Source organism: Bombus huntii, chromosome 8 (genome assembly GCF_024542735.1).
Source record: "Bombus huntii isolate Logan2020A chromosome 8, iyBomHunt1.1, whole genome shotgun sequence".
Classification (NCBI taxonomy): Eukaryota; Metazoa; Arthropoda; class Insecta; order Hymenoptera; family Apidae; genus Bombus; species Bombus huntii.
In genome coordinates, this window is record NC_066245.1 from 3,273,769 (window position 1) to 4,231,068 (window position 957,300).

At 39.6% G+C, this 957,300-nt stretch overlaps 67 protein-coding genes, 9 long non-coding RNA genes and 1 pseudogene across 181 annotated transcripts; 40 read left to right on the forward strand and 37 right to left on the reverse strand.

Annotated features, from left to right (window-relative positions):
• Positions 1-14,001: 14,001 nt before the first annotated feature.
• On the reverse strand, positions 14,002-15,272 carry LOC126868359 (dynein light chain Tctex-type protein 2B). The gene is made up of 4 exons (XM_050623691.1): positions 15,165-15,272; positions 15,004-15,096; positions 14,695-14,891; positions 14,002-14,167 (listed from the first exon to the last, which is right to left on the reverse strand). Exons 1-4 carry the CDS (start codon positions 15,270-15,272, stop codon positions 14,002-14,004), a joined length of 564 nt encoding a protein of 187 aa, XP_050479648.1.
• A 4,148-nt stretch (positions 15,273-19,420) lies between these two features.
• On the reverse strand, positions 19,421-24,500 carry LOC126868257 (immunoglobulin superfamily DCC subclass member 4-like). The gene is made up of 6 exons (XM_050623542.1): positions 23,710-24,500; positions 23,086-23,246; positions 21,801-22,011; positions 21,019-21,169; positions 20,619-20,767; positions 19,421-19,953 (listed from the first exon to the last, which is right to left on the reverse strand). The coding sequence occupies exons 1-6, from the start codon at positions 23,795-23,797 to the stop codon at positions 19,853-19,855; spliced, it is 861 nt and encodes a 286-aa protein (XP_050479499.1). The 5' UTR covers positions 23,798-24,500; the 3' UTR covers positions 19,421-19,852.
• A 146-nt stretch (positions 24,501-24,646) lies between these two features.
• LOC126868238 (molybdenum cofactor biosynthesis protein 1) lies at positions 24,647-27,628 on the reverse strand. 4 transcript variants are annotated; one of them, XM_050623513.1, is made up of 8 exons: positions 27,429-27,628; positions 27,172-27,289; positions 26,934-27,101; positions 26,638-26,864; positions 26,341-26,565; positions 26,023-26,257; positions 25,815-25,892; positions 25,551-25,699 (listed from the first exon to the last, which is right to left on the reverse strand). In XM_050623513.1, the coding sequence occupies exons 1-7, from the start codon at positions 27,516-27,518 to the stop codon at positions 25,837-25,839; spliced, it is 1,119 nt and encodes a 372-aa protein (XP_050479470.1). In that variant the 5' UTR covers positions 27,519-27,628; the 3' UTR covers positions 25,551-25,699; positions 25,815-25,836. The 4 variants fall into 4 exon arrangements, with proteins under 4 accessions (XP_050479467.1, XP_050479468.1, XP_050479470.1 ...); XM_050623510.1 differs by lacking the exon at positions 25,815-25,892 and having other exon boundaries at positions 24,647-25,699; XM_050623512.1 differs by lacking the exon at positions 25,551-25,699 and having other exon boundaries at positions 25,702-25,892.
• A 247-nt stretch (positions 27,629-27,875) lies between these two features.
• Positions 27,876-32,561, forward strand: LOC126868229 (nuclear exosome regulator NRDE2). Of its 2 annotated transcripts, none has more exons than XM_050623496.1 (11): positions 27,876-28,066; positions 28,140-28,771; positions 28,842-29,205; positions 29,283-29,429; positions 29,498-29,799; positions 29,888-30,216; positions 30,290-30,830; positions 30,902-31,048; positions 31,137-31,312; positions 31,388-31,647; positions 32,483-32,561. In XM_050623496.1, the coding sequence occupies exons 1-10, from the start codon at positions 27,991-27,993 to the stop codon at positions 31,638-31,640; spliced, it is 2,967 nt and encodes a 988-aa protein (XP_050479453.1). In that variant the 5' UTR covers positions 27,876-27,990; the 3' UTR covers positions 31,641-31,647; positions 32,483-32,561. The 2 variants fall into 2 exon arrangements, with proteins under 2 accessions (XP_050479453.1, XP_050479454.1); XM_050623497.1 differs by having other exon boundaries at positions 29,498-29,766.
• A 1,367-nt stretch (positions 32,562-33,928) lies between these two features.
• LOC126868264 (DNA fragmentation factor subunit alpha-like) lies at positions 33,929-36,518 on the reverse strand. Its single transcript, XM_050623550.1, has 3 exons — positions 35,508-36,518; positions 35,134-35,449; positions 33,929-35,052 (listed from the first exon to the last, which is right to left on the reverse strand). Exons 1-3 carry the CDS (start codon positions 35,683-35,685, stop codon positions 34,932-34,934), a joined length of 615 nt encoding a protein of 204 aa, XP_050479507.1. The 5' UTR covers positions 35,686-36,518; the 3' UTR covers positions 33,929-34,931.
• A 189-nt stretch (positions 36,519-36,707) lies between these two features.
• Positions 36,708-39,003, forward strand: LOC126868251 (D-beta-hydroxybutyrate dehydrogenase, mitochondrial). Its single transcript, XM_050623536.1, has 6 exons — positions 36,708-37,216; positions 37,450-37,533; positions 37,618-37,792; positions 37,874-37,995; positions 38,082-38,186; positions 38,295-39,003. Exons 1-6 carry the CDS (start codon positions 37,001-37,003, stop codon positions 38,691-38,693), a joined length of 1,101 nt encoding a protein of 366 aa, XP_050479493.1. The 5' UTR covers positions 36,708-37,000; the 3' UTR covers positions 38,694-39,003.
• LOC126868271 (uncharacterized) lies at positions 37,827-38,237 on the reverse strand. The gene is made up of 2 exons (XR_007690562.1): positions 38,092-38,237; positions 37,827-37,939 (listed from the first exon to the last, which is right to left on the reverse strand). It is a non-coding gene; the product is annotated as an uncharacterized LOC126868271 (long non-coding RNA).
• Positions 39,004-39,154: 151 nt separating the features above from the next.
• LOC126868235 (SH2B adapter protein 1) lies at positions 39,155-43,539 on the forward strand. 3 transcript variants are annotated; one of them, XM_050623506.1, is made up of 6 exons: positions 39,155-39,479; positions 39,633-40,033; positions 40,154-41,034; positions 41,111-41,310; positions 41,394-41,645; positions 42,638-43,539. In XM_050623506.1, exons 2-6 carry the CDS (start codon positions 39,687-39,689, stop codon positions 42,773-42,775), a joined length of 1,818 nt encoding a protein of 605 aa, XP_050479463.1. In that variant the 5' UTR covers positions 39,155-39,479; positions 39,633-39,686; the 3' UTR covers positions 42,776-43,539. The 3 variants fall into 3 exon arrangements, with proteins under 3 accessions (XP_050479463.1, XP_050479464.1, XP_050479462.1); XM_050623507.1 differs by having other exon boundaries at positions 39,155-40,033; positions 41,394-41,729; XM_050623505.1 differs by having other exon boundaries at positions 39,155-40,033.
• Positions 43,540-44,266: 727 nt separating this feature from the next.
• On the forward strand, positions 44,267-45,180 carry LOC126868270 (copper transport protein ATOX1 homolog). Its single transcript, XM_050623558.1, has 3 exons — positions 44,267-44,533; positions 44,613-44,688; positions 44,876-45,180. Exons 1-3 carry the CDS (start codon positions 44,522-44,524, stop codon positions 45,004-45,006), a joined length of 219 nt encoding a protein of 72 aa, XP_050479515.1. The 5' UTR covers positions 44,267-44,521; the 3' UTR covers positions 45,007-45,180.
• Positions 45,165-47,459, reverse strand: LOC126868244 (POC1 centriolar protein homolog A). Of its 2 annotated transcripts, XM_050623526.1 has the most exons (6): positions 47,212-47,459; positions 46,657-47,008; positions 46,357-46,567; positions 46,025-46,224; positions 45,668-45,946; positions 45,165-45,596 (listed from the first exon to the last, which is right to left on the reverse strand). In XM_050623526.1, the coding sequence occupies exons 2-6, from the start codon at positions 47,002-47,004 to the stop codon at positions 45,303-45,305; spliced, it is 1,332 nt and encodes a 443-aa protein (XP_050479483.1). In that variant the 5' UTR covers positions 47,005-47,008; positions 47,212-47,459; the 3' UTR covers positions 45,165-45,302. The 2 variants fall into 2 exon arrangements, with proteins under 2 accessions (XP_050479483.1, XP_050479482.1); XM_050623525.1 differs by having other exon boundaries at positions 46,657-47,459.
• A 143-nt stretch (positions 47,460-47,602) lies between these two features.
• Positions 47,603-52,425, reverse strand: LOC126868234 (caprin homolog). The gene is made up of 6 exons (XM_050623504.1): positions 52,258-52,425; positions 51,088-51,306; positions 50,659-51,006; positions 49,776-50,543; positions 49,397-49,691; positions 47,603-49,324 (listed from the first exon to the last, which is right to left on the reverse strand). Exons 1-6 carry the CDS (start codon positions 52,369-52,371, stop codon positions 49,086-49,088), a joined length of 1,983 nt encoding a protein of 660 aa, XP_050479461.1. The 5' UTR covers positions 52,372-52,425; the 3' UTR covers positions 47,603-49,085.
• Positions 52,426-52,816: 391 nt separating this feature from the next.
• Positions 52,817-62,447, reverse strand: LOC126868228 (uncharacterized). 4 transcript variants are annotated; one of them, XM_050623492.1, is made up of 11 exons: positions 62,188-62,446; positions 61,826-62,129; positions 57,702-61,322; positions 57,185-57,597; positions 57,008-57,034; positions 56,774-56,911; positions 56,580-56,701; positions 56,388-56,512; positions 56,013-56,296; positions 55,740-55,922; positions 52,817-55,652 (listed from the first exon to the last, which is right to left on the reverse strand). In XM_050623492.1, exons 3-11 carry the CDS (start codon positions 61,072-61,074, stop codon positions 55,401-55,403), a joined length of 4,917 nt encoding a protein of 1,638 aa, XP_050479449.1. In that variant the 5' UTR covers positions 61,075-61,322; positions 61,826-62,129; positions 62,188-62,446; the 3' UTR covers positions 52,817-55,400. The 4 variants fall into 4 exon arrangements, with proteins under 4 accessions (XP_050479449.1, XP_050479450.1, XP_050479452.1 ...); XM_050623493.1 differs by having other exon boundaries at positions 57,185-57,594; positions 61,826-62,446; XM_050623495.1 differs by lacking the exon at positions 57,008-57,034 and having other exon boundaries at positions 57,185-57,594; positions 61,826-62,447.
• Positions 62,448-62,873: 426 nt separating this feature from the next.
• Positions 62,874-67,610, reverse strand: LOC126868236 (general transcription factor IIH subunit 1). 2 transcript variants are annotated; one of them, XM_050623509.1, is made up of 8 exons: positions 67,181-67,610; positions 66,191-66,393; positions 65,704-65,905; positions 65,435-65,591; positions 64,810-65,355; positions 64,405-64,732; positions 64,159-64,334; positions 62,874-64,080 (listed from the first exon to the last, which is right to left on the reverse strand). In XM_050623509.1, exons 2-8 carry the CDS (start codon positions 66,342-66,344, stop codon positions 63,958-63,960), a joined length of 1,686 nt encoding a protein of 561 aa, XP_050479466.1. In that variant the 5' UTR covers positions 66,345-66,393; positions 67,181-67,610; the 3' UTR covers positions 62,874-63,957. The 2 variants fall into 2 exon arrangements, with proteins under 2 accessions (XP_050479466.1, XP_050479465.1); XM_050623508.1 differs by having other exon boundaries at positions 67,300-67,607.
• Positions 67,611-68,062: 452 nt separating this feature from the next.
• Positions 68,063-70,456, forward strand: LOC126868259 (uncharacterized). Of its 3 annotated transcripts, XR_007690559.1 has the most exons (6): positions 68,063-68,344; positions 68,494-68,675; positions 68,775-68,968; positions 69,053-69,305; positions 69,384-69,579; positions 70,274-70,456. XR_007690559.1 is itself a non-coding variant. In XM_050623544.1 (5 exons), exons 1-5 carry the CDS (start codon positions 68,320-68,322, stop codon positions 69,510-69,512), a joined length of 783 nt encoding a protein of 260 aa, XP_050479501.1. In that variant the 5' UTR covers positions 68,063-68,319; the 3' UTR covers positions 69,513-70,194. The 3 variants fall into 3 exon arrangements, 2 of the variants coding, with proteins under 2 accessions (XP_050479501.1, XP_050479502.1); XM_050623544.1 differs by lacking the exon at positions 70,274-70,456 and having other exon boundaries at positions 69,384-70,194; XM_050623545.1 differs by lacking the exon at positions 70,274-70,456 and having other exon boundaries at positions 68,066-68,228; positions 69,384-70,194.
• LOC126868225 (C2 domain-containing protein 3) lies at positions 69,431-76,176 on the reverse strand. 2 transcript variants are annotated; one of them, XM_050623479.1, is made up of 12 exons: positions 76,004-76,176; positions 74,881-75,773; positions 74,705-74,806; positions 74,506-74,634; positions 74,144-74,419; positions 73,815-74,077; positions 73,592-73,741; positions 73,325-73,507; positions 72,330-73,262; positions 72,066-72,257; positions 71,680-71,969; positions 69,431-71,598 (listed from the first exon to the last, which is right to left on the reverse strand). In XM_050623479.1, the coding sequence occupies exons 1-12, from the start codon at positions 76,168-76,170 to the stop codon at positions 70,212-70,214; spliced, it is 4,965 nt and encodes a 1,654-aa protein (XP_050479436.1). In that variant the 5' UTR covers positions 76,171-76,176; the 3' UTR covers positions 69,431-70,211. The 2 variants fall into 2 exon arrangements, with proteins under 2 accessions (XP_050479436.1, XP_050479437.1); XM_050623480.1 differs by lacking the exon at positions 76,004-76,176 and having other exon boundaries at positions 74,881-75,371; positions 75,551-75,693.
• Positions 76,177-76,384: 208 nt separating this feature from the next.
• On the forward strand, positions 76,385-78,548 carry LOC126868245 (protein arginine methyltransferase NDUFAF7 homolog, mitochondrial). Of its 3 annotated transcripts, none has more exons than XM_050623529.1 (6): positions 76,385-76,532; positions 76,702-76,998; positions 77,103-77,210; positions 77,277-77,558; positions 77,647-77,760; positions 77,841-78,447. In XM_050623529.1, the coding sequence occupies exons 2-6, from the start codon at positions 76,747-76,749 to the stop codon at positions 78,327-78,329; spliced, it is 1,245 nt and encodes a 414-aa protein (XP_050479486.1). In that variant the 5' UTR covers positions 76,385-76,532; positions 76,702-76,746; the 3' UTR covers positions 78,330-78,447. The 3 variants fall into 3 exon arrangements, with proteins under 3 accessions (XP_050479486.1, XP_050479485.1, XP_050479484.1); XM_050623528.1 differs by lacking the exon at positions 76,385-76,532 and having other exon boundaries at positions 76,687-76,998; positions 77,841-78,345; positions 78,440-78,548; XM_050623527.1 differs by lacking the exon at positions 76,385-76,532 and having other exon boundaries at positions 76,687-76,998.
• LOC126868246 (CWF19-like protein 2) lies at positions 78,307-80,588 on the reverse strand. The gene is made up of 8 exons (XM_050623530.1): positions 80,145-80,588; positions 79,948-80,065; positions 79,749-79,888; positions 79,614-79,679; positions 79,243-79,548; positions 79,019-79,174; positions 78,767-78,949; positions 78,307-78,688 (listed from the first exon to the last, which is right to left on the reverse strand). Exons 1-8 carry the CDS (start codon positions 80,301-80,303, stop codon positions 78,545-78,547), a joined length of 1,272 nt encoding a protein of 423 aa, XP_050479487.1. The 5' UTR covers positions 80,304-80,588; the 3' UTR covers positions 78,307-78,544.
• On the forward strand, positions 80,588-84,312 carry LOC126868239 (putative uncharacterized protein DDB_G0274405). 6 transcript variants are annotated; one of them, XM_050623519.1, is made up of 6 exons: positions 81,067-81,261; positions 81,373-81,807; positions 81,923-82,289; positions 82,359-82,630; positions 82,697-82,949; positions 83,007-84,312. In XM_050623519.1, exons 2-6 carry the CDS (start codon positions 81,388-81,390, stop codon positions 83,129-83,131), a joined length of 1,437 nt encoding a protein of 478 aa, XP_050479476.1. In that variant the 5' UTR covers positions 81,067-81,261; positions 81,373-81,387; the 3' UTR covers positions 83,132-84,312. The 6 variants fall into 6 exon arrangements, 5 of the variants coding, with proteins under 5 accessions (XP_050479474.1, XP_050479473.1, XP_050479475.1 ...); XR_007690555.1 differs by having other exon boundaries at positions 81,069-81,261; positions 81,923-82,630; positions 83,007-83,238; positions 83,356-84,312; XM_050623517.1 differs by lacking the exon at positions 81,067-81,261 and adding an exon at positions 80,588-80,803 and having other exon boundaries at positions 81,923-82,630.
• On the reverse strand, positions 84,279-87,581 carry LOC126868233 (testin). The gene is made up of 5 exons (XM_050623503.1): positions 87,380-87,581; positions 86,859-87,060; positions 86,497-86,786; positions 84,932-86,374; positions 84,279-84,845 (listed from the first exon to the last, which is right to left on the reverse strand). Exons 1-5 carry the CDS (start codon positions 87,443-87,445, stop codon positions 84,483-84,485), a joined length of 2,364 nt encoding a protein of 787 aa, XP_050479460.1. The 5' UTR covers positions 87,446-87,581; the 3' UTR covers positions 84,279-84,482.
• Positions 87,582-87,856: 275 nt separating this feature from the next.
• On the reverse strand, positions 87,857-89,759 carry LOC126868253 (probable ATP-dependent RNA helicase DDX55 homolog). Its single transcript, XM_050623538.1, has 5 exons — positions 89,613-89,759; positions 89,176-89,518; positions 88,913-89,110; positions 88,160-88,850; positions 87,857-88,072 (listed from the first exon to the last, which is right to left on the reverse strand). Exons 2-5 carry the CDS (start codon positions 89,271-89,273, stop codon positions 88,031-88,033), a joined length of 1,029 nt encoding a protein of 342 aa, XP_050479495.1. The 5' UTR covers positions 89,274-89,518; positions 89,613-89,759; the 3' UTR covers positions 87,857-88,030.
• On the reverse strand, positions 89,598-90,237 carry LOC126868360 (ATP-dependent RNA helicase DDX55-like). Its single transcript, XM_050623693.1, has 3 exons — positions 90,223-90,237; positions 89,985-90,092; positions 89,598-89,885 (listed from the first exon to the last, which is right to left on the reverse strand). Exons 1-3 carry the CDS (start codon positions 90,235-90,237, stop codon positions 89,598-89,600), a joined length of 411 nt encoding a protein of 136 aa, XP_050479650.1.
• LOC126868232 (ataxin-2-like protein) lies at positions 89,985-96,669 on the reverse strand. 2 transcript variants are annotated; one of them, XM_050623502.1, is made up of 10 exons: positions 95,929-96,669; positions 95,670-95,778; positions 95,212-95,538; positions 94,888-95,124; positions 94,495-94,807; positions 94,107-94,411; positions 93,505-94,032; positions 93,261-93,429; positions 90,494-93,127; positions 89,985-90,092 (listed from the first exon to the last, which is right to left on the reverse strand). In XM_050623502.1, the coding sequence occupies exons 1-9, from the start codon at positions 95,964-95,966 to the stop codon at positions 92,589-92,591; spliced, it is 2,565 nt and encodes an 854-aa protein (XP_050479459.1). In that variant the 5' UTR covers positions 95,967-96,669; the 3' UTR covers positions 89,985-90,092; positions 90,494-92,588. The 2 variants fall into 2 exon arrangements, with proteins under 2 accessions (XP_050479459.1, XP_050479458.1); XM_050623501.1 differs by having other exon boundaries at positions 93,249-93,429.
• A 1,145-nt stretch (positions 96,670-97,814) lies between these two features.
• LOC126868267 (uncharacterized) lies at positions 97,815-98,834 on the reverse strand. The gene is made up of 2 exons (XM_050623554.1): positions 98,510-98,834; positions 97,815-98,322 (listed from the first exon to the last, which is right to left on the reverse strand). Exons 1-2 carry the CDS (start codon positions 98,777-98,779, stop codon positions 98,011-98,013), a joined length of 582 nt encoding a protein of 193 aa, XP_050479511.1. The 5' UTR covers positions 98,780-98,834; the 3' UTR covers positions 97,815-98,010.
• A 1,303-nt stretch (positions 98,835-100,137) lies between these two features.
• LOC126868250 (uncharacterized) lies at positions 100,138-103,593 on the reverse strand. Its single transcript, XM_050623535.1, has 3 exons — positions 103,062-103,593; positions 100,821-102,985; positions 100,138-100,710 (listed from the first exon to the last, which is right to left on the reverse strand). The coding sequence occupies exons 1-2, from the start codon at positions 103,323-103,325 to the stop codon at positions 102,062-102,064; spliced, it is 1,188 nt and encodes a 395-aa protein (XP_050479492.1). The 5' UTR covers positions 103,326-103,593; the 3' UTR covers positions 100,138-100,710; positions 100,821-102,061.
• A 3-nt stretch (positions 103,594-103,596) lies between these two features.
• LOC126868268 (uncharacterized) lies at positions 103,597-105,418 on the reverse strand. The gene is made up of 4 exons (XM_050623555.1): positions 105,182-105,418; positions 104,258-104,354; positions 103,889-104,160; positions 103,597-103,814 (listed from the first exon to the last, which is right to left on the reverse strand). Exons 1-4 carry the CDS (start codon positions 105,268-105,270, stop codon positions 103,700-103,702), a joined length of 573 nt encoding a protein of 190 aa, XP_050479512.1. The 5' UTR covers positions 105,271-105,418; the 3' UTR covers positions 103,597-103,699.
• Positions 105,419-105,980: 562 nt separating this feature from the next.
• LOC126868243 (uncharacterized) lies at positions 105,981-107,942 on the reverse strand. Its single transcript, XM_050623524.1, has 5 exons — positions 107,806-107,942; positions 107,407-107,722; positions 106,956-107,323; positions 106,494-106,872; positions 105,981-106,383 (listed from the first exon to the last, which is right to left on the reverse strand). The coding sequence occupies exons 1-5, from the start codon at positions 107,903-107,905 to the stop codon at positions 106,164-106,166; spliced, it is 1,383 nt and encodes a 460-aa protein (XP_050479481.1). The 5' UTR covers positions 107,906-107,942; the 3' UTR covers positions 105,981-106,163.
• LOC126868276 (uncharacterized) lies at positions 107,223-107,781 on the forward strand. Its single transcript, XR_007690570.1, has 2 exons — positions 107,223-107,366; positions 107,545-107,781. It is a non-coding gene; the product is annotated as an uncharacterized LOC126868276 (long non-coding RNA).
• A 73-nt stretch (positions 107,943-108,015) lies between the features above and the next one.
• LOC126868240 (splicing factor ESS-2 homolog) lies at positions 108,016-110,412 on the reverse strand. The gene is made up of 3 exons (XM_050623520.1): positions 110,198-110,412; positions 108,915-110,073; positions 108,016-108,829 (listed from the first exon to the last, which is right to left on the reverse strand). The coding sequence occupies exons 2-3, from the start codon at positions 110,063-110,065 to the stop codon at positions 108,532-108,534; spliced, it is 1,449 nt and encodes a 482-aa protein (XP_050479477.1). The 5' UTR covers positions 110,066-110,073; positions 110,198-110,412; the 3' UTR covers positions 108,016-108,531.
• A 174-nt stretch (positions 110,413-110,586) lies between these two features.
• Positions 110,587-116,092, forward strand: LOC126868273 (uncharacterized). 4 transcript variants are annotated; one of them, XR_007690565.1, is made up of 6 exons: positions 110,587-111,318; positions 111,555-113,517; positions 113,609-114,179; positions 114,261-114,372; positions 115,679-115,825; positions 115,957-116,092. It is a non-coding gene; the product is annotated as an uncharacterized LOC126868273 (long non-coding RNA). The 4 variants fall into 4 exon arrangements; XR_007690566.1 differs by having other exon boundaries at positions 112,958-113,517; XR_007690567.1 differs by lacking the exon at positions 110,587-111,318 and having other exon boundaries at positions 111,329-111,688; positions 112,958-113,517.
• Positions 114,737-120,331, reverse strand: LOC126868249 (T-box transcription factor TBX1-A-like). Of its 2 annotated transcripts, none has more exons than XM_050623534.1 (4): positions 119,933-120,331; positions 119,514-119,700; positions 119,101-119,352; positions 114,737-116,227 (listed from the first exon to the last, which is right to left on the reverse strand). In XM_050623534.1, exons 1-4 carry the CDS (start codon positions 120,004-120,006, stop codon positions 115,724-115,726), a joined length of 1,017 nt encoding a protein of 338 aa, XP_050479491.1. In that variant the 5' UTR covers positions 120,007-120,331; the 3' UTR covers positions 114,737-115,723. The 2 variants fall into 2 exon arrangements, with proteins under 2 accessions (XP_050479491.1, XP_050479490.1); XM_050623533.1 differs by having other exon boundaries at positions 119,514-119,851.
• LOC126868278 (uncharacterized) lies at positions 119,183-122,724 on the forward strand. Its single transcript, XR_007690571.1, has 2 exons — positions 119,183-119,294; positions 120,325-122,724. It is a non-coding gene; the product is annotated as an uncharacterized LOC126868278 (long non-coding RNA).
• LOC126868255 (serine/threonine-protein phosphatase alpha-2 isoform) lies at positions 122,058-125,703 on the reverse strand. The gene is made up of 5 exons (XM_050623539.1): positions 125,460-125,703; positions 124,613-124,744; positions 124,267-124,497; positions 123,864-124,192; positions 122,058-123,725 (listed from the first exon to the last, which is right to left on the reverse strand). Exons 1-5 carry the CDS (start codon positions 125,512-125,514, stop codon positions 123,483-123,485), a joined length of 990 nt encoding a protein of 329 aa, XP_050479496.1. The 5' UTR covers positions 125,515-125,703; the 3' UTR covers positions 122,058-123,482.
• Positions 125,704-126,023: 320 nt separating this feature from the next.
• LOC126868261 (ran-specific GTPase-activating protein-like) lies at positions 126,024-128,170 on the forward strand. Its single transcript, XM_050623546.1, has 4 exons — positions 126,024-126,256; positions 126,490-126,647; positions 126,729-127,015; positions 127,108-128,170. The coding sequence occupies exons 1-4, from the start codon at positions 126,242-126,244 to the stop codon at positions 127,425-127,427; spliced, it is 780 nt and encodes a 259-aa protein (XP_050479503.1). The 5' UTR covers positions 126,024-126,241; the 3' UTR covers positions 127,428-128,170.
• LOC126868262 (endoplasmic reticulum resident protein 29) lies at positions 127,875-129,802 on the reverse strand. 2 transcript variants are annotated; one of them, XM_050623548.1, is made up of 4 exons: positions 129,670-129,802; positions 129,319-129,583; positions 128,430-128,828; positions 127,875-128,354 (listed from the first exon to the last, which is right to left on the reverse strand). In XM_050623548.1, exons 2-4 carry the CDS (start codon positions 129,412-129,414, stop codon positions 128,118-128,120), a joined length of 732 nt encoding a protein of 243 aa, XP_050479505.1. In that variant the 5' UTR covers positions 129,415-129,583; positions 129,670-129,802; the 3' UTR covers positions 127,875-128,117. The 2 variants fall into 2 exon arrangements, with proteins under 2 accessions (XP_050479505.1, XP_050479504.1); XM_050623547.1 differs by having other exon boundaries at positions 129,319-129,670.
• A 45-nt stretch (positions 129,803-129,847) lies between these two features.
• Positions 129,848-152,721, forward strand: LOC126868226 (RIMS-binding protein 2). 10 transcript variants are annotated; one of them, XM_050623482.1, is made up of 19 exons: positions 129,848-129,994; positions 130,218-130,414; positions 131,043-133,022; positions 136,178-136,468; positions 137,427-137,743; positions 137,890-138,064; positions 138,193-138,636; positions 138,735-139,041; positions 139,125-139,711; positions 139,789-139,915; positions 140,706-140,914; positions 141,150-141,554; positions 141,633-142,158; positions 142,306-142,524; positions 142,610-142,815; positions 142,889-143,116; positions 143,214-143,475; positions 145,197-145,450; positions 146,972-152,721. In XM_050623482.1, exons 4-19 carry the CDS (start codon positions 136,325-136,327, stop codon positions 147,488-147,490), a joined length of 4,929 nt encoding a protein of 1,642 aa, XP_050479439.1. In that variant the 5' UTR covers positions 129,848-129,994; positions 130,218-130,414; positions 131,043-133,022; positions 136,178-136,324; the 3' UTR covers positions 147,491-152,721. The 10 variants fall into 10 exon arrangements, with proteins under 10 accessions (XP_050479439.1, XP_050479446.1, XP_050479438.1 ...); XM_050623489.1 differs by having other exon boundaries at positions 136,334-136,468; XM_050623481.1 differs by having other exon boundaries at positions 131,043-132,955.
• A 122-nt stretch (positions 152,722-152,843) lies between these two features.
• Positions 152,844-154,796, reverse strand: LOC126868252 (uncharacterized). Its single transcript, XM_050623537.1, has 5 exons — positions 154,654-154,796; positions 154,048-154,351; positions 153,726-153,887; positions 153,188-153,593; positions 152,844-153,085 (listed from the first exon to the last, which is right to left on the reverse strand). Exons 1-5 carry the CDS (start codon positions 154,767-154,769, stop codon positions 152,985-152,987), a joined length of 1,089 nt encoding a protein of 362 aa, XP_050479494.1. The 5' UTR covers positions 154,770-154,796; the 3' UTR covers positions 152,844-152,984.
• Positions 154,797-155,465: 669 nt separating this feature from the next.
• LOC126868248 (short-chain specific acyl-CoA dehydrogenase, mitochondrial) lies at positions 155,466-157,344 on the forward strand. The gene is made up of 5 exons (XM_050623532.1): positions 155,466-155,614; positions 155,695-155,794; positions 155,965-156,632; positions 156,701-156,924; positions 156,986-157,344. Exons 1-5 carry the CDS (start codon positions 155,593-155,595, stop codon positions 157,196-157,198), a joined length of 1,227 nt encoding a protein of 408 aa, XP_050479489.1. The 5' UTR covers positions 155,466-155,592; the 3' UTR covers positions 157,199-157,344.
• Positions 157,345-157,582: 238 nt separating this feature from the next.
• Positions 157,583-161,192, reverse strand: LOC126868258 (phosphatidylinositol transfer protein alpha isoform). The gene is made up of 6 exons (XM_050623543.1): positions 160,977-161,192; positions 160,552-160,582; positions 159,726-159,989; positions 159,570-159,647; positions 159,117-159,497; positions 157,583-159,040 (listed from the first exon to the last, which is right to left on the reverse strand). The coding sequence occupies exons 1-6, from the start codon at positions 160,991-160,993 to the stop codon at positions 158,996-158,998; spliced, it is 816 nt and encodes a 271-aa protein (XP_050479500.1). The 5' UTR covers positions 160,994-161,192; the 3' UTR covers positions 157,583-158,995.
• An 897-nt stretch (positions 161,193-162,089) lies between these two features.
• Positions 162,090-169,661, forward strand: LOC126868191 (E3 ubiquitin-protein ligase SH3RF3-like). 4 transcript variants are annotated; one of them, XM_050623416.1, is made up of 15 exons: positions 162,090-162,227; positions 162,340-162,726; positions 162,973-163,210; positions 163,286-163,400; positions 163,481-163,579; positions 163,698-163,834; positions 163,957-164,080; positions 164,224-164,547; positions 164,634-164,923; positions 164,993-165,318; positions 165,382-165,584; positions 165,682-165,824; positions 166,277-166,444; positions 166,928-167,041; positions 167,112-169,661. In XM_050623416.1, the coding sequence occupies exons 3-15, from the start codon at positions 162,978-162,980 to the stop codon at positions 167,293-167,295; spliced, it is 2,460 nt and encodes an 819-aa protein (XP_050479373.1). In that variant the 5' UTR covers positions 162,090-162,227; positions 162,340-162,726; positions 162,973-162,977; the 3' UTR covers positions 167,296-169,661. The 4 variants fall into 4 exon arrangements, 3 of the variants coding, with proteins under 3 accessions (XP_050479373.1, XP_050479370.1, XP_050479372.1); XM_050623413.1 differs by having other exon boundaries at positions 162,340-163,210; XR_007690547.1 differs by having other exon boundaries at positions 162,094-162,227; positions 162,340-163,210; positions 166,363-166,444; positions 167,112-167,146.
• A 785-nt stretch (positions 169,662-170,446) lies between these two features.
• LOC126868205 (transmembrane protein 53) lies at positions 170,447-173,316 on the forward strand. Of its 7 annotated transcripts, none has more exons than XM_050623458.1 (6): positions 170,615-171,181; positions 171,303-171,574; positions 171,834-171,916; positions 172,000-172,268; positions 172,353-172,530; positions 172,609-173,316. In XM_050623458.1, exons 1-6 carry the CDS (start codon positions 171,150-171,152, stop codon positions 172,744-172,746), a joined length of 972 nt encoding a protein of 323 aa, XP_050479415.1. In that variant the 5' UTR covers positions 170,615-171,149; the 3' UTR covers positions 172,747-173,316. The 7 variants fall into 7 exon arrangements, with proteins under 7 accessions (XP_050479413.1, XP_050479411.1, XP_050479417.1 ...); XM_050623459.1 differs by having other exon boundaries at positions 170,624-171,181; positions 171,428-171,574; positions 171,647-171,916; XM_050623456.1 differs by lacking the exon at positions 170,615-171,181 and adding an exon at positions 170,447-170,595 and having other exon boundaries at positions 171,428-171,574; positions 171,647-171,916; positions 172,353-173,316.
• Positions 173,284-175,738, reverse strand: LOC126868201 (probable ATP-dependent RNA helicase DDX49). 2 transcript variants are annotated; one of them, XM_050623447.1, is made up of 6 exons: positions 175,602-175,738; positions 174,719-174,912; positions 174,293-174,637; positions 174,040-174,212; positions 173,604-173,959; positions 173,284-173,526 (listed from the first exon to the last, which is right to left on the reverse strand). In XM_050623447.1, exons 1-6 carry the CDS (start codon positions 175,627-175,629, stop codon positions 173,294-173,296), a joined length of 1,329 nt encoding a protein of 442 aa, XP_050479404.1. In that variant the 5' UTR covers positions 175,630-175,738; the 3' UTR covers positions 173,284-173,293. The 2 variants fall into 2 exon arrangements, with proteins under 2 accessions (XP_050479404.1, XP_050479402.1); XM_050623445.1 differs by lacking the exon at positions 175,602-175,738 and adding an exon at positions 174,978-175,563.
• Positions 175,739-175,899: 161 nt separating this feature from the next.
• On the forward strand, positions 175,900-176,549 carry LOC126868219 (uncharacterized). Its single transcript, XR_007690552.1, has 2 exons — positions 175,900-176,036; positions 176,369-176,549. It is a non-coding gene; the product is annotated as an uncharacterized LOC126868219 (long non-coding RNA).
• A 2,297-nt stretch (positions 176,550-178,846) lies between these two features.
• LOC126868187 (histone-lysine N-methyltransferase Suv4-20) lies at positions 178,847-185,123 on the reverse strand. 2 transcript variants are annotated; one of them, XM_050623402.1, is made up of 9 exons: positions 184,799-185,123; positions 183,770-184,003; positions 183,522-183,687; positions 183,269-183,439; positions 183,057-183,185; positions 182,766-182,955; positions 182,283-182,691; positions 180,451-182,199; positions 178,847-180,368 (listed from the first exon to the last, which is right to left on the reverse strand). In XM_050623402.1, exons 2-9 carry the CDS (start codon positions 183,982-183,984, stop codon positions 179,975-179,977), a joined length of 3,423 nt encoding a protein of 1,140 aa, XP_050479359.1. In that variant the 5' UTR covers positions 183,985-184,003; positions 184,799-185,123; the 3' UTR covers positions 178,847-179,974. The 2 variants fall into 2 exon arrangements, with proteins under 2 accessions (XP_050479359.1, XP_050479360.1); XM_050623403.1 differs by lacking the exon at positions 184,799-185,123 and adding an exon at positions 184,503-184,760.
• A 278-nt stretch (positions 185,124-185,401) lies between these two features.
• Positions 185,402-187,694, forward strand: LOC126868206 (mitochondrial ornithine transporter 1). Its single transcript, XM_050623462.1, has 5 exons — positions 185,402-186,183; positions 186,524-186,760; positions 186,838-187,004; positions 187,079-187,351; positions 187,431-187,694. The coding sequence occupies exons 1-5, from the start codon at positions 186,099-186,101 to the stop codon at positions 187,614-187,616; spliced, it is 948 nt and encodes a 315-aa protein (XP_050479419.1). The 5' UTR covers positions 185,402-186,098; the 3' UTR covers positions 187,617-187,694.
• A 12-nt stretch (positions 187,695-187,706) lies between these two features.
• Positions 187,707-191,187, reverse strand: LOC126868193 (uncharacterized). Its single transcript, XM_050623419.1, has 7 exons — positions 190,047-191,187; positions 189,812-189,973; positions 189,578-189,742; positions 189,249-189,477; positions 189,087-189,167; positions 188,712-189,002; positions 187,707-188,603 (listed from the first exon to the last, which is right to left on the reverse strand). Exons 1-7 carry the CDS (start codon positions 191,042-191,044, stop codon positions 188,505-188,507), a joined length of 2,025 nt encoding a protein of 674 aa, XP_050479376.1. The 5' UTR covers positions 191,045-191,187; the 3' UTR covers positions 187,707-188,504.
• Positions 191,188-192,521: 1,334 nt separating this feature from the next.
• LOC126868212 (uncharacterized) lies at positions 192,522-200,343 on the reverse strand. 2 transcript variants are annotated; one of them, XM_050623470.1, is made up of 4 exons: positions 199,385-200,343; positions 193,324-193,418; positions 192,846-193,035; positions 192,522-192,740 (listed from the first exon to the last, which is right to left on the reverse strand). In XM_050623470.1, the coding sequence occupies exons 1-4, from the start codon at positions 199,391-199,393 to the stop codon at positions 192,618-192,620; spliced, it is 417 nt and encodes a 138-aa protein (XP_050479427.1). In that variant the 5' UTR covers positions 199,394-200,343; the 3' UTR covers positions 192,522-192,617. The 2 variants fall into 2 exon arrangements, with proteins under 2 accessions (XP_050479427.1, XP_050479425.1); XM_050623468.1 differs by lacking the exon at positions 199,385-200,343 and adding an exon at positions 194,805-194,936.
• Positions 200,344-204,308: 3,965 nt separating this feature from the next.
• Positions 204,309-205,936, forward strand: LOC126868213 (S-phase kinase-associated protein 1). The gene is made up of 3 exons (XM_050623471.1): positions 204,309-204,532; positions 204,908-205,186; positions 205,367-205,936. The coding sequence occupies exons 2-3, from the start codon at positions 204,908-204,910 to the stop codon at positions 205,574-205,576; spliced, it is 489 nt and encodes a 162-aa protein (XP_050479428.1). The 5' UTR covers positions 204,309-204,532; the 3' UTR covers positions 205,577-205,936.
• Positions 205,937-206,085: 149 nt separating this feature from the next.
• LOC126868189 (beta-alanine-activating enzyme) lies at positions 206,086-210,998 on the forward strand. 2 transcript variants are annotated; one of them, XM_050623407.1, is made up of 11 exons: positions 206,086-206,378; positions 206,450-206,711; positions 206,785-207,243; positions 207,319-207,422; positions 207,495-207,698; positions 207,781-207,869; positions 207,942-208,861; positions 208,929-209,080; positions 209,160-209,323; positions 209,397-209,660; positions 209,756-210,998. In XM_050623407.1, the coding sequence occupies exons 1-11, from the start codon at positions 206,375-206,377 to the stop codon at positions 210,140-210,142; spliced, it is 3,009 nt and encodes a 1,002-aa protein (XP_050479364.1). In that variant the 5' UTR covers positions 206,086-206,374; the 3' UTR covers positions 210,143-210,998. The 2 variants fall into 2 exon arrangements, with proteins under 2 accessions (XP_050479364.1, XP_050479363.1); XM_050623406.1 differs by having other exon boundaries at positions 207,319-207,698.
• Positions 210,210-214,740, reverse strand: LOC126868203 (rab GDP dissociation inhibitor beta). The gene is made up of 5 exons (XM_050623448.1): positions 214,365-214,740; positions 212,497-212,910; positions 212,182-212,395; positions 211,920-212,102; positions 210,210-211,846 (listed from the first exon to the last, which is right to left on the reverse strand). The coding sequence occupies exons 1-5, from the start codon at positions 214,523-214,525 to the stop codon at positions 211,490-211,492; spliced, it is 1,329 nt and encodes a 442-aa protein (XP_050479405.1). The 5' UTR covers positions 214,526-214,740; the 3' UTR covers positions 210,210-211,489.
• Positions 214,741-215,190: 450 nt separating this feature from the next.
• LOC126868184 (phospholipid-transporting ATPase VB) lies at positions 215,191-243,661 on the forward strand. Of its 4 annotated transcripts, XM_050623398.1 has the most exons (19): positions 215,191-215,634; positions 222,195-222,306; positions 222,405-222,995; positions 223,951-224,130; positions 224,639-224,899; positions 238,173-238,448; positions 238,539-238,707; positions 238,856-239,209; positions 239,297-239,592; positions 239,744-239,911; positions 239,991-240,288; positions 240,397-240,829; positions 240,912-241,288; positions 241,366-241,653; positions 241,740-241,991; positions 242,069-242,173; positions 242,320-242,507; positions 242,592-242,756; positions 242,841-243,661. In XM_050623398.1, exons 3-19 carry the CDS (start codon positions 222,415-222,417, stop codon positions 242,881-242,883), a joined length of 4,434 nt encoding a protein of 1,477 aa, XP_050479355.1. In that variant the 5' UTR covers positions 215,191-215,634; positions 222,195-222,306; positions 222,405-222,414; the 3' UTR covers positions 242,884-243,661. The 4 variants fall into 4 exon arrangements, 3 of the variants coding, with proteins under 3 accessions (XP_050479355.1, XP_050479356.1, XP_050479353.1); XM_050623399.1 differs by lacking the exon at positions 222,195-222,306 and having other exon boundaries at positions 242,816-243,661; XM_050623396.1 differs by lacking the exon at positions 222,195-222,306.
• Positions 243,662-244,161: 500 nt separating this feature from the next.
• LOC126868192 (bestrophin-2) lies at positions 244,162-254,975 on the forward strand. 2 transcript variants are annotated; one of them, XM_050623417.1, is made up of 9 exons: positions 244,162-247,195; positions 250,089-250,409; positions 250,880-251,213; positions 251,314-251,535; positions 251,734-252,032; positions 252,124-252,153; positions 252,263-252,483; positions 252,585-252,852; positions 252,941-254,975. In XM_050623417.1, exons 1-9 carry the CDS (start codon positions 247,125-247,127, stop codon positions 253,284-253,286), a joined length of 2,112 nt encoding a protein of 703 aa, XP_050479374.1. In that variant the 5' UTR covers positions 244,162-247,124; the 3' UTR covers positions 253,287-254,975. The 2 variants fall into 2 exon arrangements, with proteins under 2 accessions (XP_050479374.1, XP_050479375.1); XM_050623418.1 differs by lacking the exon at positions 252,124-252,153 and having other exon boundaries at positions 244,164-247,195.
• A 347-nt stretch (positions 254,976-255,322) lies between these two features.
• On the forward strand, positions 255,323-404,753 carry LOC126868188 (uncharacterized). 4 transcript variants are annotated; one of them, XM_050623404.1, is made up of 9 exons: positions 255,328-256,861; positions 392,058-392,457; positions 392,727-393,049; positions 393,330-393,804; positions 394,189-394,368; positions 396,055-396,196; positions 396,279-396,409; positions 396,523-396,590; positions 396,669-404,753. In XM_050623404.1, exons 1-9 carry the CDS (start codon positions 255,501-255,503, stop codon positions 396,844-396,846), a joined length of 3,258 nt encoding a protein of 1,085 aa, XP_050479361.1. In that variant the 5' UTR covers positions 255,328-255,500; the 3' UTR covers positions 396,847-404,753. The 4 variants fall into 4 exon arrangements, 1 of the variants encoding a protein (XP_050479361.1); XR_007690546.1 differs by lacking the exons at positions 396,279-396,409; positions 396,523-396,590; positions 396,669-404,753 and adding an exon at positions 395,524-395,643 and having other exon boundaries at positions 255,323-256,861; positions 394,189-395,463; XR_007690545.1 differs by lacking the exons at positions 396,279-396,409; positions 396,523-396,590; positions 396,669-404,753 and having other exon boundaries at positions 255,323-256,861; positions 394,189-395,643.
• A 2,541-nt stretch (positions 404,754-407,294) lies between these two features.
• Positions 407,295-586,676, forward strand: LOC126868182 (SH3 and multiple ankyrin repeat domains protein 2). 6 transcript variants are annotated; one of them, XM_050623391.1, is made up of 18 exons: positions 407,295-407,582; positions 479,499-479,564; positions 538,151-538,546; positions 541,364-541,381; positions 567,752-567,877; positions 572,606-572,786; positions 573,164-573,483; positions 574,074-574,338; positions 576,263-576,956; positions 577,413-577,642; positions 578,292-578,468; positions 579,119-579,329; positions 579,574-579,775; positions 579,995-580,304; positions 580,545-580,738; positions 580,862-581,023; positions 582,646-582,946; positions 583,473-586,676. In XM_050623391.1, exons 3-18 carry the CDS (start codon positions 538,199-538,201, stop codon positions 584,681-584,683), a joined length of 4,950 nt encoding a protein of 1,649 aa, XP_050479348.1. In that variant the 5' UTR covers positions 407,295-407,582; positions 479,499-479,564; positions 538,151-538,198; the 3' UTR covers positions 584,684-586,676. The 6 variants fall into 6 exon arrangements, with proteins under 6 accessions (XP_050479348.1, XP_050479347.1, XP_050479351.1 ...); XM_050623390.1 differs by having other exon boundaries at positions 479,499-479,560; XM_050623394.1 differs by lacking the exon at positions 580,862-581,023 and having other exon boundaries at positions 479,499-479,560.
• A 1,624-nt stretch (positions 586,677-588,300) lies between these two features.
• Positions 588,301-594,714, forward strand: LOC126868185 (WD repeat-containing protein 19). 2 transcript variants are annotated; one of them, XM_050623400.1, is made up of 19 exons: positions 588,301-588,473; positions 588,670-589,049; positions 589,139-589,349; positions 589,434-589,546; positions 589,620-590,037; positions 590,110-590,343; positions 590,430-590,555; positions 590,631-590,928; positions 590,996-591,194; positions 591,259-591,356; positions 591,467-591,749; positions 591,819-592,047; positions 592,112-592,364; positions 592,462-592,922; positions 593,002-593,098; positions 593,164-593,370; positions 593,455-593,741; positions 593,818-593,894; positions 593,952-594,712. In XM_050623400.1, exons 1-19 carry the CDS (start codon positions 588,459-588,461, stop codon positions 594,076-594,078), a joined length of 4,113 nt encoding a protein of 1,370 aa, XP_050479357.1. In that variant the 5' UTR covers positions 588,301-588,458; the 3' UTR covers positions 594,079-594,712. The 2 variants fall into 2 exon arrangements, with proteins under 2 accessions (XP_050479357.1, XP_050479358.1); XM_050623401.1 differs by lacking the exon at positions 588,301-588,473 and having other exon boundaries at positions 588,901-589,049; positions 589,139-589,284; positions 593,952-594,714.
• A 615-nt stretch (positions 594,715-595,329) lies between these two features.
• Positions 595,330-597,876, forward strand: LOC126868211 (membrane-associated progesterone receptor component 1-like). The gene is made up of 3 exons (XM_050623467.1): positions 595,330-595,897; positions 596,334-596,480; positions 597,300-597,876. Exons 1-3 carry the CDS (start codon positions 595,564-595,566, stop codon positions 597,413-597,415), a joined length of 597 nt encoding a protein of 198 aa, XP_050479424.1. The 5' UTR covers positions 595,330-595,563; the 3' UTR covers positions 597,416-597,876.
• Positions 597,877-602,923: 5,047 nt separating this feature from the next.
• On the forward strand, positions 602,924-604,144 carry LOC126868361 (histone acetyltransferase p300-like; annotated as a pseudogene).
• A 1,511-nt stretch (positions 604,145-605,655) lies between these two features.
• On the reverse strand, positions 605,656-606,194 carry LOC126868218 (uncharacterized). The gene is made up of 2 exons (XR_007690551.1): positions 606,058-606,194; positions 605,656-605,951 (listed from the first exon to the last, which is right to left on the reverse strand). It is a non-coding gene; the product is annotated as an uncharacterized LOC126868218 (long non-coding RNA).
• An 88-nt stretch (positions 606,195-606,282) lies between these two features.
• On the forward strand, positions 606,283-627,403 carry LOC126868179 (histone lysine acetyltransferase CREBBP). 6 transcript variants are annotated; one of them, XM_050623381.1, is made up of 21 exons: positions 606,289-607,295; positions 608,804-608,962; positions 610,600-610,805; positions 610,890-611,264; positions 611,344-611,635; positions 611,705-612,010; positions 612,086-615,021; positions 615,106-615,263; positions 616,434-616,547; positions 617,646-617,780; positions 617,851-618,327; positions 618,404-618,569; positions 618,813-618,983; positions 619,065-619,298; positions 619,384-619,614; positions 619,693-619,812; positions 619,894-620,195; positions 620,324-620,734; positions 620,820-621,135; positions 621,226-621,652; positions 621,746-627,403. In XM_050623381.1, the coding sequence occupies exons 1-21, from the start codon at positions 607,214-607,216 to the stop codon at positions 622,219-622,221; spliced, it is 8,094 nt and encodes a 2,697-aa protein (XP_050479338.1). In that variant the 5' UTR covers positions 606,289-607,213; the 3' UTR covers positions 622,222-627,403. The 6 variants fall into 6 exon arrangements, with proteins under 6 accessions (XP_050479334.1, XP_050479335.1, XP_050479337.1 ...); XM_050623379.1 differs by having other exon boundaries at positions 616,467-616,547; XM_050623377.1 differs by having other exon boundaries at positions 606,283-607,295; positions 621,226-627,403.
• Positions 627,404-628,990: 1,587 nt separating this feature from the next.
• Positions 628,991-633,130, forward strand: LOC126868197 (GRB2-associated-binding protein 2). Of its 2 annotated transcripts, none has more exons than XM_050623434.1 (7): positions 628,991-629,952; positions 630,294-630,422; positions 630,507-630,693; positions 630,818-631,099; positions 631,163-631,870; positions 631,952-632,076; positions 632,149-633,130. In XM_050623434.1, the coding sequence occupies exons 1-7, from the start codon at positions 629,872-629,874 to the stop codon at positions 632,392-632,394; spliced, it is 1,758 nt and encodes a 585-aa protein (XP_050479391.1). In that variant the 5' UTR covers positions 628,991-629,871; the 3' UTR covers positions 632,395-633,130. The 2 variants fall into 2 exon arrangements, with proteins under 2 accessions (XP_050479391.1, XP_050479390.1); XM_050623433.1 differs by having other exon boundaries at positions 629,029-629,952; positions 631,937-632,076.
• Positions 633,131-634,398: 1,268 nt separating this feature from the next.
• Positions 634,399-726,459, forward strand: LOC126868190 (uncharacterized). 5 transcript variants are annotated; one of them, XM_050623411.1, is made up of 13 exons: positions 634,399-634,755; positions 673,704-673,757; positions 680,283-680,502; positions 689,773-690,001; positions 691,365-691,430; positions 693,960-694,110; positions 697,141-697,224; positions 698,043-698,126; positions 698,683-698,718; positions 699,900-699,956; positions 723,470-723,530; positions 723,847-725,183; positions 725,260-726,459. In XM_050623411.1, the coding sequence occupies exons 3-13, from the start codon at positions 680,292-680,294 to the stop codon at positions 725,683-725,685; spliced, it is 2,742 nt and encodes a 913-aa protein (XP_050479368.1). In that variant the 5' UTR covers positions 634,399-634,755; positions 673,704-673,757; positions 680,283-680,291; the 3' UTR covers positions 725,686-726,459. The 5 variants fall into 5 exon arrangements, with proteins under 5 accessions (XP_050479368.1, XP_050479366.1, XP_050479365.1 ...); XM_050623408.1 differs by lacking the exons at positions 634,399-634,755; positions 673,704-673,757 and having other exon boundaries at positions 679,262-680,502; XM_050623409.1 differs by lacking the exons at positions 634,399-634,755; positions 673,704-673,757; positions 698,683-698,718 and having other exon boundaries at positions 679,260-680,502.
• Positions 669,664-673,697, reverse strand: LOC126868221 (uncharacterized). The gene is made up of 2 exons (XR_007690554.1): positions 671,250-673,697; positions 669,664-671,010 (listed from the first exon to the last, which is right to left on the reverse strand). It is a non-coding gene; the product is annotated as an uncharacterized LOC126868221 (long non-coding RNA).
• Positions 726,460-727,409: 950 nt separating the features above from the next.
• Positions 727,410-729,954, reverse strand: LOC126868200 (glucosidase 2 subunit beta). The gene is made up of 2 exons (XM_050623444.1): positions 729,006-729,954; positions 727,410-728,923 (listed from the first exon to the last, which is right to left on the reverse strand). The coding sequence occupies exons 1-2, from the start codon at positions 729,952-729,954 to the stop codon at positions 728,244-728,246; spliced, it is 1,629 nt and encodes a 542-aa protein (XP_050479401.1). The 3' UTR covers positions 727,410-728,243.
• Positions 729,955-730,194: 240 nt separating this feature from the next.
• LOC126868198 (OTU domain-containing protein 7B-like) lies at positions 730,195-734,459 on the forward strand. Of its 7 annotated transcripts, none has more exons than XM_050623435.1 (8): positions 730,195-730,689; positions 731,481-731,721; positions 731,805-732,223; positions 732,305-732,676; positions 732,753-733,066; positions 733,145-733,303; positions 733,381-733,453; positions 733,513-734,459. In XM_050623435.1, the coding sequence occupies exons 1-8, from the start codon at positions 730,609-730,611 to the stop codon at positions 733,612-733,614; spliced, it is 1,761 nt and encodes a 586-aa protein (XP_050479392.1). In that variant the 5' UTR covers positions 730,195-730,608; the 3' UTR covers positions 733,615-734,459. The 7 variants fall into 7 exon arrangements, with proteins under 7 accessions (XP_050479392.1, XP_050479399.1, XP_050479398.1 ...); XM_050623442.1 differs by having other exon boundaries at positions 730,195-730,602; positions 731,462-731,721; XM_050623441.1 differs by having other exon boundaries at positions 730,195-730,602.
• A 634-nt stretch (positions 734,460-735,093) lies between these two features.
• On the forward strand, positions 735,094-736,075 carry LOC126868215 (protein JTB). Its single transcript, XM_050623473.1, has 3 exons — positions 735,094-735,338; positions 735,441-735,674; positions 735,758-736,075. Exons 1-3 carry the CDS (start codon positions 735,283-735,285, stop codon positions 735,918-735,920), a joined length of 453 nt encoding a protein of 150 aa, XP_050479430.1. The 5' UTR covers positions 735,094-735,282; the 3' UTR covers positions 735,921-736,075.
• On the forward strand, positions 735,987-738,185 carry LOC126868199 (glutathione S-transferase C-terminal domain-containing protein homolog). The gene has a single exon (XM_050623443.1). The coding sequence runs from the start codon at positions 735,987-735,989 to the stop codon at positions 737,631-737,633; it is 1,647 nt and encodes a 548-aa protein (XP_050479400.1). The 3' UTR covers positions 737,634-738,185.
• A 203-nt stretch (positions 738,186-738,388) lies between these two features.
• On the reverse strand, positions 738,389-759,783 carry LOC126868209 (ubiquitin-conjugating enzyme E2 R2). The gene is made up of 5 exons (XM_050623465.1): positions 759,247-759,783; positions 752,177-752,263; positions 740,813-740,910; positions 740,525-740,659; positions 738,389-740,237 (listed from the first exon to the last, which is right to left on the reverse strand). Exons 1-5 carry the CDS (start codon positions 759,418-759,420, stop codon positions 740,012-740,014), a joined length of 720 nt encoding a protein of 239 aa, XP_050479422.1. The 5' UTR covers positions 759,421-759,783; the 3' UTR covers positions 738,389-740,011.
• On the forward strand, positions 742,536-749,454 carry LOC126868217 (uncharacterized). 2 transcript variants are annotated; one of them, XR_007690550.1, is made up of 2 exons: positions 742,536-745,773; positions 746,136-749,454. It is a non-coding gene; the product is annotated as an uncharacterized LOC126868217 (long non-coding RNA). The 2 variants fall into 2 exon arrangements; XR_007690549.1 differs by having other exon boundaries at positions 742,536-745,706.
• Positions 759,784-760,291: 508 nt separating the features above from the next.
• On the forward strand, positions 760,292-761,318 carry LOC126868214 (microsomal glutathione S-transferase 1-like). The gene is made up of 2 exons (XM_050623472.1): positions 760,292-760,783; positions 760,876-761,318. Exons 1-2 carry the CDS (start codon positions 760,655-760,657, stop codon positions 761,197-761,199), a joined length of 453 nt encoding a protein of 150 aa, XP_050479429.1. The 5' UTR covers positions 760,292-760,654; the 3' UTR covers positions 761,200-761,318.
• Positions 761,319-763,099: 1,781 nt separating this feature from the next.
• LOC126868178 (titin) lies at positions 763,100-810,401 on the forward strand. 15 transcript variants are annotated; one of them, XM_050623363.1, is made up of 7 exons: positions 773,248-777,479; positions 788,736-789,004; positions 789,740-790,129; positions 797,432-797,871; positions 798,263-798,465; positions 798,763-800,256; positions 800,536-810,401. In XM_050623363.1, the coding sequence occupies exons 1-7, from the start codon at positions 773,775-773,777 to the stop codon at positions 807,529-807,531; spliced, it is 13,497 nt and encodes a 4,498-aa protein (XP_050479320.1). In that variant the 5' UTR covers positions 773,248-773,774; the 3' UTR covers positions 807,532-810,401. The 15 variants fall into 15 exon arrangements, with proteins under 15 accessions (XP_050479333.1, XP_050479320.1, XP_050479318.1 ...); XM_050623361.1 differs by having other exon boundaries at positions 798,763-800,242; positions 800,522-810,401; XM_050623364.1 differs by having other exon boundaries at positions 798,763-799,558; positions 799,931-810,401.
• Positions 810,402-812,683: 2,282 nt separating this feature from the next.
• On the forward strand, positions 812,684-817,948 carry LOC126868362 (eukaryotic translation initiation factor 5B-like). The gene is made up of 2 exons (XM_050623694.1): positions 812,684-814,344; positions 814,617-817,948. The coding sequence occupies exons 1-2, from the start codon at positions 812,896-812,898 to the stop codon at positions 814,845-814,847; spliced, it is 1,680 nt and encodes a 559-aa protein (XP_050479651.1). The 5' UTR covers positions 812,684-812,895; the 3' UTR covers positions 814,848-817,948.
• Positions 817,949-818,029: 81 nt separating this feature from the next.
• On the reverse strand, positions 818,030-880,198 carry LOC126868196 (CREB-regulated transcription coactivator 1-like). Of its 9 annotated transcripts, none has more exons than XM_050623424.1 (13): positions 879,906-880,198; positions 871,810-872,058; positions 840,274-840,529; positions 835,533-835,638; positions 834,512-834,635; positions 830,969-831,016; positions 829,238-829,393; positions 828,778-828,885; positions 828,356-828,517; positions 824,645-824,707; positions 823,280-823,354; positions 822,816-822,987; positions 818,030-822,523 (listed from the first exon to the last, which is right to left on the reverse strand). In XM_050623424.1, exons 1-13 carry the CDS (start codon positions 880,017-880,019, stop codon positions 822,306-822,308), a joined length of 1,851 nt encoding a protein of 616 aa, XP_050479381.1. In that variant the 5' UTR covers positions 880,020-880,198; the 3' UTR covers positions 818,030-822,305. The 9 variants fall into 9 exon arrangements, with proteins under 9 accessions (XP_050479381.1, XP_050479380.1, XP_050479386.1 ...); XM_050623423.1 differs by lacking the exon at positions 830,969-831,016 and adding an exon at positions 832,724-832,816; XM_050623429.1 differs by lacking the exon at positions 830,969-831,016 and adding an exon at positions 832,724-832,816 and having other exon boundaries at positions 879,892-880,198.
• Positions 840,542-844,217, forward strand: LOC126868220 (uncharacterized). Its single transcript, XR_007690553.1, has 2 exons — positions 840,542-842,856; positions 842,932-844,217. It is a non-coding gene; the product is annotated as an uncharacterized LOC126868220 (long non-coding RNA).
• On the forward strand, positions 865,340-869,005 carry LOC126868216 (general odorant-binding protein 83a-like). The gene is made up of 6 exons (XM_050623474.1): positions 865,340-865,492; positions 866,533-866,614; positions 866,730-866,818; positions 867,389-867,491; positions 867,727-867,791; positions 868,826-869,005. Exons 1-6 carry the CDS (start codon positions 865,424-865,426, stop codon positions 868,841-868,843), a joined length of 426 nt encoding a protein of 141 aa, XP_050479431.1. The 5' UTR covers positions 865,340-865,423; the 3' UTR covers positions 868,844-869,005.
• Positions 880,199-880,355: 157 nt separating the features above from the next.
• On the forward strand, positions 880,356-898,156 carry LOC126868194 (mucosa-associated lymphoid tissue lymphoma translocation protein 1-like). 4 transcript variants are annotated; one of them, XR_007690548.1, is made up of 11 exons: positions 880,356-881,137; positions 881,219-881,382; positions 881,459-881,645; positions 881,724-881,988; positions 882,058-882,150; positions 882,222-882,447; positions 882,513-882,696; positions 882,774-882,988; positions 883,089-883,187; positions 895,315-897,327; positions 897,405-898,156. XR_007690548.1 is itself a non-coding variant. In XM_050623420.1 (11 exons), the coding sequence occupies exons 1-11, from the start codon at positions 881,001-881,003 to the stop codon at positions 883,750-883,752; spliced, it is 1,971 nt and encodes a 656-aa protein (XP_050479377.1). In that variant the 5' UTR covers positions 880,356-881,000; the 3' UTR covers positions 883,753-883,948. The 4 variants fall into 4 exon arrangements, 3 of the variants coding, with proteins under 3 accessions (XP_050479377.1, XP_050479378.1, XP_050479379.1); XM_050623420.1 differs by lacking the exons at positions 895,315-897,327; positions 897,405-898,156 and adding exons at positions 883,271-883,539; positions 883,621-883,948; XM_050623421.1 differs by lacking the exons at positions 895,315-897,327; positions 897,405-898,156 and adding exons at positions 883,271-883,539; positions 883,634-883,948.
• LOC126868210 (uncharacterized) lies at positions 883,793-885,145 on the reverse strand. The gene is made up of 3 exons (XM_050623466.1): positions 884,625-885,145; positions 884,224-884,416; positions 883,793-884,156 (listed from the first exon to the last, which is right to left on the reverse strand). Exons 1-3 carry the CDS (start codon positions 884,937-884,939, stop codon positions 883,990-883,992), a joined length of 675 nt encoding a protein of 224 aa, XP_050479423.1. The 5' UTR covers positions 884,940-885,145; the 3' UTR covers positions 883,793-883,989.
• LOC126868208 (probable 39S ribosomal protein L24, mitochondrial) lies at positions 885,499-886,846 on the forward strand. Its single transcript, XM_050623464.1, has 5 exons — positions 885,499-885,752; positions 885,839-886,027; positions 886,084-886,286; positions 886,363-886,549; positions 886,622-886,846. Exons 1-5 carry the CDS (start codon positions 885,657-885,659, stop codon positions 886,706-886,708), a joined length of 762 nt encoding a protein of 253 aa, XP_050479421.1. The 5' UTR covers positions 885,499-885,656; the 3' UTR covers positions 886,709-886,846.
• On the reverse strand, positions 886,765-947,204 carry LOC126868180 (serine-rich adhesin for platelets). 2 transcript variants are annotated; one of them, XM_050623384.1, is made up of 11 exons: positions 946,771-947,204; positions 936,534-936,962; positions 935,524-936,021; positions 933,469-935,231; positions 930,459-930,550; positions 907,221-907,295; positions 893,092-893,727; positions 891,327-892,276; positions 888,496-890,965; positions 888,032-888,187; positions 886,765-887,960 (listed from the first exon to the last, which is right to left on the reverse strand). In XM_050623384.1, exons 1-11 carry the CDS (start codon positions 946,771-946,773, stop codon positions 887,791-887,793), a joined length of 7,242 nt encoding a protein of 2,413 aa, XP_050479341.1. In that variant the 5' UTR covers positions 946,774-947,204; the 3' UTR covers positions 886,765-887,790. The 2 variants fall into 2 exon arrangements, with proteins under 2 accessions (XP_050479341.1, XP_050479342.1); XM_050623385.1 differs by lacking the exon at positions 907,221-907,295.
• Between the last annotated feature and the right edge of the window lie 10,096 nt (positions 947,205-957,300).

Genomic DNA, 957,300 nt, shown 5'->3' on the forward strand with positions numbered 1-957,300 from the left:
GCAATGTACAAGGTTGAAAATTAGTACGAGAACTACTTAATTATCTAAAGTGCTCTAAATTATATGGTGATCCATAATCGTAACTCGTAACTTTTCATTCTTTCGCGTCGCTAATAACCCGTGCAAAAGTTTAATGCGACTATAAATAATAAAAGAAAAATTGCTCCTTTTCCCGATCTTGTTCCATAAGTTAGACGAAACCGTATACGCTATATGATAGTATCTTGGTCTAAACTAACAAAGAAGAATTATAAATCATCGAGTTCTGTAGATCCTTGGACAGTACAGACTTCAGATGCCTATTCACCGTACTTGATACACTGTACTCGACTTTCGTTCAAGCAGCTTACGCCAAGATATTTTTCGCGACAATATACTCAAAAGTCAGCTTCATTATTATTCCGTTACTTGCGGGCTCGTTTGCTTCGTTTTGTTTCTTCATAGAATCGTTCCAAGTGTCAGATACCGTTAATAAGTTATCATTAACTGAACGATAAATGTATTTTATTTTTACTTTATTTGTACTTTTTATAAAACAACACGAAAAACGTCTACTATTAATAAATAGTAAAAAGTATTTTTCTTACAGATTGAAAACAAAGTGCGGAGAAAAGACTAATATTATTTTCAAAGCAATGGAAAAACTAAGATGAGAGTAGCAAAAAAATACAAGAAATCGAACGATCCGTTGGAACGTTCGTTTCGTAACAAACCTGTTAAAAAAGTTCTTTCAATAAAATATAGCAGAATGTAATTGCCAAATGGCCGCCAGTGTTTTCGAAATATTTTTCGTTCTTTTTTCTTTTTTTTTTACAAATTTCCTCCGCGCAGCAAATTGTCAAGGTTAGCCAGAAAAAAATGCACGTATCGCAAAATAAGAACTATTGACATTGTATTCTCGAATACTGTACGCGAAACATCGTGCAACAATAGGACGACAAATATTGCAAACGTACAATGGATTACGTGCGACGCGAATCAACGTTCGTAAGAGTGAATTCACGAAGCGGAAAAAAGCGGATGTTAGCGTAGCTGTAATTGAAGAGGTAGTTGCGGTAAGGGGTAGGGTAGAACCCTTTCGAAATACATCCACTACCACGTGACGAATGGAATGTAAATGTAAAGGGTCGAGGACGAGCGAAATCCTCTTATGATTCCGTCCACGTTCGGACACTCTTCTGCCTGGCTGTCGGAGCGGTCCAGTCAAGCCTTTCTCTCTCTCTCTCTCTCTCTCTCTTTCTCTCTCCCTCTCTCTCTTTCTTTTCCAGTGTACGTCACTTCTAGTTCTCTTCCTTTCTCAGCCTCGTTGTATAGTGCAAGCAGAATTTCAACCAGACGTCAGGAAAGTTAAAGGTTTAGCGGAAATGAACGTGTAATCGTAGATAAGCGGATGCAGAGTGAAAACAGTTATTAACTAAATATTAAAGGAAGAAGGAATATTCCGCATTTCAGCAATAAGTTTCTATTAAACAGGAGTTTTCATCTCGACTGGTTCCTTCAAAGGGAAACGGAAATTAATAAACGGCATTCTTCGGATCAATTTCAAAGTTGTCGAGTATTACGAATTTGAAACTATGCGTGTATTATATCGAAATTGAATCACGTAGCCGGACCACCATTATTCCATATTCACGGAATAATTAATACGATTGATCGATGGACGACGTTAATTAATGATCGATTATAATATTATTTTGGCACATAAACTTCTAAATTAAACACGCCAGTGAACGCAACGTGTCAAACACAATTTCGATGGATACATTCGAATTTTTTCTTTTCCAATTACTCCTAGTTTCCAATTAACTTTCCGTATTGCATCCATCCACCTATTAAATTATTTTCAATTAACATTCCCACGTTCCAACGAATTGCACGTCATCTTGCGAGTTGCCTATTTACCGGGGACATGTTTCTGCAAGCTACGCCGTTTTAAATCGTATCCAAGCGAAACATTCGCCAAGTGAGGTCGAGGTTCGGCTTTATTGGATATTGGAAAACGTCCCCATCTCTCTCCCGTGCCGCTGTAAAGGCTGGTCCTTGGAGATCAACGAGATCCTGCGGCCACCTACGATCATTGTTCAGACCTACGGCTATTCCAGGTCAATCCACGGGTCCCGTGGAAAGGCTGGCTTTACGAGACCTCACCCCCGATGACGGACGACACGCTGACTCCCGTAAATTTTCAAACTTCCTTCCTGCATTATGTATAGCCGTCGAAGTAGCCGTTTCCAGTCTGGGGAACCAACCGATCGCTCGCCTTCAGTCGCCACCAATCGAATGATTGAAGACTGACGTTTTTGCTGACTGACTTCTGTAACTTATTCGACGAATGAAAAAATTACAGAAAAGAACGATTTTTGTTTTGAGCAAATATCCGTTCTATCGTCGTTAAGGAATTATTCTAAATTTTGTTACACGTCATATCTTTTTTTCGTTTTTCTATCTTTTGGAAAAGGAATATATATATATGTGTGTGTACAATAATCGTGTTAAACAATACACATCATACAACCGATTGAAACTTCTGGCGCATAAATTACGCTTCATCGATTATTTCAATAATACAGCTAACGTGATTGCTGCATTCTAATCTGCGCTAGATATTAGGTTGTCCGAAAAGTTTCTTTCGTTTCATAAGGAAATAATAGACGCACATTATACACGAACATAATAATAGAACTAGAACGAAATAGATCGTATCTAATTCAATAAAATAATATAAAACAGAAATTGTTGTTCATCTATTATCACGTTAGGAAACAAAAGGAACTTTTCGGACAATCTAATATATTCATAAGTCTCGCATATCGGAGTTTAAAGAAAGAATATTGTTCGCAATGGCAGTCTCCTGGTGTAATTTACTCGTTAATTTTAATAACTGTTTCGCCTGAATAAAGATTGATAGCGAAACTAAAGACGCTTCTGATAAGAAATTCCTGAATGGAAAAAAGAACGAAATTTCGTAATGAAAGTCTTAAGTAAAACACTAGCACCGTAGCAAGTTGTTCCACTTTTATATCTATAAAGCGTTACTTGCTCGCTGGCTCCACGAATTTACCAAAAGTCATTCGATTCGACGTTACACAACCCTTGTTCGCGATAACGATTTATCGTTGAAAGTGTCGCTATCTTATAGGAACGCCACGAATGTCTATGCTTTATTCAAAGTAGTACGAATTATCCTCGCAAAAAAAAGGAAACATCGTACTTTTTACGATAAAGAAATCGCTTCTCGAGAAAAAACTTGGTCATTTCTCTCGGATCATTTGCTTGATTAACACAACAGGTCGATCGATGCTCGCGGAAACTTGAACATCGTGTCGACGAAGTACCGTGCTTCTTGGACCGTGTCGGGTACCGTGACGCAATTTCGCGAATGTGTTTGCATACTCAGAACTGTTAAGATCGAGAGAAGCAATTGGTAGAATGAAAGTTGATGAGAAATTACAGGAAAAGGCTGGCGGTATCGTTTTCCACACACTTCGTTGAAACGCGTTACGAAATTGCAATCGTTTCTCTATACTCTGGGCGAAAAAATCAAAACGATCGTTAAAAGAGTTAACGTCCTTCCAAATAATCTCGATTCCGCCAACATTCGACATAAGTCGAGCTCAAGTAGTAACGTAATCAATATCCGTGTAATCGGTTGCCAGGTATCGTTACTAGCGGCCTCGGGCTACGTTCGATAAAACCGTAGAACAACCAACTGATGACTTTTATGCTTTCTCATCTGTTTAATATAAAATATCGAGGATTCGATTAATTGCGGGTCGTCCAAGTCGACGAAGAACGCTTGTGGAAAATCGATAATTCTGTAATCGGAACGCGACGAAAAATGACGAGGAGCTCGTTCTCGATGACTTTCGGAGCGTGCGAATATTTTCGCAAAATCGCTGGCTGCGTGAATCGATGCGACGATTAGCTTTCGTTTGTTACGAGTCCGATCAATTAACGACTATCATCGAAGAACGAATGAAAATTAAATTATATAGTAGAATATTTGATAAAACAAGATAAATCGTTATCAAAGGATCTCGTAAAATTTAAAAATGTGTAAAACGAGACTCATCAGTTTCTATCTATTACTCGTGCTACGGCTGAAAAAGTAAAAAATATGTAGACACTTGCTTGTTTCTGGCAGAGAGTAATTTAGTTAAAAAATTACAAATGAGAAGATCCATCGCGATTTTATCCTTTATTAAAGCTGCCCTGGAATATCACGACGCGATAAAATCTAGTTTTTAAAGTTAATATGCAACAAGAAATTAGCATATGTCAATTTTAATTTAAAAAGTTCCCTATTAGCAGCTGCTTCGGTTGTCAAGCTTCAGATAAGATAGAGAAGATTTTTCCAAATCGATAAAAAATCAACAATTTATAAAGAATTGATAAAATGATAAAGTTTATTTTAATGGTAATATTTAAAATCAGTTAATACTTGCACGAATAATATATTTAACGTTAACGTATCGTTGACAAGGTTTCAAGTAAACAGATGTTTGTCGATGCCAAAAGAAGATAGTAAAGATTGCTTTCCATCGTTACTTTGCGAGAACTTTAATCGAGAGAAATCTTAACTCCACGTACGGCCAAATACATCGTTTCTTACGACTGATAAACTTCTTTTCCGCATCGAAATTTTAGACATTTCGGTACAAAATTTATACTACGTATAAACTCTCTGCTAAGAAGTTGCTCTTTCGTATTATACGTCGGCATAATATACAAGCTTTGCGTATAATATCTTTTTTGCTACGTAGTTGTCTGCAAGCTGTATCCGGCAGCCAAGTATCTGGCAAATTATCCGCCTAATATTCTTCTACGCGATTATACGATCCTCCCTTGCTTTCCCTCGTTTCTCAACACTTCCCTTCCTGCCTGATACCATTCCCATTTCCTCGCCAACTTATGACTCCAACGTCACGCGAAACTTTTGCCATCAGAAAACCTGTTTTTCTATTTTCTCCTTATATACGTTACCGTGTCTATCGAATGTAACTTCTTTCCGACGTTTTCTCCGTTCCTTCCTTCCTTCCTCGCTGTTCTCCGCTCTCGTCCTTAATTTTATTTCTGCCATTCTTTCCGCACTTATCGTCCAGGTCGACGGTACGGTATCGCGTGTAACGTCTGTGTTTCGCGCGAGACGCGTGCAACCAAACGAAAGAAACAAGGTTTTGAGAGGCTTCAACGAATATCGCGGATACGATACACCGACGCGACGTTCCTGTACGCGGAAGACAATTGGCTTGAAAGCAACAAGCGAACGGGTATAAATTACTCAAAGGATGTACCTTTTTTTTCACTTTTTATTTATTCGAACCATCTCTCTCTCTCTCTCTCTCTATCTATCTATCTATCTTTCTCTCTAGGGACAGGAGCGCTGGAAGAAATTATTATTCGAACCGTATTTCTCTCCTCTCGCTCTCTCTTTCTCTCTAGGAACAGGAGCGCTGGAAGAAATTATAACACCGAACGATCCCACAAAGGCAAAAGCGTTCGTGTGACCCTACCTTGGTCGCAATAAAGAGTACCTACCTAAAGAGTGGCGGCACAAGTAAAGTACAGACGGTTTTCAAATTATTAGAAATTCTCATGGAAGAATTCACGATAACGAGAAACGAATCTAATTACATACGTTGTTTATTCCGTCTCGTCGGGTTTCCCGGCTCCAGCCAAGATATTTCATTTCACGGAATACGTTTTACAGATATGTTTTAATTAAATGGACATCCGCAGTGGCTATCGCGTAATTAGCGTTGTTTCAGTGAAATCGATGCCTGTTTCAGATCGAAATCCGGTGACCCGCGCAACCAACGTCGGAGAAATCGAACCTTTCACCGCAGTCGTCGCGCCGTGAACCGCGATTACTCGTATGCAACGAGCGAAATTAGGCAGAAGGCCGTTCATCGAAGATCAACGAGGCGCCATTTCACGTTGAAATAAATCATTAATTTACCATAGCTGCAGCAAGAGCATACGATTCGCAAAGAACGAGAAAACGCGGTGAACGATGTTCGTTCGTTCGCGAATAACTTTCGCGTCAGTTTTACGTACAGGAGGCTCGAAACTTTCGGTTTTCGCTGGAAAGGGATGGAGGAGCATGGAGACAGGGCGACAAACAACCAGCCAAGGAATCTAATTTTACGGTGTGCCGGCTTCGATTTCCGCACGATCCGATGATTTCACCTAATAAACCTCGTGTTCGTTCACCGCGTTTAACGAAACCGGAGGCAGGCTGTTGAGGGATGAAACGCGATCGTTGACAGGCTCGATCCGCTGACAAACAATTACCACGATATCGGCCACAAAATTCGTATTACAAACTGCAAGCTAGTTCTGACTAGCAAATAGGTAACGACGTTTGCCGAAACTGCTGTTTAATATAAACGTTAACAACGTACGTGTTTAATATTTCGCGATGCAAGCCACAAAATCGAAGTAACCGCGGTGCATGTAGAATTCCGATTAATTCGCCGTAATGTTCGGTCGAGCACGACCGCCAAATACATAGATCGTCAGGCGTTTCGCCTGGTCATTAACGCGTACCGAACCGAGAGGAAATCGAAGCAGAAATTGACGGTGAAAAAGTTATGTCGAAAAAGTTACGTGGAAATTTAATAAAAAAAAAAAAAAAAAGATTACAAAAGGAAAAAAGAAAATTTCATCGGTAAAGCACTCGGACGAAAAAAGTTTAAAAGTAAAAAAAAACGAACGCGAAGACGAATCGATCGCGCAGGTACGTTCTATTTAAACATTAGAATCTCCCGAGCGTTTGCCACTTGAAAGGCGAAACGCGTTGATTGAACGCGCCGAGATCTCGAGTAACGTATATTAAATTATTATTCATTATCTCGGTTGCCGCAGCCTCGACTTCTTTTTAGATACCAATTTCGGCTGGTATTGCCGAGACAGCGTCTCATAGAAGCTCTAAACCGTGCTTTAGCCACGAAAGCAGCTCGAAAGGAAAAAATAGGGGAAACCAGTTAAGGGAGACGTTGCATTCGCTGAATCGAGCCTCGGCTCGACTTTAAACGGCCGCTCATAATTCTCAATGAATCCGAAAGCAACTGTCAATACGCGAAATTAAACGGTCAATAAACCTTGGCGAACGGCAGCCAGAGCTTTTTGCACGATCTATAAAACACGTAAAATAACCGCGAATAATGCTGCAATTCGACCCTTTTACGTCGTCGCCATGGAGCGGTATATCCGTTTCACAGAGGCGGGATAATAAAGCGATTGCGGAAAGGTACCCCTAAAATCCTTTTAATTGGTCGTTACCACGAGAGGATATAACGGAACCGTGGCTTTTTCACGAAAAGAAAAGAGAGCAAGAAATCATTACCGATGACACGCGGCGAAGAGATCCACCGAAAAAATGTAGAATTTACTCGGTCAACCCTTCCACGATGTAAAGAAATTCGTGCGAGTTTCGGATAAATTTAGGCTGGAAGCCTGAAAAAACGCTCGAGGAGAAATAAATTTGAAAATTTCTGCAGTATCCACCAACTTGACTAATTCTTCACTAAACAGGTTCAGACCTTATTCTCTCTTAAACGAGGTTCTAAAAGAAAAAGATTTATTCGACGTTTTCAACTTACCTGCGCATGTAGAACAACTCTCTGTCGCCCATCTATTCCTGTCTAGTCGGAAATTAGTCAAATTGGTATTACGTATAGTTGACAAATTTTCAAACTCTAGTTTCTCGAAAATGAAACCGTCAACGCGATTTAGTTATTCTTGATTTTCGTCGTATTTTCAGCCATAGGAGTCCAGGTTCAGTCCAGGTGTAAAAAATAATATTAAAATACCAAACAAGTACGCATATCAGAGACAAAAAGATTTCCGTAACTGAAAGGAATTAATATCTACCGCTTGCGAGATTAATTAAAATTATCAGTATTTATTTCTTATAAAAACTCGAAGGTTCATATTGTTCGTATCTGTGCGATAAATGCAAGAGATCTTAACGATAAAGATGTAGTCATTTTCTCAGTCGTTCATTACGAATTCTTCGTTGTTTTATTACACTGTGAGAAGGTTGAAGCGTGTCAAGGCGAAAGTCATAGAGATACCGAACGATAAAGAAAAGAAAGGAATAAAAGAAGCGCGGAGATAGAGGAGATTTAAAGCGCCATAACTCAATGGGATCGGCGCTATATTAATCTTCGGGATTTTCATTAACTCTGTAGAATATGTTCTTTTTTAATCTGCGCGTGATACGGCAGCGACGGATCGTTGAAACTGAATCCGCGCGTTGCAAGCGTGGCTTGCTGAGGAAACTGTGCTTGCGTGCCGTGGCCGATAACGCTAAGTTGGAGGCTTAGCTAAAAGGAAATAAAGATAAATGACGGCATTTCGTGCAGGACAAATTGAAAGTGGAAGGATGCCATCATATATCAGTATTTGTTCTGGTCTCTCGCGCATCGCCAATAACCCGCAACATCTCGAGAATCTATATCTTCACAATTAAGAGCGACAGCTACGACGACAGCTGCCACTCTCGGCCACTCGAATTCCATTAAAACAATCTTTCACAGCCGATTTCGTCTGTATGTTTCGTTTCTTCTTTAACCACGCTGTATTCTTCCCGTCATTTTCGAGCCAACTGCATTCTCAGAATATGACGAAGATGAATATGAAGGAACTTTCACGAATACGCACGATTTTTCATTTCAATTTTATGTTAAAACAGTCGAGGATCGAAAATTTCACGGCAGCGAGGTCGGAAAATATAGTTTCGGTAGGAACGGAAGAGGAAATTTAGCGAAAGTTGGCCGCAGCTCACCTCTTCGAAATGAAAAAATTAATAAAGTCGAACAAGTGGAATTTTGTTTCTCGGCAATGGACGAAGAATAGAAAAATTGCTTGCAGTAGTTAGAAACAATAACATCCCGATGGTATTATTACAGCACGATAATGTTCAAACAAAATTCGCACAAGATGAAATTTCGCCCGTGATAGCCCCCAAGGATTAAGACTGTGATAAATCTCTCTCGTATTCATCCCTGTAACTTCGTTGAGAGTTTAAATTTTGATAAACTGTTGCGTACGCTTAGAATCTTGAAAAAATTAAAAATTCGATCGTTTTAGACATCAGGATGGTGTACCCTTTAATCCGCAATTTTCATCTCCATTTAGTAACGAGGATGTTAGAGGGAAGAAAATATGACGTCCAACATTATCCAACACGGTTTACAATAGGAAACCTTGGTCCGTTTCAATATTGACTGTATACTTGCGAATATATGAAACGTTTCTGCTTTCTATTCGTAAAGGGATAGAACACAGACAATGCAAAATAGGGAAACGTTTCTTGTGGAAATATTTGATTTTATGTCAGATCTCATCGCTGACTTGGAAGGTTGCGTCGAAACAGACATGATTGCAACAAGCCTGAAATTTCGGAAGCCCGTTTATACGAAAATAGCGTCGATCCATGCTGAATCAGGACGGCGAAATAAAAACCGGCCAACGTAGTTTCCAATCTGACAAAGACAAATAGCGTTTGCCGAGCACGGAATCGAAGCGACGCGACCAACTATTCGCGTGATAATAACGAGCGATCGTCCAGAAACGCATCTCATTTGTCAGAAACCGAATCTATTGCCAGTCTCGTTTCCTTGTAGATATCCTGTCTGATAGTTCCCATTTACACCGACGAAAACTATTCGTCTCCGAGCAGCTTTCCTGTTCCGGCTGCTCCATAGAACACGTAAGTTCGATGTGCTTACGCATATTACGGTCTTTGAAAGATTGATATTATCGTTAAAAATTTGAAAGTAATTTAGAGTCGAAATAGTAAATGGCGTAAGCGATGATAAAATAAAGCGATATTTTTTAAAGAGAAGGTACATTGGTGCACGGTCTGTCTGAATAATATACCACTTTTTACTGCAGTTTCGAACTTACGTTTAAATACAAATAGAACGTCAAATACGTATGCAACCACGTTTACAAGTATTAAGACCTTTTTGTAGAAACTCTGTTATATCGCAGACATTATACAAATATTATTCAAACGTTGAAGGGAGCGTTTCCACTTTTGCCACTTGTACGCATTCCTCGCTGTTTCAACAGCTCCATAAAAAAGGTAAAAGAGAGGAGTTAATCGATGATTCTATTTGAAATTTCTGTCGATGGTTATTCAACGAATGCTCGTAATAAGTAGAACAGTAATTCGAGTTTCATGGAAAATAACTATACTTGTGTCCGCTCTCGATACTCGATCTGTTAGCATTCTGCTTCTGTTTCGTTATTCCCTTCTTTTAATTCAACTTGGTTTACATTATCGTACGTTTGTCGCGATAACGATGTCGCTTAGAACGAACTTTAGAAATTCAAATATAATTTAAGCCCGATCGCGAGCAGTCGTTTTTATCAGAAAGTAATTCAGTCGCTGAGCTTCGATCAAATTGTCACTTCCTTGCTATCGACTGCTGTCAGTCTCCTATAAAATTGGATTAGAACACGTAACAGAATTTTGAATCGATGGTAACTATATTGGAAAGTTGTAGCCGAACGCAACGGTGATTCGCTTGCGATTCAATTCCGAATTCTGATCTCCGAATTCTTCGCTGGCCCCGTGTACTCGATAACCAAAATCGAGTTTTCAAATGTTTCATTTGTCGGAACACGCAGCCGCTGTAACCATAGCCTAATGTTAGGTCCCCGCTGACCTGGACTCTACGCAAATTGTTCATGCACGGAGCCGCAAATACTCACGGGCAAAACACACATACACTCCTTGTGAATAGAGCCTTTCATGTATCGTTTCCCTAGCGAATAGTGTTCTCTGTTCACTGACAAATTCGCCGCGCGCTACTTGCTATTTGCAAAAGTGTCGACACTATCGGCAAACAGCAGCGTAGATTCAGCATTACGTATCGATATTGATTCGGCATCGATGAATTGGAAGAAAAGAAGCGAGACGAGTAAAGGCAAGAGGATACAGGAGAAAAAGATGGAAGAGAAGAGAAGAAAAGGAGAGAAAGAGGGAATGAAGAAACATAAGCGAAAGAAAGAAGAAGTAAAAGAAAGGAAAAGAAAGGGAAGTAGAACTGAAAGCACGGCAAAACGAAGAGATTGAAGGGAAGAAAAAGGGAGCATTAAGAATAGTATTTACTTTTTTCCTGTTTACCTATCAGAGTTACAGCAGCGATTAAATCATGCTTGTTTAACCTGAGATTCTTATACTCTTCTATCCTTTCTCAATAATTTAATCAACTTCGATCTTCGCCTTTAACACCGTGTCATAAAACGCTTTCTTAAAACAATTTCTATCTAATTGTAACTCTGATTAGTTTAGCTGATTAATCGTTATTCGTTTAATTCCTAATTTTCTTTTTTTTTTTTTATGTTCACGTCGTAAAGGCACATGTATCACAGGAAAATAAAAGGTACTAAGATAATGCATATAATTAAATGTCCGGAAAAATGGTCTTGGGATAATCTGATGCTTAAACGTAGAACGTAAATACTTCCATGTTGGTCGACAGCCGTCTACTACCAATTCAGCTCTGTTAGCGAGTGACAGTATTTTTATGTTACATCTTGTCCCGATGACGTGACAATTAAAAGATTCGCGTGGTTAAAGCAGAAGGTCGGCCAGGAAAGGTAAACAGAGAGACCCGGCCCGTGCAACTTTTTTTTATCCGGGAAAGTTTAATTACGTTTTCGTTAAGCTTTGACATGGCCGATCTGATTACACGGAACAAAAGTTTTCCGCGCCGCGGAAAAATACATGCGAGAGCCGAGCGCACGCAGCAGCTGTCGGTTTTGCCGCTTTCGACTAGCTAGCGACCTATGTCGGAGATAATTTACATGGAAATGAGAATCGGCATTGATTTTACGTCGAAGCCAGTAACAGAACTAGCCGGGTGATAGATTGTCCCGCTGCCTGACGTCGATCAAGTTTTCTTGTCGAAAAGCCAGAGTGGAATTCCCCCTTGCTTCGACACCGGCGCGAGCGTTCGCCTCCTTCTCGATCGAATTCACGCTTTCTCGCTTCCTCGACGAATGTAAATTCCTGCCCAACCAGTGATCCTCTACGTGTCGATACACGCGCCTCGCTCAGCAGCCTTGTTTTATATTTTTTATTGCGGTTACACTCGCGACTTCGTCGCAACGCGTCTAGCGAGTAGCACAGCCTCGAGTTTTCGCTGGCGGAACGAAATAGACGCCAAGTTCGACGCAAATGAAACGAAATGTGCCGCGAATAAATCGTTTTCCTCTTCTTTTCCATCTCGAAATAACTTCGAAAGGAGAAGTAATTTAAATCTATCTAGATGCAACCGTAGAAGTCGTAGCTGCGACGAAAGAACAACGCGTCGAGCGAAACGATTCGACAAATTACAGCGATCACCGTAAGTTCTACATTTTTTTTTTTCTTTGTAAAACTATCGTATTCACTGGGAAAGAAGAAAAATAGCATGACAGCAGTTAATTTTTACGTAAGTAGAAAACCAGCAAAACAGAATATTTCTTTTTTTATAGAAAAATTAAGCTCGGCATGCAACGAAATTAAATTTTGGATGGAAATTAACATCGCACAGGTACCCGCGCCAATTTTCAACGAGTTTCGCGTAATTTAGGTATACTTTTAATGAAATTTCGCATCTCGTATCTACAGAATTAGAAATTTTAAGACGGCGATTCGCCTAATTAACAATGAAAATCGAACAAATACGTGCAATATAAAATAACAAAGGATCGCTCACCAGGTTGCTAACATTTCCTTCGATTTTCCATAGTTTTCGCACCGCGACAAGCACGCGTCGTGTCAGGGAACACGATGGTGAAATTGCACCATTAATTTAACAAGCGACGCGCCACACATTCGCCCGTAATTTCCAACCGGGTCATTAAGGTGGCGCTTATATTTCTTGTAACCATATTATCGAAAAATCTACGGGCTCGGAAATTGCCGGCATAGGTAAGACTATATAGATGCACGATCGCTTTTAACGACCTGCAACGAAACTCTGTGAATACGTTCGGATCATCGCGTTTCCTCGTCCATTGCGGTACCAAAGAGGCCACCATTCCGCTCAAACATCACGAAACCTTGACACGGAAAATATTACTTGGATGTTTCGTTCACGCGATCGATCCTTAGGCCGAGGCAAACGCATTCAAACATATTTTCTAAAAATTGCTCGACTATTAATTATCGCTTCCAGATAAACGAGTATTCGTACAACGATTGGCTTCCGCTACGAAACTGAACGCGGATCCACGCTACGAATTTTCAAGGAGGAAGTCGTTCAACCAAATTCGTCATTTCTTGTTTCCTCGTAGAACGTCGAACGGACTGAGATCGGTTGGCCGCAATGTCCCAATAAGTCCGTGAATATCTATAAAAATGTCGGACATGTTTCCGAAACTTTAAATCGCTGGCTATTATTCCGACGGAGAGTAGACGAGCCGGCCGAAAGTTCTTCGATAAATCACCTTGAAAAAGCGAACAGGGTCGGTGGAAGGGCAGGGAGGAGGAAGGGGCGGAGTTGCGAAACTAATAAATATTAATACTGTATGGTTACTTCATAATCGATCGAAACCTTTTTGCAACCATCCTTTACGAACAATTTAACCCAACCCTTGCCGGTTTACGGAGGGTCAGGTTAACTCTCTGTATTCTTCGATCGAACACAGTTTCCGAAATTATTTCACGACGTCCATTCTCACCAATTGCTTTGCGATAATTTTTTATTTCACCAATAAAAAAAGGATTCATCCGGTCAGACGCGCGATCGCGAAAAATCCGATAAATTTAACAGTGCGCGCCCGCGCTGCGTGAATCCTCGTAAACGTCGCGATATACATCCCCGTTCATTATGCAACGATATTGCACCGATATCTAGCGAGCACGCGGGTTACAAAAAAAAAAAAAAAAAAAAGGAAGCAGCGAGCATTAGTTTGGAATTGCAACGAATATCGGGAATATCGCGAGCGCGCGTCCGCGCGTAACAGAACGAGATTTAACCGGGACGATGAATTTCACTCGTAATATAGGCCGAACACGCAACACCATGCGTAAATGTGGTTGTTTTCGAAAACATAATAGGAGTAATTGTCTCGCTCCACGTCCCAGAGGCTCTGGAACGCCGTGTGTACGCTTTGATCGAGACGTTGGACTATAGTCACCTGCGTCACTAATTTATACCTTTTAACAGGAAGAATAAATGTTACGATACAAATAAATAATACAGAGGATGGATGATGATGCTTTCTAAAAGTTAGAACTTTGCGTTTTCGTTAAAGATACAACTGTAGGATATACCAGGGTCGAAGATAACAAGGGGCGAAGTCAAGAAATAAAATATTTCGAAATACGATTATAGTTGCACTGCGAGGTCAAAGTGTAAACAAACGATTACGATAGTATTTCCAATAATATCAGATAAACGTTTAAACTGCTGGTATGAAGATTCGTTTTCTAACTCTAACAGCTTCTACAAAATCCAGTATGCTAAAGTGAGATCGTTACTTTCAACCCCGGGTTATTCTACTGTCTGTGCGGTTCTCGAGCGTCGAATCTCGAATTAAAAACAAGAGAAACGATTTTTGGCGACAGCAGCTGTTGCGAAAGAATTTACGAGCGAACCTCGAGGTAAGCTCGTTTGAAATTTGTTGGCATCGCGAACGTTCCGCGTTTATTGCGAGCAACGTAAACGTGTCGAGCATTATTACCTATCGTAATCCTTTTTGCAGAGTGCGTTTTGCAAATCCGATCCAATCTCCAAGCACAATTTCGCCATGTGATTTGGATGATATGCCGTCACCGGCGATAATTTACTCTCCATCGTCTCCATCACCAGTTTATCGACCACTTCGACATCGAAAGGGTTAAATGAGCTGAGCCGATAAGTGTTTTGATACCTGGGAACCTGCATTGTTCGATCGATCGTGTGCCGCCAAATCGTGTTAATTAGACCGTGGTCGTTCGTTTCTAAACCACTGCGTCTGTCCACGCGTTTTCCATACATTACTTTTACGTACCTTCAATCGATCTCCACGTTTATGATAGAACACGCGACTTGCCGAATTCAGCAAAGCGGAGAACCTCATCGACAACCTCTTCTTGTCTTGCATCTGCATCGATGTTTTTAAACGATTTAGCATTAACCTACCGATTCCTACTAATCGACCTATTATTTTACCTCGTTGAATTGTACTTGTCTCAGTTTGTCGATCTTTGGTAGATTCGGATTCGAAGGCCGAAACCTCGACCCATGAACTTCGGCATTTTTGCTATGCTGCTGATTCATAATCCAAAAATATAATTAAAAAGGACGACGTTCGAAAGTCGTCTGGACGCGGATCGAACAAAAGAACGTTCGCGGGAATGAAGTTGAATCTATATCGCGGTACAGGCTTACATCGAAGGAAACAAACGCGCAAATATTAGGGCGCGTTCAAAAAAAAGTTACCAGCTTTTCACGAGCTTTATTTCGATCAACGAATAGAGTCCGAAAAATAAAAGATACAAATTTCGCAGGTAATAAATTGAAAGATGGATCGTAATGATAAATATCGGCGAAGTTCGTGGTTTTCAAGGTTTCCACGAACGAATTGATAGAAATTCGAAAACGTAACTAACAATACGAGATTTTAATTGAGTGCTGTTAGATGAAGCACGAGTCTTTGTACGACCCTGGATGACATGACATCAATCGGTGCAGCTGCTCGATGCTTTAATTTAGGGCCTCGCTATATCGCGGATATTCTGCCGCAAATACAATTTCCTATAGCTGGACTCGATACAAAGTCTAAATTCAATTTCCCACGACTCAGTGCAATTCACGTTTCAACGTAGCTCGATCTCGCTCGGTCGAGAGACTGAAACAATAAGATGAAGATACAGAGCGTTCGTATTATAGCCAGGAGTCTCGCACAAAGCAAACAACGCACTGCGGCTCTTAATTTATATCGAATATAAGAAGCTTAGTAAGGAAGAAAATCTTGAAAGAAAGTCTCGGGCAAATTCGCGTCTACTTATATTTTATTTCAATTTTCTTCGTCCTGTGCTCTTTAGAGGGGTATTATCGAGAAGACGAATCACAGTAGAAAGAGAAAATCGTATCTATCTCTTCTTCGTCCGTTCGATTCTCTTACCTGTTCGTGTAATATACGGGTGCATTATCGCGATCGTTGCTCGCGATCTTAACCCCTGGAACATCCAGTTTCTCTCAACTTCAGCCTGTCCGTTTATTGATGCTAAAACAATATCAACGCGTTGGAAAATTAACAACAACGAAAGCGTCGGAAAATCGGCTGACGAGAAGCCTTCTGACGTAGCAAGAATTACTACGGCGTGTAACAAACGTAATTTTTCGGTACAAAACGCACGAATCTCCGGATAAGAAAGCCGAAATTAAGCCGATTAGCGACGGGGCGTTGGAACTCGAAGAATCTTCTCAGTGGTAGCGTTTTATGTCGGAAACATCGAGAAGTCGTTACAGGTATGGTGAATGCATCGCTATTAATCGTAAAAGTATTGAATATTCGGAAGATAAACGATAGGGAAGAAAGCCGAGAATGCAGGAGCATCGGCAGGCGCCTTATCTTTCTTAAAGGCAAACCTGTCGATTCGAATGCAACGCGGTACGCGAATAAATGGTAGAAGGAGCCGTGAACTTCGATTTTTCATCGATAAAATTCATAGTTGATTTATGCCAGCCGGCTTTATTGCGAGTTCTCAGGAATAAGGGAGATGGGCCGTGGGTTATAAGAGTTCGAGACACGCGCGAGTCTTCTCTCGATAAAACCGTCGATATTTGCGTGTACAGTGCATTCCTCGTATAATTCAACTTGCATTCTCGCCGATTACGTGACACCCATTGCTGATCCTATCCGCAATGAAAACTATAGGATTCTCTACAATGGGGAAAGAATCTAAGAATAAGAAAACGGACGAGCAACGGCCGTGCGACCGGTTCTTATCGATTTTCTAAGGAACTTGCTAACTGTAAACGTGCAAGTTTCCAGGCTCTGTCTGGCCCGTTGAATCTCACAGAGTGTTAATTGCTAAGATACTTTCATCGATTGGTAATTCGTAATGCTGCCGACGAGCCAGAACAAAGTGGCACAGAGTGCTCTGAAAATTACGGTCGCCTTGTTCGAGCTCATTAACTTGGAGCTGGCAAGTCGTTAGATACCGTAGGAAGAAAGTTGCCCGTAGACTTGTACAACTACCTTCTCGTATAACAAATTTACTAAAACTCCGGTCGTCTGCCGACCTTACAGGTGCCGCTCTAAATCTGCACGGGACTTAACTTTTCCATAACAAACGACATTCGAATTCTCGTTAAACGTGGAATTCGTGAAACGCGCGGATAAAAATATCGTTCGTTTGACAAACGTTTCCTAGATTTAGTCTGGAACGTGTTCACGTTTGTAGTTTAAAGTAAATGCTAAACGAATCGTTTCGCGAGAATTTATGATCGATCGAAGGAAAGTCGAGCTTCGAACATTTGTCCGCGCGCAAAGCGAAAGAGTGCTATCACAAAATTGCACGCGCAGCATTGTTCCACGTAGCTGATAGTCAAACGACCATCGATCGCTTCGAGTTGCCGTTCCGTTCGTGCATAATTTAAACGACGACCGATTATCGCTAAACTTATTGACGATTAAAATATAAGACTCGTTCGATATCAAAGAAATTAAAATGAAAAATGTATGAAATGATGTGAATGACAATATACGGATCTTTATATCCTTTATCGAAAACCACCGAAAAATCCTAACTATGCACCGTTATAAATTCATAAAATTGCCATGACCAATTATCGATCGATTACTTTGAACAGGACATTTTCCGTATACTCTATCGAAAATAATTCGCAACCTCGAGGAAACGCTATGAGCCGATAAAATTGCTAGGAAAGATTTTAAATCGGTTTAGCTTGACAGTGAGATAGGGTAATACTTACTTACAATTTGCTTCAAGGTTTAGGATTTAAGCTGTCCGCTCCCGTGCAATTGTTAAATCCTCACACTACACCGTATAGATGGAGTAATAAATAGTAATAATAAAAAATTGCTTATCCGGCCATTCTGGTAGTTCTAGCGTTAAATAGAAACGTACTATTCGTTAATCTCCTTTGTTCAGCCTGATTCAGTTTTCACCTTTTTACAACGCTTGAAGGGAAAGGAATGTAAAAAAGCATTCTCCGTCACTTTATACACCGAGCACATTCGCGTGAGATTTTCAACCCGAGCGAAGAGACCGTTATACGCGAATTTAAATGCTTCTGTAAATAAGATAAGAGGCGAGAGGGATTACGGAGCGAAGTTATTTGTCTTAATAATCGCAAGTGGAATCTGCACCAAACGGTTAAACGAAGCGCTCTTCGTTGGTTCCTGTATCCTCTGCGCAATCCATCACGCTAAGTAAAAGAAAAAAAATGATACTTACGCTCGAAATTATTCGGATATTACCTATTTCTATTCTCGATCAGACGTTTCTTGATTGTAAAATTACGAACAATTCGAACTGCGACTTTGGACATTTCGAATCGTCTTGAAAATTCCCAAATATTCCTAACATAGCGATTACACCTTTGATTATCGAGACTTCGTCGACTTAACAGCTATCTTTAAAAGACTTTCATTTTTTAGCCCATCGGCTCGTCATCGTCCCCAATCGCGTCAAATGAAAATTCTCTTGATTAATCGCGAAATGAAATTAAGATGAGAAAGTCAACGAATATATACTTATCGTATCTTCCTCTCGTGATTTATCATATTACAAAGAAAGAAAAGAAACGTTTCGATCGAAGTATCTTACCTGTTGGAGCGTGGACAAGCTCGGCTAGCGTCGAAGGGAATCCGTACGAAGCGACAATCGACGAGTCGTTAATCTTATACAAGATGTTGGAGTTGAAGGCGTAAGGTTAAAAGGAGACGGGCGACGTTTCCGGTATCCGTGGTAACGGCAATTTCTACTCGGAAATTCCGGCGATCGTGGTCAGAGAGGAGCACGCACCGCAGGCGAAGAGACAAGAGCATCGGCTTCCCATGAATTTACATTGGCAATGTGTTCTCGTCTCCATTTCGCGGCAGCTACCTAACGGATGCTTCTGTGTGATTTGCATAAAATGAGACCGGTGAGCGTTCGCAGTGTCTCCCCGAGGGACGTGTGCACGGGCACAGTACGCATAGCTGGACTTCAGAACTGTCCCTTCCATTATCGGAAAACGTGGTCCGGATTTAATACCGATAAGCCGGTTAATCGACCGGACCACGTCGATGCGTTAACGTTACACGGAAATTAACTTAAAACTTCAAAAACCATCCTGTCGTTGCCATTCTCTTTCCATTCGTTCGTGAAGGATGAAAAATAAGAGCGATCGGTAGGCGACACAGGTTCGATTTAACTCGCCGACAGATCGCTAGAATAATCGAAACGAGCCAGTGTTGATTAACAGATATATTATGCCTATTAACAAATCGTTCGTTTATCCTGTTTCTCTTTTTTTCTTTTTTAACTCGTAATCATACGAATCGCGAAGTATTTATTATTCTACAGGAATGTTACAGTCAGGCGTGAGGACAGAGTTCGGTGCACATCGATAAGGTGTTGGAGCGCAGCGAACGAGTTAGGAAATTCGCAGCACGACGCGCAACGTAACGAGTCATCTCTCGATGATATAATATTTCGGAATCGAGGTTCGCTGGGTTCTCGATTCATAGAAAATTCAGTTCGCGCGATAAACGTCGAAGCTCGTAAATCACAGGACCCGGGACCTCTTCTCTCGATGTGTGTCGTCCAACGAAAGTCGGGGATATGGTCGACGGGACGCGACGTCTTGACAGACAAAAGAGCGGCAGACGGAGAAGAGCTCGCTCACCGAAATATCGTGTCCACCAGTAGGACCAGGCTGAATAAAATCACTCTCCTGTTGATGTTCCCGGTACCGCCGTGCTGCATCGCCGCAGGATGTTCACCTAGAAAGAAAGTCCGTTCACCGAGTTTGATCTGTCGCAGCGATCCATCGCGTAGAACCAGGACACCGGGAGAAAGGAGAGAAAATTTCGTGGAAATTTCGAAAATTCCACCGGCAAATGAAATTTACATAACGAGAGTAGCTGCTAGTTTAATTTCAATTCGCGATTATTTTTTCGTCCCGCGCGATTCCCCTGCGTTTCCGATTTGTTCGTTACCGACTAACGAGAAAACTGTAACGAGTTACGTGAGTTACAACAATCGTCATCCAACGCTGTTCAAGGAATTACACGTCCTTGAAAACGACGTAGAATTCGTAAATTTCTCCTTAACACGAGCGTTCTTTCCTTTTCCACTTTCCTTTCCTTTATCCACGTTTATCCTTGTTCGTGTTCGCATTCTTGCTTTCGTTTACCGCCTAACTATTCGTTCATTCGCGAACTTTTGCATGCAACGAAGCGATCGAAAGTACTCCGGTGAAATTTCCTCCGGTAAACCTTTCGATAAGGGCCTTTCGTGAAATGTTCTTAAAGTACGTCGACAATGCTTTGATGCCTCAACGGAATCTCGAGGGCTTGATGGAACGAAACAGGTATTTTTGTTTATCCCGAGGAGAGGCCTCCCCTTCGAGATTTAATCGAGCGTATTTTATATATTTTATCCTCACCGTTCAACACGTGAACCATCACATTTGCCGGAGCAACTTTGCTCGAGACGCACGTGTAATTCCCGCTGTCATCGAGCTGAGCACGCGTTATTAGCAGCTTGCTAGTGGTCCCGTTCTTACCTTTCTCCGTTTCCAGGGAAACGCCACCCCTGCCAAAGGTAAAGACGTTATTACACACGAATTCCGATAACCGATCTAATATCGATGCTGTCTCGTGTTTTGACCGATGTTTGCTTTCGCAGCTACCGACTCGATTCGCCACGTAATCGAGACGGTCGTGCAATTACAGCCGCCTTTATTTTCTTCACAATTTATTTCTTTCCTTTCTTCTCTCTTTGATCGCGCTCGACGAACAACAAAAAGAAGAATAAACGAAAGTTGATATTAAGATGGGACGCACCTTGGACCATCGAAATCGATCACCGCACCGGCATGGTACCAAGTCACGTTACTCGGAGGAATATCTTGCACGTCCACGATGCAGGTCAAGCTGATCGTACTGCCCCTCTTCACGTAAATCTCTTCGGGCCCCGTGATCTTTGCCTGAACATCTAATATATCAAGACGATGAAGAGGAGCGGAAAATACGAGTCGACCAACTGTTTGACGCATGACAAATTAAGGGGTTCGCTGGTCGGTGAGTTTGTGTATAGATCCGGAGCGGAGATCCTGCTTTAGAAATTCACGACAAGACTTAACTGAAAGTCCGGGCCGGATAACGTACATGAATAAAGAATCAATGAATAAAAGATACTCGCGAGTAAGTAAAATTTATTCATAGCTGTGCCGTTATTTTAGTCGATAAGTAGGATAACTAAAAGTCGAAGCAAAAGGTTGGATAGCCGTGCTCGCGCGACGACACTGAACGCTTTAAGCAAGGCAATATTTGTTACCGGAGAAAAAGATTTAAACGTTAATTAGAACACGGTCTCGTGAAAATGCGATTCAAGCTGTACAAGATTACGCAAAGTAGGCGGCTTCCGTGTCTCTGATCCCTTGAAAAGTTTCGCTCAACGAAACCGTGGGCGAGTGTTAAATTTTCTGCTCGCCAAACGAGCGAACGAACGAACGAACTAACGGACGAACAGCTCGTCCCAAATAGAACATTTTCCACGGAAAATGAACCTAAGCGTCTAGCATGGATATTGAGTAAGGGGGTCCGAAGAAGCGACAGAAACTCACCCAAAACTTTCAAAGTAACCGCTCTATATATCTTGGGTTCTGTATTAACTTGACACTCGTAAATGCCGGCATCCCGTGGTTGCACGTAATCTATTCGCAGATTCCAGTCGTCGCGCTCCGGATTGCCGACTATCGTAAATCTTGCGTCGCTCGTATAAGTCACTGACATGGATGTTAAGATGTGTAAGTCCCTTTTTCGAATCCATGACACCTGGGACAAATACCGAATGAGATATGGAATATTTTGCTGGCCGTTAACTAGCCGTGATATTGAATCCCTTTTACATGCCTCTACCCCCGTGAAATATGCACGTCGTCACGTTCCACGCTGTCGAGTTACGCTTCCTGTTTTCCTCACGTTTCAATACGATCTGACAAATTCGTTATTGGAAAGTTAACTGACTGCGTTCAAAGGCAATATAAACGAGTTAAGATCGCTTGGAAGAAGAAAGAATTTCTCGCGATAAGAAGTAGGTAAATGGTTGTAGCGCAAAAAAAAGCTTGAAGAGAAAAGCATTTATACCGCAACGCGCTAATCGTTTATCCATTAACCAAGGAAATTAGGAAAGCATTGGTAAATTCAAGAACACGTTGCGCGAAAGCGTCACTTTACATTCCAGTTAACGTACCAGAACTACGATACCTTCTTCCATTAATTAACCGGTTAAACATTTACATATTCTCTCTTTTCATCTTGATCCATTTAAAAGATTTCAATCGAGAATTTCATATTGCTCTGGCGGTTGCTCCTCGCGATTTACGATTACTGGAATTTCTACGGTATACGATCTTAAACGGCTCTTGTAACTTAAATATTTACCAGAGTATCGTATCCTAAATTTCTAGTACATCCTACGTTCCGAGTATATACGGAAATATAGTTTCGACTATCTCGGCGTAATTCCAAATAGCACGTGATCCTAATTCGCAAAGTAGCAGTAACATTGCTCTTGCAATAATCTGCTAATTATTACGAGTCGAAATGAAGATTATAATTAATTCTATTTGAGTTTCTTTTAAATATTCGATTAATTTTGATTGATTTTCTTCGAAACATACGAGGGAAAGAATTTTTTTTACTTTCTTTCTTTTTTAGAACTTCGAACAAAAGTATATCTTACGGTGTGTATATAGAGCAACGTAATCTCGTGAAAATCTAACTAAACGTTTATTCACGAAGTAACGTTGTTTTCTTCGAATTTGATTCGCTATTATTTCTAAAGTTTCTAACGTAATCGCGAAGCGTGCAATGTGACACTACTATTCAAAGAAACGTGAAACTCACGGTTCTGTTCCCCAAGTTCTTAACACGACACAACAGCACAACAGTTTGTCCAACAACGGTGGTCACTTTTTGGGATGAGTCTTTATAAAAATACGTCCTCTTCGTTCCTCGTTGCGAGCGTTCCCCTTTATCGGGCTTTTCCCCATCGAATCGTTGCACCGCTAAAATTCAGGTATCACGCTTGAACCATCGGAAAGCTTTGCCCTTTCGTTTACGAACTTCTATATCCAGCTTTTTAAATGAAACGACCCAAAGATTAAAGCGTCTGACGCTAGCCAATTTTTACATACTGGAACGTATTTGCTTAATAAATCCCACAGGCAATTCTTTTCATCAAGAAAAATGTTTAAATACCGAATAATCAAAGAATCATCTTTTCGTTGATTTTTTACCAATAAAGTATCCTTCGTTGCCTCGTTGATTGTAACGCACATAATTAAGTATGATTCTAATGAAAAAGAGATTGTAAAAATTGAATGAAAATATTAATGATCATAATAATATATAATTCTTTAATCTATCAAATCTATCATCGATCATATTAATTATTACTATTGATTCATAGCAATCTGCAATCAACGAAGATTTGTGTTTTTTTAATTTGTACACTGAGACTAATTGTACCTAAGTTCCGGTGACCGGAAGGCGGTTCTGCGTGTAACAGGTATCCGATTCCAAGCAATATAAGGGCCATGCCATGGAACGGTGCCATTTTTTTACGTACGAGACTCTTTCATCTTCATCCGTCGCTCTTTCTGTTTCCCTAAAGTTTTAACGAGTCTCCAAGAACCATCGATGATCTGTCGGTCATCACTCGATCATTACAATTCTTCGTCCTCCATCTCCTGAAGAATTCCTTCGAGGTAGTCATGTAACCGACGCTTTTACTTCTTGCAAGTAATAAATGAACTAAATTTTCACCCACATAATTCATAAATGCTTCAATTCCATCACAAGATAACGATGACTGTAATCTTATAATGTTTTTTTAATAATTTTATAATCTAAATAGTTAAGGTAACAAAGATCTCGATCAAAGAAGAAAAGAAGAAAAAGAGCTGCAGGTATATTCAATGAGAAGATAATCTTAAACAAGTTTAAAATAAACTTCTTGTCTCGATGATAACAGTGGGTTTATTCATAGAAAAAGGCGCGACGTTTAATATCCTCGTCTTTATTCAAGAAACAATGCAAAATGGAAAATGTAAAGAAAACTTGTTAGCTTGGCTACTTTTCGACGCTCGATCATCGGAGATTCAACAACGGAACAGCTTCAAGAACAGCGCGCTTCGATAGCGTTCCAAATACTGAAAGCTGCTCCTGCTCGAGGAAACGAAAAAGCTAAAATCAGGGTGCAGTGGCGCCTCGCGATGCTCCCGATATTTGCGATTGCGCCAACAACTCGATCCATTCTTATAATTTCTATCTAAAACGTCTATTTATCCTTTAATTATGAGAAGAGTTTAGCTTCTACCAAAATTAAATACGTTTAAAAATCGCATATCCTAGAAAATCCTTCAAAATTCAGGAGAATAAGGGATATAATATTGAATCAAAAATATTTTATAGGATTAAAAATAATATATCTCACTTCAATGATTTAACAATTGTTTAACAGAAATACAGGCAGCGACCGTTCAATGTGCAAATGTCAACATGAAAGATAATTATATACATACATGTATAAAGATACATTTTAAATTCTTCCAATAAAGAAAAAGGAATACCATATGATTTTCAGTCAACACAAATATTACATACATATTAGGTAATAAAATATAGTCTGAATTTTCTTATTTTTACATTAACAGGTACGTATATACTTACATACTAGAATAAATTTTTTATAATAGAAAACATGATAAAATTTACATATTACAACGACACTCCTTTACTAATAGAATATAAACGTATAAAAATATCCAATAATTCAGTGATAACATACTACTGAGCAGAATAAAATTTTATATATATATATATATATATTATGTATATTCAAGATACACTATAGAAATCTAATTCCTAAAGAAATCACCTTTTGTACCACCAGTTTTTGAAACCAATTCGATATCGGATATTTTCATCGATTTCGGAGACGCCGCGTATTTGCACATATCATAAATTGTTAAAGCCGCAATACTCACAGCTGTTAAAGCTTCCATCTCTACACCAGTTTTACCAGTACACCTAACTTCCGCTGTGATCTCTATGCAATGTAATTCTTCGTTTAAACGCAAAAGTACATTTGCATAAGATAACGGAAGTGGATGACATAATGGTATTAAATCAGAAGTACGTTTTGCTGCCATGATACCCGCTAATTGTGCTACGGACAATACATCGCCTTTTTTTACATTATTTTCAGCTATCAATTTGCTTATTGTTGAATTAACTTGTACAATTCCTCTTGCTATTGCGATGCGTTTAGTTTCGTTTTTCGAACCAACGTCTACCATACTTGCTTTGCCACTTTGATCCACATGCGACAGAGACGAAAATACTCTTACATTTGTACCATTTTTAAACTGTAGTCTCACGTAATCCATTAAATACTGTCGCGGTATATTATTTTGGAAATTTTTATATCTTCTCAGGTGTACATATTTCTTTGTAACTGTAAGTACAAATGTAAAATTAAACGTATAGTAGTTTTGGAACTGTATTATTAATAGCAAAAACATTGAGCGATAACGTTTGTGAATAGCATCGATACATTATTTTATATTAACTTAAAATTCCCGTAATAATAGATTAACCCCCAATCAGAATCATTGGCCTGTTTTCCATGCGGGATAGATTCAACATTCCTGAAACACATACATTGTCGAAAACATATAAACGTTATCGCTTTATACCTAGATTAATATTTTATGACAAGATAATCTTTCATCGTTTAATCCTACATCAATCATGTGGATTAAAGATAAAACTTAATACCTGCATGTTGCTTCTTTTTACGCCATACTGCTTCTCCAATCATTTCTTTTAAAACATCGTTAGACGCTCCGCTACGTAACGCATCTCGAAGAGATACTTCTCCTTTTCCCTCAAATAAACAGACTTTTAAATTTCCATCTGCTGTTATTCTTAACCGATTACACGAGTTACAAAAATGGTCACTCATTGATGTAATAAATCCAACTTGTCCTGTAAATCCAGGTACAAAGTATGCCTATTACAAAAAGATAAATTATGCTTTTACCAACAGGTATATAAATTAAACAATGAACTTATATAATCTTTTAAATTACACACTTTAGATGTATCATTGTACTCATTTGGAAGACGTTGCAAATCAGGATATGTATCTCTAATAAGATCTTTCATGGCCTTGAAAGAAACCATTTTATTCTCTTTCCACTCATTACCTTGGAAAGGCATATACTCAATAAAACGTACATCAATCGGACGATCTTTTGTTAGATTAACAAAATCAATTATCTCATCATCATTAGAACCTTTCATTACCACACAATTTATCTATGATTTATTTTATATAAATTTTTATTTATAGCTTTAATAATAAATAGATACAAACTAATTCTTTCTCACCTTTACTGGATTGTAACCTAATTGAATAGCAAGATCAATTGCAGACATAACTCTAGACCATCCCTTCCTACGGGTAAATTGTTCAAAACGATTTTCTCTTAAAGTATCTAATGAAATATTTATTGCATCTAACCCAGCGTATTGAAGTGATGGTAACTGGCGCGTTAATGTCAATCCATTAGTAGTAATTGCAACTTGTTTTAGATTAGGCAATTGTTTTAATCCAGCTATAATAATTATTTTTACTCAATAAGAAAGTTCAATATGTGATAAATATTGAATATGAGAATATTTACCAATAATATCCACAATGTCTTTCCTAACAGTTGGTTCACCACCAGTTAAACGTATCTTATTTACACCTTCATTTACAAATAATTCAGCTATTTTAATTATTTCATCTGTTTTTAAAATACCATCATTTTTTGTCAACTTAACTCCTTCTGCCGGCATACAATATAAACCTGTAATAAATGTAACATCTCATAAAAACATTTCAATTAAAGCAGTGAATATGATTTGATGAATACTCACATCGAAGATTACAACGCTCAGTAATAGAAATACGTAAATATGTATGACGTCTTCCAAATGAGTCTGTGAGTATATCATTGTTATCTGTTTTATTTAACAATTCTCTAAATTGCTGCACCTATAATAAAATAGAAAATATAGTGATGCAATTTTTTCACCATTTCATTTCTTATAATATAAAGCAATAATCATAAAAAATATATATGTACTATCCATGAACAAAAATATGTTTCTTCCACAAATAAAAACATACTCACTCTACGTGAAACATTAGATGACACAAATGCTTCAGTGGATGAATACACAGCACCGAGGATCGATTTCACAGTATTAATTTTACGAAACATTTAAGTAATATATCTTCTCAAAAAGTACAATGATCTATAACCTCTATGTTTAGTAGAAAATATTTTAATTTCCTACATAAGGAATAAAAAAATTATATAATTCCAGAAATTCCAAGATGGGCGACGTATTCACGTTATCTCTTTGGTGATTTCATTAGAACTATGTTATATGTTCTAGCTATGCAAGTATTTATCCTCGGAACAGTAGAAAACATCTTCAATAGCATTCAATTTGACGAAATCTATCATCGTGATAACAAATATTAATCCTACGATATGATTCGAATTACTTTGCCGCCTTTGTTCATTTCAACCAATCATGGTACACTTTATATAACCATTGCATATATTTTCTAGAATCTTTCACACATACGAAGTTTGACAGTTTGTACATAATCAGTTATACGGTACGTGTAACCTATCAAGAAATGAAATGTTATCTAAGCTATTAGCGGAATAAATTTCAGGAGACATGTCTTTATTTCCAGCTTATTCAAGTGAATCGAATAAACCTTCGATATCTAATGAATCGAAGAATTTTACAAAAGGTTAATTAAATACTTTATATATCAATGTCAATTATAAAATTGGTTATAATATGATGATTATTTTTAATTATAGAAAATGAGACAACTAGTTGGTTATACAATTCCAGTTACTTAGAACAAATTTCACCTAACAATCTTGTCAACTTTTCTTCTGAATCTTCGGATGAAGCTACAAATGAAACTTCTTATTTACATAAACAAGAAACTATACATACTACTGCTTTAAAGAATCAGAAGCCTATATGTGGAGAAAGAAGAACATCTAAACATATAAAGAAAAAGAAAAGGGATAAAAAAAAATATGCATATGGGGAACGTGAATATGAGAAAGATGTAGAAAATGTGTATTTTGAAGATAAGTACAGAGACAAGGGAAATAATAATATAAATACACTTTACTCTAGTATCAAACCGTATTATGACATTAAAATAAATTCCCTTGGTTTTCTTCCTTATAAAAAATCAAAAAAAGATAGTTATGAAAGATATTATGTAAAAAACATTGATTATATAGAAAAAAATAAAAAGAAAGATACTATTATCAGAAAAGAATCTATTACTAATTCATCAAAAGAAGAGCAATCTATTCCTTCATGGCACATTAAATTAGAAGAATTGCAGAAAGCTAAAACTAAAGAATATAATGAAAAATTGACAAATGATCCAAATGATATTCAATTATGGATTGAATATATAGAATTTCAGGTATATTATATTTGTATGTACTAAGAATTATTAAGACTTCTTACATAAATATTTTATTTCACATTTGCAGGATACATTAGGATATTTTCAACAATATCAAGCTGCAAAGGATGTTCATAGAGTAACAACATTAAAAAAATTATCTATAGTTGAAAAAGCTTTGGAAAAAAACATAGAATGTACAAATTTATTAAAATTAAAATTATCTTTCATGGGAGAAATTCTGCCTGCTGATGAATTTTCAAAGCAACTTGAAGTCCTAGTTAACAAAGATACAGGAAATATTGTTTTATGGCAAGAATTTATTATGACTACACAAGCTTCAGTAGCAATGTGTACAGTACCAAAAGTTTTAGATTTATATTCAAAATGTTTTTGTATTTTAAAGCAAAAAGCTAGAACAAATCCTCGAATATATGACGAACGATTATTACGTATGTAAAAGGTCGTAAATTATTTTATTTTTCTAATATATTGAGTGAAATGATAATGTCTAACTTATTATGAATAGAAATATTGTACTGGTGTCTAACGTTTCTACGACATACTGGACTTTGGGAACAAATGTGGGAAACAATACGTTTGAATCTTATTCTGAATCTTAGCTTAGATAAAGATAGTCTATCCTTTAAAAAAACAATAGATGAGAAGAAATTAAGTGAGTTACTAATTAGTAAAAAGATATTATTTATTTCCTGCATATTTATTAGCGTTATCCAATTACAGTTGGAATGGAGGAAGTAATATTGATGTCAAGATTACCACTCAATCAATTATGGCAAAGAACAGAATCATTAAGAGAGAATTGCCATTGGATTAGCGTCAGTAGAAGTGAATTAGACTTAGTTGGCGATTCTCGAAGATTTGTTTTACCCGACGATGTCGCAGATTTTGTTCATCCAATACTTTCAAGAAATTTGAGTTTTCGAATGGCGATTCATACATTACTTTTACTTAAAGTACCACTATTACCTACTCGCAATTATATGTTAAAAGTATGTCTGTATATATACAACGCGGACCAATTAGTAATTGATTTCCCACATTAAAATATTTGATATATATTGTTTTATTGATGTTTCAATAGTACTTATTATATACTTTGCTTATTTTCAGATGTTAACATTAGAAGAACTTGATTGGGGTGTAGAAACCTTAGAAATGTTGCTTCCATTTTTTTATCCTATGGTAGGTGAAATGACTGGTTGTAATGAAAGAAGGGAACTATTAAAGGGCATACTTGAAGGACGTTTAACGTCAGGTCCTCAGTACCTTACATTTCATCCTGCACAAGAATCATATTTGGATTTTATACGCGATATATTTTTTACAATCGCTGAAAATTTACCTCCTCTGCAACGTACAAGTATATATGTTTGGTGGTTAAGATTTGAAAGATTGCTCATTTTTCTTCAAAAAGATGATCTATTAAAACATGATAACAAGTAAGATTTATCTCATATTATTTTATATAAGTAGAAAAATTCGAAGACTTATGTATTTATATATATTTTACAGACGAAAAAAATTAAAAACAATATTAAAGGAATTCTTAAAAAAGGACGAAAATAGGAATAATTTACATTTTTATAGGGAATATGCATTGATAGAAAAAGAAATAGGAAAATTTGATAATTGCGTAAATGTTTTACAGACAGCCATTCAATCTCAAAGTGCATGTCCTTCTGAAATTCATAATCCTGAAGAAAAATCAGCACTTCTAAGTTTGTATCGGACATTTATTGAAACTTTACTTAATTCAGAAACATATAAGGAAACACATAAAACACAGATATTAAATATTATGAGACAAATAATACCCGAAACAAATGGAAACCAGTTGCTACAAGTGGAACAATATTTAGAAAATTGCATACAAAATTTTTTACAAGAAGTTCCTTCAGAAAATGAAGAAAATATATATTTTTTACCAAACATCAAATGTGATACAATTGTTTGCTATGCGTATTTGCTATATGTACGAGATTCCGATATTAATAGAATAACTAGCATGTTTAGAAGCTGTATAAATCATTACAAAGACAGCCATTCTTTACAGGTATTAAACCTCATTTCTTTGTTTTTTATAATACAGATTGTACTATATATTTAACGTATTTTATATTTCAGGAAATATTACGGGAAAGTCAAATAGCGCTTTTGCAGTTACATTATAAACGGATCCAACATAAAAATCTCCTAAAGTCAGAAGTAGATGATATGATAAAATTATATCCAAATAACTTTTTTGCCCTTTCAGTATTTGCATGTATTGAGGTATACATAATAAAAAAAATACATAATAATAAAAAATTATTTTTAAATTATGGCACAAAATATTTTAATTATAATATTTATTTGACAGAGTGAATTGCCTCTTTGGAAAAGCAACAGTCGCGTGACAAAGCTCCAATTATGGAAAGCATTTGCTATGTGTTTAGCAAGTCGAAAACGTATTCATTCTTTACAAGAGCTTAAAGATTATGTTAGTATGAACGCAGCAATTAATAAATTACTATATTTTCATCAAACACTTGCAAGGTATGTCCCTAAATAATCTATGTCAATTTGTTATATAGCATTTAAGAAAATTAAAAGCAAATATTACATTTACAGGATACCAACAATTAAAAATTGCCCCCTGTTATGGAGATTATATATGCTTCTTCTTAGGGAATATAATCTGTGTGAAAAAAAAGGAGAAGAAGTATACCATGAAAGTGTTGCATTATGTCCTTGGGCTAGAAGCATTTACATTGATGCAGCCGAGGTTGCACCTCAAATTCTTACGCAAGTTCAAGACGTAATACGAGAAAAAGAATTAAGAATGCATGTTACCCCAGAAGAATTGGACGTCTTACGCGGTTAATGTTAATGTATGGATATGTAAATATTTTATACTTTGTTAATCATTTATGTAAATAATATTTCTTTGTAATGTGCATATATATATATATGTAAAAATAAAAATCCTATAAAAAATATACATTATTAATTTTGTGGAAGATATAAATTTTATAATTATACACAGTATCAATTTACAACATTTGCTAAAGGCATACCAAAACAATCGTATACATATGTTGAAATGATATTAGATTGTGGTTATAAGTTCATTGGGAAATATATAAGTGATAAATAAATATTAATGATTCTATGATGATTATTCTCATACAATATAGCAAAGATGTAATATAATACAGAATAGTAATTAATAGATACAATTAATAATTCAATTTATTCGAGTACTGCAATCGTGAGTAAAAATTTAGGTTAAAGTAATTGGCATTGTAATAATTATTGTAATAATAACTATATGTTATTTTATCAGTGCTATTCACAAATATAAAATTTCTCTCATTTTGTCAATTAATCATTCAGAAAAAGCTGAAATTCAAAATATAAAATGTTTGATTTGTCATTTTGTAATCTTTTTAGAGTCAATCAGTTATTTTGAAATTCTTTATTTATTCATAAAATTTCATAGTATATAAAAGCATCAAAGAATTTTTGTTCAAAAACTGAATTTATTTCTTCATACACAATATGGATTTGAAAGCTGTTGTTGTTTCGGGTGAAGCACCAGAATCTGATGATGACTCTACAAGCATTGTCACTGTATGTTATTTTTACATTATACATCATCACATATAAAGTATCTACTGTGTATTATAAAAAAGAGGAAGATATGAATTATGATATTCTATACAGGGTATGGGATTTCCTTTTATAAGAGCTCCTAATTATTGTGGTACGATTATTTCTGGCGAAGCTCCAGAATCTGATGATGGTAAGATTTTGTATTTGACAATACAAAAGATATTTATAATATAAACAATAAACTCGTTTTATAGTAGCATCTTTTCTAATCTAATCTCATTTAATATTTATTAGATGGAACAAGTATAAGTAGTATTAGTGGAGCAGTTGATGCTATGACATGTATGCCAGAAGTGAAAATACCAAAATCAAAAAAATGTTCTATAAAATACAATAGTCTGCTTCATAAAAAATTACGTAAGTCTAAATATTAATTTAAAAAAAATCAAGTGAGCATATTTTTGTCAATATCATTTTATTAATACTGCTGTAATACAATATGCACTGCTATTACTAAAATATTATATAATAATTTTAATGCAGAAAAATCTGTAATAACACAATCATCAGAATAATGTAAATTTTTATTAGACTCAAGCTTACTTTGTTTCAGCTAGAAGTTTAATTATTTAGAACATTTATTTCTGAGTATTTTATACATGTAAATAATATACAATATCTAATTTACTCAAGAAAAAATGTTTAATACTTCAATTGACATTTCATAATAAAATAGATGAATGCAATGAAACATTGGATAAAGACCTTATACAAATGGTTGATGGAACAATTGGTAATGCCACTCAGGAATTATCAACTGTTAATAAGCAATTGCTAAGGAGTGAACTTATTCTTCAAGAGGCTGTGTCTCAATTACGTAGTGCCGGCAATCGAGTGAGGGATACATCCACTGCATTACATCAACTCATAGATGGAAATTTTATATCCTCTATTAAAACCTAGTTTATGTAAATATATCTTGTTATATATAATTGTTATTCAAATATGTAATGGACATGAGAATATAATAATAATAACAATAATAATAGCAATATTGCCTTAGTATAATGTGTTAATTATCAGTATTAAAAAATCAGTATTTTTAAAGGACATGGTGAGTGGGTCATTATTGAGCATCAATTGTTTTCTTTAATTGGCAGTTCTATTAAATATATCAACTATTTTCTAATACGTCTTAAAATTTAGGTAAAATATTACTTTGTTCAATATCTCATAAAGAAATACCATTAGAAATTACAGAACAAATTTATAATTACTGACACATTTGGATGCTATTAATTATTAATATGTCTATGCTGATCGTTGCACTTTAAATATCCAAATGACAGTAAATGTAAACATTATTTTGTAGTATACAGATGTTAAGGTATATATCAAAGAATGTCACGATGTTCTGTTTACAGTGTTTCTGCAAAGAATAAACATAAGCATTAAACTTTTTTTTCTTAAGATTTAAAATAAATATCACTATATAAATGTTGAATAACATATCTTTGAACGTCACAAAGTTGGTTTCATTTTCGTAACAAGTATAGATATAATGACAAATTTTATTTTAATACAATAATATTTTGCGTATGCATAATCTTTTCAGAAACACCTGCACATTTTCTTTTTTTTTTCTGCAGTTTTTCTTATCAAATGCATAACTTTGGTATCAAAGAGCTGATATTGGTTTTTCCTATTACCACGCTAAATTTAGTGTATAATGAATTGATGATTATAATGGGGATGCATTCTTTCTCTATAAATTCAGTCTTAAACATTTCATCAATCTTCGTTGAACTAAACCTTGGTATAATATATCTACATACAAAAGTTCATAAACCAAACATGTCGTCTTTTTGCTAATACTGATATGACAACATCGTGACGGAACGTTTTCTTTGACATGATATTTCTATATAGCTTTTGTTTATGTAGTACATTCAGATTATTTAATGGCTAAATTGCATGTGTTTAACTATGCATGTGTATTTTAAGACCTCATTTTGCATTAAAGCAATTCCTTATGTCATATTCTACAAAATATATAACACTAGAAAGGCATATATATACTATAAACCTATACAAAATTAAAAAATCGAGAAAACAAGTTACTATTAACAAAATATAAAACTATGCATTATTACGGTATTAACTTATAGCGTGGACAAGCATCAACTTTCCATATATTTCTTTTTTGCTAATAAATTTAAATGTTCACATATTTAGTAAATACTTGCAAATATCTCAGAAATAAGTTTTGACTACCCGTCGAAAATAGGAACTCAATAGTTCCTATACATCTTTCTTTACCATTACATCTTCTAAAATGTTGCATAGAAGAATCTCAAATTTTCATTGACAATGTAAACATTCAGTTTTCATGAACAATATGATGGTAATAGATAGCGTAGAAAACTTTCACGCTATAAATGTGATGGGCTCAATTCCAGAAAAGGATCAAAGTTTGTTGTAGTTGGCGACCTTTATAAAATATGCGACGTCGCACTCGATACATATTAGCCAATGTGAGGGCGCCCACCCCCCACATGGCCTACGCTCGCTCTATTTCTCCACCACTTGCACACATCTGAAGAACATCCAAGGATCCTTGTGCTTGCCGTTTTTCAGCTAAGAATCTGCCTGAAGCTTCTTTTAATTGCTCAAGGAAAATTCTGAAATGATTTACAAAATTAAATGGTATTATATCATATCACATTTCATAATATCTTAAATTAATTTTTAAATATACTTACATATTGCCAGACACTATATCAGCCACACTATCTGGATCCATATCACTGAGCAATTCTAAATTATGTCCATCAAGCAATGATATATGTGATGGGTCACCGTGCAATGATGAGACTAAAGCCTCTATTGGTGGTCGACGCCTTCTAATTTCCTCTCTTCTTTGTCCACCTTCTATATTATCTACATCATCAACAACAATGTAACGAGAAGCAGCTTTACTACTTCCTGCTGCCACCCACTTTTGATCTCCGTATAGAATCATTAAACTAGTATTTCTTTCTAATGTTGCAAAATATTCTTCATCATCTACCTCAGTACCTAACATAAAAACAGTATTAAAAATTAATACTATTGAGCAATAAAGATGTTCCCTTACCATCTTGTTCTAGGACAATTGTTAGTTCTGCATCCAAAGGTAAAGACAAGCGGTTTCTAGCAATACTGGTTAATTCTTTTAAAGAAGAAGCAGTGATTCCCTTTCGTTTTTCTCGAGTATGATCGACAATTTTGTAAGGATTTCCCAATCCTTGCGAAATTCCCGCTGTTTCTGACATATTGCTTTAAATAAAAGAACAATCTGAAAACTGCTCACAAATAAGTTTGTTTGGTTTTGTACTTTCTTTGTTCGATCAAATGTCGATCGAATGCATGAAATTTATGTCATCAAAAGTTGACTTCCTTCAAAAAAGTTGACCACTTCTAAGGCCTGATTATCGTTGCACATTGGTTTATCAATGCAACCGATTATCTTTAAATAAAATCGTAACACGAGATACGCATTCACTCGATTAGTGGGTGTCACTAATGTTTATTAAATATTTTATTAGAAAAACGTTTGCAGAATACTTAAAACACTGAATACATGCCGATGATTTGGGTGTAAATTTGTAAAGTTGGAAGATAAGTAAGAAAGGGCAGTGTTTTGGATTGCATTGGATTGTTGATTTTACAAGGGCTTTTATTACGGTTATTAGCAATTCACATACACAGATATATAAAACTTGAAAGGCGTAAGATGAATTCTGTTCGAGTGACTGAACTGACCGTATGTCAACTCAACACTGGGTCAATGGTGCAACTACCCCTCCTATTTATATTCTCTGTAGACTACTGCGTATGGTATGTCCAAGAGACACCCACCATGGTATTCCCTCCCAACATGGCACCCACACAGAAATCAATAACCTACCCCACTCTGGTATTCATTTTTTTATTATCGCTAAATGAATTGTTTACATTACAACATCGTAATATTCTCATTGATAATGCAATGTAATATATTTCAATGAAAGAACATAAATCGATTTATTATTTATTTTTTATATTTATTTCTTTATTTTTATTTTATTCTTTATTATAAAGTTATACATTTAAGGAGGAATTATTTTAAATGCATGTATGACTAGAAATTAATAAAGAAATAGTTTTCTTGAATAACATATTATTATTATTCATTTCGCATTAAAAATGAAATGTGATTTAAAGAAATATAAATTTTTTTATATATATTTATACACGTAAATAAATATGATATTTCTAAAAAGAAAAACAATATATCATGCATGAGAGTTATAAAAATATATGAAATATATAATTATGCAGATAAAATTTATTCCAAAATATATATAAAGTATTTGTGTCTGATTCAACAGAATATAATTACATTTCAGATAAAATATGTAATTTTACTAGGATCTGTGAACCTAAGACACAGCACTGCAGTTAAATTTAGATCAATGAGACTAGATACTGCTTTAAGTTTAAAGTTAGAACAGAGTTAGCCCAGTTAGGGCTCTTAGTTGAGCCACAAGTCTCATCTGAATGTAATCAATTAAATTTCTTTAAAATAGTATCGAAGTTAAACTAGAAATGCCTTTACCAAGTGGAAGCAAAGAGCCAGATGATAGCCAAACATGGGAATTAGCAGAAAGATGTCTTCTTCCAATTGCATTCTCACATGCAATTGCAGTCATTTTAGCAACTATATTAAATACATTGAGTATATCACAAACATCTAGTTTTGTGCTTTTTCTCTTATTGTTGGTAATATCTATAGGATCTACACTATTTTATCATAACTTAAAGGTGAGTCATTAAAAACATGTGTTTATTAATCCATAAGATTACAAAGCATAAGTACAGACTATATCGCTTACATTTCACATATTTAATATTATATTAATATTTACTTCTTAATTTTAATATAAGTACACGCGCGCGCGCGCGCGCGCGTGTGTGTGTGTGTGTGTATGAGGAAGATTATATTCTACAATGTTAATATATAAGCATATAATGGTACAAAAATATATTTCCTACAGGTAACTGCCGCAGGAAAAGCAGTTCTTATTACAGGTTGTGATTCAAGAGTTGGATACACTTTAAGTAAACAATTAGATGAACTGGTAAGATAATTTCTATGTATTCTTGTTACGATCGTTATTATTCATTTCTAGGATGTTCTATATATACAGAATTTATTTCTAAAGGGGTTTACAGTATTTGCTGGATTTAATGCAAAAGTTGAGAATGAAGAGACAATGCAAAAATTAAAACAGGAAGCTTCTGGTAGATTGCATATATTGCAATTAGATATTACTAGTGAGCATGATATTCATTCGACATTTCTTTATGTAAATGAAAACTTACCAGATGGTGCACCAGGTCAAATTTATATTTTTTTATAGATATATAAAGCTTATTATTTATAATATATATTTGACAATCGTAAATATCTTACAATAGGTTTATGGGCATTAATACATGCTGCTGCTTGGGTGACATTAGGTGAATGCGAATGGGTGCCTCCTTCTGTATTAAAACGCAGTATAGATATTAATTTCATTGGTCTTGCTAGATTAACTCAGGTGATATTAATGTATTATCAACAATTATATATTGCAATAATTAATAAGCTAATCTCCATGAATAAAATAATAATTTTTATTTAAAGGTTTTTTTACCTTTGATTAGACGATCAAAAGGACGTGTTGTCATAGTTAGCAGTCTCTTAGCTCGTATTCCAAGTCCTGTCCGAGGCATTTATTGTGCAGTTAAGGTAGATCATTTTAAAAGTATTAATAATCTATATTTAAATATAACATCAACAAAATATACATGTAATATATATTATATATGTGTGTGTATATATGTGTGTGTGTATTAGGCTGCAGTTGAAGCTTGGGGAGCTTGTCTTAGGTTAGAAATGAGAAGATGGGGAGTGGATGTAGTTATTGTTGAAACTAGTGAATATGTATCTGGAAATGCTTGGTTAAAAAATAATAGTGCCTTGCTGGAACAAGCTAGAGACATGTGGACTCAATTGGATCCTCAAACTCGTAAAGAATATGGTCAAGAATTATTCCAAAAAGAAATGTTGGCTCTTGAAAAATATACACAAGAAACAGATATAGATTTAACACCAGTAACTAGAGCTTTGACAGATGGAGTAATGAAAACTTTTCCAATGAGAAGATACACACCAGTATCACGTAAAGAAAGAATACAAGCATTATGCAGTGATTATCTTCCAAAACCAGTTTATGATATATTGTATGTAAATTGAAAAAAATGTGAAGATCTACATGATCGAGAACAAAGAATGCAATGTTCAAATTTAATAACCTCTGCCTAATAGTCAGTTGTTTATGACATGATACTGTAAAGGATAAAATTATTTACTAGTCACATTTTGTCACTTTATACAAACCCAAATAAATCTTCAACGTATACGTTACTCTTTGTTAAAATAAGAAATGGAAAGAAAAACATCAATACCGTTTATTAAACTATGTGGTATATAAATTATAACAAAATCTGTAATCAACAGTGTAATTTTAAATAAAGGAACTTCCGTAAAGAACGAAATATAGAAACTTGAAACGTTATACAAAAATTATAATCAAGTAATCATTTTCCTTCTTTCCAGCACTCACTTTCTAAATCATTAAACTTATAACTCTTTATTAAACTGCCATCCTTGTCGACATTTTTATAGTATAATTTTTCACATGTACTGCACTACACACAAGACAGATTGCGCTAGTAGTTTTAACGGTTCCATATTTCATAATGTCGGTAAAAATATTTCCGCGAAACAAAGATATTGTTACGCAAAATTTAAGAAAATCAAACATGAAAGTCAGATACCGGTTACACGAATAGAGAAAGAAAACCGAAAATGCACCGACGAATTATAATTTGTTAAAACAATTGTTATTCGTTTCACGGAAATTCACTGCGAAGGGAAAAGAAAAGAACGATAAAAAAGAAAGGTCAATTACTTGGAGGGAATAATATCTATTCATCTTTCCCTGAAGCAAGTGGATTCTGTTGTTGAATCACTGCACTGGTAATTACACTCAGAAAATAACAATATCCAGTAGTACATTGTCTTGTATTTGGTCTATACATACGAAGAAATTCGATATATGTATATATGTATGTATGCGCGTGTGCTTTCTATACATAGAGTACTGCAATTGTATTAAGAATTTTGCGGTAGTTGTATAGTGGCAGGGGGAGGTCTTTAGCCCCCTTGGTGAGGCACACGCCGGTAATGAGTGTTTATACCATAACTGCGGCGACACCAACAACGAGTACAATAATATCAACAACAACGGCAACGACGACGACAGCTGTAACAGTGACGACGACGGCTACGCCGACAACAACAACGGCACCGGCGGTTGCCGTGTCGCCTGAAGCTGCACCTGGTTGGATAGAATTTTGTGAGAGACACGCCCGCGCTTCGGCTTCTGATTTTGCTAAGGCCTTTTGTACCTACGTCAGTTTAAATTTACCAGAAAGTGCAAGATCGAATCTTTCCCATCGTGATTTTTTAAGAAAATTTGTCGAAAGCTTTTGTGAACACTTTGAAAGCGAATACCTACGTCGTACGATTAGGTATGCCGTAATAAGATACATTCTGTTTGCTTTTATAACTTTTTTAAGTCATTGAAATATGTACACTATTATGAAAATAATGTATAAAAATTTTATAAATCTTTTTAATTACTTTGCCAGATCACCATCTTTGTATGACACAAGGCATATAGCAAGTAATGATAGAGATGTTAATGTTGTAAGCCAAAACAACAATGCTCCTATTCGTATATCATCTCATGAAGAATTCAGTGATTACTCTGAACATGATGGAGATGCAATATCACCAAAGCCTGCACACAAACCATTTTTCCGCCGCTTATCCTTTAAAGGGCTTAAGAAGGGCAAAAGCTTCTTCCATAAGCAGCAAAGTGATGAAGTGGAGTTATCTCATAGTGAACATCGTAGAGATAAGCATTCAAAAGCTAAACTTTCAAAGATTGTGGTGGAATGTAGAAAAGAAGGCATTGTTAATTCCTTAATGGGAGAAAATATTGATGGAACTCAAAAATGGGAGAAATCTAGACTTGCCTTAATAAAAGCAATTGGTGGATATATGTTAGAATTTTATTCTCCTCCAAAAGCAGTAAAACCACGTAGTGGTGTCTTTTGTTCTGCAATAACTGAAGCCAGGGAAACAACTGCATTAGAAATGCCAGATCATGAAAATACCTTTGTATTAAAAACACAAAATATGGAATTTGTAATAGAAGCTCATGATTCAAATGATATGAGATCATGGTTAGCTACTATCAAATATTGTATGCGCACAGTACAACAAAATTCTGTTAATCCTAGTTCTGGAACAGATGTTACTGGAGATTCCTTAGGACATGGTTCATTAGCTATTGGTAGTGAAGGAGATAGATTAAGAACTAATTCTACAAGTAAAAGTTCCCGATCTACATCCCATGAACATGGAGATGAAATAGGTGGCAACCCTCCAGAAATACCTCCTAGACTACGTATAAGAAGTAATAGTAATCTGGAATTATGTTCATCACAACAAGATATTGAACAAAGTATGATAAATTTATTTATAAGTACTTTTTAAGATCATATAGCTTGTATGTTATAAATAATTCAATTTTGTTGTAGTGAATGCAAATGATGGTGAATTAGATTTATCTAGCAGTTTAAGAGAATATCCATGGTTTCATGGGACCCTCCCTAGATCAGATGCAGCACAGCTCGTTTTACATAGTGCTGCTAATGGTCATGGTGTATTTCTTGTTCGACAAAGTGAAACAAGAAAAGGGGAATTTGTATTAACTTTTAATTTTCAAGGCAGAGCAAAGGTAATATGTTATTTCCTTTAATTATATTATTTTAAATTTAATTATAGTCGTCTAAAAAATTTCATTTTTCACCTTTACTGCAGCATTTGCGTATGACATTAAACGATCAGGGACATTGTCGTGTTCAGCATCTTTGTTTTCCTGCTATATATGATATGCTTGAACACTTTCGTCGAAATGCCATACCTCTTGAATCCGGTGGAACAGCAGATGTCACTCTCACAGAATTTGTTGTGGCGACTGATGCAACACGGTCAGGACATCATAATGCATCTGGAATAAATCAACAACAGTTACAAGAAAGGAGACCCCCAGCTGCTCCAGAGCCAAGAGAAGTAAGAGTCAGCAGTGGAAGTCTAACTCCTCTTGAGTGAACGCGAGTGGCTAACACCCACAGTCTGAAGTCTAATCTACAGACAGTGAGTAAATAAATAAAATGATGCACCCATTTTTTGTACAGCTGGTGATATATACCATACTAAATTGATATTTATATCATTATAAAGGTATCAATTTTTAATACTTCATGTAGGTCCATATTCGGATTATTTTATAAATATTTAATTATCACTGTATATAAATATACTTTTTAGTATAAGTTATCATTTCTGTATACATGTATATACATATATACTGTATATTCTGTATACATATATACATACATACATACAGAAATGATCATTTATACTACATATGTGAATATATTTTCTTTCATTTGTTTTTTTTTAAATCGTGTTTTAAAATCAAGGATTTTCTATGAGAATATTTCTTCAATAATTCAATATATTTACTATTTCTTTTGTTATGATTTATAAAAAAAATTGTTGTCTTACCTTCAAAATAAATTTTGATGCAAGGTTGCCATACTTACAATTTTATTATTTTAGTTAGAATAATTGCTTTTTAAATTAATGTTACTGTTTTATTATTTATAATATCTTTTTATTAATTTCACGTCAAATGTATATATATTACCAAACTTTCAATCCGAATGTGGAAATTTAACATAATCGAATTAAATATATATATATATATATATGTAATTAGTATTGGAAACAATTCTCAAAATTGAAATACATCTATAACTCTTAGTATTAAAGAGTTTTATTAATATAAGAGACAATGGTGCTCAATAAATATGACCGTGGGACAAGGAGCTCGCTTTTATGTGTACAGTATTCTTAAAATTTCTGGTTCATCTTAATAGCTGAAAGGACGAATAATTAATTTATTACTATATAGAATTTTCTTACAAATCCAGAAAATTTAAGATAAAATATAACTTAATTAAATTAAACATAATAAATGTGTATATGTTAATGTACAGGTACGCACATATGGTGGTTCTATAAGAACACGTACAGAATCACTGGAAAGACTGGAACAACAAAACAACGTTACAGAACAACAAAGTTCATCATCATCTAGTGGTAGAGCAATTCAAAATACTTATAGTTTTCTTTGACGATGGATTCATAATACTCTACCATCAGGCTACAACCCAGTTGGTCCTTTAGATTAAATAGTTTCCCCATCAACTTATCCTACAAAGCAAGATAATTTTAAGTTGAAGTTATTATTGTTATCATAAAGTGTTATACAAAAGTGTATTATTTCTCCTATGTAAACAATGTATTTTTTCAAATCAACTGCTTCCAACTTTTCCAATCTTGCAAGATGACGTTTTCAACAACTATATTTATTAACATGTTTTTACCCAATTTTGGGATCGAAACATAATCTTCGACATATAATTGTTTTATAAATCATTTTTAAAATAATGTATATAAATTATTTCAAAATTTCAATGAAATTTATAACAAGATTGTATCAGTTGTATTCTCTGCACGTTCAGATATATCAGCTCAAATTATCATATAAATCATAATAAACATTGTAAGTATTATAAAATATTTAAAATATCATAAAACTAAAAGACCACAGCCTTTGTCTTTATTTTATTGAAGTAATTGAGGAAATATTTTGAAACTATAGAACACAGTCCATTATACCAATTAATTTACTTAAGTGTATGTACTTACATAAGAATATACATAAAAAAAACATGTAAATGTATATGAAAGTTAGTCTTGTTTTATATATAAAACTATTACAGACAATCTCTTTACTATGACTATCCTTTCTCCTACATGAATTGTAGAATATATTGTTAAATAATACTTATATATAGATCATACCAATAAAGTTTGATTTAAAGAAGTCAGAAAATTAGAGAGAGAGTCTATGTGTTATATATAAATAATTCAATCATAATAATTAACTCAATAATTTAATCACAACATTCAATCTAAATAAAATTAAAATGCATTATAACTTATATAATTATATGTTATTCTAAAATATATCACTATATTTTATGGTAAATGTTAATGTAAGAAAGTATTATTAAATTGATAAGCATATAAAAGTTAGTCATAATCATGACATAGAGCAATATTACTGAATGTGCAAAATTAAATTATAGATAAATGTATGATTATATTAATACTTATATTGATACTAAATATGAACTTTTAAGAGAGGGAGAGAAAGAGAGAAAAAGTATCTATCTTTAATAAAAACAGTTCAATATTTTAAAAAATGGTGTACTTAATAAGATTACATTTAAACTTTGAAGTGATTGAACTGAATTTATTACTAGAATACATATGTATGAAAACATGTTAAATTTTCATAAACAAAAAAGCATAAAAATTAAATTATTTAATTATGATACATATTTTTAATGCATTTTATTATTAAAGAAGTCATGTTTTTCTTAAATTAGTAAACTTTTAGGTAAATATTTTATGGTAATCCAGATTTATCATCCGCAGATTAACCTTTTTATTTGAAAAATTGTAAAATATATCTATGTTCTGTCAATTAAATCACGTGTAATTCTTGTATAAAGAAATATATTATTATTGAAATGAAAAAATTACTTTTTATTATGGTATTTAGCATTAGTCATATAGGTTAACAAAAATAACACCAGCCATTGTTATAAGTACGTCATTGAAAACAAGTAATTCTCTGAATACTTGTTAAACATCCAATAGCTACTGCTATTATATTATCATTTTAAGTACTAGATAAGAGTTATTTCCGGTTCAATAAAAAAGGCTCGTTTCTGTCTGCGATACAGTACACAATCATACAATTGATACATCGTGCTAGGTTGATTTAACAAATACAAACGATTATCAGTATGGCATCTCAGGTAATGAAATTACTAATTATAATAATTAAATTTTTAATTTACAATTAATAGCATATTAGTTAAACAATACAAATTTAAGGTGCACGAATTTAATGTAGAAATGACATGTGAAGGATGTGCCACCGCTGTAACAAATGTACTTAATAAGAAGGAAGGTATGGTTTCAAGTTTATTATATATTTATATATTTTACTTAAATTTGGTAGTATTTTACTTTTTAATTTTTTTCTTACTAAACATATAATAATTAATTTAAATTGTATGATAAAGAATGTCAAATACCAAAAACATATGGAAATGTTATTGCATTAAAAAATTGCTTAATTTAGAATTTATTTTTAGGTATTAACAATGTACAAGTAGATCTACAAGGAAACAAGGTGTCTGTAACATCTGCACTTCCTTCTGATGAAATATTACAAGTTATTAAGAAAACTGGAAAGTCATGTCAATTTTTAGGAATAAAAAAATAATTGTATTATAGATTTAATGTTACTTTTTGTTATATTAAAATTTATATTTTCGTTCTTCTACAAAATTATTGTATTGTATGTAGCTTTTTACATTAAAATCTCAAATTTTACAAAAAGGGTATACCTAAAATTCATCTTTATAACACTGTACTAATAAATCAATTTAAAAATTTATATTATATTTTGAAATAATTAACCTTAAAAGATACATATTAAGTACAATTTAAATATATATCTTATAAATATTTACTATTTAATTATATAATTGAATAACTTCATAAATAAAATACAAAATGTTATTTTCTTAATTCTTCTTCTAGTATTGACAAACGTTGTTCTAAAATGGTAACAGCATCACTTAATGATTGCACTTGCTCATTAAGTGCATCTACTATTTTACTAGAACATGTACCAGGTGATTCTTTAGGTAAGTGTGATATATTCACAATACGCCCTTCTTCAAAAGGTCTTTGATTTCTCATATTTATGACTTTATATTCTATATTGTCATCTAATACTCCAGTATCTGGTACTTCACAACGAAGTTTTCCATTTTTTAAATTTATAGTATCAAATTTCTCATGTAATGACTAAAACAATAAAATGTTTTAAGTTATAAAATATTATATGAATAGATTGTAAATCTCAAAATAATAGTTACTTCTACTTCTTCCTCTCCTCCAGATATATCATCATCTTTATGTGATTTTTCTTCCTTCATATTTGATTCTGATTCTTTAACAGGTGAAACTAAATGCCGAGACATTTTTCTAGCAACATCATCTTTATCAAAATTTGTTTTCCACATTAATAATTGATGATCTCTACCACCAGAGGCAAAAAATTCTCCATTAGAAGAGAATGTTACTGATGTTACACCAGTACCATTTGCATGACCTTTAAGTGTATAAATTGGGCGACCCTCTAATAAATCTAAAACCTATTTTATAGTTTTTAATAAATGCAATATAAAAATGTTATTAAATTAATTATTATTATAAAAAAGAATCCAATATACCTTCATTGTTGAATCATCAGATGCAGTTAATATGAAGTTTCCTTTTGGGTGAAATTTTATCATATTTACTGAATCTTTGTGAGTTGCATAATGTTGATATAAAGAAGCAGTACGTACATCATATAATTTCACACAGCCAATTATGTTTGCTGATCCAATAACAGAACCACTTGGGTGAAATTCCACATGTGTAGAATAAGCTAGTAAAGATGTTTGAGAACTTGTTTTTAAACATTTTTAATAGAATATAATACATTTTTTAAACATGTATAGAAAAAAAGAAAGAAAAACTAATAGTTTCTAATAGCTTTTAATATAAATATAGGATATACCTTTTACATCATTAAAGGTTCTAATACATTGTCCACTCGTGACATCCCATAATTTTATTGTTTTATCATCACTACAAGAGACTATAAGTCTACCATCAGAAGAAAATCTAGCACATCTGACCCAGCTTGTGTGACATGTAAATGACATAAGAAATCTTCTTTGACATACCATCCATAATTTAACACTTTTGTCATCTGATGCAGTAATTAACTATTTATAAAAACATACATATATGCATATAAATTTAAATATGTGTTAAAGTAAGTTACCATTTCTATCATCATATAAAATATAAGTACCTTTTCCCCATCTGGACTAAATTGTACTGATCTAACAGCTCCTGAATGTGCTTTAAAATCTAAGCATTGTCCTGTTATTTTAGGTACCCAAATTCTAACAGATCTATCTTTGGAAGCACTAGCTATGACTTCGCCTGATGGTGCATAAGTGACATCAAAAACTACATCTTTATGCCCAAGGAATCTGCAAGCTCTCACAGACTCTTTCAAATTCCATAATATTATACTTTTGTCTGAACTACTTGATACTAATTGAGTAGTTTCAGGATGGAAACATAAGCTTGTGATAGTATTTTCATGGCCTTTAAAGTGTTTTTCTATTGTAGGATCGCAAGCAGTTCTGATCATCGTTCTAATACAATAAATAAATTGTGTAAAATTCTAACAAAATATTTTCACGTAGTATTAGAAAAATTATTAATATCCTTAACCTAAATGCACTAATTAGCGTACATATAAAGTATTCAATACTATATATATTGTCTTGATAATAATACGTATATTTTAAATATAATTTATTCAATCTTAATGAATTTAAAAAAAAACAATGATTACCTCTGTTTAATCACATTGATTATCGTTATAACCGTATTATAATTGTTTTATAGATGCACTTGCATTTTGTTATATCCGCAATATATAAAATATGTATATACAATTCTATTATAAATATTGAGATATAATATTTTGCACAAACACTATATATCAACTTAAATGTAATATATCAAATATTTCAAGATTTTAACCATGTTTAATTTGAAACGAATTTTCACTACGTTAATCAGTTAAAGTACTGTCACTCAGGCATTGGAAAGCGCGAAATTCAAATAGTTACTTCAATTACAATAACAGTACGTCCCAAAACAATAATATGAATATTCCATAATTTTATTTAAAGCGAAAAAGAAAAAGAGAAAGCAACAAAGAGTACACACTGTTAATAAAATATGATTAATCAAATACTTTATTCGATTTTTTTATTTGAGAACAAGCTGAAGAATGAAACGATTCTCATGTTGACAATGAGTACGATAGGTAGGCTAGTTAGCAGGGTTGAATTAGATCTTTATTTGGAAGATACATAGGTATTCATAGGATAGTTGAACATAACTGTAGATGGAGGTGATTAAACACAAATATACAAACGAAATACAATACGGTACTCCTCATCACGTGTTTGGCGGTGTGAGCGTGGCTTTTGTCAATAGCGCACTCTTCAAATGCGCTTTCTTTGCCTCTAGTCAGTAATTGTACACTCAACTTACATGCTAAAGCTCCGCACTATCGCTTTTTTTTATTTTTAAAAATAATCATATATATTTTGCGATAAAAAAATCAGGTAATGTTGCTTCATAAACTTGACATTGCACTGCAATCTCTTTTACTTGGCCAGCTGCGTAGGCGACCGTATAGAATTTTGGAATCACACAGAAAAAACAGAAGAGGGAGCGACGTAATTAGTAGCAATCATGAAACACGTTTCATGAAAAACATTTTTGTGTATTCATGTATTACGTTAATCTTTCATTTTCCCAACTACTAAATCTCGACAACTTTAACTTTCTAAATACTTCACAGATTCATAGACCGAAAATGGAATATGAAGTCAAGAAGATATATAGCACTAGAAGGCATTGCTCACTGTATCCTCTTTTTTCTGGTATCTTAAAAAATTCTCTAGAACGATGCGCCGCAAGACAAAGAGATGGTCGTGCAGTTCATCTATTTGTGTAATCATTTTAACGTTATTCGTTAAATACATCCTTGTGTCTTTGCGTGAAATGCTTGTATGAGTTCTCATTTTTTTTATATTTTTTATAATAAAATTATTTTTCTAATCTTTGTTGATCAGCTGTTGTTGCCCTGTGAAAACTGCCTTCTGTCACAACACAATAATACTTGCATGGTGGGTTCACGCTTCTAAATTTGGTTGATCTTTTCTTATATCACAATGTTACGTCTGCATAACTTTTTCATTAATGTTAATAGATCTTTCTTTTGATAATTGTGGATACCAAATTCAAATGCAAAATTTTTGTATTCAATGTCTCATTTAGGAAATATCCTAAGCCGCAAACAAATGTACCAAAATATCTTTTTCCCAAAATCAATCTTTCTTATCACATCAATTAAATGCAATATTTTAAAAATGTAAACTTATATAAGTATCAATATTTTTACTTAATATTATTTACTTAATATGTATGAATATAATTAATTAATCATTTACAAGGTCTATCAAATAATGATCTGGAACGTTGAAATTGCTACTTTACATACTAAAATTCGTGTATACGATTCGGTGCATTATTTTTTCAAAGTATTTGTACGTATTAAGGATACGACTTAGGTTTTTTCGTAAATAGACAATTGAATTATGATCTTACAACATTATTTGTTTCACTGTGTATTATTCTATCGCATTTTTATTACTGCTGCGTATGGGGTTTACCACGAGGCGCATAACCGCCACGATTCCCACCCCTTTGGCCGCGAAACTGTCCTCGACCACCTCTATCCATACCACGCTCACCTCGTGGACCTCCACCTCTTGATCCGCCACCACCTCTTTTATAACCAGAATTATAACCGCTATTTCCCTCGCTATTTCCCCAAGATCGTTGTTGATAACCATTTTGATAGTTGCTATCATTACGATAGTATGTTCCTAAGTATAAAATTATTATTTAATCAAATGTATTAAATTTTGTCGTCTAATAATAATATTAATATTTTATACCTTGTCCTCCGCGTCCATTTTGTTGATAACCGCCCCTACCTCTTCCATTGTAACCATTAGAATTGCCTCTTCTTCCACCTCTACCTCTATATCCACTACGTTGTTGATCACCCCAAGTTTGCTGAGATGTTTGTTGTTGTGTCTGTTGTGAATCTTGAGCAGATTGTTGTGATTGATCTGTCTGATTCCAATCGTTAGTTTCAGCCATCTGGCACCAATCAACAGATTCAGTAGGTTGTTCAATTTCTGATTCTGGTGCTGTTGTTGTTTCATCTTGATTTTCTTCAACTTTTTCCTGGAAAAGACTAGTATTTTAGTATTCTGATTATTATAAAATATGATATGTTTTATTACTGGTAATATAATATTTGTAATATACTTCAGCAGATTGTTGTTGGCTTTCTTGTTGATGCTCAAAATTCTGGTTTTGCGCTTGTTGTGTTATCTGTTGTGAAGGAGCTTGTTGCTGTGGTTGTTGCTGCTGCTGTTGTTGGGGTTGCTGTTGAAAATTAGTAGGATGCTGAGGACTGTACTGCATATTTGGTTGCTGATGAGAGGGTGGCATTGGAATAGGTGGAGGTGGGTTAGGATTAGCAAATCCAGGAATGTGGGACATATCCTGTGGTGGTTGATGTTGATATATGACTGGCTGTGCTACTACCGGTGCATTTGCAAAGTTTTGATTTGTAAATGTCTGCGAAGGAATAGGTGTGTTAACAGCAGCAGGAATGTGTGAAACAATCGGTGCTTGTGATGTAACATCTGGTGAATCAAGTTCGGATTCTTGCAAGAAAAAGAAATTTGGTGTGCCTATAACGTCATTAATTCTAGGAGCTTGTGGTGGTTGTTGTTGAGCTTGTTGGGCTTGTTGTGGTTGCGGTTGTGGAACAAATCCTGTTGCATTTGTGTAGTAAGATGTTTCAACTGGTGCAGCTGGATGTGGAATGGGTTGTGCAACTACAGGAATGGGACCAGAAACTGGTGTAGTGCCAGAAACAACAGGGAGCGGAGCGACTTGTACTGGGAAGTTAGGAATTGGAATCATGGATTCAGGTGGAATGTGTCTGTCATTGGTATTATATTCTTCATTGACTTGATCTTGCACAGGTGTTTCAGATATTTGTGTTTCTGCAACTGCCTCTGTAACCTGTGAAGAATTTAATGAAATACTTTTTAATACATTTTTCATTTGTTTAATTATATCTTGTTTTACATAAATTAATCATTAAAATGTCAAAAATACGTAAATATGCTTGACTTACTTCTTCTACTACAGCTTCAGTTTCATGAACTTGATCAAAATAGCCACACTGATTAATGGAAGTAATAATTTCCTTTAGTTTGTTATAAGTTGTACCAACAACCTCTCTTTGTTTTCCATCAACAATGGCTACATAATGTTCTGCTACTTTCTGCACTTGTTGAAGGAATGTTGGTTCACTTTCTTCTCTATGATGTTTCATCATAACTTCATTATACAAGCTGTCTAAATATTTTAAATCCTCTTCTGATAATTTTACAGCTCCATTTTTCCCAGCAAGAAAATCTTCTCTAACAGATTCTGTACCCATGTTCATTAGTGCATCTTGTATAAGAAGAACTTCTCTCACCTAAGATAATTAGTAAATATTGCAAACATTTAATAGACTGATACAAGTTACTTATATTATAAAATCATACTTAAGTTATACCTTTGCAATATCTTGTTGCATTCTTTCAATAGCTTCCTTCCTTGCCAACTTTTTTTGCTGTTTGACCGCATCATGTGCAATTCCAACAATTTGCTTATACAGTTCCTTCGTAATATCCAACGTTTGTAACACCTCGTCATATTTGGCTACTGCTGTTTTCTGATCTGCATTTAGTTCCCTTCCATTCTTCTGCAGATCCCTATATGATTCTAATTTTCCCTAAATGTAACATATGCTATTAATTTTACTGTATTTCTAAAATATAATAATATAAACAATAAAATTAATCATATATAATGGAAAATTATTATATGCATATAATACATATGTATATAATACAAGCATATCATATACTAAGCATATCATATACAATATAACCATATCATATACTATTTAAAAAATGTATATAAGGGCACAGGCGCGCTCACACATAAATAAATAAAAGTAATTTATACAAAAAATATCAATTTATTATTATTTTCCAGTGATATACATCATACATCATATTACATATGCCCTATATATACACGCGTGTGTGTGCGCATACATATACATAATTTAAAATAACGATAATATACATAAAAAAAATGTTACGTCTAAATAATTGTTAACTTTAAATAAAAATTTACATATGTATCTACTCTTTATGTAAAAAAGAAACTAAATTTGGTTCATAATTTCTTATAGTGTTGTATGGTTCCAGAAAACTGATTCACGCAAGTACTATAAACGAGGGCAAATAAAGAATTTCTTACACATTAAAACGTAATACATGTATTTGAATTTCATATTTAGATTTTTAACATTATATTAAACAAAAGATATCATTACACAATGTAATTTACCGGTAGCGGCTCGTAAGCGTGTCACGTAAAGTTTTGTGCACATCTTTAGAAGATACCGCCATGACACGAGGTTCACGATTGGGAATTTAGGTGTTCGATCGTAGGAAAAAAATTAATTTTGCTTTAATTCAACTTAAATGAAAAAGATTCAATACGAAAATGTAATAACAAGGGTTAATTCATCATAATATAATCATCAGATACCTATGAAATCTCAAGCGTGAGCACATGGCGTATCCAATCATGGCGGATTGCACCGTAAAAGCTATCAACTGACAGATAATTTTCTTGTCGTTATTTACGTATATATTATACAAGTACTTACCTTACGCTTTTCAAGATTCCGTATCTTATGCTCGATAACGATAATTGCTTGGCGTATAGGTTCTACGGTCTCCGTAGAGGCCTGTTTTTCTAGTTTAGGGTTGGCAGAAGGCATCCTTCACGGGCAACAAACGCGAACTGGAAATCAGAATAGTAACGGAGTTGCGGGGAACGGGGAAAGAGAAGCGACATAAGCGCATGCTCATTTTGATCTTGTACTTAACCTCTACGTCAGTATTGTAACAATTTTTTTTAGAACCCTTTACATCAAAACTATGTAAATTATAAAACAATAGTATATATTTTTGTCATTAATATTATAGTTCTACCAAAATAAAAAGTATTTATTAAATTTTCTTTAATAATACTATCTGTATGTATATATTTCGTAATGACAATATATGAAACAATTAGCTAAATTTATCGTTTCATATTATAAAATACATTTTAAGCATTTATAAATATATACATATAAAATAAACAATTAAAAATAGAAATTTATAAAACCATGTATTCAATGGGCATTATATAATAGTAGAGGTAGACAATTTAACAATATGTTGTGTAAAATTTGTCATTTTATTGAAAAAGGATTAATAAAAACATAAATTACCCAAGTAATATTTCGCTATTTTTTTTATCATATCTTCATTTTTAAATCGTAGTAACAGAAATACTGTAACCTCATGATTAAGAGACTATGCTTGATCTTCATCATGATTTAGAAATTAATAAGTTTACAATTGAACAAATAAACATACACTTTTGTTTGAAAAAGAATACAATATAACAATATTAACTTCTACATTGTTGGCAATAATATTTTATAGCTAGTGCTATATATATTTTAATTTTTAATTTTTTGTTACTTTCGTAAAAACAAATGACTGATAACGCTCTCATGCATTTTCAACTGAAACGATTGAAATATTGTTAATTGCATAATTTGGACGATAAATAAATATATGTATATATAGCACCAGCTTCTTTATCGATATGAAATATTGCATGGCACATTTGCTAAAAAGAAAATATTTTGTAACTGTATACATTCCTTTATTATTATTGCGTCAATGACCAAATGCCCGCATTTTTAGGTTTCAAGTTAATAGTTTTCTGAAATAATTTATTATACAACTCGGTAACCCGACGACAATCATTAATACAATAATTTCAATTTATTGTAGCATATGAAAGATGTCTAAAACTCTATAGCTTCATCATAGCAGTCATCACCCCCCTCTCTGTTCTTACCATCATATTTTTATAATTTACAAATATAATTTGATATATCGTCTTTGAAAAATACATCGCGCCACACACGCATATCACCACTCTCATATTTAGAGAATTTTTTTCTTAACAAAGCTAAGAACAGATCGAAAACTTAAGAATTAAGCAATAATGATAATAATCACTATAATAAAGATGAAACAATAATTATTTTAACATAATAATAATATAATTTGGAGTATAACATTTAATATACAGAAAAATTGTTAGCAATTATTACTTTATTCTTAATTTTCTATTAACTATTGATAGATATCCATAAAAGCGTCCTTAATGATAAAATATATTTATATTTCAAAATTTTTGACAATATTCGAATAAAGTAAAGCTTGTTTTAATAGTTACATCATTAAATTTACGTAATTACTAAATAAAATAAAATTCTATCATAATTATTAAATTTTGAAAGATATATTAGAAACTTAGACGCTTCCAAATAAGAAAAACAAATTTTGATTCAATTTTATATGTTCTTTATTAACAATTTGTTTACTTTTCATTGATTATTATGTAAGATTTGAAAAGGAAGATATGATGTAAACTCTGATTATAGAATAAGTAGTAAAAAATGTAATTTCGCTCATTAGATCAGAGATCTTAAAGCACTGATATTACCAGAATTTTTATGAAAATAGATACATTTTTTTATGCAATATTCATCCATACTTCATACATAATATGCGCATGTTGCAAGTTACAAGATTATTCACAAAAATAAATGATCTAAAATGATGATAATATTTTGTTCATATTTCGTAAAATGAGAATGGAATTATTCTGTAAAAGTTATTTTAAGATGGAAGAATGGAAGAACTTAGAAACTTGGTACTGAATTATTAAGCTGTTACAATGGAAGATATAATACATGTAGTTGATCAAATTTCCATATCAACACATGATGAACCAAAAGTGCATAGGACGTATTCCTAATCTTCTTAAAACTATTTTTATATACAAATGTTCTACAAAATTCTAATGATTTCTATATGTAAAACAATGCACGTTTTCAAAATATTGCATTCGCCATGAAACATTTTATGAAGATAACGCTATTTTGGAACACTTCTTAATATTTTGAACATATTTTATATGTGTAAATTTTGTAGTTACATGTCTGTTTATATACAAATTAACGTGCATATAAATATCCTTAAAATTTGTCAAATCATTAAAAAAAGATAAATGTAAGCTATATTATAAAGAAAATTCACAATGAATTTAGAAGTTACAATTACAGGAACAAACAGTATAACAGTTTCTGCACTTTGCAGAAAACAGACCTTCATAAGTATAGAGAGTGTGATGTATGTAAATATATTACAGAAGGTCGTGATGTTTTATATATCATATCTTATCACTTTATATTTTAAAATCATTTGTCTTTCATATTTCTTCTTCAGATCTTAATGTATCAGACCTTGTTATTACATAAGATTATCATGATACAAATGCTAGAACTAAATGTCTATGCACACAAACATTCGTAAATCTCTATTATCATGCTATTACAATGGCAAAGTTCGGGCTCACTTCTAATTTTTACGCGGGGATGAATATTTTACATGTCTGATGTTTATACGCAAGTCACCTTTTTACTTACCTCGTCGTTCACTACTATTTATCACTATAACTGCAATTTCTTGATTATACATTAATATTTATCTTCACCATTTGTCACAGCGTATTGTATTAACCCAATTTAAATATTTACTATCCTCAAAATACAATACTTAATTGTTTGGTCTCAAGACTGGTATTAACATCATGTCCATTAAATCGATATACCACTAAATGTTTAATGGTATTCAGGTATTGTATAAAATGAAACCAATATCGATTATTATAGCACCACTAAGATGGTATACTGCTCATTTGCACATCGCAAGACACTGTTTCAGAATTCCTTTCGGTTTTTTGTGTAGGCACCTGTGAATCCGAAATATTAGCAGTCATTCCAGATGATTGCGTTGTTGAAACACTTTCATTTGTTTCCTCTGCACTATTCACTGTGGAAGATATTGTTGATCTTGAACTTGACTTTATTTTTGCTTGATGTTCCAAATTATCTATTTCTGCCCAGATTGTCCTAACTTCCTTAAATAACTGAAAAAAAATCATATTGTTTTAATTATTATAATTAATCTTCAAGCAGTATAAAATTTTTCAACAAAATATTTACTATTTACTTACTTGATTTAACCATGTTTCATCTGCTAGTAATTCGTTTAATATTATTGTGGTATCTTTAAGAGGATCTTCTACTCGCTTATCTGCAACCCGTCTTGCACACTCCAAAAACGTCAAATACTTTTGATGTGCTACTTTATTGTATAGAGCTACCTTTGCTTGACATACTCGACATAATAAAAAATCCTAAGAATTAAATGATTAGCGAATTATAGTAATAAACTTTTAACAGTATTTATTAAAAGATGAACAATGAAGGAAAAATAATTTAAATACCTTTTCTTGAGGTATCCTTGGATCAGGCGGAGAACCTTCCAATGTAGTTGCATTATATGGTTGACCATACAATAGAACTCTAGCATGAATCTTATGCTGTTGGCACCCAGCACATGACTTTCCTTTATATTCAGTAAATGGTAAATCTTTAAGAACATTAAGACATGGCCAAGTTGATATTGCATTTATCACATTTGAACGCCATTTTGTTGTAGACAGAAATCGCTGTTTCCTTTCTTCTGTTACTTCATCAACAGTCTTAACGTTTGATAAGAAATAATCATCTGCTCGGATCAAAAGCAATTAAATAAAAACTGTGTATGTGAAATTATACACATATAATAATATTATTTTAATATTGAATAGCAATTATACCTTGTTCTTGAAATATTTCAGTAAGAAAATTAGAATCCAAAGCTTGTGAAATCAATGTTTGAACATACACTTCAAAGTTATCTTGATATTTTTCAGTGTCCTTCATAGATTTGTCAATGCATTCGCTAAAAAGAAAAGAGTGGTAATTTCTTTGTTTATGTACTTCTCAAATATTAATGAAAAAGAACTTACTTATCATCAATAATCATTTCGTCTCTCAAGAACTCTACTACAGTTTCCGTTTTGCCTTGTTGCCAAAATTTTACTGGAACTTGTTGATATATATGCCGATTTTGCGGTGCCCAACCCGAGTACTAAAACATAATTGATATGTATACATTAATAGGAAAGAAACGAACATTCTCCAAAAGTTTATTATGTATTACCGTAGATATGTTTCGATATAAAGTCTTGCCATTAGATTTAAATGGCTCATATTTTTGCAGTAACGTTTTGCCATCTATTCTCCAAAGTGGAGGATATTCTTCATCTAAATCTGCCTTGATTACGACAAATTCTCCTGACTGAAAAACATATGATAGAATGACAAAAAATTAAATATTTAAAACATTTCATTAAAATTTACTGTTCTTGTTTTATAATATCATATAAAAAGTTACCACGTCATCTAGTTCATCCTCAAAATGCTGCATGCAATATAAGAATATATTACAAATATAATTTACTTTACATATATATATATGATGAATATTTATAATCTGTATTGTTCAGTTCTATGTATTATTCGGTATACATGAATCGAAATTATATAATAATAAAATCATTATATTATATACCTTAAATGGTGAAATATCAATATCTTCATCACTGATACACGCTAAAAGTTTTTCGTCTATTTTACAAGACAATTTTCCAGTGACATTAGAAGTTTTGGATGGTGTTTCATGTTTTTTCCTACTAGACTTCTTTGAAATAACAATATCACTGGAAAAATAATCATCTTCTTCCAGAACTTTTCTACTTTTTTTAGTAATGACAGGTCTCCCACGTTTTTTCTTTTTTTCCTCCTCATCTCCAACTAATCTTACAGCGGGCGTCCAAGCAGGATCAGAATCAGAATCACCTTGTTCTTCATCATTATCAAAATAATCTATACCCTGTTGTCGATCTAAAAATTGCTTTACCGAGGTTTTTTCCTTCGCCTTTCTTCTAGATGTTTCACGCCTTGGAGGTAAAAGTAAAGGATCTACTACAAATATATATATATATAAAATTATTCAATTACGAAATATGTCTTGATCTGGAAAAAGGAAAGAAAAAAGATATATATATATATATATATATACATACTACCTTCTTCATGCTTTTTGGAAATTTTGCCACTTGTGGTAATTACTGCTGCTTCTGCTGCTGCAGCAGCTGCTGCAGCTCTTCTTTTTCTATCTGTTGGTCCTCCAGGTTTAATTGGTCTCCCTTTTTTAGATTTACCTTCTGGTTTCATAGTTATTATTTCTGTTACATTGGAAGTATTCGTATTTGATACTTTTTTATCTGATTTTTTAGGCGGAAATAGAAAATCGTCATCGCTAGTAAAACCATCATCACTTGAATCAAAATTCTGCTTCTTCCGTTCTTTGGGTAAAGGAAAATAACGTGGATCATTAGTATAATCAATTACTGGTGTTTCTTTAGGTGGAGGTGGTTTTTCTGATTGCATCTTTACTGTTTCTTCATTTGTTGAACTTTCTATTGATCTATTAGGTTCTACAGGAATATAAGGTTTTGACCTGCTCCAAGTTGCTTTCCTACCACCACGTATTGCAGGTGGAGGTGAAGGTTCTCTTTCTCCTTGTAAAAATTTCAAATAACTTGTCATAAATCCTGAATTAGGATCTTTATTAGATTGTTTAAAATCTTTATTTAAGATATTCATGGTTTGAATTGGTTGCTGATTTTGTTGTAAAAAACCTAGTTCTTCCTCAATGTTAGGAACAATTACTTTAGGTTGATCATCTCTAATATCTTGATTAAAATTAGTATTTTGACTTGCTGTGTTTTCACCAAAACCAATAGGAGTAATCTCAACAGAAGACTGAAATTCGTGTGAATGATGATGGCTTGGTGGAATATGAAAAGCAGGGAAATATGGAATAGGAGGTGGAGCATGATGATGAGACACCATCAAAGATTGATGTTGATGTGCTGGAGTACCAACAAAATTATTTGAATGATGCAAAGTTGATTGTGAACTGAAAGCACCTGTTGCGCCAGGAAACATTTTAGCAGGAGGTGGAGGTAAATTCCATCTTTCAAAATCAAAATAACCATTTTGTTGTTGTTGATTTGTATTATGATGTGCAGGTGGTGGTATCCTACTTAGGTATTCTGTCATTGTTGTTGTTCCACTTATTTCATTCGAAGAATTATGTCCACTTTTTTCTAAACTCTTTCTTTTCTTATTTGTAGTATCTACTTTGCGTCGTTCTTCTACTTGCTTTTGTTGTTCGGTTGGAGTAACAGACACAGTAGTTTGTTGTTGTTGTTGTACTTGACAAGAACCTTGTTGTAATGTCTGCAAATTCTTTACAATACTCATAGGATCTCCCCTACAACTACTTAAATCTTGTAAAGTTACTTGATTGGAGTCAAAGTATGATTGTTGTCTGTCAGAAACATTTAATACTCGTTGTACTTGATGTTGAACTGGCAAGGTTTGAGGATTTACTTCAGAATTTCCACCAGTATATAGAGTAACAGAAAATTTTCTATGACTATTTGCTTGTCGATTATCATTTTCCCAACAAATTTGTTTCTGAGCTTGTGAAAAATCTTGTTGCTGTCTATCATAATTTTTGCTATCTGTGTTATAATTAGTTTTATTTTCAGCAGTACCTAAAGCTCTTGTGATAACTGATGAATAAACAACCTGACCTTGAGACGCCGGTCGTGGAACAGTAACATCTAATGGTGATGGTGGGGTAACTTGTTGAACAGTTCCTTTATATGGTGGTCCACTTGAACATTGATTTCCATTTTCTGTATGTTGTTGTAAAGGTGAAGGAGAAGATATAGTAGCCATTGGACTATTATACATAGGATAAGCAGGGCTTGGGACATGTCCCAATGGACTTGCTTGTGAATGCGCTTGCAATGGACTTGGCCTTCTTGGTACAACAACACTACAATCAGGTCCATTTTGTGTTGAATTGTTAGACGAATAAGCAGAATCAGTGGAAGTTGCAGATTTTGATCTTCCTGAGTGATGATATTCAGGATCAGTTGTAGATCCTGTTAGATAATGTCTATATGATGTTTGTTGCTGCTGCTGTTGTTGTTGGCTTAAAACATGAAATTGCTGTTGTTGTTGTGATTGTTGAGAATGAGTCTGTAAGTTGCTATTTGATTGAGTTCTTTGATTATTATTGAGTTTTCCACTAGTGTTTGTACAATTTGTATTATTCCCAGCAGTATAATTCAAACCACGTGAATCCATGATGGAAAAGCTGATAGGAGATGATTGAGTATTATCATGAGATGTTTGTTCGTTTCGTCTATGTTCACTACTGTGTGTATTTAATTCTGGATAGATTTTTGTCTGTGCTTTAGTTTGTATGTTCTGTTGAGATGTAGAAGTTGCTTTATTTGGAGGTGAAGCAAAATTTCGTGTGGACTGCTTATCTTGAATTTGTGAAGACACAGATCTGACAGATGTATTTAAAAATATAGTTGTTGATGCAACTGACCTAGCAGGTGGTTGAGGAATTCTATACTCTTTATTGGTTGCATTATTTGTAGTTGAAACAATGCATGATTGTTGATGTTGAAGAGTAGGTTGCACTTTCCCATTTGGAGTTTGATTTCCATTTCCAGTGGAATAATTATTTGCTAACGTTTCGGAACTAAATGTAGTAGGTACTGATTGAAAGAAATTTTGATTGCTGTTTGTTTGTGATGTAGATACTACTGATTTCACATTTACTGCTGGTGATTGAGGCCTTACATTCACTGCTTTTTTATTATCTGGGAAATTAGATGATTTAAAATCTGCAGCAGGAACAGAAGATGTAGATAATTGAGAATTTAAATTATTTATAGTTTGTGTTGTAGCAAATTGAGAATTAAACGTATTTTCATAAACACCACTAGCTGGCTTTGTAGTAGATGGTCCTGGAGATGAAGGAACAACACTTTCATGAGGCAAAATACCAAATGGACTAGGTAATTGTGTATTGTTCTGATGAGTCCAAGCCAATGTAGATGTTGTAGGTGACGTTGCTGCACCCTGGTGTTCAAAAAACGTTGGTTGATGTGCTGAACTATAATTTTCTCTTAATACAGGAATATCAGATTCTGTTGTAGTATTTTGTTTTGTTACTGACACTTGTGCCTGAGCAAGAGCTTGTCTATGTTGAGTAACATAATGTGCTTGTTTAGGATTAGGATGATGAAACAATGGTGTAAAAACATCATATCCCACAGGGGGTGGAGACAAAAACCCCCCTGGGTTAAATGAAGATGGCTGACCCGCCAGAGTTGCTGTTGTATGAGCAGCTTGTAAAAGTAATTGTGACGTTGTTGTTGAAGGAGCTGCTTGAGTAGCAGCCGTTGCTAAATGATGAGATACAAAGTCACTGCTTGTGCTTGAAGTCGCTGGTTGAAATGTACTGGTAGCACTACTTGCAGTAAGACGATTATATGATGCATACCACGGACGAACGGGATCCATTACCCAAGCTTGGCACGGTAGTGCCTAGCCTGCTTGGTCCACGTACAGCAGGCCTTTGTATGTAGAAATGTTACACATATAGTTACTGACATTCATAACACAACTCTTTGTCAAATCTTTTGTATATCTATTTCTTGTATATAGATAGAAAAAAACTACCAAAAACTTTTTCACTGTATATATAGTCTATATATCTTTATCCAATAATTAGGACTGACAATATGATATAATAGTTCCTCCATCTTTTTCTGGAAAAATACACAGTCTTTATATACAATTTAATCAAACATAAAATAAGTATTATATAGAATAAATTATAAATATTTTACTTGTTTATATATATATATATATATATAATGCATTTTGTATTATATAAGATACTTAAACACCTGATTTTTTATTTAAAATACTAATATGACATTGTTGTAATTACCCATTAGGCTTTGTGACTAATAAAAGATTTTGTGACAGAAAGAATAATATCATTTGCACAAATATTATTAATACAGTGAAGAAAATTTTATAAAAATATTTAAAAAGATATTTAATATACAATTGTATAATACACCATCTCAACGTCATTTAGTATATAAATTGTCAAGTGATACATCACAACAATGGATATATAACCAATTTCTTTATCACAGTCTTCACTTGTTCGTTTAGAGTATTGCAATTAAATAAATACATAAATTAACCAACTGAAATTACAATAGCACATAATTATATTTTTAATAAAAAAAATACTCACTTTTTCGTAAAATCCTCTTTGCATCGCACAACACAACGTGTGCTACTAAGGATAACAAGAGAAACAGATACAAACTTTAATGCATTGCACAAGTTTCACCGTTTGTAAATTGTAGAAACAGTGGTCTAAAAAGAAACTAACAACAAATGTGCGCCGCTTTTGAAGAATCGGAAAGAACTCAATGTAGCGTCTTTTCATATCCTATTGTACTAAGGTCCTTAAATGTTTTATATGTATACTCATATAATCGCTTTTCATTCATCAGGGGTAATGAAATCGCCACGTTTTTTATTAAAAGCGAATGCTGAAACGATGATTTTACCTTTAATAATAAATAGCCATATGTCTTGGATATCAATTACATTTGCCGGTGTATAAGATAGTATAACGTCTTGCCGAATAACACAATAAATATGGCTACACAAACTTGGCCAATGCACGACACTCGATCGGCTGGCGCTGTGATTCCGCTCACATGATTTGACCATTCGAAGAAAAGTGTACATTCCGGATACACCCTAGACTCGGTACTCGCACATACACCGTGGCGAGTTAATTTTGCATAGGGTCATTTATCGCGGGGAATTGAACAATATTACCCCGTAGTGCCCATTACAGGCCGCCATTTTGAACGAAATCAACAATAAACTGCGCCATCTACTGTCTAAGGATTAGAGAAAGGGATCAACAGGCGGGATTTTTCAAGAAACTCAGCACCGAACATTTTTCCACTTGATATACCTTACCTCCTTGATAACTTGCTTACTTGTAAGCAATTTCATTTCTCCTGAGAGATAGCTATTTTTTTGCATTAACCAGTAAGAATATACCTTAAACTTGTTGACATTTTTCTTATCTTATTATATATACAGTTTAAATGAAAATTGAAAGTTTAGATAAGATTTAAGAGACTTATGCACACATGTACACGATGAGTACATCATATGTATAACTTGATCAGTACCGTAATTTTATATTTTAATGAACTTGATATTTTAATAACAAGAGCAATTAGTCACATAATAGGATGTTATTAACTAAATACTAATTCATAATAATAACATTTATTGTAATGATAATGTAAGAATATATTTACAATCGATATTATAATAGTATTCATAGTGTAACTTCCGAGTATGATCTCAAAGGTTTTTTACTGATTAAGTTAGATATCACTCATTTCGGCAACTGCCAAATTATTGCTACTATAGAGAAAGTGAGCAGGCAGTTTACGAAATCTCGAATTGCAAATTGCTTTACCCAATAATATATATATATATAAAAAAAAAAAATAGGATTCAACAATTAAGACACTTAGTTGAGTATATCGCAGATATCGTAAAAAGTATACTGATGCCACTGTGCATTAATAGTTTGTAAATTTCCAGGTAAACAATATTTGTTTCGTTTATACTTTTTATAGAACATACTCTTCGTTCATATAATTATAATATACCAAGAAAAAGATTGATGTTCTAAATCCATTAACATGTATAGGAATATTTATAATGTAGAAATAAACATTCACAAAACGACGAAATTTACCTCTTAATACATCTTAATAATACAGTGGCGGTATCACAGCTACTTTGATATCGTACAATAGATATTTCTCTTAACACACATTCATCTACGTAGTTACATTTTATAAATTTTAGACGTTCCATACGCAATCATAGCTTTTTTTTGAAAATTTATAAGTATTAACTTTATTCTACATGTAATATCTTTTTATATGAATTTAAATTCTCGAAATTTTGTAGCTTCATCATATCAACCATTGATTAATATAAGACGTGCAACATGATATACAATAACCTATGAAAAGTAAATAAATAAACTATATGCTATATTATGAAAATATTAATGAAATGAAATATCGCTTGCAGATGGATCAAAGTAAAATATTTGTGAAAATTTTAAAACAATAATAAACACAATTATTTGTAAGAATAAATAAACAGTATGTGGCAGCATAGGATGCATGACACGATTCAGCTTTGGTTTTTGTGAAATACACCCATATTAATCCCTAATTATGGTAACATTATAAAATGCAATATATATAGGATGACCAATATTGCTTTGCTTTATTCACGTTGTTTTTAATTGTACGACAAATTATTCAATGGCTACCTCATTTGCATCTTACGTTGTTGCCAAACTGCAAATTTTCTATACGCTGTATTTAATAGTTGATTTAAATGACTTGTTAAATGTTGACTAACAGCAGAAAAATCTCGTTGAACACGATCCTAAAAAAGAAAACATCCAACATTTCTTGTGAAAAATATAACGTAAACCAATAAATGTGAAAAATTTATAGAACTTACTTCAAAAGGTTTAAGTTTAGCGGAATGAAATCTATGTAATGCTTCGTGCATTCTAATGGCTTTTTCTTCAAGCTGTGGAGTTGTAGGTGGGAAACTTCGCCAAAAATGCCTTAGAAGTTCACATGTACACACATATACATTACGTAGTTCTTTTTCTAAATCCTTTGGTATTAATTCTGTAATTGACATAAACGACATATTACATATTTTAATCAACTCGATTTACAATTAATAATATATACTCACGTCCAAGACTTTCTTCTCTAAAGCCTTTCATTAAAGAACCACCTGGAGTTAATTCTCCTAAGGCAGAGACTGCTGCAGCTGGACTAACTAATGATGTTGCTAATTGCCTTGGTATACTATTTCCTGCCAGCCAACCATTTACTTCCTTTCTTAATTGATTTAATGTCATAAGAAGTTCTTCAGACGTTGGTTCCGTATTACCATATCCTGGCACTGGACCATGTAAATACCTGTCTATATGATTCAAATTTAATGGTGCACTATTATTTGTATTAATATCATGAGTGGTATCAAGATCATCATAAATTAATTTTTCTTGTATTCTAAGCTGAAAATAAAATATATACATATTGTTATTGGATGTATTATTTTATATTAAAATGTATATGCATATTATAACTTTACTTTTTTAGTCTTTGGTCGTTCATCTAACTGATTAGACAGTGTTGTAGTTTTACTTGCTGATGGCGTTGATCCATTTAATTGTGGTTGAATGGATTGTGTAGATTGTTTGGCAGTGCTGGCCTTTAAAACCATGATACTGTGTTGATTAAATCTCTTAATCATACTTTGATGTACAATATTTCCTGAAACTTTGTCAGATTTACTAGGTCCATTCCCATAATTATCATCTAGAGTTTGATCCTCAAAAGAAGTTATATCCACCAATGGATCATCAATACCCGATTGAATATCTTTTTTAAGTTCTTGATCATCTATTTTGGCACATTCGGTAAAAAGATCCTTGGTCCCTGCATTGATACGATCTCGATGAAAATAATGTGACTGAAAGAATTTTGTCCAAAAATCGGATTCTGTCATTTTATGAGGCACATTTTCTTGATGTTTTCTTTTTACTGCTGGATAAGTCTTAAATATACACTCTATAATATCAACAGTTAAATTATATTTCAATCCATTACAACCATCAGTTTGTGGTTTTATATCAGCCTATAAATAATGTATTGAATTATTCATTAATTTATTCTTCTAGTATGTGATTTGTATTTTAATAGCAAAAAATTCTTACCAGAAAAGCACTATTTACTCCTATTTCTTGTCTTTGACTTTTTTTAGCTTGGGTATATTCTGCAGCATGTTGTGACCAAAATTCTTCAGATGAAATAACTTGTGTAATAACCAAATCTCTGTATAACTGAAGCAGTACAGGATTTTCTTGAAGCATTCTGTTAAATAATACATTTTAATACATGAATGATATAGATATATTTTAGTATAGTATATGATAGTATATGAATAGTATAGATATAAATATCACTGTAATATGAAATACCTTACCTATTTTTTTCTTCCAATTCTTTATTTACTTTTCTTTTAAATTTTGGTAATAATTGCTGAAGTAGTTCTTTTACATCATCACGATCTTTAATTTGTGCCTCTTGCCCATTTCTGTTTACAAAATGAAATATAGACGATGAACCATCATGTAATACAACTTGTAATTGTATTTTTGATTTTCCTTCTGGTGATATCTTTTGTACTACAAAGAAAGGTATAGTGTAATATATTAAATTTCAAAGAGTTACTTAATATCAGTAAATATAAATTTTCCTTTTGATAATTTTCCAATTGTACTGCTCTATTAAACAGAAAAGATTAAACTATAAATATATATTTGATATATGTTAATATAAAGAGATAAATATAAATAATTAAATTATTAGTACATCGAAAGTAAAACATGTAGTAAAGTTATAGTAAAGCGAGTTTTCTTTAATAATCTTTTTATTGAACATTATTTTGATCTTTACACGAATGTTCTTACACTTAATGTCAGCATATTTGTGACTGACTGATACAGTGTCTCTGTTATCAAGCATCCAGGCTATTCTTTCATTCATGACATATAAAGTGCCATCTCCTTTTTTATAACGAACTTGTCCTACTTGCATTAGAACATCTTCCGATGATGTAGTCATGGTGGATGTAATATATAATATAATTCTTCTAAAAATGATAAATACAATCCTAAAAAATATATTTAAAAATAAGTATGTTATGTTTACAAGAAAGACCTATGAATATATAACTATATGTAATATTATTAGGATAAGTATATCCTGATATTTATAAGTCTCCTATATAAATAAATGCATAAAAATAAAGAATCTTGTTTTATATTTGAATTTTATATTCATAAATTTTCATGCCAATTAAATCTTTATCATAGTATCATATCATAATATAAAAAATTAGTTTCTACAAAATGATTAATTTTTAAGAAATACTCAAATACTTAATATTTGAAATCATAACAATCCTATAAAATACTGAAGGAAACAAATATACATGATGTATAACTATTTGAAAAAAAAATTTAATTCAAATATTATTGCACTTAATGAAAATTTATATATTTATGAAAAAATTATTACTTTAAAAAGTTTCGTGAACTTCGTATGATCTTCGTATTAGTAAACAATATAAATGTATTGAACTTCTCAACGTTCTAAATAAATATAATTGTATTTATCTTTACAATTTCCGTATAAAATAATGTAACATATTTGAATTATGCAATTTTAGATAAGATGTATTAATATTTAGGAATTACGATTTATTTGTCGCTGTGCGTCCTTGAATGTTACATTACAACATAATGACTTAAAAAAAAATTTCGTTAATAATATCTTATAACATATAGTTATGCAAAATCGATTGTAATATTATAAACAATGAGATCTTTGAAAATCGAGGAAAAATGCTAACTCTACATCGTGAACTAAACACTGATGCGATATTACCCGTGACTCACTTTTTGATTCATTAATTATGGTTATCAATACGAAAAACGCTTTTTGTATAGTTCAAGGCACAGAACGCGTGTTTTTTAATCGTTAGAATAGGAAATTTAACTATAATAAGTCCATTTACCGGTGTTAAAGTGCGAAAAATCGTGGAACACTGCAGAAGCCCGTTGGGCGGCACGGCCATGTGCAGAAACACACATCAGTGGACGCATCGCGAAGCAAAGACGGCTGCAAACGAATCGTCGGTACGAATAGCACCATCGACCTGCTAAGACTACCGCACTCTGTTGTTCGACTAAACTTCTGTAACGCTTCCTGTTGTTAAAACATTCCTTTCTTATTTCTTTCTTATCTGAATAAACATATCGCCTGTAACTATGCACTATATTCATATATTCTGAATTGAAATAATTAATACAGATCCAAGTGACAAATAATGATATTTTCTTTCACGAAAGTTATGAATTTGACTCAAACAGCGTAAGTTATATCTGTAGAATATAATATAAGCATGCGTAGTTACATGAGGGCGCTGAAATATACCTGATTTTGATAATTATAACACAAATCCTACGTATTTATAAATAAATGATATAGCAATATACAAATTAGAAATTTTTATTAAGTGAAACAAGTAAAGATACCAAATATTGATGACGATTTCATATGAAGAAATAACTTTTTATGCATCGTAATAAAAATATACGCAAAAAAGATGCCCTCTATTTTAATTTCATAGAATTGAGCAGAATATAAATTACAGTGCACTGATTGGCTGCTTCTTATTCGCGTGATTTGTAAATATAAAGTCATTTGCATCTATAATATATTTATATACGCACAATCTGAATTAATGTGCTATGTAAATATAGTTTATTGATAACGTATAATTTTATGCATTTATTTTGAAACTAATTTCATTGCAATTGCAAAATAATATACTAATAAAAACACAAAGTTTTATATAAAATACTAGACAAATTCGAGTTGAAAACAATAAAAAATAATATCACAATGTTAGGGATATTTGACATGGAATTTTTTTGCCAATAAGTATGTCATATATGTTACTGCTATAATCATTGATTTTCCTAATATAAATTTGAAATTTATAACATTCGTACTAAATACATTCTATATTTTCATGATAATGACAGTTAGTCAGGAAGGTATAAATGTATTTTATTAGTATTATATTTTCCTCATAATTAAAAGCATATTCTCTCTCTCTCTCTCTCTCTCTTTCTATAACGTAACGTATCTGCTAATAAATTTAGCTTAAAATACTTTATGCTAAAAAAGTGCTATTTATAAATAGGATTTAAATACGTCATACAAAAACAAGAGCGGCAAAAGATATGTTTTGGATCAGGATGTCCCCGCGATACTTCAAAAAAAAATATGACTCCATTTATGAGATATTATACATTAGAAGATCATCCAAGTGTAACACCTAATTCATATGATGTTTTAAAATCATTTAAAACAATTATAACTAAGGTATAATCAGTCGTTTAGAATATACAATATTAATTAATTACAGATTTGGAATATTTGAAATAAGTATAATATAATTTTATATTACATATTTTGTTTCAGCCTTGTTCTCATAGTATTAGTAAGAGAGGTTACAGTGGCATTGCTAGATTTGGTAAAAAAGTTGAAGTGAAAGATATTTATCCATCGCCATTAGATTACAATACTTCTATATTTCCTAAACTAATACATAAATCAAAGTATCCATTTGATTCTAGCAGCAAAAGACAGACTTTTGTCGACAATACAACTCCAGGGTATAATAGTAGTATAAGTGGAACAATTGTTATAATCACTTATCGTGTATAAATTAACATTTAATGTACAATATGTATATATAGCCCAGGAATGTATGTTAGTATTAAAAGAAAAGGTCCTACATTAAAACACAGTTTTGGTGGTAGTGTAAAAATGAATCTTGGAGTAAATCTTAAATGTTGTAATCGAAACACAGATATTTGCAAGATATGTGGGACAAAACCACTTGGTGATTATTGGCATTTAAAAAATGAAATATTTTTATGTAGGCCATGTATGATTAAAGAATATGAGAAGGAAACAAAGTTTAAACAAAAAGAATTAGAACAATTTCGTGTAAGATTTTATTTTAATTATGTACATGTGAGAATGTATACACATTTAATTATTCATTCATTTCTCTATTTATTTTAGAAAATACGAGATTGTTCAATTATGCATCAACATGAAACTACAACTGCAAAAATATGGTTGATGCATCCTAGACGAGCTGTACAATGGATACACAAAGAAGCTTATCTTTCTACTTACTTCAATGAATAATTTGATTTATACTCTATATAGTTTGTATTAATATAAAATTTTCTATTTTAAAAATTTAACAAAACAGGTGAGGTGTAATTTTAATATCTACTTCTGTTATGTTCTATGAACAAATAATTATTTATTAAAAAATTTTATATTTATTTGACATGTTATGGATTTAATTAATAATTTATTTAAAAAATTTCTTTTTATTTGTGTACACAAAAAAAGTATATGAAAAATAGTTAAATTATGTATTTATATAAAAACACATTAAAAACATATTCTGAATAATATTATTGATTTAATTAATAATGGATTCTTTATAATGTATTTCCATAGTGATATTATTATTATGTATGTGTGATAATAATTTTATATAAATATCACTTTTTTTAATAAAAAGGTTAGTATTCTGTATTATCTTTGTATTAATGTATCTAAATAAGATATTTTAAACGTCAAATATTATACTGTAAAGCGATAGAATTTTATTTTTATATCTATTGGGTTGGCAATTAAGTGATTACGGATTTTGTCATTAGATGGTAATGGTAAAATCCGTAATCACTTAGTTGTCAATCCAATATTTACTGTATGCAATAAGAAAAATATGTATAATGTAGTCAAGATATATATTTATAAGTGTAAATTATGATTATGATTATAGATGTGTGTGTAATAAATTTATTACATATTAGTTATAAGTATACTTGATTATGAGTGGAGAATTTCATCTTCTTGTTGTGTAATTAATGGATTTTTATTATCTTCTATAGGGTTACCACCATCAGGCGCTTGCCTTGAAAGCACAAGAAGAGATGTTTCAGAAGATACAGAGTCGCCATTTTCAATTACTTCTGAATCAATTGATTTTATTATTGAATTGTTAATTGATATAGTTGTAGTCGATTCTGTACTATTACTTGCCAATAAATCATTGTAATTAGTATTATGGAGAACAGTTAAATTAATACTATTATCAATATTTTCTGATACTCCAGATGGTATCGTTTTAAAACGTTCAGCATTTGCTAGAGATAAATTAGTTTCCACCGAACTATGTATTCTATTTAATCTATTACTTATTGATTTATTAAACACTTTACTGTATCGATTATCTAATTGTTTGATAGTTTCTTCTTCTAATGGTGTATGTGAGTAATGTAAATCAGGTACTAAATGCTGATATAAAAGAGGATTACAAATGTTATTTAAATCCATATGACGAATATTTGAAGTTACAAGATACGTTGTTAATTCATCACATTTAGATGTATTGCTATTTTCTTCAGCAATTAATTCTTCACGAATTACTTTCGATACTTTATTAGCAGTTTGTGAGTGCATAGATATCTCAGATGAATTTTTATCATATGTATCAACCTCTGACTTAGTTGTACAATTATTTATAGGATTTTCAGAGTTTTGGATAGTTAACTCATGTATGTCATCCATTTGATTACATAATATAGATGTTTTGTGTTCTTGGTTATATTTATTACTGCCTTGTAAATTATTACTACTTGGTAAATGTGTTAATACATTAGTAATATTTTTTTCCATTGGTATAGTCTTAGTCAAACAGGTTTGTGTAGGAAACTGCAGAGATAGTTTATCAAGTAAATAATTTATATGTGCTTTTGCTCCTCGTTCTGGGTAATCAGTGAAAGTATTGTCTAATGGTCTACTATTGTGCACTAAATGTTCACTTTGTTGTATTTCAGAATTGTCATTTGATAAATTTCGTTTACTATAAGAATTCAATATTTTAGAAGAATCAGATTTCATTATTTCACAACTAACTGCATTGTTGTAACTAATATAAGTTTGAGACAAAAAATTTTGAATACTCGTTTCATTTGATGTATTTTGGTTCTCGTTTTCTGTAGTACTTGGATTGTGGCATATTCTGCTATTGTAATCTCTTGTAGCAATAGATAGTATTGGAGTGGTAATTTTACAATCGTTATTTTCATTATCGCTACTTTGTTCAATTAATTCAAATTCATTTTCTAAATCATCTTCGAAAGCCGTATTTGTGACATCACGTAATCGTGATTCTAGGCGTTTTGTTATTTCATCTAATTCTGTTAATTTTTGTCTATAAGAAATATGAACACCACGTTTATAATTGTATGATAATTTCATTGTAAATTATTGAAATGTAATAAAATTTACTTACTTTAAGGATAAGGATAAGAATGACATAGATACATCTTCAAAATCAATGTGAGTGATAGGATCATTTAATTGATTTTCACTATGTTCTGATTTCTCTTCTTCCTGTGTAACTGTTGATGAGATATTACTAGTTTTAGTTTGTTCTGTATCATGAGAATGTGTTTCATACATATGTGTATGAAATGGAACCAAATTTAATTGTGACATAGAACATATTGGTAGTCGGGTTGCACTTAACAATGTCATAGGTTTTCCAAATAATGATAAATTAGCTAGTGGTGTTATACATATCTAAAATATAAATAGTATAGTAAAGAGTAAAATAAACAATAAGTAAAAACAAATATAATAACATATACATATACATATATATATAATAAATAATACTTTGATTTGTCCGTTGCATTTTCCAGTAAAGTCCATTATATGAAACCAACCAGATACTGTCGGAAAGCCACTAATTAAAACTGAAAGATCAATAGCAGAGAATCCAATAACAATATCTTTCTCTAAGTTTATTTCCATACTATTATCTGTATCTAATATTCGCCAAATTTTTAGAATCAATCTCTTTTTATCCTAAAAAAAGAATGTTTAAAATTATTTAAAGGGGAAAGGATTTTTTATAAATAAATTAAGAAAATTACATACATGTAAAAGCAGTTCTGTCGGTAATGCTGTATCACATTTCCAATTCCATTTAGGGTTGCAACTATGTGGAAACATATTAGTAATCATATACGAGTTTGAAGCTTTTGTATGATCAGATTTAATGGCCTGAAATGATACGTATGTACTTGGTTCAACAGTTTCATTAATTTTTTCTACTTTTGGCAAATGTAATGCACACTCAATCTCCACAATAGCTCTAAACATTGTTTGATTATATGTGGAATTCGTTGATTCATTCTCTACATGATTTATAGTTGATGATTCAAATGTTGTATTACTGTGATTACTTTTTGGATGTTGATCAGTTTCTTCATTGTACTCAGCACCAACTCCAACACTCCTGTATGTTTCTGTTGGTAAATAAAGATTGTGTTTAACGCTATTATTATCACTATCATCGGAACTGTTATTAAAGTTCAATTCGTTTGAACATATCTGTCTTGTGTTCGATTGTTGTTTTTCTTCAAAATTTATCTCAGTCTGTATTGCTTGATCTATTTTAATCTTATTAACATTTAAAACTTGCGTTAAATGATCAACTGTATTTTGTAGAATAGAATGTCCTAAATTTGAAGTTTTTTCTTGTGATTTTTCATTAAATTTGAACTCTTTAACAGTTGAGATATCTGTTTGACATTCTTGAGTTTTCGAATTTGAAATATACAACTCTGTTTCATCTTTAATGAAAGCATGTATGCGAGGAGTATTTTGTAAATAATTTGTAAAATCAGAAAATTTGTCTAAATGCAATATTTGTGACGTAGCACTCATAGTTTGCAAGTTTCTTGACTTCTTTAATAACGTAATTTGTTCAGCAGTTCCAAGAGCTACCAGTGCAAACAACTGACCAGAAGATTGACCAGTTACAGGATCTATAATTGGTACCCAGCCATCCACACTCACCACAGGATACTAAAATGATAATTTATGTAAAGAATGAAATAATTAAGTTATACTAATCTAAAATGACATACCTTAGATAATAATAAATATGGTAATACTCGTGGATCTCTGTATGCAACATATAACTGATGTACAGATAATTTTGTTAATCCTAGTAGATTATCTATATTATTATTTCTTGAATAAACTTCAATGATTATGTAATTGTCTTTAATGCGTTTTAATAAATCACTGTCATAAATAAGGGGTACTAACTGAAATGTAAAATTTATATATATACATACACACACACATATATACATGAGAGATATAAATACTGAATACACAGAAAAATTTACTTGACAAAATTGGTAAAATGGATTTTTTGTATTGTTACAGACTTGACTTTTAGTCTTATCCTCTCTCCAAAATGCTCTGCATATTAAATAAGTATTTAATTCTGATAGTTCTTTCCCTTCCACTACATATATTAAACCGTGAAGTAAAACCTACACAGTAATCATTTCATCACTAAAAATAATTATTTGATACACATTTTTAGTATAATTCATATTTTTATACCTTATCTTGTATTCTATTTTTGTCATGTTTTATATCCGTTTTTTTATCATCTATGCTTTCTGTTGTGGATTGTGATACACACTTTGTAATAATTGAATTACTATCAGTAATTGGAAAATTTACTATTCCATCCGAAATTGTTAGTACTTCATTATCTGTTGTAGACTGATTTTTTGTAATATTCTTGCTCCCTTTATTTTTAGTTTCACTAAGTGATTCTGATGTATCCAAAATAGGAATGTTTTCTTTAACAGACATACTATCTAAAAAAATATAGTATATTTAAATCTTCGATATAAACATTCGTTTTCTACTTTATATATACTTACTAATGTACTGTCTTTCATAATGATTAGAATCTGAACCTAATTCTATAATTACATTTAATTCTCCTGTTTTTATTTCTTTATTAAGTATATTTAGATGTTGTGCGAATTTCCAACTTTTATTTTTTATAATTTCATTAAGATTAATAGTAGCATTGCCTAATTCAATTAATGATCTTTTATTGACATGACGAACAAATATTTTAAATTTTATTTGCAATGCTGTATAGTATTTTAGTTTTGATATTCTATATACACTGTTGTGATTAAAATAAACCACTGTAAAAGTATATTAATTAATTTTAAACATACATATATAATAAAATATATTATAAATATTCCATATGTTAATACTATCAATGTACCGTGATTTGCTTGTTTTTTAGAACATATTCTTACAGGTTTACTTTCCTTTTTGTCATTTTCTTTCATATGATCGAATATCATATCATACTGAACAAAATATGTTGCAGATGAAAAAATGTTATCATTATCTGTAAAAAAAATATGTATTTAGTTCATAAAAAGATGTTAAATATTTATGAATTCTATAAATTTACATACGTGATAATGAAGATGATTTTACACGTCTATAACCAGCAGGACTTAAAGTAAATGAGTCTACATTAATTCGGATATAAGTAGCAAAATCAAATAGTTCAGCATCTAGAATAGAACATAATTTTCATTAGTACAGTAAAATTTAAGAGACTAATATTTTTATTAAAAGCTTAATAAACCTTTTGAATCAATACACAATCTTTTTTCTGAAAGTGCATCTTCTATTAAGGAATTCATTTTTGAAGAAGATGTATTATTTGTTGTACTCTTATTATCATATCTAAATGTTTTTAAACTACTAGATGCAAGATCTGTCAAACTTGGATGTAAAGTTGTTGATTTCAATGCACATGTTTTACATTCAATAGATGACATCATATCTTTGCACAAAACACATTCATATAATTTTTCTTTATTTTTAGCAGAAACACGAGTTTGAAATCCATTATTTATGGAATTATCACTAAAACTAAATTCATCTTCATCATATGTTTCTTTAAATAAATCTCCTCTGAGCCTTTGAGCTCTTGTAACAATCTGAGCAACGAGTCTATCTGCTACTTCATTACTAAGTTTATTTACTGATTCTTGAAATTCCGTCCTTTTCAATTTTAAAATAGATTTGTAAGTATCATTTTCTTCGGGTTTTATTTTTTTGTTAACTGTACACCTATCGGATATCAAATAATCCTGATTCTTAAAATTATTACTAGTTGAAACTAAGGTATTATCAGTACCTTGCTCTTTTCCACATTTATGTGTTTTTAATTGCATACTAAAAGCTTTTGTCATATATTCTAACTTCATAGAAACATGAATTTCTCCTATTTTATTTTCATGATTACTTACAATAGGTACATATCTAAAATATGGTTTACAATCAAGGATCTCTAATAAATCTGTGATTTGTGATGTTCCAATAATTATATTAGTTTCTTTACTAACAACCAGTAATTCTACAGATTCACAATTCTTAATGTATTCTTCAAAGAGATTTATATTTGTACGAATAGCATAAACCTCAGTTGTTTCTTCCTCTGATCTTATAATATCTTTTGTAATATCTGCTGGTCTGTAAAAAAATGTATATTTTAAAATATATGCAATAAGATATAAAACTAAAGAGAAATAAATTATTTAATCAACAATATAAGAAAAGAAGCAGATAATTCATATAAAATAAAAAGTGACAGGTACTTTAATTTAGATTAAACATCATTAAAAATCACTTTCTATTCTTTAAATTATTGATATTAAAACTTTAGAGAGTAGAATAGAAATTATTTTATGAGTACAGTTTACCTAAATTCAGTTCTATCAGTTTCTCCCCACCAAGATAAAAATATTCTAATTTCACCAAAATTTTTCTTTGACCAAATAACTTCATCAATGACAAATTTTAAATAACCATGAATTTTGCCTTCAACTAACGGAGGCAAAGATTTTTTAAATTTCATCTTCGTATCCATTTATTTTCCGTAATATAATACATTGTTGATTTTGTACATTCATTTACATTTATCATCAGTCTAGGTTATTAATAGTAAAAAGTGTAAAAGTATCGCTCTAGATAAATTTTGTATTTTTGTACTTTTTTGCTATAGATATTTTATATATTAAAAAATTAAATATTAACACTGACACTTTTATTTTATGTCTTTAATTATCGAGTGCAAAACTAATATACAAAATAATTTGTTCTGTTCACTCTTTAAGTGATATATAAAAACAAAGGCAGAATATTTGCTGCCACCTATTCAAAGACTACATAACTTGCTACTACGAATAACTTCACTTACATGTTTAACATTTAGATAAAATATATAAATAGGTATTTGAATTTAAATAATCAATTGTACAAAAAATTGATAATTTAAAGTGAAAAAAATAAATAAATAATTTCTTTCTAATCAATGATGATACGTAAACATAACCTTTAAATTTATTATATATGCTTTAAATTCATTGATTAAAGGGTCGATAATATGGCTATTTTTCAGACATTTGGAAAATATGTAAAGTATTACAAACCATTTAATACAAGAATGTTACTAAATTATCGAAACCGTTTTTTGTTTTATTCGTCGTATAATTTTTCAACCTTGAATGACAAAATGTCACAAAGCCTTTATCACTATTTATACTCGAAAATTTTAGCCTGTGGACCTATTACAATTCATGATTACATGAAAGAAATTTTAACTCATCCAACTGTAGGATACTATATGAATAAGGATGTTTTTGGAAAACAGGGCGATTTTATAACATCACCAGAAATTACACAATTGTTTGGAGAAGTATGTAAGTCATCTTCTCGAAAAACTTTTGTTTGGATTAAATTGTTATAATATGTAGCATATATAATATGTATTTATTTATGTTTTAATTATTTATTTTTTAGATGATAGCCATTTGGATGAAATATGAATCACACAAGATTTCTAAGGGTCCTTTTCAAATAATTGAATTAGGTCCAGGTAGAGGAACTTTAATTAAAGATATATTAAGGGTATGTTTTTAATATTCAAAGTGCAAAATTATACAGTTATTTTATAAATATATCTCTACTGTACAGGCGTATAAACAATTTAAATCTCTAAATAATATATCAGTACATTTAGTTGAAGTTAGTCCTACTTTGTCTTTGATTCAGGCAAAGAATTTATGTAAAACGATTACAGAATATGATACAAAAATTAATGAATCTAAAAGTAACCCTATCAATTACTATAGAGAAGGTATTACAGAAGATGAGATAAAAATATATTGGTACAATTCCATTAAGGATGTGCCTAAAAATTTTAGTATATTTTTAGCACATGAATTTTTTGATGCATTACCAATTCATAAATTTCAGGTATATTAACTATACCTAATATGTACAATTTATATATACTTATATATATTTATAATACTTTATATACATATAATAATTTTACATTTAGAAAACTGATAGAGGCTGGTGTGAAGTTTTAGTAGACATAATTCAAGGAAGTAATGAAGAGAAATTTTGTTATGTGTTATCAAATGCTCCAACACCTGCTACCTTTTATATATCAGTAATACTACTTGTATTTTATTCTAAAATAAAATAAAATACAAAATTACAGATTAAATACATTTTGTGAATATCTTTCAGAACGATGAAAAGAGAGAGCATGTTGAAATTAGTCCAGAAAGTTTAGTAATAGTGGATTACATAGCAAACTTTTTATGGGAATGTGGTGGATTTGCTTTAATTTGTGATTATGGCCATAATGGTGATAAAACTGATACTTTTCGTGGATTTTCTCAACATAAAATACATGATCCACTATTACACCCAGGAGCTGCAGATTTAACAGCAGATGTTGATTTTGCAGCTATTAAAAAAATTGCAGAGAAAGATGATAGGTTAATAACTTTTGGACCAGTAACTCAATCAAGCTTTCTACAAAACCTTGGAATTGATTTAAGATTGCAAATGCTCTTACAAAATGCTTCAGAAGAAGGAAAGAAATCATTACGAACAGGATATCATATGATAATGGATGAAGATAAAATGGGAACACGTTTTAAAGTTTTATCACTATTTCCGTCTATTTTAAAAGAATATTTCGAAAAAGTACCAGTAACAGGTTTTTATTAAACATGAAGATTGCAATAAATATGTTATATATATCGAACATTTTTATAGTATATAGAAACTTCTTGTATGTATTTATACATTTAAGGCTAAATAAATGAATAACGTAGATAAAACTTTATTCATCTATACTAAAATTTTTGTAAAAAAAATTATGTATTGCAATAATTTATTAGCAATTATTTGCGAAAATTACATTTATAAATAAGGATTCATGCCTAATTATGATTTTTAATTTCAGATTCATACTTTTTCCATATCTCTGAAAATTTTAATACTTTCTCACGTTGTTGATCAAAATGTTCTTTTTTTGGTTTTCTCCATATGTCCCGATTTAGATCCAACATCCCACCTATAATTTCCTGCAGTAAATAGAATATTTGAAATTAACATTTTTGCGAAATAACCATTCATTCATACTTTTCTTAAAAGAAAATTACCTGTGCAAAATTTGTCGGAAACATATGCTCGTCCTCAATAACATGAGCATATCCTTTATTTCTTTCAAATTCTACCATAAAATATGATAGACCATTTGGAATAGCTTTACGCACATCTTTATTTTCAAAATTGATTACTTTTTTATTCATTGACCATTCAGTTTCACATTCTAATAATGCTTTCTGCCAAAAACATCAAATATAAAGCTTGATACTATTCAAATGTATTAAATTGTCTATGTATATATTTACCTTAAAGTATATTGGAGCTAATTCACCGATTCTTTTCTTCAGTGGAACACATTCCAATTGCATATGTGAAAATTTGTGACGACTCTTGTAAATTTCATAGAACACTGGATACAACTTTTGATCCATGAACATTTTATATAAAGCTTCTTTAAACATCTGAAAATAAAATACTTGTAAGGAAAAAAGGCATATTATTAAACAATAATATCCAGAAAATGTTTTACCTTCAGCTTTTCCCAAATATTTTCATCTAATTGTAATTGACAAGCAATATGGTGTACAGGTGTTATTATACAATGCCCGGAAGTCAAAGAGGTATAGTGAGGTAGACTTAAACAAATATCAGAATCCATTGTAATGATCATGTGTTTTAACATGTATTTTGAATCAATACACCAATAACAATTATCCAAACTTTTTGATAAACGTTTATGTTCCTTAATTGCACGTGAACGATCTTTCTCATTTTGTTCAGCATCTGATTTAATATGTGTAATCTGTTCCTCAAACATCTCATCCATATCTCCATTCTATAAGTTATTTTACACATCATGTATTCCATAATATCTTTTAAAATAGATTTTGTATGACATACCTTAGAAGCAATCTTAACAAATGCTGCATCATCTTCATTTGTAGATCTTCCTTTTTCTTTATGGAACTTGAACACATTGATGATGTTAGAGATTTAATATTATTGACTATAAAAGTTATATTTTAGTAAACATACCAAATTTTCCAATGAATATTTATCATCGTCGAAGTAATATCTCACTTTCTTGCCAGAAACATGTGTTTCTGCATTTTTCCGTTTACTATTTTGTGAAGATTTTATAGTTTGAACTCTGGATTCCAATGGTCTTGTAATACCTATTATATGTTATTCGTTATTTATTTCAAATGTACAATTTTATACACATAATACATACCTTTTGAATCAGTTTGTGTAAGAATTACATTTTGGACTTCTTCTGTACTGCATATTTGAACATTTTTTGCGATATCTCTAGCATTTTTTAACTGAATTTTTAATTCATCAGCAAGTTTCTAAAAAAATATTATGAATTTTTGCAATTTCTTGGCACATTTCGTGTATGTAGCGTAAAACGTTAATAAGTATACATACAGTATTGCCCATTATTTCAGCTTTAACAATTTTTGCCCCTAGCTTATTCATTTCTGCTTCTGTCAGAGGTTTAGTTTCCCCAGATTCTGTATTATTTCCATCACTATCAGAAATTCGTTTTGCACGACGGCCGACATGAGTATGTGACGAACTCAACATGTTAAAGCTTCAAAAACGTTTATGTCAAGTGTGTGTCATCACAACTAACCTTAATATTTGTTGTGCAGAATTGATAGTTTACAGATCAGCATGCCATAAGGCACGACTGACTCTATGTATACCGTATATCGTATTGTTAAGTTGAGTAAAAGCTAGAAGCAGTGAGTTTCCTCTCTGGTAGAAGTAAACAAAACTAATCACATTGTACACAGCAGTTTCAGCTATTGGTTGATAGTCGCTAATGAATTATGATTTTTACGAACGTTTTGGATATAAATTTGCATGAAAAAAGGATAGGAAAAAAAGGAAAGTTGTGAATCAACTAAGAATTTAATCACGTAGTTTTATTTATTTTTCCAGACTCGACTCATTGGACCACGAACTTATGACGTCCATACGCTGCACAAAATATAGATGTCGTTTTTATTTCATGATTGGGCGATTTCAAATTTCGCTCCTAATTTACACATCGATATTGTTAAACATAAAGCCAAATTCATGTGAGAGCATTACAGTACTATATTGTACATAATTTAACCAATCAATAGCGACTACGTAGTTACCGCGTAGATTTTGCCGCGCAAACGTTACGGTTGTTGCTTAAAAACAATTAATTGAATATATTGGTTATTTTGACATTGTAAGTTAAGTACTATTTATTGTTAGTTCAGTTATTCTTCCTGTTTTGACATTGACGTGTTAGAACGTAAAATATTTTATGTTAAAGGTTCTATAGAAAAAGTTGTTAATACTTTATGATTTTTTGATACTAATCTATTAACACTTATTTACAATTATTAATGTTTTATCTTCTACATATACTTAATAATGTCGTTAAATGTTTGATAATATCGAAACGTAACAAATTATAAGTAAGGAGGTTTTAAACGAAAACAATTATTTAAACTAACTTTCATGTAATTAAATCAGCTGCCACCAAACTTTGTTATCAAATAAAGTAAATTTTAAATTTATTTGTTATAAAGAAATAATGTTCTCTAATTTCTATTATTTTTGTATTTTCTACTCTGATTCAATTTATATGTATATACAAAAATTTTCATTTTAGATAAATTTATAAATAATGATTGAATCTGACCAAAGTGACAAAGAAACACAGGATGAAATACCACCTTCAAAAATTTCTGATAATCCTGTAGATACAACTGAACTTAGGCAGAAAAGGTTACGCGAAGAAACCTCAGAGGAGGAAAAATTAGATTTACCTTCTAAGAAATTATGTACATCTATTGATGAAAAAATATCTGAAAATATTTCAGAAGCAAATGGTACTGCTGAAGAAGTAAAAGAAAATTCAAAGAATATAAATATTGATGATAAGAAGGACAAAATTAACTTAGTTTCGGATGAAAATAAAAATGAATCTGCAAAAGAATCACATGTTGGAGTATCTGATATTAAAAATAATGAAATATCAATTACTAATGATATTGCAAATAAAAAAGAAAATGAGTCTAATATTTTAACAGATATAAAGCAACAGGTAATGCATAAATTATGTATTTAAATTTTAGTCTACAAGCAATGCTAAACGATATACATATTAATATTCAAAATATTACATTTTTTAATAATTTGCATTTACTTTTTTGGGACAGGGAAACATACACTTAGAAACTATATCAAATTTTAATACAAATAATGCAATAATAGAAGAAAAGACAGAAGTGGAAGAAGAAAATAATGTTAAATCAAAAAAGAAAAATAAAAGATTCCAAATTGAAGATGCTGAAGTAGTGGAAGGTTTGGAACTTTCTGTAGAGTGTGCTAGTGATAAAGAATCTTCAAGTTCTTCTGAAAGTGAAAGTGGAAAAGATAAACAACTTAAGCCAAAAACCATAATTGTAAAAGCAAAACCTAATGATTCAGAACTTGATGTTAGTTCTTCTGAAGCAGATAAATCAGATTCACAAGAGACACTTGAAATTAAACCTAAACAAATTGGAAAGAAAGAGAAAAAAAGAGGTAGGACTTCTTTCAGCAAAACAAAAAATACTGACTCTGAAGAAAATAATGACGATATTTCCGATGAAGATTATAGTCCAAAAACTAAGAAGAAACTCAAGAAAACAGGAGCAAATAAAAAATTTACAAAATCAGCCACAGAATCAAAAAAGGGAGGAGGTAGAGCAAGAAAGAAAGTTAAGAAACCCGTTGAAAATATGGATGGTGAAGATGAAAATTCTAATATAACAGAGGATCTAAAGTCAGAAGAGAATACATTTGATAGAAAATCTGTGAAAAGCAAAAGTGAAAATGAAAGTGACAGTGAAGATGATTCTCAAAATGAAAAAAGTAAAACCAAAGTAAGTTTAATAATATTTCTGCATCATATTTTATGTTTTCAAAATTATGTTTTTATGTTCTTCTAGAAACCTGAAGATAACAGAAGAATACAATTGTTAAAAAAATATATTAGACTTGCTGGAATACATGTAAAATCTTATAATGATCTTTGGACTAATTGTAAATCAAATACTGCTAAAGTAAGATGTCTTAGAGAGTTATTAGCAAAAAATGGAATTAATGGCAGACCAACCGTAGAAAAATGTAAAAAAGCCAAAGAAAAAAATGAAAGCCTTAAGGATGTTGCTGAGTTAAATACTAGCAATATTATTTCAGAAGGTTTGTTGCATTATAAAACCTATAAGAAATAAATATCTTAATAATAAAAAATTTCAGGACGTGTTACACGTGCTCAGAGAAATAAGGAATCAACAAAAACACCAGAAACGCCTACAAAACATCGTGAAGCACGCAGTTCATTTAAAAGAGTTTTAACCGTTGTTGACAGTGATTCAGAATGAAGTGTTATGAACTTTTAACCCTTTAACCTACGACGTCGAGTTACTCGTGGTACGTCCTTCGTGCTACATGTGACAAACATTTCTTTTTTTTGGCCGCATTCGGATGTGTAGGTATATTTTTTTGAAAAATATTAGAAAGATATCCTTAAAAATCGTGTCCACGATCAATTGGTAGTAATAATTTATCAAATATCTTGTAACATAAACTTCGAACGCTTGGACAGATCGTGAAAGGGCTCGACGTCTGACCGACCCTGCCGATGGTTACAGTACGCGTTGTTGGAACTTAAATTGTAGGGCAAAGGGTTAAAGAAATTTGTAAAACATCAATATTATTTGTTTACTTACCTTCTGTGGTAAGTATATATGTCATATTTATTTTCTTAAAAAAAAAATTGTGCACACAGATACATATTATGTATTCAGAAAAAACTGATAATCAATGAATTTGATATCAAAAGATATATTGAGATTACGAGATTGAGATATTGCAGTAAAAAAACACATAAAAGTTATTACAAAAATTATTCATTATGATGTAAAAGATTTTATAACAGATCTGCCTTTAAACTTAGAATATAAAAGATCTCAAATTGATTTGTCTTTTGGATATGTTTAATTAATTTTCGATGAATTAAAATTAATTTTTTCATGAAATTGTACAAAATAAGAAATCAAAATAATAGAATACCATTCCTTGTTATTTCGGAGTTTATAAAAACATTTAGAGCTTTTAATAAATATATTGCTTGTAGAGCTCTAGTTATATATAGAAATTAATTAATATTTCTGGATTAAACTTTATATAAAATATAATACAATTTGCGTAATTTTATATATAATTTATATTTGCTTAAAATTCTCTTAAAGATTGGTAAGTCATAATTTGATAGAATACTATAAGATATTTCTGAATGCATATATCTTTCTTCTGAAAACAGTTAAAATTATACTCATTTTATTAATTCATTCGCAAAAGTTATTATAGAGCTTCAGTAATAAAATATTCTAACATAAAAGTAATGACTAAAATAAGATAAAGGTCAAATTGTTTTATATATTATCTTTTATAATAAATTGTATAATGACTTAAAATGTAATATAAATGTACGTATATAACGAATATTTGTTGAAAAAATGATTTAGATACTTAGTAAAAATATATATTTTTATACACATGATTGTGTACAATGTCTGTTTTTCAATATGATGTACATTTCATGCTGATAAATATGTACAACAAATTAAAGCTACATAATGCATTGTATTTTATAACAAATAACACGTAATATTAAAAAAAGATGCTAGATTATTAAAAATGGTATAATATAAAGAAATATTTCCTGATTAGTTATTTAATTTGTGGATGCAAAAAGTTTGAAATACATTCCTTACTACAAAATATCTTTTTCTCTTTAACTGCGAATCTGCCATTTAACAAATTTTTATTACAAATATAACAACGGAAACATGCCTCTGTTGCGTGAAAATTTAAATCTTTAACAGCAACACCTTGTTGATCTGCTGCAATTACTTTCTCACACATGTTACACGTTTTTGCATATGTTTTTTGATAACACAAGAGACATAATGGACGATCATTTTCTGTGATGTACTGTTTCCCAGCCAATGGAACATCACAATCCCAACAGCAAAAATGTTTTACGTGATAGTTATGTCCTTCTGCGACAGTATACTCTCGCACAAAAATAAGCTGAAAAATATAAGATAATATAAAATTTATTATTATGAAGTAGAGATGAAATTTTTTGGAAACCTTTTTAAGTATATTGTACATACCTCATCACAAGCAAAACATCTAGGAATTCCTAAAAGTGTTGCTAAATCTCTACCACAGTATAATTTGTTTTTATAATAAAAGTATACCAAATCTACTAATAATTCATTACACATACTACACATGAAACACCCTGGATGCCATACTGCATTTTTAGCTTTGTCCGTAATTACTGCAACATCACCAACATGGAACCCTTCTTCACATTTATGGCACTTTTGTGATTTAGAATCTATTGTTAATTCCTCCATGACACTCTTAAGATGTGTTATATTTGGAACATGGTGTTCCAATGGTTTTGCTGTAGAATTAGTTTCATAAGGAAAAATCTGGTTTTCTAATTTCTCGGAATGAAGGGTGGTGGATGGTGTTGTAAAACTATTTACTGTTGCTTGATAATTATTAATATCGAAGATCTGTGGATATATTTGTGATGATGACGCTGGTGAAGGAAATGAATTTTCCACTACTTTTGAAGGAGTTTGTGATTTACATTCTGTTAGATTTTCTATGTTGAAACCTGTAGAATACAAAGGATCAGATTTAACTAAGTTTGAATTGGTTTTCATTATTTCCATTTCTGTCTTTATTGGCCCAGAATTATGAATATCCTTTTTTATTTTTTGAAGTTCATCCTTTGATGGAATTAACATTCCAGGATATTTTACACTACTAATAGTAACTGTTTTATCAGCTCCTTTATTTGTGTTTGTGGGAATATTTTCATTTTGTAATCCAAAAGCAGTGTTTCTACATAGTGAGTTGTTTGAATCTGAACTTCTTGCAAAATTGGGAATATTGGATAGTACCTGCCCTTGATTTTCTTGATTACTATACTTATTTGTGAGCTTTTCGCGTATATACATTAGACCCTTTTCGTCTAGTGTACTTCTAACTATATCATTTGCATGTACTGTACTAGGAGGTAGCAAAGCATCTGCTAATAGAGCTTCTACAATACCAACATTATCATTTATTGGTTTTGAATGTATCAGAGAGGTGGATGGATTTTTTAGTACATCTTTGTATACTTCTTTGTGATATCTTGATGGAGTACAAAGTGATGTCACTTCAGAACTAACATTTGTGACTGCTGCATCATTTAAATACTTCAAGTTTTCAGTTGTTGGCACATCTTTTGCAATATCTTGACTATTACTTTTATTAATTTCACCACCTTTATTGATTATATTATATTTTTCAAGAATTGGAATATTCTTAATATTACTACTGTTACTTGTATCTAAAGGAGTAGAAAAGTTATGTACATTTAAATTTTCATATAAATTCTTCTTAGGTGAACTTTTTGGAGCAAAACTGCTTGGTGTACGTAATTGAACAAAGCTTGGTGGCACATTAAGTTTATTTTGTGGACTATGATGTTGCAGGTCTGTTGCATTTACAGGTGTTATTAATGATCCATCAAATGGACGAGCACTTAATATCTATAGTAAATAATATATATATATATAATATATTAATAAATAAATATATATATTATTGATTTAATTTATATATACTCAAATTTAATTGGTGATTAAATTTCTAATGTATAATAATATCTTACCTTTGTCACTGTTCCTTGTCCCACATATTTTTTTATATTTTCTAAATACCTCTCAAATTGTTTTTTCTCTTGTTCACTTAACTTATCACACGTTTTATAATCTATGTCATGAAGAGGTAACTGTTTTTGTAATAATTGTCTCCTCAGAGCTGCACCAGGTGATCCCTTAATGGGTAATTTTTCCATAGGTAAGGCTTTCATATAGTCTATAGCAAGTTCTTTTGTTGTATCTGGTGGCACCCATTCAAATGCTTCTTCTGCATGTTCTTTTCCACTGTTTATATGTAATACTAAAAAATTTAATAAAAAGGTATTATATTGTATATATATTGTGTATATTATTTTAATTTAGTGGTATTTACATATTGATTTTTTCTTATATTTTCTTGAGTTCCCAAACAACAAATCAAATTGGGGAAAATCGTCATCATCAACATCATGATCATCTTTACTGCATTTACAATTTTTACAAATTTTTCTCCAAAAATGTAAATCCAAACCTGGACATGCAGCTTTACAAAGAACACAAGGTGCTCCTGCCCCAGCCTCATGTGCCAATCGAGGCTGAATAAAATGATTACAATGATTTAGAAATTTCGAAAGCAATTAATTTTATTAATAATCTCTAGAGGATTAAAAATTGTAGGTATTTATAACTGATAAATTCAAATAAAATTTTCTACGGTTGTATATTATTTTTAGTTTACTAAATGTACTTAATGATTAAATTGTTTTGAATTATATATAAATAATAATAAATAATAATAAATAATTATATATAAAAAATAATAAATAGTAAATGTAAACAGATATCATATTACAAAGGAAAAGCGAAAAAATATATCTCTAAGTATATTCTAAAATCGCTTCTTTAAATTCTCACTTTTCTTTTCCGATTTTCCAATTCTAGCAACCATTTCGGACGATCATTTACATCTGTATTATTCATTTCTAATCAATTTCTTATTTTTTATTATAAAAATTGAAATTATATTTGTTACACCCAGTTGACACTTGCACAAACGTGTGACTCATCACTATGCCACATTAAAGCAGTGCTTATGTCCCCCCCTTCTACTATACTCGATAAGTGGGGCCCACTCACATAATGAAATCTTCCTTCAAAAAGATTTCACATATACATACACTATATATCATACATTTTCACAATACTCAGAATACTTCACATATTCAATTCAGAGTTCAGTGTTATCTTATTATGTAGGAAAAGATATATATTAATATTTTTTATTTATCTAACATGTGTAATATGGTATAAATTATTTTCTTCATTTTTATAAAAAATTTTTATTGTAAAGAAAATTAAAATATACTTATTTTAACAGAGAAGATTTGTTATAATTTGAGTAGTACTATCAATAAATAAACTATACATGAAAATAATACAAATGTTTGAAGAATTCTATAATATATACATGCTTCTTTATCTGTATACTGAATATATACAAAAAAGGCTCATTTGAATATAACTTCAGCATGTATTGTTTACCTTCTGCTATATCCATTAAATTTTTCAATCAGTTCCAAAAGCGGTATCAAATTCTTCTTGTGAAATCTGAAATAATTACTCTTCTTTAAAAATATATATATGAGGGTTTATTTTTTAAGGAAATTTTCATTTCAAAAATTATATTAAACGTACCTTTTTCTTTTTTAACTTTTTAATTAATGCTATGTCTTTTGCTAAATCTTTGATATCTTGTTCATTCATCTTTTTTTTTCGCTTTTTTGTTGAGTTTTCTGACATCTTCTGCTTCAGTTTTTTCTCTTTCCTTTTTTTACGGTTTTCTTGCTTTTCCATTTTCTTTTTTTTATTTTCAGACCATGGTTCAGTTTGTTTACATTTACGTTTCTGTGCCTTAGGCCATACTCCGGTGTCTCGAAAAATCTTTAATTTTTCTAAACGACTTTTTTCTTTTTGTTTATCTGAATATGTAATTGAATTGATATCAGTATCTTCTTCTTGAAAATTTGACATATCTTTTCCTTTAAGTTCTGGCATACGAGGCATTCGTAATAACCCAAAACCCATTGCAAGCTTTCCTAGATCAATATCTTTCAATCTTAATATTAAATTACATTCATGCTTATTGTATGCCTGTACATATGATACAAATGCTCTGTTGGCCTTGTCAAAAAGAGAGCGATCTTGTTTTTGTAAATTTCTCATACACGTTAAACACTTTTTGTATGAAATAATGGATGGCTCCAAAACTATTTGCTGTAGATCTACTTTTTGATTTCTTTTAATAAATTCTACGTATGCATCTTCTGTTTTTAAGAGAAATAACAATGCATTTCCTTCGTTACCTATTCTAGCAGTTCTACCACATCTAGAGCAAGTTACAACAAAATTATAAATAATAAGAAATTTTAAAGTTAGATCTACTCTTACCTATGAACAAAACTACTTGCTGAACATGGAGGATCATATTGTAATACCCAATCAACTTCTGAAATGTCAATACCACGAGCCATTACATCTGTACAAATTAAAATTCCACTTTCAATAGATCGAAAATCGTTGAATACTTTGTACCGCTTGTTTTTCATTTTGCCATGAATTGCAAATACTTGAATAGTCGGCAACATTCTAAAACCAAAACACGTTATAAGATGTATCTTGACAGAAATGTACCTAAATGGTTTATAACTTACGTTTGTGCAACATGACTAAAATAATCAACACAAGCACAAGTAGATAAAAAAATCATATATTTTAAATTAATCCCTTTACGCTGAATAAAATCTATCATTATAGATAATTTATATTCAGCATTTACAATGACATAATTATTTATTAAATTCGTAGGTGTAGAAATATTTGGTTTTTCTTTAACAGTTATCACAGCTGGGTTTCTAAGCCCAGCTCTTATTAACTGCTGCAATTCCTTTGTTTGAGTTGCAGAAAATAAACCTGTTCTTCTGAGACGTGGTAAATAAGATAATATTGTATCTAACGTTGCAGAAAATCCTAGATCTAATAGTCTGTCAGCTTCATCTAAGATCAGTACTTCCTATGAGTAACATTGCTAATAATTAATTTAAACAAAATATTACTATAAAAACATATTTTATATTTAAATATTAGTTACCAAAGATTTTACATATGCTGTCAAGTTTATACTTTTACAATTAGACAACATATCTTCTAATCGACCAGGTGTGGCTACAATAATATTTGCTCCAGCTTTAAGTTTATCTGCATCTTCTGCAATTGTTGTACCACCAACAAGTAATACTTGTTTTAAATCTGGTATATTGTCTAGAAACTTTTGCAAAACTTCATTTATTTGGATAGCCAATTCTCTTGTAGGACTGATTATTATTGCTCCAATTTCTATAGGTTTCCATTTCTCATTTCTTTTCTGTTTTAAATTTAAGTAAATAATGATTACTTTTTTATCCAAAATATATAAATATGTATTAAACAAAAATAATCACAGGTTGTAGATTTCATATGATACCTGCAATATCTCTAAGAGTGGAACTAAAAACGCAATTGTTTTTCCACTCCCTGTTACTGCTTCTGCAGCAACATCTTTTCCTTTTAGTAGTAATGGTATGGAAGCTGCCTGTGTATAATTTAAACAAAATTTCAAATTTACAAAATTTGTAACTATTTTAAACTATAAATATTATTTTATCAAAGGATTCAAATCTAAAATTTGTCATAACTTTATAATTTTGATTGCTATAATTTACCTGCACGGGTGTCATATAAGGAAAGTCCAACTTTTCAATGGTTTTTAATACAGAATCACTTAAAGGCAACTCTAATTCTTTCCAATTTTGTGTTTTCATTATGAATTGTAAAATTTTAAGTTAAAGTAAGTTAAAAAATTAAAAAATATATAATTTTAACGTTACTTTTTTTCAAACATAATTTAATAGAGTTTTATAGGTTATGTTGAACATGCCATTACTACTAGTATAGAGTACAATGTAAATCAGATTGTAGATGATTTATACGTACATATAGAATACCTTAATAACCTTATCGTAGATTTTTCAAATATCATTTATATAAATCAATCTTTAGTTTCAGGATATATTTAATATTTTTGAAATGTGTTTACTGTGAGATGTGGAAACTTTATATTAAATTAAATGTAAAATGTAATTATAAAAGGAAAGAGATATAAATAAAACGTATTCAACAAGTTTTCGCGATTAAAATTTAGATCTTGAAACATTTTATAGGAAGTTAAAAATAAATAAACCATCATGTACAAATTGGCTTTTAACGCATTGAGTTTATTTTGATGTTTTTTTTTAAATCTCTTCCATATAAAATTTGTGTCTAACGATGCCACACATTCAACTATCTCTCAGATAAGGATCGTCCTTGCCTTTATTTCTTTTATGTACACGACTAGGTCTAAGGCCGTAATTCAATTTGTTTTTTTTTCAATGCCATACTATCTGACAGTATTTGTTTATACACAAGAGGTACACAATATATTTAATTGTTATAACAATTTTAAATATTCGACGCAATAAATTCTTCAATCTAGTGGACAATAAAATATTGTTACCTTTCTGAAAATTTCTTCAATACTTTCCTTAATTTATAATTCATGTTATCTATAATAAAAAATAATGCTCATTTATAAAGACATTACATAGATTACGTAATACTTATCTAAATTAAGCTTGAGAAGAAGAAAATTTAATTTAAAAATTGAATATAATCAATGTAATGTTCCTTGTATCATTTTTAAATCTATTTCTACTACTTTTATCTATTTTTTTTTAACGAATATAAGATCGATAAATATTACTGTAAACATGTTATTGCATAAAAAAAGGATATCGAAATTTTATATTTTAAATCACTAAACAAAAACTAATACATTTGTACCTCTTTATATATGCAGATGGTTTTTTTTCACGACAGGATCGTCTGTCGGGTCGTTTTAAACGTTACTTGCCAGATCCTTTTTCTCTTATACATTTTTTCTAATTAGATTTATTCTTTGCTTTGAGGATCTTATGTATTAGCATCTCATAACAAAATCCGTCATCAACAAATCGCAAAATTTGAAAGTTGACTTCAATTATTTCAATATCATGTCATTTAATTTTGTACAATTAAACGCAATTTAATGAAATTTTGAAGAATTATATCGACCTGTTCCTGTGCTTCTTATCCACTGCAGCAAGATATCAAATATGAAAGCGCGAGCAGAAAAATATGTCATATGTTCTATTTTTTACATTATACCAATAATTACTTTGTGTAAAAAAAAGTTTTACTCGCGTGATGTTCACAATTACTCCGTTTTTGAGTACTCAAATCTCCGAAGATACATTCACTACCAGACTATTGGATAGCTCTCTGTATCAACCTTACAGGTTGAATTTTGGTTTAATGAATGTTTACAAAGTAGTGTGAGCTATAATAATTAAAAGTGAAATTTCTTTAATTTTAATATTTCTTGCAGTATTTTATAGTCACAGTCCCTCATTTCTTTCATTTCCTAATATAATGCATAGGCACCACCTACCAATACAATTTTGAAATTGTTTGTTTGCCAATTTTCCTTTTACATTTCATATATTTCTATAAATTAATCTCAAAGATTATGTTTGTTTTTTGTTGTAACATTTAAATTAATAATATAGTAGTACACCATGGTAAATTGTATACTGAAATCTGTCTCATATGATTAAGATTTAAATACAATTTGAGGGACTAAATGTCATTGTGGGTCCTCTGTAATTAACTAACCCACTTCAAAGTCACTTTCAAGATGATTAGCACTTCATTTTAGGTTATTAGTATTTTATAAATTTTTCTTTTTTGTAAAAGTGGCTGATTATTATCTGAATTAAATAAAACGCATACTATTTTTGTTTTGAGTTTGGAATGATATTGCTATTATTAATAGAGAAAAGAAAGGAGAGTGAAACTTATAAAATTGCTTATAGATATATCGACACATAGAACAAGCAAGAAAGTCATTTTAAGTGCCTAACGCCATCATGAAAGTAACTTAAATTTATAAACTTTATTCTACCTCTGCAGAATACTAGTAGTTTCTTCTTTTTTCCGTTTCTGATTGCAGCTACTGATTGTGCGGCAAAATCACTGGTATAGTTTGCTGCGCTCCTGGAGGTGGTTGTGGCGGCAAGTATTGCATATGTTGGGGTGGTATTGGTATATGAGGAGGAATTATAGGACACATTATTGGATAACTTGGAGCATGGCCTTGAGGAGGTGGTGGAGGATATGTGGGTTGTGGAGTACCAGGAGGATTGTAAGTGCCTGGTGTGTGTGGTGGATTAGGATTAGCTGGAGAGGGGGTTTGACTTGGTGGTTGTTGAGCAACATGAGGGTGTGGATGTGTATGTGGACCCATGTACTGAATACCAGGAGCCTGTGGTCCTGGTGAGTCATGGTGATGATAAGGTGTTGCCATATGTGGCGGTGGTGGTGGTGCCTGAACCATGCGTACCATCTGTTGATATGCTGGTTGAGTAGGATAAGGCACCTGGAATGGTGGATGTAGAGGTGCTGGTGCCATTAAAGGTTGTCCAGTTGCTGCTACTACTTGCATCTGAGAGGCTATATCTTGAGCACGATGTTGCGCATGCATTACTGGTACTGAAATAAGCAGAATAACATGCAATTTTATGATTATCTCGAAAGAGATCTATGTTTTGGAAAAAAATTGAATATAAAACATTTATTAATAAATAGAATATTGGAAATAAGATGCAGATACCTAGATACTGACCCTTCCGGAACCTTGTCACAGGTTGAGTCGGTGGCTGACTGAACGCAGTTGGTGGTTGGCTAGTCATTACATATGCTGGCATGACTACAGTTGTAGGCATAGTTGCTCCAGTATATTGAGGTGTTTGTGGTGTGTGTGGTCTACTTGGTGTTGGTGTACTTGGAGATCGCTGAAGGTATAATATTTATATTATAATTCAATATTACATTATCGCTAATTTCTAATCTAATAAGTGGTAGCTTACCGGCGTGAAAGCTTTAGTATTTGGATTGAATTCTTTAGCATTTGGGTTTAACGTAGATTTTTTGAAAGCTGTCGTTATTTTATCGGCAGTAGCTTCTTGTGGGGCTTGGGTTACAGGGGGGGTGTTTGTAGAAGTTTGTTGTTGTTGTTGTGATTGGGGAGGACTTGTAGATCGCAATGGTAATGGACCTGGTGGTGGTTTACTAGTGACCACAGTTTCTTCTGGAACAGTTTGATTTTGATGTGATTGTTGTTGTTGTTGTTGCTGCTGTTGTGGAGGGTTTGGATGCTGTTGCTGTTGTTGCTGTTGCGGTTGCTGTTGCGATGATTGTGACGTTGTGTGCTGATGTGATGATTGATGATGTGTCTGAGTAATTTGAGGTGAAGTATGAGTATCTTGCTGATGTTGGTGTTGTTGCTTTCTGGTAACAGGTGGTGTATCTTGTGCTGGTGTTTCTGCTAATTTGAACTCTGATGCAAATTGCCTCAATTCTGAATGTTGTTCTTCTCTACTACGTGGTGTTGGTACCTTTAACGATATATATGTTCCATAATTTTGTACACATAAAGTAGCTTAAATATAATTTATAGAAAAAGTATTACTTTTCTATGATCTGATTTATGGGAAACTATCTCACATCGTTGTCCTTCAACAGAATTTTGTTGTTGTAATTGACCATGCTGTTGATGCGATGACTGCTGCTGTTGATGAGCAGTAGTAACATTCGTTTGTGGGAATGGTGCTGGTGGTGCTTTATCTGCTTGATACACTTGTTGTCTGCCGGGCCGTTCACGCTTTTCTGTATTTATTTTGGATGATGATGTCTGTTGTTGCTGTGGTGGAAAACTGACTTGTGGTACAGAAGGTGTTGCCTGAGATTGCGGTTGTGATTGTTGAATCACAGGTACTATAAATATAAATTTGTTTAAAAGAAAATGTACGAATTATTTTTATGTTTCTATATTTTATTGTTATGAATGTAATTAGTACCTGGTGGTGGTGGTTGTGTTGCTGGTGTAGGCACAAATGGTGGTGGAGGGTTGTTATATGTAACCACTAGTCCCAGGCTTATTGATACTGGATGTTGTACCGAAGGATGAGCACTTTGCATTCCAATAGGAAGATTCGAATTTGGAGGAATGTTCACATTTACGTTGGACGGAGATTGTTGATTAAAGACATTTTTATTAGCAGTTGCAGGTCCTGGTGAAGGCGGTGGTTCACTAGATCTCATCAGCTTTGCACTATTTCCATTTTTCTTCTTCAGTGGAGGTGGAATATATTTACCTTCAGTAGGTCTCACCTAAAATTATGTAAAATTAATAGAAGATAAATAATTCCACACTTTCTAAATATGATTATAACAGTAGCAAGAAACTGCACCACGGCTGCAAATCTCTCTTCTTCATCGCCATTTTCCAGTTCTAGTCTAGCTTTGTAATTTGGCTGTGACTCTATTTCATTTGCAATTTCTGCAGCCTTTTGTTCTTGTTCTTTGTAATCTTTTGTATCTTTTCTCTGAAGTGGTAATGTATAAGCAGCTAAAGTTGGTTCATATGTTGTTTGAACACCATACTTTTGTTCATTTTTGCGAAACATATCATTAGCATCCCACCCATTCTAAAGTTAATTTTATATGTATACATGAATACATTACTTATATATGTATTTATATTCTTTTTATTATTATAAATATTATGTACTTACTGTTGTACCATCCAATTTTAAATCATCTCCATTCATAGTAGCAGGAGGAGCATCCCAAGGTTCCAATTCTTTCTCACCAACTACACCATTATATTTACTAATAGAAGTGTCTGTTCTAAACCCATCACGTGTAGCATAATCTAAATCAATATCCTTGGCAGACATAGTAATAATATCTTGTGGTTTAAAAATTAATTTCTCTACTACACTATCTACACTAAATTTTCCTGTAACTTCCACACGATGTGCCATTTCTAAGACAACATCAAATTGGCTTGAGAAAGTGCGAAAAATACCTTCATACATTGAACCATTTAATGTTTGAATCTGCGATAATACAAATATATTACAATAAATATGAAAAGAGCTTACAAAATTTATATTTTATATTTTTTATTAATGAAGAAAGTCAGAAAAAAATATGGTCTTTGTTTATTCTTATCAAATAAATCTATTACCTGTACAACATTGCCAACATGACTGGTTATGGCATGCATAAAATGGGCATTATTATATACCCCTTCAGCAGCAACACATCTTTCTTGTGGACCACGAGCACGTGGTGATCTGAAAATAAAATCATATTTATAAATCCAATATTGTCTTTAAATATCAAGAAACGAAAAAGTTTAGTAGTTGAACATTTAAAATTTGTTCAGTTTGAAAGGGATAAAGAAAGATATGGAAGATATATAATGAAACAAAAGAAAAAGATACCTGTTTGTGTTTGAACGATTCTTTCTTTTGCTATTCATTTTGCCACTCGACGAGGATTCTTCGCCAGTGGTTGGTGGAATTCTGCCGCCGGTTTGTTGCGGACCTTCTCGTTTCCTAGTGGGGACCGGAATTTTGACTAATTTCCCGGTGACTACTTAACGTCAAAAAATATTTTCGATCGAATATCCCAACGCAGGGAGGTATTAACGACTTTTTTCTTCTTCAACGAACTCCTCGTTAGATATTTAAAATTTCAATTTCAAATATTTTTCGACCCCAAAATGATTGACAGGAGGTATTAGCTACAACAACTACCAACATTCACGATCGGTTTTCGAATCACAATCGTTTATAGGTTATGCTCCAATGGTTATCTAAACACTCGTTCGCGAAAGTCTAGCGCGTGCGTGACTTTCGGATTTTGACAGACACAAGAGTGTAAGCAAAGAAAGCAGGAACACTTTGTATTCGAAGAGACGTACGGGGGAACACGGTCTGCTCGACACACGATATCTTGCTAGTGCGTGACGTAACTCCGTTCTCTTTACGCAGGAAATCACCTTTATGGAATTTTTGCGTTAACGGAGTTAAGAAACGAACAACGGTAGCCCCAAATAATGATTTCGGCCACGAAATTGTATTTCTATTTAATTAATCAACATGTGGTAAACGATAAAACTTAGCACAAGTCGCCTGATCAACCTGATCCCGGTGACTGTCAAATACAGTCGCCACCTAGTGAGAAGTTAATGCAAATTCTGATAAAGATCATTCGCAATGCTCTTTCTTAAAGAACCTACTTTCATTGAGACTTCCTTTTCTGGTGAAAATGCAGCTTTAATTATTACTTATAGTAACCCATATATATTTAGGAAGGATTTTGTTATTGAAGATTATTCGAAAACTTGTAAATTGAATTATATTTTTCAAAATATTCCATAACATATTTATATTTCAGTCGGTCTAAAAAAAAATTGATGTGTTATATATCTAGTAATTTCATTTTAAACTTCGATCAACTTGTCCATACGCATCTCTATTTCTCTCATCTCTGATTCTCGTTATAAACTGTGTGCAATTTTCGAATAATATTCTTTGTTCTATCGGAAATGAAATCGTCCACTTGACCCAATATATGTACGCCTTGAATTATCCATTCAAATCCCTTATTTATCTTTTTCTCTCTATCAGTACGGTCAGTTGAACGGCTCGATAAGGCATTTGAAAGTTCTGATGAGACACTTTGTTCCCTCGCAAATATTTTTTCTGTACCCATCATTATCATCTGGTGGACAATTCAATAATGATATACACCTCTGAACAATTTATAATCAAGGTATAGTGTTACTTACCAAAAATATTGCAAAAGGAAGTAATAAGGACGTTTTCATTCTTTCCAAATCAATTATATGTGTAATTATATGTACAAAAATAGTATCAAAGATCAATATTACTAAAAATGTTGATGAACAAAAAGTGAATGAGATTGTATTCTCAATGCAATTTACTTAGTTAACGTTCTTACAGTTATTTAATATATGCCAGTCTCTTGATGAATTTATTTCTCTTATCCATATATTTTTCATCGGATGGTATTTGCTGACGTTAAATAAATGGTTTATATGTTTAATATTAAGCAATACATTATTTCAAGTGATTAAGCAATTTCTTCTGTAAGCACAATTATTATGTCACAATCGATCGTCGTATCCTTTCAAAAGTTGGTTGAACGATACATACATTTTTGTTCTTCCTACATTCATACATATATATACATTCATATATATATATATATATATATATATATATATATATATATATATTATACTCGACAAAATATTAATTGATGATACGGTACAATGGAAGAATGACGAAATTTTAATTAATTTAACTTATTAGCTTGCCTGTATTTAACTTACAATATAATACAAAATAATTAAGAATGAATAAAAATAAACCTATCTGTAACGAAATTGTAAGAAAATATATTTTTCATAGAGTTAGTTATTGAAAAATTTTGTTGAACTTCTTCTCTTTCTCCATGTAGTTAATACATTTTCAAGCCTGAGGAAATTTGGCTGTTCAGCTTTTCTGAGCTGCGGCGGCCTGAAGTTGATTGTTTAGATTTTGCGTTGCTTCTACGGCAATATCAACGGCCTGTTTCGTGAATTTCGCAAGATCTTCCTGGATTTTTCCAGAATGTTGGCTCAGAGATTTAGCGGCTTTGTCGGATTCCTTGAGTACGGTTTGAACTCCTTCTTGGAATTTAGTTTGCAATTCATTGACTTGTTGCTGAGCGTTCGGAATTCCACTGTTAATATCTTCGACGACCTTGTTAAGCTTGACCTTAACGCCGTCCCATAGTCTTTCCAATTCAGGGGTCTTAGTCTTGACCTAAATAAACGTAAACAATATTTGAATTCTTATTATACTTTTTTTTAAGCCTAATCCACAAATTTTATTTACTTTTTTTATAGCCTTGTCTTTCTCAAAACGATACAATTAAAAAATATTGTTTCGTAGAAACTAAGTTTCTAAACATATTAAATCAAGTTCAGTTAACTAAATAGTTCATTATTACCTCTTCAGTAATGTTTTTCATGTAATTTTGGATATTGGTAATGAAGTTGGTGCTCTGTTCCTTGACAGTTTTTACCATAGTCTCTTGATCGGGGATATTCCATTGTTCCTGAATTTGTTTGGCTAAATTGTTGATGTTCGTTTGAGCCTGGTTGATGAGTTCGGTCAATTGAACTTCAGGAGATCCCTGAGAATTGGTAGTACTGGACGGAGCAACTTTAGCTTCCGAGACCAGTGCAATAGCTAAGATGATCGTGAAAATGGTTTTCATTTTCCTTGGATTCACTGTAAATCAACTAGAAAGTAACTGATGTGCTGGCTACACCAGCTACTGCTTTTATAGGCGATTCTTATCAAGGGTGCACGAGGGCAAGCCAATTATCTCATTAAGACGATGATGAATTGTGATTTTAGCATTCCTCTTTAGACGCTTTCAGAAGAAAGTCTTGAGAATTTTTCTCGATAACCATTAATTTCATTCAGTTTTTCAATGATTTATTCAAAAGATAATAATGAGAAGAATTTGATTACAACTTAATATTTACTAAAGATATTATCTGAAAATAGGTTTATACACGTTTATGAATAAATATTTTATAGCATTAGTGCGTAAGATTGGGATGGATAATTTAATTTAATTTTGTTTTTTCTTCATCAAATAATAACATGGTTAAGTAAATACTGCGATATATTCGTTAAGTTATGATAAGTGATTATATATTTTTTCTTTCTCTCTCCGATGGTCGATTTTATATTGATATTCTCGAGTTAAAGTTCAAGATAAAAACGAAGTTTCAAGGCATTGCATTTCTCTCTGCGGAGAAATTACATTATCTTAGCAATTAAATAGGATTGAAATTCACAAAAATATCAAAACTACCAAATTTACATTTATGTTAGCTATTACATCTTCTTCCAACCATTATTATCACGAACATAAATATTATGTTGAGAAATTTGATATTCAAAAATATTTCAAGAAAGAGTAACTCCTCTACCAAGCAGTTACTTAATCACATTTTTGATCTTTGAAATTTGCTGTTAAATATGTATTAGATGCATTTATAGGAAGTTACGTCAAGAGGACAAGGTCTTGTGGAAAAATTTCTATTGATGCACTTGTTGATTCTTCTGTTGCATGTGTACTATCGATGCTACGGAATCATTCCTTCAAAGTCCATATGGAACAGCTGGTTATCTATATGTGTACTGTCGGTCAATAGAAGCCTTGACCCATGACCATTTTGATTCTATTATTTGCAATACATTCATACACTTTCACCCGATTTTTATTCTACACTTTGTTTGATATTTATTCTGTATCAAAATTTACACGATGATGTACATATCAATTGATAATAACTGATAATAAATGTAGATTATCACGTTTATTTAAATATATAATTTACATATATTTTATGTTTCAATGTATTACGAACTGATGAGATGCATGACTTTATCGGTGGTATTATGAAGATAGGAAAAGTTTATGTAACGATATTTCATGGTGTTGATATAATTCTTTCTACATATAGGACGTTCGAAGTTATATATTTTATTTATATAATTTTAAGCATTAATAACTTTTTAACAGTGACATTTTTAAAGGATGAGAGAATGCAAGGAAAGTGCTTATCTTCACATTTTATTTTCAAAATTTGTGTTCAATGATACATAATTATATCGTGGAAAATCATGGATTCATTAAAGCACGCGTTATTTATCTATTAGTTGTGTAAATACTATTTTTTATCTTAATACTTGTGTTAAAATTAACACTGTTTTCAAAAGACATATACATAAGTACTTATACATATTAGAAATCTAACAAGAATGATGCAATCTGTTATTTGCGAACGAAAATACAATATTAATAAAGAAACGTTAGAAAATTGTTGGCCCTTTTTATTAAAAAAGGTAATTGTACTGATTTATAAATCCATAGTAGACAACTTTAGTTATGAACAATTGATCGAACGATTATTTACGCTTATTATTTGTAAGTTTCTCTATCTCTTTTCGAAAATTGTCAGTAGCCTGTCCAATAGCTGATTTCGCCTTCTCTAAGGCGCCATTAAAATCCGCATTTTCAAATGCCCCTTTTGCATCATCGAACATCTTCTTCGCTTTGTTCGTTAGATCGTCAAGAGCACTTTGAACTTGTGGATTTGATTGTGGTGTATCTTCGGGTATTGGAGTAGCCTAGGCATTAATATAAATTTCCGGAAAGAATTATAAGAATCCTCAGTTACGAACAATTAACCAAATTTAATTACATTCAATTTAATTTTTGAAGAAAATATTTTACCTACCTGTAACATATAAACTAGGCAGACAAACAGAAAAGCGAATAAGAGGAGGTATCGAGCCATAATGTAATCGATCGTTGTTCTTTTCTGTCAGGACTATTGCTCAAAAGAATGTGACAGTTTCTGTTAGAGAGACGGTAGTAAACTGCTTTGAAAGCTTCGTGCGAGGTGTGTTACTATGATAAAACGAATTAAGATCAAAGATCACGCTAATAACCACTTAAGCCTCTATACTTCTAAGTTATTCTCAATTTCTTTATCGCCAGCTAAGCGACACGACTTGCACACGTTGCTCTTCTTCGCTCTACTGAAACAAAATGAACCGCTCTTCGACCACTTTTGATGAAATCAAGCAATTATTCCATGCTACGTCATGATTTGCGTTTTTCACAACGCTTTATCTACGTTCTGCGGAAATTGTGTAATCAACGTATTTCCATTTCCTGGATCTTTTTAAAATGTTATTTTTGTATACTTTGCCAAGTTAATGGTACATCCTAGCGATAAACATATTAGGTAGTCATCATATTTTACATCGTAATTGAAATCAACTGATGCAATATAAGTAAATATATTTCTATAAAATGTGTTCGCAGAGTTACTCTTTAAATTACTTGAGTTTTATTTCGCTAGTGGTAAAACTATTATTTTTCTTGCCTTTATGTATCTGTTTTTCTGTTTATATGGTTAGATTTACAGAAATAGAAATAATCGTTCAAGGATCGAGTACAAAATAAGGAATATCTCATCAATATGGAATTTTTGTCGACTCTTGGAAACTCGAGTTCTTTAGTATAAACAAAATTATGCGCAATAGCGGTAAAGAATGTGATTCGAATAAGGATATTTTTAATACGTAATATCTTTATTTCAACACTTATGCTAATAAACAATTTTAATATATATATATATGCAGTAGCTACATATAGTGAGTATAATAAATTATTAAATTTCCAACATTTTTTAACAGTCGTGAGAAAAAGTTAATTGCGATGAAGATAAGAATTCGAAAATTATTCTAATTAACGAAAGGAATGTAGATCCTAAAAGAGACATATTTTGATCGTCATTATGAATCATTATAATATACTAAGTTATAATAAATAATAATAAAAATGCAAGTAAGTGGATATTAAATTTGTAGCAGAGATTAGAATTCGACAGGATGTTACAATTCTCAATTATAAATTACATATAGAAATCGATAAACGAATTGTAATTACTGATATAAAAAATGATGAATATTAATTCTTTTCATCCGAAAGTAATCCTGAAATACTGCTTTGTGACATTTGAGAAGAAGCAGCAATCGGCAAACTCTCTCCACTTGTTGTAGGATTTTTACACAATCCCAGAACTTGTAACGCTATATTTAAAGTTTCCGAAAAACCAGAAGCAGTATATCCGTTATAAAATGCTTGTAAAATATCGATAGCTTCTTCCAAAATTGATAAATGCCGATAGAATTTTTGTTGAACGTAATTTATCAAATAACCGATTGTCGTTTCCAGCCACACGATTGCCTTAGAAAATAAATTTGCTGTTTCTTCTATAGGATTTAATATGCATCCATAAATGAAACTTAATGCGGTATTGATGAAGGTAAAAACTTTGTTCTCAAATTCTTTTAAAATACCAGCAATATATTCATAATCAAGTTTAAAATAATTAAAAAGATCTTGAATATGAGTGATAAACTTTACAGTGCAACCTTTCAACCTAATTACGCTTTTCAAAATAGGAGTAACGATACGGAAAGATTTTCTTATAATATTCAATAGCGTTTCTAATTTCTCGGGATGTTTTAAAATTGCTTCAAGGCGCGTTACTCCGATTTCTATTAACTCAGGTAGATCTTCAAGTTCAGTAAATAAAATTGCATCTTCAGTTATGTTCAGTAAGTGAACCAACGGAGATTCAGGCTTTAAACTTTGCCCAGCGTCTACAACGTAATGAAAGAACTTGTTCAGTTCACAAAAATATTCATGAACAATAATTCCAACTTTATGTCTGTGACCATGGCTTGCAGCCTCTGTCTCACAGGAATTACTTTCTAATGGATCGTGTGGAGAAGATTCTGAATGCTCGAATTTAGCTTTAGAAAACTCCCAAGTCAATGAATCAGTTACTTCACGCTTTGACAACTTCTTTGAGTTATCTATAAGCTTCTAAAAATGTTTAATTTTTATTGATAAATGAAACAAAATAACGGTACAAAATGAAAAATACGAAATAAAAAGTCACCAGATTATCTTCTTCCACTTCATTTTTTATCTTTCCGCTATCTCTATCCTCTCCATTAAAAATTTCCTTTTCTGCTGACGTTGTATATAATTGCAAAGATTGTAAGACAATAGGTAAGTCATCCTGGAGTAATTCAGATAAAGGATTACGTATTCTGTTCTTAATTGCTGTTGTTATGACAGTTTGATTTTCACTAGCAGCACTAAATGTCGCGGTACATAATACCACGTACGACAAGAAGACACGCGAGCACTTGTACTTCATTCTTCCAACCAAGAATGCACTCACTGATTTTGGCTAATGAAGGCGGCTTCATATATTCAGACGATTGATATCTTATTTTAGTAAATCGCACGCACACGGTGCGCAGTTTCAAAAGTTAAGATGATTAAATGAGATATCATTAATGAAAGTGTAACCTTACGTATACATATATACTCAAGAAATAAAAAAAAAGCACGTATTTAGTTCTTCAGTGATTACTTACGCGCATTTCACGACAAATGTCAAGTGAAATGGATAAGGAAAAACATAATTTATCATATCAAATTTATTTTAACGCTTTTATACCTTAGTGTTGTTATTGTATTTTATTACATTACTTTATCTGTTTTATATTAATTTCATGGTATCAAAATTTATGAACATGATAACGATGAAACTTCACACGCAGGAACGAGTATTCGGTCAATTCGGGATTGAAGTCCTTTCAGTCGTTTAACTTTGGTTTCGCATTCATCGTCAGATGTAACGCTGAAAAAGTTTATCTCACGTTATATTTGAAAAAATTTGAACGGTCAGGATGAAATTACGATTAGGATACTCACTCGTTTGTTGTAATTGGATTTTCAACTTGAAAGTTATAATTCTTTGAAGGTAGTGAAGGATTAACAGCGGGCGGAACGTAAGTATTGTACGCATAAACTTCTCCACGTAAAGTATCTTCCATGCTAAGCTTTCCTGATGGTGATGAGGTAGTAGTCGGCATGTCGACTGAAATTGGATATTCAATATGACGAGGTTGAGTATACGTATCGGTAACTACTTTAAAATTCAACGACACAGGTGCCTTTTCCTCTTTGGAACACGGTTTAGGTCCCTGAAATTATTTTTATTATTTATTGCAATATGATAGGAGAGATATTCTTTGCTGAAATTACAAAATAAATTTCTATTAATTAATTAATTAATTGCACCTGAATCTGAAAAGGGAGTCGGCGAGCCGTAACGCAAGGTTCACCATAAGTCACTATTTTAGCGCCATTGCAATCCAGACTATAGCAGCTTTTCAAACTGCAAAATAAATAAGCAACGGTGGAAATCCAGATTATCATTCCTGAATACATGATGATATCCTAAATTTTTAATACAATTAAATTGTAGCCACGATCTCGCGTTCTTAATATACATATGTTCATTAAAAACAATTCCTTTTCCGGTTTATGATCAGATTAACGATTATACGTATTATGTTACGCGATTTCTAAGTACGTGTTCTTCATAACGAACAAATTTTTGCATTTTACTTTAAATTTTCGCAACCTTCGCACGTGCTTCAATAAGAGGCAGTAAACAATTCTGTACTTGCGGAAGCTATAAGCTGCGAACATGTTTATGAAACCGTGAATGAAACACACGTACCGTTCCCTAAGAATTTTAAATATTACTGCTTTATATCAATCAATATGCAAAAGTATAGCACGCTATTATCAAGGTGTATTATTTGTAAATTAAAAAGATTATAAATGTTCTATCGTTTCTGAAAAACCTTGAATAGTGAATATCACAACCTCTGTATATCTTTTTTTATTTTGTAAATGTTGGTGTATTATTATAATTATATTGTAGTAAATTCCACACCAATTGCATTTGATTAATGTAATTAATCATGATTTAACTTACAATTACATTAATTTAATTACATTATAATTTAATTCTATTAATTGTGGTAAACATAAATGTGGGAATGTATAAATAAAATTAAAAGAAAATGTCATTAAAAAAAATTGTGTTAATGCTTTAAATAGCAATACGTTGTGTGTAAATATGTACAAATGTATCCATATATTATAATATTTCCTTCGAAAGAATCATCATGCTCGACCATATGGTGCTCGTACCAAAAGATTTCCCTTCCCAGTTTTAGAGAATGTTTCACGAAGTGTTGATAGGTTCGCTTAGGCTTAAACCACGAAAGTCGAAGAAACATTGTAAATCTTAGTAGACAGCACGCATGGCAGTCATTACTAATTCTTATTTTTTTCTTCCTCGAACTATTAGTTGAAGACAATGTGTAATTTAACAGATTATTGTAATTTATCGATAACGTAACTATATATTTACAAATAGTCTTGTGCTTAGGTAGTATTTCAAATAGTATTCGAAAATATAACTATTTTTGTAAGTAAGACCTATATATACATTATACATATTATACATACATACATATTATTTTTATAAATAAACCCATATATACATATTTTATTTAAATATGTTGCTATGATTAATTATTTTTATTTATTAATTTTTATGCTATAATTGATAGGTTATCCAATTCAAATTTCTAACGTACTCTGTTTAGTTCTTAAGAAAATTGGAGGAGGTAGTAAAATATAATAATTTTTAAATGCTAATCCAAACTAATTAACGAGCGATTAATTTATTAGAACATTAGTAGAGGTTATTAATTTTACTTTATGCCCACATAAACTTATTGTTGATAGTTAATGTAAACATATTGTATATAAAAACGTATTGTATATATGTATAATACGTTAGAAATTTCTATTTTATTTTAATGTTCATTGTTTATTTCAAAATTTTACACAGTTATATAATATGTATTTTTAACAAGTTACTTTCATTTAACGAATTTTATAATATATTATTAAAAACAGTATAAAAGAGAATAAAAACACATTAATATTACAAAATTTGTTATTATTAAATACTTAAATTACAATGTTTTTGTTTTGCTCAATATTCAATCCTTCCGGTTTACTAGTGCAAATTGCTACCTTCTTTTATGGAAAGAATACACAGCTTCAGCAGAATTTAAAACTGAAAGAATTGAATATACATGTATTATCATTACTTAATAAATTATGTTGGACATGACCTAGATTCTGAATTGCTAAAACTATCATCAATAAACTTTTCTTGAACTATAATTTTTCCTGGAATATAGCCTGGTATTGATGGTCCTAAAGGTCCACATGCCTCCTCTTCACTATCATCAATTTTTCCACTACTTATTCCTTGACTGTAACTCACAGGTTTTGTATTTGCATAAGTTGCATCTATTGGTGCATAACCCAAATCTCTGTAAATAGTTAATAATATAGTAAATAGTTACTATATACGATTTGTATGAACAATAAATAGTATATCTTTCCTGCATATGTTAATAATTTCTTAAATCATCAAGCTTACTTGTAGGTAATAAGACTTTCTTGATCAGAAGTTTCTTCCTGCGTTATACTTTCACGTTCAACTGCTTCAAGCTCTGCAAGTTTTGCTTCTTCTTGCTCGTCATAAGTACCAATAACAACAGTTTTTTGAGGTGCTATTTTTAATTCTACAATAGGTTTATTTACTGTTACCAGTTTTTCTTCTGCAATATCAGGAATTTGGCTTTCACTTTTTACATCAACTGGTACTGTACGGTGACCAAAGGATAATTTATCTTCTGGAACAAATTGTTTCCCTTGCCTGTAAATTACATTTGGTGCACGAAGATTTTTATATGCAAGAGTAAGAGAAACTGCATCTGCTGGTATTGCTGGAGCTGAATTATGTTCTTGAGTTTCACCTAAAAGATATATATAGGTCTGTTTAGTATTTTCATATTGAACTAATTATAAATAACAATAATATATTTAATAGTTATTAAACCTGTAGCATCATCAAAACAATCTGAGGAACTGCTACTCATACTCATTTTTGAATATTGCTTTTGTCTATTTTCATTATTTAAGTGAGCATAAACTAAGGGTAAATTATATATTGCAGAATTTAATCCACTAAGTGTGTCAAAATTTATGCTTCCATGTGAAATAGTTTCGGATGTAGCATCAGAGGAACTAAGTGTTTTACTTTTAGTTTCTCCAGTAGCTGTATTTATACAAATTTCATGTGGAACCGATGAAGGACAACATACAAGTTTGCCAGGATAAGCTGGTGTAACTTTAGTTTTTTCTATTATTTTTCCACTATTAGGTTCTATTGGAAGAGGATAACACAAATCACCAATTGGAGGAAACCTACAAATAAAAATTTAAGATGGAAATTCTTATATACTTTCTGGTTATTATATTATCTATTTAAAAAATGAAGATAAATATACCTTGGTGCAACATTGCCATTGGAATTCACAGAATCCTCAACATCCAAAGTTTCTATATTTTGCTTATTACAACTACAACTGCTGTCATTACATCCAATGCTTTCACTTTGTGTATTTGGATTTTTGTCACATCCACAGGTGTTACCATTACTGTTACAAGGACTGGAGTTGCTCTCACTTTCTGAGTTGGAACAACCTGTTTGGATATTCTTTACAGTTGCAGCATCCTTGATTTCTTCTGCTGGCACAAAATGTGTAGGTTTTGGTAATTTTGTAGCTTTCACAACGACTTCGCTTTGAGTACAAGGATTTGAACCTAAAAGTGATAGAATTTAATGAATAATTTTAAATAAAAGAAATTAAATTACACCATAAGCATTAATTTTTATAATTGAATACCTTCTCCTAAACCTCCGCATGTACATCCTTGGCTTTGAGCCTGAAGTATCAAGCACGCTATTGTTAGGACGAAAAGAGCGCTCAACACTGAAGACTTCATATTAATGACTTCCGTTCTGTCTCATTCTTAATTGTGAAGACTTTATATATACGAAAAAAATCTGAATTCAAAGATACTTTACGCAATTCGATAGCATATTGTAGTTCCTGTTATTTTTAAAAATATCCTAAAAACTTCCTGTATTTTTAAATGTGGAGTTGAATTTCTTTTGTACATAGTAAACAACTTGTTTAAGTTTTGATGTAAACGTAAATGAATATATGCCTGTACTGGTTATAATTTACATTACAATAAAATATGTTTAATGAATTGAATGTTGGACGTGATAATTCGATGATTCGGTACTTCCGCATTATTTCCATGTTATCGTTTATATACACGGCGTGGGAAAAAGGAAAATAAACATGTACTTTCATGATTTTAGTTCTTTTTGGTATCAATGACATGTTATTTTTTGATGAATATTTTATTGTAAAATATAAATTTTGTAATTTAGACAATGAATACTTATAAATGAACATTTGATAATTAATCATGTAATAATATAATATATATATATTATAATATAATATTATATTTATAATATATATATATATTATAAAATAATATATTTATATATTATTTATTTATGTAGCTATATACAATATAGTACACCTTCTTATATCTCACTTATTAAAGAAATCAGCTGCCCTTTGCCTTTGAAGAGGCAGATTAAGTAAATTATCGGTAAGAACAGGACCTTGACATCGCATACTATTGTTTTTTAGTTCAAGGTGATTTTCAGGTTTTGAAACTGTATTTATTCGTGGAGTGCAGGGTGTTCTGATACCTATCGATGGTGTCCTTGAGGATAATGCTCTTCGTGGAGATGGAGTACTTGCAATTCGAAGTTTTTGGGTAGCTAATCTTCTAGCTGCTGGAGACATAGTACTCAAACGATCTATTGTTGACCTTGGTGATGGGCTACACAAAGAAAAGATGAAATAAAAAAAGAGATATTTTATACAGATGTTATAAACAACTATGCAAATGGTACAAAAATATTTACGTTGCTAATGATTTTCTGGCTGCTTCTAAAGCTTTGTTTTTTCTATCTCTATGCCTTTCACCAGCTTTCTCTGCTAGTTGCAATGCAAGCTGCTCTCTTTTTGGAGGTTCTGCCATTCTAAATGATGGTCCTTGACTTGTTCTCAATAAAGGTGTATCTCCCCCATCTAATCTAAATGGTGTACCTTCTATTTGACCCCATGTCATTAAAGGACTTTCACATTCTCCAGGTCTTGGACTTGGAGTTGCTACAAAGCTAAATCCGTTTACTCTGGGTGTTGGATTCCTCACAATTTCTTTGCCATCAACTCCAATTTTTCCATCATTGGCTTTTGATTGATTTTTTGCTAATTCATTAATAGTTTCTTTATTTTGTTGTTCATTGAAAGGGTTAGTTCGAAGTCTTGTATTTTCATGTATTACCAGTTGCTTTTTCTTGGCTAAATCTATCCTTTCATCAGGAGTTAATTCAACTCCGTCAGGAACATACATAATATAATTTTTATTTTGATAATTCCAACTATCTAACTGATTAGGCTTGTCATTACTACCTTCAATAGCCAATGTACCTGAAGATTTGGCATTTGTTAGTGCTTTACAATTCTCTTCAGCTTCATAAAGCCATGCATATTTCAACCTTAATTTTTTTTCAGCCTCAATCATCATCTCTTCGAAACTTGCATTGTCTTCACTTGTGTGTATACTTAAATATGCATCTAATCCTGTTGTAGGTTCTGTTTTGTCTTTTTCTTTTGTATCTGTATTAGCAGGTATATCTTTTGGTACTTTTGTAGATTTAAACTGCTCATCTTCAGACTCAATTTTGTTCATAGGTGTTTCAAATGTGGCTGGACTAGCAGGTCTTTCAGTTGTTGGTCTTCCTGAACTATATTTTTCATACAATTCTCTCATCCTCTTTACATCGTTTTGTTCTAATGCATCTAAATATTGATTTTGTGCTTGAAGTTTACCTAAATGTGGAAAAAAGTCCCTCTGAATAATTTCCCCCATTTTTTTTATATATGTATCTTCATCTAAAATTTTTGGTTGTAGCTTTTTATATTTTTTTGCTACACCTAATGGTTTTTTAAACACTGCTAGATCTTTCATATTTTTAGCTACTTCCAAAGCTTGGGATCCTGGAGAATCCATTGTTAAACCTAAAAAACAATACATTGTAATACTCAAAACAAAAAAATAACAAATATGGACAGTTGGAAGTAGTTAATAAAAATGTATATACTAAAAGTAATATATCATATAGGTTAAACAATTGACACTCACGTTGTAAAAAAGTAAGGTTAAGTGATGAAACGCTTCTTGAATGTTTTTATTTCTTTATGCCAGTATTATATTTTTATTTTATATTCATTTTGAACAAGCTATTGATAACCGTCATAAGCGTATTACAATTTTTCTTACAACTGCGAATCTATACACAAAGTATGCACAAAACTTTGAATAAAAGCACAATATACACAACAATTATATCTAACCAACGAATGGTAATACATCCTTCAACCATGTCATGTGGCGCCATTATATGTCTACAATTAGGATTTACTAAATCTGACTAAACTAATTTGAGATTTAATTAACTTTGTCCCAATATTGTTAATATTTTATTATTATCTTATTATCATACATTTTACACAATAGTGTGTAATTTGTGAATGTAAAAAATTTTAGATGTAATAACTAAAACGTTAAAAAAAATAGTATGTGATTGGTTCTCTTATTTGAATTAAAAATTATACAAATACATTAATTTGAGCAAAAAGGAAAATGGACAGAATAATAAATCATTAAAAGGTAATTGACATATTGTTGTATTATAAAATGATATAGGCTAAATGTACTTTCAAATATCTCAAATAAAAGCAACAATCTATTTGTAATATTTTTGAAATAAATAACTTTCGATCTACGTAGGCATAAAATTGACAGCAAGTTTCGATGAAGTATGAGTATAGTATGGTATTTGTAGAGTAAATGTAATAGGACTGAGAAAATTCGCTTTCACATTATAAATAAGAACTCAAAGAAAAAGTCAGAATCGTTCGATGTCATCGCAACACGCAATGCAGCCGAGTGAGTAATTAGCGCAGAATAGAAGTTCAATGGGGTGATCGACACACCGCGCAAACACGGCCCTGGTTTTGGCCACTCAGTAAGTAGTCGAAGTGATATTTTGGTCGAGCTGGGACAGTGGGATGGGATATGATTGCCTTCTCGTATTGCCGTGGCTTGAGACATGGACTCTCGGAAGAAAAGAGGAAGAGAGACCGAGCAAAATGATCCGAGAGGTTCCGAGGTGTTGGAAAGGCACGATGAAAGACATATGAGGATTCCAGCGGCGAGATAGGATATGCCTGCCGACTATGTTACAGCGAAAATCTTTTGAGGTTCACCTTATGCGTACTACTCCTCTTTTACTGTAGTTTTTTCGCAGAATTAACAAGTATCGAATAGTGCCGAGAGAATTCTGTAAAAACATTGACTCATTCATTTATTTGAATAGCATTAGTGTAATTGATCATGATTTTATGTCATATTAATTGTTATACAAAATTTTATAAATAGAATACACACACACACACACACACACACACACACATATATAGATGAAGACACATTTCAGCTATAAAATAACGAAAGCTCACGAAGTTTAACATAAAGCTTAAACGAAAGATTGAGATTCTTCGAAAGTTTGTGGAGCACGTGGTTCTGTCAACTTCGTACGTAAGAAAGACGTCCCTCTATTTACGACATAAGGTAAACTTCTTTTAGGTCTCGCAGTTCACGGTCAGTGTCTGTCTTCGGGTACTTCGCTTGCTTGGACAGTTTTCATGGCGCTAACAGATATGTCCGTCTTTCTTCCTGTTTTCTTCCTATCATGCATATTTCAATAAAATTCATTTTTATCAAGGATACGGTTTAGGAAGCAATGCGTGTGTCGAAAAAAGGGAGGAAAAATTTGGAACATTTGCAACATTTTGGCACGAAGTTAAATTTACGATGAAATCCAATTTTAAATCATATTTGTTCCAAGTCACCTGTCGTCGTGCAATTAAGAAGGATGAGTCGACAAGCGGCCGATTTTATTGTTGCTAATAAGACTCGAGCACAAGCTAACGACGATGCTCGTTACTTTTTCAATGTCAATTATATGCTGTATTTGATGCTTAATTTCGGTTACCGTGCAATGAATTTCCTCTTTTAGATTTTGAATTCAAAAATACATTTTTTTGTAAATTAAGACTATAACTTTAATATTGGTTTGAACAATAGAATCACTGTTTTAATGTAATATATATAAAAAATTGACAAATTGGTTTGAAAAAGTACAAGAACTGTTAAACCGAGTTTTCAAGATTTCAATACTTAAATAAAACGCGAGTCACATGGAGCAAAAGAAGGGCGGTGACGACGAAGAAATTTAAGAAGTAGACAGAGACGAAGGTTGCAGACGTAAAGCATAAACAGTCGAGGTGCGATTTGACGCGCACTCGGACCATCCAAGGCACATCTCGCTCGCTGAACGTATGCTTTAAGAATCTCGAAGAAGCGACCAGCCCGATGGCTGGAATCTGTAAATCTGTCATTGCAGCCATATTCGTGTGGCTGGTACCGCAGGATATGAACTTCTGCTCGTCGTATACGCCACCGTCGTACGAGACACTAGATCTACACGCTTCTCTTCTTTTGAGAGCTTTGCACCGAAACGGAAACCTCTCCCTATCTCTCGAAATAACAAATGTTCTTTTTGTTTTTCATAAAATTGACAAAACCCCTGAGAAAGTATTTCCTTCTATTCTCTTTAAGTATCTCAAGATCACAAAGAGAGAATTTTATAATTATAGTTATTTCTTATTCGTTAACGTAAGCTTATTCGTCCCACTTAATGTATGAACTAATCTTCATTTTTGTCGAAATATTATGAAGAAAGGCTTGAAAACCAATGAAAGAACTATGTATCAAAAAATTCAACCGTTGTTCATTCATCTACACTATTCAGGAGCTTTCATCTTTTTTGTGTTCCAGTGGCTGGTTGAAAGTAAAGCGCAGTTCTTGTTGAAGGTTTAAAAACCGTTTGGTTATATCAAACTGCATGGAAACTATAAAAGCCCTGGCAGTCGTTGCACGTATACGCAGTATTCCCTCTGGTAGCTAGCGATGACGGATTCATAGCCCGTGGGATAACGCAAGACCTCACCCCAAGATGTTTCGGTTTACGGATGCACGCTCTTCCTTGCTTTTTCTTCCTATTTCTCGCCTTTTTTTCTTCTATCTACTGAGCGATTCATTTGTCGGTCTTTGATCCGAGACCAACAAGCTACTACCGGAAAATTAGCGAAATTTATTAAGCAGTCGCTTTCTCTAGACTGCTATCTGTCATTTTATTCTCCTTATTTCTAGCGCAACCTGTCGTTTCATCTTATACGGGATATCATTCAGTGGATAGAATCTTTGTTCAAAGATACCGTATTTGGGTGGTCGAAGGATAAGTGACAAATTCCAGATGCTTCGTTGGGAGTCTTTTCTTCCTTTTTTTAAGATAGAACGCAAAATTTATATAGATTCACGAATATTACAACGTTGAAGTAATTATTATTTTACAGATATTTCTGTTCGATCCTCCACTTTCTATCTTCTATGATTATTTATTAAAAAAATGTCTTTGTTTTTTTTTAGACATATTCATAGCTATACTTATTAACCGATGAATTATCATTATAACGTCGCCGGTGTCCCGCTTATCGAGAAAGGCGTCCTTTCAAGTTTCTGAAAGGTAGATCTTCGAGAACAGCTGGTTCTCGCGAACAGCGGTGCCACCAGCAGCGCAATGTCAACTAACCCCGTCAAGGGTTAGGGGTTAACTTCCACGGGACTAGTACCTACGAGGAAGATGAAAGAATGAGCGAAGATAGGCCGACGGCCGCCCCTTTTTATTACCGGCGCCGTCACGCGTCACCGATAAGCGCGGTCTCTCTGTAGACGAAAAGTCTATGCTTGCACCGGTTCTCTCGAAACATGAGATTTCATCTTCCCTTCTTTACTTCTGCTTTTGCCATCTCCAGTTGAGAGAAAGTTTCATTTTTTATGGACATGTGTCGAAAATCTTGGAACACGATCTGCTTCTTTTCAACAAGGAGTAATAGAAACGTGTTAAGAATGTAACAACTGGCTGATCATCTGTTTCTTTATGTTTTACTCTGGCTAGAAAGGAGCATTGGGTTAAAAATCAAAGAAAGAAACTGCAAAGGTACAAATTGATACACACACATTCAAAATTAATGCAATATCAATTTGAATAATAATAGTTACTTCGCTCGTTTCAATCCAGGTTTCTGCTCTTATTTTTATTCATTGCGGAAACATGTGCGGGTCATGAATGACTGCAAAACGTTTTGTGAATGCACGAGGGAAGATGTTCACCGAGAGTCATTAAGGATACGGTATATAATATGTTTACACAACGAGGTTCTTCGCGTCGCCATCAATCATGGTGCACGTCGGTCCACCCGTTTTTCTACGCTTAGGAACCGACAGACTGAGACGCTCAAATTCTATGCTACTTCGCTTTGTTGGCATTAGATTGTCATTTCTAACAGTCCCGATGTCAAGTCGTGTACATACTACGTTTATGTGAACGTTTGGTAAAACAATTCGAGCAAACATTTGAAAACTTCTTTGACAAATTTTGAAAAGAGCAGTTCGAGAAAAAATGTTCACTTATATACGCGTCATTCGACCACAAGGAAATCACGGGAAAAGGAATTCGTAAGAGGTTGTGAAATGGTTAACTTTAAACTCAAGTACTTGGCTTTAGATTCTCGTTTACTTTATAGAGTTTCCATTTTTTCGAATACGTTGTGTAACATAAGAAGGCAAGAAAGTTTCGAAACACAATGGTACACGATACTTGGAGAATAATTTATTAAGGCACTTAGTAGCCAAGCTCTCTCATGGGTTGTCACGGTGCGTTTACTTTCCCGTCTTGGCTCGAGAGCGTTTTAGGCTCGTTTGGCATTTCAGACACCCTGTATAAATAGATGCACTTTGCTCCTACAAAAGGCACTTTCTTTCTCAACCAGTCCGCTACGGACCTACGACACCACCGATTTGTATCACGCGATTTGATCATCGTGAACACCAATGGAACTTTAATTTTCTCTCTTGTACTTTTGCAAGATCCTCTAGTAAATCATCATTTTAATGTAAGCATCTTCGATAAATCTTACAAATATCCTAGTATTTTACATATACGAATCATTAAATATTAAGTATTTTTAAATAAATAGTAAGTACGTTTATGAAAATAATAATGATTTATCTAGGGACCTTGCGTCACGAGATGTATGCCATTATCGATCGTATCATTACTCTCAATTTACAATTGTTCTTTATATCTTCTTATCTACAAAGGTACACTACATATAATTTAAGTAACTGTATATTATATATTTAAATCTAATCAACATTATCTTTGGTATAACTTTGATAAGTGTTTCTCGTTATTATTTCTCTATTAAGGCACAATTTGTTAAGCTTATACTTCGCGTAATACTTATTTTCTATCACGCGACGTATTATGATAAAACTTTGGCACTCGATTAAAACCAAAGCATCATTTTTGGCTATTCTAGTTTTAATTAAATAATTTTATCTTCTTCACCTTATAGATACTTTCACCGAGCAATTTAGCAGTAAGCATTTATCGTATAAAAATCTACTTTGAATCACAATCACAATTGTTCACAGTTTCACCGAAACTTTCATGAATTCCCAAGAAAATAGAGATCCGAATTATCGTGGCCCATACAATGAGGGCCCAGTATGGGGATGATGAGGATGCGCAGGATAGTGAACCGAATTCATGTGTGCAGTTGGTTGTCCATGGTGTCCAGGGTAAGTCCAAGGTCCTGCTGCGGTCGCACCGTAAAATTGATGATGTTCTTGGCTCGATATGCTTGGAATTTGTACGGTGGGTATCGTGTTTACGTAGTTGGATGTCAAAACGCTGGCACTTCCTGTTGCAGGTCTCTTTGCAGGATTTTGCATACTTGAAACTGCGACAGAGTCACACTCATCCGATTCACAGTCACGAAAACCTTTCGCAAATGGATTGCTAGCAATTTTGAGTTGCGTGATACGATGATTTTGATAAGCTGTGACCGCAGTGAATCGCGTTTCCGGAAAGGTGAAAGTTTTGAAATTCTCCGTACGAGGATCGGGAGCGGAACCCGGCGGCGATGGTGCAACCACTACGTGGCATCGTGGCTGATATCTATGCATCGAGTTCAGGATTATCTGTAACGTAAAATAATAAAATAATTGTTACTTATATTGGATATATAAAGATTTAGGTAAGAATTAATTAAATTCTTAAATAAAATTACTTATGAGAAAGTATGTGAAGCTTTCCTATGATCTTATGGTGTAATATATTATTGATACATAGTGGTCGTAACGGGTGAAAAGAAGCAAAGAAGAAAATGAATAAAAAAAAGCACACATGAGGACCTTCTTCCTCTTAGAGGAAGGACAACCGCAGGGGGGCGGTCACAATGTTTGACAGCCACAAGAGACTCGGTGACTAATTAGTGTAAAAACTAACCCCCGATTCTTTCTGGCAACCCGACACCCTCGTCATTCCTCTCGCACACCGGCATATGTGAGCTAGGGCATGTGTTTCTTTGAATACACAGAAAATGGAGTGCAGAAGGAAGGAGGGAGGAAAAGGGTCATCCTCACAATACAGAATATGTGTGTGGCCTGACACCGGCAACTAAATTTTTTCGGATATGCAATTTTGGTTGCCATTGTTTCAACATTCCACTCGTCTATCTTCTTAAGATGATCCTTTCTGATTTCCATTTGAAGTATTTTAAAAATTAAAGTTTGCGACAGAATTTTCTATGATTTTCAAACTTGTTTTGAACTCTTTTCTTCGCTGAAAGCATTTGAAAGTACAAAACCACCAATTAAGAAACTGAGATCGTTGAGCGTTTCAACGCTGGATTCCAACTTTTTTATAAAACCCGGTGGCACGTCTTTCCAAGCGCAATTAAAGGAACAAACTGTTCCATAGCGCGTGAAAGAAGGGTCACCCTCCACGAGTCAAAATTCTTTCTGCGCGAAACGCAATAAATTTTCGAACGGAACGCGAACTAAAGAGTCTCCGTGTTTTGAAAGCGTACGGTGTTCGTCAAGAAAATCCGTCCGATGAAAATAATCCCGTATTTTCTTATCTGCTGTCGAATGATATATGTGCAAAATTTGTACTGTTTTTGTCTCGTAGTTGAATATTGAGCCACAGATAGAACTTAGAGAAAATTTCCGGATGCGATTGATTTGCATTTGGAATAATCGATCATACGTTGGACAACCGTGTGATCGTGCAATTTTTGAAATAAATGGATGAGAATTAAGAGCAACCAAATTGAAACCAATCCGGGGAGGATGAGTTGTGACATCGCGTTTGGTGGATATTATGACAGTTCGAAGGTTGCGCACACCCGTTCTCTCACTGATTAGCGACTGACGAATCAACCGAAGGTAAATTCATTAATCAGTATGCCAATACGCCTCAACACTGAAACACTTCATTTGCAATGGTGCCTGACACGTTGAATTTGGCACGGATACGTAGGGACGATTATTTTTGGCACAACTGCAGGTGCATTAGGACATAATGAAGAAGAACGAGGGTTAAGAAGAATGGAAGAATTTTTCGAGGTTCGAGGCATGTGAACAGTAGATTGTAACAAATTACTGTTCACTGCTTTATACTTTCCCTGATTGCTTGACGCTACCTGTTTCGTAGCATACACGGAGTAACAGAATAATTTTATATTAGCTAATTTTTTAATTTTATGAAATTTAAGTTTAGCATCAACTGCAAAACAAATTTGTCTTTCACTCTAGGTAATTGTTTGACATATACTGTCCCCTTAGTTAGAATGTTTTATCTAGAGTTGATAGTAAAATAATTTTCTGTTAAGTAATTTTTTAGTTTAATGAAATTTAAGTGGTTGGTTAAGTAAACCAACTTCCCAAATAGCTATATACTTTCACATTTATAATTTTCTACGCTATAAGAATGAAGAATTCTTTTACGCTGGTAATTCTTTTAAAAATCGTAAACACCAAAGTTTTACCGTCTTTTCCCAGGGCTTCCACGGCTTAGTTTATATTACATATGTTTACATTACTTTACGTGCGGTATAGTTTCTATTGCCGTTCTGCGTGGCGACAGGAGAACAGGATTAATAAGGCGCGGACAAGAGAAGATGTAAAGAGTACACAAAGTGGGAGTGTGTTCAGTAGAAATACGACGAAAGCTAGTGATAGAGTTCCAATACTAGCAATTACAATCCTAAACTAATATTCAAATCTATATGTCAATGAAATAGCACGAAGTGGTTTACTATAATTTTCCTAATTTAATTATTTACAGCATTCATTTTTTATAAGAATAATCCTAAAGAAAATAAAGTCAATGACTCGTTTCCTTAGCGATAAAGCTTCATCTGCCAACAAGACATAAATCTGAACAACGTGTTAAAACAATTATTGCTACTAATTACTCGTAAGACGATAATAGCTTCCAATGGAACCATGCTTCATTGTCGTACTATGCAGCGTAGCCGATTTACTGTTTAACGACCGATGGTTTTTCGTTCATTCAACATCCATTCAATTCATTTTTGCGCCGGATGAAATTATTCAAGAAATACGAGTATGCGTCATAAACGAAATCGGATCTTTTTACGGTCGGGATTCATTAAACGTAAAAGTGAATCGTTGAAAGGGAAAAAGAAAGAACGATGGAACATTAAAAGACGAATTATCTCGTAAAACTTTACCGCGTGTCGGTAGCGCCGTTGTAATTTCTCGCGGAAGACAGGCTCGTATCTCAGGTCAATTAAGGCGAACTCGTCCGTAAACGACAAACACATGGAACGCGATACTACAGCGGAGACTTCCCTTGCATCCCTCATTCTACATTATATTGCTTAGGTGTTTCTCTTTTGTGTTACTTTCATAATGAATTACGCTGCTCTATAATCATTTCGGTTCGCCATCCAAACATCTTCGCGATAAAGCAAGTCTGGTTTCAGATTCATCGTTTAAAGTTTAAAGAATAATTATACAACAAGAATAAGCAAGATATCACTCACATGTCCGTTGTCGTCGAGTTGATTGTTAGTCAGTTTCAGTTTGTCGAAGGAAACTGGCTGCTTCATCCAGTGAGCTCCACTCGCAGGACTGTCAGGATGTACGTGAATCCTGGGGGGTGAGACTGGATCCGCGCGACCAGCAACTACCCAAGCGCTACTGTGAAAAGCGTATCTGTACCTCTTGTCGTCGCAAGGTACGAAATCCATCACTAGAAGGTAGTCGGTAGTGGGGTCCAAACCGAAAAATCGACACTGTAAATTAAGGATTCATTTCTATTAGACGATTCTCAACGCGAGAATTGATTGTAATTTCAACAGATAAATAAAAAAAAAAAATTTCTATTAGACAGGCACGCAGTCTTTATCCTTTTGTATCATGTACAGTTAAATATAAAAAGCAACTATCGTAATACTTGAAAAGTAGGAAACATTCTTCTTCCAGCTTTAGTGACTATCATTTCCGTTCCCAATTGATGAAATTCTTCCCAAAGGGGTTTCGCTTCCAATGCAGCTCCAGCACCAACGAGAGCAGGATGAAGAGGCCTCTTCGAGCTAGCTTCTTCCGTCGAATTTGCGCCATTCTCGCTTGGATGATGATCGCTGTGATTATGATTGTTATTGTTGCTATCATTACGGGATTGGACAGCAGTCGATGAAGAAATCGATGAATTCGTGACGTGCGGAGTTAGGGATGCCTTCGATGAAGTTGGACTGCGGGATCGTTTCACTCTTCCCGCTGATTGCAAACATGCTGAGATAATGTTACAGAATATTAAGAGAAACATCTTGGATATTTTGAATGACGTTCGTGATTAAGAAATGATGAAAGTACCTTCCATTTGTTGCATTGGGGACGGTACATTCGTTATAGGTTGAGCATGATGACTCTGATGATGAGAAGCCCATTGCTGATAACAACAATCGGCGGTAATATCGTGTCGTTGATCATGTTGCTGTTGCATTTTTACCGATTCTTAAGTTTCATCAACAGGATAGTTCCCTCGAAGTTTTATGCGTGAATTTACTTTTTGTTTTATCAAAACTATCGAACTATAACACTAGGTTCACTTATAATTGCAAAGAATCTTTCCTTTAATTACATAATGCTTTGACGAATGTTAATTGCACAATTTAAACACAATCACCCAGTGTTCCCATAATAAGTAACGAAACTGTCACAACACGTATAAGCACTTATAGAATTTCTTTTACTTTTGTTCGCAGTGTTTTCGTTGGTCGAGCAACAGATACGTATAAAACAATCGGACGACACGTGCAGATGGGGATACCGTTTGTCGACGTCGGAACATAGAAGGAAAAAAAGGAATCGGTGAACGAGATTCGTAGAATGCTTATCTTTCGTAACCGCTCATTAAGCGTTTTGAGGCAATCAGCGAGATTCGAGATCCTGAGCGAATATCAGAGGTTGCTCGACATCGTCGACGGGCTCTCACACCTCTCGTCAACAGGACTTGTCTTCACCTCGAGATCCGAACGCTGACAAGGTTTAAAGCCGTGGCGTGAACGCGGCATCGGATGAATCAGAAAGAACTCCCCCGAGTCGACTACACCTCGTGGCTTATCATCGAGACATCACTCTCCGATCTATGCCCTCTCTCTTTTCACAGGAATCTCCTCCTCTCCTTTCTGCCGGTTTCCTCTCTCTGAGGTAAAACCGATCGAGAAACGTGGAGAGGAGGATCGGGAGGAAGGGAAAGTTTCCACGAGGAAGGAGGGGTTTCTCAAAGATCCTCCTACGCGGACACCCACGCTAGGCTAACTTGCGTTCACAAGATGCTAACTACATCCTCTTCCTCTGAATCCCGTGCCAAAAGGCGGAGTCTTCGAGGACGGGGCAAACACTCGGGGGTAGCACGGTACGCTCTCAGGGACGAGGCTCGTCTCTCGTGTACCTCGACGTTAAACCATCAGGGTTAATTGATTACAACGAGGTGTTGATTCGGTGATACCGCGTCACAACGATATAAGTTAATTTTCTTTACGTATTATTATTCTTTCACGGTCTTCTTTGTGGGAATCTGTCTAATTATGTGAACCTATTCTTTTTTTTTTCTTTTAAACAATCAAACATTCGTAGCAGACTTTAGTTCAACATTAAGTAAACAAGTGATTATCGATTAGACGATCTACATATATAGATCTTTATCTTTTTCTTATCAATTACGAAGTTAGATTATCTGACCGTTATTTAAAATTTTTTATGTACATATTGTTTTTAAATCGAAGCACTTTTTGGAAGAGAATTTAAGAAGTAGCAATTTAAGGGAACGACATCATTTTTTAGCTAAAAGTTCTTCATTCCTGTAATACATCGCATCACACTAATTGGAAAAATGTTATAAGTACAAACATCTGTATATTCTGAAGTTATTATATTTCCAATTCCTGTAATTATTTACAAACGGTAGTTGTGCATTACTTTTATTACTAGTTTTAAAAATCGGTGTTCGTTTAGAACTTTAGAGATTTATTATTAGCAGTTCATACATAACATACATGTCCACCATATATGAAATTTCGTCATTCCAAAACTTCAAATATCGAAATATGTATCTGTCTTGAACTGTTAAGATTATCGAGTATCTAATCAGATTGTACTTATTACTTTAGCATGGACCTGAACCTATATCGATTTAAGCTGCTAAAGTATCTAATCAAATTAATAATAAAGTTCTGTATTTGGAAAAACGAATAGATTTGTATAATTAAATATGTGTGTATTACAAATTTGTATTATTGGACATTCTTTTCGCAACGATATGATTAATAGTACCAGTAGCTTTTCAGGTATATATATGTAAGTACATACGTATAAAATGTCTCGTGAACAAATTAAGAATCGGACAAGATGATTCTATAAAGCATGAAAAAATGGATATATATAAGATGGTGACTAAAGATATTAAGCATAAATGAGAACAAAAGAGGTAAATGAATGCTTTTTTGTGAGTTTTATTTAGAAGATAGAAATTAATGTACAAGTACAAGGGAGGCGGATGACAGGTGTTTGTTGCGCTAATTTTTACAGAACAGTACCTTATGATTTCTTCTTACATACGATTCGTAGTGGTGACATCACTGAAAAATAGTTTTACGACCTACATGATACATGAAGAGTATGTCAAGGGACTGAACAAGATCGATAATAAAATATAAATGTGGTCACATGAGATTAGTGAAATTATTCCCGACAAAAGGGACCGTTAATGTTTATATGATGAATCCTTACAAATCGGGGTTTCTTCTTACATTCCTTGTTTTTTAAATTGTATGTATATATATGCATAACTTCGCTACTTGCATTATACACATTTACAGCCTGCTTTTATAGTAGTTCTATCATTACCATTTCCTCCCGAAAATTAGTAATGCAATGCATGTCATGAAGAATCCAGTGAAACTTCACGGATACACGATACTTTGTATATCATAAATTTATTTTGGGATACAGGTATAAATAAGGAATATATATATGTGTATATATATATATATATATATAAGTCTTTTTTCTTTTAAAAATATTCATTGAAATCGATTTTTACTGAATAGCTAAAACATTCTGTTTTTTTGCGATTTATAAAAATTTAATTACAAAAGCACATTCTACAAAAACGGTCTCTTTATGAAAGTCGTATCTGTATGTTACTTACAAATTTTGTGCAATTTACAGAAATATAACAAAGCCAAAATTATGTATCACACTTGGAACTTATGTCATTAAGAACCACTATGTATTCGATAGTATTCATATATTATCATTAACATAAGGTAGTTATGCATGCCATCAAAGCGAAGAAATAGCACAATAAAATTGTGTCTAATATTACATCAATTGTACCATGTCATGATATTCTGATCAGTGATATTGCAATTTCTAATTGTTTATTCTATAAAAACGCCAAAGAAAATGTTAAGCAAAGAATTAAGAATGAATTCGTCATGAAATTTTCTTGTATTTTGTAACAATACTTCTAATAGAATTTCTAATCTAATCTTCAATAACTGAACTTACTGTTAATTTTTTATAGACACCCATTTAATAGCATTTCTCCCCTCTTTGAACTGTTCTATTTTAATGAAGAATTTCTTTGTTTATCTTTCGCTTAACAAACTACGCCCCTCCGGGATTTTCTTTTACTTAAAGTGTGATCATTAATGTGTGAGCGGAATTCATGATAAATTCGAAAATAATATGGTAATAGCGTTGATAATAATAGTAGCGATACTAGGAAATAATAACAATAACATCTTTTCTCTTACAAGAACTTAATGTCTTAAAAGACTGAGGGTTTTAAGGGAGTTATTTTGAAGTTCTAAACGTTACGTTCAAAAAAAAAGGATGAGAAACAAATCTAAGGATTTCACTTCTTCTTGCTTTTGTTGTTTCCACCGCCTCGTGGGGGAGTCACTGGTCTATTTGCATTCAGGCCACCGTACGTTAATTTCTTTTTGTCAGCTGGTTTTAGAATTTGGAAACTACACATGAGAGTTTCATCAACGGACATCATAGCTCCAGCATTATCGAATTCGCCACAGTAGTTTGGTGCTGAGAACAGGGTAACTAACTGTCTCTTTGCAAAAAATTCATAGCCATCTTCTACCACCTAAAATTTTCATAGATTTTTACTTAATATTTTCAGAATTTATTGAAATTACACGATCATAATAACATTTGAAAAATAAAGTCTTACACGAATAATATACGAAAATTAAAAGTTCTGTATATGTCATGACATACATACCTGATGAGCACGACAAATAAGGTCAAAGTCATGCTTATGTAAAAATTTGGCAACTACTTCAGCTCCAAATGTAAATGATACCCCACGATCATTTTCTCCCCAACCCATTGTATCTTTGTCTGGATCAGACCATAATAGATCACACAATAAGCCTTGATCAGGTACATCTGTTGGTCGCATAATACGTCTGATCTGTTCCATGTTTTGTAGATCTGGACTAAGGCCACCATGGCAACAAAATATTTTTTCGTCAACTATTGCCGCAACAGGTAAGCAGTTGAAACAATCCGTAAATGTTTTCCATAGTTTAATATTGTAACGTCGTTTACCTGAATAATACCAGAATGTAAGGATTAAGATTCAAACATTTTATAATAAGCTACATTTAAACGTAATTTTTTACATTCATCATAAAATCCATATATCCTATTAATGGATGCACATTCATGATTTCCACGAAGTAAAAAGAAGTTCTCAGGATATTTGATTTTATAGGCAAGGAGGAGACAAATTGTCTCTAAAGACTGTTTTCCTCTATCAACATAGTCTCCTAGAAACAGATAGTTACTCTCTGGTGGAAATCCACCATATTCGAATAGTCGTAGTAGATCATAATATTGCCCATGAATATCACCTTAAAAGTAAAATTCGTTTTGTTTCTTATTGCCTGAAATATCTTGACATACATACTTATATGTGCATAATAAAATAAAAAAATGAAGTATGAATTATAATAAAAAATAACTTACCACATATTTTAAGCGGTGCTTCAAGTTCTAACAAAATAGGTTGTGATAAAAAAATTTCACGTGACTTCAGGCAAAGTCCTTTTATTTCTCCTTCTGTTAATTGTACATTTTTCCCTGGCCTGGCTCCCCGCACTATAAGATTAAAATATCTTCATGCAATAAGTACAATGAAATATAATAGAATTTATTCTCAAATTTTATAAGCAGCTTGTAAATACATGATAAAAAAAAAAACTTAAAAGAAGAGTGATTTTCTGTACAACAGACATAAATAACAGTCCCTACATTGAGAGGACGCAAATCAAATATTCAAGAAGTTTAATATATATCCATCTTTTCGTATGTAATACAAAACTATACTTTTTTTATAACATTAACAGTGAACAACTTCTTGAATGAATCAGTTTAATTTATTAATACATTTTAGGATCCTTTTATAAATAATAGAGACAAGTAGAAGTAAAATTAAAAATTACAAAGTATATTGCAGCAATCATTCAAGCTCAAGGCAAGAGTCTTATCCAAGAACTAGTGATTTCTATTACATTGCCAATCTCACTTCATGTAAACAAACAATTGTCGGTTTGTGTAAAATATTTAAGATCGGTTATATTTAAAGATAGTTGCGTAATCGATCAAAGAAACCAGATACCTAAGAAGAAGATAAAAGAATGAAAAGAAAAACGAAAGACGCAATATCTTCAGCCGAATGTTCAACTTAAATTGTAAGGGACTACGTGTTTGAAGAAGTTATAACAAAGGGTGACGCGGGAGACAGTTCAGGTCCCATCACCCCCCCCCCCCCCCCCCTCCCCCTCCCTCAAGGAGGGCAAGTGAGCAGCTTTACCTTCCAAGAGCCGAGCTATGATGTTGTCAATATTAAGTTTGTCTGATTCAGCCATCGGGCCGGGGTTTTGTGCGCGTCCCGGGCTTCACACGGAGCACCTTCTTTTGGGGATGACCTTTGATTTTCGTGGATTTCACTAGTGTGGCAAGCTGCACTCAATTGCATTCGCGGTTTCGGACAATGTACCCGCAATGGCCGCCCGGACAACCGCGCACTCCACTCCCTTTTACCCCCTCTCTAAATTCGAGCTTTTCCTGTTCGATAGAGTTCGACTGGTCGATTTATCGAACAAACCAGAATATATACTCGATCATACAATTATTACGAAAAGGGAAATATTAGTAATATCGATACTATCGATTATTAGAACAATCGTAATCGAATCTGTCAAATTTCTTCAATTTAGATCTAGTAATTAAAAACTATTAAGTATACAAATCAAATTAATGCATTTTGTACTTGTATACTCTAGAGAAATTTTGTGCTAAACAAATTGATAGTGAAACTCCCTAGATTATTTAAAGTTATTTCATTTATTGAAATTTATTAATTTTAATAAATTGGGGGATAATATATTTGTAAATAATTTTATTTACAGTTTTAATTTGAAAATTCTTCAGTATTTAGTTCTTATTGCATAGGGAATAATTATCATTTCAAACACATATCTACGAGTTATCATGGAGGTTTATCATACTACATCACAGTTTGGTATCAAACAGGTCGAAGTTAGTGGTATTTGATACGTGGTCGCATAATCTTTCTTGTAAAATTGATAAACAATGCCAGAAAACGTGGTAAATATAACATTTATTTTTATAATTCTCTCTAGATTATTATTATTCAATACAGTAATGAATAAGCTTATTGTAATTTATTTAAAATTTTTCAAATGACGCTGTAGGTTATATTGTCGCGTCTATAGAAACAAAACACGATCTTATAAATCGTATACTTTTAATTGGTTTAACAAATTTTATTTTCAATATCCTTTTTCAATATCTATAAAATACTCTGCGTTGATTTATAGCTAAATGGAGATCATGTTGATGTGAAGAATGTTAACTGTGAAACTCAAGAAAATGATGAAGAAACTAACGAAGTAGACGTACATTTTGAACCAATAATTTCTTTGCCATTAATAGAAGTATCTAATAATGAAGAAGATGAAGTTGAAATGATAAAAATGTAAATTCAAATGTCAAGAGTCATTAAAATATATATTATAAGTTTCTTATCTAATATTTGTGTATATTATTTTATTTGTAGGAGAGCAAAATTATATCGTTATGATTCTTCTAATAATCCAGCAGAGTGGAAAGAACGTGGTACTGGAGAGGTGAAGTTATTAAGACATAAAACAAAAAATACAGTAAGAGTTGTAATGCGTAGAGATAAAACACTTAAAATTTGTGCTAATCATTTTGTAACTCCTTGGATGGAATTGAAACCCAATTGTGGTAGTGATAGAGCATGGGTATGGAGTGTACTTGCTGACTATGCAGATGAACAACTTAAGCCAGAATTACTTGCCATAAGATTTGCAAATGCAGAAAGTAAATATATTATTAATGAGCAAATGTACAATGTGGATAAAATTTAAAATATCAATTATTAATATAATTGTTATTGATATTTTTTGCTATAGATGCAACTGTTTGGAAAGAAGCTTTTGAGAAGGCAAAGAAGATAGTGGGCTCTGAGTGTGAAATATATGCTGGCAAAAATAACACTGAAGAAAAACATGTTGAGAGTGATAGTGAACCTTCTAGTGATGTAAGTTATAGTGAAAGTACTGATAATGAAGAACAAGCTAACAAATTGACAGAAGGAGATTTAAAAGTTGAGAGTAATGAAACTGAAAAAGTGGAACCCTCTGAAAAACAAATAAAAGATGGGGAAACTATGGAAAAAGTAGCTAAAGAACTTGAACAATTGCAAGTTAAGGGTGTGGAGGAAAAGAAGTAAAAATCTATATCTCTATGAATTAGAAATGCTAACTATAAGTGCACATTCCAATATAAACATACATGCATGCATATGCTTAAATATTTGATCATTGAATTTAATGTAGGAAAATATTTTAACAACGACGTTAATAGACAGGTTGAACAAATTTTCAATTTATAAATAAGACAATATTTATACGATCGTTATATGTTATAAGTGATTTCTTAATGAAGGATATTTTAGCATTTATACTATGATGAATAAATTGACATATGTTAAATTCATCAGAAATAAGAAATTAAAAAGTAGGACAACTATTTAATCTTGAATATGCGAGAATTTATATAATTTGAAATGTTATTCAATTTTTAAAAATACTACTTATATGTTTTTATATATTTTGGTGTGTAATAATATTAAAATTTTAGTATTTATGGGAACATTATTTCTAAAAAAATTTGGAACTGATCTTTTAAATATTTTATTTCTTTTAAACGTTTTCTTCAATCTTTTCACATTTATATAAATTGCAGTCTGAAATATTGGAATGTATGCAGTACAGACTAATACCTGTATCGTTTTAAGTTATAAAAAATGAGCTGTAAGATATTGGACTTAAAACGATCAGTGGATATTTGATTTTAATATGACACTATTTTTACAAAAGTATACATAACAAAATTTATAATACTGTACGATGGTAATTTTTCATAATTCGTCTCTGTATAAGAAAGAATGGAGGATATTACGTTTTTCTTCCATTGTGCGTTTCTTTTCATTTGATAATTTCCCTTTCAATATGCCCTCTATTCTAGTTTGTTCTGTTTGAACAAAAACGTCTCCTCTTTCTAGTATTCTTTCCATAGTTTTAACATAAACTTTTGCGGCAGCGCGTTGCGTTTCAGGTAGTGTTCCTTCAAAGACTTTAGCTTTGTTTAATATCTCCTATGAAATAAAAAATAATTATAATTGCATACTTTTATAATAATTTTATAAATTATGTTATTTATGTAATATTACCTTCCTTTCCGTTTCTCCGCTGGTCCTGAATTCCTCTGCAAGTCTATCTAATTGTTCCACACAACCAGGGAGACCAAGATATATTCCAGACTTCATTTTAATAAATCGCTTAATACTATCCGCGGTAAAATCAGTTTCTTTTTCTGCAACGAATGGAATTGGTTCTGTTTTTCCTTGAAGAAATAAAAGAACAGCGGGGAATGTTTTGGACTTTATTTTATAGCGAGCGGCAAGATCAGAATTATCTTTATTGCCATAATCCTTCACTCTCACTTCAGCAACCAATAGATCATGAGAATCTTTCGTCCCTGCAGCTATTTGCGCGTACTGTTCGTGTTTCTCTCCATACGGAAATGCCACATCGAATTTAACAATTGCCGCTTTGAATTTCGGTATCACCTATGTCACAAATACTTTATTTACTATAGGAGCATGGAATATTTTTTATAAATATCTCAATATAATAAAATATAAAATATCGTTTGCATAATAGTATGTCTAAATCAATATGAGATTCGTAAAAACCAAACGGTTTCTGGTAATCGAAATAGTAATACTTATTAGTTCATTTGTTTTAAATAAGATACTAAATAATAATATATTAAAATACACTTATTATTTCCATGTTGATTCATTTATAGATATTATGTTTTTACTTCATAAATTTTTTTGTTCTATAATATAAGCATGTCTCTAATGTAACTAAGCGTCCTGTAACTATGGGAACAAATGGTCTAATCAACAAGGTAAAAAAAACAAAAGAATCTAGTAAGTTGATTTTGTTCATTTTCGAACAACTACTGGGTATATCTTACTTGAGATAAATGTAATTCAACAAATAAAATGAGTAATTCTTCCAAGAAACGTACATTTAAAAAGATTAAGGTACCTTGTCAAAGGAATAAGAATCCAAAGAAACACATCCTTTGCAATCTTCGGCAGCTGCAATTCCGATAACAAGAAGTACTACAATTGACGGAAGCATGTTATAACTGATGGGAGACTATAACTTTTTAAACGTCTTTTTCGCTTAAGGACCGGCAACTTAATGGTCAGAATTCCTTGGCTTTAATGCGATACGTCTTGTGTATTAGTCAGTTCTTTGATTATTGTATGTTTTGATAAGGTTACCAGCCAATTATACGTAAACGTAACTAAAAGAAGAGATGCGCTTTTTATCACTTAAAAAAAGTAGATTCGTTATAGAGAGCTTTTTCCCTAGTTAACGTTCAAAACTAACCTCAAATACTAGAGCACGAATACGGCTTGATAAAATACAGGTAAAGAAGCAGATACGGCGCTTTGCCGTCGTCGAATCAGAGAAGGACACGAAACCGCGCGTTACAGGATGTACCTACGTCATGTCAGCGAACGTAATCGCAACTTGTGATAATTTATATTTACACGATATTTTGACAATTTTCTATACAAAAAAATAGAATGTAAGATCTGCTCTTTCATCTTAATACGTATTACATATTTGTTAGTGAATGATTTAATTTGCACTTTTAATACAAATGATATTTCAATTGTCTGTTAACCCCTATTTATTTTGGTACCAAAAGGTATGATTTAATAATATTTATAATACTAATCGAACAATTTTAATTAACTTGTATGAAAGGACATAAAAGTAAATATAATATAAAGTTGTGTATCGTACAATTATTTTTTTGTAATAACAGAATTTCGATTGTTTAATGTGAATTACACTTATACGAAATGCTAATCTAAAGTTTCCGGTAAAATTCGAAAAGAACTATTAGAATCGTATCAACTCTCTCATAGGTTTCTGATGTTGACTAAAATGAATAAAATAACTTTAGTCGTTAAAATCATAAAGATACAGATATCGAGTTCTATCGTATTAAGCACAGTGTTATTGACAGCTTTACATATTGTGCTAATACATGAAAAGAGATAAACGCTAAAACATGAGGAAGGAAGAGGAATGAAGGAAGGGCAGAATAAATTAGAATGAAAAAGTGAGTATAGAAAAATCGACAAAACCAGTGGAGCATACACTGAAAAGTTAATTGATAACTATATATCTACACGTCCATAAAGAAATACATAATTATGAATATTTCCATTGCAATAATAAATGCCAAATAATATCTATGAAGAAAGTTATTAGTACAATATAAAAGAGAATATTTCCATTATTATAGTACTTATTCGTAATAATACATTCGGTTATATATGATTAATCGTAGAAGCTCGTGTATTGATATAACTATCATTCCGTAGAGTCGGACTAAAAAAGAGGAAAATGATTGATCTATATAAATGTTCCAGTTTTGCTGCCAAAGAAACAGAGAATCGTTCCACATTTGTAAAATGCACTTGTGAGATGCGCGATAACATTAATGTCAAAATATGCAGATATGTAGTGATCGACTGCTTAAAATATTATTTTCTCTGTAAAACTTTTTAAACAGTAAGACAATTATATTTAAGAAATGTGGTTTAGGTAGTTATTATTGAGTGATATTGATTATTATCCTGATATCAATACATTATAATTAATTCAAGATCATTATACGAATTCTCAATAAAAACAGTGAAACATTTACAAAGGACCTTAAATAACATACATAAGTTTTGTCTCAGATACAAACTCGACCTCGTCTAATTGAAATAAAATCGCAGTATGCGATCGATTTGAGGTCAAATTACTCAATGAAGAAGTTTTGTCTCTGTATATCCGTCACAGAAGAGTGGAATCTGACGAAATACAGTGATTTGACGTCGTCATGGTGAATGTCTATAAAGAGAAGTAGAAAGAGCCGGCATTTGGTAGGCCACAAAGGCGTAGCCAAACGAAGAACTGAACGTATGGGGTGCAGAAGGAAGAGCGGGTAAGGGAGGGTGTTAGTCACTAGAAAACAGGTATCCGCCGTAGGCGTCGTACGTTCATTGATAAGCGTATAACGCCCCGTGCCTTAGACTCGTGACGTCACTCAATCGCACGGACGCCTGCGCTTTTGTCAGGGCCGTGCCTATCACGCGGTTCTTGCCCCTACACTTTTTTCTATTGAACATTAACTACGTAAGTCAAATTGCAACTTCTTGATGTAGTAAGATAGCTATTCGATATTTAAATATAAATACTAATATACCTTCTTTCACTTGTAGTTTGCATATAGTTATTTATTACATAATTTTACGTGTGATTGCTATAGATTGCGAACGTATAATAATGTGATTAATAATGTTCTATAAAATGTATAATGTGAATTTAATAAGCTTAAAACGATTACTATGTAACTTATATACATACAATGGCTTTCAGGAAGAATTCTTTCACGGTCCTATAACTGTTGGGAGTATCGTATTGGATTTCAAGAATGGAAAGAAATAGAAGGCAACAAATCTCAGTAATTATTGGCTTGCAAAATTCTCATGAATCTTGGCAATTCTCTGATGTTACGAATAGTCTAGTTTCTTCGTCTGGTTTCATTCGTATTAGATGATGCTTATGCCACTGAAAAATAAAACGAAATGAAAGGCAAGTAACATAGAATGACGAATGAAGAGAGAACATAGATTCAGAAAGGCGGAGTGTAGATGGATGTAAGCACACCGGGTAAATGGATGGAAAGAGAGAGAGAGAGAGAGAGAGAGAGAGAGAGAGAGAGAGAGAGAGAGAGAGTAAAATAGTGGAGGGGAAAGTCAAAAGGGGAAGGAGCGACAAGGAAAGGAAGGGATGTAAAACGTAGAGAAGAAGAAAGATAAAGAAGGATAGTTGGAGTAAAAGGAGAGGGAAAGATCGGTGGATTGTCTCGCGCGTATTGATTGGTCTTTTGTGAAAGCTACACCCTCATGTAGCTACGAGACAAACCATTCTGTAAAGTCACTAGACTTCCAGGGTGTATCACACGTTTCCAAGTTGAGTCGTATGACGACTTTACGGCCATGTTTGATTTCTCTCGATTAAGATTACATTTTCCTAAATTGCATTCTGTTTGATGATCTTTAGCCGACCATCGATGCTATGTTATATCAATGTCTTCGAAGGAAACTGCTTTCTAGAAGATTGAGAAAGATGATGAAAGATGATGAAAGGAACAGTAGGTTAGGGTGCTATATTGGGGTAGGAATGACGTAAGCGATCGCTCGTGATCCCTAGCTGCGAAGGGGTTCTATATCGGTATCGATCGTAAAGTGACCCATATCTGGTGGTGACGGGAGTTCCTACCCCTGGCTGCTTTTCCAGCGACAGCACCCCTCGCTACCACCTCTCTCGCTCTTTCTCTCTTTTTCCCGGTCCTCTATCCCCTCTAAGTAACTGTACTCCCGCCAGAACCGTGTCTACCCCCACTTGTTTCCCCTTTCCTCCGGTGGACGAGCGAATATACCTCCTCCCCCGATTTCCAGCAGCCCTGCCGCCTGCCTTCCACGGCCGAGCAGATCTTGGGGCTTGTACGGGATGATAGCCGAGTGAAAAAGCTCGTGAGTCCCGTGAAGTTCGCTCATCAGCAGCAGCAGCCCTGGCCTGCCACAATCCCTTCGACTCGGTCATCGTAAGTGTCGTGCATCCCGTGAAAGAAACGAAACCAACATCGTGAACAAACCAATACGATAGATTGTGTAAGATTGAATTCTTGAATAGAAAGAAAAAAGAAAGGAAAGAGAAGTTCGTTAGCTTTGATTGAAAAATAAGGAGAGAAGGAGAGTAAGGGAGAGTGTGTGTGTGTATGAGAGAGAGAGAGAGAGAGAGAGAGAGAGAGAGAGAGAGAGAGAGAGAGGGAGAGGGAGAGAGAGAGAGAGAGAGAGAGAGAGAGAGAGAAAGAGAGAGAGAGGGTAGAATGAAAGAGTATATATTTCTGATTGGAAGAAACGGAGAGAAATTTGTTACCGTGGTACATAAGTGCTCGTGTGCAACTATAAAAGTGTCAAAGCGGAACGTTTCTTCGAGGTCTTATAAATGTGACTGAAAGAAAGATTTCACGCTCGAATCTTACACGAATTACCCGAGAACGCAAGGTAGAACATTTTTTCACGGTATCGTTGCAACATTCAGAAAAAGAATATCGTAACAAAATCAGAGTAAAGAAACGGGCAAAACGACCTAGTGAGGGAAGTAACGTAAGAACAGTGCCAGTGAGGAAATGGAGACGGCGATGGTGGCACGATTTTTCATCTGTATGATTGGTATCGCGAAGGAACGTATCGAAGGGCTCCGCTAGTTGTGTCGACGTCGCTGCTACTCGTGGTGATAGCAGTAGGCAGTTCATAGTGATAGTGGATGCTTTACGTATCGTCGTGCAGTGGTGTCCCGTGCGCACCGGGTGTATATGTATACTACGTACCATTGGTAGTGAGATCAATAAGCAGTGCCGTGCCACTCGACCCGTGCTCATAGACAGAAACTCATTCTGAATCTCTCCTTCCTTCTTTCCTGTATTTAACTACCACCCTCAACCTTTCCTTTTCCATCAACCAAATGTCGAGAGGTCACTTTCATTTGTTTCCTTTCTGAATTTTTTATCGTGTCTCAAGAAGCTTAAAACAAGTGTCTTTCCTTTGAAAGAACAAGCCATTGGTTCGCTCTTTCGATGTGTTACCGTATTATGTGTATCGGTGTCCATCCGTTTCTTTCTACCCTGTTTCTTTTGGTCTTCGCATATTTCAACTGCTTCTTTTTCTACACGTCCTCAGGTTGATCTAAGGTAGCTTTCATATTCATTCCCTAACGCGTTACATTTTATATATTCCACTTCTCTTATTCGATAAATTTAGTTTTCTTACTTTTTTTTGCGTAACTTCTGCGCTTTACCCTTATCGTTTCTATTGGACTTGCGTATCATGAGCAAGCTGAAATATATTTCTTCTTGGATCAAGCGTTTTCATAAAATAACGTTCGTTCGCTTATAGTGCTTAGATATTTTTGATATTCTACTGGTCCTTCGTATTTTTTAAGTATATTTAACTAAATCGCTGTGATACACGTATCGCGTAGTGTTACATGGCAAAAATCGTAAAATAAAGCAGCAGGGACGTTCTTGAATTCGTTGTAACTAGATGTCGGCCGCTATATCGTATGTCTTACTACTTGCGCCGAAAATTCTTTGCTGGATTAAAGTGTCCTGTCTGACCGTGATTGGATAATTCGAGCGTGAAAAGAATTAATGAAATTATGAAAAGAAAGAACCGGTGAAATTGAGCTGTTCTCGTCGCATTGAGATCAAATAATTATCCAAGTAAAAGTTAGTTTTTATTGTCGAGGATAAACTGTTTTAAACATTAATGCAGATTATTTTGTAGCTCGAGGAATAGAACCACGTTTAGACACTTCTATCTTTAACGGCACATGTTCTTGGTTGCACAACGAAAGACGGATATACGGTTAATTTTATTCGGTTATTGATTTAAAAGATAACGCAAATCGCATACGCTTTGGTTAAAATTGAACATATTGCAAGGTGTAAATGATACGAAAAGAGATTAGAGCGATCGTCGCACACTGTGTTCGTTATTCCGTTTTTGTTCAACTGTAACGATAAATGATTTTAATTCTCCTTTAATTTACGACAGAACGTCTGGTCTTTTCACGTTTTATTTTCCATTTTAACGAGCTATTTGAAATTATTCATCGTACTATTAGTGGTTTTCCTTTTAGTTAACGATAATACTCAGTTATCCTGTCAGCAAAATTTAAGCTCCGTCCAACATACATATTTCCCGACAATGATGTAAGAAAGAAACCTATTAGATTACTTAAACGTAGTAGTTTCGAATGCAACAAATTGTTGATCGTTGGATATTTCAGTAATTTCAAGCGAAAAAGATGAACACATTGTGCGGTCAATCGTAGAATTATAAAAAACAAAAATAACAAAAGGCAAATATCCGAGCGTGACAAAATTCATTAATAGTCGTGTTCAAAGAATCAAGTTCCGTTACAACTGGGAATACGATAATTGCATAGGCATGCACGAGTATAGTTTTTTTTCTCTCGAGTGCTTTCATGTCGAAAATAACTCGTCGGCTGATGAGATTTGATTCACGCGATTTCTACCTCGAAGAAATGTTTTTCTTGAAAAATTTCACGTTCACGTAAACGCGACATGCGACAGGCTATCGCGCGAGTATAATAATCAACGTATCGATAAATTTGATATAAATATCAACGGCGTTTTCCGCGTTATTCGGCTCGAGCGTAAAATAAACGAAACAAAGGGCAACTTTTGATCATATCGGGTATATTTCGATCGAAACATTCCGAAGAACCTGTTGCCAGTAATCCCGTTGATTGAATTTCTCCCATTTAGAGGCAGTGCTATCAGTAATTTGTAATTGAGCTCGCGCAACTGCAGTTTACACGCGTCGATCGTTTTTAAAGCTGTACGAATGAGGCGACAATTGGGTTTCACGCGCACCTTCCACGTGTCATTATCACGGAAATCGTTGCGACGTTATCGTTATTCGTGTACCGAGCGCGGCGTATGTGGCATGTTGATTTCCGTTTAATCCTCTATATATCAGCTCGTAATATATTGCTGATTAATCGGATCCTTAACGAAAAAGAGAAATTACCGTAGAATAATGGTAGAAGGAAAGAAAAATAGTAGAATACGATGTGATCATTGTTGTCGCTATATACAGAGGGTTGAATGCGAAAAGTATCTTTTTTCATGATTATACGTGCGAGGAGAGTAACCGACTATTTTCAGTCGATTTACACTCGGGGTCTAAGGGTATCGTGGGAACACGATGAAAAAAGAATTCCTTTTCGCATCCAGAGAATTGTACGCCTAATCGTGGGATCGTCGTGTGCAGCCTGGCAGGCCCCGCAAAAGCCGCCAATTAATTAAGATAGCTCCTAGATACACGGTAGATCGATAGGGACTGGCCGTGATAAAGACGGGCGAGGGTTTCAGACTTCAGGGATGTTGCAGTGCTGTGGTGTTGGAGGTGGCGCTTCCACGGCACCTCAGGCTCCGCAGCTGCAGGATACCGGATCTGCTGTCGGGATTACCACCTCCACGAAAACCACCATCATGCAGGACGCAGTTCTTGAATCCATCCTCGAGGTAAATGTCGTCAACTTTCAAATTTTTTAATTTTTATTCCTCCTTACTTTTCTTCGAGGCGCTCTTCATATATCGCTTTTGATTTTTCTCAATTTTTATGAATTTTCTTTCGTTCGCAACGCTTAGCCATAACCACAGAGATACCATCGATTTAATCCTAACTCGAACTAAATTACGTTGTCTTGAAATTTATCGATAATCTGTTTATGAAAAAAAGAACGTTTCGTCTAGTATGAAGATCGAAACACAATCAAGTATTACGTATAAGAATAGTGGGCACGTAATAATCATATGCTGTAATAAGTATCACGTGATTACGATCGGTTTCGAGGGTCGACAGAAGCTTATCAACGAGGTGTTCGTCAGCCGATAAATACTGATGTCCTAAGCAAATTTTGAACGAAAAAGATCCGTTTTAATTAAAAGGTAACCCGCAATAGGGTTTTAACAATTCTCGCCACTCTCCTTCTTTCTTCTTCGGTTCGATCGTTTTTTAACATTAGATAGTCCTCGCTAGAACGAACAAACAAGTTTGCGTCGAGTAAGTTCGATTGTACCTGCCTTCCAGGCATTCAGAATACAAAGGCTCTTTTCGTTATTAATATCGCGCAGATGATTCTCGTTGTGCATCGTGTCTTTCAATCAAGCGTCCCTCCAGGTTATTAAAGGTGATTATCTACCTTCAACCATAAATATTAAGCGTAACTTGACGGTCAGATTTTTCAGATTTTTCAGATTTTTCAAAACTGATCTCTGTTGTGACAAAGTGGCACAAACGGACATCAATGTATTCTCTAACCGCTGGTGGACATCTATCATTTGCCATTTAGCTTACGAACTCGTTCACATTAAGAATTCTATATTTGTCTTGTTGTTTTGAGTTTCATTTAGTGCTAAAGAAAAGAATCTGTTTCGAGGAAGTTAATTATTCTTAATCATACCGATATGGTGTTTCTAGCAAATGCGTGAAACGGAAGCTCGAAAAGCGGATCTGGAGCGCCAACATGCAGAAGCACAGAATCAGCTACACGAAAAGATAGCAGGACGATATCAAGGCCCGGAATCGGTTGAAGCATTGCAATCAAAGATAAGGGAACTTGAAAAGAAGACGGAGTTACAGATGGTCAGGCACGAAGAATTGTCCTTGGAATTAACAAGCCTGAGACGTGCACGAAGCAGAGGACCTATGGTGGGTCACTCGACGGTCCCGACTACTTGGCCTCCGACTGGTTCTGAAATTGACAGAATAATAGCAAAGATAGAACAAGATAATAGGTGTGTTTCTTGATATTATACTTTACTAACCTTCCTGTCTTGAAACACGCTTTATATTTCACTTCTAAACGATCGATACCTTCCCATCGCTTTTTCGTAATGTCACTCGGTTATTGATTAATCTTATCTAATTTTTATCAACATAGTGCTAGTAGAATGATACACGATTTGGATCATACTCGAGGATCCGTTACTACGCAACAACCCTCAGTTACACAGGGTATTTTGCGATCTAGCTCGGAAAACCTTCCTAATCTCTGTCAACATCAGCATCCACCTCCACATGCTTTGAACCTAGGAATGCCAACACAGATGAGTCACGTATGTAAATAATCATTCGTTTTTATTTCGCTGTGAAGCTATTTCTCTTTATCTCTCTCTTTCTTGCTTGATCTCTTTGTCTTTGTTTCTTATAAAATGAAAACGCATCGATCGAGAATTTGGAACAGTATGCAGGTTCGCCTATGCCCTTAACGCCAATGATGCCAGGCTGTCCACCACTGACTCCGAATGGGCCGCCGTATCACTACAGCGAAGCAATTCCACCAGCACCGTCGCTCTCCACTAGTCAATCGCAACCTGTTTTTCAACAAAAGATGCAACAGTATCAACAACCGCAACAGACACATACCGAGTTACAGAGCTCTCATTCTCAAAGTGTTCTGCAGGCACAGCAGAAGCAACAAACGCACACCCATTATACGAGTAATCAGTATCAGGAGAGTTATCCGCATACGCAAACCTATCAGCAGCCGCTCCAGCAGCAACAACAGCAACAGCCACAACATTCGGCCTCTACAACGTACCTGACGTCATCGAGCCAAAGCATATTACCTCATTATTCCCAGCCCACACAGACCGCCCAAAGTTTTCAATTGAATGGAAGTCAGCAGGTACGAATGAATTCATCCCATTCTATGGTATTTAAAATTATGTTTTAAGTATAATCGAAAATTTTAATTTATGAATTAACATTAATCTGTATGCGTAGGCAACGACATATCCAAGTTTGTCCATTACGTCGCATCCAAACGGAACCTATAGTACAGGGGCGAGTAGCTTTAGTACTCAACTACCGCATCACAACTTTTCCGTTCCGCAGACAAGTATCCCACAAACTACGTTATCCTCGTTGCCACCCTATTCGACATCCTCCTTTCACTCTACTTTGGGCGCACTTACCAGTGTACCTCAAACCGCTCTTTCCTTTTCGAGCGTACCGAGCAGTTTCGTCACTAGTGGATCGACCTATTCCACCGTCGGGACCAATGCTTTTGGCACGTCAGGCGTAAGCTCAGGTATAAATCAGGATCTCAAAGATTTTCCATTAAAAAAATGTCTCCCTTCATTATATAAAATTATTTCTTTCCTTTTTTTGTAGGAACCACATCGACAGGCTTATTACAAGCGATAAGCGATCCTCTTCAAGCAATGCAGCAACTATCTGCTCAGTCTCAAGTCAATCAACTTCAACAGCAAGCTATCATCCAGCAGATTCAGCAAAGTTTACGCGCCAGTTCGCCGACAGCACCTGCTACGACGGGTCATCATTTCCTTGGTTCAAGGCAGATGCCAAAGATACCCAGTAGTATACTTCCCAATCCCTTGGATCGACTGACCAATGACAATATTGTAACAGAGGGTCAAGTGGACATGCTGGATATACCCGGCAAAGGCAGATGTTACGTCTATATTGCTCGTTTTACATACGAGCCGTTTCAGCACTCGCCAAACGAAAATCCAGAAGCGGAGTTGCCTGTTCAAGGAGGCGATTATCTTCTTGTTTGGGGACAACCGGACGAAGATGGTTTTCTCGATGCAGAAACTCTTGACGGTAGACGTGGTCTCGTTCCAGCTAATTTCGTCCAAAAATTAATCGGCGATGACCTATTAGAATTTCATCAAGCCGTTCTTGGCCTCAGAGACGTTGATGATTCTGCTTCGACTAATATTCCCCAAGTGAGCAATGTAAGATTATTACGACAAATGTTACGTATATTTCCTTTACGAGGCATTGCTAATTGAGATTTTTGTTTGTTTTTTAGTGTTATCTCCAGGATATTGATCTGGAGTTAGCGGCTTTAGAAGAAGGAAATCGAAATCGACAAGCTGAACTATCTGCTTACGCGGAGCTTGATAATATAGCAGAAGAAGACGAACAAGAGCCACCAGGTTAGTACGTTTTCGTATTATCTATTGGATCTTTCATTATAAAGCATGTAGATCGTGATGAACTAGGTGTACATGTGTAACTGCAACTAGAAATAGCGTGAAAATTATGGATATGTGATCCTCTTTGAGGAATATTGGTGTGCATAGTTGTGTTGTAATTGAATTTAAGTGATAGATGTTAGACTGATGTTTCTTAACGAATTCAAAGTGTTAAATATTAGAGAAGTTGAAAAATCCTTATGCTTGCGTGAATATTTCATTAGAAAATTATTTCAAATGTATAGTTAGCGACTTTTAATTTGAAAATTAATATGTTGATCAATGTCAAACTTATGATGACGTTATAGTATTGCGCTTTCTTGTTCCAACATACCTTCATCAGACAGCTCTTTGAAATACGTAGTATGTTTCTTCTCATAACACTAACACTCTCTTTGATTCAACAAGGTATATGTATATTCACAACAATACATATCTTTTAATTACGCTTGTTCCTCAAAATGAGGAAAGCTTAATTGCGTATGTGTAGAATACCAATTTTCTCCATATTTAACTAATTTTTGTTATTTAACGGTTTTCTTTGAAAGTAGAATAAATGCATGTTATTTAATTGTTGTAGCAGTTAAAGAATGGTTTCTTCTGTTTGAGAGCAGAGGTAAATGATTGGTGATCAACATAAACGGAATCTTGTACTGTGTTGAGTATTGGATGGTCTTAGGTTGGCTTAGAGAATTAGATAGTGAAAGATTTTTAGCTACAGCTAGGCTTGTCTTGTCTTTTTTTCCTGAAGAAGTCTACCTGTTTTCGGACCTAGTTCCGGCGCCGCAGCACCTTACACTCGAGCGCCAATTGAACAAGAGCGTCTTAATTGGTTGGACGGCACCAGAAAATACTCATCAGTTGGAGTCCTATCACGTCTACGTGGATGGAGTGTTGAAGGTTACTGTGAAAGCAACTGAGAGGACCAGAGCATTGGTTGAGGGAGTTGATTCCACCAGGGTTCGTAAGGATAAATTTTTCTCCAGTAGAATAGTGTGCACTTTGCAAAATTTCAATATTATTAAATTCTACAGAAACCAAAGATCAACCACTTTTATAATAGAGTACAAAGTATCTCTTGTTAATTGGTACTGTTGAATTTCACGAGGTTTCGTGAAATTTTTTGCACAACGATGTATATATATAAACGTAGGAGCTTGTCAAGTTATTCGACTTCATTTGATTGTTAATTTAGCCACACAGGATAAGCGTGCGATCAGTGACGCATTCACGAAGAACGTCTCGCGATGCCGCTTGCACAATGGTGATCGGTAAGGATGTAGCCTTGGGTCCAACTGCTGTCAAGGCGTCGAATGTAACCGCCACCAGTGCTGTCATATCGTGGATGCCGAGCAATAGTAATCATCAACACGTGGTTTGCGTGAATAACGTCGAAGTTAGGACGGTGAAGCCTGGTGTTTACAGACACACAATTACTGGTTTAGCACCCTCGACAATCTATAGGGTGACTGTTAAAGCGAAAAACCTGAGAGCGACACACTTCGAGGACCAAAACACTCAAGCGGCAAATAATTTAGCATGTCACGTCCATTTCAAAACGTTGCCCAAAGGATTACCTGATCCTCCGGTCGATATCCAGGTTAATAATTGTTCCAATGTATTCCGTTGTCATAATTGTTATGATATCTAATGAATAATCGTATGGTATTTACGATAGGTGGAGGCTGGACCGCAGGACGGCACTTTGCTAGTGACCTGGCAGCCTGTTGCCCTAAACGGTTCGGCCGTCACCGGTTACGCGGTGTATGCCGATGGAAAAAAGGTCACCGACGTAGACAGCCCCACTGGTGACCACGCTCTGGTGGACATACATAAGCTTATGGGCTTGAACCCAAAGCACATCACAGTTAGGACAAAAAGCAGGGAAAGTCAATCGGGCGATAGCTGTGCTACTGCCATTCCTTGTAGCGTTCTTCGTGGCGGGACCGCGACTCATTTGCAACATGGATCTACGCACATGCAAGACCAAGGACAACCTCAGCCTTCTGGTACTGGGCAAGTGGACGACCCGAATAGACATCGTATGGGAGTTGTAGGTCAGAGATATCCATCGACTCCTGTACCATCTCACATAAGGCGACACGGCAATACTAGGGTTGACTCTCACGGCCAAGTTATCATCGAGACTGACGAAAATTTATCCGATAAAGAAATTTATCCTGGACAGAGCATGTCCCAGATGGGTAAGAATCCTTAGATAAATCAAACTAGTTTCCATGTCCTTAGTAATTTTTTTCAAAATATTTTAGATATCGCAACGAAATACTATTTATTCAAAATGATCGATTGAAATTTTTGAAATTTTGCACGTATTCCCTACTGTCGCTTAGGAGTTCCAGAAATCACCAAAGATTCGGCAAGCGAAGCGAATTACAGCGAGGAAGATGATCCGTCACGCAGAGGTAGAGGAATGCCACTGCATCATGGCAGCCAACATCGATACGGATCACAAATGGGACAGCAAGGACTTCCTGGGACACATCGACCCGGAAGAATGGGTGGTCCTGCTGGTAGACCTCAAGATCCTTACTATGAACACTCGACACAAGGTTCGAATACAGTTACGCTTAAACGTATTGATCTACTAACAATGTGTTACATGTTAACTCTATTTTGCATTTTTTACTCTCATAGGAAGTCAGAGAGGTAGGACTTCTAGTTACCGTGGAAGGGGGATGCAAGCTCAAGGTGGTGCCAGTCATCCATCGAGCAGTGCACAACAAATGAACAAGAGAACACGCTGGTTTGTTGCTCTATTCGATTATGACCCGAAAAGAATGTCACCCAATCCAGACGCATGCGAAGAAGAATTGCCATTCTCTGAAGGCGATACGATTAAGGTCTTTATCAATAGATTTTTTGATTGTCTGTCACGTAATTCATGAAATGTTAACTTGTAAATTAATTTGGTAGGTTTACGGTGAAAAAGACGCGGATGGATTTTATTGGGGAGAATGTCATGGTAGACGAGGATACGTTCCTTACAACATGGTTGAAGAAATTAAAGATCCGAACCAGCCAGGACAGGGACAGTCAGGAAGGAGAGGAAGATGGGGAGATATCTACGCTAGCATGCCTGTAAAGAAAATGATAGCACTATACGATTATGACCCTCACGAATTATCTCCCAATGTTGATTCCGTAAGTTCTCTAACAAGCAAAATTTCTATCCTTTTATATAGGAACGTATATAAGCTAAATTTATACTTACACACTTTAACATATTTCGATTCCATAGCAAGTGGAACTGGCATTTCAAACTGGGAATGAAATTTATGTCTATGGTGATTTGGACGATGATGGATTTTATATGGGTGAATTAAATGGTGTGCGTGGCCTAGTACCGAGCAATTTCCTCACTGAAGCGCCTGATCAACCGTCACAAGGACAACTTCCTCCAGGAAACAGAAGACCTCCTGGTCAAAGTCAAGGACCCGGAGTAAGAGGACCGCCTCCTCCGCCTCGAGAACCTCCTCCTACTGGTCATCGACGAGGCAAAGGTAAAAACTTGAAATTAATTGCCATTCGATCTTTTATTCACTACGATGCCGCGAATTATGGTACAAATAGCTCCTCAAGCCAAGTACACAAAGTAGCTGGAACTTTTACCATTATTCTTCAACTTTGCGAAGCGAAATAAAGCTAAATTTGAAATGACAGAGTAAGCAAGCAGCAGAAAACCGAACGCAGTGATAATCAAGATCGAGACTGAGAATGATTTCTACGAAGATAAAAAACACTGGCTCGAGGGGTTGAAAATAAATTCACACTGGCGCCATGTATTCGACCGACATGAGTTAATCTGCTTGAATTGCCAAACGATGATGCGTACGATAATAGTTGCTTTTAAAATGGAAGAAAAGAAGAAAGAAAAAGAGAAAGCTGGAAAACAACTGGACGTCAGTGTGAATAAAAAAATAAAAAAATAAATAAATAAAAAATACAAACAGCAAGCAACACAAGACACGAAACTAGATGTGCCAGACGACAGGCAGAAGGGTTACACAAGTTTATAATTGAGCCATCTAGCAAGGCCCGATCGTCGTTAATCGATGCAGAGCTTACATTTTTAGGGGCGTACCTATCTTGCAAAATTACCGAGAGATTGCAATAGAGGGTAAAGCAACGTGTCAACTATTTCGATAAGGCATTCGAGTAAGTCACCCGGTGCGTTTCTTCTCAGGAGATTATTTTAAAATAGCATTCTGATAGCAAGTTTCTAGGAATTCGTTCGAAATTATCACAATATGAACGTCCGATAACGAGATTAATGTGCCCGCGCAATGTGTGAAAGCTATTTTGTATTTGCAAATTTTTTTAGGAACACGTGTATTGCCATATGCAAAACGATTTTCTATATCTCTACCTATCTATCTATTTAGCTATCTATCTTATCTATCTAATATATTGTATATATATGAATATATATATACAATAAAACACTAAGCTGCTTTCAGTGTTTTCTATTAGATACAAATGCATAAATATGTATTTGTATCTACGTATGTATTATATTCGTACTTTTTCTTTCGAGCACTTTTCGGCTCTGTTACTTTTTTACGTGCCTATCTTTTTCCTCTATATAACATATATATATACGTGTTATATTTACACTGTATACATATACATATACATATATATACATATGCATGTGTGTAAGAAAATATATATGTATATATGTATATATATGTATATAACTATATTGCGTGTATTCTATATAATGACATACTATGTTTCTGTGTGCCTGAACTGGTCGATGGTCGTCGTGTCACATGATTGTCGTTCGTGTCGTGTTGTCATGCTGGCCATTTAGACATTGAAGCAATTTACTCTTTCTGATGACTCATTTCGAGTTATTAATACGATGTTCTCTATCAGATTTCGTGTCTTGAAGCATAAAGAATAAAGTCGCGAGAAAAATTTAACTATATGCGCAAGTCCAGGTTTTGCCGAGTAATCTAGAACTTTACTTTTTAAGATGTTGAAAGTAAAACATTTAAAAAAGTAAAGAGATACCGAAAGTTGATGTAAAAAATGTAAAAAGGTCTGATATTAAATGAGTAGAAACAAGAAATAGGAACATAGAAGGGAAAAAAGTACAATTTCATTAAAACGAAGAAATTATTACTTGGCATACTCGACAGCGCGTCTAAATGTCCATCTAGAAAGGATAAATGCGCCATGAATGACAACACGGTCTTGTTCTCTTCTCTGTTGCTAGATGCCTGCATTGTGCCTGTGTCTGTCCCTGTCTGTCACTTAGACTCTAGACAACAACAACAACAACAACAACCACCATCACTAATGAACAACCAACAACATCAACTCCAACATCAACAAAACAATCCACCGCATCTAGCGTACCAACAAGCGAATCACCACAGCTACACGACTGTAACCACGTCCAATCAACATGGGCCCACACCTATGGGTGCCCATCAGCAAGGCCCCGTACCACCCCACCTTCAACAGCAGGTGAGTCCACTGCTCTATCCAGAAGTTTTCACTTTTGCTTCTCTGCGTGCTTTCTACCTTCTCGCTGCAAAACTTGTACAATTGTTCAACTATATTTCTTTCGTTAGTTTCTTCGAATTCACCGTCACGCTTTAGTTTCTAGTTAGATACTTCTCTAAGTTTTTTTTTTTTATTATCGTTCCTCTTTCATTTATGGAAGGATACCCAAAGAATGATAATCGAGTCCGATGGCTTTGACAATTTAAGGATTGAAAAATATTTTCAGTGACTCAGGTATGTTTTTGGAAGTTCTAAACGATCGATGAATTAACAGTATTAACTGATATTGAATATTTTTTGACACGAATATTCGATATTTGCGATATGATATATTGTTAGAAGGCCACGTAAAATTTACCTAGTGTATTTATACAAGACGTTGATGGAAATTACTTCTTGCAATTATTATCATACGCTGATCGATTTCGTACAGTGTTGAAATAGCAATTGCTTCTAACAGTAATATATTGAGAAATTTTACAATTATACGAGAGGAAAAATTGTAAAATTTTCATTAAGAAAGCAGCATTCAAAGACACGAGCTATTCGTATCTAACATCTATTTGGCATGGAATTGCATTTGATAGACTTGTATCTAAGAAGTACGATATTTCAATTTTACTACTAACACTTTCGAATAAATATTAACAAAGGAAATTTCTAATACACTTTATTAACAATACTTGCGGTAAAAGAACCGTGGTATGTACAGCTTGTCATTAAATGCTTCTAATTAATAGCCGTCTAAGCATTAAGCATGTATAATAGCCGATACGTAAGTTGCACGAATACGCAGTAATCATGCTTTTTTAGTAACTGAAAACACTATATTTTCCTGGTGTTCAGCTATTCCTCTCTTCCTTTTTCTACGTTTGTCATTTTTCATCTCAGCTCCTGTTCTGTACGATTCCATTTAGTATATTTTTCCATTTTCTAACAGTTGCGTAAAGTTTGAGCGCCACACAGGTCAACATATCGTCACACCGATCGAGAATAACGACATTATAAATTAGTTAGTTTATAAAGCGAAACGAACCACTTAATTTTGTTTCGAATATTACGTCCTAATAAGCACATGTTAAAATACCTTTTCACATTATCGCCCCCTCATCTAGGTAACGATAAATCAGCATATTAGTACAAATGCATTACTTCTCATAGAACATCGTAAGGTAGCTGCGATATAGTAGGGAAAAAGCGAGACATCATTGTAATGTGCAACGAAACGATAAATAATTAATGTTCGATTAGATCGAAGTTCAGCGGCATCATAAAGGAATCTATTTCTGTAGAATAAAAATATGTTTCTGAACTTTTCAGGGTACCAAGCACTCGAAACGAATACTACAGTTAAACGAAACGAAATTAAACTTGCTGCTGCAGATTGTTTGAAAACCTATACGAACAAGTCTATAGAGAACGAAGATACAAGCGAGCATCTTTGTAGTTTATTTAATTAATTTATGTCGCTTCAATTTCTAGGGGAAGGGGAGGGGAGGCGCGATCAATCGTGGTAGTAATGTGCCAGGAGGTATGCAGGGCCTTGGTCAGCAAGATTATCAGCAACAGAATCAACCGTACCAGCAGCAACAGCAGAATCCACAGAACCAAAACTATCAACCACAGAATCAAGGTTATCAACAACAGGGTGCAGGATTCGGTCCCCAAGGCCAACAATTCCAGCAGCAACAGCCTCAGCAGCAGCAACAGCAACAACCGAATCAGCCGTATTCGCAACAGAACCAAGGTTCCTCTATGCAAGGCAATCAGGGCACGAGTAAGCCGATGAGAGGAATACCAACGGTGTTACCGACGCCTCAAGCGAAGGCGCAACCGAATACTACTCAAGGCCAACAACAGCAACAACAGCAGCAACAGCAGCAGAGTACAGGGCCGAATCTGATGCAAAAATTCACGGAGATGGCCGGTGCGAGCGCTGGCGGCGATATCCTGTCGAAAGGGAAAGAACTGATTTTCATGAAGTTCGGACTAGGCAAGTGAGTTATTACCCTGCTCGTGTCGCCAGCTCCGCTTCTTCTCCATTTCTGTCCCATCATGTTATCCATCGGGTGGGTGAAAGCTCGAGGGGTCGGGGTCGTGGTCGGGGTCGGGGTCGGGAGGTCTGTTTGTAAATCAGTATTACACGGAGAAACGTTCGCGGAGAGTAAGCGAGACGCGCAGGCAGGAACGTACGAACGCGTCTCGTCCGCTCAGGTCTTCGCGAATATCCCTGAACGAATACAAATGTAAATGTGTGCTGCCATTGCTGCTGCTGCTGTTGCTGCTACTATAACGACTGTTATTATTTTTCGCAACCATTGCTGGATCGTTCGATCGAAAAGCTCTGATCGCCCACGAGAAGATCGAATTATTTATAATGTATCTTTCTCGTTGATTCAACTTCCTATATTAACAAGATGAGAAGAAAAGAGGAATGTTCGCTTGCGTTTTTCTAATATATCTCGCGCACATCGTCCGAGAGTGTAATCAATCTGAAATCGCATGATTGACGCGACTCTTGTTCTTTGGAACAGAAGCGCAGAGTTCTGAAAATAACGAACAATCTTGGTTCGATTTTTTCTATTTTATTCCTCTTTTTCTTCTGATCCTTCATCTTCTCCTCGTTATGTTTTTTCCTTACTACTACTTCCTCCTTGTATACGATAGTATCGTTTGTCTAGATGTCACGTAGCCGGTTTTAGCGTTAATTGGAATGCTGAAATTTTTTACCACAACGGAGCACTTCCGAACAAACTACAGGGATAGAAGCAATCGAATGACAGTACATAATCAGATCATTATTAAAAAAGAATCATTCATCAATTATTCCAATGAATTAATTCTTCTTATTATATTAAGTATTAATTAGATCAGTAATATTTTATGTATACATATATATGATGAAAGGCAGTAAGTGGACTGAAATGAGATTGCACGAAGTTGACAAATTTGTTAAAAACAAAGGGAAAGATAGAACCATTTACTTTATTTCGTAGTTCAGGAGTTTAGGCTGTTATCTAAATCTCGCGTTAGAAGAAGCTCTTACGTGACATAAGCACAGGAAAGATTGTTGTTCTTATTCTCTGTCATTTGGTTTTCCTTGCTCTTTCCGTCTTTCTTCGCCTGATGTTTCATTTTCCTGTCCTGAGGTGTACAACCAAACTTTACGTTAAACCATTAACATAAACAGACGAAAGGAAGGAAGTAAGCGCGTTATTATAACAATAGCCAAATAGATTAACGCGATGCAAGCGGATCATTCGTAAAGGACATTTGTAAACTGGACAGTCGCTGCTTGTCATGGTCGCGAGCACGACTACGAAATAAATAAACCATTTTACAAGACAGAAGTCAGACGATATTAAGAAATACGTGTTAATGTAATAATCGACCGGAAGATTTATAATAGGACGACTCATGGATCAAACTGAACTACGTCATAAACATATAAATATATAAATATATAAATAAAACAAATAAATAAATTAATTAATTAATATCGCTCCGAGGGGGATGGAGTATGTGAATTCGATCGACAAAAGAATATATTTGGGGGAATGAGGAGGGGGATAATATGAGAGATCATAGCATACGTATATTACGGTAATGAGATATAAATATATACATATGCATATACAGATATGCGTACATACGTATACGTATATATGTATTGATTATTGATATATCTACGTAAAGGTATGTATGCATACAAATATATATACACATACATATACATATATTTAACTATTGCAAAGTGTTGTTACATCGCTACTTGTATCGTATTTTGTACAAAGTATCCTTACCTTCGATTGTTCTTTTTCTTTCGCCGTGATATAAATATATATATATATAAATATAAATATACATAAAGAAACCTTAGCAAGGCGAAGGAAACGTGACAAATTACAAAAATGTCATTTTTGCCGGTATCATACTTTGGGAATCATAAACGAAATTGGTCATAATTGTTATTAAATATCGCGGGTATATCTGTTTGGAACCGATAGTTGCCTCTCGTCCGTTCATGTTAATCGAGTGTCGACAGATGCGGTAATAAGCGGTGAAAGATGTGCGATCTAGGAATTAATTATCAGGGTGTCAGACGCGCGGCCCAATTAAGCTTCATTTTATTCACCAAGTATCAAGCTTTGAGTTTCAGTTCCATTCTTTACGAAAACTTTCTTCTTTACATTTGTCCGAGTAACAAATTCGAATGCAAAAAATCGACTTACATTTTCCCAAATCCTAATTTCCGATTACCGCGATATTTCGTTCTTATCTTTCATCGGGAAGATCAACTACTGAGTTAATCAATTAAATTGTGAAGAACTGTTTGCTGGACCACGTGTTTGAGCCACATCCGCGTGTAGTAGTTACCATCAGACTCGTAATTATACAATTGGTTCGTGATTCTTGTTTTTGCAATGTCGATCACGATGAATCGCATAACGTTTAACGAGCAAGAGTTACAGGAACTGTGTATACTATGACTATGGACCAAACGACATTTTCTCGAGAGACCAAATTCGGCTATTCAAATGTAGATTCGTTTCCCTTAGTTCCGTAAAAGTGTTTCTTTTTGCTTCGTTCGTGGCACAATGGAAAAGCCAGACGAATAAAAGCGTTTTTCTTAATATTTACAATACGCATTTGGAAACTGTAGGTGATTATGATTAAGCAACGTTCCAACGATCGCGGTTCCAGCCATCGTCGTATCGTCATCGACCAAAAGCCGCGAAATGTGTAATGTGTAATGCTTGCTCGATTTCCGTGTTCGATTTAACGCCACGAAATTGCAAAATCAACTTTGTCGATCTCGTTCGACCTGTATTCTGGCGAACGTCGAGAACTCAAAAAGTATATCTGAATCAAAAAATCCAGTCGAACGGATAAATACGCTTTCGATGCTGTTCTTTGAAACGCGTTTATCAATGACGTCGTTTGATCCATTGGAAGAAAATGTAGCGTTACGTAAATAATAATTTTACCAGGTTAGTGTCAAGCTGTTATTAGAATGCCGTCGTCATGTAATTTATTGATATTCTTGAATATTTAACGATTAAATGTTGATTTAGTGGATTCCAATGGATCGGGCGAGAAACAAACTAGTTTTCCTTCATCTTTGTCCGATAGAACCCCTTGCGTGATCTCGGAGTAAACTCGCGATTGATGTCAGAATTCCTATGAATCTTTGCTGTGAACATATCTAATGTGAAATGTTGATTCAGGCGATTAAACGAAAAAAGAAAAAAAAAAAAAGAAAAAAGACTGACGTGACATTTAAGATCTTCAAACGCTTAACACGTTCGCTACCAGTGTCAGGATCGATCGACGAAAGCTATCAATTTGGGAATTCAACCGATCCGTCGGAAAATGTAAACGAAAACAATAATTAACTCGCAACGATGGCAGAAAATTGATGGAACGTTCTATATATCTATAAAAAGGGAAACGAAATTTTTTTTCAAAAAAACAGACAAACGATCTGTAGCCCGTAAATAAAAGCTTGGTTCAAATGGTAGTGAATGTGTTAACTGAATATTACTTAGCAAATTTGTAACGTTCATCTTCCATCTCTTTGACGGTTTTATTTTCTTTCCTTATCTTTCATTGTTGAGTTTCATAGCGATAAGTCACGTAGCGAAACGAGTTTAAAGCGATTCAAACGGAAATGTGTGAGAAATCCAGAATCACTGCAAAATATAGCCGCATTGAGTATGTACGAAAAAGAATATTGAAACAGAGAGTTAAGGGGAGATCTTCATCTATTATCGTTAAGTGTTAGATATCATAAAGCAAAAGTAAAAAAGAAAAAAAATATGCAAGTAGTATTAATTAAAAAGAAGCAAAGAATGTAACGCGAGGGAAAAACCCATTTCAAGTATCCCACGAATCGAGAGCTAAGTTCTGTCTCTTCTCTCTTTGTGATCAGACCAAATCTTAGGAGATAATAATTTTAACAACAACAGGAACAATAAGCTGACGCAATGCAACGGTCGAACATGATTAGGAACTAACGGATAATACTTAGTCGAATCTTTTTATTTAAACATTTACCAAAAATAAAACGAAACGAAATAAAGAAAAAAGAAAAAAACAAGCGCAGACTAAACATAAATAACGCTCTAAGAAATTAAATGAAAAAGTGTGGGGAAATATAATAAACGAGAGAAAATTGGATTCTCTTAGATACCACGAAATCGTTTCGTTCGTTGTCTACGCTCATTTTTGTGTAGTATCTCACTTGTACATTGTCATTGTTATAAATTTAGTCGTTGAATGGATTCGTATAAAACAATCTTTTGATACCGCGACAGCTAATACAATATGAATTGCAAATATAAGCCGTGCCGAGGATGATGCGTATGTGTATGTCCTAAATAAATCGATCGCGGAATGATGTTCGTTCGATCGTCGATCCTCTTTCGCTGAGAAGACCGTCTGAAGCGCGTGGAAAATCCTTTCGATTCGATGAAAACAAATAAATAAATAAAGTAATCGGTGTTAGGTCTCATACCGAAACCTCTCTTTCAGAAAAGTGTTTTCCACATCCTGAGAAAAATAGATGTACATGCGTTATTTCGATTTAGATAACGGTTAGTTAAATAATACACGATATTCCAACAGATATTAGCGATGAGTGTTAATCTTCGATGCGAGATTAAAGCTCTCTTCGGAATCGTAGAACTTTGTTCCATGAAAACACTTTATGGAAAGATAGAATAAAGAAAGAAAAGAGGAAGAATGTGCATACGTGTGCGTGTGTGTATATCGGTGCATATGATATAATGAATAAAAATCAGAGAGGGCAGTTGGTTTGAGAAGAAAATGAGTTGAAAAGAAGTAGTTGCAGAGTGCGGAATAGAAGACCCGAGGAACATACTTCGATGGTGTTATTAGGTAGGCGCCAATTATTGTCATTCCTTCTCTTGCATCGATACCCTAAGATTGTATAAACAGAACGTAGCGCAAAAGAAGAAATCGATTATATACACTCATACAACTTTTAATATAACAAATTATCGCATCGATTAAGCATGTCGAATCGCCAGCTACGTTTGTCATTCAGTAATCTTGCGCTTTGTTTTTTCTATGAATCGGTGCATAACAATCTATTTCTTGTTAGCCCAACTGAAATATCGGAAAAACTGCTACAAAAGAAAAAAATCAGCAAAAAACACAATGTTATTATAAACGATTAATTAATAAAAAACGAATCTTGTTTGTTGTTACTTTTTGGTATCCTCGTCAAGTCCTTTTCTTCAACCTCCGATAGAATAGTAAAATAAAAGGTTTTATACGTGCTATCGTAAAGTAGAAAATGGTCGACCTATAAAATAAGTATACACGTATCTGATGAGCGAGAATACTTTATTTAATGTGAACTATGCACTGTAGCAGAATGAGTACATGTACATATAATTTAATTAAGCGATATATACTTGGATTCGGAATATCATGGACTAACGCAATATAAAGAGAAAAGTGTTATAGTTTATGTATCCTCCTCCCAGACGGTTTCAGTCAAGATTGCGATGTTGTCTAATCCTCTCATCGGCGCGTATTCCAAAGTCCACATTAAATTAGTAAAAACAACTAAAATCAATGTCATCAGTGCTTAGTCTGTTCTATTACGTTTATTAATTTAAATTTTTCTACCATCAAAAGTCTAACTGTGCAACGAATTATTCAACTTACGCATCTCGCCCTGATGCAAATCTGCTATTAGTTCGGGACAAGAACTATTGCAAGGATTTATAGGAGTCAAACGAAGTTGCGTAGCTCCCCGTAATTGAGCTAGAGCTATGAGACCCGAATCTAGTTCGACCTTTTTATAACTTGGACTATTGTAATCCGAAGACATAAGGACCCAATTAAAATGTGCTGGTGAGACAGTACTTGAAAGAAAGTACGGGCGTTGATAATATTTTCTCAACACCTTCACCGCATTGATGTCACAATTTTGCCAGTGGACAAACCATTTAGCTACTTCAGGTGAATGTACCCGACGTAAAAATGCTGCCAAGTCGGACGAACCAGTTCTCAGATTTGAAGTTAAAGCACAAGGTACTGTTTCCATTAAGCGTTCGTTTTCTAAATAAAGCTGTAGATAAAATATACATCATTTATTTTGTTTAATGTACATGAAATTGTTTATCTTAGAATTATGTATTTATTTTCTCAGAATAAAGAAAAATACAATACTTTTATAAAATATATCTTCTTTTGTACTTACATGAGTGATATTATCAAACCAAAAATAATCTGTGTTCATAACTGCCCAAGAGTCCATTGCATCTGTAATAATTGCAGGTGCATCCCTACTCAAATAATTATCAACAAGATTGCGATATCTCACATCTGACAAACGATCAATGGTTTCTAGAGCTTCACAAGTCTGCAAATATAATTTTTGAAAAGATTAATGACTAGTTTCTGGAAATATTTTCAATACTTTCTGTATATCGGAATTAATCATTTATAGAAAAATAAACTGTGTGAAATACATTTTATAACATTATTTAAAGTAATATCTAAATCAATATTAATAATCGTACCACACAGTCTTCCTCTGTTATCATGTAATCGTTATAAAAAGGATTATTGATCATACAATTTTCATAGTACAAGGGTTGCCAGTTCCAAATTGGAAGAACTTTGATAAGTAAAAGACGACTGATTGCAGTAAAATGTGTTCCAACAAAATCAAGTTGGGCTGCTAGACAAGCTAAAGTTCCAAGGACAATCAGAACAAGCGTTCCACGGAAAACAAGCTGTAGCCAAGAACGTCGCATTGCAGCCACCAATGGTTGACAAATAATATCCATTTCTTCTTCTGTGAAACCAGCCTGTTGACAATATCTACAAACCAGTCATATGAAATATAATGATAATTAATTAAAATCATGTAATGTAATATAATTAATATATTAAAAATATTTTACCATGTATATAATATATAAAATACTGGTAAAAGAATAATTAGATAATGTAAAGAGTTAATAGAAGATTAATAACAAACATGTGAACAATATGTTTACATATGAACAATACAAAAATATGTCATTCTTTGGAACAAAGCTAAAAACATTAATAAGAACCAATATTATACAAATTTTAGATAGAAAAACTATATCTATATACATAAAAGAAAATTAATTTACTTGTAAAATGCATTCAACTCATCATCTATTAATCGTAGTTTTTCCGAATGTGACATTTCTTGCTGTTCTTTAACATAATTTTTGCGTAACTGTTTAACACATTTACTATTCGACATCTTCTGATTTCTATTCAATAGAAATTCCTATTGTTATTCGTTAAATTTCTATGGTTCACTGTCTGGAGCTGAAAAAACAAACCAGTTATTATCGAACAGGAATACTATCCGTACATGCGCAGATTTTCGTATTACTCCCGCGAACATATTGATTGTTTATTGCCGTTGAATATATCGCGATAAAATATGGCCAATTTTGAAGCTTGTTTATGACTATGAAAAACGTCAACGTATAGCATAAATACATAAAATACATTTCATTTACATAAAAATAAAAAGTTGCTACATATTTAAAATAAAAAAGGCATATTACAAAAGTACCTTAAATTAATTATGTATATCTAGTTAAAACAGATCTTAAAAAACAGTATTTAAAATAAAAAAAGAGCATACTAAAAGAGGCTCTACTTATCTTTCCAATGTACAAATTATTGTTATTATTTTCATATTTATCTCTTTTCGTTTTCTTTTTTGCATCAAGTTGTCCCTCCATCTGCAAATAATACGTAGTTAAGAGTTTATTATTTTTCAAATTTATATTAAACATTTTTATAAGTAACATATAATGAAGATAACTATTCAACTATAATCACTTAAGTTTTGTTCTAAATATACATATAAAAATAATTTCTTTAGTAAAAGATTGACTGCTATAATTTGTTCAAATTCAGCTTGCATATGTGTGTATGTCATTGATATCACCGATATAAAGCAGTATAGATAGAATTATTAAATATAATGATTTAATTAAGACTAGGTTTAATTAATTTATTGAAACGTTGAAATATTAGTATTATTGTTACTTTAAAGAAACTTGGTAACAATGTACAAAATAAGGTTACTTGGTACGTCTTCATTTAAAGAGTGCTATTTTAGAGATAAAAATATAAGATATAAAAACCTAATGATTAATTTTCTGCTGCAGTTGCACAAAATATAACCACAATCTATAATACTGTTACTCGAAATATTGCTTCTCTTTCTATGCTATCAGAGACTCATCAGATGTTACACAAAACATGCAGGTACTTATATATTTACTTATAATATTTTTATTCCTGTAAAGATAATGCTTCTCTCTCTTAAACTGATTTATTACACTTATTTTAAATTACAATCTGTAATCTTATAATACATATTTTTTTCTTCTGCAATGTAATTTATTTTATTTATTCTATAATAAATATTATTATAGGGATTTTGCAGAAGGAGAATTAAAGCCTTTAGCGGGAGAAATAGACAAGAAACATCTTTATCCAAAAGAACAAATAAAAAAAATGGGTGAACTGGGTTTAATGAGCATAGCAGTTCCCGAAAATGTAGGTGGAACTGGGCTTGATTATTTGGCCTATGTTATTGCAATGGAAGAAATATCTAGAGCTTGTGCCAGTACAGGTGTTATAATGAGTGTACATAATTCCCTATATTTAGGTCCTATAGAAAAATTTGGTAGTAAAAATCAGAAAGAAAAATATATCACTCCTTTTACAAATGGTAATAAGATTGGATGTTTTGCTCTTAGTGAACCAGGCAATGGTAGTGATGCAGGTGCTGCTTCTACTACTGCCAAATTAAATGGATCTAATTATATAATTAATGGTACAAAATCATGGATAACAAATGCATATGAATCGGATGCAATTATCTTGTTTGCTACAACAGACAAATCTAAAAAGCATAAAGGTATAAGTACATTCATAATTGACAAACTTACAAAAGGACTCAGTGTTGGTAAGAAAGAAGATAAATTAGGTATTCATGGAAGCAGTACCTGTTCATTAATATTTGAAGATTGTAACTTACCAAAAGAAAATATATTAGGAGAACCAGGAATGGGTTTTAAAATAGCAATGATGACTCTAGGTATGAAATAAACTAACATCCATATAAATGCAACATCTAAAAGTGTAGTAACTAAATTACATTTCTAGATGCTGGCAGAATAGGCATTGCTGCTCAAGCTTTAGGCATAGCTCAAGCATCTCTGGACTGTGCGGTTGAGTATGCAGCAAAACGACAAGCATTCGGTAATTCTATCATAAAGCTACAAATAATTCAACAAAAAATTGCTGACATGGCACTAAAATTAGAAAGTTCAAGATTATTAACATGGCGAGCAGCCGCACTTAAGGATAATAATAAACCTTATACAAAGGTATGACAAAACAAAATAATTAAGCTTAAATGTAATCAATAATTTTCTTGTTCCTGTTTAGGAAGCAGCTATGGCAAAGTTGTCGGCATCTGAAACATCTACTTTTTGTACTCATCAATGTATACAAATTTTAGGTGGTATGGGTTACGTTACTGATATGCCGGCAGAACGTCATTACAGAGATGCACGTATTACGGAAATTTATGAAGGTACATCAGAAATACAAAGACTAGTTATTGCTGCAAATATTATCAAAGAATATAATCTTAATTGAAGTATTTAGATGTAATATATATTTTTTTACTAAAACCCTTTATATGCAAGCAAAATATTTTTATATATTCCATTAATTTTTTATATATATATATCTGTTTCTTACATGAGAAAAAATCAATAAATTTTATATATTATGGTTGCAAAGTAGCTTTTTTCCTACATGAGTCAACGTCACAAAATATATACATATATATATATATATATATATATATGTAAATATCGCAAAATATTATATACATATGTATGTATGTCTGTCTATACTAATGCTGCATTATCAGTTTCTTAGTAACTTCGTAGGAATTTCTATTCGCGATTTCTACCCTGCTCGTTATGGGGTAATGGCTAATAGATCATCTATTAAAGTAAGATTAATGCATAGAGATGGTAGACACTGCTCATAATGAGATTTTATTTTAAAATCTCTACTAATATTGTAATTCGATAAGATCGCACATCATACTTAAAGACTAAATTCACAACTGAGCAGCATGAACTCTAATACTCCCTGTATTAAGACCTCAAAACTTTAATGAATATTTTGTCTAAATTGCATTTCTAAAACTATCTTAAATACTACACTATAGATCCCAGTATAACAGATAACAATATACATATAATTTGTGCAAACGACAATTACGGTTTTCCAACTATATTCTTACCGAATTCTTTCTTTGCTTTTGCATAAGCAAACATGTTGGATATGACATTTAAATTCCATTTGTTGTACAGAGATCTATTGGAATGCAAAGAAATATATAAGTGTATGTAACATTTCAATCAGAATTTCATTGTATGCCTCTTTTTATATACAATAGTGCACTCTTTCAGTGTTTGCCGACTTTCACATTGACATAGTTTTTTCTTCTTTCATATATATGTATATCTGTATATCAATTCAGTTATTTTATATAATTATTTTCATATTTTTCACAAATAATATGTTAGTACAATAATTAAAATTGATTTAATTAAAGTTTATCAAGTTGGTCCTAATTTTGATGCATAGATTTTCTTTTAATTCCTTAATTAGAAGCAAGAAACGTAAGCAAAGCACAATTATTATAATTTACTAATCATTTGTCATTTTGTCTATTCCTAATTGTAATATTGAATGTTAGTAAATTATCACAAAATCAATTGTCATTCATAGAACTGCTAAAATAGTTTTGTTTAATTTTTCTGATTATTACATACTATATAATTGAGCTTGAAAAACCTCAGGCCATGTTATATAAACTTATTAAAACAATGGTTATATAAATATAGTGATATTTCTCTTGACTTCAAACCATAACATAATGAATCTAAAACACAAATCGCGAACTGTCATTGGACTCACAATCTTTGTGTCAAACGTTCTTATTTGTGTTATGCAGCAAGCATTCCGAACGACTTATTTATAAATTTTAATATCGAACTACTATGGTGTTAAATAACAATTACATTTTTTCCACCTATATTGATTTTTATCGAACTGTACTCTTTTCTTGGATATTTTATACATCATATAAGTTGAACTGATCTGTGTATCAGCTCTCTCTCTCTTATTATTGGCTATATTATAATCTTTGACTGTAGATACATTTATCTAAAACGCTTGTAAATGTAAATAAATTAAAATCATAAGTAATTGTAGTAGACACAGAATCTAGACACTTAAATTCTGGAAATTGTCCCGATCCTGCAGGATCGCCTATGACAAAACATATGTGAGTGTATTTCTATAGGTATGCATATGTATCTGAGACATATAAGGAAATTGATTTAACCATTCGTAATAGAAGCTATCAAAGCCTCAATCATCAGCTCGCATACCCCTTACTTCTCCTTGATCTCTTTGCTGAAAAATTTAAAGATTGTTTGCAATTAAGTGTGAGGTATAAATTGCAGTAATTTAAAGTGAAAAAGTTACTTACTCTATCTAATTCTTCTTTTGTGCTTTCCTCAATTGCTCTAATATCTTCCATAGTTAAACCATACCAACGATCTATCCAACAAAAGACTTGCCTATGGAAGTTAGTAAAAAGACGCCTTTCTGCTTTTTGTATAAAGTTTTCAACACGACTTTGTAGACCAAACCATTTAAATTCACAAGTGACTAACTTATAGCATGTCATTACAGGTTGAACATTATTCTTCCAATCTTTACCTATAAGAGGACCCCGACCTGTTTTCACAGATTTAAATTTGGTTGGGTCCTCATCCTCTTTGTAATCAGTACTTGCAATTGGATCATTTGCAATATCTATATGTATTACTTCTCTTATCTTTAATTTATCAGGAGGTAATTCATGAACCTATTAATTAGAAAATAATAATATAATATATAAAAAACAAAATGAATTATTTTTTTTAATTTTTATACACACATTATGTTGATTTCCAACATCATCAATGTGAAATGATTCGATCATAATTACAAAGTGTTCTTTCATATATCCAGGATTCTGTACAAAAGATAATAATAGATCAAAATACACATCAGAAAATCATTAGGAATATTTTTGTGAACAAATTGTACTTACAGTAATGACCGTTTTGCAATAAGGATAAGCATTCCAAGCTTCCTCATGAATTTCTAAGGAATTCTTTGGCAGCATAATGCGAATAAAAGCAGGCACTTTACTAGCTAAATGATAAATCTTGTATGTATATTGACCTGAAGAATATTTGCCACCAAGCAAAGGATAATTTGTGAATGGCTCATTTTTTAGTACTTGTATACCCTCTCCTCCTCCAGTATTATTTTTGCTAGCTTCTGCTACAGAATACAGCTGAGCCACTTGATACTGCCATAAAGTAAATCACATTTTATAATAGATATCATAAAGACAGTAAAAAATGTATTTTAATAACAAAAATGTATAAAATAAAAAATAACACCTAATTACCTAAAAGTATAACTTGTCTTACAAGAAAACTGTAACGTCTATAATTTATTTATTAAATAAAATATTATTAAATTATAATAACTTTAAATAATTCTTTTCCCTCATAAAGTATAAAAGTAAAACAAGCTTAATAAACATATGTTACCAGATAATTAAAGACTAGACTAAGGTAATTGGGCAGAAGAAAAGATTTGTTACATCACAAAATTAAGTAACAATAAATATAATAATGAAATCAGCATGATCTGGTAACATTTGTCATATACACTGGAATAAAGATTCAAAACAACATTCAAAATAGTTACGTGCTTCTAAATAAGTATTAATTAAATGATTTGAATTTTTCCTAATGACATAGTAATGATGTAAAAGCTAATTTGAATTGTTTCTTTTTCCATAGTAATAACACATTTCAAAATGGGTCATTATAATAAGACCTTGCTATTCATTAAATACATACCTCTTTCACATTAAGAGGTAAAGTGACACGGCTGAAACAAAGAGAAATAAATTATATTTGTGTTCAATTAAATAATAAGTAAAAAGATGACTACATATTTATGAGCAACGACCTTGAGTACACTTAAGTATGATATTAAGTACTATACACTAAGTATCGAAAACCAAACGATAGATAATAACGTATGACGAATGAATATCTTTTGAAACGTTACTCATCAGTTAAAATGATATTTTCATCACATATTAAAATTTTGTCCGTATGGATGGCAAGGGATGAAAGTACATCCCTCTTTACCCCTCCAATCCCACCCGCCGTTAAAGATTAGTAACCATATCTCCAAGAATTGCTTTTAAATGTTCGACGACTACTTCCTTATCGCGCGATGTGTTAAATTAACAGCGAAAAATCTCGAAAAAACTTACAATTCTTTGATGAGCATTTTAACAAGCAGAGCACATGGGCTTCAGTAATTTCAGTGCGACCACACAGAACCACCCTTGCTTCAGCAAATTCACTCGTGTTATCTCTCAACCCGCAGTCATACGCATACAACGGCGTCGACTTCTCAACCGACTGCCACACACTCGTATTACCGACCAGACACACTGCTACAGCCACTAAAGAGCACACATACTTGCGCACACGAGTGCATTGAATTTCCCCACTCTTATCTCACAGACACTTTGCAAATGACGTCATGCTTACATGCACCTTAGTTCGCATGCGCATTTATCATCTATCAGTTTACAATAATTTTATCTGGGGATTTTGTATAGAAATATACAAATAAAAATATGGGAACAATTACTAGATATATCATTTATTAATTTATTACCTATTGTTAGTGAATCATATATTTAATTTACAGTTCCTGTTTGATTCAATTTAGAATATATTTAAATACATTATGAACATATATATGTATGTATATATGAATGAAATTTGAAATTAAAAAGCTACAAAATTCACCATGACTTTCATGAAAATTGAATATAAAGGAATACGGGATATATAAATAGGACATTATATTTAAATCGAATAAATATTCAATTAAGGATTATAATTTACAGTTTATAGCTTCTAATATAATAATTAAGTTATGCAGTAGGATTAATTACATAATGACATAATAATAGATATTGGAATAAGGTAACGTATCGTGAATTTTAATATCACATGTATTACAAAACACAATATATTATAATTTTTAACAGTATAATTCGTATCAATGAACAAGTTGTACAACCATTATAAATATTGTTTGCTGAATAAATTGTTAAAAGTAAAAAATATATTTCTATATATAAAAAGATATTTCTATATGATTAATATATTAAAATTTTATAAGTAGATAATTTTTTCTTATATACGTCTTAAAAATAAAAGAGCTGTTTTGATTGGTTGATTTTTATCTGGATATTAAGGGACATTTTTACAGAAATTGTTAAAAGATATAATCATTAACTTTGAAAGTTACAACTTAATTTTTCATTAAGAATATATTTATAAATCTATACGATATAGGTTATGCAATAATCGAATCTATGACACATAAGTTTCAAAATTTCTCTATGCAAGTATTTATAACTGTATAACAAATTAAAAGGTTATTCTATATATTCAGTTTTCAAAATAATATTAGATTGCGCGTACATGCAAATTTCGCATCAAAAGTAAGTTTTATATATTTGTATTAAATGTTGTTTCATAATGACATATTTGGTTATAAAATGTATATTGTGCATAGATGTTACATATCATGTAACATTCGTTGGCTCATTTTAGAATCGACTGTAATCGACGAGTCCGATTGATCGATATGGTTTGGTGTGTGTGACGAAATGTACTTGGATGACAGCGCGTATACTGACGCGCCTAAGAATATTTGGTTTAGGGTAAATGAAAAGATGGAATAGTCGTTTGAAAGTTAGAAGAGGGATTGAGTAACATGTACGCATATTTTTTCGCGAGGTGTGCTCATTGGTGGACTATTATAATTATCAATCGAGTTTCGTTGTTACATGTTATATAGAAGATAAGTACGTCAAATGTATGGTGGCTTGTGAGTGCAAAGAAGACGAAACGCGTGGGAAGATTAGAAAAGCTGGAGAAGCTACGTTTCGAAAAAGCGGACATATAACCAAACAAATTGAAGAAAAAGAAAGACTGAAAGTAAGCGTTTCAAGATTCAAATCAGAATGGACGAATGTATGCTGAATGATTTGTTAGAATGCTCGGTATGTCTCGAGCGATTAGATACATCGAGCAAAGTACTTCCCTGTCAACATACCTTTTGCAAGAAATGTTTAGAAGAGATAGTTAGCACTCACCGCGAATTACGCTGCCCTGAATGTCGCATTTTGGTTGATGCTAAAGTGGATGACCTGCCTCCTAATGTATTGCTAATGCGTATTTTAGAAGGAATGCGAAATGCAGCTCCTAAATCTACGAAATCTATAACTAAAAGCAACGCAGGACCTCAAAGACTGTTTGGTGGTCACCAAGTTACTTCGACTCCTATTGTAACTACTAGTCCTACTCCTGTTGCTTTCACAAATGAACCAGTTCGGCATGGTAATGCAACGGCAAAACAACTTCAATTACACAATCAAACATATGGCCGAGCAATCTATGATTATGTGTCCAAAGTTCCAGGGTAAGTTTATAATCTCCGTGAAAATCAAGTTAGTATTTATTCAAACAGTATTTTATTAATTGTTTCATATTTTAGAGACTTGTCATTTAAAAAAGGTGACATTGTTATCCTTCGTAAGAAAATTGATAATAATTGGTGTTTTGGAGAGAGTGCTAGTAGTCATGGAGTTTTTCCTTTATCTTATGTTCAGGTATATTAAAATATATTTTATAGTTTAATATAAAGATATAAAAAGTATTTAGTATTTAATGTAATGTTTTATTTATATAGGTAATCACACCATTAACACCAGATGTTCCTCAGTGCAAAGCTTTGTATGATTTTAGAATGACTAATGATGATGAAGATGGCTGTCTTACATTTAATAAGGTATGTGAATATCTATATATTTAATATTCAATAATAATTTAATATTAAATTTTTTATTTTTATTTTGTAACAAGTATTGTAAAAATAACATCAATAATATTTTTAAATGACTTTACAGGGTGAAATTATTAGTGTTATTAGAAGAGTTGATGAAAATTGGGCAGAAGGAAAACTTTTGGATAGAATTGGCATCTTCCCATTGGCTTTTGTAGAACTAAATAGTGTGGCAAGAGCTTTAATGAAACTATCAACGAAGTAATTTTTATGATTTTGTCCTTAAAAATAAAGTTTAAGTATAGAAATTAGAATCAATAATTAAATAGTGATATTGGTATTATGCGTGATTGTTTGAATATGATAATGTTTTCTTTAAATAGTGCTCAACCAGGTCCATCAAGAGTAGCACCTCCTACTCCCACTAATGAAGAAACCACGCTCTTAATACCGACTGATCATTCGCGTAATTTACAAACAAGTCAACCTCGACCTCAACTTGTACAGGTATTATAAGTAGAATTAATTTAATTTATTATTATATTATTACATACCATTACATACAATAAATTTATATTAATTTTTGAACATTTCAAAATGCCAAAAATATCTTTAACAAAGCTTACCAATTTCTTACATTTTATCAACAGAATACAGTTTTACCAGTTTCTGACTCCATTTCAAATGTATCATCAGGAGGTAGTTCTTCAACTACTACTCCAAACACCCCTAATAGTTCAACTACATCTAGTAGCTCTAGTACTGCTCCAAGTAGTCCCAGTAGCCCAGCAACATCTCCTCCTGCAGTTGGAAATAGACATAATGTTAAGCGTCACAGTTTCACTGCTGTTAACACTGGCCATCAAGCTCATCCACATCACAGACACAGTGCTGAAATACTTAGTCCTGCAGTAGACAATGCCATTGGCAGCAGTACTAACAATTGCAGTAATGATTCATTTTCTTCACTACAGGTAAAAAAGTTTATTTAACAGCAACATGATTAAAAATTTTACAAACTTTATGTTTATAACAGTAAATTTTTATTTTCATTTCTCAGACAAGTACCAGCATTGCAGATCATAATCTTCGTCATAGGCGAAGCGGTAGCAGTGATCTTGCTCTTGCACAGTCGTCACAGAGTTCGTCTGCCACAACCGGAAATACTCATTTACCAGCTGCATACATAGCTCTGTATCCATATAAACCGCAGAAAGCGGATGAACTTGAATTACGAAAAGGTGGCGTTTATATGGTAACAGAACGATGTCAAGATGGATGGTTTAAAGGAACTTCTAATCGTACACAAAAGTGTGGAGTCTTTCCTGGAAATTATGTTACGCTTGCTAAGTATATGAAATACTTACAATAGGAATACACAATATAATTTCTTGATTTTAAATAATTCTATTTTCGTAGGTGTCAACGTGGCTTGTGTCGAGGTTCACCAAATACAGGACAGCATCAAAACTTTCCATCTTCAACGAGTCAAAATAATACCGAGTCACGGATAACTACTACTTATACCAAGAATAAAGGAGCTACTCCTCAACCTTATAATGCACGTACATTGTTACCACCAGAATTGCCACCACGTGCTATTAGTCCATCTTTTATGGTATCATCGTCTTGGCATGGGCAAAGCCAAACACAAAGTCAAGAAAACAGTCCGCCTCGATATAAGGAACAAAATTCAGCAAATCCTCTTGGACGTAGCCACAGTGCTGTTATGTCATCGAATATTTGTACGTAATGATTTTATAGAAAACATTATATTAGAATATACATGAGATTGCTTCTTGTTTTAGCATCTCCTGGAAAACAGGTTACTTTACCACAGTCATTAATGACTACAACTACAGTTACTGGTGTTAGCAACAGTGGAACTGTTGTTACTGGTGCCACTTCTTCCATAATGAATGAAGTAAACAAAAGCCCAAATAGTGTTCTACATGCAGTAGCTTCACCTTCTTCTACCGCATCTGTTTCTGTGCCTAAAAACACTGAAAAGGTATAAGCTTATCTTTCCATAATATATGATATTTGTTTTCTTATTATACAAACATAGACATATAAATGAAACATACATATATATTTTCGAACTACAGCAGAAGGAAAAGAAGGATAAATGTGTTTCTTTAATGCGCCGGTTAACGAATATTAAGAAATCAAAATCACCACCACCTACTACATATTCCATGGATAACCCTGTTTTTGAAGATGGCAATTCCATCAATCCAGTACATGTTCGGTAAGCTTCTTTTTATTGCAGTAACAAAAAGCCATGCTTTATATAAGTATGATAGCGTATTTGAATATACAAATTTAAGGAAAATAAAATAATTTTTGCATAAAATAATGATTTGCATGTTCGTGGCGTAATGAACATATTTGTTTAACAGTTTGCATGCACTGTTATCCAAAATTGTTTATGTTTTTGTGTACAATGTAAAATGTATGTAATTATGTATATGTATTTTTGTTATGTGTTGTATAATTGTTGAATTCACTGTATAATTGCAATGTTTATACATATATAGGAAAAAAATAGTAAATTAATTGTACATTGTGCAAAATAGTTAAAACTCTTAGATTGTTTTTTTTTTACTGTTTACCATATTTTTTAACACAATATGAGCTGCACGTGTTGAATTATTTGTCTAATTCCACACGGGGGGGTTGGGCGGATATATTTAAAATTAGATCAGGATCTTGCCCAAGTCAGTTGCTACAAGTGGGAGCTACACAGGAATTAAATGCTTCAAACAACCATCATCGTTTGTGTCCAGGCTCTGTCCAAGGACATGTCACATCTTCACAAAGACTAAAATACAAGGAGAGACCATCTTTACCGGTCTCGATCCTCCAGAGGTTAGTTATTGAAATTATATGTCTGACAAATAAAGTGACTGAAAATTAACATCTACAGTAAAATGTATTTATCTTGATATATTTGTCCAGCTCATATAGAAAACGGAAATTGTATTTAGTCTTTTATAATAAAATATGTACGTAATAATTGTGTGATGCATATGTTTAACTGAATTAACATTTGCAATTAGATGTATAATAATGCTATATATACATATAGGTAAGTATGATGATAAATATTGCAAAAATTAGAAAATATGTGTTACAAATGCTTGATTATGTTGATGGCATTAAAATATATTTCATTCCTATTTTTCAGTTGCGTTTTCGTAGTTGTTATTATTCTTTCAAATTATGGATTTTATCAAACATTTGCTTGTTGATTGAGTATGTGTGCATTTAATGCATAATCATTACATAAAGTTAACGAATTTCTTGAAACTATTACAATTCTACTTTTATTTTTATCATTAATATTCACAGATCTAACGAATCGGGTGGAATGGCATGTACACCGATGGGAAATCATCACCGTAAGAGTAACTCATTAGATGCTGGTATGGGAAAACAAACGAAGCAACAACCCACACGCGAACGGTAAAAATTATCACTTAAATCATTTTGCATTTTTATTTTTTATCTAATTATTAATATTTTTTTCCTTCAGCGAGCGAGTATACAGATTTCGTTGTATTGTGCCATATCCACCTAATAGCGAGTTTGAACTTGAACTTCGAGTAGGAGATATTATTTATGTGCACAAAAAACGCGATGATGGCTGGTACAAAGGCACTCAACAAAGAACTGGTCGTACAGGCCTTTTCCCGGCAAGTTTCGTCGAAGCTTTCTGAGATACAGCGCAAAACCATTTCGTATTAGAAACTTGTATATAATACTGCACGAGCTGATGGTGACATATTGCACACCAATTTTCAGGTTTATTAAAGGTATAATCATTAATATGAAGGTAAGTGTACTAAATGTACTAAATAGTACAGTAAACATATACTTGTATGTTACATGTAGTATGTTTATATGGTTTTATTATGATTATAACATAAAGAATTTTTTTAATTATGCAATGAATGAAATATAGTGAAATTGTCCAAAATGGATACTGCCGTTGATATTATATTCAACAGAAATTATTAAAGCAATTAAGGAAGTAAGAGATTATATTACAACAATACTGCCATTTGAACAAACATAATTACAGAAAAATGTATTATTACTGTCTTTTTTTACTAATACAAGATCAGTTTCATAATTCATCATAGAGGTCTATGAAATTATTTTATTTACATTTTAAGTTTTTGTTCACGTATAGTAATATTTTAAGATCAGATAATTTGAATTTTCATGAAGCTTAAATTATTATTAAATATATTATCGCATACTTTTTTTGCAATTTTATACAAGCAATTGTTGCTTAAATACCAGTTTGAAAAAAAATAACGGGATTACTGTTAAGATTTTGTTTAATTTCTTTGAATTGTTGCATTTAAAAAATTTATATGATATATTTTATGATGTTATTGAAGTTGTATGAACATAAAAAATTATATCATTTTTTATATTAGTATGATCAGCTTTGACAAACGTTTCCTTTTATAGACATTTTTCTTAGAAAAATATAGTAATTCGTATCATATAGAAAAATGTAAAACATTTCACTATGAAGTGTGTCTTATATTGTATATTAATATATCTTTTTTTTATGTAAAAATATACATATGTGAGATTATGTAATGATTTCAAATTTTACGATGTTGGTTTTGCTAAATATATGATTGGCTATATCAGACTGGCCTATATTTCCGCATAATTGTAGACATTTAGTTAAATAGATTTTAACAAAAAAGGTGAACTATAACATTAATACTTGTAGTAACATCAATTGTATATCTGTACTGTACAACTGAATGTGTATGTTTTTCTTATTTACGAGGTATTTAAACATTCAAACACAGTAAGAAATTATTAAGGTGAATTAATGAGCTTCCCAAGGCTGAATAATAATCAATATTTGGTTAAATTTGTTATTTTCCTGTAGGAGATGCTATGCTAATATGAATTATGTATAAACATCTGCCGAAAACATTTTTTTATTAACGTTATTTTATCATTTTTAATTATATTCATTTCAAAACAATGTTTATCATTCATAGAATAAGTCTGATTGCGTGTTATTTTTCTATATATGTTATAATTTATTTAATTTATGTATCTGTGTCAAGAACATTATAAAAAAGTGTTTTATAAATCTTTATTATTGTACTGGTGTATTCAGTGGAAACAACATCAAGGTCATGAAATCAGTCAGGCGTTAAATTACGTTTACGCGTGTTTCGAATGCTAAAATAACAATTTGAGTCACATATATAGAAATAAGAAGTTCGAATTGAATTCAAAATCATACGATATAAACTCAGAATTATGTTTTTCTTTGTAATATATTTAACAAAATATATATTATGCAGTTTGAGAAGCAGATTCTAAAAATACATAATTTATTACCTTTTATACAGTGCAATGATTCTTGCTGATTATATAAAATGCTACTACATGAACCTGTGTCACCTTTTAATATTTTAATATATGACCTCGTTATATCGTTTCTACTGACTACATATATGTATATGTGCATAGCACATACAGACGCACATACAATATATGAATAGGGTAACAGAGGAAGAAATAACGAAAATATTTGATTTAGTGATTCAAAAATCACTAAGAATATAAAATTTAAATCTACTAAATTTTAGAAACATAGTTTTAGACTTATGGAGAAAATACTGACTATAAAAATTTCATATGTGTTTGTTTTTCTAATATATAAATTACCTTCTCTCTTCCTCTGATGTTATAAAAAATATATCTTCGTATTTAGTAGTATACACCATATAAAATGTATTTATATGTAGGTGTTTTATATAACATGGAATTAAGTAACTTATTAGTAGCGATAATATCTTATAAAACAAATAATACTTCATTATGGCAGGTAAATTTCAAATAGTAATGCAAACAGTAATAATATACATTGATGTATGTGGTAATGAAAATATTGAAATTTACAAATGATATGATTTGTTGAACTTTATTCATTTTTAATTTAAAGCGTAATTTGAATTACATTCTGAAATAAGTACAGTAATATGAATATAGTTTAGAATTGTAAATAAAATACGACTCAAAAAAAAAATTAAACTCAGTTTTCATGCCATATGATTATTTTATAAACTAAAATTGAGAGCAGTAGAATGTTATTTAAAATTCATATCTTGCATCCAAGTTTAAGTAATTTATACATATAGTAATCAAGTGTTTCTCAATAATTGTTAAATTTGATATAATATTTTTGTCTTCCTTTCAAAATAATAACTATATTTGATTGTTGTTTACTAATTGCCTAGTATTTAGTCATTTTTATTTTAAAATAAAATTATATTATATCAAATTTATCTTCATATTATGCTCCGTATCATAGAATTAACATTTAAGTAACATTTAAGTTAAATATAAAAAGTATAATAAAAAAGCACTATATGCTACTGAAAAATGTATTTATGAGTGATTTCTTCCCTATGGTAGCATTGTATTTTACTACTTTTCAATACTTACAAATTTTACTGTTATATTTCATATGATAATTTAATTATATTAATATCACTAAAATATGATAAGAAATACAAATCACATTTAAAACACTAATAATAATATCATTATACTATTTTAATATATATTCATATTTGATTATTAAAAAATATTATTAAAATAGAAAAAATTGTTTTTTACAGATTAAATTTGTAAAAAAATAGATAAAGTTTTTACCGCTTATTATGTCCAAAGTTAACAATAACAGTTCAAGATAATTTATTAATATCCCAATGGCAATAAATTACATAAAGTTTATGTTATTATGAATTATGAAGTATAGAATATGAAATAAATTTGAATTATATGAATTTTTTATGTTAAAAATACTTTCGAAAATATCAATGTGTACAAGTCAATAATTTATTGTAAAATTCATTTTTTTTTTTTAAATGATCTGACATTGACCAAGCTATATAATTGTGGGAGAATACATATGTGATTCAGTGTGTAGCCGCGGCTGTCCAATGATTGTTAATTATTAAGCGAGTGTAAGTTCTCTTTTCTCCAACTCTTCTTTTAACATATATATTAATAAAATCCAGTTAGAATAAAATTTTTCAAAATTAAAACTTAATAATTAATTACAGTAATTGACATAATCTTATTATTCTTATCTACGTTTTTCGATGTTTGTAATTTAATTAAATATATCAATGTGACATTAAATTGTTTTATAGACATTAAGAATTATTTCAAACTTCTATTTCTTCTCAAAATAAGCAACATTATTACATATGAACTATGACATTGAATATTACATTTCAATTATTTTAAATACGCAAATTACGATCTACATAAATTACACAAGTGCAGGTATACATTTACGCATGTGTGTATACGCAAGAAAAATGTGGACTTTAAACTTTAAAACAAATGAAAAGAAGATATATGTGTATATCCACATACAGGGTGTTAATTTGAAAACATAAATGACATTTGATATTCGCGGTTAGTAACCGATTTGCATGTATTCATATATGCATTGAATAAAAGAGAATCAGATCAAAGAAACACAAGCAATTTAGTATACTGGCAAAAGATAATGTCAGATGGGTCAATTGCTTTTAAGTTAAGGTCAGGTTGTATTTTGTCTTTTAGTCACTTCTATTGATATACATATAATACAAAACAATAGTAAAATAATTAAAATGTATATAAGACAAACATTCTATAACTGCTAACCTCTAATTTTTAGATATGTTGTAATTAAATATATATTTCATACTATACACATTTTCATTAACCTAATTAAAGTCTTAATTCGCTTTTATAAACTATTTAACAAATTAAAAAGTTTCAATATTGTATTACTATTATTAGAAATCTCCATCAAATCTCTGGACTACAGCATAAAGTGTATTTTAATTAGCAATAATGATAGTTGGGAGGATGTTATTACCTACTCTTGCCAGAACAAGATTGACTTCCTATGCAAGACCACAATTGTTAAAGCAGAGACAAGATTTGGTAATATTTACTCATTACTTTCTTGATTTACTTCTATAACATTCTATATTTTAATAAATTTTCTTTTCTTAGACTTTATTTCTATTAGTATGTAAATTATCAAACTATCATATTACAAAAAATATTGAATATATTTCACAAAATAATGTAATTAGAAATGGTACAGCTGTACAGAATTTTAATAACGAGGAGAATAAACCTCTATTAGTTTTACTTAGTTGGTTGTTACCAAAACGTAAACATGTTCTGAAATATGCAGATTTGTATTTGGAACAAGGGTTTGATGTCGTGATAGTATCAATTACTCCTTGGCAACTATTATGGCCCACAAAAGGATCTAGGGTAAATACATGAAATATAAACTATAATACGTGTTATATTAATATTCATAACATATAATTTAATTTGTAAAAGTTTTCTTTTAGCTGGTTGCAGCAGACTTGATAGAGTTTTTGATAAAACATCAGAATTATCAACAAATACTATTGCATGGATTTTCAGTAGCTGGATATATGTGGGGAGAAGTATTGGATTTAATGCAGAATGACCCTAAAAAGTGTAACAATATAATTGATAGGATTGTTGGTCAAGTATGGGATAGTTTGGCTGATGTGAGTGAATTAACAATAGGTGCACCACGTGCTATGTTTCCAAGAAATGAAATGCTACAAAATATGTGCCAGAAGTATTTAGAGTAAGTTTATTTTTAATATTAATTTCATTTATATTTCCTAAAATATTTCAATTTGAATTATATGCACTAAAACAATTTACACAGATATCATATGAAAACTTTTTATAAACCATCTACTCAGTATTATATAAGATCTAGTCAATTGTTTCATACAAATTTAGTGCATAGTCCAGCATTATTTTTTATTAGTAAAACAGACCCAGTGGGTTCATTAACAAGTAATCTAAGAGTGAAAGAAAGCTGGGATTCTTTGGGTGTAAAGGTAAGATGTGTAAATGTAAAAAATAATCACAGGTATGTAAATTACAAAATAGTAGAGAAATATTTATATTCTTTTCAGATTTATGTTAAGATATTTGAAAATTCCCCACATGTTGAACATTATCGTAAATACCCAAAAGAATATGTTGCAGAACTGTATGCGTTTTTGAATAAATTAAATTTGATGCAAAATAAAAAGAAAATGGCACAATTTTAAATGTGCCATATGACGTCTTATTACTTATATTCTTAAAAGATATTCAAAACAGTATATTTACGAAATATGTAGTTCTTTAATATAGATTTTGATACAAATTTTTATATATAAATCAAAGCAAGTTATTTATAATCAATTGAAACTTTTTAACCAGTCTCAGCTGTGAACTTCATCATCTGTAAGTAAAAACACATGTTTCTGTGCAATAATATAAAAAGTATAATCAATTTTATAGCAAGAAACAAAGAAGTGTTCATTTAAACAGGTATAGTAAAAGGAAAGAGGTACTTTGTGAACTACATATTTTATAATAGTTTTAAACTTATTTGATGAATTCCGTCTTTAGCAATCATATGTACATGAATACTTATTTTTTTTTTTACAGTAACTATTTTTTAACCATGATGCTAATTGCAACTTATACAGTAAGCAAGAAAAATGTGTGTTTTATGCATTGAATGTTAGTATGCCATTACAAAAATGGTTATTCGTAATATGTTACTTATTATACAATGTATACTTTTAAATACAAAAAAATTTGAGTTAATTAAATTTTATTTCTATAATGCAGATTTTCATCAGTTTTTTGTTTCTTCTTTAATTTATCACGTTTTTTTTGTTCTAATATTTCCTCAATCTCATCCGGATCCTTCCCTTCTAGAATAAGTTTCTTGCGTTTATTGATCATTTTTTTGCCATAAAAGTCCATCTCGTCTAATTTCATTTCCGCTTCTCGCTTAGCAACAGATATTTGTGTCAAAATTGTAACTATTTCCTTATCTAAATACAAAAAAAGTTATATTAATATATTCTGTGTACATTTCTTTTGTAAAATAGTAGAGCTAAAAATGTATTACCGTTAACTTTATATTCTGTAAGTTTTGTACCAATAGCATTTTCAATTGCGTGTAATAATTTAATATCATGTGGAGTTATTAGGGTAATTGCCATGCCATTTTTGCCTGCCCTAGCTGTTCTTCCAACTCTATGAATGTACTCTTTTGTTACATTTGGTATAATATGATTTATAACTAACTCAACTGTAGGAATATCTAAACCTCTTGCTGCGACATCTGTAGCTATTAAAATTTTTGCATGATTGGACTTAAATTGAGTAAGTGCAGCAAGACGATCTTTTTGTTTTATCATTGCATGTAGGGCTACATTTTTAAATCCAACGTCATTTAATGTCATGGATAATACTTGACAATGTCTAAAAAATACAATGTACAACAAAGCATTAAGAATGTTTATGTCTATATCAAGTATTATATGTATACAATTTCACTTTACTTGCAAGTATCTGTAAATATCATTATAGACCCATCTTTATTACTTGCTCTGAAGGTTCTAATTGCTTCTACTAAAAAGGAATCACGTACATCACTTGGACAAAGTACGTAACGTTGATCAAGTTCTTTTACTGTTGCTACACCAAACTCATCTTTAGATTCCCATATAAAAGCCTTTAAAAATAATTTCAGCTCTATGTTCATTCTACTATTCCTTGTTCATTTTTTCAAATATTTACAGAATTTTATAATACCTTACTGGATGCTATGTGTTTCACTTTGTCAAGGGTATCTGTCATTGTTGCACTAAAAAGAAGCATTTGCTTCCGTTTAGGTAAAGCCTCAAATATAGTTTTTAACTGATCATCAAAGTGACCTTCTAAAAGTCTATCAGCTTCATCTAAAACTAAAAATTTAATTTGCTTTAAAGAAAATGTATTACAACTTTCAAGGTGGTCTGCTAAACGTCCTGGAGTTGCAACAACTATATGTGGATGTTTTGATAACTCTAGCCCTTGTACAACCATATCCATTCCACCAACAATTACACATTTTTTTAAACCAATAGATTTTCCTATTGCTGAAAATTGATCTGCAATCTGTAAAGAAAAGATTTTATCAAAAATAAAAAAGAAACAAATATAAATATCTGTTTTAAAAGGTTAAAGTGTTTAATATACTTGGAAAGCAAGTTCTCTAGTTGGTGTTAGAACAAGTGCAAATATGCCATATGGATCTTCAGATAATTTTTGTAATATAGGAAGTGCAAAGGCAAGTGTTTTACCACTGCCAGTTTTTGCACAACCAATACAATCATCACCAGCTAGAATTTTTGGGATACAATTTTTCTGGATTGATGTAGGACATTTTAAACCTACAATAAATAATAATAACATAACAATTTTCTTTATCTTTCAAGCCCATTATTTAAATTCTTACCCATAAAATTACATTGTTGAACAAGCCATGAACTTAAATTTAATGCAGCAAATGACATGGTTGTTTTTGACTTTTGTATAGGTTAACACGTGGAATGCTTTGATTAATAGAACATAATGGTTTTGTAAAAGTTAATTTTAATAAAGATTCAATTTAAATAAGGAATATATTATTAACGGATAGAATTATTTATTATAAAATGAGTTACATTTCATTAAATAATTTTATATATGCGCTCTAAAAGATATTTTTAGAAGGTATATTACACAAGGGACTAAACCACTCAAACGATTCTCCTGTTTGATTAGTGCTTGATTAAATGCAATATACATTAGTTTATTATTTTTTTATCTTATAACATTTTACAATTAACTTAATAGTATTAGTAAGAATATTAATTTAATCTCTATATTAACATCAATATTTTTAGTATTAATTATTATTATGATTAGTACTAATAATAATAATGTAATCGGTAGCAAGTACACGTGTACTAGTCTTAAATTTCATTTTTGGAACGAGTAGTTTCCGCTACATGTTCTTATAAACACCAATTTTATTAGTACATTTTGAGAGTAGATAGAATAAAATAAAAATCATGGGATTGTATGTTTTTATACTTACGAGTATTTTTAAAATAATAGATTTTCATAAATCATTAATAAAGTTAATAAAATAAGTATCCTGTATCTCGTCTGTCTAGAGCCTAGAGCGGTATTTAATCTTTTCATGATGCGGCACCTTGTTTGTCATATTATTTACGTGTTATACATTCACAATTTTTAGTAATGCAAAATTATTATTTTATTATTATGTATTAAATATTAATAAATATTATTTATTAAATATTATTGTTTTTTAACCTTTTACGAGGACATTGCGATTTTTGGAGGTACGTGAATCAGAGATAAAAATCGCTGGTCTAAAATCTTCTGGGCTATTGGATATAACAATACATTGGATGTTAAATCTATGCTCTGGATCTCGTCTTTGAAAGAAACAAATTATTTTTAAAATAAATAAATATAAGAACAAAAATAGTTGAATTGGATTTAAAAGGTATTATATTATGAGCAACAAATAGAAAACTATACTATTTGTTTTTGTATGGTTCATTTTACGTACAAGCCTATCCAATTAATGTTTCAAAGTTGTGACACGTGACAAAAGTTTAATATACTTTTACGTTTACTTATTAAATAATAACAAATGGCATATGTTATTATCGTTATTATTATTATTATTATTGTTATTATTATATTAGGTTACGCAATTCATTTATTATCATACCTTAATTTGTAGAAAATAATAATTATAATATACATTTCTATATGTTTCTTTCGATCAATAAAGATAATACAATTACAATAATGATAATAATACATTTACAGGGTACGCCAAGGCTATAAATTCTTTGAATTATTGAAACTAAATCTTAAGCTCTAATTTACAATTAAAGTTACTTTTCAACATGTACATAAGTTGCAACATGTACATAAGTGTAGTTATCGTAGGATTGCACTTTGTAATTATATAATTTAAGAACAACAAGTACTAAATTTAAAGAGGAAAGTAACGATGCTATTTAACTATGCGATTTTATAATGGCAGTGAGAAAAAAGCTGCCCATAACGGAAAGCAAAGAACGTTTCTATACTATGCAAAAAGAAGAAACCACAGTTAACATAGGAGACATTGTTCACGTCTCTGTGTATGTTCGTGAACGTACGTTCATTTCTACACATTTGAAAACATAAGAATTTATTTATGTTCGATGCACATTTTGATCTAACATCGATAGAAACTTCCTATGCCTTCCCCCGCTTATTAAAGATAGGTGCTAAAATTCGATTTAACGAATCGCTATGGATTAATCAGTTTTTTTTTTCTTAATACAGTTCCTATACTTTTCAGTCACAAAAAATATGCGTATTTAAATAATCGTCGCTAAAATTTTGACAACATTTTTTTCCAGTTTATAACGCAGTGATGTTGCATTAACATTACTAGTAAAAAGTATACATTATTATTTTATATATACTACTAGCTTTTATACATATATTGATGAAAATCCGAATTAACGCGAATTTTCCTTCATCTTAAAGGATGAAATACACAATTTCAAATCCTCACAATCTGAAATGCTAAAAATCAATTTTGCCGATTCTCTTCTCTTCGTTTTACAATAGACAGGTTCTGCTATTTTACAAATCTAGAAATACATGTAGTACGATTTAATAATAATTCGGTCAATGTGATTGGATAATTCGCTAAAATCTTAGAGGGAAACAGTTACTACGATGCTACGTTAGAACAAGAATATTTAATAGAATAATATAGTAGGTTTATCACAAATTTTATATTATATCATAGATCGATTATCGGGCATATTATCGAGGAAAATTACATCTTATTTTATACGATTAAGTCCAAAAGACATAACGTTCTCACATTAATTAAATGCTCTATTACACAATGGAGGAATAGTCGTCGCTGTCAATTAATTTGACGATGTATTAATTTTTAACTGGATTTTTCAAACACAATTTCTTTTTCATACATTATCATATTGATCAAATACTGAATTTTATAACTGGTACTTCTTTTGTTCTATTTGAAAGCTTTATTTTCTTGTCGCAGCGTGCATCCTATTAATAAACACAGAACATAAAAGAAATACACACCTATACAATACAAAATGTACAGTAATATACTTGCAACAAATTTGTATAGCTACAATTATAACAATTTATTAGATGAAAATTTAAGGATAAATGATAAAGAAATGTTATGATATTCATTAATGAACAGCGTATGATCAATCTCAATTTACTAATGTTAGTCGCTGTATTTTGCCGCGTCTTAAGTGTATTTCAATTTTCTTCAAAATATTCATTTAACAATCATTACCAGGAAATATAACAACGAAAATGTATGAAAACCAAAACTTACAGTTAACATATATATGGAATAAAAAGAGCACATCTAGTTAACATTTAATACACTAATAAGATTAATGTTAGTAACCTGTATGAACTCTGATTGAATGACTTCATATTCACATCTAAAATTAAAATACACTTGAAAAAGCGGCAGATTAGAGCGAGTATCAAAGACAACATCGTCGAATGTGTGTTTTAAAATGTTTACCTTCGCATATCGTAAACGTATAAAAGATATTATTAAAGTTACAAATAAGTAAAATAAGTCAAACAATTACTGCAACTTAAAAATCTACTTTGCGAATATTATTTTTATCACGATTTCACTATACAGGTCCAATTGATCATAAAAAATAAATAATGATGTTTTGTTATAATATTTTTTAAAGTAAATATTCACATTCATCGTGTACGAGTCGCAAAAATTTGATGATATATTTTGTTCGAAAAATATGGAAATCTTAAATATACAGAAAACGTGAGATGGATTTTTTATGCCGCTTAAAGTAAGAAGGTGACTTAAAAAATGTTGTCTACCAAATTTGTTCAGATCTGAATAATTACTAAAGCTGTATGACTCTCCTAATTAAGCTTTATGCTATCATCAGTTAGCTTGTTTCATAAATGAAACAACAATCTTACCAATTCAATATAAAATTCTATTCCTTTAAATACTAAATCAATGTCAGAAACTCTATTGAAAACATAATTACTTGTTTCCTTTAATTTGTTTAATTAATCTTTTCCATTTATCTCGCTAAACAAAATTTTCTTATATTTTTCGTTACCGTATGTAAACGATGTATTCGGTATATGATGACACTTATGTGTAATGCGCTTGCTTTATATTCATTTGCATTAATTAAGGCATTGTAATACATCGATATACAGAATACAGTAATGAAATTTTCTTTTACACGCGTGTGGTGTGTGTGTGCGTGTGTGTGCGTGCGTGCGTGCGTGCGCGTGTGTGTGTGTGTGTGTGTGTGTGTGTGTGTGTGTGTGTGTGTCTGCCTGCCTGCCTGCCTGCCTGTCTGTCTGTCTGTCTGTCTGTCTGTCTGTCTGTCTGTCTGTCTGTTTGTGATTTGTTCATGTATATATACGTGCATGTATATTTATCATTTATGATACATGCGCATATACATACATACGCGCGTACATACACATAAGCAATATTTACAATTTTTTCACGGTAGTCAATCACGCATGTTTAGAACAGCAGTTAATATATGTTACCTAGTATTTAGCTAATTTAATTATTGAATTATTATCATTATCATCATTATTATTTTATTATTATTATAACTATTATAACTATTATACATAGTATAAGAGTATGGATTTTTCTCCTTTGTCCTTATCTACGGAAATAGTACTTAGATACAATTCAACTCATGTTCTTTCCTTGTTTTCAATACAAGAAAATAATCGCTATTTTCTTTATCCTATATATGTGAAATTTTTATATGATATAAATATTTTATTAGTAAAAAATTGTTTAATAATACAAACCCATTAATATCGAAAGTAAATTGACAGTGAAAGACTATAAGTTTTAAAACCAGCTTGCCGTATCGATATTATGTTTGCTCAAATATTATATTAATGAAAAAGATAAAATAAAATACTAATTTTATTATGAATGAATATAGCAATGAACTAACTATTTATGTGTTAACTATTTTAAATGGAGCTATACAAAATTTTCAAACAAATATTCACTGAATAACATATGCGTAAATCAATACATGTCGTCTTTTTATTACTGTTTTCAGTTTCTCATTGGAAAAATTTTACTAGGCCTTTAATTATTCGTTGTTAGAAGAATGAGAAGCAAAACAGAATTTAAACAGTAAAAAAATAACACAAAACCAGAACACAATAGTTATATCACCAAATATCTATAAAATTTAACGACAGACATATCGCTTATCGTTTGAAGTTGTAGAATTACATAGAAATTCACGATGTTACAGGACAAGGAGACCTGTTTTTACACGTCTAAATTGTATTTATAATTTGTTCCAGATGGTACTGAAAATCTATTTATAGTTGTTAAGAATGTGGAAAGTCAATAGTATGTGTTTCATTGCCAAAAATTAAACGTAGCCTTTTCATAGGTGGCGGAGGAGGGTCAAGATTTAATTCACGTTTTTTATGTCGTCTTTCGCGATCCCGCGTTTTATGTTTTTTCTTACGTCTGCTTCTTTCCACACCCTCTACACGTAATACTTCGTATTCAGGTTCATAACTATCTTCACTTAAACTCGTACCCGACTCTACAATGTCTTCTAAAACTGGCGAACGTTTCATACGAAGAGTAAGTTTTAATCTGCCAGTTCTCTCTGGAGTAGTTGGATACACTTGACAATTAGAACTATTCATTTGCCATTGATATTCAGAAGCAGCTGTTAACTTTTGTGCACTATCGTTACTACAAGCTGATAATCTGCAATGAATAATTTTTCTATATATAAATTTTGTAAAATAACAAATCTTAAAATACAAGTGCAAAATATAAAAATATTTACCTGTTTAGACTTTCACTATCTATGGAATTTTCTCTTGATTGCCTATTACCATCTGAATCTAACAGTTGATTCTGGTTGCAACTAGCTGGTGGCCATGGTTCTTGTGGAAGTAATACTGGAGGTTCGGCTTTATTGTATTCATCGTTGTATTGCATTTCTTGTAAATGTGAAGTGAGACCGGGTGTATGACGAGTTTCTTGTTTACGTCGCATTATCGATGGTATTCTAATATCTTCCAGATTACTTTCTTTCTCACTAAACTCATAAATATCACCTTGAATACCCGAATCGTCGTCAGCTACACCAATTTCAGTAGTCGCTATTTTCTTTCGATCTCTTTTCTGACTTCTTGTTAATCTACTTTTTGTCTTTTCTGCTTTGCTACGAGTTTTTGAAATAGACGCAATCATGTTATCAGTCATCTTATGTTCTACTACAGTTTCTAATTCTTCTCTTAGTTCAGAAATTGTGGATTTCTTCTCGCTTAATAGCTTTTTTCTACTTTTATGAGACTTCAATGTTGTGGGTGATGAATCATTTTTTAAAATTGTATTGTGAGTATCCTCTAAATTACATTTGTTAATCTCGCTGTAATCGTTAGTTTCCATTGTACTGAAATTTTCATTATTTTCCCTATAGGGATCTATTCGAGAATTTAGGTTTGTTGTACATGTTTCAATAATTTCAGTATTTTCAGATTTTATTTCAGATGTTGCAACATTAACTACGTACATATTATTTTTCATGATTATACCATTCTGACAATTTTCTTCGCTATTTTCTATATCCGTATTTTCTTTTACAAAATTTATTTTATCATGTTCATTATTATCTATAGACTTACTAGATTCTGAAATAAACCTATCAAATTTGTTTGTTTCATTTTCTAGTAAGTATTTCACCAATATGTTTGAATTTGTAGAGTCACTTTTCTTCAAATCTTTGCCGGATGTGTGTATATCAAATGTAGATATTGTATCAGTTTCTATAAAATTCGAATTTGTGGGTGATTTGATATGAACTAAAGGTATTTGTTCGTCATTTTTGCAAGAATAATCCTTACTTATGGGATCATAACATTTTTCTGTCTCTTTCTTTAAGAGTTGTTTTTCAAGTTCTAAATATTTTTTGACGCAGTTATTTGATTTTATTGGCGTTGTAGAGATATCGTTTATATCTTTGGAATTTTCAACTGAAGACAAATTATAATGACAGGTTCTTGACTGACGATTTTCTTGTGAAATTATCTCACTCTCATTAGCTTTGTGCAAATCATCTAATCGACTTTCAGGCATGGAACTTATATGAACTGAATCACAGGAATTTGTACTATAGTGTTCTTTTTTAGAATTGGAAGTATTAATATTACCTACTGAATTAGAATTAATTTCTATAATAATATCAGGTATTTCTTTTTCATTTATCAATTTGCTATTTAGTTCTTTGTTATTTTTAATGAATGTTAAATCCGAACACTCCCTCTGAAGATTAGAACAAGTTGATTCTTCCAGTACATCATGATGTAAGGTCTGAACATGGCAAACATTATTAGTTTCTTCATTCAAATTACTTTTTGAATGAGTCTTATGTAATCTAGAGTACACAATTTCTTCATCTACTCTATCAGAATCTTCTTTGCGATGACTTATGTCTTCTAGTTCAATATTATTTATTATGGAACCATTTAAACAAGGAGATCCAGCCTTCTCAGAAACTTTATTCTTCTTCGATTCTGTTCTTTTATGAAGTCTGTACATAAAATTTTTAATATATTGTCATTTTCGTTTTATAACTATAATTCATAATTTAACTTATGAAATAAAATATCTCACCTGGATGATCGAAGCGTATGATTTTTAACATTATTCTGATGACCATTATTACTGTCCAATTTAAACAATTGTTTATTTCGTAAATTTCTTGTCACAGAACTTGTAATGGCAGCTGGGTGAGGTTGAGACGTTTGTAATACATTTTCCCCATTATTTGTAATAGGTTGCTGTTGAGCAATATCAGAGAAGTGACATCCTTGTGCAATTAATAACTCTGCATCATATTTTGTTAATCCCCTTCTCCGTAATTCTTTTACGGTAACACTTTGTGGTGCTACAGCAGCATTACCAACAAGCACTGCATTTCTTTCTGTAAGTGCAGTATCAGCTTGTTGTTTATTGCGACTTAATGGCTGTTGTCTATGTTTCATGCGATTGATGCGATTATCTGTTTCTCGTAAACGGTACCCTGTAAGAATATTTAATTTGGTGATAAGTATACGTGTTCATGGATGTTATTTCAGATTTAGTTCTTAAAAGTACCAGAGGAAAGTTCTTCTCCTGGTTTTTGATTTGCAAATGCTCCAGTTGCCCTCCTCTCACATGTTTCACATTCACAGAAACAGTTACTATCGCCGAAAAAGTCTTCTCCATAGAAACAAGTAATTTCCTCCCCTACTTCAATATCACGAAGAACTTTAATACAAGCTGTATCTCTTCCCGTTGGCACGAACTATATTTTATACAATTTAATTAGAATGAATTAAAAAATATATAATTAATAAAATATATAATATAATTAAAACGATAATGATTTGTATTTGATTTATTAACCTTGCAGTTAGCTCTACAGTCATGATTAATATATGCTGCTGGACCTAACCATAACTGAGCACAATTTTTGCGACAACTAAACATAACAGAAAAATCATTTTTTCCTGGATGTAATAATGCTGCTTCCTCCTATAATAACATTTTAGAAGTACAATAAACGTAAACCAATTTTTATATTTTTCTTAATGTCTTATGTATAAGTTTAAACAAACCTTTTCACTAAGTTCTGCGATACAACCAACAAGACAAGAAATTTTATCATGTTTTAGCCATTTGCGAGTTGCACAAATTTTGGCACCTTTTTGACCTTCAAGACTATACCTAAAGCATGGTTCTATTGCAAATCCAGAATCTTTATCAAAAACCTTTAAATATATGTAAATCTATAAAAGTGAAATAAGATTGATACAAAACAAAATTTTATAAAATATATCAAAAAATTCCTGACTTGCATATATAACTCACATGTTTTTCCAAATTTATTTGTTGTTGTTTAGATTTTGTGTGAGGTAGTCTTGCACTCCATTCACCACCCATTAATTTTTTATATGTTTTTTCATAATTTTGTGTTTGAATAAATTCACAGATAATTTTACGGAGTTCATCTTTATTTGCTTTTAATGGCCTATACCTTCATTATTAAATAAGTTTTACATATGTAAATCTCTTGTTATATATTTTACAGATTTAAAGTAATATTTAAAAACATGTACCTGATATTCATTTTATGAGTAGTAAATCCCAGGTAAGGATCTAACACGAGAGAAGTAGCTAGATCATCATTGTCAGAAAGTTCTTTAGGTGTCATACCACCACAACTACCAACATTGTTAGGTTGCATCTTTGCAGCCACTAACCCACCTAATCTTCGCTCCTGCTTCCGTATTATAGCTACTGAGCCTTGAATGGATAAGCAATCCACCACCATTCTGTAATCTGTACTTTTACTGTAGAATTAAAAAATTAATTGACAGTTAGCTCAAATAATTAAATGAAAAATTTGTACTATTATTTTAACATGTAAATACATATTTTAAGGATATTGTTATACAAAATATAATGATTCCATGTAAACCTTTTTGTAATTCACACTCATTTAACTTTCTTAAATATCAACTAACATGTCCCTTTAAATATTTTCTAGCAATAAAGATAGAAAATAATTTCCTAATACCTTGTATTAAAAATAATAAAACTGACAATATTTATACAACTTTTTTGGTATGAAGAAACAGTACATATATATAAAAAATGTTAACAGTGTTAATTAAATGATATACAATGAAATAAAAAATATACAGATTCCTGTACAGGATATATATTAATTTCGAATATAATATTTAATTGTTTGGATAAAAATGAAAAAACCAAATAGGGCGTGGAAAATGACAAGTAATTAAAAAGAAGTATTTTCAAAAAAATATATTACTAAAAATTTCGAATTACCGTCATGTCAATCATATCACTCAGTTATTTCATTTCCCTTTCAAGCTAAAAGAAAGGTAAATAGTGAAGGAATATAAATAATAAGAGCCTAAAAAACAGTTTATCATGGTAATATGCTATTTTGATAATATAATAGAAATATCTCTGACGATCATGCTCTGAACGCTAATGGCGCAGACGAGCCAGAGCGCTCCTAGAGGCACGCTGCGCTCCAATTTAATAAGAGAATTTACCTCCTTATTAAGCTACTAAAGAATGGGCAGAATCGTTAAATTTTCGTCAGACGATATGCGTACCTTTAAGGAGCTCTCCTGATAACAAAAATCACACATTTTGCTAACAATCTCTGACTTTTTTGGTATAAGATGAAGACGCGCTCGGATCTATCATGGCAGATCTACTATAACACATACACTTTCCCTATTTTCGTAATGCAAAGAAGACAAGCATCGTATTGAATTTTGCGATTTCTTTACAACACAGGTCAAACCCAATGCTTCCTTTATTAAAACAAACCAAAAAACGATAATCATTTAATTGAAAATATAACTGAGAAAACCCATGTTTTGGAACTACAGACTGTCGCGTACGTCATACATGTATATCTTGAATACAACGATCTAGTAACTTTCTTGATTTACTAAACTACATGAATTTCAGTAAAATATTTTAGTTTAGATTTTGTTTTAAACATTTGTGAATAATTTATCCAAAATTATAGTATTCTACCTATCTACTTTAGTCGAAGAACCAACGTGATACGTATATTATAATGAAAAAAATTTTGATCCACTTTTTTAAAAATCAATCTGAAATAATAAAGTGATTAATTTAGTAATATAGAATTTAAAAGCTGTAGCACTGCGTTTCTATGACAACCGTTTTCTAGCATTGTCTAGTAAAAATATATATCAAGATAGCTTCATTGATAGTTTTAGTTTTTAGAATAAATCATTTCTTTTGTACGTGTATTACTTATCATACTTTACAAACTGTAATAGTTTCATTTTGAATACAATGCTGTGTATTTGAGTTTTTATAAAGTAATCCATTTTAGGTTAAATTATAAATGCTTGATACTTTATTAATTATGTCACTGCAGTATACAATTAAAACTTATAGAAATGTGTACCATAAAAGATACGATTGCTATAAGATGAATTCATCGCATGATCAAAAGACTATAGCGAAATTTATTCTAGACTAGATAAAAATTAGCTGTGTACAGAAATTTCTTGTGTACATGAGTATGCGAAATATGATTTTTAAATTTATTATTGGCTATTTGATACTTCAATTGTCACCGATCAATGAACAATTTCTTTATCAATCTCGTATAGATACAAATGCGCATGCGTGCATCTAGAAATTTGTAAAGATGTAAATGCATTGTGTAAATAAAAAGGCTTATCAGACCAAAGATACAAATCGTATTAGTAATTTTTAGTCAGTAAATAGACCTCTCTTATCTTTCCCATTCGATAACAGATAAACATTCAAATCGTAGTTAATACAATAACGGAATAGCATGTCTTAACCTGTTATTTCATTAATCATTAGAATTTGGAGTTTATTGATTTAGATATATACATAAAGATGACATTTGAATTTGCTGAAAAAGAAAATCAACAATTAAATAGTATTAGAGCTGGTTTAATTGACTTTATTTCTGGATCGCTCGGTAACAATACATTCTAATACATCATTACTTTTATCAATGCACAAACAATCTTAAAATCAATAGGAAATAAATAAATCGATTATGAGATGAATAAAATTTCAAATATCTGTATTTTTTATAGTAATCTATATAATTTTTACTTATATAATCCTTTCTTAAATCTATTTTATGTTATGAAATCAAATTTTCTTAAGAAGTGCTTAACCTTATTATTGTCAGTAATTAGTTACTGTGCGATTACTAACAACAAATGAATGAATATATTAGTAAAAATAAATGATCTCTGCTTGTTGCAAAAGGATTAATTATTTAGTATAATTATGTTTCATTTTGACCTAAGGTGGGATAGCACTTGTATATGTTGGTCAACCATTAGATACAGTTAAGGTAAAAATGCAAACCTTTCCCTCCATGTATAAGGGAATGACAAATTGCTTTTTACAAACCCTGAAAGCAGATGGAATAATGCGTGGTTTATATGCAGGAACTATACCTGCACTAGTTGCTAATGTTGCTGAGAATTCAGTATTGTTTGCTGCATATGGAGGATGTCAGAAAGTTATTTCCAATGTTTTAGGTACTATAATTTTTTTAAAATGCAATGCAGTTAAAAGAACTAACGTTTTTAATTTAAAAAAAATTTTATTTATATAGGTATTAAAAAAATAGAAGATTTGACATCAATTCAAAATGCTTGTGCTGGATTTTTTGCTGCATTTTTCTCTTCTTTAACATTATGTCCTACGGAACTTATAAAATGTAAGCTACAAGCAGTAAGAGAAGTTCAAATGGAAATGAAATCAGTATTAACTGTCGCTAAGGTAACTAAGATAAAAAAGTTAATATGTAAAATTTATAGAAGAACTCATGTTTTGAGAAAAATTATTTTGTTTAGAAAGAAATTGGTCCATGGGGATTAACACGTCAAATTCTTAAAGAACAAGGCATAAAAGGTTTATTTACTGGTTTGTCATCAACTATAGCACGTGAAATGCCTGGATATTTCTTTTTTTTTGGAGGCTATGAAGTAACCAGAGAACTTCTAACAAAACCAAATGAAAGTAAGAATGACATAGGATGGCAGAGAACCATGGTAGCTGGTGCCATTGGTGGAAGTGTCTTATGGCTTGTAATATTTCCAGCAGATGTAGTTAAGAGTAGGATACAGGTTAGTTTCATTTTATATAATATAAATAATACGAATCAAGAATATAAATAAGTTTTATATTCTAATTCTTTTTTTAAAGATTAAAAATTTGAAAAGTCCTGCATTAGTAGTTATGAAAGACATCGTAAAAAATGAAGGTATTAGCTCTTTGTACAATGGTTTAAAACCAACATTAATAAGGACAGTACCAGCAACAGCTACATTATTTGTAACTTATGAATATTCTAAAAGATTCATGCTTGATTTTTTTGAGAACAGCCAATAGAATAAATTATATTTATATGATATTATTCTTTTTATTATAAGGCATAAAATAGGCTATAATAAATGGATTTGAAAATAATTGATATGAAAATGATTTTCTATACAAAATTATTATTATTATATTATATTATATATTATAACTTGTATAATTAATGTCTATAATACAACAATAATATTATTGTATGTGTGTGTATATATATATGTCGGAGATGGAAGGACATCGGGACCTTTCTTTAGAATGTTCGGAAAAACCCAATACCCCAATCCAGATGTTTACGACAACGACATTTCAACAGTAAACGAAGAAATAGTTACCCGGGCACTTAAGATTTACGACGATGGGTTTGGGCTCGAGGTGACATAATGAGTCACCGAACGTACCCATGGTCACAGGAGGGACGTGTAATAACGGAAATAGGAAATAGTTGTGCAGCTCTCCTCAAAAACAGAGATTGACCCAAGGAATGGGAAAAGGACTATATAAGGGCAGTTTCATTTGGATTACGAGTTAGTTAGTTAGTTAGTTAGTTAGTTAGTCGTTGGGCGAATTGCTGATTGAGTTATCCAAATCGTGTATTGCGTTGGCGCTCGTCATCCCGTGGACCGTGGATTCGTTGTCGAACCTGAATTCGTTGTCATCGGCATCGCGACCATCCTATCGCCGCTATTACTTGTAGCCTCTTGTAGTACCTACATTTGTACCGGTAAACTTGAGTGAAAAGTTCATCGAACGCCCAAAATTCCAACCTTAATCCGACATATATATATATATAATATGACAATATTTCAAGACTAATTATTTTTTAGAGACTTTGGAGACTCAAAAAGTTCATCAAGTTTTCAGAATTTACTTTTTAAGGAAACCTTTTCTCATATCAAAACAATTATTTTATTCAAATGAATTAGATTTAATATCTTGATAAATTAATTGTTTTAAATATTTCTCTTTATTTTCTTCATCAAGATAATTCCACTGATCCTCATAAATCTATAAAAATTAAAAATCCATTAGTATATATGCATTATTCAACAATTCTGAAGTTAATGTATCATTTATATATCATTGTAAAAAAGAAACAATAATTTTAGAAATTACCATAATCGGTGTGTATCCTAGAGTTTCAAGTTGTCTACATTTTCTCAGGATGTATCCAATATAACCATCATGACCTGATACTTTTATTAAAACCATTATTGGAACTATAACTTTCCATTTTATTCTTTTTAATTCATCATTATTTACACTTTTGATCGAGTTTGTCGGCATTGCCGATAAAATAGAATCAATTTTAATAGGATTGTTACATGTATCCATACCAATGACAATATCTCTAGTTGAATACTGAGGTAAAATATAATCAACATATACATCTATTCCTAATTTTTTCTAAAATAATAATATTAATGCATTAAATATGTTTCATTACTATTTTTTGAGCGCTTTTCTTAAATATAATTTTGTATTGTATACCTTACAGATATATACAATTTCCATCCTTAATTTCACATTGGTGTCCTTTCTGTAGATATCATCGTCATATTTACGAAATTTCTATAATAGTAAAAAAGTTTCAATATATTTAATTATCTAACTGCAAAATGTAAGTTTTTAATCATATTTACTACACTGTACCTTTACTAAATATTCATACATATTATCTGTCAGTAATGGACCTTCGTAATAAGGCAATTCTATTTTTACTGAGCAGTGTAATATCAGCCATTCATTTGTCAACAATTTGAGATTATTTTTGTATGTATTTTTTATAAATGTTGGGTCAAATACATGTTGAATTAATTCTGGTGCATATATATTTTTAATTGTTAAGAATGTCAGAATACGTACTAATGATATTGGAAAGCTATATTTAATATATAATGGAATCACTGATTTTTGCATAATACATTTCTAAATATATGTATGTACTATATGTAATTATTATATGGAAACAAAATATTTACCTATTAATTTCACTTGCTCTGATAGTCTTATAAGTTAATATTATTTCGTTCAATAATTTGTGGCATACATTGCTATAGTAATCTGTAGTAGGAGTAACTGTACATATGCCATAAATAATTCTTTCAATATCTTTTACTCTTGCAGTTTCGATTTCATTTTCTAATCTAAATTAATAATAAGCAATTCTTTTATAAGTGAATGTGTTATTATTACTTTTCTCTTACTTAACTTACCTTTGAATAATGGAATTTGTTAAAATTTCATCATATACACGAAAAGATCCAAATGTATGTGTTATATGGGTTAGACATTTTAATGATAGTCGTGGTATCTCGTCATGTAAAGATTTCAATAATTCTTGAAAGATTTTTAAACAATGTAAATTGTTACTAAATCTGTATCACATATTTATATGTGTTATAATAACAATTACTATAAAAAATTATGTATAATAAGTTGTATTATTACCTAATAAGTTTCATAAATGCTGCTAAAGTAACACTGTTCACGATAGTAGCATCTTTCTTAACTTTATCCATCATTATTGGTAATAAGGCTTTGTTGCCAATATTCCTTTTATTTAAAAAAAAACCTCTTGCGATTATACCTATTTCGTCTGCAACAAGTTCATGTATGCATTCTTCTAACCGATATTCGATTTCAAATATATTTATAAATGATCTTGAATCAATCAAAGGTAGAAAAAAGAGCAGTTGAACTAATGCTTTTCCAGAAAGTCTATACGGTTTTGAAAGCAATTTTCTCATTGCACGCCACATAAACTTAAGATTTGTAACATTAAGCTGATAAAATGCATCAATTATTAATAACATTTGCTCAGTATTTGAATTATAAAATCGTTTTATACATTCTGTATCTAATGCTTTCATCAGTTCTTTATGAACAGGTGATACTGTTACTATATCATGTAACGTAATTAAACATTGCATTAAAAGTTTTATTTGCTTATCCTGCATTACTGGGAGCTGTTTAATACAGGCTTCTAAAATCCTGTCATGAAGTGATATTTCCAAACATGTGCCACTTAAATAAGAATATGCCAATTTCTTAACAGCATTAGAAATATTCTTTGGAGATTCATGTGACCAATCTACATTATAAAAACCTTCTATGTCCTCAGAAGTAACTATTGCATTTGATTTAATGCGTGGAAAAATAGTCTTATCATAATATATGGAATCTTGAAGTATTAAATGCATGATTTTATGTTCAGGTATGTAAATATTTTCTTTTATTGGATCATCTTGGCAATTTTTATTGACTGCAACTGTTTTATATCTCTGGCATAGAACGAAGCATTTATATTTTTCTATAAATCTTGAATATGGTTTTAAAGTCCATGTGTAATTAGTCGTATTTGCAAAGTATGATTTATTATGTAACCTCAAAATCATTGTTTTAGTACAATTTAGTACGATTAAACTCGTTCTTGCAATAACATTCATATTTTGGATTTTTATTAGAACATACGCTATTTATTAAATACGTTTAACTTTTAAATAAAACTTTGTATACAAAACTGAAATCAGAACCAGAAACTTCTCACATGGCTGCAATTCCAATTCGTAGTGAACGAGATACTTATATATGTATATGTATCTATATACATATATTTTATCTTTGTTTACGTATATGTATAGTCACATGCATGTATAAAATATAAATATGCTAAATTAAAAACAATTATAATTTTAATATGATTTTATAGAATGAACAAGAATAAAATTTTTTAATTATTTATGTATTACTATAAATATATAGTTCTCATTTCTCAAGAAAAGAAATTACATTAGTTTGCTTTAAACTTTTGAACATACATATATATGTATGTGTGTATACATATGTATACATAAATACTTACATTTAAATATTTATGTTTTTACTTTTTATCGATGATAGTCAATATCTTTAATTCAAATGAACTATGACAATAAATTAGTTATACGCTGTATACATATAAATTAATAGAATGTACATATAAATTAGACATGGTGAAAAGTAATAGTTGACATTACTAATTTGAAAAGAAATTGTATCACTACTGAATTTTATGTACAAAAATTATTAGTATATATACTGATCATTTTCATCATTCTTTTATATTCTTAGTTATTCATTTTTTATCCTGCGTTCATGTTACGTTTCATTTTTATATCTCCACAAAAAATAAGTAAACACTAAGTTATCTATTGCCGGTTTTTCATTAAATTCTTTTACTAAATATAATTTCAAAAATAATCGCATAAATACAATAATTTATTGTACAATTATAAAATTCAAATTGTTATGAATTTTACGTTAATAGTTTCATTCATCAGTACATTTGAAAACTTTACAAGTATATAAAATAATATACGAAATTTCTTAGTTGTAGAAATAAACAACATTAACAACATTCTCTTCCGAAAACAGTCTATGTTATTCCTTTTTAATTTGTTTATATACAAGTTTGATGAATAATAGTTATGCTACATATTATAATAAAATGTAAAATGATAATATTTTAACATCACAATTGTTTTTTTTTTAGTAGGTTTATTTAAGGAGTTGCTTCGAATTTCAAATATATTTTTTTATACTGTAACACATGTGTATTGTTAGTAACGTGGATACAATGGTTTAATTATAATTTGGTTTTAAAAACGAAGAAGCAATATGACTACTTGAAAACAGAAAAGATAGGAAACAGAAAAAAACAAGTGAAGCAAGAAGATTTCTAATACAAAGGTAAAAGTAAAGGGAAAGTTTTATTTCGCGTATATGATAGAGAGGGTGAGGGAGTGACAGAGCGAGAGGGAGGCAGAGAGGGAAGAAGAGAATGGGAAGAAGAGAGAAGAAGGAAGAGAGAGAGAGAGAGAGAGAGAGAGAGAGAGAGAGAGAGAGAGAGAGAGACAGACAGACAGACAGACAGACAGCCAGAGAGAAAGAGAAAGAAGACTAAATATATATTTCTAAAATTTTAAATGATGAAAAATGTTTGCACAAGTCGAGAAAATTTGTATTTCCTGATCATTTCATTCAATAGTTGTCCGAAGAGTCCAATTCCGACAAGAAGTTCTCTATTATAGATGGCTTTCGTTTATTCATTTCATCGTTTCTTAATTTGTGGCGAGCAGATCGTGTAATATCCTTTTGCAGATCCTATAACAGATCAAAAAGATATCAAACCTGTCTATTACCGCTTTCTTAATATTTTGCTCGATTAACTTTCGACGTATAGATAAGAAAGATAATAAAATAACTTACATCGTTAAGCAAAGCAATCAACAGTTTTGACTTCGATAGAGGAATGTAAGGAATACGATGTCTTTCTTCAAATTCCTTGATGCAATTTATGTTTCCTTCGCTCCCCTCGCATCCTAATCCGTACATGATCGGGAACATTGCACGTTTTCTTGACATTGAACCTCTACACATTTGATGGTATGGAAATGCTCTATGGAGATATAAGGAATATAATTACTGTTCATGTTTCTCATATCTAGACTGTGTATTTCTATACATTTATACGAATTTTGAAAGTGCAAAAATGTATAGAATGCGTATGATGCAAAAATATATAAAATATCCAAAGTATAGTTCCTACAATACTTGGCGCGTAAAACGGATCTCTGCTTAGATTCCATTCGTTTAATCGCGTTAATAAAAATATAAATTTGCATAAACATCCGCAGTCTACTCATATTATTAAATTTAATAAAAATATATACATATGTATACATACTCGCAATTCACGCTTTCACTACGTTCACTCCGAACGTGAAAATAACAAAGTAGGATGGCAAAAATGATCATGCATCGTTGGATGTAAGCCACAACCTGTAAACAATTTCGATAATTATTATTCATTTACGAGTTTTCAATATTCGAGAAATAATAAATCGGTTCGTTATTGTTTTATATATTTTACGTCGCTAACGATAAAAATGGAAATAACTTAAGAAACGAATCGACGTCATATAAGTTTGTCTGTTCGAAAGCAGAAGTCATTGAATTTCAGCAATTTTCGTGTCCGGCTTGTCAATCGGGGGAGGGAAGACGACTTCATCCAAAATCAATATCAGATTTCCTTTTATTTTCAACTTGACGAAGGCAAAAAGGAGAACAAGTTAGTGGCGTATCACCCAATTTGCGCCAACCTGTTCTTTTCCACATCTTGTTCTTGTTATTTGCGAGCGAACGTTTCGAATGCAGCTCTTAATAATCTCATTGGATAGAAAATATCGTACGCCGAAACGTACAAGGGTCTCAAAATTTAAGTGGGCGTACGTTGCGTCTGACATTGATTTACTAAGAATAAAGAATACATAAAAATGCGAAATATACGAGATCGAAGTTTCGCAATGTAGAAAACATATTTGATCGGAGCGTTTCTTTTCTAAATTCGTGAAATATAATTTTATAACTTTATACCTTTTAAATGGTAAAACGCTAAATTTGATCTTGGTGAAACCAATAACTTAGTTTGAAAAGAAAATAGCCGTTTTCCCGTAAAAAGCTTTCAATATACCGATTGAAAAAGTGTACGTTAAATGTATACATTACTTTTAATATCTTTGTTATTTTAACGTAATAATCAACGCGGTTGCCTACAATTTACCTCTGATTCGTTCCTAATCCAGGTCAATTAGTTAATTTCCAGTTTACGTATAGTGTTTCCTGAGAGGACATGTGCTGTCGCGATTCGATTCAGATTTCGCTGGGCATTTACCTATGTACTTATACGTACGTATGCCAGACTACGTATAACAGTCTCATGAAGAATTTGTAAACGGAATATAAATCGGTGTTTCCGATGGTTATCGATTAAACGCCTATAGTCGTCGCATAGTAGATTTAACAAGGATGATAAAATCACGATACGTGAGATAAATCTTAATGCGTCTTCCGGGTGCTTTGTCGAACAATTTTAATCAAGATGTAAAACGATATCTCGCGGTTAGGGCAAAATTATGCTCGCCGTTATACATTTTAATATCCTTAAATCACGATTAAAATCGCTCTTTCAACGACATAGGTAGACACGTGTTTTCGATAGTGTCCTTTGTTGCTCTTTTCTCTTTATTTTTCTTTTTTTTTTTTTCTTTGGTTACGACTTTTATTTGTAACATATTGCAACTTTCGAGGCAACGATACGAGACTATCAAGACGAAAGTAATATTTCTTTCCGGCAATCGCAAACATGTAACGTTAATTTTTACTCACGATTGTCGTTCGACGACGTTCATGTATTAATTTGGAATTTATCAAAGGAACCACTGAACAGGGTATAGGTAGTAGGTGGTGACGGAACCGCGCGGTAATGTTGCACATGGTTAATTTCAGCTAATTGGTGGGTATTGCAATTACAGAAATTATGCAAATTGATCGACAGTTGACGATACACTCTAAAAAGCTTTGGCATACCCACAGCAACTATTGTGGTACGTCAGGGTCTTCTTTTTGTTTTTGACTTCGTAAAGGAGAAACCAGCGTAATCTTTCCTGTTTCTATCAAAATCGCTATACATACACGTATACAACATAGTTTCTTTGTAGAGATAGATAAGAACGACAGAAATTCGAATATTTATTAAAAAAAAAAGAAAAAAAAAAGGACGAAACTCAGAGACTTGTTGATATACAAATACAATACTGTTCATTTACGACGTGAATATCGTTTTATATTTCCCACACGCATCAGAGGTAATGCGGCTGTGAATGTGCAGCAAAAACGTTTTTGCTTTGATGGAAAATGTACAGGGATGTCGGTGGATTTTTAATTGAAAAAGACCGTCTCGTAGTCTTCGGAAATGAGCGTGTTCTACAAACTCAGATATATCACGGTATTTTCACCTTTTTATACGAATGCTGTAGCATGTTGTTAGCACGGGTACTGACATTCTCGTCTATATTTCTTCATTATGAAATACGTTACGTTACGGCGCTACCATAACCGTACGGTCTTATTATTTGATACAGGCAATTGTCACGTAAGTTGATTCAAATATGAGTTGACCCGAAACCACATTTTCCTACCATTTCACGTGCTTTTTAACAAAAAGTTTAGAAGCTTTTTTTTCAATTCCGGAATCACGAATGAAAAATAAACGAAATTAAGCGAATTTAAACTGATAACGATAACGGGCCGCAACAAATTAATTATCAGAGGGAAAGTTTTTCGTGTGGGTTTCGCAATGGAATTGTTCGATCTATCCCCCTTTCGATGCGATGGTATCAGTTACCGCTTTTTCGTGGAACCATTCACTGTTTGCTCACAGGCAGTTACGTAATGGCGACTAATCAAACGCTATTAACATAATGTATAAATTTCGTGTAATTCATCGAAAATCGGTGTTCGAGGGGATGAAATCTAAAGTCTCGAAGGATTCTTTTGTCCCCGTTCTCCTATAATCTTTATGCCTTGTTAGGGAACGCTTTAGGCAAAAAAGAAGTTGCGTATCGACCTCAGGACGAAAATGTTCTACCTACGCGTTGATATAAAAATTTCGAATGATTTAAAAATTTATCTCTATTCCAGTCAAATATAACACGTCCGTTGTATGTTTCTTTTGTATTATCATTAAATTCATTTAATATTAAAAGTAAGAGCTCGCATCACTGGTCACGTGGAATTTTTTGCTAAAGATCGAACAATGTATTTTCTTTCATCTGTTATTATTATACCGATCTTTGTCCTCTTTTTCGCCCTATAATTTTCATTCTCATTTGGCATCAAATGTATCAAAGCTTTTATATCTGGTTACATTTACGTGATAATTAGTGAGACGCTTATAATTTTATAATACGTAGAAGTCGATATTCATTTCTACGGAGGTTAAATGAATTTGTATGCCGATTTTTCACGCTATTCCTTCATAGAAAAGCAGAATATCTACGAGCTACCTCTGGTATTTTCCACCGATAGTCAGCTTTGGAATAAATAACATAAATTTCGGCACGGACGATGCACGATTTGCTGTCGCGTCTGTTCGTCGTAACTCGTCGGAACGAGACGGGTTATTAAATTTCGTCCGAGGTCACAGTCTGCTGATCCGAATCGAATCATTACATAGACGAACGCTTATAAACGTTACCATCTTGGTCGCTGTAATCATTTTATCAAATTGTCCAGACTCTACGATTTTTTTAACTCGACCTCGCGAATCTAGTTAATGGCATTTTCGAACCGTTCGTTTGTTCTATAAAACGATTCGCGTTCGTTCCTATCATTCTCAAAATGCAGGCGACTTTGCTAAAATTCCAATATAAATACCGCAGACAATTTTCTGCAGTAAAAAATTTTCAAAACAAAGTTGCAGTACCAAGTGCTTTTAGTGCTAAAAGTGCTTTTTAGAAAGAAACGCAGGAATTGTATAGCGAGCGAATTTTAAAGGGAGCAGCGATATTTACATTTGACGTCGAATCGGTAATCCGTAAGAAAAATTGTCTTCGTTGGTAAAATTGAACGGAAATATAAGAAGCGCAAATAATTATTCAGGGAGGTAGAGTGGACAGGGAGCGGATGAGAATAAGGAGAAGAAGGCAAGCGAGATAGTAGGGAAAAGCTAGAAACGCACGATTTAACCCCTGGCTCGGAAATGGGGCGCCTTGGCGTCTCTCTGTCTCGTGGCATAGAAAAACCTCTCCACTCTTCTTCTTTTTCTTTTTCCACGCCTCCCCCTTTTTAGTTTTTCACTCGCGTTGTCGTATCCTTTCGCTTTATATCCGAATTCTCCTATACGCACTTTCCTCGTCGTTGAATTCATTTTATTCCACTTTGTTGAAGAAACTTTTCGTTTGACCGTGCGTTCGATCGCGCGAAAGTACGTTGTTCGCGATATAAAATATCTTTACTTCGATTCAAAATTAATCTTTTTCTTTTCAGACGGCTAAAGAAATATACTCAATTTTAATTTAATTTAAGTTAATAAAAAGAGACGTATTTCTAAACGATAATACGAAAAAAGAACGTCTATCGGTATAACCAGTGTAAAACGCGTTGACTCTCTGCTACGCGAATGTATAAATTCATCGAGCAGCGGGTTATTTTTTCTCTTAAACTAAAGTTACAACTTTATTCATTGACAGTCGGAGGGTCATAAAATTCACTCGGTTTCCATCATGCTCTACGTAATTCAACGTCCGGATCAGCTCATTGATCGAAAAGAAAAAAAATGTTATTTAATGAATACGGTGAAAGCACGTGAAAACTGGAAACCGCTAATGTTGTAACATGGAATCGTCATTTCAGTACATCGATCTATCATTCTTTCACGTCAGACTGTCGTACGAATTCGTGGTGCTGTTTAGTTGCGTATCGAGAAACGAATTATTCATAGCTATCGCGGTCCGTTAGAATAAGGCAAAGGATCTTCGATAATTATGGCCATGAAAATACACAGCTGCTGATCCCGGGTGGCAGTGATGAATCTCTAACGCGTGATAACGAGTACACGAAAACCCGTGGCGCCGTGCAGCTATGGATGAATCGTAAACATTTCTCCCAGTGCAAACAAGAAAAGCTTTATGTATTCGCCGGCGACACATCGAATTAGACGTAGCGTACCCGAAGTGGTTGGATTTCCTTCTAGTTTCCTATCTCTTGCATTCTATTTCATTCCTATTGGTTTCTGGTTCGCCGTCACATCTCATTGTCCGATTGTTATTCTCCAGCCAAATAGAAGACAGAAGACAGAGAGAGAGATAAACTGATCATAGCAGGCACATTCCTTACATCGTATAATAATTTTGTCCAATGTTGAATTTACGAGGAACGCGGCCAATTGTTGTCACGAGATAATTAACTCCCGATAATAGCATAAAGTAAATTCTTTTCGCGTAAATTTCTGCGCTAGTAAATTTTGCTTTCTATGGTACGTAAAATGTAGAGATGTTATAGATGGCATCTTTCCTTTTTTTTTTTATGATTCATAACTCTATTCACAACCACTTTTTCTCGTATTCCTTTGTTGCCTCTATCTCCTATCACTAGTATATCGACCATATAAATCTACAGTTTAAAGTTATTTAAAAATTTGTCACGTAAGAAAATTCAGCAAACTCGATTCTCGAATTAACGCAGCTTAATCTACTTTGTACGATTATTTAATAAAACTAATTTCACTTTTCTCACAAACCACGCGCCGTTTTACTATATTTTCTTTCCTTTTTTTATTTAGATTAACATTGTGTAACACGGATATGCGTACTTTAAAATTTATCAGTTATGAACAGCAAAAAGATGTGTCCAGACGTACGGATGTATATAGCTAATCGACGAAACGATTTTATAACGAAAATATTATCTAACGAATTGCTGGGTCTAACGATAAGTACTTGTTACAAACCGTTTCGTTCGTTCGACTGGAGCCGTGTTCGTTAGAACCGAGATGATTTTCCTAAACTCAACGCGACGAATACCGTTGCGCACGTAACTGGTTTGTCGTAAATGACTCGAAGGAGTCTCAGCGATGACAATTTCGTACGACGGAACAGAGAAGATCAACGAACTGTTTGGGTTCAACGTTTCTATCCGATACACGTCACACCTCTGTTTCTTTTCTCCCCCATTGTTTAAGGCGACTTTAAACTAGGTGTGCCAAACTCGCGATATGTTAGAAATAAATTCGTGTCCATAGACGTGGGTTGTCGTCGAGGGACTTTCGACATTTTCAATGTTCGGTGAAATTGTTGATCACTCTTCTATTGAACCGATCGTGCGAATCAAACGAGAAGAAACGAAAAAAACGAACGTAACGGAATGGAAGAAAATGAAGATTTTAGTAAAAATGCGTTAACACTTACCGTTACCATGTTTGTGAGATTAAAGAGGTGTCGCAGGTCGAAGGAATAAGCAAATCGTGCTGCCACGTAGAGCGAACAATTTCGAGTTTCTGCTGGAATCGAAGTTAAGGGTTGGCCTCGATGGTAGCGAGCGGTCCTCGGCGATGATACTCGAATGACACCACCACGCGGTGATCACGAGGCACGAGTTCCAGTGCCGACGTGCTGGCTTGTCTCTTGATCGTATGAACGAAGAGGGGGTGTTTGGTACCACGAGAGCTTGAGAGCTTGGAGTTTGGAGGTCAGAGGGCGAGTGATTGGTGGAGCTTGCGCGGGCCACATTTATACTGCAACCACTCACCCCTCTTCTACGTTCTTCTTCCGTACCACCAAGAGAAGCAGAGCTGAATCCACCACTATTGGTACCAGCATCACCGATGTGTTCCTCCTCCACGTCGTTACGGCCGCCCCGTATGTATTGTACACCCTCTGGTTCATTACGTCATTGGATTAGTCTCCACCCCGAACGATGATATCACAGGAAATCCCTCGGCGAAACTGGCGACCGGCGAGCATCGAAAAACTGTTTTTCAGACGTAGAAATTTCTTACGTAGTAAGAACGAAGATTCATGAATGAACCTCTATGAATGAAGCCCGAGCGGAGCGAGGACATCGTTTCTAGATACGATATAGCACGATAACTTTCGATTCGTGCAATTGCATTTTCTTTCTTCCTACTCGAAATTGGATTGAAGTAATGATGCGTGGTTTGGTCGTGGACCGTTTGTTTTTGGAAATTTACAGATTGTGATCGGGAAAAGAAATTACGTGCGTGAAATCGAAGCGATACAGGAAGGTGGTTGTCTCGTCACAATTCACGTCACAGTACTTGGAGAAATTGCCATTAGATTATTTAGATCATTGAAATTTTAAGTTTCGCTTATGACGTTTACTTCCGACGAAATTGCTTCTCTTAAAACGAAATCAATGTATAGACGTCGAAACGAAGAAATATAGCCGGATAGATTGCTTTCGCAACCTTTAGATACAATTGCAGTTGATATTTGTATTTGCACGCTCGAATAGACTTCGCTCTTTTTGGCCGTCAAACCTTCTATCACCATTGTATCTTGGTATATTAAAATCTTCGTAGACTCGTCTGAGCGTAAGGAATCTTCTCCTTCTTCTTCCTTCTTGCTGTTCTTACGTTTTCTTAGGCATCGTTCGAGAGTCTCATGCGCGAGACTCTGATTCTCACGATTCAGTGCAGACTGAACTCCAGAACCTAATTAATTAGTTGGTACGTAATTTCGATGATTAGCGTTCAATGAGCAGTGCTGAAGAAAATAGTACAGAAATATTAAGAAATCGATTAACCGAGATATTGCGAGCAAATGTCGTCGAACTGTTTATAATGGAACAGCGGAACTTAATATCAGTTTCGAAAGATACTCTTAAAAAATCACCGACGACGATGGTTAACGAACGTAAGAATTACAGACGCGAGTTTATTTTTCTTTTTTTTTTTTCAGGAATAATTAACCCACAACGCCCGTGTAGGTCTCATTAAAAACGACAGGCAAGACTTGGCAGGCAGGTATCTGTTTAATATGAAAAAGCAGTCGTTCGCTTTCTTTCTCTTTCCTTCTTTGTTCTTTCTTACTTTTACGCGTGGCAAGTGGTTGAGGAAAGTTCGTTTAAAATATCTTTCCATGAATAGGTGAAGCGTCAGTCCAATTGTAAAGAACCTAGATCTTTTGTCTTCGACAACTACTACACCTTTAATAATAATAATAGAAGTCGTAGTTTCGTAATCGATCGTATCAGTTGATCTACCCTTCAAGGAATTTTCTTGAGCAACACATAACTTTTCCTCCTACGATTACGAATAAATTGGATCTCTTCGTTTCGTTTAATTGCCTGGTGGAATCGTTGCAAGTCGATGAAATCGTAACGATCGTTTTTGTATGATGTTTTCCGCAGTGCGGCCAAAAGAAGCGCGAAAACGGTAACGATCATCAAAAGCTATTGCAATTAATTCGCAATTATTCGAACTTCTATTCAATGGAAATACGTTGAAGAGGGAAAGAAAAAAAGATTCGAAAATGCTTTAATAGTAAGAAGAAAGAAGGGAGGAGGAGTGTGAAGAGATGAGAAGGACAGACTTAGCGGCGCCTTTGGGGCGAAGGATCTGCGTAATTCGGCATTTATCACCGCAACCATTACGTAGTATAGAGCAGCTATATCGACGTACGTCACGAAGAAAGATCTTGCTTTATTCTGTGATGTCACTACCCTTTATGCTTAAATTTTTCATCTGTTTGAACCCAGGCCAAATACGTCGCATCTCATTTCTTTCAGATTTTTGGCGACCATTAAAAAGAACGGTAATATTTTAAGTAGTTTGAACAAAGTTAAATAATTTTAACAATCGATGACAAATTCGAAGAAGAGATCCAGAATCGTATCGATGCTTTCATGAAAGTTGACTTCATTCGACGAGAATTTTAATAAGGTTTCACGCTCGAGAGATGGAGTGAAGTCGTAGCTTTTACAAAAGGTTCTCGAAGGATGTAAAAGACACCGCGAGCTATTTAGAAGTAATCTCGTTAATATCCACTACGGTTATGATCGCTCTTAATAGTTGCGTAAGATTTATAATCTTTGTCTTTACCAGTCTCGTTTCCTTTTCACTCTTATTCTTTGAGTTACATATAAAATTTGTCCTGGAGCTTTTTAAGCTTCTTTAATTATTAGCGATCACGTTCCCCAACATTTCTTCGACGTTCACTGTGTTCAAAAAACCATTTCGTAAAATCAGGTGAAATACTTATGCAATTGCACGTTTAATTAAATTATTGACATGCTTCATGTAAAATTTGAACTTTCAACGAGTCACGAAACTTGTGAGTCCTCTTTCGTCTTTTCTTTCAGTTCAATTAACCGTTTCCAATGCTTTTTCCAATAGATGTATCGTTTTATCTTTTTGCTCTATCATGGTTAACATGTAAGTATACCAAGCAACCTGTAAATGTTTGTGCAAATTTATATCTTTATAAACATAATTGTGGAAATGATATTTCTTTTACCTACTAGATATTATAACTAATATTATGTTTATGGATGTGTGCGAGAACCCGAAAATATCGGCAACCCGATAGTCGGAATAAGATACCAAATCAGGACGGGTTGGGTTTGCGAAAATTTCGGAATTCTCCAGTATGTCGAAATTCTCTCGTCTCGACCAGATATTATTAGGTTTTCTCATACTTCTAATACTGTACTTCAGATATTTCATATATTTTTGCAATGTTCAGTTATGTGCGATATGTGCACTTTTAAATTTATGCACAAATGTATGAGCCTTTACAGTGTGACACTGAGAACTATCAAATATATGCACTGTCAATCATATGTATTGGAATACTACCGAATAGGAGGATGTTTAGTACAAATTGAATACTTTTCACAGTTTTTATTTGCTGGTTATTTAATTTGCATCGTATGTGACTTAGAATCTAAAATACAAAATAAAAAAGAACTAAATTTTTTCAACCAATATAACGAGTAGGTGTTCTAATATTTATGATTGACAGTGCATATACATATAGGATACGTGTTTCTAGAAAACATCGTTTTCATCGTAAACGTATGGTATCTTTCAATAACTTTTCCATTTCATTCAATTGGACGATTGATTGAAACGTTACGACTCATTCGTTTATCTTGCTTCGAGTAAACTAACTCGCATTAATGCATCTTTCGACGCATCGATAGTAAAACTACCCTAGCGAACGAGTCCTCTCGTTCCATTCGAAGGATCGATCAGCGGGGAAACCAAACGAACTTTTTGATACGGCTATCGAATCAACGTGACGTAGCTCTCGTACTCTGCTTGTAATAATTGTACTTTTGCGAGAAATTGTTCACAGCTTTCCAACCGATATGTATAAAGGATAAAAGAGGAACGATGAACAAAGTAAAAAAAGAATAAAGTGAAATCTAATCTTTTTCATCATTCGTTTCTGCAATGGAGAAAATATTGTAATAATTGTAAGACTAAAAAGAAGAAACAATGAACGAAAGAAAGGGAAAGAAGATGAAGAAGACGACTTACGGTAAAAGAGGGTAAGTGAACATGCTTAGGCTATTTGGTTGGCGCCTAGACAAGTATCCCTCTCATATGAATCCACTGCTCGTTTATGCATTCCTACTTTCATAGATTCTCTTTCGGCCGAATCATTTGAGCAATAGTAAGGCATAATTTTATGGTTTCAAGTGATGGGGTCAGATGCTCTTGTTTTTATCATGGTTATACCGAAAATCATATGGCTCATTATGGTAGAAAATTACTGTGCAATTTTTTTCTATCAACTCATATTCTATTAACTTAACACGATACCTCGTAATTTTTTAGTATCCAGTGATGTACTCTTAGGCGCCACGCGGCTCGAATAATAATTCGATATCTCTGTAAATATAGTGTCAAGTTTCTTCATTGCAAATGATTTTTATGCAAATAAAATTTGTGCAATAATTATTTATTTCTGTGCATCGTTCTTAAAACGACATATCTCTTTTTATAATGTAATTATAATTAGTACTTTGTAGCTGATTAAAGATTTTGTATTTCTTCTGATATTGTTAATGTCTTCCTTCCGTGAACTTATCTATACAGTTTAATAAAACGCTTTTCAAACGCTGATTGGTTCTTGAGAATATCTATTGAATATATACAAAAATCAACTGATTTATTAAATACTTAATATAAAGAAGAAGATTTATAATTAAATACAAATTACATTTAATCTAGTATTTTATTGTTATGACTTTAAAATTAAAATAAAATTTAATTCTATGATAAATCGAATTTTCTTATGTGATTATTGCGCAGTACCGTGGCGCCATCTTACACCAAATTCAGTGTATCGCATAAATTCATGTTCCCTCCATAGCAAAACTACAAAGAGAAAAAGAAATAGTAGAGTAAGGACGTAAATAGGTTCTCGACGCATTGAAAAGGACAGCAAACGAATATTGAGTGAGAAGGAGAGAATAGAAGTTATAACGGGAGCAACAAAGAGCAGGAGAACAAGTGCCTTCTGCTGATCAACGGTGTAGCAAATTATTCAATATTCCTGTACATTGACTACGAGAAGCATTTTACGGTGATTACTCTGATATTTTGTCGAATTTACATAAGAGAAATTCAATTTTCTAACTTAGTGTTTAGTATTTCAAAATAGTAAATACTCTTGAGCAGATAACTTATTACAAGAAAATGTCGTTTGCACTAAATGTTTTGCTGTATGGACGAAGTGTTTGTGTATCTCAAAATTTTTTTATAACCTAATAGTGCATGAAAAAGAATTTTGGCAATTATTTCTTGAATAATGGATATACTTTTTAACGTATTGAAATGAAAGAAACAACGATGCTTGTATTTAAATAAAAAAACACTTCGTTTATGCACAGAAAATATTTTTTTCGAAACTATGTAGTTGATGAGCATATTATAAGTAGTGGTTGAAAATTTATTCTAGATGCCTAACATCAAGCTACAAAGCTCCGATGGTGAAGTTTTTGAAGTGGATGTTGATATTGCAAAGTGTTCGGTCACTATAAAGACCATGCTGGAAGACCTTGGAATGGACGAAGATGAGGAAGAAGTGGTACCTCTTCCAAACGTTAATTCGGCTATTCTTAGGAAAGTAATACAATGGGCTACTTATCATAAGGACGATCCACCTCCACCTGAAGATGATGAAAACAAGGAAAAGCGTACTGACGATATAAGTTCTTGGGACGCAGATTTCTTGAAGGTAAATATCTCATTTCTGTTAACATTATTTATTTTGTAATATTAATGTTAGTTTAATATTAATTCTTTTATTAATTATTAGTATTATTAATAGGTGATGTTTGAATATATATAATACATACATACAATAGTACATAAAAACATATAATTTTAAATTTAATTAAACTTTATAAATTTATAGGTTGATCAAGGAACTCTGTTTGAACTAATTTTGGCTGCTAATTATCTTGATATTAAAGGATTATTAGATGTAACGTGTAAAACTGTTGCTAATATGATAAAGGGCAAAACACCAGAAGAAATTCGAAAGACATTCAATATTAAAAATGATTTTTCTGCATCCGAAGAGGAACAAGTTCGCAAAGAAAATGAATGGTGTGAAGAAAAATAAAATTGTTTGTGGATACCTGTTTTCTTGGTTATTAAAAAATTCAGTTCCAATGTTTGAAACTTTAAAAGTTAGTATGTGACTTCTATTGTTTTAAAGAAGTCATTAAAATGATCACAGCACTTTCCATTCAATGCAGCAAATAGTGTATACATTTTAAATTTAAGAATGAGTCACCTTAATGTGTTTGTGGTTTATTTATTTCAGATTCCTTATATAACATTTAATAATACCATTTAGCGTGCATAATGGAAATTAAACAAGTTTGTAATATTGTAATGATTGTTATCTCTACTTTATATAGTATAGTAGATCTGCATAACTATTGTGTTTCATTTACATAGAATATAAATTTAATTTCTACCTTTGACAATTTTTTTACATTATCCTTATATCCTATGATAGAAAACTATATAAATGTGAAGTAAAAAATTATTTGTAAATTTATGAAAAGAGAATTTATGTTAGCATAAATTGTTAATAATAGTTGATAATTGAAATATGCCCTTGAAAGTGGAATAAAAATACACATGTCAACGCGCACGCATGCGCGTAAATGTGTGTATGTTACGTTTTCTAATGCAAATGTGTAAATACAAAATGTATAATATTTTTTCTAACAAAGAAGCAACTATTGCATTTTACAACAACAAATACAAATGAAGAAATTATGTATTGTAATATATAACGAAAAAATTATAGTAAGTATTTATTTACTATGTTAGAAAAACATGCGACGTAACCTATGATCAAAGCTTTTAAAATATTAAAGAATTAATATCGAATGGCATTTAATACATAATGGGTGAGTGTAGAGTTTAAACATTCAGTATCCTAGTTTTAATTAATACGTATTAAAATATGTAATTATCTTAGATAATGAGAAAGAGAATTTCCTATTTTATCCCAATGGTTCAAAAAATCTTGCAAAGAAGTTACATGATATTTGTAATTGGGATCAACTTGATAATATAGCTATAGAATATCATGATTTGCAAGAAATCATCTATATAAATTACAGAGAACTTCTTGTTACACAAAGTTTGATTTCTGATTATTTAAAATGCATAAAAAACATTGAATTTATTGGTATAAATTTTGATATACCTGAATATTGTGTAATTTCTGTGATACTTGGGTAAGATTTTAAATTGTTTGAAATATCTGAGATATTGACATAATAATTATATTTATGATCTTTTTTTTTATAGAATCCTAAGTAGTGAGCATAGTTTTGTAAATATACCTGTTGATTCAACAGAATTCATGAATCTAAAAAACCATTTAAGTTTACATTATTTCTTTTCAAAACAAATGGATGTTGAGGGGGATATTGTATACAAATTTAAAATACACAGAGAATGTATTTACCTTATTAAAATCAAAGACGTACAGAAACAAATTACCCAAAAAGTAAAACAAAATTATTACGCTTATGCAATTTCTACATCTGGTTCAACAGGAGCATCAAAAGTAGTCAGAGTACCCCACTCATGTATAGTCCCTAATGTTTTAGACTTGAATAAAATACTGGGAATAACAAACTGTGATAAAATTTCTCAATTTACAAATTTTACATTTGATCCTAGTATTATTGAAATTTTTCTTGCTCTATCAAATGCTGCAACACTATTCATGGTATCAAAGTTATTGAAAAGTGATCCAAATAGGTAAATAGTAATTATGTAGGGAAATACAATTTTTATATGGAAACCTGTTTTTACATAAATCTTCTTTATTTTCAGGCTTTTGAAAGAAAGTTATTCTAATCAAATTACTGTACTACAAATAACTCCATCAGTTTTTATGTATAGCTGGACAGCTGAATCTTTAAAATCTAGTATTTTAAGTAATAATACTTTATTAAGAGCTATTCTCTTTGGCGGAGAACCTTTTCCTAAACTAGAATTAATTTCTGAAGCCAAGCATCCTTATAATAATACCAAAATCTATAACATCTATGGTATTACTGAAGTATCCTGTTGGGCTAGTATTAATGAAATTATGATAACAAATACACAATTTAATGTACATTGTTTGGGTCAAGTGTTATCACATACTATATTTCAAGTTAGGAATGAAAGAGATGAAGTAATTACAAATGGTACAGGGTTCCTTTATATAGGTAATTTTACTATTATAGAGATTTTGTTTTAATTTCGTAATACCATAAGAAAAATTGTTATATGTTGTATGTTTTTACGCAGGAAGCAATCAAAGAGTGTGTCTGATCAATGATGAAAATATTGAAGATTTACAATTACCAGTATTTCGTGATTCTGGTGATATAGTTAATGTGAGTTAATGTGAACATAGACAATACATAGTAACAACTATAATGCTAATAATACATATATTTCTATTTCAGATTGATGAAGAAGGAAGGATATTTTACAAGGGAAGAAGGGATAGCTTTATTAAAAGATTTGGGAATAAAGTAGATTTATCAAAGCTTAAAGAATTTGTATTACAAATAGATTTTGTGAAAAGTTGTTACGTAATATGGGATGATAGTTGCCATCATTTACATTTATATTTTTCTACTAAGGAGAATGTCACAAATAATCATAATATAAATACTGATATAATGGAACATCTCCACAAATTAGATTCTTTATATAGACCAGATAAAATTCATTTCATGGAGCATATTGAATTTACGTCTAGTGGAAAAATTTCTTTAGAATTTTTAAAAAAGTATCACATACAAAGAATGGTAATACATCAGGCAATAGAAAACATTGACTTCCAACAAATTAAAATTGCTTTTAAATCAATTTGGAAAAATAATTTACAATGTGAAAATGATGGATTTGTAAAATTAGGAGGAACATCTGTAATAGCACTTCAATTATCAAATACTATATCTGAAACACTAAACATAGAATTTCCTGAATTAATTGGCATGCTTTTAATGGATGCTACTATCGACGAATGTCTTAGTTATATAAAAAGTGTTATATTGAATAATGATCAAAAGAAAATGATCAATCTCAAATCTCATTTTAATAGTACTAAAGAATTCCCTTTAACTAATATTGGTAAAGAAGACATGAAGTCTTTAGAAGATTCTCATGAAAAAAGAAAAACTTGTGACTTGATGATTCAAACAAATGAGATATACACCTGTCAGTGGTATAAGTGTAGAGGACAAACATGTAAAAATGTGTCAGATATAAATGAAGAACACAAGTTACAATATAACGCAATTTCAAATGTTAAAATATTAGAAACTTATGATTTAAAAAAATGTGTAGATGCATCACCGACTGTATTCCATTATTCAGAGTAAGTATATTTTTAATGAACTATTTTGAATGTAGTCTGTGACTCGATGAAGAATTATTTTATTTAGTGGAAAAACGTATGCAACTGTTGGTTCTCACTCTGGTTTTATTTTTACTTTTGGATTACAAGAGAAATGTCGTAATTCTACATTTAAAATCAAACTACCTGATAGGGTTGAAGCCTCAGTTTTGGTTTTGGATGATTTCAGAGGTATAGTGGGTAAGTTTCTTAATTAAAAGTAGGTTTCTTAAAAGACAAAAAAATCTATTTGTGTTTCCTTAACTTCTTTTTCTTACAGGATGTTATGATGGTAATATATATTGTTTTCACTTAAAAACAGGGGATATTATTTGGAATCATCAAACAGGAAATGTTGTAAAAAGTTCTGCAATATTGTGTAAAATAAAGGGAATAATATTTGTTGGTTCTTATGACTGTTATATATACTGTCTATCTGTGAAGGTATCTGTTCACAGTGACATTAAATGATACAAAAAAAAAAAAAGATAATGATAATAATAAATATACATTATAGGATGGATCTGAAATTTGGAAATCTAAATTCGGTGATGGAAGTGTTAGCGCATCTGGTTGTTTACATGTTTCATCAGACACTGTATTGTTTGGAACTTTAGATGGATTGTGTCTAGCACTTCAACAATCATCAGGAAAACTTATATGGAAGCATAAATTGTCAGATCCAATTTTTGTTGCTCCTTTGTCACTGAATAATGGGCTTGTCTTATTTTGTTCTGTAACAGGACTGCTATGTTGCTTTGATGTCGAAGTAAATGTTAAGGTAACATATATAAAAGAATTGGATATATATATATATATACTCATTATTTCGTAAAACTAATCGTTCTTACTTGATTTTACTTTTCAACTTTACAGATGTGGTCTTACAAAATCAATGGCAATGTATTTTCATATATTGTGAAGCAGAGTGATACCTCCACAAAGCATGAAACTATTATTCTAGCTAGTCAAAATAAGAATGTGTATTGTTTAGAATCAAAAGATACAAACTTTAAAACTAAACCAACATTAAAATATATATTAAATTTACATTCACCGATCTTCGCCACTCCCTGGTGTGAAAATGATTTTCTGTTCATAGCATGTACAGATGGCACTTTAAATATTTATAACTCCATAGAAAATAGTTTGATAAAAGTTGAAAAATTTCCTGGCGAGGTTTTTTCATCGCCAGTTATTGATAATAATATTATAATCATTGGATGCAGAGATAATAACGTCTATATTCTAGAACTTGTTTAAATTATAGTTGGTAAGTAAATATATTAAGTATTCGTTGTGTCATGAAATGGATAGGAATACAAATTAATGAAATTAATATAGTATGATTTATTTTTTTTATGACTGTCATTACAGTTACGTGAATAACGTTTTAGATAAAGTAATAGGGGATCACGTATCTTTGTTCAATAAATTTCATATGTAATACGAATTCGCGATACGCTTACAGTTTGAAGCAAAATGCAAGCGAAATAAAAAATTCTGAGAAATAGCCAATCACTCATCAACAAAACATTCACGCATACGAAAGTGCACACGTATAGTATTCAAAAACAATGTACGTCTGTGTATACTTGTCTCTTTTAGATGTTTCTCTATCAATAATGATGACCTTATAAATATTGGGCAAAAAAATATTCCAATTCTTAAGCTCACATAAAATAACAATATCTCAACGATTCCACATTTTTTCTATATTCTCACTCTTACGTATTTGAGATTTATATATATCTATGTAATTTATGTAAATGGTTGGCCGCTTTTTTCTGCTTTCAATATTTTGACATAAATTTTCTACAATCTTTTCTGTTACAGGCAATTAGTTTTTGAAAGTGCTTCAATTTATATGTATGAACTTCGTATCTTTTAATTTATATGTTTGAAATTTGAATTAATATCATAACTAAATGTGCAGAATTATGACATATTTTCTAATGCTATACAGCGACATGCTATTTATATAATTGCGTGTAGGATTCATTTTTTTAAATTACTTCTATATTGTACCTCATGACTTTTTGACTACTGTAATTAGCAATATAACTATAGGATTCTGTAACATTTACAATCTCAATAAACAGTTATCCTTATGTTTTAATTTGATAGTTAAAATATGATACAATTATAAAGTCACGATAATCGGCACTGTCATATTTAATTCAAATCTCATGTCAGTGACGAATACATGGGTACACAAACCGTATAATAAATTGCATTTTGTAATTGTTCAAAATTTATCGACGAATATGCAGACGACAAATATTCTAGTATTAATCTTTTTTTGTGTGTGTGTGAAAATGGTCGTACACGTATACTTTAGACATAATGTAAAAAGGGCAGTTTATAGAATTAGATTGGGATAAATTTGAAAAATAAATTTTGAATAACGTTTGCGTTTGTCATTAAAGTTCTCTATTAAAGAGAATCTAGGATTAGGCATAAGTCTATTAGCAGATTGTATCTGCTCTGAGACTTCGGTAAACACCGATGTTATCGGTATACACACATTACATTATGTTGCTTGCTCGCTTTTTTCAATTCAGCATGAACTAGTATTAAAACTGACCAGTAACCGTAATTATCTTATGGTTACTGATCTTCATCGCCTAGGTCTTGCTTTACTTTGTTAAAATCGAACTCCTCGCCAGTGGCTCGTTTAAATATATCAAGAACATCTAAACAAGTAGTTTCAAAATGCGTTGTGGCATCATAACTGGTTGATATAAAAATCTGACTGTCCAAACCGTTGTCTGTTGGTTCCATATAATCAGAAACTGATATGAACTTTTGTTTGATTGGTCCTAGTAAATCCAAGCCAGGTTTGATTTCGGCCTCCGGATTTTTCGTTTCAACTGTAGTAGATACCATAGCTATGAACCATCCTTTCGCCGCTACTTGATGGGTATGTGATACTAGAGATACGTAGATATCGGAATTACGATTAACCTAGGAGATGGAAACAAATGAATACAATGACAACATATTGGAACACGGAAACGAAATGTAAATTTCTATTTACTTGTTTCTGAGGAATAATAATTTGCGTTGACAGGGCATCTGCTGTATTCGGTATAGGATGGTCTAAAAGACAAATGCATCTTATCACCTGACCCACTTTTTTCACACGATCAGGTACATATGTGGGATCACAAAATACTTGTTTGCATTGGGCTACTTCATCGCCAGAACGTACACCAACAACCTGCGATAAAAATCAATAATTAATCATGGATTTAATTCAGTAGTTTCCTTTTAATTAAAAAAAAAATTCAAATTTGTACCTTTCCATCCTTTATAACGATTTCGTCGATCGGTTTGTCCAACATATACGTTCCACCATAAATCGCGCTAAGTCGTGCGAAACCTTGAGGAAGTTCACCCAAGCCGTACATAGGATACAGATATGGTGATTTTCCGTAACGTGCTAAACTATCGCTATACAATTTAATTCTTCTTATAGTAGTAATTGCGCTTTGGCTTATATATTCGTCGTCTCTGAAACAGCAAAATATTAGCGCATATATCAATCATCAAGTTATTAATATATTTTCAAAATAATATTTATGTTTATATAAGTATATATATATTTTTTTTACCTATAAAGGGCTAATGCATGCCCTGTGAAATCCTGAGTGTTTTTATCGAGATTAAACTTATTGTACAAAGCGCTCATGCTATTATTAAATGGATCGAAGCCGTCCCAAGTTCTGGGGTCGTCTTCTTGCATGTTCTGCACCCATATAAGGAAACTACGAAAACGTCTTTTCTCGAAAAGGCCCATTAAATCGCTGGATAGTGCTTCTTGCTGATCTATCGGCACCTTCGAAATCTTGCCAGATTTATAGACATACGATCCTTCAACGCACTTGAATTCCAAATAACGCGTCACGCCTGTGTGAATTAGCAGTTTTACCAACAATCCATTTGCCATCAGGAACTTTGGAATCAAATCAACGTTCCAGTCGCGACCACGACCATAAGCTTCATCCGGCGGTGGGGCTTTGAATTTCCTAGATAACGTATGAGAAACTAAAATTAATTATCATAATATTTCACTAATGCGACATATTTCTTTCTGAAAATACAGTTTGAATTTTTGCAAAACTTTCGATAACGCTAGCAGCATGAAAGTACCTTCTATGATTATTATCAGTTTAAGAAATAGTATCTAATTATTAATAATTTCTAATTATTAATATTTACCAATAAAACGTTACAATGGTTTTCATTTATTTTTTCGATATATTCGAAGTGAACGATCAAATAAAAAGTATTCTATCAGCCAATAATCGTAAATTTTATGCGAATATCAGAAAGAAATTATATAGTTTCTTATTAATATTACGACAATCCGTTCTGGAAAGCAGTTTCGTTCCGTTTACTTTCACATCGTTTTTTAAGCATTCTTTCGATCGGATTATACGCGAGTGCAGTCGAATAACAGTTACTGTTACAACAGATGGGTAGTTTAGATGCGTGTTATAATTTATTGAGTGCAACCGGACACATGATAACCGTCTCCCCGATGAACCAGAAGCACAATCATGCGGTTGTGTTATCGTTCTTCGTGTCATAAACAGTAGAAGAAAACACGTTATGCCATCAGATTTTTTTATTTTTTAAAGAAAAATCTTCGAAAGCATTTAATAAAAATTAATTTCGATGTATATAAAAAAACACTCTTTTTCATATAAAAAAAAATTAATGGAAAAGAAACGATATTGAGTAAAAGAATCAGAGTAACTTTTATTTGAAATTTCGAATTGGCACAGGGAGGCAAACATATGTTCAATTTCACAGGAAGTGTACTGAGCTAACGGTACCACTTCGATTATCCAACATATTTCTCCTGCTAAGTTCTTAAACACACGACAGATTAATCTCGTATCTTGTCATGTATTCTTTTTGTATTCGAAGCGATTAAATAGATATACATAATTTTTTTCGAATGATAAATGAAGGTATGTGGAAGGAGGTGAGAGGTGGGAGGTGGGAGATTGAGATGGACGAGCGAGTGGCAAGGAAAAATGTATCTTAAAAGGGAAATAGCGTGTCGCGGTAATTGCAAAATACTACACAGCTAATTCATTAAGTTCGATGGAGCATGTATTTCTCTGGGGCGGGACCTTCCCCCCTCCCTCTTATCGAATGACGTTTTAGTCAATCTCCCGACAGAATTGTTTAGAAACGAATGAAAATTTGGAAGCAGTTGAAGAGTAACGACGCATCACGGCAGGTGAATACGTACGTCACGCTTCGCTTCGGGATGTGCTTAACGGAAGAATTTAACCAAACGATAATCAACGGCTATCGCGAAATAAAACGGGGAAAAAATCAATATTAAAGACGAATCATTGCATCGTACGAGTAGTTGATCACACAGTTCCAAATACGATACTAATGCCGGCAATAGTATGACATTAAAATGGGCCATGGGAATATTTGATTGATCGAAATAACTTACGCGAATAGATCATCCAGAGGCGTAATCGAGGCAGATTCACCTCCGTAATATTTATTCCGATCTACATGGAGCACTTTCTTCCCACTGACCGATAGCATACCCGAAAGTATGCATTCCTTGAGTCCGGTGCCCAGCACGATCGCGTCGTATTCTTCATTCATGTTGCTCGAAATGCAGAGAAATTGATCACAGCACTGAACGCGAGGTTCTCGTGAATCTTTCTTAGGAATGCTACAAAAGTCGGAAAAACGATAGCACACTGCCGCGCGTCTGCCAACCTGCACGACTATTATGCCGGAACGGAAGACCTCGTTCTTTCGCTCGTAACTGATGACGGAGTTGCTGGTAGAACGTCGGTAGAGGTGGTGTTACTGATGATGGAGCTACTGCGATGTTACATTCTCCCTAGGTTCTCGCAATTCCCCATTCTACAAATCATTCGAGCGTATCTTTTATAAAGTAGCAAAATTGCAAATTTCTGAGCTTTAGAGATTTTATTATTACATTTGAAATACTCCATTAACGTTTTGCGATTTTAAAACCTTAGTAAATCGATGAAATAGTTATCTAATTATGGAAAAATTCGAATCATGCTTTATAAAAGTACTAGTATCCATGTTCTGTACATATATATACTTATGTATCCGTTTGATTTACAGAGTGAAAGCTATAATTATAAATGTATCAACTTTTGTTACAAATGCAGGATGACTTTCAAAAACCGCGGAAGCGCGATACTAGGGACTTTGTATTCTGTGCGTTAAAAACTTTGATGTCGAAGTACGACGACAGATGGCATTAGTACGAGATTGTAAGTAGTCGGCTGATACGAATTGTCAGTGCGTGTACGATAGTAAGGTCATTCGGTTTGTTGCCGCGGAACGTGAACGAGGTATTTGGAACCTGAGAGCGTATGCAGGATATCGCGTGTATTTCTCGAAACGATCGTGAACAGGACAATGTAATCGAGGGGAGGATCGTTTCGCCGAGCATTTACATAGAGCGTTGTAACGTGTCAAGATGTGCGAGTAGTAAATTTGGTATTTCGACAGGAAGATGCTTCGAGAGAAACGCGGTGTGCTGTAACCCGTTAGTTTTCTTGTCAAGAAAAGACACGCGAAAGTACCGGTTGGTTTTCCTGGTTCGATTTAGTTGTGCTGTTGACGTGATGAGAGTTCGAAGACGTGGAGGACAATAGTGTGTCTCCCCTTTTGCTTGCACAAAAGCGTTAAACAAGGCCACGTGGACCACGTTGGGAGCCTGGAAAAATGTAATTTTTTTACTTGTCATGGCTATCTTTCTAATTATATTTAAATTTTTAACAATATTTCTATCTATCTAATTTTGGTACACAAGCTGTTAAAATCAGAAATAAACACGAAGTGGAGGGAAAGTGAAAGAGATGTTTGCCAGGAAATGATACGTTTCGAGTTGATTATGTTCTTTTTAGTCGATGTCACTGTTAACAAATACGTGTCGTGTTCATGGAAATTAGATTCAGAATGATCTTCATAAGAGAGTGTGTTACGCGAATAAACGTTGAACCAAAAAGATGTATGGTCCCTAACTGATGTGCAGTTGTCAGGAATACGCGGCTGACATAATTCATATCGTACAGAGTATATAGATCGAAAACTCAGAGTACAGGGAATATCATCCGAATCGCAACTCTTGAATCGACCTCGCTGTCGCGTTCCATAATTTCCAATGCTTATTTTACGTCGCTGTTTTGAACGTTTACTTAATTATTACGAGAAAGTTTCATCTAAATGCGGAAGTACTAGGCGTTCTAGCGAAACGGTAACGAGAGAGTCTGGAAAAGCGAGAACGTTTAAACCAAACGTTTATGACAAGAGATAATCAGAATCCGATATAGCAACATTTATTGAAATCGAAAAGAAAGAATCGAAAGAAAAAATCGAAAAGAATACTATTCAACGATCGTTTAACTGTCATTCTTTAAAACTCATAACCATACATGATGATGATTATGCAAATTCATACCATCCCATATTCTCTAAAACTGTATAAAATAATCATCTTTTTTTTTAAATTAACTAATTCCACTAGAAAAATATAATTGATATATTTAATTTAAGGAAATAAGGGAAAAATTTCTTCATTTTAAAAAACATCGCGAGACACTGTTTGGACATATTTGAATTAACCTATCAAAGATGAACAGTGCATTTAACGCAACGTTTCAGTTGCAATTTATTTTCGAGCAATTTATATTATCGAATACTGTTTTTTTAGTTCTTTATACAAAAGGGAATTCCAAGATGTCATTTTCGTCGCTATCTTTTCTACTTCATAGATTTATAGATTTTTTGAAGTACGTACATGTAATATTAGACTAATTACGTTTATGTGAATTCGATATTCTTATAAACATAACTTAAAACATGAGATGTGAATAGAAATATGTTTCAACTATTATTCTTATTATTATTTTATTTTCTTCGTCCATACGCTGCATGTATTTGTAGACATATATAGATCGTGTTTCAATTATAAGATATTATAACAAATATTTCACTTTCTATGTTTCATATATTTTTGCATATTATATGTATTCCGTAGATTTCTATACTCTCAAAATATCTTATAAAAGCCAAAATATCTGTATAAGATAAACTATCGTTTGTGTTTTAACATTCGCAAACAGTAGGGTACGCTGGCTGAGTTAAGAGTGACCGGTATTGACCATAGATGCAAACCTCCCCAACTTACCCTCACGAATGCTACTGTTATGTACACAATGAAGAATGAGATAATGACTAAGCAATATATTTTTAAAAATAAGTCCTTCCGATGAGTAATATTTCGTTATTATGATTTAGGATACATAGCGTACGCTTTTGGCATATTCTTTTCTATTCTTTTTCCGTGTGTTTGTTGCAACACGCATATATGGCAAGTTACTTTATTATTTTTAAATTCATAAAATTCATAAACTAACCGTTTATTCGAAAAATATCTGTGTCGAAAATGATTCAATCGTTGGATCGCGAGAGACAATCGGTTAAGCGATTAAAAAGAAAGTGGAATGATATTTCGCAAAATTCAGTACGTTTCTTGGGTATCGTCGAATGGGTCGAAGGTCAGAGCGGAGAATCAGTTGCCGTCTTCTTTTTTTTTTTCTTTTTCTTTTCCCTTTTTCCAAAGCGACCGTCGGTCGTGGTTGTCCGACCGCGAAACCGGTTGTGCTCGGTCTGAGTATCGTTGAGTAGTCTCCTAGAATCGGAACGAAAAAAGAAGCAAGTTTCCGAGCGAGGTCATCCCCGGTTCGTTATCCGCAGGACCGTTCGAGAGCGTCTACTCGTTAAATTGCATAAACTCCGTCGTAGTGCGTCGAACGGTTCGCTTGGGTGGAATGAGTACCGGTGCGCGTGAAAGAACGCATAGAACGTTGCTGACGTTGACTTTGCGTTGACAAAATAGAAGAGGGCCGCGACAGAATCAAAATAAATCCGTTCGATGTTCGCCAGTTAAAAAGAGGAGCGGCTTCGTTAGAATTTGATTCGAGATTGGTAAAGTCGGTAAGCCTGTTCGCAACGTATAACGAGCTACTGTTAGGACGGGCTAATTGGGATTCTAGATCCTCGTTCGTTGTACATTTCCTGGGCTTAAATACCTAGTACAAGCGAAGTCAGGGAGATTGTATGATTCAAGCTAGCAGGACTATTATTAATAACAAAATTGCGTTAGAGAAAATCATGATTTATATTTGAGAATATCAAGGTTGCAAGCGTTTCGAGAATACGTGGTTAATGTTCAATGAAACGGCAAGCTATTCTACGTACAGAAATAAATCGAAAAGACAAGATAAATATAAAATAAAATGTAGAATAAAATTTGTTCGTTTAAGGTGTCGCGTTTGACGGAAAGTTTGAATATGTTTAGTTAAAATGAAATACTCGATGAATTTTCAAACTTTTATTTACTCGAAAACAGAATATCACGCGACCACATTTTATTCCACGGTATCGACTTATTTTCGCATGTCGAGCAACCTGTTCGCTCTTGCTCATTCGAGAATTACTCCAATATTCAAGCTTAGTAAAGAGAAACTATAATTTCATCTTTTTACATTGTGTCCGCATTTATACAAGTTAGTCAAGTTTCTAACTATATTTTACCGACTTAAGGCCAGAACATTATAGCAAAGTAATTACGAAAAACTTGTTTAGGCTAGATAGGGAGATTGTTAAAGAATGAGTAAGCACGTAATTGGCCTAAACTACTAAACAAATTTACGCGAAGGATACAGCTGAAAAACGCGATAAGTCACGTTTTCTGTCTTCCCTACGCCTATTCTCTTTACCCTCTTTTTCTTATCTTCTCGAACGTTTAAATTTCGGATTCGAGTTTCGCATATTTGAACATCGTCTTAGACCGCTGTAGGATCGTTCGTTGCAACGTGGTCCGCCATATAAGGAAACAAAGAAATGCATGGAAATTATATTCGGTCGTATTGCAGTTGGCGAGTCGCGGTTTCAAACTAATCGACGAATAGATAGCAAAGCGTATTATTAACGTTTTACCTTGGACGATGTACGCGTTGTTTATCCTTTGTATATCACTTATATTTACACGTGAATGTTTTTCTCTCATGGATCGTTACTAATGTGCTGTATCTTCGCTTGCTTTCGAAAAGCTTGTTAGACGAGTGAGTGGCGAAACAGCTACGAACCCATCCAAAGCGTAAACGTTGAGCTACGATTGTTCACCGGTTTGCCTCAATTTCGTTGCAGCAGTTACATTTTATGAAGCCGTTTTAAAGTAATTCGACTCGGTATCAGGTTCGTACGATAAAAGAGTCGCTGTCGTGTTAACAAACTATCGAAGTAACAATTTCGAATTATTATCCGTCATGCGATGATAATTAGAAAGGATAATAGCTGGTTGTCGGTGCGAGGTTGAAACGCGTAGCAACCCTGCTGTTTAGGGGCGTGTAGAGCGTTAGATATTCGTCTGACCCAATTCCATCGTTCAACTTTTCTGTCCTTGATATTGTCCGTGTATAGTAGAAGTCGGGATTTACGTCGGAACGACCACTGTTATCGATCACCAGCGGAATCCTTTGCTCGGTTCACGTGCACGATGAGCGTGTTCGCTTTCCGCGACCATCGATGAGCGAAAGCTCGTCCATCTTCGTTTCGATCGTAGCAACCTGCCGATTCGAAGGTACGGTGAAGCTTGGATCAGTCTTCTAACCCGAGATCTTTCAACACGAAAATCTCCCTAATTAGGAGTGCAATCTTATTTATTCCTTTTTGTTTCGCTACGAAAATTTCTACCGGGTTCGGCTGTAGCAAATTTTCCAATTTAATAAAATTTAATCTTCCGATAAAAGTGACGAGACCTGGCTACGACCTTGAAACGTTAGCTTGCAACACGACCGAGATACACAGCATCGTCGAAACAATTAATCGATTATTTAAGTTTACTCGCGTCTCGACTAAATTGGTGTCAACGCTTTGCCAGTTAATTATTTCCCTGAAAATCGAAGGTTATTTTCGGGACAGGTTTTCATTCATCGTGACGCCGAAGTAGGTCCGTTCTGTCTTGGATGATTTCCCGACAACGTAATTTTGCACGGTCGCGGCTGTCATCGTTCCTAAAGCAAATACTATTAACGTAATTCACGTTGGTATCCGTCCCTTCTCGCTCAATGATATTTTTTATCTATCTACATTTCCGTCGCTGCTTGTTTGCTCGCGGAACAGCGTTTCGATAGAGCCACCGTATCGAATTTTATAGCTTCACGCAGTTTACCCTAATTAGCTTGATAACTTCGTTAATAGATATTCGTACGAAAAACGTACGGTTCACTGGTTCCTCGTTAATTCTCCGGATCTATTGTATATACAATACATAGAGTGGCTACAAAAGGTATTTGCACACCATCGTATTCGTTATGGCATCGACGTACCGATCAATTAGGTTCAAGTATATGGAATTGCCTATCATTTGGTGGTACTTGGATATGGCTACAAAAATTTGATACGACGAAAGTAAGGCATCGAACGTGACGATAAAACGGCTCGTTGAAAACCGAGAGTGTGTGCAAATGCTTTTCGTAGTCGCTATAGTTTGAGATGTATTGGACAAAGAGCAAGAGAGATAAAGAGAGTGAGTGGTCGCGAATTGGAGATCGGGAGACCAACTTTATCGTCTCGCAAACCGACGGGTACGCAACGAACGACCGATAAGTTCGCATATGCTCGAGTATGCTCAAACGCGAGAGTCGCAAGGGTGCGTGCCAAGAGAAAGGAACACGAGCTCGTTTGCTTTCGCGTAGAACCAGCGAACGAAACATCGACCGATCGTCCAACAATCATCGACCTGTTTGCCGATTTTTAAATAAATAAGCCGCGGTTGTTCGCGCAAATTCGTATTTCTATCAATTAAAATTTCGAAAGCTACAGCGACTACGACAAAAAGCATTGGCACGCTATTGTACTTGTTATAACGTTTACGTATTAGATAATCCGAACCAACACGCATGCCATTAACCGAACGTTAATATCGAGCAGTTGACGCGTCTTTGTAAAATTAGAATCGAATCTTCTCGCGAGCCTCGAGTTCAAGTTTTGCGACGGACGTTGGTTTCTTGTCGCGTTTCCGGTATTCGGTTTCCACGATCTCGACGTTCGTGTATCATGGACATTGATGTATCTAGACACTGATGTTGAAGGGCACGACAACGTTATGTTGTGAAATCAATCTTCTCAACGATGCTATTGGATTATTCGGCATAAGGTGATTAGCGTTTCGCAACATTTTGCAAAATTTCCAGAGACACTGTCGAGGACTTTCATCGATCGATTCGCCCGGTGTTTGCTCGAAAAACTTTCCCCCCCACCGTCTTTCTCTGTCTGTGCAATCTTATTAATAGCATATCTATGTCGGGTAAGTGCAAGTGCACCTACGATCGCGAGAGAGTAGGCTTCGAAACGCATTACGTTGTACTTCCTGCATACCATTTGACGCGTCGTTACAGGATTGCTTCCCTCTGCCACCGTTTTAGAGATACGTGGTTCGCGATTCATCCATCTTTTCGATAATATCGGCGACGATCCGATCTTTCGAGCGATTTCGAGCGATTAGCACCGTTGCAACGGACGATACCACTTCGTCTTGTGATTATTTACTCGATTGCTCGATATGCAGAGTGGCTAGCAAGATACCGATTGATTCGAATTATTCGTAATTTCACACTGGAAGATGAGAAAGCGATCAACTTTCGACTTTGTTGGCGGAAGGTTTAAGGACTTTTGGTATCGCTCGTTGTCGATTCTCTTTTATTTTATACTTTAATCTCTGACATCGACGTGAAAACGTGAGATATTTCACGCTGTCGGATTGATAATACAAGGATAAGATGCTTACTCGGCATCTTCATATCCGACAGTGTGTCTTTTCTATTCGAGTCCTTGTGGTTCGCGATCTACGGGTCAGGTCACGATCCCTTGTGGGGATCTACGCTGAAGCGTTTTCTAGGGTGCGCCAGGGTTATCTTTAATTAAAAATATTTACCACTAATTAAATACTACCGCGTTAACACCCAACGTTTAATTTTATCTTTTCTTTTACCCAACCCGAACCTTAACCTCTGTCCCTGAAATTATCATACGTAGGAGTTGTTTTGATTAATTTTATATGCATATTGACTTTCTAAGATATAAAGTCGATAGGTTGTTTTCACACTGCTCAAATGGGTACCATTAGAATTAGAGTTATATTCTGAAATACCCATTTATGACACATTTCCCTTAGCTTATAAGAAATGCAAATTGCAAGGATCTCTCTTCCATTCTATAGATGACGCGGACTCTTCCGTTATCCTTTGTCCATTGTTGTATGCAAACGCAAATAGTCGGTCAGAGGCAGAGCTAGTCGTTGACTCGGAAAAATATCTCTTACGGTAGGCCAGGTAATTTGGCTATTATAAAACAGGGTCGCTACTCAAAATCTGTTGAGAAATGCTGGTACGAGCCAACCTTAATCGACTCAGTACTTACCTGTGTTTAGATGTGCCAGCATGTCCGAGGTCGGTGTGCCAGAAGCAGCGAGCGACGAGATCGACAGACAAGGGTCGCTTTACGTTTTCCCGGGGCCGGGTCGTCAGCATTATCCCGGCTCGGCGTCGTTACAGTCGACGACCGCCACTGTTCCCGATGCCTCGACCTCCGTTCCCACGAGCACCCCTTCGTCGAGTGCGTTCGCGAAGAGCAAGACCGAGAACGAGAACGTAGACGAGGAGATCGCTGCACGAGGCAGACGAAGACCGTGCTCGAGGACTCATGCCAGGTCGGCCAGCCACGGCGGAGTGTTGGCGGAATGTCTGACGAACACGGGGCTGCAGCCACACGCGGGCTCCTACCTGGGCCCTCTGTCCGCGATCGGTGGTTCGAGGCCCTCGGCTTTGAAGAAACCTGGCCATCAGAGAGCGTTCAGTCAGGGTCAGGTGATCGATGTGCAGGGACACTCGGGACACATGGGACACAGCCGTGTTGGATCCAGGACAGATTTTATACTTCCGCCCGGTCACAGAGAGGATTCGAGGCCACCAACCGCTGGGAAAGTGCCCTCATTTCGAGGTCACTCACGCCAAGCATCCAGGTATTTGCTTTTGCTTTCCTCGCTTTTTCCTGTTTGTTATTGCAGCGGCTATGTTGTTCTTTTCTCCGAAGGCAGACGGACCTAGAACGCGAGAGATACGTTCCGCGTTGTAGCAACTTTGTATTACGTGGAACGCAAAATGGACTGGTTTCTGTAAATACAGCGCGTCATCGCGGCACGACCGCCAACAAGGAGGATCGTTGTACGCGAAGAAACGGATTGAAATTATAGAATAACGTCTTCTTCAACGGCGCTTTGTTTTCCACGAAATAGAGTTTGAAAATTTGCACGGTGCACGCGAACTTGGCCGATGACCGATCGCGTACGAATAAACACCAGGTTATTCCGCGTGCGAATATAAGCGAGAAACGCAGAATAATATTCGAGTAAATGGAATTTGAACGCGTTTAGTTGGTAGAATTGGCCAGGCACAGGCATTCTAAAAAAGATTGTACTCTACGCTTTCGTGTTATTTTCGTACGTAGAATAACGCAGAATTTTGATGTTTGGTAGTAGTGCGGATGCATGCAAATCGATTGTAATTCTACTGCTGATTCGGTGTTGTCGACGGAACTTGTACCGCTGAACTCTCAAAAATAACTTGCTTTTTATTGCCCGCGGAGGAAAACCGATTAGCATGCTTACCGTTTCGCTTCTCCTTTGTTAAAGACCCAAGACTGAATTCTTTATCGCGTTTAGACACGAATCTCGATATACCGGTAATATCATGCAAATTCCACGCTAAAAGGAATATTACTCGTTGTAGGCGTTTATCGGAGCGTTTAACTCGATCCGAGGTTCAAAACTCCAAATATTATTCCAGCTAGGCTTTTATTCGACCACTTATCTTTACTCGCGAGTATAGCAATCTATCGAGTTTCAGATCCTTGGAAAATGATTAGACTAGTTATCTTTCTCAAGTTTATTAACGAGTTTCCTATTATTTCTTTTGCAGATCGGAGTCGATATACACGATAAGACGTAGCGCTGAACCTCCCTGGTGGAGAAGACTCTGGGCTCGATGCTTCGGTCCGTTACCAGAGGAACCTCGTTTAAGGACCATAGTACCGAATCACTTAGTGCCGCCAAAAACACCACCAAATGAGCATCCTAATGGCAAGAGAGTAAACAATAGGTAAATTTCTCAATTTGCAATTAATATAAGCGATCGATCGTTGCATTTATCTGGTAAACGTTGTTCCGTACGTTAGTCTGTACAATAGTCTGGAAAGCTGCATTTCGCCAGCAAAACCTGATTTTTCTACTTTATCGTTTAAAGAGGCAATGTCCGAAATCTCCATCGATGACTCCCTGAAGCTTCCAAATGTCACGTTTCTTCTTTCAGAAAATTATTACGTTGTAAATCAAATCGTCTTAATTATTGGTCGTAGAATGTGAAAACATAGATTCGGAGAAATTCAATCGCACGCGTGTGTGCGCGTTCTTTAAACGTAATTTACGACAGATAGTCGATCTTTATCGGAGGAATAGAATTTACGTCGAAAGGACGTGGATACAGAGATGTTTTTAATTTTAGCTACGAAATGTCGCTTCACAGACCGCATTGGCAGAATCGTACGGTTCCGAACGAGAGTAAAAGCTGGTACACCGTCTGAATTCCGGTTTATTCCGTATGCTTGCAGAGTACGTACAACAAAATATACCATGCTGAGCTTCCTACCTCGCAATTTTCTCGAGCAATTTCGCCGTGTGGCCAACATATATTTTGTATTTATCGTTCTACTTAATTGGGTGCCAGCCATAAATGCCTTTGGCAAGGAAGTTTCCGTGATACCCATAATGTTCGTGCTTGGTGTGACGGCGTTGAAAGATTATTTCGAGGATCACCGGAGATTTATCAGTGATCGACGCGTAAATAATTCCACCTGTCGCGTTTACGTTCGGTAAGTAGGCAATCTTGTTAAAAATCGTTATTTTTTACGAATACGTACAAATTTCTGTTCGGGATATCGATCGTTTCTCTCATAATCTAAATCAAATATTACAATTTCCCACGTAACCTGCTGATGTCTTAATTACAAAAAATCGACAAACGATTATAACCGAATTTGAAAAAAATATAGTACGTATAAGTATCTTGGTTTAATGGTTTAATGGTTCGAACCATTTAAATCAAATTATTTTTCGTTGCAAGTGACCAAACGACGAGAACGATTTTTGGTCACTGATAACTATTATTCACGACAGTATTTGTTTCAACGGTGATCGAACACCGATCTTGTTCGTTTATAATGGTTGTTCTAAACTAGAACACTCGACAATTAATATTGTCTAGTTATTCGATTCCTTGAAAAATTTCTCTAAGATATTTAGACACCATAAAAGACTACACGTACGTTTGGTTGTTGTTATTTGATAGAAATCCAGAATATAACGTACTTATTTATATCCTTTCAAAAATTTTGTCTTCGGTATTAATAGTTTTCCGACGCTAATACATAGCTTATTAGCTTTTCACAAGGAACACCATGAGACATTGATCGATATGTTTAAAAATGTATAGAATTTCCATTAAGAGAAACGAAGTTGACCTTTGTTCGATTTTCAAAAAAATTCTTCGTAATGTCACGGAGGAGTTGGTGGATGAGTTTGCAGCGATTTCGAGAAACGGCGTGTATCTTCAAATTCTTTACTTTCGCCTTGCCTCGCCTCAATGGCAAACACCGTGTCATAAATCTCGCCATCGCACAGCGGGATCGTTGCGTCGCAAACGGGGTAAAAAGCACATTCCATTTTCCCGCAGATCTTGTTTCTTGCTTTCCACTCCGATGAAGATGGCAAAATACTTTTGCCCGGACTTTTGCGTGTCTGCCGACGATCGTTCGTCAGTGCTGACGTAGTTTTTATCCAAGAACCGTCTCTGGACGTGGATCCTGTCCCCCGTTGTCTGCGGATTTTCCATGAAAAACAGACGCCGATTGGCTGCGACTCGTTGTCTGCTGGCAATTGTCTGCCGGTGTGGACTTAGCTTAAAAGACAGAATAATAACCAAGAACGGTTTGACGTAACGGAGCACGAAGAATGCCGGCGCCGTTCTCGACCCTTTGCAACGTTAACCTGCTGCATCAGCAGGCAATTTAGCAGCCCCGCTGGAACTCGCTTCGTAATTTATTAATATCTCGCAAATTATTGAGCGCCTACGAAAATGACCGAACATAGATCTGGGTTAGATTTAGATTAGAACGTGACGAGCGTGTGCACGATATTCGCTAATCGACTATACTTAATGAAAATTAAAAACTTTGCGAAATCGTGTGGAACGCGGATGGAGCGTGACTTCTGATTTCGCGTTTCGTGATTTTTGCTTTGCTGCAATTCTCCTCGTCCGGATAACAGGATTAAACGTTCAAGGCTGGGCGGGTGTAAAATTAAAATTCGTGACAAAACGTGAATTGAGAGCAAGACACGTCGTTCTCATAGCGGATCGATCGATATATTCGCTGCTATTGAAATGTAACTATTACCGTTGCTTTAAAAGCCGCGTTACCTTCTCGTCGTAGATAGCTTCTTCGATAGATTTCTTTTCCCGATTCGCGCGCGTTTTCGCACGCTATTTACGGAGCATCGTAAGTGCATATCAATGTCTTTCTTGCTTCTTTTGTGTAGTTTGATCCATCTGTTGATGATAATAACGATAACAATGATAACAATAATAGTAACAGATAAGACGACGCAACGTACGCGTCAATAGCAGCGAACGTGTTAAAGAGGAGTCTTGGAATTTTTCGTGATCCTATTTTCGGTGTAGACGTTCCGAACGTTTACCGTTCCTTTGACCGTGGAATTGCAATGGATCGGCATTGATCGCCGATCGAACGCATGCGTATCGAATATACGCGCTTGTTCGAACATAGAAAAGAAAATGTTCTCTCTTCATCCCTGTCGCGCAACAGAATTCTAGTTGTTCGTGTTTGGAACTTTAATTTCGCTGTGTTCGCACTGGGACCGGGTACGATCGATTCTTTCTTGCAATGCCGCTACGTTGACGAAACTTTTATCGCTTTCGACGATACTGTTTGACCGAAAAACGTTTGAAATTCCTCACGAAGGCTCGAAGAGCTAGCTTCCACGGGATCACGACTATTGTACGTACCAGATATTTCGTTTCGTTCGTTGTTCGGTCATCGTTACAGCAACTGCGTAAGTGCAGTCTTATTGTTATAGAAAAGGTATGTTCGCATACCGTTCTCAGCCTTGTAAGCCAAGAAAGAGTTTCAAGGTATCTCTGTAGTTATATAGACAGAAGTTCTCGAAACGGCATCCAATTGCAATAAACAGGGTTAAATCTCTCCCGAAACGGAATTATTCTCTATCGATCTTCATTCCTTGTTATACTCGTTCGGCTGATCGTTGAAGGTAACGGGAAAGAAAGTAATTATTCAGGAAAGTTCAGCGAATCCTTGTTATTTATTTATTCAGTGTACCACTTAAACAGACATAAGGCGACTAAAAACTTCTTCGTAAGCTTCGTGCCTATTTATGTCGTACGGCGACGCGAGGTATTCGAATTTGTAAGAATACATTATGCGTGTCATACGAAACTTCTTGAAATTTCGTTGACGCTACGACGAGACGCGACTATCGCGATTGCATTGGAAAAAATTTGCAACTAGACGTTTACTGTAAACGTACGCCTGGTAAGAAATGAACGTAGAGGATGCGCGAGTAGTTGTTTTAAACGCGTAATTAATGCACTAATGGGCAATTTAAAGACGCAAGAACGTATAGTGTTTCATTTTGTTCTTCCGTACGTGCCCTTTACTCCGACCCAGTTGGTTTTAGCGGGAAAATAAGCCCCGTAGTTCATTCTCTGGAAACACCGATCGCAAAGCTTCGATACAGCTTTCGATAATTTGAACGTCGAATGTAAACGCCAGGCGAATTCGCTATCTAGGTCTACACGATCGAATCCCTGATAAGCATTGACTCGTTTATTGACCGATTCGATTCGATCAAGATCCCTCTGATGTACGATGACCCCGATATCGTTGTTCGCATTCAACTTGCTCCGTTACTGGTCGTTGAATAAATTGCAACGTGACAGTTCAATCTTCGTTATGGAATTAGCTCTTACATCACCGACAGCTTCTGGAACTTTCCTTCAATTGCCAAATTAATAAACGAGAGAGTAGAAACGCGAAAGTTACCAATACTTTGATCTACACGCACGTATACACGTAGTACTGACACGTGTATATCTTTCACGCGTTAACTGTTAACTTTATATACTTTGTCCTGAGAGCCGCTAGAGATCGAAATACGTCACAGCCTAAAATTTCATTTTCGCAACATATCACATAGTATTTGCGCGTGTACAATATGTTCAAGTATATTACATCGTATGCTTTCTTCTGATGATGAAATTATCCAAAATACGTCGTTAACGGGTTTTTGATCCATGAAATTTACTTCATTCGTCGCCCAAAATTTCGTAAGAAACGTTGGATCACCGCTGCGACCAAACCGCGCAAAGAATATTTTACAATCGACTAAATAACAGTTTCGCGTTAGTAAATTCACCTCGCGTTATTTGTATCGATAACGTAATCAGTGTGAACGAGGCTTCAACTGTCGAGTTACCGTTCCATGCGATCGTGGTCGTAGCTATCGAACAGAGATTCGAGTAGAAAGCGCCAAGTCCGTAAAGGCTCGCGCACCATCTGCGACGCGACAAAGTGACAGCAGGAAGCGAGTATCATTCGGTAAACGACGACTAGAGTGCATGCCATTTATAATGTAACTCAATTTCGCGAGGCTCGCGCGATCGATGGCCAAGCACGTAGAGCGAAACGACTTGCAAAATAATACAACACAACGACCTTGCCCTTCGTCGTGCCACTCAGTTCCTTCCAATTTGCTCGACGAAACGTACGACTTCCTTTTTCCAAGGAGACGTTAGTCCAGTCTAGCCAAACGAGTCGTCGCTGATTTATTAACAGTCGATCGCGACCTTTGATCGGGATCGGCGAACGTTCCTTTCCCGTTGCCCCGGATATTACACTTTAATCTCGTAGCGCGCTGGTATTTTCCTGTATCGTGTAATTACTAAATTAGTAATCTTTCCTGTGCCGCGTCTGATTCATCGGATACGACGATGTTCGATATACCGGATCAATGATAGCTTGTTTATTTTTCTCGCGTGCGAATAACAATACCTCTTCTTCGTCGTTCCCGTTTACTCACTTTCTCACGGTTTTCAACGTCCTGCGAGACGTAGTCGAACAAACTAGCTAGCATAAATTTCCCATCTTACGGAGCGAGTTGCTCGCATGTTAAATTACAAAGATACTTAAAACGGTGACTAAAATGGTAAACATTCGCACATGGCGTTTCGAAACGATCAGAATATTCTTGACAGACGTTTGGTCTAGCGACGAAATTTAAAATTACGATTCGGCCCAATCGCGACGAACACCTTGTGCGTATATATGCGATATGTGATAACATTCGTAAAAACGTATAGTCGATGCTGGGTACAACGTATCGTTTCGTTATCACCCGCGCTTACGGTTATGTATTCGATAGATGGCGAAGCGATTCGCGACAGGTGTCCTGTTTCCTCGATTTCACCCACGATACGCCGGCATATTAAACTCACGTGCATGGACAATTCGTTTTCCTTTCTCGCAGCGAGAACGGTAAAAGGATTGCGTCAGCTGGAACAGGAAGGCTTTAAACTGTGAAAAATATAATGGAAGATCGTTCAAGTACGTAGATGCAAAGTTCGAAGGCGTTCGGACCGAGAGTGTAGGCGAAAGACAGAAATGCGCTATTCGCCGGCATTGAAAGGAAGCTAACGGGGCTGACAAGCGTTTTCGAGGAGCGCGAAGAAAAGGAGGTCGAGGGAAAATTGCAGAGCGCGTGTACCCGCGCGGTTCCCCGGGGGAGCTTGTCGTCCTGCTCGTAGCAAAATCGAACGATCGGTGTACGCGTTCCGTTATTTCGATCGTGGTGCGCGGTTCGGATCGATACGCGTAATTAGCTGGTATTACGATCGTCGATTAACACAAAGCAAAGTGCTCGTACACCGGAGATACTCGTCGTGTCGTTGCCGCGGCTCGTTCGCGCTTGTTTCGTCATTCGCGTTCGTTTGCCGGTCTAAAGGTCGCCGATTCCTTTTCAGAAATATAACCGAGAATTGGCAGAAGAGCACGGCCAAACATATCGTCCCTTCGTCGTTCTAAACCAAATTCGTTGAAACTAATTTCGTTGTTAAAAATAGAGCTCGAGGTTGGAGGATCGATGCAGCGGCGTTTCGACGATTTGGCTTGTTTCGCGAGCAGAGAACGCGACGAATCTAACAGCCTCGCAACGGTCTAGAAACTTCGTCGGCGATCGATTCGATCGGCGATAACCCACGTTTAATTGACGTCCACGCGCAAACGGGTTTACGTAGTTGGTCGAGATAAAAAAAAAAATTACGCAGGATGCGAACGCACGAGAACGCGCGGGTCGATCGAGAATCTGTTTCTTCCGCAGCAACGCGTTTCTTACGACCTTTACCTACTTAATAAGCGGTTACACGCACGCGCTCGCTGACCTTCTTTAGCCTGCCGTTTAATTTCGTTCGCTGACGAGATCGACAGTCAACCAGCCCGGCCAGCCAACCAGCCAGCTCTCCACGCGGTAGTCAGCAATGTCAAGAACGAACCTTCGCCACGAATTCCAGCTGTCGATTAATGCGCTTTGACTGGTACGAGGCTATGTCGGTCGCGAGCACTCGAACGTCGTTACTGCGTTCTCCCGCGAGATAACGTCACGCGATTCCAAGTCCGCGTTCCGCTCGAACTATCCTACGGATTTCTGTGTCGAGTCGCTTTCGATAATTGCACGAGGCGAAGGAGCTTCGTAACACAGTTACGGAACTCGAACCTAGCGTGTATATAATGTAAGATATAACGAAGTCGTGGTTATACCTGGAAACAGAAATGGTACATAGTACAAGCAGATGCTCGAGTACGTTTCAGGCCATCTATTTAGGACACCAATTTGTTACATTTATTAGGAAACGCGCGTTTTACTTATTTTACGTTCGAAAGCGTATACGCGTGTATGATAAAAGCAGCGAATTCGTATTAGCAAAGCTACTTTGCACGTTTCAACTAACGTTGTAAAATTCTTTTGCTTTCCTATCGAAGTTGTTAGTGCGACGCAAGGATGTTTGTTTAAGTGGACATAAAATTGCAGAACTATGAAAGAGATATCTATAACGTGTAACTTATGACTGGTCAATTTAGCACGGTTACTGGTTTATAAATTATTACGAAGGAAGGCTCGGATATCCTAATAGCTATGACCGACTGTGTACGTCTTATCGGTACGATTGTCACAAGGTATACGTGACGCGGAAAATGGACGTGTATCGTGCAGGCGTAATCGACTTAATCTAGTACAGTTAGCAAAGTTGCTGTACAAATGTCAAATTCGTTTCGGTAATTTTTTAAAAGCATGACGTCATCGGACGGTTCGCATGAAATCGCAAGATCGATATCTGCTGCTTGCCACATTGTCGTGCAACGCAGCGCGCAACGCTGTTCCTTAAAACACGTGCATTCGAAAGAATGATTTTCCAATTTTGAAGCTGATATATGAACATCAGGTCACCCTTGACGTAATTGTACCGTGTCCTTGAGAGTCAGATGAAGCAAAATCCATTCTTTCTAAATGAAACACGTATAAAAACATATGTATCCAAGATTAACTTGTAAAACTTGTGGAACTTTTAATGGTGTTTATTTTTACTATCGCGAATATGATTTCTAATTGTTAAACGAAACACATCGTTAGATCAAATATATTACTCCGGCTATTTCTGGACGCTGTTTCATGGGTACTTTTCTAGGATCGAGGCAACTTGTAATTTGCAAAATTTAGGTACGAAAACGCCTACGTTTAAATGCCTTGATTCGAACGAAACGCGTCTAATACGTATAATGGATATATTCGAACAGCTTCGCGAAGCTGTGTATTATACGTCAGTGATACGTATCAATGCCAATGCGTGGATAATCGAATATCGCTGAAGCGGTAAGTGGGAGGCAGCCTTTATTCTCAGCAGCTGCGAAACGATCCAACAGGATGGTAGACACAAGGATGTCGTTCATACGGCTCGTATCCGTCGAAGACGCCGAGAAGTAGAATAAAACAGCGATGGAAGGCGTAGCAATAAAACCGGTTGCCATATGCCTCAAGCTATTTTCCTCGTTCCTTTCCTGGATGCGAGCAACGAGAGGACGCGACATTCTCCGTGACAATGAAACCCATCGACGTTTCTGCGTTCGTAGCTTTTTCCGCCGGAACGCGTAACATAAAAGCGGCTCGCGAGAGTATTCGCACAGTTACAGAATTTTTTTTATTTAAAATAGCTCGCGAAAGTGTTCGATCGCCTGTACGAACCTTTTGCCAATGTACAACGCGATAAACAGTTTCAAATTTGATTAGCACCGTCGTAAGACCCGACCGACGCGATCATATCGGTGAAGTTTCGTCTACGTTTCGTTGCGTGCAAACCGGTGGATTGTCGCGAAAAGGGTGTCAATCGTTAGAAAGCATCAACAGAGAAATCTGACGATGTTATTCGGTGACTTTGCGCGGACGCTACTGGAAATTTGAAAATATCGCCATTCCGGCGAACTTGTCGAAAAGCTTCTCTTTCTCTCCGAATTCTCTCCGATTGCGGTCGCTTTGAAATATCTTGTAGAGCTCGACTTCAATCATTTTTTCTTGCACGTATAACCGACGGCCTTAGTTTTCGAGTTATATGCCAAAATATCCCGTCGCTCGGCCTTCGTTTTCAAGCTGGATCGGCTTAGTGGTAGTAGTAATATATGGTACGGGTTAATTTTGCCGCCGTGCGGCGGCCGGCCAGCATTGTTTATATTAAATTGTGCCGATAAGGGGATTCGCAGGGCCGGCCGCCTCGCGTCATTAATATTACTATCACTCCAACCTAGCCTGAGAACTAAAGCTAAAACAAGGCTGCGTCTGGATGTTTTTCCGTACAGCTCGAAAACTAAGACCAACCGCTGGTTATATGTAGAGAAAGAAAGTTGCTAAAAATATCGAGCTTTACAATATATTTTAGTAATCGTCGAAGTCGAGCTTTTCGAACAAGTTCACGAAAATGTTGAATTTTTTCCAAATTCCAAAATCCGGGTTCCTCGCGAGACCACCGGTGTCCTTACGTTTCTCTTTCGATGCTCTAACGATACCCTCTAATGACGCTGTTTTCACGAAGCCCCATCACCTTGCGCATAATGAAACGCGAAACGTAGCCAACGTTCGAAGGAAACTTGGAAATGTACGTAAAAGCTAGAAAATATTTAGCGCAAATATTTTCTTGAGATCGTTCGAAGGACGAAGGTGTCGTGACGGGCAATTCGCGATGTCGCAGACAATTTAGGTTTTCTTTTCCCATGGTGTATCGTGGCGTCAAACGGTCACTGATGTCATCGATTGCGTCATTTAATGCATGGAATATCGGTATCGTATCACAGTTACGTGCCCGCGTCACGCACCCACCGAGCCTCGTGTTTCGTTACGCGCAACAGCTCCAACAAATTAACCGATCGAACGAAGAATTTCGAGAGAATTTCGGTGGCCTAAATATTTTTCTTAATTCAGAACCACGAGGCAACTGTTACGAGAGATTCCTTCTTCCGCTGAAAGAATTCACGAACCGCTTGATAAGTAGGACAAATTTGTCGAAAAATATTTTAGTGAAACTTACAGCGCTAGAACACGCTTGCAAATATCCATCGATGACTTTGAAATTATTATTGACGATTCTTACCTTTGCATAATGCATGAGGTGACAAAACAAAAAGAGAAAAAAAAATGCAAAAACAACTAACCTTCTATTTAACTACAAGAAAATGCCGTGCTGACCTTCTTACCCCTGTTAGATAACGCGATCGACCGATAGGAATAAACGAATCCTTTGAAATATCTCTATCGGAAGATTGAAATGTTTGTTCGCGCGTTATGTTGGAAATTATGTTAAATTGTTGGCGAAGAGAGGCACGTTACATACGCGCTGGTACTTGTTACAGACCCAATTACTATAGAAAGGAAAAGTAAAATTGTTGTATTATCTAACCGCACGTTATCTATAATGAAGACGTGTTGCATAAAAGAATTTCTAAGGCTACTCAGTTGCTGCCGTCATCGCGACCGATTTATCAACACTCTGTTATCGTAAAAAATTCAAATAGGTCGGGCTTCTTGTCGTGGGTAGAAATACGTAGTTAATAACATAAGCACGATATTTATTTTGGACAAATCGAACTGCAATGATTTTATTCTTTACAATCGTCATACGTATACCAGTATATATTAAAATCCGAGTAAATTGATTTTCAAATGTCAGTGTGCGATAATAAAACTGTCGTCCAACCGTTTCCAAACCTTTGTGCGAGATTTCTTGCTCGACAAACTCTCTATCTTCGGATCCTTTAATTTCAGGAATTAAATTACGAATTACGAATTGACCCGTTTAGAGTGAACATCGCGTTAATGCAATAACGTTTCGCTTGTGATTTTCTTTTACATAATCGGCTCGTATTAACTCGAACTCTGTTGAATTCACGTTACGATTACGTGATGGTGTTCCAAAAACCTGCTTAGTATGATCTTCGTTGCCATTTCTTCTTTCTTCGCCGAGACGGTGTAATTTCACGAAATTTACAGAAATTCAAGCATCTGCGATGTCGACGTGGATAATTTATTTAATTGTTGTAAATCTGCCAAATCTTCTTGTCCCGGAAGAAGGCGGTCTTATAAAAAGTGGCTTTGAAAAAATTATGACTCACGTGGAGAGAGGAAATAAAAGGAAAAGAATCGCGTGCGTTAAGTTCGCTTTCATCTGGCGACGAATCAAGTTTTTAACGGTTAAACCGGTGTCGTTCTCCGTAATAGTAATCGAAACTCGTAAGGATGGAATTTACATTTTCTTCGTTCTCGCGGACGTTAGATCCGCCTATCTAGTTCCGCAAGTATTAGGTTGTCCGAAAGGTGTCTTCCTCTTACAGACACGTCTTTTACAACGATGCATCTTTATATAAACATGAAATCTAATCTATCGAACGTTGTGATCTTTATTTTGATAGAATAAAATGGATCATAGGTAATTCGATAAAATAATATAAAACGAAAGATATTGCGCATCCATTATTTCCTTATAAAACGAAAGAAACTTTTCGGACGACCTAATATACCGACCAGTGTCATTATTTTCGGTTCAAGGATGACAATTTCACGAAGGATGACAGTTCGCGAAGAGATCTCTTTTTAAAACGCTCGCTTTTGATATTTAAAGTAGAATTCTCTTATTTTGTCGCTTATAATGTTGCCGCCAATTATCCATCTTTAGAAAACGCGCTACAAAACGAGTCTAATATCCCACGTGCCAGCCAAGTTTCTTCTTAGCGAATATGTACGCTGTTCACAAGTACAATACAGATATTCGTAGCAGAATTGAATTCTGGCCAAAGATCTGTACGCAGGCTAACGACGAATTAACAGTAATTACATCTTGCACTTGTTATCTTTTTATGAAATAAGCAGATTTTAAAATTTAAATTACCTGCTACAAAACATAATAGATACTAATATATTTCATTACCTATATATGTCGGATTAAGGTTGGAATTTTGGGCGTTCGATGAATCTTCGCTCAAATTTACCATCGCGGATATAGCTGATATTTATCGGTACAAATGTGGTCACTAGCGGCGATCGGATGGTCGAGATGTTGATGACAACGAATTCAGGTTCGATAACGAATCCACGGTCAACGGGATGACGAATGCGATGTGATACACGTATGACTCCACGTGCAAGTAAAACTTATCTGCATGAACTCACACGCAGTCCAAGTGGAACTGCCCTTGTACAGGGTGGTTGGCAACTGGTGGTACAAGCGAAAAGGGGGCTGATTCTACGTGAAAAAACAAGTCGAAAATATAGAACAAAAATTTTTCGTTTGAGGCTTTGTTTTCGAGAAAATCTACTTTGAATTTTCGCTCGGTACGCGTGCACTTTATCGCGTCTCGTTATAACGGATCTCACTGTAGATCGTTGTCTCGATGGAAAAATTAAAAAACAAAAATTTTTATTCTATATCTTCGACTTTTTTTTTCGCGTAGAATCATCCCCTTTCCTCTTGTACCACCAGTTACCAACCACCCTGTATATTCCTCTGCCCACCTCTCGGCTCAATCTTTGTTTTTAAGGAGAGCCATATGATCATTCCATACCTCTGTCAGGTACACGTCCCTCCCGTGACCGTGGCTACGTTCAGTGACCCGCTATGTCACTTCGAGCCCAAGCCCATCGTCATAAAGTCGGATTAGAACATTAAAACTATTTCGTATTTTGATTACTTAAGTATAGCTATAGTAAAAGTCTGGACTAGATTTGGGTTTTTTTCCAACATTCCAAAAGGGAAGTTCGGATGTCCTTTCATCTCCGACATATATATATATACATTCGCTATTTAAATATCATCGCTGGTGTTAAGGTTGGAAGCGTTCCTATCAGATTTTGCATTCGAGCGAGAAAACGTTTTAACTCTGGTCGCTCTCGTTACTTTTAATAAAGTGATATATGTATTTCTTGGACAGTCGTATGGTTGGTTGAAACGTCTCGAAGTAGGTATACAATAAATAGTCCCAATTAAGTTACGAAAGGTTACACAGATCAACGATTCTTATACGACGAGACAAAAATCGTGTAACGGTGACCCCTTAAGTGGAGTCTAGGTCAGATTTGATAGTTCGCAGTGTATGGCGTTGGCAACGAAAAAATGTAATATCCCGTTTGAAAAGTTGAAAACGACCTTGAAGTGGCTTCTCTATGCCGCTACCCACGTTCCAAATTATTCCACGATTATTCAACGATCGTTCTAAGATTATTCCATAATTATTCCAAATTATTTCATCGTCGAAGTGCGTACTAATTACTTTCCGATAGAAATCTCACGCCGCTCTATGAATAATTTCCGATACGAGAAATTCAATATCCAAACCATTATAATTCGATGGTATTAGTTTGTAGAAACGATTGGCCTTGTCACGTAATCAGCCTAAACGGTTGTTATATGAATGAAAAAACACGATGGTTCTCCCCACGTTTTATGAAAAAGTACAGAAGGTGTATCGTGTAAGTTGGGAACGTTCGAACAACATCAGTTTCGTATTATACGTACAATTAACCTTAAATTAGCTACATCGAAGAGAAGATGGAAAAATAAATCGAGCAGAGCATTGATTTGTACATATTCGAATTTATTTTTCCTTCTATTCAATCAACGATTGGTAACTCGAGCGAGTAAAACGAAGTTCGACCTTTCTCTGATTTGGGTTTCTCCTTGAGCTCTTCCCTTCGACCGTTTGCGCTATCAATGAGCGAACATCTTGTGACTGGAAGCGTTGAACGGTGACGACAATTAATTAAGAATAATCGACGTCTGGCCGTTGACAATCCGGTTAATGTTAGATACATAGCAGCAATCATCGTCGATCGCGAAAATTGTTACGTTCATCTGTTCATTGAGTAGCGTAATTACGCTACGAAAGAAACAGGATCTCGCGCGTGATTATGAAACAGCTGATACGTATCTTCGATAGGTAATTACCGCCTTTACGAAGTACGTAACTGATTCTTAGCGACGTTCGTAAGTCGACAATTCGTAAGACGGGAGTCTGCCTTAGAGATAACGTTATGAGCGAGAGTTCTATAAGAAAGAGTATACATATAACGCGTAAAATGAATATATACAGATAATAAATAGAGATAAGAGAAGACTTTACCGACCAAAGATTTACGTATTTAAAAATAAGAAAAATTTTAAATTGGGGAAGATTCTTTGAAGAAAGGAAGCAAAGTTATCTCCTTTCTTCGTCGCTCGGTGGATCGTTGGTAGCCGTGTCGAGGTAATAGGAGATAATATTTTACATATATCAGGAAACATCGTGTTTTTTCGAGAAAAGACCCCTAGTCTGCTTGGACGCGCGCAATTTAAGATAAAATTTCCGGTCTATAAAATCCGTAAAGTGAGAATTATATAGCTGCACGTGAAATTCCCTTTCATAAATGTCACTTCCCTCGTTGATTCGTCAGAGAATCGTTTCTGGAGAACACGTTTCACGATTGCAGCGAAGACGACAGGTATGCAAAGGTGGCGTGGAAAGACGTGAAGGTCGGTGACCTGGTTCACCTCTCGAATAACGAACTCGTACCAGCCGATGTTCTACTCCTGCGAAGCAGCGATCCTCAGGGCGTAGCGTACCTCGATACGTGCAATCTCGACGGTGAGACTAATCTGAAGGAACGACAAGTTGTCAGAGGATTCGTGGATCTGCAGGACACCTTTCAACCGGCCAAGTTTCGATCCGTGATCGAGGTCGATCAACCGAGCACTAGGATATATCGGTGAGCTATCTCTCGGCGTTCGTTTCGAGGGCAAGTTAACAAAGGACATTGTAGTTTGAGATTGGCAAAAGTTCAACATGAAAATTGCAGGTTTCACGGTGCCGTGGTTCACCCGAACGGTGGTAGAGTACCTGTTTCTACGGAAAATCTTTTACTCAGGCAATGTTTATTGAAAAATACCGACTTCGTCGAAGGCATAGTGATATACGCTGGTCACGAGACGAAAGCGATGCTTAACAACGGCGGCCCTAGATATAAGGTAACGATCCTTGTGATGTATCTAGATATCTAATTATAGATCGTTAAAAGATACGAAAAAAGAGAAAAAGAATGTTTGGAGGGAAACTGATTCGTTGATCACGGTCGCGTAACAGAACGTAAATCGAGAGAGGGCGTTCTTTTTTCAGCGTTCACGATTGGAGAAGCGGATGAACAGCGACGTTATATGGTGTGTGGCGATTCTAGTGGTATTATGCGTGATAGGCGCCATCGGTTGCCGAGTTTGGCTTTCAAATTTTTCCGACCAAACGTCCGTCCCATTCATTCCGATCGTTCAAGACCCAAATTACGAGAGTATGTTAACATTCTGGACGTTTGTTATCATTCTGCAAGTAATGATACCATTGAGCCTTTACGTCACTATCGAAATGGCGAAAGTGGGCCAGGTTTATCACATCGGACACGATATTGCCCTTTATGACGCGGAGACGGGACGCTCGGCTGAATGTCGCGCGCTCAATATCACGGAGGAATTAGGTCAGGTAAGCAAACTGATCGAGCTTGTGCGCGGTCTCGATAAGACCGCATAAGAAGCAGATATTTATTCTGTTTTTTTTTTATTTCAACAGGTGCAGTACATATTCTCTGATAAAACTGGCACGCTCACGGAAAATAAAATGCTATTTAGGCGCTGCGTGGTGGGAGGACAGGATTATTCGCACGGCGGAGACAGTGAGAATTTGATACCTTCGTCGCGACTGAAGGAAGATCTTCTTATAGGTACATTTAGGCATCATCTGCAAGAATTCCTAATTGTATTAGCGATATGTAATACCGTTGTGGTCAATTCTCAACCACATTATGACACCATGAACTCCAGCGGAGTGATCGAAGAACCGCAGAAGAATGGCGAAGAACCTGGAAGGTTTGTATATATTTTTCTCTCTGTTAACTTAGACGTGTCTATCATCCGGAAGGATGACTGGACACTAGTGTGTGGAAAATATTGCTAAAAGAACTCAGGCATATCTAGGTTAATTACCTTGTTACAAATTATTTACCGTTTACCATTGCAGATACACAAGAATGATAGACAGAAGTTTAACTCCTTCGCCAATTATTCCTCTATCTGCGTTGTCTCATCCGACCAATAGTCTCGATGAAAATGTGTCATCGATTTCTTCGATAGTGGAAATAGAATCTGTGCTCCATAATTCTACTAAACTATCGAATAAATTGTCAAGGTCACTATTTACTTTGTACCTATCTTCTAGCGATATGGTTTTTTTGTATTCGGGTATTTAAAGTCATAAGTATTTGCAGGCCAAAGTTCCTCAACGTGACGTCAATACCGAGTTTAGGAATGGGATTGTTAAGTAGAAAATTGTCTCCAAACGGGCAACACAAGAGACGCACTCCGCTGAGTCCCGTTATCGATGAGAGCGGGAAGAGTAGAGACGAATTGTTACCTGCGGCTGCAATTTACGAAGCGGAAAGTCCGGACGAGCTCGCTTTGGTGAATGCTGCGCGTGCTTATAACGTGAAACTTCTTAAACGAACGGCACGTAGCGCAATTGTTTCTTTGCCGGATAAATCCATTCTTACTTTTGAAATTCTTCATGTGAGTTCTTTATGAATGAATTCTTTTTTCTATTCTTCTATCGAGCGAAGCAAATCAAAACGGATCTAAAAGTAATTTGTCTACAATAAAACGTACTCGGGATTGTAGGTTTTGCCATTTGACTCCAACAGAAAGTGTATGTCTATTTTGGTACGGCACCCTATCACTAACGAGATAGTGCTGTATAGCAAGGGTGCTGATACAGCGATTCTATCGTCTCTGACTCCACAGGATGAAAATTCTATAACAACAATAAAAAATCGACAATATCTTCAATCGTACGCGCGGCAAGGTCTTCGAACTTTGGTAGTGGCTAAAAAATCTCTGACAGCGCAAGAATACGATAACTGGCGTCAAATGCATTCTGAGGCAGAACTCGCAATGGAAAATCGTGAAATGCGCATTAAAGATTCATACGCGAATCTAGAATGCCATTTGACTTTACTAGGTGCTACAGGAATTGAAGATAAACTTCAAGCTGGAGTACCTGAAACTATGGGTACTCTTATGGCAGCAGGGATCGTAGTTTGGGTTTTAACAGGTATTCTTTTCTGAATTTCAAGCAAATAAAACGACATTTCTCGATTTAGAATGTATCGTTAATGAATATATTATATTGAAAGGAGACAAACCAGAAACCGCAGTTAATATTGCGTACTCAGCACGTCTTTTTTCCCCTGCGATGCAATTACTGTGGTTGCAAGGAAGATCCAAGTCTGTTGCTGAAACCTTAATTCATGGGTATTTAGAATCTGCACGTAAAGAAAGTACAGTTCAGGGAATGGATAACATTAGGGGAATTACAATGTTTAATCGTGATGCGGCAGAAAATGATGCACATAGGATAGACAGTCCATGGCCGAAGCAGCGTGCGCTCATTGTTGACGGCAAAACTTTAACCGTTATTCTTGACCCACGGTCAGGATTAACTCGATTGTTTCTCGAGTTAACGAAAACGTGTTCCAGTGTATTGGCCTGTAGAGCCACGCCTCTTCAGAAGGTACAAGAAATCTAATTTTTGTTTTCATTCTCGATTTTATAATTTATTATTTGATGGACTTTCACGATACGTTACAGGCATATATCGTACGCATAGTGAAGGAACAATTAGGAATGAGGACTTTGGCAATTGGTGATGGTGCCAATGATGTTAGCATGATTCAAACCGCAGATGTAGGAGTTGGTATCTCCGGACAAGAAGGTACACAAGCTGTCATGGCTGCAGACTTTGCCATTTCACGATTCTCAATGCTTAGCAGACTTCTTTTGCTGCATGGTCATTGGTGTTACGACCGTTTGTCTAGAATGATCTTATATTTTTTTTACGAGAACGCTACTATCGTTTTCGTCCTGTTTTGGTATCAGGTATAGTTTCTATTTCTATACATTCTACTTCATTTTTAATACTCTAGTTTTAATACCCGTATAAAAATATCTTACTATTTTTGTAGCTATACTGCGGATTTACTGGAACAGTCATGATGGACCAAATTTATCTAATGCTCTACAATTTAATATTTACGTCTATGCCACCACTTGTATTAGGCATATATGATCGAGTGGCTTCTCCCGGTGTTTTATTGTCTAATCCTCATCTGTACAAAAGAGGACGCCTTGGACTCGTATACCAGACATATACATTTTGGATAACCATTGCTGATGCTTTGTATCAAAGTATCGTCATTTTTTTTGTTAATGAGGGTGTTAGTATAGTCTCAAAAAATGTGATATAGTATAAGTTAATACACCGACATGATGAAAAGGAAACTATTTTGTTTAGGTATACTATGATTCGACTGTTGATATTTGGGAGTTTGGAACAACTGTAATGACTTGTTCTGTTGTTATTATGTTGACCAATATTGCCATAGAAATTAGATCTTGGGTAAATAAAAATTTTATTATATATATTATATAACATGTAAACATCTAAGTATAGATTTAAATATTATATAATATGTTATATGATATACATTAGAAATGTATATTACACTGGATATTACATGCTATATGATGTGATTTCGTTTCCAGACGATAATTCATCTTCTTGCCGTAATGGGATCACTAGGAGTATTTTTCGGTTTCTGTTTAATTTACAACGTAGTTTGCGTTAATTGTATGGGTCTCCTATGTTCGTATTGGGTAATGGAAATGGCTATCATGAGATATACATACTGGCTTACAGTATTACTTACCTGTGTTCTAGCATTGATGCCTAAGTATGTCTTTGTATCTTATATATTAACGGTCAATAAATATTCTAAAAATTAAATTATACGCAACATTTATTATTGTGTATTTAGGTTATTTTGTAGAACCATAAAATCGACAATAGCTCCCGATTTTATGCAAAGTGCCACGTTGAATGCACCGTCAAAAAGTGGTAGCCATAGACAACGAATCGCTGAGAGAAGTGAAAATAGTTTCATTGCTGGTTGGTCACGATCAACGCAGCATGCTACTATAAGGTGGTACATCGTGCTTTTTAGGTGTAAGACATGAATTATGGATTATTTAAATTATACAGATTTCTCCGATTTTTTATGTTTCAGAACTGGGACTAAACACGATACGTTGACAACTATCGTTGCATGACATATCTTAAAAATTCCAATAAGACTGTCGGCACATTGTAAAAGAATAATTAAGACTATTAACAGTGCTGTTTCATCAAAATTATTAGGACAAAATCAACGTCCTTTGTTGCATTTCGAGTTGTACTGTTCCTAAGGATTGTAAAACATTGTCAAGCAATGTATTATTAATTTTAATATGCATTTTTTCATCAGAAATATGCTGTACTTTATCGAAACTAAATGAGTCATCGAAATCATCGTTCACGATCGTTTTCGTTATTCATCGAGTGGCCTTAAATCCAGATTGCTACTGTTTATTGCATTTTATGGCTGTGACTTTTAGGGACCAAAACTTTTAATCCAGTAGTAATATCAATGTCAATTGATTGAAAGGTTCATTCGGACTCATTTATACGCGCGTGTCCGAGTTGTACATGGAATCAATTAATAATTTATTCAGGTTACAACTGTTCTCTTAGAAACGAATGTAAAAGAGTCTAGATTATAAGAATGTAAACAACAGTTTAAATGTATATTATCTCCTATGAAGTTCATATTATATAAGTTACAAATTCACGTTAATCATACGAGTGTAATGCATGTGAATTTTACACTTGTAATTCTAGTACTGTAATTTTAGAAGTGTATGTACGATTAGCCAGCATAGAGGTTCTATTAAACGTGTATAATGGATGTCATGACAACACCTTACCGTTCTTAACATAGTATTTTGATAAATGATTAAGAAAAATCTACGTGTACATAGCCATAACCAGTAAAACTGTGTGTTATATAAACCTTGTCGTTTCATTAATATCAGATCTTTCGTGTCTCCTAAAATTTTTTAACGTGAAATACGAGAATATTGTCACCTTCATTTTTAGTTTCCAATTCATAGTTCTTTCATAATTTTGTTGATGACGCTGTTTCAAATATTTAGTCAACTCCGATTGCTTCTATAGCACTTTCAAACATGACTATCATTTGGAATATTGAACGAACTCACCAGAGTTATGTATTTCGCGCAAATACGAATATTTTCATTAATTACGTCTTATTTCCGGAATAGTCATATTATTCCTTTACTTCGTCTTTATGTTATTTAATTTTTAGTGGGTTAAACATAATTTCAGTAGAGTGACTTTTCAACGGTTGATGAGCACCACTGGTCGATGCGGAAACACGAGGTATGATGGGGATGGGATTGAAAGGCGAGTGGTGCGGCACCGGGGGATCTTTTGGCGTGCTGCGGCAACGACTAGTCTCAGCCACATATTCAGTATTCTTTCTATAAAAGACAGGTAGAGTTTGCGTGTACGATACTCTTGGCACTTGATTGGTCGCGATTGTGCATAGTGCTCGGGAAACTCACGACCAGCTGTGCTTCGAATTCCGTAAAATGAATTTCGTTGTACGAAGCGTGCGCAGGGTAGAAGGACAAAGTGGGGCGTAGGACGAGCTCAAGGATCTTTTGAGCGTCGCTCTGTTCCTTTGTCATGAAATTACGGCTGAACGCTCGAAGATACGGTACCCGAAATTTTTGACCTAAACAGTTCTGTTACCGAATCTCTTCTGCGTTAGTTCAGTTTTATCAAATCAATGAAATGTTTCGTTTCAGTGTTACAAAGATCTCATGTTTTTAGAGTAGTCAACAGAGAAATTTCCAACTCACGTGATAAGAAGAAGGATCACTTTACGTCAACAAAGAACATGCGAATTTTGTGAAAATACAGTGAATCATGAATCTTTAAGTTGTGATTGAATTAAAAAAAAACTATTTTTATCGTTACTGAATAATTTTGTTTACATTTCGGAGCAAAAATATTTATTTCCATCCGTGTGTGGTGTTGACACTGGTGATAATCCTGATCCTGTTTCGTGTTACCTGCTTGATAATGCATTGCGTGTAGATACAATAAACGAGCTACGTCAGAAACATTAATTCGTTGCACATGTATGTTCCATGCTTTCCCCTCTGCGTCATTCTGGTTTCTCCAGAATGACTATGCATACACGTGCTCGCTGCGTTTACAAGGACAAAATTAGAACCTTTCAAAGGTAGTATCAAAAGTGGTGATCAATATCACGCTTTTCACAGATGTATAAATGACCTGACACTTTCTGAATATATCGATCGCATGTACCAATTGACTTTTTATGCTCTAGTTCTAACAATTTTTCTATCAAACAGCCGAGTTTCCAAAAATTCTAGTGCAAACTTATCGTTCATTTGTAAAAACCGCGAAATACAGGTGAAACGATGGCCGTTAATGCGATATAACAAATTCATACACAATATTGAAAAGATAACATTTATCAGTCTGCTACCATTAATCTAATAAAGGGATGCTTGTAGAGGGACATCTACAACCTTATCACGGTGTCGAATGCAAACAGAATAAAGTCCCTATGTTAAAGTCGAAAATACACCCTATGTGATTCTGTGCGAGCGACGTCGAAAGTACTTTAGATGAAACCCTAATGTCGAATACGAATAGAATTAATTTTAAAGATAAAACTTATGGTAACATTCAGAAACCAGTGGACATACTAAAAATAAGGAAAGTAACATTTTATGCTTCTATTCGAAGAAGTTCTATACCAAGAATGTAAAGCAGGTCGGCGGCACGATAACAGACTACTTACCTATAACGCGATAACGATCCACGTACAAGGTTACAAGTCAAGCTTACCATTGCGATTACTGTAATGTGCTGTTAACAAGGAACGGATAGAAAACGCATCTTGCGTAAAGCTTGTGAAATATAGAACGCAAATGAGTCATTGCACCGAGAACGGAAGTGAACAAAGGCTTGGTCATTTGGCATAGATCGTTAGTGGGGATCAGATTTAGAAAATAATATGGTGATCGAACGAATGCAATTTGATAGGAGGTGTGCCTCGGGTGTTTGAGGAAGATCGGAATGAACGGTTAAACTTGTCTATCGCGTACGATTTCCGCGTGACTTTTTACTTGGAAGATGAGTGATGCGATGATCAAACATACCACATAGCACGCGCTTTGTTCTTTGTGTATTATTGAATTTTTATTAAGTGATTTCTATATAAAGAAAGAGATAAGACTGGTATCAAAGACTGATGTTATAAAATGTGTTTGTTTTTTAATACCAGTAAGTTATCGATAACGAGCGCCGATTACCACTTTCATCCACGTATCTGGCATTCTAAGCTCACTTGTGGAACTTGCTAAGATTAAGACAAACCGTAACGTTTCGGTATTACCTCCAACCGGGCGGCTTTTCAAACGTATTATCGGTGTTCTTGAGCGCGAACGTATACCGGAAACGACGTTCGAATTGTCAACGACTCGATGAAAGGAGCCAGTGAAGTGCCAGTGAATTATCGATAATACATACGACGACAAGCACCATTGTGTTAACAGCTTAAGGATAATAGTAGCTCTAAACGACTAGAGGTGTAACAACGAGGTATTTAATAGTCATGTAGCAACGATAACGTGTTACAGTGGGATGCTATACGAAATCATTTTACTTGTTCAACGAAAATAATCATTTTTATCGAAGAAAGAAGGGGAGCGAAATCGCGGCGACTCGATACAGTGTCGACATAATTTGTAGGATTGCATCGACCATTTTTCTTTTCCTTCAAACGGCGGGTTCCGTGAATATCTGCCGTCCCTTCCTAATAGAGCGCACCGGGAAGGGAGGAAGAGTAGCATGTGAGAAGTGAATCGAAAAGAAAACTAACGAAAGCGCGGTAAATTGAAAGTGTGTCGCGTAACTCACAAAGTATCGTGTTAAATTGTTAAAATATTTTGTACCTCGTTAACTGATATAGTGATTGTCGTCATCTCTTTCTAATAGAGCGTACCGCTCTAGGACGTTGGCACGTGAAAGATTCCAAACGAAAAGCAATTTCATCGAGTAACGTCGTTTTCGGTGTCGTGCGATTGCAACGAATTACATAATCGATTGACGAAGAGAAAAAGAGACAGCAAGACACGCGTAAAGCACATCGAGAATGACCTTCGCAGCCATCTCGTTTGTCTGTCTATCGTCGAGGGAGAAGAACCCAGAGATAAAGTGGTACGCGATTTAATTAATAACTTGTCGTAATTGTCAGACGGAAAAAAGGTGAAAGAAAAGGATGCGATACGCGTGCCAGAAGAGATGATTTTAGCGAGACGACGTTCTAGCGAGAATATCGGTGAGATCTTCTTCTAAAGGAACTGCAGTTGGTTATGCCGTGTTTCTCAGCACAGCAGGTGTATCGTGAGAGATGACAGTCACTTATACTGCCGAAGTCGCTACCTGCAGAGGTCTCGGTTGCTTCCTAAAATTACTCCTAAGGTAAGCAGTTTAGGTTTAGCTCGTCCGTTCAGTCGACACTATTGCATGCAGTTAAGAAAACCGTTGATAAGTTATATCTGTTGTAGCTTATTTTTACTTCGTCCTGTTTACGTTGTCAATTTTGACAGCGACATTCGTTCTATTTAACTTTCATACGTTACCCTGATATTTTCTTTCGCTGAAAATGATTCGTGTCCACTCGACGCTCCATAGATAGTACACTATCGGTACTTGATAGATAAACGTAAGATTTTCAGATACAAAGGCGTAGCTTGTTAATGGATCGTAATCTTTCCCGACGATTCTTTTTGATTTTGCACGCGATTATTTATCAGCTATCATGTTTGAATAATATTTTCAATTCTTCCGTCATAGCGTTCCGCGAAAAAACGCGTCACGTGTACGTACGTGAAGGATATCAAGGAGAATATCGTAACCAAGGTTGGATACATCTCGACAATTCTAGTTACGTACATATACCGATGAGACCTGCAGGCAGATCATATCGTTCATTTTTCAATATTTACGTTATACGTTTCTATATGCCATCGGTTATTTTCTAGTGTCTAATGGATTATTATTCTTATCCAATGAGACCCGTTTGTTTCGTTGATTCTAAGACAAATTGTATATAGAATATCGAGGAAGATTTATTCCATTTTTCACTTGACCTGTGGTCGTTGACCTTTCTATTATTATTTCAATTACGCTATATCCGTACTCGGATGCGGTGTTTCAACTGTTCGAAGCTCGTCACGTGCAAGCCATGCTTTAAATTACGCGCGTTACTCGTTTGCTCTTCGAAGAATGTAATATATTGTATTTACAGTTACTCCATTGTCTGTCCTATGATACTATTTGTCTGAATCGTATTTATCGTGACACGAGAATTGGACTTAATGTCCTATTAATTGAACTCTTGCTACTTACGAGCGCGAGCCTTTATTTTGCAATTGAGTAAGAAACGAATTAATTATCACGTCAGTGCATAAATAATATCCTTGGAAGATGTTTTGTCGTCGGTTCTCTTTCAACAACGGTGAAAATAACGTTAAATACAACGCAAAATAGAACGAATACAGATTGTTACGTGTAACTGATTTTATTCCCTAAATGTAGCACGGGCTATTTTTTACGTTTATGGCACGAGCAAATTTGAATTCTCGTTTTAAAGCTACCAACATCATATATATAGGTATATAAACACGACGTTACTTGTAGACGTCCTGATGTTATTGAACTCCGGTTGTACGAGTTCTTTGTTTCCTGACGACTCGAGATAAACGGATTTCTACTGTATCTTCCAATTTTTTTCATCTTGAAAGATTCGTTAAAAATGTCGATCGTGGTATAGGAAAATCGACGCGAAAAAGATACTCGAGTAGTCTTGGTTTAGTCGCCGTTTAGTATTCATAGAGCGTCGTTCTACCTTATTCATTAGCGGAACGTTTATCGCGATAACAGATCTCTTACGACGATCCGACGACCTGCAGCCGTATTTAACGAAATGTTTCACGCTCAAGAATATTTTCGATTATGCATCACCGTCGAAAATAAGGTACAATTGCGTAGACTGTAAACTATATGTCTTTGAAGTCCGTAATAAGACCATAGTTCGTCAGAGAGATTCTACGAATCGACCCGCGTTTATTTCCTCCAGTTTAGTCGTTATCGGGTCACGTTATGTGCAATTGCTTGCGAAACTACTCAAACGCTCGTAGAGATACGATTGTACGTTATACGAAACATCTTGAAAGTTCATTGATAATATGACGAGACTGGACTGTTATGACTATACTGATCAATTTTTTAGAGAAAATCTGATAATCGTAGCATAGAATCTGAGAATCAAATCGATATACAGGGTGGCTGGTAACTGGTGATACAAACGGAAAGGGGGTGATTCTACGCGAAAAAAGAAGTCGAAAATATAGAATAACAATTTTTCCTTTGAGGCTTTGTTTTCGAGAAAATCGACTTTGAATTTTCGCTCGGTACGCGTGCACTTTATCGCGTTTCGTTATAACGGATCTCACCGTAGATCGTTGTCTCGATGGAAAAATTAAATTAAAAAAAAATTTTATTCTATATTTTCGACTTCTTTTTTCGCGCAGGTACGCGTATATTTCGCAGAGATCACGAACGTATTTAGACAGTCAATTGTTCATTCTGTTAATAAGACTCGATATTCCCTGGAATTATATATACCTACATTTAACATTTACATATATTCAAGATAACTATCCATGTCGTGTTAATCTCTTTACTGAAAATATATTTTCACATTAATAACAAATTTCATCGATATAATCACCACAGACGTGTTTCATTAGCGTGATAATTTTCAAAGTGTTTCGTACAACATATCCGTACATGCGTACATGCAAGTTGCCATATGGTAAATGTACAAATACTTTAGCGAGCAACTGTATCTCGAACATAATACGATTGCGTGTTCGCGTGTAAACGCTTTACTCACCACTAAGGTGCGAACAATGGAAAATTGTGCGAGACTTCATCGCCCAGGTATCAATTTGCAATCTCAAGGATGGTTCGATCGCGAGATTCCTTGGACCTCAACGCGCGGTACAGTCAAGATTCCGCGAGATAAGAGAAAGGGATCTCGTAATTCATCATTGAAACGCACACGATGTATTCCGTGATTAAGCAGAGACCTGCCGGATAATAATCGTTGAATAATCCACTGAATTATCGCGATGGTTTCTCGGAACTAACTACACTAACGGTCTTGAACAGATTCTATGACCTAAAATCGCAGATATCGATTGAACTTTCACAGAAATTGAAAGTGCTTTCGAGAAGTGTGTTTTATTTTTTGTAATTAATCAGCGGCTGTCAAAACGTCTTGCGTTACGTATTGTTTGTTTTCTAGATGGCGAGCAAGCGTGTACAAGCTCGTCTGGTTGGACCTAGCGCTTTTCCTCTTCATATATTATTCGCTGTCGAGTATTTACCGACTGATATTGGACGAAGAACAAAAGAAGATATTCGCGGCCATAGTAGCGTACTGCAACGCGTACAGCGATCTAATTCCGCTGTCTTTCGTCCTGGGCTTCTACGTCAGTATTGTTATGACCAGGTGGTGGAATCAATACATGGTGATACCGTGGCCGGACTCAATCGCGGTTTTCGTGTCAGCCACTATTCACGGCAACGACGAGAGAGGTCGACTAATGCGCCGAACTATCGTCAGGTACATAAAATACTGTGCAACAGTCTTTAGCCAATATGATACGAAACAGACACGGAACGATTTAGAGTCTGTCGTAAGAAGAGAGAAAGTCGAAAATAGAAATAACTTGTATGGAATACTAAAAACAAAATGTCAGATATTATAGCTCAGTTTATTTAAAAATTGTATCTGTTGGAAGAGCGAAAGGCGTTCGTATAAAGTACTGCTTCAAGATGACATCGATTTTTATATACATCCATAAAAAAGCGAAAAATTTTCATTTGGTAAGTGAGCTAACATCTTTGCACAGTACTGTGCACGCTGCTCGTTACTGTGGCACGATAGAACAGTAAGAATCGATTCGATTAAAGTCAAGGCGAGAAGTAATCCAGTTGAACTTTTGTACTGGTATAAAAAGTATTTAATTTTCCTTGATACATATATGTATATATGTATATATATATATAACAACTGCTTTTCTTTCATTTCAGGTACGTGTGCGTTTGCTTAACGCTAGTACTGGCGATGGTCTCGCCCCGTGTGAAGAAACGATTCCCCACGTTAGAGCACTTCGTAGAGGCGGGTTTGTTGCTGGAGAACGAGCTAGTCATATTCGAAAGTCTGAACACAAAGTTTCCTAAGCCCAGCAAGCATTGGTTACCGATAGTATGGGCGTCAAGTATCGTGACAAGAGCGAGGAAGGAGGGCCGGATTCGTGACGACTTCGCCGTGAAAACATTGATAGACGAGTTAAATAAGTTTCGCGGCCTCTGCGGTAGCCTCATGCACTATGATACTATTAGCGTTCCTTTAGTTTACACTCAGGTGAGCACGTCCAACACGCACCAGAACCATGTACATTTAACATTCGTGCATCCATCGTACCAAGAATTTTAATTTCCTTTTCTGTTCGCGTATTCTCTAGGTAGTTACGTTAGCTGTGTATACGTACTTTTTAACAAGCGTGATGGGTCGGCAGTCGGTGACCGATGCATCGCCGAACATCGATATGTATTTTCCAGTATTCACAACGCTGCAATTCTTTTTTTATATGGGTTGGTTGAAAGTAGCCGAGACTTTGATTAATCCGTTCGGAGAGGACGACGATGATTTTGAAGTCAATTGGATAATCGACAGAAATTTGCAGGTATAATGTCTAATGAAAATACCACGTGTTCAATCCTTCCGAGATGGATTTTTTCTTTCCACGATGAATCCAATTATACATATAATAGCATACGTTATAATAGACGTTTTAAAATGTATAGTATGTATTGTGCTACTGTTAGCTTTATAAATGTTAATGTATCTTTGATGTATTCTAATTCCATATGTATTGTAAAAGGTGAGCTACCTTATCGTCGATGAGATGCACCACGAGCATCCGGAATTAATCCGCGATCAATATTGGGACGAGATCTTCCCTGCGGAACTTCCGTACACGGCGGCAGCGCAGCCCTTCCGCGAGGAGCATCCGGAGCCATCCACGGCTAGAATTCAGTTATCCGCTGCGCAGCAAGAACTTCAACCATCTTCGGTCAGGATTGATGAAATGGCAGGGGACTATCAACAGAAGTTCCGCCCTGACATGGCCGACGACGCCGCGTCTGGTATACACTTCATAGCGACTGGGAAAATGTCAAGGTTGGTCTTGGAACGATGCTATTTTGTGAATGTTTTATTCCACGCGATACGGTTTTTTTTGTAAACGCTCATATGCCTAACGCTTAACCAGGAGCGCAACCGAGAGTGGTAAAATAGCGAGGTAATATTATTTATTTAACGTCTATCTACTGTGTAAGTTACGATATCGAGTGCTGAAAATATGCGAGGGTTATTGGGTTATGGAACCGGAAGTATATGTTTACTTGTAGAAGCGCTAGCAGAGTAAGCAATCGGGACCGTACCATGAGCGGAGGCTCCACTCCAAGCATCATCGGAGAGTCTCTACCAAGAGTCAACAGCGTCACCAGCGTGCTGAAACGATTATTCAGTAAAGACGATAGACCAGATGGCGGTACATCAAGTGGGACTAAAACACCTGGAAGGCTTGCATCTTCTAGTTCGGCCGCTTCGCTACAAAATAGAGCCGTTGGTAAGTTCAGATTTCAAATTTTCATAAAACTTCGAGCATATACGTATATGTCCGTTTCTCCGGCTAAACTATGTTTGATATGTACTGAAAATTTTAAATAGCAGGAGGAGGCTCGATGAGGATCGGAGTAATCAAGGAAGAAGCGGACGAACAGATGACGTTAACGTCGATGAAGTCGGAGAAGAGACCTCACGTGCAGAGCATATTTTCGCCGGGACCACCACCTCCAAGTGCTCCCGTCGCTGTTCCTGGTATGGAACACTCACGAAATGGAGAGATATTTTCGTGTAGCGCTCCTGTAACTGGTGGTGTGTTAAGGGGAAGTAACGGGGAGATTGTCAACGACAGGAGATACGGGTCTGATTCAAGGTTGATAATTTTCTTTCTAAACGAACTATTTTCTATCTTTTTCATATTGCAAAATGAGATCGAAACGATGAAATTATTCGGATTTTAGAGCGCAACGTACTTCACAGTCAGCACGATCGAGCATTGCTTACGAACCAGCAGCCAGCTACATAGACAGTGTTGCGGATGATCTTATAAGCAGCGATAGTTCATCCGCTAGCGTTAACTCCGATGACGAATTTACAAAATTGAAGACAGAAAGAGAAAAGCAAAGACGTGATAAGGTAGAACGAAGATTGGCTAGGAGCACCAGCGGCCGCAATAACTTAATCAGTGGAAATTCGAAAGGTTCCATAGACAATGAACATCTTCTGTTATCAGACATGGCGAATACTTCGCGTTTGTCTATGACGCAGGGAGATGATAGTAAAACGATCGAAACCGATCGTCTTTAGCGGAACTATTTGTGGCTTTACTTTGAAGTCTAACTTCAATTGCGCAGGATATTAGAGGAGAACTTAAAAAGAAATAAATGCACAAAAGATTTTTACAATGTTTAAATAGAGAGACTACCGATCAGTCGTATGATCGGGGAAAGTACATGAATTTTGGAATCACTTTTACGACTAACAAGGTTGATTCACATGTTCAAGATTTAATTAAAATATTAGTGTATATACGGATTTTTTATTAGGATGAGATTGAAGGAGTAGAGAGAAATATTTGGTGATAAACGATCTACGAGTTTGATCATAATAATTGACCCTAATCTGAGAAAGTATATAGAGGTAATGGAAACATTCCCATCATGAAAAGGGAAAGCTATTCTAAATGATCATGTTTACACATATATATAAAATGAACAAAGTTGCTGCGCTTGAATTGCTATTGTGATTTTGTGTATATCGTAAACATATTCCCAATTTCGCTGAAGCAAACGAAAGTTCATGTGCTCTATTTTTAGCGATTGGTATGAAGGAAGACCAATGCTTTCTAATAAATATTACTTAAAGATCGTGTAAAAAGATCCAAAGATTACATACGTAAGTGCAAACATCGAAAGTTATTACCGCTGTATTTAATCAGTGGATTTGCTACGTGTACCGGTATACCTCTCACTTCAAGTTTTACGTATCAAAGTTGACAATAATTATTGAGTCGTTGTCATCGATTTAAAGTATAATGATACAATTTTATATATTTACATTTAGTAAATATTACAACATGAATCGTAGCTGCCTCACGTGTAAAGAAGAAAACGTATAAAAAATAGAGTTAATGATTTAACTTTTAATTTGTAAATTAAGTAGTTATTAACGTAAACACCGAGAAAACAGTTTCGATTCTATTCTTCTTGTTTTAAAACGTTTCGCAAACTGATCGCTTGTACAAGAAGTTTCCGACAAAGTTAGAAGGTATTCGGAACGAAGAAGAACCTTTGTACTCTGCGAATTTCAATTATTACGAAGATATTGAAAGTGCCTGTCTTGTGCCTATTCTTATACGATCAAAAAGCGGTATTTAACACTTGTTTATCGCTATATAGCTTACGGTCCTATTGCTTTGCATAATATGTGATCGATGTTACGCTCAAAGTTAGTGCTTTTGTACAGCAACGTGTTCGAGCACGCACATTCCAGAAATCAAAAAAATTTAAATTTTAAGAGAGAAAGTCGATGAAACGATCGTACGTCCATAGGATAAATTTAATTTGATATTTTTCTTATGTTCGTACGTACTTATAATATCGCACACATTTTGAACATACTATATATACATATATGTATAAAAAATAGGAAAAATGAAACTTTCTGTAACTATCCATTAGGCGAAATTTCGAGTCTAGCCAATATAGCAATAAATTTTGTATGTATTTAGAAGAATTAACGAGAAGTTAAAGTACGATTTGTGAATATCCTGTATATCATGTAAATATGCGTGTACAAAAGCTTATACGTAAGTTCACGCTAGAGAATGTGTCTTTCATTTTGGAATTACATTCCAGAACGCAAATAAATCTGATGGTGCTCATGGCTAAGCGTTTCGTTCAACAGTATTACGGTATCGAAGACGTATGTTCTTGGATTCTCACAGAAAGAGTTGATTTTTTTCTGAATAAAGAAAAGTAAATCACAAACATCAAATGCATTTTCTTCATTTCAAAACGCTCAGAGACAGTTTACAATAAAATATATATATATATATATGATATTACGATCGTGCCGAGTAAGCTATTACGTTCTATTTTCAATTTTTCAATTATTTCAATTAGAATATCGTATATATTAGAACTATTCCTATTAGAAGTTGCTCCAAATAGAACGTTTTAATTCCCCCCCCCCCCCCCCCCCCCCGAAAGCGAAAGTTAAGACGGCCGTGAGGTGTCGTGGCGATCGGTCCAATCGTCGAAAGGGAAGGGTATTCGTGCGGGACCGGAAGACATCGGTAGCATTCGGGTGTCGTCGTTCGGATTCGCGAGCAGGCGTCGGCAGCTTCGGGAGTGGGGGTCGTCAGTGGGCAGCCGTCGGCGAGAGGTGGCGGTGGTTTTGTAAGGTGAAGAAAAGAGGGGTTAAGTGAGCCGTGCCGGGCCGTAGAAGCGAGCTAGCGGTGGCGCGGCCCGTGCTCGTGCCATAGGGCCTCTGCCAGGCATTAGTGCGATCGTTTACAAGATGGCAGACGGTCCGTCCGCGGAAGACGCGGCTACCGACCTGGGGGACAGTGATTCTCGTTTAACAAGGGAGCGACACAAACGCGAGGACGCTTCGTTTTCGATGACGTCCTTGAGCACGGGTCAGGACATCGCGAGACGCATCCACGAAGACGCTTCTGTGCTCGATAGTCATCCTCATCATCGGCAACAACATCAACATCGTCCTCCCCGTCGTAATTGTCATACCAATCCTCATCTTCCTCGTCGGCATCTTGGTAACCCTAACAACAACAACAACAACAACATCAACAACAGCAGCAATAACATCGGTAATCTAAGCAACAACAACAATAATCATCATCATTACCAGCATTATCATCGTCGGGAGCACGAGGATGACCAGGCTGATGGTAACGAACGCGTTAGTAAAAACGAGAGTGGCAGTGGTGTTGGTGTTGACACGATGTGCGTTGCTCCGTTTACGTCACCGAGCAGGGAAGATTACGAGGAAAACGACGATGATGACGACGACGACGACGACGACGACGACGAGGACGACGAGGACGAGGACGAGGACGATGACGACGATGATGATGAGGAGGACGAAGACGAAGAAGAATATAACGTAGGAGAGAATGGAGTGAAGAAGGGTGTATCGAAAAAGTGTTGCGGCTTGGTTCGAATCGACGTAATAAAGACGAAAAATGTAATAAAGGTGAAAAACGAAGAGAGCGATAGCGATAATAGTAATAGTAGCGGTAACGGTAGTGGTAATAATAATGGTAGTAGCAGTGGTTCGGAGGGTGGCGCGATGACCGGTCACGCGACGCGCGGCGGTGACAATGCCGGTGGTGGGTGCTCGGTCGGTGACGGTCGACGGTCGAGGTCCGCGGCTTTCTTCGACGCGACGGTGAATTCTCCGAACGAAAGTGCGAGCAAAATGAACGAGTGCCGCGTAGATGACGACAACGACGAGGACGGAGACGGGGACGAGGACGAACATCGTCACCATGAGCATCAGGAGCACGCGTTAGTAGAAAAAGTGAATCGTCTCGGATGCGATAAAAGTAGTAGTAGCAGCGAGGCTGGTATAGACGAGGAGGACGCCTCCGGAAAAACGACGGACGGTATCGCTAGTGATGGTAGTAGTAGTGATGGTGGTAGTAGTGGTAGTGGTGGTGCTGCTGCCGCTGCTGCTGTTTCTGGTTCTGGTGGTGGTGCTGCTGGTGCCGCTGGTGTTACTGCAAATGGCCTCGTTGCCGGCAGGCATCAGGGCAGCCCTTTCAAGGGACAGGTTAGGATGGCCGAGGACACCCTCGTCGGCCCTTGCGGCAAGAAGCGGTGTGCCGATCGATACGACAGCTCCGAGAGTTCTGACAGGTGAGTGAGCGAGATAGCTTTTCTCTCTCGTGGTTCGACGAACGCCTCGAGGAATGAACAGAAAAGCAGGAAGGAAGAACAGAACGGGAGGAACGGTAACCAACTAGAAATCAAGCCGTGCCTTTGCTTCGCTAGTCAATGTATTACTCTGCTCCGATCTTTCTACGTACTCCGATTTCTCTCCTTTCTGATTACGCGACCTTGCGTCTTTTCTATCTTTGTTATGTTTGCTCGCGATAATACGAACGCCACGCATCTCGATATATGTATAATACATGCGTATAGCGATATACGAAAGTATTCGGTCGGGCGCATATCCCGTGTTTACGTTCGCGACCAGGCGTTTTTTCGAAGTATGTAGTTTTTTTCTCTCGACAGTTCGCCTCGCATCGTTGGGAGGAGCCACTTGTATATGTACCGGGAAAGAACGCGATGGTATATAGCGGAGTAAATATCTACGTACATACATAGGTCCATTTAAACACACGACAAATCTCTGTTTCTCGATCAACGATCTCAACGTCGAAGAAACGTACTGGTCGGTAAGCGAGTCTCGGTTCGGGTATCGCAATTAGTGCGAAGGCGCGTTCGACAGCAGGCCAGGGGTCGTTGTACCGCGGTTACGAGACCGACAACCGTGGCTGCGTTCGATCTGTGTGCGCGGCGTGTTTATAGGATCGTAGATGCTGCCAACTCGCCCTCTCGTTCCCTCCATTCTCTCTCTCTCTCTCTCTCTTTTTCTGTTCTTTCTTTTTCTTTCTGTTTCGCTCTTTCTTTTTTCGAACCCTTCGTATCTGGCCCTTGTTCTCCATAGGAATTTATCACGCTAGAGGTAAGGTTGCGTTTCGGTAGACTCGGTTGCTAGCCGAGGAAGCGACCAGACTCGTCGTTTTCATTCGCGTTTCGACCGCTGGTCGTAACAATATAACTTTTGTGATTCATTTATTCACGGCTACGGAGTAAGCCTGTAGCTGCGTGTTTATATCGTATAATGCATACGTGTAACTGTAGCGCACGAGAGTGTTTGTACACTTATAAAAACTTTGATGAATATATTACGTATGCTTGCGCAGATAAGAAATTAAATACATAGCGTAGAAGCCGGTGAAAGATATTCGAAGGATTTGATTATTAGAAAAGACTCGTAAAATTACGACGGCGGAAAGTTTGATACGAATTAAATTTTTCTTCTTTCGCTACGAATTTTCCCAACGACCTAACGTATACCACGTGTATAGCTTCCGTTGGTTTCGTGTGGGAAGGGGACGCAATAAAACTTTAGTATCCTAACGGTTCTTCTCTGTGGTACGCTACTAAACTCGAGCGTTTCTTAGGAAGAAAATGTCTAACCTAACCGCGCCATTGTCCTCTCGCCGTGGCTCGATCGCAAGCAACGTTTACCAAACGAAACTTCCGTTTACTTGTTTTCTTAATCGGCATGGAAAACGTTACGCGTTGCTCTTCTAACCTTGCCGTCCAATCCGTGTTTGTTTTTTCTTTTTCGTTCTCGTCGGTTGCTCCACATTTTCGAAATACGCGCCGAGAATTTACTCGCGCGTTAATCTCGTTCCTAACCTCTATCATCCACAGGACGTTCCCTTGTTTAACAGCCAAACTTTGTCAGAATATTCTATGCGTAATTAAGCAGAAAATATATAAACGTAGATCATTTAAGGCTTTAAAGTTATATACTGTGATAATAGCGAAATACCGTCAGACAATATTTTAAGTAAATAGCTTAAGTAAATCTAATCTCGTAGATCTTTTCTAATCGTGTTTCTCGGTTTTCTCGAACTAGGCTGTTTTAGCAACTCGTCGCGTTTATCTCTCCTGTATACATATTTCCCCGCGCTTGCTTTTCGTTAGGTCGTGAGCGGATTTCACTTGCCTACGGTCCTTGCCGGTTAAATTACACCTGGCATCCTCGCGTAACGACGCTTTTTTCCTTCGGTTTAATCGCTCGCCTAGAGATAGTTGCGTTTAACTACGATAACGATTATCTGATTACTGAGAAACCTAGCTCGTGCTTCGCGTTTTTCTCTTTCCTTTAATACATAAACCTTCTGGATGCCTCACTCATAAATGTAAAAAATGTAATAAATTATTAGCGAAATCTTAGGAGCCACGAGTTAGTTTACAAATTACAGCTCGATTAATTGTCCCGTTTGTCAAAAAGTCGTAAAATTGCGTAGAACACGTCTATAATTTATAACTCGTAAGCGGTTAATTTATTGAAATTATTAGTTGGAGGGCCAGGAATCTTCTTGCACAAGCGAGCTAATTATCATTAACGAAATTTTACGCCTTCTATTCACGAAGCTCTATTAATAATAGTAATTGTAAATTTTTTCAACTTTCATATTTCTCGATTGAATCACCTTATTTATGTAACGAGTGGCTAAAATTTATCGAAGTTGTCCTAAGTATAGCTAGACCGCTGTAAATCTTGCACGCTATAAAGTGAAAAGAAGCGTGGACGTGAATGTTCGACTCGACTAGGTGAAAGATGATCGTTAATTTCTATCGTAAAATAAATTCGTTAAATGGTTTCGTGTTATCGGGCGAGCGTGGAAACTAGTCGAACGAGTTACTCAAACGAATTTTACTGCAAGTTACTCGTGCGATCCGAGATACCGAGAGCGTTGACGTTTTCCTTTGTTTTAGCCCTTTGCAGACTACGGCGCTAGTAGTTTTAAGGCGATATCGCTGTGGCGAGGCGCTAGTGTACTCTCTAAGGTCTTAGAAACTGTCTCCTTTCCGTTTCATTTCTTCTCTCTATGTCGAATCGTGCGTTCTTCGAACGGAACTCGACGTCCACCTCGATAAATTACGTACGACTATAACGACTCCCAATATAAAAATCCTCGTACGGTTTTCCTTTATTACGAACAAAACGGATTAAACTTATCCCTTTTCTTTTTCAAATTATTGATCGATGGTACACGATATTAAGAAGAGTTTAAAAGATTCGGTAACAGTAAATGTAACTTGCACGGTAAAACGCGACCATCGCGGCTCACCGTGTTAAATGTATGAAAATGGAGAAAAATATCCTCGTCTTAATTTATACGATTTATCGCATAACGATCCACTGTAACATCATTCGTTTATTCGCAAGATGTCTCAGGTGATTGACGTTCTATCGCGTTTCTGTTGAAAGAAGTGTACGTTGGTCGGTAAAAAGGATCGCGAAAAACGATAGAAGGAGATAGAATAGTCGTTTTTAGGTCTGATTGGCCGGTTTGCACGATGACCGGTTTCCTTGTGCCGCGATCGCTATTCAAGACCGTCCCGGGAATACCTTGGCTCGCGTTTTTTACCCGTTCATTACCGGATTACGGCATCGACGATCGATGTCTGTCCGTGGACGTTACTGGACACGTGACCATCGAGAACTCGCGATGAGAAGGCCGGCTCCTATCGACGCGCGTCGCTATCGCGATCGCGTTGCTCCGTTCAAAATTACTGGTCGTAAGAGAAGAACTTGCCGCTGGTCAAAAAGGGTATCGTTGACCGGACGGAAGAGCGAGATGTTTGCAAAAATTTCCTACAAATTTGTATCGTTTATCGCGGGATAGGATCGTGTAGGATTGCGGTTAAAATGGCTCGATGAAAATAAAATATCGGGTGATCCCGCATGTAATTCGATTTTTCATACTTCACTTTTGCTTCAAAAATTAGAGTAGGAAACTTCTTAGAGAAAGATAACGAATTATAAAGGACACGAGAAAATTCGCGGCTGATCGATCGCTGACAGGTAATCGTTTATTAAATACAATCGTAACAGATATCCAATCGTATTTTGATCTCGGTAAGAGTCGACTCTAATGCCAGAGATATGCAAAGAGATAAAGCTAGAACCGGTCGTCTTTACGAATTCGGTAATTGCGGTGTTAAGAAAAAGAATTTTTTTTTTAATAGCAAAGGACGCGCGATCTTCAATTATCTAAATCACCGAGAGTCAGAAAAAATGAACGCTCGGTAGTTAGATTCGGTTTTTATCGAGGATATCTGCAAGCAAGAAACCGTATAATTTGCATAAACGTCACGTACGAAGATTGATCTTCGCCGAGACAGGAAATCTTCGGTTAGAAAGTGCATCGTTCGAATATAATTTACGATGAACCGTAGGCGCGTTTCACGCGGTGCGTTCTTTTCAATTCGAATCGTAGTCCCGATGGTTCACGCGTACCAGACCGTTCACGGTCCTTTTGGTAATATTTTCATGGCCGCGAGCTGAAAGAGTAGAGGCGACTCCCGCTGCGGCCAAGCCCAACTGGATGCGGCTGTTTTTCGTGTTGCAATCGGTCGTGGCTGGCCTGGCATCTCGTACGGTTCACGGCACTTCACGGCTCCACTTTCAGACGCCTTATCGCGCCTCCAATGCGTCCGAGATAATCGACCGAATTCAGTTCGACGCTCGTTAATCTTCGGCCGCAGATAGCCAGCGACTTCGCGACGCTAATCACCGACCTCTCGTGTTTTCGTTCCCGTTTCCACTCTCCTATTGCCCTCCTTCCTTTGCATCCAGATTTACTCGTGGATATGGTTTCTGCGAAACGAATATCCACAGTCGGCCTTGTATATCGTGTACACGGGCTACAAGGAGCGTTTGTACGCCGGTGTGTTTATATTTACGAAGCAATTAATCGAGTTTCGTAACATTGTCCAATCGCTAGAAACTCGATGCTATGAGAATGAAACGCGCCACGTTTTCCGAACGTACGCGATGTTCGTATAGTACGCGCATCGGATCGCACACGTCTTTCGCTATACGTACAACGAAACTTGTCACCGTTTCGACATATTTGACATTAGAATATCTTTGTATATTGACATTCGCTGGAGTTTATGCATTCAGCGAAAAAATGTGATTTACGTAGTTCGCATTTGCTTTCAATGTCTCGTATACCTCGCTCACCTCTGCGCTTGCGTTGAATAAAATTAGCAATTCCTTCGACTATGAAGCCACGATAAGCTTAACGATTTCTTGCCCACGTGAAAACGTCGACGAAGGTGATAGCAGTTTCGTTTAATCGATCGAACTGCGATAACCAATGATTCATGGGTATAATAAGAAGCGAACTGTAGGCGATCATTTTCCCGAGTGGGTGCAGCGGAATTTCAAAGGTCGGCCCGTTTCTCGATCGTAGGCGAACTCGTGGACGAGTTTAATTGGGTCGGTGAAAAACGCTCGCTGCGTCTCTTTCGATCTTCGCACGACGATTTATATTTTCTCGATCGGGCGTCGAGTGCGCTCCTCGCGGACGAAGCGAAACGAAGCGAAAAGAAGAAGAAGCGGGGGCGATCGTGGAGCGGTCGCGACGCGAATCGCGTGGCCATGGCCGTGGCCGTGAAAGTGAAATTCGTGAATGAAACGAGTGGAACAGCCGGCAAACCCAAGTGAAGGTAAAGGTTGCCGGTTTCGGTTTCGGTTTCGGTTTCGGCAACCGGTGTCTTCTCCTTCGACCGGTTCGAATCTCTCCGACTCGCTCTCCATTGTCCAGTCTGGCTTTCCATTCGAGTAACGTTGCTAGATGCTCGAGATTGGCTAGGACAGTCCCGTATCTATAATTGCAGGATTATGCACGAGATTGAAAAAGTCGAGTATAAAAGTATTTTTAAAGCTTTTTCGCTCTTTATACGGTTCGTACAAATTTCTATCTCGATATCGTACACCACATAATTACGAAGGATATTATTTATAATCACGTCGATTTATAATCGAAAGAAAGTTGTATTCCGTTGAAGCAGGAAATTTCGGATCTCGCGATCGAAGTCGTTTCGTAAATACTTGAGAATTAAATCGACAGAATGGATAATTTATTCTCGCTCGTTCGCGTTCTTTGTTGAATCAGGAAGAAAAAGCGAAGCATATTCTGAATATTCTGTGAGGAAATAAAATGTCGCTTATAGGTAGTTTTTTCCTATTTCGTACGTCTTATTAACTTCCATGTGCCATTGCTACGAACAGGCTAAAGTCTCCGTACGTGAGTACATGACGTGTATGAGCGTAGAACGCGGGTAGAGAACACCGGCAGACTCCCAGTCTACTTTTCAAACGAGATCCGATCGCTGCATCGTTATCTATTTCGAAGAAATAACAGGTTTACCACGAATCGCGTAGCGTATCATCGATCGAAGCTAATTGATCTGAGCCAAGGTATTATCGGTTAATCGATCGAGATTGTTAATCTGTTAGCTAATCGTAGATTCGATACGAAACGGATAAAGTTGAAACATAAGCAGAGTTTGTTTGGCGGATCGTCGGCACGTGGGCGGCTAAACGTAGGAAAAGTCGCGCATTGTGCCTGGTATAAAATGCGCGAGTTAACGAGGAGGTGGACGCGGAGGCGGCGTCGGGTAAGAGGAAGGATTTCTCATGAGCAGTGCCGCAAAAACGCCGCTCGAACTATGTTGCAACTGCAGTTAGAAAGCTCGAGCCTCGGCTATCTCTGGCTTGGCTCGGCCGAGCGTTTGCTCGCCGGAACGATCGTGACTCGTCCAGCTTTTCTGGAAAAATTCGGCACCGCGAGCACGTGGGTGGATAGTTGAGAAACAGCTTAGTCGAAAGTGGAACGTCGATCATAGGCTCGCTTTACGGATTCCTTTAATTTCCTCCCTTCGTCGGCTTCGCACTCGCCACGAATCGACACGACAGCGGACGAATCTTTGACTCGAAAATCGCAGGCAAAAAGAAACGCAAGAAGTCGCGTCTTTAATCGGCACAATTTTCAAATCTACCACGTCGATATTTCTACTCTGCGCTTATTTCGCTCGTTCATGTCGAACGTTTCCAACGCTATTCTTTCTTTATTGTTGCTCTTTCAGATACACAAATGGCGAATTTGAAGAGTTTACGTAAATGCAAATTACGTTTGTGCGTAAATATAGTCTCCGTTTTTCCAATATTTATACTAAATTGAAATCCCATCCACAACTGCGAAAGCATAAACGAGAATTGATAGTTTGTTGACAATTTTCAACGTAAAGAAGACGATGTATTTTCTATTTTCCTTGGTACGTATACGCGCGTCTCGCTCCCTCGGTCGTTGCAGGGTCGCAGATTCCTGACTTTTCGCGGTCTCGCTCGTTTCTGGTCGTCCACGCGAAACGAAAGTTTCGGGAAACTCGAGTTACCTAATTTTTTCACCCGGACGGTTTATCGCGAGTCGTTGCTCCGTCGATGTTCCTTCGGACGAACTTTTCGAACAGAGAGGCCCGTGCCATTAGACGATCTTATCACACGTGATCTATCGATGTACGTCGAGCGTGATAGCCAACCGTTACGAAGCTCACCTTGCGAGGCTTCGCACACGATCTTGCGGATGATTTGTCAAAATTTGCGATCTGTCGCGTATTTTGCGGATGCTTCGTTCGATCAAATCTCGCCGGATTGGCAACAGACTCTGGAAGATGTTCCAAGATTCCGCTCGACCGAGCTTCCACGACATCGTTAGGCGACGCTGGCATCGAGAAAGTAATTTCCCATTTACGAACGTCCAAACAAAAATTCCAAACGTACGAACACAAAAATTGACCACGAAGAGGAAGATTCGCGATGAGGATTAGCGAGATATGGTTTGCGTCACGTTTCTCTGGAAAGGACGATGGCGAAAGAGCTGCGAATATTTCTGCCCTTTCGAACATCTAAAATTCTACAAGTTCTAAGGTGTCAGAAAAGTACGATCATTCATGGCAAACGCGATGGAAGACGCGTCGAAGAAGCGTATCTTCCACGGACAGGAAGAACGATCGTGATTTCTTTGTAGAAGCGTACGGTCACGAAAACGGCGACGTCGGCGACGCGTAACAACCTTCAATTATATATACACACACAGACATATTCGCTCGTTTTAAAACTTGCATTATTCCATTCTACACTTTAGTTTATCGTTATATTACCTTAGAAATTGCATCCGGCACAAGCGTTTCGCTATTGTTTAACGTCACTCTAGTTGTACTTAAGCGATTAGTCATCGAAGGATTTGTTTCACAATGACCGACAGATGTTACCGTGCGAACGATCGACGAGTAGAAACGGTACCTCCTAGATCATCTGTTTTCAGTCTGTAGAATAAACAGAAATACGTTTTCTCCTCTCAATCGAAAATTCCTACCTTCGTCGTTTCTGATTTAAACATCTCAATCGCTATATATATGTCTCGATAACACACGTACGTATAAACTTTATCAACGGTATATTAAAATGGAATACGATTCATCGAATATCGTTAAAACGAACCGCGATAGCCAGTATCAGTTCGAAAGAATCTTATCTATCGTTTAACAATCGCGCGAGCTAGGGGCAACCAGCTTCTTAAATAGCGAGACTATGTCGCGTCGCGTTAACGCTTCTAGACGTCCATTCTTCTATCGAACGTTATATTTTCTATACAGGGTGGTTGGTAACTGGTGATACAGGCCGAAAGGAGGTGATTCTACGCGAAAAAAGAAGTCGAAAATATGGAATAACAATTTTTCGTTCGAGGCTTCGTTTTCGAGAAAATCGACTTTGAATTTTCGCTCGGTACGCGTGCACTTTATCGCGTCTCGTTGTAACGGATCTCACTGTAGATCGTTGTCTCGATGGAAAAATTTAAAAAAAGAAAAGAAAAAATTAAAAGAAAAAAATTGTTATTCTATATTTTCGACTTCTTTTTTCGCGTAGAATCACCCCCTTTCCGCTTGTACCACCAGTTACCAACCACCCTGTATATTCGCGTATTACGTGCATTCTGAGCGTTTCCGCGTCTTGGAATTTTCCACGAACGCGTAAAAATCCGCCATACAGTTGCAACTGTCTACCTTGGTATTTAACAACATCGTACGATATATAAAACGTACGACGACGAGTTATCAAACCTCGATGAAATGGTACGTGGAGCGGTTAAAGGATCGAAAGGATTTTTCGTGTCTTTTGGCGAGATGGAGAACCTACTGACCTCTCGTTTCTCGTCGGCGAACGCGATTACAGCGTCGAGAAAGTCGATTATCCGACGACGTTCGGGAACACCGGTAGCGCAACGATGCACGGACGAGCGTGGCCGGTTGTTGGATCAATACGCGGCAGGCTAGCGGCCCTTTTCGAGGGCTGCTCTGTGCCGATTCGCGCAACAAGTCTTCTCTAACGGGTGTCCCGGATTCGCGCGATCCCTCCTGGCCCAAGGATCTCGCCCCCTCGATCCAATTAACGCGTCCCATCCACCCGTTCGACAAAAGGCCAGCTTCTGTCCTTGTCTAATTAGAAAGACCGCGGATTAATTGCAATTAACCGCAGCTTGTCGCGCCCTCGACGATCCAGCCACGGTCTCTCTGTCTTTTCTCGGGTGTCTCTTTACTCGCTATACGCGCACGTTGCGATACGCCGCTACGATCACCGAATTTTCCACGTCTTCTTCTCGTTGATATCTCGTCTTGATCGGAAAAAGGGTTTGCGATCTCGTCGCCTCTGGTTCTTTATCGTTAAACTTGAGAACCGAGTTTAAAGTTTAGCAAGTTGAACGTTGGTTCGCGCTGTTGACGTTGGAAAGAAGCGAACATTCGCTGCTTTCTAAGTAGATTTTTCGTCCTGTTATCGTGAATTTTTGTATTATTTTCACCGACCGAGACCGTACGAGGGTCGGGTAATTATACGTTTTTGAAAAAGCGGAGTTAAACGTCGAAGATCCGTAGTCATCGTGCGAGCGGTTCGGAGGCTTGGTAAATTGAAAAGACTTTTAAATTGACGTACTTTAAAACTCACCGTCGTCTTCTCGCGACGGACCAACTCGTGGAAATAATTAAATTTGTTTCTCGAGAATCGAGTATCGATCGTATACTTACGTAACGAAGTTAAGAAATTAATGAAAACGGCGGTCGGTCGGTCTGGTTTTCGTGCGGCCTTTTAAAAAGTATCGCGAGTTTGTTTCTGCGAGATCGGTCGATAGCGGGATACGCGTTGGAGCGAGCGAGGCTTGCGAACCAGATTCGCATCGTAATGGTTGCTGTTACCTCAGGTGGTCTCGTCAGCTCGTCTCCGAGGATGGAGATTGCAATTTCGAGGAAGGTAATTGCGATTACCGGACGATTACCCCGCCAGTGAAGTGGACCATTCGCGCGGTAGCTTCGTTAAGTCATTCGCGACCACTTGGCCGTTACTTTGCGGTGGGTTTTCGACCGTTTCCAGCGGATACCTTTTTCATTTTTACATTTTTTATCTCTTTCTTGGAAACTGTCAAAGTCGTTGGTCAACGTTTATCGCGATAATCGTAGCGTAGACTATCGCGGAACCGATTCCGCGCGACAGTATAGCACGATACGAGGTTTTCCAATTCTCGTTCGATTGAAAATGTCTCGACGCGACTACAAGCTTTAGCCCGTACAACGCGATCTACAGGGATAACAGCGTTTAGCAATTGTTAGAAATCTTCCTCTCTCGACCATCTTCTTTCGTAAAAATACCGGGTTGTTCCAAAAGTTTTTGTTAAGAACTGTGGATCTTAATCGCCGAAATAATAGTAAAGGGACACTAAGGTTACACTTGGAATTCATATTAAAATAGTTTTAGATTTATTTAATAAACGATTCCCAGGATCTTCGGCATTCTCTTTGTCTCAACATCTTTCATATCGCATACAGTTAAAGAAGAAATATCCAAATTCAGAAACAGATATAATATAAGAGTTAACAACCACCAAAACCCGTTAGTTACCCAATTACTTGACACGACCGATCATATCCGCAGACTAAAAAGACGATACCCTTTAAATTGAAGAATTAGATTCAACTAGAACCAAACATACTATAAACTCTTATAATCCAAGTTACAGTACCACAAAATAATTTACTTATAATTCTCAATGAGAATTCACTGTAAATAGTCTACCAAATAAAAAAAAAAATATTACATTGCCAATGGAACAGTTACCATTCATCTGTTTTTCGAGACACTGTGCACACGCATACTTCCATACACTCGTATTCACATACGTGTGTCACTACTACGCGGCTGATCTAGTCTAGCGCACAAAATTACACATATTTCAATAGTTTCTTTCCTTTTACCAGCAAACAACAGACGCGCGACGTGTTTTGTTCTACGTTATTTTATCCAATTACGTACAATTCATCTTGCAACACCTCAAAAAAAAAAAAAAAAAAAAAAATATAAATAGAACGAAAACTGTCGCGCATCTATCGTTTCCTCGTAGAAGGAAAGAAACTTTTGGAATACGTCGCAAGAAACGCGCAACTTAGCGTAGCGTGGCCATTTACGAAAGGATGGGTGTGACGTCTTGGAGAGATTGCTAGGAACTGCAAAGAGCTAGGAAGGATTAATGGGGCGACGAGAGGGCGGCTAGCGAGCACCTACGATAATTTGAGACGCGGTTCACCCGTGTTCCATCCAGGGACCAACGTCGGACCTTCATGACGGAAGGTACACTTGGAATGGGGTTTCGCGAACGCGAGCTCGAGAAGGTGGTCGATTACGCTCGAGGCAACCACGTGGGTAGTGATTAATCGCGACACGAGCAAACACGCAGCTACGTATGCGTGGAGTACGCGTGTGAGGTGGTACATGAACGCGGAACGAGCACAATAGGCCAGAATACGCAGGCGTGGGCAAAGCGTTGCCTCGCTCTCGCGCCATCGACTCCAGCGAGCTTCGTTTCGATCGTATGGAATTTTTCTTCGACCATCGATTTTACGAAAGAAATTCTACGAAAGCGTAAAATTTGAACGGTACTAGCGAAATAAATAATTTCTGCGAGGTCGTTTGCGAGAAAACGGTAGTAAATGTCAAAGCGTGTTAAAGGAAGCTCGCGTTTCCCCACCGTCGTTGCTTTTCTTCACTCTCAGGTTCTTGAAATTGATCGATATAATTTTCAAACAGCTCGGGCGATCGTTTTTGCAGCCATATGGCAAAAATGCGCCAGTTCTGTGTATATTTGTAATTTTGAAAGTATTCGTACGCTCGATGTTCCATCGGCGTTAGAACGGCACGCGGCTGCCAACATTGCATCGGCAAAATTCGAATCCGATCTGAAAATATACGTAGGAGCTGCGAGATACTTGCCGCGTGCAAATATTTAGTAAAAGATCGGTATACGATACGAATAGTCGCTCTGGGCGTACAAAAGACGTTAAACACCGAGACTTGCCAGTATCGCGGTTTAAATATCCCCGTTTAAATATCTTCGCGATGTCTGCGAGATATATACTTGTACCAAAATATCGTGCAATTTTCGTATGCATTTTCAGAATCGTTTAAAACGTTACAACGTCGATATAGCGACGATAGTTGAGCGTCGTTACGGCACTAGTGAAACTTGAAAATGTTTCGCGTAACGCGCGTAATAACACGTTGGCGAAAGACGTCGTCGAGCGGACAAATTCTTTCGCCAGCCACGCGGTATTTCCTTTCTTTTTTCTAAAGAAATGGCGAGCCAACTTTCAGACACGACCAGGTGAAAAGCGTGGTAAAACGTTCGAGCTGCAGCTCTTTCGACTTTAGTCGGTGGCTGCGGCTTCGAGTCCGTTTCCAGATTCCTATCTAACTGGCACGAGTTGCGGCCTGCAACCTAGGCCTAGGTCCGCGCTGAGTTTTGCAACGTGCCGCTTTCGTAATCGGCTGTGTATCGCGACGACCGCGTTTCTCGTTCACGGGTCGCGCGGCAGAAGTGCTCTAGGCCGGTTTCACTCTCTCCTCTGTTCCGTTGCGTTGCTCTCGTAACTTCGTGAACGGGTTGGCGGACTCGCGCGCGATTAGACCGGTCACGGTTCGCGAACAGGTCGACGGCTCGATTCGTTGGTTGGGCGAGCAGCGTTCAAGTGGCGGGCCAGTTCGCGGAAAAACCAGATTGGCCGAAATCTGCGGGTGGTCTCGAAGGGTGGTCGTTCGATGTTCCGCTTCGATAAGCCGTGCGATTAATTTTCTTTCTGCCGGAACGTTCGATTTATAATTCGACGTTAACTGGTGCGAGGTTGCAAGGTGGAGAGACCGTCGTTTCTATTTTGTTTCGCCTCGATAGATCACGAGGGAAGAAGAATCAGCGTCGATTCGAACGAGCGAATTTCGTTTCTATATATTTGGAATTGCGATACGTCCGCGCGTACGTGGCGTTTCTTACTTTCTCGGCCGTACGAGCGTAATCTACGGACAAAGATAAGAGAAAAGACGTTACACGAAGACGTTGGTTCGTACGTTACGCTGCTGACAAAGTTCGAGCAGCCTACTTTCCATTAAAAATTCTGAGAATTCTGTTTCGACGATCGATACCTCTTGGAACGCGATCAACCTCGTAATCTCGTTACGAGTTTCTCGTTTACGCGCGTTTCATATAGTTTGAGGGTTTCTTGCGTAAGGAAGGGGATGTTGCGTTACCTTCGACGCGAGGCTTTGCCAGAGCGTAGCCGGCTGCGCGTGGATGACAAACTGCCTACGTAACGCGCACCCTGATCACACGGTACGCCTTTCTCCTCTGCAAATAATCGCCACGCGACCTTTGCTCGCGTGCGTTGCCCTGCACTGGGTTACCGGTGCCAAGCTGTGCTCGATCTGGGACGCGATTTTACTCGACCGAGCTGTCGGAATTTGCGAAATACGCTCGAGACGCGTGCCTCGATCGCGCCGAAACGTAACGAAACGAACGTTCCTACCCGGACGAATAGTTTTACTTCTGACTATCGTATCGCCGTTCGAACGCTCGACTCTCTGCTTTCTATGTTGCACGGTTTGCCCGAGTTTCTCTCGAGCGTTCGGCTATCGTTTTTCGATTACGCGTAATTGCGAAAATAATGGCGGAGAAACGCGGGAAACAGAGAAGAACGATCGATAAAGGAACAATTGCACGTCGCTACGACGCGAACGGAGTCGTGTAAGTGCACCGGTTGTTGCATCGTTGAAGAATGCGAACGTTTCGTAGGCGAGTGACTAGACAAAGGGAACGGGCTGGCCCGACGTTCCCATCCGGGCTGAAATATCCGATCCAATTAACTCTGTACCCTCTTCTTTCTCTCTTTTTTCCTCCGTCCCCCGTGCCTCGTTCGCTGTCCTCTATCGCTTTTCCCTGCAGTCCAATTGTCGGACAGCGCAACTATTTTTTTTCCCCTCGGTTCTACGATTCAATTTCGACTTTGAATACCAGAATTCTGCCAGGTCGCTCCACCAGTCACGTTATAACGTATCTCGTACGTTGAGCTTTCAAGTTGTACAAACAGGGATACGCGGATGGACGAAACTCGGGGATCCCTGGCGATCGTCGATTTCGAAATCCGACGTAGCGGTCAAAGACTATGCAACGTTGGTAGTCGCGTGCGAACGCGGGTCGCGGCGCGTAAACGACTTATGCAATCGACAAAGTCGGCCCAGCAATTTGTTTATCGATGAACGTATAGCCGCTGAACGTATATTCCGCACCTTCTTGGTTGGTTTTCGCATCGGTAAACACGGCCCGTTTCCATGCAGAATACCTCGTTTCTAGCTTGTTAATCTTAACTCGAATTCCGTGGAAGAAGCTCGCGAGCATCGCATACTGCAGGAACAGTGGCAGTAGCGGGCGGTATTGGCAGGTTTCAGTTCGCGGATCCGACTTTAGCCAGATTTTTGCTCTTTCCTGCAAGACGCTCTCGGAGAACGATATATCGGGAAAGAAATATTCCGCGCGAGATATACCGCATGGCCGTAAACTAAGAATTCGAAGAGGCGAGGGTGAGCCGAAACATTTGGAAACCGTTGCCGGTTGAAATTCCGCGAGAATCAAGACGAAACTCCCGGGCTTTCGCGCAGCCTCGAGAGCGGAGGCGGCGCCATTTTCCCCCGTTATAATTTCCGCCGTGCCGGATCCATTTCCCTTTCGCCGAATACCTCTAACGATCAATTAGCTGCTGGGATTAATCGCCCGACAGGTCGGTGGACGGTCGTCGAGCCGGTGATCGTTAAATCTAGTTTGCCTGATTTTGCCGTCGACTCGGAGTCAACGATTTGCAAACTCGTCGCTTAAAAGTCCGGTAGAAACTTTTCAGCCAACTCGAACCCGAAATTCGCATGACGTATTTTAAGATCCGACATATTTTTCAACCGTCGAGCAGAATTCACGCGAATCTTGGTTTGCAGTTGTAGCAGAAGGTTTAGTAGGTCGAGATAGCGAGCGTCCAGGAACGAGTTTCATTTTCTATCCCGTCGAGTCAAAACAAGACGAGGGCGCGGAGCGAGAAGACGGCAGAAAGAAGCGGAGAGACGGGAGGAGAGGAGAGACGAGAGGGAAAGGAAGGGCAAAAGGCAGGAGAGAAAAAGTAGCGAGGGGGAGAGAGAGAGAGAGAGAGAGATCTCTAACTCCGCTATTTATCCCTTGAACCCACTCCTGCCGGTTCGTCCCTCCACCTCCTCGATTTCGCGGTCAGAATTTGCGGAATGTCCGAGGCTGGAACCAGTCCATCCGGTTTTTTAATTGCAAAAAGGATCCGCCCGGGCTGTGGAGCGGTCCGTGCAAACTTGCCTCGAACCTAAACTTCGCAGACAGGACTCCCTTTGGCTGCTCGGAGATCGGAAGCTGCATCCTTGCCTTCTCCTCGAACGAATCGAGTCTGACCGTTTCGACCTCTCTGCCTTTTCCTACGTTCTTCGTTTTGTCCTCTCGACGTTCGCTCCAGTGAAATCTCGTTTAACGTTAATCGACGCTCTTGCGATCCCGGTCGTAAATATTAGCACGCTCGTCGGTTACGTTTCGTCAGCGAACTGTAACAAGTTCCGCTTTACCGAGAATTTTATAGCGCGCGTGTAACGCGAACGAAACGACGGACTCGCGATGCAACGATTAGAAGATAAAAGCAACGAGACGCATCGAATTTGTACGGCGTATCGATAGGCGTAATTCGTTTGCAAAGGATAACGCAACGGTGGGTGGGTCAAGGCATTTTCGCTCGTTCTCGTCGACGACGTTCCAAAGTTATGCGTAGAATTGCCAACGTATCGATAGCAATTCCATACTCCAATACGTATTTATATAGGCGTACAAAGAATCGAATCCTCCGAGTAAGTATCGATATCGTACGATATCGTATGGCGCGTTCGCGATACCGTGATGCGTGCTTCGCCGCAACGTATCGCTATGCTTTGATAATCTTGGCGCGCGATTTTGTCACATTCTTATCGTCCGAGATATTATCTTCGCTGGATACGCTCTAACCATAATAACAGGTAAAAATTATTCGGTTGTTGTTTCGTTATACGTGCGCATGCCGAGCCATACTCGAGCGAACGGCCGTGCGTGTGCCTGAACTCGTTACATCCGCCTCGTTACGAGCCGTATTGTCCGGTGTCGGAGTCCAAGCTGTACGCGATTGCCGTCACTGGAAATGGGTTAATCATTGTTTTATGTCTCTTCGATACGTACCCATTAACTCGTGATTTCTACGGTGGCTCTTTAAAAGAGCATTAACTGGTTGCATTAACCGCTGTTGCGACACCGTGTCAAATGCAAAGTATCGCGATATATGTAGATAATTAGTATTTGACGATCTTTAGCGAAGAATCGAAGCTACAGTATGCAAGCGGCGTTGAAATCAGACTCTGTTGCGAATGCGATCTGTCTTTGTCGAATCTTCGTCCAACAACCGTATACCATTGTGTCTGGATATTACAAAACGCAAAGCTTCCTTTCTGATCGTCCGTTTCCTACCTTTTTCTTTCCTTCTTTTCTTTTTTTCTATCGACGAGCCTGATCGAGAGTAGTTCACGTTACTACCTACGTTGATTTTCTTTTATAAATCAGAAATACAAACGCCCGTGACATGGACTGATAATAGTCATTTTTTATCTAACCTCATCACGGATAACGACTATCACAGTTCTATATTTTACTTCGATAGCAGCGACTGTCCCTGCTTCCAGTCACGAACGCTCTCTGTTCGCGAACCTTCTTTTCCAAGGTGCGTTCAGACCGAGCGAACACGAGCACAGCGCCAGAACAACAACGTTCGCTGGCGTTTGTTTAATTAACGTAAACGTTCATCGGGCAAATCTATTCGTAAACCGAGCCGCACTGAAAGACGCGCTTCTTCGCGACGACCGCTAGCGAACGCACCGGCCAACAATCGCGAAACAGCGAGAGAATGCTCGCTTACATTTCAATCTCGAAGATACCAGTCGACGAGCAAAATGTCTGCGATCATCGCCGTTGTTACGCAACTGGAAATTAAAAGACTCGCTTCTTGTCACTGATTCACGGATAACGAATAAACCTGGGTATATTTGGAAAATAAACAGTGGAGTTTCGCGGCAGGCAGAGAGGAGAATGGACATTCGTACGCTTTCTAAGCGCGCTTTCGTGCCAGCTCGTTCGCTCGAATCGCGTTTATCGCGCGAGTATCGATCGGTACGTACTCGCTTCGGTCGATTATTGTTTAATCCGACAGGAAGTCCCTTGCCTGCTCTCTTACATCGATAAATTCGTTGATTTGTCTGGTCGAGCGCGTCTGCGTCGCGGCCACGGAACGAGGGTAGCCGCGATAATCGCGTCGATCGATAGCCGCGATAACGGTTGCCGGATGCGTTCGCGCTATCGACGCGTTCGCGGCAACAAACGACGGTTGAATGCAGATTCGCCAACTATATCGGCAACTATTTGGCAGGTCAGGGTCTCGGTAGCAAGCGCAAACGGGAGGAAAAGTTGAGTTGGCGTTTGACAAAGTGATAAGCAAGCGCGAGGAAAGAGTAAAAGGTCTAGGAATATTGTGCTCGGGTTATCGAATTTCTATTAAAAAGTAAATATAATCTAGAGAGTAAATAATCTAACCAAATAATAAACTCTGCGTTTTAGATATCGCGTTATCCGTTCTAACCTTTTGATTAGAGACACGTACGTCGTCGTCGAATCATCGCCGAACCGCCGATCGTACAGAGATACGTGTTGCTTTAACGATATCGACCAGCTCGTCGATGGTAACATCGTCTTCGAAGAGTAATTTTTCATCCGGATCCGACGATTTAATTTCACGTTTCTCTCTTCAACAACGCCATTCGCAAAATTAAATTGTTAGTTTCGCGAACAGATCGATGGCCGATTTATCGTTTAGAAGAGTAGGAGGATTTACCGTGGCTTATCGAGTGCGTTTAAAAAACGTTTATCGAACGATCGTCGTTCTACGAGGTTACAACGTATGGAAAGAAAAATCGAGTAGGAGCGAGCGAAACGCAACCTCGAGCGTCGCTACGAACGCCGATGCGAATCTCAAGGAAGTCGGTATACCGTTGCGTTTATAATCGCGACACCTTCCACGAGATTACGTTAACCCATTTTCCGTTTTTTCTCTTTTTCATCGCGAATAACTACGTCAGCGAAGGTTCGCGTAATCTGGACGTAACACGCGATTCCATCCCTTTTGACATCGATGCAAAAACTTACAGTCTTCCGTGAACTTTGTGACTGTACGTTATCGGTATTCTTCTACCTACGTAGTACGTATTTTATTATTCTTAAACTCTTTTAACCGGTTTGTACGTACAGTGGATCGATACGAATGGCCTGTCGTGTTTATTCTTTGCACGGAAACAGATCGATCATTTTTTACGTAACTGAAATTTCTACGAAACGTAAGGTTTCTGAGATCCCGGAAGTGGAACGTTCGCGAAACGTCGAGCCGAAACTCGCTGTTAGAAACACGACCGAGGCTTAAAGCAGCACGAGTCTGTTATCTGTTCCAACGGTTCCTGATCTTCGCTTTGCCAGCGACCAGCTCTGAATAATTTTTTGTCGTCGCGGTCCCCCATGACTTGCTTGAAAAGGTAAATCCGTCGTGTGCCCGAAATACGTATATTCAAGGTACTCGTCGAGAATCTTCGAATTCGAATTCGAGGAGATTTCATTCGAAATATGAGGTTGTCCGAAAAGCTTCTTTCGTTTCGTAAGGTGATAATAGATGAACAACAGTTCCATGATCCATTTCGTTCTATTTCTATTATTATGTTCGTGCATAATTCAATAAATTGATACAAAACAAAAGACTTCTTTTTTCTTCAAAAGACTTCTTTTTTCGCGTAGAATCGCCAGTTATCAACCTTGTACCTTGTACCACCAGTTATCAACCACCCTGTAGAACGAAAGAAACTCGTACTTCTGTCGAATATTTCTCACTCGAACGATAAGACAACGACTCGTCGAGACGCAAATCAAGAACCGCCGATTCCGATTACGGAATATATCGCACGATCCTATTCTTAATTCTTATTTTCTCTTAATCGATCGCCTTACACCCGATGACGGGCGTCTGCGGGTTGATCTTTCGATCGGATTCCTCGGATTCGTTTTCTCAGCTGTTGGATCGTGAGAACACGGTCGATATCGCGAAACGAAGCCAGTCAGCCTCCGATTGCGAAAGATCGCGAAGAGGCTGGCATCGGAAGAAAAGAGGTGTACAACGTTATCGATCGCGCAGGTATCGATACGTTCGTTTCGAAGCGAATTGCGCGCGGATTGGTGCGGCTCGAGGTTGATATTTATGAAAGCTGCGCGCAAATCGGGCCGGAAATTCGAGGCGTGGAAGGTTGCGGGAAAATTCAACGATAACAATTAATAATCGTACGGACAAGTCACGCGCGAATGCGGACCGACAGCCAGGCTTATTATGATTTAACGATTTCGTCACGGTCCGCCACACGCTCTCCGCTCTCGCTCCTTTTCACCAACAAGGAAAAATAATCGTACGCGTTCCCGCCGACAGCTCGACATCGACGCCCAGTTTTCTTTCCTCTCCTATGCCTTTGTGGTATACGTAGTGATGGATCTGAAACACTTGCAATCCCTTCGAACCTGTACAGAGAAAGGCAGAGTCGTTGGCTGAGCCGGTGGTGCTCCGATATCTCAAAATTCAATCTCGGATACGGAATAATCGAACACGTCGTTTGTCATAACTTGTAAACGTGCTTGAAACATAAGCAACATACATACATTATACGTCGGCAATATACGTATGCGATGGATACGCAATATCTTGCAACGGATATTCGGTAACGTTCTTGCAATTATTTTGGTGTTTGCAAATCGCGCTGTGCAATAAATCGCGTCGTAACGAATTACGAGCGGATGTTCGCGCGTAAAACGTAACGCTCGCCTATGTTTGGACGAGTCGAAGTTGCAAAAAAAAAGTTACAAGAAATGCGGCTGTATCGAATGTCAGTGTGGAAAAGCTTGGAACTGTTTGAAAGTTGAGGTTCGAGCAACTACAAGGGAAGAGCGACCAAACGAATTCTTTGGTAATTCGATCGCGAGGTAGTGGAAAGCGCGAGACGGTTCGGGTGAAAGACTGTATCGCGAAAATGCCACGTTGCACGGCGAAGGAGGGCAAAGGGTAAGAAAAGAAGACGGGAAGCTCTGAAAGGGTTGGCGTTCATAAAGATCGCTAGAACACCATGACCTGGAAGAGCACGGTGTGGTTTACAAAGCAAAAGAAAACCACCGACAGATCGTAGCATCGGGCTTCTGGCCCTACCGCTCTTACGCTCCCTAAAACTGGTTTCGTCATTTAGGAACGCCCCTTTTCTGGGCCCTTTGCCTCCTGCTTTCCTCCTCGCTACCACCAAAGGATTTTAAATACCCTCGGAGAAACACGAGAAACCGTGGCCGCAACACGCTGCAAGCGGCCGTATTATGTACGCGTTCACGAATAAATCATGTGATTCCATGCGTTAGACGGTTAAACGGGAAAGGAGGTTGGAAAAAAACGAAAGGAGAGTCAGGCTGAGAGCCACGAGATAAGCGGAGAAGTTACGGTGGGTGCGTCGGTGTATTAGGGCGAATCAATTATAAATTTAATTTATCGACGTTTTGAAAGAGCCTCGGCTAACCGACGCCCTTTTTATCACCTCGTTCGTTCGATAAGCTTTGTGACGCGATTTATAATATACACAGCGGCTATGAAAAGTGTTGGTACACCGCTGTATTTGTTACACCATTCGCGTAATAATTAACCGAGTATGTTCAATCTTCCTGTCGTTTCACGTTTGCGACGATATTCTCTACGAACGTGGAACGATGAAAATCTTACGCGATCGGGATTACTTTTTATCATAGAAGAAACATCGATCTCGAGGATCAACCACGTTCTTTTACCATTTTACGTACACGTAGGTAAAATTCGCGATTCCTTGAATAAAACAAAGGGTTCGTCGATTGAAAACGCGTCCAAAGCCTGAGATATTGGCAAAGTAGCGATCGATTGGTATTTAAAGAAAAGAAGAATGGCGCTGGGAAGCCTGTACGTAATAAAAACGAGCGAACTTATTCGACGACCCGATAGCTTTTCTTCCTCCATGTAGTCGGTGTGATTCGTTTTCAGCGAACTTTCGTTTCTCCTGGCACAAGTTCTTAGCCTTGTCCGGCACGTTTACTAAACTTGGCTCGACTCCTCGTATCGTCGTTCGTGCGGATCGACCTAAATGAAAAATTATCGATTTTCTTATTTCTTATTCCAAACGTTTCCATCTACACACGTCTGGCGCTTCGATTCCTTGTTAAACGCCACCTTTTATCCAGAAGGGAACTTCGCTTATCCGAATTCCATTTGCGGAACAAATTTACCGTTGTCGTTTCTGACGAAAGAAAATGTTCCGTACGACGAGAAATTAACTTTTCCGATCGTAACTCGACTCGCGAGAATTGCAATTTGTTTGATTTTCCACGATTTTCTGCATCAAACGCGGTTCTCGTGCCAAGGCAGTTTTCAGGTCACCATGCAGCCTTCTTTGTTCCTTGCTCGAGCTTTTCTGCTTCGTTCCTTCTTTCTCGCACTTTAACCCCTTCTCTCTTTCCTCTAGTTTTTTTATTCTTCCCCTTCTTTCCCCCCCTGCCTCTCAAAGCCCTCTTTTCGATCTGCCTCGCTCGCGATACGACCTATCCGCTTCGGGGAACAAGAGACGAATCGTTGCTTGGCTTTTTTTCGTAGAAGCAGCCGTTGCTCGTCTCGCTACATTTGTAAAGACCGTGTTTTTTTTTCTTCTTCCACATTTCGCTATTTCCCCACCACCGTTACTAATTTTCAACCGCAGACACAGCTCGTTCGCGGGGGACTCTTTATCGCGTTCGCGCCCCCTTCTCGAAACGGGACTGCAGCGTCGTTTTTTCGATCCTCGGTTTTGCAACGAGATTTCAGAGATCGTTGGGATCGATAGTGAAATAAAAAAGTGCCACTCACCGAGAACAGAGATAATTTTTTCCCCGATGGAGAATAAACGAGTCCCGTTTCTGGAGCGACATTTTTTTAGATTATTGGAACGAGCGATAAACTTGCGAGAGTCGAAGTGCGAACCGAGGGCAGAGACGACGTTTCCTATTATCTCTAACGCGTAAAACCAACGGAGATGCTATGATAAAAAAAGAATACAATTGCAAACAATGTCACAAATTTTAAAACTGGTTTTTTTTTCAAAAAAACAGCCAAGACTGTAACGCAGTTTTGTCATTCCTGACTTTTGTTGTTCCTTCTCGTATCGTTTCGAGCCATAGAACCTGATTTTCCGATTTATCTATTCGTCGCACGGATCAGAAATGCAACGGAGATTCGCGATTACTCGCGTGCCAATAGGAAATGGTTAAAAGAAAGACGAGGAGAGCGCGATATTTCGCGGAATAGGCCAGAACCCGTGTGACCCGGATTCTCCAAGTTTTCTGGATCGTTGCGAAAACGTGTTGCAAAGAGCTGCGGTTCGTCGGTAAAGCGTTCTATTTCGCGCGGTCGAAATGCAGCTCCTAAATGGGTCGCGTGTCAATCTCGGTTCATTTAAATTTCATCCGGCAGCTGCATTATGCCGAAAGAGCTTGAAATCGCTAAGTATAACTCAGCTGGAAGAGGCGAGACTCACGGCGAATCGTTCGACTCGCGTTGCATTTTTAGAAGAAATCGGGAAACGGTTTCGCGTGACAACTTCCGCAGCGAACAACGTCGTCTCGTCATATTTCTACGTACAACACGCTATAAAATGAAAGACGGTGAATTTGCTTGAAACTCGCCATCGGTCGTAAATATGTATCGAGATATCCGCTTGTTGTACGTAGCGAATTTTATTTCGCTTGATATTTCATATTATAAGATACGCGTGACGTGACAGAGTAACAGATTTATGATCAAATAATTTGAAAATACGAGCAACGAAGAACGACTTGGTACGTATCGGATGTCTCATTTTCTTCAGGTATTTCTAATTTATTATAATACTTACGACTGGTACTGCAAGTGGAATACACGAAGCATCGTTTCTCAATAAATAAATCGACTTTGAAGATTCGTAATAGGTGTGATACGATAACTCACGATCGCGTGATAGTCCGACCGATCAACATTGATGAATTTTCTACGATACTCGTAAAGCCATTCTACGACATTTATAGCCGAGTTTCTCGCGTATAGTCCGCAATCTTGTAACACGATATAATTTATTTGTAAGTAAAGTTAAACAACGCGTTAAGAGATAGGGTATTCGTATGCGAAGAAGAATTTATATATCCGAGATATCGAAGGCAGAACGACGAGTTAACCGTTGACTCGCCGAGTTGACCGCGGTTAACAATTTCAAGCGATTATTTGAAATAAACGCAGAGCACGTTGCTTGGCCTGAAAATTATTCGAAGATTATTTCGATTCAAGGGTTTGAATCGCGATCGTTCCCGGCTTCTGTCACGTATTAATATATGTTTCTTTTTCTTCGAAACGAGCGCCAGATACGCCGCTTTCGTTGGAAACGTCGTGGAAATAGCGAGGATCGAGAGCACGAACGTTCTCGTGCTGTTTTGCAACGTTGGATTTTTCAACCGCGAGATCGCCGCACGACAATAACGGGTCTTCTTTATGAACCATTATCTGCCATTCGACGTGCCAGCTGGTCGGCTCTAATGAAATTGCAACATCCGGCTGGGCTTCGTTGGCCAGGGAACGGCCCGACTTTTCCTTCTTTCGTCGATCGTCGAAGAGAGAGGAAAAGCTGGCTCGTTGAAAATTGGGAAAACAGCTGGCGCGATATTTCCAGACAAATAGGGAGCGAGCGAAAAAATTAACTCGAAAAATAGACGTACCTTTTGTTCCAGTTGTATCGAAACGAATCGGAGAATTCGCCGGTGGAGTAAATTCGCCGTGAAACTTTAATCCTTTACGTTCCGAATTACCTGGCATTTCAATTTTATCGCTGTTATTGTCGCAAACATTTCGAAAAACGTTCGAATAGCACCGCTAATGAAATTTCAAAATGTTTTATGTGACACATATCGTACGTAAAAGTTGTCTGCGGTGATTGTTTAAACACGTATCGTGGCTCGTTGTATACGTGATTTCTCGTTTCCATTTCGGAATGAAGTTTCTCTTCAAACATCAAAAACCTTCCTTGCTCGTCGAAACGCGAACGCACACGCAGGACATAGAAATATTTCGCACGTAGAAATTCGAGAAGCGCGGCAACGATCGATAACAACGATGATTTCAAGTTTGCAAGCGTCGTAAGAACGTGTGAAGGGACACCGAATCGAATTTCTCAATTCGCGCATCAACTTTAACTCGATGTTTCAATAACTTGGAGCCGAGCTTCGCTGTAAAAGCCTATATCCGAAAGGTAGGGCCGGTCAATTCCTCAAACCGTTTTTACGCTTCGAACGTTGCGTTCTCTTTGGCCCTCTGACTTCGGAAAGTCCAGCTCCGTGGAATTTTGTAATTCTGCCCGGAAGGCTCTTCCGTCGATCGGTTTCGCATCCAGCAACGTTCGGTAGCGTAATTGCTAACCACGTCACGGCCTCGCGTCTCTTCGTTCCTCTTCCTTCCAGCTCGATCCTCACTTTTTTCTTTTCATCGCGTTGCTCTTACCTCGAATTTTGTTGGAAACCGAATCTCGGCGCGCTCGACTCTCGACGCGCTACGTTTCACGGCGACCTCTGACATTCTCGCCGATCGAAGTCCATTTCCCTCGAGCTCGATCAATAGAAAGAGGTTTCTTTTGTTTCGTGAAATTTCAAACTGTATCTAGCGCGTCCAACTCTCTCTCTCTCTCTCTCTCTCTCTACACTTGGCTCGTAATAAAAACGAATTTGGCTCGTCGACTTTTTACGTAATATAAATTTTCCTGTAGTCAGAAGCTTCGCAACACGATGGAATCGATGTTACTGTAAGAATTATCTGTGTGCCGATTCGTCGTCGAACGAAAATTAAGCGATCTACGAAGACGATCTTTATCAAGAGCTTACAATTTTGTCGTTTAATTCGATGTAATTGTTTCACGATATGTTGAGAGAACGTGGTAGTCGAGTAACGAATAACGAACGCGCGATCTCGCGTTTTGAACATACGAAATAGCTTGCCGATTCTTTATTTTCGTTCTTTTATTTCGGTTTTTTATCGTATCTATCGTGGCACTGCGTCACTAGCCATTTTAATTTTTTAAAAGAACTCACGAATCTCGTTGCAGTCTTCTTCAAGCTCTAAAATCACAGTTTCCTAGAAGCGAGTACAAATGTTCGATATTCAACAGGATTGCGGATACGCCCGAAACAATCGTATAATACGATGATTAGCCTTTCGAATTTCGCAAAAACGATCCAACACGCGTTTGTTTATTTTTAACGAGGAGTTTGCTTGCCGGAACCCAAATCTCCAGCTTCTCTGGATATAGAGACGCGCTTGTTATCCTTTCACAAGAAAACCTATCCCTTTACCATCCCCGTAGGGATTGACTTTCGAAAAACGATCAAACACGTGTTTGAATATTTTTAACGACGAGTTGCTATGCCCAATTTCGTGTCTCTAACCGCAGTGAATACAGAGACAGGCTTATCCTTTGAGAAGTCCTCTTGCTCCCCCGGTTGAAGAGTTGAATTCAAAAAAAAAAAAAAGGAAAAACTCAGACACGTGTTTGTTTATTTTTAACGACGAGTCGAGACGCTTTCCCAACTTCACCAACTGGTGGCGTACAAATATCCCTTAAAAAATATTCTTTTTACCCTTTTAAGCTTTTAGCGTCGGTATTTTCAAAAATCCTCTCTTATCCTGCGTCAAAATTTTACGTTCCAGCAAGACGTTAACGAGCGAACCAGTCGCTTTCGCACATACGCGTAGATGAACATCTGGTTAAAAAGAATCGAAATTAAAAAGACTACGGTATTATTTCATTTTACTTCGATTTATTTCGATCGAATCGATTCACTGAGAAGAAAGATACTGTCTCGATAACCGGTCGGCGTCACGAGGAAAGAATTCGAAAGGTTTGCTGGAAATTCTTCTGGTCCATCCTGAGATTTCCCTATCAATCAACGTGGACGTGAAATTTCATTAATGGACGTTGGCCATGAACCGCTAAAATGGACCTGCCGGCCGTTTGATCTTCCAAGAACGTGGCCAGGGTGCAGAGAAAATTGCGTCACAGTAGAACGGTCCGGCGAGCTCGGGGTGTGTACGCCGATATCTCCTTCGGCCTCCCTCCTCCGTCCTCCTTGTCACCAGCCCTTTCTCCGTTATTCTATCTCTCCTCTTCGTCCCAACCTTCGTGTTCGTTCGTTCGTTCGTTCGTTCGTTCGTACGATCATCTCTCTTGCTTCGTTGCAACGGGTCGGCCGTACGCTTCCCGGTGGACGCGTACGAGAGAAAAAAGCCACCCTCGCCCTGGAAAGTATTCTGCCCTAGGAAGCTGCCCTTTGGACACGACTAATCGATACAGCTCGTTCGATATGGACCTCCGCGTACAACCAGCCGCAAAATTTTCTCGTTCCACGCGTATAGCGAACGCGCGCAGGCTAATTATCTCGCAGATTTGAGAATTTCAAACGTCGAACGTTATGGTACGTAGACTTTGGGTTTATAGGAAATTTTCGAGAAAGGGCAGCATACGCGCAAGAATATTCGCGCTTTTCAGGGGAATCGATATCTCGTCGATGTAAACATTTCTCCAAAGAATCGCGTAATCGAATTTCAGAAACAAAGAATTGGTCGATAAGCTGCTGTTTTAAAGTCAAAAAGGGAAAGAAATGTAACGCATCCTGTGCAAAATACAGGGTGGTTGGTAACTCGTGGTACAAGCGAAAAGGGGGTGATTCTACGCGAAAAAAGAAGTCGAAAATATGGAATAACAATTTTTCGTTCGAGGCTTTGTTTTCGAGAAAATCGACTTTGAATTTTCGCTCGGTACGCGTGCGGTACGTTATAACGGATCTCACTGTAGATCGTTGTCTCGATGGAAAAATTAAAAAAAGAAAGACATTTTTTAAAAATTTTTATTCTATATTTTCGACTTCTTTTTTCGCGTAGAATCACCCCCTTTCCGCTTGTACCACCAGTTACCAACCACCCTGTATATTTTACCAACCGCGATGTTTGATGTAACGCGTTAAAAAAGCAACAAAGCAATCAACGTTAATACAAACGGACGATAAAGAAATTAACGCGAGTCTCTATCAAGTCGTTCGATAAAATTAATCGTAGATTATCGAGAAAAGATACGTTTGTCTTTAGAGCCGCGATCTTGCGAAATGAGAAGGAGAATTCGATTGGTAATTGCTATAGAAGAGCGAGATCTTTCACTTATCCGCGTCCGCTAATAAAAACGGACGGCCGTCGGTGTCGGGCAAAGATTCCAAGCAGTCAAATTACAGGTACAAAGTTGTAACACGAGGGCGAGCAGACGGAGATGGAGATATCGAGGAGCAACACCTGGTTCGCGCACCTTGCAAACTGGTCTCTCGTTCTCTCCTCCTCTCTCTCTCATAATTCTCTCGTTCGTCTTACCGACTCGTCGCTCGCTCCACTCGCATTCTGTGCACGCACCTTTAATTTCGCGCCTCGCTGACAGACCGCGACGGGCAAAAAACGTGGCACAAACCCACTCTCCATCTTATTCTCGTCTTAAATTGCAGCCAGCTATAGCGCGAACACCGGCGGGATGCTCCGTCGAAAGCGGCTGACACTCTGTTTTCCCATGTTTTACGAGGTTATTTTACGTCGGCGTAGAGATAAATCATCCGGCGCGTGTTACAGGTGGTGATGCTTTTAATCGAAACTGTACCCGAATCGATTACCGGCATGAAAATTTCAAATTTCAGGCTGTTGCCTCCCCCGGCGATGATCCGCGGGATAATCGCGCGGCCAATTGAATTCGAAATCGTAGGTCTACGTTGAACGCGATTTAAACTACGCTTCTAAGTTTCCGTTGTAACTTCGCAAACGCCCAGCATTCGCGTGCTCGAGAATGTCAAAATTCGGAGATCTAAACGTTTGAAAATTTGACAAATCGGCAACTCCAACATCCAACGATCTAAACGTCCGGAAACTCAGCGATCCGAGCAACTGAAAAATATGCAAACTCGACTATTCGTCGATTTTCTACTCGCGATGTGCGGAGATTCGCGAGCCTGAAAATTTGAAAATTCGCGCCAGTTGAAAATCGAAAACGTTCGATGTTTAACGATTTGGAAGTGCGCGCATTGAACAATTCTACGATTTAAGAATTGGAGAGTACGAGGCCAAGTTTCGAGCGTCGATTTTTTTCCCAAACTCTGCGGATAAGACGAGAGACGGTGGACGTCGACGTATTGGGTAGAAATCCAATATCCGCGAGAACGAAAAGGAGATTCGGCAAAAGGTGAACCATCCGTGAAGTCTATCCCTATCCCTATCGAACGATTGGTCATTCTGCAATTTAATATCGGTGCTCCCCATCGTTATACGTCGATCTCGCGTTGGCCCTTGCTCACCCCGACTCGATGGCTTATCTCGCTCTTAAGGGATGAATGGGGTCCGACGTTCCGCTCCGTGGGGTGCCAACTCGTGCATCTGTGTAGCTCGGATATCCACTTGGACTGGCTTTGTCGAGCACGAACCAACTTGCTAAACCTCGTTCCTTTCCTTCTTCGATCTTCCCTTTGCTCTTTGTCCGTTCCAATTCGTCCACGACCTTTCTTTCCAAGTCTTTGAGACGTAGATGACGCCTCGATGGTATCGGTTAACTTGCAACTCATTAGGTTGTTACAGGTGTCAACTTTTGTCCATTCTACGACCTAATCAAATCGACGGCTTCTCTCGATCGCGGATGCTGCGAATTACTATTTTTAGCGGTGAAAGCCACGCGTACATAGATATTTCCAGCGATGAATGTTATCGCCGTACGTGGAGATTAAATTCGATTAAACGTTGATTTGATAAAATACCGTGTCCGATAAAAAAAAAAAAAAAAGGATGGGAATCACAGCGCTCAACTATACGATCGCTGTTTGCGAGGGACGATGCGAAAAAATTGATTTTATTAAAGGTAAACGTACGTCCTGTTTCAAATACCTTTTCACATCACGATTTCCCTTTCTTCTTGCGAAGAATTGCAATGGTCGGCTGGTTTAGTATCCGTTTCGAACACGTCGGTTTATAACACTGCTGGCAGGATGAACAAAGTCTGTGGCATAGAAATTGGAGGGAAATGAAGCAATAAATTCGTCGGTATTAAAGCCGCGCTCTATAGTTTTCGCAAATTGTTCCAGCAAAAGTCGTAGGTCTTCGTCGATTTGCCAAGCGAAACCTTGGAAAGTCAGCCGCGATATCGTCGTCGTCGTCGGCGACTAGCAACACAGCGCCAGGATTATGCTTGCGCGGTTAAATAGAGAAACGGACCGATGGGATCGAAAGACATTCGTGAACGCGATTCCAATAATTTAATAACGCGAGGATGTACGTGGAAAATGCGGACGCGTGTTGGTAAATCGCACGTAGCGTCGTTTGCGCGATACAATACACGCGTGTACACCCCTGCGTGCGGTGGTGCACGACGCGGAATATCCAGACCAGGCGAGCAGGATACGAGAACAGATGCGGGGTACATTAATCGTGCAACTACCATGGGGGTTCCTACCCTTCTGATCGATATTATTACAATCGCTATGGCCCTACGGTCCACCATTGTGTTTGTCCTAGCCACGGGGCACGGTGGTTCTTCCTTCCTTTTCTGTTCGTCCGAACCTTGTTTGGGATTAGCCGCTCTTTGCTCCAACTTTGAGAGATACTAAATACAGCGGTGTATGTTTAACGCTAACCCTGCCAGAGCTAGTGAAACGACCGATTTCAAAATTTCATTAAAAGTTGTACGTTCATCGTCGTTTTTTCTTGTTCCTTCAATTTTAGGTGAGTTCTTATATCATCCGATTAGTCGATTTCTTGGTTTTTGTTAACACTAGAATTATCGATAGCTGACACGAAGATATTTCTACTAAAACCAGTGAAAATGACTGGTATTTAAAAAGTACGTGATAATAGAATATTTTTATATTTATTACTTTCTTACGGAAGGAATTTCATGTTACGTAGTACATTTTTGGTACTATTAATCCATCCAGGACTATGATTCTTAAACGAGGTTTGACACATTTATAAAATTGTAGAACCAGTCATATTGATTGGTGTGGTGTTAGCATCTAGCGATCGATCCGGAATTTTTCTGATAACTGATACTATCATATCGAATGATACGCAATAAAAATTTAAAAAACGCGTGGGAAGTCGTACAAAACGAGGAAACTGGTTAATTGAGGTTCGATAAACAGATTGCAAGACCCTTTTACGCTTTCACGAGTACCAGTCGTTTTGACTGGTATCGGTACAAGTAGCCTTGATACAAAATTATTTCGAGTTTGAATACATAAAAAACAAAATAAAATTCGCCATATTATTTTAGTTATCGTTGCGAAAGTCATTACATCATTGCGGAAAAAATATAACGTGAAGTAAGAATTCTAAAATAAAATTGTAAAACCAGTCAATTTGACTGGTTTGGTAGTTCTAGTGTTAATAGGAGAATTTACATGGAGTTAGACGAACGAGACTTACTTCTATCCGTATTTCTAGCGGTATAAAAACCGACGCATCGTTTTGGACAAGAGATACGAGTTGCTCGTAACTGGACGAGCCAGACTCGTTATATCAGGCTACGTGCATCGAGAAATCCTCAAGGGATTGCTTACTTGGCTACCGCGGACCATCGTTAAAGTCCCGATCCCCTTCTCTTCTCCGTCTCTCTTCCTTTATTTCGTTTTTCTCGTCCATTCGTCCTATCCTTTTCTCTCTTCCGTGTTTCAGCTTCGTTCGTCCCCCGGATCTCGTATCCCTGGCGCGTTCCATCTACGGTGGAGCGAAGCGCTCGGTCCGCGATGCGAACGCGTGGTCTCGATGGGGGTCGCGTGCAACACGCGTGAGTCATGCGTCATGCGGCGTGGACGCGTGTACGACCCTTCCTCCGGTTACGCCGATCTCTGTCGGCCATTCTCTATTTTTTTGTCCTCGTTACTCGCCACTTACCGTACTTTACTTGCAAGAAGAGAAGAATAGTTGGCACTTTCTCTCGAGTTTGCCGATTTCGAAGTCCGTCAATTCGAGAAAGTGCCAATTTAAAATGAAGATTTTTACAGAATTAAAATGCACGCGATGAGTCGGTCGAGTAATCGACTGCAACTCCGTTTCTATGGCAGGTGGAAAACGATTGTTTTCCAGAGACTTTTCCATCGTTTATCAAGCTTCATCGTCCTGTGGTAAGATTTTCTTCTGAAGCGCATCAGTGCGGTTGCAAAGTCCGATCGAATTCTTCATTGTCCATCGGATCGTACGACCTTTTCTGCGCCGATCGACACAAGATCAGAATAGGATCGTCTTTCGGCAAAACAAGTATCGACAGAACGTGACGTATCTGTCCGCGTACCTGCATCGATAATGTTAAATTTTTCAAATCTCCTACCGCGCGTTACGCTTACAAATGATAAAATTTGGCAATCGGCGAACGTAGAGCCGTAGGGCCAGTGTATCGCTGCATCACTCCCGATACGGCGAGGGTGCAACAAAAGGGTTAGATTATAGGCGAAAACGCAAAGGGTGGTTTTGTCAGTCGAATCTGCAACGCGCCGGGGTGGATCGAGAAACGGCGAAGGGTGAGACGATCAAGGGAGAGACGGGAGATGATGTCACCGCAGGGGATGGCTAATTTAATGACTGCTGATTGGCTATGCATGGGATACATGAATGGGTACCCACTCCTGCCAAGCAATCTCTTCCCACGTCTCCGGCTGGCTCTTGTCGCGTTGGGTATTCTCGTTCGACGGGACGTAGATCAGAGCTAATTTTGCTCCGATTGTGCCCCTCTCTCCTCGTCTGGCCTACTATTCGTTCCTTCGACGCACGAACCAGCCTCAACTAGGAATATCTTTCGAATCTTCTCACAGGTTCCACGAACGCGTAATAAGACGGATGGAAAAATGGTTAACGGAACAGGGCCAAGGAAAGTACAGTACCGTTGATCAGCACTAAGACATTCGTGGAACCAAGAATAATCCTGAAGTTATTAAAACCTTCAGGGACGTGATTATTCCAATATTCTGAAATTTTTTTTTATTTAATATTTCACATTCACAATTTGTCCAATTTGGACATTTGGTAGAATTTTTTAGCTGTTTGATTATCATGTGGGTGGCTACCCCCAGTGGGGTACCATCTTCGTGTTTGTTAATATTCCGAAATGTTACGCTATATGGATGCCACATACGTTCGATGTCGTAATTATAATCTCGTCGATTTGGCATAAGAAAGTATTCGGTTGGCAACTAAGCGATCGCGGGTTTTGTCAATATCTCTTAACGACAAAATCCGTGATCGCTTAGTTGCCAACGCAATAAATTTTCTTTTCGCCTTTGCGTATCCGTTGCGTTCGTTTCCATCAATTTTGACATTCGCTGTAGCTTCGACGCATTGCCGCTGTTACATTTTCTGTTATTTGACTTCGTGCGTGATACAAATGATTTTACAGATTCAGACATTGAACGTAACTCCTTGCAGCGTTCTGTCTAATTTAAGTTCGTGTTAGAAAATCGTCAAGACCAACGATCGTGTTACTGAAATTTCAAATAGGTTCGGAAGTTTTGACAAATTTTTGCTCTTTGCGTAGAATTTCAGTCGCGCGAATATAAAATTCCTGCCGACTTGCATTCCTTCGTTCAGTCATCTCACGCGTGCACAGTACGTGTACTCGCAATTAATCAGATTGTCGCGATGAACCGTGACGTCAGATGAGACACGGAGGAAACTGTTCATCCCGTTCGTGGCATCGAAAGCACCGATGTCTCGCAACTGTTTCACGGTCTACCTAGTACATGTGATAATGGACTCGTTATAGGCAACACGTTCTATATTTAGGTTACGATCGACATGTGCTGTCGCGTTTACTTTTACGCTCGCCTTTGAAACGTTGACACCAGGTCTTCGTTACGATTTCGCACAGTCCACTGATTATTGGCTTTATGCTTGAAAAGCATCCAGAAATCCAGAATTTATCTTCCGCTATTTTTTATTCCTTCGTCTTTCTCACTGTCTATAGACGCATTATTCGTAGCTCAGTCGTCGAGGATAGAATTCGAAGCTAACGAAGGGCGTAAAGTTGAAACGGTCAAAGTTGGCATAAAATATGTACGCAGCAAAAAACAGAAAAAAAAGAAGAAAGTGCCTAATCGCCTTTACCGTGCACAATTGCGATCCAAAAAATTTGCAAAGGACTCGTAGAACGACAACCGCTTGCAGTTTCGTCGCGTGTCACTGGTTTCATAATAAACGCACGCCGACTCGCAAACTACGGTCTATCGACGTATGGAGGTCAGCGTATACGAAGAAACTGCATTTCATGCGACGCGTCGTATGGAACGCGTCCCTGAGTGTAATCCAAAAATATCAAAGTACGTAAAAAATCCTACGTTGGCGCACGGAAATCATCTTCGTCCCCACGATCAACTCTCGGTTCGACTCGTTTTCTCGTTCTCTCGCGCGTAAACGTCTGTCTTAATAATTTCTAACGATGGACGATGACGTCGCGACATGGTAAGACGAGGGTGAACGGTCATTGGTCTGGAAAAAAGCGCACTTATCCATAGTGATCCATTTTGCATAATCCGTTTTATTTGCATATTTTTTCGGAGCCCTTGCGCCTGGCGCGCTAATAGCAAGTTCAGGGGGTTGGTAGCGTACGGCGCGGGGGGCGAGGGGCGGAAAACGCGAGGATCGATGGAACGGCTATGAGAAGTATAAAAGCATTTCCGTTTTAATACGAGCTGCACGTGATGGCTCCCATGCATGACGCTACGGTACAGGTCGGCGGAAAAAGAAAAAAAGAACGACACTCGAAACGGAAAAGGGGTTGGTGTCCGACGAAAGTGTTTCAACAGCTTCTCCTTTGGAGGAGAGAGTTTAAAAAGGATAAAGCGTGTATAGGAAAGAGACGCGTGTTTCTGTTCTACGATAGTTATCGCGCGCGTAATTTCATCGGTTTTTTCTCGCATTTTCTAAGTACATACTCCGCGAAACTATTACGTACGGAAAATCGTGCCTCGAAAGCGACTTAAAACGAGGCGTACAGTGGTCGTACGGCGAAAGTATTTGAACGTTTATCGTAAGAGACATTCGCGAGTCGTACGAAGCGTTTCGAACGTTCGCGATAAACGTGGAGATACTTTGGCGAGGCGTTGTACGTCTAGACGTTTGGAGGAAATTCCGCGTTAATCGAAATCGTCTCTCGCACGAGAAGTCGTGGCTGTGCGGATTTTTCCTAGCTTCCGGTGGAACTCCGTGGCGAACCTTCCTCCTCTCGACAGCTGAACCACGAGCCGAACACATTTTATGCGTAACGCGTTACGTCCTCGCGCGATACGCCGTCTGCCACGCCTCCTCTCTCTTTTCCTCTCTCGTTTCACCGATGCTCGCTCGCTCCCGTATCCTCTCGGCCTTTTCTTGCATCCGCCGTGCTCTTGCGTAAGCGTACGCACACGCGGCACTCGCCGTTTTTTCCTCTCTTTCGCCGCGGCACGTGCCAACAGCTGACATCGAAGATCGCCGCTTCGTATGATACATCGATCGCGTGCCGCGATCGCAGCCCACGCCTCCTTCTATCACCTTTTTTTCACTCCACTTTTCGCAAACCTTCAATTTCCTTACGATTTCTCCGCGTTTTATACTCTCCAAGCGTTTCCTCGCTGTCGGCTCCCGACACTTTGCTTATTGAAATAACGCCGCTCGCTCCCAAGAGTTGTATTTATGAGATTACGAGCAAACTGCGGATAGTTACGCGTTTGTGACAAGCGTGAACGTGCAACGACGTACGTGAACGTATACTTGTTGGATCTAATCGATTATTTGGAATGAACGCGAGTTTACAACAACGAAAGCACATTGGATGAAACGAAGACGAGATAGCGACGCACGTGTCGCTGGGAACTGCAAATCGGTTTCGACATCAACCGGTTAATTGGATTGTTTCGTGTCTAGAAATTTGTATAATTGCGAAATGGGACGATAATGAGAAAAAAGGCGAGGTCCTTGGATATTACAGCAAACCGACAATTCCCTCGATTCTTATTCGAGCGAATAAAATTTAACATCAGAAAAGTAATTGTTCTATCGTTCAAGCATCTTTACTCTTTCCACCTTTCTCTTACACTACCTTCGACAGACTCTACCGTGTCTAGTCAGCGAAAGGAATTTCCATTTTATATCTTCTAGCCTGGCTACAACCGCCAGTGAATCATCGACTTTTACCGACGATCGCCGTGGACGATACGACGTTCGTGTCACAAGGAGTAGGACACGCAAGAAATCACGAAATTGACAGATTGCCTGTAATCTTTTCGCGTCGCAGTTCGAACGTTTCACAAATAAGTTAAAGCATCGAACTTTAGATATGTCGGAGATGAAAGGACACCGGAGTCTCCCCTCTGGAACTTCGGGAAGATCTATAAAACTGTAATTAAAGTCTACAGCTGTAATTAAACAATTTGCCGTCATTATATCCAATTGTATTTATTTGAGATTTGTGACAATGAGCTTGGGCTCAAGGTGACAATCAGACGCCGAACGTAGCCGCGGTCAACGGGACGAACTCTCCGTCTAACAAAAGTATGGAGTAATAATATAGCCTTCGTTAAAAGAATACCCGTAGAGGTACTCGACGGTAAACATTCCAACGATTCCTTCGGGCAAAATGATTACCAGATGTCGATGCACCTACACAGCACAAGTTCAGCTAGCCTGAGGACCCGCTATAAACCTTAGGATTTTGTTAATTAAGGTTCTTCAAACGGACAAGCAGTCTTTGTCCCAAATTGATCAATTAACAGCAACGTCAATTTCCCTCGCTTCCCGAATGAAGACATCTCTCCACGAATCCGAGGATTTCGTGTTCTTAGACACACCCCATCATAGTTTTCCTCGACAGCGTCACCGTGACGGAAAGTCACTCTCGCTGGTGTACGAGCTCTTGGACTAGTTAACTAACGTCTTGCTATCTCCACGCTAGGTATCAATTCCAACTTAGACTTCGACGAAGGAATAAGCCTACTAACCCGTTGACCGCGGATTCGTTGTTGGACCTAGGATCATTGTCACTAGCTTCTCGAGTGTCTGATTACCGCGGTTACTTGCCAAATTCTGTAGTAGTTGTATTTGCACTAGTCAATGTCTTCTCCATTGCATAGCAACCATGTGTAGTTCAAATGAAGATTCGTTTCACGCCCCTAACCCTAATCGTAATGAGAACTCGACAGATATAATAGTACAATTTATTATACTAATTCAACAGAGTGACGGTTCCGAGTGTTAGAACAGAGAGTATGGAGTGCTGATTTTAGGAAGGTTTATATACAATGGATTTGGCTGCTTTGGAAGGGTCAGCGGGGGTGTCGCCGCAACCCAGGTCAGAGATGGCCATGCTGTTACTGTTTTCTAACACTGGAACAACCTCTGTGGTGTTGTTTGGATGACCTGCGGGATTCTCGTTAGACCCCTTTGGTTTTTCTAAGGCTGATTTATAGCTCTGTGACATTCGCACAGACCGATCGTGATGTTACCGATCTTATTAGCAAAATACAGCTGTACGATCGCTTTGTTCCCTATCGTTTTATACGGTGCGTTACTTTTCCTTCGATCGTGGCAAATAGCGAGCGAAGAAACGACCATCACGACTTGCGTTTTCGTTATTACGCGCGCCGTTGGAGTTATGGATGGCAGAAACGTCGTTTCGCCTCGACGCTTTTGCAATTAAGCAACTGGGATTTCTCGTAGCGTTTCCGCCGCCTGACATCGCCGTGACGATCCAAGGATCGACCGGTTTCGTGCGTGTTGCTAATCTCCTTTCTTTCTTTTTCATCCAGTCATTATTCTTCATCGTCTTTCTCACGTTCTTTACGTACGTATATGTAGGTGTTTTGAAATTCCCTTTGTACCTCGAGTACAACACGCTTGCTCGACCGAGACAAGCTGCTCGCTCCTTTTTCGTTCAAAACTGCTGCAAGAGATTTTAAAAAATCGAGATCCTTCGCTACGACTTCGTTTTGAAAATTCCACCGCATAAAAATTATTATAACGTTAAAATAAGATATCACTGAGATACCACTCGATTCGAAGACAAAAATTTAACAAGTTTGCCGGAATAACGAGGACGCGAAACGTGCCTTTATGATTCGTAATGACGACGAGACGAGCAATACGACATACCTAAGACTTGTGTTAACTAATATTAACAACAATAGAGAAATCGATTAATCGGATGATACAAGAATTTACATAAACTTGGACGAACGAAAGGAACGACGATGAAAGTGCACGTTCGACGATGTTGTTTAATCTGCCGCTTTTTCAAGTGTATCCTAATTTTAGATTCAATCAGAGTCGTACAATTAATCTTATTAGTGTATTAAATGTTAACTAGACGCGTTCTTTTTATTTAATTAAATTAAATCTTAGAACCGGTCGTTCGACCGAACCTACTACGATAAATTTGGCTATTGTGCGTATCCACGTAAAGTTGGCTCGCGTGCCGCACAATTTTACTAAATAAAAAAAAAAGAAAATTGGTAGATACTAAAAAGAATTACGAGAGACCGTAAGTCGATGGCTAGGGACTATAAAATCCCTTGTTCGATCGATGGTCCCTTTCCCTTCGACTTCTCACGATCCCTTTGTCCTAGGGATTCGCCGACGTCGGCTTTCTCTCGCGACACGCGTCCCGTAATCTTTTATCTCGCCTAACCATACATCGCGATCCTTTCTCAGATTTTGTCCGCGACACGCGCTTCGCCGTTCGAACGACACCCCTCTCGAAAGACTCCATCGTTCGCGATATTCACGACCCGATGTGGAATTCGCAATGTGGTCCAAATCGATGGTTGGCGACAAGGCGAGCGTGAAACGCGTTCGCGGTTTAGATACATCGATGTTTCTCGAAAGGTTAAGCCGCTTTAAATCTCGATCGGTCCCTTTCAATGCAAATCCACCGGGTACCCGTGGAACCACGAAAAGCGCCGACACTAGACGCAGCACGCGCCATAGAAATCGTAAAACTATACGGAGAAACGGACGAGTAGACAGGCGGATTTTTATGCCTTCGCTGGCAACTTGCAAATCTAAAAGGCATCAGTGTACAGGGATGGAAATTGTATTCAAAGACAACTATTTCCTGTGACATTTAGTAGGTGGAATAGATCTTTACGCGGGTACCGTCGCTTTGGTTATGTCAATTAAAGAAATTCTGAAATTGCATGAAAATCCACAGTCTGACGATGACTATCCGCTTTGGCGCAAGTTTTATACTTCGATCTGAGCGGACCGAGCGTCGACGGAGCGACGAACGAAGGACGACCGTATGGCCAGCTCGGCAGCGTTCGCGGTATATCGCAAATTTGCAGATCCGTGTAATTCGTAAGAAGAAGGATGCGACCTTCGACAGCGAAGAATTACGACGTAATGTTCGATATATTGGAAACTCTGTACGCGAGGACGTACAAAGACCGGAATTACGATTCAAGGAGAGAAAAGTACCTCGATGATAGAATTCGCTATACTTGGCTATAATTTCGCGATAGACCGTTTAATGAAAAGAAGACGACAAAGCTTACGAGAACGAGTGACCCAATTGTAATATAATTAAACGAGGCAACGTTTATTCGCACGGAATATCTATTTATAAAACGAAGTTGAGAAAGAACGTGGACGAAGCAAGTATCTGTAGTTTTTCCCTGAACGGAACAACGATTACGGTGTCGTTTTGACCAAGAAAAAGCGGTTGGAAGGGTTCTACGACACCTTTTTCCTGTCGGCTCGGAGCGCGTACACGCGGTCTGGTAAACGGTCACGCGTTGGATTCCGGACTAGCAAGTCAGCCACCCGGTTTACACGAGCCCGAAGAAAGTGACTTTGACGTTTTCCTCGTCAGTGGTCTGAGAAACGCGCAGGTGCTGCCTGCCACCGTGCAACCGGCAGGTTCTCCCTTCTGCCTCTCCGTTTGTGTGCACACCTTTGTACGTAGCCGTCTGCCATCGAATCGAATCGAATCGAGGCGATTCGTTTTGACACCGGTGTCGCCTCGAGAACGATCGCCTCGAGCCTCGCTTCAACCGGAACGATGTAGACGATATTACGTACCGTATAGATAATACGGATGATGGCCACGACACGGCCTTTCCTTCACGCCCCATCGATTTCATAGGACAGCTTCATCTTTGACGTAACCGTTCCGGTTCTCCTCGTCCGGTGATCGTCGCTCGCGATTTCTTTGATCGGTTTTGTCACCATTTTTCCAGCGACACGTATCGTTGGTTTGTTGTCGAAGGAGTAACGTCGCGGCTAAGAGAAGCAGAGAAAACTGATTTGCCACAGATAGCGCATTATCGAATTGTTTATCGATGGAGAGAACTTTTTCTAGTACGATTTAGTATAATTTTAGAATTTGAGAGTCTTTGGCGCAATATCCTTCTATCGCTTGTTATCTATCGTTGCTTTATCGCGCGTGTATATTCGTATATTTGTCAACTCGTAGGCTGGCGAGTTTCGTCTATAAATAAATGATTATCGTGGCACGTAACGCAATTTAGTATGTTACGAGACAATTTATATCTAGTCAGAATCAAATATATAAGCGCAATAAGACATTTTCACCGTACTAAAGGAATCTTATTTTTCAGGTACGTACATTTCCAGAAAGCTGTTACGCGCTGTAAATCAACGTAGCCGGTCGGTAAGAATTCACTTTCCTCTGTATCTTTTCAAAGAGAAGCAACGTTCGAGCCCCTAAGAAGTGAAAACCGACGAACTCCTCTTGTCTTTTAATTTTAAACCTAGTTACATGATCAATGTCTAACCTTTCCATAAGCGACCCACGTTCGTAACTCGACTTGTCGCAAGCGTCTAATAAATCATCCTAAATTCCAACGTAAATATTCGACAAATTTGTAACATCATCGCGTTTCTTCTTTACCTTTTGATCTATGGAGTTGGTCCGAGTCTGAGTGGTTCGTCCGTAACAATAGAATCGTTCGACCTCCGGACATGTTAGCGAGAAATATATAAAGTAAAAGGCGAAGGGGAACTTTCACGTTGCCTGAAGCAGGATACGGAAACGCGGTATAATTAATAAATATACGTTGGCCTAGGGAAGCAACCGACAGGGGTCTAATTCGATTTTTAAGATCAATAGAGTTTCTGTTCCGATGCAGCTTAGCTGCTGGTTTCCTAAAAGCTCGGTCTAATCACGGACCCTGTAACCCTCGCCGCCTCCACTCTATGGCAACTAATCTCAGCGACCCAGCTCCTCCCTTCTTCGAGTATCCCTTCGTTCGTTCGTTTTCTCTCTTTTCTCCAAAGGCCAATAGCACAATCGCGTCCGCCAGATTGATCTGGATTTTGCTGCAGGCGATGTACCATAACTTTCGATATATTTTCGCGTTACGTTTAACGTTATTCGATCGACGTAGAATAATATCACGGTCGCTAAACCGTTGCGTTGCGATGTTTCTAGCAGGGCGATTCGGAATATCGAATTACGCAATTATTTATAGACGTGTAAATTAATTAGAGATACGTCAAGGAGCGATAATTACGCGCAGCGAAGCTCACGTGTCGCTCGATGCAACGATAGAAATTACCGAGCGTCGTGTTTGACGACAAATACGAGATTGAGAAAGATGAATATTTATAACGAGTTAGTCGGAAATCAGATGGCGGACGGGGTCCCTTCGTTGAGTCAAATTTCCTGGTTGAATATGATAATAATAAAGCGATTGGTTTTAAAAGCCATTTCCATTGGAAATGATACAGCTGTTCGTAAAGAAGATAAGAGACATGGCAATTTTATAAAATCTTACATTTCCGAACTTGATTTTCATTCTCGCGGAAAGGCAGGCGAAACGTTGAAACGTTTTCCGATAATTGTTTCCTATAGTTTTTTGTATATTTTCCCCTTTCGCTTGTTTGAACGCTCGAAACTCGCGAAAGAACCCAAAATCTTGGTTCCTCGAGGGGAGAAGTTTCGTCGCGTTGTCGTCGCCGAGGTATCTGAAAGGTTTCGCGGGGAAAACGGCCCCGAACTCGAAGAACGAAAAGGAATGAAAGAGAAAGCAGGAAGATAAAGTCTGGCCTCCGCGACGGAGGGAGGCGATAGCACAAAAGCGCGTAGGACAAGATCGGAGCAGAAGATGGAGGAGTCGGCTCGGCTCGTGTGCTCGAGAGACGGCACGGACATCGAATTCGGCGTGCTGGAAAAATTCCATCGACAATAAGAACGTTTAATCGCGCTTGCCGTCGAAAGCGGCGGAAAAGAGGCCGGGGATTGCGAGAGGCACGTTGAATCGCGTCCTCCTCTCCACGTTGCTGGAAATCGAGCAAGAATGCTTCTGTATCTTCGCTCCTTTCCTCTTCAGATATCCTTTCACGATAAGCTTCTTTCCTGTTTGCTCGTCGTAGAAACGTTTTCACCACGCATCGAGTTGTTTGCTCGCCGAGCGTCGAGATCTGGAAGGAATCGCAGTACGCTGCAGGATATTTGCTTTTCGAGATTCTAGTCACAAAATCGTGCGGCATAGTGACCCTAAAAACGCCTTGCTTACGCCACTGCTTCGAGTTGTTCGGACGATTTCAATGGTCGGTGAACGTTGGTTGAAATAAATGAAATTTCATTAGAAAATAATTTCTACTCTATAAGAAAAAAAAAAAAAAAATAAGAAAAAAAGAAAAAATCAAAGGAACCGACGTACGAAAATCTGGGACAAAAAAATGCGACGGTTCTAGATGATTTATAACGATTCGTCCGCATGCTAAAACTTGTCGGTGGTTCATAGTTACAGCAGTTTGTGGTAAAAATGTTATCCGCCTTGGAGCGGATCAAGAGTTTGAATCTAATTCGTGTTTTTACCATTTTGGAAGAGCGTGTTTCGTCGAGATAGCGTCTCTCGGCACAACGAAAATAAACGGGTTTCGAAATACGTGACAGCAGAACGAAGCAGAGTTAAGACATTTGAGAGATGCAGGGTCCGAGTGTTCGATTCATCGTGCCGGCGAGATCTCATCGGCAAACGAGCTTTATCACGGTGTCCGGTAAGACGACCGAGTGACACAGGAAATTCTGACATAGCTTCACGCGCGACGACACCTTGTCTTCCCTTTTATTTCTCTTTTAGCCATTCCCTGGAACGAGTTTCCATTCGCGTGATTCGTCGTTGCTCGAAACTACACGCGATCCGACATTACACGAATGAAATTGCCTAGCGATCAACCGCGTCTTCCGGTGACTAAGCTTTCCTACCAGCGAAATTAGCGAAATTGCGAGCTGATGCATCGTGATGCGGATTTATACGGAACTCGAATCACCGTGTGTCATAAGTAGGCTGTAGAAGTTTACAACGATGCTATACGAGTTCCTATTAGGTTGTCCGAAAAGTTTCTTTCGTTTTATAAGGGAATAATAGACGCACGTTTATTGTTTTATATTATTTCGTCGAATTACGTACGATCCATTTTGTTATTTCGAGATAAACACCGCGACATTTCACTGATTTGGTTTCACGTTTGTGCGAAGGTGCACTGTTGTAAGAAACGCGTTTGCGAAAGAAAGATACTTTTCGGACAACCCGATACGTCGTCCGGTAAGTGCATCCTCTTCGTTTTTCCGTCATTTGCGTGTGCCTCTGCTTCGCTTCCGTTGTTTTTTAAATACCGTTCGTCCGGTCTGGTGAAAAGAAGAGCGAAGTAGCGAAAATGGAAAAATGTGCCTAACCTCGTTATTAATTACCATAAAGGCGATAACGTACAGTAGCTACAAACGGTATCTGCGCACACCTTTATCTTCCAGTAAAGCATGTTCTTAGCAAGTTAGCGACTCTTATATCTCACTTTCGCAGTACGAACTCCTCGCTGTCGTACGAGAGTACCGAGAAACGACGCGAAATCGAATATAGCGAAGCTCGGTTCTAACGTATAAATGTTACAACGAACGATTATATCGATATGCGTGATGATAATCAATGAATGGTAAAATGTTGTCAAATGATTTTCGTAGCCACTGTAGTCGAGAGGCTATTTAACAGCGACTCTTATTTCTGTCAACGTCCCATTAATTTAATCCGCCGCTCTAAAAATATGCGTTTGCATAAACTTCCGCTGTTTCAGTAAGGAAAGAGGGAAGGGTTACGATAGAAAGTCGGTGACCGATGGGTTATCGTGCAGCGAGCTTCTTCCAGTTAGTTATCGCGCGTTTTTTTATCGAACGAGCGCGAGCTGGGAATTTTTCCCGGTCTCTGGAACTTCCTTCTGCCAACTGATCGGGAACAGCTATGATAACGCTGACGTTATTGCATAATAGATATTCTTGGCTGGTAGAGGCTCGACTTTCCTCTTTATGGAGGCGAGCAAGTGCACGAACGACCGTGCAAGCGAGATTACGCGCGGACGAGCCGCGCGCGATGACGATCGTCCCTGGCTCGTTCAACGAAGAATTATCGCTGCCGGGTCGTGTATAACCTGCCACGGTATAAACACGTTGATCGCCGCGAGTGTTGTCGGTGGAATGCGTGGCCCTCGAATAGGGATCGTCCTTAATGGCAAAGGTCGTGCCACGCTATCGCGTCTTCGCTGTTCCGTATCGTCTTCTCGATGGATTCGCGCTTGCTGGAATTGGCGAGGAGGAATTTCAACGCGGATGGAAATGGCAAATCGACGAGAGAAATCGGCACGGTGGAAAATATCGGATCGTCTGTCTCCAGACACGTTTTATCGTTGTAAAACATTTTTAATTAAAAATGAATGATATCGACGAATTTAAATCTCGTTAATAATTGTAATCGCACAGTGATTTATTCTAAAAGTGACGTAAGTCCATTTCCTGTAATGTGTATCCTGTGCAAGCAGCCCAGACACCAATAATCAAAAACAAACGATAGCGAACGTAATCCTAACCGCTGTGTCTGACATAATATCGCACGCATGGATACGAACAACTTTAAATGAGATTCGATAATGTACACGTAAATTATTATATTACGTTTAAAGTATTATTAACTTAACGATAGTTTTACGAAGTGCAAATTTGAAATCGGAGAAAGCATCGGGTATTGTTGTTAATTTGTTTTCTCTTTTCGATGCATAACTCAGTGGATTTTAACATATTTGATGCGACAACATGATATAGGTATGTTTATTATAATATAAGGTAACGATATTTCGTTTAATTTATCGATTAAACGGAAAAGAGATTGGTATTTGCAAGAAGGTGGTACACGATAGGAGAAAAGGACGAATATGAACGACGATCGATAGAAACGGCGAACGTTTCAATATTTTAAGAAAAAAGCAAATGGACTTAAACCACTTTCGAAATGAACGGTTCGATCGTACGGGTAATTTGTCATACAATTGGAGAGCGGTGATTTTACGTGCAAAAGTAAGCGAAAGACATATCGAGTCGAGTGATAAGTAGAAAGTAAGTGAAATATATTGTATTATTTCATACACACTGTATCCATGTTGAAATTAGTATAACTCGCACGCTGTATTTTCCCCGCGACAGTAAAGTAACTAGGAAACGATTTTTAAGATACGTTAAGCTTTTCGCACTGGATATCGCGTGTGCGAAAAGGTCAGCGAAAAATACGTTTGCCTGGAAACTCTTTTTACGAAAATATCAAAGAACCAGTGTTTCTACTACCAACAACTTAACAAAGATAGATTGTACTACTAACAACTTAACAAAGATAGATTCTACTACTAACAATTTAACAAAAATAGATTCTACTCGTCCCGAAAAAGCAAACACCACCGAAAGGATTAAAGAGTTGTTGGAAAACCAAATGACGAACGATCGAGCTAAAGAAATAACCAATTTTCCAAACGATAAGAGAAATAACGACCAGCGGTGCAACGGTTCTAGTTGCAAGCGAAATTTCGCAAGAAGCCAATATTAGAAAATCGGCCAATATCGTCGACCATCGTACTGTTTTTACTTTGTTCGTAAGAAATGTTCGTCCGTTTCCAAGACTGTGCTACGACGTAGAAGATGGCCTTTTGCCTCCGAAGCGCCGTTCCCGGACATACAGACAAAAAATTGCATGCCACGCGGAAAACCACACAACCGCAAACCATATTCGCCCACTATACAATCGTTGGTAGCGTCTACCAATAGCCTGCTATATCGTATCGAAATTATTACTCGAAAACGACTCGACGAAATTCCATATAATTTCTCGATGATTCGTCGTGGCAGCTGGCACAAGTCCCGCGATTATCGTGGTTCGATCGTCGACGAGACGATCTATCGGCGAGGATCTCGCGACGCACGAACAGCTGGAGGAAATGTCACGAGAAGGCTGGAGTATGTGGCTGCTGGCATAACTGGTAACTGGTGGCGGTCGGTGACGATAACGAGCGATGCCTATTTCTCCGGCGGATATGCTCGACCAGTCCGGCACAATAAAGTAATTTAATTGGTGCGTCGTTTCCATAAATAGCCTGGCAGATTGCTCGAAACGTCAGGCTCTTTTTCTCCTTCTCTCTCTTGTTCTTCCTCTTCAACGTGCGTATCGCGCGCGATTCGATGAATCGAAGGTTGGATCGAAGATTCCGCTGGTAAAAAAATTCACTTTATCCATTTTTCCTATCGTATCCGATGTCGGGGTGACACCGCTCGATCCTTCGCGCTTCTCACTGTCGATTTTCAACGATCGAGGTTACTCGCGCTTTCGAGAAAACGATATTTAACCGCTTCTTACCTTCGGCAAGTTCGTTGACTCTCACCGCGTTGGCAAAATTTTCACGACTGTTCCATGAAATCGGTCCACGCATATTCTTTCGGCGCGCGAAATACAGAAGGACAGTTTTGCTTGAAAATTTCTCATCTTCCGTCTGCGCTGTTCGTACTTGCACGCTTCAAGTATAGCTATGAACGATTCGTCCGAAATATTAGGTTGTCCGGAAAGTGTCTTTCTCTCGCAAACGTGTTTTTTCACAACAGTGCACCTTCGTACAAACGCGAAACCAAGTCTGTGAAACGTCGCGGTGTTTATCTCGACAGAATAAAATGGATCGTACGTAATTCGACGAAATAATATAAAACAAAAGACGTCCGTCTATTATTTTCTCATAAAACGAAAGAAACCTTTCGGACAACCTAATAGTTGTACGATACGTCGAATATTACGTGGAACGTGATATTTGAAATCAGGCGTTGCTGACACGCTTGTTATTCGCGAAAATCATTCTCACATATACGTACATCGAATACCGTAATTAACGAAACGTGCAAGTATTGTGTGTTTCGTATCGGTACCTCCTTCTCTTACGTATCCGGTGTCCGTTTCTCTTAAAACACCTGTGACACCGTTCGATTTCTCGGTCTTGTCGCTGTCGGTTTCTAAGGATCAAGATTACCCGTGCTTGGCAAAGGCGACGTTCTTGTCTTCCTTGCGAGTCGATTAACTTTGTCCTTCTCCGAGGGGAGAATTCCGGTCTGCTTGCGTTATGCAAATTCGACGGAAGATCGTATCGCTGAAATTTGAAGCGACGCGATGGCGTGCTCTTAGATGGGACGATTTTTTTTTGACGGATTTCACTGACACAGGAAGTTCGACGACTCGAAAATTCGGAGAACCTCGAAATATTTGCGGCAATGCGGTTTTACCGACGTCGATAACGAAATTGCTTTTATTCCTTTTATTGCTAATTTATTTATACAAACGATGTAACTTTTTACAAAGATTCTTTTCCGCGAGAACGTAGAGCGTGGAAACTCTGTTTGCATATCTTGCGGAGTCGCGTAAATATAGCCGAGAAAATAAAATCTCGAAATGTTTCGTCCCTGTGAACCATTTGTTTATCGGAACAAGAAATAATTTGATTATCGGCGTCGCTTCAACCACGTTTCCGCAAAGTTTCAAATCCCTCGGAATTTATTTAAACTTCACAACCTGATATCCTACGCTTTGTATCGCGTTATGTACCCTATGACCGACACTTGCGTCTTTTTAAAGTTAGAAGTAACTGGGTTAGTAGACGCTCTTGTTTTCTTCTTTTCCATGCTGCATTTCTTAACAGCGATCTTAGATCTATCGACCCTATCGTTAGAATACGCAGCTTTGCCAATAACGTGATCGATCGAGTTGATCTCTTCTGTGGGTCGACAGATAAACGCGGACGAGCCACTATGAAACTGATCTACTGTTAAAACGCGTTGTACTCGTTCTTCTGCCTGTACTTTCGTATCTGTATCTCGTTGAATCGATCCGCTGCTTCTCTCTATTTGTTTCGTAACGTAGGCTACCGACCCGTTAACCGAATAAACAAATAAAGGAATTCTCGACTTGTCGAAGTTCCCTTGCGAGTTACGTTTCAAACGAGCGCGTCTCAGTTGCGCGGAAAAAACGGTTGCATGTTACCGTGGCGATAAAAACGAGTCGGTTGCGCGGTCGAGTGGACGCGTTGCACCGGTACTCGATAATGTATCGAGCTGGTTAATCGTTTTCAATTAATCGCCAGGTAATTTCGTAATTGGGCGAGTCGATAAACGGCAGGCAAGAAACCGGTAAGATTTATGTATGCGCGTTGCCCGTGTCAAGGTGTACGGGACGCGCGTCAAACTCCACGACGATCCCCTTCTCGTTCTCGTAAATTACTTTCCCAGCGTATGCCTTAATTGAGGCGCGACGCTCCCGTTGGTCGAAAAACGCGAAAACCAGCGGTGTTTGCGAATCACGTAGAGCGCGTCATTGCCGCGTTCAGAGGAAGCCCCGTCGCGTCAAAGAGAAGGAAAATTCAATTTTCCCCGTCGGCGCAACGGCTTTGTAGGGAAAACCGAACGCCACGCGGCCGGAAAAATAGGCAGGCCAACGTGGGATAAAACGATTCGTGGAAATTTTATCGATTCCCGCAGTATTTCGCCGATCGTTCGAGTAGAAGCTCGATAACGCGAGCGTCGATTCGACGGACGTCTGCGAAAAATGACGTAACGAATTTCCTTTGAAGCGTCGGACGACTTGGATCTTTCAACCGACCATTCTATCGACGTAGCGCTAAATAAATCGCGTAATACCTGTGGGACTTACAGATTCCTCGTAGGTACGTTAAAAGTAACGTTAAATGATATTTGCGATAAAAGGTTCGCGCATTTTTCATCTGCGTACGTGTAATAAAACAGTGGAGACAAGTTGTGTCCCTGCATCGAATAGAAAAAGTAAACTAATTTTTGGAATTTTTGTCCGGTCGATCGCGTCTTATCGATCGAAAACTATCGAACGAATTTTGTTGAAGTGGTCACCACTTTTAAGAAAACTCTACATCTGGTCTTTTTAGTTCTCTCAAGCATCGAAGCCATCGACAGCGTGTAGACAAAAGACCGCGACGAAGACAGACCATAAACAGTAGACAGGCGACGTTGGCTTCGGGGTTTTTTAGTTATTCGGTAACACAGCTATCGTGCGGATCTGGACCAGCTCAAATTGTATTCTTACTTATAATTACACTTCTATTTAAATATATTTTCTGCCTTACAATTTATCCACGATTTTTCTCTCTTTACACATCGAATAACCTCAACAAATTTTAATGGGGTTTTCTCTGTCGTATAACTTAGTGCGTTTAGAAGACAAGAAATAGAGTATGTTACATCTGGATCCGTTTTACAGAAGCCGAGAAATAGCCTGGCATTTCAGTCGAATGCGTTTGCGCGTTTGGTTACAAGTTAAGTTTACGTTGGGTTCGTTCCGAGATGATACAATTCTTTTCGTAATAAAAGATACGATAAAAATTCGTTCTGTTTAAAAATTGTTCCCCATATATTGTTAGTTCAGGCCGCCTATCGTACACTGCTATTTTTCTGGCATTTTTGCGCAGCATTCTTTCTACGTGAAATTATCGTTCTCTCCCGTTGACAGACGCTGAACACACTTTGGACGAATGCGATGACAGTCGTTCTCAATCACTGCGCGTCGTCGGCTGGGTGACGCGAAGGCGACGTTAGTCGACGAGACGAGAGGCGCAGCGATTTGTAGACACAGAACGAACGTAGGAACCCCGACGGAATCACGGGGAATAAAAGAAGGAGGGTCGGTGTCGGTTATTGCGCGCGGGGGTACGTTTTATGGGATGTAACGACTCAGGGGATGTACTTAGGGGCCTCTCCTCGTCTAGATGTTATCTAAACCGGCCGCTTCCTGGCGTGCTTCGTTTCCGTACGCACGCGAGCCGAAATTAAAGGAGGACCGACCTTCTTCTCGTTAATTGCTTTCTCATGATCGCGTTCGCAGCTCGTCTATCGGAACGATATGCAAATCGAGGGTCTCGTGTGGAAAAGCATCCTCGATTTTCGTATCGATCGACCATCGTCGAACAAATAAATTTTTATTTTTCTCCGAGAAGGTGGAAAAAGTATCTTTCGTTGCTATACACGGCGGATCTCGATCTTTGTTCTTTAACAAAATATTCGTTATCGTGCATGTTATTCGTCGTACCTATTTGCATTTTTATGTTCCAATTTCATTTTTCTTTTAGCAGGTGAAAGAAATTTTTACGCTTCGAGACTGTCGCGTCTGTGTCGTACGTGTTGTATGATACATTCCGAAATGCGATTAGCGCTGTAACCAGATACAACCGTCGCGATTATATTGGTAACATTTGGATTTTATCTCCATTTAGTTTCCGTTTTATTTATCTTGTTTAGAAAAATTAAAGTTCGCGTAGACACTGGCGTTGTCCGGTTACGAGTACGTCTGCACCTATTCGGTCGTTTACTTGCATGGCGTTTTGCGTTTACGTTTCGTTACACTATGTTTCGCGGGCGAAGGGAGCTCGATCAGATCGCAGTTAAGATAGCTGCAGGAATTTTTTGCCGCGCCCCTTATTTGCATCGCGAAACGACCGCAATACGTCTCAATTGTACTCGAGAGGACGCCCTGGAAAAGCGATTTCCACGAAACGCGTTTTTCAAGGCGAAATCTCGTTTCGACGAAACGCTGGAACCGGCCGTGCCACACCAACTATTTTTACACGCTATCCTAGAGAATTTCTAGTTTGCCACGTAAGCGGAAAGACGAGGCCTCCCTGTTTTCCCAATGCACGAGCTTTCGTGACGCGTACCTTCCGCACGGCTCGATAGCGTTCGATTCGTGTCGGCTACGTTCGTTTCCCCGGAAATATAGCGACGACGCGGGTACGTTTCGACCCTCGGAGGATGGCCCGCTCCACCCCTTGTATAAATAAAGTCGTAAAAAAACAATTTACTAGGTCCCTGTCTCTGGAACGTGTCTTTATTAGAAGCGAGGATGGGGAAGAAGAGAGAACAGAGTTTATGGATTTTGAGGTACAGTTGCCCATTAACCCGAGTCCTAAGTAATCGGACAAAATTCCTGATTTATTGTTCTATCTACGTACAGGGTGTATAGTACATACTCGAAGGTAAGAAACATTTATCTTCGATAGGACTATAAAATCTGCGCTAATTTACATACGTGCGAATTATTATCGTTGAAGCGATTCTTTCGATATGCGAGAAGAATATAGAAAGATCATTCGCGTGTTAAAGATCCCGCTGAATCGAAAAATCGAAAAGAACATCGTGTTATATCTAGCAATTTATATAAGGCAGCAGGTTGTAAGATGTCGACGCAGATATCGCTTTAATACGATGTTTTAGCGCGTGGCGTTTCGTTCGCCAGCATTCCGGTTCGCTCAGGTGTGCCCCTAAGAAGCGAACTGGAATGTCGACGAAACGTCGGAACAAGGCGTAACACGCTATTAAAAGCACGATCGGTGCCCGCACAGCCACAAACACGTCAAATATGGGCTTATCGTACTCTTTCCCCTATCATCTTCCTTCGATTTCAATAAGCACAAAGAAATAGCTTGATCCGGCTAGCACCTGCAGTCGAGACACTGTGCACCGCCACGTTTACCCGTTGCAAATCCAATATCGTGAAAGGACGAAGAAAGTTTGCCGGCGGGTCAGGTGGCGTATTACTCCGAAAGAGGTAGACGAAGGTCGAGGGAAGCGACTCTCACTCCCTCGCGATATTTCCATATTTCAAGGGATCCAGGCGCGGTAATACCTATCGCGACTAGGTCTCTCGACTTTATTTTCCCTGGGCCTACTCGATATTGCCCGGCAACGGCAGCCTGCCGACGACACGTCGCCGCTTCCCAAACGAGTCTGAAAAACGAGAAAACTTCGATTCCCGGGATCCAACAGGAATACCGATGAGAACGCCCAAGCCAACCGACCAAACCAATACCATCTCGCTGTAAATGCCTGCTCGTTCCAGCTTTCGTGTCTCGTGCGTAACGTTAGGATAATGTCCGGCTATTCGCCACCTCCCCTCGACGCAAACTTTGACCCTATCTTAGGATACGAGGCTGCCTTGGAATTGCCTCTTCCAACAGCGACATTATTCCCGTTTCTATCGATATCGTTATTCGCCTTTTCGTCGTTAGGCGTTCACTTTCATCGTAGTTAATTACGAACATTTCGATCGCACGGAACGTACGAAATCTGACAAAGCCGTTGGTTCGACCTTTACGTTTCAACGATATTTCGAAACAGCTCTCTTGAAACGTACTTTCGTCTAGCCTGCTGGAGGCAGCGATATCTTCTGTGCCGTACCGCGTGTTTCTCGTCGGTAGGAAGCCGTTTCTCGCGATTGCTTATCCTGCACGCGTTAAGGAACGCGATAAACGCTGTTTTTCATGAAATCCGGTCACGGGATTTAACCGGTCAATTAACCTAATCGAAACACGATGCATCTTCTCAGACCGGAACAGCTTGTTATTTCTTGTTGGCGGTCAAACTGGCGGAAAGTTGTTCGCTCGACGCGTTCTCCGTTTTCTTGTCGCGAGGGCGAAACGTCGATCGACTCTTGGTCGATCTTTTCTTTCGTCGAAAAGAAGTATGAAATAATCGGAGACGCTTGTCGATCGCGAACAATGGAGGCAGAAACGAAGAAAGAAACTGGCGTTAGATTTTTCGCTTCGGTAAACGGCGGATGGTCTCGGAAGGGGCCGGCTGTTTCTTTACGGGCAGACGGAAGAGCCCGGCGGCGAAACGCGAGAAAGAGCAGCGAAGAAGGAAAGAGCCTTATCGGCGTTTCTCGAGGAGCCTGTTTCCTTCTCGCTCTCGAGGTAAGCTCTTGTGCAATCTCGTCGACGATGTTCCGCGACCGGTCTTTCTTCTCGCGTCTACTCGTGGCCTATATCCGGATCGAGCGATGTCCAAAAGCTGGAACGACGCCGCGCTCGCGCCCTTTCCTCGTACGTTCGTGTCTTCGCGATTTCCCTGGGATCAGCCGTCTTCGTTGAAATTGGAACATCGGACACTGTAGGCTTTCGCTCGAAAGATTACCACGTTTCCAGGTCCTCGGATGGTTCAAGGTCTCCGGAGATTCGTTAAAGCTGGAAAATTTCTATCGAAGAAACCGGAGCGTATTATATGGTCGAGTCGCGAGACCAGTCGGCCAACTGTAACGTGTTTTATTTTATTACGGGCAATTTAACGTAGATGATATTACGACGATTATTGACGTTATTCGGTGCGATAAATCCGCCTTTATCTGAATTCTATTTACAGGAAGGAAATTTTACTCGATGCTTGATTAAATAACCTCCTGTCGTTCGAATCATCCAGTTATTTGAATGTGAATACAGAAATCGTTGAATCGGGGGAGAATCAGCGAATTCCCATTGCGTCCCTTCGATTCGTCCGAAGAAAAAGATCGAGGACGGTTGAAACGAGCCGGTCGATTTCACTCGGAAGAGGACGCGCGTCGCTGCCAAACTACTCCGAAAATTGGCGAAATTTTTCTCCAGGAAATTTCCACCGTTCCTCTTGCAAATATTCTCGAGATTCTCCTCGACATCTCCGCGATTCTCGCGTTCGAAGGGAAAAGCGCGCTTCGCGACGCGTGCAAGGGCGTCTGAAACGAGCTATCGATTTCGTCCGCCCCGAAACACGCGGCGAATGTGTGTCAATTAACGCGAGCGCGGTTTTCCATCGCGGTCGCGGCCGCGGCCGGGGCGCGCGGATGAAAGTAAGTCTCTCTCGAGGAAGGAGGATAACGGGTGTCCGCGTGTTCGCGATGTAGTCGGCGGCTCTGGTACACGCGAGAACAGGCGTGACGAGTTTGGGGGGCGGTCGGGACGAGAAGCGGGACGAAGGGGGTGGAGGAGGGCGAACGTTGCTCGGGGGTGGTGTACTAGACGTATCGACCAGGTCGGCCACGGTATTGTGGGGTTCTCGACGAGAGAGGAGCTGCTGGTGCTGCGTGTGTGTACGTGTACCGGTGGCGTACGTGTGCGAGACACGGAGGGAAATCGCGGGGGAAGGGGATAGGAGCCGGGAAAGCAGGAGAAAGGGAGGCAGAGAGGAGAGGCAGAAGAACGATTCAGACAGAGGGAAATAGGGCAGAGAGAGCGAGAGACGATTGGGAACGAGAAGGAGGGACAGGGAGGGCTGGATGGAACGCTGGCGATGTTCGATTCGCTTCCCGCCTCGAGTTCCTAAGCTACTCGCTCTTCCATGGAAGTTTCGCTGGCTTCCAGACGACGAAATTTGCCTTTGGAACATAGTCGTGGTGGTTGTTCGAGTCGAATTCTTTCATCGTCGAAAAGAATATCCAGAACGGCTGGAAATCTTTCGTAATCTACGAATCGAGGAAAGGGGCTAGACACGCGGAAGAGTTTTCCGAGCTACTCGCTTCTATGGAAATTTCGATGGCTTCCGGACAACGAATCTACCTTCGAAATTTCACAGGGGTTGGACGAAATAATGGAAATACCTCTTATATGTCGTATATCGTCCGTTATCTCGTTCAACCTCCGTGTACACTCGCGTGTATCACGTACATGACGTATATAGAAGGTGTTTCCATTATTTCGTCCAACCCCGTAGATATGGTAGTTGTCCGAGTCGAATACTTTCGTCATCGGGAAGAATATTTCGAACGACTGGAAATTAATCTACGAACGGAGGAAAAAGGTGAGACACCCGAGACTCTGGTGGGTTGCTAAGTCATTTACGACCATCGTGAAATTTCATCGTGGCTCGTACGCGACGAATCTACTTTTGAAACGTACCTGTGCTAGCTCTTCGAATAGAATCGTTCTTCGTGGTAGAAAAGAAAATTTCGCGAAATGTTTCGTGATCTACGTAGCTCCTTCGAGTCGAATCGTTCCATCGTCCAAAGAGTATCACGAACGATTCGAAATTTTCGCCGATCTGCTGTCTAGATGGCGATACAGAGGAGCGTCTCGAGGTCATCGTCACGAAAGGACGATGCACGCGAGGGGTGTGATACGAAGAAGGGAAGAGAACGCGAAAGGTGGTGGCATGGTGGAGAGGATGACAGAGAGGGCCGGTGGTAGAGGCAGAGCAAGAGAGGTGAAAAAAGAAGGAGAAGTACCCTTCAGGCGCTACGTGCGCTACTTTGTCCGTGGAAGGGTGCGGAAGCGAGATATCACGAGGACCCTTTTCCACCTCCGCACACGCCACCACTCTATCTCTCGCCCCCTGCGCTCCGTGCCCTTCTTCCTTCTTCCTTCTTCCCTCCGACCCGTTTTCCACGCTTTTGCGCCACCGTCCAGCCAACCTTCTATCCGACTACACCTCACTGCCTTCGGGGAGACCGAGCCAACTCCACGGATCACCGAGCTTTCCTCGTGAATCTCACCGACGATGCAACCCATTTTCCCTCGGTTCTTGCGTAACCCTGTCCGTGGACGAGAGCCGGTCGACAACCTATCGGACAGAGAGACCCTCCGATCTGTCGTAAACAATACACGAACACACGTACAGCCACGTTCACCAAGTAATAGAATACATACATCTTGGTTTCGTGCAGCGTGTAATCAGCACTTTATATTATCAAGGAAACGGTTAATTAATTGTGGTGTTCGTACGAGCTAACGATCTAACGTTTTGCACAAATTATCTGCGAGACTTGCAGGAATAATACGATGAATCATAAATTATATGTGTGTTAGTGGTCGCGATATCGATGAAAAACTGGCTCGTTTCTGTCTCATAGCTGTAGAACGAACAACGGTAATAATTTATTATGCAAAACTTGAGCCAAGAATAATACACCGAGACGAAATTGTAAGGAGGATAATTTGTACGGGTTCGACTGCCTGTTCGATTTCGTATAACAGATAATCCCAATTAGATTTTATCGCGTCGTAAGATACCTGTGCCAAGATACCTGGACAAAAATCGAAAGTTTCGTGGTTTTACAGTGAGAAAGCCAACGTAGCTACGTACGAACGTGCGTTATATTCGAAGCATCCGAAATGGAAGCGAAGTCAACGTCCAGCTTCGTGATACCAGTTTGCGATTCCATTAGGAAAACGAGTTTCCTCGCGTAAAAGAAGGGTTTCGAAGGGTGTGTAGTTAATCCCTGAGAAACTTACATACGCGTCGGAGCCTCGTAAAGGAGTGAATCGTCTACTGTACCGGTCTATCGACGCCATATATTTTCCGAGATTCCGTAAAGAGGAAAAAGTTATTAAAGACTCGATTTATTCAGCGCCTGGAATTAACTCGTACGTATACCGTGCCAGGAAAGTTTTTCTCTCTTTCTCTTTCTTTCTTTTCGACGATAAATAAATCGAGCGGTCGCTAAACAACGCCATTAGCGTCTACGCGTAACGAATGTCGTGGAATATTCTCTCTAGCAGCCGCTTCGTCTCGATACGCTGTAACGATTCGATGAGAAAAGATTCGCGTTAATTGGCCGTTGCGACGAGCGGAAACGGAATTAATTTCAAGTAACGCGCCTCTCCAGCCTACTTCCGGTTGCGTTGACCCGTTACTCGCGCGATCAGAATGCATTCTTTCCTCGGGAAACGATCTAGACGACTCGGCAGCGTAGATTCACCGAAGAAAGTCAGCTTCGAACTAACAAATCAGTGTTTTAGAGGTGGCACTGGTCGATTTCTTAGTTTCATCGTACGAGTACACGCCAAGATTAATGTTCGATCTTCCAGAAACAAGTTGCTTACTTCTATACGAGTATACTTATTGCAAGAAGGTGACGAACGATAGCAAGCTTCGAGATAAATTTGAATTTATGGAGACGATATCGGTGTAGCTCCCGAACGACACAAACGAAGGCCGAAAACACGATAAGCCACATTTTCTATCTTCCACGGCTTTAAGATTCACCGTGTTGCTGATCGATCGTACTATCGAAATTCTATTTTAACACGCTCGCAGCTCGTTGAAAATGATATAATTATCGTTTGTCCTAATCGTTTTACTTTTGGCTTTTATAGACTTTCGACGGCTATTTCTAAAGAAAGCTTACATCCCTGCGCCTAAGAAGTGATTCGTTTCGGCTGGTATGTCGTATTAACATTCTCGTTTGTAATCGTACGGCGATACTAAAATGAGAAAATCAACAAGAACGTGCCTATCGTGTCTTTCCCCAGTGATCTTTAAATGTTAACGACTAGCCAGCGTTTTTTCGTGACTCTAATGAACCGCCATGCTCGACGCCCACTGCGTCCGGCCACGAAACTTTCGTTTCCAAGCCCTACGATCTCTCTTTGAATAGAATGACTTTATCAACGTTGGATCGTTGGTCGGTCGATGCTTCGCATATTTACCGAGAACGTTGGAATTTTACTTGGCATGTTGATTACGACCAGGGTGACCAGTGAATGATATTAGATACTTGCCAGTAGCGTGAGATATTTAAACGAAAGAAATACGAGCGGGAGTCAGAAGTTGAGCGTACCTTTAAAGATACGAGATTCGTGCAATAACGACTGTATCTTTTACTATGAATTTTTATTCTTACGTACTTTACATATTTTCGATGGATTTTCAGTTGAAAAGTTTAAAAGTCGCGTGTAAAAGTTTTCGAGTAAATTTCGTGCCCTGCAGCTGTATACTCACTTTTGAAATATCTTTACGTTTCCACGTAACCGCGTACTTTGAATATAAAATCGAGAAGAGTCGGAGAAATTAGAGGAGTTTAAGCGGATGGGTCTCAATTTCCGCCGACATCCACATCGCGTAATCTTCTGCCGGAGGCTCAGATTTTAAAAAGTCGTTCCACGATAAAAAGATCCTGCTCCGTGAAAGTCGTTGTGTTCCGCTCAGGGCGGTTCGTTACGTGTAATCAGACGTACGCGTCTCGCGGGAATCGTGTCGCTCGATTATTTCGATCACAGCGATCCTAACAATAAGCGAAGCAAAGAGCGTTTAACGAAAGAGTCGCACAGTAGCCACATTGGGATCGATAACGATAATTGAACTAATCGGCTTGCATCGAACTCGCGTACAGCGCGAATTCCAGCGATCGTTTTCCACTTTCTTCGATATCGCGCGACTTGAGCTTTCACGAGTCGCTGAAACGTTTGGCGCGTCGACGCGTCTTTGAGCGGAAACGCGCGACGCTTGCAGGCAACGGCGGCTACGAGAAGAATCGTGGCTCGCTTTTGGGACACATCCCTCGCGGTTACGTTGACGAGGGCACGCGAGCACGTACCAGGGGTGGCTTTGTGGGAGCGTGCACATAAGCGCCACGTCAGCGAGACTAATGATGCGAAAGATGAAAGAAAGGTGATTTATGTCGGGCTGCGAGCGATCCACGGAAAAAAGGGAGGACGAACGAGGGCACTGGCTTGGCGCGGGCCGATCGAACTCGAACAATACCCCGTGTACGCGACGCGGCCTGTTTAACGCGACCCAATTAGAAACTAATTCGTCTGCTCGACGTCGCGTACCTATTTAGCCCGGGAATCGAGCGAGGTAGGCAGAGAAAGCTGTGGCGAAACAATGATATTTAAGGGACAACGGCGTGCAATACGCGAAATATAGGTCGATCGAGGTGCGTTTCGCTTGAATTTCATCGTCGATAACTTTCAGACGAGATGAAAGACGACGGTCTTTTTGACACGCGTCGTTTACGTATCGATAGATACTTGGAAATTATACGCGGAATATCATTTCTGAAAGGTGTACGCCTGAGGACGCGGTACATTTCTCGTTATGTCTTCGCGCGAAATTTAATCGAATACCATCTTTCAGATCGTGCTCGGTTTATCGACGTACGCTTTACTTCGAAGAAAATCCCGTAAGAGGAAGCGTGGTGTAGTTAAATCAGGCGATCTAGGTGGGCAAGATGATATCGTCGACGTAGCTTGCGTAAGATCGCCGTCATCGATGAATTACCTCGATCGACGTTTTAACGATTCTCCCGAACTGTACAACGCTGCATGATTATTTTGCCCTGCATTCGTAGGGCGATCGCCAAAGCGGAACAAAAAGCGATGCATCGTTCCAAAATGGACTGTGAGATGCAACGTAACTGTATTAGACCCGTGTCGATGAAATGTTCCTGCGGTATCTGGTAATTCTGTAATTTTCGTTTTACCAAAATCCTATCGATTTTTCGTCTTATTCGAACATCCAGGTAAAACGCTGAATTGAATCGAAGAACCGCGGAATATCGTACGAGAAATCGGAAAAAATTACGACGAATGACTGTTACTAATAATATAAACGATAATATTTTTCTTCTTTTTTTTATTTATTAAAATTTACAATCAATTCTCGCATTGAGAATTTACAGTAATTTTTTCTGGCGTGGCGCAGTGACATGGCTAATTATTTATAATGAGTTAATACTTAATATAGATAAGTATATTTTATAGGTATGTATTATAAATAAGTAGATATTAATTAATTTAGATAACTAATTGAATCTAGCGTTTAGGTCTAGCGTCTCTTCGCCGTGTCTCTTCAGCTTGCGGATCTGGTCCGACGTATCAAGTAGTCCAGTAATTAGGGGGTTTCGATGTTTGTTGACTCTTTTGCTATATCTGTCGCTATATTCTGCTATTTCCTCTTTGACTGTTGGTATCTTGAGGTCGCGATGTATCAGTTCGTCGGTGACATACCAGGGTGCATTTATAATGGATCTCAGCGTTTTCGATTGGAAGCGTTGAAGTATTTCAATGTTGGAATTACTTGCTGTTCCCCATAGTTGGATTCCGTAGGTCCAGACAGGTTTCATTACGGTCTTATAGAGGGTAATTTTATTCTGTGTGTTTACTTTGGAGCGTCGGCCCGTTAGCCAATAGAATTTTTTGAATTTGTCCTTTAGCATAAACGATAATATGAATAATAATTGGTAAATGTCATTGCTCGTTAAACGTTACTTTTTTAATCACCGCTCGTATGGTAGATCGCGCGTCAATTCCGCGAAGCAATTTAAAAATCGTATTTTTCATCCGTACCATCGCACGATTCCGTTTTTAACATTCTTAACGCCTTGGATCCAGCGATTTTTTTCTTTCTCGGCCCGTGTCTTGGCATCTCTCGGACTATGTCAAACAATGGAGTTTCAACAAATGTAATTTCATAGAAGAAAGGCACGAAGCCAAAATTAACTCGCGTCTAAGAGCTAAGAGACGACCCAGTTAGCACGGTGATTGTTCAGCTGGGGAGTTTCAACGAAAGAAAATACGTGTTCTTGCTTCCGGTATAACCCGATGCTATCGAGAGACGCGCTTCGATACCGCGGGAGCGGTCGGAAATCCTAGATTCTCGGCGAGCGAGGCCACCGAGAATGGCAATTAGTTGCAACGATGTCACCGCAGTTACTTAATTAATACACAGGCGGCATTGTCGGCAACGCCCCAGCTTGGCGTGTTTCGCGTGTCGTGACAGCCGCGGCTCGACTCCGGACTCCATTACAAAATCGAGCGGTCGAGCTTGAAACGTTCTGGATAATTACCAACGAGTCTGTCCGCTTACTTCTCTGCTCGCAGCGCGGAAATGCGCGCGATTAACGATTTCGCATAGCGGCGACGCGCTTGTCTTTGCAGCGGAACAACGATCGATCGATTTCTTTTGCAACCACCGTGTTGCCGTGTTGGTGAAAAACTGTGGCAGCGCGGCAGGATTTTTAAAAATGCATTTGGTGTTTACGTTATAAACGTGTCGCGACTTCTTCTTCCTCGATGATTCAGTCGCGAGCTCTTCCACCGTTTCGTACTTTTACGTAGTTATACTCGTATTGTTGTTTGAAGCAGTTTCTGTTATTTCCGACGTCGTGGCGTGGTTTTCATCGGATATCAGGTTGTCCGAAAAGTGTTTTTCTTTTACAGACAAGTGTTTCTCTTTATACAAACGTGAGACGTAATCTATCGAACGTTGTGATCTTCATCTTGATGGAACAAAATGGATCGTACGTAATTCGATAAAATAACATAAAACGAAAAATGTTGTGTTTCCATCATTTTCTTATAAAACGAAAGAAACTTTCCAGACGATCTGATACATTCCTCGGTTATCAGGACGCACTTCGAGCGTCGTTTCGAACGAATAGAAAAGACGAAAGAGCTGTTTCGGGAGACTGTAACGAGGAATTAGGTAGATCAAAATGCATTGTCCTTCTTATAGTTTGATCGAACCTTTTTTTCTGCTCGTGATTCGCGATAATTAAGCTTCGAGTTCCTCTGGAGCTCGTTTAATTTTGCAAATCGGAGGTCGCGCGTGACAAGGTGCGTATTTCGTTCGCAGCGTTAGAAGTTAATCGGAGGTCGAGTTAACGCCCACAAATCGCATCGTTGCGTATGCTTCTCGTAGCGCGACGCGATGTCTTACTTTGAATAGCGCGCGTGTGCCGTGCATTAATCGCGGAAAACTTGCCACTCGTTATTTACTGTGCCACTCTCGAACAATGCTCGCTTACGAATAGTAAAGTGGAAGTTGCGAATAAGAAGAATCCGCAGGGATCGATTCGCGGTCCATGCGAGACGCACGAGTTTGTTCTACTTTTCTCCGTGCGCTTCGACAACGTGTCTTCCTTGTTTCACTGTCTATCGGTTGGCCTGAAAAATCATATATCGTTGGGAAACGACACTGTGACTACAATGAACGATTATTTTATCGTCGTAATCGTTGTTTAAATTATCCTATCGCTGGTTATTTTTCAAGGAAGTTGCGTATACCCGATCTATTTATAACGTACACAGAGCTTAACGAAGTATAATAATTGGTTCGCGATGATTCAGTAAACACACGAGACAAAGCGGTTCTTCCGCTTACAATTTACTCGAAACATTTTGCCAAGAAAGCAATTATTTTTCCTCCTTAGTCATCGACAGAGGTCAACGCGAATTGGTCGCCCGAACGCGCATCAGTCATAAGTCAGCATGCATAAGTCACGGCACACTTACAATTAGTACACTCAGGATAGACGTACGTACATGTACATACAGCACCGGTTATAACTTGTCGTTAGTAACAGGTGGTTTCGGCCGGTGCCACCTGTAATTACCGGTTGCGAGCAACCGATAACGATTAAGGCCGGCCAGGCCGGGTCAGCTGCGACCCTCTGCGACTTACCTGCATGCGAACGGTGACAAGATACAACGACGCGGCGTGCACGCACGATCGCTCGCGACGATACGTCGTTAATCGAGATGTCGGCCTACGCGATACGACTTCTCGTTTGTAAAGCGCGGACGAACGACACGGCCGGGTGCACCTTGTGCCTTGTCGATCGTCTGCCAGTGCGCCGTGAACTTTTTTTTCCAGTCGTCGATCGCGCTGCATGGAGGACACGCGTTGGTAAGTTCACCAGGATAGTAATTACTTTTTGCCGCGCTTCTTGTTCCGCGGAACGTCTTAATTCGATTAGGTAACCGGTTTGTAGATGGGCGTGTGAGAAGAATTTTTACGAGGGAGAACTACCAAATTTTTCCTCCGTATGATTATGGATCATCGTCGTTCGATCAAATTACGAATTGCGTCTTGGTCGATTTGTACGTCATTTGGGTTACGATTAAACGTATCGTCGTGCGATTCACAGTAACCGTTAGACCGTGGATTTTTACGCGCTTGTGGGCAATTTGTAGAAAAGAAAGTGCGCAGAATACAATGCGACACTATGTGGAAATACGTCAAATGTTGGAAGCAAAGTACTCTTTGCACAGTTTTCCAAATTCCAGTTTCTAACCTACTTATATTTAAAAAAATACGTATTTGCATATCTAGAAATTCCTTAGCTTTAAATTATCTTATCGGTGATATCGGCAATATATAAAAACCCTATTATATCTTCTTTTCATACTTGCTTAGTACGAAACTGCGTACTTTCGAACAAATTGCCAATTTTTCGTAACATCGAGTCAAGTTCTCATTTGTATCGCAAGAAAGTTTAAACGTTCGGCCAAAGTATCACTCGTATGGTAGATTAGACTTGTAACAAGTACCTCGGAACTTTTTCGCATTTTCTTTATAAAGCGCAAAGAAATGAAAACTGAAACACCCGTAATGCCGATCGCGTTAACGAAAAACTACATTGCCGGCCTAGTGTATATTTTCTTAAAAAAAAAATAAAAAAAAAATAAAAACCGATATTTTAGATTCTAGGAAGCTTTCGTTCATAACCTTGACAGTCGGATATGGAGCGAATAGCAGAACGTGGAATTTTGGCAGAAATCGATTCGCTTAAAATCGACGAACGAGCGAGGGAGCATCGACGGTCACCGGCAAATTGGCAATATGTTGGCGAGTCATCGTTCATCGCGATTCACTCGTCGTGATTGTCTATTTATAGCCGTTGGTTCCCATCGATTCGCGAGCGTATCGCCAGACCGAAAGATACTCGTTTTTCCGTGAAAAACGTACAGGCTAGAACAGGTTGGTCACCGTGGGATTTACCGTTATCGTCATTTCGATTCGCGACGTTAGTCGTTTTAGGCATTTCCGATCGGAAGACGAGTCTCCGCCATCGTAGTCACTCGTCGTTTTACTGTTAGCCAATCGTATACAGTATACATAGTCATCAGGGAAAACAAAGGCTGCGGTGCCGACTACACTCATTGCGAATGATCGCCGCAACGTCGTCGCGGATACGTACTCCTCTGCATTCGTCTGGCTCCTTTTCTTACCGTTTCTCCGCGAGCGGAACTCCTTTTCCTCGAATTCTTCGAGGACTCGCGATCTCCCGGTTTTGCGCGTCCGCTCACGTACCGCTTTGTTGCCTGCTTTTCGTAGTCGTTCGAAGCGTCGATAGATCATCGATCGAAGGAAAGAGATCGACGCGGTGGCTCCTTCTTTAACGTATAGATGATGCAGAAGATAAACGGAATTTTATTGTTCGAATGGCTAGGCGATTACTAGACTGCGGATTTGCAATTGCGTATTTTGATAGGCAGAACCGAAGAGATGGTGTCTACGTAGAAATTTTTGTTTCATCCTCGAAAAAATTGTATTTCGTTTCGTTTGCTGTATCGTAGTCCTCGCCTTTCCGCTTAGGATGGCTCCCGGTTTACGCTGTTATATCACGCAGCAAGAATTGCATTACGTACAACTTTGGCTATTTTGATCTTCTACGTATGTGTCATTTTTTTTTTTTTTAATTTTACACCTTGAGCTTCATTCTAAATCCATACAAATCCTAGCGATTAGAATCGAACGTCTGGAAAAAGAAAATTAGTTATTTCATAAATTAGACATAAATTAAACATAAATAAATAGACGTAAATTTCAAAGAGATGCGTAAAAGATTGCGATATTTAGCGCCTCTTTCGTTACTCTGTAATTGATCGATGACTTCCGAGCAGTTGAAATATCGATCGGCCGGTTCTGCGTCCGAAAGTTGGATATTTCTTTACCTTGAAAATCCTATGCGAATATTTGTAGCACTGCAAGGTTGATCGAGGATAGCGGAAGTGGAAGCTGGTCTCCTGGCGTAGTTCTCGCACGATCAGTTTCCTACTGTTGGCCATTCTTCCGATGAATCTGCATGACAAAGGCGGCTAAATTAACCGAACCTCTTATCACGACCATCTTTGTTCCGGCACTCTTTTCTTCTTTTCGTTTCGACCGTATCCTGCGCGAATTAATATCCAAAAATTATCATAATTTATTATCTCGCGTTGCACGAGGAGCAACGTTGGTGGACCCGTTCCGCTAACAGGCGTTTTGCGCTCCTGTATTTACATATTTATACTCGATTTCTGAGAGACACGCGAAGAAGAAACAGCCTACCGTGGAGAAGAAACGCGGATGACGAAACAGGAAGGAAGCGAGGAAGGACGGAAGGAAGGAAGGAAGGAAGGAAGGAAGGGAAAAAGGAAAGGAGGCTTAAGACTTCGAGGGTGGTTTTACGCGTCGTTTCTCTCACCTTCCATTCGCTGCAGACTAGAGGGTGTCTCTGAATAATTTACCAATCCCTTTTGCCTTAATTTCACGCGAAAGCTTTCTCCTCCCTTTTGTTTCGGTCGCCATTGCTTTCGTCTTCCTTTTTTTCCAAGAGCTGGAAAGTTTGTCGACGCGAATACACCGTTTAGGTCAGGGTCTCGCAACCTTTCTCCGACTGCCACGCTCTTTTACGACAGACAAATAACCCGCGAACCTATTCGCCATATATGAAAGGAAATTTTAAAGAGATCGCTTAAAAAATAAAAGAGTATCTCAAGATGTAGCGCGTCGAAGCTTTCAGCTCTTTATACATTTGCGAGTTATCGAGTATAAAATAGAAACTCTACACACAGTCCGATTATAAGTATAGAGAATAGAATAGATAAACTTTATCTCATTTTCGTTCCATTCGTGTATTTTATGTTATCTCGAGTTCAATTTACGCGTAATAAAATATTCTACTATGTCGAGCTTACATTTATGGAAGAAAAATAGATCGGACTTTTCAAGTCAACGTAAACAACGCTGTTTCTTTATACGATTCTTCCTTTGGTATACTTCGTTCCTCCTCGTATTAACCACTATACGTAAAAATTACAAATTTCTACTCGATTTTATCCTCGCGAGATGCAACGTGTAATTGCGTGTAATCTCGTATTCGATTTACTTCGAAAGAGAAATTTCGCGATTGCAAGTTCGCGACGTTTAGGAATCGATGCGATTTAAGTGGTTATTTCATCACGTGGATGACGAATGCGTGTATGAAATAATGGTTTCGCCGAGTCGACCTTCTCGACGCTCGTCATCGAGCACTCTCTCGACGCGGAACCAAGGAACCGTGACCATAATTTTCAAGCTGCCAACAATGCCGATCATCGGCCGCCTTGAGAACGTTCCAGATACCTCGATCGAAAAGCCAACGTAAAATCTGTCTATATGATCGTTTGGATTCGTCGCTTCGGTATGTTACGCGCGGAATGCACGTTGTCTCGATGGTTTCGTTAATTGGCTCGAGTTCGATCGTTACGGAATCGAGTCCGAGGATTTCCTTATTTATACGAGATTTTTTTGCTCGTTCGTGCCCGTTCGCGAAACAATGCCTCCGCGAAGGCCGCCGGTTATGCAAACGCGTTTGCACTTTTTGCCACTGACGTTCGTGACGTTTCGCAGCGATGCCGCGAACTATTATGTAAAAATGGCCTTGGACGAGTGCAGAGGTTTAATTCACGCTTCGCGTCGCGTGGTAACACGTTACTGACCCGTTTCTCTCTTGTCTTCTTTTTTCCTTTCGATAGCTTCTCGGCCTTTTTAGATACTTTCCAGTCTGTGCAATCGTGGAAACACGATTCAGCGCAGTCGATATTGTGCAAAGTTGTCGGTTTCCATGTAAACCATACATATATATATATATATATATTACCTTTCATAAACAATCGTATAATTGATGGATGTGTAGTAACGGTTTTTTTTTAGTAACGATACAACGTATTGATAATTAGGAACGGCATTCGTTACTTTTTTTACCCGATTATAAATGTAAATTACCTATCAATACGTTTTTGCATTTTTTTTGTAGATATACTGCTACTCGTATTTGATATTCTAATATCGCTGCTCGCATTAAACGTTGGAATCTTTCCTATCAATCTTTTATCTTTTTAATTTGATTTATTACGCGCACCGTTAGAGCGACATGATTCATATACGAACTGTCGCAAGGCATCTACATTCCGACGATCATTTTTGCTCGAAACGACCAAGTATCCGGTGCCTTATGAACGGGAATGTACGTATGACACCGTAGAGAATCAATTGTTTTAAAAGATCATTCGTCTTCTATCGCCTGTCGCATGGTTGTTCACGAGTAGCGATAGGCGTATCTATCGTTGCACGTTCAGCATAAGTGAAAACGTGCAGCGGATGGTGATATCCGCGTACACGTGGTTCGCGCGAGCCACGTGTGCTACGACGAAGCGGGTGCAGGTAACACGTCATGACGTGATTCAGTGTACGCCACGAGACTGTGAGAAGAAACGTTCTCCCTCTGCCGAGGCGTCATTAGGCACAAGGCTAGAGTAAACGCGAGTCGTTGCACAAAGGCAGCCAGTGATGGAAAGCGAGGAAGAACGTTCAAGTAAGAGACAGAGAGAGAGAGAGAAAGAGAGAGAAAGGAGTAGCGCGTAGAGATAGCAGCGCACGGTATTGACAGCTCGTTTGCTAGCTGATAACGAGCTAGACAACGAGAAGGACGAACGCGTCCTATTTTTCCGTCAGAAACTTTCGCTCTACCGTTCGTCGCTCTTCTTCGTTTTCCACTAAAATCTAGCGAGCGATTAAATCTTAATTCACCGAGCGATCGAGGTCTTCTAATGGCATTTTACTTGCGTTCCTCGTTCGTAAATGTCTTACCTCAGTTTCTTTTATGAATCCATCCATGATCCTTTTATGAACGATCCATGATCGTTCTACGATCTTGATGTTATTTTTCGGCAATATTTTATCAAGAGATAATACAGACGTAGATAAATCAAAACGTACGTATAGACATATGAAGGTATCGAGATGACGAAACAAAAGATTTCAGATGATTTCGTCGACCGTTTTTTCATCTCAGAGTCTGGTATTTCCATACTTTTGATAAACGAGATTGATAAAGACGAGAGCAGAGGTGGATGCAAGCGTTCAGATGATTTTAGACTATGCGCTATGCTTTCGCTGACTCGTCCTTGGAACAACTTTATCGATATTATTCGTTAACAAATGTCGCTTATACCGTCCAAAAGCAACATCGAAATCGCAGGGCGACGATAACAAATTCACGAAGGCAACTAGATTCGTAAGATGTTTAGGCAACGTCCGCAAACGCGTCAGTGCCCCGATACTTATCGATTTTTGGATGTCCTAGAACAGTTATTATAGTGGCGTGAAAACTGGAAAAAGTAGAAAATTAATAAAGTTTCAAGATATTTTATTTCGTATTTTAAAACAGGTAATACGTTCTTGAAAGTTTCTTACGGTAAGTGTTGGAATATTTTTGCGAGTCACTGTGTAGATATATTAAAAAAAGAGACACGCGCGTCGCAGTCGATCCGCACGTTCGTCGCAACGGTGGATCGACACCACGAGCCTCGCGAAATGCCGAGGCCGCGTATCGAGTAACTCGCCACTCGGTTTTCTCGCACACCGCTGACATCGAGAGTTAATAACACGGAACGCAAGATCGCCAGGCTAACGTAAATGGCGAGAGAGGAGAGCGTTCTCCGTTTGACGCTGATGCTGGGATCCGTTCAAGCCACGTTTACATAAGGCGATTGTAGTCGAATCGACTAGGTCGTTCGATCAGAAATAGAAGAAACGGCTATTTCTGATCGAACGATTACATGTCCTTTCAACTTGTTTGATACCGCGTTTACGCGCCTCCATCGAACCAGTCGTTCGAACGATACTTCTAAACCAGGTTTTCTAACAGGTTCTTTTCTTGAACAGGTGTAAGCTTCGATATACGTTTGAACAGCGAAGTTAGGAATTAAAGCATCGATCAGTGACACCGATCGACGCGGTCAAGCTCAAAGTCGTGCTTGTACGTACGCATAGAAACACTTGGAATTTCGAGTTGCAAAAGTGGTTTATCGTAACATACGAAATTTCCTTACGATATTCGTACCTCCTCGAGAGCGAAGCTTGGAACAGAAAAAGTTACTCAACGTTTTCGACTTAGTTTTGCACGTAGAGTCACAGCCCGGTCGATTGACCGCGTGATACGAACGTACGCAAATGCAACGATCCGACGATATTTGGTAGCACCGCGTGCCTTTTGCGAAAATGCGCGAGAAACGATGGTTCGCCTGCACCAACCCTAACGTTCGACTCTCGCGCTTTGCTCGATCGACAAATCCTGTTGAATCGAATAAACGCGACATTAATCAAGCTGCAACCTTCTGCAGCAGCTAGAGCAGCGCACCTGTTGCAGTAAGACGTCATTTCGACTACGTTCTGCTTTTTAATAGACGTCCGCGTCTTCGTGACAGGGGTGTGCTACCCTAGCCCCTTGTCATCCCCTCTAGAAGGTTACTCGTGGACGACGCCATACAGCGAAAGGATACGATTTATCAATTGCGCGTCGAGGAAGCGACTCGTCTCGTTTCATCGCGATAGGATCCCTGTGATTCTCAGAGTCTGATCGTTATCGCGAAATTCGTAATTAGCGTCTCTCTTCTCACAGTCTAATTATTTTATATCGCCGGTGTACCATTATGCGGTGTATCGTATACAGCGTGATGATAAGCATCGAAACGCGGACGAACATTATTGAAAACGCGGCTAAAAATTCAACGGAGAAATCCAGCGATAAGTCTAACGGCGCCACGTTGAAAATTGCAGCTCGCTCGTCGAGATTTAGAGACGCTGTCAGCCGTGGAAATGTAAACGTAGGAAGCAGCGACAGAATACAGCCACTTCTGGCACTTAGCGAAATTAGGCCCGCGAAAGTTTCGACGATTCGTACGACGACAGCCGGAAACGAACTTCGCCGGAGCGGAACTTTCGTTTTACCTCGAACCACTCCCAAGGGAAAACGTTGCAAAAGGACCGGCTTTCGTTTCGCGCGGATCACATCGAAACCGTGTTGTTCGTTTAAGGGAATTGCGTATACGACGAACGATCTGCTGCGACTCTTCCATCGGTGAAGCAGATGAGATCGGCTGACGAGCGTGCACTGGCGAATTTCGTCAGCGGACGAAAGAGAACGCGATGGAAGCGTAGGTTTCGGCTACGAAGGTAGGGCTCGAGGAAATTGGAAAATTGCGCGAGATCTCGCGCGGGTGGTACCTAGGAAGCGACAAACGCTCGCGCTTCCTGGCACTTGGTGGAATTAGGCTTGCGAAACGCGCAGCCTACTTGAAATCAGCATAAACGAGCGTACCACTCTCGTCCCTCGGTTCTTCCTTCCGCCGAACCACAGTGGGGAGAGATATCTGTGGCATTGATGCGCGCGTGCCTAATGGGTGAAAATGCTTCAACGATCGATCCGCTTTCGTTAGAAATTTTCCTACTTGTCCTGTTCCTTTCTTTTTCTTTTTCTTCTTTTTTTTTTTTTTTTTTTGAAAATTCTTTGGAAGTTTGATCGTTCGATGCGATGAAACTATCGCGATTTTATTCGCGGGTTGGCCTATTTTAACGTGATATAATTAGAGAATTAATCGATAACGAAGACAGGTGGTGGTCTTATTGGCAAACGTGAAATAACGTATATATATAGCTCCTGTTCGAAAGCCATAGAACACTCTTTACCTTTTAAACGGAGCTTCGATATTTAATAGAAATGACGAGCTTCGAAGATCAGCTCTCTTACTCTTGTACAATGGAAAATATTTTCTTTGTCGTATAAAGTACCGAGTTAAACGAGACGTTCGTTTATAACCGCTAACGATTACCTGCTACGTTTTACCTTTTTATTTCTTCCTTTTACCGGTGCTTGTAGGATTATTAGACCGCGGATGTTGATACATTTCCAGGAAATTTAAACGTGCAAAAATACACAGCATGAAAGAATACGCGAATCGCTGGAAATAAAGTTATAACGTTTAGAGGATAAAGGAAAGGGTTGCTTAGGTTCCATTTCCTTGGGTGTAATAATAAAAGCGCGAATATGCATAAAAATGCACGATGCAGTCATTACGTATGGCATGAAAGGGTTCATGCTCGTTAATTAAGAAATAAGCAAATAATTTCCATACTCGTTAAAACGAGGGAACTCATCGGAATTTCACGCGTCCCCGACACACGCGAAAAATGCAACGCGTGTTAGTCGGTGGACGACAGGGTCACGGTATTGTTCTGGCGCTAGAACGTCGAGGGTTAGCGCAAGGGAACGCTATCGACGCGTCGCATCGCGACTCGATGACAAGGCTACGCGAATACGGTTTCCTTTGCTAGAAAATTCCACGGTGAGCGATTCAGCCTGTGTCGAGGCTTCTCTCGTCAAGGATTCGCGTGTCCTTGGCGCGTTTGATATTTTTTCACGCCAAGCGAGACTAATCTGCGAGTCTTTCAAGTTCTTCGATCTCGATCGATCTTCGTCGATCGTTTGTTAACGAGAGCCTTCAACGTAATAGCCGTAGCTGCGTTACATGTTGCTTGCTGCAAGTAACGACTGCTTATAATTTTTCTAATTAGTCCAGGAAAACGATAATTCTTCTTAATGAATCACGTTACGGAAAGAACGCATTAATTAGAGGAGAAGTTTCTTGGAATATAATTTTTGTTCGTTCGAACTCGTCTCTTCGAGAAAATCGAGTCTGTACGCGATTAATTGGATACGCGTACGCACTGCGAATTTTCCAATTCGATTTCCCCCAACGAGATACTTTAAACGTTTTACTCAAATTTATTACCGTTATTATTTCACACGGAACAATCGTACCGTAGATCGAGTTTGACGTTTTCTCGAGCACGCGTGTATCGAAGGACGCGTGTTTCCTTGAAAACGAGGCTTCATATTGCTAAATCTCGTTCCACATTTTTGACACGAACTTCTCTACGTGCAGTAACTTCCTGTTCCTTGTATCTACAACACGTTCTTTCCACAGCTCGTGTTCTATTCGTCTCATTAGACGCTATCGTCTCGAGAGACGGGAAATTTTTCCGCACCGTTTTACGATTATTTGAAGATAATTTCAAGCGACACGTTACATGTTAATGTTACATATTATACCTCGCCTCGGCTCGACGATCTTTTAATAATACTCTTTCATTTTGATTTCCGTTGCAGGTATGTAACTACGTGATCGATGTCAACCAGTTACCTTTACGTAAGTAATCATGGTCACGGACGTGCTTTTTATCGATTGCTCCTCCCCCCCTTTTTCCCTTCTTTCCCTGTCTCGCGTTACGAACGAGCTTGTCGGATGCTTTTTATCGTATCCGTTTATCAACGCGATAATTACATTCCACGATCTCCACTCTTCTGAACAAATCATATCGTTGCGCATCTCGCCAACTTTTTTTCACTTTCGCAGCTATCGTTTCTTCGAACGATTACCGTGATATACGAGCAGCATCGTGAAAGTGTTCGAGCGCTTGCCACAGAGTCTTTTTTACGAGTACGTTACGCGAGGCTTTTTCAAGTTTGTTTTTTTAATATTCTAACGAGACAAGAAGCTTCAACTTTGACTCGGTAAGATAACGAGACACGGAAGATGTTTCAACGGTTAATTATACTTCGATATCTCGGATAATGTGAGATATTAGGAATTAAGGTCTCGTGCATCCGACGAGTAGCTTGGAACGTGACATAATTCGTTTCAGATGATAAAATCAAACGACGATTTACTTTAGTTAATACGTAAAATATTTCTTATCGACCCAGCCTGTATTATACAAGTTCGATTCCAAATTTTACCGATACTAATCGTGTTAACAACGCGTGAAAACACCATCTGTACGAGATACGGGACTTGGCGTGGAAGAAAGGGTTAATAAGCTTTGTGGGGTGGCTGAGACGTTGGTCGATGAGATCGTAAATCGGCACTCGTCGCATGGCCCGTCCATGGGGTATGCCGAGTCCCAAGAGGCGTGTACGAAAATAAAACTGGCCGTATTTCGTGCTAGCTCGACACGTCCTCCACGTGGGGCCAGTTTTCTCGCAGTCGGTTGAACGAACAGACGCCCGTCGTCTTTGCTCCTCTTTCGTCATCGATCATCTATCGATGATCGTCCCCGATCGGTGAATTTTAACGCGTGATCAATAGCGGGCTGGTCGAAGAAGACGCCATGAAACGGAGGTCCAAGTGAGTTAATCGAGACGAAGACGATTGCTGCATGTTTCTGGTGTTTGGCGAAAGTTATGCGAAACTCGGTTACACGCGGTTCTCCTCGCAAAACTTCCCTAAACCTCTTGGCATAAATCAACCGAGTCAACCGGGCAGAAGGGAACTGTACAAAAAGTTTATACCGCGAATCGATTTCTGATTTCCATTTTTTTCACGCTTCTACGTAACACTCGGCATATTACGCATATATAACGTATAATAATTTCGCGTGTTCGTGTATATGTACATTGCAGAAAGGAAATGTAGAAAATTGCTATTTTTAACTGTTGTGTAGACAACCGGAATGTTCTGCGGTAATTTTATTCTGATTTATTTCCAAAGGCCATAATTTCTCTTCCTATCGCGTTCTTCTGGTTTCTGTTATTCCTATGTGTGCGTGTTTACGTTGAAAAATGAAAATAATTGTTTCTGCTGTAACGATTTGAAGAGTTTTCTTGCATACGTCAGAGTACAAATCCGCGGAACATTTTGTAGAACGTAACGATCGATTGTTTCAGTTCCGATCAACTTTCCGTTCGCGTAGATTGTTCATCCTGAAAAATTTCGTTCTCGAACATCGAGTGTTTTCGTGAGATACGGTTCGCAATTTCTGGAGAAGCGCGATCGCGCGTAAAGATCGTCGAATATCGCAATCGAACGGTATTTGACGTGGACACGATGGTCGAAACGTTGACAAGATACGGTACATAAAGACGGACTGTCAGACGGATAGCGCTCTTTCATTAAATACTTGACATTGTCGCTCGTTCCTTCTATCTTATTTGTACTTCGTATAATGGCACATTACATAAAAGAACAAACGATCGTCATTTACTTTTACGTCAATTAGGAGCCAATTGACGTCAATTACATCGAATTACTGTGTATTCAAACCGTCGAAACTCGGGCCTCGGATATCCAAATAACGTACAATTTTCAACCGAATTAGTAACAGAAAGTCTACTAATTTCGTTGCATGCCACAAACGTTCCTTCCGCTTCCTCGAAATCATCGCCATTTTTATTACACGCAAATGGACCAATTTGCGACGAGGACGCAAACACGATTACGATACGTAAAAATTGTCTCGTTATTAACGTTATTAATAAACAAGTAGTCGCAAGATCTTTGTATTTCGTATAATCGTTTTTTAAATTTCTATTCGTATAATTGGTCTAGTCAAAACTTGCTGTGCGTGCGTTTATTTAAAAAAATCTTGCGTAATTGTTTTTCTCGTAATTCGCGCGACTCGACGTGAAAGGAATTTTGCGATACGTTGGCAAAGACTTTAATCGATAAAAGGATTAAAAAAGATTCAACGGGATAAACGAGTGGAACAAGGGTTTGATAGTAAACTTTGGCGCGTCACGAAAAACCTGAAACTTCGTCGATCTCGATCTTCCTCGTCATCGAAACGAGATACCGCGGATTCCATGAATTCCTGATCCGCTAACTCCATGAATCGAAAGAGAAGCAAAAGGAAGCTTCGTGCGGATAATCTCGTTCGCCTCTGGTCTTCGTGGTCGCGCGCCTTCTATCGTCACACGCTGTGATACGTCGAACGATTGGCGATTTGACGAACACGCCATTGATAGGGCGGCTGCCACGCGCATCGATAACGCTGATTTATTCGACGAGGTATACTTGGCACGGTACATTAATTACGATGCAGAGACGAAACGCAACCGGTTTACGCGAACGAAACTCGTCTTGATTTGAATCGAGACCAGAGCGTTTGGAGCGCACGGTTATCCACACCTTGAACTACGCGGCTGCATCTGGCCGTGAGCTGGACACGCGAGCACTGGGTATATCGCACGAGGTCGTAACCAGATTATGTCTATAAATCACGATAATGATAGAGGTTTGCGCCGCGTGACAGTGCGCGCCAGGCATAAGACGATCGCTATTAAAAATTATCGAGGTTGTGGGGTTAATTTACAAGACCACCCTTCAATTTTCACCAAGTATCGTCGCGTGCTGGTTCAGATGTTGCGGCAAGTAAGCGCCATTTCGTTGATCAGGGCCATCTTGCCGAGTATCGAGCTAGTATCGACGATGACATTTTACGATTAATATTAATCGCTGCCAATATCGACGACCAGTCGACGATGACCAAATGGAAAATAAATTAAGCGCAAGACGCGCAGCCACAGATACATGGGAAAAACCGATAACAGCGCTCGAGTTTGTTGGTAGTTAAACACGTTAGCTGATCGATCATTGTTGGCCCGATTTCTCGGTGGTTCGCGATGCGAGCAAAGGGAACCGACGAACCACGGTTAATTACGTCCGTGGAAAAGAGGAAACCGTTGGAGCGATTTCAGCGAGCAAAAGAGATCATTGATTAGCTACGTGTTCCACTACCAATTAATTAACACCAACGAAGCCACTGCTGAACGCGGCGATTCGAAAATTTCGTAATAACAACGTGGAACAGATAACTCGACCAAGATAAAAACCAGGCTTTTTCTCTGTCGTCAATGAACGAAGACAGAGCGTGCGTATCGTTTTCCAAAATCTCGGATTTCCGGTAAAGGAAACGATATCGACCGCGAGATTAGCTTAATCTAATCGATCCGTGACCATCCAGCGAACAACGTGACACTTTTATCTGCTGACGCGCGACCATGGAGAAATCGGTTGGCGATGGGCAGGAATTACGCTTGGCTACGTAGTTTCCCAGGAAAATGGGCATATTATTTAGATTGTACTGGCTGACAACCGTAAGAAAGGATCGTGTCGTTGGTATTTATGAAATGACGATAGCATCTTACTATTTTTAGCTTTAGTTTCATATTAAAACGTTGCTCGTTAGTCGTAAAGCGAGCCGAAATTCGGGGAACCAGGGAAAATGTACTTGTCGCGTTGTTTCCTGCGATCTTCGTATCTTTCGTAATCGACTACCGACAAGCTTCCTGTTCCTTCGAACAAAAGCGACCAGCATCGAAACTTGGCAATCACGTTTCCCCTACTCTCGAGCTTCTATCGCTTCGAAAAATAAAGACCCACGCTCGTGAGAGACGCGCACGTAGACAAGGGCTGATCGAGAGTTCCTCGACAAGACTCGCTTCTTTTTCAAACACACCAGTCCACCTGTCGGAGGAATGTAGGTCGCGTGGCTGTCGTCTCATCCACGCGTATTATTGTTTCGTCCCGTTCCCTTTCGATCTTCCATCGCGCGTCTCCTTTCAACCTTTGTCCCTTTGTTCCTTATCCACCGATGTACGAATCGTCCGTCGATACGGCTATGACAGACAAGAGGAGACAACGCGATACTTTCATCTTTGTTTTCCTATAATTGGTCCACTCAGTTTCGTGAAATTGAGATCGAAGTATCTCTGAAACTAAGCATTTTCAGATTCGAGTGGTAATTTACGCTACTGTTACACCGATCTATACTAAGCGGGTTATTATACGTCATATGTACGTTGCATCGTGGTGGCGCATCGATGGTGGCGCGTGAAAAAGTTTTCTAGCTCCATTCGGAAAAATAGAGGGGACGAAGCGAACGTATACACCAGATCGTGTGTCATTCGAGATGAATTCACACGTTGTCCAGTGAATTTCTTTTCCATCTTTCACCGTTTCGGAGCTATAATTTTCGCAGGATACCTTGTATACAAGGCAGTGTAAAAGTTTCTCTCTCGTTTCTCTTGAAAGTCTACCATTTATACGAGAAAAAAGCTGCAAACTGACGGCGTGAACATGCCGCGTATTCCGCTACAGTGGAACTCTGAACGAAAGTTTATCCGAATTCGTCTAGGCACAAACGGTTCGTGTAATCGAGAAATTTTCCTCGCTATCTATTACGTGTTTTTCGCTTACGTAATAGCAAAAGTTCGGTTAATAGACCATTGACTAAAATTTCGTTCCAGTAAGTGGAGTTCAGACAAATGGACTTCTGCTGCGCTCGCACGTGTTCCGCTACCGATCTGTCGGTTAGAACGCACGCGAGCTCGCGGTTGCACGAATCGAAAGGAGGAAGTGGCCGTCGATCACACGGAGCTTCGGAGCAGAGCCGAGGATCGATTCGTCGCGTGGCGACTTAAACAGGTCGAAATGCGTTCTCGATCCCTCGCTGAAGGATATCGTGTTCTCATCTGGCTAAACGCTCCGGGTGTTCCATTTCGAAGAATGGAACGCCGCGGTGAAAAACTCACGAGAAGAATTAGCCACGGCTGGATGTCGAGCCGCATTCATCCACCCACGTATTTACTACGTGGAAGCCGTTGGAACGGGGCCGTTGGCTGCCACAAGCGAGGGAAATGATAAAGGGAGGAACCTGGCGATGAGAGAGCGGCGAGGGAAAGAGGGGGAAAGAAGCGAGGGAGATAGAAACCGTCGAGAATCATCGGACCGTGGCACAATGGCCGCTTGAATGGAACGAAGGGCCACGAAAAGATTCGAGGAATGCTCGCGGCGTTCACCGAGGGATTTCACGGGCCGAAAAACCTGACCCGGTCCTCCTCCGTCGTTTGTCGTTTTCACGCGCTCCTGGTCGAGCCACCCGCTCGTACGATAACGTTGTCTCGCGCGGCAACACCTGCGATACTTGCGATCAGCGATGGCACCTGAAACGCTTCGAATCGCTTCGAATCGCTTCGAATCGACGTACGTACGCCAGCCATCTGGAAACTACGTCGATTGACTCTGCGAATTGGAATGCTGAGAGAAATGTCAATTACGAGGACGGTTTCTTAAAGATTCGTCCTGCCCGTCTCTTCGTGCTAAATCGATTTGCGAAAGTAAGATTCGTCTTTCGAGATGTGACATATGTCGAACGTTAATTTCGTGTTCGTGAAATTGACAGCCGCGTAAAAAATGGAATCGGTCGATCGGTGTGGTTACCGAGCGGTATCTTCGCGAGGGTCGCTGTAGCTGTTCCAACGATCTCGCGGGTCATTGCAAATACATAGGGAAGAGTAAACGGGCGGAGGGGGGCGAGTTGATTTCGATCAGTTTTGATGGAAAAATATTGGCGCGGCCGCGAAGGTTGATTTTTGCGGATGACGGTTAAAAACTGACGATGACTCGGCCCTACTGTTTTTGATCAAACTCCGTAATAAAGCCGCGTTCCCCCGTTGCGGTGACCCGCGTCGCTATTTTTCGATTCCCTTCTTCGATTTCCCGGAACATCGTCGTTTAGTCCATCGTCCAGCAGAAAGAGAGAAAAGAGAAAGAGAGAAAGAGAAACAGAACCTCGATCATTTTTCCGCTGCGTTTTGCGGTCGTCGCGCGATTGAAAGTTGCGGAGAATAATGCCGTTCGTTTCTTTATAAAGGATCGGCCGGACGTCGGTCCGTTCTCCATTTCCACGCCCTTTTGTCGAAACGATTCTTGCCGAGCTCTGGCGTACCTATCGATTCGATTTCACGCTTGTCCGCGGTGGACGCCGCAATTATTCGTGTCACGTCGGTTTCCTGTTCCAACCAGGCAACCAGATACGACGTAAAGAGACATTTGTCCCGAAGGAGCGGTTTCGGCGCGTCTCGAACGGACAGCTGTTTCCAGAGCTCGCGACGAGCATCTGCGAGGCCCGAGGCGCGCTCAATAGCGGGACGCGTGCTTGTTAACACCACGGACGTGGAAACAGGAGGAAAGGAAACGTTCGCTTTCCTTCTTGCTCATTTTTTACGTCAGATCCTGCCATATGGTCGGGGTATACAAGATGATCGATCGATCGATCGATCGATGGAGGACGGATCGTTCGAGAACTCGTCCGTGAGTTTCTTCGACGACTCTTCGCTGTGTGTTGCGTGTCGTTTGAAACGAAAAGCGGTGGAAGATTTTCAGCTTTTTGACGAACAAATTGTAGTTTGAAATTCGAAGGCGTACTGGAAAATATAGCATTTGCCGCCGCTTGTACGAACGTAAACTCGAATTCCGGTTACTCAACGACAGAACAATCGACATCTGTAATTTCTATTTAATTACGTTATTCGTAGAGAATCGCAAGTTACTATAAAATTAAACGTTAATTTCGACCGGTTAAGTTCGACTGGTTTGGTAGTTGCGGCGTTAAATCGATGCAGCTTCACCGATCCGAACGAGGCTTCTGCAATTTGTAATTGTTTCGGCTCTGCGCGTTACGTTTATTCTCTTCGTTGACGCGTGTGTTGCCATTACGAAAGAACCGTTATCTTCTCTAAACGATTAAAGAGACCAACGGAGAGAACGCGATTCGGATTTCTGTAGCTTGGAATCTTCGAGGTGTTTGAAGATGTAGCGCCGTTCGATCTTAAGATCATCGCGTCGCCGGCGATCGCCGTTTCTCGTTATCTGTTACAATCTTTTGCCCATTAACGACATTCCCGCATTTATCTTAACGACTGAGAAAAGAGGCGAGAATTACGGCGCGTAATTTCTAGCTGGCAAGTTTTCCGTGAGACGCGACGTGAAACGCAGCGGGCTGGTCGTTTCCCGAAGCAATTTGCACCGTATGAAACAGGCGCATCCCGCGACGGGATTATCAGCGAATCATCGGGAATATTCCAAGACGGAACGCGCTCGTTCCTGGCGGGATCCCAGCCAACAGCGCGATCTTATCTGCTTGCATAAAATTCCTCGTAATCGGGAGGCTCGCCTCGTTCTCGAAAGGCGATTTGCCGTCTCGAATCTGCTGTGCGCCGAGCGACAGAACTTGCCGAGTTTTACGCGAACTTGTCGCAAAACAGACAGCAGAAGGTAGAACGTACAGTTACTCGCCTCTAACTTCGTTGATTCGAGTGGACGCAAATTTTTCACATACTCGTTCCGTTGCTTCGTAGTCGTTTCGTAAGAGTAGCATCTCATTCCATCGCGATGATCAAACTTTCGCGTTTCCACGCTGCTCTCTTGCGGACTAGAAAAACCAAACTTTCTCACGCGCGTGTCCTCTGCGTGCTAAATTAAAATTGCGATTCCGTTCCTACCATCCTCTTCGTAAAGATATAAAAACGCATCGAGTTCGGTTCAGTTACGAAACGCGGTTGTATCGGGGCAACACCGTAGAAAGTTTGAGAAAGGAAAAGGAAGGAAAGAAAAGGAAAGCGAGGGCGAAAACACCACGAGATCCTCATGACGGATGTATCAGGGTGTTTAAAGATGGCGGGCCCCGATGTTTACAGCGTCGTGGGTAACTTCCCCTCCTTGTTTCGCTTCTTCCGGCTGGTCGTGTATACGCCGCGTCGGTGAATTCAGCTTCTACCTGAGCTTAGACTCGTCGATAGCGAGAAAGAGATAGAAAGCGCTGAGACGGCAGGAGGCTGCTGGCCCCGTGTACACCACACGGAGGGCCTCGTAAACGCGTACGCGTGTGCGCACCAGCACACTCAGCGAAGGAAACGCGCTCTCGCTCGTCCACACAGCTGTGCACCGCGGCGTTCCGTGTGTTGCTGGTGGCTGCATCAGCTGTCGGCCTTGGTAGGGTGCAATTACCCCGGCAGAGCAGCGACGAAGAGAAGAAGACGACGACCGGGAGGAACGATCCGAGCGAGTTAGCCGCGGGACAGAAGGAGAGAGAGCGGATACGAGGAGAGCTCGAGCGCAGCGAGTCCGCGGCAGCGGGCTTCGAACCCAGGATATGGACCTGACTGCTCGTCTATCCGTCCCGTTCTCGCGTCCTCCTCCTCTATACACCTCTTTCCTTCTCGGCTCTCTCCTTATCTTTCACTGCACCAGCCTTCGTTCTGGCCGCGCGTGCATCGTGAACCAGGCACCCCACCTCCAAGCACGCTCTCTTCTCTAGAATGGGATAGACTACCAAGGAGTCGGACGATCGTCCGCGTGCGAATTCAAGGATCGTTCTGCCGTTCCGGGGCTTTCAGCCACGGCACGCCGAACATTCGTCTATCTGCCAGCGATCGAAAGATCTATTTCTACAGGGTTTAATTGCTTTGACACGGGAGGAATCGACTTACACGCGTGGCTGAAAGAAAGCGGAAAAGTTTGTAGAAACGCGCCAGCCTCTCGGAAGTCGGATCGATCGATTTTATCTGTTAGTCGTTTCATCGTCCCGTTGCTTCGTCTCGGAAAGATGACATAAACGACGGTAAATTCTAAGGTTTCCAAGGCACGTTACGAAAACCGTGCTCGTAGCATCGGTGGAATTGCCACATCGATGTTTTCCAGTTTCAATTTATGGAGTTGATCAATGCCACTTGCCAGCTGTTCGTATTTTTTACTTATCCTCTTTTACGAGACGTAACGAGTTTTCTGTGATGTAATTTGACACTCGATTACCTTCGCGCAGGACGCTCGATACGATGCTCCGTTTTATCAGATTACCAGTTTCGTTTCGATAGCGTGAAATTTTTATTAATAGAACTGGCATCGACGAATTCCGACCCGGTACAACCCAGCGGAAAACGTTCTCCTTCTTCGATTTGCTTTTAACTCGACTATGTAACTTTGAATCTTCTGCAACAAGATTCGAGTAAACATGGATATGGCAAGTGCGTGGATTCCCAGGAAGTCCATGACCGTTTCCCTAGCGCGCTATCGCCGTTCTCCGCGGCTCTTAACCTCGGTTAACGTCACCGCGGGTCATGTCGGGGTCAGCTGGCCACGCATACGCAGGCACGCGCGGGTTAAGGAACCCTCGCACGCGAGTCGCCGGAAATGGAAATGGAAAGGGAGAGAGAACGGTCGCATCGACGCCACCTCGAATCGGGGTTGAACGGCGTACTCTCGGCGCACGAATCGCGTCCCCGGGGGCGCAGACGCGCGCACCGCTTCCGTCACCACCCATTCCCGTTCCGACCGTTCGAACCAACAACCGGCGCTCGTTACCGCCGGGATTCGCCACGCAGCAACGCGTATCCGCTGCGCCTCGTTCCAGATCTCGCCACGACCTCGCCGGAATCAGCGAAGCAAACGTTGAATGCGAGAAGATTCAGCGAGGACCGGAATCGACGAGAAGGCGATGCGATTCGCCGTATCTCCCTTGCCTCGTGGTGCGTTGGAAAAAAAGTAACGCGATCGTTCGTGTCGCTCGATAAAATTTATAGAGTCCTTCCTCGTTTCTCGTGACGTCCCGAAGAGGTGGAGCGTCCTCGTTGCACGTTGCTTAATAAATTTTGAAGAGTTTCTTCTTCGCGAGACGATAAAATTATATTTCAGAGAACGTGGTCGAGGTGGCTGATGGACGACAGATAACACGCGATCGAATTTTGTTCGGTTACGGTGTTCCATTTTCAGGGACAGCGAGTGGCCTTTGACACGGCAAACCAACGCTGTTAATTCACGATGTAACACCGCGTACGCGATACGCATAACGTTGTGCTTGCCGATGGATCGTAGCTAATTACCAATTGCACGTAACGCAACGTGGCTCTTGCCTATTTGCTCTTTTCTCTGCTGCGAGTCTCGCCAACGATCGGGTTCTCGATAACTTCGGACGTTTAATTCGAGTTACGTACGTGCAACGTTAAATCGTGTCAAAGCGTTAAGGATCTAACCTAGAAAAGCTTGTATAATTGAAACCGCGTTGCTTCTGTGGTAGGCTATGTATGTCTAAAACAAAATTCAGTGGTGTTTGGGAAAGTGGCAGAAACCTGTTTCTAGTTGCATGACCGGCCGCGAAGGAGCCCACGATGGAGCCCACGATGTTCCTTCTAGATCTGGACTGCGCATCTTCGTCGGCTGTTTCTACATCTCGCGATTCTTGCCCGAGAATCGAACGGGAACCTCGAACCTCGTAGAGTAGTTTTCGATCTACACTGCTCCACGAGTGGATTACCGACTTTCCCGCAAATTCATATTTTTGAAAATATAGATAGAATCTGGATAGGAACTTCTTTCGTCTATCGAGTGTCATAAAAAGCGCTATCCTTTGGATATTTCGTGTATTTTTTCGTATTACGCGCATTCTGTGCGATTTTGCACTTTCGAATTTCCTACAAATGCGTAATATCGCGTAAGATTAGAACATGCAACGTGTTCCTTACGTTCAACGTGACGTTTCCTTTCCACCAAATAACCGCGAGTATTAGAATTAAAACGATCGACGGAAACCGCAAAACCGTGCTACGTCGTTGATCTAACTTTGACCGAAATGCGTTGCAGATCCTCCAAGTTTCCCTACAATTTTTATTTTTCGTCTCGCGTCAGCCTTCTCGTCGCGTTTCACGGCTTCGTAATCCTTCTGTTTTTCACTCTGTCGCCGAAAGGTTTTCTCAACGCGTTCGTTTCGGCGGAACTGCGCGATCCATTATTCATATCAGCAGCGGGACAGAAATACGGCTCGTTCGGATTCTCGCGGCACGGAAAGGTAGAAAATGCGCGATAATCCTTTCCGAACGGTTCTCTGGAAAATGGACGAACCTCTTAGCCGTACGTCGTGTCATTCGTAGATCCAATACCGTGGATGAAGCACGAATTGCATGAATTTAATATTTTACTCACCGGCTGTTTTTTATCGCGAACGGTGATTTTTTTCGAGTCGTATCGCTCAAACGAATCAAGACGTTGATATAAAAATTTCATATTTCTATAACTGGATCTCACGCGTGTGTAGGCGACACCGAATCTTGGTATGGCGATTCCAAAGCAACGTGTACAGTGTACTCTCTGAAAATAGATGCGTACGCGACAGAATATCTAGCTTTCGAATCGCTGTTTGCAAATTTCTTCTCGATACCAACGTTCGATTGAATACAAATATCGATCGACCTTGATACGTTCTGGTATATACGTTTCGCAAAAGCAGCTAACTTGGCCAAATTTCGTCGCCGATTTTCAAACTTCTCGTGGAAACGAAACGTCCGACGATCGTACACAATTTAACATCGATACGCGTAAGAAGTAATCGTCGTTTTGCGGAGCGATAGCAGGATGTCCGTCGCAGGAAGTCCAACGACGATTCGCTCGAGGCAGAGGCGACGGTGTTTCCGCGTCTGCGTGTGCACTGTGCATCTCGCGTGTAGAGACGGGGTTGCACGTGCGCGTTGCATAGATCGCGAGGAGAGCGTGCGGTGTGCGTGGCTGTATCTGTGTGAATCGTCTGTGAAAATCGTCGTCTGTGTAAATGGTGTGTGTAAACGTGTCGGTACCGACTGCTCGGCCCGTCTGCCTGTTCTCGGCTGGCCGTGCCACTCCGCGCTCACACAAGGAAGCCCTCTGTGTGGGTCTAGAATGTGTCCTTGGCTGAGGTGCGTTGACCTTCTTGCCGTAGCCGCGTGCTGGACTCCAGACTTCTACTTAGAGAGGGCTAAATCTCCATCCGGAGAGCCTGGACCTTCCTCGTCCTCCCCCGCTGCTCTCTGCCTTCCATCGGGCGAGCTCGACCCGCAGATTCACTCGCGAAACTTTGACTTCTCCACCGGCTTTCCTCTCCGTCTCTCATCGGCCCGTTCCACGACTCTCTGTCCCTTCTCTCTTTGCCTGTTGTACGCGTCACACAGGATGTCTTCTGTGTTTCCGATCGAACCGTGATAATCTGTGAGCGAAAATATAACAAAGGTGCGGCCTAACGCGAGAAGGCGGCCAAATTTTTGAAGGGACTTTCTCATAGTTCCTATAGATAGTCTGGCGTGTCACACGGTTCAAGCGTATCGTTGTTCATCGTTGCGGAGATAGTTGGTTTCCGCGAGAAACATATGGAGACGCGTGGAATCGTGACCTTTCGGAGCAACGCACGCGAAGCACTCCTTGCATCGTTTCACCACGCTAGACCGTGGCGTACTCGCGTAAGCGCGTTCCCTCGCTAAACAGGTACTGTCGATGGGCTTCGATGCCACGAGATATACACGGTGCTCCCAGAAAACAGCGTCTTTAACCCTTCCTCGCGATCGTTTCGTAACCCAAGTAGCCTGTATTATTTCCGTACACCGAATACACAGCGATAGTTTGATACGTTTTGATAAATGTAAATACGTACAGTGGCTACGAAAGATATTTGCACACCGTTGTATTCGGCGTAGCATTTATCTGTTTAAAGACGAATCAGATCCAGGTATATCCAATTTCGTACCTTTCGATGTTGCTTTCGTGTAACTACGTTTGGTACTACGAAAATGAAACGTACAGAAGCTGATAAAAAAATGCTTCATATCGGGGAATAACGGTATATGCGGCTATGAAAGACAAGTACGTTTAGTGGCCGTTATACGCTTAGAATTCCAATGTTTCAAACGTTTCTCACAGAAATGAATTTAGGAATCGAAGAAATATCCCAACGTATGGGAACTCTGTGACGTATCTTCTAAGAACGTAAAAAATCACTTAATAAAGAGCTGAAATGGGTAGCCGGCATAGGGGTTAGGTTAATCCAACTAATCTCTCTTTCCTTTTATCAATCTCTATAAACGGTACCTGCCAAAGACCAGGAGAAAAGTCACGGAGACGAACGATCCATCTTCGTAGCACCCAGCAAACTCGCTGCTAGCGGTGATACGGTGGATCGAGTTTGAGAGGCAATGAATATGCAGGAGCAGCGAGTGTACAGGTAGGTGCGCACGGAGGCGCGTGCATAGGCACGCCTAGTTGCAGCGAACCTGTGACAGCGGTTCCACGCGCGGGCACGTACCTAACAGGCTGGCGGATAATCGATAAGCTCGGGCATGCCATCGCAGTTATGCGTGCGAAATATCTCGGTTTTTTCGTCGCGGCTCGACAGAGATCGCACGCGCGATCGATCCTACTCGACCACTGGAGGCGAGGCGAGAGGTGTGCCGATCGAAGGGAAACCGAACCAGGGAAAACGAACGAGCTATAGTCGTCGTGAGAACGAGTAGCTGTGTAAAAAGTGTCGTTACGTAGACCGATGGCAATGACGTATCTTGCGGATAAAGATAACGCTCGATTATGAAAATGAGTCGTCGATGCGCGGAGTTCGTAAGTCGCAACTCGAGAGATCCGGTCGAACGACGAGTAATTTCGTAACTTGTCGGGCGCTGGACGTTAAAATTTCGTCCGGTGGAGCAGAGTTCCTTCGCTACTCGCTGCTAATCAACTAAAAACCTATCCGGACCCGTTCGCGACGTGCTCGCGACAACTCGCCCGATGAGATAGGTGTTCGTTGATTAACATTCTCGCGAACTTGATCGCCGACGAGCAAAAGCGAAACGAGCTTGTCACTAATGACTCGACTCGTGGGACAAGAAGCGGTCTAACGCCTAATCGACCACGGGGAACTTTCGACGGGCATTTCTTGCGCGTGCATACATCCGTATATGCTGTGTCGACAGCCGCGAGCGGCGTGTGTTATTTATCGTGCCGGAAATGTACGTGGACGCGCGAAAAGGAAGGTCGATCCGTGTAACGAACGAACCAGCGCCGACCATGTTTCGTCTGCGTGGTCGACCGTTGCTCGTGACGCGACGCGTATACTCGCGGAATTTTAAAGCGGCTGTCCGAACGATCGAAAGTTGCAACTTTTGTCTTTTTCTATTAAGAAAAGTAGAAGCTCGAAATGCGAATATTACGACCCTATTAGTCAGCGAGCAAACGATCGACCCGACGTTAATTTCACATTCGTGATAACGCGCCGACTCGAGCACGGTTGCCGACCCGATAACGCTAATTTTACCTCTTTCAACCTTTACTTTATTTCTGTCTCCGCTTCGTGCTTCCACTTTTATGCAGATAGACCGGTGCCTTCGAACTCCTCGCGGCTAATCTGCCAGTTTCGCGTTCCATTTTTAAAGAAGAGAACGAAAATACAGGTAAACGATACGTAGAGTGCGCGGTGTACACGGACTCTAAATTCTATTCCGCGTTTCTTACTTATTTTCGCGCGTCGAATAGCCGCCTGCTGATCGCTTACTCGTATTCAGATTAACTTTCTCCTTATTTTTTCGTAAGCAATCGCTACTTGCAGGTACGCGTTACTCGACCGAACTGCGTGTAATTCGTAGAACGGTTCCGTATCCAACGCGCAGATATTGCGACAGCGCGATGCAGCGCAACGCGACGCGGCGTATGAGACAGCAGAACGTTAGACGCGGTGCGTTATCGCGTGACCCTTCGCATCTCTTTGCCGGCTTTCGAAGTAACGGACGCGCGTTGCATAATTTATCGGGTGCAGGATCTCTCGAACGAAGCTAGCCGATGCACGCCGCGAAATTAACGCGACGTCGTTCACCTTGGACTCGTGCCTCTCGAACGCCAGCCTTCCATAAAGGTGCAATTTCCTATGAGCGTTAGACACGAGCGTTTTAGATAGACGCGCGCGTTTTCGCTACACGCACCGTCCAACGCGAATGATATTTTGTATGCCTGTGTGTGTGTGTGTGTGTGTGTCAAATGCACGCAACTGGACGTACACGGTAGCTCGCGAAAGTATTGAAACACTTGTAGAAACCTCTTGCGAATACATTATGTGTATTATACGGAACATTTTGAAATTTCATTAGCGTTGTAACGACGAAACGCGTACATCGCGCGTGCGTATATTTCACGTAAATTTAACTCTAGTTAATGATTTTAAATTTCACCGTTATCCAGTGTTTGTCACTTGTCGTACTAAACATTCCATATATCAAGTAATTAACGCCGTTGTATCGAGTAAAGACCGCGATAAGTGTTTTAATACGTGGACGAACGATTAATTCAACGATACCGCCGTAAACGAATATACAGGGTGTAACTGAACACCAGTTTTCCAGTTTTGATTTTGCGTTGTCCAATCGCGGTAGATGCCCAAGACGATGAAATTCCCGAATTTGCTGGGAAGCCTGTTCCATTCCGAACCTTGGTATCTCGACGTTTTCGATAAGTGTCGCGTACACGATCGATTCGTTGTATCTCAGAAACTTATTATTAAATTTACGATTCGACTCTCGAAGCGGGTCCTGCGTGTTCTTTTACACACTGTGGAGAGACAAGAAACAAAAGAAGCGGATAAAACGTATTTAAACGTAGAGTATCTCCGGAAGGCTCGCGATATCCGAATATTAATAGAAGCAACTGTGCTTATGAACGTACGTACCTATGTTCGATATTGACGCAACGTCCGAAAATCGCTAATAGAAAAACAGGAACAAGCTTCTGTATTCTGATATAAATACATAATACTGACGCTTATAAAACCGCGTTTCAACGAGGAAAACACCTCGCTCGTTCGATTCGAGTTTGGACGAGCGAGAGAAAAGCGCGCGGAAATCATCGGCACTGTAACCGAGTCGGGTTTTTATCCGTTGTTGTTTACGATCTCGATAGTAGGCGAAAAAGCGGCGAGTAGAACACGACGAAAGGTGCAACGAGCACGGATAATTGGTTTCGTGAAAGGGCCGAGACGGTCGATAGAGTGGAACGAGAATTTCCCACTCGCGATACTCGTGTTGGCTTTCCTTTTCTCTTCGGCGTGGTTCGGTCGTTCCGTTTTCCTCGCTCTACGCGCCTACGATCTAACCTAGCCGACAGTTGCGTTTTACCATCGGCTGCAGTTACGCAATTACGGATGGAGCTTACCTACGTTATATGGGCCAGGGACAAGCTCTATTCACACAGCGCCGGACTCGCCGATACAGTCAACTCCGCTAGATGTTTCCAATTGTTTCGAAATTTCGTTCGCGAATTATTCGTGCACCGTTCTTCGTCCTTCGAAGATAAGGATAAAGCATGGTGTAAACGCGTGTGTAGATGAGTTGTACTTTTATCGTCCAAACTCTTTTATCTTTACGTGCCTGGTGTTCCGATGCGAACATTTTTTTCAACGTTTCTTGTCGTATATTCCGAATCGTCGTTTCGCACCGGAACGCGTAATTCTTATCGATTAATCGTAGCTCGATAATCGAGATTAATTATCGCGTTTTGTACGAGACCATCAGGTGTCCTCGTATTTACGAGCTGGAGTATATACCCAGGGGCGTATAATCGGAGCAGATTATTCGGGCAAACGATCGATTCTTTAATTCTGTATTGGTAGGACCCAACGATTTCGGATAAATGTTGGCAAATCGCGCGCGTTACGTCGTCCCTAAATTTTCACAATTCCAAATCCTTACAGACTTTTCATAATTTCCTACTAATTTCTCGCTTCATTTTTTCTATTTACTTTATCTTTGTGAAAACGACCTGATCCTTATGGGGCGTATACGAGGCAGACTTTCTCGCGCAACGAAACATCGTTGGACAGAGGGTTAGCTGGATTCGGAGCGGTCAGAAATTGGCGAGGGGACGAAGCAACGAAGGTCGTCGCGCTCATTTCCTCCCTCGAGCCGGGACAAACAAGAAATATTCGCGGGAGCGCGCCGGTGATTTCGCCGTCGTGGCCGGCGAATCGTGAACCCGTCGCCGTGTGTATCTCGCTACAGCAACGATGGGAATTTACCAGGGTTGGCCGGAAATGTACGGCTTCCATATTTTCCATGGAGAACGCGTTAACGCACGCGACCGGCGCGGCTAGTCGTGTTACCATCGAGAGCATCCGCCGTGATTTTCAGTCGAGACAAGAGGATCCACAGTAGCCGCGTTCTCGAGGTTACCGTGACCTTGGAAACGCTTATTTCGCGCGTGCTTCGCATCCTTGTAAAACTTTCGAGATTTCCAAGAAAATAGATCCGTTGTCGGGGCTACGGAAATTTCCTAAATCGAGACTAAAAGTATAGTTACGCGAAACGATGGGCAACAAAGGTACAATATCGTTCGTGTCGTTAGCCCATTAAGGACGAAGCAATGGTTCGCCACGATGTTGTACGTCGCTTCCAAAATTTCATAAAATTGGGCAAAGTTATGGAAGATGAGACTATCGCAACTATCGCCTGTCATAGCCAGAACGTTAGAAAATAAAGTTCGATAGACTGAAATGTTGCCTCACCGCAAATTGTTCACAGTTACTACCGTTGTCTTTAACGGATCGATAGCGCGTATCGTAAAGAAAAATTTACCGTTGTGTTTTTAACTAATTGTTAAACGACGCAAGATAGCCATATACGCGTTGTATAAAAGATTATCGATATCTGCCGTACTGAGTTGCTGCAGTTATACGCGAGTCCATGAAGCAGGCATTAACGAGGCAATATCGTACTTTGTCGGCGAGGGAAGTGGCGCCTCGATGGAAGAAGCTTAGCGCTCTAAGGATAAGAGTCGATGGATAGCCAGCTTAGTGGCAGGCAGTAGTCGCGGATCGCGCAGAAGACTAAACAAGAGGTTGGCGTCGACGACTAGCCGCTGTGCTCGGTTTACGGACGAAGACGCGTAGGGGAGGAGGCGCGAGCAAAGTCGCAGTGGCGGAACGCCAGCCAACGAAACAACGTTGCATTGTATTTCCTGGTAGGCCGTTAACCCAGGTCAGCAACTGCGAATCCGCGGTCCTCCTGCCGGTGTCGACACCTTTCTTTCCTTCTCGCTCTCTTTTCTTCCCTTCAGCCCGCGGCCCTTTCCGTTCGCTTTCATCCTCTATCTTCGTCGCGTCTCTGTTTCGCTCGCGTCGCCGATCCCCCCAACGTGGACGCGCGTTCGCGCACACCGACTTTTGCTTCGTGACGCAGTTCCGCTGAAACCGGAAGTCCGTCGCTCCGCTCCGTTTCCGACACGCTTGGCGAACCGCGCGCCGTACCGGTGCGCGTCGATCCGCCTATCGAATCCTTCGTCTCGATCTGCCTGGGCCTTCAGCCGCGTACCTGCCTTGGCTCGCGGATTTCCGAGATTCGCCATTCGATCCGTATCTTCAACGCCACAGTCGGCTTGATTTCATTTACTGTACGCGTCGAATAATCCATTTTTCTGCACAGAGGAGTAGATGGCGTAGATACGTAGCGTACAACCGAGAAACGAAGGAAGAGAAGCAGATAGGGAAATACAAAACGAACGAGCAACGATGATCAGGAGAGAAAGAAGTATCGGAAGATAAAGTTAAAAAGTTTTTGTACGTACGAATCTGATAAGCGCGGGAAAGATATTTTCAAATAATGGACTTTAACGCGTATCTAAACATATTATACGTACAAGTGTACGTGAACGTATGGATCGCAGCTTGAAACTTCATTTACCGTGTTACGTAGCTCGACTGTCACAATCGTATCGCTAAAACTCGAAACGAATCCGGAAACACAAGATAAACGTAGCTGCAAAGTCGTACTAGTACGCTGTCGTATTTATCGTGGTATTTACGTATTAATTAATTAGGACCAAGTATACTAAATTTCGTATCGTTTCGTCGAATCTATCGGGGACGATATTCGTCAAAGGAAGAACAGAATTATTGTCAGTCTACTCGTAACGTGCGAGTTTGACCGTTCCGCGCCAAGTTCAACATTCAATTTCAAGATCTTCGAGCCTAGGTGACTCGAGTAGCCCTACTTTCGTACAACTTCGTTCCAATTGATACGTTTCCACTTAAAATCTTCGCTTTGGAGCAACACGGCGGATCAACGCTGCTTTGAAACGCGCGAACGAAGCAAAGATGAAAGCAGCGTTCATCCGCCGTGTTGCTCCGAAGCGAAACAGCGTAAATTCGGCTTTAAGACGCGAGCGCGGAAAGACCACGAAACGGTCAGAAACGGCTCGTCGATCTTTGCCGCGTGTTATTGCTACGTGTAAAAACGTGACGCGGAACAGCACAAGACGGTTAATATCGTCGCGTATAGTAATTAACGACGAATTTTAACGCGACGATTGGACAGAACCGATACGATCGCGTCGCAGCATCCGGGCCGGAGACAGGCGAACGCGATGGTAACGTCGAGCAGCGCATTAGAGCAACGTATTCAAAGTATAGCACTGTCGTAATCGTTTGGAACTGCCGGTTAAATCATGTCTATGGCCGACCGCTGGAGCACCGAGATATTTAAGCATATCCGTCTCTCTCGTTCTCCTGTGGTCCCTGGTGTCTTTCTACCACCCTCTCTTTCTCTTTCCGTCTCGTTCGCTCGCTCGCTCGCTCCGTTCCTGCGTGTCTAGCCACCTTTCTCTCCCTCCCTCGTTTTCTCCTGCTCGATGTCGTTTCGAGCCTCGTAGCCCATTACGAGCGCTCGAGTATCTCACGAAGTACGTGTAGCCCGATTGCGGAGCGGTGCCATTCGAACGAGATACCCGTGGCTTTTCAAGAGCCACGTTAATCCTAACTACTTTTTAGCATCGCACCTGGAGAGCACTCGGCCGCTTCGATTGCGAAAAAAATAAAGTGCTACCTATGCGCACTGTTGCACGCGAACCTGCCTCTCGAATCGAGGCGGAATCGAGACGCCTCTCCTTTCTCCACCGAGCTTATCCTAGCGGCGACCGCGTAATGAGAAAATGAAAAATTTCACGCCGCGTGAAGTCGGTTTTATCCGAGATATAATTGGACGTAAATCGTGTTTAGAGCTGTAATATCGCGATAGGAAGCGTTTGTTGACAGGAAAGAATCGTGCGATATAAAAGGGAGGAAAGATACGAGAGACTGTTAGCAGCGAGCACGTTTGCTCGTTTATTTCGTGATTTTTCGCTAGTTATTTCACCGTCTAACGCGTTTGTCTTCGACGTACGCCACACTTAGTTTGTTATTCTTAATTCAGCCGATCGATTATTTTAGTCGCGCTACGATCTTTTCAATCGCGAAGCTAAGATTCGAAAATTTGGAAGATCGCGTCGTGGTGGCTCGCCAAATTTCACCGCGATCGGCGGTTCGAATGGCGTGCGAAAGAACATGCGAAAATACCAAGTATAATAAGACGCTGCTTTCAACTACTTCTGAGAAGGGATCATCAACTTCGCTCTTAGAGACAAAGGATTTCGACTGGATGTTTGTTCCGGCGCTGTTTAGTTCCGATTCTCCTGACAATGAGACAACGAGGAACGCCGTCGAGTGGAAGGAGAACGAGCGGGATCCACGTAACCGACGTGGTCGTCAAAGAAAGGTGCAGTGACACAGAAACGAAGCGAGAGAGGCGAAGGATGCGTCAGAGTTGGAAATAAAGAGGAGGCGTGGGCCGTGAGCTCGGGTAAAAAGAAGGGAAAGGTGAGAGGCAGAGAGAGACAGACAGACAGACAGAGAGACAGAGACCGAACGATCGTAAACGGACGCGTATGGGAGGTTATCGTGAAAGCCGGCTGTTCTGTGAATGAAGCACCCACTCCGATTCCCGTCGTGCCATGTACAGTTCAGCCGACCGACGAACTTGCACGTATTTGCATTCGATTAAAGACCGTCTCACGGGTGCACCGGCCGGAGTCGATGCACTTTCGACCTTCCACCAAGCTGCACGTTCTGTGTCGTTCCGTCGGCGTCGATCTTATCGATCTTATCGAATTTATCTTTCGACGCATCATGTAACGATGGTACATACGCTTCTGTCTAGAAGTTATGGAACACTTGCTAGTTTTTAACGCAAGGTTCGTTACGATAGGATCGCTAAAGTCTTTGAAATACAGTGCGATCGTTGATATTAAGCGTTAGTCGTAAAGTGACGCTAGAGTGAAAAAATTGGGCAAAATCGTACTTGTGTTTTTTCCGCCATCTTTATAATTTTAGTACAATACGTTTCCGTAATTTCCTCCCTAACGCAACCTACAGGTTGCGTTACTCGTCTACCTGCTTGTATTATAATTGCCCCTAGGAAAATCAATCTCGTGTACTTTGAGTGAAAAAATAAAGGAACATTTTACGATTAAAGTATCTATTTATATCTATCCTAAATGTACCGATGACAAGTAGGTGTCCTGTAACTTACGACTATGGAAACTACTGCACGTAACGTTCTTTGTTTCGCGTTTTCCAAAACGAATCGCTGTGATCAGTGGAAGATTATTTTTCAAAATAATTCGTACATCGAGATAGCGATTTTAGAATTCACGTTCTATCGCTGTTTGCCTACCGAGTAGAAAGCAGAAAGGTGAATCGTGTGGGTCGCGCGAGTTTGCAGTAGGCGTGGTATCGAGGCGTTCTCCTCGAAAACATCGTTTCTCGATATCGCGCGGAAGAACCTCTTCGTTATCCTTTCACGAAACGAGCGATGCCGTGGTTGGAAAGAGGATATCGAACCTGTCCGCTCCGATATCTTTACCGTGTTCCCATAGAAAGAGGAGGAAGAAGACATTGAAAAAGATCATTTTCCAATGACGAAACATCGATACGTTTCGAAACGGCGGCTTAACGCGTTTCGATTCGACCAACCTGCCACGATATCCTTGCAACGCGAAGCAGTGCAAATTGCAACATTGGACTACATAGTGAAATGTCATGGTATATATATCTCGTTTCGATTAGTTAACCACGATTGCCCTGCGGCTGTTTGTGAGTTTCCAGAGAATTCAATGCTACAAGAACATTATAGAAGAATGTGGAAAACGTGGAAAATACGTATATCGTTCGTTGTAAGGTTCTGCTCGGCGAAATAAGTTCCACTTGAATTCGACTGCTTCGTTTCTGTGTATTAAAAATACGAATTTGCATACGTATCCGTGTCTAATTATCATACTCTCGCAACACGAAATACCGCGAATCTTAACGTTTCGGAAATTATCATTGCCTGGCGTGGTGATCGAGCGATAAATTGATAAAGTTCGCACGATTGCGAGAGTTGGTCGAGACGGGAAACTACGAAACGCTACGTTTCAATACGGCTAATTTGCCACGATACTTTCGTAACGCGAAGCGTCGCGAATCCGAATGTTCCACGTCCTAGCACGGATTGGCGTGGCAATCGAGCGATAGACGGTTAAATTGCGATTCGAACGCGAACGATTCCGAGGATTCGTCGAAGCGAGCGATATCCTGGTCGTTGGCTGAGCCGCTTAAGGAGTTGCTGTACGCGCTTTGCCGACAATAAAACCGGCACTTTAAAACTCGTTTAGCCGGCGCGCGTTCGCGAATAAGGATACCGGTGCAACCTGCTCCTGATTTTTGCTCGGCCCGTGTTCGGTGCCGCGGATCCTTCCGAAGAAAGGAAGGGAACAGAACAGAAAAGGAAAGGCGAGCGTCGAAAGCGAGGCCGAGTCGTGTTCGCGCGCGTGATATAACGCGACGTAATATCCGCGAGATCGCGGCCAGGCCCGAAGGAAACGAGTCCCTTCCTTTGCTTCGATTACACGTTGCCAGAACCGGTGCCATGCCGCGTGCTGCCTTTGCGCGCCAAACTCCATGCTTCTGCTTTTGTTTCTTCCTTTCTTTATAGACCACGGTACAGCTATATCGTTTTTATTCAAACGAAATTTCAATTAGTGAACGATCGACTGTTTTATTCTTGCGCCCATACGAGCGTGGACTATTAAAGCTTGCAATGACACGTGAGCGATTGCGTATGTATTAGGTTGTCCGAGGAGTTTCTTTCGTTTTATGAGGAAATAACAGGCACACAACGTTTTTTGTTTTATATTATTTTATCGAATTACGTACGATCCATTTTGTTCTGTTGAGATAAACAACATTTCACAGACTTGGTTTCACGTTTGTACGAAGGTGCATTGTTGTGAAAAACACGTTTGCGAAAGAAAGACACTTTCCGGACAACCTGATATTTCCTGTTTTAAAATCCATCGTACGAGTACGTGGTATTAACTAACGAGTAAATAACTACACATAAAATTTACGTAAAATGATTACACACGCGTGAGACAGTTTCTTCTTTCGTGTTCCGTACATACTCGTTTCTATGATATCGTTCTATCACGGTTTTTAATCAAACACGTAACATTATGCGTTTTGATCGAACATCAGGTAGTTCTTGAAATTTTACGTACATCGTATAGTCGCGTTACATCGCCATTTCCATCGATATTGAGAGGATTAAATGGTCTCCTACCGATTGAATTTGCTTATCTGATCGTGAATTCTTATTATACAGAACGTACTGGTAATCATGGTACGATCAACAAGGCGGTGGTTTTATGTGAAAAAATAAGTTCCCCTAATAAAATCACTTCCTTCTTGATTATATCACGATTAATTTATTAGAAGGATTTATATCTTCGTATTAAATCACCTGCTTGCTAATTGCACCATAATTACTAGGACATTCTGTACGAATTGAGGGTCAGATAGTTGGAAAAACCAACAAATAGGTTCGTATCGTACGAATCGCTTATCCTTCGATTTATACAAATTTCTGTTTCGTTTCTTTCCCCTCGAATTAAACAATTTTTTCTTCTTTTCGTAAGAAAAACTATTCGACTCTAATGTTACGAAAAGCCCATGTTACGAAGATGTTTCGTCGCTTACCACTGGAAACTTTTACGCTCATACGATGCGTTCTAGAAATATTTTGAAAATTAGCGCTGTCGCGAGACTCGACGATCCCGAACGCGTGTTCCAATGCTTTCGCCAGTCTGCGTGTACGAGATATTCGGCGATTAATTTTATATCATTGGTATTGACTAAGTAAGAAGGGTCAGCGTTCCATCTGTTTTCGACGAGAGGTCGAACGGGCCAGGTCTGGCTCGAAAGGCGGAGCTATTGTACGAATTTGCTGACAAATCTATTCCGCGGAGCGAAGGTGTTGCGCGAACAATAGAGCCTGGATATCCTAGCGAGTAATAATCGTATGGATTACCAGGTATCTCCGGTCATAGAAGGGGATCTAGCAGACCAGACAATCGGTCCTCGGTGTACTATTCATTTGTCAGCCGACATTTCCACCAATAGTCTCTGGCATTTCGATTAAAGCTCGTCCAGACGTACACTAAATTACGGACTCGGCTGGTTTCTTACGCCGATACTCGTTCTCGGTTACAGCGTCAAAGATTTCTATCTATTCGTAGGTTATCTTTCAAAGCGTGGAGGAATATTTCTCGATAATTCAATCGCGCGTTCGAATTCTCGTACGTATTCGTTGGCAATCGTTGATCTAGCGAAAGGAAAATACGATTCGACACGTGCATTTATTATTAGACATTACGTATTACGATATATCTCTTATCGCTTTTTCATTTTACGTCTCTGCACGGTCGAAATAGGCAGGATCCTACGACAAAGTTATTTCTGTTAAAGTAAAACCTCGGGAAACTTCGTTCCGAAGCGTATTTCCTGCCTTTGTCTGTCGACGATCCTGACAGCTAAACTAAATTATTTTAGCGTTTATAACACACTAACGCGATTTATCGTTCCAACCGTACGGTTGCAGAACTGGTAGGGATCCTTCTCGTATCACCAAACTCGTCTTTCGTCTGGTACGCTCCACGATATCACGGTAGGAAAAAGGAGAAAAGGATCCGTGAAAGGAAGGACCACCCACGTCGCCTAAAGGACTCAAAGGCAAAACAAAGTTCTGTGACAGGATGAGCGTCCACGTATATCCTTTTCGTGGTCGAAACGAGAAACGACACCGACAAAAACACTTCCCTCTGGCCCGCCGGGGCGAAAGGGCTGCTGCTCGACTGTTTGTTTTTCCCTTTAGTGGGTCTCGATGAAAAGCCAGCGCGAGAAAAAGGGGTCGCGGTTCTTTCAGCTCCTAATCGTTCCTGTTTTCGATTCACGTTCGTCGATTACCAATTACATTAAACGACTCGCCAGCGAAACAGCTCGATCTTATCAGGCATACGTCACGCGTCGTTATCGCGATAGCAATGTCGCGAGATATTAAAATTTCCACGCGTTTTCTCGGTGCTTACGCGACCGAGACGGTTATCCAATAGTCGAACCACGATTTTCAGCTTCTCTTCTCGCCTTGTATGGCGCGGCTTGTGTCACGTAAAATTAATGATAAAAGAAGGAGTAGCTGAGCAATAAGTTGACCGTGCTTTTATAATTTCGTAGGCTTTTATCTACGAAAATGATTAAGCATAATATTACAATAAAGTAGCGAAGTTAAAATAGTTGTTCAAATCAGGGCCAAACTATACACAAGACTCAAGAATCAAGACTAAAGACCAAAGACTCGCCTCGTGGTCGAATGCTTGCACTTCTTATATGTTGTTTTATTTGTAGGTGTTGAGGGGCAAGGGGAGGATCCTGATTGCCCTACGTAATGGGGAAAGTGTAATGTTGGGCCATGTGCAAAGGTCAGAACTTAACGGTTCGCTGTCAGATAGTACGGAATGACGTGGATTTGGGTATGGTCGTTGTCACACTTGCACCGGTTTGGAAATATCGTTGCAGCCGGTACCAATTAACTGGTAGCCCGATCTCGTATATCATACACGCCATTATCGCGATTTTGCGGTAAGACGAAGTTAACGAAAGAAGACGTTCGCGAGGAAATTATGAGATTGAGAATTTATTTGACTTAGCATCGTAAACCCTTCGATGAATGCAGCCTAGCGTGTCGTGCGGATTCTCGATGAGTATAGATACACGAATATATTATGAGAAGAGGAAAGGTCATGGATAACCAACGTGGAGGAATTCTGACCTCGATGACTAAGAGCGTTGTTCGTAGAAAGCATCGGGAAATCTGATAAAAACAAATTGACTCAATGTCGAGTCGATACACAGACTGGACTCGATAAAGTGGTCGACCATCCAACGCGTGACCAATTGAAAATTTTTCAGTGCACGTAGAATTTAAGCCGAGTATTTAAAGACCGCGTTCTCCGCGGTTTATTTTACGAGATCGTTTGTCGTATTGGCGAAAACGCGAGAAACACGGGACGGTGAATGGCATCGATTCGCATGCCGTGACTCGCAAAGCGTTTTTCGTTCCCTCCACTTTGTCACGCGACTCTTCTTCGCTTTTTTCATCGTCACGCCAATAACGTTTTTCCCCTTTGGTTTCTGTTGCAGGTAAGCATCCAAGCTCGAGTCTTTCACGGCGCCACGCAATTACGGCAAATTGCTGTTTGCCTGCAAGTATCAGCGGAGAACGCGTCTCTCGCTCGGAACTTTGGCGCGTAGCCGGTTTTTCCGCAGCTTTCCGTGACTCCAGTTCGCGTTGGTATCGGCTCCGTGTCCCGTTCCTCGACCGGCTGGACGAGAACGAGCCGAGTCGTAAGTCGACGGCTCGTTGCAGGAAGCGCATCGCGTTCCTGGCCATCGATGCGGATAATTTCATTCGTTTGTACTCGCTCGTTCGTCTCGTTCGCGCTCCGAGGCTGCTGAAATTAACGCTTTGCCGAACCAACGCGAACGTTCCTCCTATTTCACTTTTCCACAATTCTATGTAGTGTGTAAGTATGTACATACTCGTTGTCGTAATCTCCGATATCTCCCGACCTTTCCACAGTTATTTAATTAATTTTCAACAATATTCCTCGGCGTGAACGTAACGTTTGAATTATTTTTATAATCGTTATATTACATATCAATTGTCTATCGATTAATTTTATATGTTTGAATAACGTTTGCTAATGACAGCGATGATATAAACGGTAAAAGTACGATCCCAAACTGCAACGTGTAACGCGGCATATTCGTCGTATGAATATTTTGGAAGAAACGTATATACGCGAAGTATTTCTCGTTTGATTTATCTTTATTTTCGAATCTTCGAGTTTACGTAGGTTTCTAACGTTCGCGGTGTAATGGTACGCGTAGTAAAAACACGACGGAAAATGAGCTACGATGCTGAGAATAATTTAAAGCGATACGCACAATTTGCGCGTGCTTAAATTTTACTATGCGCGTCAAATCGATAAGATTTTGGCTTCGACATCGACGATGCTTCTCGAAGCGATAGAAATACGATAATTGGAAGCGAAAGTAGGTCAAAGTCATAATTCCCTTCGTGTCGAATTTATCTCGAAGATACACGAAGCTTGGAATTTAGCAATTTTTGCCCATTTTCCTGAGCGCAACCGAACCAAAGAAGTTTCTTCGCGATTCCGTCTCTTCGTATAAATCAGAGATTCGGGACGAAGGAAAGAACACCTCGGAAAACGATGGGCAGCAGGGGACGGAATAGAAACGAGGCTTTAATTACTTAGAGTGACCCGCGCCTGGCGTTCCGGCGCCGCTCGGCCAACAACCCTTTGACAACTTCGTGTCGGCGTTGTTGAAATTTTAATCAACGCTCTTCTCGCTCGTTCTCTCCCTACGATGCATAGAAGAGCCTCATCCCTCGAGATAAAGCCAGCATAGTGGCGCGATAAGGAGCTGCGATGCGGCGATGGGGTTGAAGGAACGCGCGAAGAAGACCAGCGGCGGAAGCGCTTCTGCCTCGAATAACCGATATCGATTTATTATTAAAATATACAGCGAGGGAATTCTCGCGTGCCACGAGCATCGCATGCCTTTCCATCGAAATTGTTTCGTTTTCCAAGCGTGCATCGGTCAACAGGCTTTTTATCTTGTCAAACACTCGGTCTGCGCTCGCGTTGATAAACTTTCGAAGGCCAAGAAAAATAAACCGACTCGAAGATTAACAGACACGGAAATAGGAGGTACGCGTTGGCCAAGATCGATGCCGATAATCGTTCTCATGACGCAATTTGAGAAAACGGCCGCGATATCGATCGCGACGAGCCATCTCGTGCTGTTATTTCGATTTAAGTCAATATCGTAACACGTAGCGGAAAATGTCGCGAATGAGATTCGAAAGAAGATCCAGTTTGGTCATTGGTCTTTTTTTATACAAAAGGTAGGATCTAGATAGAGATTCGTTTCGCCAAGTATATCTCGTGCAATTTTGTGTATCCCGCAGTCCGAAAGCGATTAACGCGTTACGATGAAACAATAATTACGTGCATATAGAATTCGAGGATCGTAAAAAGCTGCATCTCGGCTTTTAAAGATCGTAACTGAGAAAGTAACGTTAAAGAAAAACATTTGCGTATTACGTGCATATTACACGCATCTGTGCGTTTCCGTATCTTTAGATTTTAGATTTAAATGCGTGAAAATTTATGGTATACTTTTCGGTGGCGCAAGGACTCGCTACGGAATAATCGTTCCCTCGTCTCGGTGGGAAGTCGATCGTGCCACGCTTTCTAGTCGAATTAACGCCGCGAAACCAGCATCGATCAGGCGATAAAACACTCTCATCCGGTGGCCGTGCCAGCGGCGTCTGCACACGGTCGCGTCAATGTTTGATTTACAAATCGAACGGTAATTCGTGCATTCTCCGGGCTTGCCCTAGCAGAACGCCGGCATAAAGGACCGCAGAATCTCTGCGCCACCCTCATAGCAACTTCATCCCCCCCCCCCCCCGGGGGAAACCCCTTTGTGTTTATACAGCGGTCTTGCTGCTGGTTTTGCCTGCTATACCTCGTGGGAGATCGATGGAATACCTTGAAACGCGGAATCGTTTCGTCTTGACGATTGTTCGTCGTGAAGCGCAATGATTTCGTAGGGTGCACCTTTTTTCGATCTTGGCGCCGTGTGTCAAGGGTTGTTTCGCCTAAATTCGAACGTCAGCCCCGTCGCTTTTAGAGAACGTATTTCAAATTTGTATATCTTTACGCGCCTTGTAGTAAACTTACCTTAACCGGAACAGATTTACGCGATCATCGATAACCGAACAACGTAAACTTACGTCGTAACGTAAGGTAACGGTATTTCGTTAAAAAAGAGATTGAACTAGATCGGGCAGAAATCGTAGAAATTAGAATATTCGTTCGTTTCCTTCGAAAACGACAAGAACCGTTCCTGTGGTGAAAGCTGTCGAATCGAACGTTCAACAGCTCGGACCTATCTGTTCGTTTCACTCAGGCTCGTTGTATATCGGTTTCGTCTGCAAGATATTTCAAAAACCAGCGAACTAAACGCGCGCGTCGATTAATATCGAAGAGCACCGTAATTCGACCAAAAATTTCGCCAAAAATTACGCGGAGAGGTTACACGGTAGAGGGTGAAAAAGATTTCCCTCGACACCCTGTTCAATTATCGACACCCTCCTCGAGTAAACAGACCAGTCCGCGATTTCAACGCGCTGGTCGAAAGTTCGGACAACGAAGGACCCTCTGCCTCGAAATCATTCCCCTAATTAATCCCCATTTAGTGGATCAGTTTGTCGAAGCTCGTGACGAGGGCGATATGGAAATTAGTCGCGTGGCGCGATTGCTTCGTGTCGTGTCTTTCCCTGTTCTCTTTCTAAGCGTTCGATCATTCTCTCGAGATAAACGCGTAACTACCGGTAAAATAACGTCACCAGGAGAAGGAAAGAAAGAAAGAAAAGAGAAATGCTTCCGCCTCGACGATGTATCGCGTTCGTTGCGAATAGAAAGATATGTAAAGTAGTTCGCAGAGGACTGTGGACGATGGTAGGCAACTCGGTATGTTTATATTCCGTAGCGATCGACTTTCGAACCGCGATGTGCTACAGTTCGTGTGAAAAGCGTTTGAAAACAAAGCGTAGCATATGGCCAGACGTTGCGTCTTCCCAAGCACGGTACACGTTCGCAAGCGTAAATAATAAATGGTTGCGTGTACAGGCGCATTAACGAGCTCCTTTGTTCCATTTTTCTCGAAGATATAATAATCGAGGTAAAATCCATTTACGAAGTATAATGTTATGCCACGAAGCGTTTATATTATCCATTTGAAGCACGTTCCGAGTTTTATACCACCTGCTGACTAAAAGGGTATACTTTAGCCCATTAAAATCCCGTTCCGGCAAAGGGGGAAAACTGCAGGTTACCATTTCTTCTGTGACTTTTATTTTAAATCTGTTCGCGTTTAATCGTATGAAAAATAAAAATGCCGAATCCGTACGCGTTTAAAATATCGAACCACCGAGATGGAATGTTCAACACGCAGCGATGGTGCGGCGCGTCGTTACCTCGTTTCCGTTTGCGCGGGTAGAAGACTACTAATCGAGCAAATAAACACTGCTTCGCGATCGATCGAATCGAGAGCCGCGCAATTTCGAGTGCCATTTAATCTCGTTGTTACGCGAATACAGCCAACGACAAAACCAGTCGATAAGAAGATAAATCGACACGTTCCGGCGTGGACCGCGGAGGCAGCCTGATTCTCTCAAATATACATTTCGCGTAGGACGATCGGTCGACCGTGCAAACATCGTCGAATGCCCTTGAATCATCAAAAATGCTTCATTTCGAAACGACCTTTAAAGAAAATTTTCTCTAGTTCCCATCTCCTTGCCGCTTTCTCCGCTTTGGTATTTGCTACACCTTCTTGAGACTCGTCCACCCCGAAGAAACTGCCCTCGATTGCCCCCGAGTCCTTTATCCATGAAACTCGAGGCAGGTGAGAATTCCCATAATTTTCACTGCGTCGTTCAACGACCTCGTGTATTGGAATACGTTCCGACACGTTCACTCGTCGGCAAACATGTTCGCGGCCGATATGCGTAAACATTTTATGATCGTTGTATAATTTTCTTGTGGACACTGCTTCAACGAATAACAACGTGAAACTGTAACACCGTGGAAGATGCAATTCGAAAAATGTCGCGAGAAACGCAATCGCTCTATTTCCATCGATTTTCGATATCGAAATCGAGATCGCTAAGATAGGAAGGAGAATCGATCAGTCGTCGTTTTAATCTGTGCATCAATTGTTATTATTATCGTTTAGTTTGTTTTACGTCTTTTACATCTAATTCCCTTCTTACATGTCTACCTCCCCTATTTTCCATTCTATTCCATTGCACTACCTTGCTTATTTTACCTCTAAAAACCAAGCATTAGGAACTATAAATTAACAACTATTTCCACTTTGGTCTTTAGTCTCCTTGTTGTGCCTCCTCCTTGTCGTTTGCCCTTCTCTTCTCTATTATTGCTTTCGGTTCTGCCAAACCTTCTCCATTCTCGTTCAGCGTTTTTCCTATGTCTTTTGGTCCTCCCGTTATTTCACATTCTTCTATTACACGTCTTAGGTCTTCTTCTTTCCTTCTGCATAGTCTACATATTTTTTCCCCCTCTTCTTTCCAGTATTCCCTTGCTTTGGTCTCGTTTCCGCATCTGAATCTTGCCAGTATTCTTCTGTCCTTCCACTTCATCCTCCCTTCGTACTCTGGTAATTTCTCTTTGGCTATGTTTCTGTAGTGTATGTTATACTTGGATTCCCTTATCTTTTTCCCCCTCTCTTCTGTTTCTCTCTTTCTTCTTTCTTCTATAATTTGGTCTGCTGTCATCCTTTCTTGCTCCTCTCTTGTATCTATTTGCGTCCCTCCTTTTCTTACCTCTTCTAGTCACTTCTTTCTCTTTCTTGCTCTTTTCCCTTCCTCGCCATTCCCCCATTCTCTCTCTCTCTCTCTCTCTCTCTCTCTCTCTCTCTCTCTCTTTCCTTTATGCACTACTTTACTAATTCCTTTTTTGATTCTAGGGCTTTCTCCTCGTACCTCGCTGCTCTTTTTAATGCTTTTCCTTTCATTTCTATTAATTTGCATTCCTCTACCAGTATATAGTTTGGTGTTGTCCTATGCATCAATTATATTCCGTTCTATTATATATTCGGAAATAATTGTATTTCTTGTTCTCATAATTTTCATTTTCCCGGCTACTTTCCCAGTACTTGTGTATCCAACAAGTCAGGTAGCAGCAGCCCTGTTTTATGGTTATGACACCCGATAAAGAAAAGGAAGGGTCGCAAATTATTTGACTATGGGTACATTTCTTGTCTACGGACGAAAGAATACAAGACAGATTTTGATAAAGCAGCTGTCTCAGGTATACTTACGTACAGTAATAAATCTTACGTTACTAATCTCTTTACTTACAACATGGATATTACGACTTAACTGCTCTTCCCTTCCGCTCTTTTACCTGACATTCTCTCTTGAGAATTGTACTTTGCCTACTAGTACTTACTATTGTATAGCCAAAATCCAACGCTTGATCTTACATCGTGCTTCAAGTACACGGAGCTAATAATTCTGCCATTTATCGTTCTGGCCATCCATCAGGGATACGACGGGAAAACAGGATCGAGTTTTAAAAACGATCGGGATACACTGTACCAAGGCGACTAACTCGTACCGTGGCTATTTGTTTTCGCACGTGCGTCGGTGTTGGTCGCGCGTGATTTACGCGAAGAAGCGACGCGAGTGACGGATAAACGGATCGGTGAAAGGGGATAGGAGGGGAAAAAAGTAGGCGAGCGGAAGCGATCGCGGACGACCGGAAACGCGGTTGCGTTACGTCAAGCTAGAAACGAGCGAACCGCGTTGCATTAGTTAGAGTGTGCTCGTCGTTACGCACGTGCGTGCCTGCTCGTCCTCCTCGCGCTACTTTCATCGCGTCCTCTCTTTTTTTCGCTCTATTCCTCTTCGTCTCTCTTTTTTCTCTGCTCGTAGCCCTCTACTGTTCCTCCTGCTAGCCCTCCGCTTCGCTGCGATCTTTCAACTAGCAGTGACTAGCCGAGCTACGTAACGCACGTTCGAAACGGTGCTTCATCTGAGCTGTCGTGCTTTGCCACCGTATATACCCGGTGTCTTCGAAATCTGAATCGTTTCGAAGAAGATAGGCTGCATAGAAATGGGAATCGTAGGTCTTCAACGACTTGCAGCCGTGTAAAATTTCGATTCCCTTTCGATTTTCAGTTTTACTTTTAAATAGTTTACATATTTCGTTATCTCTCTTCGTTATCCTTCAGTCCGCGCTTTCGTTATTCTTAACCACATAATTGATATCCAACTTGTCAAAAAGTAATGCCAAAACTTCTAACAAAACGTTAGACGGGAGAAATTCTGATAAGCAACATTTGTTATCGCTTATCTGCTCTACCGATTCGTGGAATTGATCTGCGTGGCTTTGAAGCGTGGCGTATCTATTGCTAGACGAAAATGTATCAGGTCGTCTGAAAAGTTTCTTTCGTTTTATGAGGAAATGCACAACCTTTTTGCCTTTTATATTATTTTATAAATATTATAAATAAAGATCACAACGTTCGACAGATTAGGCGTCATGTTTCTATAAAGATGCATCGTTGTAAAAGACGTGTCTGTAAAAGAAAGACACTTTTCGAACAACCTAACAGTAAACGGTATCGAAGAAATTACTACGCACCGATCCGACACGTTAATTAAATTCCTCAACGAGCGCACGTTTGACGAAAGTTCAAGAAAGAGCAAATAGGACACCATGCTTTCTCTACGCTTTCGTACACTATCGTCTCGTTTTTCATTTCGATCAACGAAACTCCGAGAAGGAGATTTTCCAGCCAATCTCTCCATTCTCTTCTCCGAAGTATTCATTGGCCTGCTCAAACATTTTCCCAGACAATGACGACAACCGTCAGAATCCTCCTTCGAAATTACCGTCGTAAAGACTCTTTACGCAAGTACACACTATTAGTTCTCCCCGGTCGGAAGACAATGAGGCGGATATTTGCGTTCCAATTTTAGCCCGAGAAATTCCGGACAAATTTGTCGGGGCCCGCTCGACGTATACAACTTGTTTCCCGTTCGGTCGAGAGCCGGTCGCAGGTTTTTCTACCTGAGGCTGGCTACGCTCAGGGTGAGTCAACGCGTACCAAACTGCGGAGAAGGGAACGCGGATCCTATGGGACACCGTAGGATAAACGGACCCTCTCAGTCACCGCCACCCCTCCTAACCTTCCCTTGGCATGTCCCCTTCTCCCCTCGCCGCAGCCATTGCTGGGAAACCCTCTTCACCCCGTCACGTACGCACCTCGAAGGGACCCCTACAATTCGGTTTCCATTCCAGTCGTCCTCGTGCCCCGCTGTGGGATAGATACCCGTCGAGGGGTCGTGTCGACGTGTCTACGATTTTCTAGCATCGATCTAGCGTCTCTTCTCTTCGGCACAGTGTACCTCTTCGTCCTCTATAATTTCGGTCGCGCTAGTTTTATTTGTTGTCGTGTGTTTCGTGACCAGTGTTTTTTTTTTTTTTTTTTTTAAACTATTTTCTCTAAGCAAGGAAAGAGACAAGTGTGATATTTTGAACTTTGTGACTCGTCCTGGACTTCGTTCTTCGTCGCCTACTCTTCTATTCGTTGTCTCGGTCGTGTTTCTGGTGCTTCGTGAATGCTATTTTTCACGAGAGATGTTTTTCATTAATTAATCAACGAGGGTTAGTCAACATTTGCTCCGGTTGACGAAGGAACGACGCGGTTGATACTTTTGTCGAATGACCGAGGATGCGATCGTTATTTTCTTCGACCAATGAAGCATACGATGGATATTTCTACCAGTTAACGGAGAATACGGTTGATATTCTTGGATTCTGTGACTTAAACCGTGATTAAGATCGAGTTTCTTCTTCGTCGTGATCGTGAACAAGGTGAACGAGAGCGCGGGATTGTGAAGGCGTAAAGGCTTGCGCGAAACACGTGACGGCGAGGTTACGAACGAAACGCGCGAAACACGTTGGAAGCGGAGATTGATGCACAGGGAGGTTCGTCTGCTGCGAGTTTCCACGATTTCCACCCTGTTGATGGATGACGAGAGCCAGCTGTTTCCGAGGAGGGTGAACCATTTCGAAAGGTTGCCACGAGTTGTCCCGCCGATCGATCGCGCTACATAAAAGGGTGGACGAAAGCGTGCTTCGTTCCTTGACGCTCGCGTTGCTTGCCGACGATAGAATTCTGCCAGGATCGTCTAGGATTGTGGTATGGTTATGAAGTACGTTTTACTTTTTTTATTTTTTTATTTTTATTATCACTGTAGTCAAAGTTGGGGTCGTGAATTTCTACGAACCTAATTTATGTCGTGTCGTCTAGACGCGTGACCAAACGTGTTTGCGATCAATGTAGATGTGTGCGCATTGGAAATATTCGTCAACGCAAATACGATATTGTAAATAGAGATACGTAAGAATTAATCGCTAAATGGACGATAGTGGTTCGCTAGTTGTTCCTTCCAATTCTTATCAGTTTGGATAACAGAAGATAATTTTCGGAAAAGTCAATTGGTAATGTTATTTCCGTATCTAATTGTTCCTTCTTCGACGTACAAATACTACAACAGGAAAGAGGAACGTGATACGCTTAATGTCGCTTTATGGCCAAAAGGAGTAAAGAATAATTGTGGTAACACGCGATTGATAAGATAGTAGATTTGAAAACTGCTGCCCTACAGAAAACGTGGCGCCGTGTTCTTACTCTGTGTGGAATTTATTCATAAATAGACACAAATAAATCGCATATATTAGTCATAGCAATACATGTTCTTACAAACCCAGTTTACACTCGATTAGTTCGTACAATAGCGGTGCACCTACGAGTTTGTACAATGGAGTCCCGCTGTGAGTCCGTAAACCCAAAGCTCGGCCTTAAGTTGTTCCTACGAACGAAGTTTTCTACCGCAATTTGAAAATTCTCTGACGAATGAACCGCGACTAAATTTTAAGAAATGGTCGGAGGACGAAAACTGTGGTTTGTTCGCCAACGATTAAGCGAGGCAAGGAATTAGAAAGAGCGGAGGAAGGAAAGATTTAGAAGGAAAGCAGAAACCGTTCGATCGTATTACCAGTTAACTACCTACGAGTTGTTGAACGTTCGATCGCGTTTCACCGGCGTGCCGGAACAATGCACTAACGTACCCTCGTTTTTCCAACTACCCTAAACCAATAAAACCCCACCCCCACCATATCCCGAGCCGAATCTTCCTTCGGAGCAGTTTTAAGGAAGAGCAGCTGTTCCTCCTCGTCTCTGGTTTTTTTCTATTTTTACCAGCATCGCGCCTGCCCTTTACAATTTCCCCAAGAAGGAGCCATGTGCTCGAGCATAAACGTAACGGAGTTCGACCGGTAGCGTTTGGCAGATGCGACGATTTCGACGTTCGAACTGAATATCGTGAAATTGTTATCGTTCGTTCTCGTTAGCGTACGAGAACAGTTCGTAAAGTTCGACATTTATTTGTTATCTGCTTGCATGTCGTTCGCGAAACGTGCAATATTGCTCGCTTGATCGAAGAAGTGGCACCGTTTCCCAGCAATTTCAGCGAACCTACAAAAGTCAAGGATAACTAACTCAAAATCAAATTACGTAGTTTGCGACTAGTTTGCGATTAAATCGTTTCAATTAGCCACTAACGAGATCAACTTATCGAGAATAATCGACCAATATTCGTAGCAACGAACTTTCCACTTTCGAATATGACATTTTTTTCTTTACCACGGGTGAACCTGGAAAGCAAAATTCTTGTATTTCTTTATTCACGTAATCGCCAGATTACTTTGCCGATACCGTCGAGGTCACCAGACACGACTATATTTGAATAAATTTGAATTGTACTGGTAATACGTAATTAGACGGAGCTGCTCGAACCTTCCGTTCTATTTTCTTCGTGCTCGATGTTGCTCGTTCTCGTCTTCAGACAGAAATTCACGTGTCATTTCGTACATGGCGTGAAAAATAGGAATAGAGAAAGGAATAGTTCGTTCGAGGAAGTCTAGTCGAAGGAAGCGAAAGATGGACAGACGGCAGGAAGATATCCATCCTGTGATCAGGTTTAGCGTGCTTGAAAATTCAAGGGCTATCTACGATCTTCCGGGTCCTGACCCCGTGTAATTCTGAATTCGAGGCATGCCCAGACCATGGATACGAAACTGAGGAAACGTAACTTCCTTTCTCTAAGCAGTCGTCGTGCGTCGCCACCGTTATTTACTGTATTGGCAACGTGACTCGGATCGACTGGTCGACGGCGTACTATCGCGTCCTCGAATTTCGTTTCTCAATCGCAGACAGCAATTCCTTGCGATTTTATATCCACGCTTTTACTCTTTTGTCTTTTCAATTGCTCCGAGAACGATACGATTTTATTCTCTTTAATTAGTATTTAACTCGTCGTAAGATAAATCACTTCCTTGCACGAGTTCCTTTATCGTAATCCGATGGTGTACAGAATTGTAAATTCCAAGGTAAATTCTAGCACCGAGCGTATTTCCAACGCAATTGCTTCCCTCTACTCTCCGATTTACGAAGATTATTATTATTTTTATAAATACGACTGAACGCAACTGATATTCTTATCTTTACAATTTAAACGCGATTCGTAGCTTTGCAAACACAACCAAACAAACGCAATGCAAGCAGAGATTCGTTTCGTACGTTAAATCCCATGTGCTTTTTCTCTGCTTTATGTATTTTTGCGTTTTTAAACTTTCCATGAGTGCACAAAAATCCGCCATCTAATCGTCAGTGTTTCTTGCACGTGAAGAAACAATTCCGCTCGAAAGGAAGAATCGATCGTTTTCCATCGATTGGATAAAAGAGGGATGAAAAGAGCGTTGAGGGATTAAAAGGGACCGAACTATCGCGAAATATCCACCTTGCAAATCTTGTCCCTTTCGCTCTACCTTCTTTCTCATTTTTAGTCGGATACGTTCGTTGTCGTTCCGAGAGACACAACCGACAGGATATTTGCATAGCCGACAGGCTAATAAATGCACGGGTTTGTTTCCCTGCTTTCTCTCTCTCTGCTTTCTACTCTTTATCTTTGTTTCCGTTATCCGTGTCATAGTTTCGGCGAAATAATCGCTCATTCTTCTAATTTAGGAGGATTTTTTTTTTAATGACAAGTACATTGAAATATCCGTTCAGCTGGGAATAAGCTTTCAAATTCTTCGTTAATACTTTCATTGTTGATGAATTTTCTATCTTCAGGAATAACAGGCTCTTCTATCATCGGAATATTCGTTCGGTTCCGGTATTAATCATCGTTTAGACGAATCAGTCGTCTCGATGAACGAAATACCAAATCGTTAGCACAGCTAACAGCTAGTAATAAGATAAAAGAATAATAGTGATAAACGCGGTGTGATAACGATACAATGCCTACGTGTATGACAAATGCACGTTTGTACGAAACAAAAGAAATGAGATATACGTATTGTAAGAAACAGCGTACGTTGGGTATTTTAAAGATCTTCGAATGGCGTGTGTTGCCTGAATGTTTGCGACGCGGATAAATCGAAATTAAACGAGATAGATCGAATCGAACGAATGTCGGCGAAGGTCGAACCGTTGATTTAATAAAAATTGTTTGTTTAATTTTTTCGAACCACGGCCAACCATACCGACATTTCACTCTAATAATCTGCCGCCTCTCCGTTCCTTCTTCCAACACCAAATGTCTCTCGATATATTGTTTACGCATTTACGCGGAAGGGTGGAAAATTAAATCGCAAGTGGCTCTCATGCACGATTGCACTTTTGCATCGATGGAAGCTACGAAATCGAGTTAACGAGCAATTCGTCGCTAACGAGAATTGTACGAGGAAACGTGTTTATTCGCGTGTGATTAACTACACGCCCACGCTCGCGACTATTCCAGCGAGAAGAGGACTGGAAATATCGCGCGATCCACTTACGGATTTTCGAAACTACCCCTCGTCTGTTCGCGGGCCTGTCGGTCCCTCGTTTACGGAAGAATCGGACGATTCTTTGTTAGAGTCCGTTTGTAGAACTCGTTGAGCGAAACCTTGTTCCGGGCTGCGTATCGTTTTGCGGTTTTAAATGCGGTTTCTTCCCTCGTCCGCGTTCCAACTGCTACCAGTTAGCGAATGCGTCAAAAACCTGATGCATGTCGTTCGCAACAGGAACTAGATTCTCACCTTACGAGACCTTGAATTCTCCGGGTCTCTGATCCACGGCACCGACCCAGCTCCTGTTCACGCGTTAGAATGAAACGGGAGAAAGCTCGGGGCGTGTTTCCGAATAATATCAGTGGCTGGTAGGAATGAAATTTGACGGATGTTACGTGCAAAGGGGGCGAGTACACGGAATATAGAATTTCCGAGGTTTGGTAATTCGTATGCTCGGAAGATACATTTTACTTTCTTAGTTTGTAGCCCAGTTGAAAGGAAAAATTCGCAACTTGAAAGACGAACGATACTCGCGAAATTGGCGAAGAAGTTTTAACGAACGTAAGTATTATTATTTACGTCAGGACGTGTATCAGAATTCTGATAAATTAATTGCAGAAGTACTATTTTCAAAATTCCAGACATTTCTTCCAATCGACTAGAGGAGCGTCCTCCATCTGTCAGTTTGAATCTGCTGCGCTCTTTTGCCAGCATTTCGAACATCTACCAAACGTACGAGTTAACAAGCCTAAAATCTCACGTTTTAAACCTATCCTCTTCCCCCTGGACGCTGGAATTTCTCTCGCGTGAACCGTCGCTGGCTAACTAGAAAAAGTATTCCAAGTTCGCCCCTACGAATCGGCTGCTTCGAACACAATCGGATTCCGATCGAAGCAAAGCGATCGTGAACGCGTGCATTCGTTGATTCTTGACGCGGGTCTTCCGGATCACCTGCCCGTCCCTGGCGCGCTAAATATCCCGGCCAATGGCAAGGTTCGTCCTGACGACAATGAACTTGCGCGGAAGTTTTGCGGCAGGGGCGGCAATGGGAGGGGTTTACGGACTGCTTCTCGAACCCACGGAGTAATGACACCGCCGCTTCCTTCCTCGCTCCCAGATCCTCTCTCTTTCTCCTTCTCTGTCTTCCAAGTCCATCGTTGCTTTCGTTGCTTTGGTCGGTCGGCGAGTCGCAACGCGCGAAGTTTGGGACAAGGTTAGTGTGTCGAGCCGAAACACACTCGATTTGGCGACCCACGAGCCTGTTGGATATCGTAGAGGGACCGAAACCTGGGATGGGATCGCAGAGAGAGAGAGAGAGAGAGAGAATGAGAGAGGGGGCAGAGGAGAAAGGGGAAGACCGGAATAACGTGTTTATAAAGAAAGGGCCATCGAAATCGAGCTTGATAGTCCTTTTTGCGGGATACGCGCGAGCTGCACGCGATAATTCTGCCCCGGCGCGATAATTATTTTCCCGCGGGATTTATAGCTCTGATTAATTTAATGGCGACCATGTCGACCCGTTGTATTTATCTATTTATCAGCGCATTAGCCGGCATTTCAATTGGCGATTGATAATCGTAACGCCTGTTAGAGAACTTTGTTCGTAGATAAAGACCGATAAACGAAGTAGATTTCCTAAGAAATAACAGTAGATTTCTAAGAGTGGATTTCCTAAGAAATCAACTGTTTGATCAGAGGATGTATTCGGTACCTGCGTTATTCAGCCTAGAGCTGCAGGATCAGAATCGGCCTCTCCATTGTCCAGAGAAACGTAGAAACGAATATCCTGTTGCGTTAGGGCTGATCGAATCTGTATACGTGGCATTCTGTGAAGAAGGAAGGAAGGAAAATTGCCTATTTAACTGGTTAAAGCTACGGATCGTCAATTTTGACCGTATCGAGCGACGATGGTTGATAGTGTGAAGAGCTGACATCGCTTGGCAAAGGAACCGATGGTATTTCTACTTGATCCTTCGAACAAACATACCGCCTGTGTATACCGGGATTTCACCAACTTTCCAGGAAAAAGGCATTGATATTCTCAAATCGTAATCACCAAAAATCACGAACGCTGGAAGAAAACGCGCAACAAAAATTCTTCCCTCGATATACCTGCGACATTCGAATTCCATCAATCGTGGCGCACAGTTCGTGGAAGGTGTAATCTTACTGTTGCGAGAGCACGCAATCGCAGTTGCGTATCGCTTCGGCCGACTAACGAACGATGTCCATGGTCGTTAAAATCTCTACCAAAATCGCCGTCTTCTCTCTATACGCTAACGTCTTCATTCGAAACGCCGACTAACGAGATTCCTGCGCAGGAACAAACGTTGTTTGTCCCAGTGGCAATTTGTTGGCGAGCGTCGGTCGTAAACCGGCGGCCAAGAATTGCGAGCGGTACCGCGGAAAAAGCGCGGCCTCGGTTCATTTCGAACGAGTTATTACGCGACTCGGCCGACCGACTTATCTCTTATCTCTCGTTGATTGGTTTATATAGCTCGTGTCGAGTTACCTTGTACGTACAGCGCATAAACGGGCTTTTTACGCTCGTGACACGCACACGAATACGTACGTGCGTCGGGTTCGAGAATGTCGTTCTGCGACTGGCTCGCGTGTTCCCACATTTTCGATCTTACCCAAGCTCGCGACTATGTTGCGTTGCCACGGTACGCCACCGTGTTCGAAGAAAGCACGCTTACATCGAAAGTAGCGATTTTCACGGTTCCTTTCAAAACGGCCAACTTTCTATTTTTCTACGCGTTCTGCACGCCTCCTTTCGTAAGTACCGAGGACGTTCGCAGGAAAGAAGGTTATCCATAAACGATTGGAAAATTATTGCCATCTTCGGTGGTTACTGTATGGTTTGAAAGTTACACAAAAATAGACGAAGAGCGTAGAATTGTAAGAGAAACGGAAAATTCAACGTTGTAATAGAAGTCTCGTCTTTGTATACAGGTTGCTTCGACGACGGTGGTTGGTGACAGTGGTGAAAAAATAAGTGGAAAGTGTAGCAGAGTAAACTTTTGCGGTTAGTTATCAAGCGTACTTAAACTTGGATAATTGCAGGCTACGTATGAATACGAATAGCAGGAGATTATATGGGAAGTGTTTCTGTTTTAAGCTTCGCATTCGAGAAAATAAAGTTTGAACGCGCTTAGTTAATAGTTGGAAATTTACTTTTCTCGGAAGCAAAGCGTCATACGAAAAAATTCTGTTCTACGTGTTTTACTTGTTTTCACGTGTACAGCAACCTCCTGTCGATTATTTATTCTCGTTCGATTCTCAATCAACCAAATTAAAATATATTCGTCAAATTCGCAAACTCGATTTTCTCAAACACGACGCCTTGCACGCGAAGACGTTATACTACATCTTCGACTTACTTTTTCACGAGGAATAACTTACTGTCCGGTTGTATCGCCACTGCCGGAACTGTATAATAATATTCGGCTTCTGAATTATTCGGCATTTGAATTCGAAGATATTAAAATATCGTTCATCTCGATAATTACGCCTTATCAGTTGCATAACCAGTGTTACGTCTTGTGATTCTAACAGATTAGATAACCATAAAGAGCGACGCTAAAATTAGAAAGTCAACGAAAACGGACTTTTCGTATTTTCCTCGCCTGATCTTCACACGGAACGACGCGATATATACAGAAGATATACGGAGCGATGTTGTAACTCCGGTTGTATCCAGAGGAAAGAAGAAAACACCGCGTTGTTCGCAGCTTTGAACCGAGGAACGTTCTTTGGAACAACTCGGTGAACTCAGCGGAACGCAGAAGTAATGCCTCGACTAACGGAGATTCGTTCGGCGAAGGAACGCAGCGTTTTTCACTCGCTGAACGCGTGAGCTTCTAGAGAAACGCATTCCGTTCGCGACCGGTGTGTTCGCGTGTGTACCGGTTAAATTAGCGCTAACGACTCGGATTAACTTTCCCGGCGTTGCGTCAGGAAAGAAACCACGGCTGGTTCTCAAGGAGAGAAACAAGCCAAGCCCCCGCGATTACGCGTACGTATCGTGGCTTATCTGGCCGGTTCGCGCAATGACTCTGACCTTACTTTTAGCGGACGCTGCATCTTTCACCGCGAACATTTGCTCTGGAAATTCTATTTGGTTGCGTAATAAGTTCGTTCGTTCTTTCGTGTTGCATTTTCGTAAACACCGTGTAGAAAACCTATTTATATTTGACGAAGTGAAAATGGTTACGTTAAGTAGAGGAAAAGTGAACACGAATCTCTAGTAAAGAGAAATATTTCGTTATCATACAAATTAATAGATTGCTAGCATCTCACGACACGGCAGAAATATCGCATCAACGTCGTGTATTTCAGATTGTAAAAGTATTTTTCTCACTATCGATGTTGTTTTATCAATTGTTCCAATGGTTGGAAGAGTTTTATTTGAAACTGATCGTTGGATAATTCAAAGTTCGTTGGCTAATATTTATCAGTACGAATGTGGGCACTACAAGAGGCTATGAGTAATGGCGATAGGATGTTCGAGATGATGGTGACAACGAATTCAGGTTCGATAACGAATCCACGGTCTACGGGAGGACGAGTATCAACGTACTGCTCGATTCGGGTAACTTCTCGACAACTCAATCAGTAATTCGTCCAACGACTAACTAACAAACTCCCTTATATACTCCTGTCCCCGCTTCTCGGGTCAATCTTTGTGTTTAAGGAGAGCCATATAATCATTTCATACCTCTGTCAGGTACACGTCCCTCCCGTGACCATGGCTACGTCTAGTGACCTGCTATGTCACTTCGGGCCCGAACCCATCGTCATAAAGTCAGATTGGAACATTAAAACTATTCCTTATTTTTATCACTTAAGTGCAGCTATGGTAAAAGTCTGGACTAGGGTATTGGGGGTTTCCCAACATTCCGGACGGGAAATCCCGCTGTCCTTCCATCTCCGATATACATATACCTGAATTTTTGGATAAACAAAGAAGACCTTTCAAATGACGAATCAAATATATCGCTTGATGTATTTAGATAACTTAGCTATCTGTAAAAGATAATGGAAGGAAATAACGCATACATTTATCGTTGTTTAAATAAATCTGACGTAAAAGGGTCAAGATCTTTGACACCCTTTCGAAGAATTGCAAAGAAACACATTACAGAATCTAGTATTCTGTTGGATAGATAAAAGTCTGTTGCGATACTTGCCATATCTTTCCGAGACGTTGCAAGCGAAAGGTTGTAATTAAGAGAAATTGTTTTTCAATTTACGCGTTCCTTTTTCCCCAGGAATAATTGACAAAGGCGTACAGTGGCCGCGGAAGAGAATGTTTGCCGCGGCAAAAAGGTCAATTTTGTAGGGTGGCATCGCGAGTTCCCGAGGGACTACCCTCCACACAGTCCAAGTTATTTCTACCTTCGTAAAAGGATTAAGTCTCGCCCTTCGTTTTCCCCGATGCTTTCGTATACACAGCCACCTTTGTATCTCGTTTCAGCATTTTCCTACCAGCTATTCGGGTTGCTTCCCCCGGACTTTTCACGACGCACATTGTCACGACGGCATATATTCCCCTTCTGAGCCCGATACGAAATATAATAGGCGCGAACATACATTTGAATCGTTAATTAACTATCATCGAACGAATTTCGATATACTTAGAAAAATAGAATCTACGCAGAGCTTTGCTCGCCCTTCTAAGCATCCTGTAACAACAAACATCTTGCTTGGGATATTATATTATAAAAAAAAATTTCGTTTCGTGTTCGATCGTGAAAGGGTTAACGAATGAAAACGATCTTCCCAGACAAATCTTGTCGCCCTTTCCTCGTCCGTCGATAAATTCTTCGTAAGTTTCCTTGAAACGAAGGTATTTTGCATGAAATGTGCCAATAACGGGACGATTCTCGCGAGTTAAGTTAGAAGGAAGGCAGAAGGATAAAGAGGGCGTAGAATGGAAGGGTCGTTAGAAGGAACGGTGATTAAACGTTTACGAGAAGCTTTTCGAGGTCGTTTCAACGCCCCTCCGCGCCCTCGTCTCTTTCCGGATATATTCAAATCGGTCTTAATGGCGAGGACACACGCGAGGTTCCCGCGTTCCCGGCGAAAAGTTGGCGAAATCGCGCCCTGGCTGCCGGTTTCCTCTTTTCAGTCGCGTCCTTCTTCTTCCACGAAACCTACGAAACTCATTTCCAGCAGACTCGCGAGTCTCGAGTCACAATCCCATCCGGTAAACGGGGAAAATGTTAATGGCCTGGACGTGACGCGGGAATAATGAAAAGTTCCTCGTTTTCCTTGTTTTCAACTTTAGATCCTCCAGGCTCTATTAACCGTTCCCATCTCATAAAGGATTGATGAAATGGATCAAAAGTGGCGTGTCCCGTAAGCTTCTCACGTTCTTCGCTGCATTTTCAATTTTAAGTCGATAACTCTTAAGTGCAATTGCGATTAAATCAATGGTATCTAATTTCTAATTTAATACCATTATATCAGTGCTATCAGGCTACAGCAAACCTGCGACATGTATTTGTCTAATAACTTTCATCTTAATATTTTTCGAATCGACGAGCTATTCGAAGATCGACAACCTTCCCAATACCAAGTTCCATCTGGAACTCATAGTCTTTCGATTGGTATCGGAAGATTTCGAAGATAAACAAATATGTCGAAAACCTGTGTGTCAGAACTGTGGAAGGCAATTTTCGCGTTTTAAAGCTGAGTGTACGAGTCCGCGATGAAATATCCGCTATAGGTAATAGCGGCGATAGGATGGTTGAGATGTTGATGACAACGAATTCAGGTTCGATAACTCTCTCGATAACTCAATCAGCAATTCGCCCAACGACTAACTAACTAACTAACTCGTAATCCAAATGAAACTGCCCTTATATAGTCCTTTTCCCATTCCTTGGGTCAATCTCTGTTTTTGAGGAGAGCTGCACAACTATTTCCTATTTCCGTTATTACACGTCCCTCCTGTGACCATGGGTACGTTCGGTGACTCATTATGTCACCTCGAGCCCAAACCCATCGTCGTAAATCTTAAGTGCCCGGGTAACTATTTCTTCGTTTACTGTTGAAATGTCGTTGTCGTAAACATCTGGATTGGGGTATTGGGTTTTTTCGAACATTCTAAAGAAAGGTGTCGATGTCCTTTCATCTCCGACATATATAAATAGCTTGTTTACGTTTTCGGCCCAAAATTCTCGAACGTAAATCGTAGGTTAAGGGGTTAAGCATCCTTTGCCTTTTCTCACAGCCCCACCACGTACGTGTTCCGCAACTTCCCGCGGCCATGGAAGGACCTACGACACGTTGACGGGCCTTAGGCTTTCTCGCGACATTGTTTATGGTTCACCCGATATTTCTTGGACCATTTGTCCACGACACTGCACTATTAAATTTCCTTCAAACTTACAGCGGTGCACGCAGCAACAGCCAGTGCAATAATCTACTTGCAACTTAATAAATGTTTCTCTATTTCCAAAATTCCTAACAGTAAAGCATTCGTAGGTCTGGCGAATCGCGTGGGCACCCAGACGTTTCTTAGAAACGCGTCTCCGTCCGTTATAACAGGTTACCTGTGCGAAGCTCTCGTGGACCGCGGATACTCGCTACTCGTACGCCCACCTCTCTCTCGCTGGCACACCTGTGTATTCTCCCCTACCAGGTATCCGCGATTCCGCTAACGGTTATCCGCCGAAAGTGAGATTCTCCGTCGTTACTGTCTCTTTCCGCCGTCTCAGCCTTTCAACGAACAATGGGCAATGAGTAAAACGTAGAACGAAATGCGTGCCAAAGGAGATCGTTGCGCGTTAACGATGTTACTACGTATTTCCAGACACATTGTTAACCCGTTAACCGCGAGGAAACGCGCATCAACTGGCTAATCAGAACGCGACAAGTCGTATTTTCCATGTTTCGCAGGACGGTCGTCGTAAAATTCTGATCTTCATTTAATCTTCTCTTTATTTGATCTCTTGTGACCGAACGTGCGTCTTTCTATCTTCTTCGTAATTTACAAACATATTCATACAAAAACATATGTTTTTCTTAACGATTCAACCTTCAGCCAGGCTTTCCATCTTCGATTATTTTCCATTAAAACATTGCCGTTCGTCTATAAAGCGACGTTAAAATCGGTAGATCAACAGAGATATATATGTACTTATGGCGTGTTTGCGCTGCGATCTTTGTATAAAAATTTCTGGTTAAGGTTATGACTCGGTTATCAAGTTACATACATATCGCGGTCATGAAATACGATCCTTTCTACGTTTCATCGTCATCACGTTATAAAGGAAAGGCAAAAATGCTTTATTCCATATTCCCAGCGGTCGCTCGAAAATTTGTATTCGCTGCACGAATAGAGGGAGGCGAGGCGCGATCTTTTATTCCTATTCGGTGGCTCGAAAAACCGGGCTGCGAGACGAACTTCGGGGTAGAGGAACGAAAGTCAGCTTGGACCGGCGCAGCCTCGACAAGATTCGGCTTTCAGGAAGAACCGCCACGAAATATCGGGGGCCTCGATTCCCCTCCCACAGGAAGAGCTAATGCGACGATAAAGTGTTGGCGCGACGGGAAGCCGAAGAACAGCAGGCGTTGACGAGGAGCACGCGAAACGAAGCGAGTCGGCATGAAGAGTTTCGTGATAGGGTTCAATTAATATCGAGTTCGAGCCTCCCGGTCATTGTTTGACATTTCACGACTCGTGCCGATTTCTAATTGAATTGCAGAAGAAGAAGAAAATTGCAGGAGTTTGGAATTTTGAAAGGACGCTCGCTGCTTATTTCGCCAACGGTTTATCGATCGTTTGTTATTTTGTTGCATTCTGTTGGCGAACGTGCGCATGGAACGTGTACGGCAGCCTACGGACGGTGCAAAAGTTATCAGCCATATGCGATAGAAATCTCGTAACGGTATTTGATCGTATTTTTAAGAAATATTTCTACGCGGTACTGCATGCGATAGAGAGCTTGTTATAAATAAACCACGCACGTTCGTACGTTTGCGGAGAATTGAAGGAGACGCACGGAATATTCGATATGCATAGAACGATCGTAACGCGACGAGATATGTCGTTAGAGAACGTTCGAAGTATAACATTGATTACGGTATTTAGCGGAGAAGACAAATATCTGCTTGTTCGCAAGCTGTGAATTTATATAAATATGTAGCTGCACACGAGTCTGAGGACGATACGAATTGAGAGCGACTGGTGTTGTTTTGCCTTGGGACATTGACACCGTCTTGACGTACCAAATGACGTAACAAATTCCGGACAAAACAGTGTCGCCGCTACGTGCAACCGTCGATCGAAGTTGAATTTAGACTTTCCTGTACTCCCCCGACCGATAAGTAAACGAATACAAGCGTTAAGACAATCAATCTGGAGTATTCTTATATCAGCGATCAGTTAGGCGATCAGTAATGAGTAATCAGCAATCGGTCTTCAGAACGAATCTATTAGTTAGTGAGTATCTAGCGATCATAGAGCGATTATGATCGAGCGAACGTACTCTTACGCATAATGAGCAACACTTAGCGAACTTAGTACGACGAACTCTGTACTACAAACAATTTTTAAATATACTGACTACACCAAATATGCACTCGTCACGGCACCAAATATCGCAACTCGTTCGATCGTCCTCGACAAATATGCGTAGGCTAGTTAGAAGCAGCGTTCATCAGAGTATCGTATAGTTGTCATAAAATATTTGCAAAGCTCTTGCAAGTACCGTGGAAGAACATGTTGGCTGATAAGTACGCGTCTTAAAATACAGGAAATAATCTGTATAAATCAACTGTAATAATTCTATAAATATCGCGTGCTACATCCGTTCGTTTCTCGTTCGAAACTAACGAGATGAAAAGCGGGAAACCATGTACTCGTAAGCGTGGAACGATCAGAAGATGATGAAAACGGGTTTAGAACGTGTAATAGATGGCGATAATAATCGCTGTATGCTCTAACGAGAAATATAATCGATATTCATGGTGAAATTGTGGCATTCAGATAAGTATCCTTATCGATATCGATACAGATTTACCTGATGCAACGTTCGATGCCGTAACAACCGATCTTTATTAGGAGATAAACGTAATAAAATTGTTTCTGGCCCGCGGCTCTTTCCTTCCTCGTCCATCTTTTTCCCATCATCTACGGTAAGATTACGAGAGAATAACAGATCAAAGATGAAAATCTCGGAAAGTTGAAACGATAAGCCTGACTCGGATTAATCGAGTTACACGAATTCAATGAGCTCGGAACGTCTTCGTCGATATAAATCTCTTGTTTTATTTGACGTGAAATATCCTTGCGAGCGGTTCTCTCGTGTCCTCTGGCGTACGTGAGTCATTTGACTGCGCGTAATGCGAAGCACTTCATTAACGTGGTTATTCTCGTTGCTTTGCTTCACTTGGAATATCAAGTCGCTGTTCCCCAGACGTATTCCGATTTCAGCTCTATATATCGGATCAAGCCTCGCGATTTATTATCGTGAAAAAAGAGGGAAAAAAAGCGAGGGGGCCAGATAAGAATGGAGTTTCGAATTTCAACGTTTTCCCGGCAGATTATTGGTAGAAGAAGGCCGAGGAAAAGGGACGTCGCGTAGAGCGTTTTAAAATTTTAAACGACCGAATACGAAAAACCTCATCGCGCACGATATTTCTCTTTCGCGCTTTTAATATTTGTATTTTCGGGACGATACGTAAGTTGCTTTATTTTCATTTCTCAACTTTTTCCACTATTTATAAATATTAAGCGCGTACTATCCACGCTGTATTTGAGATTCGACTCCTTGAACTCTTTTCAGTCCGTATAAACTACGAGGTTACTGACGGCAACGTTAAACGTTCAAAGAAGAATGCATTTTTAGTCGCATTGGCCATGAAAGGTGGCTTGAAAGAGGCGTAAGCGTAGTCTGTTAGACGCAAAGACACGTCTACGCCTGTATTCAATCGGCGAAGCGTACAGTAAGACACATTTTGTCTCGTTATTTAATACGTCGAGCAATAAAGAAGACGCCTTCGTGCTATATCACTACATTCGTTTATTGCTGCGACGGACGCGTATGCGTCGCTACTGACAGTGTTAACATTAGTCGTCAAGAAAACACGTAACGACGAGAACATTTCGCTGTTGTTTCGTGGACAGGTGCACATAACTTTGCAACGAACGCTGCATGGAAGCGTGCATCAACGTGTCTAATACGCGTCTATGAGACGACGTTTACTTTGTTGCTTTGTTGCATTGTGCGCTTAACACGTTGACTGCCACGCGAATTCCGTTCCTTTCATTCTGGCAGCTACGGTACAAACGCTTAATTTTTCCAACATGTTGCATCGTATTTGCGCGCTTTTTTCTAACGATGTTCCCTAAATCGTTCTCGCATTCTCTTCGATATTGATATTCCGGGACAAACAATCGGGTTTTGATTTTACGCTTTATACTTGTATTTTGGGTCAGCGTTTCGTGCACGTTGCAGTCTGCTTCTTCTGGGCAGACCCGAAATTCAAAATTTATTTCCACGTTGTTGAAAATTTGTATATGGGTCGAGGATCTATATCGAACGTACGTAGAAACTCGGGAAAACTCAATTAAGTAGTACAAAATGATCAGAATTATAAGTTTTCCCCGGTCAGTTCTGAAACACTGTGCGTGGTGTTGTTCTGTTTCTCTTGGCGTTTTCTCGTTCGACTCGGAGCGAATAAACGCGTTGGAATATTTCACGGATGCCCGCGTTCCCGCTTGGCATCGGAACAAGAGTGTCGGCCCCAACTTACGGTATATCTCGTTGACGTCGCGTTACATCGTTTATCACGCAGGGTTAAAGCGTCGTTTTACACGCCGGTCCGCCAACGTGTCTTACGCAATTCGAGAGAGGTTCTGGTCGAAAGAAATCCAAAGGCAAAGTATCTTTGCATTATTACGAGCGACCAGCGTCGTAACGTTGGATCGTAAAGCGTCTCGATGGCTGCTGAATGCGATGAGCGGTGAAACGATCTGTCGCTGTATCCAGTTTACAGGCACCGTGAAAATGGCGCGTCAGTGCCTCGAGATTAAAAACTAATCAACGTCGTTAGGTATGAAATGGTCGGCTATCAGCGAATAAGCAGATACAACTTGCTTAATGAATAGGAAAGCAGCTGTAAAATGGATAAATCGTTAAACGACGGCGATAACTCGGCGAGTAGTTAAACGTCGCCGTATCGTGTAACGGTAGGCGATGATTTCGCGTGCATAGGTAGACACGTCGAAAACGTGGAACGAAATTTTTCTAACGCGTTGAGTTAAGAATCGGTCTGATACACGCGTACTGGGTAAATCTTTCGATTCTATTTTTCCAAAAACGAAGCGTTCTACCAAGAAAATTGTAATTGTAAAAGTTCTATGCTCTCTTCGAGTTATTTGCACGCGAAGAATATGTAGAGGATGGTTGGTTTATTCGAATAACGAGATAACTCGCTAACGAGTATATTTAAAATGATAAATAAATTAACACAGATACTAACAGATTCACTGAAGACAGTGTAAATCGCTAATAAGATCGCCGATGGCGACATTGTTTTTCCCGGAGTTTATTTATTATTACCTTACGTGTATCCTAACAATATTGCTACCCCGAGGCAAACCAACAACATGATTTGAATTGTCCTCCAGCTCATGCACCGCTGCGAATAAAATCCTATCGATTTATTCACTTTTATCCAATGCGATATTCAAGTACGCTTGATAAAACGTGAAGATCAATTTTCTCGAAGACGACTCGTCGTAGGAATTAACGTTGTTCCATATTTCTAATTCGCTGTTTCCACGCAGAATCATCGTGTTGCCGATTACATCACGATCGCTGGGACGTCCTCGATAGAAGATCAGCCAAAGCGTTTTGAGCGAGCCATTCGTGTCTAATATTTCGTTCGTGCACTTGCTCTCGTACCTCCGTTGTTGAAACCATTACACGACTAATTCTTCCTTGCCGGGCTTACGTCTGGCTCACCACTCTCTGCCTCGTCGTCCTGCTTTCGTGTCGGATCGTTCGACGATCTCGAACCAAAAGAGTTTCTCCGCTCGCATGAATAAGTAAACGAAGAAACGAACGGATAAGCGAGTCGCAAAGGTAATAGTCGTTCGATCCTCGAGAGACGATTGCTCTCTCATCGTGGCGAATTAATTGATCGCGTCGATTGTTCTCGAGACGAGGAAGAAAAGAGAGAAAGGAAGAAGGGAGAGAGGAGGATTGCCACGGGTCTTTGTAAGCGCTCTCTTGCCATTTAAATCGAAAACGAAAGGAGTCGGGAATATCAAGCGCAATCAAAGAGTAGCGCATTATTTCGGGTAAAACCTGCGACTTTGTTCGGACGGCCATTGCGAAAGGGGTGGAGATGAGATGAGATGAGATGAGACGAGAAGAGGGTTACGAGGATTGGAAAAACGAGGATCGACGAGCTGTGTCGCTTCGGTTCGACGAGCGAGCGAGCGCGCGCGGGACCTTTCTTGTTCCCAAAAGTCGAGCTAGGTAGTTCTTTTGAACGAGCCAGAAGGAAATGAATTCGCGCGACTGCTCGTTCCAGAAAGGCAGAAGGAGAAGGACGACCAGACTTTTGATATAGTCTCTCGTTGGAGAGAAAGAGAGAGAGAGAGAGAGAAGAACAAGAGGCACAGACTCGGTTCTAAGTATAGGGAGACAGAGAGGAGCGTGTCGAAGCGAGTGGCTAAGGCTGGAAGATCATGGCGAATACCAAGTAGCAGATTCTACGATCCGTATGCAACAACGACCGCGACGTTGATGCAGATGTCGATGCGACTAACGATAGGCTCGATCGTGTCGCGAGCACGTCCGAGTCGAAACAGGATCGATCGAAAAGATTAAATTGCTGCATGTAAAGCGTCCTTTCTTAGAAGTTAATAGCACCCATTAAATTGCATTCTGTCGTCAACGATCGATTAGATTTGTTTTGTTAATTCCTTAATTTCGTTACAGACGTATTTACGCGATTGATATTCGATTCTCGACCTACGCGATTAATATTCTATTCTCAAGTAGAGGATTAATATTCAGTTCGCAAGAAACGAATAACTTGCTTCCATAACTTCATTCGCCGCAGCGTGATGACACAGACTATAGGATGAATTTTAAAAACGGTGTTCGTAACAACATTTTCTCTCCTGTACTTTTTAAATTCACAGAGTCGATCGATACTCGTAATGGAAAACGATCGACGCTTGAAACTTTTCTAATTTGTGTGACAACTGTTAAGACCCGTGGATAAAGATGCTCGCACGCTACCCAGCCAGCTAGATCAATTAGGATGTCCTGCTAATACTTGGATTTACGATCACGCTATATCCTTCCCATCGAGAATACGTTGCTTTTATTGCTACCTTTCGTTCTCGTTAGCCAGTTTCCGTTCTCGAAGAACGAAATCGAAGCATTCAGGAAGCGTTAAGCGCCACGTCACTCGGAACGCACGCGAGCCTCTTGTTTTCCTTCGATTTCTCGAGCCGGTGCTTTTGTTGCTGTTCTCAAAGTTCTTCTCCTATGCACACGCACGTCAGCCAGTCAGTTTGCTCGCTAAGCAGTCGATAACGCGTTACGCAAACCTTGGTCAATTACGATCGCAGGTCTAATTAAACGCGAAGCGATGCACCGTTGTCGGTTTGCCAGAAAGGGCAGAGTCTGATAAACTCGCCGCTTACAAATGGAAACCGTCGATTCCTTTCAGCTATTCCGATCTTCCTGGAATCTCTTCTCAGGCGCCATCAGTGTGGCGTGATTGAATTTCCGGAAATTTCGGCGCTCAACGAAGATGGTCTTCGTGGAAACGTTAGATTATTAGGGACGCGTAACGTCGTTAGGATATTCGCGAGGCAACAAAGGGACGAATGGAAAGACACTGATGCAGCCGCTAAACTGGCAGGTTTCGATTGTTACGTGCGATGCCTCCGACAGTGACTGTCGAGGAAGTCGAGAATAATTTAGAGATCACTAAATGTGGACCGCTTTGTGAGTAACATAACCGGCGAAACGATGGCGAAAGTAAGCTCGAAACGGGAGGTGTAATCCGTGTCGACGACCTCTGCCGACTAATATTACTCCGTGGCGCGCAGTGTTTGAAAACGGCCGTCTCACCGGCGAAAAATAATTTCGGCTTACGATTTTGATTGTTTTTTTACTACGTAAATATTCTTCTTTTCTTTATCTACACTTCAGTAGAATATTGTTCATCTATAAAAGTGGTTTGTCTTATCACGGATTTTGTAGAGAAAGGTGCATACCTAAGCCTTGCCAAAGGATTATGAATATCATCGATAATATTCTTTGGCTCGATAACGCTTTCTCAGAAAGTGTTTCCCCGATATATATTTCTGATTTGATGAAATTTAAAGAATTCGCCTTTCGTGGGAAACAGCCGCTCGATTCTTCCACTCTTCCCGCTCACGTTGCTCGATTATCATCGCGGTCGTTCGACCAACTAACAAAGATACGAGTATCTTTATAATAATTACAAGAAACTGCGAATTTGCGGATGGCGCAAATTAATTTATCGAATTAAATTAGTCGCTGTATCCTTTCAACGGACGACGATTCGACGATAATCGTTGGTCGCTGTGTGGTTCTTGCTATCTTTTTTTCTCTGTTCTTATTCGGTAGTTTCGCGGAGTATGGGACGTAATTGACTAACATAATCGTAAACTTGGGTCAGAAAGTCGCGTCTGCCGACTTTGATTGTCCATGCAAAACTTCGTTAGCCTAATCTCGAGTCGTCCTGACAACACTTTCTTTTTAACGTGGGAAAATTACGAGCTGTCGAGGGTACTCGTTTGCCAACGACCAAATGGAAATACGCTATTCGGCGAGGTAAAAGGAACGGTAAATGCGAAACGATGCTGTAGGACCTATTAATACGTTCACAGGCTCTTTGGAAGAAACGTAACTCGCTTAAAAGATTAATATGGTATGGAGGAACAAGGAAGATGGTTTAATTGTCATCGACTGTTCGTTACAAGTACGAGTAACAGGGAAAGTTTTTACACCTACTAATTGATTTCATTAATTTTCAAGTTGATTTCATTAATTTTTGATCGCTTACGCGAGAATTATAACTATCTCTGTATAAAATACTTATTACAGTCCATTACAGACCGCTAATTCTAGCGTCAAAATTATATTTAAAGGGACAAAGTTTCGTACACGATAACGCCACGATAGTTACAGAACGTTGGTTGTCCGAATAAATGTTAACCGCAAATTCCTAATGATTTATGGCTGTCAGAACGTCTAGAATAAACTACCTTTTTCTCGGAAACTGTTAACGACGCGATTCATTGAAACGTTTCTAGAAACCAGAAGCTAGTACCTTCCAACTTGGAATAACACGACATCCATCGATCAAGACGGAACACCGTCGTAAATCTGGTTTGGAGCGTCAGATTCGATTAGTCGCGACTGTAGTCGGTTAAACGGGCAATTAAAACAACCGTTCAATCCGACACTGCTATCGACCCTCTCCTTTCCCACGAGCCAAGCACCGAGTACACAGCGATTCCGTTGCGTTTCGTCCTCGATGGAGAGCAGCTAATGACCGATTCGGTAACGATTCAAAGGGCAAACATTTTCCTTTGAACGGTGAAGTTGGAGCTAGAGTCTCCGTGAAGCCCTCGCGCGATATTATATTCTGGCGGAGCGTTGAAATATCCGCTCAAGCACCGTCCACTCGAGCCAGAGCCGGAGGTATCGTTGGGATGCCAGGATCGTTGTTTATTGGTCGCAATAATGACGGCTAAATTACCCTCCGCGGGCAGCAGATTGTTTTCAAAGCGGCCAGCTGTTGAACCAGTATTCAAACGTCGCTAGTTAAAATTACGTCGGCTCTGTCCGCGTTATAACCGGTCATTATCATTTGAATAGTTACTTCATTAGCTACTTCGATTTCATCCGTTACGATCGTTGACATTTTACGCCAAACTGTTACTTCAAATTAGTTCACGAGCTCGTTTACCTAAATCTGTAAACCCGAATGTACATCACCCTCGTCGATGATTGTTAGAAAAAAGATCTGAGAAAAGACAGCGGCAAACACTGCTTTTTAACTTTACTTCGGAACTTACTGTCGTTTATGTCATCTTCTTGCGATGAATGAATTTATGAAAGCACGTAAGTCACTCGTTTCTCGACAACTGAGCGTTAAACACGCGCTTTTCTAATGAAATTAAGAAATCAATAGGAGATGGAGTTGCGCGAATTTTGCTTCTTAAAGATTCAATTCGCCACTGTGTACTATATTCAGTTACTATACGATATACAGGGAACAAGAAATAGACGTTTTTCTCCTAAGTTTGGCATGGGAAAGTTGTACGAGAGTCAACTGCTACGGTTGGTTATTTTTAAACTTGGTCGACTGGCGCGTCGAACCTTGACCCCGCCAAGTTAGCGGAAGTTTCGCGAAGCCAGTTTGCTCGCCGGTATTAATTTCGCCGTTGTTAAATTTCTCTACAACCCTCTGCAATTTTTCTCGATGCCTCAAGAATCTGCCAGAGTTACTGCCTCGGGATGGATCGCAGGTCGCAGCCCTTCCAACCCTAATAATCCTGCGAAAGGGTTGTCGATAGACTCGGTCCTTCCCCAAGCGTTCCTCGGAAACGAGGATTTCAGAGTCGGGGTCAATGATCGCTTCATAAATTTGCTACGTTTCTCGTCAACTTTTATCTCCATCGACGGTAGAGATTTCTTGGTGGAGAGCTGCCTTTCCCCAGAGGGATTTTTTACTCGGGAAAATTACGTAATAGGGTAACCTACGAACTTATAGGAACCCTACCGCACCCTTCCGCGCTTTCGTAACGTTAGAGCGGAGGGACAGAGAGCGCGTGTGTCGGTATTGTGCGTGCGTTCGCGTGACCGTACCGAGGATCAGCGGATTGGGCGTAGGTCAGTTATGCAACGCTGCTGGCCATCGAACATCCATCCCTGACACGTCAGCCTTCGACCAAAATTATCTTCCGAGTTTTATGCTACTTCGTATTTATTTTTCTTCTCACATTTGACTCACGAAATTATTCCAATACCCAGCGCACAACATTTTTGTGAATACGTTAAGCGCGTTGCAAATTTAATTCGATTATATCGGTAGAATTTGAAACCGGTGTAAGAGTATAGGAGTTGCAAAACGTTTATTGGCAACATACACCTGGTGGAAAATGAATTACACGGCGGTAGTCGTTTTCGATATATAATCGGAGTTAAAAGTCTCTGATCTCAGCGAATATCGAGGTTTAATAATTATCAATTAACGTACGCTCGCGACAAATATCTTGCAACTTCTGTGTATCGGTATATGCCGGGTTTTTAACGTATTATAGTCCGTAATATTATATTATTCATTTACACTTTACGATATCAGATACATGATCAATTAGGTCTCGATTACTAGAACGGAACAAATTGCGAATATTAATACAAGAGGAACGGTTGCGAGTATCTCAGAGGTCTTACGGGTGCATAAAAATTTAAGTATGCGTCAAATATCTCCACCTTGCACCCTTTTTCGACTACAAAGATCGGATTTCTCGTATTTGAAGGATGGCGAACCCAATGTCGGGGGAAAATCTATACAGGATTATCGAGGGGTTCGAGAACAGCTTTTACCGGTATTTCAATGAAAAATTTAACGAAATTGACGGGAATCGACCGACGCGACGGCTGTTCCCATCGTATAGTTCGGGACAAAGAAGAAATTGTCGAATGGCGGGGGTGTCTGTCAAGATGGCCGACGAGTCTGTCGTCCAGGGTTGACCTTTTCCTGGAATAGGAGATCTCCGATCGAGATGCAGCTGCTGTATTGTTGAATAATACACCGCGTCTCGTAACTTTCGATTTTTATACGCCAGTGTCGTATATTCTTACGTGTTTATGTAATATGGAACGAAGTTATATCATCTCACGTTCGAAACCGTATCGAGAAGCAATTTATCTTTCCCACCTCAAGAAGGTATAGATTCCTTTCATTGGAAAAAGGGAAAGAGCAGAAAACTAATTTGGCCTCGTTTCGTAACTAGAGAACCGGCGTAACAGGACATTTTATTGTACAAAAATTCTAGCAATAACTTTTATAAATCTAATTGTTCGATTTAGCAGACTTCTAATCGGATTTTATCGCGTTGTATTTCGTGTATCTCGTAGCCGTGCAAGAATTGCAAATATTATGGTAGTTCTACGCTTATGAGAATTACGGTGTACGTTTCTCTATTCGTCGAAACTATTTCTAAACATTACCGTTTTATTCGACAAGATATTTTCTACCGTAGCTCTGTTCATTTTTATTGAAAGAGAGGAGGTTGTACGTACAGGGGAAAGGGAACGATATTTGGAAACGTGCACGTTTTGGAAAACGTTTTCGATCTAGGAGCAAGCAGTCGTGGTGTCGTTGCTTGTCTGCATCGTCGGTTCTAGTTGTGAATATAACTCGAGGTATTTAGGTGAGCATGCATTTCCGCCGTCGTAGGTTCAACGAGGAAAGATAGCGAGTCCTCGATAGAGACAAGGAAGGAGACATTCGTGCGAATACCATTTTCCCGACCTGCCACCGACAGAGATAGATAGACGAACGTGTGTGTTTGTGTACGTGCGCGCGCATGCGCTAGCGATGGGACCGATACAAATAAGGTTCGGAAACCTTCGACCAAACAGACGTCGAGAATGCATGATTATCTTTTGGCCTTGTTCGACGACCTCGATACATTGCAACTCCAGCTAAATTATTAAAGAATAATTTTACACACGCCAAAAGCTATAAACAAACCGCAGACATAGTTAAAGACAGTATGGAGAGATTCGTAAGGATCCGCGAAGACGTCGAAAGCGACGTGGCGATAGTTGGCAAAGAAATATCTTTCCCAATCGGTGATATTTCGTTGAGCTTTTAGCAGCGGATCATCCGTGTCTCGGTAAGTTTGCGCCGTATTCGACCAAGCAAAGATCTCCGCGCGGTTTTAAATTCCGACCGTCGTCGTAACGTTGCAAATAAAAATTATCGTCTATCCGCTAACGTAAAAGGAGAATCGTAATCGATCGAAACAAAGCTGCATGCGAGAGCGTCATTCCCATCGCTAGTCGGTGCTGGTGGAGCCTGCTGATAAAGAAGAGGCAGTGTCTGAGGGCAGGACAGAGAGGGAAAGCTGAGTCGAGGAGGAACGCGCACCGATCTGGACAACAGAGAAGAAGATACTTCCAGCTCTTCGCGCGAGTGAGAAAGAGGGGAATGAATCCTGAGGGTGCGAGAGGGATAAGAGCAAAGAGAGAAAGGGACGCGCCGATCGCGAGGCTAGCGAGAGTGAGTAGCGAGAGAGGAACGTTTGATGAAGAGAGAAAGAGAGAGAGAGAGAGAGAGAGAGAGAGAGAGAGAGAGGTGAAGAAAGGAGAGCGAGAAAGCCAACGATAGAAGGCTCGAGAAAGGGAGAGAGCGAAGGACGCGGAGGAATTAGAAGGATGGATTTCCCGAAGAGGGATAGAGAGGCACGAAGCGGAATTCTAAGAGGCCAGAGCAGGACGAGGACGTCGGTGAAGAGGCACGATAGGGAACGGGACAGAATTTGGGTCCGAGAGACGCGCGGAGGCGGACTAGAGAGGGATGCAGTTATTTAGCACGAAAGAGAGCGAGAGGCGATGCTTCTGTGACGAAGATATCGGATAAACTTAGGGGTGACGAGCTACGTGCGAGGGGCCACGACACACAGGGAATTAAGGAACGCGAGAGAGAAAGGCTAAACGAGTGGATACGCGGCGGGAGGGAACGACGGTGTTCCTCAGGCTGGAAGGATGAAAGGGCGGAAAGAATGGTGGAGTGGCCGAATGAATTCTCTGATAAGTGGGCAACGACGGAGAAAATTTGTAGCGGAAATTGTCTTATTACTTTCTGTAACCATGGACGGTTGACTTTTGAACTATTCTGTACAAAGAATCGCTCGGTTCTATGGTTCCTGTGGAATTCGTGAAAGGTATGTGTACATATACAAAAGGCTTTGTCTTGTCAAAAGGAACTCCATAAATGGTGCTGCGAATGGTGTCAAGCGACACGAGCGCCGTTGTTTTGAAAATCTTTTCACGCGCTGCCATTGGCTTCGGTGCTCGATCGCATAAGCGAGAGAGAAGGAAGGATCGAGAAATTGACAGAACCCGAAGAGCCAACAGGCCGCGTCAGTGTTTCCACGTTTTCGTCGAAGGCGAAAATGCATGAAACACTCGCGTTTATCTTGTTCGCAGGAGGAACAGATGTTTCGGTAAACCGAGACGAAACGGGGGAGAACGAAGATAGGGAAAAGAGCGGCGGCAAAGTGGACAAGGGATCCTGAGAGTGAAACGTGCACTTCGCTGGTAAATAGTACGTAAAAGTGCAACAGAGGAAGACCGACCGAAGACGAACGAAGAGAGACGATAACATTGGTGGAACGGTGTATAGGAAAATAAGAGAACGGAGTGAATACACGTAGAGAGGGAGAGAGAGAGAGAGAGGGGGAGAGAATGGGTTGGTAGATGGAAACACGGGGATATGTGTGCGAGCGTTGTCGAAGCCTTGGTGCACCTCCGAGCGGAGGAGCCACCTGTAAGGACAATATAATCGACGTAGCGTGATCCACGAGAACTTCGCCTCGCGATCCTATCGTTGCGTAGATCTCTCGATCAGAATCGCACGCGATACGCCTCGCACGAAAAATTGGCGAAAACTTGCCGCTCTTTGGATCGTTCGGATGAGAACGAATTTCATTATATTCCTCCCTGTTCCTCTATTTTGTTGTCGGAAACTGTTCGACGTCGCCCTCGTAGATTTTGACACGCGTAATCGTCGAGTTTATAGACGATTTCAACGTGCAAGGAGTTTCATTTGCGCGACAAGATGCGGCTCTTTTCGCTGTTCTCATTTGTAAGATGACGGAAGGACGCGATACGTATATTTTTGTTGGCGTTTCGCTCGAACGTCGCTGTATGACGACCAAAAAGGAATATTTCGATATAGCCAAGAGTAGAAAGGATGTGTGAGATTCAAAGAAACAGTTTTATCGTAAGCGAAGCTATTAAATGTACTTTATTGATCGTAAACGAAATGCAAAACGTTTAGAATAATAGCGAAGTATTCTCGGTTGAGCAAACTTTCACTCGATAGGCGGGAAGTATGATTTTTAATAGAATGTAGCTACTAGAAATGGGTTAGAATTAGGGTTGGGACCATACAGGTAGAAGAACGATCATGAACGACGTGGATGACCGGTCGTTGAAGAGGGCTCTCTCGAGTCGAAGGAGATTCGAGAATCGATAAAAGGAGGAGTTTCATGGCACAATGACCGTCATTCAGCAGCCGGCCGAGAGTTTAACGAACGACCGCGCGACTCCGTTTCTCTCGGTTGGCCTCCGGTCCTCGGCCGGCAGAGCGCGTCGTTGCGTAAACGCAATGTCGGAAAGGAATCGTAATGTGGAAAGGTCAGTGTCTTTCTTTCTCCGGTGACGTCGACAGGCCGGCACGAACGCGCCTCCAAAAATATCCGCCGTGGCGAAAACCATCGCGAACGTGCACCGAGCCGAGCCGACCGAGCAAACCGCGTTCTCCTTCCCCGCCTCGTCTACTCTTTCTCCTTCCCCGTCGAAGCTAGGATCGCGTTTTATCGTCCGCGAGAATTTACGCCGTCTCGGTCACTGGTCAGCGACGAGACGCGCGAAATCACGAGAAATCACGCGAACCACGCGAACAGTCGTTACGTTTCTACATCCAACTACTCGCAATCCTCGACTCGTTTCTTCGGACTCGAGTCGTTTTCGAGGTTGTCGTCGTGTAAGACGACATAAGCACGGCGACTCGTAAAACTGGAGTACGAAATGCATTAGTTCCGTCAGAACCGATCGATATCTCGGTTAACTCGAATTATGTGCAACTGTAGCCGCGCCTTCGCTCAACCAACAACCAACAAACCTTTCGTCGATGTTCCGTGTTTGTCGAAAAAGTTGTTGCATTCGATCTTAGATTTTAAACGATGCTCTATGCTCGCGCTATTTGCCGCGCGACAGTTTTCTCGGCTATGAAAAGGGCATTCCTTTATTCTGTATTGTTAAGAGCAAAGAGAGAAAGGAACGCGTCTGTCAGACGACTTCTTTGTTATTAGAAGGAAGAGAAATGGAAGTTTCGATCGATGCGAGTAATACGCGCATAACCCAATTGTCGAAGGTGTCAATCATACCTATTTAAGTCTTTTTTTCAAGTATCTACTTACATATGAATGACAGTGTATACGCAGGATTATACGTTTGCATACAATCGTAACGTCACCGTATCGTGTTCCATTTATTTCCATCGAGACCACTAAATGGCTTTGTGCCTGTTAAATAAATAAATAAATAAATAAATTATCGCTGGAAAAATTGAAAACGACCATAGAATTGGCTGGTTAACGTTGCATCAAACTGTGTATTACGCACACGTTCGGTATCGCTTGAGCGCGATGCAATTACCAGTCGCGAGCTGGTAAAAGGTTCGATCGACTATCGGGCATGATCGATATCGTGGGTGCGTGGCAGGTGTACGAAGGGAGGAAACCGTAGCTGCAGAGAGCTCGTGCGCAATCTCTCTGCGATCCGTTCTCAGCCACCATATACTTTGTAATTACCTCGTAAACAGGAGGAGGCGGTTGATCAGCGGTAAATTAATCGTCGATGTAAAACAAGAGCGTTCAAAGTCGCGGCTGCGTAGATTTATTGCTAACGAAGCGACCATGGCGATAGCAAATAGAGTAAGAGAGAAACTGGCAGTATTCGTTCGCAGCCGCACGAACAGCGGCGATGTTGCGTGCGCGCGTAAATTCAATCCTCGCTCGAACAGAGCGCCAACTTCGTTCCAGCGAGCATTCTTTTTCACGGCGAAACGTGAACTACCGCGCCTGTATGCGATACGATTGCTTTTGCAATAGCGTTCGCGTAACGCAGGTGCACGCACCGAGCCGAGAAGGTTTTCTGTTTCGCGAACTAATCAGGAATTCGCGTGCGCGCTCCAGCCACGCGTTAATGGAGCCACGACTTGGTCAGTTTGTTTCGCGGATTCGTTTCTTTTGGCTTCTGCTCTCGATTCGCGAAAGACTTTCATCCAGATTGCAGCAGCGTTTTTCGAGAATCGTAAAAGACTCTGGAGGAATCGTCGGAAGCTCGATGGGCGGGTGAGAAAGGCGTTCCGAGAAAGTGAAGCGTTTCGAGACACTTGGTCGGCTGTAATTGTAATCCTCCTGGTTCCTGCAATCTTTCCTTCGTTCCTCGCAAATCACCGAACCGACGAGGATGAACGAGTCGAGCGGCTCGTGGCACTGGCGGCCTTCCCAAACGTTGGGCCAATTGCCAATGTCTGACCCTGTAATTAGGTTTGCGCTGCTGTAATACCATTACCCCGTAACCGTGCAATTTCCCTGGTAGCCGTTCCCGACCTCCCGGACCCGTTCTTTCAACCTGATGTACGTATACACCGAACCACACTCTTCCCGATCGCCAACACTTGTAAGAATCGACATCTCGGAGACATCCTCTCGATACATAACAGTTTAGAATTTCTATTGATAACGTTTCTATTAGAGTAAGATATGAACTACCGCCTAAAGAAAACTAAAGCGTATTATGTTTCGAAGATTATATTATCAACGTGTTTTATCGAACCTTACACTTGTCAATTCTCGAAACGGCACTATCGGATTATACATGACGATTATGATTTACGATGTTCAATTTTATTTATCATATATAATCTCTGCGACAGAAATTGATAATAAACTTCGATGAAACTAAAAATTCGAAAATTACGTAATCGAGCCTTAACTCGTTAATGGCGCAACGATACCAATTGAAAATTTGGAACTCAGTCTTGCGACGTATGGACTGAAGTATGCTCGAAATTTGTGTTATTAGATCGTATCGAGAATCGTGTGCGAGTCAGCAAATATTTAAATTAGCATTGTTGAAACGTTTTTCAGTGGCGTTGCTGTGTCTTGCGGGGAGTGCAGCAGCAGCGGTACCAGCGATATCACGGAACCAGGTTCCCCGTGCAGCACGAGCAGCGACGAGGGGGTAGCGATACGTGGCGCGTCCGCCAGTCCACTTCCGTCCCTACCCAAGCTGGCGCCGTCCTCGCAGATCAGTACCAGGCCCCAGTGGCCCTGGACCCCGCCACTGGCAGCCACCGCGTGCTCGACCTACAAGAGGCTGAAAGGCGAGCCCGAAGCTGGCACCCTCCCGAGGTCCGGGGCCGCGGACCCGACCTTCCGAGGCACCATCAAATCTACCAGCAAGTCTAACGCCGCCCATCATCATCACGAGTCCCAGGGCAAGATCACCGAATACTTCAAAACTCAGATCAAACCTCAGCAACCCAAGGTAACGAGATCTGTTCTTTAAATTTTTTATCGTGTCCGATATCTGTAAGACAATTTCTGCGATATTCGATATCGAGAACCAACTGTCCTTGAAATACGCATAATGGAAGATTTTGAGCGTGAGCCATGTCTTCGATAAGAATGTGTTTCAACGTCCGATAGGGACGTACACTTGTCGAGCTCATTACGATACATAGTCTTGAAATTGTTAGAAAATTGGAGTCGAAGGTTTCGTCGTTAATCCATGCGTGTTGCGATATGTGTCGATAGATCAAGAAGAACAGCGAAACCATGTCGGTGCTGGTTGCGAAGAGTTCGTCGGAATTTCGGAGGCCAGCGACGGTGCAAAGGAACAAAAGCGGACTAGCCAAGTATCTAGGTACTGTATCGCCAAACGGGAGAACGAACTCGAGCAACGATTGGGAAGTAAGATCTCTGACAATGTCTCCGCCACCTACGAAGAAACCACCGCCGGTGATCGTACCTAGGGCCAACGGTAAGATGGACAAGAAGTTGACGAAGCCGGTGCCCAGCCTACCCATCTCGAATGACGTACTGAAGAACATACCGAGCTGTAAAATCTCGTCCCTCAGGTAGGCCAATTGTACTCTTCCAAGCGTGCCGAATTTTTCGAGCAACGCTTAATCCTCTGTTCGTCTAGATCGTTGCGTAGTTTGATACTCTTGATATACGGTGCACGGTTCACAGAAAATAGTATCTCTCTTGTATTACTTGTCTGCAATCTTTTCATAGTGACCGTACGTACGTATCAGTTTCGGTTGTTTTCGTTAACGAGAGGATCCAGGCAACGAAGATAGAAGTAACGATGTTGCTTAACACAGTCTGAATTTTAAATATGTTGTTACGAAATAGGTTGACGTCGGAAGCAACTTCGAACGCGAAAAGTAGCTCGCCACCTTCGACCCCGGCTCCTGCTCTCAGCAGCGACGCCACGACTCTCGACTTCAAAGGTTGCATTCTGTCGAAGCCGCACGTGAACGAGAACAACAACCTGACGAACGGTTGCGGAAGCATCCTGGGCTCGCTGAGATCTCAAAGTAGCCAGGATCCATTAACGAGGTTGTCCGTTCCGGAGGACACCGACGATAGCAAGGAGAGACAGGTGAGTCCAGCGGACGAGGACGACGTGGAGGAAGAAGAGGAGGATTCGAGGAGCAGCGAATTGAAACCACCCCTATCGCCGATACTCTCTGCGCCGACCACCATACGATTTCCCGCCAGAGAACCGGAGAAAGACAGACAACAGGCCACGGATAGCGGAGTCTGTCGATGGGACAAGTGCGAGGAGAGCTTCGAATCGAGCGGAGAACTACTCGAACATCTACAGGTACGACATTTTTATAATATCCCGCTATATAGGTGCCGGCTCGAATCAGGAAGAACATCCGCAGGCAGAGCGTTTTTATCCGATCGATCGGTTCCATGAGTAACTTGACCGTACACAGGAATTAGCGAAGCTCGTGTATCGCGTTTCGCACTTTTCTGTTACATTGTCGTCACCCGTGTACAGCACACGAAACGTCGAGTCCCAATTTTTTTTCTTTTTTGTTATTTTTCGTCCATGTTTTTTGTCGCGTAATCGATATTGCAATACCTACATGGCTACCGAGTATCCGCTGGATATAATTTCGTTGCAACATCGTGCGACACCGTGCCGTGCTACGGCCCTTGGCTCGGAAATGTTATTCATCGACAAACTGCTACGTTTCAGGTAGCGCACATCAACACGCAAACCGGAGGTGATAATTTCGTCTGCCAATGGCAAGGCTGCAAGGTGCAAGGGAGGAGTTCCTGTTCGCGAAGGTGGCTGGAACGACACGTGTTGTCTCACGGAGGCAACAAGCCCTTCCGGTGTATAGTCGACGGCTGTGGCAGCAGATTCAGCTCTCAGGTAATGCCTCGTATTCGATGGTTGCCGCAAGCATCGCCTTTTTCATTTGGACGACCAATGGAAGCGATCTCTTTCATACGCGAAGGATGTTGGTGAATTTCATTGTATCCTGTGCTCTTTCTCCTTTTCCATTCATGCGCTTCACGCCGTATTAATTATTTGCTTTTCATTGTGTTTCTGGCCAAAAAAAAAGCGATAGAAAAAGAGTCGATCGCAAACGTAAGCCCTTTCGTTGTATTTGTGTTCATCTGGTAAAAAACGTGATCCAAGGTAAGTCGATCATGAATGTACGTCGACTGGTTTGCTTCGACGATAAAAACTTGAAATTTGCTCGTGCTAAATAACTTGTTTCATTCTCGTCGTAGCAATGTGCCAACGAGAGAATCCTTGTTACGACGGATATTCGAAACTTTTCATTCATCTGTGTATCGACCATACATCGATCGTAAATATAAATATTTCGCTGTGTTTCTGCCTATCTGGCAAAAATGCGATCGAAGGTAGGTCGACCGTAAGTGTACCGCCGACTGGTTTACTTCGATGGTACAAAATTAAAATTTGCTTCGTGCAAGCTTCTTTTGTTCTTATAGCGTCGTCGCTACTAACATAATCGTTGTTGCGATCGACATTCACGCTTCGTTCGTCTCGAGACCAGATTGAAAATAAAAAGTCTCCACGAAAATCGTGGCATCGCCGTAAACTCGATGCTTTTTGTTTCCTCGGGTATTCTTATCGTTTCTAATCGTCGTCGATTGTTCTAACTTTGCCTTTCCTCCTGTGTATCAAGGAATCCCAGAACCTATTTCCGTCATCGTATACGGTGAATTTCATAATGTTAAATTTAAGCCGATTTCGAATATCGCGATGTGAAAACTAATGAAACTTGTTTTTCCTGTTTATCAAGCGTTCAACGATCAAACGTTCAAGTACAGATCAAGTGCAGATGCTGAGATGTTTTTTTTTTCTATGTCGTTGTCACTCGATGTTGCTGACGTTGGGTAATGTATACTGTATCTAAACGAGGGACTACGTATTCGTTGCTGATCCTGAAAGCGGCGCGATCTCAATAATACCGTACTCCCTCTGGTTACCGATGTATGTAGAACGCAAGCGAATCTGTGCCGGTTAAGATCCAAAGAAAATATTTTTACGTAGACGCTTGGTTCGAGTTTCGATCTACTGATTTTCCATCAATTCACACCTCGGTCGATCAGTCTGTGTGTCTTGAAGAAATCTGTCTTCTTTTGTCTTAACCGTTACCACGTGTGTTCGTGCGTACGTACATGGTTGACGCTGTCTTCAAAAGGCGGGCACTTTCCAGGGACAGTTTTTAAAAACTGTTCACCCGCGGCAATCTCTGGTTGGATTTGTCTTTATCTTGCTTTCTCTTTCGTCTTTCGTCGTGTTGTGTTTCGCGAAACGAATCGTGCTTTTCATTATTCTGGTTACCGACGTACCCAGATTTGTCTGTCTTTGCACGGTACGATCGGTCCTTCGTACTTGTACTTTCATCCCTTCATGAACATCGGTCTCAAAGCACCTCTGCGATATCTCGAAAATTGAATTTACTTTTGGATACAAAATTTTTGAATAACCGAAGATGATCCTTCTCTATGGACCACGGGGACCACGCTTTCCCTGGGAAGTGGCCACGTTTTAGATTCTAATTGGCGAATCCTTTTACAGACCGCTCTCGAAAGGCACGTGAACGGACACTTTAATCAACCGGAAACGAGCAACAACAACGCCAGACGAAGCTGCGAGAGCGGAGGAAAACTGGTCAGAAGAAACGGGAAGAGACTTCGATACAGGCGACAACCTTGGTCAGGTAAACATCGTCTTTTACGTTTTCTCAGTCTTCACGACTTTTTCTTTACGGTTTTCGTCACTGTTCGCTTTTTCGTCCACAGCGAGACTCTTCGATTACTTCGACTCCGGGGTGATGGAGGGTCTTCAGCACAGGTTACTTCAACTAGCAAAGTCGAGGACGCAAGGTCGTCTCGCGGAGACACCAGGAAATTCGATGGCCCTAACTAGTCAAGTACGTCGGATAGAAATAGACCGTCTTTGGCGATTCATCGACCAAATTATTTTTCAATTCAAATAATTCTATTTAAATAATTTTAATCGAATAATTTTTTTTTTTTTTTGTAGATATTAGCCCGAAGAGTAGAAATGGACGGAAAAACTAGAGTCCTGTTACGGTGGTATCCTCCAGACATGTAAGTAGTTTAGACGTTTCCTTCCGCTTATACACACTAACTATCATAAAGTATTATAATCCTTTTATTTTCCATTAGCGAGCCAGACGAATGGGTACTAGAGTCCGAAGTACAAAGCACGAAAAACGTCGAAATACGAAAAGTGGCGTCGTCTCACCCGGAAGAAGTAAGTTTGGCTCTATATTCGGCGGTAAACGGCGGCATGCCGCCACTGACGCGAGTAAAGCAACGCCGGAAACCGGTCAAGAACTCGTGATAATGCCGATCGTGGTGTTCGAGAACAAGCGTAATGAAGTAGCGACGATTAAGCCAGAAAACGAATATCGACGAGTCCTGTATCAGGACAGTTATGCTTTCTGGTCTGGAAAGATGGAGCCTGACGAGATTAATCGGAACCTGAACGTGTCGAGAAGAGGATTCGGGTAAGACGTCCTCTGACTGCAAGAGGAAACGCACGATATGAGTATAGATGGATATGCAAACGTGTCCATGTAAAAACGAACCGATGTCCGAGAAAGATACTACATTATTATAGAACGAATCTGTAAATCTGTGAGCTCTATGAGCTTGTATCGCGAGTCAGAACAATAAAAAAGAGGGAGACGAATAACAGACAAACATTAAGAATGTAGCTAAGAGTACCCACAGGGGAAGGAAAGAGTAATACATTCTAATTTATATAGCCTAAATTGAAACGATCGTTAGGTGATATATTAGTAGTCGTGGATAGCGATGAAAGATATTCTTGTTGCCTATCGATACCAAATTTTGATGAAACGACGTTGGGGTCGATTCCTGCCACGAGTGCCTGTGATACAAAAGCGGTGACACTCGTCGGACTCGGAAGAGCTAGGTTTGGGCCTCAAAAGTGCCTCACCGTGGAAACGTTTTATATCGTTGACCGTCTTGCAAGACCAATGAAAAGACGGCGGAGTTGAATTAAAATGAAAAAATACAAAAAAAGGAAACAATAACGCAGGATGGAGACGAGAATTTTACTTACGACTCATGCGACGCATTAACCGCGCGAGAAAAAAGAAAAAAAAGAAAAAAAGTGAGGAGAAGTAGGAAAAAAAAAAAAATGCAAACTGTTAGACGTTAGTTAACGATTGTAAGGAGATAATCACTCTGGTGGCCTTAGGAATCAATTAATATCTAACAACCGGCCCCTTGGCACTTCCGGGCCCCGTTTAAGTACCCCGAGAGAAGTCAGAAGAAAAGAAAAAGGGATGTGAGGAAGGAAAACGTGAAACGCGGACCTCCTTCGACTTGCCCTCGACCCTCGACCAACTTTCAAAAGGAGATATATCTACCTCGATCTTCAGCTCGGTAGAAATTCGTACAGGCCGCTGTCGTGCGACATGGTGAAGATAAAAGAAGGAGGAGGAGAAGGAAGATAAAGAGGAAGAAGAGGGACGTAAAGGGGGCGTGTACGCGTGGGTGCTGGGTTATCGGATAACGAAATCTTGCGAAAAGACGACAACAGAAAGCAATAGCCAAGGAAAGAATGTAAATGGTCTCAACGGAGAATGAAAGAGGAGATTGTAATAAAAAATAAAGTCGACGCGAAAGTTAAAACGGCAAAACGTAGTCGGACGACTGATGAGCCAACGGGGTTTCTATCGAGACTTATCCACCTTTCCCCTTCGAAACAAAATATTGTACAAAATGAAATTAAAATAGGAAACAAACAAATAAAGCGAAATAAAAAAGAAGAAGGTCGAGGCCCGAGGCACGCTCGAGACATAGAAAGGACGAGTTTGACTCATTCTAGTGTCTAGAGCGTGTTCGACTTCTCGTGTACTTCGTCGTCGCCTATTTTTATCTTCCTGCTAAGTTACGTGCAGCATGCCAATGCGAACCTGTCGCTGCGTGGCGAGACAAAATCGAACAATCGTTTCTTTCCATTTTAATCCTCTCGTTCTTATCTTCCGGTCGCCGAGTCGGCACAAACAGAGAAAAAAGGGAAAGGAAAGAAAAGAAGGAGATAAACTAAAGCAGGAATGTCCGGATAATCGATCATTTTGATAACGACTATCGTTCACCGTTCGTGAAGTTATCGAGGACCGATCAGGTACGTTCTACGTACGTACTTTTTGAAACTTTCTCACTTCCAAGTTTTTACATCGTCGCAACGTTTTTCATCCGATTCGAACCGAAAAGGAGAGAACAAGAGAAAATGGCAAGGAAACACATTGGAGAAACGAGCCAAGACTTTGCGATCGACTGTACAGAGCCGTGGCAGAAGATATATCATGGAATTGCCAGTCGGAAATACCAGCGACAAAAGTATATGTATATCTCTGGAAAGAAAGCGGATAGAAGGAACCAGCTAATCGGCAGCGAGAGCGAATGCATCGTGCTGTACGACCGTAACGAAGAACTGTTACTACTCTGAATAGAGATAGAACACGATGGCTGTGTTACATTTCCCACAGAGTTACTAAAGGGTTGAGGGAGTAATATGAACGCGGATCTGCGAAAGAAAAATAAAGGAGGACTTATGGAACGAAGTGTGTCGGATCGCTATTTTCATAGGTGTAGATACGCCGAGATCGTAGAAATATATTTCTCGTATCGCGCGGAAGATGTCTGACATCGTGGGATGTGATGCCGCACATTGTACACATATATACATAATTGTAGAGAGTAAAGAGAATACTTGTAAATTAAGAGGAGTAACAAGTGGAGGGGTGAAAATTCGTGTCGACGACGTGTTGTGTAGCTAGTACGGAAAACAAAATGGAATCGAATGTAGAAAAATAAGCAAGACGTAAAAGGCCTGTAAACGTTCGAAAAGACAACTGGAATGTAAGGGAGAAACTTGGGACACACACGGACAGAAGCACATCTACACACACCAGCTAAGAAACACTGCCAATACAATACGATTGTAATTAAGAACATTAGGCTAATTGGTCGATTTATTCTTACTATTATTATTACGATTAACTGTATAACCCGATAGATCTCTAGTTGCCGCGGATGCATAAGTGGCGTCCCGGTTGCTCCAGGCGCGTGCGCACGCGAATTTTCCACCGGACAAAATAGTTATTGATGCCCGTTAGTTTCCTTCGTAAAAGTATCGACGTATGTATATGTATATTGGGGAACGTTCGCGCGTGCCAGTAAACGGGACGATAGCGGATGAGCGTGTAAATAGTTAGTTGAAATTATCGATAAATCGCCTGGTGGTACGGGCCACCACTTCTATCCCGGGGATATTGAACTCGTCGAAAGGGCGAGGCGCAGCCTATCAGCTTGCGAATTTCAAACCAGAAAGAGATTCACCTTTTTGATCGGAATTCTCGTGGCGGGACACGCCTCGCGTGTTCAACGAGAAGAACGCCGCGGTGAATTACGAGAGGGTGGCTGGTCTGGCTCGTGGAAAATCGGAAACGATACGAGCTCGAAGAAAATGGAAACGCGTCACTGCCAAATATCGCGCACTGCCAGCCGTTTAAATACTGCGGTAGTCGTACACCCTTAGAGCCTTATTTCATTCGCGGAGCATCGTGCTTCTATCTTATTAGTTTCGAGTTTAGCGCGGATTATTGTTTCCTTTACGAGCTTAACCGGTCGCCCTCTAATCGTTTATACTTTGGATTCTCTGTTTTTTTGTTTTTTTTTTTTTTTTCGAAACGTGCATCAAGAGAGCGTGTTTACTGCCAGTCTGACGACGACGATGGACGCGAAACCAAGGCACTGCCAGCGGAGCGTAAGACGGAGCAAATCTGAATCCCGTATAACGTATATGTATATAGGTATACATGTATACAAGCGAGTCACCGTTGAACCTTATATAGAGACGCGGTCGATTGATGTCGTTTTGTTGCGCGACTTATTCTGTCCGTTTTCCTCTTTCATTTCTCGCCGACACGGTTCGTTTTCCTCGTTACCGTTAAACTTTTCATTTGTCCCCTATCGCTTTTGGCATCTCCCCGTCAGTGCCATACACGTGTACAACGTGTGCTGCTCGTTCCTTCTGATTTTTCGTCGTGTTCGTCCCGCGCTCGTCTTCTTCTTCGTGTTCATGTTTGTGTTCGTGTTTATTCGACTTATTTCGTGGCGTGATCGCGATTCGATCGTCGTTCCTCTCGCTCCACTCTCGTCGCGTTTAGATCTTTAGGGAAGGTAGCTCGATAACAAAAAAAAAAAAGCTATTATCACGGGTGGGACCAATTTCTCTCGTGCGGGAACTCGTGTTCGTAATGTTTTCTTTTTTCTCTTAGGAATCGAGCATTACTTTTTTTTTTTTTAGAGCATTGTCGTCAAGCATGTGGGAATGCGACGGACTGTATTTAGTCGTAAAGAAATATCGAATTATTGATTAGGTTTAGAAACGTCATCGTAACGTCGTTTAGGTAGAAATTACTAAGTTTACTTAATACGATTAGATGTAATTGTTCGGTTGCTTAGCGAGGGTGGATCAACGGGAGAATCTTTCGGCCATTCGATCACGCTTGATCTCGTGGCAGTGAACCGTGACGGAAAATTTAGACCGATATCGGAATCTGACTTTTTTTCAAGCTGCCGCAATAAATTTGTTCAACTGTTTAGATTGTAATCGTCATAGTTCGCTTCGGAAAAGACTGTCCGCATTTAGTGTTTAGGGTCTAATTATCGTATAATTTTGTGGAACGGAAAGAAAAAAGAAAATCGGATAAGAAATTCAAAGCTGTGACTGACGGATTTTTTTTGTTTACTAGTTCTTTCAATGATTTACCGTAGCATAAATATTTTCGTTGTTTTCCATCGTCCATTAATTGGACCTAAGTGGCGCTAATTTGATTAAAAGATTAAAAAAAACCCGCGATTTAGCGAGGAAAGTTATGTATCGCGAACTTAAAGGCGGTAAAACATCAAGACGGAAAGGGGGAAGGACATAACTGTTCACGTACCACCATGTTTGTCGTTCAAAAAATGATTTTCGTACGTTTGTCTCTTTTTCATTTTTTTTTTTTTCTCCTTCTTTTCCTTCCTTCATGGGAAAGAAATTCATTCATTCATAGCCCTCCTCGTTTGACCTGTCCCCTTCTAATCCCATTTCTTTCGTATTTCTTTTCTTTTCTTTTTTATATCGAGTTTTTCTTCGCGCTAGCGATAGTAACTTTTACCCGCGCGATTCTACACATTAAACAGTAAATGTATATTTTAGCGGATCTTGTAAAGTTTTACATAAGATAATTAGATATCCATTAGTATTGGAAGCAAGAGTGACTCGGCCTGAAGAATAGCTACGAAGCACACCTTGTTCGTTTCAAAAAAGAGAATGTCTCAAAAGACACGGTGTTCGTCGTCGATCGTAGCTGTTCTCCCGGTTTTGGATTTTGTACATGTGTATGAAAGATAAAGGAGAACAGAGTGATTGTGAGAGTGAATGAGAAAGAGAGAGTGAGTGAGTGAGTGAGAAAGAGAGAGAGAGAGAGAGAGAGAGAGAGAGAGAGAGTACCCGGCTATAATTATAATAGATTGTTTAGCACTGTGTAAATAAGAGACACAATCGATTACACTTTGGGGCAAAAAAGACCATAGAGGAAAGAAACGATGGGCGAAAAAGAGTGAGAGAAAGGGAGGAAGTTAGAGAGGGGAAGAAGAATGCTGATAAACGTCTCGTATTTTTACAAAGAAGATTATGTGAAATAATTTGAAACGAGAACGACAAGAGAGACGTATCGTAGGTGGATTTATTACATTTTCTTTTTCCTTATATTTGGTTACGTGGTATTAATCGATGTTTAAAATAAAAATCGCTAGCGGTCAATTCCTTTTCCTTTCTTTTACTTTTTTTTTTCTTCTAAAATAAGAAAACGGAACCAGAAAGATTAACGACGATTGCTCGGAGACAAAGACACGTGTTCGTTAAATGTATTATATCACTTATTCTTTTCCCATCGATTCGGCTGTCAAACTCGCATATATTTGAAGCATTAGACATAGTGGATAAGTTTGTAAAAAAAAAAAAAAAAACGTATGTAATGCGTGAAATTGAACATAAATCTCCATTCCAATCGGTTTATCATTGACTAGCGCGATACGATTTAACCCTTGAGTACGATCTTCCACGTGAATCACGAACTTGTCGAACACCGCGTGAGTTTTCCTCGCACGTTTACGCGTCCATGCAATTTCGATAGGATTTTAACAGTCGCACAGATGAAAAAGCAATACGTATAATAGAAGCTACGAATAATCTCGCTATGGCAACTATCAACTTTCATGAATGGAACGTACTTAAGAGTTAAATCGAGTCACTTCGAACGCTGGTCGTGTCAGTGTTTCGGAACAGAAGCGAGCAACACGTTATCTAACGATCCATTTGTCCTATCTATGCATCGACAACATATCGATTCAGAATTCTAGTCGTCGAGATCCTAAGGTAAACAAATTTTCTTTCGAAATTGCTGCATTCGAGAAAAACGGCGCGCCGAAATTCCGAAACGCTTGCACGACCGTGCGTTTATGTTCGATATTAGGACGAATTTCGCTGTGTTTCTCGATGAACAACGAGGAAAGGGTTCGGAGCCTCGTTCATCGTCGACGTGAGAAAGAAACGAAACGACGACTAGTTAAGGTAGAACTTGTCCGAACACGGCTTTCTAGTTTTCACGGCTCTCTCTGAAGCAGCGCTTGCAAACGCTAGAGCGAATCGCGCGTCCTTCATAAAAATACAGCTGGACATGGTTTGTAAATGTACAAAAAAAAAAGATGATTACGAAAATAAAGTAATAGAATTAGAAAGATTAACGGGAAGAAAGGAAGAAGAACGACGTTTTACCAATGTAAATATGGATCATTGTCGCGTTTCGAAATTTTCGTCGAGCGCGCGGCTAGGGATAGCGTATTACGAATATAGTGTTTGCATTTATTATAAATTCTATGTAAAAATACGACGAGGAAGAATGATCGTTGGGAGAGATTGTTTCTTATAGACCATATCGGTATATCTAATATAGTATCGACGTTTCTTTTGTAAACCTTTCCATATCGTTTGTTCGCAACGAGCTACACCTATTCCCTATTTATCGTACACGAGGTTTAGGTACTCCTGGTATGCGCACGATCGTTCCACGTTGTTTCGTTCGGTTTCCCCTCTGTTGGACGCGTAACGCGCTTTTCGACGTTCGTCATGAGCGCTGCGATATTGCTTCGGTTAGAAGAAAAGGCTTGTCTCTTGTATAAAAGTAGAGGAATAATAGCGCATAGTTTCGATTAATACTTGAAATTCTAGGCTATGTAGAGAACGCGTGTGACGGTCTGGCCTGTCATCGTGCGTACAATAAAGGTAAAGAAAAAAAGGAGCAAAGAAAGAGTAAAGCGAAGAAATAGATGAGATAAACGTAGGCGTCATAATGTTTCAGTCGTGTGTCATTGATCGGTAGGGAACCGGGGATCGGCACCATCGAAATACAGTGTCTTTCAACATTGAAAACTGGAAAGCCCACTCTAATCGCTTTTACTTGATCGTTCATTGCGAGATATATCCGTGCGAAGAGCCGATCGTTTCTTTAGCGACCTAATTTTTCCACGATTCCGATGAAGTGGCAATAAATTGTCTGTAATTTGGCGGTGCTCCGAGAAATGGTATAGAGGCGCGATCGTAATCGCGAAAATATTTGCTGGATTTTATACGATGACAAAACTATCGTGACAACCAAGGACAATCAGTTGCCACTTCGTTGTATCAATTGTGTTTCCAGCATATACTATGTATAACGACAGTACGAAACACACGGGAAGGAAAAACAATCGAGGAAAACGAAGGAAAACGATAAACTATCGCTTCGCACTGCCAAACGGGGAAGAAAATTGGGAGCTCAACGTCTCGCGTTCGTTGCGTTGACCGATCCTGTCGAGCGATCGTCGAAAGCACCGCGGTGTTCATTGTAATCCACATAGTGGTACCCCAAGAGAATAAAATAAAAAAAAAAAATGAGAAATAATACGTGTAGGAGGTAATATACTTAGATAAAGCGCACGCGAAGATTTTTTAAACCCGTATTAAGCGCGAGAACAGAGAAGAAACTAAGCGTTGAACAGTGCTTTTGACTTTTTGGATACTTTCATGTACAAACACGAATGACGGTTTATAGCTCAAGGAAAACATTAAAGAGACAGATATTGTAAGAGAGTAATAATAATTTGACGGTTACGATATCGTAACACGGTGTACTTCTTTTATTATTTACCCGATCCGTGCTTCGTTCATTTTTCTTACATTTTCGAATGTTTCCTACGAGCATCTAACACATTTAACGACGTATCTTTAGGCGAATCGATCGCTTTAATTAATTAATCGCTTCGCAGTGTAATACGAGGTGAAACTTGGACAAACCGTCAAGCGTAGGACTATAAATTTCATATCTTAAATGTCATCAACTACAAAAAGTTGAAAGTGTGTGTATTTTTTGTATTCGATGCCAAAAATGCAAGAAATCATGACGATAAAAAGATAATTACCTTTTTAATCATCAAGATTTATTTTTATTTTTAATTTTAAATCGTTCGTTCTAAATTCGCGATCGTCTTATTACAACCTTGAAGAATTAATTCGCGTTTTAACATCACCTCGCTTCACAGTTAATTTACCATCACCCGTGATGGATGTTTTTGAGCGCTGTAGACAATAGTTATCTTGCAAAAAGCGATTCACGATCGTTACATTGTTCTTTTCTTAATTTCCTAGCTCTAGAAGGTGCAAATTCACGCTCGCCAAAAATTACGCAACGGCGATACGTTTCGTAAGAAATTGGCACTCACATGCGAAACCAGCAAAGTTATCATCTATATTCCACGCAGAGAATATTTGCGTGAAATATTAACGTGGGTGCTTTATGGAAGCGTGGCTTCCGTTTCCGGCACAAACCACCCTGTCCACGCGCAATACGATATTCCCTCAGGTGGTGAAAATACAGGAAACCCGATCCTTATTTCAGGATCGACTCTCTTCTGGACAACCTGTTGGCTACGCTGAAACGACATCGAGTGTGTGCTGTCGACGAGAAATTCAATAAGCCGGCTCGCGTGCCCTTTCTAAAGACGAACGAAATTTGTGTCGATCGTGCGAGAGGAAAAAAATAATTAACCGATGACGGTGTCCGGTTACGCCGATTCCTATGCTCTTTTTCCTTCTTTAATTGACTCGCGAAGTCGTTAATTGCAGGTGAACGATGTTCGCGCGACAACGAGAACGATTAGTCGAACGAACAAACGAATCGACTGCATTACTCATTATGACTCGTTATGGTTCCGATTCGCGTTCTTGACGCCATAACGCTCCGTTAACTGTGAGCTTCTACCTAACAAGGAGCGTGAATTTCCAACGCGGCAATACGAGAAAAGTTAAGCGATTGCTACGAACAAAAGAGTTGCTCGAAATTCATAAAAGTCCTCCCATTCAAACGGAACGAGACGCGTTATTACAAGCATCGTCATTCCACCATCGTACCAGGTCGTTAATTAGAAAGCTAGAATTAATTTCACGTTTTGTTTACGCCAAAATGGCCTGACTGTTTCTGTACAGTTACTCACTATTATTCTCCGATGAATTCCCGTAAGGAGAAAGCTCGTGACAAAGAAGTTGCTCCTGGTGAGGAGAGACCAGCGATCGTACTGTATGCATCGTTGGCCAACGAAACCAAGATCGGGGCAGGAAGGTGGCGAAAAAAGTAAGTAAGCCGGCCAGGAAAAACAGGCGCACCGGTAATCGGAAGACAAACGATTGTTGATTTACTCGGCCGACTTGGAAATACTGTTTACCAGCTGCCCGGTGAAAGAACGGGAAGGAGACCTGGAATGGTAATGGTAATGGTAATGGTAATGGTACCGGTGCAGATCGTCGGGAACGCGGATTATACGAGCGTTCGTTTCTTGCCCCGTACCCTCGTCGTCGTCCCCATCGAGTTCTTCGCCGCTCGTGTACAGTTAAGGAGACACTGGGATGAAATTCAGCCCGCCCGTTGTCCTACGGTCATTGACATTTTCTCTCTCGAAACATCATCCCCATCTGCGATTATCGAAATTCAATTTTATCGATGTAACTCGTTCCCCTAGTTCAGGACGTTAAATAATAATGTCATAATATATTTCTATAAGCAATATTACCTTTTCTCGCGTATGAATGAAGCCAAAATATATAATTCGAAATTGCATTATTTATTGTTTCCGTTTGATCTGCGAGAACGATATTCCGACGAGTTCTCGAAACGGACATTTTAATTTCGATAGTTACAATCGCAACAGTTTGGCGCCACCTTTTTCAGTGTAATGGCGTCACGGACGTCGGGAGGACGATGTATAAATCAAATTTGCAATCGGGAACGACAAACACCGATCGTAACTGTGCAAACAACAAACACGTATCGAATGATTAAACGGTTCGAGTGATTTCAATTGTTTTGCGAATTATTCAATCGGTTTGATTTTCCATGTGAATCGCCTTCCAAGGAAAAATATTTCGGATGTTGTACTTTGGATGCACGTAACCCAATTTTCCGATTACGATTACGTGTGGTGTGCCATGAAGATCACCCATGTTTCGTCCTCGTTGTTGTCTAACAAACAACCGTACGCATTGAAACTGTTCGAATTTGACCGAGAGCAGGGCATTCGCAAAGCGAGGGGGACAAAACGCGACACGAACGGAACGAAATTTCGTTTTCGTGCGTTTCGGTCGGCTTCCACGCGGAGCGCTGTGATCACTACGGTCGACGTTCTGGGTAGTCGCGAGCGCGAGTTCAGACCGGTAAGACGTATCTGTTGTCGTCTCGTGTTCGTGATACACGTCAAATGCGCGCCTCGGCGCGAAAACGAGGGTGTCGCTTTAACGTCGCTCGTGCTGATAAAAGTGTTTTTACGGGAGTGTTAGTGTGACCATCTTACTACCGTCGAGTACAGTGTTGACGAACTTGATCGATTTGTGAAGAAGAACTCTACATTCAAGAGGAAAGTTGAACAGACGAATTTTATCGAAACGTCACTTCGTCGCCGGTGGTGAGTACGTTTGACCTTTTCTTTAGTTTCGTTCGCGACATTCAAACGCAGTACGCGAACACGAACGGTGTCGTCATCGTGTTCGGTTCGATCAATGAATCGTTCCACGGTTCTCTAATTTAAAAAGACGACCGCGCGTCGATAACGTAGAGTTTCCTGCATTTTCGGACGTCCGTCACGATGTACGTTCGGTGACGTTGTTCGCGTGGTGTGACTGTCTTGCTAACAATTCTTTATCGGCATACCCCGAATAAGTTTTTTTTCTAACCGACAATCGTAAATATTTCACTGTACTATGCTATGAGAAGTTAGTGTAGCCGACAATCGATTTGAAGTAAGCCGAATGTTTTCGATTAACGCGTCATAGGTCGACCTTCTGTGTTTTGTTTCGTACTTTTGTTTCCATGGAATTGAACGTTCGTCAATTAATTAACCGGATAATATAAAATATACGATAAATGAAAGAAGTATATAGCGTTGGAATACGTAGCAAACAAATAATATTATTAACAGCTGATGCGCTAATATCACTTTCGCTTATCGAATGGTGTTTTGAAGGATGGCCATTGATCCGAACTATCGACTGCATCAAAATGGAAGCTCTCGAAGCTTTGAATTTTGCGATTATATATCGGACGCGTAATTATTCTATAGAAACGTACAAATACGCAGAACAATCATGTACACGATAAGTTATAAATAATACCGTAATAATTATAACTATATTTTCATACGAAATTTGTACGTTAATTTACGAGTAAATTTATATAAATTTACGACGAACGATTTTGCGAAATTCGTTCTGTTGATCATTGCTTCGTTTCGTCAACACGCGGCAAATTGCGTCTTGGAATCCACGCTTTTTCGGCCAAGGGTAGACACAATTGCCGGTAAACAAATAGTTTTTGCTATCCGGTGACGAGCCTCTGTGTAACTCAAATAGAGCATGCTTTTCTTGAGGTATGTTGGCACGTGTAACGTTTTCCCTGGACGTGTCCGACAACAGGTTTTCGCGCACATAAGTGTTTACCTTGCTTATGTAACGCGTCGAAGGCTGATCGCGTCGCGTTCCATCCAAAGGGACATTCGCTCTCGACCATGTTTCAATAGTGACGCTACTTTTCTCATTTTTCTGATCCATTTTTCTTCATCCACTTCGATTCCTGATTATTTGAAACGAAATTAACCCTCGAAAACGATCAATTCCAACTCGTTTAGGCTTTCATATTTATTCTAATTGTAGGGTACGTTTACGCGTTATTATTTTATCAAATACTATGGGGAATTTTATTTTTTATGTAAATTTAGGGCATATTGCGCGAAATATATGTTATACATTAGGCGATTCTACTTGACGCGTACAGTACGAAAATAGCAAAATTATTACGTTTAGAAGGTTTAAGAAATTCGTGTTTAAATCGAAAATTTTTAAAATAATCCATATTATAGCAGAATTTCATATGAATCAGTTTTTGTAATGAAATATTTCAGCGATAATAAACTTTTGTAGGATAATTTCAATTTAATTGCCAGTAGACAGCGAATGTTTTTGCAAATTCATACTTGTGTGAATACAATTACATAGAACCTACGCAGAGCTTTATCAGCCATTAAATATTGTAACAAGTACTACTTTACCTCCGATATTTTATATACTTTTGCAGATTGCCTTTATTATGCGCACTTCTGTACCTTCAAATTTTTCATAAATGCGTAAACATCCGCAGTTGAATTATCGCGTAGAAGCAGAAAGTCATTCGCCTTTTCGCTTTATCGCTATAAAAAATAAAACATTCCACGTGGCTGGCAAAAATAACCCAACTGTGTTCTCGAGTTGAATCGAAATTCCAAAAGGAATCGAATTATACTGCCACATCGAATTGTATCGCGGAATCGCGCTCGTCTCAGAGGAATCTCACGCGATTCAACACGCGTTACTACACCTACGCTAATCGTGGAACAGTCGAGAGTCGTGAAACACACGGAGGTTCGCCGACTCGAGGTAAAGTCATGCGCCTAACGTGGTGTCGTGTCTATTTAGAATTTCAGCGAGATCCGTTGTTGAATTCCGGCACGAGCGGCTGTATTTCACTGAGGGCAAAGGGAGACGTGTACGGGCGCGGGTTTCCCTCGTGCGATCTCGTTAGTATCTCGATGAAATATACAGGTGCAGAGTAATGCCGCGCGCGTTTTTCCCTTCGCCGCGCTGGCCAGATAACAGAGATCTCGCGCCGCTTGGCTGTTTATGCCTCCACGATGGAGGTCGCGCGTTCTCCACGATTAGACGGCCCTCTCGCTAGATTCCAGCTTGACGGAAGAGACGCTGTAAGGCCCCGTGCAGTGCCTTCCTCAGCTAAAATACTTTGTCTATCATTCCGAAATATCCGAGAGAATAGAAATTCTATTCTTTTTCTCTTCTCTGTTCCTCTACTTTTATTTTCCTCATCTTCTCTCCCTTCTTTCCTCTTCTTCTCTTTCTCTTTAATATACGTAGTCGTTATTTCGGATTTAGAATTCAAAAAGTCTTAGAATGCAGCTGTTATCTTCATTCGCGATTTCTCCGAAAATAATTTGCTGATTAACGAATTGTCCAGGCGGAATAAAAGGTGTCTTCGATCTTCCCCAAACGCGGTAATTCAATAACTCACGGTTATTCAGTATCAATGAATAATAGGAAATATCTGTGGATTACGATTGAAGATAGGATCTCGGATGATATTTTAGCGCAATGATATAAGTTAAGTGCAAACTTCGGAGATATTTGATATGATCGACCGAATAGAATAACACGCTGCACGAAATTTGCTCGTCTACACTGCAGTGTCGAGTCCAAAGGACGAACCTGCATCTTCGTTCGTAAATCGAGTCATTATTGCCACTGGGTTGCTCAAAAACAATTTATCTATACGTATACGGAATAAGAAAGCCGTATCTGTATTGGAACTGAAGAGATACGAGAGTTTATATTTCGGACGTATGTGAAATCGATGCCTGGTTGTTAAATACTAAAAGTTATTTTTCTCAAAATCACCTTTGGTTAGGTTTACGCCAATTTGATATTAACACGACAGTACATCGTAGATAACGTTGCATCGCGTCTCTCTTCTCTGTTTCGCTTCCTGTTTGTCTATTTGTCTGACACTTGACCTCCACACGACGATTACCGTCACGTATATCAAGTACACATATTTTCGAAATCGCGTGAGGCATTTGCACGTGAGTCTGCGAATTTTTGGATCGTCGCGCCGGCCGGAAAGCTTGAGAGGATGACGCAGCAGGAATATTTCGCCTTGGAAGCAAGGTTCGCGTACACCGGCATCGATCTCGGGGCTGCACGCGTTTATCGCGGCTAATAGGCGCGATCCGAGCAAAAAGCAGCGAAATATCGTTGACGTTGGATACGGAAGCTTCTCGCGATTCAATTGGCTTCCGCTGGCAGTTCTCGCGACCACGAGTCTCGCGTAACGAGCCAGCCTTTCGCACGTTTCACGCGCTGCGGATGGACGCGCTCGTAACGCTGGTAATCCGCTGATGTAACCCGCGGCTCTCTCACTACCGACGATCACGAACAGCTGACTGCATCGTAGAAAATTGGCAAGAATGAGTCGCCCGATCGAATACGCTTATATTCGTTTAGAGTCGAGAGTCATTTGGCGCACGCGATCCCTGGGACTTCGTCGCGGCTAATTGGCGGCTTCGAAAAATGCGTCGCCCCCGTTGAGGACGATTCACGCGATCGCGTGAATGATTTTTTTCCCCGTGTGCAAGGACTCGAGCGTTCGTCCGGTACCGTGGCGCGTGCTTCGCAAAAATGGAACAATAGGACGCAATTTAGATAAACGGCCCGTTTCAAAGCCGCTATCACCTACGCGATCGTTCGCAGTCCGCGGTTCGTCGTAGTTGCGAGTACAAAATCTCTCTTTCTCTCTGTGTGTCTCTCTCCTTCTCTGTTCTCCGGGCGATTTCGCAAATTACCTCGAAGGTTCGTATCTCGCGCCATACGTTCCGAAGAGGCGCGTCCTATGTCATAATCCAGATACACAGCGAGATAATGCGACGAAGCGATGCCGGTATTTGTACAAATGAATAACACGTCGCTGCGTGTGCGCTAGGATGATTTATCGTGCTCGCGGGCCAAGTATGCGTGTACCGTACCGCCTTATCTGCGGCAATTATGCCCATTGAGAGCGTCGAAGGCAATACGCGATAAAGGTGTACGTAAGCTTTTGTTTCTTCGATTCCGTGGCTCGTTTACTGGTCAGACCAGTCGATTTCTCGTCAAGTAGTGGAGGGGTTCTTGGCTGGATGGTAAAACGTGGAACGATCGCGATGAATTATGGAGCGAGTGGTCGGTCGCGATATGCGTTTTTCCAATTGCACTGTTCCTGGATCGAAGGCTGGCCCGACTCGTTCCTCCAGCGGTTCATATCAATTGCGTCAAAACAGGTGTTGCCTCTTGGAACGTGATGAAAAAAGATGCGAACTACGCGCCTACGGCGATCCAATCGATTCTACGCGCACGTAGCACGTCGTCCGTTCTCGCTACCGTCGCTTATCGTCGTGAATAGCTAAAAATAAGCGCGTTCGTTTCTCTTCCGGTCTCGATTATCGAGTGTCTCGAACAGCAGCTCTAGTCTTTCGAACAGCTCGAGTGTTTTCTTTCGATCGCGAAACCGACTCTCCGCTGGTAAGAGAAAATTTATCGAACATCTTCGACGTGGAAAATGACCGGCATCCGTGCCAGCTGTGTTACGTAACGCCATCGCCGTGCTTTTTGTCCACGGTAAAACCATTGAGAGTATTTTTGGAAGAGAAGAAACGATTTTTAACGCTTCTTTGCATCGACGACAACGCTCCGTCGTACATTTTCGACGAAGAAAAGAGTTCTTTGACACCGTCTCGCCCCATTCGCGTTCGGTACACTGCACCCCAGGTCCGTTGGAAAGGGGTTTGTCTCGGAGCGTTTGCATACATCTTTTGCTCGTTGTCCTGCGGAATTGGTCGTAAACAATAAGCCGACACGCGACAAAGGATAGTTGTGAATAGCAGCGAGTTTCGCCCGGTGAACCCCTGCCGTCTTTAAAATTAATCGACTCCGTTTCGCCGATACGCGCAGGGTCCCGTCGCGAACTTCTGCCTACAATTTCGTCGGTGTACGATATAAAATATAGCCGATCGGTATTTCCAATAGCTGTACAGGTGTAAATAAATATTTGAACACATTCGCATTATCGCGAATAGATAGCGTATACTTCGATTAGATTTCTTCGATTTAATTTTGGCTTCCGATCTTATCTGACGCGATCGTGTACAATTACTTGAGTTTACAACCAAGCATATATCTACTGATACTGTTACGAACAACGAATATACGGAACGCGTTGCTCCGAACGAAAACGTTGCTCCGTGTAACCGACTCGAAGGAAAACGCAGCGGAGGAATATCTCTTAAATATATTTTGCCAGAAGATCGCGTCATCGGGCGCGCTATGAGGTTTCATATTCCGGCATAATCCTCGATGAATTATCTGGCGAGAAGCTCGCGGCACAAAGGGCCGGGAAATGAAAGAGGAAGGTAGGATAAGGGATGAGAGGAGATGACGAGTGTAAAGTTGAGAGAAACGCGGTGAAAGTTCCGGTGTACGAAGGAAACGAAAGACGGAGGCAGGCAGAGGGTGGAAAATGCTGGGTGGAACGACGTCGGTGGCGTCGCCGGCAGTAGCGGCGCCTATATTGATTTTGGGCCGAGGACGGGGTAGTCGGAGGGGAAGGGCCACGTCGATGGTGGTTACGACGTTGCAACGCGTCGCGCCGAGCCGAACCGAGCCGGGACGAGAGGAATGCGCGCCGATGTTTCCTTTACGCGAATGGATTTTGAAATTTCTTCCAACGTATTTTACGCCCTACAGCGCCTACAACGGTAAAACCATTTCACGGAAATGAAAAAGAATTTTACTCGACGTTTCGCGTGGCACGACCACGGCCGTTTTAACTTGCGCCGGTTTAATATCGGAAGAAAACAGCTGCGTTGACCTTATTTCTCTATTTGAACTACCGAATCTTTCATATCGCGCTCCATACCCCGGCGACGCGATGTCCCGCGGTGGATTAAATTTCAAATTCCAGCCAACTTTCATAAAAAAAATATTTTCTCTTTTTATACTCCTTTTAATACTCGTATATTGCGCGTGAAAATGTTTTCCCGTAAGAAATATCGTTTCTTTTAATGAAACGTACATAAGTGTTCGGGCACCTGGTGCAACTTAATGAAAAGATTTAGTATTTCCATTACCCTTCTATGGTTATATTAAGTCGAGTAATAAGCTGTTTCGTTTATCGACGTTACATCTTGTTGAATATTAGTTGCAGTCTGTAATATATGACGTGCAACGTGGAGAAATATCGTTTATAATCGTATCGTTTAGCAATATTAACGAAGGAAAGACGAACGTTATAAGAGTTCGGTAAAGAAATCGACTTCTTTCACGGCGCTATAGATGGAAATCGGTACGAATTCTCGTCGTATCTTTCGTTAGATTTTTAAATCTTTGAAATAGAAAATAATTGCGGTTAATTTAGCTTACATAGTATAAAACATAATCGCAAAACGCCACTAACACTCGATAGATAACATTTACACGACTACTTGAAGAAGAATTTAGTTCTGTTATTTTTCAGATAAATTACCTATCTATCGACGATCGTCTTTATCTGGTCGTTAGGTTAGAATACTCTTTGCACTTTTTCAATCGCTCTATACGTATATATAACCGTGGAAAGCGAAGTTAATGAACTTTCCATTCGTGGGAAAGATAATAGCGGGCACGAACGACGTTAAGCCAATATTCTCTGGTCTGGATCGATTGGCTTTCGGTATCACTCGGACAAACACTCGGCTTAAATCGATCTGGAAGCCCCGCGCGTTCGCAAAAGAGTCGGATCGATAGCGACGAACCCCGTGGAAGCCTATTGCATTCGATAGACGATCCTCGAAGCCGCAGATGCTATCTCTTATTCACCGATGTTCGTCCGGTGAAAGCATCTTGTCGCGTCCCATTCGACGCATAATTGCCATTGTTGCTTCTTGCCGTGCATTTATCGTCTCGAAACACGCGGCGCATCGTGTTCCATTCCTTTTTCTCTCTTTCGTTCTTTCCATCCGATATGATATTCCGAGTCGTAAACGATCAAGCACACTTTATCGCCTGTGTCGCGCCTTATCCGTCCCACGTTTCCTTGTTTCGTCGAATCGCTTCGATCTTGAACTCGTATCGCCAGTCATCCTCTGCTTTACTTTTATTTCCACGTGTTTTACATCCCCTTTACGTCGCACCGAAAGCTAGTAAAATCCGTTCGATACGGTAACGTCGCTTTCGCTCGATCTCGCTTTTTAAATTCCACCCTTTTCTCGGTCACGTTCCACCGATAGCACGTAAACAAGACAGTGGAAACTCGTACGTTCGATGGGACAACTCGGCAAAGAAAGTCGGCTGATCGTAATTGTTGCCTCGATCATCGACGATAATTTTTCTCAGTTGGCGAAGCCGGCGCAGTTGGCCAAATTACACTTTGCTCTCCTCTTCTCTCCAACATTGGGACGAACATCGTCTCCGTGGGGTCGTTGCACGATTTCGGAGGATAATTTACGATGCTCCGGCGTTTCAGTCGCGACGGGACCGGCATAAACAACCTTGCGTCTCCCTTCTCTTTTTCCTCCCTTTTCTTTCCTCCCTTCCTATTTTCCGTACGCTTCACGGCCACCCTCTATCCCACGAGAACGCATTGGAAAGGGAAGAAAAGAGATCAATACCAAAGAACGGCGCGTTTTCATTTGTTTTTCCTTTTTCTTTCGCGATCATTCGAAAACAATCTTCCTTTAATCAAGCACGTTCTCCGTTTCTCTCTATACACCGTTCTCAGGAAGAGACGCTTTCAACCCCGAGAACTGGCGCCAGAGCGATGCCACTTGCCCCCGGTAAGTTCCATCGGATATCGCAACTTTCCGGATCGGTCAAACACGCGAGAAACTTTTAATTCGAAATTTCGCGCAACGCTTCTCCACCGTGTTTTTCCAGCGTGGCGCGAAACGTCAATTTTTCTCTCCTACTTTCCCCTCTTCGTTCACTCTCCCTGGGAGTTTTTTTTTTTTTAACTCTCGATGCTCGAGTTCTTTGACACCCCCACTCGGCTCGCGCCACGTTTTTCCTTCCACCCTATATACCACGAATCCCTCTTCACGGGTGCTCGATGATGCGTACGATGCACACGACCAGTCCCACCGGAGCTTTACATTCGACTTTTTATAGCGGAAAACCCCGTAAACCGACGACCGTTCTTCGGTTAAATGGTAGCTTTGATCGAGGGGGTCGAAATTCGCCGCTGCCTTCCGATAATATTAGCCGAGCTTCTCTTGGGAGAAATATTACGAGAAATATTACGAGAAATATGACAAAATGGAGTAGGTGAGAAGGTTCGACCCTAATCTAGTATTCCAGTCGTTGTTCCGATCGCACCGGAATAAAGATGATATATTTTTTCACGCCCCTGTTCTTTCTTCCGTGTTGGTCAAATCGACGTGCTGTTCAACACGAGAGTCGTTTCGTCGATTCGTGGGGGGTTGGAATTACGAACGGAGGCGTTGAAGGGGAACTGGACCAAGCTCTTACATCTTTTTTACGGAATAATCGAACAGCTATCGCCAACTAAAGGCATCGACAGATTTCCTTTACATTTTACCGCCTATCATGAATATTAAAATATTTAGATTTATTTCAAATATTCTATCTTTTTCAATCGTGTTTTACCGCAGCATCCAACTTTTGTCTTTTCTGTTTTCTTAGTGGGTGAAACGAGATCGTGCTTAATTTCCGTTTCTTTAGTTCAGTAAAGATACGAATTTGCATACACATCCAGAGCGATCTCATTCGCCGGGTGCTTTATCTGAAATTATACCACTTCATCGTCTCTGTTTCCACGTGTCATCTCTGTCATATCTTACAAAAAGTATATGAAACTCTTAGCCACTAATGTTCCTCCGTTTTACGACATCCGATACACCTTTACGAGATTCTAAAAATGCAGATGTCTTTAGAATAAATTTCCTCGAAGATTCAACGACGATGAAATAACAACCGATCACGTTCGTGTCGCAGAAGTCGAGTCGAATGGCGGTCAATTTCTTAGCTCGCAAAGTGGTGAAGTGGGGACAGCTGGTATACGCAGACGCCGGCACGATGGCACGTTAAATACTGTGCATCGGTGATTAGGATACGACAAGAGGCTCGTCTATTCGCTGTTTAAGTCAATGAACGAAGAAGAGGAGAGAACCGTCAGGGTCCCGGAGGGATCGAAGTCACCGTTGCCCGAAGACCTCTGACCGATCGTGTTTCCATTCTTTTTATATTTTGCCAACCATCGATCGAGGGGAACAGTCGGCTCGAGGACGATCGCGCCTCGTCGTTTCATCCAATCTGCTGTGAAACGGGGACCGTTGGTACCACGGGCAGCAACCAGCATCCCGAACGCGTCTCTCTGTCCGATAATTACGTTTCTGCCAGCCTTTGTTGCTTTCGTTGCGAATTAACCCTTGGACGAGAGGCAGGAAGAAACGATTATGCTCTTATTAGATTTCTCTTATCCGGCTTTTCTCGTCGTCGTGGCCGTTGTGAAGTAACCCGGTGTACGTAAAGAAAATGAAAAAGTTGGATACAAGGTATGCAAAAAGGAGAAACGGAGGCGAATGAAAGTCCGCGCTCTTGGCAAGCAATGGAACGAGCTCTAGCGGAGGGCGCGCGACTCGACCGACACCCAGTATACACGACACAGTAGGTATTTTATAAACGACCGACTCGCGTAACAAGTTGTCCGTAAGCTATAATAAAAATGTAAGACCGATACGGAAGCGTTGCATCGAGAATTACGTCGATACCGCGATGTCAATGCACCCGGGCGGCACTCGGCCGTTCGAACCGTAGAAAAAGCCGAACGAACCGGAGTCTGAGTAATGTCGTACGTCCATTGGTCCAAGCACGTTGTGGCCGTTTCGGATGCGCCTTGGTCCCCGGTGCGTACGCACATTGCACCGGCCCACAGCAGTACAAAAACCCCGTGCAGGACAATAACCCTGAATAAATCACTGCCCCCGATGGTCATTCGGCCGCACGGTTCCTCTCTCGATTTTATACCGCTTCGTTGCCTAAACAAGATTAACACGACTACCGAAGACCCTGAAACAATTGGCAATGGCATGCCGACTAACCGCGTTGTTAAAAATTCCTATAATTTTTCACACGCCGAAAATTTATCTAGAATAGAGCGCGTAATTGAGTGAAATCCTGTTTCGTGCGTAGTATACGTCGTGGTGTTACGTACATTTTTGCCGCTATATCGCGAAAACGTTTATTTCGCGTACACAACGATTGAAATCTTTAAAGGAGAAAAGAATGTTTTTGGTAGCCTCCTGTTCGTTTTTACGTAAAGAAATTGCCAAGTGAGCGGAGAAATATGGGCGATGAGGTAGAATATGGATAGTATCTGCCTCGTGTAATTTTTTAAGGTTTCCTACCCCTTTGAAGTTTCACGTTTGCTCCAATAAATGCATCGAATAGGTGTACCAATATAAAACTTGTGATCCGCGGTATGTTCCTCTTTTGCTTCCTACGTTCCACAACGTTTTCCAACGAAAGCTCGATCTCGAGGAGCTGGGAACATCGCCAAGTCGATCGAGCTATTTTATTTACACGCGTCGCGAACATCGGTTTGTTTGAATAACCCGAGAAACCATTTTTTCTTCTTCGTTATTTCCGACGAATAGTTTTCGTAAACCGCGTCCTCGGTTGTCGTAACAATTTTTCGCTATTTTCGCGTAACAATTACGACCGACGAGCGAGTAAGTCGGAGACATTCGAGCCCTTTAAATGCAAATTTCACGTGGAGAGCAAAGCGGAGAGACTTCTGCGACGTCGACGAAGTTGCCGTCCCTTTATGGAGCTGATTTCGCGAGCGGATCCGATACAAACTGCGCTTTAGAGCGCGTTAAACCGCAGTTAAATCCGAGCTCTCGGAGTTGTCCGAGCTCACCGTCTCGCGACATAAATCTTCGACCCTGGCGTAACAGCGTCCACGCACGACTCTCTATGTGGGCGTAGACGCCTAATTTTTAGGTTGTTCGGAGCTTCCGTGATTTTCCTGTCGAACCATCTGTCCCACGGTGAAACTATCGTCCTCGACGCTGGAGCGTCTATGGGCTTCTCTAATTCGAATTACCAATTAACGTTTGAATGTGCTTCGAAATTCGAGCGAAGTTTCCCACGCAGTTCCCTTGCCTCGTTTAACGTATTCGAGCTCGAGCAATGAAATAGTGCGTAACAGTAGCGTCAAAGCTACGTTGTTAAGAAACGTAAATATAGTAAATTATCTGTAGTTAAATTAAATACCAAAGTAAAATACGATTGTCGTTAAACGATCGTAGAGTTACAAAATTTAATTAGAATAGCAAATAGATCACGGAGATCGATCGGCCAAAGCGGGGCGGAGCTACAAGAAGAATTTAAATAATTTGGAAAAGACGTAGTTTTTACCATATACAACGTAGCTATTCCAATTTCTTTTATAGTATTATAGAATCTAGGATGATTCGATTTTAAGTACGAAAAGTCGTACGAAAAGTTTCTTTCGTATTATAAGAAAGTAATAGACGCACAGCATTTTCTGTTTTACGTTATTTTATCGAATTACGTATGATACATTTTGTTCTATCAAAATAAAGATCACAACGTCCGACAGATTAGGTTTCACGTTTGTATAAAGACGCGTCGTTGTAAAAGACGTGTCTGTAAAAGAAAGACACTTTTCGGACAACCTAACATATATACCTGTTAGGCAATCACGGTATATCGCTTGTCCACATAAGGGAAAGAAGTTCACGGCGCGTTGGCACGCACGAAGTGTCGCTTAAAGCTTAAGAATAGGCAACTCGTTCGAATATCGACAAACTGCATTCCTCGGCCCAGTTTTCCCTGCTTGTTCTTTCGAACGGCAGCGAGAATGGCCTCGTAAAGTACTAGAGCCAGAGACTCTACGAACTTTCTGAAACTTTTCTGGAATCACTCGGGTGACTTCGTTTATAAGATCAAAACGAAAGTGTATAACTTGCGGTCTTCCGTATCCAAAATTTGTTTGAACAAGGTTGAGAAACGAACCAGAACGGTCGATGTGGTTTTGATACGACGACTGAAGACGCGATAATAGTAGCGAAAATTGCAAACAAAAATATCCTAATAACTCAATTATTTGACTGGAAAATATATTCGAAAATATATATCTTGTATCAAAGAATATACAGTGTATCGTAAGATAATCTCTGCGTGGCATTCAAATTGCCGAATTTAAATTGCACAAAGAAAGAAGGAGAATATCGTAGAATTTTACGATTCGAGAAACAGGAGCATCGTCAAGATGCGAAATCGTTCGCGAATGATTCATTTCGTAAAGGATAAGAGACAAAGTTACTCGTAGACGTTCATACGTTGGAAAACGAGAATCGAATGGACGAGTCGTTATTTTCAAAAGAAATAATACGTAACAGGGGCTCTGGGACGAACCGAAATTACGTCCATTAAAATCAACAAAGTTGTCACGACGAACGAGACGAGAGCCTTGATGTTTCGGTGGTGTATCGTTTGGTTCAGCCTTGGAGAAAAATACGACGAACGGAAAATCTCGTTCGTTAGGAGCACCGCGTGTCACCGACATCGATTTCCATTAATCACCGGTGACGTTGGTATTCTGTGGATGAACACCAGTCAGAAAATACCTTATCGCTGATATCGAGGACCCAGAAGGTAGACAACGGCGGCAGCTTTGCTTTTGTACCTGGATTTCAACTATGACGTAGTCGAAGAAAGGAAGACGTCGAATCACACGGTGTCTGGGTGTCTAATCTGCGTTTCATCGATCGACGAAGGTCTTCGAACGACGGGATGCGACGCGCAGTGTATTAACAAATTAATTGATTTTTTAATTACCTGATTTCTATTTTTTACTGCTACGTTTATTCCGTTATGTCATTGCTCAAAGGTTTGAAAAACTTGCCAAGAGTCGTTTTTGTCACGAGTCTCTCAATTGACCGGCCGAGGAACTGCATTTTCATCGGTAATGAAGAGAAACGAAAAATATATTTCTCGTTAATTTTCTGGTCGAATCTGGTAAATTCGAGGGATAAATACGCGTGTCTTTTGAAAATAAATGATCAATCAACGATATTAGTTCCACTCGACTGACGCTGGTCTGCGTAATTTATTTTCTCGATAGTTTTAAAATATTCGGAAGAGCGACAAAAACGCATGGTTGTTTCCAAAAAAAAAAAAAAAAAAACGACGGTTGTGACATGCGGCTGGCTAACGATATTGAACTTCAAGATTGCTCTCCTATAAAAGACAGGGAAATGTAACTCATCGTACATTTTTCAGCCGTGGTCTTCGTATAAAATAATCAATATGTTGACTTTGTGGCGATCAGACAACTGTTTTAAAACACTGTCGTCACGAGGCAACGGAAAGGAACTGGACGAGCCGGGCGTCCGGATCGCGTCGGCGCGGACTAGAAAACGCCTCATCAGTAACGCCGTTTCGCCTTCGGTACGTGTCGTAACAATGTCGCTCGTAATTAGAATATTTTCATTTCTATCCGTGTCCGGCAAACTCGGCCTCTTTGCGAGCAACCCTTGCGAGCGTAGGTGGGACCGGTTTTAAGTCGCGTTCACGCGTGCGACACACAGCCCTCGGTGTATGTAGGACTCTCTGTACGTACGTTCCGCGGAACTAGTTGGTTCTAGGCAAACCGTCCAGCCGATCGGTGGAAAGGAGAAAGATTCAGGTTCTCCCCTTTCCCTCTCGCGGTCGTTCGTCGAGCGCATTTGCCTTTCACGGCTCGCGCTCCAACTCCATTGAAACTGCTCCAGCCTTCGTCCGCTCTGTTGCTGCTGCTGTTGCTGCTGTATTCTTGTTATTGCTTCATTTTTTTTTCTGTTTTCAACCGCGCGACATATACTCCTTGGAAATGAATTCTCCGTTGCACCGGTCTTTGTGCTTTTACAATGAAGCGACCTAAAAATTCGAATCGTCTGACGCGACTCGCTGAAACGTCGAGTATTAGCGTTTATCTCGATGAAAAGTCGCGTCCATCTCGTCCAACCCTCGATCGAACGTATAACGTTCGAACGACTTTTCTATAAATCTTCGAATATTGCACATGTGTAGGCTTTGTTATTTTTTGTTGAAAAATATTGTATATATGTTGCAATGACGGCTGGTCGATCCTCTGCTGGGTTCGCTCAACCAAAACGAACAATGGAGAAGAGCGCGCATCTGTACGCAAGAGGAAAGGCAAAGAGTAACGCGAATTTCGATAAAATCCTCTTAACGCGCTGGGCTGCCTTTTCGAACGTGCACGCAGACGAATACGCGCGTATCGTACGAGCGCATCCGTATTTGCGAGCGTGCATGCGCTATACGTAAACCACATCATGGAATGGTCCCGCCGGCAGATTATGTTAATTAAACGTAATGCAGGAAGCCGAGGGAAATTAATCGCGCCTCGTCGCCGCCTCGATCGTTCGTTAACGGCGGCGCCACCTTTACCGTGCTCTTCCTTTTTTATTGCTGTTCGTCCAGCGCCTCGTTGGTCCATACAGATCTGCTCTTCCTAAATAAAATGCTCTTCTTTTTCTACCTCTGGCGAAGGAAATATGGACAGGTATCATCAGCGTCTTTTTTTTTTATTTTCGTACAAGTCAAAATTTAATTCCAGCTCCAATTTTGTTGAAAAGTGACTTTGTGGCTAATTTCGACCTCGAGACAGGCAGGACGTAGTTTGTGGCCTGTGCGGCAAGCAGTTTTCGAGCGGCATAAAGGGATGAAAAATGGCTTTAATATACTGGGTGCTTTAAATACCAACGTGAGCTGTATATACGACGACTCTTGAAACAAAGAAGTTTTTCGGCGATTTTTCCACGTAACCTTACACTTTGTTCTATGCTTTACTTTGTCCGAATAAAATTATTTTTATAATCCAAAGTATAAATAAAAAATTATCTATGCGCACAAAAGTTAACTGCAATTAAAGGGAACGAAATTAGGATTTTCTTTCTATCAGCGAAAAACACACCTCGTTCTTTTATTTTTGCTTTCATCCACACATATGAATATCAATGAGAAAGTTATCTGCAAAGCTGGATAACTTCGTACAAATTTTGTTCGATGTAAGAAGCAAAAAGAAACTCGAGGAGAAGGGTATTCCAGTCAACCTGTTTCTTTCAAATCGCTCGCTCTCCCGCCTTCTTTTCATCGAGCGTTATTAATTGTCATCTAACGTCGTTATTAATTGTCATCCAGCGTGGTGAGTCGGCTTAACGAGCAAACGTTGGCTGGGATATTTTTTCCACGTGGCATTGTATCGTCCGTGAAAAGGGAGAAACCGGAGGACCGGGTCTTTGGCGGAGAACAATCGCGGTCTCGATCATCGATCCTGCTGGATTCCATTCTACTGTCAGCCGGTCGCATTCTTGCTGGTTCGCTAACCTTCGAAAACGAAGCCCTTCCACGAAAGCGGCCGCAGAGTTTCGGAAGAGTCTCGGAAGAGTCTCGGATGCATTATCCTTTCGTCTCATTTTTCACCTTCTCCCTGACCACACTTGCCATCATCCTCTCTTCCTGCGCTCTACTCACTTTCGTTGCTGCTCGTTAACCTAAAATTTTCTCTTGGATGCGCTGATAGCGCTCCTGAACCATCTCTTCGCGCTCTAGGTTTTGCTTGTTTCGCTTACTTGCATTCTTGCGCCTCCGCGGTTCGTTCTTTTTCGAATCTCGGCAAATTCTACAGTCGTGGGAGTGTACGTTGGATTCTCAGCTCGGCGCGAAAGGTTTAGGCAAAAACAGACGAGCGCTACGTTGTCTTGCAACCCTGGGATACCGCTAAACGCCCGTCTCCAGCCAAAAAACCTCTCGACGACTTCCTCTACGGTTATTACCGGTGAACGCGAAACGCCGGAATAAATTGACGTTTTTTCGTGGTGCACCGTGACAATGGTCGGGTAACCAAGCGTTCGCGGAACGCGGATACACAGTTCGGCAGGTTCCCTCGACTTGCTTAACGTTGATTTATCGCCCCGAAGAACTGCCAAATTGGCAGTGCTCGTCGTCGAAACTCGTTAACCAGCCAATCGCCGCACCAGGATTCTCCACAGTCAGAATTTTCGATAATTCCAGTTGGAATACGTGAGATCCCACATTCACTCTTCCCCTCCTCTGTTCTTCTTTATTTCCCGGTTCTTCCTTATTTTTTGCCGATGTTTGTCTCGCTTCAGAGATTCGACCTGGACAAAATCGGAACGAAATTCGGCTCGGTCGCGGAACACACCGTTTACTTTTTATACCGCCGACCGGTAAAAGGATCGTCTTGTTTTCGTTTTCTTTTTATCGGAAGAAATTGCTGGGAATCGTCTGTTTCGATAGTTGAAGAGATACGTGGCGGGTTTTCGTTGGACGACGCGACTCGTGCAGCCTCGCGGTGACGCAACTACGAGTTACAGCTTCCGCGACAATGTACCCTATAGATTCGCTTAACAGCACCGGAAGCTGTAATAATTCCGATGATGATGCGCGCTCCCTCGTTCATCGAGCCGCGCTGCGCTCAATTGTAAGACGTAAACGAGATCGCTCGGAAACACGCGACAGATAAAAACTTTCCAGCGAGAATAATAATAATAAATGGCACTATCTGCTTAATAATGATAAAAATAAATGACGCTAAGTGTCGGATTCTGTTTCGACCGGACGAGAACGGAATTCGTATTCCGTCGATGAAACGTGAACTTTGGCGGCTCGGCGTGCGTATTTCTAAATCTGAAAATTCATCCTAAAAAGAATTTATTCGTACCTTAAATAAAATTTCATGTAAACGCCGAATTCATCGATGTTGGATAAAATCGAGATCGATACTGGACCGGCGAGCGTTTAATTAGCAGAACAATAAACAGAGCAGGAATTTGTTGGGCGACCCACGATAACACGCAATTATTCTTTTTGTTCGCTAATGAGACTTCGTCTCGTTTATTAAATAAATACACTAATTACGAACGTGAATCATTTGACAAAATATATGTTCGGCCATACGCAACACGATCGATGATTCGTATAATTCTGCGAATTAATTTGCTTACGTAAGCAACCATAATCGTTTCTTACGTAATTTTCGATCGCACGGACAACAATCGTTCGTTCCGTTGTGTTTCGATAATTAATACGAAACGAACGTGAACGAGATCTTTCGATTAGCTTAATTACGAACGAGTATCTATATGATATTTTCGATAAAACGAACCGTGACTCTGTTCGTTTTCACCACGGGATACCTGCACGTAGCGCTGTTCTCCAAGGTTAAAGCGACCTCTCCAGTCATTGGATTTTCACAAAAGGCGAGTCGCATAAATTATCGCGTTCCATTTATCTTAGGCAAGCAATTAACTCCAGAGCCTGGAAGAATCTGAACGAAGGAAACGGTCCGATCATCAGAAGGCGTAGTCGGCATCTACGAGTAACAGCCCGCTCGTTCCGTCAAATCTATTTAATGCACATTTTACCCATCCATTGGGCTGCGCTATAATTTAATCCTATCTCTTCCTGCTACTTTAACCGTGCGTGACAACGACGTACATCTCTCTTTATAACTATCAGCACACCTACGAAGGTTTAAGTAAATTTGAGAAATTATCGGGTTGGCCAATTCTTTAAATTATTATTTCACGTGAAATGTCAGAGTGTAAGGGATTCGTATATGCCGTTTATTATTTATTACGTGTAATCCTTGCTTTCCAGCTTCGAATGGTTACCGATTTTATTAATTCTACGCACACAATTCGAAAGAACGTACCGCTAAATTAAAACACATTTGTCAATGAAACGTGTATATTATCAAAGGATATATTAAAATTTAATAGCCTTTTCTTGACGCTTTAAACGAAGCAGTAGGTGTCGCGATACTTCTCAACTGGCGTGTGTACGTTATAAACACCATCACGTTCATTCACCACTTTGGCCAGAGCGAAAGGCACCACGTAGATGCGATAAATGCGTGCACGCATCCGTCCGTCCATTCCGTCATTATGCTATCAGACGATGCAATTGCCAATTGGCTGTGTCGTTGGTGAACTTTCTCGACGCGGCACTCGTCAACAAACGTACTCTGGTATATACACGGTCGACGCTTCGATGCGATCGTCGAATAGAAACTAGAAGTCAACACGATACAATTGTATCTAGTACACGAATTCGAACTTTGGAGCCTGAAACGACGAGAGTTCGTGGCAATACGAAACCTCGATGGTCTTCGAGTCAACGTCGTGACTATCGATCGATTAAGAATAAAAATATTGCACTTGGATATATTATTGCGATATTCATACTATTTGCCGGTATCGTCGCTTTCGTCAATATCCGATCTCAGTTGTTGAACATCGCGTTATATACTCGACGATACTCGTTGACGATATTCGCAACGTTATTGATCGCGTGCGTTCACCTTAATACGCGGTTCGCGTGTCCCGCGCACACGTATATATATATATATTAATAATACACGTTGAGAACCGTGATCTCCAGGAGAAACCTCTGCCTTTGTCGTTCGACCTATTTTCAATCAGGACATTTCCGTCTTTCACGTAAATTACAAATCGGCGAGGAAATGTGGCACACGGGAGAATTGACTCGTTCCGAGGTAGACTCACGGGAAATTGGAAAACTGGTTCCGAGGTAAACGTCGAATCTCACGCGGCCAACGCGAGGCAGAAACGGAAAACGCTATTATGACTTTTGAGCTTTCGGTCCGACAGCACCGTCGGGCATCGACAGCCACCGTTTGCGCTCCCTTCTCCCGCTTCGATCCTCGCGCAGGGTAAAACTCGCACACGCGCCCCTGGAAACACAATTACTGGCGTGCACCTATTGTGCAGTGCATAGAGTCTGGCACACGAATATCCAGTTGCAAACAGAGACCTCTTGCTACGACTGAGTTTGAAGTGGCAGTCAGGTGAATCGAAGAGGATGAAACGAGGATAGAGAAACGAAAAAGAGCGCGTATCAACGGAGCCAGGGAGCGCGTGGTATAAAGCTCATTTATCGACTGGCTTTTCCTTCCACTAAATACGAGTTAGCTAGTCCACCGTTGTATTTTCCGACATCATCTTTCGTTTCGCAATTTCGCTGTTATTTTGCTAGGATACGTTCGATTCAACTTCGACGAATGTAAATAGAAGTAGTTTGTACAGTACAGATTGCTATATAGTGGAATATGCATTTAGCTTAAAATGCTAGCCGAAATTGAAATCTTCAAACTCGTTTGTTCATTCAGCGTGGAAAACGAATCGACTCGTCGTTCGGCTTGTTAATCTCTTGGACATAGTAATTTCTTCACTCAGGGATCCTTCCCTTTAACGCGACGTTTTATGTAAAAGTAAATTATATCGGCGGGTTTGACCGATCTGCTAGAGCCAGTTAATCGCTTAGACCTAAAAGTTCTCACCAAATAGCTGCTCGCTAATCGGCAACAATTTTTCGTCCGCTGCAAATTACAACATTTTTATTCCTGAGAATTCTTCTTCCTTTTAGAGAAAACTATTTCCTTCTTTCGCTCGAGCTGCATTTACACGAAACGTCTCTTTTAAAATCGAAATTCTACCATTGCTGCTGCAAAGTACCGTAAAAAGACTTAAAACGATTAGTACTGCACTTCCCTTAAATTTTCCAAATTAATTGCAACGAGCTGTTCTGTTCTTTGCTACTCAGCCAATTACAGCCTCGCATCGGAATTCCTGAAAGTCGAACGCCAGAATTGCAAAAAGTCGCGAGCAATTGCTCGCAGAGACCGTTATCCGCGCGAAGACGCTTAGGCGACGGGTATTTATGTAAGTTTGCTATTTTGCCGCGAAACGAGCAAAAAGGCGATTGGTCGGTTGGACGAAATGAGCTGTATTCGCGGCGTAATTTTGCAAGCACGTGTAATCGAACGACGACGACGACGGGGCACCAGAATCTCGAGGCTGTGGCGAGGCCACGAAACCCGACACTCTGCATTCTCGATCGAGCCCGGTAGTTTTGTCTAATGTCTATGAGAGCCGTCACCGCGAATTTTGGTCCACGGCCAAACGATCTAAATGTAACGCCGGTGGAAAAAAAGACAAAAAGCAACGTGCCACTTGTCCGATCTTCGTTTACCACTTCTTCGTTTTAATAACTCTACTTTATTCGTTTTCCCACCTTTGTGTTGATATATTAATTTTCTCACCTGAATAGTTAAAAGGAAGTATCTGCATATTTTGATACGAAATAGTCGAAGAATAGACTTGGAGATACATACAGACATTGTGAAATTATAGAAAACGATAAATCAACGACGTTTCATAAGAAACGATCGATGTTGAATCTTAGCTTTTTACGCAAATTTTACTCGATTATTTTGCATAATATCGTTAATATCGTTTAACCGTTCAAAAAGGTTGATAACCCGCAACTAGCGATATATCGAATTTTAAAATTGTCTTTCTATAAAAAGTCGAGAAACGTGATTTACCAATGTTTTTTACCTCATCGTGAAATGTAACATTGGTAAAAGAAAAGAAATCGCAGAACACCGTACTAATAGTCTCATCTTCGCTCTTCTTCTTTCGCCAAGTCTTTGATCGTGATTTTCTCGCAGAACTTGCAGAATAATGCTGTCTTTGCGATCCTCTGCATCCCTCTCAATCAAAGATCACCCGTTGAAATGTTCGATAGACCGAAAACTTGCGTCTCCATCGGTAACAAGAGTCGCTCGATCGGCGCGTTTCATTACACCAGATTCATAGCTTTTTGTTTTAACCGACCGTTTCTTTTTTTGTGGCGAGCGATTCGGTTTTACGAGTTTTCCGAGTGCCACAATTACCCATCAATTTCCAGTCAAACTGGACAAAAGGAGCTTTCGCACAAAGGATTAATGGACTCGCGTAAACGTGTTTGTCACCGATTTCTTTGCGCTTCATAAAAATCATCCGCAACCTTTCGACAAGCTACGTATTATGTGCCTCGTTTAGAGGTCGCATCGATAATGTCCCTCAGTCGAAACGTAGAAAAGCGACAAATTTTCGATAAATAAATTTATGGAAGTGAGTGATACGTTTTTCCCAGGATCGAACATTAATGGGGTTACGCGATGAAATTGAGAAACTCACAGGAGTCGATCGCTCTGACTTCCGCGAGGCTCGTATCGTACGCTCTGGTCGAATCTCTTTATCGTTCCAAACAAGATTTCGCGATCCCATAACCGGCAACGGTTTCGCGTTGATCACGGCTTTCGTGTCAAAGTCGGTCGCGCGAAACGTCTTCGCGAGCTTCGGAATTTTCATCTCTGGAAGAGCTTTGCGAGGCTGCGACTCGTGAAATATTTTCGGCTCGTCCCAGTTGCATGACAAGACCGAGTGGAAGCAGCAGGGTTAGAGAAACGACGGGAGAGCACAGGCAATAATTAATGTCGCGGAGGCTGCACGATCGGAGCGCGCTGCGTCAAGGATCGTGCTAATTGCAGGAGGTCGAGCAAGTTCACGGTAGCACGGTACGAGAAGGTTACTGTTACTTTTCCTGGTCGACATCTTGGAACCCCTTGCCCCGTGTAATTCCCTCTCTTGCTCGCCGCGACGGAATGAACTCTCTCGTTGCACACTGTCGAGTCCGAGGGAAAAAGAGAGGAAAATAAGAAGAAGGCAAAAGGGCGAAAGATAGATGGAAAGAGAGAGAACGGAGAGGAAAGGAGCCACGGACGGATGATTGGCTCGTTTCTCGAGATAGCCGCGAACCTGGTCGCGAGCATCTTAGTGGTCGGTAACAGAAGAAACAGCGGCAGCAGAAGCATCTACTCTTCTGGGTTGCAGAAGTTGCGGTACTGGTCTAAAGGAATTACCGTTAGAAGAGCTGCACTCGTCTTACGTGCTTCCTAGGCTCCATGTTATACATATATACGTATAGGTGCACGCTTCTTTCCGTGGTCTGCGTGCATCGGCGCGGTGCACGGCCGCGCTCTCTGTGACGACGCGACTCCACGCTCCGTGCACGATATACAAGGTGTCTGTTGCGACTTTCAACCTGGTCGTTCTTAAACTTGAGAACTCTTACGAGTCCTTCGTTTCGTTTGCGCGGTAGATGGAAACGATTTCGCGCTGAGATCTGGTAGTATCGAAGGGGTCGTAACGAAAATGACGCTCGACCATATCTGTTTCCTCGAGCATCTTTAGTTTTTCTTGGATCGTCCCAGTCTCCTTTTTAAGAAAACAGTCGTGGTATTATATCGTTGTGAATGCATCGTAAAAGAACTGCGTTTAATTAAATCCTGAATCACCCACGTCATAAAAGAATCATGTTTTTGATTAAATCGTGGAACCGTTCAAGCTATTTAATTAAGTTGTTCGTTGGAGCTCGATGAAGGTTAGTTTAGCAGTGTCGTTTAATTTTCCCATTGCAACATGTTGCGAAGCCTCATTTTTAGCTGTTGAAACCCGCATTGCTATCTAAAAGTTGTAGAAATTTGAGAAGAATGGCTTTTACTACGAGCCCTTCGATCTCTTTCGCCTTCTTTCGGATTCGAACGAGAAGTCGATCGGTTATTTGGTAAATCCGGTTGATAAAAAAATTCGATTTAGGACGCGTAGGAGGATGTCGTCTAGGGGGAATGTCGAGAAGATTCCGTATCACGGCGGAAAATTAATTCGCGCGAGTTAAGACGAAATAGGGTGCAGGATTGCCGCAGATAAACTGGTTACGGTCGTTACTTAACGAGGGTGGATCTCGAGGCTTAGGCGAACGGTATGAAATTAGATTTTGAGCGCCGATAGAAACAGCTCCGTCGACTCGCGATCGAAGTCCAGAGGCGTGGAATTTTGACAAACGTACACTACCATCCATACGTATCCAGACAGCCGATGGAATTCTATCGACAAGTTGATGTTTTCTTATGCTTTGAAAGTTACGATCAAAGAATGTTTCTCAACTACGGAAATCTCGGAAAATCGATAAAATTATAGTTATCGCGTACTTCTTCCGCGAGTTTCCTATAATTTGCAATAATTTGAAAGTGTCCAAACGTCTAATACAAACGACGACGTCTAATGCAAAGAAACGTTTGACCTCGTAGATCAGCCAGCCATTTTTGCGCGATCTATCAAACTCACGTCCGATAGGAAAGAACCGTATTTCTAGAGTACGAAGTATGGCGCGCCAAATATGACGAATAAGTTGGAAAGCATTAAGGATAGTGGTGGGTGACGTTAATGTTGCTCGACTACGGAATGAAGGGAGGAAAAAGAGCGCGTGTGCCCGTTGAAATTGGAATTTGTTCCGTACCGTTGCGATTTCGGTCAATTACGTCGAAGTTTTCTCATTTTTTTTTTTTTTTTCGAAAGATTGCAGCACGGAAAATGCGCGTATCGCGCGTTCCGATCGATGAAAAATTCTAAACGTGGCCGTTAAAACGACTGCCCGTTATAATGGTCTCCGACTTCGCTGCTCGATAACCACGATGCCGTTAATTAACGCGAAAACAAATTCCGCGGCGTGTAACGGTGATCGATCTAGAAGAGTTCAAGGTGATCAATTTATCGGACCAAGTTCGATAATACGCTGTCTAGAGCGGAAGAAAAATTGATCTTTGCGATTATAACGCTTCCATCGCCTGTGCTCGGTTCCCTCAACCATCGAACATTTTATGTCTTGGCCTTGCTTTCGCTTCAACTTACGAATAAAAGAGGACTTTTGATGGTTTAAAAAATATTTATCTCGAAGCTGAAACGATGATCCTTTTTCTTGAAACTTAAGAAATCGCCTAACGACAGAGAAATATGTTCGGTGGATTCGGTGGAGGATGATCGATCAAAGGATGCAAAAGGTTTAACGAAATCTTCTTTTTGAGAAACAAGTTGTGACTGTGCAAATACATTCTGCTATGTACGAAAGAGAAAACGTGTGTGGTACAACGACGAACGCATGCATAAACAGCGGACACAAAAAAAATCTCGAAGCGCAACTTTGTTCGTGTGGATTAAACGGAACCTGTTCGCCGATGAAATAAAGTTGCAAGAACCTGATGGTAAAAGGGAAATCGGCGGAAAGAGAAAACATTGGTTAAGAAAATGGAGAAGGAAAGAGAAGAAAAGGGGAAAGAAGAGAAAGGAATAAAAAATTTCTTCCTCCTGTTAACGTATAAGCAGAGATATACCATTTGCCACTATGTAAACACCAAGGACATTTGGTACACAGTTTACTTTTTACAAGTATTGATTATTGCAATTTCCTGAGTGATCAGCGTGAGCAATTTTCAAGTGAGAATTGCTATGTACTCTCCTTTTATTTATTATTTTTTCGAATCCACGCAAGATCGATAGCGTTTAGTTTTCTTTCTGACTCGTCGTGGAACCTTAGCACGTAAGTACATAGCGTTCGTATTACTTCATCTAGGTGGTTTACATTTTCACGCTATATTTCCTTTTGCTACCGTTGAAATATTAACATTTTTCCTTAGTTGTTCATTTCTAACATAATAGGGTGTGTTAAGTACCTATAGTCTTGAACCCTTCGATTCCCATAACTCGGATTATCATGCAATATGAGAAATTTCTCATAATTTTACATTCGTACATAACTATATACGTAACCGCATAAAGTACGTTTTATTATTTTATAACAAACAGGAGCATAAAGGTTCGAGGTTTTTATACAAACGAACTAAAGATCCTGACATCGGTATTGTGAATTAACATATTGAAACACATACTAAACTAACTAGTGGTAATGGAATCCATTAGAACCTATAAACTGTCGATTTACCTATGTTATAGAATATGTAAATGGGAAATGATATCCGTAGGTGACCAAAGGAGCCGAAAGACTAAGAAAGCGTATTATAACGTCTCTGATTTTCAATTTGCAGATGTGTGACTTGGTAGCTATATTATCGTAGTCGTAAACGTAGGACAATAAAAACTGAAATTGAAAGTATACGCGATGATCAGCGTACTGGTCGATGTTCATGCGGATTTGTTAGTTAGTTCTTAGGCTACGTTCGGTGTACGTGGTCTGCTGTGTTTCTTTCCTTTACTCTTCGCGCCCCTGACCCTCACACTTAGCCACTCGGTCATTGTGAGCCGAACAATGAACCGTTTCGATATACCTTGGCTCGTCGGAGCGCGTGAGTACTCTCGGCCGCGCTCACCTACGAGCTTCGTGCGCTTCCCCTTTCGAACTGTGTTCGCTTCGTCTTATGTGCCCGTCTCTCTATTACGCTCCGTACGTCGCCGCTTTAATTAGTACCGGGACCTCTACAAGCAGGACGAAACTACCAATTGCGATGCGTCCTCGATTCTCCTCGCGAACATATCCTCTACCGTGTATCGCAGATGGATTTCTGTTTGCTTGTCGACTGTTCCACCGTGGATAAAACGAAGAATAAATATAATAAATAACCCGAGCGGAGATACATGGTTCCACGCGAGTGGACAGAATGGAACGGTGTGCCACGATGGCGAGAAGATAATCCTTGTACATCGTACGTACATCGTGGACCTCAATTCTTGACGCATCCGAAGTCAGTTCTACCGCTCAAAATAAGACGAGAATCGAGAATAACAGAATTGCGTTGGAAGCTTCATCTTTCAGGGAATCGACAGTGATAATTTATATATTCTTCTACAGAGAAGATCGTCGTACAAGCAAAAATAAGTCGAAAATGAATCTTACGAATTCGTTCGATCCATACACGTACGCGCTCGTATCGTACAAGTATAAACTCGATTTTCTCAATCCGCGATGTACGTTGCAAAGGTCTTAAAATCATCAAAACATCGCGACGTTAATATCAAAGGACTTTTTATTTCATCGATCACCACTGCCAATTGTCTTTAAACCGAACCAAGGTCCATTCGATTAATAAACGTCCGATTGAACGGAGATCGCAACAAACCGTCCTCGATTGTAATTTTGGTTATGCTAACTCTGCACCGCATACTGGCGTCATCCTGTCGATTTAGCGCCAATGGTCGTTAATAGGTTCCTACGTTTGCAGAACCTTCGTCTGTCCACTGATTTCGATTACGTCCTGTTTACATACATAGCGAGCAGCCAGGAAGCTCGACGTGTTCAGAGTACTTAAGCGACTATGTGCATTAAGAATGTAGCGAAGAAGCAAAGCTGAGATATATTGGTTGTCTTCTGCATAATAAATTATACCCCAGTTCACGTTAATTAGGATATCTGTATCTTCTTGCATAGATGCAACTGATACAACTAATGAAATTTTATAAGCCGGAAAATTGTAAGTTACCAATATTGCATGGTCTGCTGAAAGAAGTTTGATAACAAGTGAAATTGTACAAATTACACGCGATTATTTAAAAAAAGTGATGAAATCATAAAGAGGAATCTGTAACCTGTAACTTGTAATATATCGATTCGTTAATATCATCAAGTGATAAATTATTATTGAATAGGTGCTCGTTTAATTTCGTGCAAAACGCGATAATCGAAGCACATCGAGGCAATGATTAATTGCGCGAAATTGTGTACGCGTGCAAGATAGCGATACGGAATATGTAGAAAAAATTAGTAAGAGTCATTTGCAGAAGTTATAGGAGAATAATGAATCAGCAATTAATACATTGATATTCACAGTCCTTTAATTACACTTCATTCGGAATATCTTAGAACTCGATCGGAAATGTAAAGAAGTCTAATAAAGATCTGGATCTGGTTCGTGGAGTCATTCGTGAAATGCATAGAACTAGAACATAAGAGACACAGCAGAAAATTTAATAACGTAAATGCTAAAATCCCTGAATAATGCAAACAGAAAAATCACAGAATTCCAAGCAGAAATAACGATCATGAAAGTTTTAATAAATTCCGGATGATTTTTTTCAACTTATCTTATTTTCCTTAAGTATCCTAAACAAAGGTGTGTTTTTATCGAGGCAACATAGCGGAACAAAGCAGCTGGACGAGAAAATTGATAGGAATCGAGGGTAAATATATTTCACAGAGACTCGTCAGAGCGTTTGCTGATTTTTATCGTTAATCGTTCTCTTGCGATATCGTCGGACCAGGTCACGATTAAACGAACGCAAGATCCAACACATTATTCCTGTTCTACGTCGATTCTCGAGCAATGCGCCGTTATTTATGCGCCGTTGCACGTGCTACGGTTCTTTCCTCTTATTTCAACCTCGATATTCGATTGACCCATGACTCGGTCGTTTATCCTGATAAACTTTTAATCCCTCCCCGGAAACTGGTGGATATCCTTTTGCGGTCGCTTCTCTCTATTAAGCGAATCGTTCACGGCGCCCGGTGGTCATTTTTTTCTCGGTTTTTTTCTCGACTGTTCAACCGTGACGAAGGGCAACCCGTAAGGATGCACGAGAGTAAATTGTATCCGCGTGGATAAGTTATCCCGGTCACGATGCACAGCAATAATTTGCCTGCGAACTGACACGGACGACCGACTCGATCGAATTCCCTCCATCGAAATCGATCAAATTCGTGCCATCTGAATCACATGGAGATCCCGGGGTTTCGTTGATCGAGCGATAAGACGAATCAACGAGCGGTAAACGAGGGTCGATTTTCGAAGCATAGTTCTGAAGTTGCTGTTTTCCACAGAAAGGAATTATAATTGTTCGGATTACCGTGAAACTACAATGGATGCAATATCGATACTTATACCGATAATTATAATACCGATAATTACATTCCGATAACTGCTTCCAATGTACATATACATATGTATAGGTATGTATTTTATATCATCCCTATTTTTAAACCAATTACCATTAAGTTATTTGATTCCAAACTTCACTGTCGATGGATCAGATGACTTCTTCGTTAATTACTTCGAGAATGATCATTATCGTATTCGCAAGTTTGGATTCGTTTTTAACAATTTTCCCATCGTTTTTCGGAAGGATGAAGCGGACAGTTTCTGTTCCTGGAGAGACACTAGTTAGATACGTTGCATGAATTCTTCAACTCGGGCCGATGTCAAGAATGACCATTTCTTAGCGCCGTCCTTTCAAAATGTTTCGAGTAACAGGCGTAATACGCATAATTCGTAAAACGTTTCTACAAATATTGGAACATTTTCGTGAGCTATCGCGTGTGACTATGCCGCGTTCTTTCCTTTTTTTTCCTAAAGAAACGATTTGTGCATGGAAGTCGAATTAATTGGCGTATCGTGTTAATTATCACGCTGACGACCGTTCGCTCGATCAGCGTGAAAGCGTTCACTCGGCTATCGCTAACTTTTCAATCGACAAACCTTTCCCGAGTTAGTTTCTTTTTCTTATTTTAATTAACTTTCTTGTCCCGTTTCGCTCGTCTGATTTTCTCCGAACAACACAGTTTTTTTCGTATTATCGAAAGTCTATTATCGCGAGATGGAAGAAAGGGAAAAAGCAGACATCGGACGGAGCGTAGAACGAATAGTCACGCGTTCGTTACGCGAGCTTCATAACCCGATTGCAGACAGAGAGATGGCTTACAGCCGTAAAGCTTCTTAATAGGGCTACGAGGGAGTAGAAACGCTGTACCGAGCTCATGTACCTCGTTTGTAATTAGCGCTGAGCCGTACGTACGCACCGCGGCGTGCAATAATTCCTAGGTATGATACTTAGTTGCGTGCTACGCGATACCACCGTGCGTGGAAAATTTGCTCTGTTACAAACGAGGTTTCAGTTTCTCTCCAAATTAACTGTCACTCGTCGAGTTCTTATTCACGCAACTTTGTATTTGACTTCTGTCGCATCGATCTCGTAAATGCGGTTCGAGATCGGCCACGTTTATCCCTTTGCGATCGTGTGTCTGCTCTTAACCATCATTAAAGGAACCGTTCTAATTATACATCGTACTGAATCAACACGCAGATTCAGAGGAGATACATAGGATTGTTGACTTTGAAATCGAAAGTAATAACACAAAATTTCATAACGCGCGCGCGCACACACACACACACACATACACGTTCCGACTCTTTGAATACTTCCTTTGATCATATTACAAAAGCGTTTACTTAGAACTCTGTTTGTATGAATCTGTCGGCGAACAAGTAGGTTCATATAATTACGTCGTTCGCGTAATAGAAGTTCGCCTAATTCTCGCCAAATCTATGTTTTCTTCGGTCAATGAATTCCTATAAGCCAGGGATGGCCAACTTCATTATACGCGATATACGATCGACTATATTTCTTAAAAACGTGTAACGATCTACCTATTAAAATCTTGACATTTAACACATTCAAACATGTGTCTGTATGTATTAGTAGTAGGTGACAAGAGGGGAGGACGTATTAAACCAACGTGATATTTTATTAATAATACGATCGATCAAACATCGCTTTGCGATCGACCGATCGATCGCGGTCGACTCGTTGGCCATTCCTGTTATAAGCTATTGGATTCCATTTGAATCTCATGAATTCCAATGGATTCGCATCGAGCGTTTGCTTATATATACGTAATAGCGTTTCAAATCTTGGGATTTTGGAAACGTACACGTATGGGTTACATTTATTCGAGAACTCCAGCAAATATTTTGCTTAATATTTTACGTTACAAAACGTACACTAGTATGTTGCGAACGAAATAACCGATTTATAATAAAATAGCTTGAAAGTAGAAACGGCGAATAGCATTGAATTTATATTAAAAGTCAGCAGGTACCCTGATACTTGTGGTAGGCAACGTAATTCTTTAATCATTCGGTTGGCAACTAAGTGGTTGCGAATTTTGTCAATAACACCTAATGACAAAATTCGCGATCACTTAATTGCCAATGCAATAGACTAGCGTCGACGTGTTCGTAAGTAGATTTTCGAAAGTTGCGAGTACTCGTTCAGAGGTTGGAAAACGGCTTGTGAAGATTGTGAATACTTCGCTAACATATGATGAACGAACTTGCGAAGCTAATAAATGTAACGAACAGGTAGATATTGGGTTGGCAACTAAGTGATTGCGGATTTTGTTATTAGGTGGTATTGACCCAACCCAATACAAGAGGACCGATTTTGTAACATTACTTCTCTAATGAAACATCTGTGACAGACGTGATCAGAGTGTGTCAGGAGAGATTCATAATCGCATAATTCTCGGCAAAGGGAATTGAAAACGCTCGGTTATCGCGTAAGTTACGCTTGCAAGGGCTCGTAATGCGGTAGTCCTGGAACATAGATTGGGGCGGGCAGCGACGCGTGTATCTCGTTCGTAATTAGTGGACCGCAATATGCGTGTGCCGGGCCACACCGCGACTACCGCCGCTTTTGCGTACACGTTCACGAGGATACGTTTACGCGCTGCGACGCAATTAAACGACCGCGCGATGCTCCTCGTTCTCACGCGTCTCCTCGTCGCTTCCTCCTATCGAGAACACGCAATATCGAAGCCGCACTACTAGAAGAACGATGCGTAGAATAAACTCGGGGGGAAGATTACTTTATCGTATAAAAAGCATTAAGTCTTCGATTGCCATAACCAATTACGTGTACCACCTTTTATTTATTCTGTAATTAGAGTGTGGATGGTTATGTAAAATGTTTTTACGGACACGGGTGAAGTAGTAAAAACGAAATAAAGATTTGCTTCAATTAGATATAATTATTATCATCAGAGCGTATTAAATATCGTACGAGCATTTTACTTTGCATATTTTATTTATTTTTTGCGTGTTATGTGTATCCTTTATGTTTCTGTTTTTTTGCTTTCCTTTTTAATATTCCACTGGATATATAAATATTTGCATATCTATAGGACAAGGATAATTCAGTATTTAAATTGAGTTTGTTGAAAAATGATACAAAATACAGTGCGCGCGGGGGAAGAGAAAACACGGTACAAATAAAAAGTTGCTTTCGAATAAATTACGTTAATTGTCTTTAATGAAATCTTCGTTGGATCTTTATTCGTTTAAACATTTTTTAATCCCACATGTACGTGTTCTGATTTAAAGCAATAATTCACGAATGAACTAGCTTTTATTCGTCTCTAACAATAGCCGTATTCGCTTGCTTGAAACTGAAATTAAATTGCTTTTATCTCTTGAAACATTTTGGCTGTCATATTCATAATCCAGCGATAGAAATGCTCTGCGTAGCATGAAATACTTTCAGTGATTCTAAAGTTCGATTAGTCTCGACGACGACTCCCGTAATTAATCGTTCAAATTCCGCTTTCACTAGATTCTCAAATAATTTTTTATAATGCATCAAAAGCGTACAAAAAAAAATTCCAAGTGAAAATTTTTAAAAAGCCGCCGTACATTTCAACGTTCACGAAACATCGAAACGAACGACAACGCGCTAACAGAGACGCTATCGAAACCCGAATAACTACAAACACTCCAACCCGTAAAAAGCTTGAACATCTTGCTAAATGTACGTTAAGTGTACGCCAATATTAACTTCGCGTTTCCATTGTTTCCCCAGTTTGCGGTAACTGTCGTTGTTAGTATCTGGAACCCGAGGGGGACTCTACTCTGCACTTTATTACGATGGAACTACATAGTGTTCTTTTATTGCATCGAATACTACTCGTGCAAATACGATTCGGTATCAGGTTCCGTTTATCCAATGATTTTCGACGTTGGAAAAATCGACGCTCGACATAACATCCCCTTAATCAACGGAAATTTGTTTTTCGAGCGTTTAATCGAGGAGGGTGGCAAATTTGCTGGTAAATATTTGCAGCGAATCGATCCCCTTGAATGGCGCGAACATCGGTTGATCGGCGCGGCGCTTCTCGTCGCAGGACATTCCTTTTTCCTTTTTCGTGTTGGGAAGGCACGTAGTTTATTGTTTCACTTCGATCGCGTTGGCAGGGTGGTTATGCGTGCGCATCGATTCCCTTTCATCTCGTTTTCGTTCGTTCTACCGCGTCGGTTAAATAAACACTCGGCCGCCAGCCAATGTACGCATGGAACTGCGTGGAATTTAATCGAACGATCGCGTTTCTCGGCAACGAATTTTTACTTCCGATTCGATATTGTGTTTTCTCGATCGTTGATCAGGTACACTGCCGAATACATATACAGTGAAATCGGATCGCTTTCGCGGCTGCACGCAGAAATATATTCGCATTTTCGTATTTTTCTATTGTTCGATCTTTGAAAATTGATTTTCTATAATTGACCTGCGAACGCTCTTTGAAGATTCCTCATAGAATTACGTAAGGTTATAGTCTACCACCTACTTATTAACGTTGAGTTTTAACGTGTTTACAACCGTAATGGATTGGAGCGAACGCACCGCCACGGATCGTATCTCATTTATTATATTTTTATACGATATTTAACGATATCACATACTTTTATTACAGTAATACGTTTAGGACTGTTCGACTATTCGTTGTTGTATATAATTGTCCGAGATCTTTCTTTCTTTTTAATCAAACACCTCGGTTACATATACGTTTACTTCACAGTAAAATTAAATCTGAATTAATCTTCAAATATTATCAAAGTATTAAATATAGGTTTCCGTTCGTAATTATTCGAAGGATATCTAAACGATCCGTAAACATTGTTTCAATGATTTATATTTCATGCACGGATAATTCCCAATAAATAATGCCATCTAAACAGTGTTTATTGGTTCGATAAACGTCTATTTAATAATAGTAAGAGATCTTTACTATCGCGTCTGCTACGTATCTGTTCCTTTTATACATTGCTGACACATTTTTCTTCCTTCTGCTTATACATAGATACGTAATTTCTTTCCTTGTCGTATCGCTAGGATAAACATATAAGAACTCAGCGGATAAGAACTCTCGGGGATGGAAGAATAATATCGGGTTGCCGGATTCGTTCTGGTACTTGTAACGTTTTCTCCTGCCTTCTTCGGCTTCGTTTTACGTTTATGCATACCAATACGTTTCGCTAGTAGGTCTGTTGAAGCTCGTAGATAAGATGGGCTTACCGCGAGCTCTTATCGTAACTCCAACGACGCTGACGATGCTTGAGAACGAGTCTCGACGAATCAAACCGTCGCGTCGATGTTAACGTGTTGGTGATTTGAAATCGAAGACGGTTCCGAGGAACGGTCCAACGTAAGCGAAAATTGTTCATCGCGTACGTCTACTAGAAGTACTAGGGCTTCAGTTCTTCTCTTTGCTTCGAACCGAGCGGATCTTCGCACCACGCGTCATTCTATCCACTTCTTTTGGATCTTCGTGCTTGATTTCCGTTTCACACGTATTGTCTACGATTTAGTGACCGATTACCACTCGGACAGCGGAAGCTAAGTTACATTTACGCGTTACCATGTTCCGTCAAACTATACAATTTTAACTTTTAACTAACTTTTAACTAACTTAACTTTTGCCTAGATTCCAGTTGTTAAATTATTCGGTTGTAACGTAAGTCCCGTTAAACTCCCGATATCTTCCTTTATTTCATCGGATCTGTTTAGCTTGCGATCCAATATGTACGAGAAAAATATCCGTAGTTCAGCGATAATTACGAGCACAAGCTTCCGCTATTCGAGGGTTAATTACCAAAGATCGAAGAGAATGCCGAGGATGGGTGGATTTGATTGGCTCTATTCGGACTGTGACGGGAAGTATCAACAAACGACGTTATTAAACTAGTAGCAGTTAAGATCTGACAAATTGTGTGGCTCTTGCAGTCGTGATCGTGGAAACGAGAGTGGGTCGCAGGTTTTTCCAATGGGCGGATGGAATTTCTCTGGAGAATAGACGACTGACGGTCGACGAAGTTATTTCACGAACGGAACTGGGCAAACGGAATCTATCAATGGAATCTAATAAACCAAGACGTTTTTCTATGGATTACCGGTATATTAATAATTATCGCGGCACAGCCCCGTGATATCGTAATTACTTATCTCCAACTTAATATCTTTTTTTCCTTCTTTTCGATATTTCTACTTGTCTGTCGATCTATCTGCAATTGTACATAGAATGCATTCATACGCGCTTAAAGGATCTTTCAAAAACGTAGATGCTTTTTCTTGCGCTTCTGTTTTTTCAATCTTTTCGTGGTTTGCTTCGTTGCAATCCGCTATCTTCAATTTCTATGGCTATCATCATCAGCAACGAATCAATAATTTCCACTACCGATTAACTGAATCGCGCTATTTATACACCACTCGAGATGGTTGCGTCAGATGTTGATTTTGTACAAAGAGTCATGTTTCGTATCGCGGTTCATGAAGTCTGTTATATGCGTGCTAAGAATGAACGGCTATCTAAAGGATTGCGAGGCACAAAGCAATTGTAACCGCGTCCTGTTCACGGAAGCCTTACTCGCTTCTTGGTGCGAAAGGCGCGCGCACCTGTGGCTAATGACGAATATTTTTAGAAGGAACGAATACCACGTTCGAGGCCTAGAAACGACGGTCGTAAAATTTATCGCAACGATACTCGTGCAAAGAATCGTCGAACACGGCCAGTAGTAGGTTTCCCCGTAGAAAACTTGCGAAACAAATCTTAAAGATTCTGAAACGTACTCTCTGATTCTCTAGAAATATTAGGTGGGCGCAAAAGTTTTGTTGCTTTTCTTCTTCTCTTATTCGTCTGCATATCTCGAAATATGTAACAAGTGATTTCTTAATGTTTCTGTTTCTCTTATTCCACCTATTTCTCAGGTGATTAATACTCCTTTCGAAGAATTGTTAGTTCACAAAGTCTATGAGATCATCGGTAGCTCGTTTGACTTGTTCCTCGTACGTTCAGTTATTTAACTGTAATTGGTCTTGGAGCGAAATATCCCTAGAACAAAAACAAACTTCCTGCTTGTACCGTAGAGCTACCAAACTCGTTTAACACGAGTACAATAACGCGTATGAACTTCAACTGTACACGAGCGAAAGCATGCTTTCGCATCTTTCGCGAGTAACCTGGCTCGTTTATATCAATACCTATATTTCTCATGGTTTTACGTTTTCAAAGATCTAGACAAATTCCAAAATACTTATTGAAATTTTTACTTAAAAAAAAAAAAAAAAAAAAAAACAAGACGATACAAGTAGATGATACGCAGAAACCGACGGAACTTTTGCATCCTTCTATCTACCGTCTCCGTTCGCCTACGGCTTCTTAAATACGCAGAATTCGATGTATCTCGCGATTAATCGCAAACGCACGATTGGTAATCGGTAATCGAGCTCCTTTTCCGTTGCTCGAGCTCGGAATCGCCAGCTTGCAACGTGACACCGTGCTTGATATCGATAAGAAAAAGATATAAAGCGTAGAAGCAATCGTCACAATTTGCTGATGCGTTCCGTCGAACGTTTAAAGCGACTCGATACGCGCCATATTTAATGGCGATAACGGCTCCGCTAACGACCGATCGACCATCCTAGCGATCTCATTTCCTCCAGGTGATATCGCGCAATGATCCATAGATCGGCTCATCATCTATTCTCAAACGATCTTCTTGCATCTTCCTTGAAATTCCACCATTTCCACTACAACTTTCACAACCGATTTTTGCACCTTCCGGCGATCTGTTCTCTCCGATAAACATGAAATAATTGACAGCCGTACCTTCGTAGAGACATAGCAAATGATTCTGTTTTGTTCCGTCGTGGTCGTTCGTGTCGAATCGCAAACCGAATTCGAACGTGTCGCGATTTTCCATTATACCGACGGGAGTTAGGAAGAAATGGAAAAGCGCGCGTGTGTCGGTGCTCGAATGCTCGGGATGTCTCCAGATCAACGGTACTTGCTTTTTGCATTTAAAGCGATTCGAAGGCTCGTGTCTCCTCTGTGTTTCTTGTCTCGTAAACTCATTGGAGAAATGTTCTTTCAGAAACAGACAGCAACTGATAGGATCGGATGGTTTCTAGGAAAGAAAACAATTTATTGGCGATGCGGTAAAAAAGTTTGGTTTTTCGATCTACGCTTTTTACCATGCAAGCTCGTAGCGTCTTTGAGATTGAAAGATGATTGCTTACTTATTACGAACTTGTGTGGAATAAGAAAATGAATTCGAACAAATGCGTCTAATTGGCCATTAAATGCAACGATTCGCCTGGAAAATTCTAAATTGGTAAATAGTCGAAACAATTAACTTGTCAAGTATGAATTTTCTTTAGACCGTGAGAAAAATCCTTTTTTATCGTTCAACTACGGTAGAAGCGTACCTTTCCGGATGGTTCTATAAGGAAGGCGCAGCGCGTTAAAATTTCAAATCAGTTTTTTTGAAAACAGATACATTTATTATCGTCTAGTTAATTAATAACACAGATAAATCGTTGCCTATATTCTTATTGCATCAAGCACAAAGGAGTTAATTTTTACGTTCAATGACCACGTATCTGAGAAAAATAAGGAGCAATTATCTTGCTCTGGCCTCGATAAACCTATTGCTCAAGAAGTTACGAACTTGTTGAACATCCAACACATAAAGAAGAAACAACGTGAACTTCCTCTATTTGGAAACATAAATTCGTATTAAGAAATTGGATGTGGCATATCTAAAAATGCCTGGCATGTTTCTCCATACGTACACGCGGCAAACCGATAGCAAAGAGGCGCTTATCTTCGTTGCATTCCGTGTTCCGAGAAGGAAATGGCCAAGAATTTTTCGAGACGGTTCGAAACGAGTCGTTGGATGTTCATTTTTCACGGTGGCAAGCTTGGTCGAAACTCTATTTCGTTAGTCGAGGGCGACCGAGAGACTCTTTGGCTCGTTAAAGCGCAACCTGTCCGTTAAAATTACGGCCGGTATACGCGTTGCGAAGTTCGAAGGAGAAACTTTTCGCATAGTTGCTCGACCAGTCGCAAATTTACGATTCAACCAGCCTTTTTCATGCGTTTCGAGAAATCGGGTTAACGCGCGTGTTGAACCGGCGCAACGCGGCGTTTCGTTCAACGGAATTGTCTTATAATTATACTCGGAACTTTGTTGCACGCGTGATTTCCATCAGGAGGAAAGTTTTGCATCCTTTTTATCGATATCGGAAGCGCCAGTGATCCTTTCTCCGCGAGTAAAAAGATTGTTATCGAATCTAGATAAAAGCCTCTTTTCCTCTGCTCTCGATTCTTCGAGATAAAATCGCGCGGCGCTCGATTTCCTGCGCGAATGGTCGATCCCCTTAAAGCGCGATTTTTCTTCGGTTTATTGGAAAAAGAATGCGTTTGACTCGATTTTTTGTGACACAAATAAATAAAAGAAAAAGGATATCGACCCTCGAGAGCTGTCATGGTTGAAATTTCAACCCACGCGAATTTGTTTCAGTATCACCATCCGCAGTGTCATTATTTGCAACTATTTTCTATTCTGCGTTTAAAACACTTAATCGCACCAGTTCCAATCTATTAACTTTTTAATCGAAGAAAGATTCGCTGCTGGTGAACTTTCACCTACGATAGCCTTCGGGTTCTTTTTCAATTACGAGTATTAAAAATAGGACGCGATAATGGACATTGCAAGCGCAATTTTACATTAACGCAGAACTGCTTGTTAATGCATTAAGCAGAAATAGAACGCCACTGCGCACGAAACCCATTGCGGATCCACTTGCAGGAAATTCGTTTGTCGTTAATGCCTCGTCTGAATTTTTTCCGCATTCAGCCGGTCGATTCAATGGAGACAAGCTCCTTGATGATCGTTTCTAGACTCGTACAATCATTAGAAACGTATTCGTGGATCGTCGGAGAGGTTTGCGATCTGGCGAATGTCGGACTCCGTAGGCGTTCACGTGTAGCGCGTTCGCATACCAGCACAAGCGCACCAGTTGCGCTTATTACCGGCGAGATTGTACGTTAGCTCTCGTTTACATCTTACGTGGCCGCGAAAGAAACGCCAGCTCGGCCATAGCTAGCGCGTATCTCGGAGTACGCCCGCAAATCTAATTAGCCGCGCTTTCGAATTCTCTCGATTATGCATTTTCTCGCGGTTGTTCGATCCTCCTCTCTCGTCGCCGGCCACGCAAAGTTTCATTCGAACCGTTTACTCGTTTTTCCTTCGCGGGACCAAAGAAGCATCGTTCTTGGTCGCGTTTCTCTGTTTCATCCCTTGACGTCGAGATTCTCGTATTCAATATCGAATTACAATTACGAATTACAATATTCGTTACTTCGAATCTCGTATTCTCGATATTGAAATATGTAACCAAACCCACTAACACTATAAATTACTTACCCACAGTACTTCAACTTATTATATGTTTTAGATAGTTCATAAGTACCTATACTTGAGCATATAAGATATACAGGGTGGTTGGTAACTGGTGGTACAAGCGGAAAGGGGGTGATTCTACGCGAAGAAAGAAGTCGGAAATATAGAATAAAAATTTTTTTTTTTAATTTTTCCATCGAGACGACGATCTACAGTGAGATCCGTTATAACGTACCGCACGCGTACCGAGCGAAAATTCAAAGTCGATTTTCTCGAAAACGAAGCCTCAAACGAAAAATTGTTATTCTATATTTTCGACTTCTTTTTTCGCGTAGAATCACCCCCTTTCCGCTTGTACCACCAGTTGCCAACCACCCTGCATATTTGTAGCGGCACATGAGTTAGAGGTCAATTCAAATCATGTTGCTGTTTTGCCTCGGAGCATCAAGATCGTTAGAATACACGTAATGTAAGAATAAATAAACTCTGAGCAAAACAATGTCACCGCTACATGCAACCGTCGAACAAAGACGAATTTGAATTTTCCGACTCTCCCCCGAGCAGTATAAGTAAGCGGACGCGATCGCAAGGAAATGAGTTACAGTCAGTTGTCGATCAGTTATCAGCGAATTATCAGCGATCTAATTAACGATTCGATAGCGATCCTATTTTACGACTTATACACTGTCTCAGCGAATCAGTTAGTACCAGTGTCTCATCCATTAAACCTCTCACCGACCAACCACCCTCTACACATAAACCTCTACAAATTTGAGATTACGAATAACATATTTCAATATCGAGAAACCAGATAATTTGCTTTGTAATTCTCTAAATTCGATTGTAAACAATTTTTAAGCGGATTACTCGATTCCTTATTAGTAGCGTTACGAACAGCGAAATATATGGCGCTTACACTGGCAGCTCGATGGTCATAAATCTCTACAATGTTACTTGTGCTCGTAAAAAGGAAAGAAGTTGATTCTATTAATGTTAATGTTCTCGGCTAATTGTCAGTTAATTATCAGTTTCTCACTGAATTATCATAATGCAATAGCGTATCGTATGTATATTACTTGGTTTCTACGAGTTGTTTTGTTATTCATTCCATTCGTTCGTATAATATCCCCTCACTGACTCAAATAACCCTATCATTGGGTTCTGCCGATCATTTTCTCATTTTTCATATTTTTCCCTGTTGGATCCTCTGGTACACCGTATCGTCTCGTTCGTTCGTTAGATATTACATTAAAAACTAATGGTGTCTCATAACGTGCAACAAGTTCGTTGATCCTGTGCACAGATCGACATTGAATTTCAGAATGTTGACGCTTAGGTGAATCAATATTCTGCATGCCTGAAACATTAAGAAAATTGAAAGACTGTCAGGATATGGTGTGTATTCCTATAGTCCGTCGAACGATTCTGAAACAAGCGGTGTCAGAGTAGAAATTCAAATTACCGACCTCGTGGAAATTGCACAGGTACGATCGCGCATCCAGAGAATTGCGCATAACGCGTAAATAGTAGCCTCTCCGATCGAATTATTTATGCGAATTGCCGTTCTCGATGCTCGAAAAACCGTGTCGAGCACACGTTTACCCGTTCGTAAAAGCATCGGGATGCATACAAAATTCTTAAGATTTACCATACAGCGGAGCACATTATTTTTGTATCTGTCTTTTATCTTCTTATTCCACGTTCCTTCGTGGCGCCGCTATCGATTACGTTTAACTTAAAATCTTTACATCCATCGTGCCTCTCTTGCGCAACGATTTACTAATTATATAATTATACGTTATAGGGTTTGGTTGCACAATTTCGCTATCTCGCGTAGAATAGCACGGCTGACCGGTAATTTACGAAACGATGTTATAGAGCTTTGCTATTTTCTATTTCTCTATCAAACTCTTGTTAGCGCTAGGTAGGAAAATTTATTAGCATTAATAACTCGTAACTCGTCAGATTTCACCTATAACGTTAGTTCGATCGTGTAAAAGGAACTGTTCCAGAATTAAACGGACAGACGTCTGCTTTCGCGTCCGCGTTTTATTCATTTTTTCCCGTTTAAAGACGCGCGCTCGCTTTCGTGCCGTATATCCATTTCGTATCGGTTGCACCTTGTAATCAATGAGCCGTGAATACGCACTGTATCGATCGTTGTATATACTTCGATAGCGTGACGTTGCTCTTCATCGGCTTTTTGAGTTTTAATAAAAGTTTACTTGACAATAAGGCTATGGACGTTAACACTCGTCTCTCGCTTCTATCTTCAGCTTTCTTTTCCTTCTTTTTCTTCTCTTTCTCTCTTATCTATCGGTATCCTCCGCATGTTGCGTCAGAACGATCGCACGCAGGAAAAAAGGACGTTCGAGCAACAACCTGTCTGGCCGGCGCGACGTCCGCCCTTATCCTTCGTTTTCTTCCATTCGAGATAATTTCCAGTTTGTCCCTGCTCGGGGCGAGCTGGACTTTTCATCAAATTATAGCCGAACGCGCCGCGGATTTTCTGACGCGCGAGTAATATAACTCTTTTGCTCGGTCGCGCGAATTCTTCGAAACTAACCTCTGTTTCGTCAGCTCGAAAACTCTCGAAACGATCCGCCGTCACTGCCTTTCCTTCTGGTATTCGCGCACGACGCAATTAAATTCTTTTCGCTTCTTTCCTCTCCTCTTCTCTTTCCTCTCGCTTCTTTTTTTTCTTTTTGTTTTTTCTCTTCTATACAATTTTCGCAAGAATACTTCCGCAATCTCCTTTCCCTTTGCTCGCCTTTCATCTCGCTACGCGCTATCGCCCGACCAACGCTGCTCCTCTTCACGCGTATCCTCTTCTTCCTCGCTTTGCTTTCCACCTCTTTTTACTCTTTTTTCGCCCGATTTTTCATTCCTCGTTTTTTTTTTCTTTCTCCCTCTCCCACGATAGGCTGGATATTCTCAGAGATCATCAAGGCAGGTTCTCGGTTTTTTTCATCCCCAAATGTGCAGTATGTCGCCCGCGAAGATTACATCGGTTCGTTCGTCCCAGGGAACGCCATTACCTCACAGAATCACCGATTTTTAGATGGCTGGAATCTCGCGAACGACGTTCTCCGATCGAAGTTTGTCTCTTTCTTCGACGGGATCGTCGTCACGAGGTTCCCGCTCGGCGTGATGTGACGTAATGGTTTTCTCCGCGACGTCTTTCCATCGCTCGTGCTTTGGGAAGATTCCTTGCTCGTCTAATTTCAAAGGACCCAAGGAAAACACGAGGAGTATCTTCTGTTCCACGTCTCGAGAGAACTCGAAGATTTTTCATCGAAGTTCCGTCAGAAAGAAAGAGTCGTGATCGTGCCATTTTGTTAGAAAGCGCCGTAAATAGTACACGGTTATCGTTGCGTTACCATTTTTCACGGATCGAGCTCGCGCGGTATTTTATTTCGGATCAGATGAAAAAAAGGACTTTCTAACGACGACACGCCTTGCTCGTATTCGCGAGGAAAGTAACGGGTCGCAATTAACGAGAAATGGTGCGCGTACCTCTGGTAATTGCGAATCGGAAAATTCTTCGTCTCCCGTAAGTTGCACGCGTTACTTTCGTCGAACTCGTGCAAAGACTTGGCAAGTCGAAACTGTGCGGTGTATTATCGTTAACGTTATCGATAGACTGTGGATTTCTCGGTGTTTATCGACGCAACGTGCAAAGGTATACGATTCTATTTAGTTCGTAAGTACGCACAAACATATAAATTTACATCAAAATTGATAACCTAACTTTTCTATGAAGGAACTGTACCGTGAAAAAATAATAAAAAATGTATACGTATAATAAACCATTCCCGCCGATACGTAAAATTTAGAGAAAGAATCGGTACTAGAACTACTTTGCAAGTAACTAGTATCAGTCTAAACAGCGTTTCGACGACAGTATTTAACGATAATGATTATGATTTGAATCGTTTTACAAGAGAATTTAATAACAAATCGTCCATTCAATTTACGCAGAATATCGTAGAAAGGTCTATGATTTCTTCGAACATGTTTCTTACTGTACGCGTGTCGCTTGATAATCGACTGTAGTCTAATTTTTATCCGACCTGATTGTTCGCCTGGTTCTCACCGATCCGTCCGCTGGTCTCCACTTTTCTCGCCGAGGAATCTCAGTGACAGTCAAATCTCGACGCGATTCGAGTGCTCGTGCAGAAAACGGACGAACGGGCGTTAGCTGTAATGGAATAAGCGCGCTTTCGATGTAAGGTATGCGTGGTAACCGATCCAGCGGGAATGGTTGAAAAATTGTGCGGAGAAACGCGAGGAAGCTATATTTAAATAAACTAGTCGCGCTGTGCGCATCGTTTATATCCAGTTTGGTCGGAAGTGTGCGCGCCGGTTGTTTATTTTCTGTGTAGCGAGCACGTAACTTGCATCACTTCCGGCGCGTGTGCCCGATCGTGTAATCCGTGAACGATAATTAACACACGCTCGCTACGCCTCCCTTGGAGCGGTTCGTGCGCGTGTCTGCCTCCGTTCGAACGGTTTAATTTGTAATAAATTATTCGGTCGCTTTTCCCACCGCCGTACCGAGGCGATTTTCGATCGACCCTCGCATTGTTAAATTCATAACTCGCCGCGCCTTTAATTAAGACCAACGGGAGCGTTGCAGGTAGGTCAATAGCAGGTAATATCGTGCTTTGCTAATTTCTAGAGCGATCGGTCGCGGAACGGTCGATTTTTCGAGCCGCTCTCAACTCCGTTAGCTTCTCTCGGTGCTGAACCGGTGATTTTAGAGAAGCTTAATACCGCGTTCTTTTATTGGTGAAATCTCCTTAGAAATTCTGTAATCGCAACAGAACTTGAATCTTACATGGCGATACGAATATTGTCAATTTTCTAAAGCGTAACTAGTCTATTGGAACGTAACAGCGCTTTCACGTAAAGATACGTACAAAGATATCGCGATGATAGTTTATACGTCGATTTTCGAAAAATCGAGTCTCTTTATATCGCGATACTGTGCATCCTGGGCTCATCGACGATTTTGGCTCATCGAAGTGTATGCAGACGAAACATAGCAGTTAATTGTTCCATTCGCACGAGAGGTACAGTGTATAAGCGCGGTTCTTTCATTTTTAAGTCTCTCTCTTGGTTCCTCAACCCTTCGTGTCCTGAGCCGTGCCATTTATAATTATTGTCACTATCCTTCTTTCTAAATATTTCTAGATGTTTCGAAATGATATATATGTCGGAGATGAAAGAACATCGAGATTCCCGTCCGGAATGTTCGGAAGAACCCCAATACCCTGGTCCAGACTTTTACTATAGCTGCACTTGGGTAATAGAAATAAGAAATAGTTTTAATGTTCCAATCTGACTTTATGACGATGGGTTCGGGCTCGAAGTGACATAGTAGGTCACCGGACGTAGCCACGGTCACGGGAGAGACGTGTACCTGACAGAGGTATGGAATGATTATATGACTCTCCTTAAAAACAAAGATTGACCCGAGAAGTGGGGACAGGAATATATAAGGGCAGTTTCATTTGGATTACGAGTTAGTTAGTTAGTTAGTTAGTCGTTGGACAAATTGCTGATGGAGTTATCGAGAAAGTTACCCGAATCGTGTATTACGTTGATACTCGTCATCCCGTGGACCGTGGATTCGTTATCGAACCTGAATTCGTTGTCACCATCATCTCGACCATCCTATCGCCGCTATTACTCATAGCCTCTTGTAGTGTCCACATTTGTACCGATAAACATTAGCTACATCCGCGATGGTAAAGTAAGTAAAGGTTCATCGAACGTCCCCAAAATTCCAACCTGACTCCGACATATATATGCTACGTATGTATAAGTAAGCATGTAACGCTTTTTGTAATTATTAAATGCATATGCATACATAAATGCGTATGCATATAGAACCTCGATGAAAGTACTTTTAAGAATTATCAGCCCTCTAAGTGTATTTGATTTCTTAATCTTAATGAAAATGTTACGTGTTTCGAAGTATTGTCAGAACATAAAGGGTTGACTAAGAAATATGATCGGTACGTTATCGCTCCCTTTATTTTTTTCTTCTTTTTATCGCGATATACGTGTGAGATTCGCATCCAGGAATAGAACGTATGGAAATACTCGTGCGATACATTATCTACGTAAGTGTGTGCTACATGAGGTCGTCGAATGCGAATAGCGTGTCGAGGTACGTAAGTGTAACGTTTTGACGAACATGAAGGTCCGCCAAACCGCAATTTTACGCCATAACACTCGACTTGCTTGTTGCGACCGGGTAACCGCGAATACGCGACACACAAACAGTTTACGTGGTCTTAACGGAATCACCGAGTAGCGGTGGAAAATGACATCGGCGGAAAAACGCGATTCTGATATTCATGGACGTATTCGTCGTTTGTATTAATGGCTCGCGAACGTATTTGGGTAGTTGTTATAAAAATCCTTCGTGTGTATGTTACGTGCTGCGTTATTTATATGTAAACCAACTTGAAATTCCATTAATATTACAACGAGACACCGCTGTCACGATCGTATCGGTCAAATTTCAAACAAATCTGAAAACGAACAAGTTGTAAGACATTCGTGGTGAACGTAAACTTGGTAAAAAATTAATATACGATGCGAATAATTGTTTTAAACGTATAATAAATGTTAATGTACAATTGTGTAATGTACAATAATGATAATGTACAATTGTAATGGAAACCAGATTGGTTCCAAACTTTATCTTATAACCGTGACGGTCGATTTTCATTACGATGCTAATGAAATTTGGAAATATATCCTACAACAGAGATAATACGTTCGTATAAAGTTTCTGTAAGTGTTTAGATACTTTCGTATGCAGTTGCTGTATGTCGCGTTTCACGACCTTCCCTCGAGTCCCTTCCTTCGGATCGATTCGTAGGATCTTCTAGTTTAACTTTCACGCGTATCCGTTGTTCTCACCGAGAACGCTCGTTTCTCTGAGAGAGTTAATTGTATGGTTCCGGAGCGAGTGAACGGAATACGCGTATCGTTAGCGATATCGAAGACATTAATCGTTTATCCGGTTATACCGTTGCGCTGCGTTTATTGTATAATGCGTGGTTCTGTGTAATTGATTGGAAAGTGGCTCGGTGCTCGTGCGAGGTAATTAACTTTGAAAAGATAATTACGAGCGAAACGAATGTACAGAAGTTTGTAAACAAATTTGTATTTATCTTTTTAATAGCGTTGATAAGCAAGTTTGTAAGTATCGTGCCAATACGTCGTCTTCGACGGAAACCAAATAAAAAAGATATGCGTTCAGTGATTCGCAGGTGCTTTCCATTTTCACCCCATCATTTATTCCGCGCTACTGCCAGCGTTGTATGACGGCCAACTAGCTCCAACCTAGATATCCACCCTGTCAGTATAAACACAGCTCACGTCCACGCAGAAGTCGTCCCACTGGCATTAGAAATTTAGGCCTCTCGAAAACTCGAGAACTCGAAGTCCCAGCTGTTTGCAGAAGCGCTGTAACGTCCCAAATATGAGAATCCTCGAACGAGAATCTCTCCAACGATTAAAGTAAAAGTCTCTTACGATTATTCCCTGCGTCGAGTCTGTGAAACCGAACAAATACGACGAATATTCGTGGATAATCGGAGAACTCGCGAAACGTGTAGTCGAAGCAGGTGGAAATCTGAGCGGAAGGGGAGGGCTCATTATCGGGTACCTTGTTCTCTAGGTTCACGCGTCTCATTCCGAGTGAAAATATACTCTCCGCTATCCCCCGATTTATCGCGTCCCCACTCTAGCAAGGATCATGCGTTGAAAGTGTAAAGAGCGTAAAGACAGCGTGGGTAGTCCCTCTTTTTTCACCTTTTCCATAGGCCCCCGATGACCATAAATCCAGAACCGTTCGATTAACACGTCCCACCGTTATTCCCTTTTCGCTTTGCATACGCGTCGTCCACCCCTTCTTCGAGCAAACGCGACCTAGACGCTTAGTCGTTACCGCCAACACGCTTATCAGAAACTCGTTGATAAGCCACCTCTAATTTATTCGTTTCCTTAGGGATAACTATCGGCCGCTGTCTGCTACGTTGCTTTCCATTCCACGTGTCCCTCGCCTCCTCGTTACGTGCTACGATATAGGCGCCGATATTTAATTAGATTCTCGATAGGATTCGTTTATCGTCCTCAGATACTGACGCTTATCGTCGTTTTCTTGCCATTTCCGTCCCTTTGCTACCATGAAATTTGACTGCCGTTTCAGTTAACTACGAAGGGGAATTCGGGTGGGTTGTACCTGGGATCGATTTTTGATCGATCCTGGTTTTTGCAAACGGTTTGCGTGCAACGCCAGCTAACAACGAGGTAGTATCCAAATGGGAAGAGAAGGGGACGCTGGTTTACGACCAAGTTTTCAGGAAAGGTAACGTAATTGTGGTGATTTTTAGTCTGCGATGTATAATGCCCGTATTACATTGCGACGTCTATTAAATATAAAGTAAAACTAGAAATTTGCCGAATTTAAGGCGTCGATGACGATCGCGCGTCACAACCGTAAACAATTGTTCAACGAGAAATTAAATAGGATCTAAAGATTGCGCGGATTAAGGATACATTTTAATAATGCTATAAAACGTTCAGCTTCGGATTAGGAATCTTTAGTTGAGCTTCCATTATCAGTGCCATGATCGAGCGTAAGCTGAAACATACGAGTTGGCATCTTTGTAGCGAGTGTACGTAATCGTTCGTTTGTCTTCTTAATATATCGAATAAATTTCACGTGTCAAAGTAAAAACCGTTGGACGCGATCTATAGAAACAATTTGTAATTCGACGCATTTGTGATTTTTCGAGTTTCGATCGTATTTTTATCAGCACGTTGCGCTTCGTTCAGACGTATCGTGGAACATTCTAGAACGTTTTCTCGGGAAGAAAAACCATTTACGCGCTCTCTGTTACACGACGTTTCAATCCTAGCTTCACTTATACAACACCTTAGCGAGGGGCAACCTGTATACCCTCGGTTCTTTCCACGACTGCACGCGCGTATGCACGCGTCAGGGGTAAAAAAGGCCGCGAATGTTTGCTCGCACGCATAGGGTGACTCGGTGATTTACGAGCAGCGATTTCTTGTGGCCAGACCCTTCTCGCTAGCACTGTCGATCTCCGCGCGATAGATTCGACGATCGGTGTGGCGCGCTCGACGAACACGCGGTGCCACTCAATTTTCGCGGCCGAGAACTCGCTGCGCCTTTACTTTTCTTTCTTTTCTTCCGTCTCCTTCGTCCCTGCCCCGGCTTCGCGAAATTAATAGCAGCAGTCGAATTTGACTTACTCGCGGCATTAATAAATTTCCATGAATAATAGCCGTATCCTGGCTGGCCGTCCATGGCACGTTAAGTTGGTGGAAGGGAAAAAAAGATGGCCGATGTCGGTAACAAATTGCCGCGAGTACGGTGATGATGTAAACGTTCCGTCAAGCTGCATCGGACACGGACGGAGGATTCGGTTTTTGAACGAAGAGAATTCAGCACGAAGGGAAAGCTGTGTAGTAAAAGAGCCGAAAAGACCATTAGGCAATGGAGCGCGAGTCTGGTTAGCTACTTCTGATAGGCTCGGTACAATCACAGCCGTCTCGCTGATCCTGTCTTTTCAACTTCCCACTAACGCACTTCCGAAAGACGCCTATGATCGTTCAAGACGAAATTTCCTACGAGCTACTGTAGAGAATATTCTTCGGATAGAGCAAGAGCTACGTCAATTTTCAGGACAATCATACAAACAACAATACGATAATACCACTCGCAAGTGTAAGTGAGGTGTATAGTTGAAGAATGCGTATACGTGTACATATATACAGTTAACTTCGGAAACAGTTAACGAGCAGAGAAAGAGTAACATCGATACTAGTTTGAATAGTATCTGATAGTATCTTTAGAATACACAAGCTGTGTCCAACTTAATATTCGATATTTCGCATTCATCGTTTCTTTCCCGTAATGCGAACAAAATCTCACGTTGATCTTGCTCGACCACTCGGAAGGATATTCGCAGGAAATCTCGAAGAAATTTCTCTGTCTTTCTCGGTACAAGACGAGAAATGGTGGCGAGTAAAACGAGCCGCATGGTCGATGCGATTCTCGGCTCGTAAAGCGTCATGCAGGATAGAGCTGCTCCGTCCCAGAACACCACGTATCTGTCCCCTGTGGCTCGGCCGAGCAAGAGCCGAGCTTTTATTCGCCAAGCACAGGACACACGGGTTTACGTTGTTCGATAGGAAACGCGAAAACGCGTCTCGATTTTCTCCCCTGGTCGAGACAACCGGATCGTTATCGTATTATCTTTATCGCAACCGTTGCGGCGATTGTCATTACCGTGATTATTATTTAAGGCTGGTTTAGCGAGGGGAAATCGCGGGCAAACTGGTCGATCGACGCGCTTCTTCTCGCGGAAGGAAAATCTCCGCGAAATCGTAAAGAGTGGAAGATACGGCTTTGCATTCCTTCCATATCTGTCCATGCAGCTGGCTCTCTTCGTTTCTCAGCCGCGGGCTTCTCCATCGTTTTTCCATCGTTTCCCGCTTAGTTTGCGAACGCGTCTCGACTCGGTGGGTGGAAGCACGAACGTTGTATATCCCTCGTGCGTTCCTTCAAGAAAGAAGAACCGTGTTTTATTCGATCCGCGAGTGGTCAGGGTCGTTTCGCGTATTACTCGCGGCGCGGAATCTCTTTTAATCGACCACGACCGGCTCGATCGTTCTCCTGCTCGGCGAATCTGCGAATTTGCCTTGTATTCGTCGCGGATTCCACGCAGCGCGATGCCCTCGCGAGCTGACGAAGCTCCGCGTCGATAAAAACAGACTTTTATATCTTTCTGGGTTATCGCTGTCGTTCGTTATTGCGCACAGTCGGCAAACTCCAGACAGTCCGCTGCTCGTTGCCCGAATCGGCTACAGCGATTTAACGGCTGCTCGAAAGCGCGCTACTAGAAAGCTGTCGCGCGCTTCCGTTCGCGAATAAATCGAGTATTGTACACGGTCCTCGTCCGGCTCCGCGTGGTCTCGCTTTTCGTCTAGCCGGATCCAATCGCGTTGTAACGAGAAAGCCACACACCTACGCTAAGAGGATTTTATATCAACGCGAACGTATTAGATTATCTTGAAGGTCTCGGCAGTTTTAATACTTTCGCTCTTCTCTCCGGGAATATTTCTCGTATTTGAACAAACCAGTTGTTAAAGATCAATGATAGACGAAGATATATTTTATGGCTATCACCGTACAAGAACACAGTGTTCTTCCTTAAGCGCGAAGACGAACGCAACAGCTGAAAAACTAGTTATTTTTATCGTTTAGCACCGGCAGAGTAAGAAATTGTAGAAATTTTCAGGATGACCTGATATCTCGCCTAATGTCCAGGTAGCTTTGGACGATTATTTAGAATTATATATTCGTTCTTTGATTCCCGTGTCGACTTTGCCTGCTCGTGCCCTCGGGCTGAATACGAAAGGGATAGTCTATCCGTGATAGATGACGTACGATCGTGTGCGTTATTAATTCTGCTCCGAATAAATCTTCGTCCCACTTTGCGTGCGCACTGCAAACCATAAAAGGCGTCCACTCCTTTAAATGCTAATTCCGCGCGGCTCGGTATCGATTAATTCCCCGCTTGGGCCAATTCGCCTTGGTAATCTCTCATTTTCCACGAAATTCCGTTGACAAATATTTAATCGAGAATCCAAAACGATGCATAATCCGCCGTCTCTGCCTGAAAGCGACGCTTTTTACGAGTACGGTGAAACTCCAACGAGATAAATCAGCCTGAGGCGTTCAAAAATAAGTAAAGTTTGGGAATTTTTTCAGTAAGCTGTTACAAAGTGAAAAGTTGTAACTTTCTCCAACGATAATAATACAGCTTTTATCTTTGCCTTCGAACCTTTTTACGGAGAAAATATTACGAAGCAGCGTGGCTATGTTAAAAACGCGAAATCGTTTTCGAGTTGAAGTCTAATAGCGAAAAGAGTAGCGTAGAATTTTGACGGTCGTAGAAATGGTATCAGTTTGGAGAAAACGTATATGTACTTTTTGTCAAAAACGTCGGTTTTTATCATAAATTTGTTGCTAGCAAGAAAGTCGTTCGTTTAGACGTGTTATCAATTTTTCCAAACGTACGTCTTTCCCGTAATTACGTTATCGCTTTCGTTAGTTTCTCGCGTTTTTCCTTCGCAATGAAATACGGTTGGCAATATTTGTTACGTCATCGAGTGGGAATGAATGAACGAAGAAGGCCAGGCTCGACCTGGCTACGAGTGACTCTGTTAATCCGGAGTGCGTAGTACGCGTGATCTAAAAGGTCGACCGGTAAAGACAAGTAGTGGAAGGTATCTGTTTCAAGACAATTTCTGGTTTTAAAAGGTCGTTTTATCGTTTAGTGTCGTTTACCGTCACGATTAATAGGACACGAAATTACGCGAGTCGACTTGCTAATGATAACTACGATTAAAAATAATTGACGCTACAGATATTTGTGTATTTTGGGAAAACTTAAATGGCTGCGAGGTACGCAGAAGTACGTATACAGGTAAAATTAATATAATAAATTTTACATTTAGATATAACATTTATTACGTCGTATTTTTCATAGTAAAGTAAAATCACGTTAATGAAGTAGTGGAGCAACTATATAGCACTTGAGGAACGAAACAAATTTCTATTTAGGTTTCGTTTATTTAATTACGTTTATAAAGAGACAGAATTGCGCAAACATTCGTAATTTAATAATAGCCAGAGAAATATTTTCACGTTTCGACAAAGCTAACGCCGTAGCGAATTAGCTTTCTCCGTTGTTTTTTCAACATTGTATCGCTCCCCGGGGCAGTTTTGCGTAACAAGCGCTTTGTATCGATACCATTCGTTTTCGAAATACGTCAAAGCGGTATAACGACAAAATCTAGAATCTATTTCTGTTCACGGTCGTGCGAGGTAGGACCAAAAAAAATCTGTAAAAACGAGCGCTTTAGAGACGCCGTGTTGTCGAGTAGAAAATATTTTTTGCTCGATATTCGTTGTTCAAGAATAATCCGAGCGGTGATCGCGAATTCCAGGATCCGGCGGAAGAACGTCTGTTCCAGAAAGAAAGATACGTTCATCCAATTACGCGAGAAAAGCTTTGACGACCAAAGCTCGCAGGATGAACCATGCATTGAAACGCGTGTAGAAAATTTTTATCGTATTATATCACCGACGGGTGAAAAAGTAGAGATATGCGAAACAGTTGCAACATCAAAGTAATTAGATTAGATACGCATATGTAATGAAATGTACATTCGACGATTAGATTTCTATCCATCTTTCGCTGTTAGAATTTGGAATTTTATTTTCAACGAATAGTAATCAAAAATCAACTCAAACGCGCGATCTCCTCTGTTTCTATTTTATAATCTCGTTTATTCGCTTCGCTAGTAAATTATCCAGTAATTTTCGTTATTCTTAAAACATATTCGACCGAGCATATCCTAAACTTTGGTTAGTCGTGTAATCTTCTTTCACGCTCGGTCACGCAATTTTATTCGCATCCCAATATCGTTCATTGTTACGGAAACCGGAATTTATGGCAACTCTTGATAGCAAAAATCTTTCCAGTCTAAGCTCTAGCGAATTTTTTAACTTTTTTATCGTCCGAAATGCAGTCACTCGTAATAAACGATTCCTGAAACGTGCGTTTCTACCCGAGTGTATCGTGGAAACGCAAGTGTAGGTCAAGGTGGTCGATTAATTGCGGTGTTTAAATCTCCCGCTCGGTTGCTCGCTCTATCGCTTTTGTCCTCAGCCAGCGTTCTTTATCACGCTGTGCCATTACTCCGGTTAGTTGATAGAGCAGGGAGAACGACTGAGTGCATTTAGCATGCGGATACAAATGACCTTATCACGTACCGCAAGCTGGAGGGGTGTACATTAGCAGCACTGATTATGAGTAACATTTGCAGGTATGAGTTTGTACATTTTTAGCGGTATTTTTACGCTTTTTACAAGATATTCGAGGACAAAACAAGGATGATACGCTGGAAAAAGGATGAGAACGAAAATGGTCCTGAGAAAATTATTCGAATAATATCCACGGAATATGTATTAGGTCGTCCGAAAAGTTTCTTTCGTTTTATAAGGAAATAATAAACGCACAGTGTTTTTTGTTTTATATTAGTTTATTGAATTATGCACGAACATAATAATAAAAATAGAACGAAATGGATCATACCTAATTCGATAAAATAATATAAAACAGAAATTGTTGTCCATCTACTATCACCTTATGAAACGAAAGAAACTTTTCGGACAACCTAATACGTTTCTGTGAATCGAACACGCAAAAGAGATCCGATTCGTTTGTACGTACCAAGATTCTATTAAGATTCCACTTGAAAAAGACAATTAGTAACATACGATGGAAAATACATATGAAAAATGGATATATCGAAGAATAGATAATTAACGTGAAATATAACGAACCAAAGTGCAATAACAATAAATGTATTTAACCGTCATCCGTTTCTCGTTTTCGCAATTTAATGTCCCTTGTGTATCAAACTGACGCAATGGTTAAACATCAATGAAATGGAAAGATAAATAATTAATTTCCCTGTATGTCGCACACGTGCGTTCGAACTAATTATCCTTCAGAGATATCGGATTTCATTCGTTATAGGTAACTGAATAACGTAACCTTTTATCGGAAAAGAGTATCAAATTGACACGAGGGACGGACGAGGATTAAAATAAACGGTGTAATTTAGTCTTACAGTCTTACAAATATCACAACAATTTGCGAATGTTCTTCCAATTTACTGTTTGGTGGCCGTGCGAACGCGCGAGAAGCCGGAAAAGTTGTCGAATTGGAAGCAAATCGCGGCATATTAAATTCTTCGCGCTTCGATTCTCGTTTCGATGACATGATCCTGATACGATGAGAAAAACAGAGTCATCCAGTTAGATTTCAATTCGTGAAAAGCAAACTGAGTAATGGGCAATGTAATTGGTACTATCCATGGCCGATATCGCGCGACGATGATCCATACGACGTATCCCCGCGAGGGTTGTGATCGTAGATCATCGGATCGCTCGGGCCAGCGGTCATTAGGCTAATGCAGCCTCGCTTATTTCCATGCAATCGATCCTCGTTGATTGCGTCGGTGCCCTCTCCTCGTCGTTCTGCGTCCGTAAATATCGCAGCCAGCAACGAGACGAGCATAACAGAAAGAAAAACGTGCGCGCGATCGAAAATGTTGTTTTTGCTTATAGCACGCGTGCACATCCATCGAACGCGACTAATTAGTCCGTAACATCGTTAGGCCGAGCTATCAACAGGATGCAATTCGATAAGGAAAACTGTTGATTTCGCAAATATACTGGTATACCAGTGAAAAGGAAAAGGTTGACGCATCGATAAGCGAACGACATCGATCGACAAACGAGCACCAGAGGAGAGACATATCCGGAGGAAATGGTTAGAGCACGGCATACGAGCGTCGATTCAACGGATGCTGCGACGCATGTCTAAGAATAATCTCTTCTGTTTTTCCAATGTAGATATCTTTCTTTAAGTATATCTATAAGTATAATATGTTTAAGAAGCGTTTACATTGGTAAAATAAATGGGCTTCCTTTGTTAAGTAAAATAAAACTGGGTTTTTTCTTGTCTAGCATGACATCACCTTGCTACTTTACTTTGGTAAACCATCAGAGACAACAATTATGGTTTTAGGTAGTCGGAACCGAAGGGATAAAGTCGAACAACATACGACGATTTGCCGTCAAGAATCGAAGAAAATGTTTTATCCTAAGTCTAACGTTGTATAATATTCACACGATTCTTAGAGTTCTTAAACCGTCCGATGAATATATCCAACGTCATTCGAATGACATCAGATGGGATTTTCCCGTTCGTTGTTAGATTAGCGCGACGAAGATTATATGGCGATATTACTCGTCTCGTCGACGGTATCTACGACGTATAAAGAATATCAGGACGTCCTAATAAATGACGAACCGCCGTAGAGAAATTAATGATTAAAGATGTGGGTAAGTATACGGACGCGTCCAGTGGGATAGTGCGTGGTTGAAACCGACATCGACTAGGATCTACTCGACAGTACCTACCTAAATTCAATAGCGTAGACGCGGCGACGAGCTCTGAAAATACATTATGTACTTCCCATGCACTCTGTCTAATGAATATTTTGTGGGCAACATCCTTCCTTCAGACATGGCGTAAATATTTATGTAAGGCGAGAACTATAGCTAGTTACGTAGTATACCAGCTGTTTGCACAATATTTTGTAGTAACGTTGGTAAATTGACAAGTGACCATAACTATGGATTACATACTTGTAACAGGTTGAATTCAACTATCGCTGTCTTATAAGAAACGAAAAATGTCACTTATCGCTGTTTTTCTCCCGTGATCTTCGAATAAAGGGACACGGAATTCAAGCACGATCGGAGCAAGAAGAAATGGTTATCTGTGCTAAAATCCGACTCAGAAATAGCCTCTTGTCTTCAAACGAGTGCTTGTGGTAGGAATTATCCGAGAAAATCCTCACGCTTCTGCTCCTTCGCACAAAACGCTCCCTATGAACGTCTTCGATATCGCGAGATGTCGAGAATTTCTGCCTACGCCATTGATCCCTAGAGAGTCCTGCACGGTGTCGAAAGAAGCTCCTGCGTACACAGGGTGCGCTAAACGATATCGCAGGAATCCGCGGAATTCCAAGGTTCTGCACACACGGGATACTAGCTTCGATGCCGTGGTATCGATCGATCGATTCTTCGACGAGCTTCCCAATTACGCAGCACGGGGCGATTGGTGGGAAGAAAGGGAAAACTAAGACGCGATCTTCGATCACCTTTCGAATGGATATCTTCGAGCACGCGTTACGTGAACTTATTATTTTCTTTTACCACAGAAAAGAGGAAGAGTATATAGCACGTGAAAATTTCACGAGTATCGATATACAGGGTGGTTGGTAACTGGTGGTACAAGAAGTCGAAAATATAGAATAAAAATTTTTTTTTAATTTTTTTTTTTTTAATTTTTCCATCGAGACAACGATCTACAGTGAGATCCGTTATAACGAGACGCGATAAAGTGCACGCGTACCGAGCGAAAATTCAAAGTCGATTTTCTCGAAAACAAAGCCTCAAACGAAAAACTTTTATTCTATATTTTCGACTTCTTTTTTCGCGTAGAATCACACCCTTTCCGCTTGTACCACCAGTTACCAACCACCCTGTATAACCTCAGCGTTTGTTGTGAATTTGTATAGAATTAACTAATTACACGCTGGTACGTTTGCTATGGTACGATCGACAACGCTTTTCTTCCTTTTCCGAGCGTTAGATAGCAAACACATGGTAAGAGCGATAAATATTGGTTTGGCAACTAAGTGGTTGCGGATTTTGTCATTGCCACCTAATGACAACATCCGCAATCATTTAGTTGCCAAATCAATAATATGGAGGAAGAATTAGAAACCCGAATAATCGTCATTGAGAAATTATTTCAATTTTCAAGAATTGTTATCTGGTATGTTGCGTATCAATGTCATCCAATTATGCGCGATTAAATTGTATTTCCTTATATTAATTTTGTTGAGAATTTTGGATCTTAATAGCCGAAATAATGGTATAGGAACACTAAATTTACACTTGGTATTTATATTAGAACAGTTATATATTTATTTGATGAACGATTTCAAAGATATTCATCGATACACACTTGCACGCGTCTCGGCACTTTCTTCCATACCCGACTATTAACCGACGGAACAGTTTACATTCATTTGTTTCCGAGATGCCGCGCACACGCATACTTCCACACACTGATATTCACATACAAGTATTACTACTACTCGTCTAACCTAGTCTAGCACATAAAATTATACATATTTGAATAAATTTCAAACAATTTCGGCGTGCACCCGAATTAATAATTTTTCTATGTGAAGATCACAGGAAAATAATATTCAAATACAGATACATTATTCGAACATAAACATTAAAACCCATTAGATATAAGATCGTGTATATTTCGTATTGAGAGAGGCGGTCCAAGAGACACGCATAAATCCATTGGTCGTGGTTTTCCTTCGACAGCGATAGTAGAGAACGTCGGCTGCGCAGAATCGAGAGCGAACACAAGGAGATGTACCTCCAGGCGAAATTTCACCTTACGCAATTAACCCAGCGCGTCGACTCGGCAGTCGCTTACATCAACGCTGTTACGCGTTGATCTTGCGCGCACCTGATCTTGCTGGTTACCAGTAACGCGACGATTCGTACTTGAAACCTACACACTCTCGATTCTACGCTAGGACTTTGATCAACCGAATTAGTTACAGAAAAACCGGATAATCGAACGGTTAAAATCGCCTGCGTTTGATTGCGTTTCTCGCGCATTCTTGCGCATGTGTGTCTGAATAATTTTTCTCTTGGTCTTGCACCCTGTCTTTCCAATACTTTTGGAGCGACGAGTAACAAGTTTTTTTTTTAAATTAGCAGTTCCACAGAATTATTTCTCTTTCGTGATTCGTCGCTGATTTCGCTATTGTTAAATTCCCCTTTAATTCTCCCATTAATTTCCTCATCGCTTACGTCTCTAACGATTAATTGGAAACGATAACCCGATGGAAGAATGTACAAAGAGTAGGATTCAATTAAGAACGTATAGTCTAAAGTACGTAAAGGAATACTCCAGGATACGAAGACTCGAACGATATATATCAACTTTTAAACACACGACCAGATTTTATAACTTCACTGTATCTTTTCTATCGAGAAAACGTTTACGTGTATCCTTTCCTCTTAAGATTTTGACTAAATCGTTTTTAAATAACCCAGCCTGCCGTTTCAAGTTTTATCATCACGCTTTGGATCGCGGGGATTACACGAGATAGAAAAGTTGCAATGAATTTCAACATGTAACTTGCCTCGCTGGAAGAAAGCGATCTCGTTGGAAAGCGACTCGATCGAATCATGGCAATCGGAAAACGCTTGCTCGATGAGGCAGCGACGAAGAATAGAAATCGACTATTCCAGATCGCGCGCACCTACCTACTCACCCACTCACCCACCTACCGTTCCACCTCTTTCCTCGCGAAGGCTAAACTCGACTCTCGCGAGCCAGCCTGCTGTATTATGTAAAAGTTGCGCTCGTGTGTACGAGCCACGCCGCTATAATGCCGCACAACAGACTCTGTAATGCTCGTTCAACCGATTTTTTCCTCTCTTTCGCTCCCTTCCGTTCTCTCGATCGGTTGATCGCCACTTTTCGCCGCAACGTTCGCAGTCTGTTTGCCATTGCTCCCGTTGCTTGTTTCTTGGAATTTATTTCTCAATGAATCTGACTCTGGGAAGAATTTAATTCTTCTTTTTTTTTTTTATTTTTATTTTCCATTTGCCACGAAATCTTGAGAAATTACAGATCGATGTTACTTCACGACGCGAACCCCGGAATTCTTATCAGCGATCATGTATATTGTAGAAACTGTGGTTAGTCGATCGTATTGGCATTCTCACCGTCGAAAACTCCGAAACTTGTATCGTAAAAAGGTGCGAATCGTTCAGAGTTGACAATTGGAGCAGGATGATTAAAATCATAATCGAATTGCATAAAAATTAAACGTACGAGTACGCATATGCGACAGCATCCCCCGAGAGGATAATGTATTTTATGCAGCTTTGATCGGATCGACGCAACGATTGAACTTAAATTCACAACAGAAAATAACTTGAATTTTGCGTGTATTTATCGTCGATAGGAAAATTTCACACGAATTTCCAATACTATTTCGAACGAGCAATACACGAAATAAAACAGTATAAATCTAATATCAGATACATGATACATTTCTTAATACAGTTTAGAAAAGAATCTGAAACGTTCAAACGTTCCGCAATATATCGCCACCTAATACGTCTTTATCCGGAGTTCCATCGACGATGTCAAAACAAATCGATGGAACGAAAAGACGGAGCACGTAATCCGGCAGGAAGCCCGCGCACTTCGATTCGTTCGTCGCTATACTCCTCCGGACAAAGGGAAGAAATCGTCGAACTGCACACGCCGTCAGAATCTGTCGCAGTCGAGTTGAAAAATATTTGAACGATGGAATTGGTTTTGGGCGTTCGGCACGGCGCCATTGTCGCTGCAAACGTTCGACTTAATCGCAGATTCGAGAAAATTCAATGGAAGATGCCACTTTGTACCTCCGATCGATCGTTTCGTCGCGGGATATTCGTTTTGCCGGTGAGAAACGCGATTTGTCAGAGGAACAACGAACCGGAGGCGGCAGTTTCTATGGACTTTGAAAGACGAATGGAGGACAGAAATAATTTTATTCGCACTGGAACGGATCTCTGGCTTCTGGGACGGTTGCTCGGGGCGCGTTATCGCACAACGCTTTATAATCCGCGCGCAAAAGTATTTTCTGACGGAGTATGCGAGCAGGAAATCGCGTACTAATGAGATTCCTCCGGAGAGATCGGCTGTTCCGGCGATAATTGCACGATGGCGCGCGACAGCTTCGCCCGACCCCGTTATCGATTGCTTAATAACACGATCCGTGTCCCAGCGGCTCATTGATTTCTCTTCCGCCCCAGTTAAGGTTACGAATTGCCAGTCTGGATATCTCACGGTTCGTTAAATATTGATCTAGCATAGGGAAACGAAAAAAATAATTCGACCCAAAAAGCCGGTCCCCCGTGCTCCAGAGAAAATTGATTTCAGGCCCCGGCATGAATCCGGACAGCCGCGATTGAGAAATTGCCGCTCGTGCGGCCGTACTTGGTCAACCGATAAATCGTATGCACGTATCGCATGTCGTCAACTATCGATAGAATTCTCCTTCTCGATATCTATTATCGTTAGATAATAACGTTTTAACGTATACGTATATACCGTGACACAGAAACGTACGTATAAACGGACTTAAAAAATCGCTAGTTTGACAACTTACAACGCAAATGAATATACAATCTTTCAGTTTATAGTCTGTGAGATATCGTAGTGCTTGCATCCGATGAAAAATCACGTTCCATAAAAAGAATCGTATGAAAATATCGAACGGATTTACATTACATGCATAGGAGATATAAAACTGTAATTAATTGAAGGAAGCATATTGTTACACGAATAAGAAACAATTGCACACTGAGAAAAGGAGATTGGTGACGTTGTATCGATTAGATGGAAAAAACGTGTTTGGGAGGTCGAAGATCGAAGTAATTCTGTGAGGTTGTCCGAAAAGTGTCTTTCTTCTACAGACACGTTTTTTACAACAACGCATCTTTATACAAACATGAAACCTAATCTGTCAAAAGGTGTGATCTTTATCTTGATAAAATAAAATGGATCATACGGAATTCGATAAAATGATATAGTGCATCCATTATTTCCTTATAAAATGAAAGAAACTTTTCGGTCGACCTAATATAATTCAGGCCAGAGAATCAAGTCCGCTCATAGCGTAACGTTTACACGTCTTCCGAGTTGAATTAACGATCGAGCGAACGTTTGGCGATTTCGTGGTGGACAGATTCATTAGGTTGCCGAGAGCGTAGCGAGCCGTTAACGCGCTCGATCTTTACTTACGAGACGCTCGGAAAACGGGTCTCGACGCGTTAAATAATGCGGTCGCGTTGAAAGCTCGCGTCCAGCGTATCAGTCACGGCCTCGGGAAACGCGAATCATGACCGAACGATAATCACACGCGACAACATACGAGGGCGTAATATCGAATAATCTTCAACGATGCGACAACTCGCTAGCACGTTCGCGCAGTTCCGATATCGTACGGAGAACAAACGATATCAACAAGAGGTTTTATCGTTTGGCTAATACGAAACTTGTCGTGACGTCGACGCATACTATGCGAAATGCGAAAACCTCGAACGTGGATGTTTATTAATTTCAGAGTCAAGGTCTGGAAACGAACTTGGTTTACACGGAGTCAGGATTAGGTTTGAACTCTGAAAAATCTTAAATTCTATTTATTCCAACGTATGCTATAACGAAGAAAAATCTAGGATCAAGCAGTTCGTTATCTTGGTATAACAGAAATAACTGTATTGAATGACGCGCGTTGCTTGATTGACTTGATTCGTAGATTAACCTGTTAATTACTCGTTATCCAGGAACACCTATAATCGCGTAATTAAAAGTTAACGAAGCTAAATCAACTTCGCTTGGCTCGGTTTTAATCCTCGCAGATATCAATAGAATGTCATCTGTGGCGCTACTCGACAACAAAATACCGCCACTCGACACTAACTTCTACCGGACGACGGTAGCGCAGTGCTTAACGCCTTAGGTTACGAATGTTTTGGAGCCGGGTTCGGATCTCGGCGACCCTAGTCTCCTATTTTTCTTCCACGCATCTAAATTAGAAGAAAAATAGCAGTACCCCAGCAGGTGACATCTACAGCCCCAGCATCTACAAGTATCACGGACAACACAACACTTACAGCTCACATCTATTTCTAAGAGAAAGAAAATGACGCGTAAAAAAATAATAGGCGATCTATAAATAAAGGAATCGTTGTATCCAAGAAATTTTCAATTCCAGGGCCGAGTTAACTAACTCGCCTCCGATTGTCCACTGGTGGGATGTTAAAAGATATCCGGTGTCCTTTATCCACTCTTCAACGTCCTTCCTCGACTTATATTCCAATAGATATTGGATTTAGACACGCAAATTCGAAGGCGGAAGATCTGAAATGGTGGAAAGTATGAGGCTGTCTCGAAAGTATTATGAGAACGCGGTTCCTTAATTTCCCGGGCGAAACAATGATTGCACAGAAGCCAGAGGGAGAGCGCCATTGCATAAGAAGCGGATCGTAACGAGGAAACGTTTCTTCCTCCTTTTCCTGCTTTTGAGAACCGCAGAGGCCGAGTCGCACGCCATCCTCCAATCTGTGTAGCGGACCAACATTCTAGATCGGTTTCCCGTGAATCTAGTGTCCTACACGGACTCTAATAGCGCCGGATAATTCAACATTCAACCCTCGTAGCGACCTTCCGCGGTAAATCGAAGAACGCGAGAAATCGCAATTTGCGAAAGCCACGTGCCACGCTTTACTCTCGCTTTACCGAGTGCTCTCCGCTTTTCCTTGTGATTCGTTTCAACATATCTCAATTGTATGTATTAACACGTAATAAATTGGGAAGATTCGAACGTTTTCGTACAAATAGATACAGTCACGAAGGATTAGGACAATTGGCGCAGTTCCACTCTGAACCATTTTTTAATTAATCGTGTTCTTTTTTATCGTCAACGATATTCCGTGTAGTGTAATTGATCAGCATTATTCTAGCGTTATTCGTTTGCTTTTGCTTAATAAACGATTAAATCGAAGTTCAGTTGGAGGAACATCTTGCGTTGGTAATTTAACGCGAGATCTCGGAAGGGCGCGATCATCGATGTCCTCCAGGAGAAACTTCCGCGTTGGTGGCACGCGATTGGAATTAATTAAAATTACGAGGGGGCAATTAGCGATCGTTACGCGGCGGTATTATTCGGTGAAAGTGTTGAGAACCGCGTCCTATCTCTTTCTATCTTTCTCTTTCTCTCTTCCTCTCTCTCTCTCTCTCTCTTTCTCTCAGTGTACACGTACGTATCTTGTCTTCGACTTGTCCATTAATCCCTCAGCTCATTCTTCTTTTTGTACGCGTTGCGAAGCTTATCTAGCAGAAATCTGACTTCCGATATTGTATCTAATAATCCACGTGCGTCACTACATAACTACCGATGGATATTTGAATCCGCCTCCTTTCTCTCTCAGTCCAGTCACGCGCGAATTGAAGCAATTTTGGTCGCGTAATCTCGTAAGCCCTTCATCGCGCTAACTAACGTCAATCTCCTCTTGCGTAAGCAGGAAGTGCTTCTAGACGCTTGGAAGCGTTTACCGCAGAAGGATATCAGTGGGTGATTATTTATTTAGCCTTGGATCTTGGATTATCGAGTTTGCTTCGCAGAAAGTCGCCCGAGAGTCGGAAATATCTTACGAATGCAAAGTAGCGATACGTAAAGCTTGGATCGACGAAACTTTGGAGCTCAACCTTAAGGACCATGCTTCCCAGACTGTTATCACGCGGATATAAGCTTCCGAAGCTTTACAGATTGAAGCTTTAAGGCTCGATCCTTCAAACTCTGGAGGATCAGAAGCAAATTAACGGTAATTCCACGATATATGTGTGTACGTTGTATCCATCTTTTAAAAAGAATAACTGTGGATTCAGGCATCGAATCGTTGAATAAGTTAGCCTCTTCTTTTCCTTCTGCCATCAAGTTGCCGACTTCTAGTTCTGTAAGTAGAGAGACTGCGGTGAAATAATCAGAATTCCAAAAGGTCGATAAACTGCGTAGTTATCACCCTTGTCTCTTCTATTTGTACTTAATCTTTAGCAGATACTCTTCCGACAAATAAAGCGTAACACGCGAACTGAATTTCGTCATTTGAATTTCGTCACCACGCGTATTCTTCGAGTATCGTCGCATTGGCGTTTACTGTATACGTATGCGAATAATATTAACAACTCGTTGAAACGCCCAGGCGTTAAGAACTCCAACTTGCAGCTGAATCTCCAACAAGCTGAAAATCCGAAGTCAAAGAGAGTTTCAACATTTATCCACGACTCGAGCTTTCAGACTTCGGAGTTCATTGTAACGCCGACGCAAAGCCAGTCGGACGAAATTTATCTCGTTGACCGGATAACGCGAGGAAAGTTTGTCACCGCGAGGAGAGAGCAGCTGAGAGTCTGGTGAAATTTCGGCGTCGAAGAAACATTGCCGTCGCTTCGTAATCCAGCGCTTTTATCAGTTCGACGCGTGGTCCCTGCGACCGTTAGGAACGGCTTACGCCAGGATATTTTAATCAGCTTTCCTTCACCGGAGTACGACAAATTATCGCGATCGTAAATTACATCGACAAACAGTTCCGACTGAATCACGGTCGCTTGATTTACGATGGCTCACAAGAGTATTTGTACGCTTACAGAAACTTTTTATCAATATATTGTGCGTGTTATACGAAACTTTCTGAAATTTTGCCTTCCATTATCTACTCGATATCGGTAAACGATAAAATCGTCCTGAAAATGTATGTAAAAGTAAAAACACGTTTATTGCGATCGTACGTTATTTGCCCTACTAGTAATTAACGATATTTATTATTATTATTATAATTATTATTATTTATTTTATTTAAGGTCAAACATTCGCAAACCATTTTCAATGGTCATTAGCGATCGCAATTAACAAAATGCATAACAAAATAAATAAAATATAACAGAACAAGTTACAAACTTACATAACGGTATCTGTACATTTTCAGCATACGTACATCGTATAGAGTACAATTACAGTACAATATCGTAAATAAACGTAGATCATCGCTAAACTTGAACGTCGCAATGGCTGTTACAAATTAATATCTTTGAGAAAATGGAGAAGATTTTCGCAATGTTTCTTATGATTTTAAACATGTCCGAATCTCATTCTACAGATCAAATTTAATTTTCAATTTCTACAGACGGAATGCAGTTACAGGTGATTGCGCTTAGTTCGTTCAATTTTATTTATTAGACGAGAGCGTGAAGTTTAGCGTGTCCAACCCTAAGTCTAGTAAGAATAACTTTTTCATTTCTGTTAAGAAGAAACGTCGAACTTTTGTCAAATATATTTGCACGTATCTTATCACGATATTTAACAAGACCGTCTTGAACATTCGTTGTATTTTTATGTTGTGTAGCAATTCGTGGGCTAATTTCTCAGTACGTGTTTATGCGCGATAAATGTCTCGTAACTCTTTTATACATTTTCAAATTGGTTTCATGTTTTACCAGCGTAATCACGACAGCCGTGTCCCATTACACGGTGGTAACAAATTTTCAGACAAGTTTTTAGAACGCACGTAATATATCGATAACAATTTTACACGACACAGAGTTGGGACACTTTCGCGTGTCACTGTATAGTGGCAAATCGCATAACGCGGCTACGGCACACACCGGCGAAACATTCTCGATACGTGCACGTAAACACGCGAGCAGTTATTCGAGAGCAAGGATAATCAGCGGAATCGCAGGATGCGTCTGGTCGGCCGACATGAAGACATTTTCGCGTTTAATTTTACAATCGATTAAACGTCTTGCCGTCTTATTTCGAAAGTAATAGGTTCCGGTGTTTAACGGCGCGCGTCACGGTAATTTCAAGGTAATTAGGATATTCGTGGGAACCTCTTCATTAAAGAAGCATTAAAGATGCGTCGGTCTTGCCGGCCTCTCGAACGCGTTGGCAGAAACCGGTCTCAACTACGAGACGAGATATCTCGCCGTTTCTCCGGATTAAAGGCAAATAACGTACTTGAATTCCTATTTATAGCCAGTTTCAGCTACGTTCGTGACCGCACGCGTGAATGCGGCTTTACTCGCGAATTCGTCTCCAGAAATTTCAATGAACGATCGTTTTCCACCGACTTGTCAGATCCGCAAGATCGTTTATCGTCCAGCGACCTCACGAAACCAGCGAAATTGCTATTATATTTAACCTGATATTAAACCTAAACTAAAAGAAAGTTATCTATTAAATTTCTACAACTTCGTCGCGAATAAAGAAAAAGTACAGCTGATTAATTCGAAGTTTGAAAGTGTCGTTATATGAATTGATGACGTTGATGGCGTTAAGAGGTCGAAATTTGTCCGACAATTGAACGAAATCGAAACGAGTTGCTGTAGATCTTCGATCTACGCTAATTCTGTCTCACGTAACGCGAATAACTCGACACGAATGTCACGGACCGCCGTTACATCGTTAGCTTTCGGTTTTATGGTCGACTGTTCGTTAACGGCGAGCACGTCGAGTCACGTTGCTTCTATCGGTTCTCCATTAAGACGCAATAAAAGCAACATCACGCGGCGAAATCGGTTACATAGATTCGCCTACGAAGGAGAAGACGATACCGACTCCGAATGCCGCATGCTGGTTGCGTAAGCGTCGCGTTGAAATTGATGCGCCGCGAGCGCACGCGAATTTCCCTTTCGCGCGCGAAACGGTGTCGCCAGGGAATCGAATGCGACCTACTGCAAGTTCGTGCCGGCTTTCGCGGCGAAAGCATTCGAGGGTCAAGTGGAAATCAATCTCCCGTTTATCTTGGTATCTCAGTGAGTGGAACAACGACGTGGAATTACTGCACCAAGTCGAGCAATATATTTAAATGAAATATTATATTATTTATACTATTATTTATATATGTAATATTGCAATTGGATCGTGAATGTTTATGCGTTTATTGAAAATATGCAGATTCGAAGATGCACGTAATGTGTAGAAAAATATTTTAATATTCTTCTCTTTTCTTCGATCTTTCCAGTTCGATCAAATTCCAGTTTCTTCGTCGTATCCGTAAGAATATGAATTTGCACAAATATCCGCAGTCTAATTACAATATGTGCATGGTTCGACCAACCTGTTCGAGTAACAAGAGATTCAAATATTAGGACATTTGAGTAACGCGAGTGTACCGTGTTGCCTTTTGTATTCGCAAACGTTTTCCTCCTTACTGTTTCTACTTTTCTAACTTATCTCTCGTCGATCGATTCGCCAATACGGAAATTTCACTAATCTCGTCGAACGATCGGTAGAAACATCGGCTCAACCATCGGCTCCGATTCCAGCGAGATGCAGGTTCAGATGGTATCTGGCAATCAGTTGGATTTGAATCTAGTTTAGGCAGGAATCGTCCGGTCGGGTGAGATCAAGGTGCACGAAATCCATGTATAAACGTCTTTACGAACATAAAGGAATTAATTCAGCGAAGCCACGGATCGGACGGTGTCTGGAACGTGACCGTGGCTCGACTCTGCTCGGTTCCGCTTGGTGCTCGAGTGCTACGCGAACAAGGTGGATTGACACGTGCCGCTGACACCGACATTGGCGTAGCTTGCAAAATGTCAAGTGCACGCGCGCGATCAGACGTTTCTCTTCTCGACTCGTATCGATCCACCGACGTCTTGTTGAAATACCTTGGACGAGGGAACAGGTCTCGTTTCCGAGACAATGGGCCCGCGATGGACGTCGCTCGGCTCTTCCGTCCACGGGCTCTGTAGTTTCTTATAAATGGGACGGTTCAAGGTTTTAACAGGATCTATTATTTTATGCTGTCGGATGTCAAATCGAACAATTCCAGTTTCTGTAAGCTCGTTAATTTCGTTGTTCAATTAGTATGTATCAGCGTGTAATTAGTATTCCCAACGGCGAAAATCAAAAGACTTATTTTTATTTTACTAGGAAGACGGCGATAAATTTTGAATCGTAACGTAATCGTTATCGTTCCTTTGCATTGCAATTTATGGTCGGTCAGCGTAGCTTCCGAATGACCGATACGTTGTATTACAACTGTTCCAACTTGGAAACTTGGTTTATAGCGTAATAAGGTCACGTATCATGGCAACACACGAACAGTTAGCTTATGAATATTAAATTAACTACCGTCTTCGCTAAACGACCAGATAACTGAAATTAACCATTCGAGGCACGTAACGCAAAATGAAATTGCTCACAAGTTGACAAATGCAGCTCGAACCACGTTTTTCTACGCGATCTTTCGTCGATAGTTTAATATCTAGAATCGACATCGATCTATGAATATACGCTACATATGTCGAAAGGTATTGTGCAACTTGCAATGAACACGAGTAAATGTACTTTGGAACAACTAGGAATTCTCGCATCGGTCCAAGAACATCGTTGTTGCAACATGTACTTATTCTCTACTCGCTCGCAGTTTCAAAGATGATGGAAAGAAAGCTTTGCGGTCGATGTAAAGGAAACAAAGATCGTGTAAAAGATTTGTGCTGTATACGCGGATGACACGGACCGTCTGGGAGGAAGAAGGAAAGGAGTAATCGCAGCCTGTGAAAAGCAGACGACATTGTCCCGAACGCGGTTGCCGTACGAGAAGCTACAATAGCTCGTTCACCTACGAACGGATGAAATTCATAAAGTATCGCGATGTTTTACGATGCAGTAAAGTGACGTAGGCTGAGGACGACAGCGCCGCGAACAGCATTTCTCATTTATTCGTTCTTGTAAATTTATATCGTAGCCGACATTCGCGGGGGTTTAAACACGCGCGGTAAACGTCGGGGATGTCGTTGCTTGTACTTCACGGCTGCAAACGCCAGGCAAGATTAAACGAGCGGCGATTTCGTAGGAGAAAAGCTCACCGTCACCTTAACCTTCCTGGCGAAGCACGCGAAGATCGTTCGACGACCTTCGAGACAGCAAACGACTGACAATGATTAAACGTTCATGGCTATGCACGACGCTCTGCCATTGTTGCGACGTCATATCGTTACGCGAGGATCGCTCGTTATGGTAAATTCCCCTTGACGTTCGATGTCTCGTGGATCGTGCGAACCTCGTGAAAATTTTGCTTTCGATGGCTGTCCATCGATTTCTGATTTCACCAGGAACGATCGTACGAATGAAATTCGTAAGAGAGACGTGGTTAAGCTGACAAAGAGAGACAATGGCGAGATAAAATATGATATAGATTAACGTCGTTGTCGATCGCACACTAATCCACGATTAATTCTTTATGCTTCGATGGTATTTTAAAAGATCAGTTTTATGAAAATGGTACCAGCAGCCAAATATATTTGCAAGTTTTATGGTACGTACTCGTGCTACGTATTATTTATAATCGATAAGGATATTATATATTGGAACACGCGATATATGGATACTTTGTTTAGCAAGATCTTGAAGAAAGAAACAAATTAATAGTCTCTCTGTATAAACATTTTAATATAGGTGTTTAAAAAAGTAAGACATTAATAACGAAGAAAAATAAAATAACCGAGGCGATAAATGGTTAAAGTTATTGCAAGTTAGCGCAGTTGTTGAGATTAAGCGTTTCTCGTCTCCGACAATCTATTGTTATTCACCGTGACGGTATCGCGAACCGCAATAATAACAACAGCGATAATAATTCGTATTCGCGCGCAAGCAACCGGCAGCATCGCTTGCAACGCGCGTGCTTCTTCGACCTCTTTGCGGATTTTCCGTTAAGAGAGAAACGCGCCGTAGATGAATATTAAAGTCGACGAGTAAAACGTACAGCTACTACAGCGCTATACGACGAAAATGAATTCGAAGCGTGATACGACCGGTTCTCGTCTTTTTTGTTTTTTGACAGCTAACTTTTACATAATTAAGACAGGTTGCGTATACAACGTATACGTGGGTAGCAGCTGAATGTATTTCTCCATATTTGAAGCGTAATGAACTGTTTCTTCGTAACGTAGTCATCTTATTTCGATCTCGCCTACCTTAGTCTTCTTATAAGAGCGAAAAAGAGATTCGGGACGTCGGTGACAAACGAATGGAACTAGCGCGACGGTAGCGCGAAGCCATTACATTTGATATCGCAACAGGCTGGAAATCGCGCGGTTTCTCGTTATGCGTCTCTAATTTCGCGGCGCGAAAGCGTCGTCCGCGTCGAAATTCTTTGGAGCGACCGGCGTCGGTTCTCACCGCGCATTCCTCGTTCCCCGCTCTGTAATCCGATCCAATTTAGCCAGGAACGCGATATGAAAACTCGACGCCCGGGATGCCTCGTGCTCTAGCCCTTATCTGCTTATCAGTGGACGATGCAAAGCGTGCAGTCCTCCGTTTCTACGTCTTTATCTCGAGACCCGGTTACAGTGCTACGAAGCTTTAATTTCTCTCGAAATTCTGTTACAACTGTTGAAAAAACAGCGAACAGCATGAACATCGGCTAAGTAGACACGATACCTGCGTATACGAAATGTTTTAATATGTCTTTTTCTTATGCAACGATCGAATTTATCGATAAAAGAAAGCTATCAATCGCGATGTATTTATATGGTAGAAAATTGACAATCTCATAGGCAAGGTAGGAAAATCTTCGAGCGAAGGACATCTCGAGTTTCTTACGCGCAATTTACACGCGATCGCGAATAAACGAAGAGAGCAGTTTCCCTAGCTCGAGCTAGGAAGTCCAAGGAAACGGTTACGTTCCTCGTCGCGGTTGCAGCTCGGAAGTCGCGCTCCGACTTTACGACTGTATTAAATTCGACACCGGATGCTCGGTCCCGTCCCGTTCCTCGAACAAAGGATTTCCAGGAAGGTGCTTCAAACAGTTGCACGCCGGTGTTGCAGAAAATTCGTAAATCGTCGAAAGACCAAGGAAATTCCGCAAAGTGTAAGAAACTGATTGTTCGTACTTTAAATTTGTCTTGATGTCTATCGTTATCGGAAGACAAACCACTAGAAGCGAGACAAAATAATATTTGTGTTCGTAGATGGAAATTCTCGGAAACCTGTATCTCGATATTAAGCTCGATTATCGATAGCTATTTTATCGACAAACATATACCGTATTTGACTTTACCATTTTTTCACGTTCGCCGATTTAGAATTAATGTACTCGTGCTTAAAAGATCGAAGGATTCAAATCTAAGGGGAGGAACAGAGCGACGGACTAACCGATCGTTATCCAGCAAGTTAATCCGAGGTGGTTACTCGGTTCCCTAATTACACTCGCTCTTTCACGGTACCAAGTTGCCGCTTACCCACGGCCAGATCCGCTTAAACTGTGCGTTAAATTCGGCCAAGTAACTTGCACCGTTCAGACACCATCTACTCCTCGTTTTCTGAAACACCACCGTCTGCCGAAACATTTTCTCAGCCTGTTACTCGGAGCGTTTTCGAAATCGCGGATGGAACGCACGATTTTCTGCACGATCTCTACGAATCGTTCCTGGAAATTAGTCCGGCCGGGGTGGTCCAGTCTCGTCACGCCACGTCTCGGTCCATGCCGATTGAAAGCGAACGCGTGGTTCTCGTTTAAAAAAGCCGAATTACCGGCGGTTTCTTTCTCGGTTTTCAGCGGATAATTAATAGTCGCGTGAGCGAGCCGGAATCACGACGACTATTCGTTTTTTCGTCGGTGTTTTTGCAGTTCCAACGTGGGTAGCGCGTGCAATGCAATTCGCTTTGGTTCGTCGGTTTACGCGTTCACCGCCACGCGAATTTTATAGATTTTTCCCTGCCAGCGAAGATAATAAAGGGACATAATTGTTTACCGAACTGGACGTGTTAGCGATAGCGATGGCGACTGAGCGGAGTCGATTTCCGAGAGACGGAGATATAAACATTCAAACGAGAGCTCTTGGTCGATGACGAATCGAAGGATGGGACGAAAGGATTTTGCAGCACCTGCTTCTTTCCATCTCAATTGATTCATTTATACCGTGTCGTAATTATGGCGATAACTAAGCGTTTTTTAAATGAAATTTCTAAAACAGATCGAGATATACTTTGTACGCCATAATATTTAATTTTTCCAAACCATCGTATCGCCTTTGTTATCTAAGACATTCGCGTGGTCGAAAACATTTTAGTCGTCGGAACTTATCGTGTTTTAATCGCTGGAAAAAATTGAGTAACGCGGCTCTCACCGATGATCACTCGATGCCACTTAACGTGATAAGAAAAAGAACCAAGGAAATACGAGTTTACGACTGTGAGCATAAGAAAGTAAACACACTCGATTAAAAATCAGATTTCATACAGAGAATTAGATCTTCTTATGTACTCGTGGCTTTATCTTATCCGCGTTCTTTATCGTCGCTGTTTGATAACCCTATAGTTCTCGTTCGCTGATACAGTTGTTAAACAGACGCAAAGAACGAGCGTAGTAAAGAAATTTCGAGACCGTTTACGCATCAAACAGGAACAGCGATAAAGGGGAATGCCGAGGAGCAAAGGATGGTGCTAGAAATTGAATCGAAATAGCAGGGAAGGTGCGTTATTCATGACGAGGAAGAGAATTGGCGAATCGGTAGTGCAGGAGGTAGCGATACCTCGAAACGCCTTTTCCCTGTTAGGTTTCCGAGGAAATGGAATTCTTTGTCGCGTTCGCTTTGGTTACGGCATCGATCGTTTCTGCTTTGAACGTCGAAGCTTCTCGGAGTACGAGCGTTTATTCTGGAGAAGCTGCGAGCTGTTCGCGTACGACCAAGTCAACCACGCGTTTGCTAATCAGCTTATCGGTAATCTGTAAACAGATTACCCTGGAAAACAAGCTGTTGGCATTGTGTAACGTTGATTTATCGCCAGTACGAGCGAGCTTGCCCGTCGATCCCTTCCCTCCTAATAACTTTCCATTTTCTCATTCATCTTGAATCTTGTGATAATCGATATTTGACGTTAAAGCCCAACGATCGATATCTGCCTACCTTGCTTCGGATATCTTGTTTGCTATTTCGAAACCGAAGGAAACTAAAGTTCTATCATTTTCCTTCTTTCATCCCGTTTTTCTTCGGTTTAAAACATATCGTCGTTATCTCGTAAAAGCTTGCCTAGTATAGCTTGAAATATTAACTTTAAATATAAACTTTGAATATTGAGAAATATCTTAAGAAACGAATAAACGCAGAATATTTTTATTAAAGTAGGACAGAATTACACATCGGGAACGATTCTCTCGAAGAGACACGAAATATGTACCAGATATGATCCTCGAAAGGATCGTCGTCCATCGAACGATTTCTTTCTTTTTTTTTTTCTCCTTTTTTTCGCTAACGGCGAACGAGGCAGACGCGAGTAGGAAGTTTCATTGTGAGCGAGATATAACGGTGAATTAGCTGCTAAAAGAATGGCTTGTGTTTCGTTGCAGATGCTGCTCTTACCATACCTTCTTCGTCCATATCTGGTCGGCGAGATTGCGCTCCGATTATGGTGAGTAAGTACCCCCTTCTCTCTGTTTGCTATCAATTATTTATGATGCTGCGGCACACAGTTCCATGTTTCGATACGCGCAAGGACAACAACTTCCAATAGAGAAGGGATATTTTGACCGAATTTTCATTTGAACGATGGTCGCTCCTCTGGTGCCAAGTCGGAACGATTCGAAAACCGCTAGTTAGCCGAACGCTCGAGGATCTTTTGATCTCGAGACAAAAGCTACCACTCGAACGAAAGCGCTAAAAGCATGCCGTTGCTTAGCGACCCGGGGAACAACGCTAAAACGAACCGCGTTGCCGCGACGTTCCCCGTTAACCTTTTCATTCTTCATCCGCCACTATTTCTTCTTCGTTCTTCCGCTTTTCCTTGCTATTCGCGATCGAGCTTTTTCGATTAAACTTGCCCTCGACGATTCGCAAATTGTTCCATCCGCGCCACGAAAGAATCGAGAATTGAATTTCCATCGAATTTCCATCGAATTCCCGCGCTCGATCGCCCACGACAACCGATTTTTCTTCTCGCTCTCGAAGGATGCATGTGTCGGTGTATAAAGCGTGGCTTAAGGTGAGTTTAGACCGAGCGAACGCCCTCTCTTTTCCCATTTTGCAGGAATTTGGTAAAATGACGGCGTAAACGAACGTCGATTCGACGTCTGACAATTGTTCTAGAACGCTGCAAAAAAAGCTTGCTCGATTCTTTGAAGTTTTTCGCTCGATCGCTACGAACGTTCGATTTCTAATTCGGCATTAACACATTTCGTTCGGAAATTTGAATAAAGCGAGAGAAAAGCGAGCGTTCGTTCGCTCGGTCTAAACGCACCACTGTAGATTGCGGAACATACCCGTACTCAGTTGGACGTGTTTTGTTATTTGCGCATCGTGCGAACGATGATATCGCCACGATCTTCAGTTGTCGGAAACTAGGACGCAGGCTAGCGGCGCGCGTTACGCCGCTGAACTTTGTATCGAGCCGCAATTCCGCTTCGCGAGTGATCGTTCACTAGGTTGCACGCACGGTATTATTAATATTAACCCTCGAGGAGCTGACTGAAACGAGTAACGCGGTAAAAAAGTAGCGCATTATCGGTCGTTCGACTTACAACGATAAGACCGAATCGTGCGAATAACAGACGTTCCAGGCTTCTCCGCTATACTCGATACACGGACTAAACGTAACTCGAACAAACACGTACTTTGGTAACCTGGTATCGATTAATCGGTTCTAGTAATCTAGGCGCCATGGAACAGCACGTTCCAGCGTAACGAACGTATGGACTGGAGATCGTTGCCGTGGTCAAAGGTTTGCTCAAAGATTAACGCGTTAAACCGTACGAGAACAGACAGGTGTCGATCGAAAAACTGTGTGCGATCGTTCGTTTTTCCACGCATCAGATCGCGAATTGAAAGAACGAATAAACGAACATATTGGTTCGCAGCAATAGCTGGATCATTGGCGTGGGCTATGTTTATATTCGAACGTAATTGTTTCATTGCCCGTAGCTTTTAGGAAATTTGAACAAATTCCAGAAGTAAAATGATCGTATTTAAAGATGGACCTTACGACTGTAATAGTAACGGAATTCAGAAGGCGAAGCGTGTTGCAAAGTTTTCGACGACGGTATACTTACGTACGCATAAATGTACGTTACTTTACCGCTGTATATACATCGCTTTGTATTCAGAGACGCTGCAGCACTCCGTTACGATACCGTGCGAGAAAAATTCGCTAGCCTAAAACGATGCTAGGCGTCGCCCGAAGGCGATCGACGTTCGATCGGAAGAGAAGGATCTTGAGAGAAGGGCGTACAGGTATACGCATAGGTAACACGGTGAATCTGTACCGTAGTAGATCGTAATCGAAATGGTTGCAGCAACCTGGCGTTTTGTTCCTCGGTGCTTGTCCGCGCTCTTGATTTACCGTTACCACTTCTTCGCTGCTAGCCGAAGAACAGAGTCCAGCCTCTAATCTCGCGAGCACCGTCGTCTAATTAAAAGCTTCGAGAAAAAATTGCTATTTGCCTCGAACGGTAGATTCGCCGATAGCACAAGCTGCACCTTGACGCCGCGGCGTGCATCCTGTCGCGAACTCGAGCGCACTCCGACACGAGCCGCTAGTACGCGTGGTATTTGTACGCACGGTACAGTTAGGATCCGCGTTTAACCGTCAGACTTGTTCGAACCGAGACTTCCTGCTTTCGTAATACGATGGAATACCGTACAGCTGCGAAAATCTGCGATAACGCGCGTTCGCTGCTTTATTTGTCGGCGTTGGTGATTTTTCGCCTGACTAAATTGGGCATTAATCGCGATCGAGACGAATCGATGATCGTAGAAGTTTGAACGAGCGTGATAAAATAGCAGCAATTAGACGCGCGGTCATCGATCGCGACGACGTTACGACGATAGGTCGCGTAGCTGACATATTTCTTCGGATATATTGATTCCGCTCATTGAACACGTGTCCGACTCTGCATCTAATTGAACGAAGAGACCACTCGAATTATTAACCCATTAACCCTGCAACTCCCATAGCCCAGATTGTGATACATTGTGAGAAATTCTCCGTCGACGATGGAACGATAGCTTTCAATAATTTATTTTGAAACAGATGCGAAATATATATCTTCGTTCTTCTAATTTTCATTACAAATTACAAATCCTTTTTATCGTGTTTCATCGAACGACGATCAAATAATACGTTTTACGCTTGCAAGACGCGGCGTACAGATGTCGAACGAGAAACTAGCAGTTTTCCTGTGAACATAGGGACATTGAGAATAAATTGCAAACGACAACTAAACTAACTACGAACATCGATCGACGACGAAACGATTCCATGGTAAGTACGTTCGAATCACGTTGGTGAAATCTGTTGAAGTGGTCACCACTTCTAAGAAAACTCTACATCTGGTCTTTTTTAGTTTTCTCAAGCACCGAAGCCATCGACAGCGTATAGACAAAAGACTACGACGAAGACAGACCATAAACAGTAGACAGGTGACGTTGGCTTCGGGGTTTTTCAGTTATTGGGTAACACAGCTAGCGTGCGAATCTGGACCAGCTCAAATTGTATTCTTACTTATAATTACGCTTCTATTTAAATGTATTTTCTACAATTACAATTTATCCACGAGTTTCTCTGTTTACACATCGAATAACCTCAACAAAATCAATTCGTGCAGTCGAGAAGAAGCTTAACGAAGGAGTCTGGTTTCGTCGGGTTTTTTTTTTTTGGTCCAGGTAGATTATTGGCCCGTGCAGTACAAAAGGACCGATCCGAGCTCGTTTGCATTGTACAATCGTGCATTGTGTACAGAACCACGTCACAGGCTGGCCCACTTTCTTTACCCTCTTATTTCTTCCGTCGCACCCTAAAGCCCCCGGCTGTCGAGCTTCAAAATTAATAAGACCATTGCTCGACACATCCTGACCTTGGCCTTTTGTTCACCGTATCTGCGTCATTCCGCGAATACCCGCCTCTACTACAATCGATACGACCACCTTCTTCGAGTTCCAATCGCAGCGCGGCGTCGCGAAGAAAATCGTAAACTCGTTTGTCGCGTTCGTTCGAAAGCGTCTGGCGTTTTCATTTATCGATAGACGTGAAAGGATAGGCGCGGCTGGAAAACCCACAACGTCGAAAAGATCGCCCGAACCTCTTTCTCTTTCCGGCGAAACTCGACGAATCGCATTCGAGGCACGTGCTCGCGAACACGCGTCGATCGTGCTAATTCGAGCGGTGCACCATCCGCCTCCCATATAATCGACACAACGATCATTTTTTTCTTGTACGGTTTGGACAACGACGAGACGTTCGATACACCGGGACTCAGCTTGCTGGGACTCCTTGCACGATCGAATTAACGTTATTAGCGAAATTTTACGAGTCGGGAGTTGCTAGGACGTTCAGCGAGCAAGTTTGACAATAAGAGAAACGAAACTCTACAAGTTTCGCTAATCGTAGATCGTTTGATTATTCTCTTGGACGCGTGGTTACAAAAGAGAAGCCTAGGATTTATAATTCCTAATCTATTTATAATCTGATCTCTCGTTGGCTGTTTTTCATATTCTAAAAGTGCAAGATTAGTTATCGATCGAGCTCTTTACTTAATTGCTTATTTATTACGCATTTATCGGTTATTTGATCCTTCTTTCCGCTCGAAAGATATTCGATTACGAGCGAACCATTCATGTTCCCCGTTGAGAAGATTCATAACTAACGAAGTGCTTCCCATTTATCGAATAAAATTCCACAAACGATTAGTTTTGCCACGATACTGGAGCAAGTTCAATGAAACGTAAAGAAAATCGAGAATCGTGCAGAGAGAGAGAGAGAGAAAGAGAGAAGAAATTGAACTTCCAGCGAAATAATTCGATCTGCAATTCGATTGGGCAACTCGATCATTCCACGGAGTTAGTGCGGTGCATGATCGACAGATTCGCGGCTACGGGAATCGCTGATCGCCTCCGCGGATTATCGATAACGATCGAACATCGGCGTGATTCTAATCGCCACTTTGGCAACCGCTTTATACGATAGATCGAGTTTGTACTCAAGCAGTCCAGGCGAAAGAACGCCGCTCTATAAAATTACTCGCCAACTTTGTAATCGAACTTACAACGCGAAATTCCTTCGTTCGTTCTAATTCGAAATCGATCGATCCGTAAATTTCAACGACTCGTGGAGACAGTGATTTCATTGCTACGTTATTATGGAAATTCTTACGTCACTCTAACGCCGTGTAAAAATTCCAAACGCTAGATATACATCACGGGTCACGAAAGTAGTCGAATTCTTATCGCAGAAAATTTTTAGCTCGCCGTAACTGGATCCTGATTATATCGGTAAAATTTGTTGACGAGACGTTTATCACAAAATCTATTAGATACGATTGAAAATGTGACCCGAAAAGAAGATTAGATACATCTTAACACGATCGGCACGTTAATCCGGTTTATTGCTTAACTTAGTTACGATCTTTGCTGTCTTATCATTACGATTGCGCGAGATTGTTGAAACGAATATCTTTGGAACAAAATTGTAAATCAATATCTCATCGCCAAAGATTTCTAGTTAGAACGATGATAGTTGCGCGTATTAATTGTAGTCTTTACGACTTCAACTTCGATACCAAATCGGAACGATAGAAGTAGAATCGATCGAAGTGGTCGGGCAATCGGGCCGCGTTCTCGTGTGACTCAGCTGGCTGGAATTTCGCGACACGCGATACCGGGCTCGAGCGGCGGTTTATTAACGCGGCACGGGTAATTCTGACCACGATCGAGCATTAGAAATGCCCGTAGCCTCCCGAAAGCACGCATACACTAGACCGTGAAAGGATTCCGATCGCAACGCGTACGTTTGGCCACGGAATCTCGTCTGGCCGAGCTAACGACACCTCTCTTCATTTTTGTTCATTTCGTACCACTTTTATTTATATCGCTTTTTAAGAAGCTCGTAGCTGATAACTCGGAATATTAGCTTTCACCAGACACGTTTTTCATTCGCAATTCTGCGCTTCTCAAGTATCATACTGGACCAATGGAATAAATCAAAGTGAAGTAAATCGATGAATTTAATAAACAGTTAACTGAATATCTCGTGTTAAAATTTTTGTTCAAAATTCTGTAACTCTTCTCATACTTATTCATTTATTTGTTTATTACCAGACGTAACTTCTTTCGAAATGAGGATTTTAATGAGTTTTAAAAGTATTCGTACCCTGGGAATTATTGAATTCCAAATAATTAATAATCTTTAACGATAAACGTGGACGTTTACGGCAAGGAATATAGAAACAATAATTCACCGCAATATAACTGTGAATTACAAGAGATGGCCGCGATATTATCGACGCAATTATTAAATGGCGATTAATGGTAGAAATGTCAAAGAACATCGCATCCTGAACTGCGATCAAATTTTTCACCAAAGCATGCTGCTTGAAAATTACATTAAATAACAGAAAATTAACGATAACGTTGCACTCGTACGTGACGCTCTCAGCCGTTTTAATTGGTCGTCGAATCTTTTTATTAACTGTACGGTTCTCTCTGCTGGTGCCTTTCGATTCTACCCAAAAAAACATGAAAAATGTCGAAAGTTTTGTCCGGTCCTAACTCGGTGTCCAGAGATCGCGTTGCTCAACTTTCTCTCTACAGAACGCTATGCGGGAAAATCACAGTCGAAAAGGTTCTTTGGCCAAGAGAAATGCGTCGTTACGGTAGGTTACGAGACAAGGTGAACGAGGTGTGGAGGTTTTGCAACGCCACCGCGACTCGTTGCACATTTGTTTCCGCGAGCATCGCGGGATATTTTTATATAGAATGAGTTTGTTCGATCTCGATGGGAATGTACCGTGTGCCAGAGAGCACGGAAAAGTTGAACGTCGATTACGTGCAAACGGGAGAACGGCGAGAGCGTACACCGTATGTATACCATAGGTGTACACGCCAGAGAAAACCGGTCCTTTATAATTACAGGGTCCACCGCGGACAGGCCGTCCACCGATATACAAGGGTACGCACCCTGAATAAACGTCCGGCGAGCCACGCTAGTGATTTCGGTCTTTCCTTTTCGCCAGCGATCTCTAATCGTTCGCTCGTTTCAGCGCGTGTGTCTGAATGCGGCGGAATTTTTAGACGCCGTGTACGTGGTCGAGGTTGGCGAATTTTTACAGAAACTGAAATAAGATAGTAAAAGTAGATTTTGCGTTGTGTATAATCGATGGATGTACAGTCCTGCTCGCAAGTATTAGAACGTCCGTTAATCTCGCACGAAACGTGGTCGATCGATCGAGATACCTAAGGAAACGATTAATTATATATATATTCGCTTAATTAGAAGCGAATGTTAAATTAATAGGGCAGAATTATACGTACGATTTATGTGGCATTTTTTTCTAAGATTCTAGACGAGATAATAATCTCGAGGCTGTGAGCTTATTTTATTAACTTAAAGGGCTGTAAAAAGCGATAATTCCACTCATGCACGCTGATCGAGTATTTTAACGTTTCCTTTCATCAACCTAGTATTTAGAAACAGATTTCACGAATAAACATGTACCATTATTTATCATTATTTGAATTCGCTATAATTAACAAATACCACGTAATCGATGTAATCTACGTAAACGATAGATCGTTTCATGGATAACGTGTTTTATCGATGTACCGTGTATACATTTCTTATTTTAAAACGCAATATCTACCGAACGTTTGATAAGTTTCTCGGAGATTTCTCGTTTTATCTGGTATTCCTCGACTACCCCAATATTTATGAACGGGGTTGTACGTATAAACGGCCGGGCAGTTTGATCGATCAGAGCTGGCGCTACTATGGAAAACCACCTGCCATCTTCTGTAAGCTTCGTGTCAATTTTTCACTCGGCGAAGTTGAAGATAATCTTACAGCCACGGTGGGTGGTAGGAGTTTCTCTCGCCGAAGATTTTACACGGCACGGATTAAAAGGTAAAGGCACGCTATCGAGAATGAAGTTTAAAAAGAGCAACTGGGAGGAGGCTATCGCGAGGACCATGACAGGGATGTAGTTCGTGCACGACTCGGATCGGCAACCGTTCGAGCTGCGAAAAGAACGCTATCGTGACCCGTCAACTTTGCATGTTGATGTTCAAGGTAGACGCGACGGTTGTGTGCGTTTTACGTTTCTTTGGTGGCACGCAGAACTAGACACGACCATGTGCCGTACAAAAGCATAGGAGGAGAATCGAACGTGCACACGAATCTGTCTAGCTGCGGGCTAAAATAAAAAGCAAGTGCTCTGATCGATAATATATTCGGTTGCTTTGTTTCGTTTTTACAACTATGCAACCATTTTGAAAGCTACCGTGGATTTTGCCGCGTCTGACTTTGCTCTTTCGATACAACTGTTGAGTTGGCAACTAAGTGATTGCGGATTTTGTCAATACCACCTAATGACAGAATCCGCAATCACTTAGTTGCCAACCCAATAGATATCTATCGACACGATAGATATTAAGGTAAGGAATTCATAATGATTCGCGTATCGTCGTAACTATTCGTATAGTTGTATCAGATTGTCCGAAAACTTTCTTTCGTTTTATGAGGAAATAATAAGCGTACAACGTTATTTTGTCGAATTACGTACGATCCATTTTGTTCTGTTGAGATAAACACCGCGACATTTCACAGACATTTCACTTGGTTTCACGTTTGTACGAAGGTACATCGTTGTAAAAGACACGTTTGCGAAAGAAAGACACTTTCCGGACAACCTTTCTTCGCGTACTCGTGCGATGTACCGGCTCCACGACGAAAGGACCAATTTCTTCGAGAGTGAATTTTTCAAAATTAACCATCGATAATTCGTACGTGTATCTCAAGCGCGAAGTATTAAATGGAATTATAATTTGTTGAATAATAACGATAACATTTTCATAAGGTGTAGGAAAGCTTCCGTGGATCACTGTACGTACGCGTTGTACGAAGCTGTTGCGATAAAAGTATACATCGAGTATTACGAAATTTATTTTCGACAAAAACGTACAATCTCGATAGCCTTGTATTCTTTCAAAGCGAACGATATAAAACAACGGCGACTTTGACGGTGAGCCAATATCGAGTCAGCATGACTGTACACACTCGCGCGGCACGCTTCCTACGCAGTTGCCGCTTCGAATCGATTCTTTTAAATGGAAAATCCCAAACGACGTCGTGGTAGTCGACGCGGTAATCGAACGACGCGGCACGATATTAATTCACGAACAATTAATCCAATCAATTTGCATAAACTGAATTACCGATAATTGCCACCACAATCGGTGAGACAATGCAGGTTACGGAGTTGATCTAAAATGTAAATAAATTTAACGGTCGATTCAGACGGGGTAAAAAACGATGTTCCTCTCGCCAACAGGCTTTTTGCCCTTATACCGCAGGAGGTGTCGAAATCAATGATAGGGGTGAGGGGGTTGGCCTGGTTGGAATAATAAAAAGAGTCGCGATACACGCGTCGAGAACACGATGGGTGTGGTCGATATATTCGGCCAGCGTTTTTCTCGCTCCCTTTTTCAGCCTTATCCCTTTTTATCCGGGCTCGCGAGATGGCTGCGCCGCGCCGGGCACTAATTCTAACGTCGCGGATCAAAGAGCCACGTCCCGCCTAGCTCATTAGTCATAATGACGCCTCGATGCCTGGAATTAACGCCGATAGACGACCGCGCCACGGCCAGATTCCCCGCCAGTTGATCGACCAGAATTTCGCGCCGCGCGTTAGGTATAAAGAGTAGCCCGGAGCAGAGTGAGAAAAAAGAAATAGGAAGATTCGCTGTCGGCCCTTTGGTCTGAAAGGCGAAAATTCTCTCACGCTGCCTTCTCGCCGACGACCGGAGAAAGTGGATGGACTATCGATCGACTGTCCGACGCCGCGGTGCTTCCGAGGAAATTGAAAATAAAAATAGCAGGTATACGGAGACGAGTAACGGCTGTAACGAGCATGAACTCTATAGAAACGCGGCAATAGGGCGATTAACCCCTTCCCAACATAGCGGTCTGCGATGGAAGGATATGTTTACATTGCAATACGAATAATTTACAAACGATACGGTACGATGTAAGTTTTCGTCAACGATAATGATCGCGGACAAATTTGTTCGTTCAATGAGGGGAAAATGAAATGCGTTGGTTTGCAGTTTATCGTGGAATAGATCGTAAAATAGATGGAGTCTTCGAAGATGGAGCTACCAATGAAGCTACTATTTGTCGTGGATTATTTAAATTTCCTAGCGATATCATCTTCGAGAATGAGAATGTATCTACGAGATATTTATAAAACTGGAAGCGACGACATTTTTCGAAAATAACGTTAGAAAAACGTCGTATCTCGATGTGAAAACTGTGACCAGTCCAACGACATAATATACTTGCAACTAAATTAATAATGTTACTCCGCTGAAAAGCGAATACGCAGATATTTATTTTAGCGAAGCAAACGTTTCACGCGTTACGATCTCGTACTTATATAGCTCGTGATACGATCTACACGAAAATGGTACATGGAAAATATAAACACAATATGTTTTACTCCGTTAATTAAAATTTTTATCCTCGCGCAACAGACGTCGCATAGATCCTAACGCCATTGAATTCCATTCCACTCTATGGCAAACAAGTAGATAAAACGAAGAAGCGTGGTAATAAGAGAGAAGAGAGGAAAAAGTGGAAGTACGATGCGGGAGGTATGCCCGGCAGCGGCGCCAGCGGCGTCCCGTGTTTCGCATTTAATTAGCCACCATATGCGGCAATTAATTAAGAATTTCTCGCGGTATCGATGGTTTTGTCAACGCTACGCGTTAACCGTCCCAGATCATTTTCAAACAAAGAACACGATCAGTGACAATCCTGCTTATAGATTCTCCTCCTTCCCTTTTTCCTTCCAAGAACCAGACATGTACATAGAATTACAATTCATCCTGTGGAAAGAACGTACTTCCGATCGTAGTCTGAAAATTCGACTCACGGTGTTTAATTCGAGGTAGTGTGGAAGGTAGGCGAGCGCTACTTGCATCGGCGCGATCACGTTCGCGCTCAAAGCAGAATTCCACTGCGAACGAACGCTGCGCGTACCGTTGGCGTGGCGCGCGATAACCGGTAATAGCCTGGACGGTAACAGTAACAGTGTAACTGACCTACAGACTGCTCCACACCTGGATGCATCTCGAAAGCTGTGAGAACGGCGGCGCGTGCGCTCGCGGACTGTTCTTCCGCGTGCTGTTCGATCATTCCGATCGTTCTCGTTCCTCGCGAAGCTAAATTATTCCGATAACAACGTTGCCCGTTATAACAAGACGGATTTTTTTTATCGTAGAGGAGAATTTTCGTCGGAGGAAAAGTAGCACGGTCCGTTAACGAGGTACGGAAGGAAGGTCTTCCCAAACGAGGTAATTAAGAAGAGGAACTACACGCTGATGAATCGTTCGACGAGGATGACGTTGCGCGTGGTCGATGCGAGTTTTCCACCGTCCGTATCGGGGCCCTGTCTAGCTCCTGGAAATTCTAATTAACCGCTCGACCGTGTCGAAACCTTTCGATCCGTCGGTTCTCACACTGCTCCTCGAAACGCACGAGCGACGCGAGATTCCCAGAAGGTTGCAGGGAAATGCAATCGAGTGCGTTCACGCGCGCTTGCCGTGCCCCGGCTGAATAGAAAGGGATTGCGAGACGCGAGAAAATCTTACGAATCGGGCCGTTCGATCGGGAAAAATCCCCGAAGGCTGATCGAACGCCGAGAGTTCAGAGTCTCTTCGATGCAAAGTACAAGGCGCCGAAAATTTGATATTCCTTTTGGAATTTCTTTGGTACGAGCGATCACCTTTTAGTACGATCCTGACCAATCGAATTCGAATCGATAAGATGGCGAAAATTGCTGAAAGAAGAACCTGTAGGTTTATGGTAAATACGTATAGATGTTATTTTCTAGCGAAAGATCGAATTGTTATAAAATCATCGTAAGATTCTGAAAATACGAAATCCCTTTGAACGAAGGTACAATACAACCGCAGATTCTACCACGATCCTGGCAAATTGAATTCGGCTCGAAGCAATCGAGAAGCTTGCGACGAGAACTACTTTTGTCAAATTTTTCGACCTTTTAGATGATAACGTAAATTACCAATTCAAACGTATCTAATATTAGAAAAACTGGAACTGAAACCTCCCGCACAGTTTACTCGATTCACCGTTCTGTCGTGTGGACCTTCTTCTCAAAGGAAGCGCTTCGATTACGCAAAGGAGTTACAGCTGCGAGGGAAAAAGCTCGGTATAAGTGCAAACAGTTAGATGGAAAATGTTTAAGAGACTGGAGAGTGAGTTAATGGATCGATAGGAAGGAGATTCTTCCGGTGGGAAAGATCGTCGTGAAATGGCAATCGAGCGAACCATTGCGTTCTTTATATACGTACGATGTACACTCTTGTATACTCTGCTCTCAGCGGTTGATCGGAAGAAAACCGGCGATTTAGTCAACTGGCAAGCGTGTTTTGCTCGATGCACTTTCCAGGAAGCGTCGATCGAATTAATGTCTCGGCGTAGCGCGACCAAACGCGCGTCTGATGTTACATCGGCCGTTACATGTAGGGGATGATAACACGTTTCATTAATCATCCGTCGAAAGGGGCAAAGCCCTCGGTCTTACCGGTGTTAATTATTCCCACGTGGAGAATCGAACCGGCGAACCTTCGGGGACGAGTTAAAATAAACGCGCATCAACTGCATCTCGAAGCGTTCCTCCTTTGGTTCTGCTCGACTATGTACTCTTGGTGGAAAGAATATAGTCAGGTATAGCTATAACATAGCCGATATAACTACGAATCAAAGCGTATTAAACGTATCAAGTGGACGTGTCGTTGATCTAGTCGCAGCTAGAACCATACAGACACACTCGTCAGTTGGAAATGACGCCAAAGCAAAAGCATCTTGAATTTCAGATTGCAAACGTGATTTATGAATTAAACGTCAACGTATCTAACGTTGTAAGATTATAAGATTGCAAGTTAACGTCTTACTGAAAAAGCTCGAGAACCATATTTTTTTTTTTGTTAATATTCGTTCAAAAATTTCTGTTTTAGCAATCGAAACCGGTGTATGTGCTTTGAAGCTTGATCAATTTTACAAATTTTTACAATTTTACCATTAGCTTATATAGAAGACGAAGATGTAGAAAAGTTCGCACGATATTGTAATTCTCTGAATAATCGTCTTGGCACGATGGTTGCGAACAAGTCGCTCGGATAACGCCGAGGAATACCGTGAGAGTGATCGGTACGCGGCTGCAAACGTGGTCACCGTGCTTCCTGGTTTCTCGCGATTTTCATTCATTGTGGTGCCCGGCTCGCGTTTCCTTTCGATTCAAATCGACTGCTGAATGAATCTCTCGCTCTTAGGTGGCTGCTGCGGTTTAGTCAGTGGTAGACCTAACCTACCCACAAACAAGTTCCTTTAACATCGCGGCCAATATACGTTTCCCGCTGTATAATTTCTTTTATTAAACCGCATTTGATAAAATTATCGGCCTGCGTGTAGGATTCTTTCGTGTTTCACTTACTTTACGAACGTGGCTGTGTAAGCTGAATTGAAAACGTTCATACGTTTAAATAATACGGTAAAAATTAGCTTCTTTTCGTTAACTTGCGTGTTGCTTAAATTCACTCGCGTAATTCGCCATTAAATTTAAACTAAGAATAAAGCAGAATTTCCACGTGTTAGAAAAATAAAGAAAAATATCTTGTACATATACTGGATCCATTTACACAAATTTTCCGTAATTAAAGTATAATTAGCCACGTTTCTACGCGTTCCATCTTCCACCGTACCATCGTATCGTACACATGCATATCACGTAGAACGTGCTATACAAGAGAACCACGCGACCCAAAACCTATCGATTATTCGTGTCTATCATAATCTATTACGTAACAAAGTAGATATAACTATAACTACACGAGAACTCGAACCATCGTATCTTCTCGCTATACTATTCGATAGTTGCGGTGTAGAACGAATGTTCATTTTGTCAGCGGAGAATCCCTCGCGTCTCGATTAGAGAAAATAACGATGGCGCGTTTAAACGGAATCGGTGGCGGCTCATCTGCTTTCAGGGTGCGTCAGAGATCGCGTTGATCGGTCTGTGTGGGTCCGCGCGTTCCATCGAAGCCCGAGGGATCGACGACTTCCTCTTTCTCACGTTTGGCTCCGCGGTTTCGTCGCGACGCGACGCGACACGACGGTGAGAACACTGGTTGGTTGGAGCTGGAGCTCGATGTTCGTGAAGCCACGGCAGACACGGGGCAGAGGAGCGTTTTTCTTTGTATGCATTCCACGCGTCCCGGTACGTGACATAATCGGCACGACACGCGTGTACAACGGTGCCATTATTCGCGAACAATGGGACAAGCCGCGTACAGAAGGCTCGGCTTGAAAATAGCGCGTTAACCGGCCGGATGTTGCCCCCGAATCCTATCTTACTTGTTAGATTCTAAACGCCAGATCTAATCTGTCCTTGGTGAAATTTTCTATCGAAGCTACTGTACAGTTCCATTCGTTCGAACCTGTCGATAGACAGATAGTTGCTGTACGTACCTAAGTATACTACTGGCTAGTAAGTACTAGGATATCTACTCGTCACGTTTGTTGGAAAATTTCAACAAATTTTAGATTGTTTTGTATTTTACATGACGAAACACGTATGGTAGAGATGAAATAGACTTCTTAGGGTAAAGTAACTGGAAAGTAAAAGCAGTAGGAAAGACTCAATTTGCGGTAAATATTAGCAGGAGTATGTCCTGTACATACATAAGTATACTACTGGGTAGTAAGTACAATGCTAGGATATTTAGTCGTTACGTTTATTGGAAAATTCCAACAAATTTTTGTAATATCAAAAAAAGGAGGTATACGCTTGGTCTATTATCTATTTAAGTTCGAATTTTCTCGGAATAATATAAGTTGTAAATTTAAGGTATAAACTAAGAATCGTAAGAGTGCCGGGGGAGAGAGAAAGAGAGAGAGAGAGAGAGAGAGTGTATGCCTTGGTGACGTCAAAGCTAAATAAGTAAAAGAGTGGGAGAAGGGTGCGAGGGTTGAAGGTCAGCATTTTTTGACCTGGGAAGATAGACACGTGAGCCGAGTGTGAGAATAAGACGTACGACGATATTGTAGTCAGTTTTTGCATTGGGTATTGCTTGTTAAAATAAAACTAAACTTCACTTCAAATAGAACATCCTTTCTTGTCCTTACTCTAGACTATTTAGATACTACATTTTAGATTGTTTTGTATTTTACATGACAAAACACGTATGGTAACAATGAAATAGACTTCCTAGGGTAAAGTAACTGGGAAATAAAAGCAGTAGGAAAGATTGAATTTGCTGTAAATATTGGCAGCTGTGTGTCCTCGTTCGCAGGTATCGAGGCGCTTACAAGAAATGGAATATACCTGAAAAATTATTCGAGTCTCTGAGAATTATTTTCTATGGAACCTCGTTCGTTAGACCATTCTGAGTTTATAAATTCCTCGATATTATTAGATCATTCGTTGTATTAGACTTTAACGCCACGTGGATGTTTCAAGCATTGTATGTACATATAGATACGGTTGAACGTACCTGTTGTACATTTTATTTCGTGTCAGTAAATAAAGCTGTGATAAATGAACGGCCTACTGTACTCGACGTTCGCTTTTTCCCCTTCTTCATCTGAAATTCACGGATTACTCAATTGTAGGAGCAAATGACGGATATTCTGACCTCCCTAGAGAGATTTTTCTTGAACAGCAGACAGGAGATATGCGATCGCGTAAATTGCAGAAATAAGAATCGTTCGTGCGACCCTTTTTACAGCTGAATTTTGCGCAACTATACGGGAACGTTGGAAACTGCACGGCTCGCTGTTTCTCCAAGGGGAACAAAAGCCCACTTATCTACCAGCGGGCAGGTCTCGATCTTAATACTCGAGACCCTAAGGTTTCGCTGAGATTAGGTGTTGCTTCGGTCACGACGTAGCCTATCGACCGTCTCGATAGTAAATGAAAATACGTGTGGAACGAGAAACACGAGTATGTATAGCGCCAGTCGCTCCTCGAAAGTATGGTCCTGCAAGCAGATGACTTTCATATGGTACACAGTGGCCCAGGAAAGTGTTCGTAGACACGTTTCACGAATATATTACGCGCGTGAAACATTTTTAAAATTTCATTCAAGATCCGCTGTAACAAGATCCGGCCGCCTTGATTAACTTGATTAATCGTGATTGTTAACAAAGTATCAAATATAGTAAATATTAGGTTGTTTGAACAGTTGCTTTCGTTTTATAAGGAAATAATAGACGCACAATGTTTTTTTCTTTTATATTAGTTTATTGAATTATGCACGAACATAATAATAGAAATAGAACGAAATGGATCATAGCTAATTCAATGAAACAATATAAAACGGAAATTGTTGTTTATCTATTGTCACTTTATGAAAGGAAAGAAACTTTTCGGACAACCTAATATCTCTCGAAAGCCAACTGATCAACTCCATTTCGAACCAACGATGTAATTAATATTCGACATCTCGAAAAACATTTAAAAACTTAATGAACATGTTTCACGAACTTTGTCATTGTCGTGTAGTCGTCGCAAAGAGATGGCCTTTTATTATCGCAAATTTCGTGGTAAATTTTAGAAAATAGTATTCGCACAAACGAAAAATCGTTAGAAAAAGCTGGCAATTCGTAGTTGCTCCGGCTCACGCGATATTGGTACACGAGGACACCGTGTTGGCGTTCTCGTTCGATTCGTAGCTGTCGCTATTCATCGTCCATGGTCAATCCCTCGACTGCTCCCTCGACGAGCAATCGATCGCACCCTTTTCGGACTGATGAATTTCTTTTCGTCGGGGATCTCCCTGGAGTGAAGTGGTCCGATGACCTAGATACGTCATCCGCGATAGCCGGGAATCGGCCAAAAGACGATTTGTCCTTTCTGTCAACGATTTGGTGCAATTACGGTGAAATCCTTCGGCGCACGGATTCCTCGAGCGAGATGCTCCGAGTATCGGTGGAATATTGGCAACTCGACTTTCCTTTCCCTTGAGAATATGAAGCTGCTCGAACCACGTTGAATTGGTCGTACCAACGTCTCTAGCCTCTCCACATCTTCGTCAAGATTGCCGTGTCTCTGCTGGAAACGACGCCACGCTCTTCGAGAATTAATATTCGTTCAAGCGATAGAAAAAAGTTTTCCGAGAAATCTCTGGGATTACGAGGTCTGCAGGATTAAGAGAGCGAGTCTGTGGCACGTTGTCGCGGAGGAAAAGTAAATCGGAATTTACGCGATCGCCGGAGAATCGTCGGTGATTACGTTAGCCAGCGTCGGTTTCTCGTGCATCGGTGTCGGATCGGCTTCGGGCGACGATCGTTTCGTACCGACGACTATAAGTTGGAATAGAGTGGAATAAGAAAGAGACGAAAGCATCGATACGTCGTAGTAAGAAGGAGAAGAAAGTGGAAGCAAAGGGAGACGGAGACACGAGGGAACGTGGCGTGACACGTCGTGATCGCTAGAAAGAATCTCGTTCTGCAACCCGGAAACGCCGTGACTAACAACTCGGTATCACGAAGGTGGAAGAAAAGGCTCGCGAACCCTTCGGGGTGGATATCTCCTCTGGGGTCCAGGAGGGTCATCAACCATCGACCGCCATGCCGGCCGGGATCGAGCATTATTATGACCAGATCTAATTGAAACTCCATGGTTCGAGCTGCCTCAACTTTGGTTTGCTCGACCAGTTGCCTGCAAGTTGTTCCGTGCAGTGCACGTCGCATAGCGATACTACACAGTTGCTACGTACACTATACGCTACCGGGCTAAGTATCGCGATGTCTATCGATATTTGATACAAATCGAATGCTCTAATTTTTTAACTATTTCATCGTAAATCTGTTATCTCATTCGCGATGTACGCGTCTCGAAATATTAAACGAAATAATTGTTAACGTTTTCCAATAAATGTAACCGGCAGATGATCTAACGCTTTCATGGCCGGTAGTTTAGTGTTCCGTCCTTAGAGTAAAACGTATGTTTCCCGAATCAAGCGCTAACGGCGGCAAGGTGACGACAGTCCGGGCCCGAGCAGAACAATAGCAAGACACAAACTTAATTTCGCGAGTCTGGAAGATGTCGTAGCCAAGAACTTTCCAACTTCTCGCATAATCGTGTGGGACGAATCGTTCTTCATTCGTAGACTCTGGCAAACATACGCGACAAGCTGGACGTCAGGCTGAGAAAGGGTGACCCAAAGAACCACCCGATCAACTCCTGCAAAGTTTTTGAAAAATTCCACGACTGGTACTATTTCGCCGGTTGACACAGCGTCGCGAAGGTTTGTGATCTTCTTGGCTCCAAGTTCCTCCGCGGTTGCGTGGTGTCACGGCGTCGCGAGACCCGGGACCACCGCAGGGAGATCGGCCGGGTCTGCCAAGGAAAAGCACGCTCGCTCGAATCTCTTTTGACATGTACCGTCGTCCTGGACTGCGAGGGTCTGTCAGCGCCGATCCTTTCCACTCTAACGAGCTAAAACGCCGGATACGACGGTCCGACGACAACGTACACATACCTTTTCCTCCCCTTTTCCTTCTATTCTCGCCGACCCGAGAGTTTTATCCCCCTTCGCGATCCAAGACCTTCTCTGTTCAAATTCGATCGATAACAAATTTCACAAAATTTTGACGTATCAGCGATTCCGGCCGCCCAACGTTCGAAATAAATCCCGAAAACTATGTCGTGTTGGATTAATGGCTCGCGTTGGAAAACACACTTTTCCCGTCACGAGTCATGAATCGTAGATCGACCGGCCAAAATTGGAGATAAATCAAAACTCCGTGTCACACTGGATCGATGAGTCACGTTGGAAAACGCATCCTTGCGTCACGAGCCCCTCTCGATGGTTCGAAGCAGGTGCCGCTTGCGTTTCGAGAGCCAACCAATGCGCTTCTCCGATCTACGAGCTGCCTCGTTTTCATCTACGACTCGCCATCGTTCGAAAACAACGCGTGTTCGCGCTAGGTAGACCTCTCGAGGTTTTGGCACCTCGCAAATATACCGCACCAGAGAACGTCGCTAAATTTACGCGACTATCTAAACTTCGCAACGAGTTAATAACGCAGGCCAGCGTAGCCCTCGCTCCTTGCTCGCTCTCTGTTGCTCCCTCTCTCTCTCCTCGATATTGTCTCTCTCTTTCTGTCTCTCTCTGTTTCCCTTGGTAAGATCGATAGCTTGAACCGAAACAGGGCCGTCCGCGAAAGGGGCGCGTGTACCCGGAACGTCAATTACCAATTTCCCTATCGAGGCAACGTTGATGAAACTAACATGGAAAAATATCTGGAAACCGAAGTCGCCGACAATCGAACAACTCCTCGGTCTTGTCTCTAGACGTACAGATAATATCGAGTTTAACGAGCTGAAAGACATCTTTGACCCGCGTACAATTTATTGGCAAACTTCCGTGGCACGCTAATATTTCATTCAAGTAAACGAAGTTTCACTGTAGAATCCACTCACCTGAATGTGAACTTCTACTGCACGGTAGAATTCCTATTATAAAATCCACTCTGCTGAATATGAACTTGCAATATGAGCTGCAGTTCTATGAACTGTTTATTTCATCACGGATTCAGACAAATGGAATTCTTGTAGCGTGTCATTCTACTTACTCCAGCTACTAACTCCTGAAATTGTCTCTCTGTTGTCTCCCTGGATCTTGCATTTCTCAGAAATTTTATTCTCTTTAGAGATTTTGCGATTATAATTTTACATAAGCAAGCTGATATTAAAAAGAAAAACTGTATTTAACATACTCTTCATTTCAGGATCAAATAAACGAATCGTTAAATCAAATTCACTTGCAGATTCTTGTAGGATTTTATTCCAGTTACAACATCGTAAACTGTGTTAATTTACCGACTGGGGATCGTATTACGAGTATGATACAGATACCAATAAGAACAACTTCTATCCTGAAGTTTTCCAATAATTTGCTTCTAAAGGAAATTGTTCGATAAACCTGTCGTCGTCGAACTCTACGATAATAGACGTGGCGATGCTATCAAGCCACGACATCTACCCAGGTGTAGACGTCTATTTACGCGTAAATTCGCGTTGATTAACGTAAATAAGCCGGTCGATTCTCAGCCTCGTATTCAGAAACTGTTAGTCGAGCGTTTACGAAATAAACAGCGACAGTTATTAACAGCAAAGTCGTATAATTCGGATGTTTTGCGGAGAGAGGCTTAATTTTATGTGCCATGTATGTAACGCGGTCGTTGCGACATCATGTTCATCAGGCGCGTTTACGGCCGAACAAAGTCATCAAACGCGTTTTTAATTTCTTCAGCCCCAGTCGTTATACCAGCGTCTTCTTTCCCTTGCAAATACGCCTCGTAAAAATACGAGTCGCGACGACGCGACGACGCATCTCATTTTTGTTTTTCTCGCGCTTTGTCTCGAGCGAAGTTTCTTCGGAGACAGAAACTTTTCGGCCGCCCCTCGCGAAAAATTCCACGCCCTTCCCCCGTTCCCTGTTCGTGTCACCCCAACACCAACATGAACTACCGGAACGACTTAGCCCGCGGCTTCCGTTCCGACTTTCTACGAGCTTCCGGTTCGCCCTCCACGTTGCAGCTACCACTACGCAAGCTGTTTCCCTCGTTGGCGTTTATTTAAGGAACTCGTATTTCTGACGACAAACTCACGCTTCAACATTAATTTTCTGTTATAGTATCGCATCGCTGTATGAGTTTTAACCCCTTAAATATGCAGAGGCTGATATGGTGTTGAGATCGCGTGACGTATCGCCGAACTCGGTATCGTTACGGGCTGATTTGCCAAGCTTGTCGAACATTCAACTTTCAGTAATTTTCGTTTCATCGAAATTTGCTTTTGTAATTTCGCCAATTATTATAACGAATACTCTAATTCGGATATTTTAGATATTGCTGCATATTATACGCAATCTGTACGTTTTTGCACCTGCAAATTTCCCTACCTTCCCAATATCTCTGTATCCCAAATATAACGGAGAAATCCACGGCCTGTTAATTACTCTGATCGCTATATCGAATTTGTAATAGTTTCGACTAACGAGAAACGGCGACGGAAAAAATCTGAAAAACATCGTAATTGGTAACGCTAGACAGAATGCTGCGAACATGCCAATGTCCTGATTCGAAAATAACCACTTCACTTCAAACAGTCGTGTTACGAAATTACTTACGAAAATTCACAATCTCGTTCTTTCGCGCGAAATATCTACCGATATTCAGGGATCGTGTTTTCGCTGGAAAAAAAATATGGTTGTAGCATCGTGGAAAAAAGGCCTGTAGTGGCACTCGATAGCAGACACCACCACTTGACACTTACTAGTGTCGGACGATGGCAGCGCAGTGGTTAGCGCCTTAGGTTACGAACGTTCGGAACCCGGGTTCGAATCCCGGCGACCGGAGTCCGATTTTTCTTCCACGATTCCAAATTGAGAAGAAAAGCGGCCGTACCCAGTAGCGACATCTTCTACACCCTAAGCTATATAAGCTACATGGTGAATATTCTCCGAACTTTAATTACTATACATGCAAAATCTGATCTATAAAAGAATCTCGTAATTTCTCAGAGAAAGAATTTCGAAAAAAAGCATACTCTGAAAAGTAGCGTTCTAAACCAGGATACTCTCGTAACTCATAACTGTACGATCAGGTACACGGATGAATCATCGTCGGAGCCGGCACTTTCGGTTTCTAAAATCCATTAACCAACCGCTTCATCGATCACCGCGAGCCGCAGCTAAACCGAACAAAGACCAACGACTGGGATACCGCAAAGTTCGCTGGAAACCAAGAGATCGCACCGCCAATGGCACTCACCTTTCAGCGTGTTTATTGCGCGATGACAACGTTAAACTCGAACGAAACCGAGACGCGGTTAAGCCTGTAGAGCCTGTGTTTTATAAGGAGATTCGCGGGGATCGCGGCGTGGTTTTCCGAGACCGGCTCCGCAAACGTGCTGTCGTCGCTCGGGACGATCAAGCAGGCCGCGATATCGGTTCGTTATATCCGGCGAAGAATGTACTTGCATTGTGGCAGCGGCACTCGTTTTCCATTAAAGCCACCGCTAAATGACAGGTGAGCTGCGGTGGCGAGGCCAGAGACGGCCGAGCTGGCCAGCACGTGTTGTAACATTGCGATCCTCCGCACTGCGGATCCACGGACACTCGGAGAAAATGCAGTCGGAGTCGGTGTTCTCATCGAACGTGAACACGTGCCAAAAATAAGCAAGTCGATAAACACGAGATAGGTGTTTAGATACGCGTACAGTACGGAGGAACAGAGATCGGTAAATATATAAACCGGAGCAAACTTGACCTTTTAAAAATCTCCTGCACTGGCCATCCAAATAAACCGAGCGTCTGACCTTTGCTTCTATTTTACCATCTTTCTTCATCTGCTTGGAGTTTTCTTGTATCTCGCAGTTTTGTCTTTTCCAGTTTCAGTTTCTTTCGTTATAAATTGCCAGCCTGATATTCGATTACGTGTCCTGAATTTTGACTGAACCTACGATCGCGCGACGTAGTTTGTGTGTCGTAATAAGACGCAAGGCGAGAAGAATTACTGTCAGTTCAGTTAATTATAACGTTCACGTTGGAAATCTCGAGTATCGAATTACGACCAGGCTAAATATGCCGAACTTTTTACCAACTTTAATAACAAAGCTCGGATATTAATTATCGGAGCGTATGTACTTGTTTTCAACGTTTTTCTAATTTATGTTCCCCTCCGCTACCTTGATTATATCTCCATTGTATCTTCCTGGTAGATATCCGTAAAAATTACTTCTCTAAAAGCGAATCTGTTTTCGTAAGTTTTCGTAGTTTACGTAATAGAAATATATCGTTTTATTTAGAGACGTGCGCATCGATTCGAAGACAAAGGGAGATCCGCAGTGCGGATTCCGATTCGAGTGTCGCGTGTCGATGTAGGCAAATACGTGCCAGAAATAAATAGATTCGACCCGTGACACTTCTCACGATCGATCGAACACGCGATCTCGTCTTCTCCATTCTTCTGCATTTTTACTCTCCAGCGTGTTCGTCGGCTTTCCTGAAACGTTTTTCGCTTACCGGTGCAGCGAGTGTATAAAAGTCGACGATGCGTTTCGTCTTTGTCGTTCCGTGAAATCTAATATCGAAATGGCCACGGTAAAGTTTGCTCGCGACGAACCGAAGACAAATCGTTAGACTTTGTCGAAGCCGATAGAAGAAGGAAGAAAATTCATTTTTAGAAAACGTCGGGGATTTAGTGAAACTATGGAGTCGTTAAAGTGAACCGAGTGCTTGGAAATTGCATCGTCGATGAGTGGATATTAAGGAAAATAATAAGAGGGGGAAGCAAGATTTTTACAACGTGGGAGGGAAGTCTGTTCGAGGGGACCCGGCTGTCGTTAAAGGTTTATCGGTGACTCGTACGATCGTCGAAAGCTCGTTTGCCCGCTTAATTAAAAAGGGGGCTTCGAAATTGTGCCTTCTCGCCTGTTCCGTATCGTCTTTCCTTTCTCCGGCGTTCTCCCTCGTGCCCTTCGAGGGCAAAGGTTCGAAGGCTTGGCTGATCGTAGCTGATGGGATTTGAAAGAATTAACGCGCTGGGGGAAAGAGTTGTCCGTAATCTGTCGAAAATCCTGCGGCAAAGAGAGCAACGAAATTACCATGATAAAACGTTCGGGATTAATAAAGGAGAAAGAAGCGGCAGCTGAATAAAAGCCGACAGAAATTCGCGGGTTGAGTGGCTTTTCGCGGAGCGAGCGCGAGATATCGAGACGAGAGAAATCGATGTGTATAGAAGGAAGAGCCAGTGGATAGAAGCTAGTGGAGACGAAGAAGAGGAGAAAAAAACGGGGAGAGCTAAGGCGAAAACGAGCGAGGTACAAAAACTCTAAAAGTGGAACGTGGATGTCTGGCATTGGAGATCCTTCAAGGAGGAAAAAAAGCGAGCAAGATGAAAAGAAGAAGCGTGGAGGAGCGGATCGAGAGAGGGGGAAAAAAAGGAGTCGAAGCAAGATGAACGACAGTCGCGAAATGAAACGACGGAGATTAAAAGGCTCGGGGGAGGAAGACGAAGGATGAAAAAGACGGGAGGTACGAAACGAAGAAGGAGCCAGGAAAATCCTTGAGAAGCTGAGGAGGAAGAGGAGGAGGGATGACACAATAAAAGGATCGAAAAGTGGAAGGTGGTAGATTGAAACAGGTGGAGGATAAAGTCCTGGAGAATCGGCAAGTAAAACGAGAGAAGTTAAAAAGAGCCGACCGAGGGAGGGATGTTAAAAAAAAGAAGAAATAAAGCAGTCGGGCACCGCAAAAGGTTTGAAAAAATAAAGCGAAAAAGCGCACGCTCGAGAAAGACTGGCAGGATATGCCGCGAAGGGAAGCTGCCACGTCCTAAAACAGACACGAGGGGGAAGAAGATAACGTCGGATACGTTTGCGTGCCAGTGTATCAGTGGGTCTTAACCTACCCTCTTCTTCGTAAGATGCTGTTCGCTGCGGGATCATTAGATCGATTCAACTCTGTTTCCTTTTTCCCCTCTTTGGTGCAACGGAGCAACCTGTCGAGAGATGATACAGATGGTCGACAAATCTCCAAGGGTTTCGAATCTTATTTATCCTTGTTTTTTATACTCTGCCTAATAGAGTTTCTACTTTGACGGTTTAATAAAGTCTACTTTATCACGGGTGTTGCTGGCGATCGTCAAGTAATTCCACGTAATACGTAATAATTAAAGAGAGAACGGTATATACTTGTCAGATTTTCCGTCGACAAATCGCAACACAGAACTACTATTACAGATCATAATTAATAACGACGAACAAATTTAGCCTGGAATCTCTTGAATTTCAAATATCTACCGCTGACCCGTTTTACCCGTTCCAGTTGATTAATGGCTCTGTCCGTTGTCTGCAACTCCTAGAGAGCCGATTAACTTTTATGCCTCTATGAGGCCGTTTACATTTTTGCAACCTTTGCTCTCTCAAATCGCTGCAATTTTAAATACGCCGTCCTCCATTCCGATTATATCTTCTTCGCGCTAACGTAACACGAATAGAAGTAGAATACATCAATGGAGATTTATCTACGTGTTACATAGCTAACTAAATAAAATAAAGTTCTGTCCTGTTTACACGCGTACTCCGTACACGCGTTCCGGCACAGATGGGACAGAAACTTGACGCGCGTTTCTCCGAGTACTATGCTCTCGACGATCGAGCTATCTCCCTCATATTCTTTGAGGGACAAGTGCCAGCTTGGAAGTTACGAAACGACCGCCGTTGGAAAAGTTTCGTCATGATAAACAGATTCTTCAGTTCGACGACAGCCAAGAAGAGAGGAAGGCTCGTCTTGAAACTCTCGGTGGTAGGAGGCCTTCTGGTTACTGGGTGAATCTCGTTAAACGCGCGTTACACGGTATGCATCCTCATTGGCGTGATGGATCGTGCGTAACGACGACAGCTGAAATTTCCGGCCAAACCACTCTCCCCTTCTTACGCGAGGCTGGCTTCCAAATTTCAAGGTCGCTGGACCTACCGAGAGTCTGGTTCAACTCGCGTAATCTCGTTATCGCATATTGCTCGCGTGCACGCAAGGAAAATAAGAACAGAGGTCTCTTCGAGGCACCGAAACTTACGTAAACCGTATCGTTTCGACGTTTTACTTGTTTCACCGTAGACGTCTCAAGGATAGTGACAACCGGTGGCTTCGTACGTAAGGCGTGTACGTAAGAGCTGCATGTATCTTTATCGAGGGGACGATAATTTCAGGTAACCCGCGGAGGCTCGTATGCGAATTTAATGGAACCAGACTCCGGTGAAATGGAAGCCCATTAAGTTCTGCCCCCCCCCCCCCCCCCGACGAACAGTACTCACGAACCTGCGCTCTTTCCGAATAAAAAGGCTGGCGCTCGCTGCTTTCGCGCGTATTCTACATCGTGCACGCGCGTACTCGCGGACACTCGTGCATAATGCAGTCTTATTTCCCCTCCTTTTCTCTCTTTTAACCTTTTTCACCGTCTTGAACCAGTTTCTTAGATGGTTCTTTCGTCGCTTTAGAGTCATTCTTTCGATCTTTTTCAACAAAGAATTATCGTTTATTTATCCATTGGTATATTATACTGTTACTATTAATTGTTATATCGTTATATTGTTACGTATAATTGTATATTATACTACGATATACAATTTATTCAACTGTATTTAATTAAATGTTTAATCGTCAGTTCTCCACTTTTCTCAATTCGATCGTTTCGAGATTGGCGGTACGATACGTCGTAAGTAACTTTCAGCAGAATGATCGGTAACGAACGATCGTAGTTAGCCTGCGAAATTTTTACGCAAAACCGTATTTTTATGGTCGCGCTTAATGGAACTTAATTGCCACGCGGGTTATTTTTATATTCCGGGACGATCGATCATCGGCGCGTGAAGCGGGTTATTTGCGATTTTTGGGGTAAAAAAACTCTGGCGCGTGTGTATTCCAGCCTGTGGTTAGTTAGTTCGCGTTTCCAGATGGAGCAACGAAGACGGGGACGCGCGGTCAACGTTCGACGCTCGCCGACAACGAGGTCGTTTTAACCCTGAGATTCGGACTTTTGGGTCATCGAGGGTCAGAGGAGACCGGTCCATTGTGGCGGCGCAGCGCGCGCGGCCAGCTCTTCTAACTCGGTGCAGTGAACTCAGGGCCGTATCGATTCGGCTGGCATTTTCGCGCGCGGCATAGGTTCCACGCTCCGCTTCCCGGTATCGTTTATCGATACACGAGCCGATGTAGCGCGCGGAAGGCCGTCGTAATCCAACGATCCCTCGACTCCCGCCGCCACGCAGCGTATACCTCGTCGTATAAAATAGAGCGACGGGTGTTGCGTGCCTGTTAAATTGCCGTTCGTAGTTCCGCCCCCGCGAGCACCGCGCTAGTTAGACACACAGTGCGCGCCAGAGGATCCCGGAACACCGTCGGGCTTCGCTCGACGACTCTCCAGCTCGCAACTTTAAAGTTGCTCGAGATATGCACCCGACGAGCCTTTTAAATTTATGAGCTTCGCGCTGGAAAATGCGATCGAGAGTCGTTTTTCGCCGCCACCGAAAGTGATGTATCAGCGAGAGAGAGAGAGAGAGAGAGAGAGAGAGAGAAGTCTTGCAATCTGGCTGAGTGGAATATTTGAAACCGACAATACAGAGCGTTGCCTGCTTGCTCGTTTTGACGAGTACGAAGTTTGACTCCAACTTTTTCAAACATTTTCTATATTTGACGAATAGAGGGTAACGCGGCTCTTAGTTACAAGATGACCAACTTTTCTCTCGATTTAATTTTTGAAAAGAAACGACGACCAATGTATTCGAGTACATCGACTCGACCGTGTTTATCTGTTGAGAAATTAACGAACTGATAGTGAAACGCGTTTGTGAATTGCATAATCAACCTCAAGTTCATCTTAGCTTCTATTAGACTCAACTATATTCTCGCTTAAAGCGGAAGAGATTCATCGTTACAAGATCAACTATCTTGAATTTTGAGAGAAAAGGACGGCCAATCTATTTGGTCGTAACAACTCGATCGTGTTTGCGAGTTAGCGAATCGACGAATCGGTCGTCCAGCGGAAAGAGCGAGGAGTCTCGAGACGAAGTTTTTCGAAGCCGATCCAGACTCGGTGTGTAACCCCTCGCTGGCTTCTAGGCATCTCGAAAGATGGTCGATTTATTAAAGGTTCGGCGAAGGGAGCTCGAAACGCTGCGAGGCGTCTAAGCAAAGCCAGGTGCATCCTCTCTGGACGTCAGGGGTCGGCGATGCATCCAGCGAAAAGATTCGTTGAAACGGTCGATACGTGGCCGATCGAAGCCAGCAGAAGCAACAACGGCAGCAACGCGCGATAGGTTCAACGACAACGACGACGACGATCCGCAAGTGCAAAAGCAGCAACCGCCGCAATAACAGCCCTCCCTCTTTCTTTCTCTCCCTCGTCTCCTTCTCTTCTTCGGCAGCGTTGTTTCACCGGAGCGCAGCTACGCCGCATCGGGCACCCCGCTGCCACACTGACTCTGATATACTCGCGAGATATCCGGCCAAGATTTAGTGCATCCTTTTGCTAGCTGCCCCGCAGAAAATCTGCGCCGGGAATCGCCCTTACAACCGATCGAAATGTTTCTCCTGTCCTTGAAATGAATACCACCGCTGGAAAAACAAGGTGATCCCCGTGCTTTAACGATACAGGCCCTACCTTCCTCCCACTTTTCTTTTCGTGCCTCTCTCTGTTTCTACTCCTCTTCTCTTTTCTTCTCCTCTTCGTTTCCTTTCTTTCGTCGTTTTCTCCTCGCCACGCGGTGAAGAATCGCGTATATAGCGAACTCGAAGCACCATTGCAACAACTTGGAAGATCGCTCGCGATTTCTGCGCTTGGAAAAATTGAACGGACGAACAGAGGGTTAGTTCGCCGAGTGGAATCCGAGAACACGATCCACGCTCGCGAGGGATGTTTCAGATACGAACTGTTCGCGAACTGTATCGATCAGCTGCAGAAATCGGAAAGTACGGAAGAGCGTGCCGAGTGCTACAGGTTTTCGAGAATTCCCTTGGAATCGACGATTAAATAAACATCGTAGAGTTGTCTAAAAGCGAGTATACACTCGTTTATGTTTCTCTTTCTCCGTGTACTTTATATCTTTTCGATTAATCTTCAAATTATACGCGCACGTAAGAGTTTTCGAATAATTTTCCTACCTTCATAGCGTATACTCGACATTGATCCTCAGTGTATCTTTAGATCCACCGCGTTATTCCGTTCTTCGACTTCTTCGTATTAGAATACTTCTCCCAGGTCACCAGGTGATAGAAAATTAGCAAAAATCAACTTACATCTTTCAAATATTAAATATATCTCTCTCGCAATTGGCCAGCCGGCTACGGTTAAAACTAACATTACGTTTATGGTGCACGTGGACCTACCACCGTAACAGACTTTGCCAAAAGCAGCAAGAATTACATCCGACGTGTCCCCTGTCAGATCTCGAAGATCAGACTGGCGCCATTGACCTCGGCGCACTAGACGCTGGAATTTGCCTCTAATTAAATTGCGGCTGGTGATTTCATTTGCCAAGGGAAGTAACCGAACCGAAGGAAGGAAGAAGAAATAATTGTCGTAAGAAGATAGAGTGGTGTTTTTTTCGGTGGGAAGGAAAAAAGGTTGCGGAGGAGGTCGGCGGACAGCGGGGCGTCTCAGGGCGCTACAAAGAGCAAGAGAACGGGGTTGCAGGGCTGTGAAAGGATCTCGAGGAGAAGGGAGAAGGGGAGAGTTCCGGTAGATGGCGAATATAACACTGGCTCGCCGACGCGACGTTTTACAACCAAGAAGAGGGGCCCACGCAGGATTTATTGGCTAGAGAGTGGAGAATTTATGCGAAGAATCGCGCTGGCAGGTGGTTTTACCCGCGATGAAAAACCGAAATTTCTCTCTTTCTCTGACGACCTTGCGTCCTACGCTCGTCCTTCTTTCGATTCGAGGTATCCCCGTTGCTTCGCGGTCCCGCGAACAGATCCGCCACGAAATTGGAGATTCCTGTCTAGGCTGCTAGGAGATACGTGGCTAAACAGCTTACCAGACGAAGCTGCGAAAGAAGTTGCGCCTTCGGGATGAAGCTTCGTGGCAACGAAATCGATTTGCGAGATTCAATTTCGGTGGAATTCGTTGCTACGTCGTGAGAATCGCGGCCCACCGAGGACAGCGTTCGTGAGCGATAACAAGCGGATGGTTTCGTTGATAGTATACATTTCGACGAATATCGACTTCTTTGTATAGAAATTATCGTAGTATCGTGGACGAAAGGCCTAAGAGATACCGGGCGAACCATAAACAATGTCGCGAAAAAGCCTAAGTGTCGACAGTCCCAACAATGTATCGTCGCTTCTTCGATCGAACAGTCACGCGGAAAAGGCCTGCGTGACCCTGGTCGCGAGCGGTTGCAGAACACGTACGTGGTGGGGCTAAGACAAAAGACAAAAGACAAAGGGATGCTAAGGGAGAAAGACGAATTAACAGTCAGTGTTAGTTGAGAAGTCAGAGAGTGTGAGTCGAGAAGTTAGAGAGTGCGAATTGCGTTGTCGAGAGAGTGTGGTCCGCGTGAGAGGAACCGTGATGACGAGAGTTGCAAATTAACTATTTAGTTGTCCTAACTATAGTACGTTATTGTATTTAGTTCACGTTAAACAACCATCGTTTCCTGTTTAACCAACATCTGTTTAATTCATTTTGAATAAATTAATTGTAGTAAGATCCTACATTGTCGACTGGACCTCGTAGCTGTGAAATCAGAGCTTTGCATATTTCGTAAATCGTCTGTCAGCGGTGTTCGCGTTACGTGCTTTCAATTCGCTGCTTATCCTCTTACGTGAAAGGATAATCAATTTGTAAACGATCAAAAATTCGATTAATTTGGTTTTCGCTGGTCGAGGCCGGTCCCAAGGACAAAACCTTTTTATCCCCGAGAAAAGAAGATCTTTCAACATCGGGGACAAAAACGAAGACACACGAGAAACGTCAAGATGACAAATAACGTTTTCGTCAAAAGATCGTTCGAATATACGAAGCTCGTTCGTTCTTTATTGAAACACACTGGAAATCGTAAAGCGTTGCGTTCGAAACCGAAATCGGCTGGAACGACAGTTTGCTTCGTGCGTGGGCTCGAAGATCAAACTGGACCATGCTCCGATACGATACGATCCATACGGTTCGCCAGAGAGAAAGGATGGTCCACCGTTGTTCTCCGGCGAACATCGACCGATCCTTTCGACCGGCGTCGCTTTCTTTTTACCTGGTCGACTACCATCCTCCTATCCCGACGCGTCTGAGCTCGTCAAATCGCGCGCTGCTTGCCTCTTTTTATTTTCGTGCCCTCGGCCGTGGTTTTAAATGCAAATTTCGGCCCCGGCGAACGACCGATTCGAAAAACTCCGAGCGTTGAACTGCGCTCCCTTCTCCTGCGTCTGGCGAGGAAGTTTCCTTCTTAAAAGGCATATCTTAAAGAACAATTTTTGCGTTCTTTTGTTAAATATACGCGTTATACGTCTATTATATGTACACTGTACACTTCCAAGAAGAAGCGTCGATTAGACAGAATTGTCTATGCTGCTATGACATGCTGTCTCGCAAAAGTATTTGAACACTTAGCGTAGAAACCTGGTGTTCGTACTTTATATTTTATATAAAACTTTTCGAAATTTCATTGGCACTGCAACGGTACGCCAGTGTCGTGATTATTATTTACGATATCATTGTATGCAACTTTAAATTGTTCGTTAAAGGCACACGAATAAAGGGGATATAGACATATATTTTAATATGCGATAGCTAAATATTTGCATATGCGATAAATAATATTTGTATGCATCAATCTGATCAAAATCGAACTGCATACGGCGTTAAACGAAATTGATGTGTGAAAATACAGTATGTCTGGATCGTCGTTGGTTTTGTTGTAATAACGTAATTTTTATATATTTTTCTATGCTTCTCCTTCTCTTCTGCGCGTACATAAGACTTTCATCCGTGAGAAATAAACGAACGAATAAATAAATAAACAAATAAATATAAATCCAAGATCGATCGGAACGAAATAATGAAGGGGGGTGTTTGTTATCGATGACGAGGCTGAAATCAGGAACTTGGAATGAAAACGAACGTGATGCACCGGTGTCCCCTTCGATGAATTACGCTCCGAGGGTTTCATCAGGTTCGTTGCTTTTTTTGCGGTCGTCTCTTCGGACCCGTGACAAAAGTGCCGATGTAATTATCGAGAACCTGTCGGCGCCTCGTTAACAAACGCCGCCGTAAAGTTGGACGACCCCGTACGAGCAAGCGCGAAAGTGTCGGAACCAGCGTGCTCGGTCGTTTACAGGCAAACCAAGTTCGTTTCAACTCTGCAACAACATCGATGTCGTGTAATTTTCCAAATAAAAGTTGCGTAAAGTTTTACGATTCGAGAAGTTCTGAATTTGCATTTCGATCGATTAATGTAAAAGAGAACAACGAAGAGAAACAACGTATTTAACGCGGTAAAAGAGAAGTGCAGCGACGCGACAACTTTACTTTCTATATAATTTTTCCCTTTGAAACTGTACAACCCGCGCGAATCTCAAATCTGTATTTTTCTCTTTTAAACGCGAAAAAGAGAAGAAGAGGAATGGCACGACGCTTAGCTTGCAAATTGCAGCAAAAATGAAAACCCCTGGGGTTTCGTAGGGGCGCCATTTTACCGATCGAGTAATTTTGGTAAACGGTTTCGATAATTTTCTAACGATAGAAAAATATTAAGTCGTCAGAAATGTTTCTTTCGTTTTATAAGGAAATAATAGACGCACGATGTTTTTTCTTTTATATTAGTTTATTGAATTATGCACGAACATAGCGATAGAAATAGAACGAAATCGATCATATCTAATTCAATAAAATAATATAAAACAGAAATTGTTGCTCGTCTATTATCAGCTGATACGATTAGCCCGAAAACGAACCACAGAATACAGCCGGCTTAGACACGGACGGACTGTATCGATGAAGGTTGACGTTAAGGTGTTTCAGAAAACCATAGAAACTAGCGGATGGCTGAGGCCGCAGACTGTCGCAACACCTGTTCCCAAACAGGGGTTATAAAGTATAGTGGCGAGTTCCGGGGTGGTCCGAACGGTGCGGTTCTCCTGCGCCGAAAAAGGCTCGGCGGATCGAGCTGCAAGAAAAAAAGAAAGAGAGAGACGAAACGAGAAGGAAGGGTAGGAAGGAGGAAAGGAACGTGTGGCAAAAGGAGCACGCGAACACCACACAGACTCCGAGCGAGAGTGTGTGCCTCGTATGCAGAGGCTCGTGTCGAGCCGTGTCGCGAAAAGGAGACGGCGTGGCAGGAGAGTTCGGCAAAAGGGACTCGAATCGCGGGCCGAGACGGGTGGACGCGAAGGCCAACGGAGAGAGGAGTTCTCTGGTTAAAGGAAGAGACGATAGGAAAGGAGAAAGAGAGAGAAATGGACGGAGGGAGAGTGGGCTGAAAGCGAGCCGCCGACACCGTGGAATGATGAATGCGTTTGGGAAAGGAGCCGCATAAATCGTCGAGGATAATGCGGCTCGCACTTTTCGGTCGATCCTCCCTTTGAATCCGCGCGGGTTTTGCTCCTTTTCGCGCGGCTGCTATCGGACGGGCTCGCGGGTTTTAGATAAACAAGCAAACGGTCCGAAGAAGATTTATCGTTTTGCCGATAGTTCGTTAGAAGGGTCCGTTAATTATTTACCCGGGATTAACGTAACCGAACTTACCGTCGCTGGCGATGCAGGCTACGTCAGGTAAAATGGGAAACGCGGAAGCTATAGATTATCCCGATTGAGCTTTCCGTCTCGTTGAATGCAACGTTCGTCAGGTAAAATGGGAAACGCGGAAGTCTATGGTCCAGTCGTTGCGACAGCCAAAGTCGATACAGAGATACAGCGAAGAATTTGGATAAGTATCATGGAAAATTTGTAGATTATTCGTGTTACATGGAAGATTTTGAAATTTCATTAGCGCTGTAACGAGACGCGACTGTCGCAATTATTCATAAGTAGAAGTCACACTGACCAACTCGGCAATGTAAAAAGTACAGGAAAGCGATGGTGTTGCAAACACGGTTTTCTTCGATTTACTTTAAAATTTATTACGTTGCGTTTGCTTTCCACGAACATTTTTCTCGGGGCTACCAATAACCATCGTACACGTTGAAAATATTTTTTGGTCATTGGTAATTTAGTTACGCCAGTTGCTTCTAATCAAAATCGGTTAAACTCGGATATGAATTCTTATGCCATCACCTGTTTGGTTTGATTTTGTTTTCATTCGCAATCGTCATGATCCCTGATAAATTCATGAGTATTAACTCCGATCGTCCTGAGTGTACATAGCAGCGTGATTAGCGTACTGTTGCAAACAAGTCGAGTGTAGCAAAACGTTACCATGATCGGACACTGGTTGGCGAGACGCGCAAGACCAAGATTTGCGGGAGTGGTCAAGCAAAGGCACACGGAGAGCGGCGTATACTCGCGGAAAGGCGTGGGAAGCCACGACGAAGGGTTATGGTTATTGCGGAAATATTTCATCGTCTTAGGCGGCCGTGCCGATCCCCGTATAGGGCATTTATCATGATAAGTAGCAACGCGGCGCTCGGTCATCGTGAATTAGCTTGCATCCACCTAGTCAGCAACACCATCTTCTGCCGCGTGGGATTATTATCGTTATTGTTTGCGTTATTATTATTAAACGCGAGCCTGCAACCCCTTGGCGTGGGCGGAAAATCTCTGGGAAAGCCAACGGTCAACCCACTGGCGATTTGTCTTCCCTAAAATCGAGCCACGTTTATTCTTCGATCGTGTAACATCGTGTAAACGTTTGCGACAGTACCTCTCCGATAAAATTCTTTTTTATTTCTCTGAAATACCATATCGAATTAATCTGGCGATTTTGATTTCCACAACTTCCTGGTACACGACTTTTTGGTACATTGCTGTGACAAATTTTCAAGCTCGATTCTCTAGGAGAGAAAATGTCGCGTGAAAATGTTTCATCCTGTACTTCTATTTACGCTGGTATTTTCGCGTGAAATCACTCTGAGCGTCAACGTCGATGACACCGTGTAATTTAATTGACACGTCGATAAAACCAACGATACTTTCTTACTAATTCAATAGCCGATTAAACAATTGCAACACAACTAAGATCTCTACATGTGAAAAAAGAACACACACGATCGCTCAAACGATCGAACGTCTTTGTACCTACTGGACGAGTATGTCTTCGCATTTATAATTGAACGAATGTACATCGAAAGGTCAAATGGAAACGCTAAAGACGATGTTTCATCATCGCCCACACGCGGATATAACCGAGGAAGGAATTTCGGCGAAGCGATTTCGCTAGCCAACTCGTTGCAGGACTCGAGACGGATGGCCGACATTTAAAGGGTCCTTATACCTCGGTTACAGATATCTGGGAGGACTTGGTCGGACGCCAGCTACGTGACAGGAATAAGGTTAAAACCTCCCTCGCGACGAACTTGCTCCCACCTCCGGATAGCCTGGTTGCCAAAAAGCTGCGCGGATCGAACTTCGTCTCGCTCTGCCCGGAATTAGATCAATCACAGACCCGGTGTCTTCCTCTCGGATAAAATTTACCTCGTCGCTTCTTCCCGTAGCCTCCGGCTGGATAAAATTTCCGCGAAATCAGTGCGCCGTCGTGCGACGTGCAAACGAAGTCACCAAAGTCGAATGTTCGCGACAAATAGGTTCCATGTTTCGCGTATTTTCTCGCGCTTTCTTTCGTATCAAAGTTCTACGCTCGTTACGTCGCCATCTATCTCGAGGGTTCGCGATCGCTTGGCCTCGTAATCCTCAAAGTCCGCGATCAGACTTTTTACGACGGATTCGTGGAGCTTTTTACGAGTAGCCAGCTTTACTCCGGACTTTGTAATTTACAACGAGGCTGCCGCGTCCGCGTCGAGCTCGATCGCCTTTCGAAACTTCGAGGTATTAATCGTCGCCGTGGAAATTTAGTTATTCGCCGTTTCCGCGTAACGTTATGGTCGCCGTAAATAACAACGCGAAAAGAACAGGCTGGACCCTGTATCTCGGGGTTCGCAGACCGTTTCTCGAGAGAAAGTGCCGCGCCCCATCGCGCCACGATTTCTGCTGGCCGAGGCGAGCTTCGAATCGCCTCTGAGCCGATTCTCGCCGATGACGCAACCCAGCCAAGCCGTGTGTCGCAAGCGGAGAGCCTATTCCTCCGACACGCGCTCGTAAATTCGGCCACAACTCGACCTGACCAAGGTGGGCCAACTGTACTCCATCTCTCTCTTTCTCTGTCTCTGTTCTCACACACGAAATCACGAAAGCTGACTCGAGGCGAGTTCTGAGCTTGATCGACGTCAAACGCTAAAGCACCGGCTGTCGCGACCAATTTCCTCCGCCATCTTTTGCCAAAGTTTGACCGCGCGAATCTTTCCTAGAGCAGTGGCTACGAGCGGTGTTGCTTCGGTTTCGCTTCGGTGAGAGCAGCTGGTCGGCGATTATTTCGAGACGTAGATTAGGATAAAGCGATAGGAAACATCGGGTAGAGTCTCGAGGATGGTTTAATCACGAGGCGAGCCAGTGGTTGTTTCGCGAGGAGAATCCTATATATGGTGTTCCACAAAATTGAAGCCAATGTTCAGGAACATGCAGTGGTTACCGAAACAAGTAGGAAGATCTTGGTAAACTGGTTCGAACATCGTTACTTTCGTAAAATTTATTACGCGTCTTATATGAAACGTTTGTAAATTTCATCAGCCCTGTAACGAGACCCGACTGTCTCCATTACATCGGTAAAGTTTGAAGCTAAGAACATTCTCGCGTTGCGCGTTCCAAAACGTTTCCAGCGAGCGACAACTTTTAGAAACGCTTGGTCCGTACCGAAGACACGTCCGGCGACGGTTTCAAGAAACAGGAACAGCGACGGTGGAAACGAGGCTCGACGCAACTTTCTGAAACACCCTATAGCACGACGAGCCTATTCTTCGGTTAAAATCATCGTAACGCTTCGATTTATTATATTTTATCCTTAGCCTAGGCGCGGCGCGAGCAACGCCGAGATGAGACATAAGACGATATACCATACCGGACGTGCCTCCCTGGTGCGCGAGGTAGGCAGCAACGATGCGGTATTTACAGTCCCGGCTTACCTACATCTACAACACAGTTTACTCGTTCGTCCTCCCCCTTTTGCCGCCCACACGCAAACAGGACGAGGCAAACAGACGCGTAAACGGGCAAGACTCGTCTACCAAGCATCCGCAGCTGCTCCCTCGACATCCTCGTGGTCGTCTTAGGGAACTCCGTCGGGATTTCAGGAGCCGCTTTTCGCTCGAGGAATTCCATAAATTGAATATACGTAGCGGAGTGTAAGTCAGCGTTACCGAATTTTCAAATCGCCTGTTGTCCGTTCGTCTTTGTCATTGCGAGCTGTTGCACGATGTTCGCTGGATCTCGTATAGTTATACGTATCTGGTTTCGTACTGGTTTCGAAGCGATGCTCCATCGTGGAAACGCCTTAACAGCGGTTACGCCAGAGGACACGCCATTTAATATCGTTTCGTTTATCGTCCCGGAGTTTCTTTAGGTTATTTGGTACGAGTTGAAGTTCCATGAAGTTTTGGGATGTGCGTTGAAGGGACTGGACGAAGCAGACTGCCTGAGATTTCGGAAATTCGATAAGAGAAAGTTGGACGTTGGTAGCTTATTGATCTTGGTACGTGCTTGGCAAAATCACTTTTGGCGAAATATAACGTGCTCTGTATCGAGAAATTCTTTTCGTGGAATCGTATTATGAAAATATAGATTGTTCTACGGAAAGTTGGTATCGTTGGAGTATCTTGTCGTAAAAATCGTCGCGTTGCGATCGATTTTTCAACGATGCGAGGCGCGTTGTTTGTATTTTGAAGAATGAAAGCTCGTGTTGGAGTAACCCATTTACGTTATTATTAAGAAACACGCCGCCGATGCCAATGCGAAAAAATTTTCAACAGATTGTTTTCTCTCGCGTTCACATTTACACCCTGTTTAGCCAACACGAAGCCGTAACCTGCTACATTTACGACGATATCGCTGACAAGGTTGATCCACGAAGATCCTATCTCCTTAATTCAACATTCTTTCCCACAGTTTAGCGCCCACGTACAAAAAAATCTCGTTGCACAGACAGGAGGCTCGTAAACGTCATCGAACGCCCCAACGTTGTGCACTTTGGCTCAAATTCCCTGGTGCTAGGGCAGAGAGTTGGCTATAATTTCGAAGCATTGTTTGAAGAAGGTGTGTAACAGAACTCGCGCGTCGAGAACCAGCACGTTATACCGCGTTATCACGAACCATTACGTAGGTAGTAATTGTTGCCCGTGAACGCTAATCTCCGCGTGGAGCAAACGTTCGTCTCTATACACGGTTGCTCGTAAACGCGGCACGTTTCCATCGGTCGACGATATTCGTGGCGTCTGACGTCGAGAAATCGAAAGTTTAGCGATTTCTCGCGCCTTTTCCAGCTCGGATATCGCGATACGGGGATTCGCGCTGAAACGGAAGGCGTCCCCCTACGCGAAGCCTCCACCTCCGCTCGTGGAGGACGTTAACAATGCCGGTTGCCTACCTTCGGTCCGGCTTCGCCAGATAACAGCGAGATGTAGTAGGTGGAAAGGTGTAGGTAGTAGGTGACTAGACCGATTCTAAAGTTAGATCGTTCCGACAGTGGTCGAAACGCACGACCTGTGCCCCTTAGATGAAATTTTATAACTCGCTGCCACCGATAAATCCTCTTACGTAACAGGAACAAGGTTGATAATAAAATAACTGACCAATTACTACGTGTCACTACCATGAACAGGAAAAGCAAGTTTACGATGTCTCGATTAAGGACTATGTATATGTATAAATTTTATTAATTTCTATCGTCGGATAGAAACACAAAATAGAGATAAATCGTAGCAACGTTTACGTCCGACTAAGTTCACAATTACTTTGTAACTTCCGTCGCAGCCATTTAAATGAAACGAAACGAACCTGGATTTTACGGGATAATAACTTCGATTTGTCGCAAATGTGTCATCTAATTTATCGCGAAAGCTCCGAATCCAAAGATTCAGTTAATCGTTACAATTTTTTATCTCGATGTACGAAATCTTTTTCTTCGTTCGTTCACCACTGCCTACCACGATTGTTACCACGACGTTACGTCTTCTTACGTTAGTTTCTTTGCTCTTTTCTCGCAGGATATCCTTCCTGTCTCGCGCCGCTTCCTGTCTCCCTCGGCCCGGCCGCCAGACTCTCCGGCGAGAGAGTCTGGCAAAAGTGTGCGACAACCGCGTCGTGAATTACGATCGACCGACGAGATCCTCGGCATTGTCTCTTGGAAAGGGAAAAGTTTGTCTCTGGCACACGAACGATGAAAGTTCTCCGCTGCAAAGATATACGCTCGAGTACGATAACTTTTCTCCTCGGTCTCGTCTCGTTCTTTCGTTCGTTGCTCTCCGCTCCCATTCACTGTCCCACGTAAGATACATGGACGCTCTCACTGAATTCTCCGAGTAATCTGTTAACGCGTTACAGAGGTTCAGATCGTACGAGATCAAATTAATTATAAGTGGTAAACGGTGCATTAAAACGGCGGAAGAGAAGATTTCGTAATCACCATTCTGGAACGGACGGTTCCACGAAGAGGGATCCGGAGAATCGACCGTATCGTGGGAGAATCGCCTCTTTGTATCCTAATTTCGCGAGCGTGATCCCAACGAAGGTAATTACTATACCAATGCAAAATTACTATAACCTGTATGCAAATGTCACATAGCATTTGCACGGTATATGCCATATACCGTTATACGCAATTTTATATTTTTATAAATATACCTAGGGAAATCGAACTTAAAGAAAAATTTCTTTCATCTTCTGAATATCGCAAGGAGCGTTTTACTTTGGCTGTTTCGTGCGCTAAAATTCCTTGTAGAACCGTCTATATCGTTAATCGACGAAACTATTTACCATGGGATTCTTCGATTTCTTAGTCGTAAAAATAAGAAGGGTCGTTTAAACTGATGGAGAAACTTCTAACGATGATACTACCAGCGACGTTTCAATAAAAATAGGGTTAAACTACCCTATCGAGTTGATACTGTACCGTGCGAGTAGCTTCTTTTATTTTGTTCCTCGATGCGTACCCTCGCTTCGAACTAGTTTAATAACGCTAAAGAAAAATACGATGAAAGATGAAACGAGGTGTTTCGATGTATGAAAGCCGTGTACGAAGATGTCAAGACGGAGGGGTTCGCCAGGGCGAGAAAAAAGTCTCGTGATGGAGCTATAAACGCAGAAGGACGGTTCGATGATAGGCTGCCGCGGAGAAAATTCAAGGGTTTGCCGGCGTGGGCGGAGGTCTCGCGATCAATCGATCAAACGTCAAATATACGTCGGATCTACGAGTATGCTCCGGCTGAACCTCGGCTCCCGGGGCACGTCGTCCTTTGCCTCGGCAAATTAATGGGCTGGTCGACGGATCGAAAGGGGAAGCGTGAAATTCGCTTTGATTCTTCGGCCCTGTCTCCATTAACGTCTTAATTAAGTCAGCGACTGGGCGCTTCGCGATACGCCGATCGATACCCGGCAATCGTTACCCTTCCTCGAGATGGCCAACGCACAACGAACACGAAGTGAACACGAAGGGAGCACCAGGAGAGATCACGGTGGAGGTATCGTGCGAACGAACCGAGCTTCGAAGGAAGCGACTCGTTTGATCGCGCACGATTGCAAAAATGGTCTGTCTTCGTAGGAGGCGATTGCCTCTAAAAATAATATCGTCATCGGATATGGAGCGTAGGTGGTTGAAAAAACAGAAAGGAAGGGAGTTACGATGCCCTCGATGGTAAATGGTTCCCGTTTAGCCGAGCAAAGGGGATCGAGTACGAGAGTGTCACATCCTGCGCGAATTGAAAGCCGGAGGGCGTCTCTGTGACGGCTGGAAATCGAGGTCAAACCTCCAGAGGCAACTAAATTGAGCTCGATCTAATCTGGAAGGACCTTGCGCCTACTTTCCTCCTCTCCGTCGTTCGTCAGATAAAAAAGGAAGCAAATTGGTTCCGATCGATTTGGGTGCATCCTGTGGAACATGTACAAAACCTACGGTATTCTGGTATTCTGAGCAGAGAGACCTTGAACTCTTCCTTCTTTAAAACGGTTTCTCAACGCCGTAGAAATATAGAAAGAGATCGGCAGACATCGCTTAGATACGGTTTATCCTCGTCAACCGCTAACAGCTGCAACGATGGCCATGGCATCGTCGAGTCTTTCATTACCGTGTCTTTATTATGAAACGCAGTCTCGTTTGTCCCATTCATGCGACGCTCGTTCGCGCCAATGGCATCTCTCGGAATCGAGTTGCTCTCGATTCGTGTGCTCGCGACGACGCTACGCGATGAACGCCGTTCGTCGAGGACGATGAAAAATTAAGCGCGAAGGTCGTCGCTCGTGCACGCGCTCGGCTACCTTCGAAAGCTCGGCGAGCAATCTCACGACGTGCATGCCTGCCTCCGTATAAAGGCGACCTTTCCCTCTCTTTCTCCTTCTTTGTACACCTACAGTGGCTCGTGAAAGTATTCGAACATTTATCACGGAAAATCTCTATGTATATATCGTGTTATATAAAAGTAAGAATTATCACCTCGTTCGAAATCTTAGATCAAGGTAGATGGAGATTGTACGATTTTAGATAACTAATCATATTCGTCTTGTAACTCGTAAATACAAATTTACATATTCTTAGGTTATTACGCTGAATGCAAACTTATCTTGTGTATCTTGTAACGCAAAATTCTAGCGGATCGATCGGTTCCCTTTCCTGTTCATGCGTCGCATCTTCTATAAAGGTAAGATAATATGTCGAAGTAACTACTTCAAGAAACATTCTACATCTCTATTTATGTATATCCGTGACCTGGAGACTGCTATTACGCAGAAATATTCTAAATAAGGAGCGGTGCATATTATTGTTCCCTTGAATATACATTATGTTTTGGGTTGCAAGGTCTAGGAACAAAGGAACTAATAAACAGATTTCTATAAATGTTGCCTGTAGCCTCTAGCCAAAGCTATAAGCTTTTAAACTTTTTTGGTAATTTCCTTTTGCTGTAAATATATGAACGCGCTTCCTATCGATTCTATTGGTATTGTAACACTATGAGAGTGAGGATCTGAATCAGCATAAACTTATACATTATACTTATATTTATACCTTTAATTATTTCAAAATACTTTTCTATTACAAATTCATCCACTCGTTCTTCAATCAGTCAACCTGAACCTCAACATAATACATTCGAATACTTATGGCTTGGCTGTAATTGAAGCTTCAAGATACGTATGTAGAGTAAACGTATATTTCGAAAAGATGACGAAGCTTTTGTACAGTCAGTTGTTCATTTTCAATATTAACCCTTTGCACTGCGAATTTTATTTCAATTTCGTTACCAGCAACTCCCAGTGCTTTCAAGTGTTTTATTTGAAATTTACTTTAACCAAAAAATAAGACAATTTAAATAAATAAAGGAAGAAACAAATTCACTTATATACCAATTTTATTCACACTGTCGTTGTATTTTGTAGTTTTTAAGTGTATGATATGTCTTGAAACAATTTCCAGGATGCAATCCTGGTTTTCTTGGTCGCACGTTTCACAAAAAAAGCGACTGAAAGAACGTCGAGAGGGACTCGACAAAGGAGCTCCTGAGATAAAAACTGATGTCGAGTCACACTCGACATAGCAGTGCAAGGGGTTAGCATATACAATTTCAGATTTAACAAGTGTAGTTACAATAGCCGTGTCTCGTTACAGTGCTAATGAAATTTCAAAGCGTTTCGTTATAACGTACGTAACATGTTCGTAAAAGCTTCTACAGATGTTCGAGTACTTTCGCGAACCGCTGTATCTCTGTGTGCTTCTTTCTGGAGTGCGCGAACGCACGTAACGTACGGTTGCTTCGCTCCCGAAGGAATCGGACGTTAAATCGTCGAAGCAACGTGCAACCGTGAGCACCACGCCTCGCCCATCTTGACGCAAGCCTGCTGCTTGTTTACGAGCTTCCAGCGGTGTGTATCGGGATCGATGAAAGCTCCAGTCTCGCAGCACCGGTTTTCTCCTCGCGCATTCGCAACGCTCGCGTTAATGCAGCATTGTTATGAAAGCTAACGCGACGCGTTTACTCGATTCTACCGAGGTAAGCACTAGAGTTCACTAGGTCCTTGGTGTTTTCCTAGTATCGGCCAACGGAGCAAGGTCATTCGGTTCGCGCAGTCCTTTCGAATCGAGAAAATTTACCACGGCAGAGAGTAAAGTTACAACTTAATCAATTAGGAAACGCTACTTGTAAAAGTGGAAACTCGTGACTAAGTTGAAATCTTCAGAATCTTCGTTTACGTCACGATGATTTTCAGCTGGACATTTGTAGAAGTTAGAAGATGAACACGATAAGTTGAGCGTTACATCGTTACACGTTGTCTCTCTAAGTCGCTTATATCTCATCGATAAACGATAAAAGATTTGACCTCGCTATCGTGAAGATAAACTTTTTATTGTAAAACTAAATATCTTTTATCCGTTTAAAACTCCATAATCTTTATCTATCTTGATGAAAAGTTTCAAACGAGATAATAATCCTTAAAGGTGTTAATAATTTTCAGACAGTAACTGACTTTCTGTAAGTTTTTTAATAGTTACGAACGAAGCGTGCATAGCTGGACGTTGAAAAGCTAATTATAGAAGAACCGACGGCCATTTCTGACACTTCGAAACATCGACTTTTCGTTCGTGCTGCGTTTGCAGCGAGGTCGATCGGAGGTAGCAGTCTGGTCCTGTTCGAAGATGGGATCGCGCGTGCTGGCAATATTTCAGCACTGCCGAGCACGAACCAGGCGGACAGATATTGCGCTTTGTACGAGATCGCGGGATTTAGTGAGCTTTTCGTTCCCCTGCGATCTACCGCCGAAGTAAATTTCTCGATAAGCGCGCATTAGCGATAGACAGATTCTTCGTCAGACCGATTCCCTCCTTTCTACTCGCTAATGTACCCTCTATCGACAAATTGTCGAGAAAACAGTTGCCTATTGCGATCCGAATTCTCAATCTCGCTGCTGTCTCGACGAGTAATACAACTTTCGATATCTCCAGCGAAACTTTGGAATAAAATTGAAATAACAGATCGTACGTATCGATCGTTTATAAAAAATGAACATCAAATGAAAATTCTCAGTTCTACCAAAACTTTCGTCACGAGGTGCGCAACTTCGTAATTGCGTTGTATACGATTCTTCCGCAGTACGCTCATAGAAATTATATAATATATTAAATGCTTATTTTTATATATAAAACTAAAAAAAGCTAAAGCTAATTGCGTGCATATCGGAACACACATTCGTTTGCTTGTCTGGAGAAAGACAAATACGTACAAGGGTAGTTTTCGTTAGCAGCCCTCCGATTGGCGATCCAGCTTTTATTCCGCGACATTGCCATATCGCTATCATTCTACCATACACGTCAAGCTCTCTAACATATTCGGAAGATTACGCGTACAAAACAGCAGGAGAAGGCACGTTACGGCGCACGCGCTACGCCAATTGCAGCGTACGCTTTCTAGAAGGAATCCTCGCGCGGTTCCCTTTCCGACGAGGGTCCTGGCTTGTAATTCCTTGCGTGGCTGAAGGGGTCGAAGGCACTCGAAGGCGAAAGAATCTCAACCCCTGCGCTTCTCGACAAAAGGACTCGCGTGACGCGGCCCGTGGCTTTGCCGTTTCTCACCCCCGGCGTGTGCCACTCTTGGTACACGAAGGGTGCCACTACGACCCTCCCTTCCTTCAGCCACTCTGCCGACCTTCCTCGGAATCAGAAGTATCGTCTTTCGCGGACTAACGAGCAACGCGTGCTCGCAACATCCCGCTCGATCCTTTGTTCCGATAAAAATGTACACGTTCCGTGAAATTGTACAAGCGGCTCGTCGATCCAGGATCAACGATGCTATTCGTCTTTTCCCTCTTCTCGGTCGGACGTTCTTTTGCTTCTCTTTCTTCTTCGCATCGAGAGTTCGTTGTGATCGCGTTCTCATAACGTGGATCTGCTCGGTCCCCTCGTCGACTTGTTTATCCCCGTTCGATTGCATCCAGTTCTCCTACAGTCGTTTTCCGCGAGTACTTTGCATCCGAGAATACGAGGTCGTTTGAAAGCCTCGACATATCGAAGGCGAAGCGACCGACAAATAGACGCCTATTATCGCGCACCCTCTTCGATCCTCCGTAGAGCGAATCTACCAGTGTCGTCGAATTTCTCTTTAGCTTCCTTCTTTCTTTCCTTTTTGGCTGGATTGGACGATAGCGGTGAACGAATGGTACGGAGAATTAAAATAAAATTTATTCATGAAACGATAGGAGGGAGAAATTACGAGGAAGAAAAATCGTTGGATTTGATTGCTCGTTAACCCTTCTATGAATAAAACTGATCATTCATTAATTTATTTATTGTTTCATTACGTGCAGATTAATACGCGTACGCGACATCGTAGTTTGCGAATTATTAATTTATTCAATTATTAACGCGAGATAATTTACAATTTTATATTCGTTCGTGTTGAATAAATTAGATTAATTATATGGCCGAAATATGTTAGCCGCGTAACAAGTGTATTATTATTATAATATTACGAATTATTAAACGATAAGTGTATTTGTTCGCGACGAAATCAGCTTCAAGTTTTAGTGCATTACGTGCGCGTTATAAACGTACGAGAAAAGTTATGCTTCTATTATTAATAATTGGTAACAAGCATTTTCTCTCAAAGTCTAAAAAAAGGCTGGGTCGTGAATGGGTTGGGAAACAATTCTGGCTCGCGATAAAGTATTTAAAATTAAAATAACTTGACAAAAAACCGAAGTGGATTACCTGGATAAATATAATGCTGATTGATCGATTAACGCACAGTGACTGACTTTCCCTTCTCCTACTACAAGCCCGATTGGGTTCGCAGGTCAAAAAGTGGCCATTGTTTATGTATGTCCCTCACGCGCCATGCTTCAACACGCCTCTTCAACGATATATGAATTTTCAAGAAAAACTAACGCAAGGATACTGACGTTTATCGATATAATCGATGATCGATGAATACAATACGAAATAATAAATATATAAGGAAATACGTTATACTCGTACTAAATATCTTGTAATTTCTACATACAATTCTCAGATTAGTTTCTATCAATGATTCTATCAATGTGATCAATAACAGTCGTGTCTCGTTACAGTATCGGTGAAACTCGATATATTCATGAAAAGTTTGTAGAACTGTTGGAATAGCTTCGCGAACTACTCTATATCGAACGATAAAATGTCAAACAACGAAATCTTAATAGAAAACCTTTTAGTTTAACAACGACTTGAAGTCGATCGACTCGTTCGGCGAATCAAAAGTTGACCGACGTAGACGCGATTTTAATCGACTCGATCGTACGCTATCTTATTGAAGAATCGATTTACGGTCTGGACAGGCGTGTAACTTGGTACCGTGGAACCACGTGTAACCATGTTGTGGAAAACTCGTTTCGTTTATCGATAAAACGCGAGTGTGACGTAACGGGCCAATGAATTTATAATCGCGGGCCAGAGCACGGAGACTGGAAAAGTTTGATGGATGAGTAGGAAGAAAGCGACTGCGTGCAGCCAGGGCCATAGGGAAACTATTATTCCTCGCTGGTGGACTGGGGCGAGGGCTAAATGAAATCCACTCCGGTGGCTCCGCTAAATGGTACGCGGACTGATATTTGCATATTTATGCGTTTTATCCAGGCAGAATGGATAAACCGCTCCGAATGCTTCTTCCCGTCGTTGAGTTACAACGTGTCGGCTCTCACGGACACATGTCACGACTTTTCCCTCACGGCATTTTGGAAAACCTGCTCCTGTTTTCGCGCCAACATCTTGCTCAGGGCAAAATTGCGAGTTCTGTGCCCGCTGGACATAGTTCAAGGTTGCATCAAGAATTCATCTTGCAGCGGTTCGCCATGGTATTTGAACATTTACGGAAACGTTTTATGAATATCGCGTGTGTTGTACGAAACATTCTTCGGACACAACGTACTCGGACAAAATTGACCCTTGAAACAAATCTGAAAATGTATACCCTCGTTAAATAAGAGTTGCGCATCTGCGGAGAATGAGATAAACTCGAGATATTATTAGCAAGTCGTTAAAAGAAGAAGCAGTACGTCGTGCGAAATCTTAAAAATTAAGGTGAATAGAAATTGTATGATCTTAGATGGACGAAGAATCCTCGCATTTAACGTTACAATAAAAATATTTTTGAGCGTTGTATATAACGCACATGATATACGCGTGCAAGTTGCCTATACTGTTCGACTGCCCAAGTGTTTCGCGAGTCACAGTACTCTCCTAATCGTCAGGATTCCAACCTGTCGGAATTATTTCTATTATTCGTCCCTGAAATCCATTAAACGCTGTCTAATTGCAGTTTGCCCTGCAAATAGAGTGACAATAGCGAATGGCGCGGATAGTGAAAACTCGATCCTTGAGACATTGCAAATTGTTCTCTCCTTGGTCATAGAACAACACGATGACGAATCACGTTGTGACGACTTTTAAGGTAGCCGCTCGATTCTGATGGATTTTCTGCTATAAAAGGTGAGAAACGATTTCTAAGAAGAAATGGGATCGCCTCTCGAACGATCGAAGGACTGGTTGTTCGTCCTACGCAGAAAATATAGAAAGCTCAGTGTTCTGGAAATCGAAAAGAGCGACGACGAGAGTTCGTAGGTAGAAGAAAACACGAGGTTCTCGCATGGATGATCGCTATTGTCGGAGGATGGATCGATGAAAGAAGCAGTTCATTATGACATTTAACCACGAAGGGAATATCTGACGAGAAGCTAATCAGGTCAATCAGTCCTTAATTAATGTTTAACGAGGAACACCGAAAAGTTCTTAGTTCGGGATCTTCGTTAGCAGACGTATTTCGTCCCTCGTTAATGGGTCCGAAGTTATTCTCGCAATTTCAAATTATCTGAACCCTTGAAACAGGATCCTTTAAGCTGAAAATGGAGGAAATAAAATTTCTTTGTATACTTTATAATTATTTTAATATTTTAATTAACTGGCCAAGACTTTTCGATGAAAACGATGCCAAACGTGACTAACGATAAATCAGAATGAATTTTCAGCTTCCACGATGATCGATGGATGTCGTGCTTTTGGTTTTTCGGTACACAACGCGAGCATCGACTCTGTTAGAATTATCCCTTTTCGTAAAATTACCGCGTGTTTTCGTACCTCGTATTCTACTATTCTTCGCTATTCTTCTATTGGGTTGGCAACTAAATGATTGCGGATTTTGCTATTAGGTCGTAATAACAAAATTTTTAATAACAATAACAAAGTCCGCAATCGCTTAGTTGCCAACTCAATACTATTGTTTTATATCCAAATTTCTGATCGATCTATTGTTTGCTGGTAACGCTGTTCGTACGAAACGAGGAGCTCCAATCTTTCTTTCTGACTCTCTGTCTGACTCTCATCTCCGATATAGTAGCGTAAAAGCGATCGAATCGAGAAGAGGCAACAATCGACAATACTTAGAACACTGCCTTGCATCTGTCGCTAATAATTTTCCCTTAACAAGGACGCGTATCGGACAAAAATTTCGAGAACGACGACGGTCGAGTGCTCGTCTAAGTTCGGAACTCTCGTAGCTCGATCGTTCACCGAAAACGACAAAAAATTCGATTTCCAAAGTTTCCTTAGTGACGACCACTTTCGACGACTTGGCCGTGGAAAAGCAGTAATTAGGGAGAATCTCGAAGAAACGAAGTCAGCAAAAACTTGGCCGACACTCCGAAGCGAAAGATAATCTTTCTCGACGATCTTCCGTTAAACGGAAACAGACCGCGGAATTAATTAGATCGCGGCAACTCGAGGCGCAAAGCTAAAAGATCCAATGGCGATTTAAATACCGTTGGAACTTATTACCGCGAGTCGATGATGGAAACGCGGCAAAAGTGTCCGTGAGATTACGAACGAAAGGGAAAACGAGAAAAACGTTGGCTCGCGATTGCGATCTATCCACGGGCATCGGTTCGTTCTTTCCGAATCGACGATCATCATTCATTAGCCGGGCAGCCCGTTGTTCTCCCACTCATAAATCTTCGAGTTCCCATCTATCACCGTGATAGATCCCCCTTGCGTCCCCGATGCTCTCTCCACTCTAGACGGTACGCGTCCACTAATCGTTTTTCGACGAAGGTCTCGATACAAAAACGGCGAGAGGCGGTTCGCGGTAACGTAACATCGCAACCGTCGGAGAAACGATTTAATCGTCGTTGGAAAATTTACGGTCGTATCGCGTTTAGAGGTTCGAAGAAAAAAGTATTCCCTCGATCGGCTGATGATTTCTCGAATCGAAGCATCGTCTTCTTAGAGTTTTTGGTAAACGAGCGATAGCGGAACTAATCGGACTGGTTCCATAGGTTCGCCGAGGTATCGCCTCGGAATCGAAGGCACACTGGACGGTAGCTGGTTCGTAAATAGAGGAGAAAAACGGATAGTTTCGGCAAGAGCATCGGTAACCGCCGTAGGGGTATCATTCCCATTGCTGGGAAAGATCGCGAGAGGGTGGTGGCCGAGCGTGTGTACGTAAAGAAGAGAGACGGAGAAACAAGATGGGATGAGGAGACTGCAATACGAAGGGATGGGGCGAGAGACGGAGAGACGAAGAAAGAGAAAGAGGGAGGTGAGAGCAAGTTAGCGAGAGCAAGCTAGCGAGAGCGGATAGAGCAGTGGTAGCGCGAGAGGCGATGGCGGGAGGGCGAAGGGCGGTTAGCACACTCGGTCGATCTCTCGTGGTTGCCAAGCGACGAACATCCACCACCAGGGTTCCCAACTACCCCTGGAACATCCTGAAAACCGGCTGGCTGCGCTGGCGCCACCTGGCTCGCCGGAATACGCGCCACCCCCGTCCCCGCCCGCGGGCTGACAGTCGCGCGATGCACTCCACGCTGGCTGGATCTCGCTTCGGAGCTGCCGGTCCTCCTATTCGCGCCGCCGATGCGCTTTTCGCCAGCGAAATCGCTCGTCTGGCCGCGAACCAGTCGCACGGACGCGAACCGCCGCTTCCGCTACCCTTCGACCACCTCCCTCCTAGAGGATTCTTTCGGGAGGAGAGGACCACCATCGTCATCGGCTGGCCGCCATCTTGCTAGTGCATCTTGCTGCGGGCAACCCCGAATAGTAGCGGCAACGCGCGTACGAACGTTCGCCGGGCACGAGAACACGGAACGACACCGAACGTCGATCGGCAGCAGGGGATGGGGGAGCGGGCAGTTTCCGGTCTTGTTTTCGGCAACGGCCGGCACCGCTGGTGAGACGGTGCGATAACCCGCCGGCCAGACCACGGGGTTTATCGTCGTTCGCGCTCTTACAGCCCAGGGGTCGTTGAACGTGGGGTAAGTGTCGGCAAGCAGCGACGTTCGCGTTCACCGGCACGTGCTTTCCCAGCGTTGCGCGATCGAGTACCGTTGCTCCTCCCGTCGTTTCCATCGCCACCCTGTTTTCCCAAACCTTCGCTACTTTCTCGCCTCTCCCTTTTCGCATTCTCGCACCATTCCTCCGCCTCCTTTTATTCGCGCCCGCTCTCTCGTGACTTGTTTTGAACCAAGAGGGTGCACCGGCAACCCGCCCTCTCGGGCCACCCTTCCACACCCTACCCTCTCACGCTTTCGGCCTGCAGATTTATTTGTTTGGAAAGCGTCGCACTCGTTGTACGCAGTTACGAAGGAGAATGGCTGCACGACCGAGGACGACGAACTTTCCGCGATCCCGCTTCGCTTATGGCTATTGTCGCGCACGTAACTTCCATCGGAATTCCTCGGTCGGAGAATTTCCGCTATTTCTCATCGACCTCGAAGATCATTGCCGCGAAATACCGCACGTGCGTCTCCCTTGGGAAACTTGAAATCGCGAAACCGCGTTCTCCTTTTCTATCGGACTCTCCAAGTAACTCTGAATAAGGGGATCGATGCGAAACTCGGAGAACTCGAGAAACTCCGCATTCCTCGCCGAAGACCAAGCTTGTCACGATCTAACCGTTCATGTTATACGCGTTTGTTAGCTTCTTTCGCGGAATGTGGGCCACGATGTTGCACGAATACGTTTATCGGATCTGGCTGCGTGTTCAACGTGTATTAACGCGTCCGTAACGCGCCCCGATAGCGAGTAACGAGCTCTACATTTCTCCATTTAATGCTGCGACGCGTCGTCCGGTTACCAGTGTCCCACGAGTTCGCCCCGTTACGAGAGGGAAACGAATATTGCGCAGTACGAGCTTACCGCCAGCGGAGAATAGATTGCTCGTCGTCTCGATATCCCGACCGTTAGAGAAACGGCTATTTATAAATTTTGTGAATGGACGTCGCGCGATCTTGTCGACTCCCGATACTTGCCGACCTTCGACTTTCGACCTTGCCTCCCCTTTAACCTTTCGAAAGGTCTGATTCGATTATTTAGCGCTATTCTTCGCACCCCTGTGCTTCACCACCACTCGTTACGTAGCTTCTATAGAAATCGTTTCGCGGTCTACCGATGGCGTTCGATCCTGTAACATCTCACAGGTCGAAAAACCAATCCTTTTAACCGATATTGTCTCTTTTATCGTGGCAGTGATATATTGAAAGTGCTACACACCTGACCCCATTTTGCGTTCTCCTGTTACTTTAATTTTCATGGTCCGCGATCTGGCATATAGGTATTATTGCTTGGATGCTGTCGAACATGTTTGTGCAATTTCATCGGGGACAAGAGTAGTTTTCAAGAGTTGCTGTACTCTGTACTGATATTTATAAATACGTGTATTAACAATGGATGAATGTTGTTAAAATATACGAACTAACGAGAAGAAAATAATCAAAAACGACGCTTACGATCTTTTCGCGGAATCAACGGATATGTACCGTATGAAATGTAAATTGTTTATTTACAATCTTCTAAACAGTACATTAAAATTAAATACACGATTCGTCGAGATGACAACAGCTTTTGAATATTATTCCTACAATTAATCGCGATTAACAGTTCGTATAAACTATTAATCTCCACGATTATCCTTCGTCCTATTTCATTCGTCGCTCTTTCATTTATACGGACCGTCGTTTACATAGACATTCACTAATCGTGTACGATTGCCTCGGATAAGAGCAGAAACTACAATTAGTCTAAGGAATTTTACTCGACATACATTCCATGTATTTGTAACAACATAGAAATATCCAAACGCTTAAGAACTTCAGCGTACATCGATACTCGCGTTGAAGTAACAAGAACCATCTTTCGCGAACAGCCTCCAACCGGTTAACAAGTTAAAGAAGTATGGAGTCGAACTAAAAACGTTCTCTCGTCAAAGTTCCCAAAATTCGATCGCAAAACGAATCGAACTTTATTCTCGGTGGAGCGTCGGTTTATCGAAGATCATTGTGTCGCGGGTTCCACGAAGAGACAAGTTCGATGCTTGGAGGCGACTCGGGACGAGGAAGCTTTCGAAAAGTCATGTGCATCTAACCGAAGGAACAGCCCGAAACGACGAGTTCCCTGAAGGGCTGATGCGCTCCCTTGAAGGAAAGTTGCCGGCGGTCCGAAACGAAAGGCGGCACCCAGGGATAGGGTGGTACGTGTTATTCTTCCGCCCGCCCCCCTTTCGTAACGTCGTCGCCAACGATGCGGAGCTTCTTTTTTGCTTCGAACGTTCTTCCCTTCTGGTGTCACCCCTCGGCGTTCACACGACGTCGGCGATCGTTACACGTGTGTTACACTCGTCGTCGTCGTATCAAGACTCTCTTCCTCCCTCTCTCTCTCTCTCTCTCTCTCTGTCTGTCTGTCTTTGCGGCTCTTCACCGAGGGAACTTCCTCTTTATATACCTTGTGTACCTTGCATCCATTCCCGTACTGACACGACGCCTCCTGTTTTATTTTTCTCTGGTTCGCCGGAAGCGGGCCGGTCCGTTTTCATCAGCGAAATCATTTTGATAGCCGACGCTGATCGAACGCGATGAACGCGGGAACCAGCTGGTAATTGTTTGATTGAACGATCGAGGGGATCGGACGGCACCGCTTGATCCTGTTTCGCGAGCAATTTTTATCGGTATATCGGTTCGAGGGGAAACGCGGACTCCCTGTCGAATTATATTAGGGTGCTGCGTAAGTTCTATCCAGAGTACATTCACAAATTCGATTTCCAACCTTCGTCTATCATCGCCTGTGAGAATATTCGAACATTTATTGCAAAGACTTTTTATTATACTGTCGCCGTTATTATTCTTTCTCTCTCTCTCTCTCTTACTGTCTCTTTGCTTTTCTCGAGACGTTTTCGTATTTATGGTAAATACGGGAATTTATCATCAAGTTCGTGGGTTTCCTTTTTCTATCGTACGTTTAAAAAGATTCGTACCAGTGACCATTTGCGCAAAATTATCGTTTCTCGTACGATGATGTACGTCTATGATAGTATCTCTATTATGCGTAGGTTGTTACGTAGATTCTATTTTTATTGTTATTTAATATGTTGTACAAAACTTTTTAAAGAGTTTTCTGATAAGTCTATGACAAATATATTGCCGTTCGGAAGTATCCGAACGCTTGCTTATCTTTGATGGGACATAATTCAATAACCAATAAAGAGTACATGAAAGTAATTTACGTACAGAGCAACGTCATCCTTGGTAGACCGATCCTTTGGTATTTCGAGCCGCGTCGAGCGGTTACGCTATCGGTTGCTTCATTGTTTCCGTAATTATAGAGAATGATTTACATCTGGCACGATCGATACAACTGGGACGAACAACAAAACGCTTGGAACAATGCAACGCTGGCTGGTCTACGAGCGTAATGTTTTATACACGTCGGTAATTGCAACCCAGCCAGTGATGTTACGTACACGCAGCATATGTCATCATTATCGTTCTCCGGATATACACTACCGTTCGAAAGTATCCGAACATTTACCAACATGCATTTTAACTGAGAATTTCCGACCAAGTCGAACTGCAGTGATTTTGTTCTTTATAATCGTCGTAGATACATAGCTACGCCTTCGTTCGTATGTTAGGACACTACCAAATATGAGATAAATTCTAACGCTAATAGTTATACATATACGTAGGACGTGAATGTTTATGCGTTTATAGAGAACTTAAAAATACGAAAATGTATAAAATAAATAAAATGTGTAAGCAGCGATATTTAGATGGTAAATGCTAAAGATAGTAATACACATATCATATATAGTAAACAGTGAAGCATATGACTGGTATATCTGTTAATAGGTAATTTAAATGTAGAGTCTTCTAAATTCATAGCAAGCTAACAAACGCTGTTTGTATTTGTTAATGGGTCATTAATATGTGTATATATACACTTTGGTCATATGTAAATATATGTTCAATATAGTAGAAATATGTACCACAAATCAATTAGGTAATGGATGTAGTTACGGAAAAAACCGAACTTCGATTAATATTAATTAATTATCGAATATAAGAGGGGCCGTCGTTATTCGTACGTTTTAATTAAATTCAGTTTTGTTGCTACAAATTGATCAAATTATTCAGATCTTTATGTAGTTTATACGTATAATAAAACCTCGAATTGCATATTTTTCTGTACACTCCACTGCTTCTATATTTCATCAGATAGCCTTTTCGATTCACGTTCGTCAAAAATATTTCCCCAAGTTATTCTATAAAAATGCATGAATTTAATTGCGCTGCGATCCTCGAATTTTCGTATTTCAATCTTGTTTCCGTTTTAACAAACAAGATAGATCTATATAACACGCTAGGAAGATTTGACGTATTAAAACGAGAAATCACGAATGCAAGAATTTGTTATTATTTTACTCGATCTCCTGAGGTACTTTTTGACGTTGGAAAATATAATTAAACCCGCTCGTCGTTCCATTCTTCAGATTTTCAGAAAGGCAACGAAAGCAGGTCTTACGCTTTTCCAGCATTATCCACAAACCGCAGCTGCCAGGATATTCAAAGAACGTAGCTGTGGAACCCTTCTCTAGTAGAATAGAAATTTGGAGATTGGAGGGTCGAGCCATCTGAGAAGACGCGTGGCGCCGAGAAATTCGTTTATTCCGCGTCCGTGCATACACATGACCATGGAGCTTGGCTCCGACGAGATTGACTCCGAGACGAGATACCAGAAGCTCCGTCGTAGCTGTTCTTTCGACTTTGACTCTCGCTTTTCCGTGATCTGCATATTTTGTCTCTTACCAGTGTCTCGTGCGGTATTTCGCCAAGCTCTCTCATCCTAACGAGATTTTTCTTATTCCTATCATGGCGGGGATAAAAACTCGTGACATCTGGAGATATCGACGTACCAAATGATAGATTTTTCTAGTCGTGCCGGGACTACTCCTTCCTCGATTTCAACGGATGTTCGAGACTTGAATTTCCAAGTTAGAAACGGCCTGTTTATCAGAGTACCGATCATAGGGGAGATCGTAGTCGACATTACGTGGAAATATTCGTACGTGTTACGAATATACGCGATAGAAATTTTGTTAGAAGCCGCCCGTATATCGTAAGAATCCAAGTGCGCTTCATTAACATTATGGATAACTATCGATAACGGGATACTGATGCCATACGAGGGTCAACCTACCGACGCACGATACACAAAAGGTGTTCATAAAACGTTGTATTTATTGTAGCTAGCCTACGATTATTTATGTAAACTCATATTTTTATAGACTCAATTAAAACAAAAATGGGACGAATAAAAAATCGCTTCTATTTAATATTGTAAAGAACAATATACTTTATTCGTGTATTTTTACATCTTCAAATTACACAAATAAATGTAAAAAAATTCCTACTCGTAATTATGATCAGTCGTGTTTAGAACGTTAGCTTCTGAATATTTTTAGAACGCGTTACTTTCATGTAATCTGTTGTTATGTAAAGTTAATCTGTTGCGCAACGGGATTATTCGACTTTTAAACGGTTAAGAATCCAACATTTTCTCGAGCGATCGCACAGAGGAGGAACGCTGGTCGGGGGTTAGAGAGTCGGAGGTGCACGGTCGCGACCAGGAGAATGTCATGGTCGTACTTTAACTCCTGGCCGTCCTTCGGAGTTCCTCCCCTTCGTAGTCGGATATGGTTCCATAGGTAACCTTGGATTTTTTTAATTATCATTGAATCACCGTTAAACACGACACTGTTAGGTGACTCTGAAATTAAGGTACGGCCACTTAAAAGCAAACCCGTAAAGCGACGCCCACGCAGCGGGTACCTGCTATATGCACTTACGCGCGTGCAGGGGCGGATCGAGCGATGTTCGTTCGAACTTTAAAGTCGACGTATTACGAATTTCTCTCTTTTGTCTCTGAACGTCGCGTCGTTCCAATACCCTTTAAACGCTCGAAGCATCAAGGTGAAAAAAATGTTCTTTTTCTAAAGATATACTCTCTAAATAGAAAGCCTGGAGGGAAAAATCAAAAGGCTTCGGTTCTCGCAGCTGCTCCCATTTACCTTTCATGGGCGTTTATCCCCTTCCTCTTCTTCTTCTTTTTCTTCTTCTTCTTCGAATGGGTTCAAACTTCCGATAGTCGGTTCAATGGCGAACACGTCGAGCGCTAATTGTTGCCCCCAGCGTCACGAAAGTCGCCGGTATTTCGCGTGCCGCTTCTCCATCCTCTTTGGTCGATTGGAAGGAAGAAAAGGTCGATCGGCTCGTCGTCTGGCGGAGAGAAGATACGGCCCTGAATGCGCTGCACACAGGGTGGCCAGACAGAAAAATGGCAAAAGCACTCCCCACCGATGACTGCCACGAATAAGGGCCACATAAAGACGGGTCGTAAAACTATGATTTACGGCTTGTCATTGATGCGTTTGCTGTCCGTCCATCCGTACGATCCTTCTCCCTCGGTTCATCATCGTCTCCCTTCGTGTTCCCTCTTATTATTTTTCTTGTATCTCGTCGTTCCTTTTGTTCCTCGACCGCGTCTCCTGCGAGAGGATAGCCCGTTCGAGAGGCGATAATCGATTAGCCGGTTGGAAAAAGCGGTAGCGTATCAGTATCGTTCTGACCAGCGTACGATATATGTAATAAAATATCACTAGAGGAGGGGAAAAATGAAAGGGAGAAGCTGTGTGTATTGTGGGAAAGCAGGAATTATCGTAGCAACGTATTGCCTTTGTATAGTCTTCTTAAAATATACACCGGGGTTCATAAGTCACGGACCATTTATTAATCTATCAATCTTAAACGTAACTCTTGTTTAAATAGATCAAATCTTCCATTTCTTTCTTTTTATTTCTTCTTCTCCCTTCTATCTTATTTTTCTTTTTCTTGCAGGAAAGCAGTTTTAAAATTTTAAAATTCGACGCGTTGTTAATCGATCTCGTATTAGCGAAATCGTCGTTAAGCGCTTGAAAACGTCATTGTAAATCAGAGTAACGATTTAAATATCCCATGACTTGTGAACAATAGCGTGGATCAAGACGTTCGTTCCTTCCTCTTTGTACTCGCATCTCTTATTCCCCGTAATAATTCTTGCAGAAACAAATCGTCATATTTTACATTTGTCTTATTGCAAACCATATCAACGTAATTATTAACCCTGAGGATCACGTGACATTAGCAAGAAACGAAGCGGATTTACGTCCCCCTCTTAGGTATTCGTTCTTTTTCGTACCGTTGGCTGTCCGCAGCCTCGGCACTTTCGAGTGGGGGAGAACCAGGAGACTGGAAGAAGAAAATCCCTTCGTCAGTGGAATATTAACGCCTAAGGATGAGTGTTTTTCTGGTCGGGCGCGAAGGATGCGACCTTGCGGCGTTTCCACTTCGTCTTGGCTTCGTTGGCTATTGTCCTCGAAGCGTAAGCATTGTGTATACGATGCGGTCAGTGGGTTATTTAAAGTTTTAACGCAGCCCAGCCTGCCGGCAACATGCTTACGTTTAATGGCGTCTGCGGTTTCCCATCAAACTTCTCCCCCGTACCACCTGACATATTGCGCTCGCTCTCTTTGCAATTCGCAAACACCGTACTATCGCCTATCTTGGAACTCCACCGTTCTTACGAAAATTTGTCGTCGTTTGAACGGAAGAAGACAGGGATCGCTAAATCCTAATGAAGTTCTTCAACGAATTCAACGATTAAAAAATATTAACTGTTAAATGTTCCGATTACAAATAACCATGATAAACGATGAACGTTTGTTTGGTTATTGATAACCAGTATCAGCGCCGGAAACCGTATTTGTTTACCGCAATAATCATTATCGATGAGGGGATTTTTTTCGATCGTGAATTTCCATTATCGATGATAACATCTTTTTCTTTTGTTTCCGATAATTCCGTCATCGATAACGATTATCGGAAAGCAACAAAATGTTGATCATTTATAACGGTTATTCCGTATCAAAATCATTTAAACCGGCCCACTAATTCTTCTACTATAATCTTTTTAATTAGTACCATAATGTAACTTTCGAAGAATTACCGGTGCTAAACTGATACTCGTGAAACAAGCACGCGAGAAATTGGCAAATCGAATAATAGCAGTCGCGTGGAACGATCGGTTACCGGCGAAACAGCCAGCCACGAGTGTTAATCTTGTTCGCGGGAGGTTGACGATGATACACGCAACGGCTATACCTGGACGTTTATGCTTGTTGGAAAGTTCGAAGTGAAAGTGGCCGAGCCGCGTTGCTCGTTAGCGCGTAAGTTATTAGCTGACCGATAGTTAACCCCCGAGATCGAAGGTCGAATTGTAAAACGGCCAGCCGTGTTATCGCGTCGATGCCGAAGAAACGCGTGAAAACGCGCGAGCAACGCGAACGCCCATCCTTTCTGCGTAATCGATTCGACGCGTGTATCCCGTCGAATCTCTTTAATAAAGAATTCTGCCGAGCTTCGCAAGATTCTTCGTCGAGGATCGAGGAAATGAAATTTCCGCAAAAATGTTACGGAGTCGACCGAGCGAACGAGCAGAGTATCAACGGCCACGGATCGCGAGATATAAAAGGCTTTTACGATGTTTAAAAAATCGTCGCGGCATCTCGGCGCCGTTTCTTTATTTCTATCGCAGTAATCTTATCCGCCTTTACCGTTACTCGATGTAGTCATAAAGAACGGACCCTCGCCGTTTTAATTTCTTCATCTGCTTTTTCCTTATTTCTACCTGCCTCTCTTGCTGCTTCCTTGAGATGTCTCTTCGATTAAACGGACGACATGGTGATTTCGCGATATCCCACGGTAACGGCACAATCGGGTCGATTAATGCTGGAAAAGAAGCAAAAAGAAAAACTGGTCGCAGTAAAGAACGAGGTAGTGAACTCGAGTCTTTTTTTTCTGTTTCAGATGTGAACCTGTGAAGGTGGAATCCTCGAGAAGCGCGAGGTCCTCGCAATGGAGGCGGGACCGAAGCAACAGCAACAACAGCAGCAGTCGCAACAGCAGCAACAACAACAGCAGCAGCAACAGCAACAGCAAAATTCGTCAGCTGCTGGCACGGGACAAACGTCGAGCCAGGCCACGAGTCCGCAAGGCAGCCAGGCTCAAGGCCAAACTCAAGGTCAACAGAATCAAGATGCGGCTGCAGTCGCAGCTGCCACTGCGGAGGCCGGTCCGGTGGAGGAGGGAGTGCTCCTCGCCAGGGTGCACGTCCCGGAACTTTACGTCAGCAAGTGTCTTCAGTTCCCGAGGGATCAGCTCGTCTGGGACGTGAAGCAGCAATGCCTGGCATCCTTGCCCAAGGTAAGACGATATTCTCTGCCTCCGCGTTGTCCGATTCTCTCTTCCGAGTGACTGACTACTTCTCTCACGCGAGAATCCATTAGCGAAGATCCTTGAAGACGAACTGGAAGAGTCGGGACCCCGACGGATATCGTGTAGCTTTCTGCGATTCGTTCGCGTCGATCGGTCAATTAACGGTCTCAAATTGCATTATCCTCGCCACTCATGGCGCCAAGGCATTAATCGCGAGTCATCAGGAGCCGTTGGCGTTCCGTTAAAAATCATAATCGTCCTTGTACTTGTCGATGATCGCGGGGTTGAACGCGTTTACCATCCATTACCGTCGATCTCTATCGAGCGCGGCTCGTTGCATCGTACGGCGTTGAATCGTCGGTTGTACGTGAGATCGCGAGCTCCCCCGCTCTATCAAGAACTCGGTGTCGGGTGGTTTTTCTTGAAAAAAAAAAAAAAAAGAAGAAAAGAAAAGAAAGTACGCACTGCGTTACGGACCGCAGACTGCTACTTTGTATGTTGATCTCGGTAAATTGCAGGGGACTCTCGAACGGTCGCGTCTTGGTGTATTCGAGCGAGAGTTCTTCGGGCAAGACTGGACCGGGCTTCCTGACTCTTCTCTCTCTTTTTTCATTGGTAGTCGTAGCCGGAGCCCTCGGAAAGTCACGAAGCACACGCAGGATTAAGAGATCTCGAGGGGATCGCTACCGTGCGCCCCTCGAACGTCTCACTTTATTTATCGAGATATTCGTTGCTCGGGAACGAGTAACGATGCACCAGCCGGGCAAATGCAAATCGGCGCCGTACCTGCGCTGTGTTTCGCGGCGATGTCCGGCTCCGAAGAATTTCGCGATCGCACAAAAGAGGTACTACATAAGTTACTAGCCGCACCGCCACTGACAAGAAACAGACACGAACACGTGCCGCTACTCCTAAACAAAATAGGAGCTAGAAAATACCGATCTCTGTGTGGCTTCTTCTGCTTCGTGTGTCAAACCATCACGCTCTTTCATACCGTGTCTCTTCCCTTCCCACCTTCTCTTCTCTCCTTGCATTCTGTCCATTTTTGTAGCCGTGTTTTTCCCTCGGCCGTCTCCTCGTACGTCGCGCAAGGAATTTTCACACGTGTAGTCTTTCTATCCTGCCTTCCGCGACGGAGGCGCGGCGTGACAACTCCCATCTTTACGCGACTCTCGTTACGCGACTTCCATCTTTCACCTATCCTCGGAAAACTTGTCTCTCTTTGTTTGTCTTTTCGTTTCTCTCTCCCTCGCTGCGAACGTTCGCTGCATAAAGTCGCAGTCCCAGACCAAGACAATTGGTTCGTCGATGTGTAAAACTGTACGCGTTAAAGTTACTCGTCGAGACCCACCTTCGACTAACGTTCCAACTTTGTCCGCTTAACGAATCACTTGCCACCCCCTGGACATCCTGTGCTCGATCTTCCGCTTCGGACCAGCCCATAGCAGACCTTGTTTCTCGGAACGAGTTCGATGACGAATATTCATAAGACGAAAATGAGGGGGGAGGGGAATATTCGCATTATTCGTACGGGAATAAACGCGTACTCCCATAGCGAACGTGCACGTATCGCTGCAATGGATACGTTCACCTGCATTCCACGCGGAGTTTCGCTTTTATTGATAATTGGCTATCTTGTTAATGGACCAATGCTCGACTCGATCGACCACCGTCTATTACCTTCGCTTCTCGCGACGTACCAAGAGAGAAAATGTACCGTTTGCGAGCGTAGCGTATTGTTCGAATTTTTCAGGCCGATCTATCCGTGGATTTATGGAGCGCGGTGGAAACGTTAATAGTCATCGAACGTGTTCCGAAGGATTCTCGCGGCAGGACCACACGAATATATACACATACACGTACCACAGATATACTGTGCGCATTGTACTTTCAAGATACACGCAATGGATACGCGAATAATATACATATATGTATATCATGTATGGGAGTAAAATATAATACGTATATTATATTTTATGAGATCTGGTTTATTAAATATACAAATATATATATATATATATAAGGTGTCCCAGATATCCTTGATCAAACTCCTTCAGTATATTCTGTCAACGTGAGTAAGAAAAAGAAAATGAATAGGTCAACACAAAAAAAAGATCGAAGAAAGCTTCTGAAGACAATAAATTTGATCTCTTACCACTGTGAAAGTCCTCTACGTGTTATCAGAAATGGTAAATTTTTTGAAATACCGTTCACCCACCTAATGATCACACTGATTACAAAACAATGCATTTATATCTACAATTTCTTTCTTATTTGTACTAGTGCAGAACGTACTAATAGCGTTTGTCTGGGAAAACTTGGAACACCGTGTATTTTACGTTTTATATGTAAATAAAGAGGGATATATATATATATATATGTATGTAAGTATGTATGTACGTACGTATGTATGTATGTATGTAAGTATGTATATATAGTTATTACTAATTAGTAATTATGCACAGCGACACGCGAGTGTCCATCGATTAATCGTGTATATTTTTCTGACCTGTGGCGTTGTTGTTGTTGTTGTTGTTTTTGCTTTTGCCTCACTTGCACGGGGCGTGCGAATACACTACACCCGCCACCACCGAACCACCACCGAACCACCACCAACCACCACTTCACCTGTGCTATCGTCTTGTTGGGGCCCGCCTCTTCGAACGCACCCCCGTACGCGAATCGACCGACAATATCGAAAATATACAAAAATCGCGCCCTCGGGCCCGACCTTCACCCTCCACCTCCGGTGTGTTGCGTCGCGGATATACCACCGCTTCTCCACCCCTTTCGAGCGCCTCGCAGGTGGCCACTTGGTACAGGGTACGTCTTCACTATTACTAATAGCATGCATCCAACCCCCTATGCAACTACTTATACCAAACACCCCGATAAAACCCGCCGCCTCTTCTTTATACCGATTTGTCGTCCCGTTTCTTCTTTCGTTGTTTCAGTTTTCTTCGCCGTGGTGAAAAAGAAAAGAAAGAAAAGAAAGAAAAGAACGAACAGAAAGAGAAGCGAACCTTTCACATTCAGACTTTCGTGCATGGCGAAACGAAACACGGTTCGACGAACTATCCCCGTTAGGTTTGGCGTGTTCCTCGGAACCCCACGTTTTAAAAACATATTGTAAATTTTACGGAGTCGATTTATATTTCCGGCTATCCTCTCGAGTGAGAACGAAAAAAACGGCGAGTTTCTTTACGACGAGAAAGACGAGGAAAGTTTACAGATGCATACGTAAGTGCATCCTTTGTCTCTGCGCTCTGCCTTTGGAACACAGTCTCGCGTTCTGCAAAATTCGGCGGTTCGTAAAAAGTTAATTTATAAAGCTCATGGCATTTGCATATCTGTGTGCTCTTTCTGTAGAAAGCGAAGTAGTACAATTTCTTGGGGTCAATTTCACGTTAAGGACTGTCCGGTAAAAAGAATTTATCGTTAATGAGAATTTTTTAACGATTTTGCAACGCGGCCCTCTGATAGTTCTCGGCACCCTGACTCCGGTTTCAGAGAGGAAACGTGGCATCGCGTCACTTGCCACCCCAAGTCTCGTTAACGTAGGATCACCCCTCGTTGTACGCGACTTTTCTCTCGTTCCTTTGCGTCGCGAGCTCGCTACGCGCACCGACCAGACGAAGAAGAACGATGCTTGGAAGAGCAGGCAAGGGGTGGAGGGTAGTCTCGAGATAGTCTCGGGCTCGATTCGCTTTTCGCTACCTTTCCTTCTTCGATCGCCACGTATAGAAGATCCGAGGGGAAGTTTCGTCGAGTCAAATTTCGTCGATTCGATGGAAAAGCGAATTCGCTGTATTTTCATTCGGAAGACTCTCATTGAAAGAACTTTTATTTGAAAAACCTTTATGCGATAGACATCCTTCGATACCGCGGCGTATCGTACAGTATAAACGTATTGGCTGATTAAAGGATCGAGAAACGTTTGCAAACAGACGTATAGCGACGTAGAGCAAAATGCACGAAGAGAGATACGTGTCGTTTTACGACGAGAGGGACGCGCGAGCTACGCGATCGATCGATTCGCGAGGAACGAGGACGAACGCTTTAATTAACCGTGGAGACCCGCTCGAATCGATGATTCCGTCCTTACGACGCGCGACCGTAGACCACGAGCTAGAGTTATTTCGAGCTCGATTTGCATGTACTTATAGCAGCTCCTGCCTTTCAGCGCTAAAGTATCATAGAATGTAAGTGCATGTATCGGTTAAGCGTACATAGCTCTTTACTGTTACTGACCCGTGGTTCACGTTCAAGGATGATGCGATACAGTCTCAAGGTCGTGCATTTGTACCTACGCAGTTACCTTTCTGCGGGCTTATCCACTTATCGTCGATTTATTGTCGTTATGACTGTTTCTTTCAAATCCCTCGCGCAATTTCGACCTCGGAGAATTTGGACTCGTCATCGGAACGAACCTCTTTGTTTCGAGATAACGAAAACGAGTGAACGATAACGTAACTTGCTTTCGAATGCTCTTCGACTTCCTTAACTCCGTGGAAAGTATGCAACGGTCGATAAGCTCGAAGGAAGCGACTCATCGTGACTTTTCAGGGAAAAAATGTCGATTTCGTAGAACGGTTGAACGCCAAGAAGATTTCGTGCTTCGTCGAAAGCATGACGCCACGCTGGACGATGACTTTCGTTTTCACCTAAGCGTCTCGGAAGAGATCGTTCGGCTCACGGATCGTGTGTCGCGCGACGAATCGATCTCTGCCTGGGCAATTTGCGATTTTCCGACAGAGATCGACGACTAGATCCGTTTGCTGGCGTATCCAGATGGTTGCATGGAGCTTTCTTTACCCGAGACGCAGGCGTTACGCGAGATTACGCAACGCGAGTCGAGTTCTCGCGAGGGAAAGCGGCACGCCGCTTGTCTTCGAGGATTAAATATCAAAAGTCATCGAACGTTATAGAGAAACGAAGCTTATCGGATCCGATTTGTCTCCCTCGAATCCTCGCCGCGACGGAAACGAGTTTCGCGAGCCTACGACGTATCATTGCGGTGTTTCTCGCGTCTTTTCGCGTTTGATCTAATCTGTTCTCGAATGAGATCACCTTCCGACCATCGCGTTGTATCATACGTATGTTTGTCTTACGCTTATCGACGAAATAATCCAGTGAGAAGAAAGAAAGAAATTGCAATTCACGACTGCACTACCTGCTATAAGTATGAAATCAAACTGAGCAACTGTATCGAGTTTAGATCGTCCTGCTTCCGCAAAATTAAACGATGATTTTGACTAGTAATATACGATATGAAATTATAGAGTTATAGCAAAGCAACAAGAGAATAAAGCAGTGGAAAGTATCGAATATCTGTATCAAATGGCACATTTCGTCCAAGTGCCATAAAGTATTTGTGCCTCTCGGAAGATCAACCGATCAACTGCAAATTTCTGGAAACTCCCAATTCGTAATTCAAGTACGTACTTCAGTATCTATACAAAATTAGTATTCAACGTATCAAAGAGCAAGCGACTGATCTTCGAATATTTATTTATCAGAAGATCATAATCGCAAATTTGAAGGTAAATTTAAAGAAAACAATACTGTGATCGTCAAGTTTCCTCGCATTACAATTTACAAATTCGATGGACATGGCCTCCAAGCGGGAAATTACGCCTGTTTCGTACAACCTTGCCGAAAAGATTGATTTAATCGGAGAAACAGGTGACACACGATTTTCATTCCGTGTCACTGGATGGCAGATGGCAGATAGCATTGAAAAATCAGTCGCTCGAACCGATTCGCTGAAAACACGAACGCGTGAAAAATGATCGACGCTAACAAGTGGAAATGGACGAGTGCGATCATGGGTAACTCGGTGTTATCGATGACAAGCGTACGAGCGACTAAAGGTGCGAACAGAACGCCTACAGGTGATTCACTTTCGTAGCCCCGTGAATTTTCACCAACGCGTCCTAGTGATTAGCGGCGTCGACGACGACTAATCGATTTTTCTCGCTGGCACGCGGAAAAAGAGGCGCGTCAGCTTCTGGGAACAACGAACGCCGCGCCGCAAGAAATTCCGTGAAATCTCTCCGTGGTATTTTTCCCTAACCTACCGTGAACGTACGTTAATTGACAGAGAAAAAGCTCATTTGCATAAAGCTGTAGAGTCGACAGACTGTTTCAATAGAACGAATGAACAGAAAGACGTAATCAGATTTTACCCATGTACGTGATGTTAACGCAACATTTCATTTACAATTTTCTTCGATCAATCTGCGTCATCGAATTCTGTTTTTCAGCCTCGTAACCACGAAAGACAGTTTCGAGGATTCGTTGAATATTTCTCACGACGCTGTTTCTTCCATCCAGATTTTACGATCTTACGAAATTTCAAGAAACTGATGTATTTATAACGTTACGACGAACCATTGCTTGCTCCTTAATGCGAGTTAATTAGCAACGCGTGATAAGAGTTCGCTGAATACTTTTGTCACCCTGTTATCTTTTCCGTCTAGATCTTGCAAAATTTAAAGAAATTTAAAGAAATTGGTATTATACGTTCATAACTTATAATATTATGACGAACAATTGCTTGGTCCTTAACGAGATAATTAGTCAGCACGCGACAATGGTTATAACGAGATATCGTCCTTCTATTGTCTGGATATCGATGTCACGGTGTCCTTATCGTCGCGGAGTGCCATGTGGAGGGATCGATCGCTCGATTGTGACCAAGTATCGAGATAACACCGTACCGGAACCGGTGACCGCACATTACGGGCTGTATCGATGCGGCGACGTATGTACCGCAGGTATCCGACGTGGGGATCTCGCCTCGGATAAATTCATCGCAACGCTACGGGTTCCGCGGTCCTCCGGGGCCACGGATACATCCTCGTGGGCGTTAGATCATTGTGATTCGCGATCCAAGACCTGGATCATCCTTCACTTCCGATAGGATCGTCCCTTCCCTCTGTTTCTCGCGCGGTTCCCTCTGGGCTATTTCTTTCTCGCTCTCCACGCTTCTTCTCCTTACGTACGCTATCGTCCGCAAGTATTTAGACGCCTGATGCAATTGCGATGAAAAAATTGATAGTTTTATTATACCATTACGATTGGAAAAAGTTTCTCTGTCTGTTGCTATAAGCGCGATCAAATGCCTCGCTAAATTGAAATTGAAATTGAGGATATACAACTGCTTCGCTTAAGAGTTTCGTGTTTATTTCTAAAGATCAGCTGACAGTTTTTAAAGTCTGTATATCAGGATAGGATTATTCGAATCGCCTAAGCTTCGACGTTTAAAAATGAAATCTCCAACTTTGAACAGAGCGGTCGTACTCGTCGCAAGCGTGTGATCGATATTTTTATTATAAATCTTTTTAACTTCGAACACGCGTGACCTGTAGCGAATTTCTCCCTTTTCCCTGTGGTTGACGAGGCAACAGGACAATACAAATTTCGAAAAAGCGACGTTTCATACGCATCGACCAAATGCAAACAACCGTACTTAGAAACCTTATAAACGCGTACGCGAACAGCGTGTGTGGTAATACGTGATAAATAGCGAGAATGGAAGCGGAGATTTTCGAAACGAAGAGCAATTTTGCGGGCAGCAGAAACGGCGTAGATCTCTCGATCTTTCGATCCTCCGGCTCGAGAAAAATGGTGTATCAGATCGCGATATCTTTCAGCGCACGAGGATCGAGCGAGATGCGATCAGACGTATCGTAAGTTTTCGTACGCGGCTCCGTGTAATTGAATGAAGGGCACGGTGGATCGTGACCGGTCCGTGAGATAACTCGAAGACCAGTGACCTCGAAACCACGACGAGAACTCGAATGTTACGAAAGTAACAACGCTAAAGACTCTCGTCAATGTCGAACACCTCTTTCGATTTCTTCGAATCGTTAAATCGCCAAAATTACTCCAGCTGCAACCTCGAACCAAAGAAACAACCGTGCGACCGGAGAAACCGATCATCGACTCGGCGAATTACGCAACGATTCGATCGAACGACCCGAAATGAGGAAGAGAACAAAAAATGAGAGAGAAAGAAGAAAGAACGGTCGGTGAATACACGCGGCGATCGGTGTTCCCGTTCGAGAAACGTTTCCCGATCGATTTGCAGCAATGAATACCATCTAGTCCGGCAAGTGGTTTATCGAACGATTCCGCGAACGAGATCGAAGCGCGATCGGTACGCGGCTCGCACGTGCGTGTACTTGCATGCGTGGAAAACGATGATGACACGAGACGAAAGACAGTCCCGTCGTGGCGAACGAGGGTTAGGACTCGTGTCCACGGCGCGTCGACCAGAAAAGAAAAGCGAAAAAGACAGAGGGAAAGAGAGAAAGGGAAGAAGAAACGGGCGCCTCGTGACTTGGATGTCAGAGGATCAACAAATCCTGCCGCCGTAGACGCGGAACAAATACACGCGAGTTGTTGATCGCGTACGATCGAGTCGAGCTATTTATACCGAGGCTCGTCCACTCGTCCAAGGGAGTAGATCGAATGGAGATCGATGGGCTAGCTTTTCAGAAGTGGAAGACAACTGCGCGCTGTGGCGTGCACGGTGCCCGCGAATCGAACAACAGACACGTCGGCCAACTCGATCCTCCTCCTCTTCCTCCTCGTGGCGTTCTTGCGAAACAAACGCCAACAACGAACGAAACTTGCCTTTCGAGAGAAACGAGAAGGAATTCCGGAGGCACGCGAATCCCGCCAGGAAATTGCTTGAAATATTTAATCGGTACCATTGTTAGCCTAGATACACGTAGGTTGTTTCCTCGAGGGCTGGTTCTTCAGCCTCGTCGCGTATCCCCTCGAAATCTATCTACTCGTTCTCTCGCTTCTCGTAGCTGCGTTTAAGGGCAATCGTGGAACGAACGTAGCCGGATATTAATCTAACGTTTTAAGCCAGTAATTACGTTCGGGAAGCTGCGCTGTTCTGATTCCACGTTTCTTCGTTCGGAAGTAATGCGATGAAAGAGTTGCCGCAGCCGGGTATTGTCTTAACTGAAACGCAAGTGGAGGAACTCCGGCTCGGAGACGTTTTTGCGGTGTCGTTGTCTTTAGAGAAAATCTGTGTAGGTGGGAGCTATTGTACGTGCGGATCGTAGATATAACATGGTCGTAAAATTGGCAGAAAAGTAACTAGAATCTTGGCGTTTCTAGTGTGGAATACTCGAAGGAGAAAAGAATTCCAATCTTTTTAGATATAACGTCAACTTGGAATTGTTTCGCCCAAGGGAAATTATTGTTGTCTTTCCCAAGAGAAATTATTATTATTTCACCGACTTACTAACTTGCAGCGAATTTGAATACGCATGAACTTTGAATACAGCGCAAGAAAATAATCGCAGATGACTATATACGTACGCCTCGACTGCCTGCAATTTATAGGAATTCTCAAATCAAATTACAAACCATAGAAGCAAAATTCGGCGGCAAAACCGTCCACTTGATACAACTAACTTTCTCAGTCGGAGATCTAAATTGCTTCGAAACTTACACAATCCTAGGTGCGACAACCTCGATGAATCTCCTTCTAAAGCTCCAATTTACCACTCTATATCGTTTCTACTCAGTACACACGCTTTTATTCTATGCACGAGGAAAAACGGTCTCCGCTGCCACTATTTAAATACCAACATCTACCCTCAGCGTGCATGCATATACATATACAAGAGAGCAGGGCCTGTGTCGAGTCGAGTCGAGTCAACTGGAGAGATCGGCTCGAAGCAGAAGGAGCATCTTTACAAATGGTTTCGGAGATAGGAGTTTTTTCAGTGAGCCAGTTCGGACCGTGCACGTAAGTTCGTCCACTTTACTCGTTGGGACGCGAGCGTGGAGCAGTAGCCAGCAACTGCAGCAGCCTTTTACCCGGGGCTCTCCAAGTGCAATCTCGTATTCATGAATTCCTTGTACGTAGCCCCTCTACCTTCTTCCACCTCCGCCTTCTTTCTCCGCCCGCGCTCCTTGCCTCTTCTTGCCCCTCTGCACCCTTTGCCATATCTTCTCTGTTCTCTTCTCTCTTCCTTTCTCTCTCTCTCTCTCTCTCTCTCTCTCTCTCTTTCTCTCTCTCTCTCTCTCTCAATGTCTTGCCCTTCCGCCTCTCTAACAATCCCATACGCGTCGCTCTCCAGAGCCGAGGGACTAAGAAAATCGTTGGACGCTCCGCGCTCCTTCCTGCCAGAGACTGAAAAACAGACGCAAGATAGCAACCAGCGTGGAAATCGTTTCCGCTGGAAAGTCGCAAGCACAGCCACGAATTTACGAGGTCTTTACGCGGCTTGTATTAAAGCCGGCGTGTCGAGAATTTGTCAGGCTTGTCGTTTCGTACAATTGGATAGCTATAGATAAAGCTGTTAGGCTTTGTTTCTTTGCTCAGGTATATACAGGTTCGTGAGAGTATTCGAACATCCGTAGACTTTTTATGAACCTTTCACGAACATATTACGCGTCTCGTACGGAACATTTTAAATTTTTATTGGCGCTATTGCGAGACCCGTGGTCGTATTGGTAGAGCTTGAAGTCTGGAAATACGTACAGCAGTGGGAGACAAAAGCGAAGATACGAAATTTTCTCGCTCTTACGCGTACGTTGTATAAATTAACAATTTATTCAGAACGTGCACAGTATATAGGGGAATATAAATTAACATTAAAAAGATATAAGTAAATCTAGGTAGATAAGTCAATATTATAGGAATCTCATTTTTGTAAGGTGTATGATTTTTGGTACTCGCTGTATTGAGAACAATACTACGAGATATTTGGTAGAAGCGTATACTTCGCAGAGATCACAAAGATATTTAAACGATCCGTTATCCATAGTTGGACACTTGTTTCGCTTAAAAAATTCATTTTAGAGTTATTTTTCCACTTTTGCCTGTAATGAAAAACTATCATCTCGAATCTTTCATCAAACAGAACAGTTTCACTCTCGATGAGAGCCACTGTCGCCCGTGTTCCTCGTTTATCTGAACACGATGGTGACCGTAAACGTCTATGCTGTTCAAGATTCGCGACCATAACAATAATTCCGCTGTTTAACCCCATCGAGTGTTCGACGCGTTCCTCTGTCCTTTTGCTTCTATGATTCTGCCCTTTCCTTGTGTCCCGTGTGTATCTTGGCCGACCTTCGCGTGAAAACCGAACCGCTCACTGCTATTTATCAGCTTTGTCAATTATCGTTAAACGTTCGCAGGAACGCGGAAAGCCAAGCCGAGAGCTTCTCGGACGATCGAACGTTTCTCGTCGTTGCAGATTGCTACTTGCAGATACCGATAAATTCGATCTCGAGATCATCGTACGGCTGCTTTAATCATTCAAAGCAATTAATACGATAACGACTTGTGAAATATTGTAGCTGTCCGACTGTTTTTCGTAGTAAGTTCATACGTTGAGCCTACGCTGCGCTATTTTGGCGAGTGAACCGTTCTGCTGAACTCAGCGTTAACCCCTACAATTCTCGTAGCTTAAATTACGATGCAACGTGAAGAATTTCGCTAATTCCTGTCTCTGTTACTACAAAACGCCGTGTTCTATTAATCCTCCAGCCTTGGACGATTTTCATATTTTCTGTACGAAATCGTGGACAAAGTTTGTATCTTCTGAAGATTTATCATAAAGGTCGCACGATAATGGCGTGGTCTGCCGGAATTAGGAGAACGTGATTTCGGCATAGCAGTAGGGATAAACCTGAAACTGAGAATTCCCCGGGGGAGTAAACTGGAATGTTCATAAACAAAAACGTCGGAACAAAATGCAACACGGTATTAAAAGCGCGGTCGAAGAAAAATTTAATTAAATTATAAAATATCTCATCTATTCATCGTGAACGTTTGAAAACTGAAACGTTTGAGAAAAGCTCAGCTCAGCTATTTTCTCCGTAGATCGGAATGAAAAAAATTTCACGAAGAAGATAGCGACGTGACGCGAGTCTTTAATTGTTCGAAATTAGATAAGAGACTCTAAACTGGATACAAAATTCGGAGTCAGCGAAGAGGCAATTCGATAGATTCCATTTGAAAGATCGCCGAGCCCATCTTTCGTAAAAGCTCCGTGAAAATACGGGAAGCTGGAAGCTCGTTGTATAAAATTAATTACTCGGCTCTTTGATCTTCGTCTGCTGCTATTCACGGTTTTTTAACCTTTTCATTCAACGACCGAGAGAGCTCCGCTTTGGAATCGAGCGAGAATCTACTCGTCCGGTTTTTCACCCGCGTCGAACGTTCGCGGATTTTCTCGCCGCGAGACGAGGAGCGAATGAACGAGCTGTAGATAGTCCACGTGACACATAATCGATACTATTAATTAGGAAGTCTATAAATATCATCGTTGGAGAGGGAATGAATGGAGGAGAGCAGGTTTCTCATCCGGGTCACGGATCTCGATGTCGATTCGTTAAAATGACGAGAAAATGAGAACTATAGTCAGGTCACACACATGGTGAACTTAAATTCTTGGTACAAGCGATGTCAGGTAGATCACACGAGCGTAGGTGAAAGGGAAATTAAAAGCAATAAAATTGCGTCGAAAACTTCGTTCATAAGAAAACCGAATCTGAAAATGTGACAAAACAAATTTGGAAATTTGTTGAGTATCTGTATACCTGATTATTAACTATCTTTGTTTTCTCCAAAAGGAGGCTTTGTACGAACAAGTAGACCAACAGAATCAGTCTGATTTCACCTGTACCGCAAATTTTTACTGTAAATATGTCATCGAACTGTTTATCGATACGCGACCACGCGAGCAAAAGGCGTGCAAACGTGAAAGTTGAAACGGAGAAACTTAGCGAAAAACGCGGAAGAGTAGAGAAAGAAACGAGTGGAGCGGGGAAAAGGTAGTTTTCGTGCGGTTAGCCGTCCGGAAAAAAGGCTCGAGTGGCACTTTTTCTAAAAACCTACTCGTCGATTTAGTGACACGTGGCATCTCGAGCAGCTGCTGTACATTGCCGCGCATCTCCGACCCATTTTCGCGAAATAAACTCGGCCGACGTCTCGTGACAAACTTCTCTTTTCCCTAGCTTGTTTATTCTCAACGAAAAAATGTCGCGACGATCGTTCGCCAGTTCAATACCGGAAAAAAATCCAATAACGAGCGATTTTCTCGTATCGACGATGGAACCGGCCCGGTATTGTATACCAACTGACCGTTCGTGAAAATCCACCGACGAAATGTTTCGAATCGACTGGCAATATCCGGCAATTTACAGGCGCGGAGCCGGCTTTCCACGCGCGCGACGAGACACGCCGGTGCCACGGTTCATCGGTGTAATTTCCACTTCGATTAGCGAACGCTTCGATGTCACGGACAGACTTTAGGATCGAAACGAGACTGCGAATTGCCGGCAACGACGCAGCTAACCTGGCTTGATTAAAATCGACGAGGAGGCCACGCTGCTCCATTTCCGGACCAGCAAGGCTTCTGAAATTTCCTCCTGGTCATTTCAGACGACACGACGTTCGATTCGGCATCCGTATTTTTAGACGCGGGGCAACGTAACGCGTTTCAGGCACGCTGCTCGCCGACCGTTTCGAACGCTTGACATTTAGATTCCCATTAAGCGATCGCTACTTTAACCCTCGGCCATCGGGCCTGCATCGCTTTCAGACGATGCTGGTGTAGCGGTTTATGCACAGGCGGTGCTCGAATCCCTTCGGCTCCCACCCTCCAGACTCGTACTTTATCCGCATATATTATTTTCTCTTCTATTTCCTCTGTTCTTCTATACAAATTAGTGACTATTGTTATTCGTGTTACTTGCACGAGTAAAGGAAATGAATCGCCTTGAACAAGACAGAAATTATTTGCAGCCAAACGAACTCGGGCACCACCGCCTGATGTTCGGTTCGTCGTTCGAATGTTAAATACGCATCTTGCGTTTGATTCTTATTGTATCAGTGTAAATCATCATACTGCGTGAAGTATCGTTTGAAAACGTTATTCGATAGGAAAAGTGATTATATGCTGTTATTCGGAATTTTCATTCAATCGTTCGTTCTTGGAACGCGGAGTTTTATGCAAATTCACATTTCCGAGGATATAATTAGAAAAGTGGAAACTCGGTAGAAAATTATAGAAAGCTCTACGCTTTGGGCATTTTATCCTTTCGTATTATGTGCGCTCTGTACGACTTTGTACTTTCACGTTTCCTGTAAACGCATACGAAATCCGCGGACTATTTATCATAGTGGTAGTCCTTTGACACGATCGTTGATGTACCCACAGCGATGAACCGGTTCGAAAACGGAACGAAAATCTAGATGGAAGGAAGGTTACCCCTCGTGCAAAGGTGAAATGCACGGGATCGAGGGATCGATCGAGGACTACCGGCGCCACGTGAGGCAGCCGATCATTCCCGGAATTGATTGGCAATTACCGGCAAGAGAAGCGACGGCGCGCTCGATTCTCCGATCCAGAAAATTGAGTTAGCCGACGAAACTCGATTCGCGAGGAGAAACGCGAGGAGGAATCGACCCGCCACGAAAATTCGATATTACCTTAATCAGACTTTAAATTGCGCGTCCGCGAAGTAAGAGAGCGTACGCGGGATGTAGACTGGGTCCGACCAATGACGACGAGCGAACGAAACCCAACTCGTCTCGAAATTCGAATTTTCCACGTGGGAAACCGATTAATTATGTCGAATTTGCCTTAAACGGACGAAATTACCTGTGTCCAACGCAACCCGGATAAGCCATGGCTCTGAAATGTTGAAAGATAGAAAATTTTAATTAGACAAAGTTAAACGATAGCGTAAAATGTACGATCCAACGTGGATGTACGCTTGGGAAATTTTCATTTCTTCGAACAGAGATATAAAATTCTTGTACGTCGATCGATGGATTTCCGTATTCTTTATAAAAAGATATTAAGACGCTTAAGTGTCTTCTTACCTTTGTCTGATTAACGTTTATTAGCTTCGAGGATATTGGAGAATAGCTTTTATGAATATATCTTGCAAGAAAGATAACGAAATTGAACAGATTCCTGGAATTGCTCTCTTGCAGTCGCGGTATGAATTCATTAGAATTCCGTAATATGAATTGCGACTAGAAGAAAATTACAAAGAAAACGTTACGTCAACGCGACGTTGGTGCTTAATGATTTAAAGAGAAAGAGAGCCCGATGTTACGTGATAATAAAATAACACGAGCAATCGCGCCAATTACCTGAGAGGGTAATTAAAGAATATGACTCACAGTGGAACCGACACGCGTTGAATGTTTTATGATCATCGTAAATCGAAATATTCGAGAGTGAAGTACGAGATGCTCTTTCTTCAGAGAGAACGAAATAATTTCGTTTGTGTCGATGAGTGACTATAAGAACGTTCTATGTAAAAGCAATTTTCGAGATTACGAAGATAACTACAGTGACGATCGTAATTTTTGATTCCTATTTTTGTGTCCATGTGTTGGACACTGGGATCGCGATTAACAGCACACGTTTTAATTTAAATTGAATCGTTCAACTCATTCGCGTAACACTTCTATAAACATACGCTATGAACAACATACGCTAAGTAAATAAATTAAAAATTGAAACTATCATCGTCGCTGTCGTTTCGATCTTCGAAATACCCTCGTATCTCGTATTTTTATATTCATCATTTCAATTTTAATCGGTCTAATAATTACCTTGTTCCTAGTGTTTCGTGTGCGTCGACGTCGTAAAATCGGATAATTGCTCGTCTAGATGCGTCTGTTTATAAACTGGGCCCATTACTAACCCATTGGGGACGTAGAAATTATCGCTGGAAATTAAGCCAGTGCCAGTGAGGTAGTCGATGATGGATGTAACATGGTTGGACACCGAGCGAGTGGCGAATAAGGGTGAAAAAAGTGGTTGACTTATAGCGTTCTGTATATCAGTCAGAAGGATAACTGGAGCTGCAAGGAAAAAGATGTGGTTCTGTAAGCGAACAACCGCGAGGCGACTTCTTTCGTTGTCGTTTCGTCATCGACGAGAGTCCACTACACTGCAGGACAAGTGACGTCGATTTGCGGTTAATTGTCGACCAGAGGAACGATTCCGGACAGGTGGAAAAATGAGAGAAAAGAAGATGGTACGAACGTTGCCCGAATGGAACGTCTCAATTCAACGTTACTTTGCACCTTCTCGCTGGCGATTTTTGCACGATTAAGGAAATCAGTCTTCCTTTTTTCTAACCGATTCGTTGGAAGAGAACTCGGTAATCGTGGGTAAACGGACCGACCACAAGTCTCGGAAACCGGATGACAAAGGCGGAACCAGTTCTAATAACCTGTCTCGAAGCAGACAAAAACCGGAGACCAGTTTAAGAAACGATAGACTCTAAACGATCATCGCTCGCTGCGCGATCGTCGATCTTCCTGGAAGAATCGATACTCTTTTCCCTGTACTTCCACTAAACGCTTTAATTCGCCACGTTTTTCAATTCCATCCAACTCTAATCCGGAATATCGAGCGGAGAATATCGCGAGCTAAAGACGAGTTTAACATACGGTTACCATGGAGCGATCAAAGTGCCGGGATATCGAAGCGGCGGTGTAAATTCTTTGTAAGATAAAATTTCGCACGAGGTAACAATTCTTAAAGGTTTCAATAACTTCCTAGTAATTTATGGTAATAGTATACGAATTTGTATCAAAGCGTACAAATTAATAGTGAGAAGCAACAGCTACCACGTTTCATAAGGAGACATCGGTCTATAAATCTAAAGTAGGTACTTGTTAGAAACATAACGACGCTGTATCTTACTATTATATACTTTGCTACATACGTTTACTACGTAAATATCACTGCTTATATCAACCCCGTTACAATCCTATTTTTCTAACGTTAAAAAGAATCTTCACACGATTCCGACAAAATACGAGAATTTTATCGACATGCGCGATTCCTTCGTATCAAACATCTTCCTCTTCGAACGTTCCGAGCATTACGTTCGGACCTTACGACTTCTCTTTGTTCGTTCAAGGCGAGAGCAATATAAAATCGGAATATAAAAGTTGGAGAACTGTAGCACGGTCGAAATTAAAATTGTGAAAATCCAAAGTGTTGCAATCGGTTTAGGACACGCTTTGCAGTCTAACTTTTTTCAGTGTCGATATCGTCTCATATCCGGCGTGACGCGTCACGAAACTTTGTTGCTCCTGCAGGTTCCGCGTGAATCCACCTTCTTGGCGTTCATCAGCGTTCCGTGAAACGACGCGTAAACGATACTCGACGTGTTCTTCCGGTGCAGCGCGGACGGAACTGGATCCCGTGGCAGGGCAGAAAAGTCTCGTCCGGGACGAATGTGTAAACCGGAACCAGTCGCGGAGGATGGCCGAGAGACTCGCAGGCAAAAGTAAAACGGCGAATGGCCGCCCGCGGCCGTTTCCGAAGCCGGATTATCCCGGTGCCGCGGAAACCCATAATTCCTGTAATAAGGTCATTATCGTGTGACCCGGGACTGAACACCGGGACCAAGCCACGAACACACACCGGCGGCTCGCTTGCATAAATACAGATTTCCATTTATACCTCGCCGCGCTCGCGCCACGGTATTCCCTGTGCGCGAGTACACGTGCACGCGAGTACCGTGTATACGCGTATTATACGAACTCGCGGCTCATGCCTTGGACAGTGGCGTAACTTCGAATCCGGGTCACTTTGTTCCTCGCAGACAAGTGTACTCGACGATGGCTCGATTTTTGCCGATTCCAGTTTAAATTTGGAGTTGAACGTACAATGCATTTGTGGATGTATGTGCTTCTCGTGGAGTTTCGAAGCTCCACTTTCAACATCGTTGAGCGATGACATTAGGTGATAGATTTTTGATGACCTTTTCGTGCAGTTTGAAAGCTTTACTTTCGGCTACATTGGGTAGCGTCGAGTGGCGCCAATCTTGTTATTAGATTTCTATGTATTTATGGGAAGTTTAAAGAGACAAAAGCGCGCAGAATGGGTACGATATACGAGGAAAGCCAAATATCTGTTTCAATTCCTTTGATTCTGGTCATAAAAATCTGCATAAAAAATAATGTAGCTGTTACGCTGAGTTCACAGTTTTGTCCATATCAAAGGTCATAAATAATTCACGGATAGAATACGAGGAATGGGTCAATTGTTGTAATAAGCTTTGATTTGTATAGTCCAGGTCAGGATATAGCAAGATGAACTATTGTATTAGAAGTGGTATCGATTAATACCGCAGCGATATTCCGTTGATTCCGTTTCTTTACGTCCGTAAAGATGTCGTAAGTTATTATCTCGTTGATCGAAAACTTTCTGTTTTCGTGTTCGGTTAATTTTACGACTTCGTTATATAAACGACTCAGAAGTCAAACTGATCAATTAAATCGGGATTAATCGTTGGATTTCCGAAGAACCAGAGGCTAATCGTGTATTGTGACGCTAAATGTAAGAAATTTTGTGAATGAACGAGCGATTCGTGCCATGATCCGCGTTATATCATGTCCTGAACGAACAGTGTTCGTTATTCGCTGTCGAGTTGCCTGCTAACTGCTCGTAAAAGTCTAAAAGTAAATCTACCGACGAACGTAAGTTTCCGAACCATTCACCAACAGCGATGTAGACACAGCATTAAACTGCACGAAGAAGAACTCTATCCCTGATGAACAACGTTCGACTTAACTACCATGTTTTCGCGACATCGGAAAACTTACGACTAAATGCAAACGCGACAATGAATCGGTCATCGACTCTTCGAAGAACGTGATCTCCAAACGCTCCAATTTAGCTCGAGCTCTCCTTCCTTTTCGCCAACTTGGTTCAAGTTCTAGGGCTCTCCCCTCCTTTTACTCGAGATTTACCAGAGATGGTTACGCCACTGCGAGCCGAACAGGCCGGTGTATAAATGCCTAGATGCACACAGTTGTGAGAGCGTAGGTACACGCGAGAGGGGCCTGGCATACCATCGACTGTCCATAGCCACCTAAGCAGATTCTGTCCCCAAGGTACGAGCGGCGAGGATTCGTAGCGTTCAATTTGCATTCTAAAGTCCTGGCGATGCGGAGAAAGAAGAGGAGTCTCTCGGCCACTCGGCGCTAGCTTGCGCGCCACGCCGGATCTCCTCGCGTTTCCACGCTGCTCGCTACTTTCCATTTGTCGCTTTATCGCTTACACGATCAGAACGAAGTCAAATCTCAGAAGCCGGCGAACCCATCGTCGTAAATTCGACGAAGCTGACATTGAAGATCGCAAACGTGCAACCATGAACTACGCTACTGCTCATAAGTATCTGGACATTTCGGTCCGTACTAACGGTACGTGAACTTCGCCAAAGTGTACAAATTAATGGGAAATTAATAGTTAGAAACAGCACATGCTACGCTTTCCATGCAGTCGTTAAACTATAAATCTAAAGTACCTGTTAAACACGTAGCAATAACACGTTTCACGGTTTATCGCGTATACCGCGACATACGTTCGCTATGGAAACATCGCGCTGGTTGTATTAGCGTCAGAGAGGTGACGACAACTACGTATCTCGTTTAGAACACAAGTTAGAGAGCTAACTTACTTATTGACTGACCTGTGCATTACTCGCGTACCCCGTGTTTATTCAGTCCTAGCAAATACTCGTCCGAACCTAGGGCCGAGGATGGCAAAAAGCAGTTCTACGATAGCAAAGTATCGCAGAAAGGTAGAAAGGAAATCGGTTCTTAGGTCTGAGAGAGTCGTTTAACGTTTGTTTGCTCAAGAAAGAGGGCGGCGTAGGGGTAGTCAGGGTTGGTACCATCGAGGATAGGTACAAAGTAAAGGAATTGACTGTCTCTGCTGTCGACTCGTCCTACGATTATCCTTCCGTAGAACGAACAATAACACGATCGACCGTCATTTTCCGTGCAATTTGTAACCAGTTCTCGGGCGGTTGATCCTCGTGGTTTTTCTGACGCGTAAGAAATAGAAATAGCCGGGGTTAACGAGCCAGAAATAATCGTATTTCTGTAAATTCGTTAATCCATGCCGAAATATGTTCGTAGGAGGGCTGATTCGTGGGCGTAAACGCGACGTTATCCGGCTCGTTCGATTACGTGCATTCGATGGTAATAAAAGCTTCGATTTAGTTGCATCAGAGGATTCCTGAAAATCGACGACGGTTATCGAGGCTCGGCAGTTTTGAATAAAACATTTCCCCTGGCGTAACGTGCTAAGGCACAGTGACGCAACCGATGGTGCAACGAGGTTGTATTTTGCATTCTGCGAGGACACGATGCAGGATAATTTCCGAACTCGCTTTCATTGCCATCGTATAAGCTTCCGAGCGACCGAGCGCCGAGCCAAGAGCGATCTTCGCTGCTTAGGGAGAAAAGAAATCGATTAAACGTCTCATCTAGGTCACGTGGACTACTGCAGTTAGAAGACACGTCGATCGACTACCCCAATTGAAAGGTGCAGAAATAATTATTTTAATAGTTTAATAATCGAAATTTACAAGAGGACACGGTCAGATTTTTATAGAAAAGCAGATATATTTACACGTAATTATCATCAAATCCCAGCAACGACATTGCAAAGCTTATAAAAAGCGGAGTAAATCGTTTTAACCTCTGAGGCGCTTGCTTAATTTTTACTTATTTAATCAACACGCGACGAACCTAAATCTGTCGCGATAGTCGTTTGTTTTCACGTTGTTGTCTATCTTATCAAACATAAGCTTAATTTCAGGCGGGTAAAATCTTTGTAGATATATACGAATGTTACAATCCAAGGCACAACAAGGCCATTTTGCCGGAAAGTAGTTCGTAATAAATATTTGTCCAAGATATAGTCGATGCGTGTAATTTAAGCTATTAACTAGCAAGGACGAGTTAAGTCGTCACTCGAGTTATCAATCTTTTGGACAAAATATCGAGAGGTTCGATGAATTCGTAGCAAAATTGAAGAATTTAGAGGCAAAATATATCTGCATAGAATTAACCTTATATATCGAATGATATATGGTCCGTTTCTTTCGATCATTTGCTGTTACAAATCGAGTGATTTACTTTTTCGAAAACCTATTCATTTTTTATCGTTAAACTTCGTCGAATTTAATTTTTTACTTACTGTAGGGTGTTCGATTGACCAGGATTCGGAGATAGTTTGAAACGTTTAGACAAATAAATTTCTTCCATGAAAAACTTACAACGATTTTTGAAAAAATTATACTAAATCTCGAAACATCGAACAATATTTATGGGAAACCCTTTCGTGACGCTTCCGAGCGACGTCAGCCAGATGTCCAAAGAGTTTGTCGGTCAAACGATCACCGATGGTCTTTTTATTTTTCGGATGTGTCGGCAATTCGATTTCGTATTCCGTCCGTCCCTCCCTCACCGCGTGCATCGAAGGTTTATGGCTCGTATTTCCTCTTTAACGCCAAAGTTGCTTCGACCGCGGCTGATTCCACTCGCCTTTGTGCTCCCTTCGCTGATTCTCCGAACTTCGCTTCGTCCTGTGGCCTACGTTCGCCGGAGGACGAATCGTATCCTGCTTCGTCCTCAAGATGGACATCGAGTATGATCGCCCGTTACGTTCCAATGATACGTCGTGTTTTACGAATTCTTGGCTTTCGTAATCGTCGCATCGACGTGTCCACGTTTACAGTCACGAATCGTTTCGTAATACGCTTCCACGTCGTTTCTTTCTCCTCCATTTAACCGTGACTGACTGTAAACAGTTTACGAAGTTCACTGCTCGTTTCTTTAATTAACACGTTCATTGTGAATTAAACGATAACACCTAAAACGTATAATTGCACCTCTTTTCACGAGAAACGTCTTTGTCTGAAATATTAGGTCGCTATTTAAATCCTGTGCTAAATTAAATCTTCTATTTGCATATATTATTCGGTTTATGATGTCCATCCATGTTGCGTTACGTCTCTTTTATAAAGATCAACATTATTTTAATCTTCGTCCTCCAAACTATTTTTCCTCTGAAGAGATGAAAATCTTTCGACAACAGTTCTGTCATTGGTGAATTCTTTCTAGATGCCTCGTTAGCACGTTAACTGAAATATCTTACTTCTATCTTCTGTCGTATTTTCTCCGGAATGTTTTAAAGCAGAAAAATATGTATCGCAGTTATACGCGACACAAACTTCTCAGTCTAATAAAAAATATCCGCGCTTACGTGTGACGCTTATAGGAAAGCCCACCTTTACTCGTTCCCTCGACTACGTTTCGATCCGTGTTTCCGTTTCTCTGTTCGATGGTGGGCCACCTTTCGCGGAACTTCCTAATTGACGAACGTCGTTGGCCAACCAAATTCGCGTATTTGTTCTAGCAATTTGTAGAGTCTCACGATGCGCGCTAATTAAACGTGCCGCGCGACGTTCGGGTAAAAATACATGCTCAAGGGTGACGACCTTTATGTCGAGAGACTACAGACCTCTGGAAGTTGTCCGACGAATAAGGAAAAAAAAAAGAAAAAAATGGTCTGCGAGAAGAGAAAGAAGGGCTGATCTTTGGTCTGTGGCGTCGAATTCGCTCGTCAACGAAGTCGCGAGTTGCAAAAACTCGTTTCGTGGTTCGTTGCGAAGGTTAAAACCGTAACGCTTCTATCTGGGTTGTACGGTGTTCGCCGCGGACGCACACGAGCTGGCCGAGCTTAACATCGGCGAGGCCCCTTGCCAGACCGCAATTACATCCCATAAAGCACGATTGAGACACGGTTCGGCCATTATTCTCCCATACAGGGCCGTACAAAAGGGTCTCGCCGTTTAACGCGCCCCCATACGAGCTCCTTGCTTTCGGAATTTATCTACCTACACGCGTGCGTACACGCATGCCTCTTTCTCTCTATCTTTCTTCGTCCATCGGACGAAACCGAGGGAAATTGTTGGAGACCTCGGCGTCCAGCCATCCAGAATCGCCGTTTCCTTCGTAATTGTGCACGACATCGTCCTGTTCGTTGTTGCTCGTCTCGATGCGATAGCGTGGAGGCAAGCGAAGGTACTCTTTTTCGAGAGAATCTCCTCGAATATTCCGTTGATTCTCCTGGAAAAATCCAAGGACATAGATGGAACGAGGCTCTGCGCGCTCGAATGCAAATCGCAGCCGGCTCTCGCGTCCATTTCCCTAATCCCGAACGGCGGTGACACGTTCATGCATTTATGCATTCTTTCTTCGATTCATCTCGCGTAATCGTCGTCGTGGAAAACGACGGGAAACTTCTAATTCGATCGGGCTGGATGTCTCTAAATCGAGCGAAAATACTGTGCATCGAAGAACCTGAAGAAGGTGAATCAGGAAAGGAAATGGGGCAGCAGGAGACGAACTCGATAAGAACAGGGGTTGAGATCGCGTCTGTCGACGATGAATATGGGCAGGTCGAAGAGGACAGCGATCGAAGAAGTCGATCGGGGGGGCAAAAAAAGAAGTGAAACTGGCGAGACCGACTTTCACTCCAAAGACGTAAGTTACGATCTTTCTGGACGCTGGTGTATTTGTTGATATTCGAGGGACAGAGAGAAAAAATGATGCAATCGCTTCATTGAGTAACCGCGTAAGATAAATTACCGCCGCGTATGCTACTCGGTCAGCGTGATCGCCCACCTTTTGCCAGTCGAACGTGCCGAATAGCCAGAGGATGGGGTCGTCTCGAAGATAATATTGTCCTTCGACCGGTCCCTTCCACGCTTTTTCTCCCTTTTTTCTTCCTTTCTTTTAGTTTCTTGCTCTGATTCCTGGTCGCGCTTAATCGACGAAACTCGAGGCACGTCTCGACGTCGCGCGCGATTGTGCGGCTTCTTAAGACTTTACGAAGCAATTACCGCGCCGCTAATTAGAGTACAAGCGTCGGTATCCGTGGGCAGTCCGATTTTTGCCTACGAGGAGCGCGCGATCCTTCGCGTAATTGCAATTTCGATTGCCGTCGACGATTTCATTCTTCGCCGTGTTCCATTCTGCCTGTGTTTTCCGGCTGGTAAGCCTCGTGACTTAACGCCGCGCGAACGATAAAGTAAAGCGGATCTGAGCGTAAAGAAAAAACGAAGAGGAGAAGAATGGAGTGATTTAGACGGGGGAGGATTTGGTCAGACCCCACCGGTGGATTTCGGGCGATTTATAAAGCTAACGATTACTAACTGGCTAGCAAGTCACGCGTGTCGAAGCGTTTCAGCCCAAGGTATTAATTATCTGGACTCTCTTGTACGATCGAACCATTGGAAATAGTTGATATAGGGGCTTGCATTTATTATGTATTTAATGGCTAATAAAAGGAACAGAGGGAAAACGACGACGACGCCGACCGAACCACGCGCGTATTTCAAAGCAAACGTAAAAGAAGAAAGTTAAATGCACAGATATATAGATACTACGAAGCACAATGCGCATAAATGAAAAGAACGAGCGACGTTTCTTTATATGAATCAATATTACGTGAAATTTTATCGTACGATTAAATATATACCAGCTTTGAAATGATCGATATCGATAAATTTATGTAATGTGTGCGAGAACAAATTTGCTATAAGACAAATCGTCGACTCGCTGAGATCGTCGATTTTGATATCCGCGAAACTTCAATTAATCTTTGGAAATGTATCTTTGCATAGTCTGCACATTTTTACACATTTCAATTTCTCGTGAATACGTAAGAATCCAATTATTATACAAAAGGACGTTGCAATCCTCGTCGATCGAAAGTCTGCTTGTCGATCAAATATACGAATAAGGCTGAGTAGTCCGGGTTGTCCTCCATCAGGATTCAAGAGAGAGAACGGCCGGGACACGGAGATTTAGGTGCGTCGTTAAATGTCCCGGGCAAGATCAACATTTGCCTTTCTTCTTCCGCGTGTTCTCTTGCTTCCCTGCAGAGAGAAGGCCATTCGTTCTTTCGTTTCCTTTCGCTAGGACTGCTTCAGAAAATTTTTCTTTCCCCGGGGTGGAAAAGAAGTTGCAAGGCGACCCTCGCGCGTCGATCCGCCGTATTTACACAGGCTCGACAGTCGAGAACGAGTTCTCGCTAACGAAGACGAAATTTAACGAACATCCAGACCTTCTGCTCCCTTTTTTTCTTCCGAACGGATGATCGAGCTTGCTAACGACCACGAGCTGCTTCCAAGCCGAAGAAATCCTTTCGACGAACCCATCGACGAGCCTTCGATGCTCGCCTGGAACCAGGTTGGCGTGACTGATAATTCTCCGCGAAAATGGTACGCGTTGGCAACCTGCCACCAGCTGGGACGATGTTCAGCGAAATCTTCGCTGTTAAATACCCGGCGATGAAATCTTCGAGTCATTCTCTCGAAGCGGTTTAACCTTCCACTGACTTGCAATGATTACCGAAGCAACCGTTTCACGCGTTACCGAGAAATTTCACGAAGAAACCTTTCTTGCGTACGCTCTTGACCTGTTGACCGGGTCATTCGTTAATCCGAAGCTGCTGTTATATCATAGAATCGAAAAGTATGGTAACAAAGACAAATGCGTTCCTGTTAGATTGGTTTTGGTTCGTGGGAATGTAAGTACTTCTTGCACGGAATATAATTTATTTTTAGAAGAAACGAAACAAAATGTAACAAAATAGAGGGTCGCTACAAAAGAGATACCTTTTAGTTATAAACCATTAACTGTTTCAACGTTTCTGCTGTAATAAGTTCTTTAAGAGCTCTAATTTCAATATAAAATAATTGAAAACAGCATGTGCAGTTCGAAGATGTAAGTCTGTTAAAACTATCGAATAAGTTGAAGTTCCGCGAAATTTAGGAAACCAGAGTTGCAATTATTATTAACGAGCGATATTTTCGCTTCCTGTAAAAAATAGGAAATTTATCGTACCGCGTTTTCCCCGCGCAGTCTTCTTTTTACGTATATGTTAATCCGATGACAATAATCTGATGAAACGGGATAATGTGGAATTCAATTCAGCGTTGCGCCTAAAGAGTCCCATAGAGAACAGCAAAAGCATTTAGTTTGTGAACGAACCTCCCTCGGAACCAGCCAAAAGAATTCAATCCACGGATTATGGTATCCACTTTATCAAGACCAGGCTCGTGTGCAAATTGGTAGAACGCGAAAAAACCGTGCGGCAAAGCTGGAACATACTTGGAAGGCTCGAGACGGCTGGCCGTGCATCAACCAGTCAGATCGTTCGCTTTGTCCCTCTGTGGCTCGGCCGTTTTTCTCCCTTTCGGTGGCTTTTTTCAGGGCTGATTCTCAGCCACACCCCCGTACGTCAGAGACGTTTTAAACGGGGACCAGACACGCTCGCGCAACTCGGTACTTTGGTCCGAGGCCTTTAATTTGGCACGTGTTCCACTCTTGGCTATTGTTGCCATGATTGTTGGGTGGATCACTCTTTCCTCTCGCTCTGTCTGTGCCTGTCTTCCGCCCCCTCTTTCGCCGCTGGTTTTTGCGGTAAACGGCGGATGCTGGTAATGCACCGGCCCGCGTCTGTAGCCCAGTGCATGCCCGGCACGTGTTTCGTTTCTTCGTGGCCGTTTTTCGCGCTGCGGGCGACTTTCCATCGGAACGAAACGTTTCCGACAAGTTGAACGCGTCTCTCCTGCTCGCGATACTCCGAGCATCCGTGGAGCAGCACAGCACGCGAGTTCACCACCGTCGGGGATTCGAAATCGAGAGATCGTTGAACGTTAACCCGCGTTTGGGTCACTGAGTGTTTGGGTAGCTACAGTGTACAGACCACAAACAATAGTACTGACACGTACTCTTATTTTATAACGAAGCATTTTTCTTATCAGGTTCTATATAGATGTTCCACCTTCGTCGTATCAGATTTTTGTAGGCTTTTATGCAAAATTCGAAGGTGCAAAAATTGATAAAATATATCTAGTATAACGTATATTTAATAATCAAATTTTTCTACTCGTACGACCGTATGAAAGTAAAATTATCTCTAAAATGTATAAGATACCCGGGTATTTTAATCGTTCAACAGTCGCGAAGATTTTAGTTGAGTGTACAAAAATTGGACAAATTGTTGATTTACTTTAATTGAATTCTCCCAAGGAATCGAGACGATGGTCGAACTTTGTTGCTCGAAGTTTCTTCCTCCGTGTCGTATAGTGGATAATAAATTACAGAACGCCTTTTAATTTAGCGCGCGAATCCTTCACGGAGAAGCATTTGACCCTCGTTGCCCTGTCGGATGCATTCTACTCCAAATCATTCATCGACCCAGCGAGGAATTGCCCAGCCGCTTGACGAATAGCGTGCAGACGATCGAAGTCGAGAGTGGTTCACATTCGACTCGTTTTCGAACCGTGCGACCGAAACTGGGCCACTCATTTACCTTAATAATGCTTGGCTGTTGGTCGACTTTCGTTTTTCACAGCGACTGGTTTTTCGCGACCTTGCTCGCGATTTCGTACGATTAACGGTTTGTGCATCGTTTAGTAATCGAGGTAAAGAAGCCCCTAAATGTTCAATCAACGAAGCCCCCAGAACGAGCGGCCAAAAAGCAACGTCGATGGAATTTAATTTTTAAAGATTCTGTCGGTGGTTAGATTTTATTATTGCTTTATCTATTCTTTCATTTTAAGTTGCCCTATTTACGTAATCAAGAGAATTTCATATCTTTATTGTTTAAGAGCAAACTAAAATGTATACTATTCTCCGTTACATAGAAAGAAAAGCTGATTCTAACTTTTACGCTCTGGGTATAACACGATATTCGTATAACGCGTAACGTATTTCCCATATTGCAGAGTTCCATTATTTGTGTGACGCTTGCGACGACAACGATCCAGTCTCCCTTAAACTCTAATGAACAATTATCAATGCGTTGACTGCAACGATAATCGTCGATGACCAATCTGTTATTAAAATTTTTAGAACGAATAAAATGAGAGAAATTTCGTGTATTAAAAAATTCTCAACGAATTGAACGACTCGGATACGTCTATGTGACGCGTATTGTCAGAGAAAAAGTGCGCGAACACGATACAATATCTCGCGAAAATGAAATATTATGTCACGATGTATCTCAATCTATCGCAATATACGTAAAATTCGCGTGACAGTCAACGTGTTTATTAATCATTATACGAACGTGTCTTTAATTCCTATGGTTGCAAACTGGGACGAGGAATGAAACCGTACGAAAGAAGCCTCGCTCCGCGGATGCGACCCACGAAGAGAACGTACGAGGCCTGTCGGCCAGCAAGATAAAGAGTGGCGCGTATACAAAGAAAACCTGCTGGCACGCAGCGCGTGAGGAAGAACGATGGCGAAATTCCCCGCGAACAGTCTGTAAATTCCAGGCTTTACTGCCTGTCGTCGGTGAAATCGAAGCATATTATTTTAGCGCCGGATGATCCTCAACTCCCGCGCAAGACACATGCAAGAGGGCCTAGGGAACGAAGACGACGTCTTTCGTTGCGCCTAGAATAACGTTCGCCGCGAGAGGAATTCCCTTCGAGGAGGAAAGCGATTGAAATGCGTTTTACGAACGACCACGCGGCGAAATATCGACGTGGATAACGTGGACGATGGAAAACGTTTCAGGTCGGATTTCTCGATCGTTTTTATTACTTCCGAAGCTACCAGAAACCGCGTTCCCCTGGAACATTCTTCGATTTAAGGCTTCGGTGGATGCGTTTTCTGACGAACAAAGCATCGAGCTATATCGGTTCTTACGAAAGAAAATACTATTTTCCAGATGTTTCACCAATTCGTCCGAATATCTGGTCGTGCAATATCTGATCTGAGCAATTCTCGATGTGGCGATTGTAAAGAGCAATAACGGCGGCAGCAATTGAGACAAACGAATTCTTACAAATACATATAGAGTGCATATGCTTGTAGGGATTCGTTCGCTGGATGAAATTCGTCAGAACGTATTCATCGTTCGAGCAAGTTTGATTGGCCTCGTCGATCGAATTGGAATAAAATGGGTGTGGGAAAATTTCTTCGATGCACGAAAATAAGCATTGATGAGATCTGGAAGGGAAGATCGCAGTGAGAACGACAGCGCGTCAAAACGTGCATTCGCTGTAATCATAGCCTTATTCGATAGCGATAAAACGGTAAGGGGAATAAAATCGAATAAAATCTGGCAGAGAGGATTCCCATCGCCATGTCTTAGCGCGTTAATCGGTTCAAAGCGGGAAACCTTTACAACGAAGTGGTTTCGATTTGGTTCGAAGCGTTCACTTCACCCTGGGTCTCTGCCCTTGTTGCATGAAAATAGAGTGTGTTTAGTAGAACGGGGGTGGCGGGCCGTTTTTCCAGCGGGATGGGTTTTCGATTAATTCAGACTGTGTGCTGGTTTGCAGGAGCTGAAGGAAAGCTTCAATTACGGCTTGTTCTGCCCGCCCGTGAATGGAAAAGCCGGAAAATTCTTGGACGAGGAACGTCGCCTCGGCGATTATCCCTTCAATGGACCCGTCGGCTACTTGGAGGTAAGACACCTTTCTTTACCTTAGTTCTGCTCGCGACAGCGCAGCGTGTTCTTCGCCGACTATTGCTGGCTTAAAGGACAACGACCATATCAAACAGCTGCACGATTTATAAAAGTATTCCAAAACATACTGTAGAAAAATTTTAAGTATATATTACGTACGTTATATAAAAAAACATTTTGCAACTCCATTTATTAATTTAAAATATTACAGTATGACAGTATTTGTAACGAGACACGACCGTCATCGTCGTGATTATATTGGTATTTGAAAATAATCTGAAAATGTACATAAAAGTTGTAAGACATTTACTGCAAACCTATTTAGTAAAAAGATTGGTATACAGCACGAAGAACCGTGTTGAATTTTAAAGATGATTTCATCGGATATCGAGGCTTGTTAATATAATGAATTAGCTTTATCAAGGTCTTAAAGCTTCGAGCTTAGCAGGTTCTTTCATTTTCAACTATGTCGTATTAAAATACTCCTTTGTAATTATAAAATGACATTAAAACCAAAAAGTCAATAACGCCGTACTTGCCAAGTCTCTCTTCCGTGATCTTCAAACTTTGTACAATCTGTATCTATTATAATATAATCATTATTAAAAGAAAAATCCTTCGTGAATGGGTTAAAATATCACTATTTGGTCGAAAATTTTCCCATCTTGTTATACGTACAGCACGAATGAAATAACCAGAAAATACAATCCACTGAAAAACGTGCAATTTGCGTACTAAATATCAACGGTAAATGTTAATAAGAACGTAATATTTATATCGAGGAGTACGTAAGGAAGAGCCTGAGCTAAATGCAGTTGAAAGCGACGTAGGATCGCGAAAGGTTGGCGGTCGATTCCGGGGAAGGCCGGACGCTAATAGGTTAATTTGAATTTTCATCCCTGACCTCGGTATTATTCTCGTCGAGGAATAATCGCTGCGAGGGCGGCTGAATGCGAGGCTTAAACGGGCTGGTTCAGGCGCATTGACGCGGTCGAAAAGGTTTCTTCAGCTACGAGATTGGCCGGGTCCATTGACGTCCGGTGCCCGTCAAAGAAAACAAGCAACGAAAGAATGACGAAAGAGGTTTGCTCGGTTACGAAGAACTGCGACTCTTCAATATCAAGGGGTTTGCTCGGGAACCTGGCGATCCGCTATCATCCGTTCTCTCCCTCTATCTTGCGCGCGCGCATGTTTCTCCGCGTCCCTCGGGTCAAGGAGGGACCGCGTGGCTATTTTTTCCCCGTAAGCCTACTTCCTTTTTCACCTGCGAGGTGAGAAACGATCCGCGAGAAAGTAGAAAACATCGGTGGCGACCGGTCGTCAACGACGTCGTCCTCGACAACGAGCAAGAGCGAAAGGTTGCAGTGTGACCGTGAAAAGAAAAGGCGCCACACGCCGTTACGAATTCGTTCCGAGTGCCGGTGTTTCTCGGTTTTTCAACGGGACGATTATTCATACACCATCGATCATGCTCTCGATGAAAAGCCCCACTCGACAGCCATGCGATTACGCGTGTTTTTTCGAAGACCCTGGGACGCGATCCGAAGAGGAACGAAACCCGAAGGTACGACAGAAGAAACGCAGTGAATCTCGGAGTTAGATCGACTGGAGAAAAAGTGGTATTTCAATTCGAATGCGAACGGGTAAGCCGTGGAGAGATGGACTACCTTTTTTAACGTCAATTTTTTATGCCTAGAATCGGTAGAATAAATGCACACATTTTTCCTTGTAATACTATATATCGAATACATTTTTAGTAATTTTATCATGCTTTAGAAATACGCATATAAAAGACGATAATAATATCCCAGACAATCCACGGTATAAGTTAGTCGAACTACTACATAGATGATGAAACGTGTTTTCGCGTTTATTGGAACAGTTCGACGTTTCTGTCGATTAACCGTGGCGATTTTCACGCTTCGTGCGGCTCAAATCCTATATCATAGAAAAAGGTACAGATACAGTTTTTCGCGACACGATTAGTGGAATTTTGCAGTAGACGTTTCCATCAAACGGAGCCATCTTAGGGCTTCCTCGCATGTTCCATCTTTCCCCGTCTCACCTTCGTTTCATTCGACGAAGAACGGAATAAAATTTCCAGCGCGTCGCACGAGATTTCGTAGTTCTTCGACAGATGGTAAAGACTCGACTTGCATCCAGGAGTCGATGCACCAGGACGGTGACTGTTGAAACGGGGTTTTGCGAAAAACAAATAATCCCGTGGTCGGTTAACGAGATCTGGATCTTGCCCGCGGTTTTCTTGCGTAACCGGATCTAGTTCTCATCTCGGTATTCCTCTTCTTCTTCTTCTTCTTCTTCTTCGTAACTCGTCTCCGTTAACGCGATCGGCTCCAGTGCCGATAGCACGGTTGGTCTCGCCGCGGGGATTCACTTTCTAGGGTAGGTTGGTTGACTCGCGTAACTTCGTCGGCTACTTCTCGAACCTTGCACAAGTTACAAATTACCGAACCGTTCCTCGAACACGATCTCGAAAACTCATTCGACGAATACCTTCGTCTCCGTCTCCGCGTTCCCCTTTTTTACACTACTGTGCATAAATATTCGGACATTTCTAAATTATTACGAATACAGTGGCTCGCGAAAGTGTTTGAACATTTTTAGAGACTTTTTACGAATACATCAGGTGTGTTATAGGAAACATTCAAAGATTTCATTGGCACCATTAGGAAATTCGATTACCATAATTATATCGATCAAGTTTGAAACAAAGAAGCATGTATATTGAAGCTACAAGATTTTTAGTGCGAGTACCGTATATCTCACCGAAATCATAGGAATATTTAAACAGTCAGTTAGTCATTATTTCGTTATAACTTTTAAAAAGATAGAGAAAATCTTTTGATCGAATTGCACCAGGTGTTCAAATACTTGTACATGAGAACGTATGTACTTACGCGTATTCACGTCTGGCTCGTGAATTTCTCATAGAAAATTCGTACTACGTAGCGGTATCGCCTTTGTAGTATCGCGGCAAAGGAACACGGGTTCAAACTGTACGCGAGCCGAGTGTACTTTTGATTGTTGCATAATTAATGCGCTCTATCCGAGGTTAATTAAACGGTAAGAGTTTTTCGTCGGGCGAAAAAAGATTCCACCTGGCTTCGAGATCTTTTTCCACCGAGCGACCTTGAGCCAGTCGGACAGCAGGGATTTTCAGCTCGTCCATTTCGCGAAATATTTCAACGTCGAGGTGGATGATGTAGATAAAGTGCGAACGTCCGAAGATGGTACGCGCCGGCTTGTTTTACTTTTTCTGCTTGCCGTTGGCTTAAGTTGCGCGCAATAATGCGGCCGCCATATAGGACCTGGATAGAAATAAATACGCGGGGTTAGACAGACCCATAGATCACCTGTATTCGGTACCATCGGTGTTCGCCACGATGTTCCTTTTTATTTTTTTCCTTTTTTCTTTTTCTTTTACGCGTGTGTTCCTTGCACTCGTCGATCGCACGAACCGAACGAGCGAACGTACGCTCGATCTCGTCACGCGAGATTCACTTTCAGAAACGAGCTGGCTTACAAACGAGCTGCAACTACTTGCGTCTCGCGAGAAAAACTTAGCCGTGACTATTAATTTTCACGCCTCGCTGTTTCCTCGAGGACGATTCAATTTTCGAAATCGCTGCGCTTCGTTAGCAGCGAATCTTGGCGAATCCGAGCATTGTTTTCCAACGACGAATCTCCTTCGTCGTGATATTACAGCGAGGCAATTAACGAGACCTTCGTCCGTTGCTTTCTTCGGCGAAGTACGCGATTACACGCGTATCGAGCCAAGAAGCAAGATGCGATAGCACGTCGCGTAATTAGACGCGCGCCAAAAAGGCTCGTAATAAAACTGTTGCCTGCGTAATAACGTGATTAACCGTCATCGAGTAAGCAGACCGAGTGACGGTGCAATTCAACGCGCGGAAAGGAGGAAAAGTCGCGGGCAAGGTAGCCGACGTTGGATACGCACGTAACCCTAGTTGAAGGAACGCGACCATTAAATACGCCAAGGATGTCTTTGCATCCGAATGCAATCGTTTACCACACGATTGGTAGCATCTCGCTTGCTTGATTCGTAGCTCAAAGTTCACCGACAGGCTTTTCCCTCCGCTATACGCGCAAAGACGTAGAGATAGATAATCGTTAATCGTACAGTAACGTCTAATTTGTAAAAAGTTGCACGACAGGAAGTAAAAAATTCGTTGATCAAAGGCGGTTGGGCTTTTGTAATATGACGGTACATTCGTTATTTTCGTAGCGGCCTATCTCTAATTTACATTGCAACTCCGGTTCCCTGGATAATCATAATTGCTGCTAACGGTAGTCATTAACGCGGTCGTAGCTGCGATATTGCCTATCCGTCAGTAATCTAACGCTGTGAAGCACGACGCCTCCGATAATTACAAAGAAGCTGTAACCACCAGGAAGCGACAGGGTGAATCCCCCATTAAGCCGAGATAATTTTATACGTTTTGTCCTCGGTATTTTCCGGCTAAGTCTATCCTCGAGGAAAAACTAACGTGCGTATTTCGCGACCATCGAGCAAGATCGGTGTTGAAAAAACGCCTAAAACACCTGTGGACGTGCGACAGCTGATTAAACAGGATGGTATAATCGCTATATGCGCTTGATAATTAATTATATTTTCTGACCGATTTAAATCTATGGCCAGCTACAATATTACTTAAGATTTAACTTAGAATTTTGTAATTCGCAGCTCAAGTACAAGAGACGAGTATACAAGATGCTGCATCTCGACGAGAAACAGCTGAAGGCGATGCACACGAGAACGAACTTGCGAAGGTTACTGGAATACGTGGCAAACAGCCAGGTCGAGAAGATCGCCAAGATGTGCAGCAAGGGTCTGGATCCTAATTTCCACTGCCAGGAAACCGGAGGTAAAACCGATTACGAGTTTCTTTCTCGGTTGAATTTGTGGCACTGATCCGGCAAACGTTCTACCGTAGTTGCCGAAAAAGCTCGATTTCATTTAGATAAAAGCTTCGTGGCGAGCTAATTCATGCAAGGAGGAAAAGTTCTCGCTGAAACGTCGGATATAACTGTATTCCACTATGTAGCCAGCTATTTCTCGTTTGGCTAATCACAAACTCGTAACCACGCGTTTGCCTTCTGTCGCCTCGAGACAACATGCCGACCTTGAGGCCGCGTCAGTGGTCATCGGATTTCCTCGTGTCCATCAGAATCTTCCACGCGTTAGGAATCCACGTCGATGTACCGCGAGTGATCTCACGCGAAAATTTGCCTGCTTTTGCAGAAACTCCGTTGACCTTGGCCACGACCCTGAAAAAGCCTTCGAAGGTCATAATAGCGCTGGTGAACGGCGGCGCGCTGTTGGATTATCGAACGAAAGAGGGTCTGACGGCAATGCATCGCGCCGTCGAACGAAACAGCTTGGAGGCGGTGAAGACGCTGCTCGAGCTTGGCGCCAGCCCCAATTACAAGGACACCAAAGGATTGACGCCGCTCTATTACAGCGTCATATACAAGACCGACCCGATGCTCTGCGAAACGCTGCTTCATGACCACGCGACGATCGGCGCCCAGGATTTGCAGGGGTGGCAGGAAGTGCACCAGGTCTCGCAACAATTTTTTCTTTTTCTTTTGTACCATTTCCTAAAGCACTGTCCGTTTAAGCTGCGTCCTCGTCTAAGCAACAACGGTAAATCATTATTGTCTGTCGTTGTTGCATGTTTGAAACGATAATCAACACATATCGACTTACAGAAACATTTCTCATACCGAACGACGGATATCTAGTGTTTGCTTCGATTTCAAAATGGTCGTTCTTCCTAGCAAAAAAAATTATCCACGCACGGTTTCGTTGGGAAACGTTTGTTTCCATCAGAATGTGTTTCGTTTTACTCTGATCTTTACCGCCCTGATTGGAAACAAACAACAAGCGACTTCTGTTACGAGAAACAGTAGCACGAAAAATGGTAGAAAAACATTGGACAGTAAACCGGTAACTTTTACAAAATACACGAAACATCGACCGAAAGTTGTTGGTTGTTGCTTGGAGTAAGGACGCAGCTTTAGACTAGACGTATCTATCTCGAGCAACACGTGGTAAGGTTTGAAGGACAAGTTAAGGGAAGGTAGGAAAAGTACGGTTTAATTATAATCGCGTCCCCTTCGATAATCGATACTTGGTGTGGTGTTCGCAGGCCTGCCGCAACAACCTGGTCCAACACCTGGATCACTTGCTTTTTTACGGCGCCGACATGAACGCGCGTAACGCATCTGGTAATACACCGTTGCACGTTTGCGCAGTGAACAACACGGACTCCTCTTGCATACGCCAGTTGCTGTTCAGAGGCGCGCAGAAGGACAGTTTGAATTACGCGAACCAGACGCCTTACCAGGTCGCCGTGATCGCCGGGAACATGGAGCTGGCCGAGGTCATTAAGAACTATCAGCCGGAGGAAGTTGGTGAGTGCGAATCACACTGACAGATAGGCGAACCTCGTCGAAGATTCGACGTGATTAGGGGAAGGAGGAACTGTTGGCGAGACAATCTTCCTTTTGTCGTTCTTTCAAGCAACAGAGAAAAGATGAAACCAAACCTCCCCTCCACGCGACCGCTGGTCGATCAGTTGATCGATTAATTTTCTACGTTTTGATCGTGCCATGCGATAGCCGATTCTTAATAGGTAGACAACATTCAGGCAATCGACAGCGATCACGAAAAACTCGTGATTCGGAGAATTCGATGAGCGTGTTTCGCAATCCTTTTTGAATCGTTCGACGACATCGTTTCGCACTCGAGATTACGGACAACTCGAGTTGTACAACGTATACACGACGTAACACGTCCGTTGACAGACGAAGAGTAGCTACGCGAAACGCTTATCTGATAAAGCGCGGACTTCGCATCGACCGTCCGGGAATTTTTTAAACATAGAGCACGTCACGAATTTAGCCTGGCATGTGCATGTACGTAGAACGCTTCACCTTTTTTCTTTACCTGTCTACTAAGAGACAAACACGCTTCAGCGCTTGCTCGTAGCGTAGCGAAGAGTAGCTAGTGAACCATAGACTAGTCTAACGATGTAAATATATAACATACAAATATATATTTACGTATATATAATTGTGCGTGTATCTGTGTCTGTGCTGTATGACAAAAGTACATGAAATTGTAACAGTTTAATGGGATCTTTGGTGGTGATGGTCTTGTAAGACGTCGAGTATGTTTGTAACGATATAACGAGAAGTAACGACTAAAGTTTGATTGCTTTTGAGTAATTACTAACGATGCCGTATCTTTTGGTCTCGTCGTAGAGCGACTTCGCTGTTGTCGGATCTAACGAGATTGTTTTTGAAAATCGTACAGATACGGAGAAATCGAACTCCGCTGCTGACAAAACGGATATCGAACGTTCGATTGACAAGCCCGGCAATGGCGAAGTCGTGAAAACAAGTTGACTAGTAATGTTTGGTAGTTTCGACGTACTTTGTGAGTATACGTACGTGTGTCGTCGTGGACCATTGGAATTCCCTTGGAGTAAAATGGAAAAAGCGAAGCTGTTTCCAGTCGATGCTTCCGAGGAGTCCGGTGGCCCGTTGACGGCAACCTCGAAATCACCGGTGCACATGTGCTGTGTCTGTCTAACAAAAAAAAAAAAAAAAAAGAAAAAAAAAGAGAGAAAAGGAAGTACGAAAGTACGATGCGGATATATCTCAGTGGCACCTTTACAACCTCGGGCACATTGTATCGTACAAAACAGATACAAGCAACCGCGTCGAATGCGTGACTCTTGCGTGTGCTTTTCACCGCTTTCTTGTATACAGAGACTAACGATGATAACGTTATTCGATCGTCGTTGTTCCTTATAACACGTGACATAACGTGAATCACATGCCGTCGAGCAATGCCGAGTATTTAACAATTTGTGTAGGTGCGCGTGTGTGCGTGCGTGTGTGCCGTCGGCAGCTTGTAAGTCCGCTTGAAAATTCTGTGAAAACGAAACGCGCGCGGCGAAAGGTCGCGGACGTCCAATCGAATCGCTCGCTTGTTTGAAAAACATGGTACGATGCACGGGAAACGCATCGTAGCAAAAAGCACGCTCGAAACGAGAGAGAAAGCATTTCGTGAGATCGAAAGAAATACTGTTTGCCAGGGATTCGGGATTCGGGGAAATCGTGTTTAGAAAGGGACACGCGCGTGTCAGATCACACACACACACATTGGACTCGTGAGCGAGAACACAGAAAAATGATAATATCGGGAGAGAAAAAGTGACAAAGAGACGATCTCGCTCCAAAGGAAGACGAATACCTTCGGAGAGCGGCGTCTACTTGTAAGGCTAAGTAATCCTTTCTTTACTTAACCTTGCAACCCTCGATTTTCCAGTACCGTTTAAAGGGCCGCCACGCTACAACCCGAAACGACGGTCGGTGGCCTTCGGCGGCACGTCGACGATGACCACGAGCTGCTCGGCCAGTAACTTGGGCACCCTGACCAGGATACCTTCCGCGGAACAACAGCACGGATCTGGTGGAAGTTTGACCGGTTCCGGAGGAGGTAGCCTCACCAGAACGATCTCAGTGGAGCAGTACACGGCGAGCGTCAACGCGGTCACGAGAGTACCGTCCGCCGAGCAATACGCGACCGGCAACCTGACCAGAGTACCGTCCACGGAACAACAGTATCCATCCACCGGCACCCTGAACAGAGTACCGTCCTCGGAACAATATGCCAGCCCTATCGCGACCGCGACCGGTACCACCACCGTAACCAGGATGTCTTCCGGAGAGCAATACTCCGCGACCGCCGGTACGCTCACCAGAGTACCGTCCACAGAGCAATATCCAACCGGTACGCTCACCAGAGTACCGTCCGCCGAGCAGTACGCGAACAGTATCGCGAGGACGGCGGACACCCATCACGCCGCCCTCGCCAGAGTACCGTCCATCGAAGCAACCAGAAACGAGCTACAGAGAATACCGTCCGAGCAGCACGTTGCCGCTAGATCCGCCGAGCAGAACGGTCATCGGATTACCTCGGACTACCAGAGCCCCAATTCGCTGAGGGATCCTAACGCGAGGTAAGCATAAACTGTCTTTGCGATCTCTCTTGCGAACTCGGCTGCTCTCGAAATCGGGATTTCCTCGTTACTCCTCTTGTCCCTTCTTATCCTCCGTGCTGTTCACTCAAATCTCCAACATCTCTTCTCTTTGATTAATCCGACCGATCAAGGTCGAGATTTCTTGCCGCGTTCTTTACGAAACCAGGGCGTCTGCTCTTATCTTTGATTCGATATCGATATAACTTCACACGTGTTTCCAACAGGCTATTTTCCGATACTAACCTTCGCGACCAATTCAATCGATCGTACGTTGTTCGGGTGGCGGGTAACCCGCGTGTTCATCCGCGCGTTCGGGAATTAACCGATCGCGCGTTAAAGCAAAGACAATTTACGCTAATCTCGTGAGATTTAATCGAACATAAGGTCGAACGTAGTTACGTTCGACTCCTATACGAGTTCCGCCTCCATTTCAAGATTACCAGCCACCGCGGAGAACTATCAGAACGTAAGAATGGAGGGACTGACGAGGCTGCAAGAACACCGGCTCGAGCTTCAACACCGTCTTGACATGCACAGAACGATGGAGATGCCGCCGTCGCCGTCACCGAGCAGCAGGAGTCTAGCTCCTTTCAGCTCGGCTAGCTCGAGCCTCTCCGAAGGCAGCAATCAACCGTCCGGCGAAGATTCCGCCAGCATCGTCACAGGTATACACACACAGGTTTATTTTCCTCGACTTTTGCCTCTCTCGGTCGCGACCAGAGCGACGAGAATGCGGTTCTACGGAAGCTCGCGTGCTCGCAACCTTCATCGTTCAAGAGATTTCGTGAGATGTAGCCTCCGTATATGCGTTTGGGACACGGCACGTGATCCCCTGATGCGACACGGAGAGAAAGGTACAGAGAGAAAGAGAGGGAGAGAGAAAAAAGAGAAAGCGAGAAACACGATCAAGTGTATTTGTATATTTGGCGTGACTCGAACGTCGAACCATCACCATCAGAAATGGTACGCGATGCCAGACAGGCTAACTTTGCCGAGTCTGTTCCACGCGGTGCTATGACGTTTCTCGAGACGATGACGAAACAACACGCGAGATACGACTATCTGTGTCTCGATGGATGTAACATCGGCGATCTAGACATTCCACGCCACGAAACTCTCTCTACGTACACACGTATTTACTAGTTAGGAAATTTCAAAAGAGCGGATATACCGTTTTAGCGTTAAGCTGGCGCTTTCTACTTTCCGTTAACAAATCTAGCGTTGCATGACGTTCAAGCCGGTCTAAGAATCCGATCGAGCCAATGGAACGATGAAAAGCTCAAACGACCATGCTTGTTTTCGTAAATTTTTTAGACAAGAGTCTCGGCGATACAGCCTCCGACGTGATTAGCGACAGTTCCGGGGTCGGAACCTCACAGTCGGACACTACCAATTCCCTCTCGATCCCAGGTACCACGGTCGTTTGCGTCGAGAGCTACAACAGCGGAATTCTAGGCCATCTGAATATCAATCAGGGAGATATCTTGGAAGGTACAGACTATAATTATCTTCTCTATCGCTCTTTATTTATTTGATCAAGGCTCGCGTTTATCGCGTTTCCGATAACGGAACGAACGCTGTTCGTTGATTTTTATTTCGTAAGTATGCACATTTTTTGTTTACGAGTTTGTGGACTTTGGTAGATTCGTATTTCTTTTTTTCGTTATAATAGTTGATTGTGGGATTACTTTCGACACGGCGACTGATTCTACGAATCTAGATTAAGCGAATTTTAATTTTAATAATTTAGTTATAGTCGTTTGTAAATGATGTGTCGTACTCTATATACGTTTTGTAATATGACGTTACGTTTTATATGTTTTTCTTATAAGCTGGGAAAAAGTAAAATTGCCCGAACAACAGTCGCATGGTGGTGGAAATATCCTGGACCTTTGTTAATTGTTTCTTCTCAAATATCTCATCGATGGTGCATTCAAATGAAATACACCGATTCATCGAATAATCAACCAGTTATATATCTTTTCTGATGGTATTCTTGCAAGGGAGATATAACACGCTAAAATTTCAAGCCAATCTCGTCGAAACCAAATACCTTTATTACTTAGTCGATAATTTCTAAAATTAGAAGGTTAAAATACGCCGGGAGTGAGTTGTATTTTTTATTTTTTTATTTTTAACAGTCACCGGAGCGACCGACTGTGGTCTTCTCGAAGGAGTGCTTCGGGGACAGGGCACGGGTCTGTTTCCGGCGCACTGCGTACAAGAAGTCAGGCTCCGTCACACGAACATTCCACTGGGTCCTCAACCTGCCAGGGATGGCCGGAACAGAGTATTGGGCCGTAGAGAATCTCAACACAAGTATTTCGCTACTGCTCCTAGACTGAAGAAACCGTGAGTCACTTACGTATATTACTTTATATTACATCTTCTTACATTATCATCTTACATTATCATGCATCCTACACAGACGTATAATAATAACATCGGTTAGATCGGACATTTTTACAAGCTAGAGAGGCGTCCGTTAGAGCGAATATCTTCGAATATCCTCGAGCCTGTCGTAGCCTTGAGTGCTAACGGAAACGACGCTGGTTTAATCCACCGAGTAACCGTTATTCAATTCGTTGATCTTCAGAGTTACGTCTGAACCTCGTACCGTGGTACTGCATCGCTCGAGAAAAGGTTTCGGCTTCGTATTACGGGGCGCCAAGGCAACCTCGCCTCTAATGGAACTGACGCCGTCGGCCAGGTATCCCGCCTTGCAGTACTTGGACGACGTCGATCAAGGAGGAGTGGCCGACCTAGCTGGCCTCCGAAAAGGAGACTACCTTATCCAAGTAAGTAACAAGTAGAGAAGCAGTTCGAATCGCTTCGTACTGTATACGAAAAATTCGAATTTTACCTACTTGAAACGTGATTTGAAACTTGGAAACATAGAAAGCTTCGAATGGATATTGGAACAACCGTTGCTAATCGCAGTTTCGTTTTTATTTTCTAACTTTGGTTTATCAATTTGATCAACTTCTATTCTATCGATGCCTGATACTTTTTCGTAGATCAACGGCGAAGATGTGACGACGGCGTCGCACGAACACGTAGTCGACCTGATCCGAAAATCCGGGGAACTGGTCAGAATGACGGTAGTTTCCCCGATGATCAGCCTTCCGAATTCGCAATCGGCAGCCCTTTTGCCAACTAGTCAACCTATTCAGAGACAGTACGCAACCCTTCCGCGTAAAGGTAACAACAACGTGGTGATTGGCGGTACGCTTGGCAGATCACCGGCTCCCATGCCACCCCGAAGAGACCCGAAAACCACTCTGAGCGTTGGCCGCGCTCGAGCAAGATCGATGGTCGCGGGACTAGGTAAACTTTTGATGATAAAAGTAAAAAATACAGTAATGCCGGCTTGAATTCCAATAGAAATGAATTGTTTCGCCTAAATTACGATGACCTAGTCCTATCCGCTCTCCGCTACTGTTCTCAACAATTTCGTTCATGTATATAAATATGTGTATAATCGCCGCTCGACATTAGTTTCTTCTCCTATATATGTAATTACCAAGTATACTGTACAAATTTACTATGTTTTCTCGTGACATGCAGAAGGTGGTGGTGAGAGAGACGATCGCGACGAAATAACGTCGACGGGAGCCAAATCGAGTAGCGCGGAATCGATTCATCTTCCTCAGCAACCATCGACCGGACCCAATACCGGACAGAACACACCGGTGCAGCCGCGAACGGCCAGTATTCGATCGAGACCTACCTCCAGTAGGATCACTGCCGCGGAACTGGAGGTACGTATGAAAAATCACGAAGCATATACCGTTGCTCGATCACGAACGATGCGCTTCTTGTTCTCCTCGAATGGCACTGCACGAACGAACTGAGGCTTCAGCTTTGTCCTTCCTTTCTTCCAGGAACTATTTCAGCGGCAGCAAGGTAGTACCAGTGGTCAGTACAGCTCGTCCATGATGAGCTCTCACTTTCAAACTGGTCAAGCTACCAAGTCGCATCCTTCCTCACCTGCTAAGACCGGCAGGGTATACGCGAGCGTAGCGGAAATGAAACGCAAAGGCAAAGTAAGGATACTTTCCCTCGAAAGTTAATCGTATATACTCTTTTCGATCTGCCTCTGTAGTGGGTCGTTTTATTATACTCTGTCGCGTGATACTTTGCTCGATGGTTACGAACGTGATAGAGTTTGCGGTGTTTGACAGCTGTAGAAACTAAGCAAACCGCTAAACTGTCTATTCTAAGGATTCTATCTGGCAAATATAAAGGAGAGTCGTTTCAACAGCGAGTTAACTTGTTTCTTTCTTTAGATCATTAATCAATTAAACGATAAACGTATTGACCTTCGGTAAAACTGATTTTACATTTTAGTGCATTTATAGAAATGTATATTTTTATAAAGATAATTGGAAAAATGAAACTTGGATGAGAAATTGTTTCGCGTAGTAAGTATTATATATCCGGGAAGGGTTAACGATTCGACTGTAAAATTTCTGGTCAGAGGAATCCCTAGAAGCGGCAAGCTTTGTTTAACTCCGATCGACTTAATTTCCCGTAACTTGGATAAATTGTTTGCCGTTACAGTAGATCCGTGTTGTTGGTGACCCGTTGGTGACCCGAGTATTTCTGGTCATTTAATTAGTCGCTGTGCCTCCCCACTCTTTGTTTAACCATTATCGATATTCTGGTTCTCGGCGAGAGTATTGAGAGTATTTTTCAGAGTGGCTAGTGCTCCTCGATGCATGCTACCCAGGTGGTGATGGTGGCTGTTTTTACGCATGTGTGTTGTAGTTTTCTCGCAAGCCAGCACGAGTGTACAGCAAGGGGCGCTCCTGGTACGAGAGAGACAACGAGGACGACTTATATTACTGATCGAAAATACTTTGTTTCTAGCGCGTCCGTGACTTGCATGATTCCAGGTGACTAAGCCATTTGCTAATGAAAATCCGATGCTCGAAAGGGTATCGGATATCACTTTCAGCTTTATGAACACGCCTCGCAGAACTAACGATGTATATCCATGAAACGAACATTTTAATTACTTTGCTTACACTTTTTGCATGATCGTGCATTCTTCCCCCGTGTGCCATACATAATCGGCCGTTACACGTTTAAATAACATCCAACTTTCTCAGAATTGCGAACCATCTTAAATTCCCGCGAGTCGTCAAATAATCTCAAAGTCACTCGACATCTCAAAATGTATAAATCTTATTAAACAAGGAGAAAATGGAACTTGATAAATTTGTAAATATAAGTAGATGCAAATTAAGACGATAATGGTATTAACCAATTAATGAGCACATGTACGTGACCATAACCGATTACTTTGTAGCTACTGATCTTTGTAAATTGGAACTACGGTACCTTATACGAAAATATGTTTATAAAATGTGTATTATACACCTATTTTCATTATTAGTTATTATTAGTTGCTTCTTAAACATTTGATTTTGAAGACAGAGATTTAGTCATTCTCGTTAATAAAGGAGAAAAATTTGCGCGTTAAGGGAATATAAATTGCTTTTTATCGGTGCTTCTCCAAGTTCGTATAATTCTCGGATATTGCGTTACTTGTGACAGTAGTACGAGCTATGTATGTGCGACCAGCTATTGTTTTTTGTGAACGCTATCCCCTCGAAATCGCCGGATCGTGGGTCCCAATAGGATTTTGTCGGTTTGTTCACAGCTGAACTCAAGAGTGCGATTCTTCGGTGGATTGGGCGGTGGTTCCGATCTTCACCGAGACTTTCACAGTACACCGGACTTAAACGTACAGGTTCAGTCGTCTATTTTGGCTCCGAAAGGGCATAGAAGCCAGGAGGACGTAAACGCGTTGAATGGCAGAAACGGGCTTCCACCACCGAACCATCCGCCACCTCCACCACCGGTCGGTCAAGTCGTCAAAGTGAACGTGGGCGCGAACGTGCCGGACGTAGTCACGCCGGCTTCTGTGTACGATAATATGGCTCATATACAGCAAGTCAAAGGTACCGTATATCGTCAGGATATTTCAACGCGTTACGGTTCAGTCACGTGTTATTTTGTGATAAATTTCACGGTGGCTGCTTGTCAGCCTCCGCTCCTATTGTACTGGAAGCTGGAAAGAAAGGCGAGTGGAATAGATATAAATCCGATTATACCCATCTCGATCGTACACGCGTTTCTTACCGTTTTCTTTTACTCATCGTACCCTTATACCTGATATTAGTTTTAAAATTCTTTTAAGTATAGTTTTTCGAATATGAAGCGAAAGATCCACCTGGTTAGAAACTTCCCTACGCTATTTACATAGCGTTTGAAATTTTACAAACATACGGAGAAATATGAATTTGCATAAAACTGCACGATACTATGATCGGTCGAAATGGTCACATCTGCCAATCGTGTCGTTTAATGAACGAATCGAGCAGAATGCTCCTCTCGCTGCTGTACCATTCCGCTAGTCTCTTTCCAACACCGCGTTGTAGAAATTATTCCCACACAAGATAACTATATTCTTCCTGTTCTATGCAGAACTGGCAGCCGCGACAGCAGACGGAGGTTATGGCGTGATGTCGAGCTTCCGACCATCGAATAGCGCCAAGTTATACGCCTCACCGGAAGATATGAAGACGGTAGGATATCGTTCTCGCAGCCTACCAACTCATACGACCCGTTGTCACGTGAGGAAATCGCACAGTCTGCGCACCACCAACAACACGACCTTCAAGCCGTTAAACAACCAACAAAACGTGAACAACACCGTCAGCAACAACAACCAGGTGAACAACAATCAGTCGGCCAACAACCAGTACGCGCAACCTCTGAAGACCAACAGAAGTCACAGTACGGCTGGTGTCAGGGAAAGAAAGAAGAAGGCCATCGGTACCAGTTCCTCGATCACGAATCTCTCGTCAGTGGCGAACAACAATGCTGGAAATACGGTGACTAACGCAGCTCCGCCGATCCCAGAACCGGATTACAGCCTGTCGGAATCGGATAACGACGAGGGAGAGGAAGAGACGGACGATGATGGAGAATCAGAGATCGCGAAGGAACTCGAGAAAGCGGCTGCAAGGGAGAAATTAGAATCCACTCGAGAAACATCGGGCAACTCGAACACCTCGGGTTCGAGTTCATCCGGTAGCAGTTCGTTACCACATTCGTTCAGCGTTGAAGAAATTCAGAAGGTCAGAACGCAATTGAAGTCTTCGAAGAGCCACCCGAACGACTTTTTGTTGCAACAAACTCAGCAATCCCTCGTCGAGGACGGCGATAACAGCTCGAGTGGTGTGAGTTCCGACCAAGACGTGCCAGTGGGTCCACCAACAGGTTTCGATGATACGACCGTTAGAAATCTTGCCAACGAAGCCGCGCAACATCCGACCACGGTGCTCTCCGTCACCAATGTAGAGAAGGAGACGAATCCGAAAAGAACGAGCTACGGTGGTAGCGGATTACTGACGCGACACGCGGTTAGCCTAGCCCAGTTGCCGCCACCGATCGAGGCGGATGCCGAGGAACAAAGCAACGATCTGTTCGTTCCACCACCGCCTGAGTTCAACGCTGGACCTTCCGCGGGCAGCGGCGACGAACTGGTATTCGCTCCTCCGCCTCAATTCTGCGACAACAAGCAGCAACCGCAACAACAACAGCAACAGAATCGCGTAAAGATCATCGGAGCGATACCGAAGGTTACCAACAATCAAGTAAAAGCTTCCGGTGGGCGGTTGCATAACCAGTGAGAAAGAATCGTTGCGAAGGATCGCCGATGAACGGACGGTTCGAGTCGCGTGATCGCGGGTCACGATTTACCAGAGTCAATTTAATCTTTCCCTATTAACCTTTCTCCTCCCGAGATAATTATGTACGCACATAGTGTTGCGCGTGATCCCTAAATATCACCTGTTCCGTCACTGGACCAACGATCGAACGCAAACTCGTTCGACCATTGGGAATAACATACGATGCGATTGGCTGCAATAAAATTTTTCATCGATCAACGTTCCCCGCGCCGGAGGAGTTTTGTAAGGAACGAACGCGCGCGTCTTCTTTATCGCTAAAGTATCCGTATTTGAATAGGGCGCCGTTTAGGTCGCTCCGTCAAAAGGGTCTGTAGTAGTGAACAAGGTATTCAGTGAGTTTTTACCGTAAAACCTAGAATATGTATGAGTCGTACGAACCGCAGATACGTTAGACTTATAAAAGAAACGTGCGCGCGATGCTTTCTACACACAAAGCGGTGTGACGCAACGTTCGTGAATGTCAAAATTCCATAACCGTCTCGTGGAATGGCCTAAAGAGGTGAACGAGGAAAACAAAAAAGGAAGGATCTATAAATCGTACTGTAGCTCGTAATTAGAGAGAAGAGAGAAATGAGCGAGCAAAAGAAAAAGAAAAGAATAAAGAAAGAATAATTCTATACGATGCACGCTCGTGTGTGTGTATTATGTATGTGTGCGTGTAAGAAACGTAGAGAACGAATGCGTAGCGTATATCGGTTTGTTTTTCATATTTCTATCGAAGTACGACGCGTGTTTAATACTTTTACATGTAACAACCTCTATCTGTAAACGTCATCAACTTCTCCCATTCCACCGCGAAACAAGCAGAAAAGAACGAAGGCACTTTCGAGGAAGAACGCATCGAAATGTAAAATCGTGCTAAGACACGAATCGGTGCTGCTAATCGTAATTCGTTTGATATCTTTTTAGTATTGGAGTGGCGCGAATTCGATGCGGAGAAGAAAGAATCGAAGGTGCCGAATCAATGGATTAGCTAGTAAAGCGCGCGCGCGGTTGAGTTCGATTCCGTTTCTCTCGTGTTTAGACACTGCTCAAGAGCCTAATTACAAAGTTCTACTCACAAAGTCATTAGAGATTGTTTCTAGTTTGTAATAACGAGTAATAGCGTTACGACGAGTATGAATTTATCTCTAAGCTCGTAATCGCGTTAATAGAGGCGCACTGTACTACGTTAACGCACCAACATTATTCAGCTTGTAAGATAGATCGTATTCCTTCCATTTGAATCAGGCTCCTGAGAGCCGCGAGGTGTTAGCATAACTTTGACGATCTTTCCCTCACCGAAAATGATGTTTGTTCGCTAAAAAAAAATGCACGATTATCTCTGGTCCCTCATCGAAGTGTTTCACGTCGAAGATAATCAAAAGTCGATCCTTTTCTTGTAATGGAATAACCCTCGTTGATTTATCCTTTGTATATAGTATATAATTGATCGGCAGTGGAGAAATAAAGGAGAAAGATCTCGCGACTCTCGGCGACACTGCTACATACTGTATATATATACCGAACAACATTGCTACGTATTGAATATCTATAACGATGGAACGATTATTATCATCACTTTTATGATCACACCGCGATAGATTTAAGCGATATCCATGAAAGCAACGTCCTTCCTAATTATTGTTTCTATGCCTTTTCAAGTTAAATCATATTCATATACAAAACAGTGAAGTATGATGTTAAGTCAAGTGCATGCTTGTTGAAGCATGAATGAAACAGTTTTCGAGTCGAAGGAAATCATATTAAAGATAAGTATTAAATGTTCCTTAAATATTTTATTGTTTGTTTCCGATCGGTAAAAAAGAACGAAAGATCACTGATGCGTGTATATCGTTTCAAAAACTTGATCGACTGGTTGATTCGGGTCAGTAAAGCAATATTGTATGCATTACAACGGCTCGTGTAATAATAAACCGTTTCAAGAATAGAATTTTATCTTTGTTTGCGGTCTTGAACAAACGGTATTGTCGATTACGCTAATTTCCTCGTATACGTGCCCGCGCAAACTTTGTTAAAAAACAGATACATAAAGGTTGAAAGATATACGAAATGAAGAAGGTATATCCTATACGTTGGATTATTCTTTTCAAAGATCACGCTGTTTTTAACCATTATTCGCTTAAAAGAATATAATTCCGTTGAAGGTTCGCCGACATACTCTCCTTGAAGTTATCAAAAAGTTCAAGGTCACGGCCGCTCGAAGTTACTCGATGGTTCAAGGTCACTCCAAGGACATTTCAACGTTCCTGTATGATATTTTCAAAGTTAAAGATCTAAGATTGTTTCAAAGTAAAGCTATATTGATCTTAAAGCTCCTTTAAAAATGAAAAAAAAGGAAGAGAATATCGAATTTCAGCGAAGTTATGTTTTTAGAAACTAAATAGTTCACGAACCGAAGAAATTTTTGCGATGACCCATTTACGACATTCCTGCCAAAATTAATTATAATAGTGTGTAATATATCGAAATTTATGAAAAAGAGTTGACATTACACCCATTTTTGGACAAATGACCCTTATATACTGTCCGTAATATTGTACTTTCGAATCTATCTGTTCTCGTTCATTATCGAACATTATCGCATTATCGAACTGTTTCAATAGTATGATAACACTTTAAAATGCTTCAAGCTCGCGCGAGATTATTCGAAAGATAGATCACCTGATTATCCGTGTCCTTAGAATTTGTTACTAAACGGCTTTTACCTCGCTTTACGAGGCGGTAGGAAGTTTTGTAGCTTATTCCAAAAAAAAAAAAAAAAAATCACGCGTAGAAGTCGCTCGCATATATGTATAATTATTTCTTCCTAAATGAAGACAGTACACGCTCGCCATTAACGGTGACGAAATATAGACACTTTAAAAAATATTGAAGGGAAGTAAACAAATTTATAAAGCGACAACCTGGATAGCTAATTAAACGTTTGTTATCCAGATACAACGAATATATTGCAACAATTTCAATTTATTTATTAACGATAATAAATCTGAAAATTTAAGCATTCGATATAATCACCATCGACACATAATGTTTCCGTGGATCTTGCCGATGCAGCATTATTGACATGCATAACTATACATAACCAGATGCATGTATTTACAGAACAAAAATTGCGTTAGTGTCAGATTAGACGTGAAAAACGCAACACGAATTGAATTTTAAAAGCTTTCTGTTGAACCTTTATTGCATACATCTATTTTATTCGTTCATCCATACTTGATACATTTCTCTTTAATATTAATTATCATCCTGCGAATACTATTAGTACTTTTTGCACTATAATTACTGTATTACGAGTTGCAAGATACGTGCAATTTTCCGATGATAAATAATAATCGATCATGTTCAAATAACGACAGCATACTTTAATGAACCTCACATTTATCTGTCTAACCGTTTCTTTAATAGTTTTGTTTCCACTTTGTCAATTAATTTAAAGCTATTGAAAACTCGAATAGAAAGAAACAAAGTGAATTATAAAATACAGCGCTATCTATCACGATCCATGGCAACAATCACATACACAATTTGAAATTGATCGAGGCCTATCGAAACATAAACAACATGGCGAATAAAAGAAATATAACGTTACATGTAAAATATGTCTCATTTAATAAATTAATATTTTAACTATGCGCCACCATAACATTTTTATACATTGCTAGGCAATTAGCCTTCTTGACTATAACGCTAAAAACTTTGGCCTCAAAAAATGTCGATTGATAAGGTAGGTTATACATTTACAAATTTCTTAAGAAAACTATACAATATCCTTGCTTACTTGTTATTTAAGATTTAAATTATGACAAAGAACATTTACAAACGTTCTTTAAGAAGATGCTTATCCATTCAAACTATTTAAGAATACATCAACATTTATTTGGACCATGCATATGGCTTATCCGTCAAATGTTTTGATACAGGTCCTTTATCAATTGTATCAACCCCATGGTACTGGTACTGTTTTCATTTCATGGCGCCCTGGTAATAGTACTCATCTAGCAACTACTGGTTATGATTCCTCAGTTGCTATTTTTGATAGACAAGGTGAATTACAAGAACGTATTCAAATTGCTGGTTTATGTACTGGTTTTGGATGGGATTCTGATGGAGATCTATTAGCTGTTATATCACAAAGTTCTTCTATTATCACGTTATGGGATGCAACAACTGGAAAAAGAACACAAATAGATGCTGGTGTAAGAGATGGATTAACATGTATGATATGGGCAAAAAGAGCTTGTTTATTAGCAGTAGGAACACAGAAAGGAAATTTAGTACTTTATGACCATATAAATGCCAAGTATGATGTATAATAGTATTTTTATAGAAAATACTTTTACATATTGTTATATTATATAATCCTACATTAAATCATAAATTAATATATAGACGAATACCAATTTTGGGAAAGCACAAAAAAAGGATAACTTGTGGCGCTTGGTCTTATGAGGGACTTCTTGCGTTAGTCAGTGAAGATAAGGTTTTAACTATCAGTACAAGTGATGGGGATACAAGGCGCGAAATACCTCTTCAAGGTGATGCATCTGATATTCAGTTTAATGAGATGAAAATGGATCACAGAGTTGGGGGTGAAAATACAGTATGATTTCTTTATATAGCAGTGATATATAAAATACATGTGTGTTTGTATATCTAAAGTATTAATTTTCTCATTATTTGCCAGGTATCTCTTATTATTAGCAAAACCACTTTATTTCTATACAATATTTTGGATCCAGAGAATCCTATTGAATTAGCTTTTCAAAAACGCTATGGACCTATTGTTACTTATAAATGGTAAAAAGGTTTAGATCATTAAAAAATCACTTAAATTTAATCACTTTTGTTTTCACTATATGTCCTACTTTAGGTACGGGGATGGATATATTTTAGTTGGTTTTCAAACTGGATATTTTACTGCAATATCTACACATATTAAAGAAGTTGGCCAAGAATTATTTCAAGTTAAGAATCATAAAGATTCCTTGACTGACTTGGCCATAAGTCAAACAATAGGAAAAATCGCTACATGTGGGGATAATGTCATAAAAATACATAGTTTGCAAAATTTAGAAGAAACTGAAAAATTAATTACAGTAAGCGGTGAAACTGGAATTAATACAGTAGAATGGTCAATGGATGGTACAATGATAGCAACTGTGACACACAGTGGCAATGTTTTAGTCTATTTAATACAAATTCCTAAATTATCTAGCGTTTGTGGAAATAGGATTGCACTCCTTACCAGTTTAACAGAAGTTACAGTCCATCTGTATACGCTAGATAAAGTAAATCTAAATACATGGCATAAAATCAAAACTGCATAAAACTGTATGTAAATATATAAAATTAATTTTTAGGAGAAACCAGAGCCAATAATAATTAATACTATAATAGAACCGTCGGTATTAACAATAGGTCCAATACATGCAGCAGTAGGGTTGAATAACAGAGCATTGTTCTGGGATATATCCGGAAGGGATTACAATACTACAATACATTTTGAAAGAGATTATTTAGCAACAATAGATAGTATAAGATTGAATGAAACTTATGCATCTGTTTTATTTGATGGCAAATTACAGTTGCACTCGGTAACAAGTATATTAAAACACATATAAATTTACGTTACATTAGTGTATTAGTAAATCAACTATGTGTTAACCTATTATCCTTGTAGATTAAAATGGATCAAACACTATCGAAAGAAGGGAAGGATACAAAAATGTTTCCAGGCTTAGGTGTTTCAGATTTTAAAATAACGTGCCATGCTCTTAGTAGCAACTTCTTAATCTATGGCAGTGATGTAAGTTATTTCTATAAACGTATGGAATTCTAAGTAAATACTGAAAGAACTAACTTACATTTATGATATATTTAGATGGGCCACATAATCTATTTTAGTTTAGAAGTCTTTAATCAATGTACTGAACATATACACGATAATGGCATAAAGGAAATCTATTTAGATACAAATGGAACACAATTATGTTTTATAGATAACAAGTTCGACGCTTATATGTATAATCCTGTGCAAGAAACTGTTTTACAAATTCCTGATTGTCTAGGTTGCATTGAAGGTGTAATTTGGGATCAAAATATTTTGGAACGTAATATATTTACTGTTTACAATAAAACTCTCATTACTACATACATATTTGTAAAATACTTTATCGAAGGTAAGTTAAAACTTGAAAATTATACAATATATATAAAACAAATATATTACGTATATTTTGGAAACAGGTACAAAAATTATAAAGATAAATACAACAAAGCTGCCATCTGAAACATTACCACTATTGATGTATTCTGGAGAATTGACATTAAGTTCAACAGCTAACAAATTAATGCAAATTACATTGTCTTCTCATGAAGATATAGGAAATATTGTGGAATATACAAAAATGAAAGAAATATTAGAAAATCAGATTCTTTGCAGGAGGTAAACGTCTTATTTATTTCTTTATTTGTTGACTATAGGATATTTATTCTATTAAATATTTCAGATATCAACAGGCATGGGAGACGTGTGAGAGAATTAATGAAAGAGACTCATGGTTAAAGTTAGGAGAAATTGCAATTGCAAATTTAAATATTGATTTTGGTATTTGCTATTGTTATTATTATTATTGTTGTTGTTGTTGTTGTTGTTGTTGTTGTTACTATAAGAAACGTATAAATATATTATTTACAAATAATCATTTTTCATCACAGCAATTCGAATTTACCGCTACTTAGAAGATGCTGCGATGGTTTGGGCACTACAAACTATGGAAACCTTAGATGAATTACCATTATTATGTGGACATGCTTGTATTTTACTTGGTAATTATAATGAGGCAGAACAATTTTTTTTACAATCATCTCAACCAGTACAAGCTTTGTATTTAAGAAGAGACCTAATGCAATGGGAACAAGCATTAAATTTAGCCCAAAAATTGAAAGCTGATGAAATTCCTTATATTGCCAGAGAATATGCTCAACAGTTGGAATTTACGTAAGAATACAACATTAAATGCGTAAATTATTTATGTGTTCGTATTTAAATTTTGAATTTTTTTTCTAGGGGTAATTATCCAAAAGCGTTAATAAATTATGAACGTGGATTGGTAGATTCAAATAATATATCTAATACAACTACACATAATCCGCAACATCGAAATCTATGTCTTGCTGGAATTGCGAGAATGTCTATCAGATGTGGGGATAGTAGAAGAGGTGTAAACATAGCTATGGACAATGAAAGTTCAAGACAATTGCGAAAAGAATGTGCAGAAATATTAGAATCAATGAAGGTGTGTAAGTACTATAACCGTATAAATATGTTCTATAAGTATTACAATTGGGTTATTATTATAGCAATTTAATGAAGCTGCATTACTATATGAAAAAGCTGAATATTTTGATAAAGCTGCTTCTGCATATATAAAATTAAAAAATTGGCAGAAAGTGGGGCAACTCCTACCACAAATCTCATCTGCCAAACTTAATATACAATATGCTAAAGCCAAAGAAGCTGAAGGCAAATATGAAGAAGCAGCAAAGGCATATGAAACTGCAAAAGATTATGAAAACATAATTAGGATTAATTTGGAATATTTAAACAATCCTGGTAATATAATTAATATTAAAATATCTTATATCTAATTTATTAGCTATTAAACTTCATCTAAATATATGTACATACATATATGGCTTACTAATTGTAGCTCGAAGTGTTGAAGTAGTACAACAAACTAAAAGTATAGAAGGAGCTAAAATGGTCGCAAAATATTTTCAAAAAATGAATGATTATAATTCAGCAATTAAGTTCTTAATTTTATCAAATTGTCACGAAGAAGCATTCCAATTAGCTAATCAACATGGAAAAATGGAATTATATGGAGAAATTCTAATAAATACGATTGATGACAGCAATGCGCGAAAAGAAGATTTTAAAAGCCTTGCGATGCATTTTGAATCTCAGAAAAATAACTTTTTAGCTGGAAAATATTACTTCTATGCCAAGGAATATCAAAAAGCATTACGACATTTATTAAAAGCTGCACAATTAGTAACAGATGAAAATGAAGTCCTGTCATTAGCCATTGATACAGTTGCTTCTTCAAAAGATGACAAGTTAGCAAATCAGTTAATTGATTTTTTATTAGGTGGTGATGGATTACCAAAGGTATTGGTATCTGATTTAATAAAGATATCGGTATTGATACTTGATTGACTTGATGTTCAACTAATCATACTCATTACAGGATCCTAAATATCTGTTCAGATTATATATGGCTAGAAAACAGTACAAAGAAGCTGCAAAGACAGCAATTATAATTGCTAATGAAGAACAAATTAACGGTATGTTTGTTGTATTTATATAACCAATGTTAAAAGAATTGTGTTAGTGATGATTTGTTCTACAGGAAATTATAGAAGCGCTCATGATGTTTTATTTGGCATGTATCAAGAATTAAAAAAGAATAAAATCAATATACCTTCAGAGATGCAAAACAATTTAAGACTTTTGCATTCATATATCCTTGTGAGACTTCATGTAAAAAAGAACGATCATTTACGTGGTGCTCGTATGTTAATAAGAGTAGCCAATAACATATCGAAATTTCCATCACGTTAGTAAAATATATATAAATATGTATAATTAAATATCGAAATAATACGAATAATGTTTAGTGTACATATTCTTTTTCCTTTAGATATTGTTCCGATTTTGACCTCCACTGTAATAGAATGTCAAAGAGCTGGATTAAAATATGCTGCTTTTAATTATGCTGCTATGTTGATGCGTCCGGAATACAGAAGCCAAATTGATGCTAAGTATAGTAAAAAAATTGAGGCAATTGTAAGAAAGCCACCAAAATCAAAAGATAATGAAATTGAAGAGGAACCTTTAACTCCATGTCCATATTGCAAGAGCAAACTTACAGAGACAGAGATTACTTGCGACAAGTGCAAAAATACAATACCTTTTTGTATAGCTACAGTTAGTGTTTCTGAAGCATGCATTTATTTTGAAATTTAATACATATATTGTGTTTTAATAAGACAACATTTCTTAGGGCCGACATATCATTGAAGATGATTTCACGGTATGTCCACAATGTGATTTTCCTTGCATAAGAAGTGAATTCTTAAGGTATGTATGACATCTTATTTTAAAGATAATACATATAATTATTTGCTGTTATACTAGGATTATTGAATCTGAAAATACGTGTCCAATGTGCTCGGAAAAAGTAGATGTTAACATGATTTCATCTACTCTTAACATCCGTTCCTATCTCGATTTTCAAGAAGGAAAATCACCAGTGAGAACTTAAACAGTTTTAGTTATAATTTAATAGGAGTTGAAAAATATACAAATATTATTACTCCTATCAAACGGTGCCGTCCAATATGAGTACAACATAGACAAGTACAAGTAGCTTATATAAATTCATAGATTATTTATAAAATTTGTGCACAAATCAAATAATGACCATGCATGGAAGTATCAACAGTATATAGATATTATTGTCAATAAACTAGTCTCCAAGCAATTGTAATTGATTCAGTTCCCCCACTATTATTCTATCCAGATTAAACAATTTACTATCATCAATATATACGTATATGTATACACACACATACGCACGCGCCACATACACACACAGAAAGGCACATATACATGTATAATATATATCTAAAATAAACAATTGCTTGTACGAATATTTTGTAAGCATTGATAAGATATAATGAGTAATAAAAGCGACATCTAACGGGTTTCCGTCAATTAAACTCCGACTTATCAAGATTCCTTCGCATAAATAGAAAGAAACATGCACATACAACGAGAAAAATGACAACATGGCATGACTTTGAAAAATTAAACTCAATAATAACAATGAATGTCTTAATATACTAATAAACTCTGTAAGGCATATGTTTATATCTTGATTACGTTAAGTTAATTGAAATAAAATACATTAAAAATAGGAATTTATAATAATCTTATTGTTATATTTATTTTGAAAAAACTACCATTTTTATAAAACGCAATACAATATATAGGAAAAGTTGAACTATATTTCGAAAAAATTAAAAATGTTTTCATATTTTTATTAAAATAGGAGATGACTTTAATTCTGTATTTTATCATTTTTATTATTTATTCGTATATTTTTAATAAAAAAATATAATTTATTATGAGATTTTTTTATATTTAAAATTTAAAAAAGCAACATATTTGTACCAAATATGCAATTCAAATTTATATATATTGCGTTACAAATATTGTATCATTTTCAATCAAGTGTATGTATCATCGGTAGTAGTATTAAAATGCTGAAGATTCCGTTTTTATTGAAATAGCAATAATAAATGATAAAATATATTTAAAGTTATAGGTATTTACAATGATATATCTTTTCTTAAATAACGCAATTATTATAAAATAAACGGTAATTGTTAAAAATGTAGTTTTTAAGTTAGCAGATCCTATTATTTTGGCTTATATTAAACAAATAAAAAGTTTTCTATGTAGTTCTTCAGTGCATGCAGATTAGTAGTGGGGCAGTATATGTTAAAGAACATAATCACATCAGTATAGGTGCTAGTTTAGCCAGCACCGGTATGTTAGCAGTACGCGATTGAGGTTGTACACGATACAGTTTAAGCAGTACATTTGACAGATACTGATTCATATTTTTCGAAAGATCATTTAAAATTTCTTCAAAACTATTTAATACGTATGTAACGTGAAATTAATCAATAGTAAGCAAAAAATATCATTTTATTCTCCTATCATCCAAGAACTGGTGGTCAAAATGGCGGAAAAGAATGACTCGCCGGGTTCCACCTCGACTTCTACAGGGCACGAAAGTCAACAACTACTTTCAGGTTTCATAGCTGAAATCGTAAAGAGTCCAATAAATCTCCTTTTAGTAGGCGTGATCGCCTTTTTGGTTTACAAAATAGTTAAAAGCAAGACGAAGGTTGAAGAGCCCATAAAAGAGATAAAGAAACTGCCAAAAATACGACGTGATTTTACACTCGAAGAGTTAAAGAAATATAATGGTACGGGACCAGATGGACGAATATTAATTGCTATAAATGGTAGTGTTTACGACTGTACTCGTGGTGCCCACTTTTATGGTCCTGGTAAGTATTCAACTACTTCTAATAATTTATTTTACATGATAGTTGACGAATCTGCGTCGTACATGAAATTGCTATGTAATCGCAATTTTATGTTACGTACCTTAATTTTCCAGTGTTATTAATTAGCGCATAAATAAGTTCCATCGTCCATTGGTTATTATCAGTCTCGGCTTGTGTAAAAATCAATTTGCGAACATCATGAGACCGTGATAATTGAGAAAGCTATGAAATAATAACTTGTGAATGATTAACATTTCGTTCATTATTAAAATGCAACATTCACACACAATTTATGAAAAGATTTCAACCAACATATATCAATGATTATTTTGAAAAAATAATTATGATAATATTTAATATAACAAAACAATAATTGTTATATTTTCAGAATTATATTGCTTTATAGGACTATGTTTTTTTATTAATTTTATTATAGGTGCTCCATATGAAGTATTTGGTGGGAAGGATATTAGCAGAGCCTTAGCAAAATTTTCATTGGAAACATCACAGGAATATGATGACTTAAGCGATTTGAAAACTGCAGAAATGGAGTCTATAAACGAGTGGAATGAACAATTTAAAGGTAATAGCTTTGTAAAATATTTTTTGAGAACAGAATAGAGAATTAAAGATAGCAAATTATAAGTAAGTATTGAAAACTTGGTACAAATACTTGTACTAGGATAGCTGCAATAAATCTTTATATAATGAATTTTAATATCTATAATTTAAAATCAAAATTCAATATTTTCTATACAGGGTATCGCACAATAAGTGCCGTTTGATATAACTATCAAATAATAGATGATAGGACAAAAATATAAGGGGACTTTTATTATTATTTTTTATGTAGAATGTCACTATGAAAAAAAATGTCTACCTTCAATTCTTCAAGGTTATACTAAGGTCGTCTCGTGTTTTTTTTAAATAAAACTGTATATATGTAAAAATGTATTTTTAAATACATTATTCAATGCATTTTTTAACTCTCCACAAAAAAGTAATAAATACTTGGATCTAAAAATGATTAGTTTAGAAAATATTTTAACTTTAATATTGTAAAACTTATCATACCAAAGATTAGGAAAACATAAAAAAAAGGACTAAAAAATATTGAATGGTGTATAAAAAATTTATGGTTTTATCTAAAAAAAACACCTTAGTATGATTTTGGAAAATTAAAGGTAAACATTCTTTTTTTCACAACGACATTCTACATAAGAAATGATAATAAAAGTTTCTTTATATGTTTGTCCTACCATCCATTGTTCAATAGTTATATGAAACTGCTCTTATCATGGTATACACCCTGCATATATATAATACCTTTATAAAAGGTACAGTAATTAGAATACGTATTATTACTATATAGACATTATTTTCACATTTTTCCTTATTTTAGAAAAATATGATTATGTGGGAAAATTGTTGAAACCTGGTGAAGCACCTACAAATTATTCAGATGAGGAAGATGAAGGTAGTCAACTAGAGAATGAAGCAAAATCCAAAAATGATTGACTGCTTGATTGTACATCAAATGCCAAACAGTCTCAAAAGGATATTGCGCACACTCCATTAAAGAAATTCTTAAAATCGTGACTCATGAATATATTTATGAACATTTATCTGGATATTTTACTACGTCATAATGATATTAAAATAAAAACTAAAATGGTATCTTTTGACCGAGTTGGAAACATATAATTGTTCAAAACTGATGTTATGTGTGAAGATTTTTTTTTAGTATCCAATTTTTCAATCAATAAGGATACTTCAATAGTATAATGTTTTTATATGTGTACAAAAAGTTTCTTACACATCCTTAAAACTGGCACTAGATATAAGACAGAAATCTTTTGTGCTATATTCCATTAAATATCTTTGTTTATATTATCATTCACGTTTGCCACATAGCATTTGGTACATATAATATATGTATTTGATATCTGTAAACTTTAATAAAATGATGTTATATTTGACATGCATTTGAGATTTAATATTAAGTTGATGCAATACATTGCATAGATATGAGAATAGAAAATATTTTCTTAACATAAAAACATTATGCTCTTTCTAAAAACAAAATGATACCATCTTGAAGTACAGAATAATTTCAGTCATTCATAGCTAAATCTATTCTGCAAAGAATAAATTGTAACTTAAATATCAAAATCTCAAGTCCAAACATTTTTGTATAAAAGGCAGCATTAAAAATCTATTTGGGAGTTTGTAAAAAGTGATACACGTTTACTAGTCTTTTTTATATGAAAAAAATGAGAGTACGTGTGAATCTCATTATAAATTCTAATACATTATGTAAATTGTTATTGTTTGGAAATTGGGATTTCTTAAAAGTTGTTAGCATTTACGATACTGTTCATATAGTGAAAAATTTTTTATTATCGTGGAATTATTTATCAACTATGTTTTTCTCTTTTTTTTTTATAAATCTCCTTCATTCATGCACCGATCTTAAGAGAAAATAATCTCACATCCATGAAAATATGTACATGTATTAAGTACTTTTAAAAGATATGCATTTTCTCAATTATTTGTGCAATTAATTTTATTATAGAACTGATACCATTTCTGTAATAAATATATATATATATATATATATATTAATTGAAGTAAATTATAAATTTGAATTTTCAATCTGCGCTGTTATAGGAAAGAACATTTATTGATTGTATAATAAAAACGTTGTTAATATAAGCAACTACATATAATTTAATGAAATTTGTTTTGTTTATATGTACGAAGAAGACTACATCAAGTTTTCATTAACCTACGATTTATTGTAAAAAAGGAGAAGCATTTTATTATAATTTATATAAAAATTTGTGTATACTTTTTTAAAAAATAACATACGAATGATACTCTATTATACATATGTATATGCTGCAGTGTTTTCAGTGTAAATAAGACAATTCTGTATCATTCCTACAAAGCAAAAATATTTATGAAGATTTTATAATTGTAATGTATCGCAAATATTTCGTATTTATAAGCAACCTTGATTTGTATCTTAAAAAGCAATATTATTGGAAAAACTATATTTTTGACTGTACTTTCTGTAATGATCATATTCACACAATCTTTGATACAGTCATCATGTAATAAGAGACTGAGTATCGTGTGAAATTTATAAAAGCAATGCGTATTATATATACTTATTCCAATTTGTACAAAAACAAGTTTGCTCAGATTAAAAATTTAATCAAGTACTTGACCAAATTAAACATACTTTACTTTATATTTACATATATTATTCTCTTATATATTATATATGTGATTTTATTCTTAATATAGTTTCAATATAATTTATTAGAAAAGTTATTTCATATCTATACATGTTGTTGTACTTTTTCTGTTAAATGGAATGTATGTTTGTATGTTAATTATTCCAATAATTATTATACCGACCAGTTAGAATTTTATGTAAGATTATTTATAGAGAATGTTATGAATCAATATTAAAATGTACTTTCTGTTATTATTAAAAACGGAGTGGTTAGCTTGTAAGGTGCAGACTTAAGTACTCTACTATTACATACGATACAGGTCATATCAATTCTTGTTTATATTAAAAGCAGTAATTTCTTTCAAACAAGTTCCTAATTTTGACTTTGTACCTCCCATTTACGTGATTTAGTTTCCTCGTCTTTCCACTTAGTTGCCAACCCAATAGTTTCATTGTGAGTGAGGAATGCGTAGAAAAGTGAAACACATAACGATTTCAATTCTATATATGTTATTAAAAGTTGTTTTTATTACAAAATCCAATTTTGTTTTATTAACTTAGTACTGTGACATGTTTCTATTAAGAGTGCATTTTCAATCACATGTTACCTGTATATTACGAATATATACACAAAAATTTATTCGTGTATGATTAAATTATAGGAGAGCATTATTAAATTATACAAATAATGTTAAACATGTAACTCGAAACTTTTAATATTCGTTTTTGTGCGTAATATGTATATACATATATCATATTACACATATATTAATTTATTTTTTAAAATCGCACTTATTTTTTAAAATTACTTTATACTTTACACTCTTTTTGTTATTTATAACATTTTAAATATCTAATTTTTTCGATTTAAGAAGTAAAAATAAACACCAAGAAATGAATTAATTTTTTATAAAGATTTGATAATTCATATGGATTATATTGTATATATTTTTTATCATATTAGATATTTTAATAAAAATAATAAAAGATAAAGATTATAGTTATTTAAAGATCGTGTTTTTCCACGGTCAGATTACATTGGTTCCGTTAAGCGGCATGTGAAATCAAGGTTTCAATACTTATGTGTAAAACATGTTCCCTTACATCGTAAAGAAAAAAGATATTCTCGAAGTATCCTGAAAAATCAAGCCGAATATATAAGCTAGGATCATCTTTCATATACGATCGATTTCAGCGTGAACTTAAAGATTTATCTGTTCTAGTCTGATAATAATCTTTTTAGAATGAATGATATTGGAATGATTTGAACATAATTAACCTTGCTTTTCTAATCTATATGGATTATTGAGTTCTTCTCTCGACAACACAATGCCATGAAATACTCGTAGAAAATATATTTTATTTAGTTTTTTATTGTTATCCTTCATTATTATGACAATGCTCTACATTGTAAACTTCTTTCTTAAAATATATCTAACAAGACATATGAAGTGTAACAGACATCGAAATCTAAAAAATGACCTTGCTTCTTTAACCCATTACAATTATTTTATTACACAAATACACAATTAATAGATTGACATTAAATAGTCAGAATCTTTACGTTAAACTATCTCAAAATGAAGCATACTTCTCCGTTCTTTAACGTAAAATTGCTGTTTCTAATATATAATTTATTCATATTAGAGTGGGTAGTTCATAATTATTACAAATGACATAGGATGAAATTATATCGTATCGACGTTAAGATTACGAAAACTGAGTCCGTTATCATGGTAGATATAATGACGATATCAGTGAGTCAAAGCTTGCATGAAAATATCTCATTTGATTTGTAATAATCGAAATGCAATACTAACTAATTAATCCTTATTGTTCCTTTTGAATCGATTGTTTAGTACATTAATATATTGATACATATGTATCTTTATTCCTATTCCGTCGTACAAAAATATATGAACTATACGCAGTTAAATAGTGTATCATAATCTCATAGTCACTGGTTACTTTTTTGCATTATAAAATATAATTTAAAGAAATAACTTTAAAAAATTAATCATTAATGGGTCAGATTAAACACTTATTGTGATATTTTGATATAATGATATTTTTAAAGAAATAATCTGATAGAATAGTGCTGTTAACTACAGAATTTTGTCTTCTGAATAGTTATGTAACATTCGAATAACGATTATCAACAGACACTTGTGACTTTTTTCGATCTATTGTACTGTGCATATTGTCTCTGTATGTAGTACTCCTTCGGAGAATAATCTGAGAATAATATTTAATTCAAAAGTAAATGAAATGTTTAAAAGAATCTTAATAAATCATTAATAATATACATATGTAAATATTTATTTAAAATATTAGACATAGGTGACTCTGAGTACCAGCCGTATTAAATATGGCAACCATAATCTATAAACAGATTTCGACACTCGCTAGGGGAACAGTTCAAAAATTGAATTGTGTCACTTGTGAAAAGTCAACAAAGTCTGTATTCTTACGAGACAGTTAAATACCACTAATGTCTGCTAAGACATTCATAGCATGTCATGCATACGCACAACGAGAACCTTCTTGTCTTCCATGTTGATTTTTTACTAGATTTTTTGGATGATGTTACCTAGGCTTCGATATATGAGTGTTGAGAGATTTTATTTGAGACTTGTTTGTATGATCGTGATGACAACAGTGCGAGAGTTTGATTTCGATGCATAATCACCTCAATATTAACATAACTTAACCTAATAACCTATTCTGTACGAAGCTGGAAAGGAATCTCGCTGGATGGCACAAGGACAAAGGAGATAATACTCTCATCGTTCACCGTCACGAGTTGCTATATTGTTTTATTTGTATATGTGATACTTTTGACCATAGAATGCTTTCGATCAACGCGCGTGCTTATCTCTATGATTGTATTGAGTTTATCAGAAATAACCAATCGAACCACGTTCTTTCCAGAAGACTTCTTCTCAGCTCCTGTTTATAGTCAGTATGGCTCCCCACGCTTTTATGAAATGTTTATTTGTGTAGAATAGAGATGAGAAATTGGTTAGTGGAAAGAGACAGAAGCAAAAGAGGTAGTACTATCTATCGCTTACCGTCATGCGTGTTATATTATTTTATTTGTATATGTGACACTTTCAGCCAATACACGTGCTTATCTTAATGATTGTATTGGGTCTACCAGAAATAAGCAATCAGATACGTGTTCTTATGCCTAATTCACGGTCATATAAGTGCTTTTTGAGAGACGCTAGGAAAAACCGTCCGAAAATTAAGTCATGATAGTCGTGAAAAATCAACATGGACGGTCAACAAAGTCCGCATTCGTGCGACACAAGACAAGAATGAGTAAAATGTCTCTATCTCTGTCTAAGATATTCACAGCATGTCACATATGCGCAGAATTCCTTATTCACGTTAGTTAACTGATTTCTATTATGGTATGATTAAGTTAACAACTTAATGTTCCAAATGAAAATGGGTTAGCTGACCTATCCGGATCCCAATCAAGTAATACAGATGACTGTGATACAAAATAGTACAGTTAGAGGAACCACAGGTTCCATTGACTCCACTGGCTCTACAAATGTTATGGGTGGTCAAGAAGGTGGTATGGCACAACAAACTCAACCACCTGTTCCAAGTCAAGCTCAACCTTAGTCTGGTGCATTAAGTGGAGGTCAACCTGGATCACAACAAGCTACTCAGGATTAAATAACTGGTATTGATACTTCAATCGGTAATTATTGGTTTTTGTATCTAAATAAATTTACTTCACTAACAAAATTTAACTAAGCAATATTTATATGTTACTGAGTGCTACAAAATCAATTGCAGATCCAAAAAAACACAAATTTATTCAGCAATAACTAGTTCTTCTACTTTATGCACATAAGTATTAACAATGCGCAAGTCAAGCAAACTGTGAAGTTTGGTCATGTTCATTGCCAGATTGTAAAACTATGAAAAATTTATTGACTGATATGACTGCTTGTCAAGCAGAAAAAAGCAGTACAATGTCAAACTGTAGATCTTCGAGGCAAATTATTAGTCATTGGAAACATTGCAATCATAACGTTTCTCATGTATATTTACCTCCGAAGTAATCAAACAAAAATAAAACTAATAAAATTCAAATCCATGAATCTGAAATAAGAAGAACATATCATATGTTGTCCATGTCCTACTACAACAGCTAGTTTAGTAGCTGCACAATGTATTATTGAAGGAATGCCAACACCAAGCATATAAGGAGCACCTGGTGCAATAGGAAATGCTAAATTATCCCAACTTACTTCAAATATGTCTTTTTCTCTAAATTGTGATCCTAATACAGTTACAGTTGTTGGTAATCCAGCAATACCTACCAGTCCCATGTTTGCTGTTGTAACGACTGCCATTAATATACAACAGTCTGTTAATATACAGCAACTATTTGATTTGAATGATTCAGAACAACTTAGTGCTTTAAATGAAAATAGGTTAGCTAACCTTCAGCTTCCAGCTGGAATTCAACCAGGTCAAGTACAAGCAACATTAATATAGGAATGAAACGATTGGCGTTAAACTGCAACACCAGATCTTAGAAATCATTTTGTTTATAAATTGGTTCAAGCAGTATTGGTTCAACCATCTCACAATCCATGATCTATGTTCAAGAAAAGAATCCACAATCTTGTTCCATATGCAAGGAAAGTTGAAGATTACATGTAAGGAATGGAGAATTCCATATATTTACTTACTGAAAAAATACATACAATTCAAGAAGTATTGTAGAAAAGAAAAAAACGGAAAGAACAACAACAGTTACAAGTCCAGCATCAGCAACATCCACAATCTTTGAGAACTGATTTTCTCATACTGACTTATATACATAATAGTATTGGCAGCTGTTCTACATTAAAAGTTGATATATTAATAATGCTATGATGTTGTTGTGTTTTCAATTGTATAATTGTGTATCTAACTATATCCAATGATTGTGAAAAAATGAAGAATTAGTATTAATTAAAAATTTCTTTCGTTTATTTTTCTCAATTTACCACCTAATTTTTCAAAGCTGTTATAAAATAAAAATTTTGAAGAACATACACAACATTCATTCAGAATCATGAAAATTTGATTAAAAAATTTGAATATTTGATTCAATTACAAATTTTCTAGATTTAATAAATAGATGTGAAAAAAATTTTGTAATTTAAGTATGTTGGAACATTAAGTGAACAAGTTTCAAAATCTATTTTTATAAGCCTGATTATAGTAAATAAAATTATGATTAATGAACAAGTAAATCATGTTTTTCATGGCAGTAAAGAAATTTGTTTCAATTATCAGAAGTACTGCCTGCTGGATGAAAATCGCCTAGGTGGTTCTATATGTAAGTTATTATGTCTAGTGAGAACGATACAGATTTCAACCCTAAACTAAGGAACGATAATAAATACTTGACATCGTAAAAACTCTTATCAAAAAAAAGCATTTACGTATTACTAAGAGACTATCAAAGGGACTGTAATATTATATAGTCGACAGAAATAAAGCGATGTAAGCGACTAGCAACACTCCACAAAGAGTAAAGAGTCGCTGTCACTGAGATGGGTGGCTAGGTGGCTGCTGCCACGGCGTCATCCAGTTCCCGTCCCATTTCCAATTCTCCCTCTCTTCTCGCGTTCACCTCTTTCTTTACACAATTCTCTGTATCTGACACTATCGCGCGCGCGCGCGTGACCACACAACAAACACACGAATGAAAGAGCGAAAAGGAACAGAGCAGGAAAAGGAAGATGGAAGCAAGTTCACGCACAATATATGCGTGCAGCTAGTCGCGTGCCGTTCGCACCTATTCACGAGTCAGATTCTCTTTCTCGAAGAGAGGACGTTCTGCGCAACGCAATCTCCCGTCTCCCCACCTTGTATACATTCTTCCTTTTAACCTGTCGATCGAGAAATCCCTGGCCATCTTGTAACGATATCCCTTTGACACTCTCAGCTTTGTAAACGCATTAACAAAGTCGATTTTTTATTTTCTCAATGTTGACGACATACGGCATATAAATCTTTGTCAGGATACGATATTGCACAGCATAGGTTGTTTGTTATGAACATAACCGCGCAAATATTTTAGTCTTGTAATTATAAAAGAGAAAGTGATTATTAGTACAATTGATATATATATATATATATATATATATATATATATATATATATATATATATATATATATATATATATATATATATATATATATATATATATATATATATATATATATATATATATCAATCAATTAATGAATCAGATGAAAAGATATTTGAAGAGTACAATTTTCGGACAAATCTAAATTCTCATTATTTCGTAAACCAACTAGTAATTTTCTAAAAAGGAGATGATTTGTTTACTATGAAAAAGAAACATACACAGTATATTTATGTATCGAATGATTTCGTTATTTGTATTATATAATATGTACTCGCAAAAATTCTGGAGGTTATGTCCAGTGGACATACTTATAGCCGTACAATTAAATATATTGTAGGTATATTATGAAAATATTTCATTTCAACAAAGACGTTGCATATACGTAGGGTTTACGTTTACAAACGTTTTACTTATAGTACACTATAATGAATGTTGAAAGATTATTACTTTATATATGTAGAAATAAAATAAAATAACGTTTGCAACGTATATACAGAAAATAGTAAATTGCGAAAGGCTGAATGAATGTGTCTCCTCCAAAACTCGAATCGTATGAATCACTGTCTCAATGTTTTCCGGCAACAAGGAATAATTAGGCTAGGGCTTCTTTTCAAGTTCGTGAAGCCGTGAACACCACTAGAGCGGAGAATAGCGTGATTAGTTATTAAGTTATTTGTTTCGTTAAATTTGGCCAGGAACGTATTCTGTGCCAATAATGAATCTAATTCAAAGAGCATCTTACAACCACTATGCGAGACCGGCCTTTATCAAATGGCGGCAGAGGAATAAACGAAATTCTCGCGGCTGTTAGACCGGCGGCGTGAACGTAATCGCAGCGTTCGTGGCCTCGCAGCAGTTTGACCAATAATAGGGAACGATCATGTCACGTGATCACAGGGACCAATCAGGTGGCTGGACTAGCGTCACGGCGACTATACGGAACCAGTCGGACATTTTCTGACAAGCGTAGAAAAACTTCTCGTCAACAGCAGCCGCCATTTTACGTTAGCCGATACTCGTGCGGTGCGGAACTCTCGCGATCGCTTTTCCCGAGCGAATTTCTGTGGCGCGCGGTGGCCGCCCCGGAACCGACTCATTTCATCGTCTTCGCCTCCTGGCGTCCGTGATTGCCTCGAATGTGTGGGGAAAGCGAGCTGCGTCCGCGGTGATCATTCGCGCGCCCCGTGTCGCAGTGTGCCAAGGCGAGAGAAGAGGAGAGAAAGATGGTGCCAGCGGGCCTCGAGAGCGATATCGTTGCTGCGAGCTAGCGCCGTGCGCGCAGCCAGTTCGCCACACTCGAGTGTTTGACGAGTCGTGTGCGACCGACTAAACCGAATATAACGTGAGAACTCGTTTGGTAGTGGTGTGCATTTAAGTCGAAGTGGTGATCTTCAATATTGTGATACCGATAGTCTAACTAACTTCTCGGCCTGTCCCGTCGTCGTGCGAGTGGCCTGTGCGCCCATTGAAAAATTTACTGTGTGTGTGGGCTTTGAGCGCGGGGTTCGACGTACCCCCGACGATGCCCAATGGTTGATCGTGTACCAAAGCGTGCTCGGGGACGCTCCACGCGCCGCGGTTTTCATTGTTATTGTCATGCTTGTGAATACGCTAAGAGCTTGGTGAATTTTCGCGGCTTCGCCGAAGAGGAGGAAGCAGCAATAGCATCAGCAGCAGCAGTAATAGCATCATCAGCACTAGTACCGATCTTCTAGTGGCGTAGTGCAGCGTTTCGTTCGTGTGTGTATACCCGTGTATACGTGCCTGCGTGCGTGCCTGGCTGCGTGCGTGCGTGCGTGCGTGCGTGCGGTCGTCCTGACTTGCTGCCGCCGCCGCTTACTTGCTACCAGGAGTAAACAGCCTGAAACACAAGAAATAATTAACCCTGAAAAGAAACCATGGCCGACCACCTGGTGGACGGGCCACCGAATAAGCGGCCGAAGCTCGGAGATCCTTTCCAGGGGACTTCGGATTCCGCGGGTAAGTTCTTTCATTTTCATCACGGTGAACTTTCTTCGCAATAGAGTCGCTATCGCGACTAACCTTTCGGGGATGAAACGTCGCAAGTAGCACATACGCCGTTTTTCTAATTACATGATACCACAAGCATATATCTTTCTTATTATATTAAGAAATATATGCTCTTCGATTTATCAGAGGCATACTGTCAATTCGTTGACGGATGCAACCTTTGAGCAAAATTGCCCACATGTCTCGATGCCTTCGTTTTTCAAGAAATGCACCCTTTTGTTATTGTCTTCGTATCATTTACCTTTATCGAAAACAATGTGTCTGATAGACAGTCTCTCTCTCTCTTTCTCTCTCTCTTTTTCTCTCTCTTTCTTTTTTTCTTTCCACAACATTTTTGTATAGGTTTTGAACTTTCAGGAAAGTGCTGTGGTTGTAGCTGGTTATTATCGTTTCATGTTACAAGTGTTACATTATTACTCTTTGACAGGACCCTCTATTCGGATTATTCTAAAATTGTGTAATTTTTTTTTGTTTTGTCGTCGTATGTAACGATCAAAATCTCTATTTTGTTATTAGTTAACTGTTTGTAAACTAACCTAAATTATTCAAGAAATGCTATTGCGGAAATTGATTACTTTATCAATTGTCTAACGTGTTATTATTGATTCGATAAATTATTTTAAATTGTTCTACGAAATTGTATTTATTCGTATGAATTTATATGGTAACTCATGTCAGGAAACAGAGATATTTAAGAAATATTTTCAATTGTTACAGTATTGGCATTAATGAATGTTTTGGGTTGAGTTTTTATCTTACAATGTTTTTACATATTTTGATATTAATAAATCATTATATATAGTTATTCTTAATAAAAAATAAATTATTAGAAAGTTTCAAATTATTGGTTGTTGGAAGTTCGGGCAATTTGGATGCAGTGTATAAATTTTGCTCAGAGGTTATAGAAATATTCCGTGTTTAAAAAAAAATTGTTTGTACTAAATAATCTGTAACTTCTGTCTTGTTGCACGTTCTTTCTATTATTTAAATTTAACCTAAACAAAATAATAGTATATTGTAAATTTTTTAGTTGTCTTTAAATTTAGTTCTCATTTTATTTTTGTAGTGCATGGCAAATGCATGGAAGTTTGAATAATTATTAAAAAAAGACATGCTGGCATGATTGATGCGCTAACCATCTCTTGATTCTTATTTTCTTTAAGTGCTACCTGATCACCTTAACAGTTTCTGAACTCAATAATATTTCATATAATCCCATATCGATTTGGTGATGACTGTGTCACTTAAATACTTGATGTATCAATCACGAGATTTAGTCAGGTTACACAAAGTGGCAGACATAGTCTTTCTTTTTCAGGATTATAGATATTAATTCATCTATACCAATTAGTTGCATTTGAAGGAAAATTTAGACTATTTCTGCTGCTTAAAAACTGTGATCCAGAAAGCATAGACAGTTTTTCCACAGTCTGAAATAAAAACTGTGATATATGTAGTGGGTATGGCGCCTCTAATGATGCACCATGCTTATACAAACTACGGGGGAGGTGGCAGTGGTAACATGCAACAAATGCAGGGCCCGCCACAACAGCAGCTTCATCTGCAACAGCATCAGCTGCAGCCACATTGGAACAACCATACCATCCAGAAAAGAAGTAAATATTATTACAAAACCCAGCAAAAAGTTCAAAAACATTAAGTCCAGCACTACAGAATTTGTTTATCTGTCCATTCATCTCATTTATTAGTATCATAAAGTTGTAAAATCATTTAATTACTTCCAATTTATGTCATAATTTATTGCTAAAATAATTCGTAATTTTTATATTATAAAAGAAATGTATATAGTTTTGGCATATTGTCACTATGGTTCAATAAAGTTGATTTATTGTCGTTATTTGTAAAACCCACAATGAACATGAGGATTATATTGTTTTACTTATATGATAGAATATAAGAACAAATAAATGTAATATATTGCCTTATAATTGAGAAAGATTTGTTTCTTTTATATGATACTGGAGAAAAATTGGATCACTCTAAGTACTATAGGAAAAAATGTTTTAATTTAATATGTAATAAAAAAAATATAAATAGATATGCTGTGAGCTTCAAGCATTGAGTGGTAATGTAATATGGACATGCGACACACATGTACAGAGCTCTAAAACTTTATATTAGGATGAAACTGTATTAAATATTGTGTATAAATTTTTAAATAAAATGCGATTATATCTTCAATGAGATAAAGTTGAACTAGGTTGTTAGGTAGGTAACTATGATGTTTTGTACATAATCGTTTTTATACTTTGTAGGTAATTGATATCATAATTGAAATAAACTGATTTATATTATTTGTAAGAGTTTCAGAAACTTTTTTTTAATGTTACAACATTAAAAAACATTCCGTTTACAAACAGTTGTAAATATTCTTTAGAGTGACTATGATTTCTTCGCATGACTGTCTACTCTAAAGTTTGCCATCAGTAGCTTTGCTGCTTTTGTAGTTTAGCACGTCTTTATTGTGAAGAAATTTTTATTCTGCTGTAGTATAAACTCCTTTAAGTTATGCTCACACAGTGTATGTCTCATGTCTTATTTATTTATGTATTTGTTTGTTTATATTTACAGTAGTTTGTGTAGAATCTTTTTGTTTTATTTTCTTTTTCTATTTTTCGTTTAAATTTGCATTTGACCCCTTTTTTCTCCGTTGTTGTATGGTCAATCATGGATAGTCAAGTAAGTTAAAGAGATATTTTTATATGACAAATGTATTTTTCAAACACTGTAGGCTAGTATAATTTGAACAAATACAAGCTTCTGCAATTTAAAATGTGATATGTACATAAATGTCATAAAATGTATTCATGTATGCATATATGTGCATGTATACTTACATGCAGGTATATTATACAACAAGCAACTACATTATATGGTAGTACGAAGATTTTACTATTAAATCTTTAGATAGAAGCTATGGTGACGGTGCTGAATCTTATCTTTATATCATTTACTAATGGTTTTTTGGTCTCTATGGTATATGTTACATTTAATATCATAATCTGACAATAATTTTCTAAACTGGTTATCTAGAGAAGTAATTATTCAGTTGTGATATCGAACTCTTCTATGAATTCTGTAGCCTAAAGAAAATCTTCAGTTTTGATATACAACATGCTTGATATCATGGTTCAGTGGCTACACTTAGATATATTACTTTTGTAGTAACCAGTATCTTTTACAGCAACATACATATCATAATGCCGTTACTAATGCAAATTTTTATTCTCAGATTATATAACAAACACAGATATGTTTGATCTTGAAAATGATCTACCTGATGATCTGTTGTCATCGGGATCTTGGGGTTCTGCAACTGAAAGTGCTAAGCCACCAGCAACAGGTCCAGGCCCAGGGCAGCAAAATGGTGCGCTTGATTCAGAACTTAGACAACATGTACAGCAACAACAACTTTCACATCATCTAATACAACAACAAGTTCGTATATATAAATTATATGTTATGAATATTATGTATATATATACAAGAAACACTGCTTAATTTTGATCTTTCTTGAAACAGGGCAATAAAAATTTGGTTGCAAATTCTCTAGCAATGGCTGCTGGAACTTTGGGTAATAAAAGTCCAAATATGCAATCTCCACCAAATGTTTCTGTCTCTAAAGTAGTTGATCCACAAATGGTCGTGAGTCTGGGAAATTTACCAAGTAGTATAGCCAGTTCCTTGGCAAATAATCAAATGTCCATTGCAAATTCGATGGGAGGCCTTCAATCGTCAATGAGCATGGCTGGAAGTAATCCTACCATGTCAATGCCAGGTGGAATAAATTCTGCTCTTGTTATGACCAGTAGTGCCAGTGGAAATAACAATATGGGTGGAATGGCAGGTGGAAGTTTAATTGTAACCAACAGTTTGAATAAGCAACCTTTAAACACTGTGAGTTATAGTGAGATCAATATATATATGAAAACAGTATATCATATAGAATATACAATCTAAACATTCTATGGTTTAGGTAACTATGATGGCCCCTAATACACAAGGAGGAATTCATCATCCTAGTGGGCCACATGGTGTTGCTCAAATGCAAAATGGACCTGGAATAATGAATACTAGAGCTGTAGCAATGCAACAACAGCAACAAGCTCATATGGTTGGACCAGCAAGGGGTCAAAGTCCACATCAACAAGTACATCAAGTTGGTATCGTAGGTCCTGGTCAGGGAGGTCCAAGAATCCAGGCACCCCCAAATATGACAAATATGCCAAATATGGGGCAAATAAGTGCATCAAGTCCTTATGGTTATGGTAATTATGGCAGTTGTATATGTAGTTGGTGAGTTTTAAGATATATTTAAATATACAATTCTTAATCAGGATCTCCAGCTAGTGGACAGGGGCCTGGTGTTACTGTATGTACTAACAGTCCTGTTGGAGTTGTTACACCACAACCAAAAGGAGTGGGAACAAACATGACTGCCATGCAAGGTAGTAGATTTGGAGGAACCGCAGGTCCTATTGGCTCCACAAATGTTGTGGGTGGTCAAGAAGGTGGCATGGCGCAACAAGCTCAACCACCTGCTCCAAGTCCAGCTCAACCTCAGTCTGGTGCACCAAGTGGAGGTCAACCTGGACCACAACAAGCTACTCAGGGGCAAATACCCGGTACTGGTGCTCCAGCTGGTAATTATTCGTTTCTATTTTTAAGTAAATTTATTTCATTAACGAAATTTAACTATGTAATATTCATGTTACTAGGTGCTACAAAATCAACTGCTGATCCAGAAAAACGCAAACTTATTCAGCAACAACTAGTTCTTCTACTTCATGCGCATAAGTGTCAACGACGCGAAAGTCAAGCAAACGGTGAAGTTTGGCAATGTTCGTTGCCAGACTGTAAAACTATGAAAAATGTATTGACTCACATGACTGCTTGTCAAGCAGGGAAAAACTGTACAGTGCCACACTGTAGCTCTTCGAGACAAATTATTAGTCACTGGAAACACTGCAATCGAAACGATTGTCCTGTGTGTTTACCTTTAAAACAAGCAAACAAAAATAAAACAACAAATGCTGCTGCAGCATCTACGACACAACCAAATAGTCAACCAAATCCGAGTCAAACAGAAATGAGAAGAGCATATGATGCGTTGGGTATTCCATGTCCTACTACAACAACTGGTGGTTTGGTTGCTCAATGTGTAACTAGAAGAATGCCAACACCAAGCATGCAAGGAGCACCCGGCGCGATTGGAAACGTTAGATTAGCTCAACCTCCAACTCAGAATGCACCCGGTCAATCTGTAGTTGGCGCTGGGCAACAAGTTGTTGCTCCAAATGTTTCTCTCCCTTTAAATTCTGATCCTAATACAGTCGGAGTTGCTGGTAATCAAGCAGCACCTACCAGTGGTCCCACGCCTGCTGCTGCAGCGACTGCCGCTAATATACAACAATCTGTTAATATGCAGCAACTGTTTGGTTTGAATGATTCAGGACAACTTAGTGTTCCAAGTGAAAATAGGTTAGCTAATCTTCAGCTTCCAGCTGGACTTCAACCAAGTCAAGTAACAGCAACATCGGTGCAGGAATCAAAGGATTGGCATCAAACTGTAACACCAGATCTTAGAAATCATCTCGTTCATAAATTGGTTCAAGCAATATTTCCAACTCCCGATCCACAAGCTATGCTCGATAAAAGAATGCATAATCTTGTTGCATATGCAAGGAAAGTTGAAGGCGACATGTATGAAATGGCCAATTCAAGATCAGAATATTATCATTTGCTTGCCGAAAAAATATACAAAATTCAAAAAGAATTAGAGGAAAAACGACAAAAGCGGAAAGAACAACAACAACAACAGTTACAAGCTCAGCAGCAACAACAACCACAACCTGCAGGAACATCTGGCTCAGGTTTAAGGCCATGTGCTCCCCCAGGTGTTGGTACCGTTCCACCATCACGACCAGTTGGAACAGTTACTCCTAGTTTGCGTAGTCATTCGCCAAGTATGACGCTTGGAAATTTACCTGCAATGGGTATTCCGCACAATAGAATGCAGTTTCCGCAACAACAACAAACGCAACAAGTACAGGTTCAGTCCCAAACTAATGTTCAAGCTCAGGCTCAAGCACAGGCCCAGGCTCAGGCTCAGGCTCAGGCTCAAGCTCAAGCTCAGGCTCAAGTTCAAGTTCAGCAACAAATGCAACAGCAGCAGCAACAACAACAACAGCAGCAGCAGCAGTCAGGAATTTTGGTTGGCCCACCTGGTCCTAGTCCAAATGGACAATCAACTTCTAATCCCAACGTCGTTTCAAATCCTGGTCTCAGTCCTTTTGGACAACCACAAATGTCACAATCAAGTTTAACAACAACTACTACGTCTGCAACAACTAGTCAATTCCCAACCTCAAATGGTACTTCCGGTTTACCTAACAGTTCGCCTGTACAGAATCAACATCAATATTCTGATATTATGAAAGTTAGATTAGCGCAAGCTCAAGCAGCAATTGCGCACCAACATCAGCAGCAGCAACAGCAGCAGCCGCCATCACAACCTCAGCCTCAACAACAATCAAGTCAGTCACAGCCGCAACAACCAACAAGTACTTCGAATCAAAACGCTACGACAACCTCAATGCCGCAAACGCCGTCACCATTTAGCAGTATGCAACAACAAAACAATCAACAGCAAAATCAATTCAACAATAGTCGGCCTCTTTCGGTTTCAACACCTAACGATAATGGCATCAGTACATCAACTCCACAAACGATACCACCTCCTGCTTCTAGTGGTCCTAGTCCCAGCCCAGCAACGACGACAAATGGACCTCAATCTACAACTTCCACACCTAATACGCCACTAGTTCCTTCATTAATGACTCCAAATCAGACAGTTTCTTCCGCCAATCAAACACCACCTCATCCTGCTACTACACCATCTCCTGCCGGCCTTGCAAGTCTTGGAAAAGGCATGACATCTCAGGAGAGGGCTGCATTAAATGCACCGAGAACTTCGTCCATGTCTTCGCAAATGGCGGCTATTACAGCCGCTTTAGATCGTGATAATTCTCCTAGTCCACCAATGAATAACAATAAGGGAAAATTGGATTCTATTAAGGAAGAAAGTATGAAAATGGAAATTAAAACAGAAGATGGTTCTGAGAATCACAGAATGGATGGAGGTAAAAGTGTCAATAATGAGGTGTCTATTAAAACTGAAATCAAAACAGAACCAATGGAGGAAGGATCCAGCGAGAGTATTGTAAAAGAAGAACCTATTAGTATTAAGGAAGAACCTGTAACACCAATATCCAGTCAAGACACAACAACGCCAGATATTAAACCATTAGTTCCTGAACCGATACAACCAAGCGGAACGTCAACTGATAAGAAACGGTTGTGTTTATTCAAACCAGATGAGTTGCGGCAAGCATTAATGCCAACATTAGAAAAACTTTATCGCCAAGATCCAGAGTCTATACCATTTAGACAACCCGTCGATCCTCAAGCATTGGGAATTCCTGATTACTTTGATATTGTTAAAAAGCCGATGGATCTTTCAACGATCAAAAGAAAATTAGATACAGGGCAATACAGTGATCCGTGGGAATATGTGGATGACGTATGGATGATGTTTGATAATGCATGGCTTTACAATCGTAAAACATCACGTGTTTACAGATATTGTACAAAGGTATGTTTATTTCTGAATCATCCAATCAGTGTGTACTGATATCAATAATGACTTTCAAATTACAAATTTTTTCATTGATTTTAGCTTTCTGAAGTCTTTGAGCAAGAAATAGATCCTGTAATGCAAGCCTTGGGATATTGCTGTGGAAGAAAATACACATTCAATCCACAAGTACTATGTTGTTATGGAAAGCAGCTTTGTACAATACCAAGAGATGCAAAGTACTACTCCTATCAAAATAGGTCAGTAATATGGAAAAGTTTTAGTCAAATAACTATGTAAAACAAGAAAATTCATTTAATAATTGAAAAAATAGTCTCTCTCTGCATGAAGGGAATATGTTAGTAGGTTTTATCTCCATCTTGCCCTTTAGTAATTTCTTTACTTAGATAATTAGATATCTTGTTAATGACTTCTGTTGCTCCCAGCTGTCTTCAAAGATTACTGACATTAGCTATACCTGTTAAGTTTTCGAAGTTCAAGTTGCCTTTAGGCGCATTCGACTTTCATGGTACATTTTTATTTATAGAAAAATGTTCTATAATCGGATACGCCAGATTAACTTGGCAGGCCAATTAACCTGTTTCGGTTATATCAGTCGATACAGGCCAGTCTCCTGACCAACATGTTTCTTTTTTTACGTTTTTTATTACAATTATGAAACATTTGTCAATGAATGCATTGTTTCGTAACGTTCGCACATATGAAGTTGAAATTTTATTACGCATATACTTAAGGGATATAAAGCTTTCTATAGTCATCCTTAAAATTAGATGCTTTTTAAATATATATTTTGCTTTATAAATAATATAAAATGTACAAAGGAATTTTTAACCGAAGGAAGTCATTTGTTAAATACTCTTCAGTATATGCAACTAAGTAATTTATGTATATATTATATGGTGTCTAACTATGGCACTCTTCTCTTCTTTGTATGTTACCTTCGCTCTACCCATGGGTTGCGCACGCACACACAAATCCTTGTTTGCTGCTTGCTTCTTGTGTTGCCCGCGCCCCTTGCTTCTTTCTGACTCTACTACTTCATGCCACGAAAATTGATACTTGGAAATTGGACGATTGAAATTGGATACCTGACATTTAAAATGAAAACATAAATAAATGTAAAACAAATTGTATTTGTGATAAATGAAAAATAATGAAAAAAATATGTTCATTAAATGAAATGATGACTTCCTACAATTTAAAAATATAATGAAATGGATCCAAACATATTACAATTGGCAAAACACTACTTGCATGTGTATAATTGCAAATACAAACAAATATTTATCAAAATTGGATACTCGACATTTGGATACATCGATTGGGGCGTGAAAAAATTGATCTTCGTATGATGCACGCATGACATTGACGAATTGAAATTTGGATCTAAACACTATTGGTTGGAACAGTAGTCTAAAGGCATATGGTCTTGTTTCCGACAGATACACCTTCTGTCAGAAATGTTTCAACGACATTCCTGGTGATACTGTGACGTTAGGAGATGATCCAACGCAACCACAAACGTAAGTTTTGAAATAAATATATCATCAATATTTGTTATATATATATATATGTCGGGTTTACATTAGAATTAGGGTTAGGGGCGTGAAGCGAATCTTCGTTTGGATTACACGTCGTCGTTATGCAATAGAGAAGACATTAGCTAGTGCAAGTACGATTACCATAGAACCGGACAAGTAACCGTGGTAATTAGATACTCGAGAAACTAATGACAATGATCCTAGGTTCAATAACGAATTCGCGGACAACGGGACGGTAGTCGTACGCACTCGCAAAAATCTAAGTCGGATTCTGTGTTAATATTCGCTGACCGTAAGGCGTTAATCTTTTTGTCGATGAGACCGCAAGCGAGAATGACTTTCCGTCCCGGTGATACCCCAGAGGAAAACTATGACGGGGTGTGTCTAAGGACACGAGATCATCGGATTCGTCGGGGACATTCTACGTTCGGAAAGTAAGGGAAATTGACGTTGCTGCTAATTGGCCAATCTCCATATCGGTAGTTAGAAAAGGATGCTAGCCGTCCTTGAGGGAGTGTTGCTAGTGGGAGACATCGTACGTGGAAAAATAGGTCTCTCCTGTCTTCCTGTAACTGGGACAAAGACTGTGTATCTGTTGAGGGATTTTAGGTAACTAGATATTAGTGTTTATAACGGTTCTCGGGCTAGCCGATCACGTACTGCGGAGACGCGTCGGCATCTGGTAAACATCCTGCCCGGAGAATAGGACCTGCGTGTGGCGAGCTACGGGACAGAAACTGTTGGAATGTTTACTGTCACGTGTCGCTACAAATATTTCTTTTAAGGAGAGCTATAGGGTTACTCAATGCCTTTGTTAGATGGAGAGTTCGTCCCGTTGACCGCGGCCACGTTTGGCGACTAATTGTCGCCTTGAGCCCAAGCTCATTGTCACAAGTCTCAAACAAATACAATTGGGTAGAATGACGGTAAATCGTTTAATTACAATGTTTTTATGGATTTTCCCGAGGTTTCAGAGGGAAGGCACTGGTGTCCTCTTATCTCCGACATATATATACATATATAATACATATCTGTATTATATATACATACATAAAATTAAATTATTATATTTTATTACAGTGCCATTAAAAAGGAACAGTTCCAGGAAATGAAGAACGATCATTTGGAATTGGAGCCTTTTGTTGTATGTACAGATTGCGGTAGAAAGGTACATCAGATATGTGTGCTTCACATGGAATCAATTTGGCCTTTAGGGTAAGTAAAACATTTTCTTATGAAATAAATATAAATAGTGTAGTTCTTATAACTAGACTTTTTCTTGTAGATTTACTTGTGATAATTGCTTGAAGAAAAAAGGTCAAAAACGTAAAGAAAATAAATTTAATGCTAAACGTTTACCAGTTACTAAATTAGGTACCTATATCGAAACACGTGTGAACAACTTCTTAAAGAAAAAAGAAGCTGGTGCTGGAGAAGTTGCAATTAGAGTTGTAGCATCCAGTGATAAAGTTGTCGAAGTGAAGCCAGGAATGAGAAGTCGATTTGTGGAAAATGGTGAAATGCCTGGAGAATTTCCGTATAGAGCAAAAGCTTTGTTTGCATTTGAAGAAGTTGACGGAACTGATGTATGTTTCTTTGGCATGCATGTGCAAGAATATGGTAGTGAATGTACACCACCTAATACTCGAAGAGTTTATATTGCGTATTTGGATTCTGTACACTTTTTCCGGCCTAGACAGTTCCGAACAGCAGTATATCACGAAATTCTCCTTGGATACTTGGATTATGCAAAACAATTAGGGTAAATTGAACTTTGTTCATTGAAATTGAAATTTGCAGTATTAATACGTTTATTACAAACTTTTTTTTTTGTATAGATATACAATGGCTCATATTTGGGCTTGTCCTCCTTCCGAAGGTGATGATTACATTTTCCACTGCCATCCGCAAGAACAAAAGATTCCAAAGCCTAAAAGATTACAAGAATGGTATAAGAAAATGCTAGACAAAGGCATGGTTGAAAGGATCGTGCTCGATTACAAAGTTAGTATTAACACATAACTAATCTGAACACATCTTATACAGTCTTACGTGTTTCCTGAGAATTAATTGTCATTCTTGGGTGTCAGAAGAGACTAAAATTAATGTCTGCAGAAGCTAATGTTTACATTGAACTTATAAATTTAAACATAGGATTAGCAGACTACAATTAGAGTTAAATGTTTCTGTTTACAATTTAAAAATGATAAAAATTGGAGGTTAATTTTTTTTATTTATTAATTTCAGGACATTTTAAAACAAGCGATGGAAGATAAACTTACATCTGCAGCTGACTTACCGTATTTTGAAGGTGATTTCTGGCCGAATGTTTTAGAAGAAAGTATCAAAGAATTAGATCAAGAAGAAGAAGAGAAACGTAAACAAGCGGAAGCTGCGGAAGCTGCCGCTGCTAATGCAGTAAGTACAGTTTAGTGATGTATTATTGGAGATAGTAGATAACAAAGAACTAATCATGGTCTATACAACTTTTTGTTACAGATTTTCTCATTGTCAGAGGATTCTGAAACAGGGCCAGACGGCAAAAAGAAAGGGCAAAAGAAAGCTAAGAAATCCAATAAATCTAAGGCAAATCAAAGAAAAAATAGTAAAAAATCTAATACCCCACAAACAGGAAATGATCTTTCAGCGAAAATTTTTGCCACTATGGAGAAACATAAAGAAGTATTCTTTGTTATTAGGTTGCATAGTGCTCAAAGTGCAGCCAGTTTAGCAGTAAGTATTTAGGATTAATTTATATTTATTATTTTTTTTAATAATCGAATAGTATTCTTACGTTCGAAAATAATGCACGTTTTAGCCTATTCAAGATCCTGATCCAGTTATTAATTGTGACCTTATGGATGGCCGCGATGCTTTTCTTACAATGGCTAGAGAAAGACATTATGAATTCTCTTCCTTAAGGCGCGCGAAATTTAGTTCTATGTCTATGCTATACGAATTGCATAACCAAGGTCAAGACAAGTTTGTTTATACTTGCAATAATTGTAAGAGCCATGTAGAAACAAGATATCATTGTACGGTTTGTGATGTAAGTATTAAAACAATCATCTGTAAATATGTTTCGTCCTATTTTTAAACAATCTAATGTTATTATTTATTATGCTAGGATTTTGATCTGTGTATAAGCTGTAAAGAAAAAGACGGCCATCCTCATCATATGGAAAAACTTGGTTTAGATTTGGATGATGGTTCATCGCCGGCCGATGCTAAACAAGCTAATCCACAGGTAAAAATATATTTTTATTAACTGAATATATCAATAATTTTGCTATGAATATTTATAATAAATACTTTTATTTTATAATAGGAAGCGCGTAAACTTTCAATTCAAAGATGTATTCAATCGTTGGTGCACGCGTGTCAATGTAGAGATGCTAACTGTCGTTTAACAAGTTGTCAAAAGATGAAGAGAGTAGTAACGCATACTAAAGTTTGCAAACGAAAGACGAACGGTGGCTGTCCAATCTGTAAACAATTGATAGCGTTGTGCTGTTATCATGCTAAACACTGCCAAGAGACTAAATGTCTTGTTCCATTCTGTTCGAACATCAAACATAAGCTGAAACAACAACAGCTTCAACAGCGGCTACAACAAGCGCAGTTGTTAAGGTAAATACCTCAGTAGTAGTAGTAGTAGTAGTAGTAATAATAACAACAACAACAACAACAACAACAACGTTAGAGTAATAATTTCCAAAGATAACTAGGTGTTTATCTTTCTTTTTAATCTGTTTCAGGAGACGAATGGCTGCGATGAATAGCAGACCCACAGGTCCAGTGGGAGCGATGCAATCCGGACAACAGAGTTCAAATGTTACTATGACCACAGGTGTTGCTATGAAACCAGGTGTCAGTCCTACCAATTTACCTTCGCCACATCAACCTGGAATAGGGTTGAAACCTGGAACTCAAACACCACCTGCTCACGTTCTCCAAGTTGTTAAGCAAGTACAGGAAGAAGCTGCACGGCAACAAGTACCGCATGGTTATGGTAAAGTAACGCCAGGTGGTGGAGTTGGTGCTGGAGTTGGCGTTGGAGGACAAACGGGTGGCGTAATGCCACCACCTCCAATGCAACGGCCAATGCCTGTACAAATGCCAAATCCTGGCGGTACGCATCTTATTCCAATGGATCAATGGACAGCAAGGTGAGCTATTGAATATAATAATTAAAATACCGTACACAGATATGTATCATAAAAAGAGGTATTAAAGCTACATCTTTATTTACAGTAGGTATCAGCCAAGTGCACTGATGCAACAGAATCCTGGTTTGAGACAGCAAACGCCGCAACAGTTAATGCAACAGCAGCAACAACATCAAGGGCAGCCAGCAATAGCTATGGGAGGACAGATGCCTAGACAAGCTGGAGTTCTTGGTGGTCCTGTTAATCAAGTTGGTCCTCAAACTCAAAGCAACATGCACAAGCATGTATTGCAGCAACTTATGCAAACTCTTAAGAATCCCCATACTCCTGAACAGCAAAACCAAATACTTCAAATACTCAAAAGCAATCCACCGATTATGGCTGCTTTTATCAAACAACGGGTATGACGATTAATTTCTTCTATATTATTTGTCTGCTGACATTTTTGATTTTAATAATTTCTATCACCATATAATTTTTTAAATTAATAGGCACTTGCTCTAAATCAACAACAAAGTGGTCAATATGGTGGAGGAGTGGGCGGACCTTTGGGTCCTAATCAGCCGCAGCAACAACCTGCTCTGCAACATATAATGTCTCAGCAGCAGCAGCAGCAGCAACAGCATCAGCAGCAGCAGCAGCACCAACAACAGCAACAACAGCAAGGCAGAATGCAAATACAGGCAATGCTAAATCAACAACAACAACAGCAGCAGCAGCAGCAACAACCTGTTCAACAGCAACCACCACAGTGGTATAAACAGCAAATGCTGGTATTGCAAAGGCACCAGCACCCGTCGCAGCAGCAACAACACCCACAGCAGCAGCAGCAACAGCAGCAGCAACAACAACAACAATTTACACAACCACCAGCACCGCCTTATGGCCAACAGCGACCTATAAGGCCGCCCCTTCTCGGTAAGAATTATTTAATTCTGGAGAAAACGAGATTCGTCGAGCCGCTTGGTTCGTGGTCTAACGTTTGCCACGATTCCGCGTATTCTTCTCCAGGTTATGGTGGCTTTAGCGAACAAGGATACGGTCAACCTGGCTTAAAACCAACACCACCTCCGGTACCTTCTCCGCAAGGTGTGATGGGGCCTCCAGGGATTTCTGTACAGCAACAATTAATGCAGTCCGTTCGATCTCCACCGCCAATTCGTTCTCCTCAACCAAATCCTTCCCCACGACCGGTTCCCTCTCCACGTAATCAGCCAGTTCCTTCTCCTCGATCAGGACCGGTGCCATCACCCCATCATCATCCACCTCATGGTACACCAACACATTCACCGGCTCATGAACTCGGTGGGCCAAGTGAAATGATGCTTTCGCAGCTGAGTGGTGGAACTGGTGCACCGACTGGTCACCCAGGTACCATGCCGCATCATCCATCTCCAGCTCCACCGCCCACTAGTGGCACAGACTCGAGTGAAGTGACGCCCATGACGCCACAAGATCAACTTTCAAAATTTGTCGAAGGATTGTAGTGACTGTTAGTGAAGTCGGTTAACACAAGTGACTATGTTAGTGGGCGAACGATGATCTTGCATCATATGTCAACCCTTTAGAAAGAACGGTCGCTGTTCCACCTCTCTGTCATGAGAACAGAGAGAGTAACTTCCATCCGTTCTGCGTTCCTAGCTTCGTGGAGATCAGGTACAACTACTTACGTCCGGTACACTGACCAAGTGCTGATGTTCAGAGACGGGTCAGAGTACCACTGGTGCGACCAAATTAATCCCGGATGACGCGTGTTTCTTTTTTCTATCTCCGAGTTAAGGTGCAGGAGCGATACAGCGTGTTGTGGTGCTGCTTAGATGCTCCGCGAAGATTCTGCAGCTGGCTCAATGGACACTTGAACTTACGTTATTGTATTCTCGTATCTCAACCTCGGCTCCCCAATTGCGAACCAGTGGAACGACGAGAAACAATTAATTTGAAACTATACACACATGAAATCAAGAGAGACTATTAATACTTTCTCCCCGTAAATATACATACATATACAAAAGAAACACACACTATGTCCCTGCCCAAACTTTTATTCCCCTTACACATGACTTTTTCATCTATACCACCTTCCCTCGCTGCTGCTCATGCAGGCTGAGTGAAATCGTACAAATGTGTTGTGTATACTTAACGTTAATTGATAATTAATAGTTCAAATATTATTAGCGTAGCGATTATATGCAGTTATTATATACCACTATTATTATTATCGTGACAAGATGCAAAGTATATAACAAGAAAAAAAAGAAAACGAACTGTATGAAAATGGAAAGATATCGAAAAAGAAATCAACAACATTGTATGTAAGGAAGGGAGAAAAGAATTTAGTGGAAAGTTAAGTAATGTTAACTTAGGTTAATTTGTTATTAAGAGATCGCAACGGTTGCCGAAGGTTGTGCCGAAACCTTAGCACCATTAAATTTTATGGATCATTCTGAAATTAACCTTCAAAATAATCTGCTAAATTGTCTATGGGAAAGAAACCTAATAACAGGACAGGCGAGACAACGCGGATTAACGGTGTCGCAACCAAAAAGTAGAAATTCACAAGCTTACTAATGGGAGGATTTATAAATCGTGTTAATTTTGACAACAAGAGTTTTTCAAACCGAGGGTCCAACATGTACAGTTCAATCAAAATATGTAGCTACGAAGCGTAAACGTAAAGGACCCTCGCATGAAAATCGTTCTGTACATACTATACTATTATTACGATAATAATAACGATTATTATTAATTTCCCTGTCTATTATGAATTTATTATTATTATTATTATTGCTATTATATATAATTATTATTGATTCTTAATTATTATCATTACTATTATTACTCTACTACTACTACTATTATTATTAATAATATTATTTTTATTATTCTTCTTATTATTACCATTATTACTATTAATATTATTATGAAAGAAAAATTCAAAACACATAAGTATAGTGTTAATATTCGGGAAAAAAGCGAGAAAGGGATCCACACACACGCGTTATAATTATAATAGGATATCTCTGTGCACGATAAACCCGAGAAAAAGAAATACAAATACAGATACAAGTACACATACATACCGAAGTATGTGACTATGCCAGTGCTGTATCATAGTAAACTATAAGTGTAACTTTTCCTCTCTCTTTTTTCTTCGATACCTATTTAAATGACTAGCTGGTAACGAATGATGCGTGAAGGTGTACTTCGGAAGTCCGTATCGTCGGATATTTTTTAAATACACGGTGTACAATGTAGCCACCATGTAACCAAGCTATAACCGATTTAATCATAATCAGAATCATTAATGGCACATGCAACCGGTGTAAGATTCATATTTAAACGTGGCGTTTCCGTCGACGAAAGCGCGGTCCGATTCGAAACAAAAGGCCAGAGAAATCATGACCCGTTTGAGAGACACGTTACCTCTTGAAAAATGTATTTGACTCATTCTGATACATTTATCATCAGATATATCTACATACATATAACATCGTACATTTCCATTTGTCTTATATACATCGGTACCCTTTGAATTCGTTATAAAAGGAGGCAAAAAGCATTTTTCTTTTTTTTATAAAAATAAAGAAAAAATCTAACGAACGATTGGCGAATGTTCTTTGCCTTGAAAATTTTAATCGCAGGGTTGGACGGGGGTAAGTTTAACGAGAATAGTTCGTTTAAGACAACCGGTTTTCTTTCACTCAATTAAGCTCCAAGCTCGAAAGATCGCTTTTTGTTATTTTTAAACTATTTTAAATTCCTTTATAAATCGGTTAATGTGAATCGTCAATCGATTCCGAAACATTCCTTTTGTTATGTATTCTCTTTCTCGCCCTTTCCTCTATCCACCGGTTTTTCTCTACGTCCTTCGTCCCTCGGACTAGTTTTATAGAAAGAACGTCGTAGATTCGTCTTTCCAAGATCGTCGTATAAAAGGACAAAACGAAAGAGAAAAAAGATAATTATGTAGAATTATGTGATAGCAGTTGAATCGAGCGGGTCAACTATAAATCGGTTGAGAAACAAATCCTGTCGTGCGTCTGAAATTTCTAAAAATGAGATGAAAACGAAAAGCAAAGATTAAGAAACAAAGTAACACAAAGAACAAAAAATAACAATCTACGAAATGCGGATGGTTATTAACTGTAGATTTAAGTAAACGATTTTACTAGTAAAAAGAAGAGTAATAATAACGACGAAGACCCAAAAGTATTTGGCTTAGTATGGCTGTGTTTAGGGCAGTGTTGTAAATCTGAAAGTGGTATACCTTTTTTGGTAGTAAACTCTTTAAGAGCGGATAATCGAACGCTATCGTGTACCAATCCGACGATCGCGATCTACACGAGTCATTTTATCGTTTGATTTTATTAATAATTAATTACTAACGAAGATGACACAATTGATAAGAATCGGCGTTCATTTGCGAACGAATCGTAAAAATACGATATACGATGGGTGTGTGCGTGTGCACAGATATAAAGAAAAATGAGTTTTCTCTTTCTGGAGATAGTTCGAGCACATAATTGCGAGTGTAAAAATGGGTCTTAGTGTGTTCGAACATCGAGAAAGAGATTGGATTGTAGATTCGCGAAAAATTACTTCTGTAGATGATAAAAAAGAAAAAGAAAGAAACGAATGAAACGGAAGCGATTTGCACGTCGGATCTGTTGGTACGTCGGCGTTCGTGGACAATTTATTATTGTAACGAAAAGCGAACGATACAACACTATATATATATTATATATGTACTATATATATTATATATGTATTACATATATTATATATATACATTATATGTATTATATATATATAATATATATACTATATATGTATTATACGATTTGTTTTTCTTTTTATATTATCAAACACAATATAGGCCGCGGTTATATCATGATGGAGTAAACGTTAATTAATTAATTAATTATTCGATAGACGATAATTGCAAACAAAACTATGGAATATAATTATTATTATTACGCTATTATTATTGAAATACCAACTATAGAGTACTACTTTTTATTATGACATTTCGTAACTAGTGAATTGATTATCTAATTAAAGATTAATGAGACGCAAGTGTAACATTTGTCCCCCTCGCTCCCCCCAGGTAAAAAAAGAAAGAGCTCACACCGTTCTTCATCCCAGTCTCTTTTTCTTTTCCCGAGGAAAAAAGTCTCGAGAGAGACAATGAGAATTTTCTCTCGATCCAGCCCCTCGAATCCTGATCCAACACTGCATCGGTCACGATAAATGTACAATATTTAATATAGTGCGCTTTCCTTTATTTATTTTTGTCGGTGGGATTCTCGTCGTTCTCGCTAAACGAGACAAACGGAAATGGAAAGAAAAGATACTGTCACCGTCGCCATTCAGATACCTTTTTGTATCCCCTGGTGTAAAGACCGTTCGCAGAGTGACTTAGGAAAAACTTTAGTTAACGTCTTGTTTGCCCCCGTGTTCGCTATTCATTTTGTAAACGCGTTTTGTAAAATATATATGTTCGGTTTAGATGTGTGAAAGTTAGCCTCACGATATCCACTCGGAGAGGGGAAAGTGAATTTAGGTTTTTGCTACAGTTTTGTACTCTTGGACGTAAAAAAGACTTCGTTTTTCTCTTAACGATTTGTAACGTAGATAAGAATACTGTATGTTGATGTTCATGAATATTTAACCGAATATTGTTATATTATTATTAAAAAAGAAGTTTTAAAAATACATTCCATTTTTATTTTTCTCTCAGCTCAGGTTATATATGTACATACGTGTATCGAAAGACCAAAATCCTTCTTAAGAAGTATTTCTTATCGATAGTATTTATATAATCGCGAAAGAGTTACTAAGAAAGAAACGAATTATTTTTATCTTATCTTCCGAACAGAGACGGATCTTCTTATCCGTATACATCGAAACACTTTGAATTCTTTGTCACATTGCGCGTGTATCCCTTAATAAAGTACATATTTCAATACTCACAATGTGAACAACTAAAGTTTTTCTGTTAACTCTGTTATATTTGCCGCTTTACTTGCTCTTACTTGCTACTACTCGTCCGTTCAGCAACTTCGCTTCGAACAATCGTCTTTAATGTTTGTATATTTATTTAAAATTATTCGTTTCTCACCACGTGCACGATATATGGTCTCTTTCTAACTTTTTTCGAAACTTAGCCTCTTCTTACGTATCATTCATATATTTTACACGATATTTGTACATGGAATTTCATTAACAAGATATAGCGTTCAAACGCGTATGTACCCTTGTCTCGACCTGTCGACAAGTTGTACGGATTCTCAATTAAACGAGGACTTATATTTTAGTTCCATCGGATGGCAGAAAAATAAAGAAAAAGGAAGAACCAAAGTACAGTGCGACCTTCTGGCTTTCAAGGACTCCTAGGTTCTCACTGTCTTAACTTAAAATGGGACTAAAGTATGCAACGAACGCAACGAGTGTTTTTCTTCTATTTTCTCACCCTATTTATTCTTCTTGCGTTCGCCGAATCTCCTTTCCTTAGGTTTAAGAACTAATCCGATTACAGCGCATAATGTAACAACGTAAACGAAACTGGCACGTAAGAATTATACATATACGTGTATATATTTATACATACTTACCATTAACACAATATGAAAAATCTGACGAAATAAAGTTTACGTATAATTATTTGAATACTGGACATTGTACCTGTGTGCTCTCAGACACCTTTCTCGCGATCATTTCACGTTTCAACTTCTGAATCCTGTCACGATCTGTGGATTCCCGTTCGAGCGCAGTCTTATTTATACATAACATGTCGTTCGTTTCGTTGTCCTTTGTGTACACAAACGTATTTAAATGTACATTTCTTGCAAAGAGTTGTTCACGAGGATTCGTCAATATTCCAAAAGTCAGTAACGAAGGCAGTATTGATGGTAACACATCGAATTAAATCAAATTGGAACACAGGCTTTTGTACGATTTCGTGAGAATTTCCGTTCCCTTCGTTCGACCGAAGTCCGAAGCGATTGCTGCCCGTCAGTTCTTCCGCCTTATCTGTCGTTTTCAGCGACGAATCCTTGTTGAACGATATCGTTGGACGGATAACAAAAGAAGGAAGTTCAGAGTCCCCATTCAGATCTATATGTACCAAGTTTACACGTACGATATGTTTATATTATCGCTTATATATAAACATATATAATATATATAAATATATATAATATATAAATATGTATGTGATATATATATATATTATATCATATTCTATATACATATTGTACACACATATACAGGTACACGTGATACACGTGTAACGATATTACAATATTACAGTGATTGCGGAGGAATCACGACTCTGTTAACGAAAGAAAGCTCAATGTATAGAGGTATATACATAGATTATCATAGAGAATAGGGCAGCTGTGAAGAAGATTTTCTAGGTGTTAAGAGAGATCGTATACATACTTAGATTTTGGAATCGCCACGTCGAGATCGAATGCGATGTGGAACATTTCGAGTACGCTAATCGGAGCAATTATTCGTCCAATGGAATAGATATAACGAAACCGAAACTCTATATAACGAAATCCATCTGTACACGAGTCTCCGTTTTATACCGTACTTACGTGTCAAATAAATGTACTTGTCTGTAAAATGTATCGCGACTCCTTTTGTACTGTATTGACGCGACTTTGATAGCGAAGCATTCCATGTGTAAACGTGTTTGTTATATTTATTGTAGAATGAACCCCTGATTTACGCTATTCGTTTTCATCTTTTTACGACCCCATGTACATGTTTCGTTTCAACAGCTGGTTTGCGACACCGATGTTACCATCGCGACGGAATTGTATAGAAAAAACAAAATATTTAATAAACGATTTATGGATTATTCGACTTCGGTTTCTCTTTGTAGAATGGCGAACGTGACCTCTTCAACAGAATATCGCTAATCAGAAATGAAAGCCAGGTTTAAATATCGATCGGCGTCTACCGCGTTAAGTACTGAATTGCAAATTAGCCGAACGATATACCTCGGCTTTGCTTGTTACTCGTTTATCTGCATACTAGTACTTATTAATCATTGTAATTGCTTAGAGTTGTTGAGTTTCGTGTGTCTAGTCGTTGTCGGTTTGCAATTAAATATGACAAGACGAGAATTTGTTCTATCATTCGTTATAATTCCGCTTGTAACCATTTACGCAAATAAGCTTAGTTAATTGTATCGATATGTTTCTTGTTTTGACGAACGTCAGTGTTTATTTAACCGCAAGAGTTCACGCGACTTGAAGTCGCGAATCGGTCGAAATTTCTGGAATGCAGAATGATTCCGCCCGTAATCTGAATACGTGTCATGAATAGCAATTTGCGAGAAAGCAATAGTTTATAATACGGAATCGTACAGAACAATATTTATTATTACATAGATTTATTTAGTTATTTGTGTATAGATGGAATTTTGACACTTATATACAAACAAAAACATATACATGTATATGTATGTTGAGAGACAAGATCATGTTTAACGCCGATCTTGAAACTTCCTCGGTAATTCCTTTGTTCGCTTTGTTGAATTACAGTCAGAACTTTCAACTCGAACGCACCACTGCGCCATTCATTCAGGTCACGAGACGACGATGCGTCATGTAGCTCTGTTAATCAAATGAATCCAAACAAATTTTCATAACACGAGCAACAACTTGATTCTCCGAGTGATTCAGGATTCGATATAGACTGGAGCGTCTGATTTTGCCATTTACAGCTATATAGGCCGAGAAAAGCGTGTGTCATCTATGATGGTTGACATAGCTTGGCATGCGTGGCCAAGATGGTGGTGGTAATGGAGGCACCATGACGATAGTCGGATTTCTCTACGTATCATCGTCCCGCTTCGGTGTTCCTCTTTAATTCTTCTGTAGCTCCTCAGAGGGTGTTTATCGTTGATGATGCGCGTTTGTGGTGGAACGTTGTTGATGTGTTAGTTGTGCATCATCGAAGAGAGATCGCTAGATGGTCGGTATATCTGTGAGATTGCTGCTGCGCCGTCCGAAAATAGATAAATGAACGACGAGCGTGCCATCCTTGTTGTCGGTGGTTCCACGCACTCTCTAACAATGCACAATTATTAAAAGGTTCATAGCCAACATCGGGGTGTAGGAATGGAGGTACTCAAAACCAGCCAGGAGATTGTGCACGAAGGGTGGCTCATTAAGTCGCCACCTACCAAACTTTGGCGAGCGGTTAGTATTTCATAGAACAATAACAAATTCGAAATTCTACTCGGTTCGTCAATTTTTTTATTGTTTACATTTTTAAATGCTTGTCAAATCGCTATGTCTACATTTGTTCGTTGAGCTTTTACGAATTCTAACCTCGTATGCTGAAAAATGTTTCATAAGTATGGAATGTTGTGATATTTTTATCCAAGAATGTTAATGTTCTAATTACTTTTTCGCTTATATCGCAGTGCAGACAATGTTTTATGCTGTACACAGTAATTAAATTTAAATGACAACTTAAATACATAGAATTTATATATTCCTTTTTAAATATTTTCTACGATACGTTTGTTTATTTCCAGAGATGGAGGAAAAGGTGGTTTGCTCTTCGACATAGTGGAGAATTACCTGGACAATATTTTTTGGAGTATTATACAGACAGACGTTGTAGAAAATTAAAAGGTCGTATTGATCTTGATCAATGCGAACAGGTAGTTACCTATTTGGAGATCTTTATCCTGACTTACATAACTGAATTTGCTTATGTCTTAATATTCACTTTTATTTGCAAATAGGTGGATGCAGGCTTAAGATTTGAAAATCGCAAGCAAAAATATCAGTATATGTTCAATGTTAAAACACCAAAAAGAACTTATTATCTAGTAGCAGAAAGTGAAGCTGATATGAATAAGTGGGTGGATGCTGTATGTCAAGTTTGTGGTTTAAAGGCCTATACTCAAGATGAGGAGCAGCAATGTCAAAGTACATATTGTTATCATTTGAGATATCTGGAACTTAATAAGATTAATAATATATATCAGATATATATATATATATATATATAAGATAATAGGATTTTATACAATATTATTCATTCTTTTTATAGTGTTCCAATTTGAAACACAAGAATCCCCACCGATTTCACCTACTAGTACTATTTCGGGCCCATACATTCCTATTAGCGAATGTATTTCTGGTCGACGGTTAAATGATACTAGCTCCCTTAATTCGGCTTTGGGGCAAGGACCTGAACATTATGATGCCCCAAGACGATTGGCCCCATCCCCTTCTAGATCTCCTACAACAACAGATGCAGAAAGTGTTTTCACCGACGATGAATGGACTGCTCCGGTGCCTAGCGTGAACTGGGAAACTTTTCCTTCCTCGGGTAAATATAATCAATATATGTTTTTAATTGCACTACGTGAATAACATTATATTTTTATAATAGGCGAATCCAAACAACCGCATAGTTCGAGTGATGCCGAAATTGGTTCTTGGAGTGTTCGAAAACGATTTGGGAAATTAAGAATCGTTGACTCCATTGTACCGCCTTCTGTAGAAAAGTTACCAGCACCTCCTAGGCCACCAAAACCTCCTCATATGTTACCTGAAAATCCTGGTCATAATTATTTAAATTTAGATGGTGCTACCGAAAGCTCAAAACCTACAACTCCAGCGACTCCTGCGCCATCGACTCCCGCAACTGCAATTGTAACAGACGAATCATATGATTTTCCAAGATCTCACCAACCTGGAGCACCCGAGTCAAGCACTATAGATAAACATTTTTACTCCAATGCTGCTCCAAGTAATGTCGAAGATACACGCGTATTCCGCTACGACTTTCAGGAAGAGGAACCGTCGAGTCCACGCTCTGAGAGTTCAGCAACTGCTACGTATTCAAATTTACCAAGTCCACTTGTGCGAGATAATTCAACTTCAGTACCAACAACAGTGGCACCACCGCCGCCAGTTGTTTATCGGGAATTAAAACCAGGAAGAAAAACTAGCGATTCTACATCGGTCATTAGTAATGAAGCTTCTCCAGGACCGACAGTGTCAGTTTTGGAAATGAGTTCTGCCGAACACTCTCCTGCCGAGCCTCCGAGTATTAACAGGAAGCTTAAACCTCCATTGAATAAATCTCCCGTAGAAGGTATGATTATTTACATTTTCTTTTCCCAACCACCATATTTGAGAAAAAAAATTATTCATATTATAGGACCTTTGCAATTAGCTTCTCCACCTGGAAGAGGAAGAATTAGAGCGGCTCCTAGTCCTACACCTCCAACTCACGTTCATTCGAATCGACATCAATCGACGTCAGATGAAGATAATAATGCTTTCGATGATAAAGAAGAGGTATATAAAAATATATTTTATATACCTCTTCTTTATAAACATGATTGTATTTGACATAAATTTTTGTTTCAGATATACTATTATCAAGATCAAAACACGTTTATTCCTGCTTCGAATCGACGTCTTGTTGTTTTGCAATATCTAGATCTCGATTTGGAAGCAACAGAAAATTTCACTTCTTCGAGTTTGCCACCAACTCAGTCCCCTCCAAACACAACGGTGTATAAAACTGTGGATTTCCTGAAAACCGAAGCGTTTAATCGCACTCGTCAACGAGTCGAAGAGGAGAGAAAACAATGTACGGATGAACTGGCATAGCTTTGAACTTTGTTTTCTAGATCTTTCAGCGTAACGAACAGGAAGAATAGTAGGAACGTAACTTCTTTTTTGATAATATTGTTATCATTTAGTAATACTTCACGATATTACAAAATTGCGATTCCTACGCAGTATTTAGCGATTTTTTAAGCGCTTTTTAAATTTTTATGTTTGTTATTGAATCGAAGATTATTTGAAATCTTCATTATTGCGCGATTATATATCATAGTTGGAAACCGAAGAGAGCAATATTCAATGGACCAAAAATGTAATATTAAAGTTAAGGCAGAACAATGAAGAAAGAAGAAAAATAGTAGTTTCGCGGAACTCGTATCAGAATTTGTTAAAGAATTTTTAATTAGAAGAGTAAGTATTATTACATTTAGATACGAACTGTTTTTACATAGATTTTACATATGTCTAAAATGAGAAAAAGGCATTTTAATCGTAAACTATACAATGAATTACGGATGTATGACATCGCTGAAAATTTTAGGATATCCTAATTTTAAGTATAAAACAAATAATATGTAATATATTTTCAAAGTGCCTGAAGTTATTGTTTTTCTTTTTTTGCTAAGGCGATGAGTTGTTTGTTATTGCATGGAAAGTGAAATATCATATTTATGGTTATAAATATGGTGTGAATGTATAAAAATCGTTTTACAACTATTTTCTAGGAAATAATATTTTGAAAATTTATGTTCTTTTTTGACATATATTCTTTTTTGACGTTTTTAGATGTTTTCTTTTTAAGTATAATTTTTATTATAATTATTAACAGTGTACTCACTGTACCTGCTGAAACAAATCTATAATGCGTGGTAATAGAAATCTTGGCCATAAAATTACAATGCAAAAAAGACATGCATATTTTTTAACAGCTACTAAACCACAAACTGTATGTTATGATTACATATGTTTACATATACATATATGTATTAAAAGTACGTGAAGAACTATATATTTTATGTATAAAACACACACACACACACATGTTTTACTTTTATAATAGCTATCACTTATGGTATTTACTGTAATTTTTGTACCAATGACATTTTTATACTATTGACAAGTTGTTTGTCAGTATGACTAAAAAGAGATATATGTTTACCGGGGTTTCAATTACCTGTAGTGAAAGAAGGAAATTAATAGAGTATATTTAGAATGAAATTTTTAAGTTTGTGTAAATACACTTGGTTCTGAAACAAAAAATAATTTCCCACCAAATTTAAAGGCTATATTAACTCTTGTGCGATTCGTACCATCCAGAAGTAAATATCTATATTTATTTCCAAAGATTTGTATATTATTAAAAAAAGCTATCTATCTCACCATATACGACAAACAATTTTTCGATTATAAACGGTTAGCACAATTTATTTATAGTAACAAAACTATATCGTATATTTACGCGATTAAATAGAAGTAAGTTTTTTTATAAGTAATCAAATATAATAAGTATGTTTCTTTGATTTCTTTTTATGACATAGTTAAATTTGAATTTTTATTTATTTCAAATTCGAAAATTTGCAAATGTGTTAAAAACAAAAACATGGAATAGTAAGAGAGTTTTGAATGAAGTATTCGCTGTGTGTACTTGCTATAACATTTTTTTTTTATAACAATTCGTAATCGTTAATGCTGACATACATAATACTTATGTCCGATGAAACACAAACAGTCATTAAGGATAACATTTATTAATAGTGCGGATTTTTATGCATCTATAGGAAATTTAAAATTGCAAAAATGCACATAATATGTAAAGATGTCCAAAATACAGTATTTATTATAATATTTAACAAAATATAAAAATACGAATTCGCATAAAACTCCGTATTCTATTTATTATAAGCAGAATAGACAAACCTTTCATATCTTTCGTTTGTATTATCGGTCGATAAGGTACGCTGCTATATCGACTCGGCACGGGAAGGTCGTGAAAACGTTCAGGGATATGCTGTCAGGTTATTGGCCTGGTTGGTGCTTGGTGGGACCGATGGAAAACAGAGCCTCATTCGCTCGCTAACCGCCGAGCGTGCGTTAGTTTTGTTTGTTTTCGGGCTCGTCACGTAAGTACATTGTTTTCTTCCCTCGTGAAACGAAATTGCATCGTGTAGTATCAGAGGCTTTACGCGTCGCGACTAACAATACTCGCCGGGGTGAATTTTCTTTCTTTGTGTTAAATTTGTGAAGCATCGAATCTGTTGTGTTTTTATCTTTTTGACTGTTTTTATCGAAAAGTGTGATCATCGACTTTGTGCGACCAGCCTGTTTTACTTTTGGAATCAAGGCGAATCCGACGAACTGGAAGCCACTGAAAACAATCATAGCGGAACTTCGAGTTTCATTTTCAAGGTAAGGACCCGCCAGTTTTGTATACATCGCAATGTATATATGATATATGTATGTCGTAACTCTAGTTCCACGTGATGATCGATCTGCTGCCACTTGTTGGCGATGAAAATGTCTATTGATTGACGTTAATGAGAGTTCAACATCGATGAAATTACACGTTGTTTTCTCACGTAGGAACATAATTTAATATGTTACAACGAGTATAATTCGTTAAAAGTAAAAATATATTTTTACGTAATCTTTTTATCCAAGAAAGGATCTTTCGAAAGTATCTAACCAAAACACGAGTGTTAAACTTCCTATGTTTCTTTATTGAATACAGGAAAACAGAACGAAAATATTTTCTCGGGTAATTATTAAGCTAAATTTCATAATTCTTCGAACAAATAAAGCGAATTCAAAGTCGAAGGTGGCTCGAGTATATGGCGTGTGTAGGTTTCTCGGCCACTTGTGGATTTTCCAGCTAACCAACTGAAACGATATACGTAATATGTAGTCGCTCGGATTACCGTTCCTGTGACCCTCTCGTCGTTGCAGCATGACACTCGTCACGAATATCCGGGTGGATATTTAACATTGTTAATATCTTATTTTCTCTGTATACGCACGTATTTAACATACATATCATCATCTCTAGATTTATTAGAAAAAACGAGAAGAACGTTAAAGCACGCGAGAAGGATTACCTTGAGGTGTTCGTTTGAAACCGCAGCCATTTTATTACTATACTAGTATTTTCTTTAATATAAAGAACCTGTCAACGAACATTTTTGCGCCCGTGCAATTAGTTTCTCAAGAGTAAATTTCAACTGTTTCGTCAGGCTAACAATGTTTATGGTTTCCCTTGTACATGCAACGCCAGCTCGTTATGCATGCACATTGTTGTTGCGTTATTGGCGGTTATTGCGAAGCGCGCCGGAGTAAGTGAGAAATTCTCATGCACAATAACGATCATTATCGGTAACGTTCTTCGGCCGAGCGTAATACAACGCGTGCATTCTTTTCTCGACTTTCGTAATACTATCCTAATAAAAAAGTCGAACTTGGGTACTTTTCAATGAAGCTTCGTTTTTATGTTTTATGTTATTTCGTTATTATGTAAATTTTCTCTTTTTTCGAACAGATGGCGTTAGATAATGATTTGAACAAAGTCGATCTTGGATAGTTTTCAGTACAGATTCATTCGTATCTTACGTTTCATAAATAACAAATCTTTCCTTTCCTCAGCCGGATGGCATAGAACGAGAGGTATGAAACAGTTTTGAGAAATCGAAATAGGATAATTTTCAATGAAGTTTCATTCACGCTTTTCATTCCATATTAAGTTTTCCGTTTTGCAAATGCGTGGCATCAAACGAGTAGCGTTAAACAGATTCGAAAAAATCGGTCTTGGATAACTTTCAACTACAGTTTCGCTCGCATCTCGCGTGCCACATTGAATTTTCCCTTTCTTCAAAGAGCTGGCGCCAAATAGATCTGCTTATCTCGAAAAGATGAGAGAAGATGAAAAGCACTTTGACTGGAATGATCGACCGAAAGATCACCAGCCGCCTTACGGAATGCTCTTTGAACTCGGTCGATCGGAGAACGAAAATGCATCATCGGAGAGCACCGATGAAGAAATCTCTGAAAATAGATACGCTTCGATAGCCGCTGCTTTGAATCCCATTAGTAGTTTGATAACTCGTCGTCCGTTTGTAACGAAAAAAAGAAAAAAAATAAAAAACCTAGCTTCGTTCGATATCGGTTTCCTTTTGGGGGTTCGTGGTGCCTCGTTATCCCGATATCTCGAGCGGAGCTGTTGCCTCGCCAGATTCTTTTGTCAACCGAATACAAAGTTCAGCGTTTTCCTTCTATATCTTGGCCAGAAGAATAAACTGCCAACACATTATTCCGGCTTTCTACCAATACGCCCCATCGAACTGGTCGCAGGAAAGATATTGAAAAGCTAGTCTCACAAAGGGGTTCCAGTTTATTAAAAGCTCACGGGCAAAGAATCGTTTTGAATCAAGCATTCGCTGTTCTCCTGCTTACGTACTTCTCTTTTTCTTCCCTTAGAAAAATAATCTTGCCTCGTGTAATTGGAAAATACACCGTTTGAAATGGTTCGTGACGAGTCGATTCGATCCTTTCCGGCTCTTTCGTTCGATTTTCTGACCGACTCGTTTCTAGGAATCGGAAGCTTTTTCGTTATATTCGATAGCTGTCCTATTATGTTTTCTTAGGACCGGTTTGTGCGTCTCTTACGAGGCTACAGGTACCTAACGTTGACCTGTGAAAACCACTATACACGCTAAAAACCAGGATTTATCTATGCGCATTCACTCGAGGATCATCCGGTCTTAATTTTCTTCTTTCGGTTCTTAATTTTCACGCAGTACCGGACTAACCGAATTTTCGAGCTGAGAAGAACCGACGATGCTACTAAGAATACTTGTTTTGTCATTCGAGATGAAATGCACGTTCGCTGTCCGATGTCTCCTTTCGATTCTTGATTTCACCGCGAAATAAGCCTGCGGCTTCAAAGTAGTCTGACGAACACATTAGAATAATCAAACATACGACGATCAGACGAGAGAAAAAAGCGTGATAGTTACTTCTTGAGTTGAGATCTTTTGATTTTAACGTTGCTTTATGACTAAGGAAGAAGCTTAACGTGACACGATGAAAAATGAAAACGATCGGTTAGATCGAAATATGTAAGTCATTTGAAAATAGCTGATAAATTGAAGAATTTTGAATGAAAGCCAAGGATACGCAATAATTATTACAACGAGCAATATTTTAATATTACGACTTATAATATTTCAAAACTTTCGTTTAGTTCCAAAGCCAAACAAAACACAGTTTTGCTAACTTAACTGCTAAATTTTAAAACTGTTTTCCTGTAAAAAATAGGAAACGTAACTTATCGTATCCTTCTCCCATAGTCTTCGTACAAATTCTTACGAGATGCGCATCTCGGTATTTAAATTATTTCATTCGTCGGGAGGACAATTTGTCAGAATGTCGTAACCATATCCTAACACGTGGACGTAGGTAAAAAAACGTGGTCGCATGGCTGCAAGCACGTAACTTGTCGCAACGAGAAATAACGATTAATGAAGGCAATTAAGCGTCGTCATGTCCGTCGTCGGCTGTTGCGTTTCTACGTGGATCATTCGTCGCGATCATACGGTAATTCGTGTTATTTGCAGATCAACACGCGTTAGCGAATACTATTCGTTCTCCATGCATTATGCAACGAATTGTGTCTTCCGCGTAGTATGGCGCCTATCGGCTATAGTACAATACTATAGAAAGTATAGAATCATCCGTTACATTGTTTCGGATTTCTTCAGAAGGAAGTTCCGTACGGCACCTGAGCTTCCCGATTGTGAGAAATCTGTCGGCATTGAAGACTGGCGCTGAAAAAATGAGAGACGTTCCGGAAGAGCATCGTGCTATTATACTTTTCAATCGCGAGCGTTTTATTCTCGCGCAGAGAAATATTTACGCTGCTAGCTAGCATTATCGGCAAATTCTCGGTAATTTTCCTTCTCTTGGTATTTCACATTAGAAGAAATTACAGATTCGTAATTAAATAATTAAGAAATAAAAGCTACGAAAAATATTCGGTTCGTATTAAATACAATGCCTGACGAAATTTTTCAACATTTATTAAGAGAAAACTTTCATGTATATAACGTCGATATAACATACGTATCGATTATGACCACCCGTCTCTCTTTACAGCGTTAACGACCTTTCGAAATGTTTCACATGTAACGCGTGTAATTATGTACGTACATGAAAATTTTCTAAATAAATGTTCAGATAGTTTGACGAGCCACCGTACGTTCATCAGCGTAGTTTACAATTCGTATAAACTGTGTGTTGCGAATTATCAACTAAAGAGTAATCGGTCAGGTCAAACCGATTGGTCGATATCGCGTACCTCGAATGACTTAAGGCTCAAGGTGGAGGAGGTTTAATAGGTCGAGTGTTAGAGCAATCTAGCACTGTATTTGCACTTGTTGTATAAAAATAAAGTCTGATGTTATGAACACGGCGGTGGTAAGATCTTGTTGGGGGTCAAGTATTTCACCCGCACGGTACGATGTCTGATGATGAACTTCCTAGTATGTTGCTGATTCTCTCCCCCAGCCGTTGGGTCTCGTCCGTCCCTCGTACCTTCCCGGCTGGAATTTTTCCCGGCGTTTTTTTATCTGACCCCGGAGTCATTAGGTTTATAGCTCGGGGAGGACATGTAATTCGGAATTTCCTAAAAAAAAGGATAGAGCTCGTCCGAGCCATAAACGGACGACCACTCAAAATTCCGAACACTATGAGTGGATTAAACACTCGTCTGTATGGTTAAACAGAAATTCGATTTGCATCTTGTTCGGTGTTTTATTCGGACAATGAGTTGCACAATTCCGCCGCTGCAACGCGTTAGCGCCTTCTCCCCTTTTTCCTTGTTTTTCACGGTGACCACGTCTAGCCCGATATTACGCATTACACGCCGCTGGCTGCTGCAACAGGCAGGAAACAAGTCAGTTAAATCCTATGTTCGATCGATTTCGAGTCACGCTATCGCGACACGTGAGAATTTCTTTTCATTTCGCGATCTTCCAGAGTGAGAATTCTTTATTCAATGGCATTACGTCCTCCTTTTATAAATAGCCGATCAAACTCCACATTCGGCAAACGACGGATTCGCATTTTTTGAATTCTTAATATCCCGCCTACTTTAATCAGCGAAGGTTGAATCAACGCGACTCGACGACGTTCGAGCTATTCCGCATAAAATGATCGATTGAGGAGATGGAGTGGAAAATGTAAGTGCCAGGAGCAAAGGTTAAGTTTTTACTAATAAAAGACGTTTTCCCATTTTCTTGTAACTTTGTCGTTTACTACTCTTATTCAAATGAAATTCCACCAAACTTCACCGCGAAATAAATACATTCTACGTCAAGAGATTCAATTTAAGAGCTACTTTGAAAACAGAATAACGCGAATATAATTAAAACGGAATATTAACATAATTTCATATAATAAGAGGAATAAGATTCTTTTCTTCTTATATACATTTCTGTGGAATAACAAATTACGCTATAAAATAGTTACTGATATTTCATACGTTCACGAATAAATATGCTCTTACACTTACGGGTTACGATATTTTATCATTTTTTTCAGCATATTCCACTAATAAAATCGATTCTTGATATTTCTCAAGCCTACCTATCTAACTATCGTTTACCATCTGAATCCCTCGATCGAAGAATTTTCTATAAAATTCCGCGATCTTGTTTGCAAGAGGCTTTCGCGATGATTAAACGCGAACAGCTATAGTTGGTCAGGAATCATGCACGGATTCATCGTGTTGGTGGAACAAAATGCCGCATTTTCGTTCATTTCTCGCTGTTTCCGGCAGGCGTGTCCCGAGCCTGATATTACGTGTAGAGAACACGCGTACGGTTTATTGCGTTAGACAGGAAACCGAGAGAAGAGTTATATCGGGTCGACCTGGTTTAGGCGTGCCCTATAGGCGCCTCGGTTGTAGAGAAAGAGAGTGAAAGACGCTTTGAAAATGTCAGGGACTAAAAGTACGGAGAACGGATACACCGGTGACGCCACAACGAAATCATCGATTATTTGCGTTCGTTTCGAATTCACAGAGCTTATTCATTTGCAGCTTAGCCGCTTGTTTTTCCCGTCCACTCGATCGGTATATCATCTGTACAGCTAAAGCGTCCTTGGAATCGTATGCTTATCGGCTGTAGAAGACGGGATCATCTGGAAGTTAATGATAGATTGGGTGGTCTTGCGGATGAAACTGTGACACGAGTTACCAGCGTGTACAATCTTGTTTGAAAGTATTTGGATATCTATTGGTTGCGTTCGAAGTTATTTATAATTGATTCTTCACTTATTTGTTTAAATTATAGCATAATTGTAGATGTATAAAAGATATAGATACGTTATAGACAGATACAGAATGGTAAGAAACAAAGTAACGATAGATAGAAGAGGAAAAGTAGCGATATGAACGTGAAGATTCGTTGCGACAGTCGTCAAATGAAATCTAATTTAGTTGTACGTGATATAATCGAGGAGCTTCCTACTATAATGTTAAATATATAGGCTTCTTACAATTGACAAGATTTCAAACGAGATAATAATTTCGAAAGATTTACCAATTTCCTAATGATCTCCCGCAGAGTTGCTTAAGTTGCGATTTAATATATGTTAAGTTACGATATCAAATATATGGGCTTCTTATAATGCAAGATTTCAAACGAGATAATAATTCTGAAAGGTGTGCTAGTTTCTTAACGATCTTGCACAGGTACTTCAGTTTTCGTCTAATATTTATGTACGAACGAGGGGTGTGCGTCAGAATGAGTTTATCGCTCGTCGTTCAAATATTTGCGTACACGTGCGCGCCTCGGGAATGCCGACAGATACAAAGCCGATCGAGGAGCGAGAGAACGATTAAGGGCAGTCGCGTGCTGTTCGTCGGTTGAAAAATTTATCGCCACCCGACCCACGCCACGGGCACAGGTAGCGTCTCGTGGCGTATGAAGTTTCGAGTCCGGAGGCGACAAACGTTCCGGAATGTCGTTAATGATCGTGGCGCGCACCGTGTGTAGGTGTCTGCGAGGGTTTCGTTCCGTTTTTACCTTCTGTCACGAGGAAACTTTGTTGCTAGGTGAAACATTCGTTGGATAGCACCGCGAATTTTCAGTCGAAACTCGACCGATCGTTGAACGCCAGCGAACGGCTCGTTTGAGAAAGGTTGGTCAACTTTGCACGGCCCACGGCAAATTAGTTTTCGAAGTTAACCCTTAAAAGCTATCGTCAAAGGAAATCACGTTAATGGATGAAATTTCAGTTCGGTATATCTTCATTTATTCGTGGGATCGGTAAAGTCAAACGAACGCGATTCCATGTTCTATCGTTATTCGATACGAGACGAAGAATAGAACAATTATTATTACTTGACGATAATAAAAATACAATTCTTAAGGCACAAATCTGTTAAATGAAACAAAGAATCTGTAGATATAACGGGTATCTAATATCTCGGATATGTCGGAATCAGTTGATCGAACGATACGAACCTATCGAACTTCTTAACACAAATCCGTAATAAGGCGACTAATCGATCGTTGGAAAGGCGTATTCGATCAGATCTTAAAAATTACTTTAACCGAGTATATGACGCTTCGATTTGCGATTAAAGTTTCACGTGGGAAAACGATTCCATCTGCATCGATCTAATACGAAAGAATACAGAACGAAAGCGTTTACCGCGCGACAGACACGTTCGTTACGAAATCTAGGAGGCAGGCGAACGCAGGCAGACGCGGAAAATGTTCGCGTAGTCGTATTCCCTAGTAAGGAAGACTCGGTGCGTTGCAACCGGTCGCCGTAGCTGCGGGCTGCGAGCAAAATAGAGCGTGGAACGCGCACGAGTTATCGCGGATCGTGGCCGAGCAGATTCGACGATCCGCGAGAGTCACGGAGAAGAAGGAAGGCCCTCTGTCGTGTATCCACGCGTGCAATAACCGGTGCACGCGAACGTTCGTCTTCGCGGCGAGTTTTCTTCGATCGAAACTGGTTCGCGGAGATAAGGTCTTTAACCTTCCTTATAGTCGTAGCGTTCGTAGTCAGGATCGGCCTAGGAAAGGAGGCAAAAAGAAGGGTCGGTAACGAAGCCGTTCACGGTGAAAAGCCGCGCTTTTGCAAGCTTCTTCTTCGTCCTCTTCGTCGCCGGCTCCGTTGTCGGTTTTTACGGCCGATCGTAAAACAATGTAACAACGTTCGCGCGCTGCTGTGCCATTCGCCGATTCTGAATATATACAGTACAGAACGCAGAACCTTGTTTTATCCGAACTAGTTCGAGGACAGAGACCAATTTAGACATCGAACAGTTTCAACGATACAACTTTGATACATGTCCCGTTCGTCTCTTCTTATTCAGCCAGACGATTCGATTATATTTCTTAGTGAAAAGATCTTGGCATCTTTTCGTTTTTCAGGATAGTTTCGATTCTAAGAGACTCTAAGACATCTTCGTCTATCGTAAATATCTAAACCTCGTTACTTACAGTTAGGTAACACGAGCGATGTTCAATTTTCACGAAGCAGATGATTTGTTTTGTACGAGTTTATCCATCATATAGGAACGACATTGACGACGTTGAATCGAAAGGTAAATTTAAGAAAAATAGCGTTTGTAGCGTCGTTCCTATCATTTGTATCATCGATCGTTGACTCTACAAGAACATGATAATTATTGCCTTTGATCATTAATTTCTCTCTATTTTATACATTTCGCTGATAATCGCGTCATCGTTAATATAAATCTATCAAAGTGTTCCGACACCCTCGCGAGCGGTATTCGTTACAAGAATTCTCGATAATGCGTACTTTCGTTAATTTCTTATTATTCGTCGATTCTATAAAATGATTGGTATCGCTTTTGATGGTTAATCTCTCATTGATTTCTCATTAATTTCTAAATTTCATCGATATTCGTGTATTGTTGTTATAAATCGATTAAAGTGCCTTGTACCGATGATCGGTAATGCATATTCGTCGTGTAACGGAAGTTACATGGTCGATCTTAATCGGTGTAAAAGAGGCACATGTATGAATTCGTACAGATGAATTGCGTACTAAACGAGATTGTAGCGTAAAGCCGCGAATCGACTGGCGTTGGAATAACCGCGCCCAGTCTCTCTCTCTTTTCAGCCTCCTTCTCCGTATTGAGTTTTCCATCGTGAACGGTCGAGTCCGAGGAAACGAGCTCGTTTCACGGTCAACTGACACGTTTCAGCGAGATGAGGACAATTTGATCACGAACTGGCAACGAAACATTTCTCGCTTACGTAGCGTATCGTACTACAATATAATTGAGCTACTGGTTTCGATGGAGGTTGTCACTGTTCGTGGACAAAGGAGTTTTTCAAAGCACTCGATCAGCCTCTGCTTCGACTTGACTGGCTTCTAACATCGCGTTCTATTAATACTTCGTCTTCGTTGAACGGTTGAGGAACTACGAGTTATTTAGTTGTCGTTGCTGGTTTATGCCGCGGTCCGAGTAGTCTAGAAAGGTGTTCCCGAGCGGGTCAGTAGCCTAGAACGATTCCTCCGGCGGCTGGATGGAGCGTTTGCGTTCGGAGAAAGTTTCGAAACGAAGGATAACAGTCGACCACGCCGGAAATGATACATACTGGCTGTTATTTCGTCCTCGGCGGATCAACCTCGGTTTTCACCATCACGGAAGATGTACCGTCGTATTTCTGATACTCTGGTCACGAACTCGCGTCTTTACGAAGAAATACAGCGAGCTAGGGTTATTTGAGTTACTTATGGTCCAACATCTTAACCCTTTGCGGCATATTTCTCTGGTGGCACTAGCAGCTAGTCGAAGCAATAAATATTTACTGCCCGCCACAGCGGCGCCGTCAGACTTTGAAGACAAATAAATGCTGCCACTGTGATGGCAAATTAAAAAGGAAATTCAATCTTGAACTTTGCGCGGAATAAACCGCCGAGCATATTTTTTATAGAAACTAACGTACTGGCCATAGAAGAATCTTACAGAATATATAGAAGAACTCTTTACCTTGTCAACAAACTGATAAGCGAAGTTACGTATCGATTTTAAAAGTTACGAGAAGTCGAACATCTTAACTTGTTTGTAATGTTACTTCGAGTTTCCCTAGTTTATTCTCGCCAAATCTTTTTTCGCGAGAAGCATCGTCGACGTCCGTAGTCGCTGGTCGTTGAAAACGTTGTCAGGCTAACAAGGCTTGGCCCAGTTTCCTCGGTTTGTGCTTCCGATTGTCGAGCCACGGGATTCCATTGAACAGCTACTGCGACTCGGTCGGTTACTTTCACGATGCTTCAATTGGTTTTGCTATTAATAGCGAACGCGAATATGTTGGAACAATGAAACACGGAAGGTGGAATGGTCTGGCTCGCCGTGCTAAATGCGACCCAGTGAATCGTGTTCTCGAGTTCTCCAGTTCTTTGTGCTGTGACAGGCGTTCGTTATTAAGGATGTTGCAACCAGATGATCGAGAGGACGTTGCTCGAAATCGTTGTGTTTAACGAGAATATTTCAGTGCACTTGCGAGCGAGCATGGTTCCGTGACGAGGCAACCGATCGGCCTAAATGATAATACACCGGGTGTTCCTTTTTTCCTCGACCGCTCGCGGCCCGGCGATCTATCATTGTAACGCAAGAGGGAAGCAGGCAAATGCACGCTGGATAAGATCGTTGATACTTGTTCAACGTGATTTATTATCGTACGCGTGCTCCAATTTATCAGTTGTGTCGTCAAAATGGAGCAGAGTCTAACGGGCACGCTCTGTTTCCATAGTTAAAAGCAAAACTGTGGCTCGATTAGAAATCGAATCAATCATCGCTCGAAACAATTGCGGAGGATCTAATTCGATATTTCGAATGCTCCATGTTTTCCATATTTAACCCATTAAAGACCAACCGTGGAAATAGTATACAGCTTGGGTGGTATGAAATACTGGAAATCGAAAATAACGCAATTCAAGCGTAGCCTGTGGATCTTCGTGTAAATTCATATCGTTGAGGATATAATTCAAAGCATAGAATCTTGGTAGAAAATTGTTTTATCTACCAAGCATTGTAGAAAGTATTATATTTTAGATGCTTTGTATATTTTGTCATGTTATGATATACGTTTCGTGTAATTTTGTACTTTCAAATTTCCTGTAAGTGCGTAAAAATCCACGGTCTACTTATATATATATATATATCATTTTCAAGATACGAAACATACATTTTTCTTTAACCTTCGGAATTTCTTTTCGTAACTACAGCGTTAGAAATTATTAAAACAGAATCAGATACTTTTGTCAGTCTGTGTATATAGACCGAGCAGCTCCAGAAAAAGCCTCGAATTTGAAATACACCGCGTGAAATTCCGTTACGCTTCCGCGATCGTTCATTATATGGTCACCGAGTAAGAGGATCGTTTGAGACAATGCACGAGGAACGTGTATGTACAGGTATCGTGTTTTCGTGGATACCTCGTGGCGCGATCGGTTCGGTTGGTTCGATCGCGTACGAACCATCGAGCCACATTGCTCAAACGTATTTCATTAGCGGATTTCATTAGGCTAATTAGGCCCTCTCGTTACCTGCTCGTCCGTAATTACGGCCGCGGAAACGCTTCGCGGAATCCGTGTAAGACAGAAAATCTATGTAGACATTCTGATCTCGTTCCAATTTTTATTCACTTTTCTTCCATCGCGCGTTTTTTCCCCCGAGTTTCCGTCGCTCTCAACGTTTACGAGTATTTGGACTTTTCAAATTGTTGAAAATACAGTACAGTGGCTCGTGAAAGTATTCGAACACTCGTACGAGTCTTTAATCGAGAATTAAATTACGAGAATTTAAATATTTTGGAATTTCGTTAGTGTCGTTATGAGACTCGACTGTCGTTAATTATATTGGTAAATTTTGAAACAAAAGTGAGAATTTCTGAATATTTGATCTCAGTTAAGGGTTAAAGAATTACATCGGCGGTGAAACGTTCCTAGAGAAACGAGATCGTTTCTCTAACAGTGAAAATGTAACAGATATAACGAGTTACACCCGGTGTCCAAATACTCACGCACGCCAGTGTACGTCTATCGATGGTTCGTTAGCGCGAAGGTGCAAATTACAAACGACCCTGGATCTGCGCACTCGAGAGTGTTTCCACTCGATTCGATGAAGTAGGATGCGTCTCGTGGTTGAAATTATTTAATTACACTGCTATCGATTATCGGTACCCAGGGGCGGTTTTCCACACGTGACACGTTCAGGTGGCGCGCGCAGGTGTAACCTCGTCTCATGCGATTCGGCGGTTGGACAGGTGCAAAAAGAGCGCGTGTACCTGCGTACACCTTATAACCTCGATTCGTTCTTCTTTTTCCGACCATGGCGTTTTTCACCATAACTCTAGATTTCCCTCTCGCGGGCAAATAGGCTGTAAAGATAAGCGAGATACCGTGCGAAGATGGAACGCGGATCGCGTTACAGCGTTCAACGGGTTCCTCTATTCGCGCGGCCGACCGACCGGTAATTTTCGCAATTACCGGTGTAGTTAGCCGAACTGTTTAATTAACTGAAATTGCGCGGATCCGTTAGCAGATTCGACGAGGCCAGGGAGCGAGGATCGAACCAAGAGGAACGGCAGGCTGTTTGACTTCGGTTCGAAACGACGATGCGATCTCGTTGGCCGATGTTTAGAAAGCGATTCGCGTATCTCCGTTCATTTTCTCCGTGATCGTAAATCGCAGCAGAGAGCCTTTCCTCTGTATTCGCCGAATATTCGAGCGCAGCGTTTCTCGCAGCCCGCGAAAATACAGTTTCTATATAAATATCACTCGAACCCGTATACCGGATCGGTGAACTTCGCTTATCCAGCTACCGGCCAACGAATGAGCCTTCGTTTAACAGTAGCTGTTTACAGGTCGTTTGCTTGATAGAAATTTGTAAGAGTTAAGTAGGTATTTAAAAAAAGAAAATTTACATTGTGAAATTTAATTTACATTTAATGGAAGGGCTTACGATAAAAAGGAAATCGAAAGGATATTTGGATATCTTAAATTTCTGTTTGATACGTTTCAATTACAAAATTGTCATCATAGTCGCAGACTTACTGCAAGTAACGGTTCTATAATTTCACGATTAAACACAGTTTTTTCGACACGATATAATTACAGATACACCTAGAGTGACCGTGCAGTACGAGGAGTATTTTGTTTTAGAAAAATGAAACGTATTACACGGGAATTAATTCTCGATCGAGTTACATCAAGTTGTGATATTAAATTCATATTAAAGTAATATTTAATTCATATTGAATCGATGCCATCGATGATCTCTATTACGTAAAATACAAAATACAAGTTAAAACGAAGTAGCTGTTGTAGAATCAAGAAGTAACTCGATCCAAACGTTTGTGGTTCACCTACGATGCAACGATACCGATTGAAAGTTAAAAACTTTGAAGATTCTTTCGATTCTCCGAGAAAAGACGAACACGGATAAAAGTTGCTTCCATATAAATTCCGCAATTATCATTCGGTTATCTCACGATCTACGTTCAAAGCTAGTTCGTACAAATGGCAGTTGAAGCGTGTGTTTATCTGGTGAAACGTGGTCGTGTTTCGTCGCGTCTACTCTCGTCTACTGGTACGCGAACGTGCAGACCCGGAGAAGACTCATCGACGAGATCGCGGACACGAATGCAATGTGCACTGGCCCGCTCGGCCACGCTCTGCTTGTCCTTGCAAACGCGACTCGTTACGATGCGTCTCTCTCCTTCTTTCTTTCTTTCATTACCTGTTCCCCTACCCCTTCCTCTACCCCCTTTCCTTCGTTTGCCATTCTCCCACCCATTGCTATAACCCTACGTTTTTATTTTTTCTCCCTTGCCAGAGCGGTTCGGCCTTCTATCCAGATTGCGTGCGCGATTAAAATAACTCGTGTCGTCGACTGGTAACCTTATTTTACCAGTTTTTCTTTCGTTCCCGGCGATACGTTCGTCTGCCGCGGATCAATCGCGAACGACGAATACATTTGCATAAACGAGTTCCCTCCTAGACGAAGAGAACACCTTAAAACTCGTGGCTTGGCACTCGTCCACTGTACAGACTCTTTCGCAATGTTGCCTCGACGTACGCGTTTAACGAGTTCGAACGTAATACCCGGTAACCGATACTTTAGGAGAAACGAGTTCCTTATAGCCGGTGTTTGGAAAAAGAAAAGCTAGACAGCGAAGGAAAACTCGTTATCAAATGAGATAAACAAGATCATTCGTAAATGCTTATCTTTTCGACGTCCGCTGTTACGCTAACGGTAAGTAGTAATTTCGTTTAACTACCTGGTGTGGAAAGTGGCACGGCGCAGGGCAAGATCGCGAGCACCAGCCTGAATCTGGTACAAATATAAATATCCGAGAGGTGGCGAGGATTCTCGTAACCTGAAACCGCCCACATCCTTTCCACGGCGCACTACCGGTTCTCACGTGAGAAAAGCTTCGAAAGGGTTGTTCCTGGCAGCATAACTTAACCCTATCTATCGTTCGCTCCTCGTATTACACGCAGACAAATTCCCTCCTGTATTCCGAAATTCCTCTAAACGAGTAGTAATTTAAAATTGGTATGCGAGACGAACGTAAAATGAGTCGATAAGGAATGATGGACGTTTCACGTGTCACAATGTAGAGAGATTGCCATCCAGTTTGTCAACGATCGTTGCATCCGCGAACTGGAGCACCGCTCTCGTCGATCACGATCCGCGGTTTCGAGGTTTACCGCAAATTCGATCTCCGGCAGATATCGTTTTTCACAAACGCGCGACGATGCGAGCAGGAAGGCGGTTGCGAAACCGCTCCGGTAAATTCGACGAGGCTCGCTGGCATCCTGTAAGGGACACCTTTCACCGTACGAATATCACGGTATCCGAGATTTTACGCTGCTTGTTGAATACCGTAGGTGAGAGGTTAAGCTTCGGGTCAAGACACGACAGCGAGCCATGCTACGAATTTACGCCAGCGTTTCCCTTAGAGTTGTTCGGACGATTTTAACCGTTTTGATTCTAATACGACACGTATAAAATGGCTACGAGTCTACTTATTTAAATAATGGTTAAATGGTCACATCTTCGGTCGTGTTATCAAGCACAAAAGCATTTGAACAGCTATGAAGCTCATACTACTTGCGTATTAGCTTTGTTCAATTTAGCGTTGATAGAGATATATGTATAATATATGTTTCAAGTATTCGATAATACGTGTCATATCTTCAAAGAAACTATTGTTTCCCATATCATGTTACAATTCTTTTTAATCCTATATACATTCGAAACTTAGTTCAAAACTGTCCCATACTTATCTCTAGTTTACTATTATCAATAATCTGAAATTGAAAGAGGAATAAGGGCTGAAAGGGGAACGGTCAGATCAAAGGGCCAATCTCTGAGACTTCACATCGAACTGAACTTTTCGTTCCATTCTTTTTGCTATTAATATATAAAATCGATTATTCTGTACGGGTACTTAATTTAATACGTAGTAACGCATCAAAGTAGACACGTCATAATCGGTCAGAAGAATTTATGATTACGTCCGAAGTACAAAGGGAATCTTTGAACGCAACCTATCGAGTATGAACGATAAAATGTAGAGAAGGGTTAAAAAAGATAATTTGAAAGTTTCGGAAGAAACAAGACAGAAGAAACTAGGGACGAACCTAGCCGATACGTTGTCTTCCTCCATCCATTAAAAGAGCCATGGATTTCTTTTTTGTGGCCCAAGCACAGTCTCGCGAACTTTATTGTCTTGCGGCTCATTTTGTCTCTAGCAAATACCAAGCAGAGCATGTTGTTTTTCTTCTTGGAAGTTGCTGAACAACTTGGTCGGATTTCCCTGGCGGATAAGCGCGTTGCTTGTAAAGTATAAGCGGTTGCAGGCGAAGTCGTTGTCCTAATGCAGTCAAACATACCCGACACTTCTCTTTATTTTCATTCGACTCGAGGCCCGCGTTTCCTTCGTTGCTACCCCTTCCTCACCTCTCTGACCCTTATAAATTCTGGCTCGTACACGATCGTTAAAGCGTAAGAAGAAACGGGTTTTGTTGGCCCGTAGGAGGAAGCCTGCTAGAGGCTTCCATTACCGTTGTAAGACTACGGGCTCAGGGCCGTATTACGCAAGAGGTCCGACGAACTCGACCAAAATCATGTTATGTGTCCATCCCCCTCCTGTCGAATGGGATCCGGACGAACCCTTCTCTCTTTCCCTGCACGAGTGCGTTCTTCCGATCAGCTCGAAGGATATCGCCGCGTGCGAATCGCAACGTTTTGTAGGGCTTCCGGTGTTTTGCAACACTTTTGTCGAAGGGCGAATCCCCTCGCAGAAGGATCTTGCGAAGATTAACAAGGACGAGTTTGTAACACGTAATTAACTGGGAGGGATGAGGTGCGGCGACGTACGAAGGAAAATTTAAAAGTGGCACTGTTATATTTTTGTAAGATTCCAAAACGGATGATCGTTAAATCGTTGCCAACGCTGTGAGAAAGCACGTGGTATTAGGTTGTCCGAAAAGTGTCTTTCTTTTACAGACACGTCTTTTACAACGACGCGTCTTTATACAAACATGAAACCTAATCTGTCGAACGTTGTAATCTTTATCTTGATAGAACAAAATGGATCATACGTAATTCGATAAAATAATACAAAACGGAAAATGTCGTGCATCCATTATTTCCTAATAAAACGAAAGAAACCTTTCGGGCGACCTAACAAAACATCGCTAATGATCATATAGAAGTTCCAGTTTGGAACTTTCTTTCTTGACCACAATTGTGTGTAAAAATGTTCGTTTGAAACGTTGTTGTGTATATAGTATATATATGAGATTCCACGAGTCAGAAGGTTGCACAATGTCGATGCTGATATTAAATTGGTGCGTACGAAGATTCCACACGACCATCTTTTGGTAGTAAAAACGTAAGATGTAGCGTTGTAAAAAGAACGACTATATAGTCGAAACAAGATCGCGTTAAAGGAAATTGCGCGTTGCTGATCGGCTGGATCGAAGAATAGTTGTTCGTTAAGGGGTTAATCCGACTCTTGGATGTCATCGCCGGCTGCGTTCCATCCGATCGTATTAATCGCTGACGAGGGTGCGAGGTATCGCGACATAACTGGGCCACGATTAACGATGCCATTCGTTGGAACAATGGGCGGAAGATGCGCGCGATGCCGAAGCGCGAGGGGGCGAACAATCGCATTAAGGAAAAACGAGATAGTCGGGGCGAGAAGAGCGAAAGCGAAGGAAACAAAAATGAGACGAGCGGTATATTAGTCGTTTCGTTTCCCGGACACTGTAGTTTGCATTTCCCTTTACATATCCAGACACTCTACGCCCACGTTCCATTCCGTCTCCCTGATCCTTTCGTCACTTTCCCTCTTCCTCTCTATCTCTCTCTCTCTCTCTCTCTCTCTCTTTCCCTTTTCTGTTAATGTTTGCCGAGTACTCGACGCGTGCTTTTCGTTGCCACGCGTGTGCAAAGGTTCGCCCACGAAAGGAAAAAGTAAAGAACAACGCGCGAACGACGCTAAGAGAATGTTAAACGCTCTTTGCACCGTTTAAACTTCAAACGCTGATTACCGCGTTCTAATTCGACGATCAATCGTCGTAAATTTTTCAAATAGTAATACTGTCAGATATAACGATGCAAAATGCAGGGTGAAATGTTGCGAAAGGTACCTAGTTTCTCTTCCTAGTTTCTCCAGATACATAGGTCGAAATGTTGCGAGTGTACAGGTTGTTAACGAAGTGAATATTTTTAAGTAACCGAAGAAAAGCAAAAATGACACCAAAGTTCTTATTTTACTTTACAACTACGACTGGGGTGGACGCGCGTGACTAGCGGGAAAAGAGTGCTGCAGGGAAACTCGAGGAGGATAAGGATGACTCGGTACGAAGATATCGATACCGACGAGGCAAATCTTCTACTCTTTTTCGTGTATTTCGAGCTTATTCGCTATGAATCTGCTAATCGCTTAGCACACATACGTGCTACAGGCTTTTAGCCAGTGCAGTATGTTTCTTCGTACTTGCCAACTTCGAGTATATTCAATCCTTAGGTGCTTTTGACTGTTTCGAGAGACAATGAGGAAGGTCTGGCACGCGATGTCTCTCGTGCCTTCGCATTTGTAAGCTATTGTTCGGAAGATTAGTAGCGTGGAAATTCGAGCGAGTTTCTAGTCTGTTTAGGGAGAGTAAACGGGGATTAGGAGAAGCAAATAGAGATAGAATTTTATCGACTATCGCAGAAGCGTTACTCCATTTCTAGATCTCATCTGTAGCGTGAAAGAGTTAATGGGCGATGTGGAGTAGTTGGTTTGGTAGTCGCGTTAGTTTCGAGAAGAGTAAGCCGCGCGTTATCGACTCGCGCGTACCTGGAAAGGACGACGACCTCAAAACATCGGAGTGTTGCCGGTGTTGAGAAACGATCGATAGTTGTCTCGGCGTTCTATCGCCTTCCAAACACCTGTATCCACGTATTTCCGCTATGGAATAGAAATCTTATCGTTGGCCATTGTTCCGGGCTACTTATCGCCTGCTCTCGCTCTTTTCCAATGCGATGGAATTTCATCGTTGAAATCCCTTTCGAATTCGAGCCGTACTCGTTCGTCACTCCACTCTCCATCGTTAATTCCATTCAGCTCTCATCCAGTTAATTACCTGCACCGATCTTTTGCTTTTCCGTTTACCGCGAAACCGTTACGATTGTTAACCGCGATTACCGGCTCGATGTAACGCGCTCAGGGTACCTTTTGTCTGGGTGCATGTATTGGAAACTCTAGGTGAAAGAAGTGGGTTAAAATTAAGCGCGAAGACGCCTTCCGAGAATCATCCGGCAGACGTCGACCGGGTCTTATAAAGTACGTGACTCGTCGTCGGCGACGACCTAGCTGAATGCAATGTGGAGCGAGCTGGAATACCCGGAACCGAACGGATTGTCTTGTTATTATCGAAAGCGTGCCTCGTTGATCTCCAACCGCGTGAAAAATTGTTACACCAAAGAAAAGGGTGTTGGATGGAACGGTCTTTTCCCATCTTTTTCTCTTTTTTTTCCTTGTTACGGTTGAACCTCGGCTCTTAATTCGATTCTTAAGAGAAGAGCTAAAACATTGGAGTTACGGAGATTTTGCTTGATCGAGTTTTCCCAGTAAATGAGACCGACTTGAAAGAAGCTTTGTACAACAGTTAATTCTGCGCAGAGTTCGAGATTGAATTTTAAGACGTCGAACGTTAGGCGATTCGAATCACCATAATTTGTCTTACTCCAAAGTTATTTCAATCATTTTCTCGTTTTTCATATTTCTTGTTAGATCTGAAGTACAAGGTATTTCCTCGTTCTTTCGCTACTCTATGGAAGACTAATCTCGTAATACGCGAGTGTGATTATTCCGTGCAATAGAATCTTTAAATTAAAAAAAAAAAAGAAAAGCTACATGAAACAGCCCTACCTTGTCCTACTATAAAGGAGTATTTCAATCATTTTCTCGTTTTTCTGTCATTTCTTGCCCGACCTGAACTACACCATGTTTCCTTATTTATTCCTTGATGTATGAAAGACTAATGGTGTCTTGCAATATACAACTTTGATTATTCTGTGCGACGTTTAAAATTCAATTTTAAGATGTCGCATCTCGGCTGACTCGAATAACCTTTGCTTGCTACACCGACGTTCGTAGCCAACGAGGCGTCACAATTAAATTCGAAAAACGTCAGCCGGAAGCGAAACACGTAGCAAGAATCGCGGCAAGGACGTGTAGAGCAGCACCTAGTTGGAATGTCGTCCTTCGAGGTAGCCGCGAACGTGTTGTTGGTGTTCGCAGCTGGGTCGCCGCTGCAGCACGCTAACATCCTTCTGCAACGGTCCGAAGATAGCTGCCGCGATTCACCGTGGATTAATGACTTCCTTATGGCATTTGTGTTCGTGTGCTCCCCAGCTGTACACGTGCGCTCGGCTGCAGCCGCGCGAGAATCAAGAACGAGCGGAATTTAGAGTGAGAGTGCATCGCGCTACGGAGAAAGGTATTCGGATTAGATGCGACTTTTCGCGGTTATGGAGGCTGTCGTAACTCGGAGCTTGCCTCATCCGGTTTCCCATGGCGCGCCAGACGCAACGTCGAGCGATATCCTTGATGCCGGTGAAAGGACAAGGACTGATCGAAGGGAGATACAGACAGACGACGAGTATCGGTGCAGGGAGCTCATTGTCGACCGGACCCATTGTTGCCTCGAGCTCCATCCTCTTTGTGTATTTGCTCGATCGCGGGATCAACCCTCCACGCGATTAACAGCGATATTGTGGTATCTAGAATGAGCAGAAACTAGCTGGCAAATGGATGTTTGCGAGAGTTGTCTATAAGTTGGCAAGTTCAGTGGAGCTCTGCAACTACGTATCACTGCGTGTTATATCGCTGTTGATAGGTATATGGATATTTTGCTTGACTTAACGAATCAACGATGTATACCTAAGCAGAAACAGCATGCAGCTATGTCTTTGTAGAATCAGCAGACTATAAGGTTAAGTAAGGCGTTGAAAAATGTAACAGTAAGGCGTTTATTATGTACAGCGATGGACGTAATTTCATATACATATGAACCGTACGTTTCTAATCTGGTATTGTCGTACGGTGGAACGAAGTATACAAAACGTTGTGACGGGTATCGAAAGAATGCGCAGCGTTTTAAGCAACAACAGTACGAACAAAAGATAATTTCATACAAATTTAAATATCGCCGTCTGCATTAACGTTGAAAGTCCTTCTATTAATTTAGAAGGTTCTTTTCAATTTAACCTGTGATCAAAAGGTAAGAGAATTTGGAGATGAAAAGCTTGTCACTGATGAAATGGTTCTGCGAGTTTCATTGTCTGTTAATCGGCTGATTCAATCAGGTCGTTATACTCTGCTATACGTATCTCCTATGCTCGTATCGTGGCCAAGATCGTCGCAGTCTAATTGAAACGCGTCTTATCAAAAATTAGCAGACGTCCAGATACATTTGTCTCTGAATAATAATTTTCAAGATAATCGTAGTTTCGTTCCTCCAGCTGGACAGAGAAGTTTAACTTGTTAACCAGAAATTTATTTGTATCGAAGCGTCTCACTTACGATACGATCTCGGTAAACCAAACAAGAGCATCCTTCAACGACACCGACTATCACCCGCAATTTCTCAACTCGTATCGAAGCTGTGGCGGTGAAGCTCGCAAAGCTTTCCCGACCAGAACACAGGATCCGGTCCGAAGGGGAACAAGATGAACGGCTACTCGTGTCGATGCAATCGTTATCGTAGCTGGCTGAAGGTGTATCGGGTACACTGACAAGATAAAGAGGCTACGTAAACGCGGATTTGCGCTCGGGTTACGGTAGATGGAGGAGCGCGGGTGTGCGTGCGTTCTACTCTCAGAGTGGAGGTTACCGTTTTGCATGAAGAACCGTAATGATCGTAGCTCCGTGTTGCAGGGTGGATACGTCGAGAGGACGATAGCGAAACTCGTATTATCCAATCGTCGGCAATGTTCACGAATGGCGTTTATGGCGACCCTAAGTCGTGACCGATCCTTTGGTGGGAATCCGCCCTGAGATCGACTCTCATACGCCTCGAGAAGGAGTTTTCACGTCTTTCTTCTCCCCTCTCGTCCCTCTCTTTCTCTTTTCTTCTCCCTCTCTCCCTTTGGGAACACCTCGTCCTTTCTCTTCGATCTTCCTCCCGAGCTTTCTCGTCTCGATACACCGTCTCTTTTCCTCTTCTTTTCTCTCGATGCTTCTACGTCGGATCATTGGCTCAGCCGCCCCTCCCGTTTCGCGCAATCCGTGTGTCCTACTAATGGTTGGTCGGTGCGCGCAAACGATCCGACCGATCGGCTCGTGTCGCGGACTGCACGCGAGCGCAACAAGGAATTCGCTGTGCATATTTGGAACACTTGTCTTCAACGGTCGTTCGAGTACAGCTTGCTCGTTCGCTTTGAAGATAGGAATTTAAGAGATACGGTGTAGCGTGGCTGTAACTGTGGCTCTTCTCGTGCTTCCTTAACCGGTAAACGTATTTCTTCTAGTTTGTAATCGCTTTAAGACGAAGTCGCACTTTACAAATTAAATGGGCATCGCGGATGATTCATGTACGGTGAGAGGTGTAAAGATATTTCACCCGCGTTTCATTTAAGGTGACCAAAGCAAACAAAGTAGAGCCAGTCTCGGTACTTTGAACGCGCTGAATGGACGAGTTATGGCCAAAAACGAAGTTCGACCAAAACCGTTTTTATCTCTTAACGAAGAGCGAGAAGAGGCGACGTATTTTCGACGGTAGCTGAGCCTCGTGTCGATGAAACGGCAGTCGGTCGACGTGTGTTACGCTTTGCACGAGAGAGGAATTTTCTATTCGCGTCGCTGGCCCTAATAGCACGTTTTCGCGCTGAGACGCCGGCACGTTACGCCAATTCTCCGTGGAATTTCGAAGCACAGTTCTCGGGTATCGTTCCATTCTCTGTCTCGTTGGCTTCCTCGAAATCCAAACGAACTCGAAAGTCGTTTCGGCGGATGGAACTTTCTTAAAATAACGTTGGGTCATTGGCGGGAAAAAGGCGGTGGAAATCGCGAGATCACGATGCTGAGATCCTCGCTCACGAATATTCCTCGCGTGGCGTCAACTTCGTTTAAATATTTAACGAACCGACGAGATGCTTGAAAGGCCTTTTCGACGACGCTGCATCGCCGGAAATAGACGAGACTCCGGGAACCATCGCGAGACTGTTATCAATTAAAGAGCCACTTGATAACTCTTTTCACGTTCTTTGTGGGCTGCTATGGTTTCCTGCGGGAAAATGATAACGCCCGTTGCAACACGCGGTTTCTCTTTTCCTTTTTTGCCATCTTCTCGCGAGTCCTCGTTGAAGGTTGTTCAACTCTCGTATCTCGGGAATTATAGAATTATATAAATTTAATCGATGAGGATCGAGTTATTTAATCTTGTAGCGATAAAACGAAAAGACAAATAATCACCTTTTCCCTGTATATGATAATGAACAAAATTAACTTGAAAAATAAGAATCGCGCGATCGAAAGTAAGCGTTCGAAGTGGAAGCTCACAGCTGTTTCTGTAGTTGCATAAAGGCTTGTCATCCTGGTAATCCTGCTCGTGTTACCTGCAACATTAGTCGATGACAGGTGGAGGAGCGCGGGTTGGTTCATGGTGGCGTTGAAGCTACATCGACGAGAGCAATTAACGTGCCAATTAGCCGAGCGAGGGACCAAGGCGTTTGTGGCAATTAATCCGAAATTGAACGCGTCGACGGCACCGGAAGTCACGTCGATAACCGCGCTTCGTTCCAACGACTCCACCCGATTCCATCTCTTCTCCGCTCCGGTGAAATGTATCGAAAGAGTTTAATCGTCCGTTATACGCGATCCATAAAACTTGTACGCACGTGTGCCACCAAAATTCAAATTCTCAACATCTTTGCCTACACACCACCGCGTGTATCGATGATTTTCGATTCGTCGATCGTTCTAAAAGTACCAGGTTCTTCGAGACGACGGAGAGGGACGAGATCGGCGAAATTCAATTTGGAAAATTAATAAACTATCCTTGGCACCGCCTTCCACGGCGAAGAAGAATAAACTCAATAGCAATTATCTCATCCTCGCGTTCGAGACCTTTCCTGTTACAATCGACCTCCGGATGCTTACTCATCGCGAGAACCGTGAACGTCGCGATACCAAGATCGATTCGATTTTATATTTCTCTTTGTGCATTCGTTCGAGCCTCGCTATTAACTCCTTTTGTTATCATTACAACGATGACGAGCAAGCTTGTCGATTTATTCGAATAGCTCGTGGGTGGTGCCGGCTCGGTTATATCGGTATAAATGGTATACAGCCGATATACCGGTCATCGATTATCGTCCTACCGGTTTTCTGGATGGTCGTAGCTACGTAACGGTTTAAACGGACGGTGCAGGCTCGCAAGGTTCGGTTAACAGGACCGGTTCGCTGTTTCTCTGCAACCCGTTCCTCGTTTCTTTATGGCACAAGGAGCAGGTGCGCCCTACGATTTTCACACTAAATTTTCTGTACCTAGTAACGCCCTGTCAACGGACCTGCAATTTAAATACGATCGGCCGGATCCTCCAACACAGCGTTTCCCAACTTTTTCTTAATCGCGACCTCCTTTTACAACGATCGAATATGTAATTTACGATCCGCGTCTTTTATACGAAATTAATTTTAATAGAAGATCGCTGGAAGAGAACGGGATAAGTCACATTTCTCGTATCTTGCATAGGAACAATGCTGAAATTCAACGTTATCGATCAATTTTATATTATACGGCAATTTTTTGATTTTGTTTAATTTTGGCAGTAGATACACGTATTATATGTCTTCTTCGTCAGTTCGTCTTCTATGACTAGGTCATCGATATTTATACTAATTCGTATTTTCAGAAACGTAATTAAAAAATGTGGAAGCTGGGTAGAAAATTGTTCCACCTACTACGTATTATAACTCGTGCCACGTCTTGAACATTTTATATATCTTCGAATATTATGTGCGTCCTGTGCATTTTTCCACCTTCAGAAAAATCCTCACTGTACTTATCGTGTAATTGTCGACGTACAAAGACGTACAATACGATACATCGTATAAGAATCGAAGATTTTTGGATGATTAGACAGTGACAGGACACGATGTATTTATATTAGAGAAATTTTACGACGTTCCAATCCTTCGTTAGAAACGGATATACGCATACCATAACCGCTTTCGTAGCTTCGTGGCACGGCTCTCGGAAAAACCGCATAAATACTTCACGGTGACCTAATAGAACGTCGGCGTACAGAGAAAGAGAGAGAGGAAGAGAGAGAGAGACTCGTTACGCAAATACGCGTGTTCTGACCAATAAGAGAGCGAAAGCTTTTCAAGCGAGCTGGCTGGTTCATCGATAAAGCGTAACTTTAACATAACACGGTGTCGTTGGACTGCAATTATAATACCTTGCGTGGGAGCGATTTTTTCGTATACTTTCCTCTCTTTCTTCCTGTACTCGCGCTTAGACTTCTTTTCTTCTTTTTTCATCACTCAGCGTACGTACGTACGTTCTAACGGGCGGAAATTAGAGAACGAGAGACGCGCGGCTTTGAGAATGTACACGAGAGGCCAGGTGCTTAACTGGAAAACCGCGAAACGGGAAAACGGTGCTTCTTTCTCGTTATCCGCGTCTAATTTGCGGAATGCGAGCCGCGGTATGACGTGGTTACGTGTAAGAAGATTCGCGTTATTTTCTTAGTTCCTGGTCCGCTAGACGATGGTTCACGATATCGTTTGAATATTTAGAAACTCTTTACGAGTGTACTATGTGTGCTACACGGAAGGTCTTGAAATTTCGTCGTAACGAGAACGACAATCATGATTATGTTAAGGAGATGTTCAACGTGTCTGATAATTTGATCTGGAAATTACGAGATACTTATCGCAAACGTACACTTCGCTAAGATCGTCAAAATATTTGAACAGTCGATTATCCGATATATCGGTATGCCACATTGTTCGTGCTGTGTACTAATATCTTTAATTAACTGTATATTCGCAATAATTACGTTGTAATCTTTATACGGTATAGTATAGTATATTTATTAATTTCAGCCGGTCGGCCTTGAAATGGACTTGGCTACATTGTTCTTTATCTCACTCATACGCCGTTCTTGCAACCTACGCCACGATGCGTTCTAGATTCTCCGACTTGGTTGCTCTTATTGCTAATTATCACTACTCTTATCGCAAACTCCTACTACATTGTGTTAGACGATCGTTTCAATTTTAATAATCTCTACATACATTTTCGGATGGATTTCAAATTGCACCAATAAAATCGTAACAGTCCTGTCTCATCTACAATGCAAACGAAATCTAAAAAAGTCTCACGTAACGCGCATAATATTTTCATGCGAATTTTCCATCGTATACTCGAATACTTTCACAAATTTTACAAATTTTCGCGTATAATTACCTTTAATCGATATAATTTCTCGCCTTTTTGTGCCCTTTTCTTTGGTTGCTATCGTTCTATCCTGAACGCCAACTACGTGATCGATTGGCGACAATAATCTCGCGACGCAAACAACAATGATCACGATACGGTATGATGATGGTACTCTGCAGATTTCACACCGATGGATATCACCTATTCAAGTCGATGCATCTTTAGTCGAACTTACTAGACAGTACTTTGGAAATGGTAAAAATACGAAAATGTCTCAACGTCTAATTTCGCGACGGAATCGGAAACTTGTCCGAGAATCGTGGAAAATAGGAGAAAATATTTCGAACGTTAATTTGCATTGCGTATATCACATATAAATAGAAGGAGATGGAAAAGAAGAGACTAGAACTTTTGCATACACCTGAATCCTTCCTTGAAACGAATATGAAAATTCGGAATGCTTTTTCACGAAGTTGTATCACAGGGAACCGAAGAACGTCGCGCAGGGGATTGCAAGGAATTTACGTTGCGAAGGCGGCTCGACCGAGAAACTTGGTAAGGAACGATATGCTGAACTTGGAAGCGGCCGCGAGAACGAAGCACTGGCCCGTGGAAAAACTTTCGAGGTCGGCGAGCATTTCGTTCGAAAGATATTGCTCGTTCAACCCACATTTTATACGATTAACTTTGCTCCTTAAGTATTCCGCCGTTCCCGATCGCTTGGAAAACTTCTTCGGGACAGTCTCCGACGATGTTCCTATCGTCGTCCTGTCGCTCGCTTCCAAACTTTTCTTTCAAAATAGTCGATAGACGTTGGAACCTGATCGAACGACAGATTCCTTATATATTTCTATGATACGTTGTATTATACCGACGTGACTCGTCGTATTAGTGCAAGAAAAATCTGCAAGAAGCTTCTCGGTTTGACTGTTTTATAAATTGACTATGAAAGAAAAATGTATTTAAACGCTCGGAGATTGGTTCAGGTTTATTGGCGAGGGGAAAAACGCGGTCTGGACGGAAACAGAAAAACGCGGAAAACTGTCAAACTCGCGAGCCAGGTAACCACAGTAGGAAATGGTTTTGTCGGCATGAACTGCCGGCATTCCTCGTTAAAGACGACAGACGGTCGATCGTTTGTGGCAAACGAGCATAGAAAAGCCATTCGCGAGGCACATCTTACGGACTAACCGTCGACAGAATAATTTCATGTATTATTTATCGCACATTGCGCGTGATTCTCCGTTTTTATACCGGGTGTCCTCGATAATGAAACTCTTGTGTGGGCTACGGATAGACGCGTGCATGCGAGTATGCGTGCGGTTTCTTGGAGTTTCCTATACAGGATTTAGATTAGAAATCTACAGGGGCCAAAGCAATTACGATAACTGACTGTATTACCGTAACTCTCTCAAATGGATCTAGCAAATTTTTCCTCGTACACATCAAATTCTAAATAATCCGGAATAATTGGAATTGCATTTAAACTAGAAATCTGTGGAGGCCAATACATGATTATTACAAATGATTATTATACCGTAACTCTTTCAAGTGGATCTAATAAATTTTCGTACGCGTAAAATTCTAATTATTCAATCAGTTTCCTCCAGTTTCCTACGTTGGATTTACATTAAAAATCTATGCAGGTCAACATATAGTTCTTACGATCGACAAGTTCAACAAATTTTTGCTTCTTACGTATAAAATTCTGATCCATCAATTATTTTCTTCATACTTTAAATTAACTGTCACGTTTCGTACGAAGCCAATAGGTATCCTATCGTAGCTACGTATGGACTACAGTTACGGGAGTATAAAACGAGGGCTGACTGTAATAAAAGAGAAGGAAAAAAGATACAGACGTCGATAGACGATTTATTTTCAAAGAAGTTCGCTTGATTGGTGATTGATGTACCGAGGTCACCCGTTAGGTTCGCAGTGGTGAACCAGTCGTTTCCATCTCGCGTGGGAATATAAAGTTCTCAGTAGTCGTTGTCTAGGCCTAAGCCTCCGGTTGCACCGACAATCCATTCCGATGCTCTTTGATGGCGAGCTGCAGCCAGAGAGACAGAAAAATCCACCGACAGCCGAGATCCTTCGCAATAAAATATTTTAACGGTACTTTGTGGGCCAGCGACGTCTTCGAAAGCCGGTCCGTACCCACGATCGATCTTCCTCCCGGTAAAAACGCTTTTCACAGTCATTTCTTTCTGTCGATAAACATTCTTCTCCGCTCGGCTTTCGAACCGCGTCAAACTACTCCACAACCGAGACTACTGCAACCACGTCAAAGTACATCGACGGTGACTTTCAGACGGGCGAGCACTTGTCGAATGCATCAGAGGTGCGAAGCCGAGTTAAAATCTCGAGTATGGCTGCGATGTATAGCGGATTCTCTTGTGTGTTCTCTTGATCTGTCATTTCGACGAATAAAACGTCTAAAGATTTATATGCATGCCTATTATTCGTAAGAATCTATGTACCGTATACATGCGAAATATCACTATCATCGATCATAAGTGTTAGGCCACTTACGAAAATTTCAGGAAACTCGAAAGTTATTAGGAAACTACGAGGACCTTTCAGAATTATCATTTCGTTCGAAACGTTGGATCGTAAAGGACCCATATCATGTTCGATATTATAAGAACAATGTCATTAATTTTTAACAAAATTAATTCTCTCCTTGTCTATCTTGTTATGTCTCGTCTTTTGATCGTCATTTCGATCAGTCGCGATATACATATCGTTGTTATTTTGGGTTGGCAACCAAGTGATTGCGGAATTTGTCAATACTGCCTAATGACAAAATCCGCAATCACTTAGTTGCCAACCCAATACTTCTTTGGTTCCTTGCACGCTATGAATGACTCGACGATGTACAATATCTTCGGATTTCGAGCAGACTTCGTAGAGTGTGCTATCTAATTCGTTTTTATCTTCTCCAAACAGAGTCTAAATTAGAAAACTGTCGAGCAGGAGTCTATTACGTTATGCATGTACATATTTCAGTGCTTTGACACAATGACAGTTAGCGCGAATACGCATTCACCGTGACCGTAGCCTAACACCTAAGACGAGACAGCGACATTTATGAATATTTTTCACGCGCCTTCTTACAGAAGATTTTCATTTTGCGCGTGCTAACGACGAACGAGCAAAACGTGTCCTCGGTGTCCCTTTAACGAGTGTCATTGACCCGGTGGAAAGGTCAGGAAACACGAGAGACGACGTTTTAGCGTAACGCGTCGCACGAGTCGTACCGCACCGATCTCTCGGCTTTTCCGCTTTCAATTTTCTCAGTTGCGCGCGACTTATCGACTCGTGATAGATTCTCGTCGTTTGACGTGTCTTCGTCCATTTACCCGTCACCCATATCGCCTTAAGCTGCGTCCTCACCGAAGCAACAACGGAGGAACGTTGTGATTTCTTGTGTGTCTTGAAAACTTTGCTGCTTGTTTAATGTTTCCCCGTGTTTCTTCCCGTTTCTGTCCTAACGAATGTTGCTGCTCGTCGCTGTTCGGAGCAGCAAAGTCTACCAGTGAGGTGATTTGGTGTAGAACGTGTAGGGTGTCAAAGAAATACTCAGCGGTGTTTAACAATATATTTATTAACAATTCTCGCTTTCGACTCTTTACGTGTAACTCTCGATTGTAACCGACGATTCTCACTTATTGGTTACAACTCAACTGTTTTCTTCATCCGATCCGTTTCTTTTTCTCGCCCCTCAATATCCCCACTACGCACGTATTCGTTAAGCGTATGCGACCGTTGCCACGTACGTCCTTTTCCAAATATTCAGCGGAAGGACCGTAGGGATATGGATGACTCGTTAGGCCTATCGGCACTTACGCTTCGGTGATATATTTGTATTGACGAAACCGTTGGAAAGTTTTGTTGTCGAGTGCCGTTACAACAGAAAAATAAGAAACACGCAGCGAGAGGAACGAATGTCTGCGGTGTATAGTTTATTGCGAGGGAAAAATGTCGCTTTAAAATCGAAAGGAAACAAGGGATATAGAAATATTCCTCCGACTACGTTGCTTCAGAAACGCAAAAAGTGCCACTGTATTTATATTAAAAATTAGTCGTTGTTGGTTCAGTGAAGAGACAATTTAAAATAGACGATGTTTTCTTTCGTTATTGGAATAAAGATTAATGGCGCCGCATAATACGTACGCTTGCAACAAGCTCGATTATTCTGTGCAAAATTTAAGATGGAATTTTAACACTTTTTTTTTTTAAATAACGTTTATTAGACCAAGATACATTTTAATACATTTGGGTATTTACAATAAACCATGAATTTTGATAAGATGTGTTAGGCAAAAGTACCGATACGCGACGGTACGACGTAGCTATACTATGTTATGTGTTTACATTTTTTCTGTTTTAATATATTCTTTGGATTTAAGCCGCTGGGGAGCGGAGCTTTTATGTGATTTTGTTCTTTAGTTGTTTTTTCTGTCCTGAAAACTTGGTCGCAAAACAGGACGTGGAATTTTAACACGTTGAAGCTTAGGTGACTCGAACTACCGTTGCAAAACTGTTACTAAAACCTAGAGCGACAACAGACAGCGAATAGTCGCTCGTTGTTCGTACAGTGAGGACGCAGCTTTAAGGAAACGCGAACCTCTCCCACCTTTTCTCTTTCTTTGTCCGGTCGATCGAACGATTCCGTTCATTTAAATACCGTTATACCGGAGGCGGTATACGTTTCTTCGTCTGGTCCGACCGTTAGAGGCACTTTCGCTGGAACATCTCTCGCGTCGTTTTTGTATCCGCACGAGAGCGTCGTTCATGATCGACGATAAATCGTGCAGACTTTCCTCGCTCGAGAACGACCAATCTCGCACAGCCTCGTTTTCCATTTTCATTTATGTAGTTTCTGTTTGTCTCGCTGACTCGCGATTCGTCGCGCAACGTCGACACGCGTTCCGTTTTATAACGCAGTCTCATCGTATGGATGGACTCCTATAAAGAAGCGTTCTACGAGCACTGGAAGGAGACGAGCAACGCGCAGGCCAATGACGTGTTTAGCCCGAAGGAAACGAACAAATTTCCACTCCATTATAGATTTCTAAAAGGAACGGGTAATTAGCGCGCTCGTTAAAGAATCTACGCGACTTTCCTTTTAACGGTCCCCTCGTTTGGCAAACATACGGGCCCGATATCAACGTTTTCTTTCGCGTTGTTAAAACATATTTGTTAATCTTATCGAGAGGGAAAAGTTGTCTCATTCGTCTTTTTCGTCTGTTCGAATATTATATGGAAACGAACGCTATGTATTATATAGCGACTAGCGAAAGTAGTTGAACGTTCATTATAGTAAGTATGTCTTTTTTATATGCAAAACGTTTTGAAACTTCTTTGCTATTGTAACGAGACGATAGGAGTATAATATCGGACAGTTTCGTGACGTTGTTCGTGTTTCCAGTAATCACAACAGGGAAGCAAGTTGGAGAAGAGCGATAGACGATAAATTGCTTCAAAGGACAGTGTATTAGGTTGTCCGAAAAGTGTCTTTCTTTCGCAAACGTGTTTTTTAACAACGGTGCACCTTCATACAAACGCGAAACCAAGTCTGTGAAATGTCGCGGTGTTTATCTCTATGGTACACGAAACGAAGGAGACGATAATCTTGTGATTCGCTAAATATTGAAATTCGTAATTTTAACGAAATTGGTCCTCTCGATAGAATCCGGTATTTCTAAAATTCTGAAGCTATTTTCTGTATCACCCTGTATGTCGACGATATTACGAAAATGTGGAAATACAAATGTACGCGTGAAATCTACTTGGACACAAAATCCCGTGAACAAAGATCGCAATTCGACTCTGCTGGAAATAAACGTTTCGTCGTACGTCGTGGTCGTTATGATCGTCGTAATTGAGTCGTTTCGAAAGGCGAAAGATAAAACAAAAGAAACGTTTGACGAGGGTGCGTTTCCGCGAGCAAATCTCCGTCGTCCTCTTGGTTACACGACGTGGGTCACCGTGAATTCATTGCCCGACGAGCCATCTACGAGGAAACAATTTCGCGTCATCCTACTCTCGTCCACGACGATCCAATTTCCGCCACCATTTTGTCATTAAGTCGAGAAAGGCTGCGCCTCTTTTATATCGGCGACGCCGAGGCGGGAAGGAGAATCTAATTTTCGTTGATTGATACAAAGGATGGTACCCAGCCGCGATAACTCGAGGCGGTCTCGATAGACGACCGGGTTACGCGCGCAAAGTGACACCAGTGACACGGTGTCGGTGAGTCATCCAGTGTGTCGAGTCAACGAAAATTCCGTACGCACTGGCTGATCTTTCTCGAGAGCCGGGCTTCCACTAGCTCGCTAGCTCAACGACCATGGTGACGCCTCTCGTCGAATCGAAGATTATTTTTGGAGCGCGAATTAGTCATTAAGAAAGCATGTTTTCGAATATTTCATCTAGAGAAACTTGCATAAAACCGGATGCCAGGGTGATCTGAGTAACTAATAAATAACAAAAGCCACTATTTGACAATTATTTTTCACCGTATTAAGGCGTTTGTCGATAGAAATCTATTCCAAAAAGTACGTCTATGCACTATGTTGAATTATTACGTTTCTTGTGTCCTTAACCGTTTGAGTCCCAGGAGTCTTTGAAAAAACAGCATCGAAAAATCCCGAAATTGTCTTAATCGATTGTGAAGAGAAACAAACGGCGCAATAATGTTCGTCGTATTTGTTATTTTATGAAATACATCTATAGCATTATATATGCGTACTATTAGCCTATAAATATTTCAAGTTTAGTTCAATAAAAATTATTGAGAAGATAACAATGAAACACAAAATATCGTCAGTCGTTCGTAGCGTTCAAATGTATCGGAACTCTTCGATACAAAATCTAAACAGCGCGATCGCGCTGTTTGACATCCAAACGGTTAAGTGCTCTGACCTTATTTTCGTTAGTTTTCGAAGGTATGTTACCGCGTTTTGGTCGCCAGAAAATAAGCTAACATCCCAAAATTGATCGCACTGAATTATCATATCTATCGCGGTTTTGGAATCTGCGTTATAATAACCTATAAGAAACTGTAAATGCAAAAAACGTGCAAAGCAGCGTATTTTCTCCCCGCGTTAAACCCACCAAAAACTGTTTAGTTTCTATGAGAAGTTTCCTCTCCAAATATTAATGCAAGCAGCACGTTTGCAGAACGTGTGTAACGTTTGCACAAGTGGTTGTTCATTTCCTTTACGGACAACGAAAAGCCGGGGAGCCGTTAATTCAAACGGAGAAAGGCGTCGTGGGTTGCTAAACGATGAACAATAAACGTGACTCACGGGCCGACTGGCCGTTTCCTTTATTCGCGAGTGAACCGTTCCAGAAGCGAACTCTCTCCCTCGACTCGGCCCGCAACTTTTAATTAGTTTGACCTCTGATACGGTCGATACGGGATCTTTAAGAAGACGCTCAATTTCTAAGAAAGTTCCAACGATCTTATCGATTCGATTCGAACATTGCACGACGATTTAGACAAACTTATCAGTTTCGGAATCGGAAAATTCTTCAAACGCGGTATAAAATAATCTCTATGTAGTGATAAATGAAATTTAGGTGAACTCGATGATGTAAAGCGTGAAAAGATAATTTTAATAACGATGACGTTGATCGATACCCAACGTACTACCGACCTTTAAAATTGCTTTTTCCGTAAGATGTAGAAAATATGATTTATCACGTACATATTCTTCGCCTGTAGTCTTTATTCGTTTAGATTTCAAAAGACGGTGCCTCGAGCTCTCGTTGAATCTGTCGGGATTCGTTGGATCGTGGGTGGCGTAGCGATTTACATAAAATCGTGGTCCTCGAGACTGGTACGTGGGCGGTCCATCGAATGCTTGAATTCGATTTGAAAAGAGACCATCGCGTCAGACTTTTGAGTCGTGTCTAGCATCTCTAAAGACGCGATCATCCAGATACTAGCGTTTCCGGTACCTACACTCCAGCGATAAATTTCGATTATCCGATTCGGTGTCTCCCTCTATTATCTAACCGTTCGTCGATGGAACGTTCTTCGAATTTCTGACAGGTCAAATTTATTTCGACTTCGCAGCGGGCTACGCTGCGTTACTCGTTTCGTTTGCCGGGAATAATCCGAAGATAATTCTTGGCCGCGTGTTATTTGATCGGAGGTCAACGTACCTCGAGTTAAGAGGTATTAACGATACTCAAACAATTCGACATCTACTTGTAAGTATGGTCGAACCTCGAATCTCAAGGGAAGATCTAAGACCTTTGAATTGTGAGATCGAAAGATAAATGGATGCTTTGTTCAAGTATTAGTATTTTTCGTATTGTAACGAGTCGAAGGAAGACAAACACAATTTTTACAGGTCAGCTGTTTATCCATAAAAATAAATAACGTTTGTAAAAATAAATAAGAGCGAGGAGCATGATGGATGCAGATTGAAATACGATTCTTCGTTGCAAGGTGTAGATATGCACGTACATGTTACTTCGAGTTTTAGAGGCAGGTGGTCAGACTTGAACTACAGACGTGAATTTCGATCACACAGCTTGGCCTTCTTTAAATTCGAGCACAAAATCCGTGGCGACTAATTATCGAGATTAGTTTCTTCGTATAATAACAAAATAATTTCAATCCTCGTCTAAATCGTTAAAAGATATTGCCAATGGATTATTAGGAAAAACGTTGTAGCTAATAATTTAGCTTCTTTGTGCAATGATAAAATAATTTCAGCCAAGTTTATATCTCGACGTATACAGATTCTGATAGTGGAGCGAAGAGAAGAAGAGTTTTGGCAGATTCACACAGTATTTTACAAAGAAATTTAACCTGAGCCAATATGGACTGAAAATTCGTAAGCTGGTTCGATGCTGGTATCGGCCGCAACACTGCGATAGACCGGTCTCTAATTTAATTTGCTGTTATCACGAGTACGCCCTTCCTCGTTTCTCCCTAGAGATCGTCTTACTTATCGATTTGTCGGTCAATTTCCTAAATGACTCTTTCTTTCCAAGATGCGTGTGCACGCTGCATCGAGGCGGTGACTCACGTTCGTCCGAATCGACGCCATGCGTTTCTGTAAATCTCTGAAAACGTCCAAGCAAGCTGGAGTGGAAGAAGGGGCGTGAGCGCCCTCGTGAAATATCGTTGAACGCGAACGAACAGTTAGGGTTTCGCGGTAAATGAACCTGATATTGTTAGAACTAGCAGAGTGGTCAAAGTGACCGGTTTATAATTCTTCTTGGAAATTTCGTAGATTCACTACGATGTATTTTTAAGAATTTTTTTAAATGATCTTTTACGAGGTATATGAACAAAGACTCGTTTTCATTTTCTTTATATTATACATATTCTTTTTAGCATATTGTTCATTTTAATCTCTCCGGCACGTGTTTTATACTTCAGTCGTCAATTAGTAAGTGGTTTTTCAACTTCGATTTAATATTTGTATTTCTGGGTCACACGGCTCTCGATGCACGTCCGTGTAATAATTACTTTCTTTTTTTTCGTTCTGCATCAGTTTCTCTAAGAGAATGAACGTTTTATAAAATAATGAACATGCTATAGCTATATTACTATATTTTCATACACACATATATATACATATAAAATAAATACCCGAGAATATCAGAAGTTGAATTATAAATACACGCACTAGCGATGCCAAGTACATATAATACGCGATGTCTCTTTTATTGCAAGCGATCGATACATCACATCATCTTTTATCGTTTTCTATAAATCAGCCTCGACAAATCCACTTTAAAATAAAACAAAGCGCAACAAGTTCGTTCCTTTGCTTTCCAATTTGCCTCGGACAGAGATGAACTATTTTAGAGCGTCACGAATGGCATGAAAACTGTTCTCGGTGAACGATGGGGTACACGTGATCGTTGTCTTAATTCGTTTCGCTGTGAAAACGGACAGACGGCTGGGTGTTACGCAATTAAAGTCGCGTTTCAAACGAGCGTTGTCGCGTGCATCGGCAAAGTGCGTCCAGACAATGACAGCGTGTGGTTGATGGCGGCGTTGGTAATGACTGGCGTTGCTAGGCCAAAGGAATAGAAGAAGAATGGAGGAGAAACGTCGGCTAGGCTTCTCTTCTCGTCTCTGTGTACCGCTAAAAGAAATATGTCAACCGTTCTAGTGCAACAAGAGGAACGATGCACAGGTACGGAGAAACGAATGGCACACGGGCCTTGTGCCATGGCGCATCATCCGCCGGTATTGCCTCTTCTTTTGTCCCTTTCCACCGAATAATCACGAATACCATGAAAAACCAGTCGCAATTGCTTCCTCTCCCGACTTTTCTCATTTCCCGATGCGCCTTTCTTTCCACTGAAACGGGATTAACGTTGGGCGTCGGCTTTCAAATTCTTCTCCTCTCCGTCTCTTCGCTTCCGCCAATTATTATTACTTGCGGCCATGTTGTTCCCTCTTGACGTTGTTGTCAACTGGATACGTTAATTCTGTCCGTTTGAAAGTGGTCGCTACTCGAAAACGTCGTTACGTAGAGGGACGATGAAATATCACGTTAAAGAAGATTCTTGTTCGCTATGTAACTCGCTTCTTGTTGAGGATCCGGAAATCCATACTGTAACCAGTAGCGGATATAATCGTTTGGGTGCCTGTTGCTAATAATCACTCGCTCCTGGCTGAAAGAAACAGAAAGATCGCTATAAATCGCAACTATTAGGTTGTCCGGAAAGCGTCTTTCTTTTACAGACACGTCTTTTACAACGATGCATCTTTATACAAACATGAAACCTAATCTGTCGAACATTGTAATCTTTATCTTGATAGAACAAAATGGATCATACGTAATTCGATAAAATCATATAAAACGGAAAATGTTTTGTATCCATTATTTCCTTACAAAACAAAAGAAACTTACCTAATAGTTGGTTGCACAGGTATGCACGAATCAATATCCGGAGTATCTGTTATAATATTTAATAAGTAAAACGAATTTCTACTTAGGTTATATTACAATTATGTTGGTAAAAATATAAATTTGTATAAAAATCTGTGTAACTATCATCTGGTAAAGTTATCTGAGCTAAGATGACGAAAGGTGATTTTATCGAAGGCAACTGGATCGTGTGCTCCTCCAAGTTTCATGCTGTATGTTATCGTATTTCTTGCGATATGGAATTACGCACGGGTGGTATACAGCGGCATATAACAAATTCGATAACTCGTGAAAAGGATTCTGCTTTATTTCCAGTAGAATCGTCTACTTGGAAGACGAGGCAGGAAATGTCGATTCGACGAAAGAAAGATAGATCCTTTGGTTTGAATTATGAAACGAAGGCAGGGAACGAGTCGATAGGTGGAAAAAAAAGGAAAAGAAAAAATAGAGGAGTTGCATCGGTCGGACGGTATCTCCGATCGAGAGGTTCTTTAAGCGTAGAAGAACCACGACCACAACTATTTTCTACCACGCTTTCATACCGAGGGACGAAAATACACCCGATGGTACTCGTTTCAGAGCAGACGTTTCTTAAATAAGCAACTGCACGGGAAAGTCCCTTCGAAAGGAAGAAATGCACGCTCCTTCTCTCCACTTCCGGGCGAAACGACTTCGTTTTGGAACAATCGTCCCTCGCACGAATTTAGAACGGCTGACGAAAGCATTTCGAACGCTTACCATAGGAAACTTTTACGTATATATCGTGCGCGTTGTCTACGATATTTTAAAATTTCATTCTTGTCGTAATGAAACACGGAAATCATGATCATATTGGTGAAATTTGAAGCCAATGCGAAAATGTATATAGGAATTGCGAAATATTCATCGCAAACAAGTAAGCGAGAATGCCACTGAAATCGGTAGAAGCTTGCAAATAAGAGAAAAGGAACTTATTGGGCGATTTAATAGCAACGACTGTTGGTCAAACACAGATTATGGAGATACCCCTTAAAGAAGAATGAAATAGCGTTCAATCGTTCGAACGCGAATTAGCGTGCACAGCTTTTTGCCAACGTGTTCCAGCGAGCGGTTTCCTCGTTTGTCGCAATTTCGTCGACGAAGAACAAAGCTGTTTACGAGCGTAAAAACTACGGGACGTTAAAAAATTGCATTTCGTCGCGAACAGTTCCTTCCAACGTCGACTTGTTTTATTTTTTGCTCTGTTTGCAGAAGAGCGATGCACGCCGTGGATATTTATAGCCAGCCACAAATATGAGAGGCACGGAACACGAATTATGTCGGTGATCCCTTTTTTCCCTCTCTTTTCTCCTTTTTTCATTTTTTCCCTACCTTTTTTGCTCCTCTTTGCTCCATCCCAGAATTAACCGGATCAGCACAATGTGCACGCATATCGCACGTTTACGCTCGCGTTCTGACCCGATGTGTTTTAACGTTGCCCGGTACCATGCCGTTCGTTCACTCTTTATAAATAGACGCTTTAAATTCTGTCGCGTCCGGGCGTGGCAGCCCGAGATCTACGAGGATCCTAGACGCGGAATAGATCACTCGTCGCGATCCATTCATTAGACGTTAACAGCCTGTTTCCCCCTGTTTTTCTTTCTCCAACACTCACCATTTACCTCGTTTTCCAAACATTTTTCCGAATTACGATTCTACGTTGAAAACGATTCACTTTCGCACCAGTTTCTGCTTCGTAAAACGGTCGTTTCTTTTATTTTAATATTTTTAGAATTTTCGTAAAATTTGGTAGTTTAACGTGTTATTTACCCACATATTATTTTTACTTTTACGATTAAAATCGTTGTATGATTTGTAATATTTACATTTAACGCGCCGTGAGTTACTTACTTTTTTAAATTACGTTTGTATTCGTTTAGATTCGTTTTCATGTAAAAGTGTCGTTATACCCGGACAGTTTTCGTAGCTTGGAAATTTGAAAGGAACTAGGCGCTGAAACGACCTGGTTTCGTAGCAATTTCAGCTTCGCCAAAGTCAATTTGGTACCTCGCTTGACATTTTCCAGATTCTCCTGAAATCGAGAATAATTGGACTGTTTATTTAAAAATGTAGTCGCGCCTAGACCAGCCGAGTTTTCCCAGCCGTTTGAAATTTTCAATGAAACTAGGCGTGAATTGTCGCGGAGACTTCCTGCCCTATCGCGATGTTACGTAAATCAGACGGGATTCTCGGCGCGACTACACTGTGCAATTTACATGGAGCCACGCACCGGTGCAGCACCGTTTCTAGATCCGACGTATTTTATCATCGTGGAATTCGTGTCGGTTTTCAGGCAAACAAGATTCAGGGTACTTTAGTTTTCTGAGATTACTTAGAATTAAAGCTATCTATATACATACGTAGTCAGTGTACTTCTCTATTTATTTGTCATGTTGATCTTTGGCGTTCTTTTTGCAGATATTCGGGGCACGGCAACACGAACCGTACCTGCCATGTCGGTTCCTATTTAAGGTAAGCACCGATCATTATTTTTTGTATGTTTTAAAACGGAGCTTTAAACACGCATTAAACATTTCCGGCCACACTGGGCTGATAGACTGCGCAAAACAATTGGGGAATCGTTATTACGACTGGTTCTATCGTATCAATTAAACGAACAGAAGTAAAAGAGTCTTGTGGCCTTGATAGGTTGACATGTTATTCGTGTATACAACAAACGCCCATCATGTCACGCGTCTGTTATAATAAAAATTGACTTTAAGACAACCGTTAAAAGAAACGTGCAGCTACGAATAACGAGTAGCTTGTGGATATTTATGGAAGTTTGTATTTTTACGAGCACGATCAAAGAAATAGAACTGAAGTGGTTCTTTTACGTTTATCAACTATTATAACCAGTAATTTACTTTGCATATTTTGTTTTATCTGTATTTCCGTGTTACGAATATTCCCTACATTTTCTCGTTTTTCGTATTTCTCATAAAAATATAAATGTCCACGATCTATCGATAGTTGTAAGAAGGAAGGCGACGAAACGAAAATCGACCCCTTGGTTGCCTTGCGCGGTGCATTATTTAAATTTTATTCCTAGTCTTCGAAAATCCACTAACGTTTAATGCTACCTATCTCTGGATGTTTAAATCGAACGAACGATAAGATCGCTGCATCACGGTGGATAAAAGCAATAATCGGATAAAGGCGAAATCCGAAGACCGTTTGAAAAATTCCGAAAACCTTGGACTCTATTCAAATCATTCCGGGAATGTACGTATATTTCCCAAGCGATATCGTCCGAATTTTCCAAGCTTCCAGCCACGATCGTAGGAAGTCGTCGCGCGTAACCACGCGCATTCGCTGTCTCGTTCGCCATAAAATTTATACAACGTAATCTGGCTACAGGCGATAACGCTTATCGTCGTTCTGATCTTAATTACGGATTACGTCAGCGGACAAATTGGTTTGCGGTGAACGCAGAATCCATCGAATATCAGTTCCGTGTTTAGCGTAGTGTACCGCGTCGTGACAACGCTCGACGTAATTTCTCGTCGAGAATGAAGAAACAAAAGGACGAAACGTGAAGTGACGGAAAGGAGAAAACGCGCTACGATGGGTATATTGTTCTCGACGACCGTAAAAGGCATCCGAGGAGGATGGCGCTTCGCATCGGCTCATCGTGGCTGGATACTTGAACGATGAGGGAATCGATGCTCGTTATATATGGTTGTGAGTTTGTGATTGTTCGACAGAACCGGAAGAGTGCAATTACACGAACGTTCGGCGTAAAAGTGACTCGAACGAATACCTTCCTGAAATGGATGCGCAAATCTTGCGTAATTCCATCGTCGTTGATGCACGATATACTTGCAGGGATAGGCACGTAACCGTAATCATTTCGATTACTCCAAAGAATGGATTCGGTCGAAATGACGGGTTTCGGATGTCCTCTTTTCTTTTCGTTATTAAAAACATACGGTACTTTGGAAGATATTAAGGTCGGCTTGTATCGAGATATAAACGATCGTATTTCATTATCGAGATCGACAAGAATGCAACGAGTACTTGTTCCTAATGACGAGTCTGAAGCAATATGTTCGTGGATGAATGCTGTGAATCAGATTTGAAGAAAAAGATGTATTCTAGGAGGATTATGTACAGCAAGCTGATATCTTATATTTCATAATCAAAGATGTCTGTTAGAGGTAAGAGTTTTTTCCAAAGTAGAAGAAAGAAAGAAAATAGGTAAGAGAAAGTTATAAAGGTAAGAGTAAATTTGAAGATTTCACTTTTTGGCGTTTGACAACGCAATTAAGTCTTGGCGAATTGTAAGTCAGATTTCCTGCTTTCTCTTCGAATGCGAAGGACTTCTTCCACGGCGCATGGTTAATTACCCTCAGCTTGTACAGCCTCCGAATGTCCCCGAAAACTGTAATTACGAGCGACGTTGTAACGAACGGTTCGACGCGAGTTACTCGGCGAGACGTAGGAGGCGAATCGAAAGTCTGTGTCAAGGTTAATTAATAAAGAATTAATAACGAAAAATTCCTTGACGGCGATCGCCGTGCCAGCCTCGAGAAACTTTTGTTTCTACGATCGCTCGAAAACTTTCGTGGCTCGTATTTGGAAAAAATGTATCGTCATTAGGGCGTGTAAATGGTTGACTGAGTCAGACACGAACGAAAGTATCGTTTTATCGGAGGAAACTGTGGTTTTCGTTTTTTTCAAATAAGAAAGTTAACGGCTTGTCAAACTAGTTAAATCGGTTAAAAATATCCAATGCTTGCTAAACTTACACCATAGAAGATAGGAACAAACGTGAGTGTATTAACCTTCTGAACTCTTATAGCTTAGATCATGGTGCAATAGGAGGATTTTAATTTCTATTCCTCTTCGTGCAGAACAGGTTTCAAGAGATTGGTTTGGAATATATATATATGTCGGAGATGAAAGGACACCGGAGTCTCCCCTCTGGAACTTTGGGAAAATCTATAAAATTGTAATTAAAGTCTACAGCTGTAATTAAACAATTTGCCGTCATTCTACCCAATTGTATTTATTTGAGATTTGTGACAATGAGCTTGGGCTCAAGGCGACAATCAGTCGCCGAACGTAGCCGCGCTCCGTCTAACAAAAGTATGGAGTAATAATATAGCTCTCATTAAAAGAAATACCCGTAGAGGTACTCGACGGTAAACATTCCAACGGTTCCTTCGGGCAAAATGATTACCAGATGTCGATGCAGCTACACAGCACAAGTTCAGCTAGCCTGAGGACCCGCTATAAACCTTAGGATTTTGTTAATTAAGGTTCTTCAAACGGACAAGCAGTCTTTGTCCCAAATTGATCAATTAACAGCAACGTCAATTTCCCTCGCTTCCCGAATGAAGACATCTCTCCACGAATCCGAGGATTTCGTGTTCTTAGACACACCCCATCATAGTTTTCCTCGACAGCGTCACCGTGACGGAAGGTCACTCTCGTTGGTGTACGAGCTCTTGGACTAGTTAACTAACGTCTTGCTATCTCCACGCTAGGTATCAATTCCAACTTAGACTTCGACGAAGGAATAAGCCTACTAACCCGTTGACCGCGGATTCGTTGTTGGACCTAGGATCATTGTCATTAGCTTCTCGAATGTCTGATTACCGCGGTTACTTGTCAAATTCTGTAGTAGTCGTGTTTGCACTAGTCAATGTCTTCTCCATTGCATAGCAACCATGTGTAGTTCAAATGAGGATTCATTTCACGCCCCTAACCCTAATCATAATGAGAACTCGACATATATGTATAAAATATTTTATTACGAATTACAAATATTCTCTCTTTCTCTCGTTTCTTCTTTTCTTTTCTTTTACTCTATTCCACGTTACCTCACACTCTTCTATAAATTGTGCTATTATTATAATACGTACCACTGGTTACTTTTGTTATTATTTTACTATAATTATCAATTTTTGTTGCCACTAGTGCATATTATTATCAAAATTATTATTATTATTCTGATTTCGTTCGTTGTTTGTATCATCATGTTACTCCGCGTAATTATCCTGCTCCTCGTTTAATTTTACTCACGTTACGTATATTGTTTCACTTGCGTGACTGCCATTCGTAATATTTGTATGAAAGGGTCCATTCCATTAACCAAAGCAAATAAATTAAATTTAATTATATTATAGTACCGAAATTGCTTAAACATTTCGGTATTTTAATGTGATGACAACAAGTATCAGATATACATTTAAAAAATAAATTAAGTAATACTAATAGCGCTATACTAGAATCACACTGTTAGTATTTTGTTCGTGAAATACCCAAAGGTGTCTATCGATGCGTCAAATTCCAAAAAATTAGTATTAGAGTAACGAGTTAATTCATCGTCCTCGGTCAACAGGTTAAGGAAAAGGAAGATCGTTGACTCTTCACGGCTAGCGTATAAGTGAATTTGAGAGAGATGAGTATAAGAGAGAAAGAGAGAGAAAGAGAGAGAGAGAGAGAGGACGGAACAATTCCGGGCAGCCCCGAATCTTGGTGTGGGTTGCGCTTTAATCAAAGCGGGTGACGCTAATACCAAGTGTTAAAGTCGTTGCATCGGCGACATAGTTCATGGCAGCTATGTCAAGGTCGTGGCAATCTCCCGGCTTTATCTAACGAATCTAGCTCGATTAACGTTTGCAAGCCTTTGCTGTTCTTTCATTGTAAACGCTTGCATAAAAGCGTCGACACTTTCACCTCATCAGCTATCCATAGACTCGTAACAATGCGAACGAGTCAATCTGAGTATAAATTTCAATGTGGATGCTTCATCGAAGCTAATTCGGAGGCGAAAAAAAAGTTAAAAATACAAGATCGATCCAGTGAAATTTTAAACGTCATCCTTTGTGGAAAACGATGGTTGGACGACAAAGAGCGCTTAGCCTTTAACCTTTATCAGCTGCTCTGCAAACAAATCATGTTTCAACGGACGTGCGCTATTCCGCAGGCAAAACTGACGATTTACAAAAGCTCAAAGGCAGCTCGGTAAACATATCCATCCTTCGTTGCCTTAGGAAGATCAGATACCGTGCAAAGGTTTAATCCCTTAAAGCCTACGTTTCTCTCGTCCTGCGTGAAGAAACGAAAATCACTGAAGGAAAACACAAAGAACAAAATTTTCGTTGTTTTTCAGATTCTAATATCGCTTTGTGAATAAACAGGAAAATTTCAATATGACGTAAATGGAAATGAGAACAGTTTATCAGGTTCACAGAAGTCTTTTAAACATAGTCGATAAGTTGACAGAGTTTCACGGAATTCAAAGATGAGCAAAATTTTAATATCTCCGATGTTGCATCATTACGAGGAATATTTCGAAATTTTTAAAGAAGGCCAACATCACACGAGAAAAATACGTTGTGCCATTTCGAATTCTAAATCTTTAGCTGGCAGTATATAAAAGAGATATAAACAATAGAAAGCATAAAATATCCAAGACATGGTTCTACTCAGAATACTACACGTATATCGTTTACTCCAACAATTAGAATAATCAAGTCACTGTCAGAAACATATCAGTTACTGTCTCCGTGAAACAACACGACCTTAAGGTAACACGTGGAAACCGTCACCGTGTCATCAATGCCGCGCCTATTTCCGGGTCACCGTGACATTACCATCGTCCTCGCGGTCAGGCTCGACCCACGGCCGAAGCGGAGAAGGATACCAGAAGCGAAGAGAAGAGAAACGCGGATACAGCGGTCCGCGCTGGGGGATTTAAAAGGCCCACCGTAAAAGGTGTAACGCAAGCCTGTAACGATACCTTAACGAGAACCGGCAACGATAATTTCGCCCGACAACCTTGCACATCCCGCGGCGCTGCACGCGGATCCGACGTGGTCGTCAGCTGTGCGAAGGTCAGGGTCATCCGGCAGCCGAGGGTGCAATCGATGCACGATACCGCCGCCCCTGCACCCCTCGCTGGCTGCAGTTACCATGGAGACCATCTCCTGACCCATTGCTACCGAAAGAGAGAGAGAGAGGGGGAGAGAAAGAGTGTCGTTCTGTCGACACGCAGAGGCTGCATCGGCTATTCGTCTCTCCGTGAGAGTGTACCGCGCAGACAAGGGACCTAAGCCTACATCGACACGTACCAAGAAACACGAGGAAGAGGAAAGAGGGATCACCACGATGTGACAGTGACGAGCGTGCGACGCTTCCATGACCCGTCTTCGCTTCTCACCCTTTTCTTGCCCGCCGTGAACGGAAAATCGGTCAGGAAGCTGAGTACCCCATCCTCGAAGTTCGTCAACGAGCTTCGTCTGGATTCTTCAAAGCGTTCAACCGGCCTCTCGTTGGCAATTTTGGTCTTGACAAGCTCGGTGGAGGCACGACCTGTGACCTTGTATCGTGAAACACGAAGACGAGCCGTGACAGAGGAAAGTGAAACGCAGTGGACGCAGTGACATAATAGTGTGTCGTAGGGCGGATCGTTAGGTTGACGTTCGAGACGATGTAACGACGTTGGTAGTTACGAAACGACCGAACGAACGTATCCGAGTTCACACGAACTGTTTCTTTCAATTCTTTACGGCTAGGGTTAGGTTAACGTTGGTTCGTTTTCGTTTATGGTAGAGCGGGATAATATTACGCGGATGAAAAAGAGAAGAGACGCGTGCTCGGTGGTTGAGCAACGAATTCGAAACTTGTACGTTCCCAGGGGAACCGGTCGCCGGGCAGAGCGCGTGGATATGGTAACGAAGCATTGTGCAAGGTCGGTATGAACGGAGACTAAGGTCAGCTGGTACAGATCGATATCCCGAAATTGTCTCGGCATAGTTGCCTCGTACGCGCGCCGCTTGTGAGATCAGTGGTGCTTCGGGGGGCGGCGGAAATAGTGCGGGAGCGTGTTCGAGCGAGAAAAAATTCGGCCGATCGTGGAAAACGAAAGACGGGAGGATGGATGGCTGGAAGAGCTGGAAAAGGGCGGAGAATTCGTTTCTCACAGCATGGTATCAACGTGTCACAGAGTCTTACGTGGCGACATGGTTCTTCGGGGTGTTTCAGACCAGCAGGATGTCGACGAGCACCGCCACCGGAGGTGGAGGCGGCGGCGGGGGAGGAGGAGGTAGTGGTGGCGGCGGGGGAGGGGTCGGAGGTGCCCTGACATTGATGGGCTGCGTCAGGGAAGCGTCGCCCCCGCCGCAGAATCATCAGAATCAACATCATCGAACGCACGGCCTCGGCGAGTACTCGGCACAAAACAGCGTCGATCCGCTACCAAAAGGTTCGTTTGCATTACTAATTCTATTTATTTAGTGACTAGAGTTAGTTTAAATCGGTTTAAATATTAGTTTGGTGCATATGGAAATTTTATCTCGGTTTGTAAATAAAATTTTAGCCGCGTGTAGCTTTCTTCAAACGTCGTATATTTAATCGACGTAATTTTTACTCGTTTTAATACACTTCCAATGAGTAATTGCTGTAGCTCCGTTTCAAAACTGAAAAATTCGTGGAACAAAATTGTCCGGTTATTTTCTGGATACATTTAATTAAAGTAATTTCTGCGTAATTTAATCCACTTCTCCAGGTAGTAACTCTATATGTATAGTTTCATTATTTCAAATTTATAGAAATTGTCAGCTTTAGAATGGAAAAATTCACGCAACAGAGCTGTTTGATTATTTCTCAGTGGAAAGGTGAAAATGAACTTCCATAGGACTTTCAAAATTTGTTGACTAGGTATCATACGGTAGGTGATACCGAAAATTGAAAACTCTCGATCGATCGAAGCATTGCGACGAATGTTTGGTAGGATAAATTAAGGTAAAATTGCGTGCTCACGGCTACGGTCTAGACGGTAGCATTCGGAAAACGACGTTTCACTCGAAGATCGTATTTTCAAGGTCTCAGACGCGGATTACAACGTCGCGTCGCGGCGAAACGAGCCGTGCTATGAAAAACGGATTTACGTAAACGATACATTCTCTGCGGTCCCGCTCGACTGTCCTATCGATTTCACAATTTTGTCCGCGATCTATCAGAGGAACACGAGTAACGTTTATTCCATCGTACATCGACAAATATTGTACATTTTCATTATCATCCATAAATCACACGACACCTTCAAGTAGTACGCTTGAAATAAGCATATTGTAGGCAATGCTCGATTTCATTTAAGCGAGTAATTGGATTGGATTGGAAGCAAAAATTGTCTAAAAAGTTGTAGTTCTTTTAATGTTATGCTTGAATCGATAACTATAATGACCCTTAAACGATTCGTTTCTTTCTATATTGCCAAAACAACGAAAAGTTGTATAAAATAATTAAACCGTTCAACTAGAAGATAAACTCGATATCCACATACATCGTCGCACAAAAATATACAGACAATTTGAGTTCTATGAAACTTCATCGCGGAAGTAAAGATTGGATTCGATATTCGGCGAAAATAGAAACGAACGCGAGTTAAACGAAAAGCGTATTGAATCGCGAGGCGGAAACGGTAAAAGCGAGGCAGGCCCGCAGCGTTTCGAAAACGCAGTTTAAGTTAATCGCTAATCACGCGGCCGATTGAGATATTAACTTACGAGTTAATCTACCCCGGAGCCTCGTAATCTACCGGAGGCTAATGAAAATAAAGAGGTCGTTGGACCCACTCGGAAACGCAACGTCCCGAGTAACGGCAACGAAGTCACGTTCCTCCAACGACAATGAATAAAGGGCACTCTGCTGGATTACCCTTTAATAACTCGTTGCGACCGTGTCCATTATTCTCATTCTCGGAGCACGCTCAGCCGTTCAACGGAACCAGAAATCTCTTACCGGAAACTTTCACCTTAATCCCACCATCTTTCTGCTCCAACAGAAACTTTTCGCGTGTTTTCTAAATCCCGCCCGAGATGGCTTGCACGCGATCGATCATCGTCGTGTATCGTAATACCATGAGGGAATTTCTTTTTAAACGCGACTTCCGCCCATGAGTCGCGAGACACTTGCTGGTATTGAACGCAAACCTCGGTAAGATACATCTCTAATGAAACCTTCGGAACGTTGTATGATTTAGTTTTCCTTGTGATACATTGTGAACATTCATTTCATTTTGAAATTGAAAAACTTCCTGGAGAAGGTTCTGTAGATTTATGGTAAACATGTAGTTGCGAATTGCATCGATTAATACGTTGAAAATTGTGCTTCCGTTGAAAGAAATATATTATACGATGGTTCTATACGATCACCTGCAGAGAAGATAATTACACCACAATTCGTGTTCCATTTCTCCATACAGCAAGCACCGTAGTTTTCGAGCGTATTTTGTAATCGAATAGTTCTATTATTACAAAATTTTTCTCTGTTTTATAAATATAAAAAGAGCAAGATTTTTTAATCCGTAACGATTATCAATTCAAACATAGAAAATATTAAAAAAGACTAGAACTCGACTATCCAACGCGATTCGTTTAATTGTCCCTTGTACCTATCTTGTCCAAAGGAATTCCTCCATTCTTGCAACTCGAAGTCTTTCGCATTTGGAATCAAACGAGTTTTACCTGTCCAAAGCTGAAATATAGGCGCACGATGACTGTAAAGTGATTGACGAGTCGGTGAAACGAGATCAGCGGACTCGTGCAACGTATAAAACGCCTGCGGATTATCCGGTCGATTCGAAGTCGAAATTAGGCAAACCGTGGTTACGTAAACGGCCGTGGTACACCGTTGCTTCGGTTCTATCCGGAGAACGTAGAAAACAGCTGTTTTTATTGGCTACAGACACAGGCTACGTCGTGCGATTCGCGCGTGACGCTATTTTTCACGGTTGAGCGATGTCGTAGTAGCTGATGCGTGAAGAATATACTCGCAGAGAGTGTCAAGTACATGCGAAACAGCCGGCCGTTTTTTTTCTTTTTTTTGCTATCAACGTTCCCTTTTGATCGTTCGGCAATTTTTCATAGAATTATTGGCAACCGAAAAATTTTCAGCAATAAGAAGACACCTTTGATATTTCAAGCGTATTTGAGTTGCTCAGAAGTCACGTTGATCAACTCCGTACATTGTAACGTTGACAAATATAACGATCGCAAATTTCAACGAATCTTGGAATGGAATCGTTACGATTTCTTTTTTCCAGGTACAGTAAAAAAATATTCAGATGGAGCAGAGGATATCTTGATTCTCTCTTAAAATGCAGCTTTCGTGATAATTTGACTTATCGAGTTTCAACTTCAACCAAATATCACATATACGTTAAACTGATACGTCGTTCAATAAAATACAAAAAGTACATTTTCCTCGGACTTTTGCTTAAACTTCGCCACCAATACGTCGTGCCTCGTACCCTCGAGTGTTATTCGACGTGGAGGATATCTGATCCGTGGAACGACAACGTGCACCTATTAACAGAAAAGTATCGAGTTTCCTTGCAACCTTACTTTTTAAACTTTGTTCGGGTAGAAGTTGTTGTCGAGTGCAATCGAGACGTTGAATCGAGTGGGAAATTTGGTAAAGGAAGGTGGTGGCCAGTCGATATTGTGCAAGAACACGCACACGGTTATTTACAGAATCGGCGTAACTAGGCCATGGCCAATCGTGGAATGAATGGCCACTCGAACGCGCGTATTAAGTTACTCCGTGGCGCGGAGCTTACCCAAGAATTATAGGATTTCCAATTATGCGCAGATACTATCCGCGACTTTCGTGCTCGTTTACCAGTCTGCTGGAATAGATTAAAACGGTCACGCGCGCGTGAAAGCGCACAAAAAAGGTGACAGCTTGGGATCGAAGCGTCGCGTAATTGCCGAGTGAAATTCTCGCGGAGATGCGGTCGTCCCGAGACGACACGCGCTGATAACGTTCGATGGAGTCGTTATACAGTAGTTCATGAAAGTATTTGAATACTTATCATAGAAAACCTGATTGTACTATCGCGTTACATACAGGCGGTGACCGTGTATCTGTACAAGATGCTTTTTCGTTAAACATAGAATTGCTTTTCGAATATTTAACGTATTACTCATATTATTGATTACACACTCGAAGAGTTAATGGGCCACACTTTCACGATACGCGTGTATCGACGTAGCCCACAACTCTAAAAATTAAATGTCACGGCTTATGAGATAAAACAAAGGACACGAGAGAAACGTGTTAGATCGCTGAACGAAAAATAAATAATTTCTTCAACATGGATCTGGAAAAACGCGATTATCAGTTTATTTCTACCTTATAAGGAATAGTAGATAGGATATCATATGGCAGAAGCGTATCTTATCGATGGTTACCTTGGTTCTATGTTATCGAATTGTCAAGTTAGTAAGGTTTATACCGTTATGCGCGATTGACAAAACCGTGGAAAATTTATCTGGATGCAATTCTACGAGGATTTTGCAGACTTCTTTGGTAACTTGCATGTTGCCTATATTCAGGAACACATAACTGTAACCATTTCGATTCTTTTGTAAGTAACGATTTTAGTTAGAAATGTTTGAAATAGAAGTTGCATAGCTTTATAGAGGAACGTAATTTGACGTAATTAGTTTTCTCTGAAGATCAATACGTAAATGACACATAAAGATCAAACACTGTTTTATTTCTTCTTTAACGGGAAATCATATGTTTTTTATTGTGGTAAACGACGCAACAATTTCCATAAAAAAAAGTGTTAATATATCGGTTTAGAAGATATTTCAATTTCAATGTAACATTTATTTAAAGCAATGTAATTTACACATCCTAAACTAGTGATATTTTTATGTAAACAGACTGATACATTTTTATAGAGAACGGCGAGCTATGGATTTACACTGTAAAAGATAAATAATACTATCAAAAAATAAACAAGCTTGATTTTCGTGTGTCTTCTATACGTCCACAGAAAAAGATTAATCATATCAGATTATGCCCTCTACGAAACCATTCAACATACGTTTCAAATATTTTTCACTAAAATCATTCTTTACAGAGAACTTCATTTACTTGAATTCGTCGGAAAAGAAAAAGTTCATATAACAGAAGTTCATTGATTCACTACATATGGCTTTTCGTTCATGTAACTCGAATTCACGTTCAGATAACTGATTCATTCATCAAGAGTATATTTAACCGCGCATTAATTAAGATTTCTTTGCAATAAAAGTGAAGTTTAGATAAGTAGAGTGATCGAAGTTGTTCCAGTTATATGCTCCGGCAATGTTATCTTGTTCTTGCTAATCGTGTCATCCTATATACCGTTATGAAAATGTCAATAAAATACTTCGCAATCAGCAAAATATTGAAGATATTTGTGGACCTAGATTCGTGCCACGAGTAAAGTCAGATAAGATAAATAGATCAATTTCCGCAATAATAAACGTTAAAACTAATTGTTTATTATAAAACCCATAGCTTCTATCTATTGAGATTATCGCTTAAAAAAAATTGTAAAATTCAATAACTTCGTCTTTTTTTTTTATTTTCGTTCTATTTCGAACTTTGGAATCTTAATCTTTAAATCAGCCTTCCTTTCTACGACGAATTTACGCTCACATACATACATATGCATACGCGTAACGCCTACATTCGTGCCAATTCGCCGTGATTTCGCGATCGCGAATTTAGAGGGTGCGTATCGCAGGGAAATTGCGTGTCTAGAGGGACGTGCGGTTGTCGAGTGGATTTGTCGAAAAGAAAAAAGCAGCAACCCTTTGTCGAAACGACTTTGGTGAGACTCGGGTCTCGAGAGGAAAGACATAGCCAGGCAGTTTCCGTGCGTTGCGTGTGGTTTTTAATCGTGGAGGACTGAGGACGAACAGAGGGTGTCGCGGTTAACCCTCTGAATCGCACCCTCCACTTCTGATCCTATTCTTTGTGCCTTTTCGACGATTCAAAACGTGGTCTCGCTTTGCGCCGGTACAGTCCTCGTCCCCCGGACTTTTTTCCCTTTCACCTTGGCTTCGCCTCTTTGTCGCGACCCTTTCTTCCGATACTCCGCAATTAAAAGGCATCCGTGCGTTAACGAGTGCCACACGGTTCTCAAGGACTCGTATTATTTGCTTATCCAGCATCCCGTTGTCGCTACCCGATAACCTGTCGTCGTCGTCTTCGAGTGTCAGAGTTGCAGAAGAAAATTCTCGATCCCTTCATCTCGAAAGAATAATACGCTCTCGAAAGAACGAATATATTTTATTATACCGTACTTTTTATTTGATTTTTCTATATTATATATATGCCAGCGACCTAGTCCACGAAATTATTCGAATACTTGTAGAAAACTTTTACGAGTACGTTATGTGTGCTACACATACGAAAAATTTTGAAATTTTACTGATATCATTGATATCGTAACGAGACACCAGAGTCGTAATTGTATTGATAAAATATGAAATAAATCTAAAAATGTATATCACGTATCAATTGATCTTATATGAAACGTGATAATTAGTTTTTGATTGTCAAGTACACGATTAATCTATTACAATGTTGTGTAGCAATGCAAGGTTCAGATACACGTACGTATAAAGAATTTATCATTTTTTAATAATTATGTCTTAGCATCTACCATTTGGTTATGTGAGTATACATACGGTATACATACGTACGTGCAATATACCCGTGACTTTTCATTAATTATCAAGATTGACGGGTAAAGATCTTTTAGAGCACAAAGAAAAAAATACAATCAAAGGGAAACATTGCAGGATACTAAAAATAGAGATAACTTTCGATCTGAAATTAGCATGTGAACAAAAAAGATTAAGAAACCTGTACAAAATTATCGACGTTAATAAATTGTACGATTGAAGCAGTTAAATCGACCATGGAAAGTCCTGTGCTGTTTCTCATTCGTGTCTTAAAACTGATCAAAATGTGATTAGTTCAAGTCCAAAGGAAGAAACAATTTTAGGACGAATAACAGGATCATTGTACGCGTTGTCTTCAAGCGAACGATAGATCAAACATAGAACGACGACGCTCAAGAGACAGTTTAGAGACGTTTAAGACGAGTTTATCGTTGTATAACTAAAACACATAAAAGTTTTCTATGATAAACGTTGGAATAGTTTAGGAAGCGTTAGAATGGGTCACCCACGTCGAGTCAGGAAACGTTCCGTGGAAATCCGATTTTCTTTGCCCGCCGGCACGTAGCGTGAAAATTGTCGCGAGGTTAACGTAAAGTAGGGCACACGGGGAAATACGGTTCCCTTTCAACGTGATTCATCCGTTGGTGACATTAAAGACCGATGTTCTGCTTTTAATAGAGGGATTATCTGCGAGATAGACAGCGATCCACAAAGCTTCGATCGATAAGCTCTTGTACGTACATAGGAACGCAGTCTCGGTGTGATTATCTGTTTGCTTTTAGTCGAACACGCTTGTTGTCGGATTTTCTTCGATTCACCAATAGATTTTGAATATTTGTGTATTTATGTGATACTTAAATGCGCAGAAATACAGAGAATTGTATACTTTACGGGAGATCGATCAGATTATAAATTAAAACTTTTACTTTACGTAGATACGAGGTGAATCGGATCAAAACAAGAATTCAGTTCATTTTTGTTATATCGCCATCGTTTTAAGTCGTTGATCCGATTCGCTCTGTGATCCGATTCGCCTCGGTCTATCCTACTGGTTGCCATGGTATCTTGTAGAAGTTACACATATCGGAAACCTCGAATATTTAAAATAATTTAACTGAAAATTATAGCATTCACTCTGTTCTGTAATCTTGGTACCGACAATCTTTAATTTGTTTCAGTCACTGCAAAATACTATATATAGAGAAAGAGAGAGTACAAAATTTAGCAGAATAACGAATCTCAAAGTGACAGAGAAATAAATCTTAAATAATGTGTAGTATCCGAAAAGAAAAACTTTTTATCCGAATGTGCCTTTTCGAGGACATTTTGAGTCGCTAATACCGAAAATGAGGTTTGTTTCTCGCGGAAGTAAACGATTTTGGAAATTCGGGCTTATAAACATTTGGCCATAACTGTAAAAATAAACGTATGACCATACGTGATCATACAGAGCGGTAAACGGCAAAACAAGCGATGGAGCAGCCAATGCCAGTGCTCCAGGTGCCAATTTTACCGCTTACCGCTCACCGCTCTCTGGAAAATAAAAAATTCCACAAAACTAATCCGACACTCACGATTCAAATACGTATAGAACAAGCCATATATTATGTTAAAAGTGCCATATCTTAAAAAAGATTTCGTCAAATTCCACCAGGATGCCAGGCATTAACAGGTTGACCGAAATTTGTTACGCTTTGTTTCCGTGAAAAACGACCCTTGTTTTCGTCTTCAGTGACCTTGAGAACCCCTAAAAAGTATCGTTCTAGGCGAATATCTCGCAGTCCGGATATTATACTAGAGACTAGATCTCTAAACGATTATTCTAATCATCGTAAAAATATGAATCTTGAGAAACATCCGCGGTCTATTCATCACAAGTGCTCGAACGAATTATCCGCTAATCCAGAGGCAATTTCATCGAAGGGGGCAAAAAATAAAAGCAATCAGAAAAATGACCGGGAACAGTGGTTTCTAATCGAGAGAAACTTGCACGCGACGAGGGGTTCGTTTCTCTCGATCGAGCTGCCAGGTTTTCACTTCCCATTGATAACAGGTTCGCTCGAATCCGCTCGAGTCTGAGCGCAAACATCGCGACGCGACGCTTGTTACGCAATCGCCAAAGAGAAAGTTCATGCGAGATCGGCCCGGCTAATTGGCTGGTTCTTTACGATTTTGTACGATGATCGCGCGTGTAATGTTTCCACCATGAAGATTGTAATGTGTAAGTACTAGGTGAAAACGATATAGCGCGATCATAAAATCAGCGATGAACATGGAAGCACGTACTTTGAACATGTAATATGTGAATCTTGTGACAAAACGTTCCGATGATTCTAATACGAAATAACTTCCGTAGTCGAAGATTGAAATTGCTTCTTCTGTGTACGATTCTGAATGCGAGTAAGCATCGATGGATGTTCCTTCTTAAAGCTTTAATTTACGGCTGCAATATATCATCTCTACCCATGCAATACAAAGCAGTAGGAAAACAGCAGTAGGATAACAAGAAAACGTAGGGAAGTATTACTTTGCGTTTTTCCTTTCAAAATATTTCTTAAACCAATTGTTTCCTTGGGCACGAGAAGCTTCAAACCTTATTGTACAAAGCCACAAAAAAAAAAAAGAAAAAAGAAAATAAATACATCGATTAATGTGTACGAAGTATATGATTAATTGAATTTTTTATACACCTTCGTAGCACTTAAAATCATTATATTGTTTAAAATGAAACCTCGCCTACTGTTTTAACATAAGATCAAGTAAATCATAAAAACATTTGGAAAGATTAAATAAAATTTAAGCAATTAATATACATATGATATATGTACGGATGAACGTGAATTAATTTTCTTGTGAACTAATCTCACTTTGTAGTTGGCAGGTAACAATTAATAAAGATCTGTCCATCTAGAAACGTCTTTGAATAAATTTTATTTTAAATTCATGGCTTCGCCCAGTCGCAAGAAATACATTTGCCGTATACGTACCTTTGGTCTCCACAGAGCCAAAGAAGCGCCGCTTCCATCCGCTTCGTGGCCTCAGGAGAATCTTTCGGCGTAAAAGTCGAGGACCTGCGGATGCTCGAGTGGTCGCCAGCCATGTTGATCGAGATGCGGAACTCGTACGACTTCCGAGGGAAGACATCACCGACAGACATCCTGCGGGACGTCCCGAAGAGGCTCGCAGCAGGAGCGCCAGCGAGCTACTCACGGACTCGTGCGATCGAGACAGGTGAGTTTTGCCACTTGTTGCCTAATTTCTTGTTGTTCTTTATTCTCATTCTGATCGTCGAGATACGCCGGTAGTTCGTGTTCTTTCGCGTTAGGTAATTGTTAATTCTTTGCGCTTGGAATTTCAGCTCAGTTGAATGGAATACGAAGTTTTGTTTGAACGATGCAAGAAGAAGTAGGTGCTTATATAACGTTACGGAGAGTTAGGTTTGGCAGTTGAAAAATCAGCATTGAGAAAGATTTACTTAGCAAGAAAGGCTTACTGTAAATTTGGCGAACATCGACAGATCTTCTTAAATATTTCACCGCGTAAAAGTGAAAAACGTAATTATTTACGAAGCGGACGACCTCGCCGATTTCAACGACCTTGAAATATGTTGTCAAGGCGTACATTCTGAGCAACTTTTCCCTATGCGCGTTACCGTCGCTCGGCCTTAATTTCCGAGATATTCGCAAAAAACTTTAGTTCAATTCACGTTACGATTACACTTCACTTTGGCACAGAACTGGCATACTTTTGTATAATTTGATTATATTATAACCAAATCTAACTCACTTTCGATAATCATATTTAATTCACATAAGAAAGAAAACTCAATGGATTAGATTCAATCGGCTGGTTAGTTTCAGTTAGATAATTATTCACTATTATCGCTAAAATAAGTTAAGGTTTTAAATAGTAAGACAGATACAGTTCGTACTAAATTTTATACTATGTTATTGCTATTTGTAATGGGTGACACTTCAGCAAAGATATTGAAAAAAGCGACTATTCGATCATCAAAATCGTACTGTCGTCGAAACGGGAACCTTTGCGAATATATGGGCAAGTAAAATCGAGTGATTGTAACATGTATAGGGAGAAGTTGTTCAGAATGCAGACCTTGGCACTAAATCTCAAGGTTATTAAAATCTACCAGATCGTCCGCTTTATAAATGTGTAATTATCATGAAAATATTTGTATTGAAAAATCTACTTTTATATTATTTTTGTATTATTTCATACTATTTGTATCATATTGTTTTAGTAATCTGTTTCATATATTTTTTTTATAAAGACATAATTTTCTGTAGCCACTGTACGAGTTCTATGGCTACAGGTCGATTCGTAACAGTGTCAAAACGATCGTTTGTTTCCAAGTTATAGTTCAGGTTTCGATGGGCTCTATATTTCACAGAATAGCAATTCTACAAATTGCAAATGGCAAATAGATGCGAGATATAGCTGTGTTCGAATATCGACGAATAAGCTTCGAGTCGGTAGTCTAAGCGCAAAGGATTAATTACAGTCGTTTGTCTTTATTTAAAGGCAGCCGGAACGAAGATAGAGAAAATCGAGTTGTATCGCATTGTTACCATTTCAGCGGGCAAACCGCATCGAGAAGGTGCAGGTTAACGACATCCTCCAAGTCGCACCGCTCCTTCAAACAGTAAATATCATCGACAGAAAATTCCTTTTGAATCTCTTCGTTTAGTAGCTTCTTCTCTTTTATCGTCGCTCCGCAGCTTTGCCGCTTGCCTGGCTCTTATCACCTTCGTAATTGGCTTGTTTGTTGTATAATCCTGTGCTGTTCTCTTCATTTATTCTTCGAGTTTTGAATCTCTTCAAGCCATGATGCTAACTCAGTCGACAAAAGCACTCGAGAATATTATATTTATGGATATTTAGATATTTCAGAAACGATCGCTAAAAACGACGAAGGAACGGTTACTATGAACGATATAATTACATCGGCCAAGCGAATACAAGTAAAGAAGTTCTAAGAGATTGACACGTTATTCGTACAAATATTGCAATAGAAATTAACTTTCAAACAACCATCGAAGAAGAATGTGCAGACGCAAATAGTGGATGTAGAACAACGTAACAATCAAAACGACCCTCTAATTGTTCCAAGCTATAAAATAATTGTTCCATATAAAATACATTATATCAAAATGTTGAGTCTTGAAAAATACATATCTTTTTTTAAAATAAACATATGACACGATATATTAAATACTTAGTATGATCAAATAGGCTCCATTGAAAACGATCATAGTGCACACTGATCCACTCTAAACGATCATTCTCTTTCGAATTTAGAAACACTTTGTTCTTAAGAAATACATACAAAGTACCTGATGAAGTAGAACCTTAAACTAGAAATAACGAAAAGAAGAGTTTAGAAGTACTTAAGGTAAACTTCAAATACCTGGAATACAAAAACAATAATATTTAAAAATACAATACCTACCGAAGTATAATTTTTATTTCAATTTCAATCTTTATTTTACACATACGTATAGAACCAAGGAGAACAGCGGAATCAAAAGGGAAATATCACTGATGGCTCGTTCGGCGACGTTCGCCGAGCTGGTGGCGCTTGCGTTTCGCAACCGATTCGCGGACAGGAAGAAAAGTTAACCGCGAGTCAATATCCTTGGCCTGGTTCGAGCTGTGCTCGAGTTTTGCTTTTCTGTACGATTTAGCGGTACGGAAGATCGCGATGGTTCGCGTGTTAATTCGCAATACGCGTGCTTACACGCGCCGCGCGATACCTTGCTGACCTACTATCCTTTATTTTCGTAATTCGATTGCGACCATCCCGCGGATAACTCGATCAAAGTCACTTTAAACCAACACGCTGACTGTTATGCTATAACCTTCTCAATCTGAATCGTAACGATCCGCGAATGATTTCGCGTCAGATTGATTCGATCGATTCACGTTGTCGTATGATCGACCTTTTGATCCTCGAGTTTTATAATTGCGTGTACACGCGAGATCCGCGAAAAAGCAGTTGCCATTCGCTGCTTACCGCTAGATTATCCGATAGACTGCGACTAGAAGACGTTAGCACGTGATTGAGAACCGAACGAATATTTATGCTAGATTATCGCTGGTTATATAGGAGCTACGTTAAAAACATGCGCATTGAAATTTGATCGCAATTACGTGATGAGATTATTTGTTACGCAGTATGACCGAGAAACGAGGGAATTTTGTGCAAATCGTTGAAGTGTTAAGAGCGAGAGTCAGAGTTAGAGAGAATCGAGTCGTGTCGAGCGAGAGTCACTGAAAAATTCAATTATCGTATCATTATAATTTGATTATCAGGTACAGTTCTCGTTATTTTGTTCTGTATTAAACGAGCAAAACGCAAGAACGTGTAATGTGCGGGATTTACGGTGCTTGGCGATCGAATTAGTAGTCAAGATTTCCAACGTATTTTAATTTTTCTTTTTTTCTTTTTGGTAAAATTCAGTAGAGTAAACGAAGTCTAACGTTTTATTAATTAATCATTAAGATGTTGTACACGTTGATAATTTCTATTTCTCCTCTGGCCTTAATGATACCTCGTACTCGGCTTTTTTTTTTCTTCCGCGGTAATTATGGTAATACGACGTTCTGGGATGAGTGCACAAGTGATTTCAGACATATTTAAGCGTTCATGCGAAATGAATTGCTTGGTAATAAGAGTGTCGAGGTATTCTTCGATTGGCGGAATTCTGTAATTTCGCTCCTTACCATGGTATAGTTAGAAATTAATTGTTACGTATAAATTATCATCTTATTTAGTAATAAGTTTCCTAACCGAGAATAATTTGGTTTGCTAATTTGATGGCCCCGGACTGTATAAAAATGCGGAATGAGTGGGACGCGAGAGAGACTTGAACGAACCATCGTTCTCAGTTCCAAGAGCTGAAAGAAAGTCAGAGTTCAAAGTTCAAAAGATCCAGTTGTATCGAACGAGAGTCATTCTAGAATGCAGTTATCGTTACATTTCATTTCTATTTTATCTCTAAACATAGTCTTTTTTCTTTTCTTTACTATTTTATGCTCCTGAGTAAAAAGCTGCCTGTAAATGAATATCCTTAATCTGTAATACCATGCTGCTTTTCTTTTAGCCCAAACGACGAGCAAGCCAATTTCCCATTCTCCGTTCAATGGCGTCTTTTTGCCTTTGTTTTTTTAGCGTGTTCCTCAGGAGGACAGGCATGGAGGATTCGTTTGTGAAACTGCGAGGAGGAGCCGTAAAATTGTCCGTTTCGCACGACAGCGTTTTCCCCGGAGAAGTTCCTCACACTCGACCTCTCTCGTCGCTGGCCAGCCTAGCTACCCTCGAGGTTAGTACCTTCTTTATTTACGAGCTACTGAATTCGAAAAAGAACGACGATCAGAGGGGCGAACGTTAAAAAAGAACGTTGAACAGCTTAACGCAAGCGTTTCGAATGCTACGAGCGTCTTGGAAGCCAAGTTGATCGACTCTCAATTTCATTTCTCGAATAGTGAAAACTAGTGAAAACCTGCGGTGAAATTCCGCGTAGGTACAGATAGCAATCAAGTATGCCGATCGTATTTAAAACGGGCGATATCAGAGGAAAAAATCTGTACTAGTCTCGTTGAGACGTAACACGTTCACCGTTTGAAAACAATCGCATCGGACTTGATTCACGGTGATTGTTGTAATTCCTCTGACTAGAGCGGAGAATGATAAACAGAGACGCGGAGGAGGCGTTATTCTCGTTATCCAATGAACATAATGCCAAGGCAGGCATTCTAGGCACGCGTGAATCGAGTTAAGGCGGTTACACATGTCCAGGATCGGCTCGTGACTCGTCTTCCAATTTCCTCGCCGCGTGCTCTCACGCTGTGACTAACGTTTCGTATCCTTAACCCCTTAACGTACAATTCTTTTCAACTTAGCCGATCAAAGATGCACAGTTGTCTTATTTTCGTCCCAGCGGGATTGCCTCTCGACTGCGTAATAATATTATATCTTTTGTAATTCCAAAATCATTTGTATATCGTACGTTTTTGATACAGCAAGATGCAAAAGAAGAGGGAGCGAAGGGAAACAAACCTTTTTACAAACGAGAATTGTTTATTAGTAGAAAAAATTGGCTATACCTGTGGGGACATATCATCGACCAACCTGCTTCGATTTCCTGCGATCCTGCACCTTAATGCTGATTAACTTTTTCGTTCGATGCTCGCTAAACGAGGACAAAGCCGTTCGATGATTTCTCACGCGGATTTCGACGCGTTCGACCGTGAACTTCGGCGTCTAAATCGAGCACCGAAATACGAAAACGGCGCGTTGAATTATTTATGAAGGAATCGTGACACGGCGAGTGCAATGTGCCACGGAAAAACGAAAATCCTTGGTCAAGAATATACAGTGGCTCATGAAAGTATTTGGCTGTTTACCATAAAAGAACTTTCTTGTATGTTTTATGTACGTTGTATAAAACATTTCGAAATTTGATCAGCGTTGTAACGAGATACGACCGTCGTAGTTATATTTGTCAAAATTGAAAGCAATCTAAAAATGTATACATATAGCAAATTCATAATACGGATAAATGTGTCCAATGTGTTAGGTTGTCCGGAAAGTTTCTTTCGTTTTATGAGGAAATAATAGACGCACAACGTTTTTTGTTTTATATTATTTTGTCGAATTACGTACGATCCATTTTGTTCTGTTGAGATAAACACCGCGACATTTCACAGACTTGATTTCACGTTTGTACGAAGACGCACTGTTGTAAAAAAACAAAAACTGTTTGTTTGCGAAAGAAAGACACTTTTCGGACAACCTAATATACGTTCGTAAAAAGTTTCTATAGGTGAAGAAATGCTTATGAGCCATACTTTGACAAGCCACTGTACAGAGACGTGGCTGTGTGTGCTTTCCATCGATGTATATTCTTTTTCTTGTTTTGCTACGCTTGCCGAGCGTAGGCGTGCTAGATCGCGCGACTCGCCGAACAAATAATTCATTATCGTCGTTGCGGCCCGGTGATCGACCGAGATTCCACGGCCGACGATTTATAACGCGTTGACTTGTGCTTTGTTTGCTAATTGTCGTCGCGTGCTTGCTTGTACGCGACTCACGAGATTCGCTCTTCCGCCCACAGCGAAGAATAGTTTCCAATCAATCGCTGTTCGAGCGTATTTTTTCCTCTTTATTGTTGCAAATGAATATATTCGTGCAATAAAATCCGTGTCTTAATACGTTCACAATGTGGAGTGAAAACGTGTTTCGCTCTCGTATATCCGGGAAAGTTTCTTCAACTCTGTTGTAGTAATTATCAGTTACACGCACAATTAACTCTTTGACTGTAATTTTGACGTTGGATAATGTAGCACGATCAGAATATAGAAACAACATTTTGTCCGTTTGTGTACATTTACGAGTTGTTTATTTATTTTCGTGGCTTGTTTATCGCCGTCACCGGTATTTATTTACATTTGAAGATGTTTGTGTGCACAGTCTCATCATTCATTTATATTTTCCTTTGTTTATTTACCTTTTCCTTCGTGTACTGACAAGCATAAATATGAATTATGGCGCAGGTGGTATGAGAGTCATTGACGCTGGTATCTTCGATTTGTAAATTACGCAACTAACGATAACCGATACGTCTTCAAACCACATTCTAGTCCGTACTTTAAAAAAATTGACACAAGGCTATCACGTAGAAACAAAGGTTCATTTATTACTTATTATTAATATATCACCTATTGTTCGTCATTATCCCTACCCATTCTTTAAAAAGTTATTAAACCTTGCAGTTTAAAAAATTGTTAAACAGTAAGGAGAACTTAAATAAAGAAGTTACATTTGTACCTCAAAACTATCTATTTACATTAAAAATTTATAAAAATCACTCGTTTATATTGTCGTCACGCGAGAATCTGCCCCTTAAACTAAATCGTTGCTGGTGTCTTTATGTAAAATTCGCTGTAACTCGAAGACAAAGACAAATAGAGCATACGTTTATACAAATCTTTTTTATTATTTCGGTGTGCTGAGGCCACCCGTAAAATATTTCTTGGGAATTAGCTCTTTGACGATCTCTGTACATCTGTGAATTTACAAACCGCGAGTAAAATTTCTATCTCGTTCGAAAGCGAGGAGCGAACGTTTTGCGCTCGGAAGCTCCTCAGGACCGAAGCGTAGAAACATCGAACAGATCCTTTCTACTCGCGTTCCACGCGAAGAGAAAAAGCGGCGCCCGCGCTCGCGTTCCGTTCTGATACTCGAGGAAAGTCACGAATATTGTTTTCGCGTTCATGGAAAACTGTGTGACACGTGGAAGCAGCACAGCGTGTCGTGACCGTGGCGTTACATTTCTTTCTTTATTTTACAGCGGAGGCAAACGAGAAAGAGCAACGAGATCGAGCACAAGGAGTACAATCAACACGTCGTGCAGAGGCACAGGATATCTCTTCGGGTAATTTTTCTTACATTTTCTGACACGGACATTGAAATCCCACGAATGTCTCTTTTACGTGCGATTGATCGCCGCGTAAATTTCTACCGGTAAACGAATTCGAATGCAGATCGAAGGAAAATATGCAGATCGAAGGAAAATATGCAGATCGCGTGATAAAAAGGGATTTTTTTAATATGAAAAAGGAAAAAACCCAGAGTATTAGTTGTTGAAACTTACATTGTTTTAATATCTCCAATGTTTTAATGTTTCTCAATGCATATTTGAATATCATGATAAGCAATATTTTTTTTAATTACGCAAAAGTTAGACAAACACGAGACCGATTGGGAATATTCCGCTGAATTTTAAAACTGCTTTAAAAAAAAAAAAAAAAAAAGAGAATGAAAAATGTGACTCATCGTGTCCTTCCCCTGCTGTTTTCAGTTATAAAAGAAAGTGAAAAAAAGAAAGTATCATTCCGATACTTAATCGTGAAAATAAATTTCAGTGGAACACGTAACAAAACTGAACGAAAGAAAGAAAGGAGGATGAAAGTAGGAATATCTTTTAACCGAACGTTTGATCGTCGATAAATAAGTAAATGTTCGTTGCTGAAACGAAGAACGGGATGAGACGAAAAGAAACGAAAGAAAGAGAAAATTCCGTAAAAGCGTTAGTTAAAGCAGAAATGGTTGATTCGCGAAAGAGGTTCCTTTTTTCCCCCAACGTTTTAATAGAGACGTCAGCGTTGAAATCTAGGCCACGGGGTTTACAGAAACGATAATTACGGGTAGCATAGTGGATAATTACCGAGTGTGCATGCGGTTCCTTTGCAGGTGCTCGAGCAAATAAAGACGGTCATAGAGAACCGGAACCAGCTAGCCTCGGCGACCTCCTCGGATACCACGAGCACCATACACGTGAGTATCGAGACGTCATAACAGATCTGGTAAAGGAAAGGAAAAAGAACAAAGAGACCAAAATAAAAAAGAAAAGAAAAGAAGATAATAAAAAAGAGGGTCGTAGGAGAGGGAAGGGTTGGAACTTTTACTCGTTCATCGACCTCGTCCGCGGCAGACACCAATTTTTCCGCGAGCTTTTATCTCGATATGAAAGTAAGACCGGAAAGAAAGTCGTTGCGGTAAAAGATGAGAACGAGGGCAACAAAAATTGATTAAGACCCTGAGCGATCCTTCGTACAACGAGATTTTATATATTTTTCAAATCCACCACAGCTTTTTCCCTACCGTTTGTGAATCTGCTTTTTCCAATTATGTTTTACTCTCGCGGATCTCTACCTATGATGAAACAATACGTAATTGTTTGCAACAATAGCGTGACGCGATAAACGGTATCCAATCGCAAGGCAGATAGTTGTAAGAAAAAATTCGCCGATACAACGAAGGATTAGATTCCGCGCGTACTGTTCCTTACCATTTGTCGTATCTCGTGTCACACTTGGTTTTTGCGTTTCAGGCTGTCGGTGAACGTTATCAGCAGGAAACCGCCGAGGTAAGATAGCAACGATGAACACTTTTCGTTCTGAGTATCGGTGTGATCGCGTAGCGCTTTAGCGGTTCGGTGATTAGTCGCGTACGCGATGTGCGCTTGTCAACTTGTGAGCGAGCTTCCTGTACTGCGAAGCGTTCGCGCAAGTCGTTATTTATACGACGGATCGCTTTCACGATTTGTGTCGAGCAGGAAACGCTCGATTTCGCGATCCGTGTCAAATAAGAAACGATCGAATTCGTATCTCTTGAGATCTGTCGCAAGTATGAAAGTTTACCGGTGAAGTAACTCGCGTATGGAAAACTGACGGAATAACATGGCCGACGTGCATCGCAGATCGCTGAGGAAATTCCTGAACAAAATACGGTTGTTGAATTCGGTCGTCTCGAATTTTCGGAAACAGATAACAGCGGTAAGGAGGAAGTGCACGGCGAAGAACTTTCTCTGCTGAGAGTTTCAGAGATACGACACCGGTGACATTCGAGGCTCGTCATTATATACTTTCATTCGTTACGTCATTTTGATGTGTGACCACGACACCGGAATGTTTAGATAACATCGACGGAAATGTCGATTCGCTATTTTGCTAAGGAGAAAAAAAAACAAAATAAAATAACGACACGTGTAATTGAGTGCGCAGTTGATTTATTCGACTTTCGATCACACCGTCAGGACAATACTTGCGTTATTGGTCATAAATATTAGGACACCCGTTACATTACTTCGTTACATTAATCGGGAAATATTGACAAATCTTTTTTTTCTCTTTTTCTTAGAATTTTGCATTATAAAACATATATAGAGTGTCTCGTTTATATTCAATTCATTGCTATCTTATATTGTATGTCAGGATAAAATTGATCAAGTTGTTGAAAACGAGTAACATGGAGACACAGGATTTTTTCCCTTGACGTTATCTTTTTCGAGACTTCAAGCTTGTCGATATTTTTAAGCAAGAATATACGTTAAAAAATCACGTTAAGCTACTTGTTTAAAAGCTGCTATAATTTTAATATTGTAAAATTTATCGTACGAATAGAGAAGCAGAATACCGTGCCTTTTGTTATCTTGTGTCCTGATATTTATTATTGATATTAGCGTAATCAATTGATTCGCTACGATCCTCTGTAGTATATTTCCTGGGTGTGGCTATGACGTTAATTTCCGATTCTCTCGATTTCCAGAATCGTTTCATCGGCTTCGAGAAGCAGAATAAGAGCGGAGAAGAAAATCAAGCGAAGGTGAGTCTTCTTAATTCTGGGGATATCTCGATCGGTCCAGCCATTTGTTTTGGTGCGCCAACTGCGAAAGGCAGACGGGATATTCCATTAATAGTGGAATCGTAAATCAGTATCAAGCAGTAAATTTCAGCGGGCAACAGGTGGCGAATGGTGACCGATAGAGAACCGTTGATTTTCGTCGGTTTTTTTTCACGTAGCTTCGCGTTTTTCATCTTTACGGCGCCAACGACTTGGAAAAACGTTTTCGCCGACAGCGCGGAACGTTCCAAATGAACGACGAAACGAATCGAGGGCTGGAAAGAGAAACGTCGAAAGCAATTTTTCGCGTGCTACTGGGCAGCGTTCCATTAGGCAGATCTTTAAACAACGAAATTGTAAAGTAACCGACTGCACGGTTTTCGTTGGCGACAGGTCCGGGAACGTCGCAAACGCAGTAGCTCGCGAAGATATTTCGATACTCGTCATAGAAAACTTTCGTTACGTTCGTATGCGTTCCATTCTTACGCGTAAATCTTAGAACAGTTATACTTCTTGACATAACTGTGATATTTTTTGTAGATTGTGGACACTTAGCTAACATTAGTCAGCGCGCACATGACATAACTATAAAAAGATTCTATGAGTGAGTCAGTGGTAATTCGATTATGAAAGGGATCCGTACAAGTATGAAAATCGCCGGAAAAAGCCACGATATTACGTCTTTGTTGATATTTTTCATTGTCGTGTTACCTTGTAACTGCGAAGGAATATTTTAATATAAAATAGCTAAAAGTAATTTCAAAAAATAATTTCGAAGACACAGTCGACAAATTGCGATAGAAGCTATAGGTGTAAGTTACACGATATTTCTAAAATTGCGAAGATGATGGAAAAACGTGTATTTAGTTGGAAAATCAATTAATTTGCAAACATTGGAGATTAATTGACAATGTACTACATATGACAATTAATTTTTTATAAAAAATAGAAAAGCGCGACTTTATCGCTTCGTTCATCTCCTGTAATAGTTACATCAAATTCAATCCCATCGCTGATATTCGCGTCTCTCTGTCGACGAAATAAAATCGTTTCTGCGAACGAAACCACAGAGCGCTCGCTGACAGAATGTTTTAAGTGCCTTTTACGGGAGTTCTCGTTGTTCCGCGCGTCTCTCACGTTGGACTTGCTCCGCTTCCCCGCGTGCCATACCGCTATTATTTCCGGCTGTTCCATCGCGAATCTCTGCTCTTATTGTCTAGCTCGCGACACACGACAAACCGTTAAAACAATGCCCGGTACCCGCATATAAATCGAACCCGACCGCCTCCACCGCGGAAAACGCTTCCAGGAACGTGTGCCGCGTTAAAAGAAGTGGGTTAGGTTTTATCCGATTCAGTCGTTTACTTTTAAGCGCATTTGCTCGCTCGTAGTGGCAGCCTACATATCTGCGAACCATTTAAAGCGCCGCTACGTGTTGCGTCTGACACGGTGAAAAAAGAAAAAGCAAAAAGAGAGCGAGGGAACGAAGAAAAGTTGTCTGAACGTGAATATTCGAAATTGAATATCCGAGGAGTGATTAGATTCTCGAGGCGTAAGCGTCGAATATGGATTACCCGAAGAATTTTTATTTTTACAATTCGTATTATCCCGTGAAATGAAGAGTTGAATTTTAGCAGCGAGATTTATTCATTACTAACGTGTCGTACATATTATTCGAAAAGTTTGCAGCGAGTTTTGTCAATCGATATATTCTGTGTAGGATTCGATGGAATTGGAACAAGATTGTTTGTTATAAGTTTCTGCCAACCAATGAAATAGGCATGAACAAATTTCGTTTATAATTATTTCAAAAACATTGGAAGCGGTCGTATGTAGATCAAGATTCGTTAACGAAAAGGTTTTATCTTTCAATAAGATAAATCGATGCCTGTTCGTGTATCGATAAAGAACTGATTGCTGGACGTTAAACGTAATGTCCGACTTTTTGCTATCTCTCGCGTGTATCGTAATCTCATTAGCATTTACCATAGCCTTTATATTTGCTCGAAACATCTGATATTCTAAAAGTCTTGCAAAGATATTCGAAGGAATTGATTAACGAAAAATTTCTCGAGTAAAAGTGAAGTATAAATAGAAAAAAGTTCTCGAACAAAATGACGCGCGTCTTGTTCAGTATAGCGTGTATATGGGATATTATAATTAAAGAATTGAAATTCTTGCATGTGTTCTCTAATTCGATGATCAGAGATCGTACTTGGGAATTACAAATAGTTGTTTAGAGAGAGAGAGAGAGAGAGAGAGAGAGAGAGAGAGAAAGAGATAAAAAAATATATACGTTCGAGAGTGAGCGCACTATGAATAGGACAATATATAAAAGCGACGCGATATGGCGTTTACCGTTACTTGGCCCGAACACTCGTTACAGCGAGGATCGAGCCGTCGAATGCTTCGAGTCTCCCCCAGCTAGTTCTCTTTCGGTTCATTGGGAAAACCGACAGAGAACGGTATTACGCCTCTGTCGCGAGTGGCAAAGTTGTTTTCATTCGGCCGCGCTCGCGATGACTAACTGCACTCGTTGCAACGCGTTGCCGATTTGCACTTCTATTCGCGACACGTCACACATGTAAATAGATTTTGTTGTCCGTATGAAATTCCAAGCACGACCTCGTTGTGCTAATCTCTTGCAAATTCAATCTTCGTCATGTAGAAGTCAAAGTTATTGCATGCAAGTTCAGAACATTGTACGATCGTTAGACTGCAGATTTTTATGTATGTATGGACAAATTTGAAGGTAAAAAAATGCACATAATATGCGAAAGTATAAAAAATATCCAAAATATAGCGTCCTTTACAATGTTTTATAGATAAAACGATTTTTTATTCAACTTTCAATTCTTTTATTGTAAATAATAAAAATATGAATTTGCATAAATATCTGCAGTCTAATGATCATCGTACCACGCGGCTTTGCAAGTTACTTGTTTTAAAAATTATTAGCGAATTGATGATGTTATAGAATTCTTTATTATTTCTGATGGCTTTCGTCAAGTTTTTAGCGCACGTTACATTATTTTCGTAAAGAATTGTGTAAATCACCGTATCTTTTCCTTATTGTATACTAGAACAAGCTTTTCTCATTTATTTTTAAATTTTTTCCAGCATTTGAAATTCGAATTTGGTGCTCACCGTCGAATGAGTACATTCGATATAATGTTTGAATGACATCTGGACTGTATTTACTTAGTTAGACGATGCGACGCTAAGTAGATACGGTCGGTAATACACTGCCAAGTAGAGTCGTCTGTTGCTAGTTACCAAGCGAGTGGTACGTTTGTACGTCGGTAAAACAAATGTGCAGCAGGTAGTACAGTTTACTGTTGAGTTATTTACAAGTAGTACTTGTAGTAGCGCGATACCATTGGAAATGTTTGATAATATTTAGTAACATTCTGTATCGTTGTAACGCGCTATTATTTGTCATAACCGTCATCGTAACTTTCTTTTATTTATAAATAGAGTTTTATTGTTTAAAACGAGTCACTATACGTATTTTGTCGAGAGATAGAAAGAACGAGCGCTTAAAATTGCTTGACCGCTTTGTGAGGTGGAACTTTCTTTGTCCGTTACGTAAAAAGGCTCGTACTTTGACTTCAATCGAACGAGAGAACGCTTGTGAAACTAGAAAATATCTCGGTTTTAGTTTTTTGTTGCCACTTGGGTAACTCGACCGCGTTATTTAGTTGGTATTATGATTTAATTCAGTATCCAACCATTGATGTTCTGTCCCTATTAAGGATATACCTAACGTTGGTCATATCGCTCCCCGATGAACTTTCTTGTCTTTTTCTTAACCAGAGAAGATGTGTTAACTGCCAGATCGCGAGGGACATAATAATTTCTTATTTAAAAATTCTCTATATTTTTACATGTTGTTTCCATCCTGTTAAATTCGCATATTTACATTTGCAAGGACTAAGATCGAATATAACTGAAATTTATTCGTCTTTGTAAATTCACTGATCTTTTAGTTCCACGATTATACAAATTTCCGATTGGGGGATAATTTCGTTAAGACGTTCGCTGCTATCGACGCATACGTTGCGTCAATACAATTATCTAACAATTACAAGTGCAGCTGACGTAACTATACATTTTTATTCGGATGCCTTTCGTCAAAATGGCTTATGTAGGAAGTTGTAAAACAGCGATTGATGTATTAGAACGGTTATTTAATCTGTAAAGCGGTATCTTCGAGAAAATAGATACGATGTAGTCTCCAAATTTAATTTTCTCGGAAATAGGAGGGTATAAAAAATGTTATCCTACATTTTCCTCATACATGCAATAATTATTATTCGTTCCTCTTTCGTTGAAAATCAGTCATTTTCGTGTATATTTGACAAATTTTCAAGTTCGAGTTTCTCGAAAACGAAGCGTTAAACGAAGAAATCTTATTCGATCTTACGATTACCGGAACGCTCTCTAACGTTTGTAATATTTTTGGGTCGGTCCATCAGAATAACAAACGAAAGATTTATGAAACACTCTTTTTCCGTATCAGCGCACGGCTTTTGACATTTGCTCGTGAGCTTGGCAGAAGGTTCGTAAGTCAGTTTGGTATTTGCGTGGCATTTATTGCACTGCGTTGCTTTCGTCACGGAATGCCAGCAAGGCCGGCGAATCCTTACAAATCCTCGTGGTGAACTGCGGTACCGTTAGCTCGGTGAATAAAATCTCCGCCTCTGTTTATTCGATAAATTGGTACGACTGCTCGCGTACCGGCCCCGATCTCGAAACGAGAGGTCGCCGTCGAAAGCACGTGCCACTGCTCTTCCCTCGAATTTCTACTTTCCGCGATAGTTTCCCTCGAAAATTGTATTATCGTCGAAACGTTACGAAGGCATCGCACGACTCGTCATTGCGACAGGATATTCCGAAATTCTCGCTGGTTTCACCGACGCATCAGGATTACGGAATCGTAGACGATCGTAACCTTAAACTATAAGTAACTATACTGCGCTGAGCTGAAATATCAATCGAGATGGTACACGAGCAAAGGGAGTACTCTTTCTTCCTTCATTCATTGTCGCGCGATATTATTCACCGCGTTTCGTAATCGTAGAATTGACTCTGTAACTCGAAGATCTTTTTCTTGCTATTTTTAAATTCGATATATCGTCGAGTCAATGTTCATATCAAATCTACTTATGCGTTTGATTTTCAGATTAAATTTTTTTTTAACAATTTCAGCGTTTTCGTCATCCCTTTCGATTTATAGAAAACGTGGATGACATTAGCAGACCAACACGAATTCCGTTAAACCAGCAACGTAACAACTAAACTAATGTTATTCGTTTCTTCCACCTTATATAATCGAATTCGTCGGTACGCTTTTCAACTATCTGATATTAACATGCTTCGTTTTAACCGGCAAGTGGCATAATCACAGAGAACAGCAACTGGTATACTCGTATATTTTAAACCTAAGAAGAACAGCATTCCGTCTGAAAAGAACTTCTTTCTGTTTGTACGAGGTACGTTCGTTCACGTGATTTTTTCTGTCCAACGTCGGAAAAGGAATTTAGAAAAATGGGGGGAAAAAGAGAAAAGAAACGGTACAACGTGCTCTGAAGCACAGGTTTCCAGGTATTACGTCGCGCGACGGTTCACCGATCGATTATGAAAGGACCAAGGCGACGAGAAAGGAACGGTTACGATAGGTCAGTGACGACGAAGGGGAAGCAACGAGACACGAAAGAAAATGCGACGGCGACATCCTGATCGAGCGTGAACGCGCTCACAGGAGCCGCTGTTTGCTTTCTAAACGCTGGCTTAGCGAAAAAACACCGAAGATTCTGCTACGTTTTCGCGGTGTCGAAACGTTTTGTCAGGGCGAAGTGAATGTCTAGGTAAGAGGACAGCGGCGAGAGCGCGTGACAGAAGTGGAGGGAACACGATGCGAGCTTTCGTGCCATGGTGCTCGAACGAACAGCTGGCAAGCAGCAAGATTGGTAGCACCGTTACCGCGCTTGCTTGTCCGATTCCTCGTAGATCAGTCTCCTCGATCGTGCATCGTCCCTCTTTTTCTCTTGTCGGGGGTCATTAGTCTTCAGTGACGTATCCGAATAGGATTTGCCTCACGTTCCACGCTATCCTAGCAAAAGCTCGATACCGTTCGTCCTTTCGACGTTATACAAATTTGTATTACGCTTGATTACCATGTACTTGACGTTCGAACGAGTCATCGTGCCCGGCCTTCTCGAAAATTTTTCAAATCGTACACACACGTAGGCGTTGTATAAAACATTTTGAAATGTCATTGGCACCGTGATCAGACACGATCGTCGCGATTAGATCGGTAAAGTTTAAAACGAATCTGGAAATGTACGTACTTGCTGCTCTTACATCGAACGTGATAATTAACCTAAATTATCAAGAGAACGCTTAGTCGGTCACAATGTCGTGCTTACGCTAGATTAAGATCTTAAGACGCGTGTGTGTACGTACGTAAAAGTCGAAACTATTTGCAAGAGTTACGGTAACATGATAAATTCTACTAATTATGTACGCAAGTGGAATACTATTTCGCGTATCGCTAATAATAAATACAATGCAATTTTAAACATCTTAGCGGTCGACGCGGCGTTAAATGACAATAACGACAACTTTCGTTCGCCGCTATCGCCAGCGTTTTTTTCCTAAACCTGTACGCCGTCGTATCCCAGAAATTCGGTCGTCGGCTCGAGCTCCGTTACCGACCAGGTTTACCTGTTTTAACAGAATTATGGAAGCCCGAATGATTGCCGGTTTCCCGGATTCCGCTTGCGATTGTTTCGAATGGTAGTTGTGGCGCTCGACCGTGCGATTACGTCCCTGTCACCTGTGCTACCTCCACGACCGGCATTGCCACTTCTACCCGCGCCGAAAGTCAGCGAGCCGAAGAGGAAGAGTCGCCGCGAGCGGCCAGTACGACGACGCGTTTTCCGCGCGCGACACGCGTGTGTTTTACTCTCTTTCTCTGTCTCTCTGTCGTCTTTGTACGCGTTTTATATTTCCGCTTCGTTCTCTGCTGGCTTCGCGCGAAGGGCTTCGCTCGGTGGTTCCTCGCCGCCTACTTTACGATCGATCGTGCCGGACACGAAGGTCGAGGCGGTTCAGTTCGAAGGCAGCGTTTCCGTCGGACTGCACGCGGTTACTCGCCGTAGTAAACACTCGTGCGGATCGTTCCATGGTGTTCACACATCGGATTGAATCACGTTGTCCCGATCGGCAAGTCATTTTTGGTGGTGAAGAATGATAGTCCGTGTTGGTGGAAATCTCGCGATAAGTATCCGTCTCTTCGTGAAACATCGCGCGTATGGCGATCGAATAGCTTTAATTGCTACCGAGTGCATTTTTATGGTGTACTTTTTATTTCCGGAATTTTTTTTTTTTCCTTGCTGCGAATGATCGTAGCGACGTCCCTTTTATCGTAAATGCTGCATTTTTTTTATTCGATTACGAGGCCCTTTGACGCTCGAATAGCTTCGATGAACGAATAGACGTATTTTTACGGCGTGCTCTCATTTTCTTACATTTGATTAGTGGAAGCGATCGTGACGTTCTTTAATCGAATATCCTATTGGATCGTTCGACAAGTTGGCAGTACTCTTCGCTGTGTCGATATATTCTTTTGTGTATTTCTTGAGTTTGATAGATGACCGTTTCTTACAAAGTTCTGTCAGATAACGGGACACCGAATTGGAACGAGTATCGATTCTAAGTGGCACATTAAACGTTGCAATTACAAAGACGAAATTGATCAACGGAATAATCAACAGATCAACAGATAATAGAGAAATACGTATTGTATCAGAGCTAAAAGTTTCGTTACGAACTTTCAGAATAACCCGACAGTTCTTTTATCTGATTAGAAGGACTTTATACGAGAGTGCTTCTAAGCATTTGTAAGGACGACCCACGGCGCTTCAAAATACAGATTTTTTAAATTTCAGGCACTCGTTACAATCGCTTTTTTCGCGATAAACCGGTATCTTATTGATAACGTGTTCGATAAATTTTCATACATGTAGCATTTAAAGCCATTTGCCTGTGATAAACAGCTTAGATACTTATCGCGATTAGATCCATCCATTACCGGCTCTTTTATCCACCAATGTGTACAAAATAATATTAATTGAAAAATCTATCGAGCGCATAATCCAGGGATGATAAGAATAGGAAACTACAATAGCAGAGATTCCATGAAGTGGGCAAACTTTCTTACGAATGGATTACGCGATTATTATGCAACAACTTACCTTTAAATGCCTTTCAAAATGTGATAGTATAAAAATACCGATTTGAAAATATCGATTTATGTGGCAAAACAATAGAAAAATAATCTTAAAGATCCATTCCATTTTCTTTATATCTTCTTTTATATATTTTATATCTTCTTTTTCTTTCTTGGGATTTATCGTCGAATCGATCGTTTAAATAATTCTGTGCTTTTTGTGAAATGCTTTTGAAATTGTCTTTCAATGAAATGTCTTGTATCTTCTACGTATGTAGCGCAAACTTTACGTATCGCGTGTCATATAAAACGTTTCGTGTAACGCATATAAAATATGCAAATTAAGTTTCCACGAGTGTTCGAAAACTTTCGTCTACCTGTGTATATTTTAATGGCAACGAGCGCGCTAATTCGAAAATCGCTTTCCTAAATCTGACACTCGTGAATCGAACGGTACACGCGTTCCAATCCGTTTGAACGGTCGTTTAGAAAGCGGAATAGTTAGTTCGACGTCAAAATAGAGACAATTCGCGATTGTATTCCCGCGAAACGCAACGACGTTCGAGGATCGTTGCATCCTGCGGCACAGGAGCAGCGGGTGCAACGCGTTTGGCAATCAGACCGCATCGATCGGTCAATTCCAAGGCAGATAAACGACTCTCGGTGTCGGTACGAGCCGACGATGGAAATTAGCATGCTTCCTCCATTCCTCGTACTTCCTTTTCCTTCGCTTCAGTAAACGTACGCACTCGATGGAACGGCCGCCGCTCCATCTCTTCCTCCTCTTTTTTTCTTTTTTTAATTTTGTAACAGTTGTTCGGCGAATCTTTTTTTTCCGTTTTTCGTTTTATATCTTTCCATCTTCTACAAAGTGACGAGAGAATGGTGAAAAAGAGTAATTGGAAAAGTTGGATAAAACAAAACGATTTTCAGAAGTTCCTGGCTTCTTAGTCGATTATCCTCGAAATTACCTTCTTTTTCCGCGTCGATGAAGCAACGAGATTGGTTGAGCCTCGAATTAACAATGGAGAAACTTTCTGGAAAATGGTGAATTAAATTATATCGGAAATTCCAACTTTATTTACGTTTCTATCGATAATTAAAATGCCACTTAAAAATGGCACTGTTCGGATATTTATAAAATAAGTATGAAAATAATAGTAATGTTATTATTTGATTTCAATTGTTTTGACTAGAGAGTACACTCGGTGTCTATGTATTCGAAGAGAGTACAGAGGAAAACGATCTTGATAGATTAAAAAGCGAAATTGAAATTTTAGTTTCGCGTGATAAAGCTTCGAGGAAGCTATTAGAGTGTAATAGAACACGTTGAGTGCTGCGCTGTTTTCGTGCAACCTTTAGCTCGAGTCACGTGCACCGTCAATAGTACGGTAATTAAAGCGTCAATAGATCGAACAGAAAGTGCAACGTGGCCCATATATCAAACTCTCGAAGGCTGAAACGATCGCTTGCGCATCTGAAAAATTACAAATTTAACAGCGGATTTCATGTGAACATTCAATATTCGTCAAAAGATTCGGAAATTTAACAAACTGTGTTATACGTTATATTAAACCTACATTGATATTAAAATCAGAAAGGTCATATATATACATATATATTGGAGAAAGTTTGTTTTTTAATCTCACACATCACGCGAAAAAGAAATTTCCATAAACAACGATAACGGCATCTTTGCCAAAACAAATTTCTTTCTTCGACCAACGGTCAACAAGTTTGTTCTTCAAATACTCAAAATTTGCCTTTTTACTCTTGGATCAATTATTTTTACTATTGCGATTCGTTTTTTCGTTGTTTCCTTCAGATAGTTCATTCGTTTGGCAAACAGGTTGGCGATGGTGACGTTGCTGCTGAAAGAGATCGACGAAACGATCGTTTTAGCCGTGTCGTTGACTTCACGGCGTGTTTACCGGGTTTTGTCAACTCCGTGTGCCTCGTTCAGCCGCGATTTAAATATTTATAAGACCGCGGAATACGGATTCGTCGTACGGACCATGTTCGTACGGGACGTGGTTCATCGTTGGCGCGATTTTCTCTCGCGAAACCATTGGAATCGCAAGAACCGTAAGAGGACCGTTGCTCAATCTACTGACATTATCCGTTTCAACGAAAAGAGAACTCATCGAGATTCGATGCCATCGATCATCGTCCATAGATTTGAAATATTTCGTGAAAGCACGCTCTAATCCTTTCAGACGATTCGCTCGTTAGCATCGATAAATTGAAAAGGTGAAAGTATAGGGTGTCAAAACGCAGAAAAGAATATCACTCTTAATGAGCCATGGATTGGAGAAAGAAATCACGAACAAATCGACGATCTCCAGTTTTTCTTCTCTATTTTCTTCCCTTTTTTTATGCCAGATTCGAGATTGTCATCGTACGGAATTATAGAAAGCTATTATTTATTAGGTCTTTACGAAAACGATACGATTGTTCGTGCGATAGACGAAAATAAAAAATTACCTTATTACCTGCACGATAATAAATTAACGATAGTAATTAGACTGCGGATTTTCATGCGTTTGTAGAAAATTTGCAGATACAAAATGTACAGAATACACATAATATGCAAAGATATACAGAGTAGTTGGTAACTGGTGGTACAAGCGGAAAGGGGGTGTGATTCTACGCGAAAAAAGAAGTCGAAAATATAAAATAAAAATTTTTCGTTTGTGGCTTTGTTTTCGAGAAAATCGAACAATTTTTATTCTATATTTTCGACTTCTTTTTTCACGTAGAATCACCCCCTTTCCGCTTGTACCACCAGTTACCAACCACCCTGTATAAAACAGCCAAAGTGTAATAGTCTTGGAAATATTTAATAACTAAGACAAGTTTCTATCCAAGTACCGTTTCTTTAATTGTATTCATAGAAACATGAATTTGCATAAATATCCGCAGTCTACCAATAATATTAGCAAACCGGTAAGTTGAAGGTTTTAGATTATAGACCTGTTTTTTACAACATCGTAATTTATTTTGTAAGGGAGTCCTATTAATAATTGATCGGCGATGTATTTTCCCTCGTCTTTTTCTCAACATTCTTTACCTTTTTCTATTAAATTTCCAATTGTGTACGATTTCGAAATTCTATTTACAAGATGACTCGGTACAATTCGATTCAAAACGAGTAAATATCTTGTACATTTTCAGATTGCTAAAATCGTGATAGTCGTGTTCCATTACGCTGCCAATGAAATTTCAAAATGTTTCGTATAATACACGCGATGTATTCGTAAAAATCTTTCGTGATAGGCGTAAATATTTTAGTTAGTCAGAGCATGTGTATCCTTCTTTCCGCACGGTCTATAATCGTAGCAGAACTTGGACCAGCTACAGAAGGTCGGGAAATTTTTTCAAGCATCGTCGAAAGCGACTTTTGTATTCGTTTCACTAGGCGAAGTCGTTGGTGCGAGCCTGAAAAACGAGACGACCGCTGCTTAGGCCAGAGGTTGAAACATAAGACTAGTTATAAGATTTTTCATCCGGCGGAGCAACGACGTATCTCACGTTACTCTGTCGTTGTATCTTCGCGATCGATCCCTCTTTCTAGCTTTTCGTTTCGATTCACTTTCCCGTAACACGCACCAACACATCGTTCAACTATACGCATCGCGCGAAAAAGAAGTTTCAAAATACACTGTGACTTCTTTGTCAGGTCATTCCGTGAGTGATACAGTTGTATATTGAATCAAAATGAAAAGTTATCCACCGACAGTGATATATTTTTCAGTACTTTTTTAAATAATTCTTTCAGAGTATCTGGAAAAGAATTTCAAAATACACGATAAATTCTTCTCGAAATAAATTTCGTTATCTTCGTACGATCGACAAAGTCTGACGGTATCTATATATTTCTTAGTGTAATAAATTCTTTCTGTTTTTATCGATATAAAATGGGTTTACGATAAACAGAAAATGTCCATATGTCACGCTATCAATGTACAAGGGATTATACGCGAAATCGATCGTTAGCTTTGATATTTAAAATTTAAGATCCTCCTCCGATAGGTGTTTGATAGGTGAAACGATCGAGCATATTCGCCTAATGGATGTCCTCGATATGTTCGTTCAATCGACCGTAAGAGTCGCTTTCTTTTGGGAGACACGTGGACGATCATTTAGCGTGAAGAAAGTCTTATAATTCGTCTTGTAATTAAAAGTAGGGTAATCTGAGGTAAAACGATGTTAAGGGGAAACAGCTACAAATTCTTTCTTTTCACATTTTGTACCTACTTACTAACACAATGCCTTATTTTTCAATCTAACAGTAAGCAAACGAAATACTTTTGAAGTACCTGGCAATTCTGCAATTTTCATTTTACCGGAAGCCTATCAGTTTCTCATCTTGTCGCAATTAAAACGACAAACGTGAATCGGAAAAATATATATCGTTTGACCATTGCATCTTAACAAATAATATTTAGTAAACGTTATCATCCGTTGGACCTTATCTCGTCTTATAATTTTTATTTTTATCACAATTTTTATCACAAAATTTGCACAGTACACAATGAAATTTCGCGAAGACCTTTTCCTTTTTATCAATGCCGTTTTCGACATTTTTTATTTCGTATTAATAATAATATAATAAAATATTACAATAGTTGCTTATGCTTAACTATTTTTATAATTCGCTGCAAAATTTGTCCCGAACAACATTTTAACGAAAAAATTGCTATTCCCTAATGCCTAAAAAATATTAATTAAAACAATTAACTATCTATATACTTCCATCGACGGTATTCGCATTAAATAGATCGACATTCGTAAAAATCTATATGATCGACAGCATCAATTACGAATATTCGATGAACAGATTACGATTACGAGATCGATCGTTGATTTTGGCGCCTGGGCGCTACCACAGTTTCGCAGGATGCAAAGAGGGAGCGAGATTCCAGGGGCGCGTTGAGGAGGGAAAACGAAGCAAGAAGGGAAGGGGAAAAGGTGGAAAACAGGGTGTACAGTGGCAACGTTTGATCGTTGAAATAGAGGGTCGGCGCGCAATTAACCGGTCGGTATGACGAAATGGCACGGCTCGGCCCCGTGAGAACTAGGCGAGTCTTAAATCGTATTCCGCGTGCGTGTCACTACGCCAGGGCGAGTTCTCTTTCGCTCGGAACGAGTTCTTGAGGACGCGCTCGTGGCGTGACCGAGGTCGCAAGAAGAAAGAGAAGAAAACTACGGCGCGTTCGCGGTAATCGCTCGTGCTCGCGGATAAGTGGCCGTCGCTCGTGAATTCGACCCGGTTGTCCTCGCGTTTCTTTTCCTCATCTTCGCGATATCCCGTGAAACGACGTTTAGAATCGTTTCGGCTCGCGATTCTTTGTTTCCTTCGCGCCTTTTGTTCACGCTCGTTTCTCAATCCGTCCAATTACAGAGGAAAGAAAAGTGTCTGTTAAACAGCCAATTTGTCGCCGATTCGTGCCAGGTTGCACAGATTACCACGTTTACTACGTTTTATCTTTTGGAAAGTTTGGAAAGGTCGAGTTTTATTCAGAGAGATAAACATCATTGTACGGAAATGATCCTCTTGTAACACGAAGATCGATATCGCGGGGGGAAGTATCAGCGGAAAGCAAACGTGTTATTAGTTTCTCAAAAAGCGTTAATGAGACGTAAGAGCGTGATACGCGTATACATGTGAAATTTAACATTTCGTTAAGGAATCGTACAAATAAAATTACATATATTAATAATGTTAGGAATTCAAAGAAAGGTAATTGCCATGTAAAAAATATCCTAAATTTGCTGTTCTTGATAAGAAGAAAGTTTTCATCGCGTTGATAAATTACGTAACAGAATCACACTTAAAACCCCCAAATTATCAGAAGATAATTTCGCCTGATCTAAAGTCTGTTATATAATTTTCCTACAATTTTTACACCCCGTTTTATCTAAACTATTATCCAACGGCGTTGATCGAAAAACCAACGTGACTAACATCGAACAAATTGCAAAGACTGTACATGCGAAGCAACGGAAACTTACTTGGAATTTTATTTTCCAAGCGTTCGAGTAATAAAAAATATCAAAAAGTTGCGCGCGCTAACGTAGGAAGAATGCGAGATCGGTGCAAAGCGTGCAGTTATCTGTTATCGGTTTTCAGCGAACCGACACGATAAGTGCAGTATTGTAGAACGAACGCAAGAGGTTCCGCAGTGAAATCATCGAACGTCCACGCTCCTGATTCGTCGCGGTATGATGCATTTTCACGCGAGCCGTGGATCATTTTCGTGCTCCTTCCTCGACTAGTCTACTCTCTTTCCGCGTATTTTTTTTTTCTCTCTCTCCCTCGCCTCGCCCCTCTCTGCATCGCGCGACAATGGCACGGAAACGCGAGCACGTCGCTCGTAGCGTGGCGTGCCAGATTTCCAACATCCTGCCAACCTGCTTCAACATTCCCGATCGAACGGTCGGCCTTTGAATTTCAAAGTTTGAACGTACAACACGATTCTAATCTCGTATGGGCGTGCGTTTTCACTGTGAAATATGAAGACGTTGATTTGTAAAGGAAATTCCTGCGAAACGTTGAATCACCTGATAGAAAGCGAAATTGGTCGACCAGGGTTCGTTAATGAGACGTACGGTTGCAGAATCATCGCGCCGATACGATACGAGTTTCAGTGTCGAGAATCTACGGTTTCTTCAGTTTCTTCGATTTGCCTTACTTTCCATTTCCGTGAAAGCCGCGCTCGTTTTCCGCGGCATCGGACGGAGCCGATTACCTTCCAGCTCGAATCTTCGCGGATCAACGAGCGCATACGGATAAAAGAAAATTTCGTTAGGTGCAGTTTCTTATTAAAAGACGTCCACCGCCGGTTATACGCGTCAAGCTACTAATTTCTTATATTTGGAGTAACGCGATAAATTACATTTTCTATCTTCTACAGGCAAGCAGTTTTATGATTCAATACGATGTCGATTGATCGTGCGTCGTGAAAATTGTCTCGTTATTCGGTTTTCAAATTAAACGTGCTTATTCGCATACTCTTGCAGACAGTTTTAAAATATCCTCGTTATATCAAAATATCGCTTGTCTTAAAATAGATTTCGTCGACTGATCAGCCATTTTCTAAACACGTGGATATATCGTATCGAACTTCTCCTGTTTAGTCACGAAGTAACGTCAAAATCAAAAAACCAGCAAAAATACATTTGTCGCGATTTGCTCCCGTAATCTTCATTTATCGTAAAAGTCATTAATTTCTATCATCTGAAAAAATGCAATTCTCCTATAATCTCGTCCTCCCGTAAAAGATGATACCTTTCGTGATAAATTGTTTCCGCATGTACATCGAACCTAAACTCGATAAAGATCGATTTGAAATTTCCACTGGCAAAGGAGTCGAGGCACTTGAAAAAAAGCGAAAGATTTCGGTTAATCGCGAGGTGTTTGCTCGCGTGAGCAAAAGTAACGGTGCGCTCACGAGCGATAAAGCAAATTGAGAATGATGACACAATAAGATACGCGACTGGCCAACTGGCATGGAAGAAGGCAGCTCGTGGACCACTGAGATCGATCCTGGATCGGATCTTGGTAACGACGAGAAGATGTGGAGCGTCGATACATCCGACAACCGATCTAATCTCAGACTGCTGCAGCCCTGTTATCGTACTTTTATCGTTAGTTTCGCGTCAACGTCCAGCCAACGCGCAACGCTTGCCTCGTGCTAGTAATCTTTGATCGAGAAACGCGAGAAATTGCCCAAGAATAACAAGCAGCAACGTTTCACGTCTGTGACGGTTAATTTTCATCGGAATATATAGTGGCGGTTCAACTACTGAATCGTCCAGTGATAATAAATAATTGTGGATGTCAGTTTGGTCGATAATCTCCGTAGCAACGAATAGTAACGACAACGCTCGGGTAGTTCGATTCATCGTCTTCGTTCCCCTAACTAACTACGAAATCGTAGGCTTTCCCTTGATATTACGTCTTGTCACGTAACGTACATGTAGGGTATGCGACGTTTCTTTGAAAATAAACGAAGACCACAGGTGAAAGACACGATGAGTCATATTTTTCATGTTTTACGGAAGAGCAAGTTTTTACTTTCGATATACATCGTCGACCAATTTCTCGTCAAAACTGTCTTTCCATTCGATTCTGGCATTATGGGAGTACGTGTTTTCGTAGTTTCTCTGAATATTTACAAAGTATCGATCTCTCTATCGTGAGAAATGGACAAATATTGAATAAAGATATTTCGAGGAGCATAGTTTCATTATTCGATCTAACAAAACGTAGAAAAGATATTTAGCGAATTTCTATTATCGAAATTGTTCGGTCTTGCAAACTTATCTTATTCAGCGACTTGTCGGACAAACGAGAAACTACTGTACCTTTCTACAAATATATCGTAGCAGGTGGAAAGCGAATCGGGCGAAAACGTCGAATTTTCTACAACCACAACCAGTCTATTCGAATAGCTGCAACACCTTCGATCGGCCGTTATTGCAAAATCACCGGTGTTTCAGTGCTCGGTCACACCTCTACCACCTGCACGATCTGTCCGCTTACATTCCAACCGGATACGCGCGATGTTGGTGCGCCGCGGCGCCGCCGGGTCCGGCGGAAATTACGGAACGTAATAATTTTCCACGAGAGAAGAGAAAGTGACGTCGGGGCACCGTGGCGAAAGAAAACTCGAACGACGTTGCGCAACCGTTTAATAAACGCACCGGTTCGCGACCTGCTCGAACTACCGATTTCCGCTCGAGCTAATAACAATCCGATTCTGCTTACTCGAACGGAAAATCACCGAGGAATTTAGTAGGATCAGAGTCCTACGGAAATGTGTGTCGCGGTTAGTAGGATGATCGGTGAATCAGCTGATAGAACGATCGCCGATAATCGTTTGGCGCGTTACCTTTTTCTCTCCGCTCGATCAATCAACCAGACATTTTTTGGTGGATACTCGGCCCGTGAATCGACAAGTTACGAATTGTAGACTTTGATTTTACAATTTTGAATTTTACATCAAACAGGATAATCGATTAGCTTGTGATTTGTGCGAGGGATAACTCGTATTATTTAGACGTATCATGATTAAAAAGAATGAAGTTGTAGAAAGCATGGTCCTTCTAAAGACTATTCACAACTCGTACGAAAACGATGGGATGGAAAATTATGAGAACTGTGTTCGGTGTTCGTCGCAAAGTGATATACTTTTATAAAGCAAATCTAGATTTTTATAACTGGCTTTTATATATTATTTATGGTGTGGTATAAACGGAAACACGGTGCAGTGCATAAGGATGCGTTATAATCTTGCAATTCTTTACGAATCTTCTTCCCGTCTTTCCCAGTCTTTTACGAACACGCAACGCATTATCTGCAAGGATTTCCTGTGGTGTCAGTTGGTGGAATAAAATCAGGGATGTGTCGTCCAGTAAGCTTTATCGTAGCTGGGATACGAGGATTCCTAGTATCGCGTAAATTCAACCGATAAAGTAGGTCGTGTTAACACGGATACGGTTGTTAAGGGGCAAATCGATGAATACCAGAGTCTTTACGAATCGATGTGATATTTTGTAAGAAACGAACGATATCAGTTTCATAATAGTTTCATAATGAATTTAACTTAATTACTAGTGGTGTGCGTGTAACTCTGATGTAAAAATTGCCTGCGATTAGTTGGTTAGATAGTGATTCCGTAGTTTTCATTTCGAGGCCCATTCTGCAAGGCTGACCTAACTAAATGACGCAATCTTCGGAAAAAAACTGTTCTTTCAAGTTTTTATACGTTCTCGCATGGTTATTGGGTTAAATTATTTGATCGAAGAGCGGCGGATGTGAGCTCGGCAAAATCCAGGCCAAAGATGTGCCCACGTCGGGCGCCCACGATGTTTACCCAACACCTTTTCTCGATGAAGAGGCGCGAACGTTGCTGTTGCCGCGAACTCTCTTGCATGAGATTGCGTATTCGATCTATCCATACGCGAAAAGCACGGCGAAGCAGCAAAATTCAAGTTCCATTCGAACGCGTCGATCGTCGTTTTTAGATATATTGGGTTGGCAACTAAGTGATTGCGGATTTTGTCATTAGGTGGTATTGACAAAATCCGCAATCACTTAGTTGCCAACCCAATAGTAGAACCTTTGTCCGTAACTTGTTTATAGTAACAAGTTGATCTTCAGCCTCAGATCTACGAACTCATAATCGAGCCTCTGTTATATCAGGCGAGATTGAGTATAACTTCAATTACACAAGCGCGTTATCTTATATTGACTATGTACGTTACATATAACTAATATACACTAGTTAACAACAGTTCTATTAATTTAATGAATTTGTGCCATCGGTATATGAAGATCAGCGAAACGTATAAATAAATGAGAAACTAATAATAAGAAGCTATCTATCTAACGAAACTAACGATATTCATTACGTTCTTGTAGAATCAATAAATAATCAGAGCGACAGTAGACAGGCTCAGGAAAGTACTCGAACACTTTCGTACACATCTTTTATGAATATATGTATTATATGCGCTACGAAACATTTTGTAATTTCATCGGCGCTGTAACGATGCTCGTTTGAAACGAATTGAAATTAAACGAATGAGAAAGTCTATAGTTACAAGATATTTAATACGAGAAATCGTATGTAACACTTGATTATCTATTATGGTAATAAGTCTCGAATTCAGTGAGACTATCTTCAACACTTGTTACGAGTTTAAAATGGCTATTCATACGGCTGTTCGTATTAACTTTCTTCTAAACGTACGTTTACGGTACGTTTACGGTATCTCGTAACCTCTGTCTCATTGCCAATGAAACCATAAAATGTTTCCCATATAATCGAACAGTTAAAACAGGCGTGGAACGCTCACGCGACAAAACTCACTTTTCTACGTCGGATCTTAACGTTCGTCGAGTATAATCGACCACAATAATGAGACGGTGGTTATCTATTGTTTGCACGAAACAACGCAGGCAACAACTCAGAAAATGCGATATGACGTACCGTACCTACTACGCATTGTGCGTCCGTGACTTTTCCCCAAGCCGATTATCTACCTGACGCACGAATCGAAACGCGGCAAGTAATTTCGTGGTGATTCTGTCGAGAGGGATCGTATAGAAGGTCGCGTGAGAAACGGTCCCCCAGAACCCGAGAGTGGTCGGAGGAAAAGGAGGACGAGCTTGGAGGCGGTCGTGAAATCCTGAGAAAAGCGATACGCTAACCGCGAAAACTAGGTAGGCCGAGGAGTTCGTTAACGCAATTAGGAACAAGCGCGATTGTTCTGGCCTGGAGAACGTGTTCTCAAGCTTCGATGGTCGAGGGGGGAATGATCGGCGTTTAGCGGTCGAAATTGTTCTAGAGGAAGACCCCATCGCATTGATAAATCGTTTGGAAAGTTTGCCTTCTTCGCGAAAGTTTTTTTTTTTTTATAATAGGATATCGTAAAAGAAGATTGGGAAGCTTTTCGAAGAGAAAATCTATAAGTCTATGATAAACACGTTTATCTACGATAAACATATTTTCTAATCAGATACATAGTTGAATTATAACAAAATTCTCATTTATTTTATAAATGTCAGAAGATCGATTCAAAGTATACGTTTACGATTGTACGTATTAGGATACGATCAATATCAAAAAATCATTGACGTTTACAGATGAAGTATCGAGGAAACGATTAATCAAACAGAATTTTGTATCCGTGCAAGGTTGCCATCCGATATATACAAAGCCAAAATTTAAATCGTAATAATTATATCTCCTGCGATATTTTCTTCCGTTACAGTCTAAGTTATACCGAACAAATTTAAGACGAATCAAATAAGAAACACGATCTCCTCGGAATTTGAATATCGACGTCAATTGCGAATACTTTCGTCCTTCGCTGTACGTACCATTCTGCTACGAAACTCCTGGATTTTCTCTTCGACAGAATCTCGATTTCCGTAATTCTCAGCATCCCAGGAACGTGGCTCGAAAAATCGTAGGACCCTCGTCTGAATTCCCAATGAAATTCCAGAAACTTCGCTATCGATAACTCGAGCACTCGGCTGTCCTATGACGTTGTTCTCGCGGCAATTCCGAGATCGTCGTAGCAGCGGGAGTTGGGCCGATCCTGGTCGTCTGAGGTCGCGCTAGGATCGACAAGTATTCGAGGATCGGGCAAACCAATCGCTGGAATCATGGTGGTGTCTCACCGCGAGGGCAGCATCTCGTCGAACATACGGGCGATAATCGAGCAGCTGAATCTGAATCCGGTAGAGACGAGACGGCTTATCGACCGGACGAAACAGGATGGCGCGCGATGCAAGGGTTACCAGGGAGTGCAACCGACGGCGAAGATCAGCATCGGCGTGTACGGGTGCAAGGAGAAGGTCGAGTACGAGATACCCGCCCCGATTAGGCGCGTGTGCAGGTTGGAAGATCGACCGAGACCGAAACAGGAAACCGGCCAGCGAAAGATCCTCTGCTCGATTAACAATGAGGCTGCCGAGAACGATGCGGTCGAGGTAATCGATCAGGAAAAACTAGCCTCGGTTCGAACGTGTCCTTTCGTTGTTTTCTACCACTGTGTTAGCGGATTCGTGGAACGAAACCTTTACGAAGCTCCATCTTTTTATTTCGACGATACCAATGTTAGTTCGGCGTCATCTCTAATTGCTAATTCCCGATTATTGCAATACTGTCTTTGATCTCGTTGATCTACAAAATAATACAATATAACAAGTGGATTGCGGATGTTTATGTAACTTCGTATTTTTATGAACATGGCTTGAAGCATATAACGTAAACGGGTATAATATTTAGCTACCAAGTACTTTGGATATCTTACATAGATATCGTGTATTTTGTTGCTTCTTGCATTTTTAAATTTCGCATAAATATCTGCAGTCTGACAACCAGTAACGTTGCGAATTCGTTGATTCTTTCGGAATTTTTGTTTCCAAATTTTTCTTGTGTCTATGTCGCGTGATTCTGTTGTGCACGGTGGCGAGTATATAAATAGAGAAAGTTTTCATACCAAATTTAACTTAATTTAGTTATTATACTTATTATTCGGCATAAAAACTCGCAAGCAGTACTATACTTATGATGCTTCGAGGTACAAGGAATATGTCTTTCCCGTCAAATTTTATTCCGTTTATTAGACAAGTGAATAATTTTCACGCGAACAATTGACGAGCTTCGCGAAACTCCACGAATCGACAAATCGCTCACACGATACATGCTAACTCCCTCGTAATGACTAGACTGCCAATGTCTAATTACAGACGTGAAAGCAAAGATTTGTTTCATTCGCTAAACGCTATAACGAATACTAATGCGAGATACAATATGTCCCACGTTTACGCTATTCTTTGCGTGTTTTATATGTTTCTGCATATAATACATGCGCTCTATCTAATTTTACAACTCCGAATCGCCCGCGAATGCATACACATCGTTAGTTTAGTAATAACGCGTTACGTAAATTTGGCTGCAAGGACAAGATCGAGGACAAGGAGTTCGGGTCGATAAGATCGGCGTGCAAAATCGAGGATCGGCCAAGACCAAAGCCAGAGAGCAGACGTACAATCCCTCAGGCGATGAAAGAGCAATCCGTTCGAGCTGAAGATACGATCGAGGTAATCGATCAGATCCCGTGATTTTCACGTTACTAGAGACACGTTGTATATTATTCGATATGTTGCTCGAACGATGTAGGATAAAGCGGAGGATGAGTCGACAGGATCTGTTAGATCTTCGTGCAGGATCGAGGATCGACCACGCTCGAAGCCGGAAACGAGACAGAGGATCCCGCCGATAATCAAAGACGCGAGTCCACGAATCGAGGAGACGATCGAGGTAATCGATCGGCCGTTAATTACGTCGATCTTCGGTTCGGCCAGATCCGATAAAAAAAAAAAAAAAAAAGAAAGAAAGAAAAATCCAATCAAACCTTTTCTCACAATGACGTGGCTAAGATTAGTTTAAGATTAATCTGTTAACCAGGCCATCTTTCGATCAGAAATCTGTACAATCATGGAAGTAGAAGTTGACGAGGACAGATCAATTTTAATTGGATTGATATACGACGTAATTTGTTTTTAATCAAAAGATACGGAATACTTAAGGAGGTATTTTAGATTGAGAATATCGTAGACCGCCTGGTGGTCTGTATAGAACATCACCTTTCAGACTTTAAGATTTTTCCTTTTTTCAAAGTAACTGTAAAACTTTTTAGTACCATTCGTTTATTTATGTTTTAAAATTAGTCGCCACGTTTTTCGAAGTAAATAAAATTGAAATTGATCGAGTTATAAGGTATTTAACGCGGTCCGTTAAAAGAAATGTATAATCTACTGGCTGACATTCTACTTATCTACATCGACAAAACTAAAGACATTCTTAATTGGCACGAACGTCATTACCACGTGAAACGAGATGAAAGAAAAGTATCACAAACGATATGAAAAATATTAACGATCTTTCTGTTTATCGAGAGAACAAGCAACTTTGACATATAATAATTCACGTAAAATAATATTACGAATATTGCGAAATTCTTTTGCAAGCGTAGTTGTTGCTTGTATCTATACTTCCGGACAATACAGAAGTAGAAAAGCAAATTTCATTTATAATGTTCTACGCTAGAATACCCTTTTGAATGAAGAAATTATCATATCCAAGAGGCAATTGATTCAAGTAACAAATTACTTATTGTCCGGCTAATAGGTTGAAGTGTGTCAGCGGTAGAGTTAGACCGGCGACGAACAAAGAAAAGAGAAATTCGAGTTTCGTTTTACGAAACGAGCGTAGATTCTCTGATCGACTTGTATACCAGCTGTTTGCCGCGCAATTACGCTCTCGACAACGACGTGCCGCAAAACGAGGGGGGAACGGTAGCACGAACGAAAGGTTTTCCTGGTGAAGAAGTGTCTTTCGAGACGGCACCTGCAACCGGTTTCGAACGATCACGGTTAACTGGCCGCACTTGCTCGTCCCGATAGTGGTTAATACCGTTATACCCGGCGTTTTGCGAGCCCGCCTGCCGATGCACTCGGCTCAAAGGCCACTAACAGTGTCACGAATAATTCGTCTAGCCCGTCGTCGGTCTATTTTTATTAATTTTCTATTATTTTACGAATTTTTTAAATTCTCTGTAATCGGTCGTTGGCGTCGTATAATATTAATTCCGTATTTGTTTTTTGATACAGAGTTTAACGACGATTAATTGAGTAAACGGTGTATTGAATTTATCTCTGAATTTTGTTTTCTAGGGCTCAAAATCGCCAAAGGACACGATCGATCATATTATACCTGTGGCCAAAGAAGATTTACGTAAGTGTCTAACTTAACGTTCTTATTCTTATTACGTAATTTCACAGATTGTCGGATTTTAACATAAATTTATATTTCTATGAACGCGAAGAGCAGTGAACTTAAATAGTATTATAACGCGTCTACCTAGGATTTTCAAGAGGATCGTGGTTGATCTTCAAGATTCAAATATTTCTTCGAAAGTTATCGAACTATTTCGTACTGTAATAAATAACGCGCAAAAATCCGCAGTCTGTTCGTAAAACGCGATTCGAACGACTAGGTAGATAAAGTCAAATTTATTTTATTTTAACAAAACTTTCCATTTGTCTACCAGCGCAACTGGAAAGCGCCAGTTTGAACCATACAGCGGCACATCACCGAATTGCGGTTCGACCCAAAAACCGGAGGCCTCCGAGGCGTACTGGCTCTCAAGCTGCCAACACATCCACGTCGACGATCACGACCATAGCGGAGGATTCGTTGGACAGCTTGGACCAGCAAACGGTCAGCGTGAACAGCAATGCGTCTTCACCGACTGAACCGAAGAACGTGTCTATCACGAGGAAATCTTCGAGTAGATTGTCGCGTACGTCGGACATTTTCGAGCAACTGGAAGCTAAACTTCCTAGAAAGCCACCTAGCGTGGCCTCTTTATCCCCGGATAGCCTGGACGCCGTGACTGCCTCGAGAGCGAGCGTCGAGGTGAACGACGACTTGGAGAAGCAGCCAGAAGTTCGATCGATCGTCAGGAAAGCGTCGAATCGAACACCAAAGAATACAGAGATGTTCGAAGAGCTGGAATCGAAGCTACCTCGAAGGAGATCCTCCAACAGATTGTCGAAATCGCCTGACAGTTTAGAAGTGGCTCCCAGTTGGTTCTCCAAATCTACGGAAGGCTTCGACAAATTAATGGAGTACGAACAAGCGAAACCCGTGACTCGAAGACTGCTAAACCCAATCTCGAAGTCGATCGATCGCGTATCCAAGTCTTCCGACAGCCTAGAAGCGATAGAGGCGTTAGCCAGCGACGAATCCATCGAACGTAGGAGGAGCAGCTTCGAGTTGCGCGCTCGCAGATCCTCCAAGAACATATCAAAGTCGTCGGAGAATTTCGAGGTTTTGGAGCAAACGCAGATTGGAACGGAGACTGTTCAAGAACTGCAGAAGAGGAGTAGCATTTCGGATATCAATCTGTCTCGGGGAAGAAGGTTATCAAAGAGTACGTCCAAGTCGTCGGAAGATTTCGAGAGGATCGAGATAAGCGAGTCGAAAGACGAGGGGGAAAATATCGGAGATAGTTTCGGGAAATGCTGCAGGAGATCCTCGAAACGTATGTCGTCCGAAAGCTCTGACAATTTGGAGTCGGATGACAGATTGGAAAACAGGAGAATCAGAAGAACACCAAAAAGAATACCGAGCACCAGTTACGTGGACATCGTCCCAACGGACGATGGAGAGGAAGAGAAAAGACCGATCACGGTTAGGAAACCAGCCAGGCTTCAGAAATCGTCTGAAAGCTCGGAGCTTGGCAGTACGGATACGTTGGATTCTGAGAGGAGGAATAAGTCGTCGGAGAGTACCGAAACTTTGGACAGTTTGGAGAGAGATTTGGATCAGGATAGAAAACACGAAGATCTCGCGGACGCTGTTGCGGATAGACGCGACAAAAATGTAAGTTTTTGAGAAAGTCGATTTTTGCTGGTATTAATTATTGATTGAGTAAAAAAAGAAATGTTTCTATTTTCAGGATCCTTGGACCAATAAACCTCTAATGACGTCGCATTCGGAACAAATTTCAATGGCGGACGGCACGGAGGACTCCAAATCCTTGATCTCACCGGACAAATTCTACTGGCGCCAATCATCGGAATCGAAGGAGAACATCGACATTCATCAATTATTAGCCATCACGATAGTTACCAGAATGGCCGACAACGGCAATAACCAACGAAGCTCTGTGATTTATCCTAAGAAGAAGCAACAGATCACCACGTCACAGCCTACCTCGCCAGTCGCTAAACAAGAAGATAACAAGATGATCTTCGACAATCTCCTCGTTAGTAAGAACGACGAAGATTTGCAAAACATGTTAAACGGCAATATATCCGAAGTATCCACGGACACGAAGAGTTTCAAGGAGAAACTAATCATGTTCGAGAAACTCGGCAAATGAACACTACACACATCTACACACGTAATTAATTAACAGGCACGCGTTTGATTGATTTCGCCTGTTTAATGGGAAAAAAGGATACATAAGAAGAGAAACTGGTCGAGACTATGCAAAGCCTTTTTTTCCTATGTAAACTTTTTTATATCTGGATTTCATTTGTAGACTGAATAAGCTGAAGGAAACGAAATACGAACGAAGATGTTCGACTGGTTAAGACTATAAGATGGACAATAATGTAAATTATTTACTTCAAATTTTTATAATGTTTTTCATGAGGCGTATCTTCGTTTCTCACTCGCAAACACCAAAAAAAAAAAAGAAACAAAGGAAAGTGGAAAGGTAATCAATATGTAAAAAGATTTTAAGTTGGTCCGTGGCGAGAAAGTTGTAAGGTCAACGTGTTTAAACATAATTACTGGCCGTAATTACTTGTAAATCGCGTGTTATTTAACTTGTTCCGTTGCAATCGTATTTTCTTCCTCCTTTTTTTCTACATGAAACAAAAATCGCATACATGATAAGATTACCGGTCATAGCCGAATGCAGTATTAGGTGGTGCGCGATACCGCGAATCAATATACTCGCGTGTCGTGCTTACAAATTCTTCTCGTGTTAGGAGCTTAGTGTTTCTTGTTGTACAGTAGCTTAGAGTCGCTAATAAATGTCGTGTTTCGTTCCACTGTGTAAATACAAAAAGGAAAAACCCCATTGCAAAATTAGGCACGAATAAAAGGTATACGAATAAAGAGAATATATAAAAGATAATATAGAAAATATAATAGTCAACATGATTTAAGGAGTGTTTAGTTCAATGGCCAAGACGAGTCATTAAGCGAACACAGGGTATGTTGTTAAACGAAAACATAGTTCAATTATATTTAGAGATGTTGTGGTAAAATCTTTGGGAAATGCTGCCTTTCCATATCAATCTAGTAGTTTCTACGTGTCGACGTCAAACCACGCGAAATTGACAGAGATTATATTCTGTACTATTAGATATCTGATCTACTCTTTCCAGATTTTGAAGAAACGATAATGCTTTAAGTTGTTTTCTTTTTGTATGAGTAATACGATAAACGAAATGTATCTTTTGATTTTAAATTGAAGATTGTACGTCTGAGAATTATAAATTCCACGTTGAGATCAAAATAATCTGTGTACGTTCAAAGGGAAACAGTGGATCATCGTGGGGTGAAGAAAAGACGTTAGAGCGTATCGTCTTCATCACGTAATACCGCGTGACAAGACAAGATACTTCTTTCCAGTCTTTTAAGTGCCTTAACGAAGTACCAAGGAATCGACTGGTTGCGGACATTGTTGGATAAATCGCGCAGAAACGTTTATCACTTTCCTCCCTATTGACCACCTCCCCTTTTAGTTTTCTAGTTAACTGTAAAAGTCTCAAACTCCAAAAGATACGCGTAGATTGTTAGGTTAATGAGACATAAATAGAGAATTGAATTAACCATCACTATAACGTATAAGAACTGGCATAATTGAAAGAAGAATATAAATAAATAAATATATATATATAAATAAATACGCGTATATATAAATATAAATATATGTATATATACAATTATTATATAAATATATAATATATATATATATTTATATTTGTATACATATTATAGTATATATAAATACACATAAATATATACAGGCATATAATACAGAAAGAGTAAAAGTCGCCCATTTTAATGTAAATAAAGCTGCCATCGTAATTACAGTTCGACAACAAAATTCTTTTCCTCTTTATTGAACCCGCATTCCGATGCGTCGATCACGTACGCATCTTTAGAAAATTACAAAATATCTCGATACATTAAATACAGTTTTCTACGTTACACGTAGCAATTTGGGAAAATTTTTTTTCTCGAAATTTTCTTACAGAGTGTATATATGTGCATGAGTGGTTGCTTCAGTTCATTTACTTCGGGCGAGAGTCTTGTAGACCTTGACGAAAATAGGTAGTCGCTCAACTGCGTGATGACCCAATGACGAGTGAAACAGCTTAGGTCGTTTTATTCGAACCAGTTCATAAAAATTCGTCTCGTACAAAAGGAGGAATGTATAACAGTAACACAATATTGGCAATTACCGTGTAACAACGACTTCTTATTCACTTATCACGAATATTAAAATGTCTCTCTACCTTTTAAGCAAACTGAGCTCGTTGATAACTCACGACCGCGTTATCGGCTACGAATTCTGTTTGTTTATGTATACAAGTACAACGACAAAGAGTTTCTAATGCAAGGACGAATAACCGATCACGATTTCGATACTCGATAAAATTACCATTATTTATCGTGCAAGTTTTGACTAGGGTCTCTTACTATAGCTTATCAGTTTCCTTTATCTTCAATAGTAAAAAACTTTGTGCAAATTTGCGAATGTTGTAATAACTTTTTATTTAACGCGTTAAACGTTCAAGAAACAAACTTGAAAATAGGTGAATCGCGCGGTCGTTATTCACCCTTGCCATTTTTATGTACCTTACGTTTCAAAGTCATACAATCGCGTATTAAATCCTGCACGTTTATGCGATATGAAATTTATAATTCGTCATGTGTATTAGCGGATTCCAGATTCGCATTGCATACAACTGGCGTGGAAAATTCCATAGCGTACTCGCACCGGCTAGGTTCAGTCACTGAAACTAGTTTATTTTCTTTACCACAGCTGAGATTGACAATGGTAGAACGCGCAGGTCCGTTCCAACAACTGAGGCCAGAGTCGTATTTCATCTTCGAATACCTTTGACCTTCCGGTCCGCTCCAATCGTTCCAGTGACCTAAGTTAATGTCGCTACCGCCAGATTTCGATCTCTGCGTCGCTCTCGAAAACATGCACAAGGTGTAAACATATTCCAAATTGGTATAATCGAAACATTCGCCGTCTAGAGGTATGAATTCATTGTCAACGCCGAAGTCACGATCTAATTTTTCTTCAAACTCTCTGATTTCCGTTAACAGTTCATTCACGGATTTTTCCGCTTTTTCGAAATTCTCACGTGCAGCTGTTGCTTCATCTATGAGAGTTTGCGTTTCTTCGTCGTACTGCACTTGAGATTCCTCAGGTTTCAGCTGTTCTTTGCCTGCAACTTCATCTGCCTCTGTGCCATCAACTTCAACTTTTTCTTGCTCAGATATTTCACCCGCTGGCTCGTGAATCTCTCCTTCTTCATCTTCTTCGTCTTCTCCCTCCTCTTTCTGACTTGCTGGTTTAAACATCCCTGAAATAAGATATTAATACAATGCATAGTTCAAAATAGAAGTAAAAGAAATGTATCACCAACAGACAATCTCTTTATTAACCTTGTTCTAACATTAGGAAGACCTTTGCATTTGGCCATACTGAATCAATAAAATCTTGAAGATTGACTTCCTTCTGATTATTTAAGAAATACATTGCCTCTTCTTCGGTTACAACTCCATTCCTGTCTTTGTCAAACGTCACCCTAGTTTGAAGCTCTGCAATTGTTACAGTACCACTATTATCGGAGTCTAGTAGTTTAAAATAATCCTCTGCATCTGACTCGTGTAATTCTTCATCCTCTTCTCCCTCTTGTGCTACAGATTGTTCTGATTCAGCTGGCTTGTACTTTTCTAAAGCAGCTCTTTCGCGTTCCTCCGCTTGAGTCTTCAATAATTCCTTCTCCTTCTTTACAAGTTCTGCTTCTTCGTATTCTGAACGTAATTTAACTAAGCGTGCTTGATAATCTGTCTTTAATTGTTTGCCTTTAGCAATCATTTCCATCCTTATCTTGTTACCTTCCCTTATCAACTCTTCTGCCTTTTGTTGCTCCAACCTGGCTTCCTTCCCAAGTTCATTACAATTATTTAAGCATTCCTTGCCTGAGCTATATTCGTCACTGGCATCGCAACAGTCGCAAACACCGTCGTTTACCCAGGTGGATGGTATATAGCGAGGTTTATGACCCGAATTTTCGCAGTAAAATGAGCCGTTTGTGCAGGCAGGCGTACCGGGCTCATCACTGCCATCCGCGCAATCACAATAATTATCATTTACATGTGAAAATGGTATTATTAGGCTTCCATCAAGGCACTGGAAGTCACGATCCGATGGATAAAGCGAACTTTTCGCGTTAGGTATCCCACGAATTTGCAACACCTTAGAACCGGCTACGTGGCCCAATAGAATCAACAGATTAACTGATAGAAAAAACATCAGGTGTATGCCGCAATTATTCATCGTGATAATATTCCTTTCGATTCTCTGTCCACTGTATGAAAATATTATCATCCACGGTAAACTGACAAACTTTTCCAGCAAAATCGACCAACTTTTTGAGGTTTAAAACGGACACGAGTACATAACACACACACTCGTGCACGCCTACTACATCGGCATGGTCGCGTCTCGCAACTTACGTTTAAGCAAGGTAGACGAACTACAATGTCGAAAAATGGTAACCTGTGGCGCTACAGTTTGCACGCGACTTAGTAAATCATGTTAAGGCGGCTTTTTCAGTTGCACAGTTTTCTGTAACCTTCCAAAAACACTCTCAATGAATAATGTTACATTGTCTACCGTTAGAAGATGTATAATTGCTTTTTAATAAAAAACAACGTAACGGAATATTAAGAAAAAGCAGGTGTTTATCTTTGGAACGATAATAATAATGAATCATAATGATTAATAACCCAAACCCCAAAAAAGTTAAAGTTAAAATGAAACAGCTATATGATTTTATATTGATAAAAATAAAAGAGAACGATGTAACTTGATAAAGGTCAATGATTAATTTTGGTGGTGTTTTCTATTAAATTATTCTACAAATGTGTTATACATATGTCATACTATATAGGTGGGCGGTACATGTGATGCGCAATGCTTGCTTTCAAGGTTAAATGCATTTCTAAGTAGCGACACGATATTATGTGATAAACGGTACGAATGAATTTCTTGTATTTCAAAATTGGTTACGTTATCGTGATCAGAATCAACTTGTCCATTGGTGGGCGGGAATGCAACTGCGTAAATAACAACAGTGTATCTCTTAATCCCTCGTTAATTAGACATGTGACCGATTTAGAGTTTCACGATGACTTCCGTGACGCAATAATAATAATTCGCTTCTTATTCTCTTTACTCTCCAACCAGTTACTTTCGAGATTGCGTGTTCTAGGTTATGTTGTGTTTGTATCAGCTTCTGTGCAGACAGATTCTTGGCCGTTTTCATACATTGTGGGTAGCCTTGTGAGATAGGGTTTAGTACGAATACAGTGGAACAAAATGTGAGATAGTATACGAGCGGCTTGTGCATCGTAGTCCAATTAGAATACTATTTAACGATACTCTACCGCTACGCTCCACTTCACTAATTCGATATACGGGCCAAGGTTTGCACATTTTGAATAATGATATCCGATAGTGGCACATATACATACAAGTTCTTCGTATATATAATTCTATTTATATGTATAAATGTACATATATATACCGTCTGCTTTTTTAGTCACTTTTGATATTTCGTAATCATGAGGATTAAAATGCTTTCTCCTCGCTTTCTTTTCCTTTTAATTGTATTTATAATTAAATTTGTTATGTACATAACCATTCTATGTTTATTACCATACAAATGTCACCTTGTTCTATTTTTAAATACTAATATATACATGTATATTGTTGTGTAAAGCCATTTGACTGCTGCATTTTTGTAACTCTTAGTTGTATACTATATGATAACTCGCATACATTTTCTGTGATATCTTTATCACTTTTGTAATTGTAACGTCATTAATTTTAGATGAACTGCTACTTTGTAGGTGCAAGAAGATAGTGTAATGAACGTAGGACTGTCCACGTACGATGGTTTGGAGAAAGAGACAAGTTCTAATAATGCATTGGAAAATGGAGGAGGAACTACAAAGAAGCTAGCCAGAGGTATATCTCGAGCAACTGAAAATGCTGCCATTGTCTCTTATGCTCGTTCTCAATTAGCAACTATAGAATCTCTAGATACTCCGGAGTTTACATTTTCACTTCCTGATCTAACTGTATATCCAGGTATTTTACCTATGCTCTAGTATAACCAGTTACAATTACTTTCTCTATTGTGTCTTAATAATTGAATGATACATTACACTTAGATTCATTTCGACAATTTTTGGAAAGAGATCTAATAGAAGGTGGGTGCTTAACTTCTTTGGAAGCTGCTGGTCGTTTAAATTGGTGGTGTGGGGGATGTAAAAATGGAAGTAACAGAGTTTTATGGCCTTTGGCAACATCAGGAGATGGCAATTGTCTCCTACATGCAGCTTCTCTTGGCATGTGGGGCTTTCATGATAGACTTCTTACACTCAGAGAAGCTCTGTATAATACATTGGCTAAAGGAGAATATAGACATGCTTTGTTTAGAAGGTGGAAATGGCGCCAAATGGGCTTAAATGCAGCTTCAGGTTTATCTTATACAGAGGCAGAATGGTTGACAGAATGGCAAACTATCGTAGATATGGCTTCTCCTATTCTCAGGAACCAAACTGCTACTTCCTACCAAAGTCTTGAAGAAGTATGTAAGGTTTCCATACTTTTTTCTAATTTTTCTGCAGTTCCAGATTTACCACATACTTATGCAGTTGAAACTTTATAGGTACATATATTAGCTTTGGCTCATGCTTTAAAGCGGCCTATAATAGTTATAGCAGAGACTATGTTAAAAGATGCAGAAGGTGTAGCTTTAGCACCAATTCCATTTGGTGGAGTGTATTTACCATTAGAAGTATCTCCGACACGTTGTCATAGAACCCCATTGCTTTTAGCATATCATTCAGCTCATTTTTCCCCTCTCGTTACGGTGGATGGAGCGAGTGATTTTGGAGATGGTTGTAACGAAGGTGTTAGCATACCTCTTATAGATCCAGATACAGGTCAACTACTATCAGTTTTATTCGCGGTAGATCCAGGACCTGATTGGGATTGGGAAGAAGGTTCACGAGACTTGTTAATTTGTCAACAAGATACGGTAATTAATCTTATCGATGACATAAACTATAGTTACAACGTACATTAAAATATAATTACTCAATATTGGTATTTAGATGGAAATTTTATTGCGGCAATATTTAGACTGCGAATATCAAAATTTCACATCGGAAGAAATCGAGAGACTGTCAGATACTGATGGTTCACTTTCTAAAACTGCGAAACAATTGCTTGGAGTTGCTAAACAATTCGGATCAATTGGAAAATCCGTTAGTAAAAGACTGTGGTCTATGACAAAGAGACCAAAGAGTTTACCAGTAACGGCCGGTGGACTTTCAACGGAAGGTTTGTTATGTGTAAGGATCAGAAGTAGACGTCATCAATATGTGGATCAGATGCTTCAGAATTACCTCCAATGTGCTCACGCAAGGTATAACAATTTTATGTAGTTATGATAATTTCATTTTATAGATAGAATACGACTTCTAATCATTTTTATGTCATACAGATATCTCCAAGATCATAAAGTTGACGAGACTGGGAGCGAAATGAATTATGGTGCTGGCAAATCTAGGTTCTATACAGCCAGCGATCAAGACAGCCATGCAAGCGTCAGCAAATTGTTACCGACCAATCCGAATAAAGATCGTACACTTTATCTTTCAAGGTACTGAGATTAATATACCACTCTATGAATTATTCTATTAGTTTTTGTGTGTATCACATAAATTATTTTTTCCATAGATCTACTTTTTATAATGACCAACCATCAGTTTATAAACAGAGGCCAGAGTCATGGAATGCCAATAGTTTAGAGGTAAGGATTTAAATATTCATTGTAATTACGAAACTTGAATAATTTGAGGTTTTTCTTAGGCTAATGTCAAACAATGTCGCAACGAAGACTGTCAATTTTTCGGTTCTGCAGAAAATGATTACTTCTGCTCACAATGTTGGGCAAACCAACTTTATCGTTGAGAAATTGCTGGTCTCAACGATACATGACAATAACTCTTTAATATTGCTAGAGTTAAATGACATATAATCGGAGTTAGGTATAACACTAGCCATTTTAAAAAGTTGCTTAAAAAAGGAAATTGTCTGGCCAGATTTTCTTCTTCCTGATATGTTAATTCATTCTATTTAGTTTTTTATTTAAAACTAGGCAACATACCAGTGATTCTCGTATATCGTGACAATAAAACGCTTTCTCTTTTAAGAGCGTATGCGCATGGTCTAATATTGCACTTGTCATTCAAATTTTGTTCACACATATTTATCGTTATCTTTCTTTATTTATTACTATTCATCTTTCTAAGAAGCATATCAGATATACAGGGTTTATCTGTTTCTGAAACATATATACATACATATATATACCACAGCTTAAAAGTCCATCACATAGCTTATAAGACCGAATCATATTAAATAAAAAAAGTATTATATTTTCGCAAATAACGATACGTCACTATTTTCATGACAAGTAAACAATTCCTAACTTTTTTGCACGTGCCTTCTATCTTGCATAATACAGAAACAAGTATACAAGCATAATGATAATACTCGATTTTCAACGCAATGATGAAAATGCCATTTTCTGTCGCAGCTATTTCTATCGCTTTAAATATACATAATGCTTTGTATAAATTGATGGCGCTTCACTTATTTACTCACTGCTTCAGTGTGTCTATCTAAGAGAGCGCGGGTTTGATATTTAATATTATAATATTAAATTGATATCAAATCATTCATTGTATTCAGTCTCGTTGCCTGTTGGCAATTATTTATGTAAAATTGTGTGAAAAATAAAACATATTTTTATATTTTGGACCTTTTTATATTTCCCTGGTATCTTATGAATTATATATATTTTGTATTATATATATTTGTATTATATATATTATATTATATTGTATATATTTGTATTATATATTTGTATTATATATATTTTGAAATATGAATCGTTTAAAAAAAACTGAAGATCTTGTTATGTTTTTGACGGTCTGTATATGTACGTAGATTGCATTATATTTTTAATTTATAAAGCGAATAAATATAGACGTACTTCGCCTACAATAGTGAGAAATGCACATTTCCCCACTCGCTGCGTATATGCATATAACTCCCACTAAAAAAAATGTATGTATAGTTCTGCTGTTTCACTGCCAGAGGTGGTAATTCATACAGCGTATTTTTGGCTGAATTTTTCCCATGTTCGTCGACGACAGCCTACTCATCTTTTGATCTATAACTACAGGTACAATTTCCTCTTTGGTGGCTACTGAAATCAGGGGCGACAATAGAACTCATGCTTGCATACCTCAGCAGTGATAAATACAAAAGTTGTTAGTGATAATATACCGACATCTTGCTGTTTTACTGATATAATTACTAACGAGTCGCCCGTGATGATTCCTATGTTCGCCGTAGGAAATTGCAGAGGGCGTAAGACACACTCTGTTTTTTTGACTGGCCGGTATTTCATATCTTGATACACGAAGTTCCTTTTAATGTCATGTCATTCTATCTTTAGCCAATGGTTTTGGCTTTATTTACGAAGGTTTCTCTAAAAATTTTATTTACTTCTCACATGAGTCACGTAAGCTGACCGAGAAAGCCGAAATTCATGACATAGTGTACCTCGAAATGATCGAGTTGTGCACAAAAAAGAGAATGTTAATTGGTATAACACTATTAGGAGGGTTAGTTTTCTTCTATAGTTCTTTGTCTATCGCTGTGAATATTAACATACCGTTAGTATGGTTATTATAAACGTATTAATAACATTATATTTTTTATTCTAGATTAACAATACTGGTATTAATTGTTGAAAGCCATTGGACAGAAAATCCCAATAAACTTTATTTAGAAAATTTTGAAAATAATACAAGATGCATTTCTGGAGATGAATATGAAGTAACATCAGAATGTCATCCATGTTCTGCTTTTGAAATAGCAAGTAAAAGCATTGATGTATGTGTTTACGCCAGATACAAGGAAGTTCTGAAATGTAAAAGCGGAGAGGCTATAACAAGAAGGTAATTAATTTTCTATACCCTTGGTAGTTTTATGAAGAATTGCATAAATATTGTAGTAAACATAATACATATATGTAATTCAGTTGTGACAGGGTAGCTTGGTTAGAGGAAAGAGCATTTTGGAAGTTTGAGACAGTTATGTTCCTTTTGGCATTAACTTCCTGTATCAGTGTTTATTGGAGAGAAAATGTCCTGAGGCAAAGGATAATAAGAAAAGTAGCCAGGCAATTGAGGGCTAGTGCATAGTATAATAAATAACATTTTTTATTTCTTTTATTTGTGCTTTTATGATATATCAGGAAGTTTAAAAAAATGAATGAAGTTTATTTGGAAGTATATTCTTTGACAGAATTATGTCTAGTTCCAATAGAAACAATAATAACATTATTTACTGTAAAATACTGCAATTCTAAAATTAATATTAAGCTTGTACCAAGTGAACAAAAACCTCTTGAACGAGTATATACTATAAATATTTCCACTTTTGTTTATGAAGTTGTGGATATGAAGAAAATTCCATATCCGGTACTGTCATGTGATTTGCCAATCATCGTTATAAATAAAACTAGTTGCATCGCAGGGCTTTGTGCGATTCTGCGTGAAATAATCAAAGAAACCATGGCAGAATGTCCAACACATTACTGTCGAAAGTTATTAGGGTTCAAAGAATCCTGTTTAACTGCTTGTTCAGAATCAAGCGTTTGGACGAAATTTTGCGAGGTAGATTTGGTACTGACTGTAAAATTTCTACACATGGGTGATGCAAAACAAATCAAGTTACCTTCCAGCATGGCCAGATTTGAATATCACATGTCGCAACCAGCTAGGCTGCACAATCTGTATAAATATAAAAATATAATTTCAGAAGATGGAACGCCAGAACATACATATGCTGAAGGTTCGTACATGACTCTAGTAGATATAATTATATTTGTTTGCACTCATATTTTATTGAGTGTATTTTCGAGCGAAACTACAATGCAGCTTTTTCCATTAACCGTTAAATGGTATAAAAGAATGATCAAAGATCAAATTATACTCGACTGCCTCGAGTGTTTGCCATTATTGAAGAGTCAAGATATGACTAAATTCAGTTACATGTTTCCTGATGTACCAAATCAAAGTCTATATAAAAGTGATCCGAAAAGTCGCGTTTATACGAGACAAGAAAATGTGGAGTACTCGTTGCGATTGTTCAAAGCCTTAAACATACAAACCAAACTCGACTTGAAACCATTTGGTGCAGAATTGAATCTTGATTGGTCTTCGGTACCGTATGACGCTACCGCAGAAGGTGGTGCCTTACCACTTGCGCGCTTAAGACGGAAACACGAACAATTACAAAATATGTGTAAACCGGTGATAAAGTTGGCAAAAGCGGGAGATGTAATAGTGGACTTTTGTTCTGGTAGCGGTCACTTGGGTATCTTAGTCGCGTACTTTCTGCCATATTGTACCGTTATATTATTGGAGAATAAAGAAAAATCATTGAACAGAGCCAAGGAAAGAGTGAACAAGTTAAAATTAACGAACATAAAATTTTATCAATGTAATTTAGTCTATTTTAAAGGACACTTCGATATTGGCATGTCGTTGCATGCGTGTGGAGTTACAACTGATTTAGTCATACAACAATGCATCAAAGAAAAAGCTATTTTTGTGTGTTGTCCGTGTTGTTATGGATCATTACATAATTGTCATTATTTAACATACCCAAGGAGTAACATTTTTAAGAATGAAATAGATCAGGAAAGTTATATAATTCTTAGTCATGCTGCAGACCAAACACATGATGAGAAAAATGTTAAAACAAATCAGGGATACGAGTGCATGGCTATTATCGATACTGACAGAAAGTTATTGGCCGAACAATTTGACTATAGAGTGTATCTTTCGAAATTCATACCGAACACGTGTACACCTAAAAACCATATATTAGTAGGTATTCCTAAAAAATAAATTGTAAACGTCGAATGTGTAAGTTAATTAAGTTACATATTCATGACTTCTGCATTTTATAATGAGATGGGAAATGATGATCAATTTAGAAATTATTCGTGTTGGTCGAACGATTTTTAAATAAAAGCATATTTACTTACCTAAAAGATAAAGTGTTTTTTTGTCGGTATATTAATCATATCGGTCGATATAAGTACGAAATGAAGAATGTGTGTGAATCTGTGAATAAAAGTGTGAATTAGTTAAGTTACATCTTCATAATTTCTACATTTTATAATGAGATGAGTAATAATGATCAATTTAAAAATTATTCTTGTTGGACGAACGATTTTTAAATAAAAACATATTTACTTACCTAAAAAATAAAGTGTCTTTTTCTCAGTATGTTAATTATAACGCTCGATATAAGCACGAAATGAAAAATTATAATATTTAGCTTAAACTATTAACAAAGTGCGTTAATATTGTTGCGCTAGTTTTATTAAATTGTACGAAGAGATTTTATTGGTATGTACAAAAAAAGGAGGAAAGAATTATATAGTATATAAATTATCAGTGTTATGTCAGTGTCTTACACAGTTGTTTCATCTATTATTAAGTAGCTAAGGACTAGCTAAGGACATGAGAGAGACAGAAATGAAAAAGGTTTTACCTTTATGTAAATATGTTATAGGTATGTCAAGGAACTAGGGAATATTTACTTTTTGTTTGCTATATCACTACAAGCGCTGAGTATATGTTTCCTTTAGACAATATTGAAATTTAAATATTCTTTTGCTTTTATTTTACCGTTTAACATTTTTCAACACTTAATTTTGGTCTTTTAATAAAATGGCTAATGGAGAACGAAGATAGAAGTACCATTTACACATTTTATGTCTTTAAGATTGGGTTTCATGTACTATTTACAATTTCAGTCGTACGAGCACAGATACACTACCACAGAGTAGGTTAGCTGTATCTGGTATTCCTTTCACTTAAGTAGTAAGCTTATGTTTAATTAACTTCACCTACAAAGCTTCGTCCCCGTGTGAAAGATAATACTTAACATCAAGAGATCTTAATAATTGTTATAAGCTAAACTAACTTTGTGGATGTAGCGCAATGCACGTAGAAGTTTATAGACGTACTTCAGTACTTTTCTCAAAGGAATTTAATTATATTAATGAAAAATCATTGAAACTTAAGATATATCGTTCATAGAAAAAATTATATTCTATGTTTAGAAATCATGAATAAACAAGCTGTCCAAAGACCTGCCCTAAAACGTTACACTATTTCGCAAAAGACAATCCTCGTAGCTCCATTATAAACAAGAAATATAAATGTCTAACGTAATATTTAAACTTATATAAATCTGTGTGTATAAAAGAAGAAAAATGATTTGAATTAGTCGGTCGAATCGAAAAAAAGAACATTTAAGAAACTTTTTTCCAACAGTATACCTGTTTTAAATAAAATTTACGACTACGAAGAATGTTTAACAGGTCTTTTTTGGCAGTTTGCTTCTTTTCTCACACATCCGAATTTCTTACCAACTTTTGGCTTTATAGCATAAATAATCATACGAAACAGAGGAATTTCACTTTATTCAATGTAAATTTTTATCGAAGATTTAAAATGCAGGATCAATTGATATACCCATTGATAATTTCAAATACAACACATGGATAAAGAAGATTTGAACCAGCCCAATCATTGTACTTCTCATTTATGATTAATTTTATCGAACGCTGATCACCATAAGGTAAATCAATTGGTCCTTTTTACTTTTTACCTAGTTAAAAGATCGACGTGCCAACCACAACACAACAAGCACAGTGCTTCTAACAAAGTACTTATTTTCATACCGTATATTGCTTAAGTTAAAGAGCTTATAAACACGGCATTCTCAACAATTTAGCATACATAGAATTATTTCTTTTTTCGAGATTTTCCAAATTACATATCACTTCATAATGTGTATATTCTAATAAAATCTCGTTACATCTTCATGGCGTTATAACCGGTTTATAAATATTTTTATTAGTTGAATCGAAACCAAAATACATTGTAAAACTATTCAATCTTAGATTGAAATGATCACGATCAACAAAAATAATATAATGATAAATAACTAATCAACGAATTTTATGTCGATTTCGTCTAAGATATTGTGACGAAGAATAACGTGATATTATCGACATCATCCTAAAATACGAGCCTACTTAAATACCTAACGACGAGTTAAGTTCTTTTTTAAACGCGTACTTGAATTTAAGGTGGCACGTCTGAAAAGAGAGAGCGTCCGGTTTAGAAGCCCGTTAATTTATTAATCTATACAGAACTGATAATAATTAGCGTTTTCGAGTTTTTTTTTAATAGTTTGAGAAAATGGATCACGACTCTCCGTTGCCACTGTCGTCACCGTCTTCGTAGTCACTGGCGCTCATTTGCTCATCATCGTCGTCGTCGTCCAGCTCGTACTCATCATCATAGAAATCCGTCATGTCTAGCTGTTGTTCAGCTGGCCTCGCATGAGTCTTAATGCAGTAATCTTCCAACGTTACTGGTACGACGATCCCCTCTTTCTCAGCTTCCATCTTTGCTGCTTGTGCTTGTTTTCTGTAATCAAGCAACCATTTCTTGGATGTACGTGCGTTGCTTTGCCTGATCTTCGTATCTTTTCTCCAAAAAGAATAATAACACGTGCGTTTTCCTCATTCTCTAACTTCAAACATTTTAAATTTACAAGGCTTTACGTCGCGATAAATTTGATATTACACTTCCACGTATGTGTGTTTGATCAGTATTCTAAACGATAAGGTAGCACGAAGAGATAAAAGGGAAGTATTACGTGTAGGATAAATGGAAAAATCTGTAGGATGCGGAATAGATCAATATTATTGTACCTTATGATATTTTCATACTCTTTGTCTTTACCCTTGGAGTCGCGCCAGCGCCTATACATCACCGAGGCATCCACGTTGGCAGGGCTATATGTATTGGGCTCGTTCAGAAGCGAAATCACGGACAACAGGATCGTCCTATTTCAAAACGAGAGTTCATTTGTCGTTTCTCCGTGTTACTTCTTTACATTTACAGTAATCAACAGCAAGATTCATGGTATGTGTTTCAACATATGCCAAGAGTATTTAACATTCAGCTTTGGATTAGCTATTCCTACTTGTGATGCTCACCTGACATTCTGTGTCGGATTCCACCTCTCGCATGGCAGTTCTCCACTTTGTGGATCATCTACTGGTGGATGCAGGATTGATATGCATAGATCTCCATTCTGCAGAATATGAACAAAATTTAATTACCTAGATGATTCTTTCATATTCAGATAGAAAAGTACAAATAACGAAGAACGTTCTTTAAGCAATAAAGATATTCCATTACTTTCAGTGGTTAACGCATACACATCCAGATCTGGGAAACAAATTTTCAAGGACATAGATCGACTTTGGCAAGAAGAGAATTATTTGATCGTAGAAGGGGAAAGGAGGCGAGTTCCGCGTTAATCGTCCCTGGAGGCGCATTGCCCACAGGGGAAACAAGCCTCGTCCGGGTCGAAGGATAAAACCTCGTAGCGTCTTTCGCGAACCTGAAAATCCTTGCCCAGTCTCCTTTACGCGCCATATTCGGAGCTCCAACCACGAACATATACGCGTTTCCTCTTTGAAACGCGCGCAAACATGCGACGCCTCTGATTGCAGAAACTTCTTGCTGTTCCTTTTTCCCTTGATCGTGTAAGAAAACCAGACGACCAGAACGAATTCATAAACCGAGGTTCTCGTAATATATCAGTTAAACACAGGAAGGAAATGGTCGCCATTGGATGAAACCGTTTTCCATGGTATCGGTTAATTGATGAAAAGATTTGATGGTGCCAAATGATTAGTATCGAGATCAACTTCAATATGTATTTTTAAATCCGAATTCAGCAAAATACATAAAGTTTACTTCATAGGGTTCTAACAACATTTGTGAATAACGATTATAGATATTTATGCAAAGTCATATTTTTACGAATGAACGTAAAAATGTGGTATCTGAGCAGATACGAAGAAGGCGAGAAAACACGATAAGCGATTTAAAAAATAAATAATTAATTACATGTTGATGAAAACTGTTCTCTTATTTGGTTGTGAGACCAAAATATATATTTTTGCATCTTGTTGAACATTTCAATAAATCACATTTTATTAATTGTTCACGGGATCTTAAGAATTTCTCAGCTATTTTCAAGAAATTGATATTTATGGATCTAACGAGAAACTAACGAAAAAGAACTTGTCACGTTATCACGCGCCTTTTATACTTGTTTTACCGATTCAATATTGTAATCAATCGGGTGCTTTGGATATTTTATTCCTGTTTTTGTATATCGCTTTGCAGAGATAAAAAGGCTCATCATACTTGCTAATAAAACTAGAGAATGCTTAGAATATAAAACATAATATAAAACACACGATATATTCGCAATACATTTCTACAAGCGTTCGAATATTTTCGTAAGCAATTACGTTATCGTAGACTTCCAAAGTGCGATATATTTGATTCGTTTCGAGAAACTTGTCGTCGCAGGAACGATTTGATTTCAAAGAATCGTGATTGTACGCGTCTTTCGTCGAACTTACCGTTCGCCAACTACGCTTCCGCGGATTATTGGATGCAAATTTTCTGACGCAAGGAGATGTTTGCTCCGGAAAGTTGAGCAACAACGACTCCACGCTCTACGCTCGTCGCTCTTTCGATCGAGGTGGTTCACCGATTCAAGCAGATGCGGATATGATTGTATGCAAATCTGATTTACGTGTTATACATATATACAGGGTGAATTTATCTGCTAATGAAAGGCGTAATGGCCACGGAAACGTGACAGTTAATTAGATTTAATCGATAGGTTACGTACAGTCGTAACAATAGGTGAAATAACATGGCCATTGAGAGGAAGTCGTGTGCAGTTTCTCGTCTGTCAGCCGTTGCCAGCCGACCACTTCCGCATCCAGTCAGTCGAAACGTCTACTAATCTACTTGGTAATCTCGATTAGCATTTACACGGGCGACTTCAAGCGTCCTATGTCTTTGTGCAACTCTCGTCCCGGTTCACTGAAGCGTTTAAACCTGATCGATCGGCATAAGAAATGGCTACATATATCGAAGTCAACAGCGTGGCATTCTCGCGCTCTTGCCAATTAAGTGCCTGCGCGAGATTCGAGTACGTGTAAGTTCGCGCGTATTTTCCACGCTTTTCGTACAATTCGTCCGTAGATTCCTAACTTGTGAGTAAGTTGTGACTCTTAAAGAGTTCGCGAAGTGTTTCTTAGAAAGTTGCAGACAGTTTCAGTTGAGGATTTTTACTACCTATTTATTTTTGTTTACGATTAATTATGGCCTAATCGATAAAATAAATTTTCATAAAATATTGATTATTATCTAAGCTTGTCGAGGTCATCTAGTTAATTCCTTGGTACATGTGTTTTTCTCTAGTTTGTTGAAATATTTATGGGTAACGATTGCAAAAATTCCGCAATGCGTGGACTTGGGCGTGGGCATTTCTTTAAAGTAGAAATAATTTTTTATTTCAAATAAATTCACTTCGACGTGGTATAAATATCTGTATATACTTGATCGTTGATTGGAATTACAAATTTTTTGGCTTTCGATTATGCATAGTACTTGGAACGTTAGAACTACTTATTTTTTATGTATACCTATATACGTGTATTATATTTAAACGATTATAATTAAAGTGTTACGATAATAATAAAGTAGATATATATACGTAATCAGGTTTTGGTTTCAGGAAGAGGATTAGTTTCGTCAGAAGAATCAGATACGTTTCTGATAATTGTAGAAACAACGATTTAATCTGTTGCCTTTGAATTTTCTTGAGAACTACCTAAACCATTCAAATATTCTATGAAACTCGCATTAATCGAAACTAATTTTCACTCTATATCGGTAGAACTATATTTAGAATTCAAAGTAAACGTCATTGCAGATACAAAATATCTTCTTCAAGTTGAAATCGTAATTTTTACTACCAGTATGATTCAGACTACTTGATGATTTTAAACGATCAGTAAAACGAGTAGTAAAAAAAGAAAATCTGTCAGTTTAATAAATTACTAGCGTTTACTAGTTCTGGTAGTAGTTACTAACGTTAAAGTCAAACACAAACCGTGAAGGTTTTCAGGATTATGTAATATCAGTAATGTCTAAATAAAAGGAAAGTACAATAATATATGGAGGAACATGGCGGAGAGTCACAGCTTGAACATTGTAAAAGAGGATTCAATAAATGTTGGAAAATACTTTTTTAACACGGTGAATGTTTATGGAATAAATCGAACAATTCCACAAAACATTAAGACTTTCGAGGTATTGGATCGATCACGGATTAACCATCTCCTCCAGGTTCTTAGAAAGAGAGCCGCCTTCTTGCGATTAAACTTTCACTGTCGTCTGTTTTCCGCATCGTGGCGTCATTGTTTACTGTGTAAAACCGCACCATAGAGAACACGATCGTTTACCTTACGATAGACAGCGATTCTTTTACGCGCAAAGATAAGAAGATAGGTAACAGAAAGGGAGTAAAAATAGATTGCAGAGGAAAATTTACATGCTATCGAGTTGCGGATTTTACCAGCGCGAAAAGATGGAAGTAGGTCGTTCGACTTTCACGGAAATCGGAGCTTGCAAAATCTTCCGATTCGCGTTGAAGTTGCACGCTGTCAGCTCAAGATCCACCGTCACGCAGATAAGGGCTTAAATATTTCTTTTTTTTTTTTTCCTTTCCCTACTTTCCATCGAGCACACGACTGTTCGAACGAGAACGAGGTAGAAGGATGCAAGAAGATATATTCGTGTGGTAAGCACGCTCTTTGTGGACAAAAGCATGGCATGCCGCAGTGCCGTTGGCGAATAGCCAGCACAGAGAAAGAGAGAAAGAGAGAGAGAGAGCCTTTCTGGTTCTCGGTCTCCTCTGATTCCCGAAAATTCGCGGCCACTACTGCATCTAGAAAATGTCTTTCGATATCATTTACGCAGCTGGTAAAATGATCCGAACTGATTTGTTAATCGCATAGTGCACATGCCTGTGGTATTTCAATTTCGTCAATTATTAAGAGTCGTTGGTCTTTATTCAGAAAAAATATTTTTTCCTAAGATTTTAAACTTACAAACACTGGTTTTATCGTTGCATATTGGCTTTTAAAAATCAATTTAACATTAATATCGACGTAATATTGTAACCATACGTAGCTATGATAACTGTCGGGCTGCAGATGTTTATGCACTTGTGGGAATATAAAATTTCCGACGTGAAATGAAGATCAAACGAAGCAAACGAGTGAAACAAATCGCTATTTATGATTCATTTCCCTATTTCTTTTTTATTTGCGTAAAAAGTCACAGTCTCGTAATTACAACGAATAAAAACTGTAGTCTGATTTATCTACGTTCGCCTAATTAAAATGTAGTTTGCGTCAAGTATGAGCAAACGTTCAGATATCATTGAACGATAGCGAGCTGCAACTTTGATCAACATTTTGCAGAAATACAAATCCAGACGTCGGAAGAAATATGTCAACTAGAAGGAACGATCTTTTTTGCAAACTGATCTTTTTTGATCGTGTTCGCGGAATAAATTTTTCTTAGAGTGCGTCACGGATGGAAGTTCGTGGCTGGCAATAACCTGGAGAAATCCAGTTGAAAGGAAAATAGAGCAGCGATACGTCAGGACGGATGCGCTTCATTTTCAACGGCGTGCAACAGGTCGCGAGATTTCTTGCCGGATTATGGTTCGAACATACGACAAACTTTTATCTCCGAACCGGCTCCTGTTCGTACGTTGTACTGGTTTGACGCTTATACGCTTCTACGAAGCGAAAATAAAGTCTCGCTTTTGATGCGCGTTGCCCGAAAATACCTGATTTAATTATACAGCGCGAATTTAGATATAATAAACGCGCACGCCTCTTTTTCGTCGGCTCTTGTTAGTATGCGGTTCAAGTTAGTATCGAGCTGTTTCGATGAGCGTCTATTGCCACTTACTTTTTGCTAATTAGTCGCGTACAGTTGGTACGTCAGCTACTGTACGTGTTATATATATTAATTAATTAGACACCTTGTGCAATTCGATCAAAAGGTTAACTTTTTTATTTTATTCTGAAAGCTGTGATAGAGAAACGTTTTTCTAACTATTAATTCTTCGCTTCTTGTCATAACAAAGACCAAATGCAGTGTTAAATTCAAACTGAAACGAGGAATATATGCGTGTTACTTAAGTTCTCTGTTTAATTGTATTGAATAGTTAACGTTTCATAAAATTTATATAAGCTTTTAGAACGTGGCTGGAGACACGTATGTTTCAAGACTTTAAGGCTTCGACATTGAGTAAACACACTTAACACATTCACTTCTATTAAAGATATAGCTCTTTACTTCTTTTTATCGAAGATCATATCAGATTAATTAACATTCATCCAACTTCATAATTTGTTATTTCAGAGTCTATTAGCTACTTTAAATAATCAAAGCAACGTAATATATTCGATAGAGTAAGTTAAACATACCTGAAGTCACATGTGTTCGATCGATTAATATTTATCTACCTTTAATTATCGTTTTTTTATTTATATTAAGCAATATTAATTATTCATAAATATTTATTAATTGCGTATGCTTGACTAAGGTTAAAGGCCAACATTAGACTAAAGAGTTTCCTTTTAATGTATATTTTATGCATTTACAATAATTTGCAAGTATCCAAATATCTGTGTATAACAATATAGGATAATACATATGTCGGACAGTACGTGAGATAAGATAATGTGACTTCGATAGAGAAAAAATACTTGGAATATTGCGACGTTTTCAAGAGTAACCACGTCGCTGTTGCCGTCGTCAGCATTTCGTGCGAGCAAAGTACCGAAAGAGTAAATTTTTAAAATTAGCGATGCTGGCAGGAGAAGTAGAAAGAGGCAGAGAAGCGAAGAGTATCTCATCGAACGAGGTGAGAACCTTGCTGAGCACTGGTCAGCCTCGAAAATAGACGCCACGATCGGAACTATCACGAGAACTATGCAGAGGCTCATAGTTCTTCTACATTCTCGTAATCGCGTGAAATTAGGTTTACCTTTATTTTATTTTGGTTCAAATCAATCACGGAAATCTAAAATACAACTCGATCATTGCCAATGTTACCGCTCTATTTTAATTTTAATCTAAGAAATTACGCGCGATATCTACGATATACGATGTTCAATTTAATCTAAAATGCGACGAACAGTGGAATTATTTTTGACGAGGTGACTGAACCACTTTCGCGCTTCCGATGACGGTGAATCACAGCGAGACATGTAGATGCGGAGGAGAAACTCTGTTGACCGATCCAAACAGGAAACCTCACAGACGATCAACGCTTCTAAATATCTTGACAGAACGCGTAGGCGTGCGTGCCATTTAACTCGACTGGTCCGCGTTTTCGAGATATTTCTCCGTTCCATTTCTCTACTTACGTACTCGAATAAATATTAATCCAGAAGAAAGAAGATAAGAAATGTATAAGAAATGTGAAGATAAGATACACTCACGTTCACAAACATGTATGAGTAAAGTACAAAAGCTTGTGTATACCGATTAAGCTTCCAGAAGAATTATCTCGAATTAAACGACCCTCGTAAGCACTCCGCGCAACGACTGACTATTTTTTAAACGAACAATTACAATCATACAAGCACAAGAGCAAACTCCTTTAAGACAAGTAGCTGATTTTCGTGGTGTTTGGACGAAGCTGCGCGAGATTCTTGTCCCGTTAACTGTTGCGAATTGTTTGCAACATTCGCGATATTTTATCTCAACTGATTCGCATCCAGTAAGTTACTTTTCGAAGATATTCACATATATTAAATAATATTAAATGTATTTGTATATTTCTGTAACTAATATCTACGTCGACATATTTCTGTCAAATTACATTAGACTTAAGTAAAAATTACAAAAATATATATTATTGTATAGTGACGAGATAATTCCGGGTAAAAATTCACAGAAACTCGCATAGCACGGATCATTTTTCTTTTGACATACATTTTAGAGAGTGCGTCTCTAAGCAACAACATACGCTTTGAATCTTGCGCCGGTCTCTTTTGATTCTTGAGACATGAGATTTTGTAAACCGTACTTATTGCGAAACTCGTAACGAAACTAAACGTTAAACCTGGTTTATTGACAGTAACGGAATATTAAGCAAATTTAAATACAAAATAAATGTTTACATTTCTTTGTAGTTACTTATAACTGTTTATTAGTCAGTATATTTTTAGAATAAAATCTCGTTATATCTCGAAATCGAGCTTGGCTTAGATTAGGTCAAAATCTTTTCCGGGAAGGGGCGCGGCATCCTTTACTTCGCGTTTACTTCAAAATCTTGAAAATATATGTCAAGGTTGAAATCGTAGAGACTAAATTTTCTTTTCTAGGAAGATTATTTTTATAATATTTCAAAATCGCTTGTCTAAAGAACCAAAAAAGACTGCCATGAAATTCAAAGCGTGTGTTACTTAGAAACGTACCCTTTACGATATATGTCAAAAGGAAAATAACTCGCGCTATATAAATTTTTCCTCACATTTACCCAATTTCGTTAAAAACGAAGTTACGCATTTTGACCGATTAGTAAAAAAGAATTGAGGTAGCGATTTTCAATCTTTTCCATTTCATGACACGGGCAAACTGATTACTAAAATTCTGCGCCACATCGTCACGCACACATATATATATTATATTTGATTAAAAAGAGGGCATTCGCTCCGACTGGCTATTATTATTTTTATTTGACAATCTAAGAGAAAAGCGGTCGTCAGTGCTGCTAACCGAATAGTCAGGCATTGTGTGTTGTAAAAACTCGTGCGCCACTAGTTGAAAACTGTGGCGTTAAGGGATTAGATAGTAGATCGAAGTCCTAAGCGCGACCTTATCCCAGAGCGTTTCCACCTTACGGCCTTAGAGTCGCTCGTAAACGGCAGCACCTATACACGCGTAATTTCTGTCGATATACCAACCGCCGACACAGTCGAGTAAACCTGCGACACACGTATACACGCATCTCTCTTCTCATCTACAAAGGCGGAGAGCCAGATAGACGGAGAAGTAGCTGGCGTAAGCGCGGACAGGGAGCAACATGAGAGCGAGCGTGAATCTCTTCTCTCTCATTCTCTCTCGTGCTCTGTATGCTGGTGCACGTACAGCCGGTCAGACGTTTTACGGTTCGTCGAATCTTAAGGCGACGACCTCTCCGCGCCGAGGGCAAACGAGCCTACGGATTTTGTAATGATTCCACCTCAACGCCGTTCTTCGAACGGCGTATCTGACTTCCACTGCTCGAGGAAGAAGTGGGTGTACCAGGGTCAAGCCGTGCTTGTGAAGAGATGCGCCGCATCAGTCGTCATGTCACGGAATATCGAAGCGCTTCGGTTGATAACGAGGTGCATTCGATACAAAGTGGCACAGAAATAAACGTAGTGCACGCTGTCGCACGAAAGCCGGGCGTCTGCTTATTTTTAACAACATGTACGTGGCATATACATTATACATCATAACTGAATATGATCGTGACGCGATTAATATTGGTTTTCAAAAACTAAGATGCAATAACGAAACTGGTACTTGTAATCGACGAAGCTTATAGAACTATTTTGTTACTTGGCAAAACTTGACGGGTCTTCTAAACATATAGAAAGATTTTAGGTGTCGATACAGTCAGATTATATTTAAATGGTAAACACATGTAGTAGTATATGCATACAATAAATAGGAAAATATCCTATTGTTGCGTTTTTAATAGGTACTTCAACTCTATAGAAGACTGTCTAGAATTTTGTGGTCACTTGTATGTATATCTATGTGTTGCACGAGAAGAACGAAGGATGGTGACGCGAATAGATTCATCGAAGGCCTTCGATAACTAGACTATGTACGGAAAAGATCCGCGTAGCACTGATTTCTTTCGTTATCTTCGTTACCTTTTTATCCACCGGTGAAAAATTCAAAAAGAAAGCAATAGATCCGTATTCTCTTTGTTTTTCGAGAGAAATGGTATTATTTAGATTCCAGCGAAGAAGTCGTAACTTGTCATTCGACAAACAGTTTCGAGAGAACAATAGCATATCGCCGGCCGTAGCCGAGGAAAAATTCAAGCGAGACGACTATTATTGTCTGGCAGTGTCTCGTGTTTAGAGCGAGCTCGTAAGATCCCCCGCGGAGCAAGAAATCTCTCATGCACGTGACTCACGCGGACAAAGGGGTTTCGTGGAAAGTCATTCGGTCGTCATTGAACGTGCCACGGTTACGTAGGATTCACTAAGTTCCGCTGGTCTGTCCTCCTTTTTACTTAAAATCTCTTATCCAGCAGTTTTCAATTTTCGCAGTGACTCACGGAATCATTCGAATGCTTGTAGAAACTTTTCACGACTATATATTATACGAAACATTTTGAAATTTCGTTTGCATGTTGAGCCGAAGTCACGAGCGTTCAGTGCGATCGAATGTCTTTTTCTTAACGCGTGAAACGCTTGACGTCAACGCGGAGTCACTCGCCTCCAGGAGCGGCCACGATGAACCGTGAAACCACCATGGAGTATGGAGTCATCCGTATTTAACGTGTTAAGTAGCCAAGTCCTGTAGCGAAGTCTGAATTGACTATACCGATGAAATTTCAAACAGATCCGAAAACGTATACACCCGCTGCTCTCTTCTATGAAACGTGATAATTAACCTAGATTTCAATTATCAAGGGAACGATTAATCGATTACAAGGTTGTATTTATGCAAAAGACGTGATGCGTATAAAAATTTATTGAAATTATTCGCAAGAGTTACTGGGAGGTAATAAATACTAGTAATTATGTGTTAGCCCTTACCGCGTGTATACTTATGTATGATAATTATATAAACTAATCAAATATTATAATTACATATTTTTAATTGATCGAAGAAGCAAAGATGATAAAAAATTATGAAATTTCGGTTTCGTCGAGTGTTTCAAAATGGTAGATACGAGATTCTAGCTAAGGACGGCAGTACTCAAATCGTATGTGACATACATAATGTAATCGTGCGATGTAACGAGAGTACTCTTCCCCCTTTTTACATCGGCGACGAGCGGTCTATCTCGTTGAAGAAACAAAGGCGAGACACGTTGAGTGTCAGTGAAAAAAGAAAAAGAAGAAAAAGAAGAAAAAAGACCGACGGGACGCGCAAATGCTTCGATTGACTGATAATCGTGGAGCACTGGTTATAGAGTTCACCGAGGTGACAGACAATCCTCGTGTTCACTCGGGCCACTCCATTATATACTCATTAAACAAATTACTTATATTCTTCTTCGTTGTCACGTTTTCGCGGAGGATTAATCTCGCGAAGGAAAAGGAAAAAAGAATAATGAAAAAAAAAAAAAAATATATAAGAATGGAAGAAAGCAAGAGCCGTTCGAGTTGATGGTATGTGGAAGTGCATTGGCCTCTGCGCGAGAGCATGGAAATACGTAACGTATGAAAAGTGTTCATTGCATGGAAAATAGCGTATGCGAAAGCGCAACTGTCGGCGATATTATTCGCACGATGTAACGGAACGAAACTTTCATCGTAAAAAAATTGGCCGAACAACGATAGAGTTTCTTACTCCACGTCACCGTTTCTCACTTATCTTATAATCTATCTATCTAAGGCCTACAGTTATTGTAAGTAAAATCAGTCAGCTTTCATCTGTACGTTCGTTCGTTTCTAAAAATAAAATTCAAATGTACTAATCTTCATATGGTGCGTGTATATGGTATCGTGATGATCTAACTTGGTGCAACTATCGACCATTGTATAATTAATGCATGTTACTGGACGCGTGAGATTTACGTGCGTTTATTCCCGTTAGCCGCGGCGTGTTCGCCTAGTCCCATCCCTTCCAACAAGTGACTGGATACGGATGTCCAACGAGCTTTGGACGGTCGTTGACTCTTTGCTAGTCGCTGAAGGGTCACACGAAGAACCCGTCACAGATGCGCTCCAAGTTGATAAGGTATCTTCGATCGATGGCAATTTTCAGCTCTCGGTAGTACGAAACGTAGTTTTTCAGGAAGAGTTGCAATTATAAAAGTGAGATCCGATATCGACGATCGCGAATTGAAGGAGAAAAAATTGTTCTATTACAAGACGAGCGATCTTGCCTGTGACGATAGTAGAGTCGGCTGTCGAAATTACGACCGCTTGATATTTGAAGACTGGAAATATCGAGTACTTGCAGGCGCTGGATTTTCCAGCGAAACGACGCTACACTTCTGATTGCAGATTTCGCGAGTCCTTCGAGCAACGACGCGGGAGTTACAACATGCAGGGTAAGGGACAAAGAGGAAATCGGAGAAAACGAAAGGGGATGGTTGACTGTGGGAGAAAGATTCAGCCGAGAGAAGGGAGAGAACGAGGGAAAAAACAGCCGAGCCATATGGAAGGGGATGAAAAGAAGCACGCGAAGGATCGATAATTCCTGTATTTACTCACCTCGTATACGTTCGGGTGCCAAACTTTCGTCATAAACCGAATGCTGGGTGGACTGTACGGATAATCGGGCGGGAACTTCATGTGTGCCTGGAACAGAAAGAAAACAGGAGCGCAGGACGCGCGTTAAGACGATGCTACGTTACAACGGATCGATAATCGTTTATGTAAATTATCGCAAAGGCCCTTGTTCAGGGTTCCGAAAATTATTTACAAGTCATTTGCGAATTGCTCGACGCATCCAGAAAAAATTGAACGAACGATAGGCGATACGCTGATGTGGTTCGAGCTCGAGGGAAACGTAATCGCGCGAGGGATGAATTTACCCGGAAAACACCCAAGAACCGAGGGCTCTATAAAATTCGATTTGTTCTACGTATCGAAGGGATACTCTTGTCGACTTGTAACTACTCGCTGAAACGTCACGGAAGCGAATCTGTTTGCTTTGTTTTGTTATCTGTTTGTTTTAATGGCAAATAGCGAATTGTGATCATTTCTTGGAAAGACAAAAACCCGCGGGACAAAGGCGATATCGTCGATAATGGACGCGTAATGAATACGTAGCTTTGTTTCGATAATAACCGATGGAATAACGACAAGGTATCAACAAATCGATGATCATCCGTGTATCGCAGTGAAACATGGCTGAGAGAAGGGACGCGTTCTTCCCTTTCACGGCGTGTTCCACGCACTTGCATTGGTATAGAATGAATCCATTTCGCATACAGGGCGTACATAAGGGTCGTCCCCGACTTTGTTGGCGGACTTTCGTCGATGGTTTGCCGACGGGACGCTATATTGATCGCAACCTGGTCATGGCCCAAATATCCACCTCGTCCTCCGGGATAGCGCGTCCTAGAATTAAGTTACTTTCCATCGAGCGTTTGTTTACATTTCCGCGGTAGAATAATTTCTACCATACTGGATCGTGTATTTAGCTAATTACCCAGAGGTTCGAATTTCAAGTCTGGATCGCGATATTTCCTATTCAAAATCGCGCTTGTATCATGGTAATGATAACTTTAACAACTCTTTGACGATTTTCAACGACGCAGGATCGTTTGTGTTTTTAATTTTGGAGTTTTCAAGCCGAGAGTTTCTTCCTACACTCCAATTCATATAATGATACGTACTTGTGCACAGTACCGCATTATGAGGAGACTTAACGAATCAATTCACAGACGATAGCGTGAGATTCCGAGAACCTTCTATATGTCGTATATGATCTTGGATAAGGCTACACAAATTTGCAACACTTTAATCTCTAATTTCAATATGTAATCATGATAGTCGGATTCTATTACAGTGTTAATGAAATCTCAAAATGTTCCGTAAACGCATAATTAGAAAAGAATTCTACATGCTTCCAAATACTTTTATGAGCCACTGTACACATAATGACATTGCGAGTGAAGAGAAGGGCAAAGATAAGGCACAATTACAAGTTAGTAATTGAATTGGAAATAGTTGCTATAGTATTCTAAGCAGCGATGATTTTGTTGCACTTTCCAACGTGACATGGGAACATTGATCGTGCTTATCAGTCAGTAATCTCACATGGCATCGACGAAAGGTATTCGCGGAATCGAGGACGAGATCGATTATTCATGCAATTACACGACCATTCTTATGTTTCCTGAAACAATGCAAAAATAACAGTACAAAAATCGAGATTTATATCGTTTCGATCGAGAACAAAAAATACGTGATACGATTGGAAAAACAAGTAAAGAAGAAACGATAACTCCGTTCGATTATATCAGATGGAACAAACAAGCATGTGCGTTGAGTTCTTTAAAAATGTAGTGCTCTTGACACGTGACAGGGACACATTACTTTAACAATAAAGTAATGAATGATAAAAAAAAACATATGTGCGCAATATCAATAATCATTATAATGCATATACATATTCGAATAGTAGAGTTACTGCGAATCATTAAATAGAGAATTTACTGCGAATTTCTATACATTTATGGAGAATTTAAAGATACGAAATTACAATGCATATAATACATAATAACATAGCAAATACGTAAGGACCAATACTCGTTATGATATTAGATTCTCCTGTAATACTAGAATTTACTCTTTTTATTATTTTCATCCCATCAAAAATTTGCATCATGTCGCGATATTATTTTTTTACAGTATTAAAACAGCAATTAATTATATTTAAAAATAAAAGTTACAATTACAGTACCCGGAAAAATGCACGAAAAAATTTTATTTTATCCGAAAAACAAAGGAACCTCCGAACTTTCCAGCAGGACAACAACTCAATTTAAATGATTATTATAGTCCACAAACTAGAACCCAAAGATTATAATCAAATGATGATTGGAGTCAGTGCTTGGAACGACAAAGGTTAAGTAAGAAGGATTTAGAAAATAAGAATTCGATTGCGTAAAAGATATCTGGGAATAGAGCAAGAAATAGAAGGGAATAGAAAGATGACCCATTTTCCGTTGTCGCGATATTTCAAAGGGTCGTTTACTCGTCGCTTTTCCGCCCGTCGAGTCGACTGTATCGCGTGACCTATAAATTTTCTCGACCTATTTCTACGATAAGCACTTGACGGTCACCCCTTAGATGGCACTGCACGACATGGCTACCATCACTCCTTGAAAACTTCGCGCCGATTCAGAAGGATCAAGAAGTGACCCAAATCAGGAAGGCAGGCATCGTGTTCCCTTGAAGAGGTACTTCGATCAACGAGGTCACTTAATATTGTTTATCGAAGGAATTTTTTTACTCGAACTATATTATAATTTATAATATTCCAATAAGCGAGGAACGCAGATAAGATAAGAAATACGATAAATCACACTCTTAAATGGAAGGACATTTTAAAAATTCCTCACATTGTCAACCAATTCCGCATCAAAGTTATCTTTCCATTTAATTTTCAGATTAAGTATTAGCCTGTTTTCTATTTGCCCCCGGAACTCCTAATTATGCAGATTAATATTAATTAAACTGAGCTAAACTAATATTACTCGTTCCTTACTAAAAAAAATCAATTATTCTATATGAAGACTAGTATGAAACATGTTTCATTCTTTACAGAGCAGCAGTTTCAAAATTCAATGTGTTGTCCATTAATTTTCTGCTATTCCTTCTTTTCTCAATACGAGAAACTTTAGTTGTCATAGCACCAAATATGCAATAACTTTTTCAGCTGACGATAATATTCGAATAGAAGAAAGAAAGGATTGTGGGTCCGTGGTATTACCGAACATGTATCACACGTGTCGCAGGTGAGAAGAGGAAATGCGTGGCAACAGGAGATCTGACGTTACATCGTGTCGAAATCCTTGCTGAGTTTCGTCGTCAAACGGAAGAAAGAACAGACGGTCTGTATGTGTATTACTACGTAACTTCATGATTTAATTCGTTACAATTCTCTTGCGATATAACTACAGATACACTCATATAAATTACGTAATGCTCAATATTTTGTTTAAAAACGTTAAAATATATTGAACAGAAATCAAATGGGCAAGGACCTCGATCGTTCTTCGCTTTCCAATCGGGAATTAGTCAAATACGTCTACTTCGCAAGCTTCCAAACTCAACTTTCTCAAAAACGAAACCTCCAACGCAGTTTCGTTATTCTTGCTTCTCGTCTTATTTTGTACTGTAAAATCTCCTAAGCTTCGCTTGTGCCACGCATTTACGAGCTGTAACTCGAGAATGGGAAAATTAAGCAAACGACATGGAAGAATTGACGCGTCGAGTGATTCTGACGGTGTTTAAAGTTGCTGGCGGGAGTTGCATATCGATTTTACTAACAACAGTTTCACGTTGTCCATCTCTCACTGTTCTGAGGTGAAAGAATTAAATGGGCCAAAATCAGTGGGAGTGAGGCCGCCAATAGTTGAAAATAAAACTGGCAACACAAACGTATACATCGAGAAGACCCATTTATCGGGGTTCGCGGTGACCTGTTTGCGAGATACGACGCTTTTCCTCGGGGAGAAAAATCTGGCATGTTCATCTCAGTCGGAATGGGACTGGGTGAAAGTCGTTCAGGTGATTCGAGGGATGCCGGCCAAAGATAGACACAAGACAATGCTCGATGGCGTTTTATGTAACGTGGCAACACGCGTTACGGCTCGACTTCACTGGGTCGATCCGTAAATCCTTGAAAAAGAAGTGACGGTTTAACGTAAATCGTGAATTATTATTTCCGTTTGGTAAATGGAATTGTCCATGGCGATTGGCGACTGCGCGTAATTGTTCGGACTCAGCTACGATCAGAATTTAATTCGACGAACGAATCTGCGCTCCGTTATGTATTTACGCACATTCCGTGTCGATTAACTCGAGAGCGCAAGAAGAGCTCGATTCGATCGGAGAGGCTCGAGGAGAGCTGCATTTCTACGTGAAATACCTCGAGCTACATCGAAGCAATAATTGCGAACGTGTTAAAATATCGAGTAGTGTAATAATTTTTTATTTTAACTAGTCGACAAGATTTTTGTAACAGGAACGTCCCCGATTTATATATATATATTACATATTATTGGGTTGTAACGTAAATTCATCCTTCTTTTGTTATATATTACATATACTGTAATACGTATTCAGTATATAAATAACTAATAGTTTATTAAGTATTATAATGATAAATGCAACGATTATACAATTCTAATAATTCAAACAATGCAGTCAAGTGAAACAATTGAACGATTTACTTACAACTAGATATTTTTCGCATGTCAATCAGACTGCATTAACTACTTCACACACATGGCACACATTCTTGCCACGTGCAGCCAAATTTCTACGTAGCACTACGTATCTCAGTCTAGTACATGTATATTTTCCCAGTTAATCCGCGCTTGTTCAATACCTTAAAATAAACGTTCATTTATTTCACTAATACTTCAAATAAATCTTTTATACGATTTCTTTATGATACATTCACTCAAAATTACAATATTATATACTGTGGCTCGTGGAAATATTCGGGCACTAATAGAAATTTTTAAGGAATATATTATGTACGTTACATAAAATATTCTGAAATTTCATTAGCCCTGTAATGAGATACGACTATCATGATTACCTTGGTAAAGTGTAAAACAAATCTGAAAATGTGTATGGAAGTTAGACGATATTTACTGCGAATATATATTTAATTAAAAATTAGTATGTAAATTAGAAAACATAGACTACAATATTTAAGATTTATTAATACATATTTAATGAAATGACCTTTACCACTAAGGACACGTTTGAGGCCACGAATTATATTAATTTTTTACTAACTATATGTTTGCAATAAACTTCTCATAATTTCTATATACATTGCCGTTCAAAATTCTTAGAACATCATTTATTTTTAACAATGTTTTAATATTTGATAAAGATTATGAATTTCTTAATAACGTTATTCATAGATCAGTATCATATATTTTCTTTAGCGTATAAAATACTAAGTCGAATAATATCTTTCAGCTGTTCATTAATTTTCCTTCAGTATCGGAACAAATATAAACTCACCAAGCTTTTAAGCCAAGATATACATTTTAAGATTGATCCTAAATTTCCCCAATATAATCACACTAATCGTGTCTCATTACACTGTTAATGGAATTACAAAAGTGTTCGTATACATATTTATATTTTGCAAATTATATATTCATACAAATTTTCTGTGATATGTGTCTGAATACCTTCGTCAGACACTGTTCGTGTATTGGATAAACCGCGATAATCAGGCAACAACAAAGAACGTGTTACCGTGATAATAACGTGTAACGATACTGTTTACGACAGAGGCGCGTTACGATTATAAAGCGCGGGTTAGAATCTTGTGGAACAGGATTTGCGGCACCCACGTAGATGCTGATCACGTGTACGGTACGATACGATTCGCAAATAACGGTGTGTTGTCAGGTCTGTGCTCGTTGCGACCAGTTACATTGTGGGAAGATAGGTAACGCTCGCGTTACGTGAATAAGCGTTCGTAAATTCATAACGAAGCGGAGAGTGGTTTAGAAAGCGGACGCGAACTGTACAAAAAACCGTATAACCGTGCGGCAGCGGTAGAATTCGTTTTCTGCTCGCTAGAGACTAGATTGAAAGCGCAGAATGATAGCGCAACTATTTGTAGCAGCAGATTTAAAAAAAGAGAGAAAGAACACACCAGAAATTGGAGATTGTATTATTTGTATACCGTATATTAATGTATACTATAGCATATAATACAGTTTTCCAAATTGCATCTAAATTATATTGCATACGCGTACCGCATAATACATATATCGAGAACGGTAGTTGAAAAACATTTGTTTAATAAGAACAATGATACTGTGTCTCGAGGTGTATTATCAATCACGGGTTATATTACACGTGGAAAAATCCAGTAGAAAAAGCACTATAGGAAGAAAAAATGAGCGTGGAACGCAATCGATCCGGCCGTATTGAGTAATCTTTAATTTTCAGGATTACTCAATGCTGCTTGAAAGTCGCCTTCTGACTTGTGCATGAAAACATTCATCGAATTGTAACGCGGATAGGAAAGACGAGCAAAACAGCGATAACCACTGCAACGCATATTATTATTGGGGAAATCAACGATCGGTCGCGGCAAAACTACTCACTCACGTTGTTACTTTTCTGGTCAAGGTAATCGTAATGTTTCATCGTGTCATCATCGAACAACCTTCACGTAGGAACGCTGATAGATGTTCATGTCTTTCAAATATATACATTAATCAATTAACGGAAACCGACTTATCATAAAAACAGTATTTTTAAACATACAAAGTTCAGACAAAAGGGAAATGAAGAAGTGTTACAAAATTACCAAAGCAAAATTTATATTACATATAGGACATTTATAACCATATTTGGCGATTGGAACAATCAAAATAATGCTTTCTGATGAAAAGATAAATATGCTTAAAACTCTATTGAAAGAGAAAGCAGAAACATAACCAACAAAATGAAAAGTATGCCCGACTGTAGTGTTTACATGTAAAAATGATAAAAAGAGTGGAATTTTTATCTCGGCCGAGTTTCCAAAGCGAACAAAAGCTACGAATAATTCTGATAATTACCTTGAAGTATCCTCCTTGGTAAAGCGTATCTGGGGGCCCGAAGATAGCTACTTCCCACTCAAACATGTTGTCCTCGTTAACGAGTTTCACGCGGAATCCCTCGACAGGTTCCTCTTGAAGACTTTTATATTCGAGGGCAAGTGCCCTTAGAGCGCTGCTCGTTGTTTGTGCCATATTTTTCTTCTGGAAGTAAAGTCTGCAGCCTGTTCCAGGAAGCGGAACGTCCTAAACCTCCTGAAGTGGTAGCACAGAACACTACAGTCGGACGGACGCCTTTGCGAACACTGCTCCTCGACAGAATCAATTTCCAGCGGGTACCAGATAGTGTGTAGCCGTTACTACGATTTCCTTTGTTGCTTCTCGACGCGTCGTGGTCTTTCACTCGCGGCAAGACGTTTTCTACGATAATAGTACGATTTTGCACATCAAATAAACAAAGAAATATGATCGGACCAACAAACTGCGAAGTGCCCCTCCAGTCAACAATATACTATTCCCGATGCACGCACCTCTAACAAAACAGCTGACGTACGTTCTGCGTCAGCGTTGCTTTTGGCGCAAGCGCACGATGATATTCCCTATTTTTCTTCCGTGTGTCGTCGACGATTTTCAAATAAAAATATATCCAAAATACACCAATCGTTGTATTTGAACTGATAGAAAAGATTTCTTTTGCGTTATTCTAATTGGTGATTAAAAACTTGGAGCAATTTAATAGACAATTTAATAAATTTCTAGACTTCCTGTTTCCTGATTGGAAAATACGTCCCCAATCACGTGACGCGTAAAGAAGCGATATATGTACATACGCTACTTATACATACTTATTTGTCGCTCAAATCCTTCGTGCTAAAGGCAGTGCTGACTATATATTTTTGTATTCGTAGTAACAGCAAGCACCAATCAGAGAGAACCATCGTGTAACGTATTCTCATTGGATAACGTTGGACAAGAATACAAAAATCCAGTGTATATGAAATCTATATACTACATGCTATATGACTAATGCATATATGAATAGTTAAATCACGTATTTGAATTTAATTGAAAAGTATAATACATATTACATAGCATAAGAAAGATACAGGACATATCTATGAATTGTTAATATTCAAATAAGAATAAATATGAAAACACATTTCAATAGATATTGTTATCGTTTCTCACTCGTATTAGTTTTGTAAAATCATCATGAAAAACATGTTTATACATGATGACATTAGCTTTTTTTTTATACGCATCCCCACTTTGCACATACATTTTAACATGTAACGCTAATACCATGAATAGTCTCATCAGAATCCTTGTACGTAGCATACGTTCTAACGCAATTCGCAAGACACAATTTATGCAACGTACTTTATCGAATTAATCTACACGGAATTATACATAATATACGACATTTATAATGACCACCTTAAACACAAGTCTTGTAGACCCTGAACTTTTCAAAATTTTTGCATTTTGGGGAAGTGTACTTGCTTTAAAATTACTCGCGATGACACCATTAACGGCACGCTTCAGATTTAAGAATTTGGTACGTATACACTTCATTAACTTGCAATACAAAATTATCCATATTTATATCGTATGCGAAAACAGAAAATATAATTTTTATATCTATTTCAGGCATTTGCAAACATCGAGGATACAAAAATATTAAAAGGATCAAAAGTTAATACCAATGATCCCGAAGTTGAACGCGTACGCAGAGCACATTTAAATGATTTGGAAAATATACTTATATGGTATATTGTTACATTCGCTTGGTTGACCACAGGACCTTCTACATGGTTAGCTTCAATGTTAATTAGGGCTTTTGTAATTGCTAGATTTGTTCACACAGTGGTATATGCTATTTTCCCAAAACAACCTCATAGAGCACTAGCCTTTTTTGTAGGTTTTGGCATTACTGCATATCAAGCATTTAGTACTCTGTTATACTATTTGTAATTTCAATGTTAAGATTTCATTTTTGTTTTGATATATTCTTTATTAAGAATAATATTTGATATTATTCTATATTGTTTATTAATGCTGTAGTTACTAATAAAATATATCAAGAAATTCTATTGATTAGATTATTTGATACTTTATCCATATCAAAAGAACCTATCTATTTCCTTCATTTTTTATTGTCACACTAACTTCAAAATAAATTGCAGATAACTAATATCATACATATCATAATGAAAAAGACTTTCATTTCATAGAATGATGATATATAACGCTTAATACTTTTGTAACATAGTTTGTCATTTTTGATTTATAAAACAGAATTATATTTTATGTATAATACATTGTTACAACAAATCTTATTAATATAGATGTTAGTCAATGGAAATATTTGAATAAAATTCTCGAGTGTTTAATAATTTGACAAGTTAAACAGGATATATCTAATTCTACAATATGTCCAGCTTGTTGAATATTTAGAAAAGATTAGTCTAATTTATTAAATGAAAATAATATGATTAAATACCATGATTATCTTTAGAATGTACCCTAAATGCACTGGATCTTTTATTTCTGGTTTGGATACATATTCTTCGAGTAGAGAAATATTCTTTAGAAATATAGGACGTATAGTATTTGAACACAGATTCTTTTAAGAACATTATAATATCAGGAGGTTAAATAGGTATGTTGATTTGTTCATGAATGTGTTATGATAAAGTATAGAAGGGAGAAGTAAGAGAAATATAATTATAATTTAATATACCGTGATCTTATTGATTTGTTTTTACAAGTAGAGCGAAAGAACAGTGACTTTTGTGAGTTCCAACAATTATATCCCATCGTTAAAAAACTATATCTTTTATTCTATATTATGATATAGCGTTATATTGCAAACTGAACATATGAACAAATGATAACACATGAAGTACTTAATATTATAAGTATAATACTTACAATCATTTGTGAAATTGCTCAAACTCAGTTTGAATCAGCTCAAAGTCAACTCAATTAATGTGTTGAATAAAAACTAAAAAATGTAGTGTAAAAGTTAGTCAATATACAAAGCATAGATGAATATAATAAACATATAAATATTAGTTTAATATAAAGTTACTTATAGTGAAATCGACGATGTAAGTATTTAGTTATGTAGAAAATTTATATAAGGAAAAATCAAATGCTAGTGTTAATTTATTCCTTCTGCTTACCTATTTATAATATCTATATATGTAATGTATGCAATATGTAAATTTAAAAATCATAGAAATCCTACAGATCAAGATCAAATGTGGAATATTACTATGTTCCGTAAGGGAATCAGGAATTGTATTAGTAATACCTACTTATATATGTAAATATCAGCAACTTTATTATAATTACTTCTTTCATTTTTTATATTATAAATAAGCTATTCTATCAAATTCATTCCAAATTATGTCTTTTATTGCTATTAAAAGAAAACAATCTTCTACTTGAAAAGAAAACTTCTACTTGTGAGAAAACAGACATATTGCACAAAATACAAAAAGAACAATTTTTATATTTTTTAATAGTATTGGTCCAAAATTTTAAAAGTTCATATTCTCTATTTTACTTTTTTCACAGGTTAAGTACATATACTTTTAATATAAATGTACAGAAATGGATATAAAATTAAAGAATGTGATAATTTTTTCATTTATTAAACTGTAAAAATGATCAAGACACACTTACCATGTTCTGTTTTTATTGGTTATATTTTATCAAAAATCATTTCTGGTCCGTATATTGCCGCGTTTATAATCTACGTAATAGAAACGATATGCGCATGGGCAAAGGTTGTTATGCGCGGTCGTCATGACGACGTTGTCTCGACGGCAATGGGCGCGGGAACGTCAGACGTCGCGATGTATCTGTGAGGTGCGAACCGCCGTCGGTGCAACGGCGTCCCGCCGTTACCGAATGTGTGCCAAACGTTCGTTCGGTTTCGTCGGAAAACAATGCGTTATCTCATTCCATACCTCCAGACGATTAGCGCTACGACACCTCAATTGGACAGTGATCGAGGAACCACTGTCATCTTCCCTCAAGACGATGATCGATATGTTGTGTAGAAACGCTACTAGGAAAATATAACTGAAAGGTGAGTGTTAATTTAACTTTTCAAACTTATCGAAATTTTCTTATCAATATTTATCAATATTCTTATAATATTTTTAATGAAAATTATGTAGTTATTTGAAAATGGAAAAAAGATGAAAAATTATGAAGTGTCGTTTGAAAAGTTATATCGTTTATATTGGTTACATTTGAATACACGATATTTTAGATTCGTGAACAGCTTTTTATCTTAGAACATTTCAACTATTTAACTCGTATGCAAAATAGAAGAAAGATCGTACGTTAAGCGAAGAACATAAAGTAAATTCTTTTCTCCCTTTGATCCGATGTAATACAGATGCCTTTGTGCATGGCACATGAAATCGGACGTGGGTCGTCTTTGATCTGTCTTCCAGAAAGCGCAATTTCTACAGTCTTCTAGTTTCTTGAAATTTGATTCGTACAAAACTAGAAAATATCTTTACTTACATAATTACTCGTTCGGGCGTAATGAAAAATTACTATTTAACATTTGAAATTTAAATTTTGCACTGAGAGGTTATAAGACTTACACAACGCTAATGATGCTACCATACAGCCGACAGCGGTGTAATAACGGTTGCCGCTTTACAGGGGCTCTACACATGATCCGATTTCCTCATATATAAGAGTAGCATTTCCTTTGAAGACCTTAACGTGCACGAAAGCATCGATCAATTAACGCAATTAATTATTCTTCAAAAAAACAAAAGTGGAAATAGAAACGGAGTCATTCATATTTAAACGGTAATCTATCGTGCTTATACATATATCCTCTATTACATCGTGCCTCGAATATAAGGGTGCATTCATGCGACAATTGTGATCGATTTTCATCGCATTTACTTCTACCATTCGCATTCCGAGCGTATGTGGATCGCGATATGGTCTGTTCTTTCAGTACCGCGTTCATGTACTTTCTATTGTTTCATCAATACTCTCTCTCTGGTAACCGCATCTGCAACGCTAGAGAGATATACGAGTATATGTGTATCCGTCCGCGTGGATGCGTCCTTGTATAAGTACGATCCCCGTTGTTCCGTTGATCTCGATAAAACTCTATGCGAAGAAGATAGAGCTCGCGTGTGAGGGCACTCGAGCAATATGTAGGCTAGCAGGCCGATTCCTTGCAATGGCTTTCCGAAAAATGTTAATATTGGCGAGCGGTCAATATGATTATCCGTTTAAGCGTGCATGGTACGCGGCTGATTACAAAGCGGTGGCGTATTGACCCCGTAGTTTCTGTTCCCGAGATAAGGGGTCCCTTACGTGCGTGCCAATGCCGCCTGTGGTTTGCTCCGCGCGCGGTTATCGATAGCTCCCGACAGTTTTCCGTATCATATGGTCTCATCTTATGCCTGAACCATCGAACAAAATTACATCGTATCCGCTGTCATGCACCAATTCATCCCCTGACCATGATTCAATTCGTCGCAAAATTAATATCAAGGTCGTAATTACATTTCTATTGATATCAACACCGTCGCAGGTGACTGTCACCTTTTGTGACAACGAAATCTGCCTTGATACGTATTTCTGTAGCACAAAGGTATATTATTAATCAACGTCATGCACACTTTTCGATCAATTATGTACCGTGTTTACTATTTGCTTCTCACCGTGTTTGCATCAAGTGTCCTAATTCTGGGTTCCCTTTTCACTCGGCATGACAATGACGCTTTGAATTGGGTCTGGGCAGTCTGGTTTCTCAAGTACACGAAAAAGATGATTAATTGCGTCGCGTCGCGCGTATATGGTACGATCTTACTTGTAAATGCAGATTGACAACCACTGTATAAGTCTGTAATTTAGTGTCATGGTCGTATACAGAGAAACGCGATCTGTCGTCTACTTACGTACGCGTACGGCTGGCTACGTACTCGTATCTCCGTGGTTCTTACCAACACTCTCGAATATTTATCGCGGTATTAAGAATTGTCCGCGAAGAGACTTTACCCTTGCCATGAGTAAACCGAACGAAACAGTCCATGACATCATATGCATTCTGTATATGCATTCGTATCATCCCCCTACCATCTCATTCGAGACGAGATGTGAAATTGGTATGTCCGCTTATGGGCTGTTTGCCGTGAACGCAACGAGAGACGACGCCTCTTCTTGCCCCTTTTTTCGTTATGCTTCCGATGCCGCGGGACCATCAGTTTCCTTTAACGTAAATCAATGCGATACATGGATGTGTCCTCGTTTCGTGCATCCTTATTCATTATCGTGGGATTAAAGCGATCAATGTGTTCGAGCGTACTCATTTTTATGGTCGGTTCGCTGATGAAATTACCATCAAATTTTTCATTATACGCTCGGAAACTGCTAGTTAAACCGCTTCACGATCTTTTCATTCGGTATAATGTAATTTCGTTTGGCTTCGTTGATCACATTATTACACGTTCTTCACGCTGCACTTTATTATTTATATCGAAACACTGTTCGCTATCATGTAATTGTTACTTCGATAAAACTGATCCTTTCAGAATAACCTGCTCTGCAGCTTCTAAAAGGGCCTGTCGCGCAATATGTTTTTTCATAACTGAACTAAAATTTGACATTGACGGTAATTTCACCGAGAATAGGAAATTTACTGAAAATTAAATATGAGAAAGTATCGCGTACACCGTGCAGGCATAGAATTTATACAACAATATGCGGCAATAGCTTTGGTGACTTCATGAGAGTGACGTATTTTACGTATTCAACGGTAACCATGCGTGACCGTGCATTCGTTTCGCTTTGTGCGATACTGATGAGAACAGGGTCAAAGTGCGTTATAAGAATAATGTTCCGGCCAAGAACTTTTGAATTGGTACGTTGTTAGAAACCATCATTATTTTCTGGAAAATATCCATTGTCCATTGAATTAGGACCATACATAGAAATGCTATTTCTGTAATGTCATACAAAGCACACGAGAAACTAATATTAGACGCTGTAGTTATCTAAAAATTCAACGTGCCAATACATTCTCAATCCATAAACTCGTGATTATCATCTGAACTAGAATACTACAAAGATATCGAGAAATAAAAGGACTAGCAAAGAAGATTATGGTTTTCTTGTCCGTGAAAATATTTGCAAAATCCTAATTCAAACGATGCAGCAACATCTACTAATGCTTCATAAATTTCAAGTGTATTGAGCTTTTGGAAACTAGGAAGATCTCTTAAAGCAGACAGAAGACGAGATTTTCATTCGAGAAAAATTCGAAAGAGGTATTTTAATTATCCACGAATGCGTTATTTTCCGAGAGAGGGCCGATACGTCGAGATCTTGAGGACGATAGAATGGCGCGCAGGGGTCGTTGTAGAGTACATCGCTTCGTCTTAGAAGCGGAATTACAAAAGTTTCCCTTTTAACGTTAATTAATAAGAGAACGCGCTGTACCGTGCTTCATTATAGCGCTATCCATTATAAAAGGAGCCAGCCGGGGCCGTCTTTCAAGTTGGGCAAGCTTTCGATTCTCCCGAGAGGGACGTGGAAAAGGATAGCCTGATTTAAGCGAGGCGGTTGACTTTTTCTTCATATATACTTAACCCTGTTAACCATAAAGATCGACGGACGTCCGTGAGAAACGATCGATCTCGATCCATTACATGTAACATTGCGATACATTAGCAACTGAAAAGCGTTTCTGATCAAGGCGTCGCGGCATAACCGCGCCTTGGAATTCGATCGCGTCCTTCTTCTTAAGTAAATACGAATGGATCACGAATGGATCACGAGTGGATGCGAATTTACAAATAAATAGACCCCTTCGTTTTTGCAAAGTTTCACCTCGCTACCATATCAAGTATACTCATTCTTAACTCTTTCGACCCAATTTTTTTTCTATTCAGTTTTTATTCTTGCTTCTTTGAGAAAGTGGCAACGCTAAACTAGGGATGCTCGTAGGATAATTTTTTATGTTTGTCTAATGATTTTAACAATTAGAACACGCGAGTTTCGTAAATGCGTTTTATGTACAAATGATAATTTATAACAGCATATGTGATAACTAGTGAAATACGTTGTTATTAACGTTTTTTAACGATTAATTTAGGTTTATAGCCTGCTGGTTTTGTAAAGGTATAATATAAGTGTTATTTCTAATTACTAATTACCAATTCGTCACTAATTTGTACGTTCTACTAAAATTCACATAACATTACGACAAGTCGACCGAAGTGTCCAAACGTTTACAGCTTAATTATCACGGTCACTCAATTTCCATCGATATTAAAATGGATAGAAACGACAACTATCATGCGTGAATAGCAAATGAGCAACGATTCAGAGAAATGACTCATAGTTCGATAGAAGTTCCAGGAATTCTCGTTTAGTCTGCCACTTCGAAGATGAAGACGAAGAATGCACGTATTGAAACAACATATACGTAAACGTAAACGTTTGTTCAATGACGTTTCTATTCCGAACGTGGTAGTTCCTATGTAGTATACTTGTCGGTCTCCGGATGACGCGGTCGACCAGTTACTGGTTCGCCTACGGATTTCAACGCATTCACCAAATACGGAGCATCGAAGTTGGTTTCACGTAGCAGCGCTTGCACGGTTCCTACCCACGCCATGACCTGACGACACTTTTTACGGGAAACGCGTCGGGACGGGCGTGGTACTTTCGCTCCATAACCGAAATCGATCGTCGAGATCGAGATCAATCGTATGCACTTTGCGTCCTCGATTTTTTTCAGCAGCCCTATACCGGTCAGAAATCGATGATGGATTCGCGGGACGACCGCAAAATATTTCCTTATTAGGACTTTACGACTTTTCTCCGAACCAGCCGTGTGTCATCCCATTGTTTGATCCGTTAAGGATCGTGCAATGAAATAATTCGCGAAAGTTGCGAGAACATACGAATGATATTGTAAAAGGCAAATAGAGTAACGTATTGTTTTATTCGGATAAAAAGCGTGTTAAAATAATAGTAGGTTGTTTGGGAAAATCGTAGCGAAAGTTAAGACACACTTTTAACAAAAATTAGATATTTGCTATTTATGATGATTTCACGAAATTTCTCTTGAAAAATGTTTCGCCCTTGTCGATAATGAATCCCTTCAAACAGCTCGTTCAAGCTTCGAAAATACATACCTCGTTTCTTGCCTACGTCTTTCGAAACAGTTTTGTAAAGATCGCAATAAATAATAAGGAAACTATAGTATTATTTGACGAATGAATAATATGTACATGGAACGTGTATAATCATAATGTTAAGCTTCGAAATTGTATTATACAGGGTGGTTGGTAACTGGTGGTACAAGTGGAAAGGGGGTAATTCTACGCGAAAAAAGAAGTCGGATATATAGAATAAAAATTTTTCGTTTGAGGCTTTGTTTTCGAGAAAATCGACTTTGAATTTTCGTTCGGTACGCGCGCGGTACGTTATAACGGATCTCACTGTAGATCGTTGTCTCGATGAATTAAAAAATTAAAAAAATTAAAAAAAATTAAAAAAATTTAAAAAAAGAAAAATTAAAAAAATAATTTTTATTCTATATTTTCGACTTTTTTTTCGCGTAGAATCACCCCCTTTTCGCTTGTACCACCAGTTACCAACCACCCTGTATAATTTAAATGAATTGAAATCAATTACGAAGGGAGTATGGCATTGGCGCAACGTTGGTGTTTAATGGGTTAAACAACTTGTAAAAATAGTTCTAATTCTTTGATCGATGTAAAATTGCTGTTTTCGCTAAACGTATCTCGACGTGTTGCGTACAGGCGCATATTAAATATGCATCCGAGCGAAAAGTCGAAGGAAAAGCGTTAAAGGCCATCAGACTAAAGAAAGAGCGTGCTTCCTCTATATCGTATGCGATACTACCTACGTAATGATTCAACGTCGATTTAGTGATCCTATCGAAGTAAAATATCGCGTGTCTCGGATTCGAAGGTCGTTGGATCGCGATCAATACGACATCAAAGTTACGCGTACATCTATCCTTTCGACGTTCCTGCTTAACGTCGCATTTCCTGTTGCATCATAGGGTTATTTATTTTAACCAAGGACAAACAGATTCTTACTCGGTTTGTGTAATACTTAATAACAAATCAGACAATGATGTCGCGTTTAAAGAAAGCTCGTCGACGATGTAACGTCACTCTGAGGTACGTGGAAATTGTCTTTATGCAAGAGCGTTATTTATCCATTAACGGATAGTATGAAAAGGCTTTAGCGTACAAGAAGTTGGTCATAGTTGAAATCGTTATAGGAAGACAAAATAAAAAATATTAGTTTCTTTCGTTTTATAAGAAAATAATAGACGCACAATGTTTTTTGTTTTATACTAGTTATAAAATTTTGTTTTTATATTTATTTTTTATATTGTATTTATGAATTTTTGTTTTATATTAGTTATAGAATTAATAGTCAATAAAATAATATAAAACAGAAATTGTTGCTCATCTATTATCACCTTATGAGATGAAAGAAACTTTTCGAACAACCTAATAGATTCCGGTAACCAGTGTTTCTAAATATTTCCAAACGATTAAAACAAGATATGAAATAAGATCGACTAAAAAGTGTTGAATAACGCGTAAATAATATTATAAAATAAAAGACTCGCTTTTATCGTGCTTCTATTACAACGTGATACTTTCTAAACTTTAAATATTATAATCCACAGGCGAAATATATAAATTTCAATCGTGTGACGATCAGAATGTTCATGAATTGAACTAACAAAACGAAATTCTTCAGACAGCAGAGTACAGCGTCTTAAAACGTTTATGCTAGTTAATAAATGATAAATTATAGGGAGTCAACGAGTTGGGGACGTTCAAAGGATAGTTTGGAGATTTCGAGTCTGGCGGAAACGCGGCATTGACATTGGCGATAAGTCTCCCAGGGCAGACCAATTCCGTGCGATAAATTTCAGTGTTACCGCACCTCCATTTGTATCACAGGGCAATCTAACAATAATTCCTTCAACTCTGCTAGCTCGTTAACGACATCGTCAGCGGTGCAATCAGCCACTATATCTGCGATAGTGCACGCGAAAATAATGGCCATTGCTGAACCAGTCCGACACCTCCAAGGGGAACGCCGCGATCGCGGCTCTCCACGGCCTACGTCATCGCCTGGTTTACATCGAGACATCACGAAGGACCGGTTTCTCCGAGCTATCCCCTTCTGCTCTGCCTCTCCTCCAGACACGTTCATTTCGTATTCGTGCTTATTCGCGACCGATCTTATTTCTTCAGAAAACGAACATATCGTATCGCGAACGATAATGCACATAATTTCTCTTTCGTCACTATCATCGTACGTAATTGCATTGCCGAGTGCGGAAAGTTCAAAGCTCGTTGACGAGGCGGTTTATCGAGAGAAACGTGCGCATCCAGATCGAATGAAGATGTAAATGTGGACGACATATTTGTCCGTTTCTTAATTATGGGTTATGGTAGTGTAATTAAATTTCACTTAGAGGGAAAGCTCGTTATCGTCGTGACATGAATGCGTTGAAGCGGTTAGAGAGCTTTAGAAAATGTAATTAGATAGTTACGTAGAGTTCGTAAGAATTAGAACACCTGCTGCTTTCATACGAAACGCGATGATTAGTATAAGGTATTATGGATGAATGAACGAACCTCGCGTTCATGCAAGTTTCAGTCCTAATATACGCTATCGCATACGAGCACCTGGACACTTTGGTCGATTTGTAGGGACAGTACACGAACGTTATATTAATAACAAACTAATAGCTAAAAGTAATATGGATCTCCTTAATAGAATCAACAAATAATAGGTTTTACTTATTTGTATAATCACTGACAAACTGTACGGTATAATTCGATACGTATCATAGAGATTTTTTAAATATTACTATAATACTTAAACAAACGATCGTAGTCTTCTCTTATCTGATCCGTATCTTAGAAACTAAGTAGTCCAAGGGACAAAGAACCTACAGACACAGCTCGTGTAATCATCATACGAGTACAAATTTCTTTCTTCAACAACGGGCTTATTCAAAGTCGTAATCGCTATATGCTTATAAATAAGAACATCGTCGTCTCTTTCTCCCTGTCTGTGACACGTTGCTCGAAAGAACAGCTACAGATTCCCGTGTATACCGAATCGTAGTGGAAGAGGCGAACGTGTTCCGGCGAACACGCTCGGCAACGCGAGGGGGCGAAAATTGCATTTGTACCTGTAACGCGACGCGTGTACGTGGTATCGTCGTCGACGTAATCTCTTACGATGGAAAGCGAAAAGAGTAAATGTCGGCTACGCTTCGGTTGCAATATCTTTCGCCGTGAAAGAAGCTGAAGCCGTACACGCGCGGCCACACACGTGAATAAAGTCGCGTTCAAAGAGAGTTTTGTTCCTGTACGTGTTTCGCCTAATGCGCCACGTCAGCCTCCGAATGAAAGAGAAAACCGTACGTGCTTTTACAGCGAGCGAACGCGACGCGTAAAAATAGAGGGTGTGCGTTTACGGGCTTTATTCGCCGCGAACGAAACAGAGCGGCTGTTTCGGTCGACGGGCCTCCATAAAATTGTTGTAAGACGGTCCAGCGCTGGTAAATATCGTACGTACGTGTACAGACTGAACAGACTATGGAATTTAGCGATCGGAACGCGAAGACGTTTCATATTTATCATTCTATATGGAGAAAGTCCACAGAAAAGGTTTGGCTAGCTAGAGCTGTCGTTACACAATAGGATGAACTTGTAGCATGAACGAATCGACCAATGCATCGGTGCGCGTATTTGTGGCGCTAGATAAGTATGCGTATCGAATGACGAGAACACGGACAACTTCTTGCACCTGGATGCGAATTTTACGGCATTGGATTGTAAATGAAGTAGCGTGAGAGAAGCGGTGTGAGAGTTTATGTAATGATCAAGAACTTTTGTGATAGAATATCGGTAATCAGCGAGATACGGTTGATAGATGATTATCGAAGATTCGGCGTACATAGCGTCACGTGGACGTTTAATGTATTAATTGGATCGTTCCTTAATTAGAAATTTTCTAGAATCACGAATCTAGAAGTATAATAAAAAAAAAAAAAAGAATCTTAGATATGTCGGTTTTAGTAACTCGTAAATGTAAATATGATATGATTCATTTTAATTTAAATGTAAAAAGGATAGGCGATTTCTAAATAAAAACATCGTCATATCTAACAAATATGCAATCTGAGCGATGAGTCAGCTCGTCTTCCGTGGTTTACAAATTAAGAATGCGAGAATATTAACTTATGTACTTTTAATAAAAACATTTTTCTTCGACAACAACTATCCTTTTACGAGTCAACGTTCCTACGTTAACGTCGATAGGAGCTAGAACGAATTTTACGATCAGTCAAAGCAGACTCATAATTTGAAGTAGACAAATAACCGTAGAGCGTAACGAAACGTAGATAGACACGCTCGCGCTGCAGGCGGTTATACAATATTGTTGATACAGTATGTGTACTCTTCTAACGAATGCACATAAGCACGTGTATGTACGTGGTGTATTAGCAAAGTCGTTTTTAGTCGTCTGGCGACGTTGACAGAAACGGGAAACATTCTGCTTCTTGGTAAAAATGCCTCAGCAGAATGAACGATTCGAGGTGAGATTTTTCGCGCAGCGAAACGCAAAACGGAGGAAAAGACGGCGAGAGAGCGTTTGGAGGTGGATTATCCTTAAAGAGGATCGGGCAAAAGCGAAGCGGGCAAAGAAGAACGAGGACAAGACCCGGTTTGGGAAGAAGAAGAAGAGAGGAAGAGTTGTATCTCGCCAACTCACTCGAGAACGGTACACAATAAGAATCGGCTAGAAGGATCGTGTGCACGCACACGGACGCGAGACACGAGCGAATACGCGGTAACATCCCACGCCGGGCGACATACGAGAGAAAAGTAGGGAGGCCGGATCGGCGTTCTCCAGGCAAAAGAGTCGTGGTTCGCGTACGTCGTGGCAATGGTAGTGACGGAGAGCAACGGTGTATGGTGTGGTCACTAGGGCCAGCGAGCCATCGTCGATGCCACATCGACTCGCGGTACCGGACCGTGAACATCAAAACGAATCTTTTCTCCCGCGTTTACCATTCTAACGGCGCGTTCTGCACCGAGACACGCAGATTTAACACACGTATACGTTATACCGAGACACACAGAGAACAAGAAACAAAGAGACACAGTGGAAAAGGCGAAGAGTGTGTATAATCGTTGATATACACGATATAATAGAGCGAGCGTTGAGGGACGAAGAGAAACGAGTTTGCAAACTGGGCCGGTCGTAGTGAAGCTTCAGTCCGGCTCGAGTGATCGCCGAGTCGCGTGTTTCCTATCGTGATAGAAAGTAAACATACGGATAGTTCTTGGTTTTTGTCTATTTTCCTACGGTTTCGGTGCGCGACGCGAGTTTGCCCTTTGTATCGTTACTTCGTGTTGTTGCACTCGCATGAAAGATTGGTATACGATTGTGAATAGAAGTGAGTTAAAATGACTATACACAAGAAGACGAGTGGAAAGAGCAAGGGGCGCTCGAAGGAAGTCGCCACGACTTCTTCCAGTTCCTCGGATATGACGACCGTTGAGACGGTCGAGATGGTATCGTCGACGAGCATGGTCGAGGAAGCGACACAGATTATGGAGAGCGAATCTAGGAGCAGCGTCGTCGAGGTAACCAGCGCGAGTCGCGAGGTTATCATGGATTCCAAGGGTAACGTAATTAAGGTGATCGAGTCTGCTCCTCAGACTGTTGGTCAAAGTACGTCTACATATAGAACGGGTAAGAGTTCTCAGGACTTTATAGCGCAAGAACAGATGCAGTCTGTTAAACAGGGAAAAACTGTTCGTGACAGTCCACAAAATGTTAAGGACGTCGAGGTACGTTCGGATGGACATCGAGGAGAAACGTTGGAGCAAGTTAGTAGATCGTCCGAGAGTCGTAGCGAGTCTCGAGCAGAAACTATTCAGAAATCTATATCCTCTTCGATGGTCGTAGAAACATCGTCTTCGATGGGAGATTATTACGATCAGCTATCAAAGACGACGTCTTCCAACGGTATCGTGAACGGTGATCACGCTCCCAGAATACATACGTCATCAAAATCGTACGAAAGCAAACAAGCCAGTAAAGAAACGTACGAAGAGACAACCAAGGATGGAAAAACGTTCGCGAATATCTCGAGAATCCACGAATCAGGTGAAAAACTCGATGACAACGGTAGAGTAACAGCCACTCAGAGTCGCATCATTGACAAAGAGACCACGGTCGTACCCTCGGACGTAGGTCGAGTTAAACATACGGATGATGTCAGAATTGCCAGTAACAAGGTCATCCTCGATTCTTCCTCCAACGCCACTGTTAGCGAAAGCACCGTGAAGAGCAGCGTAAAAGCGGACAAAATTAGCGACGTTGTCACGCGGTGCAACAAACCCGGCCAGTCTACGTGGGATGGCACGTTTATTAGCGAAAGTCCGGCTAAAAACAAGGACGTCTCGAGAAACGTCGATACGTCTCGAACAGACCGGGACAGTCTCGACAAGGCAAAAATAGATCGCTTGGTGTCCAAAGTTAACACCGATAATGTACAAGAGAGCATGTCGAGCATTGAAATCTCTGAGAGTTCGTTTATCGATCAGCGTTCATCGTCGACGGTAATACAGGACTCGAAAATTATCATCGACGAGGGTCGTTCTAGCTCGACTAACATCGAAAGTTTTGATCGAAACGTTAACTCGATCGGTCGCGACATTCACGAACATGTTTCTGAGGATACGATCGATTTTGCCGGAGGACAGAGGCAAGTTACGACGGAAGCACACTCGAAAGGTTCGACTCGATACACGAAACCTGGAGAGTCTACGTGGGACGGTACTTTTATGGTCGAAAAAACACCAGAACCGAGAAAAAGAAACGTGTCAGATGCTTCTGTCTTTCATCATACTGGTGGCGATAATGTTATAGAATCAACACAGAGAACGGATTTCAAGGAGAAAAGTTCTGACGGATCTTACGAAAAGAAATCTTCGAACGTTGTCCACGTGGTACAAGGCGGCACGGACTCTTCGAGGTTCATTTCGGAAGAACGCAAAGATGTCACAGAGGAAATTTACATCGATGGAAAACCTGTTAGTAAAACAGAGCTATTGAGAGACAGATCGTCGTCTAGTAGAGGAGAAAAAATTACGAGACCCGGTGATTCAACGTGGAACGGACAATTCGTATACGAAAAGCCACAGGATGGCGGTAAGAAATTATCGAGTGACAAAACTGTGGTCAGAACGAGCGCGAAAAGACACGATTCCGTGGATGTCCAAGACGTCACGGAGGAGCAGAATATCTCCAGTATGTCAGAGTCTGTTTCGTCTTCGTACGTCGTGGAATACGCTACATCCACCGACGAGAAGAAAAAAACTAGCGAAAAGGTGACCTCTGTTTCTGAAATAATTATAGAAGAAGATTCCGGAGATGGAGGTTCTCCTCGACGATCAACTCCAGAAAAATCAGTTACCCGTGACACTACTTCGCGATGTTACAAACCTGGTCAATCCACTTGGGATGGCAGTTTCGTTTACGAAAAGCCGCAAGTTCATGAACGTCGAAAGCTGGATAGCCGAAGGCCGACCGATTCCATCGTCATTCGCGACGTTACAGAGGACAATTCGATAAACGAGGCGGAAATTTCATCAACGGCTTACGTAGTCGAACATTCATCGAGTCAACAGAGTTTCACCGATGTTAAAGATTCTAGTTTATCTTCCGTACACGAGACGATTGTTTACGATGTGCAACCTGTTCGTCAAGATCGTCCATCGAGCAGAACATCGAGTAGACCAGAAACTCCCGACAAGACACCTAAAGGAAGAGATACCAGGCTTACCAAGCCTGGTTCGTCGACCTGGGATGGAACTTTCGTCATGGAGAAATCGCCAGAAACGAAAAGACCGTCTAGCAGAGAATCCGTTGATAGACCGGCAGATAAAATTCGACCTGAACCAAGAGAAAGTCCAATACCGAAATCGAGAAAGCACATCAGTGATACCACTTTGGATATTCGTGATACTTCTCAGCAAGTATCCACTAGTTCAGAAGTTTATAGCAATTCCATTGTATTGGAACAGTCTACCACACACGAGAGTTATACCGATTCGTCGAACGTGGATTACTCCACGAGTTCCGTAGAGACAGTAATTGTTCGTAATGGCGTTCCAACGACGATACAGAAATCTGTGACGATCGAAGATAGATCTAAGAGTCCCGAGAAGAAAGCGTTGGAACATAAAGGGTTGCAACCAGAAGACTCCAAGTCGCCTGACAAACGTCCTAAGAGCCCCAGTAAAACAGACAGTTCTTTTAGACCGTCCAAACCAGGTGCTTCAACGTGGGATGGTTCGTTTGTTTACGAAAAACCAGCAAAAAAGCCTACCGATAAGAAACCATCGACAGACGTTTCACGTCGTCCTACCGATGAACGAGCTCCCATTCGAACGTCGCCAGTAGATAATGGAAAATTGCCAGAAGATAAGAAACCGACTTATCTCACTGAAAAATCTATCACTTTATCGGACACCACAATGGAGACTTCTGAATTTGTCACGTCGACGACGCTTGAACGAACTCTGGCTTCAGATTCCGAAGTTCTTGATTCGTCCAAGGTCTCTACAACGATATTTCATGAAATCGACGATAAAAAACGCACTGCAGATACCGAAAGAGAACTTCGAAGAGAGGTTCCTCGATCACCATCTGGAAAACATCCTGAAGACGGGAGAAAGTCTCCTGAAAGACGTCCTAAGAGTCCTGAGAAAAGTCCGGTGGATAGATCTATGAGACCGACTAAACCAGGCGCGTCAACTTGGGATGGTTCGTTTGTGTATGAGAAACCACAAGACCAGAAAAAGAAACCGACTGACCAACAGAAGGAACCAGTAGACGAAAAAAAGAGACCAAGAGAATCTCCTACAAGAGATGAACCTAAAGACAGACCAAGTTCTGTCGTGCCGAAAGATGATACCACGAAAATTTCAGTCGTGAAACATGATGTGACGGACACCAGGAAGGATGTCATGGATATTGATATAGTTCAGAAATCTTCTTACGTAATCGATCAGTCGTCGTTCACCTCGGTGCAGGACGTTCGCAACGTGTTAGAGGAACGTGTCATCAGCGAATTTACAACGGACACGCGTAAAGATGTGGTGAGTAACGACGTGTAACTATTAGTCAATCCTTTGGTTTGTTAAGGAAGGAAATAGAATGGCGGAGATTGTTCTTCGAAAGATAATCGCGTTTCATTTAAACGATGCTTCCTTGTACTCTTATGAAATCAAGATCTTGCGTAAAACTTGGTTTAAATCATAGTACGTAAAGATGAAATAATGGTCATATAAGAGTACGATAAATCGTCGTAGAGTAGAACTTTGATTATCAGGACATTGATTAATGAATGAACGAATGATTGATTACCAGAGCATCGATACTGTGTAAATGTTTTCGGTCATTAACAATTATGATTTCATAATGGAAATTTACCATACTTTTAGCAAGTATTTCCATAGTTACAGATATCGTTAGATAGAAACGAATCTTTAGATATTCCCCCTTCATGGCGCTGTATTCGATAAAAATGAATTATCAAGACTGCTCATGTGTCGTGGTTACATAGTTTGGATAATTAAGATTCTACTGTAGTAGCAAGGTATGAGTAAATCAGAGAATCAAATAAGGAAGGATAACGGTAAGAAGGAGGATCTTTCGAGTTCTTTCAAGTACTGAAGTTCACGAATAGGAAAAGAATTTTATTGGCTGAGTTTTCTCTGTAAATAAATATCAGTAGAATGCGTGAGTTCAGCATAGTGTAGCCAATGATATAATCGAGTTACCGATCTTTCAAGGGAAATAAAATAAATACAAAGACAGTCGCGGAAGAAGTTCGTCGAGTACTTTCACTTCCAAACCAGGCGAAGGTCGTAGGTTCTCGCGCGTTATTCGGTTAAAAATAAAGTTGACGTAACCTAGCGATCCAGCAGAACCACCGAGAGAAACATGGAGAACGAGGAGAATGCTTGATACAGGGTCAATCTGCAATGCGAAAAAGTTGAAACTCTTTTTACAATTCCAATTGCCAAAATATCGCGATGCTTCGTATTCACGATGTTTCATAACGATTCTTCTTTCGTAAGACGATATGCGCTGGTTTACAGTAACGTGCTTGTTCCATTTTATGTTATCGATATTCCTCGACATACATGCAAAAGGCTGTTCTGTCTTGAAGGACAGTTGCAGTGTTAAAAAATATGGAAAAAAGAATTGTATCTATGTTTCATGCAGTGTCTCTCCTCATGACTAATTATAGTACCACGTTATACAGCGTCCTCTGCAATCACGGAACGCGTCGAAAACATTTACGTCTTTGCCGATAAATCTTGCTTGCGTTTCAATTAACACCAATAACAGCGTCGAACGACTTGCACGACGCGATATACGATTTACTTTATCTCACGACACGTAGTCCAACTCATTACTAAATAACATTTTCTAATGAAAATGAACAACTGTTTCGACGTTCCGACTAATCGTTTATTTCGTCATCTGGTTAATGTAGTATGTACTTGAACATATTCGAACACTTGGGTGAATTTATAGTACGTGAATTGCACCGAAGTGTCTAAACTAATGATCAATTTGTAGCTAGAAATAACGTTAACTATCTTTTTATAGAATTACTAAATTATAAATTTAAATTATCTATTAAAAAACATGGCAATAGTATATTTTACTATATACATGATATACCATGTAAGATTTTTACGAATATGTTATATGTGTTATACGAAACTTTCTGAAATTTTATTAAAGTCGTAATGACGCATGACCATCGTATGATATCGGTCAAATGTGAAATCAGCCTAATAATTTCTATAATTGTTAGAATACTTTCTGTCTGTCTTAAATGACGTAAATTTGAACGCTCAATCAATTTTACAGCCTCACTTCTTCCACCGACAGCACTTAATCGAAACACCGTGATTTCGTTTTCATTGCGACATTCGCGACACACCGTAAATATTTCCGTTCGCGGGCTGGTGAACGTTTAGCCTGATGCAGGAACCAGCCGCATAATGATTTTCTTGCTCGGAGCACTTTCAAGCGCTGCAATCCCCGAGGCGAGTTACGTTCACAACACGACAATTTCAAACTCCACGGCAGTAAACAGTTATTAACTCAATCGAGTAATACCGCGATGAAACGAGTATGAATATATCTGTTCGTGCATTTGGCTAATAAGAGGCAACGGAATACCAAGTGACGTATGCCGCGTGCACGCAATTGCAATCACCTGCTATCGACTTCAATCGAGCATATGTAAAGCGATAATAATTGGTATCGAACGTGGCCAAGTTTGGAAGTGATCTCATCTCGATTTTCGCTTCGTTTTAAACTCTGATCGACCGACCGAGTTCCACGTTTGCGAACCTCGATCTGTCCGTCAATTCGTCACGCTCGTCGTTTAACTGGTTTGCCAACCTTTGACCCGGTTCCTTCGTCTCGCGTTTCGTTCCTTTCCTCGAGCGCCTCCAACGAACAACACAGTTGTTACATGTTATGAAAACGATTGCGATTAATAATGGGACCAAGTTCAATACGAAGATGATAGTCTTCGCAGGGATGACATTTCTCGATTTTGTTTGTTTTTTATAGGGGAACTGTTTTAACATTCAATATATTGTCAATGGATCGTGTTTCTGAATTATTTGATGTTGAAACTGAACTTGTGTTTTTCCGCTTTCTTCGTAATGATCGAAGAATCCGAATACTTTTGAACGTTAATGTACATTATACATTGTGATCGCGTGTATCTTAATCACCTGCGATAGCCTTTGACGAACACACGCGATACGTAACAAACAATCACCGTGAAACACAATGACCAACTTTGGAAGTGATGTCATCGGCCGTTAAACGCGGAACCAATTGTATTTCACGCCACAATCATCTCGGTTCTTCTTACTTGCTTCTATATTGAATAGTCATGATCGCCTGTCACATGATTCAACATTTTACGCATAGACAGATAAGTAACGTATTCACCAGTGCTTAACAACATTCCTGTATAATCGAAGCAGAACATTTCGATTGCGTTGAATTATCAATGCCCAAACGTGAATGATATCATCGTTTACGAGCTCTAGCCTGCGTATAACGAATGGAATTCCAAGAACATATCCCGTACCTGCTCGTGTAACCTTGCTTAGGTTGATAATGCCAGTTTTTCAGTAACACATTATCAAATGAGAATCTAGCTGTAAAATTTATGAGCATTCGCACCACTAAATGCAAACATCGTGCACAGATCGTTAGATTTGTGAACGTCCATTTGCATCGTGTAACAGCACATAAAGATATCCTTTCAGGCATCAAGTAAAATCATGTTGTACTCTTCGATTATTTTTATGTTTTTCATTTATTTCACGTAATCGGTATTCACGCGTGCAGCAACATTCATTCGTGGAGAGAAATATATGATTTTTGTTTAAAGAGCCTAGATCTAATTTGCTTCGTGATGTACAGAAGCTGACGAAACTATTTTATCAATATGTTATGCATGTTACGTAAAATAATTTTTAATTTCATTAGTACTGAGATCCGAGTGTCATAATTATATTAACAAAGTTTAAAATAAATCGAATAGTTCAGTACCTGAAAACGTAAAATAAATGTTGAGATAAGAGAAACGAGAGTTACAAGATTAGATATTCGTTACTATAACATAGAGTCCGTAAAATTTACATACATACTTAAGTAAATTAACAGTTACATTAATTAACGTCGATGTATTTAATGAGACTACTTACAGCGTTAATTATATTTAATTATTTCGAGATAGATTTCAACTATAATGATGAGAGTAATAATATAATATTACGAACTATGATTATATTATATATATTATAATTGTATAATAACGTGCGTTATAAGAAACATTTTGAAATTCCACTCGCACTCTAACGAAACCCGATAATTATCACGAATACGATGAAGCTTGAAAGAAGTTTGAGAATATAGGTAGAAGCTACATTATTTTAGTACATGCTTCGATATTCAGTGGGACCATTTTTAATACTTATTGTTACGTTTAAAATAGCCGTATACTAATTTTTTGCTTTTAGTCTTGTAACTTGTAGCTGCTGCATTTATTTTCAGATTAATTTCGAATTTGATTCATATGATCGCGAAAGTCGTGTCTCGCTACAGTATTAATGAAATTTCAAAATATTTTATATAATACACACGATATGTACATGTAATTTCGTTATTCCTAATTTTCGTCTTATTTTGAGCCATAGAATTTCTCTCATTTCACTTATACCATACCGCCAATTTAAGCTCACGGTGTATGAGTATTCGAAAAATGTAACGGTTGATCTTCGATTAGAAACACGCGTTAAAAGAAGAAAAAGGGAAACAAAAAGATTAGAAAGTATCGAAAATTAAAAAACGGCCTGTAGTTTGCATGCGATGCGAGAAATTCTCGCTACGAGAGAAAAAGCTGACGAAACTGATCTTGGCAAAGTGGATTGAAACTTTGTGAACGCGCAATCTCCAGTCTTCAGCAAGACGATAAAGAGAATCTTATTTTGGATCGTCTTATCGACCTGATTTTTCGTAAAACACCGTATTTTTCGATGAAATTTTTCGTGCGCCGTGCAGAAGAACGTTTAGAATGGTTTTCGGATTAAACGAAATATAACGATCCACGAAAGCAATTGAACGTCTTATTATAGAAAACTTTTATGGATACATTATGCGTATAGTACTAAACTTCTTGTAACTTCATTAGCAGATAATGACATGTGATTACTATGATTATACTGATAAAGTTGGATATCAAAACAGATGTGCTGCAAATAGACACAGGTCACGAAAATACCTTATATAACATAAATAAATAGTAGCGATCTCTGTCGTCTTTCAGTCATGATATCTCGTAATTTTTCCATCTTTCTAACGTTAAACCATATCTTAAGTTCGACGAGGATATAACATTTCTCTTCTCAATTTTGACGTAGCAACGTAGAAAATCTTTTCTTTATTTTTGCCAAAATGATAGCGAGATTGAGATATAAATGTTCGGGGATTGCAACCGGATTAAATTTTTCGAGATTGACAGGACGATATAGTCACAAGATAATCTTAAAAATATTGCTAGGTAATAATAATTTGTACAAGATCCTGTTACAAATGAATTTACAGATCCCATTTAATTTTTCAAATTTGCATTTATCTATTTACATAAAAATATTCTATGGGCGTTCAAATACTTCCGTCAGCCACACTGTATATCGCTTTATGGTTCATAGAATAATCGATATGGAAGTCTAGTTACGTGGAGATAGATTCTATCGATAGCGTTGATTCGTTTGGTAGCCGTGACATCGGTTTCGAGGTCTCGTGGTGGTCGATGAAATACTTGGCACTCGGTTCTCTCTTCACACACACACACACACACACACATACACGCATATCCCTGTGAATATCAATTTCTTCCATCGTGGCGGCAAGCAGGGTAAATTCAACAGGTATACATACGCCGAGCGAAATTCAACCGCCGCTCACGGTGAACCTTTTATTTTCTTTTCCATCCAATTAACGTAACAATCGAAACCGGACTCTTTGAGCGTCTTTAACGAGAACACTGGAGTTAATTGCATGCACGCTCCGCTCTGACTCTGACCGATTTAATGACGCCAATTTCGAGCCTTCGGCTTTCTTTTTCATCATGGAACGATCCGCGTCGCTATAAATGGGCTTTTTCGGACCACCTAAGAAACTACATTAGAGCAACGATATTCTCTATCGTAGACCATGGTCATTCGATCTGTTAGGAAATTTACGCGACCACATGTCGAGGTATTATTAATAATACTTGCAGGATAGATTCGTCTGAGTCGATTATCTCTTGGTGTATTACAGATCAAGAATACCGCACTCGAGCTACTGTAAACGACAGTAGAATTTTCGAAACCTTCTAACGGTGATCTGTTTTCTATTTCTTATCAAATTTGTTTGTTGTGTACGCCGTGACGAAAGATCTTAGCAAATAAATTGGCTCCGCAATAAGCAAAGAGCTTGTAGTCGAACAGTTTCATTGTATTCTTAACGTCTGGTATTAAGAACTGCTCCAACGTATTGTTGTTTTTCGTCTAATTTTGTCACTAGTTATGTTTCGTGCATGGAAGATTGCCATTTCACGATACAATTGGTAATGTTCGACGACGACTAGACTCGGTAATTGTAATAAGTAGACCGGCCGATTTTTGTGAAATGTCGCATTCTTATGAGCATACCTGAAGAAGTCGGATCTACGTAGAAATTCGTTTCGTTCGTTGAAAATTATCGAGAGTATATTCTGAATATTTTACACGTAATCGCTGTATCTTGGCTCTGGAAATAACCTAGTGTTCATCTCAAACATGGTACAGAATTTCTCGTCGCGTGACGACAGGTGTCCTTCTGAAAGTAGGTGCAAGGAGCCCTGTTTTCGATTGTTCAACGTGCAAACAGCCGCTGACGGTGTGGTGTATTTTGCCTACATCCAGGCACGCTTTAGTTGACGTATACACAAACTCGCATAATCGTGTTCCCTCGACTCGTGCTGTTGCTACGAGTTTGCTTCACGCTGTACTCGTTCGCTTAACACGTTACTATCTGGAAAGTTGCAAAGGGCTTTCGACAGGAAAACTCGTCACGAGCCTCCGAAAATCCAAACTGATTTAACTTCTGTTTTTGTTAATTTCTTAATTCCATCATATAGCTACACGATTAGCCAGTGTACGCGTTTGTTGTTCGTGTTTTATTTAATTACACGATCGTTCGTCACAATGATTAGAACGAATAGAATGATGACGATGATTATCGTGCGGGTCGTTCAGGGCTCCCCTATGAAAATCGTTGAAAATTGACTCGATAAACGACAAAAGTTCTTTTTGTTACGAACCTACGGTCGAAAAGTGGCACACAGGGACCGCTTTACGTTATTAGCGAATGTTACTTGCCTTGTTATCGAATTACAACGTTAAGCCGAACGAACGTGCCTGCCAAGTACAATGATCAACGCTAACGAACCGAAAAGAGGTATACGTGAAGCTATTTCAAAGCTACAGAGGCTGTCGGCTACGTATTTATATCTTCGACTATACAATAGTCACGCAATTAAGAAGAAAATGCTTGATTGTGGAAATCTGTCTTAGGGACAGAAAATTTCATACGAATGCAACACGTTCATACTTATCGTAAATATATCGTTTACTTCTTAACGAGGATTTTTCATTTTTCAGATAACTAGGTTGTCCTGTTTGTTAGGTTGAATCGTTTTCGATGGCATGGATGGTGAAAGGCGATAGCCATTCCCGTGAATTTCGCCGTACGCGCGATTGTTCGTTGCGTGGCATTAAATAATTCAACGAGCGATTTTGGCGAGCTTGTCGCGCGTCGTGCACACGGAGGTCGATACACGATCCTCCAGGTTATGTGTGACCTCCGTTGTGTCACCGAATAATGGCAGAATACCTCTAACGCTGTGGAATCGACGACAATTGGTTCGAGAACTAATTATACAGCATACCCTTGAACAATGCCGGCTTTCGTAACGCCGAGCGTTTGCTGAAAATTCGTGAACAATTTTTCGTTTCCAAGTGATTCTACCGTAAGACTGCTCTGTCGAAATTCATTCTAACTTTTTCTTCGTGTTATTTAGACAGCGGCTATTTGTGGTAATTCTATTTGACTTTTTAGTTGAAACCTTAGTAACATAACCTTCCCTCAACTTTGCTTTTAATTTACTAAAAATTTTTTAATTTAATCTAACCCAAAGGATTGTCAGTTTCAACACGTGATTCTTAATTTATCACGTTCCTTCTACAACCCTCGCAACTAATTTTCACAAAATTATACATTTGTAGTTGTTTTTACAAAACATTCTCATTATCTCGTAGGAATGTAAAATTTTCATCGATTAATCGATATCCTCTATGATTTTGACTGCTAAAACGTTAAACGATTTCAATACTGTAGTTTCGGTACTCTAATTTCCTCCAATATCTTCCAGGAAGAGATTTCGTCAAGAACGGAATCTCAGCGTGCAAATGCTTGAAACGTAAATCTGTTTTGGAGCATTTCACGCGCGCCTGGCTATTCAGCTGTTATAAGGACACCTTCGATGTCTATGAACGAGGAAACCGAATCCTCGAAGAAGTAGGTGCAGGGTACAAAAGTAGCTCGGGCTATGCGATACGATGCAGACGTGTGCATAAACGCCATCTGTTCCGTTCTCGCGTTACCTGAATTCCGTTTAGGTAAGCGTCGTCGCGTCGTCATTTTTAATCTAAGTACACAACTATGGTATTTTGCAGTTCGTTTAATGTCGGTATTTAACGAACAATGGAATAAAATACGAGCTGGCATTCCTATTATCGATTTCCGCCCAACCTACTGCGAAATCGCGTCATAAACCGTGACCGTCTGACTTTCAATTATCGCCTCTTCCTCTGCGATTTTCATCTTTCGTTCCCTCAAGCTGCCTCGTCTCTGAGGAAACGACCAGATACCATTTGTTATGTCGCAGTCGCTGCATGTTTCAAACAGTGTAGGGTCCACGATAAGATATAGTTATTTGAATAATCGAACTATCAACATTTTAAAACTCAATCTTAAACTTTGCATAGAATAATCAAATTTTGTGATATATTGCGAAACACCATTTGACGTAATAAGCAAAGAATGGAAAAATATCTACCTTAGGTGCAATAAGAAGAAATAAAAAAAAAAGGAAAAATGAGAAGATAAGTCGAATAATCCTATGATAAAGTTGTTTCGAATCAGGGAGAAGGTATTTATTATTTATTTATCTTGAGAAGAGAATTTTTACGATGAATTTACATCTATCGAAACACCGTAGGAAACTAGGCAACGTAAGTAGATCAGGATCTTTCACTCAATGGAAATGCAAACACATTGGTATTTCACGACAAAGGAAAATGGACTTACATCGCTTTTAGAATAAACGGCTCATAGGTATATGAACTAATAGAATGAACGGCGAAATAACTTGCTGAAATAAACTAGTACTACTACTAGTCTACTAGTAGTAGTAGAATTGCGATAGTCACAACTGAGATTATTAACATTAGTTGAACAAACTTGTCTTTCGATGAATAGGAATTGCTCGTAGAAAGGGAAGGGTCGCTGAGCTGCCTGTTACAGGACATATTTCATCGTTTATCACGTCACTAATAACGAGTTAAATAGTCCTTTTACAAATGTAAATCGTTCAGAATTCCTCATAATCAAATTTGGCGATTTACAAATTACTTAGCCTACTTCAAATATTCTTTTAACTCGAATGACTCTATCCTTAGCCTATCCAACAAATATCATTCTGTGCAAACGTTTGGTCCACGCTGAAGCGAAAGAGAAAAAGAGATAGAAACGATAATTTACAAACTCGTTTCGTTAACGTCGTTAAAGGTCCTACAAAAAGATCGACAGCGTTTTGGTATAACATCGGTTTAAATCGCGATTCGTTTATTTAATCGGAAATGATCGGTGCGGGGCGGAAGTCAAACAAAAGGTTACGTTCCAGCGAATCCAAACGAACGTACTTCAGCTGCATAAATCGTAGATATCGGTCGAACAAGGTGCTCTTCGTGTCGTGAATCTTCAATCGTGATCAAATAACGTAGCGATTTTCCGTTACGTGTGAATTAATTGCTACCCTGTTAATTCTATCTTCGGTGCGTTAAGACTTCTACACGGTTCGCGAAGCCGGATATTTAACAAACGAATTAAATTTGTTAATACTTAATATGTGTAACGCTCGACTAGTACAGAGTTCTAAAGTTCTAGCGTTTCGTAGAGTTCTTAAAGTTCAAATATCTCAAAGTACAAAAGTTCTTGTTTAATTCCAAGTGCAAAGCCCGTGTCGTTTAGTTTATAGTTTGAGAACTGTTGCTATGTGAAACGTTTATAGAAATGGAAAAGTTCGAAAGTCTAAAAAATTCAAGCAGTTTCGTATTTACCTTCGGTACTCTCAAGTCCAACAATTTTCTACTTCGTGCGTTCGTTCTGTCGTTGGTATCACGTCCAATCCTTAATCCTGAGGATAACATTATGATACCATGCTATGTCCTGTTCTAAACATGCTGTGAAATTTCAATCAAAACAGCGATTAACATCAAGCGAATGTTCCTTTCGTTGTCATTACCGTGAATTCTCTGTGAAATGCTGTTGTGATGATCGTCGTAAAATAGTTAATGATTAAGCGAGATATTAGCGCGACAAAAGATAGCGCGAGAGAACAGTCGCTACGATCCATTTGGCGAATAACGCGGTTGCTTTGAGCCAGCCGTGAAAGTAGTTGTAATTAGTAAGGTGATAACCGTTTTGATTAGCGGAATCCTCCGGTAATTGTCTGCAGCGTCGGAGACGCGTGACGAAGGGCCGAGTTCCTTGACAAAGCGCAACGAAATTGCTCCGGGGAAATTTATTTAGCTTCCGAGGCTGTTCCAGGCTAAAAGCAACGGAACCGCTCAAGATTCATAAATGTTCGTACGCGTTTAAAAACATTATGCAATTTAACTTTAGAAGTTCGTGTATTCCGTTAAGTTTGAAATGGACTGCCCATTAGATAGAGTGACACTCAGACTAATAACATTACGATACGCTCTAATTTACCTTCGCTTGGCGAACACAGGCAGACTAGGTGACTTCCTGGTATAATCTTCTCGCAGAGAGTCATCTATGGTTATATTAACTGCACACAGCCACTTGAATTAATTGAATTCAACGTCAGCTCTCGCTAATAACGTTTCTAACTTCATCGACCTTTCTCCGACGACGACACAGTGAGTACTCTTCTCGGTGAACCACGAAGACATATTCGAGGGACCGCGATTCTAAAACCAGCTGCGCGTGTTCTACTGGATCTGTTGAACGCCTCTTCGGCATCCACTGAATCGTGTTTACGATGAAACTGTGTTATCATCTTGACCGGTGTAACAGTAAACAGAAAATATCGTTGCCGTATGTTTTGCCAGGTTGCTATAACGTGTACGCTTGATAAGAAACCTGCCATGGTTAAAACGTCGTCTGTGCATATTCATTTTCAGACTAGTTTGAAATTTTACTAATAGAATCGCGACGCTCGTGTCTCGTTACGACACTAACGAAACTCTAAAAGGTATCGTATGACGTACATAATATGTTCATAAAAGTTTTGCGTGAAACCGTTCGAGTACGTTTAAGAGCCTGTGTATGAATAAAGAAGTTGTTGCATCCAAGAGATCATGTATCCAAGAGATGACGAGTTAACTCGTCTCGCGTTACGTTAAAGACTTAATCTCACGCGTTTCGTTCTGTAACCCTCTCTAACGTGATCCGTTCTAACGTGCTTGCAGAGAGATGTCACCAAGTCAACGACCGAATTCATCGACAACGAGCAGGTGACTAGTATGGTAGCGCGGGATGTCGTTGATGACACCAGGTTCGACAGATTCACCACCTCGACTCCCAAATCTCCAGCTGATACTCCGCAGAAAGGATCGCCGGAACGACCTGGTTATCCGCGAGGAATCCCTGGACTGCGGGAAGACGATCGACCAAAACCGATTCCAGCAGCTGGGAAGCCGAGCCGACCTCCGCAACGAGAACAGAGTCCCGGGGAAAGGTTGGTATATAGATTTAGAAGTTAGCTAGAAAATAGGTTATTCGAGCGTGTTGAAATTGCTTCGTCTTTTGAGGATGCTGGGGCAGCATCGACTCGAAGCAGTCGATAGGCATAGAAAACGACGTTGGCTTGGCAAATATTGAAATTTCAAACTGATTTTAATTAAAGTCGAGCAGCGTAGAAGCTTCGAGTATTCTATAAATTGCCAGCTCGAGTGTATACTTGGCTGTTTTATAGGGAGCAGATCGGGGGAACTTGGTGCAAAACGACGAATTGCTCATAGGACACTTCCCAAAATCGATATTATACATATCGCTTGTTAGATTGCGTATAAACGAAGAAACGTATTTCTTTGAGCGTGATCGTTGAACTACGGACGTTTACGCAAATTCAGATTTTTATTCGTACCAGTGAAGAAATAGAAGCTAATGATACAGACGTTTTTCATCGTTTAAATATTAAATGTAATACTTCACTTTCGTATATTTTTCTGTATTATATGCATTTTATACATTTTTCACATTTAAATTTTTCTTCCATTCAACTTCCACTATGTATTGCTTCTTTGATTAGAATTTTCTTTAAAGTCGATACAAAATATGACAATTTCGTAACCTCGTGGCCAACTCTTCTTTTCCAATTAAATTTGTCAAGAAAGAGACAAATGAAAGTTTGAAATTTCCTCGCAAAATAGCAAAGTGAAACTTGTTAAACTTTCCAAATATTTGGTTCCAGATATACTGGCGCCAGGCCACAGACTCCAGGAAAAGTTCGTGACTATGTATCCCCGACAAGAAAACCAGTGCCCGCGGCAGGGAAACCAAGTCGCCCCGAGGAAAGACCTGGCAAGGTACCACGTGCCGATGAAACGGTGCCAGGCGCCAGCAAACCGACGCAACCCGATGAGCAACCAAAGGGACCTGGGAAACCCGATGAAAGGCCAGCCGCTGGAAAACCGAGCCGACCGGAGGATAAACCGGAGAGATTTGATGACAAGCCGAAGAGAGGAGATCAGACGCCTGACTCCCTCGAGGAGGACGATGTTCAGCTCGGAAAACTACCCAACTACATACTGTCCAAGATCCCTCTGAAGGAGCAATGCATCTGCGAACTCTGCACCTGCGGGTGAGAATTTTTAATTTCAAAATTTCTATATTTGGATTTCAATCTTTTAATCTTTAAATTTCAAGATTTGACATTTCCAAGTTGAGGTATGGTGGTATGGCGAATATTTTGTTTAAAAGCGTTGAATTCTATTAAACGAAATTAAAAGATGCTGCGGTGGTCGTTTGGTCTTCTGGAGAAAGACAAACGCGAATAAGCATCGTATTTCTTACGAACCTTTCAATTTTTAATTTTATATTTCGAACTTTGCATTTCATATGTCGGACGAAGATATTGAAATGCTTTGAAGAAGAAGTAGCAAAAATAGTAAAATTAGCAAAATGGCATTGAAGTCTCAATATCAAAGCACGACAGCGCTGAAACAAAGAACTCACGAATAAATTTATTTCGTCCGAGGAACGTTCGTTTCGGTTGAACATTGCGACGTGACCTAGTTTCAAGCCAAGTTAACGACATCGGAATACAAAACGCGACGAGGTTGAAGATGCAAATTAACGCGAACATTTGCAACGATTTGAATCTTTCCCGATGCTATTCGTCCGAGCGAGCTGTTTTTTCAGCGTTTTCAGCTTCTATAAATGAAGGCCAGGCACCGATAAAAACTCTAATTAACGTCGCGTCGTTGCACGTCGCAATTCAGCTTAGTCGTTTCGTTCAATTAACTATAAATTTTTGACGCAAAATCTCATCACATTCGCGTCACGCGAAGAAAGTTAAGACGGAAGAACATCCGATCTATTAGCATCATCTGCCATTTTTTCCAAATTAAAATCTACTTCGTGGAAGGTGGAATTGTTATTCGCGCGAATCGTCCAGCGAATTATTAGCCGTTTGCTCTATCGATCACGGCCGTTCTCGACTCTTTGCTCCGCGAAATCCATTGCCTTACATCGAGCTCTTATCATCGTCACCATGATCATCGTCAACATTTTTGGAGACATCCGAACGTATTGTATAACGTCTCGCTCATGCCGCAATGGATCCACACGACGTTTTAAAAAACGATTGTAAGAGTCGTTTCGTTCCTTCAATTCGAGCTTGCGTCCAAATTACTCGAATCATACGAACACGAGCTTAAATTTAAGTAACACGACTGGTCCAAATAACGTTTAACAAGCCCGAATTGGTCAAGAGTCATTCCGAATTGCTTGTAATTTTGCTTGACCGATATGAACAAATCTTAAACGCCTGTCACGACGATATTCCAACGGTATACGACAAAATTCGAATGGGACGTCAACGGTACCTTTGCTGCGGACGTTCTTTCGAATTCGATGATGATAATCTGGCGTGTTCCAGTACGTTATAACCTGGAGAACCTTGATCGTATTATGAAACAGCTCGTATGCATATGAAGGGAACAGGCGCGTGTACGCGTCGCTTAAAAGTGGGACAGCAGACAAGCCCTTCTATGGGAGCTTGTTTCTAGCCAATCGCGATCGGCTGTTCTCTCTTCTTCCTTATTCGAAAAACGTGCCGCGTCCTCCCATAACAAGGTGATCGCGATACAAATTTAAGGTGATCAGCTTTGGAACAACTGGCGCGGTTCATCGCGATCCTCCAAGGATATCCATTGTTCAGCCAAAAATCAAGGATATCGATGCGCGTAGTCGATAAGTTACGTTTTACCATACATAGAATACGTGGAAGGTGATTGAAAACCGGATGACAATGATGTCGAAAGCAGTTTCTCGCGATCGAGTCGAACTTTAATCGAGTCAAGGACGATCAGAAATCACGCGGCAGAAAGACGGTACCAATTGGGTCAAGTCAGTTGCCTTCGTTTAGAATTATTCTCATAATAAATCAGTCAAAAAGCGAAGGATAGAGATAAAAAAAAGTGTATTCCTAAGTCATTTATCAAATGAATATTACGAACTTTCGGTGTTTAACGCGTTTACAGAGATATAAATGGTAAAATAAATGGTAATGGATAAGTATGGAATATATTAGAGATATTCACTTGTACGTTGTAAAATGTAGAGTAAATGGTAAACGATGTTTTGGAGTAGATCAATTTATTTAATTTATCACGTTATAATTTAATGTTTTTCGAGCACAGCTTAAGCGTTTTGCACGCGACCACCTCGCACTATTTTTGCAATCCTGTCACTTTGCCGCTATGTTCTCTCGCAGAATTAAATTAATGTTATTAATAAAATTTCATGCAACGTTAACAAGTTCGCTAACGAATCAAACGAAATTTTCTAACGAATGTTTACGAATAACAAAGCATCCGTTGTCTCATTTGACGTAAATTTGACGTAAAAGAATAAGAAAGAGTATAAAAGAGAGATCTATGATCCACAACTGTATGATATACAATAGTAAACAAATATATTTTCCAGTCTTTAAATTATCTTTAAATTATTATCTCGTTTATTTTACAAACATAAAAAGATCAAAGTCGTTTAAAAACCATTACATCCATCAAATTAAACATGGTTAATATCCAAAGATTAGACTCAAAACTCGCAACATGATCTACTCGATCCATCGCCCTATCTAAACCTTTGCACTCCAAATTTTATTTCAATTTCGTTATCAGCAGCTCCCAACGTTATTAAGTGTTTTATTTGAAATTCACTTTAACCAAAAAATAAGACAATTTAAATAAATAAAGGAAGAAACAAATTCACTTATATACCAATTTTATTCACACTGTCGTTGTATTTTGTAGTTTTTAAGTGTATGATATGTCTTGAAACAATTTCCAGGATGCAATCCTGGTTTTCTTGGTCGCACGTTTCACAAAAAAAGCGACTGCAAGAACGTCGAGAGGGACTCGACAAAGGAGCTCCTGAGATAGAAACTGATGTCGAGTCACACTCGATATGGCAGTGCAAAGGGTTAATTCTTATTTCACGGGCCCTTTTTCCACCAACGTCGTTAGTTCTCGATCCTCTTGTATTTCTGAAAAACAATTTGCTTATTGCATGGCCAAACTCTCGCCAAAGTTTGGTGACGCGGCACGCTTTAATATTTGTTCTCCGTGAACGTAAACAAGATCGGTCTGGGCGTGCGGTAAATTGCACCCGATAAATGTAATCTTGGTTCTCGCTAGATCGAAACGCTTGACCCGGATCGAACCGAATGCAACCGCGAGATCGGGGAAAATTGGTTGAGCGCTTATGATCGAGAGAGTAGCTTCGATTGCTAGCCAGTGATAGTCTTCCGCAACGATGATTTCTTGTACCTGATATTGCCTGTGGAATATCGCGAATACCAACAGTATCTATTACACGTTCGATTCGTAATAATTAAGCCTTCAACCGCATTCTGACGGAAAAAGATTATCGTGTTAACTTCAATGGGCCATGATATCATCGTGTTTTTTTGTACTGTATTAAGAGTTTCCTGGTGACACACCTACGCAAAGTACGAATTTCGGCCGTGGTTGCCCACAGAAAAATATGAAAATTGCTCTGCACAGTTAATAATGCAGATTGGCTTTTTCAAACGCTTCACTGCTATTGTCCCATTAAAATATTTATTTTTCAGGTATTTTATAATCGGTTGATGTTTCATGTTCGGCGCGATGGAAATGATCGATGATCGTTATTATACGTATGTTTTGATATTAAAAAGAAAATGAAATACCCAACGATATAGATCAAAGGCTAGTTAATAATATGACGCAGTAAGAAATGTTACAATTTTCATCCGCTGTTCGATGGTTTGAGATATTCCAATCCTCGAATATTCATATTCGAATAATTTTCTTAAAGTTCTAGATGCGTAGAATATCGTCAAACATACGAAAACGATTTATTATTGTTATTAATAGAAACAGGAGTGTAGGCTGTACCAATTCAAAGTGATTGCGCGTCGAATCGATAAAATTAGCAAACGCGAACCGCGATTATCGACGATCCATTTTAATCGATATTCAATTTTATGCGGACTGTGTGGCGATTAGCGTGTGTGCACGCGCTCCAACTCATTAAAACAGAAAGCCGCGATGATTATTCGGTGCTCATTATTCTCCGAGGTGTTGTCAGGATTAATTGGAAGCTGGTTATATCGAATCGAATCCTGGCAAAAGAAATCCCGTTTGCGTGATTCTTTTATCTCATTGAGTAAGAAATTACGCGGCAATTGCATCTCTCTCTCTCTCTCTCTCTCTTTCTTTTCAAATCCAGCATCCTGTTACGATTAGTCAATTTACTTGAATTCTATTGTAGCAGTCTGAGATTAAATAATTTAACTTGGAAGGAAGTGGTTACGAATGAATGCTAAACGTTAATACTACGATTATAAATGTATTTCTATTCGTACTTCATTATAATAAAAATAATCGTTATATAATAATAATAAAAACCTGTTATATGTAGCGAATCGAAAATAACAGTTACTTCGAAAATTTGTCAGGGAACCAGTATCAATAAATACGAAACTATATATAATACAAATATAAAAGAAATATAAAGCTGAGTAGTTGGAAGGACTTGAATTTCACTTGAAACTTGGAATTCATATTTCGAGCGAGCGAAATACGTAACAGGTTCACGCTGGACTAGTGGTTTCAAATTGCTCCAAGTTAACTAATTCGGCCGGAATGCAAAAGCAAATAAAATATTTCATCGAGTTTCCATACTCGGTCTTATTACTCAGGCCGTTTGATTTCAAGTCGTTCGAGTTCAAGCAATGAGACTGGTCTGAAGGAAACTTTAAAGGCACGATACAACCTCGGATAAACCATCGTTTTGCATCGAAATTTGGCGCGCGCACGCGCGCCTCCTGTGTGTTCCTTCCATCTTTTTTCTGTTTTTCCTCCGCTTTTTTTATCTTTTGCAAAGCCGATGCATTCGAACGCATCGGATACGTGCGGTGAATCGCGAGCAGGATGCTTGCGAAATCTCTCTTTGACAGGTTTCCAATTTCCAAATGGCCTGCCGCGAAACTGAATAGATAAAGCCTTTGCACCGGCGTGTACTTACTTTAACACGTTAATAAAATGTTTTCAGTTCTAATTAACCTTAGCGTGTCCAATCTTGTGCACGCTTTTCTGCGTTTCTTTTAAATGTTTCTGTATTTTGTAGCCAAAGCGTGGGAAAGCCGCTCCGAATTCTCATTTTATGTTATTTTTACGTGACGCGTATCATTCTGTATAATTAGTATTTTCCATGTTGAAGTTTATGCTAAAATTATCAATATCGAAGCTTCGAACTTACCTCTAAGCTTGTCGAATAACAGCAGCATTTTTGTTGCCCGTGTAAAAGTTGAAGATCGTACGGTGTTCTATGAAAATAGAAAGAATCTGGAGTAGAAGCATTTCGTACGATTAAACGTTAGCATTTTCGGAACGATCGCGCATCAAGGTGCATTTATGATGTTCAATGTTATACATTTTTAATCGTTGATTGTGTTACGCACCGCGTCAGTCTGTCATCGATATTAAACGCACGCCAGGGGGTTGGAAAGAGGAACGTGCGTTGGCATTTTGACAAGCTACGCCCGCCTTAATTGACATGGAGATTGCTGTATCGTTGCGCGAACGTCGAACGATGTCGATATTTCCTTCGCTCGTTAATTACCAAATACGGTGTTCTGAAACAATAAATATTATCGAATCATGTTCGGTTAGTTACATGAACTGGTGAAATTGGTCGAAAATCATGCGAAATTTCGCTAATAGGAAACATAATTTTCATTTGTTCCCCTTAAATGTATCGATTAATTACATTTACACATTCAATATCGTATGCCGTATGTTCATTTCGATGCACGATGTCTCGTTTCGATCTATTATTGCAATTGCAAACTACAATTTCGAAAAGTATTTACGCCGAGTAGACAAAAAATACATTGGTTACAGAAAATCGAAACGTACACGACATATTCGTATTATTCCTAAAATTTCTAATTCTCCGAACACAGGACTATTCAAAAAATTCGATTCTAAAAGGATCGAAATGCCACGTGTATCCCAATAAACAGAATAAAATTGTTTAAACGCGTTACATCGCATTTCCTATTTTACAATCGTCATTTCGATATTATTATTGTACGTTAACGTTTATAACGTACAGAGCAGTAGAAATTTTACGAACGGTATAAAAGTGTCACCGATGTGACGATTTAAACGGCGTCATAGACTAATCTAATACGAATGACCTCCACGGCACTTAACGCATTGAGAAACTCGTCTGAGGACGTTGAACCAAACCAGCCGCGTCTTACAGCAATCCGCTATTAACACAACATGAATGTAATTAATCGGATGTGGACTTGTGTGTGGCGTGAGACTTGGACTGGTAAACACGCGTGTCTGAAACGGGACAGGATACAAAAGGTTCTATCAAGGTTGACATTTCCATAATGTTCGATTGATCGCATGGAACGATCGTACGTACAAGAGACAAAGCACGGTTCGATAATGGCACGGGGATTTATACATTTTTTTGCCGACCAACGGTGATGAACGAGTAATCTGATGGATAGGAACGTGGATTCGATTCGAAGCGTATTTCAATTACTTAGCCCGATGAACTATGTACACGGAATCTAACGAAGCGGTCGTGAACAAGAAACATGCAACTCGTGCTAGTACGACAATGATCACGTGCGTGACTACGGTGACGTTCACGACTGCAATACCAGCCAGTTTATCAATGGGCCAATGCTGGTAATCTAGCACGGCCGAGGTGCATGAATATTCGCGAGCCACGTTGAAATCAGGCTCGATGTCCAATTAGGATTCCCTACTGACGAGAGATTAGTCGTTACACTTGGCAAGGATTTCAGTTTCACGGGACAATTAATTATTTTTCTCTTTGTTCGTTAAAATTACGGGACATTCTATAAATATTTTCATTAAAAATTTTCCACGTAGATGTTTGCAAATCCTGCGCAGCAGACCTAAGTCACGTAGCAGCAATAAATCCGTAAGTCAACAGATGTAACGATCAGTTAAGATAATTCAATGGAAAGATACTCTGGTTTTTCAAACGGAATTTCTAAAAATTCACCGATTATAATTTATCGTTAGATAATATCTTTGCGCCATATGGGAGAATTATATCGAACAAACTTGGTCTATTTAGCCGTATCGAAATACATAATTCGACACACGTCCATTACAAATTCATATTTTATTATAGTAGCTAAATATGTTATTGGTTGCAAAGTCAAAGCACAGCCACCTGATTTGGTTGGGGCAAAATTAAAAAATGTCGAGTTACTGGTTTATCAATGTGCCAACGATCGTATCATGATATTTTCACCATATTCCATCGAGCTACGACGAGCAACGAATTCTTCTAACTTTTCTATATCATGGTCGATGTTGGAATTTTTCAGACGACATCGCTGTCCGCACAATCTGCCACAAGATCACCTTGAGATTCCTCGAGATGGCCCCGTCCACGCGGTGACTTCCTATCGCGAGGAATTCGATGAGAAACACGTCGACAGGCAGACCGTGTACCACCACGAAGACCATCTTCGGATGGAAGGAGAATTCATCGGAGAGAGGCGAACAGACTATGTGGTGACAAGGGGCGAGAGAGCACCGGTAAGGAAACCGCAGGATAACCTGAAACCGGAGGGTGAGTTCATCGGTAGACCCAGGGAGGAAGCTCCAACGAAAGGAGAGAAAGCTCCAGTGAAAAAGCCGCAGGATAACTTGAAGCCAGAAGGCGAATTCATTGGAAGACCGAAGGAAGAAGCCCCGAAATATGGAGATCGAACGCCTGTCAGGCGACCTCAGGATAATCTCAGACCGGAAGGAGACTTCGACAGTGAGCTTTTCGTTTCTAACAAATTTTTTAACTCGTGCGAGGTCGAATTTTTTAACGACTATAACGAAAATTTTTGGTTTATCAATTATGAATAATGGCTGTACATTTTTCCTGATTTTATAGAGAAAGATATGGCGCGAACTGAGATTTAGAACATCGATTTCATCAGTTTAAACCGTTCCTTTTTAATAGAAACTTGCAATTTCTCCCGACATTGTATGAACATTGAAGATCACCTTTTCAAGACAAATCTGAAATTTCGAGAAACGTAATATTAAAGATACCATAAATATGTTCATTTGATCATTTGATCATTTGTCGTTCTTATTGTAGTTAGATCTTTTTACTATAATTAATTCGTATTGTCGTAACATTTAACTTTTATGTGCAGGTACAACCACCACGGAGCTGGTGTTCACCGGTACACCCGGTGAACGTCCCAGACCAGTACGTCGCAACACCTATACAAAGGTCGAGGGTGAATTCATCGACTCGACCACTACAAGATCCGAATACGTCGATCATCGAACGGTTCAACGTGCCGAGATCATCAAACGTACGGATAACCTCACAGTGGGAGAGGGTGAATTCACAGTAAGTAATTTTGGAAATTGGAAATTACGGATGACAATCTTTTATTTGTATATTAACTATCGATGGAAAATTTAAACGCGTCATACTCTCTGACAGCTTCGATAAGAAATGAAATTGTAATTTTGTAATTAAAAAATATTGAAAAACTGGCAAATATTTATTAAAAATATGATTTATCTCGTCTCGTTCTAACTTTCCCCTTACTCCGTATTAAAACGATATTCAGAAAGCGAGTCCATTGTCCCAGTTACTCTTATCTCTACACTAATCGCTGATCTAGTACGAAATGTGCTTTAGGGTACCTCTCATCATAAAGAGGATTTCCACACGTACGACATAGTTGAGAGGACACCTCGACGACGACTCGACTACACCGACGAGGATGACCGCTTCTATGGCAAGACCGATATCGTGGAAAGCACCACAACGACTCAGGAACAGTATCAAAGTTTCGATCAAACCGACTATAGAAGCACTGCCGTGATTAAACGAGATGATAATTTGAGACCAGAAGGACCGTTTGAAGGAGTGCCTCATACTAAGGACGACTACGTTGTGCCACAGATAATGAAGAGACCGGAACCGCAGAAACCCAAGGACAATTTGCGACCTGAAGGACCGTTCGAGGGAAGACCGAAAGACGATTATAAACCAACCGGAGGCGAAAGAGCAGACGTGAAGAGACCACAGGATAACTTGAAGCCCGAAGGACCGTTCGAAGGACGTCCAAAAGACGATTATTCACCGAAAACAGCTGAACGCCCGGAAGTTAAGAGACCCGAGGATAACTTGAGACCAGAAGGACCATTCGAAGGACGCCCTAAGGATGATTTCATGCCTAAAACAGCGGAAAGACCAGAAGTAAGGAGGCCTCAGGATAACTTGCGACCTGAAGGACCATTCGAAGGCCGCCCGAAGGATGATTTCACACCGAAAACAGCTGAACGTCCGGAAGTGAAGAGGCCACAAGATAATCTGAGACCCGAAGGTCCGTTCGAAGGACGTCCAAAGGATGATTTTTCACCGAAGCGAGGTGAAAGACCAGAGGTTAGAAGACCTGAGGATAATTTGAGACCAGAAGGACCGTTCGAAGGTCGACCTAAAGACGATTACAAACCAACCAGAGGCGAAAGAGTTGATGTTAAGAGGCCTGAAGATAATCTGAGACCCGAAGGGCCGTTCGAAGGGCGTCCAAAGGATGATTTCTCACCAAAAATAGCTGAACGTCCGGAAGTAAAGAGACCACAGGACAATTTGAGACCCGAAGGACCATTCGAAGGACGTCCAAAGGATGATTTTTCACCCAAACGAGGTGAAAGACCAGAAGTTAGAAGACCTGAGGACAATTTGAGACCAGAAGGACCTTTCGAAGGCAGACCCAAGGATGATTACAAACCAACGAGAGGCGAAAGAGCTGATGTTAAGAGGCCTGAAGATAATCTGAGACCAGAAGGGCCGTTCGAAGGACGTCCAAAGGATGACTTTACACCAAAAACTGCTGAACGTCCGGAAGTAAGGCGGCCACAGGATAATTTGAGACCCGAAGGTCCCTTCGAAGGTAGACCTAAAGATGATTATAAACCAACCAGAGGCGAAAGAGCCGATGTTAAGAGGCCTGAAGATAATCTGAGACCCGAAGGACCGTTCGAAGGACGTCCAAAGGATGACTTTACACCAAAAACAGCTGAACGTCCGGAAGTGAAGAGGCCACAGGACAATTTGAGACCCGAAGGACCATTCGAAGGACGGCCAAAGGATGATTTTTCACCCAAACGAGGTGAAAGACCAGAAGTTAGAAGACCCGAGGATAATTTGAGACCAGAAGGACCTTTCGAAGGCAGACCCAGGGATGATTACAAGCCAACCAGAGGCGAAAGAGCTGATGTTAAGAGGCCTGAAGATAATCTGAGACCCGAAGGACCGTTCGAAGGACGTCCAAAGGATGATTTCACACCAAAAACAGCTGAACGTCCGGAAGTGAAGAGGCCACAGGACAATTTGAGACCCGAAGGACCATTCGAAGGACGTCCAAAAGATGATTTTACACCCAAACGAGGTGAAAGACCAGAGGTTAGAAGACCTGAGGATAATCTGAGACCGGAAGGGCCGTTCGAAGGTCGACCTAAAGATGATTTCTTGCCGAAAACGGCGGAAAGGCCAGAAGTGAGAAGACCTCAGGATAATTTAAGACCTGAAGGACCATTCGAAGGACGACCCAAGGATGATTATGTACCAACCAGAGGTGAACGTGCGGACGTGAAACGTCCAGAAGATAATTTGAGACCAGAGGGTCCGTTCGAAGGAAGACCTAAAGATGATTTCTCACCGAAAATAGCTGAACGTCCAGAGGTAAAGAGACCACAAGATAATTTGAGACCGGAAGGTCCATTCGAAGGACGTCCTAAGGACGATTTCACACCGAAAACAGCTGAACGTCCAGAGGTAAAGAGACCACAAGATAATTTGAGACCGGAAGGTCCATTCGAAGGACGTCCTAAGGACGATTTCACACCGAAAACAGCTGAACGTCCAGAAGTCAAAAGACCACAGGACAATCTTCGACCTGAAGGACAATTTGAAGATCGACCAAGACACGAATATACCCCTGGTGAGAGACGTACACCTATTAAACATCCAGATAACTTGTATCCAGAAGGAGAATTCGAGAGACCATCGCCTGTCCCGTATGGCCCCGGTGAAAGAGCGCCGATTGTCCGACATCCGGATGAGCTGTTTCCTGAAGGCGATTTTCCAGGTAGAGAACGTGTTCCATTCGTCCCAGCTGAACGTAGAACACCCATTAAGCACGATGATAACCTTCGTCCTGAGGGACCTTTCGAAGGTAGACCTAAGGATGATTATAAACCAACGAGAGGTGAACGTGCTGATGTGAAGCGTCCTCAAGATAACTTGAAACCGGAGGGTCCATTTGAAGGAAGGCCTAAAGATGATTACAAACCAACCAGAGGTGAGCGTGCGGACGTGAAACGTCCAGAAGATAATTTGAGGCCAGAGGGTCCGTTCGAAGGAAGACCTAAAGATGATTTCTTACCGAAAACAGCGGAAAGGCCAGAAGTAAGAAGGCCTCAGGATAACTTGCGACCTGAAGGTCCATTCGAAGGACGTCCTAAGGACGATTTCACACCGAAAACAGCTGAACGTCCAGAAGTCAAAAGACCACAGGACAATCTTCGACCTGAAGGACAGTTTGAAGATAGACCAAGACACGAATATACCCCTGGTGAGAGACGTACACCTATTAAACATCCAGATAACTTGTATCCCGAAGGAGAATTCGAGAGACCATCTCCTGTTCCTTATGGTCCCGGCGAAAGAGCGCCGATTGTCCGACATCCGGATGAGCTGTTTCCTGAAGGCGATTTTCCAGGTAGAGAACGTGTTCCATTCGTCCCAGCTGAACGTAGAACGCCCATTAAGCACGATGATAACCTTCGCCCTGAGGGACCTTTCGAAGGAAGACCTAAAGATGATTTCTCACCGAAAACAGCTGAACGTCCGGAGGTGAGGAGGCCTCAGGACAATTTGAGACCAGAAGGTCCTTTCGAAGGAAGACCTAAAGACGATTACAAACCAACTAGAGGAGAACGTGCCGACGTAAAACGTCCTCAAGATAATTTGAAACCTGAAGGACCCTTCGAAGGTCGTCCGAAAGATGATTTCTCTCCGAAAACAGCCGAACGTCCCGAGGTTCGAAGACCTCAGGACAATTTGTATCCTGAAGGCGAATTCGAGAGGCCAGAAAAGCCTGCGGTTGGTCCAGCAGAGAAACGTACACCGATTAAACATCCGGATAACCTCAAACCCGAAGGAGAATTCGTTGGTAAGCCTAAAGATGATTTCACTCCGACTAAAGGCGACAGAGCTGTTGTTAAAAGACCTGAAGACAATTTGAAACCAGAAGGTCCATTCGAGGGCAGGCCTAAGGACGACTATCAACCGGTTCATGGCGAACGAATGGATATCATCAGACGCACGGACAACCTTCGAATGGAAGGTAACATCGAAACTTACAGATCAAGAGACGAATATACGGACTTCTTAATTCGTGAGAGAGCCGAAGTTACCAAGTATCAAGACAATTTGCGTATGGAAGGCGAATTTATCGATGTTAGGACCAGAGACGATTTTAAGGTTGTAAGGGGCGAGAGAGTTGATATAGTGAAGCATCCTGACAATTTGAGACCGGAGGGTCCATTCGAGGGTCGTCCAAAGGACGATTATTCTCCTAAGAGAGCAGAGAGACCGGAAGTAAAGAGACCAGAAGATAATCTCAAACCAGAAGGAGAATTTATTGGCAGACCAAAAGAGGAAGCGCCTAAACAAGGTGAGAGAGCTCCGATTAAGAAACCTAAAGACAATTTGCGACCTGAAGGGGAATTTGAGAGGCCAGAGAAGCAACCTGTTGGTCCTGCTGAAAAGAGAACTCCGATCAAACATGCTGATAATTTGAAACCAGAAGGGGAATTTGAAAGACCTAAACCAGAAGAGTTTAGACCCGCTGAAAGGCCAATTGTCAAGAAACCAACAGACAATCTAAAACCAGAAGGAGACTTCGTTGGTCGGCCCAAAGAGGAAGCACCGCGAAAGGGCGAAAGAGCGGACGTAAAGAGACCAAAGGACAATTTATATCCTGAAGGAGAATTCGAAGTTCCGGAGAGGAAGCCTGTAGGTCCAGCTGAGAGAAGAACACCGATCAAACACGAGGATAATTTGCGCCCTGAAGGTGATTTTGAAAGACCGCAACCTGAAAAATTCAGACCTGTCGAGAGACCAGTTGCGAAGAGACCTCAAGACAACTTGAAACCTGAAGGAGAATTTATTGGACGACCAAAGGAAGAGTCACCGACTAAGGGAGAGAGAGCCGATGTTAAGAGACCAGAAGATAACCTGAAACCAGAAGGTGCTTTCGAAAGACCTGAGAAGCAACCCTTGGGGCCAGCTGAGAAACGTACTCCTATTAAACATCCTGATAACTTGAAACCTGAAGGCGACTTTATCGGAAAGCCAAAAGAAGAAGCTCCTAAACGTGGAGAACGCGCAGATATTAAGAGACCACAGGATAATCTACGTCCAGAAGGTGAATTTGAGAAACCAGAAAAATCTCCAGTGAAACCTGCTGAGAGAAGATCTCCGATTAAACATCCCGATAATTTGAAACCTGAAGGAGAATTCGTTGGTAGACCAAAGGACGATTACAAACCGACTAGAGGAGAACGCGCCGATGTTAAAAGACCCGAGGATAATCTTAAACCCGAGGGACCATTCGAAGGTCGTCCAAAAGACGATTTTGTTCCCGTTCGTGGTGAACGAGTAGATATCGTCAAACGTACGGACAACTTGCGAATGGAAGGAAATATAGAGACTTACAGGTCCAGAGATGAATATACGGACTTCTTAATTCGCGAAAGAGCCGAGGTCACTAAATATCAGGACAATTTGCATATGGAGGGCGAGTTCACTGATATCAGAACGAGAGACGATTTCAAGGTAGTGAAAGGAGAGCGTGTAGATATCGTGAAGCATCCGGATAATCTGAAACCGGAAGGTCCGTTCGAGGGTCGACCGAAAGACGATTACTCACCTAAAAAAGTAGACAGACCAGAGATCAAAAAACCAGAGGACAATCTGAAACCCGAGGGAGAATTCGAAAGACCTGAAAAGAAACCTGTTGGTCCAGCGGAAAGACGTTCACCTATAAAACACGATGACAATTTGAAACCTGAAGGTGAATTTATCGGACGTCCGAAGGAGCAGGCACCGAAGAAAGGTGAAAGAGCAGACGTGAAGAAGCCAAAGGACAATCTGAAACCGGAAGGTACCTTTGACAGGCCAGAGAAGAAGCCGATGGGTCCTGCTGAGAGGCGCAGTCCGATTAAACATCCGGATAATTTAAAAACACAGGGAGAATTCGTTGGTCGTCCTAAGGAAGAAACGCCATTGAAGGGCGAACGTGCGGATATTACCAGGCCGAAGGATAATCTAAGACCGGAAGGGGAATTCCAGAGACCGCAGAAGTCGCCTGTTGGTCCAGCCGAGAAGAGAACGCCTATACGTCACGAAGACAATCTTCATCCTGAAGGAGAATTCGTAGGAAGACCTAAAGACGACTTTACTCCAAAACGGGTTGATAGGCCGGTTCAGAAGAAGCCAAAGGATAACTTGAAACCGGAGGGTGAATTCATAGGCAAGCCTAAGGATGATTATAAGCCTACAAAGGGCGAGAGAACAGAGATAGTCGTTCACAGAGATAATTTGAAAATGGAGGGTGATATGGATGTACGTCGGTCAAGAGACGATTACAGGACGATCACCAAGGTGGAAAGAGTCGATGTAGTTCGTCGAGAGGATAACCTGAAGATGGAGGGTGAATTCGTGGATATTCGAAGGCGAGATGACTACAGAGTGACACGCGGTGAACGTAGCGAGATTATCAGACACGAAGATAATTTGAGACCCGAAGGAGAATTCGATAGACCCGATACGTGTCCGATTGGTCCAGCTGAGAGAAGAACGCCTATCAAGCATCCTGATAATTTGAAACCTGAAGGCCAATTCGCTCAGCGTCCTAAAGCTCCTACGCCAACCAAAGGAGAAAGGGCTCCGATTAAGAAACCTAAAGATAATCTTAGACCCGAAGGAGAATTCGACAGACCCGAGAAGGCGCCTGTTGGTCCTGCAGAGAGAAGAACACCGATTAAACATCCTGATAATTTGCACCCAGAAGGAGATTTTATTGGAAGACCAAGACAAGACACGCCAACTAAAGGGGACCGAGCTGACGTGAAGAGACCAAAGGACAATTTACATCCTGAAGGTGATTTCGCTAAACGAACGCCTCAGAAGGTTGGTCCAGCCGAGAGACGCACACCGATTCGTCACGAGGACAACCTTCATCCCGAAGGAGACTTCTATATGGTGCCTAAAGACGATTTCACACCTAAGAGAGGCGAACGAGCGCCAGTTAGAAAGCCGCAAGATAATCTGAGGCCAGAAGGCGAGATGGATGTCAGTCCATCTTCTAAAGATGACTATAGACACGTGAACGGAGAACGAGTGGAAGTTCGTCGACACGAGGATCATCTGAGAATGGAAGGAGAGATAGACGTTCGTAGATCCAGGGACGATTACAAGAAGATCACGAAGGTGGAAAGGGTGAATGTTAGGAAGCACGAGGATAACCTCAAGATGGAAGGTGAATTTATCGATGTACGCAGGAAAGATGATTACACGTACGTAGTCAGCGAACGTACGCCGGTTAAGAAGCATCCTGACAATCTTCGACCGGAAGGAGACTTCGAAAGGCCTGGAAAGTCTCCTCTGGGACCAGGTGAAAGACGTTCGCCTATTAAACATCCCGATAACCTGAGACCAGAAGGTGATTTCGAGCGTAGGACACCGGAGAAGGTTGGTCCGATAGAACGTCGATCTCCAATTCGTCAAGTGGACAATTTGAAACCAGAAGGAGACTTCGTCGGAAGACCTCGCGACGATTTCACACCGAAGAGAGGAGAAAGAGCGGAGGTAATTCGTCGAGAGGATAACTTGAAGATGATCGGCGAGTTCCAAGACTCGACTTCTCAGAGATCCACGTACACGGTGGTTCGTGGAGAACGCGCTGAGATTAAACGTCACGAGGATAATTTGAAGGTGAGCACAGGTGCCATGGAAACGAAGACAACCTCCAGAGACACGTTTACGCCAGCTAAGAAAGAAGTTTCTCCGCCTGGTAGAGCTGTAACTCGCAGACATCACATGGAGTCTTCGATTACCTTAGGAGACGACACTTCTACGATGTCTACGACTACTCAGAGAAACTACAACACTTTCACCAAACGCACTGCCAAGGAAGTTGCCGCAAAGATAAACAGCATGGAAACAGATACCAGGAGAAGCGTTTCATCTGAATCGAAGACCGTAGAAAATGGAACGACGATTACGACTACGAAGAGAACGAGTGGAGAGAGAATCTCATCGACTCAGAACGTTCAGCACCAATCTCAGCGTGTGATAACGGAGCATCGTGCCATACAACCCGATGGTCCTCAGCCAGACTCTAGAAAGTCTCTGTCACCTGTTTCAGGCAATCAGCACTACATAAGCGAACACCACCAAAGAGCACAGTCAAGCGAAAGACATTTAAGATCGCAGAATGTGACTCAAACGCGACGAGTTATCGACGATAGGTCTCTCGCGGATGTGCAAAACCACCAGGGTGTCATGGTCGATGGAAGATACAGCGAACAACAGAGGCAGCAAATCGAAAAACATCAGCAAGAGACAAGCAAAAGGGACTACGTTAACACTCAGCACATCGAGTCTCGACAGACTGCAACCAGACAGAAGCAGCAACACGAACAGCACACAGTTTCCAGCCAAGCTCGCTATAATTCCAACCAGACGAGCAGTGCCGAGTTCAGGCAAGCCATCAGCGGCCAATCTATGGAGAAATTGCAAATGGACGGTGCTGTGACGAAGACCAGTCACCACAGGAAGAACGTAATCTCTTCATCGTCCGCGGACGTTACTAACTCGGTTCTTCACAGACGCAGAGCCACTTCGTCCACGGAGGCTCTTCACACGATCTCTTCGACAGCCGCTGATCAAAAGAAGAGTATCTCGAATTTGGCAGAGAGCGGCCAGTACATCAGCAATTCGAGTCAGAGCAGCGATCGACGTAGTTTGACCTCTTTACATCGCAGCACTAAAGAAGGAAATCCTTGGGCGTCGTCGACCTACGAACGTCCACAGAGAATCGTTCGACAGGACAATTTAACAGTAGGTGGCAAGTTCTATTCTCACAGTGAGGCGAAGAATTATGGAAATTTCACCAGTCAAAAGGTAGAAAGAGTACACAGACAGGCGAACGTCTCGCACATCAATTTAGGAGATGGAAGCATGGTCACTTCGAGCATGTACAAGAAGGAGTACACGCCCAGACACAAAGGACCCTGTCCTGCGGCGCTTATCGAGGCTAAACAGACGCCTTTCAAGCACACCAGAGACACGCAGAAGCACAAGTTCTATATGCCCGTCATCTCTAATTAAAATAAGTTTCCTTTTCTGCCATAGAGATTATACGATAAAAGCAACTGTAACAGTCGAAGGGTCTCGAGATATTATTTGTTTCTTTTCGCGAGGTTTTTCAGTACATTTAGTATTTTCTTCTGGATGAAGCGTACAGTACTGGTCGGAAATTTGGAATCATTGTAATCGAATGATTTAAGAATTTTGCGTTAACCGGGAAAGCTCTCTCGTTGAAGATTTATCTAAGCGAAAGGAATCATTGTCGATATTTACAGTATTAATTTCGAATCGATATCGAAACCGGTAGAGTCCGAGATTTAAAAAGAAATCTCGGCTGGGAATTTTCTATTATTTTAAAAACTTGTTTCGCTAAATATTTATTCAAATGACGGAAATTGCTATTAATACGTAAAGCGTGGATTTCAAAGTAACACGAAAATTAGCGAAAATTTCGATGTAAATGCAATTAAAAAAGTACGTAATTCCAAATTTGTGATCGGTAGCGTACACTCCAAACATCGGAGGTTCGTTATACATCTCGATTGGGATTAGGTCTAAGCTAAATTTACGGGCTGTGATGAACTCGTGTCGTTCGATATTTATTTCGTCAAGAATCTCTAGATATCCCGTTCGTCGCTCTGTAATCGGCGTGATCGTTGCAACAGAGGATCGATACCGACATATGGAACTGTGTGAATTACTTAGAAAAGTACACTTTTACGCGCGTAAACGTATACATACATAAAATATATACATACACACATATGCATATATCCGTACCATGTCAATATAATAATAGTTTTATCCTTCGAAAAGGATAAGGTGAGCGCGATGTTGAAAAAAGTACTTCGTCGATATAAAAATGGTTATCGATCAAAAAAAAAAAAAAAAAAAAAAAGACTAATGATACTTGAACTGAGAGATGCGGATGCGAGATGACATGCAGATGAAAAATCGAGTTAAGATTTATTTTCACCTTAAGCCACGTGTATTACAAAGCAATAACTAGAGCTTAAATCCGTGATACGGACGAATCTGATTGAAACATTAGGTTCGACCGATATTTAGAATAGATGCGACGTTTCAAGTCGCACGTAGCGTTCTTTCTCGACCAGCTTCGTTTTTTATATTTAACCGTTTCTTTCGCCTTGCTGACAAATAGACTGCGGATGCTTATGCATTTGTGGAAAATTTAACAGTAGGAAAATGCATATAACGCGCGGGAACATCTGATATATCCGTCACAGGTGAGAAATACGACGGTTTTTTTTTTTATAATAAAGCAAATTTATATTAAAACTGTTCTTCGCGCATGATTTTCAGGCTACTGTCATTTTCCTGAAATTCGATTAAATTAGCTGATATTCCTTCCTTACGATATATCCATCGACTATCGTCGACAAGCTTACACGTATCTGCGAATCTACATATCAAGTTATGCCTTTCTTTAACTGTTTCATATCGAAACGAGATTTTTCGTTTTAAAAAATATATGAAATCGTACGATAAAAATCGGAAAATAAAAAAAAAAAAAGAACGGACTTGTCATACTTTTCCCCCGTAGTCCTCGTATTTAACGAATGAAAAAGAAATCTTACGTTGCATCATTCTAATCATTCTACTTGTACTCGTAGAAAGTATGAAAATATCAATTACGGTATAAACATCCACAGTCTACCGATAACCGTATCATCCCCCGTCCTCTATGTTTTCTTTAACAACCCCGTGATTTACATTAACCCTCAGTATCGTTCGAATAGACGAGTCATGTACGTTGCGACGTTAACATTTCCGGCAGGGCTTCGCGAAGAAGTCGAGCGTTTTCCGGTTTCATCGGTTCGTTCGACGCTACGATGCTTGTTCCCGTTATGGAACGAATTATTATATTATTCATTTTTTGTTTCCTATCTTTTTTTATTCTTTCGCCTTTTTACTTTGATCCGTTTACATCAGGTGTTATGTGTTGTCGATCGAATAAAAATGTTTCGCAATTACTTCTTGACCTTGCATTTCCCCTCCTCGAGTACCACTTCGGTTATTCTCTGGCTTTTCTTTCAATTGTATTTTATATAATCGTTGCATTTAGTCCTTTTGATAACGTTTAAATCGTAATAGATGATCGTCTGATAGGTGATAGATTATACGCGTAGGTGTATGGTTACACGTAACTGCATTCGAGTCACGAAACAAGATTTTCATTTCACCAGACCAAGAGCTGTTCGCGAGGAATGTGAACAACGAGAGCTCCATGGACTTGGCTACAGTTTCTTTTATTTTATTCGAAGACCACGAGGAAAGAATACGATAAGCGGTGTATATCTTTAAACCTGAGAAATTGTGTCGCTTCTTAGCCGCCAGCTGACATCGAGAAACTAAGAGCTCGGTAAAAATAAACTTGTCACGTTTTCCCCGTGTGCTCTTCGTTTTCCTACACGTATAACTAACTCGTTCTGTTAACCTGATTTAAGTAGATGATTACACGTTCAACTTATATTTTATGCGTTTAGCCTTTTCTTACTAATTCTACAGCGAACGATGAACAACTCGAGTATGTATACTAAGATTTACGTATCATCGAGTGAAAGAATTCTATCGTAACACTTACAGAAGCAAACAGGATCACGATGACACCGATCGCATTAAGATGTTGTAAATACGTGCGATCGAATTTAGCAGCGTTGTTAACGAAACTAGAAAGCAACCGTTTGTTATAAAATATTTGTATCCGAAGTTATTATCACGACCTTGTCGAATGAGTTTCTACGGATTGTAACAATGCGGACAAATGGAAGAGAAGTGAGAAACATCGTTCGAATATGGTTTATGTGTAAGTACGTATAACGTGTCATCGTGTCTAATTCGTAATAAAGAAATTATTTTCTGTATCGTAATTTACTTTCTCACAAATCCAACCTTCGCAAACTGTATACGCGTAGAAGTTACATCGAGGCGAATTTTCATCGATAACAGACGAACAGTCGTTTCGCTTCGAATAATTAGAAAGTTAAGTTTCAGGTTTTCGCTGAAACGGAAACAGTTGTAACAATTCTACGATAATGATAAGTAAATAATAAGATTTCCGATCAACGCCTAAATCAAATTTCGAAATTCGCTAACACTTTCCAATCGAACGTAAAGATACCGTTTAACACTTTGACTGCTACGTTGACCAGCCAACGCTTGAACTTCTTACAGTTGTAAAAATCGAATGAAAACTGACAGTTAGGGCATTTTGAATATAACCGATAAATAGAAGATACTTTGAAATAAAAAGTGCCCCATTGAACGATTAAACATTTTTATTAGAACATCAAAAAAAAAAAAAAAAAATGAGAACAAATCTTGCATCTAATAGTGCACTATGTTTGCATCCATATCTTTGATGGGTAGTCTACGAATATTATTATAAACACACCTCAGAAAATAATCGTAAATGCAGCTTTATGATCATATGATTGAAGTTAGAAGTGCGAACATACCTTGCTATTATATATAGAATGAGCAAATACTGTTTACTAATATCTTTTACACGTTTCAACAGTCCAGAAGGACGTTTTGCTTACGACGAAATAACGAATGCGAATGGTTTGTTGAAATAAACGATGTCTTGTTATAATATGTCGCTATCAACTGTTACCAAGGCGTCATCCGTGACCACCAATAAAATAAACGGTCCATTGGAGAAGAATGTCGTCTTACATCATCAATTTATTATTATTTTGTCATTATATGCTTTGAATAATAAGAATACTCCCGTGGCGTCCTGAACCAAAACATGTGATTCCGGCGTGACAGTCAAAGTGTTAAAACGAGGATTCACCGATCATTACGTGATTTATTGCCATGACTACGTGGCATCGATTGTAACAAAAGCAGCCTCTCGATCGAACTCGATCGAATGCTGCTCCATATTCACGCAGCAGCAACGTCGTCCGATACGTTTTCTCAAAAATCAGTAAAAATCAAAATATGAAAGTAGCTCGCACGTCCGGTTATTCGTAGAAATCTACACTACGATGCTCCTTTTGCCACACCATGCACGAACGATTCCAGCTAAACTGTGCCTGCATCCTCGTCCTGTCGATAATACTTCAATCGTTCGTTTCTTACTGCTATCCAGAGTTTTTCAAAGACGCATCCAGGTACCGAAGTATGCCTTACGCGTTTCTTCTTCGTCTATCTGTAATTTATTATCCGTTGCTGTTTCTCCAATTTCATACAGTAGAATTTCGTTCGTACGGACCGCAGCATCTGTTTCAACGAAATTTTTACTTACCGTTAGAACTTAAAGGAACTTTTGCCGATCGAGTTCACTTCTCTGAACACGAATTTAGGATACGCTGCTCGAAATAAACGGAGAATCATATTACGAGTGGTTTCATCGCGTAAATTAAGCGAGCAAAAGCTAATAACTAATAAAATAATAATAATAACAAATAGTTTCTGGCAAATTGACACAAGTTTTTATAGCTTCAGCCATCGATATTTTATTATACAGCTATCGATTTCCTTATATATATATATATGTATAATATAGTAAATTATATAACAATTAAATATAAATAATCAGAATATATAATATAATTACTTATTTACTCATGAGCTCCAATTAAATGGAATGCTTGGAACGACTCGACAGGTTTATGTACAGATGGAATTCTACCGTCACCCATAAATTGTTTCTTTATATCCAATTAGACATCTTGTGGTTGCTTCTCTTCTGTTCTCAGTAACGCGCAAGCCAATGGTTACGTAATCGAGAACCAAAACAGCAAATTAGATCCATCGATCGAGCGAATTTTTCGGTCGGCCGGTGAACAAAGAAACGATCTAATTAATTCGAAACGCAACATCGACGCTAAAGAGAGCGGCAAAGCTGCGCAGGTCGAGGACGCTGATAAGCGTGCACGGGTGAAACGTGATAACGCTGTTAAAAAGAGCACTACGAAGAGTTTGAACGAAGCGGCGAAGGACGAAAAACGTTCGACTTCTAACAAAGCTGGTAAAAGTGCTTCGAGAATCGATCGCTCTTCCAGAGATCTTCCGAAGCTTCCAGACAAAGATTACGAGGCCCCTGTTGATCAGGAAAAATTCGAGTACGCGGACGAAGCTGAAGACGAGTCCGCAGTTGGTTCAAAACACAAAGAAACCAGGTATTTTCGCGTGTAGGATGAACGATTGCCAGTAGACCGTGGACTATAACGGAAATTTATATTTTTGACGATATAATTTAGAAAGTAGAATCTTGGCGTAAAATTGGTGTCACTTAGCAACTTATAGAAATCGCTTTTCTTCGAAGACGAATCAACTTATTACTTAACCTGATACGATAAATACATGCAACGTTATCGCATAATACGTAAAGCGTATGATATAAGTTAACTTATGTGTAAAATGTTCAGGTACAAGGGCAACGACCATGTAAACGAAGATTCTGCTAGATTTATCGACCAGGAAGAAAGATCTAACTTGTACGATGACTTCGAATCGAAAGACGTGGTGAAAAGAGGAATTTCCGGCTCTGAGGACTACGAAGAGATGGACGACGACGCTCTTGCAGCTGCAGAAGACACTGCAGCCTTAGAAGACAATGCATCGGACGAAGAAACTGATAAAAGAAAGGTGCACGGTGACGTTCGAGTGAAGAGGGACCACGAAAATTCGAAAGAAACGGACAACGCCGAGGTTGCTGGGAAAGCAGCGAATCCTGCAACGTCTAGCGATCTGTCTAGCGATCAAAAAACCGCAGAGACGTCCTTAAAACGAGACACCGCTACTGACAAGGATAGCAAAGTAGCCGAGGCTCGAGTAATCAAAGCTGACAAGGATTCCAACGATCAGTCGAAAAGGAACGTAGTTGACAAGAACGAGAATGAAGCGTCGAAGATCAATTGCGATCGCGAAACGGATAATTCGAAGCAGCCATCGACGTCAAACGACCAAAAACCAACGATCGAAGGCAGCGAAACTGCGAAAATCCTGGCTCAAGGAAGCGAAGAGGCTACAGGAGACGCGAAAACGCGGGAAATTAATTTGTCCGGTAACAACAAGGCAGCCAACGAGTTGGTCGGTGACGCTTCTGGCGTTAAAGAAACCTCGAAAGCTGAGGAGTCGAAAATTGCCGATGTAGCCAGCAGCGCAGACGCGGCGAAAGTGGAAGTTGTGGCGAACGCGGCGGAAACATCGGCTGCGGATGATTCTGAGAAATTAGCGAATTCGAAGAACGAAGCTGAGACTGCGGAACAGATAGACGAAGACTATCAGAAACGGGTGGAGGAGCAGATCCAGCGAAAGATCGATTCGATCAAAGAGCAGATTAAACGAGAGATCGAGGAGAATCAGCGCCTTAAGGACATCGAGGAGAATAACGCGAGATTCGACGAATTGCGCGAATTGGAAGAAGACGAGGAAGAACAGGCTCCGGAGGTCGCACTGACCGGAGATGACGCGCCTAAGAGATCTGTCGCGGATAGAAATTCCGGCAAGTCTCGGATTCGTGATAACGTGGAGAAACAGTCGATAAAGAGGAAAAAGAGACAAGACAGCGGTCAGGAAAAGACGCGAGACGCTAGTGACTCGAGTTCGAATAAAAAATCTTGGCCGAGAACGGTGAAGAAGCGATCGATAATGCAATCGGAAACGATACCAAAGAAACACGCGCGACAGGCGTTTTTGACGAGAACCGATCGGAAGAAGAAGAGAAAAAGAAGATCTAAAAATTCTATGTTGATCCCGGAACAACGTAACGTCAAGCTGGAGGGAAGTCTACCGGCTGATTACACGTTGGACTCGAACTTACGAGGGGCACTTGCTGATGCAAAGGTGAAAGAAGGGAATTAATCATCGTTAACTTGTTGACCGGGTTGTTCTTTAAACTTTTGTGGAATTACGAAATTAAAAATTCACGGTAGACACGAGTCTCAGTCTTTGCAGAAGGGAAAATTTGTACAGCGAGTACTCTTGTACAAACGTGATGTAATTTATAATTCGGCAAAAAGAAATGGGATGGTTAAATAATGAGATTATTCAAACGGCGAGTTAACTCGTCTTCCCGGTTAACAGGTTAATTTCTACGAGCGTCATTAAACGAATGGTTCCGTCGGTAGCCGAGCGCGTCCAAGATGACGGAAGACGAGAAGGCAGTGGCAGAACAGGGTTCTTTGTTAGAGAAAAGATCCGATTCCGTGGCGTCGCTAACGGGTAGTAACGAAGAAATGGGGCCACTGGCGACGGAATACGGGGAAGCTTTCGGCGGCTTGAATGGAGATCCAGGGATGGCGTTAGCTAGATTTAAAAGGATCAAACGAGTCCTCAGACCTCCAGCTTCCAAGACCTAGCGCTAGATTAAAAAAGGATACGAAATTTCACGCCGATTCAATTGACGTCGCGTACAGCGATGTTAATCGAAAGATATTCGATGGAAAACAATATTAGCAAACGATAGGTACATTAATTAGCTGTAGAGGTTCGTTTATAGAGTACACGTAAGTCTATTTAAGACTTGTCAAGAGCAGAGAAATTTTGTAAGAAGACTAAGTGTTAATGGTTGATAGAGAAACATTGGTTTTGGTAATCGGTGCATATAATCAGTCGTTGATACAGTTCGGTATTTCGAATACCTTGGAATACAATGCGTTTCTAATATTCTTCTCGTACCGTATCATATCATTTTTTAAAACGGAAGTCACGTCGTGTGACGTACAGTTTCGCGCATAGTTTCGAATATTTAATCCTCAACCGATGAATAAACTGCACGCCCTGTTGCACCTTCGATCCGATTAAGTAGAACGAGTCGATGCTGTTCAAACTTCCGTGCGCAATTCTGTTAAATAATAAAGAAAAACACTTTGAGACAAGCGACGCGCGTCGTAGACGAGATGTAGCAATAAAAATCAAAATTCGTATATCGGAATTTTATTGAGAAAAAAGACATATATATATATTTGAATTACCTGGACGATCCACGTGGTTGGATGGCGGCACTAAAGGAAAAGAGAGAAAGAAAGACAGGTGCCTAGGCAAATACACAGATAAACATTCGTAAGACGTTCAAGATTTAATAACAAAGATACGATTAAACACGAAGAAGACACATAGATCGTTAACCTTCTTTTTGTGCGCTTACATTACGGGGGAGACTTTTTGACTTTTAAACTTTCGGCAAACGAGTACCGACGTCTCCTACTTGTACCATCCATCTCTCCATATCACCGTTCTACTTTACAACAATATGAAACAATTATTTACACATCGACGGGCAGAAGGACCACGGTGTCGTGTGAGAAATCTTTCAATGCGTTTTATTCCTTTTTCCCTTTTTTCTGCTTTCTTTTCTTTTTGTTTCGTTTCGTTTCGTTTCGTACGTGCATCGCGCCGACGTGCGCCGTCTTTAAAATGCGCAGAGTTTTCTTTCAGCTAGCAACTCGAAAACGTACTGGAAAGTATCATCGAGATCGACATTTCACTACGAATGTTACTAGCTAGCGAGAAGTTCGATCTCGATTCGCTCGTTTCGCGTTCTTGGCCGCGTTCGCTCGATCGATCGCGATTAAATTCACGCGAATGATTTTTTGATATCTTGGTCTCGTGTTTCGCAGAAAAATCGCTATCGTAGGCTCTGCGAACTGTTGGAAAATAGACTTTGCAGAAAGGATTGGAAATAAAAATTCTATTAACCCTTTGACAGTGTAATGAGGAAATTTACCTTCAAATCTCCTTTTTCGCATTTCTGTGCCATTTTGCATATTAATTTACCAATTAATAATATCACTAAATTAACCAGTTACAGATTAGAGGCTGCACGCTTCGCTTTTACAAGTTTGTCATGTTATGTAAAATTGGTTAACCGAAAGATCTGCGATTTATGAAACTTATTTGTAAAGCCTCGTTTGTCCTATCGCCAAACTTGTTACTGTTACTCGAGAGAAATATGTAAGACAATTTACATATTGTTTTATCCAGGTATATTAAAACAACAAATGTCTCGAAGAAGTCCACCAAGTAAACCAGAAATGTAAAAAACCGTCCACGGTTTAAGGCGGAAGTTTTCTATAACTAATATAAGGTCTAGGTGAAAGAATAATAAAAAGAAATACTAAATAAATCCATGAAGTTCCCTTTCGTAACCGTCACGTTAAAAAACAGGAATTCAACGATGTGAATTAATAAAAAAAAAAAGTTGTAAATAAAATGTTGCGTTAACGCAACATTCGCCTTTTTGCGGTCTAATTTACAGCGCTATATTTGACGATTTGCCTGAATCTCTCTCGAGCTACACCGTTAAAGGGTTGATGGAGCATCGCAGAGAAAGCGTGCTAACTTTCCATCGCCAAAAACGATTGGTTCGCGCGAGTTTAAACGCGATACCGAGCGCGCATCGCGCTCAAGCCTCCTTCGTCGCGTCTCTGGTCGCAGACTGACTTCGTGAATTGGTCGTGCGAGAGCGTGTACAGCGCGCTGCCGATCTTTAGTTAGATAGATTAAAGACGAACATCAGTCTGACAAAAAAGGCTCGTTGGTGAAACGTTTCAGGCACCGATCGTTACAAAAGTCGTCGCGCCGTCATCCAGTCCTTTCTCGATCCTGTTTCGTCGCGGGGCGAAAAGCCGTGGTCAAGCTCGCGTTGATTTCCGAACGCGATATAATTGATAAATCTCAAGCCAGGAAAATTGACGTTTCTTCTTTTTGTTGCAAGCGTTTTGGAAGGTCGGCGTGGGTCGCGTGATAATTTCGCGGTAGGCGCGCAGTCGAGCAAGGACTAAAACGAGCGCAAATGGTGAAAATCCGAGCGTGAAAACGTTATAGTAGGTGAGCGTAAGAAGGCGACGCGGTTGAAGACGAGACGAGGCGAAAAAATCGTGGCTAATCTTGTTATAAGATAAGAAACCGGATCGTTCTGTGCGGTGGATGTTTTTGTTCCGACGGATGCTCTGCTTGGTACTTAGTGCATGTCGATATTGAGACTTTCTTTTTATTTAAAAAAATCGATGTCTGAGAAATGGTGTTCACAATAATTATGGTACAACAACGTAACGGCATTACAGACTTAAATATGCGTTATATATATACACATATATATTATAATATGTATGTATATATATAAACATATACGTACACGTATATATGTATATATATGCGTAATATTTATAATAATATAGGTAATTCTCTTTACCACGATAACATGGCTATATACAAATATTACAATGTTTCCTTCCTTCCGTTTCTCTTTCCTAAAATCCTCGCATGCGCGCGTTCGATGCGACGATCGATCAGAGGTCGAGACGTTTCCCTACATCCGCTGTGTGCATTTCTCTCCTGTTGTTTCTCGTCGTCTTGTCAACCTTTTTAAACGCACGGGTCGCGACGAAAACGTATCCTCGTTTCGGTTTCGGCGCGCTTGTCACGCAGACACCAGATCTCCGTTTCTTACGACGATAAATCAACGTGTTCATCCTTTTAACCGTTCTCTTTCTCTTAGCGCAGAAACAGCGTGCGTGTATACGTATGTCTATGAGAGAGAGGGGAGGAGGGCAGGGTGTGTGTGTGTGTGTGTGTGTGTGCGCGCGCGTGTGGTGTGTGGGCGGAAGAGAAACAGTTGGAAAAGGAGAAAGAGAGCAAGGAGTGCGATCGTGGTATATTTTACGCGTATTCTTTTTCATTCGTACGCGTATGTACGTTGAGAGAAGAAAGTGGAGAAGAAGGATTAAAGCAAAGGAGGAAAAGAGAAAATGCCCTGAAATATCACGCAGGTCTCTGTTAAATATCAACAAACAAAATAATTCCTCGCGTCGTCGAGCGTTAACTGCTCCTCGAAACCGGAAATTTTCATTCGATCGCTGCATTTGTCTAGCTATCTAGATTCATAGACTATGGAAATTCTCAACGAAATAAGATTCAGAGTGAGTCGAGTCGCCGGCCATTCACGAATTTCCCGATACCGAGGAGATTTTGTTACGTGAATTCGTTGATTCCTTCAAGTACGGTACGACATCCTTCAGGACTCGACGCACACCGCAACAATTCCACCAAATGTATCCGTTACGTTCGCTTTCTTTCTTATATCGGCGCATATCCCTCGACCTTTCGGTATCGGACCTTGATCTTATCGATAACGAGCTGTTTACTGCGATCACGTTGACAATTTGACTCGCTAGTACGACATTGTGGCGAGTCGAAGCGGAACTCGCGCGAATCGTCGATCGCACGCTTTAGGTACTGCGACTTAGAAAAACTAAAGAGTCGCGTACGGTGGAAAAGAGTGCGCGTCGTAGATCGTTCGACCTAGGCGGCACCAAAATTGACGTGGTTGACTCGGATCTAGGGTGGTTTGTACAGGTGTTCGGACGATCGTCGGGGATCGTTACGTTGCTCGTTTACGTTGTACGTTCCCACCAATCGATCAGAACGATCTTACAATCTATAAAATGGGGCGACAAATATCTACGCGCTTTGGCACCATCTCGCGGAAACGAGACTTTCTCGTGGCAAAAGTGAACGAATCGAAGGGAAGTTCCTCCCTTTCTTTCTATCTTTATCGATCGTTCACCTGGACCAGGTTACAAATTGCAACAGGTTTTTTTTAAATACACAACATTTCCCTTACGACTCGTGTAAGCTGATTCCTTTGATCGCCCTTGAACTTTCAGCTACGATGTAGCAAAAATCGTTGCTAAGCGCGAAACTCTTACGCACAGGTTTACGATACTAATTTTTAATTTCTACGCGCTTTCCTACGAATCGGGTTTTTCGTTATCGTTGAATAAAATTTTATCAAAATTTCCAAGGGTACAAATTCTCATCGTTTAATCGCAACCCTCGAAAACTATGATCAAAAGAGTGAAATTTTATCCCTCGAGTATATTTTAACATTATCGTTTCATAGTAACGCAACGAACAACGTTATTTGTAATTATCAGTAACATAGCTATCTCAATATAATATTGAATTACGGTGTTGAACATATTCGCTCGATATCGAACGTGACAATAATAAAAACCATGTTTGTTGTGTTTAACGTTATTGATTTCTAAACTATGTATTGCGCTGGAATTTCAGCCATTCCAGTCATTTCAGACGTTCTTTTATAATCATAGTTTTCAAGGGATAACTTAGATATGCCAATCAAGCTTGCAAAACGGCGACTGCAATGTATTTTTATTACATTTCGCGATTTTTACAATATTACCCGAAAACGTTTAGAATGGGTAAATCCATTTATAAAAAGTAGCCAAGAATAGTACAAAAATGTATTCATCGTATTCGATTTAAGCTTCAAACGAAGAGAAAATGTGACTAATTTAAAAAGATGCTACGAAAAGAATTCAGCCGTATCTGCATTAATTTCTACAATGTTAAAGAATTCGTTCGCGAAGCGGAAGTTCATCCATCAAAGACCCTATAATTACGTTATTCCACGACGTATTTTGAAGTTTACGATTAATACACGAGTCACACGAACAGGTGCGAATAAATATGTTATTTATCGGGACCGCAGAATAGACGATGAAGATTAATCGATGATATCGAGACTAAGGATATCTGCGTTAATAACTAACCATCGCTCGAAATCGACCACGACCATTCATTCAATGATTTGTAATGTTGTTTACGAGGATATCACGCCCGATCGATGCACAAGCCTGTCGCCAGTTTCGCGTGTTACTGATTAACTTGGAAACGATCGGATGTTGTGCTTAGGCACGATAACAGGCAGTATACTCGGTACAGTACAGGGACTGTATAGCGAGAACCGGTACAGAACCTGAAACAACGGCGACACAGCGTGGATCGGGAGCGTTGCGTGGAAATAAAGCCGGCCGTAAACTCTGGAAAATTGTCAACAAGCGTTAGAGTAACTTTCTGCGAAATTCAATTTCAATAGAACTCTATTAAAAAGTTTCGACAAACGTGTCAGGCTTTCGATCACGCGCCATTCGTTCGCGCTCGAGCGAGCGTCTCGACCGATCAACCTCTCCGTTTGCCTCGAATAAACGAATTACTCGACCGATTTCTAGTATGGTCGTAGCGCCGCGAGCGTACGAATCGATTCGATAGGTGCGAACGCGGCCTCCGCTAGAGCCAATATCTTTACGGTGCGCTCCTCCTTTTTGTACTTGAACGGCTATAAAGCGGTCGCTGTAAAGTGTTCGTTTTCATCTTCGCTCTCTTTTTTTACATTTTTATCGTTATTTAACACGTACGACGAATGTTTAACAATATACAATTATACGATATAATGCGTGATTGAATAAAATTCTAAGGTACAAAACATCTGAGTGATTCGAATAGTTTGCGGATAGTCCTGTTAACACTTTCGGATGTGTCGTAGTCTAAGATTTGCTGCGTGGACGCGCTTTTCGTTTTCGTTCGGTCGTTCCTCTTGCACGCTTATATAATCAAAGAGCGAATGACGCTCGAAAAAGGTCGATTATCACTACGTACACTGTATACAGATATAAGCGTCGTTTTATTTTTTTTATTTTCTCAATTATTATAGTAGTCGAATAAGTCTAACGCGACAAGCGCGGCCGCTGGCATCCAATTTAAATATTTTACGTGTATACAAAGTACAGCGTATTACTTTCAAAAAACAATTGACGACCGCCGAAGGTACACTCGTCTCTGCGGTTTTATTTCCTTCTTCCTACCTTTTGTTCGTTTCTCTCTTTGCTTCTCTTCTCTTCTCTTCTTTCTCATTTCCATTCTTTTGTAGTAATTACCTTTACTTTTCTCTTCGTTTAACGTCTACCGCGCGAAGCGACACTGCGAACGAAGAAAATGATACAGAATCGAATTGAACTCGCTAAGTTCGAATTCGAACGTACAAAGTGGAAACCAACGAATCGTCTTTGTTCAACGATTCGGCGAAATCGATCGGTTAGCGGTTCGGGAAAGGAAACTCGAAATGTAGGTGAACGCTGAATCGAGCGCGAGTGCACAACGAAGGAAAGGATAGAGAGTAAAGTGTTCAAATGCTCGATCGTTTTCGGCGAGATATCACCGAGGGGTGTCTCCCTCCTCTCTCCACTGTCTATGTCTTTATGCGTTTCACATGCTTGATAGCTTCTTCCCCGTTAAGTACTCCCCGTACGTCGATGAGGAGCATAACCAACCCATATTCTGTATTTTTTTTTTCTTATTTTTCTTTTTTCTTTTATCATTTTCGCTAAACGTTAATTTTCACCTAAACAGTAGTATCTTTCTTTTTTACCTTACTAGGATCGTATATGATAAAAGCATGTATAAATCAGTAGACATTTTGTTTTGTGCTTCTTAGAGATCATACATGATACAATGTACAAAGTAGTATAAAATAAAAAAAGGATTAATAAAGATTTGTATTACTTAATCCTCAATTAACGGTTTATCACGAACGGGACAACAGTGTCGCTTGGTCGATTCCAACGCGAACACGTTTTCTGGCCGATTGTTCGCCTTCGTGACGTACGATCGTAATTTCTCGTTGCTTTCGTCTTCGATATTACAGCATTTTCGACGGAGAAAGATCGAACGAATCGCATAATTAATTCGTTGATCGCGTTCCCACCGATTATTTTTAATCGATTTACGATGTTCTCGTTTTCCTTTTTTCCGACGTCGATGACGAAGATATGGCGGTGGTAGCGATTGCTCCGTTCGTAGAAATACGATTTCCCGTTGGAAGCGCATCGACGGCCGCGAACAAGACTCGTCCCATTTGTCAAAGTGTCCCAAGAATAAATCGCGACACCAGGACAGATAAATCTTCCTACGTAATATAGTCAGCGCATAATCGAAAATGAGTAAAATGTCTCGCCTTAAAGTCGATCCCGCCTAAAATGGGCTTCGGCGCTGGGATCGGATATAACCATCGTCGGGTCGGTGAGCATTTGTAGACCATCCATGTCGATGGGATCGAGACCCTGTCTCAAAGCGTCGTCCGATGGAAAAAGATCTGGGTCGAAGTCGCCCATCATCGCCGTCCCGAGATCTTTTACGAATTCTGGATTCGTAAGATCGTCTGCCCCGGAGAAGTCTGCGAAAGAAGAATCGTTCAGGTCCTCGATAATCGCATTTTAGTTGTTTCTTAAGGTACCTTAGTATTAAATAAAAAATTATTGCTCAAATAATGAGAGAGATTGTCGGCGACAAAAAGCCGATTACCAGGCTATCGGTCGGTAAAGTGTTAAGAATACATTTAAGAAATTGTTTAGACAGAAAAATATGATTAAATCGAAAATGAGCGAATAATCTTGGTTGATATACGTAACAGAAGAAAAAGGCAACACGTATCTCTTGACGTAAGTAAAAATTTTACAAGAACACACCAGTGAGAATGATCGTTGGGGTGTTCGGTGTCTGAGGCGTGAGTTGCTGGGTGGTGGTGCTGTTGTTGCTAGTAGTGGTCGTTGTGTTAGGTTGATACGGCATTTGGGGACTCGTGCTGAAGTACCCGGCATCTGCGCTGCCCAACTCACCTCCCACATTCATCGTGTCGTTCTGCAAATCAATGCCAAACCGAATTGTACTCCGTCGAGCATTCGAAATCCTACTATTTTACCATTAAATCCACTCGGTACAGCGAGCACGTCAATTATAGTTTAACGGATTCTCGCAGCGTCTGTTCGTTTACCTGCGAGACACGTCGGTACTCTACTAAATCAATTAACGCGGTTCGAACGCGACGAGGTTGTCATGCGAACGTAAATAAACGTTGCCGAAGAAGAAACGCGTGGAATTTACGATCTTTGAAAAATTCGTCCGTTCGGCAATGTTGAAGAATTCTGCTCACCTGTGTGTAATTCGTGGTGTGATTCGGCGAACCGATATACGTTCCAATCATGTTGGTCGGCACGGGCGTGTCCATCTGAAGCGAAAAACACAAAATAAAAACGAGTGAATCTCTATGTTCGTAACGATATATCGTCGATGTAAATTCTTCCGGTGAATCGAACAGAGGGATTGGAAGAAAGAGAAAGAGAAAGAGAGAGACAGAGACAGAGAGAAAGAAATAAAGGGAGGATGGAAGCGGAAGAGCTGATACGTGGACGCTAGATCCGCTCGATCGTCGTGTATTAATTACATCGGCATGTACTGCGTACTTCCCGTAGTCGATCAGCTCGAGGGTGATTCCATGCGAGGACGAAGCGAAGAAGAAGGGTAGGGTGCGGCCGAACGACGAGGACAGGCTGAGAGAAGGAAGGGCGCGGGAGCAAGAAAACGCAAGAGAAAAACGAAAGGCGGATCGGCGGATCGAATCGTAAGCGCTTTTATTCGCCACGTGGATACGTTCATTCTTTAGTGGAATTGGTCGTTACCGTTCCTCCGTTTCTAGCCTGTATTCGTTGACGTATAATGACTTTACCAGCTTTTAATCACTCTCGATGAAAATTCCGACGGATATTCCTTCAGAGATAACGGAACGTTCGATACTCGCGAAAAAATGCTGCAATTTGTTCGTTTCCTTCTTCTCTTTCCTTTGTTCATAGAAATTGGCGTTCGATTTTTCCTTCGCCGAACGTTACGGTACATCAGAACGACTTGCGTTAAAACGAATATACGAAACTTACATGATAAAATTACCATCCTGATAACACGGCGATTTCGTTGGGGTATCGCGGGCCGAGCAAATGGACCTCGTGCGCCACGCGAGTCGAACCGAGGAATTTTTACGTTGGTACGTCTTATTCGTCTTTTAGAACCTCGGTATATCCAGCGTAAAGCGTGCGGTAAACCATCACGACGTCGTTTTGTAAATTTTACCACGGGACCCGGTGCTATGGCGGCGTTCAACGACAAGGTCGCCAGATAAAGCGGAAGTATAGGAACGTAAACGCTTCAACGATCGGTTCTTATTAAATCGTAGTACCGCCTGGTGCGTTTCTTTGCCTCCAGAACGGCCAATTATCGCGCCAACGACCACATCGTGATAACACCGTGAGTTTCTTTTAACGCGACCGTAGACATCGATCAATCGTTGGCTGCTTGAAAAGAAGAAGAAAAAAAAGAAAGAAAAAAAAAGAAAGATAACGAAGTAGGAGAACGGATGACGGCACGTAGAACGCGAAAGTTGCGAGAAGAAAGTGGAAGCTCGTCGTATCGAGGGGTTGTGAGAAAAGGATCAAGTTCATATAGTTTGTCAAGGGCGTTATTTCACCTCTATCTGCGGGTTCCAGGTGCAACCAAGTTCCATGAGCTGCTGCGCGAATTTCGGCCAATCCTGACGGATGCGGGCAACAGATAAACATCAAGGCTTAACATTTCAATCGTATTCGCAGAACGAGGCAGTTAAAAAAGAGGAGTATTTTCTGTTCTTTTTCTTTCTTATGCGAGGGTGAAGAATTAACCATCGAAATGTAAACTGTGGAGGCTGGTGGTGGCCAGGTTCATTGAGATTCGCGCTGAAAGATCGCTAATATGTGTATCATGTTCCTATTTTGAACAAATTATTGCTTCTCGCATATGATTTATACATACTCGTGTATCCGATATCTTCGAACAAATAACAGGAAAATTATTGGCAATAAAGTATCGAATAACAGGATTGCGATGATACTCTAAATAGAAGAAGTAAATATCAAGGTGTAATACATGAATGTGTGAAGTCTAACGATTCGCGTTTCTAATCGATAAAAAGGTTCTTTCGTTCTCTGAGAGATTCAAACATAGATCGTTAGACCGCGGATTTTTCCCCAAACATAACCGAAATCAGAAAGAAACAGATCCCAAGTAACAATTGAATATTCTAGCGAGTAATTTACTTTAGATATTTTGTATTTATATATCGTATGTATTCTACATACAAACGCACGAATATCCGCAGTCTACTAATCACGTAAATGCTTGTGTATATGTTTAGGTAAAAACTAGAAACGTAATCGATCAATTTGTCTTCCGAGAGGCTCGTGTAGTACATTGTTTATCGATCTCTTGCTAGGATAATTATTTCATTTCGTAACTGATACAAACAATTTTGTCATTATGCGCGCTGACACCTTAAATTCGTCGGATATCCAGTAACCCGGCTACAGGAATGCGAGGGGAAAAGAGATCGTGTCTCTCTAATACGAGCTGGTGCAGTCGTTCGAAAAAAAGAAGCGCGTGTTCGAAATGATGCACCGTAGAATCGCTGCGTCTATCGATCGGGCGCAATGAAAAATTATGTACTTCGCTACGAACGGCAACGAAAACGCTGGTTCGCGGCAAAGGAAAATTACGGACGCATGCAGAAAACCAAGTGGAAAGTAATTTCAAGCTTTTGGGGCGACGTAGTTCTTCCAGCTTGCGCGATTTTGCCAAACCGTGGAAGAATCCCAACGACGAAGAATTCGAAGCGAACAAAGCGAACCGTACTTGCAACAGAGAGATCGTTAATCGCTCGTCGATACGAGCGATGATTAACAATGCACGCGATAACGACACAGGCGGCTCATGGATTATTAACTCGCATAATTTCTGACCTTTTTAATCGCCGGAACGCTCGACCAAAACGAGCGACATACCAAAAGCGTGAGTGACGGAGAAATTCGTGGTAACACGTGCACGTGGAATAATTCATATCGTCTAGGTTTGTGATGGTCAGCCATCGTGGGGGAACACGTCGAAAAATTATGCACGGATATCCATGAGCCACGATCGAGGGGAAATCGTGATCTTCGGGCAACGAAGAGGCCGGTATCCATTTGTTGTCTATTTTTGTCTCGCACCATGATTGCATACCATTCAATAATACGCCACAATGCTAATAATAACGTATACTTAATAGGGTGGAACGGAAAAAATAAAAATTATGTGACTATAATTTAATAATGAAAAAAACTTGCCTTTACTTTTTCAGACGAGGTATGCAAAAGTCCATCTATATCAAATGAATTTTCGAGATCCCGTAAGGGTTATTTTTGGGACAAACAAACAGTTTAAAATAAATAGATTTCGCTAAAAAAATTTCGTGCTCGATATTCCAATTATTTACAACGTTCCACGTTTAACCAGCATCGTCGTTCTTGCTTTTTATTATATTGCTAATTATTATACTTTTCTACTTATTCCTATATGATCAAGATTATAAACGATCGGCAGATTCTTTATGTTAAATTATATTTATAAGCGTTGGGCTTAGTTCTGTATCAAATTACGATAGGCAAAGATTTAACGCTCGTTCGACGCGATACAGGAATATACAACAAATGGCCAACTACCTAAAGGCAACACAGAAAAACAAACGCATTCAGAAAGAATGAGAACCGTAACGCAGTAAATCATAGGAGCAATTAAGCGCCAAGAACATGTTGAAATTGCGTTCATCGCGAGCGAACCTAAAATTCATCGCAATCAGACACGCGCTCGACAAATAAAGAGAAAAGTGTCGACGAACGTCGACAAGACGTTGCGTATCATGCAGATCGAGACCGTAGGTGGCGTCTACATGGATCGCTTCTACGTAAAGGATCGTCGAAAATCATACATACTCAGCGGCATTCCCAAAATCTTACGCAAACGAAACGATAACTGTTCGCGTACTTACCACTCCCTTCCGTATGCACAAACAAACAATTACGATCCAATTAAAACGTAGTTGTTGTCGAGTCCGCGTGATCTACGTTACAGAGATGCAAAGTTGCGCGTCTCTCGAACGAATCGTCAGAAGTTTCCGTGAAAGAATTATTCGATGGATAAGATGTACTTTGGTGCGCCAGGAATTTTTCGATCGAAACAATGCGCCTCGTATGGAAAACTAGCGACCAAAAAAAAGCGGAAAAGCGACGCAACACGGGATGAAGTTTTTTGGACGAAAAATAATTGACGGGCTCATACTCGTAATAAGAGACTCGTGTATCCTTGTCTATGTTTATCCTTTCTTTTTTTTTTTCTTGAAAGAATACTTCTGTGTGTCTTTAGTCTCTGACCGATACATTTGAATCTTCTTAAACAAAATGTTGCTCGTATTGCGCGATTACTATAAGCGTATCCGCAATTCTGTCGTAGAAGGTACCTGATTAAACGACGAAGGCGTGGAACCGTGACGAGAGTTATTTCCGTAGAACCGTGTAATTTTCGTTTAACCATAAATTAGGACGTACACAGTAGCTTACAAAAGTGTTCGAACGCTCGTAGAAATCTTTTACGAATACATATAACACGTGTGTCTTTTAATTTCTATATACATTTTCAGATTGGTTTCAAACTTTAGCAATACGATCATAACGATCGTGTCTCGTTACGGTGCTGATTGTATTTCAAAATGTTTTACGCAACACGTACAATTACATGCGTAAGTGTCTTTTAAGCGTTGAAATACTTTTATCAGCCACTGTAGATCATTTATCATAATCTCGATTCCGAGTACCAAAAGACGCTACTATCTATAAAAAAAAAAAAAAAAAAAAAAAAGAAAAAAAAATCAATCGTCGTTTTCGCTACAATTATAAATTAAAATCAATTATAATGGAAAGTAGCACGAGTCGAACGTGAAGCATGCGTGCTCCACTGCTGTACGATGTTAAATAAAATGTCTCAACCGCAGTGCTATCGATTTAGCTTCCGCGTTACGAGCAATAAAACAACACCGGTGAAGCGTTGTTCACGGCCGAAACGCAACGTGATGTCGATAGCGCCACTCTTGGTAATAAGGGAGATATTCGAAGATCCCTTGAGCGACGCTCCGAATCCTGTAAAATCGAACGAACGATCGGGACGATTCGTCGAGTCGTTTCCAAAGATACTTTCTCACCAAGACAACGTGAAATTGTCTGAAAGATTTAAACCTGAGGCATCGCGTTGGATCGTTGTGAAAGGAAGAGAACACGAGACGGTGGCTGAATACGAAAACCACGATACTCCACGATAAGGACGGACTCCTTTTACTAACCATCGTGAACTGCTCGAAGTCCTGCTGAAGCGCCGCTGCCTGTGCCTGGTTCAGGAAGTAATTGTTTTGGTCGATGTTCTCTGACGTTAAGTTCGGTGGACCTGGATGACCCGTGGGACTAGGAGGCGCCGATGGATTATTACTGTAACTCAATGGGCTGCCCTGCGATCGATCACAGATTATACCAGTTATTTACACTTCTGTTATTTTTATTATTCCATTATTACTTCTTTTATTATTCGATCGAATTCTATGTACTTTTTGCATTTTACCTATCGTATACTGTATATAACATACTCGTAACTATAAAATAATAACTAAAAGGAATATTGAATCTTTGCAAAATTATATTTCCGCTATTTAATTTCCGTTATTTATTTTTCCATTATTGGTCCATAAACACTTATTATAAAAATACTTACTTGAATCGTTAGTCCGGGTGACGATTGAGGCGACGGCCTATTCACCTGCTGCGAGGATCTGTACGAGCCTAAGGAGTTGAGCTGCGGTTGCTGTGTCTGCGACGACTTCTAAGAACAGCCACAAGAAGAACCATTATATCAATAAATTCTCTTTTTCCTTGTCACACGTCGTATACTCCGTCGTCCTCTGCCCTTGGCAAAATACGCGACTAAAAACCAATTAACCTTCGTGGCGGTCTAAATCATTCGATCCGACAGGATGCTCGGAAATAAAAAAGAAAAAAGAAAAACGACGCGGTCGACCTTTCGACTGCGAAAGAATTTCAAGCTACCATCCGATCGTTTTTTTGCCTCGTTTCATAAGCTGGAAGCTTGCGAACGAGATCCTCGTAGGGTACAAATGTTTGAGGAATCGGACAGAGGAAAGGAGAAACGAACGCGAATAACGTGATATACTAACTGGACTTTGCGGTGGCACAGGACTGTGCGGTTGCTGATAAATGTAGTGACCAGTTGGACTGTGGGACGTCGCCGTCGGTGGCTGAGGCACCGGTTGTTGCGAATAACTCTGAAGATCCTGTTGCGAAGTACTTGTGCTGTTTTCTAGCGCCACACCCTGTTTCATAGGCACAGCTATTAACGATCGGTCGGCGGTTTCTTTTTTTCCTTCGCCTAGCCTCAGTCTGAATGGTTAGTAGCGGTAGCTATGCGAGGCTCGCGCGATCGATTTCTATGCCGATTGCGAACGTTCAAAGTCACGGGAAACGCGGTTTACCGACGACCGCGGTGCTCGTCTCTTTTCGTGGTACGGTAAAACCTCCATTATCCGAATTAATAGGGAGATACGTGATTGTTCGGCTGAAGGAATTTCCAGATGATAGAACGGTCTTGTAATTAGTTTTCTCCGTAATTATTATTCTACAGTTGTATATTGTTCTACATACGTCCTCGTTCTCCAACAAATCTTTTCATTTTCATAATATCGAATTTTCGTAATTATATGAAAATTCTATTAAACGATACGATACGTAAATTTAAGATACTTGGACCCAATTAGTCGATATATAAATACTGGAATAAGCACAATAGTACGCCAATGTTATTTGTAGGCACTGGATATTTCAGAAAGTATAATACAAGGATAATTACGAAGGATAATATGTAATATAAATGTAATATTTAGTTAACTATATTCGCGGATCGTATATCTTTTATTCTGCTGATAAATCAAATCGTAAGATTCTTAATGGCGTTGACCTGCGTTGAATTCAGTTGTGCCTTAAATCGTCTAAGGTCTCTATCTAATGCAATAATACTTCGGATTGAGAAGGCTTCGTCGTCATTTTCATTGCAATTTTCCTCTTCGGATACTAAAGGTTCCATTGTATTTACACGAAACCGAAAAGGCCGAGATCGTCCGAGGGGCGGACGTTTTCTTCAATTTCCAATTTAATTACGAACCAGCGAGCTTTATCAGGTAAACGTTATTCATCCGCGACGGCCGAGCTTTTTCTTCTTAAGCGGACAATTAACGTCTATCCGGTCGAGTGACTCGACCGATAAAAGTTCCTCTTTTCCTCGGAGCCCTCGCGAATGCAAACAAGATTCACAAAGATATCGGATTCATTTAGCTGGCAAAGTTCTCCAGCTCCGATATGGAACTTCTAACCATCGTGCCAGCGCGAAATAACCTTCCCCCAGCTAAGAAACGGACCATGGAAACGAGTTCGAAACTCGACGACAAACATTTTCCATTTACGCGGTGGAAAAATTTCCGATCGAACGTTTACGCCTCCGACGATCTCAGTGAGAAATTCATCGATGAAATTCTACCCGCGTATTTTCGTCCGGAAAAAGCACAAGAGCTAATTCCCGATCGCGTGTCAACGATTCCACGAAACTTCTACTTTTAGCCAAACTTTTTCCACTTTGCAACGTTGACACGCGGTGTCACGAGATCACCGAATTCGTGTCCGAGGTTCGACTATCCGTGACTTTTCGCTGTATTTTACATGTGCGGTTCGACTATTGCCTCTGTTTCGTAAGCTACGGATACTATTAAGAAGCGGGACGATATTAAAAACGATAGAAAGAAAGAAAATGGGGAAAAACGAATCGAAGAACGAAAGGAGATTTGTAGTGAAACGCGCGGCGTTGTCGTAAGCGCAAGAACAAAAAAATTGCTACTAACCTTACACGTGTGAAGGAACCTAGAGTTAACAGGCACTGATAAATGGTTCTGCAAAATAACAAACACAAACAAACACTACAACAAAGGCAAAATAAAAATAAAATGAAATTAAAGGTGGCCGCTAAGCGTACAGGAGGCTGGTACTAATTCGCTCAAACGATCCGAGACCAAATTCAATCTTTTTCCTTTTTTTTTTTTTTTACCGCGCAAAACCGTTTATCGTTAACGTTGATCGAATCGTTCGTTTTAAATGAAAAAGAGGGCATGCATCGAACGCTTATAATTCACTCGAAGCAATAATACAAGAGAGTAGTGGCAATTTAACAAATTTTGACCATTTCGTGGCAAACTACACGATCGCTGGATTAAAGAGAAAAGATATGTATATTATAAAATTACATTTTCGTAATTTCTTAGCGCATTTAGAACAACGAGGTACGCGTGTCTCGCGAGAGAACTTACTCGTAGCGAAACTCACGACGCAACGACAGGCATTACGCTTCTTTCGCCACGGTGCATTAACGTTTTACGACCAGGATGTAGGATAAAATCGATATTCAGCCGGGCTACGACTAATCTAGATAACGATTAACAAACCGTGGCCGTGATTGCTCCATCGGAGAACGATAATGGCACTCTATAGAAATTGTACGCGAGTGGAGAGCGGCATGCCATAGTAGTTACGTACAAAGTAAAACACTTTAGCTGGCGATCTAAGTGTTTCATAACCGTCGGTGGCGATAAGTCTGCGTGGAAAAACGAAGTCGCTAATCCGATCGTCGATTTCGTTCTTTCTCGTCGAGTCGTACGGAAATCGCGTTCGAACATCGCGCCATTACGTTTGGTTTTAATAACGACGATACGCTACTGTTTATCCGAAAGCTCTGTGACGTTGTACTCGTAACACAGCGATGGTTATCGAAGCACAGAAAAGCACAGAACATCTTTTTTCCATGCAACACTACGCATGTACCAGCCGTTACGTTCTGATTCCTACTAACTAGCTTTATAGAGACCAGGCATCTCTCTTTTAGGTTGTTGCATATGAAATGGCCGATTTCACGATTGCCATATCTGATTCGATATTTAACGACTAAAATTACTATTGAATAATATTTTCCAAATAAAGATTAATCAGAAATAACGAACATTAAACTTAAAATTAGTCACATTAAATTTATACGTTCTCATTTAATTTTTACATCTGACCTACTAACTTGTGATATTTGGAATTGTCAATTACAGTCGGTCAACCACATTCTTCCAAACCGCTACGAATATAGACTCGTTCTAAATTCCACATTCAAGAAGCTCTAAATGGAAATCTAAGTGACAGTAAATAATTTCCAAAGCTGTCTCCTTTATATATAAAATCTTCTCCCTTCCTTTACAGTTCATTATTATCACTAGAAATCAGATATTTTTCAAAAAGCTATAAATATCTTAAAAATCTTGTCAAAAATTCGGCTATTTCATCTGCAAGTACCTAATATACTATACGCATAGTCGACGAGACCGCGTCTTTCTCTATGTTTCAAACCCGAAGTCAAATATTTACGGCATTTGTAATATCGAGTTTGATCAATCCAAAGCGAATTTCTCAATCAAAGTTACGAGAATAGAGAACAGTACTTTGATCGATCAAAGTGAACGGTGAAGAAAGACACAGCGCTGTCGACTATAGAGTTGGCAGGTGCAGCAACATTCTCTAAGAACCCGATACTGTGTACCGTACAGGATCGCGAGGATATTTACTTGGGCGCTGGTCTGATCCTGCGAAAAGGATAGCCTCCCAGCTTGGGGTAAGCTGGTCGGCGACAGATTTGTGGGACTGCTCGTTTCACGACTCTGGAATACACCAGCAGTACCACCATTTCAAAACAGATTCCTTTCTACCAAGGAAACGCTACCTAAGTCTTTTATGTTACTCGAACGTCACGCGACGCTACCTGATATGACACGGTCTGTAGTGGATATGTAAGAAAGAAAGAAAAGGGAACAAAATAAAAGTAGACGCGGTCAAACGGGTTGAGAACGTGTTGAAAATAGGGCAAAAAAAGATATATATATCGTAATCGCGCGCGATTATTCCGATATCGACACGTACACCGTTTCCGCGGACGCATTTTTGCACGAAGTTGATACGACATGGCGATACGATGAATTTCGAACTGAATACCACCTGTTATTTAAATTTGTCATGCCTCGTCCGGATTAGTCGGCTTACTTCACGTTAAATGATCTGACTAACGAGAAGGAGAATAGAAACTCGATAGTGATATTAGTTAGTTAATTGCAATTAGTAAGTTGGCTAATCCGAACAGAGCATCGTTTTCTTCGTTTTACAGTTTTATCGAGGAAAAGTCGTGTCTTGGATTAGAGAGACTAGCCTCTCAAGCTGATAGTTATGTAAATGCTATTTGCAGAAACTAATGGTTCAAGGGATAATTCAATTGGACGAATTTAGGAGATTCGGAGTAATTTCTTTATCCTTTTCAACTTTGATACCTTACGTATATTTAAATCATAGTTGAACGAATTATCAAAAAACTGAATGATAAATGTATTTATTTTCGATCAAAGTGGATTTATAATGCCTTATTTCTCCTTCGCGAGAAGCTAGAAGAAACGTGTTTCTGTTAGAATTAGAATTTAGAATTTAGATAACTATAGAATTTATAGCTAGATAACTAGATAAAGAAAGAAAGTTTCGGCTATAGTACGAAGGAGACTCGGTGCTAAAGAGTCAAAGTCACATAAAATTACATGATCTTGTAGTATATCCGAAATAAATATGAAGAAAAGGGGACGTTTGAACTGTACACTGTACCCAGCCACTGGTAAATGTATGAACCCTTCGATCGATTTGTATAGATAACACGTGAAATATGTGTGACGATAAATATTAATACCAGACGAACTATTAAAAGCAATAGTTTATATCTTATGCAATCAATTATATATAGATATTCTTCTTTATTCAAAACTTTATCAATGATATATTAAAATTAATTCGTGGAAATTTGAACGAGTCCTTAATTTTATTGATGCAATTAATTTCTCTGTATTAATTTGAAAGGGCTTTGTCCAAAGGAAATGAAATCGAAGACAATGAGCTTTTAAAATAATAAAACTGCTCCGTAACGTTTAACGCTTACAAATGACAATTCTTCTGTCGTAAGTTATCTTTTAAAAATAAATTTCATATTACGATTCTCTAATAAAGTTCTCTAATGAAGTATAAAATCGTACTTGGTTTCCTTGTTTGCAATTTTCTAACTGAATTTAATTTTATCGGATAGAAACAAGCGCCCGCATATCTTTCAGCGGTAGCGTACGACGAATCAGCTTAAGAGATTAGACCGACGAATACCAAAGACAGAAATTCCCCTTTATAATGAACACGATAAAATAAAATAAATAAATAAATAAAATAACGAAGGAAGGTACGACTGTAATAAAAGGTGATTTACGAATGTACAGCCTCGTAAGGTTTAAGAAGAAACTGAGCCGCGTGAAGGACACGTAATTGGACGAACTTACGTTGCTGAATGGTGTACTGCTCGAGTGATCCTCTTGATCCGACGGGAAGTGGACCAGGTCGGGCAACGATCGCGTGTTGCCTATGGGAATTTGCTGTCCTGGTGGCTGAGAGCTCGGATCTATGCTGCAAGACAAATACGTGCTTCAATCAGAAATCGATGCATTTACGAGAGAGAAGCGCACGAGAATCTATAGTAACTGTCAGAGTCTCGAGGCGCCAGTCATTCTCGAAACGACTTCGACCAATGTCAATGTTGTCCAACTGTAATACGAAAGTGCAAAACTAGGAACTCAAATTCTACGAGATTAACTGAAATTTGTTGAATTAACTGGAATGTTTCGACTAGAGTAGAATATAATTATTTATCCGAAGAAATTATAACGTGTATACTCCCCTTAAACATTGGATAATATTAGAATAGCAAAATTCTACACGAACGAACTTATCACGTTTATCATCTGTTATCTTCAAACGTTAACATTAAACGGATAACTTTTCAAAAGCTAAGGAATTTATAATTTTTCTTACGGCCAACCATCGTCAAATGTTTCGCTAATTAACGCTTCGATGATCAATCGTTTAATCGATGTTTTAATAATCAAGCTTCTACTATACGATATTATTAGACAATCGTTTAGAAAGTAGATGATAGATAAGACGACTAATAAAATACAAAGATGAGAGTTAGACTTCGATCGCTTGTCGCGAACGCGCTAAAATTTAAGACTGTCCCGAGGACAGACCGGACGATCCCTATTCAAAATTATATAAACTCTGTGCACGAGCGCATTAGTATGTGCGATATAATGCGTCGTGAATACAATGAAACTTCGTACAATAGCCACGACGTATAAATAATGCATATACTGGTGTGCAACAATAGACAGTGTACTTATCAAGAGCAGATATTCCACGAGATTCGTAAAATTTCAGCCGTCTTTTTCCTTGAGCCGGCTAATCGAAATTGATACGGGGTTGGTATCGCTGGTCGATACAGAGGGAGAGAAAAAGTTTCCTTACTTGCTTCCAGGCACTCGAGGTATTTCACAGGATGATCTTGGCCGTTCGATGAATCCGTAATGCAGGTCCCTGTTGTCGCTCCCGGATCCGGTTATGGTATGCTGATCTATATACAACGAATTATAAAATGTAAGATAAAAAGGTTAAAACCTTTAGGCAACACGAAGGATCAAACGATAAGTAATTAATTCTAAATATTGTTAATTTTGTCGTGTTCAAGGCAATTTGTCGACTATTAACGCTTGAATTAGCGGTGGCTCAAAAACGTCCAGTTTGTAGCTTAAGGAATCGCAATGAAGGATACGGTAAACGAAAGTAAATCTAAAACATATATATGGTAGTAAAAAAACACCGCAATTGTGTAAAGCATAATTATAATTAACACGAGTAATGAATATGATGCACATTTTGATTAAAGAATACACGATGCAAGGATGAAAACATTCTTTAGAAAAAGATCACTGAAATTGTGAAAAACGCAGCATCGAATAATTCAAACATCCAAGAAAATTTCATTATATTAATAATTTAAATTGCCGAGAAAATTTCATTATATTAATAATTCAAATTGCCGAGAAAACTTCATTACGTTAATAGTTCAAATTTCCGTGAAAATTTTCATTGTATTAATAATTCAAATTTCCAAGAAAATAATAATAATAATAATAATAGTCCAAATTTCCTAGAATATTTAATTCATTTTCAAATAATAAAACAAATACATCAAATCTACAAGGTTTATAAAATTTATATGAAAAATTACGAATCGATGATTATGATAATTCTGGTAATTCTACAATTAATACAATTGCAGCTTTTCGACGCTTATGCTTTAAAACGTGCCATAGTTGGAGGGTGATGCACACGATACGTAGTCCCAAGGCAGAGCGTCCGATTTCGTTGAAGCAACCTAACACCATGTAATGCTTGCTACTTGCTAACATTACTACGGGTATAACGTTTCAGTTCCGATCCCCTCGTGTCGCTGGTCGGTAACAGATTAAGAGGGAATCATCGAAGCCGCGTATATCCGACCGACCGGAATCGGAAAACCTGCCTCGGCCAATGACCCGTCTTTCTAAAGACCTGTTCGCAAATTCCAAATCTTTCGCAGGAAGCTCTTAATAGTTTCTCGTTTTTTATCGATACGGTGCCCCATTTTTCGCGAGTATATCACAGGTCAGAATATAGCAAGGTGCTGAATTAATTCATTAAACATTTGTAACGCTATGTTAAGAGCCGAGCTGGACATTGTATTTCGTTCTATTTTTACCTTTCTACTTTTGTCGTATAAAATAAAACGAGTATTTGCACGAAATAAAAATACAAAAAGGTCGCTTTTTATTTATACGTCAAACTACAGGAAATGTATTTTCAAATGGTATATTGCTGGGAAAAAGATAGAAGTAAAACTTTTCTACGTACAATTAATTGAATTCACACGTAGACCATCGTAGGAACGTGTATCGTACTCTGTTTTTAATAGTTCGCGCAATAAATAAAACGCCGACTTATCACTATTGATATTTCTGTCATAAAATGATTTGAATAAATCGAAAAACGAGAAAATGGTTTGTAATTTTCGTGTCAATATTCTATAAAAAAAAAAAAAAAACACACGCGTGCGCATTGACTTCGCATTAAAAATTTCTTCAGAGAATATAAATTTTTCAGAATCCAAACTGGTTTACTCCGCTTTTACATAATAGGATTCGTAGATGCATAATTAATATACATCTAGAAGGACAATTATTTTCAAGAACGTAATTATCACAGGAAAATAGTCACACGTTATTCAAGTTTATTAATGTAACAGATAATTGACTAATACCATGCATGCTTGTGTAATATATATTGTATTAAATATCTTGTAATCTCTATAAATATTTCCAGATTTCTTTTAAACATTACCAATGCGATCACGATAATCATATCACGGTGCTAATCAAGTCTCAAGATATTTCATATTAACGCACATTAACGTATTCATGAAAAATGTCTGTAAACGTTCGGATACTTTCGTGAAGCTGTATATATCGACATCTGTCAGTGTCTACTGTATATAGGTAGCTTATATCTTATCGGAGTGACCTCTAAATCAAGGAAGACAATTAAACGCAGCAAAAGAGGATCCTGACAAATCCTTGTTCAGATAAGAAACCAGCTTGCAAGGCTTAAAATGCTTGATCTTCGTCGAAAATTTGCCAAGCAGCCACTCGAGGCCGAGTGGCGGACGTACAACGAGGTAACTAGGTAATATGATAATGAGGGAATTTCTGAGACTAGTGTCTTCGTGAAAATCACACCGAAACAAAAGTTGACGAGAAACGTCGGAGGGGAAACGTGGTGATAATTCTCGAAATAATACACGCCATCGGTGACACGTGTCGGCGGAATTATTTACGCGACAACCGAAAGCGTTTATTATGCGGAGCACAGTTGGCTCGAGCGCGAGACACGTACTTTTTCAAACGGGGCGGATCCCAGAAACGACGCGAAAACTGACTTAATGGTTCGAAGATTACGTTCTAGATTAACCACGCTCTGCGTGAAACGTTCAATTCTATTTACGTCGTCGTTACTACGATTCTTTAAATGAAGGGTCGGGGAACGATAGCCAGGACAATTTCGAGAAAAAAATGAGCGGTGAGCTTGGAGGGTTGTCGTGCAGGGTTTAGAAACGTGAATAAACGAGAATCTCTGAGTACGGTGTTGGTCATCGAATTATATATCTGATCAAATACAAAAATTTCGTTTCTACAATTATACGGATGAAATATCGTTCCTTTTCTTTTTCTTCAAATACAAATTTAACAGCAAGTCAATTTCATCAAAACATCGTATATTTAGTCAAAACTCCATTAAATTGCAAAATAAATTTCATTTGTCGATATTTCTATTGCAACGACTAAATTAGTCTCGTTATTCCATATTTGAAGTACGCTCGGTTCTAGCTCTCAGAAATCAAAGAAGAAAGCGTTGCAGTTTCTTTATTTAAAAAACTTCCTTTCAGACAATTCATAGCTGGAGAATTGTCCGGATGGAATACGTACGACAAACGTAGACTGTGACAAAGTGTAGACTTTAAATTGCAAAACGTTCGTTTTCAATTTGCGAACAAAAAGGGAAAATCGCGCGGGAAGATTCACGAGGGCGCGAATTGGCTGAACTGTACCAGATATCGTATCGAATATCCGAACAAATTGACTATTTGTCGCGTCTAGATGACGCGTGTTTCCCCCACGATAAAACATTTTGCGACACAATTCTGTTGCGACTGGTTAACAAGCGACCGCCTGATTGGCGCGCTCTTTTTTCCGCGAATCCTACGCGGCCAGTACAATTTTCAGCGCGGTCGGCATCATCAAAACGCATTGTAACACTAGTAACGTGTTTCCACGAAGCGATGTGATCGGATCACAACGAATCAGATACAGGAGAAAAACGTGTCGATCGCAAGAAAAAGGAACACTAGGCTGGTTCGAGCGTGATGAACAGGAGGAATCGCGCGCGACACCGTTCATCGGTAGACAGATCCACTTAGGCTTAATTAGCGACGATTACTTAAATACGTCCTTATTTCCATGGATATATCTATGTATGTATATATATATATATATATATATATATATATATATATATATATATATATATATATATATATATATAGCGTACGTATGTACGTTGAAAAGTTTTGTCCAATTTTTAAACGAAATACATTATTATTATTATTATTTTATTTCATCGTTGCAAGATCATCAGATTACCAACGAACTTTGCTTGCTATATATCTAACTGCCATTCAATTCCATACAACTGTAGCATTCATCACATCCAAACACCCACATATATAGCTTTATTTCTTTTTATTTCTATGTAGATTATCCTATACTTAATTTGTATAGTATCACGCGTTTACCTTTGGCTTTTAATTAGTTCGGTACCTACCTATATTCCTACGATCTTTTTTCAAATCTCTTATCCTATCCTCCAGCATATCTTCTCTTTCAATACGCTAGAATTTATCCTACAGCATCGTTTTAACAGGTGTTTCAAGATATCTATCTTTAAACTGCACAGAATACATTTGCGTTTTTACTCTTCCAACCAGGAACGATTTCTCTCCTACACGTTATCCGCATCTTATCTTCGCAATTAGCCTCTGGTTGCCTTCTTTTCCTTCTTTCTCCACGTATTCCGCTTTCTTCACTGTTCTTATGTATTTCTACCTACTGTTATATTTGGCGTTCCAAATTTCACGATATCGCACTTGACCTTGCAACTCTTTCTCCCGTTCCGTCAGAACTTTAATTATATCAAGCTTCTGCTGCCTTAGATCTTCTACAATCCTAGCTAACCGGTAACTATTTCTCCAAAAGTATTCTTCCCTTTCTCTGCTATTTTCTGTCCTTCCTATTTTCCTTTCTTTTTCACTCAGCCATTCCTTAACTAACACTCTACCCACGCTACCTTTTTAATGCCCTTTTCATATCTCGAAGCTCCCTTCCCCTCTTTGAACCTAATTTTCTCTCCCTTGCTTCACTAGATTATCAATGTTTACCGTTATATTACTCTATAATATAATCTAATTTCTACAATATAATTTCCGTGATTGTTCGTTACGATACTATCTTTCGGTAAGTTCGTATCCTTGATATTATTAGTTCCTTTGTTGCAGTAACGATCGCCCCCTGTGGATGACGAAGCAAAGCAGGAAAAACAAGATTGAACGTATCTATACCTCGCCGATGGGGGATGGTGGTGTTTGACTGGCAGGCTTCGTTGGCGCTTTGATGCAGAGCCGAGTCTGAATTCGTTCTCCTCCATGTGTCCGGTGGCGGTGGTGAAAGATACGGAACACCGCTGTACGGTGAGGTATCGTGCCTTTTTTCCATCGGACGAGGTCGCATCGGTCCAACTCCCATGCTCCTACCCCTCTCGTTGTTACGATACACCATGGAATTGTGCTGCATCTCCTCCAAATTGCTGAGCGCTGTCTATAAACGCGAAAACATTATTTAAGTATTTATCTCGACAATCACATTATCTTGCCACTCGAAGAAGCATTTTTACGTGCACACGCAATAAATTTTTATCGATTGCATATCTTGCACGTGTCTATTCAAACGACACGAAAGGAAAAACTCATTCATCGTGTTTCTTTCAACTAGAACAAAAAATATATGGATGCATGTAAAATAAATGTCCATTGTGATGTAGAGATATTCTGTCATTCTTACACACATACATCGATCGATCGTTCTCACGTATAAATGACAGCGTCATTCTTCCTGAACGTTGCCCTATCTTATCGACCTTAACTAAACCTCTAAATTCTAAACACTTGGACGTTCAACTTCGGCGCATTGCTAATTGCATTCCAAACATTTGGTCCTATCCTCGGGCATAGATGATAGTGTCATTCCTCCGAAATTTTGCTTTATCTCATCGTTATTTACTATTTAAGTGCTTAAAACTTTGCCTTTCCTTTAAGTCCACGCTAATTGCATTCCAAATATGGACGTTCGATCTGCATATCACCAGTTGAAGTTCGCTCTGTTGACTAACGTAACATAAATTACTACGAACTTGAAACAAATCGTATCGTATACGTTACTAGAGCGCCGATGTTTATGTATTTATGGAAAATTTAAAGGTTCGAGGATACGCAGGCTACACATATTATACAAACATGTGTAAAATATTCAAACTAAAGTAATATTTAATAAGCAAAGCAAATCTTCGTTTAAATTCTATTTTACAAATCTGCATAAATTTCTATTGCTCGAAAAAAGAAAAAAAAAGGAAGAAAAAGAAAAAAGAAAAAATGTGCATAGTGCATATTCATAGAATCACTATTTTGCAGAAGACGAATGCATTACGTACATGGAGCAAATGAAATGTAAACAAATTACTATTCTTCCCAGCTATAGCTTCCTTTAAAAACTTTCTACAGAAACAGATTCTGCCTGCAGGTACGATGAAAACGAACTAGCTCCGAGGAAAGTAATTTTCTTCTACCTTCGTTCTTTTTCGAGTTGGTCGGAATTTTCTCGTCCTATGAAACTCAGCCTGTGAAACGTTTCATCCGTTTTATGAGAGGACCAATGCGATATAAAGAGACTTAACGCAGGCGTTCGATCAGGACACGCCAGAACGAGAATCCGTGTCAGTTCCTCCAAAGATAAATCCATGGAGATAAGTTTCCCTTTGGAAAATATGAGCTTTTCCATCCTCGAGAAATCAGATCTTATATCCACAACTTCTTGGAAGCAAACTAAAGATTCAAAGTACAAGAATATCGACCCTTTGATAACAACATTAATAAACGAGCTCGCGTTCCCGTGCTAATAGAAATTCTAAAAGTCTGCGCTTTTTAAAACAGACTACGACGAAACCATCGTAGAAATCTGCGATACAATTCGTACGAAACGATTATATACGATACAGTGAGTGTTTAAAGCTTTAGAAGCTTAAAGTTTGCCACTAAATTCTTCTTATTACCATAAAAAGACATAATCAGGTTGCCAATGTTTATGAATTTATTTAAATATTCGAGAGTCAAAGCAGCAAAGCAGAATATACGTAGTGACAACAAATCGATCGAATATCTTATAGAACGCGTTGACAAATTTTTATTATTAGATCGCGAATATTTATGCATTTATGGAAGATTTAAAGATGCAAATCTTTCGCGTAGTATCAAAACATCTATAAAATATATTATATACCCATAAAATATACTGACAAAATATGGCTGTTACGTTCGGGACATTGCGCGTATATGGAAAACTGGTGTCGAAATTCCTGCATACTATACGAGACTGGTTCCATCGGAAGTCCGAGCTACCTGCGATAACAGACGGGTGGCTTGCGTAAGGCAGAAAAGGATTTCGCGCTGGTTCGCATCAACGCGAGTCGCGTAATCGCAATTAATGCGACGCTCGCGGTAATGGTCGTTCTCATTATCATCGCGGTGTGTATTGGATAATGCTCGAGCGTATTCGATGATCCGGCGTGGACGTGAGATCCGTGTAAACAGCCAGTGTTAATTTTCGGTCTTCCAGAATGGTGAAGGGAGAGAGGAGATCGGTGCATATGTACATTTGAAATATGAAGCGGGACGGTAGGCGGGACAATCGATGACGGTACTATAATTAAAGTATCCTTCGATATTTCGCTCGAGAACGGACCAGAGTAACATCACGTGTCGTCGATGTCAAGGCGTCTTCGTCGAGCAGTGAACGGAACGAGGCGATGTACACTACCGCTTCAAAGTATCCGGATACTTGCACGTTTCTACAAGATATAATAATATGCATATGTAAGTATCTGATAATAATTCTAATAATATTATTGCTATCGAATCGATTATTAATTTTTACAACATTCCTTCTAGTTAATAGCTGAGTGGCCATGTGTGTATTGGCAAGCGCATACTCTTATTTTTCAAAGAAGCGTCGTTTTATCACGTCGAAAATACTGTCAAATGATATACGAAGCTTGATAATACACTTGCGCTTAATTAAATACTATATAAACGTTATAAGAAATACAATGGTGTGGAAATATGTTTGGTAGTCAGCGTATAGACCAAGTGACTCCGTAGAAAACGTAATAAGTACGGTATTGTTTCTATCGATTATTTCCTCGTTAACTGCTCGATAAAATTTATGTACTGTTACTACGGACCAAAGTGTCGGATACTTATGAGCCATAGTGTACGAAGGCAGAGGGGGAAAGAGCAAGACGGAACAACGGAGAGGAAGTTTATAGTGCACAGCAAGATAAAAACGAAGCGACCGTGAACGTGTACGAGGAATTGCCGCGAGCGTCGCTTCTAATAGCTTTGTGTTGGCCGTTTCATTCGCAGATCGCGCGAAAGCTGCGCTCTTAACATTGGCCTGATGGCAGGCGGATTCACCTAACGTTAATTTAGAATCTAGATGAAATTCGGCAGGTATTCAAGAAACTCGACATCGTTATTTAGAACAATGTAAGAACGAATAACCGCGAGTCATCGGCCGGCGTATGTCGCGTGTATGCGCGAACGTAAACGACACGCGGTCGCCGTAATACGAGAACGTAGAACGAGGTTGTCTCTTGGCAAATCCTTAATTAATAAAAACGCTGCATATCGAGGAAAACAATCGTGAACAAGCATGAACGATCGTGCTTGTTGTCGGTCTACGTGTTGTTATAAATAACCGTAACGTTCGAGGCAAATTATTAATTATAACACGTTAGCCAGTACACGAGCGGACGAGCGTGGCTATCACGGTGCAAGGTTCAAGGGAAACCGCATTCTTCGAACGGCAAAGGCGAAAAAACCTATTAGTAAATGATATACACGCACGTCCCGTTTCGTTTTGTTTCGTTTCGCAGGTTTTAGGCTAGTCGTTTGCGAAGAGAAAAGACCGGGGAACGCAGAAACAGAAAACTAAGAAACGAAACGAAACGGTGACGATAGGACCTCGTGCAATGATACTTATATAACGCGAGTAAAAATTGGCTACTAGCATCGTGTAATACCATTTGCAACACATCAATGAGAGTGAAATGTTTGTGAATTCGTTAAGGAACGAGTAGTGAAATACATAATGTGTGAAAGAAAAATGAAGTAAGTTATTTTGTACAATGTGTAAATGTATTAAAATAACGCAGTAAATAATGCTATAGGCGTAACGAGTATAGAAATTATATTAAAATACGATTCATATTTTTCCCTCTGAAAGAAGAATAAAGCGTATTCTCTGGGATAAGGAAAACTTCTTCCTCTATAGCTATAAGATCAGCATAACAAAACATGTTAGCACACGAGAGTTGAACTTACGATACGATAATACGAAATTCATGATAGTCGAGTTCCAATAATAACGGTGCCAATGAAATTTTAAAATGTTTCGTATAACGTACATACCTAATATGCGTATTCTTACAAGATTTCTACAATTGTTCGAATATTCTCGCGAGCCTCTGTATATCCGTATAATAAGTAACAGATGGTCCTGTTGTATTTCTCTGGCCGCATATAGGCGTAAAATTGTGATTAATGGAGTCCGAAAAACGCTGTTTAGAGATTCAACTTGTCCAGCTCGCTGGCCGATCGGACGCGCTGTGGCATTCCAATTTTAGCGTCGCAAGAATTGTATGGCATAACGATATATTTTTAGTCGGTACAGAGTACATACGGTGTGTAGCGTGTACGGGCCGCTTCGAGTGTTTTCCCCCGCGGCACCGCGCACTGTTCACAGGCCACGCTGTAAACACAACGACAGGACAGGCACCGATTCTCTGTCTGCGACGACACGTGCTCGAAACAGGTACGCCCGCGAGAGCTCATTCATCCAACCAACACCGACCTACGCTCCTCCTCTGTCCGTGTGTATTTATATTACCGGCCGAATTACGATTCGGTGGACGAATTTGATCAACACCGCAGCCGTGTTCGCGTGCCGAAAAGTCTGCTGGCGTCGATTAACCGCGATCGAAGGGAAAAACAGTTTGATCGGATTTCGTCACTAGTCATGTTTTCACCGCATGCTTCGCTCCACTAAATTGTAAACTTTCCTCGTCAGATAATACACTATTATTTCCCGCCCTGTATAAGCTTTTCATCGCCATTAAAACTCGCAGGAAAGATATGATAAGTATATATCTTCCGTTGATCTTTGTATGTTAATGCCGATCTATGACCGAAGTGAAATATTTTAATATAAAATACGCGAGAACGCGTGGGCTCCGAACATATAGTTGCGGAAATTGCATAGAACGTACAAACGATGTAACAGAATGCTTTGATATATCCGATATTTTAGCATCTTTCAAAATTGTAATATTAAGGCAATCGATATTTTTTAGGTTGTGAGAGCAGGTGGAAAGGCATATTATTGCCTTTAAAATAAAATAAAAGACTAGCTTTAATAACAGAGAATCAACCGACAATGTATGAAATTTAATTCAATATCGTTTGCCTGTAAAATACGAAAAATATAACTCGCGTTGTTCCCCTGCGGCTTTTATCTATTGTATGAAACGACATCGCTGTCACAAATTTACAAGTGAAATATCTATCGCGTATTTAGGTTCGCCGACGTTATCGCGACGCGAGTCGTTGAACTTGCATTAAAAACACCTGCCAACGATTACTTCGTACGATACAGATCTGCGAAACGATACAGGACTCCTCCCTCCCACTTTGAGCAGTTTTTTCGTCCGTGCATTCTTTCTACGTGATCTCAAATTCTAGAAATAATCGTGCCGGCCGCTGTACGTGTATCACCATGTGTAATACACGATTTTTCTAGAATCACGCAAGACCATCGAGCTACAAGAAGCACGTTAAATCGAACGCAACGTTGTGCGTGAAACGCGAAACGAATGCAGCGATTTTCGCGCGCGCGCTCGTCGTACTTCTGCAGTCAGAGATCTTAATGAAAGAATCGAGTTAGCAGTCCACCGCGAAGACGAAGCGAAATTAATAAGCTGTCAACCAGTATGAACTGGTATGAACCGCGGGTTAGGTCGACTCATTCGATCGTCGCAATTAGCAACGATTCTCTGGTTGTTAGGGGAGCTCGGGAATCGGCGAAATCCGGTCTAAAGTTCGTTTTCTACCAGGTGCTGTTCATCGATACGGCAGAATCAAGGTAATTCGTTTTACTTTGCCAGGTTGTACGTTTCGTTGAGAAAAATTGATTCGATCATGCGTTCACCGCTTCGATTACAGCGATCGAAGGATTTGCGGTAACGAAGAGGTAGCTGCAATGAATGCTAATGAAATTTCAAAACGTCTCACAATAAACGTGTTTATTCGATAACGTTTTGTATTTATAGAAATTTTCGATTACTTTCACGAATCACGCGTATCGTTCTCTTCGCTCGGTTTATAATCGAACCTCTCGCGAATCCTCGAATCAGCTTCACTTTTCGCGAAGTTATCAGATTCAACGTCACAGAATCGAAATCTAATTTTCGCGAATTTATCTGTCACAAGGAGTTTTCGTTATAATAATAATAATAATAATAATAATCTTTCGTTAAAGATTGAAAAAGCGAATCGAAACGAATAACATTTGCAATCGTAGTTCTTCCACGTGTATTAATTTATGGAATCGATCAGCGCGCGACTTCCGCAGGATTCGAATGAAGATTACATGAAAAGAACACGATGAATCGCATCTCCTATTTCTCGCCATAATATCAGGCACAATATCGAAAGTATTGAAACATTGCTTGCCACGAACCATCGCACGTGACACTCGCATTTAAAATCGCATTTACCGCAAGCAACAGAAAGACACAGATCTCGTACTCAAAAGTGCAACAATTTACCACCCCGAATATCACTCAATGACAGCTTTAAAATCTAATTTCATTCTAATCGACTATGAATTGATCTACTCGAATTATTATCGAGTGAAGCTCCTTATTGCAACAGTCTTTTCAATTCGTTCCCAACGAACGATCTACGAACGATAATATAATAGTTCGGCGCAATTTCACGATTCACGCTTGTCGAGGCATAATTACTTCGTGGAATAGTAACAGAGATCTTAAGGCGGAATAATCGTGGTGTAGGATAATCGTCGAGCCGAGTGTGAAGTTCCCAACGAAAGAAAGAGAGAGAGAGAGAGAGAGAGAGAGAGAGAGAGAGAGAGAATAACGGGGCGCACACGCTAAAAATAACAATTTCATCGGTTGCACGGCTACGAAGAGGAACAAACTGACCCGTAATTCGTCGGGTGGAGAGTGGAGAGCAATGTTTCCCGAGTTGGCGCGGCTGCCACGCGTCTCATACGATTTCCTGTTGAGGAGAGGGCGCGAAGAAATTCGTCGGCCGTCCCTGCGCGCCATGTGTTGCTCTGTCGTAGTTCACACGGCTGTTACCTAATATCTGTTGAATTATGCCGTAAACAAGGAACAGTTCTCCCACGGTCCGGTTCACGGACGACACCTCGCGTACGACTCGGTCGCGTACGCGCACGCCTGCTTCATTATCGCCTTTCGTTTAGTTCGTTTGGCAAATCGCAGTTTCTAGACGTCTAGACTGGACTCGAGAGAGCTCACGCGAGCTATGATCGCGTGCCGCCGCGATAATCCGTAAATTGTTTAGCGGCAACGATTGGACAACGTCCAACGGAATAATATACGGCCGCGAGATAGTTACAACGCGAGAGAAATGTTACACGGATGATTTTGCTGGTGAAACGGTCGTGTCCCGACTCGGGAACGAACCTTCCGATGTTACGCGCAACGCAACGGATTCTAATCGTTGCGTGTATCGCGCTAATAAATAGCATCGCCACCTGTTTCCCTAAAGTCATCGACGCTACTGAAAGAGCTGTCTTCCGACGTAAGTGAAAGAGGTCACTGAATTACTTGCCGCAGTTATAGTCCAGTTTCGAACGATGATCACATTGGGAAATATACAACGGCTGTGCGATGCAGCGAGCATCACGTATTTCTTATCAATATCTTGAAAAATTTAAATTCTGTATAATTTTTTATATTTTGATGGTCGATAATCAGCTGCACGATAAGTTCGCTGTACGTACACGTAAGTAGTAAACGAAGCTTTAAACTTTCGAACAAAACGATACGACGATTTGTTTTCCAGTGTTATCGACAACGACGTGTCGTATAAAAAATTGTATTACATAGTTTATCTATTTGTTCACCTTCTTGCAGATTATCCGACCGTACCGAGGCATCTTATGCAAATGCCTACTAGAAAATTATGGAGAGATCGTGTTCGAATACTCGATCGCGAGAGAAATTGTTTATTGGTGGCAAAATACCAGTCTGTGAATAATCGTGTTTTGCACGATTCAGAATAGACGTGTTCGAGAATAGATATTCCTCTATATCAGAGAGAACATGCTAAAGTAGAAGTATTATTCTTAATCGAATTTCATGCGTTCGATGGTAGGGTGGCAAACAGCCTGTTCCTGGTGAACACGCAAATTTCACTGTAACGGTTGACGTAACTTAATTATCGATGACATGGCAGTGTATTTAGGTTTCAATTAGGAAAAGGGAGACAAGCCGTTTTGTGTACGCATGAACCACGACCATGCGAGCTTGTGCTTCTATTACGTTACACCGTGGACTATGTACAGCCACAAACAAGATTGCGAAGTAAACTATCAAGGGATACGGCGAATACGAGAATCCTGTACATAACGTTGTTTGAACATGTTTTTATCGTTCTGAGTTATCTAGAATTCTCAGTAATTCGATGATTAATATTAATCCATTAAGGGTCAGCTTTGCCGTGACCCCATCGGCTTCTGTTTCTAACATGGCAGCCACGAAAGGGAATTCCAAACATTCGCTTAATATTTTGTTCGTCGCTATTTCTAACCGATGATTAACTGTTTCAATATTCTTACGACTTCTGCTAAGTATTAGGTCGTCCGGAAAGTTTCTTTCGTTTTATAAGGAAATAGCGGAGGTACAACATTTTCCGTTTTATATTATTTTATCGAATTACGTATGATCCATTTTGTTCTATCAAAATAAAGATCACAACGTTCGACAGATTAGGTTTCATGTTTGTATAAAGATGAGTCGTTGTGAAAGACGTGTCTGTAAGAGAAAAACACTTTTCGAACAACCTAATATATACTTGGCTTAATTATCTCGTAGCTTCTATCGGTATATATCTTCGCGTTTGTTTCAAACGTTGCGAACACGGTCGAGTCTCGTAAATTTTAAGATATTTCCTACAACACGCACGATATATTCGTAAAACGTGTCGTCAAGCGTTCGAATGCTTTCACGAGTTTGCGTGTACATGGCGATAGTTGATCATTAAATACAAAAAGGACAAGAAAGAGGCAAAGATCGTTTAGAACTGTATCGGAGGACTAGTAGGCAGTAAGTAGGAGGCGTTTAATTTCGTGGCTTTCTCGCTTTGCATTTGCATACCGAACCGACGAATTTCCACGTCGGCCGATACGGAATATGGCTGACGTAATTCCACGGTATGATCGGTGTAAAGCTGGGAATACTTGGGCCGAAAATTATTTTCAGTGTGCTCACGCGTGTTCATTCGATACAGGTTTTAAGAGGTTTCCATCCGCGGCAATCTCGCTCGTCGGATCGCTATACAACGCTATTTGCATACGATAATATGCAAAATGTATCAGTGACGATGCAAGAATAACCTCGCTGGCGCCTTTTTTACCACACGCCTCTCGTCGATGCGTGCGCGGCACACGCGCGCGCGTATTTCAAGACTCGACGCATCCTCCGTGGTTACAGCGATACGAACGTGAAAATATTCCTCGGTGTTCTGTTAGTTTGCCCGATCGAACCCTTTTTATCGTCTTCATTCCGGAAATTCTCTCGATCAGAGCCGTTCGAACGCGATACGATCGCGCTACGCTATTCCTCGTTTTGCATTTTACGGCACACTTTTAAGTGGACTTTGTTCTGATATCTTCGTGTGCCGATCTCGAGGAAAATCAACGCCAAATGTACAACTACATTTTCGAACGTAAAAATCGGAAATATCATTTACCGTAACACTTGGCATAGAAAGATATTTTTTATATACAACATTTTGAAATTTCATTTGCATAACGATATACAACTGTCACGGCCGTATTGATAAAACTTGAAATCGATTTCAAGACGAATATACGGAAAGCACGAGATAGTTTCTGCGAAACTGCGAACAAATATTCAGTAAAAAAAAAAGGTAGTATACATCGTGAACAGCTGAAACATGTAATAAATGACAAAGACGGAACTGTTGAATTATCCAGGCTTATTAATATGATAACAATCATAATTAATAACAATAGATAATTGATTGCAAATACTTTCGTGGTTTCTGGCAAGTATGGTATACCCAGTTACATCAAATGATCTTATATCTTGCGATCTTCTATGTGCATTTTCGAATTTGTTCCAAACTTCGCCAATTTATATATATGATGACACTACGAATGAAATTTCGAGATATCTCGTAGGATATACGCAAAAAGGTTTGTATAAGCATTCAAACTTTCACGAATCACCAGCATAAAAACAACCGCGTGAAGAATTATGGATATGTTATCCTTCGAAAGAAGAACTTGGATTCGAAGATCGCTTTACAAAGTTTCTTGTTCGAGTAATCGAAGGCGATAGAGGCGGTCGTTAAATATAACTGAGGATAAACATAACAAGACAAACGATAATACATCTCGATCTACGATAATTTACTAAGAAGCGTCAAGTCGCAACAATTAAACGAGGTGTGTTAATAAACAAACGATCGAGTCTCCTGAATAAAAATTAGCTGTTTCTTCAACTAGTTAAAGTCAGTCGACGAATTACCATAAAAGATTCCATTCAGTTCCATCTCCGCGCACTCCACCTCGATATTTTTAATCGGGAAACATTCTGAGTAAGATAAGCATCTATACTCGAACCATTATACGTAGTATTTAAGATACACATCAGATAAGACAAGTTTCTCTAAACTTACATTGCACAATCGATTCAAACAGTATTCATATTTCAAACTACTGCTAGATACGTGGATTGAAATTTTATTATTCGCTCATTTTATACGATCACGGCAAATACTACTTTTACTTATTGCATTAGTCTCTTGTCGATTCGTATATCTACGTACAACGTGTACATAACGTTGCTATAGATCGACCGAAGTATCCATATACGACACCTTTTATTCAAACACGATGAATGGATTAATTACAGTCGAAAGAGAGGGCAAAAGAAGCAAAACAAAGACGCCCGAAAATAACCTTGCATCGTCGTATTACGAACTATGAAATTCCACGAGACGAATATTGTTCTATTGGATTGGCAACTAAGTGATTGCGAATTTTGTCAATACCATCTAATGACAAAATCCGCAATCACTTAGTTGCCAGCCCAGTAGCTTCGTACGAACGAAAGCCGTTGAATCGTGAAGAAGGAAGAAGAAGAAGAAGAAAGGAAGAAACGACGTATCCGAATTACCGGCACGTGGCATTGAACGACACCGATTTTTAGCGCGTGGCCATTTAAATACAATCACGCGTCCCCGCGCGTGAGCTTCCGTTGCATTCAAGAAAGGTTATTCCGCTTCCGTCTGATTGAGAATCGGAAATCCTGGCGGTTGATTCTTCCGAGCAGCCTATTCTTCGTTTTATCGAAGCACGTTTTGAGAAAAGAACGCGTACATAAACTTCTACCGCCCTTTTGTATCGCGCGAAGAGCAAGATCGGTGGTGGCAATTAAAGTCGCTCGTTAGATAGAATAGCGTGTTTCCGGCGAGTAACAACGAAAAATATTCTATCCGCGTCGACTTGCGCAACGGTACACACGTATACAGAGTCCCGTCCAGATACATAGACATAAATTGCCGTTACGTGTGTCGATTGCACAAACGTTGCTTTCCTACTTTCCATCCTTTGATCTTTTTAATTACCGAACGATTGTAACGTAGAGACAATAACGTGATTTTAGCACACCATTCTATTTATTACACCGTTTACATGCTAATTAATTAAATCGAAATGCGTTCAATTTTATCTTCTTCGTATATAGTATTCCTCGTATGAATGCAACAATTTCATACTATGAAAATAATCTGGTTCGCTGAGAAATGAGTATACTATTACAGAATATTCGAATGTTCCATATATTTTTGCGTATTACGTGCATTTTACGCGTGTTTACGCATTTAAATTTCCCATAAAAATTCACCGTATGTTAATCGTACTTTTACTTGGATACGGAAACTGCTTCATACTCCTATTTTCCAACCCTGCGGATACTAAGAAAGATACGACGCTAAGAATCTGTACGTCGATGTCTTAATTACGAGCGTCGCGTTAAACGCAACCTGTGATACCCTTTAAACGTATCGATGTTTCTAAAAATAGCATCAACCTCGGCATTTTCGAAGAAGTACATATACAGTAAGCAAAAGGAACAGAGAAGACAGACGGACGACAAGTATGTAAATGTATTTTTACCACGAGGAATGCGTCGCTGCGAAAACAGACATTCTTAATTGACAGCGGCGCTAACTGAAGGTGATTCGTGTCGTGACACGTACCTACACAGATTCGTCGATGCGTCTCGTCGGCTCGTGTCGCGAACCTGACATTGAGAAAGTTCTCAATGAAATGGTCGCTGGCGCGCTCTTGCGTTTCATACGCTGGGAATAATCCGAAGGAAAAAAAAAGAAAGAGAAACCAGCGTGTGATTCATTTTCACGGAAAAACGCGAAATAGATTCTCTCGTCAGAAACATCGATTCGATTATTCATGAATTTGTTTTCTTTGCAACATGGCCGAATTGTATTTCGTCGAATAATAGACGCGTCGCGATATATATCTGACGAAAGAAAGAACGTGATATTTTGGAAATAATGTAGAATCGTGAAGAGAGAAGCGAGAATTAATTCAACGAGCTGTTTCCTTCCTTCGTGATTCTGATAAGAGACCGCTTCTCCGCAAATTTCGCTCGCAATTCACCCAGACGCCCGTATATTTAACCGTAATTTACCCGGCACCGAGTATGCTATCGCAATCAGGATCCATTTTGACCGTGCTCTCTCCACCGTATTTCATTCCCCATCTTTCCTCCGGTTAACGCGAAATTCTATCTTACCGCTGTCTCATTTTCAAAGCAACTCCCACTCTTTGCAAATTGCCGGTCGAATTTCACCCGAAGCGCACTATCATTCTCGACGTTCCTACTTTTAATTGGAAAAATGTTTGATCTCTACACACGCGAGCGCTGAATTCCATTTTCCATGAAATTTCAGAGCAACGTTGTTCTTCGTAGAGTACGAAAACGAAAGAACCAGGCTGGTTCGATCGCGTTGCTTTCTTCCACAGACATCGTGATTCCCTTCGTTCGATTATACACCTGTTAGCGAACCACCGGTGCACGCGATCCGTAAAAATAGTGGCGTGTTTGTCTCCATTGCATAATCCGCGTCGATCGATCGACGTTCGTGTGAATGAGCCGACGAGCGAGCAAGGTGGTGCTTGGTTCGTTTTTCGGTACATGGAACCACCGCACCGGCGTGATCCCGGAATCAAGGACACGCGAAAGGTTACAGACACTCGCCGCTTTTGCAACGCAAGATGTTATCTATGCTACGCGTCTTTTGTAACGAATTTCGTGCAGCAGACGAACATCTGTAAGTTTGTCTTCGATGACCGCACAGAAAAAGTTGCTTCCAAAGGTCGCCCATGTGTCGACAGGCATGTGCTTCGCTCTTTAAGACCGTAACGAATTGCGAGAGAAAAGGTTGAAGCAGAATTGGCGACGAATCGTGAACCGACAAACCTCCTCTTATTTCGAAAGTCAATTTTAAAATTTTAAACTTTGTTACGAACAATCGCCAGAATTAGAAATGTTAAAGTAACGCATCGCGCAAAGAATTTGAGGAGATTTTTCTAAATAATTTACCGAGATGGAAAGAAATTATCGTGATATTAGTCGTTGTTCGTAAAGACTGAAATTTGCAGTTTTCAGAGTTATTTAATCGAAATAAAATTCAATTAACGATGCGATTAAATGTGACGGAGATAGAGGTACGAAACACGTGGGTTGAATATCGCAGTAAACACGGCTCGACTGATCGAGTCGGTGGTTTAACGCTAATCTTACCATGCCTCGTTAAACAACCAGTTTCAAAATATAATTATCATTGTACGTTCATTGTTGTTTCTTTCGTTCGTCTAACTTTACGTAAATTCTTATATTATCTGATCGATCGATTTCTCAATTTTTATTAATAGAGGAATCTACATAAAGTTAGACAATCTTAAATTAAATTTCGAGACCGGTCATTTGACCGGGTCCGGTAAGGTTAATGTTAAAAAGTTTTGAAAAGAAGACGACCGCGTTTAAAGGCATTTTAATGATGTTAGATATTCAGTAGACCCGTGTCCTTCGACTTTTACAGATGATATTCAAGGACAACGGGGCCGATCGAACGCCGATGACACTTTCCACTTTGTAATTTTATCCTCTTCTGACCCCTTATGCACATCGACCGTTCGATGAGTCGGCAACGGTGCAGTGGAATGAGAAATTATAGGATCAGCTACAGTCACTTGCGCGCAGGCCAGTGGCGTACAACTTTCCCAGGGGGAAAACAACCTTCGCCATTATTCGCGGATGTTACTTAACGTTCGCAAAAACCATAAATAAAAGGGGTATCAATCGAAATTGTTGTCGACTGTATGTTTTTAGCTCACAAATCGAGGAAGATCATTCTTGATGCATAAAAAGGCGCTTGTTAGATTTCGTATTATTATTCAACAACTGTATGAACGATTTTATTTCACAAGTAAATGTAATTATCACGCTTAAAAATTTACATATAAAGCCATAAATAGAATATTCTTCGTTAGAAAATAAGATATTCGACATTGCCGATGATAACGATCTAGCCTGCGTTAGCCGAGGGTTAAAGACACTATAAGCTTCCATGAATTTTCATTCGACCCTAAAAACGATCGATGCTTTCATCTGCGTCGTATATAATAATTCCTCTGTTAACATTTATTGAAAAAAAAAAAACTCTAATTTCCTAAACGGCAGCCATTTACCGAGCGATATTCGAAGAAACAATGTGCACGGATTTCCACGAAATTTGTATTCGAAGCTAAAACCGATCGATACATCCATTTCTACGCGGTATATAACCAATTTTCAAGCTATCGCGTACTTTTTCATTTAAAATTTGTTTAAAAAACTTTAATTTCCTGAACTAGAGTCATTTACTGAACGAGATCCGAAAAAACGAAGCGTAGGAATTTCCACGAATTTCCACTCGAGGCTAAAACCGATCGATACTTCCACCTACGTCGTATATAACCGATTTTCAGACTGTCGTGGAATTTTTCGCTTAAAATTTATTTAACAAACTTTAATTTTCCAAACGGCAGCCATTTACTGAAACAGAGCCGAAGCAACAACGTTTACGAACTTCCACGAAATTCCATCCGAAGCTACAAACGATCGATACTTCCACCTACGCCGTGTATAAGTAATGTTTGTGCTATCGTGTGCAATTTTTCACTTTACAACGCTTACTAGCATTTGCTTAAGAAGATCTAATTTCCTAAACGAGAACGATTTATCGTACGGGACTCGAGGGGCGAGGTGCACGAACCGTATTCTCGGGGTTGTAGGTAGGACGAGGACACGCGGGACAAGTATGAATGGCGAGAAACGCGGAAGACGTTGGAGAGGTCGGGAACCGATCAGTGAGGAGCGGCAAGCTTCCCCTTGCCACTCCTTCAACCCTTCTGTTTCGCTCTCTCTTTCTCTTTCGACTTCGCTTCTAGTCCTTTCACAACGACTTCGCTCCACCCACGCAACGACGTCGGGACACCCACCACCGTCTACCGTCTCCCGACACGTCGGTGACCTACTTACAAGGGGACATCCGTTGCCATTCAAGGCTGTACAACACGAAAGCACGCAGGACTCGCCATTGCTCGTTGTATCCTGTCTCGCTACATCCGATCTCGTTTTTAAAAATGTTACGTTACTACTAGACTTCCTGAATCTTTGTGCAAACTCATATACAAAGCGCCTCGCGTAAAGTGATCGACCGACCAAGGGATGATTCTATACGTACAAATAAATCGAAAATATAAAATAAGATTCTTTTGTTCGAAGCTTGTTTTTCAATGTAGAATAAAATATTTATGCACCTAAGTTAATATTTATGCAACGTAAGTAAGGAAATGAAACTTCGATAGCTGTTGAGAAATTTTGGTTCGTTAGGAAATTTCATCGAACGACAGAGAACTTATGATACGATAATTTCCAAGCTGCGTATATTTTCATTCGTATTACACAGGATAATTCCTTTCGTGTATTTATAATCGTATCTGTATATTTTGAAATTAAATTGTACGTTGAGTAGTAATTGGAATATTAAGTCGGCACCTAATTCACGTTAGAGGTAACAGTCTACCGAGACAAACTCGGTGAGAACGTCGAGTAACCTTTAACAACTGCATGCTAGGAAAGGGGAGAATGCGCTGATCGACGCCCACGTGTCCGATTTTCTCTTGGTTGCTGGATATTATCCGCTCCTTAAACAATCGTTTTGTGGGGCACTCTGATCATAAACGTGCTCGTGAAAGACGCGAATAGAAGCAAGAAAATTTATGGACCCGATGATTGCCACGCCATTAATAGATCTGACAATAAGTCGCGTTTATACTTTCTAGCGACGCTTTCGTTCGTGTGAACGCAGTATACTTACAACGTTTCAACGAGCGATCGTGTTTTATCATCGTGAAATCGATCGTGGGCTGCTCGAGCCACGACTTTTTATCGCAAACGTCTAAGCGTCAGAAAAAGCAGTAATCGGGATTCTAGGAGATTTCGTGGAATATCAAAGTCGTCGAGAGAAGGCAAAGATCCCGTGGAGACTACGGTACACCGGATATTACGATATAATCATCCACGGAAATGGCAGATAAATCAAACGCAAATATCGCCTGAATTTCCATCGTCTCGAGGTCCCTTTGAGCCAGTCCGTACGACCGAATACCAAAATCCCGAAGAACGAGATCTTTTAAAGAAGAAAAAATGCAACGAAAAATTGGAAGCAGTTTGAACGTAGTCTAGACGCGATATGAATTATGTATCAGGAAAATCCAATTATATCGCAACAGTGGGATGTCTGCGTGGAAACCGTTGGAAGCTTCTTCTTTTATAATCTCGAGAGATCACCGATGGAAAAAAGTCAGGATATTATAACTATACCAGCCGTGAAAGATATATAGTTTCTCGTCATCAAATTGAAACCACTCGAAACTTTTAATATTCTTCTTTTTAATACAAGTGAGAGGTGCGAATCAATTGTAATAACGAAGTTTATCAATTATTAAAGTATTACGTACGTGTATATATGTAGATGTTGAGAACTTGTATGCTCCTATCCTTCGTCTTAAAATTACATCTGGTTTTCAATTTTTGTTCTTGAATCGGGTAATTATTTATTATTTTATTTATTATTTGAAATGTGATCATAGATGTGCAAATGTTTTCACGAGCCAATGTATTATACAATAATTAGCGAGAATGAAAAGTGTGCACGTTGGAGATGTTTCCACGTTTTGATGACCAGAAACCGTAGAAGAAGGCGTAGAGGAAGACCCGTGGATTCACGAGGGAGTTTCGATCGAACCAGAGTAAGGATCAATTTCCGCGACTAATGATATATAAAGTAACGGAAACGGAAGATTCTCTGGCAGGAGAAACTCGTTGGAGCTGAGGAGCGAAATTCTAATCAGGAAATTGTTATTTTCCGTAGGGTTGTTGCCGCGAGCGGATGGCTTCGACGTTTCCGGCATAGTCCCTTCCGAATGGATCGGAAGACGAGTGGCTGGAATCTCCAACCTCGAAATATTTCCACGCACTTACGTACCGGCATGAACGAAACCATCGTGCACGGCCACCTGTAGAATAAATAACGACCAGTCGATTTCAGTCGTCGGCTTACTGAATCGTCTGGTCGAGACAGGAGGGAAGGGACGAACAGCGACACGTGGCTTCGCCGAGTGTCTGATAGGTACGGATTATGTAAAGCGGTTACAGTAAATGCGACAATTTGCATGAGAAAAATGATTGAAAACTAAATTATCATAGATAAATACCATAAAACGACACGCAAAGGAATTTAAACTTTTCAGAATCGAATCTTTTCGTAGCTACGACCTTGTACTTTTTATCGATCATTAATGGTAGAAACTCATTTCTTCGGAAGATTTCGTAAAGAAGAGATAATGCGATACAACTTTTAGATTTACGATAAACGCGATAATGGAAACGCGGACTGAGAAAAATGTCCGAAGATAAAATTATGTCGTAGAAAAGAAATGGATCCTCTAGGCTCCTTGCAGCATTGAATTCTACGAAGCTCCGCGTTTGTATTTCCTATCAATTATTAATAACAGAAACGTATATTCATTGACGTTCTTGTAAAGAAAAATTTGCAGAAGAATTCTGTATTAATAATGCGATCAGATTTACGTTCAGTTGTACGTCAAACGCGGTAATTCGAACAGGGAAAAATAACTGACGTTGTCATGTAAAAATGACTCATCTTTACTAATGCAAGACATTTTCGGTCAATACCCATCTACGTAATTATGCCGAGTATATCATAAATAATCAATCAGACTCGTATTTCTTTGCCTAATCGTCTTTTCGGCCCTGTATTATACTTATGACGGTACATCTAATGCAAGTAAATTTCAACTTTTCGCAACTACAAACGATAAACTGAACACACTCGTACGAGTACGTCGATAGTTTCAACCCTCGTGTGACCAAGCTGTAAAAACGCGATACAGGGTGGATTCAGAGATTCAGTACAGAGACGAAGAGGAAGGAGAGTAGTTGCGGAGATCGCGAGGCCAGGCGCGGTGACTGGCTGCCGGGGTTAGCGGAACTAGGCGCAGTTGCAGCTGCAGCTGCAGTCACGGCGGCAGTAGCCATCGACGTGCCGCTAACGAAACAAGCAAACGAGTACCTGCAGAACGCGATCAATACTCTGTATACGAGTACACTCTGCTTAGGAGCACGTGTTCCCGTTTGTTTTGTTCCTTACCCCTGCGGCACGTACCACGAACTCGAGTTCCACCGACCAGCTTGTCACAAGAGAACATTAACTTCTTTCAAACCTACCTACGTCCATGACATCCGCACACTAATTCGCGAGAGTACACGGACATTTAGCATAGGAAACTTTAACACTTATATCGCACGTGTCGAAACATTTTGAAATTTCATTGATATTTTAACGAGAGAGGATCGTTCGAACGCAATCTGAAAATGCGTATATAGAAGTTACAAAGTATTTACAATCGATCATTGAAGTCTACATTATCGTACATTGAGTATAAAACTCTAGCAGAAACGTTTATTAAATTGCTTTGAAAATACATCGATAATAACGGTATCGATATACAGCTGTAAGTAACTTTCTGATAAAATACGATTCTGATTCGTTTGATAAATTGAATTACCCGAAATTCAGCGTAGGTGTATGTAGATTTTCGTGACCTGCTGTATCTGAAAATATAATTTTTGTTATACTTTTGTGAGCCTGTTTATTGGATTGTACGAAAGGGTCGTGGCATTTGCGTTATTTTCTATCGGAGCTAACCATCGGGAGAAATGTAAATAAATGTGTGTAAAGCTTGTTAATGCGTTACAGAGTTATTGCATCAAAGAATAGTCATGTAGTTAAGGTACGCTTGATAGAGAGCGTTGAAAGGCCAGGATGGAACAAACATCGACTATATTCCGCTCGTATTCGAACCGTTTAATTGTCACGCATAAATTAACGCGGCAAATTAGCTGTTTAGCATGAAACTGTTCGTCTAGTTAGCCGACCGGATAATGGACAGGAGGCATTATTCGCGCGACAGGCTAATCACAATTATGTAACCCAGGTTAAAATAACCGAAATGTCATGTACATTCGTCCAATCGCGAAAACTATCCTTATTTTCACGGGATTTATCATTGAAACATATTTATATTCTAAAATCCTTCCTTCAGTTCCTCCCTTTATCTTTCGCTTTCCATCTTGCACAGCTACGCGAACCGTAACCGTTAGGTAATCGTTTTCTGACGCGAACAGAAACGTATAGAAAACAGAAGGATATCTGCCCTTTAAATAAATAACTAATAAAATTAACCTGCTGATTTTTCGTGCCTCTATCGACTGAATAAAGAAACTGAGCTGCTCTTCACGAGATACACCAATTTGTTCTTCATTTATAAATCTTTCTCCTACATGTCATCCTTTGTATTATTCACAGGATTTATCCCACAAATGGATAAATAAATAAGCAAATGAAATTAAGCAAATAAAGCGGTGTTCGCCTGTCCGTCAACTTAATCAAGAAACGAAACCGAATAGTTTCCTCGGCGTTAAAATAGAACGGTTATTGGACGAGTGGCGAAAGAACAGGAGGATAGAGAAAGATCGAGAGGGTGAGAGAGTTGTGCGGCAAGGAGGGCGAAGGGAAAAGCGAGCAGAGTTGTATCTGGAGCAACGGTATCAATGTTCGGCAGCACTCTAGCTCGGGTCCAAGAGGTTAAGCCGAGTTTGCACGGCAACGTAAACTCGGGCGCGCGGCAGGTGGGCCACTGCACGTGCGCGGCCAGCAGAAATCCGCTGAAATTCGATCGATTCCGGCAGCAAAGGAGGAAGGTTCGAACATTCGGCTGTAATCGAGCCGGCCGCGGACTGGGGCGAACGTTTGGCACCACCGGCCTAGAATCGACTGGTGCTAAGAAACCGAGTGCTCTCTTGACCCCGATATCCCCCGGGGGTGCGTTTCTTCGCGCGATCGAAACCCGACCTTGGCTTCGAGACCGATGCGCCCGGGCACATTCGCCTCCTTCCTTTCCAATCCTTTCATCCTCCTTCCTGACAACCACCAAGCGACTCGTTACACGTACCCCACCTCCTCCTCTTTCCTTCCTCTAAAGGAGATATCACGTCCAGCTCATCGCTGAATCTTTTGCACGCATTCTTTGTGCAAGATATCGTAGAGCTTTGGAGCTGTTTCAGATGATTTCATGAATAAGGAGGGGGAGGGGGAGGGGGAGACGAGGGTTTGTTAAGGCAAATTTATACTTTTATACTTTGAACGAGCATCACGGAAGTTTCGTCCATGGTTGGCGTAAGAGATGAAAACGGAGTTCATAGCAGAAAGAGGAAAGTTTAGATCGGTTCAATGGTTGATTCGTCTTATTAAGTTTCTAAACGTCGGTGATTGGAGTAGCGAGGATTGAGACTGAGTTAAGCTATTAAGGACCAGAGATACGTTAACTCAACGTTTCATCTGTAGTTTCTATTTGGCCAATTTGTATTATCGAATCTTACAGAATGCACGTTGTAATTATGGAGAGATATTTCGAGAATTTGCTCATTATTTTGTTCGTTGTTGTTTCTTCTATCATCCTACAATGTTACCATCGAGGAAATTCGAGTATTTTATATCGCTATAGTAAAATATTTTTCTTACGTCGTACAGTTTCTCCTGTAGCTACGATTCGTGTAACGGGCTTCTAATATATTTTGTATAGGTAAGTTAATAAAGTAACTTATTTACGTTTTATGACAATGATGTTGCGCTTACGTAACTTTACGTATTATTTCACTGCTTGATCCTCAATGAGTTAATAAGTTTTACCCTTACGAAAGAATGTCGGAAACAAAAGTATACTTGTCACTGAACAAGAATAGACCTATCACTGTTCATAGGCATCTGGCGAATATTGTTCGCCGGTCAATATATGTTTTTGAATTCATTGTTAGCGATAGATATTTTAAGTAATAAGGTTTCACGCGGTCATGAAAGCAGAATAACTTCGCTTTGACCAGAACCACGGAGTCGAATTCGGCAGGCACGGTTAATTAACGGCCATGCGCGCAGATTCGCGCGAGCTCGTTAAAGGCGATTGATCAGCGGCGAGTGTTGCGTGAAAATCGTAGCAGTCAATGAGTCGGTCAACGTTCCATTCTTCTATCTATTTCTGCCATTCGTTTTCGCTAACGATGCAGCAGGAAACCGAGAAGGAAACAAACACGTGTTCTTTGGCTGCACGCGTACTTCCACTCGTAAATATTACAACACTTTTCAGCTGCATATAAGACACGACAATTGCTTCAAATTATTAGACAAACGTTTATTAGCCGATTGCTATTTTACATTCTTGCAAGGTAACGAGGCAAAAATTTGTGGAAACTATTCGTAAGAGTCGGAGCAAGAACGTGGTGAATATGAATTAAAAATACAGAAAATCTTGATTGAAATTTGGGATTAAAATAATAAATTGAATAGCACGTAATATTTTCGTAAAATGTGTCTACAAGCGTGCATCTTCCATAAGTTCCAAGCCGAATAAGAATCGTTAAAAAGTTTTATTTTAACAAGTTCCTAATCGTTTTTCAGATTAATCTAACTTTCTGTAATCGTCCTAATATTTACGGACGGCTCTGTATATCGATCGCATCTGATCGTTAAATGTGACATTTTGACAAGCGATCTGGCTCGAAATTTAATTGAGCAGCGAGAGGATCATCGATGAAAAATGGATGGCAGGGTATGTTCCCCTTTTGCGCGGTTCTGACCAAACGAGCTTACTACGCTCGATAACACGCGACGGCCCGTTCATCCCCCTTTTCGCTCGTCCCTTTTTCTTCTCCGTGCTCGGTTCCATTCGCGAGGATAAATGAAAAATGCAATTTTCGCGACCGGAGGATCCATCGACGCGAGAACGCACGCTCCACCCTCTGCTAAACCGACTAATACGCGTATATACGTGACAGAGGATGCTCGGGCTTCGTTACGTATAATTTCGTTAAAGTTGAAAATAGCGGCTTCTCCGCAACCGAAGGAAACATCGTGACGAATTACAGTGTTCGCGATCGCAAGGTATCAAGCAACCGTAATGATCGTACGATGGTCGCGACGAAAATAAAGACAAGAATTTTTCTCGGTGACATAAGGAATTATATAATTTTCCATCGGTACGACCGATCGTTATTTTTCTGTCGGAATTTTGTTCAAAATAAAAATTTGCTTCGCAGTTCTGATTAAGCTGATTGGTACGTTGAAGGCTAATTAGTGGAATAACGCGTAGAACATTATCGAAAAATGTAAGGTAATTCGCGTAGATACTTGACGGAAGACTGGCACACAAATCATAAATACGGAAAAGATTTTTAACGTTTATCAAAATTAGTTTATCAGAATACTATTGATTTTCTAGCTTTGTTTCAACCGACCCTACACAAGGATATCCGTCGATCGTTTCGTTCCTTACTCTATGTCGATACTGTTCCGCATTTCAGCAAAGTTACATCGCCGGACCTTGCTAGTTCTCACTGAATAAGTGATATATTGTAAGCTCTAGCATACACACGGGTAGCAGCGATCGATCGCGATTCGATGGCAAATTACAAGCCGGTAGCGAGTTACGAAAGCTGGTAAACAAGATTTTCGGCTCGTCCAAGCGTCGCGTCGTTCGCATAGAAACGGTTCCAACGAGGAATTTTCCAACTGCTCGTGCCACTCGACGAATTTCTCCGAGAGTCGAGACTTCCGACGGACCGTGAAATTGATAAAAGAGACGCGACAAGAGGGCCGGAACATCGTTCTTCGAGCTCGATCGAAACGGTAATTAAATTCGAAGTGTGTCGCAATCACGATGCCTCTCCTAACGTAGGTTAATTTTACAGATATTAAATTCTAGAAACGAATTATGGGAGAACGTACGACAGACACTCGAACAGCGTAAAAATTCGCGGATTAATCACGTACAATTTTTAACTTCTCAAGAAGTTTGATTACGATAGCCTATTGTATGTCATATACTTTTGCATGTCATATATATATACATATATTATTAATGTGTTTTTACAATAAAATAAGACAGAGAAAAGGAAGTTTTATCTAACCGTCCACGTTCGATGTCGCATATTACGTAACGCTGCATTTTAATAAGTTCATAATTACCTGAATGATAAGCGTACTTGTTTACGACGAAACTGATTTTAAAGTTTAATGCGCTGTGCCTTCTTTACAGAACTGTGTTCAAGCGACTCGAAATAAATAGATAGCCAATCCGACGTTTCCGAGAAAATGATCTGCGTTGTTGAAAGGCCAACTGGATTTCGATCATTAAAATTTGAAAATTTACACAAGTATTATGTGTATATTACATATTGTGCATTACGGAACGTATCGTCGGCCGAGTAATTCGATACAATTATTTGTAAATCTCTGTAACAAACGATTTCACATTTTAATTATAAAAAATTAGCCCACCGGAGTCGTCCAACGAGTCATTAGAGGAAACATGGACAACGCTGTAATTTTAGCAGTCACAACAGACTACAGATTGCTAACTCATTTACCATTAGCCACGCTGACCAATGGACGCCTGTGTGTTCATCGATAGAAAAAATGATGTTCCATGTAAAAACGGCGTCCCTAAAACGATCGAATAGATGATCGATGTATCGTGAACCATAACGTTCTCGAATGAAAGTATTGTTAGTGGAGTTACTCGAATTTTGGTAGTTCCAGCGTACCTGTACGAAACGTCAATTATGAGCGAATACAAAGTTGAAAAACAGTGGAGCTGGTTTAAGGAAGCGATAACATCGAGTGGAGAATCGGACAGTAGTAACATTACGTTACCTAGCAATGGCTATTTTTCTTTCTAGATCGAAAAATAATTGAGAGAACCTTAACTTCGTTAGGAAGTTGCAAAGGATATTTGAAGTCAGCTAAAGTGACAGGTCCACGTTAATGAAATATATCAAATTACTAGAAATCAATTAACCAGCGAGGATAATCGAAGAAACTCGAAAGGATGTTTCGAGTCGAATAACTAACAATTTCACGCTAATCGACAACTTTCGAATTACTCGAATTTGAATCGCCTGGCTTTCAAGAATTCGCCTTATCTCAAGGTAGCTTTACACGCTTGAATAAAATTCACTGGAAAAAAGGAAGAAACCAACCACTTTTCTATTCATTCACAAAAGGAAACAGGACACAGGAAGTGCTCAAGATCACGATCGCGACTTTGTACGTAATCCAAAGCGCACTTCCGTTACGCGGCCGAAAATTATCCGTGTCTCAGCCAACAACCGAATGACAAAGAGGCTTCAATCAACGAACGATAGATACATGCTTTGTAACCCTCCTCTTGCACACGCCCACATCCCGTGCACCCCGCACGTTCTTCCTAAGTGAGGCGTTATAAAAACGCCGCGACAGGCAACATCGCTTCATACAATACTCGCAAAAGTGTGACAAACAGTGTCAGGATTATAACGTGTGCTATTCGACTGCGTATATCATGGGTGGCAAACAAGCGTTGCTGTATCTTGGCCTCGTGTGCTTGCAGACGATTTTCGTGAACGCCGTGGTAAGCTTTCAAGGAAGGGCTTACTTTTGTCGTGAGGGGATGAGAGACGAGACGAAGAGGACCAAAGGAACTCTAGCATTTGATCCGATCGATTCGTCAGGGACAAAGTTATTAGAGATATAAACGAGTCAACGCGCGCAAATAATAACAATACGAACAACCCGTATGGCCGGCTAATCGATAACGGGGCAAGTGAACTCGAGATCGAACAGAAAACCTAATTGGAGCGTAGAAAGTTTCTATCGTATTAATTGCGTTATTGCTTAGACGTTCGTTCATCTTTTACCTCCATTATTCTCTTTATTGTTTTCTTTATCTTCCTCTCGTAGAGAAATTTAATTTCATATATATATATAGGGTTGTCCGAAAAGTGTCTTTCTTTTACAGACACGTCTTTTACAACGACGCATCTTTATACAAACATGAAACATAATCTGTCGAGCGTTGTGATCTTTATTTTGATAGAACAAAATGGATCATACGTAATTCGATAAAATAATATAAAACGGAAAATGTTGTACCTCCGCTATTTCCTTATAAAACGAAAGAAACTTTCCGGACGACCTAATATAAATAAGGAAACGTATCGTTACGTAAAGAAGAGGAAATACAGTAATAAGGAATTTAGACGATTTTACTCGGAATGGACCAGCCTCGTGTCTGAAATCGGGTTTCAACTGGGTAAAATCGATTCCGATATCATTTCAAGTATTCCATTTATCTGAATCTATTGAATTATAAATTCCTGCCAACTATTCGTGTAATTTATGCTAATGGCAACGATCTCAAAGCAAATCGTTCAAGCAGTGCGCGTTAAGTACTATACCGTGTTATACTATGATGGAACTTGGACATCGTTAAATTCCTCCCTTCATCGATAATGTCACCCATGTCGAATTCTCGATGAATTTTCTTGTCGTGACGAATCGTGGATATACAATGAGGTCGTTAAAAAGATAGAAAGAAAGAGAAGAGCTGTTCGATAAAATCATTAAGAGAGAAAAAGGCACTCACGTATGATCATTTCGATTTGTTTATAGCCGGACTGGCTACCACCTGAGATATTCGACATGGTGGCAGAGGACAAGGCTCGGTGCATGAGCGAGCATGGCACGACGCAAGGTTAGTACCACAATCACCATAACTCGCAACAAATTCGAAGACGATTAACCAACAGGTTGAGAATTTGAAAATTTGTACGAATAAATTAAAACTAACTAATCGATTCGTAACACAGCGCAAATCGACGAAGTGGACAAGGGAGTACTAAAAGACGATACGTCGATCACTTGTTATATGTTTTGCTTGCTCGAAGCGTTCAGCTTGGTAAGTTCAACTAGCAACCGCAAACCCATTAGCTGCCAATTTCGTTTTTCTTGAAATTATATTAATTCTATAGATATTAATTGGTCTTTAACGCGTTTTATCGAATGTTTTCTTTAAATTATCGAATATTATATACAGGGTGGTTGGTAACTGGTGGTACAAGCGGAATGGGGGTGATTCTACGCGAAAAAAGAAGTCGAAAATATAGAATAACAATTTAAAAAAAATTTTTTTTTATTTTAAATCTTTCCGTCGAGACAACGATCTACAGTGAGATCAGTTATAACGTACCGCACGCGTGCCGAGCGAAAATTCAAAGTTGATTTTCTCGGAAACAAAGTCTCAAACGAAAAATTTTTATTCTATATTTTCGACTTCTTTTTTCGCGTAGAATCACCCCCTTTCCGCTTGTACCACCAGTTAGCAACCAACCTGTATATATATTTATTTTCTAAATCCTAATTTTGGGATCATTATTATATAGATTTTTTGTATAATCGTCAAACGAGAACCATGGCAGCTAGTGAATTAAACGAAGGCGACGATTAGTCAAAGAATCTTTTCATTTAGGCCGACGACGAAGGCGACATAGACGCGGATATGTTGTTAGGTCTGCTGCCAGATCAAATGCAGGCAAGAGCAGAGTCGGTTATGTCCAAATGTACTCCAGCAAGTATGTGACTACTTCTGTTATACTTAAAGTTTCAAATCATTTTACGTCCTCTTTCAAACATTAAATTTCACGGCTGAACATTCAAATTTCGAGTAACATAGTATATTCGATCTTGAAGCTTAAAAATGAAAAATTCAGGTTTAAATTTCGCGATAGAAAATTCATGTTTGTCGAAATAGAAAATTTATACATGTTCAATTTTACAGCCATCTAACTTTCATTATGGTTCTTATAGCGGGCTCTGATAAGTGCGACAAGATATATAACCTCGCCAAATGCGCCATGGCGGAAGCACCGGACGTAAGTGCATTTCACATAGTCTGATACATTCCTTACTTTTTTTTTACGATAGCAGACAGATAATATCGAGTGAAAGTAAGAGTCACATTCAAAGGCAATTATATCGATCGATTCGAAACATAGAAATACCATTTCTACGTCTAGTCATAATTAACATGCACTTCCATGCAATCAGCATCTAAAACAACGTATAATTAGAGTGCGGATATTTGTGCAAATTCAAATTTTTCTCAACGCAAGCAAAGAAATGGGATCTTTCACGTGCTAAATGATACAACGCACCGAATATTATAACGCTATTAAATCTTATAGATCTTTGGCACTTGCTATTTGTAAATCAGGACACAGAATACGGCATCGACGTTACGATCGCAATTCTGTGACTGTCAAACACACTCACTGTTACACACACACACACGCATAATGATTGCGCTCAAATTGAACGCGCTTGAAACTCGAAGAACTGTATGTGATGTGCCCTTCCTTTTTGAAATTAATCAATACAGATTTACATTGTCCACGATTGCTTGGGAGAATTAGTTTTTACACTTCTACGAGATCGTTTTGGATAGTTTCAGTCTTTCTATTCATTTTGTTATACTACGAGCTATTTCTCTGTTTCTCTGACCCTGTAAATTGCCTATGCAACGTAGCGAATTCCAAGTGCAACTCACTCGACTTCTTCGCCGGATCGATAACAATCTCTTTTGGAAATGCTGTTGCAAAATTTTGTTCAATGCTACAAGCGACATACTTTCTATTTTTAGCTAACAACGGCATGCTATTTGCAAAAATCTCTGCACGCTAATAACACTTGTCTCGTATATATACGAACTAAATAAACAAAGCGTGTTCCGCTTTAGATATTTTTCCACATTACGTACATTTATGTATCTTCGTTCTCATAAAAATTTGCAGTCTAATTTTAGACACACGAACGTACAGAAAATGTGACAACGTGCGGACAGTTACCGAGGCAGAGATGACATTTAAGTCGTTTCAGTTCTAATTCAACGAACTCCTTTGATTTTCAGGTATGGTTCATTGTCTAAGGTCAAGGAAAGAAGATTACATCCCGGGACGGCGGAACGATCTTTTTTTCTGTAGGCAATGACAGAAAAATTACGGATAGGCTGGGAAACGATTACGCGAATGGATATTCGATGATGATAAACAACGAAAGAAAGAAAAAAAAGGAAAAAAAAAAGTAAAAACCTAAGAAAACACGCATCGTGTATGTAACCAAAATTGATATAATTCGTGTACCTATACCGAACAATAATTTGTCTAAAACGAGTATGTACGTTTCGTTCGAAGAGAACGAACAAACTTATAATTCAATTAATTACAAAAAGGAACGCAATGTAAATCGTTGTTAAGCTGAAATATATTCAGCGAGTGTACGGAAAACTTGAAAAATATAAAAATCGGCCGAGGGAACACGCGTTTTAGTCATTCGCCCAATAGTGAAAAAAAATGTATTACCACGAAATCTGTTACGCTCGAGTGTGCGATTAATTCATTTGGAGACGCAATAATAACGCGTATCCTGGACGTGGTTACGTTACGCAATGGTCGAGACGCGATTTGCGGCTCATTGATACTATAATTTGCATGACAATCTAATTTGCGAATGTCTTCGAATATAACGTAATTATATGTTTGCGCGAAACACCGAATAGCCATTTCCTCCATTGTATAATGATATGCAAAAGTCCGACACGCTGCTGTTTTAACTGGTATCCTTAAAGTTGCAAGATAATTTTATTATGACTTTGTCTCGACGTAACTGTTGCGCAATATTATCGGATGCTGTCGCGATTCAATATCGTTTCGATTTCAACTTGAAATTCGCACTCATTGATAGCGAACGTTCAAAGTTTTAATCGATCGTCGTTTGAATCTTTTATTCTCGATCGCCTAAATCAAACTGATCGGCTGATAACGCGATATCACGACGATAGGCTATATCGAACGATGCTTCAACGACAAATAATATACCTAACTATACGTAGGATATTATTTAAAAGTATTTCAATGCTACAACGTTCGTGTTATTATTTAGATCGTTTTCATTGAAAAGTAGAGAAACGTGAGAAGATATTTTAGCGTGTCGATGGATAAAGGTAAAATTTCGCGGCTTTGTAACGTTTATTATTACGTCAACCGTTGTCAACCGATCACGACAGACCTTCGCGTTAGCTACCTCGCATCTAGATCACGAAAACGCGATGAAAAAGGAACAAACACCTGAACTCTACGCTCTTAACATTCAAATTAGCAGTTCGTTACCTTCTAAGGACTAAGGCAAAACCACGCATGCACCTCGAACTGTCGCTTCGGCATATCGACCCAACTATTCATGCTTCGATAATTCCATCAAAAAGTTTCCTCGTGGAATTATACAGCTACTATTATTTCTCACATTATGCTATCCAACTACTGTTAAGTAAAAGTTGTCATGCGTTATCGTGCAGAAACATCGTATCAAAGAAAGAAAAAAAGGGGAAAAAAACGAGAAAAAAAGAGAGAGAGGGGAGAGGTAGATTGAATGGTCGAGGGAATCGATTGATCCGCGTGTCGCGGACGTGGTGCACGTGGTGTCGTTTAATGGAAGCTCGATTCCTCGACCAGCTGGCGAACTAACGGCGAATTCCAGCCGGTCGAGATTAACACGAACGTGTTTCGAAATCGATTTCGGGATATTTCGCATCGAACCAAACGGATAATGGAAAGTTTGCGTAACCGCGCGCGAATATACGCTCAGCTCGGTTCCGCTTCACGCGCGGAACGTTTCGTTTCGCTCGCGAAATCCAGAGAGAACGGCCAAACGAATCGAATCGAACAACGCGGTCCGACTACAGAGAAAAATCTTGAAACGTCTATTTTTACACGGCGACTGGAAATAGTCGGTTTAATGAAAGGAGGCACGCGATCGCCCGTACGTTGCTCCAGTCATGAGTCACGCTTCGAACGTGGACTCGCAACAAGTAGAGATCCCCCATAATGTTCGTATAATTGATCGAACCAACACCGATGTAATTTCAATACCGTGCAAGCTACCGCGCATCCGCGAGCCAAATCGAATACAGTGTATACAGTACGGAAGGGTTATTCGAGTCAGCTAAGCTTCGACATGTGAAAATTTAATCTTGAACTTTGCACAGAATAATCTAACTTGTTGTACATTACGAAACAATGGTCTTTTACATAATAACGAGGGAATAAGATAGTATCGGATAGTTTAGATTCAGTAAATATACGAGAAACGAGAAGATCGTTCGAATAAGACTGTAGTAGGATTATTTGAGTCAGCGATCAAGTATTACGTAAGAAATAATAAAATAAGGAAATAATTTCCAAATGTACTGTAATATGTGCATACGCTATCGAATTACGACAATTACAACTGGCAATATTAACAATAATCGAATAAACTTTCCTTTCAACGAGTAGACATCCATGTGGAAAACTATACGACATATTTCATTGTTTATCGCGTCGCTAATAACGACCAGTTGAACACGTAGTTTATTTTCGAACGTAAATAGGTGAAAACTTAAGAATCGAATTTGACGAATTACAATTTGGAAAATTACTTAGCTTGACTCGAAATAATCCTGTTTCTGTTTATATCTAACAGCGTACGCGCGCGGTTTTCTCTGACCACCGTTAACTTTCATTCTTGCTCGATAAGAACTTTCTTTTACACAGAAAACACGAAAAAAGAGAAAAATCTGTTCACGACCGTTTCGCTCTTGCCATCGATCGTCTACTTCGAAATGGCTTTGGCGCCATGGCGATATATTGATTTACGAGCTTTGTATTCGAAAGGGGAACGACGATCGATGATCGGGAGGGCGCAAAAAGCAACTAGGAAACAGGTGAAAAAAAAAAACCAAAAGATAACGTGAGTGCAATATGTCTATGTAGACGTACATATATGTAAAAATAAAAAAAGGGGGCAGTGAAGACGAAAAACAGCTAAGTTTGACACGGTTTGTTAGATGACCAATACCTTAAGGTCGATCGAGTGGATAGCGGCGTTGTGCGGCGATGCGTGTTCTTTCGCGTCATTGCCGCAATTCGCGTTGTTGTTAACATTCGGCAGAGAGCCACCCGCCCTGAACTGATTTCCCAGGTTAATGTGCAGGTGTTTGCCGCTGGACTGAGGTGGACTGGCGCCGGCACTCTTCACGGACAGCGGAGTCTCCAGTACCCCGGATCCCGTGGGACTGGCACACACCGAGCTGCTCGCCGAGGCGACCTAAGCAGGTCCATCATTCATATGGTCACCAACTTGTTCGCTTTCTTCGACAAACTACCGTCTCTTGCCTTTCCTTTTCCATCGCGTTTATTTATCGTATTGCGCTAAACGTGCCTAGCTTTCTTCTTTCTTTTTACTTTTTCCTTTCCATTTCGTTTTATACAGGTATTTTCTAAATACTTCGTCCGTTTTCGTTTCCGTATCTGGTTGAATTATACATATACGGTGATTTGTGGGAATAATTGAACACTTATGGTGACGGAGAGCATGCACGAATATAGAAAATGTGCGTTATAGAAAATTGTTTGGAATTTCAGCGAAACTGTAACGAGATACGACTGTCACGATTATATAACTGAAACTGAAACCAATTCGAGAATGTACACCTTTCATTTTCAAAGATATAAATAAGAATAAGAGTAACTCGACCTAATATTTTACGCGTTAAAAAAGATTACTGATTTACGAATGATACGATTCAAACGTGCGTAGAATTTTAAATTCGTGATGAAATTCATGCAATACGAATAAGTATCTTAAACGTATAATTAGAATCAAGAGCAGTTCCACTAAATATCGCAGCTTGATTAATACGATCGAATTTATCGATCGTTTAATGATTGATTTCTCGTAACTTGTAGATATAATTTCAGGTTTGTTTCCAACTTTACCAATATGATCTCGGTACTATATAATATCGTTATTCGTTACAGTGTTAATGAAATTCCACAGAATTTTGTACAACACACATCAAATCTTCATAAAATGTTTCTATTAACATTTAAATATTTTTGTGAAAGCAAACGGTTCTTTCTCCTTTTTTTCAACGAAAAAGGACACTTTCTAAGATCGACTTGGAAAGATCCAGGACGGATAGAATGAACGTATAAGAACGAGCGGATTTATCGAGAATCGAAAGATCGTCACCTACAAACATACTTTCAACGTTTGCTGAAATTGAATATATCGAATCAGGCAAGCTCCTACGATTTATATTACAATTTATAAGAAGCTTTCTAGCCTGGCGATTGAACGTTGCTACCGATACAAAATTCGAGAGACTCTCGATCAGGTTCTGACTGAAAATCGATAGCATTCAAAAACTCCGACGTTACATTAAGAGCAACGTGTTTCATGGGAATTTTAGGAAGGAACGCATTTGGGATATTCTTCCCTTCTCTTTCGGTCCCGATCGTTAAAATCCTACACGTCTCAAACTTTAGACCCGCATTCCTGGCCCAACCACGATCCGATAAACATCCTTCTCTCCTTCCATGGTTTCATCATCATTCGAATTCCACCTCTGGGTTCTTGTTTTTCCAGCCGAGATCAGGACCAAAAAAATTCGAACGATTCGTAGGGAAATGTTTGGGGCGATACAAGAGAACCGATAGGAGCGTACCCTCTTCACGAGAATCTTACAAGGAACGCTATTCAATCGTTGTTGAACGGTTCGAAATGGTACGCTACAATGTTCGCAAAATTATTTAAAAGATCCCAGTGGTAATGGAAGATCACACAGGAATAGCATTGGTTGATTTGCCAATTTTGATATTAATTTGTGGCTAAAGGAGAGCAGAAATAAATAGAACATAATAGAAGGATGGAATTATATCTGTTGAGTTGAAAATTCCAAGTCTTTTTTAAAACTAGCTGATAAATCCATGGAGTTTTAGAGAAACGAAGGATCCAGCTGATGTTATAACGATCGATATTTCAAATATTCAGAGTGGCTGGGAGAAACATGTTTAATAGCAAGATGTGTGATTACAGTACTGATGAAATTTGAAAGTTTCTACAATGCATACGACACGTTCGTAAAAATTTCCTATGGTAAGCGTTTGAAAGATTGGCAAACTTTAGATAGGAATTTTCGTCACATTTTCTATTCAAATGGATGTTTCCAATTGTGTGCAAAGAGTTTATCATCGTCGAAAGATATTTTCGGTTGCGATGCGTCGATACGTGGTCGTGATACAAAATAATAAAAAAATGACAAAGACGGATATACAGTGAACAGAAATAGAGCTAACTACTTAAACCAATTGCCAATAACATTTTCTCAGAAATATTTTTACGAACTTTGCAGCATTCTGGCAGTAGACACGTATATCGAGAAATTCCACCATCGGTTAATCGAATAATGCTCCTTGTTAAGAAAGCCTGTTCTCACACACAGCGTAGCCTATAAACAAACTATGATAGAAAATACATCGCAATAAAGTTAAACGGAGAAAAATTAAACGGACTGCGATAAAAGTGCACTCACGGCCGGTCACTTATGTTTCACGTTAGGATTACGCAATTCCACGCGGTGAAAGTATCCGTTTTTTTTTTTTTTTTTTTTTCTTGTACAAGTAGATACAACTCGTTTTGCATTCGCTCGACCAGATGACGCAGCGTTAGAAATTTCACGTAACTCGCCTTTCGCTCGACTATCATATTTTTGTTCCCGTGAAAAAACGCGAAAAATCTGCGAGAAATTGTGGAGCTTTCTGAAAAAGAACCTATTGGTCTATAGTAAATATACAGAGTGGTCATCGGATATCACGATATTTGAGCAGATTCTGATATTTTAACGAAAATATGTTTCGAGTATAAATTCACTGGTATCGAGTAAAGAATTTATTTAGGTGAATTTACCTATTCGTAAACAAGATATTTACCATTTCGTATTTCTTAAAGGGCACGAGATATTTTTCTTACCGGAGTCGTATTCTTCTAGCACGTTGAAAAACGAATTCAATGATAGAGTAACACGTGCCATTTTAATTATCTGATAATGATATAATTTGCCTCTCGATTGGAATCTACAACTTCGTCACTTGTACGTAACACCAATGATTAATAAATTAATTGCTCCTACTGCATAATTGCATCCACTTGCTTAACGATAATGAATTATAAGATATCTAGATTGTTAATTCAAAAGTTGTTTCACACGGATATGGTGTAGATTTACACGGAACTTTACAGCAGAAACTTTACCGATATTCTCGTTTCTTACAGCTGGACAAATACATTTACACGTCTATCTTTATCGTTTATATATAAAAATGGCAAAGTTCTTTAAGATCCGTTATATACAATTAACGATCGAAGCGTAACTAACATTAGAAAACTGGAACTAAAACGTATCAACGTAATATTACTCGATTCACCATTTTATCTTACAGCACTTTTTTCCAGAAAGCTCCTTAATTATTCTACACCGGAGGGTTTAAAATACCGAGTGGAAGTAATTCTTCGCGAGAAAATAGAAGAGTACGATGAATATAGAGAGAATGGTGATTCGTTATTCGATAAATCAATTAAATCTGCGACCACGATCGAAGAGTTGTATAAGTGGCTCGGATATTAATCCGAAAACTGAAATATTTCGCTCTCGAAAACTGAGTTTCTGTTCAATGGGATCAATTTCATGCGCGCGCGCACATACATACATACACACGTACACGCTCTGTCCCGTCTCTCTTTCTCTCCTTTTGTCTCTATTTCCTTTCATCGGTCATTGTTCTATTTTACCCGACTCGCATGGAGAGACGGTGACCCCGCACATTTTTTTAACTTTCGAACATTTCGATCCGATATCGCGAGACAAAGGTTTTGTACCGTTTTCACCGAACGACTGGAACCACCTATCCGAATGCTTGCCGCGGTCAAATATCCAGATATTCGATTCCGACACTTTGACATGTCGGTTTATTTGACATTGTGGCGTACAAAAGTAATTTGGACACAAATTTATGAAGACCACACGGGAAAATCGTGATAGATCACGTTCCCGCTTTTTGCAGGCAAACAATCGTACAATTCTGTTACACTGCCAACGAATCCAAAAATTTTCTCTTTATTTGGTTTCAGGATCAACTGTTCTTTCAGTTTTTGCAATTTTTTAATCATATTACGGTAGATATTGTTAGCTTTTCGCAATAGTTCGTGAATTTGGTCCCAATTATTGCAATTTTAACCACCACGAGTAACACAAAAATCGGAAAACCATGAGAAAAGGAAAATATATATATAGCTTCGATACAATTATTTATGACAGTCGAGTCACATAACAGCGTTAACGAGATCTCAGATTGTTTCGAAAAATATTTCTTCGAGTATTTAAATACCTTGGTGAACCACTGTACACCGGTGAAAAGGAACGTTGAGATCGTGAAAAATATTTACCATTGAAGATGAAGATATTTTCTTTTACCAGTGATCACGGTAATATAGCATGGACTGTAATATAATTCGCTGAAATTTGTAAAATAAATAAATTAGTGCTTTAAGTATAGCTGTCGTTGATAAACGACAAAACGAAAATTTCGTGGAACCTGACCATTAACGAACGATATTGAGATTTTAATTGAGTTGAGACGCGGAAATTGCTTATTAACGACTCTATTTTACAATTACTTCACTAATTACCTTATTCTTCAATAATTATAACTCTGTCTATGCTGTACTCGCTTCTACGAAATAAACGTTTATATTTATGTGTATTTTTATGTTCGTAGAAATTTTTATCTCAAAATTAGGTTCACTTATTGACACGTATTACATTGATAACGATATTATGTTTAGCTTTGTCATCTTTCTCCGTTTCGAGGGAACGAATTACGAGGATATAATCGTACCTAAAGGGTCAAGCATAATTTACAGAATAGAATATACCATAGTCCTATTTATCACAGAATTGTATATCTCAGTAAGTTACAGTAACGTAAGGAAAATTATCGCGATCAATCTTCCTGAAAGATATGTCGGAACGTATTGTTCGATCAGTCCCGAAAGTATTAAAACAAGTGTAAACGTCGTTGAAAGCGTCGAGAACGTAGTTAACAAACGATCATTGTTTTTCCCATTCGACAATAGAGAGATTAAGGCATGCGCGAGTGGCACATCGAGTTGGAACGATTCGAGCGATTAACCGCCGCGTTCGTAATCGTTATCGAGGCCGTTAACGGTATAGCGATTGAGAAGCGTGCAGCTCGGCGAATCGTTGTATCAAAAATCACTACTCGGATCAAAGATCGTGTATGAGACGCAAAAATCTACGATCGCGTCGCGCGCGGGTTAAGCACAAGCGAAGGAAATGAAAAATGGTATAGAGACGCGATACTCTGTACGGTTTTAACTGGTCAGATCTGAATTATCGACGCTGATTAATAGAATAAATGCTGATTCGTAAATACAGATGCGATTACGTACAATGTAATAGTAAATATTTTTCACATGTTAAGATTTTCCATTCACATTATTTCATGGAAATAAAAATTCCCTCGATAAATCAAACGTTACGAACTATCACGACAGATAATTCGTGACTTTTCCACGTTGCTAACGAAATCAGTCACGATCTGAAAAACGAAAACGCTCGAAAACATCCATCAGACGGGGAAACGTACAGTGGCTGAGACAAGTATTCGAACACTTGTGGAAACCTTCTACGAATATATTATACGTGTTATCGGAAACATTTTGAAATTTCGTTGAAACTGCAGTGAATGAAACCCGACTGTCGTTCTTAATATTGGTGAAATTTCAAATAAAAATCTGAGAATGTATAATACATAGATATTTAGTGTAAGTAATATGTTTTGTAGGAATCACGAAAGTATTTACGCGGTCAATTCGTTATATTAATAAGTCTGAATATTCAGTAGAATCATCGTCAACGTTTATTACGTGTTTAAGATAGTTATTCGTGCTATATACTAATCTTTTCTAAATATATGTTTACAGTATATGCCCTGTTAACTTCAAATTTTACGAACGTACGAACAAGAAGTTTCGTATCATGCACGTAATATATCCATAGAAATTTTCTATGGTAAGTGTTCGAATATTTTTAGGTGAGCCATTGAAAGTATCACGAAACTTTGAATTACCCTGACATTCCAACGTTCGCCAGATAATACTACGATGCCCGAACGGAGCGTGAAAGAAAAATAAAGAGAAATGCGTAGTGCGAGAAGAATTCGACGGACACCTGAAAACGTGCACGAGCGTGCGCGCGCGCGCGCCTGCTCCAACGACCCATAGATTAAGTCAGCGTACCGTAAATAACGCAGCGATATCGACTGATCGAATGGTGAACTTTAACGTATAACGCAGCTTCCGCATTTAGTACAATGCCAGCGTTATGTAATAGCTGTACGGTTATCGGTACCCGTCTAGTGAAAAACGCGCCAATTTCGCGCGATTCCCGCGGAACCAAATGTTTCCACGTGAAACAACGACAGAAGGCGCTGCGCTCGCTCTGTCGAAAAAACGCGATCGGTGTGTCGTGAATCGAGCCACTTTTTTACCTTTCTCAGTTGAAAGTTGAAAATCGTCTCGCGAAATCCTAGGAGCGACTCGTAACATTCACGTAGGAACTCTCGAAAACCGAACGTTTACATGTTGACCTCGTTACGCTTATCATGTTCAACAGTTAACAGTTAATAATTAATTTTAACGGAAAATGGAATTTACAAGATCGAAAAGATCGTACGACCATGAAATTTTAATCTTATCTGTTTGATTTTTCGTAAACACTGATGATTCGATTTTGATAATGGGCTGGACGCAATTCCGTTAATGACACTCTGTCATTGTAGAAGGTATCGTCCTTTTATCGTTTAAAAGCGAGAACGTTAAGGAAAGCAATTTCGCGCAGGAGCGAGACGATAGATTGTTTCGGTGCCCGGAACCGGAAATGTTATACTTAACGAGGGCGATTTTCATTGGTGTTTTCAGCGTGCGAAAAATTAGGTCGTTGACCGATCGTTCAACATATTCGAAAAATTGATCCTGCCTTCGCGACTAGAGTAGGCTAAATATGTTCATCGATAATTCGCTTGTGCGATGCATCTATACAGTGATACCGTAGATTCAAGCAAAACACGGTTTGTTTCCCTGTCTTGCGAGAGAGCAAAAACATACTTTGCATAGACTCTATCTTGAATCAAACTGAAACACGTGATTCTACGGAACACGATTTTAACAATTTCGAAGTCGCGACGGTACCTGAGAACAACGAATACGATTGACTTAATACGTTCGTTTCACGAGAATGGTTTGAAAGTCGATAGACTTTGAAGGAAAATTGAGCGTATCTGAACGAACGATAAACTATTAGTAAAACGAAGAACAGTTCATTTGGTCACTATCGATCGTGGATAAAAGTATGTCGCGTAAATAGAAACACAAACACGATGATCGTTTACCGTGGACGGTTCTAACTAGTTTTCAGCGAAGAAGAAACGAAGAAACACAGTGACTTTTCCTAATCGCGAACGTTTAATTAGAATGCATACGGGTGATCGATTCGAAAAAGAAACGAAGATTTTCTTGAAAATACGATGGTCTGTTCGAACAAGTCAGCAGGATGGATACGATTGTCGATCGCACACGTATGCATTTATTAAGAACTTACAGGACGGATGGTGGCAAACAAGCGCACAGTACGTTTCGCATAGTATACCGGAGTATATACTCGTTCTACATATACGCGTATTCATACACTCTTACACGCGACCAACGAAGAGACACATACATTTTCCGTCCGACACACTACGATAACGAATAGGAAAGAGAAACAGAGGGCCAGCGGACGAGTGCGTGTAGCTGTGCGCGTTAACACAAGTACTGATAGTAAGCTAGTCACAGACTCATACACACGTCTCGATCGTATAGCAAAACGAGCACATAGAGACATACATACACGCACACACGCACAGAGTCGACACACGGCGCAACGAGGAGAGAGAATGCCCGTTGTTTACGTTCTAACATCTGAACCGAGGAAGGTATACGGAAAATATGAAGATATATCCCTCCATGGCAAGGACCTACTGGGATTTCCTTACTCTGCTTGTGACATCCGAAACTTCTCGCATGATCGCCTCGAACGCCGCTCTTTCCTGCGCTTCCTTCTGTTTGTGTAGCGCGATCTTGTCACTGAACTTTCGTGGATTCGCCATGATGGCTCGGCACTAGATCTCCCGACACTCGCGAGTATCGTGCACCTACTATCGTGTACCCTCTACCCCCTCACACGTTTTCCTTTTTCACCGATCGCACCAATAAGGGCTCCCTAAATTTCACCACGTTAGAACCCGTAACCTACTGCCTTCTGGATGGCACTGCCGATCACTGATACGCAAGATTATGCGGCGCAGCGCGCCACGCGCATCGCGCAGGAGCCGCTTTTTGCGGGCTCATTGGTCACACCGATCCCCCACCATTCCATCGTACCCGCAATAAAAGACTGACGACATTTTTCCGGGGTGTTCCAAAAAGCTCGCTCTTTCGTTTGGTCTTGCAATGTACTACGCTGTAGATAAAACAGATTAACATCCATGTTTTATTACCACATGCTCATAAACGTAAATCAGTGAAAGATTGTTTACTTTTTATTTGTTTCGAAATATATTACATTAGCTCTTGCGTTTCCTCCCTTTGCGTATTAACAAATATACGTATTGTTTACATTTATTTGTACTTATTATGTTATTTTAAACGAATAAATATTTATAGACTGAACGATATAAGGTTATTTTATGTATATGAAAAATTTCTCTCTATAGTTAGTTATACCTTGTATATTTCCTTTACACGAAATTTAACTAATATAATTTTTTTTCGCATGTATAATTGATATATAATTTTTGTACTGTTTTTCGCTTCTGCTGTATCGATCGAGAACAGGATATCATCGATTGTATATTTGCGAAGATCATTATGGATTACAATTATGTTACATTTTCCTTGTATATATAAAAATTGTTGCATGAGTAAAAAGAAAACTGTAAACTGAAATTATATTAAAATGTTAACTTAATTATGGTTATTATTTTTACATTTTATGCCTTAAAATGTAAAAATGTCATTGTGTATGTGATACAGTGTTTTACTTTCACCGTTTTCTCACAATAAATATATGAAATATAAATTTTATAAAAATGACTCATTTTGATAAAGACACGTATATTGAATGTTTACCAGTAACTGTATATAATGAGATAGTTAATGCATTGAATAAAGACGCAGCTTGGATAACATTAGCAAATCATGTAGCTGAAGAGCTTCAATATCCATGGTAAGAAAACAATAGTATTTAAAAAATACAAGGTATTATAATTTAAAATATATCATTCTATTGCATACGTTTTATGTATAGTACTCTGTGGATACAATCTTTAAACGAGATCAAACATCCAAACGATTCTCCTGGACAAAAGCTGCTTTCTGAATTAAGTATTAAAATGTGTACTATAGAGATTTTACATACTTTATTAAGCGACTGCAAGCTTTATAACATTCTTTCAATTATATCTGATCCAGGTATGATAATATTTATTGTGACCTATTTATTCGAAAAATTACAAACTTACTATTTCCTGAATACCAATGCTCTTAGAACCTTTGAGCATTATTATGCATCCAACAGAGGAATTTCAAACTAGCATTTTGAAAGTATCATTTGGACATCGTCTTCGTCTATGCTGTAAAGCTGTTGGGATGCCATTACCAAATTACATATGGTACCATAATAATAATGAATTGCAGCACTGTACTTCTGATGTGCTTGATTTTATTATAGTTAGGTACATTTTTAGGAAAAATGTTTGTATACTTTTATTGGTTATTATGTCATTGTAACATTTATTTTATTTATTCCAAAGTGCTTCTCAAGCAGGAGAATATAGATGTAAGGTATTTCAAATTAAAAATGATGGAACTCTCATATCAACTTTGACTTCAAAGGCTATAACTGTACAAATTTTTTCTACACCTGTTGTGATAGAAGAACAACCACAGCCACTTTTAGAAGTTAAAGAAGGTGAAAATTTTACAATTCATTGTAAAGCCAATAGTTATTCCAAACCACGTTACCAATGGTTCCATGACAATACTAAACTAGAAGGAGAAACATCTAACATTTTGCATGTAATGCAAACTACTGTTATTTCTCTAACAATATTTAATAATGTCTGCTTTATTAAAGTATGATTTTAGGTAAAACAATTTAGTTTGAAGAATGAAGGAAAATATTATTGTTATATTTATAACGATATCAGTGAAATTTATACGCAAAGAACTCGTGTAATGGTAAAGATGGATAATGATTTCATTAACATTTTATCATTATATCTTAATTTATTAATTACATTTTCATATAGATGGATCTTCCAAAATTTAAAGCAGTTGCAAAAATAGCTTTGGTCATTGCGAATGAAGAGTATGAGAACCATGAATGTCTTTTAACATCTAAAAATGATGCTGCGTGCATTGGTAATCTTCTTAAAGAAATAGGATTTGAAGTAATTTGTCTCCTCAATTTGACAATTACTCAAATGAAAAATGCAATAAAAATATTTAGCAAAGCTTTAGTTGAAGGAGTGTATGGTAAGATGTAAAAAGTGTAAATTAGAAAATATATTATTACTTAAATTATTCTTCTGTTTATATAGGCTTATTCTATTTTGCTGGACATGGTTTTAAAATGCAAGAAAGTTATATGCTTGCAACAGATGCTCCAGAAGCATATTTAAGAAAAGATGCAATATGTGAAAGTGAACTATTGTCTGCATTCCTTGAGAATGATCCTGAACTATTAATTGTTATTTTAGATATGTGTCAAACTTTACCTTCAAAGTAACTTTTTGACCTTTTTTTCATTCTTTCCATTTTCATTCTTTATCTTTATACTTAACTCATATGTTTATTTTTAGAGAATTTAATCCTGAGATATACCATGAGGTACCAACAGTGAATGTGTATAAAAGCAAGAAGAATCTTAGAAATTTAATTCAAGCATACTCTACATCTAGTCATCGACCGAGTTATGAGAAATTAAATTGTAAATATGGTTTATATATGGAACATCTCAGCGAATATATTAATAAAGATATAACTGTTACAAAATTATTTGAAGAAGTAGGAAAATGTAAGTTGTTAATACAGCACATATAATGCGTGGATACACACATAAACTTATCCTATATTCCATATTTGCAAAGTATATATGTTACAACAAATATTTGCAGCAATTGATAGCTGTTTTAAAGGGAAAGAACGGAATCAAATTCCAATGTTTGCTGTCTCTGTTACAAAACCATTTCGTCTTACTGATGCTACTTATAAAAGTAACTTTAGTTGTACTCATTATGTATTCATAAATAGAAATGTTTTTTAACTATTGTTTTAATATATATTTTAAATATTATAGACAAACGTCCAGATATCATTAATTATTTAAGTAAACTTATATCATATTCAACTCAGACAATAAATGTACTGTTTAAACAAGCAAGGATGTGCAGTAGAGTTAAAATTTCTCTATTTATGGAACCATATTTAAATATAGTAAGAATCAAAGTACTTGATTTACCAAATGTAGAAATTAACTTTTTTAATTCTATTCCTGCAAAGCGAAATAATTTATTTCAAGATCAACACGAGAAAGAGTGTTGGATTCATAATCCCCAAATCAATGAGGTATCTACTTTCTACTTAATATGAAAATACTTTTATATGAAGCAATTTAATAATTACTTGATTACAGTAACCTTTATATAGATCTTTATTGCAGGGACCATTGGTGATTTCTGTGTCAAAAGATGGTATCCCTATTGGTGCTACAGTATTGCATATAAAAGATTACATACCCCCTCTACTGAAACTTGTAAATATTTGAGAAAAGAAACATAGAGAGAAATACAATACAAGTAATTAAACATAATATAGAGGATATATTTTAAAAAGCTTTATATATTCTGTTTAAAATAATTTACATATTTATAGAACTATTAAAAAAAATTCTCTCCTCTCAATATACATGCACACTGTGACTTACAAAAAAAAAAAAATAAAAATATTTGTTATAAAATGTATAACTAGTAATTTATATTGGGATACAAATTTTATTTAATTATATAATGGTAAAATCTACCAAAATGATGTATGACTTACTAGCCTTACAATCCATTCACTTCCTACTCCATTTTTATACATCCTTTCAAATATATAATGAATATGCACATATGAATCTATATCCAAAAATCCTTTCATAAACAATCCCTGTATTCCTATATGAACGACTGCATCATTGTTATCTATAGCATAATTGTATCAAGTGAAAAAAATAACAGCAAAAATATGATTATAATAGCATGAGTTTACCTTTATTCCTTCTTAATTTTATGAAATAAGGAAGAAACACAAGAGATTCATCATCAATAAGAAGTAGCTCCCGTTGTCTTGGAGTTAAGCGATCAACTCTGTGCCTTAGTATTTTTATAGCTTTTTCTTTTACCATACCATTTAATGCTTCATAGTCTCGCATATTTAAAGCCGTAGATATTGCTATCAACGCCTAGAAAACATTCCTTGCTACAGCTTTATTAAATATGTAATTTTGTATTCGACATTACATATAAGTACTATTGAAATATATATCCATATTATTAAAGTTTTAGCATTAAAATTAAAGCATTAGTTCAATGCACTGTTTATTTTATTCAACGTTGTATTCTTTTTACACAGTATTAGCTTTTTTATATGACACCTCAATAAATATATACCTGATGAGCTCCTATCATAAAATCTTGTATACGAAACTCTGGGTCAATAGATGAATTCAAAATAAAATAAAGCTGCACCGTTTCAAAAAAATTCCATTGCTTAGGATATCCAAACATTAACGGTGGCAAACTGCTTTGATTTTCAGAGTGTAGTAATCTACGTACATTAAGACTTGGATTTATTATATTTGAGTATTTCGGTTCTCTCCAATGGTAAATCGTTTTTATTTTTAATTGAGCTGTATTATTCGTGTGAAACATTACGAATTGTCGCATCTGTATATGAAGTACACATTTTTTCAACCGGAATAGCATATTGTTCTGCTACTTTGCGTATATATGAAATATAACCTATTATTCTGTACAATCTATGTAATACTAGCAACGTATTCAGTTATGTGGTATTATCCTCTATTTAACGAGTATCGTTATAATATTACTCCGCTTTGTAAATTTTTACCTTTGTATTACATATATATGTACAATTTATAACTTATGATACATTTATATAAGTTAATATCTTTTCTTTTAAATATGGCGCTAGAAGAATCTAAATAAATGGTAACATGAAATAAAGTTACGTTTACAATTGTATTCACTTCAGAATATGTTCAATAGAAATGTATTTAGGACAAATTTTGAATATATAAAACTCTCTATCTATTCTCTAGGAAAAAGAAAATACAAATGTTTATTTATTCTAACATATAATGATACAAAATGTACAAAAGGTATTGACTTAGTTGAATTTAAATTTTGAGATTCCATAAATTAATACCCATGAAACACAATAGTTAAGGGAGATCATCTTTAAGTATGCGCTTACGTGATTCAGCTTGCCATCTCGTGTGCGCATTTATATAAATTTTTGGCCCGTTAGGTTCAGCTCTATTTATCGCAGATTCTCGAAGGTTATTTACATTGTAATTTAGATTTGTTTAAGATAGTAGGAAACTAAGATTTTGATTATATTATAAGAGATTTTACAGTGTCAATATTTTTTAATTTCTACTTAATATATAATTGCAAGTAATGAGGCTCACAACTATTCTATTTGGAAAGTTAGGTGAATGGTCGAAAAAATATGCGAATTTACCAGACCGCTACATAGACCGTGTCTCAGAACGTGTATGTGAATTTGTTTTGTGTTAATATTTACTGTATCTTATATTTATATGGTATTTAGATTAGAAAATAATATTTTATATGTATAGGTATTGTGGAAACCTCCACCTGGCAAACCACAATTTCTTAAACGTAAAATAGTACCAAATAAGAAATTGTACTATTCTATCCATCGACCATGGACAACAAATTTTCAATATGAGAATTGGGTTATGAAACGTAGAGATTGGTCACCAGTTGAACCCATAAAAGATTGGAGTTTCTTTCGTGGTGATCGTGTATGTATCTATATGTGTTATATCAAAGGCTTTGATATTAAAACTTTATTTTTTAGGTGGAACTCTTAACTGGTCCTGATAAGGGAAAACAAGGAATAGTACATGATATTATACAGGAGAGAAATTGGGTTATTGTTCATGGATTAAATACAAAAGTAATAATACGGGGGAAAAAGAAAGGTTTTCCTGGAATTTACTTGCGTGTAGAACAACCATTATTAGTTACGACTCAAGTGCAATTAATAGATCCTTCAGATTTGTAAGTATAATAAAATATCGAGAAATATGTATATATAGCTTGCTGTTTATAGCTTTAAACATTTAATTTATTTTAGGAAACGGACTGCAATAGAATGGAGATATACACAAGATGGTGAATATGTAAGAGTGTCTCTTAGAACTGGCAGAATTATTCCCATACCTGTATCAAGTCAAGAAACTGTAGATTACAAAACTCCAGATATGTATGTTGAAGAACATAAAGATACTACTGAAAGTGACGTAAAGGAATTAACATTCGAAGTATGTACAACCTGCAATCTAATAACATTATGTCAGTAGGGGAGTGTATTATTGATTTTCATTGATTTGTAGGCAAAATTGAAGACATTTGAAATGGATATTATGGATAAAATGGGAATTGTAGAGGATCGTGTACCAAAGAAATATTATTGGTATTAATTTTTCTAAATACATGTAACGTATCAATTTTTTTTATTGTATATATAAAAGTGAGCTTTAAGACGTTTTTAAATCTTTATTTCGTTACTGTAAACTTGATTGAAAGTAAAGATATAATATAATACAGTTTGAAAAATGCCTTTATAGTTCTGATTGTGTTGTGAAAACAAAATTAGATTACGATATCCTGTTTCATGAAACATGTTGAAAATGTTTCTAAAATCAAAGAATTAAATATTTTTTTCTAAATATTCTAAGGTAAAATATTTTTTGTAGAATTATCGTTTATTAAAGAATTCGTTAAGGACAAGCCGCTTTTATTAATGCTTATTACTTTCATATTAACACACATACATATCACAGCATGATTTTTAACAAACGCGACCTAGAAACGAATGTCAGTCTACATTTAAATACTTTAGTAATGCATTATATTAACATTTCTTTTTTTTTATATTATATATGCCATATTTCTAGAACAATTGCATTTCAAATTTTTGCACGCTATTCTTATTTACAAATCATTTTTCTTCATTTATTTCATAACATTGTATTAAACAAAATCATAAAATGAATGCATATTTATATGCACGTTATTCCTTGGATTAAGCTTATAATGCAGACTAATAGTAAGATTGGGAAAAGCATTCCTTTCTTTACAATAATGAAATGTATGCAAACAAACTTCACACATCGTACTCGATGGTACGACATTAAAAAAAGAAATCTCCTAGTGGACTGAGATTTTTCAAATAATTACTTAAAAATGCTATCTCGATATACGTACATATAAGCACAATATGTGAATCCTAATTGTAAGTAGATTCCAACGAAATGTTTGTTATTTTTTGAGAATACGAAAAGACAAACTAAGTACGCGATACATTGTGATTTCGAACATGAGAATGTATCAGGAGATCGTCGAAACGGTGTACATATCGTATCCTTCGAATTCAACACAAAAATTGCCTGCTACGAAATCATTATGTTTCTCACATTCGAAATTTGTTGTTTTGTAATAACGTTACATTTATGCAGTCATGATGATTCGTTCGGAACGATTACTTTTATTTGACTATCATTCACGACGATTTGGTGGCAGGGTGCCTGACTAGGAGGTTTACTTCGCCGTCATGTAGTTTCTTCATGAGGGACCACGCTTCGATTCTTGACATACGTGTCACATCGTATCCATTCACTTCTAATAACTGGTCCCCTGCTTTCAAGGCACCTGTTTTTTCGGCAGCACCTCCTATATCGTAATATATTTATTAGATTTCAAAGTTATAAATATAAGAGACAAATCTATAATAGAAAACATACCGGTAAATATTTTCTTGATCAGCAACGGTCTATCCCCAAGGGGGCTGTCTCTACCTCCTTCGAGACTGAATCCCAAACCAGTTCCATCCTTGTAAACCGCTACAACTGACGGCGGACCCCACGCAGTGTCCTCTGAGGTGTCGTTTGTCTCGAATCCTTTGAAAAAAAAAGCGTTATTGGTTATTACGAATTAAACGTATCTCCTAAGATTGCTAGACTGCGGATATTTATGCGAATTTGTATTTTTATAAATATTTCTATCAACTGAAACAGTAAGATTTATACAGAAATTTGTCTATCATATTAAATATTACATCGTAGGTACATCGAATATAGAGGAACTTTTTACAGAAAAGCAATTTTAAAATCCAGTTTTTTTCTACGGCGGTGTACTTTGTGCGATGAACTGTTCTTTAAAATCCGCAATGTATTAATTACCTATAGTGCAATTTCATCAAAATTACCTTCGATAATAGTTTCGACACTCGCGGTCCGTGATTTCAATTTGCACCCTTCCTCTGACCTCGCTCGAGAAACAACTAAAACAACTTCCGATCTGGGTTGCTTGAGCACCGCTATGCTTTCTCTGTGCGTGAGACCCTGCGTGCCTCTGCCATTTATACTTAGAATCCTATCTCCCCTCTGCACACGGCCATCCTTGTCAGCGATAGAATGTGCCAGTACTCGATGAATCGTGATTTCTTTAATTTCACAATCCGCCCCTCCGGCTAGAGTGATTCCAACGCTACCGGTTGGATTCTCCTTATGAAGTAAGACAACGATCACGTCGTGAGCACCTCGAACTTCTTCGAGACTCGCCTCTTCCACTAGCTGCGCTAATTCCTGTTGCGAAATCAAGCTGGTGCTACTGGCCAACGAACTGATACTTCCAAACTGCTCGCTGCAGCATCTGTCTGTGTCAACATCGGTTCCAACCGGAGACACGTTTCCGTCCACGCTGCTGTCCAAACTGGGAAATCGGTTATGAGTAGCTACAGTAGTTTGTTGCGGGCTGGTGGGGCTATTCACTTCCAGAGCCTTCTTCATGTCCGTCACACTGATGCTTCTTCGACCAAGATTTCTCGTCGTTGGTATTTTCGATAGCAACGATTTCGACTTTTCCGCTTCTGCCATTTCGTCTCCGCTGTTGTCAGTTACTCTCGACTTTCCCAACGTTCCCATCTTCGAGAATGGCTTATCCTCGTTCCAGTACTCGCTTAACATCGACGAGCTTCTTCTGATGTATCGATTGTCCTTAGGTTCCCACTGTGATCTGTTCTGAACGTTGCAGGAGAGAGTACTGCTCCTTTCGGTTCTCGTTTCGCCACTTTGAGCTCGCAGTTTCGTGTCTGCTTTCGCGCTCAGAATATCTTCCAGGCTCATCTGACTCTTCGATCGACCAAAACTTCCATCATCCACGTGTATCGCCGACCTAGATCTACTCTTCGTCGTCAGGATCGTCAGAAGATCGTTCTGATCTTCGGCAGGTTTCTTCGGAGGTATGCTAGGAGGAGATCGCTGTTTCGATACTTGCAGCAGTCCAGATTCGTTTTCGTTCCCTTGTTTTCGTCTATTGGTCGACGACAGATCGACCGAGTTGAATTGTTGTTCCTCGATTATGGCAGACTTATTGTTCTTCAAACCGTTATCTACGGCGCTAATATCGACGTCAGATTTCTTTTCTGTTTTATTAGCCATTTTCTCTTCGGGCGATTTAACCAAAGCTTTCGCCTCTGTACGAACCCACATTTTCAAATCATTCGAAGGTTCTATTATCTCGAACTTCGACTGCCTCACGGTCGAGGACGTTACGTTCCTCTTCGAAGGCAGCTTCGACTCTTCGCTATCCTTCTCGAAAGAATCATCCTCTCCAAACGAGTCTGTTACCTCTATATAAGCGATCTTCACATCCTGTGTACCTGAAACTGTATCCTTGACACGATTTTTCTGATAGCTGTTCTCACCGTTCTCGGTGATCGTCGATCGACATTCATCGTCAGAAAACTTCCTCTGAATCAACGGGGATCCATTGAGATCCCTGCCGCTCCTACACCTAGCGCTAGCCAGAATATTCTTGCGATTGATAGCTTCTACGCTCTGCGGTTTGAGTACTCTTCTGGACAGAGACTCGGCGCTCGCCTGAGATCCAGAAGTGAGAGTCGAAGATGTGCTACAATTGGTGTCAGTACTGTTGGATCGTTTCAATTGCCTCTGAGGTATCTGAGAGTTCCTGGAGTTTGAATCTGTCGTTGGCGATCTAAGACCGGAGCTGCTACTGCTCGACGAAGATCTCTCGGAGATGAAGGCTCTGTCGCTTATGATATTGGATCTGGCAGGATATTCTGCGCTTGTTTCTCTCGCGTAAGTTCTAGTCGGGCTGTCCATGACGAGAGATCGTCGTGGATAGTTGGCTTCCGTAGAAACGTAGGATCTCTCTGACGAAACCGTAGATCGTTCCGAGGGAACCGGTGACATCGGTGGACTGAAGCCTCGAGAAATGCTACTCTGCGAGCTACTAACTGCCGAATCATTGTCCGAGTCGTCGTAATCCATCCTGGTCTTTCTCTGCGTCATTTTGGGCCTGTTACGTAATCCCTCTGGTGAACTGGCTGTAGACGCGAATTCGAAGCTGTAATCGCTTCGCGTTGGACTGCAGATGCTCTCTAAGCTTTTCGGAGGTTCGGAGAGCGGCGGTGTAGAGGTGGTTGTAGTTGTCGACGGGCTTTTCGTAGCGCTGTTTATCGAGGAATTGCTGGAAGAAGTGCCGTATACCGCGAGGCTCTTCCTTTTGAAGGCTGGCGAGTACTTGGAGTGTATCTGAGGAGCTGGCATCTTGAAGGAAGTGGTCGCCTTCAAGGGCACGCTGGCCGTGCTCGCGTTGCTCGCCAAGGAACTCTGAGAACCCCACTTGTCCTGGATGTTCGCTTTCGGTAGCTGTAAAGGACGGGAAATGTTCTGATTCGTTCTGAATATAATATCGCTTGGTATTTGCCATGGAGATAGACTTATCTTCGGTAAATAGGGTAAATTCGAGGAGAGATGTTGCGTATTTTGAAAACTTGTGTGTGTTTATAATGGAGAATTTTTCCAAGAACGAATATTGTTAGTAGAGTGGCTTGTACCACCGTTTTTATCGAAATAAGTTTCAATTTTGTTACATGTCAGTGTTAACAAACGAAAACCTAAAAGTCTATTTTTCGAGGAAAGACGCCAGGTTTGGCGAAGCGATGATGCAATTTCAGGATTTTGATTTCTTTCGACGATAGCTTCTAAGGTTCGGTAAAAATAGACTTACCTGATGCAACAGTATCGAATCTCGCGACTTGATTTCAGGTAAATCAACGATAGGCGCGTCGATCGATATCGTTTCTTTTTCAGGAATGACCAGTCCTCTCAGTTTCGATATCGACTTCTTCCTCTGCTCGATCAACTGATTCCAACTAGTTCTCCTAATATCCTCATTGGGCCTTTTGAACGTAGATGCTAACGAATTCGTTCTAGTAATTTGCGGCGACGCGGGAAGTTCACTCGGCGTGGAAGTTCTATCTTGACCGTACGGACTCGACGCACAGAAACTGGTGGCACGAGACAACGCAGTTGATGTCACAGGTTTTATCGCGACACTCGGAGCATTTTGACTCGAAGTCGTCAACGAATAATTCTTCGCCGGTGATTTAGGCACCGAAGATGTTTCAAACGAGCTGATCAATGGCGTCGTCGCCGAGGTGACAGGCTTTTGTGGAACGATCGGAAACGCCTTGGAAGTATAAATAGTCGGCGACGTCACTGGCGAACTTTGCGTTATACTTGGCGATCGTCTGTACTTCTTCCCAGGATCTTGACTAACGTTTCTTCCCGAATCCGTCAAATCGAAAGAACTCTGCGTTCTGTCTGAGAAGAAGCATGTCCTCTCCTTCTGACCAGAGCTTTTCTCGTCGCTGCACACGTCTTCCGTGGACTTGTACTTGGACAATCTTCTGACGTTGTTCGTTGCAGCAGCGGCCACTACCGAATTAGGGAACAGAGGACCATCCAGGCTACTTTGCGACGAAAACATAGCGATCTTGTCCCTAACCGATCGTTCAGACTTGTCGTCCTGCCGTCGAAGGTCGCCGTTCAATGAAAATTTTCGTGGCGTCGATTCTAAGATCGCGTTTCTCGTGTACGGCGAGCAAATAATTTCTGACTTAGGTGGGCAGATTGACTCTATCTTAGGCGGACAGATTGTCTCTAACTTGGGCGGACCTGAAAGACCAAAGAAATGCCGAATACTTAGCAATGCGATAAGATAGTAACAATGGAATACTAAGAATTCATATAGATAATCTGTGATTAGGGATTATGTGAACGTTCACAGTTGAGTATCTATAGCAAGTGAGGAGAGATTCGAAGAATACGTACGGAGATTTGGCTTTCGTTAGGCTAATTCTCGTTAAATGAACTGCTTACATCGACTACTTAGCCTATAGATAGAATGAAATAAGCAGACTCCTAGCGTATAATTCTTAATACAGTGGAATTTACTTTATAGAAACTTTATTTACTTGAATTAAATCTTCGTTAGTACCCGGTCAAATGAATTGCTTGAACCAGCAGAATCTATTTATTCGAACATGAACTATGACGCGAATGAAAAAATCGCAGATAAAGAATCTATAAAACTCCTTTGCACAAACTCTAATTATATCGATTATATGTCTCCTCGCAAGTCCATATTTGTTGATCCCGATGGCAGTCGATAGTTAAAATATTCCAAAGGTTAACAATTTTTTAGATTCGGTAACACGAGTCTGCCACAAAATAGGCGATACGTCGATGAAATTTTGCAAACAAGTAACGATATATTACGACAAGCGATATTTTTCAAATATTCGACAAGGTGAAAAATGCAGAATGTCTTTAATTCGACGATCGATTCGAAAGAAAAGTTTTAGTATTGTAACATAGAACTTGTTCTTTCCTTGTGGTCTGCGTATTTAATATCTAAAAACCAGCTTCTATATATAATCCAATTCTATATATATATATATACACTGACAAAACACGGAAGGAAAGTTTACCGGTGAGCGGCAATGGCGGAGGCGTGTCCAAGGTATCCTTCTCGGTATGGTCCTGCGCCTCTTCGATAACGGCCACGTCTTTGTGATAGTAACCCGTGATTTCGATCTTCTTCTCCGACACCAGAATGTTAGCGTCACCTTGATTCCCGTAGCTGGAGTAGTTGGTCACGGACGCAGCCTTTTTAACGAAGTCATCAGCGATGTACGGCTTCGAGTCTTCGAGTACGCGGACCTCGCGAGCCAGTACGTTGCTCGTATCTTGACAAACGTTCTCGACGCTCATCTTGCCGTTTATCTCGATGCTCGGCAGTTCGATCTTGCTCACCTCCTGGCAGACGTTCTCCACATTGGTCAAACCGGTGATCCTGTTGTCGGCTAAAATAATGCCAGTTGCGGCGACCACGTTGTTCTCGAGCAACTTGAAACCTTCGTTGTTCATGAAGGATTCGTTCTCATTGCAAACGAGTCGACCGTTCGCGATCATCGTCGACGTCCTCGCCGTCGCCGTGCTCGTCGTCACGAAACGGTACTGCTGGCTGTTGCCACCGAACTCTTGGTACGCTGCTGGAAACTCGTCCCCGTCCGGGGGCAGGCGCTGACCGCCTCCGCAGTTGTCCATCCTACCATTTACCGTCTCTAAAATCACACAAGCCACAGAGTGTTGGTTATCGTCAGCGTTCTTTACACTGCTCGCGAAACGTTTCAAAGTTGCAAGTTTCTCATCTATGTGGTGTTCGATAAGGTTTGCGTTCGATAGGTATTTCGTTGATTCGTAAAGATTTTTATATTTCGTGGAAGTATTTTATCAGATGAGCGCAAAAGTTTTGTCGGTTTATTTTTTTTTTTTTAATAAATTATTACCGGAGACGATTCACGCTATCGTCCAACTTGCATTTCTTTAACCAACTCTGCCACTTTCAACGATAAACTTCGTACCGACGTTAACGTCCGTATTCCGAAGACTGCAATTTGCGATCGGAAGACTCGCATTGCGTTAATCGCAGCCGCGGACATCGAACGAAACTACGAATCTCTGGACGCGCGTTCGACTCACGCGCAATCCTTAACGTCGCATTTACTTCTATTACAAATTGCGCAACGTAATTGCCTCATTAAGCCTCATTACGATTTAAACGTTAGGTATTTGCGTGCGCGTGTAATTCGTTATTTTCCATCAATCTAAGAATTCTTCGACGAAGATGGGTTCGCTGGAAAATGGGCCGTAAATAAAGCAACAAGGGTTGTATTTCCATTGGTTCTGCGCGAATTCGGAATTCGCGCGTAGTAGCTCGCGTTACCGGAGCCCAACTGTTCACGTTCTCGTGCGCTCGACGAGGGGATCGATTCCGCAACGCGCGTCGCTCTTTCGATCCACACGCGTCGTTGCTCCCGCGATCTCGCGAACGTTGATCCGTTCGTGCGTTCCAAATGCACGAGATTCCAGATTGCAGAGGCGGGGAAGGAGAGAAACGTCTAATAAAATCTAGCTACCAGTCGCGATAACGTTGGAAAAGGTTTGGTCTAGGCAAAACCGACCGGTGAATATTTTTTCAAACATCCATTTCCCGTTTATCGGCTCTCTGGAGCGAGCATACTCCGGTAGGAATTTTAATCTACGCAATTGAGATATTCCTGTATAGCCAGGCGTGGGTCTATCTCTATGCGCTCTTATGATTTGCGTTCACCCGTCTTTAGATTTTTAAGTTGTTCGGCGTTTCTGCTTCGAAGGTCGCTGATACCAGGATCAGGAGAAACAAGCAATTTTATTACCACGTGATCGTGTATTCATATAGCTTTTCTAATACCAAAGTATCGGATAGAGAGGTGATATCGTGTTTCGGAATAGCGTTGTTAAAATAAGCTTCGAAAGCTCGATTTGCGGATCGAGGTGTAAGCATTGAGATTCTTCGCAGTTAAACTTTGAACCGTTAGAGTTCGAGTCCTCGAAAGGTATAACGACGATAGCTTAGAAAAACGTATTTTTTAAATTTCCCCTCGAATTTCAGGCGTGTAGAAAGTAACGTCAAAGTGGTTTATTAAAATTCCTCGAAACTACCATAAAAACGACCATAAAATCTTGGAAACTACACGCTAGGTTGACCTTGCCACGGCTCCTAAATTTCCACATGTGGGTTGCATGGACGTTGAATTTTTATATCGAAATTCGGTTTCGGCAGATAGAAAGATATTTAACGTCGTAAGAAAGTCTGCAGTATAAGAGAGACAAACGTCGCGTACATCTACAAGGATTATTTCATCTTTTCTTCGAACTACACAAATTCGCGAATGATCAAAAATATGATTCGATCGAAGAGAATTCAAAGAACACAGAAGATTAAGTTGAGAAGTTGAGGAAATTCAAGTTTTTTACGTCACTGTCTCAAAATATAACTTCACATCACGTTGCATTTCGCGAACTGTCCAATCCAAATTTGGTGGGACCTCGAAAGTCAAGGACAAAATATCGGAGGATCCGCAAAGGAAGCCAAAAGTGTCCTGGTTATTTTAGCGGTTTACGCAATCGCGCGTTACTTTCACGCGCAGCGGCGATCGTTTGCCGTCGGTTTACATAGCTGACCGGTACTCGACGAGGGAATCGCGTGCAAAGGACGTATCCGGAGCAGATCCGCGGTTTCCTCGCAGCCGACCGGATTGCTCAAATCCAAGGATTTCTACATTCTAACACGCGCACCCACTGATAAACCGCGTACGATCGCGTTATCTGCGCTCGAGCGTTCGACGCACGGGCGTGTCACGCTTGGTCGCTCGGAATCGCCGAGAATATTGTCAGAATAAATATTTCCAAATACCATTTGTGCCAAAGGTACCGCCTCCGTGCACGTTTTCGCGTTTCACTGGAATACTGGGTGAAAATTTTTCACCATGCGAACAGATATACTTTCCTATTATATGTAACTTGCGAACGTAGACTTCGTACGATATATTAGTCAGCAACTCGCAACACCAATTTACAGTATGACGTAGCAATGAGTAATACTATATAAACAAAATACAACTCGTATGTACACATAACGGTAGCATGATTTTTAGATAATAGTTCCGATGGAACTTGGCTTTAGAAAATTGTTATCCTCTATCGATAGTGGAAATACCGGGAATATGCTGTTATATCGAGCTGTATCAAAAATTTTCAAACAAACAGAAAAATCTTTAAAACACGAATCAGTTGTTATCTTGTCAGAGAAAAATTTATCTCATGTATCGGTTTTTTATTTTATTCCAACAGAATGTGAAACTTTCTATGTCTATGTAACGATACTTGTTTGCTATTAACGAGATAATAGTATTTTGCTTAACACGGTACATAATCTTCGTGGTGTAAAAGTGTTATCTGTAGGTAAAACTCGAAGGAAGCTCGTTAACATAGGAAATTGATATGGCAAAGAATCAAAGACTCAGGATGAAAAGCCTGCGTTTCGCGGTTAAATCGTGCTCGCGTGCCACATTTCCCGCTAACTTCTGATTAACATTCTTGGCTGGTTGCCGTACGATGGTACCGATCGCCGATACACCTGCAACCGGCGCACTGTTCCTCGATATCGCGATACGATGTGCACCACGTGCCATCGGAAATTCCATTGACTGGCAGAAAGCGTGGAGCCGGCACATTATGTAATTCACGGACGAACTGCACCTACGAGTTTCCTATTCCTGTCAGCCGGTATTTCGATCATTAGACTGTGGATGTTTGCACATTTACGAGAAATTTGAAAGTACAAAATCGCGCAGAATGCGCATAATACGAAAAGATGTATAAAATATGCAAAGCTTAGCGCTTTCTACGATTCTTGGAAAGTGAAACAACTTTCTACCGAGGTTTTACTTTTTGAATTACATTGTCAAAAGTATGAATTCGCATAAAAATTCGCGGTTTGACGGAAACTCCGCTAATTTCGATTCTTACCGCACCTATACGCGTATGCGACGATCAAATTTTTATTTTTACGAGAATAGGAACGGAATTCTGCAAATGGGTGAATCCGTTGGATACGATGTTTCCGTAAAGTTCGGTACAGGTCGGTGACGTTTTAATTCGACTCCGCGAGTTTCGCATTCCAGCATTCTGCGAGCAACAGACACTTGTCGACGGGAACTGCGACCAGATCTGCGTTTACGTGCAACGGACGGACACCGCAGCTCGGTATCCTCGATATCGGTACAAATATGGTGCGATCGCTGGGACACATACGCGCTGTATCGAGCAACGTCTTTCTGGTAGGCACGTCTAACCGATTAGTTTCATCCGCTGGTGTTTGACCGGGAATTTTAATCAGTCACGTCTGCGCTTTCAGCGTAGTTGGGCGACGATGTTTGCGAATCGTGAGACCGGTTCCACATGGAGATACGGGAATAGATCGAAGTTACGGTGGTCCACGAAAGTATTTCAACTCTCGCCGTAGAAAACTTTCGTAAATACATTGCGTGTGTTATACGTAACTTCTTGCAATTTCATTAGCGCTATAATGATATAAGAGGCACGATCGTCGTGATTAGATGCTTCAAATTTGAAATCACAAGTTTATACTAAATATTAAAAATAAGACCTATTTATTGGAAACACACGCTTAGTGAAAAATTAAGATACAGCATACACATTGATCTTGGTAAAAAATCTCTTTAGCAAATGTTCGAATGCCTTCGTCGGACACTGTACGTTAAATTGTATACAACGTACATTTGATACAGTCGATTCTACAAAGTGACAAGATCGCTCTTATAACAAGCGATGCTTTTGATCGCTGGTCGTTAATTCGTCTATTTCACACTCGTGCATTGGCCAGTACTTCTGTATAATCTTCCGCGTATCTTCTCTGTGAAAGAGTTTCAAAGTTATATCCCTGTTCAATCTGAAACTCTTGAAAGGTAATTTTAAAGCGATCACGAGGACGTTTCATTCTACTCTATCGCTGAAGAAGAGAACACGTGTATCTAAAGTGGTAACGTTTTGTTCGCTCTGCTCGTTGACAGAAGGAACATCCATAAAGTGGTCACATCCCTCTGTCCGCGCGTCACCGATCGAACCTGGCTTCCGACAGTTTCAATTCTACGTAGTTATGGCAAGTACTGACCTCGACTCCGTCCGAGAACCGGGCTTCCGCCAGGAAGCTTCCAATGTCAGGCTTCTCCGCGGATGACATAACTTCTTGCACCGAATATTCTTGCTTCTTAACAAACTCATTCGACGCGAGCTTCTTCGATTTCCCTCAAGCCGACTAAGCACCGTCCACTAAACGTTCGTAAATTCGATCGAAAAGCTAACTCGAGAGAGCGTCAGGGGTCAGAAACACGGGTCAGACGCTTGAGCGACCCTGGTGAACCGATTCGAAGAAAAAGAAAGGCTAACTTGAAGCAAGGGGTGAAAGGGACACTTGGACGACGACTCGTTCTTACTAGTAAGAAGGCTCTCGTAAGACTGGACGACATTGCTCGTCGAGGCCAGCTTCCGTGGTTAGCACCGACATCAAGCGTTATGCGCTCGTGGGAGAAGGGATAAAGCGGTGGCCGCTGCGACGTGTCGCGGCCACGTTTTCGGTCCTCGATCCGAGATCGGTGTACCTAGATTCAAATTACGAAATATCTTCTCGGTGAACTTATCTTGGATCTACCTGGCTAAATGGAAAACCAGCTTGTTCTGGAATAAGTATGCTAGAGGCGGTTTTATTACGGTTAGTTTGGTGGAACGGCTGGAGAAGTTCGAAGTTGATGGGAATGTTAGAGGTTGAGAAATGGAGAAGAGAACCTGACGACGGTCGACTCGTTGAAGTTTGGCTCGGTTGAGTTTACGTGAGCCGAGATGAAAGTTAGATTTCGATAGATAAGATTAAAATACAGATATAAATATTTGCTTCTCGATATGTGTATGTAGTTTACTATTTGTTAATTTTGTGTATTGGATTTGATGCTGTTTGCCGATCCGACACGTTCCAACAAGAATAAAGTATCGATATTTGTTCCGATGTTAGGAAAAGGAAAGGTGTCTGAAACGGATACGAATGTGACGAAGAAACGGAACAACAGAGTTAAGCTGATGTGTCGCACGGACACGATTAATCGGCAAAAACATGCGTATCTGAATTTCATACGAGTAGAGAAATAAACAAGTAGAATATCGTTGTCAGATCAGAAATTAAACAGGTTAAACAATCTCGCGTTAAAAAGATAATAAACCTCGCGTTTATCATATTTTTACATTAATCATGAATTACGTCTTCCGAAATTAACGAGATTTCACTCACGCTTTTTACGTTACGTTTCTCACGAAGAAACATAAAATACGATATTATAACGTTACGCATCTAAAAGGATAATTTCACAAAGAAATTATGTAACAAATTTTTGACGTTCGAATCGGAACAAATGCAAGCTTCGAGCTATTAAATCGTACGACATAACGTTGTTTACGGTTGAGCTACTTACGGAACAGATTCTACGTTTGTACCGCTCCAAGAGCAGAACGCGCGGTTCCCACTGGAATGAGTTACGCCAGGGAGCCCAGGTGAGAGAAAAAGCAGAGTCACGCCAAGGTTAAGAACTATTAATCGCGGTGTGACGTGAAATATCGACGAATACGTTCCGTGCTGATTAATCTTGCCAGAACGTGTCAACCGTGCGAAGCGTATGAGTTGAATCGGGCGAGTTTTACGCGGCTTTGGAAAGCTCGATGCGACCAGGTGGTGCGTGCCGTAGCACACGAACAGGAAGCACTAACCATTCCGTTATTGCGTCCACTTAATATCGTCGGATCGATATTTTAACCCGCGCACTTATCTGCGAGATCGTGAGATAGCTATAATTGGCTTTCGAAGTAATATTTATGGATCGAATTTTCGATACGAGATACGACAGAGGATACACTGTTGATCGTGTTGCAATGACGGAGTTGGTCACCATCTTAACGGAGACTCCGCTAACCTGTTGGCGTGGGACCGATTTACGGAGAATTTGCGGAGAATTAACGGTGTAATATTTAACGACGAGTAAAATTAAAGAGCTCGTAACGAAAACGACTCCCGATCATTTTTCCACTTTTTAGATAATGACGCATTCTACACGTATAGTAGCGTGAAGTTGGACTTGGAACATGGCGAAATTGATATTACAAAAACTGATCTATATCTTGATTTACGGTGTCTTTTATTGATATTCACCACCGTGTCCGAGGCGTTTCGATGTATTAAAAGATTAATTAAGATAATTCGATAATACCGTTATAAACAGATGTATCTATAGCAATAATTTTCCGAACACCTTAACGTTGCAAGTTGAATAAAAATCATGTACGTATCATCGAATGACAGATTGACCGATCGTATAAAGACCTCTGTCGAAACGAAGTTCGCGATTTCGTGATCTAATTGAATATAGTTCTTCCGCGATATGATTACGAATACGTTACGAATACGTGGAAAGGGAAAAGCCCTTTGGCTTTTCTGAAGGACCAAGGATCGTTTTTATCACGAGCCTTTCGACTTTTTTTTTTCTTTTTCATTTTCTCTCAATTTTGCCACAGCTTGAGAACTGACGAAAGTGATCTGGGACACGAATATCGCGAGTCGAAGGAAAGAACGTTTATCGTTCCATGCTTAGATGATTTTTCTGGCGCACCCAGATAACCGCGGTTACACCGATCGCAACCGTAAATTACGTCATTATGCACGTCAATTACGTTTGTCGCAACGAGTCGGGCAATATTTTCTTTCCAAAATGGGCACTGTTAGACAGGAGATAAAAGTGACAGAGTTATGTCACGGAGACTAAAAGTCGTTCGTCCTTGACGTCCAAAGATTCGAATCGCGGTTAATGTTATGATATCTCGAAAGTATAGAACCTTGCACGTAGATTATTAATTGTTATTTTTTATCTTGCGCAATGACGTCCTTTTGTTGCGTCGATCGGCGTCATCGCGATGAAATGATTGATCGTTTTTCAGACAGACTAAACTTCGATGTTTACGTTTATTTTCTCTGTCCAATGTTTTCTTTGTCGTTTACCAACGCTGTCTCGCGCAGGTATTTAAAGATGTCTCAACAGTTTCAAACAGGAATGTATATAAAATTTACAAGATAATTACCGTAAACGTATATACATTTGACAAAAGGCCAGTATATAGCACGAACAGCCGTCTTAAACGTACAATTAGCGTTAAGAATAGTTTCATTAAATATCGTGGTTCGTTGCTATAATCCATAATTGATTGTCCTTGAGTACCTTGATCCCTGCGAGATGTACACGTGCGTTAAATATAAATATCTTGTAGCTTCTCTATAGGTTTTCAGTTTCAGCTTCAAACATTATCAATATAATTAGTCGAATAGTCAAATATTCCTACGATGCTAATGAATTCTAAAAACGGTTTCCACGATACACACGATATATCCGTGAAAGACTTCCATAAGTATTCGAATACTTTTATGAGTCGCTGTCAAATCAATTCGCGCAGTACGCCGTGATCTTTTTATTTGCGAAATGGAAATGAGTCATTCGAATAGTATATACGTACGCTTTGCTTGGCAAGCAATAAATCATCGCGTTTCGTGGATCGAGTGTTTGTTTAACGCGTTGCGATATTTTAATCTCCGTTGAAAGAACGATCATTATGTTTGCGCATCGAGAACCGTTCGATCGTTAAAAGGCTCTTGAACGAGAAGCTTGACGCGACTAAATACGGGCTCGAATACGATCGTGGAAGGAGTCAGTCGTGTGTCCTTAATTGCATAACGATTTCGACCTATTATCCGGTTTCTGTCCGGTGATTTGTACATCGAAAAACCCGATTGTCTTCTCCGGATACTTAGGCGTAGAAAAGTAGGACGCAACTTTATACGTCGAACCGCGTTGAAGGGTTAATATCACGTTGCAGATCTGAGAGTGACCTCGGCCACGTCTGGCGCATACGTTTCGCCTGTTGCCAGCTAAACAGACCCGTTTATACCAGCTATCGAGCGTAATTGTAATCGACGTGGTTCCTGTTGAAAGAAATTCATTGAGTACTAAGACAAGTTGTAACATATCGAAACAGACGGTGAATAAATCGTTGGTTTTTATTCATCGTTTCTTCGTACGCGTCGTTCATGTCGCGACAGCCGATCAATGACGATCGAGAACTTCGATAAACAAGACCGAAGGATTATTTCAATTACAGTGGCGTTACTAATGAAAAGAGCATATGCATATACAGAGCAGAGATATAGATGGACAAATGGATCAATTGTAATTACAAAATGAAATTATTACCGGCGAGTACTACGAGGAAAACTAATTTGTCAACTGTAATAAGTATGCGTCTAAGAGTATTATTAAGTATTACGGACCTATATCTTGCTACAAATTACGTTTAAAATTTAGTCGTAAGCTTAAATTGACTTATGGACAGAAGTGTTGGGTTGTCCGGAAAGTGTCTTTCTTTTACAGACGCGTCTTTTACAACGACACATGTTTATACAAACACGAAATCTAATCTGTCGAACGTTGTAATCTTTATTTTGATAGAACAAAATGGATCATACGTAATTCGATAAAATAATATAAAACGGAAAATGTCGTGCATCCGTTATTTCCTTGTAAAACGAAAGAAACTTTTCGGGCGACCTAATACATCGCTCGTTGAACTCGTAGCGAGTTCCGGCACATGGACGAGTGGTCGTCTTCGTTAACCGAAGTTAAAAACCGAAGTTTTAATCAGTTCAGCTTTCGAGAGGCTCGAGTAAAGGAGGTTTAAAAACAGAAGAGAAGTGGTTACGTTATCTGCACTTAATACACGGTGGTAAAACGTCGCTCGTTAAATCACGCGGCTAAAGAATATTCGATAAGGGAGGCCGGATCTCGCTAAGCCGCGTTATGAAATCCTTTTTGGCCTACGAATCTCACACTCTGATTCACGCGTTACATCACGAATCGCACGGTCTATCTGACTTTTCCCTTCGAATTTTACGGGCGTGCACGCGACGTCACGACCACGAACAAGAAAAGAATCCTTTAAAATGCGAAACGAAGTTCGCGTTACTTTCAGGCCACTCGAGTCAACCGGCTGCACTCGTCAAACGTTCAATTTCCGTTTCTTTCCTGCCGGCAGATGATCACCGAAGGATTTCCTTAGTGCCTTTAATTTTATAGCGCCTACTGGCTCGAACGAGCGAACGTGGCCTTTTGTTACCAATGAAACTTCCCTTTACGGCGAGCCTCTATGAGAAAACGGTTTGCGAAATTCTTCCTACCGTCCATCCATTTTCTACTGAATTTACTTTCCGCTGGTAGCGCGGCCTTTCAACGTGGCTTGGTTTCCAATCGGTTCAACTACCACGCGTAAGTAACCAAATCCTCTTCGCAACGGTTTGTCAACTCGTTTTGTTGTATCATCGAATACCATGCGATAATGTGCGAACGACACAAGACGTGTTTATCGATAGTTCGTTATGCATGAGATAACTCGTTCGTCACATATATCTATATAATAATATGTCGAATTTGGAAAGTAACCAATCCACGTGACGTATGTGCGTAGGTGGACAATTTCAAATACAAACGATCGAATGCTTTTCCCTCGATCGAACAAGAGCTTTCGATCAACACCATCGGGCTAGCCGGTCCGTACAGCGAAATTGATTCCACTGATTCGCCGATGAATCGCAAAGGTTGGTTTCGTGGCAGACAAAGCAGCCACCGTTACTCCGATTTTACACGCCCAGCACCCAATTGATCGCGCAATCGCATGGTTCCCACATTATTTCCCTCGCTTGGCGTTGACACTCGGGTCAAAGGGCCAACGAGAAGCGACCTTTTGCGACGGAACATTTTGGCTCTAAACGAGTCGTATTTCGATACCGGGCGAGAATTTTTACGACATGTCGGGGAAGAAGGAACGAAGCGTAGTAAGTAGTGAGTGACAGTAAAATACAGACGACCCACGTTTTAAGAGAATATTCCAGCGCAAAGCTTCGAGAAAGACGAAGTTGTAGAAATATACGTGCAAAAGTCTGCATTCGAATTCTCGAAGTCAATGTAATTGAGCTTATTTGAACGAATGCAAAGGAACGATGCAAGTCGTGAGAAGATTTTATCCTTAAGCGAAAACGTTCCAAGCTTTGTACACTACCAGCAATTGTCGCTATTCGTCTCTAAAATTTGTAGGAATATAGTTAAATATATGTGCAGAACACCGACGAAGGTAGAGATTCTTTGTACAAAAATGTCAAAGGAAGTCTGGCTTTCTACAGTAAAATATTCCCATAATTCTTTTAGGTACGAAGATTAAAAAATACTTTGATATTACAAAAAATCACAAAATGCTAGAAATAAATTTATTTCTCAAGTTTTAACGATTCATACTCGTATTTATGACATTCTCATTGGCTGCATGGCAGTTCACCGTTAAATAATTGCTAGGTGGTACAAAAGGTTGTTAGAAAAATGTGTAGTACCATCGTATCTGGAAGATTTATCAACGCGTCAGGTAGGCGATAAATATCCCATAGTGAGAAATAAGATTCCAGAATGCGGAAATATTGGCATTGAAGTCAGCGACATGTCGTACGTGCCTCGATACACCGATGACGCGGTCTTCGTCCGTTCTTGTTCATGGGAGCGGCTCGCGAGACGAGTAGGAAACGAATCACACCTCGAGAATCTTATCCAATTATTTTTTTTTAAAGGGAAACTAGTGTGTCGGCGATAGCTCAAAAAGAAAATACGCTGACTGATGAAAATAATGGTGTGGTTCGGGGCAACGAATAGCGAGTTTACGTGTCTCGATATCGATACGACGTACTCCGACAGCCAATAGCAGCTTTTTATTCGCGCCGATTCATACAGTACGCGTTTCCTCGTTTCTTTCAGTGAATCCACCTCTTCGTTTTACCGATATACGGTAATTCGTGAAAGTACCTTAACACTTGTAGCAATCTTTTACGGATATATCATACGCGTGTTATACGAAACCATTGCAAGTTTCATTAATTTTGTAACGAGACTCGACTTTTCGCCATTGCGTATATTGATAGAATTTCAAACGAATATGAAAACTTACGAGGAAGTTGAAAGATATTTGGTACAAGTACGTATTTCGTAGAAATCATAAAAACGTTTAAACAAACGTTAAGACGACTAAATTTACAACGTTTACTTTTTATTAAATATACGCTTGCAGTAAATATCCTGTACCTTGTATATACACATGTAAGGGGTATCGACAGAATCTTAAAATGCTTGATATTATATAATACATCCTTATGTCATAGATGGATAAACATACACATAAAAGACTTCTATGATAAGTGTTGAAATACTTGCGTGAATCACTCGTATGTACAATGTACACGGAAATTAAGAGATGTAACGATATCTTCGTTGCGTTTTCTCAGGAATTGCGCTCGCTTCTATCATACTTTCCTGGAAATTTCGATGCTCGCGTTCTAGTTTCTGTTGGCGATCTACTTACTTACGAGATTGTCGCGTCCCTACGATGATACCGCATCGATCGACGTCGAAACTAAACATCAGAGTATCAATTTGTAACGGCCGCTGGACACGCGATGTTTTATCTGACTGATTCGGTGTTCGACCAGCGTCACGTCAGTTCGCAATGTACAAGGCTGTTCTCCCTTTATCTGGTAAATTAACAATAACCCCTTATCGAGTGTTTTTTTCCACTTTAGCCGTGGCGAATCGAAGAGCAGATAACGGAGAACGTAGAGAAAAGCGCGGTGACTAACGCTTTGATAGAAGCAGAAAAATATCGATGCCAGTCAAGGAATTAGAAATCAGTGATTCGTTTCGATTCGACAGATATTTAGCAACTATTGGACGCTTCGCTTGTCGCTCGTTAATAGCAAATCAATCGTTTGCAGTGATTGCGAAATGTACGTTCTACATTTCACGACACCTAATTAATTATAATGTAAATATAATAAAATATATAATTATAACAAATACAATAGTGTGCCAATCGTTTTCGTAATCGTCGTACGCTAGTTATCGATGGTAATTTTAACTGATAATATTTCTATCGAGAGAAATCTATGGGACGTTAATAGAAGATGCAATCGATTGAACGAAACTGATTATTTCCTATCGTTCAGGCTATAGATTGGTCAATAGTTTGCATTTTAGAAATTTATTTCGGCTGCAGTCATTTTCAATGTATTTTTCTAAAAAATATTTCAAATTGTCGCGAGTCACTACGTCGTTCTAATACGTTTTTAACTCTGATAAACTAATAGGTTGCTTTACGATAATTAACTAATAACAAGTGACACATCCAACGAGGTTGCGTTTTTTCCAACTTTTACGAATGATTTCACTTCTTGGTTCTTAATAGGTTAACACGGTCGAGCAGATACTCGGGCAGAATTCCGTGGAACGAAATCGCCAACTAGCAGAGAAATATGCGGGGAATGAGAATCGTGACTCCGACATCTAAAATCTAGAAGATAGTTCGACCACGTTGTTCGTTTTCGCCCTGGGACGCCGACACGAGGCGTTCATTACCGGTCCCGAACCAGATCGTGACACGTCACGAGCGTATCTCAATGTGAAGTTCGCAGGCACGATCGAGGGCGAATTCTTGCAGACTTTCACCGGCCGAAGGACGGGCCATCGCGTCGTAAACCGGCGAGCATTTGCGGCTTAGCACCATTGTTGCGCCTCGCGGAATGATTGTTGGTCATGCCGCTCAGAAATACTCGCCGCGGGTTCCGTAAAAATTTATTCCCCTTGCCTTCTTCGTAAACCCGGAGAAGCGGTTCTGAGAAAGGAATGCCGCGAAAGAATGTCTGGAAGAGCTTCAGCTTGGATGACTCGAAAGATTCGTGGGATCTCGAGCCATCTAATTTTCTCGTTAACTGGATAATACCTTGACTCATTAAGGACCAAGTTGTGACAACGCAAAATGTTATTTCGTAGCGTTTTATAGCATATCATTGATAATCGATAAAGAAGGTTTTTCTCGTAGATTAAATGATATTCGATCCTGAAAGGATTACTTTTTCTTATACTACGCTACAAGCTTTTCGAACAACCTGATATTACGTTTAAAGGATTAGCAGTTCGAATGGTAAATTAATTGTTCCTCGTTCAATAAGTTAATAGCAAACGAGTAAGGTGTGTTCGCTTACCTGCTTGGAGATTTTCAACGGGGGCCTCGAGAGAGTTTGCGTTTCGATTCGCGTTGTCTACCTCGTCATTCCGCGCTGAAATCAGGAAACACGAGAAAATCAGTGCGGTATTTGCAAAAGAGTTTAAACGCGGCTCGCGTTATCGAGCGACACTCGAGCCGCAGACTGCGTTTCCACGGCTTTTCAAACTGCGATTGCGAACACTTCGGTATCGTTGGATGACGTTTCAATTAAGAGAAACTACCGAGCGACAGTAACGAAACGAAAAACTTAACGTACACAAACAGAGACCAGTGATAATGAATCGAGGTACATAATAGCTAGCAGCTAGTGGCCACAGCTGCACGGTTCACTCTAGTTGACCTGTCGTTTATTAAACATCAGATACACGGCGAGTCAAATAGGCGTACGACACGAGTCCAATGTGTGTCCACTGTGCGTTGAAGCTTATGCTGCTTACGCTGTGCGTGTACTAAGCAGAGAGAAAGAGAGAGAGAGAGAGAGAGAGAGAGAGAGAGACCCAGCAAGCTGTCTGTTTCCCTGAAGCAGCACCTACAGGATGAGATTTACCTCGAAGCATGCCTCTAGGTCTCGCACGAGATGGATCGACTATCGTAAACAGCGGCTCTGAAACTATGTAACGTCGTTTCAATATTTACGACAATTATCGCAGAAAATTTTTATGCGTATACCGTGCGTGTTATGTAAAACATTTTGAAATTTCAGTGGCACTATAACGAGACGCAATTGTCATGCTCGTGTTGGTAATATTTGAGACCAACCTAAACATATGCGTAGAGGTTTTTTCACTGAATATTTTCCTTGCACGCTTCAAAGATAGTGAGTGAAAAATATCGAAATCTCGTAGATTAATCAGCTGTTTATAACAATCCTTGAAATTAACGAGTTCTCTTTGCAACTATGTAATTACGTTAGAGTGCTTCAGCAGACATCAAATAACACGGAAATTAAAAAATTGAAAGCGCGTTTATCACGTGTGTCTCGTGTGATCCATAATTGCAATTTTTTTTCGCATAAATGTTAAAACGGTATTTCGCTGTTTCGAAGCTGTCGATTATGAATAGGTATCGTGATACCTCTCGTCTCGTGCGAGATCTCATATGGAGTCATGTCTCGAGATAAATCTCATCGTGTGGAGACCGTTTAACGTAGACCGTAGAGTCGAGTAGCAGCGTATTTCCGTATGCAGGACACCATTACACTCATTCAGCAATAAACGGAATACGCGGAAGATTATACGGGCTACGGGGACTCGACTGGACTCTTGTTCCCTGCGACCTTGATCGCTTAATGAACATTGCCCGTGCAGATCCGTATCTTGAGACGCGGCACGTCCACCGGCTCTCTACTTCCCTCCCACGACGCCAACAAACCTTTGAACTCGATCGCTATTAATTAATCTCAAAGATTGGCGGGTGCTCTCGTTTCGAAACAATTCGACACGAAGGTGAATTTAATCGCCGTAATCTTCCGCTGATATCGTAAATAGATTCGATAAATTACGATTCTGTTGCAAGATCGCAGCGAATGATCTCCGGAGTTTCTATGGATTTCGAGTCACGATTAACGAGGATGTCCGTTTCAAGGTTTCTCGACGAGAACCCTACGATGGAATGTGCCGAATGCGATGCAGAACGGTATCCTTCGCTTCCGAATCTTTCTCAACCGTCTACGATTTTCTTATTCGGTACGCTCTCTCATATTTGAGCTATCAGAATGGCAAAAAAGTCGGAATAATGGAACGTTAGATTACTGGTAAAGAAAAATAATTTTGTCATTATATATTTTTAACCAAAAACAATTTTCATAATAACGATTACGAGTAATCAAAATACTTAACAAATTAATATCTTTAACCAATGGTTTCTTTGAAAAGAATATTCGAATAACGGCGGTTGTAATAGAGAAAATTCTACCGTTTAAAACGAAATTCTTTTAAAAAGAAAAGCACGCTTCAGCGGATTTTAATTACGAAGCCAAGTAGCGGGAAGGAAGGAGTCGGAAGGCACAACTGGATACCTTCGTCCGTCCTTGAGACTTCGAACGAGAAACGGTTGATCGAATTATAGCGAGAGCGGTGTCGGATAGATGGCGAAGAATTTTCGCTAGTGCAGCGGATGGTGACGCGCGTTCTTCGACGGCGAGGAATATTTTTGCGGTGCCGGCAGATTTAAAGCGAGCGATATCGTCTGCTTTAAGAGTTCTTACGGTGAATCGTAAACTCACGATGGTGCCGCGATCCGAGCTTGGACGTTATGACGAATACGAACGCGTGGCTTAATCGAGCGTTAAAATTCCATGTCCGTTTCAATTTTACGGATAGTTTAGTCGAGGATGAGGAAGTAATCCGTGCGCATTTGCAAAAATTTCAATCGCGCCGTGCGACCGCAAGAGAATATTACGTTCTTTCATTCCTCTACCACTCCAAGGCCCTCTTGTACGCTTGAATTAATATTATTAGCGAAATTTTACTAGTCACAAGTTACAAGGTACTAGTACCAGCAAATACTCTTGTACGTGGTACATAGCTCGCGGAAGTATTCAAACATTCGTAGACACGTTCTATGAATACGTATATTACGTGCGTTATGTAAAACATTTTGAAATTTCGAAAGAACAGTTACCAGACTCGATTATCATGGTTATATCATAAAATACAGGAGCGTTACGTTTTACGGTACACTGTGGCGTGTATCGTGTGGCGACGATTAAGACGAGCATTTTTCAGACGACATTTTTCAATGGCGATCGAACGGGAAGAGGAGCTCGACGAAAGGCCCAGCGGGAAGTTGACATTAAGGGTTCCGACCGAGGGAACCGAACCAGCAAACAGGAAAAAGGGAACGAGAAAGAGAGGGAGAGAGAAAGAGAGCAAATCAGTCCGGGAGCGGTAAACAGGAAGAGGACAGGTTGGCTGGGAAATGCGAGTGAGCGAGAGAGAATCGGAAGGAAGGAGGGAGAGTTGGGAGAAGTGGAAAGAGAGAAAAGGGAGCAACGAAAAATAAGAAGAGTGGTTCTCCTCTCCGGTCTAAGAGTTGGGAGCGGGTGGCCTTGAGCAGGTCATCACCTCCGGCTTGCGATGCTGATGCTGCCCGCGCTGGACCATCTTAACTTCTTCTTCTTCTTCTTCTTCTTTCTCTGCTTTTTCCTCTTCTACTTACTTCTCTCGAACCCTCCTCTCCTCCTTTAACCACCTCTTCCTCGCCAATCTTCTTTGCCCTTCTCCTTCTGTCGCTTGCCGTTTCTCCCGCTTTGCTTATTTCTCTTTTTCCTCTTCTCCTTTCCTACCGTTCTCTGTCTTCCTTGCCCTTCCGCTTCATCCTCGACTCTCATTCCTTCCCCTCCCTTTCTCGCGCTCTTTCGTTCGCCATCCTCCTCCCTATTCACGTTCTTTACACTTTTCCACGAACCTCCGCTCCACGGAACAATCCGTCCGAGCTAACTTCGCGGAGGCCGAGCGGATTTACAAACGGACGACGTTCCTCGTCGCGATGTCGACGACGAGAATTCTCTTGCGGATTCGCATCGGAGATGCGCGTACAAACGATAGCTTTTTTCACGAACTTGAGAAATTTAATGAAAACCCAGTATAATCCTTCGATAGTAAGAGGACCATTGGGAATTTTAGAGAATTTTTGATTGGTCGATCGAAATCTTTTAGTGTTATCTTTGGTATCGAGTAATCTTACGATTCCTTTCTCCATCTTGCGACGTCGACTTTCATCATAGAAACCCACGTGGAGGGTAGATACAGTTTTAACGTCGTTTCTTCCCATTCCTCGAAGGTGTCACGACGTTCCGACCACATTTCCCCATCGCTGTCACGAACCACACGGTTGCCTGCGTTGAACCCCGCAAATTGTCGAGTGTAGCGAGAACTCTCTGTGTCGTGGCAGGGGAATCGCGCAAATTGAGTTTGACAAAGTGGATCATCGGGGTCGGCCTTTCAAAGACGTAATAACGCTGAACGCGTGGCTGTGTGGTCTGCAGCGCGTAAAAATTGGACGTCACTCGTACAGCTAGCATTCTGGTCGAACATCTGCTGTACCTCGCAATTTTGTTCATTTCAGGTTTGCCAAAGCACCACCTCGTCTTGTTCCTATACGAAACTCGATAATTTGCTTCGACCGATTGTCGGAACAAGATTTCGTGCCTGGCTGACTGAAACGGGAAGGAAAGGAATCACGCAAATGGAGTTTGACAAAGTGGATCGTCCGTACCGCCTCTGAAACGTAATGGTCGACGCGTGGCGATGTCAGTCTTTGCAGCTACGACGCCGGGACGAAATCGTTTCGGTAAAAATCGAATGCAACCAGATGGACCGGTCTCCGTGCATCGAGTTAAGTGAATGAGAAAGATAAACATAATAATTACGGCAAATTGCTGGCTGCCGCTGAAAAGCGCATCGTGGAGGACCGGCACGTTACAAGAGAGAGGAACTCGGGCGCCGCTAAGTATCAACGCCCCACTGTACGCCGCCCAGTGAAATCAAAGTAGCTTAAATCGGTGTATCACGAGACTCGTGAGGATCTCTTAAGCAGACTCACGTGTAGCCTTAAGGGATGGATTCTTACGACGGAAGGGAAGCTGCTGGAGAGAAGAATTTGGCGGATAAGATACACGAGGATGTAACTCGACTAAATTTTATTATTCTGCTAACTTTATTATCACGATAATAATTATTACGATTGCCTGCTTACCATACTCGGATAAGATTGCTTCGATTTATATGATATTAAAATTCTTCTATCTTATCGTATAATCGTCTATTTTTTTCTGCGATCTTGGTGCGTCAAAAACTTGTTTGATATCTGAAATTTCTTAGCGGAAGACAGTGGAAAGAAATTCGATGAGGCGAAGGAGCGGCTGACCGGAAGTACGTTACTCGCCGCGTGGGTCGATACTGTTGGAACATCGGTACAGTGCAAACAGCTTCGATAACAAACGTGCCCACTCCCACAAGCTTGTTTGCAGTTAAGAGCGGTGCGAGGGCTTACAGGGAGATACCTGTTACCCCGTCGCTTATTTCCCCTTGTTCCCAGAACTCCAGTCGAAATTCGCGACATAACTTTCCGGCTGGTTGAGCCTAAGTTAAACGCGCGTTAATGCAGACGTCGCGTGGGATTCTTTAATCGTAAACTCGTTTACGATAGGTTTGTGAACGGCAGAGTGGCAGAGGCGTGTGCTGGAGTTTGCGTTGGGTATTCTATTCTGGTAAAAGCGTGTATTACGAGCCGGCGTAATTCTCATGATGTAGTTCGTTGTACGGTGAAATCACCGGCCCGTAACACGGTCACGAAGCAACACGAGCGTTCTTGTAATTATTAACTCGTCATTAATTAGTATGAATTCAATTAAATGGCCAGAGCAACCGGCTATTACCTGGCCAATTACAGAATCGAATGATTGAAAGACACATCAACGATTAGATAATCCTTAAAGCGAGCCAGAGCCACGCGCGAGCCATCGCACAGGATCGGTTATATTGTTCCACGATAGAAATCAACCACGCGTTGCAATCATCGAAAGTAGATTGCAAGAAGTAATCTTAATTGCGATATGACGTAACCAGATAATTTTTTATGTTTCAGCCGTTTTCACGTTGCGTCGTACTAACTTTTCCAAGTTTGATGCTTTGAACTTTGATCTATCGATCGTACGATGATATGACACGTTCGATTTATTATTTGCGTCATGATCGATAGAAATTGAAACGTTCTTTCGCAGCTTTCACCCGAACTGAACTGACGTTCGTGGATCGGAACGTTTCAGTGATAGCCATTCCATGCTCAAACGAGGATCGTAGGCGAAAAAAATGGTAAATATTTATTTTTTCATTTATTCTAATTATTTAGATTTCTTTTGATTTTAACATCGGTTTATGATTAGTCAGGGAATTTTGACGAAAGAAATAATAGCAAATATGATGCAAGAGGAAGAAGCAGTACGATATTCGTAAATGTCATTATAATTGTTGATTATCTCAAAAGATAAACACATCGTATCATTTTAAATGATTTTTCTATTTTCACAGAAATTATTTACGGATCTAGAATTAATTGTAATATCGAATATTATGTTATTGAAAATGATATTTGAAATAACGTAACTTCGAATATGCTCGAGTCCATAATTCGCACGACCAATTGTAGAACTACTTCTCTGTGCAAAATAGCTACATAATGTGATTTATACTCTTGGCCCGTAATCTTCAAACGCAAAGCTTGGATACACGTGACGCGTGATTCGATCAGGGTTACGATTTCCGATCCCAGACGGACAATCGCTCAATTAAGCTCGTTTGTTGTTGTACGCTCCTAAACGTGTAACCAATATTGATTCAACGACGATAGACACGCTTTACAATAGACGGAATGGCACGTAGCATCAATCACGATAGAAATTATCGCGTTGCAGGTGTATCGTTAACGCTTCCGAAATCCACGGTCGAATCTATTCTCGCCCCGAGGTAATCGTGGAGAATTGCAGCGGTTTGAACGGGTGTGCGCGTGCACGCGATACACCCAGCCCCTATGACCCTGCTGAAATAATAAACGCTCTCATGATCGTTCGCGCGGCTAACAGAGTGTATCTCGCGAGTTACAGCGAGCAACGAGTAGTTGGCGCCTACCCGATAAACCGACCGACCGACCGACCGACCGACCAACCTCGCCTCCGATCAACACATCGCCGCGTGTCGTACGGAAATTTAATATGCTCGTACAAGACCATATACACATGCACTATGCCGGAGATGTATTCGATGAATGAACTAATTGTGCGTTCCACGTCGCGAATTCTACAGGATGATGCCACTTGCTGGTCAACTCAAAAGCAGTGCCGCCGAACTTGTTTTCGGTTTACGTATGTATAGGTACAGTAGTGTGCAGAAGTCTCGAGTCATGCATCGATATGTAGCGTGTTTATAGTAGCGGATAATATTTCTAATATTAGAAATAGCGTTTCTACAACGTTATGGTATTCTTTAGAAAGATATTCTTAGATATTTCCTTTATCGCGCCATTCGTTTGTATCATAGTTTGAATTAACTTGCAGAGGAAAATACCTCATCACGGATTTTAACGAGATTACGATGTTTTCTTGTTGATACGTGGAAACAAAATAAGCGGTTGGATCGGAATGATCTTGGGAAACATAAGATAAAGGAGAGAATATCTCCAAAAGAAGGAGAGATCAGTAATTTTTTACAACACATTGTACTTTGAATGTAAATTATTTATCAGGGTACGATGAAAATGTCGAGCTTGAAGACGAGCTTTCTTAATCGGTTGGGATGCTATATTATAGTTTCTCGTTATATTCGATATTGAATGAAGTACAAAGAAGTTATTGTCTGCAGTGGTTATAAATAACATTGCGATGATATTCGTGCAAGATGATAATATTGGAATAAAATTAGCATGCAGTAATATTTCATCCGTGATAACAATTGAGAGTTAAATGAGAAAAATCAGTGACGGAGATAGGGACTTTAACGAAGTTGTAATCAAGTGTGCGCCTGGCTTCTCGGGCAAACAGCAACGAAATGAGACGGTAAATAGTTTGAGGCAGGTGTACCCCATCTGCAGTGTCAGCTGCCAGCGGCCGAAGCCCTTGGCATGGTCTACCTTTGAAATTCGAAAAATATCCTGTGCATGAGCGAGCGAGCGGACGATCGAGTAAACGGGCGACAGCTGTTGCGATTTTCTGTGGGTGGCGAGTGAAAGTGCAGCTTCGAGGTCAGTGCGGGAGACAAATTGAATTTTTGTAACCACATCCTTTGGTAAATCCGCTTAAGAAAAATTTGAGCCGATTTTGCTGTCCAAAGACTCGTACGTCCATCCGTTCGAATTATTATTTTCTTTTATCTCGCTGAACGATTTGTGAATAGGATGCAAACACAAAGATCGATCGACTCGAGAATAACTCAGCGTGAATAACATCGAATGATGTGGAGAACTGTGAATGAATGTTTATGCTATTAATAGCAGGTGAGAAACGATTCGGAGATTGTACATGGAGATTTGGTATGCATGTGCATGGTGCCATGTGGAAATTTAGTTGCACGTAGCAGGAATGTGTGTTGTGTGAAAGATTCTTAACCCTTCGCGCATAGAATTTTAACGTTTCTATTCAATAAAAAATCAATTTCATGAGAACAAATTATCGATTGTTAAATTATCATCTACGATTGCTTTCTTAATTTTATAATCTACGCAATCAATGTGTTAATATTTCTGGAACAATCGTTTGAACGATTATGCACGATTGCTCGAAAAAGTGATCACGAAGAGGAATTCAGTTTTTGAACCGTACCGTGGACTGTAATTAAAAAATTGATCAATTTCCTTGTCGAATGAAATGTTTCATCAATTTGTTATCGAACAAATTAAGATAGTAGCCGATCGTTTGAGCTGTTATCATTATATCATTTTTACGTTTGATGTTTTATTACTTTCAAAACGGAACGTTCAAGTATAATGTTTACATAAATTGATTACGCGAGAATGTTGTTGAAAACGATAAAGTGTTGTTTATAATTTATTTCATTCGATTATTTACAACACTCGTACGATGCTGAAAAAATAATGTCAACACAATTGGGATTTCGGACGCAAGTGGTTGATCTTGTTGCCAAGAACACTTTGAATGTTTAAAAAAAATCACGAGCATACAGTTGAAGCTAGAAATCAAGCGCGTATCAATAACGATTATTTCGTATTTTTCTCAAATTTAAGAAATTTTCTATTAATAGAAAGGTACGACTCAGTCGAGAATGATCCAAAGAATGCAGTAGATTTAACAGTGCAATAAGAATCGAGAGAATTCTGTGTGAATCACCAAAGAATTTAGAATAATAATTAGAATTCAGAGGAACAGAGTCGGAAAGAATTGAATCATCCTGAGTAAGAATTATTATGGAATCAAATTGTCATTCTACTACTTCTATTTCATTGTTAAATATAGTTTGCACTGCCTTGTTTTATATTTAAGAGGTAAAATTCTGTCTACCTCATGCTACATTCCTACAATTTATAGTTGGAACAGTATTTGTAGCAATATAGCGGTCCCCTTTTTCGTTTCAAGGCGAGCTTTTTCGTCGATCTGGATGGAAGCACCCGGTCCAGGGGAGGAATCTTTTTTTACTCGCGATGCTGCACACTGCGCGCCTCTCTAATGTCCCACATCCTGCCGCTGAAAGCGTTCTCTCGTCATCAAATACAGAATCGTAATTTTTGAGTCTGCTAATTGCTCCGTATCCGGGTAACTTGAAAGCGGTTTTCTCCTTAACGGTGTTTTATTTAGTATGGTACTGCGATGACGCGATCAGTTCGTGACTCAGTTTCGAATTATTCGATAGTCAATGATTCATCCGATTATGCGAAACGCCAGACTTCGAGATGTTTTTTACGTTCTAATTCATTACTGGAAATTAACGACATCAGCAGCTGTTCGATCGTACTTTTTTGCCAGCTTCGAGGTCAAATTGTTTCGCGATCACGCAATTAATATAAGTAGCGTAGACCTGTCTCGTATATTTTATTGGCTTAGATGTTTGAAGAAATATTTTTTCAATTGATTGGTCGATCAATCAAAAGATGTTTGAAGAAATATTTCTCCCATACAAATAATAGCCTTTATTCGATCAGTCGGAACGAAACGAACCTCTGCGGCGAACTCTTGTCGTGTGTTATTAGCACCGGGATGTGAGTTACTAACGCAATTCGCGCCAAGTACTTCCAACGTACCAGTTGAATAAATACGAGGAAATCGAGGAGCCAAGGAAGTAAATATTTAAATACCTTTTCAGTCACGAATCGAGCGGTTCCCGTGGAACATTTGCTAACTGTGGTTGGTTGAAGAGTAACACGATCTCCTGGATCCAGTCGCTTTTAATATCTCTTGGGCTTGTTCACGATTTTCGGAGGACAGCACTAACTCCCGTCGAGGAATCAAACACTTTGTAAATCGACTGTTACGTACAAGACAAAGAAGTTTGTAGTCACGATTTAACTATGATTTCCGTCTTCGTGATTCATACGCAGTGTCAACTTCTCACAATAGTCGTTTATTCGTGTCAATATTTTCCGCTTATATACATCGAATAGAGTATAATCTGTTTACAGTTTCGAAGATCTTAGACTTGAAAAACTGATGAAGTTTCACTAGTATAGATATTTGTAACCCGACGGATTGTTCATTCGTTAATCTTTCTCGACTATCCACGGAAAATGATAAATTATTGAAAAACACAATAATCAACGAATACAAACAAGTAAGAAACAATAACAAAGAAAAGCACGGAAATAGGCGGACGTGGATGACGCGTTGGACGCGAAATTTGTTGAAAAATATTTTGACAAGTGTTTGACGTTCAAATTCGCAAGGCAAACCGGACGAAGGCCTTCGCAACGTTTTGACTCGGAGCGTCGAGAAGAGACTGGCGAACGCCTTTCTGCCTCTGCCTGGGACATCGCTGGGCATCCCTTTCCACCAATGACGAGGCTTCCTTACTGGTCTCACGGAGAGACTGTGAGTACCTTTACTCTTGATAGGTTACCTTCGAGTTAACTCGATAGGATCGTAAACGTGCGCATGCATATAAATCACTCTTTCGATCTTGGAAGTTGCAAGGATTTTTGGACGAATCTCGGTAACGGAGTCGGCCGAGATCTGCCGTCGAGAATCCAGGAAGTTTTACCAGAAGTGGTCTCGAACCGATTCTATTTCGGAACGGATCCCTTCTTGCCGTGTAAATCTGTTTCATTTATAATTCACTGTATAAATCTATTCTAAAACAGAAATACTTGTATTCCTACTTATTAAAAACATGCTAGAAAAATAAATACGTATCTTGTATAAAATAATTGTAACGTTCCTTTTCAACGTTGCTGTTCAAAATTAATTGTTTGTTTAATATATTTGTATTTGTATTGTTTAAATAGCATTTGCAATGCTTCCAACATAACTAAAAAAGTTTGGGCACAACTAAACAGTTATATTTAAACTATACTGTTAGTTGCTTTGTACGATCTTTTGTTTTATATGTGTAGCGTGGTTTTGTGGTTATAGGAAAAACTTCTAAAAAATTTATAATACAGTGATGGGTGTAAATATATCGCGGATTTTGTAATTGGAGTCGTTTCGGCACTTTGGTCGTAAGTGGGCTGCGAACTTTTACGGATTTACAGAAAATTTGAAAATGTAAACATGCACGGATTATAGGTAATACGTAAAATTGCAGTTTACTTATAACTTTTAGTACTATGTAGTTTATATTTGTATCTTCTTATATCGCTACTTGGCATTGACAGTGGCATACACTCAAAAAATGTAAATTCTAGAAGGAATGTTTTTAAAAATTTACAAAGAAATCTTCGTACGTCATTTCGAAGATATTATAAGGCTGACTTAACACAAGATATGCCGATATTCGCGAAAGCAGTACAACCTTCCACTTTTCGCGTCACAAAACAAAAACGAGCTAACAGTTGTTGTAAAACTAAGGCTTGGTTGACAGCGGCATAACTACCTTTGACGCAAAACTGCTGGAATTACAAGTATGCCGTTTTACATGATAAAAGTAAAAACATAATACAAGACTTTTATTCGATAACAGCAAATTTGACATTTTTTGAGTTGTGACACTGTCAATGCTAAGCATCAATACAGAAATTCCTTCATACATAAAAGAAATGGTCACCAAAGATATTCAAATTTGAACAACGATATTGGAGCGCATCGAGTGACCAATAAGACGTTAGGTCGCACGAGACGCATCGCAGATGCGCCGCGGATATCGATTCGCTGCGATATATCGATTGCGCGAAACAATTATTGCCAGTGCAGCTGGACGCGTGATACCTGGCACAGGTTAGAAGCGTATCGAATCGATTTAGAGAACGTGTTCCTTCTGCGTGTACCATGGAAAAAAGCGGCGACTCTTTTCTTCACGGTGCGTTATTGTCCACCAGCGAGTGCAAGATCGAACGTCGATAACTCATTTCGATGGCTGAACGAGTGCCGCCGCGCCGTGCACGCACAATGCCGCGGTTCGCGCAGTCGAAAAAAGGTAATTCAAGTTACACGATCCTTTCGACCTTGTATCTGCGTGTTCGTTCGTTGATCGCGCGTGACCCATGGCGTCTTCCTCTTCGCGATGGAACGCAAGATCTCTTATCGAGAGTCTGATCTCGATCGTGTCGCGGTTTTCAAGGGAATGACCGTTTAACCTTACCAAACTCGAGGAACCAGCCTTGACGCGACGTTGACGAGTCGGTTAAAGTTTCAAAGCGATTCTCGTTTGTAGATTTTCCCGCGATTTCTCTTATCCTACGTTTTATCTACAATGTCACTCTTTCCAAAAGGTACGATCGTTTAACCTTACTAAATCCGGAGGACAGGCAGCGCCACGATGTCAACATTCGAGTTGACGTTTTGTCTTGGTTATCTTTTGCAAATTTCACTCTGACGTGACATAAGTTACATTACGTGTATTGTGTATTGTTATGGCTTAGCGAGTATGGTCGTTTAACCTAAAAGAGCAAGGTGGATTTCACGAAGTTTGACAGGAATGTCGAGGTTTCGAAAGAATGATATTATACAAGGTTCTTCTACGAAAGACGCTATCGATAATGTATTATTCAACGTCTGCGATTCTTGACCACGGGAACAAGGAATTTCGAGGACCTACATACATGCACACCGTTTGTTACCTGGTTGGCATTGCGACGTGAAATGTTTCACAGGTATGTACGTATATGTAATACTTTAATGTTGCATGCGTCTCGAGTTATAATTTCAGGTTGTCGATGTGCGCGCTTCATAAATGTTTCATGACGCTAGGATTGAATAGAATCGTCTTGCAACTGCGTTTCGGAAAGTTGCCGATGTCTTCGCCAATGTCGATTAGCATGTGCTTGTTTCGAAATATGCGAATACTTGATCATTATTCTATATACATATCGAATTGTTCTTTTCTATACAGCAGCTACTTATACAATCGTTAGCTGTTCATTGGGGGAACAATGTTTCATGCAAAATAGTTTGAAGAATCGAAACTATAGTTGAAGTTAAAACAAAATTTCTTTACAAATATAAATTATCTTAGTCGAATCGTAATCTCTATGACGATATTATGAGGCAAGGGTCTCAGAACCCCTTTTGATATATACAATTATGTACCTTAACAAAGACAGTGATGCTAGCGACCATATAAGTGGATACAAGTATTTCTGATAGCTTAACTGGAATTATTTTTTGTTTATGAACATAAATATATTTCAATGTAATTAATATATATATTATCTTCTTCAACATTATATTCTCCGACGTAATTCTGCAAGCTTTCTAAGAACACTGAAGAATTCTACGGATAAAAAGCGTCTCGTTTCCGTTGGTTGCGGAGCAAGTTCGCCACGTAACTTTCATCGAAACATCTCGGTTGTAATTAGCGAGCGGGAACGAGCGACCTTGTCCGGACAAGATCTCGTCCGCGTTCACGATTCCATCGATCGTCCCCGGGGCCACGAGGACTTCTCGGTTTCTTGCGTCACGTCGTTTCCCTCGGTCGCGCGGATTCTTCGAATCTCGGGGTCACCACCTAAAAAGAATCCGCTCGATTTGGGAAGCGGATAACGACGCGAAATGGTGGGGGTAAGAAGCGCCCTCGGGTGGATTTGAGCGCCACTGACAAGTGTTTCGCCATAAGGCGACTGGAGTCGAGTGGCCGGTAAAAAAGAAGTTAGCTGGCCTTTGAGGGCTCGAATTTCCTTCGAGTTCGAGTTCGGGCCATTTGGGCTCGAGGTAGCGCCTGAAATTGAGGCTGATTGCAAGGCACTTAAACATACTACCCTTTTTAGTTAAAATGTCCCATAGACATATTGAAATATTTGACATTCCCTGTATTTTTTTTACTCGTTAATTTTGCTCTTCTCATATTCTAAATGAACATTACTGACATATAAATAATTTTTAAATATTTGATCTTAGTATTTAATACAACTTTACTGTTCTTTTTGTATTCTTATCCACGTTCTTATTACGAACAAAATATCTTCAAAGAAAGAAAATATTTAACGAGAGGATGTTCCTGTTATTCCTGATTTTTGTCGTATTTTGAGTGATAGGATTTCCCTTGAGTTCGCTCGTACCATAAATTTACACCTATTACGTGTAATTATATCTTGTTAGGCTATGGTTACAGTAGCAACGTGCTCCGATGAACTGTCGTTTCAACGAATATGTTAGAACAATCAAATCTTCAGTAAACATATTAAATGTTAATAGATTTCTGCGAATATATGTATTTCGGTCTTCAGATACATATGTATTTGATACATGGAGAACAATTCTGCAGAATCCACATTCTCTGTATCCATAGCCGTATACGCTCACTCGTTTCAGCTAACGTTTTACGATCCAATTTACAAGATATTTATTTTACGAACACATGAAATCTTCTTTGGCCTTGTTTTATCATCGATGTTATTTTATGTGTTTGGAAAGGAAACGCAAAGTGCTTATTCGTGTTCCTCTTTGTCGTACGAGCGTGTTTCCAGAGCGCAAGGTTACGAGAGAAACCGACCACGATTGAGTTTTCACGTTATGTGGTAACACGTAACGTGTACGAATTACCGCTAGCCAGGATACATTTGCATGCGCGACGCGCTAGTTGCTCCGATATCCCTGACAATGACGAACGTGACGCAAATGACAGATGCATGCTTGTAAAAGCCGGCTCATTGTCACGCAATGTGTACGACCGTTTAAATTGTATCCAGAGTTTTGTACCTGTCGAACGGGACCGCCGACTGTACAGAGAATAATCAGAAACGCGTTGGTTAACGGATTCGCGAATATGAATTGGCTGCTTTGGATGTCTTCCATTGCCGAAATACTCTAGCGAATAAAGTAGAACTCTATTTATATGAATTTCGTACGTTTCGCCTCCTATGAATTGGATCCATCTATTCGAGTAGACACTGATTTCAGCTGTTCTTTTCCGCTACAGGTTCGTACAAACGGTGTTCCATTATGAACATTTTTTGAAGAGAAAAAATATTATCTCTACGGAATCGAATATCTCTGCAGTGAGAATTATCGCGTAGAAGAAGTTTTAGAATTGAAAATACGCGAAATCTTGTCGTTCCACGAAGTGCATTTCGCTAGTCGTTCAAAGTCAAAGTTGACTTTGAAAAGGAAAATTCCAAGTGGCGGCGGCATCTCAAAGGATAGTCACGCGCGGTTGATTAGTTGGCGCAAGAATGTTGACTGTGCAAAGCTGCGCGTGGGAAACCGGAGCGTACGTGGCGGAAGAACACGCTAGGAGAAAAGTTGCGATTCACTTATGATCAACGCTGTTTGACGCGTAATCCGTCACGGACGATCGATGAAACAAGATCACAAAGAAGAAAACATTGAAAACGAAAGTTCCCATGACACCGTTCCGCTCGATATGCAGCCGGATGTTCAGTTAGCAGCGATAGGACTTGAGAGTCGTGTTTTATAAGAATCGATCAAGTAAAGGATCGTAATTTTTTCAAATTTACAAGGAAAGCTAGTCTACGCTAATACCATCGTCTTTAGTACGATATGACAATTGCTTACGAAGGAGTTCGTATACTTGTAGATACTTTTTATGGATATACTATATGTGAATGATCATATTGGTCTAATATATCTGAAATTTATAAGGTATTTAGTACAAATATATATTTGACGGAAATCACAGAAGTATTTAAACAGTGTAATTATTCGTTGTATTAATAAGTCTAAATATTCAAAGAGACATTTTCCGATTGCTTTCAAATTATACCACGACAGTAATGGCAGTCGTGTTTCATTGTCAATGAAATTTCAAAATATTTTACACGTATAACACGCATGGTAGAATGTACGCACATCGAAGTTTTCCACGTTGAGTGTCCAAATACTTTCCACTGAACCACTGTAAGAAATTCGCAAGGTAGTCTCGATAGGTATCGGTGTGGTACCTGTGGTATCATTCCCAACGCTATCAGCTAGGAATCGGTGACTACCGCTTGGTACATAGTAAATTCTTTGGAGGCGAGCAGGCGACCGGAGTCCACACGGTGGTCGCGTTCTAGAAGACGTGCGCGAGAGAGCGAGCGCGGACGCGACAAAAAAGAAACCGGTCGAGCTTCTTCCGTTTCGCGAACGGGGGAGCATGGAAGGGTCTCGCGAGTTCAAACTTGGCGCGAGCAGCTCTATAAATGCAGAAAGAGAGAGGGGAGGAGAGTGAGAAAGAGAGAAGAAGCCGGACCTCTCTCTGGTATCGGTGTGGAATGCGAGAATCTGCACGGCCTCTGCACGAATTCCTCGTGCGCCCCCGAGGGCCGAAGCAGTCCTTCCAATTAGAGCCAGCACACCGAGTCCAACGGGATCTTTGCAATATCCCATCGTATAATCTCCGTTTCCGAGATAACAAACAGAGCTGTTATAAGCGTGAAATAAATATCAGTTCGTTCGCGGCTTATCGGAGGTCAGATCGAACGCGCGAACAACCACACGATCGGTTTCTATTAAGGTACATCCTCACAAGGTATTTGCGAACAGTTCGTAACAGTTCTACGTCTGTTCGTGGTCGCGCTATCTGCCCGCGAACGCGTTCGTGCTGAGAAATTATAGATTGTTTCTAATATTCACGGTTCATGAAAATTGAAAATTCTTTCGCTTGTCTTTTCATCAAAAAATCCACGTCCTCTTCTCGGTTAAAGTAAGTGATCCCAATTTTTCGAACAGTAGCGATAATAACAATTTAATTTTTATTTCGGCTACCCTTCGTACTTTTTGTACTTGAAAGAATCATACTGAACTATACTGAACCTATACTGAAACCTTCGTGATTATGTTAAACCTTAAACCTTCGAGTTAAAATGTTTGCGAACATATCGCGAGCACCGTTCGCGAACACGTTCGATAGTGAGCAGTCGTCTTAAGTCGCGATTCTGTTGCTCAGAGTCTCGAGCAATGAGGCAACTTTTTCAGCGATAAAGCGTTCCGAGGCGACCGAATCGAAGGTTATCGACGATAACTCGTCGTCCTCGCGAAAGAAACCGATCTTTTCCCGGTGTCTAACAGGCGTTCGTGCAATGTCGCCGCTATAAGCGGAGAACATTCCGAACCGGAGAAAAATTCCGACTGATTGCTCCAGGATCGTACTTGTACGGTATACACGTGCAGGATTGCGAACGTCGTCAGTGGATGAGCTGGTGCTCGTTCTCGCGGCTACGTTTTAGCGCCCGGAGTGCAGAGGCCGAGTTACTGCCACGTCGACGATAAGTCAGTCGAACCACGATTTCCAGTCGAAAGAGTATAACTGTAAAGGGATGTTTCCTGCCTCGTTTCCATTCCAAAGAATCGCCTTCGCTGTAAAGCTTATTTCTTTGACCGAAAATTTACACGAATTGCTTCGTGCAACGCACGACCGAACTTGATCCACGCATGGTTCGAACGTTGCTTCTATATGCTTCAAATGTTCATGCGCATCCTTGCAAGCATACGAAACACGTGCGTAACTACGATATTTAGAGATAGCGACGAGCGCGTGGCATCGGATCAGTATGCACGCAGGAAGTCTACGGTGAACACCTGTGGCCTGTGGCACAAGGTGTTGCCGCCGACGTATCGGTGACTCTTGGAGGGCGCTTTGCCTTCATTATGCATTCGTTTAGACGAGACGCGCCACTGTCGTCCATACTAATTGCTCCTTTACTGCATTCGGTATTTGCAAACGTTGTTCGAAACGCGAGATAATACCATGAATGAGAGTATTCGGCCTTTGATCGCACAAGCATCGAGCGACCGTAATTTGTTTCCAACGATTCGATCGTCGAGATATTCGATCACGAGACGCTATATCGATTCGATCGTTTCTTTCGATCGAATTCAATCGGATTACCATTGGCGTTGAATCGTCGACGACGGATTTGCCCGGTGAAATCGTTCCCCTCGTTACAACGCGATTCTTCGAATTCCTCGGGGCATGGGGCAGCCGCCTGTTTGCATGAGTTCAAGTATGACTTATCGAAGGTAATCGAATCGATGTCGATGCTCGAGCACCTTCCGGGTTAGCGCATTGGAATGTTGTCGCTTCAATCGGACATATTGGCCACACGTAGGCGCGGAGTAGATCCTTTCAGACCCGATTGCCTGCCTGCATTCTCTATCGAGCATAATGACGAGCGTGGTTTTTTTATCTCTTCGTCGTGTCATTGGCTGTTCTTACGCTTTCGCCATTGCCAACGTTGCTGTATGTATTCGCCAGATATTCGAATGGGACGATCGAATGGAACGGTCGTAGCTGGATTTCCGGGATGGATTCTCGGTTCTTCGATCATCCGGCGAAACGCGTTTTCTCGACGAGTTCTTTTTCGACCAGTTTATTGCACGCAACAGTCGCTCGTTTCTTCATACTCGATCTCCTCTGTGCCACGAATTTATGCCGTTTGCGACCGATATCTGCACGATGGATCCTCCCTCAGGGATCGAACGATCGTAAAAGTCTCGTTAGAAGAAAAATATTAAGGCGGTCGAGAATGGTTTTACGCGTTCGATCGTCCGAGTATAGTTTCGCTAAAATCTAACGACCGCGGAGAGATCGATTAATATCGCATAAATTGGAACCGAAGGCAATCTTCCGGCGAATTTACTACGCGGACGCGTCAACGAGAACGAGATGCCGTGTCCCCGGTCGTATCTTTCGCTCATTCATCTTACGATTATGCGCGCCATGGTTAAACAACGATCCTTTCGACTAAACGGTTTTTAAAGCGGTGGCCAACCGGTTCCCGCTGCGAGCCGGCAGATCTTCCAGCTCGCCTATCGTCGCGACTGAGTTACTCGCCGAGCCGTGCAATAAATAAAACCGAACGATCTAATTTCAGTTCCGTGGAAAGAGGAATTCGCGAGCGGCGACTTGGCTGTGCACGCGCGCATCGATCACCCACGTTATTTGACCGTGACTTTAATAATTATCCGCGCGGCAAACCATCTTCCGTCATGGCTAAGCCCTGGGATGCTTCGAGAGGAATCGTTGCGCGAGCAGTTCGAGCCTTCCACCTCGCCGATTTATCGTCAATAGTTTCTCCGAATGATTGATTCGACTAATCATCGTTCGTGACCGGTTCCCTCGAACCGAATAGGGAACGAGCAATTCCCCTGACAAGTTATGTTTAGGTCTTGGGTTAATGCATCGCCAACTCGAGCACACCCTGCCAGTCGATGCGTTATAACCTTTTTAATATGATCTCCGATGACGTTTTCCATCGACGCGACCGAGTGTGCGCGTTCATTATAAGCGCACGAATATTAAACGTACGGAGAGAAAGTCTCGGGGTTTGCTATTAACGCGATCGAACCGAGTTGCTTTCGACCCGACGATACTATGCAACGTATCTCGCGTTTACAGCGATACTCTTTTTTCTATATTCTACCGCGTGGAAAGATCGTTTGCGAAAGAATGATTAAGTTGCCGCATTAGCTGAGGCTCGCTACGGAATCGATCAATTATCGAACAATGACGCGATTTGCGGGCTGGGCCAGTTATCTTTAGGTCAGGATACTGTGTGCGCAACGTCAAGAGGCTGCCGGTGTGGAATGCTGTCTCCTCCGTTCAGGATTCATAGTCAATACGCGTGTATGGCCAGAGATTGCGGTCTCTTCGATTGGGAACGAACCAAAGTGAAAGATCTCGAAAAGGAAGGCGATTAAGGGGGAATGGGGGACCTTGAGCGCGGTCAGCCACTGCGAGAGCTCGAGAAACCAGACGGCGAACACTGGAGTTGGGTATGCGCGACCGCCATATTGTTGTGACTACTATGCCCTGACAGAGCCTGACTAGCCACCCACACTCGCAACCGAGCGCAACTCTGGTCGCCGAGAGGCCAGCAGGCTCACCTGATGGAACGCGGTGACACGACCGCCTGCGCATATCTCTTGTTCCTTTTCCATGGACCATTTATCATTTCTCCCGATTATCCGATGCTTTACGTAACAAACGGTTGACGTTCACTCGGGTTAGAAACGCGTCAACCGATCGTTGGAGACCGAATCGACACGGAACTCTGTGTTCTCGGGAACCTTGATCTTATATCGGGTTCTCCTTTTGCTGCCACGATTTCGTAGCTCGCGGATTAAATTAAAATATTTGCTTGGAAAGAGCGGCATGGGTGGTTCTATTTAAGGAGCGGCAAGGTCGGAAGGCGAACGAATCGAAACGGTGAAGGGAGGAATGTCAACGATTTCGCGTTTCGTTCGGTAAATACGGCGAAAAGTTAAACAAGCCGCTTGAAAGTAACGCACTGACGATATGTATTTATCCGTAGGTCGTAAAGTCTCGCGTTTAATAGGATCCTAAAAACCTGGTTCATCGTTAGCCTGTGCAAAGTAGCTGCTACTTGACCAACTTCGGTATGCCTTCCTTGCCTAACCTTCCTTCGCCTTGCCTACTTGCTACTTCTTGAATTATTCTTAACGGTTTCGTTCTCACACCCACCGACCGCGATCGAGCATCCACTTTCGAGGAGTGGTGCTCGCCGATTATCGATCGAAAGGAGTTTCCTTATTTCTTTTCGCGGCTCGGAATCGTCGGTCTTGGAATCTCAAAACGTTAAACCTTCGCGCGTACAATTTCAACTATGAAGACGAAATCGCCCGCAGTTCCTTGGAAACCACTTTCCCGAGAAATTTAACGAGCAACGGCTGGTCGCCACGCACACACGTTCATCCCCTGTATGCAAAAATTAATGACCGCTCCGCTCGCTTTTCCCCGGCGGAACTTCAATTATAAATGAACCGTCGGAATCCATATTTAGAAGCTGCAGGCTAGTCTTTAGCTTTCCTCTTAGCATCCTCTCCTGTGTTAACGCGCTGGCTAAAATACGGGACGCTCACGTTGGTTACCCTCGCGAGAGGTGCGAAAACATCTCGGTCGTACACCATTTACTGGATCACGAGGCGCGCTGTACCGAGTAATAATGCACCGAGTGTAAATGATCGCGCGTACGCCCACGATAATCGACATCCGGTACATCCAGCCTAGCAATTACCGCGCGCCTTTTCTACAATAGGAACGTTGGATTAAAAGCCGCTGCCGCGATAGCACGCGCTTCAAACGAGTCTAGTTAACCCGGCGACACACGGTACATAATTCAGAAAGTCGGAAAATAATGGCGAAATATTCCTTTTTTTTTTTTTTTTTTGTCAGGAATATACTGATAGGGAAGAATATATTTTTCTATTTTGTAGTACTTTTGCGTATAATTTCAGAAAATTTCTGTCGCCAATCTATTTCCGTATATTTTTCTTAGTGCTATGTTTTGAACTTTTGATACAGAATTACCTTTCAAATGTCATTTTGTAAAAGAAATCTAACATCGTTTTATGGAAAAAGATGAAACATATGTACCGCGTGAATAACTGTGAGCGACAGTGTATCGTGGTATGAAATACTTCAACAATTCTCGAGTTAATGGTATTTTCTTGTTGCATGTGCTTGGTGTTGTTAGCTTCTATTTATACCACCTCTTTTGTTGTAGCGTTTTGAAACTAGAGAAGATTTCTTACAATACACGCTCGGTGTTGTTAATCTACGGTATATCGTTGGAGGTGGTGGATAATACGTGGAATTTCAAACCTTGTCCTTCTATAAAACGCTCCTAACTTTCTCTTCTTATCTTCGTATATTTCTTTTTTTCGATTATGGAGATTTTTCTTCTGTTTCTCATTTATATCGATAATTTGACTTCATTTCCTTCATTACAGCTTCCTATTTACAATTTCGTAATATCCTACAGCCTTTATCCACACATTACGTATTCCACTGTTTCATCCATAATGGATTAACGCTACATACTACGTTTCTAAGCGTGTTTCGTAACTGGGGTCCATAAACTCCAGAGTTCATTCAACGTTCATCCAGCTAGTTGAGAGAGATATTTTTAGCGTGTTTAGAAGAGGTCGTAAGAGACGGTCGCTAGCCACACCGATCTCCATGCCTTCGATTTCCCACGTAAGTCTCGCGATACTCGCGATCCATCTTTGGCGGACAATGAGTAGCAGCGGCGGATCTGCTCGGCGTGGATCGAGCCGAGGCAGGAATTCCTCGTGTCGAAGGTGCGCCCAGGCAAACACGCCTTTGTCTCTCGCTCGAGAGAGTTGCCTCCGTTTTGAATGCTCGCTGGCGTGCACACGCGCGAAACCGGAGAACCTTAGCGGTGCGTAACGCACCGAGATTAATGCGTAACCTTTATGAAGCGCGACGCGACGCGACGCGACGCGCCGAGCGGCGAGGCGAAGGGACGCGTGCGTGGGCGTGCGTGTCGCGTATTCTCTCTGCCCTGGCGAATTCCTTCGCCACGTTAGCCTTCCAGCTCTCAACCTTTGCGCACAGAGTTCAAACGAACTCTCTCTGGTCGACTTCTCGTGTCGTTCGAGATAGCAAATTCCTTTTCTCTTTTTATCCTTTTCTTTTTTTATCAAAGGTTAAGGTCGCATCAACTGCATAGTTATTAGCCAAAGGTGTGTAGCAAGCGAAGAAGATAAAAATTTCGTAATCTTTTTACGCTACATCTTTCAGCTATTTAATAATTATTCGTGAAAAGATTGTACGATGTTGAAACAATCGATATTTCGATATTTTTAACACAGAGAGACGAATCAATATTTATTGTTTCGTTTCTTAGTTACTGAATTTAATTCAATGAATTTAACGAAGACAAGCGGATTACGAATTTTATTAATTCCGGCATTACTTTTAAGGAGTCGTTTCAATTTGTAGTTGTTTCGGGGCTACATCGTACGCATCGTACGTAACGATCGTACGATGTTAGAAAGAGAGAGAGAGAGAGAGAGAGAGAGAGAGAGAGGGTAGGACCAGTTGATTCATTTTAATGAAGCTGATTCGTTTGATAACAGATAAGAGTCACGTATTTGCGAGACGAGAAACTTGGCAATTAGAGGAAATGCGGGTCAACGCGAATAGCGATACCGGCGCTAACATTTTTGCGCAGTTAGCACTGTTAATGGACGTAATCGACTGATTCGAGCGATTTTAATAGAACCCCCTCCCAGACAGTACGCTTAATTGCTCTGTACTGACCCCGAACGCGTGTTTTAATTTGCCAAGCGGAACTTTTTCCAACGTCAAAATAGACAGCAAGAGAATAGCGAAGACGTCGCTTTATTCTTACTTACCATTTGCATCGAATTTGTTTTCCTTGCCCGGCAATTCCTGTCGTTCTGTTTTTCCCGCGACGTTTGCCCCGCTGTCGTTCGATTCTTTATTCCTGCGAAACAAAATAAATAAACGTAATTCATATTAATCGGAAATAAATAAAAATAGTCTTTATCAATCGAGCAAGTCGTGTAAGAATTTTAATGGTTGTTTGAAATTAAAGGTATTAGGCTGTGGAATATGAAGTGTCTGATTGTTAAGCCACAGATATTGGTTGTAAGGAAGAGAAAAATCTTAATTTTAAAATGATATACGAAATGATCTACAAAGATAAAAATATTTGTTGAAAAAAGAAAAACGGAGATCTCGAAGATCGATACAACAGAATCTGACATTTAATACGTTACAACCTAATAACATTTTTGTGTAGGATTGTATTTCGTGCAGACACGCAATTGTAACGAAGTCAATGGGATAGTCCGTGCTGTTTCGTTTCCGCATATCGAATCCTTTTACGTTAGCTAAGTGGGCAGTTAACTCTCTTTACGTAGCACGCCAGGTAAAATGACCGAAATCTTTCAAATGGTGTTTGGAAGCATACCATTACTCAACCTAACTACAGCCCTCTGAAATTTCACCCTTTCACTTAAACACGCTTCGTTCGAATCCAGCAGAATCTTTTGGAATGTTAATCGCTCGCTTTCGATTTTATTGTATCGCTTACCGATGCCACGTGCGTGATCGATTCCATCTATTCATCGTATCGGTTTCGTGCCGATCAAACGGCTCGAAATTAAATGGAAGAAAGACGTGTGTAACTTGCAAAAACACTGAACATCCAATACTATTAAGTTATTTCATTTAACTTGTTTCCTTTCGTATTATCGACTTTTAATGTAGCATCGTTTCGTATCTGTATCATCGCCTTTTAGTTGTTTATTTTCTTAATTAATTAGTATTTAATTTTTACACCCTTAACGTACAAAACTATTCATTGATTTATCGGCAAAAATAATTAACATCTCGTATTGTTGTCGAAGCAATGAGTTTCTGGTTGATCATTCAATGTAACGATTAAGAAAAGACGTTCGAGATCGGTTAATGGTCCATTCATAATCCTACAAGAATCATTTAAGAAGAGTAGTTCTTTGGAAAAGAATTTACGAGGCTACTTAGCAAGCAGAAAAACATTCCTATAATACTTTATTTAAGTGGCGCGTACATTCCTATTCCTATGAAGTTACATCCTATTCCAATCCCTACGAAGATACGTTATCTTGAAACTTTTCTTCGATTTTCCAAACAAACTTCTCGAGAATACACCAACGAACATTAACGTACATTTTCCCAATTCTCTATCAAGCTTTCCACAAAAGACCAACAAAGCTTACGAAACGACCTAATAACTCAATTATGCATCGAGCGAGGCGTGGTCCGATCGTGCTATAAATAAACACGAGTAGCGTTTTGCAAGCATAAATCGTGGCGGGCATGTTAATCGTGGCAAACTAGGGAAATGCAGGGCGGAAGCGCAATTTGCTCACAATTAAAGAACCTCACCGCGTGAGGTTTCTCGACGCGATCCATAGTTGGGAATTAATGTACTGTGAACTGCTACCTACTTAGACTGCTTCCTACGTAAACACTGTGAATAAGATAGCAGATCGGCGCGAAAAGCGTATTCCGGTAAAATCTAGTAGATGGTATACTTTGATAATTCGTAGTAAGACACCGAGACCAGTTTTGGAGTAAAATCAGGCAGCTGATCGGAGGTATCTCGCGACCGATCGTTGCGTACGAACACTGCTTTTGTTCCCTGTTTCGAGAACTGGTTTCGCCAAGTTGAACGACACGTTTATCGCCAAACATATTGTTCAATCCTAAAAAGTTCCACCTCGTTCAAATTCGTGGTTCGACACCAGCAAAGTGCGACAAGGATCGTTCGCTACGACTGGTGCGAGAAATTGTTCAACTTTGCTGTTCTCTTTATTTCTTCTTCACGGTCGTATCTCTTCAGATATCTTCTTTCTTGGAATATTTTGCTCGCAAAAAGCGCGGCATGAAGAAAAATGGAACTAAGTATTCCGTTTAAGATATCACGATCGAGCTATATATTTTTTAAATTACGTGTATTATAATTTGTAATATTGTGTTATTACGTTTATTGTTAAAAGAAACATCCGCGTTGAAACGGTCAAAGTTAAGTCGTCCGTTAATTCCGATCTTTGGGCCATTTTCTTTTGGGTGTTTTTCTACCCTTAAACAATCTATTGAGCTTCAAGATGAAACGAAAGAAACGTAGTTTCACGTTGGAACTTTATGCGCAAAGATTTGTTTGAAACGTTTGGTTAAAAGGACTTTTGTCTATAGAAACGAATGTGAGATTGAGATACTAGAATTGAAAGAGCGCGGCAGAATCCAGAGATAAATAGCCTAATGTAGTCGCGTAATGGTACTACTTTAATCATAATTATAGTGAAAGTTCATTAGAAAGGAGTCTACCGTGGGCAGACAAGTTATACTTTAATCAGTTAAACCGGGAAGACGAGTTAACTTGTAACTCAATTTGTAACTCAATATCTTCTAGATATAATAATGGTTTTATTTAGGGATCCCTTATCTTTTTACCTGCCCTTTTATATTTCTGAAAAAGATTCTACTATAATTTACATTAGCACGAACTAAAATCGACCTAATTGATTTGTCCGTATTTATTCTTATTTTCCTGATTAAAGAAGTGTTTGTTTAACATATTCGCTGCTACTGACTATGCTACGATGCTGCTAACGTAACTATTGTATCATGTTTTTGAGTTCGTGCATTTCGATGAAACACAGAACAACGATCAATGTATTAAAATAATATTTACGTACATATATAAATAACATACTTTTAGAAATCACAATTTTTCACATAAGAAGAAAGATGCAGCTGCAAAGGACCAGCTGTACCTTAGTAGCTGCGAATATGTTAAGGCATGACCCGATTAACAGGTTAAAACGCAACGAAGATGAAGACTTGAAGACTCACGGATTCGTATATTCTAGAGAATTCGTTTCCTCCTCTTCGCCAATCGTCGCCAAGTTGCTCTGCCAGTAATAATCTCCGTCGTCGCTTTCTTCGCTCGTGTCTTCCTCGTCCATAATTTCCTTGTTGTTTTGGGTACAGCTATTCGTTAGACTATGCACGCTAATATCGTTACACGATCGATAGGAATCCTCGCTTTCGCTGCTTTCTCGTCGTCCAAGTATATCAGCTTTAACCGGTGAACCAAATTGATCCAAATTCTCGTTTCTAACGTCCTTCTTATCGTCCTGTTCATCTATCGGCTCATTAAACTTCGTAACCTGTTCTCCTTCGTCGTCAGAATCTTCTATTTCAGTTGAAATCGTAAGTGAAGTCCTAAGCTCTGGTTTAGGTCTTACCGGTTGCTGATAGTTACTGTTACTCACATTTATTACCTTCGTCCTTTCACTATCATCATTTCTTCGTTCATCATCATTAATTTTACATTTACTCTTCTCCTCGTCGTCCTCGCGCATCGTTAAATTCGCCCTGCGAGGCGAGAACGCTTTCGCTTTCCTTATCTCGATTATCTCCAACACCTTGTTCGTCCTGAAGCCTTCGTCCTCTCGAGGATCATAGTCCTCCATAGACTCGGTGTCATCCGTTTCTTCGATTCTCTTCTTCTCCGAATCTCCAGCTTCGTCGCCGAAACTCTTCGATAGTGTCGGATTCATTTCTAAATCTCGTCTGTCGTGAATCTTCGATCTGTCCTCGAGCTTCGCCCTGACGACAACCTCGTCCAGTTTGCTGCTGGTGATGTCAGCGTTGAGGCGCGGTGGCTCGTCGTCCTCCTCGAAACTCGTTTGCCTGGACTCGGGTAACGAGGAGGGTTTGATCTCGGTTCGGGGCACGATCGTGGGTGGCGGCGGCGGCGGAGGTGGTCTCTTCCGTCTGATCTTGACGTCTCTTCTGGGTAGCGGCTTGGGCGGTAGAACAGGTGCATCCTGGCTGTCGGAAGTCTCGATGGAGGACTGGTCGGACAGTTTCTGGGAACGCGAGTCGACGACGCGATCGTTGGTCGGTTGATTGACGCTGATCCTGTTTACGTGATTCCTCGCCGGCAGAGGCGGAGGCGTCCTGTCCGAACTTCGTCCGCTGGACGTCTCCTTGTGCTTCTCCAGCTCCTTCGAGGAGCTCGTTGCGTGGAACTCCTCGTGGATGCTGTTCACGCGCTCGACGAGCTCCACGTCGTCCTTAATTGGCCTGAAATGCGTCGTCGAGTCGGCGGCCAGATCGGCCGTGTAAAAAAGATCAGGTCTGGCTTCGTGGCCGTAGCTTAACGGCGCGTCTTGGAAGCTCAACGGCGGCTGAAAGGTGATCGTTTCCTCGATCAGCACAGTGTTCGGTGCCACTACCGCGGTGATCTTCTCCACTTCTCCTCGCGACTCCACGTGGGTCACTGCTTCCGAGCTGGCTAGACGGCGAAGCAGGTAATCGGGAGGGTTTGACGAGTAATCGTCCAGGTTCTCGAATGGACAAATCGCCTTGGACAGTTGCGAGTCGCGGTCCGAGGATCGGTCGAAGTCTTGGTCGATTCGTGAGAATTCGTTCGGCTGCTCGGAGGTTGTGGAAGCAGTCGAGGCAGTTGAAATTGTGGATACTCGGTCCGAGGTTGAAAATCGATCGATCACTGTTGACATCGAGCTGCCTGTGTCGTCTGACGTGCTTCCGTGAGTCGAGCCACATTGCGACCTGGCGTCCACGTATACCATCGCTTCTGGAGGTTCCTGCGAATGTACAGACATTAGTATTCGTTGATCGTATCGAAGAAAAATAAGATACATCGCTTAAAACGACTAGAGAATCGCTACCGAATCGATGATTCTACTTCGCCACTCGGACGGATAGGCGCCAAAGTGGCTACCACGTGCTAGATCGACATGATATTTTTGCGATACTTGTGATAGATCGATGCGTTATCTTTATGATGCTACGAGAAAAATAAAGTTTAAAACGGCCATTAAACGATAATGCGATCCTCTAGTTGTTTCGAGCGTTTTATTTTCATCGTTACTTCACCTGCTTCGATTTCGCGAATTCGGGCGAGCGTTCCTTGGGCGATCCCTTCGGGCTTTCTTGAACGGATCCATTGCTTTTCGGGGAAGCCTCGCAGCTATCGAATGGACTCGACTTGCTGTCGAGCTGATTGGCTAGCTGCGTGCTGGGTGATACATTTTGAGAACTATTTTGCGAACTCGTCTGCGAAATAGTGTGCGAGCTACTCTGCGACCTGGATCCGTTCCAGGATTTTTTGACAGGACTCGGGTTCGCTTCGCCGTCGGCCAAGCCTCGAGCTTGCCTCAACTTTCGCGGCGGTACAGGCGGAGGCGCCGATGGCAATTCGGGCGGCACTTTGTTTTTCTCCGGTGAACTCTTTTTCTCAGCGCTCACCACTTCGGGCCTGAGCGCTCCTCTGCACCTAACCATTAGCTTGATAACTAGCTGTGACTCCTTCAATCGCCTCACGCAATCCAACCGAGTCATGTGTGTCACTGGTACACCGTCTATCGAGAGTACCTGGAAAAGAGACACGGTAACATGACCGGTGTGTGCGCACGTGAGATGATGCGGCAAGCTCGTTTCTTGCTCCTGTTCTTTCCTAGAAACAAACCGCTTCTCCTGGGAATCGTTACGCGGCAACTGGGTCTCGAAAATTATAAACGTCACTCGTGACACGGAAAAGTGATCAGTTCGTTCAATCCACCCTCTTAACGTTCGTTAAAATTACTAGAAGTCTAAGTCTAATACCGAGCGAGAAGCACAGAACGACTTAAGAATGCTTTTATCTTTAAACATACAGGTTGGTTACAAAGAAACAGGACACCTGGATATTTATCTTATTTAGCGTATAGAGCATAAGTGCGACTAATTTAGCGTAAAGACGTGACAAATACAAACTGCTTTGCTCCCTATATTTTTCCTTATTTTTCACACGCAATGTTTTACAAAATTAAAGTTGAAACATCGTTTAGATAAAGCATTAGGAAAGAAGGCTAGTAGGTACTAGCGAAACTCGACAATTTCCTTACCTCGTCACCCTCTCCCAAAGTACCCCACGAACATTTCGCTCTACTGGCCGGGCTTTGTTCCGCGCAGCTCTGAACAAACAGCCTCCTAACCCTTTCAGACGTCTTATTTCCTCCTTCGAACTTCAATCCAAAGCCTAATCGCTCTCCTGGTAATCTGTACACTTCGACTTCTTCCTCGAGTGGCCCATCGACTCCGTTGCTTGGGTTCTTTGTCAAAGTTACAGGTAGAGGAGGTTCATCCTCTTTCTTACCGCTACCAATGGACAATACGGTTACGAAATTTTCCGACGGTGGCTGGCCCTCGACGCTGACCACCGTCACGAAATCCTCCGTTCCACTCTTGGCGACATCCATTTTCCGGATCGTTCTTAAAGCATTCCATTCATCGCAAGCCCGCTGATCTTTAGAGTCCGGAATGCTGGCCACTCCCTGAAAGCAGGTCCGTACCATTGTAGACGATCTATGTCGTAATCGATCGATGGACAAGTTTTCTCGCTGGTTCGAACGAACTTTGCGCACTTTTACAGGGTAAACGATCTTTTTACGCGTAACTCGTTAGACGACGTTATTACCGCTTTCTCCGTTAATTCGAATAGCTGTACCACGATATCATCGTGCGCGCCGTTTTATACGTGAAAGATATTTGTAATAATTATCGTATAGATGAAACTTTTTAGCATATCAGGAAAGCAGAAGAAAAGGTAATTTTAAGGTATGAATCATTAATTCGGATATAATTTGATAGGAATGTTCTCATCAGATCTCATTATCCTCTGTCACACTATGATGGAAGATTAAACGTGTGCATGGTTTTATTAGGTTGGTGCATATGGAGCGGCGTTTCTTTAAATAAAACTTTTTCTGCGCGTGCTTTCTTCGGAACATCGTGTACTTAAAGTAATTGCGTGATTTAATGTACTTTCTCGATAACTAATTGGTTTCGTTATGCCGGATTTATGAGGATTACTTTACTTCTAGAGGTAAGAAATTTCTAGTACGGAGCTGTCACAGTTTCTTCATTTGTAGTTCCTTCTGTCAGGGATTAAAATATTGCTTGGACGAAGTAGAGAATGTCATTAACCTTTACCAAATGTTAAATTTATGTTCCCAGACAAATTTTATGGCAATCTTTTCAAATGCTCACGGCTGATATGTACAGAAATATTCTGGTAATTTATGCCGAATCATAAAAAGCTTTTGAAACTTTTCTTACAAACCTCGTCAACATTGAATATTCAGAAAAGAATTTCATGGATGTGTATGCAAATCCTTATTCTTACGAATACGAGCAAAGAAGCAGAACAGAAATGAAGAGTTGGCTCATCCACTAAATGTTATAACGAGTAATACCTTGAATATTTTACATATTTTTGCGTTTTATCCGCATTCTATGCATCTTTTCACTTTTAAACTTTACAATTTCGCCCGGAGAATCCTTAGCGATTTTAAATCACAAATCATCGATTCGATTATACCTTACCACGACTCTTACTATTATAAAAATTTCTTTCGTTTCATAAGAAAATAATGGACGCACAACATTTTCCGTTTTATATTATTTTATCGAATTACGTATGATTCATTTTGTTCTATCAAAATAAAGATCACAACGTTCGACAGATTAGGTTTCATATTTGTATAAAGATGCATCGTTGTAAAAGACGTGTCTGTAAAAGAAAGACACTTTTCGGACAAGCTAATACAAGAGGAGAGCGAATATACGTACAGTGTCGCAAATATGCAGGGAAATGGCAATTGTAACAATTGTCAGATGAATTTCCTCGGTATTAACACAGGAAGTAGGAGAGAAAGGCTAAGTTCATAGACGATTTCGAGACACGAATCTGGTCGGGGGAAATTGTAATGTGCGTGAACAGTTGTCAAGCAGAAATCTCGCGGATTGTCATCAAGCCGACAAACTGTGTCACGTAGCACGAGAACATCTCGGATGGTTATTAAGCGATCTTAACTACATGCCGGCGAGCTCGCGTGACCAACTTAACGCGGAACTTTCATGTCCCGCTGTAACTGTTCGTTTTCCCAACTACTCGTGTACTGTTACAATAATACGATTATGCTGCAAATTACGAACAAATATCAAAGATGCACGAATATAAATCAGCCAGCGAAATCGACTTTTTACACGTAGCTGCGTTCCAAGTTGACTCAAAAGATCTTATTTACGTGTAAAGGGTACAGGAAAACGATCGTAGTGACAAAAAGACAAATTTTCTGTATCTGTAAAACGAACGCTTGGAACTCTTTCTGCTACGCGAAAGAGAAATATTTCATATTCTTCCTTCCCTCGATATTTTTAAAAAGATTGACCCTTGCACTGCATATATTTAATTATTATAATCACAGGTATTCGCCGTAGAATTTCAATTTAGTCTACGTAGATATCATTAAAATATATCTTTCTTTGTTGTAAGAATCGCCAACGATATACTTATATTCGCATATATCTATGAAATTAACTTTTGGGATGTGTAAAATGACAGAGAATTCAGAATAGACGATTTAGAAAATAATTATCCGTTTGTTCTCAAAATTTCTTCCACTACTGCCATCAAATACAAAAACTAGATACTTTTAACTTCGTTTACGTCATACGTCGGATAAATTGCTATTAGTGTACAAGAAGCGTAAAATACATGTATGTGGAAGGAAAATCTATTTCACGGTGTCAAACGTATTCGCAACATTACGCAAGCGATTTTTAAATTGTAATCACGTGAGAAAAACAATAATAAAAATCTGAGAGGTATTATGGTTGCATAGAAGTATAATAAAATTTATGTACGTTAGGAAAGTTAATTCAGAATGATATACAGGTCGGCTGTCGCACGTTCGAGAGTGGAACGCAGACGACAATCGTGGTACCCGGGGAAAGAGAAAAAATCGTCCGACCGATCTTTCTTCTGTATACCTTGATCTCGCGGCGATCTCTTCTCACGATAGAGAAAATACTTTTCCAGAGAGTCGCTCGATTCCCGCGATTCCCGTCGCCTCGTCTCGACCAATAAGTCTTTGAGGGGCGACTCTTTATTCACCGCCTCCTTCGTTTTCACTCATCAGCATCCCGATCGTCTAACGATATGTATATTCGCCTTCTCGTCGCGAGAAAGTATCCTCCAACTTCTACTCGAGACCGTCACGCAGTTTCTCCTCCCTCTGTTCTTCCAATTTCCGTAGAACGCGAGAAATAGAAAGTAGATTGACCCCGGGTCACTGTCGAGCGATCAGCTGATCGCCAATTGCCCTCCCACCGCTCGCTACGGAATCACGGTCGTAATTTTTCATATTGCTACGGGGTCCTTTTCACGGAGAACGTCTCACGCGAATCACGAGAATGGAAAGTCCTTGCTTCCAGCCTCGTAAATCACTGGGTGAAACAGCCGAGGTGCACACGCAACCTTCGGACGCGACCCGCGCAAAACGTCGAAACGGCTACTAGAAAACGATATCGATCGCCACGATCGAGCTCGACGATAAAGAATAAAATAACGAAGGTACAGGCTCGTTAACGATTATTTCAGAGATTCCAGCGTATGGTAGATCCTTTTTTAGTACGTGGTTGATCGTGAACGATCGAGTGCATCGGCGAACTTTCTTTCACGGCAACGATCGGACGAGCATCTAAAATTTAATTTAATCTAGGGAGCCTGTTTGGTCGAATCGTCGTCTCACGCTTTCGTGATTTTGTCAAACGGGGAATAACGGAGATTGTCGAATTTGGAATTCGGGCAACTTTCTACCTTGCGCAAGTTGGATAATCTTGTTAAATTAGGACGTTTCAATGGAAGATGATTTCCATCGGGTTGATTGTAGAGGAGATATTAAGAGAGATCTGATTTCAGATGGAGGAGACGAGTCGAAAGAAGGCAAGCAACTATGGACCCGTAAAATTTCGATGAGCTAGCCGTGATACACGTATGTTTAAACGATCGGATTTTTCCAATAATCGAGTAATTTTAGTTTTACACGAGAGAAGATCGTTTGTTACTTCAACTATTTTATACTTTAACAGCCCCCTAAATTGTTCGTATTTGCAGTCTGATTTAGAGAATTTAGATGCTTGGTCCTTATCGAGTAGGATGGTTCTCGACGTTTCCAAATATCACGTGATACGCTATTCTTCTACTTATTCTCTTGCTGTTTCTCATTATTCACTTTCAGACTCCGCTGTCTTTCCAGTTCAATTCACCAGTGACCTTGCAGTTTATTCGGACTCTCGACTGACCTTCTCCCTCTCTACTTTAAAAATATCTGAAACACATCCTCAAGAGCCTTAGGATATGCTACGCGCCATTCCTCTGATTTTCTGCTACCTTCAACGATTAGATTATTATACTGCTCGTTAGTCAGACTCCACCTGAAGTATGTATATCCCATTTGGTCTTGTTACTTTGTTAAACGCATGCTGTTTCCCGAAAGAATTCAACATAGGTTCCTTCGGTTTGTCAACGATCGATTGCATTACTCTATGAGCAGAACGTACTATGATTATTCGATTACCAATAATTACTCGAGCTAAGGTCTGTGGATGAACATAGATTTGTAGCTGGTTTGTCTTTGCTACGTAAGATAATCGATGACCATGCAAACAGTTGGCATATCCTTGCGTTGAACAATTTTAATGCGCCACTCAGACCTTTAAGAAAACCGTTACTATTTCGATGTCATGCTTACAAGTTTAAATATTTCCATCTTGATACTTTAAATCACCAGAAAACCACCAGTGCCGTGTCATTCGAGCGAGTGACCTACGAGCCAGTATCTTGATCCTAAATTTACCGTTTATTTTCCTTTATTACCTCATTACTGTGCTCTCTCATCTGTATTGTACAAAATTGTTATTTTTAACTGTTCTTTTCTTTTCTTTCTACTTTCCTATCTGTATCCGGTAACTATTTGCCGTTGTATTCAAAATACGCTAGTATTTTGTATACACAGTACGCAGGTATTCAAAAACAGCTAAATAAATAAATATCGATATTAAATAGAAACAGTAGGAACAGAGATCGCCTAGTAAATTCAATTACAATTTCAATGTTTCTTCACCTATCAATGGATGGACAGTTTATATCGTACTACCGCGTTCATTGTTAAAAAGAATTACATTTTAAACATCATAATATACGTTTATACCGAGATCGTAAAAGTTACATATTTCTTAAAACACCAGTGCATTACAGTTTATATTACGTTATTGCGTTCATTGCTAAAAGAAAAATCCGATTCGAAAGAGTTGAAAGAGGTTTGGTTCTCCTTGTACGAAGTTTACGAGAAAGAAGCGTGGATCCGGTCGAGGATCCCGATGCCGGCTCGATGGTAAAAAAATTTATTCGTGGCCAGTGTAGGACGGGCAGAAGCTGAAGAACCATACAAGTGCGCGTAACGGAATTCGTAGCCGCAGGGCTGAGCGCCACATTCTCAATATACCGGCTCTCTCGCCACTCACAGCACCGGAGCACCTTCGTGAAAATATTACGAAACCTTGTTCCGATTCGCGAGATGCGCCCAATCGATCGCACCTGCCCCGGATAACATCGTTCCGTTTCAAACTTGACACAGAAATCGTGCACGACGCCGCAAAAATAAGAGGCCGTAAACGAAGTTCGCGAGATTGATAAATCGCTGGAAAGTAACAGAAACAGCAAATAGCGTGTTAGTAAAAAATGTCCGATTCTACCGGTACGCGCATTCTCACGAGATACAGTGGCTCGCGAAAGTATTTGCACGCTAAGAAAATTCACATTTAGGAACAGAGTACCTTCGTGTATGTGACACGAAACATTTTGAAACTTGATACAATTTGAAACTAATCCTACATTAAAAAATATATAAAAATTACAAGACACTTTTGCAAACATATATAGGTTGTCCGAAAAGTGTCTTTCTTTCACAGACACGTCTTTATACAAACATGAAACCTAATCTGTGGAACGTTGTAATCTTTATTTTGATAGAACAAAATGGATCGTACGTAAATCGATAAAATAATATAAAACGAAAAATTATTATTATTTTCTTACAAAAGGAGAGAAACTTTTCGGACGACCTAATACTTGGTAAAATGTTATCGTACAGTACGAATGGTGATCTTAAACGTATAATGTTAAGGATGATCTCACTAAAAAAGTATCGTGGTTTAATAATACGGTTAAAATACCTTGATGATCTTTGCGAGCTGTATGCTTCCAATAAATATATCGTAATTTCTATGTACGTTTTCGGATTCGTTCGAAATTTTACCAATTTAATTATGATAATCGTATCTTGTTACAGCATCGATGAAATTTCACAATGTTTCGTATAACGTATCCATAAAAAGTGTTCCGTACGCGTTCGAATACTTCTGTAAGCCACTGTACCACAGAATACATCGTACAACCAAACGTAGTCTTCCGCATTGAATGGCGTTTACGATCTCTCGTTCGTTACCATATAAACGATCTTAGAATTCGCATTGGAACGCTAGGAGCACGCGCGTTTCTGCGGATTCGGTCAATTAGAAACAGCACCGTGTTTTTACATCTCTCGGAATTAATTTCCTCGTGAGCGAATTCGGCGCATAGAAACGTTTGACGAGCGAGTCAAAGGCTTCGAAGAAGGAAATTGCCACGTAATGGTCTCGCCCTCTTCGGGGTAACCCTCTAACTGCTCATCCTCCTTGACACCCAAAACTATACCGCATCCTAATAAATGCACGGCTCGATTACGGCCGAGTGTAATCGGTTTGTCAAACAACCGGGACAGCTAAACCTGCTCTGAATTAATAAACCGCTCGAAACTGACCTACAACTCGTATCCATTCTACTCGCGCTCTTCTGGCCTAACTCGAACGGACATATTCTACTTCGAACGTCGTCTAGATCGTTCCCCATACCAGACTTGTCCTTGTATCTTGTATCGGTAAATCGATTTTTCCGCGTTAACGGCAGATGAATTCTTGTCTGGAAATTCTAGTTTTGCATTCTAGGTGAATGAAGTAGAAGACGGTTAATAGGAACGAGTAACATTCTATCGTAGAGTGTAGTTAGCCACGTGGCAATTATCTTGTACAGAGTGCCTCGGTAATATATAATATAACGAGCAAGTGGATGATGCTGTGTGAAAAAATAAATCGTACATATCAGAATATGTTTCTCGGAATATTCGGTACGATAACGGTAAGAACGAAAATTAGTAAACTTTGGAATTTCTATGAATTTTGCTTTTATTTCTATTATAATCTATTTTTATTATAATTTAGTTTCGAATGTACAATTTACTTTAGTATCGCTACTATGTATCAGTTCAGTTTTGTTATTCTTTCATAGTAAAATGTTATAAGATGGTTAGCTAATTAATCGATGAGAATTCATGTTCGCTGCGATCAGAGTTCCAATGTTAAACGTGCGATCATCGCGGTTAGGTACGCGGAAAACAGAGGCGAGCATGTTAATAGATAAATTGTTACGTATAAGGTAAAGCTGGCGCCCTTATTCGGAAGTATCGGGCGTTCCGCACGGAAATGTTTACACTCGGCTAAGTGGATACCCGTAACCCTTTGGAATTCTGCATTTTCCCAGCCGTGAACGACGTTACAATGCAGCGGAATTACGTAACGACGGCGTTCTCCGTCACGCTTCACGGATTTTGACAGCGTGCTCCATTCATTACTTAAATCTCCGTGTATTCGTTTCACCGAGGAAAACGCCGTTTTAAATTCGTCCCGTCTTCTTTTTTTTTCCTTCGCCGCTTGCACCGGGCGCAAAGGAAAGATTTATCGTTCCACTTTTATTTTCATCGCGCAATTAGCATCGAAAGGTGATCAAAGGTATATCAGATATTTGAATCTTTAAAAGGCGGAAATTTTGCAATTCGAAAGCTTGAAAGCCTTCGTTCGAAATTTGTACGAAATTTGTTTTAGAAGTTTCAGTTCAACTTATTCAACACCTTGGTGCTCGTGTACAAGCGTTTTCTTTCGCTTCTTACATTTTCCATCTTATTACTAAGAAATCGTCTTACTATGCTTTATTACAACCAGAAAAAATTAATTACTTTTGAAAGCCTGATTTGCAAAAATTGCACATTAAACAGTCGTTATAGACTGGTTTTCCTTCGAATGTTCTTTTTAATATCTTTTTCAATTAGTATCCGGTCGACCCATCCAGTTGCCCATTATTTCCCTCGTTTAAACTTACTTTCAAGTCGAAGTAGTCGAACACGTTCGATTGAATCGAAATTACTATTTTTATGGCGCACGTGCAGCATCATCTCCGAGATATTTGGCCTCCACGCCTAGAAAAACTACATTCCTCACGTTCTTGCATTCGACGACACCTTAAACGGTTTGTTCTTAACAGGATAGACGATCCACGTTACGATCGTTTAGTCAAACTACAGCTTTACCAATTCTATTGCGTTTTCGTGTTAAGAATTAATAATAATAACATTCGGTATTTCCACTCGAATCAAACGCTTTGGAAATGACTTAGAAACACGGAAGCGTTGTATAACGTCGGAATAAAAGAAAAATCGCTTTCGTTGCGAGAGGCAGCGTGTCTTTAGAATGTTACGCGCACGCGGTAAAGGGATCGGGCCGCGTGTTGTTTGTTTGGCAAGCGTGGCGCTTCCTTGCGTCGTCGGCGTGCTCGAAACTTTCACGAGAATCAGGAATAATTATCTAGGCATCGACTATGAATACCTGGCGGCTAGAAAATCACGGCGATCCGCCGTGGTCTCTCCACTCACGGTGGAAAAAACATGTAAAATGCCACCGGCTTTCAAAGGCCCCGCGCTGTCCTCTACCATGGAAACTGGTTTCGCCGGAGAGATTTCTTGTCGATCAGAGGAAACGCCGTCTCTTATTATCGGCAACCTTTTACTCCCACTAGGAACTGATTCCCGCTAGGAAGTAACCGAATCGATCGAGAAAATTGGGAGAGACCAAAAATAAAGAGAATTTAGAGAATCTAAAAATCAGGGAGATCACAGCTAGAGAAAATTAATAGAAAATCGAGATATCAAGAATATGTTTTAAGTGCTTGGTATTGTCCATTTAATTAATCGTTATTATTTATATATTTATTAGTAACAGGTCTTAGTCCAATATTATGTAATCGTATTAATATTCTCGTGAGCCAGTGCATACGTGAATTGGGCATTTTGCTATTCCATAGACAAATCACAAGAATTTCTACCATGTTCTATCAATCGCTTGAAAGTATTTTGTACGATACAATGACCTTACGATAGTTGGATATCGTAGTTTGTCAAGGACTGTTTGTTGGAGAACTCAAAGAATAGTATCTCGATAATAGAGCGCGATAAGAGGATAATTTTTGACGTTCTCTCGATTTCATATCAGTGTGACGTTCATCGAAGCCGTAGCGGTGACACCTGGTTAAACGGATTAAACGAGTACGCAGTTTCGATAGCGAACTGCCAGATCGTATGAACTCGAATATGTCTCGTTCAATATGCTATTATCTCGTTGCGTACGTCCGTCCACTTGTCACGATGCTTCTTCGAGTCTTTCATACTACACGCCTATATTCATATAGTAGCCGCGATGTCATTCGCATTCCTACGATCTTCCACTCGACCTTGTAAGCATCGCTACACCATCAACCTTCGAAGGTCTTGCAACTTTGAATGTATAGGATGAAGCTAATGTTTAGTCCCCCGATTTAGGCTACGATTACAGTAAAATCCCATCGAAATCACATTAAGTACATATATGTTGATATTCCGATCGTAATGTCACTCTGCGATTAAACAGGAGGATTTTCACATTGCGCAATCGCAAACTGTAAATAACCCATCAAGCGTAAAGACGCAGATGTGTTTGAAAAATAATCGACAAGTTGATAAATTTTATGAAAATCAGAGATGTCTAATTATCTAGTTATCAATATGAGGAATATTCCGAAAATTTTGATAAAGCACGCGTTTAGCTCCAGAACCAAGTACACGTGGAATTTTGGTAATACGAGTTTGATCAGCAACCTACCGAATCTTAAAACTGTTTCCCCTTGAAAAATAAAGAAAATGTGACTTGTTCCGTATCTTCGTTCAGAGTTTTATGAAAGTAACTATATCGGTCAGAAGTTGGTCAAAACACGTACGGGTTGTAATCATCGTTACTCTGTTTCACGGCTAAAGACACGAAAGAATTGGAATCGCGATGCCTCGCGATCCTATAGAACCGACCGGGTCAGTTCCCACGACGATTACCTCTACTTACCATTCATTCGCCACTCGTTTTCATCGCCAGAAGACTAGCAAACCGTCCCTGTCCCTTGCATCCACCAGTATTCGAACCACGTGATCCTCGAACGCAGCTTCTTTCGACTTGTTACCAGGCTGTACAGGTTTCCTCGCGTAACCCACCTTTCGCGGTATACCGTTAAAGTCTCTCTGCAGTATCTGCTCGACCAGTGATTACGCGATCGATTCGAGATGTACGATGGCAGAACTTCTTCGAACTGGAAGAAGTATCGCGTTCGATCGAGTTGTTGGAGGCGTGAAGCGAGAACTACGATGAATAGATCAAGTCGGCAACAGCAACAGCGAACACAAGGAAAGATATGTGGCGATTGAGCACGATCACGTGGCCAGCACACGCGGAAATCGATGGTTCGACGTGCATTCGGGACAACGCGCCGTGCCGGACTGGCTCACCAGTAGGCTGACTTTCTTCCACGCCGCTCCGCGGATCGCCCCTTTGATTACAAACACCGTCTCCTGTCTCTTTCCCCCTTTCTCTTTCCCTCCTTCCCCCCTGTCTTCCCTCTCCAGCTCCTTCTCTCTTCCTCTCACATCTTCACTCTTTTCCTCTCTGTTCGGCTGTCTACCCGCGTCCCCCGTTCACTCAACCTCCTTTAACCGCGAGCCAAGTGCCCATCCGTACCTCCACCATTCGAGTCCCCTTCTGTGGCCTTTCGAGCAATTTGGTCGGACCTGTCCACTGAGCTTCGGATTTAATGACACGAATCGATGCTCAAAAATCGAGAGTTTAGGATGGTTGGATAACACCGGTGTGTTTAGAGATCGACATCTTCTCCGGTGAGAAATTAATGTCGAGACTTTTCCAGCAATCTTTGGAATTTAATAACGCGAACGTTCGCCAATGTGCAAAAATGGAGAGTTTAGAGCGATTGGTGTAGCACCAGTTTACTCGCAGATTCCGTTCTTTTTCGCGACAGATTGCTGCCGTAACTTTCGAAGCTACGTGGTCGGACCTGTTCGCTGTTCGAATTCGAACCTCTCGCAAGTTAAACCAACCAACTCCGTTCGTATAAATTTCCCAATTTCATCGCCAATGGTCATTCAGTTTCTCGAATGAATCCACGAGTTATCCTCTTAACTTCGCTAGTCGTATAGATAATCGTACATACCCATGTGAATTCTAAAGAACATTTGTATCTGATATCCCAGCTTTTTCTATTCTTTAATTTATGAAGTCGATCAGCTTTCTGAGTAGCTCGTTTAATAACACGAACGTTCATCAATACGCAAAAATCGAGAGTTTAGGACGACCGTGTCTGGATATTGACCGTATTATGTCGAATTGAGAAATTGAGAGAATCGAACGGAGTAAGGCTGTTCGAAAGGTTTCGCACTTTCGAAAAAGTTATCAGATTTGAGCGTCGTAGAGCGTTGGTGCGTTCGAGGAGAGTTGTAAGGAACCGATCTCACCATCGTATCGCTTCGACGCGCACCTTGCTTCGACAGTGTGGCCTACCAGCCGATCCAACCGAACGAGATTCTTGCGGTGTGCCTGCGTATTATCCGCGGTCGTCGATGCCGCACTTGACGCTCCGAATGGGGCGCGCGTATTTCCACGTTACGCACCGATTAAGCGGTACGCGCAATTTCTGCTCGAGTTACGCACCATCAGTCACTGATACACCTGTTCAAACTCTGCTGGTGTGTAGACTCAACTTTTGGAATTTTGTCGAATTGAAAATGGGTACAGGCGAAGAGAAAGCGGGCTACGCAAATTGTATTAACACCTAGAACTATCGACGTTTAGTATATTACGTTGACAACTAAGTGATCGCGGATTTTGCTATTAGTTGGTATTGACAAAATCCGCAATCACTTGGTTGCCAATCCAATATAAATTATATATTTGAATTATAATCATATATTATTTCACACTTGGATTTTAGACTTCGATTTCCCATAAATATCCGTAGCTTAGTTGGAACGTATGAAACGTTCGTTTTCTTCGATTGAAATAAATATACTTTCGCTTCTCACCGAAGCAACTGTATTAATTGAACTATTGTCTGACTGAAATCTTGACACACTTTTGCTCGTCGAGATATTTATTTTCGATAAATATTTCTGTTCTGGATTTTAGAAAATCTTCCCAGGGCTATCCTGTTCTTAATTTTCAACGTTGATATCGTCGCAACAATGATATTGTACATTCGTTAGCACCATTTTTATTAAGTTGGATAATGAAATTGGGGTAGGATAATTAGGATAAACCTGAGGTTGATCAGTTTGGCTTGTAAGAAACTCATTCGTCGATGGGATAACATTCTTTGGTGTTAATCCGCTAAATTCGAATTTCGAAGAAACGACGTTTCATGCGAGATTAACCTGATAAGTACGGACAGACGAATGTTTCTTCGTCATCTTTTTCGATGTTCGTCAGAAAGTCCAGGTTTCAACGCTTAGTTTTTGCAGGAGATTGTTGGTTGCTCCTACGAGATTCTGCGGCGCGCCGACGTCCCATATTATCCTCCGACTTTCCATAACGATTAAGCCAGGAGAAAAGTGCCGGAGGCGTACTCTCTGTACGCCTTCTTCTTCTTCTTCTTTGCTATTATTACATTCCCCCAGTTCCGTCTCTTAAGGCAAGCATGTTCTTTGGTCTAGTCGACCGAGTTCGAAGGTTCTTCTCTTCTGACGATCCACGTAACTCCAGGTTGCGCCTACCCATTGCGTGACAATTCGCGAGGAACATCAAAGAGAACGCGAGAGACTGTTTTCTGACGAATTAGGGTTCTGACAAATACGTCAGAATAATCAAATGTATTTACGTTGATTCTTATGAGAGTGATTACCTTGCATACGTTTCGGTTTCTCGAGATGCATCAGTGATCAGTGAGTTTCTGAGAAGATCTCGTTTAACGCTGTTAAACGTGGCGTTCTTGTGCTTAATCTTGTCGCGTTCAACGCTGTATACGCGTTGCTTTCGTCGTTATCAGCGCGTCCTTCGACTCTTGACGAAGCTAATTGCGACGTCGACGAAACTTTTGGCACTGTGTTGGATACGGTTTGCTCCCGAAGACACTAAATGGTGTTGAACGCAACAGGCGTTCACCACCGTACCATAACGATAATGCGTTTAACAGCGTCAAGTGTGACTATCCTAGTTGATGTATCTAATAAGATTCTTATGGTTAGTCTTGATTTCTGCGTCCTAATAATTACGGAGTCCTAGTAACCAGTTAACTACGTTTGACGAGTATACTTGTCGTCGCTTGTATTTATTTACGCGCTCTACGACCCGATCCCATGAGAAATTTCTAAAACTAAATTCCGCAATTAACCGGTTAATTATATTTATCAATTCGTCAGAAAACGCACTCGTTATAATCGTAGTCTACAGAAAGAAGAACTCGCACGATGCACGAAAACATTGTATCGGAGGATGAATGAGAAACTCGTGGTGGTTCGTATCCCAGAAGCACCTGAACTATCGCGAGGAAAACGCGGTACTCGAGTTACGTCGATTCGATTCTCACCGATATAGCACTCGACAGGTAATCCTGTCAGACGTGTCCGACATACCGCTGGCCCGTTTTGCAAAACCGCAGACCCATCGTGCGGCTGCCAACAACGTCCAATCCGTCGACCATTGACGTTTCCTTGCTCCCACCGCATCGATACGCACACAGCTCGATTCCACTCGACTACATCGTTGTTGATTATTTACCATCAAAGGCACTTTCGCCGGTAAAACCGTGCCGGTTGGTGACCACGCGGGCGAAAACGCCGGTCGGAATGTCGGAAGTGGAATTATGCAAAAGCCGCAACAATGCAACGAGTCGCGGAGGTTCGAAAGCGGCGACGGCCGTGAGAATGTTGCGCGAGTCGTTTATCGGGATCGGTGATTCAGAGCCAGAGGCGAGAAGCGTTCGTTTTCCGCTCGAGTTTCGACGTGCTGTGGCGCGTCGTGCTTTCTGCCGCCGTTAGAAACTTTATGGTGCACGATATACGATGCCACTCGATCGAAAGGGAAAAGAAGTTTGAATAAACGCGCACCCCGCAATCTAAAGACAGGTTCGATTACTCGGTTCGTTTCATAGATCAATGTAACCTGGTGGACGATTTGCGATAGTTACGGAGAATGCTTGCACGTTATTATATTTATTATAGCGCTTATATGCCAATTAATTGTAAGGTCTAAATAACTACGCATCGGAAAAATTTCAACGTACGAAAATGAAACGCGCGATCTGACGGAAAATATTTCGTTGCGAAAATAAGAGTATCTATCGTACAAATACTTTTGTTACAGCCACTGTAGGTATATCTGCGTTTTAGTATTTCACGTACGCGTTTCTTCTATAATCAACCGCATAACACTGTATCGTAAATGAAATCGATCCTCGTAGTTCTGGCATCCAATAGCCACACGTTTAACGACTTCGCTACTCGATTCGTTTCGCTTCCTCCGCGTTTCTATCCATTGCACTTGCCTTCCGCTCGAGGATGAGTTCTTCCTGGCATGCCGCGCGCCGATAATTTCCCCCTAAAAGTACTTTCGCTCGTATAACCGCGTTGCACAGTGAATATGCATCGGGACTGTAAGAAACAGGCCGGAAGTCGTTTATCGCCACTGAACTTAATGAATGGTATCTGTATCACGGCGCAGCGAAGGTTTTTCATCGTTTCATGTGGCGTGCAGTCTCTGTGGACGTCTTACTGCCTCTGATAGGGCTATAACGACCCCATGTGTAACGCTGTCCGCGCTCGTGACGCGTTTATCCGCAGATCGAGCAGACACGATCACGACAATTATGAAAGAAACGGCGGCAAAAAGCGCGACGATGCAGCTTACGACGCTTTCACCAGCGCGAGACTCGGTCACTATCGTGTTTTCTAATAGAGGATGTTGTTGCATCGAGGTTGTTCGTCCCGGATATTTTCCGGAACGCAATTTACAGACGATAAAATCTGAGCGGTTTATGCGAATCTACGTGGTTTTTACATTTTGCACGATTCGGATGGTTCGTGCACAGCGCATACGAAACTTGAGAATCGAATTATTTATAGCAGCTCGATGGTTGATTTTACTTTACTAGCTTTTTAAATGTCAGCGAAATGATGAACGAAATGTCACGAAATAACGAGCGTCGAGACTGAATTATATAATAAGTATAGCCATTGCGAGAGAACGTGCGAAATACTGTCGAACTTTGGTAATTCAAGTACCCTGTCAAACATCGAGGTGAACCCATGTTTTATACGTGTCATAATTATCGGTCAATAACGTTCAACCCTTGGATTAACATCGCTAGATTGTCGAAGGATGTTTCCTGACATTTGATTCGCCCACAAAGTATTTAATGGACTTATTGGCCGTCTAAAAATCATCGAATTAAACGTTCCTGCGAGAAATCTGCGACATTATGATGTTTTTCATGCGCATCCCCACGAAACTCGCATAGGTATCATACCGATATCAAACGCGTAATGTTAAATATCAATAGTGTTTATTCTCCCACTGATATCTTCCTCTAATTTAGCCATGTAATTAACAACTTTTTGTTTCCTATCTTATCCTAATCTATATTAGTTTGTAATGAACTTGATTTGTACAGATTCATATGTAGTCTTATGAATTTATTTTTCACAAATTTATAACAATTTCATACTTTTTTTATTCTTTCCCGTAAACAAATAAACAAACAAATAATTGGAATTTCAAGGGAGGAGTTAAAATTGTCTAATTAAGGACGTTCTCCTAACTAAGCAGGAAGGAACGAACAAAATCTTAGTCGTACAGAGATTTTCGAGCTATCAAAGTTCATGCATGTTGGAAACGAGAGAAAGGCGTTTGTTTATTCGTTACTGAACAAACATAGACCGATCGTAACTGTTTCGCTACAACTAAATCTTCCATGCGATTCGTTAAAGTATAAATTGACTGTATTTTGTTCACTGGTCGCTTTGGATATTCGTTTTGGATCAAATACGGGTGAAAACGATCTTTGTATCGTCAACACGGATGAATCATCCACGATGCACCTTCAATCTGTTTACATAATCTAAATTCGCCGCTAGTTTCCCGATCGAGGCATCGAAAATCGTCCGGATATCCTGCAGCGATCCATCGGTGTTGGATCGATCGTTGAGACGAGGAGAGGGGCAGCGAGAATTCCTGGCAAACGACGATTCGTCGAACGGGAGTTATACGGCTGCGGGCCCCTGGTACGTTTTAACGGTATATTTCCATCGCGCGAAGATCTGGGTTGCTGGTACGAGCGGCGGCATCGGCGCAAAGTGCGCGTCTGATTTCGCTTCCGCGAGGTCGATAATTAAGGAGCTGAAATCGTAAACGACGTGAATGGAGAAAAAATAGAAAACGATTTTTTCTAGCGGGAAAGAACGTAGACTTGAAGCGGAGTATGGTAAAGATGGTTATGAGCGTTGAAATAATTTACTTTAGCTTTTTTCATTTAACATTTTTGTTTGTACAGTGATTTTACATTGCAAATTTTATTTACTTTACGAGCGTACATTCTCCCTTGACATCAGGATATTATGTGGGTATAATAAATTATGAAGCGATATTTCATCCTTTATTCAACATCTCTGTCTTCTTTTCGGTGACTGACCCCGACCACGCGTTTCCCATTGGCACGCAACGCGAAAAGAACCGTCCAGCCATCGGTGACACGCGACTGCACGGCAAAATAACCGTGTTTCATGGCGTTGAACAACGTTAACGATGAAATCACAGCGTTATTCCTGTCGCGTAATCGTCATCGTTGCCAGTCGCGTGTGCAGTTAACTTTTACGTAATAATCGAGGAAAGCGTGCCTCGTCGCAACTGCTCCGTTTACACCAGGCTAGATCGTCCTTGTCCAAGTAATTCGAGGATTCATCGACAAGTTACGCCAAAGCTGTGCTCTGCCATGCTATGTTTAAAGATATTTCCCTCGCTACATACAGGGTGTGTCACAAATGCCTGTCCGTGCTTCAGGGGGGGGGGAGTGGAGGTAAATTTACACGTTAAAATCGTCGGCTGTAACTTGGATTCACAGAGGTCACGCAAAAGTGAACGAGGTTGAGAAAGAAAAGAGCGAACCGAGTCACAGTTTCGGACCGACTTCAATTCGAACGCGTAACGAGGACGATCGACAGCTCGCCTAGCAATTACCGATTCCGCAGACCGTTCCGTGAACATCGAATCGCGTGGAAGCGGCAAGCCGATCGAGCAACGGTGCATAGGCGTCGCGTGCCAAGAATTTCGCACGGTGTTACAGTTCCTGCGCTATCGAACTTCCATTTAAAGCATTTTTCGGACCGCTCTGATTTACTTACGAGAACAACATTCTTCCGTTCAAAGAATTTTTACTACTTCAATAAGATCGTAACATATATAAAATAACCGGTTTTTAACGGATCGTGTATCACCGAGCGAGTCTTAAACGGATAAAGAAAAATTGCAGTCAGATATGGAGGAGAAAATTCGCAGTTTTTAAATGATATGAAATATCCTATACAAAGATAAGAATATCTATCGATAAAAGAAACCGTAAAAATACTATCAAGCCGACCAGAGCGACGGTGCGCATATGAGTCACTCAAAATTTATATCGATCGTCTTGGTGAATTGAGAATTATAAGAAATGTACGACGTTACAATTATTATTCTTTTACGTCTCCTTGAGATCTACCATTGCTCTCTACTTCCAATATGCGAGCTGATAGAAAGAAGTCACTTGTTTCCGGAGGATCGAAAATTCTTCACTATCGTAATTGTATCTGTATAACCTTTTGTAAATCGAGAAATTTATTTAAAAATGCTTCTAGTTTCGATTTAACTTCCAATAAACTCACTCGTACATTCCATTCCTCTTTTACTTTTTTCTCTTCAAGTAGGCGCGCATTCCAGATGAGCGTAGAGGATGATGCGGGAAAACGAAAAGGCTGCAATGGCTGCATGGACTTTCGTGAAAGCGAATCTTTTTTTCGCCGATCGTCTCTCTCTCTCTCTCTCTTTCTCTCTCTAGTTCTACCTGTCTCCGCCTCTCTCTCCGAGGAGAGAAAGAGCGGAGACTGCCGCCTCCGGCGACGGCGCAAAAGGTATGCGGCAGGTGGCTTTCCGATCGGAGTTGGTAGGAGTCTCGATAAGCGCGCGCGCGCGCATCCGTGCAACTTCGAACGAGGACAACGATCTCTGCTAGTCTGTTTTGGAACTGTATCTCTATATGGTGTCCAGGAATGTCCTTCTCGGTGTTCTTATTAACTAAACTGCGGACATTTTGCCAACCGAGAGGAGACCTTGAATAAGGGTCTAAAGGCCATTTAGCCGATTCAGCAGATTTTGGAACGAACGCGATCTCTAAGTTGCACCGCAAGTTTCAAACACCTAACGTTCTTCTTACGTTCAACGTAATGTCGTGTGGATGTAACATCTGCGATTCTTTGCCATTAATTCAACTTTCACTTTGAACAAAATACTGCGCTACTGCCATTGATCGATCCTTGCTAGAAGTTTCCATACAATTCATATTCATATGAACGTGATTTGACAAATGGCACCTAGATAGAAGATCTTTTTGAAATCTAAGAAGAACCAACCCACAAGAAGATGCGTTAGCACTGGAAAGATGTGACTTATAGTTTGCAAAATTTCACTATTGATATTAGCTCAACCGTGCCAGGGAACTCCGTACATACATTTTACAATCACTTGGATGCCATTGCCACGGTATCTCAACTTTCCTCCTATCGCAGTTATCGGTCTATCAACGCGAATTCTTCTTTGCCTGACTCGGTCGGAAGAGGCATCCTCTTTTCTTCCACGATGCGACGTTCTCTCGATCTCAACGCGATCTTGGATCTGACCGCGGCACGCCAGGAAACAGCTTACCGGTTTCCGACATAGGTGACAAAACGGTAGGAAGAAAAAGAAACGTTTCCGTGGAAACGGCTCGTTTTCGTGGGTTAACGACCCTGAAATTTTGCGATCCTCGACGAGGCACGGTCGAGAGAGGTAGAAGAGGGTGGTGAAAAGGGAGACGGTACAGAGGTATAGAGAGACGCGAAGAGCACGAGGCTTCTTCCTCTTCTTCCTGCCCACGTACGGGAACAGAGATAAAATTGGAGACGGTTCGAGGAACAGGTAGTAACGGTACCTGCTGGTTCAGGCCACCTTTTCAGGTATCTAACTTTGAATATCGCACTTTGAAGTTTTCAATGACGCACTTGGCTTAATAGACTTATCCACGAGGATTGATCCATTGATTTCCACGGAACGATGAAGAACGTCGGTGACTGCTTCGCCAAGTCTCCTAATCATTTACGACGCGTTATAACGAGACCGTATCTAATTAAATCAGTATTTCGTCACGCCATTATTAAATGCGTCACGTTGCGACAGTTTCTCATTCTGCCCGCCATTGACGAAATCGTCTCACGCGTGTAGCGTAAACTGGGTTAACATTGGCAGATACGAGCTCGAACATTTAGAACGAAACCTTTACGGTTTTATGGTTTGAACGAAGATAGTCCCAAGGAAGGCATTTGATCGATGACCAACGGTATTTACTTTCATCCTCGAAATTTTCTTCAAAAACTAGCGTAAACTAGCGTAAACTGGCTGAAAGAAACATCGAAAAAATAAAGGTGAATGTTTTTTTTGAAAATTGTACTCGATTTGCTGTTCGCTTGAAAATGGAGCTATCTTGCTGTAACCCGTTACGCTGGTTAAGTCTGAATAACAGTCGCGAGACGCGAACCATCTCCTTGAAGACGCTTAAATTTCCGTTGAAACTCATGGTAGAACGATCCAAAGAAGCTCGCATCGAACGACCAGTTATCTCCTTGTATCGATGCACTTTCCGGTGTTCCGAAGTCCAGCAAGTGATCAGAACTCTATACACCTTAACCTATTGTTAACGCATTCCACGCAGGTCGCGTAAAAATCTTTCCTACGTGGTCCAATTATACAAAAGTGTAGGAACGTCCAATTTTCTTGCACGTATTTTCCGAATGTTTCTTCTTTTAACGAATATCTTTATCTTCTCGTACGTCGTCTTATGTATAATCAGTGGCAAAAGACTTTATAACAAAAGAGCTTCTTTTTTATTTAAACGAAGCGTATATAACTTCTCGTACGAACGATAATACCAAGTATTAATAAAACTGCTCTTTGCAGTGGAACGTTTGAGCGTTTTATTTCCATAAAGGACCTTCTTCTTATACAGTGTGTTTATTGTCTCGACACTAGAAATTTTTCCTTTCGTATATAATTCCAATTTCGTAGTATTCGTCTATGTAAACGCTTAAACGAATAAAGAAAACGTTGAAATTTCACAAAAATGCAAATGTTCGTATTCGAACAATAAGACGAGCGAAGAGAAAAATATTTGTACGTGACCAGTTCGATGTGGCAGCCTGTTAATTTAATGCCAAAGCCTTCGATTCCATCGTTGTCTTACCTGTTTCACAGAAACGTAGTAGCCTTCTTATAGCAGTTGAATCGATAGGTAAAAATCGATCAAAGGGTGATCGTGAT

Bases quoted from the DNA above. Each gene is read 5' to 3' on its own strand.
- LOC126868239 (XM_050623517.1), top strand. From the start codon at position 81,388: ATGATTGAATCTGACCAAAGTGACAAAGAAACACAGGATGAAATACCA. The intron at 81,808-81,922 runs GTAATGCATAAA...TTTTTGGGACAG, and splicing joins TAACAGATATAAAGCAACAG to GGAAACATACACTTAGAAAC. The intron at 82,950-83,006 runs GTTTGTTGCATT...AAAAAATTTCAG, and splicing joins TAGCAATATTATTTCAGAAG to GACGTGTTACACGTGCTCAG.
- LOC126868267 (XM_050623554.1), bottom strand. From the start codon at position 98,779: ATGAAAACCATTTTCACGATCATCTTAGCTATTGCACTGGTCTCGGAA. The intron at 98,323-98,509 runs GTAATAATGAAC...ACGTTTATTTAG, and splicing joins TGAAAAACATTACTGAAGAG to GTCAAGACTAAGACCCCTGA.
- LOC126868215 (XM_050623473.1), top strand. From the start codon at position 735,283: ATGATCGAGTTGTGCACAAAAAAGAGAATGTTAATTGGTATAACACTA. The intron at 735,339-735,440 runs GTTAGTTTTCTT...TTTTTATTCTAG, and splicing joins GGTATAACACTATTAGGAGG to ATTAACAATACTGGTATTAA. The intron at 735,675-735,757 runs GTAATTAATTTT...TATGTAATTCAG, and splicing joins GGAGAGGCTATAACAAGAAG to TTGTGACAGGGTAGCTTGGT.
- LOC126868234 (XM_050623504.1), bottom strand. From the start codon at position 52,371: ATGCCTTCTGCCAACCCTAAACTAGAAAAACAGGCCTCTACGGAGACC. The intron at 51,007-51,087 runs GTATAACTTAAG...TAATTATCTTAG, and splicing joins TGCAACAAGATATTGCAAAG to GTGAGAGAAGTTCTTCTTAT. The intron at 50,544-50,658 runs GTAAGTCAAGCA...AATTCTTCACAG, and splicing joins CTGAAGCTGTAGTAGAAGAA to GTTACAGAGGCAGTTGCAGA.
- LOC126868232 (XM_050623501.1), bottom strand. From the start codon at position 95,966: ATGAATAGCAAAAGAAAGAATCGTTCAAACACAAACAG. The intron at 95,539-95,669 runs GTAATAGATTTA...GTATTATCGCAG, and splicing joins ATGTTGGCAATGTTGTACAG to ATTCAAACATTAAATGGTTC. The intron at 94,033-94,106 runs GTAATACTTTTT...ATATCGTTAAAG, and splicing joins ATAAATCAGATCATAGAAAA to GTACCAACACCACGTAGTAG.
- LOC126868200 (XM_050623444.1), bottom strand. From the start codon at position 729,954: ATGATAATATTTTCATACAGTGGACAGAGAATCGAAAGGAATATTATC. The intron at 728,924-729,005 runs GTTAATAAAGAG...ATCTTATTTCAG, and splicing joins CTTCCTAATGTTAGAACAAG to GGATGTTTAAACCAGCAAGT.
- LOC126868258 (XM_050623543.1), bottom strand. The intron at 159,498-159,569 runs GTGTGTATAAAA...TCTAATTAATAG, and splicing joins ATGTTGGAAATCAACATAAT to GTTCATGAATTACCTCCTGA. The intron at 159,041-159,116 runs GTAAGTAACTTT...TAAATTTTTCAG, and splicing joins CAAAAGAAGAATTAGATAGA to CAAAGAGATCAAGGAGAAGT.
- LOC126868240 (XM_050623520.1), bottom strand. From the start codon at position 110,065: ATGGATTCTCCAGGATCCCAAGCTTTGGAAGTAGCTAAAAATATGAAA. The intron at 108,830-108,914 runs GTAAATATTTTT...TTCTTTGTGTAG, and splicing joins GCCAGAAAATCATTAGCAAC to CCCATCACCAAGGTCAACAA.
- LOC126868189 (XM_050623406.1), top strand. The intron at 209,081-209,159 runs GTAAGTTTCTTA...TTTTTCTTACAG, and splicing joins TGATTTCAGAGGTATAGTGG to GATGTTATGATGGTAATATA. The intron at 209,661-209,755 runs GTAACATATATA...TCAACTTTACAG, and splicing joins ATGTCGAAGTAAATGTTAAG to ATGTGGTCTTACAAAATCAA.
- LOC126868205 (XM_050623454.1), top strand. From the start codon at position 171,150: ATGTCAGATGGGTCAATTGCTTTTAAGTTAAG. The intron at 171,182-171,302 runs GTCAGGTTGTAT...TCTAATTTTTAG, and splicing joins TCAATTGCTTTTAAGTTAAG to ATATGTTGTAATTAAATATA. The intron at 172,269-172,352 runs GTAAGTTTATTT...CAATTTACACAG, and splicing joins ATGTGCCAGAAGTATTTAGA to ATATCATATGAAAACTTTTT.
- LOC126868198 (XM_050623435.1), top strand. From the start codon at position 730,609: ATGAATTTCTTGTATTTCAAAATTGGTTACGTTATCGTGATCAGAATC. The intron at 730,690-731,480 runs GTAAATAACAAC...GCTACTTTGTAG, and splicing joins GTGGGCGGGAATGCAACTGC to GTGCAAGAAGATAGTGTAAT. The intron at 732,677-732,752 runs GTAATTAATCTT...ATTGGTATTTAG, and splicing joins TAATTTGTCAACAAGATACG to ATGGAAATTTTATTGCGGCA.
- LOC126868185 (XM_050623400.1), top strand. The intron at 591,357-591,466 runs GTATTTGCTATT...TTTTCATCACAG, and splicing joins AAATTTAAATATTGATTTTG to CAATTCGAATTTACCGCTAC. The intron at 593,371-593,454 runs GTTAGTAAAATA...TTTTTCCTTTAG, and splicing joins CATATCGAAATTTCCATCAC to ATATTGTTCCGATTTTGACC.
- LOC126868253 (XM_050623538.1), bottom strand. From the start codon at position 89,273: ATGATAGATTTTATTCAGCGTAAAGGGATTAATTTAAAATATATGATT. The intron at 89,111-89,175 runs GTAAGTTATAAA...TTTTGGTTTTAG, and splicing joins TTTAGTCATGTTGCACAAAC to AATGTTGCCGACTATTCAAG. The intron at 88,073-88,159 runs GTACGTTTAATA...TAATTATTTCAG, and splicing joins AAAAGTTAAAAAAGAAAAAG to ATTTCACAAGAAGAATTTGA.
- LOC126868359 (XM_050623691.1), bottom strand. From the start codon at position 15,272: ATGAATCAGCAGCATAGCAAAAATGCCGAAGTTCATGGGTCGAGGTTT. The intron at 15,097-15,164 runs GTAAAATAATAG...ACATCGATGCAG, and splicing joins GACAAGTACAATTCAACGAG to ATGCAAGACAAGAAGAGGTT. The intron at 14,892-15,003 runs GTACGTAAAAGT...CGAACAATGCAG, and splicing joins AACGTGGAGATCGATTGAAG to GTTCCCAGGTATCAAAACAC.
- LOC126868210 (XM_050623466.1), bottom strand. From the start codon at position 884,939: ATGCTATTCCGGTTGAAAAAATGTGTACTTCATATACAGATGCGACAA. The intron at 884,417-884,624 runs GTATATATTTAT...AATGTTTTCTAG, and splicing joins TTATGATAGGAGCTCATCAG to GCGTTGATAGCAATATCTAC. The intron at 884,157-884,223 runs GTAAACTCATGC...ATTATGCTATAG, and splicing joins AAAATTAAGAAGGAATAAAG to ATAACAATGATGCAGTCGTT.
- LOC126868228 (XM_050623492.1), bottom strand. From the start codon at position 61,074: ATGGATCCCGTTCGTCCGTGGTATGCATCATATAATCGTCTTACTGCA. The intron at 56,912-57,007 runs GTAACTTTTTAT...TATGTTTTTCAG, and splicing joins AGGATGAACTAGATGACGTG to TCAGGAGAATTTGTCGTAAT. The intron at 55,653-55,739 runs GTAAGTAAATAG...ATTTTTTTTCAG, and splicing joins ATGAAACATGGTTAAATCAA to TTATTTAAGGAAGTTAGGAC.
- LOC126868244 (XM_050623526.1), bottom strand. From the start codon at position 47,004: ATGATCAGAACTGCTTGCGATCCTACAATAGAAAAACACTTTAAAGGC. The intron at 46,568-46,656 runs GTACTTATATTT...TTTTATAAATAG, and splicing joins TTAGTCCAGATGGGGAAAAG to TTAATTACTGCATCAGATGA. The intron at 46,225-46,356 runs GTATATCCTATA...CATCTTTACTAG, and splicing joins AACCTTTAATGATGTAAAAG to CTTATTCTACACATGTGGAA.
- LOC126868252 (XM_050623537.1), bottom strand. From the start codon at position 154,769: ATGTCGAATAGTAAATGTGTTAAACAGTTACGCAAAAATTATGTTAAA. The intron at 154,352-154,653 runs GTAAATTAATTT...ACTGGTTTGTAG, and splicing joins GAGTTGAATGCATTTTACAA to ATATTGTCAACAGGCTGGTT. The intron at 153,594-153,725 runs GTAAGTACAAAA...TTTTATCTACAG, and splicing joins GGTTTGATAATATCACTCAT to CTTTATTTAGAAAACGAACG.
- LOC126868226 (XM_050623482.1), top strand. From the start codon at position 136,325: ATGTTGCAGTGCTGTGGTGTTGGAGGTGGCGCTTCCACGGCACCTCAG. The intron at 138,065-138,192 runs GTATGTAAATAA...AATTTGGAACAG, and splicing joins TGCCAACACAGATGAGTCAC to TATGCAGGTTCGCCTATGCC. The intron at 139,916-140,705 runs GTTAGTACGTTT...TTTTTCCTGAAG, and splicing joins AGACGAACAAGAGCCACCAG to AAGTCTACCTGTTTTCGGAC.
- LOC126868362 (XM_050623694.1), top strand. From the start codon at position 812,896: ATGTGTAAAATGTTCAGGTACAAGGGCAACGACCATGTAAACGAAGAT. The intron at 814,345-814,616 runs AATTAATCATCG...TTCCGTCGGTAG, and splicing joins ATGCAAAGGTGAAAGAAGGG to CCGAGCGCGTCCAAGATGAC.
- LOC126868193 (XM_050623419.1), bottom strand. From the start codon at position 191,044: ATGAATGTTATTGCAAGAACGAGTTTAATCGTACTAAATTGTACTAAA. The intron at 189,478-189,577 runs GTAAATATTTTG...TATTAAATATAG, and splicing joins AGAGCAAGTGAAATTAATAG to CTTTCCAATATCATTAGTAC. The intron at 188,604-188,711 runs GTAATTTCTAAA...TAATTTTTATAG, and splicing joins TAGGATACACACCGATTATG to ATTTATGAGGATCAGTGGAA.
- LOC126868194 (XM_050623420.1), top strand. From the start codon at position 881,001: ATGACTCATTTTGATAAAGACACGTATATTGAATGTTTACCAGTAACT. The intron at 882,697-882,773 runs GTAACTTTTTGA...GTTTATTTTTAG, and splicing joins TGTCAAACTTTACCTTCAAA to AGAATTTAATCCTGAGATAT. The intron at 883,188-883,270 runs GTAACTTTAGTT...TAAATATTATAG, and splicing joins TACTGATGCTACTTATAAAA to ACAAACGTCCAGATATCATT.
- LOC126868213 (XM_050623471.1), top strand. From the start codon at position 204,908: ATGCCTAACATCAAGCTACAAAGCTCCGATGGTGAAGTTTTTGAAGTG. The intron at 205,187-205,366 runs GTAAATATCTCA...ATAAATTTATAG, and splicing joins GGGACGCAGATTTCTTGAAG to GTTGATCAAGGAACTCTGTT.
- LOC126868216 (XM_050623474.1), top strand. From the start codon at position 865,424: ATGGGTGGCAAACAAGCGTTGCTGTATCTTGGCCTCGTGTGCTTGCAG. The intron at 865,493-866,532 runs GTAAGCTTTCAA...ATTTGTTTATAG, and splicing joins CGATTTTCGTGAACGCCGTG to CCGGACTGGCTACCACCTGA. The intron at 867,492-867,726 runs GTATGTGACTAC...TGGTTCTTATAG, and splicing joins GTCCAAATGTACTCCAGCAA to CGGGCTCTGATAAGTGCGAC.
- LOC126868192 (XM_050623417.1), top strand. From the start codon at position 247,125: ATGACAGTCACTTATACTGCCGAAGTCGCTACCTGCAGAGGTCTCGGT. The intron at 252,033-252,123 runs GTTGGTCTTGGA...ACGCTTAACCAG, and splicing joins GCGACTGGGAAAATGTCAAG to GAGCGCAACCGAGAGTGGTA. The intron at 252,154-252,262 runs GTAATATTATTT...GTTTACTTGTAG, and splicing joins GAGAGTGGTAAAATAGCGAG to AAGCGCTAGCAGAGTAAGCA.
- LOC126868201 (XM_050623445.1), bottom strand. From the start codon at position 175,035: ATGTCATTTGCTGCATTAAATTTAAGTTCATGGCTTGTTCAACAATGT. The intron at 174,213-174,292 runs GTATTATAAAAT...TTATTTTTAAAG, and splicing joins AACACATAGCATCCAGTAAG to GCTTTTATATGGGAATCTAA. The intron at 173,527-173,603 runs GTAATACATTTT...TTTTGTATTTAG, and splicing joins TACAGAATATAAAGTTAACG to ATAAGGAAATAGTTACAATT.
- LOC126868245 (XM_050623528.1), top strand. From the start codon at position 76,687: ATGGCTATTTTTCAGACATTTGGAAAATATGTAAAGTATTACAAACCA. The intron at 77,211-77,276 runs GTATGTTTTTAA...TCTACTGTACAG, and splicing joins TAATTAAAGATATATTAAGG to GCGTATAAACAATTTAAATC. The intron at 77,559-77,646 runs GTATATTAACTA...TTTTACATTTAG, and splicing joins TACCAATTCATAAATTTCAG to AAAACTGATAGAGGCTGGTG.
- LOC126868225 (XM_050623479.1), bottom strand. From the start codon at position 76,170: ATGGATACGAAGATGAAATTTAAAAAATCTTTGCCTCCGTTAGTTGAA. The intron at 74,078-74,143 runs GTAAGTATATAT...ATATTTTTTTAG, and splicing joins TTATGAAAGACAGTACATTA to ATAGTATGTCTGTTAAAGAA. The intron at 71,599-71,679 runs GTAAGTAAATTT...TATTTCTTATAG, and splicing joins TTCTTATCCTTATCCTTAAA to ACAAAAATTAACAGAATTAG.
- LOC126868250 (XM_050623535.1), bottom strand. From the start codon at position 103,325: ATGAAGTACAAGTGCTCGCGTGTCTTCTTGTCGTACGTGGTATTATGT. The intron at 102,986-103,061 runs GTGACTTTTTAT...AAACATTTTTAG, and splicing joins AAGTGGAAGAAGATAATCTG to AAGCTTATAGATAACTCAAA.
- LOC126868235 (XM_050623505.1), top strand. From the start codon at position 39,687: ATGAGTGTTTATACCATAACTGCGGCGACACCAACAACGAGTACAATA. The intron at 40,034-40,153 runs GTATGCCGTAAT...TTACTTTGCCAG, and splicing joins TACCTACGTCGTACGATTAG to ATCACCATCTTTGTATGACA. The intron at 41,035-41,110 runs GTATGATAAATT...ATTTTGTTGTAG, and splicing joins ACAACAAGATATTGAACAAA to TGAATGCAAATGATGGTGAA.
- LOC126868212 (XM_050623468.1), bottom strand. From the start codon at position 194,912: ATGTGCAACATTACCGCGCGGTTCCGTCACCACCTACTACCTATACCC. The intron at 193,419-194,804 runs GTGAGTAAAAAT...AATTGTTTACAG, and splicing joins AACGTCGTCGAACGACAATC to GTTGTGGCTTACATCCAACG. The intron at 192,741-192,845 runs GTAAGTTATTTT...GATCTGTTATAG, and splicing joins TGATTGCTTTGCTTAACGAT to GATCTGCAAAAGGATATTAC.
- LOC126868180 (XM_050623384.1), bottom strand. The intron at 935,232-935,523 runs GTGAAGTAACGA...GTACATTCGCAG, and splicing joins AATTCGCGAAATCGAAGCAG to GAACCTCCAGAAGCGATGGT. The intron at 887,961-888,031 runs GTATGTTTTCTA...ATTACGATATAG, and splicing joins GATCAAGAAAATATTTACCG to GAGGTGCTGCCGAAAAAACA.
- LOC126868259 (XM_050623544.1), top strand. From the start codon at position 68,320: ATGATAATGACAGTTAGTCAGGAAG. The intron at 68,345-68,493 runs GTATAAATGTAT...ATTTATAAATAG, and splicing joins AATGACAGTTAGTCAGGAAG to GATTTAAATACGTCATACAA. The intron at 68,676-68,774 runs GTATAATCAGTC...ATTTTGTTTCAG, and splicing joins TTAAAACAATTATAACTAAG to CCTTGTTCTCATAGTATTAG.
- LOC126868187 (XM_050623402.1), bottom strand. From the start codon at position 183,984: ATGGTGGTGGATTGCTTATCCATTCAAGGCTCAGTAGCTATAATACGG. The intron at 183,688-183,769 runs GTACATGTTTTT...TTAATAATGAAG, and splicing joins ACTCATAAAATGAATATCAG to GTATAGGCCATTAAAAGCAA. The intron at 183,186-183,268 runs GTTTGTTTAAAC...ATGTTATTATAG, and splicing joins TCGCAGAACTTAGTGAAAAG to GAGGAAGCAGCATTATTACA.
- LOC126868179 (XM_050623377.1), top strand. From the start codon at position 607,214: ATGGCCGACCACCTGGTGGACGGGCCACCGAATAAGCGGCCGAAGCTC. The intron at 610,806-610,889 runs GTTCGTATATAT...TTCTTGAAACAG, and splicing joins ATCATCTAATACAACAACAA to GGCAATAAAAATTTGGTTGC. The intron at 611,265-611,343 runs GTGAGTTATAGT...TCTATGGTTTAG, and splicing joins ATAAGCAACCTTTAAACACT to GTAACTATGATGGCCCCTAA.
- LOC126868233 (XM_050623503.1), bottom strand. From the start codon at position 87,445: ATGAATAATACAGATGTAAATGATCGTCCGAAATGGTTGCTAGAATTG. The intron at 87,061-87,379 runs GTGAGAATTTAA...CATTTTATTCAG, and splicing joins TGGAAAATCGGAAAAGAAAA to CCTCGATTGGCACATGAGGC. The intron at 86,375-86,496 runs GTAAGATATTAT...TATTTACTATAG, and splicing joins GACAAGGAACAGTGACAAAG to ATATTAAGTGCTCGTCCATT.
- LOC126868182 (XM_050623391.1), top strand. From the start codon at position 538,199: ATGGAGGCGGGACCGAAGCAACAGCAACAACAGCAGCAGTCGCAACAG. The intron at 572,787-573,163 runs GTAAAACCGATT...CTGCTTTTGCAG, and splicing joins CCACTGCCAGGAAACCGGAG to AAACTCCGTTGACCTTGGCC. The intron at 582,947-583,472 runs GTACCGTATATC...TGTTCTATGCAG, and splicing joins TCATATACAGCAAGTCAAAG to AACTGGCAGCCGCGACAGCA.
- LOC126868206 (XM_050623462.1), top strand. From the start codon at position 186,099: ATGACATTTGAATTTGCTGAAAAAGAAAATCAACAATTAAATAGTATT. The intron at 186,184-186,523 runs GTAACAATACAT...TTTTGACCTAAG, and splicing joins CTTTATTTCTGGATCGCTCG to GTGGGATAGCACTTGTATAT. The intron at 186,761-186,837 runs GTACTATAATTT...TTATTTATATAG, and splicing joins AGTTATTTCCAATGTTTTAG to GTATTAAAAAAATAGAAGAT.
- LOC126868236 (XM_050623509.1), bottom strand. From the start codon at position 66,344: ATGACTACATCATCGGAAGATGTTCTAATGCAAGTAGGACAAGTTCGT. The intron at 65,906-66,190 runs GTAAGAACATTC...CTTTCTTTGTAG, and splicing joins CAAATATGCTGACATTAAGT to TACAAAAGATATCACCAGAA. The intron at 64,081-64,158 runs GTAAGTTCTATA...TTTCTTTTTTAG, and splicing joins CTAAACTTAAACCTTTTGAA to GATCGTGTTCAACGAGATTT.
- LOC126868197 (XM_050623433.1), top strand. From the start codon at position 629,872: ATGGAGGTACTCAAAACCAGCCAGGAGATTGTGCACGAAGGGTGGCTC. The intron at 630,423-630,506 runs GTAGTTACCTAT...ATTTGCAAATAG, and splicing joins ATCTTGATCAATGCGAACAG to GTGGATGCAGGCTTAAGATT. The intron at 631,871-631,936 runs GTATGATTATTT...TTCATATTATAG, and splicing joins GAATAAATCTCCCGTAGAAG to GACCTTTGCAATTAGCTTCT.
- LOC126868257 (XM_050623542.1), bottom strand. From the start codon at position 23,797: ATGGCACCGTTCCATGGCATGGCCCTTATATTGCTTGGAATCGGATAC. The intron at 20,768-21,018 runs GTGCGTCCCATC...TACCTTTGGCAG, and splicing joins ATCGATTTCGATGGTCCAAG to GGGTGGCGTTTCCCTGGAAA. The intron at 19,954-20,618 runs GTGAGGATAAAA...CTTTCTTTCTAG, and splicing joins GATGGTTCACGTGTTGAACG to GTGAACATCCTGCGGCGATG.
- LOC126868191 (XM_050623413.1), top strand. From the start codon at position 162,753: ATGGACGAATGTATGCTGAATGATTTGTTAGAATGCTCGGTATGTCTC. The intron at 165,585-165,681 runs GTATAAGCTTAT...TTCGAACTACAG, and splicing joins TGCCTAAAAACACTGAAAAG to CAGAAGGAAAAGAAGGATAA. The intron at 165,825-166,276 runs GTAAGCTTCTTT...ATTTAAAATTAG, and splicing joins ATCAATCCAGTACATGTTCG to ATCAGGATCTTGCCCAAGTC.
- LOC126868261 (XM_050623546.1), top strand. The intron at 126,648-126,728 runs GTAAATTCAAAT...TTTTATTTGTAG, and splicing joins GAAGTTGAAATGATAAAAAT to GAGAGCAAAATTATATCGTT. The intron at 127,016-127,107 runs GTAAATATATTA...TTTTTGCTATAG, and splicing joins AAGATTTGCAAATGCAGAAA to ATGCAACTGTTTGGAAAGAA.
- LOC126868208 (XM_050623464.1), top strand. From the start codon at position 885,657: ATGAGGCTCACAACTATTCTATTTGGAAAGTTAGGTGAATGGTCGAAA. The intron at 886,028-886,083 runs GTATGTATCTAT...TTTATTTTTTAG, and splicing joins GTTTCTTTCGTGGTGATCGT to GTGGAACTCTTAACTGGTCC. The intron at 886,550-886,621 runs GTATGTACAACC...ATTGATTTGTAG, and splicing joins TAAAGGAATTAACATTCGAA to GCAAAATTGAAGACATTTGA.
- LOC126868255 (XM_050623539.1), bottom strand. From the start codon at position 125,514: ATGGCTGAATCAGACAAACTTAATATTGACAACATCATAGCTCGGCTC. The intron at 124,498-124,612 runs GTAAGTTATTTT...TTTACTTTTAAG, and splicing joins AGCACCGCTTAAAATATGTG to GTGATATTCATGGGCAATAT. The intron at 123,726-123,863 runs GTATGTATGTCA...TGAAAATTTTAG, and splicing joins TTATTTGTCGTGCTCATCAG to GTGGTAGAAGATGGCTATGA.
- LOC126868268 (XM_050623555.1), bottom strand. From the start codon at position 105,270: ATGTTTCTTCGACTTTCGTGGTTTAAGCCTAAGCGAACCTATCAACAC. The intron at 104,355-105,181 runs GTACGAGCACCA...TTTATTTTGCAG, and splicing joins CTGGGAAGGGAAATCTTTTG to TTTGAAAAGCTGCTATAGTC. The intron at 103,815-103,888 runs GTGAGTATCCTA...AAACTTTTTCAG, and splicing joins AATCCAATTACAACAAACGA to CGTTACATCTGACGATGAAT.
- LOC126868248 (XM_050623532.1), top strand. From the start codon at position 155,593: ATGTACAAAATAAGGTTACTTG. The intron at 155,615-155,694 runs GTACGTCTTCAT...TTTCTGCTGCAG, and splicing joins GTACAAAATAAGGTTACTTG to TTGCACAAAATATAACCACA. The intron at 156,925-156,985 runs GTATGACAAAAC...GTTCCTGTTTAG, and splicing joins ATAATAAACCTTATACAAAG to GAAGCAGCTATGGCAAAGTT.
- LOC126868184 (XM_050623398.1), top strand. From the start codon at position 222,415: ATGTCCGAGGTCGGTGTGCCAGAAGCAGCGAGCGACGAGATCGACAGA. The intron at 239,210-239,296 runs GTAAGCAAACTG...TTATTTCAACAG, and splicing joins TCACGGAGGAATTAGGTCAG to GTGCAGTACATATTCTCTGA. The intron at 242,757-242,840 runs GTGGTACATCGT...TTTATGTTTCAG, and splicing joins ACGCAGCATGCTACTATAAG to AACTGGGACTAAACACGATA.
- LOC126868229 (XM_050623496.1), top strand. From the start codon at position 27,991: ATGTCTTTATTTCCAGCTTATTCAAGTGAATCGAATAAACCTTCGATA. The intron at 29,430-29,497 runs GTGAGTTACTAA...ATCCAATTACAG, and splicing joins AATAGATGAGAAGAAATTAA to TTGGAATGGAGGAAGTAATA. The intron at 29,800-29,887 runs GTAATTGATTTC...GCTTATTTTCAG, and splicing joins TATACAACGCGGACCAATTA to ATGTTAACATTAGAAGAACT.
- LOC126868190 (XM_050623408.1), top strand. From the start codon at position 680,175: ATGGATGGCTGGAAGAGCTGGAAAAGGGCGGAGAATTCGTTTCTCACA. The intron at 698,127-698,682 runs GTGAGTATCGAG...TTTGCGTTTCAG, and splicing joins ATACCACGAGCACCATACAC to GCTGTCGGTGAACGTTATCA. The intron at 725,184-725,259 runs GTAAGTTTTTGA...TTCTATTTTCAG, and splicing joins CGGATAGACGCGACAAAAAT to GATCCTTGGACCAATAAACC.
- LOC126868188 (XM_050623404.1), top strand. From the start codon at position 255,501: ATGGCAGACGGTCCGTCCGCGGAAGACGCGGCTACCGACCTGGGGGAC. The intron at 392,458-392,726 runs GTAACGAGATCT...ATGTGTCGATAG, and splicing joins TCAAACCTCAGCAACCCAAG to ATCAAGAAGAACAGCGAAAC. The intron at 396,197-396,278 runs GTAAACATCGTC...TTTCGTCCACAG, and splicing joins CAGGCGACAACCTTGGTCAG to CGAGACTCTTCGATTACTTC.
- LOC126868178 (XM_050623360.1), top strand. From the start codon at position 773,775: ATGACTATACACAAGAAGACGAGTGGAAAGAGCAAGGGGCGCTCGAAG. The intron at 777,480-788,735 runs GTGAGTAACGAC...ACGTGCTTGCAG, and splicing joins CGGACACGCGTAAAGATGTG to AGAGATGTCACCAAGTCAAC. The intron at 798,466-798,762 runs GTAAGTAATTTT...AATGTGCTTTAG, and splicing joins TGGGAGAGGGTGAATTCACA to GGTACCTCTCATCATAAAGA.
- LOC126868209 (XM_050623465.1), bottom strand. From the start codon at position 759,420: ATGGCACAAACAACGAGCAGCGCTCTAAGGGCACTTGCCCTCGAATAT. The intron at 740,911-752,176 runs GTGAGTAAATAC...CATATTCTGCAG, and splicing joins GGCACCCGAACGTATACGAG to AATGGAGATCTATGCATATC. The intron at 740,660-740,812 runs GTGAGCATCACA...GTTTTGAAATAG, and splicing joins AATCCGACACAGAATGTCAG to GACGATCCTGTTGTCCGTGA.
- LOC126868246 (XM_050623530.1), bottom strand. From the start codon at position 80,303: ATGTTGAGTTCGTCACATACTCATGTCGGCCGTCGTGCAAAACGAATT. The intron at 79,549-79,613 runs GTATGTCATACA...AATAACTTATAG, and splicing joins TTGTTAAGATTGCTTCTAAG to AATGGAGATATGGATGAGAT. The intron at 79,175-79,242 runs GTAAAACATTTT...TTTTATTTTCAG, and splicing joins ATATTTGGGAAAAGCTGAAG to ATGTTTAAAGAAGCTTTATA.
- LOC126868238 (XM_050623510.1), bottom strand. From the start codon at position 27,518: ATGTTTCGTAAAATTAATACTGTGAAATCGATCCTCGGTGCTGTGTAT. The intron at 26,865-26,933 runs GTAAATATTCTC...TAATTATTATAG, and splicing joins AGACATTGTGGATATTATTG to CTGGATTAAAACAATTGCCT. The intron at 26,258-26,340 runs GTGTGTAATTTA...TTTTTGTAATAG, and splicing joins AGTACAATGATACATCTAAA to GCATACTTTGTACCTGGATT.
- LOC126868196 (XM_050623423.1), bottom strand. From the start codon at position 880,019: ATGGCGAATCCACGAAAGTTCAGTGACAAGATCGCGCTACACAAACAG. The intron at 872,059-879,905 runs GTAAGGAAATCC...GGACCTGCTTAG, and splicing joins TTTCGGATGTCACAAGCAGA to GTCGCCTCGGCGAGCAGCTC. The intron at 823,355-824,644 runs GTGAAATAACGC...TTTTCGCTTCAG, and splicing joins CCTGGAACCCGCAGATAGAG to ATGGACACGCCCGTGCCGAC.
- LOC126868203 (XM_050623448.1), bottom strand. From the start codon at position 214,525: ATGAATGAAGAATACGACGCGATCGTGCTGGGCACCGGACTCAAGGAA. The intron at 212,911-214,364 runs GTAAGTTATTTC...TACGTTATCTAG, and splicing joins CCTCTGGATGATCTATTCGC to GAAATTCAAAGCCCCACCGC. The intron at 211,847-211,919 runs GTAAATAGAAAT...TCCATCTCCTAG, and splicing joins TTATTATTCCTCAGAAACAA to GTTAATCGTAATTCCGATAT.
- LOC126868270 (XM_050623558.1), top strand. The intron at 44,689-44,875 runs GTATGGTTTCAA...ATTTATTTTTAG, and splicing joins TGTACTTAATAAGAAGGAAG to GTATTAACAATGTACAAGTA.
- LOC126868264 (XM_050623550.1), bottom strand. From the start codon at position 35,685: ATGTCAGAAACAGCGGGAATTTCGCAAGGATTGGGAAATCCTTACAAA. The intron at 35,450-35,507 runs GTAAGGGAACAT...TTTTTATGTTAG, and splicing joins AATTGTCCTAGAACAAGATG to GTACTGAGGTAGATGATGAA. The intron at 35,053-35,133 runs GTAAGTATATTT...AAATCATTTCAG, and splicing joins GATATAGTGTCTGGCAATAT to AATTTTCCTTGAGCAATTAA.
- LOC126868214 (XM_050623472.1), top strand. From the start codon at position 760,655: ATGACCACCTTAAACACAAGTCTTGTAGACCCTGAACTTTTCAAAATT. The intron at 760,784-760,875 runs GTACGTATACAC...TATCTATTTCAG, and splicing joins GCTTCAGATTTAAGAATTTG to GCATTTGCAAACATCGAGGA.
- LOC126868262 (XM_050623548.1), bottom strand. From the start codon at position 129,414: ATGCTTCCGTCAATTGTAGTACTTCTTGTTATCGGAATTGCAGCTGCC. The intron at 128,829-129,318 runs GTACCTTAATCT...TTTGTGACATAG, and splicing joins ATTCTTATTCCTTTGACAAG to GTGATACCGAAATTCAAAGC. The intron at 128,355-128,429 runs GTAATATTACAT...TTTATTTCATAG, and splicing joins GCGGAGAAACGGAAAGGAAG to GAGATATTAAACAAAGCTAA.
- LOC126868360 (XM_050623693.1), bottom strand. The intron at 89,886-89,984 runs GTATCATATGAA...AATTTAAAACAG, and splicing joins CACTCTTAGAGATATTGCAG to AAAAGAAATGAGAAATGGAA.
- LOC126868243 (XM_050623524.1), bottom strand. From the start codon at position 107,905: ATGAAGTCTTCAGTGTTGAGCGCTCTTTTCGTCCTAACAATAGCGTGC. The intron at 106,873-106,955 runs GTTTAATAACTA...TATATCTTTTAG, and splicing joins TTGTTTTGATGATGCTACAG to GTGAAACTCAAGAACATAAT. The intron at 106,384-106,493 runs GTAAGCTTGATG...AACTATTTACAG, and splicing joins GAAAGTCTTATTACCTACAA to AGATTTGGGTTATGCACCAA.
- LOC126868211 (XM_050623467.1), top strand. From the start codon at position 595,564: ATGGCGGAAAAGAATGACTCGCCGGGTTCCACCTCGACTTCTACAGGG. The intron at 595,898-596,333 runs GTAAGTATTCAA...ATTTTATTATAG, and splicing joins TGCCCACTTTTATGGTCCTG to GTGCTCCATATGAAGTATTT. The intron at 596,481-597,299 runs GTAATAGCTTTG...TCCTTATTTTAG, and splicing joins GTGGAATGAACAATTTAAAG to AAAAATATGATTATGTGGGA.
- LOC126868249 (XM_050623533.1), bottom strand. From the start codon at position 120,062: ATGCAACAGCAACATGATCAACGACACGATATTACCGCCGATTGTTGT. The intron at 119,852-119,932 runs GTACTTTCATCA...ACATTATCTCAG, and splicing joins CCCAATGCAACAAATGGAAG to CATGTTTGCAATCAGCGGGA. The intron at 116,228-119,100 runs GTGAGTGATATC...TTTACGTTACAG, and splicing joins AACTCGACGACAACGGACAT to ATAATCCTGAACTCGATGCA.
- LOC126868199 (XM_050623443.1), top strand. From the start codon at position 735,987: ATGAATGAAGTTTATTTGGAAGTATATTCTTTGACAGAATTATGTCTA.
- LOC126868251 (XM_050623536.1), top strand. From the start codon at position 37,001: ATGCCTTTACCAAGTGGAAGCAAAGAGCCAGATGATAGCCAAACATGG. The intron at 37,217-37,449 runs GTGAGTCATTAA...TATTTCCTACAG, and splicing joins TATTTTATCATAACTTAAAG to GTAACTGCCGCAGGAAAAGC. The intron at 37,793-37,873 runs GTCAAATTTATA...ATCTTACAATAG, and splicing joins CTTACCAGATGGTGCACCAG to GTTTATGGGCATTAATACAT.